The sequence below is a fragment of the Engystomops pustulosus genome, chromosome 6 (genome assembly GCF_040894005.1).
Source record: "Engystomops pustulosus chromosome 6, aEngPut4.maternal, whole genome shotgun sequence".
Taxonomy (NCBI): Eukaryota; Metazoa; Chordata; class Amphibia; order Anura; family Leptodactylidae; genus Engystomops; species Engystomops pustulosus.
In genome coordinates this window covers 103464687-104295691 of record NC_092416.1, presented here as the reverse complement: position 1 = coordinate 104295691, position 831005 = coordinate 103464687, and the positions used below count along the sequence as shown (strand labels likewise).

Genomic DNA, 831005 nt, shown 5'->3' with positions numbered 1-831005 from the left:
TGATATGTAATTAATAAAGTATATTATTTCTTTATAGCATCTGTCTTTCTGTCCCATTTCTTTTAGCAGGGCTACGGTCAGACACACCCTCTCTCCCAGCATCCAGGTCCCATCAGCATCTGGGCTCCAGCTTTCCTCCACACTCCCTTCACTTCTGATGACACTTGGGCCACTGGGGACTGTAACATCTGTGGATCAAACTTTTTAGCTCAGAACTCACCGCTGAGACTTCAGGACAGTCTCTGGGTTCCATCTGTGCAGCTGCCTTTGCCACCCTATCGGCCACATACTTGCCCTTGGCTTACTAAATTGTGTGTGCTTTTACTTTTAATATCCCTACCTCTTGTGGAAGCTCTTGAAGAGCATCCATGAGCTGTTTAATCAGTGTGGCATGCTTAAAGGGGGACCCTGCAGAGGTGAGGAAATCTCTAGCCTTCCATATAGGTTCATAGTCGTGTTTAGACCCCAGAACTACACATTGGGGGTCATTTACTAAGGGCCCGATTCGCGTTTTCCCGACATGTTACCCGAATATTTCCAATTTGCGCTGATTTCCCCTGAATTGCCCCGGAATTTTGGCGCACACGATCGGATTGTGGCGCATCGGGGCTGGCATGCACGCGACGGAAATCGGGGGGCGTGGCCGAACGAAAACCTGACGGATTTGGAAAAACTGTCTGTCATCTCCTGCAGAAAAAACTCAACATCTGGGTTAAACACCCTTCTCTTCCCCCCTCTGAAGACTGATGACAGAACGGCAGGATTCAGGGCTGTGCACCTTGTCAGTGTGACGGGGCATCAGGAGTGTACACATGGCCGGCGCCAGCACCCGGCTTACCTGAGCAAGTGTCGGGGCCCTTACTTGTCGCCAATGTAATTGAGATAAGCACTGCACTCACAGTGTGGCCTGACTGACAGGGGGCAGCACCGCAAGTGGACCCTCACACAATATAACTGCATCGGCGCGGCCAATGTATTTCTGCCGCGGGGTGTCTAATACTGTGCAGGACGCTGCCTGACATGATGACTTCACGCCGCCAGCATCCCTGCTGCTGCACCTCCTGTAAATAGTAAAATAAACGCTGCTCTCATTCGGAAGACTGAGCAGATGAAGAAGATGTGAGCAGCCCTTGAGGTAAGTTAGCGTTTATTATTTTTTTCTGGCCACTAATAATGTGTATTTTATTAATTAATGGAGCCTGTGTGTGTAGGGGTGTGGGGGTATATTAATTAATGGAGCCTGGGGTGGGGATGTATATTAATTAATGGAGCCTGGGGGGTGTATATTAATTAATGGAGCCTGGGGGGGTGTATATTAATGAATGGATACTGGGGGGGGGGAGGTTATTAATTAATGGAGCCTGGGGGTGTGTGTATATTAATTAATGGAGCCTGGGGGAGATGTATATTAATTAATGGAGTCTGGGGGGTGGGGGGATGCATATTAATTAATGGAGCCTGGGGGGGATGTATATTAATTAATGGAGCCTGGGGGGAAAGTATATTAATTAATGGAGCCCGGGGGGGGGGGGGTTATAATAATTAACGGAGCCTGGAGGGGATGTATATTAATTAATGGAGCGTGGGGGGTGTATATTAATTAACGGAGCCTGGAGGGGATGTATATTAATTAATTGAGCCTGGGGGGCTGTATATTAATATTGGTATCTTAAGGTTCTGCGTTTTTAATGCCACCACATGAGTTCACTGCTAAGGGGCCCAGTGAGGCGTTGTCGCCCAAGGGGCCCACTGAAACCTGGAGCCGGCCCTGAATGTACACTATGGTCTGAGCTGTCTGGCCTTTGCTCAGATGCTTGGGCTGTACTTAGGTGAGGACAATGTGCAAGTCATGTGGGGTTTACACAGTAACTGAGTGTTATAGGATCAACTCACTGGCCTTGCTGAGGAGATTGCTGACTGCAGCTACTGACACACAAAACACCTCCTGGAGCTCAGGTCTGAATTTCTCCAGTTGGGCTACATGCCAAAAGTGACTGATAACCAAATAGGTAAAGCAGCAGCCATCAACAGAGATGATTTACTCAAATATAAGGAGCCCAGTGAGGCGTTGTCGCCCAAGGGGCCCACTGAAACCTGGAGCCGGCCCTGAATGTACACTATGGTCTGAGCTGTCTGGCCTTTGCTCAGATGCTTGGGCTGTACTTAGGTGAGGACAATGTGCAAGTCATGTGGGGTTTACACAGTAACTGAGTGTTATAGGATCAACTCACTGGCCTTGCTGAGGAGATTGCTGACTGCAGCTACTGACACACAAAACACCTCCTGGAGCTCAGGTCTGAATTTCTCCAGTTGGGCTACATGCCAAAAGTGACTGATAACCAAATAGGTAAAGCAGCAGCCATCAACAGAGATGATTTACTCAAATATAAGGAGACCCAACAGGAGGCCAGAGTACCCCTAGTAGTCACTTATAGCCCACAACTGGAGATCCTGCGTCACATTGCCAAGGAACTCCAACCGATTCTACATAAAGACACAAGATTAAAAGAAATATTTCCAGTCCCTCCTCTCCTGTCCTTCCGGCAACCACCAAACCTGAAACAACTGGTTGTCCGGAGTGCCCTGAGACCTCCATCAGAAAATGGTACCTCACCCTGCCTGCAAAGCAGATGTAAAACGTGCCATCACATTCGCACAGGTGACCAGGTACCTGTACCCCAATCACAGCAGGTACATCAGATCAAGGGGACCTTTTCCTGCAGGTCCTCTAATGTGGTCTACCTTATCATGTGTCAGCAGTGTCCAACCACAGGCCTTTATGTTGGGGAAACTGGTCAGAGACTCCATCAACGTATGAATTCACACAGATCTGACATTAAAAATGAAAGGAAAGATCTCCCAGTGGCTGCACATTTCTCCAGAGAGGACCACACTATGGAGGATTTGCAGATTACTATTTTAATGGGACATTTTAAGACACAGAGGGAAAGGAAAGAATGGGAGTATAAATTAATGAGGAGAATCAACACCTTGCAAAGTGGTCTTAACATTCATGCCAGCTTCATGACCTCCTACCTCTGACCTGGAGGCCACAAGCAGATAAGAGCCAGGGCTCTTGTGTCTCGCCTCATAGGTTTTTAATGTTTTTATTGCCATCCTGTTGTAAATAAGATGTCCCTGTTTTTATTAAACTGTTGTTTTAGAGGTTTTTTTAATATCCTTTGATGATCACTGTTTAGTGTGTATAAAATGCTGTGAATTTTCTGTTTCATGCATAACATCATGTCTGACGAAGAGAACTAGTCTTCTCGAAAGCTCACCATCAAATATACTCAGTTAGCCTCAAAAAGGTATCGCCTGATTTCTTCACTCTTCTGCTACTGACACATGAGGGACTCCCCTCATGACTGGGTCTAACCGGGCTTAATAGTGGGTCACTGGCCTTGCTGAGGAGATTGCTGACTGCAGCTACTGACACATGAGGGACTCCCCTCATGACTGGGTCTAACCGGGCTTAATAGTGGGTTACTGGGGAGGCCAGCACATTCCTGGGTTAGGACACCTGTGCCGTGACCTTGATACTCGATACCTGCTGCACAGGAGACGCTGCCCTCACTCGGAAGATTGAGCAGATGAAGAAGATGTGAGCAGCCCTTGAGGTAAGTTAGTGTTTATTATTTTTTTCTGGCCACTAATAATGTGTATTTTATTAATTAATGGAGCCTGTGTGTGTAGGGGTCTGTGTGTGGGGGGTATATTAATTAATGGACCCTGGGGTGGGGGGTGTGGGGGTGTATATAAATTAATGTAGCAAGGGGGGGATGTATATTAATTAATGGAGCCTGGGGGGGGGGTGTATATTAATTAATGGAGCCTGGTGGGTGGATGTATATTAATTAATGGAGCCTGGGGGGTGTATATTAGTTAATGGAGCCTGGGGGTCGATGTTTATTAATTAATGGAGCCAGGGGGGGTGTATATTAATTAATGGAGCCTGGGGGGGTCTATATTATTACTGGAGCCTGGGGGGGATGTATATTAATATATTGGAGCCTGGGGGAGTGTATGTTAATTAATGGAGCCTGGGGGGGATGTATATTAATTAATGGAGCCTGGGGGGATGTATATTAATTAATGGAGCCTGGGGGGATGTATATTAATTAATGGAGCCTGGAGGGCTGTATATTAACGGAGCATGGGGGGGCTGTATATTAAAATTGGTATCTTAAGGTTCTGCGTTTTAAATGCCACCACATGAGTTCACTGCTAAGGGGCCCAAGTGAGGAGCTGTCGCCCAAGGGGCCCTCTGAAACCTGGAGTCGGCCCTGAGTGTACACTATGGTCTGAGCTGTCTGGCCTTTGCTCAGATGCTTGAGCTATACTTAGGTGAGGACACTGTGCAAGTCATGTGGGGCTTACACAGTAACTGAGTGTTCTAGGATCAACTCACTGGCCTTGCTGAGCAGATTGCTGGCTGCAGCTACTGACACATGAGGGGCTCCCCTTGTGACTGGGTCTATCCGGGCTTAATATTTGGTCACTGGGGAGGCCAGCACATTCCTGGGCTAGGACACCTGTGCCGTGACCTAGATACTCAGTGCAATATAAAATAAAAGGTCTGGTTCAGTGGGGTGTGCCTAGGGCCGGGGCAGACAAGATTTTCCAGCTTAAGGCTGTGGAATGCATCAATTGCCTCCTGACTAAGGGCAAATGGGGAAAAGGCAATTCAGTCACTAAGGGGCAGCATCCGGCTGGAGGCAGCAGACCTTATCCCAGGCCTGCAGGAGCTGGCCAGTCCTAGAAACGTGTGAAGAGGCTTAGGGCCTCGGGACAGGGGCATATTCTGGACTGCCAGATTTCTTTCCTCTGTCAGGTATCTGCCTGGGGCTGAGAACCAGTGGTCTAGGAAGACCACCTTCTCCTGGCAGTACTGGAGTTTGTCTCTGGAAACTTTGCAACCCTTCTGTAACAGAAAACACATAAGGTCAATAAAGTCATCCGCATACTGTAAAAGGAGAACATCCAGTAAGGGGCTAGTATACCAGTCTATTCCCTGTAGGGCCGTGGAGTACTGGCTGGGGGAGCTTTACCGCCCTTGTGGGAACCTGCATCAGGTATACTGGAATACTGAACTGATAAGGGCAAATCAGTAATGGCAATCTTCATGTAGGGGCACAGAAAGAAGAACATTTGCCAAATTAATGACAGAGAATAATATGTCACTCCCGGGGACTGCTGCCAATTTGGGCTAGGGACCACTGGGATTCAGTACACTCATTGGCAGCCTGGAGGTCATGGACCATCATACATTTATCCGGCTGTTCTTTCTGGGTCTTTTTCTTGACTGGGAATGGGTTAAAATCATCATCGGGCTAGCAGGGGAGGAGTCGAACTTCAGTTCTACAATGAGAGGAGCTAACTCTGTGTGGTGTACTTGCTGACGTCCTCGTTCATTACCACCCCCCAGTCCCATCCTGTTGAGGGCGTCTCCATTTCGTAGAGTGTTGGCAGTCACTTCGGTAATATCTCTCCTCCCCGCAAGTTGAAGAACGCCCACTTTGGTTGGGCTCCCACAGGACCGGAACTTTGTCTGTGAAACTGGTCTCTGTTTCCTCCTGGCTTTCAGTCACAGTCTTATCAGTCCCTCTGTACGTCAAGACTGGCAGAGATGTCTCTAGTCCGTTAACAACTTTGGTAACAAACTCGTTAAAAAAACAGCTGGCAAGTGCAGTACACTGTCAGGTCATATCCCATGTGTCCGAAAGCTGTAAACAGTTCCAGTGGAACTCCTCCATGACTGATTACATCTCCGCTTTATCTAATCTAGACATATGGTACTCTCTTAACTATCTATAAACTTCTGGCCAGACTGCAGTATCTCAAACAGAAGTCAGGTACACTTGTGTTGGTTTTTAGTCAAAAAGGAACAAAAGTCTGTCATAAGCTCTGTCATACAGAGGGGGGTGGGGGGCTTGTTCTTGCTTAGTCTGTTCGTGGGGTACACAGTGGGACATCATCGACATTACGTGGCATAAACATGGCTTGTATCACAAGCAAATTCCTACAAGTCTTCTTTTTATCGCCAGTAATGCAAATAAAAACAACTTCATGTTGAGATGCTACTTACCATTCTGTCGCGGTTATATGAAACCCTCCACTCAACGATCGCGCCGGGGAGCAGGTGGACAGGTCGCTGCCTATCCCAAGATGGCGTTGACACGCCCATACATAGTCATGCCGCGCCTCCCGAGGGAAAAGGCATGATGCAAGTCCAGACCACTTCCACGTGGCGTCAGCCAAAGGAGGAGGAACACTAAAACCGCGTTGTAGGTAAGAGAACAGCATAGCAACCGCTGCTGCGTTTTGGTAATGACGCGGTATCGTTGGGCATGTGCGTATGCTTTAGGAAATAATAGACCAGGGCATGTGTCAGGTGTAAATAGGATGCATAAACTGTTAAAAGGATTTTTTCAAATACATACAGCAGTTGATTCTGAGTAAGAAAAATTGGTGCGAACAGGGGCAAAGTGCCTGCCCCACAAATTTTTCTGAAACTCTGTTTCGGTAGTGAAAAACCTATTCTCTGTGTATAGAGAGGCAATTCTTATAGATATAAGGGCATCCATATAGCAGATTATTTAATATTGCTAGATTTTCAAATTCATTAAGGATAGAAAGAGAAGAGAGAGAGCGTATCTTGTTATGGAAATCATAATAGTCATTATGTGTGTGATCATAAAAATACACTCATGACCTAATGCTGTTGTTTGCAAAATCCATCTAGCTTCTTTTTGTAACAGGAGTCTGTCACCTCCTTTCTTCATTGCTGGGATCGGAATTGTGATATGATCTAACATGTTCGATACGCCTGGGGGCTCCATTGCCTGTTTTTATTGATCTTATATGTTCGTAAAACCTGACATGGAGCTTTCTTATTGTCTTTCCTATGTAGAATCTATTACAAGTGCAAAATATCAAGTACACTACATAGTCGGTTTTACATGTCATAAGTTGCTTTATCTTGATTTCTTGTCCCCCCACAGGATATAGCTTTTGTTTTCATAAATTGCAGACAATAGTTACAGTTACCACAAGGATGGTTTCCTACTAGTGTATTAAGTCCTAACCAATTACCATATATAGTATTGAATAGTGTCCTATTAATTGACCAGCAGAAACATTTTCAATGTTTTAAAAACTTTTTACTTTGCTTCAATATTCACATATACAGGCAGTCCCCGGGTTACATACAAGATAGGGTCTGCAGGTTTGTTCTTAAGTTGAATTTGTATGCAAGTCGGAATTGTATATTTTATCATTGTAATCCCAGACAGAACTTATTTGGTCTCTGGATTTTAAAAATGTTGGGTTTTCATAAGAATCAATATTAAAGGGGTTGTCCAGGACTAAACTTTCCCTAACTATTCTACATCTACCTGCAATCTAACTAACCTTCTAATATACTTACCTCGTCAGAAGTGACTTCTTTCTGCGGCTCCGGAGTTGGTCACGTGACGCCGCATCTTCTCCTCTCTCCACTTCCGCCGACGTCACGACCACATCGCTCACTGTCACGGGTGCTCCCGCGATCGCTGTCTCGGATCGCGGGCGCACCCGTGTTCCTGCTGCTGCCCCCGGTCCCGGGTCCCGCTCACCTTCCCTGGCTCCCGCGATGTCTTCCCTGGCTCCCACAGCTCGGCGCGTGCGTCCCCGTCTCCTAGGGCGCGCGCGCGCCGTCACTCTTAGATTTAAAGGGCCAGCACGCCAATAATTGCCGCTGGCCTGCTATAAGTTTCTTCCCCTTCCTGTGACCCTTGCCGGATCTTTGTGCCTCATAGCCTTAGAGAAAGCTGCCAAGCGAGTATTCCTGCGTTCCTGTGTTTTCCTGCGTTTTCCTGCGTTCCTGTGTGTCTCCGCTCCCAAGTCCTGTGTTTCCCGTGTTCCTCCGTGTTGCTGTGTTCCTGTGCCTGTGTTCCCGTCCTCTTCTGCCTGGACCTCCTGTTGCTGACCCCGGACTTGGACCTGACGTTGCATCTCTGCCGCCTGCCCTGACCCTGTGCCTGGACCTGTCTACGAGATTGTCATCCGCTAAGGTACCTCGACTTCAGCTGCCACCGTGGGCTAGTCACACCTGGGAACGACCTAGTGGTATCCTGCCGCAGCAAGTCCAACCCGCTTTGCGGCGGGCTCTGGTGAATACCAGGTGCCGCTAGGCTCCGGTTCCGGGTGTTGCCTAGTTACATCTCCCGCGGTGGTCCAGAGGATCCACTGATCCTGACAGTAAGATCCGGCCATGGATCCCGCCGAGGTTCCGCTTCCTACTCGTCCCAACTTTGCCGCCATTGTGGTCCAGTAATCCCGGGAGATTGCCGCTCAGCGTGAACAGCTGGATCAAGTCACCACCATGCTGCAACAGCTGCTAGCCGCCCAGCAACAGCAACAGGCTCCTGTGCCCGCTCCAGCGACCCCTGCCGTTCCGGTCTGTCCTCCTGCCGCTGAACCCCGACTTCGGCTGTCTATGCCCAGCAAGTTTGACGGAGACCCCAAGGATTGCCGGGGCTTTATAACTCAGTGCTCTCTGCAAACAGAGCTCATGCCTTCGCAATTTGTCTCGGAGCGGTCTAAGGTGGCATTCTTCGTCAGTCTCCTCTCCGGGAAAGCTCTGGCCTGGGCTACCCCTCTTTGGGATAGAGGCGACCCAGTCACGACTACTCTCTCCGCTTTTCTGACAGAGTTCCGGGCCGTATTTGAGGAACCTGCACGGGCCTCTTCTGCCGAGACTGCTTTACTGAACCTGCACCAAGGCAGCTCGTCTGTGGGAGAGTATGCGGTTCAGTTCCGCACCCTGGCCTCTGAACTTGCCTGGAACGATGCAGCCCTCATTGCTACCTTTAAGAAGGGACTTTCTGCGCAGGTTAAGGACGCTCTGGCTGCTCTGGACCTGCCGTCAACTCTGAGTGGTCTTATCACTCTGGCCACTCGGATTGATGTTCGGTTCAAGGAACGCGCCGAGGAACTCCGCACCGAGCACCCTCAAGCCCGGGTAAGACGTTTTCCTCGCCTGGCTCCTGCCTTTCAAAGACCTCTCCAGCCTTCGCCTGAATTGTCTGCTGAGGAACCTATGCAGGTGGACAGAATTCGGCTCTCCCTACAGGAGCGTTCAAGACGACGACAGGAGAACCTCTGTCTGTACTGTGCCAGCCCAGAGCACTTCATCAGTTCCTGTCCTGTCCGTCCTCAACGTCCGGGAAACGCCAGCACCTAGGCTTCTTGGGAGAGGCGTCCCTAGGTGTAAGTACAGATTCTCCACGTCTGACTCTTCCCGTGCTCCTCAGCGCTGGCACCGGTACCCAGATCCAGGTTTCTGCCTTCCTGGATTCTGGCTCTACAGCGAACTTTGTGGATGCAGCCTTGGTCTCTCAGCATCACTTCCCGGTGGTTCGTCTCGAGAAGCCATTGTCCATTGCCTCGGTCAATGGTCAGATTCTCTTCGTGCCCATCTGGTTTCGCACGGAACCCCTGCTTCTGCAAGTTGGTGCCCTACATCAAGAGAGACTTTCCTTTTTTGTGCTGCCCCAAAGCACATCTGCTCTACTGCTGGGCCTCCCCTGGCTGCAGCTTCATGCCCCTGTTCTGGACTGGTCTTCTGGAGAGATTCTCCGTTGGGGTCCGGATTGTTCCTCACATTGCATGCGGGTCCTTCATCCACTGCCTGTCAGGACTTCTACGTTGTCTCACAAATCCCAGCAGAGACTTCCCGATCCGTATATGGACTTCGCAGATGTGTTTTCCAAGAGACAAGCTGAGACGCTTCCTCCACATCGTTCCTATGATTGCCCTGTGGATCTCCTTCCGGGTGCTACTCTCCCCAGAGGTAGGGTCTATCCGCTTTCTGTTCCTGAGATGGCTGCTATGTCTGAATACATCAAGGAGAATCTTAAGAGGGGTTTCATACGCAAGTCCTCCTCTCCGGCTGGTGCAGGATTCTTCTTTGTCACCAAGAAAGACGGCTCGTTACGTCCCTGTATAGACTATCATGGGCTTAATAAGATTACGGTTAAAAACCGATACCCCTTGCCGTTGATCACGGAACTCTTTGATCGCCTGCGCGGCGCCAAGGTGTTCTCCAAACTGGATCTTCGGGGTGCTTACAATCTCATCCGGATCCGCAAAGGTGACGAGTGGAAGACGGCGTTTAATACCCGGGATGGGCATTTTGAATATTTAGTGATGCCCTTTGGACTGTGTAATGCCCCTGCTGTCTTTCAAGAATTTGTTAATGACATTTTCCGGGACCTCCTCTATACATGTGTCGTGGTCTACCTGGATGACGTCCTGGTGCACTCTCCGGACCTTGAATCCCACCAGAGACACGTATGCCAAGTTCTTGATCGACTTCGTGCCAACCATCTCTACGCCAAACTGGAGAAATGCCAGTTTCACCAGCACAGTCTTCCATCTCTTGGTTATATAATTTCCGACAAAGGCCTCCAGATGGATCCCGCAAAACTGTCTGCAGTTCTTCAGTGGCCTCGCCCAGAGGGCCTCCGAGCCATACAGAGGTTCCTGGGGTTTGCAAATTATTATCGACAGTTTATTCCCCATTTTTCCACTGTGGTGTCTCCCATCGTGGCCCTCACTAAGAAGGGTGCCAATCCACGTTCCTGGTCTCCTACAGCTGAAGAGGCCTTCTCCAAGTTAAAGTCCGCTTTTGCCTCAGCTCCAGTACTCTCTAGTCCTCATACCGACAAACCTTTCTTTCTTGAGGTGGATGCGTCCTCCGTGGGAGCTGGAGCGGTCCTCACCCAAAAAGGGCCCAGGGGCCGAACTTCCACTTGCGGCTTCTTTTCAAAAACATTTTCCCCAGCTGAAAGAAATTATTCGATTGGTGACCGAGAGCTCTTGGCCATTAAACTTGCCCTGGAGGGTGCTCTTCATCCTGTATGTGTGTACACTGACCACAAGAACTTGTTATACCTCCAGTAAGCCCAGCGCCTGAATCCCAGGCAAGCCCGGTGGTCATTGTTCTTTTCCCGTTTCAACCTGCTAATACATTTTCGTCCGGCTGACAAGAACGTCAAGGCTGATGCTCTATCCCGTGCCTCTGATGTGACTGGAGAGGAACCAGCTCCTCGGCATATAATTTCTCCGGACCAGCTTGTTGTTGCAGCTCCTGTTGATCTTCGGCAGCTACCTCCTGGCAAGACATATGTTAGACCTGCTCTTCGGAAGAGGATTTTGTCTTGGGGACATTCTTCCCGTGTGGCTGGGCACCCTGGGGTGCAACGCACCGTGGCCCTCATCTCCCGCTACTACTGGTGGCCTGCAGGGCCGGTTCTAGACAAAGTGGGGCCCTGGGCAAAACTAAAAGTGGGGCCCCAAAATAAAACTATTTTATGACCAGTCACAGTCAGCAAGAGGCTCCTTTAGTATGGTAAAACAAACTGTAATATGGGCGAATTTTATAGGAGATAGATAAATGATAGGGAGATTTATGGGCAGCATGGTGGCTCCGTGATTAGCACTACAGCCTTGCAGCGCTAGTCAACATCTGCAAAGAGTTTGTATGTTCTCTCTGTGTCTGCGTGGGTTTCCTCCGGGTCCTCCGGTTTCTTCCCACACTCCAAAAAATTACTGGTAGGTTGATTAGACTGTGAGGCCCATTGGGGAGAGGGACCAATATTTTCTGAAAGCAGACACTTGCCCCATTTTCAAAATTGCATCAAAGATTTTATAGACATAGGCGCCTTCATGCAATTTTGATTCAAATTGAAACATTTTATTAAAAATACTTAAAATTTGACTTTGAAGGCAAAAAATTTGATCCAAACATAGACATTTGTAGAGTTCACAAATGTGCCCTATTGATATGTTCACATGAATAAATCCACATAATATCACTAAAACTGTAATAACTAGATATCTGCTTTTCAGCTAGACATTTTTAGACAGTCACAACCTGCAAAGTATATCAATAAAACAGAATAAAAAGTAAAGGCGCCATAAAACCTATATAATTTTGAAAGCAGACAACCAGGCGATGCATTTGGCAATTAACATTCAAAATTTACTCTAAAATATGTACAAATCCAGATACTTATATAAAGAAAATCTACTTTCCTAAAACAGTAAGATGTGAGGAGAGCATACAGACCCCACATGTGGATATTCACCAAAATATGCAGCAAAGGGAACTGCAGAAAATTCACACAGATGTATCATTGTCTGTTCCTTACACAATGGTAACCCAAATAAATAACTATATATCCATAAACCTCTCTAATGAGATAATAAAAGTCACATTTAGTTTACCCAATAGTTATGGGTCAAGGGTATCAGCAAAAGCATCCAAGGAAACGTATATCAAAAATTGGAGAAAAAGGCGGATGCCCATAAGTAGGTAAATATCACAAAATTTTATTAATTTACATAGACACACAAAGGTAAGGTATAAAAACTATTAAAAAGCACTTAAGGTGCTATACAAAGTACCATAGTCCCCAGTGCATAGTAGTTAATAGTACAAAAAAGTAAATACAGGTGATATCATATATTGATAAGGCATGATAAACTTAGTAAGTAGTGTGGAGCATAATATAATCAATACAGCATCCAAGAGGTAAAGGAATAACCTGTGTATTACCTAAGTGGAGGGTATCCAGATGTGGCACTGGGGGCACTGATCCCCACGCGTTTCGCCTGGGTCACCAGGCTTCCTCAGGGGTAAAAGTCACATTTAGATGTGCGCCATTGTATTATCCGCATAATAACAGAACCCTCCGCGCTTCATAAGAATGAGAGTGAGAATGTCATAACATAGGTGTAAATAATGGAGGATGATGGGAAATAAAAACTTTATTCCAGAACATGTGTGTGTTTTTGGTGTTACATATAACTTTATGGACATGTTCTGGTCGCGGTGTAGTCACATTAGGCGAAGAGGATTGAATGTTCATCGTATCAGTCAATTTTCCCAACAAAAAATAACTATCACAAAATAAAAGGGAATAAGAGAGAATGGGCCACAGTTATCACTTTTGTGCGTCTAGGTGTAGTAGTTGCGCCTAAATTCCGGCGCACTGTTTTCCAGAATTATCACAAGCTACAACCATCTGTGATAAGTATATTTTCTGCCTCTTATAAATCACTTTACTTTAACACAGTTTAGGCGCAATTTTGGCGCAGTTTAGGCGCAGTGTTAGATTCAGGCACTTACATGTGATCCTGCTACAAGCTCCTCTCTGCTTCTCCCACAGCCCAGAATGAAGATAACACTCACAGCAGCACCCAGTGACCTCCTCAGCAGTGGCTTCTCCTGGAGGGGATCCCCCAGTGCTGGTCTCCCGCTGCACCGCTGTAATTCTGCACAGTATCCCCCTCAGACACACTGGTGATACTGTGCAGAATGACATGGGGGACACTTGTCAGTACTATGTGCAACATTCTGTAACGTTCTCTTCACTCTTGCTTTGAGCTCAGGATTCTGCAGAATGTTTTGTAAATAGAAGGTGATGAAGTGTAAATAGAGTCTGCAGCTCCTGTCTGCAGAGTATCTAATGACTGTATTATCTGTACTAGTGTCTGCAGAGTATCTCATGTCTGTATGATCTGTTCTAGTGTCTGCAGTGTCTGGCTGAGCTTTGCTGCTAGAAATGAGCTGTTCTGCAAAGGGGCTCAGTGCTTTCTTCTCAGTTAACGCCAGCTTCGGGCTGGAGTGTTTTTGCGCCCGTTTTTGCGCCTAAATGAAAAGTCGCAAGTGATGAATATCATTAGGCGCATCAAAACATCTGGAATGAAAAGGCGCAAAAACAACAGAAAAAAACGATTGATACATGTGGCCCAAAGTGTGTTCTTAGATTTGCATAGAGAAGGGTTAAAAACATGAATATTAGTTGATATTATCCCTTCTCAAAATGTAGTACTAGTAACATATAAAGTGAATATTTCCATTATCTGTGAGGTGCAGCAGGTCCTGTGTGCAGCAAATGCTCCCGCAGCCTGATGGCTAAGAATCTGGAGATGGGGGAGACACTTCAGGGGGCTGTATCTCTGGTTCTGTGACTCATAGAACCTCACTTCTTTTTTCCTATGAAAGAAGAGAGTCTCCTCTTTTATATGAATCTAAATTTGTGTTTCTAAAATGTAGGAAAACGAAGATATTTATATATAAATATGGCACCTGATATTCTCACTTTAAATCTGAATATCTCTGGATCCATAGCACCTAGAAACAAAATTCAAGATTCATTTGAAAGAAGAGATTCTCCCCTTTCTCCCTGGGGGCCCTGGGCAATTGCCACCTTTGCCTACCCATAGCGCCGGCCCTGGTGGCCTGACCTGGTCAAAGATGTTCGGGAGTTTGTGGGATCCTGCTCCTCCTGTGCCCGCAACAAAGCCTCTCGTCTCAAGCCAGCTGGACTGTTATTACCGTTGCCGATACCCAGTCGCCCATGGTCCCATGTGGCAATGGATTTTGTCACTGATCTGCCTGTCTCCTCGGGCTGTACTGTCATCTGGGTGGTGACGGACCGGTTTTCGAAGATGTCACATTTTGTTCCTCTTCCAGGTCTTCCGTCTTCTCCACAGCTTGCCAGCCTTTTCTTCAGACATATCTTCCGGCTGCATGGTCTTCTGCTGCACATCGTGTCTGATCGTGGAGTCCAGTTTGTGTCTAAATTCGGGCGTTCCTTGTGTAACCAACTGCAGGTCAACCTTGACTTTTCTTCTGCCTACCACCCTCAGTCTAATGGTCAAGTGGAGAGGGTGAACCAGACTTTGGGCTGCTATCTCCGTCACTTCGTCTCAGCCCGTCAGGACAACTGGGCTGACCTCCTACCCTGGGCTGAGTTCTCATATAATTCCTTGGACTCTGGGTCTACTGGCTTGTCTCCATTCTTCGTGGTCTATGGACGTATTCCTCGCCCTCCTCTTCCGCTGTCTACTCCCTCTGATGTCCCTGTGGTTGAGGATCTGCTGTTGGACCTCAACTCTATTTGGAACCAGACCCGCCAGTCTCTTCTGCGAGCTACAGACCGTATCAAGACCCAGACTGATAAGAGGCGTCGGGCTCCTCCCGTCTTTTCTCCTGGTGAAAAAGTATGGTTATCTTCCAGATACGTCCGACTCAAGATACCTAGCTACAAGCTCGGTCCCCGGTTCCTTGGTCCTTTCGAGGTAATCAAGCGCATCAATCAAGTGGCCTACAAACTCCGCCTTCCTCCTTCTATGCGCATACCGAACTCCTTCCATGTCTCCCTCCAGAAACCTGTCATCCTGAACCGTTTCTCCCAACAATCCCCTCCTCCTGCTCCTGAGGCGGATTCCCCGGACGTCTATGAGGTTAAGGAAGTTCTGGACATGAAGTTCGTGAGGGGTAAGCGGTTCTTTCTTGTAGACTGGAGGGGGTTCGGGCCTGAGGAGAGATCCTGGGAGCCCGAAGAGAACATTTTGGAGCGGACTCTCCTCCAGAGGTTTATTGGCCGTAAAAAGAAGAGGGGGAGGCCGAAGGGGGGGGGGTACTGTCACGGGTGCTCCCGCGATCGATGTCTCGGACCGCGGGCGCACCCGTGTTCCTGCTGCTGCCCCCGGTCCCGGGTCCCGCTCACCTTCCCTGGCTCCCGCGATGTCCTCCCTGGCTCCCGCGCCGTCACTCTTAGATTTAAAGGGCCAGCGCGCCAATAATTGCCGCTGGCCTGCTATAAGTTTCTTCCCCTTCCTGTGACCCTTGCCGGATCTTTGTGCCTCATAGCCTTAGAGAAAGCTTCCAAGCGAGTATTCCTGCGTTCCTGTGTTTTCCTGCGTTTTCCTGCGTTCCTGTGTGTCTCCGCTCCCAAGTCCTGTGTTTCCCGTGTTCCTCCGTGTTGCTGTGTTCCTGTGCCTGTGTTCCCATCCCCTTCTGCCTGGACCTCCTGTTGCTGACCCCGGACTTGGACCTGACGTTGCATCTCTGCCGCCTGCCCTGACCCTGTGCCTGAACCTGTCTACGAGATTGTCATCTGCTAAGGTACCTCGACCCCGGCTGCCACCGTGGGCTAGTCACACCTGGGAACGACCTAGTGGTATCCTGCCGCAGCAAGTCCAACCCGCTTTGCGGCGGGCTCTGGTGAATACCAGGTGCCGCTAGGCTCCGGTTCCGGGTGTTGCCTAGTTACATCTCCCGCGGTGGTCCAGAGGATCCACTGATCCTGACACTCACAACTCCTGCGGGACGGATAGGCGGGGTTTTGGCCCTCTTCAGAGTCTGGGGGCCGGCGGTGTCGATTCTTCATGACACACGCGCAGTCGGGGCGACACTTCACTCCGTCTTCTGCGCATGCCTGCCTTCCTTTGTGTTCACATATGTTGTGGGGGAATGGTCATAAATAAGCTTCCTATGTGCCGACACATATGTGGTGGGGGGGAGGGTATGTTTGTCACATATGAGGTCCTCATATTTGACCATCCTCTCCACTACATATGTGACCACCCACAGCTTAAGACAAATGTAATGACCCCCTATTATGGCAAATGAGCTTGTGGGATGTCCACAGTTGTTTCATGGAGGTGGTCACATATGATCACATCTTAGACACCCCCCATAACATATGTGAGCATCCCCCAATCACATACACACCACAACAACCAGCTTTTATTTATTTGAAATGAGGTAAAAAAAAATTGTCTCCAAGCCCGGCAGTGTGGGGGCTTGTTTTGCGTAACAAATTGCACTTCACGGTGAGGGTATTGAATATTCCATGCCGTGTACTGAATGCAGTGAGAACGGTGAAAAACTGCATTTGAGACGTTTTCTTGTGTGCTTGCATTTTACAGCTTTCACTTCACGTCCCAAATGACATGTCTCCTTTATTCTTTGGGTCAGTACGATCACGGGGATCAGTATATAGGTTTTATAATGTTTTCATTATCTGTGCACTAGGCAGGAAACAGGAAGGTGTAGTAGGCGGAATGCAGCAGAGCCTGGAAGGTGTAGTGGGCGGGGTTGCCAGCACCGTGTAGGCTGGAATGGGTGGATACAATCCCTGCTGTGTTTACAGCACAATGCACTGTGGGGAATGTAGTTTCTGCAGCACAAAAACCTCTATACAGGAAGCTGAGATTGTAAACATTTGCAGGCTGATGTGTAACTGTATATGCGGGGAGGATTCAAAGTTTGAATCAAGGTAAGGTATGGTCATTAGGATTATGAACTATGAATACTGGGAGCATCTGGAGAATTTTTATGGTCCCGGATAACCCCTTTAACACTAAAGCTTCATTACAGATACATTTGATGACTGTTTTAGTTGTTTATTGTAGCCTAGAACTAAAGTACAATAAATTACCAATATCCAGAGGTCCGTTTGTAACTAGGGGTCGTATGTAAGTCGAGTGTTCTTAAGTAGGGGACCGCCTGTATACATACATTTTCTTATGAATTTTCATACAGCTAAGCATTTCCTTTCTTTTATGCAGTTATCGGCTAGCAGATATTCTTAAACTTCTGTGAGTGTGTGTACACTATACATCTAGTTTTTTAAGTCGCCTAATTCGCCGATCATATCACTCACTTGTTCGGAGACCTCAGGGACACGTTCCTCCTCCAAGGTTATTCAAACCCTGTTAACCGGAAGCCAGTGCTACATATAATATAAGTTTAAAAAAGGCACATCCAATTATAAATAAATTTACAATGCGATCGATAACATATAATATATCTATGGTCTTAACATGAGGTACATTATACGATACTTTGACATTAAAAAGCGATTATATTGCACTCTCCCTTAATATTTTATATTTTATTTCAAGAATACTTTATAATTACATTCCTCATTTAGACCCTTTGGACTCTAGACGACTAATCCAGTAAACTTCTCTTTGTAACAGTCATAATTTGACTTGTTCGTTATCACTACCTTCTACTTCCTCGATTATCACCCATCTAAGATCGGATACTTGATGATGGGCATCTAAAAAGTGCCTCGCTACTGTTGTTTCTCCATACTTTTTATTTTTATCTTCTTTAGATATGATCTAATGGCACATCTATGTTCATTAAGTCTAATCTTGATGTTTCTAGATGTCTGTCCTATATATACTTTTCCACATGGACACTGAAGCATATACTGTATATGACATTCTTGATATTGCAAGAATACAGTACCAACCTTTAATTGGAATTGGTGTACCCTATATGAACGTTGCAAATGTTTCTGCTGGTCAATTAATAAGACACTATTCAATACTGCGTTTTCCAGGAGGAAGAGGAGATCCTCCAGTCCTAAACCAATTTTACACTATACACCTCTGAACTTTGTTATCTCTGCTTTTATCCAATTGCCATATATACTCGAGTATAAGCCTAGTTTTTCAGCACAAAAAATGTGCTGAAAACCCAAACTCAGCTTATACTTGAGTAAAAAAAAATCTAGGTTTTACCAGGCTTTTGTGGTCAAATTAGGGGCCTCGGCTTATACTCGAGTATATACGGTATCTACTTTCAGATAAAAACCACTAGAAACAAATTCAGATTTAATAGTTCTCCCCCTACGAAATGTTACTAAAGGACCTCTGGATGCTAAAGTGCCTAGATCTTTATCGGCTTCAATGATATGCCAATTAGTTCTTATAGCCTTCTTGATAATTTCTGCTTGAGGTGTGAAGTCAAATGAGACTGTAAATCTAAATTTCTAAACGGTGGCCACCGATACAGTAAGTGAAATTCCATTCCATTTTGGAGATTTAAATATTCCACCATCTCCTGGAATTCTTGATCAGAACCTCTCCATACCATGAAAACATCATCCACATACCGTTTGTATACATGGATGTTCACAAGGTATGGATTATTTTCTGAAAAAATTTATTTATCTTCAAATATGGCCAGAAAGAGGTTAGCATATGTACAGGAGACTGGTGTCCCCATAGTTATACCCTCTTTCTGACCATACCAGACATTATTGTGCTGAAAGGAATTATGTGTAAGTATGAAAAACAACGCCTCACACACAAATTCTGTGCACTCTGCCTTCTTGTCTGCCTTCATTAACAGGCTACAAATGGCCTGTATCCCTACATTATGTGGTATTCTTGTGAATAAACTCTTAACATCAATTGACCTCCTGTCTTTAAAATCCAGAATATTGCCATGTGCAAAAAAGGATACACAGATCAACGCGTTTCAACAAAGGTGTTTTCGTCAAGGTCATTTGCTGTAATCACATAATTTATTAAAGGTGGGTGACTGGTCACATGCTAGTAACAGATCACATGATCCAGACAACTACTTAATAGACAAATACAATAGAGGAAACGGCAAACGGGTTTTCACACAGCAATTAAAGAAATGGATTATAAAAAATACATAGCAACGCTTAATGCATATACAATTCATACAATCTCAATAACAGTGAATTAGATCTTGCCTTAAATAAATGCCATTTTGTTGCCTTGTTTGCAGATTTAAAATTGAATAAGATTCTCTGTGGAATCATTTCTTACCATGATCTCCACCTCTTATAGGTTTAGTTACTTTTTCTATGCCCTGCCATTTTAAATGTGTAGTGTCTTTATTGTGAACTGTCTGGAAATGTCTTGAAAGCACTGACACATTTACTTTATTGTTGGTTGTGTCTGACAGATGTCTCCGTATGCAAACTTTATGTCGTACAACCGTATGCCGTACAACCTACATATTGTTTGTTACAATGGGTACAAGTAACCAAATATATAGCATAGGGGGTAGTCCAATTAATGTATGTTTTAAATTGGATAGTTAGTACCTGTGACTGTAGACGTAAATGTATAATATCTGTTCGTATGATTACATGCAGTACATCGCGTATGTCCACATTTAAATGAACCAGAGGTGTGGAAACACTGAAATAACATACTATTGGTACGATCTACAAATAGACTAGGAGAAAATCTTACGCGGTTTGTTACAATATCAAACATATTTTGGGTTATTTACAGAGTGAGTAACTTTTGTATATTGTTTGCTGTACGTGGAAAAAGTAATGATCTCTTGATTATGAGAAGTGGTTTGCTTATGTCTATCCCTCAGGAGAGGGTCTTGTTTCAATTGTTTGTCTTTATTAAAATCCCTATTAAAGTGTGTAAGGGGATTTTACACCCCAGGAGTCTCTTTATGGGACAGAATTATATGAAAATTAAAATGAAATGGTCTCACCCAGTTATACAATACAAGATGTCCCAGTCACAGATAGGAGTAAGGTAGCAGGAGGTCCTGGTATAAATGTAACTTTTTCATCCCTAGTACCGTTGTACCTGGTCCCCACCAGTTGCGGTCCCAAGCTTGCCCTCACAACTAAACTGTCCCTGAGTTATACTGGACATAAGGCAGAAAAAAGTTCCTCCGTGTCACGGTTGGCTGTGACGTTTTCTTGATATGCTGTGGCGTATTCATGATATGTATCACTATATGGTGTTTATATTGTGTTACATGTGTATTCATATATAATCATGTGTGTAACATGGACCTCTGGAGGTTTGTAGTCCTGGAATGTTCTACTCTCCTCCAGAAGTCTCAGTGACCCCATAGCTCCAGTGGGGGTTTCCTGTACTAGGGTAATAAATTCCCACCCCTACCAGGTGATAACCAGATAGCAGAGGAGGTGGGGATGAATTTGGGTGTGGGGCTGTTGTTTGAAAACTTGTTTAGAAGCAGTTGTTGAGGAACCTTTGTCTGGAAAGCAAGCTGCGGTGCTCTTCCATTGGACTTAACTGAAATGTAACTTGATTGCTGTATTGGAATAAAACTCAAGAAATATTGCTCAGTGCTTGTCTTCTCTGATCACGAGGGCATTTCGTGACACTCCCCCTTACAACCCAGCCAGACTGGCATTTGGGTTCTTTTGCTGATGTGTGCAAACTGAAAGTGCACATGCACCACTCTAATAGCGGACTTCCTCTCATGCATCTGCCCATCACCATGATGCATCGCTGCACAATAGGATCATCTGCACTTGTGTCATTGGAGAGAAGCGTGATAGACTCACATGCGGGGTGGGAATGTGTAAGCATCCTTGGAGATAACTATACTTAGTGACAGAGGAGGAAACAATCAAATTGTGTTCCAAAATAGTGATAACCCTCCCCGTAACCACTCCACATACAATCCCTATTATGCCCCCATGGAATATGAAGTACAATGCATGGAACTTTTATGGACCAGATAATAAGCATTAAGCAAGAGAATCCACACAACTAATACATAAGCCACATATCAGTTGCAATTAATTGACCAAGCAAGAGAAATAGCATTATGCACACCATATGGTAAAAATCATAGAAAGCAAGTGTAACTGAGGGCCTCATTGAGAACCTTCGGTGCCACAGTGTTCAAACATAAGATCCACCTGGCCTCACACTGAAACAAGGTCCTGTCCCAATTTCCAAAACATACTGGTCATTTGTCACATCGGAAGTAAAAGTCTTCCCGACTTTTTATAAATGGGCATACAATGCGGCCACTACAGCATTACATCCCTGCAGGCATCCAACCAGGTGCGCTTTTTACATGAGACAAAATGGCTGTGAACTAGTCGTCCCCTGTGGGTTTATAGGCTATAGGTAATCAAAGTGGATGGACCTAACAGATTCCGAACATCAGGGTCCAAGCATAGTCCTGACATTATTTCTAGAGATGAGCGAACATACTCGTCCGAGCTTGATGCTCGTTCGAGCATTAGCGTACTCGAAACTGCTCGTTGCTCGGACGAATACATCGCCCGCTCAAGAAAATGGCAGCTCCCGCCGTTTTGCTTTTTGGCGGCCAGAAACAGAGCCAATCACAAGCCAGGAGACTCTGCACTCCACCCAGCATGACGTGGTACCCTTACACGTCGATAGCAGTGGTTGGCTGGCCAGATCAGGTGACCCTGGAATAGACTAGCCCCTGCCTGCGCTGCTCGGATCATTCTGTGTCTGGATGCCGCTAGGGAGAGAGCTGCTGCTGGTCAGGGAAAGCGTTAGGCTGTTCAATTAGAATAGTGTTAGGCAGGAGTGATTCTACAAGAACCGAACAGCCCTTCTTAGGGCTACAATAACGTTATACTTTTTTTTTTTTTTTTTTGCAGCTAGTACCATATTGTGAGGAATTTGCAGGGGGACTTGCTACCGTTGTGTTTAGCTCTTAGTGACACACATATCCACCTCAAACACCAAAGTGGGAAAATTTATTAGGGGTTTGATTTCAATTAGGCACAGTCTGCCATTTCCTTTTTATTTTACGTTTATTTTTTCATAACTCAGCGTCATCTCATCTGGCATAGCAGTGTGCTTTCATACTTGGCTAGAAAATAGCCATAGGAGAATCCAAACGGCTTACTTAGGCCTACAATAGCGTTATATATTTTATTTCTGGTTGATCTGCTGGTGGCTGTCCTTGCTGCAGTGCATCTACTACCAAATTGTGAGGAATTTGTAGTGAGACTTGCGACCTTTGTGTTTAGCGCTTAGTGACGCACATATCCATCGCAAAGACCGAAGTGGGAAAATTTATTAGGGGTTTGATTTCAATTAGGCACAGTCTGCCAGTTTCTTTTTATTTTACGTTTATTTTTTCATTACTCAGCGTCATCTCATCTGGCATAGCAGTGTGCTTTCATACTTGGCTAGAAAATAGCCAAAGGAGAATCCAAACGGCTTACTTACGCCTACAATAGCGTTATATATATTTTATTTCTGGTTGATCTGCTGGTGGCTGTCCTTGCTGCAGTGTATCTACTACCAAATTGTGAGGAATTTGTAGTGAGACTTGCGACCTTTGTGTTTAGCGCTTAGTGACGCACATATCCATCGCAAAGACCGAAGTGGGAAAATTTATTAGGGGTTTGATTTCAATTAGGCACAGTCTGCCAGTTTCTTTTTATTTTACGTTTATTTTTTTAATAACTCAGCGTCATCTCATCTGGCATAGCAGTGTGCTTTCATACTTGGCTAGAAAATAGCCATAGGAGAATCCAAACGGCTTACTTACGCCTACAATAGCGTTATATATATTTTATTTCTGGTTGATCTGCTGGTGGCTGTCCTTGCTGCAGTGCATCTACTACCAAATTGTGAGGAATTTGTAGTGAGACTTGCGACCTTTGTGTTTAGCGCTTAGTGACGCACATATCCATCGCAAAGACCGAAGTGGGAAAATTTATTAGGGGTTTGATTTCAATTAGGCACAGTCTGCCAGTTTCTTTTTATTTTACGTTTATTTTTTTAATAACTCAGCGTCATCTCATCTGGCATAGCAGTGTGCTTTCATACTTGGCTAGAAAATAGCCATAGGAGAATCCAAACGGCTTACTTACGCCTACAATAGCGTTATATATTTTATTTCTGGTTGATCTGCTGGTGGCTGTCCTTGCTGTAGTGCATCTACTACCATATTGTGAGGAATTTGTAGTGAGACTTGCGACCGTTGTGTTTAGCGCTTAGTGACGCACATATCCATCCCAAAGACCGAAGTGGGAAAATTTATTAGGGGTTTGATTTCAATTAGGCACAGTCTGCCATTTCCTTTTTATTTTACGTTTATTTTTTCATAACTCAGCGTCATCTCATCTGGCATAGCAGTGTGCTTTCATACTTGGCTAGAAAATAGCCATAGCAATAGGATAGCATCGTTTGGTTTTAAAAACTAAAAAACACAAAAAAACACAAAAAAAAGTTAAAAAAAAAATTAAAGTTATAACTTTCATTTTCAAAATGTTTAACCCGAGGGCTAGGGGTAGAGGACGAGGGCGGGGACGTGGGTGTCCAACTACTGCAGGGGTCAGAGGCCGTGGTCCTGGGCGGGGTGAGACACCACCTGCTGATGAGGGAGCAGGGGAACGCCGCAGAGCTACACTCCCTAGGTTCATGTCTGAAGTTACTGGGACTCGTGGTAGTGCACTGTTGAGGCCAGAACAGTGCGAACAGGTGATGTCGTGGATTGCCGACAATGCTTCGAGCAATTTGTCCACCAGTCAGTCTTCCACGCAGTCCACCCATGTCACCGAAATCGGCACTCCTCCAGCTCCTGCACCTCAGCCTCCTCCCCCCCAGTCTGCCCCCTCCCAGGAAAATTTGGCATTTGAACCGGCATACTCTGAGGAACTGTTTTCTGGACCCTTCCCACAGTCACAAACCACTTGTCCGGTTGCTGCTGAGCAATTTTCCGATGCCCAGGTTTTCCACCAGTCGCAGTCTGTGGGTGATGATGACCTTCTTGACGTAGTGGAAGAAGTGTGTAAAGAGGTGTCCGACGATGAGGAGACACGGTTGTCAGACAGTGGTGAAGTTGTTGTCAGGGCAGGAAGTCCGAGGGGGGAGCAGACTGAGGGATCGGAGGATGATGAGGTGACAGACCCAAGCTGGGTTGAGAGGCCGGGTGAACACAGTGCTTCTGAGACGGAGGAGAGTCCTCGACCAGAACAGGTTGGAAGAGGCAGTGGTGGGGCCAGACGGAGAGGCAGGGCCAGAGCAGGTGCATCAGCGCCAAATATTGCCCGTAGTCAAGCTCCCGTGGCGAGGGCTAGATTTTCAGAAGTCTGGAGGTTCTTTAAAGAAACACCGGATGACCGACGGACTGTGGTGTGCAACCTTTGCCAAACCAGGATCAGCAGGTGTTCCACCACTACTAGCTTAACTACCACCAGTATGCGCAGGCATATGAATGCTAAACACCCCACTCAGTGGCACCAAGCCCGTTCACCTCCGGCCGTGCACACCACTGCTCCTTCCCCTGTGTCAGCTGATAGTCAGCCTCCTGCCCAGGACCCTGGCACATAAACCCCATCGTCTCCTCCACGATCCTCCACAGCATCCACCAGCGTTCAGCTCTCCATACCCCAGACGCTGGAGCGGAAACGGAAATATAGTGCAACCCACCCGCACGCCCAAGCCCTTAATGTCCACATCTCCAGATTGCTTAGCCTGGAGATGCTGCCCTATAGGCTAGTAGAGACCGAGGCCTTTCGCAACCTCATGGCGGCGGCCACCCCTCGGTATTCGGTCCCCAGCCGCCACTACTTTTCCCGATGTGCCGTCCCAGCCCTGCACCAGCACGTGTCAGACAACATCATCCGTGCCCTGACCAACGCCGTTTCTGACAAGGTCCACCTGACCACGGACACGTGGACGAGTGCTGCCGGGCAGGGCCACTATATATCGCTGACGGCTTGCGGGGCCTACCTCGGTCCAGGTCTTTCAGGCATACTATGCCTCCTCCTCCTCCCACCCCTCCTCCACCTCCTCCTCCGAACTACCATCCGTGGGCATGGCGGCATCAGTCGCTAGCTCTAGGCACAGCAGCAGTGCCGTCGCTAAGCGACAGCAGGCGGTGCTCAAACTGCTGAGCCTAGGCGATAAAAGGCACACCGCCCAAGAACTATTACAGGGCATCACGGCGCAGACTGATCTGTGGCTGGCACCGCTGAACCTGAAGCCAGGCATGGTTGTGTGTGACAACGGCCGTAAACTGGTGGTGGCTCTGCAACTCGGCAGACTGACAGATGTGCCATGCCTGGCCCATGTGTTAAATCTGATAGTTCAGCGTTTCCTCAAGACATACCCCAATCTGTCTGATTTGCTCACGAAGGTGCGCCGCATCTGTGCGCATTTCAGGAAGTCCAGCACAGATGCTGCCACTCTCAGGGCAGCGCCGCCTCCAACTGCCCGCTCACGACTGTTGTGCGACGTGCCCACGAGGTGGAATTCAACATTAACCATGTTATCCAGAGTTTACCAGCAGCGCAGAGCGATTGTAGACTGCCAGATGTCAACTTCCACCAGAACTGGTAGTCAGGTCAGTCAGCTTCCTCAAGTCTACAATGAGGAGTGGACGTGGATGTCTGATATCTGTCAGGTGCTGAGTAACTTCGAGGAGTCAACACAGATGGTCAGTGGCGATGCCGCCATCATCAGCCTCACCATCCCGCTGCTTGGCCTGTTGAAAAACTCTCTGATCAGCATGAAGTCGGAAGCTTTGCGCTCGTCACAAGAGACGGGGGAAGAAGATTCCCTTGTTGATAGCCAAAGCACCCTTAGGTCTGTTTCTCAGCGCATATCGGAGGAGGTGGAGGTGGAGGAGGATGAGGAGGAAGAGGAGGAGAATGTTGGCGAGACACAAGAGGGGACCATTGTTCAGTCCTTCACTGTTCAGCGTGGATGGGCAGAAGAAGAGGAGTTGGAGGAGTTGGAGGAGGAGGAAATGGACAGTATGGCCAGTGAGGGGAGTGAATTCTTACGCGTTGGTACTCTGGCGCATATGGCAGATTTCATGCTAGGCTGCCTATCCCGTGACCCTCGCGTTCAAAGAATTTATTCCAGCACCGATTACTGGGTATTCACTCTCCTGGACCCACGGTACAAGCAAAATCTTTCCACTCTGGAGAGGAAAGGAGTGTGAGAATGCATGAATACCAGCAGGCCCTGGTGCACAAGCTGAAACAGTATTTCCCTTCTGACAGCGCTAGCGGCAGAGTGCGTAGTTCTGCGGGACAAGTAGCGAGGGAGAGTAGGTGAGCTGGCAGCTTGTCCAGCACTGGCAAGGGTACGCTTTACAAGGCTTTTGCCAGCTTTATGTCACCCCAGCAAGACACTGTCACCTGTCCCCAGTCTCGGCAGAGTAGGGCTGATCTTTACAGAAAGATGGTGAGGGAGTACGTAGCTGACCATACCATCGTCCTAAATGATCACACAGCTCCCTACAACTACTGGGTTTCAAAGCTGGACATGTGGCACGAACTGGTGCTGTACGCCTTGGAGGTTCTTGCCTGCCCTGCCGCTAGCGTGTTGTCCGAGCGGGTTTTCAGTGCAGCTGGTGGCATCATCACCGATAAGCGTACACGCCTGTCGACTGACAGCGCTGACAGGCTGACGCTTATTAAGATGAATAAAGCCTGGATTTCTTATAATTTCCAATCTCCACCAGGTGAAGGAAGCTCAACCTGAATAATTTATGCACTCCTCCTCCTCCTCATTTTCCTCCTTCTCCTCCTCTTTGTACACTAAAGCAGAGGAAACTGGCTATTTTTTGACAGGGCCCACTGGCTCTAGCTATAGTACTTTATGCATTTAATTTTTCTGGAGGGCCACCTACCCGGTCCTCTGTTTTAAAAAATTTTTGGGAGTGCCACATACAGGCACTCAATCTATTCAATTTTTCTGGAGGGCCACCTACCTGCTCCTCTGGTTTGAAAACTTTTTTGGACTGCCACATACAGGCACTCAATCTATTTCATTTTTCTGGAGGGCCACCTACCTGCTCCTCTGGTTTGAAAACTTTTTTGGACTGCCACATACAGGGACTCAATCTATTTCATTTTTCTGGAGGGCCACCTACCTGCTCCTCTGGTTTGAAAACTTTTTTGGACTGCCACATACAGGCACTCAATCTATTTCATTTTTCTGGAGGGCCACCTACCTGCTCCTCTGGTTTGAAAACTTTTTTGGACTGCCACATACAGGCACTCAATCTATTTCATTTTTATGGAGGGCCACCTACCTGCTCCTCTGGTTTGAAAACTTTTTTGGACTGCCACATACAGGCACTATCCAAATTAAATTGTCTCCATAGCAGCCTCCACACGTTGTCTCCATTGCTACCTCCAAAAGTCGTCCATATAGCTGCCTCCATACTTAACTTGGTGCAGGCTGGGACCGAGTCTGACCCTGGGGCTGGTCATATACTGCCGACGCAGAGGATTGCGGGGCCTACCTCGGTCCAGGTCTCAAAGGCCTACTATACCTCCTCCTCCTCCCACCCCTCCTCCACCTCCTCCTCCTCCGAATTACCATCCGTGGGCATGGCGCCATCAGTCGGTAGCTCTAGGCACAGCAGCAGTGCCGTCGCTAAGCGACCGCAGGCGGTGCTCAAACTGCTGAGCCTAGGCGATAAAAGGCACACCGCCCAAGAGCTATTACAGGGCATTCCACATCAAACTTGTTAACTTTGTCGCCACCCTGCTGTGTAATCCACAAAATATACTGGCAAACTTTTATCATTTACCGATATTATTTCAGCGCTTCTTGCGCATCTGTTTACATTCCCCTCACCCGCCATATCCCAAACTTATAAGAACGCTACTACACTTGATCTTATACAAAAGGTTCTTAGAAGTGCTGTTTGGGGAGTTGCCTAGAGACAGGGGCTTGGATTGGCGAAAGCTCGCCTGGCAGCGGAGCGCCAGCTCCATGCCAAGATCCAACTAACATAGTTTTAACTGCAGCACCTTTAATCTACTACTAGTTCACTGCCTCCATACATGGTCCCCTTATCAAACGAGCTGTGTCAGGCAGAATTTTGGGTTGTTTTCATGGCTTCCATGAAACTAACTAACTGCAGCACCTTTAATCTACTACTAGTTCACTGCCTCCATAATAATAATAATAATAATCTTTATTTATATAGCGCCATCATATTCCGTAGCGCTTTACAAATCATAGGAAACAAATACAAATGTAATGTAACAGAGCACAACATTTGTATGGAACAACAGGAGTGAGGTCCCTGCTCGCCAGAGCTTACGGTTTATGAAGATGATGGGGTAACACGAGGTAAAAGAATATTTAATGGTGAAGCCATTCTTCTTATGGAATAGAACAAAATATAATAAATGGAATTGCTGTCGCTTGAACCACTCAGCCGTCATCTTATATACCAGGTCCAGGGTGAATGGGACTGCAGAGAAGTCTGGTGCCTGTTGGTTGCTGGATAACAGATGGGAGGACGACACAGGACGGGTTAGTAGAAGAGTTAAAACTTCATGCAGTTAATGAGTGTTATAGGCTTGCCTAAAGAAATGGGTTTTAAGAGCACGTTTGAAACTTTGGAGGTTAGGTATTAGTCTGATAGTCCGGGGCAGAGCATTCCATAGAATTGGTGCAGCTCTAGAGAAGTCTTGGAGACGCGAGTGGGAGGTCCGCACTAGGGTAGAGGTTAATCTAAGATCACTGGCGGATCTAAGAGCACGGGTTGGGCGATAGACTGAGATAAGAGAGGAGAGGTAGGGGGGTGCAGCATTATACAGAGCTTTATGGATGAGGGTTATTATTTTAAACTGTATTCGAAAGGAGACTGGCAGCCAGTGCAGCGACTGGCATGAACTGTAGGCATACATGGTCCCCTTATCAAACGAGCTGTGTCAGGCAGAATTTTGGGTTGTTTTCATGGCTTCCACAACAAACTTGTTAACTTTGTCGCCACCCTGCTGTGTAATCCACAAAATATACTGGAAAACTTTTATCATTTACCAATATTATTTCAGCGCTTCTTGCGCATCTGTTTACATTCCCCTCACCCGCCATATCCTAAACTTATAAGAACGCTACTACACTTGATCTTATACAAAATGTTCTTAGAAGTGCTGTTTGGGGAGTAGCCTAGAGACAGGGGCTTGGATTGGCGAAAGCTCGCCTGGCAGCGGAGCGCCAGCTCCATGCCAAGATCCAACTAACATAGTTTTAACTGCAGCACCTTTAATCTACTACTAGTTCACTGCCTCCATACATGGTCCCCTTATCAAACGAGCTGTGTCAGGCAGAATTTTGGGTTGTTTTCATGGCTTCCATGTTAACTTTGTCGCCACCCTGCTGTGTAATCCACAAAATATACTGGCAAACTTTTATCATGTACCGATATTATTTGAGCGCTTCTTGCTCACCTCCTTTGGTTCCTCTCTGCCACCCATTGGTTTGAAGCCTGAGTCCATTTAGGGTATGTCGCCATGCCACTCTCTAGCCTGCCGCTGCTGCCGCTGCCTCTGCATGCCGTCCCCTATAGTGTCAGGGTCAATTATTGGATGTTTTAGATGCTATCTAGCTTCATTCTGTCACTCTGTCATGGCCATGCTGTTGCCCATAATTTTGGCATAATGGTGCATTTAAGCAGCCTCAGAGGCATCCATGCATGCTGCCCCTGCTGTTTCCTGTCCATTTCCGTGGTGTTTCCATCCTTTTTTGAGGTTCCCAGGTGTTTGGCCAAGCTTCCCTGTGCAGAGCCTTGGTCCCCTTGAAAAATGCATCGGGAAAAGTTCGTCTCGAATAACGAGTACCCGAGCATTTTAGTGCTCGCTCATCTCTAATTATTTCCCTTGCTGCATGAGCCCCGTTGCTGAACGTAGTTAAAGTCTTATCTGATTGTCACCTTTAGAGGGTTTTTTAGTATCCAACAAATCAGTAGGATTCTGTTCCAAAGCGAACCGTTTTAACTTTGGAGCAGTTACGTCTCAGACACAGATACTGCCCCTGTGGAATTCCAAATTTCATGGGGAATGGATGACTGCTTTCCCACCTGAGTAGGGAATTGGTGGCCATTTCCTTCCGATATACTTCAGTCTTTAATTCAGTCTTTGTTGGGTTCCTAGAGATCTAGAGAGTTAGAGTTAACATATTAAGAGAACTATAGAGTTATGGTTAGGAGATTCTGAAACATTTCTCTTGACCCATTCCAGACTATAAAAACATCATCTATGTAGCACAGCCAGAGATCCGCAGATGCTCTAGCTGAACCGACTGTATCAGAAAAGACTACTGTTTCCTCCCACAAGCCCAGAAGGAAATTGGCATCGGTTCACAGGGCAACCCATAGATGAGTCTTGGAGGTCCAGGGGTATGCCAAGGTCCCTTCTTTCCTTATATGCCTGTTTAGTAAAATGTTTTTTCCATTTCATATTTCTGAAAAATAGATGTAGATCTTTAATAAAGGTAAATTTGTCAAAATTGGAGCTTGGTACAAATGAGAGTCCCTCTGTAAAAGGGTGGTCTCAGGTTTGGTCAAGGTATGATACAAGAGGTTAATTATCTGTGGTGGTATTGTGTCCCTTGGTTTGTAGCTGGTAGGTATGTAAAAAATTAGAATTCCCTGTTTGGCGGCCTCTATATGACCCCTTACCTCTTCCCCGCCCCCTTGCTCTATCTGTGGTTTGTTTGCTAGAGATATCTGTGTCTGAGTTATCTGTCTCAGTCGAGGATATATTAGTATCTGTCCTCCCCCTCATGTTGATGGAAACATAAACCCTATTCTGCCTAAAATCCTGGACGTCACTTGTGAACTGCCTGTTTCCTATCCTTCAGATGGTACTGAAAGCATTCAATTGTTGTTTGTAATAATGTCTCTTTATTATCTATAATGTCTGGTTCATTTTTGAATCTCTTAATAAATTCAATTTGTTCTATCAGTTTACCTTCCAGATTAGAGAGAGTCACTCTCTCCTTTTCCAGAAGGATGTTCATCAATCTCAAAGAACACTCTGTTGTCTCTTTTTCCATTTATGCAACAACGAAGTACTACGGCATCTCTTAGCTGGTAATAAAGTCAGCCGTAGACCCCTAGGCACCACCTAGTTTTTAATGTAATTGTCAAGGGATTGAATCTCCAACCAGGAAGGCATTTTTTTCTTTATGCAGTTTAGTGAGTTCCTTTACAGCTGTATTGATGGTGGGTGTGTACCTTTTCTGTGTGAAATCTTTTTCTGAAAACACTTCTTTTGCTTCAGTAACCTGGTTGCATGACCAGTCTTTTTGAGGAAAAACCTGCCATAACCAGTTTTTCTAGACATATTAGAGAACAGAATGATCCAGGTGTGCAAAAGAATTATTTGCAAAAAAAAAAGTTCACTTCAGCACTCCAGCATGTCATGTCATCATGGCACTTCAGCATGCAAGACACGTGAACAATTTACATGGGGGTGATGCTAATGTCTTTAAATTTCATGGGATCACAAAAGTTAATAGCGCATTTTGGAAATTGGGACAGGACCCTGTTACAGTGCGAGGCCAGGTGGATCCTCCGTCTGGTCAGTGTGGCATCGAAGAGTCTCAACGAGACCCTCAGTTATGCTTGCTTTCTAATATTTTACCATATGGTGTCCATAATGCTATTTCTCTTGATTTGTCAATTAACCCCATAACGCAATCGGACGTACATGCACGTCTGGAAATGTGGTGCCTTAGCGCATTTAGAATGTGCATGTACTGATTTCACAAATGGGGTGACAGCTCCAGGTCCCGGGGGCACAGAGCCGGGAGCGCGGCCGGCCGTGATAACAGGGGACTTGGTGACACGGAGTATGGACCAGTATGGACAGCAGGTCCCGGTCGGCGATCGCTGTGATTGGTCCATTACCTCGAGTGTGCACCAATCCCCTTTCAGCTGCTGTTTCCAGGCTTCTTACACAGCATCTCCGTCTCTGATCACTTCATTTCATTATGGAAGCGATCAGAGACGGAGAAAGAGAAAGAGAGCCTGAAGAGAGACAATTAAAAAAGTGAATTTAGGGATCAGATCCCCTTTTCTGTTCCCTATAACAGCCCCCTATACACTGTGCTGCCCACTGTCAGTAATCAATATACCAGAGTGACACCACTAGCTCTGTCACCTCTGTGTCACCACCTCCATCATCATCCCCCAAGTGTCACCACCTTCTGCATCATCTGTTAGCTCAGTGCCACTACCTCCAGTGTCACTGTCACCTGTCATCTCAGAAGTACAAGTCTGGTGTCACTGTCATCTGTAATCTCAGCGTTAGGTCCTGCCATCACCATCGCCTGTCTCTCCAGTGTCACTGTCACCTATAACGTCAGTGTCACAACCATCTCAGTGTCACTGTGTCACCCGTCACCTCAGTGGCACTACCTCCAGTGTCACTGTCACCTGTTATATAAGAATCAAAATTCCTGTGTCACTGTCATCTGTAATCTCAGCGTTAGGTCCTGCCATCACCATCACCTGTCGCTCCAGTGTCACTGTCACCTGTAATATCAGAATCAAAAGTCCTACGTCACTGTCATCTGTCATCTCAGCGTTTGGTCCTGCATCACCATTACCTGTCACAACCTGCAGTGTCACAACCACCTCAGTGTCACTGTCACCTGTCATCTCAGAATCACAAGTCTTGTGCCACGGTCATCTGTAATCTCAACATTACTGTGTTTTCTGTGGCTCACAACACAGGGCTTGAGACATTTGAAACATTTTTAAACATTTGTGACATTTGATGGTAGCCAGTTAAGTTTTTAATAAAATAACCCTTTTGCTGCTGTACAGGGGCGGACTGGCTATTGAACCCACCGGGGCTGTTCCCGGTGGGCCGACAGGTCCGGGGCCGATTTGGGGCCGGTCTGAGGCGGGTCGGGCTGAGGCACCGCACTGGCAGGCACCGCAGCGCTGATGCTACATGACTGCTGATTGGAGCCGGCCGACAAGTGTCCACAGTACACTACTCTAAGGCCGCTGCATCACACGCTGCTGCTGTACAGTGCAGGCTGGTCAGCGGAGTGCGGAGAAGGAAGCAGCCCCGCGCTGGCAGCACAGGCCTCATCCTACCCCTGTGCTGTGCTCCGAGAGCAAAGTGGGAGCTTGTGCCAGTGCCCGCTAGGTGAGCCTCGGGCCCTGGATCCTTTTTCCTGGGCCCCTGATGTCCCATGGCAGCATCAGCTGATATTGGGAGCACGGAGCTGAGGACTCCCTGCACTGTTACAGGGGCCAGGCAGAGGCTGTGAGCTCCGGAGGATCGTGCTGCTCCTGCTATGGTTGGTGGGGAGGAGAGAGGGGTGTGCTTACAGCTGGCCCTGCCCCCACACCGGAGTCTGGGTCAACTTAGAATAGGGAACTACAGCCCTGGAGGAGCAGTACTGGGGAATCAGAAGATGTCCGGACCGGAAGTAGTGGGCGGAGCTAAGAATAAGAGCCAGCACATGAGTGACACCTGGAAAGGTAAAACCAAAGAGGGTTTAAATGGGTCAGGAGGTGGTGGGAGAGGGGTTAGGTGTGAGCAAAGGGGTGAACAGTAGGGCTGGCAGGTGTTAGAGGTGTGAGCATAGGGGTCAGGTGTGAGGAGATGGTTCAGGAGGTGTTAGGAGAGGGGTCAGGTGTGAGGGGATGTTTCAGGAGGTCTAAGTGGAGTGGTCCGGTGTGAGGGGATGGTTCAGGAGGTGTTAGGAGAGGGGTCAGGTGTGAGGGGATGTTTCAGGAGGTGTAAGTGGAGGGGTCAGGTGTGAGGGAATGGTTCAGGAGGTGTTAGGAGAGGGGTCAGGTGTGAGGGGATGATTCAGGAGGTGTTAGGAGAGGGGTCAGGTGTGAGGAGATGGTTCAGGAGGTGTTAGGAGAGGGGTCAGGTGTGAGGAGATGGTTCAGGAGGTGTTAGGAGAGGGGTCAGGTGTGAGGAGATGGTTCAGGAGGTGTTAGGAGAGGGGTCAGGTGTGAGGAGATGGTTCAGGAGGTGTTAGGAGAGGGGTCAGGTGTGAGGAGATGGTTCAGGAGGTGTTAGGAGAGGGGTCAGGTGTGAGGAGATGGTTCAGGAGGTGTTAGGAGAGGGGTCAGGTGTGAGGAGATGGTTCAGGAGGTCTAAGTGGAGTAGCCCGGTGTGAGGGGATGGTTCAGGAGGTGTAAGTGGAGGGGTCAGGTGTGAGGGGATGGTTCAGGAGGTGTAAGTGGAGGGGTCAGGTGTGAGGAGATGGTTCAGGAGGTGTTAGGAGAGGGGTCAGGTGTGAGGGGATGGTTCAGGAGGTGTAAGTGGAGGGGTCAGGTGTGAGAGAATTGTTCAGGAGGTGTTAGGAGAGGGGTCAGGTGTGAGCAAAGGGGTGAGCAGTGGGGCAGGCAGGTGTTAGAGGTGTGATCCGATGGGTCAGTAGTAAGGCTATCTGCACAAATTGCGGATTCCCTGCAGATTTTACACACAGATTTTGTGAAAGTGAATGTAATTTTGAAAAATTAATGTAGAAGATGCGTTCTTTCCTGTATGTTCTGACAGATTTATGCATGAAATTTGCATGAAAGACTCGGATAAAAATCGCACATATTAGATGTGGATTTTGTGCATGACAATCCACACCATGTGCAGATGTCCTTAAAGGGGTTTTCCCATGAACAAAAGTTAAGCCCTATCCACAGATAGAGATTAATGGAGCAGAACGGCCGTCTGCTCCATTAGTCTAATGGAACCCTCATTTTCACGATCTGTGGGGGTCTCAGCACTGAGCCCTCCACTGATCAGCAAGTTAGGCCCTATCCTGTGGACAAGGCCTAACTTTTGTTCATGAGAAAACCCCTTTAAGGTGTGGGATTTGTTCCCTATTTGGGTCTATGGAAGTGCTAAAAATCACAGTCTATATTCTATGGCCCACTCATAGCCTCTCCATTCTGCACAACAGCGCGTAGAGGAAAAGTGGGGCTCTCTTTTTCATGATAGGTACAGGGCCGTCCACTGGTCCTGTGCAAAGATTACATGTGCATGAGGATACTCCATTAATTGTTGGGGCACTAAAATGGGTAAAATGGGGGTAGAGTTTGTAGGTTAGAGTACAATACTGAGAATTTGGTAGTTATACATTGGGGCCCGTGCCCCGAATCTTTTACAAAGCTAGCAACGCCCCTGGGCTTGGGACTGATGGGCACTGGCACTGTACAGATTATGAGTATATTGCGAGGAGGATTGGGACGGATGGGCACTGTACAGATTATAAGTATACAAGCGGTCCCCTACTTAAGGACACCCAATTTACAGACAACCCATTGTTACAGACAGACCCCTCTGACCTCTGGTGACCTCTCTGGATGTTACTATAATCCCAGATTGCAATAATCAGCTGTAAAGTGTCTGTAATGAAGCTTTACTGATAATCCTTGGTCCCATTACAGCAAAAAATTTTGAAACTACAATTGTCACTGGTGCCAAAATTTTTTTTTTGTCTGGATCTACAATTATAAAATATACAGTTTTGACTTGCATACAAATTCAACTTAAGAACAAACCTAAAGAACCTATCTTGTATGTAACCGGGGACTGCCTGTATCTCATTAAGGCAATGATGTCTAATCCATGATGTTGTCATCCAGCTTTTATCATAACTAAGGGATACTTTACTTAATGCTATTTTGCTAATCTTCCACCAATGACTTATTGACCCCGCCCACCTGTGTCGACCACGCCCAGCTTGGCTGGCCCCGCCTAAAATATAGGGCCACTTTAAAAAAAATTTCCAGGGCCACTTTTTTTTCCCAGTCCGCCCCTGCTGCTGTATCACTATCAAATTACTGTACACCATCCCTGTGTCATTTGTCATTAGGGTAAGGAGAGTTAGTAAGTGTTCAGTTAAAAAACACCCCACCCCCCCAAAAAAAAACCACAAAAAACAAACCAAAAAAAGTTTATCTGTTTTATGTTAATATTGTTGTCGGCATAATTTAGTGACATTATTGTTACGGTTTAAAAAAAAAGAGCACACGCACACAAAAAATGACAAAGCGATTGTATAGTGCCGAGGAGGCTTTTGCGATGTTGTTTGAAGACAGCGATTCTGACAGTGGAGAAGAGGTGACATTTTTAATGTCATCCTCTTCAAGCGATTCATCTGACAATGAACCCCGGGCTTGTCGCCCTAGAGTTAGTGATGACGTACCCCAGGGTAGTCATACTCAAGTAAGGGAGGAATCACAATCTCTTTCTGAGTGGGTCCCTGCAGTAAATTATGAACCACAGGTTCCAGAATTTTCTGCCACTCCTGGCATCAACGTGGATACAACCGGTTTTACTGAAATTGATTTTTTTCAATTATTTTTTACAAACGAGTTAATTCACTTAATGGTTATGCAAACTAACATTTATGCAGAGCAAATTATTACCCAAAATCCCCAAAGTTATATTGCCAAGCCCCACAAATGGTTCCCTACGCACCCGACTGAAATGAAAAAGTTTTGGGGACTTTTGCTTAATATGGGCATTTCTAAAAAAACCCTCCATACGTTCCTACTGGAATAAAGACATTCTTTACCATACCCCTCTTTACCCCTTACCATGCCCAGGGCTCGCTTTGAAAGTCTCCTAAAATGCCTGCACTACAACAACAATGCTGAGTGTCCACCAACAAATGATCCCAGACATGACAGACTCTATAAAATTCGGCCAGTGGTTGACCACTATAATTTGAAATTCGGAGAAATATACACCCCACAGAAATGTCTAGCGGTTGACGAGTCGCTTGTCCACTTTAAAGGCCGCTTACTTTTTCGACAATACCTCCCCAATAAAAGAGCAAGATATGGGGTGAAGATCTACAAGGCCTGCGAAAGTGTATCGGGCTATACACTTCGGTTTCGCATAAACAAGGGGAAGGACTCAAAAATAGAACCACCAGATTGTCCCCCTATCCTAGGAATCAGCGGGAAGATTGTCTGGGATTTAGTCCACCCCTTACTTGACCATGGGTACCACATTTATGTGGACAACTTTTATAATAGCATCGGTCTCCAGCAGTCCCTTGCTGCCAGGGGCACAATGACGTGTGGCACCATTCGTAGAAATCAGAGGGGTCTCCCCAAGTCCTTTTTAGAAGAGCCCCTAAGGCGTGGGGAAAGCAGGGCTGTTTGTTCTGAAAACCTGATGTTGGTCAAATTCAAGGACAAACGGGATGACCTTGTTTTGACCAGTCTCCATGCCAATGAATCCACCCCAATGCCAGTCCGTAGAAAGCACAGAGCGGGTCAACAAACCTGTGTGCATCCAGGAGTATAATCAATTTATGGGAGGAGTTGATCTTTCCGACCAATTAATGCAACCCTATAGTGCCATACGTAAATCTAGGGTATGGTATAAGAAAATAGTAGTGTACCTTACTCAAGTGGCACTCTGCAATTCATTTGTACGCTATTAAGTGGCTGGCCACAGGGAGACTTTCTTGGGTTTCCAGGAAATAATTATAAAGAAATTAATTTTTGGAGACGAAGGTGAAGGCACAAGTACTGGTGGGATCGCTAGGATTGTCCCCGGGCAACACTTCCCTGGGGTTATTCCCCCCACTGAAAAAAAAGGAGACCACAAAAAAGGTGTCGCGTCTGCACGACTAGAGGGGTGAGAAAAGACACTACCCACCATTGTGAAACTTGCCCAACTAAACCTGGCCTTTGCATTGGAGAATGCTTCCGCGTCTACCACACCTCTTTAGATATTAAATAACACCATTAACTTTGCAAATAATTATATTACCTGGTGTTTGCATCAAGAACCCCCCAACCCCTCACCCCCATATTCCCATTATACCCCTTGATGAATATTGTAAAGGAAGCAGAAAACATTTCTTCAGCTTCCTTTATAATTTTGCAACGCTAGAGTCTCTGTTAACACTGTACACCGAATAACAGAATTTTATTTAGCATATTCTGGATGGCATGGGCTGGGCACAGTATATAAGCCAATAACTACCCCCTTATAATTTTCCTAAAATGTGTAGTTTTTAAAATGGGGTCATTTGGGGGGTTAACTATTGTGGCTCAGTTTTCAACGGCTCTAAAAACTATTCATTGCAAATCTCCCCTTCAAAAGCAAAACTGTGTTCTTCCCCTTTTGTCTTTGACCACTAGCTGCAATATCAATTTATACCCACATGTGAAGTATATTTGTACCCTGGAGAAATTGGTTTATGAATTTAATTGTGCATTTTTTCCATTAACCCTTTGTGAAAATGAAAGATTTTGAACTTCAATGATTTTTTTTTTTTAAAATATCTCATATTTACTAACAAAGCCCAATTCTATGAATCGCCTAAAGGGTTAAAATGCTCCTTTTACACCTTGATAAATTCTATGAAGGGTCTAGTTTTCAAAATAGTGTCACATTTGGGGGATTTTCCCTGTTTGGTAATTTGGGGACTTTGCAAGTGTGGTATAGACCCTGAAATCTATTCCGGCACCACTTGACCTCTGAAAGCCAAATAGCGATTGCTCATTTCTGGACCCTGCTGTATGCCCATATAACATTTTACAGCCACATACAGGAGAAACTACAGAACCATCTGTGCATGCATTATTTCATTTAACCCCTTGTGAAAATGTAAAATATGGTGCTAAATCAACATTTTATTGAGAACATTTTTTTTTCCTTTTTTTATGGACAAATGTTATAAAATTCTGTAGAACATCTGCGTGGTCAAAATACTCACTATACCTCTTGATAGATTCTGTGAGGGGTTTAGTTTCCAGAATGGGGTCACTTGCTGTTGGTTTTTACTATTCTGTTATCTCAGGGGCTCTGAAAACCTATCATGGTGCCTCAAAAAGATAGAAGCAAAACCTGCCCTTATAAAGCCCATTGGTGCTCCTTTTCTTCTGTGCCGTGCTGTGTGCCCAAATGCCACCGTACATCCATATGTGAAGTATTTTTGTAATCAAAAGAAATTGGTTTACTAATTTTAGCATGCATTGTTTGGTTTATCCTTTATGAAAATGAAAAAATTTGAACTGCAATGACTAATTTCTGGAAAAAAAATTAATTTTTACTAACAAAGCCCAATTCTTTGAAACATCTAAAGGGTTAAAATACTCCTTAAACACCTTAATAAATTCTATGAAGGTTCTAGTTTCCAAAATAGGGTTACATTTGGGGCGGGTTCACTGTTTGGTACTTTAGGGGCTTTGAAAATGTGATATAGCACCCAAAATCTATTCCGGTAAAATCCGACCTCTGAAAGCCAAATAGCACTCGTTCATTTCTGGGCCCTGCTATATACCCATACAACAGTATACAGCCACATATGGGGTATTGCCGTATACAGCAGAAACTGCAGAACAATCTGTGCATGCCTTATTTTATTTAACCCCTTGTGAAAATGTAAAATATGTTGCTAAAGGAACATTTTATTGAGAAAAATCTTTGTTTCCCATTTTTATGGACAAATGTTATCAAATTCTGTAGGACATCTGTGTGGTGAAAATACTCACTATGCCTCTTGATACATTCTATGAGGGGTTTAGTTTCCAAAATGGGGTCACTTGCTGTGGGTTTACACTATTCTGTTATTTCAGGGGCTCGGAAAACCTATAATGGGGCCTGAAAAATTTTGAAGCAAAATGTGCTTTTATAAAGCCCATTAGCGCTCCTTCCCTTCTGTGCCCCGCTGTGTGCCCAAATGCCACCGTACATCCACATGTGAAGTATTACCATGTTGGAGAGAAATTGTGCACCAAATCTCCCTAACTATTTTACACTTATATCTTTTTGAATGCTAAAATTTTAGGTCTAAATGAACATACTATGGATAAAAATGGAAATTTCTCAATTTCACCTCCATATTGTTTTAATTCATGTGCAATATTCAAAGGGTTAACAAACTTGATAAAAGCATTTTTCAAAAACTGAAGATGTGATGTTTTAATAATGGGGTTACTTGTTGGGGGTTTGTAATGAATAGGCTTTGAATAGCCCCTCAGAACTAAACTGGTACCTAAAAAGTTTGATTTCGAAAATTTCCTTGAAAATATAGAAATTTGCAGTTACACTTCTAAGTCTTCTAACATCATAATAAAATAAAAAGTAATGTAAAAAATTATACTAACATGAAGCACACATGTGGTAAACTATAATTGGCAACTAATTAGGATGCTTAAACTAACTGTCTAATTGGTAGTAATTTTCAAATTATGAAAAGCGCTGATTTTTCAAAATTTTCATAAAATTTCATTTTTTTTCATAAATAAACACAAAATATATCAACAAAAATTTCTCACCAACTTGAAGTACAACATGTCATGAAAAAACAATCTTAAAATAATGTGGGTAAGCTAAAAGGTTCTAAAGTTATTACCACATAAAGTGACATATGTCAGATTTAAAAAATCGGGCTTAGTCCTGAAGGTCAAAATGAGCTTGGTCCTTAAGGGGTTAATTACAACTTATATGTGGCTTATGTATTAGTTGAGTGGGTTCTCTAACCATGTATTGCTTACTATCTAGTCCATAAAAGCTCTGTGCATTGTACTGCACACTCCATGGAGGCATAATAGGGATTGTACGTGGAGTGATTAAGAGGAGGATTAGCGCTATTTTGGGACACAATTTGATTGTTTCCTCCTCTGTCACTAGGTATAGTTGTCTCCGAGAATACTTACATATTCCCAGCTCGCATGTGAGTCTATCACGCCCCTTTTAAATGAAGCGAGTGCTGATGATCCTATTGTGCAGCAACACGTCATGGTAATTGGCGGTAATTGGCTCACTTTGCTCACACCAGCAATACAACCTGAACGCCGGTCTGGCCGGGTTGTAAGAGGGAGGAACTTTTTTTCTGCCTTATGTCCAGTATAACTCAGGGACAGTATAGTCGAGAGAGCAAGCCTGGGACCACCCTTGTTGGGGCAGGAGCCACTGGTGGGGATCAGGTACATCGGTACTAGGGACGAAATAAGGACCTATATATCAGGACCTCCTGCTACCTAACTCCTATCACGGATATGAGTTAGGTAGCGGGAGGTCCTGAAATATAGGTCCCTATTTCGTCCCTAGTACATGGACATCTTGTATTGCAGAACGGATGAGACCATTTCATTTTAATTCATACTGTACATGCAAATGTTTAATGACATTTAGCCATATATACTGTGGTTGACAAGATATATACTTCTGTGTTATTGCATACTAAAAGTTCCCGGAGTTTCAAACAACACTGTGGGCTATTGCACTTTGAATTTGGCTGCAATTTGGTAGCTACTATTTGCTGAGCGCGTTACTCATCTGGTCTTTGATCCCGTTGACTTGTTTCATGATTTTATTTCAGAGTCACTTGCGCAGAGTCAACTTTTCAGGTATATTTCCACATAAAAAGATACTCTGATAGGTATTCCCATCAGAGTATCTTTTTATGTGGAAAGACCACTATTCAGACAGTTCCGCTGCGTTTCTTCATCCCTTGCCCCCACTATAACTGTTTAATTTATATTTAAGCAACGACAGTGCAGTACGTTCAACCAAGTTAAAATTTATTTGCTAGGGCAAACAAGCGAGACTGGAGTCCGCATGGTGGATTTTATATGCACATTTTTACTCTTGTTTGTGAGTATGTTTGGTTGCACATACTGCACTATCGTTGCTTAAATCTTTTGCAGCAACCTGCAACAGTTATAGTGGGTGCAAGGGATGAAGAAATGCAACGGAACTGTCTGAATAGTGGTCTATTCCCATCAGAGTATCTTTTTATGTGGAAATATACCTGAAAAGTTTTTTAAGAGTGGAAGTGGAACGAAACTGTGCATTTGTCAATGGACATTTAAAGGACACAGAAGGAGCTCCGGTCAGATTGTTTTATTTAGGTATAGGGATGAGTTTTGGCTCTCCACCCTCTTGGACCCTCGCTTCCAGTCAAAAATGGGTGCCTTTTTTTCCAGCTGCTGAGAGGGAGTAAAAACTGGCATACTATGGCATACTGTGCAGACTGTTTGCCGCTGCCTATGTGCGCCATTGTCCATCCTCTGTCAGGTCTGAGCAAGGGATTCCTTGGCAGTCATCGCTCACGTACTACTGCCACAGCTGCTGTGGGGAGATTTAGGGGTGCTGCTGCTGCCACCACTGCGGCCTCCACGCTCTAACATTGTGTCACACTCTGGCCCACCATGTTGGCCCACCAATTTCTCATTGTTCTACTCTCTGACCTGCTGATGCTGTTGCTGCCACTGCCACCTTTGAAGTTCTTTTTTGGCAAAGACATATTTTCAGGGAAACTGTAATGAATAATGAATTCGTATTCATTGTGCCACTCTATGGCATACCATGTTGCTGCCACCTTCAGAATTTCTCATTGTCCTACTTTCTCACCTGCTGCTGCCACTGCCGCCTCCACGCTCTAATATTGTGCCACACTGTGGTCTACCATGTTGCTGCCAGCTCCAGAATTTCTCATTGTACCACTCTGTGGCCTACGACTTTGCTGCCACCTCCATAATTCGTCAATGTGACACTCTATGGCTCCCTCTGCAATTTCCATAATGCTGTTTTCAACCTCCACCACTCTATGACGTTGCCACTATGTTTGGTTTGCCCCTTCATTTCATCTGTCAGAAGGAATGAAAAGCTTCAGCATTGATAGCAACAAGCAAGAGTGGATACAGAACACAGAGGACATGCAAATATCCCATTTACTGGTCATCTCTGTTCTGGATCAACTCCTGTTTGTTTTTGACTTTAGCAATACTGATGGATTATTGACTGATTGAAAGTGGACACTGATGGATGAAAAGAAGGGCAAAATGATCAGTGAAATGAGCTGGCACAGACGTTACCTTGGCAGGCTGTGTTCCCGCTTCACTTACTTGGTGAAGTTGACTCCTCTGAGTGCCCATGGAATTGAAGAGTGAAGCGATTCTGAGAGCGGCGGCTGTCATGTGCGTGTCTTACTAAAACACAGCATTGTTTGAAGACCAAACCACCCTCCCTATGACATAACATTCTACAATACCCTATAGCAGTGGCACTTGGAGCCCTTTCTGTGGGCACTCAGACCATCGCTCCAGGTCAGAGTTCACCAAATAGGACCAAATCCACCTGCAGTCCTAAGAAACTTAAGAGATGCTGCTCTCAGCGCTGTTTTAAAGTGACATTTCATTGGCTTTTTGGAACTGCGGGAAAAGTGAGAAGGTGTTTACAGAAGTGCAATGTCTTTGGAGGTCCTCCTTCTGGACCCTTCATTCTTCCTCTACAGAGAGACCCTGGAGAGAAGCTACAACGAGAGTCTGCATTTGTCCTCCTTCTTTCAACTATATTGGTGGCCTCAGGGGACCGATATGATTGAAAGATAATGAAGAACTGGTAGCTGTAAGTTACTGCTTAAAATGTTGTGTTGGCACTTCATGGTAAATAAGTGGATTTTGGTTGTAGTTTGGGCACTCAGTCTCTAGAAGGTTCGCCATCACTGTCCTATAGGCTCTCTGCAGCCAGGAAATACCTGTTTTTTAATACGATTCGTCATGATTCGATTCGAGTCAAATCAAATTTTTTCGAAAAATTTGCCGAAAAGGCTTGAATCAAATTTCAACAAATTCGCCCATCTCTAGTAATATTCCTAAAGATATGTTGAGGGCTACAATAGTTACTCTCCCTAAACCAGGGATGTCAAAAGACCATCAGGGTGACTTCTTATTTCATTGTTAAATTCTGACCATAAGTTATATTTGAAAATATTAGCCAACCATTTATCCCATGTCCTACCTTGTCTTGTACATCCTGATTATGTTGGATTCGTGAAGGCTAGAGTTTCCTCAGATGGGACGAGACACTTTAAAGATTTGATGCAGATAGCAGAGCGCTGTTGGACACCTTCCCTGCTCCTCTCTTTGGATGCAGAGAAGGGGTTCAACAGAGTCCTTTGAAATGGTTCTTTCTCACTATGGATTTTCTACAGAGACTTTAATGACTTTATTCATATCCCCATCAGCACAGGTATTAATGTTTGGTTATATTTCTAAACCCTTCGACATTCCCAATTGTACAAGACAGTGCCCTCTTAAACCCCCTATTTTACCCTTATCATGGAACCTTTAGCTTTGGCGATGAGGGCCACTGAAGCAATCTTGGGGATGCTAGAAAATGGAGCACAAAATCGACCATGTTATTATTGCTGTTACTAAACCTGCCAAATTGTATAGCAGCAGTGTCCTTATTACTTAGCTATTTTGGGGAAATCTTATATTACAAACTAAAAGAAGCAAAATGCCGTATATTGGGAATTAATATCCAGAAGGGGACCAGAGAATATCTGCAGCATGTATAGTCGTTCGGATGGGCGGACACATCAATTACATATCTAGGGGTTCAATTAGCGTTTCCATCTGCAAGATTGTTTCATCCATTTACATGGATTGAGGAAGAATTACAGACATAATCCAAACATACTCACACATGGATGGTGAGAGTGGCGGTAGTGAAGATGATGGTGTTACTCAAAATAACATATTTTCTCAGGAGTGTTTCTATAGAACTGTCAAATAAATGTCTGCATAATATGCAACAAATTATTAATAAATATGTATGGTTGTATAAGGCACATCAGATTGCAGCAAATGTTTTATACATACCAGTCTGTAAAGGGGGCTTGTGCCTGCCATGTATAGAGAATTACTATCATGCCGCAATCTTGGATAAATCTAGACAATGGGTGCTACAGAAGTCTGATAAACATTGGATTAATTTAGAAAGGGAGATACTCCCAGAAACAATCCCTTGTTTGCTTGCATTTACGGGTATTTGCTTTAAATTTTTATATCCCTAGACAGGATTTCTATAAATTCTTACAAATAAGTAATTTTATTACTGATGTGTCGGCACGTTTTAAAGACACTAAATCCGTTTTTGAAACTTCCTTTTTTAATCTCAAAAAGTAGTCGAAAGCTGTCTCTTTGATTCACAAAAACATTATTTCTGGGTACACTCAGAGCAGGATGCCATGCATACAACATAGGGAGGAAGATCTGAGTATGACAATAGATAAAGAAAGTTGGGATGTTGTGTTTCAACTTAAATTCTCATTATCCAAATGTGCGAAACACAAGAAGACTTGAAGGAAACTTAGATGTATAGAGCATCTGGAGGAGTAGTGTCTTGAACAAGTGCAGACCGGGGTCCGGTGACCTCCCCATATGGGCCCTGGCTTAAAAGCCACCACAACTGTGAGGAGGCCATGCAGGTTGATAGAGCTCATCTGACACCCCAAGAGTGCTCCCAATGTCAACAGGAGAATCTGTGTCTCTATTGTGCCAGCCCGGAGGACTTTCTCAGGACTTCGTCCACAGCATCTGGGAAATGTAAGCACCTAGGAGAAGCATCCCTAGGCGAGAGCAAAACTTCTCCACGTCTGAATATCCCTACTCATCTCTGGGAAAGGTAGCCAATTTCTTGCTTCTGCCTTCCTGGATTCCAGCTCTATGTCTGCAAGTTGGGGCTCTGCACAAAAAGAGACTGTTATTTTATGTACTACTGGTCTACCTCTTCCGTCCTTCTGGGTCTCAACTGGTAGACTGGGGAAGTTATGCATTGGGGACCGAAATGCCAGTCACGTTGTATAGTGGCACTTCATTCTGTGTCCACCAGTGTCCTCCAAGCCTCTGGTGTCTCTTCCCGCTTCTTATATGGACTGACTGTCTGTGCCTGAAAGCTATGACATCCTATGTGAAGGAGAATCTTCAGAAGGGGTTCATATGCAAGTCCTCTTGCTGGTTTCTTCGTCGTGGCCAAGAAGGATGGTTAACTCTGCCCTGTATAGACTATAGGGGTCTTAACAAAATTACTGTGAAGAACCGCTACCCACTGCTTTTGATCACGGAACTCTTCGATCGCTTATTTTCCGCCAAGGTCTTTACCAAATTAGACCTATGTGGGGCATATAACCTCATCCACATCCATGAAGGCGACAAGTGGAAGACCGCCTTCAATACTTATGATGGACACTTTGAGTATCTCATAATGCCCTTTGGACTCACCAGCCATTTTCCAGGAGTTTGTCAATATGTGGGGCATATAACCTCATCCACATCCATGAAGGCGACAAGTGGAAGACCGCCTTCAATACTTATGATGGACACTTTGAGTATCTCATAATGCCCTTTGGACTCACCAGCCATTTTCCAGGAGTTTGTCAATAACATTTTCAGAGACTATATACCTATGTTGTGTTTACATGGACAATACCCTGGTGTTCTCTGCAGACTTTGAGTCCCATCAGGCTCAGTTACGACTAGTATTCAGGTGCTTAATGGCCGATCGACTGTATGACGAGCTCAAGATCCATCTATTGCATCAAAAGAGTCTTCCTTTCCTCAGGTATATCATCTCTGACAAATGATAACAGATGGATCCCACAAAATTATCTGTGGTTCTTCACTGGCCTCGCCCAGTGGGACTTTGGTCTATCCAAAGATTCCTGGGCTTCATTAATTACTACCGGCACTTCATACCACATGCAAGTTAGCCCATTGCCTCTGCTCCTGTTCTCAGCCTGATGCAGAGAAAAAGTTCCTGCTAAAGGTTGATGCCTCCTCGGTTGGAGCTGGAGCCATTCTCATCTAGAAAGGTCCAAAGGGCTGAACTCACTTGCGGCTTCTTCTCAAAAACCTTCTCAGCCTGAGAGAGGAAATACTCCATTGGTGATCGGAAGCTTCTGGCCATAAAGCTTGCCTTGGAAGAGTGGCATTATCTTCTCGAAGGAGCTCTTCTTCTGGTCTGTAACTATTAGAACCTCCTATAACTTCAGACTGCTCAGCGTCTTAATCCACCACAGGCTCGTTGGTCCCTCTTCTTCTCTCGCTTTAATTTCCTGATTCATTTCTGTCCAGCAAAGTAGAATGTCAAAGCTGATGCCCTCTCTCAGGCCTCTGATGTAATTGGGGAAGAACCAGCTTCTCAACATATAATTCCACCTGAACATCTTTATGTCGCCACTCCTGTGGATCTATGGCAGATTCCTCCTGGCAAAACTTATGTCTGACCTGCTCTACGGAAGAGGATGTTGTTTTGGGGGCATTGCTCTCATGTGGCTGGGCACCCTGGGGTGAAGAAATCTGTTACTCTTATCTCTCGTTTCTACTGATGGCCAGGTCTGGTCAAAGATGTATAAGACTTTGTGAGTTCCTGAACTTCCTGTGCCCAAAATAAGTAATCACATCTCAAGCCTGCAGGTCTGCTCCTGCCACCGCCTATGGAATCACGTAGCCATGGAGTTTGTTATGGATCTTCCGCCATCTTGCGGTAATACCATCATCCTGGTGATCACAGACCACTACTCTAAAATGTCCCACTTTGTTCCTCTGTGGGGTCTGCCATCATCTCATCATCTTGCCAGCTTGTTCTTTCTCCACATCTTCTGGCTTAATCGACTTCCTCAGCACATTGTCTCTGACCAAGAAGTCCAGTTTGTTTCCTTGTGTAACCACCTGTACGTTAAGCTGGACTTCTCCTCTGCCATCCACCTTCAAGCAGGCAAGTGGTGAGAATCAACCACACTATGATTTGAAGTGCTGAAGCGCATTAACCCCATGGCAAGGAAGCTTCATCTTTCTCCCACCATGGCTTCCGAACTCCTTCCACTTCTCTTTTAAAAGCCTGTCATCCTGAATCGCTTCTCTCTGCAAGTACCTCCTCCTTCTCCTGAGGCTGATTCCACCAATTCCACCAATGGTAAAGGAGATCTTGGGCATGAAGTCGGTTAGAGGGAAGCGGTTCTTCTTTATCGACTGGAAGGGGTTCGGGCCAGAAGAGAGATCCTGGGAGCCTAAAGACAACATTCTGAACTGCAGTGTTCTTCAGCAGTTCCTTCAGGCTAAAAAGAAGGGGAGGATGATGGAGGGAGGCTACTGTCATGGGTGCCCCGGCAACTCATGTCTTGGGTCACAGGCGCACCCATGTGCCTCTGTGTGTCCCACCATGCCAGCTTTAACCTCAAGTACTTGTCCACGTTCCAGCGATGGCTCCTCTGGTTCGTCACGTGCGCCAGCTCTGTGAGATTTAAAGGGCCAGCGTTCCGCTAATTGGTGCTGCCGGCTGCCTGACCTGATAAGGAGCCAGCCTCTTCCTGTGACCCCTGCTGGATCTTTGTGCCTCGTAGCCTTAGAGGAAATGTTGCTGTTGCGATTCCTGTGTATTATCCGTTGTGACCTTCTGTTACATTTCTGATCTTGATTCCTTGCCACCTGCCTATCCACGATTCTGATTTTGTTGATTCTGTACCTCACATTGGCCATCACCTCAAGAAAAGTTATATCCTGCCGCAACAAGTCCAAACCACTTTGCGGCGGGCTCTGGTGAATAATGGCTGCCTCTTAGACTCCGCTCCCATGTGTTGGCTCTGTGAGATTTAAAGGGCCAGCATTCTGCTAATTGGTGCTGCCGGCTCCCTAACCTGATAAGGAGCCAGCCTCTTCCTGTGACCCCTGCTGGATCTTTGTGCCTCATAGCCTTAGATGAAATGTTGCTGTTGCGATTCCTGTGTATTATCCGTTGTGACCTTCTGTTACATTTCTGATCTTGATTCCTTGCCACCTGTCCTTCTGCCTGTCCACGATTCTGATTTTGTTGATTCTGTTCCTCACATTGACCATCCCCTCAAGAAAAGTTGTGCCTGTGCAGCGACCTAGTGATATCCTGCTGCAGCAAGTCCAAACCACTTTGCGGCGGGCTCTCACCCTGATAACGGTACATGGTACATCTTGTTATGTCATCTTGTGTCTACCCCAAAAATTATGATGCAGGTTCTCCCGGGTACGACAATACCATCTATATGGCAATAAGCTACAGGCTGGGCACACGGCAGGGCGTAGCAGGGTAGGTGTGGCATTCGGCATTATGTATAAGCTGTGGAGATTACATCAGGGTAAATTATTCAGGGTAAAATTATATATCCAGAGTGGTGTGATAAATCCTAAAACAATCCTTCATGCATAAACCTGGTTTCTCTGGCAGGTTTAACACAGGTAAATGGTTTGTTTCTTTATGTCCCTTTTGAAGCACATCCTGCACCTTTTTTGTGTCCTTTCCTTGCTGGCAGTTTGGGGAACTTCTCCTGAAAAGTACTGCCCTGGTACAATACGTGTTGTGGTCTCACTTCCAGAAGTACTGGCACTCCACCCTTCCTGATCTCCAAAAATCAAATGCTTGTCTACCATCTCTTAAAATTCCAGGAAAGTTCACTTCTGGCCTGCACATTGGTGTAGCATGTGAGCATTATACAGTGCCATCTGCATGATGTGCACGGCCAGCTTCGTATACCACACCCTCAATTTCCGCATGGCGTTATATGGTTGAAGCACCTGGTCCGACAAGTCAACCCCTCCCATGTACATGTTAAAATCTAATATGTAGTCAGGCTTGGGGGTTTCTGTACTGGTACCTCATACAGGGGCAGGGGTGCTGGTTTGCCCATGTATTGTTGTTAATACAAGGACCCCTCTCTTGTCCTTGTACTTAACACACAATACTGAGTCACTGCATAGTGCTCGGCTCTCTTGCCTTCTGAGCTTTGGCCCTAGCAGCGACTTCAGGAGACCTCTCTAATTCCTTCTAACAGTGCTGCATGCTGAGGTTTCTCTGCAGGGTAGTACATTGTCCACATATAGGTGGTAGCTCTTGTCCAGTAGTGGGTGCACCAAATCTCAGACTACTTTTCCAGCAATTCCCAAGAAGGGGGGGGCGGGTATTCTGGGGGCACTATTCTAGTGTCCTTCCCTTCATATACCCTTAAATTATAAGTGCACCCTGATGCACTCTCACACAGCTTATACATCTTCATGCCAAACCTTGCCCTCTTATTTGGCAGGTACTGGCGGAACTAAAGTATCACTTTGAAATCTAACAGGGACTCATCTATCAATAGGTGCTTCTCTGGTATGTACCCAAGTCTAATAGGGGCCTGACCTTCTATAATCTATTGTATCTGGGGTCATCACTGGGTGGGCACTGTGCATTGTCAGTAAAATGCATAAACTTATGGATGGCTTCAAAGCGCATTCTGCTCATCGCCATGCAGAATATCGCGGTGTAGTACAGTATATCTGTGCTCCAAAAGTTTCTGATAGAGGGTGTTTTTACTAGTACTGTAAGAAGTACTATGCCCCAATAGTTATCCGTCTCTGCTGCTTTAAGATTATTCCACCTGCGGAGTTGTTTTTATTGGGGAATTGGGGTTGGAGAATTGGGGTTTTCTGCAATATGTTGTGCAGCATAAATTAGGTCCTCCCTTAAAAAGAACTTTAAAAAGTTCACTGGTCTGAGCCCTGCCATATCTCTGTATATCCCAGGACTGCCAGTAAAATCAGTCATAGTTACTGGGGGTCACCCATGTGAGGTCATGTGGTGTTCACCAGAAGCCCCCAGGCACTTCAGCAGAAGCCCCAGGCACTTCAGCACTAGTGCGAATGCTCATTCCCGGGGGTTCTTCGGAGTCACTTTGGGAGGACGAGGTGGACAAATAAAATAAACATTTGTTCCCACTAGCAGACTTCGTGTAGCAGACTATATTCCTCCAAGGCTGTATACGGTTTCTGGGCCATGATTTTCCCTAACCTGAAAAAGGCAAAACAACCTCCTTTGCACTCCAAACTCCTCACAAATACTACTCCTCCACAGAACTCCTCCACCGCCACAGACCTGCACCTCTGCCACAGAACTACTCATCCTCCACAGAACTTTTCCTCCTCAACAAAACTATGTCTCCTCCATGGAACTACTTCTGTGGGGGAAAGAGAAAACGGACAATGGGGGGGGGGGGTTAATAGTGTGTTTGGGACAGTAACAGTAATGTTTGGGACAGGAACAGTAATTGGACAGATCAGTGGCACTCCTCTTCAACACCACCAAACACAAAATGTGGATGTTGGAGAGAGGGAGGCTAGTAAGATATGCCCCTGAGCAGATCAGATTGCAGATTGCCCAGCAAGAGTAGATTGACTGGCCAATGTCAGCGATCAACCTCACAGGACCAATCAGATTGGTCCCGTGCTGTCAATGGGGGGATGTCCTGAAGCGATCTTGGAACCACCCACCCATGGGTGACAGGGTGACGTCACAAATGCAGGAAGCTTTCCCGTCCGATACATTGGATCAGTGGCGTAACTAGGAAAGGCTGGGCCCTATGACAAACTTCTTCATGCCCCCCCCCTTACCCTGAAAAAAAATATATACATTTTTGTACAAACATATTTATGCAATTAGACACATGTATATACTTATATCTCCGTCACTCTCTGCACCGTACAGAGCTACAAAGGGTTATGAATAAGGCGCCGCCATCTTTGTTGAGGTCGCTGCTCCCCCTGACATCATTGGGGAGCCTCGATTGGTCGTCATGAAAGCCGCGGTCTGCCTCAGACCCATGCTATATGGCTTCTGGAGATTCATTACAACGTGCTAGTGGCTCACTGTAATGAATTCTATGTAAAAATGTCACATACTGCAAAAACCTAAAAATACTAATCACCCACCTTTCCGTTGAACTGATATACAACTAAATAAACAGTAAAAATCACAAACAAATTAGGTATCGCTGCGTCCCAAAATGCCAGATCAAAATATAAAAATGGTTAATACTGGTGGTGAACCCCAAAAAGGAAAATAGCCAAATGTCCAAAACGCCACTTTTACATCACATAAAAGTGTAATAAAAAGTTATTAAAAGGTTGCACAGTCCTCAAAATGGAAGCAATGAAAACAACGGCTCATTAAGCAAAAAATGACACCTCCCCAGCTCTGTGCAATAAAGTATGAAAAGTTATTAGCGTCATAAGATGGCGAAACTATTTTCTTTTTTGTACACATTGTTTTAATTATTGAAAAATATTAAAACACAATAAAAGCTATAAATCTGGTATTACTGTGATTGTATCGAACCAAAGAATAAAGGAGACAAATGATTTCGAGCGCCAAGTGAAAGTATTCAAATCTGAGCCCACAAGACAGTGATGCAAATGTGTTTTTCCGCTATTTTCACCATTTTTTTTCCAGCTTCCCAGTATACGACATGGAATAATAAATACCTAAATACATGAGAAGTAAAATATGTTACGCAAAAAATAAGTCCTCACACAGATTTAAGCAGTATCGGAGCGCAACTTCCGAAACTGCTTAGAGCTGAGTTAAACTCAAAGGACCAGCACATAATCCTGCCGATCTTTGGATGACAGGGGGTGCCCGGGCCTGGACAGACAGAGGTTTTAGTGACAGCCCCGGCTCGGGCCCCCCCTTCCGATGGGCCCGATCGCAGTTGCGACCACTGCGACCCCGATTGGTGCACCACTACATTGGATGCTGAGCGCTAAGTCGCTGCACTCAGTGTCCAATAAATATCGTATGTGGAGTGTGAACAAGTTAAATTTGTTCAATCTTAAAGGAAAACCATTTTTAAAAAGTAAAAAAACATCTAAAGATACCCAGCTATGCTCTTTTTGATAATAATAACCTAGAAAATTAACATAGAATTAGCAGGTTGAAGCGTGCGGGGCAAAATGTCTGGCGCTCCATGCTGCTAATTGCGCATAAAGCCTACGTGAGGTCACCTCCCCAACATTGGAGATGTAGGCATCTATCACTGCGAGCTACTAATTATAAGTCATAAGGTAATGTCAAGCTTAGAGAAGACCAGCGCCAGGATCAACATTAAGAGGAGCATAGGTGAGTATCTTTAGATGTTTTTTTCCTATTTTTTAACCCCTAGGCGCACCAGGACGTTATAGTACGTCCCCAGGGCTAGATGCTTAGCGCACGGGGACGTTCTATAACGTCCTGCTTCTGGCACCGGCTCACAAACGGAGCCGGTACCAGAAGCAGCGGCTGTCAGCTGTCTAGTACAGCTGACAGCCTGCGCTAACACCCGCGATCGGAGCCGGCTCCGATCGGGGGTGTTAACCCCTTACACGCCGCGGTCATGCTTGTAAGGGTTTTTGCGCTGTGGATCGGATCCCCCGTGCCGCTTACCGGGGGATCCGATCCACTTCTGGTCAGCTCCGAGGACTGGCATGTGCCCCGGAGCTGCCCGGTCTCCATGGCAGTCAGACCCCTTCCGGGTCTGACTGCAAACTGTCTGAGCATGCGCCTGCATGCTCAGACAGTTTACACTGCTCTACAATAAAATAGTATTGCAGAGCAGTGTATTGAACTTGAACCAGTGATCAGAGCATCACTGGTTCAATTTCAAGTATGTATAAGTAAAAAAAAGTAAAAAACACTAAACTTAATACATTAGAATAAATAAAAAATAAATGCATTAAAATATAAGCCCCTAAAATGTCACTTTCCTATAAAAACACTTAATAAAGTATACAAAACACAAAAACACAAAAAAAACCTGCATATTTGGTATTGTCGCGTCCGTAACAATCTGTATAATAAAACAGAATCCTTACTGGACCCGCACGGTACACGCCGTAGAAAAAAAAACGCAAAAACGTTCCGAAAAAAGATGATTTTTAATTAATACCCTAAAAAAAATGCTCTAAAAATTAATTTAAAAAATTTTATGCACTCCAAAATAAGCCCACTAAAAAGAACAACTCTTCTCGCAAAAAATAAGCCCCTAACTAGATTTGTCAGCCGAAAAATAAAAAAGTTATGCATATGAAAAGATGGTGATGCTAAAATGAACAAGATTTTCTCCAAATTGGTTTTTATTTAGTACAATTGAATAAAATACACAAAACCCCCACATATTTGGTATCCCTGCGTCCGTAACAATCTGAGTAATAAAACAGAATTGTTATTAGATCCGCAAAGTGAACCCCGTAAAAAAAAAACCCAAAAAAGCTCCAGAAAAAAGATCATTTTCAATTAATACCCTATAAAAAATGCTCTAAAAAGTGATTTAAAAAATGTTATGCACTTTAAAATAAGACCACTAAAAAGAACAATCCTTCTCGCAAAAAATAAGCCATTAAACACATTTGTGAGGTAAAAAAAAAAAAAGATATGCATATGAAAGACGGTGATGCTAAAATTAACAACATTTTTGCCAAATTACTTTTTATTCAGTAAAAATGGGGAAAAATAAAAAAAATCTATATAAATGAGGTATTTTTGTAATCGTGGCGACCCATAGAACAAAAATAATATACTATTTTTATGGTATGGTAAACGGCCAAAAAAAACCCATAAAAATCTTCCTGAAAAGTGATGATTTTCATTTCCTCCACCAACAAAGTTAATAAACAGAGTTAATAAAATCTCACCAATTAGCCTGTAGATTCCCCCAAATTACGTACCAGAAAAGTACATCTCATGTAGCAAAAGAAATAAGCTCCTATAGGTCCACATTAAAAAAAAGAAAAAAATTATAGCCTGTACAATGTGACATAGCAAATAGCGCCTCCTTCCCTTCTATGCCCGGCCGTGCGCCCATACAGCAGGTTACCACCACATATAGGGTATCAGTGTACTCGGGAGAAATTGGGTATCAAACTTTGTGGAGCCTTTATTCATTTAATCCATTGTAAATGTTTAATTTTCCACCCAAAATGGGTGTATTGTGAAAAAATATTACAATTTTCAGACTGCACCTCCATTTTGTTTTAACCCCTATAAAACACGTAAAGCGTAAACAAACTTCTTAAAAGTGGTTTTTCATACATTGAGGTGTGTAGTTTCCACAATGGGGTAATTTACGAGTCTCTCTATTATTTAGGCCTCTCAGTGTCAATTACAAGTTGAGCAGGTCCCTCTAAATACAGGTTTTGGTGACATAACCATGGCAACATAAAGTAGACATTTGGGAAATGTAAGTTATGAATTTATTTGGGTGCTATAACTGTCTGCATCAAAAGTAGAGAATTTAGAATGTTGAAAATAAAGAATTTTTCCAGATTTTTGCCAAATTTAGTTTTTTTTAATAACTAAACGCAAAAGATTTCAGTCAAATTTTTAAACTAATTTGAAGTACAATGTGTCACGAGAAAACAATCTCAAAATCCCCTGGATATCTCATAGCGTTCCAAAGCTATAACCACTTATAGTGACACAGGTCAGATTTGAAGAATGGGGCCGCGTCCTTAAGGCCAAAAGAGGCTGAGTCCCGTAAGGGTTAAATGGTTGATTTCCTTTAACAGGCTTGTGTGTGTTGCTCAAATTTGCTGAATTAACACGTGCATGTGTTTATTGTCATCTGGCATAGTCTGTTGAATTAACACATGGTGGTTGTATTGTTATCTGTCCCGATTCAAACTCACTGAACTAATAATTTTTGCTTTTATGTGTCATATATGACTGCTCAAATTTGCTTGATCAATATATTTTTGTGTCTACTACCATCAATGATTGTTGATATCTGTTGAATGAGCACATGTTTGTATGCATCATTGCTTAGGATAACTCATTTTTCTTGAGTTTTACATATAATTAGAGATGAGCGAGCACTAAAATGCTCGGGTACTCGTTATTCGAGACGAACTTTTCCCGATGCTCGAGTGCTCGTCTCGAATAACGAGCCCCATTGAAGTCAATGGGAGACTCGAGCATTTTTCAAGGGGACCAAGGCTCTGCACAGGGAAGCTTGGCCAAACACCTGGAAACCTCAGAAAAGGATGGAAACACCACGGAAATGGACAGGAAACAGCAGGGGCAGCATGCATGGATGCCTCTAAGGCTGCTTAAACGCACCATTATGCCAAAATTATGGGCAACAGCATGGCCATGACAGAGTGACAGAATGAAGCTAGATAGCATCTAAAACATGCAATAATTGACCCTGACACTATAGGGGACGGCATGCAGAGGCAGCGGCAGGCTAGAGAGTGTCTTGGCAACATACCCCAAATGGACTCAGGCTTAAAACCAATGGGTGGCAGAGAGGAACCAAAGGAGGTGAGCAAGAAGCGCTCAAATAAATGATAAAAGTTTGCCAGTATATTTTGTGGATTACACAGCAGGGTGGCGACAAAGTTAACAAGTTTGATGTGGAAGCCATGAAAACAACCCAAAATTCTGCCTGACACAGCTCGTTTGATAAGGGGACCATGTATGGAGGCAGTGAACTAGTAGTAGATTAAAGGTGCTGCAGTTAAAACTATGTTAGTTGGATCTTGGGATGGAGCTGGCGCTCCGCTGCCAGGCGAGCTTTCGCCAATCCAAGCCCCTGTCTCTAGGCTACTCCCCAAACAGCACTTCTAAGAACCTTTTGTATAAGATCAAGTGTAGTAGCGTTCTTATAAGTTTAGGATATGGCGGGTGAGGGGAATGTAAACAGATGCGCAAGAAGCGCTGAAATAATATTGGTAAATGATAAAAGTTTGCCAGTATATTTTGTGGATTACACAGCAGGGTGGCGACAAAGTTAGCAAGTTTGATGTGGAATGCCCTGTAATAGCTCTTGGGCGGTGTGCCTTTTATCGCCTAGGCTCAGCAGTTTGAGCACCGCCTGCTGTCGCTTAGCGACGGCACTGCTGCTGTGCCTAGAGCTACCGACTGATGGCGCCATGCCCACGGATGGTAATTCGGAGGAGGAGGAGGAGGTATAGTAGGCCTTTGAGACCTGGACCGAGGTAGGCCCCGCAATCCTCTGCGTCAGCAGTACATGACCAGCCCCATGGTCAGACTCGGTCCCAGCCTCCACCAAGTTAAGTGTAGTAGCATTCTTATAAGTTTGGGATATGGCGGGTGAGGGGAATGTAAACAGATGCGCAAAAAGCGCTGAAATAATATCCGTAAATGGTAAAAGTTTGCCAGTATATTTTGTGGATTACACAGCAGGGTGGCGACAAAGTTAACAACTTTGATGTGGAATCCATGAAAACAACCCAAATTTCTGCCTGACACACCTCGTTTGATAAGGGGACGATGTATGGAGGCAGCTATATGGACGACTTTTGGAGGTAGCAATGGAGACAACGTGTGGAGGCTGCTATGGAGACAATTTAATTTGGATAGTGCCTGTATGTGGCAGTCCAAAAAAGTTTTCAAACCAGAGGAGCAGGTAGGTGGCCCTCCAGAAAAATGAAATAGATTGAGTGCCTCTATGTGGCAGTCCAAAAAAGTTTTCAAACCAGAGGAGCAGGTAGGTGGCCCTCCAGAAAAATTGAATAGATTGAGTGCCTGTATGTGGCACTCCCAAAAATTGTTTAAAACAGAGGACCGGGTAGGTGGCCCTCCAGAAAAATTAAATGCATAAAGTACTATAGCTAGAGCCAGTGGGCCCTGTCAAAAAATAGCCAGTTTCCTCTGCTTTAGTGTACAAAGAGAAGAAGAAGGAGGAAAATGAGGAGGAGGAGTGCATAAATTATTCAGGTTGAGCTTCCTTCACCTGGTGGAGATTGGAAATTATGAGAAATCCAGGCTTTATTCATCTTAATAAGCGTCAGCCTGTCAGCGCTGTCAGTCGACAGGCGTGTACTCTTATCGGTGATGATGCCACCAGCTGCACTGAAAACCCACTCGGACAACACGCTAGTGGCAGGGCAGGCAAGAACCTCCAAGGTGTACAGCGCCAGTTCGTGCCACATGTCCAGCTTTGAAACCCAGTAGTTGTAGGGAGCTGTGTGATCATTTAGGACGATGGTATGGTCAGCTACGTACTCCCTCACCATCTTTCTGTAAAGATCAGCCCTACTCTGTCGAGACTGGGGACAGGTGACAGTGTCTTGCTGGGGTGACATAAAGCTGGCAAAAGCCTTGTAAAGCGTACCCTTGCCAGTGCTGGACAAGCTGCCTGCTCGCCTACTCTCCCTCGCTACTTGTCCCGCAGAACTACGCACTCTGCCGCTAGCGCTGTCAGAAGGGAAATAGTGTTTCAGCTTGTGCACCAGGGCCTGCTGGTATTCATGCATTCTCACACTCCTTTCCTCTCCAGGGATGAGAGTGGAAAGATTTTGCTTGTACCGTGGGTCCAGGAGAGTGAATACCCAGTAATCGGTGCTGGAATAAATTCTTTGAACGCGAGGGTCACGGGATAGGCAGCCTAGCATGAAATCTGCCATATGCGCCAGAGTACCAACGCGCAAGAATTCACTCCCCTCACTGGCCTGACTGTCCATTTCCTCCTCCTCCAACTCCTCTTCTTCTGCCCATACGCGCTGAACAGTGAAGGACTGAACAATGGTCCCCTCTTGTGTCTCGCCAACATTCTCCTCCTCTTCCTCCTCATCCTCCTCCACCTCCACCTCCTCCGATATGCGCTGAGAAACAGACCTAAGGGTGCTTTGGCTATCAACAAGGGAATCTTCTTCCCCCGTCTCTTGTGACGAGCGCAAAGCTTCCGACTTCATGCTGATCAGAGAGTTTTTCAACAGGCCAAGCAGCGGGATGGTGAGGCTGATGATGGCGGCATCGCCACTGACCATCTGTGTTGACTCCTCAAAGTTACTCAGCACCTGACAGATATCAGACATCCACGTCCACTCCTCATTGTAGACTTGAGGAAGCTGACTGACCTGACTACCAGTTCTGGTGGAAGTTGACATCTGGCAGTCTACAATCGCTCTGCGCTGCTGGTAAACTCTGGATAACATGGTTAATGTTGAACTCCACCTCGTGGGCACGTCGCACAACAGTCGGTGAGTGGGCAGTTGGAGGCGGCGCTGCGCTGCCCTGAGAGTGGCAGCATCTGTGCTGGACTTCCTGAAATGCGCACAGATGCGGCGCACCTTCGTGAGCAAATCAGACAGATGGTAGTTCGGAGGAGGAGGTGGAGGAGGGGTGGGAGGAGGAGGAGGCATAGTAGGCCTGAAAGACCTGGACCGAGGTAGGCCCCGCAATCCTCGGCGTCGGCAGTATATGACCAGCCGCAGGGTCAGACTCGGTCCCAGCCTCCACCAAGTTAACCCAATGTGCCGTCAGCGATATATAGTGGCCCTGCCCAGCAGCACTCGTCCACGTGTCCGTGGTCAGGTGGACCTTGTCAGAAACGGCGTTGGTCAGGGCACGGATGATGTTGTCTGACACGTGCTGGTGCAGGGCTGGGACGGCACATCGGGAAAAGTAGTGGCGGCTGGGGACCGAATACCGAGGGGCGGCCGCCGCCATGAGGTTGCGAAAGGCCTCGGTCTCTACTAGCCTATAGGGCAGCATCTCCAGGCTAAGCAATCTGGAGATGTGGACATTAAGGGCTTGGGCGTGCGGGTGGGTTGCACTATATTTCCGTTTCCGCTCCAGCGTCTGGGGTATGGAGAGCTGAACGCTGGTGGATGCTGTGGAGGATCATGGAGGCGACGATGGGGTTTTTGTGCCAGGGTCCTGGGCAGGGGGCTGACTATCAGCTGACACAGGGGAAGGAGCAGTGGTGTGCACGGCCGGAGGTGAACGGGCTTGGTGCCACTGAGTGGGGTGTTTAGCATTCATATGCCTGCGCATACTGGTGGTAGTTAAGCTAGTAGTGGTGGAACCCCTGCTGATCCTGGTTTGGCAAAGGTTGCACACCACAGTCCGTCGGTCATCCGGTGTTTCCTTAAAGAACCTCCAGACTTCTGAAAATCTAGCCCTCGCCGCGGGAGCCCTCGCCACGGGAGCTTCACTACGTGACACATTTGGCGCTGATGCACCTACTCTGGCCCTGCCTCTCCGTCTGGCCCCACCACTGCCTCTTGCAACCTGTTCTGGTCGAGGACTCTCCTCCGTCTCAGAAGCACTGTGTTCACCCGGCCTCTCAACCCAGCTTGGGTCTGTCACCTCATCATCCTCCGTTCCCTCAGTCTGCTCCCCCCTCGGACTTCCTGCCCTGACAACAATTTCACCACTGTCTGACAACCGTGTCTCCTCATCGTCGGACACCTCTTTACACACTTCTTCCACTACGTCAAGAAGGTCATTATCACCCACAGACTGCGACTGGTGGAAAACCTGGGCATCGGAAAATTGCTCAGCAGCAACCGGACAAGTGGTTTGTGACTGTGGGAAGGGTCCAGAAAACAGTTCCTCAGAGTATGCCGGTTCAAATGCCAAATTTTCCTGGGAGGGGGCAGACTGGGGGGGAGGAGGCTGAGGTGCAGGAGCTGGAGGAGTACCGATTTCGGTGACATGGGTGGACTGCGTGGAAGACTGACTGGTGGACAAATTGCTCGAAGCATTGTCGGCAATCCACGACATCACCTGTTCGCACTGTTCTGGCCTCAACAGTGCTCTACCACGAGTCCCAGCAACTTCAGACATGAACCTAGGGAATGTAGCTCTGCGGCGTTCCCCTGCTCCCTCATCAGCAGGTGGTGTCTCACCCCGCCCAGGACCACGTCCTCCGACCCCTGCAGTAGTTGGACGCCCACGTCCCCGCCCTCGTCCTCTACCCCTAGCCCTCGGGTTAAACATTTTGAAAATGAAAGTTATAACTTTAATTTTTTTAAAACTTTTTTTTGTGTTTTTTTGTGTTTTTTTTTTTTTTTGTGTTTTTTAGTTTTTAAAACCAAACAATGCTATCCTATTGCTATGGCTATTTTCTAGCCAAGTATGAAAACACACTGCTATGCCAGATGAGATGACGCTGAGTTATGAAAAAATAAACGTAAAATAAAAAGTAAATGGCAGACTGTGCCTAATTGAAATCCAACCCCTAATAAATTTTCCCACTTCGGTCTTTGCGATGGATATGTGCGTCACTAAGCGCTAAACACAACGGTCGCAAGTCTCACTACAAATTCCTCACAATATGGTAGTAGATGCACTGCAGCAAGGACAGCCACCAGCAGATCAACCAGAAATAAAATATATAACGCTATTGTAGGCCTAAGTAAGCCGTTTGGATTCTCCTATGGCTATTTTCTAGCCAAGTATGAAAGCACACTGCTATGCCAGATGAGATGACGCTGAGTTATGAAAAAATAAACGTAAAATAAAAAGTAAATGGCAGACTGTGCCTAATTGAAATCAAACCCCTAATAAATTTTCCCACTTCGGTCTTTGCGATGGATATGTGCGTCACTAAGCGCTAAACACAACGGTCGCAAGTCTCACTACAAATTCCTCACAATATGGTAGTAGATGCACTGCAGCAAGGACAGCCTCCAGCAGATCAACCAGAAATAAAATATATATAACGCTATTGTAGGCCTAAGTAAGCCGTTTGGATTCTCCTATGGCTATTTTCTAGCCAAGTATGAAAGCACACTGCTATGCCAGATGAGATGACGCTGAGTTATGAAAAAATAAACGTAAAATAAAAAGGAAATGGCAGACTGTGCCTAATTGAAATCAAACCCCTAATAAATTTTCCCACTTTGGTGTTTGAGGTGGATATGTGTGTCACTAAGAGCTAAACACAACGGTAGCAAGTCCCCCTGCAAATTCCTCACAATATGGTACTAGCTGCAAATAAAAAAAAAAAAAGTATAACGTTATTGTAGCCCTAAGAAGGGCTGTTGGGTTCTTGTAGAATCACTCCTGCCTAACACTATTCTAATTGAACAGCCTAACGCTTTCCCTGACCAGCAGCAGCTCTCTCCCTAGCGGCATCCAGACACAGAATGATCCGAGCAGCGCAGGCAGGGGCTAGTCTATTCCAGGGTCACCTGATCTGGCCAGCCAACCACTGCTATCGACGTGTAAGGGTACCACGTCATGCTGGGTGGAGTGCAGAGTCTCCTGGCTTGTGATTGCCTCTGTTTCTGGCCGCCAAAAAGCAAAACGGCGGGAGCTGCCATTTTCTCGAGCGGGCGAAGTATTCGTCCGAGCAACGAGCAATTTCGAGTACGCTAATGCTCGAACGAGCATCAAGCTCGGACGAGTATGTTCGCTCATCTCTACATATAATACAACATTTATGTTCATTCTTATTTTTTATTTCCCATAATTTTTGAGCATGTTTTCTTATCAGTACCTGCTTAAACTTGCAGTTTTATTGCAGGCTGATGCGTTTAGCTGTTTTTGTATGTTTAAACCTGCAGAATCAGCATATGTTTTCATGTATTATCATTTTTTACTAAATCTGTTGTATTAGATTACCTGCTGAAATTATTAATTGTGTGAAAAGGGGCAAATTCATTATTGAGATATCATCTGTTAGAGGACTTTTCAAACACAATTTTTTGGGGTTATTTGAATTAGCATCTCAAGATGGCTAGTAATAAGAGGGCAGACAAAAATGCCCCTATGATGGGGAAGAAGAAAGGGGTGAGAGGAAGGGTGGTTCAACCGCCACTCGGACATTTTCACGAAGAGTGTGCTAGACCAAATTACTGAGGGTCCGGAAATGTTGGGGGTGTCTGTGGGTGGGTTCGCCCTCTCATTGGAGGATAATTCTGCCCAAATATTGCAATTCTTCTCAGCAGTAGAGAAAGTATTGAAAGAAATGGGGCCTCTTAAGATTGAGGATGAGGCCAGTCAGTTTGAGAAAAGGATTGGGGTACTTGAGAAGTCATAAAAAATGCTCACACAAAAAGTTCAGGAATTGGAAAGCATGTTAAAACTTGAGACTAGTGGGGCTCCCTGAGGGCGAGGAGGGAAATGATCATATCAAATTCATGTCCGAATGGTTGATGACAAACTTTTCAGAAGAAATTGACTGGGAGACAGAAACCTGCAGGTCCTTCGATGAAAGCAGGTTTTTGTCAACAACAAAAGACAATTACCATTTGCAACTAGCCCTGGAGCCAATAAGAGGTGAGTGGCACTACTGGACCTTATAGTAACCAATGGACCTGACAGGATATCAAAATTACAGGTTGGAGGAACCTAGGTAACACTGACCAATATCATTGATTTTATATTATGCTTTACTAAGATGGTTAGTAGACGGGCAACAAAGTTTCTTCTTCAGGAGGGCAAATTTTTAGCAGTGAAGGGAGGACCTTATAGGTATAAACTGGGACAATGTTCTCAAAAACATAAGGGAAAAAGCATAAGAGAAACCACAAGCTAATGTGGTTTACTAGTACTGCAAGGAGAGCAATAAGTGAGAAAGATAAACAATCTTTACCCAGGAAAATCCCATGGTGGAAGACATAATGAGCAATAATGTAAATTCTATTTGGAATGTTAACCATTTAAACCAGGAAGAGGAAGAGGATCAAAACCGATTCTGGAAACTAGAGAGCTGTGAGTCTAAATTCTGTTGTGGGGAAAATATTTGAGGGGTTTGTTAGAGATGCTATGCTCAAGTATATCTCTGTAAATCCTCATAAGCTAGCATCAGCGTGGGTTTATAAGGGATCAGCCAATCTGTTTGGCTTCTATTGCCTTTTCCAATGCATTTGATATAGTGCACATAAAAGGTTGGAACATATTATGAGACTGCTGTGACTTGGAGAAAATCTTTGTATTTGGGTAAGCAATTGGCTTAGTGATAATAAACAGAGGGTTGTCATTAATGGCACATTCTCAGATTGTGTTGACTTTAGCAGTGGAGTGCCACAGGGGTCAGTATTTGGGCCACTTCTTTTTAATATTTTTATTAATGACCTTATAGTTAGTTTACACAGTAAAGTAATTATACTGAGGGCGATAATATAACATTACAGAGGGATTTGTAGAAGCTGGAGGAATGGGTGAAGAAATGATTAATGAGGTTTAATGTAGATAAATGTAAAGTTATGCACTTGGGCCATGCTAACAAAAAGTACAATTATGTTCTAAACAGTCAATCAGTTGGTAAAACTGCAGCTGAAAAAGACTTTGTGGTATAAGTGGATGGTAAACTTAGTTTAAGTGACCAGAGCCAGGCATCCGCTGCTAAAGCAAATAAAATTATGGGATGTATCAAGAGCACATAGTTTTGCCCTTATACAAATCACTGGTCGGACCACACATGGAATATTGTGTGCAGTGTATATAAAGGACATAGTGAAACTGGAACGGGCGCAGAAGAGAACAACCAAGATTACAAGGGGAATGGGGGGACTAGAATACAATGACAAATTACAAAATTTGGGGTTATTCAGTTTAGAAAAAAGGCAGGAAAAAATACAAGGATCTCTCCAAAGATCCTTTTTTGCCTAGACCTGTGAGCTCTACACAATCGGCACAAATTCTTTGCTGTAAGAGCAGTGAGACTATGCAACTCTGGTTGCAGGAGGTTGTTGTGATGGACTCTATGTACATATTCAAGAACAGTTTGCATGCAAAATACAATTTTCAGAATGTTAGAGGCCCTTCTAAGAGAGTTTATTTGGAGCTGGAAAAAAACACACATTAAATAAAAAACATATCAACAAATCCAAAAGGGAGACTAGGAGGATAGTGGTAAGAGAGTGTTTTTACTTTTCTTTCTTTTATTTCAAGACTGGAAGGGAGGTGGGTGGTTTGGGAGAGGATTTTCTAAATTTTGCTATAATCTTTTGATTTTATATTCTGAAAAATTTTGAAAAAACTGTCTTTGTATTTTTATATAATTGTAATTAAGAAATCTATTTTGTAAATAAAAATATGCAGTGGATACGGAAAGAATGCAGAGCCATTTAAATTTTTCACACAGTTTTTTTGCAGCCAATTTATAGGATTAAAAACATTATTTTTGCTCATTCATGTACATTCTGCACCCCATCTTGACAGAAAAATGTAGATATTTTTGCTAATGTATTAAACAAGCAAATCTAAATTATCACACAGTCATAAGTATTCCGACCCTTTGCTGCGACACTCATATTTAACTCACGTGGTATCCATTTCTTTCTGCTCCTCCTTGAAATGGTTTTACTCCTTTATTGGAGTACAACTGTGTTTAATTTAACTAACTGGACTTGATTAGTAAAGGCACACACCTGTCTTTATAAAACCTCACAGCTCACAGTGCATGTCAGAGCACATGAGAACCGTGAGGTCTAAGGAACTTCCCAAGGAGCTCAGAGAGAGAATAGTGGCAAGGCACAGTCACCTCCATAATCCTTAAATGGAAGAATGGAAGAAGTTTGGGATGACCACAACTCTTCCTGTACCTGACGGTCCAGCCAAGCTAAGCAATCATAGGAGAAGAGCCTTGATGAGAGAGGTAAAGAAGAACCCCGACATACCTTTGGCTGAGCTCCAGAGATGGAGTAAGGTCGACGGGGGAAAGTTCCACGAAGTCAACTATTACTGCAGCCCTCCACCAGTTAGGGCTTTATGGCAGGGTCTTCCGATGGAAGCCTCTCCTCAGTGTAAGAAATATGAAAGCCAGCATACAGTTTACAAAAAAAACACATGAAGGACTCCCAGACTATGAGAAATAAAATTCTCTGGCCTGATGAGACAAAGGTTGAACTTTATTTTTTAATGCTAAGCAGTATGTATGGTGAAAGTCACACAGAACATCTGGAAAGTTAAGATACATGAGGCCACTGCAAAAGGTGCAGACCGAGGTGCACTTGAAGAGCGGCAACAAAAGTCGCAACAAAAGGTTGCAAAAACGAGAAAAGTCGCAAAAAAAAAAAGACAATTTGCCTAACTGAAACTATGATACATGTGCTCCAAAAACAACCCTTAAAAACATCTAATGATGAACACCATAGTACATCTCTGGTCCAATTGTTGTGAATGCTAGTCCTAACTGTACTTAACAGTACTTAACAGTTTAAAGTGCTTAACTGAGTTTAATGACATAATCACTGAATAGTATAAAAATAATGAAATAACTGTATCATACAAAAGTAACCAGTGCCTAGAGCATGAATAAATACTCGAAATTAAATGGTATACAGGTTTGAAAATCCTAGTGCATATGCATGACTGTTGAATAAGAAACCCGGTTTTGTATAAAAAATTAAACGTTACATCGTCAATGAATATATAAAGTGCATAGTGCAATCACATTTAAATATACCAACCAGGCTGCATGATAGTATGGACCAAGCGAGGTGTACCACAAACCCGACGCACGTTTAGCAGTGGCTTCCTCAGGGGGTACTCTCTGAGGAAGTGTATGGAAAAACAACGTATGAGGGAAGCTGGTATAAAGTATTCCTTGATATATTCAGCTAAATTAAGGGTGATTTTTAATGATAATAAGACCTTTTTTGAAAATGCAGAAAAAAAGATGGATGTGGCCAAGTACAGATATATCCTCTTCTGGAGTGTTTTGGACCTTAGACTGAGCCAAAAGTTAACCTTCCAACAAGACAATGAACCTAAGCACACAGCTAAAATAACAAAACAGTTGCTTCAGAACAACTCTCTGACCATTCTGCAAGGTATGGTTCTGCAAGGTAACTGAAGAGTTTCTGCAAGGAAATCTCAGTGTGAAAAACATGTTCCATCATTCCTACATGGCTGTTCCAGCTCAAAAGGGTGCTTCAATTCAATACTCAGCAGAGTCTAAATACTCTGTGATATTCAGATTTTCTTGTTTAATAAATTAGCAAATATATGTAGATTTCTATTTTTTTTCTGTCAAGATCAGGAGCGGGGTGTGTATTAATGAGCAAAAAAAGAACTTTTTTTATCTTACCAAATGTCGCAATAATACAAAAATGTAAAAATTTTAAGGGTTCTGAATACTTTCCGTATCCACTGTGTCTATAGGCATAGTGTCGATATGAAAAAAAAATTATAGACTTGTATGAAATCTCAAAATTTCATTCTGTAAGTAAAATACCCTTCCATACCCACTGTAAGTTAAATGTCTGTTTTTGTTGACTTGTTGCTGGCAAATTATGCTTATTTCCCTGGTGACTGAAGTGCATATAGGAACTCGAAGATAAAACCAGACATCTCTGAGAAAAAACTATAGGTAGACCTATGTTTCAATAAGGGGATCACTCTTGGCCTGGATTTTGGATCTTTAGTGGATCAAGAGACAATCTAGATCGAGAGTCAATACCCTGACTATGGTTTGTCTTTAGAGAGTGATTACCTGAGAGAGAATTATTTTAAATACAGATGCCCGGTCTTGCTTTTTTTGTGTGTTTTGGAGGGTTTTTTTTTTAAATATACATTTTGAGACTTGTTATGCTACTTGTGCAGATCCTGATTTAATACTTCAGTTTAATGACTTCACAAAACAATGTGATAATCAGAATGGGAGCCAAAAAAGTTCTGGAAAAAAGTACCGGCTACCGGGGCAGTCATGTGGCTACTCTGGACAGTTCTGTGACTACTGGTGCCTGCGCTGTGACTAAAGGCTACTGTGGTGCATTACTGTGACTATTGCCACTGTAGGGGCATAATTGTAATCTCTAGTTGAACAATATAACACTGTTAAATTTGTGGAGGAGATTATGACAAAATCAGGAAAGTGACTTTTTGGGGTACCCCTTTTGTCAGCATCAGGTCTGTAAGACCTTAAACTGTTCTAAAAATGTAGAGTTTTCTGGCCAAGAAGAAGCACTTCGTAAACAAAATGACTCCTCTCTAAGGTTGCTCCTGCTCTGTATGCCAACTGCATGCCAACTCTTTCCTTCTTCAAAAACTGAATGTCAAGTATAGGTGCATCCTGAGGAAGGACCTATATATATTACAAATAGCCTTCCATCATGACTGAACTCACCTTCAGGAAGCACCCATGTTAGCACCCACAAGGTTGTTGAACACAAGTCAGAAATCTAGACCTGCTAGTTTAGTTCTCTTTTCATCCCTAAGAGGGGCCTTCTGATGCAATAACAGCCACTGTCTGACATGTGAAATCATTGAACATAAGATTTATATCAACTTCCACTGGTGAATCTTTCCAAATTGAAACATTTTTGAACTGTGCATCAGAATATGTAGTGTTTGTAGTGTAAATATGTAGTAAATTAAAACCAATTGAAAGAAGATAAAAATGGGGTTCAAACTACACAGTGTCTCAAGACTCCACTGTTCACACCATGATCAATATTGTACCAATAATCAATATTGTACCATTCCAAACAAATTCTTAAGGACCAACCTGATCAATTAGGTCAGCTCGTTCGAAGGGAGAATTATTGGATTTTTAAGTTAAACATCATGTGCCCATATGGATTTGAGAGATTGTAATCCCTACCCAGTAAAACAGAGGATTTAGGATATATGACCTGCAAACCATCCATATCCATACAGCATGTTCAACCCCTGTCGAACCATCCTTCTACATACATATTGCTTGGAATATACATATATATTCAAGGAATATACATTAGAGATGAGCGAGCACTAAAATGCTCGGGTACTCGTTATTCGAGACGAACTTTTCCCGATGCTCGAGTGGTCGTCTCGAATAACGAGCCCCATTGAAGTCAATGGGAGACTCGAGCATTTTTCAAGGGGACCAAGGCTCTGCACAGGGAAGCTTGGCCAAACACCTGGGAACCTCAGAAAAGGATGGAAACACCACGGAAATGGACAGGAAACAGCAGGGGCAGCATGCATGGATGCCTCTGAGGCTGCTTAATCGCACCATTATGCCAAAATTATGGGCAACAGCATGGCCATGACAGAGTGACAGAATGAAGCTAGATAGCATGTAAAACATCCAATAATTGACCCTGACACTATAGGGGACGGCATGCAGAGGCAGCGGCAGCAGCGGCAGGCTAGAGAGTGGCATGGCGACATACCCTAAATGGACTCAGGCTTCAAACCAATGGGTGGCAGAGAGGAACCAAAGGAGGTGAGCAAGAAGCGCTCAAATAATATCGGTACATGATAAAAGTTTGCCAGTATATTTTGTGGATTACACAGCAGGGTGGCGACAAAGTTAACATGGAAGCCATGAAAACAACCCAAAATTCTGCCTGACACAGCTCGTTTGATAAGGGGACCATGTATGGAGGCAGTGAACTAGTAGTAGATTAAAGGAGCTGCAGTTAAAACTATGTTAGTTGGATCTTGGCATGGAGCTGGCGCTCCGCTGCCAGGCGAGCTTTCGCCAATCCAAGCCCCTGTCTCTAGGCTACTCCCCAAACAGCACTTCTAAGAACCTTTTGTATAAGATCAAGTGTAGTAGCGTTCTTATAAGTTTGGGATATGGCGGGTGAGGGGAATGTAAACAGATGCGCAAGAAGCGCATGATGCGCATGGAGCTGGCGCTCCGCTGCCAGGTGAGCTTTCTCCAATCCAAGCCCCTGTCTCTAGGCTACTCCCCAAACAGCACTTCTAAGAACCTTTTGTATAAGATCAAGTGTAGTAGCGTTCTTATAAGTTTGGGATATGGCGGGTGAGGGGAATGTAAACAGATGCGCAAGAAGCGCTGAAATAATATCGGTAAATGATAAAAGTTTGCCAGTATATTTTGTGGATTACACAGCAGGGTGGCGACAAAGTTAACAAGTTTGATGTGGAATGCCCTGTAATAGCTTTTGGGCGGTGTGCCTTTTATCGCCTAGGCTCAGCAGTTTGAGCACCGCCTGCTGTCGCTTAGCGACGGCACTGCTGCTGTGCCTAGAGCTACCGACTGATGGCGCCATGGCCACGGATGGTAATTTGGAGGAGGAGGAGGTGGAGGAGGGGTGGGAGGAGGAGGAGTTATACTAGGCCTTTGAGACCTGGACCGAGGTAGGCCCCGCAATTCTCTGCGTCGGCAGTATATGACCAGCCCCAGGGTCAGACTCGGTCCCAGCCTGCACCAAGTTAAGTGTAGTAGCGTTCTTATAAGTTTGGGATATGGCGGGTGAGGGGAATGTAAACAGATGCGCAAGAAGCGCATGATGCGCATGGAGCTGGCGCTCCGCTGCCAGGCGAGCTTTCGCCAATCCAAGCCCCTGTCTCTAGGCTACTCCCCAAACAGCACTTCTAAGAACCTTTTGTATAAGATCAAGTGTAGTAGCGTTCTTATAAGTTTAGGATATGGCGGGTGAGGGGAATGTAAACAGATGCGCAAGAAGCGCTGAAATAATATTGGTAAATGATAAAAGTTTGCCAGTATATTTTGTGGATAACACAGCAGGGTGGCGACAAAGTTAACAACTTTGATGTGGAATCCATGAAAACAACCCAAATTTCTGCCTGACACACCTCGTTTGATAAGGGGACGATGTATGGAGGCAGCTATATGGACGACTTTTGGAGGTAGCAATGGAGACAACGTGTGGAGGCTGCTATGGAGACAATTTAATTTGGATAGTGCCTGTATGTGGCAGTCCAAAAAAGTTTTCAAACCAGAGGAGCAGGTAGGTGGCCCTCCAGAAAAATGAAATAGATTGAGTGCCTGTATGTGGCAGTCCAAAAAAGTTTTCAAACCAGAGGAGCAGGTAGGTGGCCCTCCAGAAAAATGAAATAGATTGAGTGCCTGTATGTGGCAGTCCAAAAAAGTTTTCAAACCAGAGGAGCAGGTAGGTGGCCCTCCAGAAAAATTGAATAGATTGAGTGCCTGTATGTGGCAGTCCAAAAAAGTTTTCAAACCAGAGGAGCAGGTAGGTGGCCCTCCAGAAAAATTGAATAGATTGAGTGTCTGTATGTGGCAGTCCAAAAAACTTTTCAAACCAGAGGAGCAGGTAGGTGGCCCTCCAGTAAAATGGAATAGATTGAGTGCCTGTATGTGGCAGTCCAAAAAAGTTTTCAAACCAGAGGAGCAGGTAGGTGGCCCTCCAGAAAAATGGAATAGATTGAGTGCCTGTATGTGGCAGTCCAAAAAAGTTTTCAAACCATAGGAGCAGGTAGGTGGCCCTCCAGAAAAATGAAATAGATTGAGTGCCTGTATGTGGCAGTCCAAAAAAGTTTTCAAACCAGAGGAGCAGGTAGGTGGCCCTCCAGAAAAATTGAATAGATTGAGTGCCTGTATGTGGCACTCCCAAAAATTTTTTAAAACAGAGGACCGGAGGTGGCCCTCCAGAAAAATTAAATGCATAAAGTACTATAGCTAGAGCCAGTGGGCCCTGTCAAAAAATAGCCAGTTTCCTCTGCTTTAGTGTACAAAGAGGAGGAGAAGGAGGAAAATGAGGAGGAGGAGGAGTGCATAAATTATTCAGGTTGAGCTTCCTTCACCTGGTGGAGATTGGAAATTATGAGAAATCCAGGCTTTATTCATCTTAATAAGCGTCAGCCTGTCAGCGCTGTCAGTCGACAGGCGTGTACGCTTATCGGTGATGATGCCACCAGCTGCACTGAAAACCCGCTCGGACAACACGCTAGCGGCAGGGCAGGCAAGAACCTCCAAGGCGTACAGCGCCAGTTCGTGCCACATGTCCAGCTTTGAAACCCCGTAGTTGTAGGGAGCTGTGTGATCATTTAGGACGATGGTATGGTCAGCTACGTACTCCCTCACCATCTTTCTGTAAAGATCAGCCCTACTCTGTCGAGACTGGGGACAGGTGACAGTGTCTTGCTGGGGTGACATAATGCTGGCAAAAGCCTTGTAAAGCGTACCCTTGCCAGTGCTGGACAAGCTGCCTGCTCGCCTACTCTCCCTCGCTACTTGTCCCGCAGAACTACGCACTCTGCCGCTAGCGCTGTCAGAAGGGAAATAGTGTTTCAGCTTGTGCACCAGGGCCTGCTGGTATTCATGCATTCTCACACTCCTTTCCTCTCCAGGGATGAGAGTGGAAAGATTTTGCTTGTACCGTGGGTCCAGGAGAGTGAATACCCAATAATGGGTGCTGGAATAAATTCTTTGAACGCGAGGGTCACGGGATAGGCAGCCTAGCATGAAATCTGCCATATGCGCCAGAGTACCAACACGTAAGAATTCACTCCCCTCACTGGCCTGACTGTCCATTTCCTCCTCCTCCAACTCCTCTTCTTCTGCCCATACACGCTGAACAGTGAAGGACTCAACAATGGTCCCCTCTTGTGTCTCACCAACATTCTCCTCCTCTTCTTCCTCATCCTCCTCCACCTCCACCTCCTCCGATATGCGCTGAGAAACAGACCTAAGGGTGCTTTGGCTATCAACAAGGGAATCTTCTTCCCCCATCTCTTGTGACGAGCGAAAAAGCTTCCGACTTCATGCTGATCAGAGAGTTTTTCAACAGGCCAAGCAGCGGGATGGTGAGGCTGATGATGGCGGCATCGCCACTGACCATCTGTGTTGACTCCTCAAAGTTACTCAGCACCTGACAGATATCAGACATCCACGTCCACTCCTCATTGTAGACTTGAGGAAGCTGACTGACCTGACTACCAGTTCTGGTGGAAGTTGACATCTGGCAGTCTACAATCGCTCTGCCCTGCTGGTAAACTCTGGATAACATGGTTAATGTTGAATTCCACCTCGTGGGCACGTCGCACAACAGTCGGTGAGCGGGCAGTTGGAGGCGGCGCTGCGCTGCCCTGAGAGTGGCAGCATCTGTGCTGGACTTCCTGAAATGCGCACAGATGCGGCGCACCTTCGTGAGCAAATCAGACAGATTGGGGTATGTCTTGAGAAAACGCTGAACTATCAGATTTAGCACATGGGCCAGGCATGGCACATGTGTCAGTCTGCCGAGTTGCAGAGCCGCCACCAGGTTACGGCCATTGTCACACACAACCATGCCTGGCTTCAGGTTCAGCGGTGCCAGCCACAGATCAGTCTGCGCCGTGATGCCCTGTAATAGCTCTTGGGCGGTGTGCCTTTTATCGCCTAGGCTCAGCAGTTTGAGCACCGCCTGCTGTCGCTTAGCGACGGCACTGCTGCTGTGCCTAGAGCTACCGACTGATGGCGGCATGCCCACGGATGGTAGTTCGGAGGAGGAGGTGGAGGAGGGGTGGGAGGAGGAGGAGGCATAGTAGGCCTGAAAGACCTGGACCGAGGTACGCCCCGCAATCCTCGGCGTCGGCAGTATATGACCAGCCGCAGGGTCAGACTCGGTCCCAGCCTCCACCAAGTTAACCCAATGTGCCGTCAGCGATATATAGTGGCCCTGCCCGGCAGCACTCGTCGACGTGTCCGTGGTCAGGTGGACCTTGTTAGAAACGGCATTGGTCAGGGCACGGATGATGTTGTCTGACACGTGCTGGTGCAGGGCTGGGACGGCACATCGGGAAAAGTAGTGGCGGCTGGGGACCGAATACCGAGGGGCGGCCGCCGCCATGAGGTTGCGAAAGGCCTCGGTCTCTACTAGCCTATAGGGCAGCATCTCCAGGCTAAGCAATCTGGAGATGTGGACATTAAGGGCTTGGGCGTGCGGGTGGGTTGCACTATATTTACGTTTCCGCTCCAGCGTCTGGGATATAGAGAGCTGAACGCTGGTGGATGCTGTGGAGGATCGTGGAGGCGACGATGGGGTCTGACTATCAGCTGACACAGGGGAATGAGCAGTGGTGTGCACGGCCGGAGGTGAACGGGCTTGGTGCCACTGAGTGGGGTGTTTAGCATTCATATGCCTGCGCATACTGGTGGTAGTTAAGCTAGTAGTGGTGGAACCCCTGCTGATCCTGGTTTGGCAAAGGTTGCACACCACAGTCCGTCGGTCATCCGGTATTTCCTTAAAGAACCTCCAGACTTCTGAAAATCTAGCCCTCGCCGCGGGAGCCCTCGCCACGGGAGCTTCACTACGTGACATATTTGACGCTGATGCACCTGCTCTGGCCCTGCCTCTCCGTCTGGCCCCACCACTGCCTCTTCCAACCTGTTCTGGTCGAGGACTCTCCTCCGTCTCAGAAGCACTGTGTTCACCCGGCCTCTCAACCCAGCTTGGGTCTGTCACCTCATCATCCTCCGATCCCTCAGTCTGCTCCCCCCTCGGACTTCCTGCCCTGACAACAACTTCACCACTGTCTGACAACCGTGTCTCCTCATCGTCGGACACCTCTTTACACACTTCTTCCACTACGTCAAGAAGGTCATCATCACCCACAGACTGCGACTGGTGGAAAACCTGGGCATCGGAAAATTGCTCAGCAGCAACCGGACAAGTGGTTTATGACTGTGGGAAGGGTCCAGAAAACAGTTCCTCAGAGTATGCCAGTTCAAATGCCAAATTTTCCTGGGAGGGGGCAGACTGGGGGGGAGGAGGCTGAGGTGCAGGAGCTGGAGGAGTGCCGATTTCGGTGACATGGGTGGACTGCGTGGAAGACTGACTGGTGGACAAATTGCTCGAAGCATTGTCGGCAATCCACGACATCACCTGTTCGCACTGTTCTGGCCTCAACAGTGCTCTACCACGAGTCCCAGTAACTTGAGACATGAACCTAGGGAGTGTAGCTCTGCGGCGTTCCCCTGCTCCCTCATCAGCAGGTGGTGTCTCACCCCGCCCAGGACCACGGCCTCTGACCCCTGCAGTAGTTGGACACCCACGTCCCCGCCCTCGTCCTCTACCCCTAGCCCTCGGGTTAAACATTTTGAAAATGAAAGTTATAACTTTAATTTTTTTTTAACTTTTTTTTGTGTTTTTTTGTGTTTTTTAGTTTTTTTTTGTGTTTTTTAGTTTTTAAAACCAAACAATGCTATCCTATTGCTATGGCTATTTTCTAGCCAAGTATGAAAGCACACTGCTATGCCAGATGAGATGACGCTGAGTTATGAAAAAATAAACGTAAAATAAAAAGGAAATGGCAGACTGTGCCTAATTGAAATCCAACCCCTAATAAATTTTCCCACTTTGGTCTTTGCGATGGATATGTGCGTCACTAAGCGCTAAACACAGCGGTCGCAAGTCTCACTCCAAATTCCTGACAATTGGCTAGTATATGCACTGCAGCAAGGACAGCCACCAGCAGATCAACCAGAAATAAAATATATATAACGCTATTGTAGGCGTAAGTAAGCCGTTTGGATTCTCCTTTGGCTATTTTCTAGCCAAGTATGAAAGCACACTGATGAGATGACGCTGAGTTATGAAAAAATAAACGTAAAATAAAAAGAAACTGCCAGACTGTGCCTAATTGAAATCCAACCTCTAATAAATTTTCCCACTTCGGTCTTTGCGATGGATATGTGCGTCACTAAGCGCTAAACACAGCGGTCGCAAGTCTCACTCCAAATTCCTGACAATTGGCTAGTAGATGCACTGCAGCAAGGACAGCCACCAGCAGATCAACCAGAAATAAAATATATATAACGCTATTGTAGGCGTAAGTAAGCCGTTTGGATTCTCCTTTGGCTATTTTCTAGCCAAGTATGAAAGCACACTGATGAGATGACGCTGAGTTATGAAAAAATAAATGTAAAATAAAAAGGAAATGGCAGACTGTGCCTAATTGAAATCAAACCCCTAATAAATTTTCCCACTTTGGTGTTTGAGGTGGATATGTGTGTCACTAAGAGCTAAACACAACGGTAGAAAGTCCCCCTGCAAATTCCTCACAATATGGTACTAGCTGCACTTCCAGTGCCAGCAAGCCCAGCCACAAGCAAACAAAAAAAAAAAAGTATAACGTTATTGTAGCCCTAAGAAGGGCTGTTGGGATCTTGTTGAATCACTCCTGCCTAACACTATTCTAATAGAACACCCTAACGCTTTCCCTGACCAGCAGCAGCTCTCTCCCTAGCGGCATCCAGACACAGAATGATCCGAGCACCGCGGGCAGCGGCTAGTCTATCCCAGGGTCACCTGATCTGGCCAGCCAACCACTGCTATCGACGTGTAAGGGTACCACGTCATGCTGGGTGGAGTGCAGAGTCTCCTGGCTTGTGATTGGCTCTGTTTCTGGCCGCCAAAAAGCAAAACGGCGGGAGCTGCCATTTTCTCGAGCGGGTGAAGTATTCGTCCGAGCAACGAGCAGTTTCGAGTACGCTAATGCTCGAACGAGCATCAAGCTCGGACGAGTATGTTCGCTCATCTCTAATATACATACATTTTCCTTGGAATATTTGAATCATCAACTAGGTATAGTGCCTCCACATCAATAGTGTCAATCTGCTTTATTCCCTTTCAAAATTGCATTTAACCACTGCTCAACCAGTGCTCATTGGCTATTTGAGTTAAATTTTCATGCATGAGTTAAATCAATTATCCAATGATATGCTCTGAACTTGCTGTAACTAAGGAGTAAGCTGGTTGGATAAATGCTTGCTTGCTTGCTTGCGAGCACATGGTATTTGCTCTGAGGAGTCAGTCTAAGAAGGTCCTGAACCAAAGGAGTCTGTCTTATCCAAGGAAGTAGAAGTGTCTCAGGGAAGCTGCTTGACACCTTGGCTAGTCAGAAGAGACTAGACCCAGAACTGAGGTCCACATCAGTTCCATCTCTACCAGCCCATCCTGAAGCAACTTTACCAGGCTGTGTGCACACTTTTCTGAGGACCTGCTCTGACCAGCTACCTCCATCCAGCTGAACATTTGCTGCTGTTAAGGCCGTTGCCTGCTATTTGCTGTTTCAGTAGAGAACTATAAGTTATTCTGCAGCAACGTGCCTCAGTGTGATCCCTGAGTCTGGCTGTATACCACCAAGGTCGCCCCCAACTTCCATCACCAGGGATTCCTTCTTGCTCCATTTGTTAGCACACAACACCTGGTGAAGACCTGCCAGGCTGTGGACGAGGCCTCCTGATACCAAGCCCTGCGATCACCACTGTCCACAAGGCTGTCCAGCCACTCAGGTATTCAGGACTCCAGCTTCCTCCAGCCACCCTAAAAAGGTCAGGCCCCGGTGGGGGATGTTGTACATGCACAGAATCTGAAGCAGCATTCGGCTATCTAAACAGTCGGCTGGTCTCCCGGCGTCTATATAGACCAGGTACGGATGGCAGAAACACTAACATCCAGTGATCGAGCCGCATGATTAAGCTTTTAGTTCCAATCTTAATTTAATTGTATTTATTTCCCACAGAGTTTAACTAATATAACTAAAAGGGAATTGACAGGTAAAGGTAAGGAATCCAGCACACTGTACCACACTCGGAGACGATCCAATTTCAAAGAGCTTCCTTTTTTAGATAAAATTCATGTAGACACATACAGCTGTATGAAGGATCAACGCATTTCCACACAAAGTGTCTTACTCATGATCTAAAAGTGAATTGACTTACAAGATCATCCAAATTACCCTCAGAGGACACGTGCATTATGGCTGACTAGTCTATTACTAATGATGTTTATGAGCTTTATTAAATAATTATACATACAATTTTCAACTTATATGAGTTTTATTATATATATAATTAATATATATATATATATATATATATATATATATATATATATATATGTATATTCCGGCGTATAAGACGACTTTTGAAGACTGGAAAATCTTCTGTCTAGTCTGGGGTCGTCTTATATGCTGGTAATCGCGACCGCCCGCCGTGTATTCACAGCGGCGGTCGGGTCGCGCTGCATGGAGAGGGCTCACGGGCTGATCCCTCTCCATAGCCGGTAAGTCTTTGCTGCATATTGCAGCAAAGGCTTACCGGTAACACCCGCGGTTGTTTTCACAGCGATGGCTGCCGACAAAGCTGACGGCAGCCTCAAAAAGATAGCGGCGCATGGACGCCGCCATCTTACCTGGGATCGCCGCTCCCCGTGACGTCCCCATGGTAGCCTCGGGTCTTCTGAAGACCCGAGGCTATTTCGTTTTAACCCCCTATCAGCACATTGTAATGAATGAGGAGGAAAATCCCCATATACTGCCATACTGTAGTATGGCAGTATATGATAGGATCAATCAGACAACCTAGGGTTAAAGTACCCTAGGGAGTCTGAAAAATAGTATAAATAAAAATAAAAAAAAGTTTTAAAAAAAATTATAATAAAAAAACCTAAAATTTCAAATCACCCCCCTTTCCCTAGAACTGACATAAATATAAATAAACAGTAAAAATCATAAACAGGTATCGACGCGTCCGAAAATGCCTGATCTATCAAAATATGATAACGGTTTTTCAATGCGTTTAACCCCGTAACGAAAAATAGCGCCCAAAGTAGACATGTCATTTGGGGCGCTCATTGAAAGACGTAATATCCAAGCCCACAAGAAAATGGCGCAAATGCGTTTTTTCCCCATTTTCATTGCATTTGGAATTTTTTTCCCGCTTCTGAGTACATGGCATGGAATATTCAATAAAATAAAAATTTAAGGTACAGTATGGTAACATTTACAGTAAAATGGACGATGGTAATGTTGTTGTTGTATGCCTTATGTTTATGAGCGACAGTTTTCCTGCTATATACCTGCATGTCATAGGAATTTAAATTAAAAAAAGGACCATTTTAAATTTAAATCTGTTTTTTTAAAAATTTTTACCGGTGTTTTGTATGCGTTGGAAAAGGGGTAGTCTTATACAGCGAATATGTCTTAAACTCTATATTTTAACAGGAAAGTAGGGGGGGGTCGCCTTATACACCAGGTCGTCATATACGCCGGAATATACGGTATATATATATATATATATATATATATATATATATATATATATATACATATATATATATATATACACTCACCGGCCACTTTATTAGGTACACCTGTCCAACTGCTCGATAACACTTAATTTCTAATCAGCCAATCACATGGCGGCAACTCAGTGCATTTAGGCATGTAGACATGGTCAAGACAATCTCCTGCAGTTCAAACCGAGCATCAGTATGGGGAAGAAAGGTGATTTGAGTGCCTTCGAACGTGGCATGGTTGTTGGTGCCAGAAGGGCTGGTCTGAGTATTTCAGAAACTGCTGATCTACTGGGATTTTCACGCACAACCATCTCTAGGGTTTACAGAGAATGGTCCGAAAAAGAAAAAACATCCAGTGAGCGGCAGTTCTGTGGGCGGAAATGCCTTGTTGATGCCAGAGGTCAGAGGAGAATGGGCAGACTGGTTCGAGCTGATAAAAAGGCAACAGTGACTCAAATCGCCACCCGTTACAACCAAGGTAGGCAGAAGAGTATCTCTGAACGCACAGTACGTCGAACTTTGAGGCAGATGGGCTACAGCAGCAGAAGACCACACCGGGTGCCACTCCTTTCAGCTAAGAACAGGAAACTGAGGCTACAATTTGCACAAGCTCATCGAAATTGGACAGTAGAAGATTGGAAAAACGTTGCCTGGTCTGATGAGTCTTGATTTCTTCTGCCACATTCGGATGGTAGGGTCAGATTTTGGCGTCAACAACATGAAAGCATGGATCCATCCTGCCTTGTATCAACGGTTCAGGCTGGTGGTGGTGGTGTCATGGTGTGGGGAATATTTTCTTGGCACTCTTTGGGCCCCTTGGTACCAATTGAGCATTGTTGCAACGCCACAGCCACAGCCACAGCCAACGCCACAGCCACAGCCAATACTCAGGTGAGTATTGTTGCTGACCATGTCCATCCCTTTATGACCACAATGTACCCAACATCTGATGGCTACTTTCAGCAGGATAATGCGCTATGTCATAAAGCTGGAATCATCTCAGACTGGTTTCTTGAACATGACAATGAGTTCACTGTACTCAAATGGCCTCCACAGTCACCAGATCTCAATCCAATAGAGCATCTTTGGGATGTGGTGGAACGGGAGATTCGCATCATGGATGTGCAGCCGACAAATCTGCGGCAACTGTGAGATGCCATCATGTCAATATGGACCAAAATCTCTAAGTAATGCTTCCAGAACCTTGCTGAATCTATGCCACGAAGAATTGAGGCAGTTCTGAAGGCAAAAGGGTGTCCAACCTGTTACTAGCAGGGTGTACCTAATAAAGTGGCCGGTGAGTGTATATATATATTGGGTACGGAAAGTAGTCAAACCATTTAAAATTTTTCACTCTTTGTTTAATTGCAGACAATTGGTAAGATCAAAAATGTTCTTTTTTTGATCATTAGTGTATACTCTGCACCCTATCTTGACAGAAAGAAACAAAAATGTAGATATTTTTTTCTAATTTATTACACAAGAGAAACTCAAATATGCCATTGTCATAAGTATTCAGACCCTTTGCTCAGTAGAAGCACCTTTAGAGCAAGTACAGCCATGAATCTTCTTGGGAATGATGCAACAAGTTTTTCACACCTAGATTTGCGTATTCTCTGCCAATATTCCAGATCCATTCCAGTTCCCTCTGGTTGGATCGTAAACTTTGGAAGAGAGCTATTTCCAAGTCTCCCCAGATATGCTCAATTGAGTTTAGGTCAGGGCTTTTGGTAGGGCAGTCAATAATGGTCACAGAGTTGTTCTGAAGCCAAAGCTTTGTTATTTTAACTGTGTGCTTAGGGTCATTGTCTTTTTGGAAAGTGAACCTTAGGCCCTGTCCGAGTTCCAGAGCACTCTGGAAAAGGTTTTCATCCTCGATATATCTGTACTTGGCCACATTCATATTTCTTTCAATTGCAACCAGTCATCCTGTCTCTGCCCCCATAGCATGATACTGCCACCACCATGTTTCACTGTTGGGATTGTATATGGGAGGTGATGAGCAGTGCCTGGTTTTCTCCACACATACCGCTTAGAATTAACACAATAATTTTCATTATTCAACTCATCAGATTACAGAATCTTATTCCTTATAGTCTGGGAGACATTTGTGTGTTTTTTTGCAAACTGTATGTCAGCTTTCATTTGCACTGAGGAGAGGCTTCCATCGGCAGAACTTGCTATAAAGCCCAGACTGGTGGGGAGGTGCAGTGATAGTTGACTTTGCTGAACTTTTATCTATCTCTTTACTGCCTCCCTGGAGCTCAGCCACAGTGATCTTGGACTTCTTCTTTACTTCTCTCACCAAGGTTCTTATCCTTTTGATTGCTTAGTTTGGCTGGATGACCAGGTCGGGAAATTTCTTCCATTTAAGGATTATGGAGGCCGTTGGGCTCTTAGGAACCTTGAGTGATGCAGAAATTTGTTTGTAACCTTAGCCTGATCTGTGCCTTGCCACAATTCTCTGAGCACCTTGGGCAATTCCCTAGACCTCATGATTTTCCTGTGTTCCGACATACACTGTGAGCTGTGAGGTTTTACAAGTGTGTGCCTTTCCTAGTCAAGTCCAATCAGTTTATTTAAACATAACCAGATTTCGATATAGGAGTAGAACCATCTCAAGGAGAATCAAAGGGAAATGGAGTTAAAATGAGTTAAACATGAGTGTCACAGCAAATATCACCATGAAATATTTCAGATTAATGTATTATCAGTAATATTAACATTTCTGTTTTATTTTGTCAAGATGGGGTGCAGAGTGTACAATAATGAGCAAAAAAGGGTTTTTTTCTGATGTATTTCATGTATCTTTTTTTTTTAAACAGATTTTATTTGAGCCAAAGCACTGTTATACACACATTACAATAGTGAGCACATACATATTCATGAGCCGTTCACTAATCACATACTGTCTCATTTTTATATTAACAAATAACAGTTGACAGGTCACTTGTTGACGTTTGTATATCCCTCTGAAACATTACCAAGGCCAAGTATACATGTCCAGTAACATTAACAAACCCACAAGACAAGAGCCAACAACATGGGCATGACATACTGAGTCGTATCTATTAAATCTACATACCTATACATTTGGAAAGTACATCACTTTCCAAGGCACTTATAGACCAGGTTACTAATTATCCTTTTTGTTAGGGTTACTTTCCATGTATGCCATATACCTTTCCAATGCACAATCATTGCTGACCCTGTGCATGCGTTCTGTTATGGAAGGTATTTTTTGAGATTTCTACAGCCCTGCAATTAAAGTTATTGCAGTGGTTGTAATATGAAATAGGATAGATCTATCAACTTCAGAACAATCACTGATCCCTATTCCCAAGAAGGTTAATGCTGGGCACAGGTCCATAGTTTTGTTCACTGTATAGTTCAGGATTTTCTGAATTTGTTCACAGAACCCTTTTTAATTCTCACACAACCAAAATGTGTGCAGTATAATGCCTTTTGCCTTACCACCTCTCCAACATAAATTGGAAGACGTAGGATGAATCAGAGGTGTGTAATACCACCTATACAATATTTTGCATCTTGTTTCTAAATGTGTAGCACACCTAGAAAGCATAGATGTAAAGTGGAAAACACTATCCCAAATTTCTTTAGCAGCTCTAATAGATAGGTTTTCTTCCCAGTGCTGTAAACACTGGGAAGAAGACCTATGCTAGCTAGTCCATGTTCAGACATCATCTGTTTATAAATTAAAGAAACCCCCTTCCCCAATTTTTTAAGATTGGGGAATGAGATCTCAAACGCTATCTTAGCCTTTTTATATCCATCTGGTATTCTAGCAATGAGATGACGGACTTGTAAAAATTTGTAAAAATCCTGTCTAGGAATGTTGAACTTGGAGGATATCTCTGTAAATGCTATCAAATGTCCTTTCTTACTAATACCCCTCACAATTTTAAAGCCCAAAGATGACCATCCTGAAATATTCAGATTTGTTATGAATGTAGAAAGCAATTAGATAGGTAAATCCAATATTTTAAGTGAGATTAACAGTGTTACATGTGTGGCGATCTATTGATATATCCCATATGCACTGGGTTGGAGAAATGCCCAGAGATGTCTTCAGTTCTATCGTTAGCCAGTGTTTTTCAGGCCTGTCTACCCTCCATTGTCTAGCTTGACCTGCAGTTGCTGCATAGTAGTATTTTGCTATACAGGGTAATCCCAGGCCTCCCTTAGTGACTGGTAAATATAAAATATCAGCTGCTACTCTACGTGTCTTAAATCCCCAAACAAATTTGTTGATAATTCTCTGCAGTTTTTGTAGGTATTTGTTAGTGTAAAAGGGACATTCCTAAAAAAAAATATCTTGGACAATACCATCATTTTTACCACTGCGACTCTACCTACCCATGAGATATACATGTCAGCATAACTTTTCAACTCTGCTTCGATATTTTATAACAAAGGAGTATAGTTGAGGTGAAACAATTTTGAGGAGGGGAATGATAGAGACAGACCAATTTTGTGTTCTATTTTGCCTACCATAATCCCTGATATGGCTACCGACCTCCTAAATGCTGTGGCCAGAGGTTCCATTGGTAAGGTAAATAGAATGGGGGACAGGGATCATCCCTGTCACATCCAATTTTTATGTCAAAGGATCTAGAGATACAAAAATTGTGCTATCCTATCTGCTAAAATTTTTGAGTAGAGTTTTAAGTCTGCATTGAGCAGTGAAATAGGGTAAAAAAATTGCCAGGTCTGTCTGCTGGCTTTCATAGTTTTGAGAGGGTTACTATAATGGCCCTTAGCATATCCTTGGGGATATTCCCTGTTGTCTGAAAACTGTGAAACATAGTAGTTAGGTGGGGAACCAAAACACTTTGGAATTTTTTATAGTAATCATTGCTCAAGGTGTCCGGGCCTGGGCCTTTGTTATTTGGTATTGTTTTAGGCCCCTTCCACACTAGCGAGTGTGATGCGATGAACTCGCATCACACTCGCAACGCAAGCTGCCGGGAACGCACGGCCCGAACGCTGCACCGCGGGAGTGAACTAACATGCTGAGTTCACTCCCGCGGTGCAGCGTTCGGGCCGTGCGTTCCCGGCAGCTTGCGTTGCGAGTGTGATGCGAGTTCATCGCATCACACTCGCTAGTGTGGAAGGGGCCTTAATAGCTTGAGAGATCTCTGATGGTGAGATTGGGTTAGTAAGCACCTGTATTTGTGCGGGTGATAAAGATACCAGTTTAACAGAGTCTAGGAATTTGGCAATTTTACTTTCTGTCGGTTGATGTGTATTTACGTCATCTTTTAGATTATACAATTTAAAATAAAAATTAGCCATCGTGATCATGATATCATGAGGATCAAATATTTTATCTTGATTGTCTTTTATTAAATAGGATACTCTAGGTTGGGCCTCTTGTTGTTTCAATTGTTTAGCTAATACCGGCTCTATTACCGAATCTATAGTGGGTGGCTTTCATTTTCTTAACAGCTTGTTCATATTTATAGGTATTTATCTGGTGCAATTGCTTCTGAAGATTCAATATCATGTCATGTCTATATGAGCTAAATTTAGTTTTATTCATTGCACCTCAATGTGTGAGGCATACCACCACATGCAATCTAATTTCTTCCCTTCTACTTGCTATTGTTTTTTGTTTAATAGAAGTCTTTCATGTGTAACTTATGAGCACACCAAATACTTGTGACAGAGGCTTCTGACGGTATGTTCCTGTCCAAGTACTTATGACAGAGGCTTCTGACAGTATGTTCCGGTCCAAGAATTCCTGAAGTTCCCCTTTTGCAGATTCATAGTGTTTAAAAATGTGTAGCAAGTAATCAGAGTGAAGAAATCAGGCGATACCTTTTTGAGGCTGAGTATATTTGATGGTGAGTAGAGATGAGCGAACATAGTTGCTCGGTGCTTGGACGAGTATTTTGCCCCGATCGAGAAAATGTCATCTCGCGGCTTTTAGATTTTTGGCAGCCAGAAACAGAGCCTATCACAAGCCAGGAGACTCTGCAGTACACCCAGCATCACGTGGTACACTTACATGTTGTGTTCTATAAAAAAAAAAACATAAACAATTTAAAAAAATGTAAAAAAAACACACACAAAATTTTTTTTTTACAGTTTATATTTCAGTTTTGTCTATATAATAGACTTTAATTTTGAAAATGTTGAACCCGAGGGCTAGGGGTAGAGGACGAGGGCGTGGGCGTCCAATTACTGCAGGGGTCAAAAGCTGTGGGCCTGGGCGGAGTGAGACACCACCTGCTCATGAGGGAACAGGGGAACGCCGCAGAGCTACACTCCCTAGCTTCATGTCTCAAGTTACTGGGACTCGTGGTAGAGCGCTGTTGAGGCCAGAACCGTGCGAACAGGTGATGTCGTGGATTGCGGACAATGCTTCTAGCCATTTGTCCACCAGTCAGTCTTCCACGCAGTCCACCCATGTTACCAAAGTGAGCACTCCTCCAGCTCCTCCACCTCAACCTCCTTCCCCCCAGTCTGCCCCCTCCCAGGAAAATATGGCATTTGAGGCAGAACTGTTTTCTGGACCCTTCCCAGAGTCACAAACCACTTGTCAGGTTGCTGCTGAGCTCTTTCCCGATGCCCAGGTTTTCCACCGGTCGTAGTCTGTGGGTCATGATGACCTTCTTGACATAGTGGAAGAGGTGTCGGACGATGAGGAGCATGGTTGTCAGACAGTGGTGAAGTTGTTGTCAGGGCAGGGAGTCCGAGGGGACTGAAGGATTGGAGGATGATGAGGTGACAGACCCAAGCTGGGTTGATAGGCCGGGTGAACACAGTGCTTGTGAGACGGAGGCGAGTCCTATACGAGAACAGGTTGGAGGAAGAGGCAATGGTGGGGCCAGACGGAGAGGCAGGGCAAGAGCTGGTGTATCAGCGCCAAATGTTTCACGTAGTGAAGCTCCCGTGGCGAGGGCTAGATTTTCTGAAGCCTGGACAACCTGTGCCACACCAGGATCAGCAGAGGTTCCACCACTACTAGCTTAACCACCACCAGTATGCGCAGGCATATGAATGCTAAACACCCCACTCAATGGAACCAAGGCCGCTCACCTACGGACGGGCCCAGCACTGCTCCTTCCCCTGTGTCATTTGCTGCCTCTGCTAGTCAGCCCCCTGCACAGGACCCCGGCACAAACACTTCCCGCGCAAAAACCATACCTTCGCCTCCACAATCCTCCACACCGCCCACCAATGTCTCCATGTGCAGCGTTCAGCTGTCTATATCCCAGACGCTGGAGCGCAAGAGGAAATACAGTTCCACACGCCCAAGCCCTCAACGTCTATATCTCCAAATTACTGGAGATGCTGCGCTTTAGGCTGGTAGAGACCAAGGCCTTCCACAACCTCATGGCGGCGGCCGCCCCTCTGTATTCGGTCCCCAGCCGCCACTCCTTTTCCCGTTGTGCCGTCCCAGCCCTGCACCAGCACGTGTCAGACAACATCATCTGTGCCCTGACCAACGCCGTTTCTGACAAGGTCCCCCTAACCACGGACACGTGGACGAGTGCTGCCGGGCAGGGCCACTATATATTGCTGACGGCACATTGGGTTAACTTGGTGGAGGCTGGGACCGAGTCTGACCCTGGGGCTGCTCATATACTGCCGACGCCGAGGATTGCGGGGCCAACCTCGGTCACGGTCTCTCAGGCCTACTATGCCTCCATGTGATCTAGAGTTTACCAGCAGCGCAGAGCGATTGTAGACTGCCAGATGTCAACTTCCACCAGAACTGGTAGTCAGGTCAGTCAGCTTCCTCAAGTCTACAATAAGGAGTGGACGTGGATGTCTGATATCTTTCAGTGCCTGAATAACTTTAAGGAGTCAACATAGATGGTCAGTGGCGATGCCGCCATCATCAGCCTCACCATCCCGCTGCTTGGCCTGTTGAAAAACTCTCTGGTCAGCATGAAGTCGGAAGCTTTGCGCTCGTCACAAGAAACGGGGGAAGAAGATTCCCTTGTTGATAGCCAAAGCACCCTCCGGTCTGTTTCTCAGCGTGTATTGGAGGAGGTGGAGGAGGAGAATGTTGGCGAGACAGAGACAGTCCTTAACTGTTCAGCGTGTATGCAGAAGAAGAGGAGAAGGAGGAGGAAATGGAGATTCAGCCCAGTGAGGGGAGTGAATTCTTGCGTGTTGGGACTCATATGGCAGATTTCATGCTAGGCTGCCTATCCCTTGACCCTCGCGTTCAAAAAATGTATGCATGAATACCAGCAGGCCCTGGTGCACAAGCTGAAACAGTATTTCCCTTCTGACAGGGCTAGCAGCAGAGGGAGTTATTCTGCGGGACAAGTAGCGAGGGAGAGTAGGCGAGCAGGCAGCTTGTCCAGCACTGGCAGGGGTACGCTTTACAAGGCCTTTGCCAGTTTTATGTCACCCCAGCAAGACACTGTCACTTGTCCCCAGTCTCGGCAGAGTAGGGCTGATCTTTACAGAAAGATGGTGAGGGAGTACGTAGCTGACCATACCATCGTCCTAATAAATGATCACACAGCTCCCTACAACTACTGTGTTTCAAAGCTGGACATGTGGCCCGAACTGGCGATGTACACCTGGAAGGTTCTTGCCTGCCCTGCCGCTAGCATGTTGTCTGAGCGGGTTTTCAGTGCAGCTGGTGGCATCAGCACCGACAAGCGTATACGCCTGTCGACTGACAGGCTGAAGCTTATCAAGATGAATCAAGCCTGGATTTCTCATGATTTCCATTCTCCACCAGGTGAAAGCAGCTCAACCTGAATAATTCTCATGTATGCACTCCTCCTTCTCATTTTCCTCCTTCTCCTCCTCTTTGTACACTAAAGCAGAGGCAACTGGCTATTTTTTGCCAGGGCCAACTGGCTCTTGCTATAGTACTATATCTGTTTAATTTTTCTGGAGGGTCACCTACCCGGTCCTCTATTTTAAACAATTTTTGGGAACGCCACTTACAGGTACTCTATGTATTTAATTTTTCTGGAGGGCTCCTCTGTTTTGAAAACTTTTTTGGACTGCCAAATACAGGCACTCTATGTATTTAATTTTTCTGGAGGGCCACCTACCCGCTCCTCTGTTTTGAAAACTTTTTTGGACCGCCACATACAGGCACTATCCAAATTTAATTGTTGGCAGGGGCTTGGACAGGGGAAAGCTTGCCTGGCAGCGGACCGCCAGCTCCATCCCAAGATCCAATTAACATTGTTTGAACTGCAGCAACCTTCAACCCCGAACCTATAAGCTTTTGCCTTTTCACTCCTCTTTTCTCACCTCCTTACGTTCACCTCGGGTGACATAACCGTCCCCATTGCCTCCACACATCTTCTCCATAGCAGCCTCCAGACGCCTTCTCCATAGCTGCCTCCACACGTCGTCTCCATAGCTGCCTCCAAAAGTCGGCTCCATAGCTGCCTCCACATGTCGTCCCCTTAGAAACGAGCTGTGTCAGGCTCATTTTTCGGATGTTTCACCAGATACGTTATCGAACTTGGTCACTATGTCGCCACCATTGTGTGTTGTTGACTAAATATACTGTCAACCTTTTTTTCACATAGGAAATCATTTCAGCGCTTCTTGCTCGCCTCCTTTGGTTCCTCTCTGCCGCCATGATTAGGCCAAATACTGATACGTAAAGTGCTACACGTTATCCTCGCCAAAAGGAATTTTTTAAATTGGTTTGAAGCCTGAGTCCATTTGGGGTATGTCAATAGGCCTCTATGCATGCTGCCCCTGCTGTTTCCTTTCCATTTCACCTCCACGATCCTCCACAGCGTCCACCAATGTCTCCATGCGCAGCGTTCAACGGTCTATACCCCAGACGCTGGAGCGCAAGAGGAAATACAGCACATCATCCCCTTAGCAATGAGCTGTGTCAGGCTACATTTTCGGGTGTTTTACCGGCTGTGATTTTCTGGTGTTTTATATGGGTCACTCATTTTGATAATGGATACAAAGCTGTATGACTGAGTGCGCGTCCCCATAGCAGCCTCCACACGCCGTCTCCATAGAAGTCTCCACACGTCGTCTCCATAGCTGCCTCCAAAAGTCGTCCCATAGCTGCCTCCACATGTCATCCCCTTAGCAAACGAGCTGTGTCAGGCAGATTTTTCGGGTGTTTCACCAGATATATTATGGAACTTGGTCACTCTGTCGCCACCATGCTGTGTTATCGACTAAATATACCGTCAACCTTTTGTTCACATAGAAAATCATTTCAGCACTTCTTGCTCACCTCCTTTGGTTCCTCTCTGCCGCCATAACCAGGCCAAACACTGATACGTACAGTGCTACATGTTATCCTCGCCAAAAGGAATTTTTTTAATTTGTTTGAGTCCATTTGGGGTATGTCGCCATGCCACTCTCTAGCCTGCTGCTGCTGCCGCTGCCTCCACATGTCGTCCCCTATAGTGTCAGGGTCAATTATTGGGTGTTTTAGATGCTATCTCACCTCACTCGGTCACTCTGTCATCGCCATGCTGTTGCCCATAATTTTGGCATAATGGTGTTCCTATCATTTTCTGAGGTTTCCAGTTGTTTGGCCAAGCTTCCCTGTGCAGAGCCTTGGTCCCCTTGAAAAATGCTTGAGTCTCCCATTAACTTCAATTGGGTTCGTTATTCGAAACGAGCACTCGAGCATCAGAAAAAGTTTGACTCGAGTAACGAGCACTCAAGTATTTTAGTGCTCGCTCATCTCTAATGGTGAGCTTTCGAGAATACTAGTTCTCTTCGTCAGACATGATGTTATGCATGAAACTGAAAATTCACAGCATTTTATACACACTAAACAGTGATCATCAAAGGATATTAAAAAAAACCCTCTAAAACAACAGATTGATAAAAACAGGGACATCTTATTTACAACAGGATGGCAATAAAAACATTAAAAACCTATGAGGCGAGACACATGAGCCCTGGCTCTTATCTGCTTGTGGCCTCCAAGTCAGAGGTAGGAGGTCATGAAGCTGGCATGAATGTTAAGACCGCTTTGTAAGGTGTTGAATCTCCTCATTAATTTATAGTCCTATTCCTTCCTTTCCTTCTGTGTCCCATTAAAATGTTAATCTGCAAATCTTCCATAGTGTGGTCCTCCCTGGAGAAATGTGCAGCCACTGAGAGATCTTTCCTTTCATTTTTAATATCAGATCTGTGTGAGTTCATACGTTGGTGAAGTCTCTGACCTGTTTCTCCAACATAAAGGCCTGTGGTTGGACACTGTTGATACATAATAAGGTAGACCACATTAGAGGACCTGCAGGAAAAGGTTCCCTTGATCTGATGTACCTTCTGTGATTTAGGTACAGGTACCTGGTCACCTGTGCAAATGTCCTGGCACGTTTTACACCTGCTTTGCAGGCAGGGTGAGGTACCATTTTCTGATGGAGGTCTCAGGGCACTCCGGACAACCAGTTGTTCCAGGTTTGCTGTTTGCCGGAAGGACAGGAGAGGAAGGACTGCAAATATTTCTTTTAGTCTTGTATCTTTATGCAGAATCGGTTGGAGTTCCTTGGCAATGTGACGTAGGATCTCCAGTTGTGGGCTGTAAGTGACTACTTAGGGGTACTCTGGCCTCCTGTTGGGTCTCCTTATATTTGTGTAAATCATCTCTGTTGATGGCTGCTGCTTTACCTATTTGCTTATCAGTCACTTTTGGTCTGTAGCCCAACTGGAGAAATTCAGACCTGAGCTCCAGGAGGTGTTTTTCCGGGTCTTTCTTGTCTGAACAAATACGGATGTAGCGTATGGCCTGTGTGATATGATAGATTGTCTGGTATGTTTGGGATGGAAGCTGTTATTTCTCAGGTAGGCAGTTCTGTCTGTTGGTTTATGGAATATTTTTGTGGTTAAGTGGCTGTCTTTAATATGTATGGTGGTATCCAGAAAGTGTATCTCCTTGTCTGAAACATGGTACAAATCTACACTACTAGCAAGTAATTATTAAGTCTGCAGTTATCTGAATATGGTCTGTCATACTGTTCTTTAAGTATCATGTGAATAGGGGCATGATCAGACCAACTGATGATGGGGCAGATTTATCACGTGTCTGAAAGTCAGAATATTTCCAATTGCCCATGGCAACCAATCACAGCTCCCCTTTAAAATATTCATGAGCACTGGTCAAATAAAAGCTGAGCTGTGATTGGTTGGGCAACTGGAAATATTCTGACATTCAGACTGCTTGATAAATCTGCCCCAATGTCTCTGAAAAGTCCCTTTCCATAGGCTGGTGTAAGCGCCACACATCCAAATATCTCTCTCTTTGGGTTAATTTGTACAATTCGAATGGGCCCCCCGCCTATGTCACAATAGAAGTATCCTCCGCTGGGGACATTGTCATGTAATAATCTCCCGCTACCAATACAGACCCCTGTTTACAAGACTCTATAAGAGTGACCAAAGCTAACTATAGTTTGTTTTGCATTAGGAGCATACACCAATACCAGGGTATACATGATGTTATTAACCTTGCCTATGAGTATTACATATCTGCCCATGGGATCTATTTTTGTGTCCACTGCAGTAAAGATCATTGCATGTGTATTGGCAATAAATACTCCTATTTTTTCTTTACTACCGGTGAAGAATAAATATGAGGGCAACTCCTATTGGGTAAGCGGAATACATCCTCCTTATTTAGGTGAGATTCCTGAACAAAATATATATCAGCATTTGCTAACCTAGCTTCCTTCCACATCCCAGCTCTTTTATTCTATTAAGATCTTTAGCGTTTACAGAGGTAACATGTATACTCACGTTGACAATTTACCTAAAGCGCTTAAGTAGTTTCATAAGTGTATAGTATTTTGCAAGGGGGTACTATAGTACCCCCTTGCAAAATACTATACACTTATGAAACTACTTAAGCGCTTTAGGTAAATAATGTAGAGTTTGACATTTACAAGCCCATCTAACCAATTTTACTTTAACTTATATATATATAAAAAAAACATTTATCATGCATAGAAAATATAGTAATATACCCTACGGGGACTCACGGGGGTGAAGAATATATGGTTATACCATACATAGTGTCCTCAGGTGATGGCCATACCGGTGCCATCATTCCTGGTATATAGCAGGACCTCAGCATCTGTTACTCAGCATCTGGGGCCAGTTCTTTCTTTACTCTCTATAAGCAGTAACGGGAAAGAGTGTCCTCACTTCTTTGTAGTTATTTCCCATTCTCTTCCTCATGTGAAGCAGGTCTAGCTATCTTAGCCAGCGCAGTTCCATCTTCTGTCATCAGGTTCCAGTCGATTAGGAGTTGCCTAAATTTCTCTGGATCAAAAATGATCAGTTGTTGCTATCTTTAGAAATTATAATTTTTACCAGGAATCCCCATTTATAGCGAATATTATGCAATCTCAGCACCCCTGCCACCCTTTTGAAACTCTCTACGTCTTGCCAGTGTAGTTGCAGAAAGATCCGTATGTAAATTCATATATTGAAAACGTTCCTGGAGTTCTCTAGATGCTCTAGATGCTTGCATGAGCTTATCCTTGAAATGAAAAATATGTAGTGTTGCTGTCTCTGGGGAGCAAGGGAGGCAGGAAGCGTGCTTTAGGAAGCATGTGGACTCTGTCAATTAATAAGTCAGTTTGTTGCGCATATGGAAGCATAGCCACAAACATGTCTGTCAGGAACTCGGCTAGCTGATCTTGTGTAATTGTCTCAGGTATCCCTCTAAATCTGATGTTATTTTGGCGGGAATGGTCCTCCATATCCGCTATCTTCAATTTTAGATCTCTAACCTCCTCCTCTAGTGCATTTCTAGAGTCCACCAAATCGTTATGTGCGACTGTTATTTCGGCTATTTTTGTTACTACATGCATCGTTCTCTCTCCTAATGCAATAAAGTCATTCTTAAATGCTTGTATGGCTGTGTGTATATTTTGTTGTAGAGATGTTCGCAAGTCCCTCAGTAAAGATCTTATCCTATCCACCGAGTGAGGCCTAGGATTAAGTGGTGCTGCGGTAGCTCGGGACTGTGCAAGTAATTGTGCTTCATGTGGTCTAAGCAGTGCTGAGATGTACTCACTCCGAGATGTGCATATTCCAGGCTTTCCTCTCACTGGTGTTATAGGCGCTGATAGCAGGGAGGGTATCTGTAGACCCGCTAGTGGGGAGTATCTCCCCAATAATCTGGATGAAGTGGCAGGAGACTTTACGTGGCGCGCCTCCGATGTGGCCTTCCATGACCCACTGGCGACATGTTGAGAGCACATGGATGGAAAGAATTCCGTCAGTTTCACCGGAGCAATTTTCTTTCTGGCTTTGCCCATCTCTCCTGGCTGGTGAGTAGTGACAGCTGATCACACTTTCCCACCGAGTGGACCTGCTATTTTCCGCTTTGTTGCTGCTTTAGGCACCTGGGCGCATGGAGCTCAGTGGCACCTATGAACCTCATGAAGTGAGCTGCCCACCCCCAAAATGAGTTGTCCGTTTATCTACATTTTAGGAAATAAATAAACTTATATTCAACCAGGTAGCCTGCCCGTATATTTCTGTTACATTTTCTTCATTTCATTGTCTGTATCTATCTGGTTAATTTCAATTTTATTTCAGTTTTAATTGTGCTATGATTATTTTTTTATGACTTATTTTTCTTTGACCACATCCATGTCCCCTGTGGGACTTTGAATGGGAAATGGAAAATGTGAGTCTGCAGTATAACAGCAGGGTCATATGTCCAGATGCCATAACACACAGCAGACCGCACTAGGGAGAGTTTGCTGCTCTTTATAGTGGCAGGCAGAAAGGTAAATCTCCTCAAATAACAATAATTGCCCTTTTCTAGGCACTTGGGTAGGCATACGAAGCTGTTGCTATTCGGGACAGCTGGAAATCTAAAATAATTGCTCTACTTAGGGCACCGTAAAGAACAGCATTAAGCTACTAATAGGCTGCCACAGTGCAGCACCAGAATTAGTACTATCAGCATTTACAGCATCATCCAGCAATATTTTAAAGGCACAATCTTAGTATGAACAAACACAATAAAAGCTTGATTAAGACGCGGTAGCGTCGAAACGCATCAATCCAATTTGCTGTCTTCCATATGATGTACCCCACTTTTTGTGAATAAAGTCAAGCTTTTATTGAACAGTACCATTGTGGGATTTTTTAGTGCCATTCTTCTTTCATGTCTTCACAATCTTAGTATAGTTTGCAGCCTCATCAAAATCTAAAAGGTGCTGTCGCATTATAGTTTGCAGCTTCATCAAAATCTTAAATGAGCTGTTGCAGTATAGTTTGCAGTTACTTCAAAAACTTAAAATCTGCAAAGAGTTTATATGTTCTCTCCGTTTTTGCGTGGGTTTCCTCCGGGTCCTCCCGTTTCCTCCCACACTCCAAAAACATACTGGTAGGTTGATTGGATTGTGAGCCCCATGGGGAAAGGGACTGATTTGGAAAACTCTGTGTAGCAGTGCTGTTGCATTATATTCTTCTGTTCCATTGAAATATTAGTCCTACAAAAAATGCCAAGCTTCAAGCAATTTGTTACAAAAATAAATAAAGTTTTTTTAAAAACAAATCACTGTACTGGAGGAAAACACCAGAACGATCCGGCTAACACTGACACTAGTATTGTGTATGATGTCACTAGAATGAAACCAGCACTTTGTGCATGTTACAACATATTATTTAATATTAATATTAAAATGTAATTTTATTATTTAATTATTTAATAGTATACAATGTGTTCCCAAAGCCTTAATAATCTGAGCACCTCATATATGACCAAGCACCTGCAATGTAAACATGAGCAGCAGTGGATGAGACACCATAAAAGGATGCAGACTACTGTTGCCCTCTTTACTGCTTTGATTGGTTCAGCCAGTACTGCCACCTTCCTAGCCACCTGTCTCCCTGCTAAGGAAGGATGTGACAACATCACCACTACCACCACCAATGCCAGATTATAGGGGACATATCAATAGATATTGCTTCTCTGTTTTGTAGGTGAGATAATTATTATGCCCAGTAAGTGGCAGCACCGCCTCCCTGCTTGGACTGGGTAGAGGGTGAGGAGAGAAATCAGGGCTATGCAGATATTTTTTCTAATTTTCAAACAGAAATACTTAAATATCACATGGTCATAAGTAATCAGACTCTTTGCTCTGACACTCATATTTAACTCTCAAGCTGCCCATTTCCTTCTGGTCATCGTTGTAATAGTTCGGAGTCCAGACTGGGCCAAAGGTTTACCTTCCAAATAAACAATGATCCTAACCACACAGCTAAAACAACAAAGCAGTGGCTTGAGAACAACTCTGTGACCATTCTTGATTGGCCCAACAAGAGCTCTGACCTGAACCCTATTGATCTTATCTGGAGAGACTTGCAAATGGCTGTCCACCAACGTTCACCATCTAACCGTAGATCTGCAAAAAAGGGCACAGGATTCCTAAATCCAGGTGTCAAAAATTTTTTGCATCATTCCCAAGAAGACTCATGGCTGTACTAGCACAAAAGTGTGCTTCTACTCAATACTGACCAAAGGGTCAGAATCAAAGATTGTAAACTGAGCACACTGGCCTACTGGTGTGTTAAAATCCTTCTTTTTGTAAACACTAGGCAATAAGAAGCTAAAACAAGAGCAAATACTGCCAGAGGGGGCACAAATTGGAATGTCAATGTGCTTGGTTTACAATCCTTGATCCTGGTGGTAGATGTCCTTTAAAGTGTGTAGCACATTTTTGACATTCACATCGTACTGCTGCTGCTTGCCTATCTGCCCTGCAGAGGAACTTTGGACTGCCCACCCACCACCCCATATGTGATGTACAAGATGAAATTTCACTTTGCATGTGGTGGAAAGAGTGTGTAAACAGTAAATGGCAACTGTTGAATTGGAGTTCCCTAATGCCCTGGTGAGTCGAAGCTCACTTTAGCATCTTCAGAGCTTGAACTTTTTGCCCTGCCGGTGGTGTCATCACCGACAAGAGGATTTGGCTATCTACAGCCAATAAGGACATCCTCACATTCAATATTATGAACCAGGCATGAATCCCACGTGACTTCGCTGTGCCAGCATTTGAATAGGTTAGTAAAGAGTAAAATGTAATGTTACCTGAAATGTAATTTGAAATTGTAAAATTCTGCTGTACCTGAAATTTTACATGAAATTGACAAATTACCAGTACCAGAAACTCAACTTGAAGTTGTCAAAACTCTGCATTACTGTGGAAACTTGAAATTGTCAAATCTTGCATTACGCAAAATTAAATGTGAAATTGTCAATTTCTGTAGTACCCGAATTTAACCATGAAATTGACAGATTCTCCAGTATCTCCTGGATTTTAACTGCAATGAGAGGTAAGGTTCGTGGTTTTCCCATTGCTTGTTTTAACGCTATAACAATAATTCGGTCTGAACACCCAGAGCGCCTTTATCTGCTGTGACAAATTTTTTAAATATTTTTTTTCTGTTTGTTTTTGGAATATTATTATTGTGACTTTCCCTCACCCATTTTTGGTCAATTATTCCCACCAATTTTTCAGCCCTTTAGTCCTTCCTACTCCCATTTTACAGTCATTTTTGGGTTTTTAATTTCGGGTCCCCATTGATTTCAATGTGGGATGAATCTGCAGATGAATCTGCAGAACCAGAATTTCACTTGAAATTTTTAAAGAAACGTGACCAGTGACTGCAAATAAGGAAAGGGCAGTCATAACATTGTCAAACAACCCATTGATTGTATAATTGCAAACACCAATATAATACATTATTAGGCCTTATGCAAACGAATGTATGTTTGCCCTGACTGTAGCCTGGGCAAGCATTCAGCCAAGGGTAGTAGGGAGGAGTGGTAAGTGTTTGCCCTAGTGCTAATAACCCCTTAACCGACATGTGACGTAGTTTTACGTCACATGTCAGATGCGGGTGCATGGAGAGGGTTCACGGGCTCCATAGCCGGTAAGTTTTTGCTGTATATTGCAGCAAAGACTTACCGGTAACACCTGCGATCAATGCTAGCACCGATCGCGGGTGTTTTCCCGCAGATCACCCCCGGCAGCTTCAAATGGGCACCTCCATCTTGCCAAGGATTGTTGCGCCTCGTGTCGCCCTGACAGCCTCGGGTCTTCCGAGGACCCAAGGCTGTCTCTTTTTAACCCCAGCACATTGTAATGAATGATGAGGAAAATCCCCATATACTGCCATACTGTATGGCATTATATGGTAGGGTCGGTCAGACAACCTAGGGTTAAAGTGAAAAATTGTAAAAAAAAATAAAAAATTGTAATTAAAAAGCATAAAAATTTAAATCACCCCCCTTTCCCTAGAACTGATATAAATATAAATAAAAGTAAAAATCATAAACACATTAGGTATCGCCGCATCCCAAAAAGGCCCGATCTATCAAATAATAATAACCTTTTTTCACTGTGTCTAACTCGGTAACAGAAAATAGCGCCCAAAGTGGAAAATGGCACTTTTTGCTATTTTAAAAAATATAAAAAATTCTATTAAAAGTGATCAAAAGGCTGTACAGTCCTAAAAATAATAATATTGAAAACGTCATCAAAAGTCACAAAAATGACACCACCCAAAGCTCTGTACACCAAAGAATAAAAAAGTTATTAGCGCCAGAAGAAGGCAAAATCCAAACAGGAGGTTTTAATTTTTGTAAATGTATGAAAACATTATATAACCTATACATATTTGGTATCCCCGTTATCATACAAACCCAGAGAATAAAGTAGACATGTCATTTGGGGTGTACAGTGAAATCCATAAAATCCAAGCCCATAAGAATACGGCGCAAATTCGTTTTTTCACCAATTTCACTGCATTCTGAATTTTTTTCCTGCTTCCCAGTACAAGGCATGGAATAATAAATACTACCATTTTGAAGTGTCATTTGTTACGCAGAAAATAAGCCATAACACAGCTCTATACATGGAAAAATAAAAAAGTTATAGATTTTTGAAGGTGGGGAGTGACAAATGAAAAGCCAAGACGAAAAAAACAAACATTTTTTTAGGCAGGCCTATCACACTCGCTAACTGCATGCTACTTTAAATGTCTCTTTATTAACCAATTCTGGGTATTTCCCCTGTCTATTATTCAGAAAATGCCATGTACCAAGCACAAGGCTTCTCTGCAGTCCCTCTGATTTTGAACTTGGTATATAAGATGGCGGCTGATAGCTGGTTAAAGCAACAGCATTTTTATTTATTAAATTGTTTTTATTCCATTCCAAAAAAAAGCTGGACCATTATACAAGCTCTTATACCCACTGTCACCCACTGCCAAATAGATTGTAAGCTGTTGTGAGCAGGGCCCTCATCCCTATTGTTTCATAAGCCTGTTATTGCTATGTAATGTTTTATCTATTTGTATGTTTTCCCCAGAATCTGTAAAGCGCTACGGAATTTGATGAGCTATATAAATAAAGATTATTATTATTCCATTGAACAATGAGCAGCTTCCTCGTGATATGGCAAAATATAGGACATGTCCTATATTTTGCCCTATGGCCACTATGTGCTCACCACTCCATGACTGGCTGTCATTCACCTCTATGGGACACTTGATCTTGCAGCTGGATCATGGGCTCTTATATGGTCATGTGCTTGAGGCCTTAATTTAAAACAGCAAAGCTTACAAGTGCATTTTGTTGCCCTAAGATACAATTAATATCAATTATGTATACTGAGATGTCATTATGAAATCACAACCAGGCTTTTGTCGGTTACCAAAAGTATGAAATGTTAAATTCTGCTCCATCGGGAAAATTGTGCAGTCTATTGGGGATTATGAAGCTGACATGAGCTCATTTTCACACTAGTATATTTTCTAAAACATCACCTATGGTGATTTTCTCCATCTGTCTCTCTTTCACTACACTCTCCCCAATCCCTCCCCCCCTACCGTAGACAGACACCCATTCCCTCTTGTGATGAAAATAGTTTGTGTTTTTGAATTGTGATACCTTCCAACCCTATTATCAAATAAAACAAACCCTCCTTAAAAGGTTGAGCTTTCCAAACATTTCTGCTGAAAAAAGGAATCTCCTTTAGTCTATATTCTTTCCACTCAATGCTCAGTCTCTGTGTGACACCCTACTTCAAATGGAAAACATTCAGCTACAAGTTATAGCAGAGCAGAGTGATTTAAACCAAATAAGAAAAAATCAAAACCACTAAAATTGAAATCTTCAATAAAAGCAGAAGTCAACAACATGGTAAGTGACAAATGCAGTTCTGTGATGATGTTATTTTCCAGACATTTACTTTGCAACTGTGTTACAATTTGTTAAACTTTTTACTAACATTTTTCTGTTGCATTTAACTCATTCTTATCTAAACTCTTAGATCAGCAGTAAGTCTCTTTTACTACCTCTGAACATTAGTATGGATTTAACTGTGAAAATGTTTGATAAATACTGTAAAAAGAACCAAGAGCCTTCATGTTTGCAAAACATATAATACACTATAAGTAAATCATTATGCAAAACAGTTATGATGTCCATAGCATTTATGATCATATTTATGGCATTAGATTATATTCTTGAATAACCTAATAATCGCAGGTGCTATGAATGTTTAATGAAAACCTACAATACAGTCATTACTGTTACTATTAATTAGACATTTTCAATAGTTTATCCAGGTAAATCCACAACATTTTACTGGCTATCAGCAAATACACTTTCATGTTTGGGAAGATAAAAATAAGGGCTACCATGTATTTACATTAGATATGTGATTTGAAAATTAGGATTTAACTTCTATACTATGACATGTATGTATTAAAAAACAATAGTAGTAAGAACAATAGTTCTTCATTATACATTTGCTTATGTACTGCAAGTTTTACTCACATTTGTGGGTAGAGTTTTGAAAACAAACAAGGATTTCTAATTGATAATTGATATATACTTGCTAATGAGTGAATATTTTGTTTGGCAAACAATGTTCATCTTTCCCAAAGCTGTTTAAGAGATCATATATATCTTTGTAACAATTGTCTTATACATATGGGGTGGACTAAATTTTGAATTGTTGAATTGCTGAATCTTCTACTGTAATGCTAATGGTTTTAGGCAACTTTGTGTGACTATTATTATGACTATATTAGCAGCAATATAAGAGCAAAATCTATTTTATAAAAGCATTTGTAACAACTGACCAAGTTCTATTATTTACCATTTCATAAAATGGGCCATTTATCTGGTTCACATGCATTTTTTTAAAAACTGTAGTAATACCAGTAAATACCAGTAAAACCAGCATTAACAACCATGGATGCAAAATAGAATAAATTATTGAAGTGAACGCTTTTAAAGATTGCTATGATTTTACTTTGTGGTACAGTGAAGCAGCGTTCTCAGAAATGGTTCTGTTTTCCTGCATAAAACTGTCTCTTGCGTGTCCTCACATTTGTTTTCTGCCTGAGAAACTGTACACTACTATTAAAAGGGTAAATGCTTCTGAATTCAACATTTTTTTTGTCTCCTGGGTTAGCAATCTGTCCAAATGTAACAAGCGACTTTGTAACTCAGTCATTGTACCTTTTCATATGGAAACATAATGACAGCTTTAGTTACTAGGATCCCTATAGAGAAAATTGGAAATTTACATGATACAATTCTGTGAAGATCTGAATTATATGATGCATGGTCAGGCAAAGGATACCTACAATAATTTGCAAATTGTACAAAATTATGATTGTAATATGAAGATTTGACATATTGAGAATATGTATTTGTATTCCTGAAATAAGACTAAATACTCCTACACAAATTGATAACTTGTGGCAATAGTTTCTGTTACAGTCACCGCAATTACCAGTAAATTTTTTTAAATAATCCTTTTTTATGCAACAGTTAAGACTAAATGTGATTGTAATCAGACTAAACAAATTTCATAGTATAAAACCTGTAAACAACTTATGACAATTGCAACTACAGAATATAATCTACCATGTATTACTTTGTTTTTGTGTAATTAGGTAGTGCATTGCAGATTAAATTCATACTAGGATATCACTAATGGATAAGGTACTTCTATTATCTTTTCAACATGTCATGCAAAGTTTTTAATGCATAATCATTTTCTTCCACAAATTTCCTCAGCATACATGTAAAAGACTTTACAATTTCTTAAGACATAGCAATATCAGATATGGCATGTCTTCAGCTAAATAATTTCTTGGGGTCCCTATAACTGCTCTCTGAATGGAAAAGCAGGAGATATATTGCCATAGCTTTAACCCCTTAGCGCTCTGCGCCGTAGCTGTACTGCGCTGAGTCCCGCGAATAGCGCTCAGCGCAGTACAGCTACTGCGCAGAGACGATGCCGGTTCAGCGCTGTATAGCAGCCGAACCGGCATCGTTAGCCGCGGGATTTCAACGGTAATCTACCGTTGACATCCCCGGCTAACACCCGCGGTCGGAGTGGGCTCCGATCGCGGGTGTTTAACCCGTTAAATGCCGCGGTCAACGCGACCGTGGCATTTAACATGCCTTCTGGGGGTCTTTACCCCACAATCGGCCCCCCCCGCATCGTTTTCGGGGGGGGGGCGATCGCTGTTTTGGCACCTCTGGGGTCCGATCGGGACCCCAGAGAAGCCTGGAGGGTTTACCTTTAAGATGGCGTCTGTGACGTCATCTTAAAGGCAAAGTGTCAGCCTATGCATCTGCATAGGCTGGCACTGATAATACCCTGCAATACATTAGTATTGCAGAGTATTATCAACAACAAGCAATCAGATGATTGCTTGTTCATATCCCATGGTGGATCATGTAAAAAAATGTAAAAAAAAATGTTTTTCAATAAAAAATTACTTTATAAATCACTAAAAATGCCCATAAGCCCCAAAACATATAAAGAGACATATAACACTCAAAAAAGTCTCAATCATAACACAAACCCCACATATATAGTATCACCGCGTCCGTAACAATCCATAGAATAAAACTAAATAAATATTGAACCCATATGATGACCGCCGTAAAAAAAACCGTTAAAAACCCGCCAAAAATTATGATTTTTACCTATTATATCCCACAAAAAATGCAATAAAAAGTGATCAACAAAACATATGTACTCCAGAATGATATTGTTGCAAAGAACAACATGTCCCGCAAAAAACAAGCCATCGACCAGCTCTGTAGCCAAAAACGTAACAATGTTATGCCACTTGGAAGACAGCGATGCAAAAATAATAGATTTTTCCCCACATTAGGGTTTTATTTGGCAAATTTAGTAAAACATAAGAAAAAATATTCATGTCTGGTATCCCTGTAATCGTATCGACCCATAGAATAAAGATAACAGGATTATTAGGATATACGGTGAACACGAAAAAAAAAAAAAGTAAAAAATCCAGTACAAAATTGATGCTTTTCTACTCATGACCTCAAAAAAAGTTCCAAAATTTTCAACAATAGGTGATACCAACCCCAAAATGGTAACACTGGAAAAAGCATCTCGTCCCGCAAAAAAAATGCCGTCACATGCCCCAAATAACGGAAAAGCGAAAATTTTATAGCCTTCAAAAGGGGGCAACCAGAAAACTAAAATCCTGGCAGCTGCAGGGTGCTCCTTCCCTTCTGCGCCTTGCTGTGCCCCCATAACACAAGTAATGTCCACATGTGGGGGGTCGCTGCACTCAGGAGAAATTGTAGAACAAATTTTATGGTGAGTTTTCTCTTTTTATCTTTTGGAAATGTGTAAATTTTAGGGCTAAATGAACGTATAACCGACAAAATTTGACCATTCTAAATTTCACCGCCATTTTGATTCAATTACTATGAAGATCTCAAGGGGTTAACAATCTTTGTAAATGCTGTTTCTGATAGTTTGAGGGGTGCAGATTTGAAAATGGGTTGGTTATATAGGGGGTTTTGTAGCTAAATATGTAAAATTTGATTTCAAACAGTATTTATCCCCAAAATAGTCAATTCCGAAAATACGGAAAATCGCTATTCGATTTGTAGGCCACGTGACGTCAAAATAAATTATCCAAACATTTCAAAAATTATAAAAATGTAAAGTAGACAAATGGGAAATGTTATTCTGCAAGTTATTTAGGTGGTAAATCGATCTGCCTGAAAACGCGGTGATTTAGAATTTCGAAAATGTCAAATTTTTCTGAAAATTCATCATTTTTTTCTTTTTTTTGTAAATAAACGCAAAACTTATCAGCCAAAATTTACCACTAAAATGAAGTACAACATGTGGGGAAAAAACAATCTCAGAATCGCTTTGATAAGTAACAGTGTTCAAAAGTTATTACCACAGGAAGAGACACTGGTCAAATTTAAAAAAAAAGTTGCGAGCCTTAACCTGCAAACAGGCTGCGTCCTTAAGGGGTTAAACATTGGCATGCAGGAGATACAGTTTAAGGCACACATGCAGACTTAGTCGGCATCAGACTTCTAACCAGTATCCCTAACAATAGTTTTATAACAACCGTTCTATCAACTGCTTCCTACACTGCTTGGGCACCCACTGATCTCTGGGTCCCCATGCATTTATAAACGTTAGAGTGCTTACATCTAGATAATATTACATCATCAAACATTCAAGTCCATTGGTGTTTCACTGCTGTTACAATGAGTATCACCCTCCCCCTGCTTTCTCCCTCCTGCTCTGCTCATTGTAACAACCAGTGGAAAGACATAATTAAATGGCTCTGGAAACGCCCACCAAAGTGCCTCAGGCTCATTAGCTTAATAGAAAAGTATATTTTAGAAGGAAGGAGACAATGGATAACAAATATTTATTACCACAGTTACGGTGCCTAGATCAATGAGTAAGTGCTCCTTGTTTACCATGTTGTATTATGGTAGATTTTCTTTAAAGCTACAGCCTATTACCTACCTATAATTAAAAGCAAATGTGGGTATAATAAAATGGATATATTAAAACACCACATAAATACATTTCATGGCATTTCATCACTACATATCATTATTTTAGAAAATATCATTGTAGTAAACAAACCACCGGAACCACCACTAGGATCTTCTTCCCAGGCAAAAACTCTCAAGAATTCTAGAAATATAAAGTTCTTCTGTCTGGTACACCCCTATCAGTCATGTCTTTTTGGTATAACCATGCAGAAGAGTACACAATTCAGTCAAATCATTTGGTCAAAAAACATTTGGGTCAAATGTGTTATAAAATCCTTAGTCATATACAGTATTTTTCGTACTATAAGGCGCACCGGAGTATAAGGCGCACCATCAATAAATGCCTGCTAAAATGTCTAGGTTCATATATAAGGCGCACTGGATTATAAGGCGCACCTGTTTATAAGGATGAATGACCAGCAGGTTGCAGACCTGTGCACAGTTCAAGGCAGCTGTTGTCTGTAAGTACGGTTCATAAATAAGGCGCACTGGACTATAAGACGCACCTTTGATTTCTGAGAAAATCAAAGAATTTTTTGTACAAAATACGGTACTTAATGTTATACATATACACAAAAATACAATTGATTGTAATTAGATAAGGTTTTTAGATAAGTGGACCCAATGCTTCTGTTCATGTTGAGGTTTTGGGTTTGCTGGATTGGGGCCATACGGCCCTTCTCCATTCTTTGTGATTCTGTTTCTCACTCCCCACCTTCCAAAAGCCTTCCAACTTTTTTTCATTTTTACATTTATAGAGCCATTTCAGGACTTGATGTTTGCAGAACAAATAGTACTTCCTTTTCTCAGTGTTTAATATTCCATGCAATATACTGGGAAGCTTGAAAAAAATCCAGATGCTGGGAAATTGACTAAAAACACTGTAGCACAATTTCCTACATATTTATGGCTTTTACAGTGCAGTTAAAACTACCAATTATTCTTTTGCTCGGTACGATTACTAAGAAACCAAATTTATATAGTTTTGTTTGTATATAAAAAAATGTTTCTTTTTTTAGAATAATGTTCTGACACCAATAACCTTTTCATACTTTGCTGTAGAAAGCTGGGTAATATTTAGTTTTTTGTGAAGTGGCTGACTTTTTCAATTATACCATTTTTGGATGTCAACGATTTGAATTTACAAGTTTGACATAATAGTGAAAAAATAGCCATTTGGACATTTTGGTATTTTAGAACCTTACAGTGTTCATTCCATTGGATAGTCATTTTTATATTCAAGGAATTTTGGGATGCAGGGATACCTAACCCGGTCATGTATTTGATAGTTTATTTATGTTCTATGGAAAGGAGATGCTATCTTAATATTTTTTTACAATTTTATTTTCCTAACCCCCTAGGCCTAGGGTATTACCGGTGGGTGTCTGTATAATGCAGCAGATCCCTTCTGTACACACCAGGGGCTGAACACCAGGTACTGTGGTCCACGAGATCTCCCTTTCACAGATTTACATCCTTGTTTGGGTCTGATATTTTTTCAAATAACTGCATGTTTATTTGTAGTATTTATCTGCTTAACTTCTGTGTCTGGGCATGAGTTTTTGTTAAGTGATGCAGTACACATTACTGCCATTAGGAGCAGCGCTCCCTTTGCACTACTCTATATACAGCTGTGTAACCTTACCTGGGTTGTTCATGCATTGTCTCTCCTGGAATTGTTTAGTACATTTAAAAAAAAATAATTTGTTATCAATAAAGTTTCTCTATTTTACAAATTCATTATTGGCATGGATTTCCCTCTTTTCGTCTAGTTTTTGGTATATATTCAATAATTGTGAGGGCCACCTCTGACCACTCTGGCATAGGGGAGTTACCTTTATGATTAGGTCTTAAGTGAAAGGGCTTACTACTAGAGCTCTCTCCATATAACCTTTAAATTGATGTAGCATACTATTATGCTAGTTGTGCCTGAGTAATCTGTTTGTTTGGTGAAAGAGTTTGCTTTTGAGCAGCTTAAACTGTATGCTTTGTATTGCAAACCCTCTACAGAATACAACTTATACTTGAAAATCCCAACATTTCTATCTTACCTTTTTTTGAAGTTAAACACTTACGCCAAGAATACTTTGATTTTATTTCTTTTTTTATTTTCTCACATTAAAGACTACTGATCAATCTAAGTCATTGGATATTTGTAAAACATGAATTCAACAATATTTATGGTCAAAATAACCCAAAATGCTTCAAAAAGGTGTAATTATTTTTTACAAATACGACTGTATATAAGTTTTATGATTTCTTCACACAATAGCTGTATTTTGTATTCTTTGTTCAGATACAAATAAATAGATGTATCACTTAGTACATTCTCATAGACAGTTTTGTTTTTCATCCATAAGTCATTTCATTTAAGCATTTGCAAGAGATAAACATGCCTTTAATTCAAACTTCACTTTGATGCACTTACCTGACCCTTGAAAGCAGTTTTATTTTTCAGCTTCAATTCAAAAGAACATAAAAATATAGGTTCCAGTAACAGTGTCACTTCACAGATGTCAGCATATCTTGAAAGTTATCACTTTCAAATTCTTTAAAGTGAATTGAAAGTATATTACTTTTGCACATATTCATATTTTTAAATATTTTGATGTTTTGAAAACTTTAATGCATTATAAATTATTTGTAAATATATAAGATAGATAGATGAATAAATTAATTCTGCCATGTTTTCCCATTCTGACAGGTGTCAAGATCCCACCATACAATTTCTAGGAAAATTACATCTTACAAATGGCATGTCTGACATGTCAATATGATGTATGAAACATTCACACCAAAATGTATATTTTTCATTTAAGCAAAAAATATTTTCCAGCTGTGTGTCTTCATTATAAAAAAAGTATTACAAGAATGTCTCCTAAAGTAATGCTATTTTTTTGATTCCATGAATATATGTGCATTCCAGTAGTACATATGTAATATGTAAACTATAATAGTATTCAAATAGTCTGTTCAATTACAGTATGTCCTGTTTCCATACTATGACTTCCTTTCTGTATAACAAATGTTGGACTTAATAAGTGTCTAACCCATTAATGTTGCCTAAAGTTAGAAAATTGGAAGATTTCAGATATAAGATTTTTTTAAATATATTTTTACATTTTTAACAAGCATAAAATTGCAGGCTCATGATCCATTGTACAGATCATGGGGTACATATGCAGACAAAATAAGAGTGAGGGCCCCGCTTGCTATAGCTTACAATCTATGAGGAGGAAGGGTTGACACTTGAGGTGACAGTGCTTGTGAACTGAGTTCCTGTAAACCACTGTACTATTACGACTTGCGCGTGTCACTGGCTAAGAAGTGGTTCCGGCATCAGAAACTGTGGGTGTCAGTTGTATATTACAGATAACACCCTGCTCTTGCTCATATGATCGGAGAGAACTCCAATCGTGGGTGTTATCCTGCTTACACGCCACAGTCAAGCATGACCTTCCCCTGTGGATTAGACCCTGCATGCTCAGATTACAGATTACACTGTCATCAGTATTGCAGTGTAAAAAAAAGGAAAAAAGTAAGATATTTTTATTTAGAATAAAAAATAACTTCCCTAAACTAGCAAATACCCATAGAAACTGTTTTTATAACTAAACACTAAACATATCACCCGAAATTTTAAATAATGTGTGACAAGAAAATAGTCTCAAAATCACTTCTGCAAAGCTTTCCAAAGTTATAACCATTTATTGTGATACATACACTACATGTAGATATGAATGTGGGCTGTTCAGGAAGTTGAAAACTGACTTTAGCAAAAAGGGGTAAAAAGGCATAAATTAAAAAATAAATGAATAATGCTGAATAAATTAGTCCATGTATAGATGTAAACATATGCAGACATCTGTGTACCTTAAGCATTTGCACAGGCATCCACATTGGAATTTGGAAGTCCCAACATAATTGTGGAGCATGCCTGTTAAACTGAATGTAAGAGAAAAAAACGAGTGCACTTAGTTTAAGCTTATTTGGCACACTCTGGGTGTGTCAAATTTTTGAAGACCGTGCGCCAGTCTTCAATAATCTGGCACACTCTGCACATTGGTGAGACAAACTACATGTAGTGCAGTTTGCCTCATTAATGATAAATCAGGCCCTTTTAGTTAAGAACACCATATGAGATGGTCCCCCGCATAAAAAGGTAGATTAAAAAACAGCATCAAAAGAAAAGAGAAAGAACAATAGAATCTTGTGCTGAAAAAACAAGAGACTTTATAGAAAATAATTTGACATCTGAACATCTCAATAGATAAGCACACTATTCTCATAATCTGGATCTACAATGTCTATTTTGTGTTTCATGTAAACATACAGGCAGTCCCCGGGTTACATACAAGATAGGGTACAGACGGGGTTACAATGATAAAATGTACAGTTCCGACTTACATACAAATTCAACTTAAGAACAAACCTACAGAGGTTTGTTCTTAAGTTGAATTTGTATGTAAGTCGGAACTGTATATTTTATCATTGTAACCCCCAGCCAGAACTTTTTTGGTCTCTGTGTCATTTGGATTTTAAAATGTTGAGTTGTCATAAGAACCAGGAATAACACTAAAGCTTCATTACAGACACCTGTGATAACTGTTATAGCTGTTTATTGTAGCCTAAGGCTAAAGTACAGTAAATTACTAATATCCAGTGGTCCATTTGTAACTAGGGGTCGTAAGTAAGTCGAGTGTTCTTAAGTAGGGGACCACCTTTATTGGGCCAGATTAATTAGTTAGTACCTGCGTCAGTTTATTGGTCACGTTTGCATGCAAAAGTGTCTTTGGAGCTTGCACATGTATTTATTATGTTTGTGCACCACAATTGTGTCCCTGCTGCATTTTGTCTGCCACTGTTTAAAAACAATGCACTTGTGCATCCTGAAAACAGACCAGACTTAACTAAAAGCGTCCAAGACTATTAAATAATGTGGTGCAACTTGCACAAGGAAAGTGCAAACTAAAACTAGGCACATTCCACCAGTTTTTATATATTTGGAACATTTATTTTACATTACTAACTTCTGTTTTTATAATTAAAACAAAATGTTTAATAAAAAAGCTAGATTAGGCTGTATTTGTTATGTTATATTAATTATGAAGACATTAACTTAGTAACCAGCGAAATTTGAAATACAGTTTGTTTTTTCATTTTAATAATTGTGACTGGTTTTTCACTTCTTGTGGCCTTTTAAATTCCAGGAAAATCTTTCTCTTTTCCTAAAAACAATACTAACTTGTAATTTCTATAAAGGATGTGTCATTCAAACTCCATGTATTATATGGCAAAATAAACCCAAAGAATTCAAAACAAGCTATCCCCATGTGAAAGTTGTCAATTTCTTTTTAGGTGGATGAACAATTACTTTCTGACATCTTCAGGGGTACTAAACTGTGTAAATAAATCAAAGACAAAAATATGATAATATATACATACATACTTATAACTATATATATTTATAATATATTTATGTGACAAAACATTTAGTTAAAACGATTCTTAAGGTTGTAACGAACATAAATTATGAATAATATAAGAAGTCACAGGCATTTCTCAAATTTAACAATATATTTTATTCTAAATTATTGTTTATTAGAATTAGTTCATAATAATTTAAATCTGTTTTGTTTCATAATACACTGTTTATGTTCCACCCAACCACAAATTTACAAGTACCTTTATCTTGTTAAATAGAATAAATATAATGAGACAAAATGTTCTATACAGAGAGATCAAAAACTCCAGAGAGCCAGACAAAAGATTTCAACAAGTAAATTCCTGAGAGCTGACAACCACCTAGAAAAGGAAGAAAAATTGCCCAGGCTAAAAGACTGGGAATGTTTAAATGTTAACCTCTTCATGTTTGTATAAGCATTGAAATCACCCAATTCATAAATATAGTCCATATGGTGGACCTCAAAATTCCTTAGTACCTTAGTGCTGCTAAACCAAACACATTGATGCTTAGAATACAAAGCATTAAGCGTTTTGGTTTTAATGATTCACTTAGACAAGCCCCCGACTGTGTTATTATACAATATATAAGGCAATGTAAGGCAATCCTCAAGCACATTACAGTTTACACATTAAGAAAGTCCTATGGTACATCAATGCAAATTTAAATCTTCCATCATAAAAAGTAAGCTGGTTTATTGGCACTATGTATAATGTTACTGAAGAAATGTGTATCACAGTAGGTAGCTGGCAGATAATATTGTCTTTTATTTTGTTATTTGTAACACAAATGGTAAAATACATTTACTACATAACTGTATATATTTAATTACATTATTGCATATATGTAATATATTTGTATAATATAGCTTTATGGAATGACATAATGCTTTATGGAATGACATAATGCTTTATGGAATGACATAATAAACAACATTTACAAAGTTATGATTACTAAAAATCAACTTAACACAGATAATGACTGTTATCATATTACCACTATATGACTGGCCTTTTTCAACTTTCAATAACTATGGCATTTTCTGTGCTTTTTCATCATCATCAGCATGTCTATGTTACTGTATAACATTTAGTTTTACAGTTTGAAATAGAAGGAAAAAATATATCATTTTTACACTTTTAATTTTGCTCTTTTTACCTGGCAACTAATTTCCTTAAAGGGGTTGCCTGAGAAAAAAGAGGTATGTGGCGGTAGGGGGCTGTTTTAAAAAAATAAACATGTACTGAACTCCTTGGTCCCTCCGGTGTCTTGCACTGGGCTCTCTCGTTGCCATGCCCCTCTTTGTTTACAGGGGCATGGAAGCTACACTCAGACCAGCTTCTGACTGGCTCACACACCTTCCCCATTTCCCAGGGCCTGGTACAGACTGATGTCTATTTCTAACTTTATTTACTACACTATTACATATACATTTGTTATCCTTTATTTCTCAGTAGGTAAATAAACCTTAAGTTAATTTAAATTTTTGAGAATGTTTAGTATTAACCCTTTAATAATTATAACAATAGATTTTTCTTTATAAAGCGCCAGTATATACCACTGCGTTTAACAGATGGGGTACATATAAAAATAAAATATGACATAACTGAGCAATAAGATTCTCAGATGAAACAGTAGGAATGAGGGCTCTGCTCACAAGATATTTAAGGATAAAGAGGTGCCACAGAAGGTGACAGTTTTTATACATGGTCAAGCCATACTTTAACCCCTTAAGCCACCTTAAGCCACCATGACATTGGGGAACGTCATGTTGAGCTTCTTTTTGGGCCACCATGATGTTCCTGAACATCATGAGGATCACACAGACTCAAAAGTAGAGCCTGTGCGATCCGTGCAGAAGACCGGCTAAACATGACAGCTGAGCTTCTGCATGAGCAGCCAGGATCGTGATAGTCACGATCCTGGCTGTTTAATCCTTTAGGCATCACAGTCAAACATGACCACAGCACCTAAAGCACCCACCCACCACTTCAGCTGGCAATAGGCCACCCCCGCGGCGAGTATGTGGGTGCTGATCGTCCCCATTGCACCCCTGGGGTCTGATGAAGGGTATCATCACATCCATAACATAATGCAGTAGACCAAAATCATTACTGAACCCGTATGGTGAACTCCTTAAAAAAATTAAATAAAAAACACAACAAAAATTATGATTTTTGTACATTCAACCAAACAAAAAACACCATAAAAGTGATCAAAAAGTCACATTTACCCCTGCATGAAACCAATACCGCTATTTGGTGTATAAAACACAAAAAAATCCTTAAAAACCAATTAATGAATATTACCGTCCTCCAAAAAATTCTAATAAAGTTTAAACAACAGGGTATTGTGCACCCAAATATGTGTTACTGCAATCCTTGAGGGGTCTAGTTTTTAAAATGGGTACAGACTTTGGAGGTTTTTACTGCCCTACTATATTAGTGGCTCACACAATGCGACATAGCGCCTAAAATCTGTTCCAGCAAAATCTGCCAATAGATGCTCCTTCCTTCTGAGCCGCATTGTGCGCCCATATAGCAGTTTGTGATCACGTGTGGGATATTACTGCATTCAGGAGAAACTGTGTAAAAATTTATGGGGTGCACTTACCTCTTTAACCCCTTTTAAAAATAAACATTTAGGAGCCAAGGCAAGTTTAAAAAAAAAAAAAAAAATTTCACTTACAAAAACAAATATAAATACTCACTGTAAAAAATCTGTGGTGGTAAAAAGCTCAATATCAATGTAGATAAATTGTCTGTGTGGTGTAGTTTCCAAAATAGGATCATTTATAGGGAAGGTTCACTGTTCTCGTAGCTCAGAAACTTTTCAAATATATAATGGCACCTGAAAACATCACAATCTGAACCCTAAAAGCTCCTTCCACTATGTGCTCTGCTGTGCACCCCTAAAGTAGTTTACATCCACATGTGGGATATTGTACTACTTGTAAGAAACTACACAACAAAATCAGATATGTGTTTTCTCATTTTATCCTGCATGAATGTATACATTTTTGGACTTAAGAATCATTTTATTGTCAAACTTTTAAAATTCCAAATAGAACCTCCATTTTGTTTTAATTCTCGTGCGATGCTTGAAGGGTTAACGCACTTAAAGGAAACCTACCACTGCTTGCATGATGAAATAATGCGAGAACACCACCCTGTAGGCTATTCAATACTGATTGTGGCACATACTTTGTTTAGGGACATCAACCTTTAGTTTAGCTAAAAAAACGATTTACCTACATATTCAAATGAACCTTCGGTGCTACCCCTACATCACTGGCAACCTTTCGTTCCCTTCCAATCGTTAATTATGCACACCTCCGTCGTCTTATGCGCCCTCCTTCTGGTGCCGAGAGCTGTGATGTCACGTCGCTCTCGGCACTTATTGCACATTCGCAGATACAAGCTATCACACAGCTGCAGTGAGAAGTGGCAGGCTGCCCGATTGTTTGTCTCTGCGCATGCACGATAAGTACCGAGAGCACCATGACGTCATGACGTCATGGCACCAGAATGGCTCTTGACACCAGAATGAGGGCACATAAGAAGACAGAGGCGAGCATAAATAATGGTGGCTGTTCTGAATAGCTTGAGGGGTGCAGTTTTAAAAATGGAGATATTGGTGGGGAGTTTCTAATAAATAGAACTGTCCTCTAAAAATATTGAATCTGAAAGTTACTTAAACATTTTGAAAATTGCTGTTTGAACTGTAAGCCTTCTAACATCCTAATAAAATAAATTAACATATAAAAAATGATGTCAGCATAAAGCAGACATATGGGTAATGTTAGTTAGAAACCAATTTGGGTGGTTAGACTAACATTTTTTACAAATAAGTGCAATATATTTCAACTAAAATATAGCATTAATGTGAAGTATAACATGTCATGAAAAACAGTCTATAAATAAACTTGGTAAGATAAAACCTTCCAAAAGTATAACTGCATATCGTGACACAGACAGATTTGAAAAATGTGCTGTGTCCTAAGGATGAAAATGAGCTTAGTCCTTAAGGGGTTAAAGGAGATTAAATAATTTAAAAAACAATTAAATGAGTGAACCAGTCACCAGTCGCTCTCAATATTTACTGTAAGGAGTGTGCATCGCTCTGCAGAGTAACATGTTTAATAATATCAAGTGGTGAGGGATTATATAGACGAGAGAAGAAATCAGAACAGGTTAGTGAAAAGTGAGTGAACGTTACATGCAGTGCCTATGTGTGATAAGGCATGTTTGAAACACTGCCTGTGTTTTATATGGCACGTTTGAAACACGTGCCATATAATTAATAATTGGTTACCAATTGCTAATTGGTTATTAGCAGACTGTTTTTGCCTTTCTTATGCTCTTTCCCCTGCAGTGAGAAGTATATGTAAAAGCATTCTGGGATCCATCTGCCTCAGGAGAAAAGGCAGGCTTTTATACCTAGAGCATATTTCCTATTCTGGGACTTCCTGTAGAAAGAAAAAAAGAGGCCACAAGAACCTATTTATTTAATAAAGTATCATATTTTTCAGACTAAAATATACAAAAGTCTTGCTAAACAGTACCTGGTATGGTAGTATTGGTGGGATCTATGAGATTGTCGGATCAAGGCGATTGAGAGATTGAGTGAAGCACTGACAGAGCAGTGCCTTAAGAATTTACAACCGACTTTTGTGTGTTCCTAGTGCCAATGTAAAAGGGTTTGGTTTGTTCCAAAACCCATTGGTTGCTGTGGTTACTATAGATGGAATATATAAGGGTTTAAATGTCCTGCATTGTTTTTTTTTTTCTGATCGTAAACATAGGGGAGGAGGTGCTAGGAAAGAACACTATCCACCCACTCCTCTTAGTTATTGAGTTTACTGTGAGATCACATGTCCAGAGACTGAACTGTTTCCTCCTGCTCCGCTTTAGTAACTATGCAAGGTAAGTACATAAAGAGATAGGATCTTATGTATAAAGGACATATAATTAACATTTCCTTTTTTATTTTAATCAGTATAATATAAGTAACAAATACATTTTAATATATAACATGTGATGAGGCAGTGGAGAGTATTTCTTTTTTTTGCTCTAAAATACTATCTTTATGAAGTTTACATTAGTTGGTATACAATCTATATTATAAAAAACGGTTACATGCAAATTTATCCCCCAAAATTTATTATTTCTGTTAATTTGACTTTGTTATTTGGTATATTTGATGTGCAGCTAGGAGAGTTTGTGATTAATGCACATAACATGTGCATATAGCCAGTGGTGGTACACACATGTATGTGTTATACATATATTTTCCATTAGCCATTGAGAATTGTGAAAATGTCAATGTCAGAAATGTCTTCTGGATATTAACTATGCTGAACCTCATACCACAGGTCTGTAAATTCTAGAAGGGTTTTTATTTAGATATCAGACAATAGTCATTTAACAGTAATACATAAATTAACAGTAATATTTTACATTTCGATTTTGAAGATATTTCTACCAAGAGAAAGAAAAAAAGGCATTGCATATATTGTGTAAAAGTTATAGTAAATCTTATTGAAAATACATTTTTTAATTGCTATGTAAAACATGATGTCACTCATAAACTAGCAAACTGCAACATCTACTCAAAAAGGTTCACATGAATGCATAATATATAATGGAAAGAATAAAATTGAATTTTTACAACCAAGAACTTTATCTGAAGAGGAACAGGAAGGTTTTTTGTAATTGTTGAAAAGCAAATACTAGAAATTGAAAAAATTACTCAAACCACTGTGGGGAGAAGGAAAAGATTTCTTTCTATATGAAATTGTTTCATGGGTCAGTGCTCCTAGTTTGAGTAAACAGTAGACATGCATTTTTCATATTATTTTAAAGCTCCTAAAACCAATAACAGATTAATAATAACATGGATTACTTTACAAAAGGTCTATACTAATTCTTTATACTGTGACTCATATGATATACTGCATGTGTTACTTTCCATCAAACATAAATATTAAGCATTGAAAGAAATATTCTGCATGCTTTTGTCAATGACATCAAATAATTTGTATTTAATTGGCAACAAAGTGAAGTTCAAGAGAAAATGTCTTGGCAGTCCTACAGTGTAATATCATCCAAGAATAATAATCAGAGAAAACTATTTTAGGTGAAAGAATGCAATGTGTAGTAAAATAAAAAAAAATATTATAGTAGGCAAGCAATCTTAAATGAAAAAAATATATTAATATTTTGAAAAAAAAATATATATATATTGTTTTGGGAATTTAATGCATTGCATTTTAGATTAACCATTTCAGGCTTACAGTGTTTTTCTTCTTCAGGATAAGGTGCAAATTTTCCATTGCTATACGCTGACTTTAATATGCTGCAATACGTTAGTATTTCAGCATATTAGAATGAACAAGTGATCAAATGATTACTTGTTCATGTCCCACCCTGGGACAAAATAATCCAGTAAAAAAATAAGTGCAATAAAAAAATTATGAAAAAAGAATAAGAGTCCCCTGAAGTCCCATCCTGTGCAATAACCAAATAGAACATAAAAAAGTGAAAATCTCCCAAAAAACACAACATATTGGGTATCACGTTGTCATCGCTGAACCCGTACTGTGAACGCCGTAAAAAAATGCCAAAAACCTCATAAAAAGCACATAAAAAGTGATCAAATAGTAAAATTTATCCCAACATGATAACAAGAAAAAAGTACAGCTGGTCCTGCAAAAAATAAGCTCTAAAACAGCTCTGTAAACAAAAACATATAAACGTTATGCCCATTGTTACATGGCTAAGCAAACACAAGCAAATTTCTCACAAAATGAGTTCTATATTCTCCAAAACAAGTTAACCATAAAAAAGCTATATAATGGGGTATCGCTGTAATTGTAATGACCCATAAAATAATAACATGAATCAATTATTTTTTTAATCACCACCAAAAAAGAGTTAATAAAATCTGATTATTAGCTGTTGAACCCCCCCCCCCAGAAATGATGTACCTGCAAAGTGTATCTCATCCACACAAAAAAATAATCCCCATATGTCAAAATTACAAAAAAATAAACATTTTATAACCTGTAAAATGTGACAATGCAGACCTGCTCTGAATGGAGCTCCTTCTGTTCTATGCCCGGCCGTGTGCCCATACAGCAGTCCCCACCACATATTGGAATCCTCACACTCGGGAGAAATTGGGTATCAAACTTTGTAGAGTTTTTTTGTCATTTAATACATTGTGATGGTTTTATTTGTGGTCAAAATTTATATATTGTCTAAAAAAAATTACAGCTTGTAAATTACACCTCCATTTTGTTTTAACTCCTGTGAAACATCTAAAGGGTTAACACACTTCTTAAAGTTGATTTTTCACACATTGAGGGGTGTAGTTTCTAAAATGACATGATTGGAATTTTTACGGCTATTTAGGCCTCTGAAAGTCACTTAAAGCTGAGCAGGTGCCTCTAAATAAGGGTTTTGGTGATTTTCATAAAAATGAGAAAAATTACACCCACAATTCTGAACCTCCTAACATCCTAGAAAAGAGTGTGGATGCATAAAACCCTATGCCAATATAAAGCAGACATTCTGGAAATGTTACTTATAAAGTTACTTGGGTGCTATGACTATCTGCCTTAAAATCAGAAAATATCGGACTTTGAAACTTAATAAACTTTAGAAATTTTTGTCAAATTTACATTTTTCTCATAACTAAACACAAAACATGTCATTCATTTGTTTCTATTACTTTGAAGTACAATGTGTGATAAAAAAAAACAATCTCAAAATTCCCTGGATTTGATAAAGAGTTACAAAGTTATAACCTCCTATAATGACACAGAGCAAATTGTAAAAATCAGGCCTGGTCCTAAAGCCCTAAAATGGCTTAGACACAAAGTTGTAAGGATAAATGTAGAAAACCTTATAAAACATGCAACAGTGTTACAAGAACACCAAAGAAAACAAGCAAATAAGGCAGGGCTTGCAAGCCCATTATAGTGGAGACGCATGTCAAAATTGTGAGCAGAAGTCCAATATGTGGAGACAAATGTTAATATCTTAAGGGCCATAACAGAAAATAACAAAATTCTAGTACAAATGTAGTTAGGCCAGATGATGGACCTTAACTGGTATGCTGAAGTCAATGCAGTGAGGCATCCAAAGTAGCATGAACAGGTCCAGCAAAGGCATAATAAAAACAATAATGCTAAAATGAAAAGAAAACAAAGAAAGCAGTTAGCTTGATGAGAAAACACATAGAAGAGCGCCAATAACGAGATGTCAGCGTTCGAACAGAATCAAACAAGGTCTCTTTTTGGGGTGCCAATAGGTATAAAATACCTGATCCCATAACGGCTTAATTCCTTTACAGTTCCATCAAATGTCCAGCATACCTCCCCTCTCTGAGCCACATTGCCAACAAGTATCCGGTATTGATGGTGTACCTGGTACACCTTGGTTTTAATAACTCTTCTCTTAAGATGTATAAGCTGTAGACCATATGTTAACAGATAGGAAGGAACACTCATTGTATCATAGTATATAAGGCTGGAAAAAGACGCAAGTCCATCAAGTCCTACCTTTAATAAGGAAATAAATGTTTATTTTTTTTCTCTCCATAAAGTCATCCAGGCCCCTCTTGAACATGTACATAGAGTCCGCCATAACAACCTCCTGCTGCAGAGAGTTCCATAGCTCTTATAGTAAAGAATAGAGATGAGCGAACACTAAAATGCTCGGGTACTCGTTATTCGAGACGAACTTTTCCCGATGCTCGAGTGCTCGTCTCGAATAACGAACCCCATTGAAGTCAATGGGAGACTCGAGCATTTTTCAAGGGGACCAAGGCTCTGCACAGGGAAGCTTGGCCAAACACCTGGGAACCTCAGAAAAGGATGGAAACACCACGGAAATGGACAGGAAACAGCAGGGGCAGCATGCATGGATGCCTCTGAGGCTGCCTAATCGCACCATTATGCCAAAATTATGGGCAACAGCATGGCCATGACAGAGTGACAGAATGAAGCTAGATAGCATCTAAAACATCCAATAATTGACCCTGACACTATAGGGGACGGCATGCAGAGGCAGCGGCAGCAGCGGAAGGCTAGAGAGTGGCATGGCGACATACCCTAAATGGACTCAGGCTTCAAACCAATGGGTGGCAGAGAGGAACCAAAGGAGGTGAGCAAGAAGCGCTCAAATAATATCGGTACATGATAAAAGTTTGCCAGTATATTTTGTGGATTACACAGCAGGGTGGCGACAAAGTTAACATGGAAGCCATGAAAACAACCCAAAATTCTGCCTGACACAGCTCGTTTGATAAGGGGACCATGTATGGAGGCAGTGAACTAGTAGTAGATTAAAGGTGCTGCAGTTAAAACTATGTTAGTTGGATCTTGGCATGGAGCTGGCGCTCCGCTGCCAGGCGAGCTTTCGCCAATCCAAGCCCCTGTCTATAGGCTACTCCCCAAACAGCACTTCTAAGAACCTTTTGTATAAGATCAAGTGTAGTAGCGTTCTTATAAGTTTAGGATATGGCGGGTGAGGGGAATGTAAACAGATGCGCAAGAAGCGCTGAAATAATATCCCTAAATGGTAAAAGTTTGCAAGTATATTTTGTGGATTACACAGCAGGGTGGCGACAAAGTTAACAACTTTGATGTGGAATGCCCTGTAATAGCTCTTGGGCGGTGTGCCTTTTATCGCCTAGGCTCAGCAGTTTCAGCACCGCCTGCTGTCGCTTAGCGACGGCACTGCTGCTGTGCCTAGAGCTACCGACTGATGGCGCCATGCCCACGGATGGTAATTCGGAGGAGGAGGAGGTGGAGGAGAGGTGGGAGGAGGTATAGTAGGCCTTTGAGACCTGGACCGAGGTAGGCCCCGCAATTCTCTGCGTCGGCAGTATATGACCAGCCCCAGGGTCAGACTCGGTCCCAGCCTGCACCAAGTTAAGTGTAGTAGCGTTCTTATAAGTTTGGGATATGGCGGGTGAGGGGAATGTAAACAGATGCGCAAGAAGCGCATGATGCGCATGGAGCTGGCGTTCCGCTGCCAGGCGAGCTTTCGCCAATCCAAGCCCCTGTCTCTAGGCTACTCCCCAAACAGCACTTCTAAGAACCTTTTGTATAAGATCAAGTGTAGTAGCGTTCTTATAAGTTTAGGATATGCCGGGTGAGGGGAATGTAAACAGATGCGCAAGAAGCGCTGAAATAATATCCCTAAATGGTAAAAGTTTGCCAGTATATTTTGTGGATAACACAGCAGGGTGGCGACAAAGTTAACAACTTTGATGTGGAATCCATGAAAACAACCCAAATTTCTGCCTGACACACCTCGTTTGATAAAGGGACGATGTATGGAGGCAGCTATATGGACGACTTTTGGAGGTAGCAATGGAGACAACGTGTGGAGGCTGCTATGGAGACAATTTAATTTGGATAGTGCCTGTATGTGGCAGTCCCAAACATTTTTCAAACCAGAGGAGCAGGTAGGTGGCCCTCCAGTAAAATGGGATAGATTGAGTGCCTGTATGTGGCAGTCCCAAAAATGTTTCAAACCAGAGGAGCAGGTAGGTGGCCCTCCAGTAAAATGGAATAGATTGAGTGCCTGTATGTGGCAGTCCCAAAAATTCTTCAAACCAGAGGAGCAGGTAGGTGGCCCTCCAGTAAAATGGAATAGATTGAGTGCCTGTATGTGGCAGTCCCAAAAATTGTTCAAACCAGAGGAGCAGGTAGGTGGCCCTGCAGTAAAATGGAATAGATTGAGTGCCTGTATGTGGCAGTCCCAAAAATGTTTTAAAACAGAGGACCGGGTAGGTGGCCCTCCAGAAAAATGGAATAGATTGAGTGCCTGTATGTGGCACTCACAAAAATTGTTTCAAACAGAGGACCGGGTAGGTGGCCCTCCAGAAAAATTAAATGCATGAAGTACTATAGCAAGAGCCAGTGGGCCCTGTCAAAAAATAGCCATTTTCCTCTGCTTTACTGTACAAAGAGGAGGAGAAGGAGGAAAATGAGGAGGAGGAGGAGGAGTGGATCAATTATTCAGGTTGAGCTTCCTTCACCTGGTGGAGATTGGAAATTCTGAGAAATCCAGCCTTTATTCATTTTAATAAGCGTCAGCCTGTCAGCGCTGTCAGTCGACAGGCGTGTACGCTTATCGGTGATGATGCCACCAGCTGCACTGAAAACCCGCTCGGACAAGACGCTAGCGGCAGGGCAGGCAAGAACCTCCAAGGCGTACAGCGCCAGTTCGTGCCACATGTCCAGCTTTGAAACCCAGTAGTTGTAGGGAGCTGTGTGATCATTTAGGACGATGGTATGGTCAGCTACGTACTCCCTCACCATCTTTCTGTAAAGATCAGCCCTACTCTGCCGAGACTGGGGACAGGTGACAGTGTCTTGCTGGGGTGACATAAAGCTGGCAAAAGCCTTGTAAAGCGTACCCTTGCCAGTGCTGGACAAGCTGCCTGCTCGCCTACTCTCCCTCGCTACTTGTCCCGCAGAACTACGCACTCTGCCGCTAGCGCTGTCAGAAGGGAAATACTGTTTCAGCTTGTGCACCAGGGCCTGCTGGTATTCATGCATTCTCACACTCCTTTCCTCTCCAGGGATGAGAGTGGGAAGATTTTGCTTGTACCGTGGGTCCAGGAGAGTGAACACCCAGTAATCGGTGCTGGAATAAATTCTTTGAACGCGAGGGTCACGGGATAGGCAGCCTAGCATGAAATCTGCCATATGCGCCAGAGTACCAACGCGTAAGAATTCACTCCCCTCACTGGCCTGACTGTCCATTTCCTCCTCCTCCAACTCCTCCAACTCCTCTTCTTCTGCCCATACACGCTGAACAGTGAAGGACTCAACAATGGTCCCCTCTTGTGTCTCGCCAACATTCTCCTCCTCTTCCTCCTCATCCTCCTCCACCTCCACCTCCTCCGATATGCGCTGAGAAACAGACCTAAGGGTGCTTTGGCTATCAACAAGGGAATATTCTTCCCCCGTCTCTTGTGACGAGCGCAAAGCTTCCGACTTCATGCTGACCAGAGAGTTTTTCAACAGGCCAAGCAGCGGGATGGTGAGGCTGATGATGGCGGCATCGCCACTGACCATCTGTGTTGACTCCTCAAAGTTACTCAGCACCTGACAGATATCAGACATCCACGTCCACTCCTCATTGTAGACTTGAGGAAGCTGACTGACCTGACTACCAGTTCTGGTGGAAGTTGACATCTGGCAGTCTACAATCGCTCTGCGCTGCTGGTAAACTCTGGATAACATGGTCAGTGTTGAATTCCACCTCGTGGGCACGTCGCACAACAGTCGGTGAGCGGGCAGTTGGAGGCGGCGCTGCGCTGCCCTGAGAGTGGCAGCATCTGGGCTGGACTTCCTGAAATGCGCACAGATGCGGCGCACCTTCGTGAGCAAATCAGACAGATTGGGGTATGTCTTGAGGAAACGCTGCACTATCAGATTTAACACATGGGCCAGGCATGGCACATGTGTCAGTCTGCCGAGTTGCAGAGCCGCCACCAGGTTACGGCCGTTGTCACACACAACCATTCCCGGCTTGAGGTTCAGCGGTGCCAGCCACAGATCAGTCTGCGCCGTGATGCCCTGTAATAGCTCTTGGGCGGTGTGCCTTTTGTCGCCTAGGCTCAGCAGTTTGAGCACCGCCTGCTGTCGCTTAGCGACGGCACTGCTGCTGTGCCTAGAGCTACCGACTGATGGCGCCGTGCCCACGGATGGTAGTTCGGAGGAGGAGGTGGAGGAGGGGTGGGAGGAGGAGGAGGCATAGTAGGCCTGAAACACCTGGACCGAGGTAGGCCCCGCAATCCTCGGCGTCGGCAGTATATGAGCAGCCCCAGGGTCAGACTCGGTCCCAGCCTCCACCAAGTTAACCCAATGTGCCGTCAGCGATATATAGTGGCCCTGCCCGGCAGCACTCGTCCACGTGTCCGTGGTCAGGTGGACCTTGTCAGAAACGGCGTTGGTCAGGGCACGGATGATGTTGTCTGACACGTGCTGGTGCAGGGCTGGGACGGCACATCGGGAAAAGTAGTGGCGGCTGGGGACCGAATACCGAGGGGCGGCCGCCGCCATGAGGTTGCGAAAGGCCTCGGTCTCTACTAGCCTATAGGGCAGCATCTCCAGGCTAAGCAATCTGGAGATGTGCACATTAAGGGCTTGGGCGTGCGGGTGGGTTGCACTATATTTGCGTTTCCGCTCCAGCGTCTGGGGTATGGAGAGCTGAACGCTGGTGGATGCTGTGGAGGATCGTGGAGGCGACGATGGGGTTTTTGTGCCAGGGTCCTGGGCAGGGGGCTGACTAGCAGCTGACACAGGGGAAGGAGCAGTGGTGTGCACGGCCGGAGGTGAACGGGGTTGTTGCCACTGAGTGGGGTGCTTAGCATTCATATGCCTGCGCATACTGGTGGTAGTTAAGCTAGTAGTGGTGGAACCCCTGCTGAGCCTGGTTTGGCAAATGTTGCACACCACAGTCCGTCGGTCATCCGGTGTTTCCTTAAAGAACCTCCACACTTCTGAAGATCTAGCCCTCGCCGCAAGAGCCCTCACCACGGGAGCTTCACTAGTTGACAGTGGCGCTGATGCACCAGCTCTGGCCCTGCCTCTCCGTCTGGCCCCACCACTGCCTCTTCCAACCTGTTCAGGTCGAGGACTCTCCTCCGTCTCAGAAGCACTGTGTTCACCCGGCCTCTCAACCCAGCTTGGGTCTGTCACCTCATCATCCTCCGATCCCTCAGTCTGCTCCCCCCTCGGACTTCCTGCCCTGACAACAACTTCCCCACTGTCTGACAACCGTGTCTCCTCATCGTCGGACACCTCTTTACACACTTCCACTACGTCAAGAAGGTCATCATCACCCACAGACTGTGACTGGTGGAAAACCTGGGCATCGGAAAATTGCTCAGCAGCAACCGGACAAGTGGTTTGTGACTGTGGGAAGGGTCCAGAAAACAGTTCCTCAGAGTATGCCGGTTCAAATGCCAAATTTTCCTGGGAGGGGGCAGACTGGGGGGGAGGAGGCTGAGGTGCAGGAGCTGGAGGAGTGGGGATTTCGGTGACATGGGTGGACTGCGTGGAAGACTGACTGGTGGTGGACAAATTGCTCGAAGCATTGTCAGCAATCCACGACATCACCTGTTCGCACTGTTCTGGCCTCAACAGTGCTCTACCACGAGTCCCAGTAACTTCAGACATGAACCTAGGGAGTGTAGCTCTGCGGCGTTCCCCTGCTCCCTCATCAGCAGGTGGTGTCTCACCCCGCCCAGGACCACGGCCTCTGACCCCTGCAGTAGTTGGACGCCCACGTCCCCGCCCTCGTCCTCTACCCCTAGCCCTCGGGTTAAACATTTTTAAAATGAGAGTTATAACTTTTTTTTTTTTTTTTACTTCTTTTTGTTTTTTTTTGTGTTTTTTTGTGTTTTTTGTTTTTTTTTGAGTTTTTAAAACCAAACAATCCTATCCTATTGCTATGGCTATTTTCTAGCCAAGTATCAAAGGAAGCACACTACTATGCCAGATGAGATGACACTGAGTTATTGCCTAATAGAAATCCAACCCCTACTGAATTTTGCCACTTCGGCCTTTGCTATGGATATGTGCGCCACTAAGCGCAGAACACAGCGGTCGCAAGTCTCACTACAAATTGCTCAGAATTGGCAAGTACATGCACTGCAGAAACTACAGCCACCAGCAGATCAACCAGAAATCAAATATATAGAACGCTACTGTAGGCTTCAAGAAGCTGTTTGTATTCTCCTATGGCTATTTTCTAGCCAAGTATCAAAGGAAGCACACTACTATGCCAGATGAGATGACACTGAGTTATTGCCTAATAGAAATCCAACCCCTACTGAATTTTGCCACTTCGGCCTTTGCTATGGATATGTGCGCCACTAAGCGCAGAACACAGCGGTCGCAAGTCTCACTACAAATTGCTCAGAATTGGCAAGTACATGCACTGCAGAAACTACAGCCACCAGCAGATCAACCAGAAATCAAATATATAGAACGCTACTGTAGGCTTCAAGAAGCTGTTTGTATTCTCCTATGGCTATTTTCTAGCCAAGTATCAAAGGAAGCACACTACTATGCCAGATGAGATGACACCGAGTTATTGCCTAATAGAAATCCAACCCCTACTGAATTTTGCCACTTCGGCCTTTGCTATGGATATGTGCGCCACTAAGCGCAGAACACAGCGGTCGCAAGTCTCACTACAAATTGCTCAAAATTGGCAAGTACATGCACTGCAGAAACTACAGCCACCAGCAGATCAACCAGAAATCAAATATATAGAACGCTACTGTAGGCTTCAAGAAGCTGTTTGTATTCTCCTATGGCTATTTTCTAGCCAAGTATCAAAGGAAGCACACTACTATGCCAGATGAGATGACACTGAGTTATTGCCTAATAGAAATCCAACCCCTACTGAATTTTGCCACTTCGGCCTTTGCTATGGATATGTGCGCCACTAAGCGCAGAACACAGCGGTCGCAAGTCTCACTACAAATTGCTCAGAATTGGCAAGTACATGCACTGCAGAAACTACAGCCACCAGCAGATCAACCAGAAATCAAATATATAGAACGCTACTGTAGGCTTCAAGAAGCTGTTTGTATTCTCCTATGGCTATTTTCTAGCCAAGTATCAAAGGAAGCACACTACTATGCCAGATGAGATGACACCGAGTTATTGCCTAATAGAAATCCAACCCCTACTGAATTTTGCCACTTCGGCCTTTGCTATGGATATGTGCGCCACTAAGCGCAGAACACAGCGGTCGCAAGTCTCACTACAAATTGCTCAGAATTGGCAAGTACATGCACTGCAGAAACTACAGCCACCAGCAGATCAACCAGAAATCAAATATATAGAACGCTACTGTAGGCTTCAAGAAGCTGTTTGTATTCTCCTATGGCTATTTTCTAGCCAAGTATCAAAGGAAGCACACTACTATGCCAGATGAGATGACACTGAGTTATTGCCTAATAGAAATCCAACCCCTACTGAATTTTGCCACTTCGGTCTTTGCTATGGATATGTGTGCCACTAAGAGCTAAACACAACGGTAGCAAGTCCCCCTGCTAATTCCTCACAAAATGGTAAAAGATGCAAATTAAAATAAAAAAAGTAGAACGTTATTGTAGCCCTAAGAAGGGCTGTTGGGTTCTTTGAGAATCACTCCTGCCTAACAGTAAGCTAATAGAACACCCTAACGCTTTCCCTGACCAGCAGCAGCTCTCTCCCTAGCGGCATCCAGAGACAGAATGATCCGAGCAGCGCGGCCAGCGGCTAGTCTATCCCAGGGTCACCTGATCTGGCCAGCCAACCACTGCTATCGACGTGTAAGGGTACCACGTCATGCTGGGTGGAGTGCAGAGTCTCCTGGCTTGTGATTGGCTCTGTTTCTGGCCGCCAAAAAGCAAAACGGCGGGAGCTGCCATTTTCTCGAGCGGGCGAAGTATTCGTCCGAGTAACGAGCAGTTTCGAGTACCCTAATGCTCGACCGAGCATCAAGCTCGGACGAGCATGTTCGCTCATCTCTAGTAAAGAACCTTTGTCTATGTTGATGGTAGAATCTCCTCTCGTAGAAGATGCCCCCTTGTCCTGGCCACAGGCCCAGGTATAAAAAGATATTAGGAGAGATCCTTGTACTGCCCATTCAGGTATTTGTAGATTGTAATGAGGTCTCTCCTAAGTCGTCTTTTTACTAAACTGAATAATCCCAATTTTTGTAATCTGTCATTGTATTCTAGTGCCCCCATTCCCCTAATAATCTTGGTTTCTCTCCTCTGCACCCGTTCCAGTTCTACTATGTCCTTTTTATAAACTGGTGCCCAAAACTGTACACAATATTCCATCTGTGGTCTGACCAGTGATTTGTACAAGGGCAAAACTATGTCTGTATCATGAGAATCTATTTCTCTATTGATTCATACCATAATTTCATTTGCTTTAGCAGCAGCCGCCTGGCTCTAGTCACTAAAATTAAGTTTACCATCAACCAATACCCTCAAGTCCTTTTCAGCTCCAGTTTTACCAAGTAATTGACTGTTACAGCATAATTATACTTTTTTGTATGGTCCAAGTGCATAACTTTACATTTATCTACATTAAACCTCATCACCTATTTCTCTGCCCACTCCTCAAGCTTCCACAAATTCTTCTGTAATGCTGTATCTACTTAGTATAGCTTAGTATCATCTGCAAATATTGAAACTTGACTGTGTAAACCCACTACAAGGTCATTAATAAAAATAAATAAAAAGCAGTGGCCCCAATACTGACCCCTGTGGCCCTCCACTGGTAACTACAACCCAATCTGAGGATGTGCCATTAATAATGACCCTCTGTTTTCTATCACTTAGCCAATTTCTTAACCAATACACAGATTTTCCCCTAGTCCCAGCAGTCTCACTTTAAGAACCAACCATTTATGTGGCACTGTGTCAAATGCCTTTGAAAAGTCCAGATATACAACATCAACAGCGTCCTCCAGATCCAGTCTGGAAAGTACTTCCTCGTAGAAGCCAATCAGATTAGTCTGACAAGACCGATCTCTTATAAATAGAGATGAGCGAGCACTAAAATGCTCGGGTACTCGTTATTCGAGACGAACTTTTCCCGATGCTCAAGTGCTCGTCTCGAATAACAAGCCCCATTGAAGTCGATGGGAGACTCGAGCATTTTTCAAGGGGACTAAGGGTCTGCACAGGGAAGCTTGGCCAAACACCTGGCAACCTCAGAAAAGGATGGAAACACCACGGAAATGGACAGGAAACAGCAGGGGCAGCATGCATGGATGCCTCTGAGGCTGCTTAATCGCACCATTATGCCAAAATTATGGGCAACAGCATGGCCATGACAGAGTGACCGAATGAGGCTAGATAGCATCTAAAACATCCAATAATTGACCCTGACACTATAAGGGACGGCATGCAGAGGCAGCGGCAGCAGTGGCAGGCTAGAGAGTGTCATGGCGACATACCCTAAATGGACTCGGGTTTCACCAAAGGAGGTGAAATGATTTCCCATGTGAACAAAAGGTTGACGGTATATTTAGTCAATAACACAGCATGGTGGCGACATAGTGACCAAGTTCCATAACGTGTCTGGTGAAACACCCGAAAAATGAGCCTGACATGTGGATGGCAGCCATGGAGACGACTTCCATGATTAAGAGCGACAGTATGGGGCATTCATATTGCGCTGCTATGATTGCAACTTCAGGTCTCCAGCATGGCGGCGACAGATGGGCCGAGTTCCACTATGTATCTGGTGAAACACCTGAAAATTCTGCCTGACACAGCTCGTTTGATAAGGGGAAGATGTGCTGCATATCCTCTCGTGCTCCAGCGTCTGGGGTATAGAGAGTTGAAATGAGACATTGGTGGACGCTGTGGAGGATCGTGGAGGCAAAATGGACAGGAAACAGCAGGGGCAGCATGCATGGATGCCTCTGAGGCTGCCTAATCTTGGGATGGAGCTGGCGGTCCACTGCCAGGCGAGATTTCGCCTGTCCAAGCCCCTGTCTCTCGGCTCCTCCCCACCCAAAATGGGCCTGGGGCCAGAAGCGTTTACTTTGAAAAAATTATAATTTTCAAAGCAGGCCGTGTCGTTTGAATATTTCACCTAGGAATAATGGAATAGCATAGTGGTTGTATTTTTCATTGTTTTTATGGAAATGGTTCCATGATTAAGAGCGACAGTATGGGGCATCCATATTGCGCTGCTATGATTGCAACTTCAGGTCTCCAGCATGGTGGCGACAGATGGGCCGAGTTCCACTATGTATCTGGTGAAACACCTGAAAATTCTGCCTGACACAGCTCGTTTGATAAGGGGACCATGTATGGAGGCAGTGAACTAGTAGTAGATTAAAGGTGCTGCAGTTAAAACTATGTTAGTTGGATCTTGAGATGGAGCTGGCGCTCCGCTGCCGGGCGAGCTTTCGCCAATCCAAGCCCCTGTCTCTAGACTACTCCCCACACAGCACTTCTAAGAACCTTTTGTATAAGATCAAGTGTAGTAGCGTTCTTATAAGTTTGGGATATGGCGGGTGAGGGGAATGTAAACAGATGCGCAAGAAGCGCTGAAATAATATCGGTAAATGATAAAAGTTTGCCAGTATATTTTGTGGATTACACAGCAGGGTGGCGACAAAGTTAACAAGTTTGATGTGGAAGCCATGAAAACAACCCAAAATTCTGCCTGACACAGCTCGTTTGATAAGGGGACCATGTATGGAGGCAGTGAACTAGTAGTAGATTAAAGGTGCTGCAGTTAAAACTATGTTAGTTGGATATTGAGATGGAGCTGGCGCTCCGCTGCCAGGCGAGCTTTCGCCAATCCAAGCCCCTGTCTCTAGGCTACTCCCCAAACAGCACTTCTAAGAACCTTTTGTATAAGATCAAGTGTAGTAGCGTTCTTATAAGTTTGGGATATGGCGGGTGAGGGGAATGTAAACAGATGCGCAAGAAGCGCTGAAATAATATCAGTAAATGATAAAAGTTTGCCAGTATATTTTGTGGATTACACAGCAGGGTGGCGACAAAGTTAACAAGTTTGATGTGGAAGCCATGAAAACAACCCAAAATTCTGCCTGACACAGCTCGTTTGATAAGGGGACCATGTATGGAGGCAGTGAACTAGTAGTAGATTAAAGGTGCTGCAGTTAAAACTATGTTAGTTGGATCTTTAGATGGAGCTGGCGCTCCGCTGCCAGGCGAGCTTTCGCCAATCCAAGCCCCTGTCCCTAGGCTACTCCCCAAACAGCACTTCTAAGAACCTTTTGTATAAGATCAAGTGTAGTAGCGTTCTTATAAGTTTGGGATATGGCGGGTGAGGGGAATGTAAACAGATGCGCAAGAAGCGCTGAAATAATATCGGTAATGATAAAAGTTTGCCAGTATATTTTGTGGATTACACAGCAGGGTGGCGACAAAGTCAACAAATTTGATGTGGAAGCCATGAAAACAACCCAAAATTCTGCCTGACACAGCTCGTTTGATAAGGGGACCATGTATGGAGGCAGTGAACTAGTAGTAGATTAAAGGTGCTGCAGTTAAAACTATGTTAGTTGGATCTTTAGATGGAGCTGGCGCTCCGCTGCCAGGCGAGCTTTCGCCAATCCAAGCCCCTGTCCCTAGGCTACTCCCCAAACAGCACTTCTAAGAACCTTTTGTATAAGATCAAGTGTAGTAGCGTTCTTATAAGTTTGGGATATGGCGGGTGAGGGGAATGTAAACAGATGCGCAAGAAGCGCTGAAATAATATCGGTAATGATAAAAGTTTGCCAGTATATTTTGTGGATTACACAGCAGGGTGGCGACAAAGTCAACAAATTTGATGTGGAAGCCATGAAAACAACCCAAAATTCTGCCTGACACAGCTCGTTTGATAAGGGGACCATGTATGGAGGCAGTGAACTAGTAGTAGATTAAAGGTGCTGCAGTTAAAACTATGTTAGTTGGATCTTGAGATGGAGCTGGCGCTCCGCTGTCGGGCGAGCTTTCGCCAATCCAAGCCCCTGTCTCTAGACTACTCCCCAAACAGCACTTCTAAGAACCTTTTGTATAAGATCAAGTGTAGTAGCGTTCTTATAAGTTTGGGATATGGCGGGTGAGGGGAATGTAAACAGATGCGCAAGAAGCGCTGAAATAATATCGGTAATGATAAAAGTTTGCCAGTATATTTTGTGAATTACACAGCAGGGTGGCGACAAAGTTAACAAGTTTGATGTGGAAGCCATGAAAACAACCCAAAATTCTGCCTGACACAGTTCGTTTGATAAGGAGACCATGTATGGAGGCAGCTATATGGACGACTTTTGGAGGCAGCTATGGCGATGACGTGTGGAGGTAGCAATGGAGACAACGTGTGGAGCCAGCTAAAAAGACGACATGTGGAGGCTGCTATGGAGACAATTTAATTTGGATAGTGCCTGTATGTGGCAGTCCAAAAAGTTTTCAAACCAGAGGAGCAGGTAGGTGGTCCTCCAGAAAAATTAAATAAATTGAGTGCCTGTATGTGGCAGTCCAAAAAAGTTTTCAAACCAGAGGAGCAGGTAGGTGGTCCTCCAGAAAAATTAAATAAATTGAGTGCCTGTATGTGGCAGTCCAAAAAAGTTTTCAAACCAGAGGAGCAGGTAGGTGGTCCTCCAGAAAAATTAAATAAATTGAGTGCCTGTATGTGGCAGTCCAAAAAAGTTTTCAAACCAGAGGAGCAGGTAGGTGGTCTTCCAGAAAAATTAAATAGATTGAGGGCCTGTATGTGGCACTCCCAAAAATTGCTTAAAACAGAGGACCGGGTAGGTGGCCCTCCAGAAAAATTAAATACATAGAGTACTATAGCTAGAGCCAGTTGGCCCTGGCAAAAAATAGCCAGTTTCCTATGCTTTAGTGTACAAAGAGGAGAAGAAGGAGGACAATGAGGAGGAGGAGTGCATACATAATTCAGGTTGAGCTTCTTTCACCTGGTGGAGAATGAAAATCCGGAGAAATCCAGGCTTTATTCATCTTGATAAGCGTCAGCCTGTCAGCGCTGTCAGTCGACAGGCGTGTACGCTTATCGGTGATGATGCCACCAGCTGCACTGAAAACCCGCTCGGACAACACGCTAGCGGCAGGGCAGGCAAGAATCTCCAAGGCGTACAGCGCCAGTTCGTGCCACATGTCCAGCTTTGAAACCCAGTAGTTGTAGGGAGCTGTGTGATCATTTAGGACGATGGTATGGTCAGCTACGTACTCCCTCACCATCTTTCTGTAAAGATCAGCCCTACTCTGCCGAGACTGGGGACAGGTGACAGTGTCTTGCTGGGGTGACATAAAACTGGCAAAGGCCTTGTAAAGCGTACCCCTGCCAGTGCTGGAAAAGCTGCCTGCTCGCCTGCTCTCCCTCGCTACTTGTCCCGCAGAAGTACGCCCTCTGCCGCTAGCACTGTCAGAAGGGAAATACTGTTTCAGCTTGTGCACCAGGGCTTGCTGGTATTCATGCATTCTCACACTCCTTTCCTCTCCAGGGATGAGAGTGGAAAGATTTTGCTTGTACCGTGGGTCCAGGAGAGTGAATACCCAGTAATCGGTGCTGGAATAAATTCTTTGAACGCGAGGGTCACGGGATAGGCAGCCTAGCATGAAATCTGCCATATGCGCCAGAGTCCCAACGAGCAAGAATTCACTCCCCTCACTGGCCTGACTGCCCATTTCCTCCTCCTCCAACTCCTCCAACTCCTCTTCTTCTGCCCATACACGCTGAACAGTGAAGGACTGAACAATGGTCCCCTCTTCTGTCTCGCCAACATTCTCCTCCTCTTCCTCCTCATCCTCCTCCACCTCCTCCGATATGCGCTGAGAAACAGACCTAAGGGTGCTTTGGCTATCAACAAGGGAATCTTCTTCCCCCGTCTCTTGTGACGAGCGCAAAGCTTCCGACTTCATGCTGATCAGAGAGTTTTTCAACAGGCCAAGCAGCGGGATGGTGAGGCTGATGATGGCGGCATCGCCACTGACCATCTGTGTTGACTCCTCGAAGTTACTCAGCACCTGACAGATATCAGACATCCACGTCCACTCCTCATTGTAGACTTGAGGAAGCTGACTGACCTGACTACCATTTCTGGTGGAAGTTGACATCTGGCAGTCTACAATCACTCTGCGCTGCTGGTAAACTCTGGATAACATGGTTAATGTTGAATTCAACCTCGTGGGCACGTCGCACAACAGTCGGTGAGCGGGCAGTTGGAGGCGGCGCTGCGCTGCCCTTAGAGTGGCAGCATCTGTGCTGGACTTCCTGAAATGCGCACAGATGCAGCGCACCTTCGTGAGCAAATCAGACAGATTGGGGTATGTCTTGAGGAAACGCTGAACTATGAGATTTAACACATGGGTCAGGCATGGCACATGTGTCAGTCTGCTGAGTTGCAGAGCCGCCACCAGGTTACGGCCGTTGTCACACACAACCATGTCTGGCTTCAGGTTCAGCGGTGCCGCCACAGATCAGTCTGCGCCGTGATGCCCTGTAATAGCTCTTGGGTGGTGTGCCTTTTATCGCCTAGGCTCAGCAGTTTGAGCACCGCCTGCTGACCCTTAGCGACGGCACTGCTGCTGTGCCTAGAGCTACCGACTGATGGAGCCATGCCCACGGATGGTAATTCGGAGGAGGAGGTGGAGGAGGGATGGGAGGCATAGTAGGCCTTTGAGACCTGGACCGAGGTAGGCCCCGCAATCCTCGGCGTCAGCAGTATATGAGCAGCCCCAGGGTCAGACTCGGTCCCAGCCTCCACCAAGTTAACCCAATGTGCCGTCAGCGATATATAGTGGCCTTGCCCAGCAGCACTCGTCCACGTGTCCGTGGTCAGGTGGACCTTGTCAGAAATGGCGTTGGTCAGGGCACGGATGATGTTCTCTGACACGTGCTTGTGCAGGGCTGGGACGGCACATCGGGAAAAGTAGTGGCGGCTGGGGACCGAATACCGAGGGGCGGCCACCGCCATGGCCTTGGTCTCTACCAGCCTATAGGGCAGCATCTCCAGGCTAAGCAACTTGGAGATGTGGACGTTGAGGGCTTGGACGTGTGGGTGGGTTGCACTATACTTCCTTTTGGGCTCCAGCGTCTGGGGTATGGAGAGCTGAACGCTGGTGGATGCTGTGGAGGATCGTGGAGGCGAAGATGGGGTTTTCGCACGGGAGGTGTTTGGGCCGTGGTCCTGGGCAGGGGGCTGACTAGCAGATGACACAGGGGAAGGAGCAGTGGTGTGCCCGGCCGGAGGTGAACGGGCTTGGTGCCATTGAGTGGGGTGTTTAGCATTCATATGCCTGCGCATACTGGTGGTAGTTAAGCTAGTAGTGGTGGAACCCCAGCTGATCCTGGTTTGGCAAAGGTTGCACACCACAGTCCGTCGGTCATCCGGTGTTTCTTTAAAGAACCTCCAGACTTCAGAAAATCTAGCCCTCGCCACGGGAGCTTGACTACGGGCGCTGATGCACCATTTGGCTGATGCACCATTTGGCGCAGATGCACCAGCTCTGGCCCTGCCTCTCCGTCTGGCCCCACCACTGCCTCTTCCAACCTGTTCTGCTATAGGATTCGCCTCCATCTCAGAAGCACTGTGTTCACCCGGCCTCTCAACCCAGCTTGGGTCTGTCACCTCATCATCCTCCGATCCCTCAGTCTGCTCCCCCCTCGGACTTCCTGCCCTGACAACAACTTCACCACTGTCTGACAACCGTGTCTCCTCATCGTCGGACACCTCTTTACACACTTCTTCCACTATGTCAAGAAGGTCATCATCACCCACAGACTGCGACTGGTGGAAAACCTGGGCATCGGAAAATTGCTCAGCAGCAACCGGACAAGTGGTTTGTGACTGTGGGAAGGGTCCAGAAAACAGTTCCTCAGAGTATGCCGGTTCAAATGCCAAATTTTGCTGGGAGGGGGCAGACTGGGGGGAAGGAGGCTGAGGTGGAGGAGCTGGAGGAGTGCTGATTTCGGTGACATGGGTGGACTGCGTGGAAGACTGACTGGTGGACAAATGGCTAGAAGCATTGTCCGCAATCCACGACATCACCTCTTCACACTGTTCTGGCCTCAACAGTGCTCTACCACGAGTCCCAGTAACTTGAGACATGATGAACCTAGGGAGTGTAGCTCTGCGTCGATCCCCTGCTCCCTCATCAGCAGGTGGTGTCTCACCCCGCCCAGGACCACGGCCTCTGACCCCTGCAGTAGTTGGATGCCCACGTCCACGCCATCGTCCTCTACCCCTAGCCCTCGGGTTAAACATTTTCCAAATTAAAGTGTAAACTTAAAATTTTTTTTTTTGTGTGTTTTTAATTTATTTTTTTTAAACAAAACGATGCTATCCTATTGCTATGGCTAGTTTCTAACCTACACTGACAGCACACAACTGGATTTTGTGCTGTGCCTGATGACTTTGAGCTATAAAAAGAAATAAAGGTAAAAAAAAATAAATCAGCAGACTCTGCCTAATTCTAATCAAACACCTAATAAATTGTCCCACTTCGGTGTTTGAGGTGGATATGCGTGTCACTAAGAGCTAAACACAACGGTCGCAAGTCTCCCAGCAAATTTCTCACAATATGGTACTAGCTGCACTACTAATGCCAGCAAGCCCAGCCACAAGCAAACAAAAGAAAGGAAAATATAACGCTATTGTAGGCCTAAGTAAGCCGTTGGGGTTCTCCTATGGCTATTTTCTAGCCTACAGTGAAAGCACACTGCTTTGCAATATGACTTTGAGCTATATAAAGAAATAAAGGTAAAAAAAATATATCAGCAGACTCTGCCTAATTCTAATCAAACCCCTAATAAATTGTCCCACTTCGGTGTTTGAGGTGGATATGCTTGTCACTAAGAGCTAAACACAACGGTAGCAAGTCTCCCTGCAAATTCCTCACAATATGGTACTAGCTGTACTACTAATGCCAGCAAGCCCAGCCACAAGCAAACAAAAGAAAGGAAAATATAACGCTATTGTAGGGTTCTCCTATGGCTATTTTCTAGCCTACAGTGAAAGCACACTGCTTTGCAATATGACTTTAATCTATAAAAAGAAATAAAGGTAAAAACAAAGCAAACAAGCAAACAAAAAAAAGTAAAATAAAACGTTATTGTAGCCCTAAGAAGGGCTGTTGGGTTCTTGTAGAATCACTCCTGCCTAACACTATTTTAATAGAACACCCTAACGCTTTCCCTGACCAGCAGCAGCTCTCTCCCTAGCGGCATCCAGACAGAGAATGATCCGAGCAGCGCGGGCAGGGGCTAGTCTATTCCAGGGTCACCTGATCTGGCCAGCCAACCACTGCTATCGACGTGTAAGGGTACCATGTCATGCTGGGTGGAGTGCAGAGTCTCCTGGCTTGTGATTGGCTCTGTTTCTGGCCGCCAAAAAGTAAAACGGCGGGAGATGCCATTTTCTCGAGCTGGCGAAATACTCGTCCGAGCAACGAGCAGTTTCGAGTACGCTAATGCTCGAACGAGCATCAAGCTCGGACGAGTATGTTCGCTCATCTTTACTTATAAACCAATGTTGATACTAGGTTATAAGGTTAAGTACAGTACAAGTACATTTAAGGTCCACCAGATTTTTTGGGAGGCCTCTTTGATTCCTCCTTATTGTTCCGCAGGCCACTGTTCCTTTTTCAAGGAGGCACTGAAAGAGAGGGACACTTGTATAGAAATTATCTATGTAAAGGTGATAGCCTTTACCCATCAGGGGGAATAAAAGATCCCACACAATTTTACCGCTTGTGGTTAGGACAGGGGGGCACTCAGGTGGACAGATCTGGGAGTCCTTTCCCTCAAAGATACGGAATTTGTAGGTGTATCCGCTTTCACTTTCACTTTCACAGAGCTTGTAAACTTTGATCCCGTATCTAGCTCTTTTGCTTGGCAGATATTGCAGCAATTTAAGCCTACCTCTAAAAAGTACAAGTGACTCGCCAATGGCTAAATTTTTTTGTGGGGTGTACACTTCCATAAATTTCTCATTAAAATGAGTCACTACTGGCCTAAGTTTGTACAATCGGTCTTGGGCATGGTCACCAGCAGCAGGACACTGACTATTATCACTGTAATGCAGAAATTTTAACAGCGCCTCAAAACGTGGTCTTGTCATTACAGCCCTGTACATTGGAGTGTGGTATAAAACGTCACTGGACCAATATGACCGGATGCTAGGCTTTTTAACAAGTCCCATATTAACCACTTCGCAACCGCCCGCCGTCTATTCACGGCGGCGGTCGGGTCGCGATGCATGGAGAGGGCTCACGGGCTGAGCCCTCTCCATAGCCAGTAAGTCTTTGCTGCATTTTGCAGCAAAGGCTTACCGGTAACACCCGCGATCGGTGTTTTCACAGCACATGGGCACCGCTATCTCACCTGGGATCGCCGCTCTCCATGGTAGCCTCGGGTTTTCCGAAGACCCGAGGCTATTTCGTTTTAGCCCCTTCATTAAAATGTGCTGATAGCACATTGTAATGAATGAGGAGGAAAATCCCCATATACTGCCATACTGTAGTATGGCAGTATATGATAGGATCGATCAGACAACCTAGCACATTGTAATGAATGAGGAGGAAAATCCCCATATACTGCCATACTGTAGTATGGCAGTATATGATAGGATCGATCAGACAACCTAGGGTTAAAGTACCCTAGGGTATCTGAAAAATAGTAAAAATAAAAATAAAAAAAAGTTTAAAAAAAAGAAATTATAAAAAAAAAAAAAAAATTTCAAATCACCCCCCTTTCCCTAGAACTGATATAAATATAAATAAACAGTAAAAATCATAAACACATCAGGTATCGATGCGTCCAAAAATGCTCGATCTATCAAAATATGATAACGGTTTTTCAATGCATTTAACCCCGTAACGGAAAATAGCGCCCAAAGTCGAAAATGGCACTTTTTTCCATTTTAAAAAATATAAAAAAATCTATAAAAAGTGATCAAAAGGTCGTACAGTCCTAAAAATTATATAAATAAAAATATTATCAAATGTCGCAAAAAATGACACCACCTACAGCTCCGTACACCAAAGTATAAAAAAGTTATTAGCGCCAGAAGTTGGCAAAATCAATTTGGACAGGAGGTTTTAATTTTTGTAAATGTATGAAAACATTATAAAACCTATACAAATTTGGTATCCCCTTAATCGTACCGACCCAAAGAATAAAGTAGACATGTCATTTGGGGCGCTCAGTGAAAGAAGTAATATCCAAGCCCACAAGAAAATGGCGCAAATGCGTTTTTTCACCATTTTCACTGCATTTGGAATTTTTTTCCCGCTTCCGAGTACATGGCATGGAATATTTAATACCATCACTATGAAGTGCAATTTGTTGCGCAGAAAACAAGCCATCACACAGCTCTTTACGTGCAAAAATAAAAAAGTTATAGATTTTTGAAGGTGGGGAGTGAAAAATGGACATGAAAAAACAGGAAAGGGCCCGGTCCTGAACCGGTAAAGAAAGAGCCCCCAGAATTTTTTTTTAATTCTGTGGCATTAGTGGGGTGCCAACTCTGGCTTCTAGCATAATAAGATGTGGGGTGACCGGTCAGAAACTGTTCTGCATACAGATTTGTCTGTGTAACCATTAGCTCTACAAATTCCTCAGTAAAATTAAAGAAAAAAAAAAATCAAGTTCCCTGTACCCATCTGTATTAATATTTATTCCTGGGTTGGAACTGAATGCTGGAATTTGGGGAGAAACCATATTTGGGGGCTCCCAACCTGGGTCACTTGACTGCTCTTCACTCTGCCTACTGCGCCTTTGTGAGGGTTCATCACTGTCACTAGAGGAGGACATTAGAAAGTATTCTTCTTCACTTGCAGTGTCTGTATCTGAACACATGAAGCCATAGGCCTCATCCGCAGAATACACCCATTTAGCCATGCTAGAAACTATAATTTTTTGTATTTTTTTAGTTTTTTAGTATCTTTTAATAGTTTTTTTTATTTTATGGTAAAACAAAAAACTAACTGAAACGTCAGCGCAGGAAGGGATACAAACGCTGAAGATCTGTGTAGGTATAAGTATATGTAATAATGTACCCCTGCAGTACTAAACTGATACTATATCTATAAAATTAGAAACTATATTTTTTTGTAGTTTTTTAGTATTTTTTTAAATTTTATGATAAAACAAAACCAGTAACTGAAATGTCAGCGCAGGAAGGGATACAAATGCTGAAGGTCCGTGTAGGTGTAAGTATATGTAATAACGTACGATTTAATATACTGCTTTTGTGTATACAGTATATATCCCTAACCGCTAGCCCTGATCACTAACCCTAATCGCTGACCCTAATCACTATAGACATTCAGCAGCCCTAACCACTATCCCTAATCACTATCCCTAATTACTAGCCCTAATCACTAGCCCTAATCACTGTCCCTACTCACTGTCCCTAATCACTAGCCCTTATCACTAGCCCTGATCACTAGTCCTGATCACTATCCCTAATCACTAGCCCTGATCACTAGCCCTAATCACTAGCCCTGATCACTATCCCTAATAACTATCCCTAATCACTATCCCTAATCACTATCCCTAATAACTATCACTATCCCTAATCACTATCCCTAATCACTATCCCTGATCACTAGCCCTGATCACTATCCCTAATCACTATCCCTAATCACTATCCCTAATCACTATCCCTGATCACTAGCCCTAATCACTATCCCTGATCACTATCCCTAATCACTATCACTAGCCCTGATCACTATCCCTAATCACTATCCCTAATCACTAGCCCTGATCACTAGCCCTGATCACTAGCCCTGATCACTATCCCTAATCACTAGCCCTGATCACTAGCCCTAATCACTAGCCCTGATCACTAGCCCTAATCACTATCCCTAATAACTATCCCTAATCACTATCCCTAATCACTATCCCTAATAAGTATCACTATCCCTAATCACTATCCCTAATCACTATCCCTGATCACTAGCCCTGATCACTATCCCTAATCACTATCCCTAATCACTATCCTTAATCACTATCACTATCCCTAATCACTATCCCTAATCACTATCCCTAATCACTATCCCTGATCACTAGCCCTGATCACTAGCCCTAATCACTAGCCCTAATCACTATCCCTAATCACTATCCCTAATCACTATCCCTAATCACTATCCCTAATCACTATCCCTAATCACTATCCCTAATCACTATCCCTGATCACTATCCCTGATCACTAGCCTTGATCACTAGCCCTAATCACTATCCCTGATCACTATCCCTAATCCCTATCCCTAATCACTATCCCTAATAACTATCCCTAATCACTAGCCCTGATCACTAGCCCTGATCACTAGCCCTGATCACTATCCCTAATCACTATCCCTAATCACTATCCCTGATCACTATCCCTGATCACTAGCCCTAATCACTATCCCTGATCACTATCCCTAATCACTATCCCTGATCACTAGCCCTGATCACTAGCCCTCATCACTAGCCCTCATCACTAGCCCTAATCACTAGCCCTGATCACACACAGAAAAAAAATGACAGCTCCGGCTGTCACACTGAATAAAGATGAGGAACAGGGGTGTGGAGGGGGTCGGATTGGGTTTTGGGGGTATTTGTTTGTGAGGGGGCACTTTCCACACACTGAGGGGACAGAGCTTCGTTTCACGGGTCTGATCCTGTCACTTCTGTCACGAAATATGACAGAATCAGACCCAGGAACCAGCTCTCCCCTCCCTCTTTAACAGTGATTGGTCAGGCTGGATTCATGGTGACAGTGTCAATGTATGACGATATAGATTTTGCGCGAAGTACCCGCAGAAAAAGACGATATATATTGTCTAGCGTCGCTAATGTGTTAAAGCCTATTTGAGGCCTGGTGAGAAAGAAGTTAAAAAAACTGTACAGTAAGAAAAAAAAAATTTGGATATAGCTCACCATTTAGAAAACATGAATCTGGACTGGAAAATGGCAGGGTCAAACGCACAGAGGGAAAGCACAGGCTTTCTCCAGGTAATAAAAGTGATCCTCCAGCATGATCACTAAAAAATTCTAAATGCTTTATTCCATTGTGAAAGGTAAAAATAAGTAAATGTGCCCCAATATGTATAGCTCTATTTAAAGTAGATTGTTTGTAACATCTTTGCTGTAGTCTGCAATCAATGTTATTTGTTCCAACTGATATGGATCAAGAGAATTGAGTTTTGCTCATATATATTCGCCAACTGGGACATTTTTGGTAATGTGTTTGTTGTGAGAGCTATCAAGTGTCAAGAGAAGTATCAATTTTGTTTGTAATAGTGACATCAACAAAATATCTAAAAATGGTAACAGGAAAGTATTGTGAACAAATGCGAAATGCAGATTGAATTGGTTGATACTAAGATAATCAAGGAATATAAGGATGGGGAAAACTTGTCTCCCATGATACAACCACGTAGCTTTAAATAAAACTGATGATCTAAGGAAAGAAAGTTATTTTGTAATAAAAATTGCTGAACCCATATAATACAGTCATGGCCAAAAGTTTTGAGAATGACACAAATATTATATTTTCACATTATCTGTATTTTGTGTTTGTCAGATGTTTTGATCACATACAGAAATACAAGTGCAATCATATTATGAGTAACAAAAGCTTTTATTGACCGTTAGAATGAGTTAATGCAGCAAGTCAATATTTGCAGTGTGGACCCTTCTTCTTCAGGACCTCTGCAATTCTCCCTGGCAGCTCTCAATCAACTTCTGGACCAAATCCTGACTGATAGCAGTCCATTCTTGCACAATCAATGCTTGCATTTTGTCATAATTTGTTGGTTTTTGTTTGTCCACTCATCTCTTGGTGATTGACCACAAGTTCTCAATGGGATTAAGATCTGGGGAGTTTCCAGGCCATGGACCAAAAATCTCTATGTTTTGTTCCCTGAGCCATTTAGTTATCACATTTTCTTTATGGCAATGAGCTCCAACATGCTGGAAATGGCATTGTTGATCACCAAACTACTATTGGATGGCTGGGAGAAGTTGCTCTTGGAGGACAACCCAGTACCATTCTTTATTCATGGATGTGTTTTTAGGCAAGACTGTGAGAGAGACGATTCCCTTGGCTGAGAAGCAACCCCACACATGAATGTTGGAGGATGCTTTACAGTTGGCATGAGACAAGACTGCTGGTATCGCTCACCTTGTCTTCTCCGAACAAGCAGGTGTGGTATTCCTCATCAACACCCACACCTGTGTTAATGGAGCAATCACTGAAACAATGTTAGCTGCTCCTTTTAAGGCAGGCCTGCAATGAAGTTGAAATGTGTTTTGGGGGAAAAGTTCATTTTCTAGACAAAAATTAAGATGCAAGGAGTTTTCTGGATTTGTTTTCTTGGGAATAATACAGGGCATTAATTCTTTGTAATGTATAGCAACAGTGAACGAAGTTTGTCCATTATACCCACAAGGGACTCTGTCTGAGCCTGGGATGGAGATGTTTTATTTAGGGATTCTACTCTTCATATTTTGTTGAGCGTCTCTACAGTTTAAAGATGCCTCTGCTTTTTAATTATATGTCCTGATTTGATACCTGTACCCCTCATTTTTGGGCACATTTACCAAGGGTGCAGCTGTGCTGGCTTCCATGCAACACAAATTAGGGGGCATGCTGTTGGACGGTCTAACTGATTTGTACCGAGCGCCGTATTTAACTTTCAACTCTTTCAGACCATCGCCGGGAAGCACCAGGTTAATGATTTCTGGCGCACGATCTTAGTGAATCACCGAACGCAGCATTATAGACGGACAATGCACTTTTAATGAACTGCCCGAATTTGTAAGTAAATGTGCCCCTTTGTGTGCACTCCACAGATTGCTTGGTGATAAGGAGGAAATGCTATTATTCTGGAGGAATTCCCAAGCTCTGATTCAAGTGTTTGTCTATGGATGTGGTGAGATAGCAGGTGGGAGCTACATCTCCACAGATATGGGTTTGAATTTGAATGATCCTCAGAGATTGTCAGGGTTATGGCAGCGTGGTCTGACTAAGTGATAGATTCAATAGTACTGTTAATGGCGTGCATAAGGGTAGGATAATCTACAAGAAACAGATTGATCCTAGAATATGAATTGTAGAGGGGCGACTGAAATGAATAATCCTGCTCAGAACTATGCTGTTCCCTCCACACATCATATAGGTCATTTTTCCACCATGTATCCCCTTAGTGTGATGTTCTGTTAAGAACGAGTAGCCCAGTTGTGGATCGCTAGTCGCACTGAAATCCCCTCCTATCATTAACACCCCTTGTTTATGTTTAGTCACTATACATATGACCAGGGCCGCATCTGCCATGAGGCGAGATGAAAATCTCGCCTCAGGTGTCAGAATGCGGGTCCCTGTAAAGGGCGGCGAAATTCGCCGCTCTAAAGTGGGCGCTTCGGGCGTCCATTACGCCCGAATCGCCCACCAGCTAAATAAATCGCGCCTGTCTTTTTAAGACACAGGCGCGATTTATATGCGGAGCGACGTAGTGCCTTTCCGGAAGCTGCGTCGCTCCGTTCTAATCAGTGACACAGGCGTCATGACGTCACGCCGCCTGTGTCACTGTGTGGAGCCGCGGATCACAGGAGAGCCGCGTGAAGACCGGGGCCGGGGGCCGAGCGCCGAGGGAGCAGCTGCCTGCAGGTGAGTGTGATTTTATTATTTTTCATGTACTGTCATTTATTTTATGTGGGGGAGTGGGGAGCTGTCGTTATCGTGGGAGGGGGGGGGGGAGTACTGTATACATTACATGGGGCCAGAATTGATGTATACTGGGGGCGGGGGGGGGTAGTTTGGTTACTGTATATATTGTATGGGTCCAGCATTATTTTATACTGGGAGGGGTTTGGTTACTGTATATATTGTATTATGGGGCCAGAATTGTTTTATACTGGGGGGGGGGGGTTACTGTATATATTGTATTATGGGGGCAGAATTGTTTTATACTGGGGGGGTGCAGTATATATTATATGGGGCCAGATTCATTTAAACTGGGGCGGGGGGGGGGGGGGTATTGTGTATATTATATGGGGCAAGATACATTTAAACTGGGGCGGGAGGGGGGGTGGTCTATATATTATATGGGGCCAGAATAATTTTATACTGGGGGGCTGCATATATTGTATGAGGCCAGATTATTCTTTTCCTGGGGGTTATATATTTATATGGGTCCAGATTTCAGCTGGGGGGGCTATATATGGGATACAGTATATTACTAAGCTGGGGGGCTGTATATGGGATACAGTATATTACTAAGCTGGGGGGCTGTATATGGGATACAGTATATTACTAAGCTGGGGGGCTGTATATGGGATACAGTATATTACTAAGCTGGGGAGCTGTATATGGGATACAGTATATTACTAAGCTGGGGCTGTATATGGGATACAGTATATTACTAAGCTGGGGGGCTGTATATGGGATACAGTATATTACTAAGCTGGGGGGCTGTATATGGGGTACAGTATATTACTAAGCTGGGAGGGCTGTATATGGGATACAGTATATTACTAAGCTGGAGGGCAGTATATGGAATACAGTATATTACTAAGCTGGGGCTGTATATGGGATACAGTATATTACTAAGCTGGAGGGCTGTATATGGGATACAGTATATTACTAAGCTGGGGGGCTGTATATGGGGTACAGTAGATCACTAAGCAGGGAGGCTGTATATGGGATATAGTATATTACTAAGCTGGGGGGCTGTATATGGGATACAGTATATTACTAAGCTGGGGGGCTGTATATGGGATACAGTATATTACTAAGCTGGGGGGCTGTATATGGGGTACAGTATATCACTAAGCAGGGAGGCTGTATATGGGGTATAGTATATCACTAAGCAGGGAGGCTGTATATGGGGTATAGTATATTACTAAGCTGGGGGGCTGTATATGGGATACAGTATATTACTAAGCTGGGGAGCTGTATATGGGATACAGTATATTACTAAGCTGGGGAGCAGTATGTGGCATACAGTATATTACTAAGCTGGGGAGCTGTATATGGCATACAGTATATTACTAAGCTAGGGGGCTGTATATGGGATACAGTATATTACTAAGCTGGGGGGCTGTATATGGGATACAGTATATTACTAAGCTGGGGCTCTATATGGGATACAGTATATTACTAAGCTAGGGGGCTGTATATGGGATACAGTATATTACTAAGCTGGGGAGCTGTATATGGCATACAGTATATTACTAAGCTGGAGCTGTATATGGGATACAGTATATTACTAAGCTGGGGGGCTGTATATGGGATACAGTATATTACTAAGCTGGGGCTCTATATGGGATACAGTATATTACTAAGCTGGGGGGCTGTATATGGGATACAGTATATTACTAAGCTGGGGGGCTGTATATGGGATACAGTATATTACTAAGCTGAGGGGCTGTATATGAAATACAGTATATTACTAAGCTGGGGGGCTATATATGGGATACAGTATATTACTAAGCTGGGGGGCTGTATATGGGATACAGTATATTACTAAGCTGGGGGGCTGTATATGGGATACAGTATATTACTAAGCTGGGGGGCTGTATATGGGATACAGTATATTACTAAGCTGGGGAGCTGTATATGGCATACAGTATATTACTAAGCTGGGGAGCTGTATATGGCATACAGTATATTACTAAGCTGGGGCTGTATATGGGATACAGTATATTACTAAGCTGGGGGGCTGTATATGGGATACAGTATATTACTAAGCTGGGGCTGTATATGGGGTACAGTATATTACTAAGCTGGGAGGGCTGTATATGGGATACAGTATATTACTAAGCTGGAGGGAAGTATATGGAATACAGTATATTACTAAGCTGGGGCTGTATATGGGATACAGTATATTACTAAGCTGGAGGGCTGTATATGGGATACAGTATATTACTAAGCTGGGGGGCTGTATATGGGGTACAGTAGATCACTAAGCAGGGAGGCTGTATATGGGATATAGTATATTACTAAGCTGGGGGGCTGTATATGGGATACAGTATATTACTAAGCTGGGGAGCTGTATATGGGATACAGTATATTACTAAGCTGGGGGGCTGTATATGGGATACAGTATATTACTAAGCTGGGGCTGTATATGGGATACAGTATATTGCTAAGCTGGGGGGCTGTATATGGGGTACAGTATATCACTAAGCAGGGAGGCTGTATATGGGATATAGTATATTACTAAGCTGGGGGGCTGTATATGGGATACAGTATATTACTAAGCTGGGGAGCTCTATATGGGATACAGTATATTACTAAGCTGGGGAGCTGTATATTGCATACAGTATATTACTAAGCTGGGGCTGTATATGGGATACAGTATATTACTAAGCGGGGGGGCTGTATATGGGATACAGTATATTACTATGCTGGGGAGCTGTATATGGCATACAGTATATTACTAAGCTGGGGCTGTATATGGGATACAGTATATTACTAAGCTGGGGGGCTGTATATGGGATACAGTATATTACTAAGCTGGGGCTGTATATGGGATACAGTATATTACTAAGCTGGGGGGCTGTATATGGGATACAGTATATTACTAAGCTGGGGGGCTGTATATGGGATACAGTATATTACTAAGGTGGGGGGCTGTATATGGGATACAGTATATTACTAAGCTGGGAGGGCTGTATATGGGGTACAGTATATTTCTAAGCTGCTGGCTGTATATCGGGTACAGTATATTACTAAGCTGGGGGTGTATATCGGGTACAGTATATTACTAAGCTGGAGGGCTGTATATGGGATACAGTATATCACTAAGCTGGGAGGCTGTATATGGGATACATTATATTACTAAGCTGGGGAGCTGTATATGGGATACAGTATATTACTAAGCTGGGAGGCTGTATATGGAATACAGTATATTACTAAGCTGGAGGGCTGTATATGGGATACAGTATATCACTGAGCTTGGAGGCTGTATATGGGATAATATAATATAATAATAATAATAATAATCTTTATTTATATAGCGCCATCAAATTCCGTAGCGCTTTACAAATCATAGGGGACATATACAACTATATTACATTACAAAGAACAAACAGTCATATAGAACAATAGGAGTGAGGGCCCTGCTCACAAGAGCTTACAGACTATGAGGATGAGGGGGTGACACAAGAGCTTACAGACTATGAGGATGAGGGGGTGACACAAGAGGTTGTATAATGGTCCAGCCATTCTTTATAAGGGAACAATATAAAATAATTTAATAAATAATTTACTAAACAACGATGTTGCTGCTTGAACCAGCCATCAGCCGCCATCTTATTTACAGGGTCCTAGGTGAAAAAGACTGCAGAGAAGCCTGGAGCTTGGTATATATCTGCTGTTTGCCAGATAACAGATAGGATAGTACATAGGATGAATTAGTAAAGGGAGAGTTGACATTTCAAGCAGTTAGCGAGTGTGATAGGCTTGCCTAAAGAGATGGGTTTTAAGAGCACGTTTGAAGCTTTGGAGGGTGGGTATTAGTCTCAGAGTCTGAGGAAGGGCATTCCAGAGAATTGGTGCAACTCGGGAAAAGTCCTGGATACGTGCATGGGAGGTTCGAATTAAGGTAGAGATTAATCTAATGTCACTGGCAGATCGAAGAGCACGGGAAGGGCGATAGACTGAGATGAGAGAAGAGAGATAGGGAGGTGCAGCATTATTCAGAGCTTTGTGGATGAGGGTTATTATCTTAAAGTGAATACGGAAGGAGACAGGCAGCCAGTGCAGTGAGTGGCACAAACTGGAGGCATCCGTGTAGCGTTTGGCCTGAAAGACGAGCCTGGCTGCTGCATTAAGAATAGATTGAAGAGGAGAGAGTTTAGAGAGTGGAAGACCGATTAGTAGGGAGTTACAGTAGTCTAGTCGAGAGTGAATAAGTGCAACAATTAGCATTTTAGAAGTTTCAAATGTCAGAAACGGCCGGATTCTGGAGATGTTTCTGAGATGCATACGGCAAGAGCGAGCAAGAGATTGAATATATGGTAAAAAGGAGAGGTCAGAGTCCAGCACAACCCCAAGACAGCGGGCCTGCTGCCTCGGTGCTATAGTGATCCCACAGACCGAGATGGAGAGGTCAGGGGTGGTTAGGTTAGTAGATGGTGGAAAGACAAGAAGTTCAGTCTTAGAAAGATTAAGTTTCAAGAAGAGAGAGGACATGATGTTAGAGACAGCAGAGAGACAATCACTAGTGTTCTGGATTAAGGCAGGAGTGATGTTACGTGCAGAAGTATATAGCTGGGTGTCATCAGCATAAAGATGATACTGGAAACCAAATCTGCTGATGGTTTGTCCAATGGGGGCAGTATAGAGAGAGAAGAGAAGAGGACCCAGGACTGAGCCCTGAGGAACCCCGACACAGAGGAAGATGAGTAGAGAAAGATCCAGAAAAGGAGACACTGAAAGTGCGGTCAGAGAGATAGGAAGAAAACCAGGAGAGTGCAGTGCCCTTTAGGCCAATGGAGTGAAGCATCCTAAGGAGGAGCTGGTGGTCCACAGTATCGAACGCTGCGGATAGATCCAGGAGAATGAGGAGAGAATAGTCACCTTTGGATTTTGCAGTGAGGAGATCATTGGAGACTTTAGAAAGAGCAGTTTCAGTGGAATACATAGAGCGGAAACCAGATTGTAGGGGGTCATGGAGGGAGTTAGCTGAGAGATAGCGGGTTAGTCGAGAATAGACCAAGCGTTCCAGGAGTTTGGAGATGAAAGGGAGGTTAGAAACTGGTCGGTAGTTAGTAGCATTGGATGGGTCCAGTGAAGGTTTCTTTAGTAAAGGGGTAACAATAGCATGCTTGAAAGAAGAGGGGATGACCCCAGAAGAGAGAGAGAGATTGAAAATTTTAGTTAGGTGAGAAGTGACTGCTGGGGAGAGAGACTGTACCAGATGTGAGGGGATGGGGTCACTGATGCAGGTAGTGGGGCGAGCAGAGGAAAGGAGCCTAGACACTTCTTCCTCTGTGACTGGCTCAAAGGAAGAGAGTGAACAAGATAAGGTATCGGAGGGAAGGGGATTAGTGGGGTGAGTGGATTGAGCAATTATTTCCTGGCGGATACAATCAATTTTGTCCTTAAAATAGGCGGCCAGATCTTCAGCCCCAAGGTCTGTGACAGGTGGCTGCACCTTGGGTGTTAGTAAGGAGTGAAGGGTATCAAAGAGCCTTTTGGGGTTGTTAGAGAGAGAGGATATGAGATTAGTAAAATAGACCTGTTTAGCAAGGTGGAGGGCAGAGTTATACGTTTTTAGCATAAATTTGAAGTGAAGAAAGTCTGCAGATGTGCGCGATTTTCTCCACAGACGTTCAGCAATCCTGGAGCACTGCCGAAGGAAACGAGTTTGTTCAGTGTGCCAAGGTTGCCTGCGTGTGTGTTGAAAATTTCGGATAGTGAGCGGTGCCATCTCATCTAGGGCGCTTCTGACAGTGTGATTATAGTGGTTAGTAGCCAGGTTTGGACAGGTGAAAGAGGAGATGGGGGATAGTGCAGACTGTAAGTTTTCTGTGAGTTGATGAGTATCTATTGCACGTGGGTTCCGGTATGAGTGATGGGTGGAAGGATTCTGAGAATGAGAAGGATTATTGAAAGTAAAAGAAAGGAGATTATGGTCTGAAAGTGGAAAGGAGGAATTGGTAAAATCAGATATTGAAGATGGTTGGGAGAAGACCAAATCGAGGATGTTTCCTTCATTATGAGTGGGGGAATCGCAGAGTTGTGAAAGACCGAGAGAAGTAGTTAGTGCTAAGAGCTGAGAGGCAGGAGGGGAAATGGGAGTGTTAACAGGGATGTTGAAGTCTCCCATGATGATGGTTGGAATGTCACAGGATAAAAAGTGAGAGAGCCAAGAGGCAAAGTGGTCATGAAACTGATAGGGTGAGCCAGGAGGACGGTATACTACAGCCACACGAAGAGAGAATGGGCGGAAAAGTCTGAGGGTGTGGACCTCAAAAGATGGGAAAGTAAGAGAAGGTACAGGAGGAATGACCTGGAAAGTGCATTGTGGAGAGAGGAGTATGCCTACCCCACCTCCCTGCCTATTCTCAGGTCTGGAACAGTGCGAAAAGTGTAAACCGCCATAAGACAATGCTGCAACGGAGGCGGAGTCATCCTGCTGGATCCATGTTTCCGTAATGGCAAGCATGTCAAAAGACTTAGAAAGAAAGAGGTCATGAACTGATTCTAGTTTATTACACACAGAGCGAGCGTTCCATAGGGCACATTTAAAAGGGGTTACGGGTGGAGAAGGAGAAGAGGGGATACACTGAATCTTTATAAGGTTAGCAGGGTTTCTGTGTGAAGGGTTAAAATAAGCAGAAGGTGGGCCTGGGTTAGGAGAGACGTCCCCTGCAGCAAGCAGAAGGAGAGAGAAAAGAGACAAAAGATGCTGCAGAGATTTATAAGAAGTTATTTCTTGCTTCACGGCAGAAGACTGTGATAAGTTAGTCTGGTTACATAACGTATAGAGTGTGTGAGTGGTAAATAAAGGTGAGTGAAGAAGTGAGGCATTGATATGGATAGTTGGTACTGGTGGAATAGATGGACGGTAGGCAAGTAAAACAACCATAGCAAACAGGGAGAAAATGGAAAACATTTTGAGACAAACATAATTGTTCATTTTTCTCTGCCATCTTACCTGTCTCCTGCCCTGTCTAACTGCAATGTCAAACTGCAGTATCATACTTCTCAGAATATTATTTTACTTAGCAGAATATTATGCTAAGCAAACAAGGAATGCAAGCAACCTGGAATGCAAGCATCCTATACTATCACTAAATTTATACCCAGAGAAGACAAGAGACCAGGCCCTCATTTAGCTCATAAAACAATTAATCTAGGAGACTTAACGCATGTGGATCAAGTTCTGAACAGAGAAAAACAAACTCATTGAGGGGCATAGATGAACATTAAATCAGGTAGGACAGAAAAGGGTCAAATGTTACAGCAAGAAACAGACACATGCAATACGAGGGCAATTAGCAGATATATACCATTGCAGAGAGTGAGACTGGATTTAAAGACACAGTAGATGGGTGAAAAATGATTCAGCAATCAGAGATATATACCATTGCAGAGAGTGAGACTGGATTTAAAGACACAGTAGATGGGTGAAAAATGATTCAGCAATCAGAGATATATACCTGTGGAAGAGAGGAGAGTTTGATGTTATATCCATTCAATGTCAAACTGCAGTATCATACTTCTCAGAATATTATTTTACTTAGCAGAATATTATGCTAAGCAAACAAGGAATGCAAGCAACCTGGAATGCAAGCATCCTATACTATCACTAAATTTATACCCAGAGAAGACAAGAGACCAGGCCCTCATTTAGCTCATAAAACAATTAATCTAGGAGACTTAACGCATGTGGATCAAGTTCTGAACAGAGAAAAACAAACTCATTGAGGGGCATAGATGAACATTAAATCAGGTAGGACAGAAAAGGGTCAAATGTTACAGCAAGAAACAGACACATGCAATACGAGGGCAATTAGCAGATATATACCATTGCAGAGAGTGAGACTGGATTTAAAGACACAGTAGATGGGTGAAAAATGATTCAGCAATCAGAGATATATACCATTGCAGAGAGTGAGACTGGATTTAAAGACACAGTAGATGGGTGAAAAATGATTCAGCAATCAGAGATATATACCTGTGGAAGAGAGGAGAGTTTGATGTTATATCCATTCAATGTCAAACTGCAGTATCATACTTCTCAGAATATTATTTTACTTAGCAGAATATTATGCTAAGCAAACAAGGAATGCAAGCAACCTGGAATGCAAGCATCCTATACTATCACTAAATTTATACCCAGAGAAGACAAGAGACCAGGCCCTCATTTAGCTCATAAAACAATTAATCTAGGAGACTTAACGCATGTGGATCAAGTTCTGAACAGAGAAAAACAAACTCATTGAGGGGCATAGATGAACATTAAATCAGGTAGGACAGAAAAGGGTCAAATGTTACAGCAAGAAACAGACACATGCAATACGAGGGCAATTAGCAGATATATACCATTGCAGAGAGTGAGACTGGATTTAAAGACACAGTAGATGGGTGAAAAATGATTCAGCAATCAGAGATATATACCATTGCAGAGAGTGAGACTGGATTTAAAGACACAGTAGATGGGTGAAAAATGATTCAGCAATCAGAGATATATACCTGTGGAAGAGAGGAGAGTTTGATGTTATATCCATTCAATGTCAAACTGCAGTATCATACTTCTCAGAATATTATTTTACTTAGCAGAATATTATGCTAAGCAAACAAGGAATGCAAGCAACCTGGAATGCAAGCATCCTATACTATCACTAAATTTATACCCAGAGAAGACAAGAGACCAGGCCCTCATTTAGCTCATAAAACAATTAATCTAGGAGACTTAACGCATGTGGATCAAGTTCTGAACAGAGAAAAACAAACTCATTGAGGGGCATAGATGAACATTAAATCAGGTAGGACAGAAAAGGGTCAAATGTTACAGCAAGAAACAGACACATGCAATACGAGGGCAATTAGCAGATATATACCATTGCAGAGAGTGAGACTGGATTTAAAGACACAGTAGATGGGTGAAAAATGATTCAGCAATCAGAGATATATACCATTGCAGAGAGTGAGACTGGATTTAAAGACACAGTAGATGGGTGAAAAATGATTCAGCAATCAGAGATATATACCATTGCAGAGAGTGAGACTGGATTTAAAGACACAGTAGATGGGTGAAAAATGATTCAGCAATCAGAGATATATACCATTGCAGAGAGTGAGACTGGATTTAAAGACACAGTAGATGGGTGAAAAATGATTCAGCAATCAGAGATATATACCATTGCAGAGAGTGAGACTGGATTTAAAGACACAGTAGATGGGTGAAAAATGATTCAGCAATCAGAGATATATACCATTGCAGAGAGTGAGACTGGATTTAAAGACACAGTAGATGGGTGAAAAATGATTCAGCAATCAGAGATATATACCATTGCAGAGAGTGAGACTGGATTTAAAGACACAGTAGATGGGTGAAAAATGATTCAGCAATCAGAGATATATACCATTGCAGAGAGTGAGACTGGATTTAAAGACACAGTAGATGGGTGAAAAATGATTCAGCAATCAGAGATATATACCATTGCAGAGAGTGAGACTGGATTTAAAGACACAGTAGATGGGTGAAAAATGATTCAGCAATCAGAGATATATACCATTGCAGAGAGTGAGACTGGATTTAAAGACACAGTAGATGGGTGAAAAATGATTCAGCAATCAGAGATATATACCATTGCAGAGAGTGAGACTGGATTTAAAGACACAGTAGATGGGTGAAAAATGATTCAGCAATCAGAGATATATACCATTGCAGAGAGTGAGACTGGATTTAAAGACACAGTAGATGGGTGAAAAATGATTCAGCAATCAGAGATATATACCTGTGGAAGAGAGGAGAGTTTGATGTTATATCCATTCAATGTCAAACTGCAGTATCATACTTCTCAGAATATTATTTTACTTAGCAGAATATTATGCTAAGCAAACAAGGAATGCAAGCAACCTGGAATGCAAGCATCCTATACTATCACTAAATTTATACCCAGAGAAGACAAGAGACCAGGCCCTCATTTAGCTCATAAAACAATTAATCTAGGAGACTTAACGCATGTGGATCAAGTTCTGAACAGAGAAAAACAAACTCATTGAGGGGCATAGATGAACATTAAATCAGGTAGGACAGAAAAGGGTCAAATGTTACAGCAAGAAACAGACACATGCAATACGAGGGCAATTAGCAGATATATACCATTGCAGAGAGTGAGACTGGATTTAAAGACACAGTAGATGGGTGAAAAATGATTCAGCAATCAGAGATATATACCATTGCAGAGAGTGAGACTGGATATAAAGACACAGTAGATGGGTGAAAAATGATTCAGCAATCAGAGATATATACCATTGCAGAGAGTGAGACTGGATTTAAAGACACAGTAGATGGGTGAAAAATGATTCAGCAATCAGAGATATATACCATTGCAGAGAGTGAGACTGGATTTAAAGACACAGTAGATGGGTGAAAAATGATTCAGCAATCAGAGATATATACCATTGCAGAGAGTGAGACTGGATTTAAAGACACAGTAGATGGGTGAAAAATGATTCAGCAATCAGAGATATATACCTGTGGAAGAGAGGAGAGTTTGATGTTATATCCATTCAATGTCAAACTGCAGTATCATACTTCTCAGAATATTATTTTACTTAGCAGAATATTATGCTAAGCAAACAAGGAATGCAAGCAACCTGGAATGCAAGCATCCTATACTATCACTAAATTTATACCCAGAGAAGACAAGAGACCAGGCCCTCATTTAGCTCATAAAACAATTAATCTAGGAGACTTAACGCATGTGGATCAAGTTCTGAACAGAGAAAAACAAACTCATTGAGGGGCATAGATGAACATTAAATCAGGTAGGACAGAAAAGGGTCAAATGTTACAGCAAGAAACAGACACATGCAATACGAGGGCAATTAGCAGATATATACCATTGCAGAGAGTGAGACTGGATTTAAAGACACAGTAGATGGGTGAAAAATGATTCAGCAATCAGAGATATATACCATTGCAGAGAGTGAGACTGGATTTAAAGACACAGTAGATGGGTGAAAAATGATTCAGCAATCAGAGATATATACCATTGCAGAGAGTGAGACTGGATTTAAAGACACAGTAGATGGGTGAAAAATGATTCAGCAATCAGAGATATATACCATTGCAGAGAGTGAGACTGGATTTAAAGACACAGTAGATGGGTGAAAAATGATTCAGCAATCAGAGATATATACCATTGCAGAGAGTGAGACTGGATTTAAAGACACAGTAGATGGGTGAAAAATGATTCAGCAATCAGAGATATATACCTGTGGAAGAGAGGAGAGTTTGATGTTATATCCATTCAATGTCAAACTGCAGTATCATACTTCTCAGAATATTATTTTACTTAGCAGAATATTATGCTAAGCAAACAAGGAATGCAAGCAACCTGGAATGCAAGCATCCTATACTATCACTAAATTTATACCCAGAGAAGACAAGAGACCAGGCCCTCATTTAGCTCATAAAACAATTAATCTAGGAGACTTAACGCATGTGGATCAAGTTCTGAACAGAGAAAAACAAACTCATTGAGGGGCATAGATGAACATTAAATCAGGTAGGACAGAAAAGGGTCAAATGTTACAGCAAGAAACAGACACATGCAATACGAGGGCAATTAGCAGATATATACCATTGCAGAGAGTGAGACTGGATTTAAAGACACAGTAGATGGGTGAAAAATGATTCAGCAATCAGAGATATATACCATTGCAGAGAGTGAGACTGGATTTAAAGACACAGTAGATGGGTGAAAAATGATTCAGCAATCAGAGATATATACCATTGCAGAGAGTGAGACTGGATTTAAAGACACAGTAGATGGGTGAAAAATGATTCAGCAATCAGAGATATATACCATTGCAGAGAGTGAGACTGGATTTAAAGACACAGTAGATGGGTGAAAAATGATTCAGCAATCAGAGATATATACCATTGCAGAGAGTGAGACTGGATTTAAAGACACAGTAGATGGGTGAAAAATGATTCAGCAATCAGAGATATATACCTGTGGAAGAGAGGAGAGTTTGATGTTATATCCATTCAATGTCAAACTGCAGTATCATACTTCTCAGAATATTATTTTACTTAGCAGAATATTATGCTAAGCAAACAAGGAATGCAAGCAACCTGGAATGCAAGCATCCTATACTATCACTAAATTTATACCCAGAGAAGACAAGAGACCAGGCCCTCATTTAGCTCATAAAACAATTAATCTAGGAGACTTAACGCATGTGGATCAAGTTCTGAACAGAGAAAAACAAACTCATTGAGGGGCATAGATGAACATTAAATCAGGTAGGACAGAAAAGGGTCAAATGTTACAGCAAGAAACAGACACATGCAATACGAGGGCAATTAGCAGATATATACCATTGCAGAGAGTGAGACTGGATTTAAAGACACAGTAGATGGGTGAAAAATGATTCAGCAATCAGAGATATATACCATTGCAGAGAGTGAGACTGGATTTAAAGACACAGTAGATGGGTGAAAAATGATTCAGCAATCAGAGATATATACCATTGCAGAGAGTGAGACTGGATTTAAAGACACAGTAGATGGGTGAAAAATGATTCAGCAATCAGAGATATATACCATTGCAGAGAGTGAGACTGGATTTAAAGACACAGTAGATGGGTGAAAAATGATTCAGCAATCAGAGATATATACCATTGCAGAGAGTGAGACTGGATTTAAAGACACAGTAGATGGGTGAAAAATGATTCAGCAATCAGAGATATATACCTGTGGAAGAGAGGAGAGTTTGATGTTATATCCATTCAATGTCAAACTGCAGTATCATACTTCTCAGAATATTATTTTACTTAGCAGAATATTATGCTAAGCAAACAAGGAATGCAAGCAACCTGGAATGCAAGCATCCTATACTATCACTAAATTTATACCCAGAGAAGACAAGAGACCAGGCCCTCATTTAGCTCATAAAACAATTAATCTAGGAGACTTAACGCATGTGGATCAAGTTCTGAACAGAGAAAAACAAACTCATTGAGGGGCATAGATGAACATTAAATCAGGTAGGACAGAAAAGGGTCAAATGTTACAGCAAGAAACAGACACATGCAATACGAGGGCAATTAGCAGATATATACCATTGCAGAGAGTGAGACTGGATTTAAAGACACAGTAGATGGGTGAAAAATGATTCAGCAATCAGAGATATATACCATTGCAGAGAGTGAGACTGGATTTAAAGACACAGTAGATGGGTGAAAAATGATTCAGCAATCAGAGATATATACCATTGCAGAGAGTGAGACTGGATTTAAAGACACAGTAGATGGGTGAAAAATGATTCAGCAATCAGAGATATATACCATTGCAGAGAGTGAGACTGGATTTAAAGACACAGTAGATGGGTGAAAAATGATTCAGCAATCAGAGATATATACCATTGCAGAGAGTGAGACTGGATTTAAAGACACAGTAGATGGGTGAAAAATGATTCAGCAATCAGAGATATATACCTGTGGAAGAGAGGAGAGTTTGATGTTATATCCATTCAATGTCAAACTGCAGTATCATACTTCTCAGAATATTATTTTACTTAGCAGAATATTATGCTAAGCAAACAAGGAATGCAAGCAACCTGGAATGCAAGCATCCTATACTATCACTAAATTTATACCCAGAGAAGACAAGAGACCAGGCCCTCATTTAGCTCATAAAACAATTAATCTAGGAGACTTAACGCATGTGGATCAAGTTCTGAACAGAGAAAAACAAACTCATTGAGGGGCATAGATGAACATTAAATCAGGTAGGACAGAAAAGGGTCAAATGTTACAGCAAGAAACAGACACATGCAATACGAGGGCAATTAGCATATATATACCATTGCAGAGAGTGAGACTGGATTTAAAGACACAGTAGATGGGTGAAAAATGATTCAGCAATCAGAGATATATACCATTGCAGAGAGTGAGACTGGATTTAAAGACACAGTAGATGGGTGAAAAATGATTCAGCAATCAGAGATATATACCTGTGGAAGAGAGGAGAGTTTGATGTTATATCCATTCAATGTCAAACTGCAGTATCATACTTCTCAGAATATTATTTTACTTAGCAGAATATTATGCTAAGCAAACAAGGAATGCAAGCAACCTGGAATGCAAGCATCCTATACTATCACTAAATTTATACCCAGAGAAGACAAGAGACCAGGCCCTCATTTAGCTCATAAAACAATTAATCTAGGAGACTTAACGCATGTGGATCAAGTTCTGAACAGAGAAAAACAAACTCATTGAGGGGCATAGATGAACATTAAATCAGGTAGGACAGAAAAGGGTCAAATGTTACAGCAAGAAACAGACACATGCAATACGAGGGCAATTAGCAGATATATACCATTGCAGAGAGTGAGACTGGATTTAAAGACACAGTAGATGGGTGAAAAATGATTCAGCAATCAGAGATATATACCATTGCAGAGAGTGAGACTGGATTTAAAGACACAGTAGATGGGTGAAAAATGATTCAGCAATCAGAGATATATACCTGTGGAAGAGAGGAGAGTTTGATGTTATATCCATTCAATGTCAAACTGCAGTATCATACTTCTCAGAATATTATTTTACTTAGCAGAATATTATGCTAAGCAAACAAGGAATGCAAGCAACCTGGAATGCAAGCATCCTATACTATCACTAAATTTATACCCAGAGAAGACAAGAGACCAGGCCCTCATTTAGCTCATAAAACAATTAATCTAGGAGACTTAACGCATGTGGATCAAGTTCTGAACAGAGAAAAACAAACTCATTGAGGGGCATAGATGAACATTAAATCAGGTAGGACAGAAAAGGGTCAAATGTTACAGCAAGAAACAGACACATGCAATACGAGGGCAATTAGCAGATATATACCATTGCAGAGAGTGAGACTGGATTTAAAGACACAGTAGATGGGTGAAAAATGATTCAGCAATCAGAGATATATACCATTGCAGAGAGTGAGACTGGATTTAAAGACACAGTAGATGGGTGAAAAATGATTCAGCAATCAGAGATATATACCATTGCAGAGAGTGAGACTGGATTTAAAGACACAGTAGATGGGTGAAAAATGATTCAGCAATCAGAGATATATACCATTGCAGAGAGTGAGACTGGATTTAAAGACACAGTAGATGGGTGAAAAATGATTCAGCAATCAGAGATATATACCATTGCAGAGAGTGAGACTGGATTTAAAGACACAGTAGATGGGTGAAAAATGATTCAGCAATCAGAGATATATACCATTGCAGAGAGTGAGACTGGATTTAAAGACACAGTAGATGGGTGAAAAATGATTCAGCAATCAGAGATATATACCATTGCAGAGAGTGAGACTGGATTTAAAGACACAGTAGATGGGTGAAAAATGATTCAGCAATCAGAGATATATACCATTGCAGAGAGTGAGACTGGATTTAAAGACACAGTAGATGGGTGAAAAATGATTCAGCAATCAGAGATATATACCATTGCAGAGAGTGAGACTGGATTTAAAGACACAGTAGATGGGTGAAAAATGATTCAGCAATCAGAGATATATACCATTGCAGAGAGTGAGACTGGATTTAAAGACACAGTAGATGGGTGAAAAATGATTCAGCAATCAGAGATATATACCATTGCAGAGAGTGAGACTGGATTTAAAGACACAGTAGATGGGTGAAAAATGATTCAGCAATCAGAGATATATACCATTGCAGAGAGTGAGACTGGATTTAAAGACACAGTAGATGGGTGAAAAATGATTCAGCAATCAGAGATATATACCTGTGGAAGAGAGGAGAGTTTGATGTTATATCCATTCAATGTCAAACTGCAGTATCATACTTCTCAGAATATTATTTTACTTAGCAGAATATTATGCTAAGCAAACAAGGAATGCAAGCAACCTGGAATGCAAGCATCCTATACTATCACTAAATTTATACCCAGAGAAGACAAGAGACCAGGCCCTCATTTAGCTCATAAAACAATTAATCTAGGAGACTTAACGCATGTGGATCAAGTTCTGAACAGAGAAAAACAAACTCATTGAGGGGCATAGATGAACATTAAATCAGGTAGGACAGAAAAGGGTCAAATGTTACAGCAAGAAACAGACACATGCAATACGAGGGCAATTAGCAGATATATACCATTGCAGAGAGTGAGACTGGATTTAAAGACACAGTAGATGGGTGAAAAATGATTCAGCAATCAGAGATATATACCATTGCAGAGAGTGAGACTGGATTTAAAGACACAGTAGATGGGTGAAAAATGATTCAGCAATCAGAGATATATACCATTGCAGAGAGTGAGACTGGATTTAAAGACACAGTAGATGGGTGAAAAATGATTCAGCAATCAGAGATATATACCATTGCAGAGAGTGAGACTGGATTTAAAGACACAGTAGATGGGTGAAAAATGATTCAGCAATCAGAGATATATACCATTGCAGAGAGTGAGACTGGATTTAAAGACACAGTAGATGGGTGAAAAATGATTCAGCAATCAGAGATATATACCTGTGGAAGAGAGGAGAGTTTGATGTTATATCCATTCAATGTCAAACTGCAGTATCATACTTCTCAGAATATTATTTTACTTAGCAGAATATTATGCTAAGCAAACAAGGAATGCAAGCAACCTGGAATGCAAGCATCCTATACTATCACTAAATTTATACCCAGAGAAGACAAGAGACCAGGCCCTCATTTAGCTCATAAAACAATTAATCTAGGAGACTTAACGCATGTGGATCAAGTTCTGAACAGAGAAAAACAAACTCATTGAGGGGCATAGATGAACATTAAATCAGGTAGGACAGAAAAGGGTCAAATGTTACAGCAAGAAACAGACACATGCAATACGAGGGCAATTAGCAGATATATACCATTGCAGAGAGTGAGACTGGATTTAAAGACACAGTAGATGGGTGAAAAATGATTCAGCAATCAGAGATATATACCATTGCAGAGAGTGAGACTGGATTTAAAGACACAGTAGATGGGTGAAAAATGATTCAGCAATCAGAGATATATACCATTGCAGAGAGTGAGACTGGATTTAAAGACACAGTAGATGGGTGAAAAATGATTCAGCAATCAGAGATATATACCATTGCAGAGAGTGAGACTGGATTTAAAGACACAGTAGATGGGTGAAAAATGATTCAGCAATCAGAGATATATACCATTGCAGAGAGTGAGACTGGATTTAAAGACACAGTAGATGGGTGAAAAATGATTCAGCAATCAGAGATATATACCTGTGGAAGAGAGGAGAGTTTGATGTTATATCCATTCAATGTCAAACTGCAGTATCATACTTCTCAGAATATTATTTTACTTAGCAGAATATTATGCTAAGCAAACAAGGAATGCAAGCAACCTGGAATGCAAGCATCCTATACTATCACTAAATTTATACCCAGAGAAGACAAGAGACCAGGCCCTCATTTAGCTCATAAAACAATTAATCTAGGAGACTTAACGCATGTGGATCAAGTTCTGAACAGAGAAAAACAAACTCATTGAGGGGCATAGATGAACATTAAATCAGGTAGGACAGAAAAGGGTCAAATGTTACAGCAAGAAACAGACACATGCAATACGAGGGCAATTAGCAGATATATACCATTGCAGAGAGTGAGACTGGATTTAAAGACACAGTAGATGGGTGAAAAATGATTCAGCAATCAGAGATATATACCATTGCAGAGAGTGAGACTGGATTTAAAGACACAGTAGATGGGTGAAAAATGATTCAGCAATCAGAGATATATACCATTGCAGAGAGTGAGACTGGATTTAAAGACACAGTAGATGGGTGAAAAATGATTCAGCAATCAGAGATATATACCATTGCAGAGAGTGAGACTGGATTTAAAGACACAGTAGATGGGTGAAAAATGATTCAGCAATCAGAGATATATACCTGTGGAAGAGAGGAGAGTTTGATGTTATATCCATTCAATGTCAAACTGCAGTATCATACTTCTCAGAATATTATTTTACTTAGCAGAATATTATGCTAAGCAAACAAGGAATGCAAGCAACCTGGAATGCAAGCATCCTATACTATCACTAAATTTATACCCAGAGAAGACAAGAGACCAGGCCCTCATTTAGCTCATAAAACAATTAATCTAGGAGACTTAACGCATGTGGATCAAGTTCTGAACAGAGAAAAACAAACTCATTGAGGGGCATAGATGAACATTAAATCAGGTAGGACAGAAAAGGGTCAAATGTTACAGCAAGAAACAGACACATGCAATACGAGGGCAATTAGCAGATATATACCATTGCAGAGAGTGAGACTGGATTTAAAGACACAGTAGATGGGTGAAAAATGATTCAGCAATCAGAGATATATACCATTGCAGAGAGTGAGACTGGATTTAAAGACACAGTAGATGGGTGAAAAATGATTCAGCAATCAGAGATATATACCATTGCAGAGAGTGAGACTGGATTTAAAGACACAGTAGATGGGTGAAAAATGATTCAGCAATCAGAGATATATACCATTGCAGAGAGTGAGACTGGATTTAAAGACACAGTAGATGGGTGAAAAATGATTCAGCAATCAGAGATATATACCATTGCAGAGAGTGAGACTGGATTTAAAGACACAGTAGATGGGTGAAAAATGATTCAGCAATCAGAGATATATACCTGTGGAAGAGAGGAGAGTTTGATGTTATATCCATTCAATGTCAAACTGCAGTATCATACTTCTCAGAATATTATTTTACTTAGCAGAATATTATGCTAAGCAAACAAGGAATGCAAGCAACCTGGAATGCAAGCATCCTATACTATCACTAAATTTATACCCAGAGAAGACAAGAGACCAGGCCCTCATTTAGCTCATAAAACAATTAATCTAGGAGACTTAACGCATGTGGATCAAGTTCTGAACAGAGAAAAACAAACTCATTGAGGGGCATAGATGAACATTAAATCAGGTAGGACAGAAAAGGGTCAAATGTTACAGCAAGAAACAGACACATGCAATACGAGGGCAATTAGCATATATATACCATTGCAGAGAGTGAGACTGGATTTAAAGACACAGTAGATGGGTGAAAAATGATTCAGCAATCAGAGATATATACCATTGCAGAGAGTGAGACTGGATTTAAAGACACAGTAGATGGGTGAAAAATGATTCAGCAATCAGAGATATATACCTGTGGAAGAGAGGAGAGTTTGATGTTATATCCATTCAATGTCAAACTGCAGTATCATACTTCTCAGAATATTATTTTACTTAGCAGAATATTATGCTAAGCAAACAAGGAATGCAAGCAACCTGGAATGCAAGCATCCTATACTATCACTAAATTTATACCCAGAGAAGACAAGAGACCAGGCCCTCATTTAGCTCATAAAACAATTAATCTAGGAGACTTAACGCATGTGGATCAAGTTCTGAACAGAGAAAAACAAACTCATTGAGGGGCATAGATGAACATTAAATCAGGTAGGACAGAAAAGGGTCAAATGTTACAGCAAGAAACAGACACATGCAATACGAGGGCAATTAGCAGATATATACCATTGCAGAGAGTGAGACTGGATTTAAAGACACAGTAGATGGGTGAAAAATGATTCAGCAATCAGAGATATATACCATTGCAGAGAGTGAGACTGGATTTAAAGACACAGTAGATGGGTGAAAAATGATTCAGCAATCAGAGATATATACCTGTGGAAGAGAGGAGAGTTTGATGTTATATCCATTCAATGTCAAACTGCAGTATCATACTTCTCAGAATATTATTTTACTTAGCAGAATATTATGCTAAGCAAACAAGGAATGCAAGCAACCTGGAATGCAAGCATCCTATACTATCACTAAATTTATACCCAGAGAAGACAAGAGACCAGGCCCTCATTTAGCTCATAAAACAATTAATCTAGGAGACTTAACGCATGTGGATCAAGTTCTGAACAGAGAAAAACAAACTCATTGAGGGGCATAGATGAACATTAAATCAGGTAGGACAGAAAAGGGTCAAATGTTACAGCAAGAAACAGACACATGCAATACGAGGGCAATTAGCAGATATATACCATTGCAGAGAGTGAGACTGGATTTAAAGACACAGTAGATGGGTGAAAAATGATTCAGCAATCAGAGATATATACCATTGCAGAGAGTGAGACTGGATTTAAAGACACAGTAGATGGGTGAAAAATGATTCAGCAATCAGAGATATATACCTGTGGAAGAGAGGAGAGTTTGATGTTATATCCATTCAATGTCAAACTGCAGTATCATACTTCTCAGAATATTATTTTACTTAGCAGAATATTATGCTAAGCAAACAAGGAATGCAAGCAACCTGGAATGCAAGCATCCTATACTATCACTAAATTTATACCCAGAGAAGACAAGAGACCAGGCCCTCATTTAGCTCATAAAACAATTAATCTAGGAGACTTAACGCATGTGGATCAAGTTCTGAACAGAGAAAAACAAACTCATTGAGGGGCATAGATGAACATTAAATCAGGTAGGACAGAAAAGGGTCAAATGTTACAGCAAGAAACAGACACATGCAATACGAGGGCAATTAGCAGATATATACCATTGCAGAGAGTGAGACTGGATTTAAAGACACAGTAGATGGGTGAAAAATGATTCAGCAATCAGAGATATATACCATTGCAGAGAGTGAGACTGGATTTAAAGACACAGTAGATGGGTGAAAAATGATTCAGCAATCAGAGATATATACCATTGCAGAGAGTGAGACTGGATTTAAAGACACAGTAGATGGGTGAAAAATGATTCAGCAATCAGAGATATATACCATTGCAGAGAGTGAGACTGGATTTAAAGACACAGTAGATGGGTGAAAAATGATTCAGCAATCAGAGATATATACCATTGCAGAGAGTGAGACTGGATTTAAAGACACAGTAGATGGGTGAAAAATGATTCAGCAATCAGAGATATATACCATTGCAGAGAGTGAGACTGGATTTAAAGACACAGTAGATGGGTGAAAAATGATTCAGCAATCAGAGATATATACCATTGCAGAGAGTGAGACTGGATTTAAAGACACAGTAGATGGGTGAAAAATGATTCAGCAATCAGAGATATATACCTGTGGAAGAGAGGAGAGTTTGATGTTATATCCATTCAATGTCAAACTGCAGTATCATACTTCTCAGAATATTATTTTACTTAGCAGAATATTATGCTAAGCAAACAAGGAATGCAAGCAACCTGGAATGCAAGCATCCTATACTATCACTAAATTTATACCCAGAGAAGACAAGAGACCAGGCCCTCATTTAGCTCATAAAACAATTAATCTAGGAGACTTAACGCATGTGGATCAAGTTCTGAACAGAGAAAAACAAACTCATTGAGGGGCATAGATGAACATTAAATCAGGTAGGACAGAAAAGGGTCAAATGTTACAGCAAGAAACAGACACATGCAATACGAGGGCAATTAGCAGATATATACCATTGCAGAGAGTGAGACTGGATTTAAAGACACAGTAGATGGGTGAAAAATGATTCAGCAATCAGAGATATATACCATTGCAGAGAGTGAGACTGGATTTAAAGACACAGTAGATGGGTGAAAAATGATTCAGCAATCAGAGATATATACCTGTGGAAGAGAGGAGAGTTTGATGTTATATCCATTCAATGTCAAACTGCAGTATCATACTTCTCAGAATATTATTTTACTTAGCAGAATATTATGCTAAGCAAACAAGGAATGCAAGCAACCTGGAATGCAAGCATCCTATACTATCACTAAATTTATACCCAGAGAAGACAAGAGACCAGGCCCTCATTTAGCTCATAAAACAATTAATCTAGGAGACTTAACGCATGTGGATCAAGTTCTGAACAGAGAAAAACAAACTCATTGAGGGGCATAGATGAACATTAAATCAGGTAGGACAGAAAAGGGTCAAATGTTACAGCAAGAAACAGACACATGCAATACGAGGGCAATTAGCAGATATATACCATTGCAGAGAGTGAGACTGGATTTAAAGACACAGTAGATGGGTGAAAAATGATTCAGCAATCAGAGATATATACCATTGCAGAGAGTGAGACTGGATTTAAAGACACAGTAGATGGGTGAAAAATGATTCAGCAATCAGAGATATATACCATTGCAGAGAGTGAGACTGGATTTAAAGACACAGTAGATGGGTGAAAAATGATTCAGCAATCAGAGATATATACCATTGCAGAGAGTGAGACTGGATTTAAAGACACAGTAGATGGGTGAAAAATGATTCAGCAATCAGAGATATATACCATTGCAGAGAGTGAGACTGGATTTAAAGACACAGTAGATGGGTGAAAAATGATTCAGCAATCAGAGATATATACCTGTGGAAGAGAGGAGAGTTTGATGTTATATCCATTCAATGTCAAACTGCAGTATCATACTTCTCAGAATATTATTTTACTTAGCAGAATATTATGCTAAGCAAACAAGGAATGCAAGCAACCTGGAATGCAAGCATCCTATACTATCACTAAATTTATACCCAGAGAAGACAAGAGACCAGGCCCTCATTTAGCTCATAAAACAATTAATCTAGGAGACTTAACGCATGTGGATCAAGTTCTGAACAGAGAAAAACAAACTCATTGAGGGGCATAGATGAACATTAAATCAGGTAGGACAGAAAAGGGTCAAATGTTACAGCAAGAAACAGACACATGCAATACGAGGGCAATTAGCATATATATACCATTGCAGAGAGTGAGACTGGATTTAAAGACACAGTAGATGGGTGAAAAATGATTCAGCAATCAGAGATATATACCATTGCAGAGAGTGAGACTGGATTTAAAGACACAGTAGATGGGTGAAAAATGATTCAGCAATCAGAGATATATACCTGTGGAAGAGAGGAGAGTTTGATGTTATATCCATTCAATGTCAAACTGCAGTATCATACTTCTCAGAATATTATTTTACTTAGCAGAATATTATGCTAAGCAAACAAGGAATGCAAGCAACCTGGAATGCAAGCATCCTATACTATCACTAAATTTATACCCAGAGAAGACAAGAGACCAGGCCCTCATTTAGCTCATAAAACAATTAATCTAGGAGACTTAACGCATGTGGATCAAGTTCTGAACAGAGAAAAACAAACTCATTGAGGGGCATAGATGAACATTAAATCAGGTAGGACAGAAAAGGGTCAAATGTTACAGCAAGAAACAGACACATGCAATACGAGGGCAATTAGCAGATATATACCATTGCAGAGAGTGAGACTGGATTTAAAGACACAGTAGATGGGTGAAAAATGATTCAGCAATCAGAGATATATACCATTGCAGAGAGTGAGACTGGATTTAAAGACACAGTAGATGGGTGAAAAATGATTCAGCAATCAGAGATATATACCTGTGGAAGAGAGGAGAGTTTGATGTTATATCCATTCAATGTCAAACTGCAGTATCATACTTCTCAGAATATTATTTTACTTAGCAGAATATTATGCTAAGCAAACAAGGAATGCAAGCAACCTGGAATGCAAGCATCCTATACTATCACTAAATTTATACCCAGAGAAGACAAGAGACCAGGCCCTCATTTAGCTCATAAAACAATTAATCTAGGAGACTTAACGCATGTGGATCAAGTTCTGAACAGAGAAAAACAAACTCATTGAGGGGCATAGATGAACATTAAATCAGGTAGGACAGAAAAGGGTCAAATGTTACAGCAAGAAACAGACACATGCAATACGAGGGCAATTAGCAGATATATACCATTGCAGAGAGTGAGACTGGATTTAAAGACACAGTAGATGGGTGAAAAATGATTCAGCAATCAGAGATATATACCATTGCAGAGAGTGAGACTGGATTTAAAGACACAGTAGATGGGTGAAAAATGATTCAGCAATCAGAGATATATACCTGTGGAAGAGAGGAGAGTTTGATGTTATATCCATTCAATGTCAAACTGCAGTATCATACTTCTCAGAATATTATTTTACTTAGCAGAATATTATGCTAAGCAAACAAGGAATGCAAGCAACCTGGAATGCAAGCATCCTATACTATCACTAAATTTATACCCAGAGAAGACAAGAGACCAGGCCCTCATTTAGCTCATAAAACAATTAATCTAGGAGACTTAACGCATGTGGATCAAGTTCTGAACAGAGAAAAACAAACTCATTGAGGGGCATAGATGAACATTAAATCAGGTAGGACAGAAAAGGGTCAAATGTTACAGCAAGAAACAGACACATGCAATACGAGGGCAATTAGCAGATATATACCATTGCAGAGAGTGAGACTGGATTTAAAGACACAGTAGATGGGTGAAAAATGATTCAGCAATCAGAGATATATACCATTGCAGAGAGTGAGACTGGATTTAAAGACACAGTAGATGGGTGAAAAATGATTCAGCAATCAGAGATATATACCATTGCAGAGAGTGAGACTGGATTTAAAGACACAGTAGATGGGTGAAAAATGATTCAGCAATCAGAGATATATACCTGTGGAAGAGAGGAGAGTTTGATGTTATATCCATTCAATGTCAAACTGCAGTATCATACTTCTCAGAATATTATTTTACTTAGCAGAATATTATGCTAAGCAAACAAGGAATGCAAGCAACCTGGAATGCAAGCATCCTATACTATCACTAAATTTATACCCAGAGAAGACAAGAGACCAGGCCCTCATTTAGCTCATAAAACAATTAATCTAGGAGACTTAACGCATGTGGATCAAGTTCTGAACAGAGAAAAACAAACTCATTGAGGGGCATAGATGAACATTAAATCAGGTAGGACAGAAAAGGGTCAAATGTTACAGCAAGAAACAGACACATGCAATACGAGGGCAATTAGCAGATATATACCATTGCAGAGAGTGAGACTGGATTTAAAGACACAGTAGATGGGTGAAAAATGATTCAGCAATCAGAGATATATACCATTGCAGAGAGTGAGACTGGATTTAAAGACACAGTAGATGGGTGAAAAATGATTCAGCAATCAGAGATATATACCTGTGGAAGAGAGGAGAGTTTGATGTTATATCCATTCAATGTCAAACTGCAGTATCATACTTCTCAGAATATTATTTTACTTAGCAGAATATTATGCTAAGCAAACAAGGAATGCAAGCAACCTGGAATGCAAGCATCCTATACTATCACTAAATTTATACCCAGAGAAGACAAGAGACCAGGCCCTCATTTAGCTCATAAAACAATTAATCTAGGAGACTTAACGCATGTGGATCAAGTTCTGAACAGAGAAAAACAAACTCATTGAGGGGCATAGATGAACATTAAATCAGGTAGGACAGAAAAGGGTCAAATGTTACAGCAAGAAACAGACACATGCAATACGAGGGCAATTAGCAGATATATACCATTGCAGAGAGTGAGACTGGATTTAAAGACACAGTAGATGGGTGAAAAATGATTCAGCAATCAGAGATATATACCATTGCAGAGAGTGAGACTGGATTTAAAGACACAGTAGATGGGTGAAAAATGATTCAGCAATCAGAGATATATACCATTGCAGAGAGTGAGACTGGATTTAAAGACACAGTAGATGGGTGAAAAATGATTCAGCAATCAGAGATATATACCTGTGGAAGAGAGGAGAGTTTGATGTTATATCCATTCAATGTCAAACTGCAGTATCATACTTCTCAGAATATTATTTTACTTAGCAGAATATTATGCTAAGCAAACAAGGAATGCAAGCAACCTGGAATGCAAGCATCCTATACTATCACTAAATTTATACCCAGAGAAGACAAGAGACCAGGCCCTCATTTAGCTCATAAAACAATTAATCTAGGAGACTTAACGCATGTGGATCAAGTTCTGAACAGAGAAAAACAAACTCATTGAGGGGCATAGATGAACATTAAATCAGGTAGGACAGAAAAGGGTCAAATGTTACAGCAAGAAACAGACACATGCAATACGAGGGCAATTAGCAGATATATACCATTGCAGAGAGTGAGACTGGATTTAAAGACACAGTAGATGGGTGAAAAATGATTCAGCAATCAGAGATATATACCATTGCAGAGAGTGAGACTGGATTTAAAGACACAGTAGATGGGTGAAAAATGATTCAGCAATCAGAGATATATACCATTGCAGAGAGTGAGACTGGATTTAAAGACACAGTAGATGGGTGAAAAATGATTCAGCAATCAGAGATATATACCATTGCAGAGAGTGAGACTGGATTTAAAGACACAGTAGATGGGTGAAAAATGATTCAGCAATCAGAGATATATACCATTGCAGAGAGTGAGACTGGATTTAAAGACACAGTAGATGGGTGAAAAATGATTCAGCAATCAGAGATATATACCATTGCAGAGAGTGAGACTGGATTTAAAGACACAGTAGATGGGTGAAAAATGATTCAGCAATCAGAGATATATACCTGTGGAAGAGAGGAGAGTTTGATGTTATATCCATTCAATGTCAAACTGCAGTATCATACTTCTCAGAATATTATTTTACTTAGCAGAATATTATGCTAAGCAAACAAGGAATGCAAGCAACCTGGAATGCAAGCATCCTATACTATCACTAAATTTATACCCAGAGAAGACAAGAGACCAGGCCCTCATTTAGCTCATAAAACAATTAATCTAGGAGACTTAACGCATGTGGATCAAGTTCTGAACAGAGAAAAACAAACTCATTGAGGGGCATAGATGAACATTAAATCAGGTAGGACAGAAAAGGGTCAAATGTTACAGCAAGAAACAGACACATGCAATACGAGGGCAATTAGCAGATATATACCATTGCAGAGAGTGAGACTGGATTTAAAGACACAGTAGATGGGTGAAAAATGATTCAGCAATCAGAGATATATACCATTGCAGAGAGTGAGACTGGATTTAAAGACACAGTAGATGGGTGAAAAATGATTCAGCAATCAGAGATATATACCATTGCAGAGAGTGAGACTGGATTTAAAGACACAGTAGATGGGTGAAAAATGATTCAGCAATCAGAGATATATACCTGTGGAAGAGAGGAGAGTTTGATGTTATATCCATTCAATGTCAAACTGCAGTATCATACTTCTCAGAATATTATTTTACTTAGCAGAATATTATGCTAAGCAAACAAGGAATGCAAGCAACCTGGAATGCAAGCATCCTATACTATCACTAAATTTATACCCAGAGAAGACAAGAGACCAGGCCCTCATTTAGCTCATAAAACAATTAATCTAGGAGACTTAACGCATGTGGATCAAGTTCTGAACAGAGAAAAACAAACTCATTGAGGGGCATAGATGAACATTAAATCAGGTAGGACAGAAAAGGGTCAAATGTTACAGCAAGAAACAGACACATGCAATACGAGGGCAATTAGCAGATATATACCATTGCAGAGAGTGAGACTGGATTTAAAGACACAGTAGATGGGTGAAAAATGATTCAGCAATCAGAGATATATACCATTGCAGAGAGTGAGACTGGATTTAAAGACACAGTAGATGGGTGAAAAATGATTCAGCAATCAGAGATATATACCTGTGGAAGAGAGGAGAGTTTGATGTTATATCCATTCAATGTCAAACTGCAGTATCATACTTCTCAGAATATTATTTTACTTAGCAGAATATTATGCTAAGCAAACAAGGAATGCAAGCAACCTGGAATGCAAGCATCCTATACTATCACTAAATTTATACCCAGAGAAGACAAGAGACCAGGCCCTCATTTAGCTCATAAAACAATTAATCTAGGAGACTTAACGCATGTGGATCAAGTTCTGAACAGAGAAAAACAAACTCATTGAGGGGCATAGATGAACATTAAATCAGGTAGGACAGAAAAGGGTCAAATGTTACAGCAAGAAACAGACACATGCAATACGAGGGCAATTAGCATATATATACCATTGCAGAGAGTGAGACTGGATTTAAAGACACAGTAGATGGGTGAAAAATGATTCAGCAATCAGAGATATATACCATTGCAGAGAGTGAGACTGGATTTAAAGACACAGTAGATGGGTGAAAAATGATTCAGCAATCAGAGATATATACCTGTGGAAGAGAGGAGAGTTTGATGTTATATCCATTCAATGTCAAACTGCAGTATCATACTTCTCAGAATATTATTTTACTTAGCAGAATATTATGCTAAGCAAACAAGGAATGCAAGCAACCTGGAATGCAAGCATCCTATACTATCACTAAATTTATACCCAGAGAAGACAAGAGACCAGGCCCTCATTTAGCTCATAAAACAATTAATCTAGGAGACTTAACGCATGTGGATCAAGTTCTGAACAGAGAAAAACAAACTCATTGAGGGGCATAGATGAACATTAAATCAGGTAGGACAGAAAAGGGTCAAATGTTACAGCAAGAAACAGACACATGCAATACGAGGGCAATTAGCAGATATATACCATTGCAGAGAGTGAGACTGGATTTAAAGACACAGTAGATGGGTGAAAAATGATTCAGCAATCAGAGATATATACCATTGCAGAGAGTGAGACTGGATTTAAAGACACAGTAGATGGGTGAAAAATGATTCAGCAATCAGAGATATATACCTGTGGAAGAGAGGAGAGTTTGATGTTATATCCATTCAATGTCAAACTGCAGTATCATACTTCTCAGAATATTATTTTACTTAGCAGAATATTATGCTAAGCAAACAAGGAATGCAAGCAACCTGGAATGCAAGCATCCTATACTATCACTAAATTTATACCCAGAGAAGACAAGAGACCAGGCCCTCATTTAGCTCATAAAACAATTAATCTAGGAGAGTTAACGCATGTGGATCAAGTTCTGAACAGAGAAAAACAAACTCATTGAGGGGCATAGATGAACATTAAATCAGGTAGGACAGAAAAGGGTCAAATGTTACAGCAAGAAACAGACACATGCAATACGAGGGCAATTAGCAGATATATACCATTGCAGAGAGTGAGACTGGATTTAAAGACACAGTAGATGGGTGAAAAATGATTCAGCAATCAGAGATATATACCATTGCAGAGAGTGAGACTGGATTTAAAGACACAGTAGATGGGTGAAAAATGATTCAGCAATCAGAGATATATACCATTGCAGAGAGTGAGACTGGATTTAAAGACACAGTAGATGGGTGAAAAATGATTCAGCAATCAGAGATATATACCTGTGGAAGAGAGGAGAGTTTGATGTTATATCCATTCAATGTCAAACTGCAGTATCATACTTCTCAGAATATTATTTTACTTAGCAGAATATTATGCTAAGCAAACAAGGAATGCAAGCAACCTGGAATGCAAGCATCCTATACTATCACTAAATTTATACCCAGAGAAGACAAGAGACCAGGCCCTCATTTAGCTCATAAAACAATTAATCTAGGAGACTTAACGCATGTGGATCAAGTTCTGAACAGAGAAAAACAAACTCATTGAGGGGCATAGATGAACATTAAATCAGGTAGGACAGAAAAGGGTCAAATGTTACAGCAAGAAACAGACACATGCAATACGAGGGCAATTAGCAGATATATACCATTGCAGAGAGTGAGACTGGATTTAAAGACACAGTAGATGGGTGAAAAATGATTCAGCAATCAGAGATATATACCATTGCAGAGAGTGAGACTGGATTTAAAGACACAGTAGATGGGTGAAAAATGATTCAGCAATCAGAGATATATACCTGTGGAAGAGAGGAGAGTTTGATGTTATATCCATTCAATGTCAAACTGCAGTATCATACTTCTCAGAATATTATTTTACTTAGCAGAATATTATGCTAAGCAAACAAGGAATGCAAGCAACCTGGAATGCAAGCATCCTATACTATCACTAAATTTATACCCAGAGAAGACAAGAGACCAGGCCCTCATTTAGCTCATAAAACAATTAATCTAGGAGACTTAACGCATGTGGATCAAGTTCTGAACAGAGAAAAACAAACTCATTGAGGGGCATAGATGAACATTAAATCAGGTAGGACAGAAAAGGGTCAAATGTTACAGCAAGAAACAGACACATGCAATACGAGGGCAATTAGCAGATATATACCATTGCAGAGAGTGAGACTGGATTTAAAGACACAGTAGATGGGTGAAAAATGATTCAGCAATCAGAGATATATACCATTGCAGAGAGTGAGACTGGATTTAAAGACACAGTAGATGGGTGAAAAATGATTCAGCAATCAGAGATATATACCATTGCAGAGAGTGAGACTGGATTTAAAGACACAGTAGATGGGTGAAAAATGATTCAGCAATCAGAGATATATACCATTGCAGAGAGTGAGACTGGATTTAAAGACACAGTAGATGGGTGAAAAATGATTCAGCAATCAGAGATATATACCTGTGGAAGAGAGGAGAGTTTGATGTTATATCCATTCAATGTCAAACTGCAGTATCATACTTCTCAGAATATTATTTTACTTAGCAGAATATTATGCTAAGCAAACAAGGAATGCAAGCAACCTGGAATGCAAGCATCCTATACTATCACTAAATTTATACCCAGAGAAGACAAGAGACCAGGCCCTCATTTAGCTCATAAAACAATTAATCTAGGAGACTTAACGCATGTGGATCAAGTTCTGAACAGAGAAAAACAAACTCATTGAGGGGCATAGATGAACATTAAATCAGGTAGGACAGAAAAGGGTCAAATGTTACAGCAAGAAACAGACACATGCAATACGAGGGCAATTAGCAGATATATACCATTGCAGAGAGTGAGACTGGATTTAAAGACACAGTAGATGGGTGAAAAATGATTCAGCAATCAGAGATATATACCATTGCAGAGAGTGAGACTGGATTTAAAGACACAGTAGATGGGTGAAAAATGATTCAGCAATCAGAGATATATACCATTGCAGAGAGTGAGACTGGATTTAAAGACACAGTAGATGGGTGAAAAATGATTCAGCAATCAGAGATATATACCATTGCAGAGAGTGAGACTGGATTTAAAGACACAGTAGATGGGTGAAAAATGATTCAGCAATCAGAGATATATACCATTGCAGAGAGTGAGACTGGATTTAAAGACACAGTAGATGGGTGAAAAATGATTCAGCAATCAGAGATATATACCATTGCAGAGAGTGAGACTGGATTTAAAGACACAGTAGATGGGTGAAAAATGATTCAGCAATCAGAGATATATACCTGTGGAAGAGAGGAGAGTTTGATGTTATATCCATTCAATGTCAAACTGCAGTATCATACTTCTCAGAATATTATTTTACTTAGCAGAATATTATGCTAAGCAAACAAGGAATGCAAGCAACCTGGAATGCAAGCATCCTATACTATCACTAAATTTATACCCAGAGAAGACAAGAGACCAGGCCCTCATTTAGCTCATAAAACAATTAATCTAGGAGACTTAACGCATGTGGATCAAGTTCTGAACAGAGAAAAACAAACTCATTGAGGGGCATAGATGAACATTAAATCAGGTAGGACAGAAAAGGGTCAAATGTTACAGCAAGAAACAGACACATGCAATACGAGGGCAATTAGCAGATATATACCATTGCAGAGAGTGAGACTGGATTTAAAGACACAGTAGATGGGTGAAAAATGATTCAGCAATCAGAGATATATACCATTGCAGAGAGTGAGACTGGATTTAAAGACACAGTAGATGGGTGAAAAATGATTCAGCAATCAGAGATATATACCATTGCAGAGAGTGAGACTGGATTTAAAGACACAGTAGATGGGTGAAAAATGATTCAGCAATCAGAGATATATACCATTGCAGAGAGTGAGACTGGATTTATAGACACAGTAGATGGGTGAAAAATGATTCAGCAATCAGAGATATATACCTGTGGAAGAGAGGAGAGTTTGATGTTATATCCATTCAATGTCAAACTGCAGTATCATACTTCTCAGAATATTATTTTACTTAGCAGAATATTATGCTAAGCAAACAAGGAATGCAAGCAACCTGGAATGCAAGCATCCTATACTATCACTAAATTTATACCCAGAGAAGACAAGAGACCAGGCCCTCATTTAGCTCATAAAACAATTAATCTAGGAGACTTAACGCATGTGGATCAAGTTCTGAACAGAGAAAAACAAACTCATAGAGGGGCATAGATGAACATTAAATCAGGTAGGACAGAAAAGGGTCAAATGTTACAGCAAGAAACAGACACATGCAATACGAGGGCAATTAGCAGATATATACCATTGCAGAGAGTGAGACTGGATTTAAAGACACAGTAGATGGGTGAAAAATGATTCAGCAATCAGAGATATATACCATTGCAGAGAGTGAGACTGGATTTAAAGACACAGTAGATGGGTGAAAAATGATTCAGCAATCAGAGATATATACCATTGCAGAGAGTGAGACTGGATTTAAAGACACAGTAGATGGGTGAAAAATGATTCAGCAATCAGAGATATATACCATTGCAGAGAGTGAGACTGGATTTAAAGACACAGTAGATGGGTGAAAAATGATTCAGCAATCAGAGATATATACCATTGCAGAGAGTGAGACTGGATTTAAAGACACAGTAGATGGGTGAAAAATGATTCAGCAATCAGAGATATATACCTGTGGAAGAGAGGAGAGTTTGATGTTATATCCATTCAATGTCAAACTGCAGTATCATACTTCTCAGAATATTATTTTACTTAGCAGAATATTATGCTAAGCAAACAAGGAATGCAAGCAACCTGGAATGCAAGCATCCTATACTATCACTAAATTTATACCCAGAGAAGACAAGAGACCAGGCCCTCATTTAGCTCATAAAACAATTAATCTAGGAGACTTAACGCATGTGGATCAAGTTCTGAACAGAGAAAAACAAACTCATTGAGGGGCATAGATGAACATTAAATCAGGTAGGACAGAAAAGGGTCAAATGTTACAGCAAGAAACAGACACATGCAATACGAGGGCAATTAGCAGATATATACCATTGCAGAGAGTGAGACTGGATTTAAAGACACAGTAGATGGGTGAAAAATGATTCAGCAATCAGAGATATATACCATTGCAGAGAGTGAGACTGGATTTAAAGACACAGTAGATGGGTGAAAAATGATTCAGCAATCAGAGATATATACCATTGCAGAGAGTGAGACTGGATTTAAAGACACAGTAGATGGGTGAAAAATGATTCAGCAATCAGAGATATATACCATTGCAGAGAGTGAGACTGGATTTAAAGACACAGTAGATGGGTGAAAAATGATTCAGCAATCAGAGATATATACCTGTGGAAGAGAGGAGAGTTTGATGTTATATCCATTCAATGTCAAACTGCAGTATCATACTTCTCAGAATATTATTTTACTTAGCAGAATATTATGCTAAGCAAACAAGGAATGCAAGCAACCTGGAATGCAAGCATCCTATACTATCACTAAATTTATACCCAGAGAAGACAAGAGACCAGGCCCTCATTTAGCTCATAAAACAATTAATCTAGGAGACTTAACGCATGTGGATCAAGTTCTGAACAGAGAAAAACAAACTCATTGAGGGGCATAGATGAACATTAAATCAGGTAGGACAGAAAAGGGTCAAATGTTACAGCAAGAAACAGACACATGCAATACGAGGGCAATTAGCAGATATATACCATTGCAGAGAGTGAGACTGGATTTAAAGACACAGTAGATGGGTGAAAAATGATTCAGCAATCAGAGATATATATCATTGCAGAGAGTGAGACTGGATTTAAAGACACAGTAGATGGGTGAAAAATGATTCAGCAATCAGAGATATATACCATTGCAGAGAGTGAGACTGGATTTAAAGACACAGTAGATGGGTGAAAAATGATTCAGCAATCAGAGATATATACCATTGCAGAGAGTGAGACTGGATTTAAAGACACAGTAGATGGGTGAAAAATGATTCTGCAATCAGAGATATATACCATTGCAGAGAGTGAGACTGGATTTAAAGACACAGTAGATGGGTGAAAAATGATTCAGCAATCAGAGATATATACCTATGGAAGAGAGGAGATTTTGATGTTATATCCATTCAATGTCAAACTGCAGTATCATACTTCTCAGAATATTATTTTACTTAGCAGAATATTATGCTAAGCAAACAAGGAATGCAAGCAACCTGGAATGCAAGCATCCTATACTATCACTAAATTTATACCCAGAGAAGACAAGAGACCAGGCCCTCATTTAGCTCATAAAACAATTAATCTAGGAGACTTAACGCATGTGGATCAAGTTCTGAACAGAGAAAAACAAACTCATTGAGGGGCATAGATGAACATTAAATCAGGTAGGACAGAAAAGGGTCAAATGTTACAGCAAGAAACAGACACATGCAATACGAGGGCAATTAGCAGATATATACCATTGCAGAGAGTGAGACTGGATTTAAAGACACAGTAGATGGGTGAAAAATGATTCAGCAATCAGAGATATATACCATTGCAGAGAGTGAGACTGGATTTAAAGACACAGTAGATGGGTGAAAAATGATTCAGCAATCAGAGATATATACCATTGCAGAGAGTGAGACTGGATTTAAAGACACAGTAGATGGGTGAAAAATGATTCAGCAATCAGAGATATATACCTGTGGAAGAGAGGAGAGTTTGATGTTATATCCATTCAATGTCAAACTGCAGTATCATACTTCTCAGAATATTATTTTACTTAGCAGAATATTATGCTAAGCAAACAAGGAATGCAAGCAACCTGGAATGCAAGCATCCTATACTATCACTAAATTTATACCCAGAGAAGACAAGAGACCAGGCCCTCATTTAGCTCATAAAACAATTAATCTAGGAGACTTAACGCATGTGGATCAAGTTCTGAACAGAGAAAAACAAACTCATTGAGGGGCATAGATGAACATTAAATCAGGTAGGACAGAAAAGGGTCAAATGTTACAGCAAGAAACAGACACATGCAATACGAGGGCAATTAGCAGATATATACCATTGCAGAGAGTGAGACTGGATTTAAAGACACAGTAGATGGGTGAAAAATGATTCAGCAATCAGAGATATATACCATTGCAGAGAGTGAGACTGGATTTAAAGACACAGTAGATGGGTGAAAAATGATTTAGCAAATCAGAGATATATACCATTGCAGAGAGTGAGACTGGATTTAAAGACACAGTAGATGGGTGAAAAATGATTCAGCAATCAGAGATATATACCATTGCAGAGAGTGAGACTGGATTTAAAGACACAGTAGATGGGTGAAAAATGATTTAGCAATCAGAGATATATACCATTGCAGAGAGTGAGACTGGATTTAAAGACACAGTAGATGGGTGAAAAATGATTCAGCAATCAGAGATATATACCATTGCAGAGAGTGAGAATGGATTTAAAGACACAGTAGATGGGTGAAAAATGATTTAGCAATCAGAGATATATACCATTGCAGAGAGTGAGACTGGATTTAAAGACACAGTAGATGGGTGAAAAATGATTCAGCAATCAGAGATATATACCATTGCAGAGAGTGAGACTGGATTTAAAGACACAGTAGATGGGTGAAAAATGATTCAGCAATCAGAGATATATACCTGTGGAAGAGAGGAGAGTTTGATGTTATATCCATTCAATGTCAAACTGCAGTATCATACTTCTCAGAATATTATTTTACTTAGCAGAATATTATGCTAAGCAAACAAGGAATGCAAGCAACCTGGAATGCAAGCATCCTATACTATCACTAAATTTATACCCAGAGAAGACAAGAGACCAGGCCCTCATTTAGCTCATAAAACAATTAATCTAGGAGACTTAACGCATGTGGATCAAGTTCTGAACAGAGAAAAACAAACTCATTGAGGGGCATAGATGAACATTAAATCAGGTAGGACAGAAAAGGGTCAAATGTTACAGCAAGAAACAGACACATGCAATACGAGGGCAATTAGCAGATATATACCATTGCAGAGAGTGAGACTGGATTTAAAGACACAGTAGATGGGTGAAAAATGATTCAGCAATCAGAGATATATACCATTGCAGAGAGTGAGACTGGATTTAAAGACACAGTAGATGGGTGAAAAATGATTCAGCAATCAGAGATATATACCATTGCAGAGAGTGAGACTGGATTTAAAGACACAGTAGATGGGTGAAAAATGATTCAGCAATCAGAGATATATACCTGTGGAAGAGAGGAGAGTTTGATGTTATATCCATTCAATGTCAAACTGCAGTATCATACTTCTCAGAATATTATTTTACTTAGCAGAATATTATGCTAAGCAAACAAGGAATGCAAGCAACCTGGAATGCAAGCATCCTATACTATCACTAAATTTATACCCAGAGAAGACAAGAGACCAGGCCCTCATTTAGCTCATAAAACAATTAATCTAGGAGACTTAACGCATGTGGATCAAGTTCTGAACAGAGAAAAACAAACTCATTGAGGGGCATAGATGAACATTAAATCAGGTAGGACAGAAAAGGGTCAAATGTTACAGCAAGAAACAGACACATGCAATACGAGGGCAATTAGCAGATATATACCATTGCAGAGAGTGAGACTGGATTTAAAGACACAGTAGATGGGTGAAAAATGATTCAGCAATCAGAGATATATACCATTGCAGAGAGTGAGACTGGATTTAAAGACACAGTAGATGGGTGAAAAATGATTCAGCAATCAGAGATATATACCATTGCAGAGAGTGAGACTGGATTTAAAGACACAGTAGATGGGTGAAAAATGATTCAGCAATCAGAGATATATACCATTGCAGAGAGTGAGACTGGATTTAAAGACACAGTAGATGGGTGAAAAATGATTCAGCAATCAGAGATATATACCTGTGGAAGAGAGGAGAGTTTGATGTTATATCCATTCAATGTCAAACTGCAGTATCATACTTCTCAGAATATTATTTTACTTAGCAGAATATTATGCTAAGCAAACAAGGAATGCAAGCAACCTGGAATGCAAGCATCCTATACTATCACTAAATTTATACCCAGAGAAGACAAGAGACCAGGCCCTCATTTAGCTCATAAAACAATTAATCTAGGAGACTTAACGCATGTGGATCAAGTTCTGAACAGAGAAAAACAAACTCATTGAGGGGCATAGATGAACATTAAATCAGGTAGGACAGAAAAGGGTCAAATGTTACAGCAAGAAACAGACACATGCAATACGAGGGCAATTAGCAGATATATACCATTGCAGAGAGTGAGACTGGATTTAAAGACACAGTAGATGGGTGAAAAATGATTCAGCAATCAGAGATATATACCATTGCAGAGAGTGAGACTGGATTTAAAGACACAGTAGATGGGTGAAAAATGATTCAGCAATCAGAGATATATACCATTGCAGAGAGTGAGACTGGATTTAAAGACACAGTAGATGGGTGAAAAATGATTCAGCAATCAGAGATATATACCATTGCAGAGAGTGAGACTGGATTTAAAGACACAGTAGATGGGTGAAAAATGATTCAGCAATCAGAGATATATACCTGTGGAAGAGAGGAGAGTTTGATGTTATATCCATTCAATGTCAAACTGCAGTATCATACTTCTCAGAATATTATTTTACTTAGCAGAATATTATGCTAAGCAAACAAGGAATGCAAGCAACCTGGAATGCAAGCATCCTATACTATCACTAAATTTATACCCAGAGAAGACAAGAGACCAGGCCCTCATTTAGCTCATAAAACAATTAATCTAGGAGACTTAACGCATGTGGATCAAGTTCTGAACAGAGAAAAACAAACTCATTGAGGGGCATAGATGAACATTAAATCAGGTAGGACAGAAAAGGGTCAAATGTTACAGCAAGAAACAGACACATGCAATACGAGGGCAATTAGCAGATATATACCATTGCAGAGAGTGAGACTGGATTTAAAGACACAGTAGATGGGTGAAAAATGATTCAGCAATCAGAGATATATACCATTGCAGAGAGTGAGACTGGATTTAAAGACACAGTAGATGGGTGAAAAATGATTCAGCAATCAGAGATATATACCATTGCAGAGAGTGAGACTGGATTTAAAGACACAGTAGATGGGTGAAAAATGATTCAGCAATCAGAGATATATACCATTGCAGAGAGTGAGACTGGATTTAAAGACACAGTAGATGGGTGAAAAATGATTCAGCAATCAGAGATATATACCATTGCAGAGAGTGAGACTGGATTTAAAGACACAGTAGATGGGTGAAAAATGATTCAGCAATCAGAGATATATACCATTGCAGAGAGTGAGACTGGATTTAAAGACACAGTAGATGGGTGAAAAATGATTCAGCAATCAGAGATATATACCATTGCAGAGAGTGAGACTGGATTTAAAGACACAGTAGATGGGTGAAAAATGATTCAGCAATCAGAGATATATACCATTGCAGAGAGTGAGACTGGATTTAAAGACACAGTAGATGGGTGAAAAATGATTCAGCAATCAGAGATATATACCATTGCAGAGAGTGAGACTGGATTTAAAGACACAGTAGATGGGTGAAAAATGATTCAGCAATCAGAGATATATACCATTGCAGAGAGTGAGACTGGATTTAAAGACACAGTAGATGGGTGAAAAATGATTCAGCAATCAGAGATATATACCATTGCAGAGAGTGAGACTGGATTTAAAGACACAGTAGATGGGTGAAAAATGATTCAGCAATCAGAGATATATACCTGTGGAAGAGAGGAGAGTTTGATGTTATATCCATTCAATGTCAAACTGCAGTATCATACTTCTCAGAATATTATTTTACTTAGCAGAATATTATGCTAAGCAAACAAGGAATGCAAGCAACCTGGAATGCAAGCATCCTATACTATCACTAAATTTATACCCAGAGAAGACAAGAGACCAGGCCCTCATTTAGCTCATAAAACAATTAATCTAGGAGACTTAACACATGTGGATCAAGTTCTGAACAGAGAAAAACAAACTCATTGAGGGGCATAGATGAACATTAAATCAGGTAGGACAGAAAAGGGTCAAATGTTACAGCAAGAAACAGACACATGCAATACGAGGGCAATTAGCAGATATATACCATTGCAGAGAGTGAGACTGGATTTAAAGACACAGTAGATGGGTGAAAAATGATTCAGCAATCAGAGATATATACCATTGCAGAGAGTGAGACTGGATTTAAAGACACAGTAGATGGGTGAAAAATGATTCAGCAATCAGAGATATATACCATTGCAGAGAGTGAGACTGGATTTAAAGACACAGTAGATGGGTGAAAAATGATTCAGCAATCAAAGATATATACCATTGCAGAGAGTGAGACTGGATTTAAAGACACAGTAGATGGGTGAAAAATGATTCAGCAATCAGAGATATATACCATTGCAGAGAGTGAGACTGGATTTAAAGACACAGTAGATGGGTGAAAAATGATTCAGCAATCAGAGATATATACCATTGCAGAGAGTGAGACTGGATTTAAAGACACAGTAGATGGGTGAAAAATGATTCAGCAATCAGAGATATATACCATTGCAGAGAGTGAGACTGGATTTAAAGACACAGTAGATGGGTGAAAAATGATTCAGCAATCAGAGATATATACCATTGCAGAGAGTGAGACTGGATTTAAAGACACAGTAGATGGGTGAAAAATGATTCAGCAATCAGAGATATATACCATTGCAGAGAGTGAGACTGGATTTAAAGACACAGTAGATGGGTGAAAAATGATTCAGCAATCAGAGATATATACCATTGCAGAGAGTGAGACTGGATTTAAAGACACAGTAGATGGGTGAAAAATGATTCAGCAATCAGAGATATATACCTGTGGAAGAGAGGAGAGTTTGATGTTATATCCATTCAATGTCAAACTGCAGTATCATACTTCTCAGAATATTATTTTACTTAGCAGAATATTATGCTAAGCAAACAAGGAATGCAAGCAACCTGGAAACATTATATTACTAAGCTGGGGAGCTGTATATGGGATACAGTATATTACTAAGCTGGAGGGCTGTATATGGGATACAGTATATTACTAAGCTGGGGGATGTATATGGGATATAGTATATTACTAAGCTGGGAGGGGGCTGTATAGGATACAGTATGTAAATAAGCTGGGGGGCTGTATATTAGGGGGTGCTATATATTCACATTGGTCAGGGGAGCACTGTATGTAAAATCATGTAACATAATAACAGGGTGGGATATATTAGTTATAGGATACAATAGATTACTTTGCATAATTTAAACTAAATGTTAGGGGTCTGTATTAATAAATTGGGGGTGTTGTATATTGATTGGTGCTGTGTATGCTATAATTCCAGTAGAATATATATAATGAAGGGATGTTTTATATGTGGGGAGAGTGCGATCAGTTGTGTTGTGAGGGGTATATATTATTTAGGAGCACAGTGTTGTTATCCAGGAGACTTCATACTGTAAGTGACTGTGGTATTTTTAGGGACGCCGGGTGGAGATGCTGCACGGAGCTAAAGATATCTGGCCATGAATTCAGCCTTGATACGTCATGGATTGGAGAACCCGGAATAAAGTTCTCCTGATAGATTGTCATCTATAGATGCCACCAATGCCTCTCAGATCCTGTAGTCAGTCACACAGTGTCAGGGAGCTGTCTGTAGGGTTGTTACTTGTTAGTAAAGTTTTCAGCATTTACTTAACAGGGAGCGGGGGGGCAGCATTTTAATATTCGCCTCAGGCAGCAAATATGCTAGAATCGGCCCTGATATTACCACTAAAAATCTGCTTAGGGGATCTGTGACAGTTTCCATCTCTTGGAATGCCACCGAGTTCTTGATTGCAATCATTACCCCTGTACATTTCTTAGAGTAATGTTTCTAATTCTGAAAGTGTCTCATTCTACCACGTGTGTCTCATTAATGAACATTACATTATACGCTAGTGTCTGTGCATCTGCCCATCATCTGGATCTCTTCCAAGGGATATTAAAACCTTTCACATTCATTGACATGATTTTTACTAACATGGATACTGGTAAAAGGAGATGCCATTACTAACTCTATTATATAATATACACATTTTTGTTAGATGCCTGGGAGTTGTATCTTGCAAGAGCCAAATATTCCAAGTCCGTGAGGATGTCTGTGAGACTTGCTAACCTATGTAGAAAAAAGTAACAAAAATGTCCTGTGTGTCTAGACATAAACAATGATATCAGCATAAGTTCAGACTGCTCTGGTGGTGGGGGAAAAAAAGAAGTCATATTTTAAATGAGTCTCTATTGTAGGGTAGGAACCATGGTGGGAGAGCCTGCACAACTTTTTGAAGGCTCCTCAGTTCACTCTGCCTTTTCTTGGTGGGACAACTTTCCATTCATCTTCCACTCCCCACCATCATTCCACTTCCACCAGAGGGGTTGGCGATCTTGAGCTGAGGTGGTGAGTTCCGGAAGTTTTCGATCATCCTCTTTGGTGTTAAGGATACCCACCTTCCTGTTTTGGTTTAACAGGAGCCGGAAAACCTGTAAGGTATCTGATGTTCCCACAGAATGGCAGTAATAGTAGCCAATAGCCTGCGGGCCCGCAGGGTGGCTGCTGATAATTCTATGTATAATGATACATCTTAGAAAAGAGGCAGGAGAGGGATGTTTTTTGGGGCTGCCTCCATTACTTTTTCTTTGGTCTTGTAGAAGTGAATTCTAGCAAGGACAGCACATGGTACAGTCTCATCTAGATTATTTGGCCTAAGCAGTCTGTGGGCCCTGTCTATTTAAAGTTCCTGCATGGAGCAGGTAGGCACCAGGGCGCTCATCAGGTCCTATAACTATTTAGGCAGATTGTTAGAGGACACCATGTCTGGAACACCTCTAAATGTTGTTTTAACGCAATATGTCCTCAAAATCTGCCAGTTAGGCCTCTTTACGATGGACCCCTGATTCCAACTCATAATGGGCCTCTAATAGGTCAGGTGTGTGAGGTAGCTAATTCACTCATTTTGCTCTCAATCTGGTGCACTCTGTCTCAAATTTGGGAAATGTCAGCAGATAATGGGCACAATAGAGCGGTGATGTTGCTCTGAGTGGCGCAATACCCCCAGCATTTGTTTAATTGTGGTCATTGCTTTATCTGATGCTGGCATAAGGGCAAAGGCATCCTGTGTCTCCTCTGGGCTGACCCCAGTTTTCCGGGCAGGCCATGTTCTACAGTGGCCACAGTGTTGCAGCTGACGGGCATCTCCTAGGGTGGCAGGAGGTGTCCCTGGCTCTTTGCGCTGTTAGCATGGAGCACTGCAATGCAGGAAGCCTCTCCTCAAGAGGCCCGTTGTCATCTTGGATTAGCTTCGGGCCTGGAGCGAAGTAGAAATTCAGCTATTTATGCGACCAAACATTGTTTTTCTGCTTCTTCGTCATGCTGCAAGTATGAGACAGTGTTGGCAGCTCAGAGTGTGTAGCTTTCAAGCAGAGATAGCTTTGGATAGGTAGTCCCTTTGTGCAGGGTTTACTGCGGGAGCTCACTCCTCACAAGCCCATGCAGCTCGGCTGCCCGGCCATGCTCCCCCACCTTCTTTTATTTTTAGACATAGATAGAGAATTTTTAGACATAGAGAATGAGATACCCAGTCAAATTAAGCTGGTTGCATCAAGGCCCCCCAAACTGACTCCTGATTATTGCCTCACGGAATCCTAACAACCTGGAACAACTAGAAGACAATCCCTACTTAGGTCTCTATGTAGACAGAAACTAGACAAACAAACAAAAAACTCATTAAGGTGGAGTGGGCAAACCAAGCCCACTGTGGTAGCAAACAATGACAAAATGGAGATCCAAAGAGAGGTAGAGGTTCAAGCCAATGGTCAAGACCAGAAAATAAATCAGAGCAAATGTGAATAGAGCCAGACAGAATTTGACCAGCAGAGTATGGTGTGAGTGGTGAATACTCATAGTGGAAAAGACCTGCTCCAAGTGGAAGGAGCATGCAGTCACAAACACACAGCGTTAACCCTTGCAAGACAAAGCACACAAGAGCACAGTTCCGACTGCAGGACAAGTGAATGACAGAAAAAGTCAATGGGGCACATTTACTTAGAAAGTAAGAAACTTCACTTTTTCCGCGTATAATGCTAGATGTGACCAATTCATTAAGAATGTGCACCAGCAATCATGAATTTGTTGCTTCCCTGCATTGGCTCGACAGAGTTCACCAACTTTTTTGTGGTGCACCTTTAACTTAGAGTGTTAAAGGTGCACTCTAAGAATTTGCATGCTAAATACAGCACTCGGTCCTAATCAGACATGCTCCCTAATTTGTGTTGTATGAAGGCTAGAGCAGCTGCTCCAGAAAAGGATTGCGTGCAACACAATAGCAGCGCAGACACTTCTTAAATACCTGTGCAAGCGTTTTAGCCTAGAAGAACATGCAAAGTCTGACAAATCCCTTAGTAAATGTGTCCCAATGTCTTCTCAACCTACTAGCACAGCACTGCTTCTATGACGAGGTGAGCAGATGCCTGGATGGATGAGCTGCTGTGAATATTGTGTTCTTGGACTTTGCAAAGGCATTTGACACTGTCCCTCATAGACACCTGATGGGTAAAATAAGGTCTGGCTGAAGGATTGTATCCAGAGAGTTGGGGCAATGATTCCTATATTCTGTGCTTGGCCGACTACTATGTAATATATTTATTAACCCCTACTGTAAGTGCTTATAGCTTTGGAACGCTATGAGATATCCAGGGGATTTTGAGATTGTTTTCTCTTGACACATGGTACTTCAAATTCGTTTAAAAATTTGGATGAAATCTTTTGTATTTAGTTATGAAAAAAACCTAAATTTAGCGAAAATTTGGAAAAATTCTTTATTTTCACTGTTCTAAATTCTCTACTTTTGATGCAGATCGTTATAGCACCCAAATAAATTAATAAAACATTTCCCAAATGTCTGCTTTATGTTGGATGGTTTTTTAAGATTCCACATATTAGAATGTTATGAGGCTCAGAATTTAGGTATCATTTTTCCCATTTTTTGTAAAATCACCAAAACCCGTATTTAGATGGACCCGCTCAACTTCTAATTTACTGTGAGAGCCCTAAATAATAGCTAGACTCATAAATTACCCTATTATGGAAACTACACCCCTCAACGTATGAAAAACCACTTTTAAGAAGTTTGTTAACCTTTTAGGTGTTTTATAGGGGTTAAAACAAAATGGAGGTGCAGTCTACAAATTGGAATATTTTTTCACAATACACTCATCTTGGGTGGAAAATTAAACATTTAAAATGGATTAAATAAGAAAAAGGCTCCACAAAGTTTGATACCCAATCTCTCCCGAGTACACTGATACCCTATATGTGGTGGTAACCTGCTGTATGGGCACACGGCCGGGCATAGAAGGGAAGGAGGGGCCATCCAGATAAGAATTGCTGTGTCACATTGTACAGGCTATAATTTTTTTCTTTTTTTAATGTGGACCTATAGGGGCTTATTTCTTTTGCCACATGAGATGCACTTTTCTGGTACGTAATTTTGGGGCATCTATAGCTAATTGGTGAGATTTTATTAACTCTTTGTTGGTGGAGGATATGTAAATCATCAATTTTTAGGAACATTTTTGTGTTTTTTTTTTTTTGGCCATTTACCATACAATAAAAATTGTATATTATTTTTATTCTATGGGTCGCCACGATTAGGAAAATACCTCAATTATATATTGATTTTATTATATTATTAATTTTTTATTTTCTTCCCATTTTTACTGAATAAAAAGTAATTTGGCAAAAATGTTGTTAATTTTAGCATCACCGTCTTTCAGATGCATAACTTTTTTATTTTTCACCTCACAAATCTGTTTAAGGGCTTATTTTTTGCGAGAAGGATTGTTCTTTTTAGCGGTCTTATTGTAGAGTGCATAACATTTTTTAAATAATTTTTTAGAGCATTTATACAGGCGGTCCCCTACTTAAGGACACCCGACTTACAGACAACCCATAGTTACAGACGGACCCCTCTGCCCCATGTGACCTCTGGTGAAGCTCTCTGGATGCTTTAGTATAGTCCCAGACTGCAATGATCAGCTGTAAGGTGTCTGTAATGAAGCTTTATTGATAATTCTTGGTCCAATTACACCAAAAATTTTGAAACTCCAATTGTCACTGGGGCAAAAGAAAAAAAATTGTCTAGAACTTCCATTATAAAATATACAGTTTCGACTTACATACAAATTCAACTTAAGAACAAACCTCCAGACCCTATCTTGTATGTAACCCGGGGACTGCCTGTATAGGGTATTAATTAAAAAATATATTTTTTGGAGATTTTTTTTTTTTTTTTTTTTTTACGGGGTACACTTTGCGGATCTAATAATGATTCTGTTTTATTATGCAGATTGATACGTAGACAGCGATACCAAATATGTGGGGGTTTTGTGTATTTTATTGTACTGAATAAAAACTAAAAGAAAATCTTGTTCATTTTAGCATCACCATCTTTTAATATGCATAACTTTTTAATTTTTTGCCTGATCAATCTGGTTAGGGGCTTATTTTTTGCGAGAAGAGTTGTTCTTTTTAGTGGGCTTATTTTAGAGTGCGAAACATTTTTTATCACTTTTTAGAGCATTTTTTTAAAGGTATTATTTAAAAATGATCTTTTTTCGGAAAGTTTTTTGTGTTTTTTTTCTCCAATGTTTACCATGCGGGTCCAGTAACAATTCTGTTTTATTATACAGATTGTTACGGATGCTGCAATACCAAATATGTGGGGTTTTTTTTGTGTTAAGTGTTTCTATGGGAAAGTGACATTTTAGGGGCTTACATTTTTATGTATTTATTTTTTATTTATTCTAGTGTGTTAACTTTAGTGTTTTAAATTTTTTTTCCTTATACATACTTGAACTTGAACCAGGGATGCTCTGTTCAAGTTCAATACACTGCTTTACAATACTTTGTAGAGTGGTGTAAACTGTCTGAGCACGCTGAAGCTCCGGCGACCGGCTCCGATCGCGGGTGTTACAGCGCGTTGTCAGCTGTGATAGACAGCTGACAGCCGCTGCTTCTGGTGCCGGCTCCGTTTGTGAGCCGGTGCCAGAAGCGTGATGTTATAGTGCGTCCTGGTGCGCTAATGAAGCACTCACCAGGACGTACTATAACATCCTGGTGCGTCTAGGGGTTAATGGTATAGAGATAGGAATTAATAGCACTTTGTCTATTTTTGCAGATGACACCAAGCTGTGTAGTATAATACAGTCTAAGGAGGAGGACAGGCTGCAGGGTGACTTGGACAAGCTTGAGTGTTTGGTCATCCACTTGGCAAATGAGGTTCAATGTGGTTAAATGTAAGGTTATGCACCTGGGGCCAATAATCCACAGGCAACATATGTCCTTGGGGAAGTAAATTTGGGAGAGTCCCTTGTTGAAAAGGACCTAGGGGTACTAATAGATCATAAATTGAATAACAGCATGCAATGTCAACCAGCTGTCTCTAAAGCCAGCAATATCTTGTCAAAAATGGTATGGACTCTCAGGATTAGGATGTAATATTACCATTGTACAAGGCATTGGTTCGCCCTCACCTGGAATATGCTGTCCAGTTCTGGGCTCCAGTCCATAAAAAGGATGCCCTGGAGCTGGAGAGGGTTCAACGTAGAGCCACAAAAATTATAAGGGGTATGGAGGGTTTCAGTTAAAGATTAAAGCAACTAGATTTATTTAGTCTGGAAAAGAGACGACTACGAGGGGACATAATTAATTTATATATATATTTGAATCGTCCATAAAAAAATATGGTGGTAATTAGTTTCAGATTAAATCAAATTAAAAGACAAGGGGGCACTGTCTCTGTCTGGAGAAATAAAGGTTTAAACATCGGAGGTGACATGGCATTTTTACTATGAAAACTGTCAATCTGTGGAATAGCCTGCCTCAGGCTCTGGTCACAGCAGGGACAGCAGAGAGCTACAAGAAGGGTCTAGATGTCTTTTTACATCTAAATAACATTGATGGTTATGTTATATAGAATTGTTTCCCATAAATCTCATTATCCAATCTCTTCCCTTTCTTGGTTGAACTTGATGGACATGTGTCTTTTTTTCAACCGTATAAACTATGAAATTTATATTGATGCTGTCAATTACACATTAATTGAATCAATTAAATCAATTACTGCTTCCAGTTACCAGGGAATGCTAACCACTACCATCTTGACTGTCTTGCTGCAAAAGGGCACTGTCACACATATCCCAGCAGGGAGCCACATATAAAAACATAATAAAATGAGGGGCCCATTTGTATTAATAGTACAAAATATGGGCATCATTTATTGTTTGAAGTCTTCCTTCCTCTCACACATTTAGAATCTGAATAAGCACAGATGTCAGTCAAAACCCAACTCAGCAAGGAAGCCTGCACAGCAAGGGTGACCCAGTTACACACACTGCATCAAAAGAGCGGTCACTCTAGCCAGCATGAAAGAGATATGCTAAGCAGTGTGTGGGGGAGTTTGTCCGAGAGATTTCCTGCTAAATAGGTTCTAAACTAGAACAAGGAACCATCACTATGATACAGGGAAATTACATATCTCTTAATAACTTGGACATTACCAATAGTTATGAGCCCAGTTAACAGGATAGGATCAGGGGAAATTAGTCTACATACCTTTTAAACCTTAGGACGTGATAGGATTATATAACCCCCCCCCCCCCTGATTTATAGACATAGCATCCCAAAATTTGGTAAGTGGTGATAAAGAATGAGGTACCCAATAAACGAGTGACGAGTTATGAGTTTTATAACAATTCACCAACAATAAGAGGGTGGTATAGTTCACCTGAGCATATGAACATCCCTCAGTGATGTCAAGTATAAATTATTGGGCTATTTAAATGCCTATTGTCAGTCATTTTGAGACTCCATCATTTTGAGACCATCTGGGAGGCTGCCGTGAGCAAGTAACTTTTAACTGTTCACTATTAAGGTTATTTGTTTTCATTTTATAACTTTATGTATGTATTGTATGTATGTTCATGTAACCATTTGGATAGGGATAGGGATGTGGATAGGGCCTAACTTGAATTTTAGGAAAGCCCAATTAACCCCTTAAGGATGCAGCCCTTTTGTATCTTAAGGCTCAGTCCTTTTTTTAAAAAATGTGACCAGTGTAAGATATCCCTGTGATTTTGAAGTTTTCTCGTGAGACATTGTCGTTTATGTTAGTGGTATCAATTTGGCAATCCATTCCTATTGGAATGGAAAAATGTTTAAAAAATCTGAAAGTTTCAAATGTTATAATTTTTAGACAAAAACTCACACCACAAATTTTTTGGGGTACAAACCTTTTGCCATTGGGTTTCTTTTTATTTCCATAATTTGTTTTACATTTCCATTTTTCTATGTGAGAAGGATGTAAGAAGGTTTCAAGTTTAAGTAGCAACTTTTTAGTAGCAAATTTTTCTTGAAATTTGAAAAAGGCAAATTTTTAGTGACCAATTCAGTTTGGAAGTGCCCTATAAAGGCTTTTGTACTATACACCCCCACAAGTAACCACAACCATTTTATGAACCTAACATCTCAACCTATTCAAATCAGCATTTGAGAAGCCTGTTAACCCTTTATTTATTTTTCCGGAAGCAAACAAAAATGGATTGGAAATTTTGAAATTTCAATTTTTGATTACGATTATTCTCATTTATCCCTGAAATGGACACATTCAGAAAGAATTTGAGGTAAATATATGCCAAAATTTTTGCCCTACTTCTTCCGAGTACGGCAATGCCAGACATTGCTGTTTCGTCGCACAGCGATGTCCAGAACAGAGTTCGTACTATTGGGTTTTTGGTATGTCAATTTGGCTGCAAATGTTTTGTGGTGCCACAGTGTAATTGAAGAGCCCCTGAAGTAACAGTACAATAGAAACCCCTCAAAGATGTCACCATTTACAAAACTAGACCCCTCAAAGAATTTAACTTGGGTTGGGGTTGAGCATTTTAACCCCCAACATGCTGGCCAAAATCTAATGCAAAGTAAATGGTGTAGAGTAAAAATGTGTTTTTATCTCAAAAATGTCATTTTAGTGCCTAATATATTGTGCCCAACCCACTTTATACAAAAATCCCAAAAATCATTCTGTAGGTTGTTCCAAGGACGACAATACCACACATGTGCCAACAATTGATAGGCTGGGCACACAGAAGGGCTGAGAGGGGAAGCAGTGAAATTTTGCTTTTGCAGCTCCATTTTCATACGTTTGGAATTGGAGTGCCATGTCATGTTCGCAGGGCCCGTGAGGTACCAGTGCCATAGAAACCCCCTAAGAAATTATACCATTTTGAAAACTAGACCACTCTTAGAATTTATCTGGGGTTGGGTGAGCATTTTAACCCCCAACATGCTAGCCAAAATCTAATGCAAAGTAAATGGTGCAGAGTACAAAAATGTGTTTTTATTTCAAAAATGTCATTTTAGCGCCTAATATATTGTGCCCAATCCATGCCACTTTAGACAAATACCCCAAAAGAAATTCTGCAGGTTGTTCTGACATGGCAAAACCACACATGTGCCAATAATTGACAGCCTGGGCACACAGCAGGGCTGAGAAGGGAAGCAGTGGAATTTTGCTTTTGCAGCTCCATTTTCACACATTTGGAATTGGAGTGCCATGTCATGTTCGCAGGGCCCATGAGGTACCAGTACAATAGAAACCCCTTGAGAAGTTATATAATTTTGGAAACTAGACCCCTCAATGAATTTATTTGAGGTTGGGGGTGAGCATTTTAACCCCCAAAATCTAATGCAAAGTAAAAGGTGCAGAGTAAAAAATGTGTTTTTATCTCAAAAATGTCATTTTAGCACCTAATATATTGTGCCCAACCCATACAACTTTAGACATACAACCAAAAAGTCATTCTGCGGGTTTTCCCAAGTATGGCAATACCACACATGTGGCAATAGTTGATAGGCTGGGCACACAGCAGGGCTGAGAAGGGAAGGAGTGAAATTTTGCTTTTGCAGCTTCGTGTTCACACATTTGAAGTGCCATGTCATGTTTGCAAACAACCCATACCCACCATTAACCTCCCCTCTAACCAAAACCTCAGTAGAGGTATGGCGAGCAACCCATAAACTAATTGGCCGCCCAACCCAAGTTGATACTAGCTCCATAAGCCTAGATTTAGCTAAGATGAGTATTCCAGACATCCAGACCATATCATGGGAAAGTAAAGGATTGAACAATATTAAACAGGTGTTAGAATCCACACACATAGACAACTTCACAAAAACACGTATCCAACACTACATTAGGAATTACAGAAACACAAAACAAACATTCCATCAGGGACTTTCAGATCAAGTCCGAAAGCAATCACAAAACCTACGTATATATTATGATATGATCTCACAATCCAGAATATTTAATAAATCACACCCATATAAAAGGAGAGATCAGACGCGGAATGGGTGAGTGCCATAGCGCTAAACGCCAAAGCACTTACATGCATAAGGCATGTAGAAACAGCAACTAAAGTCCTTTTGCGTTGGTATAGAACACCAGACATATTGCACAACATATTTCCACAAACCACAGATAGATGCTGGAGAGGGTGTGGTCTAAAGGGTACCCTGGCACACATTTTATGGGAGTGCCCTCATATACAGAAATACTGGATAGATACATTCCATTTACTATCCTCTCTAGTAGGGAAAGCAATCCAAGGCAGCCTAGCTATAGCTGTAGTATCACTAGACTTAAGCGACATGCATAAATCCCACAGAATCTTGGTAAGCAAAATACTCACCATGGCAAAACTACTTTTAGCACGCAATTGGAAGAGCACTACGGTACCTACTATAGGCGACCTACACAAAGAGATTAATGTCACATATAGCTATGAGAAAACCATTGCATGGGGAAATGGTTCTATAGCCAAACTACAGGAGATCTGGGACTCCTGGACTGGACACGTGGCATACATTAGGATCTAGAGGAAAAACACCCAACCCCCCCCCCCCCCCCCCCATCCATTCAGTTATGCGCTTAAAATACAGCCCAGGAATACAGGAACATACTGTTACTATCGTTAATTTTATTACTGTTCTGTTATTTCACAAGGGATAAATGAGAGTATAGCGATACACAAAATCAGAGACAAGCAAGGGACGCGATAGATATGTTTTATTCGGATGAATAAGGTATAGACGTTCCTATATTCTTTATTTCAGAAACTTAACGTGGTCTATGCAATGCACTCAGTAGCAAGAACAATAACTGTTAAACATAGTGTACAATAGAATTACCACCCTAAGCTACATCATTGTATATAACATACTTGTCTTAAAAAAAAAAAAAAAGTCCCGATCCAAACCTTAGTCCAACACAGACCTGAATGGAGAAAAACCCTATTTATACTATACCCAATGTATCAATTCCGCTACAGGTGGGTTTTAGGGAATTCGCAAAAGTCACTTTTGTGTGCCTCTTTTGTATGGTGTTGATGGGTTATCCCTCTGACTTTTCTTCGCTTTTGGAGAACGGAATTTTCCCACTATCGCCCAGTTTGATGGTTCAGGAACCGCTGGAAGCTGAGAATCTTGATCATAGGGTAACCACGATGCAATGTCCAAAGGCGACATATTGAGCAGCGGCCACGCGGTATCCAAATCTTCTGGTGTTTTGATAATTATCTGTTTACCATTCTTCAAAATTGCTAGCCCAAACGGGAATAGCCACCTGAATGGGGTATTGGAAGCTCTTAGTGCATCCGATAGTGGCTTTAGGGCTCTTCTTTTTGCCAGCGTGGAAGGGGCTAAATCCTGGAAAAGTAGAATAACAGAGTCCTCATATTTCAATTCGCCTTGATCTCTGCAGGCTTTTAGGACTGCTGCTGCATCCGTGTAACTGAGGAAACCACAGATAACATCCCGTGGAGGGTCTCCTGTTCTGGGCTTGGAGCCTAGAGCTCTGTGTATGCGCTCAATTCTTAACTGCCCTGCTTTTTCTTGGCCTATTAAGGGGCTGACCAGCGCTTTGGCTACTTCTGGCAGGGCCTCATGGCTTACAGATATAGGTAGGCCCCTTATCCTTACATTGTTTCTCCTGCTGCGGTTCTCTTGGTCTTCAGCTCTTGTGAGAGCCTCATTAATTAGCGTGTAGTGTGCAGACATTGCAGCTTTCACTTTGGTGTTAAAGTGTAATATGTCACATTGTGCCGCTTCAACTTGCTCGATCCTGTGACCCAGGTGTTTAATATCAGTTTTTATCTCGGCAAGATCTTTTGCCAGCGGGTTCAGGGTTTGGAATAAGACTTTTTTAATAAAAGTGCGCGTTGCCGGTACCTCTGTATGCTCTCCATCTGTGTCTGAGAACTCCCCAGCGCTTTCAACATCAGAGTCCTCCTCTCCCGCATGTTCTGAGGCAGCGTCTGGCGCCATCTTGGAGAGGTGCGCTGGAGACGCACTGGATTTTTTCTTCAGGTATCTTTCTAAATCTGCTTGATTCTTCACGGTTTTCACTTGCCCCGGGGTGTCTTTATGTTTTTCCCTGCCGCCTTTCACCATTTTTTCTCCTCGCTTCTGTGGTGTGTGTGGAGGTATTTCAGTGAGGAGCTGCAGCTCACACAGCCATCACTGTCCGCGGTCAAGCTCCGCCCCCCGTGGAGCAGGCTTTTTTATGTGGTGGAGCAGGATTTTTTTGTGTGGAGAAACAGGCATTTTTGTGTGGATGAGCAGGTGTTTTTGTGTGGAGAAGTAGGTGTTGAGAAGGTGCTTTCATAGAAGTGCCAAAGTGCCTGGGACTTCTGCTGGAGTGCCCGGGACTTCTCCTGAAGTGCTATGGACTTCTGACCCCACATGGGTGACCTCCAGTAACCATGCCCCTCACGTTCCTGATTTACAGCCAGTCCTGGGATAAGCAGAGACACGGCAGTTCTTAGACCAGTGGACAATTTTGAGTATTTTTTAGTGAGGACTAGAGATGAGCGAGCACTAAAATGCTCGGGTACTCGTTATTCGAGACAAACTTTTCCCGATGCTCGAGTGCTCATCTCGAATAACGAGCCCCATTGAAGTCAATGGGAGACTCGAGCATTTTTCAAGGGGACCAAGGCTCTGCACAGGGAAGCTCGGCCAAACACCTGGAAACCTCAGAAAAGGATGGAAACACCACGGAAATGGACAGGAAACAGCAGGGGCAGCATGCATGGATGCCTCTGAGGCTGCTTAAATGCACCATTATGCCAAAATTATGGGCAACAGCATGGCCATGACAGAGTGACAGAATGAAGCTAGATAGCATCTAAAACATCCAATAATTGACCCTGACACTATAGGGGACGGCATGCAGAGGCAGCGGCAGCAGCGGCAGGCTAGAGAGTGTCTTGGCAACATACCCCAAATGGACTCAGGCTTAAAACCAATGGGTGGCAGAGAGGAACCAAAGGAGGTGAGCAAGAAGCGCTCAAATAATATCGGTAAATGATAAAAGTTTGCCAGTATATTTTGTGGATTACACAGCAGGGTGGCGACAAAGTTAACAAGTTTAATGTGGAATGCCCTGTAATAGCTCTTGGGCGGTGTGCCTTTTATAGCCTAGACTCAGCAGTTTGAGCACCGCCTGCTGTCGCTTAGCGACGGCTCTGCTGTTGTGCCTAGAGCTACCGACTGATGGCGCCATGCCCACGGATGGTAATTCGGAGGTGGAGGAGGGGTGGGAGGAGGAGGAGGTATAGTAGGCCTTTGAGACCTGGACCGAGGTAGGCCCCGCAATCCTCGGCGTCGGCAGTATATGACCAGCCCCAGGGTCATACTCGGTCCCAGCCTCCACCAAGTTAAGTGTAGTAGCGTTCTTATAAGTTTGAGATATGGCGGGTGAGGGGAATGTAAACAGATGCGCAAGAAGCGCTGAAATAATATCCGTAAATGGTAAAAGTTTGGCAGTATATTTTGTGGATTACACAGCAGTGTAATCAACAGATGCGCAAGAAGCGCTGAAATAATATCGGTTAATCATTAAAGTTTGCCAGTATATTTTGTGGATAACACAGCAGGGTGGCGACAAAGTTAACAACTTTGATGTGGAATCCATGAAAACAACCCAAATTTCGGCCTGACACACCTCGTTTGATAAGGGGACGATGTATAGAGGCAGCTATATGGACGACTTTTGGAGGTAGCAATGGAGACAACGTGTGGAGGCTGCTATGGAGACAATTTAATTTGGATAGTGCCTGTATGTGGCAGTCCAAAAAAGTTTTCAAACCAGAGGAGCAGGTAGGTGGCCCTCCAGAAAAATGAAATAGATTGAGTGCCTGTATGTGGCAGTCCAAAAAAGTTTTCAAACCTGAGGAGCAGGTAGGTGGCCCTCCAGAAAAATTGAATAGATTGAGTGCCTGTATGTGGCACTCCCAAAAATTGTTTAAAACAGAGGACCGCGTAGGTGGCCCTCCAGAAAAATTAAATGCATAAAGTACTATAGCTAGAGCCAGTGGCCCCTTTCAAAAAATAGCCAGTTTCCTCTGCTTTAGTGTACAAAGAGAAGGAGAAGGAGGAAAATGAGGAGGAGGAGTGCATAAATTATTCAGGTTGAGCTTCCTTCACCTGGTGGAGATTGGAAATTATGAGAAATCCAGGCTTTATTCATCTTAATAAGCGTCAGCCTGTCAGCGCTGTCAGTCGACAGGCGTGTACGCTTATCGGTGATGATGCCACCAGCTGCACTGAAAACCCGCTCGGACAACACGCTAGCGGCAGGGCAGGCAAGAACCTCCAAGGCGTACAGCGCCAGTTCGTGCCACATGTCCAGCTTTGAAACCCAGTAGTTGTAGGGAGCTGTGTGATCATTTAGGACGATGGTATGGTCAGCTACGTACTCCCTCACCATCTTTCTGTAAAGATCAGCCCTACTCTGCCGAGACTGGGGACAGGTGACAGTGTCTTGCTGGGGTGACATAAAGCTGGCAAATGCCTTGTAAAGCGTACCCTTGCCAGTGCTGGACAAGCTGCCTGCTCGCCTACTCTCCCTCGCTACTTGTCCCGCAGAACTACGCACTCTGCCGCTAGCGCTGTCAGAAGGGAAATACTGTTTCAGCTTGTGCACCAGGGCCTGCTGATATTCATGCATTCTCACACTCCTTTCCTCTCCAGGGATGAGAGTGGAAAGATTTTGCTTGTACCGTGGGTCCAGGAGAGTGAATATCCAGTAATCGGTGCTGGAGTAAATTCTTTGAACGCGAGGGTCACGGGATAGGCAGCCTAGCATGAAATCTGCCATATGCGCCAGAGTACCAACGCGCAAGAATTCACTCCCCTCACTGGCCTGACTGTCCATTTCCTCCTCCTCCAACTCCTCCAACTCCTCTTCTTCTGCCCATACACGCTGAACAGTGAAGGACTGAACAATGGTCCCCTCTTGTGTCTCGCCAACATTCTCCTCCTCTTCCTCCTCCACCTCCTCCGATATGCGCTGAGAAACAGACCTGAGGGTGCTTTGGCTATCAACAAGGGAATCTTCTTCCCCCGTCTCTTGTGACGAGCGCAAAGCTTCCGACTTCATGCTGATCAGAGAGTTTTTCAACAGGCCAAGCAGCGGGATGGTGAGGCTGATGATGGCGGCATCGCCACTGACCATCTGTGTTGACTCCTCGAAGTTACTCAGCACCTGACAGATATCAGACATCCACGTCCACTCCTCATTGTAGACTTGAGGAAGCTGACTGACCTGACTACCATTTCTGGTGGAAGTTGACATCTGGCAGTCTACAATCACTCTGCGCTGCTGGTAAACTCTGGATAACATGGTTAATGTTGAATTCCACCTCGTGGGCGCGTCGCACAACAGTCGGTGAGCGGGCAGCTGGAGGCGGCGCTGCGCTGCCCTGAGATTGGTAGCATCTGTGCTGGACTTCCTGAAATGCGCACAGATGCGGCGCACCTTCGTGAGCAAATCAGACAGATTGGGGTATGTCTTGAGGAAACGCTGAACAATCAGATTTAACACATGGGCCAGGCATGGCACATGTGTCAGTCTGCCGAGTTGCAGAGCCGCCATCAGGTTATGGCCGTTGTCACACACAACCATGCCTGGCTTCAGGTTCAGCGGTGCCAGCCACAGATCAGTCTGCGCCGTGATGCCCTGTAATAGTTCTTGGGCGGTGTGCCTTTTATCGCCTAGGCTCAGCAGTTTGAGCACCGCCTGCTGTCGCTTAGCGACGGCACTGCTGCTGTGCCTAGAGCTAGCGACTGATGGCGCCATGCCCACGGATGGTAGTTCGGAGGAGGAGGTGGAGGAGGGGTGGGAGGAGGAGGAGGCATAGTAGGCCTGAAAGACCTGGACCGAGGTAGGCCCCTCAATCCTCGGCGTCGGCAGTATATGACCAGCCACAGGGTCACACTCGGTCCCAGCCTCCACCAAGTTAACCCAATGTGCCGTCAGCGACATATAGTGGCCCTGCCCGGCAGCACTCGTCCACGTGTCCGTGGTCAGGTGGACCTTGTCAGAAACGGCGTTGGTCAGGGCACGGATGATGTTGTCTGACACGTGCTGGTGCAGGGCTGGGACGGCACATCGGGAAAAGTAGTGGCGGCTGGGGACCGAATACCGAGGGGCGGCCGCCGCCATGAGGTTGCAAAAGGCCTCGGTCTTTACTAGCCTATAGGGCAGCATCTCCAGGCTAAGCAATCTGGAGATGTGGACATTAAGGGCTTGGGCGTGCGGGTGGGTTGCACTATATTTCCTTTTCCGCTCCAGCGTCTGGAGTATGGAGAGCTGAACGCTGGTGGATGCTGTGGAGGATCGTGGAGGCGACGATGGGGTTTTTGTGCCAGGGTCCTGGGCAGGGGGCTGACTATCAGCTGACACAGGGGAAGGAGCAGTGGTGTGCACGGCTGGAGGTGAACGGGCTTGGTGCCACTGAGTGGGGTGTTTAGCATTCATATGCCTGCGCATAATGGTGGTAGTTAAGCTAGTAGTGGTGGAACCCCTGCTGATCCTGATTTGGCAAAGGTTGCACACCACAGTCCGTCGGTCATCCGGTGTTTCCTTAAAGAACCTCCAGACTTCTGAAAATCTAGCCCTCGCCGCGGGAGCCCTCGCCACGGGAGCTTCACTACGTGACACATTTGGCGCTGATGCACCTGCTCTGGCCCTGCCTCTCCGTCTGGCCCCACCACTGCCTCTTCCAACCTGTTCTGGTCGAGGACTCTCCTCCGTCTCAGAAGCACTGTGTTCACCCGGCCTCTCAACCCAGCTTGGGTCTGTCACCTCATCATCCTCCGATCCCTCAGTCTGCTCCCCCCTCGGACTTCCTGCCCTGACAACAACTTCACCACTGTCTGACAACCGTGTCTCCTCATCGTCGGACACCTCTTTACACACTTCTTCCACTACGTCAAGAAGGTCATCATCACCCACAGACTGCGACTGGTGGAAAACCTGGGCATCGGAAAATTGCTCAGCAGCAACCGGACAAGTGGTTTGTGGTTGTGGCAAGGGTCCAGAAAACAGTTCCTCAGAGTATGCCGGTTCAAATGCCAAATTTTCCTGGGAGGGGGCAGACTGGGGGGGAGGAGGCTGAGGTGCAGGAGCTGGAGGAGTGCCGATTTCGGTGACATGGGTGGACTGCGTGGAAGACTGACTGGTGGACAAATTGCTCGAAGCATTGTCGGCAATCCACGACATCACCTGTTAGTGCGAACAGGTGATGTCGTGGATTGCCGACAATGCTTCGAGCAATTTGTCCACTAGTCAGTCTTCCACACTGTTCTGGCCTCAACAGTGCTCTACCACGAGTTCCAGTAACTTCAGACATGAACCTAGGGAGTGTAGCTCTACGGCGTTCCCCTGCTCCCTCAATAGCAGGTGGTGTCTCACCCCGCCCAGGAGCACGGCCTCTGACCCCTGCAGTAGTTGGACGCCCACGTCCCCGCCCTCGTCCTCTACCCCTAGCCCTCGGGTTAAACATTTTGAAAATGAAAGTTATAACTTTAATTTTTTTTTTACTTTTTTTTGTGTTTTTTTGTGTTTTTTTTTTGTGTTTTTTAGTTTTTAAAACCAAACGATGCTATCCTCTTGCTATGGCTATTTTCTAGCCAAGTATGAAAGCACACTGCTATGCCAGATGAGATGACGCTGAGTTATGAAAAAATAAACGTAAAATAAAAAGTAAATGGCAGACTGTGCCTAATTGAAATCAAACCCCTAATAAATTGTCCCACTTCGGTCTTTGCGATGGATATGTGCGTCACTAAGCGCTAAACACAACGGTCGCAAGTCTCACTACAAATTCCTCACAATATGGTAGTAGATGCACTACAGCAAGGACAGCCACCAGCAGATCAACCAGAAATAAAATATATAACGCTATTGTAGGCCTAAGTAAGCCGTTTGGATTCTCCTATGGCTATTTTCTAGCCAAATATGAAAGCACACTGCTATGCCAGATGAGATGACGCTGAGTTATTAAAAAAATAAACGTAAAATAAAAAGAAACTGGCAGACTGTGCCTAATTGAAATCAAACCCCTAATAAATTGTCCCACTTCGGTCTTTGCGATGGATATGTGCGTCACTAAGCGCTAAACACAACGGTCGCAAGTCTCACTACAAATTCCTCACAATATGGTAGTAGATGCACTACAGCAAGGACAGCCACCAGCAGATCAACCAGAAATAAAATATATAACGCTATTGTAGGCCTAAGTAAGCCGTTTGGATTCTCCTATGGCTATTTTCTAGCCAAGTATGAAAGCACACTGCTATGCCAGATGAGATGACGCTGAGTTATGAAAAAATAAACGTAAAATAAAAAGAAACTGGCAGACTGTGCCTAATTGAAATCAAACCCCTAATAAATTGTCCCACTTTGGTGTTTGAGGTGGATATGTGTGTCACTAAGAGCTAAACACAACGGTAGCAAGTCCCCCTGCAAATTCCTCACAATATGGTACTAGCTGCAAATAAAAAAAATGTATAAGGCTATTGTAGCCCTAAGAAGGGCTGTTGGGTTCTTGTAGAATCACTCCTGCCTAACACTAGTGTAATAGAACACCCTAACGCTTTCCCTGACCAGCAGCAGCTCTCTCCCTAGCGGCATCCAGACAGTGAATGATCCGTGCAGCGCGGGCAGGGGCTAGTCTATTCCAGGGTCACCTGATCTGGCCAGCCAACCACTGCTATCGACGTGTCATGCTGGGTGGAGTGCAGAGTCTCCTGGCTTGTGATTGGCTCTGTTTCTGGCCGCCAAAAAGCAAAACGGCGGGAGATGCCATTTTCTCGAGCGGGCGAAGTATTCGTCCGAGCAACGAGCAGTTTCGAGTACGCTAATGCTCGAACGAGCATCAAGCTCGGACGAGTATGTTCGCTCATCTCTAGTGAGGACCTAATTGGACTGATGGTGTCCCAGACCAATATCTATGCTGCACAATATATTGCCCAAAACCCAACTTCTTTTTATTTGCAACCTCACAGGTGTCCACCCCTGCCAGTGCAGCAGAGATGGAGAAATATTGGGGCATAGTACTTCTAATGGCAGTCCCCAAAAAGCCAAAAATCAGGAATTACTGGAGCACAGATGCATTGTACCAGCATCTGGCCCATATTAGACTTTTTTAGTGCCCTATTTATGGAAGAGTGGAGGGGTGGATTTGTCAGACCAGGTGCTTCAGCCATACAATGCCATGCGGAAGTCGAGGGTGTGGTACAAGGAGCTGGCCATGCACATCATGCAGATGGCATTGTATAATGCTGACGTGTTACATCAATGTGCAGGCCAGAGGGGAACTGGAATTTCAAGAGGTGGTAATCAAGCAGCAGATTTTCAGAGATCAGGAAGGGGGGGGGGGGGGGAGTGCTAGAAAGTCTGAAAGCAAGGTCACATCATGCATTGTACCAGGGCAGCACTTTCCATGAGAAGTTCTACAAACAGCCATCAAGGAAATGACACAGAAGAGGTGCAGGGTGTGCTCCAAAAGGGGCATAAAAAAACAAACCATATACCAGTGTGACCCACGCCCCGAGAAACCATGGTTATGCATGAAGGAGTGTTTCAGGATTTATCACACGTCCCTGGTACTAATTGTACCCTGATGCACTTTTACACAGCTTATACATCATGCCGCATGCCGCACCTTCCCTGCTGAGCTCTGCCTTATGTCCTGCCTGTAGATTATTGCCACATATGGGGTATTGCCATACCTGCAAGAACCCACATCATGATTTTTGGGGTGTTTACCTCCAGTGGCAGGAGCTGGGCACAAGTTGACATAATGGATAATTTGTACTTTGCACTATCCATTATGCATCATCCTTGGGGTCCACCAGTGAGGTTAAAATGATCACTACACCCCTAGATTTATTTATGGAGGGTTGGCGTTTTCAAAACGGGGTCAGTTCTCAGGGGTTTCTACTGTACTGATCCCTAAGGGCATCTACATATGGTTTATGATGCCAAAAAAAAATGTATTGTCTGTGCTCCAAATGCCATTCTCTTCTGAGCCCTGCATGCCTCCATCTTGTAGCCTATTGCCAAACATGGGGTATTACCATACCCGTTATAACACACAGAATGATTTTGGGGTGTTTATCCACAGTGGCATGAGTTGGGATCATTTCATTTGTCACTACAATAACACATTTGAGAAAAAAATGCAATTTTTACACTGCCCCATTCACTTTGGCCCAGGATCTCAGGGGATAAAATGCTCATACAATTCTTTGAGGGGTGCCCTTTCCTAAAATGGGGTCAGTACTCGGGGGTTTCTATTGCATTGGTACCTCAGAGGCACCGAAACACCAGTCTAGTGAGAAAATCTAAATTTTGCTTGTCCCTTCTCAGCCCGGCCATGTCCCCAGCCTGTAGACTATTGCCACACATGGGGTATTGCCATACCCGTAATAACCTTCAGATTGATTTTTTGGGGTGTTTATCCACAGTGGCATGAGTTGGGCTGATTTCATTTGTCGATACGATGGCACATTTGAGAAAACAATGCAATTTTTACACTGCCCCATTCACTTTGTATTACATTTGGGCCAGCATCTCAAGTGTTAAAATGCTTATACAACCCTAGATCAATTCTTTGAGGGGTGCCCTTTACTAAAACAGGGTTTCTATTGCACTGTTACCTCAGGGGCATCCAAGTGGCAGGGGTTGGGCACAATATATTAGGCACTAAATATTAGGCACTAAAATGAAATTTTTGAGATAAAAACACATTTTTTACTCTGCACCATTTACTTTGCATTACATTTTTGCCAACAGGTTGAGGGTTAAAATGCTCACCCCAACCCCAGATAAATTCTTTGAGGGGTTTAGCTTCCAAAATTATATCATATCTTGGGGGGTTCTATTGCACTTTGGGCCAGGCTATTGACGTCTAAAACGTGAGTTTTAGTGGTAAGGCAAGATGTTTTTCTATTTGGAGCCATGGCTTATCCGTTTGGTCTTGAAACCAGCAAGACATCTGTTTGATACATGATGCTAAATAGTAGTGGTATATGTTAGGTAATCCTATTCCACCCACTAGTCTGTGTTTGTATAGTATAGTTTTATTCAGTCGGGGTGGTTTATTGGCCCACACGTACTTTGTGAGGGCTGCTTGCATGGAGATAAAGAAACTTCTGGGAACCTGGACTAGAAGCGTGTTGAATAGATAAAGCAACCTGGGTAGTAGTAACATTTTAAAAGCTGCTATTTTTCCTAGCCACGAGACTTCAATTTTAGATAATCTTAACATTTCCCCTTTAATAGATTCCAACAGTGGGGCATAGTTTTGTTTGTATATAGAGTCATGGCCGGATTAAGGTTGGTGGGGGCCCCTGGGCGCAAAATCTGGTGGAGGCCCCAACTGAGTGTAGCGTGCATACACGTCCTCCTGCTCACTATCCACTATCCCCCCAGAAACACCGCTACATACACCCGCCTCACCCCCAGTAACACAGATACATACAGCCACCTTATCTCTAGTAACACAGCTACATATAGCCACCTCATCCCCAGTAACACAGTTACATACAGCAGCCTCATCCCCAGTAACACAGCTACATACAGCCGCCTCATCCCCAGTAACACAGCTACATACAGCCGCCTTGCCCCCAGTAACACAGCTACATACAGCCGCATCAACCCCAGTAACACAGCTACATACAGCCGCCTCATCCCCAGTAACACAGCTACATACAGCCGCCTTGCCCCCAGTAACACTGCTACATACAGCCGCCTCATCCATATTAACACAGCTACATACAGCCGCCTCATCCGTAGTAACACAGCTACATACAGCCGCCACACCCACAGTAACACATCTACATACAGCGCCTTGCCCCCAGTAACACTGCTACATACAGCCGCATCAACCCCAGTAACACAGCTACATACAGCCGCCTCATCCCCAGTAACACAGCTACATACAGCTGCCTTGCCCCCAGTAACACTGCTACATACAGCCGCCTCATCCATATTAACACAGCTACATACAGCCGCCTCATCCGTAGTAACACAGCTACATACAGCCGCCAAACCCCCAGTAACACAGCTACATACAGCCGCCTCACCCACAGTAACACATCTACATACAGCGCCTCATCCCCAGTAACACATCTACATACAGCCATCTCACCCCCAGTAACACAGCTACATACAGCCGCCTCACCCCCAGTAACACTGCTACATACAGCCACCTTATCTCTAGTAACACAGCTACATATAGCCACCTCATCCCCAGTAACACAGCTACATACAGCAGCCTCATCCCCAGTAACACAGCTACATACAGCCGCCTCATCCCCAGTAACACAGCTACATACAGCCGCCTTGCCCCCAGTAACACTGCTACATACAGCCGCATCAACCCCAGTAACACAGCTACATACAGCCGCCTCATCCCCAGTAACACAGCTACATACAGCCGCCTTGCCCCCAGTAACACTGCTACATACAGCCGCCTCATCCATATTAACACAGCTACATACAGCCGCCTCATCCGTAGTAACACAGCTACATACAGCCGCCACACCCACAGTAACACATCTACATACAGCGCCTTGCCCCCAGTAACACTGCTACATACAGCCGCATCAACCCCAGTAACACAGCTACATACAGCCGCCTCATCCCCAGTAACACAGCTGCATACAGCCGCCTTGCCCCCAGTAACACTGCTACATACAGCCGCCTCATCCATATTAACACAGCTACATACAGCCGCCTCATCCGTAGTAACACAGCTACATACAGCCGCCACACCCCCAGTAACACAGCTACATACAGCCGCCTCACCCACAGTAACACATCTACATACAGCGCCTCATCCCCAGTAACACATCTACATACAGCCATCTCACCCCCAGTAACACAGCTACATACAGCCGCCTCACCCCCAGTAACACAGCTACATACAGCCGCCTCACCCCCAGTAACACAGTTACATACAGCCGCCTCATCCCCAGTAACACCGCTACATACAGCCGCCTCGCCCCCAGTAACACAGCTACATACAGCCACCTTATCCCTAGTAACACAGCTACATACAGCCGCCTCAACCCCAGTAACACAGCTACATACAGCAGCCTCACCCCCAGTAACACAGCTACACATAGCCACCTCACCCCCAGTAACACAGCTACATACAGCCGCCTCATCCCCAGTAACACTGCTACATACAGCCGCCTCATCCGTAGTAACACAGCTACATACAGCCGCCTCACCCCCAGTAACACATCTACATACAGCCGCCTCACCCCCAGTAACACATCTACATACAGCCGCCTCACCCCCAGTAACACAGCTACATACAGCCGCCTCGCTCCCAGTAACACAGCTACATACAGTTGCCTCACCCCCAGTAACACAGCTACATACAGTCGCCTCACCCCCAGTAACACATCTTTGTATCTACCTTCTCTCCTAACAGATATGCAGTCCCATTTAACATACACCTCAGCCCACACCAGACGTGCAGTCCCACAGTTTATACAATTACACTCATTTATACACTGATATATACACACCTTTATATACACACATAAAGTTCTACACTCGTATGCTTGCACCCATATATATATATACAAGTATACACACACATTTATGTACCCATATACATTTATACATTAAAACACAAACTCATAAAGTATATACACACATACAGTATATATATATATAACACATACAGCATACACATTATATACAATATATATATATATATATATATATATATACACACATACAGTATACACTGACCATATATACACATGCTGCATATACATACATATTATACACACATACAGCAAATACACACACGTTCAGTATATACAGCATGTTCACACACATACGGGAAATACACACACATTCAGTATACCGAACATATACATACATACCACATACACAGCATATAAACATAAACATACATCATATATATATATATATATATGCTTATACAAATATATGTGTGTATAAATACAGTAAATGCATATATACACAGTATATACATATATAGACAGTAAATGCATATGTACACAGTATATACATATATAGACAATAAATGCATATATACGGTATATACAAATATACACAGTAAATGAATATATACACAGTATATAAATTATATATAGAGACAGTAGATGCATATATACACATATACACAGTTTATACACATATACACAGTAGATGCATATATACACAGTATTTACATATATACACAGTAGATGCATATATACACAGTTTATACATATATACACAGTATATACACAGTAAATGCATATATATACAGTATATAAATATATAGACAGTAGATGCATATATACACACAGTATATACACTGTACATACACTGTATATACATAGAATATACATCATATATGCACACAGATAAATACATATGTAGTGTATACTTACCCTTTTTGGATGACCAACAGTCGCGTCAGGCGGGTGTTCGGGGTGGATCCTGTTCGGCGTGGGGTCGGTTGCTGGTTTGGACGGGAGGGGGGATCACCGGTTAGGCCGGGGAGAGAAGGGGGGACGGAGGACGGCGCTTGTTTCAGGTGGGGGGGGGGGGGCGGAGGACGGCGGTTGTTCCAGCGGGGGGCAGGGCGTTAGGAGCGGAGGACGGCCGCTTGTTCCGCCGGGGAAGGGGGGGAGGGCGGCAGGAGCAGAGGATTGACGCTTCTTTCGGCGGCGGCGGCGGCAGGGTGGGCGCTGTGCTGAGCGGAAGACGGACACCTGTTCCGGCGGGGAGGACGAGCGTAGGACACCCGCTAGTTCCGGGGGGGGGGGGGGGTTGGAGCGGAGGAGAGCCGCTTGTTCCGCCAGTGTGGGGAGGGGGGAGGCAGCGGAGGACGGCCGCTTTTCGGTCGGGGTTGGGGAGCAGAGCACGGCCGCTTGTTCGGGCGGGGGAGGAGGGGGTTGAGCGGAGGACGGCCGTTTGTTCGGGCGGGGGGTGGTGTGGTGGAGAGAGCGGAGGACGGCCGCTTGTTCGGGCAGGGGATGAGGTAGCGCGAGCGGGGTTACGAGCGGGCGGGGAAGTTTAGCCATGCAGCGGGATGGGCGGGCAGGGAGGCGGGAACCTTTGCCGGGGGGCGGACGGCTCGGCCATGCAGGGGGATATGCGGGGAGGCGGTCACCTGTGCCGGGGTCCGGCGGACGGCTCAGGAAGGTGGCGGCTCAGGAGTCAGGGCCCAAAGGGGGGGGCGCGATCTGGTGGGGGCCCCCTGGGGGGGCAAGATGGTGGGGGCCCCGGGAGCCCCGCCTATAATCCGGCCCTGTATAGAGTTAAATGGGGTGGATATAGAGGCTCCTAGATATGTTATTTTCTGAGATTGCCAATCAAACTTATATTTTTCTTTCATGGCATATTGTGTGTCTTCATCTATATTCAGGGGGAGGGCCTGAGTTTTTTGTGTGTTTAGTTTATAGAGAGATAGCCTGCCAAATTGGTTTATAAGCTCCATCGCTGCTTCTAAGGATCTTTCTGGATCTGACAGGGTGAGAATTATATCGTCTGCATATAATGATATAGTGTGATATTGGCCTCCTATCTCCACTCCACTCCAGAGGCTCTGGCTTTCCCAGAATCCTCTCCAGAGTCTTTCACATTCCCAGAAGCCTATCCGGTGCCTCTGCAGCTTCCCAAGAGCCGCTCCTGCCTCCGCGGCTTCCCATTGCTGCTCCGGCCTTCCAAGAGCCACTTCAGCCTCCGGCCGTACTGCTTGCAGAGGAGTCTATGCAAGTTAGCAGAGTACTTTTCTTGGCAAAGGACATTCCAGACGTCTCGAGGATATTCCCAGCTTGTTCCCTGCCAGGTCGAAGCACCTCATCGGGGTTTGTCCTGTTTCTGCTTTGCTCCTCAGGTGTCCTGTCACCCAGATGAATTGGAGGAGGTGATAGAAGAGGCTGAAGAAGAAGTACCGGGGTACTGTCACGGGTACACCGGTGCTCCGCTGTGTGCCTGTCCCCATCCTCCTGCCCAGATTTACCTCTCCTGGCTGTGTTTCGGGTCCCAGCGTGAAGGCCACAAGCCTCCTGCCTTCCAGGCCGTGCGCTCCCGCTGCTAGGGCACGCCCGCACTGACTTCTCGCTGCAACAAGACCATCCCACTTTGTTCTGGTGAAGACCAGGGTGCCGCTTAGACTCCAGTCCCGGGTTGCGGTTAATACTCTGTCCATCTCCTGCGGTGGTCCAGAGGGTACACTGGTCCACAGACTCCTCCTTCCAGACTCTTCGCATAGAGACTTTCCTCCTGGGCACTCCCAGGTACCTTCCAGTTGTCTGTGTGACCGATACAGGTACTCAGGCTCGGCATGTTACACATTGGTTTTGCAGATTACTGGGAGAGGCTGGTGAGAATCCAGTTGTCATGGTCCTTAGAAATTATTTCAGGGACTCAGGCCATAAGTTTAGGGCAAGGATCTCAAAGGTAATTTTCTCTGAAATACTGCGTGTACCATGTGCCACACCAGACAGTCTCTTGGACACGACTACATTTCCCATGCTGCAGTCTAATAGCTATGGTTGGGCATATAATATAAAAGATTATAGTCTTTTTAGAAATGACATATAAATAAACAAACCTGTCCCACTTTTTTATATGTAATATCTTGCCTCAAGCTGTATTTTTGTTAATAACAGTGAATTAGAGAATGCGTTCTTTTGTTATCCTGAATATATTTGAGAATCTTGTATTCGTGGGAAAAAACCTTTAACTTTGCTTGACGAAAAAGCATTTGAAGGGTTTGTTTGAAATGCCAGTTTGGACCTGGGGTAGGCTGTGGATGTTGTGTATCTGAACTTTTCCTAGGAATTTGATACAGTGCCACATGAAAGGTTGATACATAACATGAAACTGCTGGGACTAGGCGAAAATTTGTATATTTGGGTAAGCAATTGGCTTAGTGATAGAAAACAGAGTGTCATCATTAATGGCACATTCTCAGATTGGGTTGAAGTTATCAGTCGAGTGCCACAGGGATCAGTATTGTGGCCACTTTTTAAAATAATTTTATTAATGAGCTTATAGAGGGTTTACACAGTCAAGTTTCAATACTTGCAGATGATACAAAGCTGTGTAAAGTAATTAATATCAAGGCCGATGGTATAATATTACAGATTTGTGGAAGCTTGGGGAATGGGCGGAAAAATGGCTTATGATTTTCAATGTAGATCAATGTAAGGTTTTGCACCTGGGCCATGGGAACAAAAAGTACAATTATGTTCTAAACAGTCAATTATTTGGTAAAACTGCAGCTGAAAAAGATTTAAGGATATTGATGGATGGTAAACTTATTTTAAGTTACCAGTGTCAGGCAGCTGCTAATAAAGCAAATAAAATTATGGGATGTATCAAGAGAGGATTAAATTCTCATGATAAGGAAACAGTTTTGTCCTCATACAAATCCCTGGTCAGAAAACACATGACTGGGGAGCATCAACTCAAATCTTTGTACCCCCTTTACTTAAACTGCCGTGACAGCACTCTCACCCCCACATAAAACCTTCCCAAATAATGACATGATGCCAACTTTCTTTTGAAATTTTTGCCACAGCAGGCAATATTTAATAACATATTTATTTATTAACAAACAATATAAAACATTAAATGCAATCAAATGTACATATATAACATGTATATAGATAGGTAAGTGGTCCTCGAGGCCCCAAAGAGGTCAGGCACATAAAAATTATAGTTATATTTCCTTAACAACTCCATTAGCACCAGCCGCCACCACAGGCTCGGCTGCACCGCCAGCCAGCTTAGGTGGCTCCTGTCTATTCCAAGGCTCCCCGAGGACACCCCAAACCAGTATGCCTTGACCCAAAACAACCATTCAACAATTTTGAGGTGTGTCACTCCCTCCCGATTCCACCTCCCGATAGAATTTTTACCAACCCCAAGGACCCTCTACCCGCCACAGTCTGCATGCTCTAGACACCTCAAGCATGTGAGGCCCCCACAAAATCAGGGCCCTCTCGATCCCCTCTTGGATCCTTAAGGTCCAAAGGTCCATTCCCACCGCATCCTGCCATCCGGTCGCACATCAGCCCTTGCTGCTCCCCAGCACACATAAGAATGACCTAGTATCCATACTGATCTTGAGCCATGACCTAAAACGAAAAGCAGAACACATCACAAGTACTATAACACAACATTCGAGCCACCCTCAAGACTGCCCTAACCTCCTTTTACTATAACAATTGAGGGCGAATATATGATCTATACCTCCTAGACTATCTATCTAGGCCCATCTATCTAGGCCCTTCACCGTCTGTTCCCCCAAGCCACAACTGAAAGCCTCCATTGCTGCACCAATTCTGAAAGAATGGGTCCCGTAATCGCCTTTTAACAAACCCAACCTCAAACATTTATAAAAGACTAAAACTGAAACTGAAATTTGGACATATAGGACTCATCCTCGTGACACAAACCTGGACCCGCCCTGTTTCCCTTCAAACTGTTGTACTCCCGCCAGCATGCCACTGGGCACATTCCCGAACCATCAACCCTATGCGAATGTACTCTCTTACCCCTACCCAATTGGTCAGTATTTGATTTTCTCACCCACAATTCTAGCCAGTCTGCTGACCCGACCACATCAAATATCTGCAAACCTCTGCCCCCCTTAGTCGAAGGAGACACTAGCTCACCTATCCTAAATGCCCCAAAAAAGGCAAGGGCAAAACTGGCCCTAAACAACAGTACTTCAAAACTAGGACGAAATACCCTGGGTAATACGGAACTTAAATTAACCAATAATGAAAAGGACACCGGCCTACAGCTATTCAACCCACTGACAACTTTTTAAAAACCCTTCACTGCCTGTATTACCAAGAAGGCTTTTGTCACATCCCTATCCCCCCTTGCATTTAACCCAAACACCACACTAGCCAAAAACGGCTCACCCGGGCAACTGAGTATCCGGCCCTAGCGGCCAGCCACGGCAGCAGCATTCACACCCTATCCTCTTCAATTTCGAGCTCCACAAAAACCTTTAACCAAGCCGACCATTCCCCCCTCCCTGCCTCATACGATTTACAGGAAGCCTCCCCCAATGAACCCTGTATCAGCTCACCTGCTGCACTCACACCAGGTCCCATAAGTCCTGCTGGCAGGGGATTCCCACACCATCTGCCCCCGGGACCAACGCTTGGAACCAATCCCACTGAAATTGAGAGAGAGCATTGGCAATTACATTCTGTACTCCACGGACGTGTACCACCGTCACCCATGTGTTCAACCCCAGGCGCTACAGAAGGTGCCTCAACAAACAAACAACAGATGATGCCACCACTATGGGAAACAATATCAGTAATGTCATGTTTCTGGTGTAACCTTTTTCCACCCAACTATCCGGCCAACTCCTCGCACTCCAGTGACCCTGGTAAAAGGCCCAAAAACCAGCTCACCCTGCCGCATCCATAAAAAGATCGCAATCAAAACTGTTATCTACCGAACCCATTAACAGAGCCCTTCCATTAAAGGTGCCTAAAAATGTCGCCCACACCTTAAGATCTTCCCTGTGTTTCTGCCGCAAGCAAACCAAATGATGAGGCTCAACCACGCCAGATGTAGCTGCGGCTAGCATCCGTGAAAAAATTCTGCCCATCGGCATGACCCAACAAGCAAAATTCAGTTTTCCCAACAACGATTGTAACTCCCTCAAAACTATCTTCCGCAAACGAGCCGCCAACCCCACCAATGCTCTAAGGTCAGATACTTTATCCTCAGGCAGCCTGATCTCCATGAGTTCTGAGTCGATGGTGATTCCCAAGAAACTCAAGCATGTTGTGGGGCCTACAGTTTTGTCTGGGGCGAGGGGAACCCCGAACTAGTCCGCCACCCACCTAACCATACTCAACAATAACTCGCAAACCCTGGACCCGCCGAACCAACACAGAGGAAGTCATCAAAGTAATGCACAATTGACTGAAGACCCACCCGTCTTTAACTACCCACTCTAAAAAGGAACTAAAGGCCTCAAAATACGAACAGGATATGGCGCAGCCCATCGGCAAAAAGCAATCAACAAAGAATGCTCCCTCCCAATAGCAACCCAGCAATCTGACACTATGCTCATGAACTGGTAATAGACGAAAAGCAGACTCAATGCCAACTTTTGTCATCATAGCCCCCCTGCCTGACCTCCTAACCCATTCCAAAGCTGTATCAAATGAGGTTTATTCCACTGAACAGAGGCTATCGACGATGCCTAAGTTAACTGACAGACCTTTTGGATAGGACAAGTGATGTATGAGCCGAAAACTTATTCGACTCTTTTTTCGGTACCATCCCCAGTGGTGAAATAACTAAATCCGAAAAATGGTGAACCGAAAATGGTCCTGCCGTCCACCCCAATTGGACCTCCTTCTCCAACTTTTCCCTCACCACCCCCGGATGCTCCAATGCCGACTTAAGATTCTTAATGCTAAAGGGGACCTGGTGCGAGGGAGCTGGGGTAACAAAACCTTCAGAAAAAACATCCAACAGTAACTTAGCATGTTCCGTGTGTGGTTACCTACTTAGGTACGGCACCATCTCGCTGACCCTCACTGGTATCACTCCCTTGCCCAGCCGCTGCCCCAGACTTACCCTTCCCTTTTTTCCAACACTTTGCAGAGCCGTGGGAAGTCCCGCTGCATGAAGAACACAAATGTTTGAACTTACTTGATCCCAAACTTACACTGGCTCTCATTAAATTGCCAGCAGAGGCCGAGTTTTCCTCCACCCTGGTGACCCCCCAAAGCCCTGGACCCCTGGGAGTTATGACCCCCCCTTCACGAAAGGAATACCCAAAGTTGGCCCCATAACCTTTAATCATAGGCCTATGTCCTTCTGGTCCCACCTAATGCTCGGTCTAACAGCCTTGCATTGTCTAAATTCCTTGTCGTAGCGTAGCCACGCCTGCCCCTCCTGCTGAGCTTCCCCAATGGAGTCCTGATACACAAAAAGTGCCGAGCAGTGCTCTGGCGTTTTTTCCCCAATTACACATGCCAGAATAGAAAACGCTTGGGACCAGTTGGAAGAGGTTTGGGGAATAAGCCTCCACCGCTGCTTTTCTTCCTCTTCCTTCTTCCTCTCATCCCTATTCCCCTTTTATAAATTAAATTCTGACAGAGGCAAAAGAGAAAATATTTCAATGTATCCGTCCTTCCATATCTTCTCTTTTACCTCCTTTTTTCAGCTGCCCCTCAAAGCATACGTATACCTCACCTCTTGCCCGATCATCGAGCCTTACACCATCAACCTGTTCTTTCTCAGTCTGTACGGACACTGTAAACCCTGTCACCCACCCCACCGGTGACCAAGGCCCCCAATCCCACACCCTCCCCATCAGGCGGCACCCAAGCCGTGACAGCCAATGGCGTAAGTCTCCGTTCACACCTAACTAGCAGTTCCCTGATGCTACCCAGCAATTCCCTCACCTTGTCATTACCTGATGTGCCACTAACCAAACTGCCTCCCTATGGCGCACCCGATATACAACTACCTGCTGTGGGCTGAGACATCAAAATTGGCGAAAAAGGACAACACATGGAATACAACTCGCCAATCTGCACAGGGGCTGTGACCCCACCAGCTGTCTGTCCAGAATCCATGCGAACCGGAGACCCGCTGAACAGCAGAGCACCGTGTCTTGAATCCAAACGCAGCGGTGACTGTGCTCCACTCTTATATGCCGCCCCCCCCCAAAACCACTATTCCTCTCCTCACAATTCAAAGGGGCCAATCCCCTCGCTCTGCCCCCAATCATGCTGGCCTTCACCCCACCCACTGCGTTAGGGGGTTCCAGCCCCTTCTTGAAATATTGTGTGAAGTTTGGACACCAGTGTATAAAAAGGACATGGAACAGGAGCAGAGGAGAGCAACCTAGATTATTAGGGGATTGGGATTATTTAGTTTAGAAAAAGACGACGAGAGATGGGGAGACCTCATTACAATGTACAAATTTCTAAATGGTCAGTACAGAGATCCCTCCAAAGATCTTTTTATACCAAGGGCTGTTGCCAGGACAAATGCGTATCCTCTACACCTAGGGGAGAGGCAGTTCTACCATCAACTTGGATTCTTTACTGTAAAAGCAGTGAGATTATGTAATTCTCTGCCACAGGAGGCTGTTCTGGCGGACTCTTTGTACATGTTCAAGAGAGAAATGTCACAGGTTATGGGGAAAACATTTGTTTGGACTTGATGCACTTGCATCTTTTTCCAACCTTACTCTTATGCTGCAGGAGGACTCTGGACTCACACCTGTAAGTAATACTGTAGTAGATTTGTAGCAGTGTATCTAAGCAGAACTGTGACATGCAGGGGATATTTGAGCAGGACTTTTAAGACTGTGATTTGCAATGAGAAAATGCTGATTATGTTACTGGTATGTCTGATGTCTTTGTACCTGATAATGTCCATGCTGAGGAGTCATCCATGGAACAATCTATGGAAACTGGGGAGAGTGAGAAACAATATACTGTTGAGGAGTTCCTACCTTTAGTTACACAACAGGCAGCAGAGACCCATGGTCCAGGTGGTTAGCAGAGTCCCATGGTCCTAATACAGACAGCCTGCAGGCCACACATCCCCCACAGCAGTACATGGGTCAGACAACAGATTCATCATTCTTTTCCTCCAATACCAGTTACAAAGGTCCAGCATTTAAAGGAAAACTACCACTCACGTCGTAGTCATTTAACCAACATATGCTTACCTGTTGGCATCTTTTCCGACACATATCTTCATTAGTCTTGACATGCTGGGATACCTGCAAAAAAAACCTTTTATGTTAATTAGTCTCAAGCACTGTGCCTGTCTCACAGATGTTAATTCAAAACATACAAAAGGCCCCATAGGGGGCCAATATCCCTATTTCCACTAATACTACATTTAGAGTTAAAATATAGCCAGCTTTTAGTATTTTTGTGAATGCCTATATAGGTGTTATATTTAAATAAGTACCAGTCAGCAAATGTGAACAATAAGGTGTCCTTATGAGTAAGATTGAGTATTGGGGACAACACTTTAGGAAGAGTTAACTTCACTTTTTCATATAATTTCCTGACTCTAGGTATATATAATAAAGATTCCTCCCTCTGTATAGATTATCCCAATCAGGATTGAGTTACCAACCCCAAATTAGGACTTCTAGTGTGATTATAAATGCTCCTCTCACTTCTTTAGACACACACTTATCACAAATGGAAACATTACTACTACTACTTCTATGCTAATATTTGTTGGGGGTTGTAGGAAGAAACTATTGTTTTTTCCCTAGTTATTTTGATCATTCACTAAGCACATTTTGTTTTGAGTAAGATATATTGATGATGTGTTCATTCCCTAAAGGTGGTGAGAACACCTTCACTGACTTTGTTGCTTATTTTAACGACAACACCATTGGTATGCATATTGCCCAGACATTCATCCACAGATTATTAATTTTCTTGATTTGGATATAACCATACGGGACATATCCAAACAAAGATATTTAGATAGCCCACAGCTACTAATTGTTTACTAGAGTGGAATAGTTGGCAACCTACTCCTCTCATTTATAAGATTACAGATAGGAATAATGTTACCTCTATCTCCTGTGTTTGTTTATCAGACATGTTCGAGTGGAAAAAAAGAAGAAAAAGAGCAGCCAGTTCCTGAGATGATAAATGGAAACAAACTATATGGTGTTACGTACATAGTTTGTGATCAAGTCATAAGCTTATTGAAATTTTAAGAGAATAGATTTACATGCAATGTTCCAACTTTAACACTTGCCACTTAATATATGCCTATATTTGTACTCTATACCTGCATATATATGCAGGTATAGAGTAATATGGAAGGACATTGTATTTTAGTTCAAAGTTGGCGATTTTGGGTTAATGAGAAGTTCAGTATGCGCTATGGATGGACATTGCCACAAAGTTTAAGTTGATTGTCATGCATGAATAAGAGGAGTATGACAGAGTCGCACGGATGGTTGGTAGAACTATTTATGATGTAGACTTACCTCAATAGTTCTGCTTACACCATCTCCACCTGTTGATTACATTACTAATGGTCGGTAGGGGTGGATCCCTATGATGGTATGCAGGACAGACTCCTTCTCCCTCTGTCCTTCTCACTATCTCTTAGAAATTGGTGGTTGCAATGACTACTTATGACAACACATCAGATTGAAACAGAGTATGAAATGACCAAACAGTGATGTGATCACAGGATTACAAGGTATTAAATACTCAGCCACAAACACGCTGGATTCATTTAGCCCTGGCACCCCTGAGCATGCCAATTTTTTGGTGAAATATGTTGGGGGCCTAATGTTAGTGTTAATACACAGCCCTGTATGAATGATTGAATACTATTAGTTAGTCAGTCTTGTCCTAAGCAGCGTATCGCGACTGCCAGTGATTAGCCATATAGATACCGTGAGGCATATTTATCAGTGCCTCTGTGCCCTGAGATAATCGCAAATGCCTCTTGATGTATTGAGCTGCAAAAATGCAGCTGAGGCAACAAGACCAATCTAATTGTTCACATTTACTAACCATTACTTATTTAAATGGGACTGCTATATAGGGATACACAAAAATACTAAAGGCTGGCTATATTTTAATTCTATAGGTGGTATTTTTAAAGTAATAAATAAAAGTGAAGTTTTTGTGGAAATTTGAATATTGGTCCACTATGGGGTTTTTTGTATGTTTTTGAATTGACAAATGAGGATAGCCCAACCACAACACAGTCCAACCAAGCTGTTAGTTACACATAGGTGTTCTCGGTTAATAATTATACAGTACATGCCTTCTGTGTCATGTCCTCAGGCTCCAGCAGGGAAGAAGAGATAGTTATGGCCACTGGAGGCATGTCTAATTATTAGCCAAGAGAGCTTGTGTGACTAGGCTAATTAGCAAATTTTTAAAAGTCATTTTTTGCAGGGATGTTAAGATTAATGAAGATATGTTCCAGGATCTGGGAATAGACGCCAACAGGTAAGTATATTCTTTTTAAAATTACTATCATGCAAGTGGTAGTTTTCCTTTTCAGAGGAGAAATGTTGTGAGTGTTATATTTTTCTTTGCTCTTGATAAACTTTGTCTATCTAAAAGGAGGTATGTGGTCAGAGATATTTTATTTAACCAGATGGGTTTGGTAACCTTTCCAGATAGAGAGGGACATGATATTAGCTTTAAGATTACTTCTCATCTGGACCCATTCAGGACTCGTATCACCTGGGTCAGAGATACTGAGTTGGGGAAGAAGTTAAAGGGGTATTCTCGTCTGGGCATTCACATTCAGTTTCATTAATCTGCCATATGTAAACATTTCTTCAATTAGATGTTATTAAAAAAAATGTTCCGGTGTGAAGATAATTTCTCATAAATTTAGTCATATGGTCCCTTAGAAACGAGAGAGCTTCCTCGGATACGGCCACCTCTGCTGGAGGGATTGCACAAAGAAATAAAAGGTTTTTGTATATGAAATGTCCAGGATTTACTGCATGTCGCACAGCCACCCTGCGGTAATGATTGCTGAATCCTGGTGGTCCGGCAGGACTCTATAGCGCAAGTCTGGCCACCGCTGCCAGAGTGTGACGTGGTCGTATCCGAGGAAGCCATCTTGTTTCTAAGGGACAACATGGCTACATTTATGAGAAATTATCTTCACACAGGAACTTTTTTTTTATTAACATCCAATTGAAGAACTGTTTACGTAAGGCAAATAAATTTAATTAAATGTAAATGCCCAGATGGGAATACCCCTTTAAGTTTTATTCCTATTTTTAATCCTGATATGTCAGGGTATATTTTGGAATGAGTCTGTCTATCCTCAGGATATTACTATCTGGCTCAGGAGACATTGCACCCGCATATCATACCTGACCAAGACCAAGGATGAAGATGGAGTCTGGGACGGGGGGGTTGAAGGGTACTTGCTAGATTATACTAGCACTAAAACATCACCCATTTCCTCCCTAATTCTTTCTTTATGAGGCAAGTGTCACAGTGCCAGAGACCGCACACATGAGTGATACTGCCTTGGGCCACTAAGAGACAGGAGCACATGGAGGTAGTGACGAAGCCTGGAGAGCAGCTAGTGCCTGTGTCTTCCCTTGCTCAAGCAGCCACCACTGGGAAAGATTCAATGTTAAAAGAAGAAGACCTATTTCAAAAACCTGTAAAAATCTAAGTATAGGGTAAGGCTAATGTTATTATGACAACTAATATGTATAGTGTACAATCAGAGGCAAATGGAAAGGAGGAGATAGAGCGAGAGCTAAATTGTGTGATGGGGGAACATGTGTGATGGAAACTGTAAAAAGCAGAAACAGGTGGGAAAATCAAAAACTTTGAATTTTAAGAGGGCTAATTTCCAGAAATTTAGGGCTGCACTACAGGATAAAGACTGGGATGAGATACTGTCAAATGATGATACTAATTTTAAATGGGAGAAATTCAAATCTATCCTGGGTCATTATACTTCTAAATTTATTCCAATAGGTAACAAGTATAGATGGGCTAGATTACACCCCGCATGGCTTACAGCTACAGTTAAAAGGGCAATTAATGAGAAAAAGAGGGCATTCATAAAAATATAAATCTGACGGGACACCTAAGGCTTTCAATACTTACAAAAAACTTACCAAAATCTGTAAAAAGGAAATCAAATCAGTCAAAATACAAAATGATAGACAGGTGGCCAAATATAGCAAAACAAATCCCAAGAATTTTTTTAAGTATATCAATGCAAAAAAAAATGGGTTGGAACAGGTTGGACCACTTTATTCTGAAAATGGGGCTTACAGTAATAGGTTTTTTAGCTTCATTTATACAATAGAAGAAAGAACTTGGGTGGTGCCAGTGCGGGTCATGCATCCTGATATATTCTAGACTAGTTGAATGTAGACATGATCCAATCTAAGCTAAAATCAATGTGTACAAGGCTCCTGGACTACATGGGTTACACCCCAGAGTTCTTAGAGAACTCAGTTCTGTTATTGCTGTACCGCTGTCTAAAATCTAAAATCTTCAGGGATTCCGTAATGTCTGGTGTGGTGCCAAGTGACTTGCGCAAGGCAAATGTGGTGCCAATATATAAAAGGGGCTCTAGAACTTTGCCAGGCAATTACAGGCCTGTAAGCTTAACTTCCATTGTGGGGAAAATATTGGAAGGGTTAGTAAAAGACTACATACTGGAGTATGTGACATCAAATAGTATAATAAGTGACAGCCAGCATGGTTTACTAAGAATAAAAGTTGTCAAACTAACCTGATCTGCTTCTATGAAGAGGTGAGCAGATGCCTGAATGGAGGAGTAGCTGTGGATATTGTGTTCTTGGACTTTGCAAAGGCATTTGACACTGTCCCTCATAGATGCCTGATGGGTAAAATAAGGTCTATTGGTTTGGCAGAAATAATTTGCAATTGGATTGAGAACTGGCTGAAGGATCGTATCCAAAGAGTTGTGGTCAATGATTCCTACTCGGAATGGTCACCAGTTATGAGTGGTATTCCCCAGGGTTGTGTGCTTGGCCCACTACTATTTAATATATTTATTAATGATATAAAGGTAGGAATTAATAGCACTGTGTCTATTTTTGCAGATGACACCAAGCTGTGTAGTGCAGTACAGTCTATGGATGATGTTCATAGGCTGCAGGGTGACTTTAACATACTGAATGTTTGGTCATCCACTTGGCAAATGAGGTTCAATGTGGATAAATGTAAGGTTATGCACCTGGGGGCTAATAATCCAAAGGCAAAATATGTCCTTGGGGGAGCAAATTTGGGTCCCTTGTTCAGAAGGACCTGGACGTACTAGTAGATCATAAATTGTATAACAGCATGCAATGTCAATCAGCTGCCTCTAAAGCCAGTAGGATCTTGTCATGTATGAAAAGAGGTATGGGCTCTCGTGATATGGATGTAATATTACCACTGTACAAGGCATTGGTTCGGCCTCACCTGTAATATGCTGTCCAATTCTGGGCACCGGTCCATAAAAAGGATGCCCTGGAGCTGGAGAGGGTTCAACATAGAGCCACAAAAATGATAAGGGTATGGAGGGTCTTATGAGGAAAGATTAAAACAACTAGATTTATTTAGTCTGGAAAAGAGACGACATGAGGGGACATGATTAATTTATATAAATATATGAATGGTCCATACAAAAAATATGGTGGTAACTTGTTTCAGATTAAATCAAATCAAAAGACGAGGGGGCACTGTCTCTGTTTGGAGAAATCAAGGTTTAATCACCAGAGCCGACAGGACTTTTTTACTATGAGAACTGTCAATCTATGGAATAGCCTTCCTCATGCGCTGGTCACAGCAGGGACAGCGGAGAGCTTCAAGAAGGGTCTCTATTAGAGATGAGCGAGCACTAAAATGCTCGAGTGCTCGTTATTCGAGACAAACTTTTCCAGATGCTCGAGTGCTTGTCTCGAATAACGAGCCCCATTGAAGTCAATGGGAGACTCGAGCATTTTTCAAAGGGACCATGGTTCGGGAATAAAATGTGTTAATTAATTGAAAAAGAATGTCTTCTGATAAGTTAGCAGATGTATGCAAACATCTGCAATCTATTCTTCACTGTTCCGCGCGTATATTATCTCCCGACAAGTTAGCAGATGTGAAGAACAGTGAAGAATAGAATAAAAACAGTGAACACAGGATCATTTAAGTGAAAAACACAGTGAAGAATAGATTACAGATGTTCTGCACATCTGCTTACTTGTCGGGAGATACGCTGTCCCGGGATCCGCTGCTCTTCTTCCACTGAAGTCTCCCCGATGTCTCCGTGCCCCTCGATGTCTCCGTGCCCCTCGATATCTCCGTGCCCCTCGATGTCTCCGTGCCCCTCGATGTCTCCGTGCCCCTCGATGTCTCCGTGCCCCTCGATGTCTCCGTGCCCCTCGATGTCTCCGTGCCCCTCGATGTCTCCGTGCCCCTCGATGTCTCCGTGCCCCTCGATGTCTCCGTGCCCCTCGATGTCTCCGTGCCCCGATGTCTCCGTGCCCCGATGTCTCCGTGCCGCTCCCTGATGTCTCCGTGCCGCTGCCCGATGTCTCTGTGCTGCCGCTGCCCCATGTCTCCGTGCCCCGCTGCTCTCCGTGCCCCGCTGCTCTCCGTGCCCATGTCTCCGTGCCCCATGTCTCCGTGCCCCGCTGCTCTCCGTGCCCATGTCTCCGTGCCCCATGTCTCCGTGCCCCGCTGCTCTCCGTGCCCCGCTGCTCTCCGTGCCCCATGTCTCCGTGCCCCGCTGCTCTCCGTGCCCATGTCTCCGTGCCCCATGTCTCCGTGCCCCATGTCTCCGTGCTGCCGCTGCCCCATGTCTCCGTGCTGCCGCTGCCCCATGTCTCCGTGCTGCTCCCCGGTGTCTCTGTGCTGCTCCCTTGTGTCTCCGTCCTGCTCACCGTGTTCTGCAATGTCTTCTTCACACATATATATTGTTCTTCACATGCTATTTTGTTCGCACCGTTCCGCGCGTATCTTCCGACAAGTAAGCAGATGTGCCGAACATCTGTAATCTATTCTTCACTGTGTTTTTCACTTAAATGATCCTGTGTTCACTGTGTTCACTGTTTTTATTCTATTCTTCATTGTTCTTCACTGTGTTTTTTTAATTAAATGCTCGATCTCGAGCAGGGGAAATACTCGTCCGAGCAACGAGCCGTCTCGAGTACCTTAATGCTCGAACGAGCATCAAGCTCGGACGAGCATGTTCGCTCATCTCTAGTCTCTATACCTTTTACACCTAAATGACATTGATGGTTATGTTATATAGAATTGTTTCCCCTAAATCCCTTCCTCATGCAATCACTTCCTTGGTTGAACTTGATGGACAAGTGTCTTTTTTCAACCATATAAACTATGATACTATGATACTATGATGACCTAGGGTGGGATCCTCCCACAAAAGGGAGATCCCTTCATGCCAAGTCTCAGTTTGTATGGGATATGGAGACTGGTTGTCAGCAAAACAAATTTGACTCTGACTTATGATGATGAGGTTTATCCTACTTCTATCCTTCTTCTTCTTCCATCTTACAGTGGTCAACAGAACTGTGAATAGCATAGCTAGAAGGACCAGGCATGCTGTATATGATCACTTGAAATATCTGAAAGGCAATGTATTTTTCTTGATGGAGACACCTGTAAAAATCTTAGGTCTCATACAAGAGTCAGGATTTTCCGGATGAGATGCACAAAACCGGATGGTTTAAATGATGCAATATCATTTGCACCTTTTATTTAAATTCTCAGTTTCTAACACATGAATCGATGTCAACGAAGGCATCAGTCTACCTTTTTGTATCAAGACTGATGTGAGAGCAGAAGACATCTATCCGCTCCTCTGTCTCCATATGAGCATGTCTGGTTAATGACTAGTTGATGTCCATAAGACTCCTTTATTTCAGCATTATAAAGGAGTTACTTTCTTTTCCTTGACGCCCACTCCGTGTTCACACTTGGGTGCTCCGTCATTTCTTCTCTCTGCCATGTTAAGCTACTTACCTGTCCGCCGCTATATGAGGGGGCGGGGTTTGCTTATTGGGCTACTGTCGATCACCGCTACTTGCAACCCATTGGCGGGGCCGACTTGTTTTTAGTCCGCACCCAACTCCCCCTGATAGGTGGGCAGCCTTGTGCATCATCCAGTATTCTGTCTCGTATTGGCCGGGGAGCGGAGCTATGCTGAATATAAGGACAGCTGACCCGCTGCGCCAGTGGCTACGACTAATACACGCCGGCGCCAACCATCAGGACGCAGGCGTTCTATGTTTTATGTTGTTTCCGTCTGTATGTGCTAGATTAGACACAACAGTGCTTTGCGTCCCAGCTCTATGTCTCCTGATGAGCCCTCGTATCCTGGGCGAAACGCGTAGAGCTTGAGCATAGGGATTATGAGACTATAAGCTATCTGTAGCTATTCTGAGCCGAGAATTGGGCAATTGGGTTAGAAGCAATACGACCTCAGATCACGGAGGGATCGTATGGCAGCCTAATACAAACTGCAGCTGCTTCAACCCAGACCAAGTTTGCTCATACTAATAATGAGTTAATACAATTTGCCTATATCTGTAGCAATATATAACTCATTATTGGCTCTGCAGAATGTCATCTAACACATTGCACATTCTGGATACATATGTTATGTATATCACACTGGGGTTATTTTAACCGGTTCGCGACCACCCGCCGTGTATTCACGGCGGCGGTCGCGTCACCCTACATGGAGAGGGCTCACGGGCTGCACCGATCGCGGGTGTTTTCACAGCATGGGCTGCCGGCAAAGCTGCCGGCAGCCTCAAACAGATAGCGGCGCATGGGCGCCGCCATCTTACCTGGGATCGCCGCTCCCCGTGACGTCATCGATCCGTCTCCATGGTAGCCTCGGGTCTTCCGAAGACCCGAGGCTATTTCGTTTTAACCCCTTCATTACAATGTACTGATAGCACATTGTAATGAATGAGGAGTAAAATCCCCATATACTGCAATACTGTAGTATGGCAGTATATGATAGGATTGATCAGACAACCTAGGGTTAAAGTACCCGAGGGATTCTGAAAAATAGTATAAATAAAAATAAAAAAAAGTTAAAAAAAAAAATTATAATAAAAAAACCTAAAATTTAAAATCACCCCCCTTTCCCTAGAACTGACATAAATATAAATAAACAGTAAAAATCATAAACACATCAGGTATCGACGCGTCTGAAAATGCCCGATCTATCAAAATATGATAACGGTTTTTCAATGCGTTTAACCCCGTAACGGAAAATAGCGCCCAAAGTCGAAAATGGCACTTTTTTGCCATTTTGAAAAATCTAAAAAAATCTATAAAAAGTGATCAAAAGGTCGTACAGTCCTAAAAATGATATCATTGAACATATTATCAAATTTCGCAAAAAATGACACCACCCACAGCTCCGTGCACCATAGTATAAAAAAGTTATTAGCGCCAGAAGTTGGCAAAATCAAAAAAATTATTTTTGTACAGGAGATTTTAATTTTTGTAAATGTATGAAAACATTATAAAACCTATACAAATTTGGTATCCCCTTAATCGTACTGACCCAAAGAATAAAGTAGACATGTCATTTGGGGCGCTCAGTGAAAGACGTAATATCCAAGCCCACAAGAAAATGGCGCAAATGCGGTTTTTCACCATTTTCATTGCATTTGGAATTTTTTTCCCGCTTCCAAGTACATGGCCTGGAATATTTAATACCATCATTATGAAGTGCAATTTGTTACGCAGAAAACAAGCCATCACACAGCTCTTTACGTGTAAAAATAAAAAAGTTATAGATTTTTGAAGGTGGGGAGTGAAAAATGGACATGAAAAAACAGGAAAGGGCCCGGTCCTTAACCAGTTAAAGACTTCTTTAAAAAAAGTTAAATTTTACTTACCTGTATGACTACTCCAGTTAGAAAAGATCATACAAGAGTCAGAGTGAAAAATAGTCTGGTCCATCTGCTTGGTCGCTGGATGTGGAGCCATTTGCCAGAGTCACTGATTTGTTTAACAGTAGGCCCCTACCAGGCACTGTAAGCTCCTAAACAATATTATTATGCAGGTGGGCTTGACTTATGTTTTTTTACAGGGCGGTAGGAGTCCCAAACTCACTCATACCTGTGCAGGACATACATTTCCTGGTGTTGGTAGAGAGCTATGGAGACTGAATTTTACTCTTTTAGATGATAATTATGTCCAGGAATACATAAAGTCTTTTTTTCCGGAGTGAACTTGACAGAGTGGATATTTACAACAACATGGCCAAGGGGTGGGAGGATTTTAAATATGAGATCTGGTCCTTCTGACAGAAACTGTCAATTAAAAAACAGAAAAGTAAATATCGCCAGTATCTATGACAGCATAAAGAGCTTCCTGGAGCTCCCGCTGGCGGGAGGACATGGAGCCCTGCTGCAGCCATCCCAGCAGCCTCATCTGCCCTGCCCCGTTGACGAGCTACAGCCACAAGGTACGGAGCAGACATGCACCCAGAAGGAGGGAAAGGCCACAAGGAGCGCAGTGGCTTCAAGACAAGCTCCCCACGAGGCTCCGAAAGTGGCACAGGCCCTATCCCAGACACCAGCTAGTGGGGGGCAGAGTGGAAAGCTGGGCCCAAGTGCTTACATGGACCAGCAATAGTGAGGTGGCCCCTGGAGTGGCTATTGCCCCAAAACCCCTGAGGATGCCACGTAAGGTGGTGAAACATGTCGGGGGGATGACGCTAGTTTTTAACACATAGATAGAGAGGAGCCAACAAAACAGCAAGCCAGCTTAGGTTCCTGCAGGGAGGACCCATATACAAAATACGTTTTACAGGGAGACTAGGGGAAAGCCAACAGGTATAGGGTATTGCAGATGGATATAGTGGGATGTGTGCATTGTGTGAACTACCCTACCCCAATCCTAAATCTTCCCTACAAGATTCCCTACTACCCTACAAATATCCTCCGTCTGAATGCTAACCAGAATGATAGATTGCAATACAAGCTAAGACATTTCAAAAGGAATTTGATAGATAAAGAGATCAAAAATTTAAATTGGCTAACCTCTACTCTCTGACAATTTTAAAATAACCGACATTGAGTCAGCAATATAGTCCTTTTATATATATTGTTTTTCCTCTTCACCTTTTTTAATTGGACAAGAATTAAAAGTTATATTTTAAAGAGCACTAAAGGGTTAAAACGGCCGAGTGGCCCTATTCTATTGTACATTGAAAAGGTATTAACCCAGCTTACCATTGGTTCTATGAAAATAAGGATATTGTGGCCCCTGGAGAGACACAGGCTGCTCAACAACATCTTCTCATAGATCTTGCCCCCCCCTGAGGGGCCTGTGGGCCTACTACCCAGCCCCAGTCCAGCAGCTCCCCTATAAGCAAATACCTCACCTGCCATGCCCTTGCCACAGAGGCAGTCCCACACGAGGCAAATAATGAGTCCGCTGATGAACTCGGCCCAAGAAGTAACCGCGTGCTGGGCCTTCCCATCCCAATGCTGGTCACTGGCCTCAGAGAGCTCCCCTACCGGGGTTATGTCACTCCAACCCCCTGCGGATTTGTGGTTCCAATGTTCACCAGCTGCTAACCAAGGCTCTGATAACAGAAGTATAAGAAACATGCAAGTCAGCTATAGCTGAGGTCCGCCAAGATGTACAAATGGTAGCTCAACGCGTAGATACACTTGAAGATGATCATGCAAAAACTTGCAAAGCCATCAGTGTGCTTCACAAACGAACAGACACTACAAGAACTACTGACACTACTACTGATTTGCAGAGTTCTGGAATCAGCGGGCCAGGAAGATGATATTGCAAGAAATTTTTAACACACTCTTGGGGAACCCCCCAGGTGTTCCCATTAAAATGGACAGAGCTCACAGAGCACTTTGCCCGAAATCCTCTACTAACCGTCCTAGAGACATTATTTGTTGTTTAATGATGAGGAAGAAAAAATGATGAGAGCCAGATGTCTGAAGCGCTTTGACTTTCGGGGAACACAAATCCATCTATTCCAGGATCTTTCCTGAGTCACACTACAGCATCGCAAAGTTTTACGCCCACTTCTGAAGTTGTTGCAGGACCGGCACATACTCTATTGTTGGGGTTTCCCCTTCAGCCTTTCGGCCCGGAAAGATTGGGTTACCTTCCTACTCAAAACATTTAAGGATCTTATGGAATTTTGCAGTTCCTGGTTCAGTGTCCACGGTGTGCCTAGTTGCCGGGCTCCCACAAGGGCTGCCTATAGACCGCCTTATGGGAGGGTCGGACTTAACTCAAACAATTTTGAATTGTAGTTCTGAACTTTGCTGTGATTTTTGTTTCCACTGTTATCTTGAAGTTACGGTGTTGCTGTTTTTTGCACTTAATTCCTGTCTCCTGGCTACATCTTTCCAGTGTACAGAAGGATCAGCCTGGCAAAGCTACGCAGGGACATTACCGGAACGGGTCCCTGTTCTTCCTTTGTGGTTCGCAGATAAGCCTTTCCCAGATATTTCGACCCGATGGTGAGAATACTGTCGCTAAATGTTAAGGGGCTTAATTCTAATACTAAACGTAATTTACTACTGCAAGAATTGAAAAAACAGGCCCCTGATATAGCTTTTTTACAGGAAACGTACCTGTATGACTCAGGCGCCTGTAGATTCACAAGGCGTTATTATCCACAAGCCTTCCAAATTAAGAAGGCAGGTATAACAATCCTGATATCTCATACTTGCCCCTTCTCTGCCTCTGATGTGCAAGCGGACCAGGAGGGTAGATATATTATAGTTCAAGGCACTCTAGAGGGACAGCCTATAGTTTTCTGCAATATATACTCACTAGAGATGCTCATTACTCGAGTCAAACTTTTCCCGTTCCTCGAGTGCTCGTTTCGAATAACGAACCCCATTGAAGTCAATGGGAGACTCGAGCATTTTTCAAGGGGACCAAGGCTCTGCAATAAAAAGTGTCATTTTATTGAGAAATAAGAAAGTCAGTCCTGTTTCTTAGTTTTTTTATTCAATGGAATATTCGTGGAACTTCAAAAAGGAAAATGACCCGTGTTAAACATCTGCAATGTGTTCTTCACACATATTGTTCTTCATATATTATTGTGAAGAACACCGTTCTGCACTAATGTCTTCTGATAAGTTAGCAGATGTACGGAAACATCTGCAATGTGTTCTTCACTGTGTTCACTGAGTTCACTGTGTTCTTCAATGTGTTCTTCACGTAAATGATCCTTAATGATCCTTAAATGATCCTGTGTACACTTTGTTCACTGTGTTCTTCACTGTTCTTCACTGTGTTTCCTTAAGTGAAAGCTCGTTATCGAGCAGGCGAAATACTCGTCGGACGAGTATACTCACTCATCTCTAATACTCACACAACTCAGGGCAACTTACTTTTATGTCAAAACTAGCAAGTTATGGAGGTACCCCTACATTGCTGGGAGGGGACTTTTCAGAGTGTCGAGATAGACTCTAAATAACCGGCCACCCCCCACCTCCGCAGACTTTGCCTCTATAACTTGTATGACCTGTGGAGAGTGGAAGCCTACATCGAAGGCCTACACTTTCTTTTCCCACCCACACAACACATACACCAGTATTGACTAGTTTTTTGGCAAAGTCTCCATTTTGAGAACGCTGCAACAATATAGGACCAATAACTATAGGATCAATCACCTGGTCTGAAAATGCCCCCATCCTGCTAGAACTTGATTTCACCACCCCCTTCACCGCCCAGTGCACTGCAGACTTAACAAGGCTCTGATCTCCAACCCGATGATGCACACAGAACTTAATCAATGTCTAGGGAATTACTTTGGGGCCAACACTCCCACTGCCCCCTCTCACGTAATTCTTTGGGAATCCCACAAATCAGTGATATGGGGAGATTGTATTACTGTAGCTTCACGAAAGAAGAAGGTGGCCTTGGCTGCTTGCCAGCAATGTGAAAGGGATTTAAACCCATTAGAAGCTCCGCTTATGTCCGTCCCCTCCTTGAATTTGAGATGGGTAGTCCATGCTAAAGCTAGTCTCCAGGAACTCCTGCTTATGAGCAGTGAGAAACTACTCCGATGCTCCCGTAAGCGATTCTACGAATAAGGCAATAAGGCCCATACTTTGTTGGTTAACCAATTGCGGACACAATCAGCTAATAGCAACCCTTACGGCATCAAAGATGCCTCAGGGACAATTAACTATGATCCAAAGATGGTAGCCCGAATTTTTGAGGAATATTATAGTAGCCTGTACTCTCTCCTTCCTACGGCCCGACCTGACTCCTGAGAGATGACAGACAGTATATCTCAATACATAAATGATTGTAATCTCCCAACTGTTTCAGGGGAGGCATTGAGCTATTTGAACCAGGAGATCACTACGGAGGAACTTGCTGCAGTGGTGCAAGCATTACCAACGGGCAAAGCTCCTGGACCAGATGGTTTTACCTACGCCTACTACAAGACATATTGATATTTAATCACACCATATGGTTCGGTTGTTCAACGCCTTCCTTGGGGGTACTCCTATCCCATCCTCCATACTTTGTTTTTACATTACAGTACCCCCTAAACCTAGCAAGGACTCCCTGGTATGTTCAAGCTACCGTCCGATAGCTCTACTTAACTCCGACCTAAAAATCTTCATTAAGCTATTAGCTTAAGCCAATGGCTCCCACAGTTGGTCCATAAAAACCAAGTCGGATTTATCCGGTTCAGCCAAGCGGGAGCCATGCAAGGAGTAGCCGACCTCCTGGAGGTTACACAACATCAGGGATCAGTGGCACTCTTCCTAAGCTTAGACGCTGAGAAAGCTTTTGACCGGTCAGACTGGTCCTTCATGTTCGCTACCTTACAATGGTTTGTGTTAGAATGGACATTTCTGCAGGCTCTACGACAACTGTACACTACCCCAACTGCAGCGGTTCACCTCCCACATGCTCAATCCCCCTTCTTTTCTATCAAAAACGGCACTCGACAGGGTTGTCCACTCTCCCCACAGTTATATGTCTTGAGCATAGAACCCCTAGTGGCCCATATCAGGGCAAACCCAGATATTAAGGGCATAATGGTCCGCAACACTCTATTTAAAATTACCCTTTTCGCGGACGATGTCCTGCTTACTTTGTCCAACCCCCTTATCACTTTGCCTAATCTTCACATGACGTTAGATCAATACAGTAGCCTCTCAGGCTACAAAATTAATAGCACTAAGACAGAAGCTTTACCAATTAATATCACCCAAAGAAAATTATTGGTCTTACAGTCCACATTCCCCTACGCTTGGAAAACTGCTTTCTTAAAATACTTGCATATCAATCTTACCCCTAGATATGGAACATTATTTGGGGCCACCTTCATGCCTCTTTTGCAGGAAATCATGCCATGTTAGCAAGGTGGAAGCCATTACATGTATCTTTTTTGGCCGTATTGCTACAATAGCAATGTCAATATTACCCAAACTACTGTACCTATTCGAAACGCTACCGGTTAGGGTACCTATGCCGTGGTTGGCCGGACTACAGTTCAGATGCCTTGACCATGTTTGGAATGGGCGGCTAAGTGCCTTGCTCCCTGGAAGAGACCGGCCCGACATCCTCCGCAGACCTTTATTTGACCGTCCAACTGAACGATAAATTAGATGGATTTGATTCCGTCTGGTCTCCATGGGACCTTTATTGTATGAGTATTAGATAAGGATCTTAGGCCATCTGCTCCGGAATTTTTATGTATGCATTTTGCTTTGAGAATCCAGTGTCACAGGGTTTTTTCTGATTTCACATTGCTTCTATGTAACCTTTTTTCATGATACATTACTTTGTACTTATTCATAGCCCGTGTCTGGGCAACTGTTCTTGCCTTGTGATTGTTTCAAAAAGAAAATAAATTAAAATAAAGAGTTGAATAAAAAAAGAATTTGAGGCCAATTGCCCTTAGGTATCTCAACAGGAAGATTTTGGCAAAAATTCTGTTTTCCCTGGAAGTTTTCTTAATCTGACCGGAGCTCACAGTTGTTGTAATCTTCTATTCCAATGAATGTGCATATACATGTCTTCCTTCAGTCCATGAAGATATGTCCAACTAAAGATTTCATTGGGAATAAGCCACTGGTCAGGCACAAAACCGCTGCAGTTCTTTTTCCACAAATATCCTCCGTGATTCACCATGCTAAGAGGAAAATCTGATTCTATACCCCCACTGATGGGAGGAAATGAATGTATTGATACCTTCAAACAGTTAGTCATAAGAGATTTTGAGAAAATGAATAATATCAGGTGGAAGGATAACTTAACAAAAACAGAGAGAATAGCCCTAAAAGACTTAAGAGAAAATAAAAATATAGTTATAAAAAGTGCTGATAAGGGGGAGTGTTAATTCTAAATAAGGAAGACTATAATAAGGAAATGTACAGATTGTTGAATTACACACATTACTTACAAAAAAACTAAAAGGAGATCCCACCAACATATATAAAAAAGGTTTGGGGGAATTGGTAGATTGGGGGGAAAATTGTGGCATTCTAAATAAAAAAGATATTGGAAATAATAAGGATCTGTTCTTGTAATGTTTCATCACTTTACACCTCCATTCCACAAGATCGGGGGGTGTTAGTGATCAAAGAGATATTGGATCAAATTCCAAATAATGGAATATAACAAAAAAAGGTTTATAGTGGGAGGAATACATTTTTGTTTAAAACATAACTAATTTTGGTTTGATGACAACTTTTTTTGTTCAAATTGATGGGAAGTGGGGGCGAAGTTTGCTCCATCATTTGCAAGCCATTTCCCATATGGAAAGATGGGAGGGAGAATACATTTTTAGCGACAGCAATCCTTATAAAAACAATATAATAATGTTTAAAAGATATATTGATGACTGCATCATTATATAGAAAGGAGACAGTACTGAATTGGACGAGTTTATAAGATTCCTGAATATAAATGATTACAACTTAAAATTTACCTTTGAGAAGGGAGACGAAGAAATTTGTTTTCTGGATTTGGAATTATTCATAGATGGGACAAAAATTAAGAGAAGAAATTACTTTAAACCAATTGATGTGAACAGTTTTATACAGTTTGACAGTTGCCACTGCTGACCGTGGATTAACAATATCCCTGGAAGTCATATTAGAAGAATAGAGAGAAATTGTATGGACGAAAAGGATAAAATATCACAGGTGGAGATCATTAAAGAAAGATTTAGGGAAAGAGGGTATCCCGAAAATCTATTTTAAAATAAGAATATAGGAGACAACAAAGAGAAAGATAAAAATATAGAAAATGTGAGGGTGCAAGAAGAAAGGAATGTTAACCCCATATTCCTAACGAAATATTCAAAGGCAGTCCTAGGTTTAAAATCCATTCTACAAAGACACTGGCATACCGTATGTGGGGATCCAAGGTTGTATTTAGAAAGGCTTCCTCACTATTAACCAGTAGCTACAGCAAAAAATCAAAAAAAGACAGAAAAGAAATACTAGCTGATTTTTTCCATTCCCATGCAGGGACACTAGGGAAAATCGGAAACATGAAGGCAAAAATAAAAAGAATCTGGAAATTAATGGTCAGAAAATCAAACTGTTTGACTATATGAATTGTGATTCCTCCAATGTTATATATTTGTTAATATAACAAGGATAGGTGAGCACTTAAGGAATATTAGAAAACGGTTGGTGACACATAGGGGGTCATTTACTAAGGGCCCGATTCGCGTTTTCCCGACGTGTTACCCGAATATTTCCGATTTGCGCCGATTGTACCTGAATTGCCCCAGGATTTTGGTGCACGCGATAGGATTGTGGCGCATCGGCGCCGGCATGCACGCGACGGAAATCGGGGGACGTGGCCGAACGAAAACCCGACGGATTCGGAAAAACCACTGCATTTAAAAAAATAATTGTGTCGCGAAAATTTCACTCACCTTCATCCAGGATAGGCCGGTGTATTTCGAGGCATTCCAGTGGACTGCAGCGCAGCAGCGCCACCTGGTGGACGGCGGAGGAACTACCCTCATAAATCCCTAAGTAAATCTGCCCCATAGTGTATCAGCACATTTTAAAAAAAGCACATAATCCGGAGAAATGAAATTTCGGGCAATTGAGTGGTGACACATTGGAGAGGTGAACATTTGAACACTGTGCTAAGTAGGAGAGAAGGACAGTGGATATATAAGTTAGGTACCCTTGCACCTGGTGGATTGAATATAGAATTTGAATTGAAATGTTTTTTGATGGATAAATAGGAATAAGGACAATTATAATACACTATATTAATCAATATTCATATCCATCACTATTAGAGATGAGCGAGCACTAGAAATGCTCGGGTACTCGTTATTCGAGATGAACTTTTCCCGATGCTTGAGTGCTCGTCTCGAATAACGAGCCCCATTGAAGTCAATGGGAGACTCGAGCATTTTTCAAGGGGACCAAGGCTCTGCACAGGGAAGCTTGGCCAAACACCTGGGAACCTCAGAAAAGGATGGAAACACCACGGAAATGGACAGGAAACAGCAGGGGCAGCATGCATGGATGCCTCTGAGGCTGCTTAATCGCACCATTATGCCAAAATTATGGGCAACAGCATGGCCATGACAGAGTGACCGAATGAGGCTAGATAGCATCTAAAACATGCAATAATTGACCCTGACACTATAGGGGATGGCATGCAGAGGCAGCGGCAGCAGTGGCAGGCTAGAGAGTGTCATGGCGACATACCCTAAATGGACTCAGGTTTCACCAAAGGAGGTGAGCAAGAAGCGCTGAAATGATTTCCTATGTGAACAAAAGGTTGACGGTATATTTAGTCAATAACACAGCATGGTGGCGATATAGTGACCAAGTTCCATAACGTATCTGGTGAAACACCCGAAAAATGAGCCTGACACAGTTCTTTTGATAAGGGGACGACATGTGGAGGCAGCCATGGAGACGACTTCCATGATTAAGAGCGACAGTATGGGGCATTCATATTGCGCTGCTATGATTGCAACTTCAGGTCTCCAGCATGGCGGCGACAGATGGGCTGAGTTCCACTATGTATCTGGTGAAACACCTGAAAATTCTGACACAGCTCGTTTGATAAGGGGATGATGTACTGCATATCCTCTCGTGCTCCAGCGTCTGGGGTATAGAGAGTTTAAAGTTGCGCATGGAGACATTGGTGGACGCTGTGGAGGATCGTGGAGGCAAAATGGACAGGAAACAGCAGGGGCAGCATGCATGGATGCCTCTGAGGTTGCCAAATCTTGGGATGGAGCTGGCGGTCCGCTGCCAGGCGAGCTTTCGCCTGTCCAAGCCCTTGTCTCTCGGCTCCTCCCCACCCAAAATGTGCCTGGGGGGCAGAAGCGTTTTATTTGAAAAAATTATAATTTTCAAAGCAGGCCAGGTCGTTTGAATATTTTACCTAGGAATAGGTTCTATTTTTAATTGTTTTTTCGGAGATGGTTCCATGATTAAGAGCGACAGTATGGGGCATCCATATTGCGCAGCTATGATTGCAACTTCAGGTCTCCAGCATGGCGGCGACAGATGGGCCGAGTTCCACTATGCATCTGGTGAAACACCTGAAAATTCTGCCTGACACAGCTCGTTTGATAAGGGGATGATGTATGGAGGCAGTGAAGTAGTAGTAGATTAAAGGTGCTGTAGTTAAAACTATGTTAATTGGATCTTGGGATGGAGCTGGCGCTCCGCTGCCAGGCGAGCTTTCGCCAATCCAAGCCCCTGTCTCTCGGCTACTCCCCAAACAGCACTTCTAAGAACCTTTTATATAAGATCAAGTGTAGTAGTGTTCTTATAAGTTTGGGTTATGGCGGGTGAGGGGAATGTAAACAGATGCGCAAGAAGCGCTGAAATAATATTGGTAAATGATAAAAGTTTGCCAGTATATTTTGTGGATTACACAGCAGGGTGGCGACAAAGTTAACAAGTTTGATGTGGAAGCCATGAAAACAACCCAAAATTCTGCCTGACACAGCTCGTTTGATAAGGGGACCATGTATGGAGGCAGCTATATGGACGACTTTTGGAGGCAGCTATGGCGATGACGTGTGGAGGTAGCAATGGAGACAATGGGGGTCATTTACTAATGGCCCGATTCGCGTTTTCCCGACGTGTTACCCGAATATTTCCGATTTGCGCCGCTTGTACATGAATTGCCCCGGGTTTTTGGCGCACGCGATCGGATTGTGGCGCATCGGGGCCGGCATGCGCGCGACAGAAATCGGGGGGGCGTGGCCGAACGAAAACCCGACGTATTCGGAAAAACCGCCGCATTTAAAAACCGCAAATGTGTCGCTTGGGGAGCGCTCACCTTTACCTTCTATGGGATGGTGCATTCCGGGGCGTTAAGATTATTTTCGGCGCTGCAGCGCCACCTGGTGGACGGCGGAGGAACTACCATCTTAAATCCCTGCCGGACCCGAATCCTGTGCAGAGAACGCGCCGCTGGATTGCGAATGGGCCGGGTAAGTAAATGTGCCCCAATGTGTGGAGGCAACTAAAAAGACGTGTGGAGGCTGCTATGGAGACAATTTAATTTGGATAGTTCCTGTTTGTGGCAGTCCAAAAAAGTTTTCAAACCAGAGGAGCAGGTAGGTGGTCCTGCAGAAAAATTAAATAGATTGAGTGCCTGTATGTGGCAGTCCAAAAAAGTTTTCAAACCAGAGGAGCAGGAAGGTGGTCCTCCAGAAAAAATAAATAAATTGAGTGCCTGTATGTGGCAGTCCAAAAAAGTTTTCAAACCAGAGCAGCAGGTAGGTGGTCCTCCAGAAAAATTAAATAGATTGAGTGCCTGTATGTGGCACTCCCAAAAATCGTTTAAAACAGAGGACCGGGTAGGTGGCCCTCCAGAAAAATTAAATACATAGAGTACTATAGCTAAAGCCAGTTGAAATAGCAAAAAATAGCCAGTTTCCTCTGCTTTAGTGTACAAAGAGGAGGAGAAGGAGGACAATGAGGAGGAGGAGGAGTGCATACATTATTCAGGTTGAGCTTCTTTCACCTGGTGGAGAATGGAAATTCTGAGAAATCCAGGCTTTATTCATCTTGATAAGCGTCAGCCTGTCAGCGCTGTCAGTCGACAGGCGTGTACGCTTATCGGTGATGATGCCACCAGCTGCACTGAAAACCCACTCGGACAACACGGTAGCGGCAGGGCAGGCAAGAACCTCCAAGGCGTACAGCTCCAGTTCGTGCCACATGTCCAGCTTTGAAACCCAGTAGTTGTAGGGAGCTGTGTGATCATTTAGGACGATGGTATGGTCAGCTACGTACTCCCTCACCATCTTTCTGTAAAGATCAGCCCTACTCTGCCGAGACTGGGGACAGGTGACAGTGTCTTGCTGGGGTGACATAAAACTGGCAAAGGCCTTGTAAAGCATACCAGTGCTGGACAAGCTGCCTGCTCACCTTTTCTCCCTCGCTACTTGTCCCGCAAAAGTACGCCCTCTGCTGTTAGCGCTGTCAGAAGGGAAATACTGTTTCAGCTTGTGCATCAGGGCCTGCTGGTATTCATGCATTCTCACACTCCTTTCCTCTCCAGGGATAAGAGTGGAAAGATTTAGCTTGTTCCGTGGGTCCAGGAGAGTGAATACCCAGTAATCGGTGCTGGAATAAATTCTTTGAACGCAAGGGTCACGGGATAGGCAGCCTAGCATGAAATCTGCCATATGCGCCAGAGTCCCAACGTGCAAGAATTCACTCCCCTCACTGGCCTGACTGTCCATTTCCTCCTCCTCCAACTTCTCCAACTCCTCTTCTTCTACCCATACATGCTGAACAGTGAAGGACTGAACAATGGTCCCCTCTTCTGTCTCGCCAACATTCTCCTCCTCTTCCTTCTCATCCTCCTTTACCTACTCTGATATGCGCTGAGAAACAGACCTGAGGGTGCTTTGGCTATCAACAAGGGAATCTTCTTCCCCCGTCTCTTGTGACGAGCGCAGAGCTTCCGACTTCATGCTGACCAGAGAGTTTTTCAACAGGCCAAGCAGCGGGATGGTGAGGCTGATGATGGCGGCATTGCCACTGACCATCTGTGATGACTCCTCAAAATTACTCAGCACCTGACAGATATCAGACATCCACGTCCACTCCTCATTGTAGACTTGAGGAAGCTGACTGACCTGACTACCAGTTCTGGTGGAAGTTGACATCTGGCAGTCTACAATCGCTCTGCGCTGCTGGTAAACTCTGGATAACATGGTTAATGTTGAATTCCACCTCGTGAGCACGTCGCACAACAGTCGGTGAGCGGGCAGTTGGAGGCAGCGCTGCGCTGCCCTGAGAGTGGCAGCATCTGTGCTGGACTTCCTGAAATGCGCACAGATGCGGCGCACCTTCGTGAGCAAATCAGACAGATTGGGGTATGTCTTGAGGAAACGCTGAATTATGAGATTTAACACATGGGCCAGGCATGGCACATGTGTTAGTCTGCCGAGTTGCACAGCTGCCACCAGGTTACGGCCGTTGTCTCACACAACCATGCCTGGCTTCAGGTTCAGCGGTGCCAGCCACAGATCAGTCTGCGCCGTGATGCCCTGTAATAGCTCTTGGGCGGTGTGCCTTTTATCGCCTAGGCTCAGCAGTTTGAGCACCGCCTGCTGTCGCTTAGCGACGGCACTGCTGCTGTGCCTAGAGCTACCGACTGATGGCACCATGCACACGGATGGTAATTGGGAGGAGGAGGTGGAGGAGGGGTGGGAGGAGGAGGAGGCATAGTAGGCCTTTGAGACCTGGACCGAGGTAGGCCCCGCAATGCTCGGCGTCGGCAGTATATGACCAGAACCAGGGTCAGACTCGGTCCCAGCCTCCAACAAGTTAACCCAATGTGCCGTCAGAGATATATAGTGGCCCTGCCCTATATATCGGCCCTGCAGCACTTGTCCACGTGTCTGTGGTCAGGTGGACCTTGTCAGAAACGGCGTTGGTCAGGGCACGGATGATGTTCTCTGACACGTGCTTGTGCAGGGCTGGGACGGCACATCGGGAAAAGTAGTGGCGGCTGGAAACCGAATACCGAGGGGCGGCCGCCGCCATGAGGTTTCGAAAGGCCTCGGTCTCTACCAGCCTATAGGGCAGCATCTCCAGGCTAAGCAACTTGGAGATGTGGACATTGAGGGCTTGGGCGTGTGGGTGGGTTGCGCTATACTTCCTTTTGCGCTCAAGCATCTGGGGTATGGAGAGCTGAACGCTGGTGGATGCTGTGGAGGATCGTGGAGGCGAAGATGGGGTTTTCGCACGGGAGGTGTTTGGGCCGGGGTCCTGGGCAGGGGGCTGACTAGCAGATGACACAGGGGAAGGAGCAGTGGTGTGCCCGGCCGGAGGTGAACGGGCTTGGTGCCATTGAGTGGGGTGTTTAGCATTCATATGCCTGCGCATACTGGTGGTAGTTAAGCTAGTAGTTGTGGAACCCCTGCTGATCCTGGTTTGGCACAGGTTGCACACCACAGTCCGTCGGTCATCCGGTGTTTCTTTAAAGAACCTCCAGACTTCTGAAAATCTAGCCCTCGCCACGGGAGCTTGACTACGGGAAACATTTGGTGCTGATGCACCAGCTCTGGCCCTGCCTCTCCGTCTGGCCCCACCACTGCCTCTTCCAACCTGTTCTGCTATAGGACTCGCCTCCGTCTCAGAAGCACTGTGTTCACCCGGCCTATCAACCCAGCTTGGGTCTGTCACCTCATCATCCTCCGATCCCTCAGTCTGCTCCCCCCTCGGACTTCCTGCCCTGACAACAACTTTACCACTGTCTGACAACCGTGTCTCCTCATCGATCGACACCTCTTTACACACTTCTTCCACTACGTCAATAATGTCATCATCACCCACAGACTGCGACCGGTGGAAAAAGTGGGCATCGGAAAATAGCTCAGCAGCAACCGGACAAATGGTTTGTGACTGTGGGAAGGGTCCAGAAAATAGTTCCTCAGAGTATGCCGGTTCAAATGCCAAATTTTGCTGGGAGGGGGCAGACTGGGGGTAAGGCTGAGGTGGAGGAGCTCAACAGTGCTCTACCACGAGTCCCAGTAACTTGAGACATGATGAACCTAGGGAGTGTAGATCTGCGGCATTTCCCCGCTCCCTCATCAGCAGGTGGTGTCTCACCCCGCCCAGGACCACGGCCTCTGACCCCTGCAGTAGTTGGACGCCCACGCCCTCGTCCTCTACCCCTAGCCCTCGGGTTAAACATTTTCCAAATTAAAGTGTAAACTTTTATTTTTTTTGTGTGTGTTTATTTTTTTTTATTTATTTTTTTTTTTAAACAAAACGATGCTATTCTATTGCTATGGCTAGTTTCTAACCTACACTGACAGCACACAACTGGATTTTGTGCTGTGCCTGATGACTTTGAGTTATAAAAAGAAATAAACGTAAAAAAAAATAAATCAGCAGACTGTGCCTAATTCAAATCAAACCCCTAATAAATTGTCCCACTTCGGTGTTTGAGGTGGATATGCGTGTCACTAAGAGCTAAACACAACGGTCGCATGTCTCCCAGCAAATTCCTCACAATATGGTAGTAGCTGCACTACTAATGCCAGCAAGCCCAGCCACAAGCAAACAAAAAAAAGGAAAATATAACGCTATTGTAGGCCTAAGTAAGCCGATGGGGTTCTCCTATGGCTATTTTCTAGCCTACACTGAAAGCACACTGCTTTGCAAGATTACTTTGAGCTATAAAAAGAAATAAAGGTAAAAAAAAATAAATCAGCAGACTCTGCTTAATTCAAATCAAACCCCTAATAAATTGTCCCACTTCGGTGTTTAAGGTGGATATGTGTGTCACTAAGAGCTAAACCCAACGGTCGCAAGTCTCCCAGCAAATTCCTCACAATATGGTACTAGCTGCACTACTAATGGCAGCAAGCCCAGCCACAGGCAAACCAAAAAAAAGGAAAATATAACGTTATTGTAGCCCTAAGAAGGGCTGTTGGGTTCTTGTAGAATCACTCCTGCCTAACACTATTGTAATAGAACACCCTAACGCTTTCCCTGACCAACAGCAGCTCTCTCCCTAGCGGCATCCAGACACAGAATGATCCGAGCAGCGCAGGGTCACCTGATCTGGCCAGCCAACCACTGCTATCGACGTGTAAGGGTACCACGTCACGCTGGGTGGAGTGCAGAGTCTCCTGGCTTGTGATTGTCTCTGTTTCTGGCCGCCATAAATCACAACAGCGGGAGATGCCATTTTCTCGAGCGGGCGAAGTATTCGTCCGAGCAACGAGCAGTTTCAAGTACGCTAATGCTCGAACGAGCATCAAGCTCGGACGAGTATGTTCGCTCATCTCTATTGTAGATATGTTCTATAAGTCTTACGTAATGCTTATAATATTAAATGTATTTGTGTTTTTATGAAATGTGAATGTGTTGAGGATATGTATAAATTGTAAGGGAGGACTGACATCAGTCATGTCCCGGAAGAAGCTGATAGGCGAAACCCTGGGTCGGGCAATGTCTGGTGTCCTTGTGGAATAATTATATGCACATTTTTAACAGATTTTATGTAAGTAGAACCAAGAATAAAAAGTTTTCACTTGTTGAAACCATCTACGCTATGTCCATCCTTTTTTCTTCTGAATAGCAAAGCTGAATTAATTATTCATTATTTGTGGAAAAAGAACTGCAGCGGTTTTGTGTCTGAACAGTGGCTTATTCCCAATGAAATCTTTAGTTGGAAATATCTTCATGGACTGAAGGAAGACGTATATGCACATTCATTGTAATAGAAGATAACAACAACAACTGTGAGCTCCGGTCAGATTAAGAAAACTTTTTAAAATTTGCATGTTGGATGTTTGGTGGATCCATCCGGGACCGTTTTTAGTTGCAGCTCTTAATTTGTGTTTGGAAGGTGCAACATCTTTACTTTTTATTTCCCTGGAACTGTTAGCAAGCTATCAAAAAGTGTGGAGCAGTTATCTAGATGAGAGATGCTAAGGTTCAGAGGTGGGGAAGATATGTTTTCAGTTTGGACCAGAATAAAGCTTTTTGACTTGAGTTGATCATGAATTTATTTGGGCCATTTTATCAAAGTATGTTATTTCTTGACAATTTGTAGCTTGGCTAAGAAGATTGTATAGTAAGATTGTTCACTGCATCTTTTGATGTATGTGTTTGCTAATGACCCATCCCTGAGAGATCCTGTGAATTTCAGGAGGTGCTGGTCCCCCACTGCTTACCCCTAAATTTTTTTGCCTGCATGGATGATGTGTATTCCAAGAAAAAGTTCATAGGTTGGGCACAGTCTATGATGAATGATTTCTACCAGGACAATCAAGGATGGAGGCACAACCAGCAGACAAATCCCCATATCGAAAGGTACTCAGCAGAAAGTCCAAGATGCATATGTATAGAGATAGTATAGAAAAAGAATTGCGGCACTCGCCAACTTCTTTGTGGAAACGCTTCTTTATTTTCAAAAGTGACAGTTGCAGAGAGTGTGCACATCATGCTAACGGATCCCTTTCACGCTAAATAGCGCTTTCTCAAGCCAATGGTGCCACCCCTCTGGGACACACCAATTAAAGGTGTAGCAAACAAAGGCATATAGCCATAAGTCCAGCACAAAAAGGTGGAGAGGTAAAAGGATATTCTTTATTGTTCAAGGATTAAAAACCTCCATACAGGACATCACAGGCGGCGTCACAGACCGACGCGTTTCGACACAACAGTGTCTTTATCAAGGTCTAACACAAACACATATGGAATTACTATTTAAAGAGACCGTGTCCAAGAAGCTCCGCCCCGTGTCGCTGAGAAGCTGGTCACGTGACCGGAGCCGATTGGACCGGAGTCAAAAATAGATATAGTAAAACATCACATTATGATAAAAAACATCAGCAAGTTTGGCGAGATAACCATACGGAGAAGGATACAAATTTCGTATGTGATAAGGCAAAATATTACTTATAGCATCTGAAACAAAGCATTAGATATATATTGTTAGTCAAGAGGACTGAAAGAGCATCACAGATCGACATGAATGACCAAAACGTGGAATGAGCTAATGTGTAGGTATGGACTGACATTTGTCAACATTTGTTAACATTTAACATTTGTCAACATTTGTCAACATTTATCAACATTTATCAACATTTGCCAACATTTGTTAACGTTTGTCAACATTTGCTAACATTTATCAACATTTATCAACATTTGCTAACATTTATCAACATTTATCAACATTTGTTAACATTTGTCAACATTTGTCAACATTTGTCAACATTTGTCAACATTTGTTAACATTTGTCAACATTTGTCAACATTTGCTAACATTTATCTGTGCCCATTTTAATATCTTAATATTATTTTAATATCTTAGTAGAATCGATCTCAGTAGCATAGAATGATGTCTTGTCTGGCATTAAGACCTTTGGGTATCCTCGTCTCTAGTGAAAAGATCCAGAAGGATTCCCTATTCAATAACTTTCTCTGATGGTCTCCACCCCTCTTAGGGCGGTTAACCCTTTCAATAGCCTGCCACGTGAAACCTGTGCAATCCCTATCATGTATATTCCTGAAGTGCCGTGAAACAGCAGATACATTAATTGAGTTGCCAGTGACATCGGACAAGTGTCGACGTAATCTAATTTTTAGCGGACCAGTGGTACAACCCACGTATTGGATCCTGCACACAGTGCACGAAATCACATAAACAACATATGTGGTGTTGCAATTAACATAGGATTTCATAGTGTACTGTTTGCCCGTAGAGTAAGAGGAAACTTGATTACCCTGTGTGAGATAGGAACACATTTTACATACCCGATGCCCACATTTGTGATTACCTGGGTATGCAAGCCATGTCGGGGTTACACCAGTAATGTTTTGGTATAAGCTTGGGGAAAGTTGATTTCCTAAAGTAGGAGCCCTTTTTGGAATAAATCTGATGCCACCTTTAACTATATTATACAATTCTGGATCTCTTGTGAGAATAGGGAGATTTTTCTTAACAATGCCTTTTATAGCATTAAACTGCCTGCTGAATGGAGTGCTGAACGTAAGAGTGTTATCAGTCTGTGCCCCACTCCGAGTCCTCTTTTTACTGTCCCCATGCAGGAGTTCCCGTCTACTGACTGCCCCTATCCGATGTTCTGCCTGCCTGATAGTGTCAGGTTGGTAACCTCTCTCCTGTAACCTATTAGAGAGGGATAACATTTCTTGTTTGAGACATTCATCCTCCGAACAGTTTCTCTTGGTCCTAACCAACTCCCCATACGGAATGTTATTTTTAACATGTAACGGGTGACATGAGGAAGCTAGTAAAATTGAGTTTCCAGCAGTCTCCTTACGATATGGGGCCACACATACCCGTTCCTGTGTCCCCCTCAAGATGACATCCAGAAATGGGACACGGTCTCCCCCAAAATGATATGTGAAAACCAAGTTCATATCATTTCTGTTCAGGTAGAGGGCAAACTCCTGGAAGAGAGACCTGCTCCCGGTCCACACCCACACCAGGTCATCTATATACCTCCCCAACCACCTGATAGATGCCCGGTGCGGGTTATCGACCGAGAACACAAATCTCTCCTCCCATTGAATCATATAGATATTAGCAAATGAGGGAGAAAATTTAGCCCCCATGGGAGCACCCTCTACCTGAAAGAAGAACTGGTCATTAAACAAAAAGAAATTGTTTTTAAGCAAAAACTCTGTGGCCAGGAGTAAAAATTCTTTCAACTCACTAGTGTAATTACTATAGGTGTCTAAATGTTTACTGAGATAACATAAACCCAAATTGTGGGGAATGGACGAGTATAGTGCCACTACATCCGTAGTGGCCCAACTATATGTGTCCTGCCACTCTAGTTTGTCTACTATTTGGAGGACATGTTTAGTGTCTCTAAGGAATTTTGGGGAGATTCTGGTGAGGGGTTGTAGAAAGTGATCAACCCAAGCCCCTAATCTTTCCCCTAAACTTCCAATACCTGCCACTATTGGACGTAGTGGTGGTGGGAAGACCCCTTTATGTGTTTTCGGGAGGGAGTGGAAAATGGGTGTGACAGGGTTCTTCACATACAAAAAATCCCGCATTTTGGTGTCTAAGACCCCCATGCTAACACCCTCATGTAAAAGATTCTTTAATTTGAGGAGACAGGTTGAAGTAGGGTCACTGGTGACCTTTCTGTATGTATTGATGTTGTTTAACATGGCCATATTCTCCCTTTCATAAAGGGTGGCATCTAAGATAACCACTGAACCCCCCTTATCTGCTTGGCGTACAACAATGTCCCTGTTTTTCTTGAGTTGAACAAGGGCTCTGGTTTCCTCTCTGGATAGGTTAGAGGACTTATTTCTGGACCTGTCACAAATATTCTTCAATTCAATGAGATCCCTTTCTATGGCCTCTTGAAACCTATCCAGATTGGATGTACGTGACATAATAGGGTAAAATTCCCGGTTACTAGTGAGAAACCTGCTATTCGTAACACCGCTTTTAGGGCAGGATTCACATAGTAACGATTTAAGAATCAGTGCACTTGCTTGCTCATCAAAGTTGGGACAATCATGAGTTAAAGCGGACATTTCCTCTAAACAGGGATTAAGGTTACCAGAAGAAGGGGCATCAGATTCAACAAATATAGGGTCAACAGAGTTACCTTCTAGAAAAGAGGGTTTAGAAAAATGATTTCTCACTGTAATACTGCGAGCAAATCTATTTATATCCAAAATGGTGGCAAACAAATCAAAATCAACAGTTGGAGAAAAATTTAACCCTTTACTAAGGACTAAAGTCTGTTGTTCAGTCAAAGTATAACTGGATAAATTGAGCACAGAAAGTTCTACTTGCGGTTTCGATTTCTCCTGGTGTTCATGCCACCTCCTTTTGTGTTTCCTCCCGGCCCGCCTGCCGCGTTTTTTGAAACCTGTGATGAACCGGTGTTAGGGGGATTCCCTTTTGGTACGGGATCCCCCTCATCCGAGGTGTAAACTGCAGAGCTGGCCGCCGAATCTTCGGTCTCGGAGAACCCCACTTTACTGACATTGCTTGCATTGCGGGGTCGACGTCCATATCTAGACTTCTTTAGGATCGATCTCGGGGTGTCATCCGTCATTCTCCTACGTTGTTACGTGTTACGAATAGCAGGTTTCTCACTAGTAACCGGGAATTTTACCCTATTATGTCACGTACATCCAATCTGGATAGGTTTCAAGAGGCCATAGAAAGGGATCTCATTGAATTGAAGAATATTTGTGACAGGTCCAGAAATAAGTCCTCTAACCTATCCAGAGAGGAAACCAGAGCCCTTGTTCAACTCAAGAAAAACAGGGACATTGTTGTACGCCAAGCAGATAAGGGGGGTTCAGTGGTTATCTTAGATGCCACCCTTTATGAAAGGGAGAATATGGCCATGTTAAACAACATCAATACATACAGAAAGGTCACCAGTGACCCTACTTCAACCTGTCTCCTCAAATTAAAGAATCTTTTACATGAGGGTGTTAGCATGGGGGTCTTAGACACCAAAATGCGGGATTTTTTGTATGTGAAGAACCCTGTCACACCCATTTTCCACTCCCTCCCGAAAACACATAAAGGGGTCTTCCCACCACCACTACGTCCAATAGTGGCAGGTATTGGAAGTTTAGGGGAAAGATTAGGGGCTTGGGTTGATCACTTTCTACAACCCCTCACCAGAATCTCCCCAAAATTCCTTAGAGACACTAAACATGTCCTCCAAATAGTAGACAAACTAGAGTGGCAGGACACATATAGTTGGGCCACTACGGATGTAGTGGCACTATACTCGTCCATTCCCCACAATTTGGGTTTATGTTATCTCAGTAAACATTTAGACACCTATAGTAATTACACTAGTGAGTTGAAAGAATTTTTACTCCTGGCCACAGAGTTTTTGCTTAAAAACAATTTCTTTTTGTTTAATGACCAGTTCTTCTTTCAGGTAGAGGGTGCTCCCATGGGGGCTAAATTTTCTCCCTCATTTGCTAATATCTATATGATTCAATGGGAGGAGAGATTTGTGTTCTCGGTCGATAACCCGCACCGGGCATCTATCAGGTGGTTGGGGAGGTATATAGATGACCTGGTGTGGGTGTGGACCGGGAGCAGGTCTCTCTTCCAGGAGTTTGCCCTCTACCTGAACAGAAATGATATGAACTTGGTTTTCACATATCATTTTGGGGGAGACCGTGTCCCATTTCTGGATGTCATCTTGAGGGGGACACAGGAACGGGTATGTGTGGCCCCATATCGTAAGGAGACTGCTGGAAACTCAATTTTACTAGCTTCCTCATGTCACCCGTTACATGTTAAAAATAACATTCCGTATGGGGAGTTGGTTAGGACCAAGAGAAACTGTTCGGAGGATGAATGTCTCAAACAAGAAATGTTATCCCTCTCTAATAGGTTACAGGAGAGAGGTTACCAACCTGACACTATCAGGCAGGCAGAACATCGGATAGGGGCAGTCAGTAGACGGGAACTCCTGCATGGGGACAGTAAAAAGAGGACTCGGAGTGGGGCACAGACTGATAACACTCTTACGTTCAGCACTCCATTCAGCAGGCAGTTTAATGCTATAAAAGGCATTGTTAAGAAAAATCTCCCTATTCTCACAAGAGATCCAGAATTGTATAATATAGTTAAAGGTGGCATCAGATTTATTCCAAAAAGGGCTCCTACTTTAGGAAATCAACTTTCCCCAAGCTTATACCAAAACATTACTGGTGTAACCCCGACATGGCTTGCATACCCAGGTAATCACAAATGTGGGCATCGGGTATGTAAAATGTGTTCCTATCTCACACAGGGTAATCAAGTTTCCTCTTACTCTACGGGCAAACAGTACACTATGAAATCCTATGTTAATTGCAACACCACATATGTTGTTTATGTGATTTCGTGCACTGTGTGCAGGATCCAATACGTGGGTTGTACCACTGGTCCGCTAAAAATTAGATTACGTCGACACTTGTCCGATGTCACTGGCAACTCAATTAATGTATCTGCTGTTTCACGGCACTTCAGGAATATACATGATAGGGATTGCACAGGTTTCACGTGGCAGGCTATTGAAAGGGTTAACCGCCCTAAGAGGGGTGGAGACCATCAGAGTAAGTTATTGAATAGGGAATCCTTCTGGATCTTTTCACTAGAGATGAGGATACCCAAAGGTCTTAATGCCAGACAAGACATCATTCTATGCTACTGAGATCGATTCTACTAAGATATTAAAATAATATTAAGATATTAAAATTGGCACAGATAAATGTTAGCAAATGTTGACAAATGTTGACAAATGTTGACAAATGTTGACAAATGTTGACAAATGTTGACAAATGTTAACAAATGTTGATAAATGTTGATAAATGTTAGCAAATGTTGATAAATGTTGATAAATGTTAGCAAATGTTGACAAACGTTAACAAATGTTGGCAAATGTTGATAAATGTTGATAAATGTTGACAAATGTTGACAAATGTTAAATGTTAACAAATGTTGACAAATGTCAGTCCATACCTACACATTAGCTCATTCCACGTTTTGGTCATTCATGTCGATCTGTGATGCTCTTTCAGTCCTCTTGACTAACAATATATATCTAATGCTTTGTTTCAGATGCTATAAGTAATATTTTGCCTTATCACATACGAAATTTGTATCCTTCTCCGTATGGTTATCTCGCCAAACTTGCTGATGTTTTTTATCATAATGTGATGTTTTACTATATCTATTTTTGACTCCGGTCCAATCGGCTCCGGTCACGTGACCAGCTTCTCAGCGACACGGGGCGGAGCTTCTTGGACACGGTCTCTTTAAATAGTAATTCCATATGTGTTTGTGTTAGACCTTGATAAAGACACTGTTGTGTCGAAACGCGTCGGTCTGTGACGCCGCCTGTGATGTCCTGTATGGAGGTTTTTAATCCTTGAACAATAAAGAATATCCTTTTACCTCTCCACCTTTTTGTGCTGGACTTATGGCTATATGCCTTTGTTTGCTGTGTCTACGGTCATGCTCCTGACCGGTCCGTGCACATTAGGACAAGAGGGGTCGTCCTCATTTGTGGTGTGAGCCGGGGCTGGAGGTACTTGTTACCGACTGCATACTTTTCCTAATTAAAGGTGTAGACACAGGTGGGTGCTAACCTGACTCAGAGTATACACTGGAGTAAAAGAAGGGTAAGAGATAGTACAAGGCAAGCTTCACCTCAAACATACCCAAATAACCCAAAAATAAGTGAAAAAAAGAGTTAAAACTAGCGTCAGGCGATAAGACCTTAGAGGGTTATTCCTATCTGGGCATTTACATTTAATTGAATTAATTTGCCATATGTAAACATCTCTTCAATTGGATGTTATTAACCCCTAGGCGCACCTGGACGTTAAAGTATGTCCTGGTGGCTAGATGCTAAGTGCACGGGGACGTGCTATAAAGTCCTGCTTCTGGCACCGCCTCACGAACGGAGCCGGCACCAGAAGCAGGGGCTGTCAGCTGTGATAGACAGATGACAGCGTGCGCTAACACCAGCGATTGTAGCCGACTCCTATCGCGGGTGTTAACCACTTACATGTCGTGGTCAAGCAAAACACAAAAAAAACCCACATATTTGGTATTGCCGCGTCTGTAACAATCTGTATAATAAAACAGAATCATTACTGGAACTGCACGGTAAACGCCGGAGAAAAAAAACGCAAAAATCATTCTGAAAAAAGATCATTTATAATTAATATCTTTAAAAAAAATGCTCTAAAAAGTTATGCACTCTAAAATAAGCCCACTAAAAAGAACAACTCTTCTCACAAAAATTAAGCCCTTAACCAGATTTGTCAGCCGGAAAAATAAAAAAGTTATGCATATGAAAAGATCATGATGCTAAAATGAACAAGATTTTCTCCAAATTAGTTTTTATTCAGTACAATTGAATAAAATACACAAAACCCCCACATATTTGGTATTGCTGCGTCCGTATCAATCTGCATAATAAAACAGAATCATTATTAGATCCGCAAAGTGAACTCCGTAAAAAAAACACCCAAAAAAGCTCTAAAAAATAATTTTTAATTAATACCCTATAAAAAATGTTCTAAAAAGTGATTAAAAAAAGATTAAGAACTCTAGCATAAGACCACTAAAAAGAACAATACTTCTTGCAAAAAGTAAGCCCTTAAACTGATTTGTGAGGTGAAAAATAAAAAAGTTATGCATATGAAAGACGGTGATGGTAAAATTAACAACATTTTTGCCAAATTACTTTTTATTCAGTAAAAATGGGAAAAAAATAAAAAAATCTATATAAATGAGGTATTTTCGTAATCGTGCCGACCCATAGAACAAAAAAAATATACGATCTTTATGGTATGGTTAACGGCCAAAAAAACACATAAAAATTTTCCTAAATATTGATGATTTTCATTTCCTCCACCAACAAAGAGTTAATAAAATCTTACCAATTAGCTATAGATGCCCCAAAAGTATGTACCAGAAAAGTGCATCTCATTTGCCAAAAGAAATAAGCCCCTACAGGTCCACATAAAAAAAAATTCATAAATTATAGCCTGTACAATGTGACATAGCAAATCTGATCTGGATGGCGCCTCCTTTCATTCTATGCACGGCCGTGCACCCATACAGCAGGTTTCCACCACATATAGGGTATCAGTGTACTCGGGAGAAATTGGGTATAAAACTTTGTGGAGCCTTTTTCATTTAATCCATTGTAAATGTTTAATTTTCCTCCCAAAATAAGTGTATTGTGAAAAAATATTACAATTTGTATACTGGACCTCCATTTTGTTTTAACCCCTATAAAACACCTAAAGGTTTAGCAAACTTCTTAAAAGTGGTTTTTGATACGTTGTGGGGTGTAGTTTCAATAATGTGGTAATTTACAAGCTGCTATTATTTAGGCCTCTCAGTGTCAATTAGAAGTTGAGCAGGTCCATCTAAATACGGGTTTTGGTGATTTTACAAAAAAAATGACAAATGATACCTAAATTCTGAGACTTAGAACAGTCTAGTAAAATATGTGGAATCTTAAAAAACCATCCAACATAAAGCAGACATTTGGGAAATGTAAGTTATGAATTTATTTGGGTGCTATGACTATCTGCATCAAAAGTAGAGAATTTAGAACATTGAAAATAAAGAATTTTTCCACATTTTTGCTAAATTTAGTTTTTTTTCATAACTAAACACAAACGATTTCATCCAAATTTTTAAACTAATTTGAAGTACAATGTGTCACGAGAAAACAATCTCAGTGACACAGGCCAGATTTGAAAAATGGGGCCGCGTCTTTAAGGCCAAAAGAGGCTGAGTCCCGTAGGGGTTAAAAAAAATGTTCCCATGTGAATATTTTCTCATAAATGTAGTCATGTTGTCCCTTAGAAATGAGATAGCTTCCTCGGATACGGCCACCTCTGCTGTAGTGATTGCACAAAGAAACAAACGTTTTTTGTATATGAAATGTCCAGGAGTTACTGCAGGTCCCACAGCTGTCCTGTAGTAATGAACGCTGCATCCAGGTGGTCAGACAGAGCTCAATAGTGCATGTCTGGGCCACTGCTGCCTAAATGTGAGGTGGTCTTATCTCAGGAAGCCATCTCATTTATAAGGGACAGCATGACTACATTTATGAGAAATTATCCTCACACAGGAACGTGTTTTTAATAACATCCAATTGAAGAAATGTTTACATATGGTAAATGAAATAAATTAAATGTAAATGTCCAGATGGGAATACCCCTTTAAGGTGGGGTTGCCTGGTGCTACATAGGACAAATGTGTCTAAATTAAAAACAACAGTTACAGATTGCACATTATTAATAGAATTATATAAGAACACATATATAAGTAATATTCAAGAAGTGTGGAGAGGGACAGATGAGACTCATAAGTTAAAAAAACCTATCCATTGCTACAAAAAAGTATTCAATAGTAGTCTAGTGAATGCAATACCACTAGAGATGGGAGAATTTGTTAAAATTCGCTTTGTCCCGATTCGCCGAATTTTTCTAAAAAAATGGGGAGTGAGGTGCATGTTCGTTGCCAAGGGGGATGAGGTGCATGCTCATTGTCAAGGGGATTGAGGTTCCCCTTGTTCATTGCAATATTCGTTGCAATAGGAAGTGAGGTACATGCTCGTTGCCATAGGGAGTGAGGTACATGCTCGTTGCCATAGGGAGTGAGGTACATGCTCGTTGCCAAAGGGAGTGAGGTACATGCTCGTTGCCAAGGGGGGTTGCGGTACATGCTTGTTGCCAAGGTGGACTAAAATACTGCGGCATGATGCATATATATATATATATATATATATATATATATATATATATATACATACACACATATATATATATATATATATATATATATATATATACACACACACACATAGATATATATATATATATATATATATATATATATATATACACACACACACATAGATATATATATATATATATATATATATATATACACACACACATACACACATATATATTTATATATATACACACACACATACACATATATATATATATATAGACACACATATATATATACACTCACCGGCCACTTTATTAGGTACACCTGTCCAACTGCTCGTTAACACTTAAAGGGGTATTCTCGTATGGACATTCACATTCAGTTTAATTAATCTGCCATATATAAACATTTCTTCAATTGGAGTGCTGGAGTGATTGCACAAAGGAACAAAAGGTGTTTGTAAATGAAATGTCCGGGAATTACTGTATATCCTACAGCCGTCCTGTGGTAATGATTGCTGAATCCAGGAGGCCAGGCAGGAATCAATAGTGCATGTCTGGCCACTGCTGCCTAAATGTAACGTGGTCGAAACCGAGGAAGCTCTCTCGTTTCTAAGGGACAACATGGCTACATTTATGGGAAATTATCTTCACAAAGAAACATTTTTTTTAATAACATCCAATTAAAGAAATGTTTATATGTGGAAGATTAATAAAACTGAATGTGAATGCTGAGACGAGAATACCCCTTTAATTTCTAATCAGCCAATCACATGGTGGCAACTCAGTGCATTTAGGCATGTAGACATGGTCAAGACAATCTCCTGCAGTTCAAACCGAGTATCAGTATGGGGAAGAAAGGTGATTTGAGTGCCTTTGAACGTGGCATGGTTGTTGATGCCAGAAGGGCTGGTCTGAGTATTTCAGAAACTGCTGATCTACTGAGATTTTCACGCACAACCATCTCTAGGGTTTACAGAGAATGGTCCGAAAAAGAAAAAACATCCAGTTAGCGGCAGTTCTGTGGGCGGAAATGCCTTGTTGACGCCACCCGTAACAACCTAGGTAGGCAGAAGAGCATCTCTGAACGCACAGTACGTCGAACTTTGAGGCAGATGGGCTACAGCAGCAGAAGACCACACCGGGTGCCACTCCTTTCACCTAAGAACAGGAAACTGAGGCTACAATTTGCACAAGCTCATCGAAATTGGACAGTAGAAGATTGGAAAAACGTTGCCTGGTCTGATGAGTCTCGATTTCTGCTGCGACATTCGGATGGTAGGGTCAGAATTTGGTGTCAACAACATGAAAGCATGGATCCATCCTGCCTTGTATCAACGGTTCAGGCTGGTGGTGGTGGTGTCATGGTGTGGGGAATATTTTCTTGGCACTCTTTGGGCCCCTTGGTACCAATAGAGCATCGTTGCAACGCAACAGCCTACCTAAGTATTGTTGCTGACCATGTCCATCCCTTTATGACCACAATGTACCCAACATCTGATGGTTACTTTCAACAGGATAATGCGCCATGTCATAAAGCTGGAATCATCTCAGACTGGTTTCTTGAACATGACAATGAGTTCACTGTACTCAAATGGCCTCCACAGTCACCAGATCTCAATCCAATAGAGCATCTTTGGGATGTGGTGGAACGGGAGATTCGCATCATGGATGTGCAGCCGACAAATCTGCGGCAACTGTGTGATGCCATCATGTCAATATGGACCAAAATCTCTGAGGAATGCTTCCAGCACCTTGTTGAATCTATGCCACAAAGAATTGAGGCAGTTCTGAAGGCAAAAGGGGTCCAACCTGTTACTAGCATGGTGTACCTAATAAAGTGGCCAGTGAGTGCACTGACTTGCCGCCATGTGATTGGCTGATTAGAAATTAAGTGTTAACGAGCAGTTGGACAGGTGTACCTAATAAAGTGGCCGGTGAGTGTATATACAAACCATATATATATACATATATCTACATAAAGCGTATACACACATACAGTATATACACACAGTATATACAGTGTTTACACGCATACTGCATATACACACAGTATATACACACATACATACAGTATATGCAGCACATACACACATGCATACAGTATATGCAGGATATACACACATGCATACAGCATATACACACATACATACAGCATATACACACATGCATGCAGTATATTCAGCATATAAACACATGCATCCAGTATATTTAGCATATACACACACATACATACAGTATATTCAGCATATACACACATACATACAGTATATACACACATACATACAGTATATACACATACAGCAAATACACTCGCAGCATATACACACATACAACATATACACATATAACTGCATATATATATATAAAGTTATACTTGCATTTTTGGCATGCAGGTGGCTGGATCATGTAGGTGGCAGCATCTTTGGGTGTTTAGGTATCAGCGGCCCAGCCGCTGGCTCTGGCATTGTGCGACCAGTGGGCGGGCAGTCGGCTGTGGTCGCAGACAGGGAGGTGGCTGTGGCTGTGGACAGATGGCTGTGTGGTCGGGGAGGCGGGTGGCTGCGGGGTCGGGCAGCCGGCTGTGGCCACGGACAGGGAGGTGGCTGTGGCCGCGGACAGAGAGGTGGCTGTGGCTGCAGATGGATGGCTGTGTGGTCGGGGAGGCGGGTGGCTGCGGAGTCGAGGAGGCGTGTGTGACCGCAGGCGGGGAGGTGGATGCGGCAGCGGACAGATGGCTGTGTGGTTGAGAATGCGGGTGGCTGTGGGGTAGGGGAGGCATCTGTGGCCGTGTGTGGGGAGGCGTCTGTGGCCGCGGGCGGGTGGCTGCGTGGTCGTGGAGGCAAGCGCAGAGGCGGCCGTGGGCGGGTGACTGTGGGAGCGGGAAGGTGCCTGTGTTGTTGAATGGCAGCGTCCAGCGGGAAGTGGGTGGGCATACGAGCAGGCTACAGAGGAGGTGCGTAGACTAACCTGTTTGCTAATCCTCTGCGCCCCTGGGAGGGATGGACCAAGGAGAATAGCATTGATAATTTTGATTCTGCATACTGCAGTCCATCCCGGGCCCCTTAGCAGCTCGGGCCCCGTAGCAGCTGTTATGGCTGCTACATCTGCTACCAACTTCGTTCCCGCGAATCAGTTAGAATCATTAGAATCGATTCGCCCATCTCTAAATACCACACAGTGCTTCCATAAAAGCATCAGGGGAAAACATTTAATTCATCACGGTTATTTAGAGCTAGGGTTCACAGGACATCAAATTTTATAGTCCAATTACTCTCTCATTGTAGGAGGAACGGGGATCGATCCCCTCCTCTGATGGCACTTCCCTCGCCTTTTTCAAGGCTCTGTCATGGGATTGAGGGGGATACCCCCAATCCATCAATCTGGATTTTAATTCTTCCACATGGGTGGAGAATTGTAGTTCATCATGATTGATCCTCCTTAAACAAAGGAAATGGCCAATTGGAAGACTTTCCATATTATGTCCTGGATGAAAACTGTCAAAATGTAAGAGGGAGTTTGTGGCAGTAGGTTTTAGGCATGCCGTGGTGCATAGGTTACCATCTATCTCCCTCACCATGATGGCCAAAAACTCCAAACTTTTACCACCAAAAACTGCAGTGAAACTCATATTCATTTGGATAACATTATTAAGATATTCTGTAAAAGCCAGAAACTCGGATTGGGAGCCTTCCCATACCAGGAAGACATCATCGACATAGCGGTAATATGCCTTCATGTTCAATGCTAATGGGTTGCCAAGAGAAAAGACATACTGTCTTTCAAAACACGCCAAAAAGATGTTGGCAAAAGCGCAGGCTATATGAGTACCCATAGCCGTGCCAGTTTGCTGGGCAAACTAATTGCCATCAAACGTGAAGGCATTATGGGACAGAATCAGAAGGAAGCCCTGGTTTGGTACATTAAGCAAGTGTATTCCCACTGGTAATCATTGTTATGGGCATTGTAACTATTGTTATTCTAATGGTCAACTTAAGATGGTTGTTTTTGAAGGTGTCAGACATGTTGTATGGTCATTTATCACATATTGTTTTGATTTCGTGGTATACATTGTGTACCGCCCTTGTTTTAGATTTTATATATTGGTAAGACCATTATAAAAGTTTTTACCCACTTTGGGGAACACCTGAGAACCATAACAATGGGGAATGGTAGCCCTCGACTTATTGAACATATATGGACATGTCATGAAGGGAACTCAGGGGTCCTGAAGTTTTCAGGGATAGAAAGAGTTAATCCCATCCTGACAGGAAGGGATCAATCCCGGCTCCTCCTACTACGGGAGAGTAATTGGATAATGAAATTTGATGCTATGGGACTGCTAGGTCTAAATTTCACTTATTTTAGGGTTACTTGGGTATGTCTGAGGTGGGGCATGCCTTGCTCTGTCTGTTACTCTTTTTTAACTCCATTGTATACTCCACGTGAGTTTAGCATTGTAAGGTACCACCCACCTGCGTCTACGTGTTTAATTGGTGTTTACTTTGGATTTTTCTAAATTAAGAAGCGTTTCCATGAAGAAGTTGGTGAGTACCGCAAATCTTTCTCTATACTACATGGTTGATGCGACGGTGGTGATAACATCTCCATCTTAAGAGGTTAAGTTATCTGAAGCTATCAGAAGTTACTCAGAGGCCTCTGGATCTCTTGCCAACCTTGAGAAGAGTCAAGCTTTCTGGATATTGGATACAGACACTGGCTTTGACTTTCCCCAGTTTAAAAATACATCCACGCTGAATTCTGGAAGGAAGGAGAGAGAGGAAGTTGAAACCTGGAAATGTAAAGGATCAGCGATGGAAGAACTAGAGGCTGACCTATAGAGAAAGGGTTGAAGTCCCTGTCTTATTGTATGTCTCTTTTGATTTTATTTTGTCAGTATCCTTCTTAGCTAGGCTGTTCTTCCAACTTTCATGGGGAAACATGCTGAACCCTGTTAAAAGAACCTAGAGAGAAAAGAAGGTAGACTGAATATGTGAAATTCAAGGTCTTTCTTTGACTCAATGTTTGTTAAAAGTTGTTTGGTTGCCTGGGCTCAAACAACAGTTCCCTGTGGATTAATTACATAAGAAAGTGGATATTTTCCTTCTGCAGAATTTTGTGAGGGGTTGACTTCTGGCTACCTCCCCGAGTACCTAGAGTATGGGATGTGATTTCTGAAGAAATGGGGTATAATTAGAGATGAGCGAACATGCTCGTCCGAGCTTGATGCTCGTTCGAGCATTAGCGTACTCGAAACTGCTCGTTGCTCGGACGAATACTTCGCCTGCTCGAGAAAATGGCAGCTCCCGCCGTTTTGCTTTTTGGCGGCCAGAAACAGAGCCAATCACAAGCCAGGAGACTCTGCACTCCACCCAGCATGACGTGGTACCCTTACACGTCGATAGCAGTGGTTGGCTGGCCAGATCAGGTGACCCTGGGATAGACTAGCCGCTGCCCGCGCTGCTCGGATCATTCTGTGTCTGGATGCCGCTAGGGAGAGAGCTGCTGCTGGTCAGGGAAAGCGTTAGGGTGTTCTATTAGCTTACTGTTAGGCAGGAGTGAGTCTACAAGAACCCAACAGCCCTTCTTAGGGCTACAATAACGTTCTACTTTTTTTTTTTTTTATTTGCATCTAGTACCATTTTGTGAGGAATTAGCAGGGGGACTTGCTACCGTTGTGTTTAGCTCTTAGTGGCACACATATCCACCTCAAACACCAAAGTGGGAAAATTTAGTAGGGGTTGGATTTCAATTAGGCACAGTCTGCCATTTGTCCTTTTTTATTTTACGTTTATTTTGTTTAATAACTCAGTGTCATCTCATCTGGCATAGTAGTGTGCTTTCATACTTGGCTAGAAAATAGCCATAGGAGAATCCAAACGGCTTACGCCTACAGTAGCGTTATATATTTGATTTCTGGTTGATCTGCTGGTGGCTGTACTTGCTGCAGTGCATCTACTAGCCAATTGTGAGCAATTTGTAGTGAGACTTGCGACCGCTGTGTTTTGCGCTTAGTGACGCACATATCCATTGCAAAGACCGAAGTGGGAAAATTTAGTAGGGGTTGGATTTCAATTAGGCACAGTCTGCCATTTGTCCTTTTTTATTTTACGTTTATTTTGTTTAATAACTCAGCGTCATCTCATCTGGCATAGTAGTGTGCTTTCATACTTGGCTAGAAAATAGCCATAGGAGAATCCAAACGGCTTACGCCTACAGTAGCGTTATATATTTGATTTCTGGTTGATCTGCTGGTGGCTGTACTTGCTGCAGTGCATCTACTAGCCAATTGTCAGCAATTTGTAGTGAGACTTGCGACCGCTGTGTTTTGCGCTTAGTGACGCACATATCCATTGCAAAGACCGAAGTGGGAAAATTTAGTAGGGGTTGGATTTCAATTAGGCACAGTCTGCCATTTGTCCTTTTTTATTTTACGTTTATTTTGTTTAATAACTCGGTGTCATCTCATCTGGCATAGTAGTGTGCTTTCATACTTGGCTAGAAAATAGCCATAGCAATAGGATAGCATTGTTTGGTTTTAAAAACTCAAAAACACAAAAAAAAAAAAAAAACACAAAAAAAAGTTAAAAAAAAATTAAAGCTATAACTCTCATTTTAAAAATGTTTAACCCGAGGGCTAGGGGTAGAGGACGAGGGCGGGGACGTGGGCGTCCGACTACTGCAGGGGTCAGAGGCCGTGGTCCTGGGCGGGGTGAGACACCACCTGCTTATGAGGGAGCAGGGGAACGCCGCAGAGCTACACTCCCTAGGTTCATGTCTGAAGTTACTGGGACTCGTGGTAGAGCACTGTTGAGGCCAGAACAGTGCGAACAGGTGATGTCGTGGATTGCTGACAATGCTTCGAGCAATTTGTCCACCAGTCAGTCTTCCACGCAGTCCACCCATGTCACCGAAATCGCCACTCCTCCAGCTCCTGCACCTCAGCCTCCTCCCCCCCAGTCTGCCCCCTCCCAGGAAAATTTGGCATTTGAACCGGCATACTCTGAGGAACTGTTTTCTGGACCCTTCCCACAGTCACAAACCACTTGTCCGGTTGCTGCTGAGCAATTTTCCGATGCCCAGGTTTTCCACCAGTCACAGTCTGTGGGTGATGATGACCTTCTTGACGTAGTGGAAGTGTGTAAAGAGGTGTCCGACGATGAGGAGACACGGTTGTCAGACAGTGGGGAAGTTGTTGTCAGGGCAGGAAGTCCGAGGGGGGAGCAGACTGAGGGATCGGAGGATGATGAGGTGACAGACCCAAGCTGGGTTGAGAGGCCGGGTGAACACAGTGCTTCTGAGACGGAGGAGAGTCCTCGACCAGAACAGGTTGGAAGAGGCAGTGGTGGGGCCAGACGGAGAGGCAGGGCCAGAGCTGGTGCATCAGCGCCAAATGTGTCAACTAGTGAAGCTCCCGTGGCGAGGGCTCTTGCGGCGAGGGCTAGATCTTCAGAAGTCTGGAGGTTCTTTAAGGAAACACCGGATGACCGACGGACTGTGGTGTGCAACATTTGCCAAACCAGGCTCAGCAGGGGTTCCACCACTACTAGCTTAACTACCACCAGTATGCGCAGGCATATGAATGCTAAACACCCCACTCAGTGGCAACAAGCCCGTTCACCTCCGGCCGTGCACACCACTGCTCCTCCCCCTGTGTCAGCTGATAGTCAGCCCCCTGCCCAGGACCCTGCCACAAAAACCCCATCGTCGCCTCCACGATCCGCCACAGCATCCACCAGCGTTCAGCTCTCCATACCCCAGACGCTGGAGCGGAAACGCAAATATAGTGCAACCCACCCGCATGCCCAAGCCCTTAATGTGCACATCTCCAGATTGCTTAGCCTGGAGATGCTGCCCTATAGGCTAGTAGAGACCGAGGCCTTTCGCAACCTCATGGCGGCGGCCGCCCCTCGGTATTCGGTCCCCAGCCGCCACTACTTTTCCCGATGTGCCGTCCCAGCCCTGCACCAGCACGTGTCAGACAACATCACCCGTGCCCTGACCAACGCCGTTTCTGACAAGGTCCACCTGACCACGGACACGTGGACGAGTGCTGCCGGGCAGGGCCACTATATATCGCTGACGGCACATTGGGTTAACTTGGTGGAGGCTGGGACCGAGTCTGACCCTGGGGCTGGTCATATACTGCCGACGCCGAGGATTGCGGGGCCTACCTCGGTCCAGGTGTTTCAGGCCTACTATGCCTCCTCCTCCTCCCACCCCTCCTCCACCTCCTCCTCCGAACTACCATCCGTGGGCACGGCGCCATCAGTCGGTAGCTCTAGGCACAGCAGCAGTGCCGTTGCTAAGCGACAGCAGGCGGTGCTCAAACTGCTGAGCCTAGGCGATAAAAGGCACACCGCCCAAGAGCTATTACAGGGCATCACGGCGCAGACTGATCTGTGGCTGGCACCGCTGAACCTGAAGCCAGGCATGGTTGTGTGTGACAACGGCCGTAACCTGGTGGCGGCTCTGCAACTCGGCAGACTGACACATGTGCCATGCCTGGCCCATGTGTTAAATCTGATAGTTCAGCGTTTCCTCAAGACATACCCCAATCTGTCAGATTTGCTCACGAAGGTGCGCCGCATCTGTGCGCATTTCAGGAAGTCCAGCACAGATGCTGCCACTCTCAGGGCAGCGCAGCGCCGCCTCCAACTGCCCGCTCACCGACTGTTGTGCGACGTGCCCACGAGGTGGAATTCAACACTGACCATGTTATCCAGAGTTTACCAGCAGCGCCGAGCCATTGTAGACTGCCAGATGTCAACTTCCACCAGAACTGGTAGTCAGGTCAGTCAGCTTCCTCAAGTCTACAATGAGGAGTGGACGTGGATGTCTGATATCTGTCAGGTGCTGAGTAACTTTGAGGAGTCAACACAGATGGTCAGTGGCGATGCCGCCATCATCAGCCTCACCATCCCGCTGCTTGGCCTGTTGAAAAACTCTCTGATCAGCATGAAGTCGGAAGCTTTGCGCTCGTCACAAGAGACGGGGGAAGAAGATTCCCTTGTTGATAGCCAAAGCACCCTTAGGTCTGTTTCTCAGCGCATATCGGAGGAGGTGGAGGTGGAGGAGGATGAGGAGGAAGAGGAGGAGAATGTTGGCGAGACACAAGAGGGGACCATTGTTGAGTCCTTTACTGTTCAGCGTGTATGGGCAGAAGAAGAGGAGTTGGAGGAGTTGGAGGAGGAGGAAATGGACAGTCAGGCCAGTGAGGGGAGTGAATTCTTACGCGTTGGTACTCTGGCGCATATGGCAGATTTCATGCTAGGCTGCCTATCCCGTGACCCTCGCGTTCAAAGAATTTATTCCAGCACCGATTACTGGGTGTTCACTCTCCTGGACCCACGGTACAAGCAAAATCTTTCCACTCTCATCCCTGCAGAGGAAAGGAGTGTGAGAATGCATGAATACCAGCAGGCCCTGGTGCACAAGCTGAAACAGTATTTCCCTTCTGACAGCGCTAGCGGCAGAGTGCGTAGTTCTGCGGGACAAGTAGCGAGGGAGAGTAGGCGAGCAGGCAGCTTGTCCAGCACTGGCAAGGGTACGCTTTACAAGGCTTTTGCCAGCTTTATGTCACCCCAGCAAGACACTGTCACCTGTCCCCAGTTTCGGCAGAGTAGGGCTGATCTTTACAGAAAGATGGTGAGGGAGTACGTAGCTGACCATACCATCATCCTAAATGATCACACAGCTCCCTACAACTACTGGGTTTCAAAGCTGGACATGTGGCACGAACTGGCGCTGTACGCCTTGGAGGTTCTTGCCTGCCCTGCCGCTAGCGTCTTGTCCGAGCGGGTTTTCAGTGCAGCTGGTGGCATCATCACCGATAAGCGTACACGCCTGTCGACTGACAGCGCTGACAGGCTGACGCTTATTAAGATGAATAAAGCCTGGATTTCTCATAATTTCCAATCTCCACCAGGTGAAGGAAGCTCAACCTGAATAATTGATCCACTCCTCCTCCTCCTCATTTTCCTCCTTCTCCTCCTCTTTGTACAGTAAAGCAGAGGAAACTGGCTATTTTTTGACAGGGCCCACTGGCTCTTGCTATAGTACTTTATGCATTTAATTTTTCTGGAGGGCCACTGACCCGGTCCTCTGTTTTAAACAATTTTTGGGAGTGCCACATACAGGCACTCAATCTATTCAATTTTTCTGGAGGGCCACCGACCCGTTCCTCTGTTTTAAACAATTTTTGGGAGTGCCACATACAGGCACTCAATCTATTCTATTTTTCTGGAGGGCCACCTACCTGCTCCTCTGGTTTGAAAACTTTTTGGGACTGCCACATACAGGCACTCAATCGATTCCATTTTTCTGGAGGGCCACCTACCTGCTCCTCTGGTTTGAAAACTTTTTGGGACTGCCACATACAGGCACTCAATCTATTCTATTTTTCTGGAGGGCCACCTACCTGCTCCTCTGGTTTGAAAACTTTTTGGGACTGCCACATACAGGCACTCAATCTATTCAATTTTTCTGGAGGGCCACCTACCTGCTCCTCTGGTTTGAAAACTTTTTGGGACTGCCACATACAGGCACTCAATCTATTCAATTTTTCTGGAGGGCCACCTACCTGCTCCTCTGGTTTGAAAACTTTTTGGGACTGCCACATACAGGCACTCAATCTATTCAATTTTTCTGGAGGGCCACCTACCTGCTCCTCTGGTTTGAAAACTTTTTGGGACTGCCACATACAGGCACTATCCAAATTAAATTGTCTCCATAGCAGCCTCCACACGTTGTCTCCATTGCTACCTCCAAAAGTCGTCCATATAGCTGCCTCCATACATCGTCCCTTTATCAAACGAGGTGTGTCAGGCAGAAATTTGGGTTGTTTTCATGGATTCCACATCAAAGTTGTTAACTTTGTCGCCACCCAGCTGTGTTATCCACAAAATATACTAATAAACTTTTATCATTTACCAATATTATTTCAGCGCTTCTTGCACATCTGTTTACATTCCCCTCACCCGCCATATCCTAAACTTATAAGAACGCTACTACACTTGATCTTATACAAAAGGTTCTTAGAAGTGCTGTTTGGGGAGTACCCTAGAGACAGGGGCTTGGATTGGCGAAAGCTCGCCTGGCAGCGGAGCGCCAACTCCATGCCAAGATCCAACTAACATAGTTTTAACTGCAGCACCTTTAATCTACTACTAGTTTACTGCCTCCATACATGGTCCCCTTATCAAACGAGCTGTGTCAGGCAGAATTTTGGGTTGTTTTCATGGCTTCCATGTTAACTTTGTCGCCACCCTGCTGTGTAATCCACAAAATATACTGGCAAACTTTTATCATGTACCGATATTATTTGAGCGCTTCTTGCTCACCTCCTTTGGTTCCTCTCTGCCACCCATTGGTTTGAAGCCTGAGTCCATTTAGGGTATGTCGCCATGCCACTCTCTAGCCTGCTGCCGCTGCCTCTGCATGCCGTCCCCTATAGTGTCAGGGTCAATTATTGCATGTTTTAGATGCTATCTAGCTTCATTCTGTCACTCTGTCATGGCCATGCTGTTGCCCATAATTTTGGCATAATGGTGCGATTAAGCAGCCTCAGAGGCATCCATGCATGCTGCCCCTGCTGTTTCCTGTCCATTTCCATGGTGTTTCCATCCTTTTCTGAGGTTCCCAGGTGTTTGGCCAAGCTTCCCTGTGCAGAGCCTTGGTCCCCTTGAAAAATGCTCGAGTCTCCCATTGACTTCAATGGGGTTCGTTATTCGAGACGAGCACTCGAGCATCGGGAAAAGTTCGTCTCGAATAACGAGTACCCGAGCATTTTAGTGCTCGCTCATCTCTAGGTATAATGTTTCAAGACCAGGAAAGATCTATAACCCATATCATGTAAGAGTTTCTATTGTCTACAACTGATTCTTCCAGACTGTCAAACCACCACCAGAACAGTCTCAGGTTTCTAAATGGATTAAAGCTGCCCACTAAGTTTTGTAACATCTTCTGGCTGTCATTACAGGGCAAGCTCATTGAAAGGGTGAATCTAAAGTTTCTGAGTGTGTCAGATCATATGTGTGCCCTAGGTTGTCAGAAAGAGGAGACTATGTGGCATTTTATATCAGTGTGCTGGTGTGGGCGTAAAAGCTGGTGTGACATATCACCAAGATAAAAATCCCATCATAACTGTTGCTAAAGTACCCGGGAATCATTTATGGTGTAACATCTACAATAAGTGAATTCAACCAAGAGACCATTTACCTGATATTTTAAGTCATAGAATATTATCACTAGCAGGGTGTCTATCCACATTGAGGCCTTTCACCATACCACTGCTATAACCCTCATTATGACAGGACTTGGTCATTAGAGGTGAGGAAAAAGAGGGGAAATATAAGACTAAGGAGGGTTGTCATCTAGGCTGAATTATGATGTTTTGTATAATGTGATTGCATTAGTATTCTTATTAGAGATGAGCAAGCACTAAAATGCTCGGTTGCTCGTTATTCGAGACAAACTTTTCCTGATGCTCGAGTGCTCGTCTCGAATAACGAACCCCATTGAAGTCAATGGGAGACTCGAGCATTTTTCAAGGGGACCAAGGGTCTGCACAGGAAAGCTTGGCCAAACACCCGGAAACCTCAGAAAATGATGGAAACACCACGGAAATGGACAGGAAACAGCAGGGGCAGCATGCATGGATGCCTCTGAGGCTGCTTAATTGCACCATAATGCCAAAATTATGGGCAACAGCATGGCGATGACAGAGTGACCGAATGAGGCTAGATAGCATCTAAAATATCCAATAATTGACCCTGCAGAGAAAGCGGCAGCAGCGGCAGGCTAGAGAGTGGCATGGCGACATACCACAAATGGACTCAGTCATCAAACCAATGGGTGGCAGACAGGAACCAAAGGAGGTGAGCAAGAAGCGCTGAAATGATTTCCTATGTGAACAAAAGGTTGACGGTATATTTAGTCGATAACACAGCATAGTGACCAAGTTCCATAACGTATCTGGTGAAACACCCGAAAAATGAGCCTGACACAGCTCTTTTGATAAGGGGACGACATGTGGAGGCAGCCATGGAGATGACTTCCATGATTAAGAGTGACAGTATGGGGCATCCATATTGCGCTGCTATGATTGAAACTTCAGGTATCCAGCATGGCGGCGACAGATGGGCCGAGTTCCATTATGTATCTGGTAAAACACCTGAAAATTCAGCTCGTTTGATAAGGGGATGATGTGCTGTATATCCTCTCGCGCTCCAGCGTCTGGGGTATAGAGAGTTTAAAGTTGCGCATGGAGACATTGGTGGACACTGTGGAGGATCATGGAGGCGTAATGGACAGGAAACAGCAGGGGCAGTATGCATGGATGTCTCTGAGGCTGCCTAATCTTGGGATGGAGCTGGCGGTCCGCTGCCAGGCGAGCTTTCGCCTGTCCAAGCCCCTGTCTCTCGGCTCCTCCCCACCCAAAATGGGCCTGGGGGTCAGAAGCGTTTACTTTGAAAAAAATATAATTTTCAAAGCAGGCGGGGGCTACAAACAGCACTTCTAAGAACCTTTTGTATAAGATCAAGTGTAGTACTGTTCTTATAAGTTTTGGTTATGGCGGGTGAGGAGAATGTAAACAGATGCGCAAGAAGTGCTGAAATAATATCGGCAAATGATAAAAGTTTGCCAGTATATTTTGTGGATAACACAGCAGGGTGGCGACAAAGTTAACAAGTTTGATGTGGAAGCCATGAAAACAACCCAAAATTCTGCCTGACACAGCTCGTTTGCTAAGGGGACGATGTATGGAGGCAGCTATATGGACGACTTTGGGAGGCAGCTATGGAGATGATGTGTGGAGGTAGCAATGGAGACAACGTGTGGAGGCAGCTATAAAGACGACGTGTGGAGGCTGCTATGGAGACAATTAAATTTGGATAGTGCCTGTATGTGGCAGTCCAAAAAAGTTTTCAAACCAGAGGAGCAGGTAGATGGTCCTCCAGAAAAATTAAATAGATTGAGTGCCTGTATGTGGCACTCCCAAAAAATTGTTTAAAACAGAGGACCGGGTAGGTGATTCTCCAGTAAAATTAAATACATAGAGTACTATAGCTAGAGCCAGTTGGCCCTGGCACAAAAATAGCCAGTTTCCTCTGCTTTAGTGTACAAAGAGGAGGAGAAGGAGGAAAATGAGGAGGAGGAGTGCATGCATTATTCAGGTTGAGCTTCTTTCACCTGGTGGAGAATGGAAATCATGAGAAATCCAGGCTTTATTCATCTTGATAAGCATCAGCCTGTCAGCGCTGTCAGTCGACAGGCGTGTCGGCTTATCGGTGATGATGCCACCAGCTGCATTGAAAACGCGCTTAGACAACACGCAAGCAGCAGGGCAGGCAAGAACCTCCAATGCGTACAGCACCAGTTCGTGAGACATGTCCATCTTTGAAACCCAGTAGTTGTAGGGAGCTGTGTGATCATTTAGGACGATGGTATGGTCAGCTACGTACTCCCTCACTATCTTTTTGTAAAGATCAGCCCTACTCTGCCGAGACTGGGGACAGGTGACAGTGTCTTGCTGGGGTGACATAAAACTGGCAAAGGCCTTGTAAAGCGTACCCCTGCCAGTGCTGGACAAGCTGCCTGCTCGCCTACTCTCCCTCGCTACTTGTGCCGCAGAAGTACGCCCTCTGCTGCTAGCGCTGTCAGAAGGGAAATACTGTTTCAGCTTGTGCACCAGGGCCTGCTGATATTCATGCATTCTCACACTCCTTTCCTCTCCAGGGATGAGAGTGGAAAGATTTTGCTTGTATCGTGGGTCCAGGAGAGTGAATACTTAGTAATCGGTGCTGGAATAAATTCTTTGAACGCGAGGGTCACGGGATAGGCAGCCAGGCATGAAATCTGCCGTATGCGCCAGAGTCCCAACTCGCAAGAATTCACTCCCCTCACTGGCCTGACTGTCCATTTCCTCCTCCTCCAACTCCTCTTCTTCTGCCCATACACGCTGAACAGTGAAGGACTGAGCAATGCTCCCCTCTTCTGTCTCGCCAACATTCTCCTCCTCATCCTCCTCCACCTCCTCCGATATGCACTGAGAAACAGACCTGAGGGTGCTTTGGCTATCAACAAGGGAATCTTCTTCCCCCATCTCTTGTGACGACCGCAAAGTTTCTGACTTCATGCTGACCAGAGAGTTTTTCAACAGGCCAAGCAGCGGGATGGTGAGGCTGATGATGGCGGCATCGCCACTGACCATCTGTGTTGACTCCTCAAAGTTACTCAGCACCTGACAGATATCCGACATCCACTCCTCATTGTAGACTTGAGGAAGCTGACTGACCTGAATACCAGTTCTGGTGGAAGTTGACATCTGTGCCTAATTCAATCAAACCCCTAATAAATTGTCCCACTTAGGTTTTTGAGATGGATATGTGTCACAAAAAGCTAAATAGAATGTTCCCAAGTCTCCCTGCAAATTACTCACAATATGGTACTAGCTGCACTACTAGTGCCAGCAAGCCCAGCCACAAGCAAACAAACAAAAAAAAATAAAATATAACGCTATTCTAGCCCTAACAAGGGCTGTTGGGTTCTTGTAGACTCACTCCTGCCTAACAGTAAGCTAATATAACACCCTAACGCTATCCCTGCAGCAGCAGCTCTCTCCTTAACGGCATCCAGACAGAGAATGATGCGAGCAGCGCGGGCAGGGGCTAGTCTATTCCAGGGTCGCCTGATCAGGCCAGCCAACCACTGCTATCGACGTGTAAGGGTACCACGTCATGCTGGGTGGAGTGCAGAGTCTCCTGGCTTGTGATTGGCTCTGTTTCTGGCCACCAAAAATCAAAACGGCGGGAGATGCCATTTTCTCGAGCTGTTGAAGTATTCGTCTGAGCAACGAGCAGTTACGAGTACGCTAATGCTCGAACGAGCATCAAGCTCGGACGAGTGTGTTCGCTCATCTCTAATTCTTATGTTTTTTTTCCTTTTTATTTTCTTTTTTATTTATTCCAGTGAAATACATGGAGAAGTATTTCTGTATTTGTTTGTGTTATATTAATAAAAAATTGCCTCCTATGTACAAGAATATAGCTATTATCATACTGCCCCTATGTGCTTTACAAATATATGATTACTATAATACAACCCCTTAAGTACAAGAATATAACTAATATAATACTGCTCCACCCTCCACAGACTGCTAACCTTTTCCAGGGTCTTGTCTCCTTCCTCACTCCCCCGAATGTTTGGAACTCACTCCTCACACAGAACCCCCCCCCCTTCATGTGATTCAAGGTTGTGTAGTACAATGTGCTTCCTGCACACTTTTCATCACACGTTTGCCGAAAATTGGGACACAGCAAATCGCACCAGAACAGTTTCAAAAACTAATGATGTTCTGTGACTGCAACCTTTTTTGTTCTTTAATTCTCTTTTATGTTGATATACTTTGTTAATTTTGCAAAACACTGTTCTTTTGGCATGGTGTACCCTTTACAAAAAAATCCTTAACATTTTGATAAATAGAGAGTGGGATACGAAAAGCTATACACTCAATAGAAACAATGTTGAATTCTTGAATCAGAGATGTAATGGTTTTGCATCTATGTTTAACAGTTTAACAACCCAAATGTCAGGCCAGGTTCACTGTTAAATAGTGACAATAAGTTATTTGCCACAATTAGCACCTATAGATTTTTAGATATTTTACTGATTAACCCCTTAACGCTCTGCGCCGTAGCTCTACGCGCACCGCCATCTTTTTTTCGATCGCCACGCCCCCGAACATCATCGGGGGGTGGCGATCGGTTGCCATGGTAGCCTCGTGTCTAATTTTTATCACGAGGCTATCTGGCAGCTGCAGATTAGTTACAATGAGCCAGTGGCTCATTGTAATGAATGTGCTGCAAAAATGCCATATATTGCAATACAGAAGTATTGCAGTATATGGTAGCAGCGATCTGACCATCTAGGGTTAATGTACCCTAGATGGTCTAAAAAATAGTGGAAAAAAAAGTTTAAAAAATAAAAAAAATTAATAAAATATTAAAAGTTCAAATCACCCCCCTTTCCCTAGAACGGATATAAAACATAATAAACAGTAAAAATCACAAACATATTAGGTATCGCCGCGTCCCAAAATGCCCGATCTATCAAAATATAAAAACGGTTATAGGCGGCGGTGACCTCCGAAGCGGGAAATGGCGCCCAAATGTCCGAAATGCGACTTTTACACCTTTTTACATAATATAAAAAATGAAATAAAAAATTATGAAAATGTCACACAGACCTCAAAATGGTAGCAATGAAAACGTCTCCTCATTTCGCAAAAAATGACCCCTCACACATCTCCGTGCGCCAAAGTATGAAAAAGTTATTAGCATCAGAAGATGGCAAAAAAATTTTTCTCTTTTTTTGTACACATTCGTTTAATTTTTGAAAATGTATTAAAACACAATAAAACCTATATAAATTTGGTATCACCGCGATCGCACCGAACGAAAGAATAAAGTAGGCATGTTATTTGGAGCAAAGAGTGAAAGTCGTAAAAACTGAGCCCACAAGAATGTGACGCATGTGCGTTTTTTTTTTCAATTTTTGCACATTTGGAATTTTTTTCAGCTTCGCAGTACACGGCATGTTAAAATAAATAACATTACAGGAAAGTAAAATTTGTTACGCACAAAATAAGCCCTCACACAGGTCTGTACATGGAAAAATGAAAAAGTTATGGATTTTTGGAGAGCGAGAAATGAGCCGAAAAACCCTCCGTCCTTAAGGGGTTAAATACATAATGATCCAGTAGGGTTCACTAGGGGTAGGCAGGCCCCAGATGAGACTAGAAGAATAATAGATCTGATCTCGGTGATGGAGCCCTCTCGAATGCCCTCTCTGCTCCTCACGCTAGATGTGGTGAAGGCATTCAATAGTGGTATGCTGTAATGGTACATAGACACAGGACTAGAGTCTCTTTGGGAAGAGTCCGGAAGGAGGAGCCTGTGGACCAGTGGACACACTGGACCACCGCGGGAGATGGAGATGGTACTAGCCGACACCCAGAACAGGAGTCTAAGTGGCACCTGGTCTTCACCAGGGCCTGCTGCAAAGCAGGATGGTCTTGCTGCGGTGGGGTGCCAACAATTTGTTCCACGGGTGCAACTAGCCCCACGGTGGCAGCCAGGGAAACAGGGGGTGTTGGACACAGTCCAAGCCTGGGATGACAGCAGGAGTACAGCTTGGAAGGATGAGCTGGAAACACTGGAGGATAGGAGCATCTGGAAACACTGGAGACACCCAGGAACCACAGAGGTGTCTGGAAATGCTGGAGGACAGGAGGGTCTGGAAATGTTGGAGACACACAGAAAACATAGAGGCTGGAAAACTGGAAACAGGAAAGCATCTGGGAACGCTAATGGGCTTTCTCTTTCTTAGGAGCAGCTTTAGGAAGCTAGGTCTGGAAATCCTGGAAGATCCTAGGAGAAGATCCGGCAAGGCAGGAAGGAAGTGCAGGATTATAAGGGATAGCCGGATTAGCCAGCGCCAATCTGGAGGACGCTGGCTTTTAAAGCTAGGAGAGCCAGCTGGCGCATCCTAGAGAGTGGGGGCGCACACGGCCTAGTGAGAGAGGCCTAGTCAGGAAGCAGGAGCGTTGGAGAGTTGAGTCCGGGCCAGGGGGTTGCCACGCCACATGGAAGGGCACAGGTGTACCTGCGATCAGTACCAAGGATCATGGGTGCGGCGGTGACATATGCGTTCTCAGTGCTATCTCAGTATTCACAGTCCCATCTATACTGCCATACAGGTTTTATATTCTTTTTTTTTTTTTATAAGTTTCTTTATTTTTTCCCAAAAGAGAGGTGTACAAAACACAATAATAAGAAGAAATACATATCCAAGATATAAAAAATTACTGTTTACAAATATGTTAATACATAAAAAAACGTACCCTTCCATTCATATTCAATAGATTCAAAACCTCAAGGGATACATGGCTGACTGGCCCAAGAAATAGAGTTAGGGCTAACATGCTATACCCTGCAACATGTATATTCGTAAGAAAGATAATAGGTACATAAATATCTCGACCTTTCCCTACCTCTAGAGTGCACCCCCCCGTTTCCCCTCCACCCCCCACCTCCCCCTCCTACCCATCTTCCGAAGAAGCGCCTCCCTCCCTCCCCTGCCGGGAAAAAAAAAAAAAGTTAACTTTTTTCTACCCCCCATATCTTCTCCCATAGGTCCATTCTATTCTGCTTACCATAGTAAAGTTTTTCATAGAGCTCAATTTTAGCCCGAAGGGCTTCCCATTGTTCTAGGGTTGGAGCGTAGGATTTTATCCAATTCCTTGCAATTAGAACTTTAGCTATTAGTGTCAATCTACAAATAATAATTATTTGGGTCTTTGATAGCTCTCTCTTATGTCTTATCTGTAAATGGTTCAATAGGAGAATCTCCATAGAGAAAGCGATTCTGGAACCCAACCGGTCCTCAATTATTTTGTGCACCTCTTTCCAGAGGGTGTTAATTTTTGGGCATGTCCAGCTAAGGTGTATTATATCTGCATACAGGTATATCTGCATATACCCCCATTTTTTTAAGGCGTACTGGAGTGTAATACAACCTGTGAATAAAGTTAAATTGGAGTTAAAAAGTAATGGTGATAAGGGGCATCCCTGACGAGTTCCTCTTTGTAACTTGATTTTTTCTGATAGAACACCATTAGTGATAATCCTGGCCACTGGATCTTTATATAGCAGCTGGACCCCTGGAAGACAACCCTCAACTTAGCTGGATATATCAATGAGTAGGATAAGTCTTTTTCAATCAATTTTTTTTTTTAGCTCTCTAAACTCTTTTCTTTTCATCAGGGTGTCCTTTGAGAAATCTGGGTATGCTGAAATTTTAGAGCCATTATAAAACGTTTCTCCCCTTTTCCTTAACTCTCGAAGAACCATATCCCTGTCCCTGGAACAAAGTAGTTTGATCAATATGGCGCGTGGGTATGCGCCGGGCACTGGTTTACGACCTGGGACCCGATGAGCTCGTTCTACCACAAAATATGAGTGAATGTGTTCCTTCCCCAGCACTTCCGTGAGCCAGTTATATATAAATTTCACTGTATCCTCTTGTTCCACCCCCTCGGGGAAGCCCACCAACCGCACGTTGCTCCTTCTGGACCGATCCTCTAGATCTGTTATCTTGGCCTGCAATTCTTTTTTTCAGCCTCTATTCTGGACATAAATTTTTGTTGTTTATCTAGTGTTCCTTCAATTTTTGAAAGGCGTTCGCCCTGGTCCTTAATGCGCCCCCTAATTTTATTTAGATCCTCACGGATTCCTAATATATCCTTTCTAGTGTCCTCTAGCTGGTATTTTAGCCCCTCCATGGACTTGTTTGTTTTATTGACGGCTTGAAGGATTTCGTCCCTGATAGGGGGATTACCTTCCTGGGGCTCCTCACTATCCACGACTAGGGGTGAAAATCTAGAGCCTGTTTCGGTTTCTCTAGCGGGCTTTGTCTGCTTCAAAGTTTTATCTAGCTTGGTGTTAGCTTTCTCCTTATGGGAGCTAACCCCAGTGGATTTGCGCGCAGCTTTTGGTGGCATAGTGATTGTCAAAGAAAAAAAAACAGACCACTATTTCCACTGTTGTCCCCCGTACCTCCACCTGTACCCTTACGCTCCCTTGAACCTCCTGAATTGTTTTCAACCTTAATTCAAATCTGTCAGGCACAAAGAGAAAAACATTACATTAAACCAATATTATAATAACAGAAAAAAATCCGATCCAGAGCTGGTAGGCCAGACAGAGTCCCAAAAACAAAACAGGTATAAATCCCTTGGCCGACCTGATTCCAGGACGGAGATCAGAGCCAGAAAAAACTACTACGTAGTCTCCGGGGTAACAAAGTCTCCAAGAAGGTTTAGTCCTTTGTATTGGGCCAAAAAACAGTTTCTCTCCACAAGGGAGTCTAATGTCTCTCTGATCTGTACTCCCGTAATGAGTCAAACAGGACACATCAGTGATAAAGATATGCGGCTACATCTCCTGTAAGGTGGACGGCCAACCAATTGTATCCGTAGTACAAGGCCCAGCAAGGCCGTAGTCTCCCACACCGCCCCCGATATCGAGAGGCAGCAAGTCGCCCTGCAGGTTTTTACATCTCGTTGACCACCATCCGGGTGGCAAAGCAACCTGCTGCCCCCACCAAGTGCCGTTCTGTAGTGGAACGTGGTGGGAAGTGATGGGAAGTGGCCGAGAATACTGTGACCGCACAGAGTTAAAGTAAAATGTATACTCAGGTATCGGCCCCTCCAGAGGGGTACTGCCCTTAGATTAGGCCAGGTCACCTGCGCTCCACAGGGGAATCCAGTGTCTCTCTGATCTGTTTTCCCGTAGTGCATCAAACAGTGCGAACTTGTAGAAGAGATATATGGCCACGCCACCTGCCAACTACTTACGACCGTGCTCCGGGACCGGCAGGGCCCTGGGCCTCCACACCGCCCACCAATACTGAAGGACAGCTAGTCGCTCCACAGCTTCTTATGTTTTGTTAGCCGCCTACCAAATGGCGAGCTGGCCCGCTGCCCCAATCAGACACAGTTCTGTGATGTTGCGTAGTAGAATATAACAGAAAGCGCTGTGTCCACGCAGAGTTAAAGTAGGGTATTTAGATGTTTCCTACGTTACCAAACTCCAGGACGTCCAGGCACACTCCCTCCGAGTCGATGGCGCACTCTCCAGGACAAACACGGTCTCATCTACTCCTGTCGCAGTCGGCCCAGGTAAGCTCCCAGGAGATTGTGAGGAAACCGGTAAACAAAAACGCTCTCGGTGCTCTGTCAAGGCGGCTGGGCGGGTGTCCTCCACAGTCTTCACATTGCGGGCCGATTAATACAGCCAGTCAGTACGACCGGGGGAGCGTCTTTCCTTAATCGCGCAGAGAAGAAGGAAGACCGTATGTGGGGCAGGAGCTCTTAACAGCCGGTTACTGGCTCACGCTCGGAGAGGTCGGTCGGGGAGCTCATCGCCGTGGCAGCTGATACTCCTCAGTGTGGTGGGGGGCGGGGCCGTCTCTGCCTCGCACAATTTTTTTTTTATGAGGTTTTATATTCTTGCTCATCAGCAGACAGTGCTGGCAAATATATATAGATTAGACCCTTTTCACATAAACAGTGGAACTCACCAGGGGTGTCCGCTGTCTCTATTGATTTTTGTGATGGTGATGAAACCCCTGGCTGAGCTCATCCAAACTAATCCGAACATTAGCGGCATCTCAGCAGGCATGGGCAACATAAACTAGAACTACAGTATTTGCATACAATGTTATATTGACCTTGTCCTAAGTACTCTCCTCCTTAAGGGAAACCCAAAGTGTCTTGAAAGAGTTTGCCGCAGTTTCCTATTATAAAGTCAATTTGAGTAAATCCCAAAATTTAGGCATTAATAGCTCCCATGTACTGAAAGAAAATATTAAGAAGGAATTCCCATTCCAATGGGCGGAAGACTATATTCCTTTTTTAGGGATAAAACTCTGCAGCCCACTCAGATCTTTGGCAAACACAATTTTTTATCCTTTAATGTTGGATCTACATAAAGAATTAGAAACATTCACTAAGTAAGAGCCTTTGTGGTTAGGTTAAATTGTGTTATTTAAAATGATGGTGCTCCCAAATTTCGTACCCTCACTATCCCACTCCCACCTAGTATTTCTCTAGACAACGAAAGATGTTTTCAGATTTCATATGGAAATGAGTAGCAGCTAGCATTTTATCAGCAGCAAGGAAGAGAGGAGGTATGGGAGTTCCTAACCTGAAAAACTATTATAGAGCTATAGTTCCTAGAGCTATAGTTCCATCAACTTCGGAAGTGGTGCACCTACTCTAACAACTCAAGCTTGCCAATGATAGAGTCCTACATGTTACTGGGGAAATCTCTACATAATCTATTGATAGCCCACACAAACTTTCTCACACTAGATATTCCTGATATACAAGCCCCCACAATTAGGATGACCATAGAGACTTGGAGGACTTAAGTAAACATGCTAACAGCCACCTTTCCCCACAAAATTCTTCAAGTTTCTCTGGAGAGATGGATAGGTAGTGGAATCACATATGTGCAGGATCTGCATACTCAAGACAAAACATTAACATACCAGAAATTTCACCTTCCTAGTAGCGGTGCTTACTTATTTTCACAAGTGGTGCACTGTCTCAGGCAAAATGATGTGCAGAAGACCTATTTACCGTTGCTGCTATATGATCTCACAGTCTATGGCGGTAAGTAAACATATCAAGGAGAGTTGGTAGCCTTTGCCCTACCTCAGTGATGGCAAACCTTTTAGAGACCGAGTGCCCAAACTACAACAAAGACATACTTATTTATTGCAAAGTGCCAACACAGAAATTTGTGATCTATTCTCCCTTCTTTGTCACAGTTTTCATTGATACCAGACCCCTGAGGACACCAATAGAAGAAAAAAGTCCCAGGTAGAGCTGTCACTTTAAAATAGCTCTGTGCACAGCAAGTCCTGGGCCGTCTGGGCTGCAGGAAGATGCCTGGACTCATCTCTGGTGATGGCCTGAGTGCCCACAGAAAGGGCTCTGAGTGCCACCTCTGGCACCAGTGCCATAGGTTAGCCATCACTGCCCTACCTTCACAGTTAAAGTGGCAGACTGAGATGGATATGGCTGAGATGGATACTCAGTTGCAGAATGCAATATCCCATTGAACCCACGCCTAGTAGTACTGGGGGTATATATACATCCCATTCCCAAAAAAGTATGGTATCCTTTTAACTGCAAAATTGCTAATTGCCAGGGGGTGGAAATCCCATTCTTCACCCACAACCACTGTGCTTATAGACAAGTTAGCCGAACACTGCACTTTCGAATGGATAATCACCCTAAGAAATCACTCATCTGCTTTTCATGCTATGTGGGACCCTTGGATGGCACTTACAGCTGGCTGGTCTCCGTGCACTATAGGGCTATCTGAATAAATTTAGAGCTTTGAATCTGGGGCTAAGAAGAACTAAAAGCTCTCATGTGGTATGTAAAAACACATTTTATAATTGGTTTATCCTGAAATCTCTGAGATATATATATGATATATTCCCTCGGTTACACATGAAGACTGTTAATACAGGACATAATATAACACAACAATTTAACAACAATAGTCTTCATGTGAAACCGAGGGAATATATGCTGCTGAGCAGCAGCTACTGTGCATTGAGATGACAAGGGTGATCATTGTTGTAATGCAAAATACTGTATGATGTAGCTGTAATGCTTTCTGTATAAAATGTTTAAAAGAATTGAAATAACAAAAAAACGATTACTTACTAATTAATAATAATAATAATAATAATTCTTTATTTTATATAGCGCACACAGATTACGCAGCGCTCCACAAAGCATGTCAAATTGGTCTCTGTTCCCATGGGGCTCAGAATCTAAACACTGCTTTTATTGTAAAAAGGCTAAATCATCCAAAAATTTAGCAATATTATTTTAGACTGTATGGGTAAAGATTAGTCTCTAAGAGTTTGAGTTGTCCTACTACCTCTATACCCAAATAATATTCAATATTTGTGTAGAAGTGTGATTATACCCAGTGTCAAAAAGCAATATGACAACTGCCATTGAACCTTGATTGTTCCTGAATACATTCGTCCTTTCTTTCTCATAACTCTATTATCCATCTTCTGTGAGAACAGTTCTCTAAGGACTCTTTCAAATATAGCATAATGTAACCGAAACTTTCAAGTGACAGACCTATGAGCCTCCTACAGCTTCTCCATACAACCTGGTTGTGAAAGGATTAAACAGCTTTATAGAGCTATTGTATTGTCAAAGCTGCTGAGTCTGAATAATTACTTTTTATAGATTATAATATATTAGGTCAACAGACACTTGTAAATGAAAGTTAGTCGAGCTTATAGGCTGTTACTATTCAGCTAAAATCAAGGAGCAGGGAGTATAACTTCAACTGAAAAAAATGATATATTATATATTCTCATATAAGAATGTTAAGACATCTTTTTGGACATCTTTTTCCACCAGTGGAGGAGCAGCGGCAGCCTGTGTGTGCCTGTGTCTCCTCAATCATTATTTATCTTCTTCAAACCACCCCCCTTCCCCATACCTGCTCAATGCATATGGCAGGAAGGGGGAGAGATCTGAGTGAATGTGGAGGAAGGAAGACTGACAAATGCATACACAGGCTGCAGCTGCCTCCTCCCCCCTTCCTTACAGGGACTCCCCACACACTGCTGCTAAGGAACCAGGTAATGCAAAATGAACTATTATTAACTACTGAAATTATTCAGAAAGCTGACAAAGGCACTTTTAAAATCAGCATAGCATAAGTTATTGCAACCAGTCACCAGCTAAAAATGTCATTCTAGGTGGGGCGTTTGCTTTAACACCCTGCCACTTTTCACCTTCCTGAAACAGTCCTGTTTTTCAAATTTGACGTATTACTTTCATATGGCCATAACTTTGTAACGCTTTACCATACTCTGCTGTTTTTAAGAATGTTTTTTCGTGATACATTGCACTTTATGTTAGTTGAAAATTCGGGTGCAAATGGAACAAATGGAAATTTGGTGAAAATGTTGAAAAAGGACATATTTTCAAACTTTGAAAATTTGTTCTTTTAAGGCAGATTGTCATACCCCCAAAATAACTTAATAACTAACATTTACCATAGGTCTTCTTAATGTAAGCATGATTTTTAAGCAGCTACTACATTTTTTAGGAAGAAAGGAGGCTTATAACTTTATAAGTGATTTTTCAGATTTTTGTGAAAATCACCAAAATCTATGTTTTGAGGGACTAAATAAATTTGAGGTGATTTTGAGAGGCCTTTATGAGAGAAAAATCCCTTTAATGCACCACCCCTGCCGATGCATAGGCAGAGGAGTAGTTGCGAATAAGCCCCTTTGTCTGTGTGTCCCCAGCAAGTGAGAATGTACAACTCACTTCAGGGTCATATAGTCAGATAGAGGTAATTATGCAGCAGTAGATACTGCCTGGATAGGCAAGGGTTAATCTTATTTAATGTTATTATCCAATGATGTTCCACCTTTGTAACTGGAGTGTGATTGAAGAGTGAATACAGTTTAAAATAATAACCCTCATTCAAAAAGCTCTGTATAATGCTGCACCCCCCTACCTCTCCTCTCTTATCTCAGTCTATCGCCCAACTCGTGCTCTTAGATCCGCCAGTGATCTTAGATTAACCTCTACCCTAGTGCGGACCTCCCACTCGCGTCTCCAAGACTTCTCTAGAGCTGCACCCATTCTATGGAATGCTCTGCCCCGGACTATCAGCCTAATACCTAACCTCCAAAGTTTCAAACGTGCTCTTAAAACCCATTTCTTTTTGCAAGCCTATAACACTCACTAACTGCATGAAGTTTGAACTCTTCTACTAACCCGTCCTGTGTCCTCCTCCCATCTGTTATCCAGCAACCAACAGGCACCAGACTTCTCTGCAGTCCCATTCACCCTGGACCTTGTATATAAGATGACGGCTGATTGGTTCAAGCGACAGCAATTCCATTTATTATATTTTGTTCTATTCCCTAAGAAGAATGGCTTGACCATTATATATTCTTTTACTTCTTGGGTCTCCCCACTCCTCCTCATAAACTGTAAGCTCTTGCGAGCAGGGACCTCACTCCTGTTGTTCCATACGAATGTTATATTATATTTGTACTTGTCCCCTATGATTTGTAAAGCGCTACGTAATATGATGGCGCTATATAAATAAAGATTATTATTATTATTATTAGAGTGAGACCACCTGACCAGAGTGTAAAAAAAACCCTGGACAGGAAGTGACAAACTCCCTTGGGATCCAGATCCTGACAGAGGAGCATCTCTTTAGGCCCAGCTCTCACCACATGAGAAGCTCTTAGGCCCCAGCTCCTGACACAGGAACACCTCTTCCACAACACTGAGTGACCAGAGACAGTGTGAGATACACCTTCAGTGTCTCACACAGAGCTAGCTCCTAAGATTAACCCCTTAACGCTCTGCGCCGTAGCTCTACGGCGCAGAGCTATAAGGGATGTATGAAGAGGGCTCACGGGCTGAGTCCTCTTCATACAGAGGTGGGGGTTTTTGCATTTTGCACAAAACCCCCACCGCTAATAACCGCGGTCGGTGCTTGCACCGATCGCGGCTATTAACCCCCTAAACGCCGCCGGCAAAGTCGCCGGCGGCGTTTAAAAGACGGCGGCGCGCGGGCGCCGCCATCTTTTTTTCGATCGCCACGCCCCCGAACGTCATCGGGGGGCGGCGATTGGTTGCCATGGTAGCCTCGTGTCTTCTTTTGACACGAGGCTATCTGGCAGCTGCAGATTCGTTACAATGAGCCAGTGGCTCATTGTAATGAATGTGCTGCAAAAATGCCATATATTGCAATACAGAAGTATTGCAGTATATGGTAGCAGCGATCTGACCATCTAGGGTTAATGTACCCTAGATGGTCTAAAAGATAGTGAAAAAAAAAATAAAAAAAAAAGTTTAAAAAATAAAAAAAATTAATAAAATATTAAAAGTTCAAATCACCCCCCTTTCCCTAGAACGGATATAAAACATAACAAACAGTAAAAATCACAGACATATTAGGTATCGCCGCGTCCCAAAATGCCCAATCTATCAAAATATAAAAACGGTTACGGCCGGCGGTGACCTCCGAGGCGGGAAATGGCGCCCAAATGTCCGAAATGTGACTTTTACACCTTTTTACATAACATAAAAAATGAAATAAAAAATGATCAAAATGTCGCACAGACCTCAAAATGTTAGCAATGAAAACGTCGCCTCATTTCGCAAAAAATGACCCCTCACACATCTCCGTGCGCCAAAGTATGAAAAAGTTATTAGCGTCAGAAGATGGCAAAAATTTTTTTTTCTTTTTTGTACACATTCGTTTAATTTTTGAAAATGTATTAAAACACAATAAAACCTATATAAATTTGGTATCACCGCGATCGCACCGAACCAAAGAATAAAGTAGGCATGTTATTTGGAGCGAAGAGTGAAAGTCGTAAAAACTGAGCCCACAAGAACGTGACGTGCGTTTTTTTTTCAATTTTTCCACATTTGGAATTTTTTTCAGCTTCGCAGTACACGGCATGTTAAAATAAATAACATTATGGGAAAGTAAAATTTGTTACGCACAAAATAAGCCCTCACACAGGTCTGTACACGGAAAAATGAAAAAGTTATGGATTTTTGAAGTTGGAGAACGAGAAATGAGGCAAAAAACCCTCCGTCCTTAAGGGGTTAAAGCTGCAGCTTCCAGCATTGGACACAGCTACCTCCAAGCCTGCATCTGCAACCAGGCTGGTGAACAAACTCTTGTGGTTCACTCTCCAGTAATCCGGATTATCCAATAATCCGATATCTGTACAAGATCGTTTGGCTTGTTACCTGCTGTTGTTCGATTAAAGAACTGTAAGTTATTTTTGCACAACCTTGCCTCCGTCTGGTCCCTAATATGACTGTAACATCAAGGGCTTCCCCATTCCCCACCCAGGGACTCATACTACGGACATTAAGGGGTGCCCCAGGGAGATTCAGTACATCAGCCTCTCCCTCATTTAATTTCTTGCATACACCACCTGCTGGAGACGTGCCAGGCTGTGGGACAGCCCTCCTGTCCCCATACCAAGAACCGTAACACTAGCGTGCTTAGGCCGCAACCACTAGCCACTCCAGGCCCCAAGAAAAGGCTAGGCCCCGGTGGGGGATGTTGCAACCACATTTCAGAAATTGTACCCCCTCAAAGAATGTAAAACAATTTTTATGAAATGTGTTACCCTTTTAATTGTTTCACAGTGTTAAAACAAAAAATTTCCATGTTCTCAGTGGATAAAATACCAAAATGCTCCACAAAGTTTGATACCCAATTTCAACCGAGTATGTGTTTGCATATGTGTTTGCAAACTGCTGTATCAACACACAGCAGATTATAGAAAGGAAGGAGCACCACCAGGTTTTGCAGAGCAGATTTAGCTGGAATACCTTTCTGTTATCATGATACATTTCAAGAGCCCCTGAGTTAGCTGAATATTGGAAACCCCAAAAAAGAACCCCATTTTGGAAACTACACAGTTTAAAGTGTATAATGAGTATTTGGACCCCACAGGTGTTCAAAAAGTTGGCCTGAAACCTGGAAAAATTCATATTTTTTTCTCAAAAATGTATTCAATGGGCTAAAGGAGAACTTGCACCACAGCAATTGTTCATGAATTTCTCCTGAACATGGAGATAACCCACGTGAAGAAGTGGTGGTATGTACCAGTGCAGATGGGTATAAGGAAATGGTACCTAGGGTAAAGAAATAATAACTGAAACATAGGTGAATGATAGATTCTGAAGCACTCTTTCATAAAGAGCCCAGGTTTTTAGGGACAGGCGTGACAAGTCCTTCCTTTTCCCCATTTTGTAACAGACACTGCATGTTTTTTGAGTCCTTTCTTGTCCTCCAGTTTGGGGTACCTTTTTGGGGAAATGTTGCCCTGGTACAAATACGGGGGACATCAGAGGTACTGAAGCCTTGATCAACACCCCTTGAAAGTGAAGAAATGATACAGCATGACCTGGACATTGGTATAGCACATAGGAATTATACGGTGCCATCTGTACAATTTGTACGTCCAGCTTTTTGGACCACACTTTTGATTTTCTTGTGGCAGTGTATGGCTTCAGCACCTGATCTGATAGATCTACCCCACCCATGTACTTATTGTAAGCCAGATCACCGTCTGGCTTGGGGGAAGTGGTGGTGGTACCTCTACAGGGGTGGGGGTGTTTGTGTCTTTATGAATTGTGGTTAAAATAAGGACATCCTTCTTGTCCTAATACTTGACCAACAACATGTTCTCATGGCAGAGAGCCCTGATGTCCCCCTTTTTTATTGGGACCAGAGGCCTCTCTGGTTTTTGTATACAATGCTGCACACAACAGTACCCCTGAAAACCATTATCCAGCAGTGGGTGCAACACATCCCACACAAGCTTCTGAGTAAACATTTTAATTCCATACCTTGCCCCCTTGCTGGGCAGGTACTGGCATTTACTTACCGTATTTTTTGGACTATAAGACACACTTTTTTCCCTAGAAAATGGGGGAAAAACAGTGGTGCGTCTTATAGTCCGGATGCAGCTGCAGGAGGGAAGGAGGGCACCTGGCTGCCCTCTGCCAGCTAATGCTGGCATAGCGCAGCCCTTCACAGTAAAGCGCAGGGGCTGTAGCAAGTGTCGCTGTGCTCCTCTCCTCCTCTCTTGTATGTGTGCAGCCCGCATGCACATCGCTCCCTGAGAATGGGACAGTTGGTGGGCAGTGAGCTGGCTGGCTGCACAGCGCTGCCCTGAGTCTTGTACAGTCAGCTGTGAGCTGAGTGTCTCTGGCTGGAGCAATGCTCTGCAGTGCTGCTGCAGGGCATTGCTCCACATCGGAGATGCTCAGCTCACAGCATAAACACAAGAGACACAGACTTCTCACAGATCCTCCGGTGTGAGAATATCAGCTGACCCCATGTTGTCACGGAAAGGGGTGTGGCCTCCCAGAAAAAGCAGGAAGTAAGTGAGGTGCCAAGTGGAGAACAGAAACCTCCCAGGAGCAGTGTTATTCATATGCATGGAGGTGAGAGCCTGACAGGACACAAGAACATAATGATTGCTTAGTATCAGGGGAGCTCAACTGGAACCAGATATGTATGTTTTGTGGGACTGCATGGCTGGTGTGGCTGAGGTGTAAGTTACATGGGACTGCATGGCTGGTGTGGCTGAGGTGTAAGTTACATGGGACTGCATGGCTGGTGTGGCTGAAGTGTATGTTACATGGGACTGTATGGCTGAGGTGTATGTTACATGGGACTGCGTGTCTGGTGGGGGGTCTGAAGTGTATATATATTTTATTGGTGGGAGGTCGACTGCATTTATGTATTACTGGGGGTATTACTGGGGGTATGGCGGCTGTATGCGGATGTATTACTGGGGGGTTGGCTGTATGCGGATGTATTGCTGGGGGGATGGCAGCTGTATATAGATGTATTACTGGGGGGATGGCGGCTGTATGCGGATGTATTGCTGGGGGGTTGGCTGTATGCGAATGTATTGCTGGTGGTGCGGCAACTGTATGCGGATGTATTGCTGGGGGGATGGCGGCAGTATAGAGATGTATTACGGGGGGGGATGGCGGCTGTATGCGGATGTATTGCTGGGGGGTTGGCTGTATGCAAATGTATTGCTGGGGGTTGGCTGTATGCGGATGTATTGCTGGGGGGTTGTCTATATGCGGATGCATTACTGGGGGGATGGCGGCTGTATGCGGATGTATTACTGGGGGGATGGCGGCTGTATGCGGATGTATTACTGGGGGGATGGCGGCTGTATGCGGATGTATTACTGGGGGGATGGCGGCTATATGTGGATGTATTACTGGGGGGATGGCAGCTGTATGCGGATGTATTACTGGGGGGTTGGCGGCTGTATGCGGATGTATTACTGGGGGGTTGGCGGCTGTATATAGATGTATTACTGGTGGTAGGGTGGATGTATTACTGGGGATTTAGCATCTGTATGCGGATGTATTACTGGTCAGAAAGTAGATAGTGAGCAGGAGGATGTGCATGTATGCTACATTCAGTGGGGCCTCCACAAGATTTTGTGCCCAGGGGCCCCCACCAACCTTAATCTGGCCCTGGCTCTGTCAGTGAAAGCCATTGGCAGTAAGCGCAGCCGTGAAAACTGAAGGCAGCAGCAGCATGCAGTGCAGCTGAATGTACTATTCTGCCCCCAACACTGGTTGGCTGAGCTTGCTGCTAGCCAAGCCCTAGCCAATCAGTGTTGGGTCAAAGTAACAACTCTCCCCCGACCACCAAGTGTTCTGTATACGGCTAAATCTGACAGAACACTTGTAGTATCTGCACTGGAGTCATCCTTCAGCACCAGGTAACAGTGCCCCATAAAATGTCCCCTAATAAAGTCTTCCCATTAATTCTCCCTGAACACAGTACACTATTAAAACTTCACCAAATGTCACACAATGACCCCTACTAAAAGTATCTCATACACAGCCCCCGTAGGCTACATTCACAGCGGGCACACGTCGGTGCCCAGGAGAGGAAGTGGTGAGCGCTGCTTGCCCCTGCCCCTTTCCAAAGAGAAACATGGCTGCACAGCACCGCTCCGTACGGTGCCGTTACTTTACTGTTACTTTATTAAATATTTTAGCACACTATTTGGGGAAAAAAACATTTTTTCTTATTTTTCCTCCTCTAAAACCCAGGTGCGTCTTATGGTCCAGTGCGTCTTATAGTCCGAAAAATACGGACTTCCTTTAAAATGTAACAGTGATTCTTCTACATAAATACATTTTTCAGGGGTGTAGGCCTTGACAAACTTGGTGCTAAAGTAATTGAGGATTGTTCTAATTTTGTGAAAACGGTCAAATGACAGGCCACTTTGAGGCGATTAAAATTTTATAATGGCCTCAAAGCGTGAGCAAATCATCACTGTATGGTAAATTGGAGTGATCTAGAAAATATCAGAACTACAATACAATACAATTTTTTTGACAATTCCCATATGTAGCACAAGACCCCAAAACGTCATCATTTCTAACGAATCTACAGGGGTCCACCTGATGTTGGGTTTTATGCAAAAAACTGTTGGGCATCCAAGTTTGTTTCTGACACCATTAAATTTACAAGATCCTTAGAGAAAAAGACTTTGAAAACGTCAATATCCGTGAGGCCTTCTGTCTCAAAATGAATTTCACAAATTCAGGAATTTGAGGCTCATAATTATAAGGGGGGCTGGGGGAGCATATGCCTCCTCTGCTGAAAAGGATCTTTGGGCTGAATGGCAATTTTTTATTGGCAGGGGTCTGTGATTTAACACGTGTATGGGAACCAATAACACTGTAGTTTTATTTTATACAAAAAAACACAAAAAAGATGACTTATGTATTTTCTAAAAACCTCAATGTGCTCTGTGATCATCAGGGTATAGATAATGTTATCCATTTGCTTTAATTGCACATAAGGACGGCCGCTCAGTGATGCTGCATACACATGCTGATGCACTGTAAAGCAGTGGGGATCCCTGAGCCCCATCTCTCAGTTTCTGTCGGAAGATAGTTCACTCATCCTCCTCTGGAGGTCAGACTGACATTGTTTCCCCCTCTGGGATTCTGTTGGTCTATTTGCTATCAATAGCTATCAGGAGATGTTTCTGTTATTTGTCTTGTCTAGTGTTTTCTTATGATTCCCCGATCCTTTTGTTTTTCCCTCCCCCTAGGCACTGCAGTCTTACAGGAATGCTCTATGAGGTACCGGCTGGCCTGGTATGCAGCAGGTGATTTTCTCTTCATTGTGGAATTTGGTGGCTAAGCATGACCTGGGCAACACACTCCAATTATGGAGTGCCACCTTTTGAATTTACTCTGGGACCAATAAGTATTCCACTCTACATCCGCTCTTGCCTCTAAAGTAAACTCCTTGTCACACCACTAGATATGCATGCTTAGTACTCTAGCAACCACACAGATAATCACACTTCAAATCAAGGCTTTGAATTTGCAGAGCATACTGGGACCAAAATTAAAGTGAAAAGCTTTAATACAAAAAGGAGTTCAGTGCTTTCAAAAGGATGTTAAAAAAGTTACAAAAATAATACAGGAAAAACATATAATATTGCTTTATATGTTCTCTGTTTGGCTCAGGTTTCAGAACCTCCCATTCATTAATTAGTCCACAGGGTCTTTTAGAATTGGAGAAAGTGTTAATGAGGGGGAGAGCCCAGGAATATTTAAACAGTTTCTTTGTTTTCAAGTCCAAATGGAGGAGTGGGGGGGGCTCACCATGTGTCTTTTGAGGTTTACACAGACCAGTCATCAGGTCAGAGTTTATCAAGCTGTAAAACATCCAGGATGTCATAAAAGCTGCCTGGACATTTCAAAAGATGGCAGTTGTCCTATAGTTCAACAATTCTACACATTTACTATGAATTTTCCCATGTCATGAACGGCCAAAAGCAAAAAATTCTTACCAAAAGTTGATGACTTTCATTTTTTCCACCAACAAAGAGTTCATAAAATCTCATCAATTTGCTATAGATGCCCCTAAATTATGTACTAGAAAAGTACATCTCATGTAGAAAAAAAAGCCCCTTGACAATGCAAATCTTCTCTGGATGCAGCTCATAAACAAGTTTACCATCACATATGGGGTATCTGCATACTTGAGAAATAATGGATATCAAATTATGTGGAACTTTTTGTTATTTGATCTATTTGCAAATGTTTCTTTTTCTGCGCTAAATGATTGTATTATCCAAAAATATTACAATTTTAGACCTCACCTCCATTTTGTTTTAACCCCTATTAAAAACCTAAAGGGTTAAAGGACTTTTTAAAAGTGCTTTTTTTGAGGGGTGTAGTTTGTGTAACTCCTACTCCATTCGGCCTTCAGTCCTGGGATTTTGCATAGCTCACATGTACAGGTCAAAGAACTTGTTAGAGCCTGATTTAGCCTGCAGGCCAGAATCAGTACCGGGAGGAAGTACCGGTAGAGCTGAATGCTAGACTGTGTTCATACAGGAAAAGTTACTTAGGCCCCTTCCACACTAGCGAGTGTGATGCGATGAACTCGCATCACACTCGCAACGCAAGCTGCCGGGAACGCACGGCCCGAACGCTGCACCGCGGGAGTGAACTGACATGCTGAGTTCACTCCCGCGGTGCAGCGTTCGGGCCGTGCGTTCCCGGTAGCTTGCGTTGCGAGTGTGATGCGAGTTCATCGCATCACACTCGCTAGTGTGGAAGGGGCCTTAGTGCCTCCATATTTCCTGCTGGACAAGAGCAGGCTGGGAACCAGGTGCACATATAGATAGGGATGTGCTATTGTATTTGTAGGATTTGTTTCAGTTTATGGCCGCGGCTGAATTTAATTTTTATTTTACACAAAGTGTGAATTAAACACTTGATTTGGACTATATCCTGTGTCTGTCCCTGCTTCCTGCACCTAGCATCTGCCAGAGTGATTCCCAACATTATTTACTTTTTTATTGCTAGTGACCCATCATTTTCTTCTTTACTGCTGTAAACAACAGCTGCAAATGACGGCTCTGAAGCCATCAAACATGATGAAATTATCACGTCTGCTGGCTTCAGAGCCGCTGCGTACAGCCATTGTTCACAGCAGTAGAGAAGATGATGGATGCTACTTTGGGGAGTTGAGAGAGGGGAGTAAAGTTTTATATTTTCACTGTGGCACTGTGGGGGGGGGGCATGGTGGCTGCACTGGGTGACACTGTGACTACTATCGGGGCATGCTAAAAGTTGTAGGGGCACTGTGGCAGCTTTGGGGGGTGACTGTGGTGGGCACTGTGGCTACTATGGGGGTACTATGGCTATTGTGAGGGGCACACATAAACATCTTAGGTATTCCTGCATCCCAAAATTTCCAATCTATGAAAAAGTAATGACAGTTATTGCCGGCATGTAGACCCATAGCAGAAAATAGCATTAAATGTCTGAAATGCCACGTTTTTGGCATTTTACAACATATAAAAAATTTAATAATAAGTGATCAAAAGGGAGTACAGTCCTCAAAATGGTAGAAATGATCATCTAATCTTGGAAAAAAAAGACACAGTTCCGTAAACCAAAGTATGAAAAAGTTAGTAGCGGTAGAAGATGGTGAAATGAAGATACATGTTTTTTACAGAAGATTTTATATTAATATCAGATCTAATTTTTTTTTATTTATACCATATATGCCTTGGAATATGGGTCATATTATATGGAAAGTATATCCCAAACTTTAGATTAGAACTGGAAAAGTTGAGGGTTGTCTTATGCCAGTCATCTTATGCGCCGGAGAATGTGGTATATGAAATACATAATTCTTTATCACAAGGATAAATAATTTATTATGGTTATCAGTTTTCTGATTTAATAAAATTGCCTCAACTGCTGATTGTCTCAACTGCTTATTTGCGCAAAAATTTGCAATATTTGCCAACCTTCTCCATTTTTCATCTTACTACTACTATTACTACTCAGGTTGCCAAAACCACTATGACAAATCTGTCATACAAAATGCTCCTAAGACAGTCTAAAAAAAAACTGGCCCAAGAAACCCACTTAATGATACTTTACATTTACAATCAAAATTTATGTGTATGAAAATACATTAAATTATATTTATATACATTGTTTTGTTAGTTTCTAAATATATCTTTTTATCTTTCAATAATTCGAGCATTGTTTAGCTGATTAAGGAGCTAGAGCACATATAATAATTTAGTATAATTCTTGTTAGAGTTTTGAAGAAAGGGGAAACAAGTTTTAGTATACATGTTAACATATTGTCCAATTTTCGGCAACAAGAGCCACTGCTTTATTTGTAATATTTTCTTCTTTGTGTTATTAATTCTAATCCTTTGCTTCCATTTGGTTCATAAATCTTTATTGTGGGATGAGGAACAAACTTGTGATCTCTTTTTATGCATTTCAATGCTGTTTGAAGGTTGAAATAATCAATAGCTTTGAACTAAAATTACTTTGAACTTGAGGACCACTTTTGCTAATAGTGGATCAAAGAAAAAATACAGCATGGAAATAAAGCAAGAAGGACACTGTAATAAAAAGAAGCAAATAGCAACACAATAATAAAAGCAACAATTTGTACTCTACAGGCTAATTTGAGAGGAAATGATAGGAATATGAAATGGTAGAGGTTTTATAGAGATAAAGAGTAAACTATATAATATACACACACAGAAAGACATAAACATATAGAGACTAGAGATGAGCAAACATACTCGTCCGAGCTTGATGCTCGTTCGAGCATAAGCGTACTCGAAACTGCTCGTTGCTCGGACGAGTATTTTGCCAGCTCGAGAAAATGGCATCTCCCGCCGTTGTGATTTTTGTGGCTGGGCTTGCTGCCATTAGTAGTGCAGCTAGTACCATATTGTGAGTAATTTGCAGGGAGACTTGCGACCGTTGTGTTTAGCTCTTAGTGACACACATATCCACCTCAAACACCGAAGTGGGACAATTTATTAGGGGCTTGATTTAAATTATGCAGTGTCTGCTGATTTATTTTTTTTTTACGTTTCTTTTTATAACTCAAAGTCTTCTGGCAAAGCAGTGTGCTTTCAGTGTAGGCTAGAAAATAGCCATAGGAGAACCCCAATGGCTTATTTAGGCCTACAATAGCGTTATATTTTCCTTTTTTTTGGTTTGCTTGTGGCTGGGCTTGCTGCCATTAGTATTGCAGCTAGTACCATATTGTGAGTAATTTGCAGGGAGACTTGCGGCCGTTTTAGTATACATGTTAACATATTGTCCAATTTTCTGCAACAAGAGCCACTGCTTTATTTGTAATATTTTCTTCTTTGTGTTATTAATTCTAATCCTTTGCTTCCATTTGGTTCATAAATCTTTATTGTGGGATGAGGAACAAACTTGTGATCTCTTTTTATGCATTTCAATGCTGTTTGAAGGTTGAAATAATCAATAGCTTTGAACTAAAATTACTTTGAACTTGAGGACCACTTTTGCTAATAGTGGATCAAAGAAAAAATACAGCATGGAAATAAAGCAAGAAGGACACTGTAATAAAAAGAAGCAAATAGCAACACAATAATAAAAGCAACAATTTGTACTCTACAGGCTAATTTGAGAGGAAATGATAGGAATATGAAATGGTAGAGGTTTTATAGAGATAAAGAGTAAACTATATAATATATACACACAGAAAGACATAAACATATAGAGACTAGAGATGAGCAAACATACTCGTCCGAGCTTGATGCTCGTTCGAGCATAAGCGTACTCGAAACTGCTCGTTGCTCGGACGAGTATTTTGCCAGCTCGAGAAAATGGCATCTCCCGCCGTTGTGATTTTTGTGGCTGGGCTTGCTGCCATTAGTAGTGCAGCTAGTACCATATTGTGAGTAATTTGCAGGGAGACTTGCGACCGTTGTGTTTAGCTCTTAGTGACACACATATCCACCTCAAACACCGAAGTGGGACAATTTATTAGGGGTTTGATTTGAATTAGGCACAGCCTGCTGATTTATTTTTTTTTACGTTTATTTCTTTTTATAACTCAAAGTCATCTGGCAAAGCAGTGTGCTTTCAGTGTAGGCTAGAAAATAGCCATAGGAGAACCCCAATGGCTTATTTAGGCCTACAATAGCGTTATATTTTCTTTTTTTTTGGTTTGCTTGTGGCTGGGCTTGCTGCCATTAGTATTGCAGCTAGTACCATATTGTGAGTAATTTGCAGGGAGACTTGCGGCCGTTGTGTTTAGCTCTTAGTGACACACATATCCACATCAAACACCGAAGTGGGACAATTTATTAGGGGTTTGATTTGAATTAGGCAGAGTCTGCTGATTTATTTTTTTTCACATTTCTTTTTATAACTCAAAGTCATCTGGCAAAGCAGTGTGCTTTCAGTGTAGGCTAGAAAATAGCCATAGGAGAACCCCAATGGCTTATTTAGGCCTACAATAGCGTTATTTTTTCCTTTTTTTTGGTTTGCCTGTGGCTGGGCTTGCTGCCATTAGTAGTGCAGCTAGTACCATATTGTGAGGAATTTGCAAGGAGACTTGCGACCGTTGTGTTTAGCTCTTAGTGACACACATATCCACCTCAAACACCGAAGTGGGGCAATTTATTAGGGGTTTGATTTGAATTAGGCAGAGTCTGCTGATTTTTTTTTTTTTACGTTTATTTCTTTTTATAACTCAAAGTCATCAGGCACAGCACAAAATCCAGTTGTGTGCTGGCAGTGTAGGTTAGAGACTAGCCATAGCAATAGGATAGCATAGTTTTGTTTTAAAAAAAAATGTAAAGTTTACACTTTAATTTGGAAAATGTTTAACCCGAGGGCTGGGGGTAGAGGACGAGGGCGTGGACGTGGGCGTCCAACTACTGCAGGGGTCAGAAGCCGTGGTCCTGGGCGGGGTGAGACACCACCTGCTGATGAGGGTGCAGGGGAACGCCGCAGAGCTACACTCCCTAGGTTCATCATGTCTCAAGTTACTGGGACTCGTGGTAGAGCACTGTTGAGGCCAGAACAGTGCGAAGAGGTGATGTCGTGGATTGCGGACAATGCTTCTAGCCATTTGTCCACCAGTCAGTCTTCCACGCAGTCCACCCATGTCACCGAAATCAGCACTCCTCCAGCTCCTCCACCTCAGCCTTCTTCCCCCCAGTCTGCCCCCTCCCAGCAAAATTTGGCATTTGAACCGGCATACTCTGAGGAACTGTTTTCACAGAGCTGATGCAGAGCTGGTGCATCAGTGCCAAATGTTTCCCGTAGTCAAGCTCCCGTGGCGAGGGCTAGATTTTCAGAAGTCTGGAGGTTCTTTAAAGAAACACCGGATGACCGACGGACTGTGGTGTGCAACCTGTGCCAAACCAGGATCAGCAGGGGTTCCACCAATACTAGCTTAACTACCACCAGTATGCGCAGGCATATGAATGCTAAACACCCCACTCAATTGCACCAAGCCCGTTCACCTCCGGCCGGGCACACCACTGCTCCGTCCCCTGTGTCATCTGCTAGTCAGCCCCCTGCCCAGGACCCCGGCCCAAACACCTCCCGTGCGAAAACCCCATCTTCGCCTCCACGATCCTCCACAGCATCCACCAGCATTCAGCTCTCCATACCCCAGACGCTGGGAGAGTAGGCGAGCAGGCAGCTTGTCCAGCACTGGCAGGGGTACGCTTTACAAGGCTTTTGCCAGTTTTATGTCACCCCAGCAAGACACTGTCACCTGTCCCCAGTCTCGGCAGAGTAGGGCTGATCTTTCCAGAAAGATGGTGAGAGAGTACATAGCTGACCATACCATCGTCCTAAATGATCACACAGCTCCCTACAACTACTGGGTTTCAAAGCTGGACATGTGGCACGAACTGGCGCTGTACGCCTTGGAGGTTCTTGCCTGCCCTGTCGCTAGCGTGTTGTCCGAGCGGGTTTTCAGTGCAGCTAGTGACATCATCACCGATAAGCGTACACGCCTGTCTACTGACAGCGCTGACAGGCTGGCGCTTATCAAGATGAATAAAGCCTGGATTTCTCAGAATTTCCATTCTCCACCAGGTGAAAGAAGCTCAACCTGAATAATGTATGCACTCCTCCTCCTCATTGTCCTCCTTCTCCTCCTCTTTGTACACTAAAGCAGAGGGCCAACTGGCTATATCTATAGTACTCTATGTATTTAATTTTTCTGGAGGTCCACCTACCCAGTCCTCTGTTTTAAACAATTTTTGGGAGTGCCACATACAGGCACTCAATCTATTTAATTTTTCTGGAGGACCACCTACCTGCTCCTCTGGTTTGAAAACTTTTTTGGACTGCCACATACAGGCACTCAATTTATTTAATTTTTCTGGAGGACCACCTACCTGCTCCTCTGGTTTGAAAACTTTTTTGGACTGCCACATACAGGCACTCAATCTATTTAATTTTTCTGGAGGACCACCTACCTGCTTCCTGGTTTGAAAACTTTTTTGGACTGCCACATATAGGCACTATCCAAATTAAATTGTCTCCATAGCAGCCTCCACACGTCGTCCTTTTAGCTGCCTCCACACGTTGTCTCCATTGCTACCTCCACACGTCATCGCCATAGCTGCCTCCAAAAGTCGTCCATATAGCTGCCTCCATACATGGTCCCCTTATCAAACGAGTTGTGTCAGGCAGAATTTTGGGTTGTTTTCATGGCTTCCACATCAAACTTGTTAACTTTGTCGCCACCCTGCTGTTTAATCCACAAAATATACTGGCAAACTTTTATCATTTACCAATATTATTTCAGCGCTTCTTGCGCATCTGTTTACATTCCCCTCACCCGCCATAACCCAAACTTATAAGAACACTACTACACTTGATCTTATACAAAAGGTTCTTAGAGGTGCTGTTTGGGGAGGAGCCGAGAGACAGGGGTTTGGATTGGCGAAAGCTCGCCTGGCAGCGGAGCGCCAGCTCCATCCCAAGATACAACTAACATAGTTTTAACTGCAGCACCTTTAATCTACTACTAGTTCACTGCCTCCATACATGGTCCCCTTATCAAACGAGCTGTGTCAGGCAGAATTTTGGGTTGTTTTCATGGCTTCCACATCAAACTTGTTAACTTTGTCGCCATCCTGCTGTGTAATCCACAAAATATACTGGCAAACTTTTACAATTTACCAATATTATTTCAGCGCTTCTTGCGCATCTGTTTACATTCCCCTCACCCGCCATAACCCAAACTTATAAGAACACTACTACACTTGATCTTATACAAAGGGTTCTTAGAAGTGCTGTTTGGGGAGTAGCCGAGAGACAGGGGCTTGGATTGGTGAAAGCTCGCCTGGCAGCGGAGCGCCAGCTCCATCCCAAGATCCAACTAACATAGTTTTCACTGCATCACCTTTAATCTACTACTAGTTCACTGCCTCCATACATGGTCCCCTTATCAAACGAGCTGTGAATTTTCAGGTGTTTCACCAGATACATAGTGGAACTCGACCCATCTGTCGCCGCCAGGCTGGAGACCTGAAGTTGCAATCATAGCAGCGCAATATGGATGCCCCATACTGTCACTCTTAATCATGGAACCATTTCCGAAAAAACAATTAAAAATAGAACCACTATGCTATTCCATTATTCCTAGGTGAAATATTCAAACGACCCGGCCTGCTTTGAAAATTATAATTTTTTCAAAGTAAACGCTTCTGGCCCCCAGGCCCATTTTGGGTGCGGAAGAGCCGAGAGACATGCGACAGGGGCTTGGACATGCGAAAGCTCGCCTGGCAGCGGACCGCCAGCTCCATCCCAAGATTAGGCAGCCTCAGAGGCATCCATGCATGCTGCCCCTGCTGTTTCCTGTCCATTTTGCCTCCATGATCCTTCACAGCGTCCACCAATGTCTCCATGCGCAACTTTAAACTCTCTATACCCCAGACACTGGAGCACGAGAGGATATGCAGCACATCATCCCCTTATCAAACGAGCTGTGTCAGGCAGTGTTTCACCAGATACATAGTGGAACTCGGCCCATCTGTCACCATGCTGGAGACCTGAAGTTTCAATCATAGAAGCAATATGGATGCCCCAGTAGTCACTCTTAATCATGGAAGTTGTCTCCATGGCTGCCTCCACATGTCGTCCCTTTATCAAACGAGCTGTGTCAGGCTCATTTTTCGGTTGTTTCACCAGATACGTTATGGAACTTGGTCACTATGTCGCCACCATGCTGTGTTATCGACTAAATATACCGTCAACCTTTTGTTCACATAGGTTTCATTAAAGGAGTTGAGCAAGAAGCGCTCAAATGATTTCCTGAGTCCATTTAGGGTATGTCGCCATGACACTCTCTAGCCTGCCACTGCTGCCGCTGCCTCTGCATGCCGTCCCCTATAGTGTCAGGGTCAATTATTGTATGTTTTAGATGCTATCTAGCCTCATTTGGTCACTCTGTCATGGCCATGCTGATGCCCATAATTTTGGCATAATGGTGCGATTAAGCAGCCTCAGAGGCATCCATGCATGCTGCCCCTGCTGTTTCCTGTCCATTTCCGTGGTGTTTCCATCCTTTTCTGAGGTTCCCAGGTGTTTGGCCAAGCTTCCCTGTGCATCGGGAAAAGTTTATCTCGAATAACGAGTACCCGAGCATTTTAGTGCTCGCTCATCTCTAATAGAGACGTAAGGCGTAGGGCTTGGTGGCCCCTCTCTGTGTAACATAAACTTCAGTAATTTTTCTGGTTAGCCAGTAAATGTATCATTCCTAAAGAACTTTTGTAGTTTTTACACCAAAGTATTGAAATCACATTTTTAAATTTTTCCTGGCTAACACTGCACTTCAACAATTTTCTCAACATACCAGTTCCCTCTGGGCATATGTGCTGTAACTTTTTATTGAACACATCATAAACGGCAAGCAGAGAATAAGAACATTGCTAATAAATGTATTAAAGGGCGAAACCTACTTAAATAAATCTGACTGGCTGCAGAGCTCCATAGCCAGGCATAAAACTGTCTCAAAATCTGGGTTAATGATAAATACCCCCTATATGTGTATATTTTATGTGCAAACATTGTTGTGAATAAAAAAAACAAGACTATACTATGACAAATATAAAAATAGTTTATTTCCAATGTTGAGTTAATGGCTTATCTGCACTGTGCACAAAGTGTACAAGGTGGGGGAGGGTAGCAGCCTGAGGTGCAGTGAGAGTCAGAGAAAGTTCTGTATAATCACAGTGTGGGATAAAGGAACTGATAAGGAACAGGGGAGATCTTGTATCTCACTATTCTGTGCAGGGGACATCTGTATCTACAGTCTTGAAGACATCCAGCTCTGCTAAATACACAGTGAGAGCTCTGTCACATGACTCCCCCCCCCCCACCCCGTGAGCAGGGAGTAGCAGCCCCTCTCCTTCCATGAAACCATTTACACTCATCGTTATATGGTTCTTTTAAGGATTGTTAATATGTTCAAACCATTTTTTTCTTAACACTAATGTGATGCTATCCTTTATAAGGAACCCTGGAGCTGGAGAGGGTTCAACAAAGAGGCATAAAAAATTATAAGGGATATGGAGGGTCTCAGTTATGAGGAAAGATTAAAACAACTAGATTTATTTAGTCTGGAAAAGAGACAACAAGAGGGGACACGATTAAGTTATATAAATAAATGCATTGTCCTTACAAAAATTATAATGGAATGTTGTTCCAGGTTACATAAAATCAAAAGACAAGGGGGTACTGTCTGTGTCTGAGGAAAACAAGGTGGCAGGGATTTTTTACTATGAGAACTGCCAACCTGTGGAATAACCTGCCTTAGGCGATGGTCACAGTAGGGACAGCAGAGAGCTTCAAGAAGGGACTAGATGCCTTTTTACATCTAAACAACATTGATAGTTATGAACATATAGAATTGTTTCTCCTAAATCCCTCCATCATCCAATCCATTCCCTTTCTTGGTTGAACTTGATGAATATGTGTCTTTCTTCAACTATGCATGGCTGACCTAGAGGTTATTTTAGTAGAACAAATAACACTAAATCAAATGGCCTTTTAAGAAAAAGTGGTTTCCAGTAAAAGTTATATGATTATATACCGGTAAGTTGTATATAAACTATCATTTGATGCTTTATATGCTTATTGGAGTTCAAAATGGCTTAAAAGATCTCCAAACAATACCAGCCTTAACACAGTTAAAAGCTACTCCCACCATTTAGGAAAGCTTACTTGCTGAAAAAATAGACAGTGTGTTTTACTATTGTTTACTCATTAAGAAGCCTGAGAAGAGCTATCTGCTCCATTTCGATTCCCGCTAAAAGAGAACACGAATATATCATTTACGAATGTTTTCGATTACATCTCGTACCCGCAATAGGGGAGAATTGCGCTCTTACCTGTCACCATGACAATGTAAACATCCTAGTCCCTGACATTCCGGAAGTTGTGACGCACATCCGGTCACATGATCGAGTGACTCGGACGGGACCAAGGGCGCATCGGGTCACCCTGACCACAGTGGGAGACGTCACACTCTGAGGGTATGACTACTGGGTTTAAATAAGCCTACACACGGTGAGCCGGCATCACATGCCACATCACCATGGGTATGATAGATCGGCTTCTCGTGTGAGCCAGTGACGTGCTGGCACTCCATCCGTCGCAGTAACCACTAATTGGTAAGTCTTGAAGTCATAGCTCCACGGGTCTTTGTGTATAAGATTGTCACAATTTGACTGATCCCACGTTTTGAATGTGTTTACCTTTTAGAGCACTCCTAATGATTCCCTCTGATGTTACAAGATATTTGGAAACGTGTCAGGGAAGGTAGATGCAAGTGATCTGTTAGGGACAGTTCGTTCTTTGGGACCGCCCTTGTTAGGGCAGGAGCTACAAGGGGATATAGGGAATTGAGTGACACATTTGCATCAGCCTGTACCCCTTTGAAAGGTGGATGACCAAACCTTATGTCTGAATATAGATCCACTACCTGTGGGAGTGTAAATCCACCACTACAAAGTAAATTGGTAGGATCTACCTTATGTTGTCTATGGTGATTTTGATATGTATGGTGAATTCATATGTAGATGCACTTTATATAATATGACTATACTTTTCAAAACATTTGCTATTTGAATACCCTGCACATAGTTTTTATGTGGCTCACTATATGAATGTGGGTGTTCTATGTTTTTTCTTTTGATTGTCTATTAATAAAATTTAAGTTTTAACTGCACTCCATTTTGCTGGAAATAGTATTAATAATGTTACATAAACAAAAATAGAAGAGGCCACAACATCCGATGAGGTGAAGAAGGTGAAAGCTTTATTCACATTAGCATAACAACTGCAATGTATTGATTCGCCATGAATCTTTGTCATGCTGATAATGGGCCACATTTCCTAAGCCGTCTGAGCCAAAATTCTTGCGTTGACTGCATATAAATATATGTGCAAACTGGTCGCGCTAGTATTGTGTCACTGCTGCACTATGCACATCGCGACACAGTCCAGTGCACAGAAAGGGGCGCTCCGGCACATACTCACACCAGCTTCCACATGTATGTTGGCAAGTCCAACAGAGATGTGCATGCCCCTTGAAAAAACCTGGTGCACACAGTTCCTGCAGCGCACACCACATTCATGATGAACGAGCTCACATAGTGCAGTTTGCCTTACTAATAGTAAATGTGGGCCATTGTGTTTCGTTTCTTGGCATAAGAAAGTACATGGATGGTCACCTTCACCGTTTCCTCAATCACACATCCTAAAATTTTCAATTATACCTGGGCAACCATTACCTGAAAATATAGATCTATGATGTTCCCTTAACCGTGTAAACAAGTTACAAATTGTTTTTCCAATATAAAATCATCCACAGGGACACCAAATAGCATAAACAACATGGTCCTTCATGTAATAAACCCAGATTCACAAACTTTGCATTTCTGTTAACCCCTAGGTGCACCAGGATGTTACAGTACGTCCCTACAGCTAGAAGCTATGTGCACGGTTATGTGCTATGACATCCTGCTTTTGGCAGAAGCAGCGGCTGTCAGCTGTCTATCACAGCTGACACCACGCTGTAACACCCGTGATCGGAGCTGTCTCCGATCGTGGGTGTTAATCCCTTACACGCCGCGGTCAAGCATGACCGCTGCATGTAAGGGGGTTCCTGTTATGGATTGGATCCCCCATGCCGCTTACCGGGGGATCTGATCCTCTTCTGGGCAGACCCGGAGTCTGCTGAGTGCTCCAGGGCTGCCCGATCTCTGAGGCAGTCAGACCCCTTCCGGGTCTGACTGTAAACTGTCTGAACATGCGCCTGAATGCTCAGACAGTTTACACTGCTCTACAATAAAATAGTATTGTAGAGCAGTGTATTGAACTTGAACCAGAGATCAGAGCATTGCTGGTTCAAATTCAAGTATGCAGAAGTTAAAAACACGTAAAAACACTAAACACTGCACATTAGAATAAATTAAAAATAAATACATAAAAATATAAGCCCCTAAAATGTCACTTTCCCATAAAAACACTTAATAAAGTGTGTCCGTAACAATCTGTATAATAAAACAGAATCATTACTGGACCCATACGGTAAACGCCGGAGAAAAAAACTTTCTCAAAAAAGATCATTTTTAATTAATACCTTTAATAAAATGCTCTAAAAAGTCATAAAAAATGTTCCACACCCTAAAGTAAGCCCACTAAAAAAAAGCAACTCTTTAAGAATCTCCAAGTTTTTATGAATGGCTGCTTGCATCGCCTTTTAATGCGGACTAAACTGAAAAGACAGGGCAAATCATTATTGACTTTTCCCTGTGCTGTCGTTTTCTCTCTAATGCTTTCTCTATCAAATGTACTGGATGACCACATTCTAATAGTCTAGACATGTCTGGACTAGTCTAAACTTTTTAGTCTAGACTTTTTTTGTGTGTTATGGATGAAAGCTATTGTACCTTAACAAAGAATTAGTTGCAGTTGGCTTCCTTTGTGAGGTGATTATTAATGTTCAATCTTTTACCTTAACATCTAAAAACTCAAACGCAGAGGTAAAACACATGATCATATCATTAGTCTGGTTCAGGTAGTCCACAAATTCATCTACAAACTTCTGTTTTGGACCATCCCAAAAATGTCATCCATAAGCCTTAAAAATATTTTGTGTCTGATGTAGGGGTTGTCCAGAGAAAAGATGTAATGACTCCCGAACACAGAGAGAAAGAATGTTTGCCAAAGTACAGACTACAGGAATTCCCATTTTTGAGATGGTTCTCTGGCCCTACCACCTATCATCAAACACAAACACTTGTTTGGGGCTTATTTACTAAGGGTCTTTCAAGTTGTGTTGCAAGAACAAGCATTTACATGCACCAGACTCTGTCGGATATTAGCGGGGAAGCAACACATGCAGGATATCAGGCGCACAATCTTAGTGAATCACGGCACAGTGCATTATCGTCGGACAATGCACTTTAGATAAACTCCTCCTGATGGGTAAGTAAATGTGCCCCATTGGCCCACATTGGTTTTGTACTAGAAAAAAATTCAAACTGCTTGTAGATGTATTTAAGAAGAGGCTGCGACACAAATTTCTGCACGCAAAGGGGTGTTTCGATGCAGAGTCACATTTATCACCGTGACTCTATATAGAATTGTGTCGTACAATCTTTGTTAAAGATGCACCAAAGAAAAGTTAGTTTACACTTCCTGAGCAACACAGGGTGCAACAAATGAAAACATTTGGGGCAGATTTACTTACAACGTCACTTGAGTTCAATTAAAGTAGATTGTCTCTGTATAATGCTGCGTGCAGCGATTCACTAAGATCGTGTTCCAGAAATCATGAATCTGTGGCTTCCCCACAGTGGTCCGACAGAGTTCCCAATCTTTTTTGTGGTGCACCTTTAACATAGGGCCTGCAACACAATTTCAAAGTTCAATATGGCACTCTTTCTGAATCAGTCGGACCGTCTAACGGTCGCATGGCAGCTGTGCCACAAAAGGGTTGCATGAGACAGACTTGCAGTGCAGACACTTCTTCAATACCTGTGCAAGCCGTTTTAGCCATGAAGAACGTGCACAGTCCGACAAAAGTACACTCCACAGGCGGCACTTTGTGCAGTTTGCACTACTTTTGATAAATGTAGGCCATTATTTATAAGTATGAAGCGGAGACCCTCACATAACGAACCAAATGAAATTTTGTTCTTTTTGTGCATTCAACAGCACCATATGAATGCTCTCCACCTTAGGTTCTGTGGGAAGCAGGACAATGCAATAGTAGCCAATAAACATTTATAACATATAATATACATTTGCAGTTGCTATAAATTGATTGACCAAAAGAATAGAAATATCATGCAGTTATTAATGCATGTGAAGGTACAGTGGCTTGCCAAACTATTCAACCCCTTGCCATTTTTCTTGTTTTGCTATCTGTAATTACCAACAACCTGTAATTAAGCTGTATTTTTAACTCAGAAACCTACATTTTGGAGGATTTGCATACTTTTTAACATACCAACAACTTTGAATACTTTTTTGTGAAGCAAACAACAAATAGGACAAAATAACACAAAACATCAGTGTGCATACATGTTCACCCATCTTACAGGGGTTTGCCCATGAAAGAAAGTTCTCAAATTTCAATCCCATAGTGATGTTAACACAATAAAGATTATTCTTACTTTTACTTTACAATTGTACTCAGTTTTATTGCTGGTTTAGTTCCTATCACTCTCTAGGCTTGTCAGTGCAAAATTCCAGGGTGTGGCAAATTACCTGGAGGATAAGGCATGGAAAGATGATAATGTATAGAGTTTTCCGAACTGAACCAGGCCATGTGGCCATTTCACTAATTTAAACACAGTGAGTTTTTGACCCCCACCCCTGCTTAAGATGTCACTATGGGGGGGAGTCTATCCCCCTACCATCTGTGGTTTTATCAAAACCCCATAACTTTTGATTGGATGATGGTACAACTGTGCCATTGCTTCCAAAAAACAGGGTACTTTCCTACCTTCCACCCCATAAATTGGGGTGTCTAGGCCTAACATTAGGGATGTTCTGCAATTGGCTATGTTCCCCTGCAGCTAGGCTTTTGATATTCGGGTTATGAGGGTATCTATATTATATAACTCTCCCCTGTAACTAGGGATCCCATAATTATGAATTATGCCACAGTTATGGGCAGCTACGATATTCCTTTGTGTTTTTGTAGGGAAAGTAACACACAAGTCCACTTTTCCTTTGTCTGGTTTTGGAGGGAAAGTAACACAGTCTGCCATTCTGTTGATCTCTTTGTCCCCAGAGATGAACTAGCAGAGGTGTGGAATTTTACACTTGCTCTGTGGTCATTGAGGGAGCTCCTGGGGTTTCAGGCTCCACATAATTTGTAAGAATAATTAGCATTTGCTCCTTCAGTCATAAAGAAGATGCAATAAAATAAGAAAAAAATGGTGCAATATTATCACACACACAATGACATAGTCAGCTCTCCTTCATCTCTGCTATTCCATAACACACTGCTAGATCTGCTGTGCCTTCCCCTCCCCATATAAAGAACTTGTCTGCCTGTAGCTTTACACTTCTCACACTGCCGGCAGAAAGTCAGTGTCTTTGTAGCATTGAGAGCTCTGTCCTGGAAAGCAAAGGGAAAGGCTAGAGGCAGAGAGAAGAGAATATCTCAATTCCACAGCCATCAGACAAAAAAGCAAAATGGCTGCCAACACTAAAATCAGAAGATACAGGGTTGGTAACCAAGTGCAAATGAAATTGTGTACACCAGGACTGTTTGAGACAGGTTGTGAAATGCAGTATTTTTGTTAATTACAGTGAATTAAAGAATGTGTTATTTTGTTATCCTGACTACAATTAAGAAACTTGTCTTTGTGGGAATACCCCTTTAAAGGAAATCTATCATCAAAATCAAGCATGGTAAACCATGGGGCACCGTGGCATGAGGCACCATGGCTGTGGTAATCTTCTTATGGTAGTTACCCATGGCTTCCTTCCTTCTAAAATCAACTTTTAAATTATTCTAAGGAGCCTGAAGGTGGGTGTTTCCCAAGCCCCTCAGTGATGTAGCTTCAAGGAGCAGAGCAGGTCTCCCCTCCCTTTAGGAAAAACAAACAAAAAAAAATAATAGAAAACTGTTTTTTCAGCTCACCAAGGGATCAAACCAAGGTACAAAAGACTCCAGCGTGGATACAGGTAATCTTTCAAAAAATAAGGAAATACAACATTAAAAACTAACTTTTGATCCGAATGGTTAAAAAATCCATGTGCACATGGAGAGAGAGGAAAAAACAACAAATATCAAAGGATAATAAAAAATGAAAAATGCAAGAGAATGTATATGTACATATGGAAAAATGACCTAGGAATCAATGTGTTATCCAAGGGATACATTAATAAAAATTCACGAGATCGCATCTCGAGTTTAGGCCATGGGGATGGCTCGTGTTAGGGTGAGTATCCAGAAAGCATCCCTAGTGAGTAAAATTTTGCGCCAGTCACCTCCACGTTTAGGTGCAGATACTTTTTCAATAATGGCAGCTGACATGTGCATAAAGGAACCATTATGGGTTATTTTAAAGTGTTTAGCTACATTAGACATGTTACGGAAAGATGCTTTATTGGCGTTGTTTACATATTCGTGTAGGCGAGTTTTGAATTTTCTGACTGTTCAGCCTAAATATTCTAAACGACAGTAATTACAGCTGATTAGATATACTACAGCTAACATATTTGTTAATGTTAAAAGACATGTGATTGGAAGTAGCATAACTCTGAAATAGTTCATTTATGCAAATGTCAGTTACATCTTTTGAAAGATTACCTGTATCCATGCTGGAGTCTACCCTTTTTTTATCCCCTCCCTTTTACTTCCTACTACTGTTAGATTACACATATATAGGAAGGTAGGGAAGAGTAGGGGGTTGAGTGACATGTTCTGCTCAATGTGAATCTGCAGCACTGGGGGCTATGGTAATGCATTCAGAGATGTTTATTCTCATTAGCATAATATGAAAAGTTGTTTTTGAAAGCAAGCAGGCCATAGATGAATAAATAAAAGAGGTTTGCCATGGTGCCTGGATGTATGAGTATGTGTCACGGGTTTATCATGCTTGATTTTTATGGTAGATTTTCTTTAAGTCAAAACTTTGTAGTGTCACTTTTTGCAGCTGGTCACTTTGGATAACTATCAAAAATCTAACCACATCTTGCCTATGGGATTGCTTTCCATTCCTTAAGGAAAACTTCTCCAGCTATCAAGCAGGATGGTTTCTGCAATGAACAGCAATTTTCAAGTCTGACAACATATTCTCAATTGCACCATTTGTGCAGATACATCACACATAATTCAGATAACAAATAAACATTTTTTTTTTTTTTTTTTTTTTTTTTTTAAATTTTCTTTTTCCAGAAAAGGTTTTTTTAAAAAAAATTTTTTATTTACCAATAACAAACATGAAAAAATAAGTACATATCAGACATCGGTCAGATTCCGTATCTACCATTACGACTTCAGAAACTACTACTTGTTCTGGAGCCCAATTAGATAATTCCATACTTTCCTTATGTGTATTGGAATCTGTCACCTACATTTTATTACGTTTTTATCCCCAATACTCCTCCCCCCTCCCCATTCCCAGTTCCCTCTGCCCGAGGGGGGAGACAAAACAAAAAAAAAAAAAAAACAAAAAAAAAAAAAAAAGGCAGAAGAAAAGAAAGATATAAATAGATATATAAATATCGGATTAGGATAAATAAATAAATCTTCCCCTTACTCTCTCCAGATCTCTTCCCATTCCTTCAACCTATTACGTTTGTCATAGTAGGGTTTTTCAAATGATTTAATTCTTTTATATAATGTCAACCAATTTGTGAAGGTCAATGCACGTTGATCTTTCCATTTTGTAGCGATCAAAATCTTTGTTATCATAGATAACCTACAGATAATGGATTTTTGTGTTCTAGACAGTGGTGAATTGTTGTCCAGTGAGAGGTCATTAAGGATTAATACCTCAATGGAGCACGGAATTACGGATCCCAACAAGTGTTCAATCTTATGGTGTACTTCCTGCCAAACCGTGTATATGTGGGGACATGCCCAACACATGTGAACAAAGTCAGCTTCTGGGTTCTTACATCGTGGACATGTGATAATCTCCTTTGTGTTAGTGTTCTTGAATGTATTCAATAAAAGTGGGGTGTAATACAATCGTTGTATAAAATTAAAGTGTATCATCCTGTGGTTCATATTCAAGGATGAGAGGGGGGTGTTTTGGTACACTCCTTTCCATTGTTTTTGCGTGAGCTGAACGCTATCTCTTTCCCATTGTGCATTGTCTTTAAATACTAATTCTCTTGTGGACTCATTTAACAGAAACTTATATATTTTAGAGACTGTAATTTTCCCTTTCCATCTAAAAAACATTTTATCAATTATTGTGTTTTTGTGAACTATAAAACAGGTTTTGTCCACTGTCTTTATATAAGCATCTCTCAATTGTGCATAAAAAAAAAGAAAATTCCTTCCTATTCCAAATAGTGTATCTATGTTCCTAAACTCTAACAGTGTCCCATTATCAAAAAGTTAATTAACAAATAAACAAATAATTAACAAATAAAAAAATGTGATGCAGTAAGTAATAAATGTGGAGCAGTCAGTATTAAATGTGAAGCAGTCATTAATAAATGTGGAGCAGTCAGTAATAAATGTGATGCAGTCAGTAATAAATGTGGAGCAGTCAGTAATAAATGTGGAGCAGTCAGTAATAAATGGGATGCAGTCAGTAAAAAATGTGGAGCAGTCAGTATTAAATGTGGAGCAATCAGGAATAAATGTGATACAGTCAGTAATAAATGTGGAGCAGTCAGTAATAAATGTGATACAGTCAGTAATAAATGTGATACAGTCAGTAATAAATGTGGAGCAGTCAGTAATAAATGGGATGTATTCAGTAATAAATAAGTAGCAGTCAGCAATAAATGTGATGCAGTAAGTAATAAATGTGATACAGTCAGTAATATATGTGGAGCAGTCAGTAATAAAAGTGGAGCAGTCAGTAATAAATGTAGAGCAGTCAGTAATAAATGTAATACAGTCTGTAATAAATGTGGAGCAGTCAGTAATAAATGTGGAGCAGTCAGTAGTAAATGTGATGCAGTAAGTAGTAAATGTGGAGCAGTCAGTAATAAATGTGAAGCAGTCAGTATTAAATGTGGAGCAGTCAGTAATAAATGTAGAGCAGTCAGTAATAAATGTGGAGCAGTCAGTAATAAATGTGATGCAGTAAGTAATAAATGTGGAGCAGTCAGTAATTAATGTGAAGCAGTCATTAATAAATGTGGAGCAGTCAGTAATAAATGTGATGCAGTCAGTAATAAATGTGGAGCAGTCAGTAATAAATGTGGAGCAGTCAGTAATAAATGTGATGCAGTCAGTAAAAAATGTGGAGCAGTCAGTATTAAATGTGGAGCAGTCAGGAATAAATGTGATACAGTCAGTAATAAATGTGGAGCAGTCAGTAATAAATGTGGAGCAGTCAGTAATTAATGTGAAGCAGTCAGTAATAAATGTGATACAGTCAGTAATAAATGTGGAGCAGACAGTAATAAATGTGGAGCAGTCAGTAATAAATGTGATACAGTCAGTAATAAATGTGGAGCAGTCAGTAATAAATGTGATACAGTCAGTAATAAATGTGGAGCAGTCAGTAATAAATGGGATGTATTCAGTAATAAATAAGTAGCAGTCAGCAATAAATGTGATGCAGTAAGTAATAAATGTGATACAGTCAGTAATATATGTGGAGCAGTCAGTAATAAAAGTGGAGCAGTCAGTAATAAATGTAGAGCAGTCAGTAATAAATGTAATACAGTCTGTAATAAATGTGGAGCAGTCAGTAATAAATGTGGAGCAGTCAGTAGTAAATGTGATGCAGTAAGTAGTAAATGTGGAGCAGTCAGTAATAAATGTGAAGCAGTCAGTATTAAATGTGGAGCAGTCAGTAATAAATGTAGAGCAGTCAGTAATAAATGTGGAGCAGTCAGTAATAAATGTGATGCAGTAAGTAATAAATGTGGAGCAGTCAGTAATTAATGTGAAGCAGTCATTAATAAATGTGGAGCAGTCAGTAATAAATGTGATGCAGTCAGTAATAAATGTGGAGCAGTCAGTAATAAATGTGGAGCAGTCAGTAATAAATGTGATGCAGTCAGTAAAAAATGTGGAGCAGTCAGTATTAAATGTGGAGCAGTCAGGAATAAATGTGATACAGTCAGTAATAAATGTGGAGCAGTCAGTAATAAATGTGGAGCAGTCAGTAATTAATGTGAAGCAGTCAGTAATAAATGTGATACAGTCAGTAATAAATGTGGAGCAGACAGTAATAAATGTGGAGCAGTCAGTAATAAATGTGATACAGTCAGTAATAAATGTGGAGCAGTCAGTAATACATGTGATACAGTCAGTAATAAATGTGGAGCAGTCAGTAATAAATGTGATGCAGTCAGTAATAAATGTGAAGCAGTCATTAATAAATGTGATGCAGTCAGTAATAAATGTGAAGCAGTCATTAATAAATGTGATGCAGTCAGTAATAAATAAAGAGCAGTCAGTAATAAATGTGATACAGTCAGTAATAAATGTGGAGCAGTCAGTAATAAATGTGATGCAGTCAGTAATAAATAAAGAGCAGTCAGTAATAAATGTGATACAGTCAGTAATAAATGTGGAGCAGTCAGTAATAAATGTGATGCAGTCAGTAATAAATGTGAAGCATGGCTGACTGAAACATTGGGTAAAGACCAGATATCCCCAACATTTGTCATTGAGCGGGCCCATAGGGTCCCTGGTCGTCGACCCATTCCCGGTTCCCCCCCTCGTACAATCTTGATCAAACTTTTATGTTCTAGAGACAGGGACATGGTCCTAAGGGGGTTACGAAACAAGGAGGAAGCCTCCTATAATGGATCTAAAATATCAGCCTACCCAGATTTTTCCAGAGAGACACTGATGAAGAGGAGAGGGTTCCTAGACTTAAAGAAAAGGTTAGCTGGAAATGAGGTTCCCTACTCATTATTGTACCCCGCCAAGCTGCGAGTGATACATCAGGGGAAAACAGTGTTTTTTTCAACTCCAGAGGAAGGGTTCCAATGGTTAGAATTAAAGGGAATGTAACAATCACTTATGCGGTTATCCTAATTCCTGTATTATCGAGGGGATGATGGGGCTCTGTGAGATTGCTAGGGGAGAAGAGTATTACAGAGTTCTGTATACATTTGGGTGGTGGGGAGGGTGGGGGAGGTGGGGAGGGATTTGGAGGGGGCTCGGTGGTCTGCCAGGGGTTTTTTTTTTTTTTCTCTTCCTCTTTCTTCTTTCCCCTCTCTGAATTTCAATCATAAATGATCTCTGTTGTAACATGGAACGTACGGGGACTGGGGGATATGATTAAGCGAAGAATAGTATTTGACATAGTACAAAGACATTTACCGGCAATAATATGTTTATTAGAAACTCATTTAGATAGGGAAACCATTAAAAAGGTCAGCAGGAAGTGGGCAATCAGGGAATTCCATGCGGTATTCTCTACCTACTCAAGGGGGATTAGTGTATTTATACACAAAGCAGTCGATTATCAAATAATATCAAACCAAATTGACCCCGAGGGTAGATATATTTTTCTATATGGGAAGCTGAGTGGAATGGTGTGTATGCTTGCTTTTGTTTATATCCCCCCCCCCATTTTCCCTTCAAGTACTTAAGGCTTTGTTAACATTTAGGGAGGCAAAAGGTGAATGCCCACTCTGGATCTTCGGTGACCTCAATTGTGTCATGAATCCATCTGTGGATAGGTTCAGCGAAAGTAGAGTTAGCGATGTGACGACATCCCCACTTTCTAAATTTTGTACTGAAATGCATCTGAGAGACGTCTGGCGCATTAAATATGGAGATAAAAGAGCATTCTCCTGCTTTTCAAAATCTCTCAGGGCAATGTCCAGAATTGACTTAATATTGGCATCTGATAGCGCTCTTCCCTACACAAAAAAAATGAAATACGAACTTGCCAGCCGTTCGGACCACTCTTTGATAGTCCTACAAATGGAAATCGTAAAATTAAATAGGGGGAGACTCCCGAAAATCAATCCCCATTGGTTTACTCTTTTAGCAAATGATCAAGAGGTTAGGGAGGAGATCCAAAACTTTTGGAAAGACAATAGTGGGTCCACAAGTGTCGGTATGGTGTGGGATGCTTTGAAAATGCATATGAGGGCCTGGTGGCAATATAAAATAACATGTAAGAAAAGATCTTATCGCTTGAAAGAGGAAGCATTAAAAAAGAAAATGGAGAAAGCCCAGGAAGAATATAATAACTCCCCCACAGAAAATAGAATGGAGCTTCTCAGGAACAGTAGAATTCAATACGATAAGCAGATAGGGGAAAAGATACAGCAGAGAGTGTTCTTCCAAGGACAGAGATATTACACTGAGGCAGGAAGACCAGGAAAGCTACTCGCCGAACTGATACAAAACCAAGCCGAAAGTAAACGCATCCATCAGCTACGAAACGAGAAGGGCCAGCTGGTAGAGTCTAATGCGCCTATCAGTAAGGTATTTGTGAATTTTTTTTCCAGCCTATACTCCTCTGAATCCGAGATAGAACAAAAACAATTGGAGGAATATGTAGCTAAAATACCTTTACCCCAAATCGCGACACTAGAAAAGGAAATACTAAACCGCCCCATATCACTAGGAGAGATTACTCTTACTGTAAAATCTATCCTAGGCAATACCAGCCCAGGGATGGATGGTTTACCATTTGAAGTATATAAAAGATATAGCGATATACTGCTTCCGCTCCTTTTGGAAGTATTAAATACCAGTATCTCCCTAGGGAAACTTCCTAACTCCATGATGGAAGCCTTGATCGTCCTTATCCCTAAAAATAAACAAATAAACATTTAAATAATGGTTCACAAGCAACTGTACATGACTGAGAGCATGAAAAGAAAATGGAATACAGTAATGGTTGTTTGTGGCACCAACATGCAATAATCTAAATGTTAAATCATTGTGTTGATTCTATAATACATATTATATTCTCGTGTTCTTTTCTTTATTTTAGACCGCATAGATATACAAAACTAGAATTGGTGAATGTTTTCTGCAAGAGCTAAACGTCAGCTTACATTTATTGTCAGTTAGCAATATGAATCCAACTATTAAAAATATATTACAGGTTATTTTAAGACTTTTAACTTGGTTTGGAGTAGATCTTTAAAAAAATATATAAAACAGTTGTTTCTAACAAAATTAGAATAGAATATATGCATTAATGAAAGCTATGTGATAAACAATGAGCACCTTTTTATGTTTGCCTATATTTTTCATTATTACCAAACAGATGTACTTTTTATTGAACTGTAAACAGATTGCATTTTGTACACAACCAAAATTTTGTGATTGAAGATCTGTAAGATAAAATTTTGTTGGCAATTTTAATTACATCCCTATGTTAATTAGTAAGCACATAAACACCATCTGTCTGAGACAGGAAATGTTATATGATGTTTAGTCATCTTACATGTCATTACACATGTTTAGTCAGCTTACATGTATTTATAACCCTAATCCCTTCTGCAGAAAAAGGTCACAAGGTTCAAGGGGTCTTCACCTTTTAACATCCCAATTCATTATCCTTAAATCTAATTCATCTTTCAACACTTCTTGAACAAAAGTTCATGTAATCCCTACATATATATCACTACATCAGTTATACAGTCCCCTGAAAATCATAATCATTCTTTTACATTCACTACCATTCATTACATTCTTTTTACTCATTGTGTGCTATTCAATCAAAATAACTTGTACAAATTAAATACTACAACCTTCTCAGTTAACAGAGGTTAACAGCTGAAGCTGTGTTCAGTAACACATGGCATTTGAACATTGTAAATTTTAGGTTTGTTTAGACATATGCACTACAGACTTGGACAGTTTTAAACTTCCTTTTAAGAACACCTGCACAACCAACAACTAACATTAATCCATAGGCATGTTATTTTGTGTTAAATTTATGACTTGAAAAATAAAGATGATATTGTAATCTTCATGTAACTTGGCGCATCTGTTCTAAGTTGACTTTCAACTGCATCCCTGTAGATTTATAAAGCTGATTATTCTTTACATACTTGTAGAGAATATTGTGAATTGTGTATAAGAGACAACACAGTTTATATAATTTTAAAAATAGAAAATGTGGGGCGTGGCTTGGCCGCTGAGGAAAATGGCCGCGTGAGAGGAGAGCTCCGGCCCGAGCCAGGATTAAACAGCGGCTTAACAGAGCGACAGGCTTAAAAATGCCCAGCAAACTGGCAATCTCAGCTCCGGGAGCGGTGCCGAGGAAAAGGGGAGTGAAAGACCCGACCAGCAAGCCAATCGGGCACTACTTTCCCCCGGACGCCACACGAGGCAAAGATGGCGCCGGACTAAGATACAGCGCGACAGCCCGCGCATCGGCGGGAAGTGGAGCAAGGCTGGCAAAGACGGGCACAGGGGGTAAGAACTCACCCTTTACATTTGAAGTGCCGGGTAGATGGAGCTTGGGATCCCCGACAGAGCGGTCGCCAGAGGGAAGGTCGCCAGCTTGCAGGGAGGAGGAGAGCAGTATGCCCCCCCTGATGCTGCAATCCAACGGCAGCTCGTCAGCCTCTAACTCCCCTTTACAGCACTCCTCAGGAGATTCTAGATCCCCCACAAGTAGCCCAGCAAAACAGAGGGCAAAACATCAAGCAGAACCTCATAACACAGAGGAGCAGGAGGGGAGTGAAAATGAAGAAAACCACACAACAGACAGTTTTGCAGCATTCCAAGCTACAGATAAAGTAGTCTCAGAATTCACTCTCAAATCAATGCTAGAAGCTTTCCGTACCTCTTTGCAAAGTGATATCACCTCCCTAGTAAAGCCACTACAGTCATCAGTGAGTGAATTGGGAGAAAGGGTAGCTCATTCGGAGGAAAAAATGACTGCATTCATTTCAGCCCACAATGAGCTGGTAGATTCGCATAACAAACTAGAAGACACAGTGGCGTCTATGCAAGCAAAAATCATCGATTCGGAGGATCGAGATAGACGTAACAACGTCAAATTTAGAGGCATCATGGAAATAGTGCCAAATATCCATCTTAAAAAGTATGTCCAGCAACTTACCAAAGCTTTACTTCCTGAACTGGAGGAGTATGAACTAAGCATTGATAGGGCCCATAGGGTCCCGGAACCACCAAATCTGCCGGACTCGGTGCCAAGGGATGTCTTGGCCAGATTCACCTTCTTCCATGTGAAGGATCAGCTTCTAGCTCAATCCAGGAAGCTTCAAACCCTCCCCTCACCATACGATTCAGTGAAGCTTTTTGTAGACCTTTCAGCAGCAACCCTACAGCACAGACGACAGTTTCAGCCGATCACGACAATTCTCAGAGAGAATGAAATTCCCTACAGGTGGGGGTTCCCAACTAAAATTCTAGCAAAGCGGCAAAATATTATAACGGCAATTAAATCCGTAGAAGAAGGATGGCAAGTTCTGGAAAATTGGGGAATCCTCAAGGAAAACACATCGTCTCCTGGAAGACCAATACCTGAGAGGCCGCCGCGTCAACTCAACGTGAACCCTGACTGGAGAACAAAGGGGCGCACATGAACAAAGCTCTAATGCATAAATCCTAGGCCGGGCGAGGGCCGGTCAACTCGTCTCACGTTTCCACTGGGACATATACCCCGTTGAAAGTACTACGAATTTCGTGGGTACCAAAATTTTTATGTTTTGTTTGAAGTGGTTAACATTTTGGTTTACTTGTTTCTCTATAGGTCTAATTAGAAAGATGCTTGTGGTATTAACATGTACAAATGTAGTATATATAATGTTCTCTAAGGATCAACCAGAATACTTATACTTATATTTACAGAGCTACAAAGTATATAGGGCAAATGGGTGTTACATTGCTATCACTTAATGTTAAAGGGATAAACAGCCCTTTCAAACGCTCTCTCTTGTGGAAGGAAGCGATAAAAGAAAAATGCAACATCTTATGCATACAGGAGACGCATATTGGCTCCTCTAATCCGCCTAAAATGTCCCACCCGCAATATCCACATATCTTCCTCTCTTCCTTCCAGAAGAAAAAAAGAGGAGTAATGATTGCTTTTAGGTCCACATTAGCAGTGTCAATCTCCCACGTAGATGTTGACCCCGCAAGCCGCTACATAGTCATAGTGGGCGAAATCAATAATAAAACATACACTATAGTGAACTTATACTCCCCCAACAAGGGACAAAAATCCTTTCTCAAGAAACTATTGAAGAAGGTGGAGAGGGTCAGGAAAGGGTCCCTCCTGATGTGTGGGGACTTTAATGCTATAAATCACCATTCAGAAGACACCACCTCAAAATCTGTACATGTATCAGCCACATTAAACAAATTTCTATGGGAGAACTCCCTGTATGACATTTGGCGAATTCAACACTCAACAGAAAAGGACTTCACATTTTTTTCCCATAGACACAGGATATACTCCCGAATAGACATGATAATGGTAGACAAACTAACGATAGACAGGGTTAAGGATTCTACAATAGGGACGATAAAATGGTCGGACCATGCACCAGTGAAGGCGACAATATCAGATAGTTTCTCTGAACACAATGACTTCATATGGAAGGCAGATATGGCGACCTTAGCTCACCCTACCCATTCTGCCAAAATAGAGATGGCTCTCAGAGAGTTTCTCCAGTTTAACGACAACGGGGAAGCCGACATCTTCTCAGTCTGGATAACTCATAAGGGTTATATAAAAGACGACATGGTGAAGCTGTGTAGTAAAATCAGGAAAGATAGAGAAAGAGAAATCAACTCCTCCTTATTTAAAATACAAAAACTAGAGCTAAAGAATAAAAAAGAGACCTCACAACTACACATAGAATCCTTAAAAACTGAAAGGGATCACCTGCGCAACCTTCTCCTCCACAGATATGCACGGGCCATGCAAACACTCAAAACCAAGTGGTACTCTCAGGATCAGAAAGCGGGATCACTGCTAGCAAATAAATTGAAGCGTAGGGCTATCAAATCTAAAATTCCATATTTATTCCACCCACACTCAGGAGAAAAAATTACTTCACCAAGAGAAATAGCAAATGCATTTATGTCATACTACGCTGATTTATACAATCTGGGAAAGGATAAGGCATCCTCTATACCCACTCCTTATACTATTAACACATTTCTAGACAAAATCCGCCTCCCTAAGGTGTCGGAAAAGCAGCTAGAAGAATTAAATACCCCGATTACAGAAAAAGAGATCCTAAAATCTATTAAAGACTCCCCATCTAACAAAGCCCCAGGACCAGATGGCCTACCTGGGCTGTATTATAAAAAATACGCCCATATCTTAACCCCGTACTTAAGTAAAGTGTACGAGAAAGCGGCAAAAACAGGGAAATTTCCAGAGGAAATGCTCTCTGCCCTTATTGTGACCCTTCCCAAACCGGGGAAACAAGCAGACAGACCGGCGAATTTCCACCCTATATCGTTACTTAATGACGATATAAAACTATACGCCAAAATACTGGCAAATAGGTTGAAGACTGTTCTCCCATCACTCATTGGCTTTGATCAATCAGGCTTTACCCCAGGAAGACAGGCCTCGGACAACACGAGGAAGTTGATTGACCTGCTTCAGCACTGTGAAATTAGCAACACCCCTGCAACTTTCCTTACAGTAGATGCCGAAAAGGCGTTCGACAGGGTGAATTGGGATTATATTTTTATGACACTGCAGAAATTTGGCATTACTGGTCATATATTCATGGCTATAAAGGCATTATATTCCTGTCCATCTGCAAAAGTTTTTACAAACGGAACGTTGTCCCAAAAATTCACCCTGTCAAACGGCACGAGACAGGGATGCCCCCTGTCCCCTATAATATTTGTACTCTCAATAGAGCCACTAGCTGAAACTATCAGAACACACCCAGAAGTGGAGGGAATACGGATAGGCAAACAGGAGCATAAAATAGCTTTGTTTGCAGATGACATTATATTAATTAACATCTACTTCCCCCGAGACTTCATTACCCAGAATTTTTGAGACTCTAACAGAATTTGGTAAAGCCTCCTTTTACAAAATTAACACAGCTAAATCCCAAATTCTGCCAGTAAATCTGACCCGAGAGAGACTAAATAGATTAAAAAGAGAACACCCAGTAGACTGGCAGATGGAACATGTAAAATACCTGGGAATAGAGCTAGCTTACCCGACATCTGAACTATATAAACACAACTTTCCCCCACTGCTAGGACAAGTAGAAAAGGAGCTTAAAGAATTTACTAAAACCATTTTGTCATGGTGTGGAAGGATAGCCTCATATAAAATGATGACACTTCCTAAATACCTGTACCTCTTTAGGACCATTCCAATCCCCTTGCCAGAAACATTCTTTAAAAAAGTAAGAGCACAACTGAGGAAATTTATATGGAATGAAAGTAAACCAAGGGTCGCATTCAACACATTAATTAAAACTAAGTATAATGGGGGTTTAGGAGTTCCAGAGCTTAGAGATTATTATTTAGCAGCTATATTAGACCAATCGGGAGCCTGGTGGATGGAGGACCCCAACAATAAATGGGGCTTAATAGAGGAATACTACAATAAAGGGAAGTCACTTAAGGCTAGAATCCTCAATGCGGTATGGCAATTGAACCCTCCCCATTCCCCCCTGCTCACAATGCAGGCCACAGATTTTGCATGGAAAAGCTTACTCAGAAACATGGGAGAGAATCCTGAAAGCTTCCCGCTGGAATTGACACCTATAAGCTTTCTAGATCTTAACATACAGAATATTAACTTACGAACGTGGCACTCCCAGGGGATACATAATCTGGCTACCTTAATCAAAGAGGGGAAACTGACACGCTTCACCACCCTAACAGAAGAATTTTCACTTCCACAAGGAGAGATCTATAACTACCTTAAAGTGCGCAACTTTTTGCAGAATAAAATGGGAGACACCCCTAAGATAGACAAACAAATATCTAAAAAGCTGCAATCACTAGGCAGATGGAGTAAAGGAATAACGTTTTTCTATAATTACTTAGGTAACAAAAAATCCTTGCTCACACTTCCTTATATGGGAGCATGGGAAAAGGACTTGAACCAACAAATCACCACCATCCAGTGGCAAAAGGCCTTTTCACTCGCCAATAGTACTTTCAGATGCGTAACATATATGGAAGCAGTAGTTAAGACACACATGAGATGGTACTACACCCCATCTAGACTCTGCAAGATGTTTCCCTCTTCATCTTCAGGATGTTGGAGAGAATGCGGCCAAAAAGGCACGCTTTTGCACACACTCTGGGCATGTCCGAAGGTTCAGAGCATTTGGAGACAAGTATATGACATTATCTCCAACATTGGTATACCCTCTACAGAGTTTTGTCCAGCTACAGCACTACTACTGATAAACTTAGAGGGCCACACATCAAAAACTAGAGCCCTATTAGCCTTCATTCTAGTATCCACTAAACTGGTCATCACCAGACACTGGAAGGAAAAGAATAAACCCGAAATCAGTGAGGTGATCTCACAAATAAACCAAACCTGCCAATATGAGAAGTCTATCTCCCTTCAAGTGAATAGGTACAACAAATTCAAACTCCAATGGGATCTATGGATAAATAGTTCATACTACAAAGAGTAATGTATTAGGTATGGATCTAATAAGAGGCCTTAGAGTAGTTCAAGGTTTGTGTTTCAAGTTCTTTCTTTGTTAAAAGTTTTTTTTTCTTGTCTTTGTGAAAGTAATGAAACGCGAGGATTGAAACTAGAGGATTGAAACTTAATTTTCAAGAAGTAAAAGTAAAGGGATGCTACTAGAAAACAATAACGGTATTGCTGATTTCTTAATGTTATACATATCATACAGTTAGTCTAACCACCCAAATTGATTGTTAATTAACATAACTTGAGATGGGCGAACTGATTCTAACAAAGTGGAATTCGGTCCGGATTTCATGGAAAATTCTATTTGTCACAAATCCGAAGTTTACAGTGATTCGTGGGTACAAAGTTTTTTTCCCTCCTTTATTACCAAAAAGAACACCCTCGATGACATCTGCAGACCTGTAAGCAAATCAGCGACTGGCAGGCTTATGTGATGTCACACAGCTCTATAAAAACAAGCAGTCATTTCAAATCGCAGCATTTCACACTGCATGTCTCCAGCATGTAGCTAGTTGCACTGAACTGTGCTGTAGCGATTTCTGCTCCAATCCCAGGGTGTCCATTTTGTGGGATCTGTATACCCCTAATAGCAGTTCTTTTTTGTTGCTGAAGTGAATAGGAAGAAATTTTGTTGCTAAAGTTGAGAACAAGAAATACTTGTCAAATCCAAGTAGTTGCTGGAGTGATTTTTGCTCCATTTCAAGGATGTCAATAAATTTCAATAGTTTTTTATTACTAAAGTTGAAAGCAATACACATGTGTCAAATCCCTGTAGTTAATTTACCACTATGTCAGACAGAAAAGTGGAGCAGGCAGAGGTCGCAGCACAGTAAGGGAACGTCGCAGCAGGGGTCAGTCTGTGAGGCCAGAACTGCCATTGTCATCTAGCGGCAGTGTGTTGTTGATTGGATGACTAGGTCATCTACTTCCTCCCAAATAACATCTGACAACCCCAGCCTAGAGTCCTTGGGTTAGTCAGATACAACACTTAGTTGGCATGGCCCAGGAGCAGTTCAGCGGCTCTCACCTGTCCTAAACCAGCCTTTGTCCTGTTTATTTCCCTCAGCCAGAGATCTACTAGGTCGTCTGGGCTCAGCGCCACTATACAGCGAGGACGAAGTGTTTGAGGACAGTCAGCAGCTGCTTGGCAGTGAAAAGGTGGGGCAGACATCCGCTGCTTCATGCAGTAGGCGGGAAAGTAGAGATGTGGAAAGTGGCACGTGAGGTTATGTTGCTCTTGCAAGTAGTCAGGCCGTGCATACTGAGACAGTTGAGGAGAATAGCAGTGACTGGGAAACACAATTCGATGATGATGTAGCCGATTGCACTTGGGAGCCGGATGAAGCAAGGGCTTCATCATCATCGTCGGGAGAAGAGTGAGTCAGCTTGTGCATTAGGCAGCGAAGCAGGCAGCAAGTCGCTACTGTGGCCATGAGTCAGCAGGGTGGCAGCAGTGAGATGACGGGAGCCATTCGGCCGCGGGGTACAAACCTGCTTCACAAACATACAAGACAAATATCACGGAGGCAACAGGTTCCTCCACGCCCAGCTCTCACCCAAGTAGGATCCTAATCAGCCTCTAGTGGTGCACATGGACATGTCCGGAGCTTGACATGTAGTAGACAAAAGTAAGGAAATGATCCATTAGTCTAGCACGGCACACTGTAGGCTTTAAAATCTCATGTGTTTATTCTTCATTTAAAATAACACACACAATAGTATACAGCTTAAGTGTCACAGACCGACACTTTTCGACACATCGTGTCTTTCTCAAGGTCTGAATAGAATACAGGCAAACACAGATTTAAACATACCTGGGTAGAAAGCTCCACCCCCACCCTCCTGCAGCCGGAAGTTTTAAATAATCGATCACATGATAGGAAATTAGAGCAAGTATAGACTAAAAGGAGATTTAATTTAGTTGGCATAAGAGAACAGACAGCATCATTATGAACACCTGTTTAAAGCATGGGGTAAAGTAGTCTAAACTCCAATGGATAATAGATTCAATAACATAAAATGATATCCTTCGGTACTCGTGTCCAGGGTGAAAATCCAGAATGATTCTCTATTCAAGAGCTTTCTGTGATGATCACCACCCCTTATTGGTCGGCTAACTCTCTCTACAGCCTGCCATGAAAAACCAGAGCAATTTTTATTATGTACGTCCCTGAAGTGACATGATACAGCAGATATATTAAAGGCATTACTGGTGACATCAGACAGGTTTCTTCGTAGTCTGGCTTTCAAAGGGCCCATGGTACACCCCACCTATTGTATTTCACAAAATGTACAAGAGACCATATACACCACATGCGTGGTATTGCAATTTATGTAAGATTTGACTTTATGTGTGCCCCCCCGTAGTGTATGATTTAACCGAATCGCCCTGCAACACGTAGGAACACAGCTTACAGATCCGGTGTCCACGTCTGTGGACACCCGGAAAAGCCAGCCAGGTATAATTCTCCATCTTGTTGTTAGGCAGAAATAGGCTAGGAGAAGGCTAATTCCCCAAGGTAGGGGCCATTTTCGAGTCTTGTGTCAAAATAGGAAGATTTTTGTTAATAATTCTTTTAATCTGGTGGTACTGTTTACTAAACGGAGAACTAAACATAAGTCTAGACTCTTTCCTGGCGTTTGTCGTGTGGCTAGTGTGGCTTAATAAATCGTTTCTACTAATATTAGTAATTGTTTTCTTCGCCCTCCTAATGACACCCCAACTGTAACCTCTTTCCTAAAGTCTAGCTGACAAGGACTGCATTTCACTAGAAAATTCTTGTTCATCCATGCAGTGGCATTTTATTCTGACCAATTCACCATAAGGGATGTTATCCTTAACATGAATGGGGTGGCAGGAAGAGGCTAACAGAATAGAATTACCCGCACTCTTCTTACCGTATGGCAGAACACACACCGACTCTTGTGCCCCCTTAAAAATGATGTCTAAGAAGGGAACACTATCCCCTCCAAACAAATATGTGAACTCTAAGTTCATATCATTATCATTAAGGAAAAAAACAAACGCGGAGAAGAGAGATTCAGACCCAATCCACACCCATACCAGGTCGTCTATATATCTCCCAAACCACCTAATAGACTCCCGGTATGGGTTGTGGACCGAGAACACGAACCTCTCCTCCCACTGTATCATATATATGTTGGCAAACGAAGGGGAGAACTTAGCAGGTTACAAACCTGTTTTACAGACCTGCTTCACAGGTCCAAGTAATCAGTGGCACAAGGGCTCAGTGAGGCAGCGGTGCTAGTAGTTAATCAGTGTTGACGGTAAAATCACCAACTCGGCAGTGTGGCAGTTTTTTGTTGAGACATCAGAGGAGCCGAGCGTGTGTATATGTAGAATCTGCGGGTAGAAAGTGAAGCGTGGCCAGGGAGCTAACGTTGGCACCATGGCCCTGTGTCAACACATGCAGCGTCACCATCCAATGGCCTGGAAAACGTGGCTCAGATGTGGTGGCCCATCCTGCCGCCGCAGCAACAGCAGCAGCACCTAGTGGCACAAATGCCATTTCAGCTAGTCAAACCACTGCCGAAGGGAGCTGTTTGTCTTTGACATCATCTCCTGGTCCAGATGCTCCTGCTCCTCGGTACGGAATGGCGCTAGCAGTCTTTGAACAAAGCGATTACAAAGAGACAGCTGTATGCGTCCAGCCATCCTAAGATGCAGAAGCAGACCTTGCTCCTGTCCAAGTAGTTGGTACTGCAGTCCCTTCCTTTTCAAGTCGTGGACTCTGCACCCTTCAGAGAAATAATGTGCCAAACCGAGGTGGAGAGTACCAAGCCGAAATTTTTTTTCCAAAAATGCAGTACCAGCCCTTCACAAATATGTAGAACAGAAGGTGGGCCAGTCCTTGAGCATATCGGTTTCTTCCAAGGTGCCTGGCAGCGCTGATGTGTGGAGCTGTAACTACGGTCAGGGCCAGTACATGTCCTTTATGGCCCACTGGGTGAATGTGCTTCCCGCTTAGCCACACCAGCAACTTGAAAAGGAGACGTCGCTTTCTCCTCCATGTTGTCAAACTGCTGCTCCTGCGCCAATGTTCGCCTCCTCCTCTTTCTCCACCACCACCTCAGCCTCCACAAGTGCTGCTCCATCATACCACATGTGAAGGGCACAACGATGTCACACAGTTCTACACCTGGTTTGCCTGGGCAAATGAAGTCACACAAGGGATGAACTTCACCGCGTCATGCAAGAAGAAATCAATGTATGGCCTTCTCCGCTATAAATACAAATCGAAACCGTGGTGACAGACAATGGGAGGAACATGGTGTCTGCGCTGCACCGAGGAGTGATGGTCCATGTGCCCTGCATGGTGCATGTGTTCAATCTGGTTGTCAACAGGTTCCTGAAGTCTTCCACCCATCTGCCAGACATTCTAAAAATGGCCAGGAAACTGTGCATGCACTTTAGCCATTCTTACAAAGCCAAGCACACCCTCCTCGAGTTGCAGCAGCAGAACTGCCTCCCCCAACATAGACTGATATGCGTAGTTTCTACCCATAAGAACTCCAGCCTCCATATGTTAGACCCCTTGTATGAACAGATAAAAGCCATTAATGACTTTTTGATTATGCAAGCGGACCGGAGTACTCCCCTGTGTAACTTTGATGTCAGCCACTGGTAGCTCATGCGTGACACCTGCCATTTGCTTAGTCACCAGGACTGTGGGATGAATAATGTCATTCCACCGCTTCATGTCCTGGAACTGATGCTGCAAAATCTGTCTGGTCATGGCACTGGAGAAGCAGCGACTATATCTCATGGCCACATGAGTCCAGTGGGGGCTGAACTGGAGGAGGAGGACATTGGAGCACTAGCAGAGTCTGGTAGAAGATGAGGCAGATGACCCAGAAGTACCGTGGCAGTATACAGTGGAGATGGAGTCACTTGCGCAGATGGCCTACATCATGCTGTTTTGCCTAACTAGTGATGACTTTTGGCTCTCCACCCTCTTGGACCCTCGCTACCGGTCCAAAATGGGTGACTTTTTTCCAGCTGCCGAGAGGGAGGAACAACTGGCATACTATAGAGAAATACTGTGCAGAAAGTTGGCCGCTGCCTATGTGCGCCATTGTCCATCCTCTGTCAGATCTGACAGCAGCTTAAGTCTGGATTCCTTAATTAGCAATTTCCTTCACCCGCCTAGTGAGAAGGGTAGCTGCCACCAGCAGCAGGACATGGAGCAGACCCTGCACCTACTTGGACAGCACTTTAGCACCCCAGGTAGAGGATCCCCTGGACTACTAGGCAGCCAAACTTGATGTGTGGCCGAAACTTGCGGGTTTGCAGAAGAGAAGCTATCCTGCCCGACCAGAAGTGTGGCATCAGAGTGGGTGTTCAGTGAAGCGGGGGCCATCGTTACCCCAAGGAGAACCTACTTGTCCTCCCATAATGTGAAGAGCCTGACCTTTGTCAAGATGAATCAGGCATGGATCGGCCAGGATTTCAACACACCAATGCCCTATGCATCAGATTAGATCCGCCATGACACCTCCCCCAAACATTGAGAAATGAGTCTGGATTCTAACAACCTGCCTCAGCCATTATTCGATGATGCCACCCGACTGATGCCACACATCTGCTGCCAGTTGCTCCATCTGCCTCCCACCATCTTTACCAGGGACTGGAATTGTCCCACCTCCATACTCATGTCATTGTGCCACACTGTGGCCTACCATGTTGCTGCCACCACCAGAATTTGTCATTATGCCACTCTCTGGCCTCATGCTGCTGCTGCTGTGGGCACCTCCACACTTTGTCATTGTGCCACACTGTGGCCTATGATGTTGCTGCCACCTCCATTATTTGTCATTGTGCCACTCTGTGGCCTACTCATGCTGCTGCCAACTGACCGCTGTCTCCCTGGAACACCATGTGATTTCCATAATGCTGTTTTCACCCTCCACCACGCTATGACGTTGCCACTATGTTTGGTTTTCCTCTTCATTTCATCTGCCAGAAGGAATGAAAAGCTTCAGGATTGATAGCCAAAAGCAGGAGTGGATACAGAACAAAGAGGATATGCACATATCCCATTTACCGGTCATCTCTCTTTTGGATCAACTCCTGTTTGTTTTTGGCTTTAGAAATACTGATGGATTATTGACTGATTGAAAGTGGACACTGATGGATGATAAGAAGGACAAAATAATCAGTGACGTCAATGCAAAATTACTGCCGACAACCTCACCTTTCTACAAATATCTGGGTTTAACAGAACAGGTTCTGTCGTAATCTAAAGGAATCATCTGATGTCAGTGTAAAAAGAGTGTATTCTTTGATGTTATAGTGGGATCTTGGCTCTCAGCTCAGTCTTTTTGAGCTGGCACAGACGTTACCTTGTCAGGCTGCGTTCCTGCTTCACTTATTGCATCAAGTTGGCCCCTGTTAGTGCCAATAGTATTGAAGAGTTCTAAGCGATTCTAAGAGTGGTGGCTGTCATGTGCGTGTCACACTAAAACACGCTAATACCAAACCACGCTCCCTATGCAAATTTTTGAGCAATACACAGACTGTACAGACTGGCCAATGGCAGTTATCGCCATCGCAGGACCAATCAGATGGGTCCTGTGATGTAAGAGGGGGAAATCCCCCTGTGATTCCGGCTTGCCATGCCTGTCTGTAATTGGGATAATTTTTGCAGGCAGCACTCAGTGGCGGATACATCACTGCGTATATCACTGCACTCAGAGGCAAATATATCCGTTGCAGAGCATGAAGGGTTTAAAAAGGTCCACACATCTCCATATATTCATTCAAGTATACATATAAAATCCATGTCACTATATATATAGAGTAATTAGACAACTACTAAGTAATATAAATAACATCCAATGATGAATATTCTATCTATATTTACTATGATGTACAGTCAGGAATAAAATCGATTACTGGTCTGAAAACATAATCACTACAGTCCACTAACCTGGTTATTTCAAACTGTTAATAATAAAGTTAGCTAATAGCCACCCTTAGTCAATAACCCTTATAACATAGTAATATTGCATTTTAAAACTATATATTAATCTTCATGATATAAAAACATTGTGCTCCAAATCCTTTGAGAAAACTGTTAATACAATAGAAAACTTTACCAATGATCATTATAACTATCACGATAACTTAACAGTACCAATCACCATCCTAACTATCGTGATAATCTAGCAGTGTTAAATTCCAAACTTGCAACACGAATTTCTTCTGGGGACATGCTTCCTTTTCCAGACCTGTTATAACACTATTATTGTTAAGCACTTACTTTATGTATATATTAAGTATTTGTATTAATCTGAGTGAATATAGCCTGATTATGGCTTCAAAATGATGGACATATTGAACATTGGCTACTGATTGTGTCATCCTCTTGACGTATTTCCTACATTGAGAAAGATGTTTGTGTGTATAAAAGTGTTATGTAATGGAGTCCATAATATACCATATATAATTTGAAACTTGATGATGGCACTTGATCAGTGCCAAAACGCGCTACCCTTTTCACTCTTGCATGAACTCCAATATTATCAACTAATGGAGTTTACTTAGGAACGTTTATCCTGTGGTTTTCCTCCACCGCATTCTGCTCTCCAGTGAATAAGTATATTATATGTGCAATACCCCTGCCAATACATGATAGAGGAGTAGTTGCGAATACCGGCCTCTCCAGGTTAGAAGCTGTCTGAAGGAGTCATGAACCTTCTAGTAAGTTCTAACACCGGGTTATTAGGTAACCAGCAGCCGTAGATTCTGCCTGAATGGGCAAGGGTAAAGTGGATGTGAGTTCTCAACCAGCTGTATTGCACCATGTACACTGGAGTGTGATTGGAGAGTTAGCCACCACCTGACCAGGATAACAAAACCTCTGGACAGGGAGGGGCTAGGTCTCTTAGGCCCAGGTCAGTTTCAGAGAGATCTTAGAGCACATGCTCTTACCATAGGCCTCAGCTCTCACTATAGATCACATCCTGTCACAGAGTGAAGAGAGGGAAAGTGTCTGTGCATCATCAGCCCTAACACTTAGCTAAACCCAGGACAAGAGCTGCAGCATTCACAACTGAACACACCTCCATCCCAGCCTGCATCTACTACTACCCTGGTGAACCATTCCTCAGGACCACTCTCCATGACCACTCCAGTAATCCGGAATCTCCAGTAATCTGGAATCTGTTCCAAGATCGTTTTGACCATTTGCCTGAAGTTGTTCTAATAAAGAACCATGAGTACTACGTTGCCTCAATCTGTGCCCTGGATAAGGCTGTACCACCAAGGGCTCCCCATCCATCACCCAGGGACATATATTACGGACACTCAGGGGTTGCCCCAGGGGGAACTAGTACATCAGCCTCTCCCTCCATATTTCTTGGACACACCACCTGCTGTAGACCTGCCAGGCTGTAGGTCAGCCCTCTGGTCCCCATACCAAGCACCATGACATCGAAAAACCCTAGGCTGCAATCGTCAGTCACCCCGGTATTTTTATTGAGTATGTATATCATATATATATACACACACAATCAGAACTGTCACCATCCTGTATGTTTTGAACATCTTTATACTTCTAATATGATCGGGAGGCATTGTTGTTTAATGTGCATTATACTTCACTAGATTATTGATATACATCGCCTGGTGAATCCTCAGTGTTATACTTTCCTGCCTCGATTTGACATCTTCTTCTATCACTTGTTATTTACTGTGGGATCCTCCGTATTAGCTCCTCCTCTACCGATGCATGATTGAACACCTCACCTGAACCAATTGGCGTCATTGCTCATGTCACACACTGGGTGGGTTAGGGGACGGAGTCTTGTCTTTTTATACTCAGCGTCCTCCCTCCGTGATTAGTGGCATACAAATTTGCTGGCATCCACTATCAGGATGTCACCTACAATCTTTTGTGTTTTCTTTATGATATAAATGTAAATAAGAAAATAAGATCTCTCTTAATGATCCCATGCATTCTGGGAGAAACGTGTTGAGATAATGTACTTTCCAAGCCAGAAACCTTGCCTTAGCTACTGTAATGCCACTGTCCCGATGATTGTCACTGCTGTTATCTGCGTCAACTGCTGTTGTCATGCCGTTGCTACCAATGGCACTGCAGCATCTGCATCTCCTGTTGCTGCTACTATGTTATGCCGATGATAAGGGCATTGCTGCCATCTAAACCTGCTTGTCAAATTCCATGACCATGATCATGGTTCTTCTCCCACCTGCACCTCCTGCTGTTGCCCAGCCAAGGCAACAAATGCTATTGCTGCTATCTGCACCTTTTTGTCATGCTACACCAACAGTCATAGCACAGCTGACATCAACATATACATCTGGCCTCCAAAGGCACTTTTGCCATCTGTATCTACTGTTGCTGCAACGGCTGTCATGCAATGCCCACAAATACAGCATTGCTGTAATCTGAAGCTGCTGTTGTACTAAGGCCACAATCATGGCACTGCAGCCATCAGCTTCTCCAGCTGTTGTCCTTCCACAGCTACAATCATCTGACATCTGAGTGCTGTGGTATATTCTAATAATAGCTGATGATGCTGTTTTTGCCACAATTGCTATTCCAGGAATTACTCTGTTCTGTCAATCCCTAACTGCCTCTGCTTCCACTAAAACCACCAAAGATGTAGATAGGGCTTCAGCATAGGGGGCCAAAACCCACTTGAGTGGGACTCTAACCAAGGTATAGCAATATTAGCACCATACAGTCACCATATATTGGTAGATACTAGTTCTCCTCAACACTCAGCATATCCTATAAATAATCAAATTACATAGAAATGTAATTACGTACAGGTGACATTTCACATTTTTTGTCTCTTTCATTTGACCAGGGCCAATCTGGATTCGTCAAGCTTATAACAAAATATATTTAGTTCTATACCTCAAAAAGCCCCCAAATACCTCATGTAAAAAATATTATCCATAATTGCCATGCACATATATACAGGCTAGGAGTTAGTAGTATTGTGCCCATATATACATGATGGGAGTATTAGTAGTGTGCAGTGTCAAAATATACAGGTTAAGATTAGGAGTACTGTTCGGTACCCATATGGGTATGAATTACAGTACTGTGCTGTGCCCATATATAACGGATAGGCGTAGTAGTACTGGAGTGTAAAATAGCTACAGTGATACTGTGAAATGCCAAGATGTAGGATAAGGAGTACCTGTACTGTGCTATAGCCTGGTATGAAGTATAGAAGTAAAGTCTCATTTACACAGGCGGTGGGGGACGTCAAATGGCCGACATATATATGTCTGAGCGGCTCTCACGTATGGCGGGCACACATTCATGTGAATTTAGCCTTATAGTACTGTGCTGTTGCCTAGCATATAGAATTGTAGAGTAGAAGTGCTTTGGTGTTCCCATAAATGCAGAGTAGTAGTATGTTATTCTCAAACAATGTAAGATAGGAGCAGTATTGTTTGGTGCCAAGATAATGTATTAGTGCTGTGCAGTTCTCATATATACAGGACAGTAATTGTGATATGCTATGCCCAGATAATGTAGGATAGGAGTAATATTGTTTGGTTCCAAGATAGTATAGGATAGGAGTATTAGTGCTGTGTTATGTCCAAATTAGGAAAAGAGTCACAATGGATTGACTATGAATTGAAGAAAAGAATTAAGTGGCACAGCTACAAATCTTTCAATGCTGCGACATCTAAAGATTCAACCACATGCCGCCTCTTTTCCAGCTCTGCGCCTGTAGCTGGCATACTACTAACATCAAATGGGGAGCTTTACCGCAAGATCGTGATCCTGCCTGTCCTGTGCCATATTGATTCCAGGTAATCATGAAGTGAACAGGCAGCATGGTGGCAGCAAGGGGTTAACCCTTTTATGTTTTTGCATTTTTTTTTTCACTCCCCACTGTCAAAAATCTATAACTTTTTTATTTTTCCATGTAAAAAGCTGTGTATGGGCTTGTTTTCTTTGTAACAAATTGCACTTTATAATGGTGGTATTTAATATTCTATGCTATATACTGGCAAGCGGGAAAAAAATCTGAATGCAGTGAAAATGATGAATAAACACATTTGTGCCATTTCTTGTGTGCTTGGATTTTACGGCTTTCACTGTTCACTCCAAATGACAGGTCTACTTCATTAATTGAGTCAGTACGATCACGGGGATACCAAAAAAATGCCATTTTTTATTTTGGACGCTATTTTTCGTTACGCGGTTAAACGCAGTGAAAAATCGTTATTATATTTTTATATATCAGGCATTTTTGGACATGGCAATTCCCTAATTTGTTTATGATTTTTACTGTTTATTTATATTTATATGACTTCTAAATGTTTAGGTTTTTTTAAATATAATTTTTTTTAACTTTTTTTATTTATGTTTTTTTTACTATTTTTCAGATTCCCTAGGGTACTTAACCCTAGGTTATCTGATTGATCCTACCATATAGTGCCATACTACAGTGTGGCAGTATATGGGGATTTTGTACACCATCTATTATAATGTGCAAATCGCACATTGTAATAGATAGCCTAAACATGATAGCCTTGGATCTTTGTGTGACCGGAGGCTGTCATGGTAACGGATCGCCGCTCCCTGTTGACGTCACGGGGAGCGACGATTGGAGCCAAGATGGCGGCGCCCATGCACCCGGCGAGTATGAAGAGGGCTCAGCCTGTGAGCCCTCTTCATACTCCCCCATACGCAACAAGACAACACTAAACCACCCACCTGTTCTTTATCACCAGTGATTCACAGTCCCAATCACCCTATATGAGTTTTCATATGTTGGCAAAAAAACATTTATACTTTCTTTGTTCTGCTCAGTGCATATCTCATATCTAATATCTCATATCATATGATCTCATATGATATATGATATCTATCTCATATCAATGTATCTATCTATCTAGCTCATATCTACCTACCTACCTACCTATCTATCTATACCTTCAGCACAGCACATGAGGGGACAGCTAGAGAACTTGGAGTATCTCCTGCCACTTCCTGCTGTGGAGTGTGAGCTGATGGGAGAGGGGGATTGTGATCGCTTTGCATCTTGTGTCTGTGTGTATTATTTGTAAATATACAAGTGTAGGGAAAGCTGAGGGAGAGATAAGTGTAGTTATGTGGTTATTACATTATTGACGGCTCCTGGCAGCACATGACTGAGTGCTGTAGCACTGAACCATGAGGTAAACAGCTAATAGCAGGGAGAGAGGGGTGCATTTCTCCCTCCATAGTCAGCTCCTGAAGACGGAATTTGCCCACAAACAGCAATCTAAGGAGTCTCTAGCAACAGGGGAAAGGCTTCAGAATACAAGAGAAAGGAGCATGATTCGGGTAACTAAACCAGTTACAAAAGGGCTTAAAGGGCCTACAACATATCAAAAGTTTTTGGAAATGACAGTTAATCTTTTACCCCTACGCGTACCAAGACGTTATAGTATGTCCCTGAGGGTAGACAAACGGAGCCGGCACCAGAAGCAGCGCTTGTCAGCTGTCTACTACAGCTGACACCATGCTGTAACACCCGCGATCAGAGCCGGCTCCAATCGTGAGTGTTAACCCCTTACACGCCACGGTCATGCATGTAATGTAAGGGTCTTCCCCCTATGGATCGGATCCCCCGTGCCGCTTACCGGGGGATTCAATACATTTCTGGATAGCCCCGAGATCTGCCAAGTGCCCTGGGGCTGCCCGATGTCCTGAGCAGTCAGAACTCTTTCGGGTCTGACTGTTAACTGTCTGCGCATAAGTCTGCATGTCCAGACAGTTTACACTGCTCTACAATGAATAAGTATTGTAGAGCAGTGTATTTGACTTGAAAAAAGCAATCAGAGCATCGCTAGTTCAAGTATGAATAGGTAAAGGTAAGTTTAAACAAATAAAAAATAAACACATAAAAATATAAGCCCCTAAAATGTCACTTTCCCATAAAACACTTAATAAAATATAAAATACACAAATACACAAAAAACTCCCCACATATTTGGTAAAAAAAAAACCTATAGGGGTTAAACAAACTTCTTAAAAGTGCTTTTTTCATTTGTTGAGGGGTGTAGTTTCCATAATGGGGTAATTTATGAGTCTAGCTATTATTTCGGCCTCTCAAAGTCAATTAAAATTTGAACAGGTCCATCTGAATACAGGTTTTGCTGATTTTCCAAAAAATTAGAAAAATGGCACCCAAATTATAACATTCTAGTAAAATATGTGGAATCTTAAAAAACCATGCCAACATAAAGCAGACATTTGGGAAATGTAAGTTATGAATTTATTTGGGTGCTATGACTATCTGCATCAAAAGTAGAGAATTTAGAACTTTTTTTTGCCAAATTAGGTTTTTTTTCATAACTAAACACAAAAGATTTCATCCAAATTTTTAAACTAATTTGAAGTACAATTTGTCACGTGAAAAAAATTCTCAAAATCCCCTGGATATCTTATAAAGTCCCAAAGCTATAACCACTTATAGTGACACAGGGCAGATTTGAAAAATGGAACCGCGTCCTAAAGGCCAAAATAGGCTAAGTCCCGTAGGGGTTAAGTGACTTAAAAGCTGTGGTGGTGGTCAATTTTCTCTCCTACATTTTGCATGATGTAACGCCTGGGTGGGTAATATGAATTTGTATACTTTTGGTTGTGTCTATTTGATATAGGAAGATTTGATATAGGAGATGCATATGTATTTGTCTATTTAGGACCACCACCACATTTCTTTGTGCTTTTGTGGAATTTTTATCATAGTTTTTAATAATGTGTTCTTGATTGCTGTATTTTGTGTAAATTAAGATTGATACTATGATCTTATTACAAGTTGTGTCATAGTTTATGGTCTATGACCTTTTGGTGATCTTTGTCCTATATACCCATATTGGTAATGCAAATTACTTAAAAGCTCCAGCAACAAATGACTGCTGAACATTGTATAATACAAAAATGTGTTTAAAGGAAGCAAATGGAGGAACTTTAAAACTTTATTACTATGTTAGCATTTTTGACACATAAAAAACAAATTAAAACTAGTTAAAAGGAACCCTAACATCAACACTTTCTTTTATGGGTTTTTGGCCTTCTAACTTTACATCTTCCAACTTCTAAAATAAAATAGAACATTAATATCCAAGTGTGGGGTGCACATATTAATCTTTTTTGCAGCTACAAATAAATATCTTGTTCTCACCAAACCATTCAGAGGTTGGACAGTAAATTCTAAAGTAAGATCAACACACATGTTGATGTTCTCGAGGGAAAGAGGTTATACTATGTGAAACATATTATCGGTATACTTTTTACCATTCCATTACATTCAATGAACCTTATAAAACAATCACTATCAGAGTAACAGTGACCGAAGAGAAACTCTAAAATGCATGTATGACTCTTGATAATTAGAGCTTGATATCCATACATCCCATTCTTTTTTATATTTGTGATAACTATTTTCTTGTAGAGAAATATAATATGATATATAATATATAATATATAATAAATATAATTCTCATAAATGCAATTGGTGTTAACTGGATTAGTGACTTCATTTATGTTGGGGCAGCGTAGGTTGCCCGCTCCTCTCAGGAGTATGGCTGTGGCTGGTGATAAATGTAAGCTTTTTTTTTTTTTTTTTAAAGAGTGAATAGTAACTGGAAAGATTTTTGCCAGAGAGAGTGTATCACCGAACATGACCAGAGAGCATGTATTAGGGAACCCCTTCCACTGCAATTTCTCCAGCATAGTGGTGAGGTGGTGGGGCACATTTTGTTTAATAGTGAGGGGGTAAAGTACCATCTCATGCGTGTTTTAGTCATAGCCTCCTGGTGGGAAGAGCATCTAAGCAAAGAGCATGTAGGGGAGCTTTAAGAATACTTTCTTGTTTTCCAGTATATTTTATGTTATGTTATGCCTTTCTTTAATTCTGTAGTTTCTTGTCGTTTTATATGTAAAACAGAGCCTATAGTTGGGAGCTGGTTTTAGGTGTTTTTTAATAAGCTACTTTTTCTCTGAGACTGGGATGAAATATTTCTGCAAAAGTGAGTTAAATGAGGATATCCTCCCATTTGTAAATAATTCTGCAAAATAATGTATGCCTTTTATATACCATGAATTGATATTCAGGTTATCTCCAGCAGATTTATTGGAATTTTTGAGGGGGATGTTAACGAATACCAGGCAGTGTCAGTAGCTTGTATTGTTATCACCTTAGAAGGGAGGGGGTTTAAATCTCCACAGGTGAGTTATGTCTATTTTAAGGTGGACATTTTTTGTTATGTTTTCTCTATGACACGCCATGTTTTATGTGATGATTCCGGACACCAGTGTTGCGATTGTTGAGTATGGCTGCAAAATAGTAGCCTTTAAGATCGGGGAGACCTAAACCTCCACTAATTTTATGTTTTGATGTCTTGAAGGCAATGCTAAGATGGTTTCCTCACCATATAAATTTATTGAGTTGCGCTTTAATTTTGTTAAAAAAGGAGTTGGGAACTGGTATAGGAAGGATTCGAAATTAGTACAGGTATTTTGGTAATATCATCAACCTTCCAGTTAAATTATTACCAAAAAAGAAACGGAGTTGCATCGTTCATTAAAATCAATACATATAAATCTTTATTTTTTAATACAAGACAACACAAAATTGTACTGTCATTCAAAATGATGTAATTAATAAATTTTGTGCAAAGGAAGTCCAATACAAAAAGGTCCAGTGAGACAAAAAACTCATGACCACATGCCAGGGTACATTGCTGAATTCTATAGTAAGTGCATCAATAAAACGTAACGGACAAGTGTCCTACCCATTGTCTGTCGTCTGTGGCTGCCTCCTGGACTCCCCAAAGCGCGTTTCGCCCACGCTTCCTCAAGGGGTACGAAACTGACGCTGGGAGGCCGGTTTTTATACATATGGACAGGTGAATTTGGCGCACGCGCTGTGATCAGCTTCCGGGTCCGACTCATGCCCCATTTCCGGCGGCACGGCACTGGCGCGCATGCGCCGGGTCCGACAGCGCTATCGGATACCCGGTCATGCGCAGTGCGCCACAATGCCGCCGGCTGGGACAGTGGCGGAGCCGCGCCAATCAGTGCGCGTGCGCACCTCTGTCCGTGAATGTCAAGATGTGTGTCGCTGTATTCTGGAAAAAGAGGAAGAGGTGAGAGAACATAAGGAGGAGGGCGGAGGGACCAGAGATGGGAAGTGCCGAGGGAGTTTGGAGAGGAAAAGCTGGGCCTAAAAGAAAGGTAAGAAAGGAAATAGAAGATAGAATGCGCCACAGGGGGGCACAGGGAGAAAGAAGAGAAAGAAAAAAAGGTGTCATATTGCTAGTTATCATTCTTACGTTGACATATGAGCAAAGATGTGCTTCAGTGAAACGTGTATACTTTGTGATCAGATTATGACAAAGAACGTGAAGAAAAGGAAGGAAAGAAAAGAAAAAAGAAAGAGGTAAGTAAGTGTATTAAAATAGGTTGCAGTACATTGTATGCCTACAATGATATATATATAAAGTGCAGAGTGCGCAATAAAGTGCAATAAGCCAAGTTATCAAAAACAAATAGGAGCATCTGTGCCCCACTCCATATTTACATACCAATATTTGATCCAAAACTGGATCAAAAGGCTTAGACCCCCCCCCCCTTTTTTCCCATTTTTTTTTTAAAAAGACAAGAAAAATGTATATCGTGAATTTTAAAAAGGCACAAAAAGGACCAAAGTGTTGTGAAAGACAAAAATTGTATATAGTGATAATTAAAGGCCCCTTAAGACTCAATTTCTAAACACCTATAATATTCAAGCCTCTATTTAAAGTGCAGGTCGTGCAAATGTGTTGCATATGTCGCAGCGCCTCTATAAAAACTGCTTCTTTTGATGTCGATGTTGGATGTCCTCCATCAATGTATCCAATGGATGCCATCCTCCTATCTTCGTAGCATATGATGTCCTTGGTATAAGTAATTATTCTTTCTGGTCCAAAGGACTACATAGATATTAGTTATTCTTCTACCCGTGTTCTCCCAGATTACAGGATACCTCTTCGTGTGGTACTTCTTCATTTTTTTATGCATAACATCCGACTGTTCCCAACGTGTTGTATAGTACTTCTAACAAGACAATACAAATATACAGTTAAAATCAAATGGATGGTAGAGATATATCTAGCTGTTATCTACCCGGGATATTCCTAATTTATAAGAATGGAACAAAGCTGAGTGCCTCATTAAGGCCAGTTGGGTACATAGTCCCCAATTGGACTATCCACCTACATTCCCTTTGTGCCAAGATCTTTTTCAGGTCTCCCCCTCTAATTCCACAACGTATCACTTCAATGCCTCTTACAGAAAGGCCTCGGGGATCACATCCATGGTGGTGGAAGAAGTGTCGCGGGATTGGTTTGAGTTCTCTAGGATTGATCGTACCCTTCGCCTTGATGATGTCTCGGACGTGTTCTCTTACCCTAGTGCCTAGTTCTCTTGCGGTAAGTCCCACATATATTTTCGGACAGCTGCATGTAGCATAATACACAACCCCGGTAGTATTACACGAGATGTAATCTCTGATTGTGAATGTGCGTTGTCCGTCAGCCGAGTTGAACGTGTGGGAGCGTAGCATATTAGGGCAGGAGATGTAGTGACCACACGGGAAACTGCCGATCTTCTTTGTCCTCTGTCCAAAGGGGTTTTCTATTTTAGGGATGTAGTGACTTTGCACTAATATATCCTTTAAGTTTTTACTTCTGCGAGCCGTTAGGAGGGGTTTTTCTGTTAAAATTGTTTTTAAAGTCGCGTCAGTCCGTAGGTCACTCCAATGTTTATTTAATGCGGCCCGTAATTCATCCCATTGTTTGTTATAAGTCGAAATGAAGCGAATTTTAGAATCCCCCTTTCCTTTCCTTTTAGTTTGTAACAGTTCTGTACGTGTTTGTTTTTTTGCGTTCTGGTACCCTGCCTTTATGCATTGGCCGCTATATCCTCTATTTAAGAATCTCTCTTTGAGATCTCTTGCCTGGTATTCGAATTTGGCATTTGTAGAGCAGATGCGGCGTGCTCTCAGGAACTGTCCCCCGGGTATGGCTTTAATGGTAGACGGTGGGTGGGCCGACGAGGCATGCAGGAGTGCATTTACAGACGTCGGCTTCCTGAACATATCCGTCTGAAGGTAACCATTCTCATCAGTTTCAATTGTAATGTCCAGAAAGTCGACTTTTTTAGAACTATATGAATACGTTAATTTGATGTTGAATGAATTATTATTTAATTCCTGCATAAACTGGATCAGCTCAGTCTCCGTCCTTTGCCAAATCACCAAGACGTCGTCTATGTACCGAAGCCAGCACTGCACATGGGAAGACCGCCCGGCGCCGCCATCGCCAAAGATGGTTCTCTCCCAATATCCTAGGAAGAGGTTGGCGTATGACGGCGCACAGGCGGCCCCCATGGCAGTGCCCTGCCTCTGCACATAGAACTGGTCTTTAAAAGTAAAAAAATTGTGGGTCAAAATAAAGGATAATAATTCCAGTATGAGGGATTGTAGTTCTGTCTCCAGAGTACTTCCTGAAAGGAAGAATTTTGTCGCTTCCAAGCCGTCCTGGTGCCTGATGCAGGTATACAAGCTTTCTACATCGATTGTCACAAGCAACATGTCGGCTTTGATGCAGATCCCGTCGATCCTCAATAGGGCGTCCATACTGTCCCGGACATAGGATGGCAGAACCTCAACTAGTGGTTTTAAATAGTGATCTATGAATTTACAACTTGGGTCACATATACCACCGATGCCAGAGACAATAGGACGCCCCGGAGGGTCGACGGGATCTTTGTGTATCTTAGGAAGCAGGTAAAACGTTGGAACCTTAGGTTCCTTTACTGTTAACCCGTCAGACGCTTTTTTTGGGATAATCCCTTCTTCTACGGCAGAGTCCAAGATGGAAATAATTAGATTTTTATATCCAAGTATTGGGTTGAAAGCTAATTTCTCGTATGTGTCTCTTTTCCTGAGTTGGCGCAAGGCTTCCCTTTCGTACTTATCTTTTGGCCAGACCACGACGTTCCCCCCCTTATCTGCCGCCTTAATGACGATGTCATCAAGTGACTGCAGCTCCTTAAGAGCTCTCCGTTCTGATACAGTCAAATTGTCACGTTTTTTATCCCTGGAGTGTACCAAAGTTTTAAGTTCTTCCGTTATCAGTTTAGTAAAAATCTCAATTTGAGGGCATAGAGACAGGGGGGGGGGGGCATCCTGGATCTGGGTATTATGGCCGGAGGGAACTTACCTTGATTTCCAGATACTTGTTCCTGTTGGAGCTCCTCCAATGCCTGTAATGCTTCTCTCTCATTTTCATTTGAAATTTCCAATTCGACTTCTCCACCACCATGGAGTTTCCCCAAAAGCAACTTCCTTGAAAAGAGGTGCAAGTCCTTCAATGCTGTAAATAGAGATGAGCGAGCACTAAAATGCTCGGGTACTCGTTATTTGAGACGAACTTTTCCCGATGCTCGAGTGCTCGTCTCGAATAACGAGCCCCATTGAAGTCAATGGGAGACTCGAGCATTTTTCAAGGGGACCAAGGCTCTGCACAGGGAAGCTTGGCCAAACACCTGGAAACCTCAGAAAAGGATGGAAATGGACAGGAAACAGCAGGGGCAGCATGCATGGATGCCTCTGAGGCTGCTTAAACGCACCATTATGCCAAAATTATGGGCAACAGCATGGCCATGACAGAGTGACAGAATGAAGCTAGATAGCATCTAAAACATGCAATAATTGACCCTGACACTATAGGTGACGGCATGCAGAGGCAGCAGCAGCAGCGGCAGGCTAGAGAGTGTCTTGGCAACATACCCCAAAAAGCGCTCAAATAATATCGGTAAATGATAAAAGTTTGCCAGTATATTTTGTGGATTACACAGCAGGGTGGCGACAAAGTTAACAACTTTGATGTGGAATGCCCTGTAATAGCTCATCTCATCTGGGTCTGGGTCTCAATCAGCGTCATCTCATCTGGCATAGCAGGGTGCTTTCATACATGGCTAGAAAATAGCCATAGGAGAATCCAAACGGCTTGCTTAGGCCTACAATAGCGTTATATATTTTATTTCTGGTTGATCTGCTGGTGGCTGTCCTTGCTGCAGTGCATCTACTACCATATTGTGAGGAATTTGTAGTGAGACTTGCGACCGTTGTGTTTAGCGCTTAGTGACGCACATATCCATCACAAAGACCGAAGTGGGAAAATTTATTAGGGGTTTGATTTCAATTAGGCACAGTCTGCCATTTACTTTTTATTTTACGTTTATTTTTTCATAACTCAGCGTCATCTCATCTGGCATAGCAGTGTGCTTTCATACTTGGCTAGAAAATAGCCATAGGAGAATCCAAACGGCTTACTTAGGCCTACAATAGCGTTATATATATTTTATTTCTGGTTGATCTGCTGGTGGCTGTCCTTGCTGTAGTGCATCTACTACCATATTGTGAGGAATTTGTAGTGAGACTTGCGACCGTTGTGTTTAGCGCTTAGTGACGCACATATCCATTGCAAAGACCGAAGTGGGAAAATTTATTAGGGGTTTGATTTCAATTAGGCACAGTCTGCCATTTACTTTTTATTTTACGTTTATTTTTTCATAACTCAGCGTCATCTCATCTGGCATAGCAGTGTGCTTTCATACTTGGCTAGAAAATAGCCATAGCAATAGGATAGCATCGTTTGGTTTTAAAAACTAAAAAACACAAAATAACACAAAAAAAAGTAAAAAAAAAATTAAAGTTATAACTTTCATTTTCAAAATGTTTAACCCGAGGGCTAGGGGTAGAGGACGAGGGCGGGGACGTGGGCGTCCAACTACTGCAGGGGTCGCACATATCCATCGCAAAGACCGAAGTGGGAAAATTTATTAGGGGTTTGATTTCAATTAGGCACAGTCTGCCATTTACTTTTTATTTTACGTTTATTTTTTCATAACTCAGCGTCATCTCATCTGGCATAGCAGTGTGCTTTCATACTTGGCTAGAAAATAGCCATAGGAGAATCCAGAAAATAGCCATAGCAATAGGATAGCATCGTTTGGTTTCAAAAACTAAAAAACACAAAAAAACACAAAAAAAGTTAAAAAAAAATGAAAGTTATAACTTTCATTTTCAAAATGTTTAACCCGAGGGCTAGGGGTAGAGGACGAGGGCGGGGACGTGGGCGTCCAACTACTGCAGGGGTCAGAGGCCGTGGTCCTGGGCGGGGTGAGACACCACCTGCTGATGAGGGAGCAGGGGAACGCCGCAGAGCTACACTCCCTAGGTTCATGTCTGAAGTTACTGGGACTCGTGGTAGAGCACTGTTGAGGCCAGAACAATGCGAACAGGTGATGTCGTGGATTGCCGACAATGCTTCGAGCAATTTGTCCACCAGTCAGTCTTCCACGCAGTCCACCCATGTCACCGAAATTGGCACTCCTCCAGCTCCTGCACCTCAGCCTCCTCCCCCCAGTCTGCCCCCTCCCAGGAAAATTTGGCATTTGAACCGGCATACTCTGAGGAACTGTTTTCTGGACCCTTCCCACAGTCACAAACCACTTGTCCGGTTGCTGCTGAGCAATTTTCCGATGCCCAGGTTTTCCACCAGTCGCTGTCTGTGGGTGATGATGACCTTCTTGACGTAGTGGAAGAAGTGTGTAAAGAGGTGTCCGACGATGAGGAGACGCGGTTGTCAGACAGTGGTGAAGTTGTTGTCAGGGCAGGAAGTCCGAGGGGGGAGCAGACTGAGGGATCGGAGGATGATGAGGTGACAGACCCAAGCTGGGTTGAGAGGCCGGGTGAACACAGTGCTTCTGAGACGGAGGAGAGTCCTCGACCAGAACAGGTTGGAAGAGGCAGTGGTGGGGCCAGACGGAGAGGCAGGGCCAGAGCAGGTGCATCAGCGCCAAATGTGTCACGTAGTGAAGCTCCCGTGGCGAGGGCTCCCGCAGCGAGGGCTAGATTTTCAGAAGTCTGGAGGTTCTTTTAGGAAACACCGGATGACCGACGGACTGTGGTGTGCCACCTTTGCCAAACCAGGATCAGCAGGGGTTCCACCACTACTAGCTTAACTACCACCAGTATGCGCAGGCATATGAATGCTAAACACCCCACTCAGTGGCACCAAGCCCGTTCACCTCCGGCCGTGCACACCACTGCTCCTTCCCCTGTGTCAGCTGATAGTCAGCCCCCTGCCCAGGACCCTGGCACAAAAACCCCATCGTCGCCTCCACGATCCTCCACAGCATCCACCAGCATTCAGCTCTCCATACCCCAGACGCTGGAGCGGAAACGGAAATATAGTGCAACCCACCCGCACGCCCAAGCCCTTAATGTCCACATCTCCACATTGCTTAGCCTGGAGATGCTGCCCTATAGGCTAGTAGAGACCGAGGCCTTTCGCAACCTCATGGCGGCGGCCGCCCCTCGGTTATTCAGTCCCCAGCCGCCACTACTTTTCCCGATGTGCAGTCCCAGCCCTGCACCAGCACGTGTCAGACAACATCATCCGTGCCCTGACCAACGCCGTTTCTGACAAGGTCCACCTGACCACGGACACGTGGACGAGTGCTGCCGGGCAGGGCCACTATATATCGCTGACGGCACATTGGGTTAACTTGGTGGAGGCTGGGACCGAGTCTGACCCTGCGGCTGGTCATATACTGCCGACGCTGAGGAGTGCGGGGCCTACCTCGGTCCAGGTCTTTCAGGCCTACTATGCCTCCTCCTCCTCCCACCCCTCCTCCACCTCCTCCTCCGAACTACCATCCGTGGGCATGGCGCCATCAGTCGCTAGCTCTAGTCACAGCAGCAGTGCCGTCGCTAAGCGACAGCAGGCGGTGCTCAAACTGCTGAGCCTAGGCGATAAAAGGCACACCGCCCAAGAACTATTACAGGGCATCACGGCGCAGACTGATCTGTGGCTGGCACCGCTGAACCTGAAGCCAGGCATGGTTGTGTGTGACAACGGCCGTAACCTGGTGGCGGCTCTGCAACTCGGCAGACTGACACATGTGCCATGCCTGGCCCATGTGTTAAATCTGATAGTTCAGCGTTTCCTCAAGACATACCCCAATCTGTCTGATTTGCTCACGAAGGTGCGCCGCATCTGTGCGCATTTCAGGAAGTCCAGCACAGATGCTGCCACTCTCAGGGCAGCGCAGCGCCGCCTCCAACTGCCCGCTCACCGACTGTTGTGCGACGTGCCCACGAGGTGGAATTCAACATTAACCATGTTATCCAGAGTTTACCAGCAGCGCAGAGCGATTGTAGACTGCCAGATGTCAACTTCCACCAGAACTGGTAGTCAGGTCAGTCAGCTTCCTCAAGTCTACAATGAGGAGTGGACGTGGATGTCTGATATCTGTCAGGTGCTGAGTAACTTTGAGGAGTCAACACAGATGATTAGTGGCGATGCCGCCATCATCAGCCTCACCATCCCGCTGCTTGGCCTGTTGAAAAACTCTCTGATCAGCATGAAGTCGGAAGCTTTGCGCTCGTCACAAGAGACGGGGGAAGAAGATTCCCTTGTTGATAGCCAAAGCACCCTCAGGTCTGTTTCTCAGCGCATATCGGAGGAGGTGGAGGAGGATGAGGAGGAAGAGGAGGAGAATGTTGGCGAGGCACAAGAGGGGAGTATTGCTCAGACCTTCACTGTTCAGCGTGTATGGGCAGAAGAAGAGGAGTTGGAGGAGTTGGAGGAGGAGGAGATGGACAGTCAGGCCAGTGAGGGGAGTGAATTCTTGTGAGTTGGGACTCTGGCGCATATGGCAGATTTCATGCTAGGCTGCCTATCCCGTGACCCTCGCGTTCAAAGAATTTATTCCAGCACCGATTACTGGGTATTCACTCTCCTGGACCCACTCTCATCCCTGGAGAGGAAAGGAGTGTGAGAATGCATGAATACCAGCAGGCCCTGGTGCACAAGCTGAAACAGTATTTCCCTTCTGACAGTGCTAGCGGCAGAGTGCGTAGTTCTGCGGGACAAGTAGCGAGGGAGAGTAGGCGAGCAGGCAGCTTGTCCAGCACTGGCAAGGGTACGCTTTACAAGGCTTTTGCCAGCTTTATGTCACCCCAGCAAGACACTGTCACCTGTCCCCAGTCTCGGCAGAGTAGGGCTGATCTTTAAAGAAAGATGGTGAGGGAGTACGTAGCTGACCATACCATCGTCCTAAATGATCCCACAGCTCCCTACAACTACTGGGTTTCAAAGCTGGACATGTGGCACGAACTGGCGCTGTACGCCTTGGAGGTTCTTGCCTGCCCTGCCGCTAGTGTGTTGTCCGAGCGGGTTTTCAGTGCAGCTGGTGGCATCATCACCGATAAGCGTACACGCCTGTCGACTGACAGCGCTGACTGGCTGACGCTTATTAAGATGAATAAAGCCTGGATTTCTCATAATTTCCAATCTCCACCAGGTGAAGGAAGCTCAACCTGAATAATTTATTCACTCCTCCTCCTCATTTTCCTCCTTCTCCTCCTCTTTGTACACTAAAGCAGAGGAAACTGGCTATTTTTTGACAGGGCCCACTGGCTCTAGCTATAGTACTTTATGCATTTAATTTTTCTGGAGGGCCATCTACCCGGTCCTCTGTTTTAAACAATTTTTGGGACAGCCACATACAGGCACTCAATCTATTCAATTTTTCTGGAGGGCCACCTACCTGCTTCTCTGGTTTGAAAACTTTTTTGGACTGCCACATACAGGCACTCAATCTATTTCATTTTTCTGGAGGGCCACCTACCTGCTCCTCTGGTTTGAAAACTTTTTTGGACTGCCACATACAGGCACTCAATCTATTTCATTTTTCTGGAGGGCCACCTACCTGCTCCTCTGGTTTGAAAACTTTTTTGGACTGCCACATACAGGCACTATCCAAATTAAATTGTCTCCATAGCAGCCTCCACACGTTGTCTCCATTGCTACCTCCAAAAGTCGTCCATATAGCTGCCTCCATACATCGTCCCCTTATCAAACGAGGTGTGTCAGGCAGAAATTTGGGTTGTTTTCATGGATTCCACATCAAAGTTGTTAACTTTGTCGCCACCCTGCTGTGTTATCCACAAAATATACTGGCAAACTTTTATCATTTACCGATATTATTTCAGCGCTTCATGCGCATCTGTTGATTACACTGCTGTGTAATCCAAAAAATATACTGCCAAACTTTTACCATTTACGGATATTATTTCAGCGCTTCTTGCGCATCTGTTTACATTCCCCTCACCCGCCATATCCCAAACTTATAAGAACGCTACTACACTTAACTTGGTGGAGGCTGGGACCGAGTCTGACCCTGCGGCTGGTCATATACTGCCGATGCCGAGGATTGCGGGGCCTACCTCGGTCCAGGTCTTTCAGGCCTACTATGCCTCCTCCTCCTCCCACCCCTCCTCCACCTCCACCTCCTCCGAATTACCATCCGTGGGCATGGCGCCATCAGTCGGTAGCTCTAGGCACAGCAGCAGTGCCGTCGCTAAGCGACAGCAGGCGGTGCTCAAACTGCTGAGCCTAGGCGATAAAAGGCACACCGCCCAAGAGATATTACAGGGCATTCCACATCAAACTTGTTAACTTTGTTGCCACCCTGCTGTGTAATCCACAAAATATACTGGCAAACTTTTATCATTTACCGATATTATTTCAGCGCTTCTTGCGCATCTGTTTACATTCCCCTCACCCGCCATATCCTAAACTTATAAGAACGCTACTAAACTTGATCTTATACAAAAGGTTCTTAGAAGTGCTGTTTGGGGAGTAGCCTAGAGACAGGGGCTTGGATTGGCGAAAGCTCGCCTGGAAGAGGAGCGCCAGCTCCATCTCAAGATCCAACTAACATAGTTTTAACTGCAGCACCTTTAATCTACTACTAGTTCACTGCCTCCATACATCGTCCCCTTATCAAACGAGCTGTGTCAGGCAGAATTTTCAGGTGTTTCACCAGATACATAGTGGAACTCGGCCCATCTGTCGCCGCCATGCTGGAGACCTGAAGTTGCAATCATAGCAGCGCAATATGAATGCCCCATACTGTCGCTCTTAATCATGGAAGTTGTCTTCATGGCTGCCTCCCCATGTCGTCCCCTTATCAAAAGAGCTGTGTCAGGCTCATTTTTCGGGTGTTTCACCAGATACGTTATGGAACTTGGTCACTATGTCGCCACCATGCTGTGTTATCGACTAAATATACCTTCAACCTTTTGTTCACATAGGAAATCATTTCACCTCCTTTGGTGAAACCTGAGTCCATTTAGGGTATGTCACCATGAGACTCTCTAGCCTGCCACTGCTGCCGCTGCCTCTGAATGCTGTCCCCTATAGTGTCAGGGTCAATTATTGCATGTTTTAGATGCTATCTAGCCTCATTCAGTCACTCTGTCATGGCCATGCTGTTGCCCATAATTTTGGCATAATGGTGCGATTAAGCAGCCTCAGAGGCATCCATGCATGCTGCCCCTCCTGTTTCCTGTCCATTTCCGTGGTGTTTCCATCCTTTTCTGAGGTTCCCAGGTGTTTGGCCAGGCTTCCCTGTGCAGAGCCTTGGTCCCCTTGAAAAATGCTCGAGTCTCCCATTGACTTCAATGGGGCTCGTTATTCGAGACGAGCACTCGAGCATCGGGAAAAGTTTGTCTTGAATAACGAGTACCCGAGCATTTTAGTGCTCGCTCATCTCTAGTGATGATGCCACCAGCTGCACTGAAAACCCGCTCGGACAACACGCTAGCGGCAGGGCAGGCAAGAACCTCCAAGGCGTACAGCGCCAGTTCGTGCCACATGTCCAGCTTTGAAACCCAGTAGTTGTAGGGAGCTGTGTGATCATTTAGGACGATGGTATGGTCAGCTACGTACTCCCTCACCATCTTTCTGTAAAGATCAGCCCTACTCTGCCGAGACTGGGGACAGGTGACAGTCTCTTGCTGGGGTGACATAAAGCTGGCAAAAGCCTTGTAAAGCGTACCCTTGCCAGTGCTGGACAAGCTGCCTGCTCGCCTACTCTCCCTCGCTACTTGTCCCGCAGAACTACGCACTCTGCCGCTAGCGCTGTCAGAAGGGAAATAGTGTTTCAGCTTGTGCACCAGGGCCTGCTGGTATTCATGCATTCTCACACTCCTTTCCTCTCCAGGGATGAGAGTGGAAAGATTTTGCTTGTACCGTGGGTCCAGGAGAGTGAATACCCAGTAATCGGTGCTGGAATAAATTCTTTGAACGCGAGGGTCACGGGATAGGTAGCCTAGCCATATGCGCCAGAGTACCAACGCGCAAGAATTCACTCCCCTCACTGGCCTGACTGTCCATTTCCTCCTCCTCCAACTCCTCCAACTCCTCTTCTTCTGCCCATACACGCTGAACAGTGAAGGACTGAACAATGGTCCCCTCTTCTGTCTCGCCAACATTCTCCTCCTCTTCCTCCTCATCCTCCTCAACAAGGGAATCTTCTTCCCCCGTCTCTTGTGACGAGCGCAAAGCTTCCGACTTCATGCTGATCAGAGAGTTTTTCAACAGGCCAAGCAGTGGGATGGTGAGGCTGATGATGGCGGCATCGCCACTGACCATCTGTGTTGACAGATATCAGACATCCACGTCCACTCCTCATTGTAGACTTGAGGAAGCTGACTGACCTGACTACCAGTTCTGGTGGAAGTTGACATCTGGCAGTCTACAATCACTCTGCGCTGCTGGTAAACTCTGGATAACATGGTTAATGTTGAATTCCACCTCGTGGGCACGTCGCACAACAGTCGGTGAGCGGGCAGTTGGAGGCGGCGCTGCGCTGCCCTGAGAGTGGCAGCATCTGTGCTGGACTTCCTGAAATGCGCACAGATGCGGCGCACCTTCGTGAGCAAATCAGACAGATTGGGGTATGTCTTGAGGAAACGCTGAACTATCAGATTTAACACATGGGCCAGGCATGGCACATGTGTCAGTCTGCCGAGTTGCAGAGCCGCCACCAGGTTACGGCCGTTGTCACACACAACCATGCCTGGCTTCAGGTTCAGCGGTGCCAGCCACAGTTTAGTCTGCGCCGTGATGCCCTGTAATAGTTCTTGGGCGGTGTGCCTTTTATCGCCTGGGCTCAGCAGTTTGAGCACCGCCTGCTGTCGCTTAGCGACGGCACTGCTGCTGTGCCTAGAGCTAGCGACTGATGGCGCCATGCCCACGGATGGTAGTTCGGAGGAGGAGGTGGAGGAGGGGTGGGAGGGGATGGAGGCATAGTAGGCATGAAAGACCTGGACCGAGGTAGGCCCCGCAATCCTCGGCATCGGCAGTATATGACCAGCCGCAGGGTCAGACTCGGTCCCAGCCTCCACCAAGTTAACCCAATGTGCCGTCAGCGATATATAGTGGCCCTGCCCGGCAGCACTCGTCCACGTGTCCGTGGTCAGGTGGACCTTGTCAGAAACGGCGTTGGTCAGGGCACGGATGATGTTGTCTGACACGTGCTGGTGCAGGGCTGGGACGGCACATCGGGAAAAGTAGTGGCGGCTGGGGACTGAATACCGAGGGGCAGCCGCCGCCATGAGGTTGCGAAAGGCCTCGGTCTCTACTAGCCTATAGGGCAGCATCTCCAGGCTAAGCAATCTGGAGATGTGGACATTAAGGGCTTGGGCGTGCGGGTGGGTTGCACTATATTTCCGTTTCCGCTCCAGCGTCTGGGGTATGGAGAGCTGAACGCTGGTGGATGCTGTGGAGGATCGTGGAGGCGACGATGGGGTTTTTGTGCCAGGGTCCTGGGCAGGGGGCTGACTATCAGCTGACACAGGGGAAGGAGCAGTGGTGTGCACGGCCGGAGGTGAACGGGCTTGGTGCCACTGAGTGGGGTGTTTAGCATTCATATGCCTGCGCATACTGGTGGTAGTTAAGCTAGTAGTGGTGGAACCCCTGCTGATCCTGGTTTGGCAAAGGTTGCACACCACAGTCCGTTGGTCATCCAGTGTTTCCTTAAAGAACCTCCAGACTTCTAAAAATCTAGCCCTCGCCGCGGGAGCCCTCGCCACGGGAGCTTCACTAGTTGACACATTTGGCGCTGATGCACCTGCTCTGGCCCTGCCTCTCCGTCTGGCTCCACCACTGCCTCTTCCAACCTGTTCTGGTCGAGGACTCTCCTCCGTCTCAGAAGCACTGTGTTCACCCGGCCTCTCAACCCAGCTTGGGTCTGTCACCTCATCATCCTCCGATCCCTCAGTCTGCTCCCCCCTCGGACTTCCTGCCCTGACAACAACTTCACCACTGTCTGACAACTGTGTCTCCTCATCGTCGGACACCTCTTTACACACTTCTTCCACTACGTCAAAAAGGTCATCATAACCCACAGACTGCGACTGGTGGAAAACCTGGGCATCGGAAAATTTCTCAGCAGCAACCGGACAAGTGGTTTGTGACTGTGGGAAGGGTCCAGAAAACAGTTCCTCAGAGTATGCCGGTTCAAATGCCAAATTTTCCTGGGAGGGGGCAGACTGGGGGGGAGGAGGCTGAGGTGCAGGAGCTGGAGGAGTGCCGATTTCGGTGACATGGGTGGACTGCGTGGAAGACTGCCTGGTGGACAAATTGCTCGAAGCATTGTCGGCAATCCACGACATCACCTGTTCGCACTGTTCTGGCCTCAACAGTGCTCTACCACGAGTCCCAGTAACTTCAGACATGAACCTAGGGAGTGTAGCTCTGCGGCGTTCCCCTTCTCCCTCATCAGCAGGTGGTGTCTCACCCCGCCCAGGACCACGGCCTCAGACCCCTGCAGTAGTTGGACGCCCACGTCCCCGCCCTCGTCCTCTACCCCTAGCCCTCGGGTTAAACATTTTGAAAATGAAAGTTATAACTTTAATTTTTTTTTAACTTTTTTTTGAGTTTTTTTGTGTTTTTTTTTGTGTTTTTAAGTTTTTAAAACCAAACGACGCTATCCTATTGCTATGGCTATTTTCTAGCCAAGTATGAAAGCACACTGCTATGCCAGAGGAGATGACGCTGAGTTACGAAAAAATAAACGTAAAATAAAAAGTAAATGGCAGGCTGTGCCTAATTGAAATCAAACCCCTAATAAATTTTCCCACTTCGGTCTTTGCGATGGATATGTGCGTCATTAAGCGCTAAACACAACGGTCGCAAGTCTCACTACAAATTCCTCACAATATGGTAGTAGATGCACTACAGCAAGGACAGCCACTAGCAGATCAACCAGAAATAAGATATACATAACGCTATTGTAGACCTAAGTAAGCCGTTTGGATTCTCCTATGGCTATTTTCTAGCCAAGTATGAAAGCACACTGCTATGCTTGATGAGATGACGCTGAGTTATTAAAAAAATAAACGTAAAATAAAAAGAAACTGGCAGACTGTGCCTAATTGAAATCAAACCCCTAATAAATTTTCCCACTTCGGTCTTTGCGATGGATATGTGCGTCAGTAAGCGCTAAACACAACGGTCGCAAGTCTCACTACAAATTCCTCACAATATGGTAGTAGATGCACTACAGCAAGGACAGCCACCAGCAGATCAACCAGAAATAAAATATATATAACGCTATTGTAGGCCTAAGTAAGCCGTTTGGATTCTCCTATGGCTATTTTCTAGCCAAGTATGAAAGCACACTGCTATGCTAGATGAGATGACGCTAAGTTATTAAAAAAATAAACGTAAAATAAAAAGAAACTGGCAGACTGTGCCTAATTGAAATCAAACCCCTAATAAATTTTCCCACTTCGGTCTTTGCGATAGATATGTGCGTCAGTAAGCGCTAAACACAACGGTCGCAAGTCTCACTACAAATTCCTCACAATATGGTAGTAGATGCACTACAGCAAGGACAGCCACCAGCAGATCAACCAGAAATAAAATATATATAACGCTATTGTAGGCCTAAGTAAGCCGTTTGGATTCTCCTATGGCTATTTTCTAGCCAAGTATGAAAGCACACTGCTATGCCAGATGAGATGACGCTGAGTTATGAAAAAATAAACGTAAAATAAAAAGTAAATGGCAGACTGTGCCTAATTTAAATCAAACCCCTAATAAATTTTCCCACTTCGGTCTTTGCGATAGATATGTGCGTCAGTAAGCGCTAAACACAACGGTCGCAAGTCTCACTACAAATTCCTCACAATATGGTAGTAGATGCACTACAGCAAGGACAGCCACCAGCAGATCAACCAGAAATAAAATATATTACGCTATTGTAGGCCTAAGTAAGCCGTTTGGATTCTCCTCTGGCTATTTTCTAGCCAAGTATGAAAGCACACTGCTATGCCAGATGAGATGACGCTGAGTTATGAAAAAATAAACGTAAAATAAAAAGTAAATGGCAGACTGTGCCTAATTGAAATCAAACCCCTAATAAATTTTCCCACTTCGCTCTTTGCGATGGATATGTGCGTCACTAAGCGCTAAACACAACGGTCGCAAGTCTCACTACAAATTCCTCACAATATGGTAGTAGATGCACTACAGCAAGGACAGCCACCAGCAGATCAACCAGAAATAAAATATATATAACGCTATTGTAGGCCTAAGTAAGCCGTTTGGATTCTCCTATGGCTATTTTCTAGCCAAGTATGAAAGCACACTGCTATGCCAGATGAGATGACGCTGAGTTATGAAAAAAATAAACGTAAAATAAAAAGTAAATGGCAGACTGTGCCTAATTGAAATCAAACCCCTAATAAATTTTCCCACTTCGGTCTTTGCGATTGATATGTGCGTCAGTAAGAGCTAAACACAACGGTAACAAGTCCCCCTGCAAATTCCTCACAATATGGTACTAGCTGCAAATAAAAAAAAAAAATGTATAACGTTATTGTAGCCCTAAGAAGGGCTGTTGGGTTCTTGTAGAATCACTCCTGCCTAACACTATTCTAATAGAACAGCCTAACGCTTTCCCTGACCAGCAGCAGCTCTCTCCCTAGCGGCATCCAGACACAGAATGATCCGAGCAGTGCGGGCAGTGGCTAGTCTTTTCCAGGGTCACCTGATCTGGCCAGCCAACCACTGCTATCGACTTGTAAGGGTACCACGTCATGCTGGGTGGAGTGCAGAGTCTCTTGGCTTGTGATTGGCTCTGTTTCTGGCCGCCAAAAAGCAAAACGGCGGGAGATGCCATTTTCTCGAGCGGGCGAAGTATTCGTCCGAGCAACGAGCAGTTTCGAGTACGCTAATGCTCGAACGAGCATCAAGCTCGGACGAGTATGTTCGCTCATCTCTAGCTGTAAAATAATCAATATTGTTAGTGGGGGAAAAATTAAGGCCTCTCCCCAGGAGGCTAAGTTGGGAATCAGAGAGGGATCTGGAGGAGAGATTAATCACCTCAAGTTGGTGTTTTGATCTCTTGTCAATCTGGTTGTTTGCTGTCCATTTTATTTTTGCTCCGGTGTTTTGGGGTTCATTTTGTGTATTTGACCCTGTATTATTAGAGGGAATAGTTCCTGTCTGTTTCTTAGTGTTACTTCTTGTTTTTGGTTTTTCATGGCCATTGTTAGATCCCTGAGACCGACATTGATCGAGACCTAGATCTAAATCTACTTCGGCCTCTGCCGTGTGTCCACTTATAAACACGGCCTAACTGATAATCTGTAACATCTCTGTGGAATTTATCCGACTTCGTGTGACAGGCGTCTTTTTCCCATCTCTCAAAGGTGTTTAGAAATTGAGTCTTAAGGGGCCTTTAATTATCACTATATACAATTTTTGTCTTTCACAACACTTTGGTCCTTTTTGTGCCTTTTTAAAATTCACGATATACATTTTTCTTGTCTTTTTAAAAAAAAATGGGGAAAAAAAAGGGGGGGGTCTAAGCTTTTTGATCCAGTTTTGGATCAAATATTGGTATGTAAATATGGAGTGGGGCACAGATGCTCCTATTTGTTTTTGATAACTTGGCTTATTGCACTTTATTGCGCACTCTGCACTTTATATATATATCATTGTAGGCATACAATGTACTGCAACTAGAGATGAGCGAGCACTAAAATGCTCGGGTACTCGTTATTCGAGACGAACTTTTCCCGATGCTCGAGTGCTCGTTTCGAGTAACGAGCCCCATTGAAGTCAATGGGAGACTCGAGCATTTTTCAAGGGGACCAAGGCTCTGCACAGGGAAGCTTGGCCAAACACCTGGGAACCTCAGAAAAGGATGGAAACACCACGGAAATGGACAGGAAACAGCAGGGGCAGCATGCATGGATGCCTCTGAGGCTGCTTAATCGCACCATTATGCCAAAATTATGGGCAACAGCATGGCCATGACAGAGTGACAGAATGAAGCTAGATAGCATCTAAAACATCCAATAATTGACCCTGACACTATAGGGGACGGCATGCAGAGGCAGCGGCAGCAGCGGCAGGCTAGAGAGTGGCATGGCGGCATACCCTAAATGGACTCAGGCTTCAAACCAATGGGTGGCAGAGAGGAACCAAAGGAGGTGAGCAAGAAGCGCTCAAATAATATCGGTACATGATAAAAGTTTGCCAGTATATTTTGTGGATTACACAGCAGGGTGGCGACAAAGTTAACATGGAAGCCATGAAAACAACCCAAAATTCTGCCTGACACAGCTCGTTTGATAAGGGGACCATGTATGGAGGCAGTGAACTAGTAGTAGATTAAAGGTGCTGCAGTTCAAACTATGTTAGTTGGATCTTGGCATGGAGCTGGCGCTCCGCTGCCAGGCGAGCTTTCGCCAATCCAAGCCCCTGTCTCTAGGCTACTCCCCAAACAGCACTTCTAAGAACCTTTTGTATAAGATCAAGTGTAGTAGCGTTCTTATAAGTTTAGGATATGGCGGGTGAGGGGAATGTAAACATCTGCGCAAGAAGCGCTGAAATAATATCCGTAAATGAAAAAAGTTTTCCAGTATATTTTGTGGCTTACACAGCACGGTAGCGACAAAGTTAACAAGTTTGATGTGGAATGCCCTGTAATAGCTCTTGGGCGGTGTGCCTTTTATCACCTAGGCTCAGCAGTTTGAGCACCGCCTGCTGTCGCTTAGCGACGGCACTGCTGCTGTGCCTAGAGCTACCGACTGATGGCGCCATGCCCACGGATGGTAATTCGGAGGAGGAGGAGGTGGAGGAGGGGTGGGAGGAGGAGGAGGCATAGTAGGCCTGAAACACCTGGACCGAGGTAGGCCCCGCAATCCTCTGCGTCGGCAGTATATGACCAGCCCCAGGGTCAGACTCGGTCCCAGCCTGCACCAAGTTAAGTGTAGTAGCGTTCTTATAAGTTTGGAATATGGCGGGTGAGGGGAATGTAAACAGATGCGCAAGAAGCGCTGAAATAATATCCGTAAATGGTAAAAGTTTGCCAGTATATTTTGAGGATTACACTGCAGGGTGGCGACAAAGTTAACAAGTTTGTTGTGGAAGCCATGAAAACAACCCAAAATTCTGCCTGACACAGCACGTTTGATAAGGCGGCCATGTATGGAGGCAGTGAACTAGTAGTAGATTAAAGGTGCTGCAGTTAAAACTTTGTTAGTTGGTTCTTGGCATGGAGCTGGCGCTCCGCTGCCAGGCGAGCTTTCGCCAATCCAAGCCCCTGTCTCTAGGCTACTCCCCAAACAGCACTTCTAAGAACCTTTTGTATAAGATCAAGTGTAGTAGCGTTCTTATAAGTTTAGGATATGGCGGGTGAGGGGAATGTAAACATCTGCGCAAGAAGCGCTGAAATAATATCCGTAAATGGTAAAAGTTTGCCAGTGTATTTTGTGGATAACACAGCAGGGTGGCGACAAAGTTAACAACTTTGATGTGGAATCCATGAAAACAACCCAAATTTCGGCCTGACACACCTCGTTTGATAAAGGGACGATGTATGGAGGCAGCTATATGGACGACTTTTGGAGGTAGCAATGGAGACAACGTGTGGAGGCTGCTATGGAGACAATTCAATTTGGATAGTGCCTGTATGTGGCAGTCCAAAAAAGTTTTCAAACCAGAGGAGCAGGTAGGTGGCCCTCCATAAAAATGGAATAGATTGAGTGCCTGTATGTGGCAGTCCAAAAAAGTTTTCAAACCAGAGGAGCAGGTAGGTGGCCCTCCATAAAAATGGAATAGATTGAGTGCCTGTATGTGGCAGTCCAAAAAAGTTTTCAAACCAGAGGAGCAGGTAGGTGGCCCTCCAGAAAAATTGAATAGATTGAGTGCCTGTATGTGGCACTCCCAAAAATTGTTTAAAACAGAGGACCGGGTCGGTGGCCCTCCAGAAAAATTAAATGCATAAAGTACTATAGCTAGAGCCAGTGGGCCCTGTCAAAAAATAGCCAGTTTCCTCTGCTTTACTGTACAAAGAGGAGGAGAAGGAGGAAAATGAGGAGGAGGAGGAGTGGATAAATTATTCAGGTTGAGCTTCCTTCACCTGGTGGAGATTGGAAATTAGGAGACATCCAGGCTTTATTCATCTTGATAAGCGTCAGCCTGTCAGCGCTGTCAGTCGACAGGCGTGTACGCTTATCGGTGATGATGCCACCAGCTGCACTGAAAACCCGCTCGGACAAGACGCTAGCGGCAGGGCAGGCAAGAACCTCCAAGGCGTACAGCGCCAGTTCGTGCCACATGTCCAGCTTTGAAACCCAGTAGTTGTAGGGAGCTGTGTGATCATTTAGGACGATGGTATGGTCAGCTACGTACTCCCTCACCATCTTTCTGTAAAGATCAGCCCTACTCTGCCGAGACTGGGGACAGGTGACAGTGTCTTGCTGGGGTGACATAAAGCTGGCAAAAGCCTTGTAAAGCGTACCCTTGCCAGTGCTGGACAAGCTGCCTGCTCGCCTACTCTCCCTCGCTACTTGTCCCGCAGAACTACGCACTCTGCCGCTAGCGCTGTCAGAAGGGAAATACTGTTTCAGCTTGTGCACCAGGGCCTGCTGGTATTCATGCATTCTCACACTCCTTTCCTCTCCAGGGATGAGAGTGGAAAGATTTTGCTTGTACCGTGGGTCCAGGAGAGTGAACACCCAGTAATCGGTGCTGGAATAAATTCTTTGAACGCGAGGGTCACGGGATAGGCAGCATAGCATGAAATCTGCCATATGCGCCAGAGTACCAACGCGTAAGAATTCACTCCCCTCACTGGCCTGACTGTCCATTTCCTCCTCCTCCAACTCCTCCAACTCCTCTTCTTCTGCCCATACACGTTCAACAGTGAAGGACTCAACAATGGTCCCCTCTTGTGTCTCGCCAACATTCTCCTCCTCTTCCTCCTCATCCTCCTCCACCTCCACCTCCTCCGATATGCGCTGAGAAACAGACCTAAGGGTGCTTTGGCTATCAACAAGGGAATCTTCTTCCCCCGTCTCTTGTGAGGAGCGCAAAGCTTCCGACTTCATGCTGACCAGAGAGTTTTTCAACAGGCCAAGCAGCGGGATGGTGAGGCTGATGATGGCGGCATCGCCACTGACCATCTGTGTTGACTCCTCAAAGTTACTCAGCACCTGACAGATATCAGACATCCACGTCCACTCCTCATTGTAGACTTGAGGAAGCTGACTGACCTGACTACCAGTTCTGGTGGAAGTTGACATCTGGCAGTCTACAATCGCTCGGCGCTGCTGGTAAACTCTGGATAACATGGTCAGTGTTGAATTCCACCTCGTGGGCACGTTGCACAACAGTCGGTGAGCGGGCAGTTGGAGGCGGCGCTGCGCTGCCCTGAGAGTGGCAGCATCTGTGCTGGACTTCCTGAAATGCGCACAGATGCGGCGCACCTTCGTGAGCAAATCAGACAGATTAGGGTATGTCTTGAGGAAACGCTGAACTATCAGATTTAACACATGGGCCAGGCATGGCACATGTGTCAGTCTGCCGAGTTGCAGAGCCGCCACCAGGTTACGGCCGTTGTCACACACAACCATGCCTGGTTTCAGGTTCAGCGGTGCCAGCCACAGTTTAGTCTGCGCCGTGATGCCCTGTAATAGTTCTTGGGCGGTGTGCCTTTTATCGCCTAGGCTCAGCAGTTTGAGCACCGCCTGCTGTCGCTTAGCGACGGCACTGCTGCTGTGCCTAGAGCTACCGACTGATGGCGCCATGCCCACGGATGGTCGTTCGGAGGAGGAGGTGGAGGAGGGGTGGGAGGAGGAGGAGGCATAGTAGGCCTGAAACACCTGGACCGAGGTAGGCCCCGCAATCCTCGGCGTCGGCAGTATATGACCAGCCGCAGGGTCAGACTCGGTCCCAGCCTCCACCATGTTAACCCAATGTGCCGTCAGCGATATATAGTGGCCCTGCCCGGCAGCACTCGTCCACGTGTCCGTGGTCAGGTGGACCTTGTCAGAAACGGCGTTGGTCAGGGCACGGATTATGTTGTCTGACACGTGCTGGTGCAGGGCTGGGACGGCACATCGGGAAAAGTAGTGGCGGCTGGGGACCGAATACCGAGGGGCGGCCGCCGCCATGAGGCTGCGAAAGGCCTCGGTCTCTACTAGCCTATAGGGCAGCATCTCCAGGCTTAGCAATCTGGAGATGTGCACATTAAGGGCTTGGGCATGCGGGTGGGTTGCACTATATTTGCGTTTCCGCTCCAGCGTCTGGGGTATGGAGAGCTGAACGCTGGTGGATGCTGTGGAGGATCGTGGAGGCGACGATGGGGTTTTTGTGGCAGGGTCCTGGGCAGGGGGCTGACTATCAGCTGACACAGGGGAAGGAGCAGTGGTGTGCACGGCCGGAGGTGAACGCGCTTGTTGCCACTGAGTGGGGTGTTTAGCATTCATATGCCTGCGCATACTGGTGGTAGTTAAGCTATTAGTGGTGGAACCCCTGCTGATCCTGGTTTGGCAAATGTGGCACACCACAGTCCGTCGGTCATCCGGTGTTTCCTTAAAGAACCTCCAGACTTCTGAAAATCTAGCCCTCGCCGCAGGAGCCCTCGCCACGGGAGCTTCACTAGTTGACACATTTGGCGCTGATGCACCAGCTCTGGCCCTGCCTCTCCGTCTGGCCCCACCACTGCCTCTTCCAACCTGTTCTGGTCATGGACTCTCCTCCGTCTCAGAAGCACTGTGTTCACCCGGCCTCTCAACCCAGCTTGGATCTGTCACCTCATCATCCTCCGATCCCTCAGTCTGCTCCCCCCTCGGACTTCCTGCCCTGACAACAACTTCCCCACTGTCTGACAACCGTGTCTCCTCATCGTCGGACACCTCTTTACACACTTCTTCCAGTACGTCAACAAGGTCATCATCACCCACAGACTGCGACTGGTGGAAAACCTGGGCATCGGAAAATTGCTCATCAGCAACCGGACAAGTGGTTTGTGACTGTGGGAAGGGTCCAGAAAACAGTTCCTCAGAGTATGCCGGTTCTAATGGCAAATTTTGCTGGGAGGGGGCAGACTGGGGGGGAGGAGGCTGAGGTGCAGGAGCTGGAGGAGTGCCGATTTCGGTGACATGGGTGGACTGCGTGGAAGACTGACTGGTGGACAAATTGCTCGAAGCATTGTCGGCAATCCACGACATCACCTGTTCGCACTGTTCTGGCCTCAACAGTGCTCTACCACGAGTCCCAGTAACTTCAGACATGAACCTAGGGAGTGTAGCTCTGCGGCGTTCCCCTGCTCCCTCATCAGCAGGTGGTGTCTCACCCCGCCCAGGACCACGGCCTCTGACCCCTGCAGTAGTTGGATGCCCACGTCCCGCCCTCGTCCTCTACCCCTAGCCCTCGGGTTAAACATTTTGAAAATGAAAGTTATAACTTTAATTTTTTTTTTAACTTTTTTTTGTGTTTTTTTTTTTTGTGTGTTTTTTAGTTTTTAAAACCAAACGATGCTATCCTATTACTATGGCTATTTTCTAGCCAAGTATGAAAGCACACTGCTATGCCAGATGAGATGACACTGAGTTATTAAAAAAATAAACGTAAAATAAAAAAGGAAATGGCAGACTGTGCCTAATTGAAATCCAACCCCGGGCCCTAATAAATTTTCCCACTTCGGTCTTTGCGATGGATATGTGCGTCACTAAGCGCAAAACACAGTGGTCGCAAGTCTCACTCCAAATTGCTCACAATTTGCTAGTAGATGCACTGCAGCAACTACAGCCACCAGCAGATCAACCAGAAATCAAATATATATAACGCTACTGTAGGCGTAAGTAAGCCGTTTGGATTCTCCTATGGCTATTTTCTAGCCAAGTATTAAAGCACACTACTATGCCAGATGAGATGACGCTGAGTTATGAAAAAAATAAACGTAAAATAAAAAAGGAAATGGCAGACTGTGCCTAATTGAAATCCAACCCCGGGCCCTAATAAATTTTCCCACTTCGGTCTTTGCGATGGATATGTGCGTCACTAAGCGCAAAACACAGTGGTCGCAAGTCTCACTCCAAATTGCTCACAATTTGCTAGTAGATGCACTGCAGCAACTACAGCCACCAGCAGATCAACCAGAAATCAAATATATATAATGCTACTGTAGGCGTAAGTAAGCCGTTTGGATTCTCCTATGGCTATTTTCTAGCCAAGTATTAAAGCACACTACTATGCAAGATGAGATGACACTGAGTTATTAAAAAAATAAACGTAAAATAAAAAGAAACTGGCAGACTGTGCCTAATTGAAATCAAACCCCTAATAAATTTTCCCACTTTGGTGTTTGAGGTGGATATGTGTGTCACTAAGAGCTAAACACAACGGTAGCAAGTCCCCCTGCAAATTCCTCACAATATGGTACTAGCTGCACTACTAGTGCCAGCAAGCCCAGCCACAAGCAAATAAAAAAAAAAAGTATAACGTTATTGTAGCCCTAAGAAGGGCTGTTGGGTTGTTGTAGAATCACTCCTGCCTAACAGTAAGCTAATAGAACACCCTAACGCTTTCCCTGACCAGCAGCAGCTCTCTCCCTAGCGGCATCCAGACAGAGAATGATCCGAGCAGCGCGGGCAGCGGCTAGTCTATCCCAGGGTCACCTGATCTGGCCAGCCAACCACTGCTATCGACGTGTAAGGGTACCACGTCATGCTGGGTGGAGTGCAGAGTCTCCTGGCTTGTGATTGGCTCTGTTTCTGGCCGCCAAAAAGCAAAACGGCGGGAGCTGGCATTTTCTCGAGCGGGCGAAATACTCGTCCGAGCAACGAGCAGTTACGAGTACGCTAATGCTCGATCGAGCATCAAGCTCGGACGAGTATGTTCGCTCATCTCTAACTGCAACCTATTTTAATACACTTACTTACCTCTTTCTTTTTTCTTTTCTTTCCTTCCTTTTCTTCACGTTCTTTGTCATAATCTGATCACAAAGTATACACGTTTCACTGAAGCACATCTTTGCTCATATGTCAACGTAAGAATGATAACTAGCAATATGACACCTTTTTTTCTTTCTCTTCTTTCTCCCTGTGCCCCCCTGTGGCGCATTCTATCTTCTATTTCCTTTCTTACCTTTCTTTTAGGCCCAGCTTTTCCTCTCCAAACTCCCTCGGCACTTCCCATCTCTGGTCCCTCCGCCCTCCTCCTTATGTTCTCTCACCTCTTCCTCTTTTTCCAGAATACAGCGACACACATCTTGACATTCACGGACAGAGGTGCGCACGCACACTGATTGGCGCGGCTCCGCCACTGTCCCAGCCGGCGGCATTGTGGCGCACTGCGCATGACCGGGTATCCGATAGCGCTGTCGGACCCGGCGCATGCGCGCCAGTGTCGTGCCGCCGGAAATGGGGCATGAGTCGGACCCAGAAGCTGATCACAGCGCGTGTGCCAAATTCACCTGTCCATATGTATAAAAACCGGCCTCCCAGTGTCAGTTTCGTACCCCCTGAGGAAGCGTGGGCGAAACGCGCGTTGGGGAGTCCAGGAGGCAGCCACAGATGACAGACAATGGGTAGGACACTTGTCCGTTACGTTTTATTGATGCACTTACTATAGAATTCAGCAATGTACCCTGGCATGTGGTCATGAGTTTTTTGTCTCACTGGACCTTTTTGTATTGGACTTCCTTTGCACAAAATTTATTAATTACATCATTTTGAATGACAGTACAATTTTGTGTTGTCTTGTATTAAAAAATAAAGATTTATATGTATTGATTTTAATGAACGATGCAACTCCGTTTCTTTTTTAGTAATAATTTAACTTTGGTGGAGTAGTTCTAGATTCTGAAGATGGCAGGCTATGTGCCAAGCTCATAACCACAGCAATATGAAGATAAGGTATTTATTAACCTTCCAGTTAGTTGGTAGCAGGCTTGGACTGGCCTGTCGGGATACCAGTCAAAACCCTGGTGGGCCCTTATCATAAGTCACCATCTCTTATCTGTGTCTGTGAGCAGGCACATTCAGCTGAGGCTGGAGGAGGGGGGGATCAGGGGGGACAACGAATTCCTGCAGAAGGGAGAGACAGGTTCTCTGTTCTTCCCACAGCTTCGCTGGGGCAGTGAGTAAGACATTTGTTCCTCACTGCACTGAGCACCTCAGCCCCTGCATCACTGCAGGAGAACATGGCCCCTGATTCATTGCTGCTGCATAACTGGAGGGGCAGACAGTGAGCTGTCACTACTTACAAACCAGAGGACGTGGGCCTCCTAGTTGTCCCAGTGGGCCCCCTTCCTCCTGGTCATGACAGACACCAGAGGCCACCAATCAACTAGCAGCTGCTGCTGGAGGTCATCCCCCTGGCACAGCAGAGGCTGCCCTCATGTGCAGGAGATCAGGATCGATGAGGAGCTGCTGCTCCCCCCATGATGGCTTCCAGCACAAGAAAAAGGTATTTCTTACAAAATAAAAGTGTATCACATTTACACACACACAGTGCACCTCTTTACATCCCTGCAATGTGTACATACATAAAGAATAACAGTGGACTCAAGAACTTCAACTCCCAGCAATTGAATGAGATGCTGAAAGTTGTAGTTCTTCAATTGACTGTATTAAGTATTGATGTAGAGTAAGGAGTAAAGTCACACGTAACTCGCCGACTGTGTTTAACTCGCACGGGGACGGGATGCACTTCTATGCAAACGCATGCGATGGGTAACCCGCACCCGGTGTCCTGTATTGTCCAAATGCAAGGGCTGAAGGAATTAAAGCGTTACGTGGGACCCCAGCCTCACTATTGCCAGAGTACCCTGCGTTATGTGTGACCCCAGCCTCAGTATTACCAGCATACCCGCGCTATGTGTGACCCCATCTTCAGTAATACCAGTATACCCGGGCGTTACGTGTGACTGCAGCCTCAGTGATATGGCTGGTAATACTGAGGCTGCAGTCACACATAACCTAAGTATTACCGGCATAGCCTGCGTTACGTGTGACTGCAGCCTCAGTATTACCGGCATAGCCTGTGTTACGTGTGACCACAGCCTCAGTATTACCAGCATACCCTGCGTTACATGTGACCGCAGCCTCAGTATTACCAGCATACCCCGAGTTATGTTTGACCGCAGCCTCAGTATTACCAGCATACCCCGCGTTATGTTTGACCGCAGCCTCAGTATTACCAGCATACCCCGCGTTACGTATGACTGCAGCCTCAGTATTACCAGCATACCCCGCGTTACGTATGACCGCAGCCTCAGTATTCCAGGCTCCTCCAGGCTGTCAATTGCATATTTGTTTGTATGAAAACACATGCGATCGACAATCTGCACCCAGTGTCTTGCATATACACAATACAAGACAACGGCGCTGATTGCCCATCACATCTGTTTCTATACAAACAAATATGCAATTGGTCGCTGGCCGCCCCAGTGCGTTTTGAATCCGTTACAAATTGGAATCAAAACCCTAACATGTGACAGCACCCTGAAGCCTCTTGATGTATCTGCTGGAAAAAGCAGCAGCCGGGCAAAACCAAACCAGGTCCGTCCTGGTGTAGTTTTGTGTAAAAACAGCAAACAAAAGTTTGCAGGTTTTTCAAAACAATTCAGGCGCGCCCTGTGCCCAACCTACACCCCTTCACGCCCACATGTCATGGAGGTGGCATAGTTGCTTTTATAACCGAAAATTCTTTATACACCCGCACTGTATGTATGAAGAGGACTCAGCCTGTGAACCTTCTTCATATACAGACAGTCCCTGGGTTATTTACAAGATAGGTTTCTTAGGTTTATACTTAAGTTGAATTTGTATATAAGTCAGAATTGTATATTTTATAATTGTAGATTCAGACAAAATTTTTTTGACCCAGTGACAATTAGATTATCTAAATTTTTTGCTGTAATGAATAAAGCTTCATTACAGACACCTTACAGCTGATCATCTAGGACTATAGTAACATCCAGAGAGCTTTACCATAGGTTACAGTGGGCAGAGGGGTCCGTCTGTAAATAGGGGTTGTCTGTAAGTCGGGTGTCCTTAAGTAGGGGACCGCCTGTACGTGACACCTTTTAAGGACATACATTTACCATGTGCAGTCCTTAAAGGACATCTATCACCAGATCATGTGCGCCCCCTCAGGATCTGCTCTTCTTTTAGCTTCTTATTCCCTTGTTTTTACCAAAAAAAAAAGTTTTTTAATTATGCAAATGAGCCTGAAGGGCTCAGGCTTCATAGGAGTTAATGGAACCTGGAGCCCCTCAGACTAATTTGCATACTTTTTAAAGCCCTTTTTTCTTAAAAATAAGGGAGAGTAGATCCTGTCAGTATGTCTGTATGTTTGGTTTACAATCCTTGATCTGGTGATAGATGTCCTTTATAAGGTTAAAAACTGATTCCAGGAAGTTAAACAGTCCGGCAGATAACAAGCCCCAGGCCCCATTCACACGCTGCAGTTCTTGATCTGTTTTAATTCCATTTAAAAAAACGCAACAGGGAGGGATTCATTCCAGAACAAAAGCGTTTCAGTAGAAAGCCCCTCCCTTTTGAGGTTTCCAAAGCAGTTAAAACTCATCAAAAACAAAGTGTGCATGGGGTCTGAGGCTAGTTTTCTGCAGGATTGTTTTACACATCCTCATTCACTTCTATGGGCTCATGCACATGACTGTGGATTTCACAGCCCTGAGTATGAGCCGACTGCCTGAGCTGCAAATGACAGAGCAGGTCCTAACCATGTTTGCGGTTCAGGCTATTATTATGTACTTACATCCCGATGACAAGCAACTAGAGATGAGCGAGCACATTTCAATGCAGGGATATCAACCTTCTACTTGCGTTGGTGGAGGAGGAGCATGGTGCGCGCAGCGTGTCACGTAAGCACGTGAGCACGCGACGGAATGCGCGCGGTACTGGAGTGAGCGTGCCGATGCCGAAGCCCGACGTTCTTCTCCCCGCTGTCGTGGTGCGAGCGCCAAATGTGGCGCATAGGTAGCAGTGGACTGGCGGAGCTCGCGGCGCTGTACTCCTGAAGTGTCCTCCGTGTAGTGCAGCACGGATTTTTGCGATGGCAACACATCTCTTTTCTCTGGAGTTCTAATGGAGCCTCAATCGACGGTGTATCCCCTAAAGAATACCGGTGTAAGAGGAACGTGGATCTTCTGTGTCTGGGACGGCCCGCCTGTGAGTGAACCTCGCCGATGTGGTCTTCTCAGCTGGAGTTAAAATCTTCATCCCGGATGGTTATGTGGAGAACACCTTCATATGAAAAGTTGCTTCAGCGTTAACGATTGTGGGGAAACGTGTCGCCACGTGAGATTTTGCATTGAAGTCTACTGCTACATGGATACAGATTGCACTTGTACCGCTCCCTCTGCCGCTTGGATAAATCTTGTGTGGAAAAAAGCGGCTTCGATGCGGGAAGTCCAGGAGTGGTGAGATATATGTCCCATGCTTACGCTTCTACCTTACATGTCTTCGACTAGGCTACCTAATCTTGCTTAATGAACTATTTGCCTTTCAGCTAACTGACTAACTAAACTGTGAATCCCCTCAGGGAACCTAACATCTCCCCTCCCTTCCCTGGAAACTAACAGTAATTCATTACTAACTCTGCAGAATAATACTCTCTACGCATTATCTATCACCTGCCTGGCCACGAAGTGTGCTATATGTGTGCTTCATACCCATTCTACTTGTTGTGCTATTAACTGTGCCATTATTTGTGCTATCTAATGCTAAATGGACGTTTTCTGGGACTTTTTGTATCAAGATAATTATATATAGCGCTGTGGGAAACATCAACGCTAGTACATCTGTTAAATAGTATGGTTGTTAATAAGTTCATAGGGGTTCTGATGATATTTATTTGCTGGTATAGGCAACTGTTTAACCCTAGTTATCTATTGCTGTCTGTCAATTTAATACCGTGACTACTGAATAGAGTTTTTTTTTTTTTCTCTTGTGTACATCTTATATCTGCAATACCATACGCATAGAATCCTTAGGTGCTTGGCCATAAATGATAAGATGGCAAGTAAGAGACAGACCAAAAATAATAACTCCAAATCCAGACTCTCTGAGGGGGGGGGGCGCTCCCCGGGAGAGAAAAGGAAAGATGGTAAAATGGATAGTTTCCTCCAGTCGCCAGGGCCTTCACAGAATAAGGCAAAAAAAATGGGTGAAAAGAACAAGGGTCCAATTGCTTCGCAATTGGAGGATGACACTATAGAAAATACAAACATTGAGAGTAACATAGATGCTGGGGAATCGAGAGAGCCGGAGATCTCACTGAAGGATATATCCTCTCAACTAACCCAATGTCTCAATGCGGTTGGTAATGTCCTAAAAGAGATTGGGTCTTTAAAAACAGATGTAACTTCCATAAAGGAAGAGATGCAGAACCTTAGGAAACGCACAGAAGAAGCCGAAGTAAGGGTGGGAAACGTTGAGGACAAGGTCGAGGTGCTTATTTCTAAAGTTAAAACGATGGAGAGTAACGAGAAGGGACTTAGGGAAAAGATTTTGGATTTAGAAAACCGCTCACACAGAAATAATCTGCGTATAGTTGGGATCCCGGAGGGATCGGAAGGGAAAGACGCTACTAAATTTGTCACTGACTGGTTAGAGGCAACTTTTTCTGAGGAGGTTCGCACCAGGGTATTTCTGGTCGACCGTGCACATCGCGTTCCTGCTAGAGCCCCTCCTGTAGGGGAACGACCTAGGAATATCCTGGTGCGCCTCCTCTCTCCAAAAGATAGAGACAACATTCTTAGGAATGCTAGAACCATACCTCAACTACATTACAACAATGCCCCAATCATGTTATTTCCGGACTACCCTCAGGAAATTCAAAAGAGGAGGATGAGCTACAATGGTATCAAAAAACGATTAAGAGAAAAGGGGGTTAACTACTCTTTATTATACCCCGCAAAATTGAAATTGATCCATGAGGGGAAAGCTCTTTTCTTTGAAAACTCTGGTGAGGCAAATGAGTGGCTAGAGAGAGTTCTAAAAATTTGAGGTGGTCCAGATGCATTTTTCAAAGCATGAAAGGTATTTTCTCTTGGAAAAGAAAATTAGTTGGCTAGAAAGGCTCTGGCTGGAGCATGATTACTCCAGTATGTTCTTTGCTCTAAGAAGATTTCAGGGTTGTACAGTCCCTGGACAAGAGGATGGGGGGTTAAGGGTGGGAGGAGGGGTGGGGTTAAGGGTGGGAGGAGGGGTGGGGTTAAGGGTGGGAGGAGGGGTTGGTGGTTGACGACAAAGAGCTATTATTTACATCATGTACTGCAACAAATAGTTTTTTTATTTAGACAAGACATAAATGACTAAAATTCTATCCTGGAATGTGCGGGGATTAAATGACAAATTGAAGCGGAAAGCTATACTTGATCTTTGCTGGTCTTACCGTCCTGACATTATCTGCCTACAGGAAACCCACTTGATAAAAGAAACATGTGGGTCGCTATGCAAGTCCTGGTTGGGACATTATTATAATACTACATTTTCTTCCTATGCCCGTGGTGTGAGTATACTAATCAGGAAAAATGTGGATTTTCAAGAATTAGATGTCATAATAGACTCCCTTGGTAGATATATAATTCTGCATGCTAGGGTAAATGGGGTAAGGATGGTATTAATAGGCACTTATCTCCCGCCTACTGCCCCTCTGGAAGTACTGACTAACATTGCCGAGCAGGCCGAGAAATATGAGGGGGCTCCCATCCTTTGGGTGGGTGATTTTAATCAAGTATTTACCAAAACCCTGGATAGAGGAAAAACAGGGCACTTGGTAACTCACCAGTATACGCAACACAACACTATATTTGGTAGATTAATGGTTGAATTGGGCTTTAGGGATATATGGAGAGAGAGAAACCCAAAAAAAAGGGTGTTTACTTGCTACTCAAAGTCTCATGATACCCTCTCTAGAATAGATTTTATCCTGGCCAATAATACGGGTTGCGATATGATAGCGGGAATAGGAATGGGAGCTAGGGGTATGTCTGACCATATTCCATTATGGGCTGTAATTAAGAAAACCGCATTAACTGGCTTGGTTTTTTATAAAATCAAACCCTTTTGGTTCGACTTGGTGAAAGAGAGCATAGATATCCATGCTGAGATCCAGAATTTTTTGAAGATAAATATGAATCCACGGAACATTGATATGGTGTGGGATGCATTAAAGGCATACCTAAGAGGGCTTATCAAAGGACAGATATCCTACTTCCAAAAAAATAAAGCCCAGGTTCTGGAAGACCTTAAAGCGAAAGTTATGGTCCTAGAAAAGGAATTTGTAGATAGCCCCACGGCGGTGAATAAGGGATTATGGATAGAGGCACAGAACTGTGTAAGAATGCACTGTATAGAAAAGGTGGTTAGAGATGATAGGCTCCGCTGTCAGAAGAGTATCCTGGGACAGTACTCATCAATGAAGAAACTAGCCAGATTATTAAAAAGACAGCAAGAAAATAATACCATTATAGCAATTAAAGGGAAAGAAGGCAATATAGTAACATCACAAGAAGGGATAAGGGAACAATTTAAACAATTTTTTGCAGATTTATACACCTCAGGCAGCTCAGCAACAGTAGATGAGATAAAAGAGGTACTATCTAACTTAGAAATCCCCCGGTTGTCAGTAGAAGAAAGAGCTCTACTGGATCAGCCATTATCTTTAGAAGAACTAGCATCTGCCCTTAGAAGCTCCCCGAAAGGGAAAGCGGTAGGTACAGATGGAATACCTTTAGAAGTAATAATAAACTATGCTGATATTTTACTACCTGTATTGCTGGGGGTTTATAATTACTCATTTGAGAAGGGTCAATTGCCAGAGTCTATGAGGGAGGCAATTATTATACTAATCCCCAAAGAGGGTAAAAACCCACTGGAGCTAGATGCGTATAGACCGATCTCCCTGCTGAACTCCGACTACAAGCTTTTAGCTAAGATCTTGGCAACAAGACTGATGAGTGTAATCAAATCGATCGTGCATGGCGATCAGTCGGGGTTCATGCCGGGGAGATCGGTCCGAGATAATATCTTGCGGCTATGGTGGAGCTTACAAACCCCAGGCGAGCCTGGGAGCGGGCGGATGGTGGTTTCACTCGACGCGGTCAAGGCATTTGACCGCGTCAAGTGGAACTACGTCTGGGCCACCCTGGAGAGGATGGGATTTGGTTCCCGGTTTATCGACTGGGTTAGAATCCTTTATAAAGGGGTGTCGGCGAGAGTCAGTGTTAATGGGAGGGCATCCGCGGCTCTGCAATTATACAGGGGTACGCGACAGGGGTGTCCCCTCTCTCCACTCCTGTTTGCATTGGCACTTGAACCCTTAGCGTGCAATATAAGAGCGTCAAATAGAATCTCGGGTTTTAAGTGGGGGACTAGAGAATGTAAACTCCTGTTATATGCAGACGATATGCTACTCTTTTTAAACGATTATGAGGAAAGTATGAAAGAACTGTTCGAACTGATCAGACAGCATGGCAAATTCTCGGGCATTTGTATCAACTGGAGCAAATCATCGTGTCTACCCCTGGATTCAGTTGCTCAATCAGATTTGATGTTGGGTCAACTTCCAGTGGTGGATAAGATGAGGTACCTGGGAATTACTATCAGTAAAAATGTAAAGGATTATATCCCTTTAAACATCAAACCCTTGATCCAAGACATAAGACATAAGATTGCAGTTTGGAGGAAAATTAATCTACCAATGGCCGCTAGAGTGGTGGTGTTCAAAATGATGGTGCTGCCTCAGATACTCTTTAGATTACAAAACAGCCCTGTTATTATCTCAGCCAAAATTAGGAATACACTAAACAGTTTATTGAGGGAATTTATTTGGAACGGGAAACCCGCACGTATAAAGTTAAGTAAACAACACTCACAAATTGATGAAGGAGGACTGGCCCTTCCGGACTTCTCTTCTTATTTTATAGCCCCACACTGGCAAAACATGTTGGATCATGATATATTAATGATAAAATTTATATTAAATGTAAATCACAGGATACTGCAAAGATATAATATTTGGTCACTATTAGAAACAGGTGTTTTTGCAAAAAAAGAATTTAGAGCACAATATCCTATATTTAAATTGATGAACTGGGTTTGGGAAAAATCTAAAGAAAAATTACACTATAAAGGATACCTAGATTGTTCACCGCTGTGGGGTTACACAAATAGAAATTTAAAACCGTTGGACTACTCCAGATTTTGGGTGGGGAAAGGAGTGTGTTTCCTAGCTCAAATACAAAATAATGGCGGCCTAAAATCCTTTGAGGAGTTGGCCAAGGAATTTAATTTGGACGGAAGAGATTGGTATTTTTATGCACAACTTAGGTGTGCCTTTAAAGGATATAGAATAAGAGATACATTTCTAATGGAAAAGTATCCATTGGATTTTCTTTTTGATAATAAAGTAAGGAGAAAAGGTCTAGTGTCTAGAGTATATAAAGCCCTATTAAACAATCATGGGACACTTCCAGCTAAAATTGGATTCGACGAATGGAAAAAAGAGATCCCCGATTTAACCACGGAAGTATGGGTAGATGCACTCAAAATGAATAAAAAGATCACAAGAAACTTGTCTCATATAATCTCCCAGATATTTATTTTCCACAAAGCTCATTATACCCCAAAAAGAGTGAATAGATTTAGGAACACAACAGTTGAAAAATGCCCAAAATGTAACTTAGTGGATGCAGATCTAATACACATGTTGTGGCGATGTCCCAAACTTCATATATATTGGAATCAAGTATTGGAAAGATTAACATCGCTATTTAGCTGCATAATTCCAGTTAAGGAGGTGGTGTGTATCCTGGGTTCAAAAATTGGAGTGATAGGATCTTCTGGTAGTGTGCTTTATGTGATGAAGGGCATGCTATTGGCAAGAAAATTAATTCTATTCAATTGGAAGAAAAACAATACTCCAAGCGCGCAAGATTGGGAAGAGAGAATGGATGTTTTATTACATGCAGAGAAGTTAGAAAAAATTGGTTTAGGAACGGAAGTGGAAAAAGTAAGGGCAAAGTGGCTTACAAGAGCCCATAGGAATTAAAAACAATTAGGGAAAAAAAAAAAAAAAAAAAAAAACGAGATAATTAGATGACACTTGGGAGTATTAATTACTTTTATTTGTTGCAGTTTCTCAAAGGAATAGATATAAAAGGTCGTCAACCACCAAGGGTGGGGGAAGGGAGGGAATATATAGTTAAATAAATAGTAACTGTAAGTTGTTATATATTTATTAATGTCAGCAAGTATTGGTGATTATCATTTTATGTTACATTGCTGTAATTTTGCATATTGAATAATAAAAAAATTAAAAAAAAAAAAAAAGAGATGAGCGAGCACTAAAATGATCGGGTACTCGTTATTCGAGACAAACTTTTCCCAATGCTCGAGTGTTCGTCTTGAATAACGAGCCCCATTGAAGTCAATGGGAGACTCGAGCATTTTTCAAGGGGACCAAGGCTCTGCACAGGGAAGCTTGGCCAAACACCTAGGAACCTCAGAAAAGGATGGAAACACCCTGGAAATGGACAGGAAACAGCAGGGGCAGCATGGATGGATGCCTCTGAGGCTGCTTAATCGCACCATTATGCCAAAATTATGGGCAACAGCATGGCCATGACAGAGTGACCGAATGAGGCTAGATATCTAAAACATGCAATAATTGACCCTGACACTATAGGCGATGGCATGCAGAGCCAGCGGAAGCAGTGGCAGGCTAGAGAGTGTCATGGCGACATACCCTAAATGGACTCAGGTTTAACCAAAGGAGGTGAGCAAGAAGCGCTGAAATGATTTCCTATGTGAACAAAAGATTGAGGGTATATTTAGTCGATAACACAACATGGTGGCGATATAGTGACCAAGTTCCATAACGTATCTGGTGAAACACCCGAAAAATGAGCCTGACACAGCTCGTTTGATAAGGGGACGACATGTGGAGGCAGCCATGGAGACGACTTCCATGATTAAGAGCGACAATATGAGGCATTCATATTGCGCTGCTATGATTGCAACTTCAGGTCTCCAGCATGGCGGCGACAGATGGGCCGAGTTCCACTATGTATCTGGTGAAACACCTGAAAATTCTGCCTGACACAGCTCGTTTGATAAGGGGATGATGTGCTGCATATCCTCTCGTGCTCCAGCGTCTGGGATGTAGAGAGTTTAAAGTTGCGCATGGAGACATTGGTGGATGCTGTGGAGGATCATGGAGGCAAAATGGACAGGAAACAGCAGGGGCAGCATGCATGGATGCCTCTGAGGCTGCCTAATCTTGGGATGGAGCTGGCGGTCCGCTGCCAGGCGAGCTTTCGCCTGTCCAAGCCCCTGTCTCTCAGCTCCTCCCCACCCAAAATGGGCCTGGGGGCCAGAAGCGTTTACTTTGGAAAAATTATAATTTTCAAAGCAGGCCGGGTCGTTTGAATATTTCACCTAGGAATAATGGAATAGCATAGTGGTTCTATTTTTAATAGTTTTTTCGGAAATGGTTCCATGATTAAGAGCGACAGTATGGGGCATCCATATTGCGCTGCTATGATTGCAACTTCAGGTCTCCAGAATGGCGGCGACAGATGTCTCCACTATGTCTCTGGTGAAACACCTGAAAATTCTGCCTGACACAGCTCGTTTGATAAGGGGACCATGTATGGAGGCAGTGAACTAGTAGTAGATTAAAGGTGCTGCAGTTAAAACTATGTTAGTTGGATCTTGGGATGGAGCTGGCGCTCTGCAGCCAGGCGAGCTTTCGCCAATCCAAGCCCCTGTCTCTCGGCTACTCCCCAAACAGCACTTCTAAGAACCTTTTGTATAAGATCAAGTGTAGTAGTGTTCTTATAAGTTTGGGTTATGGCGGGTGAGGGAAATGTAAACAGATGCGCAAGAAGCGCTGAAATAATATTGGTAAATGATAAAAGTTTGCCAGTATATATTGTGGATTACACAGCAGGGTGGCGACAAAGTTAACAAGTTTGATGTGGAAGCCATGAAAACAACCCAAAATTCTGCCTGACACAGCTCGTTTTATAAGGGGAACCATGTATGGAGGCAGCTATATGGACGACTTTTGGAGGCAGCTATGGCGATGACGTGTGGAGGTAGCAATGGAGACAACGTGTGGAGGCAGCTAAAAAGACTACGTGTGGAGGCTGCTATGGAGACAATTTAATTTGGATAGTGCCTGTATGTGGCAGTCCAAAAAAGTTTTCAAACCAGAGGAGCAGGTAGGTGGTCCTCCAGAAAAATTAAATAGATTGAGTGCCTGTATGTGGCACTCCCAAAAATTGTTTAAAACAGAGGACCGGGTAGGTGGCCCTCCAGAAAAATTAAATACATAGAGTACTATAGCTAGAGCCAGTTGGCCCTGGCAAAAAAATAGCCAGTTTCCTCTGCTTTAGTGTACAAAGAGGAGGAGAAGGAGGAAAATGAGGAGGAGGAGTGCATACATTATTCAGGTTGAGCTTCTTTCACCTGGTGAAGAATGGAAATTCTGAGAAATCCAGGCTTTATTCATCTTGATAAGCGTCAGTCGACAGGCGTGTACGCTTATCGGTGATGATGCCACCAGCTGCACTGAAAACACGCTCGGACAACACGCTAGCGGCAGGGCAGGCAAGAACCTCCAAGGCGTACAGCGCCAGTTCGTGCCACATGTCCAGCTTTGAAACCCAGTAGTTGTAGGGAGCTGTGTGATCATTTAGGACGATGGTATGGTCAGCTACGTACTCCCTCACCATCTTTCTGTAAAGTACAGCCCTACTCTGCCGAGACTGGGGACAGGTGACAGTGTCTTGCTGGGGTGACATAAAACTGGCAAAGGCCTTGTAAAGCGTACGTGGAAAAGCTGCCTGCTCGCCTACTCTCCCTTGCTACTTGTCCCGCAGAAGTACGCCCTCTGCCACTAGCGCTGTCAGAAGGGAAATACTGTTTCAGCTTGTGCACCAGGGCCTGCTGGTATTCATGCATTCTCACACTCCTTTCCTCTCCAGGGATGAGAGTGGAAAGATTTTGCTTGTACCATGGGTCCAGGAGAGTGAATACCCAGTAATCGGTGCTGGAATAAATTCTTTGAACGCGAGGGTCACGGGATAGGCAGCCTAGCATGAAATCTGCCATATGCGCCAGAGTACCAACGCGCAAGAATTCACTCCCCTCACTGGCCTGACTCTCCATTTCCTCCTCCTCCAACTCCTCTTCTTCTGCCCATACACGCTGAACAGTGAAGGACTGAACAATGGTCCCCTCTTGTGTCTCGCCAACATTCTCCTCCTCTTCCTCCTCATCCTCCTCCACCTCCTCCGATATGCGCTGAAAAACAGACCTGAGGGTGCTTTGGCTATCAACAAGGGAATCTTCTTCCCCCGTCTCTTGTGACGAGCGCAAAGCTTCCGACTTCATGCTGACCAGAGAGTTTTTCAACAGGGCAAGCAGCGGGATGGTGAGGCTGATGATGGCGGCATCGCCACTGACCATCTGTGTTGACTCCTCAAAGTTACTCAGCACCTGACAGATATCAGACATCCACGTCCACTCCTCATTGTAGACTTGAGGAAGCTGACTGACTTGACTACCAGTTCTGGTGGAAGTTGACATCTGGCAGTCTGCAATCGCTCTGCGCTGCTGGTAAACTCTGGATAACATGGTTAATGTTGAATTCCACCTCGTGGCCACGTCGCACAACAGTTGGTGAGCGGGCAGTTGGAGGCGGCGCTGCGCTGCCCTGAGAGTGGCAGCATCTGTGCAGGACTTCCTGAAATGCGGCGCACCTTCGTGAGCAAATTAGACAGATTGGGGTATGTCTTGAGGAAACGCTGAACTATGAGATTTAACACATGGGCCAGGCATGGCACATGTGTCAGTCTGCCGAGTTGCAGAGCCGCCACCAGGTTACGTCTGGCTTCAGGTTCAGCGGAGCAAGCCACAGATCAGTCTGCGCGGTGATGCCCTGTAATAGCTCTTGGGCGGTGTGCCTTTTATCGCCTAGGCTCAGCAGTTTGAGCACCGCCTGCTGTCGCTTAGTGATGGCACTGCTGCTGTGCCTAGAGCTCCTGACTGATGGCGCCATGCCCACGGATGGTAATTCGGAGGAGGAGGTGGAGGAAGGGTGGGAGGAAGAGGAGTAGGCCTGGACCGAGGTAGACCACTGCCTCTTCCAACCTGTTCTGGTATAGGACTCGCCTCCGTCTAAGAATCACTGTGTTCACCCAGCCTATCAACCCAGCTTGGGTCTGTCACCTCATCATCCTTCGATCCCTCAGTCTGCTCATCCCCTCGGACTTCCTGCCCTGACAACAACTTCACCACTGTCTGACAACCGTGTCTCCTCATCGTCCGACACCTCTTTACACACTTCTTCCACTACGTCAATAATGTCATCATCACCCACAGACTGCGATCGGTGGAAAACCTGGGCATCGGAAAATAGCTCAGCAGCAACCGGACAAGTGGTTTGTGACTGTGGGAAGGGTCCAGAAAACAGTTCCTCAGAGTATGGCGGTTCAAATGCAAAATTTTGCTGGGAGGGGGCAGACTGGGGGGAAGGAGGCTGAGGCGGAGGAGCTGGAGGAGTGCTGATTTCAGTGACATGGGTGAACTGCGTGGAAGAGTGACTGGTGGACAAATGGCTAGAAGCATTGTCCGCAATCCACGACATCACCTCTTCGCACTGTTCTGGCCTCAACAGTGCTCTACCACGAGTCCCAGTAACTTGAGACATGATGAACCTAGGGAGTGTATCTCTGCGGCGTTCCCCTGCTCCCTCATCAGCAGGTGGTTTCTCACCCCGCCCAGGACCATGGCCTCTGACCCCTGCAGTAGTTGGACGCCCACGTCCACGCCCTCATCCTCTTCCCCTAGCCCTCGGGTTAAACATTTTCAAAATTAAAGTATAAACTTATTTTTTTTTTTTTTTAAACAAAACGATGCTATCCTATTGCTATGGCTAGTTTCTAACCTACACTGACAGGACACAACTGGAGTTTGTGCTGTGCCTGATGACTTTAAGTTATAAAAAGAAATAAACTTAAAAAAAAATAAATCAGCAGACTGTGCCTAATTCAAATCAAACCCCTAATAAATTGTCCCACTTCGGTGTTTGAGGTGGATATGTGTGTCACTAAGAGCTAAACACAATGGTCGCAAGTCTCCCTGCAAATTCCTCACAATATGGTACTAGCTGCACTACTAATGGCAGCAAGCCCAGCCACAAGCAAACCAAAAAAAAGTAAAATATAACGCTATTGTAGGCCTAAATAAGCCGTTGGGGTTCTCCTATGGCTATTTCCTAGCCTACACTGAAAGCACACTGCTTTGCCAGATTACTTTGAGTTATAAAAAGAAATAAACGTAAAAAAAAAAAAAATCAGCAGACTGTGCCTAATTCAAATCAAACCCCTAATAAATTGTCCCACTTCGGTGTTTGAGGTGGATATGTGTGTCACTAAGAGCTAAACACAACGGTCGCAAGTCTTCCTGCAAATTCCTCACAATATGGTACTAGCTGCACTACTAATGGCAGCAAGCCCAGCCACAAGCAAACCAAAAAAAAGTAAATATATAACGTTATTGTAGCCCTAAGAAGGGCTGTTGGGTTCTTGTAGAATCACTCCTGCCTAACACTAGTGTAATAGAACACCCTAACGCTTTCCCTGACCAGCAGCAGCTCTCTCCGTAGCGGCATCCAGACAGTGAATGATCCGTGCAGCGCGGGCAGGGGCTAGTCTATTCCAGGGTCACCTGATCAGGCCAGCAAACCATTGCTATCGACATGTAAGGGTACCACGTCATGCTGGGTGGAGTGCAGAGTCTCCTGGCTTGTGATTGGCTCGGTTTCTGGCCGCCAAAAATGGGAGATGCCATTTTCGCGAGCGGGCGAAGTATTCGTCCGAGCAACTAGCAGTTTCGAGTACGCTAATGATCGAACGAGCATCAAGCTCGGACGAGTATGTTCGCTCATCTCTACAAGCAACCCTTAAACAATGCCATGGGACCATTGTTTGCATCCCAAAAACTGCAAAAGTGTAGTGTTCAGGAAGCCTGGGGCTGTGTTCACGCATTACGGTTTTTTTGTTGCAGAAATTTAAAATTAGTGTGCTGAATGGCAAAAAATACATGCATTCAAATGGAAGAGGAACAGATCGTCTTTCCAAAGTGTTGAACAAAAAACGCAATGTGTGAACATGGCCACAGGCTGCATTCACACCTTGCATTTGCAGCACGTTCAAAAACACTATGAGAATATACATGGGGGTGGCTCGCACGTATCATTGAAGCAGCTGGTGGGCCCCTAGAATTAATTTCACTGGTGGGTCCTTGGCACCCCAATCCGACCCTGGGTGGTAGTATTAAATGGATTAGATAAGTGGAAGGTGATTCATGTGAAACAGTTTATTTACTGGATATGTTAGGTATAAGTTATTTTTTTCCTTTCTCCAGTCTAAGGTCCCTTCCACACTTGCGTTTCCACACACTCTAAGGCCCCTTCCAACTCTAAGGCCCCTTTCACACTTGTGGTTTTCTGCGCGTGCTTTTGAGGCGTAGAACTTGCATTGCACTCTGACCCATTGTAACCAATGGGTCTTTTCAGACTTGTATCTTTTTTCACACACACACGCGCGTTTCTTTTAACGCGCGTTTAAATCTCGACATGCTCTACTTTTGCAAGTTGATCTGCAACGCAAGTGTGGAAGGGGCCTTACAATCACAAGTTTTCCTGGTAAATATCCCCACAACTCTCCTAAGAAATATGACTTAGGCCCCTTCCACACTTGCGTTGCAGATCACGTCAGAGTTTGATTAGAGAGTGAACAGGGTTTGGTCAGTGAAAAACGCACATTTTGCATCAGAGTGCAATCAGTTTTCAGTCAGAGTTTGTTCAGTGTCTCAGTTTTTCATGCAAGTTCTGCACCTCAAAAGCACGCGCAGAGAGCGCGCGTGAAAAACGCAAGTGTGAATGGGGCCTTAGAGTTGGGTAACACAGAAGACAGGGGATAGTGTGCCCTGAGATTGCCCCAACCTCTGTCCCTTTCTATAACTTCCCCCACGCTAAACCGTGGGGCGACTACTTGAAGACTCGAATTACACTAGATAAGTGTGGGAAGGGAAAACACGAACAGACTGACAAACATACAACACAAAAGAGTGGTAAACTAGCCGGAGTCACAACGAGAGGGTACGTCAAGAGCAAAATCAGTAAGAAAAGAGTCAATGTCAAAAACTAGCTGAGATCACAACAATACAGACACAGAGCAAGTGAAAACTATAGCAGAGAGCAAACGATGAAAGGGAATTCAAACACTGGCACAGGTGACTAGTGAAGCTGCAATTTATGCAGCTAGAACCCCACCTCCAGACAGAACCCCACCTCCAGAACCTGATAGGAGCTGGACAATTTCTGGGAATTAACCCCTCATGGTGCAGAATAACCAAGCACAATAGCAGGCACCATGCAGAAGTACCACAAGTCCCAGCAGTTCAGAACCCAACTGCTAGACAGCACGAGGTCTTAGCAGCCGCTGCCCGGGGCGCACGCCAGAGACAGCTGGTAGCGGATGAGAGGTGGAGTTTGCGCAGATACGCGCCGGAGGTCGGAGAACGCTGCTAGCACCACCATAAGAACCAGAAGTCCCAGCATTCTCCCCAGCGAATATTGTTTTAGCTTTCAATTAAATCAAAGATGTAGGTAAGGGATTGTTCTCAGTAACAATAAGATAATGGAGCACATTTACTTATCTGTCCTGTGTGATTCCTGAAAGTGCATTGCCCGACCGGAATGCACTCTGCCGCGATACACTAAGATTGTGCACCTGATATCCTGCATGTGCGGCTTCCCTGCTCAGGTCCGTCGGACTTCACCTTCTTCTTCCCAGTGCATTTGAAAATTAAATACTGCGCTCAGTCTGAAGCAGTCGGACGGCATGCCCCACCGATTTTTGTCGCATGAAAGCCAGCGCAGCTGCACCACTATACGATCGTGTACGACACAATTCAAGCAAAGACACCTGTTAAATACCTGTCAAAGCTACGCAAATCCCGAAAATCGTGAACAGTACAAAGAAAGTGTGATCCGCAACCCATAGTAAATAAGCCCCAATATCGTCGGTGCAACTTTATGATCTAAATTTCCTATTGTAATTACTTTAATTCCTTTACTTTGATTACTGTGATTCCTGTAAGAGGCTCAATTGATAGTATGAACATAATGGGGGATAAGGATCATCTGCCTGCGGTTGAAAGGGTAAATTCTCTAGAATGTACTCTAATTACAAATACAATGGCTAATGGGGAAGAATATAGCGCTTTTATGGCCATAAAAATATGTCCTTTTAAGCCGAATTTGCGCATTATTGAGAATAAATATTCTCAGCTCACTCTGCTTTTTCACCCTCAACAGTTATAAAGGCAGCTGGGGTATTATTTATTTCAAAATGTTGTAGTAAACTTATGGCCCGTCTGGTATTATCGGATGCTTGCCTGGAGGGAGTGAATCCTGATGGTCATGGTTAATTAAAATATGTAGTATTTCTTTAAGCTTATTGGCTAAGAACCTATGGTTATACACTCACTGGCCACTTTATTAGGTACACCATGCTAGTAACGGGTTGGACCCCCTTTTGCCCTCAGAACTGCCTCAATTCTTCATGGCATAGATTCAACAAGGTGCTGGAAGCATTCCTCAGAGATTTTGGTCCATATTGACATGATGGCATCACACAGTTGCCGCAGATTTGTCGGCTGCACATCCATGATGCGAATCTCCCGTTCCACCACATCCCAAAGATGCTCTATTGGATTGAGATCTGGTGACTGTGGAGGCCATTTGAGTACAGTGAACTCATTGTCATGTTCAAGAAACCAGTCTGAGATGATTCCAGCTTTATGACATGGCGCATTATCCTGCTGAAAGTAGCCATCAGATGTTGGGTACATTGTGGTCATAAAAGGATGGACATGGTCAGCAACAATACTCAGGTAGGCTGTGGCATTGCAACGATGCTCAATTGGTACCAAGGGGCCCAAAGAGTGCCATGAAAATATTCCCCACACCATGACACCACCACCACCAGCCTGAACCGTTGATACAAGGCAGGATGGATCCATGCTTTCATGTTGTTGACGCCAAATTCTGACCCTACCATCCGAATGTCGCAGCAGAAATCGAGACTCATCAGACCAGGCAACGTTTTTCTACTGTCCAATTTCGATGAGCTTGTGCAAATTGTAGCCTCAGTTTCATGTTCTTAGCTGAAAGGAGTGCACCCGGTGTGGTCTTCTGCTGCTGTAGCCCATCTGCCTCAAAGTTCGACGTACTGTGCGTTCAGAGATGCTCTTCTGCCTACCTTGGTTGTAACGGGTGGCGATTTGAGTCACTGTTGCCTTTCTATCAGCTCGAACCAGTCTGCCCATCCTCCTCTGACCTCTGGCATCAATAAGGCATTTCCGCCCACAGAACTGCCGCTCACTGGATGTTTTTTCTTTTTCGGACCATTCTCTGTAAACCCTAGAGATGGTTGTGCGTGAAAATCCCAGTAGATCAGCAGTTTCTGAAATACTCAGACCAGCCCTTCTGGCACCAACAACCATGCCACGTTCAAAGGCACTCAAATCACCTTTCTTCCCCATACTGATGCTCGGTTTGAACTGCAGTAGATTGTATTTACCATGTCTACATGCCTAAATGCACTGAGTTGCCGCCATGTGATTGGCTGATTAGAAATTAAATGTTACCGAGCAGTTGGGCAGGTGTATCTATTAAAGTGGCCGGTGAGTGTAGCTTCTAAAAGGTCCATCTGGCCCTGGAGTTTTGTTGCATAATCTGACCATTGGATATTTCCAATATTGGAAGAGAGCATTCTATCCAATAGAAATCTTTCTGTTATAACCATGTCAATACGATAATATGTACCTTGTCATGGTGAGTAGTATGTGAAGTATTTTTCAGTGATATGATGGACCCTCCATAGGTAGTGTCTTAGTTAACATGGCCTAAGGTATTAAAATCTCTGCACAAAAGCAATGCACCTTTTTAACTTTATCTAACGTGCACAGTAGTTTGGAGCATATAAATTCACTAGGGTGGTATGCACTGAAAGTGCTGGGGTCTTTAAATGAAATAAGGACTACCTGTTTTTTTTTTCCCCATATAAAGAAATAAATATTTTATGGAATAGTGCATGTGCTATTTTGGGAGAGTTTTTTACACTTACATGCGTTTCTTGTATGCATATTATATATTCCCTTTGATACTCAATGCCTCCTTCTACATCATAAATTTCTAGAAAGGGCTATTTAGGACCTTAGCGTTTAGGAATATTAGTTTGATACTCATGAAAGGAATATAGAATTATGCTGTGGGTTAGGGGTATACTCAGGCTCTCTCTTTTAGGTAAGCTCTTTGCCCGTATAATAATTACTTTATTTATATAGCGGCTATGGAGAGTGCTCGGCCCACGAGCCCTCTCCATGCATCGGAACGCGACCGCCGCCGTGAATACACGGCGGGCGGTCGCGAACCGGTTAATTGACTTAATATGCTGTTGGTAGAGCTTGAAGCTTCCCTGAGTGTTATAGTGAATAGTTGTTCTTTCAAGTGGTAGAATGTGAATCTGGCTAGTACATTACATGGAACTGGCTCTGGAAGATTGTTTGGCTTTGTTATACAGTGATCTAACGATCTATGCTGAGCTCATATTCTACAAGGTGTGGTAGTAACATTTTCATCATCTGCAGTATTTAGGACCGTAGCTGTGAGTTTGGGACGATCTCTAAAATTCCTCTAATTTTCACATTGTTTTGCCTGTTGAGATCCTCTGGGGCAAATTTACTTACCCGGTCCTGTCGCGATCCCCGATCCGGACAGTCTGACCAAGATGAAGTCCGGAGCGTGTGCCCGATTTCCTGCATCTGTTGTTTCCCCCGCTGAGGTCCGCCGGAGTTCATCTTCTTCTTCCCGGTGCTTGTAAGTGCGTGTCTTGCGACACAAACTGCTTTGTTAAATCCTGTGCGTTGTCCGAATCCGTCGGATCGTCCGCCTCCCGATTTGTGTCGAGTGAAAGCCGGCGCCGATGTGCCAAAATCTGATCCTGTGCGCCAAAAACCCTTCCTAAATGCGCCGCACATCAGAAATCGGCAGGTATTCCGATGATAGTGCGGATCTCCCTTAGTAAATGATGTTTTTAGCCTGGATAGCAGAGACTGCATCTTCAAGTGATTTATAAGAGTCTGCTAGATCATTAAAAGTGTTGGTGAATTCCGTCATTTTGTTTTCTGTGTGAGAAACTATCTCCAAGCTCATCTATGGAACCCTGGAGAAGTTTAATCAAAGTGGAGAAATCTTTCTAAATAGATGATCTCAGCATTTCCAATCTAGCTTTCGGGATAATTTCTGATGCATATTCTTTCAAAGCTTGGAAGGTGGCAAACATATCTAAGAGCGTGTGCCTGCATGTTAGTGGGGAGCCGTTACCTTGTTTTCTGGCCAGGCCGGCATTAAAGTACTGTTTTAATAAGCTTTATAGCCTGTTCTTTTTCCCCTCACATATGACCTTGTTGTGCCCTGATGTCTGTGGGCATTTTGCTCAGTGTGCTGGCGTTTGTAGCTAGTTTTGCCTGCTTTATCGGCGGTGGGTGCTGCAGAGCTCTGGTCTCACATGGCGCATGTTATAGCCACATAGCCACGCCCCACTCAATGCTAACTTCTAATCACTATTTGAATTCAGCTTCTTTCCATTTAATTTATACGGCTGATGATTTTTATCACAGAAAAAATATCAGATTAAGGACCCCCAGAAAGTAGTTCAATATCAACAAAGGAGGACTATTCGTGTAGTCAGTCATTTACTAGTATAATCAGTATGATTTAAATGAGGGAGATATAAGGTAAGCTGCACCCTACCTGTCAATAACAGTTGATTTAATGTCAAAATATGTACAAAATGAATGAATATGGGCATGTATTGGCTGCTGAGCTGAATGGCTGCCTGATTCTTGAGCTCTTCTGACCCCATCACAAAGCTACAGGAAAAACGACACTGCATGCTGTGCATTCTCACCTGCATTTGGGGACCGAAGTCCTAGCCACCCATGACGAGGTACAGGGCCAGAAGCAGTGTAAACTGGAGTTTTATTTTGAAAAGGAGCTCAACAAAGATAGTGCACACTTTCCGATGAGAGCTGCTTCTCCTCGCTCCAGTGGTGCCCTGGTCTCTTCACCATCTTCCCACCGCAGGAATGGTGCTAGTATCCTCTCCACACCAGGTCAAGATTCTCACCACCCACACAGTCCATGGCAAAGGGCTCTTCTAACAAAGGGAACAACGGTCTGCCGCCAACCCCTCATGCCAGAAGGACATGGAATACCTAAAGAGATCCTGTCACAAGATCTAACTACTGATATCCAAAACTTAATCAAGATACTACTATCGGCTTGCTTGGCTTTGGTTCTCATTAATGATAGGGCTCCTCTGATCCAAGCACAAAGCTGGTCTATCCCACCTTCCAGATTAGACCCCTAGAGACATATTGGCCTGGACACACTTAGGTGAACTGCTGTCCCCATACCAAGAGCTTAAAATTTTACTGGCCTCGGGGGGCATGGCTAGCGACGCATAGAGCCAGACGTGTGAAGCGGGCTCCGCTGTCTAGTGGTCTCCAGCGGCACAAAGCCGCATGCACACCTCAGCAAAACCACCCTCCGGGACCTCAGAAGTAAGTGGACACCGGGAGAATGGCAAAGGGTCAAAAAAAAAAGAGCACACTGAAGCTCACCAAGTTCTTTCCAGCGGCGGAAATATTCAAAGATGGTGGAGGCCTCTAGACAGCGGAAAGTTGCAGACATGGAGGATCGTAATAGGAGAAATAACTTCTGCCTCAGAGGAATTCCCGAAGCAGTAAAGCCTGAGGCCTTGTCTGAGTACCTTCTCTACTATTTTGCTTGTTTGCTACCTGAGGCGTCACAAACAGATTTGATTATTGATAGAGCACACACAGGGCTGATTCTAGCCTATTTGCTGCCTGATGCGAAAATGGAAGTTACGCCCCAAGCCACTCCCCTACTCTTTGGAGGAAATATTGCAGCAGCAGAAAGTTTATTGCGCGCTCAATTGTTGAAAGTAAAAGATCCCAAACAAGTGCAGGTGTGTTCTCTGATTATTTTGGGTAGGATGGAGTTAATAACATGAGCATAAGTGTTGTCAAAGATAAGATTGTCCACATAAGGATTGTAATGTGTAAGTGCCACAGAACTGGACATATTAACAGTTGAAGTAGCAAGTTCGAAATGGGGGTCCGTATATGAAGATCAAATTGCTGATTGTAAATATAATGGTACATATCTCCTATTCTCCTGCACAAAGAAACAAAACTTCTTTAAACTCAACTCCTCTTTCAGGTGACACTAAGACTGTTGGTGTATATTAGCTTTTGCCGTGTCTGAAAATGCACAATCTATCAAAATATAAAAACATTGTTTCACTGCCCTTAACCCCGTAACGGAATTAAAAAGTTATTACCGCCAGTTGTCCCTCAAAATGTGAGTTTTGGGGATTTTCATGAAAATGAGAAAAATGGCACCCAAAGTTCTGCGCATCATAACATCCTAGAAAAATGAGAGGACACATAAAATATCATCTCAGCATAAAGCAGACATTCCGTGAAAGAATTTTTACAAACTTTTGCCAAATTTTCACTTTTTTTCAGAGTGAACGTAAAACTTATCACTTAAATATTACAAGTATCATGAAGTACAATGCTTCATGAGAAAACATTCTCAAAATCACCTGGTTATGTTAAAGTGTTCTGAAGTTATAACCAATTATCGTGAGACAGGGCAGATTTGAAAAATCGAGTCTGGTCATTGAGCTGAAAACTAGTGTCGGTGATAAGGGCTTAAAGGTAGATATACCTATAAAGGTAGATTGGGCGGTAGGTTGATCAATGGGACGTGAGGAGAGCTCTTTTAAGGGCTAATCCTCATGTCCCTGCACTTTTTTGATAACTTTTATTAGATATATATTCAAATTTACTTATGCGGCTACTGGGGCGTGGAGTAGCCGCATCTGAGGTTACACGAGGCGGCTACTCCACACCCCGGTAGCCACTTTACCCCTCCTACTCACCCATCTTCGGCGCGCAGCTCCGCGTAGCTGCGCGCCCTCGTCCGGTGATCCTGCCGTCTGCGCAGGCGCAGAAGAGCAGGCCCGCGCCTGTTTCGGAGCAGTGACCGCGCAGGCGCGGGCCTGCTCTTCTGCGCATGCGCAGACGGCAGGATCGCCGTACGAGGGCGCGGTGCTGCGCGCCGAAAAGGGCTATCCTCACGTCCCATTGATCCACCTACCACCCAATCTACCTTTATAGGTAGATTTGTGGTGGTAGGTGGCCTTTAAATATCTCACCCCTCTAACATACCATTGCGCTCCATTATGTGAAATGCACTTCACAGTGGTGTGGTGTGGGGAATAGAGCTGGCTATCATGGCAGGTTGGTAACGCAGTCTGTTGGGGATATCATATGCATTAGTGTAGGTATACCTATAAATACAAATATATATATATATGCAATAATGCAATAATGTTCAAGTGCCATATTTAATTACAGGCAGTCCCCTACTTAAGAACACCCGACATACAGACAACCACCAGTTACAAACGAACATCTGGATGTTGGTAATTTACTGTAATTTATCCTTAGGCTACAATACAAAGCTATAACAGTTATCAAAGGTGTCTGCAATGAAGCTTTATTGTCAATCCTAGTTTTTATGACAATCTAACATTTAAAAAATTCAATTGTCACAGAAACCAAAAATTTTTTGGTCTGGGGTTGCAATTACAGATGTATGAATTTATGTAAATTCGATTTGACCTGGTTAGCCGACCTGGTTCGTGATCGGCACATGAATGAGGAGAGAAATCCCCAAACCCCAATACTGTAGTATGGCAGTAGGCAGTATATGATAGGATTGATCAGACAACCTAGGGAGTCTGAAAAATAGTAAAAATAAAAAAAAAAAAAAGTAAAAAAAAAAATTATAATAAAAAAACCCCTTAAAATTCAAATCACCCCCTTTCCCTAGAACTGATATAAAATAAATAAACAGCATAAATCATAAACATACAGTATTAGCTATTGCCGTGTCTGAATATAATAACATTTTTCACTGCGCTTAACCCCGTAATGGAATTAAAAAGTTATTACCGCCAGAATATGGCAAAATAAAACAAACATTTTTTGAACAGGAGGCCATACAGTGAGGGACACTACCGCCATAGAGTGAGGGACACTACTGCCACACAGTGAGGAATACAGCCATACAGTGAGGAATATAGCCATACAGTGAGGGACACTACCGACGTACAGTGAGGGACACTACCGCCATACAATGAGTAAATCTACAGCCATACAGTAAGAGACACTACCACCATACAGTGAGGGACACTACCACAGTACAGTGTGGAACACTACTGCCATACAGGAGGAACACTACCGCCATACAGTGAGGAACACTACCCCCATACAGTGAGGGACACTACCCCCATACAGTGAGGAACACTACCACCATACAGTGAGGGACACTACCGCCATACAGTGAGGAACACTACCTCCATACAGTAAGGGACACTACCGCCATACAGTGAGGGACACTACCCCCATACAGTGAGGGACACTACCCCCATACAGTGAGGAACACTACCTCCATACAGTGAGGAACACTACCTCCATACAGTGAGGAACACTACCCCCATACAGTGAGGAACACTACCCCCATACAGTGAGGAACACTACCTCCATACAGTGAGGAACACTACCCCCATACAGTGAGGGACACTACCACCGTACAGTGTGGAATACTACTGCCATACAGGAGGAACACTACCGCCATACAGTGAGGAACACTGCCCCCATACAGTGAGGAACAGTACCCCCATGTTCCTTTCTTCTTCCCAGAGTTCTCTGCCCCATGTAACACATTGTGCTCACTGCCATTTTGCTAATAACGCGAAAAAAAAAAATGTAAAGAAAAATTGTGAAATTCGTTCCCATGAATCACTGTAAACTTCAGATTCGTGACGAATCAAAGTTTTCCTGAAATTCTAAATAAATTTAGAATCGTTAGAATCGATTTTCTCATCTCTAGTTACAATTATAAAATATATAGTTTCGACTTACATACAAATTCAACTTAAGAAAAACCTCCAGAACCTATCTTGTAAGTAACTCTGGGACTGCCTGTACATACATTACACTATAGTGCATTTGTAGCATATTGGCTGGCTGCATTTTTTGGCATTTGTTTAATAATGTCATAGTGTAAATTGTTGAAAATAGACCAATGTCCATCAAGTTCAAAGAAGGAAGGAAAGGGAATGGACGAGGAAGAGATTTAGGGGAAACAATTCTATATAACATAGCCATCAATGTTATTTAGGTGTAAAAAGGCATCTAAGTCCTTCTTGAATCTCTCTGCTGCCTGTGCTGTGACCAGAGCCTGAGGCAGGCTATTCCACAGATTGACAGTTCGTGTGTGTGTATGTGTCTGTATATATGTGTATATGGTGTGTGTGTGTGTGTATGTATGTGTCTGTGTATATGGTGTGTGCGTGTATGTATGTGTCTGTATATGTGTGTGTATGTGTGTGTGTATGTGTCTGTATATATGTGTATATCAGGGGCATAACTACGGTGGTAGCAGTCATAGCAGCCGCTATGGGGCCCACAGTGTCAGGAGGCCCCGTCATCCTACCTGACATACTAAAGAGTGGAGGATGTGCACCATTATATACGTATTATGCTGCACATTGCACAGCATAACATGGATATATATATATATATATATATATATATATATATATATATATGCTCTATATGTGTGTATAAATGTGTGATTATAACTTGCATGTGTGAGTATACAAATATGTATATTTCTTTAGTGAGAAGGGGGCCCCATGCAGAAGCCTGCTATGGGGCCCTGCTTCTCCTAGTTACGCCACTGCTGTCGCCTCTGATTAAACCTTCTTTTCACCAGACGAAGACAGTGCTCCTCGTCTTTTGATTTGATTTAATCTGGATCAACTTACCACCATATTTTTTTGTATGGACCATTCATATATTTATATAAATTAATCATGTTTCCTCGTAGTCGTTTGTTTTTCAGACTCAAAAAATGTAGATGTTTTAATCTTTCCTCATAACTAATACCCCCCCATACTCCTTATCATTTTTGTGGCTCTTTGTTGAACCCTCTCCAGCTCCAGGACATCCTTTTTATCGCCTGAAGCCCAGAACTGGACGGCATATTCCAGGTGAAGCTGAACCAGTGCCTTGTACAGCGGTAATATTACATCCCTATCACGAAAGTCCATACCACTTTTGGTACATGACAAGATCTTGCATGCTGTAATTTAATCTATGATATACCAAGTACAGGCGGTCCCCTACTTAAGAACACCTGACTTACATAAGACTTATAGTTACAAACGGACCTCTAGATGTTGGCAATTTACTGTACTTTAGCCTTAGGCTACAATAAACAGCTGTAACAGTTATCATTGGTTTCTACAATGAAGCGTTATTGTTAATCCTGGTTCTTATGACAATCCAACATTTTTAAAATCCAATTGTCGCAGAGACCAAAAAGAATTTGGCTGGAGGTTACAATGATAAAGTATACAGTTCCGACTTACATACAAATTCAACTTAAGAACAAACCTACAGACCCTATTTTGTATGTAACCCGGGGACTGCCTGTAATCCAAAGAAAAGAAAATCTGTGGCACTTCCGATAAAAATTCAAAAAGAATTTTGTTCTTCTTCCATTAAAAATATACATACAGTGTGTCATGTAGGTAAGCCACCATACTATGATATACTAGTATGCCCAGGTTCGAGCATTAGTTTACTCGAAACTGCTCGTTGCTCGGACGAATACTTCGCCCGTTCGGGAAAATGGCATCTCCCGCCGTTGTGATTTTTGGCGGCCAGAAACAGAGCAAATCACAAGCCAGGAGACTCTGCACTCCACCCAGCATGACGTGGTACCCTTACACGTCGATAGCAGTGGTTGGTTGGCTGATCAGGTGACCCTGGAATAGACTAGTCCCTGCCCGCGCTGCTCGTATCATTCTGTGTCTGGATGCCGCTACGGAGAGAGCTGCTGCTGGTCAGGGAAAGCGTTAGGGTGTTCTATTAGAATAGTGTTAGGCAGGAGTGATTCTACAAGAACCCAACAGCCCTTGTTAGGGCTACAATAACGTTTTATTTTAATTTTTTTTGGTTTGTCTGTGGCTGGGCTTGATGCCATTAGTAGTGCAGCTAGTACCATATTGTGAGGAATTTGCTGGGAGACTTGCGACCGTTGTGTTTAGCTCTTAGTGACACGCATATCCACCTCAAACACCGAAGTGGGACAATTTATTAGGGGTTTGATTAGAATTAGGCAGAGTCTGCTGATTTATTTTTTTTTACCTTTATTTCTTTTATAGCTCAAAGTCATCTTGCAAAAAAAATTTGCTTTCAGTGTAGGCTAGAAAATAGCCATTGGAGAACCCCAACGGCTTACTTAGGCCTACAATAGCATTATATATTCTTTCTTTTTTTTGTTTGCTTGTGGCTGGGCTTGCTGGCATTAGTAGTGCAGCTAGTACCATATTGTGAGGAATTTGCAGGGAGACTTGCGACCGTTGTGTTTAGCTCTTAGTGACACGCATATCCACCTCAAACACCGAAGTGGGACAACTTATTAGGGGTTTGATTAGAATTAGGCAGAGTCTGCTGATTTATTTTTTTTTACCTTTATTTCTTTTTATAGCTCAAAGTCATCTTGCAAAGCAGTGTGCTTTCAGTGTAGGCTAGAAAATAGCCATAGGAGAACCCCAACGGCTTACTTAGGCCTACAATAGCGTTATATTTTCCTTTTTTTTGTTTGCTTGTGGCTGGGCTTGCTGGCATTAGTAGTGCAGCTAGTACCATATTGTGAGGAATTTGCTGGGAGACTTGCGACCGTTTTGTTTAGCTCTTAGTGACACACATATCCACCTTAAACACCGAAGTGGGACAATTTATTAGGGGTTTGATTAGAATTAGGCAGAGTCTGCTGATTTATTTTTTTTTACCTTTATTTCTTTTTATAGCTCAAAGTCATATTGCAAAGCAGTGTGCTTTCAGTGTAGGCTAGAAAATAGCCATAGGAGAACCCCAACGGCTTACTTAGGCCTACAATAGCGTTATATATTCTTTCTTTTTTTTGGTTTGCCTGTGGCTGAGCTTGCTGGCATTAGTAGTGCAGCTAGTACCATATTGTAAGGAATTTGCTGGGAGACTTGAGACCGTTGTGTTTAGCTGTTAGTGACACACATATCCACCTCAAACACCGAAGTGGGACAATTTATTTGGGGTTTGATTAGAATTAGGCAGAGTCTGCTGATTTATTTTTTTTTTACCTTTATTTCTTTTTATAGCTCAAAGTCATCTTGCAAAAAAAAATTGCTTTCAGTGTAGGCTAGAAAATAGCCATAGGAGAACCCCAACGGCTTACTTAGGCCTACAATAGCATTATATATTCTTTCTTTTTTTTGTTTGCTTGTGGCTGGGCTTGCTGGCATTAGTAGTGCAGCTAGTACCATATTGTGAGGAATTTGCAGGGAGACTTGCGACTGTTGTGTTTAGCTCTTAGTGACACGCATATCCACCTCAAACACCGAAGTGGGACAATTTATTAGGGGTTTGATTAGAATTAGGCAGAGTCTGCTGATTTATTTTTTTTTACCTTTATTTCTTTTTATAGCTCAAAGTCATCTTGCAAAGCAGTGTGCTTTCAGTGTAGGCTAGAAAATAGCCATAGGAGAACCCCAACGGCTTACTTAGGCCTACAATAGCGTTATATTTTCCTTTTTTTTGTTTGCTTGTGGCTGGGCTTGCTGGCATTAGTAGTGCAGCTAGTACCATATTGTGAGGAATTTGCTGGGAGACTTGCGACCGTTGTGTTTAGCTCTTAGTGACACGCATATCCACCTCAAACACCGAAGTGGGACAATTTATTAGCGGTTTGATTAGAATTAGGCAGAGCCTGCTGATTTATTTTTTTTTACATTTACCGGTATTTCTTTTTATAGCTCAAAGTCATCTTGCAAAAAAAATTTGCTTTCAGTGTAGGCTAGAAAATAGCCATAGGAGAACCCCAACGGCTTACTTAGGCCTACAATAGCATTATATATTCTTTCTTTTTTTTGTTTGCTTGTGGCTGGGCTTGCTGGCATTAGTAGTGCAGCTAGTACCATATTGTGAGGAATTTGCAGGGAGACTTGCGACTGTTGTGTTTAACTCTTAGTGACACGCATATCCACCTCAAACACCGAAGTGGGACAATTTATTAGGGGTTTGATTAGAATTAGGCAGAGTCTGCTGATTTATTTTTTTTTTACCTTTATTTCTTTTTATAGCTCAAAGTCATCTTGCAAAGCAGTGTGCTTTCAGTGTAGGCTAGAAAATAGCCATAGGAGAACCCCAACGGCTTACTTAGGCCTACAATAGCGTTACATTTTCCTTTTTTTTGTTTGCTTGTGGCTGGGCTTGCTGGCATTAGTAGTGCAGCTAGTACCATATTGTGAGGAATTTGCTGGGAGACTTGCGACCGTTGTGTTTAGCTCTTAGTGACACGCATATCCACCTCAAACACCGAAGTGGGACAATTTATTAGGGGTTTGATTAGAATTAGGCAGAGCCTGCTGATTTATTTTTTTTTACATTTACCGATATTTCTTTTTATAGCTCAAAGTCATCTTGCAAAAAAAATTTGCTTTCAGTGTAGGCTAGAAAATAGCCATAGGAGAACCCCAACGGCTTACTTAGGCCTACAATAGCATTATATATTCTTTCTTTTTTTTGGTTTGCCTGTGGCTGGGCTTGCTGGCATTAGTAGTGCAGCTAGTACCATATTGTGAGGAATTTGCAGGGAGACTTGCGACCGTTGTGCTTAACTCTTAGTGACACGCATATCCACCTCAAACACCGAAGTGGGACAATTTATTAGGGGTTTGATTAGAATTAGGCAGAGTCTGCTGATTTATTTTTTTTTTACCTTTATTTCTATTTATAGCTCAAAGTCATCTTGCAAAAAAAAATTACTTTCAGTGTAGGCTAGAAAATAGCCATAGGAGAAGCCCAATTGCTTACTTAGGCCTACAATAGCGTTATATATTCTTTCTTTTTTTTGTTTGCTTGTGGCTGGGCTTGCTGGCATTAGTAGTGCAGCTAGTACCATATTGTGAGGAATTTGCAGGGAGACTTGCGACCGTTGTGTTTAGCTCTTAGTGACACGCATATCCACCTCAAACACCGAAGTGGGACAATTTATTAGGGGTTTGATTAGAATTAGGCAGAGTCTGCTGATTTATTTTTTTTTACCTTTATTTCTTTTTATAGCTCAAAGTCATCTTGCAAAAAAAATTTGCTTTCAGTGTAGGCTAGAAAATAGCCATAGGAGAACCCCAACGGCTTACTTAGGCCTACAATAGCGTTATATTTTCCTTTTTTTTGTTTGCTTGTGGCTGGGCTTGCTGGCATTAGTAGTGCAGCTAGTACCATATTGTGAGGAATTTGCAGGGAGACTTGCGACCGTTGTGTTTAGCTCTTAGTGACACGCATATCCACCTCAAACACCGAAGTGGGACAATTTATTAGGGGTTTGATTAGAATTAGGCAGAGTCTGCTGATTTATTTTTTTTTACCTTTATTTCTTTTTATAGCTCAAAGTCATCTTGCAAAAAAAATTTGCTTTCAGTGTAGGCTAGAAAATAGCCATAGGAGAACCCCAACGGCTTACTTAGGCCTACAATAGCGTTATATTTTCCTTTTTTTTTGTTTGCTTGTGGCTGGGCTTGCTGGCATTAGTAGTGCAGCTAGTACCATATTGTGAGGAATTTGCTGGGAGACTTGCGACCGTTGTGTTTAGCTCTTAGTGACACGCATATCCACCTCAAACACCGAAGTGGGACAATTTATTAGGGGTTTGATTAGAATTAGGCAGAGTCTGCTGATTTATTTTTGTTTACCTTTATTTCTTTTTATAGCTCAAAGTCATCTTAGAAAGCAGTGTGCTTTCAGTGTAGGCTAGAAAATAGCCATAGGAGAACCCCAACGGCTTACTTAGGCCTACAATAGCGTTATATTTTCCTTTTTTGTGTTTGCTTGTTGCTGGGCTTGCTGGCATTAGTAGTGCAGCTAGTACCATATTGTGAGGAATTTGCAGGGAGACTTGCGACCGTTGTGTTTAGCTCTTAGTGACACGCATATCCACCTCAAACACCGAAGTGGGACAATTTATTAGGGGTTTGATTAGAATTAGGCAGAGTCTGCTGATTTATTTTTTTTTACCTTTATTTCTTTTTATAGCTCAAAGTCATCTTGCAAAAAAAATTTGCTTTCAGTGTAGGCTAGAAAATAGCCATAGGAGAACCCCAACGGCTTACTTAGGCCTACAATAGCGTTATATTTTCCTTTTTTTTGTTTGCTTGTGGCTGGGCTTGCTGGCATTAGTAGTGCAGCTAGTACCATATTGTGAGGAATTTGCAGGGAGACTTGCGACCGTTGTGTTTAGCTCTTAGTGACACGCATATCCACCTCAAACACCGAAGTGGGACAATTTATTAGGGGTTTGATTAGAATTAGGCAGAGTCTGCTGATTAATTTTTTTTTACCTTTATTTCTTTTTATAGCTCAAAGTCATCTTGCAAAAAAAATTTGCTTTCAGTGTAGGCTAGAAAATAGCCATAGGAGAACCCCAACGGCTTACTTAGGCCTACAATAGCGTTATATTTTCCTTTTTTTTTGTTTGCTTGTGGCTGGGCTTGCTGGCATTAGTAGTGCAGCTAGTACCATATTGTGAGGAATTTGCTGGGAGACTTGCGACCGTTGTGTTTAGCTCTTAGTGACACGCATATCCACCTCAAACACCGAAGTGGGACAATTTATTAGGGGTTTGATTAGAATTAGGCAGAGTCTGCTGATTTATTTTTGTTTACCTTTATTTCTTTTTATAGCTCAAAGTCATCTTAGAAAGCAGTGTGCTTTCAGTGTAGGCTAGAAAATAGCCATAGGAGAACCCCAACGGCTTACTTAGGCCTACAATAGCGTTATATTTTCCTTTTTTGTGTTTGCTTGTTGCTGGGCTTGCTGGCATTAGTAGTGCAGCTAGTACCATATTGTGAGGAATTTGCTGGGAGACTTGCGACCGTTGTGTTTAGCTCTTAGTGACACGCATATCCACCTCAAACACCGAAGTGGGACAATTTATTAGGGGTTTGATTAGAATTAGGCAGAGTCTGCTGATTTATTATTTTTTACCTTTATTTCTTTTATAGCTCAAAGTCATCTTGCAAAAAAAATTTGCTTTCAGTGTAGGCTAGAAAATAGCCATAGGAGAACCCCAACGGCTTACTTAGGCCTACAATAGCATTATATATTCTTTCTTTTTTTTGGTTTGCCTGTGGCTGGGCTTGCTGGCATTAGTAGTGCAGCTAGTACCATATTGTGAGGAATTTGCAGGGAGACTTGCGACCGTTGTGCTTAACTCTTAGTGACACGCATATCCACCTCAAACACCGAAGTGGGACAATTTATTAGGGGTTTCATTAGAATTAGGCAGAGTCTGCTGATTTATTTTTTTTTTACCTTTATTTCTATTTATAGCTCAAAGTCATCTTGCAAAAAAAAATTACTTTCAGTGTAGGCTAGAAAATAGCCATAGGAGAAGCCCAATTGCTTACTTAGGCCTACAATAGCGTTATATATTCTTTCTTTTTTTTGTTTGCTTGTGGCTGGGCTTGCTGGCATTAGTAGTGCAGCTAGTACCATATTGTGAGGAATTTGCAGGGAGACTTGCGACCGTTGTGTTTAGCTCTTAGTGACACGCATATCCACCTCAAACACCGAAGTGGGAAAATTTATTAGGGGTTTGATTAGAATTAGGCAGAGTCTGCTGATTTATTTTTTTTTACCTTTATTTCTTTTTATAGCTCAAAGTCATCTTGCAAAAAAAATTTGCTTTCAGTGTAGGCTAGAAAATAGCCATAGGAGAACCCCAACGGCTTACTTAGGCCTACAATAGCGTTATATATTCTTTCTTTTTTTTGTTTATCTTGTGGCTGGGCTTGCTGGCATTAGTAGTGCAGCTAGTACCATATTGTGAGGAATTTGCAGGGAGACTTGCGACCGTTGTGTTTAGCTCTTAGTGACACGCATATCCACCTCAAACACCGAAGTGGGACAATTTATTAGGGGTTTGATTAGAATTAGGCAGAGTCTGCTGATTTATTTTTTTTTACCTTTATTTCTTTTTATAGCTCAAAGTCATCTTGCAAAAAAAATTTGCTTTCAGTGTAGGCTAGAAAATAGCCATAGGAGAACCCCAACGGCTTACTTAGGCCTACAATAGCGTTATATTTTCCTTTTTTTTGTTTGCTTGTGGCTGGGCTTGCTGGCATTAGTAGTGCAGCTAGTACCATATTGTGAGGAATTTGCTGGGAGACTTGCGACCGTTGTGTTTAGCTCTTAGTGACACGCATATCCACCTCAAACACCGAAGTGGGACAATTTATTAGGGGTTTGATTAGAATTAGGCAGAGTCTGCTGATATATTTTTTTTTACCTTTATTTCTATTTATAACTCAAAGTCATCAGGCACAGCACAAAATCCAGTTGTGTGCTGTCAGTGTAGGTTAGAAACTAGCCATAGCAATAGGATAGCATCGTTTTGTTTAAAAAAATAAATAAATAAAAAAAATAAACACAAAAAAAAAAATTTTAAGTTTACACTTTAATTTGGAAAATGTTTAACCAGAGGGCTAGGGGTAGAGGACGAGGGCGTGGACTACTGCAGGGGTCAGAGGCCGTGGTCCTGGGCTGGTTGAGACACCACCTGCTGATGAGGGAGCAGGGGAATGCCGCAGAGCTACACTCCCTAGGTTCATCATGTCTCAAGTTACTGGGACTCGTGGTAGAGCACTGTTGAGGCCAGAACAGTGTGAAGAGGTGATGTCGTGGATTGCGGACAATGCTTCTAGCCATTTGTCCACCAGTCAGTCTTCCACGCAGTCCACCCATGTCACCGAAATCAGCACTCCTCCAGCTCCTCCACCTCAGCCTCCTTCCCCCCAGTCTGCCCCCTCCCAGCAAAATTTGGCATTTGAACCGGCATACTCTGAGGAACTGTTTTCTGGACCCTTCCCACAGTCACAAACCACTTGTCCGGTTGCTGCTGAGCTATTTTCCGATGTCCAGGTTTTCCACCGGTCGCAGTCTGTGGGTGATGATGACATTATTTACGTAGTGGAAGAAGTGTGTAAAGAGGTGTCGGACGATGAGGAGACACGGTTGTCAGACAGTGGTGAAGTTGTTGTCAGGGCAGGAAGTCCGAGGGGGGAGCAGACTGAGGGATCGGAGGATGATGAGGTGACAGACCCAAGCTGGGTTGATAGGCCGGGTGAACACAGTGCTTCTGAGACGGAGGCGAGTCCTATAGCAGAACAGGTTGGAAGAGGCAGTGGTGGGGCCAGACGGAGAGGCAGGGCCAGAGCTGGTGCATCAGCGCCAAATGTTTCCCGTAGTCAAGCTCCCGTGGCGAGGGCTAGATTTTCAGAAGTCTGGAGGTTCTTTAAAGAAACACCGGATGACCGACGGACTGTGGTGTGCAACCTGTGCCAAACCAGGATCAGCAGGGGTTCCACAACTACTAGCTTAACTACCACCTGTATGCGCAGGCATATGAATGCTAAACACCCCACTCAATGGCACCAAGCCCGTTCACCTCTGGCCGGGCACACCACTGCTCCTTCCCCTGTGTCATCTGCTAGTCAGCCCCCTGCCCAGGACCCCGGCCCAAACACCCCCGTGCGAAAACCCCATCTTCGCCTCAACGATCCTCCACAGCATCCACCAGCGTTCAGCTCTTCATACCCCAGACGCTGGAGCGCAAAAGGAAGTATAGCGCAACCCACCCACACGCCCAATCGCTCAACGTCCACATCTCCAAGTTGCTTAGCCTGGAGATGCTGCCCTATAGGCTGGTAGAGACCGAGGCCTTTCGAAACCTCATAGCGGCGGCCGCCCCTCGGTATTCGGTCCCCAGCCGCCACTACTTTTCCCGATGTGCCGTCCCAGCCCTGCACAAGCACGTGTCAGAGAACATCATCCGTGCCCTGACCAACGCCGTTTCTGACAAGGTCCACCTGACCACGGACACGTGGACGAGTGCTGCCGGGCAGGGCCACTATATATCGCTGACGGCACATTGGGTTAACTTGGTGGAGGCTGGGACCGAGTCTGACCCTGGGGCTGCTCATATACTGCCGACGCCGAGGATTGCGGGGCCTACCTCGGTCCAGGTCTCAAAGGCCTACTATGCCTCCTCCTCCTCCCACCCCTCCTCCATCTCCTCCGAATTACCATCCGTGGGAATGGCGCCATCAGTCGGTAGCTCTAGGCACAGCGGCAGTGCCGTCGCTAACCGACAGCAGGCGGTGCTCAAACTGCTGAGCCTAGGCGATAAAAGGCACAACGCCCAAGAGCTATTACAGGGCATCACGGCGCAGACCGATCTGTGGCTGGCACCAGCCACAGCTGGCGCAGACCGATCTGTGGCTGGCACCGCTGAACCTGAAGCCAGGCATGGTTGTGTGTGACAACGGCCGTAACCTGGTGGCGGCTCTGCAACTCGGCAGACTGACACATGTGCCATGCCTGGCCCATGTGTTAAATCTCATAGTTCAGCATTTCCCCAAGACATACCCCAATCTGTCTCATTTGCTCACGAAGGTGCGCCGCATCTGTGCGCATTTCAGGAAGTCCAGAACAGATGCTGCCACTCTCAGGGCAGCGCAGCTCCGCCTCCAACTGCCCGCTCACCGACTGTTGTGCGACGTGCCCACGAGGTGGAATTCAACATTAACCATGTTATCCAGAGTTTACCAGCAGCGCAGAGCGATTGTAGACTGCCATATGTCAACTTCCACCAGAACTGGTAGTCAGGTCAGTCAGCTTCCTCAAGTCTACAATGAGGAGTGGACGTGGATGTCTGATATCTGTCATGTGCTGAGTAACTTTGAGATGTCAACACAAAGGGTCAGTGGCGATGCCGCCATCATCAGCCTCACCATCCCGCTGCTTGGCCTGTTGAAAAACTCTCTGGTCAGCATGAAGTCTGAAGCTTTGAGCTCGTCACAAGGGACGGGGGAAGAAGATTCCCTTGTTGATAGCCAAAGTACCCTTAGGTCTATTTCTCAGCGCATATTGGAGGAGGTGGAGGAGGATGAGGAGGAGAATGTTGGCGAGACAGAAGAGGGGACCATTGTTCAGTCCTTCACTGTTCAGCGTGTATGGGCAGAAGAAGAGGAGTTGGAGGAGGAGGAAATGGGCAGTCAGGCCAGTGAGGGGAGTGAATTCTTGCACGTTGGTGCATATGGCAGATTTCATGGTAGGCTGCCTATCCTGTGACCCTCGCGTTCAAAGAATTTATTCCAGCACCGATAACTGGGTATTCACTCTCCTTGACCTACGGTACAAGCAAAATCTTTCCACTCTCATCCCTGGAGAGGAAAGGAGTGTGAGAATGCATGAATACCAGCAGGCCCTGGTGCACAAGCTGAAACAGTATGTCCCTTCTGACAGCGCTAGCGGCAGAGGGCGTACTTCTGCGGGACAAGTAGCGAGGGAGAGTAGGCGAGCAGGCAGCTTTTCCAGCACTGGCAGGGGTACGCTTTACAAGGCCTTTGCCAGGCTGACGCTTATCAAGATGAATAAAGCCTGGATTTCTCTGGATTTTCATTCTCCACCAGGTGAAAGAAGCTCAACCTGAATAATGTATGCACTCCTCCTCCTCATTGTCCTCCTTCTCCTCCTCTTTGTACACTAAAGCAGAGGAAACTGGCTATTTTTTGCCAGGGCCAACTGGCTCTAGCTATAGTACTCTATGTATTTAATTTTTCTGGAGGGCCACCTACCCGGTCCTCTGTTTTAAGCAATTTTTGGGAGTGCCACATACAGGCACTCAATCTATTTAATTTTTCTGGAGGACCACCTACCTGCTCCTCTGGTTTGAAAACTTTTTTGGACTGCCACATACAGGCACTCAATTTATTAAATTTTTCTGGAGGACCACCTACCTGCTCCTCTGGTTTGAAAACTTTTTTGGACTGCCACATACAGGCACTATCCAAATTAAATTGTCTCCATAGCAGCCTCCACATGTCGTCTTTTTAGCTGGCTCCTCACGTTGTCTCCATTGCTACCTCCACACGTCATCGCCATAGCTGCCTCCAAAAGTCGTCCATATAGCTGCCTCCATACATGGTCTCCTTATCAAACAAACTGTGTCAGGCAGAATTTTGGGTTGTTTTCATGGATTCCACATCAAACTTGTTAACTTTGTCGCCACCCTGCTGTGTAATCCACAAAATATACTGGCAAACTTTTATCATTTACCGATATTATTTCAGCGCTTCTTGCGCATCTGTTTACATTCCCCTCATCCGCCATAACCCAAACTTATAAGAACGCTACTACACTTGATCTTATACAAAAGGTTCTTAGAAGTGCTGTTTGGGGAGTAGCCTAGAGACAGGGGCTTGGATTGGCGAAAGCTCGCCTGGCAGCGGAGCGCCTGGCAGCTTAGCGCCAGCTCCATCTCAAGATCCAACTAACATAGTTTTAACTGCAGCACCTTTAATCTACTACTAGTTCACTGCCTCCATACATGGTCCCCTTATCAAACGAGCTGTGTCAGGCAGAATTTTGGGTTGTTTTCATGGCTTCCACATCAAACTTGTTAACTTTGTCGCCACCCTGCTGTGTAATCCACAAAATATACTGGCAAACTTTTATCATTTACCGATATTATTTCAGCACTTCTTGCGCATCTGTTTACATTCCCCTCACCCGCCATAACCCAAACTTATAAGAACGCTACTACACTTGATCTTATACAAAAGGTTCTTAGAAGTGCTGTTTGGGGAGTAGCCTAGAGACAGGGGCTTGGATTGGCGAAAGCTTGCCTGGCAGCGGAGCGCCAGATCCATCTCAAGATCCAACTAACATAGTTTTAACTGCAGCACCTTTAATCTACTACTAGTTCACTGCCTCCATACATGGTCCCCTTATCAAACGAGCTGTGTCAGGCAGAATTTTGGGTTGTTTTCATGGCTTCCACATCAAACTTGTTAACTTTGTTGCCACCCTGCTGTGTAATCCACAAAATATACTGGCAAACTTTTATCATTTACCGATATTATTTCAGCGCTTCTTGCGCATCTGTTTACATTCCCCTCACCCGCCATATCCCAAACTTATAAGAACGCTACTACACTTGATCTTATACAAAAGGTTCTTAGAAGTGCTGTTTGGGGAGTAGCCGAGAGACAGGGGCTTGGATAGGCGAAAGCTCGCCTGGCAGCGGACCGCCAGCTCCATCCCAAAATCCAACTAACATAGTTTTAACTGCAGCACCTTTAATCTACTACTAGTTCACTGCCTCCATACATGGTCCCCTTATCAAACGAGCTGTGTCAGGCAGAATTTTGGGTTGTTTTCATGGCTTCCACATCAAACTTGTTAACTTTGTCGCCACCCTGCTGTGTAATCCACAAAATATACTGGCAAACTTTTATCATTTACCGATATTATTTCAGCACTTCTTGCGCATCTGTTTACATTCCCCTCACCCGCCATAACCCAAACTTATAAGAACGCTACTACACTTGATCTTATACAAAAGGTTCTTAGAAGTGCTGTTTGGGGAGTAGCCTAGAGACAGGGGCTTGGATTGGCGAAAGCTTGCCTGGCAGCGGAGCGCCAGATCCATCTCAAGATCCAACTAACATAGTTTTAACTGCAGCACCTTTAATCTACTACTAGTTCACTGCCTCCATACATGGTCCCCTTATCAAACGAGCTGTGTCAGGCAGAATTTTGGGTTGTTTTCATGGCTTCCACATCAAACTTGTTAACTTTGTTGCCACCCTGCTGTGTAATCCACAAAATATACTGGCAAACTTTTATCATTTACCGATATTATTTCAGCGCTTCTTGCGCATCTGTTTACATTCCCCTCACCCGCCATATCCCAAACTTATAAGAACGCTACTACACTTGATCTTATACAAAAGGTTCTTAGAAGTGCTGTTTGGGGAGTAGCCGAGAGACAGGGGCTTGGATAGGCGAAAGCTCGCCTGGCAGCGGACCGCCAGCTCCATCCCAAAATCCAACTAACATAGTTTTAACTGCAGCACCTTTAATCTACTACTAGTTCACTGCCTCTATACATCGTCCCCTTATCAAACGAGCTGTGTCAGGCAGAATTTTCAGGTGTTTCACCAGATACATAGTGGAACTCGGCCCATCTGTCGCCGCCATGCTGGAGACCTGAAGTTGCAATCATAGCAGCGCAATATGGATGCCCCATACTGTCGCTCTTAATCATGGAACCATTTCCATAAAAACAATTAAAAATAGAACCACTATGCTATTCCATTATTCCTAGGTGAAATATTCAAACGACCCGGCCTGCTTTGAAAATTATAATTTTTTCAAAGTAAACGCTTCTGGCCCCCAGGCCCATTTTGGGTGGGGAGGAGCCGAGAGACAGGGGCTTGGAGAGGCGAAAGCTCGCCTGGCAGTGGACCGCCAGCTCCATCCCAAGATTAGGCAGCCTCAGAGGCATCCATGCATGCTGCCCCTGCTGTTTCCTGTCCATTTTGCCCCCACGATCCTCCACAGCATCCACCAATGTCTCATTTCAACTCTCTATACCCCAGACGCTGGAGCACGAGAGGATATGCAGCACATCATCCCCTTATCAAACGAGCTGTGTCAGGCAGAATTTTTAGGTGTTTCACCAGATACATAGTGGAACTCGGTCTATCTGTCGCCGCCATGCTGGAGACCTGAAGTTGCATTCATAGCAGCGCAATATGAATGCCCCATACTGTCGCTCTTAATCATGGAAGTCGTCTCAATGGCTGCCTCCACATGTCGTCCCCTTTTTAAAAGAGCTGTGTCAGGCTCATTTTTCGGGTGTTTCACCAGATACGTTATGGAACTTGGTCACTATGTCGCCACCATGCTGTGTTATCGACTAAATATACCGTCAACCTTTTGTTCACATAGGAAATCATTTCACCTCCTTTGGTGAAACCTGAGTCCATTTAGGGTATGTCGCCATGAGACTCTCTAGCCTGCCACTGCTGCCGCTGCCTCTGCATGTCGTCCCCTATAGTGTCAGGGTCAATTATTGCATGTTTTAGATGCTATCTAGCCTCATTCGGTCACTCTGTCATGGCCATGCTGTTGCCCATAATTTTTGCATAATGGTGCAATTAAGCAGCCTCCGAGGCATCCATGCATGCTGCCCCTGCTGTTTCCTGTCAATTTCCATGGTGTTTCCATCCTTTTATGAGGTTCCCAGGTGTTTGGCCAAGCTTCCCTGTGCAGAGCCTTGTTCCCTCATGAAAAATGCTCGAGTCTCCCATTGACTTCAATGGGGCTCCTTATTCGAGACGAGCACTCGAGCATCGGGAAAAGTTTGTCTCGAATAACGAGTACCCAAGCATTTTAGTGCTCGCTTATCTCTATTAACCACCAAATACAAAAGTCATTTTCTGCTGCTGTGGCAGTTGGAGGCTGAGCTGTGATTGGTTACTATAGGCAATGAGTAGAAGACATTTTATGTGTGAGATAAGATGGATACAGAGATAGGGAGATTTATCAGAAATGTCTGAGGTAAAACTGTTCCAGTTACCCTTGGAAACAAATCAGAGATTAGCTGTAATTTTATAAACAGCTTTGCAAAAATGGAACTTGAGCTCTGATTGGTTGCCATGGGAAACTAGAGCAGTTCTGCTCTCAGACACTTCTGATAAATCTCCCCATAGACAAATTGACTGTCAGAGAAAGACTGGAATGAGAGCGACAGGGACAGACAGTCATTGGAATGAGAGCGTCAGGGACAGACAGTCGCTGGAATGAGAGTATCAAAGACAGACAGTCATTGGAATGAGAGCGTCAGGGACAGACAGTCACTGTAATGAGAGTGTCAGGGATAGACCTTCGCTGGAATAAGAGCATCAGGGAAAGACAATTAATGGACTGAGAGCGTCAAAGACGGACAGTCGTTGGAATGAGTGACAGTCTGAGACAGTATATAGATACATTTTAAATATTGTTTTAATCTATTCTATTTTGTTAAAGCTAAGAGCAGTTATTTACTATCCCGGGCAACGCCTGGAGATACTGCTAGTATACAATAAAATGTATTCCTCCCCAGACCACTGTGAGCGACATGTTTTTAAAATTGTCTTTTGTCATAAATGTATTATTTTTAACCCTGTGTGTTTGTACTGTGTAGTGATTGTGCCCTGTGAGATTGTGCTTATTAATAAATATTTTTGTGATTTAATTTCTTTGGCATTATTTTAATGCTGAGATATTTTGTAAGTTCATATTTTTATAGGGTGTACTGTTGAGATAACTTCTGATTATATACTTTCTAAATTATTGTATGTTCATATACATCACATTTTTTTTTATTTTTCCTATTCAAAAAGTGTTTATTGAACCTCAGTAAAATAGTGAAATTCAGAAGGATCTGTATCTTTGCAATGCAAAGGTTAAATTCTACACCTTGATTCTGCATGAACTTGCTACATTGTATATTGCTGCAGGCTACACAAGTCAAATGCAACAGGAAGGGACTTGGCCCGATCGCATATGGGTTTACACAGAAGCACATGATTGGTAACATTGTTTACATGCAAAAAACCTGGTGCTTCTTTCCGATTGCATGTATTTCAGTCGAAACTCATATGTGATTGGGCCAAGGCCCTCCCCTTTGTGTGAATGTGGCCTTCACACATGGCATATGCCTTGCATTTTGAAACACATTTTAATAGCTATGGAGAGGAAATGTACCCGATTGCATTGTGTTTACATTGTGTTTGTACAAAACCCCACGTTAAAGAACCTGCCAGAATCTTTATCATAAATTCAGGTATACTATCATAAGATCCTGTCATTGTTCATGGACAGATAGAAATCAAATGACCATCCATCTGCGGCCATTTTATGGTCAGGAATCTTTGGCTGGTGATGTAAAACACAGGAGGCTTGAATTTACGTATAAAAAAGCGGTGCAGAACTTTTAGCAGATATATTTAGGTAAATTACTCAATATCCTGTCCCCACACATTACAAAAAAATGAGGTAAAGTGTCCAACACCTTTAACATGATACATTTGTGTTTGTGCAAATACATTTGGGGGGGGGGGGGGGTTGTCAACCTGCCCCTGCCAGAATTCTGGAGTAATGTCCACCTGAAATGTAGTTCGCGACATTTATTGAGTTTTAGGCCATTTTCAGGCCACTTTCCGACTCAATTTAGTCTGAGCTAAATCTAAAGTATGACTCCTCCACAGTTAAACAACTCCAGATAAATCAACCAGCATGATTTATCTGGTGCAGAATGAGGGCTCTTTTACACTGGCATTGTTTTTTATGTTCTGTTATTTTCACGGATGCCTTTTCCACTGATCTGTTATCGTTGAAAAGAAATGTAAAACTTGTCCAATTTTTTTTCATAGGTAGGGATCATGGAGGGCAAAATAAATCAATGGGACTCAAGTAGTTTTTCGGTTGGCACTTTTTCAAGTTTCCTGAAGTTGACCTACTTAATCATTGCAATGTATCTTAAGTTTTTTCCCTTTTTATAACCATGTGATGAGTTGCCTGTTTAGTCTCACTTTTGAGACTTTTTGTGGTGTGTGACTTTGTATTCCCAAATAGTAGTTTACCAAAAGTAAGTGTGGGTCTAGCATGCTCTGTTTTGTGACTTATTAGGTGCAAAAATGGGATAATTTCAAGCCTTAAAGCCTTGTCTGGGGTACAAAGATGAATACGGCACACTGCATTCAATCCTTGAGGCAGCTAATTTGGTACACTGCTTGATTCTGCACCTACAAAGTTGCAAAATGCAAAAAGTTGCACAAACGTTTGCATGAAAAAAAGGAATCAATAAGATTGATACATGTCCCCGTATGTATCACTCCTATTGCTTTCTTTTTCATGTATGACTTTTTGCAGTTTGCAACTTTTTTAAGCAGCATACCAAAGTTAACTGCCTCAAGGCTCTAATGCAATACGTTATAGGTGTCAGGGTCTTGCCACATCAAGATGAACTACTACATCCCGCTTCCAGAATCTATGGGTGTCAACTGTATATTACAGCCAACACCCGCCTCTAAGACCCGCGATTTGAGATTCCTCTGATCGCGGGTGTTAACCCCTTACATGCTGAGGCAACGCATTACTGTGGTATGTAAGAGTCTTCTGCTCTTACAACGGTCCCCTATTACTGGGTCTGCCGGTGCCCAGTCGCTGCTCAATGTCCCGCGTGAGCAAGGTCCTGCCTCCTAGCATGGCATGCTCAGTGTGTTACAGATGTATTACACTATGTAAGTTGAAGAATAATTGAACAAGTGATCAGAGCATCACTTGTTCAAGCCAACCTGTAAAAATAAAAATAAAAAATGTAAACAATTAAACTTTTTAATAAAATGTATTAATTGAAAAAAGTGAAAGACCCCTAAACACTAACAGTCCCTATAGACATTAAATAAAGTACAACAAACACAAAATCATGGAACCCCCCACGTATTTAATATCGCTGCAACAGTAACAATATGTACAATAAACGCCTTAGAAACAGAACTGCATTCTTTACAAAAATGTTCCAAAAATTGATCAAAAAAGCTATGTGCACCAAAGTGGTACCACTGAAAACAACAACTCAGCGTGTAAAAATACGCCCTAAACCAGCTCTGTCAACCAAGAAATATTAAAGTTATGTCACCGAAAAGATTCTTCAGTAACATAGTAAAAATATATTAGAAAACTATATAAATAAGGCATCACCATAATCGTAGTGATCTGTAGAATTAAGATAATGGGGCAGATTTACTTACCCGGTCCTGTTACGATCCAGCGGCGCGTTCTATGTGGAGGATTCGGGTCTTCCGGCGATTGACTAAGGTAGTGCGCCCGATGTCCACCAGGTGTCGCTGCTGCGCTGAAGTCCGTCGGAGTTCACTGGAGTTCACCAAGCTATCCTGGGTGCAGGTAAGTGCGTGTCAAGCGACACTTTTTAAAAAAAAAATACGGCGTTTTTTCCAAATCCATCGGGTTTTCTTACGGCCACGCCCCCTGATTTCCGTTGCGTGCATGCCGGCGCCGATGCGCCACAATCCGATCGTGTGCGCCAAAAACCCTGGGCAATTCAGGGAAAAAGGCGCAAAACGGTAATATGCGAGTAACCCGATGGAAAAACGCGATTCGAGCCCTTAATAAATGACCCCCAATATATCATTTTTATAGTGCAGTGTATGGCCTCCCAAAAAATACAAAGATAAAGGAAACCAAAATTGATAAAAAATTTTTCCTCCATATATTCAAGAGTTAATAAAATCTCATTAATAAGCTAATACCCAATAAAAATAAAGTTTTTGTAAAGTGCATCTAATGTTGCAGAAAAGAAGCAGTATGATTGTATAGCCATTAAAAAGTGTCAAAGAAAAGCTGCTCTGAGTGGCCCACCTTCCCTTTAATGCCATGACGTGGGTATCAAACTTTGTGGAGTGTTTTGGTATTTTATCCATGTTTTCGGCGGAAACATGCTATGCCACAGAGTGGCACAATGACAGAGTGTGGAGGTGGCTGCAGAAGGCCACAAAGTGGCACAATGATAAGAGTGTGGAGGTGGCGGCAGCAAAAGCAGCAGCAGGAGCCAACAGACAGCAGCAACATGGTGGCAGCAACATGGAAAACCACAGAGTGGACCAATAATAGAGGGCGGCGGCAGCAGAAGCAGCAGGAGCCCACAGGTGGCAGCAACATGGTGGCAGTACCAGGGAAAGCCACAGAGTGGCCCAATGACAGAGCGTGGAGGTGGCGGCGGCAGCAGGAGCCCACGTAGCCCACAGCAGAGGAGGCCACATTGTGGCACAATGACGAAGTTTGAAATGAATTACAAGTTGAAATTTTCTATTTAACTTTGAATTTGAAGATTTGAGATGCTACATCCATATTACAGTTTTCCTGAAAATATCAGGTATTTGCCAAAAACTGCAAAGGTGGCACCAGCAGCATAAAGTCAGAGGTGTGGAGGTGGCATCAGCAGCAGCAGGAGCCCACAGAGTGGCACAATGATATAGTGTGGAGTTGGCGTCAGCAGCAGCAGTAGGAGCCCACAGAGTGGCACAATGATATAGTGTGCATGTGGCGTCAGCAGCAGCAGCAGGAGCCCACAGAGTGGCACAATGATTTAGTGCGGAGGTGGCGTCAGCAGCAGCAGGAGCCCACAGAGTGGCACAATGATATAGTGTGCAGGTGGCATCAGCAACAGCAGGAGCCCACATAGTGGCACAACGATTTAGTGCAGAGGTGGTGTCAGCAGCAGGAGCCCACAGATTGGCACAATGATTTAATGTGGAGCTGGCGTCAGCAGCAGGAGCCCACAGAGTGGCACAATGATTAGTGCGGAGATGGCATCAGTAGGAGCCCACAGATTGGAACAACGATTTAATGCAGAGGTGGTGTCTGCAGCAGCAGGAGCCCACAGAGTGGCACAATGATATAGTGTGGAGGTGGTGTGAGCAGTAGAAGGAGCCCACAGAGTGGCACAATGATTTAGTGCGAAGGTGGCCACGCCCCCTGATTTCCGTTGCGTGCATGCCGGCGCCGATGCGCCACAATCCGATCGTGTGCGCCAAAAACCCGGGGCAATTCAGGGAAAAAGGCGCAAAACGGTAATATGTGGGTAACCCGACGGAAAAACGCGATTCGAGCCCTTAATAAATGACCCCCAATATATCATTTTTATAGTACAGTGTATGGCCTCCCAAAAAATACAAAGATAAAGGAAACCAAAATTGATAAAAAATTTTTCCTCCATATATTCAAGAGTTAATAAAATCTCATCAATAAGCTAATACCCACTAAAAATAAAGTTTTTGTAAAGTGCATCTAATGTTGCAGAAAATAAGCAGTATGATTGTATAGCCATTAAAAAGTGTCAAAGAAAAGCTGCTCTGAATGGCCCACCTTCCCTTTAATGCCATGACGTGGGTATCAAACTTTGTGGAGTGTTTTGGTATTTTATCCACTGAGAATATGCAAATTTTTTGAAAAATACCCTCACTTTGCCAAAAAAAATGAAAATTTCAAAATTGCACCCAATTTTGTTTTTACCCATGTAATACAATTAAAGGGATAACAAACTTCATAAAAGTTGTTTTACACACGTTGAGTAGAGATGGGCGAATTTGTTAAAACTTGGTTCGCCCCAATTCGCCGAATTAAAAAAAAAAAATGATGAATCACGTTAAAAAACAGGTATTTCCTGGCTACAAAGAGCCTGTAGGGTGTTGTAGAACATTGTGCCATGCTTAAATATGCATAGGGATCATGGTTTTGTCTTTTAGTCTTTTGTGTTTTAGTATGACATGCACATAATAGTTGCCGTTCTTAGAATCACTTCATTCTTCAATTCCATGTGCACTTACAGAGGCCAACTTCACTAAATAAGAGAAGCGGGAATGCAGCCTGGCAAGGTAACGTCTTTGCCAGCTCAAAAGGACTGAGCTGAGGGCCAAGATCCCACTATTATATCAAAGAGTGCACTCTTTTTACACTGACATCAGATGATTCCATAGATTACAACAGAGCCTGTTCTGTTAAATCCTGATACCTGTAGAAAAGAGTGGAGAGGTTGTCTGCAGTAATTTTGCATAGATGTCACGGATCGTTTGGCCCTTCTTTTCATCTGTCAGTGTCCACTTTCAATCGGTCTATAATCCATCATCAGTATTGCTAAAGCCAAAAACAAGCAGGAGTGGATTCAAAACAGAGATGACCAGTAAATGGGATATTTGCATGTCCTCTGTGTTCTGTTTCCACCCCTGCTTTTGGCTATCAATCCTGAGGCTTTTCATTCCTTCTGACAGATGAAATGAAGGTGAAAACTAAATATAGTGGCAACGTCATAAAGTGATGGAGGGTGAAAACAGCATTATGAAAATCACAGGGTGACACAATGACAAATTATGGAATCGGCGGAAACATGCTATGCCACAGAGTGGCACAATGACAGAGTGTGGTGGTGGCAGCAGAAGGCCACAAAGTGGCACAATGATAAGAGTGTGGAGGTGGCGGCAGCAAAAGCAGCAGCAGGAGCCCACAGGTGGCAGCAACATGGTGGCAGTACCAGGGAAAGCCACAGAGTGGCCCAATGACAGAGTGCGGAGGTGGCGGCGGCAGCAGGAGCCCACATAGCCCACAGCAGAGGAGGCCACATTGTGGCACAATGACGAAGTTTGAAATGAATTACAAGTTGAAATTTTCTATTTAACTTTGAATTTGAAGATTTGAGATGCTACATCCATATTACAGTTTTCCTGAAAATATCAGGTCTTTGCCAAAAACTGCAAAGGTGGCACCAGCAGCATAAAGTCAGAGGTGTGGAGGTGGCATCAGCAGCAGCAGGAGCCCACAGAGTGGCACAATGATATAGTGTGGAGTTGGCGTCAGCAGCAGCAGTAGGAGCCCACAGAGTGGCACAATGATATAGTGTGCATGTGGCGTCAGCAGCAGCAGCAGGAGCCCACAGAGTGGCACAACGATTTAGTGCGGAGGTGGCGTCAGCAGCAGCAGCAGGAGCCCACAGAGTGGCACAATGATATAGTGTGCAGGTGGCATCAGCAACAGCAGGAGCCCACATAGTGGCACAACGATTTAGTGCAGAGGTGGTGTCAGCAGCAGCAGGAGCCCACAGATTGGCACAATGATTTAATGTGGAGTTGGCGTCAGCAGCAGGAGCCCACAGAGTGGCACAATGATTAGTGCGGAGATGGCATCAGTAGGAGCCCACAGATTGGAACAACGATTTAATGCAGAGGTGGTGTCAGCAGCAGCAGGAGCCCACAGAGTGGCACAATGATATAGTGTGGAGGTGGTGTGAGCAGTAGAAGGAGCCCAGAGAGTGGCACAATGATATAGTGCGAAGGTGGAGTCAGCAGCAGCAGGAGCCCACAGAGTGGCACAATGATATAGTGTGGAGTTGGCGTCAGCAGCAGCAGCAGGAGCCCACAGAGTGGCACAACGATTTAGTGCGGAGGTGGCATCAGCAGCAGCAGGAGCCCACAGAGTGGCACAATGATATAGTGTGCAGGTGGCATCAGCAACAGCAGGAGCCCACATAGTGACACAATGATTTAGTGCGGAAGTGGTGTCAGCAGCAGCAGGAGCCCACAGATTGGCACAATGATTTAGTGTGGAGTTGGCATCAGCAGCAGGAGCCCACAGAGTGGCACAATGATTAGTGCGGAGATGGCATCAGTAGGAGCCCACAGATTGGAGCAACGATTTAATGCAGAGGTGGTGTCAGCAGCCGCAGGAGCCCACAGAGTGGCACAATGATATAGTGTGGAGGTGGTGTGAACAGTAGAAGGAGCCCACAGAGTGGCACAATGATTTAGTGCGAAGGTGGCGTCAGCAGCAGCAGGAGACCACAGAGTGACACAATGATTTAGTGTGGAGATGGCATCAGTAGCAGTAGGAGCCCACAGAATGGCACAATGATTTAGTGTGGAGTTGGCGTCAGCAGCAGTAGCAGGAGCCCACAGAGTGGCATAATGATATAGTGTGGAGTTGGCATCAGCAGCAGCAGGAGCCCACAGAGTGGCACAATGATATAGTGTGGAGTTGGCGTCAGCAGCAGCAGGAGCCCACAGAGTGGCACAATGATTTGTGTGGAGATGGCAGGAGCAGGGGCCCACAGAGTGACACAAAGATATAGTATGGAGGTGGCGGACAATTCCAGTCCCTGGTAAAAATGGTAGGAGGCAAATGGCAGCAGATGTGTGGCATCAGGCTGGTGGCATCATCCAAATAATAGCAGTTTGTTAGAATCCAGCGTCATTTCTCAATGTTTGGGGGAGGCGTCATGGCTGATCTAATCTGATGCATAAGGCATTGGTGAGTAGAAATCCTGGCTGATCCAAGCCTGATTCATCTTGACAAAGGTCACTCTCTCCACATTATGGGTGGACAAGCGGGTTCTCCTTGGGGTAACGATGGCCCCCGCCGCACCTGCTCTGATGCCACACTACTGGCTGGGTAGGACAGCTTCTCTACTGCAAACTCTGCAAGTTGCAGCCACGCATCAAGCTTGGCTGCCCAGTTGTCCATAGGATCCTCATCCTGAGTTGCTAAAGTTCTGTCTAAGTAGGCCAGCACCTGCTGGTGCAGAGTCTGCTCCATGTCCTGCTGCTGCTGGTGGCAGCTACGCTCCTCACTAGGCAGGTGAAGGAAGTTGCTCAATAAGGAATCCAGACTTAAGCTGCTGCTGATGGAGCTTCTACTGCTCTTACCCCCCCCCCCCCAGCTCCCCACAGCAGGCGTGGCAGTAGCATGTGACCGATGACTGCCAGGAATCTCCTGGTCAGACCTGACAGAGGATGGACAATGGCGCACATAGGCAGCGGCCAACTGTGTGCACAGTATTTCTCTATAGCATGCCAGTTGTTCCTCCCTCTCAGCAGCTGGAAAAACTTCACCCATTTTTGACCGGGGGAGAGGGAGGAGAGCCAAAAGTCATCCCTACGCCGGATGTTGACTATTCGGCTGTCACTAGTTAGGCAAAGCAGCATGCTGAGGGACTCCCGGCCTCCATCTCCACTGTATACTGCCACGGTGCTTCTGGGTCATCTGCCTCATCTTCTACCTCCTCCGGATGCTCCTGTTCCTCCACTCTTGTCACCCGAGTGGAAAAACCACTGATTTCACCAGACTCTGCTTGTGTTTCAATGTCCTCCGCCAGTTCAGCCACCACCAGACTCATGTGGCCATGATATGTAGTCTCCACTTCTCCAGTGCCCAGACCAGAAAGATTTTGCAGCATGAGTTCCAGGACATGAAGCAGGGGATTGACGTTATTCATTCAGCAGTCCTGGCGACTGACAAATAACATGGCCTCTTCAAAGGGCCTGAGCAAACGGCAGGTGTTACGCATGAGCCACCAGTGGCTGACATCAAAGTTACACCGGAGAGTACTCCATTCTGCTTGCATCATCAAAAAATCATTAATGGCTTTTCTCTGTTCGATACAAGTGGTCTAATCCCTCCTCGGTGCAGCACGGACACCATGTTCCTCCCATTGTGTGTCAACATGGCTCCGATTTTTAGTTGTTGCGGAGAAAGCCACACATTCATTTCTTGTTTCCTGACATGGAGCAGTTCCTCTCCTGTGTGACTTTGTTCGCCCAGGCAAACCAGGTGTAGGACTGCGATGTGCCCTGCACATGTGGTATGATGTGGCAGCACTTGTTGAGGGTGAGGTGGTGGTGGAGAAATAGGTGGGGGAGGCGGACACTGGCGCAGGAGCAGCAGTTTGACAACATGGAGGAGAAAGCGGCATCTCTTTTGGAAGTTGTTGGTGAGGCTGGGTGGGAAGCACATCACCCAGTGGGCTGTAAAGGACATGTACTGGCCCTGACCGCAGTTACAGCTCCACACATCCACGCTGCCGTGCACCTTGGAAGAAACTGATAAGTTCAAGGACTGGCCCATGGTGAAAGGCTGGCAGTGCCTTTTTGGAAAAAAAATTGCGGCTTGGAACTCTTCACCTCGGTTCGGCACAAGCCATTAGTTCTCTGAAGAGTGCAGAGTCCACGACTTGGAAAGGGAGGGACTGCAGTACCAACAACTTGGACAAAAGCATGGTCAGCTTCTGCACCTTAGGATGGCTGGACGCATATCGTTGTCTCTTTGCAGGAGCATATGGACCGGGAGATGATGTCAAAGACAAACGGCTCCCTTTGGCAGAGGTGCTGGAGCCTTGACTGGTTGAAATGGTATGTGTGCCACAAGGTTCTGTTGCTGCGGTGGCAAGATGGGCCTTGATGAGGGGTGGGTGGTGAACTGTTTGTTGTCTGTGTGTTTGTACCTTTTCTTCTTTTTCTTCTCCTTCTGGCCAGCAAACCTTTGTCTCTGTCCACTATTGTTTCAACAGACAAACCAGTTCAGCAGTCACCACTCAGCATTACCTGATCTTACCTGTGTGTGTGCAAAACCTGAGCAGAGGGTGAGCTGGGGTTATATAGCCTGTACCTGATTACTGCCAGGTATGCAGAGCTGGAGCCATGCGGTTTATGTTTGTATTTCTTACTTTGGTTACTTTGTGTATATTGTAAACTCCCCTTTATTTTTATATTGTGTATTATACTGTATTGTGATGTTATTTATATTAAGAAATATATTTGTGTGTGATGTTTGTTGTTAAAGGTGCAACCCAGGGGTGTATCCCTTGACTCAAGGGAAATAGTTGGGTATTTAATGACACCTGTGTGTACATGGATTGTCTCTAGGTCAGAGTGTCTGATCTGACCACAGGGGAGCTGCTTGTTCTAAGGTAGCTGCAACCTGACCCCTGAATTATCTGCATTTTTGTTCTGTACATTTTATTTTTGTGCAAATAAATGCAAGCCTTTTCTTTGGACCTGAAGCCTGAGTAAAGATTTCTTTTTTTTAACGGCCAGAAGACCCCACATCTCAACAGGCCTTCACATCTGTTCCACATTTCTCCCAGGCCATTGGATGGTGACGCTGCATGTGTTGACACAGGACCGTGGTGCGAACGTTAGGGCCATGGCCACGCTTCACTTTCTGCCCGGAGATTCTATATATACACACACTCCGCTCCCCTGGTGTCTTAATAAAAAAATTGCCGCACCGCCGAGGTGGTGATTTTACTGCCAACACTCTACACTGAGCGACTACTAACATCGCTGCCTCACTGAGCCCCTGTACCACTGCTTACTTTTTTTTATATATAATTGTCTTTTTATTGATTTTAAGTCTTAACAATACACAAATCATTGAAACATGGAGTGCATACACTGGTAGAGATAGCAATTATTTTTTCAATTCACAGTTAAGGGCTCAAGGCGTGGCATTCCGTTAACATTTCTTTATTAGATAAACATCATACAATTCAACATAAATCCTGGGGTACAAAAGTTCCCCCATCAACCAGTATAAATGACAAGACAAGGGAAAGACACATAAGGAAAGGAGGGGGATGGGGGGAATGGCAGGTACCATTAGCTGTTCTCATATACTCAGCTCGAATGAGTGTATGACACTTTACGTGTCCTTAATTGTCCTTATTCCTCCAGAAGTCATCCCATGGGACCCATAGTAAGTTGAAATGCTCTAATTTGTTATTTAGGATGGCTGTTAAGCGTTCCATGGTACGTACCTCTAGGACCCGGGCACTAAAATCTGTTCGGGAGGGGGAGGTCGCTTGTTTCCATTTCGAGGATATGAGACATTTTGCAGCTGTGAGGAGGTGTAGGAGTAATAGTAATAGAGTAATAGAGTCGGAGGGGTAATATTCAAGAGATAGGTACCAGGGTCTAGGGGAACCTCACAACCTAATACTCGTCCTATGATGGAGCTTACAGATCGCCAGTAACCCTGTATCCTAGGGCATCCCCAAAAAATGTGGGGAATATCCGCCTCTCGGGTTCCACATCTCCAGCAGGCATCACTGGTGGCAGGGTAAATTCTGTGTAGTATAGCTGGGGTGTGATACCACCACATTAATATTTTATATTGGTTCTCTTTAAACTGTGCACATTGTGACGAATTGGCTGCTTTCTCCCAGACCCCCTTCCACACCGAGGGCGGCATATCCTTGCTCAGAAATCTCTCCCACTTTCATGTCTGGGGTGAGTGCCAGGGTGGGGGTCGCTCAATATGGCATATTTAGCCGAAATAAGACCCTTCGTACCCGGTCCTTCTTTGCAAAGTATTTCAAACGGAGTAGGCTGTGACACCACGGGAGAGTTGTATAGGGAGAGATGGTATGATTTGATCTGTAGGTAGCTGTAGTGGGCGGTTAGGGGAAGTGAGAATTTATTTCTCAGATAAGAAAAACTCCATAGTTCCCGATTGCTATAATCTGCTACTTCCGCAAAGCGGAATAGGCCTGCTGTGTGCCAGGGTCTTGTCATGGCTCCCGTGAGACTGGAGGGCAGTGCCGGGTTGTATAAAAAGGAAGTTATGGGAGATTGTTCAGAGCACAGTGGGAATTTTTGGGTACATTTTGACCAGACCGTCCTTCTATGGGACATGCGAAAAGTGATAATTTAAATTCCTTATCCCTCACCATGATTTCCTTTATGTTTGTCGATCTTCTGATGGCCGCTGCCAGGGGTTCTTTGCATAGCACGAGCAGCAGCGGGGACAGCGGGCATCCTTGCCTAGTTCCATTATGAATCTGAAAACGGGGTGATATCGAGTGGTGTAGTTTAATGGTCGCTGAGGGAGTGTTGTATAAACTCCCAATAGCCTGCATAAAGGGCCCTCTTAGGCCATAGGTCTGCAGGGTTCGAAACATAAATGAACAACCTAGGCGGTCAAACGCTTTTTCTGCGTCGAGACTCAAAAGTACAGCCTCCGTCGCCGTTTTAACTACTTCAATGAGGTCTATTGTGCGCCTCGTATTGTCCCCCCCTTGTCTACATGGCACAAAACCCACCTGGTCCTTGTGAATTAGTTGTGGGAGCCATTGGATCTGTATATTTGCCAGGATTTTAGTAAAGAGTTTATAGTCTGTGTTTAGAAGCGCTATAGGTCTATAGTTGGAGCTTTCAGTATGGTCCTTATGGGGTTTGGGGATTAGAGTGTGTCATATTAGAGGAGTGTGTCATATTTCCTGGAAATGGGGATCCCTCCAGGAAAGAATTAAACAGTGGGAGCAGGTAAGGGAGTAGGATACGTCTGGTAGTATAAATAGGTTAGGTCATCCGGCCCAGGTGTCTTATCCCCCGGTAGTGTCTTCAGGTTGTCCGTTATCTCCTCCGCCTCAATGGAGGCATTTAGCGCCACAATCGCACTATTTCCCAGCTCTGTAGGAAGGCATCCAAGCGAGCATCTCTTAAGGTCTGGTTGACCGGTAGGGTGTTGGGCAAGTGGTATAGTTTAGAATAATATTTATGAAAAATGTCTGCTACTTCTTTGGGATCATAAGTAAGTGACCCGTCCGCACGTTTAAGGGAGTGCGCTTGAGTTTAGGTCCCTAAGTTGCCGCGCTAGAATAGTGTGGGCCTTATTCCCCCTCTCATAATACTTTTGTTTTGAATACAGCAGTAGTTTTTCTGTACCGATCATTGCCAATTATTTTAGTTTGGCTCTTGTCTCCACTATTTGCTTGAGAGTAGCTCTAGAGGGGGATTTGGCTAACGCCTGCTCCAGCATGACAAGCCTGACACGGAGGGAAGACTCCTGCTGTATCCTATCTTTTTTCATGGCTGTGGCTAGGGATATGCACTGCCTGCGGACCATCTTTTTTTGGGCTTCCCATAACGCTGGCAGGGTGACATCTTTTTCATTAGACTAAAAAATTCTGTGATGGCCGAAGACAGCCCCTCCCGTTGCACTGGCTTTCTAATTAATGATTCATTTAAGCGCCAGTGGCAGGTCCAGGAAATCGAGAAATTGTCTGCAGTGTCTACCGTCAATGAGCATGGTCTGACCAAGTAATGGGGCCTAAATCAGATTTTCTCATCACCCGGAGGAGTTGTATCGTGCCAAAAAAATAATCTATTCTTGTATGTGTGCCGTGAGGTGGGGAGTAGAAGGAGAATGTTCTGTCCCCTGGGTTATCTATCTATATATCTAATCCATAGGTCGTATAAGAGATGTAAGCGAAGGAGCTTGCAAAATTCTCTGGTCATAGATAGTAGCGCTGGGGGCGGGGGGTTGCCGCCAACTGCCAGTCTGTCTGTGCTGAGAAGGGTACATTGAAATCCCCTCTCACTAGCTGTGCTGCTTTAGGTAGCACTGCTAAGCGGTTGAGTACTCGTTTTATAAATCAAATTTGTACTTTATTGGGGGCGTAAACATTGCAGAGCGTGAGCGGCATGCCCTGTAGAGTGCCTTGTACAATAAGATACCGCTCCTCTGGTTCAGGGATTACATTTGTCACTTGAATCCCCCCGAGGGGATTACATTTGTCACTTGAATCCCCCCGAGAAAAGGCGGTCAGGATTGCTACACCGTTCTTTTTCCTCTCCCTTGATGCCACATAAGAATTTGGGTAACTCCCTTTAGGGAAAGCGCAGGAGCCTGACGCATCAAAATGGGTCTTCTGTAGAAAGGGCAAACAGATGGTCTCGCTGTAACAGCTCTGATCCGGTGATTCCAAGCTATCACCTAATTATGCTCTGTTTTCAGTGCTTAGGTGAAGGGTGCCTCCTTTTCCATTTCACTGATGTCAACTCCTGAGGGAGCGCTGGTGGTGGGGGAGTAATTTCCCAATCTGGAATGTCGGGGTTGTCAATTCCTAGGGCCTTGCAGAAGTCAGGCAGTTCAGCATAGGTGTGAAGTGGAAACGTTTGACCATTTTGAATGGCTGGGAGGGCAAACGGAAAGCCCCATCTATATGGAATATTGTGATCTCTTAGTTGCAGTAGCCGTTTTAGCTGGTGGCGTTTGTGCAGAGTGATCCAGAAGAGGTCAGCAAAGACCTGTATAGGGGTGCCCTTATATGACAAAGAGTCCAGCTTTCAGGTTTTTAGCATGATTTTCTCCTTCAGCTCATAGTCTGTGACACAGCAAATTATGTCTCTAGGTCTGGTAGCGGATCCATTAGCTCCTAGCGCTCGATGGGCCCTGTCCATTTTGATTTTATGTGAATCCGGCTTGCCCAGGATGTTGGTAAAGATAGTTTCCAGGACCTCCTTTCACCTCCTCTTGGCCTTTTGGATCTGGAACTCCCCGGACTCTGATGTTGTTACGTCTACCCCGGTTATCTAGGTCCTCAATATGACGGCTCATGTCTCGTATGGCGCAGGCTTAATCAGCCACTGAGTCTCGTAGCTGGGACACATAAGATCTGGTATCATCATGGGCCAGCTCCAGACACTCCCTCTATCCACTTGGGACCGCAGGTATGCCCTGACCGAGTTTAGCTCAGTCCGGAAGTCCTTGAAATCATTTTTAGTAGGTAGACTTCGAAGCTGAGTTTGTAACTCAGCAGAGAGGAATGCAGGAGTTGTAGGTGATGAGGTTTCAGAGATCACTGGACTATGGGGGGAATCCCACGGGTCCTGCGCCGTCAGCAGGCCTGTAATAGAAGAGGTCATGCCCAGATCCTCATGTGGGGGGGCTGCCTGGTTCTCCGGGGGATTAGTGTGGGTCTGCCTCTCATGGGGCATTGTTGGGCTTCTCTTAGACTGCCGCTGGGGCAGAGAAGCCTGAGGGGTTGGCATGTGCTGCTGGTGGCCACCTTGCACAATAGAGGAGTAAGTGCCTCTAGAGGAGGCTGTTGTGTCGCTCAGCCCAGTCTGAGCTGTATGATGAGCGGCAGGGCTCAGCGATTGCTGTGGGGAGGCTGTGGAGGAGGCACCAAGGTCCGGGTCCCGCTCTAATGGCGCTTTCTGGGAGGCCGGGGGAGGGGTAGTGAAGTGGCGGGCGGCAAAGGCTGTGAGACCCTGCTTACCGGATCGCTCGCACAGTGTCGCCGGCTGGTAGCTATGTCCAGGAGTCTGGTGTCCGAGCGCTGTTCCGCTGTTGCTCCCTTGCTGCGGCCGCTCTGACCCTGCTTCTGCCTCGGGGTTGTGGAGCTGTGGGTTTGAGGTGGGGAGACATGTGCCCTTGCCGGGGCCCTGGAGTGGCCGGTCAGGAAGCGATCCATGCCGGGACGGTCGGGTAGGGCTGCTGGGTATGACACCTGACGACTTCTCCTCCCTGTTTGACCGATCTGGGACACGGGTATCTGTGCTAATGGCGCTTCGGGTGAGTACCGGGAGAGGGAGCTCTCAGACGTCCATCTTCCTGCAGTGCTAGGACACGCCCCCCCCCCCACTGCTTGCTTTGACCTCCAAAGCGGGGTTTGTACCATATAGCCCCCGTGGTCACACTTCTGCCACGCTGCTGACTCACGGCCACAGTAGCAACTGGCTGCCTGCTCTGCTGCCTAATGTGTAAGCCGACACTCTCAAGCGCGATTGGCTACATCATCGTCAATTTGCATTTCCCTGTCACTGCTACTCTCCTCAACAGTGTCACTATGCACAGCCTGCCTACTGCATGAAGCAGAGGATGTCTGCACCATATTTTCAGTGCCAAGCAGCTGACTGTCCTCAAACACTTCATCCTCGCTGAATAGTGGCACTGAGCCCAGACCACCTAGTAGCTCTCTGGCTCAGGGAAATGAACAGGACAGAGGCTGGTTGAGGACAGATGAGGGCAACTGACCTGCTCCTGGGCAATGCCAACTAATTGTTGTATCTGATGAACCCTGGGATTTTCAGATGTTATATTTGAGGAATTGGGTGACTTAGTCAACCAATCAATAACCTTTGGGTTGTTCATTTACCCACTGCCGCTAGATGACAACAGCAGTTCTGGCCTCACAGCGTCACCCCTGCTGCGACGTCCTCCTAACTGTGCTGCGACTTCTGCTGCTCCACCTTCCACATTTCTATCTGACATAGTGGTTAATCAACTACGTGTATTTGACACTTATTTGTTGCTCTCAAATTTAGCAACAAAAAAGTATTGGAATTTGGGTTATACAAATACCCCAAAACGGACACCCTGGGATTGGAGCAGAAATCAGTACAGAAAGTATGTGGATTTCACACTGATTTCTTCCTATTCATTTTAGAAACAAAAAAGAACAGCTATTTGTGGTATACAGAAGCACAAGAACTGACATCCTGGGATTGAAGCAGAAATCAGTACAGAAAGTATGTGGATTTCACTATGATTTCTTCCTATTCACTTCAGCAACAAAAAAGAACTGCTATTTTGGGTATACACAAGCACAAGAACTGACACTTTGGGATTGAAGCAGAAATCAGTACAGAAAGTATGTGGATTTCACAATAATTTCTTTCTATTCTCTTCAGCAACAAAAAAGAACTGCTATTTGGGGAATACACAAGCCCAAGAAATGATACCCTGGGATTGAAGCAGAATTCAGCACAGAAAGTATGTGGATTTCACACTGATTTCTTCCTATTCACTTCAGCAACAAAAAAGAACTGCTATTTGTGGAATACAGAAGCATATGAACTGACGTCCTGGGATTGAAGCAGAAATCAGTACAGAACGTATGTGGATTTCCCAATGATTTCTTCTTATTCACTTCAGCAACAAAAAAGAACTGCTATTTGTGGTATACAGAAGCACAAGAACTGACACCCTGGGATTGAAGCAGAAATCAGTACAGAACATATGTGGATTTCACACTGATTATATATACTGAGGGTATACAGATCCCTCCAAACGGACACCCTTGGAACAAAAATCACAACAGCACAGTACAGTAGAAGCAGCTTTACGCTACAGGCAGCACATGCAGTGTGACGTGAAAATTTGAAAATGATTGCCTCTTTTATAGTGTGTGTGACATCACATAAGCCTGCCGGTCGCTGATAGGCTTACAGGTCTGCACATGTGATAGAGGGTGTTCCTTTCTACTTCCCAGAGTTCTTCGCCCCATGTAACACATTGTACTCGCGCCTATTTTGGTAATAGAGGGAAAAAAAACTTAGTTCCCATGAATCACTGTAAACTTCGGTTAGAATTTCAGGAAAAATTTGATTAGTCACTAAGCCGAAGTTAGAATTGTTAGAATCGATTCCCCCATTTCAAACGTTGAGGGATGTAGTTTTTATAATGGGATTATTAACCCCTTAACGCTCTACGGCACAGAGGTATAGGGAATGTATGAAGAGGGCTCACGGGCTGAGTCCTCTTCATACAAAGGTGGGGGTTGTTGCATATTGCAGCAAACCCCCACCGCTAATAACCGCGGTCGGTGCTTGCACCGATCGCGGCTATTAACCTTTCCGTTGCATTTAAAAGACGGCAGCGCGCGGGCGCCGCCATCTTTATAACGATCGCCGCGCCCCCGAGCGTCATCGGGGGGCGTTGATTGGTTGCCATGGTAGCCTCGGGTCTTCGTTTGACCCGAAGCTATCTGGCTTCTGCAGATTCGTTACAATGAGCCAGTGGCTCATTGTAATGAATGAGCTGCAAAAATGCCATATATTGCAATACAGAAGTATTGCAGTATATGGTAGGAGCGATCTGACCATGTACCCTAGATGGTCTAAGAAATAGTGGAAAAAAAAAGAAAAAAAAAACTTTAAAAAATAAAAAAAATTAATAAAATATTAAAAATTCAAATCACTCCCCTTTCCCTAGAACTGATATAAAACATAATAAACAGTAAAGGTATCGCCGCGTCCCAAAATGACCGATCTATCAAAATATAAAAACAGATGGCCGGCGGTGACCTCTGAGGCGGGAAATGGCACCCAAATGTCCGAAATGTGACTTTTACACTGTTAGGATCAGTGGATCCTCTGGACCACCGCGGGAGATGTAACTAGCCAACACCCGGAACCGGAGCCCAGCGGCACCTGGTATTCACCAGAGCCCGCCGCAAAGCGGGTTGGACTTGCTGCGGCAGGATACCACTAGGTCGTTCCCAGGTGTGACTAGCCCACGATGGCAGCCGAGGTCGAGGTACCTTAGCGGATGACAATCTCGTAGACAGGTCCGGGCACAGGGTCAGGGCAGGCGGCAGAGATGCAACGTCAGGTCCAAGTCCGGGGTCAGCAACGGGAGGTCAGGCAGGTGGGAACGGGAACACAGGCACACGGAACACAGCAACACGGAGGAACTCAGGTAACACAGGACTCAGGAGCGGGAACACACAGGAATACACAGGAATACACAGGAACGCAGGAATACTCGCTTGGAAGCTTTCTCTAAGGCTATGAGGCACAAAGATCCGGCAAGGAACACAGGAAGAGGCAGATTCTTAAAGGTGAGGTGTTCAGCCAGTGCACCAATTAGCGGTGTGCTGGCCCTTTAAATTTTTGGCCGGAGCCACGCGCGCGCCCTAGGAGGCGGGGACGCGCGCGCACGGCAGTCCGAGGAAGCGCAGGAGCCGGGAGAGGTAAGAGACACCGGGCAGCAGCGGGGGCACATGCAGGAGCACGGATGAGAAAACGTTGGAGCAGGCTCTTGTCCAGGATGTTATCCTCTGGCTCCCAGGATCTCTCCTCAGGACCAAATCCTTTCCAGTCTACCAGAAACAACCGTCTACCTCTCACAGTCTTAGTATCCAGGATCTCTTTCACCTCGAAGACATCGGTGGAATCAGCTTGTGGTGCCGGAGGAGGAGTAATTTGTCGGTTGAAGCGGTTGAAGATAACTGGCTTAAGGAGAGAAACGTGGAAAGAATTAGGAATGCGCATGCTGGGAGGCAGACGCAACTTGTAAGCCACCGGGTTGATGCGGCCGAGAATTTCAAATGGACCCAAGAACCGAGGTCCCAATTTATAGCTCGGGATCTTCAGCCGAACATACTTGGCGGACAGCCAAACCTTGTCACCAGGAGCTAAAACAGGGAATGGTCGGCGTCTTTTGTCTGCTTGACGCTTGGTCTGGGCTGTAGCTCGGAGCAATGAGGTGTGGACTTGCTCCCAGATGGCTTTCAGATCACGTACCAGGTCCTCCACAGCAGGAACATCTGCAGACGTAGGTAACGGAAGAGGAGGCCGAGGATGCAGTCCATAGTTAATAAAAAAGGGAGCAGAACCCGGCAGAAGTGGAGTCCAGGGAATTGTAAGAGAACTCCGCCCATGGTAGAAGAGATGCCCAGTCGTCCTGACGGGCAGAGACGAAATGGCGGAGATAGCAACCTAAAGTCTGATTCACCCTCTCCACTTGGCCGTTAGTCTGTGGGTGATAGGCAGAAGAGAAGTCCAAGTTCACCTGCAACTGGTTGCACAAAGATCTCCAGAATTTGGACACAAACTGAACTCCTCGATCCGAGACGATGTGCTGAGGGAGACCATGAAGCCGGAAAATATGCTGGAAGAAGAGGCTGGCGAGACGTGGAGCAGAAGGCAAACCTGGTAGAGGGACAAAGTGAGACATCTTCGAAAAGCGGTCAGTCACCACCCAGATAACGGTGTTGCCAGAAGATGGCGGTAGATCCGTAACAAAGTCCATAGCCACATGAGACCATGGGCTGGTAGGCACGGGTAACGGCAACAGAAGACCAGCAGGTTTAAGTCGTGAAGGCTTGTTGCGGGCACAAGAGGCACAGGAACCCACAAAATCCCGAACGTCCTTGACCAAATCAGGCCACCAGTAGAATCGGGAAATTAAGGCCACAGAGCGCTGCACCCCAGGGTGCCCAGCCACACGAGAAGAATGTCCCCAGGTCAGAATCCTCTTTCGGAGACCAGGTCGCACATAAGTCTTGCCGGGAGGCAGCTGCCGGAGGTCCACCGGCGCGGCAAGCACAAGTCTCTCTGGAGGAACAATATGCCTCGGAGCAGAGTCCTCCCCCATAACATCAGAAGCACGGGACAAGGCGTCAGCCTTGATGTTTTTCTCTGCAGGGCGAAAATGGATTCGGAAGTCAAAGCGAGAAAAGAAGAGGGACCACCGGGCTTGACGTGGATTCAAACGCTGAGCCGTCTGAAGGTACTGAAGGTTTTTGTGGTCCGTGAAAATGCTGACTGGAAATCGGGCTCCCTCCAGCAGATGACGCCACTCTTCCAAAGCCAGCTTGATGGCTAGAAGCTCCCGATCTCCAATGGAATAATTTCTCTCCGTGGAGGAGAAGGTTTTGGAGAAGAAACCACAAGTGAGTGTTCGTCCCCTGGGACCCTTCTGGGTAAGGACTGCCCCAGCACCCACGGAGGAGGCATCAACCTCCACCAGGAACGGCTTTTCAGTATCCGGTCGGGTAAGGACTGAAGCGGAGGAAAAAGCTGTTTTTAATTTCGTGAAGGCTTCTTCTGCTGCTGGTGGCCAGACACGGGGATTAGCACCCTTTTTCGTAAGCGCCACCATTGGCGCGACCAGAGATGAGAAGTGTGGGATAAATTGCCTATAATAATTAGCAAAGCCCAGAAATCTTTGTATAGCTCGCAGTCCCACTGGGCGTGGCCACTGAAGAACCGCAGATAACTTGGCAGGATCCATTTGCAAACCCCTATCAGAAATTATGTAGCCGAGGAATGGAAGGCTCCTCTGATGAAAGTGGCACTTCTCCAGCTTGGCATAGAGGTGGTTTGTCCTGAGGCGGCTAAGAACCTCCCGTACATGAGACTGGTGGGACTCCAGATTGGCAGAATACACAAGGATGTCGTCCAGGTACACCACGACACAACTGTACAATAAGTCCCGGAAAATATCATTTACAAACTCCTGGAAAACTGCTGGCGCATTACAAAGTCCGAAGGGCATAACTAGATATTCAAAATGCCCATCACGGGTGTTAAAGGCGGTCTTCCACTCGTCACCCTTCCTGATGCGGATAAGGTTGTAGGCCCCACAAAGATCCAATTTGGAAAAAATTCTTGCACCCCGCAGACGATCAAATAGCTCCGTGATAAGCGGCAAAGGATAGCGGTTCTTAACGGTGACCTTGTTAAGACCGCGATAGTCTATACAGGGGCGGAGGGAGCCATCTTTTTTTGTGACAAAAACGAAACCAGCACCAGCTGGTGAGGAGGATTTGCGGATGAAACCTCTTTGCAGATTTTCCTTAACATATTCCGACATTGCGGCAGTCTCAGGAACCGAGAGCGGATACACACGACCCCGTGGTGGAGAAGATCCAGGCAGCAGATCAATGGGGCAATCATAGGGACGATGTGGAGGAAGGATCTCGGCTTGTTTTTTAGAAAACACGTCTGCAAAGTCCCGGTACGGAGCTGGAAGACCCTCCAGGGGCTTGGGAGACAAGGTAGCAGTCCTGACAGGAAGCGGATGTGGAACCGTCATGCAGCGTGAGGGGCAATCCGGACCCCAACGGAGAATCTCCCCAGAAGACCAGTCCAGAACAGGGGCATGATGCTGCAACCAGGGGAGACCCAGCAGGAGAGTGGAAGTGCACTGTGGCAGCACAAAAAAGGAGAGTCTCTCTTTATGCAATGCACCAACTTGAAGGAGCAGGGGTTCAGTGCGAAACCAGATAGGCACGGAGAGAATCTGGCCACTGACTGAGGCAATGGACAAGGGCTTCTCAAGACGAACCACCGGGAAGTGATGCAGGGCGACCAGTGCAGCATCTACAAAGTTCGCTGTGGAGCCCGAATCCAGGAAAGCAGAAACCTGGACCGGAGTACCGGTGCCAATGCTGAGGAGTACAGGGAGAATCAAGCGTGGAGAAGCTTTATTCACACCTAGGGACGCTTCTCCTGAGAAGCCTAGGTGCTGGCGTTTCCCGGGCGTTGGGGACGTACAGGGCAAGTCCCGACGAAGTGCTGTGGGCTGGCACAATACATGCACAAGTTCTCCTGACGTCGTCTGGAACGCTCTTGTAGAGTGAGCCGGGTTCGGTCAACCTGCATGGGTTCCTCAACAGAAGATTCAGGCGGGACCTGGAGCGGCTTTTGGAAGACTGGCGCCAGGCGAGGAATGCGTCTAACACGGCCTTGGGGATACTCGGATCGTAGTTCCTCAGCTCGCTCCTTAAACCGGACATCAATTCGAGTGGCCAAGGTGATGAGGTCACTCAGAGTAGATGGAAGATCCCAAGCTGCCAGTGCGTCCTTGACCTGCGCAGAGAGCCCTTTCTTAAATGTAGCGATGAGGGCTGCATCGTTCCAAGCCAGTTCTGAAGCCAGGGTGCGGAATTGAACTGCGTACTCTCCCACCGATGAGTTGCCCTGACGCAAGTTCAACAATGCAGACTCCGCAGAGGAGGCTCGTGCTGGTTCCTCGAAGACTGACCGGAACTCTGACAGAAACGCAGTGAGGCTAGACACAACCGGGTCATCTCTGTCCCAAAGCGGAGTAGCCCAGGCCAGGGCTTTCCCGGAAAGAAGGCTGAGGACAAATGCCACCTTGGACCGCTCTGTGGCAAATTGCGACGGCATGAGTTCTATGTGCAAGGAGCACTGGGTGATGAAGCCCCTGCACATCTTAGGATCTCCATCATACTTGCCGGGCAAAGAGAGGCGTAGCCTGGGTTCAGCAGCAGGATGATAAGCCGGGGTAGCAGGGGTCGCAGCGGCCGCTTGTGGAGACTGTTGCTGATGTTGGGTAGCAAGTAGTTGTTGTAGCATGGCGGTGACTTGCTCTAGCTGATTCCGCTGTGCTGCAATCTGCTGGGACTGGTGGATCACGATGGTGGCGAGATCAGGCTGACTGGGAGAAGAAGCCTCGGCGGGATCCATGGCCGGATCTTACTGTTAGGATCAGTGGATCCTCTGGACCACCGCGGGAGATGTAACTAGCCAACACCCGGAACCGGAGCCCAGCGGCACCTGGTATTCACCAGAGCCCGCCGCAAAGCGGGTTGGACTTGCTGCGGCAGGATACCACTAGGTCGTTCCCAGGTGTGACTAGCCCACGGTGGCAGCCGAGGTCGAGGTACCTTAGCGGATGACAATCTCGTAGACAGGTCCGGGCACAGGGTCAGGGCAGGCGGCAGAGATGCAACGTCAGGTCCAAGTCCGGGGTCAGCAACGGGAGGTCAGGCAGGTGGGAACGGGAACACAGGCACACGGAACACAGCAACACGGAGGAACTCAGGTAACACAGGACTCAGGAGCGGGAACACACAGGAATACACAGGAACGCAGGAATACTCGCTTGGAAGCTTTCTCTAAGGCTATGAGGCACAAAGATCCGGCAAGGAACACAGGAAGAGGCAGATTCTTAAAGGTGAGGTGTTCAGCCAGTGCACCAATTAGCGGTGCGCTGGCCCTTTAAATTTTTGGCCGGAGCCGTGCGCGCGCCCTAGGAGGCGGGGACGGGCGCGCACGGCAGTCCGAGGAAGCGCAGGAGCCGGGAGAGGTAAGAGACACCGGGCAGCAGCGGGGGCACATGCAGGAGCACGGATGCGCCCGCGATCCGTGACAGGGATCGCGGGAGCACCCGTGACATACACCTTTTCACATCACATAAAAAATGAAATAAAAAATGATCAAAATGTCACACAGACCTCAAAATGGTAGCAATGAAAACGTCAGCTCATTTCGCAAAAAATTGCACCTCACACAGCTCCGTGCGCCAAAGTATGAAAAAGTTATTAGCGTCACACATTCGTTTAATTTTTGAAAATGTATTAAAACACAATAAAACCTATATAAATTTGGTATCACTGTGATCGCACCGAACCAAAGAATAAAGCTGAGGTGTTATTTTGAGTGCACAGTCAAAGTCGAAAAAACTGAGCCCACAAGAACGTGACATGCGTTTTTTTTTTCAATTTTTCCACATTTGGAATTTTTTTTCAGCTTCACAATACACGGTATGTTAAAATAAATAACAATACGGGAAAGTAAAATTTGTTACGCACAAAATAAACCCTCACACAGGTCTGTACACATAAAAATGAAAAAGTTATGGATTTTTGAAGGTGGAGAGCGAGAAATCAGCGGAAAAACCCTGCGTCCTTAAGGGGTTAATGGGATTATACTATTATTAACACCTCTCTAAGTAGCTTGAAATCTGAGCAGGTCCCTCAAAAGTCTCATTTTGTGTTTTTTATGAAAATTTGAAAAATCACACCTTAAGCCCCTACAAAAATGAGAGAATGCATAAAAAACCATGTCAACATAAAGCAGACATGCTATAACTGTTAGTTATCAAGTGATTTTGCTATTATGACCATGTATTGAAAAAGTAGAACATTTAGAATTTCGAAAAATTGAGAATTTTAACCAAATATCTGTTTTTTCATAAATAAACGCAAAACATACCACCAAAATTTTTCAACTAACATGAAGTACAAAGTGTCACTTGGATATGTTATACGGTTCCAAAGTTATTACCGCTTATAATGACACGTCAGATTTGAAAAAATGAGCAGTGTCATGAAGATGAAAAGTGCAGTAAGAGGTAAGAAGTAAGTAGGCCAACTTCAGGGAAAACTATGATACATCCCCCTATGGGTCCACAAAAAATTAGATGATAAGACAGAGGCTTAGAAACCAGGTGTTATGTTTTATATCCAATCTTGAAGATTCAATTTTTTTGCCAGTGAAGTAAAAATACTGGAGCAAAATGGAGACAAAAGAATGCACATTTTCAGTGAAATGCATGCGTTCTGGAGTGAGTACCAGGTGTTTTGCATTATTCACGTGCAAAACACCTGGTGCCATTCCAGAACATATGCATTTAAGTTAAAATGCATATGCATATGGCAAAGCTCCTCCCATTGCAGTGTATGATGCAGCCAGAATGTATAAAAAAACACTTTTGAACATAGCCTCAATATTAACTCTGTAAATACTGTTAACACTATGCAATTAGACACAGGTGTTTCAAAATAAAGCTTACAGAATATGTTGTTTACATTTTAATTGTCTCAGATCACTAGCAGATCAAAAATATAGTAATTAGTAGCCAATCTCACCACAGATATTGTCGCATTCCTGTAATTGTGCCCTCATTCATAGTTTCCCTTTGATTGTTCATTAATGTAATTTCTTAACTAAATCTTCCCCATGTGGTTTTAGAGGATATTTCATACACTACAGCAAAAGTTTTTAAAAAAAAGTTATGGTTGAAGATCTGTGCACTCCTATGTCAGTAACTCCTGGTCTTAAACCATAAGATATATATTAGGGTAGTGAAAATTCATAGGTATGAATTGTGTTTTACAGTTATTTTCATATACACTCATGTATGAATGTCAGTTTTAAATATATTTGTCATGCAAAATGATTCTTTTTTTTTCTCGAAGGTAATGTTTACAGCATCTTGAGAGCTCTGTCATGCCTCGACTTGAGTGGAGTTTATTTCCTTTTTATATCATCTTCTTGCTGTGCCCAGTATCCAAGAATAAGCTGAATAATACAAACTATGGGGGTTTTCATCATGGCCCATGTTATGATACCAAACAGAGACCAAAATATTGTATTCCAGATTTGATCAATGTTGCTCTTGGCAAAGAGGTAACTACATCCAGTACTTGTGGACATACACTCCAAAAACTGTGCAATTTTGTAGATGCTACAAATATAACATCACAACAATGTCAGTTATGTGATCAGAAGAAGACTGAAACTTCTTATCCACCATCATACATGACTGATACAGATGCACAAACATGCTGGAAGTCAGAAAGCGGTATAACCTATCCACGGAATGTTACACTGACTTTACCTCTTGGACAGAGATTTGAGTTAGTTTATGTCAGCTTGCGTTTCTGCTCTCCTCGTCCTGATTCTATGGCAATCCATAAATCTATGGACTATGGTAAAACATGGATTCCTTTCCAATTTTATTCAACGCAATGTCGTCGGATTTATGATCAAACAACTGTCAGTGCTATCACGAAACCCATGCAGCATGAAGCCACCTGTACTAATTTTCAAACAGGAGTTAAACCCCTTACTAAAGGGCTCATTGCTTTTATGCCATTAGCAGGTCGCCCTTCTGCTAGAAGATTTGAATGCAGTCCTGTTCTGCAAGATTGGGTGACAGCTACAGATATCCGTGTAATCTTCAATCGTCTTCATCATGGGAAGAAAATGGGAATCCAGAGAAAGACTGCTTTCTATGGAGTGTCTGAATTTCAGGTTGGGGGAAGGTGTAAATGTAATGGCCATGCTTCTCGCTGTATATCTAGTAAAGAGGGATTTTTATGTGATTGTCAACATAATACCGTTGGTCCAGAATGTGATGCCTGCAAGCCATTTTACTATGACAAGCCATGGCAAAGAGCAACACCAAGCAATGCACATGAGTGTGTGGGTAAGTTTTTAAAAATACAGAAATATTTATTATTAATATTAATATTCATTTAAAATTAATTTGCACTCTTCACCCCATCTTGACAGAAAAATTTTTTACAGTAAATTTAGATATTTTTGATAGTTTAATATAAGTATTTGGACCCTTTGGTGAGAAACTCATATTTAACTCACATGCTGTCCATGTCCTCCTGATCCTCTTTGAGATGGTTCTACTCTTTCATTGGAGACCAGCTGTGTTTAATTAAACTGATTGAACTTGATTAGAAAGGCAAACACCTATCTACATATCAGAGCTCACATGCTCACATGCTTTGATTTGCACTGTGAGGTCTTGTATACACCGGTGTGTGCCTTTCCTAACCAGGAGAATCATGAGGTCTAAGGAACTGCCCAATGAGCTCAGAGACAAAATTGTGGCAAGGCATAGATTTGGTCAAGGTTACAAAAGAATTTTTGCAGCACTCAAGGTTCCTAAGAGCACAGTGGCCTCCATAATCCTTATTGGAAATTGGGACGATACCAACTCTTCCTCAACCATCCAGACAAAATAAGCAATTATGGGAGAAAAGCCTTGGTGAGAGAGGTAAAGAAGAACCCCAAGATCACTGTGACTGAGCTCCAGAGATGGAGTAGGGAGATGGAAGAAAGTTCTGCAAAGTCAACTAGGACTGCAGCCTTCCACCAGTCAGGGCATTATGGCAGAGTGTGCCAACGTAAGTCACTCCTCAGTGCAAGACATATGGAAGTCTGCATAAAGTTTAAAAAAAGCACATGAAGGTCTCCCCGACTATGAAAAATAAGATGAAGACTGAACTTTTAGTGTTAATTGTAAGGGATATGTGTGGAGAAAACCTGTCGCTGTTCATTACTTGCTAAATACAATCCCATCACCGAAACATGGTGGTGGTGGCAGGATCATGCTATGGGGGTGTTTTTTAGCTGCAGGGGCAGGATGACTGGTTACAATTCAAGGAAAGATGAATGGGCCAAGTATAGAGATATCCCGGATGAAAACATCTTCCAGATTGCAAGAGAGTGACCCTAATGACACAGCTAGAATCCTGACCTGAACCCAATTGAAAATGGCTGTCCACCAACATTTACCATCCAAACTTAAGGATTTGCAAGGAAGAAGGGCAGAGGATCCAGGCGTAATCCAGGTGCATCATTCCTGAGAAGACTTTTAGCTATACTTACTCAAAAGGGTGCTACTAAATACTGAGCAAAGGGTCTGAATACTTATGTGATATTTCAGTTGTTCTTGTTAAATTAATTAGAACAAGTATCTACATTTCAGTTTTTTTCTGTCAAGGGTGCAGAGTATACACTAATTATACACCAAGAATTTTTTTGATCTTACTATTTGGCAGCAATGAAACAAAGCTTGAAAAATTTAAGGGGTCTGAATACTTTCTGTGCACGCTGTAAGAAATACATTAATTTTTAATTAAAGGGCATTGAAAAGTGCTAATTCAATATGTTCTTCATCTGTTGAATACCAATGAGTTTCGACATTTCTGTCTTTCTGAGTTATCAGGAAGTAAATACCACTTGTTATGGAGATTGCATGTACCTTCCTAGCCCCTTTCTGACCTGGCCTTAGAAGGCTTTAGTCATTAGGACATTTTTAGCTAATTTTCCAACTTATTAGTCCAAGTTATTTTTTTTGTGCAAATCCTTCAAAATTTTAGCATCTTTCATTTTTTCAAAAAACATTAAAGGACCTTTTATAATTCTTGAGATTTTTGGGGCTACTATGGGAATGTTTTATTGTAGTGTAAAAAGGTTTTTTTTTTTTTTTAATTTACTGGGAAATATGTTTATTCCATAATATTTATTAATAATCTGTGTGCATAATTTACTGCTTTTATTTTCTCCACATGGTCGTCGGCTGTGTCTGATGGACTGGGAAATATGTTTATTCCGTAATATTTATTAATAGTGTGTTTAATTAACCACTTTTACTTTCTCCGGCTGTGTCTGCTCCTGGTGGGAGCAGGAGAAACTGCAGCAACTTCAAAAGATGTTGCTGCAAACATGGTTCCTGCAGATGCTTACATCTTAGTAAGAATTGAGTTAAAATAAATCTACCATCAAAATCAAGCATGATAAGACAAGGACACTTACTCATACATCCAGGCACCATGACTGTGGTATATCTGTGTTATCCATGGCTTCCTTTCTTCTAAAATCAACTGTTAAAATTACGCTAATGAGCCTAAGGGGTTACCCTAGCCTCACTGTGATCTGGCTTTACAGGTTGTTTCGCTGTCTTACCCTCCCAGCTGCTGTTTCTTTGGCTTCCTCCTTTGGCTTCTTCCTGACTACAATTCAGGAGGTGAACTGCGTAGCCCAAACAATAGAAGGTTTTCATTACCAACATATTGGAGGAGATATATCTGTCTACGCCAAAAGACTGCATTTGCACCTGAAATGCCACGCATCACATTTATGAAAAGTTTTAGATCATTTTAGGCTGTTTTTCAACTCTTGGAATAAGGTGGCATGTCTGTGCCAGAAATTACCCGTGAACCAGAATATTCAGTCTGTGTGTTCTTAGCACACGGTAGGCAGCCCCCACAATATAGGTAGCCTCCACATAAGCCTCATCAGTATATAGGCAGCCCCAACACATGCCAAGCTGTATATTGGTAGCCCCCACACATCCCCATCAGTAAATATGTATGCCCCATTAGTAGCACCCACACATGCCAATAGGTAGCACCCACACATGCCAAGCAGTATATTGGTAGCCACCACACATTCCCATTAGTATATTGGTAGCCCCCTCACATGCCCCATCAGTATTATAATAACTATAGCTTTATATGTAAAGAGCCAATATATTCCGAAGCGCTACACAAAGATTGCCAAATCAGTCCCTGTCCCCATGTGACTCAGAATCTAATCCACCTAACAGTATGTTTTGGAGTGTGGGAGAAAACCCACACAAACACAAAGAGAACATAAACTCTTTGCAGATGTTGACCTTTGGGCTTTAGTGCTAACCACTGAGCCACCGTGCTGTATATTGGTAGCTCCCACACATGCCAAGAAGAATAAAGGTAGACGCCACATAAGCCCCATCAGTATGTTGTTAGTCCTTGCACGTGCCCCATCAGTATATAAGTAGCCCCCACACATCCCCATCAGTATATAGGTAGCCCCCACACAGGCCCTATTAGTATATAGGTAGCCCCAGGTTCCCAGCACATGCTCTATAAGTATATAGATGGATAGGATCTTCTTCCTCAGGCACTGCGTTATTCCTTAGACGACCGCTGGGTCATAGAGATGAGTCCTCTCTGTGACCCAGCCACCGACGCCTAAGCAATAGCATCAGTACTTAGGTCGGACAATAGGGGCAGGCAGCTGTAATATCACTGCCTGTATCCAGTGTTCAGCAATTTGTGTGTCTAAAGATGCACACATAGCTGACCACTATTGAGAGCCAGGCTACAGAGTGGGAGGCGAGGGTAATCATCTAGACCAGTGATGGCTAACCTATGGCACTGGTGCCACAGGTGGCACTCAGAGCCCTTTCTGTGGGCACTCAGGCCATCACCAGAGATGACTCCAGGTATCTTCCTGCAGTCCCAGACAGCCCAGGACTTGCTGTGCACAGAGCTATTTTAAAGTGACAGCTGTACCTGGGACTATTTTCTGCTTTATTGGTGTCCTCAGGGTGCTGGTATCAATGAAAACTGACAGAGAAGGGAGTATAAATCACAAATTAAATTCTGTGTTGGCACTTTGCAATAAATAAGCGGGTCTTTGTTGTAGTTTGGGCACTCGGTCCCTAAAAGGTTCGCCATCACTGATCTAGACGGTCAGAAATGGCTTTTCATCTACCTACCATACCATATAGTTAAATAGCAGAGACAAAACAAAACAGCACTCTTAGGGTAATATTGTCCAGTTTAGGATGTACAATGTGATTGGTTAATGCTCACCCGGTAGAGTTGTGCGCAGCATAAGGCACAACTCTAGTTTTGGCATGTAGGATGATGTTCTAGGGTGCACCAATGTTCTCCAAGCTCGGGATGCTGTGGCGCTTGGAGTTAAGGAACTGGTTTAGGGGGGTCAAGGACAGGAGGCGCACATCGAAACCGATTTTTCTCCAAAAGTTTCATTAATGTTGTAAACACATTTCGGGGAATGGACAGCCCCTTTTTCAAGTGAATCAGAATTCTGTTGTCCGATAAAGGACAGAGAACATATGTACAAGGCTATGGCTTGGTGCAGTGTGTAAGGTATAGTTAATAGATGAGTAAGTGCATAAATATATATATATATATATATATATACACACACTCACCGGCCACTTTATTAGGTACACCTGTCCAACTGCTCGTTAACATTTAATTTCTAATCAGCCAATCACATGCATGTAGACATGGTCAAGACAATCTCCTGCAGTTCAAACTTAGCATCAGTATGGGGAAGAACGGTGATTTGAGTGCCTTTGAACGTGGCATGGTTGTTGGTGCCAGAAGGGCTGGTCTGAGTATTTCAGAAACTGCTGATCTACTGGGATATTCACGCACAACCATCTATAGGGTTTACAGAGAATGGTCCGAAAAAGAAAAAACATCCAGTGAGCGGCAGTTCTGTGGGCGGAAATGCCTTGTTGATGCCAGAGGTCAGAGGAGAATGGGCAGACTGGTTCGAGCTGATAGGAAGGCAACAGTGACTCAAATCGCCACCCGTTACAACCTAATGGTAGCAAAGAAATCTTCAGCTCATCCCACAAAAAAAATGACTCCTCACACATCTCAGTACCTTATATACTCAAGTATAAGCCAACCTTTATATAGCCAGCTCCGGCCCTGTATATAGCCAGCTCCTGCCCCCAGTAGCGCTTAAAAACAAAAAGTCAAAACTCACCTTTCCGACGCCCTCCGCAGGTCTTCTCTTGTTCCATTGGCAGCATGTACTGCCGCTGCCGATAGAAGAAGAGAAGACCTGCGTGGGATGCCGGAAAGGTGAGATTTTTTATTTATTTTTTCGACTTGAGTATAAGCCGAAAAACTTATACTCGAGTATATATGGATGAAAAAGTTATTTGCGTCAGAAGATGACAAAACCCCCCTTTTTTCGTGATGAGGTTTTAATTTTTTACAATGTATTAAAACTCAATAAAACCTGCATAAATTTAGTATCCCTCTGATCTGACTGAACCAAAGAGTGAAGTGTACAAAATTCATTTGGGTGCCCAGTATATTACATAATTAATGGAGGTGGCAGAATATAAAATAATTTACAGAGGAGCCCAGTGTATGTCACCTGTGAGGTACTAGAGCGCACTTCTGCCCGTGTCAGATCAATATTGTACTCACTGACTAACCGTCTAGTGTGAGACATCTCTCAGCTTGAACTGTACATGTAATGTTATATTCCTAGTGTCCATAGTGAGCCAGCATGGGGGTGTAGGGCTACTGTCATCAGTTATTGTTATGGTTTTATCTTATTGATAATGTGGGTGCTGTGACTTCACTGTAATACCCCCTGTTCTTTGACATCTGTGCGTGTCTATTAACCCTCTGTCCTGTGACATCACTGTGTGTGTATTAACCCCCTGTGCTGTGACAGCACTGTGTGTGAATTAACACTGGTCATGGGTACAGTGTGGGGGTATATGTGGGTTTACAGTGCGAACAGTTGTGGTGTGAGGAGTATATATGATATATGTGTCGGCACAGCATGGATAGTTGAGGTATGAGGGGTATACATGTGGGGGCACATTGTGGTCAGCTGTGTATGTGAGGGTCAGGTGGGAGGAGAATAAAAGATGATGCCAACCATGTCTGTTTTATAAACTCGCAGAGATGAGTTATGGATGGAAGAAGTCTCCTGGAAGATCAGACAGGAGGGAAAAGGCAACATCAGGGATGTCACCTGCAGCCTCTGTGTAGGACTAGTGTCTACTACTATATGGTCAATATATGGTGGTAAATACTGGTCTGTGTGTGTTGATTATCATTTGGTATTGTAGTCATTATGTAGTGGTAATAATAATGATATAGTGCTATAATTTGTATAGAGGTATCATTAGTGATATTGTGGGGTGGTGTTTGTATAATAACAATATGGCGGTAAAAATCATCAGTAAATGGAGTTGGTAAATTATTGGTAATACCGGTCACGTTGTGGTAATCCTGTGGGTCAGTTTCGAAGGATTTGCAAATTGTATCGCTATTGTTTCGAATATTGGAATTATGGTAGTTTTATTTGATAACAGCATTGTGGAACCATTATTCAGTAATAATATGGCGGGAGTATTTTTTAGTTTGTCATGGAACAAAATTGGAAATCTTTTAGTAAAAGTAGGAATTTATCTAAAACTAAAGATACCATTGTGTCTAATATCTCTAGAGCTTTGAAACTGTGTAACTATGTGATATCTTTTTACATATATTGTTGTGGGAGGGGGCCCTGCATTGGCTGCCGAGCTGGGGGGGGGGAGGGCCCATCCTAAATGAGGTACTCCATGCCGCTGGGACCCTTAATCTGGCCCTGGGTGGGAGGATCAGAGGAAGTGAAATCACCTCCGGTGGCAATGCCCGCCCCCAGTCAGTCAGTAAATTAAAAGAACAGGTTATGTATAAAGAAGGAGACACTAACTTTATAGAATAAAACTTCATGGGGCGTGGTTAAGCCGCCGAGCTGCATGGCCGCATAGGAGAGTAGCTCCGTGCCCAAAGCTCACCTGCAGCTAGAATTATTGCAGCGACTACCTGCCAGATAACAAATACCGGCACCCGGACCTCGGGGGTCGCGATATGCAGGCAGCCGGCAGGAAGAGAACGGCTATAGAAGCCGACAGGACTCAGAAGCAGGGAGGCTCCGTGGCGCATGGGAGAAATAAAAATGGCGCCGACGCGCCGCTACAGCAGCCCTCACCACCACCACTCCCGCTCCCACAGCGCAGCCAGCAAAAGAGCAGAGGAACAAGTATGAAAATCCCTCAGCCCGGGGAGAGCACAGAGGATACCAGCAATGAAGCCCAGGTCAGAAAAAGCCTCACCTTAGCACCCACACGCAGCGCCACTAATACAGCCCAGAGGGACCCTAAAATGGCGCCAGCCCACGCTACACGTGGGAACACACAAACCAGCCCTACAACGCTGGAACAATTAGAAAGGAGCCCAGCTCACTCACCTTCTCTGCAATCAGCTTCTAGCACCTCCACCTCTAACTCAGCATACAACTCTCCCACAATCAGCCCTGCCAAGCAGAAGCAGAAGCTGCAGGATGCCTGATATCACATCAGATTCTCATGATGCATTTGCCAGATTTCAAGCTTCTGATAAAACTGTGTCTGAATCCCTTCTTAAAGACATGCTCATGGCTCTGCGCAACTCTATGCATAATGATCTGACACAGCTAATTACTCCACTGCAAACAACAGTTAATGACCTAGGGGACAGAGTCTCTGAAACTGAAAAAAGAATGACAACTTTTACTACAGCACATAATGCATTGGTAGATGCGCATACAGAAACAGAGGAAAAAATCTCAATAATGCAGGCAAAACTGATCGACTACGAAGATCGCAGTAGACGTAATAACGTCAAGCTCAGAGGAATTCCTGAAAACATGCTTGGGCAAGACCTCAAAAACTACGTGCAGAAACTAACTAATACACTTCTACCAGACCTGGCAGATTACGAACTTTGCCTAGACAGAGTGCACCGTGTGCCAAAACCACCTAACCTACCTGAAACAGTACCTAGAGACACACTGGCCAGGTTCACATTCTTCCACGTGAAAGAGGCTCTACTTTCGCAATCAAGGAAACTGCAAATCCTCCCACAACCATACGACAACATCAAGCTATACACAGATCTATCTGCAGTGACACTACAGGCCAGAAGAGAATTCATACCCATCACAACTACTCTGAGGAATCACGGAATACCCTACAGATGGGACTTCCCCACCAAACTACTCGTTAAAAGATACAACTCTATCATCCCAATAAACTCCGTAGAAGCAGGAAGAGAAATCCAGAAAACATGGAACATCACAACAGACTCCCTAATGAACACCTCAACAAGAAAATCTCCTCAATGCCTTGAAAAATACTGGAACGACCACTGAAGAGTCCTGGAACTATAACCTAATCCTAACGACGCGACAGCTAAGTATCAGCTTTGTTGGACACTTAGTTTACCTCTATGCACATGTTGGTTTATACCCTTCCAATAGTCGCAGGTTAAAATAAGTACCGTGATCATTACATAGTAACTAGAGATGAGCGAACACTAAAATGCTCGGGTACTCGTTATTCGAGACGAACTTTTCCCGATGCTCGAGTGCTCGTCTCGAATAACGAACCCCATTGAAGTCAATGGGAGACTCGAGCATTTTTCAAGGGGACCAAGGCTCTGCACAGGGAAGCTTGGCCAAACACCTGGGAACCTCAGAAAAGGATGGAAACACCACGGAAATGGACAGGAAACAGCAGGGGCAGCATGCATGGATGCCTCTGAGGCTGCCTAATCGCACCATTATGCCAAAATTATGGGCAACAGCATGGCCATGACAGAGTGACAGAATGAAGCTAGATAGCATCTAAAACATCCAATAATTGACCCTGACACTATAGGGGACGGCATGCAGAGGCAGCGGCAGCAGGCTAGAGAGTGTCATGGCGACATACCCTAAATGGACTCAGGCTTCAAACCAATGGGTGGCAGAGAGGAACCAAAGGAGGTGAGCAAGAAGCGCTCAAATAATATCGGTACATGATAAAAGTTTGCCAGTATATTTTGTGGATTACACAGCAGGGTGGCGACAAAGTTAACATGGAAGCCATGAAAACAACCCAAAATTCTGCCTGACACAGCTCGTTTGATAAGGGGACCATGTATGGAGGCAGTGAACTAGTAGTAGATTAAAGGTGCTGCAGTTAAAACTATGTTAGTTGGATCTTGGCATGGAGCTGGCGCTCCGCTGCCAGGCGAGCTTTCGCCAATCCAAGCCCCTGTCTATAGGCTACTCCCCAAACAGCACTTCTAAGAACCTTTTGTATAAGATCAAGTGTAGTAGCGTTCTTATAAGTTTAGGATATGGCGGGTGAGGGGAATGTAAACAGATGCGCAAGAAGCGCTGAAATAATATCCCTAAATGGTAAAAGTTTGCAAGTATATTTTGTGGATTACACAGCAGGGTGGCGACAAAGTTAACAACTTTGATGTGGAATGCCCTGTAATAGCTCTTGGGCGGTGTGCCTTTTATCGCCTAGGCTCAGCAGTTTCAGCACCGCCTGCTGTCGCTTAGCGACGGCACTGCTGCTGTGCCTAGAGCTACCGACTGATGGCGCCATGCCCACGGATGGTAATTCGGAGGAGGAGGAGGTGGAGGAGGGGTGGGAGGAGGTATAGTAGGCCTTTGAGACCTGGACCGAGGTAGGCCCCGCAATTCTCTGCGTCGGCAGTATATGACCAGCCCCAGGGTCAGACTCGGTCCCAGCCTGCACCAAGTTAAGTGTAGTAGCGTTCTTATAAGTTTGGGATATGGCGGGTGAGGGGAATGTAAACAGATGCGCAAGAAGCGCATGATGCGCATGGAGCTGGCGTTCCGCTGCCAGGCGAGCTTTCGCCAATCCAAGCCCCTGTCTCTAGGCTACTCCCCAAACAGCACTTCTAAGAACCTTTTGTATAAGATCAAGTGTAGTAGCGTTCTTATAAGTTTAGGATATGCCGGGTGAGGGGAATGTAAACAGATGCGCAAGAAGCGCTGAAATAATATCCCTAAATGGTAAAAGTTTGCCAGTATATTTTGTGGATAACACAGCAGGGTGGCGACAAAGTTAACAACTTTGATGTGGAATCCATGAAAACAACCCAAATTTCTGCCTGACACACCTCGTTTGATAAAGGGACGATGTATGGAGGCAGCTATATGGACGACTTTTGGAGGTAGCAATGGAGACAACGTGTGGAGGCTGCTATGGAGACAATTTAATTTGGATAGTGCCTGTATGTGGCAGTCCCAAACATTTTTCAAACCAGAGGAGCAGGTAGGTGGCCCTCCAGTAAAATGGGATAGATTGAGTGCCTGTATGTGGCAGTCCCAAAAATGTTTCAAACCAGAGGAGCAGGTAGGTGGCCCTCCAGTAAAATGGAATAGATTGAGTGCCTGTATGTGGCAGTCCCAAAAATTCTTCAAACCAGAGGAGCAGGTAGGTGGCCCTCCAGTAAAATGGAATAGATTGAGTGCCTGTATGTGGCAGTCCCAAAAATTGTTCAAACCAGAGGAGCAGGTAGGTGGCCCTGCAGTAAAATGGAATAGATTGAGTGCCTGTATGTGGCAGTCCCAAAAATTGTTCAAACCAGAGGAGCAGGTAGGTGGCCCTGCAGTAAAATGGAATAGATTGAGTGCCTGTATGTGGCAGTCCCAAAAATGTTTCAAACCAGAGGAGCAGGTAGGTGGCCCTCCGGTAAAATGGAATAGATTGAGTGCCTGTATGTGGCAGTCCCAAAAATTGTTCAAACCAGAGGAGCAGGTAGGTGGCCCTGCAGTAAAATGGAATAGATTGAGTGCCTGTATGTGGCAGTCCCAAAAATGTTTCAAACCAGAGGAGCAGGTAGGTGGCCCTCCAGTAAAATGGAATAGATTGAGTGCCTGTATGTGGCAGTCCCAAAAATTGTTCAAACCAGAGGAGCAGGTAGGTGGCCCTGCAGTAAAATGGAATAGATTGAGTGCCTGTATGTGGCAGTCCCAAAAATGTTTCAAACCAGAGGAGCAGGTAGGTGGCCCTCCAGTAAAATGGAATAGATTGAGTGCCTGTATGTGGCAGTCCCAAAAATTTTTTAAAACAGAGGACCGGGTAGGTGGCCCTCCAGAAAAATGGAATAGATTGAGTGCCTGTATGTGGCACTCACAAAAATTGTTTCAAACAGAGGACCGGGTAGGTGGCCCTCCAGAAAAATTAAATGCATGAAGTACTATAGCAAGAGCCAGTGGGCCCTGTCAAAAAATAGCCATTTTCCTCTGCTTTACTGTACAAAGAGGAGGAGAAGGAGGAAAATGAGGAGGAGGAGGAGGAGTGGATCAATTATTCAGGTTGAGCTTCCTTCACCTGGTGGAGATTGGAAATTCTGAGAAATCCAGCCTTTATTCATTTTAATAAGCGTCAGCCTGTCAGCGCTGTCAGTCGACAGGCGTGTACGCTTATCGGTGATGATGCCACCAGCTGCACTGAAAACCCGCTCGGACAAGACGCTAGCGGCAGGGCAGGCAAGAACCTCCAAGGCGTACAGCGCCAGTTCGTGCCACATGTCCAGCTTTGAAACCCAGTAGTTGTAGGGAGCTGTGTGATCATTTAGGACGATGGTATGGTCAGCTACGTACTCCCTCACCATCTTTCTGTAAAGATCAGCCCTACTCTGCCGAGACTGGGGACAGGTGACAGTGTCTTGCTGGGGTGACATAAAGCTGGCAAAAGCCTTGTAAAGCGTACCCTTGCCAGTGCTGGACAAGCTGCCTGCTCGCCTACTCTCCCTCGCTACTTGTCCCGCAGAACTACGCACTCTGCCGCTAGCGCTGTCAGAAGGGAAATACTGTTTCAGCTTGTGCACCAGGGCCTGCTGGTATTCATGCATTCTCACACTCCTTTCCTCTCCAGGGATGAGAGTGGGAAGATTTTGCTTGTACCGTGGGTCCAGGAGAGTGAACACCCAGTAATCGGTGCTGGAATAAATTCTTTGAACGCGAGGGTCACGGGATAGGCAGCCTAGCATGAAATCTGCCATATGCGCCAGAGTACCAACGCGTAAGAATTCACTCCCCTCACTGGCCTGACTGTCCATTTCCTCCTCCTCCAACTCCTCCAACTCCTCTTCTTCTGCCCATACACGCTGAACAGTGAAGGACTCAACAATGGTCCCCTCTTGTGTCTCGCCAACATTCTCCTCCTCTTCCTCCTCATCCTCCTCCACCTCCACCTCCTCCGATATGCGCTGAGAAACAGACCTCAGGGTGCTTTGGCTATCAACAAGGGAATCTTCTTCCCCCGTCTCTTGTGACGAGCGCAAAGCTTCCCACTTCATGCTGACCAGAGAGTTTTTCAACAGGCCAAGCAGCGGGATGGTGAGGCTGATGATGGCGGCATCGCCACTGACCATCTGTGTTGACTCCTCAAAGTTACTCAGCACCTGACAGATATCAGACATCCACGTCCACTCCTCATTGTAGACTTGAGGAAGCTGACTGACCTGACTACCAGTTCTGGTGGAAGTTGACATCTGGCAGTCTACAATCGCTCTGCGCTGCTGGTAAACTCTGGATAACATGGTCAGTGTTGAATTCCACCTCGTGGGCACGTCGCACAACAGTCGGTGAGCGGGCAGTTGGAGGCGGCGCTGCGCTGCCCTGAGAGTGGCAGCATCTGGGCTGGACTTCCTGAAATGCGCACAGATGCGGCGCACCTTCGTGAGCAAATCAGACAGATTGGGGTATGTCTTGAGGAAACGCTGCACTATCAGATTTAACACATGGGCCAGGCATGGCACATGTGTCAGTCTGCCGAGTTGCAGAGCCGCCACCAGGTTACGGCCGTTGTCACACACAACCATTCCCGGCTTGAGGTTCAGCGGTGCCAGCCACAGATCAGTCTGCGCCGTGATGCCCTGTAATAGCTCTTGGGCGGTGTGCCTTTTGTCGCCTAGGCTCAGCAGTTTGAGCACCGCCTGCTGTCGCTTAGCGACGGCACTGCTGCTGTGCCTAGAGCTACCGACTGATGGCGCCGTGCCCACGGATGGTAGTTCGGAGGAGGAGGTGGAGGAGGGGTGGGAGGAGGAGGAGGCATAGTAGGCCTGAAACACCTGGACCGAGGTAGGCCCCGCAATCCTCGGCGTCGGCAGTATATGAGCAGCCCCAGGGTCAGACTCGGTCCCAGCCTCCACCAAGTTAACCCAATGTGCCGTCAGCGATATATAGTGGCCCTGCCCGGCAGCACTCGTCCACGTGTCCGTGGTCAGGTGGACCTTGTCAGAAACGGCGTTGGTCAGGGCACGGATGATGTTGTCTGACACGTGCTGGTGCAGGGCTGGGACGGCACATCGGGAAAAGTAGTGGCGGCTGGGGACCGAATACCGAGGGGCGGCCGCCGCCATGAGGTTGCGAAAGGCCTCGGTCTCTACTAGCCTATAGGGCAGCATCTCCAGGCTAAGCAATCTGGAGATGTGCACATTAAGGGCTTGGGCGTGCGGGTGGGTTGCACTATATTTGCGTTTCCGCTCCAGCGTCTGGGGTATGGAGAGCTGAACGCTGGTGGATGCTGTGGAGGATCGTGGAGGCGACGATGGGGTTTTTGTGCCAGGGTCCTGGGCAGGGGGCTGACTAGCAGCTGACACAGGGGAAGGAGCAGTGGTGTGCACGGCCGGAGGTGAACGGGCTTGTTGCCACTGAGTGGGGTGCTTAGCATTCATATGCCTGCGCATACTGGTGGTAGTTAAGCTAGTAGTGGTGGAACCCCTGCTGAGCCTGGTTTGGCAAATGTTGCACACCACAGTCCGTCGGTCATCCGGTGTTTCCTTAAAGAACCTCCACACTTCTGAAGATCTAGCCCTCGCCGCAAGAGCCCTCACCACGGGAGCTTCACTAGTTGACAGTGGCGCTGATGCACCAGCTCTGGCCCTGCCTCTCCGTCTGGCCCCACCACTGCCTCTTCCAACCTGTTCAGGTCGAGGACTCTCCTCCGTCTCAGAAGCACTGTGTTCACCCGGCCTCTCAACCCAGCTTGGGTCTGTCACCTCATCATCCTCCGATCCCTCAGTCTGCTCCCCCCTCGGACTTCCTGCCCTGACAACAACTTCCCCACTGTCTGACAACCGTGTCTCCTCATCGTCGGACACCTCTTTACACACTTCCACTACGTCAAGAAGGTCATCATCACCCACAGACTGTGACTGGTGGAAAACCTGGGCATCGGAAAATTGCTCAGCAGCAACCGGACAAGTGGTTTGTGACTGTGGGAAGGGTCCAGAAAACAGTTCCTCAGAGTATGCCGGTTCAAATGCCAAATTTTCCTGGGAGGGGGCAGACTGGGGGGGAGGAGGCTGAGGTGCAGGAGCTGGAGGAGTGGGGATTTCGGTGACATGGGTGGACTGCGTGGAAGACTGACTGGTGGTGGACAAATTGCTCGAAGCATTGTCAGCAATCCACGACATCACCTGTTCGCACTGTTCTGGCCTCAACAGTGCTCTACCACGAGTCCCAGTAACTTCAGACATGAACCTAGGGAGTGTAGCTCTGCGGCGTTCCCCTGCTCCCTCATCAGCAGGTGGTGTCTCACCCCGCCCAGGACCACGGCCTCTGACCCCTGCAGTAGTTGGACGCCCACGTCCCCGCCCTCGTCCTCTACCCCTAGCCCTCGGGTTAAACATTTTTAAAATGAGAGTTATAACTTTTTTTTTTTTTTTACTTCTTTTTGTTTTTTTTGTGTTTTTTTGTGTTTTTTTTTTTTTTTTGTGTTTTTTGTTTTTTTTTGAGTTTTTAAAACCAAACAATCCTATCCTATTGCTATGGCTATTTTCTAGCCAAGTATCAAAGGAAGCACACTACTATGCCAGATGAGATGACACTGAGTTAGTGCCTAATAGAAATCCAACCCCTACTGAATTTTGCCACTTCGGCCTTTGCTATGGATATGTGCGCCACTAAGCGCAGAACACAGCGGTCGCAAGTCTCACTACAAATTGCTCAGAATTGGCAAGTACATGCACTGCAGAAACTACAGCCACCAGCAGATCAACCAGAAATCAAATATATAGAACGCTACTGTAGGCTTCAAGAAGCTGTTTGTATTCTCCTATGGCTATTTTCTAGCCAAGTATCAAAGGAAGCAAACTACTATGCCAGATGAGATGACACTGAGTTATTGCCTAATAGAAATCCAACCCCTACTGAATTTTGCCACTTCGGCCTTTGCTATGGATATGTGCGCCACTAAGCGCAGAACACAGCGGTCGCAAGTCTCACTACAAATTGCTCAGAATTGGCAAGTACATGCACTGCAGAAACTACAGCCACCAGCAGATCAACCAGAAATCAAATATATAGAACGCTACTGTAGGCTTCAAGAAGCTGTTTGTATTCTCCTATGGCTATTTTCTAGCCAAGTATCAAAGGAAGCACACTACTATGCCAGATGAGATGACACTGAGTTATTGCCTAATAGAAATCCAACCCCTACTGAATTTTCCCACTTCGGCCTTTGCTATGGATATGTGCGCCACTAAGCGCAGAACACAGCGGTCGCAAGTCTCACTACAAATTGCTCAGAATTGGCAAGTACATGCACTGCAGAAACTACAGCCACCAGCAGATCAACCAGAAATCAAATATATAGAACGCTACTGTAGGCTTCAAGAAGCTGTTTGTATTCTCCTATGGCTATTTTCTAGCCAAGTATCAAAGGAAGCACACTACTATGCCAGATGAGATGACACTGAGTTATTGCCTAATAGAAATCCAACCCCTACTGAATTTTGCCACTTCGGCCTTTGCTATGGATATGTGCGCCACTAAGCGCAGAACACAGCGGTCGCAAGTCTCACTACAAATTGCTCAGAATTGGCAAGTACATGCACTGCAGAAACTACAGCCACCAGCAGATCAACCAGAAATCAAATATATAGAACGCTACTGTAGGCTTCAAGAAGCTGTTTGTATTCTCCTATGGCTATTTTCTAGCCAAGTATCAAAGGAAGCACACTACTATGCCAGATGAGATGACACTGAGTTATTGCCTAATAGAAATCCAACCCCTACTGAATTTTGCCACTTCGGCCTTTGCTATGGATATGTGCGCCACTAAGCGCAGAACACAGCGGTCGCAAGTCTCACTACAAATTGCTCAGAATTGGCAAGTACATGCACTGCAGAAACTACAGCCACCAGCAGATCAACCAGAAATCAAATATATAGAACGCTACTGTAGGCTTCAAGAAGCTGTTTGTATTCTCCTATGGCTATTTTCTAGCCAAGTATCAAAGGAAGCACACTACTATGCCAGATGAGATGACACTGAGTTATTGCCTAATAGAAATCCAACCCCTACTGAATTTTCCCACTTCGGCCTTTGCTATGGATATGTGCGCCACTAAGCGCAGAACACAGCGGTCGCAAGTCTCACTACAAATTGCTCAGAATTGGCAAGTACATGCACTGCAGAAACTACAGCCACCAGCAGATCAACCAGAAATCAAATATATAGAACGCTACTGTAGGCTTCAAGAAGCTGTTTGTATTCTCCTATGGCTATTTTCTAGCCAAGTATCAAAGGAAGCACACTACTATGCCAGATGAGATGACACTGAGTTATTGCCTAATAGAAATCCAACCCCTACTGAATTTTCCCACTTCGGCCTTTGCTATGGATATGTGCGCCACTAAGCGCAGAACACAGCGGTCGCAAGTCTCACTACAAATTGCTCAGAATTGGCAAGTACATGCACTGCAGAAACTACAGCCACCAGCAGATCAACCAGAAATCAAATATATAGAACGCTACTGTAGGCTTCAAGAAGCTGTTTGTATTCTCCTATGGCTATTTTCTAGCCAAGTATCAAAGGAAGCACACTACTATGCCAGATGAGATGACACTGAGTTATTGCCTAATAGAAATCCAACCCCTACTGAATTTTGCCACTTCGGCCTTTGCTATGGATATGTGCGCCACTAAGCGCAGAACACAGCGGTCGCAAGTCTCACTACAAATTGCTCAGAATTGGCAAGTACATGCACTGCAGAAACTACAGCCACCAGCAGATCAACCAGAAATCAAATATATAGAACGCTACTGTAGGCTTCAAGAAGCTGTTTGTATTCTCCTATGGCTATTTTCTAGCCAAGTATCAAAGGAAGCACACTACTATGCCAGATGAGATGACACTGAGTTATTGCCTAATAGAAATCCAACCCCTACTGAATTTTGCCACTTCGGCCTTTGCTATGGATATGTGCGCCACTAAGCGCAGAACACAGCGGTCGCAAGTCTCACTACAAATTGCTCAGAATTGGCAAGTACATGCACTGCAGAAACTACAGCCACCAGCAGATCAACCAGAAATCAAATATATAGAACGCTACTGTAGGCTTCAAGAAGCTGTTTGTATTCTCCTATGGCTATTTTCTAGCCAAGTATCAAAGGAAGCACACTACTATGCCAGATGAGATGACACTGAGTTATTGCCTAATAGAAATCCAACCCCTACTGAATTTTGCCACTTCGGCCTTTGCTATGGATATGTGCGCCACTAAGCGCAGAACACAGCGGTCGCAAGTCTCACTACAAATTGCTCAGAATTGGCAAGTACATGCACTGCAGAAACTACAGCCACCAGCAGATCAACCAGAAATCAAATATATAGAACGCTACTGTAGGCTTCAAGAAGCTGTTTGTATTCTCCTATGGCTATTTTCTAGCCAAGTATCAAAGGAAGCACACTACTATGCCAGATGAGATGACACTGAGTTATTGCCTAATAGAAATCCAACCCCTACTGAATTTTGCCACTTCGGCCTTTGCTATGGATATGTGCGCCACTAAGCGCAGAACACAGCGGTCGCAAGTCTCACTACAAATTGCTCAGAATTGGCAAGTACATGCACTGCAGAAACTACAGCCACCAGCAGATCAACCAGAAATCAAATATATAGAACGCTACTGTAGGCTTCAAGAAGCTGTTTGTATTCTCCTATGGCTATTTTCTAGCCAAGTATCAAAGGAAGCACACTACTATGCCAGATGAGATGACACTGAGTTATTGCCTAATAGAAATCCAACCCCTACTGAATTTTGCCACTTCGGCCTTTGCTATGGATATGTGCGCCACTAAGCGCAGAACACAGCGGTCGCAAGTCTCACTACAAATTGCTCAGAATTGGCAAGTACATGCACTGCAGAAACTACAGCCACCAGCAGATCAACCAGAAATCAAATATATAGAACGCTACTGTAGGCTTCAAGAAGCTGTTTGTATTCTCCTATGGCTATTTTCTAGCCAAGTATCAAAGGAAGCACACTACTATGCCAGATGAGATGACACTGAGTTATTGCCTAATAGAAATCCAACCCCTACTGAATTTTCCCACTTCGGCCTTTGCTATGGATATGTGCGCCACTAAGCGCAGAACACAGCGGTCGCAAGTCTCACTACAAATTGCTCAGAATTGGCAAGTACATGCACTGCAGAAACTACAGCCACCAGCAGATCAACCAGAAATCAAATATATAGAACGCTACTGTAGGCTTCAAGAAGCTGTTTGTATTCTCCTATGGCTATTTTCTAGCCAAGTATCAAAGGAAGCACACTACTATGCCAGATGAGATGACACTGAGTTATTGCCTAATAGAAATCCAACCCCTACTGAATTTTGCCACTTCGGCCTTTGCTATGGATATGTGCGCCACTAAGCGCAGAACACAGCGGTCGCAAGTCTCACTACAAATTGCTCAGAATTGGCAAGTACATGCACTGCAGAAACTACAGCCACCAGCAGATCAACCAGAAATCAAATATATAGAACGCTACTGTAGGCTTCAAGAAGCTGTTTGTATTCTCCTATGGCTATTTTCTAGCCAAGTATCAAAGGAAGCACACTACTATGCCAGATGAGATGACACTGAGTTATTGCCTAATAGAAATCCAACCCCTACTGAATTTTGCCACTTCGGCCTTTGCTATGGATATGTGCGCCACTAAGCGCAGAACACAGCGGTCGCAAGTCTCACTACAAATTGCTCAGAATTGGCAAGTACATGCACTGCAGAAACTACAGCCACCAGCAGATCAACCAGAAATCAAATATATAGAACGCTACTGTAGGCTTCAAGAAGCTGTTTGTATTCTCCTATGGCTATTTTCTAGCCAAGTATCAAAGGAAGCACACTACTATGCCAGATGAGATGACACTGAGTTATTGCCTAATAGAAATCCAACCCCTACTGAATTTTCCCACTTCGGTCTTTGCTATGGATATGTGTGCCACTAAGAGCTAAACACAACGGTAGCAAGTCCCCCTGCTAATTCCTCACAAAATGGTAAAAGATGCAAATTAAAATAAAAAAAGTAGAACGTTATTGTAGCCCTAAGAAGGGCTGTTGGGTTCTTTGAGAATCACTCCTGCCTAACAGTAAGCTAATAGAACACCCTAACGCTTTCCCTGACCAGCAGCAGCTCTCTCCCTAGCGGCATCCAGAGACAGAATGATCCGAGCAGCGCGGCCAGCGGCTAGTCTATCCCAGGGTCACCTGATCTGGCCAGCCAACCACTGCTATCGACGTGTAAGGGTACCACGTCATGCTGGGTGGAGTGCAGAGTCTCCTGGCTTGTGATTGGCTCTGTTTCTGGCCGCCAAAAAGCAAAACGGCGGGAGCTGCCATTTTCTCGAGCGGGCGAAGTATTCGTCCGAGTAACGAGCAGTTTCGAGTACCCTAATGCTCGACCGAGCATCAAGCTCGGACGAGCATGTTCGCTCATCTCTAATAGTAACACTATGAGTAAAGGAATACGAATGTTTAAATGTATTAATGTTAATATGTTTTTGTCATCCCACACCCTCCTAACCCAACCCCATCCCACTTACATGGTGAGCTGTGACACAATAGAGAAACATCAAAAGTCTAACAACACACCAGGAATACGACAGTCAGAGACTATCACACCAACAATAAAATAAATGGGTATTAAAATTATGTCCCTAACCGTGAAGGGCATGAACAGTCCATACAAGAGAGCATCAATATGGCGTGAGGCCAAACGAAACAACATAGACATATGCTGCCTCCTAGAAACTCACATATCAGACAAAAACCCTCCTAAACTCGACCATAACCTATATCCCAACATTATTTTCTCGACATACAAGAATAAAAAAAGAGGAGTATTAATGGCATTTAAGTCACATCTTCATATTAATATAGAACTACAAGTAATTGATCCCAACAGTAGATACATTATAGTAATTGTCCTTATCAATAATATCAGGTACATCATAGTTAACCTATATGCGCCAAATAAAAGACAAAACCGTTTCATGACAAAACTACTGAAAAAAATCAGAAGTTTACAACAAGGCTCATTAATTATCTGCGGCGATTTGCATGCCACAGTACAACATGACTTAGACTCCACCTCAACACCAAAACAAAAACCTTATGAGCTTCACTCACTCCTTTGGAAAAACGGACTCCATGACATATGGAGAATCCAACTACACAAAAGGAGAGCAGGCACCGCCACAATGTAAGCAAATAATGTATCCACGCATCCCAATAATTGATGCAACAATCAGAACAAGGAACAAAGTGCGTACAGGGAATCACATAACCAAAAAATCCATTTATTGATACAAACAATAATAACAAGACAACAAATATAAAAAATATAAAAACACTTAAAACATACACCCGGTGGGTGTATAAAGCTTCCAAGGGTAGTAGTCCCTTACACTCCCCGTCCAAAATCAATAATTCGCACAGATAGACAATTATTTATAAGTAAATTACCATAGTCGGTCCTAGAAAAACCTCTAGATGGCGGCAATACAGTAAAGTGCTCTGTGCAATAAATAAAGTGTGGAGTGAAACCTGGTCAACCCTCAACCTGCTCATACAACATCTGGAGAATCCAACACACCACCGAAAGAGATTCATTCATTCTTTTCACAAAGACACAACACGTACTCCAGAATTGATATCTTCACCACAGACCGCTCACTACTCGATAGAATAGAAAAAACTTCAATAGGAAACATCAAATGGTCAGACCATGCTCCCATCTTTATGACAATATCTGACACAACGACTACATATGGAAAGCTGACATGAGCATCATTTTTAAAGATAGCAACAAATGCTTAATAGAAACTGCACTCCTAGAATGCCTAAAAAATAACTTCTCCCCAGAAACAGACACCTTTTATAGCCTGGATGGGACACAAGGTATTCATAAAAGGGGAACTAATGAAGTTAGGAGTGAAAATTAAAAAACAAAGAGAGAAAGATATCTCTGAAGCGACTAATACACTACACGATCTTGAAACACAGAACAAAAAGAAACAATCATATGCACTCAAATTAGAGCTCAATAAGGCAAGGGATAACCTTCGTAATCTACTACTACTTTATAGATATGAGAAAGCCACTAGATTCACAAAAACTAAATACTACTCCCAAGATCAGAAAATTGGATCACTATTAGCTAAAAAACTCAAAGACAAACACAAAAAAACCAAAATAACACAACTTGAACACCCCTTCACACACAGAGAACTACGGGACCCCAGAGAAATTGCCAACGCCTTCAAAGACTACTATTACAAACTATATAACCTCAAACAGGATACAACGACATTTCACCCCACTGAAGGGGACATAGCCAACTTCCTACACAAAGTTAACCTACCACAGATTACTCTAGAACAACTGCATCACCTTAACTTACCCCTCACACAGGAAGAAATCAAAAAGACTATCCTCAAACTCCCCTCACACAAAGACCCCGGACCGGACGGACTGACAGGAGAATATTACAAACAGTTCTCACATATCTTAACACCATATCTACTGAAAATCTTTAACATAGCAGCCAACACAGAAACTTTCCCCCAAGACATGCTGACCGCACTCATAGTCACCATCCTGAAACCAGACAAACCAACGGACTCCACACTCAACTACAGACCAATATCACTACTCAATGTAGATGTCAAAATCTATGCTAAAATCATTGCGAACAGACTAAAACACATCTTACCGAACCAAATCAAGACCGACCAAGTAGGATTTGTACCAATCAGACAAGCACCAGACAACACTAGGAGACTAATAAATATACTACAGCACTGCGAAATCCATGACATACCGACGACTTTCCTTACAATAGACTGTGGCGTGCAAGTGTGTCCCACGTGGACCGGACCCCCCCGGTGTGCTTAACGGGGGATCCGATGCCTCCTGCCGCTGCCCCGGGTCCGGCGAGTGACCCGAGGCTTCCGGCTCCTCTTCTCGCCAGGTTCTGCCTTCCTGGCAGGACCCGGCTGTATGTAACTGAGCATGCGCAGCATGCTCAGTTACTTACACTATACACTGCAATACAAGTGTATTGCAGTGTAGAGGCTTGAACAAGTGATCGGATGATCACTTGTTCAAGCCAAAAGATGGAAAATGCAAAAAAGTAAAAAAAAAAAAAGATTAAATCATTTTATAATAATAATTAAATAAATAAATAAAATAAAGTCCCATAATCTCCCCAGTTACACATATAATGCAAATACAGTATATAAAACACAAAAACACACGAAAAATGTACATATTTGGTATCACTGCGTCCGTATTAATCTGTACAATAAAACTAAATCAATATTGAATCCGATCGGTGAACGACAAAAAAAAAAACTACGAAAAACTTCCCGTAATATACAATTTTTCATCAAACACCATCACAAAAAGTGTTTTAAAAAGTGATCAAAAATAGCTATGTTCCCTAATATGATACGACTGAATAAAACAACTCTTTTCGCAAAAAATAAGCCCTCAACCAGATCTAAAAATCGGAAAAATACAAAAGTTATGGCCCTGAAAAGTTGTCAATAGTAAAAACAATGCGATTTTCTCCAATATTGGTTTTGCTCAGTAAAATTGAGCAAAGATTAGAAAAACTATATAAATGAGGTATCACCATAATCGTAGTGAACCAGAGACTAAAGATAAAATATTATTTTTACGTTACGGTGAGCAGGGGCAAAAAAAGTGCTAAAAATCCAAAATAAAAATTGATGATTTTGTTTGTGTCACCCTTGAAATAGTTAATAAAATCTCATGAATAAGCTATAGACCCCCAAAATGAATTATCTATACATTGTATCTCACCACGTAAATAATAAGCCCTCATATGTTCGCATTACAAAAAAAAATTAAAATTTATAGCTTGTAAAATGTGACAATACAAATCTGCTGTGAATAGCGCTGCTTTGATCCTATGCTCGGCCGTGCGCCCATACAGCAGTTTACCACCAAGTATGGGGTATCAGTACACTCGGGAGAAATTGGGCATTAGACGTTGCAGAGCGTTTCATCATTTTATTTATTATGAAACTGTCAGTTTTGGCCTAAATTAATGTATTTTCCAAAAAAATTCAAAAGTTTCTAAATCTCAGGTCCATATTGTTTTAACCCATGTGAAAAACTTAAAGGGTTAATAGACTCAATAGAAATTGCTTTACATACATTGAGGGGTGACGTTTCTATAGTGGGGTAATTTATGGGGTTTTATTATCATATAGGCCTTACAAAGTAACTTGAAAGCTGAGTTGTCCCTCAAAATGAGAGTTTTAGCAATTTTCATGAAAATGAGAAAAATCGCACCTAAAGTTCTGTGCCTCATAACATCGTAGAAAAATCACAGGACGCATAAAATATAATCCCAACATAAAGCAGACATTCCGAAAATGTTAATTATTAGAGATGAGCGAGCACTAAAATGCTCGGGTACTCGTTATTCGAGACGAACTTTTCCCGATGCTCGAGTGCTCGTCTCGAATAACGAACCCCATTGAAGTCAATGGGAGACTCGAGCATTTTTCAAGGGGACCAAGGCTCTGCACAGGGAAGCTTGGCCAAACACCTGGGAACCTCAGAAAAGGATGGAAACACCACGAAAATGGACAGGAAACAGCAGGGGCAGCATGCATGGATGCCTCTGAGGCTGCTTAATCGCACCATTATGCCAAAATTATGGGCAACAGCATGGCCATGACAGAGTGACAGAATGAAGCTAGATAGCATCTAAAACATGCAATAATTGACCCTGACACTATAGGGGACGGCATGCAGAGGCAGCGGCAGCAGGCTAGAGAGTGGCATGGCGACATACCCTAAATGGACTCAGGCTTCAAACCAATGGGTGGCAGAGAGGAACCAAAGGAGGTGAGCAAGAAGCGCTCAAATAATATCGGTACATGATAAAAGTTTGCCAGTATATTTTGTGGATTACACAGCAGGGTGGCGACAAAGTTAACATGGAAGCCATGAAAACAACCCAAAATTCTGCCTGACACAGCTCGTTTGATAAGGGGACCATGTATGGAGGCAGTGAACTAGTAGTAGATTAAAGGTTCTGCAGTTAAAACTATGTTAGTTGGATCTTGGCATGGAGTTGGCGCTCCGCTGCCAGGCGAGCTTTCGCCAATCCAAGCCCCTGTCTCTAGGCTACTCCCCAAACAGCACTTCTAAGAACCTTTTGTATAAGATCAAGTGTAGTAGCGTTCTTATAAGTTTAGGATATGGCGGGTGAGGGGAATGTAAACAGATGCGCAAGAAGCGCTGAAATAATATTGGTAAATGATAAAAGTTTATTAGTATATTTTGTGGATAACACAGCTGGGTGGCGACAAAGTTAACAACTTTGATGTGGAATCCATGAAAACAACCCAAATTTCTGCCTGACACACCTCGTTTGATAAAGGGACGATGTATGGAAGCAGCTATATGGACGACTTTTGGAGGTAGCAATGGAGACAACGTGTGGAGGCTGCTATGGAGACAATTTAATTTGGATAGTGCCTGTATGTGGCAGTCCCAAAAATTTTTCAAACCAGAGGAGCAGGTAGGTGGCCCTCCAGAAAAATAGAATAGATTGAGTGCCTGTATGTGGCAGTCCCAAAAAGTTTTCAAACCAGAGGAGCAGGTAGGTGGCCCTCCAGAAAAATTGAATAGATTGAGTGCCTGTATGTGGCAGTCCCAAAAAGTTTTCAAACCAGAGGAGCAGGTAGGTGGCCCTCCAGAAAAATTGAATAGATTGAGTGCCTGTATGTGGCAGTCCCAAAAAGTTTTCAAACCAGAGGAGCAGGTAGGTGGCCCTCCAGAAAAATTGAATAGATTGAGTGTCTGTATGTGGCAGTCCCAAAAAGTTTTCAAACCAGAGGAGCAGGTAGGTGGCCCTCCAGAAAAATTGAATAGATTGAGTGCCTGTATGTGGCAGTCCCAAAAAGTTTTCAAACCAGAGGAGCAGGTAGGTGGCCCTCCAGAAAAATAGAATAGATTGAGTGCCTGTATGTGGCAGTCCCAAAAAGTTTTCAAACCAGAGGAGCAGGTAGGTGGCCCTCCAGAAAAATGGAATCGATTGAGTGCCTCTATGTGGCAGTCCCAAAAAGTTTTCAAACCAGAGGAGCAGGTAGGTGGCCCTCCAGAAAAATAGAATAGATTGAGTGCCTGTATGTGGCACTCCCAAAAATTGTTTAAAACAGAGGAACGGGTCGGTGGCCCTCCAGAAAAATTGAATAGATTGAGTGCCTGTATGTGGCACTTCCAAAAATTGTTTAAAACAGAGGACCGGGTCGGTGGCCCTCCAGAAAAATTAAATGCATAAAGTACTATAGCAAGAGCCAGTGGGCCCTGTCAAAAAATAGCCAGTTTCCTCTGCTTTACTGTACAAAGAGGAGGAGAAGGAGGAAAATGAGGAGGAGGAGGAGTGGATCAATTATTCAGGTTGAGCTTCCTTCACCTGGTGGAGATTGGAAATTATGAGAAATCCAGGCTTTATTCATCTTAATAAGCGTCAGCCTGTCAGCGCTGTCAGTCGACAGGCGTGTACGCTTATCGGTGATGATGCCACCAGCTGCACTGAAAACCCGCTCGGACAAGACGCTAGCGGCAGGGCAGGCAAGAACCTCCAAGGCGTACAGCGCCAGTTCGTGCCACATGTCCAGCTTTGAAAACCAGTAGTTGTAGGGAGCTGTGTGATCATTTAGGACGATGGTATGGTCAGCTACGTACTCCCTCACCATCTTTCTGTAAAGATCAGCCCTACTCTGCCGAGACTGGGGACAGGTGACAGTGTCTTGCTGGGGTGACATAAAGCTGGCAAAAGCCTTGTAAAGCGTACCCTTGCCAGTGCTGGACAAGCTGCCTGCTCGCCTACTCTCCCTCGCTACTTGTCCCGCAGAACTACGCACTCTGCCGCTAGCGCTGTCAGAAGGGAAATACTGTTTCAGCTTGTGCACCAGGGCCTGCTGGTATTCATGCATTCTCACACTCCTTTCCTCTGCAGGGATGAGAGTGGAAAGATTTTGCTTGTACCGTGGGTCCAGGAGAGTGAACACCCAGTAATCGGTGCTGGAATAAATTCTTTGAACGCGAGGGTCACGGGATAGGCAGCCTAGCATGAAATCTGCCATATGCGCCAGAGTACCAACGCGTAAGAATTCACTCCCCTCACTGGCCTGACTGTCCATTTCCTCCTCCTCCAACTCCTCCAACTCCTCTTCTTCTGCCCATACACGCTGAACAGTAAAGGACTCAACAATGGTCCCCTCTTGTGTCTCGCCAACATTCTCCTCCTCTTCCTCCTCATCCTCCTCCACCTCCACCTCCTCCGATATGCGCTGAGAAACAGACCTAAGGGTGCTTTGGCTATCAACAAGGGAATCTTCTTCCCCCGTCTCTTGTGACGAGCGCAAAGCTTCCGACTTCATGCTGATCAGAGAGTTTTTCAACAGGCCAAGCAGCGGGATGGTGAGGCTGATGATGGCGGCATCGCCACTGACCATCTGTGTTGACTCCTCAAAGTTACTCAGCACCTGACAGATATCAGACATTCACGTCCACTCCTCATTGTAGACTTGAGGAAGCTGACTGACCTGACTACCAGTTCTGGTGGAAGTTGACATCTGGCAGTCTACAATGGCTCGGCGCTGCTGGTAAACTCTGGATAACATGGTCAGTGTTGAATTCCACCTCGTGGGCACGTCGCACAACAGTCGGTGAGCGGGCAGTTGGAGGCGGCGCTGCGCTGCCCTGAGAGTGGCAGCATCTGTGCTGGACTTCCTGAAATGCGCACAGATGCGGCGCACCTTCGTGAGCAAATCTGACAGATTGGGGTATGTCTTGAGGAAACGCTGAACTATCAGATTTAACACATGGGCCAGGCATGGCACATGTGTCAGTCTGCCGAGTTGCAGAGCCGCCACCAGGTTACGGCCGTTGTCACATACAACCATGCCTGGCTTCAGGTTCAGCGGTGCCAGCCACAGATCAGTCTGCGCCGTGATGCCCTGTAATAGCTCTTGGGCGGTGTGCCTTTTATCGCCTAGGCTCAGCAGTTTGAGCACCGCCTGCTGTCGCTTAGCAACGGCACTGCTGCTGTGCCTAGAGCTACCGACTGATGGCGCCGTGCCCACGGATGGTAGTTCGGAGGAGGAGGTGGAGGAGGGGTGGGAGGAGGAGGAGGCATAGTAGGCCTGAAACACCTGGACCGAGGTAGGCCCCGCAATCCTCGGCGTCGGCAGTATATGACCAGCCCCAGGGTCAGACTCGGTCCCAGCCTCCACCAAGTTAACCCAATGTGCCGTCAGCGATATATAGTGGCCCTGCCCGGCAGCACTCGTCCACGTGTCCGTGGTCAGGTGGACCTTGTCAGAAACGGCGTTGGTCAGGGCACGGGTGATGTTGTCTGACACGTGCTGGTGCAGGGCTGGGACGGCACATCGGGAAAAGTAGTGGCGGCTGGGGACCGAATACCGAGGGGCGGCCGCCGCCATGAGGTTGCGAAAGGCCTCGGTCTCTACTAGCCTATAGGGCAGCATCTCCAGGCTAAGCAATCTGGAGATGTGCACATTAAGGGCTTGGGCGTGCGGGTGGGTTGCACTATATTTGCGTTTCCGCTCCAGCGTCTGGGGTATGGAGAGCTGAACGCTGGTGGATGCTGTGGAGGATCGTGGAGGCGACGATGGGGTTTTTGTCGCAGGGTCCTGGGCAGGGGGCTGACTATCAGCTGACACAGGGGAAGGAGCAGTGGTGTGCACGGCCGGAGGTGAACGGGCTTGTTGCCACTGAGTGGGGTGTTTAGCATTCATATGCCTGCGCATACTGGTGGTAGTTAAGCTAGTAGTGGTGGAACCCCTGCTGAGCCTGGTTTGGCAAATGTTGCACACCACAGTCCGTCGGTCATCCGGTGTTTCCTTAAAGAACCTCCAGACTTCTGAAGATCTAGCCCTCGCCGCAAGAGCCCTCACCACGGGAGCTTCACTAGTTGACACATTTGGCGCTGATGCACCAGCTCTGGCCCTGCCTCTCCGTCTGGCCCCACCACTGCCTCTTCCAACCTGTTCTGGTCGAGGACTCTCCTCCGTCTCAGAAGCACTGTGTTCACCCGGCCTCTCAACCCAGCTTGGGTCTGTCACCTCATCATCCTCCGATCCCTCAGTCTGCTCCCCCCTCGGACTTCCTGCCCTGACAACAACTTCCCCACTGTCTGACAACCGTGTCTCCTCATCGTCGGACACCTCTTTACACACTTCCACTACGTCAAGAAGGTCATCATCACCCACAGACTGTGACTGGTGGAAAACCTGGGCATCGGAAAATTGCTCAGCAGCAACCGGACAAGTGGTTTGTGACTGTGGGAAGGGTCCAGAAAACAGTTCCTCAGAGTATGCCGGTTCAAATGCCAAATTTTCCTGGGAGGGGGCAGACTGGGGGGGAGGAGGCTGAGGTGCAGGAGCTGGAGGAGTGGCGATTTCGGTGACATGGGTGGACTGCGTGGAAGACTGACTGGTGGACAAATTGCTCGAAGCATTGTCAGCAATCCACGACATCACCTGTTCGCACTGTTCTGGCCTCAACAGTGCTCTACCACGAGTCCCAGTAACTTCAGACATGAACCTAGGGAGTGTAGCTCTGCGGCGTTCCCCTGCTCCCTCATAAGCAGGTGGTGTCTCACCCCGGCCAGGACCACGGCCTCTGACCCCTGCAGTAGTTGGACGCCCACGTCCCCGCCCTCGTTCTTAACATTTTTAAAATGAGAGTTATAGCTTTAATTTTTTTTTAACTTTTTTTTGTGTTTTTTTTTTTTTTGTGTTTTTGAGTTTTTAAAACCAAACAATGCTATCCTATTGCTATGGCTATTTTCTAGCCAAGTATGAAAGCACACTACTATGCCAGATGAGATGACACCGAGTTAATAAACAAAATAAACGTAAAATAAAAAAGGACAAATGGCAGACTGTGCCTAATTGAAATCCAACCCCTACTAAATTTTCCCACTTCGGTCTTTGCAATGGATATGTGCGTCACTAAGCGCAAAACACAGCGGTCGCAAGTCTCACTACAAATTGCTGACAATTGGCTAGTAGATGCACTGCAGCAAGTACAGCCACCAGCAGATCAACCAGAAATCAAATATATAACGCTACTGTAGGCGTAAGCCGTTTGGATTCTCCTATGGCTATTTTCTAGCCAAGTATGAAAGCACACTACTATGCCAGATGAGATGACGCTGAGTTATTAAACAAAATAAACGTAAAATAAAAAAGGACAAATGGCAGACTGTGCCTAATTGAAATCCAACCCCTACTAAATTTTCCCACTTCGGTCTTTGCAATGGATATGTGCGTCACTAAGCGCAAAACACAGCGGTCGCAAGTCTCACTACAAATTGCTGACAATTGGCTAGTAGATGCACTGCAGCAAGTACAGCCACCAGCAGATCAACCAGAAATCAAATATATAACGCTACTGTAGGCGTAAGCCGTTTGGATTCTCCTATGGCTATTTTCTAGCCAAGTATGAAAGCACACTACTATGCCAGATGAGATGACGCTGAGTTATTAAACAAAATAAACGTAAAATAAAAAAGGACAAATGGCAGACTGTGCCTAATTGAAATCCAACCCCTACTAAATTTTCCCACTTCGGTCTTTGCAATGGATATGTGCGTCACTAAGCGCAAAACACAGCGGTCGCAAGTCTCACTACAAATTGCTCACAATTGGCTAGTAGATGCACTGCAGCAAGTACAGCCACCAGCAGATCAACCAGAAATCAAATATATAACGCTACTGTAGGCGTAAGCCGTTTGGATTCTCCTATGGCTATTTTCTAGCCAAGTATGAAAGCACACTACTATGCCAGATGAGATGACACTGAGTTATTAAACAAAATAAACGTAAAATAAAAAAGGAAAAATGGCAGACTGTGCCTAATTGAAATCCAACCCCTACTAAATTTTCCCACTTTGGTGTTTGAGGTGGATATGTGTGCCACTAAGAGCTAAACACAACGGTAGCAAGTCCCCCTGCTAATTCCTCACAAAATGGTACTAGATGCAAATAAAAAAAAAAAAAAGTAGAACGTTATTGTAGCCCTAAGAAGGGCTGTTGGGTTCTTGGAGAATCACTCCTGCCTAACAGTAAGCTAATAGAACACCCTAACGCTTTCCCTGACCAGCAGCAGCTCTCTCCCTAGCGGCATCCAGACACAGAATGATCCGAGCAGCGCGGGCAGCGGCTAGTCTATCCCAGGGTCACCTGATCTGGCCAGCCAACCACTGCTATCGACGTGTAAGGGTACCACGTCATGCTGGGTGGAGTGCAGAGTCTCCTGGCTTGTGATTGGCTCTGTTTCTGGCCGCCAAAAAGCAAAACGGCGGGAGCTGCCATTTTCTCGAGCGGGCGAAGTATTCGTCCGAGCAACGAGCAGTTTCGAGTACGCTAATGCTCGAACGAGCATCAAGCTCGGACGAGCATGTTCGCTCATCTCTATTAATTATCAAGCTTTTTGGGTAGTTTTATTTCCTGTCTGGAAAGCAGAACATTTCAAACTTGGAAAATGAAGAATTTTTAGAAACTTTTGCCAAATTTTCACTTTTTTTCAGAACGAAACCCAAAACTTATCACTTAAATTTAGAACTAACATGAAGTACAGTATGTCACGAGAAAACATTCTCAAAATCACCTCGATATGTTAAAGCGTTCCGAAGTTATAACCAATTATCGTGATACATGTCAGATTTGAAAAATCGAGTCTGGTCATTGAGCTAAAAACTAGTGTCGGTGATAAGGGGTTAAAAAACAACAATAATCTTCAGGACTTCATTTGGCAGCAGAAAAAAACAAGAATAGCGTTATCAATCAAAGCAGGAGGTTTAGGATTATCAGACATAAAAGATTACTACAAGGCAGCAGTACTCGACCAACTCAAACACTGATGGCTACACTCAACCGATAAAGTATGGATAACAATTGAGAAATACTATAACAACAACGCACCATTAATAAACAGAATGATTGCTTAAGTATGGAACACTGACCCACCTCACTCAAAACTCCAAACAATGAGAACATCAGATACACGTGGGGAAGTATGATTAAAAAAGAAACCAACTCCAAAGAAAGTATCTTACACCTAGACAACCAAAACAAAACCCTGAAGCTGGAAATATGGAGACAAAATGGCTTGAAAACTTTCGAAGATATCCTCAACCCAAATGGCCTGATAGACTCCAGACACCTCATAGCCACTAAGGGCCTTCCAAACAGCGAAGCTCAGCAAATGGCAAAGGTCAAAAATCTATTCAACTCGCTAAAACATATAACACCCAAAATTGAGCCAGAACTACAAAAATTCCTGGACAAACAACAGCCTGGGAAAAAAGGAATATCCTTTTTCTATAACAGAATAGGAAAAAGAACAGATTTCACAAAGACTCACAACGTAATAAAATGGGAAGAAGACCTACAACAGCAATTCCCGATACAAAAGTGGGAAGCGGCACTAAAGACAACGCACCAAATACTCCGCTGCACATCGCATGTAGAGGCAATAGTGAAAACGCACCTAAGATGGTATTTTATACCCACCAGATTAAACCATATCTACCCCAACGTGTCTCCATTGTGTTGGCGGGGATGCGGCAACAGAGGAAGCCTCATACACATTCAATGGAACTGCCCAAAAATCTTAGGCCCTTGGAAGGCAACAAGCACCGCAATAAAAGAGATAACAAAAAAAGACATGAAAATAAACCCAGAACAAGCCATCCTACTAATCAATATGGAAGAGTTACCACAGGAACAGAAAACCATCATTGTACATCTTCTGATGTCGACTAAATTAATAATAACTAGAGATGAGCGAGCACTAAAATGCTCGGGTACTCGTTATTCGAGACGAACTTTTCCCGATGCTCGAATAAGGAGCCCCATTGAAGTCAATGGGAGACTCAAGCATTTTTCAAGGGGACCAAGGCTCTGCACAGGGAAGCTTGGCCAAACACCTGGGAACCTCAGAAAAGGATGGAAACACCATGGAAATGGACAGGAAACAGCAGGGGCAGCATGCATGGATGCCTCTGAGGCTGCTTAATCGCACTATTATGCCAAAATTATGGGCAACAGCATGGCCATGACAGAGTGACCGAATGAGGCTAGATAGCATCTAAAACATACAATAATTGACCCTGACACTATAGGGGACGGCATGCAGAGGCAGCAGCAGCAGTGGCAGGCTAGAGAGTGTCATGGCGACATACCCTAAATGGACTCAGGTTTCACCAAAGGAGGTGAGCAAGAAGCGCTGAAATGATTTCCTATGTGAACAAAAGGTTGACGGTATATTTAGTCGATAACACAGCATGGTGGCGACATAGTGACCAAGTTCCATAACGTATCTGGTGAAACACCCGAAAAATGAGCCTGACACAGCTCGTTTGATAAAGGGACGACATGTGGAGGCAGCCATGGAGACGACTTCCATGATTAAGAGTGACTACTGGGGCATCCATATTGCTTCTATGATTAAAACTTCAGGTCTCCAGCTTGGTGACAGATGGGCCGAGTTCCACTATGTATCTGGTGAAACACCTGAAAATTCTGCCTGACACAGCTCGTTTGATAAGGGGATGATGTGCTGCATATCCTCTCGTGCTCCAGCGTCTGGGGTATAGAGAGTTGAAATGAGACATTGGTGGATGCTGTGGAGGATCGTGGAGGCAAAATGGACAGGAAACAGCAGGGGCAGCATGCATGGATGCCTCTGAGGCTGCCTAATCTTGGGATGGAGCTGGCGGTCCGCTGCCAGGCGAGCTTTTGCCTGTCCAAGCCCCTGTCTCTCGGCTGCTACCCACCCAAAATGGGCCTGGGGGCCAGAAGCATTTACTTTGAAAAATATAATTTTCTAAGCAGGCCGGGTCGTTTGAATATTTCACCTAGGAATAATGGAATAGCATAGTGGTTCTAGTTTTAATAGTTTTTTCGGAAATGGTTCCATGATTAAGAGCGACAGTATGGGGCATCCATATTGCGCTGCTATGATTGCAACTTCAGGTCTCCAGCATGGCGGCGACAGATGGGCCGAGTTCCACTATGTATCTGGTGAAACACCTGAAAATTCTGCCTGACACAGCTCGTTTGATAAGGGGACCATGTATGGAGGCAGTGAACTAGTAGTAGATTAAAGGTGCTGCAGTTAAAACTATGTAAGTTGGATCTTGGGATGGAGCTGGCGCTCCGCTGCCAGGCGAGCTTTCGCCAATCCAAGCCCCTGTCTCTCGGCTACTCCACAAACAGCACTTCTAAGAACCTTTTGTATAAGATCAAGTGTAGTAGTGTTCTTATAAGTTTGGGGTATGGCGGGAGAGGGGAATGTAAACAGATGCGCAAGAAGCACTGAAATAATATTGGTAAATGATAAAAGTTTGCCAGTATATTTTGTGGATTACACACCAGGGTGGCGATAAAGTTAACAAGTTTGATGTGGAAGCCATGAAAACAACCCAAAATTCTGCCTGACACAGCTCGTTTGATAAGGGGACCATGTATGGAGGCAGTGAACTAGTAGTAGATTAAAGGTGCTGCAGTTAAAACTATGTTAGTTGGATCTTGGGATGGAGCTGGCGCTCCGCTGCCAGGCGAGCTTTCGCCAATCCAAGCCCCTGTCTCTCGGCTCCTCCCCAAACAGCACCTCTAAGAACCTTTTGTATAAGACCAAGTGTAGTAGTGTTCTTATAAGTTTGGGTTATGGCGGGTGAGGGGAATGTAAACAGATGTGCAAGAAGCGCTGAAATAATATTGGTAAATGCTAAAAGTTTGCCAGTATATTTTGTGCATTACACAGCAGGGTGGCGACAAAGTTAATAAGTTTGATGTGGAAGCCATGAAAACAACCCAAAATTCTGCCTGACACAGCTCGTTTGATAAGGGGACCATGTATGGAGGCAGCTATATGGACAACTTTTGGAGGCAGCCATGGTGATGACGTGTGGAGGTAGCAATGGAGACAACGTGTGGAGGCAGCTAAAAAGACGACATGTGGAGGCTGCTGTGGAGAAAATTTAATTTGGATAGTGCCTGTATGTGGCAGTCCAAAAAAGTTTTCAAACCAGAGAAGCAGGTAGGTGGTCCTCCAGAAAAATTAAATAGATTAAGTGCCTGTATGTGGCAGTCCAAAAAAGTTTTCAAACCAGAGAAGCAGGTAGGTGGTCCTCCAGAAAAATTAAATAAATTGAGTGCCTGTATGTGGCAGTCCAAAAAAGTTTTCAAACCAGAGGAGCAGGTAGGTGGTCCTCCATAAAAATTAAATAGATTGAGTGCCTGTATGTGGCACTCCCAAAAATTGTTTAAAAAAGAGGACCGGGTAGGTGGCCCTCCAGAAAAATTAAATACATAGAGTACTATAGCTATAGCCAGTTGGCCCTGGAAAAAAATAGCCAGTTTCCTCTGCTTTAGTCTACAAAGAGGAGGAGAAGGAGGACAATGAGGAGGAGGAGTGCATACATTATTCAGGTTGAGCTTCTTTCACCTGGTGGAGAATGGAAATTCTGAGAAATCCAGGCTTTATTCATCTTGATAAGCGTCAGCCTGTCAGCGCTGTCAGTCGACAGGCGTGTACGCTTATCGGTGATGATGCCACCAGCTGCACTGAAAACCCGCTCGGACAAGACGCTAGCGGCAGGGCAGGCAAGAACCTCCAAGGCGTACAGCGCCAGTTCGTGCCACATGTCCAGCTTTGAAACCCAGTAGTTGTAGGGAGCTGTGTGATCATTTAGGACAATGGTATGGTCAGCTACGTACTCCCTCACCATCTTTCTGTAAAGATCAGCCCTACTCTGCCGAGACTGGGGACAGGTGACAGTGTCTTGCTGGGGTGACATAAACCTGGCAAAGGCCTTGTAAAGCGTTCCCCTGCCAGTGCTGGACAAGCTGCCTGCTCGCCTACTCTCCCTCGCTACTTGTCCCACAGAAGTACGCCCTCTGCCACTAGCGCTGTCAGAAGGGAAATACTGTTTCAGCTTGTGCACCAGGGCCTGCTGGTATTCATGCATTCTCACACTCCTTTCCTCTCCAGGGATGAGAGTCGAAAGATTTTGCTTGTACCGTGGGTCCAGGAGAGTCAATACCCAGTAATCGGTGCTGGAATAAATTCTTTGAACGCGAGGGTCACGGGATAGGCAGCCTAGCATGAAATCTGCCATATGCGCCAGAGTACCAACGCGCAAGAATTCACTCCCCTCACTGGCCTGACTCTCCATTTCATCCTCCTCCAACTCCTCTTCTTCTGCCCATACACGCTGAACAGTGAAGGACTGAATAATGGTCCCCTCTTCTGTCTCGCCAACATTCTCCTCCTCTTCCTCCTCATCCTCCTCCACCTCCTCCGATATGCGCTGAGAAACAGACCTGTGGATGCTTTGGCTATCAACAAGGGAATTTTCGTCCCCCGTCTCTTGTGACGAGCGCAAAGCTTCCAAGTTCATGCTGACCAGAGAGTTTTTCAACAGGCCAAGCAGCGGGATGGTGAGGCTGATGATGGCGGCATCGCCACTGACCATCTGTGTTGACTCCTCAAAGTTACTCAGCACCTGACAGATATCAGACATCCACGTCCACTCCTCATTGTAGACTTGAGGAAGCTGACTGACCTGACTACCAGTTCTGGTGGAAGTTGACATCTGGAAGTCTACAATCGCTCTGCGCTGCTGGTAAACTCTGGATAACATGGTTAATGTTGAATTCCACCTCGTGGGCACGTCGCACAACAGTCGGTGAGCGGGCAGTTGGAGGCGGCGCTGCGCTGCCCTGAGAGTGGCAGCATCTGTGCTGGACTTCCTGAAATGCGCACAGATGCGGCGCACCTTCGTGAGCAAATCAGACAGATTGGGGTATGTCTTGGGGAAACGCTGAACTATGAGATTTAACACATGGGCCAGGCATGGCTCATGTGTCAGTCTGCCAAGTTGCAGAACCGCTACCAGGTTACGGCCGTTGTCACACAAGACCATGCCTGGCTTTAGGTTCAGCGGTGCAAGCCACAGATCAGTCTGCGCCGTGATGCCCTGTAATAGCTCTTGGGCGGTGTGCCTTTTATCGCCTAGGCTCAGCAGTTTGAGCACCGCCTGCTCTCGCTTAGCGACGTCACCTCTGCTGTGCCTAGAGCTACCGACTGATGGTGCCATGCCCACGGATTGTAATTCGAAGGAGGAGGTGGAGGAGGGGTGGGCGGAGGAGGAGGCATAGTAGGCCTTTGAGACCTGGACCGAGGTAGGCTCCGCAATCCTCGGCGTCTGCAGTATATGAGCAGCCCCAGGGTCAGACTCGGTCCCAGCCTCCACCAAGTTAACCCAATGTGCCGTCAGCGATATATAGTGGCCCTGCCTGGCAGCACTCGTCCACGTGTCCGTGGTCAGGTGGACCTTGTCAGAAACGGCGTTGGTCAGGGCACGGATGATGTTCTCTGACACATGCTTGTGCAGGGCTGGGACGGCACATCCGGAAAAGTAGTGGTGGTATACTTCCTTTTGCGCTCCAGCGTCTGGGGTATGGAGAGCTGAACGCTGGTGGATGCTGTGGAGGATTGTGGAGGCGAAGATGGGGTTTTCGCACGGGAGGTGTTTGGGCCGTGGTCCTGGGCAGGGGGCTGACTAGCAGTTGACACAGGGGAAGGAGCAGTGTTGTGCCCGGCCGGAGGTGAACGGGCTTGGTGCCATTGAGTGGGGTGTTTAGCATTCATATGCCTGCGCATACTGGTGGTAGTTAAGCTAGTAGTGGTGGAACCCCTGCTGATCCTGGTTTGGCAAAGGTTGCACACCACAGTCCGTCGGTCATCCGGTGTTTCTTTAAAGAACCTCCAGACTTCTGAAAATCTAGCCCTCGCCACGGGAGCTTGACTACGGGCAACATTTGGTGCTGATGCACCAGCTCTGGCTATGCCTCTCCGTCTGGCCCCACCACTGCCTCTTCCAACCTGTTCTGCTATAGGACTCGCCTCCGTCTCAGAAGCACTGTGTTCACCCGGCCTATCAACCCAGCTTGGGTATGTCACCTCATCATCCTCCGATCCCACAGTCTGCTCCCCTCTCGGACTTCCTGCCCTGACAACAACTTCACCACTGTCTGACAACTGTGTCTCCTCATCGTCCGACACCTCTTTACACACTTCTTCCACTACGTCAATAATGTCATCATCACCCACAGACTGCGACTGGTGAAAAACCTGGGCATCTGAAAATTGCTCAGCAGCAACCGGACAAGTGGTTTGTGACTGTGGGAAGGGTCCAGAAAACAGTTCCTCAGAGTATGCCAGTTCAAATGCCAAATTTTGGTGGGAGGGGGCAGACTGGGGGGAAGGAGGCTGAGGTGGAGGAGCTGGAGGAGTGCTGATTTCGGTGACATGGGTGGACTGCGTGGAAGAGTGACTGGTGGACAAATGGCTAGAAGCATTGTCCGTAATCCACGACATCACCTCTTCGCACTGTTCTGGCCTCAACAGTGCTCTACCACGAGTCCCAGTAACTTGAGACATGATGAACCTAGGGAGTGTAGCTCTGCGGCGTTCCCCTGCTCCCTCATTAGCAGGTGGTGTCTCACCCCGCCCAGGACCACGGCCTTTGACCCCTGCAGTAGTTGGACGCCCACGTCCACGCCCTCGTCCTCTACACCTAGCCCTCGGGTTAAACATTTTCCAAATTAAAGTGTAAACTGCAGACTCTGCCTAATTCCAATCAAACCCCTAATAAATTGGCCTAAGTAAGCCGTTGGGGTTCTCCTATGGCTATTTTGTAGCCTACACTGAAAGCACACTGCTTTGCAAGATGAGTTTGAGCTATAAAATGAAATAAAGGTAAAAAAAAAAAAAAAATCAGCAGACTCTGCCTAATTCTAATCAAACCCCTAATAAATTGTCCCACTTCGGTGTTTGAGGTGGATATGCGTGTCACTAAGAGCTAAACACAACGGTCGCAGGTCTCCCAGCAAATTCCTCACAATATGGTACTAGTTGCACTACTAATGCCAGCAAGCCCAGCCACAAGCAAACAAAAAAAAGGAAAATATAACGCTATTGTAGGCCTAAGTAAGCCGTTGGGGTTCTCCTATGGCTATTTTGTAGCCTACAATGAAAGCACACTGCTTTGCAAGATGAGTTTGAGCTATAAAATGAAATAAAGGTAAAAAAAAAAAAAAATCAGCAGACTCTGCCTAATTCTAATCAAACCCCTAATAAATTGTCCCACTTCGGTGTTTGAGGTGGATATGCATGTCACTAAGAGCTAAACACAACGGTCGCAGGTCTCCCAGCAAATTCCTCACAATATGGTACTAGCTGCACTACTAATGCCAGCAAGCCCAGCCACAAGCAAACAAAAAAAAGGAAAATATAACGCTATTGTAGGCCTAAGTAAGCCGTTGGGGTTCTCCTATGGCTATTTTCTAGCCTACAATGAAAGCACACTGCTTTGCAAGATGAGTTTGAGCTATAAAATGAAATAAAGGTAAAAAAAAAAAATAACGATAACACAAATTGTCTTATGTATAAGAATAAGCTTACTAGAGATATAATGCTCCATCTACCATTCAGGAGAAGACTAAGAAAATGTAAACTGACACTGTAATTGTATTTACTATGCAACAGAAAGTACTGTATGTAGTTCATGTATTAAAACTAAATAAAAAGTATTTGAAAAAAAAAAAAAGAATAAAACTTCATGAGTGCAAATCCACATGGAAAGGGTATACAAAATAGTCTTGAATCATTACCCCTTGTGCTGTAACAGAGCGCTACAGAGTTGCTCGGAACCCGGAAGTGTGTCACAATCTTGTTGCCAACCATGCGTTTCAAATAAGTTCTAAGGCTAGGGAAGTCATCAGACGGCGTTCCTATAGCAACTGATACACACAGAAAGCCTCACGTATGTGTCCGCCTGCACATCAGACGGAGCATCTAGGTAAGTACTGTTACGAACGACCCGTGTGGGTTTCTCAAATGTCGACATGGCGATAAACCAGGTATTGAGTATGGATGGTGGTACCTTAGGATAAACCTATATAAATATATGTCAGGGAAAAAACTCAATATCAAATACCAACTGAATATGTAAAATACAATTAGAGATCCACACAGGTATAAATGTATGGTAGTTGCAAATATATATTCAGCCATTGTTACCATAGCCATGGATCAAAAAGAATAAATATGTGTGACGACCCATACGTGCTATCAGTCTATATAGTCACGCGAGGTCAATCTATGCAGATGTCTCCTATGCCAATAAATATTCAATATAGGTGATAGTAACATCCACATAGAAAGGTAACATCACCAATCAGGGAATAGTAAAGAGCGGCATCACACACTGTTAGTGCCAAGTAAGACATATATGAACAGATTTAAACTCAAGGTTAAGAGAGACAAGAATATAGCTGTTATCAGCGCATGGTGATATGAAAATATCTTAAAAATATGTTTAGATGTCTCACCATGAAGGAGACAGTCGGCGCCAATAATAGTGGTAGCGGGCGCAGAAGAGACTGTGCATATGTGTCAGCCACCACAAAAAGTCGACCTGCAAATTGAGCCTAGTGACTCATGCAATTAGTACCAATATCCGTCCATTCAAGTGTCACCATCCCCTACACCGAACTAAAAATCTATATATGTTTACCATATGGCATTGTTGCCATCATAAAGAAAAGCAAGATATGCCATCTTGATGATTCCCCAATACTAGTGATCAATAAGTACTAAACAACAGAAAACGTGGCATCTTAGAATAGCAGGTGCTGAGTGGGATATTAATAGACAGGTTTCTACTCCAATTAAACACGAATCCGAGTGTATTTTAACCCCTTAACGCTCTGCGCCGTAGCTCTACGGCGCAGAGGTATAAGGAGTGTATGAAGAGGGCTCACGGGCTGAGTCCTCTTCATACAAAGGTGGGGGTTTTTGCACATTGCAGAAAACCGGCACCGCTAATAACCTCGGTCGGTGCTTGCACCGATCGCGGCTATTAACCCCTCCGTTGCCGCCGGCAAAGTCGCCGGCGGCATTTAAGGGACGGCGGCGGGCGCCGCCATCTTTGTTGCGCTCGCTGCACCCCCGAACGTCATTGGGGGGCAGCGATCGGTTGCCATGGTAGCCTCGGGTCTTCGTTTGACCCGAGACTATCTGGCATCTGCAGATTCGTTACAATGAGCCAGTGGCTCATTGTAATGAATGTGCTGCAAAAATGCCATATATTGCAATACAGAAGTATTGCAGTATATGGTAGCAGCGATCTGACCATCTAGGGTTAATGTACCCTAGATGGCCTAAAAAATAGTGCAAAAAAAAGAAAGAAAAAAAAAAGTTTAAAAAATAAAAAAAATTAATAAAATATTAAAAATTCAAATCACCCCCCTTTCCCTAGAACTGATATAAAACATAATAAACAGTAAAAATCACAAACATATTAGGTATCGCCGCGTCCCAAAATGCCCGATCTATCAAAATATAAAAACGGTTACGGGCGGCGGTGACCTCCGAGGCGGGAAATGGCGCCCAAATGTCCGAATTGCGACTTTTACACCTTTTTACATAACATAAAAAATGAAATAAAAAATGATCAAAATGTCGCACAGACCTGAAAATGGTAGCAATGAAAACGACGCCTTATTTCGCAAAAAATGACCCCTCACACATTTCCGTGCACCAACGTATGAAAAAGTTATTAGCGTCAGAAGATGGCAAAAAAATTTTTTTCTTTTTTGTACACATTCGTTTAATTTTTGAAAATGTATTAAAACACAATAAAACCTGTATAAATTTGGTATCACCGCGATCGCACCAAACCAAAGAATAAAGTAGGTATGTTATTTGGAGCGAAGAGTGAAAGTTGTAAAAACAGCCCACAAGAACGTGACGTGAAAGTAAAATTTGTTACGCACAAAATAAGCCCTCACACAGGTCTGTACACGTAAAAATGAAAAAGTTATGGATTTTTGAAGTTGGAGAGCGAGAAATGAGCCGAAAAACCCTACGTCCTTAAGGGGTTAATGCTGAGATGTCCAAAAAGTATGTTTGGACATAATACCAAGATGCATCGTAATTTGCCAAGTGGCAAAGTATATCCACCATACAAAAAAACTGATTGGAAATCATCCCGGTAATAAAGCCATCTGAGAGTGTAAATATCAATTGTACCAGCTAGAAATTAGAGTGAGTATGACAGGGTATATCCCAACAAGCATTTCAAGAATATGATGAGCAGCAACGAAAAAAAAGTGTAGTGGTGCAGTTCAAAGCAGCATTGGCAGCAACGAGCAAGGACCGAAGAAATTAGATTCTATACTCACAGAGTACCACCTCAGTGAGAATAATAATACAAAATTGTTAAATAAATACATGTGCCAGAAAGACTCTGATATTTTAAGAATTGCAAATTCCCCCGGTGTAAGTGACCAAATGGAAGTTGAATTCAAATGAAAAGGAGCTCTTCTTATTAAATTGCAGATACCCCTGATGTAAGTGGCAAGGAGGGAGTAAAAACCCCAAGTAAAGAAATAGAAACTAATGTGATACAAAATTGTGTCAAAGTGCATGGTGCTATAATTTATTAAAAATGTATTAAAAACATGCTAGATATGCTCCTACAGTGCACAAAATGTATTACTGCAAGAACCTATATGGGCCCATGCCCAATGGTTTACCCATGTGTACACATAAAAAGACTGACCAGGGGAACGGCGCAAGCCATAGATACTCTCCACCTGAGTTGTGGCCCAAAAACAAAAGATTCTATACTCACATAGTACCACCTTAGTGAGAATAAAGACCACAGATTACGGCAAAAAGATCAAGAAACATCAAGGATTACCTTGTTTCCAGTCATTTTCAATGACCTGGGGTCCCGACAGGACGGGGCCACAGACTACAGGGGTCCTTTCCCTGCGGGGATTGTAATGTTTGCTCCCATGTGATCAAGACGAATGAATTTGTTGATCCCACACACCATGGAACCTTTAAGATAAAGGATTATATTAACTGTAAATCAAAAAATATCATTTACATCCTCATTTGTTCATGCCCCAAATTATACGTGGGACAGACGACCCAGGAGCTATGGAAGAGATTTCAACAGCATTCATCAAATAATAATAATGCATCCTCTGACCTTCAGAAAGGTAAGACTCTGACCTCTGTTGCCTTACATTTTTTACAGCAGTATGGTCGACGGTCCAAAGACCTAAAAATTGTGGGTCTAGAGAAGGTCACACAAAGTATCAGGGGTATTAACATAGTCTCACAATTGCTGAGGAGCAAATCCAGGTGGATTTTCCAACTGGGCACAGTTACACCGAAAGGCCTAAATGAGGAACTACACTCACCGGCCACTTTATTAGGTGTACCTGTCCAACTGCTCGTTAACACTTAATTTCTAATCAGCCAATCACATGGCGGCAACTCAGTGCACTTAGGCATGTAGACATGGTCAAGAAAATCTCCTGCAGTTCAAACCGAGCATCAGTATGGGGAAGAAAGGTGATTTGAGTGCCTTTGAACGTGGCATGGTTGTTGGTGCCAGAAGGGCTGGTCTGAGTATTTCAGAAACTGCTGATCTACTGGGATTTTCACGCACAACCATCTCTAGGGTTTACAGAGAATGGTCCGAAAAAGAAAAAACATCCAGTGAGTGGCAGTTCTGTGGGCGGAAATGCCTTGTTAATGCCAGAGGTCAGAGGAGAATGGGCAGACTGGTTCGAGCTGATAGAAAGGCAACAGTGACTCAAATCGCCACCAAGGTAGGCAGAAGAGCATCTCTGAACGCAGAGTACGTCGAACTTTGAGGCAGATGGGCTACAGCAGCAGAAGACCACACCGGGTGCCACTGCTTTCAGCTAAGAACAGGAAACTGAGGCTACAATTTGAGGCTCGAAATTGGACAGTAGAAGATTGGAAAAACGTTGCCTGGTCTGATGAGTCTCGATTTCTGCTGCGACATTCGGATGGTAGGGTCAGAATTTGGCGTCAACAACATGAAAGCATGGATCCATCCTGCCTTGTATCAACGGTTCAGGCTGGTGGTGGTGGTGTCATGGTGTGGGGAATATTTTCTTGGCACTCTTTGGGCCCCTTGGTACCAATTGAGCATCGTTACAACGCCACAGCCTACCTGAGTATTGTTGCTGACCATGTCCACCCAACATCTGATGGCTACTTTCAGCAGGATAATGCGCCATGTCATAAAGCTGGAATCATCTCAGACTGGTTTCTTGAACATGACAATGAGTTCACTGTACTCAAATGGCCTCCACAGTCACCAGATCTCAATCCAATAGAGCATCTTTGGGATGTGGTGGAACGGGAGATTCACATCATGGATGTGCAGCCGACAAATCTGCGGCAACTGTGTGATGCCATCATGTCAATATGGACGAAAATCTCTGAGGAATGCTTCCAGCACCTTGTTGAATCTATGCCACGAAGAATTGAGGCAGTTCTGAAGGCAAAAGGGGGTCCAACCCGTTACAAGCATAGTGTACCTAATAAAGTGGCCGGTGAGTGTACTTATGCACAAGTATGCCATAATATACTTCGTATGGTTTGAGTTTGATAATTATATTATTGTTCTCATTGACAAGTAAGACAATGGGGCTCATTTACTAAGGGTCCGAGGAGTGCATTTTCGCCGGGTTTCCCGATGATTTCTGCTTTGCGACGAATTGCCCCGGCATTTTGGTGCAATCAATCAGATTTTGGCGCATCGGCGCCGGCTTGCACGCAACAGAAATCGCGATGGCGATTCGGACAATGCGCGGGATTTAAGATTTAGAAATGTGTTGCAAGACATGCACTTACAAACACTGGGAAGAAGCAGGTGAACTCTGGCGGACCTCGGTGCAGAAGCGACGGATGCAGGAACTCGGGCGCAGGAGCTTTGTGAATCGCGGCAGACCTGAATCCTCGTCGGACAACGCACCGCGGGATCTCGACAGGACCAGGTAAGTAAATCTGCCCTAATATGTCTAGTTTATACTATGAGGCACATGTATCATATTTTCATCTAGCCAAATTGTCTAATTTTAGAGACTTTTGGCGTTTTTGCGCCATTTTTGCGACTTTTAACTGTTCTTTTTGATGTACGCCTTGGTCTTCATCTTGTGTGGTGTGCCTTATGTATCTTAACTTTCCAGATGTTCCGTGCAACATTTTTCCGTTTTTGCGCCATTTTTGCACCAACTTTGGCGCAATTCTGCACCTGGTGCAGGGCAGGTGCAAAGGAATTTTTTTTTTCATGGACCCGATTTTAACATGTAAATTGGAATTATTTCACATGTTTTAACTGTTTAACATTTTGCACACTAACCTCTTTTGTCAAAATTTTAAAATTTTTGCATTTTTTTTTAATTGGTTACATCTAATAATAATAAATAATAATAATAATTCTTTATTTATATAGCGCACACAGATTACGCAGCGCTGCACAAGCATGTCAAATAGGGTGAGGTCACACGTAGAAGTTTAATTGCGTTTTTAATGCATTTTGAAACTAATTACAACAGCTGAGGAGAGGTGATTTGCCTTATTTCATCACTGTTAACATTTGCATTTACAAAACACAATATAGACGCCACGTTAACGCATGTGTTAACATTGCGCTTACTATGCGTTTTGTAAATTCAAATCTTAACAGTAATGTAATTAGGAAAATCCACTCTCCTCAGCTGTTGTAATTAGTTTCAAAATGCATTAAAAATGAAACATGTTAAATCCCAAATTAACAGTAGTGTCCAATCCTGTATATAACCACCTCATGTGGCTTGTGTACACTCCTGTATATAACCCCCTCACGTGGCTTGTGTCCATGTGGATTTGAGACATTTGCAACAAAAAGTATCAAAAAGAAGCCAAAATTTGCGCCTGCCAGGATAGGAAACACTGAACATGTATCACAAGTAAAAAGACAGGATCATACATAAGGTGCAAAAAAGTAGCCAAACTATGATACATGTGCCCCTATATCTTTTGTTTTTGGGCCACAACTCAGGTGGAGAGTATCTATGGCTTGCGCCAGTTCCCTGGTCACTCTTTTTATGTGTACACATGGATAAACCAATGGGCATGGACCCATATCGGTTCTTGCAGTAATACGTTTTGTGCACTGTAGGAGCATATCTAGCATGTTTTCAATGCATTTTTAATAAATTATAGCACCATGCACTTTGACACAATTTTGTATCACGTTAGTTTCTATTTCTTTACTTGGGGTTTTTACTCCCTCCTTGCCACTTACATCGGGGGTATCTGCAATTTAATAAGAAGAGTTACTTTGTAATTTGGATTTAACTTATATTTGGTCACTTACACCGGGGGAATTTGCAATTCTTATTATTTATTAGAGATGAGCAAACATACTCGAGAAAATGGCATCTCCCACCCTTTTTTTATTTTGGCGGCCAGAAACAGAGCCAATCACTAGCCAGGAGACTCTGCAGTACAACCAGCATCATGTGGTACACTTACATGTCGATAGCAGTGGTTGGCTGGCCTGATCAGGTGACCCTGGAATATACTAGCCACTGCCCATGGTGCTCGGGTCATTCTCTGCCTGGATGCCGTTAGGGATAGAGCTGCTGCTGGTCAGGGATAGCGTTAGGGTGTTCTATTAGGTTAGTGTTAGGCAGGAGTGATTCTACAAGAACCCAACAGCCCTTGTTAGGGCTACAATAGCGTTATTGTATTATTTTTTTTAATTTGCTTGTGGCTGGGCTTGCTGGCACTAGTAGTGCAGCTACTACCATATTGTGACGAATTTGAAGGGAGACTTGCGAACATCATTTTTGGCTCTTAGTGATACACATATCCATTTCAAACAGCTAAGTGGGACAATTTATCGGGGGTTTGATTGAATTAGGCACCGTCTGCCGATTTTTTTTTTTTTTCAAAAGTGAAAGTGAAAGTCACAGCACAAAATCCTTTTGTGTGCTGTCAGTGGTGCAAATGCAATTTCATCTAGCTTAGTCTGCCTGCTACTGTTTAGAAAGCTAGTCTCCAGAAAACCCAATCCACATTCTCTCTGCCGGTGAATAGTGCTGTCACGAGTTATGTCACGTGTGGCGTAATCTTATACGGTTTTTTGTTCACATTAGTACCGGGACATTCAGAATCCGCATTTAAGTTTGCTTTCGGATTTCTTCTGCATGTTTCGTTCATAAAGAAATTTAAAAAAAACAAAAAAAAGTTATAAAAAACTAAACAAAAAATTTTTTATCTTTTAATTTTTTTTTGGGGTGGGAAATCTCCGTTATAGCAATCAAATTTTGTCTACTGTAGTTGAACGGTTGTGCCTGCTACTGTTTAGCAAGCTAGTCTCCAGAAATCCCAATCCACAATCTCTCTGCCGGTGAACGTAATGTACTGTAATCAAATACGGTCTTTTGTTCACATCAATACCGGGACATATTAAAAAAATTGTCTGTTTTGGTTAGAAACTAGCCATAGCAATCATCTTCTGAGGTTGCTGTCTGATTTCTTCTGCACATTTTGTTCTTATATAAATCCAAAAAAAACAAACATAAAAAAAAAATTACCAAAAATAATTTACAGTTTATATTTCTCATTTGTCTATAAAATAGAATTTTATTTGGAAAATGTTGAACCCGAGGGCTAAGGGTAGAGGACGAGGGCGTGGGTGTGGGCATCCAATTACTGCAGGGGTCAGAGGCCGTGGTCCTGGGCGGGGTGAGAGACGACCTTCTGATGAGGGAGCAGGGGAAGGCCGCAGAGCTACACTCCCTAGCTTCATGTCTCAACTTACTGGGGCTCGTGGTAGAGCACTGTTGAGACCACAACAGTGCGAACAAGTGATGTCGTGGATTGCGGACAATGCTTCAAGTCATTTGTCCCCCAGTCAGTATTCCACGCAGTCCATCCATGTTACCCAAGTGAGCACTCCTCCAGCTCCTCCACCTCAACCTCCTTCCCCCAGGCTACCCCCTCCCAGGAAAATTTGGAATTTGATCCGGCATAATCTGAGGAACTGTTTTCTGTACCCTTCCCAAAGTCACAAACCACTTCTCAGGTTGCTGCTGAGCTCTTTCCCGATGCCAGGTTTTCCAACGGTCGCAGTCTATGGGTGATGATGACATTGTTGACGTAGTGGAAGAAGTGTGTAAAGAGGTGTCGGACGATGAGGAGACGCGGTTGTCAGACAGTGGTGAAGTTGTTGTCAGGGCAGGAAGTCCTAGGGGGGAGCGGACTGAGGGATCGGAGGATGATGAGGTGACAGACCCAAGCTGGGTTGATAGGCCGTGTGAAGACAGTGCTTGTGAGACGGAGGCAAGTCCTATAGCAGAACAGGTTGGAAGAGGCAGTGGTGGGGCCAGCCGGAGAGGCAGGGCCAGAGCTGGTGCATCAGCGCCAAATGTTTCACATAGTGAAGCTCGCGTGGCGAGGGCTAGATGTTCTGAAGTCTGGAGGATCTTTAAAGAAACAATGGATGACCTACGGACTGTGGTGTGCAACCTGTGCCACACCAGGATCAGCAGGGGTTCCACCACTACTAGCTTAACCACCTCCAGTATGCGCAGGCATATGAGTGCTAAACACCCCACTCAATGGAACCAAGGCCAATCACCTCCGGCCGGGCCCACCACTGCTCCTTCGCCCATGTCATTTGCTGCCTCTGCTAGTCAGCCCCCTGCCCAGGACCCCGGCACAAACACCTCCCGCTCGATAACCAGACTTTCGCCTCCACGATCCTCCACAGTGTCCATGTGCAGTGTTCAGCTGCCTATACCCCAGACCCTGGAGATGCTGGGTTCCACCCACCCACACGCCCAAGCCCTCAACGTCCACATCTACAAATTACTGAGCCTGGAGATTCTGCCCTATAGGCCGGTAGAGACCAAGGCCTTTCGCAACCTCATGGCGGCGGCCGCCCCTCGGTATTCAGTCCCCAGCCGCCACTACTTTTCCCGATGTGCCGTCCCAGCCCTGCACCAGCACGTGTCAGACAATGCCGTTTCTGACTAGGTCCACCTAACCACGGACACGTGGACGAGTGCTGCCGGGCAGGGCCACTGTATATCGCTGACGGCACATTGGGTGAACTTGGTGGAGGATGGGACCGAGTCTGACCCTTAGGCCGCTCATATACCTACTATGGCCTACTATGCCTCCTCCTCCCACACCCTCCTTCACATTCTCCTCTGAATTACTATCCGTGGGCATGGCGCCATCAGTCGGTAGCTCTACGCGCAGCAGCAGTGCCATCGCTAAGCGACAGCAGGCGGTGCTCAAACTGGTGAGCCTAGGTGATAAAAGGCTCACCGCCCAAGAGCTATTACAGGGCATCACGGTGCAGACCGATCTGTGGCTGGCACCAATGAACCTGATACCAGGCATGTTGTGTGTGACAACGGCCATAACCTGGTGGCGGCTCTGCAACTCAGCAGACTGACACGTGTGCCATGCCTGGCCCATGTGTTAAATCTCATAGTTCAGCGGTTCCTCAAGACATACCCCAATCTGTCTGATTTGCTCACGAAGGTGCGCCGCATCTGTGCGCATTTCAGAAAGTCGACCACAGATCCTGCCACTCTCAGGGCAACGCAGCGCCGCCACCAACTGCCCGCTCACTGACTGTTGTGCGACATGCCCACGAGGTGGAATTCCACATTATCCTCGCACCTGAGCTGTGGTTCCTATATAAGGCATATTTCTTTGACATATTTGTGTCCCCTGAGCAAGCCTGCTCAACAGGCGATACGTGTGGGGTTTCTCCACTCCATCTCGAATTACTGTCATCCCTGACCTATTGGGTAATGTAACCTTATACTATTGCTTTATTTGTGTTTATTCTATTTATGTATATATATTACAAACTGTCTATAAGTATACCCCCCTTTTTTGCTCCTTGACACACTATTTGCACTTTGATAGCTTTATCATATACCTGACTATTTTGGAGCAATTTGGTTACATTATCTATAGCTGACATTTGTATATTATATTCTGAGTTTGGATTTTCTATTTTTCCGGGTTTGCTGGTTTTTTAAGTGTTTTTAAATGTCATGAATTTATGTAATTAAACTATGATGTCGTCCAAATTACACATCAACTCTTTTCTTTTCGTGTTTTGCTATATAGTATTTGTGATGTGTGGATTTTGTAATGTCCTCTGAATGAGCCCTACCCCTTTTGATTCAAATACTTTCTGTAGTGATTTCTGCTTCAATCCCAGGGTGTCCGATTTGGGGGATATGTATACCCCACATAGCAGCTATATTTTGTTGCTGATGTGAATAGGAAGAATTCTGTGTAAAATCCACATATTTTCTGTCGTGATTTCTTCTCCTATTCCAAGATATCAGTTCTGGTGCTTCTGCATACCCCAAATTTCAAATTTTTTTGGTAGATAAAGGAGATCCGTGTCAAATCAACAAAGTTGATTAACTAATATTTTAGACAGAGAGATTGCAGGTGGAGCGGCAAAGGTACTGTAATGGAAACTTGCGGCAGGGGTGACACTGTGAGGCCAGAACTGCCGTTGTCATCTAGCGGCAGTGTGTTGATAAACAACACATAGTTTGTCGATTGGTTGACTAGGTCATCCACTGCCTCCCAGATGACATCTGACAACCCCAGCCAAGAGTCAGTGGGTTTGTTAGATACAACCGTTACTTGGCACGGCCCAGGAGCAGGTCAGCAGCGCTCACCTGTCCACAACCAGCCTTTGTTCTATTCATTTCACTCAGCCAGAGATCTACTAGATGGTCTGGGCTCAGCGCCACTATACTGTGAGGACGTACCCCTTGAGGACAGTCAGCAGCTGCTTGGAAGTAAAGAGGTTGGGCAGACATCTGCGGCTTTTTGCAGTAGTCGGGAAAGTAGAGATGTTATGTTGCACTTGCAAGTAGTCGGGCTGTGCATACTGAGACCGTTGAGGAGAATAGCAGTGACAGGGAAACACAAATCGATGATGTTGTAGCTGATTAGCCGATCGCGCTTGGGGGCAGGGTGGCAGCAGTGTGTGGATGGGAGACAAACAGCGGCGGGGTAAAAACCCCACTCCCAGGTCCAAGTAAGCAGTGGCACAGGGGCTCAGCACGGCAGCAGCGTTAGTAGTCACTCAGAGCAGAGTGTTGACAGTAAAAATACCACCTCGGTGGTGTGGCAGTTTTTTGTTAAGACACCAGAGGAGCCAAGCATGTGTATATGTAGAATGTGCCGTCAGAAAGTGAAGTGTGGCCATAGAGCTAAAGTTGGCACCACGGCCCTGCATCAACACCTAGTGTTGCAGGTACTTGTTGCAGCACCTAGTGGCAGGTAGACCTTTTCAGCCAGTCACGGCTCCAGCACCTCTGCCGAAGTGAGCTGTTTGTCTTTGACATCATATCCTAGTCCAGATGCTCCTGTTCCTCACTACGAATGGCACCAGCAGTCATTGCACAAGGCGATTACAAAAAGACAACTGTATGTGTCCAGCCATCCAAAGGTGCAGAAGCTTACCATGCTCCTGTCCAAGTTATTGGTACTGCAGTCCCTCCCTTTCCAAGTCGTGGACTCTGCACCCAGAGAACTAATGGCTTGTGCCAAACCGAGGTGGAGAGTTCCAAGCCGACATTTTTTTCCAAAAAAACAGTGCCAGCCCTTCACAAATATGTAGAACAGAAGGTGGGCCTGTCCTTGAGCTTATCAGTTTCTTCCAAGGTGCATGGCAGCCCAGACATGTGGAGCTGTAACTACGGTCAGGGCCAGTACATGTCCTTTACGGCCCACTGGATGAATGTGCTTCCCGCCCAGCCACACCAACAACTTGAACATGAGACGCCGCTTTCTTCTCCACGTTGTCAAACTGCTGCTCATGTGGGTTTCCACCGCCTTCTACTCCTTCACCACCTCCACCTCAGCCTCCACAAGTCTAAGTGCTGCTCCATGATACCACATGTGCAGGCCACAGCGGTGTCACGCAGTTCTACACCTGGTTTGCCTGGTCGAACGAAGTCACACAGGGGAGGAACTTCTCCATGTCATGCAAGAAGAAATCAATCTGTGTCTTTCTCTACGACAACTGAAAATCGAAAACATGGTGACACACAAGGGGAGGAACATAGTGTCCGCGCTGCACAGAGGAGAGATGGCCCATGCGCCCTGCACCTGTTGGAATTCCAGCCTCCTTATGTTAGACCGCCTGTATGAACAGAGAAAAGCCATTAATGATTTTTTGATGATGCAAGCGGACCAGAGTACTCTCCTGTGTAACGTTGATGTCAACTGGCAGCTAAGGCGTGACACCTGCCGTTTGCTCAGGCCCTCTGAAGAGGCCACGTTATTTCTCAGTCGCCAGGACTGTGGGATATATAACTTTATTCCACTGCTTCATGTCCTGGAACTCATGCGGCAAAATCTGTCTGGTCAGGGATCTGGAGAAGTGGCAACTACATCTCATGGCCACATGAGTCCGGTGGGGGCTGAAGTGGAGGAGGAGGAGGACATTGGAGCACAAGCAGAGTCTGGTGAAATCAGTGGTTTTTCCACTAAGGTGACAAGAGAGGAGGAGCAGGATCATCCAGAGGAGGTAGAAGATGAGGCAGATTATCCAGAAGCACTGTGTCAGTATACAGTGGACATGGGGGCTGGGAGTCCCTCAGAGTCACTTGCGCAGATGGCTGGCAGCATGCTGCTTTTGGCTCTCCAGCCTCTTGGACCCTCACTACCGATCAAAAATGGGTGACTTTTTTCCAGCTTCCGAGAGGGAGGAATAACCGGGGTACTATAGAGAAATACTGAAAATACAGTTGGCCACTGCCTTTGTGCGCCATTGTCCATCATCTGTCAGGTCTAACCGGGGGATTCATGGCAGTGATCGGTCACATTCTACTGCCATGGCTGCTCTGGGGAGATGGGGGGGGGGGGGTAGGAGCAGTCGCAGCTCCACCAGCAGCAGCTTAAGTCTGGAGTCCTTAATGAGCAACTTATTTCACCCACCTAGTAAGGAGGGTAGCCCCCACCAGCAGCAGCAGGACATGGAGCAGACTCTGCACCAGCAGGCGGTGGCCTATTACTTGAAAAACACTTTACCACCCCAGGTAGAGGATCCCCTGGACTGCTGGGCAGCCAAACTTGATGCGTCTTGCCAATGCCAATCTGTGGCTTAAAATGTTGCTGCCACCTCCACACTCTGCCATTGTGCCACTCTGTGGGCTCCTGCTGCTGACGCAAGCTCCACACTCTATCATTGTGCCACTCTGTGGCTTACCATGTTGCTGCCACCTCCACACTCTGTCAATCTGCCACTCTGTGGGCTCCTGCTGCTGCTGACGTCACCTCCACACTCTATCATTGTGCCACTCTGTGGCTAACCATGTTACTGCAACCTCCACACTCTGTCATTCTGCCATTCTGTGGCCTCTCATGTTGCTGCCAGATTCAGAATTTGTAATTGTGCAACTCTCTGACCTCATGCTGATGCTGCTGCATCCTTTTTTGGCAAAGACATAATATTTTCAGGAAAATCGTAATGTATGATTCATGTGGCGTCTCTAATCTTCAAATTCAAATTTAAATTGAAAATTTCAACTTCAAATTCATTTCAAACTTCGTCATTGTGCCACAATGTGGCCTACCATTTTGCTGCCAGCTAAAAATTTATCATCGTGCCACTCTCTGACTGCATACTGCATCCGGTGCCACCTTTGCAGTTCTTTTTTGGCGAAGACATGATATTTTCAGGAAAATTGTAATAAAAGATTCATATGGCATCTGTCATCTTCAAATTCAAATTTAAATTGAAAATTTCAACTTCAAATTAGTTTCAAACTTCAAATTCGTTTCAAACCTCATAATGATTTCAAACTTCGTCATTGTGCCACACTGTGGCCTACCATGTTGATGCCACCTTAAGGATTTGTCATCATGCCAATCTCTGACCTCATGCTGCTGCCGCCACATCCACACTGTCATTGTGCCACTCTGTGGCCTACCAGGTTGCTGCCACCTCCACACTCTGTCATTGTGCCACTTTCTGACCTCCTCTTATTTCTGCTGTTGCCACCTCCACACTGTCATTGTGCCACTCTGTGGCCTACTATATTTCTTCCACTTCCAAAATTTGTCATTGTGCCACTCTGCGGCTTACTCATGCTGCTGCCAACTGACCACTTTCTCCCTGGAAAACCATGTGATTGCCATAATGCTCTTTTCACCCTCCATCACTCTATGGTGTTGCCACTATGTTTGGTTTTCTCCTTTATTTCATCTGTCACAAGGAATTAAAAGCCTCAGGATTGATAGCCAGAAACGGGAGTGGATACAGAACACAGAGGACATGCAAATATCCCATTTACTGGTAATCCCTGTTTTGCATCAACTCCTGTTTATTTTTGGCTTTAGCAATATTGATGGATTATTGACCGATTGAAAGCGGACACTGACGGATGAAAAGAAGGGCAAAATGATCACTTACGTCAATGCTTTTGCATTGACGTAAGTGATCATTTTGCCCTTCTTTTCATCCGTCAGTGTCCGCTTTCAATCGGTCAATAATCCATCAATATTGCTAAAGCCAAAAATAAACAGGAGTTGATGCCGACACCCTTCTCCACTCCTTTGGGGGGTTTCTACATGTATCCGTGTTTAACAGAAAAGGTTCTGTTGTAATCTATGGAATCATCTGATGTCAGTGTAAAAAGAGTACACTCTCTGATGTAGTGCGATCTTGGCCCTCAGCTCAGTCCTTTTGAGCTGGCACAGACATTACCTTGTTAGGTTGCGTTCCTGCTTCACTTATTTGGTGAAGTTGGCCTCTGTAAGCGCCCATGGAATTGAAGAGTGAAGCGATTCTAAGAGTGGCGGCTGTCATGTGCGTGCCATACTCAATCACAGCATTGTTTGAAATTTTTCCAAAAATTTGTCGAATTGGGTCAAACCGAATTTCCACAAATTGATTTTTATTATGTTAACATCACTAGTAGATTGAGATGTGAGAGTTTTCTTTTCTGGGAAAACCCCTAATCATCAGAAACATTGATGAAACTGGCACTTTTAAGACTTTTGATCTAACTTGGCACTAACTCTGAGACACCTGTGATAAATTTCCCCCCTTTTATCACAAATCAAGATTACCTGAGTAAATTTAAATGTTATTGACTCATAAAGCATCACTTCAAATTTTTGGCAGGAAGGGGTTATGTACATCTTTAACAAGTGACTTCTCTATGTACAGGTAGTCCCAAATTGAGAACACCCGACTTACAGATGACCCCTAGTTACAAATGGACCTCTCTACCCACTGCAACCTCTGGTAAAACTCTATAGATACTGGAAATTTACTTTAAATCAGTCCAGAGCTGCAATGATCAACTATAAGGTATCTGTAATGATGCATTATAGTTAATCCTTGTTCCCTTGTCAACCCATCATTTTTAGAATCTAATTGTCTAATGTTCTGGCTTACATGCAAATTTAGCTTGAGAACAAACCAATAGAACCTGTCCTGTATGTAACCCAAGGACTGCCTGCAGCATCAACATGCAAATCTACAATCCAATGTGTGCTGGTCGGCCAAAACCCAACAACTGTAATTCTTGGTCATAAATATACAGTATAACTTTTCTAAGTATATATTTAAGAAAGCAATGTTAATAGAATACTAATTATCTATCTTCTATTATAGCTTGTGAATGCAATCATCATTCAAATCGCTGCAGATTTAACATGGAATTATACAAGATATCAGGTAGAAAAAGTGGAGGTATATGTTTAAACTGCCGACACAACACTGCTGGGCGCCATTGTCACTACTGTAAGCAGGGCTATATCCGTGATTTGAGCAAGCCCCTATCAAGCCGAAAACCCTGCAAGTGTGAGTATCCATGATTAAAATTTGAATAATTATATTTATAAGAAGCCTCTGTACCTGGTTAGACCTAGTTGATAATATAAAGAAATAAAACCACAGGCCCTCTACACTCTTGCTAATATTAATAAAATATATACACAATTAATTTACTATGAACCATTCATATTGATCAATTCATCCAGGATTGGAGAATCAAATATTCACAAAATTATTTTCATTCTTTGTATACTGATATATAACCAAATATGAACAGGAGTCCAGCAGTGTCGGTGTTGATGTATTTTTCTTCACTCTGCACCACTTATACTGTACATAATAATGCCAGAAGAGGCAACAGCTCCTCTTTTAGTAAAGTACTTTGGCATTTGTTTATATTTCATTATATTTTGTCAGATGCAAGTAGCAGTAACATTAGTTATAGTCAGAAGACACCTCTGATGGAAATCAGCGCAGAGAAAACAAGGCTGTAATGGATGCAGCAGCAGCTTATGGGTTCAGCCATCCATCACTCAAGCCACAACTGCACACAAAACCAACACAAACTCAAACCCAGCTTTCCTCAAGGAACATATCCTGTCAATCAGAGGTAGCCCTAGGTGTGGTTTTCAAGCATAGAAGCCTGAAACCAGTTCTCACTATGACCTACATTAATCGAAAACAGTGTACAGGGTGTGTACGATTCATGAATTGCGGCGCACATTCTTCATGAATTTTGGTGCACCCTGCTGCCTTGTCCACTGCTGCCCTGACAGAATGCACTAGCTTTTTTGGTGCACCTTTAACAAAGAGTGACAGATTCCTAATGGACACTGCATGATAAATGTGGCGTTTGGTCCGACTGTTCAACTGTGGAACCGCAACGCCCCTTTCAGTGCAGAATTTTATGTTGCGGGCACTTTATAAATACGTTTGCAAACAGTTAACACTAGAAAGAAAGTGCAAAGTCAGATAAAAACTGGTGCAGGGTTTAAATAAATGTGGTCTATGTTAATATTTTCTGCAGTATTTTTCAAAAGCGCCATTTTAAAAATGTATTGATAAATATGGTATGAATACCATGCAACATTCATTTTTTGTATCAGTAAATTTATGGCAAAGACACAATGTATGGGTGTTATATTGACTTTGCACAAAAATAAATATTTGAAGGCAGTCTATGTAAAGGTAAAACGTGTCTGGTATTTAGACCAATTATCAGTATCATATTTTATGGGAAAAATATCTTCAAAATAGAATTGAAGATAATTTACCAAAAATGTTGGCCCTTAGAAATGAATGAGCTGTTTTTGGATATGACTACCTCTGCACTCTGACAGTGGTGGCCCCACATGCACTATTGAGGCCTCTGCTCTGCTCCTACCATATACTGCCATACTACAGTATAAAATTGCACATTGTAATGAATGGGTTAAAACTAGACAGCCTTAGGTCTTTGGAATACCCATGTCAGCACCTGTCCAGCAAACAGCACAACCACAACCAGGCTTGGCACTAGCTGTCCGCCTAGGTAAGTGGTGGCGAACTTTGTCTGCGTTTGCGTTTCTATGGAAACACCTGCAATCGGGAATGAGCCGCCAGTGTTTTGCGTTAATTTTATGCAAAACACCGGCGGATCATTCCTGATCGCAGGCGTTTCCATAGAAACACCGATGCGTTCGGGCTGCGGCCCGCTCCGGTGGGTGCGGCTTTGTCTGCGTTTGCAAACGCAGACAAAGCGGTGTGTGTGGCACCAGCCTCACCCTGCGACGTCCCTGCATGCCAAGGCACTGCCAAAAGCAGATAAACCGCCCTGATAAGGGCGAACCCACTCTCAGGAACCTAACTGACGGTCCCTGAGAGACCCTACAAGATGACAGGGAAAACTTACTTTGTCTGGCAGCTGCTGAATGGTGGAGCGGACAGGTAACCGGAAAACAGGTATTGACCAGTGTTCACACTTGTGCACAGAATACTAACACAGGTCTGAGACAGGGAAAGCGGGATAACATTAGGAGGTAAATGATACTGAGGGAAATACAACATATATACAGGTCTTCAGGCGGGATATACACAGGTCAGGTCAAGATCAAATGTGATATATACAGGTCAGGTCCAGATACAGGCAAACAAGTGGAGACAAACAAACCAGGTCAAAACCAAGATGGCTGCAAAGGTACAGAATCGGATACAAAACACAGAATACCAAACAAAATAGCAAGAGCACTAGATACACAGGTAAGACTTGAAATAACCAGCAAGGTATGATGGGAATAGGCAGGTATATAAGGCCATTCCCGGAACCGCCTCTAGCAGCACACTGGGGGAACTATCAATCAGGCTAGTAACCCTTGCTGGGCAGGACTGAAATGGAAGGAGCAGGGTGTGGCTCAGTTAATCCAAACACAAACACTAAGGGTGCTATCACACGGCACTTTTATGGAAACGGCTGCGATCGGGAATGAGCCGCCGGTGTTTTGCATTAAAGTAACGTAAGACACCAGCTGCTCATTCCCGATCGCAGGTGTTTCCATAAAAGTGCCAATGCGATCGGGCCGCGGCCCGCCCCAGTGGGTGCGGTTTGGTTTGCGTTTGCAAACGTGTCCAAAACGCAACATAGGACAGCGCCCTTAGCCACAGTTCGCACACATATTAACGTCATCTATTCTGCCAAATGCGGATAGAGCAACGTTTAAGCACAGACGTTAACAACCCGAGGCAGTCATAGCAACCGATAATGTCACGGGGAGCGACAATCCTTAAAGCATAAACAAAAAATTAGCCCTTCACCACAGTCAATGTTACTATTGGTTTACAGACACAATACCAAATATGAACCATAAGCAAAAAGATGTGTCATAGCAACCATAACATTTCCAAAAATAGACAATCTTTATTTTAACAAGTACATCAATAGACAGAGACCAGAAAAAGATATTAAAAGCATCTAAAAAGTGTAACAACATACACTGAAAAGACTCAGTGAGGTGAATACTGTAAGTTCGCCTACAGACCCTCCCTGACTGTAACAAATCCACCAGTTTGTAAAGATATGTATATACATACAAATACATAGAAATCACAGGTTAATGCCATTAATGTAAACAAATCAAAGTCCTCTCGATACAATCTGTCAGATGTATTATCCACAGAGATGTATAAACCTGTACTTTGACAGAGAAGTAAACGAGGGACAAAACACCTAAAGCAGCCAGGGGGTATAAATGTCCATCCCACGCGTTCCGTCACACACAATGGGGGTCATTTACTAAGGGGCGATTCGCGTTTTCCCGACGTGTAACCCGAATATTTCCGATTTGCGCCGATTTCCCCTGAATTGCCCCTGGATTTTGGCGCACGTGATCGGATTTTGGTGCATCGGTGCTGGCATGCACGCGACGGAAATCCGGGGCATGGCCGAACGAAAACCCAACGGATTTGGAAAAACCGCCGCATTTAAAAAACAAAAAGTGTTGCGGAGCTTGCACTTACCTTCACCAGGAATAGGCCGGTGTAATTGAGTGCATTTCAGCAGACTTCAGCGCAGCAGCGCCACCTGATGGACGTCGGAGGAACTACCTTAATGAATCCCGGCCGGACCCGAATCCACCGCAGAAAACGCGCCGCTTGATCGCGAATGGACCGGGTAAGTAAATCTGCCCCACTGACTTCATCACTTCCCCTGAAAGTGCTAAAAGATGAAATGAATCATAAAGAACATAATTGTGGATGGTTACACAGGGTTAAAATTACTTGAAACCTCCAATGGTAGCCTCTAAGGCCTCTTCCACACTTGCGTTGCAGATCACGTCAGAGTTTGATCAGGGTGCGATCAGGGTTTGGTCAGTGAAAAACGCACATTTTAGATCAGAGTGCAATCAGTTTTCAGTCAGAGTTTGTTCAGTGTCTCAGTTTTTCATGCGCGTTTTCAATGCAATTTCAATGCGTTTTTCACGTGCAGAAAATGCGCATGAAAGCACTCCGGACTGAGCTCTATCTTTTCTATGGCAATTGATGCGTGAAAAACGCATTGCACTTGCAAGTGTCTCAGAGTGCAATGCGTTTTTGATGCATCTCCATAGACTTGTATGGTGCGTTTTTCACGCGCGTGACTTGCAAAAGTAGAGCATGTCGAGATTTAAACACGTGTTAAAAAAAACACGCGTGTGTGCGTGAAAAAAATGCAAGTCTGAAAAGACCCATTGGTTACAATGGGTCAGAGTGCAATGCAAGTTCTGCGCGTAAAAACGCAAGTGTGAAAGGGGCCTTAGTCTGTGTTGTGTGGGTTTGTGGGGGCTTGTGCTCTATGAACTTTTAATAGCTCCAATCCTCCTATGTTGTTTCGCCTGTCTAGTTTGATAGCTAGTTGTTCACTCCACTATATAGGTCAGACTAGTTAGTACTGGATGTAAGACAGCTGAGTTAGCTAACTGCTGACTTTACTAGCTAGATCAGATGAGATGAAATCTATAAACTACGCTATAATTCACATTAGTGGCATTTAAGGCAAGCTTGGCTACTATTCCACAATTGCTACCTACTGGCTGATATAATGTTGAACCTCCAAAAAGTCCATAGAAGACACATAACAGTCAGTCTATATGAGACATATTTCTGCAATGCGAAACTTCTGTGCATAATGGAACTACAGCGGTACTACAACCAGGCTCGGACTGGCCTGGCGAGGGGCCGGGGTATTCCCCGGTGGGCCCCTGTCCCAGTCACCCAGAGCCGGATTGGCGCTATTGGAGCACCAGCGCCGTGACCCGGACTAGTTTGCAGAGGCCCTGGCCTGGCGCTCCAATAGCGCCAATGATAATCTTCTCGGCGCCACCATGGGCCCCGGCCGACAACCAGCAGTAAGGGAGGGGCCTCCGTGCATCCGGACAGGAAGCTCCTGCCCGCGATAATATAGTGCTCGATGCGGCCATTTCCGGCCGCTAGAGCACTATTACTAGAGCGATGTGGGAGCCAGAGGGAGCCTGAGGTCAGTACAAGATTTTTTATTTTTACTTACAGCAGTAAAAGATGGTGGGGCCCAGGGGCCGAATATATACAATAATTAATTATAATATTATTATATTATTATTAATAATACATTATGGGGGGCATTATATTCAATTATCATGGGGGCAGTACATTCATTAATTATGGGAGGCAGTATATTCAATTATCATGGGGACAGTATATTCAATTATCATGGGGGAAGTATACTCATTAATTATGGGGGGGCAGCATATTCATTAATTATGGGGGGGCAGCATATTCATTAATTATGGGGGGCAGTATATTCATTAATTATGGGGGGCAGTATATTCATTAATTATAAGGGGCAGTATATTCAATAATTCATTATGGGGGGTACCAGTATATTTATAAATTATTTATATAAAATGGTTGACACGCCGCAGCCCTTTTTTTTCCCGTTTGTTTTGGCGTTTTCATTTTTTACTCCCCAACTTTTTTTTTATTTTTCCATGTACAGAGCTCTGGCTTATTTTCGGCGTAACAAATTGCACTTCAAAATGGTGGCATTTCATATTCCATGCTGTGTACTGGGAAGCGGGAAAAAAATTCCAAATGCAGTGAAATTGGTAAAAAAAACGCATTTGTGATGTTTTCTTGTGGGCTTGGATTTTACGTCTTTCAGTGTGCACCCCAAATTACATGTCTACTTTATTCTTTGGATCAGTGCGATTACGGGGATAAGAAATTTGTAAAGGTTTTATAATGTTTTCATACATTTTTTTTTTTTAAATCAGATACATTTTTATTTGTTTTTTACTTTTAACATAAACAAACTAGTGGACATGCGATACAATTTGCACAGTATGAACCACTGCATAAGGAGATTCTTGCAGACTTTACACAACATCAATTTTCATTGCCAGCAGTCATAGTAAGACATTATAATATGGATTTCCAACATTAACTAAAAAATACAGTGAAGCAATATACATGTCCAGAAAGAAATTTAACATTCACCCCACAATTCCCCACCCACCTTCCAGAGTCAGCTCCCACAGGTAGGGCTTGTACATCCTAAAATACATTAGGTTAATTGTCTTTTCTACGTGGCTAGCGACAGTTGGTACTGCAGGCTTACTCTAAGTTGGACCAGTGGCCTTGATAGTAATCCTGGTATATCCATCCATTTCCCCCATATTTTTTCAAATTTTTTAAGAGAATTTCTCTTCAAGTACGAACCATACTCCAATCTAATGACATTATTTACTCTATCTACATATTCCCTAAAGGTTGGGGGCCTGGGCTTAATCCAATGTGATTAAGAGATCTGATATAGAGACCGTTGGATTCCTATTATATTAGAGGATGATACATCATTCAACTCCAGAAGTCCCAACAGACAAACGTGAGGTGTTGCTGGAATGGTAGTTGAGAACACTCTACCCAACAAATCTAATGCTTCCTTCCAGAGACTACCAAGGTCCCCACACTCCCACATCATATGTAAAATGCCCGCTTCTTCAATCCCACACCTCGGACAGGCCGAGTCTCCTCGGACCCCTTATTTGAACAATAATTGCGGTGACCTGTATGCCCTGTGTAACATAAGAAGGTGAGACATCCTATAGGACTCACTCGGAGACAGAGCCGGCGCTATTTCTAAACAGTCAGACCACTGTTCATCTGAGATAGGTCCGATGTCCCTTTCCCACTTAGCTCTACATTTAATTGGTACATTATCCACTGTTTTATTAAGCAACACCGTGTTATAAAACGAGATCAGACCCTTGGTCGTATTGGACAGCAGTGCTCTATTTAGGGCTCCACACGGTCCTAATGTTATGGGTGTCAAACGATGCTGCGCATCGTAAGCATTTCGCAGTTGCAGGTATTAAAAAAACCAAGCTCTAGGAAGTTGATAAGAAGTACTAAGATCATCAAATGTCTTGCATACACCCTCACTACATAAATTCTCTATAGTGAGAATACCTTTTTCCTCCCAAGGAGTGAAGCCCTCTAAACGAAAGATCTCCGGGAGTGCCGGACTCCTCCATAGGGGACTATAGGGGGTGAATCTGGATGTCCATAATGTCCTTCACCTTGTCCCATACCTTCCTCATAAGAATTAATGTGGGTTTTTTGTTATGTAATCCTCCACCGAAATTGGCCTCCAAAGCGTGGGTAGGGATGGGAAACCCTGTCCAAGCAGTTATCAAATTACCCGCTGCGTTAAGCCCTTCTTTTTTACCCCAACCCACAAAGTGTTGGACCTGCGAGGCTAAGAAATACAGCCAGGGATTGGGAATTGCTAGCCCCCCCTCTGTTTTACCTCTCTGAAGCGTGTCCAGATTGATACGCGCCTGCTTACCTTTCCAAATCAGTTTACGGAATAAGCCTTGTATTTTATGAAAGTAGTGCTGTGCCACCCATACCAAGACATATAGGAGTTGTGGCATCAAGACCATTTTAATCAGGTTGCCTCTTCCTACTGGGGACAGGGGCAATTTACACCACGTTACTATTTTAGTAAGTGAGCGAGATAAAAGAGGCTCTAAATTATCTTTTATGTAGTCCTTTGGTCGACTAGTCACCACCACTCCCAAATACTTAATTCTGGCTGTCACTTGCAAAGGGCCCAAGGTTTGGGGGTTCCCTGGAATTGGATCTAAGGGAAGTACAACAGATTTATCCCAGTTAATGTTAACTCCGGAATACCTTCCAAAGGTTCTGACGATTTGCATGGCTCCAGCTAGTGATCTATCCGTGTCCCCCAAATATATAAGAAGGTCATCGGCATACAAAGAGACCCGTTCCTCTCTCTCTCCTCCCCTAAAGCCCTGTAGGTCTGCGGTGGATCTAAGTGCAGCTGCAAGCGGCTCTATTGCTAATGCAAATAGAAAAGGGGAGAGTGGACATCCCTGTCTCGTCCCCCTCTCCAACTGAATTGCATCTGAGGCCAGGCCATTGACCTTCATTCTCGCCAGTGGATTGGCATACAGCAATTGAACCCAGCCAACATATTGAGGTCCAAACCCCATTTTCCACAGCACAGCCCATAAAAACTCCCACTCCACACTGTCAAAGGCTTTGGCAGCGTCGAGTGAGAGGACTGCCCTGCCAGTTCTATCACCTCCCTCGGCCTGGAAGTTCAGGTACAATCGCCTAATATTGACCGATGTAGACCTATCTGGCATAAATCCAGATTGATCTGGGTGTATAAGGGAAGTAATTACCCCTAAAAGGCGATTAGCTAGGGCTTTGGCTAGCACTTTAACATCCACTGAAAGCAGTGAAATCGGACGATGTGAATCCGGATTCTGTAGATCCTTTCCCGGTTTTGGCACTATCGCCTCTCGCATTGATGGAGGGAGACTATTATGTAATTTCGATTCCTCCAGCACTTTCAGCAATCTTGGCAACAGAGTCTCCTGGTGTTTTTTAAAGAATTCCCCAGGTAACCCATCTATCCCTGGAGCCTTTTCATTAGGAAAAGATGCAAGTGCCTCCTTCAGTTCCTCTAAAGTTAATGGGGAGTCCATCTTTCTGCTTGTTCCTGTGTTAATCCAGGCATATCTATATACTCCATGTAATTCACTATTTCAGTCGTACTACAACTGAGCTGAGATTTATATAATTTTTTATATACATTATAGAAAACCCCCAATATCTCTATGGACTATGGAATCGTCCGGAGCTCGTATTTCCCTAAGCCGAGTGTGACCTTTTTGGGTATTAATAATATTCGCTAACAAATGACCTACTGCCTCTCCCTGGACAAAATATTTTTGTTTAAGGAAAAACTTTTTATCCTCTGCTACTTTTAGAACATGGTCCTTAAGAAGACCTTGGGCCTCTTTTCAGTTTGTCTCAGACCCTGTCGAGGGATTTGACAGAAACTCCCTTTCAGTAACTAGGACTCTCTGCTGCAGATGAACCGTTAACTCCTTTGATTTAGTTTTATGTCTATTGATATGTTGCCTGTAGATACCTCTAATATACATCTTCATGGCATCCCATACTAAACTAAGCATGGTAGAGTTCTCATTTCTCATAAAAAAGAGTCAATTTCATTCTGAAACAGGCCTCCTTTATCTACTAATATCCAAAAGGGATTTATTGTCCAGCTACCCACTTGCCGCGGAGCATCAGCGAGAATAGTTAGTTTTACTAGTACCGCGGAGTGGTCCGACACACTACGAGGTAGATACTCCACATCTGAAATGTATTTATGCATATGTGGTGAAATAACAGCAAGGTCTATTCTCGACAGAGTATTATGAGAGCTAGAGTAGCACGAGTATTGTCGGACATCACTATATTTTTCCCGCCAAAAATCATACCATCCAATCTCGCCCAGTATCTTAGCTAAAGCTGTTGGGCCACCAGAGCCCGCTTGAGCATCCCCTCCAAATTTATCTTGGCTCGGAGATAGAACCATGCTGTAATCCCCCACCATTAATACTGGTAGTTGAGGTAGTGTATTTACAAACGTAGGTATTCTCTTGAGAACCTCGCAATTAAATGGAGGAGGAATATACAGTGCAATTATAATTTGAGGAGTATCATAAACGGAACAATGCAGACATACAAAACGCCCCTCCGAGTCCACCAGCGAAGAGAAGCATTCAAATGGAATAGTCCTAGGGACGAGTATGCTTACCCCCCTTGCATGCGTGGAAAATGTGGAGTGGTAACTATGAGATATCCACCGTTTCTGTAAGTAGTGTATATTGTCTTTTGTCAAATGTGTTTCACAAAGACATAGTATTGCAGGAGAATACTGCTGTAGTGTAGAGAAAACTGCCATACGCTTAGTAGAATCCCCAAGTCCCCTAGTATTCCACAAGACTATATTAAATTGTTTAGCCATATTGCAGTATTTTCATCATACTGTGTGAAGGCCCCCACCTGGCCCACCTCCTTGATTTCCCCCAGGAGCTGACTCTTTCCTTCCCCCAAACAATCCCCAACATTCCCCTCCCATCCAAACTTTCCCTAAAGACATTCTCCCAAGTATGGAAGATCGGGGCAATACATTTGCCTTCCCACACCTTCTTGACATATTGGGACGTCATTGATAACAGAACCGCATAAAACATATGCAGCTAATTTCTATACATTAACTGTTCTGTTGCATAGGCTCCTGCCCGTATAAACATTATAAACAAACATATTAGCATTTATATGCAAAATACCTGCATAACAGACTTAATACCCTGTATTTCTCAATAACTATTAAAGTATTAATTAAACATATCAGAGATACACATCTCACGGTTCCTCTTGGGCACTGTCCCGAAGTCTCCTTTCGTTAGTGTCCAACCATTTTAAAGCTTCCGATGCTAGGTCGAAAAAGCGGGTTGTTTCAAATGCCACCACTCTCAATCTGGCCGGGTACAACATGGAGTAAGGGACATTCAGCGCTCTCAACCGCCGCTTTACCTCCACAAATTTCACCCTTCTCTTTTGTACCTCAGCCGAGAAATCCGGGTAAATTCAGTCTTTATTTTCATCAATCGTTAAATCCGGATGGTCCCTTGCAGCTCTCAAAATGGACCTGACCCCGGCGGTAAGGGTCGGGATGGGACCCTATGGGCCCTTTCCACAGCAAACAGCGGAGATAAGACATTATGTCCCAACTTTTCTTTAATCCAAGTTTCTATGAAAGACACTGGGTCTTTACCTTCAGACTTTTCAGGGATACCAATGATTCGTAGATTGTTCCGGCGAAGCCGGTTTTCCAGGTCATCTGACTTTGATATAAGCAAAGAAACATTATGAGACAAGCGCTTCAATTCTTTGTGTATGGGAGGCATCTGATCCTCAATATCACTGACTCTGTCTTCCACCGCATGGACTCTTTCATTCGCTTTCCTGAGGTCCTGCCGGACTAGATTAACATCCTCCTTCAGGCCACCAATGTGATTATTCATGGTCAGTAATGCTGAACCACAGTGAGCCACAGCCAAAAATACATCTTTAATAGTAGGTTCCTCAGGCACCTGAAGAGAGGCTTCAAGCTCCGCAGCTGGGCCCGGTGGCAATGGTCCCTTAGGCCTCTTCTTTTGACGCTGAGGCATGGGAGGCTCTGGAGCTTCCTCCATCTCCGTATCAGAGTTGGTCAACTCCGGTCCTGCTGTTGTTATTGCCCGAGCCGCCTTGGCAGCTGAAGGCCCGGGTTCCTCCCGCACAAACCTTTCCAGCCTCGCTGCAACATCTTGGAACCTCACAGCGGGGGTGTCTTTGGCCTGCTTTGCAGGGGTGTTAAGGCCCTGCTCCTTCCCCTCTTTCTTCCGCGCTCCAGACCGCGACATGTTAAAGACTCTTTCAGAATGAGGGTCAACTCAGGCTGGAACAGGAGTTGTACAGTAGGTTTTCAGGGAGAAGAGCACAGAAGGGTTATTATAGCAGCAGAACCAGTTATGTCACCAGAGTAACGCCAAATCTGGCTTATTAGTGATCAGGGAGAGAAGACCTGACTAGATGACACCACCGGGTCTTCAGACTGCAGTGCTGAGTGTTTCCCTTCCCTTCTTCCTCACAATTCGCTCTGCCCCCAGGAGCTATAATATGGCTGCAGCCACCGACAACTTTCTTCCCGCCATTTCAGGGCCTTCCCCACAGCTCTGGTTCCTGATTCAGCCGGGGCAAGGGACACTATGAGCACCAGTGAGGAGCCGGCCATGTTGGCAGTGTATCCCCACTCACCTCTGATGCTCCGATGCTGCGGTGCTGCGTCCGTAACTCTCTGCCACCGACCACGAGGCTGCTGTGCACTGTGGCAAAATGGCACCCGCTGTATTCGGCCGCTGATTTTATTCCCGCCGTTTCTGGGCCTTCCCCACCGCTCTGTTGTCTGATCCAGCCGGGGCAAGGAGTCCTATAGGTGACCGCAAGGAGCCGGCTGTGTAGGTAGTGTGCCTCCGCTCACCTCCGATGTTCCAATGCTGCGGTGCCGCGGCTGCAGCCCTCCGACTCTGGCTACGGGGCTGCTGTGCGCTGTGGCAAAATGGCGCCCACTGTACTCGGTCACCTCTATTCCTCGGAGCCCACTCGTCCCGGACACCGGTATTTCGGGAATACTATGCAGGTACGCTTCCACCGGGGGTATCGTGATCCCCTCACGTTGTTTTAGACAAGTTATTCGCCAATATGCAGGATGGATGGCAGGATTTTAGGCAGGAGCTCTGCAGCGTGTGTCCTTCTACATCGCCAGTCAGGACACGCCCCCCTACGAGAGCCCTGTTTTCATACATTTAAAAAAATTAAAACCCCCTGTACAAAATTTTTTGGGGGGATTTTGCCATCTTCTGGCGCTAATAACTTTTTTATATTTTGGTGTATGGAGCTGTGGGTGGTGTAGTTTTTTGTGGATTTTGCAGAAGTTGTGGTGTGAGGGTATATATGATATATGCGGGGGCACAGTGTGGTCAGTTGTGTATGTAGGGGTCAGGTGTGAGGTTTATATAGGATGATGCCGACCATGTCTGTTTTATAAACCCGCAGAGAGTCATGGATGGAAGAAGTCTCCTGGAAGATGAGACAGAAGGGAAGAGACAAACTGAGGGACGTCACCTGTAAGTCATTGGATTACACTGCGGTCTCTGTGCAGGACTGGTGTCTACTACTATATGGTCACTATATGCTGGTAAATACTGGTCTGTGTGTAGGGTACCATATAGTATTGCAGTATTATCCAGTCATTACGTAGAAGTGATAATGAGGATGTAATGTTATTATCTGGGCCTTGTACAGAGGTGTCATTAGTGATATTGTCCTCTGCTCAGTGGTGTTTGTATAATAACAATATTGCGGTAAAGTTCATTAGTAAGTGGAGTTTATATGTGGTAAATTATTGGTAATACTGGTCTGTGTATAGAGTCTTGTCTTCATTATCAGGATGTTGGTATTCTCTTCATGTTGTGGTGATGCTGTGGGTCGCAGTTTGGAGCGATTATTTGGAAATTGTTGCGCTATTGTTTGGAATACTGGTCTTGTGGTAGTTTTAATTGGTAACAGTACAGGCAGTCCCCAACGAGACAGATTCTCCAGGTTTGTTCTTAAGTTGAATTTGTATGTAAGTTGTAAACTATATCATTGTAACCCCAGCTACATTTATGTTGGTCTCTGTGGCAATTGTATTTTAAAAATGTTGAGTTGTCATACGAACCAGGATTAAAGCTTCATTTCCGACACATTAGATAACTGTTACAGCTGATTATTGTAGCCAAAGGCTAAAGTACAGTAAATTACCAACATCCAGAGGTCCGTTTGTAACAAAGGGTCGTCTGTAAGTTGGTTGTTCTTAAGTAGGGACTGCCTATTGTAGTATCATTGTTTAGTAATAGTATAGCGGGAGTATTTTTTGGTTTGTCATGGACCAAAATTGGAATTGGTTTAGTTACCAATAGGTAGGAATTTATAAACCAATCTAAAACTAAAGATACCAATGTTTCTGAAATCTCTAGAGCTTGGGCTGATATTTGAAATAGTATAAGGCCACATTTACATGACCGTTCATGGGGTGTATATGAGGCCGCAAGCTTGTGGTCATCTATATGTCCCCATATATGCCCCAACATGTGTGGCATCATACCTCTCCCTGCACAAGGAAAAGATGTCCTACCTTCCCAGTTTGTGCAGTGTACATCCCTCCTCCTCACCAGCACTGGACTGCGGGCATACGCTCATGTGGTTGTAGTCTAAGTATGTGGTATCTCGTTACAAATATTGTTTTGAGAGTGGCCCCGCATCGGCTGCCAAGATGGGGGGGCCCTGTCCTAAATGAGGTGCTCCATACTGCTGGGAACCTTAATCTGGCCCTGCAGACACCTGAAGCTATTGCAGTTTCCTCCGTTTGCAGGGCTGCCATAGCAACAATCAGCGCCCCCTGAAAACGGTGCGGGGGGGCCATTGTGGGGGAAAGACACCCCAAAGGCAAGTTAAAGGCCGAGGTGTTACCCGGGGATGTCAGCGGTAAATTTCCGCTGACATCCCGCGACCCCCGATGCCAGCTCAGCCAACCGGCATCGCCTCCGCGCCATATCCCTACGGTGCTGAGCGCTAATGGCAGGACCCAGCGCCGTAGAGCTACGCTAAGGGGTTAAGAATATATAGGTAATATTTCCGTGTAGCGGTAGGTGGGCCCCCAGAATCTATTTCACTGGTGGGCCCTAGGCCCCCCAGTCCGACCCTGACTACAACTGACGATTCGTTTTTCACTGTTGACTATTAAATGGTGGACATACTCTGTGGGGACATTTGAGATAAACTGTTCATCGTTTTGGCTGTGTAGATAAACATCCAAGTCCCTTCTGAGCGGCCATCTACATTTACTGATGGAGGCCATTCAAATAAAGCCTCAACCAATCCATATCTATTAGTTAGTGCATCATTTAATCAGTGTGTGTGTGGACTATCCCGGGTGAATGACCCACACAACACCCACTTAGAGGCTACCGTTGGAGTTTTCTAGTAATTTTAACTGTGTTTATCTATCTATGATTATGTTCTTGATGATTCCTTTAATCTTTTAACACTTTGTAATTAAAAGTTATATTTTAGTTTGTAATGGCCTGTCTTTAGTGCAAATGAGGTCCATGGTGACAATAACAAATTAAGAGTAAGGCCCCTTCCACACTCACGTCAGAGTCTGATCAGGGTGCGATCAGGGTTTAGTGAGTGAAAAACTGACATTTCTCATGAGAGTTTAATCAGTTTTCAGTCAGAGTTTGTTCAGTGTCCCAGTTTTTCACCCTCATTTTCAATGCACTCTTAATGCCATTTCAATGCGTTTTTCACACGCATTATCTCAGGACTCAGGACTGAGCTCTATCTTTTCTATGGCAATTGATGCAAGAAAAACGCATTGCACTTACATGTGTCTCCGAGTGCAATGCGTTTTTGATGCATCTCCATAGACTTGTATGGTGCGTTTTTCACACGCGTGACTTGCAAAAGTAGAGCATGTTGAGATTTAAACGCGCGTTAAAAAAACGTGCGTGTGTGCGTGAAAAAAAAATGCAAGTCTGAAAAAGCCCATTGATTACAATGGGTCAGAGTGCAATGCAAGTTCTGCGCGTCAAAAGCATGCGCAGAAAACGCGTGTGAAAAACGCAAGTGTGGAAGGGGACTTACAATGAATACCCTGTCTTAAAGTAGTCATGAGGTTATAATAAAATAATTTTATTTTCAGCCTGCCGGTGTCACCCAATTGGAGCAATAAACACAATGTGCAACCAAACAACAGGGCAATGTCAATGCAAAACAGGAGTTACAGGATTAACCTGCAATCATTGTGCTCAAGGATACCAGCAAAGTCGTTCTGCACATATACCATGTGTCCGTAAGTACTTATAATTATATAGCTATTCCTACAGACATAAAGTTCAGAAAAAAAAAATATATATATATATATTTGGGTTTAAAGTGTCAGTGTTTTTTTAGGAAAAACTGTAACCAAGACATCTCATTAGATAACTTTACCTTGAAACTGTATTGTCATGCAACAGGGGCATCTTTAACCCTTTAAGGACCAAGCCCGATCTGAACTCTAAGTGGTCTGTCACTATAAGTAGTTATAACCTACAAATGCTTACTGTGACACCCCATTTGTAAAGATTTTTTATGGTTGACTTGTTTTGCAGGATATGGATCTCATTTGTTGAGAAATTTGTTTGCTTTTTGTTCTAAGAGGCATAACATTTTTATTTTTTTATCCAGCTTTGTTATCCAGTAAACAAGCCTCTGACACTAAGGCCCCTTTCACACTTGCGTTTTTCATGTGCGTTTTCTGCTCGTGCTTTTGACGTGCAGAACTTGCATTGCACTCTGACCCATTGGGGCAGATTTACTTACCCGGTCCATTCGCGATCCAGCGGTGCGTTCTCTTCCGGCGATTCACAAAGGCAGTTTCTCCGACGTCGCTGCTGCGCTGAAGTTCATCGGAGTTCACTGGACTTCACCAAGCCGGGCCGAGTGCAGGTAAGTGCGTGTCCAGCAACATTTATTTTTTTTTAATGCGGCGGTTTTTCCGAATCCGTCGGGTTTTCGTTTGGTCGCATGCACACCGGCGCCGATGCGCCACAATCCGATCACGTGCGCCAAAAACCCGGGGCAATTCAGGGAAAATAGCCGCAAAATGGAACAATTTGGGTAAATGACCCCCATTGTAATCACTGGGCTTTTTGAGACTTGCATTTTTTTCACGCGCACACGCAGATTTTTTAATGCGTGTATGAGGCCCCTTCCACACTTGCATTATTTTTCACGCGCGCACTCCTGGGTTTTTTAACGCGCGTTTAAATCTCGGCATGCTCTACTTTTGCAAGTCACGCGTGTGAAAAATGCACCATACAAGTCTATGTAGATGCATCAAAAACGCATTGCAGACACATGCAAGTGCAATGCGTTTTTCACACATCAATTGCCATAGAAAAGATAGAGCTTTTTCTGCATATGTCTCAGAGTGCAATGCGTTTTTGATGCATCTCCATAGACTTGTATGATGCGTTTTTCATGCGCGTGACTTGCAAAAACAGAGCATGCTGAGATTTAAACACTCGTTAAAAAATCGCGTGTGCGTGCGTTAAAAACAATGCAAGTCTGAAAGTTCTGTTCTGTGCGTCAAAAGCACACGCAGAACATGCGCGTGAAAAACGCAAGTGTGAAAGGGGCCTTAGTTTTGAGGTCTATCTTCCATGTCACATATCAGCTTTGCAGATCATTTGAGCATGTCTGAGGCAGGCAGTAGATGTTTTATATCCAATACACATACTCTTATTGTCAGTCTCAGGTGACCATGTCCTAAAATGGACCCTGTACATGGCTTTTGTGGAGTCTTCCTGCATACTTGTTGGCAGAGGAGCTGAAAGATTTGCTCTGCTCTTTGCAGCTGCAGACAGCCATTACCCCCTAGCTCAGTGATGGCGAACCTATGACACGGGTGCCAGAGGTGGCACTCAGAGCCCTTTCTTTGGGCACTCATGCCATCACCACAGGACAGAGTTCACCAAACACAATCTTCCTGCAGTCCCAGGCAAATTAAGAGATGCTGCTCTCAGTGCTATTCGACACTTCGTTGGCTGTTTGGAACTGCGGGAAAAGTGAGAAGGTTTTGACAAAATTGCATTATCTTTGGAGGTCTGGATAATGATAATCTGAATTTTCCCTCCTTCTTTGAACTGGTGGCCTCAGACCGCCGATACAATTGAAAGATGTGAAAAAAACAGGTAGCAAAAAGTTACTGTTTAAAATTCCATCCTGGCACTTCAGGGTAAATAAGTGGATTTTGGTTGTAGTTTGGGCACTCGGTCTCTAAAAGGTTCGCCATCACTGCCCTAGCTGCTTCTAACGCTAGCACAGATCCAATCTTGATACAGAGGAGGGATGGGGATAATTTCTTCAGCCATTATCTCAGACCTGCCAGACAGCCATCAACAACAAAAAGCTGATGATGTTCCGCATCCAATTATTCTTCACAATTATACTTTATATATAAGTACGTTCTTTATGTGAAGATTATCTAACTACACCGCATATTACATAAGTAAGAACATGATGTACCCTGTATATAGCATGAACTGCATATATATAGCTTAGGAATATTGTATCTCATCCCGCAAATAATAAGCCTATTCGCATTACAAAAAAATTTAAATTTTATAGCCTGTACAAAGTGACAATACAAATCTGCTGTGAATGGCGCCTCCATTCATTCTAACCCTGGCCGTGCACCCATACAGCAGTTACCACCACATATGGGGTACCAGTACACTCGGGAGAAATTGGCCATCAAATGTTTCAGAGTGTTTTCTCATTTAATTTATGATGAAAGCATCAGTTTTGGCCTAAATTAATGTATTTTCCAAAAAAATTCTAAAGTTTCTAAATCGCATGTCCATATTTTTTTAACCCATGTGAAACAGTTAAAGGGTTAATAGACTCAATAGAAGTTTTTATTACATACGTTGAGGGGTGAAGTTTCTATAGTGGGGTAATTTATGGAGTTTTACTATTATTTAGGCCTTTCAAAGTCCCTTGGAAGCTGAGTTGTCCCTCAAAATGTGAGTTTTGGGGATTTTCATGAAAATGAGAAAAATCGCACCTAAAGTTCTGCGCCTCATAAAATCCTAGAAAATTGAGAGGACGCATAAAATATCATCTCAACATAAAGCAGACATTCCGTAAATGTTAATTATCATGCTTTTTCGGTAATTTTACTTCCTGTCTGGAAAGCAGAACATTTCAAACTTGGAAAATGAAGAATTTTTACGAACTTTTGCAAAATTTTCACTTTTTTTCAGACCGAAACGCAAAACGTATCACTTAAATTTTACAACTATCATGAAGTACAATGCCTCATGAGAAAACATTCTCAAAATCACCTGGATATGGTATATGGTGTTCTGAAGTTATAACCAATTATCGTGATACAGAGCAGATTTGAAAAATCGAGTCTGGTCATTGAGCTGAAAACTAGTGTCAGTGATAAGGGGTTAAACAACTGTTTACCTGTTATTCCAAGACTCATGCCTCACTGTCATGAATTGACCTGGTCCTTGTTAAAAGACACGCTGGGCTTATTTATCACGACCTCTGCAACAAATGTAAAAAGTCGCCGGCTGTGTTTATTAGAATAAACACTGCACAGCCTCCCACTACTATACAACAAGAGGCAGAAGCCTCTTGATGTATCCCGCTGCGAATATGCAGCGGCTGGGCAATCATATGCTGGCGCATGAGCTCCAGCATATGATAAATGTCCCCCACTATTTTTATGCTTGCCAAGATCCTACACAGAAAAATAAACAAGCATGGGAGCAGTGGCAAGAACATGTTAAAAAGTTCTATATGGATAAAGCTGCTGCTGATGAGCAACTTAATGCACAAAGGAGTATGAGGGGTTGTTATTCTACAGTAGATCATGTAGCTAGGATTATTCAAGCTTGTCAGAATAAAGCACCAATACTTTATATTAACCCGTTCACGACCCGTGATGTAATAGCACGTCACGGGTTGGCCGCGGGTGCATGGAGAGGGCTCACGCGCTGAGCCCTCTCCATAGCCGGTAAGTCTTTGCTGCATATTGCAGCAAAGGCTTACCATTAACACCCGCGATCGGTGCCAGCACCAATCGCGGGTGTTTTCCAGCTGATCGCCGCAGGCAAAGCGGCTTCAAAAGGATTGCGGCGCATGGGCGCCGCCATCTTTTTGAGGATTGCCGCTCCCCGTGACGTCATCGGGGAGCGGCTATCCGATGCCATGGTAGCCTCGGGTCTCACGAAAACCCGAGGCTACTTCGGGTTAACCCATGCATTACAATGTGCTATCAGCACATTGTAATGTATGAGTAGTAAAATACACATATACTGCCATACTGTAGTATGGCAGTATATGATAGGATCGTGCAGACACCCTAGGGTTAAAGTACCCAAGGGAGTCTGAAAAATACTAAAAATAAAAAAAAGTAAAAAAAAAAATTATAATAAAAAACCCTAAAAACTCAAATCACCCCCCTTTCCCTAGAACTGATATAAATATAAATAAACAGTAAAAATCATAAACACATTAGCTATCGCGGTTAACGGTTTTTCACTGTGTTTAATCCCGTAACGGAAAATCGCGCCCAAAGTAAAAAATTGCACTTTTTTTGTCATTTAAAAAAATTAAAAAATTCTATAAAAAGTGATCACAAGGTCAAACAGTCCTAAAATTGATAACATTGTAAACGTCATCAAAATCCGCAAAAAACGACACCACCCACAGCTCTGTACACCAAAGTATAAAAAAGTTATTAGCGCCAGAAGATGGCAAAATCCCCCAAAAAATTTTTGTACAGGAAGTTTTAATTTTTTTAAATGTATGAAAGCATTATAAAACCTATATAAATTTGGTATCCCCGTAATTGCACCGACCCAAAGAATAAAGTAGACATGTCAATTGTGGTGCACAGTGAAAGACGTAATATCCAAGCCCACAAGAAGACGGCACAAATGCGTTTTTTTACCAATTTCACTGCATTTGGAATTTTTTTCCTGCTTCCTAGTACACGGAATGGAATATTCAATACCATCTCTATGAAGTGCAATTTGTTACACAGAAAATAAGCCATCACACAGCTCTGTACATGGAAAAATAAAAAAATTATGGATTTTTGATCATGGGGAGTGAAAAATGAAAATGAAAAAACAAAAAAGGGCCAGGTCCTGAAAGGGTTAAAGACCATGATGGGAGACTTCTTGTTAAACAAGAAGAAATCAGAGAGGGATTCAGGAGATATTTTAAAGAGCTATATTCTTATGAATTAAAAATGGAGGTACATGAGAAATAAGACAGTGTTATCGATGATTGAGATGCCTAGGTTAACATATACCAAAGCGGAATCTTTGGATCGCCCCCTTGATCAAGTAGAGCTTATGCAAGAATTGAGGGATTTCCTATGGGGAAGGCGACGTAGACTGATGGCATCTCTCCTGTATTTATAATTACTAATGCTGTGGCCCTTATACCCAAAATGTTAAGAGTTTTCCAGTCATCCTGGGAGTGTGGCCTTCTACCAGCTTCAAAGAGAGAAGCAATTATTGTATTGATACTAAAGGAGGGGAAAGACCCTATGAAATTTGAGTCGTACTGGCTGATCTCCCTGATCAAGTTATTGGCTAAAAAAATCCTGGCTACTCGACTGAGGAAAGTAATAACATCTGTTGTCCATGGGGATTAGTTGGGTTCATGCCGGGGAGATAGGTCCGGTACAATATAAATCGGATGTGCTGGAATGTCCAGACCCCATGTGAAGCCATGGGAAAGAGAGTTGTTCTCTCACTCGATGCGGTCAATGCTTTTGACCATGTCTAATGGGATTATGTCTGGCTAGTTTTGGAAAAATTAGCCTTTGGCACAGTCTATATAAGATGGGTAAAACTCTTATATGGCATGATGGCCAGGGTTGGTATAAACGAGAAGACGTCTGCAGCAATGTGGCTATATAGGAAGACAAGACAAGACTGCCCTCTGGCCCCCTTAACATTTGCTTTGGATTTAGAGCCTATTGCGTGTAGTATTAGATTAAGTAGAAAAGAAACGTATTCATTCAATCCAGCTCACCTGGCATTGCACGGTTTCAAAAGGATGAAGTGCTGACAGCACACAAACAATAGGAGAAGTTTGGGATGATTTCTCAATAAATCTTTGTTTCTTTATTTCTTCCTCATAAAACCAGTAACAGACAAATTGGCAACATCAGAGAGTAGTAGATCCACACATCTTACACGCTTTGAGTCCTTTCGAGTCCTTGCGACTCTTAATCATAGATTAAGAGTTGCAAGGACTGGAAATGCGTAAGATGTGCGGATCTACTACTCTCTGATGTTGCCAATTTGTCTGTTACTGGTTTTATGAGGAAGAAAGATTTGAGTATTCCTCCCTGTGGACTTGCTGATTCATTTCAACAAACTTCATCTATTAGATTAAGTCATCAGCTGAGAGATTTTGTTAGAGGTCCGAATGAAACAAGACTCCTTGTATATGCAGATGACTTGGTACTTTTTCTGGACCATACAGGGAATATGATAGGGGATACAGCACGGATTATTGAAGCACATGGGAAATATTCTGGTATTAAGATCAACTAGGGGAAATCTTATATTTAGATTATTATAGGCCAGAACTAGTAAGCTATGCTGAATTACAGTTGGTGAAGAGATTTAGGATTTGGGAATAATAATTAGTAAGAGATTGGAAAATTTCGGGAGCTAAATCTGAAGCCTTTGACTTAAAAAATCTGAAATAAACTTTGTGTTTGGCAAAGACCATACCAATGCCATTAAGGCTGACACTGGTAAAAATCGTAACACTCCCAAACTTACAAAACTGTCCAGTGATACCGCATAAAGTTTTTTTCAAAACAGTAATTTCACTTATTAGAAGTTTTTTGTCGAATGGAAAGAGTCAGTAGGTTAAGATATAAATATGTTACACTTATCTATGCAAGAAGGGGGTTTGGCAATACCAAAGAAATACTTTATGCTGCGCAATTACAGAACTTTTCAGAATATGATTTAAAGATTATTTATTGCAATCTAGGGTAAAGTATAGGTATATGTATAATTAGAATGTTTAGGGGTTTCTAGAATCACAAGTATTGGTTAACAAGGATTTTCACAAACACCCAATATTTGGAATGTTGCACTGAGTTTGGAGTAAAATTAAAATAGAAGATGGTTTATCAGGTATTAACCCCTTAAGGACCAGGCCCTTTTTCGTTTTTGCATCTTTATTTTTCACACCCCACCTTCAAAAATCTATAACTTTTTTATTTTTCCATGTAGAGAGCTGTGTGATGACTTGTTTTCTGCGTAACAAATTGCACTTCATAGAGATGGCATTTAATTGTCTATGCCATATACTGGGAAGCGGGAAAAAAATTCTGAATGCAGTGAAAATGGTGAAAAAACGCATTCGCGCCGTTTTCTTGTGGGCGTGGATTTTACGTCTTTCACTGTGCGCTCCAAATGACATGTCTAATTTCTTCACTGGGTCAATACGATCACATGGATACCAAATGTGTATAGGTTTTATAATGTTTTCATACATTTACAAAAATTAAAACCTCCTGTACAAAAAAAACATTCTTCATTTTGCCGTCTTCTTGCGCTAATAACTTTTTCATACTTTGGTGTATGAAGCTGTGGGTGGTGTCATTTTTTGCGACTTTTGATGACGTTTTCAATGCTTTTATTTTTAGAATTGTACGACCTTTTGATCACTTTTTATTGAATTTTTTATATTTTTCAAAATGGCAAAAAAATGCCATTTGCGACTTTGGGCACTATTTTCCGTTACAGGGTTAAACGCAGTAAAAAAACATTCTTATATTTTGATAGATCGGGCATTTTCGGACACGGCGATACCTGATGTGTTTATGATTTTTACTGTTTATTTATATTTATATCAGTTCTAGGGAAAGGGGGGTGATTTGATTTTTTAGGTTTTTTTAATATAATTTTTTATTTTTAATTTTTTTTTATTAAAATTTTTTACTATTTTTCAGACTCCCTAGGGTACTTTAACCCTAGGTTGTCTGAGTGATCCTACCATATACTGCCATACTACAGTATGGCAGTATATGGGGATTTTGCACACCATCTATTACAATGTGCAGATCGCACATTGTAATAGATGGCCTAAAATATGATAGCCTCGGATCATTGTGTGATCCGAGGCTGTCATGTCAACGGATCGCCGCTCCCCGATGACGTCACGGGGAGCGGCGATCGGAGCCAAGATGGCGGCGCCCACGCGCCGCCGGCTCGTTAATGCCGCCGGTAGCTTTGCCGGCGGCGATGAAAGGGTTAACACCGCGATCGGTACAAACACCGATCACGGGTGTTAGCGATGGGTGCTTGCTTCATTGTGAAGCAAGCACCCGGCGTGTATGAAGAGGGTTCAGCCCGTGAACCCTCTTCATACTACCCCATGCGCAATAAAACGTACAGGTACGTCTTATTGCGCTATGTGGTTAATCAATATGCACCGATATAGGGAAGTGGTAAATGGTCAGTGGGACCACTGCAGAATTCTAAAGGTTGGAGAGATTGTGGTATTCTATAGGTTAACCAAGTTTTGGACTTAGATGGGATTAGGACTTTTCAAGAGCTCTGTGCTGAATTTGGGCTAAAAAGGTTGCACAGATATTACTATATACAACTGACTTATGCATGAGTTATGGTAAAATAAGAAATGAACTGAAGTCAGTAGAGGGAACATTACTAATTTATAGTCAGCAGGAAATTAGAAGTTTTTTTTTTCTCTAAATTATATGGCCTCCTTGAGGATAAGAAATTAATGGAAGGAATACAAAAAAAGCTATATGAATATAGCTTTTCATCTACCGTATGAATGTGAATATTCATACGGTAGATGAATGGGAGAAAAGAATGGACATACTAATGTTGGCTGAATGGTATGAAGCGGTGGCTTCGGGTAGGAGTGAACATATTAAAAAGTTCCTCTTGAGCTGGGTTAAAAGATAAGTCAGTAGGCTGGGATGGATGTAAAAGAGAAGAATATATATATATATATATATATATATGTATATATATACATATATATATATATATATATATATATATATATATATATATATATTTATTTATATTTATATAGATGTAATTTGTATTGAACTTATTTATTGGAAAAAATTTAATAAACATTAAAAAAAAGAGATTCTTACATTTAATTCATTTTAGGCCCCTTTCACATGAACATTGGCACCTATTGCACCTGGCCACGGTACTGTGAGCACACACGTGTCACTGTCCCTTTGACGAGAAAAAGATGGAGCATGCTCGTGTATCCCTGCCTTGCAGTGCGGTCAATGTTACTCTCACGCATGCACACGAAGAGAAGGGCTAAGCATCTACATAAAACTCTACATTCCATTGTGACGGAGGGGCCCATTACATTTAATTCCTTTTAGGCCCCTTTCACATGAACATTGGCACTTATGCCACCTTGCCACGGTACTGTGAGAATACACGTGTCACTGTCCTTTAGACGAGAAAAATATGAAGCATGCTCTTGTATCCCTGCCTTGCAGTGCAGTCAATGTTACTCTCACGCATGCACAAGAAGAGAAGGGCTGAGCATATTATAGTTTATACGGTTGAAAAAAGACACTTGTCCATCAAGTTCAACCAAGGAAGGGAAGGGATTGCACAAGGAAGAGATTTAGGGGAAACAGTTCTATATAACATAACAATCAATGTTATTTAGGTGTAAAAAGGCATCTAGACCCTTCTTGAAACTCTCTGCTGTCCCTGCTGAGGCAGGCTATTCCACAGTTTTCATAGTAAAAAAGCCATGTCATCTCTGGAGATTAAACCTTGATTTCTCCAAACGGAGACAGTGCCCCCTAATCTTTTTTTTTTTTTTCCCTATGTTCAGGCGAAAACAATGCACTGAGTTCATGTTGTACTGAGGGTGGAGAGGTATAGAGGAAATAGTCAATTTTTTCCACTTTGTTCTTAGTGTTCTGATCCCTGCGAGTGAGGGTCGACAATTCTGAGGTGACACTAAGTCTTTCCATATACCTCTATGCAAGATATAGCCTGACCAGGAATTGTTCTGATTGGGGTTATTATGAACCTTTATAACCATCCGTATAACCCCAAAAATACCAACCACAACTACAAACTGAGTTACATGCACACATTCACTGTTATTCAGCAAAATATGGGCTAGATATCCAAGACCTTTAAGTATATGTGGTGTGAGTGATTTTGGAATAAGATAGCTTTTTCATACGTACAACTGGAATTTTCTAAGGAGGTTATTTTCTCTGTCTTAGGGCAGTTCGTCTCCTTCCAATGTCTAGTGATAATGAGTTTGGTGGCCATTAAAAGGTGTGTGGCTACGTTTCTGCTAGATGAAGGGAATTTATTCACATCTATTAACAGCAGAGCTGTGACAGGAGATAGGTTAGTGCTCGTCTCAGTAATTTTACAAGGCATTCTGCTTGTTGTATCCCAGAGATTGCGGATGACTGGGCATGACCAAAGAACATGTAATAGGGTGCCCATTTGACCGCACTCTCTCCAACACAAATTGGATGTGGAGGGAAAATTTTTGCTAAGCCTATAAGGCATAAAATACCAGCGCAGGTGGGTTTTGGTAATAGCTTCTAGGGGAGATGTGCGTCTAAGATGCGCGTTCGCCATGTGCAGGGCGCCATCCATTGGTCGTCAGTGAACACTGCGTTCATATTTTGTTCCCAGCGTATCATGTGGGAAAATTTGGAGAAGCTTTTCTTTTCCCCCAACATGGTATAGAAGGTGGAAATTCCCTTCTTAAAATTAGAGTTTCCTTGTAGCAACTTAGCTAATTGATCGCTATAAGTGGGGCCTCTTGCCGATCGCTCCCGCAAGAAATGGCGTACCCACATGTATGGGTAAAATTCCTTTGCAGGAATGAGTACTTTTTCATAAGCATATTAAATGGTGTTATGGCATCTCCTGACCATATGTCCTCTAAGGAATGGATTCGTAAATAGCGCCAGGAGGAGATGTTCAATTCCAGCATGTCTAATGGAATCTGTTGTAATGGAATGGCTGTTGTGGTCTTAGAGCGTGTTCTCAGCTTACGCCAAGCATCATCAGCTGCCTGTATAGTAAAACATTTAGAAAGAGGTGGTGAAAAGAGGAGGTGGTCCCAAGCGAGAGACAGCAGCCTAGATCTGAGAGAGCCCTTAGTCTGGTAGTTCTCTTCTATTAAGCACCACAGTTTATTAGGTGAATTTAGCCACCAATGTTGTGATTGTTCTAAGACAGCTGCTGTATAATAGTCTTGTAGATCAGGGACTCCCACGCCCCCCTGTTTTGCCAAATAAATTTATTTAATTGGGCTTTACTTTTAACAAAAAAGCTTTGGGTAATGGGATAGGGATAGTCCGAAATAAGTAAAGGTATTTAGGTAAATATTAGAGATGGGCGAATTGATTCTAATGATTCTAACTTTGGTTAGAATTTCAGGAAAAATTAGATTCGTCGCAAAGTTTCCCCTCATGTTTCTGCTAAATGGGCGCGAGAACAACGTATTACATGGGGCAGAGAACTCTGGGAAGGAGAAAGGAACACCCCCCGATGACATCTGCAGACCTGTAAGCCAATCAGCGACCGGCAGGCTTATGTGATGTCCCACAGCCCTATAAAACCAGCCATTTTCTATCTCAGCAGTTCACACTTCATGCTTTAGCGTCCAGCTGCTGCTATTGTGCTGTGCGATTCTTGCTGCAATCCCTCGCTGTTCTCTAAGGGGGATCTGTATACCCCAAATAGCAGTTCTATTTAGTGACAAAATCGAATAGGAAGAAATCTGTTTGACATTCATGAATCTGCAGTAGTGAGCTGTCAGTTGTGGGGTATCTGTATAACGCACATTGCCATACTTTTTGGGGGCTCTAGTTTACAGCCAGATTTACGTGTGAAATCCACGTAGTTTATACAGTGATTTTCGCTGAAATTACACTGTCAGTTGTGGGGCATCTGAATAATGCACATTGTAATACCTTTTGGGGGCTCTAGTTTACAGACAAATTTACGTGTGAAATCCACATAGTTTATACAGTGATTTTCGCTGAAATTACACTGTCAGTTGTGGGGTATCTCTATAACGCACATTGCAATAGCTTTTGGGGGCTCTAGTTTACAGCCAGATTTAAGTGTGAAATCCACGTACTTTATACAGCGATTTTCACTGAAATTACACTGTCAGTTGTGGGGTATCTGTATAACGGACATTGCAATACCTTTTGGGGGCTCTAGTTTACAGACAAATTTACGTGTGAAATCCACATAGTTTATACAGTGATTTTCACTGAAATTACACTGTCAGTTGTGGGGTATCTGTATAACGCACATTGCAATACCTTTTGGGGGCTCTAGTTTACAGCCAGATTTACGTGTGAAATCCACGTAGTTTATACAGTGATTTTCGCTGAAATTACACTGTCAGTTGTGGGGTATCTCTATAACGGACATTGCAATACCTTTTGGGGGCTCTAGTTTACAGCCAGATTTACGTGTGAAATCCACGTACTTTATACAGCGATTTTCACTGAAATTACAATGTCAGTTGTGGGGTATCTGTATAACGGACATTGCAATACCTTTTGGGGGCTCTAGTTTATAGCCAGATTTACGTGTCAAGCCACGTAGTTTATAAACCACTATGTCAGACAGAAAGGTGGCAGGTGAAGCAGACAGAGGTGGCAGCACAGTAAGGGGATGTCGCAGCAGGGGTGACTCTGTGAGGCCAGAACTGCCGTTGTCATCTAGTGGCAGTGTGTTGATCAACAACCCAAAGGTTGTTGAATGGATGACTAGGTCATCCAATTCCTCAAATATAACATCTGACAACCCCAGCCAAGAGTCCGTAGTTTCCTCTGATACAACAATTAGTTGGCATGGCCCAGGAACAGGTCAGCGGCCCTCACCTGTCCTCAACCAGGCTCTGTCCTGTTCCTTTCCCGCAGCCAGAGAGCTACTATTCAGCGAGGACGAAGTGTTTGAGGACAGTCAGCAGCTGCTTTGCAGTGAAGAGGTGAGGCAGACTTCCGCTGCTTCCTGCATTAGGCAGGCTGTGCATAATGACATCAGTGAGGAGAGCAGCAGTGACCGGAAACGCAATTGACGATGATGTAGCCGATCGCACTTCGGAACCGGGTGTAGCAGGGGATTCATCATCATCGGGCGAAGAGAGTGTCAGCTTGCGGAGCAGGCAGCAAGTCGCTACTGTGGCTGTGAGTCAGCAGGGTGGCAGCAGTGCGAGGACGGGAGCCAAACGTCCGCGGGGTACAAATCCCAATTTGCAGGCCCAAATAAGCAGTGGCACTGGGGCTCGGCTAGGCAGCGGCGGTAGTAGTCGCTCAGTGCAGAGTGTTGGCGGTAAAATTACCACCTCAGCGGTGTGGCAGTTTTTTGTAAAGACACCAGAGAAGCCGAGCGTGGGTACATGTCGTGAAGCGTAGCCAGGGAGCTAAACTTGGCACCACGGCCCTGCGCCAACACATGCAGTGTCACCATCCAATGGCCTGGGAGAAACGGGTGTCAGATGCGGTCCATCCTGCAGGCGCAGCAACCGCAGCAGCACCTAGTGGCACACATGCTGTTTTAGCAAGTCAAGGCTCCAGCACCTCTGCCGAAGCGAGCTGTTTGTCTTTGACATCATCTCCCGGTCCAGATGCTCCTGCTCCTCGCTACGCATGGCGCCAGTAGTCGTTGAGCAAGGCGATTACAAAAAGACAACTCTATGCGTCCAGCCATCCTAAGGTGCAGAAGCTGACTGTGCTCTTGTCGAAGTTGTTGGTACTGCAGTCTCTCCCTTTCCAAGTCGTGGACTCTGCACCCTTCAGAGAAATAATGGCTTGTGCAAAACCGAGGTGGAGAGTTTCAAGCCGCAATTTTTTTTCCAAAAAGGCTGTGCCAGCCCTTCACCAATATGTAGAACAGAAGGTGGGCCAGTCCTTGAGCTTATCAGTTTCTTCCAAGGTGCATGGCAGTGCGGACGTGTGGAGCTGTAACTATGGTCAGGGCCAGTATATGTCCTTTACGGCCCACTGGGTGAATGTGCTTCCCGCCCAGCCACACCAACAACTTCAACAAGAGACGGCGCTTTCTCCTCCACGTTGTCAAACTGCTGCTCCTGCGCCAGTGTCCGCCTCCTCCTTCTCCACCACCACCTCAGCCTCCACAAGTGCTGCTCCATCATACCACATGTGCAGGGCACAGCGGTGTCACGCAGTTCTACACCTGGTTTGCCTGGGCGAACGAAGTCACACGCGGGAGGAACTGCTCAGCGTCATGCAAGAAGAAATCAATGTGTGGCTTTCTCCGCGACAACTAAAAATCGGAACCATGGTGACAGACAATGGGAGGAACATGGTGTCCGCGCTGCACCGAGGAGGGATGGTCCATGCGCCCTGCATGGCGCACGTGTTCAATCTGGTAGTCAACAAGATCCTGAAGTCTTCCACCCATCTGCAAGACATTCTAAAAATGGCCAGGACACTGTGCACGCACTTTAGCCATTCTTACAAAGCCAAGCACACCCTCCTCGAGTTGAAGCGCCAGAACGGCCTACCCCAACATAATCTGTTATGCGATGTTTCCACCCGTTGGAATTCCAGCCTCCATATGTTAGACCGCCTGTATGAACAGAGAAAAGCCATTAATGATTTTTTGATGATGCAAGCGGACCGTAGTAATCCCCTGTGTAACTTTGATGTCAGCCACTGGCAGCTCATGCGTGACACCTGCTGTTTGCTCAGGCCTTTTGTAGAGGCCACGTTATTTGTCAGTCGCCAGGACTGCGGGATGAATAATGTCATTCCACTGCTTCATGTCCTGGAACTCATGCTGCAAAATCTGTCTGGTCAGGGCACTGGAGAATTGGAGACTACATTGCAATGCCACATGAGTCCGGTGGGGGCGGAACTGGAGGAGGAGGAGGAGGACATTGGAGCACAAGCAGAGTCTGGTGCAATTTGTGGTTTTTCTACTAAGGTGACAGGAGAGGAGGAGCAGGAGCATCCGGAGGAGGTAGAAGACGAGGCAGATGACCCTGAAGCATGGTGGCAGTATACTGTGGATATGGAGACCGGGAGTCCCTCAGAGTCACTTGCGCAGATGGCCTGCAGCATGCTGCTTTGCCTAACTAGTGACAGCCGAATAGTCAACATCCGGCATAGGGATGACTTTTGGCTCTCCACCCTCTTGGACCCTTGCTACCGGTCCAAAATGGGTGACTTTTTTCCTGCTGCTGAGAGGAAGGAACAACTGGCATACTATAGAGAAATACTGAGCACACAGTTGGCCGCTGCCTATGTGCGCCATTGTCCATCCTCTGTCAGGTCTTACCGGGGGATTCCTGGCAGTCAATGCTCACGTACTACTACTATGGCTGCTGTGGGAAGCTGGGGGGGTAGGAGCAGTAGCAGTTCCATCAACAGTCGCTTAAGTCTGGATTCCTTAATGAGCAATTTCCTTCACCCGCCTAGTGAGGAGGGTAGCCGCCACCGGCAGCAGCAGCTGGACATGAAGCAGACCCTGCACCAGCAGGTGGTGGCCTACTTGGACAGCACTTTACCACCTGAGGTGGAGTATCCCATGGACTACTGGGCAGCCAAACTTGATGCGTGGCCGCAACTTTCGGAGTTTGCAGTAGAGAAGCTTTCCTGCGCGGCCTGTAGTGTGGCATCAGAGCGGGTGTTCAGTGTGGCGGGGGCCATCGTTACCCCCAGGAGAACCCGCTTGTCCACCCGTAATGTGGAGAGACTGACCTTTGTCAAGATGAATCAGGCTTGGATCGGCCAGGATTTCAACTCACTAATGCCTAATGAATCAGATTAGATCAGCCATGACGCCTCCTCCAAACGTTGAGAAATGAGTCAGGGTTCTAACTACCTGCCTCAGCTACTATTCTGATACTGCCACCCGCCTGATGCCACACATCTGCTGCTAGTTGCACCATCTGCCTCCTACCATCTTTACCAGGGAGTGGAATTGTCCGCCACTTCCACACTATATCATGGTGCCACTCTGCAGGCTCCTGCTGCTTCTGATGCCACCTTCACACTATATCATTGTGCAACTCTGCGGGATTCTGCTGCTGCTGCTTCTGATGCCGCCTTCACACTATATCATTGTGCCACTCTGCGGGCTCCTGCTGCTTCTGATGCCACCTGCACAGTATATCATTGTGCCCCTCTGCGGGCTCCTGCTTCTGATGCCACCTTCACATTATATCATTGTGCCCCTCTGCTGGCTCCTGCTTCTGATGCCACCTTCACATTATATCATTGTGCCACTCTGCGGGCTCCTGTTGCTTCTGATGCCACCAACACACTATATCATTGTGCCACGCTGTGGGCTCCTCCTGCTGCTGCTGCTACTGATGCCACATTCACACTATATCATTGTGCCACTCTGCGGGCTCCTGCTGCTGCTACTGATGCCACCAATGCACTATATCATTGTGCCACTCTGCAGGCTCCTGCTGCTTCTGATGCCACCTTCACACTATATCATTGTGCCACTCTGCGGGCTCCTGCTGCTACTGATGCCACCTTCACACTATATCATTTTGCCACTCTGCAGACTTCTAATGCTGCTGCTTTTGATGCCACCAACACACTATATCATTGTGCCACTCTTGCTTCTTCTGATGCCACCTTCACACTATATCATTGTGCCACTCTGCGGGCTCCTGCTGCTGCTACTGATGCCACCAATGCACTATATCATTGAGCCACTCTGCGGGCTCCTGCTGCTGCTACTGCTACTGATTCCACCAATGCACTATATCATTGTGCCACTCCGCAGGCTTCTGCTGCTTCTGATGCCACATTCACACTATATCATTGTGCCACTCTGCGGGCTCCTGCTGCTTCTGATGCCACCAACACACTATATCATTGTGCCACTCTGTGGGCTCCTCCTGCTGCTGCTGCTTCTGATGCCACCTTCACACTATATCATTGTGCCACTCTGCGGGCTCCTGCTGCTGCTACTGATGTCACCTTCACAATATATCATTGTGCCACTCTGCCGGTCTTGCTGCTTTTGATGCCACCTTCACACTATATCATTGTGTCACTCTGCCGCTCTTGCCGCTTTTGATGCCACCTTCACACTATATCATTGTGCCACTCTGCCGCTCTTGCCGCTTTTGATGCCACCTTCACACTATATCATTGTGCCACTCTGCAGGCTCCTGCTGCTTCTGAAGCCACTTTCACACTATATCATTATGCCACTCTGTGGGCTCCTCCTGCTGCTGCTGCTACTGATGCCACCAATGCACTATATCATTGTGCCAATCTACAGGCCCTTGCTGCTACTGATGCCACCTTCTCACTATATCATTGTGCCTCTCTGTGGGCTCCTGCTGCTACTGATGCCACCTTCACACTATATCATTGTGCCTCTCTGTGGGCTCCTGCTGCTGCTACTGATGCCACCAAGGCACTATATCATTGTGCCACTCTGCAGGCTCCTGCTAATTCTTATGCCACCTTCACTCTATATCATTGTGCCACTCTGCGGGCTCCTGCTGCTACTGATGCCACCTTCACACTATATCATTGTGCCTCTCTGTGGGCTCCTGCTGCTGCTGCTGCTACTGATGCCACCAAGGCAATATATCATTGTGCCACTCTGCAGGCTCCTGCTAATTCTTATGCCACCTTCACACTATATAATTGTGCCACTCTGCGGGCTCCTGCTGCTGCTACTGATGCCACCAATGCACTATATCATTGTGCCACTCTGCGGGCTCCTGCTGCTGCTACTGCTACTGATTCCAGCAATGCACTATATCATTGTGCCACTCTGCACGCTCCTGCTGCTTCTGATGCCACATTCACACTATATCATTGTGCCACTCTGCCGGTCTTGCTGCTTTTGATGCCACCTTCACACTATATCATTGTGTCACTCTGCCGCTCTTGCTGCTTTTGATGCCACCTTCACACTATATCATTGTGCCACTAAGCAGGCTCCTGCTGCTTCTGAAGCCACTTTCACACTATATCATTATGCCACTCTGTGGGCTCCTCCTGCTGCTGCTGCTACTGATGCCACCAATGCATAATATATCTTTGTGCCAATCTACAGGCTCTTGCTGCTACTGATGCCAACTTCTCACTATATCATTGTGCCTCTCTGTGGGCTCCTGCTGCTACTGATGCCACCTTCACACTATATCATTGTGCCTCTCTGTGGGCTCCTGCTGCTGCTACTGATGCCACCTTCACACTATATCATTGTGCCACTCTGCAGACTTCTAATGCTGCTGCTTTTGATGCCACCAACACACTATATCATTGTGCCACTCTTGCTTCTTCTGATGCCACCTTCACACTATATCATTGTGCCACTCTGTGGGCTCCTGCTGCTGCTACTGATGCCACCAATGCACTATATCATTGTGCCACTCTGCGGGCTCCTGCTGCTGCTACTGCTACTGATTCCACCAATGCACTATATCATTGTGCCACTCCGCAGGCTTCTGCTGCTTCTGATGCCACATTCACACTATATCATTGTGCCACTCTGCGGGCTCCTGCTGCTTCTGATGCCACCAACACACTATATCATTGTGCCACTCTGTGGGCTCCTCCTGCTGCTGCTGCTTCTGATGCCACCTTCACACTATATCATTGTGCCACTCGGCGGGCTCCTGCTGCTGCTACTGATGTCACCAACGCACTATATCATTGTGCCACTCTGCGGGCTCCTGCTGCTGCTGCTTTTGATGCCACCTTCACACTATATCATTGTGCCACTCTGCCGGTCTTGCTGCTTTTGATGCCACCTTCACACTATATCATTGTGTCACTCTGCCGCTCTTGCCGCTTTTGATGCCACCTTCACACTCTATCATTGTGCCGCTCTTGCCGCTTTTGATGCCACCTTCACACTATATCATTGTGCCACTATGCAGGCTCCTGCTGCTTCTGAAGCCACTTTCACACTATATCATTATGCCACTCTGTGGGCTCCTCCTGCTGCTGCTGCTGCTACTGATGCCACCAATGCACTATATCATTGTGCCAATCTACAGGCTCTTGCTGCTACTGATGCCACCTTCTCACTATATCATTGTGCCTCTCTGTGGGCTCCTGCTGCTACTGATGCCACCTTCACACTATATCATTGTGCCTCTCTGTGGGCTCCTGCTGCTGCTGCTGCTACTGATGCCACCAAGGCAATATATCATTGTGCCACTCTGCAGGCTCCTGCTAATTCTTATGCCACCTTCACACAATATAATTGTGCCACTCTGCAGGCTCCTGCTGCTGCTACTGATGCCACCAATGCACTATATCATTGTGCCACTCTGCGGGCTCCTGCTGCTGCTACTGCTACTGATTCTAGCAATGCACTATATCATTGTGCCACTCTGCACGCTCCTGCTGCTTCTGATGCCACATTCACACTATATCATTGTGCCACTCTGCCGGTCTTGCTGCTTTTGATGCCACCTTCACACTATATCATTGTGTCACTCTGCCGCTCTTGCTGCTTTTGATGCCACCTTCACACTATATCATGGTGCCACTAAGCAGGCTCCTGCTGCTTCTGAAGCCACTTTCACACTATATAATTATGCCACTCTGTGGGCTCCTCCTGCTGCTGCTGCTACTGATGCCACCAATGCACTATATCATTGTGCCAATCTACAGGCTCTTGCTGCTACTGATGCCACCTTCTCACTATATCATTGTGCCTCTCTGTGGGCTCCTCCTGCTACTGATGCCACCTTCACACAATATCATTGTGCCTCTCTGTGGGCTCCTGCTGCTGCTACTGATGCCACCAAGGCACTATATCATTGTGCCACTATGCAGGCTCCTGCTAATTCTTATGCCACCTTCACTCTATATCATTGTGCCACTCTGCGGGCTCCTGTTGCTACTGATGCCACCTTCACACTATATCATTGTGCCTCTCTGTGAACTCCTGCTGCTGCTGCTGCTACTGATGCCACCAAGGCAATATATCATTGTGCCACTCTGCAGGCTCCTGCTAATTCTTATGCCACCTTCACACTATATAATTGTGCCACTCTGCGGGCTCCTGCTGCTGCTACTGATGCCACCAATGCACTATATCATTGTGCCACTCTGCGGGCTCCTGCTGCTGCTACTGCTACTGATTCCACCAATGCACTATATCATTGTGCCACTCTGCACGCTCCTGCTGCTTCTGATGCCACATTCACACTATATCATTGTGCCACTCTGCGGGCTCCTTCTGCTTCTGATGCCACCAACACACTATATCATTGTGCCACTCTGTGGGCTCCTCCTGCTGCTGCTGCTTCTAATGCCACCTTCACACTATATCATTGTGCCACTCTGCGGGCTCCTGCTGCTGCTACTGATGTCACCAACGCACTATATCATTGTGCCACTCTGCGGGCTCCTGCTGCTGCTGCTTTTGATGTCACCACCACACTATATCATTGTGCCACTCTGCCGCTCTTGCTGCTTTTGATGCCACCTTCACACTGTATCATTGGTCCACTCTGTGGGCTCCTGCTGCTACTGATGCCACCTTCACACTATATCATTGTGCCACTCTGCGGGCTCCTGCTGCTGCTGCTTTTGATGCCATCAACTCACTATATCATTGTGCCACTCTGCCGCTCTTGCTGCTTTTGATGCCACCTTCACACTATATCATTGGGCCACTCTGCCGCTCTTGCCGCTTCTGATGCCACCTTCACACTATATCATTGTGCCACTATGCAGGCTCCTGCTGCTTCTGAAGCCACTTTCACACTATATCATTATGCCACTCTGTGGGCTCCTCCTGCTGCTGCTGCTACTGATGCCACCTTCACACTATATCATTGTGCCACTCTGCGGGCTCCAGCTGCTGCTACTGATGCCACCAACGCACTATATCATTGTGCCACTCTGCCGCTCTTGCTGCTTCTGATGCCACCAATGCACTACATCATTCTACCACTCTGCGGGCTCCTGCTGCTACAGATGCCACCTTCACACTATATCATTGTGCCACTCTGTGGGCTCCTGCTGCTGCTACTGATGCCAACAATGCACTATATCATTGTGCCACTCTGCAGGCTCCTGCTGCTTCTGATGCCACCTTCACACTATATCATTGTGCCCTCTGCCGCTCTTGCTTCTTCTGATGCCACCTTCACATTATATCATTGTGCCACTCTGCGAACTCCTACTGCTGCTGTTTTTGATGCCACCAACACACTATATCATTGTGCCACTCTGCGGCTCTTGCTTCTTCTGATGCCACCTTCACACTATATCATTGTGCCACTCTGAGGTCTCCTGCTGCTGCTACTGATGCCACCAACTCACTATATCATTGTGCCACTCTGCGGGCTCCTGCTGCTTCTGATGCCACCAAAACACTACATCCTTGTGCCATTCTGTGGGCTCCTCCTGCTGCTGCTGCTACTGATGCCACCTTCACACTATATCATTGTGCCACTCTGCGGGCTCTTGCTGCTGCTACTGATGCCACCAATGCACTATATCATTGTGCCACTCTGCAGGCTCCTGCTGCTTCTGATTCCACCTTCACACTATATCATTGTGCCACTCTGCGGGTTCCTGCTGCTTTTGATACCAGCAACACACTATATCATTGTGCCATTCTGTGGGCTCCTCCTGCTGCTACTGCTACTGATGCCACCTTCACACTATATCATTGTGCCACTCTACGGGCTCCTGCTGCTGCTGCTGATGCCACCAACGCACTATATCATTGTGCCACTCTGCCGCTCTTGCTGCTTCTGATGCCACCTTCACACTATATCATTGTGCCACTCTGCGGGCTCCTGCTGCTGCAGATGCCACCTTCACACTATATCATTGTGCCACTCTGCGGGCTCCTGCTGCTGCTACTGATGCCACCAATGCACTATTTCATTGTGCCACTCTGCAGGCTCCTGCTGCTTCTGATGCCACCTTCACACTATATCATTGTGCCCTCTGCCGCTCTTGCTTCTTCTGATGCCACCTTCACACTACATCATTGTGCCACTCTGCAAACTCCTACTTCTGCTTTTTTTGATGCCATCAACACACTATATCATTGTGCCACTCTGCAGCTCTGGCTTCTTCTGATGCTACCTTAACACTATATCATTGTGCCACTCTGAAGGCTCTTGCTGCTGCTACTGATTCCACTGTCACACTATATCATTGTGCCACTCTGCGGGTTCCTGCTGCTTCTGATGCCACCAACACACTATATCATTGTGCTACTCTGTGGGCTCCTCCTGCTGCTGCTGCTACTGATGCCACCTTCACACTATATCATTGTGCCACTCTGCGCGCTCTTGCTGCTGCTACTGATGCCACCAACGCACTATATCATTGTGCCACTTGCAGGCTCCTGCTGCTTCTGATGCCACCTTCACACTATATCATTGTGCCCTCTGCAGCTCTTGCTTCTTCTGATGCCACCTTCACACTACATCATTGTGCCACTCTGCAAACTCCTACTTCTGCTGTTTTTGATGCCATCAACACACTATATCATTGTGCCACTCTGCAGCTCTGGCTTCTTCTGATGCTACCTTCACACTATATCATTGTGCCACTCTGAAGGCTCTTGCTGCTGCTACTGATGCCACTGTCACACTATATCATTGTGCCTCTCTGCGGGTTCCTGCTGCTTCTGATGCCACCAACACACTATATCATTGTGCTACTCTGTGGGCTCCTCCTGCTGCTGCTGCTACTGATGCCACCTTCACACTATATCATTGTGCCACTCTGCGCGCTCTTGCTGCTGCTACTGATGCCACCAACGCACTATATCATTGTGCCACTTGCAGGCTCCTGCTGCTTCTGATGCCACCTTCACACTATATCATTGTGCCACTCTGCGGGCTCCTGCTGCTTCTGATGCCACTAACACACTATATCATTGTGCCATTCTGTGGGCCCCTTCTGCTGCTGCTGCTACTGATGCCACCTTCACATTATATCATTGCGCCACTCTGCGGGTTCCTGCTGCTTCTGATGCCACCAACACACTATATCATTGTGCCACTCTTTGGGCTCCTCCTGCTACTGCTGCTACTGATGCCACCTTCACACTATATCATTGTGCCACTGTGCGCGCTCTTGCTGCTGCTACTGATGCCACCAACGCACTACATCATTGTGCCACTTGCAGGCTCCTGCTGCTTCTGATGCCACCTTCACACTATATCATTGTGCCACTCTGCGGGCTCCTGCTGCTTCTGATGCCACCAACACACTATATCATTGTGCAATTCTGTGGGCCCCTCCTGCTGCTGCTACTGATGCCACCTTCACACTATATCATTGTGCCGCTCTGAGGGCTCATGCTGCTGCTGCTTTTGATGCCACCAACACAATATATCATTGTGCCATTCTGCGGCTCTTGCTTCTTCTGATGCCACCTTCACACTATATCATTGTGCCGCTCTGAGGGCTCCTGCTGCGGCTACTGATGCCACCAACGCACTATATCATTGTGACACTCTGCGGGCTCCTGCTGCTTCTGATGCCACCAACACACTATATCATTGTGCCACTCTGTGGGCTCCTCCTGCTGCTACTGCTACTGATGCCACCTTCACACTATATCATTGTGCCACTCTGCGGGCTTCTGCTGCAGCTGCTTTTGATGCCATCTACACACTATATCATTGTGCCACTCTGCCGCTCTTGCTACTTCTGATGCCACCTTCACACTATATCATTGTGCCACTCTCCTGGCTCCTGCTGCTGCTGCTGCTGCTACTGATGCCACCAATGCACTATATCATTGTGCCACTCTGCAGGCTCATGCTGCTTCTGATGCCACCTTCACACTATATCATTGTGCCACTCTGCGGGCTCCTGCTGCTTCTGATGCCACTAACACACTATATCATTGTGCCATTCTGTGGGCCCCTTCTGCTGCTGCTGCTACTGATGCCACCTTCACATTATATCATTGCGCCACTCTGCGGGTTCCTGTTGCTTCTGATGCCACCCACACACTATATCATTGTGCTACTCTGTGGGCTCCTCCTGCTGCTGCTGCTACTGATGCCACCTTCACACTATATCATTGTGCCACTCTGCGCGCTCTTGCTGCTGCTACTGATGCCACCAACGCACTACATCATTGTGCCACTTGCAGGCTCCTGCTGCTTCTGATGCCACCTTCACACTATATCATTTTGCCACTCTGCGGGCTCCTGCTGCTTCTGATGCCACCAGCACACTATATCATTGTGCCATTCTGTGGGCCCCTCCTGCTGCTGCTGCTACTGATGCCACCTTCACACTACATCATTGTGCCACTCTGCAAACTCCTACTTCTGCTGTTTTTGATGCCATCAACACACTATATCATTGTGCCACTCTGCAGCTCTGGCTTCTTCTGATGCTACCTTCACACTATATCATTGTGCCACTCTGAAGGCTCTTGCTGCTGCTACTGATGCCACTGTCACACTATATCATTGTGCCTCTCTGCGGGTTCCTGCTGCTTCTGATGCCACCAACACACTATATCATTGTGCTACTCTGTGGGCTCCTCCTGCTGCTGCTGCTACTGATGCCACCTTCACACTATATCATTGTGCCACTCTGCGCGCTCTTGCTGCTGCTACTGATGCCACCAACGCACTATATCATTGTGCCACTTGCAGGCTCCTGCTGCTTCTGATGCCACCTTCACACTATATCATTGTGCCACTCTGCGGGCTCCTGCTGCTTCTGATGCCACTAACACACTATATCATTGTGCCATTCTGTGGGCCCCTTCTGCTGCTGCTGCTACTGATGCCACCTTCACATTATATCATTGCGCCACTCTGCGGGTTCCTGCTGCTTCTGATGCCACCAACACACTATATCATTGTGCCACTCTTTGGGCTCCTCCTGCTACTGCTGCTACTGATGCCACCTTCACACTATATCATTGTGCCACTGTGCGCGCTCTTGCTGCTGCTACTGATGCCACCAACGCACTACATCATTGTGCCACTTGCAGGCTCCTGCTGCTTCTGATGCCACCTTCACACTATATCATTGTGCCACTCTGCGGGCTCCTGCTGCTTCTGATGCCACCAACACACTATATCATTGTGCAATTCTGTGGGCCCCTCCTGCTGCTGCTACTGATGCCACCTTCACACTATATCATTGTGCCGCTCTGAGGGCTCATGCTGCTGCTGCTTTTGATGCCACCAACACAATATATCATTGTGCCATTCTGCGGCTCTTGCTTCTTCTGATGCCACCTTCACACTATATCATTGTGCCGCTCTGAGGGCTCCTGCTGCGGCTACTGATGCCACCAACGCACTATATCATTGTGACACTCTGCGGGCTCCTGCTGCTTCTGATGCCACCAACACACTATATCATTGTGCCACTCTGTGGGCTCCTCCTGCTGCTACTGCTACTGATGCCACCTTCACACTATATCATTGTGCCACTCTGCGGGCTTCTGCTGCAGCTGCTTTTGATGCCATCTACACACTATATCATTGTGCCACTCTGCCGCTCTTGCTACTTCTGATGCCACCTTCACACTATATCATTGTGCCACTCTCCTGGCTCCTGCTGCTGCTGCTGCTGCTACTGATGCCACCAATGCACTATATCATTGTGCCACTCTGCAGGCTCATGCTGCTTCTGATGCCACCTTCACACTATATCATTGTGCCACTCTGCGGGCTCCTGCTGCTTCTGATGCCACTAACACACTATATCATTGTGCCATTCTGTGGGCCCCTTCTGCTGCTGCTGCTACTGATGCCACCTTCACATTATATCATTGCGCCACTCTGCGGGTTCCTGTTGCTTCTGATGCCACCCACACACTATATCATTGTGCTACTCTGTGGGCTCCTCCTGCTGCTGCTGCTACTGATGCCACCTTCACACTATATCATTGTGCCACTCTGCGCGCTCTTGCTGCTGCTACTGATGCCACCAACGCACTACATCATTGTGCCACTTGCAGGCTCCTGCTGCTTCTGATGCCACCTTCACACTATATCATTTTGCCACTCTGCGGGCTCCTGCTGCTTCTGATGCCACCAGCACACTATATCATTGTGCCATTCTGTGGGCCCCTCCTGCTGCTGCTGCTACTGATGCCACCTTCACACTATATCATTGTGACGCTCTGAGGGCTCATGCTGCTGCTGCTTTTGATGCCACCAACACAATATATCATTGTGCCATTCTGCGGCTCTTGCTTCTTCTGATGCCACCTTCACACTATATCATTGTGCCGCTCTGAGGGCTCCTGCTGCTGCTACTGATGCCACCAACGCACTATATCATTGTGCCACTCTGCGGGCTCCTGCTGCTTCTGATGCCACCAACACACTATATCATTGTGCCACTCTGTGGGCTCCTCCTGCTGCTGCTGCTACTGATGCCACCTTCACACTATATCATTGTGCCACTCTGCGCGCTCTTGCTGCTGCTACTGATGCCACCAACGCACTATATTATTGTGCCACTTGCAGGCTCCTGCTGCTTCTGATGCCACCTTCACAATATATCATTGTGCCATTCTGCGGGCTCCTGCTGCTGCTGCTACTGATGCCACCAACGCACTATATCATTGTGCCACTCTGCAGGCTTCTGCTGCAGCTGCTACTGATGCCACCTTCACATTATATCATTGCGCCACTCTGCGTGTTCCTGCTGCTTCTGATGCCACCAACACACTATATCATTGTGCCACTCTGTGGGCTCCTCCTGCTACTGCTGCTACTGATGCCACCTTCACACTATATCATTGTGCCACTCTGCGCGCTCTTGCTGCTGCTACTGATGCCACCAACGCACAACATCATTGTGCCACTTGCAGGCTCCTGCTGCTTCTGATGCCACCAAAACACTATATCATTGTGCCACTCTGCCGCTCTTGCTGCTTCTGATGCCACCTTCACACTATATTATTGTGCCACTCTGCAGGCTCCTGCTGTTTCTGAAGCCGCTTTCACACTATATCATTATGCCACTCTGTGGGCTCCTCCTGCTGCTGCTGCTACAGATGCCACCTTCACACTATATCATTGTGCCACTCTGCGGGCTCCTGCTGCTGCTACTGATGCATCCAATGCACTATATCATTGTGCCACTCTGCAGGCTCCTGCTGCTTCTGATGCCACCATCACAATATATCATTGTGCCCTCTGCCGCTCTTGCTTCTTCTGATGCCAGCTTCACACTATATCATTGTGCCACTCTGCGGACTCCGACTGCTGCTGATGTTTTTGAAGCCACCAACACACTATATCATTGTGCCACCCTGCGGCTCTTGCTTCTTCTTATGCCACCTTCACACTATATCATTGTGCCACTCTGAGGGCTCCTGCTGCTGCTACTGATGCCACCAACGCACTATATCATTGTGCCACTCTGAGGGCTCCTGCTGCTTCTGATGCCACCAACACACTATATCATTGTGCCACTCTGTAGGCTCTTGCTGCTACTACTGATGCCACCAATGCACTATATCTTTGTGCCACTCTTCAGGCTCCTGCTGCTTCTGATGCCACCTTCACACTATATAATTGTGCCACTCTGCGGGCTCCTGCTGCTTCTGATGCCACCAACACACTATATCATTGTGCCATTCTGTGGGCTCCTCCTGCTGCTGCTGCTACTGATGCCACCTTCACACTATATCATTGTGCCACTCTGTGGGCTCCTGTTGCTGCTGCTGCTGCTACTGATGCCACCAACACACTATATCATTGTGCCACTCTGCCGCTCTTGCTGCTTCTGATGCCACCTTCACATTATATCATTGTGCCACTCTGCGGGCTCCTGCTGCTATAGATGCCACCTTCACACTATATCATTGTGCCACTCTGCGGGCTCCTGTTGCTGCTACTGATGCCACCAATGCACTATATCATTGTGCCACTCTGCAGACTCCTGCTGCTTTTGATGCCAGCTTCACACTACATCATTGTGCCCTCTGCCGCTCTTGCTTCTTCTGATGCCACTTTCACACTATATCATTGTGCCACTCTGCGGACTCCTACTGCTGCTGTTTTTGATGCCACCAACACACTATATCATTGTGCCACGCTGCGGCTCTTGCTTCTTCTGATTCCTCCTTTACACTATATCATTGTGCCACTCTGAGGGCTCCTGCTGCTGCTACTGATGACACCAATGCACTATATCATTGTGCCACTCTGCGGGCTCCTGCTGCTTCTGATGCCACCGTCAAACTATATCATTGTGCCACTCTGCGGCTCTTTCTTCTTCTGATTCCACCTTCACACTATATCATTGTGCCATTTTGAGGGCTCCTGCTGCTGCTACTGATGACACCAATGCACTATATCATTGTGCCACTCTGCGGGCTCCTGCTGCTACAGATGCCACCTTCACACTATATCATTGTGCCACTCTGCAGGATCCTGCTGCTGCTACTGATGCCACCAATGCACTATATCATTGTGCCACTCTGCAGGCTCCTGCTGCTTCTGATGCCACCTTCACACTATATAATTGTGCCCTCTGCCGCTCTTGCTTCTTCTGATGCCACCTTCACACTATATCATTGTGCCACTCTTTGGGCTCTTGCTTCTTCTGATGCCACCTTCACTTTATATCATTGTGCCACTCTGCAGGATCCTGCTGCTGCTACTGATGCCACCAATGCACTATATCATTGTGCCACTCTGCGGGCTCCTGCTGCTTCTGATGCCACCGTCACACTATATCATTGTGCCACTCTGCGGGCTCCTGCTGCTTCTGATGCCACCAACGCACTATATCATTGTGCCACTCTGCGCACTCTTGCTGCTGCTACTGATGCCACCAATGCACTATATCATTGTGCCACTCTGCAGGCTCCTGCTGCTTCTGATGCCACCTTTACACTATATCATTGTGCCACTCTGCGGCCTCCTGCTGCTTCTGATGCCACCAACACACTATATCATTGTGCCATTTTTTGGGCCCCTCCTGCTGCTGCTACTGATGCCACCTTCACACTATATCATTGTGCCACTCTGCGGGCTCCTGCTGCTGCTGCTACTGATGCCACCAACGCACTTTATCATTGTGCCATTCTGCGGGCTTCTGCTGCTGATGCTTTTGATGCCATCAACACACTATATCATTGTGCCACTCTGCCGCTCTTGCTTCTTCTGATGCCACCTTCACACTATATCATTGTGCCACTCTGCTGGCTCCTGCTGCTGCTGCTGCTACTGATACCACCAACGCACTATATCGTTGTGCCACTCTGCAGGCTCCTGCTGCTTCTGATGCCACCTTCACACTATATCATTGTGCCACTCTGCGGGCTCCTGCTGCTACTGATGCCACCTTCACACTATATCATTGTGCCACTCTGCGGGCTCCTGCTGCTGCTGCTTTTGATGCCACAAACACAATATATCATTGTGCCACTCTGCTGCTATTGCTGCTTCTGATGCCACCTTCACTTTATATTATTGTGCCAATCTGCGAGTTCCTGCTGCTGCTACTGATGCCACCAATGCACTATATCATTGTGCCACTCTGCAGGCTCCTGCTGCTTCTGATGCCAACTTCACACTATATCATTGTGCCACTCTGCGGACTCCTACTGCTGCTTTTTTTGATGCCACTAACACACTATATCATTGTGCCACTCTGCTGCTCTTGCTTCTTCTGATGCCACCTTCACACTATATCATTGTGCCACTCTGCAGGCTCCTGCTGCTGCTGATGCCACCTTCACACTATATCATTGTGCCCTCTGCTGCTCTTGCTTCTTCTGATGCCACCTTCACACTATATCATTGTGCCACTCTGCCGCTCTTGCTCCTTTTGATGCCACCTTCACACTATATCATTGTGCCAATCTACAAGCTCCTGCTGCTGCTACTGATGCCAACAACGCACTATATCGTTGTGCCACTCTGCAGGCTCCTGCTGTTTCTGAAGCCGCTTTCACACTATATCATTATGCCACTCTGTGGGCTCCTCCGGTTGCTGCTGCTACAGATGCCACCTTCACACTATATCATTGTGCCACTCTGCGGGCTCCTGCTGCTGCTACTGATGCCACCAATGCACTATATCATTGTGCCACTCTGCAGGCTACTGCTGCTTCTGATGCCACCTTCACACTATATCATGGTGCCCTCTGCCGCTCTTGCTTCTTCTGATGCCACCTTCACACTATATCATTGTGCCACTCTGCGGACTCCTACTGCTGCTGTTTTTGATGCCACCAACACACTATATCATTGTGCCACTCTGCGGCTCTTGCTTCTTCTGATGCCACCTTCACACTATATCATTGTGCCACTCTGAGGGCTCCTGCTGCTGCTACTGATGCCACCAACGCACTATATCATTGTGCCACTCTGCAGGCTCCTGCTTATTGTTTTGCAACCTTCACACTATATCATTGTGCCACTCTGCGGGCTCCTGCTGCTTCTGATGCCACCGTCCCACTATATCATTGTGCCACTCTGTGGGCTCCTGCTGCTTCTGATGCCACCTTCACACTATATCATTGTGCCACTCTGTGGGCTCCTCCTGCTGCTGCTGCTACTGATGCCACCTTCACACTTTATCATTGTGCCACTCTGAGGGCTCCTGCTGCTGCTACTGATGCCACCAATGCACTATATCATTGTGCCAATCTGCAGGCTCCTGCTGCTTCTTATGCCTTCTTCTCACTATATCATTGTGCCACTCTGCGGGCTCCTTCTGCTTCTGATGCCACGTCACACTATATCATTGTGCCACTCTGCGGGCTCCTGCTGCTTCTGATGCCACCAACACACTATATCATTGTGCTACTCTTTGGGCTCCTCCTGCTGCTGCTGCTTCTGATGCCACCTTCACACTATATCATGGTGCCCTCTGCCGCTCTTGCTTCTTCTGATGCCACCTTCACACTGTATCATTGTGCCACTCTGCGGACTCCTGCTGCTGCTGTTTTTGATGCCACCAACACACTATATCATTGTGCCACTCTGCGGCTCTGGCTTCTTCTGATGCCACCTTCACACTATATCATTGTGCCACTCTGAGGGCTCCTGCTGCTGCTACTGATGCCACCAACGCACTATATCATTGTGCCACTCTGCAGGCTCCTGCTTATTGTTTTGCAACCTTCACACTATATCATTGTGCCACTCTGCGGGCTCCTGCTGCTTCTGATGCCACCGTCACACTATATCATTGTGCCACTCTGTGGGCTCCTGCTGCTTCTGATGCCACCAACACACTATATCATTGTGCCACTCTGTGGGCTCCTCCTGCTGCTGCTGCTACTGATGCCACCTTCAAACTTTATCATTGTGCCACTCTGAGGGCTCCTGCTGCTGCTACTGATGCCACCAATGCACTATATCATTGTGCCAATCTGCAGGCTCCTGCTGCTTCTGATGCCACCTTCACACTATATCATTGTGCCACTCTGCGGGCTCCTTCTGCTTCTGATGCCACGTCACACTATATCATTGTGCCACTCTGCGGGCTCCTGCTGCTTCTGATGCCACCAACACACTATATCATTGTGCTACTCTGTGGGCTCCTCCTGCTGCTGCTGCTACTGATGCCACCTTCACACTATATCATTGTGCCACTCTGCGCGCTCTTGCTGCTGCTACTGATGCCACCAATGCACTATATCATTGTGCCACTCTGCAGGCTCCTGCTGCTTCTGATGCCAACTTTACACTTTATCATTGTGCCACTCTGCGGGCTCCTGCTGCTTCTGATGCCACCAACACACTATATCATTGTGCCATTCTGTAGGCCCCTCCTGCTGCTGTTGCTACTGATGCCACCTTCACACTATATCATTGTGCCACTCTGCCGCTCTTGCTGCTTCTGATGCCACCTTCACACTATATCAATGTGCCACTCTGCTGGCTCCTGCTGCTGCTGCTGCTACTGATGCCACCAACGCACTATATCATTGTGCCACTCTGCAGGCTCCTGCTGCTTCTGATGCCACCTTCACACTATATCATTGTGCCACTCTGCGGGCTCCTGCTGCTACTGATGCCACCTTCACACTATATCATTGTGCCACTCTGCGGGCTCCTGCTGCTGCTTTTGATGCCACCAACACAATATATCATTGTGCCACTCTGCTGCTCTTGCTACTTCTGATGCCACCTTCACTTTATATTATTGTGCCAATCTGTGGGCTCCTGCTGCTGCTACTGATGCCACCAACACACTTTATCATTGTGCAACTCTGCAGGCTCCTCCTTCTGCCGCTGCTACTGATTCCATCTTCACACTATATCATTGTGCCACTCTGCCGCTCTTGTTGCTTTTAATGCTACCTTCACACTATATCATTGTGCCAATCTACAAGCTCCTGCTTCTGCTGCTACTGATGCCAACAATGCACTATATCGCTGAGCCACTCTGCAGGCTCCTGCTGCTTCTGATGCCACCTTCACACTATATTATTGTGCCACTCTGCAGGCTCCTGCTGTTTTTGATGCCGCTTTCACACTATATCATTATGACACTCTGCGGACTCCTACTGCTGCTGTTTTTGATGCCACCAACACACTATATCATTGTGCCACTCTGCGGCCCTTGCTTCTTCTGATGCCACCTTCACACTATATCATTGTGCCCTCTGCCGCTCTTGCTTCTTCTGATGCCACCTTCACACTATATCATTGTGCCACTCTGCTGACTCCTACTGCTGCTGTTTTTGATGCCACCAACACACTATATCATTGTGCCACTCTGCGGCTCTTGCTTCTTTTGATGCCACCTTCACACTATATCATTGTGCCACTCTGAGGGCTCCTGCTGCTGCTACTGATGCCACCAACGCACTATATCATTGTGCCACTCTGCAGGCTCCTGCTAATTCTTTTGCCACCTTCACACTATATCATTGTGCCACTCTGCGGGCTCCTGCTGCTTCTGATGCCACCGTCAAACTATATCATTGTGCCACTCTGTGGGCTCCTCCTGCTGCTGCTGCTACTGATGCCACCTTCACACTATCATTGTGCCACTCTGCGGGCTCCTGCTGCTGCTACTGATGCCACCAATGCACTATATCATTGTGCCACTCTGCAGGCTCCTGCTGCTTCTGATGCCACCTTCACACTATATCATTGTGCCACTCTGCGGGCTCCTGCTGCTTCTGATGCCACCAACACACTATGTCATTGTGCCACTCTGTGGGCTCCTCCTGCTGCTGCTGCTGCTGCTACTGATGCCACCTTCACACTATATCATTGTGCCACTCTGCGGGCTCCTGCTGCTGCTACTGATGCCACCAATGCACTATATCATTGTGCCACTCTGCAGGCTCCTGCTGCTACTGATGCCACCTTCACACTAAATCTTTGTGCCAATCTGCGGGCTCCTGCTGCTGCTGTTACTGATGCCACCAATGCACAATATCATTGTGCCACTCTGCGGGCTTCTGCTGCTGCTGCTTTTGATGCCACCTTCACACTATATCATTGTGCCACTCTGCCGCTCTTGCTTCTTCTGATGCCACCTTCACACTATATCATTGTGCCACTCTGCCGTTTTTGCTCCTTTTGATGCCACCTTCACCCTATATCATTGTGCCCTCTGCCGCTCTTGCTTCTTCTGATACCACCTTCACACTATATCATTGTGCCACTCTGCGGACTCCTACTACTGCTGTTTTTGATGCCACCAACAAACTATATCATTGTGCCACTCTGTGGCTCTTGCTTCTTCTGATGCCACCTTCACACTATATCATTGTGCCACTCTTAGGGCTCCTGCTGCTGCTACTAATGCCACCAACGCACTATATCTATGTGCCACTCTGCAGGCTCCTGCTGCTTCTGATGCCACCGTCACACTATATCATTGTGCCACTCTGTGGGCTCCTGCTGCTTCTGATGCCACCGTCACACTATATCATTGTGCCACTCTGTGGGCTCCTCCTGCTGCTGCTGCTGCTACTGATGCCACCTTCACACTATCATTGTGCCAATCTGCGGGCTCCTGCTGCTGCTGCTGCTGTTACTGATGCCACCAATGCACAATATCATTGTGCCACTATGCGGGCTTCTGCTGCTGCTGCTTTTGATGCCACCTTCACACTATATCATTGTGCCACTCTGCTGGCTCCTGCTGCTGCTGCTACTGATGCCACCAATGCACTATATCATTGTGCCACTCTGCAGGCTCCTGCTGCTTCTGATGCCACCTTCACACTATATCATTGTGCCACTCTGCGGGCTCCTGCTGCTACTGATGCCACCTTCACACTATATCATTGTGCCACTCTGCGGGCTCCTGCTGCTGCTGCTTTTGATGCCACCAACAAAATATATTATTGTGCCACTCTGCTGCTCTTGCTGCTTCTGATGCCACCTTCACTTTATATTATTGTGCCAATCTGTGGGCTCCTGCTGCTGCTACTGATGCCACCATCACACTTTATCGTTGTGCAACTCTGCAGGCTCCTGCTGCTTCTGAAGGCACTTTCACACTATATCATTGTGCCACTCTGCGGGCTCCTCCTTCTGCTGTTGCTACTGATGCCACCTTTACACTATATCATTGTGCCACTCTGCGGGCTCCTGCTGCTGCTACTGATGCCACCTTCACACTATATCATTGTGCAACTCTGCCGCTCTTGCTGCTTTTAATGCTACCTTCACACTATATCATTGTGCCAGTCTACAAGCTCCTGCTTCTGCTGCTACTGATGCCAACAACGCACTATATCGCTGTGCCACTCTGCAGGCTCCTGCTGCTTCTGATGCCACCTTCACACTATATTATTGTGCCACTCTGCAGGCTCCTGCTGTTTCTGATGCCGCTTTCACACTATATCATTATGACACTCTGTGGGCTACTCCTGCTGCTGCTACAGATGCCACCTTCACACTATATCATTGTGCCACTCTGCGGGGTCCTGCTGCTGCTACGGATGCCACCAATGCACTATATCATTGTGCCACTCTGCAGGCTCCTGCTGCTTCTGATGCCACCTTCACACTATATCATTGTGCCACTCTGCGGACTCCTACTGCTGCTGTTTTTGATGCCACCAACACACTATATCATTGTGCCACTCTGCGGCTCTTGCTTCTTCTGATGCCACCTTCACACTATATCATTGTGCCACTCTGCAGGCTCCTGCTGCTTCTGATGCCACCTTCACACTATATCATTGTGCCCTCTGCCGCTCTTGCTTCTTCTGATGCCACCTTCACACTATATCATTGTGCCACTCTGCCGTTTTTGCTCCTTTTGATGCCACCTTCACACTATATCATTGTGCCCTCTGCGGCTCTTGCTTGTTCTGATGCCACCTTCACACTATATCATTGTGCCACTCTGCTGACTCCTACTGCTGCTGTTATTGATGCCACCAACACACTATATCATTGTGCCACTCTGCGGCTCTTGCTTCTTCTGATGCCACCTTCACACTACATCATTGTGCCACTCTGAGGGCTCCTGCTGCTGCTACTGATGCCACCAACGCACTATATCATTGTGCCACTCTGCAGGCTCCTGCTAATTCTTTTGCCACCTTCACACTATATCATTGTGCCACTCTGCGGGCTCCTGCTGCTTCTGATGCCACCGTCAAACTATATCATTGTGCCACTCTGTGGGCTCCTCCTGCTGCTGCTGCTACTGATGCCACCTTCACACTATCATTGTGCCACTCTGCGGGCTCCTGCTGCTGCTACTGATGCCACCAATGCACTATATCATTGTGCCACTCTGCAGGCTTCTGCTGCTTCTGATGCCACCTTCACACTATATCATTGTGCCACTCTGCGGACTCCTACTACTGCTGTTTTTGATGCCACCAACACACTATATCATTGTGCCACTCTGCGGCTCTTGCTTCTTCTGATGCCACCTTCACACTATATCATTGTGCCACTCTTAGGGCTCCTGCTGCTGCTACTAATGCCACCAACGCACTATATCTATGTGCCACTCTGCAGGCTCCTGCTGCTTCTGATGCCACCGTCACACTATATCATTGTGCCACTCTGTGGGCTCCTGCTGCTTCTGATGCCACCGTCACACTATATCATTGTGCCACTCTGTGGGCTCCTCCTGCTGCTGCTGATACTGATGCCACCTTCACACTATCATTGTGCCACTCTGGGGGCTCCTGCTGCTGCTACTGATGCCACCAATGCACTATATCATTGTGCCACTCTGCAGGCTTCTGCTGCTTCTGATGCCACCTTCACACTATATCATTGTTCCACTCTGTGGGCTCCTCCTGCTGCTGCTGCTGCTACTGATGCCACCTTCACACTATATCATTGTGCCACTCTGCGGGCTCCTACTGCTGCTACTGATGCCATCAATGCACTATATCATTGTGCCACTCTGCAGGCTCCTGCTGCTTCTGATGCCACCTTCACGCTATATCATTGTGCCATTCTGTGGGCTTCTTCTGCTGCTGCTGCTACTGATGCCATCTTCACACTATATCTTTGTGCCAATCTGCGGGCTCTTGCTGCTGCTGTTACTGATGCTACCAATGCACAATATCATTGTGCCACTCTGCGGGCTTCTGCTGCTGCTGCTTTTGATGCCACCTTCACACTATATCATTGTGCCACTCTGCGGTTTCCTGCTGCTACCGATGCCACATTCACACTATATCATTGTGCCACTCTGCGGACTCCTACTGCTGCTGCTTTTGATGCCACCAGCACACTATATCATTGTGCCACTCTGCCGCTCTTGCTCCTTCTGATGCCACCTTAACACTATATCATTGTGCCACTCTGCTGGCTCCTGCTGCTGCTACTGAGGCCACCAACGCACTATATCATTGTGCCACTCTGCGGGCTCCTGCTGCTTCTGATGCCACCGTCAAACTATATCATTGTGCCACTCTGTGGGCTCCTCCTGCTGCTGCTGCTACTGATGCCACCTTCACACTATCATTGTGCCACTCTGCGGGCTCCTGCTGCTGCTACTGATGCCACCAATGCACTATATCATTGTGCCACTCTGCAGGCTCCTGCTGCTTCTGATGCCACCTTCACACTATATCATTGTGCCACTCTGCGGGCTCCTGCTGCTTCTGATGCCACCAACACACTATGTCATTGTGCCACTCTGTGGGCTCCTCCTGCTGCTGCTGCTGCTACTGATGCCACCTTCACACTATATCATTGTGCCACTCTGCGGGCTCCTGCTGCTGCTACTGATGCCACCAATGCACTATATCATTGTGCCACTCTGCAGGCTCCTGCTGCTTCTGATGCCACCTTCACACTATATCATTGTGCCACTCTGCGGGCTCCTGCTGCTTCTGATGCCACCAACACACTATGTCATTGTGCCACTCTGTGGGCTCCTCCTGCTGCTGCTGCTGCTACTGATGCCACCTTCACACTATATCATTGTGCCACTCTGCGGGCTCCTACTGCTGCTACTGATGCCACCAATGCACTATATCATTGTGCCACTCTGCAGGCTCCTGCTGCTACTGATGCCACCTTCACACTAAATCTTTGTGCCAATCTGCGGGCTCCTGCTGCTGCTGTTACTGATGCCACCAATGCACAATATCATTGTGCCACTCTGCGGGCTTCTGCTGCTGCTGCTTTTGATGCCACCTTCACACTATATCATTGTGCCACTCTGCCGCTCTTGCTTCTTCTGATGCCACCTTCACACTATATCATTGTGCCACTCTGCCGTTTTTGCTCCTTTTGATGCCACCTTCACCCTATATCATTGTGCCCTCTGCCGCTCTTGCTTCTTCTGATACCACCTTCACATTATATCATTGTGCCACTCTGCGGACTCCTACTACTGCTGTTTTTGATGCCACCTTCACACTATATCATTGTGCCACTCTTAGGGCTCCTGCTGCTGCTACTAATGCCACCAACGCACTATATCTATGTGCCACTCTGCAGGCTCCTGCTGCTTCTGATGCCACCGTCACACTATATCATTGTGCCACTCTGTGGGCTCCTGCTGCTTCTGATGCCACCGTCACACTATATCATTGTGCCACTCTGTGGGCTCCTCCTGCTGCTGCTGCTGCTACTGATGCCACCTTCACACTATCATTGTGCCAATCTGCGGGCTCCTGCTGCTGCTGCTGCTGTTACTGATGCCACCAATGCACAATATCATTGTGCCACTATGCGGGCTTCTGCTGCTGCTGCTTTTGATGCCACCTTCACACTATATCATTGTGCCACTCTGCTGGCTCCTGCTGCTGCTGCTACTGATGCCACCAATGCACTATATCATTGTGCCACTCTGCAGGCTCCTGCTGCTTCTGATGCCACCTTCACACTATATCATTGTGCCACTCTGCGGGCTCCTGCTGCTACTGATGCCACCTTCACACTATATCATTGTGCCACTCTTAGGGCTCCTGCTGCTGCTACTAATGCCACCAACGCACTATATCTATGTGCCACTCTGCAGGCTCCTGCTGCTTCTGATGCCACCGTCACACTATATCATTGTGCCACTCTGTGGGCTCCTGCTGCTTCTGATGCCACCGTCACACTATATCATTGTGCCACTCTGTGGGCTCCTCCTGCTGCTGCTGCTGCTACTGATGCCACCTTCACACTATCATTGTGCCAATCTGCGGGCTCCTGCTGCTGTTACTGATGCCACCAATGCACAATATCATTGTGCCACTCTGCGGGCTTCTGCTGCTGATGCTTTTGATGCCACCTTCACACTATATCATTGTGCCACTCTGCCGCTCTTGCTTCTTCTGATGCCACCTTCACACTATATCATTGTGCCACCCTGCTGGCTCCTGCTACTGATGCCACCAACGCACTATATCATTGTGCCACTCTGCAGGCTCCTGCTGCTTCTGATGCCACCTTCACACTATATCATTGTGCCACTCTGCGGGCTCCTGCTGCTGCTGCTTTTGATGCCACCAACACAATATATCATTGTGCCACTCTGCTGCTCTTGCTGCTTCTGATGCCACCTTCACTTTATATTATTGTGCCAATCTGTGGGCTCCTGCTGCTGCTACTGATGCCACCAACACACTTTATCATTGTGCAACTCTGCAGGCTCCTGCTGCTTCTGAAGGCACTTTCACACTATATCATTGTGCCACTCTGCGGGCTCCTGCTGCTTCTGATGCCACCTTCACACTATATCATTGTGCCACTCTGCGGGCTCCTGCTGCTACTGATGCCAATTTCACACTATATCATTGTGCCACTCTGCGGCTCTTGCTGCTACTGATGCCACCTTCACAATATATCATTGTGCCACTCTGCAGGCTCCTGCTGCTGCCGCGTTTGATGCCACCAACACACTATATCATTGTGCCACTCTGCAGGCTCCTGCTGCTTCTGATGCCACCTTCACACTATACCATTGTGTCACTCTTTGGGCTCCTGCTGCTTCTGATGCCATCAACACACTATATCATTGTGCCACTCTGCGGGCTCCTGCTGCTGCTGCTTTTTATGCCATCAACACACTATATCATTATGCCACTCAGCAGGCTCCTTCTGCTTCTGATGCCACCTTCACACTATACCATTGTGTCACTCTTTGGGCTCCTTCTGCTTCTGATGCCACCAACACACTATATCATTGTTCCACTCTGCGGGCACCTGCTGCTGCTGCTTTTTATGCCACCAACACACTATATCATTGTGCCACTTTGCCGCTCTTGCTTCTTCTGATGCCACCTTCACACTATATCATTGTGCCACTCTGCTGGCTCCTGCTGCTGCTGCTACTGATGCCACCAACGCACTATATCATTGTGCCACTCTGCAGGCTCCTGCTGCTGCTGCTTTTGATGCCAACAACGCACTATATCATTGTGCCACTCTGCAGGCTCCTGCTGCTGCTGCTTTTGATGCCACCAACACACTATATCATTGTGCCACTCTGCTGGCTCCTGCTGCTTCTGATGCCACCTTCACACTATACCATTGTGTCACTCTTTGGGCTCCTGCTGCTTCTGATGCCACCAATGCACTATATCATTGTGCCACTCTGCCGCTCTTGCTTCTACTGATGCCACCTTCTCACTATATCATTGTGCCACTCTGCGGACTCCTACTGCTGCTTTTTTTGATGCCACCAACACACTATATCATTGTGCCACTCTGCGGCTCTTGCTGCTACTGATGCCACCTTCACAATATATCATTGTGCCACTCTGCAGGCTCCTGCTGCTGCCGCGTTTGATGCCACCAACACACTATATCACTGTGCCACTCTGCAGGCTCCTGCTGCTTCTGATGCCACCTTCACACTATACCATTGTGTCACTCTTTGGGCTCCTGCTGCTTCTGATGCCACCAACACACTATATCATTGTGCCAGTCTGCGGGCTCCTGCTGCTGCTGCTTTTTATGCCATCAACACACTATATCATTCTGCCACTCTGCAGGCTCCTTCTGCTGCTGCTTTTGATGCCACCATAACAATATAACATTGTGCCACTCTGCAGGCTCCTGCTGCTTCTGATGCCACCTTCACACTATACCATTGTGTCACTCTTTAGGCTCCTGCTGCTTCTGATGCCACCAACACACTATATCATTGTGCCACTCTGCAGGCTCCTGCTGCTTCTGATTCCACCAACACACTATATCATTGTGTCACCCTGCAGGCTCCTGCTGCTGCTGCTTTTTATGCCATCAACACACTATATCATTGTGCCACTCTGCAGGCTCCTTCTGCTTCTGATGCCACCTTCACACTATACCATTGTGTCACTCTTTGGGCTCCTTCTGCTTCTGATGCCACCAACACACTATATCATTGTTCCACTCTGCGGGCTCCTGCTGCTGCTGCTTTTTATGCCATCAACACACTATATCATTGTGCCACTCTGCAGGCTCCTTCTGCTGCTGCTTTTGATGCCACCAACACACTATAACATTGTGCCACTCTGCAGGCTCCTGCTGCTTCTGATGCCACCTTCACACTATACCATTGTGTCACTCTTTAGGCTCCTGCTGCTTCTGATGCCACCAACACACTATATCATTGTGCCACTCTGCAGGCTCCTGCTGCTTCTGATGCCACCAACATACTATATCATTGTGCCACTCTGCGGGCTCCTGCTGCTGCTGCTTTTTATGCCATCAACACACTATATCATTGTGCCACTCTGCGGGCTCTTGCTGCTGCTGCTTCTGATGCCACCTTCAAACTTTATCATTGTGCCACTCTGCGTGCTCCTGCTGCTACTGATGCCACCTTCAAACTTTATCATTGTGCCACTCTGCGTGCTCCTGCTGCTACTGATGCCACCTTCACACTATATCATTGTGCCACCCTGTGGGCTCCTGCTGCTTCTGATGCCACCTTCATACTATATCATTGTGTCACTCTGCGGGCTCCTGCTGCTTCTGATGCCACCAACACACTATATCATTGTGCCACTCTGCGGGCTCCTACTGCTGCTGCTTTTGATGCCACCAACACACTATATCATTGTGCCACTCTGCCACTCTTTCTCCTTCTGATGCCACCAACGCACTATATCATTGTTCCACTCTGCAGGCTCCTGCTGCTGCTGCTTTTGATGGCACCAACACACTATATCATTGTGCCACTCTGCGGGCTCCTGCTGCTGCTGCTTTTGATGCCGCCAACACACTATATCATTGTGCCACTCTGCGGGCTCCTGCTGCTTTTGATGCCACCTTCAAACTATATCATTGTGCCACTCTGCGGGCTCCAGCTGCTACTGATGCCACCTTCACACTATATCACTGTGCCACTCTGCAGGCTCCTGCTGCTTCTGATGCCACTTTCACACTATATCATTATGTCACTCTGCGGGCTCCTGCTGCTTCTGATGCCATTAACACACTATATCATTGTGCCACTCTGCGGGCTCCTACTGCTGCTGCTTTTGATGCCACCAACACACTATATCATTGTGCCACTCTGCCGCTCTTGCTGCTTTTGATGCCACCTTCACACTGTATCATTGTGCCACTCTGCGGGCTCCTGCTGCAGCTGCATTTGATACCAACTTCACACTATATAATTGTGTCACTCTGCGGGCTCCTGCTGCTTCTGATGCCACCTTCACACTATATCTTTGTGCCACTCTGCGGACTCCTACTGCTGCTGCTTTTGATGCCTCCAACACACTATATCATTGTGCCACTCTGCCGCTCTTGCTTCTTCTGATGCCACCTTCACACTATATTATTGTGCCACTCTGCGGGCTCCTGCTGCTACTGATGCCACCTTCACACTATATCATTGTGCCACTCTGCAGGCTCCTGCTGCTTCTGATGCCACCTTCATACTATATCTTTGTGTCACTCTGCGGGCTCCTGCTGCTTCTGATGCCACCAACACACTATATCATTGTGCCACTCTGCGGGCTCCTACTGCTGCTGCTTTTGATGCCACCAACACACTATATCATTGTGCCACTCTGCCACTTTTGCTCCTTCTGATGCCACCAACGCACTATATCATTGTTCCACTCTGCAGGCTCCTGCTGCTGCTGCTTTTGATGCCACCAACACACTATATCATTGTGCCACTCTGCAGGCTCCTGCTGCTTCTGATGCCACCTTCACACTATACCATTGTGTCACTCTTTGGGCTCCTGCTGCTGCTGCTTTTTATGCCACAACACACTATATCATTGTGCCACTCTGCGGGCTCCTGCTGCTTCTGATGCCACCTTCACACTATATCATTGTGTCACTCTGCAGGCTTCTGATGCCACCAACACACTATATCATTGTGCCACTCTGCGGGCTCCTGCTGCTGCTACTTTTGATGCCACCAACACACTATATCATTGTGCCACTCTGCGGGCTCCTGCTGCTTCTGATGCCACCTTCAAACTATATCATTGTGCCACTCTGCGGGCTCCAGCTGCTACTGATGCCACCTTCACACTATATCACTGTGCCACTCTGCAGGCTCCTGCTGCTTCTGATGCCACTTTCACACTATATCATTATGTCACTCTGCGGGCTCCTGCTGCTTCTGATGCCACCAACACACTATATCATTGTGCCACTCTGCGGGCTCCTACTGCTGCTGCTTTTGATGCCACCAACACACTATATCATTGTGCCACTCTGCCGCTCTTGCTGCTTTTGATGCCACCTTCACACTATATCATTGTGCCACTCTGCGGGCTCCTGCTGCAGCTGCATTTGATGCCAACTTCACACTATATCATTGTGTTACTCTGCCGCTCTTGCTTCTTCTGATGTCACCTTCACACTATATCATTGTGCCACTCTGCTGGCTCCTGCTGCTGCTGCTGCTAATGATTCCACCAACGCACTATATCATTGTGCCACTCTGCAGGCTCCTGCTGCTTCTGATGCCAGCTTCACACTATATCATTGTGCCACTCTGCGGGCTCCTGCTGCTTCTGATGCCACCTTCACACTATATCATTGTGCCACTCTGCGGGCTCCTGCTGCTTCTGATGCCACCTTCACACTATATCATTGTGCCAGTCTGCGGGCTCCTGCTGCTACTGATGCCACCAACGCACTATATCATTGTGCCACTCTGCAGGCTCCTGCTGCTTCTGATGCCACCTTCACACTATATCATTGTGCCACTCTGCAGGCTCCTGCTGCTTCTGATGCCACCAACACACTATATCATTGTGCCACTCTGCGGGCTCCTGCTGCTTCTGATGCGACCTTAAAACTATATCATTGTGCCACTCTGCGGGCTCCAGCTGCTACTGATGCCACCTTCACACTATATCACTGTGCCACTCTGCAGGCTCCTGCTGCTTCTGATGCCACTTTCACACTATATCATTGTGCCACTCTGCGGGCTCCTGCTGCTTCTGATGCCACCTTCAAACTATATCATTGTGCCACTCTGCGGGCTCCAGCTGCTACTGATGCCACCTTCACACTATATCACTTTGCCACTCTGCAGGCTCCTGCTGCTTCTGATGCCACTTTCACACTATATCATTATGTCACTCTGCGGGCTCCTGCTGCTTCTGACGCCACCAACACACTATATCATTGTGCCACTCTGCGGGCTCCTACTGCTGCTGCTTTTGATGCCACCAACACACTATATCATTGTGCCACTCTGCCGCTCTTGCTGCTTTTGATTCCACCTTCACACTATATCATTGTGCCACTCTGCGGACTCCTACTGCTGCTGCTTTTGATGCCTCCAACACACTATATCATTGTGCCACTCTGCTGCTCTTGCTTCTTCTGATGCCACCTTCACACTATATCATTGTGCCACTCTGCTGGCTCCTGCTGCTGCTGCTGCTACTGATACAACCAACGCACTATATCATTGTGCCACTCTGCGGGCTCCTGCTACTTCTGATGCCACCTTCACACTATATCATTGTGCCACTCTGCGGGCTCCTGCTGCTGCTGATGCCACCGTCACACTATATCATTGAGCCACTCTGCGGGCTCCTGCTGCTTCTGATGCCACCGTCACACTATATCATTGTGCCACTCTGCGGGCTCCTGCTGCTTCTGATGCCACCTTCACACTATATCATTGTGCCACTCTGCGGGCTCCTGCTGCTGCTGATGCCACCGTCACACTATATCATTGAGCCACTCTGCGGGCTCCTGCTGCTTCTGATGCCACCGTCACACTATATCATTGTGCCACTCTGCGGGCTCCTGCTGCTTCTGATGCCACCTTCACACTATATCATTGTGCCACTCTGCGGGCTCCTGCTGCTACTGATGCCACCGTCACACTATATCATTGTGCCACTCTGCATGCTCCTGCTGCTTCTGATGCCACCTTCACACTATATCATTGTGCCACTCTGCGGGCTCCTGCTGCTACTGACGCCACCTTCACACTATATCATTGTGCCACTCTGCGGGCTCCTGCTGCTTCTGATGCCACCAACACACTATATCATTGTGCCACTCTGCGGGCTCCTACTGCTGCTGCTTTTGATGCCACCAACACACTATATCATTGTGCCACTCTGCCGCTCTTGCTGCTTTTGATGCCACCTTCACACTATATCATTGTGCCACTTTGCGGGCTCCTGCTGCAGCTGGATTTGATGCCAACTTCACACTATATCATTGTGTCACTCTGCCGCTCTTGCTTCTTCTGATGCCACCTTCACACTATATCATTGTGCCACTCTGCTGGCTCCTGCTGCTGCTGCTGCTACTGATACCACCAACGCACTATATCATTGTGCCACTCTCCAGGCTCCTGCTGCTTCTGATGCCACCTTCACACTATATCATTGTGCCACTCTGCGGGCTCCTGCTGCTTCTGATGCCACCTTCACACTTTATCATTGTGCCACTCTGCGGGCTCCTGCTGCTACTGATGCCACCGTCACACTATTTCATTGTGCCTCTCTGCGGGCTCCTGCTGCTGCTGCTTTTGATGCCACCAACACACTATATCATTGTGCCACTCTGCCACTCTTGCTCCTTCTGATGCCACCAACGCACTATATCATTGTTCCACTCTGCAGGCTCCTGCTGCTGCTGCTTTTGATGCCACCAACACACTATATCATTGTGCCACTCTGCAGGCTCCTGCTGCTTCTGATGCCACCTTCACACTATACCATTGTGCCACTCTTTGGGCTCCTGCTGCTGCTGCTTTTTATGCCACCAACACACTATATCATTGTGCCACTCTGCGGGCTCCTGCTGCTTCTGATGCCACCTTCACACTATATCATTGTGTCACTCTGCAGGCTTCTGATGCCACCAACACACTATATCATTGTGCCACTCTGGGGGCTCCTGCTGCTGCTGCTTCTGATGCGACCTTAAAACTATATCATTGTGCCACTCTGCGGGCTCCAGCTGCTACTGATGCCACCTTCACACTATATCACTGTGCCACTCTGCAGGCTCCTGCTGCTTCTGATGCCACTTTCACACTATATCATTGTGCCACGCTGCGGGCTCCTGCTGCTTCTGATGCCACCTTCAAAATATATCATTGTGCCACTCTGCGAGCTCCAGCTGCTACTGATGCCACCTTCACACTATATCACTGCGCCACTCTGCAGGCTCCTGCTGCTTCTGATGCCACTTTCACACTATATCATTATGTCACTCTGCGGGCTCCTGCTGCTTCTGATGCCACCAACACACTATATCATTCTGCCACTCTGCGGGCTCCTACTGCTGCTGCTTTTGATGCCACCAACACACTATATCATTGTGCCACTCTGCCGCTCTTGCTGCTTTTGATGCCACCTTCACACTATATCATTGTGCCACTCTGCGGACTCCTACTGCTGCTGCTTTTGATGCCTCCAACACACTATATCATTGTGCCACTCTGCCGCTCTTGCTGCTTCTGATGCCACCTTCACACTATATCATTGTGCCACTCTGCTGGCTCCTGCTGCTGCTGCTGCTACTGATACCACTAACGCACTATATCATTGTGCCACTCTGCAGGCTCCTGCTGCTTCTGATGCCACCTTCACACTATATCATTGTGCCACTCTGCGGGCTCCTGCTGCTTCTGATGCCACCTTCACACTATATCATTGTGCCACTCTGCGGGCTCCTGCTGCTGCTGATGCCACCGTCACACTATATCATTGTGCCTCTCTGCGGGCTCCTGCTGCTGCTGCTTTTGATGCCACCAACACACTATATCATTGTGCCACTCTGCCGCTCTTGCTGCTTCTGATGCCACCTTCACACTATATCATTGTGCCACTCTGCGGGCTCCTGCTGCTACTGATGCCACCTTCACACTATATCATTGTGCCACTCTGCGGGCTCCTGCTGCTCTTTTGATGCCAACTTCACACTATATCATTGTGCCACTCTGCAGTTTCCTGCTGCTACCGATGCCACATTCACACTATATCATTATGCCACTCTGCGGACTCCTACTCCTGCTGCTTTTGATGCCACCAGCACACTATTTCATTGTGCCACTCTGACGCTCTTGCTCCTTCTGATGCCACCTTCACACTATATCATTGTGCCACTCTGCTGGCTCCTGCTGCTGCTACTGAGGCCACCAACGCACTATATCATTGTGCCACTCAGCGGGCTCCTGCTGCTACTGATGCCACCTTCACACTATATCATTGTGCCATTCTGCGGGCTCCTGCTGCTGCTGCTTCTGATGCCAGCTTCACACAATATCATTGTGCCACTCTGCTGGCTCCTGCTGCTGCTGCTACTGATGCTACCGACGCACTATATCATTGTGCCACTCTGCAGGCTCCTGCTGCTTCTGATGCCACCTTCACACCATATCATTGTGCCACTCTGTGGGTTCCTGCTGCTACTGATGCCACCTTCACACTATATCATTGTGCCACTCTGCTGGCTCCTGCTGCTTCTGATGCCACCTTCATACTATATCATTGTGCCACTCTGTGGGCTCCTGCTGCTCTTGATGCCACCTTCACAATATATCATTGTGCCACTCTGCGGTCTCCTGCTGCTACTGATGCCACCTTCACACTATATCATTGTGCAACTCTGCGGGCTCCTGCTGCTCTTTTGATGCCAACTTCACACTATATCATTGTGCCACTCTGCGGTTTCCTGCTGCTACCGATGCCACATTCACACTATATCATTGTGCCACTCTGCGGACTCCTACTGCTGCTGCTTTTGATGCCACCAGCACACTATATCATTGTGCCACTCTGCCGCTCTTGCTCCTTCTGATGCCACCTTAACACTATATCATTGTGCCACTCTGCTGGCTCCTGCTGCTGCTACTGAGGCCACCAACGCACTATATCATTGTGCCACTCTGCGGGCTCCTGCTGCTACTGATGCCACCTTCACACTATATCATTGTGCCACTCTGCGGGCTCCTGCTGCTGCTGCTTTTGATGCCATCAACACACTATATCATTGGGCCACTCTGCAGGCTCCTGCTGCTTCTGATGCCACCTTCAGACTATACCATTGTGCCACTCTGCGGGCTCCAGCTGCTGCTGCTTTTTATGCCACCAACACACTATATCATTGTGCCACGATGCCGATCTTTCTGCTTCTGATGCCAACTTCACACTATATCATTGTGCCACTCTGCAGGCTCCTGCTGCTACTGATGCCAACTTCACACTATATCATTGTGCCACTCTGCGGGCCCCTGCTGCTGCTTTTGATGCCACCAACACACTATATCATTGTGCCACTCTGCCGCTTTTGCTTCTGATGCCACCTTCACACTATATCATTGTGCCACTCTGTGGGCTCCTGCTGCTACTGATACCACCTTCACACTATATCATTGTGCCACTCTGCGGGCTCCTGCTGCTGCTGCTTTTGATGCCAACTTCACACTATATCATTGTGTCACTCTGTGTGCTCCTGCTGCTTCTGATGCCACCTTCACACTATATCATTGTGCCACTCTGCGGGCTCCTGCTGCTACTGATGCCGCCTTCACAATATATCATTGTGCCACTCTGCGGGCTCCTGCTGCTGCTTTTGATGCCAACTTCACACTATGTCATTGTGTCACACTGCGGGCTCCTGCTGCTACCGATGCCACCTTCACACTATATCATTGTGCCACTCTGTGGATTCCTACTGCTGCTGCTTTTGATGCCACCAACACACTATATCATTGTGCCACTCTGCAGGCTCTTGCTTCTTCTGATGCCACCTTCACACTATATCATTGTGCCACTCTGCTGGCTCCTGCTGCTGCTGCTACTGATGCTACCAACGCACTATATCATTGTGCCACTCTGCAGGCTCCTGCTGCTTCTGATGCCACCTTCACACCATATCATTGTGCCACTCTGCGGGCTCCTGCTGCTACTGATGCCACCTTCACACTATATAATTGTGCCACTCTGCTGGCTCCTGCTGCTGCTGCTGCTACTGATGCCACCAACGCACTATATCATTGTGCCACTCTGCAGGCTCCTGCTGCTTCTGATGCCACCTTCACACCATATCATTGTGCCACTCTTCGGGCTCCTGCTGCTACGGATGCCACCTTCACACTATATCATTGTGCCACTCTGCGGGCTCCTGCTGCTGCTTTTGATGCCACCAACACACTATATCATTGTGCCACTCTGCGGGCTCCTGCTGCTGCTGCTTTTTATGCCACCAACACACTATATCATTGTGCCACTCTGCTGCTCTTGCTGTTTCTGATGCCACCTTCACATTTTATCATTGAGCCACTCTGCGGGCTCCTGCTGCTACTGATGCCACCTTCACACTATATCATTGTGCAACTCTGCGGGCTCCTGCTGCTGCTGCTTTTGATGCCACCAACACACTATATCATTGTGCCACTCTGCCGCTCTTTCTGCTTCTGATGCCACCTTCACACTATATCATTGTGCCACACTTTGGGCTCCTGCTGCTACTGATGCCACCTTCACACTATATCATTGTGCCACTCTGCGGGCTCCTGCTGCTACTTATGCCACCTTCACACTATATCATTGTGCCACTCTGCGGGCTCCTGCTGCTGCTTCTTTTGATGCCATCAACACACTATATCATTGGGCCACTCTGCAGGCTCCTGCTGCTTCTGATGCCACCTTCAGACTATACCATTGTGCCACTCTGCGGGCTCCAGCTGCTGCTGCTTTTTATGCCACCAACACACTATATCATTGTGCCACGATGCCGATCTTTCTGCTTCTGATGCCAACTTCACACTATATCATTGTGCCACTCTGCAGGCTCCTGCTGCTACTGATGCCAACTTCACACTATATCATTGTGCCACTCTGCGGGCCCCTGCTGCTGCTTTTGATGCCACCAACACACTATATCATTGTGCCACTCTGCCGCTCTTGCTTCTGATGCCACCTTCACACTATATCATTGTGCCACTCTGTGGGCTCCTGCTGCTACTGATGCCACCTTCACACTATATCATTGTGCCACCCTGCGGGCTCCTGCTGCTGCTGCTTTTGATGCCAACTTCACACTATATCATTGTGTCACTCTGCATGCTCCTGCTGTTTCTGATGCCACCTTCACACTATACCATTGTGCCACTCTGCGGGCTCCTGCTGCTACTGATGCCGCCTTCACAATATATCATTGTGCCACTCTGCGGGCTCCTGCTGCTGCTTTTGATGCCAACTTCACACTATATCATTGTGCCACTCTGCGGGCTCCTGCTGCTGCTGCTACTGATGACACCAACACACTATATCATTGTGTCACACTGCGGGCTCCTGCTGCTACCGATGCCACCTTCACACTATATCATTGTGCCACTCTGTGGATTCCTACTGCTGCTGCTTTTGATGCCACCAACACACTATATCATTGTACCACTCTGCAGGCTCTTGCTTCTTCTGATGCTACCAACGCACTATATCATTGTGCCACTCTGCAGGCTCCTGCTGCTTCTGATGCCACCTTCACACTATATCATTGTGCCACTCTGCGGGCTCCTGCTGCTACTGATGCCACCTACACACTATATAATTGTGTCACTCTGCTGGCTCCTGCTGCTGCTGCTGCTACTGATGCCACCAACGCACTATATCATTGTGCCACTCTGCAGGCTCCTGCTGCTTCTGATGCCAACTTCACACCATATCATTGTGCCACTCTGTGGGCTCCTGCTGCTGCTTTTGATGCCACCAACACACTATATCATTGTGCAACTCTGCAGGCTCCTCCTGCTTCTGATGCCACCTTCACACTATACCATTGTGTCACTCTTTGGGCTCCTGCTGCTTCTGATGCCACCAACACACTATATCATTGTGCCACTCTGCGGGCTCCTGCTGCTGCTGCTTTTGATGCCACCAACACACTATATCATTGTGCCACTCTGCCGCTCTTGCTTCTTCTGATGCAACCTTCACACTATATCATTGTGCCACTCTGCGGGCTCCTGCTGCTACTGATGCCACCTTCACACTATATCATTGTACCACTCTGCGGGCTCCTGCTGCTGCTGCTTTTGATGCCACCAACACACTATATCATTGTGCCACTCTGCAGGCTCCTGCTGCTTCTGATGCCACCTTCACACTATACCATTGTGTCACTCTTTGGGCTCCTGCTGCTTCTGATGCCACCAACACACTATATCATTGTGCCACTCTGCAGGCTCCTGCTGCTGCTTTTTAAGCCACCAACACACTATATCATTGTACCACGATGCCGCTCTTGCTGCTTCTGATGCCACATTCACACTATATCATTGTGCCACTCTGCAGGCTCTTGCTGCTACTGATGCCACCTTCACACTATATCATTGTGCCACTCTGCGGGCCCCTGCTGCGGCTTTTGATGCCACCAACACACTATATTATTGTGCCACTCTGCAGGCTCCTGCTGCTTCTGATGCCACCTTCACACTATACCATTGTGCCACTCCGCGGGCTCCTGCTGCTGCTGCTTTTGATGCCACCAACACATTATATAATTGTGCCACTCTGCCGTTCTTGCTGCTTCTGATGCCACCTTCACATAATATCATTGTGCCACTCTTTGGGCTCCTGCTGCTACTGATGCCACCTCCACAGTATATCATTGTGCCACTCTGCGGGCTCCTGCTGCTGCTGCTTTTGATGCCAACTTCACACTATATCATTGTTTCACTCTGCGGGCTCCTGCTGCTTCTGATGCCACTTTCACACTATACCATTGTGCCACTCTGCGGGCTCCTGCTGCTACTGATGCCGCCTTCACAATATATCATTGTTCCACTCTGCGGGCTCCTACTGCTGCTTTTGATGCCAACTTCACACTATGTCATTGTGCCACTCTGCGGGCTCCTGCTGCTACCGATGCCACCTTCACACTATATCATTGTTCCACTCTGCGGGCTTCTGCTGCTGCTGCTGCTACTGATGACACCAACACACTATATCATTGTGCCACTCTGCGGGCTCCTGCTGCTACCGATGCCACCTTCACACTATATCATTGTGCCACTCTGCCGACTCCTACTGCTGCTGGTTTTGATGCCACCAACACACTATATCATTGTGCCACTCTGCCGCTCTTTCTTTTTCTGATGCCACCTTCACACTATATCATTGTGCCACTCTGCGGGCTCCTGCTGCTGCTTCTTTTGATGCCATCAACACACTATATCATTGGGCCACTCTGCAGGCTCCTGCTGCTTCTGATGCCACCTTCAGACTATACCATTGTGCCACTCTGCGGGCTCCAGCTGCTGCTGCTTTTTATGCCACCAACACACTATATCATTGTGCCACGATGCCGATCTTTCTGCTTCTGATGCCAACTTCACACTATATCATTGTGCCACTCTGCAGGCTCCTGCTGCTACTGATGCCAACTTCACACTATATCATTGTGCCACTCTGCGGGCCCCTGCTGCTGCTTTTGATGCCACCAACACACTATATCATTGTGCCACTCTGCCGCTCTTGCTTCTGATGCCACCTTCACACTATATCATTGTGCCACTCTGTGGGCTCCTGCTGCTACTGATGCCACCTTCACACTATATCATTGTGCCACCCTGCGGGCTCCTGCTGCTGCTGCTTTTGATGCCAACTTCACACTATATCATTGTGTCACTCTGCATGCTCCTGCTGTTTCTGATGCCACCTTCACACTATACCATTGTGCCACTCTGCGGGCTCCTGCTGCTACTGATGCCGCCTTCACAATATATCATTGTGCCACTCTGCGGGCTCCTGCTGCTGCTTTTGATGCCAACTTCACACTATATCATTGTGCCACTCTGCGGGCTCCTGCTGCTGCTGCTACTGATGACACCAACACACTATATCATTGTGTCACACTGCGGGCTCCTGCTGCTACCGATGCCACCTTCACACTATATCATTGTGCCACTCTGTGGATTCCTACTGCTGCTGCTTTTGATGCCACCAACACACTATATCATTGTACCACTCTGCAGGCTCTTGCTTCTTCTGATGCTACCAACGCACTATATCATTGTGCCACTCTGCAGGCTCCTGCTGCTTCTGATGCCACCTTCACACTATATCATTGTGCCACTCTGCGGGCTCCTGCTGCTACTGATGCCACCTACACACTATATAATTGTGTCACTCTGCTGGCTCCTGCTGCTGCTGCTGCTACTGATGCCACCAACGCACTATATCATTGTGCCACTCTGCAGGCTCCTGCTGCTTCTGATGCCAACTTCACACCATATCATTGTGCCACTCTGCGGGCTCCTGCTGCTGCTTTTGATGCCACCAACACACTATATCATTGTGCAACTCTGCAGGCTCCTCCTGCTTCTGATGCCACCTTCACACTATACCATTGTGTCACTCTTTGGGCTCCTGCTGCTTCTGATGCCACCAACACACTATATCATTGTGCCACTCTGCGGGCTCCTGCTGCTGCTGCTTTTGATGCCACCAACACACTATATCATTGTGCCACTCTGCGGGCTCCTGCTGCTGCTGCTTTTGATGCAACCTTCACACTATATCATTGTGCCACTCTGCGGGCTCCTGCTGCTACTGATGCCACCTTCACACTATATCATTGTACCACTCTGCGGGCTCCTGCTGCTGCTGCTTTTGATGCCACCAACACACTATATCATTGTGCCACTCTGCAGGCTCCTGCTGCTTCTGATGCCACCTTCACACTATACCATTGTGTCACTCTTTGGGCTCCTGCTGCTTCTGATGCCACCAACACACTATATCATTGTGCCACTCTGCAGGCTCCTGCTGCTGCTTTTTAAGCCACCAACACACTATATCATTGTACCACGATGCCGCTCTTGCTGCTTCTGATGCCACATTCACACTATATCATTGTGCCACTCTGCCGGCTCTTGCTGCTACTGATGCCACCTTCACACTATATCATTGTGCCACTCTGCGGGCCCCTGCTGCGGCTTTTGATGCCACCAACACACTATATTATTGTGCCACTCTGCAGGCTCCTGCTGCTTCTGATGCCACCTTCACACTATACCATTGTGCCACTCCGCGGGCTCCTGCTGCTGCTGCTTTTGATGCCACCAACACATTATATAATTGTGCCACTCTGCCGTTCTTGCTGCTTCTGATGCCACCTTCACATAATATCATTGTGCCACTCTTTGGGCTCCTGCTGCTACTGATGCCACCTCCACAGTATATCATTGTGCCACTCTGCGGGCTCCTGCTGCTGCTGCTTTTGATGCCAACTTCACACTATATCATTGTTTCACTCTGCGGGCTCCTGCTGCTTCTGATGCCACTTTCACACTATACCATTGTGCCACTCTGCGGGCTCCTGCTGCTACTGATGCCGCCTTCACAATATATCATTGTTCCACTCTGCGGGCTCCTACTGCTGCTTTTGATGCCAACTTCACACTATGTCATTGTGCCACTCTGCGGGCTCCTGCTGCTACCGATGCCACCTTCACACTATATCATTGTGCCACTCTGCAGGCTTCTGCTGCTGCTGCTGCTACTGATGACACCAACACACTATATCATTGTGCCACTCTGCGGGCTCCTGCTGCTACCGATGCCACCTTCACACTATATCATTGTGCCACTCTGCCGACTCCTACTGCTGCTGGTTTTGATGCCACCAACACACTATATCATTGTGCCACTCTGCCGCTCTTTCTTTTTCTGATGCCACCTTCACACTATATCATTGTGCCACTCTGCTGGCTCCTGCTGCTGCTACTGATGCTACCAACGCACTATATCATTGTGCCACTCTGCAGGCTCCTGCTGCTTCTGATGCCACCTTCACACCATATCATTGTGCCACTCTGCGGGCTCCTGCTGCTACTGATGCCACCTTCACACTATATCATTGTGCCACTCTGCGGGCTCCTGCTGCTGCTTTTGATGCCACCAACACACTATATCATTGTGCAACTCTGCAGGCTCCTGCTGCTTCTGATGCCACCTTCACACTATACCATTGTGTCACTCTTTGGGCTCCTGCTGCTTCTGATGCCACCAACACACTATATCATTGTGCCACTCTGCGGGCTCCTGCTGCTGCTGCTATTTATGCCACCAACACACTATATCATTGTGCCACTCTGCCGCTCTTGCTGCTTCTGATGCCACCTTCACACTATATCATTGAGCCACTCTGCGGGCTCCTGCTGCTACTGATGCCACCGTCACACTATATCATTGTGCAACTCTGCGGGCTCCTGCTGCTGCTTCTTTTGATGCCACCAACACGCTATGTCATTGTGCCACTCGGTGTAAAAAGAGTGCACTCTTTGATGTTATAGTGGGATCTTGGCCCTCAGCTCAGTCCTTTCGAGCTGGCACAGACATTACCCTGTCAGGCTGCGTTCCTGCTTCGCTTATTTGGGGAAGTTGGCCTATGTAAGTGCACATGGAAGTGAAGAGTGAAGCGATTCTAAGAGCCGCAGTTGTCATGTGCGTGTCATACTAAAACACAGAATTGTTTGAAGACCAAACCACGCTCCCTATGCATATTTAAGCATGGCACAATGTTCTACAACACCCTACAGGCTCTCTGCAGCCAGGAAATGCCTGTTTTTTAACGTGATTCGTTTTGATTCGATTCGGGTCGAATCAAATTTTTTCGAAAAATTAGGCGAATCGGGCCAAATTCGCTCATCTCCAGTAAATATCATCATTTTATAGATTACGATTCTACCGAACCATGATAAAGTGTATTTAGAGTATGCTTCTAGTTCTGTTTCGATTTTGGTTATTAGAGGAGTGTGGTTAAGTTTAACAAGGTTGTTCACTGGATATGTGATACTCATGCCTAAATAGTCCACCGAAATTTTCCTTTTAAATCCAGCTGATATTTCCCTTTAAGATAGCTCAGTTGTTGCTTTCCTCATGGAGGACCTGTGACTTTGTGTTATTTATTTCATAGAAGGAAGCTTCGCTATATTTTGACATAATGTCGAAGATATACGCTAGTGAGGTGTCTATATTGGTAGATATTAAGATAATATCATCTGCAAACAATGCAATACAGTGGTCTTGGCCTCCTACTTTTATTCCTGTGATATTTGGATGGGATCTGATGGCAATTGCCAGGGGTTCTATTGTTAAGACAAAAATTATTTAGGAAAGGGGGCACCCCTGCCTAGTTCCATTTGTCAATATAAACTCTCGAGAGCGTACTCCATTTATAAAAACGGTTGCTGAGGTGCGAGAGTAGAGAGCCTTTATGGCCATGAGCATGTGTCCTTGTATTCCAAAAGCTCTAAGGGTGACAAAGGAGTATTCCCAGTTTACTCTGTCGAACGCCTTTTCGGCGTCGACAGTAACAAAGGAAGCTGTGATCTTATGGAGTTCACAATGTTGTAGTAAATTAATAATACGTCTGGTATTGTCTGAGGCTTCTCTGCCTGGAGTAAATCCTGCTTGGTCTGGGCTCACCAGACCTGGTATTATTTCTTTTTATTTTATTAGAGAGAATATTGGCATATATTTTTACATCCTCGTTTAGTATGGAGATCGGTTGGAAATTGGCGGCTCTATCTGGGGTTTTCCCTGGTTTCGGAAGGGTGATAATTATCGCCTCTAGCATTTCCTTTGGGAATTCTCCTTTGGTATCTGCAAAAGAATATACATTCAGCAGGAAGGGCAAAAGGGTAGATGCAAATTTTTTATAGTATAGGCCAGGAAGGCCATCAGGGCCCTGGGATTTGTTAGATGGGAGTGTTTTGATTGGTTTTTCTATTTCAGTAGTAGTTTGAGGGGCATTTAATTGCTGGAGATGTTCGGCAGTTACCGAAGATGGAGTTTCTTTAAGAAAGAGTCTATAAGTTCTGGAGTTGGGGGGGGGGGGGAGATTCCACTGTCGCTGGTTAAGTTATATAGGTTGGAGTAATATTCCATAAAAGCAACAGCAATTTCTCTAGGAGATAGTAGGTTAACCCCTGAGGTGTGGTGGTATAAAAAAGGAATTTTAGACTTTTGATTGCGCTGTTTGAGACGCCTCGCCAAGAGGGACTTTGCTTTTTGGTCCTGTGAGTAATACTTAAGTTTCATTTTCTGTAAAGCTATGGAATACTTGTACAAATGGAGAGTATGTAGATGTTCTCTTAATTTATTAAGAGTTGTTATAAGCGATTAAGATAGTGCTTGTTTGTTTTCTCTTTCTAGGAATGGAATATGCATTAGTGTGGATGTGATTTCTCTTTCTCTCTCTACGGAGCCTGCTATTGTGGATTGTGAGTTCCTCTTTTACAAACATTTTATGTGTAAGCCATTGCGAGAATGGGCTTACATCTGTTGTATTATTAAGTGACAGAAACTCCTTCAATTTATTTTCTATAATGGAGCTATGTTTTGCAGACGATATGGTGGACATGTTCGCTCTCCATATAAAGTCTGTGGTGCAGGAATATACGTCAGAAAAAGTTATGGTAACGGTTGGCATGGTCTGACCACTGTATCTTGCCTATGGATGAGTGTGAAGTTTTGTCCAGTACGAACCTATCTGTAAGCATCATGTCAATGCGTGAATATGTTTTGTGTCTAGCTGAAAAATAAGTATAATCTTTTTCTGATGTATGTTGGACTCGCCATACGTCAAAGAGATGATTTTTCCACAAAAGCAGGTTTAAAGTGAAATTTCTATGACGGGAGTGGGATGTGGTGTCAGAGGAGTTATGACCAACAGTGTTGAAATCCCCACATATAATTAACAACCCCTTCTTTGTTCCGTTTATTTTCCTGAAGAGTTTAGTGAAGAATGGTATTTGCCTCTTGTTGGGGGCATACAGATTCACAAGTGTATATTCTATATTATTGCAATGCACTAGTATATAACGGCTTTGCGGATCTATGTAGGATTAGTGTATGGTAACAGCTAGTGTATCCTTAAAGGTGATAAGAACCCCTCTTTTCTTTTTCCCATTGGATGACATGATCATGTGAGAGTTTAGGGGGATTTTTTTTAACAGATATGTGTCTCTTGAATACACACTGGGGCAAATTTACTTACCCGGCCCATTCGCGATCCAGCGGCGCGTTCTCTGCTCTGGATTCGGGTCCGGCCGGGATTCATGAAGGTAGTTCCTCCGCCGTCCACCAGGTGGCGCTGCTGCGCTGAAAATCATCTCCACGCGCCGGAATGCACCACCTCGGACCAGGTGAAGGTAAGCGGTCACCAAGCGACACTTTTTCGGGTTTTAAATGCGGCGGTTTTTCCGAATACGTCGGGTTTTCGTTCGGCCACGCCCCCCGATTTCCGTCGCGCGCATGCCGGCGCCGATGCGCCACAATCCGGTCGCGTGCGACACAATCCCGGGGCAATTCAGGTACAATCGGCGCAAATCGGAAATATTCGGGTAACACGTCGGGAAAACGCGATTCGGGCCCTTAGTAAATGACCCCCACTGTGTCCCCTTTACTAACTAGAGCTTCCTTCCAGAACACCGACCTTTTTAAAGGACTATTCAGTCCTTTCACGTTCAGTGACATCAATTTACTACTCATTTATAAGGTATATAAGGTAGCTCGACAGTAGGGGAACCACAAGTTGGTTATCTAGCGTAATAAGTGTAAATGTGGAGTTGTTATACAGGCATTTCTCAGGTCTAACATAACAGTAGTGTGAAACATTGCAGATTAACACAGTAACTTAACAGTATGGTACAAATTCCTTAAATATAAGTACACAATAAGTGAAAAAAGACAAAAATTGTGGAAACGTGTGCTGCTCAGCCACGTCCTTACCCGACTCCAAACAATACAGGTTCTCTGAAATAGTTCAGGTTGCTCCTCTCGTGTGCCATTCTGAGTCAACTCTAGGTGTTTTGGACGGTCTGTTTCTCACTCTTTCGATGGCCTCTTTGGGGACGCTCCATGTTGCTAGAAGTTCAAATCCTTCGTCAAGCAATGATGGCATTTTGACGTTTTACTAATATTTGGGTGGAAAACCCTCACCTATATGGAATTTCATTATCTCGCAGTAGAGAAGTAACGGATGTAAGGTTTCTCCTGGCTTGCAGTGTAGCCGCTGAAAAACTATTTGAGGGACTCATATGGGGATGGTAGAACAGAGGATTTCCTTGAAAAAGTTAGCAGTTGTTCTTTAGTGTGAAAAAAGGTGACCCTTGCTAGAACATCACAAGAAATTGTATCTGGTAGATTTGAAGGCTTGGGAACTTGGTGAGTTCAGTATCAAAGCTTTGGACATCTGCTGGAGAAATGCTCTCAGTTGGGAGTTTGGCACTGGTTTTGGGATGCCTCTTATGTTTATTTTTTTTAAAAAAAATTTTTATATTTCCATTTACAAAACAAAAGAAAACATTCATAAAGAAAGAAAAAAAACATATTTCATGCAAGTCAATCTGTGCATTTAGACTGCAATACAAAAAAGGAAAAAAAGAAAAGAAAAAGAGTCTATAAAGTGTTCCTCCAGTGTTTAGAACTGACTCGTCACAGATGTCTAGATCATAAGTCCCAGCATTTTAATGGCATCTTTGTACCTATTACATAAAAAATTCACAGTCTTTCAGTTTATTCATCCCCAAAATAACATCTTCAATCAAGGGTATGGAGTCGCTTTTCCATTTCCTTTAAATTTCCGTATGGGCTGTTGCACACAGCCTAAAAAAATTTCTCTGTGTTTCTTGTCTGTAAAAATGTTTTCCTCCAAAATATTAAGGAGGAGCAGCTCAGGAATAATGGGCAGCTTCTTTTGCAGAGTCCTTCAAACAAACTGGCTATCTGCCAGTGGGCAGCTCCATAGTAGATGGACAAAATGAGCTGATTCTCCACACCCTCTCCAGCACAAGCTGGGATAGTTATAAATATTTGCTAACCTGTTAGTGGACAAAACCATCTTGAAATAATCTTATAATAACCCTCGCTGTGGTTCAGGCAGTTTAGGCTTTTTAGTACCTCATTTAATGAAGAAAGCCATACTTTTAGTGGGAAGGTCTTCCCTATGTCCGATTCCCACTTTAGCATATAAGTTAGTTTGTTATTTGAGTAACTAGCAGTAATTATATCCCTATATGCTATTGAAATTCCCCCTTTATATTTATTCACTGCTCTCAAAAATTTTATATAGTTCCGTAGATTTGGATTATCCATATGTAATTTTCTTTGTATGGTATCTGATTTTAAGAATGATTCTAATTTTTTTATAACTGAGGAATTCGCTTTTAGGAATGTTATACTTTTGGTGAACCTCCTCAAAGGACATTAAAGTGCCCTCTTTAAAAATGTCATCTATTGAAAAGATACATAAACTTAAAACTTCTATCTTGACCTCTTGTCTCCCCAGAGACAGCCCCTTTCTTTGTAAATGATAAAAATGCCATCCCTTTAACATTGCTCTTGTGGAGTCTAATATGGATAGGTTAACAGAGCCCCCTAACCCAGTCATGGGCAACCTTTTGAGCTTGGCGTGTCAAAATTTGCCAAAAAACCGAGCATAACTCGGGTGGTGTGTCACCTTGACAAAAAAAACCCATAATTTTATGATATTTATAGTTTAAATAACAAATATTTATATTATTTAACTTCTAGGGTACTTTAACCCTAGGAATGTGTGATTGATACTACCATATACTGCCATACTACAGAATGGCAGTGTATGGGGATTTTCCACATCATTTATTACTATATGCAAATCGCACATTGTAATAGATCGGTAACAATCAGACACGTGTGGTATTGCTTAGTAACCTGCAAACTTTCAGTCATGAAAGTTCCCAGGTTATAGCAAGGGCGCAGGCGCCGCTGTCCGCATTTTCTTCATGCCCTCTTGGCGTGGAGAAGGTGTGAGGAGCAAAATAATCGCAATGTCTGGTGGTTTGCAAAGCGTTGCGATTATTTCAGGGCTTGTACGTCACAAAACTGACACACAAGCCCTGATGACTGTCTTTCATCATACAGTACACTGTCCTCCCTGGTCTCTGCTCTGGAGCTGGTCAGTGTAGAGGTGGCAGCTCCTGGGACATCACACAGGGCAGCAGCGATGTGGCCTCTGACTGAGCTGTGGAGGTGGAGGGTGGCAGCAATCAGGAGCAGCAGAAGAGTCTCCATGGGTTTATGGCCGGGTCACCTCTCCTGCTGTGCCCCATGATGACACCCGAGGCACAGCTCACACAGGAGGAGGAAAAGGATGAGGAGGGGGAACAACTACGAGCTGCAGAGGAGTCTGCTATGGCCATGTCACGTCTCCTGCTGCGCCCCATGCTGTTATTTGGAGACAGGAGGCACAGCTCACACAGGGGGGAGAGCCGGCCCGGGGGAGGAGGAGGGGGGAGTGCTGACAGTCTCTCAGCCTCCGCTACTGCACCTGGCCGTGTAGGACAAAACTTAACTCTCGGACGGCCGCGTGTCAGTGAAAATGGCTACGCATGTCATAGGTTCGCCATCACTGCCCTAACCACTCTCCAACTATCAGACTTTTTAAAGAAGTTTTCCTTAGCACCTCTTCTTCTATATTTATCCATTTTTTTGGTCCAGAACCAATTGGTTCTATACATATGGCATCCTGATATCGCAGCAAGTTCGGATAGGCTGTACCCCCTAAGAATCTAGGGGCAAAGAGCTTGTCTCTGGGGAGCCTCGGGGGCTACCCCTTCCATATGTACCTGTCAATGTATTTTTGCAACCTTTTTATTTCCTCCCTAGGGAACATTAATGGGATACATCTCATAAAATAAAATATTATGGGGATTATTTTTCTTTTAACCGCTGCTATTTTGTTTAGCCACGTCAGGTGGCATTTCTGCAGATTGTTTATTATGTTGTTTATTTTTTTGTTTAGTTTTGCTAAGTTTTTTTTTGTAATGCCTTCAGATGTACCTGCCAGCTGTATGCCAAGATATTGAAAACCTTCTGCCAACCATAGATATGTAAATTTTAGAGATGAGCGAACATACTCGTCCGAGCTTGATGCTCGTTTGAGCATTAGCATACTCGCAACTGCTTGGTGCTCGGACGAGTATTTCGCCCGCTCAAGAAAATGTCATCTTGCGGTGTTAAGATTTTTGGCGGCCAGAAACAGAGCCAATCACAAGCCAGGAGACTCTGCAGTACACCCAGCATCACGTGATACACTTACATGTCGATAGCAGTGGTTGGCTGGCCTGATCAGGTGACCCTGGAACAGACTAGCCCCTGCCCGCACTGCTCGGATCATTCTCTGTCTGGATGCTGTTAGGGAGAGAGCTGCTGCTGGCCGGGGAAGCGTTAGGGTGTTCTAGTAGATTACTGTTAGGCAGGAGTGATTCTCCAAGAACCTTACTGTTAGGCAGGAGTGATTCTCCAAGAACCCAACAGCCCTTGTTAGGGCTACATTAGCGTTTTTCAAAAGTTAAAGTGACACACTCAGTCACAGCACAAAATCTTTTTGTGTGCTGTCAGTGTAGGTTAGAAACTAGCCATAGCAATCATCTTCTGTGGTTTCTGTCTTATTTCTTCTGCATGTTTTGTTCTATAAAAAAACAAAAAAAAAACACAAAAAAATTACAGTTTATATTTCTGTTTACAGTTTATATTTTTATTATATTTGTCTCTATAATAGACTTTAGTTTTGAAAATGTTGAACCCGAGGGCTAGGGGTAGAGGACGAGGGCGTGGGCGTCCAATTACTGCAGGGGTCAGAGGCCGTGGTCCTGGGCGGGGTGAGACTCCACCTGCTCATGAGGGAGCAGGGGAACGCCGCAGAGCTACACTCCCTACCTTCATGTCTCAACTTACTTCGACTCGTGGTAGAGTACTGTTGAGGCCAGAACAGTGCGAACAGGTGATGTCGTGGATTGCGGACAATGCTTCTAGCCAGTCAGTCTTCCACTCAGTCCACCCTTGTTACCCAAGTGAGCACTCCTCCAGCTCCTCCACCTCAACCTCCTTCCCCCCAGTCTGCCCCCTCCCAAGAAAATTTGGAATTTGATGCTGCATACTCTGAGGAACTGTTTTCTGGACCCTTCCAGAGTCACAAACCATTTGTCAGGTTGCTGCTGAACTCTTTCCCGATGCCCAGGTTTTCCACCGGTCGCAGTCTGATGACCTTCTTTACGTAGTGGAAGAAGTATGTAAAGAGGTGTCGGACGATGAGGAGACACGGTTGTCAGACAGTGGTGAAGTTGTTGTCAGGGCAGGAAGTTCGAGGGGGGAGCAGACTGAGGGATCAGAGAATGATGAGGTGACAGACCCAAGCTGGGTTGATAGGCCGTGTGAAGACAGTGCTTGTGAGACGGAGGCAAGTCCTATACGAGAACAGATTGGAAGAGGCAGTGGTGGGGCCAGACAGAGAGGCAGGGCCAGAGCTGGTGCATCAGCGCCAAATGTTTCACGTAGTGAAGCTGTTGTGGCAAGGGCTCGATTTTCTGAAGTCTGGAATTTCTTTTACCCCTTAAGGATCAGGCCCTTTTTCGTTTTTGCATTTTTATTTTTCACTCCCCACCTTCAAAAATCTATAACTTTTTTATTTTTTCATGTAACGAGCTGTGTGTTGGCTTATTTTCTGCATAACAAATAGCACTTCGTAGTGGTAGTATTCAATATTCCATGCCATGTACTGGGAACCGGGAAAAAAATTCTAAATGCAGGGAAAATTATGAAAAACACATTTGCGCCATTTCTTGTGGGCTTGGTTTTTACAGCTTTCACTGTGCGCCCTAAATGACAGGTCTACTTCATTCATTGCGTCAATATGATCACAGGGATACCAAATTTGTATAGGTTTTAAAATATTTTCATACATTTACAAAAATTAAAACCTCCTGTACAGAAAAAAAATTCTTCATTTTGCCATCTTCTTGCGCTAAAAACTTTTTCATACTTTAGTGTAAGGAGCTGTGGGTGGTGTAATTTTTTGTGAATTTTGATGTCGTTTTCAATGCTTTTATTTTTAGGACTGTCAGACCTTCTGATCACTTTTCATAGAAGTTTTTCTATTTTTCAAAATGGCAAAAAAATGCAATTTGCGACTTCGGGTGCTATTTTCCGTTACGAGGTTAAAAGCAGTGAAAAACGGTTATTATATTTTGATAGATTGGGCATTTTCAGACGCGGTGATACCTAATGTGTTTTACTGTTCATTTATATTTATATCAGTTCTAGGGAAAGGGGGGTGATTTGAATTTTTGTGTGATCCGTGGCTGTCATGGCAACGAATCGCCGCTCCCCGATGAAGTCACGGGGAGCGACGATCGGAGCCAAGATTGCGCCCCCTCGCCGCTGGCAGCTTTGCCGCAGCGATAAAATGGTTAACACCCGCGATTGGTGCAAGCACCGATCGCGGGTGTTAGCGCCGGGCGTTTGCTTTATTATGAAGCAAATGCCCGGTGAGTATGAAGAGGGCTCAGCCCCTCGGTATTCGGTCCCCAGCCGCCACTACTTTTCCCGATGTGCAGTCCCAGCCCTGCACCAGCACGTGTCAGACAACATTATCCGTGCCCTGACCAACGCCGTTTCTGACAAGGTCCACCTAACCACGGACACATGGACGAGTGCTGGTGGGCAGGGCCACTATATATCGCTGACGGCACATTGGGTTAAGTTGGTGGAGGCTGGGACCGAGTCTGACCCTGGGGTCGCTCATATACTGCCGACGCCGAGGATTGCGGGGCTTACCTTGGTCACAATCTCTCAGGCCTACTATGCCTCCTCCTCCTCCCACCCCTCCTCAACCTCCTCCTCCGACGAATTACCATTCGTGAGCATGGCGCCATCAGTCGGTAGCTCTAGGCACAGCAGCAGTGTTGTTAAGAGCTATTACAGGGCATCACGGCGCAGACCGATCTGTGGCTAGCACCTCTGAACCTGATGCCAGGCATGGTTGTGTGTGACAACGGCCGTAAACTGGTGGCAGCTCTGCAACTCGGCAGACTGACACATGTGCCAGGCCTGGCCCATGCGTTCAATCTGATAGTTCAGCGGTTCCTCAAGACATACCCCAATCTGTCTGATTTGCTCACGAAGGTGCGCCGCATCTGTGCGCATTTCAGAAAGTCCAGCACAGATGCTGCCACTCTCAGGGCAGCGCAGGCCTGCCTCCAACTGCCCGCTCACCGAGTTTTGTGCGACATGCCCACGAGGTGGAATTCAACATTAACCATGTTATCCAGAGTTTACCAGCAGCGCAGAGCGATTGTAGACTGCCAGATGTCAACTTCCACCAGAACTGGTAGTCAGGTCAGTCTGCGTCCTCAAGTCTACAATGAGGAGTGGACGTGGATGTCTGATATCTGTCAGGTGCTGAGTAACTTTGAGGAGTCAACACAGATGATCAGTGGCGATGCCGCCATCATCAGCCTCATCATCCCGCTGCTTGGCCTATTGAAAAACTCTCTGGTCAACATGAAGTCAGAAGAGACAGGGGAAGAAGATTCCTTTCTTGATAGCCAAAGCACCCTCCGGTCTGTTTCTCAGCACGTATTGGAGGAGAATGTTGGCGAGACAGAAGAGGGGACCATTGCTCAGTATGGGCAGAAGAAGAGGAGTTGGTGGAGGAGGAGGAGGAGGTAAGGGTGAGTCAGGCCAGTGAGGGGAGTGAATTCTTGCGCATTGGGACTCACGTTCAAAGAATTTATTCCAGCACCGATTACTGGGTATTCACTCTCCTGGACCCATGGTACAAGCAAAATCTTTCCACTCTCATCCCTGTAGAGGAAAGGAGTGTGAGAATGCATGAATACCAGCAGGCCCTGGTGCACAGGCTGAAACAGTATTTCCCTTGTGACAGCGCTAGCCGCAGAGGGCGTACTTCTGCAGGACAAGTAGCGAGGGAGAGTAGGCGAGCAGGCAGCTTGTCCAGCACTGACAGGGGTACGCTTTACAAGGCCTTTGCCAGTTTTATGTCATCCCAGCAATACACTGCCACCTGTCCCCAGTCTCGGCAGAGTAGGGGTGATTTTTACAGAAAGATGGTGAGGGAGTACGTAGCTGACCATACCATTGTCCTAAATGATCACAGAGCTCCCTACAACTACTGGGTTTCAAAGCTGGACATGTGGCACGAACTGGCGCTGTACGCCTTGGAGGTTCTTGCCTGCCCTGCCGCTAGCGTGTTGTCCGAGCGGGTTTTCAGTGCAGCTGGTGGCATCATCACCGATAAGCGCACACGCCTGTCGACTGACAGCGCTGACAGGCTGACGCTTATCAAGATGAATCAAGCCTGGATTTCTCTTGATTTCCATTCTCCACCAGGTGAAAGCAGCTCAACCTGAATAATTCTCATGTATGCACTCCTCCTCCTCCTCTTTGTACACTAAAGCAGAGGAAACTGGCTATTTTTTTGCCAGGGCCAACTGGCTCTAGCTATAGTACTCTATGTATAAAATTTTTCTGGAGGGCCAACTACCCGGTCCTCTGTTTTGAAAACTTTTTTGGACTGCCAGATACAGGGACTATCCAAATTTATTGTCTCCATAGCAGTCTCCACACATCGTCTTTATAGCAGCCTCCACACATCGTCTTTATAGCTGCCTCCACATGTTGTCTCCATTGCTGCCTCCACATGTTGTCTCCATTGCTGCCTCCACACGTTGTCTCCATTGCTACCTCCACATGTCGTCTCCATAGCTGCCTCCAAAATCTTCCACATAGCTACCTCCATACATCGTCCCCTTAGCAAACGAGCTGTGTCCGACAACATTTTGGGTTGTTTTAATGGCTTCCACATCAAACTTTTATCAATGACCTATATTATTTCAGCGCTACTTGCACATCTGTTTGCCTTCCTCTCCCCCGCCATAACCAGGCCAATTACTTATAAGAACAGTACTACATTTGATCTTATACAAAAGGTTCTTAGAAATGCTGTTTGTAGTCCCGTCTGCTTTGAAAATTATAATTTTTTTTAAAGTAAATGCTTCTGGCCCCCAGGCCCATTTTGTGTGGGGAGGAGCTGAGAGGCAGGGGCTTGGACAGGCGAAAGCTCGCCTGGCAGCGGACTGCCAGCTCCATCACAAGATCCAACTAACATTGTTTGAACTGCAGCAACCTTCAACCCACAGGCTATACCCTTTTACCTCTAAAATCTATCTTTTTTCACCTGCTTACATTCACTTCTGGTGCCATAACCATCCCCATTGCCTCCACATGTCATCTCCATAGCAGCCTCCAGACGCCGTCTCCATAGCTGCCTCCACACGCCGTCTCCATAGCTGCCCCCAAAAGTCGTCTCCATAGCTGCCTCCACATGTTGTCCCCTCAGCAAACGAGCTGTGTCAGGCTCATTTTTCGAGTGTTTCACCAGATACGTTATGGAACTTGGTCACTATGTCGCCACCATGCTGTGTTATCGACTAAATATATTGTCAACCTTTTGTTCACATAGGAAATCATTTCAGCGCTTCTTGCTCACCTCCTTTGAATCCTCTCTGCCGCCATAACCAGGCCAAATACTGATACATACAGTGCTACACGTCATCCTCGCCAAAAGGAATTTTTAAAATTGGTTTCAAGCCTGAGTCCATTTGGGGTATGTCGCCATGCCACTCTCTAGCCTGCCGCTGCCTCCGCACCCTATAGTGTCAGGGTCAATTATTGGGTGTTTTAGATGCTAACTCGCCTCACTCAATCACTCGGTCACTCTGTCATCGCCATGCTGTTGCCCATAATTTTGGCATAATGGTGCGATTAGGCAGCCTCAGAGGCATCCATGCATGCTGCCCCTGCTGTTTCCTGTCCATTTCGCCTCCACGATCCTCCACAGCGTCCACCAATGTCTCCATGCGCAGCGTTCAACTGTCTATACCCAAAACTCTGGAGTGCAAGAGGAAATACAGCACATCGTCCCCTTAGCAACGAGCTGTGTCAGGCTACATTTTCAGGTGTTTTACCGGCTGTGATTTTCTGGTGTTTTATATGGGTCACTCATTTTGAAAATGGATGCAAAGCTGTATGACCTGTATTACAAGAGGTTTTTATTTTTGTAAATGTACGAAAAGATTATATAACCTATACAAATGTGGTATTCCCGTAATTGTACCAACCCAAATAATAAATTATACATGTCACTTGGGGCGTACAGTGAAATTAGTAAAAATCCAAGCCCACAAGAAAACAGCGCAAATGTGTTTTTTCACCAATTTCACCGCTTTTGGAATTTTTTTCCCACTTGCCTGTACACGCCATGGAATATTAAATCCCACCATTTTGAAGTGCAATTTGTTTCACAGAAAACAAGTCATCACACAGCTATGTACATGGAAACATTTTGAAGGTGGGGAGTAAAAAAATGAAAACGCAAAAAGGAAAAAGGTATGTAGTGGGAAGGGGTTCAACTTCTTGTGCTTAGATCTTACTAGGTCCTGGATTTTTAGGTGGGTCTCTTGTAAACATATTGGGGGGGGGGGTTACCAATGTGTCACAGGTTCTGCCAGTTTCTAGGTGGAAAACACTATTTTTTTGCTGCGCAAGATTTACCACTGTGATGATGAATTCTGGTGCAGGATAAGTTGGTTCCTACTTTAGACATACTTTTAGTTGGTCTAAACTGTGTGCCAGAATTTTGGGCGCACGGACGATTTCTCACAAGCCACACCCTTTTCTTGTGAAGGCCACACCCTCTTCATTGGACAAGTCGTGAAAGTGCTAAAAAGAAGGTCTAAAAGCCTTGAAAACTGTGATGCAAGGCATTTTAGACAGTGTTTTTGGCGCCAAAAGCATCAGAAATGTGGCGCAAGTGCAATTATAAATGCCCCCCATCATGTCTGCTTTGTGTTTTTTTGCTTCCTTCCAGACCATGGATATTTTAAAAGGTGGATTTAAACCTTTGACATTTATTGAAAGTATGTTAAATACCATAATTACTAAAAGGAAACCTACCATTTGATTTGTAACAACCCTGCCAATACACGGGGAAGAGGAGTAGTTGCTAATGAGGCCCTCAGCCTGATAGAACCCATCTGGTGAGTCTGATCAACTCATAAAGGGGGAATTCCATAGGACTTTGGTAATTAGCAGCAGTAGATACTGCCTGGACAGGCAAGGGTTAAGTATTTGAGAGTTATTTGAAAGTCAGTTCTCCTGAGTTAAATTTAGCTTTAGAAGGATGGAGATAGGAGGATATTGCTCCCCTCTAGTGACACGTTTGTTACATGCATCTCACCCCTCCTGTTACATGGGTTTCCTCTTGAGGTGGGAAACTGTAATCCATTCTTCTGTTGGGGTGGAGAGTTTTGGTTACTGGTAGGCGTTAAGTCCTCTTCTGTGGTGAAGTCCGACTTTTAGTAGAGTTTAAGGGCTTCTTCTGGTCAGTTGGAGACATGCTTGAAGCCGTTTTTTGTGATAATTAGCTTGACTGGGAAACCCCATTTGTATGCCACATTATTGTTGTTGTGCAGGATATTTGTGCTTTGGTTGAATCCCCTTCCTCTAGAGACCATAGCTGCTTATAGATCCGTGAAGGAGATGTTTTGAAATCTCTCTGGAAGTTGCTACATGATGCTTTCATCATTTTGTCTTTGTTTCGGAAATAGTGTATTCTCTTGGTATGATTTGCTGAAGGGATTTTGGTTTTGGTATGTGGTCTGCTCTATCAATGGTTAAATCACCCGTTGAGGCATGCAGTAGTAAATTAGCAAACAGATATGTTAAGAAGTATGCAATTCCTCTGTTTTAATGTTCTCTGGGATTCTTTTGAACCTCTTGTTGTTCCTCCAGGAACGATCTACTATATCTGCAATTTTATTTCTGAGAGATGCGATTTCTTCCTCTACTGATTTGGCGATCTTATAGATTTATATCTGGGGCTCAAACCCCTAATCATTGTAAGGTGACTTTCAAATTAAATGAGTCTGTGTCCAGCGCTGGAATTTGACTAACTTGAAAGAAAAGACAAGACCTGTCCTTGCAGGAAGTTAGCAAACAAGACTGATAAGTTTATTGAGGGACCGACATTTATAGAAAACCATAAGGCACTTTACATAAGGCGTGTAATTAGGAAAGCAGCAACTATAATTGGGTGTTCTCACCCAGGAAATGTAACACTATTGGATGTAAGCACACAAAGGAGTCTAATACTATTGGCTACATGCAAATACTGAAACTTCCCAGGTGTTCGCCTGGATACCTTCCACTAGGTGATGCTAGTGAGCACTATGTCTTTGTGTGCTGAGAGACAAACCCAAACTTTAGTTTTTATTACACAAAGTTATGTGAAATGAATACTGAATCTTTAAAATGTCCGACAGTATGTAAGATGGCGTCTGAGTCCAGTGTAATATCTTTAACATTTCCCCCCTTTTGAGCTTTGCATGGCCTGTAACTTTGTCCAGGGTGACCTCCTCAAACTCCAGGTACCCACAGGTAGGCTAAGCCCTTACCTGCTGGACTTGTTAACTCTTCACCAGATCCCCTGGAGGCCAGTCACTGGGGGGTTACAGGCCTGCATACTCAAATTACATAATTGTGTTTCCATAGTCTATGGGTTTATTAACAGGCTGGTTCTTCAACAAGACGGTACCCTCCACACCGGGACTTCTCCTGTCATGGTTCTTACCACCTGGACGGCCATCTGGGACATGGTAGACTTGATGAGGGGGACCACACAACACGCAATAAGTGACGAGAGCAAAATCACAATCCTCAATATCACCCCCACTTAAAGGAAACCCTTCCAATCCCCCAACTACAAAGTGAAGGGCAAAGTGTCCACCCCAGATTTTCTCTTGAGTTCCCTGGACAGTCCTTCAATCTCTTCAAGTGCATGGGAAATGGATCCATAGGGGGCGATGTCATCCAGGATGTACATGCGACAAGCCACTCCCACCATCTTACAGACTCCTCCCTTCTCAGCAAGGATCATGACCAAAGCCGTGCGGTTCTGGGAAGCATCTCGGATACAATCACAAATCTCTGTTGATTACAATACAACCAGTTAAACCAACCAACATCTTTACTCATAGCTCTCTGGGGAATAATGGACTCTAAACCTGCCCATATCTGATTGTGGGCCTTGTACTCATCTGGGACCCCCCTTGGTGCTCCCACTGTATCTATATAAACGTTGTCATCTAGGTGCTTCTCTCAGACCTCCAGAATCCTTTGGGATTCTCCACCTTTACTTTATGTGTCTGATCAAACTTATCCCTGGGGATCACGAGGAAGGAATGCACAAGTGTTATCACCGTACACTCACCTTCCCAGCCTCTAGGCCTGACCTGACTCTCCTATCCCCACAAATCCTGAACACATCAGACACTTCTAATACAGGGTTACCTGTGCTGTCAGTGTTATAGAAGGTCATTGTCTTGTTGCACCAACCGTAGGTAAAGTCTCCTACCCTGGGGGCATTCTGGTCAGCCCTATAGATACAGTGATAGTCATGGTTGGGGTGTCCCTGAGCATACAGTCAGTCAGAAGAGACCAGCTAGCAAGAAGAATAAGTAAGTTTGCAACAGTAAGTGTGGGAAGCGTGCTGACTTCCCTATAGCTTCACAGACGTGGCACTGGTCAGCAGACCGTCGTAGCGAGGCTCCAGACTCTCTCTCTGGTGTCTCTTTGCCACCACGTAGTCTCCAGGCTTCAGGTTATGCGTCCTGAGGTCTCTGTCTGGATCTGAAAAAGGAATCAGAAACACTTTTGCGGACCTTTTCCAAGGCCTGGCTCAACTGGCATGTTCCACCTGGTTTCCTGCCATCAGCTGCAGGGTCTGTGGGAAGTAGGGGCCTAGTCTGGGTGCACAGCCTAAAAATACTTCAAAGGGGGACAATCCCATCTTTCTGTTGGGGGTGTTCCTAACTGAATGGTGGGCAGCAAGAAAGCACTCACACCATGGTTTCCCTGTTACTTCCATGGCCTCCCGGATCTCTAACTTAAGAGTGCCATTTATTCTCTCAAACCCACAACTAATTCGGGAAGGGTAAGGGGTGTGCAGGGCCTCTTCTACACCCAGGAGGGACAAGGCTTTAGGTTTTTACCTGTCCAGTGAAGTGGGTTTTGCGACCGGACTCTATGGTCTCTGGAAGTCCAAACCTGCAGAAAAATCTCACTCACCAACTTCTTGGTTGCAGCTCTGGCAGTAGCCTTGGTCATGGGAAAAGCTTCTGGCCACCCTGGAAAGAGATCAATGCACACAGGCTCGTACTCCTACGTGCCACTTTTGGTAGCTGGATAAAATCCATCTGCTGTCTTTGGAAGGGATACAGCAGCTTGGGTGTCACCTTCCGTGGGGTCTTTACCCCCTTACCCGGGTTGTGGTGGGCACAGACTATACAGGCTTTCACTAGTCTAGTGACAGGGGTAGTAATGCCCGGGGCAAACCCCTTATGGTTTATGAGCACTGGCATGGCCATTTTGGATGTGTATGTCCGTAGGCTACTTGACTTACTGTCGGGTGCAGGGCTCTGGGCAGGCAAACCCTCTCTCCCAGCATCCAGGTCCCATAGGCATCTGGGCTCCAGCTTTCCTCCACACTCCCTTCACTTCTGATGACTCTTGGGCCACCAGGGACTGGAACACCTGTGGATCAAACTTTTAGCTCAGAACTCACCGCTGAGACTTCAGGACAGTCTCCGGGCTCCATCTGTGCAGCTGCCTTCGCCATCCCATCAGCCACATACTTGCCCTTGGCTTGTGGAGTTACCAAATTGTGTGTGCTTTTAGTTTTACTATCCTCACCTCTTGTGGAAGTAAGAGAGCATCCATGAGCTCTTTACCCAGATTGCCATGCTTAAAGGGGTTCCCTGCAGAGGTGAGGAAATCTCTAGCCTTCCATATGGGTTCATAGTCGTGTTTAGACCCCAGAACTATACCTTGAGTATAGATATTTGCCCTTTTACCTTCCACCAGCTGTAGCGCTTCCCTGAGTGCCATCACTGCACCTCCTGCGCTGACCTGTGTGGAGGGAGTGGTTCTGCTTGTACTTCCTCATGTGCGCCACTGACCACTGTATATTCAGTGTAGAACCGTCTGTCTTCTCCTGCAGACCTGGGGCCATCTATGAGAAAAAACTCAACATCTGGGTTAATCACCCTTCTCTCCCCCCTCTCTGAATCCTGGAAGACTGGCGATAGAATGAAGGATTCAGAGCTGTGCACCTTATCAGTGTATCCTGGGGAATCAGGAGTGCACACTGGAGTCTGAGCTGTCTGGCCTTTGCTCAGATGCTTGGGCTGTACTTGGGTGAGGACACTGTGCAAGGTATGTGGGGTTTGCACTGTAACTGAGTGATCTAGGAACAACTCACTGGCCTTGCTGAGCAGATTGCTGGCTGAAGCTACTGACACATGAGGGGCTCCCCTCACGAGTCTAACCGGGCCTAATAGTGGGCCACTGGGGAGGCCACAACGTTCCTGGACTCAAGACCTCTGGGGTGGCCTAGATACTCAGTGCAAAATAAAACAAAAGTTTGATCCAGTGGGATGTGCCTAGGGCCGGTGCAGACAGGATTTGCTACCTTAAGGCTATAGAAGGCATCAATTGCCTCCTGACTAAGGGCAAATGTGGAAGAGGCAATGCAGTCAGAATAGGGCAACATCAGGCTGGGGGCAGCAGACCTTATCCTAGGCCTGCAGGAGCTGGCCAGTCCTAGAAACATGTGAAGAGGCTTAGGGCCTCAGGGCAGGGGCACATTCTGGACTGCCAGATTTCTTTCCTCTGTCAGGTATCTGCCTGTGGCTGAGAAGCAGTGGCCTAGGAAGACCACCTTCTCCTGGCAGTACTGGAGCTTGTCTCCGGAAACTTTACAACCCTTCTGGAACAGAAAACACATAAGGTCAATAAATGCATTCTGGCAAACAACAACAGTAGGTCCTCCGCATACTGATAAGGAGAACATCCAGTAAGGGGCTAGTCTGCCAGTCTACTCCCTGTAGGGCCGTGTAGTATGGAGTACTGGCTGGGGGAGTTTTACCCCCCTTGTGGGAATCTGCATCAGATATACTGAAATACTACACTGGTAAAGGCAAATAGGTATTGGAAATCTTCATGTAGGGGCACAGAGAGGAAAACATTTGCCAACATGGAAGAGTTCTACAATGAAAGGCACTAACTCTATTTGGGGGGGGGCTTTCAGAAGAGGGGGACTGTTCTTGCTGACATCCTTGTCCATTACCACCCCGCTTGTCCCGCCCTGTTGGGGCCATCTACGTTTCCTAGAGTGTGGGAAGTCACTTCAGTAATGTCTCCTCCCCGTAACGCCCACTTGGGTCGGGGTGTCGACGGAACCCAAGTTTCTCTCAGTCTCTCTTTGGTGCGGTCTGTGAAACTAGTCTCTGTTTTTCCTGGCTTTCTGTCACAAGTCTGCCAGAGACATCTCTAGTCTGCTAACACCGGTCTCCGCTTTATCTCATCTAGACATATAGGATTCTCTCAACCATCTCTAGTTCAGTGTTCTGTGCTCTCTATAAAGTTCTGGCCAGACTCCAAGTCTCAAACAGAAGTCAGGTACACTTGTTGTTTTTTTTTTTTCATAAAAGTCAGTCATAGGCTCTGTAATACAGTTAGGGGCTTGTTCTTGCTTAGTCTGTTCGTGGGGTACACAGGAGGACGTCACATCATACTGTCTGTATTCTTATCACAAGCAAATTCCTCGATGTCTTTTAGGCTGTCAGCTCTGTCTCCCCCACTCAACACAGATGCTTTCTGTGTGCTTCAAGGCCACTTCTCACAGACACAGATAAAGCAAAGCAAAACCCAGCTGCACAGCTGCCCACAGATCTCACCCTGATTAACTCTTTCAACTCCAGAAAGCAGGTACCAGAGACATTGCAACACTTTTTCTAGTAATTTTTCAGCAATTGTCAGAATCAAATAAGTTGTAAAATAAAATAAACAAACAAACAGCATTGCACACTCAAGACCCTTAGCAAATGTTTGAAATTGGTGAAAATATTCACCTGCCGGCATTTTATTTCAAACATCCGCCAGGACGCCTCAAGGGTGACTCAGCTGCTATCCTACAACCAGCCTACAGTGTAGAGTTATAGGCAATTAACTTTCAGGGACTTGAAAAGAATATAATGTCTTAAGATGGCCGCCACTGAAAAATGGTAGGGCGTGTCATCTTCTCTAACCCCCAGATACGGGGGTGGAGTCTAAGAGGGTGCTGGTCTGCATTCCAAAAGATTTATTTTTTTTTTTTAATGAGCACTCTCTAGGATTCCTGTCCCTCTGTCTTGGTCCGTCCGTAGTCACTGGTCTAAGTTTCCAGTAATCAACCCCATCCACTTTCCTTTGTCATTAACTCTCTACTTACATCAAAACAACCTTCTGCCTGAGTGTGCCACTTTTTGTCTTTGAGCCAGCCACCATTTTCATCAAGTGCTGTCTCCCACCTTTGCACACTCAGGGGATCATCTAACATACCCAGAAACTTCAATACCTCATAACTTCCTTTTACCCACTCTTTACTTTTCCTGTGTTACACTATGTCAGTTGCCTTTTTAGGTCTGCAGTGTCCAGCTACAGTCTTACTTTGCTCACTACCCATTTTGTGGAATCTGTGGAATACCTGATTTTGTTCAAGGGCTATATATATCCTCCGTACATACAGCTCCAGACTACCCCGCTAACTATCAGTAAGTACAAATTAGAGACCTTCACACAATGTTTCAGAAATCAAGGAGAACCCTCAACTGTAAAATTCCCGTCAGTGTCCTTCCTGCCTCTACTGTCCTTTCCGCATCACGGGGCTGCATCAATCCCGAAGGAACGATACGTAAATTTGGCCAGAATTTGTCTCTGCAAACTTCCAGATTCTATCCGCACTTACATGAACAAAAATCTCCACCATCACAAACTTTCTGAACTACATCAAGAATTCACAAGAGGGCACTGCAGACCTTTTTCTACAACATACATAGTCACGTCCAGTCTCTGTCAGTCACTTTACAAGATATCCTTTGCCGAAATTAAAGTGAACATACTATTAAATATGGACATGTAAGGCAAAGTACATATTATCACACAAGGAGATGACCTTACCCAGTCCCTTTCAGCCAGTGAAACAGAACTACAGTCAAGGTAGACAAAAATAGACTTGACTTACCCCGACGAGCGCTCATTGTCAGTTCTGGTCACTGGCCGCCTGGACTCTTGCGGATGTCACCTCGATGGTCAAATGTCCATAAAAGTATGGCCACCCAGGAGACGCCAATTCTTATAGATTTATATCTGGGGCTCAAACCCCTAATCATTGTAAGGTGACTTTCAAATTAAATGAGTCTGTGTCCAGCGCTGGAATTTGACTAACTTGAAAGAAAAGACAAGACCTGTCCTTGCAGGAAGTTAGCAAACAAGACTGATAAGTTTATTGAGGGACCGACATTTATAGAAAACCATAAGGCGTGTAATTAGGAAAGCAGCAACTATAATTGGGTGTTCTCACCCAGGAAATGTAACACTATTGGATGTAAGCACAGAAAGGAGTCTAATACTATTGGCTACATGCAAATACTGAAACTTCCCAGGTGTTCGCCTGGATACCTTCCACTAGGTGATGCTAGTGAGCACAAAGTCTTTGTGTGCTGAGAGACAAACCCAAACTTTAGTTTTTATTACACAAAGTTATGTGAAATGAATACTGAATCTTTAAAATGTCCGACAGTATGTAAGATGGTGTCCGAGTCCAGTGTAATATCTTTAACAACAACATCTATAATTTCGTTATGGGCTAATGCCCAGACCCACTATTTCTTGTTTTGTGTTAGAGAAAACTGAATGCAGTTCAAAATGCAGTCTAGAGTGGATTGATACCTTTAAATCTGCAATTAATGCTCTCATCATGTTCTCTGTGATAGGGTTGTTTTGAGGAGCTAGGTTGTTAGTTAATACTAACGCAAGTAAAGTCATTATCAGTTTACAGCCTTTCTCTGAGTATTCAAATTCCTCAAGTTTCTTCGAAAACGGCTCTTAATACTTGTTAATATCCAATAGATGTGTACAATGATACTATGTCAAAAGACACCAATGTCACATTGTCATAACCAGACAAGTCAACTTCATGTAATTTCAACAAAAAAATCTGAGGTGTCTCTTATATAATATGTCCCTGACACAGCAGTGCGTTGTCAAGAAAATTTGCAACTTTAGATAATACAGATTCTATACATGATAATTGAATGAGCTGGTTGTATATATATTTGCAATATTTAAGATTTTGTAATGATTCCTTCTATTTAAGAAGTTGTGCACTGTTTCCTGAATGATGTCTGCCAGTGACTTCACACAAAATATATGCTTTGCAAACAGATGACGTCAATAGATTTAGAAAGAGCTGGAAATCTGAAGCCATCTTAGAAAAAAAAAAACAAAGGATCTACAGTATTTTTAAGATAATTACTATAAAAGGCTCCTTACAGGACAGTGTCAGATGTTCCCCTATTCTGTGGGATGCCGTAAGAGCAATTAGAAGGGTTCATCGGGCTCTGGTCGTCACACCTATGGCCTCTGCTACTTTACCCACTTTCGTTCGTCAATCAGCGAGTATCATGTTGTGGACTTTTTGAATTATTTCCTCGATAACCATGTCTGCAAAAAACGGATGTTCGCCCACATTTAAATTCATCAAACCAATATGTAACTGTGGTCATAGATGGCAACTGTCCCCAGAAACAGCATTGTAACAGGAAAAATGATTTCCGATTCACATGCATCCCTGAGGCAGTTAAACCTGAAAGTTTGGTGGAATTTCTTGTAGATTACTTTGCTGCTCTGCTTCCTGATGCCTCACAAAATGATCTTATCATTGATAGGGTAAGCTCAAATCGTTACCATCCTCCACACTAAGGGACACTGCATATCCACCTCTTCCACATCAACAAGAAGATTTCTGCCGCAGCAGTATGAAACTTGCCTTATCGTTTTGAAAATATTATGATTTATGCAAACTTCTCCGCAGTGACCCGCAGAAAAGCATTTCAACAAAGCACCATGATCTTCAGGATTAACAACATTTCAAATCGCTGGGGATTTACAGTGAAGCATATAGTGTCTAAGAACAGCACTAAATTTGTGGCCAACACTCTGGAGCAAGCCCTTCATTTTGCAAAGATAGGAATCTCCTGTGAGAAGATATTACTTTATCTTTAGAGACATCACTCTCCGTCCGTTCCTGTATACTGGTCTATGGCAACTCTCAGTGAAAAACGTCCTCCTCAGGCCCAAAGTCCTACCACCTCAACCTAAGTGGACTATGTGAGATGAATTACTGGTTTATCCGATCCCTTAGTGTGCGCATAAACCTAAATTCCACTGTATCCTTTGGTCAATCTCTATCCTCGATCCTCGATCCTCCCAGGGGCAGTGAACTCTGTCCCATGGCTCACTCTATGTTACTTGTTGTCCCATAGGGACCTTGTTATTTGCTTGTTTTTTAGTTTAGGTTCTATTTTTGTATGCATCTTTTCATTTATGCTATTTTTGTGTGGGTCGAAGTCTGGGGAAAACCACACTTAGCTACAATATAACATAGCTTTTAATTTCATATCATCTAATGGTAATAAAAATTTATTCAATTAATGCTAAAGGTGTGGACCCTGTAAGAGGTCAACGCTAGGATTGTCAATGTATGAATCACAAGCAGACATTATGATGGTCCAAGAGGTTCAAAAAGATTGTCATAGATTGAAACAGAAAAGATTTCCCAGAATTATACATGCTCCATCTATTGGCAAAAGTTGTGTCCATAGCCTAAAGCTCCATAGCTTCATAATTTGTGTATGTAATGTGAACAATATTGATTATACTCTGGTAGCAGTTTATAGCCCTGACACTGAGCAACACACTAATACCAAGGAAACTACTTGCAAATGTACAGACATTTAAGTGGGATTATAATTATGGTCCCTCAGACCATAATTATATATTTTTTTCTAATCACCACAAGTCATATTTGAGAATTGATTTCTTCCTAGTGGACAGGGAGACCCTAACAGAGTATCAGATGCCACCATTGGAACACTGACCATGACCAAGACCCTCTTACACAAAATTTCTCTTCCCTGAAGACAAGGGGGGCTTCATGCCTGGCAGATCAATGGCACAGAAAATAAGATTCTCTCACTCGACACTACAAAAACATTCAACAGCGTCCAGTGGGAATTACTACGGGCAGCCTTTGGAAAAATGGGCTTTGATCCAAAATTCATCGCAAAGAGGTAAGGCTGCTATACTGGGAGCCCAGGACTAGATTGAGAGTGAATGGGGTTTTGAGCTAGAGAAGGTGCCCTTTATGAGCCCTGGCATGTCTCCTCCATTCATATGTCTATAAAAGGTTCCCAAGACCTGGGGAGGGAGAAGAGTGTCCCTGTATGCGGACAATTTGCTTCCATACTAGGGAGATGTGACCAGGTCTCTGGAGGGGGAAATCACAGCAAGTAGTTCCAAAATTTCAATATCTGGGAGTATATGTGACAACAACACCAAAAGCCTACCTACAGGATAAACCCAATACCGATTTTGTTCCGCTTCGAGGCTAAAGTAAACCTGTGGTGTAAACTCCCCATGTCATCGATGGCAAAGAGTAATTTACTAAAGATGATCCTCACAAGCCCCAGCAGCACTACATACGACACAACTTCCCAGTCTGAATCCATAAACTGTACTTCCACAAAGTCCTTCCAATCCTTGGTATAGAAAAAGGTGGGAGCCAGAATCAAGTATGAATACTTACAACACAACAAATGCTCAGGGGGGTTGGCCCTTCCTAACCCCTGGTTGTACTATATCTCACCCCAATTAGAACATTTTAAAGGATGGAGAAACAGAGAAGGAATTGGGACTGCTGGGTGACAGGTCTGCCAATGGTCAGGGTACCCTGTTCCCCTGCAGGCTCTGGAGCCTGGATTTAATAAGGTACACTCGGTTACTTTACCCACTTTACATATGAAGGCTTGCACATGGACGTCCTTTAGGGAGCTTACAAAGTTGGGCCATATAACAGAATATAGCCCCTTATGGCACAACCCTAAACTACCAGAGGGCTTCTCCCCATGGGAACAGAAGGGTATGATCGTTGTAGCGCAAATCATACAAGACGTTCACAGCAGGGATGATCTCTGTCCTGTACTCTTGTCTGCTGGGTAGATTCCTAGATGATTTTCAATTTCCATCCAGACAGAAATGGGAGGAGGATGTGGGTCCCATCAAGGACGAAGAATAGAGAGACCTGCTTGATTGGGTGCCTAAGTGTATAAAAGCCCTGAGATGTTCACAGTGTCCTCGCTGACACCAGGATAATGCCAACTTGCTAACGCAACTTGTTAGCTGGGTGACTACTGGAAGGAGGTGATGCACCTACTGTCTGATATGTTTCAGATTCATTTAGGTAGCAGCCAAGTTAGTGTGGGGATCCAGAGAGTCCTAAATCAAGTGCGTATAGAAATATTTTTTCACTGGATACTGGGATCACCACCCACTATCAGGGAATACAAAAACACAAATGAATAACTTAATCAGATTGTAATACAGGGTCTCTATGAAGAGAAAAACCTCTAAACAATTTGAGACTATATGGGGTAGATGGCTAGTAACACTGGGCCTACCAGGTTTTCTACTAAAGATAAAACAGAAACTGACCTTGCTGGCTGCTTAGTCAAGAAAAACACAATGATGGCATTTTTCTTAGACCTTGGTCTCACAGCAGGGTAACAGGGACCCTTTGGCATATTTAACATGCCAGTGGTCCATGGGCAAATGAGCATGCTATAAGGAAAGCTATATAGACACCCTCATTAGTGGGCAAAGGGGTGCCAGATCAGGGATGTGGTGGGCCAGAGTCAGAAGGGAGATGGGGGGCTTGGCGTGGGCAACTGTTTTATTGCATGTTACAATTTTCAAAGCTACTTCCCTTCAGACACAAGAAAATTCCTGTTCATAGTTCAACAAATTGGCAAACATTTAAAAAGGGTCGTGCAACAGTTTTCTGTCAGAGTGCTCTTTTCAGAACTTTTTTTTTACAAAAAAATGTAGTCAAGGTGGTACTTGACTGCATACTGTCTTTCCAAAATGTACTTCTCTCACGCCAGCCACATGTTGGAGATAACACAATAGCTGCACACTTCTTCATATATGGTGGCTCTGCAAGAATATTTCCCAATTCTGGCACTCCATTTTTATATACCCGGAAAAGAAATTCTCCTCTACATCCCCTATGGGGCCCGGTAGTTGATCTTATCTCCCTGGGACTGGATGACCTCAACAAGGAAGTGCAAGTAGTGCAGTTATGGAATATCTCATTGCTAACAGGACATACACTCTACCCTCCTACAACTGCATATGGGCTAATTGGCACAACTATTTTACCTCCAATCTATCTAAGTAGTTCAGACTTCCTGATGCGCTTATTATTTCACTTATGACTCACTAGATGCAGTGCTAAGAAAATATGCAAAGTTTTCCAGGATGGGAAAAGGAAAACCACAACTTTTTTAGCTACCTTCTAAGGCAGCTCCCTTGACATCAGGCATTAAAACCAAACCAGTATATCTATTTCAGAAGAAACAGATTCCCAACTGTAGACAGCACTGTTACGACCTGGATGGGTCTCTTCAGCACAGCGTATGGAACTGGTTTGGCGAAGCAAGAGGCTTGTGACTAGGATCTGTGCTACCCAAACACCTCTTAGAGAGCTATATGCCCACAACCTGAGAGCCGGCGGGTGGATCAAATTCAGCATTCAGGAAGGACCCCAAGGACATTGGGCTGCTGGCATGATCCGGATTCCAAAACCCGAGAAGGAGGGGTGACCAGCGACTACTTTCCAATGGGAAGCCTGGGAACAGATTGGGATGTGCACAATTAATGTGTTCTCCCACCGTAATAGAAATGATCAAGAAAGACTAAAAGACAAATGGAGCGCTCTCCTCGTGCATTAAATGATAAAAATGCTTGAAACAAATTCTCCTCTACACCCCCCATGGGGCCCAGAAATTCATCTTATCTCCTTGTGACTGGATGACCTCAACAAGGAAGAAGTGCAATTGTGGAAAATCTCATTGCTACCAGGACAGGCACTTTACCCTCCTACAACCGCATAATGGCTAAATGGCACAACTACTATACCTCCAATCTATCTAAGTAGTTCAGACTTCCTGATGCTCTTATAATTTCACTTATGACATCATTTATGTTGATGATGATCCCACCTAGGTGATGTGTCTTTGGACAAATTTTCAGGCCTTGGTGCAAGGAGTGGATTACAGGACATCACACCTTTCCCTTAGCAGACAGTTGGTTTAAGGGCATTAGCTACCAACTGTACAGTCTCATTTTTATGTACCCAGTCCTACACAAACCCTGGTGCTTGTAGCCAGGGCCGTGGGCAATTTGTCTCCCATGCACTGCACATAGCCAGCACTTACCCTAAAGTGTACCTTACCAACTGCACTCCTACATGCTGTAGTGTGCATGGACCATCTGGAGACCATATGCTGCTGGCAACCTTTGTTGTCCTTTCCAACCGGTCCATAGCTGAGCCGTGGGCAGATCTTTCATTTACCTAGGGGGTATGCAACACCACTTCCAATACATAGACAGGCTGGTAGTTGCAAACAGCCCAGGTTAGGAACTGACGAAAGGGAGTCATGAACCCTCTATGAAGGTTCTAGAACCTGGTCATTATGTAATAGCAGCTGTAGATTCTGTCTGAATGGGCAATAGTTAAGTGGATGTAAGATACTAACCAATGATTTGGCTGAATTGTAAACTGGAGTGTTATTGGAGAGGTGATACCACCTAACCACAGGGGGGCATAAAACCCCTGTGCAGTGGGAGCACATGGTCCAGACCTCATGCTCCTTGCTTCCCCATCCAATACCCAGGGACCTATCTTACAAATACCCAGGGAGAACCAGTACACCAGCCTCTCCCTCCATATCATTTCTTGCACACACCACCTGATGGAGACCTGCCAGGCTGTAGGACAGACCTCCGGTCCCCATACCAAGTACCATGACATCAGCATGCCTTAGGCCTCAACCGCCGGCCCTCTGGTATTCTGGGCCCCGGTCACCTCTAGTGGGGGATGTTGTAGTTGGATGTTGGAAAACAGGGTGTTCTGCTACTTATGAGGAGTACTTGGCATCCAGCTGGAAGTCCTGCAAAAGTATCTGGTGCAGACTTCCCACCCATGGGAAGTGACAGGTTATGCCAAAGGCCTGTGTCAGTTGTGAACTGAGATATCATGAGTTTTGTGGTGCCAGGCAGTAGGCCAGCACCTGGTGAGGTATGGAACCAGAGAGTGCCAGAGAAGCTTTATTTTGATGCTTTGTTTATTTTGTATTTCTGCTGAATAAAAACTGGCTGATGTCAGTTGTGCCCAGATCGTACAGTGTGGACTGTGAATTGCCTGTGTGCTGGTGAATTGTGCCTGTCTACCCCAGGAGATGACGATCCCGGACCTAATAGCATACAATTGTTAAACTGACTGTTGAGATGCAGAATTAATCATGTGCTTTAAATATTATATTATGGACTATTTTTCCTCCCTCATTACATCTACCATACACACTGGACATAACACTTTACTGTTTTCTCTTTCTCCTCGTTTTTCTACTTGGGATCTGAATCCTAAGGTAGCAAAAGAGTCCTATGTACAAACCAAAAATAAATATAGGGAGAACGCAACATAATACAGGGCTAAGTACTCACTGTGCAGGACCTGAATTGTTTGCATAGTGAGCAGGTTAGCAGAACCAAATCACAGTAAAAATATACAGAGACCTCACATCATAGTGACTTCTAAGGTAGGGTGCTAGGGTGGGGTATTTAATCACTCTCAATTTTCTGTCCCTACAGGGTATAGGAGCAACATCCAGGTGGGGCTGTCATGGGGACGTAATGGAAAGTTGTGGTTTGAACAATTTGCCACTATTTTACGTTAGAGTGCTTGCGGCCGGAAAACTGTTTTATATATTTTGACAGATTGGGAATTAACAATATCTAACATTTTTTTATTTTTATATCAGTCCTAATGAATGTATTTTCTCACCTAGGTGACCTGAACTCTAGGGGGTCAAAACAATCCTATTATGTACTGCAATATTACAGTATTGCAGTATATGGGGATTTTCACATTCTTCTATAATAGTGTGCCACCAGCAATGGATCGTCGCCCCCGATGCCATCACGTAGAACGACAATACGGTCCAAGATGGCAAATTCCATGTGCAACCAGTATCAAATTCCTTTAAATGGTGAGCACTAGAGATGAGCGAACATACTCGTCCGAGCTTGATGCTCGTTCGATCATTAGCGTACTCGAAACTGCTCGTTGCTCGGACGAATACTTTGCCCGCTCGATAAAATGGCATCTACCGCCGTTTTGCTTTTTGGCGGCCAGAAACAGAGCCAATCACAAGCCAAGAGACTCTGCACTCCACCCAGCATGACGTGGTACCCTTACACGTCAATAGCAGTGGTTGGCTGGCCAGATCAGGTGACCCTGGAATAGACTAGCCCCTGCCTGCGTTGCTCGGATCATTCTGTGTCTAGATGTCGCTAGGGAGAGAGCTGCTGCTGGTCAGGGAAAGCGTTAGGGTGTTCTATTAGAATAGTGTTAGGCAGGAGTGATTCTACAAGAACCCAACAGCCCTTCTTAGGGCTACAATAACGTTATACTTTTTTTTTTTTTATTTGCTTGTGGCTGGGCTTGCTGGCACTAGTAGTGCAGCTAGTACCATATTGTGAGGAATTTGCAGGGGGACTTGCGACCGTTGTGTTTAGCTCTTAGTGACACACATATCCACCTCAAACACCAAAGTGGGACAATTTATTAGGGGTTTGAGTAGAATTAGGCAGTCTGCTGATTTTTTTTTTTTTAGCTGTATTTCATTTTATAGCTCAAAGTCATCTTGCAAAGCAGTGTGCTCTCATTGTAGGCTACAAAATAGCCATAGGAGAACCCCAACGGCTTACTTAGGCCTACAATAGCGTTATATTTTCCTTTTTTTTGTTTGCTTGTGGCTGGGCTTGCTGGCACTAGTAGTGCAGCTAGTACCATACTGTGAGGAATTTGCTGGGAGACCTGCGACCGTTGTGTTTAGCTCTTAGTGACACGCATATCCACCTCAAACACCGAAGTGGGACAATTTATTAGGGGTTTGAGTAGAATTAGGCAGAGTCTGCTGATTTATTTTTTTTTTAGCTGTATTTCATTTTATAGCTCAAACTCCTCTTGCAAAGCAGTGTGCTCTCATTGTAGGCTACAAAATAGCCATAGGAGAACCCCAACGGCTTACTTAGGCCTACAATAGCGTTATATTTTCCTTTTTTTTGTTTGCTTGTGGCTGGGCTTGCTGGCACTAGTAGTGCAGCTAGTACCATACTGTGAGGAATTTGCTGGGAGACCTGCGACCGTTGTGTTTAGCTCTTAGTGACACGCATATCCACCTCAAACACCGAAGTGGGACAATTTATTAGGGGTTTGAGTAGAATTAGGCAGAGTCTGCTGTTTTTTGTTTTTTTTTAGCTGTATTTCATTTTATAGCTCAAACTCCTCTTGCAAAGCACAAAATCCAGTTGTGTGCTGTCAGTGTAGGTTAGAAACTAGCCATAGCAATAGGGTAGCATCGTTTTGTTAAAAAAAATAAAAAACTAAAAAAAAATAAACACAAAATTTTTTTTTTTTCAAGTTTACACTTTAATTTGAAAAATGTTTAACCCGAGGGCTAGGGGTAGAGGACGAGGGCGTGGACGTGGGCGTCCAACTACTGCAGGGGTCAGAGGCCGTGGTCCTGGGCGGGGTGAGACACCACCTGCTGATGGGGGAGCAGGGGAACGCCGCAGAGGTACACTCCCTAGGTTCATCATGTCTCAAGTTACTGGGACTCGTGGTAGAGCACTGTTGAGGCCAGAACAGTGCGAAGAGGTGATGTCGTGGATTGCGGACAATGCTTCTAGCCATTTGTCCACCAGTCAGTCTTCCACGCAGTCCACCCATGTCACCGAAATCGGCACTCCTCCAGCTCCTCCACCTCAGCCTCCTTCCCCCCAGTCTGCCCCCTCCCACCAAAATTTGGCATTTGAACCGGCATACTCTGAGGAACTGTTTTCTGGACCCTTCCCACAGTCACAAACCACTTGTCCTGCTGCTGCTGAGCTATTTTCCGATGCCCAGGTTTTCCACCAGTCGCAGTCTGTGGGTGATGATGACATTATTCACGTAGTGGAAGAAGTGTGTAAAGAGGTGTCGGACGATGAGGAGACACGGTTGTCAGACAGTGGTGAAGTTGTTGTCAGGGCAGGAAGTCCGAGGGGGGAGCAGACTGAGGGATCGGAGGATGATGAGGTGACAGACCCAAGCTGGGTTGATAGGCCGGGTGAACACAGTGCTTCTGAGACGGAGGCGAGTCCTATAGCAGAACAGGTTGGAAGAGGCAGTGGTGGGGCCAGACGGAGAGGCAGGGCCAGAGCTGGTGCATCAGCGCCAAATGTTGCCCGTAGTCAAGCTCCCGTGGCGAGGGCTAGATTTTCAGAAGTCTGGAGGTTCTTTAAAGAAACACCGGATGACCGACGGACTGTGGTGTGCAACCTTTGCCAAACCAGGATCAGCAGGGGTTCCACCACTACTAGCTTAACTACCACCAGTATGCGCAGGCATCTGAATGCTAAACACCCCACTCAATGGCACCAAGCCCGTTCACCTCCGGCCGGGCACACACTGCTCCTTCCCCTGTGTCATCTGCTAGTCAGCCCCCTGCCCAGGACCCCGGCCCAAACATCTCCCGTGCGAAAACCCCATCTTCGCCTCCACGATCCTCCACAGCATCCACCAGCGTTCAGCTCTCTATACCCCAGACGCTGGAGCGCAAAAGGAGGTATAGCGCAACCCACCCACACGCCCAAGCCCTCAACGTCCACATCTCCAAGTTGCTTAGCCTGGAGATGCTGCCCTATAGGCTGGTAGAGACCGAGGCCTTTCGAAACCTCATGGCAGCGGCTGCCCCTCGGTATTCGGTCCCCAGCCGCCACTACTTTTCCCGATGTGCCGTCCCAGCCCTGCACAAGCACGTGTCAGAAAACATCCTCCGTGCCCTGACCAACGCCGTTTCTGACAAGGTCCACCTGACCACGGACACGTGGACGAGTGCTGCCGGGCAGGGCCACTATATATCGCTGACGGCACATTGGGTTAACTTGGTGGAGGCTGGGACCGAGTCTGACCCTGGGGCTGGTCATATACTGCCGACGCCGAGGATTGCGGGGCCTACCTCGGTCCAGGTCTCAAAGGCCTACTATGCCTCCTCCTCCTCCCACCCCTCCTCAACCTCCTCCTCTGAATTACCATCCGTGGGCATGGCACCATCAGTCGGTAGCTCTAGGCACAGCAGCAGTGCCATCGCTAAGCGACAGCAGGCGGTGCTCAAACTGCTGAGCCTAGGCGATAAAAGGCACACCGCCCAAGAGTTATTACAGGGCATCACGGCGCAGACTGATCTATGGCTGGCACCGCTGAACCTGAAGCCAGGCATGGTTGTGTGTGACAACGGCCGTAACCTGGTGGCAGCTCTGCAACTCGGCAGACTGACACATGTGCCATGCCTGGCCCATGTGTTAAATCTCATAGTTCAGCGTTTCCTCAAGACATACCCCAATCTGTCTGATTTGCTCACGAAGGTGCGCCGCATCTGTGCGCATTTCAGGAAGTCCAGCACAGATGCTGCCACTCTCAGGGCAGCGCAGCGCCGCCTCCAACTGCCCGCTCACCGACTGTTGTGCGACGTGCCCACGAGGTGGAATTCAACACTAACCATGTTATCCAGAGTTTACCAGCAGCGCAGAGCGATTGTAGACTGCCAGATGTCAACTTCCACCAGAACTGGTAGTCAGGTCAGTCAGCTTCCTCAAGTCTACAATGAGGAGTGGACGTGGATGTCTGATATCTGTCAGGTGCTGAGTAACTTTGAGGAGTCAACACAGATGGTCAGTGGTGATGCCGCCATCATCAGCCTCACCATCCCGCTGCTTGGCCTGTTGAAAAACTCTCTGGTCAGCATAAAGTCGGAAGCTTTGCGCTCGTCACAAGAGACGGGGGAAGAAGATTCCCTTGTTGATAGCCAAAGCACCCTTAGGTCTGTTTCTCAGCGCATATCGGAGGAGGTGGAGGTGGAGGAGGATGAGGAGGAAGAGGAGGAGAATATTGGCGAGACAGAAGAGGGGACCATTGTTCAGTCCTTCACTGTTCAGCGTGTATGGGCAGAAGAAGAGGAGTTGGAGGAGTTGGAGGAGGAGGAAATGGACAGTCAGGCCAGTGAGGGGAGTGAATTCTTGCGCGTTGGGACTCTGGCGCATATGGCAGATTTCATGCTAAGCTGCCTATCCCGTGACCCTCGCGTTCAAAGAATTTATTCCAGCACCGATTACTGGGTATTCACTCTCCTGGACCCACGGTACAAGCAAAATCTTTCCACTCTCATCCCTGGAGAGGAAAGGAGTGTGAGAATGCATGAATACCAGCAGGCCCTGGTGCACAAGCTGAAACAGTATTTCCCTTCTGACAGCGCTAGTGGCAGAGGGCGTACTTCTGCGGGACAAGTAGCGAGGGAGAGTAGGCGACCAGGCAGCTTGTCCAGCACTGGCAGGGCTATGCTTTACAAGGCCTTTGCCAGTTTTATGTCACCCCAGCAAGACACTGTCACCTGTCCCCAGTCTCGGCAGAGTAGGGCTGATCTTTACAGAAAGATGGTGAGGGAGTACGTAGCTGACCATACCATCGTCCTAAATGATCACACAGCTCCCTACAACTACTGGGTTTCAAAGCTGGACATGTGGCACGAACTGGCGCTGTACGCCTTGGAGGTTCTTGCCTGCCCTGCCGCTAGCGTGTTGTCCGAGCGGGTTTTCAGTGCAGCTGGTGGCATCATCACCGATAAGCGTACACGCCTGTCGACTGACAGCGCTGACAGGCTGACGCTTATCAAGATGAATAAAGCCTGGATTTCTCTGCATTTCCATTCTCCACCAGGTGAAAGAAGCTGAACCTGAATAATGTATGCACTCCTCCTCCTCATTGCCCTCCTTCTCCTCCTCTTTGTACACTAAAGCAGAGGAAACTGGCTATTTTTTTGCCAGGGCCAACTGGCTCTGGCTATAGTACTCTATGTATTTAATTTTTCTGGAGGGCCAACTACCCTGTCCTCTGTTTTAAACAATTTTTGGGAGTGCCACATACAGGCACTCAATCTATGTAATTTTTCTGGAGGACCAGCTACCTGCTCCTCTGGTTTGAAAACTTTTTGGACTGCCACATACAGGCACTCAATCTATGTAATTTTTCTTGAGGACCAGCTACCTGCTCCTCTGGTTTGAAAACTTTTTTGGACTGCCACATACAGGCACTCAATCTATGTAATTTTTCTGGAGGACCAGCTACCTGCTCCTCTGGTTTGAAAACTTTTTTGGACTGCCACATACAGGCACTATCCAAATTAAATTGTCTCCATAGCAGCCTCCACACGTCATCTTTTTAGCTGCCTTCACACGTTGTCTCCATTGCTACCTCCACACGTCATCGCCATAGCTGCCTCCAAAAGTAGTCCATATAGCTGGCTCCATACATGGTCCCCTTATCAAACGAGCTGTGTCAGGCAGAATTTTGGATTGTTTTCATGGCTTCCATGTTAACTTTGTCGCCACCCTGCTGTGTAATCCACAAAATATACTGGCAAACTTTTATCATTTACCAATATTATTTCAGCGCTTCTTGCGCATCTGTTTACATTCCCCTCACCCGCCAGAACCCAAACTTATAAGAACGCTACTACACTTGATTTTATACAAAAGGTTCTTAGAAGTGCTGTTTGGGAAGTAGCCTAGAGACAGGGGCTTGGATTGGCGAAAGCTCGCCTGGCAGCGGAGCGCCAGCTCCATCCCAAGATCCAACTAACATAGTTTTAACAGCAGCACCTTTAATCTACTACTAGTTCACTGCCTCCATACATGGTCCCCTTATCAAACGAGCTGTGTCAGGCAGAATTTTGGGTTGTTTTCATGGCTTCCTCATCAAACTTGTTAACTTTGTCGCCACCCTGCTGTGTAATCCACAAAATATACTGGCAAACTTTTATCATTTACCGATATTATTTGAGCGCTTCTTGCTCACCTCCTTTGGTTCCTCTCTGCCACCCATTGGTTTTAAGCCTGAGTCCATTTGGGGTATGTTGCCAAGACACTCTCTAGCCTGCAGCTGCTGCCGCTGCCTCTGCATAGTCCCCTATAGTGTCAGGGTCAATTATTGGATGTTTTAGATGCTTTCTAGCCTCATTCGGTCACTCTGTCATTGCCATGCTGTTGCCCATACTTTTGGCATAATGGTGCGATTAAGCAGCCTCAGAGGCATCCATGCATGCTGCCCCTGCTGTTTCCTGTCCATTTCCGTGGTGTTTCCATCCTTTTCTGAGGTTCCCAGGTGCTTGGCCAAGCTTCCCTGTGCAGATCCTTGGTCCCCTTGAAAAATGCTCGAGTCTCCCATTGACTTCAATGGGGCTCGTTATTCGAGACGAGCACTCGAGCATCGGGAAAAGTTCGTCTCGAATAACGAGTACCCGAGCATTTTAGTGCTCGCTCATCTCTAGTGAGCACCTCCAATCAGTTCCAGCACTGATTGCTGGCGTTAGCGGTGGGTGTTATGTAATGTAGAAAGCACCCGGAGTGTACAAATAGGGCTCAGCACACAACAGTAAATCCTCTTGTGGTAAGGGGTTAATTATGTGACAAACAGCTAAACAATCTCAAAATTATCTCTATTATGTGTGAGAATACACTGTGCAATTAACATTTTTGTTTTATGAATTCTAGGAGAGGTTCAAGAAGAGACGACTACAACTGCAGTGTATCCTCTGGAATGGAAAGCAGGTATTTTAAAATAACTGAAATAAGCTGTAAAATATTGGTATTGGAGATTTTTGACATCGTGGAGGAACTATATAAAATCTTTAATAACACCTAAGAAAAGCACATGAGTGAAATCTGGTTCATAGAAATCTCATTATACCGTTTAATTAAAATTTAATTCATTTTATTTAATCATTACACTTATTTAAAAACAACAGTATGACAATATGATTTGTAAAGTACAAACAAAAGTTAGGTTATCCTCAGGAGTTCCACTAGAGCGTCCACACTCCACAGAAACACAGGAATATATCCAGGTTACTGTCCACATATAAATTATTCAAAGATGTATTATAAAGTGCCAGTGCCCTGATATCCATACAAGAAATTTTATCACAAGAAATATTGTAAAGTGCCAGTGCAACAGTAAATAGCAGTACAACCTGACATAAGTATATGGCTACAGTTTAAGTATTATGTGCCCTTTATATGTTTGTACGGAGATGGCAAAACTGGCTTACCCATGTTTCGTTTGGTGTGGGCGCTGATACCCCGACGCGCGTTTCGCGTTGCCGCTTCTTCAGGGGGCCTGTGGGTGCATGTGTGTGTCTTCATATTTAAGCATCTCGGCGTGTCACGTGGGCAGGATGAGGTAACGCCCCACTTCGGCCGGAACCAGACAGGACAGAGAGGCCACTCCCCCGACCGCGTCATGTAGAGATATTCAGAAAGGGCTAAACTGCAGCATAAAAATAGCGTATTATCAAACAACTTAAAATGGTATTGATACCATAAGATACGACCTGTTGGTCAAGTACGCATCTACATTTCCTTTAGGCTGACTGCACTGCATATCACTTGCAGATTTGCCATGCTGTATTGATGTGCAACAAATGTGCAGTGTAATACAGTAGCATTGTACTGAATAGGATTGTTAACTATGCAGAATCTATCTTTTAAATCCATATATTTGATTTAAAGAGTAACTGTAAAGTTAGAATGATTTTACCAAATTATTATATTTGATTCCCCCTTGAAAACAAACAGAACAATGTATACTTTGAGTTGCTCACCCTTTCCTTTCCAAAGTTATGGCATTTTCTGTTCTGAAAGTGTTTAACAAAAATCTCTCTCTCCAGAGGTGAAGTGGGTGAAGACTATTATCTGTCAGTCTATGCCCTCGAGTTGAGGCCATTAAGCTTGCCTTCAGATCCCACGATGCCTTGTGTTTTCAGAGTAATATAGCATTAAATCAATTTAGTTTCCCACAAGTAAATCCACTTAACACTGCACATTGCAAGTGCACATACAGGATGTGTATGTTGACTACCCTGGCAGCTTAAAGTGTAACCATCATTCTCAGAAAAAAAAAAATAAAAAGCATAATTCTGCTCCAGATGTCCCTGGGAATCATTCCTTAAAGTATTTTGCCTCTCATTCCTCATTTAGTACCTTAACCATGGCTCTCAAAAGAACTACAATCAGCAAAATGGAGAGGCGGGACCTGCCTCCTGTCACCTAATCACAGGCACCAGTGCTGACCAATTAGACCATATCTATCTATCTTTCTATCCCATATCTATTGTCCTGCCCCCACTTCATGTACCCCCGTGGTCTAACAAATGAGACTGGGTGAAAGTCCTTAGCTTTATTAAACTGATGTAGGATTAGCAGGGCCGGATTAAGGGTGGTGGGGGCCCCTGGGCGCAAATTGGTGGGGGCCCTTCCAAAAATGTTTTTGGAAGTATATAGCCTGCCAGCCCCCTGTAGTATACAGCCTTCCAGCCCCCTGTAGTAAATAGCCTGCCAGACCCTGTAGTATATAGCCTGCAGCCACCTGTAGAATACAGCCAACAGACCCCTGTAGTATACAGTCACCAGCCCCCTGTAGTATACAGCCACCAGCCCCCGGTAGAATTTAGCCACCAGCCCCCGGTAGAAAATGGCCACAAAATAATACACTTCATACTTACCTCACCTTCCCTTCCTGTGATCCCATAATTGCCAATGCACTGTTTTGGCGGCAGCATGTAGTGATCGGACAGTGTGACATCATCACTCGTCATCACCAGTGTCCCATCACAACCTGCTTCCAGCAAAACATTGGCACATTTACAATCTCCCTCAGCGATGGCAGCTGTGATCCTAGACCCCTATGTGTGATGTGGGCAGCCATGGGCTGAGCTGAGTCGCTGACTGTCAGAAACTTGTGATGTCCCCTTAAACAGTGAAAGTGGTGGGGGCCCCGGGCCTCGAGCCCCATGAGCCCCTCCTTTAATCCGGCCCTGAGAATTAGGGTGAAACTGAGGAAAAACAGGAATGTACAAGCTATTAGAATAGTACAATAATATAACAGGAGCATGTTACATACATAACATTAGCATATAACAGGAAACAAGCTGATACGTATACAGTCTGGGACCAAACATGCCGACCATGAGGTTGGGCCTATCTGTGCAATTACAGTGTAATTACAGATCTATAGAAAACACTTCATATAACAAACTTTATACATCTGGTCCTATAACTGCTAGTAGCTAGAGATTCTCCTTACCGGCTATACTACAACAAGGGTTAAGATGGATGAATATAGGTCTTCTCTCTATGTAGACATGAAGGGAACTGCCCTTCTCCTACCCTCAATCCTTTGTATCTGCTAGTGTAGTGATGGCAAACCTTTTCAAGACCGAGTGCCCAAATTACAACAAAAACCCACGTATTTATTGCAAAGTGCCAACATAGCAATTTAAGCAGTAACTCTCTGTTTTACCACAAATTCAATAGAAGAAGACCTCCATGAATAAACTGCCCCTGCCCATTACTTCTCACTCTTTCTACAGTCCAAATAAGCCGAGGATGTGTTGCTTTGAAATAACGCTTTGAGAGTGGCATCTACATTGCCTGTGCCTGCAGGTGAATTCTTTAAGTCATGTCTGGTGAACTCTGTGCTGGGGAAATGTGGCCTGGGTGCCCACAAAGAGTGCCTTGAGTGCCACCTCTGCCATAGGTTTGCCAACACTGTTAGTGGGTGGAGAAAACAGGATGTAAGTAATTATTAACTTTGGCCATTAGATGGTGCCTAAAAACAAACATATGTTACATTATAGACAAAATTATGAACATCATTTAACCTGCATAACACTTGACAGTGGGCAGCACATCTATCTTTCTATATCCTATGTATCTATGTTTATCTTATCTATCTCATATCTATCTATCTATCTGTCTATTTATAACACACGAGAAGTAGGCAGCACTGCAAGACATCCAATGTCAAGTGAAAAAAGTGATCTTCTTTTTTCCATGTTTTTTTAAAAAATACAATAAAGTACAGCGAGGTTTTGGCTCACAAGAAGTCTTTTTCAATCAAAGTGATAAGGGTGAACATCAAATATAATAATAATAATAATTCTTTATTTATATAGTGCACACAGATTCCGCAGCGCTGCACAAAGCATGTCAAATTGGTCCCTGTCCCCATGAGGGTCACAATCTAAACAACCTAACAGTATGTTTTGGAGTGTGGGAGGAAACTGGAGTACCCGGTGGAAACCCACGCAAACACGGAGAGAACATACAAACTCTTTGCAGATGTTGACCTGGGTGGGATTCGAGCCCAGGTCTCCAGCACTGCAAGGCAGAAGTGCTACCCACTCAGCCACCGTGCTGCCCTATATATACCAAAATAAATGATCACATGATCGAGTTGTACCCACCTCCTAATTAACGTATTGCATCATATCGTTATTTAGTGTATTTTACATTCCATAATTCATTATTTTACTACACAAATAGTACAAAACATATGCAAAATTACAAGTGCTAGTGCATAGATACATTGTTTGTAGTTACTAAGTAAACACCCAATACGTTGTGTGTCAATAAAGTGTCAAGGGCAATCAGTGCTCGTAGATAAGCAAAATCAGATAGAAAAGATGTTAAAAATGATGTTACAGGTTTCTCACCATCCGTTCCACAAATTGTGCAAGGTAAACAATACATCCGAGTGTGCGCCAGTAATTTACGAGCATGACCCGCATAGATGGAACGCAAGCCATGTAGTGGTGTAATGCGCATGACAAGAGTACTTACTGCCGGGTTTCCAGGGGAACCACCTACATCATGTATACACAAACACAGACATCGAGAGTGCTCTGGGCTCGACAGATGCTGTCTGTATATCTCGCTAAGAGAAGTGTTCTGATAACTCAGGAGCTGATGTTGGGTAAATATATAACTAAGTAGCACGCAAAGAAAATCGTGCATATGGTGATCAAAGATAAAATCATTAGTTATAATTTTTTATAATTTTTGAGAATATGTTAAATAGGTTTTATCACTATATGCCTATACTTTATATTGGACAGGGAAATTCCCCAGGTTAGGTCATTGAAGTATACATTAAACACATGTTAAATATTGCTTAATTTAAAGTCAACGTTTAACCCTATGGGTCTCAAGGTGTCTAGGGTGTGTATCCACTGCAACTCTCTCTTTTACACAGCCTAGACACCTTGAGATATGCCTTCCGCTGTGCCATTGATCACCATATGCACGATTTTCTTTGCGTGCTACTTAGTTATATATTTACCCAACATCAGCTCCTCAGTGCTTTGAGTTATCAGGACACTTCTCTTAGCGAGATATAAAGACTGCATCTGTCGGGCCCAGAGCACTCTCGATGTCTGTGTTTGTGTATACATGATGTAGGTGGTTCCCCTGGCAACCCGGCAGTAGCTGCTCTTGTCATGCGCATTACACCACTACATGGCTTGCGTTCCATCTATGCGGGTCATGCTTGTAAATTACTGGCGCACACTCGGATGTATTGTTTACCTTGCATAACTTGTGGAACGGATGGTAAGATACCCGTTATATCATTTTTAACATCTTTTCTATCTGATTTTGCTTATCTACGAGCACTGATTGCACTTGACACTTTATTGACTCACAATGTATTGGGTGTTTACTTAGTAACAGCAAACAATGTATCTATGCACTAGCACTTTGTAATTTTGTATATGTTTTGTACTATTTGTGTAGTAAAATAATGAATTATGGAATGTAAAAAACACTAAATAATGATATGATGGTGCAATATGTTGATTAGGGGATGGGTGCAACTCGATCATGTGATCATTTACTGTTGGTACATATATATATACCTACTTGCAGATACAGGTATGTATATATCACAGTGACACGTCATCAGGGTGACACGTCATGCGTGTCAATCAGAGTGATATGCGTTCCACAGATGAGGACCGACTTCCGGATACAGGTATGTTTATATCACAGTGATATATACATACCTGTATCCGGAAGTCGGTCCTCGTCTGTGGAACGCATATCACTCTGATTGACACGCATGACGTGTCACCCTGATGACGTTTCTGGCCTTCCAGCTGGAAGTGGGCTGCTCCTTGTTCGACGTCCATGCCCTGACAGAGCAGACACACACATTTAAGCAGGTGAGCTTGTCTCGCCTAGCATCCCCTGAGGAAGCCCACTTGGCAGGCGATACGCGTGGGGCACTTGTGATCTCCCGTTTTCCCAGGCCTGACTCCTATTGGTAATATAGCTAACCTTATTTCTTTTCACTATCATTTTCATTGCATGTGGGAACTTACCGATTGTAGCACAATACCTTGTACCTTAGTCGAGCAATACTTATTGTTACATCTTACATTGAGTATCATCCATTCCTATTATATTAACTGGGTTTAGAGGGATCTTTGTTTTGTCTTTCCCTATATGGGACTTTTAATTGGTTTTATGATGTATATGTGTATTCAACAAAGATTGACAACTTTTGTATCACATCTGCATTTCTCTTCTTGGTTTGTGTATATATATATATATGTTCACCCTTATCACTTGGCTTGATAAAGGCTCCCTTTGAGCTGAAACATCGCTGTACTTTATTGTACTATTTTTTAAAAAAACATGGAATAAAGAAGATCACTTTTTTCACTTGACATTGGATGTCTTGGAGTGCTGCCTACTTCTCGTGTGTTATTATTGGAAGACCTGATACAAGGTCTTAGTAAGCCTGCACCCACTGCTACTCTTACTTAGTGTGCTGTTTGGAATTTATTTGAGTATCTATCTATCTATCTATCTATCTATCTATAGTCTATCTATCTATGTATATCCTATCTATCAATGTATCCATATATCTATGTATCCTATCTATCTAATATCTATTTATCTATGATCTAACTATCTCGCTCATATCTATCTATCTATCTATCTATCTATCTATCTATCTATCTATCTATCTATCTATCTTTGTATCTACCTATCTATCTCCCTAAAACTTTAGCTCAGCACATTAGGGGACAGCCTGAAGACTTGGAGAGTTTCTTCTCTCCTGCCATTTCCTGCTGTGGAGTGTGAGGGAATGGAGAGGGGGATTGTGATCCATCTGCAGCTTGTGTCTGTGTGGATTATTTGTTTATATTAAAGTGTAGGGAAAGCTGAGAGAGATAAGTGTAGTTGTTTTGTTACTACATTAGTTAGGGATTCCATCAGCACATGAGTGCTAGAGCACTGAGCCATGAGGTAAACCGCTGAGAGCAGGGAGAGAGGAGAGGGGGGGGTGTAACATATACATTCTCCCTCGTAGTCAGCTCAGTGAGGACGGAATGTGCCTAGCAACAGCAATCTGAGGAGTCACTGATATCAGGGTAAAGGCTGCAGAATACAAGAGGAAGGAGCAAGATTCAGTTAACTAATTCAATAGCAAAAAGGCTTAAAACGACCTGCTCTACAACACATCAAGAGTTTTTGAAATGATGGTAACTCTTTAAGTAAACCAGTTACATGAAGTCTATAGCCTGTACTGTGTACACACTAAGGCTTAATAGCTTATCTGCACATAGCTGATACTGCAAAAGACAAAGTTGGGGAAAGGAGCAACATACGGTGTACAGAGAGAAAGAGAAAGCTCTGTAGAATCACCGACTGGGATGGAGGGACTTATAAGCAACAGTGGAGATCTTGTACCTCATTATTTTATGCAGGAGCCACTTGCATCCACAGTCTTGAACACATCCAACTCTGCTTCATACACAGAGAGAGCCGTCACATGACCTCCTCCCCTGTTAGCAGCAGCTCCTTCCCTCCCATGAAACTTACAGATAAGCCCTGTAAGTCTGTTTGTTTATCAGCACAGGTAGAGGTAGCAGCTCCTGCTGCACTGAGGTAATCTGAGGGGTATAGAAAAGAAACTACTGGATGTAGGTAACAATGATAATAGGCAAAGTTGTTTTATATCCTAAGTGCTATTGATTTGTGGAAAAATAAACAATTTTATAGTTACTCTTTAAGTATAAAAAAATTAAGAGGCTAATGACCTTGGCGCCTAAAAATGTGTATAGTTGTGCTCAGTTGATGAGGTCAGAATGTTGCTGTGTCAAACCCTGGGCTGAAAATTAACCCTGTACACATATAGTTAACACAAAAAAAAAAAAATGGGGTTATTGATAGACACGCCTTACAACGGATGGATAAGAGCACAAACTTTTATTTTAGTAACTATTAAATGTTTCAATTCTGGGTCACCGTCTTCATTAGGCCAAAATAGACAAACTATACAGATAAAATTTGAAACAAAAGAAAATATACATATAATAGCTTACGACAATGCAAAATACAGTAATACAATGATATATATATATATATATATATATATACATATTCAATTATATGTACCGTATAATCCGGCGTATAAGACGACCTGGTGTTTAAAATATAGAGTTTAAGATATATTCGCAGTATTCGCAGTATAAGACTACCCCTTTTGCAGCGCATACAAAACACCGGTAAAAATTTAAAAAAAAACAGATTTGAATTTAACATGGTCCTTTTTTTAATTTAAATTCTTATGACATGCAGGTATATAGCAGGAAAACTGTCGCTCATTAACATAAGGCATACAACAACAACATTACCATTGTCCATTTTACTGTAAATGTTACCATACTGTACCTTAAATTTTTATTTTATTAAATATTCCATGCCATGTACTCAGAAGCGGGAAAAAAATTCCAAATGCAATGAAAATGGTGAAAAAACGCATTTGCGCCATTTTCTTGTGGGCTTGGATATTACCTCTTTCACTGAGTGCCCCAAATGACATGTCTACTTTATTCTTTGGGTCGGTATGATTAAGGGGATACCAAATTTGTATAGGTTTTATAATGTTTTCATACATTTACAAAAATTAAAACCTCCTGTACAAAAATAATTTTTTTGATTTTGCCAACTTCTGGCGCTAATAACTCTTTTATACTTTGGTGTACGGAGCTGTGGTTGGTGTCATTTTTTGCGAAATTTGATAATATTTTCAATGATATCATTTTTAGGACTGTACAACCTTTTGATCACTTTTTATAGATTTTTTTTATATTTTTCAAAATGGCAAAAAAGTGCCATTTTCAAATTTGGGCGCTATTTTCCTTTACGGGGTTAAACGCATTGAAAAACCGTTATCATATTTTGATAGATCTGGCTTTTTTCGGACGCGTCGATACCTGATGTGTTTATGATTTTTACTGTTTATTTATATTTATGTCAGCTCTAGGGAAAGGGGGGTGATTTGAAATTTTAGGTTTTTTTATTATAATTTTTTTTTTAAACTTTTAATAATTTAAACTTTTTTAATTTTTTTTTATACTATTTTTCAGACTCCCTAGGGTACTTTAACCCCAGGTTGTCTGATCGATCCTATCATATACTGCCATACTACAGTATGGCAGTATATGGGGATTTTCCTCCTCATTCATTACAATGTGCTATCAGCACATTGTAATGAAGGGGTTAAAACGAAAAGACCCGAGGCTACCATGGAGACGGATCGCCGCCCCCGATGACGTCACAGGGAAAGGCGATCCCAGGTAAGATGGCGGCACCCATGCGCCGCTATCTTTTTGAGGCTGCAGGCAGCTTTGCCAGCAGCCATCGCTGTGAAAACACCCGCGATCGGTGCTAGCACCGATCGCGGGTGTTACCGGTAAGCCTTTGCTGCAATATGCAGCAAAGACTTACAGGCTATGGAGAGGGCTCAGCCCGTGAGCCATCTTTTGAAGCTAATAACTTTTTCATACTTTGGCACACGGAGCTGTGTGAGGTGTCATTTTTTGCGAAATAAGCCTACGTTTTCATTGCTACCATATGTGCGACATATTGATCATTTTTTATTCCATTTTTTATGTGATGTAAAAAGGTGTAAAAGTCGCATTTCGGATATTTGGGCGCCATTTCCCGCCTCGGAGGTCACCGCCGCCCGTAACCGTTTTTATATTTTGATAGATCGGGCTTTTTGGGACGCGGCGATACCTAATGTGTCTGTGATTTTTACTGTTTATTATGTTTTATATCAGTTCTAGGGAAAGGGGAGTGATTTGAATTTTTAATATTTTATTAATTTTTTTTATTTTTTAAACTTTTTTTTTTCACTATTTTTTAGACCATCTAGGGTACATTAACCCTAGATGGTCAGATCGTTCCTATCATATACTGCGATACTTCTGTATCGCAGTATATGGCATTTCTGCACACTATACATTACAATGAGCCACAGGCTCATTGTAATGGATATGCAGAAGCCATGTATCCTCGGGTCAAACGAAGACCCGAGGCTACCATGGCAACCGATCGCCGCCCCCCGATGATGTTCAGGGGCGCTGCGATCGTAACAAAGATGGCAGCGCCCGCGCGCCTCCGTCTTTTAAATGCCGCCGGCGACTTTGCCGGCGGCAATGGAGGGGTTAATAGCCGCGATCGGTGCAAGCACCGACCGCGGTTATTAGCGGTGGGGGTTTTATGCAATATGCAAAAACCCCTACCTTTGTATGAAGAGGACTTAGCCCGTGAGCCCTCTTCATACACTCCTTATACCTCTGCGCCATAGAGCTACGGCGCAGAGCGTTAAGGGGTTAAATAAATTATGTTATGAATTCATAGTATAAATACATATTATAGTTTATATTGGTGTGCAGAATAGATAGAATATACAGGGAACATAATACCGGTATTGTATTAGATATGATATAAAACTATTATGTGTATATGTGTATAATCCCTGGAATTCATAAGTTGATATTTTAGAAGGTTGCAATTTTTTGTGCCTGCGCACTAAGATGTCATCATGTGTCGACACTAGAGCGTCACAGTGTGTGCACGGACATGTCACGTTGACCTGTTTGTACCCAAGATACTCGAGTATGAGCTCAAATGGGGATTTCCTTGGTTTATACTCAAAGTATAGATGGAATCTAATTTTGTTTAAAAGACAAGAAAGGATATTTTCTATAGGAGCTTAAAACATGTAGATCTTGTTTTTGGATGTATTTTGTTCTGTATAAACTTTTAGTGGAATACTAAAGCGGAATTGATTTTATGGAAGGAGTGCTAGCGTTTGTTTCCAATCCGTTTCTTCCATATAATTTAATTTCTTTGTGACTGACCCAAAGAATAAAGAATAGGTGTCATTTCGACCGGATATTGAAAGTCATAAAAATAAAGCTAATCAGAATATGACCCAACTGTGATTTTTTGGAAAAATTTTGTATTTTTTTTTCAGCTTCCCAGTATATGGCACAGAATATTAAATGATATAGCTTGTGGAAGGAATAAAGTGTGAAACAGAAATGCAAAATTTAAAAAAAAACTTGGCCTGGTTAATAATCAAGCAGTCAACAGTCCTTGCTGCTTCACTCAAAACTATAACAATGAGAGAAAAAGAGCTAAAAATAACCTTTCAATCAGTGCCACAGATTTAAAATAAAGTAGGTGGTATTTGAGCAACATGCCATACAGGGCTGAGATACAGTTTTGAAATGCTTGCGGCCGTTAACCATCACCCATGTGATTTGCATGTAAACAATGCAAAAAGTTTGGTACTTGTTGCCGCTAGCAAGCACTTCAATAGAAATATGCATATGTGATTGGCACAAGCTTCTTACCCACAGCCTCTTAATTGCGTTCAGTCATTATATGAAATAAATATTCAAGGGAATTTTAATTATTTTTTTTTTAAAGGTACTGAGTGTAAATCATATTGTAAGCCACCACACAGTCGTGTGCATATGAATCTTCGCAAATACTGCAAAAAGGACTATGGTATGTAAAATGATACACCTGAATAACTTCAAGAAAAATATATATTATGGGTGATGTATCATTGATCTATTGGTGCCATTGTTTTGTCATAGTTGTGATGCAAATGCTATTTTGTGACTTTTTATTGTGCCAAATGAACAAAGTCACCTTTAAAAAGACCCTGTTTGCACAGAGTAGTTTTCACAATAGGACTGAATTCATGAATTACAACTTTCCATTTAGGTGCAAGTTTTGGCTCAAATTGATCCCAGTCTATGTTCTGCAACTTTTGTATGCAAACTACCACTATAGCATTAGAACATTGATAGCAGATTTATCATAGGCCCAAAGAGGGCCGCATCTGCCATGAGGCAGGATGAAAATTTCACCTCAGACGACAGATGAGGAGCCCTGAATGAAGTGGCAAAACAGCTGTGGGTGTTTTGGGTAATCGCACAAATCACCCACTAGCAGTACGGACCTGCCGCTGGCAGTACTGTTACTATTAGCATCACTATCCTCCGTGTCTGTGCAGGAGCACCGCCTATGGAGGACGCAGTCGGTGTTTGATGATGTCACGCCACCTGCATCCATGCACAGCAGCGCTGACCGGCAGGAGGAGGGAGGGGAGGACTGGCAATGTTTTGTATGGGGAAGGTTCCCGATGGGCTCCTCCCTGTCTAACCCCTGTCTGTGCAGAGGCTTCGCTGACTTGTGGAGCAGAAGTCAGCTGGAGTGTGATCACCTTGCTACTGCTCCATCACAGCCTCTGAAACAGTTCTGTGAAAGAAGACAGCTTCTGACTGGCCCAGCAAAGAATCCTCTGACTGCTGCAGAAGCTCAGATTAGCAAGCTCCACCCACCAGCTTGGAGCTTCTGGAGTCCAGCAGCAGCTATATGTATGCTTCTGCCTGCTGTGAATAATGCTGTGTGTATGCTGTATATATATGCTGTGTATGTATGATGCTGTGTGTATCCTTCTGCCAGGGGAGAAACTTGAGGGGGTGCAGAGGATGCGGTCACAACTGGGCCCAAGAGGCTTTGGGGGCCGATAAGGTCTCACTTTCCCATATGAGAAGACTAGTACTATGAATGCTGTGTATGATTTTTGTGTGTGCAAAAATAATTTTCTGTAACTGATAAGCAAATGAAAGTGTTTATCTTTCCATAAAAGAATTGATTATCTGCTGTGGGTTACACTACAAAAGAGCTGATTTATATTATATTTACTTGTAAGGTGTGGGTTTATACTAGTTGGAAAATAGAACTTCTATTATCCACTTTTAGTGACTTGTTGTATTAGAGAGAGGAGAGGGAAGAGTCCTGTGCAATGCAAATAGCCGGCTTCCCACTTTTGTGGATTGATTGATTCTGAGGGCCCGCTTGCTGTTACATGGAAATATTAAATGTGTATTTTTAGGCCTCCGAATATGGACGTGTGGATTATAGTGCATTTTTTATACACAACTGTTATGGTCACTGCAGTATGGCAAAGTTAACTTTTATTTAGCAATGCAAACAGAGAAAAGTTAAATGGGTTGTCTGGAGGCTGAAAGACATAGCTGCTTTCTTCCAAAAACAGCTGACCATGGGTTGTATCTGGTATTGCAACCAAGCTCCATTCATTTCCAAATGGCTAAGTTGCAATACCTCCCAACCGTCCCGTTTTTGACGGGACAGTCCCATTTATTGGGCTCTGTACCCGCGTCACGGGCGGCTGGGAGAATGTCATGGTTTGACCAGCCCCTGCTACCTCCTCACATGATGTCTGCTGCTGAGTCATGTGAGGAGGTAGCTCCGCCCCGGCTGGCACCCCCCCTTCCACGAGTCAGTTGGAGCCCGGGAGAAGACTGAATGACTGGAACCAGGAGAGGTAAGAACCAGAGGAGACAGGGGTCTACAGGAAGAGGGGGCCAGGAGGAAGATACAGGGCAGGGAGAGATGGAGGACACATGTGAAGGCTGCTGGGGCACAGGTGAAGGCTAAAGGCTGCTGGGGGACAGGAGGAGGCAAAAGGCTGCTGGGGGACAGGAGGAGGCAAAAGGCTGCTGGGGGATAGGAGGAGGCAAAAGGCTTCTGGGGGACAGGAGGAGGCTGGAGGACACAGGAGGAGGAATCTGGAGGACACAGGAGGAGGCTGCTGGGGGACAGGAGGAGGCTGCTGGGGGACAGAAGGGGGCTGCTGGGGGACAGGAGGAGGCTGGATGTCACAAGAGACTGCTGGAGGACAGAGGAGGCTACTGGGGGACAGAAGGAGGCTGCTGGAGGACACAGGAGGAGGCTGCTGGGGGCAGGAGGAGCCTAGTGAAAGACAGTGAAGGCTGCTTGGGGACAGGAGGAGGCTAGTGGGGGACAGTGAAGGCTGCTGGGTGACAGGTGGAGGCTAAAGGCTGCTTGGGGACAGGAGGAGGCTGCTTGGGGACAGGAGGAGGCTGCTTGGAGACAGGAGGAGGCTGCTGGGGGACAGGAGGGGGCTGCTGGGGGACAGGAAGGGGCTGCTGGGGGACAGGAGGGGGCTGCTGGGGGACAGGAGGAGGCTGGAAGTCACAGGAGACTGCTGGAGGACGGAGGAGGCTATGGTGGACAGGAGGAGGCTGCTGGAGGACACAGGCGGAGGCTAGTGGGAGACAGTGAAGGCTACTGGGGGACAGGTGGAGACTAAAGGCTGCTGGGGGACAGGAGGAGGCTGTTGGGGAACAGGAGGAGGCTGGAGGACAGGAGGCAGCTGCTGGGACACAGGAGGAGGCTGCTGGGAGACAGGAGGGGGCTGCTGGGGGACAGGAAGAGGCTGCTGGGGGACAGGAAGAGGCTGCTGGGGGACAGGAGGAGGCTTCTGGAGGACGCAGGAGACTGCTGGAGGCCAGAGGAGGCTACTGGGGGACAGGAAGAGGCTGCTGGGGGACAGGAAGAGGCTGCTGGGGGACAGGAAGAGGCTGCTGGAGGACGCAGGAGGAGGCTGCTGGAGGACACAGGAGGAGGCTGCTGGAGGACACAGGAGGAGGCTGCTGTGGGACAGGAGGGGGCTGCTGGGGGACAGGAAGAGGCTGCTGGGGGACAGGAGGAGGCTTCTGGAGGACGCAGGAGACTGCTGGAGGCCAGAGGAGGCTACTGGGGGACAGGAGGAGGCTACTGGGGGACAGGACGAGGCTACTAGGGGACAGGAGGAGGCTGCTGGAGGACACAGGAGGAGGCTAGTGGGAGACAGTGAATGCTACTGGGGGACAGGTGGAGGCTAAAGGCTGCTGGGGGACAGGAGGAGGCTGTTGGGGAACAGGAGGAGGCTGCTGGAGGACAGGAGGAGGCTGGAGGACAGGAGGCGGCTGCTGGGATACAGGAGGAGGCTGCTGGGAGACAGGAGGAGGCTGCTGGAGGACACAGGAGGAGGCTGCTGGAGGACACAGGAGGAGGCTGCTGTGGGACAGGAGGGGGCTGCTGGGGGACAGGAAGAGGCTGCTGGGGGACAGGAGGAGGCTTCTGGAGGACGCAGGAGGAGGCTGCTGGAGAACAACGGAGGAGGCTGCTGGAGGACAAAAGAGGATAGAGGAAAGGGGGAACTGGAGGACACAGGAGGAGGATAGAGGAAAGGAGGAGGATGCAGGAGGATAAAGGACTGGGGAGGCTGGAGGACAGGAGGATGCTGGGGGACAGGATGAGGATAGAGGACAGGAGCTACAGAAGGAGGATGGAGGACAGGAGGCTACAGGAGGATGATGGAGTGCAGGAGACACAAGAGGAGGCTGCAGGACAGGAGGCAACAGGAGGAGGATGGATGACAGGAGGCTACAGGAGAACAAACGGCCACAGGAGGAGGATGGAAGACAGGAGGAGGATGGAGGTCACAAGAGGAGGATGGAGGACATGAGCTACAGAAGGAGGATGGAGAACAGGGGGATACAGGAGGAGGATGGAGTGCATGAGCTACAAGAGGAGGCTCCAGGACTGGAGGAGGCTGGAGGACAGGAGGATAAAGGGCCACAGGAGCTGCAGGACGAGGATGGAGAACAGGTGATACAGAAGGTGGCTGGAGGACAGGAGCTACAAGAGGAGGCTGCAGGACTGGAGGCCACATGAGGAGGATGGAGGACAGGAGCTGCAGGACGAGGATGGAGAACAGGGGGATACAGGAGTAGGATTGAGTGCAGGAGCTACAAGAGGAGGCTGCAGGACTGGAGGCCACCGGAGGAGGATGGAGAACAGTAGATAAAGGAGGAGGATGGAGGACAGGAGTTGCAGGAGGAGGATGGAGGACAGGGGGTTGCAGGAGGAGGACAGGAGGCCACAGGAGGAGGCTGGAGGACAGGACACCACTGGAGAAGGCTAGAGGACAGTGGGCTATAGGAGTAGGATGGAGGACAGGAAGATACAGGAGGAATATGGAGAACAGGAGGCCACAGGAGGAAGATGGATAACTGGAGGCCACAGGAGAAGGCTGGAGGACAGGAGGCCAGAGAATGAGGAGGATAGAGAACTGGGACCACACCATGTGAGGAGGTGTGGGGGTAGGAGTACAGATAGGATTATGTATAAGTTTGGGGAGATTAAATAAAAGTGGAAAACCAAATGTAAAGGGAGGATAAAATTAAAGATGGGTTTTATATGTTGCAGAGTTGCATTAGGTGTAATTATACGGGTCCATGGGGGGTGGCCAAAGTAAGGGGCATTGTTCTATGTGGGGACCATCAAAGTCAATATTATACTATGCTTTTGGGTGTGACAATGGGTGTGGTCTAGAAAAAGGGGGGTGGGCTTTTTGTCCCTCTTTCTCTCACCCAAAAGTTGGGAGGTATGCTATATATACCATGTGTGGTGCTATTTGAAGAAGGAAGCCATGTTACATAAAATGTAGGAGTCACATTTTATATATCTGTGAAAATATATAATGAGTCCTTGCCTACAAATTATATTCTAGATAAACAAAAGATAAGCGACATCAGGTTTTATTGCAAAAACAAAAAGCAATAAATAACTTTAAATTAATACTAAATAATATAAGATCTCCACATTACAAATAACTTCAAAGAAAACAGCATTAATGTAATACAATACAAAAGGAATATCATCATGATTAAACCATAGCAAAGTATACATCTCTTGCCATCACTGAACAAAGTAACAAATTATACTTGACCATGTGGAAATCTACTACAGCAACAGTTTTTGGAGCAGGGAAGACGAATTATCATCACTATCTAAGGACATCATGTCATCACTATCCATGGGGGGGTGGCCAAAGTAAGGGGCATTGTTCTATGTGGGGACCATCAAATTCAATATTATACTATGCTTTTGGGTGTGACAATGGCTGTGGTTTAGAAAAAGGGGGATGGACTTTTTGTCCCTCTTTCTCTCACCCAAAAGTTGGGAGGTATGCTATATATACCATGTGTGGTGCTATTTGAAGAAGGAAGCCATGTTACATAAAATGTAGGAGTCACATTTTATATATCTGTGAAAATATATAATGAGTCCTTGCCTACAAATTATATTCTAGATAAACAAAAGATAAGCGACATCAGGTTTTATTGCAAAAACAAAAAGCAATAAATAACTTTAAATTAATACTAAATAATATAAGATCTCCACATTACAAATAACTTCAAAGAAAACAGCATTAATGTAATACAATACAAAAGGAATATCATCATGATTAAACCATAGCAAAGTATACATCTCTTGCCATCACTGAACAAAGTAACAAATTATACTTGACCATGTGGAAATCTACTACAGCAACAGTTTTTGGAGCAGGGAAGACGAATTATCATCACTATCTAAGGACATCATGTCATCACTATCCATGGGGGGTTGGCCAAAGTAAGGGGCATTGTTCTATGTGGGGACCATCAAATTCAATATTATACTATGCTTTTGGGTGTGACAATGGCTGTGGTTTAGAAAAAGGGGGATGGACTTTTTGTCCCTCTTTCTCTCACCCAAAAGTTGGGAGGTATGCTATATATACCATGTGTGGTGCTATTTGAAGAAGGAAGCCATGTTACATAAAATGTAGGAGTCACATTTTATATATCTGTGAAAATATATAATGAGTCCTTGCCTACAAATTATATTCTAGATAAACAAAAGATAAGCGACATCAGGTTTTATTGCAAAAACAAAAAGCAATAAATAACTTTAAATAATACTAAATAATATAAGATCTCCACATTACAAATAACTTCAAAGAAAACAGCATTAATGTAATACAATACAAAAGGAATATCATCATGATCAAACCATAGCAAAGTATACATCTCTTGCCATCACTGAACAAAGTAACAAATTATACTTGACCATGTGGAAATCTACTACAGCAACAGTTTTTGGAGCAGGGAAGACGAATTATCATCACTATCTAAGGACATCATGTCATCACTATCTGAAGACATTGAAATATCCCTCTCAATGTTCAATAAAATTAACAATTCTACAAAGGTTTTGTCCAAGCAATGACCTCAAACAATTTTTAACAATTGTAAGTTTTGAAAAGACTCTCTCACAAGAAACCTGAGTACAGGCCAGAGTAAAGAGCACTTTATAGACTGCAAAAAGATTGATATATGCTGCAAAATGTAGGTTATGATTAGAGGGGCGAATCTATTCTAACGATTCTAACTTTGGTTAGAATTTCAGGAAAAATTTGATTCGTCACAAAGCCGAAGTTTACGGTGATTCGTGGGAACGAAGTTTTTCTTTTTTCGTCTATTACCAAAAGTACAACGTGGTACATAGGGCAGAGAACTCTGGGAAGGAGAAAAGAACACCCTCGATCACATGTGCAGACCTGTAAGCCTATCAGCGACCGGCAGGCTTATGGGATGTCACACAGACTATAAAAGAGGCAGCCATTTTCTAATCTCGGCACTTCACACTGCATGTGCTACCTGTAGTGTCCAGCTGCTTCTACTGTACTGTGCTGTTGTGATTTTTGCTCCAAGGGTGTCCATTTTGGGGGATCTGTATACCCCAAATAGCAGTTCTTTTTTGTTGCTGAAGTGAATAGGAAGAAATCAGTGTGAAATCCACATACTTTCTGTACTGATTTCTGCTTTAATCCCCGGGTGTCAGTTCTTGTGCTTCTGTATACCCCAAATAACCATTATTTTTTGTTGCTGAAGTGAATATGAAGAAATCAGTGTGAAATTCACATACTTTCTGTACTGATTTCTGCTTCATTCCCAGGGTGAAGAGATTGGGCAAACATACTCTGCTTCATGCAGTAGGCAGGCTGTGCATACTGACACCGTTGAGGAGAGTAGCAGTGACAGGGAAACGCAAATTGACGATGATGTAGCCAATCGCACTTGGGAGCCGGGTGTAGCAACTGATTCATCATCGATGGGCGAAGAGAGTGTCAGCTTGCGTGTTAGGCAGCAGAGCAGGCAGCAAGTTGCTGCAAACCCTGCTTCGGAGGTCCAAGTAAGCAGTGGTACAGGGGATCAGCGAGGCAGTGGTGTTAGTAGTCGCTCAGTGCAGAGTGTTGGCAGTAAAAGCACCACCTCGGCGGTGTGGCAGTTTTTGTTAAGACAACAGTGGAGCAAAGCGTGTATATGTAGAATCTGCAGGCAGAAAGTGAAGCATGGCCAGAGAGCTAACGTTGGCACCACAGCCCTGCGTCAACACATGCAGTGTCACCATCCAATGGCCTGGGAGAAACGTGGAACAGATGTGGAGGCCCATCCTTCCGCCGCAGCAGAACCTAGTGGCACACATGCCACATGCCTCCCTTTCCAAGTCGTGGACTGCCAGCCCTTCACCATTATGTACAACAGAAGGTGGGACGGTCCTGGAGCTTATCAGTTTCTTCCATGGTGCATGGCAGTGCTGACGTGTGGTGCTGTAACTACGGTCAGGGCCAGTACATGTCCTTTATAGCCCACTGGGTGAATGTGCTTCCTGCCTAGCCACACCAACAACTTCCACAAGAGATGCCACGTTGTCAAACTGCTGCTACTGTAGCAGTGTCCACCTCCTCCTTCTCCACCACCACCTCAGCCTCCACAAGTGCTGCTCCATCATACCACATGTGCAGGGCACAGCGGTGTCACGCAGTTCTACACCTGGTTTGCCTGGGCGAACAAAGTCACACAGGGGAGGAACTGCTCTGCGTCATGTAAAAAGAAATCAATGTGTGTCTTTCTCCACAACAATTAAAATTGGAACCATGTTGACAGATAATGGAAGGAACATGGTGTCCACGCTGCACCGAGGAGGGATGGCCCATGCGCCCTACACATGTTTAATCTGGTTGTCAACAGATTCCTCAAGTCTTCCACCCATCTGCAAGACATTCTAAAAATGGCCAGGAAACTGTGCATGCGTTTCAGCCATTCTTACAAAGCCAAGCACACCCTCCTCGAGTTGCAGAGTCAGAACGGCCTATCCCAACATAGGCTGATATGCGATATTTCCACCCATTGGAATTCCAGCCTCCATATGTTAGACCACCAGAGAAAAGCCATTAATGATTTTTTGATGATGCAAGCAGAATGGAGTACTCCCCAGTGTAACTTTGATGTCAGCTACTGGCAGCTCATGCGTGACACCTGCCGTTTGCTCAGGCCCTTTGAAAGGGCCATGTTATTTGTCGGTCGCCAGGACTGTGGGATGAATGACGTCATTCCACTGGAACTCATTCTGCAAAATCTGTCTGGTCAGGGCACTGGAGAATTGGAGACTACATCTCATGGCCACATTAGTCCGGTGGGGGCTGAACTGGAGGAGGAGGACATTGGAGCACAAGCAGAGTCTGGTGAAATCAGTAATTTTTCCACTCAGGTGACAAGAGAGTTTCCTGGCCATTTTTAGAATGTCTTGCAGATGGGTGGAAGACTTGAGGAATCTGTTGACAACCAGATTAAACAACAACAGCAGGAGCATCTGTAGGAGGAGGTAGAAGTCGAGGCAGATGACCCAGAAGCACCGTGGCAGTATACAGTGGAGATGGAGGCCGGGAGTCCCTCAGAGTCACTTACGCAGATGGCCCGCAGCATGCTGCTTTGCCAGACAGCCGAATAATCAACATTCGGCATAGGGATGACTTTTGGCTCCCCACCCTTTTGGACCCTCGCTACTGGTCAAAATGGGGGACTTTTTTCCAGCTGCTGAGAGGGAGGAACAACTGGCATACCATAGAGAAATACTGTGCACACAGGGGATTCCTGGCAGTCATCGCTCACATATTACTGCAACGGATGCTGTGGGGAGCTGAGCGTAATGAGCAGTAGCATCTCCATCAGCAGCAGATTAAGTCTGGATTCCTTATTGAGCAACTTCCTTCACCCGCCTAGTGAGGAGGGTAGCCGCCACCAGCAGCAGCAGCAGGACATGGAGCAGACCCTGCACCAGCAGGTGGTGGTCTACTTAGACAGCACTTTAGCACTTCAGGTAGAGGATCCCATGAACTACTGGGCAGCCAAACTTGATTCGTGGCCGCAACATGAGGAGTTTGCAGTAGAGAAGCTGTCCTGCCTGGACACAGTAGTGTGGCATCAGAGCGGGTGTTCAGTGCAGCTGGGGTCATCGTTACCCCAAAGTGAACCAATTTGTCCACCCGTAATGTGGAGAGACTGACCTTTGTCAAGATGAATCAGGTTTGGATCGGCCAGGATTTCAACTCACCAATGCCTTATGCATCAGATTAGATCAGCCATGACGCCTCCCCCAAACTTTGAGAAATTAGTCTGGGTTATAACTACCTGCCACACATCTGCTGCCAGTTGCTCCATCTGCCTCCTACCATCTTTACCAGGGACTTGAATTGTCTGCCACCTCCACACTATATCTTTGTGCCACTCTGTGGGCGCCTGCTCCTGCTGCTGACACCACCTCCGTATTATATCATTGTGCCACTCTGGGCTCCTGCTGCTGCTGATGCCACCTCCGCACTATGTCATTGTGCCACTCTGCGGGCTCCTGCTGCTGCTGACGCCAACTCCACACTATATCATTGTGCCACTCTGTGAGCTCCTGCTGCTGCCGATGCCACCTCCACACTATATCATTATGCCACTCTGTGGGCTCCAGCTGCTGCTGACGCCACCTCCACACTAAATCATTGTGCCACTCTGTGGGCTCCTGCTGCTGATGACGCCACCTCTGCGGCCTACCATGTTGCCGCCACCTCCACAGCTCTGACCTCATGCTGCTACTGGTACCACCTTTGCAGTTCTTTTTGGGCAAAGACCAGATATTTTCCTGAAAACTGCAATGTATTATGAATGTGGCATCTCTAATCTTCAAATTCAAATTTAAATGGAAAATTTAAACTTCGAATTCATTTCAAACTTCGTCATTGTGCCACAATGTGGCCTCCTCTGCTGTGAGCTATGTGGGCTCCTGCTGCTGCCGCCACCACCACACTTTATCATCGGGGCACTCTGTGGCTTTCCATGTTGCTGCCACCTGTGGGCTCCTGCTGCTGCTTCTGCTGCCGCCACCTCCAGACTCTTAACATTGTGCCACTTTGTGGCTTCCTGCTGCTGCTGCCCCCACCTTCACGCTCTGTCATTGTGCAACTATGTGGCCTACAATGTTTCCGCCACCTCCATATGACGTTGCCACTATGTTTAGTTTCCACCTTCATTTCATCTGTCAGAAGGAACGAAAAGCCTCAGGATTGATAACACAGAGGACATACAAATATCCCATTTACTGGTCATCTCTGTTTTGGATACACTCCTGTTTGTTTTTGGCTTTAGCAATACTGATGATGGATTATTGACTGATTGAAAGTGGACACTGAAGGATGAAATTAATTGAAAAATAATCAGTGATGTCAATGCAGAATTACTGTTGACACCCTCTCCACTCTTTTGGGGGGTTTCTACATGTATCATGGTTTAACAGAACAGGTTCTGTCGTAATCTATGGAATCATCTGAGTGCACTCTTTGATGTTATGGTGGGATCTTGACCCTCAGCTCAGTCGTTTCGAGCTGGCACAGACGTTACCTTGTCAGGCTGCATTCCCGTTTCGTTTATTTGGTGAAGTTGGCCTCTCAAGTGCACATGGAATTGAAGAGTGAAGTGATTCTAAGAGCAGCGGCTGTCATGTTTGTATCATACGAAAACACAGCATTGTTTGAAGACCAAACCACGCTCCCTATGCATATTAAAGAATGGCACAACTTTCTACAATACCCTACAGGCTCTCTGTAGTCAGGAAATACCTGTTTTTAACGTGATTCGTCATGATTCATTTTGGTGTCCTAACGTGTCTAGTTAGGACACGTTATGGCTTAGCTGCTTTAGTTCTTTGTGCACTGAGGCCACCTGATCTTCCACCTCACATACTCTATCTTCTACTGCGTGCATCGGTCATTAGTTTTCTTCATATCTTGTCGAATCAGGTTAATATCCTCTGTTAGGCCCCTGATATGTGTATTCATGGTTAGCATTGCAGTACCGCAGTGCGCCACTGCCTTGAACACATCTTTGAGCATTGGTTCTTTAGGTATTTGTAGAGGTGCTGCCATTTATGCTACAGTATTAGGCTGTAAGGGAGTTTTAGGGCCTTTCTTTTGGCGTTGTGGTCACGATTCCACTATTTGTTCCTGCATCTTTTTCTCAGACTCCTCTGCTAAGGAATGCGCTGCCATTGCCTACCGTGACGATCTATTCTTAGATGAATGTGCCCCCTCCCAAGCAAACTTTTCCAATCTTGCTGCTACTTCTTGAAATCGTCTTATAAAGGCCTCTCCAGCTTGTTTAGCTGGAGAATTTACATTGCTATCTTTCCCGTCTTGCCAGGGGTATCAGTAGCTTATGTTTTGAAATACAGTGGGTCCACTTGCCCTTTATTGGTATAGCCAGTCCCGAACCGTAGTTGCCTCTGTTCTCTGCACACAGTATTCATTTTATCAGCACCCTTATGCCTCAGAGCTTCTATAGAGCCACTACAAATCCCAGTAGATTGATTTTCCAGCTTCTCACAATAGTACTCACTGTGACCCGTATAACTGAAACAGAGGTTCCTTTTAGCGTTTCTCCTTTTAGTTTTCATAAATCACGGTGAAATCTCTGCACTGTCACAGGCTATGTGGCAAGATAACGGACGCCACAAGGTGCAGTGCGGGAAATGGTGTGGCTCAAAGCCCTAGGTGTCGTATCTCTGTTGATCTCTGTACTGGCCCGTCAGCTTGCGGGGTATTAAGGATCCACGCTGTAAGTTCTACTCTGCACAGTCACCAGTAGTATAGGCTGGCTCCTGACTATCGCCTGCACCCAGTCTCCGTTGAGCATCTCCATCGGCTCTGGCGCATTGTTTTTATGGCTGATGACAGCTTCTGCACTTTCCTCTCCGATGGGCGTCAGGAGCTCCGCATCCTTTCTTGCACCTTTAACATAGGACACAATTCTGTCAGACATTGCATGTTAAATCTGGTCCACAGTCCGACTGAGCACCAGAACCCTAATTTGTGTTGCATGAAGACAAGCGCAGCTGTACCACAAAAGGATCTTGTGTGACTTCAAAGAAGTCAGACGAAGGCAGTCAGAACTGCCAGTAAGATGGCGTCAGTGCATGTGCTTAGGCTGACACTGCTAATACCCTGCAATACAGCAGTATTGCAGAGTATTTTCATGAACAAGCAATCAGATGATTGCTTGTTCATGTCCCATGGTGGAAATAATAAAAAAGTGTAAAAAAAAAAGGTTTTTCAATAAAAAAATAAGGTAACAAATCAATAAAAATATAACATAAATAACATATAGAGTCATATAACACAAAAAAGTCTAAATCATAATACAAACCCCACATATATAGTATCAACGCATCTGTAACAACCCATAAAATAACAGTAAATAATTATTGAACCCGTAGATGAACGCCATTAAAAAAACCTGTTATAAACCCTCCAAAAATTATGATTTTACTTATTCAATCACACAAAAAATGCAATAAAAAGTGATCAAAAAACATATGTACTCCAGAGTGATAGTGTTGCAAATTCAACCAGCTCCGTAGCCAAAAAACTAAAAATGTTATCATCTTGGAAGACGGCAATACAAAAATTGTAGATTTTTCTCACATTAGGGTTTTATTTGACAAATTTAGTAAAACGTAAGAAAAAATATTCATGTATGGTATTCCCATAATAGTACTGACTAGAGATGAGCGAGCACTAAAATACTCGAGTGCTCGTTACTCGAGTCGAACTTTACCCGATGCTCGAGTGATCATATCGAATAACGAAGCCCATTGAAGTCAGTGGGAGACTCAAGCATTTTTCAAGGGGACCAAGGCTCTGCAATAAAATGTGTCATTTTATTGAGAAATAAGGAAGTCAGTCCTGTTTGTTGGTTTTTTTTATTCAATGGAATATTTGTGGAACTTCAAAAAGAAGAATGACCCGTGTTAAACATCTGCAATGTGTTCTTCACACATATTGTTTTTCACATACTATTGTGAAGAACACCTTTCTGTACTAATGTCTTCTGATAAGTTAGCAGATGTATTGAAACATCTGCAATGTGTTCTTCACTGTGTTCTTCACTGTATTTTGTTAAGTGAAAGCTCGTTATCAAGCAGGCGAAATACTCATCCAGGCAACGAGCCGTTTCGAGTACGCTAATACTCGAACGAGCATCAAGCTCGGACGAGTATACTCGCTCAACTCTAGTACTGACCCATAGAATAAAGATAACATGATTATTAGGCTTTACGGTGAACACCAAAAAGAAAAAAAGTAAAAATTCCAGTACAGAATTGATACTTTTCTACTCCTGCCCTCAAAAAAAAGTTCCTAAATTTTAACAATAGGGGATACCAACCCCAAAGTGGTATCACTGGAAAAAGCATCTCATCCTGCAAAAAAAATGGCATCACATAGCCCCAAAAACGCAAAAGCTAAAATTGTATAGCCTACAAAAGGGGTCAATGAGGTAACTGAAATCCTGGCAGTTGCAGGTCCCTCCTTCCCTTCTGCGCCTCGCTGTGCGCCCATAAAACAAGTCACGGCCACATGTGGGGGGTCTCTGTACTCGGGAGAAATTGCTGAACAAATTGTATGGTGGGTTTTTGACCATTCTAAATTTTATCTCCATTTTGATTCAATTACCATGAAGATCTCAAGGGGTTAACAATCTTCCTTAAAACTGTTTCTGATAGTAAGAGGGGTGCAGATTTGAAAATGGGTTGTTATATAGGGGGTTTTGATGCTAAATATGTAAAATTTCATTCAAAACTGTGTTTATCCCCAAAATAGTCAATTCTGAAAATCCGGAAAAGCGATATTCGATTTGTAAGCCACGTAAAGTCAAAATAAATTATCTAGACATTTCAAAAATGATGAAAATATAAAGTAGACATATGGGAAATGGTATTCAGCACTTTATTTAGGTGGCAAATCTATCTGCCTAAAAACGCAATGATTTTGAATTTCGAAAATGGCAAATTTTTCATTAAAAATTCTTCATTGTTTCTTTGTTTTGTAAATAAACCCAAAACTTTTCAGCCAATATTTACCACTAAAATGAAGTACAACATGTGGGGAAAAAAACAATCTCAGAACCGTTTTGGTTCGTTTTGAAGTAACAGTGTTCAAAAGTTATAACCATATAAAGTGACGCAAGTCAGAATCCAAAAAATGGGGCTGAGCCTTAAGCTACAAAATGGCTGCATCCTTAAGGGGTTAAAATAAGAAACAGGTAGCCACTGGTGGATTTTCTGTCACAGTGGTCTCCAGCCCAGTCAGCATCCACATATCCAGTCAGTTTACATTTATCGCTTGCTGGTAAACTCAGTTTGAAACTCGCGCTACTGTTCTCGCGCTAGTCAGGACCGTGTCTTCAAGTGTCAGATACACCTGGAGGTCTTAGGGACAAGGGAGATGCAGAGTGGAGCAGAGCCAACGACAGTGACCGCCCGGTCTAAAGTGTTGTATCATAGATGTTGGGTCTAATCAGACCCAGGACAGCTCTGACCAATGTGAGCAGTCACAGGGGGTCATTTCCCCCCATAACTGGGGCTCGTAAAGATGCCCCAGTTACAGGAGAAAACATGTAATTTTAAGTAAATTTAAAAATACAAAATTACAAAAAAGCCTTTTTTCCACTTTTAACCTCAAAACTAAAAATCAAAAGAAAAATCTTTTATTATATTTTAACTAGCTCTATGTGTCCTGAAAAAAAAGCTACAAACAATTTTAAGGTAGCATGTAAGGAAAATAAGGTACTGCCCTTAAACTGTCACGCACGAAAATTTGCTAAAAATGCCCTGGTCATTAGAGCCACTAAGGGGTTAAATAATGTATGACTCGTCTTACAGCATTTTAGTCCATCTGACTTGAGACATTGAGACCTTTCTACATAATATTCCCACTACCTTGTAACAGTACAACCTTGTAACAGTAGTGACATATAGCAATTTTCCTATGGTGGTTGTTCCATGTAAATGTAATAAGACAATTCAACTTTCAGAAATGCTTTTTCCACATGAAGATACGTCATTGCATTCTCCTTGTAGCTGCTATTGTGAGCAAGGTTTTTACTGTAGCATGCTTGATTACTGGTGCAAATGTCTCATCATGGCCCTCTCCATATTTTTATGAGTAACCTTTGGCAATGAGAAGCATGTACGCTTCTCAGAAGACACACAGGGGCTCATTTACGATCCCAACGATTTCCATTTTGCGCCGCTGGGACAGGGATTTAAAAGCGGTTTTTGGTGCAATTGCGCCAGCTTGCTTGCGACAAAACACGTGGGGCGGGCCTTTGGAGAAAACCGCAGGATATAACTTCAGAATTGTGTCGCAAGCCATGCACTTACATGCACTGGGAAGGAAAAGGTGAACTCCGGTGAACTCCGGCGGACCTCATCGGGGAATCAACACATGCAGGATATCGGGCGCAATTTCCGGAACTCTGAGGGACCGGGTAAGTAAATGTGCCCCACAGTGTCCACACCAAACGCCCGCTACACCAGCTAGCCATACCTCTGCTTACATATTTGATGTGTTTGACAAGGGCCTGTGATAGGCTGAAACGTCACTGACTTGTCATGTAATAAAAAAGTATCACCTGGCATCACACCTAGAGGAGTGCTTGGATTACTTTATTTTGTATACAATTGGGGTGGGAACCCAAATCCTGAATAGCACCCACTAGTTGATGTGCGACTGCACAAATCAGACAAAGTTTTTTATTTTTTTGCCAGGTAAATGCACCACCATGATAAGTTCTAAGTACAAGAAAATTCCTCTGAAACTTGTTGCTTATCTTTGGAACCTAGCCATTTAGACAAACTAAGGAGTCATGAGAGAAGAGCCTTGGTACGAGAGAAGTAAAGCAGAACACCAAGATCACTGTGGCTGAGCTCCAGAGATACAGTAGGGAGAAATTTCCACAAAGTCAACTAACACTGCAGCCCTCCACTTGTTGGGGCTTTATGGAAGAGTGTGCCAATGGAAGCCTCCCCTCAGTGCAAGACATATGAAAGCCTGCATATAGTTGGCAAAAACACACATAAAGGACTCCCAGATAGAGATGAGCGAGCAGTAAAATGCTCGGGTACTCCTTTTTCGAGACGAACTTTTCCCGATACTCGAGTGCTCGTCTCGAATAACGAACCCTATTGAAGTCAATGGGAGACTCGAGCATTTTTCAAGGGGACCAAGGCTCTGCACAGGGAAGCTTGGCCAAACACCTGGGAACCTCAGAAAAGGATGGAAACACCACGTAAATGGACAGGAAACAGCAGGGGCAGCATGCATGGATGCCTCTGAGGCTGCTTAATCGCACCATTATGCCAAAATTATGGGCAACCGCATGGCCATGACAGAGTGACCAAATGAGGCTAGATAGCATCTAAAACATCCAATAATTGACCCTGACACTATAGGGGATGGCATGCAGAGGCAGCGGCAGCAGTGGCAGGCTAGAGAGTGTCATGGCGACATACCCTAAATGGACTCAGGTTTCACCAAAGGAGGTGAAGTGATTTCCTATGTGAACAAAAGGTTGATGGTATATTTAGTCGATAACACAGCATGGTGGCCACATAGTGACCAAGTTCCATAACGTATCTGGTGAAACACCCGAAAAATGAGCCTGACACAGCTCTTTTGATAAGGGGACGACATGTGGAGGCAGCCATGGAGACGACTTCCATGATTAAGAACGACAGTATGGGGCATCCATATTGTGCTGCTATGATTGCAACTTCAGGTCTCCAGCATGGTAGCGACAGATGGGCCGAGTTCCACTATGTATCTGGTGAAACACCTGAAAATTCTGCCTGACACAGCTCGTTTGATAAGGGGATGATGTGCTGCATATCCTCTCGTGCTCCAGCATCTGGGGTATAGAGAGTTGAAATGAGACATTGGTGGACGCTGTGGAGGATCATGGAGGCAAAATGGAAAGGAAACAGCAGGGGCAGCATGCATGGATGCCCCTGAGGCTGCCTAATCTTGGAATGGAGCTGGCGGTCCATGCCAGGCGAGATTTCGCCTGTCCAAGCCCCTGTCTCTAGGCTCCTCCCCACCCAAAATGGGCCTGGGGGCCAGAAGCGTTTACTTTGAAAAAATTATAATTTTTAAAGCAGGCCGGGTCGTTTGAATATTTCACCTAGGAATAATGGAATAGCATAGTGGTTCTATTTTTTAATTGTTTTTACGGAAATGGTTCCATGATTAAGAGCGACAGTATGGGGCATCCATATTGCGCTGCTATGATTGCAACTTCAGGTCTCCAGCATGGCGGCGACAGATGGGCCGAGTTCCACTTTGTATCTGGTGAAACACCTGAAAATTCTGCCTGACACAGCTCGTTTGATAAGGGGACCATGTACGGAGGCAGTGAACTAGTAGTAGATTAAAGGTGCTGCAGTTAAAACTATGTTAGTTGGATCTTGAGATGGAGCTGGCGCTCCGCTGCCAGGCGAGCTTTCGCCAATCCAAGCCCCTGTCTCTAGGCTACTCTCCAAACAGCACTTCTAAGAACCTTTTGTATAAGATCAAGTGTAGTAGCGTTCTTATAAGTTTAGGATATGGCGGGTGAGGGAAATGTAAACAGATGCGCAAGAAGCGCTGAAATAATATCGGTAAATGATAAAAGTTTGCCAGTATATTTTGTGGATTACACAGCAGGGTGGCGACAAAGTTAACAAGTTTGATGTGGAAGCCATGAAAACAACCCAAAATTCTGCCTGACACAGCTCGTTTGATAAGGGGACCATGTATGGAGGCAGTGAACTAGTAGTAGATTAAAGGTGCTGCAGTTAAAACTATGTTAGTTGGATCTTGAGATGGAGCTGGCGCTCCGCTGCCAGGCGAGCTTTCGCCAATCCAAGCCCCTGTCTCTAGGCTACTCCCCAAACAGCACTTCTAAGAACCTTTTGTATAAGATCAAGTGTAGTAGCGTTCTTATAAGTTTGGGATATGGCGGGTGAGGGGAATGTAAACAGATGCGCAAGAAGCGCTGAAATAATATCGGTAAATGATAAAAGTTTGCCAGTATATTTTGTGGATTACACAGCAGGGTGGCGACAAAGTTAACAAGTTTGATGTGGAAGCCATGAAAACAACCCAAAATTCTGCCTGACACAGTTCGTTTGATAAGGAGACCATGTATGGAGGCAGCTATATGGACGACTTTTGGAGGCAGCTATGGCGATGACGTGTGGAGGTAGCAATGGAGACAACGTGTGGAGCCAGCTAAAAAGACGACATGTGGAGGCTGCTATGGAGACAATTTAATTTGGATAGTGCCTGTATGTGGCAGTCCAAAAAAGTTTTCAAACCAGAGGAGCAGGTAGGTGGTCCTCCAGAAAAATTAAATAAATTGAGTGCCTGTATGTGGCAGTCCAAAAAAGTTTTCAAACCAGAGGAGCAGGTAGGTGGTCCTCCAGAAAAATTAAATAAATTGAGTGCCTGTATGTGGCAGTCCAAAAAAGTTTTCAAACCAGAGGAGCAGGTAGGTGGTCCTCCAGAAAAATTAAATAGATTGAGTGCCTGTATGTGGCACTCCCAAAAATTGCTTAAAACAGAGAACCGGGTAGGTGGCCCTCCAGAAAAATTAAATACATAGAGTACTATAGCTAGAGCCAGTTGGCCCTGGCAAAAAATAGCCAGTTTCCTATGCTTTAGTGTACAAAGAGGAGGAGAAGGAGGACAATGAGGAGGAGGAGTGCATACATTATTCAGGTTAAGCTTCTTTCACCTGGTGGAGAATGAAAATGCGGAGAAATCCAGGCTTTATTCATCTTGATTAGCGTCAGCCTGGCAGCGCTGTCAGTCGACAGGTGTGTACGCTTATCGGTGATGATGCCACCAGCTGCACTGAAAACCCGCTCAGACAACACGCTAGCGGCAGGGCAGGCAAGAACCTCCAAGGCGTACAGCGCCAGTTCGTGCCACATGTCCAGCTTTGAAACCCAGTAGTTGTAGGGAGCTGTGTGATCATTTAGGACGATGGTATGGTCAGCTACGTACTCCCTCACCATCTTTCTGTAAAGATCAGCCCTACTCTGCCGAGACTGGGGACAGGTGACAGTGTCTTGCTGGGGTGACATAAAACTGGCAAAGGCCTTGTAAAGCGTACCCCTGCCAGTGCTGGAAAAGCTGCCTGCTCGCCTACTCTCCCTCGCTACTTGTCCCGCAGAAGTACGCCCTCTGCCGCTAGCGCTGTCAGAAGGGAAATACTGTTTCAGCTTGTGCACCAGGGCCTGCTGGTATTCATGCATTCTCACACTCCTTTCCTCTCCAGGGATGAGAGTGGAAAGATTTTGCTTGTACCGTGGGTCCAGGAGAGTGAATACCCAGTAATCGGTGCTGGAATAAATTCTTTGAACGCGAGGGTCACGGGATAGGCAGCCTAGCATGAAATCTGCCATATGCGCCAGAGTCCCAACGCGCAAGAATTCACTCCCCTCACTGGCCTGACTACCCATTTCCTACTCCTCCAACACCTCCAACTCCTCTTCTTCTGCCCATACACGCTGAACAGTGAAGGACTGAACAATGGTCCCCTCTTCTGTCTCGCCAACATTCTCCTCCTCTTCCTCCTCCACCTCCTCCGATATGCGCTGAGAAACAGACGAGCGCAAAGCTTCCGACTTCATGCTGAATAGAGAGTTTTTCAACAGGCCAAGCAGCGGGATGGTGAGGCTGATGATGGCGGCATCGCCACTGACCATCTGTGTTGACTCCTCAAAGTTACTCAGCACCTGACAGATATCAGACATCCACGTCCACTCCTCATTGTAGACTTGAGGAAGCTGACTGACCTGACTACCAGTTCTGGTGGAAGTTGACATCTGGCAGTCTACAATCGCTCTGCGCTGCTGGTAAACTCTGGATAACATGGTTAATGTTGAATTCCACCTCGTGGGTACGTCGCACAACAGTCGGTGAGGGGGCAGTTGGAGGCGGCGCTGCGCTGCCCTGAGAGTGGCAGCATCTGTGCTGGACTTCCTGAAATGCGCACAGATGCGGCGCACCTTCGTGAGCAAATCAGACAGATTGGGGTATGTCTTGAGGAAACGCTGAACTATGAGATTTAACACATGGGCCAGGCATGGCACATGTGTCAGTCTGCCGAGTTGCAGAGCCGCCACCAGGTTACGGCCGTTGTCACACACAACCATGCCTGGCTTCAGGTTCAACGGTGCCAGCCACAGATCAGTCTGTGCCGTCATAACCTGTAATAGCTCTTGGGCGGTGTTCCTTTTATTGCCTAGGCTCAGCAGTTTGAGCACCGCCTGCTGTCGCTTAGCGACGGCACTGCTGCTGTGCCTAGAGCTATCGACTGATGGCGCCATGCCCACGGATGGTAATTCGGAGGAGGAGGTGGAGGAGGGGTGGGAGGAGGAGGAGGCATAGTAGGCCTTTGAGACCTGGACCGAGGTAGGCCCCGCAATCCTCGGTGTCGGCAGTATATGAGCAGCCCCAGGGTCAGACTCGGTCCCAGCCTCCACCAAGTTAACCCAATGTGCCGTCAGCGATATATAGTGGCCCTTCCCGGCAGCACTCGTCCACGTGTCCATGGTCATGTGGACCTTGTCAGAAACGGCGTTGGTCAGGGCACGGATGATGTTCTCTGACACGTGCTTGTGCAGGGCTGGGACGGCACATCGGGAAAAGTAGTGGCGGCTGGGGACTGAATACCGAGGGGCGGCCGCCGCCATGAGGTTTCGAAAGGCCTCGGTCTCTACCAGCCTATAGGGCAGCATCTCCAGGCTAAGCAACTTGGAGATGTGGACGTTGAGGGCTTGGGCGTGTGGGTGGGTTGCGCTATACTTCCTTTTGCGCTCCAGCGTCTGGGGTATGGAGAGCTGAATGCTGGTGGATGCTGTGGAGGATCGTGGATGCGAAGATGGGGTTTTCACACGGGAGGTGTTTGGGCCGTGGTCCCGGGCAGGGGGCTGACTAACAGATGACACAGGGGAAGGAGCAGTGGTGTGCCCGGCCGGAGGTGAACGGGCTTGGTGCCATTGAGTGGGGTGTTTAGCATTCATATGCCTGCGCATACTGGTGGTAGTTAAGCTAGTAGTGGTGGAACCCCTGCTGATCCTGGTTTGGCAAAGGTTGCACACCACAGTCCGTCGGTCATCCGGTGTTTCTTTAAAGAACCTTTAGACTTCTGAAAATCTAGCCCTCCCCACGGGAGCTTGACTACGGGCAACATTTGGCGCTGATGCACCAGCTCTGAACCTGCCTCTCCGTCTGGCCCCACCACTGCCTCTTCCAACCTGTTCTGCTATAGAACTCGCCTCCGTCTCAGAAGCACTGTGTTCACCCGGCCTATCAACCCAGCTTGGGTCTGTAACCTCATCATCCTCCGATCCCTCAGTCTGCTCCTCCCTCGGACTTCCTGCTCTGACAACAACTTCACCACTGTCTGACAACCGTGTCTCCTCATCGTCCGACACCTCTTTACACACTTCTTCCACTACATCAATAATGTCATCATCACCCACAGACTGCGACCGGTGGAAAACCTGGGCATCGGAAAATTGCTCAGCAGCAACCGGACAAGTGGTTTGTGACTGTGGGAAGGGTCCAGAAAACAGTTCCTCAGAGTATGCCGGTTCAAATGCCAAATTTTGCTGGGAGGGGGCAGACTGGGGGGAAGGAGGCTGAGGTGGAGGAGCTGGAGGAGTGCTGATTTCGGTGACATGGGTGGACTGCGTGGAAGACTGACTGGTGGACAAATGGCTAGAACCATTGTCCGCAATCCACGACATCACCTCTTCGCACTGTTCTGGCCTCAACAGTGCTCTATCAAGAGTCCCAGTAACTTGAGACATGATGAACCTAGGGAGTGTAGCTCTGCGGCGTTCCCCTGCACCCTCATCAGCAGGTGGTGTCTCTACCCACCCAGGACCACGGCCTCTGACCCCTGCAGTAGTTGGACGCCCACGTCCACGCCCTCGTCCTCTACCCCTAGCCCTCGGGTTAAACATTTTCAAAATTAAAGTGTAAACTTTTTTTTTTTTTTTTGTGTGTTTTTTATTTATTTTTTTTAAACAAAACGATGCTATCCTATTGCTATGGCTAGTTTCTAACCTACACTGACAGCACACAACTAGATTTTGTGCTGTACCTGATGACTTTGAGCTATAAAAAGAAATAAAGGTAAAAAAAATCAGCAGACTCTGCCTAATTCTAATCAAACCCCTAATAAATTGTCCCACTTCGGTGTTTGAGGTGGATATGTGTGTCACTAAGAGCTAAACACAACGGTAGCAAGTCTCCCTGCAAATTACTCACAATATGGTACTAGCTGCACTACTAATGCCAGCAAGCCCAGCCACAAGCAAACAAAAAAAAGGAAAATATAACGCTATTGTAGGCCTAAGTAAGCCGTTGGGGTTCTCCTATGGCTATTTTCTAGCCTACAGTGAAAGCACACTGCTTTGCAAGATGACTTTGAGCTATAAAAAGAAATAAAGGTAAAAAAAATAAATCAGCAGACTCTGCCTTATTCTAATCAAACCCCTAATAAATTGTCCCACTTCGGTGTTTAAGGTGGATATGTGTGTCACTAAGAGCTAAACACAACGGTAGCAGGTCTCCCTGCAAATTACTCACAATATGGTACTAGCTGCACTACTAATGCCAGCAAGCCCAGCCACAAGCAAACAAAAAAAAGGAAAATATAACGCTATTGTAGGCCTAATAAGCCGTTGGGGTTCTCCTATAGCTATTTTCTAGCCTACAGTGAAAGCACACTGCTTTGCAATATGACTTTGAGCTATAAAAAGTAATAAAGGTAAAAAAAAAAATAAATCAGCAGACTCTGCCTAATTCTAATCAAACCCCTAATTAATTTTTCCACTTTGGTGTTTGAGGTGGATATGCATGTCACTAAGAGCTAAACACAACGGTCGCAAGTCTCCCAGCAAATTCCTCACAATATGGTACTAGCTGCACTACTAATGCCAGCAAGCCCAGCCACAAGCAAACAAAAAAAAGGAAAATATAACGCTATTGTAGGCCTAAGTAAGCCGTTGGGGTTCTCCTATGGCTATTTTCTAGCCTACAGTGAAAGCACACTGCTTTGCAAGATGACTTTGAGCTATAAAAAGAAATAAAGGTAAAAAAAACTAAATCAGCAGACTCTGCCTTATTCTAATCAAACCCCTAATAAATTGTCCCACTTCGGTGTTTGAGGTGGATATGCGTGTCACTAAGAGCTAAACACAACGGTCGCAAGTCTCCCAGCAAATTCCTCACAATATGGTACTGGCTGCACTACTAATGCCAGCAAGCCCAGCCACAAGCAAACAAAAAAAAGGAAAATATAACGCTATTGTAGGCCTAAGTAAGCCGTTGGGGTTCTCCTATGGCTATTTTCTAGCCTACAGTGAAAGCACACTGCTTTGCAAGATGACTTTGAGCTATAAAAAGAAATAAAGGTAAAAAAAAATAAATCAGCAGACTCTGCCTAATTCTAATCAAACCCCTAATAAATTGTCCCACTTCGGTGTTTAAGGTGGATATGTGTGTCACTAAGAGCTAAACACAACGGTAGCAAGTCTCCCTGCAAATTACTCACAATATGGTACTAGCTGCACTACTAATGCCAGCAAGCCCAGCCACAAGCAAACAAAAAAAAGGAAAATATAACGCTATTGTAGGCCTAATAAGCCGTTGGGGTTCTCCTATGGCTATTTTCTAGCCTACAGTGAAAGCACACTGCTTTGCAATATGACTTTGAGCTATAAAAAGTAATAAAGGTAAAAAAAAAATAAATCAGCAGACTCTGCCTAATTCTAATCAAACCCCTAATTAATTTTTCCACTTTGGTTTTTGAGGTGGATATGCATGTCACTAAGAGCTAAACACAACGGTCGCAAGTCTCCCAGCAAATTCCTCACAATATGGTACTAGCTGCACTACTAATGCCAGCAAGCCCAGCCACAAGCAAACAAAAAAAAGGAAAATATAACGCTATTGTAGGCCTAAGTAAGCCGTTGGGGTTCTCCTATGGCTATTTTCTAGCCTACAGTGAAAGCACACTGCTTTGCAAGATGACTTTGAGCTATAAAAAGAAATAAAGGTAAAAAAAATAAATCAGCAGACTCTGCCTTATTCTAATCAAACCCCTAATAAATTGTCCCACTTCGGTGTTGAGGTGGATATGCGTGTCACTAAGAGCTAAACACAACGGTCGCAAGTCTCCCAGCAAATTCCTCACAATATGGTACTAGCTGCACTACTAATGGCAGCAAGCCCAGCCACATGCAAACCAAAAAAAAGTAAAATAAAACGTTATTGTAGCCCTAAGAAGGGCTGTTGGGTTCTTGTAGAATCACTCCTGCCTAACACTATTCTAATAGAACACCCTAACGCTTTCCCTGACCAGCAGCAGCTCTCTCCCTAGCGGCATCCAGACAGAGAATGATCCGAGCAGCGCGGGCAGGGATTAGTCTATTCCAGGGTCACCTGATCAGGCCAGCCAACCACTGCTATCGACGTGTAAGGGTACCACGTCATGCTGGGTGGAGTGCAGAGTCTCCTGACTTGTGATTGGCTCTGTTTCTGGCCGCCAAAAAGCAAAACGGAGGGAGATGCCATTTTCTCGAGCGGGCGAAGTATTCGTCCGAGCAACGAGCAGTTTCGAGTATGCTAATGCTCGAATGAGCATTAAGCTCGGACGAGTATGTTCGCTCATCTCTACTCCCAGAAATAAGAAATAAAATTCTCTGATGAGACAAAGATTAACCAGGCACTGCTAATCGCCTACCAAATACAAACCCAACAGCAAAACGTGGTGGTAGCATTATACTAAGGGGTGTTTTTCAGCTGCAGGGACAGGACAATGGGTTGCCAAGATGAAAGGAAAGATCAATACGGCCAAGTACAGAGATATTATGGTTGAAAACCTCTTCCAGAGTGCTCTGGACCTCAGACTGGCCTGCAGGTTCACCTTCCAACAAGACAATGACCCTAAACACGAAACTAAAATAGCAAAGCAGTGGTTTCAGAACAATTCAGAGAGTTGAAAATGGCTGTCCACAAATGTTCACCATCCAAACTAAGGAAACTGGACAGGATCTGCAAAGAAGAATGGCAGAGGATTCCAAATCCAGGTGTGAGAAGGGTGTGCCCTGACTGCACATGGAGTACAGTCATGGCCAAAAGTTTTGAGAATGAAACAAATATTATATTTTCACATGATCTGTTGCTCTCTGGTTTTTACAGATGTTTGTCAGATGTTTTTTTTATCACATACAGAAATACAAGTGCAATCATATTATGAGTAACAAAAGCTTTTATTGACAGTTAGAATGAGTTAATGCAGCAAGTCAATATTTGCAGTGTTGACCCTTCTTCTTCAGGACACTTTTCAATTCTCCCTGGCATGCTCTCAATCAACTTCTGGACCAAATCTTGACTGATAGCAGTCCATTCTTGCACAAACAATGTTTGCATTTTGTCACAATTTGTTGGTGTTTGTTTCTCCATCCTTCTCTTGATGATTGACCACAAGTTCTCAATGGGATTAATATCTTGGGAGTTTCCAGGCCATGGACCCAAAATCTCTATGTTTTGTTCCCTGAGTCATTTAGTTATCACCTTTGCTTTATGTCAAGGTGCTCCATCATGCTGGAAAAGGCATTGTTGATCACCAAACTGCTCTTGGACGGTTGGGAGAAGTTGCTCTTGGAGGACGGACATTCTGGTACCATTCTTTATTCATGGATGTGTTTTTAGGCAAGAGACTGTGAGAGAGCTGATTCCTTTGGCTGAGAAGTAACCCCACACATGAATGGTTGCAGGATGCTTTACAGTTGGCATGAGACAAGACTGGTGTTATTGCTCACCTTGTCTTCTCCGAACAAGCTGTTTTCCAGATGTTCCAAACGGTAAGGGGTTCAACGGAGAAAATGACTTTACCCCAGTCCTCAGCAGTCCACTCCCTGTATCTTTTGCAGAATATTGGTCTGTCCCTGATGTTTTTCTGGAGAGAAGTAGCTTCTTTGCTGCCCTCCTTGACACCAGGGTTTGCTCTAAGAGTCTCGCCTCACTGTGTGTGCAGATGCACTCACACCTGCCTGCTGCCATTTCTTAGCAGGCTCTGCGCTGCTGGTAGCCCGATCCCGAAGCTGAAACACTTTTAAGAGACAGTCCTGGTGCTTGCTGATCCCTCGTGGGCACCCTGGAGCCTTTTTGGAAACAATGGAAACTCTCTCCTTGAATTCCTTGATGATGCGATAGATTGTTGACTGAGGTGCAATCTTTCTAGCTGCGATACTCTTCCCTGCTAGGCAAGTTTTGTGCAGTGCAATGATGATTGTACGTGTTTCTTTAGAGATAACCATGGTTAACAGAAGAGAAACAATGATGCCAATCACCAGCCTACTTTTAAAGTGTTCAGTGGTGTGATTCTTACTTACTCATGACAGACTGATTTCCAGCCCTGTCCTCATCAACACCCACACCTGTGTTAATAGAGCAATCACCGAAACGATGTTAGCTGCTCCTTTTAAGGCAGGCCTGCAATAAATTTGAAATATGTTTTGGGGAAAAAGTTCATTTTCTAGGCAAATATTGACTTTGATATTAATTGTTGTTAAGCTGATCACTCGCTATAACATTCTGGAGTATGTGCCAATTGCCATTATAGAACCTGATTTAATTTGATGATGACTTTGTAAAAATTAACATTTGTATCTTTCTAAAAACTTTTGGCCATGACTGTAGGTCATAAAAAAATTTACATAAGCAGGAGAAGACCTAGCTAACAGCCCTAAAAGGCATAGAACACACTGACTAAGACTGTTGCAGAAGCTGTCCTGATGGAGCAGTATTTTACACCTTCCCTACGCTCCAGGAGCCACATGGCAGCCCCAACACATGTCTCCCCTTCGTAGAAAAGGAACTATGGAACACCCCGGAACAACCGGCCAGCTATGCAGTAGTTATGGCGGAAGGAGTAAGGTAAGCCAAGACACCACTGAAAAGACCTCCACTGCGGCTCCACTATCTGCCTAGTGGCCGCCATCACAGACACAGCAGTGCACACAGCAGTCTACATAGGAGAACGACGACAGGAATGGTGGATGGTGCACTATTCTGCCACAGGAAATCGGAGCCTCGCAGATGAGCCCACTGACACCCCCCAACATCAAAGTCTTGCTTTCCCAGAAGGAGGGTGAGAGAGGTGGGAGTTTCCTTCCCCATGTGGGAGAGAATCAGTTAATAACTTCACAGTAGGATCACAGGGTGGACCATCCCCCTTTTACACTAGGGGTTGCAGACATGATTTCCATCAAACCCTCAAGGCAGGATATGACAGAAACCCCTCCAATAAGACCCCAGGCTGCTGTCCCCCCTCACACTCAAGCAGTAATCCAAATGGCTGACGATACCCCAGGCCCATCTCACAGGGACACATAGTAACCACACAGGTTGCTGCCCCGCAGGCTGTAAGGCCACTAGAAGGGCTACTTCCACAAAGATCCACTGATACAAAAAGAGGATGAAAGCACCCCCCCCCCTTCATCCCCAGAATGGCTCAGTACTGCTAACTGAAGAGCTGGGTGCTCCTAGTGCCACAGAATGACCCTTGGTACTCTCTGCCTTCCTCCCCAAGCAGACCCACAATTAGCAGTATGGTTCAGATGGCCACTGATTTGCAATCTATTTTTCAAAGTCTGCATACAAACTGGACTTTAAAACCATGGTGGAGGAAGTCAAGGATATGTTTTGCACTGCAGTCAACTCTATCAAGGATGACATGCATTTTCTGGTAGATAGAGTGGAGATGTCCGATGACAACACTAGAACATATATCGCTCAACTCAGGGCCGATTCTAGCCCTTTTGCTGCCTGAGGCAAAAACTGAAATGCACCCCTCCCCCCAATAACATGTGTTTTCCCTTTTGAATAATTAATTAATATTAATATTAATTAATATTAAACCTTAATAATAATAATAATAATAAATTCCTTTATTTATATAGCACACAAAAATTATACAGCGCTGCACAGAGTTTTGCCAAATCAGTCCCTGTCTCCAATGGGGCTCGCAATCTAATCAACCTACCAGCATGTTTTGGAGTGTGGCAGGAAACCAGAGAAACTAGAGGAAACCCAGGCAATCATCTTGAACCCAGGTCCCCAGCCCTGCAAGGCTGTAATGCTAACCACTAAGCCACCGCGCTGCCCTACTAAGGCACCATAAAGCAAAACACACATTGCTGTTTACAAAATGCATATGCATCAAAATACAGTATAAATGCATCAGTCTGTCCTCTAATTAAATGTGCCCTGGATGGGGCTGCTAAAAAAATAAACATTTACTTCCCTCTTGGTGTCCCCCACCGCCGTCCCACCACGCCATATCTCAGCACTGTTTATGGGGACCAAGGAGGTAAGTGCCACATATCCATTTTTCCAGGTCTCGGCCAACTCCTTTAATATACACCACCCTATTATTATTCATTTACATAGAGCCCCTTTTATGATTTTATATACGCTGCCACCCTAATCTAATACATATATATATCCCCCTCTTAGTTACAATAATATCATGACAATGCCACCTTAAAAATGTATATAGAACCCCCTAATGCATTTATGTACAGACCCCTCTTATTTGTTATACAAATATAATCATTTATATACAACTCCTTTCAATGTACAGAGCCCCCCAAATAACATTATATACAGCTCCCTTCAATATGGCCCAAAATGTAAAAAAAATCTGGCCCCCATATACAACCTCCTACCCACATTTTTTTTTAAACCAGGCCCCTATATACAGATCCTTCCCACCTAACTATATACAGTTAACCATAAACAGCTCCCACACCAGTTTCTAAGGTTCCTATATACAGTTTTCCCCCATTGAAATTACTGTATATACAGCCTTCTACATACAGATCCCTATCCCCCCTCCCCCCAAGTTTATTGAAATTCTGTCCCCTATAAAGCAAGAAAAACTAAAACTTACATGGTCTACTTGTTTTCCTACGCTGCCGCGATCATTTACTTCAGCTCTTCAGCTCGGGTTGCGGTGACGTCATCACACGATGTCCGCGACCTGACCAGAAGTGCCTGGGTCTCCTGGAGTAAGAGAGCAGGGCAGAGAAAAAAGTTGGTGCTGCGCCACTCTGCATATCAATGGCATTGATGTCTTAATACACCAATGCCATGGGTATACATCGCACTGCACGGACGTGACAGCGGCAGCTCTGCACTACAGTGAGCGATTCAGGCACTTACAGAATCGCCTACATTGCTATTATGCTGCTTCCAGCAGGGCTCTGTCATCTGCCGCCTGAGGCGGGTTTTTCATCCCAACTCATCCCAACTCATGGCAGATGCGGCCCTGGCTCAACTCCATTATAATGTTACGATACAGGTGCACTTGATGCAAGACATAAGCCACCATTTTGAGGATTTAAACAAACAGGGGTGGCAGAGTAAATATTAGGGTTCAGGGGGGTTCCTGAACATAAAGGCCCAGAAGATGTCAAATCCTACTTAGAATCTATTCAACAACGCTCTGGAGGAATCGAGCTGCCACAAAATTTAATTTGACAGAGCCAACAGGGCACTGGGCCCACGTGGCACAGCATCCAGACCTGGAGACGTTATATGGCGCTTAGCAGATTATGAGATAAAAGAGTGCATCATGAAAAAGGCCAGAAATTCTCCTCCTTTCTTCACATTGATTTGTTTCTGGTCTTTGTCATGTCCTCCTCCCCCCTTCCCACTTTTCCTCATGTGGCTTATAGGTGAAGTACTTTGGTTAACCTACAGTGGTGCCCTTTAACCAGAAAGGAGTTTATGGTTGTCCCCTGTCACCAGGTTGGGGGAAAGAATATACTTCTGCAATTGGTCGTTTGCATACAGAAACAATGGTTTAGATTCGAATGTTAAATGTGAAGGGCCTTAACTACCCCTATAACGGAAGGTTGGAGCTACTAGAAAAGAAAGTGCAGGGGGCAGATATAGTCTTTCTATAGGAGACACATTTTGATTCCTCCAGTACCTGTGATTTTGCCAAGGGAAGGTTCCCCACCTCTAACCATGCCACAGGAGAGAGGAGGAAATGTGGAGGAAACTCTTATTGCTGCATCCTGCCCTATCCAGCTATCAGATTTGATTCTAAACCCCAAAGGGAGATATGTGATATTTCATGGTTGTTTACATGGCACCCCCTCACTTTATGTATTATTTACACCCCAACAGTGGTCAACTAAATTGTCAACACTACCCATAGAAACTTTACTGGGAGGAAACTTTAATATTTCCTACTCTGCTTGCGTGGACAGACTAGCAATGCATGTTAGCCAACTTTCTCCCCATCTCCTCAGGTTGACAAGTGAATTCTGTAAACTACTGAGACAATACTTCCTTTATGTCTTATGGTGCACTGATAACCCCAGAGACCGCACCTATTCATTCTACTCTTTTTTTTTCCGAAAATATTTTATTTTAACAACAGCCTCTATTAAACTATTCCATGCAAACTTTATCTGTTTTGAGATCAAGAATGGTACTCCACAGGGCTGCCCGCTTTTCCCATTATTATTTGTGTTGCATGGTACCTAGTGGCGGAAATTAGGCTATAGTGGGACATACAGGGGGTTCAAGTCAGCATTGATATGCTCCAATTATAACTACAGACAAAACCAATTTGGCAAGCTCTGTGTATTGCTGCGTAATCTGTGTGAGCTAAATAAATATAGTACAAAAGCCTTAAAATACCTAAGGGATCAGATTACTTTCTCATACAAATCCTATGCTCAGAATCTGAGAAAATGAATTGAAAGATGGAATTGCCACCCGATTTCTTTCATCGAAAGAATCACAGCAACTAAAATGACAATTCTGCCGAAGCTGATATGCTATTTTGCATATAGGGAGAGTGAGTGAAAAACAGAGAGACAGGCAGATAAGTGATTGAGAGACAGGCAGAGAGAGTAAGTTAAAGACAGACTGGCAGGGAGAGTAAGTGACAGATAGCAAAAGACAGGGAGAGCGAGTGAGAGACGAGGAGACAGGCATGGAGGGTGAGTGAGAGACAGGCAGAGAGAGTGAGTGAGAGACAGGCAGAGAGAGTGAGTGAGAGACAGGCAGAGAGAGTGAGTGAGAGACAGGCAGAGAAAATGAGTGAGGGACAGGCAGGGAGAGGGAGAATCAGGCAGGGAGATCTGTCGGCTATATATAACAGCTTGATCTAATGGACAAGTCACGCTCACGTGATCTTCCTCACATGGCATTACGTAATATAATCTGTATTTTTTCCTATTAGGATCATGCCCCCTCGATTACCAAAGTCAGCAATAATATTTCTTTGGATTTTTATATAATGTTTAAATATTAAGGCATAGAATAAATGTTACCCATATGTAATGTATATGATATAACACCTAAATAATATAAATAGGTAATTACTAGCTGATACAGGTACAGTTCTAATGTGTCTAATTATGTGTCCCTATGCTATAATCTCACCCCCGGAAATTCAGTAATGATTACTTCATCATGGGTGGGAGCATCCCCTTAGCATTTGGACATAAAAGTTTGTGTGTCTGAAATGTTTGTTAGCCATGATTAAGAGCAATTTTGGCACTTGAAACTCGTTGGCGAATATCATTGTCATTATGGATTCTGCGTAAATACACCAACAAACTAAACACTTGTCTACAGCTGGACGTAATAGTGGGACCGTTGTCACTTTTGGCACTTGTAGACGAGGGTTACTTACAATGAAGACTTGGAAGTAAAGATGTCATAGGACAGTGATGGCGAACCAGTGGCACGGGTGCCAGAGGTGGCACTCAGAGCTCTTTCTATGGGCACTCAGGCCCTCAACCCAGGACAGAGTTCACCAAACACTTCCAATCTTCCTGCAGTCCCAGGCAAATTAAGGGATGCTGCTCTCAGTGCTATTCGACACTTCGTTGGCTTTTTGGAACTGCGGGAAAAGTGAGGTTTGGACAGAACTGCATTATCTTTGGAGGTCATCATGTTGGACCTGACCATTGTTCCTTTACAGAGAGACTTTGGAGAAAGAACCTACAATGATAATCTGAATTTTCCCTCCTTCTTTTAACTGGTGGCCTCAGACCGCCAATACAAGTGAAAGATGTGAAAGAACAGGTAGCAATAAGTTACTGCTTAAAATTTCATGTTGGCACATCAGGGTAAATAAGTGGATTTCGGGTGTAGTTTGGGCACTCGGTCTCTAAAAGGTTCGCCATCACTGTCATAGGATATACTCCATACCGCTACATGGTTGCAGTATGGAGTATTTCCTCATGGATTTCTATATGTATTGTGCCATCTTCTCACAAACAATGCCATTATAGCAGTATTTTCCTAAATTATTTCTACCATTTGGAGAGGACAATTATATTTTCATCGGAGTCTCCAATAAACATACATATAAATATATGCAATCCCCGGCAATTTCAATCATCCCCAGGATACTATATGACCACAGGTACTAAGTCACTAGGGCCCTTTGTGACCAAGCTGAGATATGTATATATTATTATCATTAGCATTAATCTATATGGTTTATGCTATGTGTAATCATCATATTTGAAAGTTTATTATACTTTATGCTTTTGTACATTTTTATTTGTGCATTTGTGGAGTAAAGAGCCCTTGTAAAGCACTCTCTCTTCAGGCTATATGAGTTTATAGATGAGGATGCCCTCCTGGCATGGACTACAGGCTGCTTGATGTGTGCTGAGGTAAATTTTTCACAGTGCCGTGATCACCATGGTGCTCCAATGATGGAGATGGATGTTGGTGTTGTTTAATACAGACCTCTATCTATGTCATGGAATTGGAAGCTGGGGCCTAGGCTGAATGTGAAGAGCCTAAAGAGCTGTATACTCAAAATACTGATGAAAATATTCTCCTCAGCATCTAGTCACAATTGGCTCCTCCCTCTGGTTCAGAGGTTTTTCTTGGGAGACTCCTCTCCCAGAAGATTCTAGAGGCTTCCCCAGGAAGCCTGACTGAGATAAGGTCATGTGACCACAACTCTTACACCTATACAATTATGCCAGTAGATGGCAGCATAGAGCAAATATTAACTGAAACACATTTGGCAAATCCTCAACCACCCGATTACTATATTATCCATCGGGATGATGTACTGGGGCACTACAGAGAATTAAGGGACTCCTTATGGGTAAGTATAGAGCTCGCTGTGCAGTGAGCAAGTCATTCAAAGCAATCATTGTGGTATACATTTAATAATTCAGGGCAACGAGCATGTTGTATAGCTGCAGCCACCTAGGAAAGAAGCATGTTATGCAGAAGTAGCCCCTAGACAACCAGCATGTTCATTACCATTAGACCCTATGTAACAGAATGTTATATAGTAGTAGCCCTTACACAATGGGACACATGTAACTACCCGGTCCCTGCGCGATCCCAGATCCGGAATGTAAGATGACGATGAACTCTGCCGTGATTCACAAAGTTTGTGTCCCCGATATCCTGCATGTGTCGCTTCCCGGCTCAGCTCACCTTCACCTTCTTCTTCCCAGTGCATGTAAGTGCTTGGCTTGCGGCACAATTTTAAAGTTAAATCCCGCGGTTCGTCCAAATTACATGAAAGCCGACGCAATTGCGCCAAAATCCGATCGTGTGCAACACAATGCCCTTCTAAATCCCTGTCCCGGCAGCGCAATCCCCGAAAATTCGGAAAACCTGACGGAAATTCGGCCGCGGGACCCTTAGTAAATAAGCCCCAATGAGTATGTAGAACGGCAGTAGCCCTTTTTGGCAACCTCTGACTGCTCAATTTCCAGAAATTTAACTCCAATTCCAGCTCCACCAAAATGGTTACCAACTCCACAGCCCTGTTCTCCTGGTCATTTTAGCAGTGCTGAAATAAAATTTCCAGTACCTTATTCCTATAATCTATACAAGAGCATGTACATAAAGTGCAGCTACATTCATGTCAACTAAAAGGGGGATCAGGGATGCACAACCCACACGGACATGTCATTTGCATCCTATGAAGACATGAGTTGTGGTCTGCACCCTGAGTCAAATGAGCACTTCCATAACTGATGTAACATAAGAAACGTTTGTTAATGGAGAAGCCTGGGTAGCAGTGCAGCTCAGTTCTTTCCTGCCACTCCGTTCTGTGTCCTCCCTGCTTCCAGGTTCTCTTTTGTGTCCACTCTGTGTTCTGAATTTTGACACTGGTTGGATGCATCATAGTCAGGAGGCAGAGTAGAGAGTCCGCAGGAGAGGACCCAGGAGTGGTTGTTACTTGTCAGCTGTACTGTACTGTTTCTGGATCCTCTCCTGCTCCTGGCACAGTTCTGCTTTGGTTTCTGATTCCAAGACAACAAGTATTTTCTCTAGTGGTTGTTCCCTAAGTAACCTGCATGTGTTGTAGGGACTAAAGCTGTTGAACATGCGTGTTGCCTAGATGGTTACAACTACAAGTATTACAAATAATAGTACAAGCCATGTAAAATTCTCACTAGATGAGCATAGCGAGATCACTGTGCATGTACACAGTAGAGTTGATTAGCATTACACACACCCCATCCACTCCAGCACCTCCTCTTTGAAAGAGGAGAGGATTACAATGGTCAGAAATTGGGGCTGTGAGGCAGTAAACGGCTCTCTTTAATATAATTTAAAATATTAAATCAAATGTGTTTTTTTATATATGTATACAGTACAAAACTGTTGGTTTTGCATGGGTATTAATTTTTTTCCTCACTGTCTACAGTTCTGCGTGCACAACTCTTGTCAATGGAAAAATCTGGAGAATGGTGGCAATTCACAGCCTCGGTTCTTACAATATACAGGCAGAGAAGGCTGCCAATTCGCCGCGGTGATCAACCTCTTTGGGTTCCAGATCAAGACCTAGCATGCAATTGCCTCCATGTGCAGGTGGGCAAGTCTTACCTGATTATTGGAAATGATGAAGAATCTCCAGATCCAGCTAAGTTAATCTTGGATAAAAATAGCTTTGCACTTCCATGGCGCAATGTCTGGGCACACAAATTAAGAAGATTTCAGCAGCAAAATCGTCATGGAAAATGCAGGACAGTTTAATTATGTTTTTTTTTTCCTTTTAGAACTACACATTCAAAACTGTTAAATATTGTCTCCGTGCAACAGCTTATTTAGATTAAACTAATTGCAACATTTGCTACCTCTATCTTACAATACTTGTCTATTGGAAAATTCAGCAATAGTTAAATACATATAGTTTTAAAGTTTTAAATATTTTATATTATAAGAAAAATCTTTTTTATTATGCCCAAGGGGAAATTAGTGTCAAAATCCGCCAATTACACGACTCAAAATACAGACACATAATCCAAATGGATACACACACATATAAATGTAATTAAAATTAATTAATAGCATTAAACACAGTAAAAATCTATCACTCAATGCATCCCCTTGCATTATTATATTATGTTTCCAGAAAAAAAATATGTTTTTGTCTTATTTGTAGTTTGAAATACAGATTTTACTTTGTGTGATTAAGTGAATACCTCTCTGTCTCTGCTTTTTAATTTAACATCTCAAAATTCATACACTGAACAACAAAGTTTTGCTGGTTTCTGGAAACATTTACTCATTACTTCGCTATGAACACAGATTAGCACATGTACCTTTCTTTTGCCTCTGCTTTTTCTTTTTTCCAACTTTTGTGGCTTGTGCACTTTGCAGTGTTCTCTGAGTGATTACCCGATACCAGATGTTAAAGTTTGGACACAAAAAAGTCACAAATCCACTTTTTGGGGCTCTTTTTAAAAATTGGTAAAATCACTAAACTCAGATGTACTGTATCAAAAGGGCAAAACTCCTAATCTGACCAGCAGAAAAAGTAGCAAAAAAGCAAAAACAAATATACATATGTTCCAGTGAGTTGCAAAAATATTCTCAACCTCTTGAACTGTTAATTATTTGCTAATGTTACAGCCACAAACATAAAGAGGTTTGCTCTAATACATCTCAGCCACAACATACTGTCAGCTCTGCTGTGCGTCCCTCCCCTTCTCCTGGATAAAGACCTTATCTGTCTGTAGCTTGAAGCTTTACTCTACTCACGCTGCTTGCCAGCAGGAAGCCTGTGTGTGTGAGCTCATCTTGGAATGCAGGGGTGGGGGCTGGGGGCAGAGAGGAGCTCAGTGCACCATCAAACAGGAGAACATTGGGGCTCACCGCACTATCGTCAGATATTCCAACAATTTCCAATTTGCGCCACATTTAGCAGGAGTTTTTGGCGCACGCAATCGGATTTTGGCGCATCGGTGCGACACAACTGATGCAATACGACTGATTCGGACTAAGTGCGGGATTTAACTTTAACAATTGCGTCGCAACCCATGCATTTACATACTCCGGGAAGAAGATGGTGAACTCCGGCGGACCTGATCAGGGATGCGACACATGCAGGATATCAGGCGTATGATGTAAGCGAATCGCGGCAGATGTGCATTCTCGATGGACAACGCACCTCGGGGAACGCACAGGGATGGGTAAGTAAATGTGCCCCATTGTGCTCAAGCATGTTGTCTCAACCCTAAAGTCAGAAGATTAATGATCAGATCCTGGGGCAACCGAAAACGTGTATACCAGGACTGATAGAGACAGGTTGGTATTATATCTGTGAAATGCTGTTATTTTTTGTTAACAGTGAATTAGAGAATGTGTTTTTTTGTTTTCCTGAGTATATTTAAGAATCTTGTCTTCATGGGAATATCCCTTTTATAACAATTTGAAATTATGAAATTTTCCAAATTAAACTGAAAAGTGTGACATGCTTAGGTATTCAGACCCCTGTTCTCTGATCCTAAAATCCAGGGTGTCCAATTACATTTAAAAGTTGGCTTACTGGTATATAGTGATGATCGAACCCGAACTGCCAAACCAGTCCGGACTTTGTTTGAGGACAAAAGCACCAAGCTGATTGATTGACTGCTGACCAACTGTCAACTAGCTATGAACCCCTTAGCAACCAAAGGCATGTACTATGTGGGCATGGTTGTAATAGTTGGTTCCCCTTATGTTGGCACACGAGCATGGACTGGGACATCAGATCTCACTTGGAGACTTTACCCACAAAAGCAGATCTTGAAGGTTTGGTGAGATGCCTAGAAGGCTCTTATAAGAAGGAGGTTGACTCTGTGAAACAGGAGGTGAGACAGCATAGATTAGCTGATGCGGAAACAGCAAAGGATAGTATCTGAGTCACTCTTGCTAATCACCGCAGGGGGATTCAAGCCCACACCATGTCTATACAAGAGTTGCTTTCCTCCTTGGAGGACATTTAAAATCGTAATAGACGCAACATTATCTGCATTTGAGGATTGCCGGAGTCAGTGGACTCCAAAGAATTGGACTCTGTGGCCCAACTATTATTTGCATATTTGATGAAGCAGTCATATGCTGCAGAATTAGGGGTGGTGCGAGAGGATTTCAGAGAGTGGCTGCCAGAGTCTCCACTAGGGGCCACATTTAACACTTTTGTGCGCCTAAGTGTAGTAGTTGCGCCTAAATTCGGGCGCACTGTTTTACCAGAATTATCACAAGCTACAACCATCTGTGATAAGTATATTTTCTGCCTCTTATTAATCACTTTACTTTAACACAGTTTAGGCGCAGTTTAGGCGCAATGTTGGATTCGGGCACTTACATGTGATCCTGCTACAAGCTCCTCTCTGCTTCTCCCACATCCCAGCATGAAGATAACACTCACAGCAGCACCCAGGTGTGTGACACACTGCACCCAGTGACCTCCTCAGCAGTGGCTTCTCCTGGAGGGGATCCCCCAGTGCTGGTCTCCTGCTGCACCCCTGTAATTCTGCACAGTATCCCCCTCAGACACTGTGCAGAATTACATGGGGGACACTTGTTTGTAGTATCTGCAAGCTTCTGCAAACGTGTGCAAACTTCTCTTGCTCTTGCTGTGAGCTCAGGGTTTTGCAGAATATTTAGTAAATAGAAGGTGATGAACTGTAAATAGAGTCTGCAGCTCCTGTCTGCAGAGTATCTCATGTGTCTATTATCTGTACCAGTGTCTGCAGTGTATCTAATTGTATCTATTATATGTTCCAGTGTCTGGCTAAGCTTTGCTGCTAGAAATGAGCTGTTCTGCAAAGGGGCTCAGTGCTTTCTTCTCAGATAACGCCACCTTCGGGCTGGAGTGTTTTTGCGCCCGTTTTTGCGCCTAAATGCAAAAGTCGCACGTGATGAATATCATTAGGCGCAGCAAAACATCTGGAATAGAACGATAGATGAGGGAAAGGTGGTTATTTTAGCTGCGCGGCTAATTTGACGTTTAATCGCAAAAATGGCGCAAAAACGGTGCGCCTAAACGAAAAGGCGCAAAAACAACAGAAAAAACAAGTGATAAATGTGGCCCTAGGTCTCCACATGTGGCGTACATTACATCCCTCTGTTAAAGAATATAGCTACCATTCTTTAGCACACAACCCTTATCATAGACAAAGGTTCATGGCACCTTAATGATCATCTCCTAGATCAGTGATGGCTAACCTATGGCACTGGTGCCAGAGGTGGCACTCAGAGCCCTTTCTGTGGGCACTCAGGCCATCACCAGAGAGGACTCCAGGTATCTTCCTGCAGTCCCAGACAGCCCAGGACTTGCTGTGCACAGAGCTATATTAGAGTGACAGCTCAACCTGGGACTATTCTTGCTTTATTGGTGTCTTCAGGGTGCTGGTATCAATGAAAACTGTGACAGAGCAGGGAGTATAAATCACAAATTAAATTTCTGTGTTGGCACTTTGCGATAAATAAGAGGGTCTTTGTTGTAGTTTGGGCGCTCGGCCTTTAAAAGGTTCGCCATCACTGTCCTAGATGATCCCCTATATGTGGAGGAGTTAAGTCAGCAATTCAGACTGCATCTGAGGAGTCCATCTCAGAGGACACCCCTCTTATACTCATTTGGGAATCGGCTAAGTGCAACCTACAATCTATCTTTATGTCCTATGGGTCCAGGTTGAAATGGGAGAGGGCTCATAAGCTTAAAACAACACTGATCTCTCTGGCGGATAAAGAGTGTATTAACAAATCCACTCCTTCAGATATCTTGAAGGCTGAAATATCCTCATTGCGACAGGAAATTTTCTCCATTTTAGATCAGAAATACAGGTATGCTAGGGAACGTATGCAAAAGGGTTTTTTTGAATTTGGTGATAAGTGTGGGGCCTGGTTAGATACATAATCTGGGTCTGGTCCTCCTTCCCAAATTACTCCATCAGTTGAGGAGTATCTGGAAACAAACTCTCAACTAAAGATCCCCGTCTCTGAGGCTGAAGCACTAGAGAAAAACTTCTCGGAGGAAGAAGTGGCGCTAGTTATTAAGAATCTCAAATCTGGAAAGAGCCCAGTCACAGCCAGGTTTTAACAATCATAGAAAACCTGAGTTTCTGACTCTACTTACCAAGGCCTTTAACTCTGTCTCAGAGAAATGCCCCTTCCCAGATCAAGCCCTACAGGCATATATTACTGTAATTCTCAGACCAATTTCTCTACTGAATGTGGACACAAAAATTTTCTTTAAGCTGCTAGCCTTATGACTCCAAACGTATATACCTTCTCTGATTCATCAGGAGCAAGTTGTTTTTTTCTCCTGGGGCAGGAAGCCCGAGATAATACTTTCAAGACAATCTCGCTAATTGAAAGGGCAAAGGCCTCCGGAACTCCCATGTGCTTGCTTTCCATAGACACTGAAAATGCGTTTGATCGCGTCCATTGGGGGTTTCTAGAAACTACTCTACACTCCAGTGGTTTGGGTTCTCAGATAAGGGAGAGAATTCTGGTCCTGTATCATAGGCCTTCTGCCAGGGTAAGAGTAAATGGGACATTGTCGCTACCGTTTTCAATTTCAAACGGAACTAGACAGGGATGCCCCTTATCTCCCTTCTAGTATATATTGGTGATGGAGTCTTTGGCCATAAGCTTTGGCCATAGCTTTAAGGAACAACCCCAATATCATGGGATTACATATTGAACGCATGTCACGGGTGGTCCCACGACCCATATCACAGGTTGCAGGCTCCCCCTTGCACCTCTGTCATCGGCAGCATGCCGGCTTCAAAAGATTTTAAAGGCCAGCGCGCGGATAATTGGTGTTGGCCATTTTCAAGTAATCTATATAAGCCTGCCTCTCACCCTGCTGGATCTTTGTGACTACATCTGAGAAAAATATTCCTGCATTCCTGTGTGTTCCTGCTCCTGTATTCCTCTGTTCCAGTGTGTTCCTGATCCTGAGTTCCTGTGTCCTGTGTGTTCCTCTTCCTGACAAGTCCCCGCCATGCTGCAACAGCTGCTAGCAGCTCAAAATCAGCAACAGGTTCCTGAGACTGCTCCCACGGCGCTGCTAACCCGGCATGTCTTCCTGCCATTGAACCTAGGCTACGGCTGTCTATGCCCAGCAAGTATGATGGAGGTCCCAAGCTGTGCAGGGGCTTTATAACCCGGTGCTGTCTGCACATAGAAACCATGCCTTCTCAATTTGTGATCCAAGGTCGCAATTCATCGTCAGCCTCCTTTCCGGGAAAGCCCTTGCCTGGGCTACCCCTGTCTGGGACAGAGGCGACCCGGTCATGGCTACTCTCTCGGCATTTCTGGTGGAGCTCCGTTCCGTGTTTGAAGAACCTGCATGAGCCTCCTCAGCTGAGACTGCGCCAGGGGAAGTCTTCCATGGGAGAATATGCTGTCCAGTTCCGTACCCTGGCCTCGTAACTCTTCTGTAACAATGTGGCCCTGTTTGCAGCTTTTAAAAAGGGACTCTCCTCTCACGATAAGGACACTCTGGCTATTCGTGATCTGCCGTCTACCCTGAGTGGTCTCATCACCCTGGCCACCAGGATTGACGTGTGGTTTAGCGAGCGCGCCGAAGAGTTACGCCTCGAGAAACCCCATATCCATCTACAACGCCTTCCTCGACGGACTCCTGCTTGCCAAAGGCCACTCCAGCCTCCGGTCGTACCATCTGCAGAGGAGCCTATGGAGGTGGACAGAGCCAGACTCTCTTCCCAGGAGCAAATCAGATGACATCAGGGAAACCTCTGCCTTTATTGTGCCAGTCCTGAGCACTTCCTTGGGTCCTGCCCTATCTGTCTCCAGCATTTGGGAAACACAAGCACCTAGGGTTCTTGAGAGAAGCATTCCTAGGTTTAAACAAAGCTTCTCCACGCCTGATGATTCCAGTGCTTCTCAGCATTGGAACCGCCACCCAGATCCAGGTCTCTGCCTTCTTGGACTCCGGTTCTGCAGGGAACTTCGTGGATGTCACTCTGGTCTCCTGTCATCACATCCCTGTGGTTTGCCTTGAGAAGCGTTTGGTCATCTCCTCTGTCAGTGGCCAAATCCTCTCTGACCCGGTCCAGTACTGCACCAAGCCTTTGTCCTAGGAGGCCTGATTGCAGGTCTCGCTGTGTGGAGATACCTCATCCAGTGCCAGTCTTGGTTTCTTCTGTGGCTCCCAAGCCCCTGGAAGGTCTTCCCGCTTGCTATAAGAATTTTTTCATGACGTCTTCTCCACGAAGCAAGCCGAGACATTGCCCCTACGACTTTCCTGTGGATCTGCTGCCGGGTACGACCCCTCTGCGGGGCCGTGTGTAACCACTCTCAGTACAAGAAACCGCAGCCATGTTGGATTATATCAAAGGAAACCTGCAGAGGGGATTCATACGTAAGTCTTCTTCTCCGGCTGGTGCTGGCTTTTCTTTGTGACCAGAAAGGACGGGCTCTCCATCCATGCATTGACTACCGCAGTCTTAGTAAGGTCACAGTTAAGGTCACAGAACCGCTATCCGTTGCCATTGATCACGGAGCTGTGGGGCCTACAACCTCATTCGTATCCGCCAGGGAGATGAGTGGAAGACTGCTTTTAATACCAGTGATGGACACTTCGAGTACCTGGTGATGCCGTTTGGACTCTATAACGCACCAGCCGTCTTCCACAAATTCATTAATAACATCTTTAGAGACTTGCTTTATGGCTGTGTAGTGGTCAATTTGGACGATATTCTGGTATTCTCTCTGGACCTTGAGACCCACCAAGTCCCCACCAAACTTGAGAAGTGCCAATTCAGCGGAGTCGTCCATTTCTCGGCTATAGCTGTCTGTGCTTCTTCAGTGGCCTCATGCTGTAGCAGTATGACTCAATCAACCTCAAGCTTGCTGGTCACTTTTCTTCTCTCAGTTCAATTTCCTCATTCATTTCCGGCTGAGCTGAACATCAAGGCTGATGCCCTCTCTCGTGCCTTGGATGTCATTGGGGAAGAACTGGATCCTCAGCATGTCATCCCTCCGGAACGACTGGTACTGGCCGTGCCTGTGGATCTGTGACAAATACCTCCTGGCAACACCTACGTATGACCTGCTCTACGGAGGAAGATTTTGACTTAGGGACATTGCTCACGTGTGGCTGGGCATCCTGGGGTGCAGCGCTCTATCGCCCTCATATCCTGATTCTACTAGTGGCCAGATCTGAACAACAGGAGAATCAGGAAGGGAGAGAGAAGGGAGGTGAAGGTATCAAACCTATATACCAAGTAAGTCCAGATCCATGTGGTACGTAATAAAGTGTGGGTTGGACCGGTATGGTAAGTAACACACCAAAGAGAGGCTTCCCATGAGCATACACAAAAACAAAAGGTACCCCTTTAAGGAGGGACAGGGAAAGAGGGGTAAAAGGAAGCACTATGAAAGACCAAATTGAGTCTGAATAATTGCAGTAAAAAGTACTTTATTAATGACTATTTAAGACAGACGAAGGCTCTGTTACGAGCCGAAACGCGCGTCGGGGATATCGTCATCCCGGACAGTGGAGGTCCACTTCATCTATCCTTTTGTTCATTGGTAAGGTATTCTCTCTACCTGTTTGTGCACATTACCTATGTTTATGCATGTTAGCAGCTGTGTGCCACTTTACACCTGTTGCCTTCATTATATGTACCTTCTGTCCTTACCTATTACATGTGCATGCTTTGTCCATGTGTAATTCCTCCTATGTCTGCCCGGGGTGACGACTTTCTCATTTGTTGTCGCCGCCTTGCACTGTCATTCCCCCTCAGCATTGTCTGAGGATTCTCATCCTGCTTTTATCATTATGTCTTAAATAGTCATTAATAAAGTACTTTTTACTGCAATTATTCAGACTCAATTTGGTCTTTCATAGTGCTTCCTTTTACCCCTCTTTCCCTGTCCCTCCTTAAAGGGGTACCTTTTGTTTTTTAGTGGCCAGATCTGGCCAAGTATGTTCGGGACTTTGTTGGTTCCTGTGCTTTCTGTGCCCGGAATAAGCCATCAGGTCTCAAGCCTGCTGGTCTTCTTCTGCCGTTGCTGAAACCCAGCTGTCCGTGGACTCATGTGGCCATGGACTTCATCACGGACCTGCCACTTTCACCAGGCAATACCGTTATCTGGGTCATGACTGACCATTTATCGAACATGTCCGACTTTGTTCCTCTGCCAGGTTTGCCATCTGCTCCACGTCTTGCCAGCCAGATCCTCCATCACATCCTCCGGCTCCATGAACTTCCCCAGCACATCGTCTCTGACCGTGGGGTTTAGTAAGTCTCTTAATTCTGGCGTTATCTCGGCAACCAACTTTAAGTGAAATTGGACTTTTCTTTAGCCTATCATCCCCAGTCTAATGGGCAGGTGGAAAGAGTTAATCAGACCCCGGGCTGCTATCTTCGCCACTTTGTTTATTCCCATCAGATGTTTGGTCCACTCTGTTGCCATGGGCAGAGTTCTCTTACAACTCATTGGACTCTGCATCCGCGGGCTCTGCCCCATTTTTTGTCAATTAAGGACTGTATCCTCGCCTTGCCTTTGACATTGGATGTTCCTGCTGTTGAGGAATTGGTACGGGACCTGAGGAGCATCTGGGAACAGACTCACCTTTCTTTATTACAGGCTTCGGCCCGAACCAAGTTCCAGGCCGATAAAATATGCAAGCCTAATCCTGTCTTCACTCCTGGAGACAAAGTCTGGTTGTCCTCCAAGTACATCTGGCTTAAGATCCCTGGCTACAAGCTTGCTCCTCGTTTCTTGGCTCCCTTTGAGGTGCTTAGTCACATCAATCCGGTGTCCTACAAGCTGCCCCTTCCTCCCAACATGCACATGCCGAACTCCTTCTATGTCTCCCTGCTCAAGCCTGTCATGCTGAACCGCTTCTCCTGACAAGTGTTTCCTCCTTCTCCTGTGGCCGACTCCTCCGACGTATATGAGGTAAAGGAGTCCGAGGGCAATATCCTGGACCAGGACTTCCTGCAGAGATTCCAACAGCCCAGGAAGAGGGGAAGGCCGAAGTAGGGGGTTACTGTCACCGGTGGTCCTGCGGGTCACAGGCTTACCCATACCCCGCTGTCATCACCAGCGCTTCGCACACGCAACTTACCAGTCCTGGCTCCTGCTCCATCCTCCTCGGCCATGCTTGTGCGTTCCCAACTCCAAGGGCACGTGCACGCCGGCTTCAAAGGATTTGAAGGCCAGTGTACCGCTAATTGGCACTCACCATTTTCAGGTAATCTATTTAAGCCCACCTCTTCCTGATTACCCTGCCGGATGTTTGTGCCTACGCCTAAGAGAAAGCTCCCCAGCTATATTCCTGTGTTTCTGTGTGTTCCGGCTCCTGTATTCCCATGTTCCTGTGTTCCTGTGTCCCATGTGGCTGTGTTCCCATTCCCATCTGCCTGGACCTCCCATTGCTGACTCCGGATTGTACTTGCAAGACCATCCCGCTTTGCGGCAGGCTCTGGTGAATACCAGGTGCCACTTAGACTGCGGTCCCAGGTGTCGGCCTGTACCACCACCCACGGTGGTCCAGAGGATCCACTCATCCCGAATCCTAACAACGCATAAATCACAAGATGTCTCTTTTTGTGGACGACTTGCTGCTAAATGTGTCCGAACCCAAAAATATTCCTTCCATCAACACTGAACGAATTTGACACCTTCGGTTAACTAGTAATTTCAAAGAAATCGGAACTACTAAATGTGTCACTCTCGCAGGAAGAAATAACACATTTGGCATCAGTTTTTACCTTTCGGTGGGCTGACAAAACCATTAAATATTTGGGGGTATAAATCCCTTGAAACCCCTGTATCTTATATTCTCCCAATAATTAACCCTTATTAAAATCCATTACTACTGATTTAACTAAATGGAGGGTGTTGGCTTTGTTGTGGTTTAGTAGGATTAATGTGCTATAAATGGATATCTCCTTGCATACGAAGGAGCCTCCTAACAAGACCTAAACATTCGGATGGGGCGGGGCTACCAGATTTCACCCCTTACCATAGAGCTGCTCTGGGTGCTTGTATATTGGACCTTTTCCATCACAAAGCAGACAAGATTGTGGTCCAATCGGAACTGGATCTTTCCTCCCCCATTGCCCTGGGCTCCTTTTGGCTTCCTCAATCTATCACGCTTCAGTCTCTCCTGCTTTCCTTCATATTAAAAAGATTCTTGTTAATCTAGAGGAAGTTCGTTTTCACACTGGGACTTGTCTTTGTCCCTGGTCCTATGACTCCCCCCTCCTGGGCAACCCTCATTTTGAACCAGGGGTCCAAGCTAGCTCTTCCTTGGGTTCGGGTAGGGATACTAGAATTAGAAATGTACTGACCGAAAATATATCTCCAGCTGCAAAATTTTATCTCTGTATTAGCACCCACTTCTACACTAGCAGCTACTCTCACTACATTTGAGGAACTCTGCCTTACCAAAGATCCACCCACCCACACCATATCGCTTTTATACGGGATATTTTTGGAAAAGGAGACTGGAGACGCAAGACCATACTATGCTAGAGCTTGGGAGACAGCCATTGACATGGAATTATTGTTAGACCAGTGGGACACGGTATATACTCTGACGCATGCTCTATCCTCATCTTGCAGATTACAAGAGCTGAATTTTAAGATCCTCTCCCGGTGAGATTGAGGCAAATCTATCCTCAGATCTTGGATTAATGCTGGAGATGTGAAAATGACACAGACACAATGCTACATATCAAAGTACAGTATCTGAGAGCAAGAAAGCAGGCAACTGTGCTCTTCACACCCACCACACCTTCCGATGACTAGACTTGGAGACCCTTTCTAATGGTCTAGGTATGCTTCAGTGGTGCACTCCGTTAAGCAGCAATACAAGCGGCAATCCAATGATAGGAAAACGGGTCACTCATCAAGGTTCAAACTTTAATGGTAGCCGACAAGACAGGCAGAGATGTGCCAGACACGCCACAAACGACAGACCGTTTTGCGCTACAGGCTCTTTTTCAGGTCTGTCACAAATATCTTGTGCAGCCTGCCTATTTTAATCCACGTAGCTCTTCGCCTTGCTAGGCGCACAGTACAGAGGCACACGTCACTCGATTCTATCATTGTTGTACTATTAAGTTACCATTTTGGATTGAGAAAGGATCCAGATGCAAGGAGCCGAAACGTAGCCATGACACATGTGTGAATAAATGAGTACGTTTTTCTGATTTCCACAAATCTCGGAGTGCTGCCATTTTTTTTGCTGTTCTATGTTTTGATGGACCTTGGTTCAGGTCCTGGGAATTGCACCCGAGTTCATAACTTTTCCCGAGTGCTGCCTCACCTCTTTGTATCTTATATATATATATATATATATATATATATATATATATATATATATATATATATATATTCACCTGCCACTTTATTAGGTACACCTGTCCAACTGCTCGTTAACACTTAATTTCTAATCAGCCAATCACATGGCGGCAACTCAGTGCATTTAGGCATGTAGACATGGTCAAGACAATCTCCTGCAGTTCAAACCGAGCATCAGTATGGGGAAGAAAGGTGATTTGAGTGCCTTTGAACGTGGCATGGTTGTTGGTGCCAGAAGGGCTGGTCTGAGTATTTCAGAAACTGCTGATCTACTGGGATTTTCACGCACAACCATCTCTAGGGTTTACAGAGAATGGTCTGAAAAAGAAAAAACATCCAGTGAGCGGCAGTTCTGTGGGCAGAAATGCCTTGTTGATGCCAGAGGTCAGAGGAGAATGGGCAGACTGGTTTGAGTTGATAGAAAGGCAACAGTGACTCAAATCGCCACCCGTTACAACCAAGGTAGGCAGAAGAGCATCTCTGAACGCACAGTACGTCGAACTTTGAGGCAGATGGGCTACAGCAGCAGAAGACCACACCGGGTGCCACTCCTTTCAGCTAAGAACAGGAAACTGAGGCTACAATTTGCACAAGCTCATCGAAATTGGACAGTAGAAGATTGGAAAAATGTTGCCTGGTCTGATGAAAGCATGGATCCATCCTGCCTTGTATCAACGGTTCAGGCTGGTGGTGGTGGTGTCATGGTGTGGGGAATATTTTCTTGGCACTCTTTGGGCCCCTTGGTACCAATTGAGCATCGTTGCAACGCCACAACCTACCTGAGTATTGTTGCTGACCATGTCCATCCCTTTATAACCACAATGTACCCAACATCTGATGGCTACTTTCAGCAGGATAATGCGCCATGTCATAAAGCTGGAATCATCTCAGACTGGTTTCTTGAACATGACAATGAGTTCACTGTACTCAAATGGCCTCCACAGTCACCAGATCCCAATCCAATAGAGCATCTTTGGGATGTGGTGGAACGGGAGATTCGCATCATGGATGTGCAGCCGACAAATCTGCGGCAACTGTGTGATGCCATCATGTCAATATGGGCCAAAATCTCTGATGAATGCTTCCAGCACCTTGTTTAATCTATGCCACGAAGAATTGAGGCAGTTCGGAAGGCAAAAGGGGGTCCAACCCGTTACTAGCATGGTATACCTAATAAAGTGGCCGGTGAGTGTGTGTATATATAATCAATTATTCTCATTTATGATGGCTGATCTAAATATATGCAATTTCAATGAGAATGGGTTTAACGTTATTAAGAAAAGGGGTTGGATCTCACATTATTTACATAAGTAACAAGCTACAACAGTTATGTTACAAGAGACCCACTTTGAGCACAATAAAACCCCCCATTTTATGGATTGTTACTACAACACCTGACTGCATGTGCCCGCATCTGATGGTTGCTCAAAGGGGGTCTCAATTGGTTTTCATTATTCTTTTACTCCAGAAGTATTGGAGTCCCTAATAGACCCTGAGGGTCACTATTAATTTGTCAAAATTGCATATACATTTCAGTGTTATACGTTAGCTAAAATGTATTTCCCTAATTCAGCACAGATGCCTTCACTCTTGAGGCCCTGGCAGTCCTGGACTCCTTTGCTGGCACTACTCAGACCATTCTAGCAGGTCTATAAACTTTAATTAGGCCTGGGATTGCTCTGTAGATACCTCCTCTGGTAAGTGAACCCTGACATTGTGAGCAGTGCGTAAACTCAGGAAAGAGTTCCAGAATCGGCTCCTAGTGGACATCTGGAGAATTTTGAACCCCAAGGACAAGGATTATTCCTTTAATTCTGTGGCCCACATATCATAAAGCCATATAGATATGATTGCTATTAGTCACCCTTGCCGCCAAAGCCACAATTAACTCTATTTTGTGATCAGAACATGCCCCGGTTTTCCTTTCCCTTTGCGTTTTTCCCTGTGTAAGTCTTTCACTTTCTGTTTAAATGAAAACATATTAAATGATGCTCTGTGCAGAGTAGGTGCTTCTTTAAAAAGAAAGAACTCTGCTAAAGTTTCCTCCATCTTGGCTTGCTTAACCCAGCTGGAGTCTATCAACAAGAAGGCATTCACCTCCTCTACTCAGGTAAAGATCTCTATTAAGCATAAGGAACTGTTTAGTTATTTAGATAAGAGATCCCTTTGTGTGAGGGAAATATTATTTAGAGAATACTATGAACATACAGATAAATGTGGTCGGTGGCTGACCTGGGCCTTACATCCTAGGACTAGGGCCTCATATATCATGTCCCTTACATCAAAAGGAGGGTCTAGACTGCATACCAAGCCTCAGATCGCTGAGGACTTTTAAAAATATTACTCATTATACAGAATAATAGGATGGCCAAGATGCGACTCACAGGTTATAATTTACCCCACAAGAGCTAGAGATTGCCATTAAAGAACTCAAAAATGGCAAATGATGGGTTCACCTCCAGTTATTTTAAATTGTTCTCTGAGGTGCCATTCATGCTCCAGATGTTCAATGACATCTCTAAAGATGGGCTTACCCCCCCCCCCCAAGAGCTGCAGACCCACAGAACCATTCTGCCCAAGCCAGGGAAGGACCCATCTGTTTGTTGTAGCTATCAACCGATCGCATTGATAAATGTTGACTTGAAACACTAGGTTAAAGTTCCTTCTGCCAAAAATAGTACAGATTGGCTGAAGACACTTTTGTTAGCATTGTATGCCAGGGCTAAGGGAGTCCCCCTGTGCCTTTTGTCTATCGATCCTGAAAAAGCATTCAACAGTGTCAGAGTGCCACACTCGAAGGCCTGGGTTTAGGTTCTATTATGCTTGGGCATATTATGATGCTATACAGTTGCTCATGAGCTCAGGTGAGGGTAAATGATATGTTGTCAATACTGTGTCCCTATTCTAAATGGCACCTGGAAGGGATGCCCCCTGTCTGCGCTACTATGCGTTATGACGATGGGGCATCTTGCAGTGGCAATCCGAAGCAATTATGGATGTAGAGGGTATTTCTGTAGGGTCTGTAAGCTGACTCTCTACGCAGGCTTGTACCAATAAACCTTTGTTCTACTACTGGATTGGTTTCTCTCCATTTTTTACTCCATTGATGATCTCTATGCAGATGACTTACTATTATACATCTCTGCCGCACACATAACCATCCCCAGTCTGCTTTCGGATTTTAAAGCCATTAGGGAATCCGAAGTTTACAGTGATTCATGGGAACAATTTTTATTTCCCCTTTATTAGTAAAATGGCTGCAAGCATAGCGTGTTAAATGGGGCAGAGAACTCTGGGAAGATGAAAGGACACCCTCGATCACATGTGTGATTATTGGGCTTATGTGATGTCACAGCCCTATAAAAACAGACGGACATTTGCAATCCTGTCATTTCACACTGCATGCGCTGTCTGTAGTGTTCATCTGCTTGTGCTCAGTAGCTGCTGGAGTGATTTTTTTCTCTAAATCCAGGGTGTCAGTTCTTGTGGTTCTGTATACCCCAGATTGCAAGTGTTTTTTGTTGATAAAGTCAAAAAATCAATCCGTGTCAAATCCACATAGCTGCTGGAGTGATTTTTTTCTCAAAGTCCAGGGTGTCAGTTCTTGTGGTTCTGTATACCCTACGTTTCAAGTGTTTTTTGTTGATAAAGTAGATATCAAGAAATCCGTGTCAAATCCACAGGGTGTCAGTTCATGTGGTTCAAGTGTTTTTTGTTGATATAATAGATATCATAGTTTAATAGTTTATACAGTCGGAAAAAGACACATGTCCATCAAGTTCAACCAAGGAAGGAAAGGGATTTGATGAGGAAGGGATTTAGGGAAAATTCTATATAACATAACCAGCAATTAGAGATGGGCGAATTTGTTAAAATTAGTTTAATCACGATTCGCCGAATTTTTAAAAAAAATTAGATTCGACCCGAATCGAATCAAAACGAATCACGTTAAAAAACAGGCATTTCCTGGATGCAAAGAGCCTGTAGTGTGTTGTAGAACGTTGTGCCATGCTTAGGTATGCATATGGAGCGTGGTTTGGTCTTCAAACAATGCTGTGTTTTAGTGTGACACGCACATGACAGCCGCGGCTCTTAGAATCGCTTCACTCTTCATTTCCATGTGCACTTACATAGGCCAACTTCCCCAAATAAGCGAAGCGGGAACGCAGCCTGGCAAGGTAACGTCTGTGCCAGCTCGAGAGGACCGAGCTGAGGGCCAAGATCCCACTATAACATCAAAGAGTGCACTCTTTTTACACTGACATCAGATGATTCCATAGATTACGACAGAACCTGTTCTGTTAAACGCGGATACATGTGGAAAGTCCCCCAAAAGAGTGCAGAGGATGTCGGCAGTAATTTTGCATTGATGTCACTGATCATTTTGCCCTTCTTTTCACACGTCAGTGTCCTCTTTCAATCGGTCAATAATCCATCAGTATTGCTAAAGCCAAAAACAAACAGGAGTTGATCCAGAATAGAAATGAGCAGCAAATGGGATACTTGCATGTCCTCTGTGTTCTGTATCCACTCCTGCTTTTGGCTATCAATCCTGAAGCTTTTCATCCTTCTGACAGATGAAATGAAGTGGAAAACCAAAGATAGTGGCAATGTCATAGAGTGATGGAGGGTGAAAACATCATTATGGAAATCACAAGGTGTTCCAGGGAGACAGGGGTCAGTTGGCAGCAGCATGAGTAGGCTGTAGAGTGGCACAATGACAAATTATGGAGGTGGCGGAAACATGGTAGGCCACAAAGTGGCACAATGATAAGAGTGTGGAGGTGACGGCAGCAGAAGCAGCAGCAGGAGCCCACAGGTGGCAGCAACATAGTGGCAGCAACAGGGATAGCCACAGAGCTGCCACAATGATATAGTGTGGAGGTGGCTTCAGCAGCAGGATCCCACAGGTGGCAGCAACATGGTGGCAGTAACAGGGAAAACCACAGAGTGGCACAATTATATACTGTGGAGGTGGCATCAGCAGCAGCAACAGGAGGCCACAAAGTGGCACAATGATAAGAGTGTGGAGGTGGCGAAAGAAGAAGCAGCAGCAGGAGTCCACAGGTGTCAGCAACATGGTGGCAGCAACAGGGAAAGCCACAGAGTGGCACAATGATATAGTGTGAAGGTGGCATAAGAAGCAGCAGGAGCCCGCAGAGTGGCACAATGATATAGTGTGAAGGTGGCATCAGTAGCAGCAGCAGGAGTAGCACAATGATATAGTATGCAGGTGGCATCAGAAGCAGCAGCAGCAGGAGCCCACAGCGTGGCACATTGATATAGTGTGAAGGTGGCATCAGTAGCAGCAGCAGCAGGAGGAGCCCACAGAGTGGCAAATAATAGTGTGTTGGTGACATCAGAAGCAGCAGGAGCTCGCAGAGTGACACAATGATATATTGTGAAGGTGACATCAGAAGCAGCAAGATCGGCAGAGTGGCACAATGATATAGTGTGTTGGTGGCATCAGAAGCAGCAGCAGCAGGAGCCCGCAGAGTGGCACAATGATATAGTGTGAAGGCGGCATCAGAAGCAGCAGCAGCAGGAGCCCGCAGAGTGGCACAATGATATAGTGTGAAGGTGGCATCAGAAGCAGCAGGTGCCTGCAGAGCGGCACAATGATATAGTGCGTTGGTGGCATCAGTAGCAGCAGCAGGAGCGCGCAGAGTTGGAAAATGATATAGTGTGAAGGTGGCATCAGTAGCAGCAGGAGCCCGCAGAGTGGCACAATGATATAGTGTGAAGGTGGCATCAGAAGCAGCAAGAGCGGCAGTGTGGCACAATGATATAGTGTGTTGGTGGCATCAGAAGCAGCAGGAGCCCACAGAGTGGCACAATGATATAGTGTGAAGGCAGCATCAGAAGCAGCAGTAGCAGGAGCCCGCAGAGTGGCACAATGATATAGTGTGAAGGTGGCATCAGAAGCAGCAGGAGCCTGCAGAGTGGCACAATGATATAGTGCGTTGGTGGCATCAGTAGCAGAAGCGCGAAGAGTGCCACAATGATATAGTGTGAAGGTGGCATCAGTAGCAGCAGCAGCAGGAGGAGCCCACACAGTGGCACAATGATATAGAGTGTTGGTGGCATCAGAAGCAGCAGAAGCAGGAGCCTGCAGAGTGGCACAATGATATAGTGTGAAGGCGGCATCAGAAGCAGCAGCAGCAGGAGCCCGCAGAGTGGCACAATGATATAGTGTGAAGGCGGCATCAGAAGCAGCAGCAGCAGGAGCCCGCAGAGTGGCACAATGATATAGTGTGAAGGTGGCATCAGAAGCAGCAGGTGCCTGCAGAGAGGCACAATGATATAGTGTGAAGGTGGCATCAGAATCAGCAGGAGCCTGCAGAGTGGCACAATGATATAGTGCATTGGTGGCATCAGTAGCAGCAGCAGCAGCGCGCAGAGTGCACAATGATATAGTGTGTTCGTGGCATCAGAAGCAGCAGCAGGAGCCCGCAGAGTGGCACAATGATATAGTGTGAAGGCGGCATCAGAAGCAGCAGCAGCAGGAGCCCGCAGAGTGGCACAATGATATAGTGTGAAGGTGGCATCAGAAGCAGCAGGTGCCTGCAGAGCGGCACAATGATATAGTGCGTTGGTGGCATCAGTAGCAGCAGCAGGAGCGCGCAGAGTTGGAAAATGATATAGTGTGAAGGTGGCATCAGTAGCAGCAGGAGCCCGCAGAGTGGCACAATGATATAGTGTGATGGTGGCATCAGAAGCAGCAAGAGCGGCAGTGTGGCACAATGATATAGTGTGTTGGTGGCATCAGAAGCAGCAGGAGCCCACAGAGTGGCACAATGATATAGTGTGAAGGCAGCATCAGAAGCAGCAGTAGCAGGAGCCCGCAGAGTGGCACAATGATATAGTGTGAAGGTGGCATCAGAAGCAGCAGGAGCCTGCAGAGTGGCACAATGATATAGTGCGTTGGTGGCATCAGTAGCAGAAGCGCGAAGAGTGCCACAATGATATAGTGTGAAGGTGGCATCAGTAGCAGCAGCAGCAGGAGGAGCCCACACAGTGGCACAATGATATAGAGTGTTGGTGGCATCAGAAGCAGCAGAAGCAGGAGCCCGCAGAGTGGCACAATGATATAGTGTGAAGGCGGCATCAGAAGCAGCAGCAGCAGGAGCCCGCAGAGTGGCACAATGATATAGTGTGAAGGCAGCATCAGAAGCAGCAGTAGCAGGAGCCCGCAGAGTGGCACAATGATATAGTGTGAAGGTGGCATCAGAAGCAGCAGGAGCCTGCAGAGTGGCACAATGATATAGTGCGTTGGTGGCATCAGTAGCAGAAGAGCGAAGAGTGCCACAATGATATAGTGTGAAGGTGGCATCAGTAGCAGCAGCAGCAGGAGGAGCCCACACAGTGGCACAATGATATAGAGTGTTGGTGGCATCAGAAGCAGCAGAAGCAGGAGCCCGCAGAGTGGCACAATGATATAGTGTGAAGGCGGCATCAGAAGCAGCAGCAGCAGGAGCCCGCAGAGTGGCACAATGATATAGTGTGAAGGTGGCATCAGAAGCAGCAGGTGCCTGCAGAGAGGCACAATGATATAGTGTGAAGGTGGCATCAGAATCAGCAGGAGCAGCGCGCAGAGTGCACAATGATATAGTGTGAAGGTGGCACCAGTAGCAGCAGCAGCAGGAGGAGCCCACAGAGTGGCACAATGATATAGTGTGTTGGTGGCATCAGAAGCAGCAGGAGCCCGCAGAGTGGCACAATGATATAGTGTGAAGGTGGCATCAGAAGTATCAGGAGCGGCAGAGTGGCACAATCATATAGTGTTAAGGTGGCATCAGAAGCAGCAGAAGCAGGAGCCCGCAGAGTGGCACAACGATATAGTGTGAAGGCGGCATCAGAAGCAGCAGCAGCAGGAGCCCGCAGAGTGGCACAATGATATAGTGTGAAGGCAGCATCAGAAGAAGCAGCAGCAGGAGCCCGCAGAGTGGCACAATGATATAGTGTGAAGGTGGCATCAGAAGCAGCAGGAGCCTGCAGAGTGGCACCATGATATAGTGTGGAGGACAATTCCAGTCCCTGGTAAAGATGGTAGGAGGCAGATGGTGCAACTAGCAGCAGATGTGTGGCATCTGGCGGGTGGCAACATCAGAATAGTAGCTGAGGCAGGTAGTTAGAACCCTGACTCATTTCTCAACGTTTGGAGGAGGCGTCATGGCTGATCTAATCTGATGCATTAGGCATTGGTGAGTTGAAATCCTGGCCGATCCAAGCCTGATTCATCTTGACAAAGGTCAGTCTCTCCACATTACGGGTGGACAAGCGGGTTTTCCTGGGGGTAACGATGGCCCCCGCCGCAATGAACACCGGCTCTGATGCCACACTACTGGCCGGGCAGGACAGCTTCTCTACTGCAAACTCTGAAAGTTGCGGCCACACATCAAGTTTGCCTGCCCAGTAGTCCATGAGATCCTCTACCTCAGGTGGTAAAGTGCTGTCCAAGTAGGCCACCACCTTCTGGTGCAAGGTCTGCTTCATGTCCTGCTGCTGCTGCTGCTGATGGCGGCTACCCTCCTCACTAGCCGGGTGAAGGAAATTGCTCATTAAGGAATCCAGACTTAAGCAACTGTTGATGGAACTGCTACTGCTCCTACTCCCCCAGCTCACCACAGCAGCCGTGGTAGTAGTATGTGAGCAATGACTGCCAGGAATCCCCCGGTCAGACATGACAGAGGATGGACAATGGCGCACATAGGCAGCGGCCAACTGTGTGCTCAGTATTTCTCTATAGTATGCCAGTTGTTCCTTCCTCTCAGCAGTAGGAAAAAAGTCACCCATTTTGGACCGGTAGCGAGGGTCCAAGAGGGTGGGGAGCCAAAAGTCATCCCTATGCCGGATGTTGACTATTCAGCTGTCACTAGTTAGGCAAAGCAGCATGCTGCGGGCCATCTGCGCAAGTGACTCTGAGGGACTCCCAGGGGATCCACAGTATACTGCCACGGTGCTTCTGGGTCATCTGCCTCGTCTTCTACCTCCTCCAGATGCTCCTGCTCCTCCTCTCCTGTCACCTGAGTAGAAAAACCACAAATTGCACCAGCATGTGCTCCAATGTCCTCCTCCTCCTTCAGTTCAGCACCCACTGGACTCATGTGGCCATGAGATGTAGTCTCCACTTCTCCAGTGCCCTGACCAGACAGATTTTGCAGCATGAGTTCCAGGACATGAAGCAGTGGAATCACGTTATTCATCCCGCAGTCCTGGCGACTGACAAATATCGTGGCCTCTTCAAAAGGCCTGAGCAAACGGCAGGTGTCACGCATGAGCTGCCAGTGGCTGACATCAAAGTTACACAGGGGAGTACTACGGATCGCTTGCATCATCAAAAAATCATTAATGGCTTTTCTCTTTTCATACAGGCGGTCTAACATATGGAGGCTGGAATTCCAACGGGTGGAAACATCGCATATCAGATTATGTTGGGGTAGGCCGTTCTGGCGCTTCAACTCGAGGAGGGTGTGCTTGGCTTTGTAAGAATGGCTGAAATGCGTGCACAGTGTCCTGGCCATTTTTAGAATGTCTTGCAGATGGGTGGAAGACTTCAGGATCTTGTTGACTACCAGATTGAACACGTGCGCCATGCAGGGCGCATGGACCATCCCTCCTCGGTGCAGCGCGGACACCATGTTCCTCCCATTGTCTGTCACCATGGTTCCGATTTTTAGTTGTTGCAGAGAAAGCCACACATTGATTTCTTCTTGCATGACGCGGGGCAGTTCCTCCCCTGTGTGACTTTGTTCGCCCAGGCAAACCAGGTGTAGAACTGCATGACACCGCTGTGCCCTGCACATGTGGTATGATGGAGCAGCACTTGTGGAGGCTGAGGTGGTGGTGGAGAAGGAGGAGGCGGACACTGGCGCAGGAGCAGCAGTTTTACAATGTGGAGGAGAAAGCGCACATTCACCCAGTGGGCCGTAAAGGACATATTGTACATATTGGTGAAGGGCTGGCACAGCCTTTTTGGAAAAAAAATTGCGGCTTGATACTCTCCACCTCGGTTCGGCACAAGCCATTAGTTCTCTGAAGGGTGCAGAGTCCACGACTTGGAAAGGGAGAGACTGCAGTACCAACGACTTCGACAAGAGCACGGTCAGCTTCTGCACCTTAGGATGGCTGGACGCATAGAGTTGTCTTTTTGTAATCGCCTCGCTCAACGACTGCTGGCGCCATGCGTAGCGAGGAGCAGGAGCATCTGGACCGGGAGATGATGTCAAAGACAAACAGCTTCGTTCGGCAGAGGTGCTGGAGCCTTGACTTGCTGAAACAGCATGTGTGCCACAAGGTGCTGCTGCTGTTGCTGCGCCTACAGGATGGACTGCATCTAACACCCGTTTCTCCCAGGCCATTGGATGGTGATGCTGCATGTTTTGGCGCAGGGCCGTGGTGCCAAGGTTAGCTCCCTGGCCACGCTTCACTTCACTTCATCTGCCTGCAGATACGACATATACCCACGCTCGGCTCTTCTGATGTCTTTACAAAACTTTACTGCCACACCGCTGAGGTGGTAATTTTACCGCCAACACTCTGCACTGAGCGACTACTACCGCCGCTGCCTAGCTGAGCCCCTGTGCCACTCTTTATTTGGGCCTGCGAATCGGGATTTCTACCCCGCAGACGTTTGGCTCCCGTCCTCGCACTGCTGCCACCCTGCTGACTCACAGCCACAGTAACAACTTGCTGCCTGCTCCGCAAGCTGACACTCTCTTTGCCCAACGATGATGAATCCCCTGCTACACCTGGCTCCCAAGTGCGATCGGCTACATCATCGTCAATTTGCATTTCCAGGTCACTGCTACTCTCCTCACCGGTGTCAGTATGCACAGCCTGCCTACTGCAGGAAGCAGCGGAATTCTGCCCCACCTCTTCACTGCAAAGCAGCTGCTGACTGTCCTCAAACACTTCGTCCTCGCTGAATAGTGGAGCTGAGTCCAGACCACCTAGTAGCTCTCTGGCTGCGGGAAAGGAACAGGACAGAGCCTGGTTGAGGACAGGTGAGGGCCGCTGACCTGCTCCTGGGCCATGCCAACTAATTGTTGTATCAGAGGAACCCACGGACTCTTGGCTGGGGTTGTCAGATGTTATATTTGAGGAATTGGATGACCTAGTCAACCATTCAACAACCTTTGGGTTGTTGATCAACACACTGCCACTAGATGACAACGGCAGTTCTGGCCTCACAGAGTCACCCCTGCTGCGACATCCCCTTACTGTGCTGCCACCTCTGCCTGCTCCACCTGCCACCTTTCTGTCTGACATAGTGGTTTATAAACTACGTGGATTTGACATGTAAATCTGGCTGTAAACTAGAGCCCCCAAAAGGTACTGCAATGTGCGTTATACAGATACCCCACAACTGACAGTGTAATTTCAGCGAAAATCACTGTATAAACTACGTGGATTTGACACGTAAATCTGGCTGTAAACTAGAGCCACAATAAGGTATTGCAATGTGCGTTATACAGATACCCCACAACTGACAGTGTAAGTTCAGCGAAAATCACTGTATAAACTATGCAGATTTCACACGTAAATCTGGCTGTAAACTAGAGCCACAATAAAGTATGGCAATGTGCGTTATAAAGATACCCCACAACTGACAGTGTAATTTCATCGAAAATCACTGTATAAACTATATGGATTTCACATGTAAATATGGCTGTAAACTAGAGCCACAATGAGGTATGGCAATGTGCGTTATACAGATACCCCACTGTGAAGGGGAATATCTGTACATGAGCTTCTATTTTTATATTTTTATACTTTTATATAGCTGGCAAATACTAAAGTTTTTCCTCCTCAGCAATATGCTCAGATATGTAACTTAAGATGGCGCCGGCATCCACACAGCCAACACCCTATATCCAGGAAAAGAACAACATTCCTGATTCCAAGAAGGCTTCATCCCTCATATTGAAACTGAACGCCCAGGACATTATCTGTCCAGATACTGGAACTGACCAACCAGGGCACATCGGATGCTAGACACATTTGCTTAACCCTTGCCCACTATGATGTATAACCACACCTTTTTCTCTTTTGTATAAAAGCTGAAAACACGGAAATAAAATCAATCTTGCTGTCATGAAAGCTAGAGTGAAGAGCTTGTTTAAGATTAAAACCTGAATAACCTTATCTCAGATTTTATCTTGAAAACGTGCACACTTGCTCTATCTGATTTGGAGGTGACTGACTGGATCGGTTAATTGTCGATTATGACCCTGACAATTTGGCGCTCAACTGTGGGGGCGTGGCCTGAGCCCCTGGGGACCCGCACTAACACCCGGTGGATGACCCCTGACGCTCCCGGAGGAGATCTGATCAATCTCACAGGAACACGGTAAGTCTATGTATATAATATATATATAGTACTTATCTGTGTATCTGAGGGCGTGAGGTAGTAGTCTCCGGACTCTACGGGTCTGCGGGGTGACTGTCTGAGTGCTGGGCTCCTCTTTGTCTCAGCGCTACGCTCAGAACCGTGACACAGCAGGGAAGACGATTTAGTTTCGTTTTCAAACACCACCCCCGCTCCATCAGTCACTCTGATAATTTCTGCCTGGACAGTGAAAGTAAATTTGTGTGTTGCCGTCTGGTTATTTAAAGTTGTATTGTGATCAGGAAAAGAATATTTAGAGACGTAACTAAGTAATGTCCAGTGATATCGGCCGTCAGAGTAGAGAAATACGCCATGACGGGTGTCTAGGTCTGAAATAAGACGAGCTGGGGAGTATAACCCAGTAGGAACTTCTCACTAGGAGAATTACCTGCATAGAGTACCGTAGTGGATACCGTTATTCTGGTTGGGGACCAGACCACCGTGTTAGCCTGTATATTGGTTAGGACAGAGTAACACCGTGGCGCACGCGTGGAAAGGATTTTGATTTAACGGGGATCGCTGTGTTGAGCGAGTGGCCATGCCAACATAGTACTATATTTAGTTAGACCGAATGTTACGTCTCATGAGAAAGGAACACAGCCTCCCCCCGGGAGCACAGACGGCAACCCAGATAGTGGAGCAGAGAGAAGGAAAGAAATATGTGAAATATGCAAAAGACTTTTACAAGTTTGTAGAACAGCCAAGGTCAGGGAGATTACAGCCCACACTGTGGAAGACCATCTTGGATGGTAGTAAAGGGTCCCTAGAGGACAAGGGGCTGTTAGAGTCAGCACAAGAAAGGAGAAGGTGGCAGTGAAGGGGCAGAAATGACTTACGGATATGTAAAATGTGAATCACAAAGTGTTAAAAATTGTAATGAAAAAGATGTATCTAAAATGGCCGCCGTTCCTCTTGGCGCGCCACCGCCCTATAATGGCGCCGGTTCAAGTCCAGAAGTGTAGACATGTGACGTATGTGGAATTCAGAACCCGGATGGGGTGGAGACTTGTCGTCAGTGTGGTGCTCCACGCCCACATAGACACACCCCCAAATCCAGCGGAAGTGGGGCATGCCCCTCTCCCAGTAGCGGCCATTTTAAGACAGTTTGTTTTTCAGTGGCGGCCATTTTAAGTTATATTTCCTTTAAGTCCCTGAAAGTTAATTACCTATGACCCTACTATTGGCAGCCATAAACGCTGGTTGTGGGTAGCAGTGAAGAACCATTGAAGGGCCTGAACAGGGCTCAGAACCCGGCTGAGATGATTTCATCTTATTTCAGTTCTCTGTTCAGATTATTCTTGGATGTGCAACGCTGTTTGTTTGGGTATGGTCATCTCTGATAGTTACAAATTTATTTGATCCCGACAATTGCAGAAAAATTACTATAAAAAAGTGTTGCAATGTGTCTGGTACCTGCTTTCTGGCGTTTAAGAGGTTAACGAGAGGGAGATCTCGGGGGCTGTGTAGCTGCGTTTTGTTTTCTGAAGACATGTAAATGACCTTGACGCTGAAGTTCTCCAAAAACCTATGGCTCTGTCTGAGCTGTGTTATCAGTGTGTGTTCTGTTCTGACCTTGACGCTTACAGCATAACAGACTAAGCAAGAACGAGCCCCCCGACTGTATTACAGAGCCTATGACTGACTGTTGTTCCTTTTTGATTAAAAACCAACTTAAGTGTATCTGGATTTTGTTGAGATGTTGGAGTCTGGCCAGAAGTTTATAAATAGTTAAGAGAATCCTATATGTCTGGATGAGATAAAGCGGAGACGCACACAGTAATGGAAGATTTGATGACCTGAGAGTGTGAAAGCCCCCCCTTCCAAATAGAGTTAGTGCCTTTCATTGTAAAACTCTCCTCTGCTAGCCCGATGATGATTTTAACCCATTCCCGGTCAAGGAAAAGGCCCGGAAAGAACAGCTGGATACATGTAGGATGGTCTATGACCTCCAAGCTGCCAATGAGTGTACTGAAGCCCAGTGGTCCCTAGCCCAAACTGGCAGCAGTCCCTGAGAGTGACATATTATTCACTGTTATTGATTTGGCAAATGTTCTCTCTGGGCCCCTACATGAAAATTGCCAGTACCTATTTGCCATTACCAGTTCAATATTCCAGTATACCTGATGCAGATTCCCACATCACCCAGCCAATACCCCACGGCCCTACAGGGAGTAGACTGGCAGACTAGCCCCTTACTGGATGTTCTCCTTTCAGTATGCGGAGGAACTACTGTTTTTGTTTGCCAGGATGCATTTATTGACCTTATGTGTTTTCTGTTCCAGAAGGGTTGCAAAGTTTCCAAAGACAAGCACCAGTACTGCCAGGAGAAAGTGGTCTTCCTAGGCCACTGCTTCTCAGCCACAGGCAAATACCTGACAGAGGGAAGAAAGCTGGCAGTCCAGAATATGCCATTCCTCCGGCAGTGGCCATCTTGGTACTCCTGCAGTGGCCCGGGTGCAGCCACTGTATCCGCTTCTCACTTTTTCCGGGGCCTACTACCAAGGCCCAAACGTTTCGGAAGAGAGTTCACCCCACCCCTCACAGGCGCTAGGCCTGTTTCCAGTCCAGTATGACACCCGTGCTCACAAGAAGGGCGACCAGGATCAGCCGGCCCCTCAAGTCCAAATAACCCCTGAAATTTTGCATGGGTCCCCACTCTACAGTCGCTTGCAAGATAGATAGCAGACAGCGGAGATGAGTGGGAAACTGACCCTCCCAAGTCCGGGGCCCGGCTCTCTACCGGACTTTCACACACCAAGCCCCCACAGCCTCCACTGCTTACCCCACAGGCACCCCAGAGGGGGAAAGAGGAACAGTGTGGACAGCAAACTACCGAACAGTGGAGACCCTGCACTCCCTGACCTAAACATGACTACTGTCACAGCAGAAGCTCCCCTGAAGAGCAAGACCCTCACCAGTGAACCTACTAGGTACGTGGCTTTCACACCCATGCAACTGGACACTATCATCAGTAAACTCCCAGACCCGGATAAACACCCTATGCAGTTTCTGCGGAAGTTGGAGCAGAACCGCCAGATCTATGGTGCCACCTGGAGGGATCTTTACAATATGGTTACTGTTAAAACTCCTGACACTTATCTGCAGGTCATCCTGAAGTATCTGGACGCCTCGGCAGTACCGGACCAGGACAGTTACCAGTCAGGGTTGGACTTTTGTTCCCAGATGAAGACTTGGGCACAGGAATCCCTCACCGACCAGGCAGGTTCTATCCAGGACGTCCAGCAGGAAAAGGATGAACCTGTGGACAGGTACTCCTCCAGACTGTCTCAACAATTTGAGGATCTCAGATTCACCCTTCATAATAAGATCCAAGCCCACATGCTTGTAAAGGCCCTAGTGGAGGGCCTCCAAGATGAACTTAAAGACAAAGTTCTTGCCACTCGTCCAGAAATCCTATCCGCAGGATTCAAGGATGCTGTAACCATAATCAAAGGATTCCAGAAAGCTCAACATAAGGAGAAAGACAAGAAGAAAAAGAAAATGATGCTGATGACCACCACTTCAATGGACAGTGAGTCAGATGAAGAACCGGTCCCTGCCACTATTATGGTACAGCAAGCCCCTATAGGACCACCTATGCCTGTCAACTACTACCCTCAGCCACCAGTACCCCATGCATATTATCCGTGGCAGACACCACAACAGCAAGGACCCTTTGGATTCAGCGACCAGAGACCTCGCCCGACCTGCTGGAATTGTGGAAGACAAGGTCATGTCAGAAGAGACTGCAGGTTCAGACCTGGTCAACGCCCCCGAGATGACTACAGACCGCGCCAGAATAGACCCAGATCTGATGACGATAGAGGGTTCCGGAATGGACCCAGACCTGATGACTATAGAGGATCACATGATGAACCCAGATACCAGGACCAAAGGTACCAAGAACCAAGACCACAGGATTCAGGATCTCCCCACCAATTATGAAGTTAAGGACAACCTGTGCCCTGCTTTACAAACGCTTCAAAGCTTTACCCTAAAACAGCTTGTGGATCCATTGTCCTCCCAGTGGACGGACACCCCACAAGATTTCTAGTGGACACAGGGGTTATAACCTTGGTTATCTCCTCACCTAACCTCCCAAGTACTGTGGAACTGTGTGATGACTTCTTGTCCTGTATTGGCATTACTGGCACCACTGCTGAGTCTCCCATCACTATTCCTGTCCCCGTTGGACCTTTCTCTGATGTCATGGCTCACTTCCTGGTGTCAGATACCTGCCCCATCAACCTCTTAGGGGCAGACCTTCTCCAATGTCTCAGAGCTTCTATCAGAGCTTGAATTATGTGACCCCAGGTCAGAAGAGGGAACTATGGACAGATGTGTACATAAAGCTCTCCCTCTGATGCTTCAGCAAATTCATCAACCTGATCTCCTCTATGGAGTCCCGGACCGGGTCTCAGCCCAACTCCCCTCCTCACTCTGGTCTACTGGACCTGATGACGTAGGACTTCTACCAGTCCCTCCAGTGATGGTATATCTAAAAGAGGGGGCTCAGCCCCCCGAGGATACCTCAGTATCTTCTGAAGATGGCTCAAGAACAAGGCCTCTTCACCCAAATTCAGGCCCTTGTCAAGCAAGGTGTTTTGATCTACTGTAACTCTTCCTGCAACACCCCATTATTTCCTGTCCAGAAGAAGACCCCCAAGAGGTCACCACCCAAGTACAGGTTAGTCCAGGACCTCAGAGCAATCAATGCAGCTACTGTATTGGAAACTCTGGTGGTACCCAACCCCAACACTTTGCTGGCCAGCATTCCACCCTCTGCAAAGGTTTTCACGGTCATCGATCTTGCTAATGCCTTCTTCAGTGTACCCTTACACCCGGAGTGCCGTTATCTGTTTGCCTTTACCTCCTGTGGAAGCCAACTCACTTGGACAAGGTGCCCACAGGGTGCCCAGAACAGCCCTAACCAATTTACTCAGGCTATGAAGACTGTCTTGTTTCCCTGGATTGCTGAGCATTCTCAAGTTACTCTCCTACATTATGTGGATGATCTTCTCCTCTGTGCTGACTCCAAACAACTGCTGGAGTAAGAGTCATTGTCTCTCCTACTGTACCTCTCTACAGTCAACTGCAAAGTTTCCAAGGATAAAGTTCAATGGTGTCACGCAAAGGTCATTTTCCTTGGACATTGTGTCTCTCAAGGGGCCAGACACCTCACAGAAGACAGGAAACCGGCCATTGCCAAGTTACCATTTCCTTCCACCATTAACCAACTCCAGTCTTTCTTGGGACTCATCACCTACTGCAGACAATGGATTCCGGATGCATCCAGGCTTATGCAACCCTTGTATGACTGTTTAAAGTCAGGAGGACCACAAGGTGCTTCACCTCTGGTCCTTCTACATCTACAAGACTGTCACCACCAACTGAAGATGGCCATTTCCAGAGCGCCTGCTTTGGGACTTCCAGACTATACCCAGCCCTTCAACCTGTTTGTTTCTGAAAGTGAAGGACATGCAACTGGTGTCCTGGTGTAACAACATGCTGGGAGACAACATCCTATTGGTTACTGCTCTTGCCGTCTGGACCCTGTGGCCAGAACAACTCCTACTTGTTTGAAAGCAGTTCATGCCGCCCATGCACTCCTACACAAGACTGCTGACATCGTCCTGGGACATGACCTCATCATTCAAGCCTCACATGATCTGGCGGCAGTCCTTTCTCAGACCCAACCCAGACATCTGGCCCACCAGAGACACCTCAGACTTCAGTGTTCTTTACTTCTGCCTTCCCATATCACCTTCAAACGTTGTTCAGTCATCAATCCAGCCACTCTCCTTCCACATTCCAGGGGGGAAGAAGGTGACTCAGAAGTTGCTCCAGAAGTTGAAGATCCTCATGACTGCTTCTTGATGACACCTCAACGCCTTCAGGGGTAACTACCCAAGAATTACCCCACCCTGACCTTGAACTGTGGACAGATGGCTCTAGGTTTGCAGACCGGTCTGGATGGTACCATACAGGTTATGCGGTAACCACTGAAACACAGGTGGTGAAAGCGGAAGCCATACCAGTCTCCATGTCAGCTCAAGAAGCCGAACTGATAGCCCTCAAGGAAGCCTGTACTTTGGCCAAAGGGAAGACTGTGAACATCAGGACCGACTCAAGGTATGCCCATGGCATTGCCCATGATTTTGGAATAATCTGGAAGAACAGAGGCTTCATCACAGCCGCAGGTACCCCAGTGAAGCATGCAGACCTCATCAAGAGCCTGATGGAAGCTCTACAACTGCCTACCAAGGTGGCGGTGATCACGGAAAAGTGAACTCCAAAGCAGCCAGAGGAATCTACCTGGCTGACTGCACAGCCAAAGAAGCTGCCATGGGGAATGTGTCATCCGAGTGTCTGGAAAGGATCCCGAAGGAAAAACCAGAGATGACCTACCCCTGTATGGTGGCCACTAGAGCCCAGAAGAAGAAAGAAGAAGAAGACAAGATTATTTCTCCTACCCTTGATCAGTTACAAGAGGAATAAAAGATGGCCCCAGAAGAAGAGCATAAAGCGTGGAAAGCATGGGGTGCTGCTTATGAGAATGGACTCTGGACAATGTAAGGACTTGTCTGTCTCCCTAGAAAGTTGTACCCCGCCATTGCTGCCTGGGCTCATGGGGTAACGCACAGAGGAAAGAACCAAGCACTAGGCTATGCCAAGAAGATGTATTTTGCTCCAGGATTATCTACAGCTGTGAATGCCTACATCAAGGCCTGTTCCATTTGTGCTACCTGCAACCCAGCTCCCACAACCAAAGTGCCCTACCAGCACCTGGCCAAGTCAGACTACCCTTTCCAAAGGATCCAAGTTGACCACATTCAGCTTCCCAAGTCAGGAAGATATGAATATGCCTTAGTAGCTGTGGACATGTTCTCAGGATGGCCAGAAGCCTACCCAGTTGTCAACATGACTGCCAAGCTCACAGCCAAGAAACTGATTACTGAAATTGCCTGTAAATGTGGAGTACCTCAGGTAATAGAAAGTGACCAAGGACCAGTCTTCACCGGACAAATCTACACTGAACTATGGCAGATGCTAGGAGCCAACATAGGACTCCACACGCCATATCATCCTCAAAGTTCCGGGAAAGTTGAAAGAATGAATGGAACTTTGAAGAACAAACTGCTCAAGATGACACTAGAAAACCCTAAGGAATGGCCAGAACTCTTGCCCATTGCACTGTACCATGTCAGACATACCCCACAAGCCAAACACGGTCTTACTCCCTATGAGATTCTGTTTGGGTCACCTCCTAAGTTGTCAGAAGTTAGGGAGCCGCAGTTCTCTGAGGGGATGGATAAAGTTGTTAAGTTTGTTGTCCGTCTGTCTAGAGAACTGTCTAACACACATTCTGCAGTCTCTGCTTCTATTCCTGAATCCTCAGGTGACATGGTCCACGACTTCAAACCAGGTGACAAGGTGTATGTAAAGAAGTACATCCGGAAGAACTGTCTAGACCCGAGGTTTGACGGTCCATACACTGTGATTCTTGTCACCTCCACTGCAGTTAAACTTGAAGGGAAAACCACCTGGACGCACGCCTCCCACTGCAGAAGAGACCCGGCTTCACCATGAGGAAACATATCCTTTCTGTATACATGATGTTCTTTAGCTCGTGCCACATTGGTTCAGGATTAACCACATTATGGGTTAATATGCCCCAAAATAAACCACGATCGCCCAATCCCCCATCCATGGAGCTACATTAGGGAAAGATGGGAGGGCTCCATGAGTGTAAGTTAGCGTAGTGCAAGCGGGAGGTGAAGTCTTGCTGAAAGGGCAAGCCTTGCCCGAAGTTTGTGAAGTAACCCCACCCCGACCTATCCCCACTCATGCACAACCTAGAAGGTACGTTAGAGGAAAAATTTAGTATTTAGGGGGGATTGTGAAGGGGAATATCTGTACATGAGCTTCTATTTTTATATTTTTATACTTTTATATAGCTGGCAAATACTAAAGTTTTTCCTCCTCAGCAATATGCTCAGATATGTAACTTAAGATGGCGCCGGCATCCACACAGCCAACACCCTATATCCAGGAAAAGAACAACATTCCTGATTCCAAGAAGGCTTCATCCCTCATATTGAAACTCAACGCCCAGGACATTATCTGTCCAGATACTGGAACTGACCAACCAGGGCACATCGGATGCTAGACACATTTGCTTAACCCTTGCCCACTATGATGTATAACCACACCTTTTTCTCTTTTGTATAAAAGCTAAAAACACGGAAATAAAATCAATCTTGCTGTCATGAAAGCTAGAGTGAAGAGCTTGTTTAAGATTAAAACCTGAATAATCTTATCTCAGATTTTATCTTGAAAACGTGCACACTTGCTCTATCTGATTTGGAGGTGACTGACTGGACTGGTTAATTGTCGATTACGACCCTGACACCACAACTGACCGCGTAATTTCAGCGAAAAACACTGTATAAACTATGTGGATTTCACACGTAAATCTGGCTGTAAACTAGAGCCCCCAAAAGGTATGGCAATGTGCGTTATACAGATAACTACTGCAGATGCATGAATGTCAAACAGATTTCTTCCTATTCAATTTTGTCACTAAATAGAACTGCTATTTGGGGTATACAGATCCCCCTTAAAGAACAACCAGGGATTGGTCCACCAATTGCTATTGCAGATGCATGAAAGTCAAACAGATTTCTTCCTATTCGATTTTGTCACTAAATAGAACTGCTATTTGGGGTATATAGAACCCCCTTAGAGAACAGCAAGGGATTGTAGCAAGAATCGCACAGTACAATAGCAGCAGTTGGACGCTACAACATGAAGTGTGCAGTTCTGAGATAGAAAATGGCTGGGTTTTATAGGGCTGTGTGACATCACATAAGCCTGCCGGTCGCTGATTGGCTTACAGGTCTGCAGATGTCATCTGGGGTGTTCCTTTCTCCTTCCCAGAGTTCTCTGCCCCATGTAACACGTTGTTCTCGCGCCCATTTAGCAGAAACATGAGGGGAAAAAAAACAACTTCGTTCCCGCGAATCAGCATATACTTCGACTTCGTGACGAATCAAATTTTTTCCTGAAATTCTAACCGAAGTTAGAATCATTAGAATCGATTCGCCTATCTCTAATTCTGATGCCCCCCTCCCGACTGATGCCACACATCTGCTGCCAGTTGCTCCATCAGCCTCCCACCAATTGTCACCCACCTCCACCTCTGACGACTTTCTGAAGTTCTGCTGCTGCCGACACCTCCACACTCATTGTGCCACACTGTGGCCTACCATGTTGCTGCCAGCTCCAGAACATTTCATTGTGCCACTCTCTGACCTCCTAGTGCTGCTACCTTCACACTCTTTCATTGTGCCACTCTGTGGCCTACCATGTTGCTGCCACCACCACAGTCTGACATTGAACCACTTTCTGACCTCCTACTGCTGCTGCCGCCTCCACACTCTGCCATTGTACCACTCTGTGGCCTACCATTTTGCTGCAACCTCCACACCCTGTCATTGTGCCACTCTTTGACCTCCTTCTGCTGCTGCCACATCCTGGCTCTGTCAATGTGCTACTCTGTGGCCTACAATGATTCTGCAACCTCCACACTCTGTTATTGTGCCGCTCTCTGACCTGCTGCTGCTGCCTCCTCCAAACTCTGTCATTGTACGACTCTCTGACCTAATGCTGCTGCCGCCACTTCCACACTCCCTCATTGTGCCAAACTGTGGCCTACCATGTTGCTGCCATCTCCACACTCTGCTATTGTGCCACTCTGTGGCTTACCATGTTGCTGCCTTCTCCAGAATTTGTCATATTGCCACTCTGCAGCCTACTCATGCTGCTGCCAACTGAACGCTGTCTCCCTGGAACACCCTGTGATTTCCATAATGCTGTTTTCACCCTCCACCACTCTAAGATGTTATTACTATGTTTGGTTTTCCCCTTCATTTCATCTGTTACAAGTAATAAAAAAAACTTCAGGTTTGAAAGCCAAAAGCAGGAGTGGATACAGAACACAGAGTACATGCAAATATCCCATTTACTGGTCATCTCTGTTTTGGATCAACTCCTGTTTGTTTTCCACTTTAGCAATACTGATGGATTATTTACCGATTGAAAGCGGACGGATGAAAAGAAGGGCAAAATGATCAGTAAAATCAATGCAAAATTACCGCCGACAACCTCTCCACTCTTTTGGGGGTTTCTACATGTGAAGATGGAATCATCTGATGTCAGTGTAAAAAGAGTGCATTCTTTGATGTTATAGTGGGATCTTGGCCCAGATTGAACTGGCACAGACATTACCTTGTCAGGCTGCGTTCCCGCTTCACTTATTTGTTCAAGTTGACCCCTGTAAGTGCCCATGGAATTGAAGAGTGAAGCTATTCTAAGAGCGGCGGCTGTCATGTGCGTGTCATATTAAAACACAGCATTGTTGGTTTGATAACCAAACCACGTTCCCTATGCATATTTGAGCTTGGCACAACGTTCTACAACACCCTACAGGCTCTCTGTAGCCAGGAAATACCTGCTTTTTAACGCGATTCGACATGATTCGATTTGGGTGGAATCAAATTTTTTCTGAAATTCAGCCATCTCTAATCATCACCCACATGAGTTCAAATTTACAAGACAGCGAGAGATAACTTTTATTATCAATTTCAAATAAAATGAGAACGGTTGTACCATATGCAGTTAGTTATTAAAAATATGCTGGAAGCTAGCAAACCAAATCCTGGGATGACAGGTTAACCAGTTGCAAAAATGCATAACCTGTAGTTGCAGACATTGCTTTTGATCAGATAAACTTTATCAATGGAAAGAACCCTCTTATTAAGTCAGGAGCTATGCTTATATCAAAGAAATGGTGTGTCACAAATATGGGAGTATTGGGGTCTGTCCTGCCCCTAACTGACCTCTTTATATAATCCTTCCATTACAAGGGAAGCCCCCAGAGTGTCCCTTATTGTGATCTATACCCCAGATACATGCTGATCAATGGTAATGTCTCTAACTAAAAGTTATGAATTTTTGACACTTTGGTTAAAGTTTGGTTAAAGTGTAAAGTATTTTTAATAAGTGACTGGATATGGTACAACTATTCCCATTTTATTTGAAATTGATAATATTTATGTTGTAATCAAGTACCACCCAATATATTGCTGTCTTAACTTGAATTCATGTGATGATCACGGTATGCATGTACTGATTGCTCTAAGCATGGTAGGATTTTTGTCATCAGGTATAGACAGACAATCATGGTTGTCTGAAGCGAAAGAGGTACTTTCTGAAAAAAACCTTTGTTCAGAAAAAATATACACCCACTATTCAGTCAGTGTTGCGCCCCTTACCGACGTTTGATGTATTTGTACGTCACACTTCGGATCACGCTGTATGGAGAGGGCTCACAGGCTGAGCCCTCCCTATACAAGGTGGGTGTCTGCTGCATATTGCAGCAAACACCCACCAGTAACACCCATGTTTGGTACAGGCACCGATCACAAGTGTTAGCCCTGTAATTGCCTCAGGCAAAGCTGCTGGAGGCATTTAAATCCTGTTGACACATGGGCGCGGCCATATTGGATTTGATAGGTTACCATGACAGCCTTGGGTCATACAAAGACCTGAGGCTGTCTGATTTTAACTCATTCATTACAATGTGCGATTTGCTCAGACAACTTAGGGTTAAAGTGCCATAGGAGGTTAGAAAATAGTACAAAATTAAAAAAGTTAAAAAAAATTAAAACAAAATCACACCCACCTTGGTGTGATGAAAATTAGAGTGGGGAGATTTAGAGGGGTAAAACAAAGGAAGTGATAAGGGGAATAACCGAAAATAATTATACACAGGATAAATAGAGGGTTAGTAATCACAGGATTTATGAAAATTAAAAGTAAAATATTACCTGTTCATTATTGCTTACCCCCCTCTTCACTAACTGTATTATGTAATATAAACTATGTATTGTATTTGTATACTCTGTTTGATTGATATCCACACGTAGAACAATGTGGGAGTGCTTTGACGAAATATGAGGAACTTTGCTATACTGGATTTTTTCTTCCCTCTTGAAATAATTTTATTATGATACGACTATACCTTGTCTGTGTATGCCTTAAAGGGGGACGGAGTATATTGTATACCTAGGTATAATGAGATTTAGGGGTGGGGGGAGCTCGAAGGATGAGATTGGGGATTTAATTTATTATTATATAAATTTGAAGTTAATATTATTAACTGTGCTATTTTATTCCATGGGGTTTTTTTTCCCTCCTCTTGGTCCCGTTATAATATAAACTAATTAGAGTTACATATCCACTGTGAGAAATATTTTCGGGGGGGTCCTGGATGAATTTGTGGAGCGCTTACATATAAAATAATAAACAAAGGGAGGTTAGAGGTTTTGAGGAGAGAGGGACCAAAATCCAGGTTTGGTTTACAGAATTTTGGAATCGCCAAAAAAAAAAGAATACACCTCTCTAGTAGGTAGGTGAGATAGAGTACCCACGGATAGGGACTCGACTAGAGCGCTCTTAGGCGCTACCTACCTGCTTTAAGTCAGCCAAGGCTAGGAGAGGTAATAAAGGGGGGGCGGTAGGGTTGGGGTGGGCGTTAGTGGGCCTTTTTTTTTTTTTCCCCTCTTCCTCCTCCTTTCCCCTTCTCCCATCTTGCTGGTCCCATCTCTATTTGACGGCTCCCATCTACCTTTATATTGAATAAGGGGCGATAGTGGAAATGGACCAACTAAATTTAGTCTCTCTAAATGCAAAAGGATTGAAAGTGCCAGAGAAAAGAGTGTCATTATTGCGTTTAAAAAACAAAAGCTCCTCTTTAGATTCTAAAACAAAAGGGACTTCTATTATCTTTGCTAGAAATATTCCATGGGAATTATTGGATAGTAAGGTAGATGAGGAGGGGCGGTATATATTTGTTAAGGGCAAAATTGCCTCAGTTCTATATACCGTATATACTCGAGTATAAGCCGACCCAAGTATAAGCCGAGACCCCTAATTTTAACACAAAAAAACTTGAAAAACCTATTGACTCGAGTATAAGCCGAGGGTGGGAAATGCATTGGTCACAGCCTCTCAGTATATTGCCAGCCCCAGTAGTATACAGGCTGCCCAGCCCCTGCCCATAGTATACAGGCTGCCCAGCCCCTGCCCATAGTATACAGGCTGCCCAGCCCCTGCCCATAGTATACAGCCTGCCCAGCCCCTGCCCATAGTATACAGCCTGCCCAGCCCCTGCCCATTGTATACAGCCTGCCCAGCCCCTGCCCATTGTATACAGCCTTCCAGCCTCCTGTAGTATACAGCCTGCCAGCCTCCTGTAGTATACAGCCTGCCCAGCCCCCTGTAGTATACAGCCTGCCCAGCCCCCTGTAGTATACAGCCTGCCCAGCCCCCTGTAGTATACAGCCTGCCCAGCCCCCTGTAGTATACAGCCTGCCCAGCCCCCTGTTGTATACAGCCTGCCCAGCCCCCTGTTGTATACAGCCTGCCCAGCCCCCTGTAGTATACAGCCTGCCCAGCCCCCTGTTGTATACAGCCTGCCCAGCCCCTTAGTGTATACAGCCTGCCAGCCCCCCTGCCCGCAGTACAATTCATTTAGGAAACAAAACAAACACTTTACTCACCTTCCGATGTCCACCCAGCAGGTCCTCTTCTATACTGCGATGCTCCGGCATCGGCTCCGTGTCCCCGCGTGGTCCGTCGCAGGGATCGTATCTATCTACCAAATAGTGGCCAAGCTAAGGCCCTTGAAGGGATCCTCTGAGAAATAGAAGAATTTGTTGAAGGAACACTCATTTTGGGGGGTGATATGAACCTGACCCTAGACCCATACTTAGATACATCCAGTGGCAAATCATCAATTTCGCAGGGAATAATAAGATCAGTACAAAAGACTCTACACGCATTTCAGTTGATGGATACATGGAGACTACTCCACCCGAATGAGAAAGATTATACTTTCTTCTCGCATGCCCACAATGTATACTCCAGAATCGATTACATTTTTATGTTCCATGGCGCTGTAACACATCTCAGAGATGCAAAAATTTTTCCAATTTCTTTCTCGGACCATGCCTTGATTTCCGCCTCTTTGGCTTCCCCTCCACCCCATGTGAGGAGTTGGAATTGGAAATTAAACGAGAGCTTATTGGATGACAACTCAATAATTGAGGAACTCTCAGTTAAAATCAATAATTTTTTTTAACAAAATGATACCCCAGATATCTCCAAACAGTGGCTATGGGAGGCACATAAAAAATCACATTAGGGGCATGCTGGTAGAAATGGGATCAAGAATCAAGAAGAAAAATAACGCCCAAGTAGAAGACTTATTAAAACAAATTCAACAGATAGAATACATAAAAGGTCAACTCAACAGAGCTTGGGAATGCAACTATGCCAACTTAGAGAACAATATAAAACATTGACGCTTTATAAAGCAAAGTCAATACTTCAGAAGTGTCGTCGACGCTTCTATGAATTTGGAAACAAGCCAAGAAAGACTCTAGCTAGAGCTCTGAGAGAACAAAGGAATAGGACATATATCCCAAAAATTGCAAATAACCAAAATCAATTGGTCACCCTACCTTCACAAATTTTGGAAGTTTTTTGTAAATATTACTCCGATCTATATAATATTGGGGACAGGGAAGATAGTGGGGCCTTAAAAATGGAGATACAAAAATATCTTGAGGAATCAAGATCCCACTGGAGGCAATTGAGGAATTAGACAGACCCATAACAGTACAAGAACTGCAGGAAGCCATTTTGACAACATCATCCGGAAAAGCTCCGGGCCCAAATGGGTTTACAATAAAATATTATAAAACCTTTCTAGTACAGCTTCAAAGCAGATTCCTAGAGACATTTAACACGATACAACTGAATGAGTCACTGCCACCTGGGCTCTTGAGAGCACATATCTCTGTGTTACACAAGGAGGGTAAGGATCCAAATTTCTGTGCAAATTATAGACCCATTTCACTTTTGAACGCTGACCTGAAGCTGTTTTCTAAGATTCTGGCATCTCGCCTCTTGCCATATTTGGCAAAAATAGTGCACAGAGACCAGATTGGTTTATGCCTACTAGGGAATCAAGAGATGGGACAATTAGGGCGATCAATGTGATCCATGAGATTCAGAGAGGGGGCATTCCTGCGGTTCTTTTATCTGCTGATGCAGAGAAAGCATTTGATAGAATTTGATGGGACTTCATTAAGGGCTCTTTGAGCTATATTGGGCTAGGTGTGGGAATGCAAACATGGATTGGAGCCTTATATGGAAATCCAACTGCCACAGTCAAAATAAATGGTGTGACATCTAACTATTTTACTATTTCAAATGGAACTAGACAGGGATGCCCCCTCTCTCCTCTCATCTTTGCTCTAGTTATGGAACCCCTCCTGTGCACTATTAGGGCGAATGTAGACATAGAAGGCATTAAAATTGGGAAGAGACATCATAAAGTGGCCGCCTATGCAGATGATCTATTATTTTTTATTTCTAAACCAATGGTATCATTACCGAATATAATGAAGGATTTGGAAAACTACTCAAAGTTATCATTATATAAGATTAATCTGAATAAATCAGAAATATTGAATATCTCCATCCCTGGGGGAGTGGCATCTATTTTGAAGGAGAAATTCCCTTTTAAATGGAAAACAGATGAGATCAGATATTTGGGAATAGCCCTTACGGCCGACTTAAATAGATTATTTAGAAAAAATGTAATACCTTTATTAAATCAGGTGGAGAGAGATCTGGATAAATGGGGCAAAGGGACTTTCTCCTGGCTAGGCAGATGTTCTAAAATAAAAATGAACTTACTCCCAAGAATTCTATATCTATTACAGGCAATACCAATCACCATCCCTAAGTCATTCTACGCCAAGATAACTGCCTGTATTTTTGAATTTGTCTGGAGAGGGAAAAAGGCGAGAGTATCAAGGGAGATCCTATATCGAGGAAAACACAAAGGAGGTTTGGGTATTCCTAATATATTTAGATATTATATAGCTACACACCTCTCAAGGGTAATAGATTGGCATAGGCATAAAGATCTGAAATTATGGGTAGAAATAGAAGAAAGTGTATCTCCAATCTCCCTTAGAAGTGCCCCATTGATCCCACTTCCCTCCCTACCTGATTTTAAACATCCAACTATATCTCCTACCTTAAGGATATGCAATAAATTCCTACAGTGAAGTTCCTTATCTCCTTCACCATCACCATTATATCCTATTCTAAATAACCCAAATTTTGAACCGGGAAGAGTAGACCAAGGATTTAAAGAATGGGCACATCATGGGAGGGTATATGCCAGAGACTATATAAGAGAGAATAATTGGTGGTCTCTTGAAGATTTGACCTCGCAGGACAGCCCTAGTTATCTGGGATACTGGAGAGTCATCCAATTACAGCATTTTTTGAAATCCCTACCACCAGCCATTTCTTTTTGTCGAGGATTAACAGCATTCGAGGAAAGATGTATGGGCGAAGGCCATATCTCCCATTCCCTCTCAAACATTTATACCCAATTGAGAGATGGAGAAACCAGAGAGAGACCAAATTTCATTGAGACCTTAATTTTAATATAACAGAACAGCAAGAAAAACAGATCTATAGCATGGTACATTGTTCCTCAATAGCCTCTAACATTCAGGAGTTAGGGTATACAGATGGTACAGAGTCCCAGCAGTATTAAATAAAATGCATTCATCCGTTTCACCAACATGCTGGAGATGTGAGAGGGAGAGAGGTACTCTGATCCATGTGTTCTGGGAATGCCCTGGCATACGTCCCTTCTGGGAACAGGTCGGGCGAGTACTGGGGCAGTTGGATGACAGGGAAATAGAACTAGACCGCCCACTCTGCCTACTTCATTTATCCAAAACCCCGTTAGAGAGATACAGATGTTCAATTGTGGGCCCTTGATCAATGCAGCGAGGGTATGAATAACATCAAATTGGAAGAATACAAATACATGCAACCCATCAGAAGATCTGGAACAGATGGATTGAGTTTCAGTCTTCGGTAGATTATAAGAGATTGCTGGAAGAATAATACTTCCAAGTTATGGGAGAGATTGACTGTTACGGGACATGGGTGAGATGGATAGAGATGGAGGGGAGGGGGGGGAGATCCTTTGTTTAGTTTTTTCTTCTTCCCCTTTTTTTTTTTTTTTTTCGGAAAGGATATGATGGGAGGGTGGGAAGTTGGTATTGTTCTTACATATGGATTGTGTTTGTGATTTTGTAGCATATGTATATACTTGAAAATACTTAAATAAAGAATTGGAAAAAAAAAATTTAATAAAAAAACACCTAAAAAATTAAATATGCCCCCTTTCCCTAGAACTGATATAAATATAAATATATAGTAAAAATCATAAACATGTTAGGTCTCGCAGCGTCCCAAAATGTCCGATCAAACTATAAAAGTTATATGTATATATATATATAAACTCCTAAAATTCCTAGACACCCCAAGTTGCTGTGTAAGGTATAATTTTTTGCGAGATGAGCTTATGTTTTCATTTCTAGCATTTTGAGGACTACGCAGTCTTTTGATCACTTTTTACAATTTTTTTATGTGATATAAAATGGTGTAAAAGTCACGTTTGGGCATTTGGGCGCTATTTTCAGTTATCTGGTTCACCACCAACAATAGTTTCATAGTTTATACGGTTGAAAAAAGACACTTGTCCATCAAGTTCAACGAAGGAAGGGAAGGGATTGGATGAGGAAGGGATTTAGGGGAAACAATTCTATATAACATAACCATCAATGTTATTTAGGTGTAAAAAGGCATCTAGACCCTTCTTAAAGCTCTCTGCTGTCCCTGCTGTGACCAGCGCCTGAGGCAGGCTATTCCACAGAGTGACAGTTCTCATAGTAAAAAAGCCCTGTCGCCTCCGGTGATTAAACCTTGATTTCTCCAAACGGAGACAGTGCCCCCTAATCTGGAACAACTTACCACCATATTTTTTGTATGGACCATTCATATATTTAAATAAATTAATCATGTCCCCTCGTAGTCGTCTCTTTTCCAGACTAAATAAATCTAGTTGTTTTAATCTTTCCTCATAACTAAGACCCTCCATACCCCTTATCATTTTTGTGGCTCTACGTTGAACCCTCTCCAGCTCCAGGGCATCCTTTTTATGGACCGGTGCCCAGAACTGGACAGCATATTCCAGGTGTGGCCAAACCAGTGCCTTGTATAGTGGTAATATTACATCCCTATCACGAGAGTCCATACCACTTTTGATACATGACAAGATCCTACTAGCTTTAGAGGCAGCTGATTGACATTGCATGCTGTTACTCAATTTATGATCTACTAGTACCCCCAGGTCCTTCTCAACGAGGGACTCTCCCAGATTTACTCCCCCAAGGACATATTTTGCCTTTGGATTATTGGCCCCCAGGTGCATAACCTTACATTTATCCACATTAAACCTCATTTGCCAAGTGGATGACCAAACATTCAGTTTGTCCAAGTCACCCTGCAGTCTATGAACATCCTCCATAGACTGTATTACACTACACAGTTTGGTGTCATCTGCAAAAATAGACACAGTGCTATTAATTCCTACCTCTATATCATTAATAAATATATTAAATAGTAGTGGGCCAAGCACAGAACCCTGAGGTACACCACTCATAACTGGTGACCATTCCGAGTATGAATCATTGACCACAACTCTCTGGATACGATCCTTCAGCCAGTTTTCAATCCAATTGCAAACAATTTCTGCCAAACCAAAAGCCCTAATTTTACCCATCAGGCGTCTATGAGGGACAGTGTCAAATGCCTTTGCAAAGTCCAAGAACACAATATCCACAGCTGCTCCTCCATCCAGGCATCTGCTCACCTCTTCATAAAAGCAGATAAGGTTAGTTTGACAACTTCTATTCTTAGTAAACCCATGCTGGCTATCACTTATTATTCTATTTGATGTCACATACTCCAGTATGTAGTCTTTTACTAACCCTTCCAATACTTTCCCCACAATGGAAGTTAAGCTTACAGTCCTGTAATTGCCAGGCGAAGTTCTAGAGCCCTTTTTATGTATTGGCACCACATTTGCCTTGCGCCAGTCACTTGGCACCACACCAGACATTACGGAATCCCTGAAGATTTTAGACAGTGGTACAGCAATAACAGAACTGAGTTCTTTAAGAACTCTGGGGTGTAACCCATCTGGTCCAGGAGCTTTGTACACATTGATTTTATTGAGCTTAGATTGGATAATGTCTACATTTAGCCAGTCTAGTATATTACAGGGCGCATGACCCGCACTGGCACCACCCAAGTCAGAAGTTCTCTCTTCTATTGTATAAACGGAGCTAAAAAACCTATTAAGTAACTCCGCCTTCTCTTGGTCTCCAGTCACCGATGCCCCATTTTCAGAATAAAGGGGTCCAATCTGTTCTGACCCATTTTTTTTTGCATTGATATACCTAAAAAATTTCTTGGGATTTGTTTTGCTATCTTTAGCCACCTGTCTTTCATTTTGTATTTTGGCTGATTTGATTTCTTTTTTACAGATTTTGTGAGTTTTTTGTAAGTATTGAAAGCCTCTGGTGACCCGTCAGATTTATATTTTTTAAATGCCCTCTTTTTCTCGTTAATTGCCCTTTTAACTGTAGCTGTAAGCCACGCGGGGTGTAATCTAGCCCATCTATACTTGTTACCTATTGGAATAAATTTAGAAGTATAAAAACCCAGGATAGATTTGAATTTCTCCCATTTAACATTAGTGTCATCATTTGACAGAATCTGATCCCAGTCTATATACTGTATTGCAGCCCTGAATTTTTGGAAATTAGCCCTCTTAAAATTCAAAGTTTTCGATTTTCCCACCTGTTTCTGCTTTTTAAAGTTTAAGAGGAAAAAAATTATATTATGATCGCTGTTCCTAAGGGTTTCCTGGACACTGACATTTTGGACAATCTCCTCATTGTTAGAAATCACAAGGTCCAACAATGCGTCACCTCTTGTGGGATCTTCTACAAGCTGCACCATAAAATTATCCTGAAGAATGTTCATAAAATGTCTCCCCTTCATAGATGAAGACGAGCCCTGACCCCAATTTATATTTGGAAAGTTAAAGTCTCCCATTATCACTACGGTCCCCTCCTGTGCAGCCCGCTCCATCTGTTTATATAGGTGACCCTCTATTTCCTCAGAGATGTTAGGGGGTCTATAAATTACACCAAAAATAATTTTTTCAAAGCTCTCTTGGCTTTGAATTTCAACCCACAATAACGGTTTTGATATTTTCATAGATTGGCATTTTGGCAATATGCAGCAAACACCATGTTTGTATGAAGAGGGCTCACCCTTTAAGCCGTCTTCATACATCCTTAATAGTTCGCTGATTGATATATATCCGTCAGTGAGCGTTAAGGGGTTAAAAGATTTACACATTTTTGGTGGTTGTTCATCTTTTATCCCTGGTGGTTGTTCATCTTTTAGGGGTAAAAGTGACTCATATGTGAGTCTCAGATGGCTCGATGTATAGTCATAGATCAGCAATCTATGTCAGACATGTTGACCTCTCCCTGCACTACCTGCCACTCTATGGTATCTGTGTCTTAAAGGCACAGATACCATATATTGTGTACATGCCATTAGGGGACCTGTTAATAGCAATTAAGTAGGCCCTATACTTGCTGATACCTATGGGGCATGTGGACCCACTGGACTCCGTCTCCCTCACCAATCAGCCCACTGGGAATACTCCTGGGAGCATGAATTGCCAGTCTGACCTTGAATGAGTCTGTATACTATAATATCTTGCAAACACCCTAAGTGACCTAAAAACAGGTACTGAGGCATTAAAACATAGAAGGAAAAAGAATAGTTTTTTGAATTATTACCTTGCCCATAGGAAAAATTGGTAAAACATTTTAATTAAAACGAGTCCACTATTTTATGACCCCCAGTACATGACATTGTATAGTAAATAAGGTAGAACAATTTGTCCTGGATATCAAAACATAAAAAAGTTGAAGTTGAGTTGTACACTTAAATGGATAAAAATATTTTCATTGAATAATTTTTTCATACTGTAAGCAAATAATACCTCATGTTGATATTAGTCTACCCAGGTATTTCTAAAAACAGTTATAGATCTTTAAAAATAATGAACAGTTTTTTATGAAAGTTCAATAATGTTATGCTAGGCAAGTAGTATAACTGTTGCCAACCTGCACATTAGCTGTTTGGATGTGAAGGGGTGTAGGTTATTTCTTAATTGTACGCCAGGCAGGGTCTGGCATAGAGTTGCTTAGCCACATGGCTGGCCATCGGAAATATCAAGAGACTAAGGCCCCTCCTTTCACACTTGCATTTTTCACGTGCATGTTCTGCACGTGCTTTTGAACTTGCATTGCACTCTGACTCATTGTAATCAACGGGTATTTTCAGACTTGCACACAGGCATGTTTTTTCTAACGTGCGTTTAAATCTCAGCATGCTCTACTTTTCCAAGTCATGCGTGAGAAAAATGCACCATACAAATCTATGCAGAGGCATCAAAAACGCATCGCACTCTGAGACACTTGCAAGTGCAATGCGTTTTTCTCTTTAAAATATTTTTATTGAGTCATGCGTATTAGACATAGGTTATACATTGTAGCTTAACAATTAGACAAATTTTTGTATAATCAGCAAATATAACAGTGGTTATTGTATATAAACTTTATCTTAAAGTCTAAACCAGGGGATGGAATCGTAAAAGGGTGGGGGGGGGGGATATGTGAGTGGAAGGTTTCTCACCAGGGAGGTTTTTCCAAAAGGATTTTTATATTCAGTCATTCGGAGTTACAGGATGATTTGGGTCTCTGATATTGGCAATTTCTATCCATGGGTTCCACATATTGTGGTAGTTGTTTAATGTACTTTGGTGCAGAGCCAGGGTTTTTTCAAGAAGGCAATGTAGATTGATAGTTACATATATATCTGATAATGAGGGAGGAGATGCATCAATTGCCATAGAAAAGATAGAGCTCAGTCCTGAGCCCTTTTCAAGCATGTTATCTGCGTGTGAAAATCACATTGAAATTACCAAAAAAATGTGCATGAAAAACTGAGACACTGAACAAACTGTGACTGTAAACTGACCCTGATCAGACTCTTGACATGATCTGCAACGCAAGTGTGAAAGAGGCCTAAAGCCTCTTGATATCCTTGGTATGAGAAGGGGCAGGGTTAACATCAAGGCCTAAAACACATTGGGGGTCATTTACTAAGGGCCCGATTCGCGTTTCCCGACGTGTTACCCGAATATTTCCGATTTGCGCCGATTTTCCCTGTGTTGCCCCGGGATTTTGGCGCATCAGCGCTGGCATGCACGCGACGGAAATCGCTGGGCGTGGCTGAACGAAAACCCGACGGATTTGGAAAAACCGCCGCATTTTAAAAAAAAAAGTGTTGCGGCGTTTGCACTTACCTTCACTAGGAATAGGCCGGTGTACTTGAGTGCATTTTGGGGAACTTCAGCGCATTTCGGGGAACTGCCTTAATGAATGCCGGCCGGTCCCGAATCCACCGCAGAGAACGCGCCGCTGGATCGCGAATGGACCGGGTAAGTAAATCTGCCCCATTGTGCCATCTCTTGATAAACCAGAATTGTCCCATTCAAATGAATTCTCTTTAAAGGGAACCTACCACCACAAATCTACCTATAAAGGTAGATTGGGTGGTAGGTGGATCAATGGGACATGAGGATAGCCCTTTTAAGGGCTAATCCTCACGTCCCCACACTTTTTTGTTAACTTTTATTAGACATATATTCAAATTTACTTATGCGGCTACTGGGGCGTGGAGTAGACGCATCTGAGGTTACAGGAAGCGGCTACTCCACGCCCCGGTAGCCTCTTTTCCCCTCCTACTCACCCATCTTCGGCGCGCAGCTACGCGGAGCATGCGCAGAAGAGCAGGCCCGTTTCGGGCGCAGGCCTGCTCTTCTGCGCATGCGCAGACGTCAGGATCGCCGGACGAGGGCGCGCAGCTACGCGGAGCTGCGCGCCGAAGATGGGTGAGTAGGAGGGGAAAAGAGGCTACCGGGACGTGGAGTAGCCGCCTCGTGTAACCTCAGATGCGGCTACTCCACGCCCCAGTAGCCGCATAAGTAAATTTGAATATATGTCTAATAAAAGTTAACAAAAAAGTGTGGGGACGTGAGGATTAGCCCTTAAAAGGGCTATCCTCATGTCCCATTGATCCACCTACCACCCAAACTACCTTTATAGGTAGATTTGTGGTGGTAGGTTCCCTTTAATTAACTGATTGCCCATCAATTTTAATATTCTGGATATCCCCTTTCACTGAAAGTGATTATTCGTTTCAGTTTTAGTCAAAGGAAATGTTGAAATCCTTCATACAATCCTTGTAAATCTTTTCAAATTCCACTTCTTGATCAGGAGTGAAATGATTCTTATGATCCCCAGCAATACCTAAAATAAACAAAAACATATTTTGTTAATATGATAAACCTTTTCTGGTATGTAATTGTTGGTAAAAGTGGTCTTTGCATTCTAAAAATATATAACATATATATATATAACATTTATCAAAACACACTGAAAAAAATCCCTATATTTTTTTTCACCGTACAACTCCTAAGTAAGCGATGACTCCTAAAAAGTCATCAAAATGTTATACATATACTAAAATTGAGCCAATAAAAACTGCAGTTCATCCTGCAGAGACCACAAACAGCCTAGCAGTAATGCAAAGCAATAATTTGGAATCACTTTTTCCTAACCCACAGGAAAGAATGAATACCAGATTGAAACACCATAAACTAAAACCTTGCAAAATAAATTTTTTCCCATTCGATTCCACAGAAAATTATTAAAGTAATTATTACCCCCAGCACATTACTAGAAGAGAGCAGTGCTGGATCTATTTATGTGTTGAGCTGCAGCAGCCTAAATTGGTGCCTATTACTAAGGCCAGTCCTCTTGTGATTAACCTGCTACCCACCACCACCAGGAACAATCCACTACCTGATGATCTATAGATAGAATTGAACTGGGGAAGCCACAGGCTGTTATTATTGGGCTGAAGAATCTCCAAACCAATGAGCTTTTCCACCCTAGTAATGTCAGGCTGCTGCTTTATTGTATCTGACTGCTTATAGAAAAAGAAGCTTTGTTCATTAAAAAAACGTGGAGTCCCCCCATTTTCTATAACCAGCCATAAACAATAAAAAAGCAGAAGCTTCACATTACTGGAGTGGTTACCCCAAAGTTTTAGGGTTTTCCCAGTCTAATAATACTATTATACGGCCGCCCAATACTAAACCATCTGTGTATACTCAGGTGCTGCATTGTACCCAGTAATTTCCCCTCTGTAACTAGGGTTCTAATAGAAGCCCCAGTTACAAAGGAAATCTGTGAAAAATGCACACAGGGGTCTTTTATGACCTCATTGGTGGCATTTAAAGTAAAACACACCCACAAAATATTAACCCTTGCTTCACCATGACATAGGGCGGTAGTGACGAACCTATTGCACGGGTGCCAGAGGTGGCACTCGGAGCCCTTTCTGTGGGCACCCAGGCCATCACCAGAGAGGACTCCAGGTATCTTCCTACAGTCCACAGTGGAGTGGAAGGGGAGGGGGGCAGATCTGGATCATCATTGTAGCTCCTGCTCCGGCCCTGACAACTGTTCCTGTTTATGGGACCTTGGATGAAAGCTACATTGATCACCCAAATTTCTTCTATTTTCTGCTTTATTGGTGTCCTCAGGGTGCTGACATGAATGAAAGCTGTGACAGAGCAAGGAGTATAAATCACAAATTGAATTTCTATGTTGGCGCTTTGATATAAATAAGTGAGTCTTGGATGTAGTTTTGGCACCCGGTCTCTAAAAGGTTTGCCATCACTGACATAGGGGAACAGCATGGTGTGATTGTACATATTACACCATGATGTAATAGGCCTCTGCACACAAACTTGCACACAGGCCTTTGCACACAAAAAATTCATATAGTCATGATACCAGCTGTTTAACCCTTTAGTTGAAGCCGTCCAACGGTATAGTAGATAAGGCTGGAAAAAGACTCAAGTTCATCAAGTCCAACTTTTAAGAATTAAGCAAATATAAATATATATTATATATATATATATATATATATATATATATATATATATATATATAAATATAAGTCAGTAAAGAACCTTTGTCTATGTTGATGGTAGAATCGCCTCTCCTCTAGGCGTAGAGGATGCCCCCTTGTCCTAGTCACAGGCCTAGGTATAGAGATCCTTGTTCTGCCCGTTCAGGTATGTGAACATTGTAATGAAGTCTCCACTCAGCTATATTTCTCAAATTTGTAATCTGTCATTGTACTCTAGTGCCCCTTTTTCCCATAATAATCTTGGTTGCTCTCCTCTGCACCCGTTCCAGTTCTAATATGTCCTTTTAATACACTGGTGCCCAAAATTATAAACAATATTCCATGTGTGAATATGACCACTGTGTTTATAGTGCTTTGCAGCCTTTCCCCCCAACATAATTGTCCCCCCATCACCGGAGAGCTGCCAATTTTGACTGCCTGGATTGAATAGTGCTAGTTTCAGAATAAGCATTAGCATAGGCTGACGCTTCTTATACACTGCCAAACATTAGTATGGCAGTGCATTAGTTTGAATAAGAGATTAGATATGCGCTTGTTGTAGTCCCAGAGTGTGACAGCAAAAAAAATGTGGTAGAAAAAATAAAAGATTAGAAAAAATAAAAGTAAACATTAAGTCAGAGTGACTGCTGAGTTCAAGGTGCATTCACATTTAGTGTTTAACCTCTTAACGCTCAGCGTCCGATATATCGGACGCTGAGCGCAGTGACTTAGCGCTCAGCGTCCGATATATCGGACGCTGAGCTGATGCCGGTTCAGCTCAAGATCTGAGCCGAACCGGCATCGGGAAAGACGGGGTGCCGGCTGTGACTGATAGCCGGCACCCCAGTGTAACACCCGCGATCAGAGTTGTCTCCGATCGCGGGTGCTTAACCCGTTAAATGCCGCGGTCTGCGCGACCGCGGCATCTAACATGTATCTGGGGGATCTTTCCCCCACGATCGGCCCCCCCGAACCGTTTTCGGGGTCCGCCGATCGTTGCTATAGTAACTCTGGGGTCCGATCTGGACCCCAGAGTTACCTGCAAGAATTGCCAGTAAGATGGCGTCTGTGACGTCATCTTACTGGCACAGTGCCAGCCTATGCAAGTGTATAGGCTGACGGTGAACACCAAAAAAAAAAGAAGTAAAAAATCCAGTACAGAATTGATGCTTTTCTACTCCTGTCCTCAAAAAACGTTCCTAAATTTTCAACAATAGGTGATACAAACCCCAAAATGGTAACATTGGAAAAAGCATCTCGTCCCGCAAAAAAAATGGCATCACATGGCCCCAATAACGAAAAAGCAAAAATTTTATAGCCTTCAAAAGGGGCCAATGAGGAAACTAAAATCCTGGCAGCTGCAGCGCCCTCCTTCCCTTCTGCACCTCCCTGTGCCCCCATAACACAAGTCACAGCCACATGTGGGGGGTCTTTGTACTCAGGAGAAATTGCAGAACAAATTGTATGGTGGGTTTTCTCTTTTTATCTTTTGGAAATGTGTAAAATGGAAAGGTGCATTCACATTTAGTGTTTAACCTCTTAACGCTCAGCGTCCGATATATCGGACGCTGAGCGCAGTGACTTAGCGCTCAGCGTCCGATATATCGGACGCTGAGCTGATGCCGGTTCAGCTCAAGATCTGAGCCGAACCGGCATCGGGAAAGACGGGGTGCCGGCTGTGACTGATAGCCGGCACCCCAGTGTAACACCCGCGATCGGAGTTGTCTCCGATCGCGGGTGCTTAACCCGTTAAATGCCGCGGTCTGCGCGACCGCGGCATCTAACATGTATCTGGGGGATCTTTCCCCCACGATCGGCCCCCCCGAACCGTTTTCGGGGTCCGCCGATCGTTGCTATAGTAACTCTGGGGTCCGATCTGGACCCCAGAGTTACCTGCAAGAATTGCCAGTAAGATGGCGTCTGTGACGTCATCTTACTGGCACAGTGCCAGCCTATGCAAGTGTATAGGCTGACACTGATAATACTCTGCAATACATGAGTATTGCAGAATATTATCATGAAGAAGCAATCAGATGATTGCTTCTTCATGTCCCATGGTATAAAAGTGAAAAAGTAAAAAAAAAAGTTATTCAATAAAAAAATAAAGTCATAAATCACTAAAAATGCCCCAAACCCCCAAAACATATAAAGAGACATATAACTCAAAAAAAAGTCTAAATCATAACACAAACCCCACATATATAGTATCACCGCGTCCGTAACAACCCGTAGAATAAAAGTAAATCATTATTGAACCCGCACGATAAACGCCGTAAAAAAAAACTGTTATAAACCCTCCAAAAATTATGATTTTTACCTTTTCAATCCCACAAAAAATGCTATAAAATGTGATCAAAAAACCATATGTACTGCGACATGATACTGGTGCAAAGTACAACATGTCCCACAAAAAACAAGCCATCAACCAGCTCCGTAGCCAAAAAAGTAACAAAGTTATGCCACTTGGAAGACGGCAATACATAAATGATAGATTTTTCCCCACATTAGGGTTATGTTTGACAAATTTAGTAAAACGTAAGAAAATATATTCATGTCTGGTATCCCCGTAATCGTATCAACCCATAGAATAAAGATAACAGGATTATTAGGCTATACGGTGAACACCAAAAAAAAAAGAAGTAAAAAATCCAGTACAGAATTGATGATTTTCTACTCCTGTCCTCAAAAAACGTTCCTAAATTTTCAACAATAGGTGATACAAACCCCAAAATGATAACATTGGAAAAAGCATCTCGTCCCGCAAAAAAAATGGCATCACATGGCCCCAATAACGAAAAAGCAAAAATTTTATAGCCTTCAAAAGGGGCCAATGAGGAAACTAAAATCCTGGCAGCTGCAGCGCCCTCCTTCCCTTCTGCACCTCCCTGTGCCCCCATAACACAAGTCACAGCCACATGTGGGGGGTCTTTGTACTCAGGAGAAATTGCAGAACAAATTGTATGGTGGGTTTTCTCTTTTTATCTTTTGGAAATGTGTAAATTTTAGGGCTAAATGAACGTATAAGGGAACAATATGACCATTCTAAATTTCACCTCCATTTTGATTCAATTACTATGAAGATCTCAAGGGGTTAACAATCTTCGTAAAAGCTGTTTCTGATAGCTTGAGGGGTGCAGATTTGAAAATGGGTTGGTTATATAGGGGGTTTTGATGCTAAATATGTAAAATTTCATTCCAAACTGTATTTATCCCCAAAATAGTCAATTCTGAAAATCCGGAAAAGCGATATTCTATTTGCAAGCCGCGTGACATCAAAATAAATTATCCAGACATTTCAGAAATTATGAAAATGTAAAGTAGACAAATGGGAAATGTTATTCAGCAACTTATTTAGGTGGTAAATCGATCTGCCTGAAAACACAATGATTTTGAATTTCGAAAATGGCAAATTTTTCCAAAAATTTATCATATTTTCTTTTTTTTTGTAAATAAATGCAAAACTTATCTGCCAAAATTTACCACTAAAATGAAGTACAACATGTGGGGAAAAAACAATCTCAGAATCGCTTTGATAAGTAACAGTGTTCAAAAGTTATAACCGTATAAAGAGACGCAAGTCAGAATCCAAAAAATCGGGCTGAGCCTTAAGCTACAAAATGGCTGCGTCCTTAAGGGGTTAACTCACGTGTTTCAAAATGGAATGCATAATTAAATCAACGTTAACATTTGAGTTTACAAAACGCCACCGTTAATGCATGTGTTAACACATGTGTTAACCTATGTGTTAATGAACAGTGTGTTTATGCAATGTTAATACTTGTGTTGTGTTAATGGCTGCATTGTTTAAACATAAATCTTTACCTCAATTTAATTAGGCAAATCTCTCTTGGGGCACAGGCCCCAATGCATAATTCTCAAAAAAGTCCAGGAGAAACCACCCTACCTACACGCTTTTATAACAAAAACAACAATGCCTATTATATGCGCTACAGAAAACACAGGAGAAATCCCCATCTTCAAAAATCTATAACTTTTTAGTTTTCTATGTACAGAGCTGTATAATGGTGCACATTTACTAAGGACTTTGCCACACACTTCTGTTGGACTTTGCACGTTTTTGTAGGGGAAAATGACTTGCACAGGTATTTAAGAAGCGTCTGGGCCACTATTGTGTCACATACAACCGTTTTGTGGCGCAGCTGCAATAGCCTCCATGCGACACAAATTAGGGGCGTGCTGGCGCACTGTTCCACTGAGTTGCACCAAGCACCGTATTTAACATGCAAATTGTGTTGCTCACCCTATGTTAAAAGTGCACCACAAAACAGTTAGTAAACTCTGTCGGGCAAGTGCGGGGAAGCGGCAGATTCATGTTTTCTTAATAAATGTGTTGCTCCCAGCATTATACATGGAAAGAGCACTTTTAGTGCAGTTTCCATCTTTCTTAGTAAATGTTCCCCTATGGCTTGTTTTCTAAGTAACAGTATGATAGTATTTTTCATTCCATGCTGTGTACTCGTGGGAAAAATTCCAATTGCAGTGAAATTGGTGATAAAAGGCATTTGTGTTTACAATTACGGGAGACACCAAATTTCTACAGGTTTTATTGCGTTTTAATACATTTAAAAAAATGTATACTGTCTGTACAAAAAATTCTCCATGTTGCTTCGCTTGCATGGAGTCGTGGTCCAGAGCAGAAGGTCCAGGGGTCGTCCTTGCAGCTGGTGGTGAGGTACTTCCATGTCGCAGGAGCTGTTGCCTCTTCAGGGCCTATTGCGTGGAGGTTCCGTATATCTGCTTGCTTCTTTTTTAGCTGCATATAATTGTAGTCCTTTTGATGCTGCTTACTAACTTCACTAATTCGGCAGTGCTATTTATTAATATTTTCTACATGAAAGTCTGGCTTGATTGTTTCTGCTTACTAACGGCATCTACTAACTAACTATACTCGTAAAACAGGAAAAAGGACCGCTGGACTTGCTATTTTACTTGGTGTTGTCATCTAACAGTCTATTTATTAGAAGCACCCCGACCGGACTGTTTTACTATCATTAACTGTTCCGCTGGACTTGGCTATTACATCGCTTGGTGCTTGACCTGTTAATCTTTTTCTTTACTAGGAGTATCCTTACGAGATTGGCTTATTAGTTCGAATTGCTCGGAAAGATGTCATAATATTATGTTAGCTCTGCTGGGTTAGAGCGGGGCCCCCGAAATGGTGCCCATGCGGAGCTAAATGTTCAGCTAAAAAAGATCTAGTATTAATATTTTGTCTGTTCGAACATATTGTCGCCGGGTTCATCTGCTCTGATTGTATTTCGTTTTTTAGTTGTTCTCTGTTTAATTTAACTGTCACTGTGTAAGTCAACTCAGTGGATTAAGGAGCTGTCTCAATTTTAGCAAATTTATCTAAAAGTAACGGTTGGAGACAGGGTGACGGTGGAGTTCGGGTTCATCATTGAGAAAATCAGGGGGGGGGGGTGGAGGGTCCCCGAAGGAAGGGAAGGATCGGGGTGGTGGGAGAACAGACCCAGTTGGAAAGTTAGATAAAATATGGAACTCCCCCATTACAAAAACTCGTCAAACTGCTAAAGGTGGTAGTGCTCCCTCCCTCCCTCCTGGAGACCATTCTGCAAAAGCTGCCCTGGAGGCTGATTCAGAGGGAATAGAGCACTCCACTAATCCAATAAAGGAGGAAATCCTAGCGACTGTCCAGAAGATAGGGACGGCTGTAGAGGGGCTGGACAAACAGGTCTCGGTCCTATCATGTGAAGAAAGAAATGATTAAAATCCGGGAAAAAGTCTCCAATGTGACGAGTCAAGTTAAAACCTTAGAGGGGGAGGCTAAAAGTCTTAAAAAGGATGTTGGGGGTTTGATGAAAACACAGACTCTCCTAAGGGAAAAATTGACGGATTTAGAAGATCGCTCTAGGCCAGTGGTTCTCAACCTTTCTAATGCTGTGACCCCGCAATACAGTTCCTCATGCTGTGGTGACCCCAAACCATGCAACACGCAGTAAAAACACAGTAAAATTGCAGCTCCGATGACGTTAGGCGACCCCCGGTTTTGGTCGTTCGACCCCCACTGGGGTCCCAACCCACAGGTTGAGAACCACTGCTCTAGGCGCTCCAACATTCGTATAATTGGTCTCCCAGAGGAGGTTGGAGAAAATTCCTTAGCAGAATGGATGCAATCCTGGCTTAAAGAAATAATTGGCCCCGAGGGGCTCTCCCCCTTATTCATGATTGAGAGGGCTCACAGGGTCCCTGGTAAGCCCCCGGGCCTGGAGCACCTCCCAGGGTTATTTTAGCTAAGATTCTTTGCTCTTAAGATCGGGACAGGATAATTAGATTCTCATGGTCTAAACAAGATCTGTCTTATAATGGAGTTAAGATCTCTATCTTTCCTGATTTCTCTCTGGTAACACAGCAGAAAAGAGTAAAATTTAAAGACGTGAAACTCCGTTTGAAGGAAGCATGGATGAAATTTTCATTGTTGTATCCAGCTAGGTTGAGAGTGGTGTATAATGATCACACAGTATTTTTTGACAGTGCTGCCGAGGCCTCTAACTGGTTGGAAACAAAGGGTTTCTAAGTGGGAAGTCCCGTATCTCTGAATAATCTGAACTAATGTTGTAATATGTTGGTTTCTTAGTGGCTGCGGCGGAGGGGGGGGGCGGAATGGAAGGTAGGAGTTTTCGAGACCTGCACATTACAGTAGGTCAAGGGGAGGGGGGAGTCCCCTTTATGTGAGTTTTTTTTTCTCCCTACTTATTATAATCGATGGCTACTCAGGTTTTTGTGTGGAATGTCAGGGGTCTTAATGACCGGCGGAAGCGATGTATAGTAAATGACATTGTTGCCCGACATTTGCCCGGTATAGTTTGCTTAATTGAGACACATCTTACTCCTGAAACTACTAGGTGGTTAGACAGAAAATGGGCATCTTGGGCCTTTCATTCTTGTGGGTCCTTATTCACAATAAGGTGGATATAAAGATTCTCTCAGTCAAGACGGATAAAAAAGGGAGATTTATTTTTATATTCTGTTCACTATATAAAATGCGCTGTGTGCCTTTATATATATCCAACCCCCGTTTTCAATAAAGGTGTTAAATGCTTTAATAGAATTTATTAAGGATAGGGAGGACAGTCCGGTCATGGTGTTGGGCGACTTTAATGCAGTGTTGGATGTGGACCTGGATAGGCGTAGTTTGAATAGTTCTGGTGGGGGAAAAAAAAGTATAAAGGGTCCCCTAGTCTAAGCACCTTTTGCGAGAGTTGGTTGCTAAAGGATGTATGGCGTACTAAGTATAGGGATAGACGTGCCTTCTCTTGTTTCAGCCGGACTCACTCAACTCTGTCCAGGATCAATCTATGCTTTGCTAATAATGCGTTCCTTGGACTCATTGATCGAATGTAGTTTGAGTCTATAGTGGTCTCTGACCACGGCCCCATTTCTCTTCAATTAAGGATGCAAAGGGGTAAGTGTCTGGAGAGAAGGAATTTTTTTAGATTGAACCCCCATTGGCTTTCTATTCTAGATAACGAAGAAAAGATAAATAGACTGATACAGGAATTCTGGACTTGTAATCTGAAGAGTGGGGACCCAGGGTTGGTATGGGACTCGTTGAAAGCCTATTTACAAGGTTTTTTTCCGGAGATCAATTGGAAGAAAAAGGAGCTAAGACAGAGGGAGACAAAACTAAAAATGGATTTAAAGCTTAGCCAGGAGATTTGGGCAGCTACTTCTCTGGAAGTGGATAGAGATAAGTTTCTGGCGGCCCAATTGGCTTATGGCTCTTTTATGGCAGAAAAATCCAAGCATAGAGCCATTTTTAAGGGTTATGGAAACTATGTAGAAGGGGACAAACCAGTTAAACTTTTGGACAACCTTCTTAAGAGCAAGGATTGTATTCAAGGGGTACATGCAATTTTAGATCCCTCAGGAAATATTGTCCATGAACAGAGCGCAATTTTGGAGAGCTTTTGGCTCTTCTATGAGTCTCTTTATGCATCAGAAATAGGATACATGGACAGTCAGTTGGATGATTTTCTAGAGTTGATCCCTATTCCTAGGCTGCCAGAGGAACAGAGTCTTCCTCTGAACAAACCTATAGGGGCAGAGGAGATCTTGGAAGCTATTAGGTCTTCACCAATTGACTCGGCTCCTGGATTGGATGGTTTACCATTCGCTTTTTAAAGAAAATATCAGCAAGTTTTGTCCCCTATATTAGAGGCGGTGCTTGCAGCGGCCTTTACAGAAGGAGCGATACGGGGATCAATGACGGAGGGCGCTATTGTATCGATTCTTAAAAAGGATAAAGATGAAGTGGAGATGGGTTCTTACAGACCCATCTCCTTATTGAATACTGATATAAAAATTCTAGCAAAGATCCTTTCTTTTAGGTTAAAGAAGGTGATTTCTGGCATTGTCCACCGGAATCAAAATGGGTTTATGCCGTCTAGGAGCACTGGGTATAATCTGCACAGACGGTTTTCAGATATTTAGCTAGAGACCACGGGCGACCACTCCATCCTGTCTCTTGACGCAGTTAAAGCTTTTGACAGGGTGGAGTGGCACTTTCTATGGAAGGTGATGGGAAGATTTGGGCTTGGAGAATCATTTATTAAGTGGGTTAAGATAATGTATCACTCCCCAATAGCCAGAATGTGCGTAAATGGTCTGCTCTCCGAACCTTTTCATCTGTGTAGAGGGACCCGTCAGGGATGTCCCCTCTCCCCCCTCCTCTTTGCCCTATTTGTTGAACCTTTGGCTATTCCGATTCGTGATTCTGATCGGATTAGGGGCTGGGGGTGTGGTGGCAGAGGGATAAGATATCCCTGTATTTGGATGATATTTTGCTGACTATTCGGAGGTCGGACAATTCTATCCAGGAGACTATTAAGTTGTCTGATGGCTTTGGATTTTTTTCAGGACTTAAGATCAACTGGGGAAAATTAATGTTCTTCCTATAGATGGTGCGGGACGGGAGGCAGGTTTACCAGTTTTGTGTTTAGAAAGGGACGACTCCTTCAAATATCTTGAGATTTGGATATCTGGGGACCTTGGAAGATATGTGCTCATTATTAATAAGATAAGAAGGAATATTGTGGGATGGTTAAAAATGCCCTTTTCTAGAGCCGATAGCGTAGGAATTGTTAAAATGATCCTTCTCCCTCAGCTTCTTTATCCGTTGTCAGTATCTCCAGTCTGGCTTTCTAGGAGGGTGTTTGGAATTTTGGAGGGTCTGTTTAGAGATTTGATATGGGGAGTACTGTAATGCATTTTCTAGTTTATTGGAGTTAAGTGCGTGTAGTAGGGATTCTATTTTTTCTTTGTTAGAAAGCGGAGATTTAACAATTATAAGAATATTCATATGGCAGTTTTGCTTGATAAATGGTGGGGGGCATAAAAAAAAATCAAGGGTATTGAGGGTATTTTCTGGTTCACCCCAATATGGGAGAATTTTCACTTTGTGAATTCAAATCCATCCCGGATAGTGGGTATTGGATTAAAAAGGTTAAAAGGGTTAGGTTTTTTTCACAAATTTTAGATAATACACAGTTATGTGGGTATATTGTATTTTTGTCTCGTTTTTCAGGGATGGATTCAGGATTTTTCCGGTTCATGCAATTGCACCATGCATATAACTCTGTGTTGATTAAAGATAGATTCACTTTATGCACGGATGTAAAAAAAGAATTTTTGATTTGCACAAGTATAAGGAATGAGGTGATTTCGAAGATGTACAAATATATTATGCAGGATTTGTGAATGGGGTAGTTCACTCTTCAAGGAATAAATGACATGTGCAAGTGGGGGATATATCAGCGGAAGATTGGAAACTGTGTTATAGCGGTATCGGACTGTCTTGAAACCACAGGATGGTACAATTCAATTTTATCCATCAATTATATTACACTACCAAGGGGTTATTCAAAATGAAACTTAGGGCTGACTCTAGATGCCGGAGGTGCCTTTTGGAGAATGCAGACTTCCTACATGTCGCTTTTGGGTGTCATAAACTAATGGATTACTGGAGTAAGATTCTGGACTATATAGACGATACCTTCAACGTGAGAATAAATTATTCATGCCAGGCCGTTCTGCTCAGTTTTATTGAGTTAAGTAGTGAAAATGGGAGGAAAAGGTTGGTGATATATAAACTGCTCCTCCTAGCCAGATTGGTTATCGCAAGAAAGTGGAGAAGCGCGGTGAGCGCGTCCGTTGAAGAATTCCTGATGGAATTACAAAAATGTAGAAGCTTTGAGAAAATTATTGCAATAAGAATAGAGTCTTTAGAAAAATGGAAAAGGGTTTGGTGTTTGAATTTTTAATTTATGTTTCATTTCTTTGATAAAAGTTTATAGGAAAAAAAAAATAAAAATTTTTCCTAGTCCTAGCTCGCATAGGTTTGCCTTGTCCTTCCCCTCTCAATAGAGGTAGGGGTGGTGGGCGGATAGGGATTAATATGTTTTATTGTAATTGTAGAAAGATGTTTATTTAGATGGAATTTATAATGTATTTTCTATATGGAGATTTTATATGATGTATGTTAACACAACTTTTTAAACCCCCCCCCCAAAAAAAAAGGTTAAAATGATCTTTATTGTGTTAACATCACTACGGGATAGAAATGTTCATTACACGAAAAAGATATCTATTTATTTTTTGTTTATAGATATTTAATTTGTTGTAGTTAAAATTGGTCTATCTTACATTCTTTGTGTTTTTCAACTTTTATTAGAATATTGTGTAACCATATGGACCTGCAGAAGGGTGCTGTACACACCCGAAACGCATTGTCCGTTTACCTATGATCTTTGAAATAAACTATTGTCACGTTTGAGAAGCACGGTCTGAAGTCCTGCTTTTTTATCTCCAGCGATTTATCACAATATTCCATGTCAGGTCTGACCAGTGATTTGTATGAAGGCAAAAATATGTCCTTATTGTGAGAATCTATTCCGCTCTTCTGCATACATCTGCAACACCCCTGACAATGCATAGGCAAGGTGGTAGTTGCGAATAGCGCCCTTTCCATGTCAGGATCTATCAGGTGAGCCTGCACTACTCATCGAGGAGATAATGCTAGGAGAACTTAGTGTAGTTGAAACTGTAGATACTGCCTGGTAAAGCAACAGTTAACTGGTGTATGTAATTATCCAATTATGTGTCTGTTATGCAAGCTGGAAGCTGATTGGACAGGGGCTACCACCTGACCAGGGGGGGTATAAAAGCCCCTGCTGGGTGATAGCAGTGTCAGTTCAGTTAAGGTCAGAGTGAGAGACTCCATCTTGGAGCCAGTAAAGACAGAGTGAGCAGCACACTTCAGTGCTGCCACAGTCATTAATCCCAGAAACTTCAAGTGTCTTAGGCCTACTGCCTAGCCCCAAGGGCAAGTCCAGAGACTTAAACCCAGAACTTCAGCTTCCACCACTTGGACTCAGTTACATCTGAACCAGCCCAGCCTCCATCTACCATTAGGCTGCATGCAGCTTTCCAACTCCCCATGACAGTGCCAGTTTAAATAAATTGCCGTTACCAATTTTTGGCTGTTGCCAGAACTGTAAGTTGATTTTCACAATGTTGCCTCAGTCTGATCTCTAGATATGGCAGCTAACCACCACGGGCTCCCCCATCCACCACACAGGGATTCATTCTACAGACATCTCGGGGGTTGCCTCAGGGAGAAACCATTGCATCAGCCTCTCCTTCCATATTTCTTGCACACACCACCTGCTGGAGACCTGCCAGACTGTAGGTAAGCCCTCTGGTCCCATACCAAGCACTGTGACCAGAGTGTGCCCAAGGCCGCACTAGCCAGCATCTCTGGTGTGCCTCTGGGCCACCAAAAAAAGGATATGCCCCGGAAGGGTCTGGCGGTGCCTTGCAGCTGGCAGCGCAGCATGATGACGTCATGGTGCTGCCTGCAGCAGGGTGCCGCCATATTTGTACACTAATATCCACTAGTATCCTGACACAGCGAGGGAAGAGAAGGAGGTCGGCGTGCATCCGGGGAACAATGGAAGGTGAGTACAATTTTATTATTTTACCTAGGACTGTATATAGTTATTATAGGGGGATTGTACATAGTTATAATAGGAGTCTGTTTATAGTTAGTTATTACAGGGAGGCTGTATATAGTTATAAGGGACTGTATATAGTTAAAGAGAAGCTGTATATAGTTATAAGGGACTGTATACACTTATAGGGGGTGTATAGTTATTATAGGGGACAATATAGTTATAGGGGGTGTTATTATAGGGGGACTTAAATATAGTTATTATAGGAAGGCTGTATAGAGGTATTATAGGGGGCTGTATATAGTTAAACCTCTGGGTCTGGTAATGTTGGGGGGCTGTATGTAGTTATTGCTGGGGGGCTATACATAGTGATTGTTGGGGGACTGTATACAGTGATCACTGGGGGGCTGTATACAGTGATTATCGTGGGAGCTGTACACAGTGATTGCTGGGGGCTGTATATAGTGATTACTGGGAGCTGTACACTCACCGGCCACTTTATTAGGTACACCTGTCCAACTGCTCGTTAACACTTATATTTCTAATCAGCCAATCACATGGCGGCAACTCAGTGCATTTAGGCATGTAGACATGGTCAAGACAAGGAGGCTCTAAAAAGTGATTATTGGGAGCTGTATATATTGCTTACTGGGTGGCTGTATATAGTGATTACTGGGGGCTGTATATAGTGATTACTGGGGAGCTGTATATAGTGATTACTGGGGAACTGTATATTGTGATTACTGTGAGCTGTATATAATAATTGCTGGGGGAGCTGTACATAGTGAATGCTGGGGGAGCTGTATATGGTGATTGCTGGGGGAGCTGTATATAGTGAATACTGGGGGCTGTATATAGTGATCACTGGGTAACTGTATATAGTGATCACTGGGTATCTGTATATAGTCATTGCTGGTGGCTGTATATAGTGATTGCTGGGGAAGCTGTATATAGTCATTGCTGGGGAAGCTGTATATAGTCATTGCTGGGAGGCTCTAAACAGTGATTATTAGGAACTGTATATATTGATTACTGGGTGGCTGTATATAGTGATTACTGGGGGCTGTATATAGTGATTACTGGGGAGCTGTATATAGTGATTACTGGGGAGCTGTATATTGTGAGTACTGTGAGCTGTATATAATAATTGCTGGGGGAGCTGTACATAGTGAATGCTGGGAGAGCTGTATATAGTGATTGCTCAGGGAGTTATATAAAGTGATTGCTGGGGGAGCTGTATATAGTGATTACTGGGGGCTGTATATAGTGATCACTGGGGAACTGTATATAGTGATCACTAGGTATATGTATATAGTCATTGCTGGTGGCTGTATATAGTGATTGCTGGGAGGCTCTAAACAGTGATTATTGGGAGCTGTATATATTGATTACTGGGTGGCTGTATATATTGATTACTGGGGGCTGTATATAGTGATTACTGGGGAACTGTATATTGTGAGTACTGTGAGCTGTATATAATAATTGCTGGGGGAGCTGTACATAGTGAATGCTGGAATAGCTGTGTATAGTGATTGCTGAGGGAGTTATATATAGTGATTGCTGGGGGAGCTGTATATAGTGATTACTGGGGGCTGTATATAGTGATCACTGGGGAATTGTATATAGTGAACACTGGGTATCTGTATATAGTCATTGCTGGTGGCTGTATATAGTGATTGCTGGGGAAGCTGTATATAGTGATTGCTGGGAAGCTCTAAACAGTGATTATTGGGAGCTGTATATATTGATTACTGGGTGGCTGTATATACTGATTACTGGGCAGCTGTATATAGTGATTGCTGGGGCTGTATATATTGACTGCTGGGGAAGCTGGATATAGTGATTGCTAGGGGATCTGTATATAGTGATTGCTGGGGGAGCTGTATATAGTGGTTACTGGGAGCTGTATAAAGTGATTTCTGGGGGGTGTATATAGTGATTACTTGGCAATGTATACAGTGATTACTGGGGAGGCTGTATATAGTTATTGCTAAGGAGCAGTATATAGCGATTGCTGTTCCCTGTCTGGACTAGATTCAATGGGTCCCCCATCAAATTTTGCACCAAAGGGCCCCCACCAATCTTAATACGGCCTGGGCCACAATGGGGAATGTTGCAAGTGGCATCACGAACAGAATATTTGTAATCACGATTTGTAAAGACTGTGCTGCCTAACCCTGCTGCCATATGGGTTAAGGCCCAAGCGTGATTGTGCTTAGTGATTACTTGGGGAGACTGTATATAGTTATTGCTGGGATAGTTATAGGGGGATTGTACATCGTTATTATGGAGGGGTGTATATATTTAGTTATTATAGGGGGACTGTATATAGTTATAGAGGGTGTATATAGTTATTATTGGGGACAATATAGTTATAGGGCTTCTATGTAGTTATAATAGGGAGGCTGCATGAAGTTATGAGGGACTGCACATAGTTATAGGGGGTGTATATATATATATTATAGTGGATGTTATAGTTATAGGGCGTGTATATAGTTATTATAGGGGGACTATATATAGTTATTATAGGGGGACTATATATAGTTATATAAAGCTGTTTATAAAGTTATTATAGGGAGGCTGTATATAGTTATCATAGGGGCTGTATATAGTTATTATGAGGGACTGTATTAGTTGTTATAGTGGGCTGTATGTAGTCAATGCTCTGGGACTGTATATAGGTAATGTTGGAGGGCTGTATATATTTATTGATGGGAAAGCTGGATATAGTGATTGCTGGGGGAGTTTTATATAGTGATTGCTGGGGAGCTGTATATAGTTATTGCTGGGGAGCTATGTATAGTGATTACTGGGGGCTGTATATAGTTATAGCTGGGGGACTGCATACATTGATTACTGGGGGGTTGTATATATTTATTACTGGGGCTGTATACAGTGATTACTGTGGGAGTTGTGTATAGTGATTACTTGGAGCTGTATACAGTGGTTGCTTTGGGCTGTATATAGTGATTGCTGGGGGAGCTGTATACAGTGGTTGCTGGGGGCTGTATATAGTGATTGCTAGGGGAGCTGTATATAATGATTGCTGGGGGAGCTGTATATAATGATTGCTGGGGGAGCTGTATATAATGATTGCTGGGAGGAACTGTACTGCTTATAATTATTGCTGGGGCAGCTGTATACAGTGATTACTGTGGAGCTGTTTATAGTGATTGCTGAGCGCTGAATACAGTGATTGCTGGGGGAAGTATATCGTGATTAATGTGGTCTGTATATAGTGATTGCTTGGGGGGCTGTATATAGTGATTGCTGGGGGAGCTGAATATAGTGATTGCAGGAGAACTTTGCACAACGTTGCCTCCTTCTGATCCCTGGATACAGCTGCTTCATTCTACAGACATCTCAGGGGTTGCCCCAGGGAGAAACCATTGCATCAGCCTCTCCCTCAATATTTCTTGCACACACCACCTGCTGGAGACCTGCCAGACTGTAGGTCAGCCCTCCAATCACATACAATTCACCTTGACCACAGCGTGCCCAAGGCTGCACTAGCCAGCCACTCCGGTATTCTGAGCCCCGGCTGCCTCCAGCAACCAAGAAAAGGTTTCTAAACTTTCTATTGCTATATTGCCACTATGCCACTATTATGTCTTTCTTTCAGGAAAGGAACATTGCTATTTTTGCTACTCAAAGAAGCCACTATGTTTATTGTAATGTTGAGTAACGTTCTAAGTAATGTATCCATTGGGCTGTTAAAGCAGATGTGAATGTTTGCACAACTATTGTAACCATTACTTTAAAAAAATTTGCACTTAACCTTTTTATAGGCTTTGCAGCTGCAGTTTCACCAAGTAATTGACTTTTTAGAACATAATTGTGCTTTTTGTTTCCATGGCCCTAGTGCATAACTTTACATTTACCGTATATACTCGAGTATAAGCCGACCCGAGTATAAGCCGAGACCCCTAATTTTACCACCAAAAACTGGGAAAAACTACTGACTCGAGTATAAGCCGAGGGTGGGAAATGCATTGGTCAACCCCCCCCAGTAGTATACAGCCTGCCAGCCCCCAGTAGTATACAGCCTGCCAGCCCCCAGAAGAATACAGCAGCCCCTAGTAGTATACAGCAGCCCCCCTGTAGTATACAGCAAGCACCTAGTAGTATACAGCAGCCCCCATGTAGTATACAGCAAGCCCCATGTAGTATACAGCAAGCCCCTAGTAGTATACAGCAAGCCCCTAGTAGTATACAGCAGCCCCTAGTATACAGCAGCCCCCCTGTAGTATAGAGCAGCCCCCATGTAGTATACAGCAAGCCCCTGTAGTATACAGCAGCCCCTAGAAGTATACAGCAACCCCCCTGTAGTATACAGCAGCCCCCAGTAGTATACAGCAGCCCCCAGTAGTATACAGCAGCACCCCTGTAGTATACAGCGGTCCCCCTGTAGTATACAGCCTGCTCCTAGTAGTCTACAGCCTGCCCCTAGTAGTCTACAGCCTGCCCCCACGGCCCTTAAAAAAATAAACTTAAATGCTCACCCTCCGAAGTCAGCGCGTCTTCCCAATGTCGGTGCGACTTACCGATCTCCCCAATATCAGCGCGTCCCGTCTGCTTTCTTCTCCGCGGCTCCTCTTCACTCTTCCGGCGCCCATGTTTTCTTCTAGCAGGCGCATACTATGACGCGGCCGCTGCTGACGTCATAGCATGCGCGGCCATGAAGAAAACATGGCCGCGTCGATGATAGAAGAAAGAAGAGAGAAGAGGAGCCGCGGAGAAGAAAGAAGACGGGACGCGCTGACATCGGGGACATCGGTAAGCCGTGCCGACATCGGGGAGCCGCGCTGACATCGGAGGGTGAGTATTTAAGTTTATTTTTTTAAGTGGGTAATTTTTTTGGGGTAATAGACTCGGGTATAAGCCGAGGGGACGTTTTTCAGCACATTTTTTGTGCTGAAAAACTCGGCTTATACAAGAGTTTATACGGTATCTATATTAAACCTCAACCACCATTTCTCTGCCCACTCCTCAAGCTTCCACAAATCCCTCTGTAATGCTATACTATCGGCCTAAGTATTCATTACTTTACACAGCTTAGTATAATTTGCAAATATTAGTATATTGATACCACATTTGCTATGCACCAGTCCTGTAGAACAGAACCAGTCCAGTCAGGGAATCTTCAAATATTAACAATAATGGGCTTTCTATCATGGTTCTTAGTTCATGCAGAACCCGGGGTTGTTTGCCATCTAGGCCTGTTTATTTATCTATCTTAGTGATTGTGAGGCAGTACCGTACCTCTCCCTGGTTTAAAGTGTTGACATCCCAACACTCCTCCAACCTTCTAGCCATTTATTCCCCCAAAACAGCTGCACCTTCCCCATTGAGATGCAGCCCATCCCTACTGTAGAGCCTGTAGCAGACAGCAAAGTCAGCCCAGTTCTCAATGAACCCAAAGCCCTCCTTCCTACACCATCTTTTGAGTCACTTATTTACCTTCCTAATCTCCCGCTGTGTGGTGTGGTATGTGGTACTGGCAGTATTGTACAGGTAATGCAATACAAGAACCCTCTGTCACGGAATGGAAAAATCTGATTTGTGATAGATCTCTTGGAGATATGGAGTTAGGTTTGTTTTCTTCTATCTTCTCACTTCCTCTCTCTGGGAGATATTCAGTGTAGCGGAGTCTCTAACTTCCTTTTTCAGGTTTGGGTTGAGGAGGGATGTTTGGATGTAAAAGATATTAATGTTTTGTAAGTATGACATATATGTGATGATTTGTAGAGTAATTTTTGAAGGGGAAATAAATATTGTTGATAGGGAGAGAAGGGGAGATGGAGAATGGAAAGGAAACTGTCCAGAGCCTGGGCACTAGAAGCATTTTTTTTTGTAATATATTTTCTCTAATACAGGATATATGTATTATGTGAAACTTTGGCTTTACACCCCTTATTACCAGGCATCAAAGGGGATTTGTACTAGAGGCAGGACCTGGCTGTAATCCAGCAAGCATGTGTCTATATTGCACTGTGTTAGCTCTATTTTCAAGCAACAGGTCAGGAAAAAGAAAAAAGTATTAAAACAATAAATACATTTTTTTTTAAATAAAATGAAATAAAAGAACATGAAAGTCCCACAAACAACACAACTTATAAAGTACAAAAAACACAAAATCACTCAAAAAAAAAAATATTTGGTACTGCCCCGACTGTAACAATTTGTACAATAAATTGGACCTGCTGCAAAAGATAAACCCTTATTTGTCCAAATTGCCAAAATAAATGAAGATTGTATAGCCTATAACCCCCTTCTAGAAGTACGCCATAATAGAACGGTTTGGCGGGAAGTAACTTGCCAACATGGTTCAGACACAGTGATCGGGGAAAGATGGTGGCTGTTAGAGAAGGGCGAATTTGTTGAAATTCGATTCGACCCGATTCAAATCATGACGAATCACGTTAAAAAACAGGTATTTCCTGGGTGCAGAGAGCCTGTAGGGTGTTTTAGAACTTGTGCCATGCTCAAATATGCATAGGTAGCATGGTTTGGTCTTCAAGCAATGCTGTGTTTTAGTATGACACGCACAAGACAGCCGCCGCTCTTAGAATCACTTCACTCTTCATTTTCATGAGCACTTACAGAAGCCAACTGCACCAAATAAGTGAAGCAGGAATGCAGCCTGACAAGGAAACGTCTGTGCCAGCTCGAAAGGACTGAGCTGAGGGCCAAGATCCCACTATAGCATCAAAGAGTGCACTCTTTTTACACTGATAAGATGATTCCATAGATTACGACATGTAGAAACCCCCCCAAAAGAGGGGAGAGGGTGTCGGCAGTAATTTTGAATTGACTTCACTGATCATTCTGCCCTTCACTTCATCCGCCAGTGTCCGCTTTCAATCGGTCAATAATTCATTGGTATTGCTAAAGCCAAAAACAAACAGGAGTGGATCCAAAACAGAGATGACCAGTAAATGGGATATTTGCATGTCCTCTGTGTTCTGTATCCACTCCTGCTTTTGGCTATCAATCCTGAGGCTTTTCATTCCTTCTGACAAATGGAATGAAGGGGAAAACCAAACATAGTGTCAACGTCATAGAGTGGTGGAGGGTGAAAACAGCATTATAGAAATCACTGGGTGTTCAAGGGAGACAGCAGTGAGTTGGCAGAAGCATGAGTGGGCCACAGAGTTGCACAAGGACAAATTATGGAGGTGGTAAAAACATGGTAGGCCACAAAGCGTGGAGGTGGCAGCAGCATGAGGTCAGAGAGTGGCACAATGACAAATTCTTTAGGTGGCAGCAACTTAGTAGGCCACAGAGTGGCACAATGACAGAGTGTGGAGGTGGCAGCAACATGGTAAGCCACAGAGGGGCACAATGATAGAGTGTGTAGGTGGCGGTAGCAGCAGCAGGAGCCCACAGTGTGTCACAATGACAGAGTGTGGAGGTGGCGTCAGCAAAGAGTGGAGGTGGCAGCAGCAGCATGAGGTCAGAGAGTGGCACGATGACAAATTCTTTAGGTGGCAGCAACATGGTAGGCCGCAGAGTGGCACAATGATAGAGTGTGGAAATGGCAGCAGCAGCATGAGGTCAGATAGTGGCACAATGACAAATTTTTTAGGTGGCAGCAACATGATAGGCCACAGAGTGGCACAATGAAAGAGTGTGGAGGTGGCGTCAGCAGCAGCAGGTCAGAGAGTGGCACAATGACAAATACTGGAGGTGGCAGCAACATGGTAAGCCACAATGTGGCATAATGATAGAGCATGGAGGTGGCAGCAGCAGCAGGAGGTCGGACAGTTGCACGATGACAAATTCTTTTGGTGACAGCAACATGAACATGGTAGGCCACAGTGTGGCAGAATGAAATAGTGTGGAGGTGGCAGCAACCTAGTAGGCCACAGAGTGGCACAATGACAAAGTGTGGAGATGGCAGCAACAGCAAGAGGTCAGAGAGTGGCACGATGGCAAATTCTTTAGGTAGCAGCAACATGGTAGGCCACAGAGCAGCACAATGACAGAGTGTGGAGGTGGTAGCAACATGGTAGGCCACAGAGTGGAACAATGAGAGTGTGGAGGTGGCGGCAGCAGCAGCTGGTGGTCACAGAGTGGCACAATGTCAAATTCTGAGTTTGTAGATTGAAATGAATTGGAAGTTTGAAAGGAATTGGAAGTTTAAAATTAATTGGAAGTTTGACATTTTTAATTTAAATTTGAAGATTAGAGACGCCACATGCATCATTCATCATATTCATTAATTTCCCTGAAAATGAATGAAATTTGGGGTTTACAGCTCTCCCAAAATGGACACCCTGAGCTTGGAGCAAGAATCACTTCAGCAACTATGTGGATTTTACACAGATTTTTTGCTATTAACTTCAGCAACAAAAAAGAGATGCAATTTGGGTATACAGATCCCCCAAAATGGACACTCTGTAATTGGAGCAAAGATCACTCCAGAAACTACATGGATTTGACACGTATTTCTTGCTATCAACTTTAGCAAGAAAAAAATATTGAAATTTGCAGTATACAGGTACCCCAAAACGGACACCCTGGGATTCAAGCAGAAATCACTACAGAAACTATGTGGATTTTACACAGATTTCTTCCTATTCACTTCAGCAACAAACAAGAACTGCTATTTGGGGTACACAGATCCCCCAAAACAGACACCCTTGGAGCAAAAATCACTACAGCACAGTACAGTACAAGCAGATGGACGCTACAGACAGCACATGCAGTGTAAAATGCAGAAATTGAAAATGGCTTCCTGTTTTTATAGGGCTGTGTGACATAAGCCTGCCGGTCGCTGATTGGCTTACAGGTCTGCACATGTGATCAAGGGTGTTCCTTTCTCCTTCTCAGAGTTCTCTGCCCCATGTAACACGTTGTGCTTGCACCCATTTTGGTAATAATGGAAAAAAAAACTTTGTTCCCACAAATCACCATAAACTTCAGATTCGTAACAAATCAAGTTTTCCTTGAAATTCGGACCAAATTCCATTTTTTTAGAATTGATTCGCCCATCTCTAGTGGCTGTTTCTGACGTGGACCAGAGGGGTTTTGCCCCCCCCCCAGTTCACGGTTGCTGCTATTGGCTGATCAATGAAGAACAGCCAATAGCAGCAATTTTACTTATGACGTCAGTAATAACGAGATCACCATGTCTCGATTTTGACTCGCAGTCCAGAGGGGTTTCGCTACCCCTTCTGCCCATGTTCGCTGCTATTGGCTGGTCGATCCAGACTAGCCAATAGCAGTAATATTCATCACAATGGGCATCGCTGGGGTTGAAGGAAATAAAATGTGTTGTTAAATTTTTGAAAATGTTTGAGAATTTTTTGCATATTTTCTTTTTGGACACATAGAGCTAGTTAAAACGTAATAAAAGTTGAAACATTTTTTTCATTTTTATTTGCGGTTAAAAGTGGAAAAAAAGATTTTTTTTTATAATTTATAGTGCATATTTTTTAAAATTTTAAAATTAACTAAAAATGAACATTATTAATAAATTCCCTATTTTGTTTCAGACGTCTTGATATATAATATAATATGATTTTTTTTGTAGCTTAGTAGCTTTCTCAGTCTGGCTGCAGCAGTAAGAAGGCTGGATGTGGGAAGACGTAAAAGCAGGGGTTAATACATGCTTTTTTTTCAAAGCGACAGTTTAGGTAACAGATAGAGGAGGAGGGTATTTAATATTCATAGGGGGGCCTATTGTGTATAATTAATGTGGGTACGGAGTGTGTACAATTCAAGGTGTGTAATTAATGAGTATACTTCATAAGGGGGCTAAGTGTGTATAAATAATGAGGGAAACCAATGTGTACAAATCATGAGGGGGCCCAAAGGTGTAAAGAATGCAAAGAGGCGACACATCAAATCAAATGTTTGGGTTAGTTGATATAAATTGTTTATATTTAAAGAGAACTAGGCAGCAGGTAATTTCCCAGTAAGCCAGTGCGATTTGCAGCATAAAATGCTTTCCTTTTACCCACTTGCCAAATGCTGTTGGAAAACAGTATGGAAAAAATGAATGTTTAAACCATGTGGTAGGAATCATCACTTCAGGGAAGTGGGAGCTGAATGCCAAATGGGGAAAGCTCTACCCCCTCCATTGTGATTAACTTGTCTACTTTCAAACTGCCCAGCTTTTCTGATGTGTTGCACATGCTCTGTGTACACTGGAGAGCGGTGCATGCACGGAATGGCACATGCCATATAGCATACATGTCACATGCATGAATCTTCAAGATATCTGAACAGTTTAAACACTACAGGAATGCAAGATAGTTTGAAAGTACTGAGGTCAATCACGGTGGAGGAGGCATGCTGAGTGTGACTTTGGCATTCATTTCCTGCCTCCCTGACTATTTAAGGCCCCTTACCAAATTTCTGATATCTGGGCAACATTAAACTGTAAGTAACCATGATATTTTTAGTTGCACAGTGTGGGCATGTGCTCCCGGGAGCTGGAAACATCTGCCAATAAATTCTGCAGACAGATTTTAAGATGATTCTGCATTTGAAGGAGAAGAAATTTCACCTCTGAGGTACTAGATCCCACTTATGCCCGTTTCAGATCCGTATTGTACTCACTGACTAAACTTCTAGTGTGAGACTGCTCTCAGCTTATGCATTGTTATGTCCACAGTGTCAGGGAGCCAAGTGTGACTTGTCTTTGCATACCTCCCAACATTTCCGGAAGAGAAAAAAAGGACAAAAAAGGCGGCACATGTAGCATGGTGATTCCCCCCATAAGCTACACCCCTAACCATGTCCTAGACACACCCCAAATTTGCACCAGCAAGTATCATGATTACTGTGTGAGCACTGAAGTTTTGCCGGCAGACAGCGAGTCCTTCCATTATATTTCCCAAAAGTCCTGATATATCAATATTTTAAAATGGATTTTTCCATTTAGGGCCTAAATTGAAACATAAAATATCTGTGACCTTAGATATGAGATTAAAACGTTGCCCCTCCCAGGCTGCAGCTGCAAAAAGGGAAAAAAATGGTTTATTGTTACATGTCTGTCTGTAATGTTTATACTTGTTAATGTATTTGTATTTCTGTATAATTGAAAAAAAAAAGGGCCTAACTTGATTCATGGGAAAACCCCTTTAAGTCACATCTGTTAAAATAAAAACAGAATATTAGTGCACGGAGGTGACTGGGGATGGGGCAGGAGCTCTATGGGAAGTGAAGTATTTAACACTTTAGCTGCTGCCTGCCTACACATGTAGCAGTCACAGAGTAACACATGTGGCAGCACCGAGGATGATTCTCCAAGGGCTGCTGTGCAGTGGCAGTGCAGAGGGAATCACACTCTTCTCTTCCACTCATTTTACCTCCATCCATGTGATAGAACTGACATGGGGGGGGGAGGGGCTGGGGCTAGGGCTCGTTGTGGGCAGAGAGGGCTCTGCTTCCTAGGGGCAGTGCCAGGCTGTGCTCCAGACAGCACAGTCTATGGTGGTGATAACATTACACCGCCTCCTGGTTTCACTGTGAGTCACTTTCATGACCAGGACAGAGGCTGAACTCGGGGCCAGGACACAGAGCTGGGACAACCCCAGCCAGTGCGGGACCTGGAGGGAATATCATTCTCCCAGCTACTCATGACAGAGCGGGACAGAGGTGAAATCTGGGACTGTCTCGCTGAATCCGGGATGGTTGGGAGCCATGGTCTATGAGGTGCAGGCACCCCAGAGTGTGGGGTTATTGTCATCTGTTGTTGTAAAGGTTTTCAACATTGGGGCAAATTTACTTAGAAAGTCGTAACCACACTAAAAGTGCTTTTTCCTTGTATAAAGCTGGGTGTGGCGATTCACTAAGATTGTGCGACAGAAATTATGAATCTGTCACTTCCCCACACTGGCCCGACAGAGTTCATCATCTTTTTTGTGGTGCACCTTTAACATGCGTGTGTCGCAATTTGCAAGTAAAATGCAGCGCATATCCCCTAATTTGTGTCACGCGGAAGCTAGCATGGCGGCACCACAAAATGGTTGTGCAGACACTTCTTAAATATCTGTGCAAGCCGTTTTACCCTAGAAGAGCGTGCACAGTCCGACAAAAGGGCGGTCCAAAGCCCTTTGTAAATGTGCCCCATTATCTTAATGGCTGGTTGATGTGGAGTGCCAACCCTTAAATAACCCTAACCCTTTGTGTCTGACTTTGTACTGAAAAGTCACTGTGCAAGCAGTCTGCACATGTATTTCTAAAGTGTCTGCGCAAGTTTTGTGAAGCACCTTGAGGGCATGTTAGTGCTTAGTCGGAGTTTGCACAACATTTATAACTGACGTGGGCCACAATTCTGAACAAAGAGCATTAAAAAAAAAAAAAAAAGGTCCACACTTCCAGAGCAGTGCAGGGGGAGCCAGATTAACCTCTTAACACAAAAAGAAGTTACTGTACGATAGGGGGGAGTACAAAGTGGGCTCATGGCTGAGCCCTCTTCATACTCACCAGGTGTTTGCTTCACAATGGAGAAAACACCCGTCACTAACACCCACGATCGGTGCTACCTGCCTCCCCCATTAATGAGCCGGCAGAGCGTCGGAGCTCGGAGCGTCGCTCCCCGTGACGTTATCAATCGTTTGCCTGATCTATCAAAATATAGTAACCATTTTTCATGGTGTTTAAACCCGTAACGGAAAATAGCGCGCAAAGTTGCAAATGGCACTTTTTTGCCATCTTGAAAAATATAAAAAGTTCAATAAAAAGTGATCCAAAGGTCGTATAGTCCTAAAAATGGTAGCATTGAAAACGTCATCAAAAGTCACAAAAATTGACACCACCCACAGCTCTGTACACTGAAATATAAAAAAAAGTTATTAGCACCAGAAGACCGCAAAATGAAGAATTTATTTTTTGTACATGTATGAAAACATTATAAAACCTATAAAAATTTGTCATCTCAGTGATCGTACTGACCCAAAGAATGAAGTAGACCTGTCATTTGGGTCGCACAGTGAAAGCTGTCAAATCCAAGCCCAAAAGAAAATGGCAGAAATGCACTTTTTCATCATTTTCACTGCATTCAGATTTTTTCCCGCTTGCCAGTATACAGCAAAGAATATTAAATACCATCACTATGAAGTAAAATTTGTTATGCAGAAAACAAGCCCATACACAGCTCTTTACACGGAAAAGTAAAAAATAGTTCTAGATTTTTGAAGGTGGGGAGTGAAAAAATAAAGACGCAGAAATGAAGACGCAGAAATTGAAGACCGTGCGCCAGTTTTGCTTATTCTGGCATACTGCACACTCCACATTCAATCTGCACATAGTGCAGTTTGCACTAGTTTTGATAAATGTTGGTCGATGTAAAGAAAAAAACTGTCTGAAACTCATCTTAGTAAGTTAAGGTGTTAAAAAGTAAGAACTGCATATAGTGACACATGGCAGATTTGAAAAATTGTGGTGTTTTCTAATGGTGACATTGAGCTGTGTGCATATAAGGACTTAACATATATTTTAAAATACTCATTAATATTTTCCAATAAAATTAAAAAATACCCCCTCTACACAATAAAAAACATTGCCATAGACGCCCTGTTTTCCCAAGACTACACATATTATACATCAAATTATGGAATTAGTTTTGAATTAATTTGAAAATCAAACAAAAATACATACTGTACATTACAAAAAAAGTCTTTTTTTCTACTTTTTGCAATTTTAACCCAAAATAAAACTAAACTTGAAAATAGTCCTTTAACATTTGTTCATTTTTAACAAGCCCTATGAGTCACTGAAAAAAATACATCCGAAGTACCAAAATATCTGTGTTGTGTGTGACAATGTTAGTCAGCACCATTAGGCCTCATGCACTCCATGTGCTCAACCTGGCCAAAACCAGGGCATAATGTACAGTCAAGGCCATAAGTTTTGAGAATGACACTAATATTATATTTTCACATGATCTGTTGCCCTCTGGTATTTATGTGTGTTTGTCAGATGTTTTTATCACATACAGAAATACAAGTGCAATCATTTTATGAGTAACAATTCTCCCTGGCAGCTCTCAATCAACTTCTGGACCAAATCCTGACTGATAGCCCTCCATTCTTGCACAATCAATGCTTGCATTTTGTCACAATTTGCTGTGATTCTTGATGATTTACCACAAGTTCTCAATGGGACAAAAATCTGTGTAGTTTCCAGGCCATGGACCCAAAATCTCTATGTTTTGTTCCCTGAGCCATTTAGTTATCACCTTTGCTTTATGGCAAGGTGCTCCATCATGCTGGAAAAGGCATTGTTGATCACCAAACTGCTCTTGGACGGTTAGGATAAGTTGCTCTTGGAGGACATTCTGGTACCATTCTTTATTCATGGATGTGTTTTTAGGCAAGACTGTGAGAGAGCCGATTCCCTTGGCTGAGAAGCAACCCCACACATGAATGGTTGCAGGATGCTTTAAAGTTGGCATGCGACAAGACTGGTGGTATCGCTCACCTTGTCTTCTCCGAACAAGCTGTTTTCCAGATGTTCCAAACAATCGGAAAGGGGATTCATCAGAGAAAATGACTTTACCCCAGTCCTCAGCAGTCCACTCCCTGTACCTTTTACAGAATATCAGTCTGTCCTTGATGTTTTTTCTGGAGAGAAGTGGCTTCTTTGCTGCCCTCCTTGACACCAGGCCTTGCTCCAAGAGTCTCCTACCTGCTGCCATTCCTGAGCAAGCTCTGCACTGTCCTTAGCCCCATCCCAAAGCTGAAACACTTTTAAGAGACAGTCCTGGCTCTTGCTGGTCTTTCTTGGGCACCCTGGAGCCTTTTTGTCAACAATGGAACTCTCTCCTTGAATTCCTTGATGATGCGATAGATTGTTGACAGAGGTGTAATCTTTCTAGATGCGATACTCTTCTCTGTTAGGCCAGTTTTGTGCAGTGCAATGATGACTGCATGTGTTTCTTTAGAGATAACCATGGTTAACAGACACAATGATGCCAAGCACCAGCCTCCTTTTAAAGTGTCCAGTGGTGTGATTCTAACTTACTCATGACAGATTGATCTCCAGCCCTGTCCTCATCAACACCCACACCTGTGTTAATGGAACAATCACTGAAACGATGTTAGCTGCTCCTTTAAGGCAGGCCTGCAATGAAGTTAAAAATGAATTTTGGGGGAAAAGTTCATTTTCTAGGCAAATATTGATTTTGGCAATTAAATGCTGTTAAGCTGATCACTCTTTATAACATTCTGGAGTATATGCAAATTGCCATTATAAAACCTGATGCAGTAGACTTTATAATAATTAACATTTGTTTCATTCTCAAAACTTTTGACCATGACTGTAATGTCTCACTACACAGGTCATTAGAAAAGTAAGCTCTCTAGCTCTAAAATTCCCTTGATATCCTTTGCTGCCATCTACTGTCTGAAACTAGTACTACATCTATATTAGAGCCTGCTTGCCACTATGGAGTTAAATGCTTATTTATATTATCTTTCAAATTAACGCAGCACTCAGACTGGTCATTGGTTGAATTATCCTGATCACGGAGTCTATAAATTCTCTCTCAGACTGGAATTCTAGGTCTTTCTATCCAGTCTACGATATGTGAGCTCTGCCAACCTGGCCCTTATTTCCAGCCCTCTGACATCCAGGTCAAGGCTGAGGTACGATCAAATTCCTACTTCTTCACAAAATCATATTCTGAATCCACAGCAAACCATTTTTACCGCCTTGTGAGTGCTTGCAGAAAGGATCATTAAAATCATTATATCTGCTGTGTCATTGAACAGTTAATTAAAGAGACAGAATTTTTGTTCAAGATCCATGTCTTCAAGTGTAATCCATGGCATGAACCCAACACCACAGAACTCTCCATCATCTGCCTGGGAAATCATTACCACACACACTGGAAATGCCCCAGGGGTTCCCTTCACTGTGCTGCAACTTTCTTGTGCAAAGTCCTCCCACTGGGGTCTGACCTATTGTTGTGGGGCAGCTGGAATACTCTTGTATGTGAGTGGCTGGCTTTAGCGTAGCACTAGCCGTGTCATGGGTAGCTTAGTCCAGGTGAATTTTCCACTTCCATGCCAGGCAGGGCCAGCGAGAAGATGCAAGAAGAGGGTGAGGCTGTGATTTGAGACACTGGTGTAAGTGTGGTGAAGGGATCCCTAGAAATATGGTGAAGGGAAGGCCTGTGATGTTAGCAGTAGCCATGGATCACACGCAGAGACAGAGCTTATGAACATAAAACAAACAGCCTCACAGGCTCAAGTAGAAAGGTCCTTTCTGCTTGGTCCATGAAGTAGTGGGTTGTTCGAATGCATGTTTGATTGTAGCTCTCAGCCACGGTCTTGTAACCTGGGGCTTGAAAATGGTTGAGCTGCTAGTCTCTGCAGGCCTCTCTTGTAGACTGACTCAGAACCCTCTGGAAGTCCAGCTGTGGGAGGAAGGGGCTATTTATAACCATTCTATCCGAGGAGAATTCCAGGCTTCCAACTAATTGCTACCCTTGCTACAGAGAAGGATAAATACTATATTAGAATTGATCACAAATAGAGATGAGCGAACATACTCGTCCGAGCTTGATGCTCGTTCGAGCATTAGCGCACTCGAAACTGCTCGTTGCTCAGACGAATACTTCGCCCGCTTGAGAAAATGGCATCTCCCGCCGTTTTCCTTTTTGGCGGCCAGAAACAGAGCCAATCACAAGCCAGGAGACTCTGCACTCCACCCAGCATGACTTGGTACCCTTACACGTCGATAGCAGTGGTTGGCTGGCCAGATCAGGTGACCCTGGAATAGACTAGCCCCTACCCGCGCTGCTCGGATCATTCTGTGTCTGGATGCCACTAGGGAGAGAGCTGCTGCTGGTCAGGGAAAGCGTTAGGGTGTTCTATTAGAATAGTGTTAGGCAGGAGTGATTCTACAAGAACCCAACAGCCCTTCTTAGGGCTACAATAACGTTATACATTTTTTTTTTATTTGCTTGTGGCTTTATTTATTAGGGGTTTGATTAGAATTAGGCAGAGTCTGCTGATTTATTTTTTTTTTACCTTTATGTCATTTTATAGCTCAAACTCATCTTGCAAAGCAGTGTGCTTTCAGTGTAGGCTAGAAAATAGCCATAGGAGAACCCCAACGGCTTACTTAGGCCTACAATAGCGTTATATTTTCCTTTTTTTTGTTTGCTTGTGGCTGGGCTTGCTGGCATTAGTAGTGCAGCTAGAACCATATTGTGAGGAATTTGCTGGGAGACCTGCGACCGTTGTGTTTAGCTCTTAGTGACACGCATATCCACCTCAAACACCGAAGTGGGACAATTTATTAGGGGTTTGATTACAATTAGGCAGAGTCTGCTGATTTTTTTTTTTTTACCTTTATTTCATTTTAAAGCTCAAAGTCATCAGGCACAGCACAAAATCCAGTTGTGTGCTGTCAGTGTAGGTTAGAAACTAGCCATAGCAATAGGATAGCATTGTTTTGTTAAAAAAAAAATAAAAATAAAAAAAAATTAACACAAAAAAAAAAAAAAAAGTTTACACTTTAATTTGGAAAATGTTTAACCCGAGGGCTAGGGGTAGAGGACGAGGGCATGGACGTGGGCGTCCAACTACTGCAGGGGTCAGAGGCCGTGGTCCTGGGTGGGTTGAGACACCACCTGCTGATGGGGGAGCAGGGGAACGCTGCAGAGCTACACTCCCTAGGTTCATCATGTCTCAAGTTACTGGGACTCGTGGTAGAGCACTGTTGAGGCCAGAACAATGCGAAGAGGTGATGTCGTGGATTGCGGACAATGCTTCTAGCCATTTGTCCACCAGTCAGTCTTCCACGCAGTCCACCCATGTCACCGAAATTGGCACTCCTCCAGCTCCTCCACCTCAGCCTCCTTCCCCCCAGTTTGCCCCCTCCCACCAAAATTTGGCATTTGAACCAGCATACTCTGAGGAACTGTTTTCTGGACCCTTCCCACAGTCACAAACCACATGTCCGGCTGCTGCTGAGCTATTTTCCGATGCCCAGGTTTTCCCCCGGTCGCAGTCTGTGGGTGATGAAGACATTAGCTGGTGCATCAGCGCCAAATGTTGCCCGTAGTCAAGCTCCCGTGGCGAGGGCTAGATTTTCAGAAGTCTGGAGGTTCTTTAACCTCTCCATAAGCTCTCCATACCCCAGACGCTAGAGCGCAAAAGGAGGTATAGTGCAACCCACCCACACGCCCAAGCCCTCAACGTCCACATCTCCAAGTTGCTTAGCCTGGAGATGCTGCCCTATAGGCTGGTAGAGACCGAGGCCTTTTCGAAACCTCATGGCGGCGGCCGCCCCTCGGTATTCGGTCCCCAGCCGACACTACTTTTCCCGATGTGCCGTCCCAGCCCTGCACAAGCACGTGTCAGAGAACATCTTCCGTGCCCTGACCAACGCCGTTTCTGACAAGGTCCACCTGACCACGGACACGTGGACGAGTGCTGCCGGGCAGGGCCACTATATATCGCTGACGGCACATTGGGTTAACTTGGTGGAGGCTGGGACCGAGTCTGCCCCTGGGGCTGGTCATATACTGCCGACGCCGAGGATTGCGGGGCCTACCTCGGTCCAGGTCTCAAAGGCCTACTATGCCTCCTCCTCCTCCCACCCCTCCTCCACCTCCTCCTCTGAATTACCATCCGTGGGCATGGCGCCATCAGTCGGTAGCTCTAGGCACAGCAGCAGTGCCGTCGCTAAGCGACAGCAGGCGGTGCTCAAACTGCTGAGCCTAGGCGATAAAAGGCACACCGCCCAAGAGTTATTACAGGGCATCACAGCGCAGACTGATCTGTGGCTGGCACCGCTGAACCTGAAGCCAGGCATGGTTGTGTGTGACAACGGCCGTAACCTGGTGGCGGCTCTGCAACTCGGCAGACTGACACATGTGCCATGCCTGGCCCATGTGTTAAATCTCATAGTTCAGCATTTCCTCAAAACATACGCATTTCAGGAAGTCCAGCACAGATGCTGCCACTCTCAGGGCAGCGCAGCGCCGCCTCCAACTGCCCGCTCACCGACTGTTGTGCGACGTGCCCACGAGGTGGAATTCAACATTAACCATGTTATCCAGAGTTTACCAGCAGCGCAGAGCGATTGTAGACTGCCAGATGTCAACTTCCACCAGAACTGGTAGTCAGGTCAGTCAGCTTCCTCAAGTCTACAATGAGGAGTGGACGTGGATGTCTGATATCTGTCAGGTGCTGAGTAACTTTGAGGAGTCAACACAGATGGTCAGTGGTGATGCCGCCATCATCAGCCTCACCATCCCGCTGCTTGGCCTGTTGAAAAACTCTCTGGTCAGCATGAAGTCGGAAGCTTTGCACTCGTCACAAGAGACGGGGGAAGAAGATTCCCTTGTTGATAGCCAAAGCACCCTTAGGTCTGTTTCTCAGCGCATATCGGAGGAGGTGGAGGAGGTGGAGGAGGATGAGGAGGAGGAGGAGAATGTTGGCGAGACAGAAGAGGGGACCATTGTTCAGTCCTTCACTGTTCAGCGTGTATGGGCAGAAGAAGAGGAGTTGGAGGAGGAGGAAATGGACAGTCAGGCCAGCGAGGGGAGTGAATTCTTGCGCGTTGGGAATCTGGCGCATATGGCAGATTTCATGCTAAGCTGCCTATCCCGTGACCCTCGCGTTCAAAGAATTTATTCCAGCACCGATTACTGGGTATTCACTCTCCTGGACCCACGGTACAAGCAAAATCTTTCCACTCTCATCCCTGGAGAGGAAAGGAGTGTGAGAATGCATGAATACCAGCAGGCCCTGGTGCACAAGCTGAAACAGTATTTCCCTTCTGACAGCGCTAGCGGCAGAGGGCGTACTTCTGCGGGACAAGTAGCGAGGGAGAGTAGGCGAGCAGGCAGCTTGTCCAGCACTGGCAGGGGTACGCTTTACAAGGCCTTTGCCAGTTTTATGTCACCCCAGCAAGACACTGTCACCTGTCCTCAGTCTCGGCAGAGTAGGGCTGATCTTTACAGAATGATGGTGAGGGAGTACATAGCTGACCATACCATCGTCCTAAATGATCACACAGCTCCCTACAACTACTGGGTTTCAAAGCTGGACATGTGGCACGAACTGGCGCTGTACGCCTTGGAGGTTCTTGCCTGCCCTGCCCATAGCGTGTTGTCCGAGCGGGTTTTCAGTGCAGCTGGTGGCATCATCACTGATAAGCGTACACGCCTGTCGACTGACAGCGCTGACAGGCTGACGCTTATCAAGATGAATAAAGCCTGGATTTCTCCGGATTTTCATTCTCCACCAGGTGAAAGAAGCTGAACCTGAATAATGTATGCACTCCTCCTCCTCATTGTCCTCCTTCTCCTCCTCTTTGTACACTAAAGCAGAGGAAACTGGCTATTTTTTGCCAGGGCCAACTGTCTCTGGCTATAGTACTCTATGTATTTAATTTTTCTGGAGGGCAACCTACCCGGTCCTCTGTTTTAAACAATTTTTGGGAGTGCCACATACAGGCACTCAATCTATGTAATTTTTCTGGAGGACCACCTACCTGCTCTTCTTGTTTGAAAACTTTTTTGGACTGCCACATACAGGCACTCAATCTATTTAATTTTTCTGGAGGACCACCTACCTGCTCCTCTGGTTTGAAAACTTTTTTGGACTGCCACATACAGGCACTATCCAAATTAAATTGTCTCCATTGCTACCTCCACACGTCATCGCCATAGCTGCCTCCAAAAGTCGTCCATATAGCTGCCTCCATACATGGTCTCCTTATCAAACGAACTGTGTCAGGCAGAATTTTGGGTTGTTTTCATGGCTTCCACATCAAACTTGTTTACTTTGTTGCCACCCTGCTGTGTAATCCACAAAATATACTGGCAAACTTTTATCATTTACCGCTTCTTGCGCATCTGTTTACATTCCCCTCACCCGCCATAACCCAAACTTATAAGAACGCTACAACACTTGATCTTATACAAAAGGTTCTTAGCAGTGCTGTTTGGGGAGTAGCCTAGAGACAGGGGCTTGGATTGGCGAAAGCTCGCCTGGCAGCGGAGCGCCAGCTCCATCTCAAGATCCAACTAACATAGTTTTAACTGCAGCACCTTTAATCTACTACTAGTTCACTGCCTCCATACATGGTCCCCTTATCAAACGAGCTGTGTCAGGCAGAATTTTCAGGTGTTTCACCAGATACATAGTGGAACTTGGCCCATCTGTCGCCGCCATGCTGGAGACCTGAAGTTGCAATCATAGCAGCGCAATATGGATGCCCCATACTGTCGCTCTTAATCATGGAACCATTTCCGTAAAAAAATAATTAAAAATAGAACCACTATGCTATTCCATTATTCCTAGGTGAAATATTCAAACGACCCGGCCTGCTTTGAAAATTATAATTTTTTCAAAGTAAACGCTTCTGGCCCCTAGGCCCATTTTGGGTGGGGAGGAGCCGAGAGACAGGGGCTTGGACAGGCGAAAGCTCGCCTGGCAGCGGACCGCCAGCTCCATCCCAAGATTAGGAAGCCTCAGATGCATCCATACATGCTGCTCCTGCTGTTTCCTGTCCATTTTGCCTCCACGATCCTCCACAGCGTCCACCAATGTCTCATTTCAACTCTCTATACCCCAGACGCTGGAGCATGAGATGATATGCAGCACATCATCCCCTTATCAAACGAGCTGTGTCAGGCAGAATTTTCAGGTGTTTCACCAGATACATAGTGGAACTCGGCCCATCTGTCGCCGCCATGCTGGAGACCTGAAGTTGCAATCATAGCAGCGCAATATGAATGCCCCATACTGTCGCTCTTAATCATGGAAGTCGTCTCCATGGCTGCCTCCACATGTCGTCCCCTTATCAAAAGAGCTGTGTCAGGCTCATTTTTCGGGTGTTTCACCAGATACGTTATGGAACTTGGTCACTATGTCGACACCATGCTGTGTTATCGACTAAATATACCGTCAACCTTTTGTTCACATAGGAAATCATTTCAGCGCTTCTTGCTCACCTCCTTTGGTTCCTCTCTGCCACCCATTGGTTTGAAGCCTGAGTCCATTTAGGGTATGTCGGCATGACACTCTCTAGCCTGCCGCTGCTGCCGCTGCCTCTGCGTGCCGTCCCCTATAGTGTCAGGGTCAATTATTGCATGTTTTAGATGCTATCTAGCCTCATTCGGTCACTCTGTCATGGCCATGCTGTTGCCCATAATTTTGGCATAATGGTGCGATTAAGCAGCCTCACAGGCATCCATGCATGCTGCCCCTGCTGTTTCCTGTCCATTTCCATGGTGTTTCCATCCTTTTCTGAGGTTCCCAGGTGCTTGGCCAAGCTTCCCTGTGCAGATCCTTGGTCCCCTTGAAAAAGCATCGGGAAAAGTTCGTCTCGAATAACGAGTACCCGAGCATTTTAGTGCTCGCTCATCTCTAATCACAAACATAAAGAACCCTTTCCCTCAGGCACATAGTAACAAAATCTGCAAAGCCAGAAATGATCAATAGATGGCAGCAAAGCTATACTTACCATAGGAAACATAACCCAGATTGTTATAATAGAGTTGTCCATACTCTACTAGGTTGATAAGGGTCAGATAAAAGTGGGCCATTCCACTTGCATCTCCCCACTGGCCATGATGGGTGTGGACAAGGCCTGTTCTAGTGAGCTAAGCCACAGTGATTTATTCTGGCTCCATCCCGCAACTACAAGCCAGCGACTCCAGTCCTTGGGAATCCAGCTGCTCCCACATTGTGGTCAGGCCCCAGTGGGGAAACGTTGCAGTAGCACACAGCTATGCTTACCATGGTAATGCTTACCCAAGTCAAAAAAAGAGGCTTTAGAGGGATGGCATTATGGTCATGATGTCACCACTGCATCTCTGTATATATATAGAGAAACTAGTGGTAACTGAAGTGTTAGTACTGAGCTGGAGCACCGGATGAGGAGAAAAAAAATGGTTTTCTTGTTTTCACAACACCATTAATTAAAAAATTATAGAAGTCTGGACAACCCCAACAATTATGAAGGTGCTGTATGTATTTGTATACATATGTGTTTTTCACTCTTTGTTTCATTGTAGCCAGTTGATAAGATCAAAAAAGTTCTTATTAAAGGGGTTTTCCCATGAACAAAAGTTAGGCCCTATCCAAGGGATAGGGCCTAACATGCTGATCAGTGGGGTCTCAGTGCTGAGACTCCCACAGATAACGAAAACGAGGGGTCCAATGGGGCCCCACATACCTCTATCGGACTCCTTGTTGCTCTGTCACACTAATGTGACCGTTCTGCTCCATTAATCTCTATAGAGCTGATGGAAATTGCCACGTTCGCTGATCTGCGCGGCCCTCTGCTACATTAGTCCGTTGCAGCAACGTTTTTGTGATCTGTGGAGGTCTCAGCACCCGTGGATAAGGCCTAGCTTTTGTTTGTGGGAAAACCCCTTTAATGTGCATTCTGCGCCCTATCTTGACAGAAAAAATTCAGTAGAAGCACAGTTTGAGCTAGTATAGCCAGGAGTCTTCTTGGGAATGATGCAACAGGTTTTTCACACCTGGATTTGGTGATCCTCTGCCATTCTTCCTTGCACATACTCTCCAGTTCCCTCAGGTTGAATGGTGAACGTTCGTGGAAAGCCATTTTCAAGTCTCTATTAAGATGTTCAATTAAGTTTAGGTCAAGACTCTGGCCAGTCAAGAATGGTCACAGAGTTGTTCTGAAGCCACTTTTTTCTTATTTTAGCTATGTGCTTAGGGTCATTGTCTTGTTGGTAGGTAAACCTTCACCCCAGTCTGTGGACAAGAGCAGTCTGAAAGAGGTTTAAAACCTCTTCTTTCCTTATATCTTCTTTCCTTCAATTGCAACTAGTTGTCCTGTCCCTGCAGCTGAAAAACACCCCCATAGCATGATGCTGCCACCACCGTGTTTCACTGTTGGGATTGTTTTTGCCAGGCAATGAACAGTACAACTTATAATTAACACCAAGAAGCTCAGTCTTCATCTCATCAGACCAGAGAATCTTATTTATAGCCTGGAGTCCTCTATGTGTTTTTTTTCATATGACTTGCACTGAGGAGAGGTTTCCATCAGCACACTCTGCAACTCTGCAGTGATAACTTTTTCACATCTTCCTACTGCATGTCTGAGGCTCAGCCACAGTGATCTGGGGGTTATTTTTTTTTACCTCTCCCACGATTGCTTAGTTGGCTTGATGGCCAGGAAAGGAAGAGTTGTGGTCCTCCGAAACTTCTTCCATTAAAAGATTATGGAGGTCACTGGTTTCTTAGGAACTTTGAGTGCTGTAGAATTCTTTTGTAACCTTGGCCAGATCTGTGCCACAATTCTGTCCCTGAGTTCCTTAGGCAGTTCCTTATACCTCATGATTCTCATGTGCTCTGATATGCACTTTGACCGGCTGGACACCTCAGAAGGTCTTATGTGTGGCACAGAAGTAGCAGGCATGACAACACCTCTAGCCTGGGGCCATCAGCCGCACACACTAGTGCCTGCAACAATCTCAGCGCTCTATGAAGAACTTACACCACAGGCTGCCATGCCTTCATCTAGAGCCACAAAAGCAACAATGGGAGGTGAGCCCCACCCCCAACCACCAAATTCTTGCTATTTGACCCAGATGCAGTTACAGAAAAAAACTTACCATCCCCCACACCAATCCTCCCTCGTCTCACTTCTTCCACTAATACAGGTGATGTCCAGCCCAGCTCTGCTGCTACTGTCTGATCAGAGTGCAATCAGGGTTTGGTCAGTGAGTTGGTCATCAGAGTTCAATCAGTTGAACTCAGATTTTTGGTGTTTTCAATGCATTTTAAACTAGAAGTGCAAAAACGCGTAGTCTTTGTTGTGCACCATTTTTATATTCACAATAAACGGACACCATTTTGGAAATATTTTGGATCAGCGCCATTTGTAATACGTCCATTTTACACTCCTTGGGGTATGTCACGACCAACCCTAGGTTCATTTATCGCTACTACACATACCTGAGGCCACATACACCACAGGAAAAAGGACAAGGCTGCGATCACATAGGCTTTATTTCAGAGTTGTGCCTGTTACTAAGCACAACTTGAGAAGGTTAGTATACCTTTATTCCTAACTTCCTCAATTTACAAAAGTTAATTGTGCGCTAGGTAGCGCTATTTTCTTTGTCTTTTTATTTTTGAGCATACTCCTAGTTCTGCATTAATTGGCGACATCCATTTGGCTAGGGTAGGGCGCTTAGGAGGCTTCCAATTCAGCAAAATAACCTTTCTACCATAGAACAGAGCCCCCACAATTTAGCCTGAAGAATGTCCCTTACCAGACCCAGAAGACACACCGAGGGGAGCAGACACCCAGGAGACCCAGATGCTCGTTAATGTAAGAATGAAGGTCCATCCAATAATCCTGAATGGATGGGCATTCCCAATGCTATAGATTTTTCATGAGAATATAACAAATTTATGTTTCTTTTAATCTTAATTTGTTTATTGATATTTATATCTTTTTTACATATCTAGAAATAGTGTTGTGTATACCAAATAGTACATTTTCTTGTTTCTTTTCCCTTGATACCAGGGGATATAAACACAGAGAACATAACTATCATAACTATATAATTGTTATCATTTAGAAGGGTTTCTTTTGAACACTGTGTGAAAGGATTGTGCAAATAGCAAGCTGTTGAATTTAGTGTGTGCTGCTGTGCATTGAATACACAGAAATATTGTTGCTATTGCTACGCAAATTAGACGTCCAGTGGAATTGATTTCCAGAGCATCCTCCCAGTTTTATCATCTAGAACCAGCCACTAACATTGATTCAAAGCGCCATGCAAACCCCCCCCCCCCACACTCAAATGCAGTCTATGCATACATAGACCACTTATGAAGCAGAATCTATCTTTGTAGTTCAATGGTCAAAACATTACATAATGATGTAAACAGACACTGAAAAAACTTTTAACACCTTGCCGACCGAGGAAGAACTATATCATCCTAGCGCCACAGGGGATGTATGGAGGGAGCTCACGAGTATTGCAATACAGTAGTATTGCAGTATATAGTATTAGCAATCGGACCCTGCAGGGTTAAATTACCCTGGAGGATCTCAAATAATGGTAAAAAAAATTCCAATTTTTTTAAAAAATATGAAAAAATAGTAAAAAAGAGTAAAAGTTTAAATCACCCCCCTTTCCCTAGAACTGATATAAATATAAATAAACAGTAAAAATCATAAACACTTTAGGTATCATAGCGTCCCAAAATGTCCGATCTATCAAAATATATTAGCGATTTTTTCCCAGCGTTTAACCCCGTAACGGAATTTGGCACCCAAAGTCAAAAATGCCACTTTTTTGCCATTTTGAAAAATATAAAAAAATTCTATAAAAAGTGATCAAAAGCCCATACAGTCCTCAAAAATGATAGCATTGAAAACGTCATCAAAAGTCGCAAAAAATGACACCACCCACAGCTCCATACACTGAAGTATGAAAAAGTTATTAGCGCCAGAACTTGGCAAAATGAAGAATTTTTTTTTTTGTACAGAAGGTTTTAATTTTTTTAAATGTATGAAAACATTATAAAACCTGTACAAATTTGGTATCCTCGTGATCATACCAAACCAAAGAATAAAATAGACATGTGATTTGGGGTGCTCAGTGAAAGCTGTAAAATCCAAGCCCACAAGAAAACGGCGCAAATGCGTTTTTTTCATCATTTTCATTGCATTCTGAATTTTTTTCCCGCTTCCCAGTACACAGCATGGAATAATAAATACCACCACTATGAATTGCAATTTGTTCTGCAGAAAACAAGCCCAAACAGAGCTCTTTACATGGAGAAATAAAAAAGTTACAGATTTTTGAAGGTGGTGAATGAAAAATTAAAATGCAAAAATGAAAAAGGGCCACGTCCCTAAGGGGTTAAACCCCACCACCACCCATCAGCACTTATTGTATAAAACCAAGTTAGCAACACTGGCACCTCAATTTAATTAAGCGTGCAGAAAACAGAAAGTTTTATTAATAGCAGTTTTCAGTTTTAACCTGTAATATGTCATGGTTAGTCTTATAGGCATAAAAATATATGTATTGTTTTTCTCACTTAAAGGACATCTACAACCAGGATAAAGGATTGTAAACTAAGCACACTGACATATTGTTTTTCTCACTTAAAGGACATCTACAACCAGGATAAAGGATTGTAAACTAAGCACACTGACATATTGTTTTTCTCACTTAAAGGACATCTACAACCAGGATAAAGGATTGTAAACTAAGCACACTGACATATTGTTTTTCTCACTTAAAGGACATCTACAACCAGGATAAAGGATTGTAAACTAAGCACACTGACATACTGGTCTGTGTCCCCTCTGGTAGGATCTGTTCTCCTTTAAGCTCGTTATGCCATGTTCTTTACAAAAAAAAGAAGTTTTTAAAATTATGCAAACGAAGCTGAGGGGCTCCAGGCTACATTTTTTGTAAAAAAAAAAACCAGGGCATAACAAGCTTGAAGATGAACAGATGCTACAAGAGGGGGCAAATACCAGAATGTAAGTGTGCTTGGTTGACATGCCTTCATCCTCGTGGTTTATGTCCTTTAAATCAAATTGAAACTAAAATTGGTCATACTCATAATCATACTCCACCTTTTCTGTGAAAAGTTCCCTTTTCTTTGTCAAAATACTCATTAGGCACAGCAGAATAGTTGGACATGGGGTTTGTTTTCATTGCTTGAAAAGAAGAATGTTCTACTACTGAATCTATTGCAGCATCATTCAGTTCTTTTCCAAGGAATTGACAAATTTTAATTACATTGGCTTTCGGGTCCTAAAACAAATGAAAAATGTTAAACAGTATATTCTATTGAATAATAATCATATGGTAAGAATGACCGGACAATATGTTCTATTTGTACTTAACAAATATTATATAATTGTACTTAATAAATATTATAAGTTAGCAATCAAAAAACTACAGCCTATTGCTTACATGGATTTGTCAGCCTATTATGCTATCCTTTTTTAAAAAAAAATAACATCACATTACAGCTACAGATGGGTAGCACAGAAATATTGCACACATTGGAAACTACAGAAATTCTTAAGTTGAATGCATATTTAATTTCCTGCTGATTTCTGAAGACACTCTGCTTCATTCTCTGTTCTTCCAATCATTTGTTAATACCTGGTCACCAGTGGCGGATTAAATGTCCCATGGGCTGTTCACACGACTAGGGCCTCCCAGCACCCAAACCAATATATGCCGTATGTTAGGACTTAAGTGCTACTTTATATCCTTAAACGTATACTGTTCATAAAAGTAATTTAATGATTAACTTCAATCATGCTTTTATAGCCCATCTATTTAAGAAAGCCAATCACATTCCTTACCTGCATGAAGTCCTCCACCCTGCGACTGCCGTCCCCTTTTCTAAAATGTCCACAGCAGATGCCCCCCTTTAATGTAATGTTCACCTGAGATGGCACCTCAAATGAAATGTCCACAGCAGATGCCCCTCTTTAACTAAATGTCCCCCCCAGAGGGCCTTTATTGAAATTTCCACCCTAAGTGCCCCCTTTTAATAAAATGTCCTAAGCAGGGCCATCTTGAAAGAAAAAAAACTCACCTTCGGCTTCTTCTCCCTGGCCCCATGGTTCCGTCTTCTCTTCTTCCGGCCCGGACACATCACTATGACGCGGCGGTGATGCAGCTGCAAGACATCATATTGTAAGGGCCCATGCGGCTCATACACTATGATGTCACTCGGCTGTGACACAACTGCTTCATAGTGATGCGTCCAGCAATGGGGACGGGGAGAAGAAGCCGTAAGTATAGATTTTTTTTTTTATACTGATGGTGGTTCAGCGGACATGGGCCCCTCCGAAGCCAAAGGCCAATACTGCCTACATGAAGATCCGCCATTGGTGGTCACTACTTTATCTTGGGAGTATAGAGTAAGACAAGTGGTCTTTCTAGTCCTTGATTTTACAGTGCATTTTCCTAAGTGCAGATCATAAGTGCATATCAGAGTTATACCAGACTTGAACTAATGGTGAACACTCCATGTAAGTACTAATACATCTCTAATCTGGCAGATTAAAAATGTTATTTGTGGCAATAACAATTTTTCCACCATTCTTATATCTCCACAATGATCACAATATTCAGGCATCTGCTAATGAACTGTCTAAATACCTTCTGCCCAGTCATCTGATCCTTACACTCCAGCTTCATAAATGCGATCAATAACCTCATTCTCTATCCTTCTCTTACCAAATTTCACTATCTCTGCTTCACCTTGCAGCTGGTGATATCTCTCCTAATCTAGTTCCTTCTAAACAAATCCCCACCATTACTTCTGCCTTCTGTCTCAGACCTATCTCCTCCAAATGTTGTAATCATTCTTATCTACCACCTACACATCTGACCACCTCATTACCCCCCTCCTCCACTCACTCTCTCTCCGGAGTGCTATGGAACACACGTTCTATATGCAACAAACTCTCACATATTCATGACCTCTTCATTTCTTGGATACTGTCTTTTCTGGCAAACCCCTTCTGACTTATTCTCTCATTCACTGTTACCTTATGGTGGATTTCAGTTTATTCATGCTCCCCGGCCGTGAAATATACCTGGTGAAGGAGTTGGCATTCTCCTGTCAGACAACTGCTCCTTCAGCACAATACCACCTTTACCCTCCCTCACCTTTCTGTCTTTCAGCGTTCACTCCATCTGCATCTATGCTCCCTCTAACCTTCAAACGACATCTAGGACCCCCAGAGTGTGTATTATTGCGTACTACTTTTGTAAAACAAACACAAGTTACTGCATTATAAAATCCTAGATTATAAAGACTGATATGTGTACTGATATGTGTACAAAAATATGTTGATCTCCATGATGGGATCAAATACATGCTTAAAAGGCACCAGTATGAAAGACTGTATGCAAATGAGCCTGCGGGGCTCCAGGCTCCAGAGGTGTTAATTTGCATACAGTCTTTCATCCTGGTGGTAGATGTCCTTTAAGGCAATATAACCTATAGAGTTATTATTATTATTATTATTATTATTATTATTAATAATTCCTATATGGACAGATTGTGCCTTCCAATAAATGTTCCATGTTGCACACTTTATTACTTTAATGAAATGAAATCTGTTGCTAATTATTTTAAATTACAAAGTGCATACCTTAAGCATATCTTCATATGACAAAATTAAAACATTTGGATTATCTTTCACTGTTAGCCATCCTTTCACATGTTCAAACCAGCGACCAAAGATAACTACAAAAGAAAAATAACAGTAATATATGTGAAGCCCATTAGTAATAAAATATAACCGGACCTTTTAGATTTAATTTAATAAATGAGAAAAACACTACTCTGTTAACAAAACTTGAACTGAAAATATTTATTTTTTAAAGAAATGTGTATATACACAGCATATTTCAACACAGTATAATTAAACAATGGCAAAACTGGAAAGAACTTGCAGACTACTTGCACATGTATTTATAAAGTGTCTGCACCAGTTTTGTGTCGCAGCTGCACTGTGACCATGCGCCACTATTCTGCAGCATGAACAAAGTGCCACAGCAATGCACACTTCCAGAGCAGTGCAGGGGGTGCCAGATTCATCCACCCTGCACATTTCACAGTCAAACTGCACATAGTGCAGTTTGCACTGTTTTTAATAAATGTTGGCTAATGTCTATGCTAGCTTACTTCAATGGGACTGAGCTACAACCAGACATCATGATGTGACTGGCCTGAGAAGTAGAAGCTTCAAATTCCTGTTCTCAGGACTGCCCCTACAAGTCTTAAAGTGAAACTGTAACCAGGAATATAATTTTTATCTGGTGTCAGGTTCCAATAGCCTTTGCTATGCTGATTTTAAACAAATGCCTTGGTCAGCATTGTGAATCATTTCAGTGCTTTATATAAATTTAATTTACATTACCTTGCCCTCTGCCAACTGAGTGTGATGAGTTTTAGATAGTGGCATAGCGAACCAGGGGGGACAGGGGCAGTGGGAGGAGATAGGGGGAGGGCCGGGGGAGCGTAGTTCAAGGGGTGGGTGATCTCCTTCCCACTCTATGCGCACCGCCGGGCCCTCCGTAGTGATCAGCGGTGTACTACTTTAGATGCACACATCACTTTTCACTGGATGCATGCAGCGATACTACTGCTTCCTGCGTCCATTGTCCAGTATAGGCACCGACGCCATTGCTTAAGCGACGGCATCTGGGTCATAGGCACCTAGCTCATCGACTGGACCGGAAGTCAGCGGGAGCTTTAAGAGACGATTGCAAGATGCAAGCTGGGGCAAATTTGGGGGCTACTATATACTGCTGGGGAAGTGTGGGGGCCACTATATACCGCTAGGCATGTATGGGGCCACTATACACTGCTGGGCATATGTAGGGTCCACTATACACTGCTGGGCATGCGTGGAGGCAACTATATACTGCTGACCATGCGTGGGCAATACCATTATACTGCTGGCCATTTGTGGGGGATACTATTTACTGCTGGGCACGTGTGGAGGCTACCTGTATACTGCTGGGCACGTGTGGAAGCTACCTGTATACTGCTGGGCACGTGTGGAGGCTACCTGTATACTGCTGGGCACGTGTGGAGGCTACCTGCATACTGCTAGGCATGTGTGGGGTTTGTCTGTATACTTCTGGGCACGTGTGGAGGCTACCTGTATACTGCTGGGCACGTGTGGGGGTTGTCTGTATACTTCTGGGCACATGTGGGGGTTGCCTGTATACTGCTGGGCATATGTGGGGGTTGCATTTATGCTGCTGTGCATGTGTGGAGGGTGCATGTATACTGCTGGGTACATGAGTAGGATTTTCTGGATTTTTCAGTCTAAGTTTAAATATAAATCTCAAGTTTTATTAAACAAGCAATAATAATGACAAACCCAGACAAACACCCCCCCCCCCCCCCCCACACACACACACATATTTGGTATTGCCACATGCGTAACAATCTGTACAATGAATCAGTAATGTTATTGGACCCACTTGGTGAATGTGTAAAAACAAAACTGGAAAAACTTGCCAGAAATGTAAATTTTTCATAAAATCCCATCTCAAAAAAATTTCCAATAAGTGATCAAAAAATGTTAATGGTTATATGCTCCTAAATGGTACCACTGAAAAGGACAACTCAACACACACGTAGTAATCTATAGAATAAGGTTGACCCCTTACTGACATGGGACTTAATAGTACGTCGTATGTCGGTTCACGGTGCATGGAGAGGGCTCGCGGGCCAAGCCCACTCCATAGCCGGTAAGTCTTTGCTACATATTGCAGCAAAGGCTTATCGGTAACACTAGTATGGCAGTATATGATAGGATCGTACAGACACCAAAAATTCAAATCACCCCCCTTTCCCTAGAACTGATATAAATATAAATAAACAGTAAAAATCATAAACACATTAAGTATCGCCGCGTCCGAAAATGCCCGATCTATCAAAATATGATAATGGTTTTTTACTGCGTTTAACCCTGTAACGGAAAATCGCACCCAAAGTCGAAAATGGCACTTTTTGCCATTTAAAAAAAAAAATTCTATAAAAAGTGATCAAAAGGTCGTACAGTCCTAAAAATGATAAAATTGTAAACGTCATCAAAATCCGCAAAAAACGGCACCACCCACAGCTCCATACACCAAAGTATGAAAAAGTTATTAGCGCCAGAATATGGCAAAATCCCCCAAAAAAATTTTGTACAGGAGGTTTGAATTTTTTTAAATGTATGAAAATACATGAAATCCAATCCCACAAGAATACGGCACAAATGCGTTTTTTTACCAATTTCACTGCATTTGGAATTTTTTTCCCGCTTCCCAGTACACGTCATGGAATATTAAATACGACCATTTTGAAGTGTAATTTGTTAAGCAGAAAAAAAAGCCAACACAGCTACATGGAAAAATAAGTTACAGATTTTTGAATGTGGGGAGTGAAAAATGAAAACGCAAAAATGAAAAAGGGCTGCGGCAGGAAGGGGTTAAGGGGTATTTTTAGTGTATGGTGTACAGACCCCAAAAAATACAAAAAGAAAGGAGACTACAATTGACAATTTTCTTTTACTCCATACCTTCAGGAGTTAATAAAATCTCATCAATGAGCTACTACAATGAAGTATTTGTAAAGTGCATCTCATGTCGCAGAAAATAAGCCTTTACTTGACCAAATTGCCAAAAAAATTAAGATTGTATAGCCATTAAAAAGTGCCAATGCAAATCTGCTCTAAATGGCGCAGCTTCCCTTCAATGCCATGCCGTGTGCCCATACAGCAGTCAACACCACATATGGGGTATTGTTAAACTCGGGAGAAATTGGGTATCAGACTTTGTGGAGAGTTTTGGTATTTTATCCACAGAGAATGTGTACATTTTTTGAAAAACACATTCATTTACCCAATAAAATTTCAAAATTGCATACGATTTTATTTTAACCCCTGTAAAACAATTAAAAGGTTAACAGACTTCATAAAAGTTGTTTTACATACGTTGAGGGGTTTAGTTTGTATAATGGGGTAATTTATGGGGTTTTACTATTATTTAGGCATCTCAAAGTGACTGGAAATCTGAGCAAGTCCCTCAATAGCATGATTTTACATTTTTTTATGAAACTTAAAAACCGAACCTAAAGTTCAAAGAGCCATAACCTTCTACAGACATGAGAGAATGCATAAAAAACCCATGTCCGGGGGGGGGGGGGGGGCGTCTAGCAGAAATGCAGAGTGGACATAAGTGAAGTTATCTCCGTTCCCAGTTTAATGAGAAAAGTAGCATATATTAACGAGGAAGACCGACCAGAGGAGAGCAGTAGGGCGCCCAGACACCGGGGTACAACCGACCCATATCTCTAACTTCTTTTATCTGCTCTGGAGCCGGTCCCCAACTCCAACCACGGCAGGTGACCTGGCCACGCCACGTGGTGAGCCGCAAGCTGCCCCAGTGAAGACCTCACATAAGCCCCGGCGCTTAGAACCCACAGCCCACCAGCAGATAACTCAGAGAGCTCATTACAATAGCCGCAGGCTCCATTCCCTCTGCTCAGGACCTGAGCGGTCTTGCCGGGCGACTCACTCTCTGCTGCTGGTGCCTCCTCTCTTCCTTCTGCAGTGCTATCTTGTGAGCCGCAGAGCGTTCCCAGCAACAGAAGCCACAGCTGAGAACCAACCCATTCCTCAAGCCCCTGATGGAACAGTATAGCCCCCTCTCAGCAGCAATGCCCTATAGACCTGCAGGCTGCAGCCCCCCAGTTAAAATACCTGCTTGGACCATCTGCCACAGCTGAAAACCAGCTCTCATCCCCTACATTCGGGCTCAAAGGCTATCACCCATAACAAGCGAGGAGTCCCTGCTCTTGAACAGGAGACCCGATCCCCTGAAGTGACTGCCTCGAGCAAAAGCCCTAACCCACAAGCTGATCTAACATTCAATATCGCTGGGGCTATCCGTTTTCTTTCCACGCCAGGGCAAGCAATCGGCAAGAATCTCTAAGTCATCTAGAGGATCTACCCGGCTTTCTGTGAGCTCTTGATCTTCCATCAATGTCCCTACCAAATTGGGAAGCTCCTATTCTAGATTTGATTACACCACCTCTTCAGGAATCACTGATTCGTTGGAAGTTGCAGGGCGGTCTGGGCCTTCCCGACTACAATGCAACTGTCCTAGCACAAATACAAAATCTGTACCGCCTAAAGATGCAGCTTGAGTGAGTGAGTGTGTGAGTTTAATCATCTACCATGATTAAACCCGAATGTCAGAATCACCACTTTTTCGCAATTTTGCATTGCATAAAATTTTGTATAGAAAGTGATCAAAAGGTTGTACAGTCCTCACAATGGTAGCAATGCAAATGTGATCTTGCAAAAAATTACACCTTACACAGCTCCATGCACCGAAGTATGAAAAAGTTATTAATTTCCGAATTTGGCAAAATCAAGATATTTTTTTATTGTACAAATGATTTTCATTTTTAAAAATATATTAAAACACATTAAAACATATATAATTTGGTATTGTGTGTGATTGTACTGAACCAAAGAATACATTTGAGCTGTCATTTGAAGTGCACATTTGCACAATGTAAAATGGAAACAGAAAAATGGAAAAGGGCAGTGGCATTACAAGAAAAAAAATCTTAGTACTAGTTCTCTTTTTCCTTCCAATGTGTTTATAACTTTATGACATCTAATGGAATCATTTACATTTTTACTTTTACATTTCTCATTCATACATCATATATCTCACTCCTCACAGCATCTTCACTTCATTTCACCTTTTTTTCACTTTTCTACTGTTGCCAGCACCCAGCAGTTGTTATATTCATCACAATTTTTTCACTTTTATCTGATTTTTCTTGTTAGCATTGGCACTTGGTTTGGTTTTACAAATGCTTTATTTTTTTTCATGAGCAACCCAGCTCAATGAAATCAAAGGTGTATTTCCAAAAAAAATACAGAATTTCACAGATCTAATTAAAAAAAAAAAATGGGGGGGGGGGGTTCAAAATGCATAACATTCAATGATTCAAGTACATGGAATTGCATATCTATTTCGATTAAAGTTAGAGACAGTAAATCGTGATATGGTATATGTTTAGTTAGAAGGGTTGACCTTGATGGTTTCTTTTGTGATCTTAACCCCTTCAGGACATAGGCAGGTTTTACATTCAGACTTTTTTTTGTAATCTGGCATGTATCGCTTTATACTGTATGGTTATAGCTTTTGAACACTTTAATATACCAAAATGATTTTGAGATTGTGTTTTCATGATATATTGTACTTCATGTTAGTGGTAAATTTTGATTGATATGTTTTGCTTTTATTTATAAAAAAAAAAAACCTAAAATTTACTTGAGAAATTCGCCATTTTCAAAATTTTAAATGATCTGCTTTTGAGACTGATAGTAAGTAAATCATTTAGGTGGTAAAACTTACATTTCTCATACCTTAACTTTTCATTTTCATCATTTTTAAAAATTCCTCTTATTGGTATATGATGGTAGACAGTTTAAAAATCTAGCACTATTTTTTTTCCAAAATTTCGAAAATGAAAATTTTGGGATATTTAAAAAAAATGAGATATAAATTATTAGAATTCCCATATGAACCCTTCCATTTTCAAATGTACACCCCTCAAACTGCTAGAAACTGCTTTTAAGAAGATGCTGTAAGAAGTGCTGCATAGTAACTAAAACAAAATAAAACTAATTTTGTCGGGAATACATTCATGTAGCCCTAGAATTTACACATTTTCAAAAAGATAAAAATAGAAAGCCCATCTTATATATAGTAGCGGCATGCGGCTGCCTGTTATGTCCTATAGAAATTAGTTGATTTTAGTTTTATCATTGGTGCTCTTTTGTAACCTCAAAATTTTTTCCATTAGTGGGGCCAAATAATGGCATTTTTTTGCAGGATAAAATGCATTTTCCAGTGATACCATTTTGGTGTTGCTATGGTTTCTTTATGGTTTACTAAAATTGGAAGATAAAATCTAATGTTGGGGAAAAAAAATCTATAATTTTTGCATCTTTCAAGTGGCATAACATTTTTATTTTTTTGGCTATGGAGCTGGTTGTTGGAAGACAGGCTTGATTTTTTTGCAGAACATGTTTTACTTTGCATCAATGGATGCAATGGTAAAAAATTATTATTAGTGGGTTTTTCACAGTTTTTTTTACATTATTCATTGTGCGGGTTGAATAATAATTATTTATTTTATGGGTCATTACGGAAGTGGTGATTCTATATATGTAGGGTTTGCGCTATGTCATTGTGTGACATTTGGTGAAGTTTTAATAGTGTACTTTGTGTGTAGAGAATTAATGGGGAGACTTTATTCGGGGAAATTTTATGGGACACTGTTACCTGGTGCTGAAGGATGACTCCCGTGCCTACACTACAAGTGTTCTGTCAGATTCAGCTCTATACACAACACTTGGTGGTCGGGGGGAGTGTTTTTCCTTTGACCCAACACTGATTGGCTAGGGCTTGGCTAGCAGCAGCTCAGCCAACCAGTGTTGGGGGCAGAATTAGTGATGGGAATTTCGTCTCTTTTGAACAAATAGGCTCAATTGGCTCAGGCCAATGAAAACAGCCGGTTCTTTTGGCTCTCAAACGGCTCTTTAGATAGAATTATGCTGGCACGTAGTCAGGGGGCTCAAGAGTTACCAGGGCTGTATAGGTATGAGTATATGTGACAATGGTCACAAGATTTTACAATCTATGAGGAGGAGGGGGACACAGGAGGTGACAGTGCTTGTACAATGGTCACAGGAACTTACACTCTTTGAGGAGGAGGACACAAGAGGTGACAGTGCTTGTACAATGGTCACAAGAGCTTACAATATATGAGGGGGACGACACAGGAGGTGACAGTGCTTGTACAATGGTCAAAGGAACTTACACTCTTTGAGGAGGAGGACACAAGAGGTGACAGTGCTTGTACAATGGTCACAAGAGCTTACAATCTATGAGGAGGAGGAGGGGGACACATGATGTGACAGTGCTTGTACAATGGTCACAGGAGCTTACAATCTATCAGGAGGAGGAGGAGGACACAGGAGGTGACAGTGCTTGTACATTGGCCACAAGAGCTTACAATCTATGAAGAGGAAGAGACACAGGAGGTGACAGTGCTTGTACATTGGCCACAAGAGCTTACAATCTATGAGGAGGAAAAGACACAGAAGGTGACAAATGCTTCTACATTGGCCACAAGAGCTTACAATCTATGGAGGACAACACAGGAGGTGACATAGATTGTAAGCTCCTGTGACCATTGTACAAGCCATGTCACCTCCTGTGTCCCATGCAGTTCACCCATGCATAGAGTATCAATCATCTTAACTATGTTGTACTTTATTAAATACTTATGCCAGGCTCAGTTAACCACTATCAATCAACTGATCTCTTTGGGAATTGGTCAGTTTCACAAACCTGTAAGAACAGCACAGCAAGCACAGGAGTAGAGACTCAAGTACCAGTCACAGGTCCTGTCCCCTCTTTAGTGTTATCTGTGCTCCATGCTGAGGGGGCGTGTGATTACTGAGCTCTGCTGCTCACAGAAACTAGCAGGCGGTAGATGTGTGTGGAGCCGAGCTCAAAGCAGTGTGTGCATGTGGCTCACTGGCTCAGCTCTCGGGTGGGAGCCAGATGGGAGTTTTGGGACTATCAGACGCACCACTGTTTTTCCCCCATTTTCTGGGGGAAAAAAAAAAGTCTTATAGTCCAAAAAACACAGTACTTTTTTCAGATTATGGGGCACATTTTGCCTGTGTAGTATGCACAGGGCACCAGATTCATGATTTCTGGGCGCGTTCTTTATGAATTTGGCACTCTATGCACTGCTCCAACAGAGTACACCACTTTTTTTGGCGCACCTAACATGGGCAATGCAATACCTGTGCAAGCAGTTTGCAATGAAAAGAATACGCAAAGTCTGCCAGAAAACTAGTGCACATCCCTTTGTAAATGTATCCTTTATATGTTAGTAAATGTATCTCTTTATATATTATAGGGGTTTATCAGCATTTTATTAATTTATTTTTATTTAAGAACATTTTTTTTCAATATTGGTTCCAACGCTACACAGGCATAGGCTGACACTGTGCTTTTAAGATCCTGTCACAGATGGATACTTACAAGCACTGCCTGCAGACAGCCCTGGGGTCCTGTTTAGACCTTATGGACTGCAATAGGAACAATAGGCAACCCCCAAAAGAGACCCACAGCAGGTAATTTAAATGCTGCAGTCGCACAGACTGCGGCATTTTTAGAAGGTCAAACTCCTTTTATTGGAACGAATAGCTGACACCCGCCCATACTAAGTGCGGAAGCTCAGCAATGGATTTATCCATTATGCATCCATTATCCATATGCTGTTAACCATAACAGCATAATAAAATAAGAGAACTACCAACAGTATTACACAGAGTAAGGAGGTCTTGTTATTTGTTCTGGTTTCACAGGTATTTCTAAGTGTCAAAGATTTTTCTAGTATATAGAGAGTTTTTGTGTCTTGAGAAAGCTATCGGATAAAGTCATCTTGTAAGAAAAGACCAAGTTCACTTCCTCAATAAACTGGGATAAAGATGGTTTTGTGGAGGATTTCCAGGATCTATCTAGAAGCAATTACCATTTGGAATGAAGTGAAAAGTCTATTGTATAGGTATTATTCGGATTAGAAAAAAAGGCGACTGAGGGGAGACCTCCTTACAATGTACAAATACTTGATGGGCAGTACAAGAATCTCTCCAAAGATCTTTTTATACCTAGGTCTATGACTAGAACGAGGGGGAATCCTCTACTGCTAGAGGAGAGGTGATTCTACCATCAACATAGACAAAGGTTCTTTACTGTAAGAGCAGTGAGACTGTGTAACTCTCTGCCGCAGGAGTTTGTTATGCCAGCTCTATGTTCATGTTCAAGAGAGGCCTGGATGCCTTTCTGGAGAGTAAAAATATATGGGTTATGGGGAAAAAAATATTTGTTTAATTTTTAGAGGTTTTCCAGCCTTCTATACTATAATACTATGAGTAATAGAGCCATTTTATCAGATTTGTGTAAAGGAAATCTACCATTAAAATCCAGCATGATAAAACAGTGGCATTTACTCATAGATCCAGGCACTGTTACTGTGGCAATACTCTTATATTTAATACTAGCTGTAGCTCCCAGAATTGCCTGGGATAGTAAATATTTGATCTTAGCTATAACAAAATAGAATGGATTAATACAAATTATTTTATATGTATCTATAGACTGTCTTAGACTGTCTCTCAACGTCTCTGTCACTGACTATCCCTTCTTTATAATCTTCTTTAATGTCTGTCTTTGTGTGACTGTCTCTGACACTCTCATTCTAGTGACTGTCACCTGAGACCACTTCCGAGCTCATTGTCTGCAGAGGTCACATAATTGCATCTCCACGGCAAACCACTGCATAATGAAGGACCAAATGCGGTGGATATCTTCAGCCTCCGTACGCAGACCCCATTCACATCTATTGGGACGGCCACATTGCAAATCTGTCCATAAATAGGACATGTTCTATATTCTGCCCTGCGCCCACCTTGTCTTGTCAGGATGAGCTGAGACACTGCATTGTGACCAGGAGCAATAGAAGTCGACCAGATCACGATCCCTGGTCCCCATCCCTGTTGTGTGCATGAGGCCTCTGCAAAGTTCAGGCCAATAGATGTGATTCCTTATTCCTGGTTGAATGGGTTCAGAGCTGAATAGGTTCAGATATAAGGGCCATTGTTCCTAGGTCTCTGCCAGAGATCGAAGATTGGAGTAGATATATAGTTAGAACTTGGACAAGACTAAATGCCACCTTATTATGGTGAACTAAATATGTATCAGGATGATGTAAAAGTTGTAAAGTATCATATATGCTGTACTTGTCACATACAGTCATGGCCATAAGTTTTGAGAACAAATATTATATTTTCACATGATCTGTTGCCCTCTGGTTTTTATGTGTGTTTGTCAGATGTTTATATCACATACAGAAATACAAGTGCAATCATATTATGAGTAACAAAAGCTTTTATTGACAGTTCGAATGAGTTAATGCACCAAGTCAATATTTGCAATGTTGACCCTTCCTCAGGACCTCTGCAATTCTCCCTGGTATGCTCTCAATCAACTTCTGGACCAAATCCTGACTAATAGCAGTCCACTTTTGCACAATCAATGCTTGCATTTTGTCACAATTTGTTGTTTTTTGTTTGTCCACCCGTCTCTTGATGATTGACCACAAGTTCTCAATGGGATTAAGATCTGGGGAGTTTCCAGGCCATGGACCCAAAATCTCTATGTTTTGTTCCCTGAGCCATTTAGTTATCACCTTTGGGAAAGGCATTGTTGATCACCAAACTGCTCTTGGACGGTTGGGAGAAGTTGCTCTTGGAGAACATTCTGGTACCATTCTTTTTTCATGGATGTGTTTTTAGGCAAGACTGTGAGAGAGCCGATTCCCTTGGCTGAGAAGTAACCCCACACATGAATGGTTGCAGGATGCTTTACAGTTGGCATGAGACAAGACTAGTGGTATCGCTCACCTTGTCTTCTTCGAACAAGCTGTTTTCCAGATTTTCCAAACAATCGGAAAGGGGATTCATCAGAGAAAATGACTTTACCCCAGTCCTCAGCAGTACACTCCCTGTACCTTTTGCAGAATATCAGTCTGTCCCTGATGTTTTTTCTGGAGAGAAGTGGCTTCTTTGCTGCCCTCCTTGACACCAGACCTTGCTTCAAGAGTCTCGCCTCACAGTGCGTGCAGATGCACTCACACCTGCCTTCTGCCATTCCTGAGGAAGCTCTGCACTGCTGGTAGCCGATCCCAAAGCTGAAACACTTTTAAGAGACTGTCCTGGTGCTTGCTGGTCCTTCTTGGGCACCCTGGAGCCTTTTTGGCAACAATGGAACCTCTCTCCTTGAATTCCTTGATCATAAACTATTGACAGAGGTGCAATCTTTCTAGCTGCGATACTCTTCCCTGTTAGGCCAGTTTTGTGCACTGCAATGATGACTGCATGTGTTTCTTTATAGATAACCATAGTTAACAGAAGAGAAACAATGATGCCAAGCACCGGCCTCCTTTTAAAGTGTCCAGTGGTGTGATTTTTACTTAATCATGACAGATTGATCTCCAGCCCTGTTCTCATCAATACCCACATCTGTGTTACTGGAGCAATCACTGAAACGATGTTAGCTGCTCCTTTTAAGGCAGGCCGGAAATGCAGTTGAAATGTGTTTTGGGGGAAAAAGTTCATTTTCTAGGAAAATATTGACTTTGCAATTAATTGCTGTTAAGCTGATCACTCTTTATAACATTCTGGAGTATATGGCAATTGCCATTATAAAACCTGATGCAGTAGACTTTGTATCATTCTCAAAACTTTTGGCCATGACTGTATTTTCACTCACACTTTTTCACAAGTGTCCCTTCTCACATAGCACACCCTTACCCTCCAACACATTACAGCACTCACTATCATTTACTCATCACATGCACATTTTGATTGATATACATCTATATCACTAAGATTATTACATGAACAATATTAAGTAGTTTTCATATGTTTTATTTATCCAGGGTCATTCACATTTACACATTTTTGCATGCACTTTTCCACATTCCTTCATACTTTCATACTCATTTGTACCTAGTTATTAATTTCTATATTACATTGTACAGTATATATAATACTTTACTTCTTTTACATCATCCTGATACAGTTAGTCCCCCATAATATGGCGGTATTTAGTCTACTTAGTTTACTTACATCCAAGTGCTTCTCATTAAATTAGAATAGCATCAAAAAGTTTTTTTCTGTAAATCAATTAAAAAAGTGAAGCTCATATATTATATAGAGCAGTGATGGCGAACCTTTTAGCAGCCGAGTGCCCAAAAAGCAACCTAAAACCCCCCTTATTTATCGCGAGGTGCCAACCAAAAATGAAAGCAGTAATTTATTGCTCCATGTTCTTCAAAAACTTTCAATCATATTGGCCTTCTAAGGACAGCAACACAGTAGAAAGATAGATAATTTGCATAATTTTAGCTTCTTTCCAGTGTCCCTCTGTGCACAGAGAATCATGGGGCCAGCAGGAGGTCCTCCATAGATAATTCAGCCCTGTCTACTCATTCTCCCTCTTCCTACAGTCCCGAGTAGCAAAGTAAGTATCAAAAATTGCTTGGAACTTCAGGAAGATTCTTTGAGTCATGTCTGATGTGCTGGGGCGATGGCCCGGTTGCCCACAGAAAGGGCTCGGAGTGCCACCTCTGGCACCACCACTGATATAGAGTAATTACAAACTTGAACTTTTTCAAATGTTTATTTATGTTAATGTTGATTTATTATGGCTTGTGGCCAATGAAAACCCAAAAGTCAGTGGCCAAATTTATCAAAAGTGATGCAAACAGCACTAAGTGCAGTTTTCCGCAGGAATGTTTTTTTGAAGCCACAAGCAAGTGGTGATATGTGTGGGGCAATAGCCTCCCCTCCAACAGACTCTGGTAACACTATTTCCTTTTTTATTCATTACCTTGTTATTGTACAGTTTGTGTGGGCACTTTAAAATATGTTTATTTTTATCTGTACCCCTGGCATCCTGTTTACACTTGTGTCCTGCAGACCCACCCTAGGGTAGCAGGGGAAGTACAAGTTATTAGGCAATTTACCAAAATACATCTATTAAGAGCTTGGCACTGCTTTATTGATATGTAAACTGAAGCCTCCTGTATTGTACCTCATCAGCCAGACATTCTTGATCATAAAATGACTGTGATCATTTATGATAGGGTCATGTGATCTCTATCCAAGAACAATTGCCCTGCCAGGACCTTATCATAGTATACATGAATATAAGATCAAAGTTGTGGTTGGGCGATTGTTCATTGGCAGCTAGAGATCACATGACCCTCAATCTGCATCCTTTTCCCTTAGCCTGATGTAATCTGCAATAGAGGAGATTTCAACACACAGTGGGAGGGGGAAGTACTTCTGCATACTGTACCAAACATGTAAACCTACAGCACAGAGGGGCTCTGGTAACAGCCCTGGAGGAACCTTGTACTTAATTACCACAGTGACAGTGTCTGGATCTATATGTATCTATATGTAAGTAGTTTATTATGCATGAATTTGATGGTAGATTTCCTTTAACTGGTTGAAGACAGAGCACTTCTGCATTAGCACAATAATCATCCTACAGTTAAATTGTTTACACATAGTGACAGGATGATTTAGAATGATAGTAGCAGTCACAGATGGCTGATCATCATCTCAGACTGTAAGCTCTTGCGAGTAGAGCCCTCCTGCCTATTGTTTCATGAGTGTTGTTACTCTGTAATGTATTATTTTTGTGTATGTTCCCCAGAATCAGTAAGACACTACAGAATTTGATCTTGCTATATAAATAAAGATTATTATTATCATCACTGTCATCAGCCACAGGACCTCTCACAGATTATGTATGCACTCTGACTGCTGTTATTGATCAATCAAATCTAAATGACCATTTACATTAAAAATATTTTTTGCTAAAAACTGTCTGAGGAGATTAGTGCCCCTCAAAGTCAAAAATGTGGGTTGCATGACCGCCCGAATCGCCAACAGTGTACTTGGCTCCGGGCTCCCCGGCAATGTTCCTGCCTTTCGTCTATGGCAAAACAAGGGAACAATACGTTCCCTGCTCTGCCATAGACAACCTCTTATAAACAGAGATGGCGGTGCCCTTTGTTTGCAGCCGATATCCACCGCGAGGGAAGCTGAGGATGGTGCGCATCGAGGGAACGCTGGAACATGAGTATAATTTTATTACTTTACCTAGGAATGTATATATTTATTTTAGTCGGATTGTATATATTTAGTATGGGGGCGTGTATATAGTTGTTATAGGGGGACTGTATGTATTATAGGAGAACTGTATATAGTTATTATAGGGGGTGTGTATGGTTATTATGGGTGTCTGTATATAGTTATTATAGGGAGGGTGTATATAGTTATTATAGGGAGGGTGTATATAGTTATTATAGGGATGGTGTATATATAGTTTTTATAGGGAGGGTGTATATAGTTATTATAGGGGGGGTGTATATAGTTATTATAGGGAGGGTGTATATAGTTATTATAGGGGGGGATGTATATAGTTATTATAGGGAGGGTGTATATAGTTATTATAGGGAGGGTGTATATAGTTATTATAGGGGGTGTGTATATAGTTATTATAGGGGGACTGTATATAGTTATTAGAGGGGGACTGAATATAGTTATTAGAGGGGGACTGTATATAGTTATAGGGGGTGTATAGTTATTATAGGGGACTGTATATAGTTATAGGGGGTGTATAGTTATTATAGGCGGACTGTATATAGTTATAGGGAGGGTGTATATAGTTATTATAGGGAGGGTGTATATTGTTATTATAGGGGGACTGTATATAGTTATATGGGGTGTATATAGCTATTATAGGGGGTGTATAGTTATTTTAGGTGGCTGTATATAGTGATTGCTGGGGGAGCTGTATACAGTGGTTGCTGGGGGAGCTGTATACAGTGGTTGCTGCGGGAGCTGTATACAGTGATTGCTAGGGGAGCTGTATATAGTAACTACTGGGGACTGGTATGTAGCGATTGCTGTTCCCTGTCTAGACTACATTTAATGGGGGCCACCACCATATTTTGCACCCAGGGGCCCCCACCAACCTTAATCCGGCCCTGTGCTGGCTTGACATGTTACGTATCACAGTGTCCCAAAATGCTTGCTTTATCAAAATATAAAAACAGTTATTCCCGGCAGTGTACCCTGAAATTATGAAAACACAATACATATAAATTACAGTCCTGTGTATGAAATAATTGTTAGAATAGGGCAAAATGAAGTGATTGCCTCCATATAAGTGATTAAAAATTGGGAGGGAATTTATATACCCATAGAAAATATGGAACAGGCCTCTCCATGTGGTCTCAGACCTCTCTCATAGGTAATATACGTACTCACACATTTCTTACCAGACCAATCACAGATAACTAGAGATGAGCGAGCACTAAAATGCTCGGGTGCTCGTTACTCGAACCGAACATTTCCCGATGCTCGAGTGCTCGTTTCGAGTAACGAGCCCCATTGAAATCAATGGGAGACCCGAGCATTTTTCAGCAAAATTACAAACTGACCGAGCACTGTGAAATAACACAGTGCAGAACAGATTGCAGATGTTCGGGAACATCTGCGATCTGTTCCGGAGACACGCGTGCAGAACGGTGTTCTCCACAATAGTATTTGAAGAACAATATGTGTAGAGAACAACTTGCAGATGTTTGGAAACATCTGCAAGTTGTTCTTCACACATATTGTTCTTCAAATACTATTGCGGAGAACACCGTTCTGCACGCGTGTCTCCGGGACATCTGCGATCTGCTCCGGAGACACCCGTGCAGAACGGGGTTCTCCGCAATAGTATTTGAAGAACAATATGTGTAGAGAACAACTTGCAGATGTTGCCAAACATCTGCAATGTGTTCTTCACACATATTGTTCTTCAAATACTATTGCGGAGAACACCGTTCTGCACGCGTGTCTCCGGAACAGATCGCAGATGTTCCCGAACATCTGCAATCTATTCTGCACTGTGTTATTTCACTGTTTTCTTCAATTAATCGATTAAATTAAATGTTTTAATTGTATTTTTTTATTGTTCTTCACTTCTATTTTTTTAATTAAATGCTCGTTATCGAGCAGGGCAAATACTCGTCCGAGCAACGAGCCGGTCCGAGTATGCTAATACTCGACCGAGCATCAAGCTCGGACGAGTATACTCGCTCATCACTACAGATAACTCATCCTAAATACAAACTAGCATTGGCTAAACTCACTGTCTTTGCACCTAGATTGTGTGAGCAACACCTACATCGGCTGCATTTGAAATTACCTGTAGGGGAACTTTGTTCCAGCCAATTCTTTTTCCTGGAGCTAAAAGAACTCTTAATCAGTTCGGATCTTATTGTTTTACCTCTCCGAAAACTAATGAGTGGGCCTCCGTCTGCTATTGTAGCTAGATCCCTGTAATTTTTTATCAGATGGCAATTATCTCTTATTGCTTTTTTGACCACATCTGCCACAGGGGAGAATTCAAAAGTAAAAGAGAACTTTTCTAGTCCTTGTTTTTTATCTTTACTCCTCAAGAGATCCTTCTGGCTTTTTGTTTTTAGTTCTTCATATGCTTTATCTATAAGTTCTTCGGGATAACCCCTTCCCAACAGTCTCGCTTTTAAATCTCCTGCTTGTCTTTCAAAACCTTCTTGGGTATTGTTAATACGCTTTACTCTTAAAAATTTCCCATAGGGGATCGCTTTTTTCACATGTCTGGGATGGTTACTCCCAAAATGGAGAAGAGCGTTCGTGGCCGTCTTTTTTCTATGGACTGAAGCACAAATCTTATTATCCTGTATCTTGAAAATTGCTTTCATTTATAGCATACATGAAAGTCATATTCATTTTGTTACGCTGATTTAAATGTTCCGCCATTTCTTTAAACTTATCCTTCGTACCAGTACCTAAGATAAATATATCGGCCACAAATCTTCTATAAATTTGAAAATACCTGACATAAGGGTTGGTTTCATTGGTTGGTTTCAGATCTTATTATCCTGTATCTCGACTAGTACATATAGAAATTTCAAAGTGCTCTCCTTTATAGCATACATGAAAGTCATATTCATTATGTTATTCTGATTTAAATGTTTGACCATTTCTTTAAACGTATCCTTCGTACCAGTCCCTAAGATAAATATATATCGTCCACAAATCTTCTATAAATTTGAGCAAAATGTTAGCATATGTACAGGAGATGGGAGTGCCCATAGTAGTCCTGTCTCTCTGTACGTACCATACCCCATCGAAAAAAAATGCATTGTGCAATAGAATGTAGCAGAGTGCATCACAAATAAAGTTGGTATAATCCATTCCCTTTTGTGCTTTCTTTATAACCTCTCTAATAGCCTGTACCCCTTCCTTATGGGGTATATGGGTGTAGAGGCTCCCAACATCTATCGATGCTAACAACATGCCCTCTTGCCACGTTTGTTTGTTGAGGGTCAACAGGAAATCATTTGTGTCTTATGTATGAGGGGATGTCCTTCAACACTGGTGTTAACAGCCAGTCAACATACAGTGTCAGTGGCTCTGTAACTGAGCCAATACCTGCCACAATAGTTCATCCTGGCGGCCTCTCCAGATTTTTGTTGACTTTTGAAAAAAAATACCAAATCTGTTTTTTGAGGGAAGGGAACAATTTCTCAGCCATTTTTTTTGGAAAGGATACCTCTTTCTACTTGTGCCCTTAGGAAAGTTCTAAGTTGTTCAACAAATTTCTGTGTGGGGTCTTTTGATAGCTTTTGATAAGTTATTTCAACTTCCAATAATCTGTGAGCTTCTGCTCTATAGTATTCCCTTTCCAATGACTATGACCATGTCCACCCCCCCTTGTTTGCAGGTGTTACCACCAACCCCTCATCCTCTTTTAGTTTCTCTATCGCCTTGCGTTCACTTAGTCATGCTGTAACCCTTTTTATATAGTAGTGCATCTACTTCTTTCATAACTTGTCTATGAAACAAAATCTATTGCCCCCCCATTTTGGATCTGGGGATTGAACCTAGATGCCTCCTATAAAAGAACCACTGTCTCCTATTGTTTTATCCTCTTCCTCACTGTCCAAAAATAATATACATTATTTTTCTATCCCCGGGAGTTCATCAGTATAAAAAACAAAACAAAACAATGGACCTCTCTCTAATGGAATTCCTACATCTTTTCTCAGTATTTCTTTCTTTCTTTTTTTCCTTTTTGTGAATAACATTTTTTTAGGTTCATTTTTCTTAAACCTTTGAAAAGATTTATTTCAAACTCTACTTTGTCAAACTGTTTCGTAAAGCAAAAGCCCAATCCTTTTTGTAATGCTGCAACACACTCTTTATCCAAAATTCTGTCCATCAAATTTATAACGTCCTCTTTTTTTGTTACTTTTTCCAGGTCACTTGTTTTCTCTTCTGTTTCCTTGTTCTTCCTGCTCTTTCTTCTTCTCCCTCTTCAGGTCCGTTTCCTAAAGGGACAATTCCACTAATTTCTCTCTTTTTTTCTTTATGTTCCCGCAGCATCTCCTCTAATGTACTGGATTCGGAGTCTGCAGTGGGCACTCCCGTATCCTGTACGTACGCTAACATTTTTCTTGCTGTATTTGAGAATATATACATTTACAATGAAACCAACCCTTATGTCAGGTATATTCGAATGTATAGAAGTTTTGTGAACAATATAATTATCTTATGGACTTGTACGGAGGATAAGTTTAAAGAAATGGTGGAACATTTATATCAGAATAACAAAATGAATATGACTTTCATGTATGCTATAAACGAGAGCACTTTGGAATTTCTAGATGTACTAGTCGAGATACAGGATAATAAGATTTGTGCTTCACTCCATAGAAAAAAGACAGCCACGAACGCTCTTCTCCATTTTGGGAGTAACCATCCCAGACATGTGAAAAAAGCGATCTCCTATGGGAAATTTTTAAGAGTAAAGCGTATTAACAATACCCAAGAAGGTTTTGAAAGACAAGCAGGAGATTTAAAAGCGAGACTGTTGGGAAGGGGTTATCCCAAAGAACTTATAGATAAAGCATTTGAAGAACTAAAAACAAAAAGCCAGAAGGATCTCTTGAGGAGTAAAGGTAGAAAACAAGGACAGGAAAGGTTTTTTTTTTTACTTTTGAATTCTCCCCCGTGGCAGATGTGGTCAAAAAAGCAATAAGAGATCATTCGCATCTGATAAAAAAAATTTAAAGGGATCTAGCTACAATAGCAAATGGAGGCCCACTCATTAGTTTTCGGAGAGGTAAAACAATAAGATGCAAACTGGTTAAGAGTTCTTTTATTTCCAGGAAAAAGAATTGGCTGGAGCGAAGTTCCCCTACGGGTAATTTCAAATGCGGCCGATGTAGGTGTTGCTCACACAATCTAGGTGCAAAGACAGTTGCATTTGGGTGTTTGAAAGTAGAAGTTAAGAACTTCATTAATTGCAAAATCGGTTTTGTTGTACATGTATAATATGTGACTGCCGCAGGTTCTATATAGGTAAAACTATTAGAAGCCTGCATTTGAGAATAAAGGAACATCTCAAATCCATTAAAGTTTGCAGGAATTGAAGTTGTGCAAGTCCCTACAAGCAGAGAGTAAGTGGATTCTTCGTTCTAAGGCTATGGGACCAGTGGGCTTGAATAAAAAGATAGATTTTGGAGTTTTCTTATAATACCAAACATTGCATGCCTAAGTACTTGTAAATATCAAAAATTATTAATGCTAGAATTGTGTAACCAGTGATTTCTACTAGGTACAATTTGTTACCAATTAGTGTTTTTAACATGGACAGGGGTATATATGTCCGATTTACGAATTTATGGTCTTCCAAATTCACACATTGCCGTTTATCATCCATACATAATGTTTCCTAAATTATCTTAATTTATATCAGGCTTCGTATCGCCCACATAGTTCTACAAGTTTGCCCACTGCTTGCCTGGTTCCTCTCTATTCCTGTTCCCCTTGATGTCTGTTGTTACAGCCTCACGCCATGTGCTCAGGAAGGTTGGGAGGTAGGGACCCCGTCACGTGATGTGTCCCACCTGGGACACTTCGAGGGGGGACAGGGCTACCATCCGGTTTCAGGAGAGGTGCACTGTCAGGTGGAGCGAACATGGACTTGGGCGAGTTTAGCCAATGCTAGTTTGTATTTAGGATGAGTTATCAGTGATTGGTCTAGTAAGAAATGTGTGAGTATGTATATTACCTATGAGAGAGGCGTGTTCCATATTTTTTATGGGTATATCAATTCCCCCCAATTTTTAATCACCTATACGGAGGCCGGAAGTAGAGCTGCATCACGCAAAATGACCGTTGCCTTCATGTCGGCATCCCACAACCACTCCATCCCTTGTATGTCCCATGTGAGTACTTGTTGTTGATTTCACAATAAAGAAGAAAATAATACTAACAGAAGATTGGTGAGTGCCATCCATTTCTTATACCTTTGGCCCTGCAATTTATACATTGCAGTATAATATTCTGACAAGTATGCTGCTGCAGATATACATTGCAGTATAATATTCTGGTAAAAATGCTGCTGCAGTTATACATTGCAGTATAATATTCTGACAAATCTGCCTTTCAATTTGCTTAACATGTCTATTTTATTAATCTAATACACTCTCTCTCTAACAACCCCAAAAACCTTTTTGATACTCTTTATTCCTTACTAACACCAAATGTGCAGCCACCTGTCACAGACCTTGCGGATGAAGATCTAGCCACCTACTTTGCAATCAATTTTATTTTTAATTGCCATGAAATAATTTCTCAATCCACTTACTCCATTAATCCCCTTCCCTCCAATACTTCAATCTCTTCACTCTCTTCCTTTAAACCAGGTACAGAGGAAGAAGTGTCCAGGCTCATTTCCTCAGCTCAACCCACTACTTGTATCAGTGACCTAATTGCCTCACACCTCGTACAGTCTCTCTCCCCTGCAGTCACTTCTCACATCACTAAAATCTTTACCCTCTCTCTTCTGGTGTTGTTCTCTCTTCATTTAAGCATGCGGTTGTTACTCCACTACTAAAGAAACCTTCCATGGACCTATCCAGTGCTACTAACTACCAACCAGTTTCTAATCTCCCTTTCATCTCCAAACTCCTGGAACGCCTGGTCTATTCTCGACTAACCCAATATCTCTCAGCTAACTCCCTCCTTGAACCCCTACAATCTGTTTTCGTACTATGCACTTCACTGAAACTGCTCTTACTAAAGTCTCCAATGATCTCCTCACTGCTAAATCCAAAGGTGACTATTCTCTCTGGATCTCTCGGCAGCATTCGATACTAAGGATCACCAGCTCTTCTCTCTGACCGCACTTTCAGTGTCTCCTTTTCTGGACCTTTCTCTTTTCATCTTCCTCTTAGGTTATCATCTCTTTTACCTCTTTGGTGTCCCCAGTGGACAAACCATCAGCAGATTTGGTTTCCAGTATTATCTCTATGCTGATGATACCCAGCTATATACTTCTGTCACATCACCCCTGCCTTAATTCAGAACACCAGTGACTGTCTCTCTGCCATCTCTAACATCATGTCCTCTCTTTTCTTGAAATGTAATCTTTCTAAAACTGAACTTTCCACCATCTACCAACCCGACCCAACAATGATTTCTCCACCTCAGTCTGTGGGATCTCTATAGCACCGTGGCAGCAGGCCCGCTGTCTTGGGGTTGTGCTGGACTACAACCTCTCCTTTGCACCACATATTCAATCTCTTGCTTGCTCTTGCCACATGCATCTCAAAAACATCTCCAGAGTCTACCCTTTTCTTACACTGGAAACCTCTAAAATGCTAATAGTTGTTCTAATTCACTCTCGACTAGACAACTGTAACTCCCTACTAATTGGTCTTCCACTCACTAAACTCTCTCCTCTATCTTTTCTTTTCTATCTTTCTAGTACATGGTAAGGAATATAAAAATGCCACCACTAGGAGGTACAATTTATTATGCAGAAAATAAGCCTTCATACAGCTTTAAAATTTTAAAAACATCAAGTCACATATTTACTGGCATAACTAGAACAAAGTTTATATAGATATGTGTTTGTTGGAATATCTGTGTCAGCATTGTCCTCTGTCCACTAAATAGGACTGAAAAGATGATGATAGTCCATCAATAGTTAACTGGGGTATCTGACAGAGCTCTGCTCCAGTTTTGCTGTACCTGTTTGGTCACTTGGAATTTTGAACTTTCCAAAGGGGCGTTTGTTAGCCTCGAAACACTTCATGAAATTTAGACATAAATAAAATCTGTTTATATTGCATCTTCTTTTTATTATTTGTGTGTGGCAAATAAAACCCACCTATTATACTCCAGTAATGCTCTAGACCAGTGTAGCTACTGTGACCTGATGATTTCTTTGGGAGACAGCGCCTGATTGTATCTGTATCTGTTTTGCTTAAATATAGCACAGCATAATCTGGTACACTTCAATGCAAAACCTTTGAACACCCGGTAAAAAAATTCAACAGATGATACTGCTTTATAAGCGCTTCTCTTCGGCCTTCCTATATTCCTATATTATTGTCTACTCACAAAGACCACCTCTTCTCATAGCCAAACTAACCTTGTGCATGTACAAGTCACTGCTGTCCAATCTCTGGTGAATTCTTCAATCCATTGTCTGCTGGATAACCCTTTCATGTCAGAACAATGTGAGGGGCAGGGGCTGACAGAGCATGCACATATTAAGTCATTTTATTATGGCATATTGTTACAACCTATAAAAGGTGAGCATAATACTTCCTACTATTCTCAATCGATTTTAACCCCTTAACGCCGAAGCCACTTTTCACCTTTCTGACACGGACCATTTTTTCAAATCTGCCCTGTGTCACTATAAGTGGTTATAACTTCAGAACGCTTTAACATATCCAAGTGATTTTAAAATTGTTTTCTCATGACACTTTGTACTTCATGTTAGTTGAAAAATTTTGGTGGTATGTTTTGCATTTATGTATGAGAAAATCAGATATTTGGTGAAAATTTGTAAAAATTCTCGATTTTCAAAATTCAAAATGTTGTACTTTTTCCACACATAGTCATAACCACAAAAAAAAACTTAATAACTAACATTCACTGAATGTCTACTTTATGTCTTTATGTCTTTTTTATGCATACTCTTATTTTTGTAGGATGTTATGGGCCTTTGAATGTTAGGTTTTTCACATTTTCATAAAAAATGCAAAATCCTGCTATGGAGGGACCTGCTCAGGTTTCAAGTCACTTTGAGAGGCCTAAATAAAAGTAAAACCCCTTAAATTACCCCATTATAGAAACTATACCCCTCAACGTACGTAAAACAACTTTTATGAAGTTTGTTAACCCTTTAATTGTTTTACAGGGGATAAAACAAAATCGGATACAATTTTGAAAGTAACATTTTTTTGGCTAAATTAATGTGGATAAAATACCAAACCGCTCCACAAAATTTGATACCCAATCTCTCCCGTGTATAACAATACCCCATATGTGGTGGTAACCTGCTGTATGTGCACACGCCAGGGCATCGAAGGGAAGCTGCGCCACTCAGAGCAGATTATGCATTATCACTTTTTATTGGCTATGCAATCTTTATTTTTTTGGCAATTTGGACATATAAGGGCTTATTTTTTGCGACATGAGATGCACTTTACAAATATTTCATTTTAGTGGGTCATTAGCTTATTGATGAGATTTTATTAACTCTTGAATGTATGGGTGAAAAGAAAATTGTCAATTTTGGTTTCCTTTCTTTTTGTATTTTTTGGGTGTCGTACACCATACACTAAAAATACTATATTATCTTTATTCTACAGATCACTACGATTATGGTGATACTTCATTTATATAGTTTTCATTTATTTTTACAATTTTACTGGAAAAAAAACTAATAAAGAGGAAATCTCATTTGTTTTTGCATCCCCATCTTTGTGGAGACGTAACTTTAATACTTTTTGGTTGAAAGAGCTAATTTAGGGCTTATTTTTTATAGCTTTTTTTGATCACTTTTTAGAACATTTTTGTGAAGAGATTTTATAAAAAATGTACATTTTTGGCGAGTTTTTCGTGTTTTGTTTTTATGGCGTTCACCAAGCAGGCCCAATAATGTTTCTGAGTTATTGTACGGATTGTTACGGACGTGGTGATACCAAATATGTGGGGGGTTTTGGAGATTTTGTGGGTTTTTTACGTTATTACATGTGTATAGGGAATGTTTGTGTTTAGGGGACTTTAATTTTATTTAATTAATTATTTTTATTAAAAAATGTTTTTATTCAATGTTAACCGTTTTTATTTACTTTTACTGATCGCTTGTTCAAGCTCTTCTTCAGCTTACACAGTGTAATACAGATGTATTACACTGTGTAATGTAACACTGCGCATGCTCAGTGTGTTACAGTTGGGTCCCCCGGAAAGCGCCGTGGGGGGGGTGTTCCGATTCTTGTCAAATGCCCCTTGCAGGGGTTAACACGGTGTCGGCTATAATATATAGGCGGGTTCTGGCGCCGGCGCCGGCTCCGCTCCGTAATAGTACACACCTCCCACGATGCTACTGCGTTACGTCAAATGTCGGTAAGGGGTTAAACAAAAGGTAATACACTATTTCATGCTTTGTCTTGTAGAATTTCTTTCTCATTCTTTTTCATCCTGGGTGGCAGGACCTGTGATGTCTTCACATGTCCTGAACTATAATTCAGTTTGCTAACAGTTTCATCACATTTTTTTCTGAGAATCTATAGAGAATCTATAAAATAACATACATTCATCTGCTCAGTGGAGATTGAGCTCATTATAGCGTTAAATATGTGTACATTTGTTAAAACCATTTAAATATTAAATACTCACTGTCTTCACTTAAAAATAAAGCTACAAAATCCTGAAAGTCCTCTCTGTATTCCATAAATTGTGCAATCTTGGAAAAGTAGTAAAGGGAGACGCAAACATCTTTAGGATTTCTTATTGTGTAGATTACCTATCATAAAAAAATAAGTAAATTAGACATTTTAAGAAATAAAGAGCGTTTTAAGCATATTAGGTAACTTCTACTGCCTAAACTAAGGGGGGGGGAGGTAGAATAAGACCATTCTCCTTTATAAACTGTCTTCCTTGACAGTCTACAATAGACTACAATACAAATTAAATATCCAATAAAAATGCTAAATGAGACAATGCATCTTGTTAGCAGGTGGTCTACGTCCAAAAGCTCCAAATGGGAAAACTTTTTATGAGAAAGACAGCACAATGTTAAAGAAAACTTTATTGATAAACTACAGACCAGGCTTATATCTAACAAAGAACTTTTGGCATTCTCACCCTGCTGACAGGACTTCATTGGGGCTACAGGAGGAGGTCACATGGCCCATGCACTTTCTATCACTTCCTATGCCCCTGTGGGCAGGGAGTCAAAGTTAAAAAAAGGTATTAGGCTGACCTTACATGCTCCTAGGAGGGTGCAGAACATTGCAGAGACATTTATTGTATCTTACATCAGTCTTCTCTTTTTTCAGAAGGTACTGTAACATCCCCCACTGGGCCTTGCCTTTTTCTTGTGGCCTTGAGGCAGCTGGGGCCCAGAATACTAGTCCGGCCTTGGGCACGCTGTGGTCACGGTGCTTGGTATGGGGACCGGAGCGCTGACCTATAGTCTGGCAGGTCTCCAGCAGGTGGTGTGTGCAAGAAATATGGAGGGAGAGGCTGATGCACTGGTTTCCCCCTGGGGCAACCTCTGAGGTGTCTGGAAGATGAATGTGATGGGGAAGCCCATGGTGGTAGCCTGGATTTAGGGATCAGAGGGAGGCAATGTTGTGCAAATCAACTAACAGTTCTTTATTGAACAGCAGGCAATGGCCAAAAACGATGAACACCAGATTTCAGCAAGCTGGTGGGAGATAGCTGCTCCACAGGAAGGTTACTCTCCGCCTGGTAGAAACTGCAGGTTGGGCTAGTAGAGATGGAGCTGAGTCCAGATGGGGAACTCTGCTCTGTCTACTGACTTGCCCTCAGGTATCAGGCAGTGGCCTGAGGTACCTCTTCTTCCTACTAGTGGGTCTGGATGGCAGCTCTGCAGGGAGCTGCACACTGGACCTGCCCCTCTATCTATTGACTGGAATCCAAGACCATGTGCTCCCACCCAGCAGGGGTTTATATAATCCCTGGTCAGGTGGTAGCATTCCTTTAATCAGCTTTCAGCTTGCTTTACAAGAACCTAATTGGACAACAGCATATCACAATGTTAACTGTTGCGTTACCAGGAAGTAGCTACAGCTGCAATTACACAATATACCAAGTTCTAGAAACATCCTAGAGAGGTGATCAATCTCCCTTACAGCTCCTGACTTGTGGAGGGCACTATTCACAACTACCACTTTGCCTATACGTTGGCAGTGGTGTTGCAGTACAATGTATCAGAGGGAGAGAAGCAAAGCTTTGTGATTTCTGAATAAAATGCATGCAAATGACTAATAAGATTTCCAGGATTGATATTACTGACAGAGAGACCTGACTATCCTGTTTTAACACAGAATAATTGTTAGCTTTCTGTGTACAGTTTTGGAGTATGTGTACACAGTGGGTTATCAATCATTCTGTGAAGTTAGGGAAAGTAGGAATCTTACTGCCTCTTCAAATATCATAAAACCTAATTATCACAGAACATTTTACTCCTTTTTAGTCTGCATTCAAGATGGGACAGATGAAATCATCTGACACTGTACTTCAAATATTATAGTAAGAACACAATTTTGCTTAAATGAACCAAAAACACATACATAATAAATTTTTTCTTAATTCATAAGTAAAGAAGAAGCTGATCTACAAAAAATTGTCTGGCCAGGATTATGGCAATATACAAATTATCATCGAGGGAGCCTGTTTTCCCTTATACAGGACAATAGAGACTGAAATAGTGATTTCGGTATATTGCTGCACCATGCACCTCAATGTCTCAAAATCTGAAATGTATTAAATGTATGGTAATAGAAGGATCAACTGCAAACCTTGGCTTTTGTCTTAAAGAATGTTTGCGGAAACATATGGAAAGGAACATGTGTAGTAATAAGTCGAGGGGATGGTCTGTTTTCAAGTTGCTTTCGTCCACTATGTTGTTCAAGCCAAGGCACACGATCCCAGCTAAAAGTTGTTTTCACTGGTGTAGGATCACCGTTGCTGTAGATAAGCGAAAGGATTTCTTGTAGCCAAGTCGTGCCTGCAGTATAAAAAAATTGTAGTAAAGTATTAATCTTGGCAGCACAGATAAAATGTATATTTGTTAATGAACATATCCATTTTCTTTTTATGAAGGAATTTGAAAACCATGCACTCATTGCCAACAGGGAGATCATGAAGTGCAGACCATCACAATACAAATGAAGATTTTAAAAAAAAAACCTATATATTGCTGAAAAAATAATGGGAACACTAAACTACCACAGCCTAGATTTCAATTAAATATTTCAGTTGCCGTTCTTACAGTACTTCCACTTCTCCTAGTATCTGCTCCATGCTCTGGATACTGTGCTGACAGGCACAGATAACTTGCTTGCTATAGCTCAATCATGAATGATCATGACAAGCTGCACTACCGGACAAACTTATGTGAATTGTGCACACTGCCACATGCTACCTTCTAGGGGCTGGATGAGTGTCAAAATGCAAAAGTGACAAGGACAACAGCCATGAAGGATTCGGACAGAGAAATGGTCTGTGGGGAGATGAGTGGTGATAGGGCCCACAATATAAGGGGAAATTGAGAGGGGTGTCATGATGAGGCACCACAATGTAAGGGGGAGCTGGCACATATCGATTTTAATAAGAGGTCCTACTATATATAAAATGCATTTCAAGTACAGCAAGTGTTTTTATTTTAACATGGCAAACATGGCATCATAATGGGGCTTATTTACTAAGGGTCGCGCTGCTTACTTTCGTTAGACTTTGCACCGTTTTCAGGTTTTGCATGGCTTGCACAGGTATTTAACAGGTGTCTGTGCTGGGATTGTGTCACAAGCAATCGGATTGTGGCATAGCTGCGCTGGCTTCCATGCAACATAAATCGGGGGTGGCGTGTCGTCGGACGATCCAACTGATTCGAACTCAGCACAGGTTTTAACTTTCAAATTGTATCGCAAGACAATGTACTTACATGCACCAGGAAGAAGAAGGTGAACTCCGTCGGACCTGAGCGGGGAAGAAACACATGCAGGATATCGGGCACACAATCTTAGTGCATCGCGGCACAGGGCATTATCGTCTGACAATTCTGTGAACTCCTCAGACAGGGAGAACTGTGTTTGCAATGTGCTGTAAAACACATTTCACATACAGGGGGAAAATGCAACTACATCTGTGTTTTTACCATCATTAAAACTGATATGGTTTGTGATTTGTTTTAGCTGATGCATTTGCAGTGCATTGCAAAACATGGCAATGAAGGAGGGTAGAACAGGTCTATGACATCTACTCCTTGCTCACTGAAGAGCTTCCGCCCTGCATCCTTGTCTCATTCTCTTCCTCAGTACTTGGGGAATGTCAGGTCTGATAGCATGCTGCCCTGTTGTGTCACTGAGCTTCAGCAGTTCCTCCCTAATGTAGACAACAGACCCCTGGCTCCATAAGGCTCCACAGACACTAGTATAGTTTTCAGTAAAAAAAAACTATAATATGTATTGCAAGGGTCCAAGTCCTTAGTTCACTATCCATAATTTAATCTCTCTTAAAGGGGTTTGCCCATGAAATAAAATTCTCAATTTATCATATATACTTAAGTATAAGCCAACCCGAGTATAAATCGAGGTACCTAATTTTAACACAAAAAACTGGGAAAACCTATTGACTTGAGTATAAGCTGGGAAATGCAATGGTCACAGCCCCCCCTGTATATTGTCTGCTAGCCCCTGTAGTATATAGCCTGCCAGCCCCTGTAGTATATAGCCTGACAGCCCCCTGTAGTATATAGCCTGACAGCCCCCTGTAGTTTATAGCCTGCCAACCCCCTGTAGTATATAATTTGCCAGCCCAATAGTATATAGCCTGCCAGCCCCTGTAGCATATAGCCTGACAGCCCCCTGTAGCGTATAGCCTGCCAGCCCCCTGTAGCGTATAGCCTGCCAGCCCCTGTAGTATATAGCCTGCCAGCCCCCTGTAGTATACAGCCTGCCAGCCCCCTGTAGTATACAGCCTGCCAGCCCCCTGCAGTATATAGCCTGCCAATCCCCTGTATTATATAGCCTGCCAGCCCCCTGTAGTATATAGCCTGTCAGCCCCTGTAGTATATAGTCTGCTGGCCCTGGATCCTCTTCAGGTCCTTTGGTCTTCTTCGGCTCCTCGTCGGCTCGTTCCGCCCCTTTTCGGGTCTTTGTGCTGGGCCAGTACACAGAATGATGTCAGACACTTGCCGACATCATTGTTTGTGAGCCACCGGCATTGCAAGGGTATCCGAAGAGGAGCTGAAGAGTAGCGGAAGAGCCTGAAGAACCCGTGGAGGCACTGGAGCAGAAGAGGACCTTTGGGGGGCATCGGAAAGGTGAGTACAGCGTTAATTTTTTTATAGACTTTATATAGACAAATTTTGTGCTAAAAAACTCGGCTTATACTCGAGTATATATGGTAAATTCCCTAGTGATGTTTACACAATAAAGATTATTTTTAAAGCTTTACAATTTTACTGAATTTTATTGCTCCTATTACACCTTAGGCTGGTCAGTGTAAAATTCCAGAGTGATCATAATGGGATCATAATGTCTCTAAGCATACACATTATTATCCCTGTAATGCCGTGAGATACAGCGTGCTAAGAATGTGCTTAGATTATCAGGGTAAAAGGTTTATATACACTTTCATTTACCTTCTGAACATTGTACTAGTATCCGACAGAAGATGTCTGCCGACCCTAAATTTAGAAGATCCAGGGTTGGAAACCAGGTTCAACTGAAATCATGTACACCAGGACTGATAGAGACAGGTTGTATTTTTGTTAATAACAGTAAATTAGAGAATGTGCTATTTTGTTATCCTGATTATATTTAAGAAACTTTTCTTTGTGGGAATACCCCTAAATGGAGAAATAGAAGTAAAAAAAAAGAAAGAAAGAAAAATCAAGAAAGAATAAGCTCATAGGTGAGCAGTAGCTACTGTAACAGGCTGCCACTCCATGTGGTGCCTCAGACTAATGGACAGTATATTATTGAGGGGGGTCTAAACACTATATTATAGGGAGGGGGGTTCCTGGATAGTATATTTTAAGGGGGGCGAGCTTCTGGGCAGTATAATATAAGGAGGGCCTCCTTGACAGTATATTTAAGGGAGGGGCCTTCGGGACAGTGTATTATGAAGGGAGAGCGAGAGCTCCTGGACAGTATATTATAGGGACGGGAGGCCTCCTGGACAGTATAATATAAGGGGGTGCTCTGGGACTGTATAATAATAAAAGGCTGCTGGGGGCACTGTTGACTACATATGGATGGATTGCTGCTCTTCTACTTTAATGACGGAGTGGATGTTTACATGGGGGTTAAATAAATGGGGGTACTGCTTTGCTCAATATTAATAAATGGGAGTAAATATAAATTAATAAGAGAATGTCATTGATGTATAAAAATTAATCAAGCAGAAAAGTGGATGGTGTACACACCAATCCAGAAAACTGCCGGCACTACCAGACTTGTAAAAGAAATAGATGACAAAGGCGACTGAAGTGTGCACATCGGTGCATAAAGAAAGACAAAAGTTGCGTCACTCAACCGAAATTCTTCTTTTATTCAGCAAAAATCATAGGAAAGGGAGGTGTTGCAAGGCTAACCTTCGGCGACGGAACGTTTCACGCACTCCTGCGTTACGTCTAGACGTAGAAATGCAAGGAGCAGGGTGTGGCTCAGTGAATCCAAACACAAGCAGTAAGCCACAGTTCACACACAAATAAACGCCATCTATTCTGCCAACTGGGGATAGTGCGACATTTAGGCACGGACGTTACACACGGGCTAAAATTTCTCCAGATTACCTCAGCAAATTAACAGCTGGAATGCCAAAGGTCTGCAATGCTGTAATTGCAGCAAAGGGAGCATTCCTTGATGAAAGCAAAGTTTGAAGGAGAAAATGATTATTTCAAATGGAAAAAAAAATATTTCAAACCTTGTCAATGTATGGATTATATTTGCTGTTCATTTTTCAACTCATTTAAAAAATAAAAGTATGAGTTTGCATGGCCCCAATCTTTTGAAAGATAGTGTATCTCTATGTCTTTATCTGTATCTATCTCTCTCTCTCTATGAGGGCGCATATGATAGCCCCACAGCTGCTCCAGTGCAGCTGGATACATAAAGAGGCTTCGGAGCTGGCCCTCTCCTGGCCAGTCACAACCCCCCTTCACACCACTTCATGCCCCCCTGGATAGGGGAAAATAATCGCAAGCTTACAGTAGTTACAACTAGAGGGCTTCCTAGGAAGTATCGCAATTCCACGACTTACTGAGGAAGAGAGAGGAGGGTTGGAGGCACCAGTAATGATGGAGAAATTGGAGCAGGCGGTGATGTTTATGGCGAACGAAAAAAATGTCTGGAGTAGATGGAATTCCAACAGAATTCCAAGTCCATAAAGAATATATGGGAATCTTACTGCCTCAGTTGCATGATATGCTTCAGGATAGTTATAAAATGGGGAGGCTTCCAGCATCTTGCTGTGAGGCATTGATAGTAATCCTTCTTAAAGAAAGTAAAGACCTCCAGCTCCTGGACTCATATAGGCTGATTTCTTTGTTGACAGCAGATGTTAAAACTTTGCCAAGGTGTTATCTAATAGGTTGGCATGAGTAATAGGGTCTGTGGTACTTGTGGACTAATCAAGCTTTATGCCATCCAAATCTACTGCTCATAATTTGAGGTGCTTGATGGTAAAACTGCAGATTGACCCTGACAGACCTAAAGGGAGGGACATATTATCTCTAGATGCTACTAATATCTGAGGGCAGTTTTACGAAGAATGGGTTTTTGGCTGGTGTTCATTTGTTGTGTACAGTTGTTATACTAGGCACCATTTGCATGTGTCAGGGTAGATGGTGTGAAGTCAGAAGGTTTTTTGTTTTGAGAGGGGTACTAGACAGTACTAGACTAGGTACCATTGTCTCCACTCTTGTTCGCGCTAGCTATTGAGCCTTTAGCTTGCCTGATGCATTAGAGCACAGAACTATCTGCATTTCGCTATGGTTTGGGGAAAGATCTTATACTTTATGACAAAGGCAGACCGTACTGTACTAATGGCACTAGACATGATAGTCATGTTTGGCAGGTATTCAGGGTTGTTTGATCAGGTTGCTCTGCCAGTACTCTCGGTCTGTGACATACCAAATAGTAGTGCTGTGGGAGAATCTTGTTTTGGGGGAGGTATATATGCTGGAAGGAATGCAGAGATTGGGGAGAAAAGGAATGCACCACCTAAAGTGGAGAGGGGGGAGGGGAGTTGAAGACCTTTCAACAGTTATTGAAGAAATTTGATCTACCACATTCATGAATTTTCCAGAACTTTTTACGGCATGCTCTGCAGACACAAGGGAGAAGTTACAGCTCAGGGGACTAAAAGATTGAGCTCCCTTATTTCTAAAGTCTTGAGGGACCTTATGGTGGAGACTGGAAGGTGGTGGAAGGAGGAAGTTGGGGATATGTTGGAGGAGGAGTGGGCAGAGGCAATGGGCTCCCCTATACAAACGTTGCACAGGGGAGATCCCAACTGTTTCTACTACATAAGGTACATAAGACACCACTCTTGATTTGGAAAATGGGGTTGCATGAAGATGCTATTTGCACCTGTTGCACAGAGGAGAGAGCTAATGGATGGCATATGTTTTGGTAATGAGTTCTTTTAGAGAGTCTATGGAAAGAAGCAGAGGAGTTGATAGGTAAAGTGTGTAAGATAAGAATCCCACATGATCCCAAGCTCTGTTTATTGAGTTGCAGGGATGGTTTGCAGGGGTCCCAAATGGAATGCCTAGTTGTGGCAAAATTTCTATATCAGGTTAGGAAAAGTATAGTTAGGCATTGGTTGGATGAAGACCAAGGGTTTGGAGGGGTGGTACTTATGACCAAAATGGCTATGGAGATGAAAGTTTATCAAAAGAGGGGGAGTATTAAAAAATTAACAAGACAGTGGTCTTGTTAAGTGAAGTTTCTGGGGTTGGCTACTGAGCAGTTGTGCAGACAATGTTTTTGTTAAATCTGGGGAGGGTGCAGAGGCTATAGGAGGCATATATACATACTGGATGTTGTAATGTGTGTGCAAGGACCATGGAAAACCAAGTGGAAGTCTAGAAAGCAGATTTGGGGGGAGGGGGTAGTTGGTAGGATAGGGGGTTTGGGAATATGTTATATGTATCTACATCAGTATATGCTGTTAGTATCTTTTCTTGGACTTGTTTTTTTTGTTATTCTGTCCATGCTATCAAAAAAGCTATCAGATTAAAAAAAAAAAAAAACATATACATGCAGCACTGCACAATGTAACGATGTCATGGTGAGGGCTAATTTGGCGAATACCTCACAGATCCTGGAGCATGATTAACTGCCTTATAGAAAACAACTGTGACAGGTAAGATGATCTGAAAAAATTAAAAATAGTTTCCCAATGCCATCATCAGCCAACTTGCGATAGCAGGACATTGTACAGTGAAGCTATAGCTGTGTTTACTAGGAATATAAAGTAGGCGTGACTATGTGATGTGGGTAGAATTACTAAACTCCACACAAATTGTTTATAGATGGTCTAAATCAACATGTACAGCGCAGAGAAAGAGGTTTATACTGCCTCCCTTGTACAGGAATAAAGGTTCTTTTTAGAAAAAAAAACAAAACACAACTATTACAATAACTTCTCTGATAAACATGAATTTAACTACTATAATTCTGCCTCCTGTGTAGCTGAACATAACTTTAATGTAGGAAAGAAGAAATGCTTCGGCACCAGCATAAGATTAGTTGCATTATATGATCCATTAAAATGTCCATAAATATGTAGGAAAAAACATTAGATAGTGTATAAACAAGCAAATAAAAGTTTACGCATTTGGCACCAAGCTGTTGCGGTCCTTACTCATACCTATAATGAACACTGGAGGTATGCCGGATTTTAGAACAGGAAGGGCTCACATGACTCAAACAGACCGACCTCAAGCCACATAACTCAAACAGACCGCCACATGACTAGAAAAAGGAGCGTGATAGGATGAGCCCAACACAGAATCAAACAAAGCAAAGGGGAGGAGATGAAAAAGGAAGAGACATGTGAGAGAGACTAATGAAATGTTAGTAAACATATGTTAAGTCATTTTCGCATTTAGACCCAAGGGTGTAATGATGGCTCGGGGATACAGGGACAACAAACCAGACAGTGAGCCCTAAGTCTGAGCCCCCCAATGCTGTCACCTGCCTACTTGCCTCCGGTATCCTATTGATACGGGACAACCACGAAGACGATCCCTTCCTAGGCCACAGTGCAGACAAAGAACACGACAAACAAACAATACACAAAGGTAGCGAAGTCAGGTAAACCGGGTCACAACAGAGATAGCAATATATAAGCAGAATCAGAAAGCGAGAGCCGAGGTAAGTAACGAAAGCCAAAGTCAGAATGCCAGAGAAGTCAATATAAGAACAAAACGCTGAAAGGACTGGGGAGCTGAAAATACGAGTATTACCAGCGCTGGGAAACCTGTGCTGGGAAGTAATATAGGTGACTGGGGAACCTCCCCTCAAGGTGACTGGAGGAGGGATCTGTCATTCACAGCAGGTTAACTGTTGCTAGACTGCAGGGAAGCGGGTGTGGTGCAACAATCAACCCTGCAGCAATCTCAGTCTCAGTTCACACACAGGAACACTGAACAACCTCAACGCCTTCTAAGCCGCATACCGCGGACAGAAGACGATACAGGCAAAGACGTAACAAAGGGTTTGTGTGTTTCCAAAATGAGAATCCATTTGGCCTCTCTCATAAATATTTTTTTAGAGCGATCACCACCTCTCCTGTCTCCTGTGAGACTGAACCTGAGTGGCAATCTCTAGAGTGTCTGAAAGCACCAGATTCCAGGAGCTAGCAATCGTTTTGTGGTTGCCTCCAGTGATGTGTTCGGACACCTGATCTTTTAATTTATGGGCAGATGGAATGATTGTAACCCCTAGCCCGGAAGCATGATTTCAGGTCATCACAACTAGTGTGAAAATCTTTGATAATGGATGAATCTCTTTTAGAATACTCCCCGTAGGGGAATATATCTGTGCTAACTGTATGGCTGGGATGGCAACTATAAGCCCGCCAGTTTTTTACCACTCGTTGGCTTCCGAAAAAGTTTGGTGGTAACTTTATTGTGTGAAGTGTCACCCAAAAGTGCAATGTCAAGGAATGAAATGGATTCCTTCCGATGTTCAAATTTGATTATGAGGTTAAGGTCGTTATGATTTATAAAGGAGATAACATCGACGACTGTCTCCCGGTGTCCGGATCACACCAGGAGACAGTCGTCGGATGTATCTGCCATACCATATTATGAAAGGAGCAAAGGGATTTGATGTGTTAAACAAAGATTTTTCCTCCCATAAGGCTATATGGCAAGTGAAGGGGAAAAACACAATCCCATAGGGCAACCAACATATTGTAAATAAAAAACATTTTCAAATGTAAAAAAATTATTAGTGAGCAGAAACATGAGGGCCAATACAATGTATTCCCGTAGGGGAGGTGCATGAGTACTGTAATGCTGTAAATGGTGAGCCACAGCCCTGCATGCCGGACCATGTGGAATATACCTGGCTGTCGTGTGATGTCACAGCCCTGTACATGGTCCAGAGTGCAGGGCTGTGGCTTACCATTTACAGCATTATAGTACTTATGCACCTCCCCTGAGGGAATACATTGTGTTGGTCTAGTTGTGTCTAGTTGGAGAAACCTGATCCCATAGGGCAACCAACACGTCATAAATAAAAAAACATTTTCAAATGTAAAAAAATTATTAGTGAGCAGATATGCTCACTGATAATTTTTTTACATTTGAAAATGTTTATTTATGATGTGTTGGTTGCCCTATGGGAAGATTTTGGCAAACATTCTGTTTTCTAGATTAGTCTGCTTGTCCCCGGCACTGTTGGCAGGCTCTCAGTACGGCACTGTAAAAGGGCGGAACATCTGTGAAGCAGTTATCTCCATAAGGGAGATGTTTGAGAGATGTAAAGCTCTGAGTATAGGGAGATATGTTGTAGGTCTGGACCAGGCTAAAGCCTTCGACAGGGTTGACCAGGAGTATCTATGGGCCACTTTATCAAAGTGCGGTATTCCGGGAGAAATGGTGGATTGGCTCAGGACCTTGTATAGAGAGGCTGAGAGTTTTCCTCTGGTACAAGAGGGAACAAGCTAAGGAAACAACTCGGTAGTCCAATAATGTGTAGTCAATAAAGAATAGTGAGAAAGAATGTGTACTAAAAGAACAAAAATACAAAAAGAATATTTTGGTTTAGTAAGTATGCATATGGCAAATAAACAGTGTATATAAGGGTATATTTAAAATACCAGACTACAAGGAAACTAAAAAGACCCTAAAAAGTGAACAAAAAAGGGCTAGGTATGTGAAACGAAGAAAGGAAGAGTTATTTATAAGAAGGCACACATACAAATATCTCCCATATACATATTTTTATTAATAGAGAATTAAAAACCATACAATGTGATGTATTTACCAGGCTGTTAATAAAAGATCCACCAGATTCTTCCAGTTACATTCTTATTTCTGCTTATAAAATCCTGTAAATAGAAGGCCCTTGTTAATGCCCTGAGGGGCCAAACTCCCCAATCTATAAATCCACCTAGCCTCTTTGCGTAGGAGCCCAGGTGTCAAATTGCTTCCTCGTATGGAGGGGCGAACAATGTCCAGGTGGTCCATCCCAAGAGGACTGGGATCCAGAAAGGACATTGTTTTGTTTGAGCTCACCAAGAGCCAGAGCGCTGAGGAGGAACCCCAGCAGTGTTCCTTGAACCTAGAAGTTAGCTAGGGTTCAAGAGGTGAGGTGAGGTAGTGCCCTAAGTAGAGGCTAAGCTGTTTGTTATTTTTGTTCTTATAAAAGTTTTAAAGCTGAATAAAGCTGTTTCTTTTGGATTGCTACAAGCTCCTACATTATTGCTTTGGCGCTCAGCATCACATAAGTCGCCTTTAAGGTCCAGAAGCTGCTAACTTGAGTAAAAATACTCAAAAGTATTGTGGGGATTGGGGGTAACTTAAATCCCCACAATACTTTTGAGTATTTTTATTAACCCCTTAGCGCTCTGCGCCGTTGCTGTCTGAGCGCTATTCGCAGGACTCAGCGCAGTACAACTTCTGCACAGAAACTATGCCGGTTCAGCTCTGCTCAGGAGCCGAGCCGGCATTGGGGGTCCTGGGATGTCAGCGGTAAACTACCGCTGACATCCCCAGGTAACACCTGTGGTCGGAGTGGGCTCTGATCACGGGTGTTTAACCCATAAAATGCCGTGGTCAACGCGACCGCGGCATTCAACCTGCCTTCCGGGGGTCTTTCCCCCACGATCGGCATCCCGCGCCGTTTTCGGGGGCGCCGAACATTGCTATGGCATCTCTGGGGTCTGATCGGCACATTGCCGAGTATTATCATGAACAAGCAATCAGATGATTGCTTGTTCATGTTCTATGGTGGAACAAGTAAAAAATTTAGAAAAAAATGTTTTTCAATAAAAAATAAGTTTATAAATCACTAAAAATGTCCATAAGCCCCAAAACATATAAAGAGACATATAACGCTCAAAAAAGTCTAAATCATAACACAAACCACACATATATAGTATCACCGCATCCGTAACAATCTGTAGAATAAAATTAAATAACTATTGAACCCGTATGATGAACGCCGTAAAAAAACTTTTAAAACCTGACAAAAATTATGATTTGTACCTACTGAATCCCACTCAAAATGCAATAAAAAGTGAACAACAAACCATATGTACTCCAGAATGAGATTGTTGCAAAGTACAACATGTCCCGCAAAAAACAAGCTATCAATCAGCTCAGTAGCCAAAAAAGTAAAGACGGCGATGCAAAAATGATAGATTTTCCCCCACATTAGGGTTTTATTTGGCAAATTTAGTAAAACATAAGAAAAAATATTCATGTCTGGTATCTCCGTAATCGTATCGACCCATAGAATAAAGATAACATGATTATTGGGCTATAGTAAAAAAAAAAAAAAAAAGTAAAAAATCCAGTACAGAATTGATGCTTTTCTACTGGTGACCTCAAAATAAGTTCCTAAATTTTCAACAATAGGGGATACCAACCCCAAAATGGTAAAACTGGAAAAAGCATCTCATCCTGCAAAAAAATTGCCATCACATGGCAGCAATAACGAAAAAGCGAAAATTTTATAGTCTACAAAAGGGGCCAATGAGGAAACTAAAATCCTGGCAGCTGCAGGGTGCTCCTTCCCTTCTTCGCCTCGCTGTGCACCCATAAAACAAGTAACAGCCACATGTGGGGGGTCTCTGCACTAGGAAGAAATTTCATAACAAATTGTATGGTGGGTTTTCTCTTTTTATCTTTTGGAAATGTGTAAATTTTAGGGCTAAATGAACATATAACCAACAAAATTTGACCATTCTAAATTTCACCTCCATTTTGATTCCATTACTATGAAGATCTCAAGGTGTTAATAATCTTCCTAAAAGATGTTTCTGATAGTTTGAGGGGTGCAGATTAGAAAATGGGTTGATTGTATAAGGGGTTTAAATGCTAAATATGTAAAATTTCATTTAAAACAGTATTTACCCCAAAATAGTCATTTCTGAAAATCGATAATCTATTTGTAAGCCGCGTGACGTCAAAATAAATTATCCAGACATTTCGAAAATTATGAAAATGTAAAGTAGACATATGGGAAAAGTTATTCAGCAAGTTATTAGGTGGTAAATCAATCTGCCTGAAAACGCGATGATTTGGAATTTCAAAAATGGCAAATTTTTTTAAAAATTCATCAATTTTCTTTTTTTTTTAGTAAATAAACGCAAAACTTATCAGCCAAAATTTACCATTAAAATGAAGCACAACATGTGGGGAAAAAAGATTCTCAGAATCGTTTAGATAAGTAACAGTGTTCAAAAGTTATAACCATATAAAGAGACGCAAGTCAGAATCCAAAAAAATGGGACTGAGCCGCTACAAGATGGCTGCGTCCTTAAGGGGTTAAACAAATTAATGATTTGGTTATTTATCTATAAACTTTTGCATGATTTGGGATATCTGATGACTACACTTGAAATCTTCTTATATTTGTGCAAAAACTATAAACGTTATACTATTGCCGCTTATAATATCGTTCTATATTTGCGCCAAACTATAAGATTAGTCTAATGCCGTTTATAATATATCTTTTACATTTGAGCCAAACTAGATTATACTAATACCGCCTATAATATTTTTTATATCACTTGGGTGAACATATTTTTTTCTTTTTGGGACTATACTTACTTCGGCCTTACATATTGACCAATAGACTGCATTACTTGTGACAGTTGGTAATAATATTTTAAACTTCTTTTTATGTGCGCCAAACCAAAACATTATAGTATTGCTTTATTTAGCCCTTAGTTTCATAGTTTCATAGTTTATACGGTTGAAAAAAGACACATGTCCATCAAGTTCAACCAAGGAAGGGTAGGGATTGGATGAGGAAGGGATTTAGGGGAAACAATTCTATATAACATAACAATCAATGTTATTTAGCTGTAAAAAGGCATCTAGACCCTTCTTGAAGCTCTCTACTGTCCCTGCTGTGACCAGCGCCTGAGGCAGGCTATTCCACAGATTGACCGTTCTCATAGTAAAAAAGCCCTGTCGCCTCCGGTGATTAAACCTTGATTTCTCCAAACGGAGGCAGTGCCCCCACGTCTTTTGATTTGATTTAATCTGAAACAACCTACCACCATATTTTTTGTATGGACCATTCATATATTTATATAAATTAATCATGTCCCCTCGTAGTCGTCTCTTTTCCAGACTAAATAAATTTAGTTGTTTTAATCTTTCCTCATAACTAAGACCCTCCATACCCCTTATCAGTTTTGTGGCTCTACGTTGAACCCTCTCCAGCTCCAGGGCATCCTTTTTATGGACCGGTGCCCAGAACTGGACAGCATATTCCAGGTGTGGCCGAACCAGTGCCTTGTATAGTGGTAATATAACATCCCTATCACGAGAGTCCATTCCACTTTTGATACATGACAAGATCCTACTAGCTTTTTTTAACTTCTTCACAATATTTGATTCTTATCTGTTATAGATATACATTCCTTATTTACAATTATATATATTTAGGTGGTAATATGTTGGCACCTTAGGTATAATTACAAAAAGGTGATTTTTACATGTGTATTGGGAAAAATCTTTCCTCTTTTGTAGAATACTTACATTAGTGCGATGGCAACCACGATGGCATTAGCACATGCGCCCGTGAAGTGATGATCTCGGAATGATTAGCGAAATCCGAACATAAGTATTGACTCCTGTGCACTGGCAATTATGTTTGTTTGTGCGTGCACACTCAATGAATCATAGTATGACTTCCGGTTTAGAAGCCAAACGGTGGTATACACAGGTGAGGATCACTAAGCAGGGAAGGTGGGACCCCCATTACATGTATATTTAGTTACCACGCAGATTCTAACCATCTCTCTTCCCCTGATTAAGTCACTTTGAGTGACGGAACGTGTGGGGTATGTTCACTCCATGGATTGGGGGGTTTTGTCTCTAATGGACAATTCTGAAACCATCCACATACAGGTTCAGTACATCTTTTGATGGTTCATTTGAATTGCTTTTGCTGAGGGCATCAATTTGTATGAGTACACACCTTGGTAATTATTCCGCTGTGTGTGGGTTATTCTGGGTTAACAAACACCTCTTCTATTTTGGCAGTCAGGGTGGCTTGGAGGTGAATATATCATATTCACCCCATTGAGTCTCTCTAGTGTACCTTGTTACACTTCTTAGGTGATTTTAACTGTATTTGATTTTTGTGGTTGTCATGACACAACTTATTTGCCTATGATTTAACCAAATAAGTAACTTACCTGATTTGGGATATGTTACATTGAAAACATCATCATCACGTGTTTCAAATTCCTTCCAAGCATAGTTTAAGCTTTCCACGGTATGCACTCCATAAGGTACTCTTACGCCTTCAAACTTTATGTAATTGTTTGTTACCTCCATCACGATCAAAAAACTTTGTTAAAAAAAAAAAGAAAAGTTTAGGGTTATATATTGGTTAAAAAGCAAGAGTACTATTCATAACTTTAGTTTGAAAAGAAACATTCAGTTGCAAGTTTTTGACATGCACGTACCACTTTTTCATCTGGCAATGTAAAATAATCAAAATTGAACTGCAAAGAATCATTTGGGCTTAGAATGCAAAGTAAAATGACATGGTCAACATACAAGTCAAAAACAAAGTTCTTTTCACAGCTGAGCAGTTTTTATTGAAGCCACATAATATAGGTGTTCATGTTAAAGGAAATTGACCATCAATATTAAGCATGATAAATCAGTGGTGCTTTCTCATAGATCGAGGCTGTGAGTGTGGTTATCTTAAATGTTTTATCCATGGGCTCCTTCCTTCTAAAATCAACTAATAAAATTATGCTAATGAGTCAAAAAGGCTATGGGCATATTATCAGAGCCCCTCCGAACTGCAGATTCATGGGCTGTAACATAATTTTAAGATGGGTTTCTCTTTTTATCTTTGTGAATATGTAAATTTTAGAGCTAAATGAATGCATTACCAACAAAATTAAACCATTCTTAACACCACCTCCATTTTTAAATAGTTGGAGGGGTGCAAATTTAAGAATGGGGTGATTCAAAAGTATTTCTAATATTATACTTTTCATAATTCATTAAAAACAAAAAATTATTCCCCAAGATAGTAAATTCTGAAATCTCCTTGAAAATATGGAAACCAAATGTTCCATTTGTAAGCCGTCTAATGTTGTATCAACATTATGAAATTTAAAAAATTGTGAAACATAAAGCAGACATATGGAAAATGTTAATTAATACCTAAATTTGGGTGGTAAAACTGTCTGAAAAAGAGATAATTTAGAATTTTAAAAATGGTAAATTTCAAAACAATGAGCAGAGCAGGTCTTCCCTCCCCCTGCACTTTGTGCTGCTGCTAGATTACACAGGCAGGAGGGAGGGAGGGAGCAGGGGTTGTCTTGTGTGAGACATGTTCTTATCACTGTAACAGCCTATGTGTCTGCATCACTGAGGTTGAGTTTAGAAGGAAGGAGGTCATGCATACCAAATACACTCACCGGCCACTTTATTAGGTACACCATGCTATTAACGGGTTGGACCCCTTTTTGCCTTCAGAACTGCCTCAATTCTTCGTGGCATAGATTCAACAAGGTGCTGGTAGCATTCCTCAGAGATTTTGGTCCATATTGACATGATGGCATCACACAGTTGCCGCAGATTTGTCGGCTGCACATCCATGATGTGAATCTCCCGTTCCACCACATCCCAAAGATGCTCTATTGGATTGAGATCTGGTGACTGTGGAGGCCATTTGAGTACAGTGAACTCATTGTCATGTTCAAGAAACCAGTCTGAGATGATTCCAGCTTTATGACATGGCGCATTATCCTGCTGAAAGTAGCCATCAGATGTTGGGTACATTGTGGCCATAAAGGGATGGACATGGTCAGCAACAATACTCAGGTAGGCTGTGGCGTTGCAACGATGCTCAATTGGTACCAAGGGGCCCAAAGATTGCCAAGAAAATATTCTCCACACCATGACACCACCACCACCACCAGCCTGAACCGTTGATACAAGGCAGGATGGATCCATGCTTTCATGTTGTTGACGTCAAATTCTGACCCTACCATCTGAATGTCGCAGCAGAAATCAAGACTCATCAGACCAGGCAACGTTTTTCCAATCTTCTACTGTCCAATTTCAATGAGCTTGTGCAAATTGTAGCCTCAGTTTCCTGTTCTTAGCTGAACGGAGTGACACCCGGTGTGGTCTTCTGCTGCTGTAGCCCATCTGCCTCAAAGTTCGACCTACTGTGCGTTCAGAGATGCTCTTCTGCCTACCTTGGTTGTAACGGGTGGCAATTTGAGTCATTGTTGCCTTTCTATCAGCTCGAACCAGTCTGCCCATTCTCCTCTGACCTCAACAAGGCATTTCCGCCCACAGAACTGACGCTCACTGGATGTTTTTTCTTTTTCGGACCATTCTCTGTAAACCCTAGAGATGGTTGTGCATGAAAATCCCAGTAGATCAGCAGTTTCTGAAATACTCGGACCAGCCCTTCTGGCACCAACAACCATGTCACGTTCAAAGGCACTCAAATCACCTTTCTTCCCCATACTGATGCTCGGTTTGAACTGCAGGAGATTGTCTTGACCATGTCTACATGCTTAAATGCACTGAGTTGCCGCCATGTAAATTGGCTGATTAGAAATTAAGTGTTAACGAGCAGTTGGACAGGTGTACCTAATAAAGTGGCCGATGAGTACCTGGAATTATAAATAAGTGTTCTTGATTTATCGTGCTTGATTTTGATGGTAGATTTTCCTTAAGCTACAAAATGGCTGCATTCTTGAAGGGTTAAAGAAAATCTACCATCAAAGTCAAGCATGATAAACCAGGGACACCTACTCATAGATCCAGGTACCGTGACTGTTTTAATCTTCTTATGCATGTTGTTCATGGCCTCCTTCACAGGCTGTTACACTGTGCATGAGCATGTCTCACTTAACCTCCTGCTCCCTCACCATTTCTTCCCTCCCTCTTCTTACTGTAATCTCATGGCAACAGCAGCACACAGTGAAGGGGGGGTGCTGGAATCTTCTGCACAGTGTAACAACCTGTGAAGACAGACCACTGACATGTTCAGGTAATTTATAGCAAATAAAAGAAAATTTCTATGGTCACAGTTCCTAAAAATATGATTAGGGATCACATTACTGTGCTTGATTTTGATATCCTTTAATATATCCTTTAATATTTTTACTATTTCTGGAAGTAAAAATATCACAATCACACAGGATGTCCTTCCCACTGTAAATTGCTATCAGGCCCATAAACCAGGGGGTAAATCTATTCACTGTTCTATGAATTTATTCATAGATTAAGTACACAACTGAGATATTTCATTCGCTGAATTGAAGGTGAATCTTTTCTTCTTCGCTTCGGACAAATGCTGTTAATTGACAGCTAGGACTATTTTACTAGGTTTGAAGCATAACTGAAAGCAGCATGGGTAAAGCACACACCCGATCATATGACTGACAAATACTGGTAAAATGGCTCAGTCTATGGCTCAGCAAAAAAAAAACTGATGAAACATCTGGGTTTTTTTCACAGATGAGGCTAAAAACCAGGTGTGATGTTTTCAAAGCAATGTTAAAGCTTTAGTTTATTTAGCAAACACAGAGACAAAACAAACGCATCACGGAGACAAAATGGAAGAAAAACAGAGACACAACGGAGAGAAAACAAAACAAACCCGCAACTGAAGCTGAGCACCAACTCCAATGTGAAAGATAAACAACAAATATGAGCCAATCAGTGGGACTATAGCTTGGGGCAGTATGCAAACACGTCATTATGTTTCCCACCTCTGGTCTAAATAGCCTATTTCTGAAGCAGAGCCTCCTGGTTAAATTGACTCTACCATACGAGAAAATAGTGTACAAACAGTGTGGCTGCCTGGATAAGCTGCGGAGAGTGTGGGGCTCCTGGTGCTCTTCCACAGATACCTTTTTTACTGTCTGCAGTCTCAAAGTCTCTTAATCCTTTCCAGTGAGTGTAATACTTGCTGTAACATGATTATTATATATTGGTACATTATGCGAGCAGTCCCCACATTACATACAAGATATGTTCCATAGGCTTGTTCTTAAGTTGAATTTGTATGCAAGTCGAAATTTTATATTTTATAATTGTAGATCCAGACACATTTTTTTTGCCCCAGTGACAATTGTAGTTTCAGCATGTTTTGCTGTAATAGGACCAAGCATTATCAATAAAACTTCATTACAGACACTTTACAGCTGATCATCGCCAGAGATTACAGTGGGCAGAGGGATCTGTCTTTAACTAGAGGCTGTCTGAAAGTTGGGTGTTCTTAAGTAGAGGACCGCCTGTAATTGTTAGGGTGAAGACACACATGGCGTTTTTGGGCCGTTTTTGGGCCGTTTTTACTAAGTGCGTTTTCAGATCGTTAAAAACGCATGCGTTAAAAACGCATGTGTTTTTTAAAAACGCATGCGTTTTTTGTCTGTTTTTCATTGCGCAATTTCGGAAAAACAGACAAAAACGCCTGTGTTTTTAAAAAACGCATGCGTTTTTTAACGCATGCGTTTTTAACGATCTGAAAACGCACTTAGTAAAAACGGCCCAAAAACGCCGTGTGTCTTCACCCTCACACCCTTCCTGTGTTCCTCTGTACATTGTTGACATAGGGGATTTCTCAATCTGCAGGTGTAAGGCTGGTGCCACACGCACCGCTTTGTCTGCGTTTGAAAATGCAAACGCAGACAAAGCCTCGCCTACCTGGGCAGGCCGCCGTATTGGCGTTTCTATGGAAACACCTGCAATCGGGAACGAGCCGCCGGTGTTTTGCGTTAATTTAATGCAAAACACCGGCGGCTTGTTCCCAATCGCAGGCGTTTGCATAGAAACGCCAATGTGATCGGGGCGAGGCTTTGTATGCGTTTGCGTTTTCAAACGCAGACAAAGTGGTGCGTGTGGCACCAGCCTAAGAAGGCTGAGTAATATGTAGCTTCTTTTTCTTTTTTTAGTTGCTACTTTTCCTTTAACTATATTGCTCTCCTGACTCAGCTAGACAGGATGGTTACTGTTAGGCCCCTTCCACACTAGCGAGTGTGATGCGATGAATTCGCATCACACTCGCAACGCAAGCTGCCGGGAACGCACGGCCCGAACGCTGCACCGCGGGAGTGAACTCAGCATGTCAGTTCACTCCCGCGGTGCAGCGTTCGGGCCGTGCGTTCCCGGCAGCTTGCGTTGCGAGTGTGATGCGAGTTCATCGCATCACACTCGCTAGTGTGGAAGGGGCCTTATATGTATAAGTTGGGAAGGGTTTTTTTAAGGTTTTTGCTTTTATGTAGAATTCTTCACGAATGGCAAATATTTACATAATGATGTACATTGTTATCTCTAATGTATATCAACTAATGCACCTTGATTTGCAATGCTGTTCTGATTTATGTGTTAATAAAGCGATTATAAAAAAAAAATAAGTACTCCTTTTCACACTAACGTTTTCATGTGCAGGTCTGCATATGCAGAACTCACATTTCACTCCATCCCATTGTATTCATTTAGTTTGTTCCTATTTGTATGTGTGTTACACATTTGCATACGTTTTTTTAACACGAGTGAAACTCTGAGGGCGCGTTCACATGTTGCGTTTTGGTCGCGTTTTCACAACAGCTGATGAGAGGTGATTTGTCTAATTACATTACCGTTTACGTTTGTAATCGCAATGTTAAGGCATGCGTTAACGTGTTGTTAACGCATGCGTTAACATCGCTTTTACGATGCGTTTTGTAAACGGAAATATTAACAGTGATGTAATTAGGCAAATCACCTCTCTTCAGCTGTTGTATATGCGTTTCAAACGCAATGAAAACACAGGTCAAAATGCAACGTGTGAACGCGCCCTGAGGGTGCGGTCACACGTTGCGTTTACTGCATGCGTTTATAAACGCATTGCTACAGCTGAAGGGAGATTTGCCCAATTTAACAGCTGTTAACACTTGCGTTTCCAAAACGCATGTGTTAACCGGGATGTTAACACATGTGTTAACACTTGTGTTTTGTAAACGCAAGCGTTAACAGCTGTTTAATTAGGCAAATCTCCCTTCAGCTGTAGCAATGCGTTTTTAAATGCATGCAGTAAACTGCATCGCAATTAGTTTTGAGGTGGTTTTAGGTGCAGTTTTGTCAATTTCACAGGTGAAAGACATGAATTGAATAGTTGAATTTGATTTTGAAGGGAAAAGCTGTTCCACAAATTTCATTCACATGTGATTTGATGTATTTCACTTGTTAAAATAAGTAATACCACCTAAAACCAACCCAACACTAATTGCTTGCTTTCCTTTTGCAGGTCAAAAGTGAGAAAAACACGCTATACAAAGCTATGGAGATGTAATAAAAAAGCATTACATTCCGAGATATATGCAAGTGCAATGTATTCCAATTGACATGGAAACCCCCCTTCCTTGACCTTTGCTGCCGGCTTTATCATCACCTAATATAGTAGTTGTTATTTTTGTTCCTTTTATCTCTATTTTCTGGAACCTACCTGTTTCAATTAAATGTATGGCTCAGAAAAAGCAAGGCAAATACAATGATATGAGAGCTACACCAACCCTCACAAACCCTGAGGGCGCGTTCACACGTTGCGTTTTGGTCGCGTTTTCATTGCGTTTGAAACGCATATACAACAGCTGATGAGAGGTGATTTGCCTAATTACATTACCGTTTATGTTTGTAAATGCAATGTTACCGCATGCGTTAACATCACGTTTACGATGCGTTTTGTAAACGGAAAGGTTAACAGTGATGTAATTAGACAAATAACCCCTCCTCAGCTGTTGTATATGCGTTTCAAACGCAATGAAAACGCAGGTGAAAACGCAGGTCAAAACGCAACGTGTGAACGCGCCCTGAGGGCGCGAGCGCTTTGTTTGCGTTTTCATTGCGTTTTAAAACGCATTACAACAGCTGTAGAGAGGTGATTTGCCTAATTACATTACTATTTACATGTGTTAACGCATGTGTTAACAAAACACATGTGTTAAATCGGTGTTAACTCATATGTTAACAATGCGTTAACGCAAGCATTTTGTAAACACAAACATTAACAGTAATGTAATTAGGCAAATCACCTCATCTCAGCTGTTGTAATGCGTTTTCAAACGCAATGAAAACGCAACCAAAGCGCAACGTGTGAACGCGCCCTGAGAGAGTTACGGGATGAGAGGAAAAGCCCATCTGATTCAAGTTAAACATCAAACAACTCTTGGGAAAAATTATCTCCTCTACAAATTCAAGAGCAACACAATTAACCGGGCCATTTCTTGTTTTTTCATTTCCACTTTTTTATTTTTCCACATAAAGAGCTGTGTGATGGCTTGTTTTCTGCGTAACAAATTGCACTTCATATTGATGGTATTGAATATTCCATGCCATGTACTAGGAAGCGGGGAAAAAATTCCAAATGCAGTGAAAATGGTGAAAAAACACATTTGCGCCATATTCTTGTGGGCTTGGATTTTACAGCTTTCACTGTACGCCCCAAATGACATATCAACTTTATTCTTTGGGTCGGTACGATCACGGGGATACCAAATATGTATAGATTTTATAATGTTTTCATACATTTACAAAAAATTAAAACCTCTTGTGGGTTGGTATCATTTTTTGCAACATTTGATATTTTCAATTTTCAATCATTTTTAGGACTGTACGACCTTTTGATCACTTTTTATAGATTTTTTTAAATATTTTTCAAAATGGCAACAAAGTGCCATTTTCGACTTTGGGCGCTATTTTCCGCTACGAGGTTAAACGCAGTGAAAAACCGTTAGTATATTTGATAGATCGCGCATTTTAGGATGCGTTGATACCTAATGTGTTTACGATTTTACATCAGTTCTAGGGAAAGGGGGGTGATTTTAATTTTTAGGTTTTTTATTATAATTTTTAATCTTTTTACAATTTTTCCGACTCCCTAGGGCAGGGGTAGGGAACCTATGGCTCGGGAGCCATATGTGGCTCTTTTGATGGCTGCATCTGGCTCTCAGACAAATCATGGATTAATAGCGATCGGCAGTGTGTACATCTAAGACATACACAGCGATGACCACTGGATACAGGTAGGGATGTTACCATTGCCTGAGTCCTTTGTGTGACCAAGGTGCCATCACTGCACCACTGCTAAGGTGACAGCACCTGTGTCATAGAGTAGAGCAGCATCCACTCCTCTCTATGACCCAGGCGCCATTGCCTAAGCAATTATGGCAGCAGTGCCTGGGTCATAGAGAAGAGCGCGGGGGTGATGAGAAGCCGCTGAAGGAAGAGCAGGTAGGTATTCCCTTTTTTTCTGTTACAACCTATCTACTGGGAGGTATGTACTGTGACTACCTATCTACTGGGGGCATGTGCTATGACTACCTATCTACCTTGGGCATGTGCTGTGGCTAACTATCTACTGGGGAGCTTGTGCTGTGGCTACCTATCTACTGGGAAGCATGTGCTGGGGCTACCTATCTACTGGGAAGCATGTGCTGGGGCTACCTATCTACTGGGAAGCATGTGCTGGGGCTACCTATCTACTGGGGACATGTACTGGGGCTACCTATCTACTGGGGACATGTACTGGGGCTACCTATCTACTGGGGACATGTACTGGGGCTACCTATCTACTGGGGACATGTACTGGGGCTACCTATCTATGGGGGGGGGGCATGTGCTGGTGCTACCTATCTCCTGGGAGGCATATGCTGTGGTTGCCTATCTACTGGGGGAATGTGCTGTGGCTACCTATTTACTGGGGCAACCTGTCTACTAGAGGGAAGTGCTGTGACTACCCATCAACTGGGGGACATGTCCGGTGCCAACCTATCTACTGTAAGGCATGTGCATATTGTATGGCTCTCACAGAAATACATTTTAAAATATGTGGTGTTCACGGCTCTCTCAGCCAAAAAGGTTTCTGACCTCTTGTCTGATCGATACTATCATATACTGCCATACTACAGAATGGCAGCATATGGGGATTTTCCTCCTCATTCATTGTGCACATTGTAATGAAGGGGTTAAAATGAGACAGCCTCAGGGCGCGTTCACACGTTGCGTTTTGACCTGCGTTTTCATTGCGTTTGAAACGCATATACAACAGCTGAGGAGAGGTGATTTGCCTAATTACATCACTTAACATTTCCGTTTACAAAACGCACGGACCCCTGAGGGCGTGTTCACACGTCGCGTTTTGGTCGCGTTTTCATTGCGTTTGAAACGCATATACAACAGCTGATGAGAGGGGATTTGCCTAATTACATTACCGTTTACGTTTGTAAATGCAATGTTAACGCATGCGTTAACATCACGTTTACGATGCGTTTTGTAAACTGAAATGTTAACAGTGATGTAATTAGGCAAATCACCCCTCCTCAGCTGTTGTATATGCGTTTCAAACGCAATGAAAACGCAGGTCAAAACGCAACGTGTGAACGCGCCCTGAAGGGTACGCAAGGTCACTCAGTTATCCTTTTATAGACATTCCCAGAACTCACGGGTTCTGAGAGGCGCAGGAAATGATTAAAAATGTCCACACAACTTCGTATATGGCACAACAATAAATAACAGCCCTGTACAGTAGGAGCTGCCACCAGTTCTCCTTTAACCCCTTAAGGACCAGGCCCTTTTTTGTTTTTGCGTTTTTATTTTTCACTCCCCACCTTCAAAAATCTATAACTTTTTTATTTTTCCGTGTACAGAGCTATGTGATGGCTTATTTTCTGCGTAACAAATTGCACTTCGTAGTGATGGTATTAAATATGCCATGCCGTGTACTGGGAAGCGGGAAAAAAATTCTAAATGCAGTGAAAATGGTGAAAAAACACATTTGCGCCATATTCTTGTGGGCTTGGTTTTTACAGCTTACACTGTGCGCCCCAAATGACAGGTCTATTTCATTCATTGGGTCAATACGATCAAGGGGATACCAAATTTGTATAGGTTTTATAATGTTTTCATACATTTACAAAAATTAAAACCTCCTGTACAAAAAAAAAATTCTTCATTTTGCCGTGTTCTTGCGCTAATAACTTTTTCATACTTTGGTGTATGGAGCTGTGAGTGGTGTCATTTTTTGCGACTTCTGATGTCGTTTTCAATGCTTCTATTTTTAGGACTGTGCGACCTTTTGATCACTTTTTATAGAATTTTTTCTATTTTTCAAAATGGCAAAAAAATGGCATTTGCAACTTCGGGGGCTATTTTCCGCTACGGGGTTAAACGCAGTGAAAAACGGTTATTATATTTTGATAGATCGGGCATTTTCGGACGCGGCGATACCTAATGTGTTTATGATTTTTACGGTTTATTTATATTTATATCAGTTCTAGGGAAAGGGGGGTGATTTGAATTTTTATGTTTTTTTAATATAATTTTTTTTTTTTACTTTTTTTTATTTATTTTTTTTACTATTTTTCAGACTCCCTAGGGTACTTTAACCCTAGGTTGTCTGATTGATCCTACCATATACTGCCATACTACAGTATGGCAGTATATGGGGATTTTGCATACCATCTATAACAATGTGCAGATCGCCGGTTTTCCGAAATTGCGCAATGAAAAACGGACAAAAATGCATGCGTTTTTAAAAAACGGATGCGTTCTTAAACGCATGCGTTCTTAACGATCTGAAAACGCACTTAGTAAAAACGGACCAAAAACGGCCCAAAAACGCCATGTGTGTCTTCACCCTAAGTATGGTCCGCTGCCATCCTCCACCTCCCCCTCACCTTCCCCACTCACCTTCCCCGCGTCGCCGCTTCTCTTCTCCGCGTCGCTTCCCGTCGCGTCCCGTCGGGTCTCCGCTCCGCCCCCGGACCTCCGCCACGCCCCCGGACCCCGCGCCTTATAGTCCGATGCGCCTTATATATGGAATTATTACATATATAAGGCGCATCGGACTAATGCGCCTTATATTCCGGTGCGCCTAATGGCCCGGAAAATACGGTAGTTGGGATATATACGGTTACACAGAGCACAAAATACAGGGTAGCACTACAAGTAAAAGCAGTTCAGTAACTTAGTTACCTTTGTGTGTATAAGGGTGAAGACACACATGGCATTTTTAGGCCGTTTTTGGGCCGTTTTTAGTTAGTGCGCTTTCAGATCGTAAAAAACGCATGCGTTTTTGAAAACGCATGCGTTTTTGACAGGTTTGACCAATTATCTTAATTCAAACTGGTCAAAAACGCATGCGTTTTCAAAAAATTGCATGCGTTTTTTAACGATCTGAAAACGCACTAACTAAAAACGGCCCAAAAACGGCCTAAAAACGCCACGTGTGTCATCACCCTAAGGTCGGCGCCACACGTGGCGCTTTGTCTGCGCTTGCAAACGCAAACAAAATCGCGCCTTGGCGGGCCTTGGCCCGATCGCATTGGCGTTTCTATGGAAACGCCTGCGATCGGGAACGAGCCGCCGGTGTTTCGCGTTAAATTAACGCAAAACACCGGCGGCTCGTTCCCGATCGCAGGCGTTTCCATAGAAACGCCGATGCGATGGGGCCGAGGCCCGCCCCGGTGGGCGCGACTTTGTCTGCGTTTGCAAGCGCAGACAAAAGCGCCACGTGTGGCGCTGGCCTAAGGCTAATGGAACCTAATAGACCACACCTTAAGATCCTTCTCTGCTCTTGATGGTAAAATAGTTCCCAGACAATGTTGGCTGAGAGAAACCTCAATATATCAGGTGTGGACACACCTCTGCCAACCCAACAGGAGAAGTCATGGGTCCCTCCTACTTGGTACTACCACCAGAGCCCTGGAGAAGCCATAGCTTCTCAAGGGGAAGCCGTAGGGTCATGGTTCTGGTATCATTGGATCCGGGTGAATCCCTGGATCGCATTAATACAAAACCTGACCCATTTTCTATTGTCCTATCCAGAGATATTGATCTCTATGGAACCCCATGATCACCTGAATATTACAAATCCAAAAATGTGTTTGTTCTTCTGGTGATATGGACCATAACTTCATAACTGTACTTATTCAACCTGGTGGTTTCAGAGTTTTTATGGTCCATTGTTTGAGAGTGATGGGGGGGGGGGAGGGGGTTGCCTGGAGACGATTTGACTGCAGAGGTCTGTGAAGCACGGTCACATGCTGTGTTTGTAAACAATCTATCTCAATTAGGCCAATTAATTAGGAAATTAGGAAATTGCGCAATGAAAAACTGACAAAAATGCATGCGTTTTCAAAAACGCATGCGTTTTTAAAAAACGGATGCGTTTTTAAACGCATGCGTTTTTAACGATCTGAAAACGCACTTAGTAAAAACGGCCCAAAAACGGCCCAAAAACGCCTTGTGTGTCTTCACCCTAAGTATGGTCCGCTGCCATCCTCCACCTCCCCCTCACCTTCCCCGCGTCGCCGCTTCTCTTCTCCGCGTCGCTTCCCGTCGCGTCCCGTCGGGTCTCCGCTCCGCCCCCGGACCTCCGCCACGCCCCCGGACCCCGCGCCTTATAGTCCGATGCGCCTTATATATGGAATTATTACATATATAAGGCGCATCGGACTAATGCGCCTTATATTCCGGTGCGCCTAATGGCCCGGAAAATACGGTAGTTGGGATATATACGGTTACACAGAGCACAAAATACAGGGTAGCACTACAAGTAAAAGCAGTTCAGTAACTTAGTTACCTTTGTGTGTATAAGGGTGAAGACACACATGGCATTTTTAGGCCGTTTTTGGGCCGTTTTTAGTTAGTGCGCTTTCAGATCGTAAAAAACACATGCGTTTTTGAAAACGCATGCGTTTTTGACAGGTTTGACCAATTATCTTAATTCAAACTGGTCAAAAACGCATGCATTTTCAAAAAATTGCATGCGTTTTTTAACGATCTGAAAGCGCACTAACTAAAAACGGCCCAAAAACGGCCTAAAAACGCCACGTGTGTCATCACCCTAAGGTCGGCGCCACACGTGGCGCTTTGTCTGCGCTTGCAAACGCAAACAAAATTAACGCAAAACACCGGCGGCTCGTTCCCGATCGCAGGCGTTTCCATAGAAACGCCGATGCGATGGGGCCGAGGCCCGCCCCGGTGGGCGCGACTTTGTCTGCGTTTGCAAGCGCAGACAAAAGCGCCACGTGTGGCGCTGGCCTAAGGCTAATGGAACCTAATAGACCACACCTTAAGATCCTTCTCTGCTCTTGATGGTAAAATAGTTCCCAGACAATGTTGGCTGAGAGAAACCTCAATATATCAGGTGTGGACACACCTCTGCCAACCCAACAGGAGAAGTCATGGGTCCCTCCTACTTGGTACTACCACCAGAGCCCTGGAGAAGCCATAGCTTCTCAAGGGGAAGCCGTAGGGTCATGGTTCTGGTATCATTGGATCCGGGTGAATCCCTGGATCGCATTAATACAAAACCTGACCCATTTTCTATTGTCCTATCCAGAGATATTGATCTCTATGGAACCCCATGATCACCTGAATATTACAAATCCAAAAATGTGTTTGTTCTTCTGGTGATATGGACCATAACTTCATAACTGTACTTATTCAACCTGGTGGTTTCAGAGTTTTTATGGTCCATTGTTTGAGAGTGATGGGGGGGGGGAGGGGGTTGCCTGGAGCTGATTTGACTGCAGAGGTCTGTGAAGCATGGTCACATGCTGTGTTTGTAAACAATCTATCTCAATTAGGCCAATTAACCTGAGGCTGCAGGGAAGGTGAGGGATATGGGTGGCTGAATGAACAAGACAATACCTGCATGTTCATCACACCCCCCCATATGCTTGCAACTTAAACAACTGGACTTAAAAACAACTGTTTGTGTATTCATTTACAACAAGGAGGGAAAACAAGAATGTTGAGAGTGAGAGAGTGTTTTATTTAGAAAGAATTGGGGAATTTTATATATGGCCATATGCTTAATGTAATATTGTTTCTGACAGTATGTTTAGCCCCACTGGGTTTAACCCCTTAATGACCGCCGTATCGGCTTTTTACGGCGGTCATTAAGGGTACTTCTTCTGACGCATACGCCTTTCTACGGCGGCGCATCAGAAGAGGATTTCGGGACACCGGGTCTCGCTGGTGCCGGTGTCGGGCTGTGATATCACAGCCCAGACCCGGCACTAACACCCGGGGACCGGAAAAACTCAGATCCCGGGTGTTTAACCCCTTACACGCCGCGGTCAAGCATGACCGCGGCGTGCAAGTGTGTCCCCCGTGGATCGGACCCCCCCGGTGAGTTTACCGGGGGATCCGATCCCTCCTGCCGCTGCTCCGGGTCCCGACGACTGACCCGGGGCTGTCGGCTCCTCTCTGTGCCGGGTTCCCCCTCCTGGCAGGACCCAGCTGTGTGTAACAGCATGTACAGCATGCTCAGTTACTTACACTATACACTGCAATACAAGTGTATTGTAGTGTAAAGGCTTGAATAAGCGATCGGATGATCGCTTATTCAAGCCAAGAAGTAGAAAATGTAAAAAAAGTTAAAAATTTTTTTTTTATCTTTTTATAATATAATTAAATAAATAAAATAAAAGTCCCATAATCTCCCCAGTAACACATAAAATGCAAATAAAGTAAATAAAACACAAAAACACGTACATATTTGGTATCACCGCGTCCGTATTAATCTGTACAATAAATCTAAATCAATATTGAACCCGCTCGGTGAACTACGTAAAAAAAAACTCGAAAAACTTCCCATAATATACAATTTTCCATCAAACACCATCACAAAAAATGTTCAGAAAAGTGATCAAAAAAAGTTACGTTCCCTAATATGATACGACTGAAAAGAACAACTGTTTTCGCAAAAAATAAGCCCTCAACCAGATCTGACAACAGAAAAATACAGAAGTTATGGCCCTGAAAAGTTGTCAATAGTAAAAACAATGCGATTTTCTCCAATATTGGTTTTGCTCAGGAAAATTGAGCAAAAATAAGAAAAACTATATAAATGAGGTAACACCGCAATCATAGTGAACCAGAGAATAAAGATAAAATATTATTTTTACGTTACGGTGAGCGGGGGAAAAAAATGCTAACAATCCAAAATAAAAATTGATGATTTTGTTTGTGTCCCCCTTGAAATAGTTAAATAAAATCTCATGAATAAGCTTTAGACTCCAAAAATACATTATCTATACATTGTATCTCATCCCGTACATAATAAGCTATCATATGTTCGCATTACCAAAAAAAAAAAAATGTATAGGTCGTACAATGTGACAATACAAATCTGCTGTGAATGGCGCCTCCATTCATTCTATACACGGCCGTGGGCCTGCACAGCAGTTTACCACCACATATGGGGTATCAGTAAACTCGGGAGCAATTGGGCATCAAGCGTTGCAGTGCGTTTCATCATTTAATTTATTCTGAAAATGGCAGTTTTGGCCTAAATGAGTTTATTTTCCAAAAAAATTCTATAGTTTCTAAATCGCAAGTCCATATTTTTTAACCCATGTGAAACACTTAAAGGGTTAATAGACTTAATAGAAGTTGTTTTACATATGTTGAGGGGTGAACTTTCTATAGTGGGGTAATTTATGGGGTTTTACTATTATTTAGGCCTCTCAAAGTCACTTGGAAGCTGAACTGTCCCTCAAAATGTGAGTTTTGGCAATTTTCATGAAAATAAGAAAAATCGCACCTAAAGTTCTGCACCTCATAACATCCTAGAAAAATGACCGGAAGCATAAAATATCATCCCAACATAAAGCAGATATTCTGTAAATGTTAATTATCAAACTTTTTGGGTAGTTTTACATCTTGTCTGGAAACCAGAACTTTTCAAACTTGGAAAATGAAGAATTTTTACAAACTTTTGCCAAATTTTCACTTTTTTTCAGAACGAAACGCAAAACTTATCACTTAAATTTTATAACTAACATGAAGTACAATGTGTCACGAGAAAACATTCTCAAAATCACCCGGATATGTTAAAGCGGTCTGAAGTTATAACCAATTATCGCGAGACATGTCAGATTTGAAAAATCGAGTCTGGTCATTGAGCTGAAAACTAGTGTCGGTGATAAGGGGTTAAAGTTCCTAATTTATAGATCCAATAGATCTCCCTTTTTTCAGAGCTCTGAACCTATTTTAAATATGTTTATTTATCTGATCGATATCTGACTTTTATTCCCCGTGATTGTTTTTTCTTGTGTCTGATATATCTTGGTTATGTTGGTTCATTCGAATGTGTAAACTTTGAACTGTTCTGCCTACATACTGCTTCCTCAGTTACATTCAATTAGATAAATCACATAATTACTTTGGCAATTCAGATTATGTTTTACCATATGCAGTTCTTCTGTGGTGTTGGATCGAAACTCTTTGGATACTTATTTCTGTACAACATAGACATTTCAGATCCCCACATCTATAGGTGCCTTTTTTAGTTTCTTTAAGTTTTTTCATTATTTTTGTGTGGCGTTTAAATTGGCTGGGGGCAATGAGGCTTTTTATAGTGGGGGCTCTTCTGTAGGTGAAGGTGGGTTTGTTCTGAAGGACTTGTTTCAAATATACGTCATTCAGCATTATGTGTCAATGTTTCTCTAGTATTTATTTAATCTCCCAATGATCTTTAGTATAGTTGGTTATTAGGCTTATTGGGGCCTCCGTATTGTGGGTTTTCTTTTTCCCGGCCAGGCATTCTTTTTGGGGTTTATCCACATTCCTTTTGTATGCGTCTTTCATGAGGTTCTTAGGGTAGTTTTTCTCCCTGAATCTTTGGTGTAATGTATTTGCTTGTCCTTTCTTTATAATCCCTCCTATTTTCTACAGTTTTACTAATCTGTTGGTATTGACTATAGGGTATATTCTTTAACCATTTGTGGTAGTGGTTACTTGAATACTCTAAATAGCTTTTAGCATTTACCATTTTAAAATATGTTTTGGTGCACAATTTTTTCTTTGAGGGAAATATCAGTAAATCCAGAAATTCTTTACTACTGTGATGCAGAGTGACTCTAATTCCCCAGTCATTGTTATTCAGTTCTTCATAGAATGTATTCAGTATTTGTTCATCCCCTTTCCAAATGAAGAAGAGATTGTCGATGTATCTTTTGTAACATATTAGGATGGTCTGATATCTGGGATGGTTGAAAATGTATTGTTCTTCCAAGGCACCCATAAAAAGGTTTGCAAAGGAGGGGGCAATCCGTGTACCCATGGCCGTCCCTCTCACTTGATATGTGGTACCAGCATATTTAAAGAAATCATTTTCCATACTAGACCCACTAAACCTTTAAGACGCTGGGATTACCAAGGGATGTCCCGTGGATCACTATCAAAAAGCTGAAACAGTTGGTTGTGACTAATACACAACCTTGAAAGTTGAGCAAACAACTATCACTGCAAAAAATAATCTAATAACCTGAAAATATCACACTAGTTGCGCCTTCCTTCCTTTTTTGTTTTTATTTTGTATTTCAATTCAGTAATAGTCCCCACACTCAGCACAAGCCCTCCACTTGCTAATAACCCCTTGTTAATAACCTCCACAAAAACTAATAGCCTCCTACACTCAAAAATAGCCCCCACACTCACTTATAACCCCCACATTCGGTGATAATCCCCTTACACTCATTAAAAGACCACACATAGCCCCTTCACACTAATAGTCACTAACACACTCAGTAATATAACCAACTTATAGCTTCCCCAAGGATAGACCGACAACTCAGGAACTCCATCTGCAGGACGGGATGTGGTGACGTCACTACACATTGGGGCAGATTTACTTACCCGGTCCATTCTCGATCCAGCGGCGCGTTCTCTGCGCTGGATTCGGGTCCGGCCGGGATTTATTAAGGCAGTTCCACCAGGTGGCGCTGCTGCGCTGAGGTTCCCTGGAACGCACTGGAATACACAGAGCCGGGCTGAGTGAAGGTAAGTGCAAGCTCCGCGACACATTTTTATTTTTAAATGCGGCGGTTTTTCCGAATCCGTCGGGTTTTCGTTCGGCCACGCCCCCCGATTTCCGTCGTGTGCATGCCAGCGCCGATGCGCCACAATCCGATCACGTGTGCCAAAATCCCGGGGCAATTCAGGGGAAATCGGCGCAAATCGGAAATATTCGGGTAACACGTCGGGAAAACGCGAATCGGGCCCTTAGTAAATGACCCCCATTGTCTCCTGCTCCAGGCAGCTGTAGGGAGGATGCTTGAAGGAGGTGATACAATGCAGTGATGACATCGACCTCCTGCACAGCTCAGTACTCCACAGAACTGCCGCATGGGCTCTGTAGTGGAGCAGGATACTGAAGTAATCATCTCAAGAAGCATCCAGAGGATGCAAATAGAGATGACAGTGGAGAAATCTGGCAGACAACATTCGGGGCATCAGCCAAAAGATCCGGGGCTGACACGAAAAAAACCAGGTAAACCTTTTGATTCAAGTATAAGCTGAGGATGGGAAATGCATTGATTGAATGCTCCCCAGTATATAGACAGCAGCCCTCCCCCCAGTATATGGCCAGCCCCTGCCTCCTAGTATAAAGCCAGTAGCCTCTAGCCCCCAGTATATAGCCAGCAGGCCCCTGCCCAGCCTAGAAAAGAAAAAAAATGACAACTCTTGCGGGTCCTCTTCTGTTTTTGCGGCGCACACACTATGATGTCGACAAGTGGCTGAAGTCATGGTGCTTGTGACAGGACCACGCGGGTAGCTGCATACGGAGTTGGAGCTGAAGACAGAATAGGACCTGCGGGGGCGTTGGAAAGGTGAGTACAGAGGTTTTTTTTCATTAATTTGAGTAGAACCCAAGTTAGGGTTTTTCAGACCATTTTTTGTGCTGAAAAACTCGGCTTATACTTGAGTATATACAGTAATTGGTAAACCTCTTCCCGGAGCCCACCGTAATAGTACGGCACGAGTCGGGTGCATGAAGAGGGCTCAGGGGCTGAGCCCCCTCCATAGCTGGTAAGTCTTTGCTGTATATTGCATATTGCTAGCACCAATCGCGGGTGTTTTCCCGTCAATCGCCGCCGCAAAGCTGCCATCATGGTAACAATCATTGCTCCCCATGATGTCATCGGGGAGCGGCGATTTCTAGGGAAATCACTCCCTTTCCCTAGAACTGATATAAATATAAATAAACAGTAAAAATCATTAACACATTAGGTACACCGCATCCGAAAATGTTGATCTATCAAAATATAACAGTCTCTGACAGCGTTTAACACCGTAACGGAAAATAGCGCCCAAAGTTATTGCCATTTTGAAATATATTAAAAAATGCAATAAAAAGTGATGAAAAGGTCGTACAGTCCTAAATGTACCTAAAAATGGTAGCATTGAAAACATCATCAAAAGTTGCACAAAAGGACACCACAGCTCCTTAAACCAAAGTATGAAAAAGTTAGCGCCAGAAGATGGCAAAATCAAAAAATAAAGAAGACATGTCATTTGAAGCACACAGTGAAAGCCGTAAAATCCAAGCCCACCAGAAAATGTGTTTTTCATAATGTTCCCTGTATTTGGAATTTTCTTCCCGCTTCTCAGTACACGGAATGGAATACTAAATACCATCACTATGCATTTAAGTGCAATATGCTATGCAGAAAACAAGCCATCACAGATCTCTTTATATTTAAAAATAAAAAAGTTATAGATTTTTGAAGGTGGAGAGTGAAAAATGGATGTCACGGGTGCTCCTGCGACCCATGGGTTGCAGGCGTACCCGTGTGCCCCCTTTCGCCAGCAGCCTCACTTACCCAGCCGTGCTCCATCGATGGTCTCCTCACTTCAGCGCGTGCCTCCTAGGGCGCGTGCATCGGCCATCTGAAATATAAAGGGCCAGGGGATTGCTAACTGGCAATGGCCACCTGACAACTTATAAATACTCAACCTCTTCCTGTAACCCCTGCCAGATTTTTGTGCTTCTATGCCTACGAGAAAGCTGTATTCAAAGCCCATTGCGATTATCCTGATTTCAAGTTGTGACCTTGATTCCATTCGTGACTCCAATCATGTGCTGTCTGTCCTGACCCGTGGGCTCTGGTGAAAACCGGGTACCACTTAGACTACGGTCCCAGGTGTCGGCTTATGTCATCGTTCGCGGTGGGAAAGAGGATCCACTACCACTAATACTGACAATGGAAATGAGAAACCAAAAAAGGGCCAGGTGGTTAAGGGGTTAAAAATGTTCTTAACCCCTTAAGAACACAGCTATTTTTTAAATCTGCCATATATTACTATACATGTGCATCTGAAGCATTAAAACTATCAGCAAATTTTTTTTTTTTTCAGTAATTCAATTCAAAAAGAAAGACTCACATATATGAATAGATACACTGCACATCTGTGAAGGGTTAAAGCAGCTAACAAATGTGACTAACTAGACGTGAATATATTATACATCGCTCCCAACCATCCTGAATTCGGCTGGACAATTCAGGTTTTTCACAGATGTCCTACCATCTCAACTGCTCTGCGTTGTCCTGCCTCCTCCTGGGCCTGTACACTACAGCTGCCGAGCAGCTGAGGCATTGGGATGAGGAAGTGGTAGGATCAGCTTCCTGCCACCTTCATACATGTCTGCTTCTCTATAGCAGACATGTGTGGAAGTAGCTCCACCCCTAGGCTGGCCCGCATCCCCTCCTCTGAGTCAGCTCAGACCCCCGGTAACAGAAGAAGAAGCGGGACTGCTGCAGGGAATGAGTGAAAGGTAAGTAACAACATTTTTTTAAATTTAATACAGTTACAGAAGGAGGGCAAGGGCCATAGTATGCATATGGCCCTGATATTCTAATGTCACCACCGCCGTGTGTGTGACCACTGGTTGGACCTGAATATCAGTATAGCTTGTGGTAGGATCACCTACATTTCATCAGCCTGGTGTCTTCTTGATACTGGCGCTAATTGCATCCTGGAAAAAAAAATGGCGCTCTGTTGATCTCAACTAGGAGACCCAAGCTGCCTGGTGCAAGCGATCCCAACAGGTACCTGCATGGGAAGGAGGTGGAGGGGGAAATGGTGGCGGCTTATGTGCAGGCATTGGGGGTGGGCGGCGGTGCGGGCATTGGGGCCGGGCGGTGGTGCGGGCATCGGCCTGGCGGTGTTGTGGGCATCGGGCTGGAGGGTGATGGAGGATTGGAGGTCACAATATGAGGGAGATGGAGGACTGGAGGACACCAAATGAGGTAAATGGAGGACTGGAGGACACCAAATGAGGGAGATGGAGGACAGGAGGCTACATTATGAGGGGGATTAAGAACAGAGGCCACAATATAAGGGAAATGGAGGACACAATATGAGGGAGATGAAGAACAGAAGAGCACACACAATATGAGATGACTGGAGGATAGGAGGCCACTATACGAGGGGGATGGAGAACATGAGGCTACAATATGTCATAAACCCCACACACTGGAGTCCAAGCACGGGGTGCACCTACGCTAGAGAACCTCGCAAAGAGTAACTGTAAACATTAAACTGTAAAACAACTTTGCTTATTATTAGAGATGGGCGAATCGATTCAAACAAAGTGGAATTCGATAAAAATTTCACTGAAAATTCAATTTGTCACAAATCCAAAGCGGATTTGTGGCAATGAAGTTTCCCCCCCCCCCCCCCCCCCGCTTTTTAAGCTAAATGGCCGCGAACACAACGTGTTACATGGGGCAGAGAACTCTGGGAAGGGAAAGTAACACCCTCGATGACATCTGCAGACCTATCAGCAATTAGTGACTGCCAGGCTTATGTGATGTCACGCAGCCCTATAAAAACTATCAATCATTTGCAATTTCGGCGTTTCACACTGCATGTGCTGTCTGTAGTGTCCAGCTGCTTCTACTGTACTGTGCTGTAGTGATTTCTGCTCCAATCCCAGGGTGTGCATTTAGGGGGATCTATGTACCTCAAATAGCAGTGATTTTTTTGTTACTGAAGCAACTAGGAAGAAATCAGTTTAATATCCACACAGCTGCTGTAGTGATTTCTGCCACTCTCCGAGTCGGTGTTTCCGCCACCTGCATAATTTGTCATTGTGCCACTATGCGGCCTACTCATGCTGCTGCCAACTGACCGCTGTCTCCCTAGAACACCCTGTGATTTCCATAATGCTGTTTTCACCCTCCACCGCTCTATGACGTTGCCACTATGTTTAGTTTTCTCCTTCATTTCATCTGTCAGAAGAAATGAAAAGCCTCAGGATAGCTAAAAGCAGGAGTGGATACTTAACACAAAGGACATGCTAATTTCCCATTTACTGGTCATCTCTGTTTTGGATCAACTCCTGTATGTTTTTGGCTTTACCAATACCGATGATGGATTATTAACTGATTGAAAGTGGACACTGACCGATGAAATGAACGGCAAAATGATCAGTGATGTCAATGCAAAATTACTGCTGACACCCTCTCCACTCTTTTGGGAAGTTTCTACATGTAGCCACGTTTAACAGAACAGGTTCTGTCGTAATCATCTGATGTCAGTGTAAAAAGAGTGCACTCTTTGATGTTATAGTGGGATCTTGGCCCTCAGCTCAGTCCTTTTGAGCTGGCACAGACGTTACCTTGTCAGGCTGCGTTCCCGCTTCGCTTATTTGGTGAAGTTGGCCTATGTAAGTGCACATGGAAGTGAAGAGTGAAGCAATTCTAAGAGCGGCAGCTGTCATGGGCGTGTCATACTAAAACACAGCATTGTTTGAAGACCAAACCACGCTCCCTATGCATATATAAGCATGGCACAACATTCTACAACACACTACAGGCTCTCTGCAGCCAGGAAATACCTGTTTTTTAACGTGATTCGCCATGATTCAATTCGGGTCGAATCTAATTTTTAAAAAAATTCTGCGAATCGGGTCGAACCGAATTAAAAAAAAAAAAATGGGCCATCTATACTTATCTTTGTTTCCTATATGCAGATGTTTCTTTACTATACCCATCAGATTATCTCAGAGCTGCAATAGCTGCTTCCACTCCATGTGCTTATATTACTTTAGTAATAGTTTGTTTCTCATGGGAGGAGAGGAGCGGCTGCTGCCCGCTCACAGAGGAGGAGGTCACGTGACAGTGTATGTAGAAGAGCTGGATTTGTCCAAGACAATGAATTCAGATATCTCCTGCACAGAATAGTAAGGTACAAGATCTCCCCTGTTATCTATCAGTCCCTCCATATTAGTCTGTGATTCTACAGAACTTTCTCTGTCTCTTCTCTCCTCATGCTGCTCCCTTCCCCCACCTTGTCATCAGCAGCATCAGCTCTGTGCAGAGAAGCTATGTAGAAGAGCTGGATTTGTCCAAGACAATGAATTCAGATATCTCCTGCACAGAATAGTAAGGTACAAGATCTCCCCTGTTATCTATCAGTCCCTCCATATTAGTCTGTGATTCTACAGAACTTTCTCTGTCTCTTCTCTCCTCATGCTGCTCCCTTCCCCCACCTTGTCATCAGCAGCATCAGCTCTGTGCAGAGAAGCTATTAACCCTGAGTGCTCACACAGAACAAGCAAAGACTGCATGTACTAATGATTTCTAACACGTATGACATGTTCCCTGTTCCTCCATGTGATGGAAGCTGCCAGGCTGGTCACCATATACATCCTGCATTTTTTACTGTGCAGTGTTCAGTGGATTTACTTGTGGGAAACTAAATGGATTTAATGCTAAATTACTTTGAGAGAGAATGGGAGAAAGAATTACTATGAAAGAGAAGCTAACTGGCCTCCGCTTGAGGGCAAAGACAGACAGACATTAATCTCCACCCACTTGACCTCTGGTGAGAAAGATTTTTGTCAAACACTTTCAGAACAGAAAATAGCAGAAATTTGGAAAGAAAAGGGTGATCAGGACAAAGTATAGTAAAGTTGTGTTTGTTTTCAAAAGGGGAATCACATTTAGTAATTTGGTAAAATCACTATTACTTTACATTTACGTTTTAAGCTCCGCCCAAAAATGTCGTTCTTCCGCTAATTCCTATTCCCCTAGCACCCAGCACACCCACTCAACTCAACTCTCATTTCAGGGAAACCAAATGATTCCGATTCTCAGACACCACCACCTAAGCACGCACAGCCCACGGGGCGCACAACCACACTATGTACCCCCCTACCACCTACGTGCCTATGGAATGCTACTACACAGAGCTACTCTGCAGCCTTATACAGTCACACATTTGTTTCATACACCTCGTCCCTGTCACCACTCGCAATTATGGCTTACATGTCGCCCACACCAGGACCACACACATACATCCAGATACACACTCTTGTAGGTGCTGTACAGCACGTCTTAGCGGTAATTCACATGTGCAGAGTTATTGTAACATATAGAGCACAAGGAAAAACATATTAAATAACAATTTAATATGCAAAATAGGCACAATGGTTAAAGGTTATAAAAAAGGTGAAATAAACAGACAAACATAAAAGCAAACAGTAAAAGAAAACTGTAAAATGAAAAACCCCCTGGACAGCTCTACAAGCCTAATGCATCTCCCGAACTGACAAGAATTGAATGCTGACATGATACCTAATCCGCCCCCTTGGTAATGTGAGAGGGTCGTGGCTACACCTGAATCAAGGTAGAAAGTTGAAGACATATTTCCTGATTATATCATATCTTCTTCCATGGGTCTCCTAAGAAGAAAATATGCCCACCACATTTCCCAGCATGAATTAACAAATCCAGCAATATCAAAGACCATTATGAAATGTTGGCCCAATGGTCTAATAGCCATTTTGGCTCCCTAACTCCGAAATCCTTAGTACTTGACATCCCAGGATAAGCAGAGAATGCCGATCACAGATTTGTTGACCAGAAATTGAAATACTGTATGTGATTATGACCAGGTTTTCTTTGAAATATAATTTTGCCATATCCTTAAGTAGCCATTTTAAGGCACATGACGGGAGTCACTTGTGAGCTGGAGTCAAAGTCTGGGTTAATTAACATTCTACTGAAGGGACAGGGGAAACCAAATGTGCCAAACAATCTTGTTGCAGATGCCAGATTGTTGGAGATTCCGGATTACTGGAGTGGTCATGGAGAGTGATCCTCAAGAGTAGATTCAACAGCCTGGTAGTAGGTGCAGGCTGGGAGGTAGCTGTGTCCAGATATGGAAGCTGCAGCTTTGTCCTGGGTGTTCTGTGTGTAGCACAGAAGGTGTCTGCCACACTGTCTCTCTGGTCACTGACAGATGATGTGCTCTATGGGAGAGATGGGGTCTAGGAGCTGCTGTGTTGTGAGAGTATGTGCTCAAAAGCAAGGTTTAGGCCTAAGGGTGAAGACACACGTGGAGTTTTTAGGCCATTTTTGGGCCGTTTTTAGTTGTCCGTGTTTTCGAATTTGCGCAATTAAAAAAGGACAAAAACGGATGCGTTTTTTAACGCATGCGTTTTTAACGATCTGAAAACGCACTAACTAAAAACACCCAAAAACGGCCTAAAAACGCCACGTGTGTCTTCACCCTAAGGGTGCAGTCACACGTTGCAGTTAAAACTGCATCGCAATTAGTTTTAAGGTGGTTTTAGGTGCAATTTTGTCAATTTCACAGGTGAAAGACATGAACTGAATGGGTGAATTTGATTTTGAAGGAGAAAGCTGTTCCACAAATGTCATTCACCTGTTGATTTGATGTCTTTCACTTGTTAAAATAAGTAATACCACCTAAAACCAACCCAAAACTAATTGCGATGCAGTTTTAACTGCGACGTGTGACCGCACCCTAAATTAAACCCTGGTCAGGTGGTGCTCACTCTCCAATCATACTCCAGTTCACATGAAGGAATACAATTAGACAATAACTTTAGAAAGCTTAACCCGTGCCTGCACAGGCAGTATCTACAGCTGCTAATTACCTAACAACGACTGCATTACCTTAAAAGTGAGTTGATCAGACTTCTCTAGGGGGATCCTACAGGTAGAGGGCCTTATTCACAAGCACTCCCTTGCCTATATGTCGGCAGTGGTGTTGCATATAAAATACAGCTGACACCTGCCTGCTACTGCTGCGGTCGATGCCGGCACCAATTTCGGCAGTTAATCTGTTATGTGCGGTGGTCGAACCTGACCACGACACTTTACATTGCTGCCGATGGGCACTGCAATATTGACACTAGCATTGCAGTATATAGTATGAGCAATCAGACCCTTCAGAGCTAAAGTACCCCTGAGGGTCTGAAATAGTAGTAAAAAAAAACATTTAAAAGATTTTTAAAAAGTTAAATCTCAAATTATATGTTCACTAGAACATATATATATATATAAAAAAAAAAAAAAAAACATGTTGGGTAGTATTGTCCCAAAATGCCTGTGCTATCAAAATATAAAAAGAATATTTCTGGCTATGAGCACCATCATGGAAAATAGCGCCAAAATGTCTGCATGACCTATTTTTTGCCATTTTCCAACCATAAATATTTGAATAAAAAATTATTTAATGGTTTTATAGGTCCCAAATTGGTATACATTTTAATGGCAACATGTATCACAAAAAATGACACCTTACAAAGGTCCATAAACCAAACTAAGAAAAAGTTATTAGCCTTAGAATTTGGCAATATGGCAAATATTTTTCTGTACAAAAGATTTTTTTTAATCTACTAAAACCTAACTTAAATATTATATCTCGTTGTGAGATGGGATGACAGACTGGAGGGACATCACGCATTCGAGAGGGGACATCACATCTGACATCACAGGACCAATATGATCAGCAATCAGAGACTGAGGGGCGGCCAACATGTAAAAATGATGTCATCCCGTCGCGAGACGGGATGACAGACCCTCAGTACATTCCAGGATCACGAGGGGATATCCCCCCTCTGATATCACAAGACCAATCTGATTGGTCCTGTGATGTCGATCACTGCGATTGGGCTATCTGTACAGACTGGCCAATTATATCGATCAGAGACTGTGGGGGCAGATCCAAGCCTCTCCGTGCTCTCCAACGTCGTCATTCTGCATTTAGTAGTGTTGAAAAGCAGTGTGTCTTGAGATCTGTCCTTTATTGTGCACCATACACCCATCCCCCTCCTATTGTGATCCCATTTCCGTGTACTATCCCTCCCATACCGCACTTTTAAGTGCAAATTGTGTGGAGTAGGCGTTTTGTGGATAAGTAGGAGTTTTGTGGAGGAGTAGGCATTTTGATGAGGTGTAGGCAATTTGTGGAGGAGTAGGCATTTTGTGGAGGAGTAGGCATTTTGTGGAGGAGTAGGCATTTTGTGGAGGTGTAGGCATTTTGTGGAGGTGTAGGCATTTTGTGGAAGGGTAGGCATTTTGTGAAGGCGTAGGCGTTTTGTGGAGGTGTAGGCGTTTTATGGAGGCGTAGTGGTTCTGTGGAAGAGGCGCGTTCTGTGGAGGAGGCGGCGTTCTGTGGAGGAGGCGGCGTTCTGTGGAGGAGGCGGCGTACTGTGGAGGAGGTGTTTTGTGGAGGAGTAGTGGTTCTGTGGAGGAGGAGGCGTTTTGTAGAGGAGTAGTGGTTCTGTGGAGAAGGAGGCATTTTTTGGAGTAGTGGTTCTGTGTCTGTGGAGGATTAGGCGTTCTTTGGAGGAGTAGGTGTTCTGTTCTGTGCAGGAGTACGTGTTCTGTGTAGTTCTGTGTTATTCTACGGAGGTGTAGGTGTTGGTGTGGGTAGTTTTGTGTTATTCTGTGGAGGAGTAGGTGTTGTTCTGTGTAGTTCTGTGTTATTCTGTGGAGGAGTAGATGTTGTTCTGTGTAGTTCTGTGTTGTTCTGCGGAGGAGTAGATGTTGTTCTGTGTAGTTCTGTGTTGTTCTGCGGAGGAGTAGGTGTTGTTCTGTGTAGTTCTGCGGAGGAGTAGATGTTTTTCTGTGTAGGAGTAGTGGTTCTTTGGAGGAGGAGGTGTTCTGTGGAGGAGTAGGTGTTCTGTTCTGTGAAGGAGTAGGCGTTCTGTTGTCATTCTGTGTTGTTCTGCAGAGGAGTAGGTGTTCTGTGTAGTTCTGTCGAGGAGTAGGTGTTCTGTGTAGTTCTGTGTTGTTCTGTGGAGCAGTGGATGTTGTTCTGTGTAGTTCTGTGTTGTTCTGCGGAGGAGTAGGTGTTGTTCTGTGTAGTTCTGTGATGTTTTGTGGAGGAGAAGGTGTTTTTCTGTGTAGGTTGTGTACTATCATGTCCCAGAAGACATATACTGACTTGGAGGTATATAATTATATGGCCTCCGATATGGAGTCAACTAGTGGGGACATTTTATTTGTCTACCTCATCCTCCCAAAGTGAGTCTGAGGAACCCCCGAGAAGGCGCTTACCTAGTAGTGCTGAAGTGCCCGGGGCTTCTGCTGGAGAGCCCGGGACTTCTGCTGGAGAGCCCGGGACTTCTGCTGGAGAGCCCGGGACTTCTGCTGGAGAGCCCGGGACTTCTGCTGGAGTGTCCAGGACTTGTGAACCCCAATAACTATGCCCCTCAGGTCCCTGTTTTTACAGCCAGTTCTGGGATACAAAGAGACATGGCAGGGCTCGGACCAGTGGACTATTTTAAGTTTTGTTTTTAGTGAGGACCTAATTGGTCTGTTGGCATCCCAGACCAATATCTACGCTGCACAATATATTTCCCAAAATTCCACTTTTTATGCACAATCCCACAGGTGGACCCCTGTCAGTGCAGCAAAGATGGAGAAGTGTTGGGGCATAGTGCTTCTTATGGGACTTGTCAAAAACCCCACTATCAGGGACTATTGGAGCACAGACATACTGTACCACACCTTGATGTTCCACATGGCAATGAATAGGATGCACTTTGAAGCCATTCATAGGTTTTTGCATTTTGCTGACAATGCACAGTGCCCACCCAGAGATCACCCCAGTTATAATAGGCTGTATAAGGTTCGGCCCACATTAGACTGAGTGCCGGATTTATGGAACTGTATACTCCAAAAAGGCACATAACAGTGGCCGGGTTCCTGGTGCATTTTAAAGGGAGACTTCAGTTCCGCCAGTACCTGCCCAATAAGAGCACGAGGTATGACGTAAAGATGTATAAGCTGTGTGAGTGTGATTCAGGGTACATTTTAAGGTTCAGGGTTTATACACGATATAATATATATTAAACAAATTCTAGAAGATGGAAGGCTAAAAACCTTCTTCAAACTGAGAGAGGAATTTGGTTTTGAAGAGAATATGTGGTATACCTCCATATTACAAAAGATATGAAAATGTAATATCGTAGAGACTCCACTACAAATAAAATTAATATATGGCGCAATATTCTCTAAAATTAAAATTGCTAAGATCTATACAATTTTGAACAATAGCTATACCGGAAATGGAGAGAGATAATTGGGTGATGCTCCAGAGAGAATGCTCAAAAGCTGTTCTAACCCCAAGCAATAAAAAGATGCAATTTTTTATTTCCTATAGATTGTATTACACCCCCAGGAAATTTTCTCAATTTTATAGATCAAAAAATTCTAGATGCAATAGATGTGAGTTGAACATGGCGGATGATATACATGCATTTTGGCTTTGTGAGAAAATAAGAGGATTTTGGGGGAGGGTGGTACTGGAGATAATAGACTTAAAGAAAATAAAAGGTATTCTTAATTTCGAAACATGTATCCTGGGGTTGTTAGAAAAGAATAATGCACCGGTTAATAATAATATAGCAGTGAAGAAACTTCTATTGACAGAAAGATATTGTATAGTGAAAATTTGGATTATGGTAGACCCACCCACACAAGAAATGTGGATTAGTGTGACAAATAAAATGCTGCAAATTGAAAGGTCCACAATGTATCAAAGCGGTAGGAGGATGATGCAAAGATTTGATCAAATATGGAGGATATGGAATTACATATTTTCCTGAGAAGGAGATATTCTGGTAAAGTGGAGGGTAAGGTGGTGGAGGCAGGGTAAGGTAATTGGGTAGATAGGCAGAGTTTAAGGTTTTGAGTGAGAGAAGGGAAGAGAGGAGAAAGGAATGGGGTTTGGTGGTTTATTTTAGGGGGGGGGGGGGAGTTGGAAGTGAGTAGTAGTGTAGAGGGGCATTATGTAAACAACGCTCAAAACAGATTAGATAGAGATAAAGAATTAATGAGGGGATGCAACGGCCAGATACAAGAGATACAAACTTTTCATACAGTGAAATAAACTTTTTGGATACAACCATAAAAATCCAAAATAACTGTATCCAGACATCCCTATTTCAAAATCTAACTGATTGGTTTTCAGAGATGGGACAGCTTTCACCCTAAACACACTGTATAAAAATATCCATCATCTACAGCCAGGCCATCCAATATATATATATATAAATATATATATATATATATGTACACTCACCGGCCACTTTATTAGGTAAACCTGTCCAACTGCTCGTTAACACTCAATTTTTAATTTCTGATCAGCCAATCACATGGCGGTAACTCAGTGCATTTAGGCATGTAGACATGGTCAAGACAATCTCCTGCAGTTCAAACCGAACATCAGTATGGGGAAGAAAGGTGATTTGAGTGCCTTTGAACGTGGCATGGTTGTTGGTGCCAGAAGGGCTGGTCTGAGTATTTCAGAAACTGCTGATCTACTGGGATTTTCACGCACAACCATCTCTAGGGTTTACAGAGAATGGTCCGAAAAAGAAAAAACATCCAGTGAGCGTCAGTTCTGTGGGCGGAAATGCCTTGTTGATGCCAGCGGTCAGAGGAGAATGGGCAGACTGGTTGGAGCTGATAGAAAGGCAACAGTGACTCAAATCGCCACTCGTTACAACCAAGGAAGGCAGAAGAGCATCTCTGAACGCACAGTACGTCGAACTTTGAGGCAGATGGGCTACAGCAGCAGAAGACCACACTGGGTGCAACTCCTTTCAGCTAAGAACAGGAAACTGAAGCTACAATTTGCACAAGCTCATCGAAATTGGACAGTAAAAGATTGGAAAAATGTTGCCTGGTCTGATGAGTCAGAATTTGGCGTCAACAACATGAAAGCGTGGATCCATCCTGCCTTGTATCAACGGTTCAGGCTGGTGGTGCTGGTGTCATGGTGTGGGGAATATTTTCTTGGCACTCTTTGGGCCCCTTGGTACCAATTGAGCATCGTTGTAATGCCACAGCCTACCTGAGTATTGTTGCTGACCATGTCCATCCCTTTATGACCACAATGTACCCAACATCTGATGGCTACTTTCAGCAGGATAATGTGCCATGTCATAAAGCTGGAATCATCTCAGACTGGTTTCTTGAACATGACAATGAGTTCACTGTACTCAAATGGCCTCCACAGTCACCAGATCTCAATCCAATAGAGCATCTTTGGGATGTGGTGGAACGGGAGATTCGCATCATGGATGTGCAGCCGACAAATCTGCGGCAACTGTGTAATGCCATCATGTCAATATGGACCAAAATCTTCCAGCACCTTGTTGAATCTAGGCCACAAAGAATTGAGGCAGTTCTGAAGGCAAAAGGGGGTCCAACCCGTTACTAGCATGGTGTACCTAATAAAGTGGCCGGTGAGTGTATGTGGATAAGGTATCCGCCTAGTGATATATAAAAAGTATGATATGGAATTACTATGTTAAATATTGTTTAATTTTTTATTATTTCAATAAAATGTATTTAAAAAAAAAAGGTTCAGGGTTTATAAAGGGAAGGACTCTAGAAGAGTACCCCTGAATGCTCCCCCTTCCTGGGAATTGCTGGAAAGATAGTTTGGGATTTGGTACACTCACTATTGGACCAGGTCTCCCGACTCAGTATTGTGTGTTAGGTACAAGGACAAGAGGAATGTCGTTGTACTAACTACAATACATGGGCACACCACTACCCCTGCCCCTGTACGAGGTACCAGTGCAGAAGCCACCAAGCCGGACTGTATTTTGGATTATAATAGGTACATGGGAGGGGTGGACTTGTCGGACCAGGTACTTCAGCCATACAACGCCATGCAGAAGTCAAGGGTGTGGTACAAGAAGCTGACCATGCACATCATGCAGATAGTACTATACAATGCTTACATGTTACATCGATGTGCAGTCCAGAGGGGAACTTTCCTGAAATTTCAGGCAGTTGATTTTTAGTGATCAGGTAGGAGGGAGGGTGGTGCTAGTCCGCCTGGAAGCGAGGCCACATCACGCATAGTACCAGGGCACGCATAGTACCAGGGCAGCAATTTCCAGGAGAAATTCCCCAAACTCCAGCAAGGGAAGGAATCAGAAACGGGTGTGCTCCAAAAGGGGCATAAGGAGGGAATCCATATACTAGTGTGATACCTTTCCTGGCAAACCAGGGTTATGTATGAAGGAGTGTTTCAGGATTTACCACACGTCCCTGGATATATAATTGTACCCGGAAGCACTCTCACACAGCTTATACATCATGACGCATGCCGCACCTTCCCTGCTGAGCTCTGCCATGTGCCCAATTAAATGGCTGTGCTGCAAATGCCATTCTCTTCCGTACCCTCCCATTTACCATACCCATAATAATCCGCAGAATGAGTGTTTATCCAAAGTGGCATGAGTTCATTTGTTATTACAATGGCACATTTGAGAAAACAATGCGATTTCGACACTGCCTCATTCAATTTGTATTACATTTGGGCCAGCATCTCAGGGGGTTAAAATGCTCATACAACCCTAGATAACTCCTTTAAAGTATTTGCTTTCCTAAAACAGGGTAACTTGGGGGTTTCTATTGTACTGCTACCTCAGGGGCAACCCAGCACCAGTCAAGTGAAAACAGAGCTCCAAAAGCAAAATGTCACTCCTTCCATTCTCTGCCCTGCTGTGTGCCCAGCCTGTCAATTATTGGCACATGTGTGGTATTGCCATGTTCAGGACAACCAGTAGAATGATTTTTGGGGTGTTTGTCTAAAGTGCCATAGGTTCGGCACAATATACTAGGCACTAAAATGACATGTTTTAGATAAAAACTCAATTTTTACTCTGCACCATTTACTTTGCATTAGATTTTGGCCAGCACTTTGGGGGTTTACATGCTCACCACTAACATAAACCAAACCTCACACAGAGGGGAAAGAAAAACAACTTGACCCTTTGGGGTATAAGCTCTTGGTGGATAAGGGTAAGGAGCCAACAATTAATTTACAAAAAGTTGCCTGGCTTAGGACCAAAATAAACCCTTTCTATCCACCAGGGCTGTAGTGTATAATTAAAATATAACCTTTATTCAACTGTTATTAAAGAACAGTGCAGTGAAGAATTAAAAGTACAAACAGACAGCGTCCTAACTTGATAATATTCAAGGATACATACTATCCTATATGCGACAATGTATTTAGATCAAGGTGTTTGATCATTCCACCCCAATGTAACGATCAGAGCATGGATTGCGGATAGTGCTAACCCTATTTGTCCCTATGTAGAAGATAGACCAAAATAGATAAAGGTACTATCACTCTCTAGAGCAGTGGTGGCGAACCCATGGCACGGGTGCCAGAGGCGGCACTCGGAGCCCTCTCTGTGGGCACCCAGGCCATCTCCCCAGAATAAAGTTTACCAGACAGGGCTCAAAGAATGCTGTCCCAACAATTCTTCCTGTACATAGGGACCCTGGAGAGAAGCTGCAATAGCCCAAATTTGCCCTCCTCCTTTCAACTGCGTTGGTGTCCTCAGCAATAAATAAAGTGCTGCCACTTTGCCATAAATAAGTAGCTTTTGGTTGAAGTTTGGGCACTCATGAGCTAAAAGGTTTGCCATCACTTTCCTAGAGTAACACCTATCATACGGTCCCTAGGGGCTCATAACAATTTTTAATTGTTAAAAATCAATAAACACATCAGCTAAGCCCACCCAACATGTTTCGCCTGAACTGGCGTCATCAGGGGTTTGGGGCTGACTGCGGCATGTATAGTATCAGTGCAAAGCTTATATAACCTACTACTCTCTGATCAAAATCCTGCATCATGAGGCAGATGAGGTGAGTACCAATGAAGCATAATTTAAGATCAAGTAGCGCGATAAAATTAGTAAAGTCGCGGCGGATAAGTAAAAAAAAAAACACCGCATCATACTTGGCGCCGGATGTTTAGATCTATAGGTTGAAGACGTCAGATGACCTTGTCGCATTTTTCCTACGACATCTAAGGTCAGATGCATGCGTAGTGTCGCCAAGTGTCACTCCGAAGAACAAAGGAGACGGCACCTGCGCATTGAGGGTATTGGGTACCGCATGACGAACAGATAGAAGTTGGCGCCTGCGCATTAGGGATCCGGACGCTCTATCATTGATATTAGAATAGAATATATTTTTTTATATTAACGTGAGGCAGTAGAAAAATAACACATCATCTACAGAATAGCAGATACAGATAGCTTCCATGGTAAACTTGAAAACTAATTAGTTAAAAGTTGAAAAGTATAAATATGTATCATCTGCATATAGTATCTCGCATGTAATCAGTATCATATTAGTTCCTTATATACATCAGATCATTTGAGTAAGGTTTATATAAAAATATTAGCAGTTCTGCCAGTTTTCTTCAGGATACTACCTGTTCTTATTGTCATAAAGTATTTGCTGTATTTATACTCTAAAGAGCTGCACCAAATAGAGATATTAATTATATTTGTATTATTCTGTTGTCTTAAATTTTATTAAATTGCTGCTTGTACTAAGTAACTGTATGGTATAGAGTCAAAGAAAGGGTGAGAATGAGAAGCCCTCATTCAGTCCCTTTGGGGACAGGCTCTCAAGCCTAAAAATCCACTTAGCTTCTTCTTTCAGAAATTTTTTGTCAAGATCTCCTCTTCGTGGGCCCAATTTCACATGTTGCCCCAAAACTATACATTCCAAGTTTCCGCCATGTACCAATCTAAAATGGCGAGAGATAGGTGTATCCTCACCATTTCGGATGGTACTTAAATGTTTAGAAATTCTCCTGCGAAATTCCTGGGTTGTCTTCCCTACATAAAGTTTAGGGCAAGAAGCGCTGGCAATATAGACTATTCCTGAACTACGACAGTTAAAAAATTGTCGAATGGTAAAAGTCTTATTGTCCACCGGATTTTTGAACTCCTTCACTCTCGGCAAAAAAGGACGAAAGGAGCAATTGCCACAGCGGTGTGACCCAATAGCGGCTTGGGTAAATGCTCACCACAACCCCAGATAAATTCTTTGAGGGGTCTAGTTTCCTAAATGGTGACATCTTTGTTGTTTTATTGTACTGTTACTTCAGGGGTTCTTCAAGAACACTGTGGCACCACAAAACAATTGCAGCCAAATTTGCCTTCCAAAAACCCAATAGCACTAACTCTGCTCTGGACATCGCTGTGTGACGAAACAGCAGTTGACATCCACATGTCTGGTATTGCCGTACTTGGAACAAGCAAGCCAAAAATTTTGGAATCTATATTTACCCCAATTTTTTTCTGAATGTGACCATTTTAGGGCTAAATATAAAAAAAATCTCAGTCAAAAATTTAAATTTCAAAATTTCCAATCCATTATTGTTTGCTTCCAGAGAAAGAATTAAAGGGTTAACAGACTTCTAAAATGCTTATTTGAATAGTTTGAGATGTTAGGTTCATAAAATGGTGTTACGTGTGGGGTTATATACCGTAGTACAATAGCCTATAAAGGGCACTCCAAACTGAATTAATCACCAAAAATGTAGCATTTTTCAAATCTCTTGAAAATCTGAGAAGTTCCTACTAAAACTTGAAACCTTCTCACTTCTGTAAAAAAAAAATGGAAACGTAAAACAAATTATGAAAATAAAAAGAAGACCACCGGTAAAAGGTTTCTACAAAAAAATTGTGGTGTGACTTTTTGTCTAAAAAGTAGAACATTTGAAACTTTGAAAATTTTTTTTTTCAAATTCTTCCTAAATTATTGAATTTTTACCCCCCTCAAAACAAAAAGATCACCAAAATGATACTACTAACATAAACTGCAATGTCTCACAAGAAAACAATCTCAATCACAGGGATACCTTAAAGTGTTAAAAAGTTATTACAACAGGAAGATAAGCTGGTCAAATTTTAAAAAAAGGACTGAGTCTTAACCTACAAACAGGCTGCCTCCTTAAGGGGTTAATTCACTTATGGTATCCCCTTTTTTATCTAGGTCCGTTTTTGTAAACACTTATATTCCGTGTTATTTAAACCAGTGACCAAATTTATACTTACCCTTTCATCAGTGTCCTATGTGTGCACCGGTAGTCTTCCCTCACTGCACGCAATCTCGGTTTTCTGCACATGTGTGATAGCCTGGGCAAGGTCTGAATTGACCTCAGACCGGGACCTTGCACATGCACATTTGCCATCTTTCATTAGGGCAGGAGTGCATCCTCAGATGTGCCGTTAATTAGGATCACTGTGACCACCAACATACACCCTCTTAACTCTAGACCCAATCGCTAATATGGTGCCATGGCGCCACCCTGCCAACTATTGCTTGACCATTCAATTACAAATCTCTAATATACACTTAGTAGTTACGCTTCCTGAGCAGACATAGATAAAATGTGTGTAGCAGTGTACGTACTCATAAAAACAAATAACACATTCTCTAATTCACTGTTATTAACAAAAGTACATTTCACAGATATAACTCCAACCTGTCTCCATTAGCCCTTGTCTACACAATTTCACTTGCCCCTGGATACAACCTTGTAACTTCTGACATAGGGTCAGGGACGCCATTTTGGATTTCTGTGTGACGCCGTGCAGCTGAGCTTTTATCTCTCTCTATGTTGCCTGCACTATAACCCCACCCCCTGCAGTCTAGGATGGAGCTCACAGACACTCACTTCATGCCAGCAAACACCTCATATGGTGAGAAGAGAGAAGCTGCAAGCTGCAGGCAAATAAGTTATCCTGGGCAAAGGGTAGACAGGCACATATCTATGAGAACAGATATGTAGCAGAGCTGACAGCGTGTCATATCCATCTCATCATCTCATCTCTGATCTGTCTCCTGTCTCTTTCTATGTGTCAGATACTAATACAATTGTCAGAAGGTAAATTAAAGTGTATATAATTCTGTACCCTGATAATCTGTCAGGCACCAGGGGTAGTGGACCCAATGACATAAGCCAACACCTGGGAGCAGAGTCTAAGTGGCACCCGGTTTTCACCAGAGCCCGCCGCAAAACAGGTTTGAGGCAGAGATGTAGTCGTGGGGAGGCAGGAAGTCAGGACATGCAGCAAGGGATCAGGGTCAGGCATGTAGCAGAAGGTCAGGACAGGCAGCACAGGAGCAAAGTCAGGGACGGAATCAATGTCACAACAGGAAATCACAATAAACGCAGAGGGCATAGGGCACAAGCTTTCTATTAGGCATAAGGCACGAAGATCCGACAGGGCATAAGGGAAGGGGCTGGCTATTTATTACGTACCATGTGGCCAGTACCAATTAGTGGTGCGCTGGTCCTTTAGATTTTACAGAGCCTGCATGCAAACTCACTAGGTGCCAGGGATGCACACGCCAACCCGTGGGAGACACCGCTGGAGCGCGGAGAGGTAAGGGAGACCGCAGCCTGCACGGAGGGGCACACGGAGGCACAAGGGTGACCACACTGTCAGCTCACAGAACTAAATGGATCATAATGTGTCTGCTGAGATCATCACTGAGTGATAAGAGTAAAATTGTAAAGTAAGGGGTTAAAAAGATCTTTATTGTGTAAACAACACTAGGGGATTGAACGTTTTGAATTTTATTTAGTGGGAAAACCCCTTCAATCTCTATGCATTGCATTATTGTTGACACCTAGTGGTCTCTTTGTTGCACTTGCTCACATCTTTTTATGGCTTCTTCTATTTTATGGTCTTGAAAGTAATATATATTTTTTTATAATTGTGCCTTAATAAAGTGATGGTTTTATATAGTCTGCTCTTACAATGGTCTTTTGTTGAGGTTGAGGTCCACTATTTGTCTGGGGATTACAATGTGTTGATCTGGGATGCCTCCATATTTTCAATCTTGGATCATGTCAGCCTAAGCATTTAGCACAATCTAGCAGGCTTCTACTGAAAGCAGCTCCGGGGTCCTTCAGACGACCTCAGGGCTACCATAGCAATGATGGGCACCTCAGGATGGTGCACGTAGGGTGGCGATCGTCTCAGTAGTGCTCTGTAGGCGCAGCGGTCACTATGACCACGGCATCAATAGGGTTAAAAAAACGGGATCACAATACTTGCAGAATTATGTCAAGGTGTGAGAAGGGGTTAAATCCCCAACGAAGGCGCTATATTGGGCGGATCATTGTTCCCTGTCATTTCTATGACAGCCTGGAGTCTTTATGAGACTGCATGACCTGTCATTAGAAGACATCTTTTATGGCCTGGGTATTACATATTACAGGGCATGACAAATCATATCCAATACTGCCAACTACTGCAAAATAGCATTGGGGTGGAGGGTCTAAAAAACCCCTAGAATTCACTCTGCATCATTAAGGGCTTATTGAATCGACGGCTCAGATAACGAATGTTGGGGAAAGGGAGGGGGCACAGAACGACAGGACTAGGGATCTCTCATCTCTAATTCCTGCAGTCTATTTACACCATGTGGTTTACAGCTACTGGGACAGTAAGTGTATAAATGTATATTTCAGTGCATACATGGGTGAGCATAAGTGTATAAATGTGTGTATGTATGTAAAAGTTTATACATGGAGTATACAGCCCCATTCATAACTTTGATATGGGGCCCTGCTTCTCCTAGTTACGCCCCTGGATAAAACTGACCAGCAACAGAGCTCCTAAGAATGTCTAAAATCTTGTGCACAAACCCTGCCTAAAGATAAAGCTCTCCCATTAAGTTTGTTAGAATACTGCAATATTCTGCAAGCTCTATTTTAATCTAATTATGAGCACTTTATTAAAACAATCCAATAACTGTAAATTCTATTGAAACTTGCAGATTATTTCTATGATCTACAAAAATACACAAAGTACACAATTGATTATTGATATATGCATAAGTAGTTAATAAACATTAATAACATGTAAACCATTTGAATGAACTCATATTAAGCTGTCTAATTTGAAATATATTTTACATACATTATAGCAAGAAAAGGCAGTCACAAAACAGTTAAAAATATCATCTTAATAAGTATTTGGCTAAATAAACACCATATTGTACAGTGTAAAATACATTCTTTTATATAATGGTTCTGCTTACCTGATAGATTAGCAAAGTGTAGAAATGTTCACTTCTAAAAGCAAAACCCTAAACCGGAAGTCACAGTACAGCTTCAGCTTGTATTGTGAGAAAGGGGCTGTGAATGGGGGAAACCTTTTATACATCACGTTTTACTACTAAGGAATGTGGTCAAGGTTTCTGCACTGTCATTGACAGGCACTCCCCTAGAGTCTGCAAAGTATGTTTTAACCTTTATCACCCATGAGCACATTTATTATCAGTGTAACTGAAGTGTATCTCCAAACCTAAAGATCTCACAGTTAGCTCTTTAGTTAAAGTTAAAACTGCATCTCCAGTTAAATATTTTATATATTTGTAAACACTATATTACAAATAGTTTTATAAATAGAAAACCTTAACTGCAAGGCATAGATAGTGAAAAGAACACAGATAAAGGAGAGATTCATCTAGTATTGGAATTAAGAATGTGAGACTATGATCATTTTGCAATCATCTATTCTATCTCATAAATAGTGATGAGCAATCCCAAATCGCCAAATTTGGATTGAATTTGATGGGTTCAACAGACACCACTGTTCGTGCTTCGTGATTGTGTTAATGAAAAGTCACCAAGCTGGTTGATTGACTTATGAGCAGCCAATCAACAAACTTCCAGCTCCTTTGCAATCAAAGGCATGTCCACTGTGGGCCAGGCGAGACATGTGACCAGGGTCAGACTGGCCTACAGATGGGCCCATATGCCTATAGCTCCTCCCCTTAAAGTGCTGACTTCATCCCCCGCCACCATTGACTCCGCCCCTTTTGGCAGTGTCTAGAGAGGGCACAGATAGAGACGAATAACCGGATGGTGAAAAGAGCTATTGGCTCTCTGCATCCTCACTGTTTTCCTGTAGCTGTGATGCCGGCAGATGTGGAGTGATGATGTCATTATCTGCCGGCATCACAGTACAGAGGCCCATCATCTCCCCTGTCACAATATGAGGAATAAATGAGGGGGAGGTGAGAGGTCACAATATGTGGGGGAGGTGAGGCACCAAAATATGAAGGGGAATGATAAGAGGCCACAATATGCAGGGGAGAATAGAAACCACAATATGAGGAGGAAGTGAGAGAACACAATATGAGGGGCAGGTGAGAGATCATAATATGAGGGGCAGGTGAGGAGCCGCAATATGAAGGGGAGATGAGAGGCCACAATATGAGGGGGTGGTGAGAGGTCACAATATGAGGAGGAGATGAGAGGAGGCCACAATATGAGGGGAGGATGATAGGAGCCACAATATGAGGGGGAGATGAGATTTCACAATATGAAGGGGAGATGATAGGCCGCAATATGAGGGGCAGATGAGAGAAGGCTACAATATGATGAGGAAATGAGAGGATGCACAATATTACGGAGAGATGAGGGCCCACACTGTGAGAATAAAGTGGGAGGTCACAATATGAAGAGGAGGCGATGGACCACAATATGAGGGGGAGATGACAGAAAGGTACATTATGTTGAGTAGATGAGACTGTCCACAATATGAGTGAGGGATTAAGGGCCACACTATGGAGATGAGGTGAGAGGTCACAATATGAGGGAAAAATGAGCGGCCACAATATGAGGGGGAGATGACAGAAAGCTACAATATGTGGAAAAGATGGGAGGGGCCACAATATGAGAGGGAGATTAGGGGCCACACTATAAGGATGAGGTGAGAGGCCATAATATGAGGGGGAAAAGAGGGGCGAGAATATGTGGGAGAAATGAGGGACCAGAAAATGAGGGGGAGGTGAGAGTTCACAATATGAGAGGAGATTTGGGGCCACAATATGAAGGGGAGATGAGGCCACAATATGGTGGGGGTGGTGAGAGGCCATAATATGAGGGGATATTTATAGGCCATAATATAAGCGGAAGATGAGAGGGGCCACAATATGAGCGGGAGATGAGAGGAGGCCACAAGATGAGCGGTGACAATTTCAGGGGAAATAAGAGACAACAATATGAGTGGGAGGTGATTTGCCACAATATGAGAGGGAGGTGATTTGCCACAATATGAGAGGGAGGTGAGAGGTCATAATATGAAGGGGAGATGAGAGAAGGCTACAATATGAGGATGAGATGAGGGTCAGCAATATGATGGGGAGATGAGGGGCCACACAATGAGAATGAGGTGAGAGGCCACAATATGAGCATTCGCTGCGTTTTCTTGTGGGCTTGGATTTACGGCTTTCACTGTGCGCCCCAAATGACATGTCTACTTTATTCTTTGGGATGGTGTGATCACGGGGATACCAAATTTGTATAGGTTTTATAATGTTTTCATACATTTACAAAAATTAAAAACTTGTGTAGAATTTTTTTTTTATTTTGCAATCTTCTGGCGCTAATAACTTTTTTATAATTCAGTGTACAGAGCTGTGGGTGGTATCTTTTTCTGTGACTTTTGGTGAAGTTTTCAATGCTACCATTTTTAGGACTGTACGACTTTTTACAGATTTTTTTATATTTTCCAAAATGGAAAAAAAAGTGCCATTTTCGACTTTGGGCTCTAGTTACGGGGTTAAATGCAGTGAAAAACTGCTATTATATTTTAATAGAACAGGCATTTTTGGATGCGGCGATACCTAATGTGTTTGTGATTTTTACTTTTTAGGACAAGGGGGGTGATTTGATTTTTAGATTTTATTATAACATTTTTTTTTTACTTTTACTATTTTTCAGACTCCCTAAGGTACTTTAACCCTAGGTTGTCCGATTGATCCTATCATACACTGCCATACTACTGTATGGCAGTATATGGGGATATTCCTCCTCATTCATTACAGTGTGCTGATGGCACATTGTAATGAAAGGGTTAAAGTGAGACAGCCTCGGGTCTTCAGAAGACCCAAGGCTGTCATGGTGACGGATGACGTCACAGGGAGCGACGATCCTCGGCAAGATGGTGGCGCCCATGTGCTGCCATCTTTTTGAAAATCGCTGGTAACTTTGCTGGCTGCGATGTGCAAGCGTTACAGGTAAGTCTTAGCTGCGATATGCAGCAAAGCGTTACCGGCTATGGAGAGGGCTCAGCCCGTGAGCCCTCTCCTTGCACCCGCAGCCGACCCGCTACATGCGATTACGTCACGGGTTGTGAAAGGGGTAAGCTGCATGCACATTATGTGTTTGCATCGTGTTTTAAAATACATTGCAAAACACATCTCAAACATCAATAAATATTGATGTGCTTTGGTATGCATTTTATCTAATGCATTTCCTGTGCCTTTCAAACTGCAATGAAAACACATTCTATAAACGTGACCACGGAGCAGTAGGTGGGCCACCAAAATCAATTTCACTGGTGGGCAGCAGGCTCCGCAGTCTGAACCTGCATGTGAGTCTGCAGTATAAGAGCAGGGTCATATGTCAAGATGCCATTATACACAGTAGACAGAGCTAGGGAGAAGTTGCTGCTGTTCACAGGGTCAGATAGACATGGACTTCTCAGATACTAATGATTGCTATTCACATGGGTAGAGACAGGATGCTGTGATTAGGGCCAGATGGAAATCTGAAATAACTGTCCTTTTTAAGGCACTGAGAATAATTGCATTGAGATACAGATACCTGCTATAATGCAGTACCAGACTAAGTACTATCAGCATTTTTACCATCATCCAGCAATATCTTAAAGTCACACTCTCAACATAGTTTGAGGTTACATCAAAATCTTAAAGGTGCTGGTGCTGCATAGTTTATTGGTCCATCAAAATCTGAAAGTTGCCATTATAGTTTACAGTTGCATCTAAATATGAAAGGGGCTGTTACTGTATAGCTTTCCAGTCCATCAAATTTTAAAGGTGCTGTTGCTTTATAGTTAGCAGTTCCAGCCTCATCCTGTTTTGAAGGGAACCTGTCACCAGGGACCTCATTTTTACTAAAGACAGATGCAAAAGCCCATTACAGCTGCATTGCAAATATGCATTTTTGCTTTCTCTAAGCATTTGCATTACAGTATAATAGTGTGTTATAAGTTACCTTGCACCCTGACATAATCCTCTGTGTAGTCCCAGGGGTTGGGCTTTGGTTTGGATGCATTTCAAAAAACAACATGTGACTTGTCTGCAGACTGCTAAGCTGTTGGCTCCGACAGTAGGGAGGTGCTGTACAGGAGCACAAAGGTGGGGGGATCAAGAGCTGACGGGTAATCCTCTGGGACTACTCAAGGATGCAAGGTAAATTATATCACACAATTATATTGTAATGCAAATGCTTTGAGAAAGCAGGAAGGCAGATTTGCAATGCAGCTGTAATGGGCTTCTGTAACATTTAGTGAAAATGAGGTCTCTGGTGATGGGTTACCTTTAACCCCTTAACGCTGAAGCCACTTTTCACCTTCCTGACACGGCCCATTTTTTAAAATCTGACATGTGTCTATTTAAGTGGTTATAACTTTGGAACGCTTTAACATATCCAGTTGATTTTGAGATTGTTTTTTTGTGACACATTGTACTTCATGCTGGTTGAGAAATTTAATCAATATATTTAGTATTTATTTATGAAATAAATGGAAATTTGGCAAAAATTTTGAAAAAAACAATGTTTTCCAAATTCAAAATTTTCTACTTTTTGGAAAGTTGGTCATATCACTAAAATAACTTGATAACTAACATTTTCCATATGTTTGCTTTAACTTGGCATCATTTTTCAAACATCTTTTCCTTTATTTTGGATGTTAGGAGGCTTATAACTTTAGGTGCAATTTTTCAGATTTTCATGAAAATCACCAAAACCTACTTTTGGAGGGTCAATTTAGTTAGAAGTGACTTTATAAGGCCCACATGACAGAAACCCCCCACAAATGACACCATTTTAGAAACTACACCCCTCAAAATATTCAAAACAACCTTTGTGAATTTTGTTAACCCTTTGAGCGTTTCATGAGCGTGAAATATAAATGAAAGTGAAATTAGAGAAATGTAATTTTATCTTACTATAGATTCATTGAACACTAAAATTTGCACCTTCACAATGGGTTAAAAAGGAAAATGCATTTTACAATGTTGAGGGCAATTCCTCTTGAGTATGCCAATACCCATTTTGTCCCTGTAGCCTGCTGTACGGGCACAGGGGGGCACTTGGAATGGAAAGAGCGTTGTTTCGTTTTTGCAGGGCAAAAAGGCTGAAAAAGTTTTCATGTGTCAGGATGCATTTGGAGAGCCATAGTGGTACCAAAACAGAGGAAAGCCCCAACATGAGACACCATTTTGGAAAGTGCACCCTTTGGAGAATTCAGCAAGGTGTAATATGTGTATTTTCCCCTACAGGTGTTTGCTTCAATTAGGCCCCTAAAAGGAAAAAGGTGAACATTTTCCCCAAAAAGTCACTTTTACGGCTAATTTTTGTATCCCATAAGGCATTAAAGATGAAACAACCCCAAAAAATGTGTACTAGCATTTCTCCCGAGTATAAAATTGCCCCACACATGCAAATAAAATGTTGTATGGGTACGCAGTGAAGCTCAGAAGGGAAAGAGGGGCGTTGGCCTTTTAGAAGCCAAATTTGACAGACATCCTTTACATATGTCAGGATGCATTTAGAGAGCCGTAGTGGTACCAAAACAGAGCGGAACCCCAACAAGTATCACCATTTTGGAAAGCACACCCCTTAGAGAATTTAGCAAGGTGTAATATGTGTATTTGTCCGTAAAGGTGTTTGATTTAATTAGGACTTAAATAGATAAAAGGTAAACATTTTCTTATAAAGGTCATTTTACTCCTAATTTTATATAGCCACAAGGGATAAAAAAATGTAATAACCCCCCAAAATGTGTAAACCTATTTCTCTCGAGTGTAGAAGTACCCCACATGTGTATATAAAATGTTGTATGGGCGCACAGTAAAAGGAAAGGGGAATGTTTGCCTTTTAGAAGCCAAATTTGACAGAAATGTTTGACATGCATTTGGAGAACCCTAGTGGTATAAAACAGATAAGAATCCGAAAAGTGACCCTAATCTTTGAACACACACCCCTTAGAGAATTTTGCAATGTGTAATATATGTATTTGCCCCTACAGGTGAATGATCCAATTAGGCCCGAATCATTAAAAAGGTGAAAATTTTCCTATAAATGTCACTTTACCCCTAATTTATGTAAGCCACAAGGGATAATATATTAAATACCCCAAAAAAGGTGTAAAACTATTTCTCCCGAGTGTAGAAGTACCCCACATGTGCATATAAAATGCTCTATGGGCGCACAGTAGAGGAAAAGAGGGATGTTTGTCTTTTAGAGGCCAAATTTGTAAGAAATCCTTCACATGTGTCAGGATACATTTGGAGAGCCGTAGTGGTACCAAAACAGAGGAAAACCCGAAACGTGACCCTAATTGTTGAATGTACACCCCTTGGGGAATATAGCAAGGTGTAATATGTGGTGTAGTGTAATACACGTGGTGAAATGAGCATTTTGAACATATAGGTGGTTTCCAAATATGATGTGCAATGGAGTCCAAGATGGAAATTTCAATTATTTCTGGAAAGTTCAGTGCCCATTATGTGGCGCCCCTTATGAAATAATGGAGGGGTATAGGGAGCAACGGGACATAACAGTTGTTACAATTATTCATTTTACCGAAATTAATTCACAATAGGTTAGGCGTGAATTGTGAATGTCTAGTGTATAAGGAGGTAGAATATACCAGGGGACCAACTAAACTTTTGTCACTCTGGAGTTGTCGCAGGTCTCTTAGTAGTATGTAGTGTCCATCCTAACTCCTCTTTTGGAACAGACTCTTTATTGAGTCCTACCATTAGAAGCAGCAGAATTCACCGGGAAAATGCTGTCCTGGCAAAATACAGGAACATCTAAACCAGAGGTACTGGGGCTCCGTCCTTCTTGTCCCAATATTAGTTTCCTAATATCTTCCTCTTGAAAACGGAGAAATGATACGGCAGGACATGTGCACGGCCAGCGCTTTTGTACCATATCTTCGTTTTAGTAGGGAAATTATCACCAAGTGTTACTCTTATTCACCCTAGCGATGCCCATTGTGACGAATATTGCTGCTTTTGGCTGGACCAAATCGACCAGCAAATAGCGGCAAACATGGACAGAGGGGGGCAACAAAACCCCTCTGGACCGCAGGAACAGCCGCCACCCTGCCCCGATCACCGTGTCTACAGACATAGTGACTGGTATTACTGACGTCATAAGTAAATTCGCTTCTATTGGCTCGTCTGAATTGATGAGCCAGTAGCAGCGATAATAAACTGGGGGTATGTGGGGGGGACGTAACCCTTCTGGTCCATGGGACAGGATTTATGGCTGTGAGGAACAGCCGCCGTCTTACCCCGATCAGTGAACAGCCGCCGTCTTACCCTGTTGGAAAGTCACTACCCGCCGCACTGTTCTATAACAACGCTCGTTGGGAATAGGCTATACAATCTTTATTTATTTTTTAAGCAATTTAGACAAATAAGGGCTTATTTTTTGCGAGACGAGATGCACTGTAAAAAAAACTTAATTTTAGTGGGTTTTTAGCTTATTGAAGAAATTTTATTAACTTTTTACGTGTGGAGGAAAATAAAATCATTAATTCTTGTTTTGGATTTTTAGCATTTTTTTTGGGGGGGGTGTTCACTGTAGCATAACAATAATATATTATCCTTATTCTACGGATCACTACGATTACGGTGATACCTCATTTATATAGTTTTATTTATATTTGTCCAATTTTATTGAAGGAAAACTAGAATAGAAAAAATTGCATTTGTTATAGTATTGCCATTTTTATAGTGGCATAATTATAGTATTTTTTGGTTTATGGAGCTGGTTGTAAGCTTATTTTTTGCGTGACAAGTTGCTCTTTTTATTGGTATCATTTTGGTGCTTGTAACTTTTTCGGATCACTTTTTAGAACATTTTTTGTAAAGCAATTTGATTAAAAGTTTTAATTTTTGGCAAGTTTTTTTTTTTTTTTTTTACCACGTTCACCGAGCGGTTCCAATTATGATTAGGATTTATTGTACAGATTGTTACGGACGCGACGATACCAAATAAGTGGGGATTTTTCGTGATTTAGTGTTTTTTATACTTTATTACTTGTGTAAAGGGAAATGTGGTGTTTGGGGGGACTTTCACTTTCTTTTATTATTTATTTTTATTGTAAAAAACCTTTATTTATTTTTCCTTTTTTTACAGTTAATGACATCTAAGCTTGAACAAGTGATCTTCTGATCTCTTGTTCAAGCTTTTTTACAGGTTACACAGTGCAATACAGATGTATTGCACTGTGTAATGTACGACACTGAGCATGCTGCGCAGCCCCCGGCACGCGGCGGACCCCCCCCGGTAAGCGACGCGGGGGGGTCCGATTCAGCTTTAGATAACTAGGAGCCGGCGCCAGAAGCTTGACGTAATAGTACTGCATTTTGCGGGAACGCACCTCCCGCGATGCAGTACTATTACGTCAAATGTCGGGAAGGGGTTAATTTAAAATACCAGTCTTAGACCTATTTGTGTCAGTGTTATTGCACAGATTTAAAAGTATTTGTGTCAGTGTTAACTTACACTATCACTCTTAGACCTATTTGCATTATACAGCATTACATTGTACTGTGCCTGTTATTATTTAACCTATTTATTTATCCTCATACTTTACAGCATGTTTTTTTTTTAAATGAAGACAGAAGAAATTTAAGGAGCTGTCACCAGAATGCTATATTTCAGTGGGGACAGGTACCCATAGACACCAGAAAGTGGATAGTAGACATGGTCTTATCATACCTTAGTGGTCTATATTTCATAGGTAAAGTTTACCTGGTAGGTCCTTCTGAAGTCCTGAGGGAAGCAGCATTTAAAAAGTAACGTGAGCTTCCTAATTAGCATTTTCCTGCCATCACCCCCAGCTTGTCAGTATTTAAGACTCCCCACTCCCACATCCTCCCTCTTCATACCTTCCCCTCATGATGTCCGTTGACTCAGAGCATAAGCAAACCTTCTATCCCTGTCATGCGCAGCGAGCGGCGAGGTGCAGCACTGTGCAGGCGTCTTGTGTGTAACTAGGCAGAGAATAGATACACAAACTGTGTAGTTGCACTGCATAGGGACGGGATGCCTGAGGTGCAGTGACCCACCTCGTCACTCACTCCACATGAGCCTTAAACAATCTGAGCACCTCCATTATGATCAGGCACCTGCAAAGTAAAGAGGATTTGCAGTGGATGACACCAAAAGAGCCTGCAGACATCTGAGGCTCCCTTTGCTGCTTCAGTTGGCTATGTCTGTACCACCTCCTCCCAATGAACCAGGCCCCCTGTCTCCCCAAAGGTAGGATGTAACACCACCACCAACAGCACCACCATCACCAAGCCTGTCCACACTATGTGTTCAGTATTGAATCCATCAAATCATGGAGAGAAATAGGAAGTTTGGGCCATCTTGCTCCCAAGCTTTGCCCTCTGCAGGGCAAACAGGGGGGAGAAAAGCTGGCAACAGATTAAACATCCCCAACAGTGATCCTAGCCAGAAAGCTAAAGGTAAAACAATGCTTTCTGGTATAGTAAGGACCTGCAAAAGTAGGATTGTTAGAAGTGCATCCCTAGCAATGGAGAAGTTTAGAAGATGTAAAGACGATCTAAACTGTCCTAAGCCAACCATGAAAGGTATTACATGTTTTTTCTCTTAGGGTGGCTTAGGTCATATAGCTAATTGTAAATTGGCAAATAGTGAAAGGCAGAAGAAACACTGCTTTGTGAAATGTTTTAAATGTGGCAGCTTTGGTCATATTGCTAGACATTGCCCGAGTGCAAGTAGCTGTAAGATGTCTAGAAATGTCACCATAGAAAATTCATCAGTGTGGCACAAAGAAAGTGCCCCACCATGTCCTGCTGATTCAAAGTGACCAATTAAAACTGGGTAGGACAATCACAAGTAGGCCCTAAATTATATTCTGTGGTCCTGTCTATGTGGTGTCTGCTTGTTGTTTTTGGCTTTATGTGTAACCTGTATGTGTAATGTTTGTTTTCTTTTCATAGATCCATTTATGTAAACAGCACAATATAGGCACATTGTATGCTTAGGGATTCAGGGGGATGTAGGCCTCAGACAATTTAAAGACCAATAGAAATTATGTTAAAGTAAAACTGCAACAACTCTGGTATAGTACAACGGAATGATCTGCAGACTAGTAAAACTGGAAAGCTTATATAGAGCAGCCAGGGCCGCATCTGCCATGAGTCAGCAGAATGCGGATCCCGTTAATGCCTGAATCGCCCGCCAGCTAAATAAATCACGCCTGTCTCTTTAAGACACAGGGGCGATTTATATGCGGAGAGACGCTGCTGCTGGCGTCGCTCCGTTCTATACAGCGACACAGGTGGCGGATGATGACGTCATGCCGCCTTTGTCACTATGCGGAGCTGCGGGTTTCAGAAGATGAGTATATGTTTTATTATTTTTCATGTACTTTCATTAATTAAATTTGGCTAATAAGTGGGTGGGGAGGTGTTGTTTTATACTGGGAAGCGTGGGGGGGGTACTGTATATATTATGTGGGGCTAAAAAACATTTTATACTGGGAGGGTGGGTGCTGTAAATATTATATGGGGCCAGAATCGTTTATGCTTGGGCAAGGGGTGCTGTATATATTATGTGCTGTATATATTATATGGGGCCAGAATTGTTTATACTGGGACTGGGGGGAGCTGTATATATTAAATGGGGCAATAATCGTATACTGGGGGGGGGTTCTGTAATTATTATATGGGGGCAGAATTGTTTATACTGGGGCGGGGAGGTGCTGTATATATTATATGGGGCCAGAATCATTTATTACGGAATCCCTGAAGATTTTAGACAGGAGTACAGCAATTACGGAACTGAGTTCTTTAAGAACTCTGGGGAGTAACCCATTTGGTCCAGGAGCCTTGTACACATTGATTTTATTGAGCTTAGATTGGATCATGTCTACATTCAGCCAGTCTAGTATATTACAAGATGACAGACGTCAGAAGTTCTCTTTTCCACTGTATAAACGGAGCTAAAAAAAAAGCCATTTAGTATCTCCGCCATCTCTTGGTCTCCAGTCTCCGATGGGTCTCCAATGCCCCATTTCAGAATAAAGGGGTTCAACCTGCTGTTACCCACTTTTTCGAATTAATATACTTAAAACATTTCTTGGGATTTGTTTTGCTATCTTTGGCCACCTGTCTTTCATTTAGTATTTTGATGCTGATTTTATTTCCTTCTTACAGATTTTGGTGTTTTGTCAGTATTGAAAGCCTCAGGTGACCCGTCAGATTTATATTTTTTGAATGCCCTCTTTTTATCATTAATTGCCCTTTTAAGTGTAGCTGTAAGCCACGCGGGGTGTATTAAACTGTATAATAAATCTAAATCAATATTGAACCCGCTTGGTGAACGACAAAAAAAAAACCAAAAAACTTCCCATAATATACAATTTTTCATCAAACACCATCACAAAAAATGTTCTAAAAAGTAATCAAAATGTTATGCACTTTAATATGATACAACTGACAACTCTTTTCGCAAAAAATAATCCCTCAACTAGACCTGACAACAGAAAAGTACAAAAGTTATGTCCCTGAAAAGTTGTCGATAGTAAAAACAATGCAATTTTCTCCAATATTGGTTTTGCTCAGGAAAATTGAGGAAAAATAAGAAAAACTCACCTTTCTGGCGGCCTACGCAGATCTTCTCTGCGATGTCACATGATCTGACATCAGCCGCTGCAGTGATTTGTTGTGCTGCACAATGAGGGGGGGGGGGGGCGGATATATACACTGGGGCAGGGCCTGTCAGGCTATATACACTGGGGCAGGGCCTGTCAGGCTATATACAGTGGGACAGGGTCTGGCAGGCTACAGACACTGGGGCAGGGGTTGGCAGGCTATATACACTGGGGAAGGGCTGGTAGGCTATATACTGGAGAGACTGTGACCAATCCATTTCACACCCTTGGCTTATACTCAAGTCAATAGGTTTTCCCAGTTTTTTTGTGGTAAGATTAGGGGCCTCGGCTTTTACTCGACTATATAAGGTATATACAAATATACGTATATAAATTAGGTTTTACCGTAATCATAGTAAATCAGAGAATAAAGATAAAATATTACTTTTATGTTACGGTTAGCGGAGGGGGGGGGGGCAGCAAGTGCTAGAAATCCAAGATAAAAATTGATGATTTTGTTTGTGTCCCCCTTGAAATAGTTAATAAAATCTCATGAATAAGCTATAGACCCCCAAAATGAATTATCTATGCATTGTATCTCACTTTGCAAATAATAAGCCCTCATATGTTCGCATTAACAAAAAAAACAATTTATATCCTGTACAATGTGACAATACAAATCTGCTGTGAATGGCGCAGCTTCCATTCTATATTCGGCCTGAACCTGTATAGAAGTTTACGACCACATATGGGGTATCAGTACACTCGGAAGAAATTGGGCATCAAACTTTGCAGAACATTTCATCATTTTATTCATTATAAACCGTCAGTTTTGGCCTAAATGAATGTATTTTCCAAAACAATTCAAAAGTTTCTAAATCGCAGGTCCATTTTGTTTTAACCCATGTGAAACACTTAAAGGGTTAATAGGGTTAATAGACTTAATAGATGTTGTTTTAGCCACGTTGAGGGGTAAAGTTTCTATAGTGGGGAAATTTATGGGGTTTTATTATTATTTAGGCCTCCCAGTCACTTGAAAGCCGAGTTGTCCCTCAAAATGTGCATTTTGGTGTTTTTCATGAAAATGAGAAAAATCCCACCTAAAAGTTCTGCAAGTCAGAACATCCTAGAAAAATGAGAGGATGCATAAAATATCATCTCAACATAAAGCAGACATTCCAGAAATGAAAGTTATCAAGCTTTTTGAGTTTTTTTTTAGAACAAAACACAAAACTTATCACTGAAATTTTACAACTAGCATGAAGTACAATGTGTCACGGTTGGAGACGTAACGCACGGAGCCCTCCACCTCCTGGACAGTCACTACCCCCATTTGATGCTGTGATACTTGGATGTGCACTCGCCGCTATGTGACCTTTAATGTGTACCAGGGATTTGACTGGCCTACCTATTAGGCCTTATCATTCACTCTTAGATGTAGACTTTTTGTGTCTTTCCTTGGTAATGTTCACCATATTTTACAGTGGCTTGATGTTATTCCGTTTTAGGATATAGGCATTCTCTCTTCCATTTGACTATGGGGTAGTGTAAGTCATATTTGACATTTAACAGGAGGTGTTCTGCTGTTTAATTTACCTGGATGAAACAACATGTGTTTTGTGGGTACTTTTTAAACTATTTTAACTGTTTTTATATTCTTTTGTTTTGTAGAAGCTCAATAAAGTAATTTGTATTTATTGTTGAGCTACTGTTTTTGTACTGTCTTGGTTATGATCCCTGTTCCCAAGGGTTTCCCGGACACTTACATTTTAGACAAATTGTTAGAAAACACAAGGTCCAACAATGTGTCACCTCTTGTGGGATCTTCTACAAGCTGCACCATAAAATTATCCTGCAGAAAGTTGATAAAATGTCTCCCCTTTACAGATGAAGAAGAGCCCTGACCCCAAATTAAATTTGGAAAGTTAAAGTCTCCCTTTATCACTACTGTCCCTTCCTGTGCAGCCCGCTCCATCTGTTTATATAGGTGACCCTCGATTTCCTTAGAGATGTTAGGGGGTCTATAAATTACACCAAAAATAATTTTCTCAAAGCTCTCTTGGCTTTGAATCTCAACCCACAAAGTTTCAGCCTCCTCACACTCTTCTGAGACCACTGTCTCATTCACAATCACTTTTAAGTCTCTTCTGACATACAGACATACACCACCTCCCCTCCTATTTGCCCTGTCTTTCTGAAAGAGTATTAAACCTTGAATATTAACACCCCAATCATGTTCTGCATTGAGCTTTGTCTCTGCTACACCAACAAATCCCTCTTCTCTACACCAGGATCTGAGCCCTGAGCTCCTGCTGTCTTCTCTGTGTAGCGCATGGCACAGGTATAATTCCAGAGAATACTACCTTGGAGGTCCTCTCCTTAAGCTTTGAACCTAATTATTTAAAACTATTCTACAGGCTCCTCCAACTACCATCTATTCTGTCATTGGTAACAACAGACCTCCCCTACAGAATCCAATTATAGCTGCAGGGCCCCCTACAAGAAGTCGTGTTAAAAAAAGTAATAAATTCAATACTCACCTGTCATCTCACTCAGCAACCACATCTTCTGCTCCTGCTGTGGCCATGCAGCGTTTTGACACCGGAGAGAAGGGATGTAAGGCGGAGGGCCCCGGCTCAGAGAATATTCAGGCATAGCCCTTTGCCCTGAGTTGAAAGGTCAGGCGCAATGACATCATCCATTCACGCCCTGACTGCCGACGCAGACATGTAACACAATTGTGCCTGAGTCCTGACTGTGCCGGAACACACTCAGCTTACCTGAGTATCTTGTGATCAGCCACTAGCGGAAACAGTATTCACCAATGCCCGTTCACTGTTAACTCAGGGCAGAGTCCTGATTAGGCCTTTGCCTGAGCGAACAAAATGTTATCGTTACATGACAGGTAAGTGTTGGGGCCCACTAGCCCAAGGGTCCCTGGACAAATGCTCAGTTTGGTCCTGGCAGAGCGATTAGATCACATGAACCTCAATCTGCGGCCATTTTATGGTCAGGAATGTTGGGGTGATGAAGTAAAAGACAGGAAGCTGTACATATAAATCTGAATGAGGAAAAAAACTGCACTATAGTGCCGATTCCATGCAACAAGAGGCTGGAGGTGAGCTGGATCAGTTACTTTTCTTTAGTTTTGTAAGATGACCTTGCAAACCCAGAACAAAGACCAAAGGCTCATTATGATACAAATCAAGGAAAATAGCTGTTGCTTTTGATAGGTCAAACAAAGTCGCCTTCTTGAGATTGTGATACCTTTTAATGGCTAACTGAAATAAAAGCTGTTACAAGCTAGAGTCCCATCATCGGTCATGGTATAAACTGGTTTTAAGTGTTTTGTCTTGAAATAAAGGCAGCCTACAAGACATTTTGTGCACAAAATCAGGTAGACCACATTAGAAGTGGAACATGAGAATGTGGCCTGCGATGTCATATTTCTCCTGTGTGTTGGGGATCTGTATCCTATCTGTGGTAAAAATCAAAGAGCAAGTCTTGCAATTCTTGACTTTACAGGAGAATGTACCTCTTTGTATGTTTGTTGTTAGGGAGCTCCTAATCACAATATTCCTCAGATTTGGGGGTCGCCTGCCTGTAGCACAGCAATAGAGGGTCTGAGAACTTTGTATTTAGACGGTCATCTTTGTGAAGTATGTGGTGGAGTTTTCTTGAGGTTGTTCTTAGTATTTCCAAATGTGGATTATAAGTCACAACCAGTGGTACATCATTGTTATTTACCCTTTCTTTGTAGTGGAGAAGATGGCTCCTCAGTTTCCTGGTGGCTCTGCTGATTAAATTGTCAATCAGCATATACACTCACCGGCCACTTTATTAGGTACACCATGCTAGTAACGGGTTGGACCCCCTTTTGCCTTCAGAACTGCCTCAATTCTTCGTGGCATAGATTCAACAAGGTGCTGGAAGCATTCCTCAGAGATTTTCGTCCATATTGACATGATGGCATCACACAGTTGCCGCAGATTTGTCGGCTGCACATCCATGATGCGAATCTCCCGTTCCACCACATCCCAAAGATGCTCTATTGGATTGAGATCTGGTGACTGTGGAGGCCATTTGAGTACAGTGAACTCATTGTCATGTTCAAGAAACCAGTCTGAGATGATTCCAGCTTTATGACATGGTGCATTATCCTGCTGAAAGTAGCCATCAGATGTTGGGTACATTGTGGTCATAAAGGGATGGACATGGTCAGCAACAATACTCAGGTAGGCTGTGGCGTTGCAACGATGCTCAATTGGTACCAAGGGGCCCAAAGAGTGCCAAGAAAATATTCCCCACAACATGACACCACCACCACCAGCCTGAACCGTTGATACAAGGCAGGATGGATCCATGCTTTCATGTTGTTGACGCCAAATTCTGACCCTACCATCCGAATGTAACAGCAGAAATCGAGACTCATCAGACCAGGCAACGTTTTTCCAATCTTCTACTGTCCAATTTCGATGAGCTTGTGCAAATTGTAGCCTCAGTTTCCTGTTCTTAGCTGAAAGGAGTGGCACCCGGTGTGGTCTTCTGCTGCTGTAGCCCATCTGCTTTAAAGTTCGACGTACTGTGCGTTCAGAGATGCTCTTTTGCCTACCTTGGTTGTAACGGGTGGCGATTTGAGTCACTGTTGCCTTTCTATCAGCTCGAACCAGTCTGCCCATTCTCCTCTGACCTCTTGCATCAACAAGGCATTTCCGCCGACAGAACTGCCGCTCACTGGATGTTTTTTCTTTTTCGGACCATTCTCTGTAAACCCTAGAGATGGTTGTGCGTGAAAATCCCAGTAGATCAGCAGTTTCTGAAATACTCAGACCAGCCCTTCTGGCACCAACAACCATGCCACGTTCAAAGGCACTCAAATCACATTTCTTCCCCATACTGATGCTCGGTTTGAACTGCAGGAGATTATCTTGACCATGTCTACATGCCTAAATGCACTGAGTTGCCGCCATGTGATTGGCTGATTAGAAATTAAGTGTTAACGAGCAGTTGGACAGGTGTACCTAATAAAGTGGCCGCTGAGTGTATATATATATATATATATATATATATATATATATATATATATATATATATATTTGATGGCCTGGCTGTAGATGATGGATATTTTTATACAGTATGTTTAGGGTGAAAGCTGTCCCATCTCTGAAAACCAATCAATTAGATTTTGAAATAGGGATGTCTGGATACAGTTATTTTGGATTTTTATGGTTGTTTCCAAGAAGTTTATTTCACTGTATGAAAAGTTTAATGTCAGATTTATTGTAGGATGGAATTTGCTGAAATTGTCATAAAATGTAAATAGCTGTTGTTCTGAACCTATCCAGATGATCAAAATAAACCGGTAGTAGGCCATTGGTTTGATGTGGCAGGATTCCAGGAAGTCATGTTTTATAGTTTTGTCATGAAGAGGTTATTGTGGTGCCATCTTTGTTCCAATGGCAGTTACAATCCTTTGTAGGTAGATTATCTTACCAAAGCAGAAATAATTGTGTTTCAGGATTCATTTGGTCAACTAGAATATTGGGTCTGAGGCAACCCAGTGAGCCTTGAGATGAATTTAATACATCTTTAGTCCATCTTTATGTGGGATTTTAGAATATAGAGATTCCACATCCAGGGTAGCCAGGATACTGCCCTTGGCGAGAAGACCTATGGAAGATAATTTTTTCAGTAGGTCTGTGGTGTCCTGGAGGTGGCTGGTGGTATTTCTCACTAGTGGTTTAAGGATACCCTCTACCCATCCTGAAATTCTTTCAGTGAGGATTGCCACTCCTGAGCTGGGTTTCCTGGTTAAAGAATTTTGGGAAGCATATATAGAATGTTCCTATTTTGGGATTCTCAAGTACAGAAGGTTTGCAAAATCTGTAGACAACCCTCTAATGACTTTCCTCAATTCTCCTTTGAATTTTTGAGTTGGTTCCTTACTCAATTTTGTGTAGTATTGATGTATTTATAAGGACTACAATGCCACCCTTATCTGCAGGTTTCATTGTAATTTCATGTTTTTTTTTAGGGATTTGATGGCCCTTCTTTTCTGCACACTTATGTTAGAAGTTTCTCTGTCTTGCTTCTCTTGTATTGAGGTTTGTACAACCTAAAAAGAGTCAATGTCATGGTTTAAGGTGTTGTTGCGGCCAGGTGAGGGGGTCCAATCAGATTTCTTTTTGTTTTTTAGCTTTTTGTTTGGCTGTTTGAATTCTTTCAGTCTTTTTCTCCTGAAATATTTCTCCACTACAGAGCTAAGTTTTATCTACAGGTTTGGTAGGACAGAATGTGCGTGCTCTAGATAGTACATCCAGTTCAAATTTTGTGGGTTTGTAAGATGACAAATTAATCACACAGTTGGCTTTACCCCTGTCCTTGTTATAGTTCTGTTTCCCACTGTCTAGATAGGGCGGTGATTGATTTATGATGGGTAATACAGTATCTATTTTAAGAAATGGTCAGAAGTCCGAGTCATTGATCAAATAATGGCATATTTGATACCTAACACTTACACTTGACTCTGTGTCTGTCTCTGTCTGAGACAGACGAAACCGGAGTCTGAGACAGACGACACCTCTTGCCTAGCAAACGTGCTCAAATGACATGTGAGAATGATATCTGTCAATCTTCAAACCTAACAGCTCCGTGTCAGAGACTTACAATGCTTATAACTCTGCATATACTTCCTGCCTAGCAAACCTGCTCAAATGATGTGTGAGAACGATATCTGACAATCTTCACACCTCATATCTCAGACTCAGAGGCTTGTGTAAAGAATACATTGGGGCACATGTATCATAGTCTTTCAGGTGCCAGTTTTTCAAGTTTGCTGAAGCTGGCCTACTTAATCATTGTAATGTATCTTAAGTTTTTTCCCTTTGTGATACATATGATGAGTTGCCTGTTTAACAAATAATAATAATAATAATAATAATAATTCTTTACTTATTCAGTACACACAGATTACGCAGCACTGCACAAAGCATGAGAAATTGGTCCTCTCACTTTGAGACTTTTTGTGGTGTGGGACTTTTTAGTTCCAAATAGTAGTTTACCAAAATTAAGTCTGTGTCTCTGTTTTGTGACTTATTAGGTGCAAGAATGTGATAATTCCAAGCCCAAAAATTCAATGCAATGTATGAGTTATTTTACAGGTAGGTTTATCTTTGAGGTCTGTGGGATATGGACTGTATGGTGATAAGATTTCACTAATTTACCCTGGAAAATATTTCTAGCATTATGGTTATACATGATGCAGGATGTCCCTGTGCTGTTGTGCTGCCCGTCTCTGCCACGTCTCTGTTAGTATACATAGACTGGCGCTGCCCTGTTGGTCTGTCAGTATATACAGGCTGGCACTGCTCTGTTGGCCTATGATAGTATCATAGTATATAAGGCTGGAAGGAGACACAAGTCCATCAAGGCCAACCTTTAAGAATTAAATAAATGTTTTATCCCCATAACCCGTGATATTTTTTCTCTCCAGAAAGTCATCCAGGCCTCTCTTGAACATGTACATAGAGTCCGCCATAACAACCTCCTGAGGCAGAGAGTTCCACAGTCTCACTGCTCTTACAGTAAAGAACCTTTGTCTATGGTGATGGTAAAATCGCCTCTCCTCTAGGCGTAGAGGATGCCCCCTTGTCCTGGTCACAGGCCGAGGTATAAAAAGATCTTTGGAGAGATCCTTGTACTGTCCGTTCAGGTATTTGTACATTGTAATGAGGTCTCCCCTCAGTCGACTTTTTTCTAAACTGAATAATCCCAAATTTTTTAATCTGTCAGTGTATTCTAATCCCCCCATTCCCCTAATAATCCTGGTTGCTCTCCTCTGCACCCATTCCAGCTCTACTATATCCTTTTTATACACTGGTGCCCAAAACTGTACACAATATTCCATGTGTGGTCTGACCAGGGATTTGTATAAGGGCAAAACTATGTCTTTATCATGAGAATCTATTCCTCTCTTGATACATCCCATTATTTTATTTGCTTTAGCAGCAGCCGCCTGGCTCTGGTCGCTAAAATTAAGTTTACCATCCACCAATACCCCCAAGTCCTTTTCAGCTTCAGTTTTACTAAGTAATTGACCGTTTAGAACATAATTATACTTTTTGTTTCCATGGCCCAAGTGCATAACTTTACATTTATCTACATTAAACCTCATCAACCATTTCTCTGCTTATCATCAACCATTTCTCTGTTTATATGTTAGTATAAACAGGCTGGCACTGCCCTGTTGGTCTCAGTTAGTATATACAGGTGGTCCCCTACTTAAGAACACTCGACTTAGATACGACCCCTAGTTACAAACGGACCCAGGCTCGGACTGGCCCGATGGAGTACCGGTGAATCCTCCGGTGGGCCCCCCGATACCTCTGCTACAGCAGGGGCCTCCATCCCCATCGGAGGCCCCTGCCAGTGACAGCATTGGTATTGGCCCAATGCTGGTAGTAGTACTGTGCCCATATATACAGAATAGGAGTAGTGGTACTGTGCCCATATTTACAGGATAGGATTAGTAGTACTGTGCTGTGTCCATATATACAGGATAGGATTAGTAGTACTGTGCTGTGTCCATATATAAAGGATAGGAGTAGTAGTACTATGGTGTGTCCATATATACAGGAAAGGAGTAGTAGTACTGTGCTGTGCCCATATATACAGGATAGGAGTAGTAGTACTGTACTGTTCCCATATATACAGAATAGGAGTAGTAGTACTCTGATGTGTGCATATTTACAGGATGGGATTAGTAGTACTGTACTGTGCCCATATATGCATAATAGGAGTAGTAGTACTCTGATGTGTGCATATTTACAGGATGGGATTAGTAGTACTGTACTGTGCCCATATATACATTATATGAGTAGTACTGTGCTGTGCCCATATATACAGGATAGGAGTAGTAGTACTATGCTGTGCCCATACATACAGGATAGGAGTAGTAGTACTGTGTCCATATTTACAGGATAGGAGTAGTAGTACTGTGCCCATATATACAGGATAGGAGTAGTAGTACTGTGCCCTAATATATACAGGATAGGAGTAGTAGTACTGTCTCTATATACAGGATATATAGATATACAAGGAGTAGTACTGTGCTGAGCCCATACATACAGGATAGGAGTAGTAGTACTGTGCTGTGCCCATATATACAGGATAGGAGTAGAAATCCTGTGCTGTGCGTATATATATATAGGCTAGGAGTAGTAGTACTGTGCTGTTCCTATATACACAGGATAGAAGTGGTAGTGTACCGTACCGATATACACTCACCGGCCACTTTATTAGGTACACCATGCTGGTAACGGGTTGGACCCCCTTTTGCCTTCAGAACTGCCTCAATTCTTCGTGGCATAGATTCAACAAGGTGCTGGAAGCATTCCTCAGAGATTTTCGTCCATATTGACATGATGGCATCACACAGTTGCCGCAGATTTGTCGGCTGCACATCCATGATGCGAATCTCCCGTTCCACCACATCCCAAAGATGCTCTATTGGATTGAGATCTGGTGACTGTGGAGGCCATTTGAGTACAGTGAACTCATTGTCATGTTCAAGAAACCAGTCTGAGATGATTCCAGCTTTATGACATGGCGCATTATCCTGCTGAAAGTAGCCATCAGATGTTGGGTACATTGTGGTCATAAAGGGATGGACATGATCAGCAACAATACTCAGGTAGGCTGTGGCGTTGCAACGATGCTCAATTGGTACCAAGTGGCCCAAAGAGTGCCAAGAAAATATTCCCCACACCAGGGGTCCCCAAACTTTTTACATAGAGGGCCGTTCACGGTCCCTCTCAGACCGTTGAAGGGCCGGACTAAAGTTAAAAAATAAAAAAAAAATAAGAAATTCCTCTGTACACTGCACAAATCCTATACTGCTCCTTCATCATTAATTATTTCCTATGCTTCCCCCCACCACTTATTATTTCCTATGCTGCCCCTCTATCATTAATTATTTCCCATACTGCCCCTCCATCATTAATTATTTTCTGTACTGCACCTCCATCATTATTTCCTATATTGCTTCTCCATCATTGTTTCCCATACTGCCCCTCCATCATTAATTATTTCCCATACTGCTCCTCCATCATTAATTATTTCCTATACTGCCCCTCCATCATTAATTATTTCCCATACTGCCCCTCCATTATTAATTATTTCCCATACTGCTCCTCCATCATTAATTATTTCCCATACTGCCCCTCCATCAATTATTTCTCATACTGCCCCTCCATCATTAATTATTCCCTATACTGCCCCTCCATCATTAATTATTCCCTATACTGCCCCTCCATCATTAATTATTCCCTATACTGCCCCTCCATCATTAATTATTCCCTATACTGCCCCTCCATCATTAATTATTCCCTATACTGCCCCTCCATCATTAATTATTCCCTATACTGCTCCTCTATTATTAATTATTCCCTATACTGCCCCTCCATCAATTATTTCTCATACTGCCCCTCCATCATTAATTATTCCCTATACTGCCCCTCCATCATTAATTATTCCCTATACTGCCCCTCCATCATTAATTATTCCCTATACCGCCCCTCCATCATTAATTATTCCCTATACTGCTCCTCTATTATTAATTATTCCCTATACTGCTCCTCTATTATTAATTATTCCCTATACTGCCCCTCCATCAATTATTTCTCATACTGCCCCTCCATCATTAATTATTCCCTATACTGCCCCTCCATCAATTATTTCTCATACTGCTCCTCTATTATTAATTATTCCCTATACTGCCCCTCCATCAATTATTTCTCATACTGCCCCTCCATCATTAATTATTCCCTATACTGCCCCTCCATCAATTATTTCTCATACTGCTCCTCTATTATTAATTATTCCCTATACTGCCCCTCCATCAATTATTTCTCATACTGCCCCTCCATCATTAATTATTCCCTATACTGCCCCTCCATCATTAATTATTCCCTATACTGCCCCTCCATCATTAATTATTCCCTATACTGCCCCTCCATCATTAATTATTCCCTATACTGCCCCTCCATCATTAATTATTCCCTATACTGCTCCTCTATTATTAATTATTCCCTATACTGCTCCTCTATTATTAATTATTCCCTATACTGCTCCTCCATTATTAATTATTCCCTATACTGCCCTATACTATATTTAAGACCCCCATAATTAATTATTTTTTTTATATCCGGGCCCCTAGGCCGCCAAATTATATTTGCTGCTGGTTAAAAAAAAAAAATCCTATACTCACCTCTGGCAGCGGCACCCGAGTCTTCTATCTTCGGGCTGCTGTCGGTCGGGAAGGGGTGCGCGGCCGCGTGATGACGTCATCACGCGGCCGCACACTCAGGTTCACGGAGCGATGTGCGCCGGGGTCGTCTTCCGGCCACATCGCTCCACCTGTAATAATAGTGCTCGAGCGGCCGTATCGGCCGCGTTGAGCACTATTCAGGGGCGGGCAGGAGCTTCCTGTCCGGACGGACGGAGGCTCCTGCCTGACTGCCGCGACTTGCCGGGGGCCTCAGCAGGAGCCGCTGGCGCTCCAAGGGGCCCGCGGGCCGTAGTTTGGGGACCACTGCCCCACACCATGACACCACCACCACCAGCCTGAACCGTTGATACAAGGCAGGATGGATCCACGCTTTCATGTTGTTGATGCCAAATTCTGACCCTACCATCCGAATGTCGCAGCAGAAATCGAGACTCATCAGACCAGGCAACGTTTTTCCAATCTTCTACTGTCCAATTTCGATGAGCTTGTGCAAATTGTAGCCTCAGTTTCCTGTTCTTAGCTGAAAGGAGTGGCACCCGGTGTGGTCTTCTGCTTCTGTAGCCCATCTGCCTCAAAGTTCGACGTACTGTGCGTTCAGAGATGCTCTTCTGCCTACCTTGGTTGTAACGGGTGGCGATTTGAGTCACTGTTGCCTTTCTATCAGCTCAAACCAGTCTGCCCATTCTCCTCTGACCTCTGGCATCAACAAGGCATTTCCGCCCACAGAACTGCCGCTCACTGGATGTTTTTTCTTTTTCGGACCATTCTCTGTAAACCCTAGAGATGGTTGTGCGTGAAAATCCCAGTAGATCAGCAGTTTCTGAAATACTCAGACCAGCCCTTCTGGCACCAACAACCATGCCACGTTCAAAGGCACTCAAATCACATTTCTTCCCCATACCGATGCTCGGTTTGAACTGCAGGAGATTGTCTTGACCATGTATACATGCCTAAATGCACTGAGTTGCCGCCATGTGATTGGCTGATTAGAAATTAAGTGTTAACGAGCAGTTGGACAGGTGAACCTAATAAAGTGGCCGGTGAGTGTATATACAGGATAGGAGTAGTAGTACTGTACTGGTCTCATATATAGAAGTATAACAATTATTAGGACTTTTTATATAAAATATTTTATAACAGTGAAACGCAATAGAAGCAGAATAACTAGGGAGAGCATTATATAAAACATAATTAATAAGCAGGAGCACTGTAAGACTGTATAGATGAAATTATTAATTGGAAATTATATATTATGTCATTATTTATGGGAGTGATGTCCAATTTAATTTATTAGGTGTACAGTATTATTTACTCAAGGGCTATAGTGTGTATTGTAATATACTGAGGAGTCGCAATGTAATATTTGATTTATGGAGAGGGGGTAGTATGGTTTTGTTATGGGGGTATATTTGATATTTGTGGTGGGCACAGTGTGGTCAGTTGTGTTGTTATGGGTATATATTATTAGGAGCACAGTTTGGGACTTTGTTATCCAGATGACTTTATATTCTAGTGACTGTGATACTTTTAGTTGCGCAGTGTAGAGATATACCATATGTAGCTGAAGATATCTGAAGATAAGTAAAACAGGGAAAAGTTGTCCTGCAGTACAGTACCCAAAGGAGAAGATGTGTGACATGTGAGGTACTGAATCCCACTTCTTAGTCTAATAACTGTAATTACTGACTAACCAGACTACCGTATTTTTTGCCCTATAGGGCGCACCGGACTATAAGGCGCATTAGTCCGATGCGCCTTATATATGTAATAATTACATATATGAGGCGCATCGGACTATAAGGCGCGGGGTCCGGGGGCGTGGCGGAGACCCGACGTGACGCGGCGACCGGACGCGACGCGACGCTGAGACGCGACGGGGAACGCGGGGAAGGTGAGCGGGGAAGGTGAGGGGGAGGTGGAGGACGGCAGCGGACCATACTTACATAGGTCCCCGCTACCGGAGACAGCAGATCTCCCGCTGGAGATCTGCTGTTTCCGGTAGCGGGGACCTATGTAAGTATGGTCCGCTGCCCTGTGCCCAGCGCCATACATAGGGCGCACCGGACTATAAGGCGCACTTTGGATTTCCACGGAAATCCAATGCTTTTAAGTGCGCCTTATAGTCCGGAAAATACGGTATTTGTTAAATGTCAGGGCCTAGTCTTCTTTATGTTGTGCAGCGAGAATACGGAGGAGATGAAGGGTTATTGTTAGTTATTCTTATTGGTAAGTTAGTGCTGAGCACTGACACTTGCATCCCTAATATTAATGCCCTGGCATAAAATCATCAATGCAGCCACTGTGAACTCCTGTGAAATATGGAATATTTCCAGGTAGCAGTATGGTGGGCCCCCAGAATAAATTTTTCTGGTGGGTCCCAGGCATCCCAGTCCGACCCTGAATGGACTTTGGATACTGGTAATTTATTGTACTTTAGTCCTAGGCTACAATGATCAGCTGTAACAGTTATCACATGTGTCTGTAATGAAGCTTTACTGTTAATATTGATTCTTATGACAATCCAACATTTTAAAAATCCAATTGTCACAGAGACCAAAAAAGTTCTGGCTGGGATTACAATGATAAAATATACAGTTCCGACTTGCATACAAATTCAACTTGAGAACAAACCTACAGACCCTATCTTGTATGTAACCCGGGAACTGCCTGTATAGGATGGAGCTGCCCTGTTGGTCTCCGTTAGTATATACAGGATGGTGCTGCCCTGTTGGTCTCTGTATACAAATAGAAAGTGGCATTGACAGAATGCGCAGCAGCTGATTTTCAGAGATAAACCCACATACCAGTATGTCAGCGTTTGGCAAGGGGTGTATGGAGAGTGTTCACGGGTCAAGTCCCCTCCATACATAGTTACTTTGTTAGTGAAAAGATGAGGGAAGGGAAAAGTTGTGTGTAAACTTTTATTAATTCTTATTAAATAGTTTTATATTTTTTTTGTTGAAATATATCCAAAAAACTAGTATGGCTTCACTAGTATCATAGTATCATTGTATATAAGGCTGGAAAAACATGCTAGTCCATCAAGTCCAACCTTTAAGAATTAAATGTTTTATCCCCATAACCCGTGATATTTTTTCTCTCCAGAAAGGTATCCAGGCCTTTCTTGAACATGTACATAGAGTATCACCATACTTTATGATAGCCAGAGAGGCTGTCAGTTGCCACCAGGGAACAACTACAGTATACAGGAGTGGATCCCCTAATTCTTCCTGTTACTTCTCCTGTAAAAATATATAATGTCCCCCTTAAATTATTTTGATAATTTGGGAGAAAGACTTATCACTGTATATGCAGTAGCGATATGCTGCTGCACAAACTGCTCTCACTTGGTAGTAAATATAATCTAGTGTCACTATTGTATATGCACATAAACACCTTGACAAGCAGTATAATAATTTACTTGTGCAGCAACGTAGTTTCAATATATCGTTCAACATCGCTGCCTCAGAGACACAGTAAGGCCCCTTCCACACTAGCGAGTGTGATGCGATGAACTCGCATCACACTCGCAACGCAAGCTGCCGGGAACGCACGGCCCGAACGCTGCACCGCGGGAGTGAACTCAGCATGTCAGTTCACTCCCGCGGTGCAGCGTTCGGGCCGTGCCTTCCCGGCAGCTTGCGTTGCGAGTGTGATGCGAGTTCATCGCATCACACTCGCTAGTGTGGAAGGGGCCTAAGGCACTGCTGTTATGTGTATACAATAGCGCCGTTGCTCCCCCTGCACTACACACTGCCACTCAGTCTGAATATGTGCTAAGAAGAGTATAGAGATGCCGTGCTCCCAGCTGCAGGCTCACAGCTTGTAACGAGCAGGTGGTCACGGCAGTCTCTGCACCTAATGCTGTGGCATGGTATAGAGCAGTTCACACTATGTGGATGAATTTACATGCGCTGTATTGCAGAACTTTTGTCATTAATTGATCGGCGTCCTGCTGCGTGCTGGCATACGGTTGTAATGGCTGATAGGGCAGGAGTAGAGTGATGTGCGGTGAGCGATCTTCAGTGATATGAAGTAATGTGAATAAAAACTGCCTCTCAATTACTAGTCCCTAAACTCTGGCTATCACAACAAACATACATGTCCTAACACATGTTTCACCGGGTCACCCTGGCTTCTTCTAGGGGCAGGGGCGGCCGGGCTCGGCTGCTTCTTATGTTGTAAACTCTGAATGACAGCTTAGCTAGCCAATCAGCATTACCGTTGATTCAGTACTGGGAAACAATGTATCAAGAGTATCTCAATTGTTTATAAATCCTTGTAACAGTTATTTACTGTCATTAATGATTGCAGGGGAAGTAACGGTGCTGTTGTATATACATAACAGCAGTGCCTTACTGTGTCTCTGAGGCAGCGATTTTGAACTATATAGTGAAACCATGTTGCTGCACAAGAAAACATTTTTACTGCTTGCTTACCACGTATTCAGATTGGCAATGTGTAGTTGCCGAGGAAGTAACGGCGCTATTGTATACACATAAGAGAAGTGCCCTATTGTGTCTCTGAGGCTGTGCATATACAATAGCAGCACCTGATTGTATTTACTACCAAGTGAGAGCAGTTTGTGCTGTGGCATATCGCTACTGCATATACAGTGATAATACTCTGTCTCCCAAATTATAAAAATATTTTAGGGGGACGTTATATATTTTTACAGGAGAAGTAACAGGAAGAATAGTATAGTTGTCCTGGGCTGGCACCTGACAGCCTCTCTGGCTATCATAAAGTATGGTGATACTAGTGAAGCCATACTAGTTTTTTGGATATATTTCAACAAATAAATATGAAACTATTTTATAAGAATTAATAAAAGTTTACACACAACTTACTCACAACTTTTCCCTTCCCTCATCTTTTGATTGTCCCTAACAAAGTAAGTAGATCTTACAGATGGTGCACATCATGAGTGTTTATTATAATGTGTGAACTTGACCCTTTGTTCATTTCCCCTACATACATAACAGCATATTGCAGGAAACACTACTGTTAACACCCACAATGCTGGTTCCGATCACAGCTGTTAAGCCTTTACATGCAACAGCAAAGCACCACAATCTTGACTGTGATCGTTGCATGAAGTCATCGGAGAGGGATGTTCCAATGCCATGACAGCCTGGGGTTTTTACAAGACTGTAGACCAGAGGTAGGGAACCTATGGCTCGGGAGCCAGATATGGCTCTTTTGTTGGCTGCATCTGGCTCTCAGGCAGATCTTTAATAAATAGTGATGGCCGCTGTGTGTCTCTTAGGCTGATCACTGGACACAGGCAGCGATGTTACCGCTGCCTACGTCCTTTGCGTAACCCAGGTGCCATCGCTGCCCTAATGGGGAGCTGGCTGCAGGGAGTGCTGGGAAGTGAATATTCTTTTTTTTTTTTTTTTTGCTGTGGCTACCTATCTACTGGGAGGCATCTGGTGGGTGTCAGGATTTGGAGTAGTTAGCCCCTGGACCACCGCGGATGATGATATAAGCAGACACCTTGGACTGGAATCAAAGTGGCACCCGGTCTTCAGCAGAGCACGCTGCAAAGCAGGATGGTCTTGCTACAGCGTGGTACAATCAGGTCATTCCACAGGTGCAACTTGTCCATGGTGGCAGCCAAGGTCGAGATACAGGATCTCTAGGCAGCCTCGTGGTCACAAACAGGCAGACAGTCAAGGCAGGTGGCAATGATGTAAGGTCACAACGGGAGGTCAATAATTGGGAAGAAAACACTGTAGAAAGCTTCCACATAGGCATGAAGCACTAAGATCTAGCAGTGAATGCTGGGAGCTGCCGTCTTTATAGGAACCTGGGAAGTGGGTAGCGCCAATCAGTGGCGAGCTGGCCCTTTAAATCTGTGGGTACCGGCGCGCTGGCCAGCCGGGACGGAAACAGGAACGTGGAGAAGTGAGTGAGCTCGGAAAGGAGAGGGGCCACGGAGAGGGGTGCGTGTGTCCCTTCGATCCGAGAAGTAGATTGCAGGGGGACCCTTGACACTGAGACTACCAATCTACTG

At 44.0% G+C, this 831005-nt stretch overlaps 2 protein-coding genes across 8 annotated transcripts; one reads left to right on the top strand and one right to left on the bottom strand.

Annotated features, from left to right (window-relative positions):
• The first annotated feature begins 98094 nt into the window (after positions 1 to 98094).
• Positions 98095 to 631489, top strand: NTN5 (netrin 5). 5 transcript variants are annotated; one of them, XM_072110512.1, is made up of 8 exons: positions 281475 to 281560; positions 284221 to 284277; positions 422837 to 423849; positions 478571 to 478759; positions 493896 to 494045; positions 584305 to 584361; positions 595387 to 595467; positions 630621 to 631482. In XM_072110512.1, exons 3-8 carry the CDS (start codon positions 422868 to 422870, stop codon positions 630947 to 630949), a joined length of 1788 nt encoding a protein of 595 aa, XP_071966613.1. In that variant the 5' UTR covers positions 281475 to 281560; positions 284221 to 284277; positions 422837 to 422867; the 3' UTR covers positions 630950 to 631482. The 5 variants fall into 5 exon arrangements, with proteins under 5 accessions (XP_071966612.1, XP_071966616.1, XP_071966615.1 ...); XM_072110511.1 differs by lacking the exons at positions 281475 to 281560; positions 284221 to 284277 and adding an exon at positions 98095 to 98366; XM_072110513.1 differs by lacking the exons at positions 281475 to 281560; positions 284221 to 284277 and adding an exon at positions 113369 to 113432.
• Positions 631490 to 678178: 46689 nt separating this feature from the next.
• On the bottom strand, positions 678179 to 811038 carry LOC140065819 (3-beta-hydroxysteroid sulfotransferase-like). Of its 3 annotated transcripts, none has more exons than XM_072113377.1 (7): positions 810965 to 811038; positions 763274 to 763428; positions 749170 to 749378; positions 747020 to 747146; positions 722180 to 722274; positions 719630 to 719810; positions 678179 to 678397 (listed from the first exon to the last, which is right to left on the bottom strand). In XM_072113377.1, exons 1-7 carry the CDS (start codon positions 810973 to 810975, stop codon positions 678294 to 678296), a joined length of 882 nt encoding a protein of 293 aa, XP_071969478.1. In that variant the 5' UTR covers positions 810976 to 811038; the 3' UTR covers positions 678179 to 678293. The 3 variants fall into 3 exon arrangements, with proteins under 3 accessions (XP_071969478.1, XP_071969480.1, XP_071969479.1); XM_072113379.1 differs by lacking the exon at positions 810965 to 811038 and adding an exon at positions 810828 to 810938; XM_072113378.1 differs by lacking the exon at positions 810965 to 811038 and adding an exon at positions 802058 to 802213 and having other exon boundaries at positions 678181 to 678397.
• Between the last annotated feature and the right edge of the window lie 19967 nt (positions 811039 to 831005).

Excerpts from the sequence above, each read along its gene's own strand:
- NTN5 (XM_072110511.1), top strand. The coding sequence starts at position 422,868 with ATGCCTCGACTTGAGTGGAGTTTATTTCCTTTTTATATCATCTTCTTG. Across the intron at positions 494,046-584,304 it reads TGCACATATACCATGTGTCC|GAGAGGTTCAAGAAGAGACG; the intron begins GTAAGTACTTAT and ends TATGAATTCTAG. Across the intron at positions 584,362-595,386 it reads TCCTCTGGAATGGAAAGCAG|GTACTGAGTGTAAATCATAT; the intron begins GTATTTTAAAAT and ends TTTTTTTTAAAG.
- LOC140065819 (XM_072113377.1), bottom strand. Across the intron at positions 722,275-747,019 it reads TTTATTTTTAAGTGAAGACA|TTATCTTTGGTCGCTGGTTT; the intron begins GTGAGTATTTAA and ends TTTCTTTTGTAG. Across the intron at positions 678,398-719,629 it reads GGGAACTTTTCACAGAAAAG|GTATTGCTGGGGATCATAAG; the intron begins GTGGAGTATGAT and ends TGTTTATTTTAG.